The 1,153,433-nt window shown below is 36.3% G+C and overlaps 3 protein-coding genes, 2 non-coding genes and 2 pseudogenes across 8 annotated transcripts; 4 read left to right on the forward strand and 3 right to left on the reverse strand.

Moving 5' to 3' along the window:
- Positions 1–46,202: 46,202 nt before the first annotated feature.
- Positions 46,203–46,277, forward strand: TRNAK-UUU (transfer RNA lysine (anticodon UUU)). The gene has a single exon. It is a non-coding gene; the product is annotated as a tRNA-Lys (tRNA).
- Positions 46,278–56,387: 10,110 nt separating this feature from the next.
- B3GALT1 (beta-1,3-galactosyltransferase 1) lies at positions 56,388–638,610 on the reverse strand. 2 transcript variants are annotated; one of them, XM_074399545.1, is made up of 5 exons: positions 638,307–638,610; positions 430,051–430,151; positions 265,600–265,659; positions 106,063–106,184; positions 56,388–60,970 (listed from the first exon to the last, which is right to left on the reverse strand). In XM_074399545.1, the coding sequence occupies exon 5, from the start codon at positions 60,739–60,741 to the stop codon at positions 59,761–59,763; it is 981 nt and encodes a 326-aa protein (XP_074255646.1). In that variant the 5' UTR covers positions 60,742–60,970; positions 106,063–106,184; positions 265,600–265,659; positions 430,051–430,151; positions 638,307–638,610; the 3' UTR covers positions 56,388–59,760. The 2 variants fall into 2 exon arrangements, with proteins under 2 accessions (XP_074255646.1, XP_074255647.1); XM_074399546.1 differs by lacking the exons at positions 265,600–265,659; positions 430,051–430,151; positions 638,307–638,610 and adding an exon at positions 168,971–172,707.
- LOC141584462 (large ribosomal subunit protein eL6 pseudogene) lies at positions 384,526–385,415 on the forward strand (annotated as a pseudogene).
- On the reverse strand, positions 405,322–405,462 carry LOC120364531 (U4 spliceosomal RNA). Its single transcript, XR_005579767.1, has one exon. It is a non-coding gene; the product is annotated as a U4 spliceosomal RNA (small nuclear RNA).
- Positions 438,267–438,743, forward strand: LOC101033946 (KRAB domain-containing protein 1-like). Its single transcript, XM_003921910.4, has one exon. It carries the CDS (start codon positions 438,317–438,319, stop codon positions 438,698–438,700), a length of 384 nt encoding a protein of 127 aa, XP_003921959.1. The 5' UTR covers positions 438,267–438,316; the 3' UTR covers positions 438,701–438,743.
- Positions 638,611–673,126: 34,516 nt separating the features above from the next.
- Positions 673,127–744,988, reverse strand: XIRP2 (xin actin binding repeat containing 2). 3 transcript variants are annotated; one of them, XM_003921911.4, is made up of 9 exons: positions 744,813–744,988; positions 720,951–721,111; positions 714,875–715,009; positions 693,146–693,253; positions 692,697–692,769; positions 691,534–691,667; positions 681,506–690,869; positions 678,711–678,844; positions 673,127–675,017 (listed from the first exon to the last, which is right to left on the reverse strand). In XM_003921911.4, the coding sequence occupies exons 2-8, from the start codon at positions 721,005–721,007 to the stop codon at positions 678,750–678,752; spliced, it is 9,966 nt and encodes a 3,321-aa protein (XP_003921960.3). In that variant the 5' UTR covers positions 721,008–721,111; positions 744,813–744,988; the 3' UTR covers positions 673,127–675,017; positions 678,711–678,749. The 3 variants fall into 3 exon arrangements, with proteins under 3 accessions (XP_003921960.3, XP_074255649.1, XP_074255648.1); XM_074399547.1 differs by lacking the exon at positions 720,951–721,111 and having other exon boundaries at positions 674,929–675,017; XM_074399548.1 differs by lacking the exons at positions 681,506–690,869; positions 744,813–744,988 and having other exon boundaries at positions 720,951–721,107.
- A 29,798-nt stretch (positions 744,989–774,786) lies between these two features.
- LOC120364345 (barrier-to-autointegration factor pseudogene) lies at positions 774,787–775,052 on the forward strand (annotated as a pseudogene).
- Positions 775,053–1,153,433: the final 378,381 nt, after the last annotated feature.

Consider the following 1,153,433-nt stretch of genomic DNA (forward strand, 5'->3'; position numbering starts at 1 on the left):
ATCATCCTGACTAACATGGTGAAACCCCATTTCTACTAAACGTACAAAGAATTAGCTGGGCATGGTGGCATGCACCTGTAGTCCCAGCTGCTTGGGAGGCTGAATCAGGAGAATTGCTTGAACCTGGACGGCAGAGGTTGCAGTGAGCTAAGATCATGCTGCTGTACTCCAGCTTGGGTGACAGAGCAAGACTCAATCTCAAAAAAGAAACAAAAAAGCAAGCAAGCGAGACGGCGGGGGGAGGGGAGGAAGAAAAGGAAAAGAAAGAGAAAGAAAAGTTACATGTTTCCTGGCTTTCAGATCCCAAGGGTGCCTGTTTCACTTAGTCTAGCCACTTATTTCATTTATAATACCTGCTGGCCTCAATAGGTAAATGAACCAGTTGGGGGCCACTAGAAGTTTTCTAGCAGAAAAGTCATCAGAACAGTTCTTCAGGAAGGTCAATCTGACAGTCACGTGGGCAGTGGACTGGAAAGGCAAGAGGCTAGCAATGGGAGAGCTGGGCAGCTGTAAGGCCACCATTAGATTCTATGAGAATTAATGAGAATCTAGATTAGGTGCTGGGTGGGAGAAGTGAAATGGATTACAAACATCAATGTTTCAATTTCTGTTACCTACACAGCAATAGCTACTGAGAGCCCTAACTCAGAGCACACCCCAACTCTGCACACAGACTGTTCCTTTTTGTGGCTTATTTTCAGATTCCTGCCTGTTGGCTTGGGTCATGCAGGAACATCAGAATCCCTTTAAGCCCCTTCCAATGAGCATAAAGGAAGGTGTCCTCTTCCTTTTCCCAGAACCCAATTACCTCTTAATGCTGAGGGCATGTGGAGCAGAGGACACACTTGGCCACATTACACTACTCAGTAGGCAGCAGAGTAAAGGGAGTTGCCCCTCCAGGCTGTCTGCATTATAATCCCACCAAAAGGTCTGTCTTCCAGTCCCAAGAAGGGAACAAGGGGGTCATTGCCCTGGGTTCTGGCCATTCCCTGGACATATCCAGGGATATCCTTGATGGCCCTTGGAATTTACCATAGCCCTTCCTTCCTGAGTGTTGGAATGAAGTATAAAAAAGAGACAGCATATGTGCTTGGCAATAAGAAGGGTAATAACAGCTAACATGTTTAGATAGTGTGTAATGTTCTGAGTACATCTTTAAGTCCTTTTATATACATTATACCATGTAATCTATTTACAACTGGTACTATCTCATAAAAACCATTTAAGAAAAATACTGATATCATCCCCTTATTATAGATGAAGGAACTTTGGCACAGAGACATTAAATCACTTGCCAAGGTCATACGTCTCATAACTGGAAAAGTTGACATTTGAACCAGGTCACCTGTCTCCAAAGGCATGAAGTCTTAACCATAGCATTCTACCGTCTCAAATATAGCAAAAAAAGTTCTGGAGAAAAGTGGTTTCCAAGAGTGACAGCAAAGGGAGGGAGAACTTTTATATACCTATTCAGACTGCCAGATACTCAAACAAACAGAACTGGATCAAAATCAATCTGATTCTCTTTCTATACCCTCACACCACATGCCCAAATCCATCAGGACCTCTTGTGCTGGAGATAGAATGAATTGAATGCAAGTCTTAAGTATTTATTAATCTTAAGTATTTATTAATCATCATTAAGTGATAAGTCTGGATTTCTGGACTACTGGTTTGGAATTTAATCAGAAGCTTTATTTTTTATAACCTGCAGTACAGCAGGGAAAAGCATGCCTGGTTCTAGGTTGCTACTGGGCTTCTAACTACACATCATGTAGAGAAGAATCTATCACCAGGGTAGGCACTTGGAATCATTTGCCATCGTACCTGTGCACTCCAAGAAAGCCAGCAAAGTCTTGTGCTCTCTCCCCACTGGGGTTCTGCCTGGTTGCTAAAGACCTAGAATCCCTAGGCTTTCTTGATAGACAGGGAAGATTTTGGCACAGTTGCTTAAAGGTCATCCAAATGTTTTTCTTCCAGAGCAATTGTGAGTTACATTTGCTGGATCTATGTTCATGCCATTTGCTACCAGGCAATATTCTATGCATTTTTTTTTTAAATGCTTACTTAAACCTTACCAACTCCATGACACCCTTTTCTCTTCCAATAGGCAGAATCCCTTTTCTGGGACTTTCACAGCACTTGGACCATAGTCTATGTTAGTATCTGCTAAAGCTAAACTACCTTATAATTGACTGTTTATGTACTCATTCTTCCACCCGATTGTGAGCTAAGAGAGTTCCACCTTTGGGCCTTTGCACCGAGCACAGGGGTGTGACCTAGAGTAGGTCCAATGGTTGACAAAGGAAAAACAGAAGAATGAAAAGAGAGTGAGAGGTGGATAATGGTGCTAACACCCTTTATGACATGATTCCAGATGTCCTGGGAATAACCCTCCTGTCTCCTTTCCTGGCTCTGCTTCTGTATGTGACATTCTACTATAATCAAGGAGTTGTGAAAAAATAATTAATTTGTCATCAGCCCTTATCTATTAATATAATATAGAATGATTTAAAAAGTGAGTTTCAGGGAAGAAGGAGTTTGGGAACGATGGGGACTTCAAGGTGTCCACAATGGGGAGCGCCAGGTGGGAGGGAGAAAGCCACAGACATCAAGTGCCTGGACAACTAAATGAGGGAAGGGTAAAGGAAAGGGATGGGGGAATTACAGACAGATTTCCTTACGTCATAATTGTATCTAGAATGGCCCAAAGGAAAAAATGTGATTAATGTGCCTATCCCTCTAATTCATTTTTTAGAATTCTGGTTCTTATATTGGTCTCAGGTTTACACGTAGATATCAGAGGTACACCAACTAGTCTAATTCTCCTAGCATTGTGGGACCCAACGAACCACACTGCTGAAGTGTATAATTCAGTGTTTTCAAGGCCGAAGCACATGCTGCACATTTAGCCTCTTTTCCTCTGAATAAATTAATCTACTGGATGAGACCACATTTTCCTTTCACAGCCAAATCTCACATGACATGATCATGATTCTCCAACCTGCAATGGACCTCTCCTGATTGCAACGGAAGTTGGGTCTGGAATTGGTTGTGCTATGTGATTTGGTGGCTTATTAAGCTCCTCCATGATTAGACCTGGGAAAACAGACCACACTGAGCTGCTGGGAACTGCTTATGTGAGGCTACTGTCTGCAGGGACTCCAGTTGTCCCTCTCCCTGACCACTACTTCCTTTCTACTATGATGTGCTTCTCCCCTTCCCAGCTGCAGGGTCACTCACGCTTCCAAAACCACCTGCTCCTCACCTTTAAGTTCCCAGGTGTCAGCTCTCTAAGATTTGACCTTGGGAACTGCCAGCTCAGAGCTGAGACAGCTTTTCCTATCTGCAGCAAAAGCCATTTCAAAAAAGCAGGGAGAGATCTGGGCTTCTCATATTTTCCTTGCTAGATGTGTTTGAGGCTGCAAAAACCAATTACTGAAGCTCAGCTGTAAGATATGAAATGTATTTAGTAACAGGTAAAGTTCATGAACACAGTATTAGCTGCAGAATGTGTGTGGTGGCATCTTTTACAAATGAATGCATATCCTAGATCCTGCTTTTACAAATAAGCCATCTCCAGAGTGCTGTTGATGGCAAAAACAGAATCAAATATAATGGACTGGCAGCCTCAATGCTGCTCAGAATAATGAGCTATGGTACACAGCACTTTATCTTCATCAGAATTTTCCCTCTGCTTGTTTAAAGCATCAAAAGTCCCCATATTCTCTTAGGATCAAATAGGATTGTAGCCCTGCAAGACAGACTTGTTCCTACACACTCTCTGAGTTAATATTTGAAGGCCTTGCAGCAGGAAAAATCTTGGGTAGAGAACTCAGAAGGCAGACAAAGGCACATATGGATAACACTTTGGCTCTACTAGAACCATTTCTGAGAATGATCATATGCTCCCCTTCCGATGGCCAAAAAAACATTTGGGAAGCAAGGAACCAAGCCACCAGATTTAGTTGGCTTGTTCACATCTGATGCGAACTTTGGTTAAAATGATTTTTTAAAAATTGAGAGGGAAAAATTGCTTTCAATGATTTGTGGTCTCACAAAGAAGTTCAACCTAGAAGACTGCTAAGCATTGAATGGTATTCTCAGAGGTGAACAGTAAAAACTTCCTAAAGTCATAGATCTAAAAGGATGTTGAGAAATCTGATTTTCCAGGCTGCAGGCTCACCAGTCACAAGAGGTCCCTGTGTGGTTCCCTTGGATCTTTGATGGAGTCTTGGCCTTTGCTGCGGCGTGTTTTCCCCAGTTTGCCTCCCCTCCGGAAGCAAGTGGAGTTATCGTGTTGAGGGCTGATTTACACTGCAGCTTCCTTATCAGTTCTGCTGGGTTGTGCTACATTAACCCTACAATATTTCCTGATTGCTTTGTAACTCTCCTTCATTCTTTACTTTCTACTTGGCATCATGATGGAGTAAAAGTCTCAAAAGGCCATTTAAACTTGAAGAAAAGAGAATTTGTTGTGAATCTTTGCAAATGCTTGCAGAGACCCCCCACTGGGGTCAACTATGAATTCTTTTTTTTTTTTTTTTTTTTAACATCTCAGACAGTGTCTAACCCTTCTTTCCCAGATTGATTAGTCACCTGATACCTGAGTTCTTTCCTTTTTTGTTCTGAGACAGGGTCTGGCTCTGTTGTCCAGGCTGGAGTGCAGTGGCATAATCCTGGCTCACTGCAACCTTTGCCTCCTGGGCTCAAGCCATCCTCTCATTTCAGCCTCCTGAGTAGCTGGGACTACAGGCACAAGCTACCACACCCAGCTAGTTTTTGCACTTTTTGTAGAGATGGGGTCTTATCGCGTTGCCAGGGTAGTCTCAAACTCCTGGACTCAAGTGGTCCAACTGTCTCAGCCTCCCAAAGTGCTGGGATTACAGGCGTGAGCCACAGTGCCTGGCCCTAGTCACCCAAGTTATTGAACCTCTGTCCCCTCTTCCTCCCCACAGGGACTTTGCTCCTCTACATTTCTTCTTTCCTGTGATGTCTTTAGCTTCTGCTCTGGCCTTGACTCCTTCCCAGTTGCCTCCAGCTGTGCACAAAACTCCACTGAGATGATAGGCCAAACTATCCCACTGGTTTAACTCTGCTTTTTCTTATCAAGATCCTTGGCCAAAAGCCACAAAGCATTCACTTACAATAAAAGCAATACTAACAACAAGAAATGATAGCAAGGGGAGCCTACTCTGTGCCTACACTGTGTTAAGCAGTTTGCAAACATTGTCCTTTAGCCTCACAGAAACTCTGTAAGGTCAGTACTATTACTCCCATTCCCATCCCCAATTTTAACAATTGGGAAACGGAGGAAAAGCATTAAGAAGCTTGCACAAATCAGAAAGCACACTTGGAGCAAAGACAGGATTGAAACCCAGGCAGTCTTCTGTGCTTTAAATATTTGTCCCCTCCAAAGCTTATGTTGAAATTTAATCCCCAATGTGGCGGCATTAAGAAGTGGGGCTTTTAAGGAGGTGATTAGGTCTTAAGGGCTCTGTTCTTATGGATGGAATAAGCCATTCGTGAATTAATGGATTAGTGTGTTACCATGAGAGGGGAACTGCTGGGGTGCAGTTTTACAAGCATAGGAGGAGAACCAGGTATGGGGATATCTGCCTGTAGTCCTAGTTACTTGGGAGGCTGAGATGGGAGGATTCCTTGAACCCAGGATCTTGAGGCCAGCTTGGGCAACATGGTGAGACACCGCCCCCCACCCCCCAATTTCTTTAAAAAAAAAAAAGGCAAAGGAAGAAAAGAGATACCTGAACTAGCATGCTTGGCCCCCTTGCCATGTGACGTCCTGTGCTGTCCAGGACTCTGCAGGGGTTCCCATCAGGAAGAAGGTTCTCATGATACGCACCCCCTCGACCTTGAACACCATAGCCTCCATAACTGTAAGAAATACATTTTTTTTTCTCTATAAATCACCCAGTTTCAGGTATTCTGTTACAAGCAACAGGAAATGGACCAAGACACAGTTTGACCTCAGGGCCCACTGCATACGCCACTATCTTGTACTGCTTCTCTATCCCATTCCACAATCAGCCTTCCTGGTATCCTGAACCCATAAGTAGAAAGTGCACTGACCTTACAAGAGCTGAATCCATTGACATTATCAATTTCTCATTCTCCTTGACCTTTCTGCAGTATCTGATACATTGATCTTCCATCCCCACCTTCTTTCTGACCCTCTCCACTCCGTTGGCTCTCATACTACCATACTTTTATAGTTCTTAGCCCTTCTCTCCGACCTTTCTTTTTCTGTCTTCTCCACTAGCTCTATTTCCTTCAAATAAATATGAGCACGATCCAAGTGTTAGTCATTAAAACGTTGCCACTCTCAGCATGAAGTCTCCCGCCTCACCTCATGCCTCCAGTGGTGTCACCTGCCAATGAATCTTAGTTCTTTAGCCCCAACCCTATTGTCCCTTGTGGTGCTAGGCTAGAATTTACAAGTGCACAATGAACTTTTCCACTAGATTATCTCACCTGTGCTTCAAATTTAGTATGAATTAATACAAATGACTTATATTCCCCGCAAAGTACAAAGACAGTGTTCTCCTCTGCCCTCCATCTCTGCTTCTGTTCAGTGCTACTATGACTTGTCCAGCCACCCAGGCCTTCAAATGTGTACTTCATCTCTGAAGACTCCCCTGTCATCATCATTCAGCATGATCTAAAAAATTGTTTTTTTTTTTTTCAATTCTTTATCTTTCCTATATCAGTCTCCCCTATTTATTTTCTTTTCACTGCTAGCATAATAGTAGATGTCCTTATTAGCTAATGCTTGGCCAACAGCCTAAGCCATTCTCTGACCTTCTTGCCTCTTGCGTTGACCCCCGTCTATATGGCTCGCTGCCAAAACGTCATCAATCTAAAACACTATTTCCACCATGCTATTATCCTGCCCATAAATCTAAAGAAGTTTCCTATGGGCAAAACCCAAACTCATCAGCCTGGCGTTTAATGCCTTCTCTAATCTGACCACAACTTATCTTTCCAGCTCTCTGTCCTCTGCTCCAGGTGGGCCCTTGCTTATATCCAAACATTTTCAGCACAATTCTGCATCCACATCATTGCTCTCCCCCTCTCTGTAATGATGCTCCAACTCCTTACCACAGACTACTTACCTTTCAGGACCTAGCTTTAGTTCTTATTTCTTCAATCAATATGTTATGACCGCATTCCCCTAGAAATGATCTCCTTCCTCTGAATTCTGTGGTAATGATTTTCGATGCTATCAATTTAGCGCTTCACATTTCCTGCCTGTATTTTCATGTGATACGTATTTCTTCCCCAACTATATTTTTAAACATGAGCAGTTGTTACAGCCTGGACACTATATTAGGTACTTTAAAGTCACCTTATTTTAACAACAATCTTGAGAAGTCAGAATTTTATCTGTATTTTACTGCCCTGAGGGCAATGGCCCAACTTTCTACCTTGTTGTATACGCTAGGATACCCAGCGCAGCTCTTGAACACTCTTATTCAGTGCTCAAACATTTTGCTGAAAGATGCTACCGCAAAATAGGAATTTCCAAATGTGATAATCCATTCATAAAATCAGAAGACAAATTATGAAAGGAAATTTTTGGTCACATTAAAAAGGAAAAGCATTAACAGTAGTATAAAGGGAAAAAACTTGAAAGAATTTTAATGTAAATTTATTTATTCATTTATATAAATGGCCAGAAAAAAAGATTAAAAATTCACAAGATTCAAAAGAGCATTGTCTTAGGTTTGGTTCTAGAGAGAAACAGAATGGAGATTTGCATGCAGGAAGTTGGTTGGGGAGAGCTCTGGGTATCTCCATCAGAGGGGGTGTGAAGGAAATTGAGCTGGGCAGAAGGAAAAGCTGAACTGTGATGCATTGAGAAATAAAGGTGTCAGTTGATAGCACAATCTGTGACCTGTGAGGAGTCCTGTCGCAGAGATAGCTCTTCAGATTTGTCCTGTCCTAAGGCAAGGGGGCCAGCCTTTATAACTCTTTCTCCCCATCAGCTTCATTAGGACAGGCTGCCTGGCCAGCTGTGGGCAATGCCCAGGGAGGGACTCAGCTGAGAACCTGACCCTTGTGGCAGCTGGGGATATGAGTGCCTCTGATCTGAAGAAGGTGATGGCTCACCACAGCATCTGCTCTTGATAGACAGTGAACCCTCTCCTTCCTACCCATGTCCCCCAGGCACAAAGTTGCCTCCTCCAGCAGTAACTGGTGCCATCACTTCCTTTTGCATTTTTCTAGAAATATTCTATGTTATTTAAGAAAACACACATAGATATTATTTTCCTTTTTCACAAATAGTAGCAGACTATACATATTGTTCTGATTCTTGTTCTTTTCATTTAAAATACTTTGGTTTTCAGTCACGTCAACTTTTTAAGGAAGCTTCTTCATTTTTAAAATAAGTTTTTTAGGGCTGCATTGTATGTGGAAGTATAACAATTTAACTCATTCCCTATTGGTAAATATTTGGCTGTTTCTAATCACTTGCTCTTATTACAGACACTGCTGTAATAAATAACATTGTACTTGCCTTATTTCATCCATATAAGGGCATATATGCAGAATAAATTCCTAGAAGTGAAATTGATAATCCACCAGGTATTGTCAATTTTTTTTTTTTTTTTTTTTTTTTTTGAGATGAAGTCTTGATCTTTCGCCAGGCTGGAGTGCAGTGGCATGATCTCGGCTCACTACAACCTCCGCTTCCCGGGTTCAAGAAATTCCCCTACCTCGGGCTCTCAAGTAGCTGGTACTACATGTGGTGTGTCACCATGCCCAGCTAATTTTTATTTTAGTAGAGATGGGGTTTCACCTTATTGACAAGAATGGTTGTGATCTCCTGACCTTGTGACCCACCTGCCTCAGCCTCCCAGAGTGCTGGGATTACAGCATGAGCCATCATGAATGCCTATAATTTTGACTTTGATGCCTATGGCTAAATTGCCTTCTATGCAGTCTAGCAATGTAGAAGAATGCTTGTTTCCTCGGACCTTCACCAACAGAATGCATGACTAAATGGTTTAAGCTTTGCATACCTGATAGGTAAAACAATGAGGAATCAGTACAATTTTAATCTGCATTTATTGATTTCATTTCCATAATTATATGGCTTAGTATTTTTAGTATTCTATTCTTAGCATATGCTAGAACTGTCAGAAACATTTTACAAATATCAACTCATTTAATCTTCAGAACTACCCAAAGAGATAGCTTCTATTACTTATTGCCCTCAGTTTATTGATATGAAAACTGAGGTACACCAAAGTTAAGTAACTTGTGCATGGTCAAAGAACTAGTAAAGAGACGTGGAAGCAGGATTAGGACCAGGGCTAGAAAGTTTGGCTCCAGAATTCATGATCTTATTGTGAGTGAGGTTGAACTTCTTAATTAAATATTTAATTAATTAACAGAGACAGGGTCTCACTATGTGACCTGGGCTGGTCTTGAACTCCTGGCTTCAAACTCTTGCAGTCATCCTGTCTCAGCCTCCTGAGTCTCTAAGATTACAAGTGTGAGCCACTGCACTCGGCTCGGAGTATCTTTTCATGTGCTTAAAAGTTATTTAAATTTTTTTCCTAGTTCTCTTTATAGCCTTATTGTATTTTTTAAAAAATGGATTTGTGAGCTCTTTATTTGTTAAGAAAATTAGCTCTTTTGCCTACTTTTCCAGCTTTTTTTTTTTTTCCTTTAGAAACAGGTTCTTGTTGTGTTGCCCTGGCTACAGGGCAGTGGCATGATCATAGCTCTTGGACCTCCTGGCTTAAGTGATCCTGTGGCCTTGACCTCCGTAGTAGCTGGGACTATACGAGTGCCACCACATCTGGCTAAATTTTTCTAGTTTTTCTGGAGACAGGTTCTTGCTGTGTTGCCCAGGATGATCTTGACTTCCTAAGCTCAAGTGATCCTCCTGCTTCGGCCTTCAAAACACTGGGATTACAGGTTTGAACCACTGTGCCTGGCCATAGCTGCTGCTGCTGCTGCTGCTGCTGCTGCTGCTGCTGCTGCTTTTTATTTTTACATTTAAACCTTTGATGCATTTTGAATTTATACTACTGTAAGGAAAGAGGTATGAATCTAGGCCTAATTTTTTTTTTTTTTAGTTGGCTTACCAGTTGTTTAAATGATATTTACTAAAAATGTTCTCTCTTTCCCATGGATTTTAGATGCCACTCTTATAATATATGCAATTTCTTAATGTATTAGTTTGTTTCTGAATTTCTATCACTTTGATTCAACTGTCTATATATCACATAATGTTTTCATTATTATAATTTTTGCCTTTATGTGTCTGATAAAGCTAGTTGCCCCTCACTATTCTTAGTGTTGTTCATTTATTTCCCCAGAATTTTCCTGGATATTTTTGCTTGTTCATTTTTCCAACTGAACTTCATAAATTTATTTATTCTTTATTTTCTCTACTCCAAATTATATTTTAATCACATAAAGTGTATTAATTAATTTAGGGATAATTGGTATCTTTATGATGTTCAATTTCTATCAAAGAATAAGTTATACTTTATTATTAGTTCAAAATTTTACTTGGTTTATTTAAGATAATTTTCAAGTTCTAGTCATAGAGATTTTATACATTTGTCATTAATTTTATTTATAATTATTTTGTATTTAAATTGAAATTATACATAGGATCCTTACTTCCATTATATTTTATGCCTAGTTTTTATTTGTTATCTAAAGATTGTTAGTTTCTGTGGATTAGTTTTATGTCTGATACTTCACTGAATCCTTTTTTTTGAAGCTAATTTTCAGTTGATTAGCTTGTGCTTTCTAGGCATAATTTATGTCATCTATATTTAATCTTTTACTGCATAGTTTTTATACATATAATTTATATTGCATCTCTAATTTCATTGTCTAATACCCACAAAAAGTCAGATAATAATGATAATGAAAACATTTGTTTTATTTCTAAATTTAATGAGGATGATTTTAGTATTTCTTCACTGGTCTAATGATAGGAAAAGTATTTCAACAAGCAAAGATTCAGCTATTTTTAGTTGATTAAGATTCTTTAAAATCACAAATGGTCTTTGAAACTTAACACATGCGTTTTCAGAAAACATGAAGGTATCTATATCATTTTTCTCCTGCTTAGATCTATTTGTATAATGAATTAATATAAATAGCTTTCCTAATATTGAAAATTCTTACATTACTAGAAAAATCTTAATTGGCCAGTATGTAGTTTTCTTTTAATGTGGTGCTTCAGTCTGGTAATATTTTGTTTAGAACATTTTGCATTGATAATCATGAGAGAGACTGGGCTGTACACTTATTTATTTGCTAATTTTTGTTGAATTTTGGTATTGTTGCTTCATGAAGAAAACATTAAAGCTTTTCTCCTTTTCTTATGCTACAGAACATTTGCTCTTTGAAGATTTGTCAGAAATCCCCACAGAACCATTTGGTCCTCTGTGTATGTGGTTTTACTGGGGGAAGGAGACTGCAGGGGAGCTTTATGAAATTGCTTTCTGTTTTTTTCTTTTCTTTTTCTTTTTCTTTCTTTTTTTTTTTTTTTTCTTTCTTTTGAGGCAGAGTCTTGCTCTGTCGCCAGGCACCAGGCTGGAGTGCAGTGGTGCGACCTCAGCTCACTGCAACCTCTGCCTCCTGGGTTCAAGCAATTCTCCTGCCTCAGCCTTCCAAGTAGCTGGGACTACAGGCGCGCACCAACACACCCAGCTAATTTTTGTATTTTTAGTAGAGACAGGGTATCACCATGTTGGCCAGGATGGTCTCAATCTCTTCACCTCGTGATCCGCCCACCTCGGCCTCCCAAAGTGCTGGGATTACAGGCGCGAGCCACCGCGCCAGGCCTTTTTCTATTTAATTAATATGTTTATATATTTTATCTATACTTGAGTTGTGTTGGTAAATTATATTTACCTAGAAAGTTATCTATTTCATCTGAATTTTCAAACAATTGAAATTGAGCCAAATTCTGTTTAATGATTCCTTTAATTTTCTCTGTAAATATAATGCCTTCTTCCTATTTCTTATTTTGTGTATTTTTGCTTCCTCCTCTTTTCTTAATTGCATTTGTTATGGATTAACGTATTTTTTTTTTTTCAAATAAATAGCATTTGTATTTTGTTGTTGTTGTTGTTGGGACAGAGTTTCACTCGTTGCCCAGGCTGAAATGCAGTGGGGTAATCCTGGCTCACTGCAACCTCTGCCTCCTGGCTTCAAGCCATTCTTCTGCCTCGCTTCTAAGTAGCTGAGATTACAGGTGCCCACCATCACACCTGGCTAATTTTTTGCATTTTTGGTAGAGACTGAGATTCACTATGTTGGCCAGGCTGGTCTCGAACTTCCGACCTCACGATCCTCCTGCCTCGGCCTTCCAAACTGCTGAGATTACAGATGTAAGCCACGAAGCCCGGTCTATTTGTATTTTTTTCATTAGTTCTATTATTCACTTGTTTCTTCACTGATTACTTTCTACATTCATCTATATTGATTGCTTTATTCTGCTTTCCTTTTTATTATACTGTTTTGGAGCAGTTTTATTTCACTGGTCCTTTTCTAAATTCTTACGTTGAATGTTTAATGAACTTGTTTTCATTCCTTTTTCCTTAATATAAGTATTGAAATCTCTGCATTTTTCCCCCCAAGTATTGCTTTAGTCAGTCACACAGATTCTGACATGTAGTATTTTTATTCTTTTTCTAAAATTCATTTTGGAGTTTCTCTGTTGCCATAGTTAAGACACAGTGTGTAGATTTCCCGATAGTAGGCCTTTTGGTTTCCTGGTATTGCTGTTAATTTCTGGTCATGATTATACCATTTCTACCTTTGGAACATAGTTTTTCTTTATGATCGAATTAGTTTTTATGAAAAAATATTCTTTAGAAAAGTAGAAATATTCTCTACTTCCGGGATACAGATTTTGATATTAATATTTATTGTTTTATCCACTTATTTAGTCATTGCCTGAGAAGTGAATTAAAGTTTCTTCTTATTAATGTATTTCTGCCTTTATCTCCTTAAATTTCTGAAGTTTCCGATTTATGAAAGTTGCTACCAGGTTGCTTGCTTCAGAGATATTCATACTTATTACAATTTTATTATGCACCTTTAAAATTATAAAGTATGCTTCTGTGTCTTTTTGTCCCAAATCACACCTTTTCTGATATTAAGTTTGTGACCTCTGCTTTCTTTTTGTTCGCATTGCTCTGTTGTCCTCCCTTTATTTTCATTTTTAATCTGCCTGTACTACTTTTATTTTCAATTTTTTTGAGACAGGTTCGCACTGTCACCCAAGCTGGAATGCAGTGATGCAATCCACTGCAGCCTCCACCTCCTGGACTCAAGAGATCCTCCCACCTCAGCCTCCCGAGTAGCTGGGAGTAAAGGCAAATGCCACCACTACTGGCCAATTTCTTCCGAGTAGCTGGAATTACAGGTGTGCTACACCTCCCCTGGGTAATCTTTGTGTCTTTAGTAGAGACGGTGTTTTGTCATATTGGCCAGGGTGATCTCAAACTCCTGGCCTCAAGTGATCTTTGTTAGACCTCTAAGTCCAGTCCTGGCCATTTTAGCCTTGGTGACCCACACGTACACCTCTGGATAGTCTCCAGGAACCAGAAAGTCTGAAATAACCACAAGTAACCAAGTGGCCACAGAAAGAAATAAAACAACTTGTTCCTGCCTCAACTAATTGCTCTGCAACCTGCATCCATTATTCCTGTTCAACCTTGCAAAAATTTCCCCCTAGACATTGGGTTTCTCAAGACCCCCACCCCTGTAACTATGTAATCTACCACATCTTCCCCTGTGACTGCAGCTCATACTTCCCACCCTTATGATCATGCCTGTTTGTAATAAATGACCCCTACCTTGTAATCATGCATCCCGTGATGCCCTTCCCCTCCCTAAGATAGATTACTGACCCCTACCCTTGATGTCATACATCCCGTGACATCCTCTTCGTCCCCAAGATAGATTACCACCTTTAGCTGACCATTTGCTCCAGCCTATATAACTAATCCCCTCTCCTACCCCCTTTACCTAACTCCTTTCTCGGACTTGGCCCACTTGCACCCAAGCATGAAATAAACCGCCTTTTTGCCCACACAAAGCCTGCCTGGTGGTCTCTTTGCATGAGTGGCACCTGTGACAATCTTCCCACCTCAGCCTCGCAAAGTTCTGATACGACAGGTGGGAGCCACTGCGCTCTGCTCATACATAGTGTTTTTATAATATACATTTTCCATAAACATTTGAAGACCCCTCATAGACTGTAGTTTGATCCCAATATCAACATCCATATCCATATCTTTAACCATACCTATATGACTACATAAAACAGGAAGATGTGTATACAATATTAATAGTTGTTATACCTAAGTGGTTGTATTGTAGATGGTTTTAACTTTCTTCTTTGTGCTTTTCTATATTTTCTGAGGTTTTAATATTCACATATATCATTTTTATAATCATATTTTTAGAAAAAAAAAGTTTTTTTTTTTTAAATATATTTGTTAAAAATACTGTCGTCAATTAAGGGATGAGACTCCTGGCCAGGTGGGGCAGTTCATGCCTGTAATCCCAGCACTTTAAGAGGCTAAGGCGGATGGATCACTTGAGGTCAGGAGTTCAAGACCAGCCTGCTTGACATTGTGAAACCCCATCTCTACTAAAAAACACAAAAATTAGTGGGGGCTTGGTGGCACACACCTGTAATCCTAGCTACTCAGGAGGCTGAGACAGGAGAATTGCTTGAACCCAGGAGGCGGAGATCGCAGTGAGCCGAGATCGCACGATTGCACTCCAGCCTGAGTGACAGGGTGAGACTCTGTCTCAAAAAAAAAAAAAAAAAAAAAAAAAGAATAGGACTCCTTATTACCTACCATTCTTCCCAGTGCTCTGGGAGAGGTCTAGAAGATTTATGGTTTTCCTTGAGTGGAATTCCGAAGACTTCGACACCTGAAGGAAAATCGGTCACTGTCCTCCTTGCTTCTCCTGAAGCTGAGCCTGCCTCCCTAGAATGGGGTGCAATGGCTGTCTCCTCTCCTAGGTTCCGCCTGTTTTCTTGCTGGCATATAGCCTCATTTACCTGCAGGTTTCCATAGCTGCTCATTTCCAAGAATTCCTCACAGAATAGTTCCCAAGAGAACGAGAAGTTCTTTTTCTTCCTTTTATTCGCTCACTAGTCTTTGTTTACTTGGGAGACATGAACATTCCTCTGACTAAAAACCTCTCAATTTGCTTTTCTACTCTTTCAATGGGTAATTTAACTGTCTCATTAGTGTTTTTATGTGTGGATTTTACTAGAACTCCTCTGAGTTTTTGTTGTTCCTTTACAAGTTGATGTGGAGACACAAGCTATCATTATAACGCCTCTTAAGAAATTAAACCTATTTCCCTGAAACAATCTCCTCAAGAACTCCCTCAATTTGTGTTTTACATCTCAGGCAGGACTCGTCTTTGATTAAGTTATTCATTTGTCAGTTCCTGAAGCTGAAACGAAATTCATTGAAATGAAATATCAAATTCTGAGAGCAGCAGGACAGCACTGCAGTATTCATTTATTTGCCGTTTGCTTTTTGCTCTCGTTTGGCTTTTGTTGTTGTTTTTAAAGATCTAGCTATTTCCACATAGGTTTGGGCAATTACATAACTTGTAAAGGAAAAGAACTGTCTGAAAATGAAACTTGACAAAACAAAATGAACATCCTCAAACCATTAGTCTCCACATCTTTCAGTATAATTGGGCATTGAGGTGATATTCAGAGCAAAAACCTGTAATTTTGTTGAAAATTTATTATATTCCTCCCCCCTGTGAAATTTCTATATCCAATTCTTAGGTAAATTCTTAGAGCACGCACTGTATTGATTAAGTTTTTATACTAAATCTACTGTTAGACTGAGATGAAACTGGCCCACCTGAGAAAACCAAGTACTTCCTTCTTTTTTGTCTTGTAGCCAGGACGAGGTCCTGAGAAGCAAAGCAAACAAATAGGCATAAGGTGTAACTGTCTCTCCTCCTATTTTGACCCTTGCCTGGAGTCCCCACCAATAAACCTGAAGCATCTGTGATGCCCTGGGTGACACCCTAAAGCAAGCATTGCCCACAGATTTGGCTGACAGATATATTTTGTGTAGCCTGAACACAGTTAATAATGGGTAGATGTCACATCAAAACTCAATTATCCAGAATCTCTTAGAAAACTGAAAGATTTGGCCTGGTGACAGTGACAAGAACTCAGAGTGCAGAATAGCAGTTTACCATTGAGGCAGAGCATGGACTTTGCCACAGTCCCCACCAGTCCTTTTCATTTTACACCTGTTTCCTTTATACTCCCTCATTTATAAAACTTTCATTATCCTCTTGGGCATTTGGTCTGTGTCCTCTGCCCTAACACAGAAATTGATAAAGGCTTCGACTTAACTTTAAATTTGTGGTTGTAAAACTTTAGCATTTATTAACATCATCTGGAGAATTTGTTAAAACACAAATGGCTAGGCTTAATCCCTGGAGTTTCTGATTCAGTAGGTCTCAGACAAGGCCTGAGAATTTCCATTAAAAACTAGTTCTTAGATAATGCAGTTACTGCTAGTCCAAGGACCACACTTGGAGAATCACTGTTCTAAGGTCTTACTCCTCTGAAGGATATTGTATTTTCATTCAATTATATATACAATATTACGATAATGTGCTTTACTCTATATTGAAGATTCAACAATGATCAAATATGCATGGTTCTTGTCTTGATAACCAGGCAAAACTACACAATTTTGCTTATTTGGAACATAGATATAGAGTGATGGCTGTAGCATCGATGTGAAGAGAATTCAGGCATGGCTTCCTTGAGGAATGACATCATGCTAAGCTAGGAAGGATAAGGAAGGAGAGGGGAGCTTCCCAAGTGTGAAGCTAGGCAAAGCTACCTCCCAGATCTAAATTCATGAAACTCTGATGAGATTTCAGACAGAGACTGAGGTCTTTCAGGTTGGGGTGCTTCCTGGTCTTCATTCCAAGGAACCTGATGACCTCTGAGAGGCTGATTGTTCCAGAACAGGAGAGAAGGAACCACCAGTACTGGTGAGGGGATCCAACAGCCCTAATGAAGTGGGCTGCATGGGGGGAATCCCAGGGGCATATTGGCAACTCATCTTAATTTCTCTCTACTTTAGTTTCCAGGCCTCTGAGCATTGCTGGGGGGTGGTGGGAAAATACCAAATAGCAAGATCAGATCATTGACATTTCAGAATCAGTTCAACTGTCTCTCCCTGCTCACTGGACCTTTCCTTCTTCACTGAAGCTAGCTGGTAACCTCCCACATCATCTGTAGACTCACCTTCCATACAACCTGAAATCAGTTATTTTTCTTTATTTGCCCCCTAATTCTTTTTCTTCCTATTTTCAGGGTCTAAATGTAAAAATCTTGCTTTTCTGTTTGCTCTCTGATTTTTCTTTTCTTTTTCTTTTTTCCTTTTTTTTTTTTTTTTTTTTTTTTTGACAGTCTTGCTCTTCTCCCCCAGGCTGGACTGCAATGGTGCTTGGCTCACTGCAACCTCTGTCTCCCTAGCTCAAACAATTCTCCTGCCTCAACCTCCTGAGTAGCTGGGATTGCAGGTGACTGCCACCACGCCCAGCTAATTTTTGTATTTTTAGTACAGACAGGGTTTCAACATGTGGGCCAGGCTGGGACTTTCTAACCTCAGGTGATCCGCCTGCCTCGGCCTCCCAAAGTGCTGGGATTACAGGCAAGATCACCATGCCCAGACCTCCCTATTTTTAAAAGGTCTTCATTTCCTCTCAAATTTCTTCATTTATATTTTTTATTTATGCACATAATAAATTCACTTGAAAATAAGAATATCCAATTTGCTCCTCTAAGCCTTTGCTTTATTCTTTCTGTTGGGAAATTTGGGTATCTGAAACATGACCAACCACTGTTGGCTTTTTTTTTTTTTTTTTTTTAAGGCAGAGTCTCCTTCTGTTGCCCAGGCTGGAGTGCAGTGGTGCAATCTTGGCTCACTGCATCTTCTGCCTCCCAGGTTCTAGTGATTCCTCCTGTCTCAGCCACCCAAATAGTTGGGGTTACAGGCGCCTGCCACCATGCCTGGCTAATATTTTTGTATTTTCAGTAGAGATGGCATTTCAACATGTTGGCCAGGCTGGTCTCGAACTCCTGGCCTCAGGTGATCCACCTGCCTTGGCTTCCAAAGTGCTGGAATTATAGGTCTGAGTCACTATGCCTGGCTGGCTATTTTGTTTTTTCCAAGAGATGGAGTCTTGCTATGTTGCTTAGGCTAGAGTACAGTAATTATTCACAGGTGCAATCATAGTACAGTAAAGCCTTGAACTCCTAGGTTCAAGCAATCCTCCCACCTCAGCCTCCTGAGTGCTGGAACTACAGGTGCACACCACCACCCTGCTTATTGACTATTTTCTAAAATTTTATTTTAAATTTTAGTTTCAGGGAGTACATGTGCATGTTTATTCCATGGGTATACTGCATAATGGTGAGGATTGGGCTTCTAATGTACCCATTACCCAAATATTGAACACTGTATCCAACAGGTGGTGATTTTTCAACCCTCACCCCCTTCCCACCTTCTCCCCTTTAGGGTATGGAAATACTAGACACCTGTTAAATATTTTTAAAACTGATGTGTTTTCTCCCCTTCATTACTCCTCATAAATTGCTTTATGTCTTCATTTTCTGATACAGTAGTAGTATGAATGTCTTTTGAGGTCTCCTTTAGTTCCAAAATATCGTGATTACAAAGAATGTTCTCTTCTTCCATATGAATGTTGATTGAATTTTTAGCTTTTAATAAATGAATTTTCATCTTTTTTGTAGCATCATCAGAAAAAAAGATCATGCCTTTCACTTTACATTTTGCAACCTCTCTTCTACCTTGTAAGTTAATTCTATCAATATTATTAGCCAACTTTCTTTTATATAATTGTATTCTAGACTTTTAAGATGAATACATAAAAATATATCCTTTCCTAAAATATATTTCTTACCCTTCAAATATTTAACTTCAGAGGTTTTTCTGTTTCCATCCAGGTTCTTCTCAATGTAGTGGACTTCTGCCATCTTTCTTGTATGCAGAAAGCACAGCAGAGTCTTCAATAACTTTCTTTACACATTGCTTTTGGGAGTTGATGCATTTTACCAATCTGACCACGTGTCCTTCCCAGTTTATATCTATGTGCTCTAGTTTTAACACAGACCTCATGGATCGTTCAGTGCCTGACTGACTATCCACAGTCTCACCCAGAATAAGTCCCCCAGCTTCCTGTTTTCCTAGCACATGGTTGAAGGAGGTGCTAATCCTCATTCCTAGCTCTCTTGTAGCAAGTACATGTTTCTCAGTTTCCTGTCTTAAATATAACACTTGCCTTTTTCTTTTCTAGTGCCCTGGTAGCATCGGAAGTTTTGAGCTTCCTTAACCTATTTGTAATTATTTTTTTCTGTTTGGGTAACTTTTATTTAGTCGGATAAGATTTCTTTTGACCTCATCATTTTCTCTTTGACTCCTTGGGTTTTTTTTTTTTTTTTTTTTGCTTAAGGGTTCTGTGCTCTTCTCTTCTTTCATGTTTGAATTTCTTTTGTCATCTGCGTTATTATTTTCATTTTCTTCTATATTTTTCTCAATGCTGTTGCCTTTTCTTCCTCCTCTAAGGATTCAGGAGGAGAGGCATCCTTATTCTCTGATTACTTGCAATGTATACATATACCTTTAAATTCCATTAGAGGTAATCTTTATGTCAAACGTGTTTTGATTTATATTTCTTGAATTGTCAAAAGCAAGAAAAGGATAAAGACTTGACTCGTTTCTACACAGACTACTCTAGCAAATCTTTATTTCCTCTAAGTTTTTTCTAACACACTTTAGTGTTTGTTATAAAATCTAAACTCGTTCATTCAGATTATTTTCAAATTATTAATCATATTAGATTTTCTCCTTCAACTTCTATTTTAGAAATGTTTATTTATGTAGCCATGTTATGACAACTAAATTTACGTAATCTTTTGTTTAAAACACTTTCAATGCTAACTATCAAGACTTATCCAACCTTAAATTCAGTATTTGTATTTATTTCTAGATCAACTTAAATATGCATTTAACTTTATCAGACTTCAGTTAAAATATCTGAGACTCTCTTGCTATTTATTTCTCCTAAGAAATTTAGAAATGAATAGATGCAGGGGGGATATAAATTTTCTCCCTTCAAACCTCTACTAATGAAAAAGAACACAGATACCTTTAACATGGAGTTAGTTAACTATATAGTGTCCTATCAAGTATAAAAAAAATACTGTGACAATATTTTTTAAAAAAGAAGACCAAAAAGCTCTCTGTCCATCATATTGAAAAATCTCCAAATTATATCCTTGATGGAACGGAAGCATCAGTATGTTATATATCCATGTTAACAGCAGCACTGTGCACAGCAGTCAAGATATGGAAGCAACCCCAGTGTCCACTGCTGGATGAAATTGAATAAAATGTGGTGCAAACATGCTGTCGAATATTATTCAGCTTTACAAAGGAAGGAAGTTCTGACATGCTACACCACTGATGAACCTTGAGTACATTATGCCAAATGAAAGATGCCAGTCACAAAAAGACAAATACTGTAGGAGTCCACTTATATAAGGTATTAGAGTAGTGAAGTTCATAAAAATATAAAGTAGAATGATGGTGTCCTAGGTCTGAGGGGAGGGGGACTAGGAAGTTGTCATTTAATGGGCAGAGTTTCAGTTTTATAAGACGAAAACATTCTGCAGACTGGTTGTACACAATGTGAATATACTTAACACTACTAAACTGTACACTTAGAAATTGTTAACTTAAATTTGATCTTTTTTTTTTTACCACAATACAAATTATGGTATAGAGTATGCAAATTTATGGATCAAAAATGGGCCAAAATATTTTGAGCTGATGCTGGAACAACTGGATAATGACATACCAAAAATAAAAATAAGAGCCTAGACCCAAACCTTATACTCCTCACAAAAATGAACTCAAAATAAAATGTAAGACACAAAACTATAAAACTCATAGAGGATAGCATGGGAAAATCTAAAGGACTCTGGGTTTGGTGAAGACTTTTTAGTTGCAACATTAAAGGCACAATCCATGACAAAAAGAATAAGATGGACTTACTTATAATTATTTATGCTGTGGAAAAGACACTCTCATGAGAATGAAAACACAAACCACAGAATGAGAGAAATTATTTGCAGAAGGCATCTCAAATATAGGACTATTATCCAAAATATACAAAGAACTCTTAAAACTCAACAGTAAGGGTGGGCATAGTGGCTCATGCCTGTAATCCCAGCACTTTAGGAGGTTGAGGTGGGCAGATTGCATGAGCCTAGGAGTTTGAGGCCAGGCTGGCCAACATGGCGAAACCCCATCTGCACTAAAAATACAAAAATTAGCCTGGTGTGGGGTGCAAGTAGTCCCAGCTACCTGGGAGGCAGAGGTGGGAGAGTTGCTTGAGCCCAAGAAACTGAGGTTGCAGTGAGCTGAGATGGTGGCACTGCACTCCAGCCCAGGCAGCAGAGAGCAAGACCTTATCTCAAAAACAAACAAGTGAACAAATGAAAACACCACCACCACCAAAGAACACAATGAAAACCAAACTCAACAATAAGAACACAAACAAGATTTTTAAAATGGGCCAAAGACCTTAAGAAATATTTCACCAAAGAAGATTTACAGATGGTAAATAAGCAGATGAAAAGATGCTCCACATCATATGTCATCAGGGAAATGCAAGTTAAAACAACAATGAGATACCAGTATGCACCTATTAGAATGGCTAAAATCCAGAACACTGCCAACACCAAATACTATTAAGAATGTGGAACAAGAGGAACTCTTGTTCACTGCTGGTGGGAATGAAAACTTTTACAGCCACTTAGGAAGACAGTTTGGTGGTTTCTTACAAAACTAAATATACTCTTACCATAAGATTTGGCGATTGTGCTCCTTGGTATTTACCCAAAAGAACTGAAAATTTATATCCACACAAAAACATGCACATGGACAATTGTAGCAATTTTATTCACAATTGCCAGAACTTGGAAGAAACCAAGATGTTTGTCAGTAGGTGAATAAACTGTGATACATCCAAGCAATTGAGTATTACTCAGCACTGAAACAAAGTTAGTGGTCAAGCCATGAAAAGACATGAAGGAAACTTAAATGCATATTACTATGTGAAAGAAGACAATCAGAAAGCCTACATAGTATATCATTCCAACTACATGACATTCCTGAAAAAGGCAAAACTATGGTGACAGTAAAAAGATCAATGGTTGCCAGGTACTGGGGAGTGGGGAGGGCTAAACTGGCAGAGAACAGAACATTTTTAGGGTAGTAAAACTATTCTGTATGACACTATACTTTTGGATGCATTTCCATATATACATTTATCAATATCCATAGAATGCAGGACACCACGAATGAATCCTAATGTAAAGCATAGACTTTGGGTGAATATAATGTGTCAATGTAGGTTCATCAGTTGTAACAAATGTACCACTCTCATGAAAGATGTGATAATGGGGGAAGCTATACATGGATGGGGCAGGAGGGTTATGAGAAATCTCTATACCTTAAGCTCAATTGAACAGAAAATTGCTATAAGAATATACAATGTTTACAAAATATATTTGTAATCATGTACCAAAATATGCATAAACAGTATAGTATGCACAAGAACGTGACAGTACTAGCTGTATTCTATTTTTCAACTATGAGAATATATTAGTAATTAATTTAAAACAAAGTAAACAAATCAAATCCGTGAGTATATGATGCTGGTGTTTATGTTCCCAGTAATCACTGTCCTACTTCCCAGTGAGAGAGGCTGTGTATCTGATAGTGAGAAGATGCTTTTTGGAGATTCCATACACAGAATTCAAGATGTTTCTTTTCACTGATAAAACCTGTTTAATGGCTGCAGTGGGCAGAATAATGACCACCTACTTTCCAAAGACATCCTGACCCTAATATCCTGGACTTGTGAATACTGTATGTTATTTTCCATGGCAAAGGGGAATGAAGGTAGCAGGTGGAGTTAAGATTGCTAATCAGTTGACTTTAAGACAGGGAGGTTATTCTGGATTAACTGATGGACCTGATATAATAATGAGGGCTCTTAAAAGTGGAAGAGGAAGGTGGAAGGAGAGGCCAGAGTGAAGTAATGTGAGAAGTGTTAGAAAAACTTCAGCTGAATTAAATTTAAAGATTAATAGAGCAATGAATGATTTGCGAATCGGGCAGCCTCCAGAATCACAGCAGATTCGGAGCGACTACAGGGATGCCTCGTGGTTGGAATAAATTTTAGACAAAAAATGGAAGCAATGTGCAGAAAACGGTAGTCAGGTACAGAATCCTCTGGATTGGTTACAGGTTGGTATTTACCTTATTAGAACACATTTGGAACACCTAGCAGTCTATGAATGGTTGAAGTAGGGCCACTGGGATTGACCAAGACTCAGCTATTGTTACAGGTGCATACTCCTAAATTCTAAATTAGGTTTTCAATCTCGGCTGCCTATTAAACTAGGTTATGGTGCATCCTCAAGGACTCAAATATAGAAGTCGGGAGTCCTTCTCAGGCCATATTTAGTTTGCTTTAACAGAAGTCGACCTACTGTTGCTGTCTTTTTTTTTTTTTTTTTTTTTTTTTGAGATGGAGTCTCACTCTGTTACCCAGGCAGGAGGGTTGTGGTGTGATCTCAGCTCACTGCAACCTCTCTGCATTCCAGGTTCGGGTGATTCTTGTGCCTTAGCCTCCCTAGTAGCTGGGACTATAGATGTGTGCCACCACACCCTGCTAATTATTTTATTTTTATTTATTTTTTTTTAGTAGAGATAAGGTTTCCCTGTGTTGGCCGTGCTGTTCTTGAACTCCTGACCTCAAGTGATCACCTGCTTTGGCCTCCCAAAGTGCTGATATTACAGGTGTGAGCCACTGTGCCTGGCCTGTTGCTGTCTTTGAACATGAAGGAAGGGGGCTGTGATCCAAGGAATGCAGGCGGCCTTTAGAACTGGAAAAAAACAAGATCTTTCCTGCACTAATCTGCAGAAGGAATGCAGACCTGCCAACACCTTAATTTTAGCCCAGTTTAAGATCCAGACAGGACTTCTGACCTATAGAACTAGAAGATAACACAATACATCTGTACTGTTCTAAGCTGCTACTTTTTGGCAATTCGTTGTAGCAGCAGTGAGATAGCATGGCTGTGGGCTGAAGAGATGACCAGGAACGAAATAATTAAACTCCAACTGGTCTCTCTAGAAATCTGTTGATTCATTTTCGGAACTAAATTTGAATAAAGATGAGGAAGAAGTCTTTCTCCTTCTCTTAACCCTTCTCTCCTCCCCTCCTTCCCCACTCTTTCCTCTCATCTTTCTCTTTCCCTCCCTCTTTCTTCCATTTGAAGCTACTGTTTTATCTTACGTGGTAAAGCATTTGTTTCCGCTGTCATTTTCATTACTTGGCCTCATCTGGGATTTGTCTAGTAGAAATTCCTTCCAGAGTGTCAAATTGTTGATAAATATTTCTAATTTTCAGTGCTGACATAACTTCGTAACTCATTGTAGCCTTTCATTGTTACTGCAATAGAAGGTTGAAAAGGGTGAATTGGTACCAGGACCATAACAGGAAGTCAGCACCACCAAGATAGCTTGCCTGAGTGCTTCCTGTTTTTATCCTCAGCTGGAGCCCTCTCTCTGCATACAGTCTTCCATTCCTAATTGCTCTATTTTCTTTTACTTTCCTCTTCATTTCTTTCTGAAGTTCACCTGGGCTATGTGCTTTTACAGCACCAAAAGCTCTGTGTTTAGCTGTGTAGCTATTTCTCTTATCACTTGTCTTTTTTTTTCTCTCTCTCTCTGAGACGGAGTTTCACTCTTGTTGCCCAGGCTGGAGTGCAATGGCGCGATCTCGGCTCACCGCAACCTCCATCTCCTAGGTTCAAGCAATTCTCCTGCCTCAGCCTCCGAAGTAGCTGGGACTACAGGCGTGTGCCAACATGCCTAGCTAATTTTTGTATTTTTTCTTTTTTAGTAGAGATGGGGTTTCACCATGTTGACCAGGATGGTCTCAATCTCTTGACCTCGTGATCCACCTGTCTCGGCCTCCCAAAGTGCTGGGATTACAGGCGTAAGCCACCATGCCTGGCCACTTGTCTTTAATTGGAAATGCTTGAAACTGGCACCGATTACCTATTTCTCATTCAGGACCTTGAATACTTTGCTTATAGGTGACCCCCTTTCTTTTTAAAGGTTGCACACAATGTCATTTTTCCAGGGGTTTCGGAGTGTCCTTTTCTCCAAATCTAATGTGCTTTTCCCGGCTATAGGTTATACTCAGGTGATTTATTGAGCCTCATCTGTAATAATATGTCTTTGATTCTCTGAGCACCTTCCGTGTCCCTAAATGAAAAGCACTTGGCAGGTAGTTAACCTTTCCTTCCTTTACCGCAGTTCTATTTCATGCTTATGCCAATGAAACCAACTCCTAAACTATCTGCTACTTTTACTGAAACCATTCATATGTCACAATCTCTCCTTAACAAGTCATGGAATATTTGATCCTTAGGGTTGAGAAAGACCTTGAAGGTAACTCCATTCTATGTAATGACATGAGAATAGCATGATATGAAATTAAGCAAATCATGATGTAAAGCTTCTTATACAATATGGTATATGTGTGTTGTGTGTCCTGGAGGAGTATTACTACAACGTTAAATAGGGTTGTCTCTGGGTGGTAAACTTACTGATGCTTTTATTTTCTTTCTTATGCTTTTCCACAATTTCCAAATTTTCTATAATAAGCAACACTAGCTTATAGAAAATAATGGAAAATCACTTTCAAAATTCCAAAGGGAAAAGTTTTCTGCCGAGAATTCTCTTATGTAATTATATGTAATTATGATCCAATTATGTATCAATAGCAGGCTACAATAAAGACATGTTTAGACATGAAACTGCTGAAAGAATTTAGCGTCAGTGTGTTCTTTTTAGGGAGCTCAGTGAAGATGATTTATTAAAAGACAAGGAAATAAGCTAATAAAGCAAAATGCACAGCATGTAGGAAACAAAACACCCAAGCCAAAAAAGCATTTGATAAAATTCCCAGGATAACAGTCAGGCAACAGTGATGGAAAGCTGTCATCTTAGGAAGGAGCAGGAGCAGAGAAGGATAACTAATGGTTTTCCTTTGGAAGAAATAATTAGGAAGAGACTAGCTGTGATATATCCCTAAATATGTTTCCATAGATAGTGTTATTAACACATTTATTCATTCAGCCCTATTTATTAAGCAAGTTCTATGTGTCTTCGCTATGTAAGTGCTAGAGACATATTAGTGAACCAAAAATATCCTCTTTTTGTGAAACCTAAGAAGATAATGGCTATAATCTCCTTTAATTTTGCCCACAGCCCCGTTTGATAAATGAGGTATTCTTCCCATGTTGTAAATGAGAAAGTCAAGTTCAGAGGGTTTACATAACTTGTCCATTAGCAAATGCCAGATCTGGAAGTCAAACATGAACTAGAAGCTCATGCTTTCTTTGCTCTGCTCAAAGTGGTCTCTTCTGCAGGGTGAAAAAGTATTTGCCAAGAAATCTGCTCTCTTAGAATTGTATACTTAGCAAAAATGGTGAGGAAAATAATTTTGAAAGCTCTCTTGGCTGGCCATTTTGTGGCTGATGTGTCTGGATAAATCTGCACCTGATCATCTGTGACAAGACACTCCTGTACAGATGGGCGCTCAGCAGATGCTGCTGCAGCGCAGCTCCTGAATTACTGCTGCGCAGAGCAGAATGTCTGCTCAGCATAACCTCAAATTGAAAATAAACTTGTAAACCATTGTTAGTGATGTAGCTCAAAGACTTTATGTGCTGAAGTGTCTTTAAAGTTGTTTTTCATTACAGTGTGCCCTTTTTCAATGGGCAGAATTCATTTTCTCCTCTTTAAGTGTGCTTAGTGAGGGAAAAACAGATCTTGGAAGGAAGACAGATCTGATTTTCTGGAGCTGTGTGTGAAATGCATCCTGTTCTTCAAAGCTGGGGGCCATTGTTGTCCTTCCTCCCTGCCCTGGCACTTCATCCCGCCCCCATCTCCTTCCCCAACAGCCTATCACTGCTCAGGCAAGCAGCTCCAAGGGGCTCAAGCTTGGTAGCCAGTCAAGAGACATTTGCAGTATGTGGACAGACGTCTGCTTAGTCCACAGCCTCTCTGAAGTTACGTTTGATATCAGCCCCTACACCAAGCTCAGGTTTGGTTAGCACAGTGGCTCCAGGCTTTGTGAAGAGAACCAAGACTGCCTAGGTTCTAATCCCAGCTTCACCTCGGCCTAGACCTTAGACAAGTTACTCGGTGTCTCTGTCCCTTGGCTTTTCGTAAAGTAGGAGAGATAATAACCCCTTCTTTGTAGGATTTTAATGGGAACCCTGGTGTGAATGATTTGGGGTTTTAAGGAATGATTTCCTCACCAATATTCTTTTTACTATGCTTTTCTATCCCCAATAAAATTTACCTTGAGATTTCAAATAAAATATTCCCAAAGGCTGGTACAATTCATTTACTTGTCGACTTCGGATCTGAAAAGCAATCAGTTTTCATTTCCAGTCTGTTCTCCCTGGTCACACACTGAATCCCCTTAGGAAATGCAGTCAGCTCAGATGCCTCCTGTCTGGCAGGTTCCCTCTCCTCGCTGGGTTAAACCCTTAGCTGCCATACTCTTCCTTGAAGGAGAGTGAGCACCTTTCCCTTTCTAGGGCTGTTTTATCCCCAGCACCTCGCTGTTTTCTCATAATACCTACTTGGAAAATCTGTTTCAAGGATTCTGGCAAGCATTTAATCAGTAACTTTCTCAAAGTTTTACATATTAAGAGACTTGTAATGGTCAAGCCAGATTTCAAAGAAAATACTTCCTCCATAACTCAGAAAATATAACTAGTATTCTGCATTCGCTATGGGCTACTGTGGCTTCAGTCTTGAACACATAAGGTGGTTCATCCATTTGCTAAATCTTCTCTATGAAACTCTAGGCAAGCTCAAGTTCCCCATGGTTGGCTAATCAGGAATTAAAAAGAGAGGACTGTGTCCAGCCTGATATTAACCTTCAGAGACTCTGAAAAGCAAAGCCATCAAAAGCTATGAAGGAAAAGAAAGCTGGCTCTTAAAGTCTGGGGCTCCTCCAGGATATGTCCTAGACACCTCTCGTTTTATTTTTCTTCCGTCTCCTCCCCTTTGGGCAGTTTCCATACTCCTGAGAACTGTACTTAAATCTATGGCTTCAGAAAACATCTCTAAATTTGTAGATATTTGGAAAAGAAACCTCTACATTCTCTTTCTTCCTCTCCAAGGCAGGTGGATACTCATCAGATGGCTGGCCCCCTTTCAAAGTAGGCTGAATCACTGCAGACTGAAAGATCAGGTCACAAGAGCGCCTCTTCAATTTGTTTCTTCCTTTCTCCTGGCTCGAATATTAAAGACCAATACTCAATCACTCATGAGAGGAGGCTCTGCCACCTTGCTCTGTCTCTTCTTTCCACGCAGCTGGCTTGGTTGGCTGCTCGAGGGCCTGCTACTTCCAAGTAGACCTGGCTGCTACCACCATCTGGTTGTTGTTGTCAGTTTTTCCTGGACTTCCTTCTTTCTCTTCCCTATGGTTGGTATAATTAGGGCAAGGGCCCGCTTGGCATGGGGCAGAGATTCAGCCTTCCATTTCTCTCTCTCTCTCTCTTTCTCTCTCTCTCTTTCTGTCCTGCAGTTTGATATTTAGATGTATTTTTTTGCTGCCCCTCCTCTCTCTCCCTCTGGATCCAATGAATATTTTTTAGTTGTATTTTGCATGAAACAAATTGAGATTTGTTAGCTTAGAAAGAGGGTTATAGTGGACCTCTGTTGTTTTCACCTCCCAGAACCCATTTACTTTTATGGAAATAGTTACCCATTATATCTCTGGGAAACTACCCTCTTCTCCACCCTTAATTCATGTTCTTTGTATGTTCATGGAGCATGTGATTCCAGCCTGGGCAATCAAGCCATTACATTGGCCAGCCATAGCACTTGTTTCAGCGATCAGAAGCCAATGTGATTTTTTCCAGGGCTGTTAAGCAAGTGCTTTTTTTCCCACCAGGCTTTAGCTGGGGAGATGTGGTGTTGGAACTGCTGGCAGGCATTTTCCAATCACAAGAGGACAGCCTACCTGAGAATGAAGCCAGTATACAGGGATGTGTTAAGGTATGAATGGAAAGATACCTGGTCTGTGCCATTGAGCTAAAGATAAAGTACCTATGAAGCCAGGACCTTGTTAACTTTTAGAGACAGGGGCTCACTGTCACCCAGGCTAGAGTACAATGGCATGATCTCCATTCACTGCACCTCTGCCATCTGGGCTCAGGTCACTCTCCCACCTCAGCCCCCTGAGTAGCTGGGACTACAGGTGTGCACCATGACACCAGGCTAAATTTTACATCTTTTATAGAGATGGGGTTTGGCCATGTTGAACAGACTGGTCTCAAACTCCTAGGCTCAAGTGATCTGCCAATCTCAGCTTCCCAAAGTGTGGAGATTACAGGCATGAGGCATAGTGCCCGCCCCACTGTGAACTTTTCATTTATAATCTAATACATTCTCTGTTTTCTTCAGCCAGTTTAGAGATCATCTGTCACTTAAAATGGAAAAATACCAATTGAAGAAGGGGAATGCAATTTCAAACTCTCTAGTTTACTAGAGTTCTCATTATTCAGATTTGGGGTCCATCCCCCATTAATTTTTAAATGGTGCTTTGATTTCTTCAACTATTTTTTACTGTGTTTTTATCTTCCCTGGGGTGACAGGGACAGGATTTGAGTGTTCTTAAATTCCCTAGTGACAGTATCAAATTGACAAAACCAAAGTTTCATCCCAGTTTGAGAATTCTGAAATTTATGTTTTCAGACTATACTTTTAGCTCTTATATTGAGGTCTATGATCCATTTTGAGTGTGGTATGTGTTAAACTTGTGCTCTGAATGAGGAGACCCCCCAGCTAAACAGGCTTCATGTGAACAACATGGCTGTTTTTTTTCACCTGGTGTGGGCAGACTGAGTCTGAAAAGAGAGTCAGTGGAGGGTGGTGGAATAGGAGTTGGTTTTATAGGTTTTGGATAGGCAGTACAAAGCTACCTAAGTTAAAGTTCAGGGTGGCTTTTGCAAGCTGGGAGGGGGTCATAGGGTCTGGAGTCATGAGGGTGACCAACATTGGTTACAAACATTGGTATAACGTTGGTTGCCTTATCAGTTGAGGAGGGAATAAGGGACAATAGAAGAATGTCTCAAAGTCAATTAGGTGCCCCAGGGGTTGATCATTATTCTCCTTTCTGTGGTTTTCAAGTTACTTCAGACTTTCTGGTTCTTAGAACTCATCTGGAGTGAACCTGCAGGTCACAGAGGTTACCATGGCACAGTTCATGGTGCAGTCAGCCAGCCTAAAAGAACTTACAGTGTGAGGTAACAGTCTAAAATCTTTTTTTTTTTTTTTGTGGAGGAGGATGTCTAATTATTGTGGACCCTTTATTTTTTAGAAACCTATCCTTTCCCCATTAGATCACTTTGGCACCATTGTTGAACATCAATGCACCATAAATTTAAGAATTTATTCTAATTCAATATATGTGACAAATGCAATAAAACAATGTTACAGCAATCATATCTTTTAACATCATAAAGAAAAGAAAACATTTATATTAGGTTGGCACAAAAGTTATTGTGGTTTTTGCCATTTTAGGTTGGCGCAAAAGTAATTGTGGTTTAGAAGTAATGGCAAAAATTGCAATTACTTTTGTGCCAACCTACTATAAGGTGTTAGCAGTTTTCATTTCTTTCCATTGAAGCCTCTTAACATCTGGTGTTATTTCCTGTAATCCAGATAAGTATTTTTTGTAAGGCAGAACTGATAGCAGTATGTCTCAGTTTTTGTTTATTCAGAAATGTCTTTACTTTCATTGTTGAAGACTAGTTTTGCTCAATATAGATTAATTCGCCAACAGTTAAGAATTTTGAATGTTGTAACATTGCCTTCTGGTTTCAGATAAGAAAGAAGTTAGCCATTAATGAATGATGCTATTATTCCTGGTATGTGATGAGTTAGTTTTCTCCTGCTCCTTTAAAGATTTTTTTCTATGTCTCAGTCTTTCAGCTCTTTATGAGATATTTAAATGTGGATCTCTTTATATTTGTTCTATTTTTTAAAATTATTGAATCAGTAGATTAATTGTTTTGATCAAATTAAAGAAGGGTTAGCTGTTATTTTTAAAAACAGGTTTCCTTGGCCGGGTGCAGTGGCTCATGCCTGTAATCCCAGCACTTTGGGAGGCCGAGGCAGGTAGATCACAAGGTTATGAGTTTGAAACCAGCCTGACCAACATGGTGAAACCTCATCTCTACTAAAAATACAAAAATTAGCCAGGCATGATAGCACATACCTGTAATCCCAGCTACTCAGGAAGCTGAGGTAGAATTGCCTGAGCCTGGGAGGCGGAGGTTGCAGTGAGCCAAGATCACACCACTGTACTCCAGCCTGGGTGTCAGAGTGAGACTTCGTCTCAAAAAAACAAAACAAAAAATAGGTTTCCTTTCTCCTCCCTTTCTAAAACTCCCATTTCATGCATGCGAGTAGGCTTGTCCCACAGGTTTCTGAGGGACATTTTCCTTCAGTCTTTCTCTGTGTTCTTCAGATTACATAATTTCGATGAACCTGTTTTAGTGTCAACTGTTTCTTCTGCCATTTCAAATATGCTGTTAATTAAAAAAAATTTTTTTTAACTATAGAATTTTATATTTTTTATTGAGTTTTTCTATTCAAGAACCACTGTCATCACATTTTCCTTTACTTCTTTAATTCATTGCCTATATTTATATGCTTTGAAGCTTTCTGCTAAATCTAACACCTAACCCAACTCAGGGTCAATTTCTATTGATTGCTTTCCCCCTGACTGTAGGTAATACTTGGCTATTTCTGTTTATGTCTTATGCTTATTTTCCCTGAATACTGGACATGATAGTATTTTGTAGTTACCCTGGATTATGATTATTTTTTTCCCTGCTGGTTGTTGATGGTAATATTTTGTCTGTTTGGATGATTTAGCCCTTTAGAGTCTTTCTTTCCTGTGATTTGTGGCTGCTGATGTCTCTGCTCAGTTATAGTTACCATTATTTTCTCATCCAGGTTCCTTAGGGGTCACATCTGTATCTATATAGCTTAGTGGTCAGCTAATGATTTGTTAGGGATTGTACTCAAACCCTCCGAGCCTATAATTCTTTCTGCTCAGCTCATGGGTCTGCATGTGGACTTAGGAAGTATTTTTAAATTTCAGGCAGTTGTCCAGTAGGTCTCAACTTTTATTCCTTTCTAGATCCTCTCAGATCTACCCTGTAAGTGCACACATCTTTCTAGTCAACCAGAGATGTGTGGAGAGTTTATGTAACTCCTCTGTGGCACTCTCATTTCAAATAACTTCTTGTTAAAGTTCTGGACTATCTTCTGGTCACATGATTTTTTCCAACTGGAACTATAACTTTAGGCTGCCAGCATTGCTGACTTGGCATTAACAGAGCCACTGATTACCAGTGCTCTTAGTTTTTACTGAGGGCACAGTGGGATGTGGGTTTTCATGTTCTACTCCAAATCCAGTCAACCTCCCTCCAGCAATGAGGCTCTTGCTTTTCATGGCCTCCCTCACCCTGGCAAAATTACTGCCCTGACCGAGCTGGAGGAAAGGGAGGAGGAAATGGGAGCCACCATAGTCAAGAAAGTCACAGACTCCTACTGTTCCTATACAGAGTTCTAGCAGCTTTTATGAATAAGCATTTCTTAATTTGTTGTTTGCCTTTAGTCAATTACGAGAGCTCTGAAACGGTTGTCTGAGAATTTTCGCCAGTATTATAGTTGTTTTGACGGGGGATGTATTTGCCAAACTCTTTACTCTACCACAGCCATTGGTTGGGTGTTTTGAAATGCTAAAATTATATCTACTTCATGAATATATAATATCTTTAATTTCTCCTACCATTTTGAATCAATAGGAAATTCCTTTAGGACAAAACTATTCTTTTGTAATTATAGAAAGGCTTTAAAAGTTTGGTTTCTTCTGTAATCCACTCACCATATTTAATTGCAAGTTACCTATTTAATTATCTTTAACCACAACTAAGCTGTCAACTCCATTATGGTAGAGACTAGGTCCCTTTCATTCATCAGCTCTGTTTCCACATTCTGATAAGAGGTATTGGACTCATTTATAAATATTTGCAAAGGAAACGAGTAAATTTCTCCTGCCCCTGTGGATCTTCTCTCGTGTAGATGTGGGTGTGCTGAATTAAGAGGGAGCGCATAGGATATGCAGAAGGCACTTCAACTAACATTTTCCCTCTAAGTAATTAGTTACCTTGGTTTTCTTTGTTTAGGAGAACACCCCTTTGCTCTCAGGAAGAGTGAATATTTAGCTCATTCACATTTTACTTGGTGAACCCTCAAGTTCTTCAAGGTACTTAGCATGTGGTTATAGTTTTAGGAAGGCAGTGTGACAGTGTGGGAAAACTAGGACTGGGGATTTTGATCTTGCCTCTGTAAGTAACTAATTGAATGTCATCCTCTCTGGGTCCCTACTTTTTCATTTGTAAAATGAGAAAGTTGGACTATTTTATTGGTTTTCAAACCTGGCTGAGCAGGATAATAAACTATGAGCACTGTCCTCTTGTTAGAATCCCCAGGGCTGAGTTGTGGTAATCTGTGTTTGTATAAGCTCCAATGGTGGTTTTTTTTGTAGTGAGTTTGCACTGGCAAATAGAAGGCATTTGCGAATCCTTGGATTAGATGATCTCAGAGACCCCCTTCAGCTCTAACCTTATTCTCTTCCATTCCTCTCAACAAAAGAGAAACTCTCTTTGGATTATGCACCCAGGGTTACTCCAAGCGTCTATGTGTGGAGTGTGTCTTTGAAGATGCAGCTTATTCAGGGACATGAAAAGACACCTTCTGGCTTGATCTTTGTGTAGTCACACAAAACTGAGGTTGTGTGTGTCCCCCAGGGTGAAGAATATAATGAGAAATGGAAAGCGGATAAATAAAATTTACATAGTTTTTGGCTGACTAATTGATATAGGTAAGATACGATTAATTATCTAATAAATGAGACTGGCAGTGTATTTTGATTTCTTTGCCCTTTCCAAACCTGCAAGTGAATGTCTGCTATTGTTTGTTTCCCAAGCTTTAGAAAAGCAGTCCTTCCCAGCATGTGCTTACTTTTAAAAATAAATTAAATGTGACCTTGCCTGCAAAGAGGGTACACTGGGTACTGTCAACAGGACTCCTCTTAACCAATTCCATGGTCTGTTTTTCTGGGAACAGAATTAAATAAACTTGAGGAAAGTATGGCAAATAACTGCCTAGGCCACATAAATGTTCTTGCTCAAATATATATGCCTCTTTGTGAGAAACAAAGATCCACCTAGGCCTCTATAAAGGAAGGTGAGATCAACGGAATGTTCTGAAAATGCTAGTGATCTCGGTGATGCTAGAAGAGAATGCCTTATCTGTTTGCCACAGGCCAGTATTTGCTGAGTTGGGCTATCACCAGGCAAGTCTAGTTTGTGACACAAGGGATGTTCTCCAAGTAGAACTGCAGACTCTGTTTCCCTACTCAAGGATCCCCAGTGAACTTGGTGCTATCGTTTGACAGGTAGCAATTTTATTTTGAAGTCAGGAAAATAATCAACAGTTTTAACATACAATTTCCTAACCCAGTGATTCTTAGTCTTCTTGAACTGAAAAACCACTTTCTTTGATGGAAATATCTGACAGTAGTAGACATTTTGATGAAAACATTTTGATTGAATTATAATATGTGCCCCAGCAGAAACAATGTATCCACTAAAAGTAACACAGGTTGAGCATCCAACAACCCAAAATCTGAAGTGCCCCCAAATCTGAAATTTGTTGAGTGGTAACATGACACCACAAGTGGTAATGCAACTGTGCTGCTTAGTTACACAGAATGCATTATTTTTTCACTGCGTTAATTGCATTTCTTATTTTTACTGTTAAGTATTTATGTGTGAATAAGGTAAGAAAATGATTGCTTGCTGCTAGCTTATAAATTAGGAGTCAGGAAAGATGGTGAGACCAAACAACCACAGATTGTCCAAATGGGTGACTAAGACAATATCTTTGCTTTCTGATAGTTCAATGCACACAAACTTTGTTTTGTGCACAAAATTATTAAAAATATTATATAAAGCTAACTTCAGGCTGTATGTTTAAGATACACACACACACACACACACACACATATACATATAACATGAATGAATTACATATGTACACCTGGATTCTATCCTTAGGATATCCCATGTACATGCAAATATTCCAAAATCTGGAAAAAAAAAATCCATCATTGGAAACATTTCTGGCACCAAGTATTTTGGATAATGGATATGCAACTTGTATATACAAAGAGTGGAGCAACATATAAAATGCTTGTCTTCAAATAATAAAATGGTATTCAAGATAGTGTGGAAAATATTACTAATATATAAAAAAGACAAAGAAAAATTATGTGAAAGGATTGTGCAGAATAATAACTGCTTAAGAATGGTAGCATTAATGGGTTTTTTCTTTCTCATACTTCCTGTAAGATGGTTCTAAAAAATTTATCATATAGTTAATTAACAATGAATGGTATTTAAATGAAGCTCATCTAATGGTCTCAGCAGCAGTCTCTACCTCCATGTCTCCTCTTTCCTCACACACTCCTTCAGTCAAAGAGTAACAAAGGAACAGGACAACTGCTCTTATATGGGAAAGAGGTTTGAATTGACTGTAGGTTTAATATGAATCTGGCCTTCTCAAGCTTAGGTGGTTTGGGGGTGATGGACCACTAAGCACACCTAGACTATTATACAAAGCATGAACTCACCTATCTCACAAAGAATATTAACAAATTTGGGCCGGGCGCGGTGGCTCATGCCTGTAATCCCAGCATTTTGGGAGGCCGAGGCGAGTGGATCACGAGGTCAAGAGATCGAGACCATCCTGGTCAACATAGTGAAACCCCGTCTCTACTAAAAATACAAAACATTTAGCTGGGCATGGTGGCACGTGCCTGTAATCCCAGCTACTCAGGAGGCTGAGGCAGGAGAATTGCCTGAACCCAGGAGGCGGAGGCTGCAGTGAGCCAAGAACGCGCCATTGCACTCCAGCCTGGGTAACGAGTGAAACTCTGTCTCAAAAAAATCAAAAACAAAAACAAAAACAAAACAAAACAAAAAACAAATTATGTTGACAAGGAGGAACTCTCAGACATGAATGCTGAAAATGTTGTTCTGCCTGTTCCCGTGGTCCCAGACTTGAGTCACCACCTGAACCCATTCTACTTGAGTCCAAATATAGCTCTTTAGTCTAATCCAGTCTCCACTACCATACTCCCTATTCTGCTTTAAAATCTTTCAATACTACCTATTTTCTACAGCAGCCAACTTCCAACACAATGTTTCAGCCAAATGAACTTCCATAGCATTTTCACCTCTGTCTTTGCTCACACCTGTTCTATCTGCTGTATCTGCTCTCTTCCTAGAAAAGCTTTTACTCATTTACTCATTGATAAAAATGAGTAAATGTATCAATATCAAGGAAGATAATGTATCTGTTCTCTTCCTTGATAAACTTTTACTCAGTTACTCATTGGTAAAAAACTTACTTGATAAGTTTTACTCATTTACTTAGAAGTTACCCATTCTATAGTGGCTACCAAAAAGCTACCATGGAATTACTTGCTCTCCCATTTACTCTTCCATTATATTCTTTTCATATAGCTGTTATACAAATCATCATGTTATACCACCAAGGTTTACTGCCAGTGTTTCTGTTTCCTCTGTTCCCATACACTCAATTCATCTCAGGGAGAGACCCTACCTTAATAATCTTTGTATACCCAGATTATGAATATACTTCTGACACATAACAAAAAACAATAAATATCTGTTGAATGAGAAAGCATTGATTTATCAGTCATTGTGTGAATGAGTGAATGAATCAATGAAATGGCAGCAATCATTTTCCAGAATAGTGGCATAAGGACCTCTGAAAATCTGCTCAGGTGGGTGTGGGGACTCATGCCTCTAATCCCAGCACTTTGGGAGGCCAAGGTAGAAGGATCACTTGAGACCAGGAGTTTGAGACCAGACTAGGCAACATGGCATGACCTTGCTGCTACAAAAAAATTAATAACGATAAAAAAAGTTAGCAAGATGTGGTTGCATATACCTGTAGTCCCAGATCCCCAGGAGGCTGAAGCAGAAGGATTACCTGAGCCTGGGAATTTGAGGCTCCAGTGAGCCATGATTGCCCCCTGCACTCCAGACTGGGCAACATGGTGAGACTCTGTCTCAAAAAAAAAAAAAAAAAAAAAAAAAAAAAAAAAAAAAAAAAAAAAAGAAAGAAAGAAAAGCTGCTTCTCCATAAAAGCAATGAAACACTAGCAAAAACTGCCACATGTCAAAATTAGCATTGTCAGAACTTTGTAAATTAACTAAAGGCTTGCAACAATTTGAGGACTGTTCATTTAGGAAATATGGTTGAATCTTGATAGGAACAGGGACCATTATGGGATTTTAATTTGCCTAAACCCATCCCTCTCCTCCTAGCTCTGTAGCAGTCTTAAAAACCAGCATTCTCACAACTATGTTAGCTATAGAAACCAGCAGTCTAGAAGTCACTGGAGGAGACATAAAGCTCCCCAAACATTTAATCACCAAAGAATTCTCACTATTTGACCTTTCTGGCTGCATTCTCAGGGCTTGCATTAGTTAAATCTGACACAATCCTCACTTTATGCAAATAGCCCCACCTACAGAGCATTTGTCAAAGAAAATTAGCAGCAATTGTTTAACAACACAGCTCCCTGAGGCAGGGTTACCTGTTGGGACTAACAAGAGTCTGACCAAAAATCTTCAAAAGAAAACCTTGAGAATGAAATGTCCATAGAGACTTTAAAAAGCTTCAACATATTCCTTGGACTCTAAAAGGCCACATGCATGTAACAGGCTATACACACGCCCAGGTAGGCCTGATGATCACACCTGGCTAACTTTGAAGCCCTCAACAAGCCGGAGGTGAAGGCTAAGGCTGCACTACAAACTGCCTGCCAGAGCATTACAAGTGTGCCCCAACATACACAAAAAGTTCCTTGCCAAAGCCTAGAAAATACATTGATTGATTTAAGACATTTAAGGGAAGCTCCGTCTAATCACTAGCTGGCCATTAACCTTGCTGATTAGAGACTTCAGTGGCCACACACAACAACAAATACAGTATTTTACAGAGTTAGTTCAGGAAAGCTACTAAACAAACAAATATTAACAACTGCCACAAAATAACAGCAATAATAACAAACCCTGGGGAGACGGGGAAGGAAAAATCTGAAATCTTGATTTCTTGAGTTGGTACATTATGTTATTTAAAATATCCAGGTTCAACAAAAGGTTATGACACATACAAAGAAACCAGAAAGTATTGCTCATTGAAAGGAATAAAAATAGTCCACAAGTTCTGTAGGAACTGCCCAAAAATAAACCCATATATTGAATATACTAGGCAAAGACTTTAAATCAGCTGTTATATATTATAAATATATTCAAAGAACAAAAGGAAATTATGTGTAAAGAAGTAAAGGAAAACAAAAATAATGCCACACTAAATAGAGAATATCAATTAAAAAAAATTATAAGAACCAAATATTTTCAAGAGCACATGAAACATTTTACAGGATAGATCATGTACTTGGCTACAAAAGAGCAAATCACAACAAGTTTAAAATAAAATCATTCAAAGTATACTTACGAATCCCAGTGCCTTTTAATTGGAAATCAGCAATGAAAAGAACACTGGGAAATCATCAAATATTTGAAAACTAAACAAAACACTTCTAAATAATATAAAAGTCAAAGAAAAAAACGAGGTATTGGAAACTATTTTGAACTGAATGAAAAGAAAATAAAACATAAAAATTTATGGGGTGTGGCTAACAGAGTAATTTGAGTGAAACAGTCCATAGTTGTCTATATTAGAAAAGAAAGGTCTAAAATTAACAATGTTACCTTAACATAAGAAACTAGAAAAATAGCAAACAAAAACGTGAAACAGCAAGTAAGCAGAAATGTGGAAATAATACAGACCAAAATGAAGATTAATAAAATAGGAAATAAAATCAATAGAGTTAAATTAATGAAGCCAAAACTTGGTTCTTTGTGAAGATCGACAAAACGAATAAATCTTTATCTAGACTGACCACAAAGAGAGAAGAAATAGTCAATTAAGAATAAAAAGGATGCATCACTACCCAAATTACAGACATTGAAAAGGTTTGTAGAGAATACTAAGAAAAATTTATACCAATGTGGTACACCCATACAATGGAATAATATTGGTCACAAAGGAGGTTTATTTATTTATTTTTTACATGCTACAACATGTCTAAACCTTGAAACATTGTACTGAGAGAAAGCAGCCAGACACAGAAGGCCATATATTTCATGATTTCATTTATATGAAATGTCCAGAATAGGTGTATCCATAGAGACCAAAAATAGATTTGTGATTTAGGAGGCCGAAAGGAGGGGAAAAGAGGCAGTAACTGCTGCTGCTTTTTTAGTGGGTGCTGAAATGTCCTGAAATTAGTTAATGCTGACTAGTGTACAATTTCGTGAGTACCCAAGGCCTGAAGTGAACATTGTAAAGGGGCCAACTTTGTTATATATGAATTATATATTGATAAAAAATTTCGCATGACTATAATAGAAAATTATTGGGATAAAGGCCTCTCTCAACCCCTCCAAAAAAAAAAAAAAACCTCAATTGCTTTATATGTGCTTCACTCGAGTCCATTTTCGACACAGCCTTCCACGTGGTTAAAACTCAAGTTATGTTGTTCCCCTACTCAAAACCCTTTAAAGCCTTTCCAAATGTGGTCTCTGCCCTGTTGAGATTTCTATTAAAAATGAAGATTCTCAAGCAGAATTTTTATTAAAAATGCAGATTGCTAGTAGATTAGAATCTTTTCATCAGAATCTTCATTTGCTAAGACTCTCTTCTTTTAGTTCTTACTCATAGGAATTTTAGAAATCACTGCTCTAAACTGAAATCTGAAAATCACTTACAGGGCTTTGTATAGCTTGGTCTCCCCTCCTGCTCCAGCAACATCTCTAATTTCACTTTTGGTTTACTCTGCTTTACGCACATTGTCTGTCTTCCATTTCCTTGAATGTCTGGGTTCTGTCCTGATCCGAGACCTTTGCAGATGCTATTTCTATAGTCTAGAACCCACTGCCACCATTCTTCACCTGGAGAACTCCTCTTCTTCTCTGACAAACGTGTAGAGGTACATCTCTTGCACATTTGCGTGTAAGGCAGGTAATGGACATAAATCAAGTGAGCTGGGGTAAAGGACATCAGGGAGAACACAGAGCTCATCTAAAGGACGCAGCAGATACTCATTCCTGCCTGCTAAGAGTATGCAAAATGTTCAGGCAGGGTTGACTAATCCAAATTTTATAATGCAGGGTAGAGAATGCAGAGGACTGGAGGGGATCATGGCGGACAGGAGGCAGGACTAGATGGCAGCTCTGACTCGGATAGACAGGGCAGTGTGTGGAGGCTGGTACTGTGAATTTTTGCTCCAGAATGACTGCAGGAGTAACCCGAGAGGACCACAGACCCCCTAAAGGAAGCGAATGACTCCTGCAGGGCCTGGGAGACACCACAAATTCTGTGAGTGTCCAAACTGTGGAAGTGAGAAAGGGAGATCATCTACCCCCAACCATACACTCCCAGCTGGGGGAACTGAAGGCCTAGATTATGGGAGAAGATTTTGACCTTATCTGAAGCTGAGTCAGTTTAGAGAGCAATGAAATATAGGGGTAGAGGAAGCAGCGGGAAATCCCCTGGGAACTCACTGGGTCTCCTAGCAAGCTGTTCTCATCTGGTCTCACAGGGGTCCTTCTGGAGTGCCGCCAGAAGTGCTGGGAAAAGGCCACAGATGGAAGGAAATCTCCAGCTCAACTTTGTAAAAATTTGAACTGATAGAGAAGCCTCCTGGCCAGAACTCGGGGGAGGATGCGAATCTGGTGTGTAGACTCCATACCAGATTCACTTAGGTCAGGGAAGAAGGAAAGCCATATTTGCTTTCGCAGCTGGGAGGTGGGTAGCCTGGGGCAAGTTCTCAGCTCTGCTCACCCACTGCCTGGAAACAGACTTGGTGCTGTTGACAGGGGCATGGTGGGAGTGAGACCGACCCTTTGGATTACATGGGAGTTTGGTGAGACTTATAACTGCTGGCTTTCCCCTACTTCCCTGAGAGCCTGCATGACACAGTAGAGATAGTCATAATCCTCCTAGGAACATAACTCCATTGACCTGGGACCTTACCTCTATCCCCCACAGCAGCCACAGCAAGACCCTCCCAAGGAGAATCTGAGCTCAGACATGCCTAGACCTGCACCAACCCAATGGTCCTTCCCTACCCACCCTGGTTACTGAAGACAAAGGGCATAAACTCTTGGGAGTTTTATGGCCCTGCCTACCACCTGTTCTTCCCCATATGTACTACCACAGCTGACGCTCTCTGGAAAGTGCCACTTCCTGGCAGGAGGCCAAACAGCACAAAAATAGTGCATTAAATCACCAAAGCTAAGAACACTCATGGAGTCCCTTTTACCCCTCTGCCACCTCCACTGGAACAGATGCTGGCATCCATGGCTGAGACCCAGAGACAGTTCACATCCCAGGACTCTGTGCAGACAACCCTCAGTACCAACCCAGAGCCTGGTAGGCTTTCTGGGTGGCTAGATACAGAAATGAGAAAACGATCACTATAGCTCAGTTCTCAGGAAATCACATCCATAGGAAAACGGGGAGAATACTAGATTAAGGGAACTCCCCATGGAACAAAAGAATCTGAACAACAGCCTTCAGCCCTAGACCTTCCCTCTGACAGAGCCTACCTAAATGAGAAGGAACCCGAAAACTAACCCTGGTAATATCACAAAACAGTGTTCTTTAACAACACCCCCCCACCCCAAAATTAATACTATCTCACCAGCAATGGACCCAAACCAAGAAGAAATCCCTGATTTACCTGAAAAAGAATTCAGGAGGTTAGTTATTGAGCAAATCAGGAAGGCACCCAAGAAAGGTGAAACCTAATGCAAGGAAATCCAAAAAATGATACAGAAGTAAAGGGAGAAATATTCAAGGAAACGGCATAAATAAAAAACAATCAAATCTTCAGGAAACAACGGACACACTTACAGAAATGCAAAATACTCTGGAAAGTCTCAGCAATAGAATTGAACAAGTAGAAGAAAGAAATTTAGGGAGCTTGAACACAAGGTCTTCAAATTAATCCAATCCAACAAAGACAAAGAAAAAAGAATAAGAAAATAATCCTAGGCCTCCAAGAAGCCTAGAATTATGTTAAATGACCAAATCTAAGAATAATTGGTTTTCTGGAAGAAGATAAATCTAAAAGTTTGGAAAAAAATATTTGGGGGAACCACAGAGGAAAACTTCCCCAGCCTTGCTAGAGACCTAGACATCCAAATAACAGGAAGCACAAAGAACAACTGGGAAAGTCATCGCAAAAAGATCATCGCCTAGGCACGGTGTAATCAGGTTATCTAAAGTTAAGATGAGGAAAGAATCTTAAGAGCTTTGAGATGAAAGCACCAGGTAACCTATAAAGGAAAACCTATCAGATTAACAGCAGATTTCTCAGCAGAAACCCTACAAGCTAGAAGGGATTCAGGCTCTATCTTCGGCCTCCTCAAAAAAACAATTATCAGCCAATAATTTTGTATCCAGTGAAACTAACTTTCATACATGAAGGAAAGTTACAGTTTTTTTCAGACAAACAGATACTGAGAGAATTTGCCACTACCAAGCTACCACTGCAAGCTATAAGGACCTCTAAATACTGAAACAAATTTTGAAAACACATCAAAACAGAATCTCTTTAAAGCATAAATTTCACGGGACCTATAAAACAAAAATACAATTTAAAAAACAAAAACTAAAAAAACTAAAGTACAAAGGCAGCAAATAGTACAGTGAATGAAATGGTACCTCACATCTCAGTACTAACATTGGAACATTGGATGCAAATGGCCTAATTCCTCCACTTAAAAGATAACGGAATTGCAGAATGAATAAGAATTCACCAACCATCTGGTGCCTTCAAAGAGTCACCTAACACATAAGGACTTGCACAAATGTAAGTAAAGGGGCGGAAAAAACATTTCATGCAAATGGAGCCAAAAGTGAGCAAGACAAACTATTCTTATATCAGACAAAACAAACTTAAAGCAACAGCAGTTGAAAAAGACAAAGAGGGACATTATATAATGATAAAAGCCCTTGTCCAACAGGAAAATATCACAATCCTAAACATATATGCACCTAACACTGGAGCTCCCAGATTTATAAAACAATTACTAATAGACCTAGGAAATGAGATAGACAGCAACACAATAATAGTGAGGAACTTCAATACTCCACTGACAGCACTAGACAGGTCATCAAGAAAGAAAATCTACAAGGAAAGAATGGATTTAAAATATATCCTGGAACAAATGAATTTAACAGATATATACAGAACATTCCATCCAACAACCAGAGAATATACATTCTATTCAACAGCACATGGAACTTTCTCCAAGATAAACCATATAATAGGCCGCATAACAAGCCTTAATAAATTTAAGAAAATTGAAGGTATATCAAGCACTCTCTCAGACCACAGTGGAATAAAACTGGAAGTCGACTCCAAAAGAAGCCTTTAAAAACATGTAAATACATAGAAATTAAATAATGTGCTCCCGAATGATCATTGGGTCAAAAATAAAATTGAGATGGAAATTAAAAATCCTTCAAACAGAACAACAGCAGTGACACAACCTATCAAAATCTCTGTGACAGCAAAGGCAGTGCTAAGAGGAAAGTTCATAGACCAAAATGCCTACATCAAAAAGTCCGAAAGAGCACAAACAGATAATCTAAGGTCACACCTTAAGGAACTAGAGAAACAAGAACAAACCAAATCAAAACCCAGCCGAAGAAAGGAAATAACCAAGGTGAGAGCAGAACTGAATGAAATTGAAACAAAACAAAAAATACAAAAGATAAATAAAACAAAAGCTGGGTCCTCAAAAAGATAAATAAAATTGATAAATCTAAATTAGCAAGATTACCAGGAAAAGAAGAGAGAAAATCCAAATCAGCTCAATAAGAAACAAAATGGGAGATATTATAACTGACACCACAGAAACACAAAAATATCATTCAAGGCTACTGTGAACACCTTTACACACATAAACTAGAAAACCTAGAAGATAATTCCTGGAATGGTAAACCCTCCTAGCTTGAATCAGAAAGAATTAGATATCCTGAACTGACCAATATCAAGCAGTGAGATTGGGTGGTAATTAAAAAATTACCAACAAAGAAAGTCCAAGAACAGACAGATTCACAGAAGAATTCTATAAGACATTCAAAAAAGAACTGATATTTATATTATATATTATATGTATAAATATAAATATTATAATATATATTTGATGACATAAGTATATAATTATAATATATTGTATTTATAATAAATATATAATATATAATTATAATATATTGTATTTATAATATATAAATATATAATACAATCTAATGTTATATAATTGATATAATATAAAATTATATAATAAATATATATCATTTACTTATTAAGTTATTTATAAAATATAAATAATTTACAAAATATAAGCTATATATAATTTACAAAATATAAACTAAATTTAAAAAATATAAACTATATATAATTTATAAAATATAGACTATATTTACAAAATATAAGCTATATATAATTTACAAAATATAAACTAAATTTAAAAAAGATAAACTATATATAATTTATAAAATATATTTTACAAAACAAACTACATATAATTTATAATATAAACTATAATTTACAAAATATGAACTTATATAATTTATAAAATATAATTATATTCATAAAACAAAATATATATAATTTATAAAATATAGACTAATTTACAAAATGTAAGCTATGTATAATTTACAAGTATAAATTATAAATTATATATAATGTAATATATAAATATATATAATTTATAAATATATGTATAAAATTTATAAAATAGAAATAATAAAATTTATAAATTATATTTTATGTTTTATAAATTAAAAGTGGGGAAATATAAATAATATAATTTACAAAATATAAATTATATTTTATAAATTAAAACTGGGAAAGACTCTCTGAGAAATGACACCTCCCTCAGGTTGCGGATGGTGAGGAAGAGTTATTGAAGTCCATGGGGAACAGAATGTGAGGGAGAAGACCATGCCAGCAGAGCAGAGTAGGTCCTGAGTAAGGAGAGGGTTGGGCAAGTTCCCGGAAATAAAAGTGGGTCAGTGTGATTGGAACATGAGGAGGGTGTGGTGGGACGAGATGAGATCCCAGATGTTGTCAGAGATCCATGATGCAAGATCATATTAAGGATTTTACATTTGATTTTACATTGGAAAAAAAAATCAGTGAAATGTTTTATTTTACAAAGGTCTCTCTGGCTGCTGTGTGGATGAGGGATCTGAGAAGGGAAAGTGGGATTAGAGAGATGAGCAAGCAGGCTACTAACTAGTCAAAACCAATCATAACAAAATGAGAGGGCCTTGTGATGAACTCCAGCTACAGGTAAGGGAGAAGCAGATTTAACCTGGAGATGGGAGGAGTGCTCAGAGTTCTAACTTAAGCAACCAAGACTTCAGAGCCCAATTATTGAGGTGGAAAAATGGAGGAAAAATTATTGAGGTGGAAAAAAGTAGATTTTGGAAGAAGATAAGTAATATCCACAAAGTCCAAGGTTGCTAATCATTGCATTGATCCATTCCAAGAGCTCATCAGCTCTTTAAACACAAAGGGAAGTAATTTAGTAAATTCTTACCTGACATCAATGGATTGACAATGTAATAACCTACCCTGGGCTATCATCACTGACTCCATCTTAGCTGTAAACTCGAACCTGGCTTCTTCCTTCCTACCACAGCCCCTCTGAGTATATGACTGGGTCATGCTGCTAGCTCAATTGGTAGAGCATGGGACTTTTAATCCCAGGGTCGTGGGTTCGAGCCCCATGTTGGGAGCCAGTCTTTTTGCACTCTGTTAACAGTTTAAACCCTGAAACAAAATTTTATCTTCTGTGTAAATATTTCAAATTAGAAACCAGGGACTCCATCCTCCAGCTTCCTGGAGTGGCGACGGAGTCCAGGGGGGTGCCCTTGTCAGGGCTGAGCCCCTCTAGATCAGGCAGAAGGACAGGACCCAGGGACCCTGGACACCCGGAGTCCAGAAGCACACAGCCAAAAGTCGACAGAACCAGGAATAGACCCCTAGAATTTAAAGGCAGAAAAGCCAGAACCAGGACTCTTCCAGAATCCAAAACCCAGAACCAGGACCAGGGACTCTGGGGCACCCATAGTCCAGAAACCAAAACCAAGACTCTTCCAGAGTCCAAAACCAGAACCAGGACCAGGGACTCAGGCACCCAGAGCCCAAGGTCACAGGAATCACCGTAGTCGATTCCAGCATCCCGGTAATTGGATGATCCCTGTAACTTCTAGGAATAACCAGATCAGGCCTGACTTACCTTCTCCACGGAGCAGGACCAGGGACTCTGAAGAATAATTTGGTGGAGCACGCTGGGAGTCGATCCGCTCTCTCCGGCAAGGGGTGGTTTTTGGGGCCCTGGAATGAACCCCGTCTACACCTGGTGGCGAATATCTCGCTGGAGCTTCCAAATGTTGTAACCCAGCGAGTTAGAAGGAACTTGCCACGCTCTGAGTTCCAAATTAAGAGTCCTGTATCGATTTACCGACCGAGGGACGGCCGCTGCTCAAAATTCTCTCAGCCCCGAGGAAGAGGCCTGATTAGCTTTTATACCTTGATTTAGGTAGGGGAGGGGAGTACCCAGCTGAAGCGAATTTTTACAGAAGCAGAAAAGCAAGTTAGAGGAAGGGGCTGCAGGCACAGATGGTTTCTATACAATTACCAAGAAGCGGGGTCGATCAGGCTCCTTCTACGCAGTGATCAAAGGGAAACGTTTTTCTTACAATAGCAGTGGGGAGGTATGCCAAGCAGGATGCGGTGACAATGGTTACAAGTGTTAAGAACAGTACCTTCAATGTTTCTAAGTGCAGCATGACCCAGTTATGCACTCAGAGGGGCTGTGGTAGGGAGGGGGAAGCCAGGTTGGAGTTTACTGTAAAGATGGAGTCAGTGATGCTAGCCCAGGGTAGGTTATTACAACGTCAGGGGACATCTGTGACTTTGGCATTACATCTGGTGAACTTCGTTTTTAGAGAGAGTTAGGGGCGTCATCAAATGCATTGAGAAGCCCTACAACCCTGAGACTGTATGAGTGCCCACCCATGCAAGCTTTCTTGGAATTATAAAGAATTGCACAAATAAATAGCATTTGACTTTGACTTGGGCCCTGAAGTTTGGATACATGGGGATGTGGGGTGAGGAGGTCATCCCAGACCACAAAACAACTACCTTGTATGGGGAGAAAACTTTAAGCTCTTATTGAGCATTCACGTGGAGTTCAATAAAGCTAAGTGAGAGATGCCTCTGTTTTATTGGGGCAATTGGTGAAAGGTCTAAAGTTTTCAACGATGTTCAGCTGCACACTCATGGCTGAAATTGCAGATTGGACATAGAGGCTGACTCTAGATAGGTGACAGAGATACAGCCGCTTGATTGAAGCTTTTCAACAAATTCTATTGCTCATTGTGCAATATTCTTATCTTAATTTCACAGAAGTGCATTCCTATTTTAAACCAGTAAACCTGTATAGGATTCTACATACTCTTCCATTTGTTTGAAGAAACAAAAACCTCACCATGTAATGTAATTAAACCTATTGGTTCTCAGTTGGGGCTGGACCTCACACACAATTTACTCTAATGAAAATGGGTTTAGTATTTGGAAACCCAAATATATAGGACTAAATATGTGTTACTATTTTTCTTCTTTGGTTATCAGGCACTAATTTAACTCATATGCTAATCTATTAGATTTATTCATAAAATAAAAAAGAAATGTTGATTCCAAGAACTATGTTATAAATAATTCTGGCTTGGTAAACTTGGGAGGATCACAAGTCCTATCAGCATAAAGCATCACCTGATAAGATATTCAGGAATTAGAAATTCTAGGAAGCAATTTCTGATTTTGAATATTATAACAAAAAAGCTTCAGCTTTGAAAAGAATATTGGGCAATCACCTCCAAATTTTTAATAATACTTGGTGCTAACACTGTGTCTTGTGCCTGCTCAATCTTCAAGGAATGTTTTATGAATGAGCAGTTGAATGAAAGAATGAATATGCCTTCATAGATTTCCATCAACATTCTGCCATGTACCCAAGGGCAATAAAGCAAAATGACAAGTCTCTCAGTTGAAATTGATTTTATAGTTTATCAGTAACCTAATATGAATCTCATTATTTAAACTTTAATGCTAAGTTTAAAGCTAGACTTTAAAGTGGTATTGCTTTAGTTTGTAACAGCCATCTAATGTTGTAGAGAGAAAGGTATCCAACAGTCTTCTTCTTCAGTTAAGTTAGGGCTTTCACTTATTATGCCCTTGGAAATCCAAACAGGTATAACTTCTGGGATCTAATCTATAGGACATCTGCAAAATTTAATGCAAAAGAATGTACTGTTTCTGAAATGGGAATCAGAACCAACTGAGTATAACAATAAGGAAAAGGTAAGAAAAGCAAAACAAGCCACAGAAAACCAACCTGATGTATGAAAAAATGTGGGGAAAAGCATGAGTTGATATCTGCCTCTGGGAAACACCTCCCCCTATGTGTTTTTGTACCCTAACAGAAAAAGAATTTGATGGAAAGTGGATTGAAATTTATGTTAGGTAATTTTCAGAATGGTAAAAGCAAAGAAACACTGGTCAACATAATTTGAAAACAGGTGTGGCTCTTTCCCCATCTTCCATCTCCCTCTGAATTAGTGCTTTCTGCTTTCTTACTTCCCTGGTCTTCCTGCTTCTTGCTCAGTCTCAATTCTCATTGTCTCTACTGCTGATTCTTCTCCTTTGTTACTTTGGAGTCGTTTTCTCTTCCTTCCTTTTGCCCTGGAAATAAAAAGTGCATGCAAAGCTGTTGTAAAGTGTGTTTTGTGTTCTTGTTGAAAAACACTTATTTTATTTGTGGTGATCTAGGTTATTTCTAGATTCCAAAGCAGAGGTACAGCCCTCCCTTTGGGGATCTTGTAGTCAACCCAATTCATGGTAATTGAAAGGTTTCCTGGCTGAGAGTGCTGTCTGAAAAATCAGGTTCACTGTGTTGTGCCATTTGATATTAAGTAAACCTGATGCCTGTTCGGAACCTATTTATCTGACTCTCACCTAGGTTTTGACCCTGTTGTCTCAGCTATTTGCACATTCTTTGAGCTGCATATCTGGACTCAGAATTATTATTTTTTTCTGCTGACTTTTCAGATTTGTGTGTTACTTCAAGCACTGACTGCTCATTTGACCTTGGATATATTGCTGATTCTAACCTTTAAAACCAGGGAGGGTTTGGTTTTACTTGTTTCCGAATTGCAAATAAAACTTAAAGCAGTATGACATAATGAGAAAAAACAAACAAACAAACAAACAAACAAACAAAAAAACCCAACTAGACTCTAGTCAAAATACCTGGGGTAAGAATAGCGGTTCTCCAGTTACTGATTTTTTACGTTGAAAAAGTCTCTTGATTTCTCTAACTCCTGGGTTTTTTAACTTCAAAACGGTGACAATAATAAATCCTGGATTCCTTGTTTTGGAGAAACCACCTCGTTTCTCAGTACTCCCTCTGCCCTAAAAAAAAAAAACAAAAAAAAAAAAAAAAAAAAAAACAACTTCCTTTCTACCATCCTAATAATGTTCCTCCCAAAAGGTAAAATTCTAAACTTTTTTTTTTTTTTTTTTTTTGAGATGGAGTTTTGCTCTGTTGCCCAGGCTGGAGTGCAGTGGCAGGGTCTTGACTCTCTGCAACCTCTGCCTCCTGGGTTCAGGTGATTATCCTGCCTCAGCCTCCCAAGTAGGTAGGATTACAGGTATGCATCACCACTCCAGGCTAATTTTGTAACTTTTAGTAGAGATGGGGTTTCGCCATGTTGGCTGAGCTGGTCTTGAACTCTTGACCTGCAGTGATCCACCCACATTGGCCTCCCAAAGTGTTGGGATTACAGGTGTGAGCCACTGCGCCTGGCTATAAATCTGATGGTCATATCATATGACAATAATTTGGCCTCATTTATGCATATGTAGGGTTACCGTTTTTTGCAGATGACATACTTGTGTGACTCTTCCTGCTGCTTTCCTTCTGTTCCTGTTGTCTCCATTGTATTGTGCCAGGAGCCCTGTACCCTAGCTCTACATACTTCTGTCTCCTTTCTATGCTATATGATATGGTAAATGGTGGTTGGTGGGAAGATAAAGCCATCAGGTCCCAACTTTGACCTGGGGCTACATCATGGGCTCCAGCTTGGGTTTAACATAGAATCCTATATTGGGTTACTGGGTCCTGAATCAGCAAAATAATAGTCTGGTATTTTGCTTCCCATTGTTTTTGTTTTTTTGGTGTATTGCTTCCTCTAGGACTTCACCCTTCTCCCATAAGGTCTTAGAGAAAGCTATGTATAAGAAATAAAAAGAGTAAGTTTCTAACCTAACATTATACTACAGACTCAAACCTCATTTTAATCCATAATTCCTTCCAATGAGTTTTTGTGAATATTTCAAGAGGTAATATAGGCAAGAGTCTCCGGTATGGTAAACATCTCTGGTATAGACGCTTAGTGAATGCTAGTAACCCTAGGCCAAGTGCAGTGGCTCACGGCTATCATCCCAGCACTTTGGAAGGTTTAGGAGGGTGGATCACTAGCGCTGAGGAGTTTGAGACCAGCCTTGGCATTATGGTGAAACCCAGACTCTGTAAAAAAAAAATACAAAATAATTAGTTGGGTGTGGATTTTTCTAGCCTGCAGTCCCGACTCGAGGCTGAGGTAAGAGAATCACCTGAGCCTGAGATGTCAAGATCATGTCACTGCACTCCAGCCTGGGTGTTAGAGACCCTGTCTCAAAACAAAACCAAAACCAAACAAACAAAAAAAACTAGTAACCCTGTCTAGAATCTAGCCTTGAATTCCAGAGCCCTGTTACTCAAAAGACAGTCTATGCACCAGTGGCATCAGCATTGCCTGGAAGCTCACAAGCAAGTCAGAACTGGGGGTTCCCAGGTAATTACTTGGCATATGCCAGTCTGAGAAGCATTGCTGTAGAGTCGACTTGGCCCTCATCCTGTCCTTTCTGCTCCAGCATCCTATTTTGCTTCCATACTTGTGCCACCTATGGCTCCAACTCCTGCTAGGACGGAGGAGCATTTTGTTGTACGTGACACTTTCCAAGTTAACTCAGTGGTGATAAAGTTTGAAGAGAAGCTTGTAGTTGTGAAATTCTGTTTTTCTAAAGGAAATGTGGACTAGCATATGTTGAAGAAACCAACAGTAAGTCAGAAAGCACAAGCAGATACAGAGGGAGAGCTCATCTGAGTGTGCTTTACAACAGGTATGGAGTCACACCTGGCCTTGAGTGTAGACAAGGCCTGCCTTTTAAAGGAGCTAGCTAGTGATGGATATCTCTCCAGAGGATCCTTTGCTTCCAAGAGGAAAAAAGACATAATTGAACTTACAGATCGTTCTCTTTAGAGAAATGTGTGAACTCTTAAGGATAGAACCTCTCTTAAAGTTCCTAGTGAGCTGGTCTAAATTTCGAGTGACTGAAGTTGTAGATTTTTTGACTGGCATCTTCTTATTAATATTCATTAGACTTGGATATTATTGAATCAACGGTGGTTTATTTTAAAATTCCTGAACCTTTCATCTGTATTTATGTATTGCTTAACTGTTTTCTTAAGATTCTGTTTTCTTGTTTTATTCTCTTCTTTTCGATTTTTTGCTTTGTTGGATGCTAAGTTGTCATAATGGGTTGTTTAAAGAAATTTTTCGATACATTAAACATTATAGATGATGACTACTAAATAACATGTAAATCTCAAGTAAAATAAAAATTTGGAAAGGGATCAGTGATTGCCAGAGGCTCAGGGAGGGGGCTGATGATAAAAGGTCATGAGAAAATTTGGGACAGTACTAGAATTCTTCTATTTCTTTCTTTCTTTCTTTCTTTCTTTCTTTCTTTCTTTCTTTTTGAGATGGAGTTTCGCTCTTGTTACCCAGGCTGGAGTGCAATGGCGCGATCTTGGCTCACTGCAACCTCTGCTTCCTGGGTTCAGGCAATTCTCCTGCCTCAGCCTCCTGAGTAGCTGGGATTACAGGCACGAGCCACCATGCCCAGCTAATTTTTTGTATTTTTGGTAGAGACGGGGTTTCACCATGTTGACCAGGATGGTCTCGATTTCTTGACCTCTTGATCCACCCGCCTCGGCCTCCCAAAGTGTTGGGATTACAGGCGTGAGCCACCGCGCCCGGCCAATTCTTCTATTTCTTATTATGGTGGTCGTTACCTGAATGTACACATTTGTCAAAACTCATACACTTAAAAAGAGGGAATTTTAAAGTATATAAATTATAACTCAGTAAAAAGGGGGCAAAAGTTACAATCTGGAAAACAAATTAAAATAGCTACACTGAATTCTACAGGAACTGGGGCCTGGCGCAGTGTGGTGGTGGGGAGTGATATATGTCCTTATTTTTGAGAAGCAAAATGCTAGGTTGATGATGAATATGGAGCCAGAGGGTCTGAATTCACCCTGTAAGTTACAGAAGCCTCGGTTGCCTCAATTCTCTAATCCGCCAATCTGAGATAAGAGCAGCATCTACTTCATGAGGCTGTTGTTAGAATTCAGCAACAACAATGACAAAACAGAAGAATGGGCACTGAAAATGAAAGGTTTTGCAATGGGAGAAATTCTCTGATGCTTTCTTCCCCCTCACCTCAGGCTTGTTGAGGGCATCTTCACCTCCTCTGAAAAATAGTCTTCATCACAAACCCTCACAAGTGTCTCCGCCAGCCTGCCGAATCAGGCAGCCACCGCTGAGTAAATGCTCTAGAATAAACCTAGAAAGAGAATAAATCACCTCTTGTGCCATTCCCTCCAGGTGAGGCCAGAGGTCATTGCAAGAGGCATAACAAATAGTTGACATAATGTACTAAACTAACAGATTCTAGAAGGAAAACTAAATGGAAATTTTTTCTTGAGTGCTAGGCACCTCTGGCTGAAGAGACAGTGGAGCCAGCATTATTATCGATGTGGTTGAATCAATAACACTTTTTCACTTCACAAAAATGCCCATTTTAACCAGCAAGGAGGTAAGGAGATCTTATCGAGGGTGATTTTTCATGCTCACATGGATTATATTGTGGGGCATATCACTCACTCTTTTAAATATCCCCATTTCTGTTTTACTTTTTGTTCATTTTTGTTTTTTTCTCTTAAAAATGTATTCAATTCTCTCCCAGCAGTGTGAATTCATTTGGAAATCTATGACAATCAATTAAGTAAATGAGAAAATAGAATACTTATAATTATAATAATCAAGCTACATGAAACCCACCCTTTTAGGTCTAATATGCACACATCTTTAAGCAATATATTAATTAAAATGTGGGTAATTGTGACAATTAGAATTGAGCCTTTATAATTTTTAAAAATCATTCAGAGAAAACAAGGAAATATTTCAAAAATATATGCAGCTGTTGGTTGTTAATGCAATTCATTATCATGACTAAGTTCCCGTTTTCCTGGCTGTATGGGAAGACGATTCCAGTGCTGATATGATTTTTTCATCCATAAATGAACCATTTTGTGTGTAGCACCTTTTTTAGATGTCTTCCTGTTTCTCTAGGTCAAAGGTTGACAAACTTTTCCTATAAAGTGCAAGATAATAAATATTTTAAGCTTTGTGGGTCAAGAAGCAAACTTGAAAATATATGATAGTACTTATATAACAAAAGAAAAAATAAATTTCCAGTTTTTGTATTGATGGAATTCAAAATAAAATAACTGAGTACAATTTTGTGTATCGGCAATACACATCCACTAATGAGAGGAATGGCATTCTTCCTATGAGACTAATGTTCTGCTTAGTTGGAGCTCTGTGTTAGCATCTGCTGTCATCAATCATAGCAGCTGTTCATGGGAACCACTCTTAGCTTGTGGACAGCAGACCGGATGGAGTTCACAGACTGTAGTTTCCCAGTCTCTGCTTTGGTTTAGTGTTCTCAGCTCCAGTGGGCATTGGAGTTAGCTAGAGGGCTCATTAAAATGGACTGCTGAGCCACACGCTGAAGTTTCTGGAGGAACTTGAGAATTTGCTTTTCTAGCAAGTTCTCGGATGAGTCTGGTGCTCCTGGTCTGGAGACTATACTTATTTATTTATTTTTGAGATGGAGTTTTGCTCTGTTGCACAGGCTGGAGTGCAGTGGCATGATCTTGGCTTACTGCAACCTCTGCCTCCCTGGTTCAAGCTATTCTCCTGCGTCAGCCTCCCAAGTAGCTGGGATTACCACCACACCTGGCTAATTTTTGTATATTTAGTAGAGATGGAGTTTCACCATGTTGACCAGGCTGGTTTTAAACTCCTAGTCTCAGGTGACTCACCACGTTGGCCTCCCAAAGTGGTGGGATTACAGGAGTGAGCCACCATGCCTGGCCTGGAGACTATATTTTTAGATCACTGCTCTTGATGTTGGTCCTTTGAAAAAGTTATGTGGAATGCAAAGCTGTATATTATGTTTTTATTGTTTACTTACATAGTTCCACTCACCTGATAAACTTCACCTTTTGAAACTCCAAGGTATGTGGGGAGTAAACCAAAAGTTAAATTTCCATTAAAAAGTGAATACCTGGAATACTATGCAGCCATAAAAAGGAACATGATCATGTCCTTTGCAGGGACATAAATGAATTTGGAAGCCATTATCCTCAGCAAAATAATACAGAAACAAAAAACCAAATACCACATGTTCTCATAAGTGGGAGCTGAATGGTGAGGACACATGGGCATATGGAGGGGAACAACACACTGTGGGCTGTCAGAAGGGATTCAGGGGAGGGTGCATCAGGAAGAATAGCTATTGGACGCTGGGCTTCATACCTAGGTGATGGGATGATGTGTGCAGCAAACTACCATGGCACACGTTTTCCTATGTAATAAACCTGCACATCCTGCACATGTACCCCCGAACTTAAAATAAGTTGAAGAAAACAAGCAAGCAAAGAAAGTGAATTATCTGTTTAGCTAGATCAGGACTGATAATGAAAGTAACTTTCATTTCCTAAATAGTTCTCAGTCTCTTGCTGACACAATCAGGCATCAGCAATCATCTACTTGGCTGCTGTGAGGAATGTCTGAATAGATCTTCTCTGATCCAATTACACTTTTAAAGTAACATACAGTATTCCAAAGGATACATGCAGATGAAACATGAGAATGACATTTTTGCCTTAGATTCAACATGTCTTAAATTGCCAAACACATTATTAATAGAATGCCCCTGGGTTGGAATTTGTTGGCAAGTTTAAACCATGGATTTTAATACAGAGGCCAGTTAAAATGATTCCTTGAGGCCACCAAGGGCCAAGTGAATCCCTGTTTCCTAAATCCCAGAGTAGCCACTGGTCTACTTACTAGATGGAATAGTCTCTGTGTTGACTGTTAAGTTGCACTGGGTTCTTTGGGATGAGCTCTGAATGGCATGACCTATTACCTACACTGAGATTGTGGAAAAGGTTGATGGTAAATGGCAGGGCATCAGCTTTTAACAATCACGTCTCACCAAAGAATTTCTTTCCAAAAAGAAGCAAAGTGAGAAATGTGTTCTCCTTCTGTTTATTTGTCCCAATGGTTTAAAAAAAAATCAGCTTTATGGAACCATAATCTTCATCGTGACAGATGGGCCTGTACATAAGCATCGTGCTTTCAGTCAACAGTTTACATTTCAAGAGGAAGGTGAAGAAACTGAATGTAATGACATCTTCAGCATCTATCTGTCGTTTTTAGTTTTATAACATTGATACAAAAAATAGTATTCTGATTAGCAGCTTGATTGGCAACCCATGTAACCCTAAATAGTACTACAAACCTGGAGAGTGCACTTTTACAGACAGTTACTTTTGGCGAAACAGTATGTACAATTGTGACAAATAAATACATAAATACAATCATTCATATATAACGTTATACCTAAATGTCAATTATCATCAACAAGCGTTGTTCTAGTAAATTACTTCTTTCATTCACAAGTTACTTTGTTGTTTATAAAAACTATTTTCACCTTTACAGAAGAAATGACATAATCAATCTCCCACTAAACCCACATATTAGGAAAGGTAGAAAATGATCCCAGATACGTTAGGTAAATATTCCATTGTCTTTTGATAGAAGAGATTTGATTGAAAAACTCCTTCCTTGGCTTCTCTGTAAATAGTTTATTTTCCCCATATTGTGTCACACAAAGGGATTTTATTCTTCTGAATTGAATCCAAATTAAGTGATCTTCATTTTGTTGATTCTGGTTATTTAAAAATACAATATTTTATATTGAAATAGATACTTGTTCCAATATAAGAAGACACAAAGCCACCTAAACCAGCCACCAAAATTTTTTCCAAAAAATAAATTAAAAAAAGAAACTTTAAGAATATAGACACTGATAATATATTATCCAGTAGATAATGGAAAAAAGAGCTTTTGTAAAAATTGTCTGAGAGACTCTTGGTAGAATACTGTCTGAAACATTATATATTTTATGTCAGAGAAATGATAAGAATGGCATAACAAGTAATTGAAACAATAGTTTCCCCAGTGTCATGTCATAAAATTAACAAAAGTAGAAAGTTAGAGCTTTTTCTTGATCACTTAAACATTTTTTGAACATTCAAAAACGAAGGGCAAACATGCTTAAGGCTATTGAAACACTGGACAAATGGCCTTGCTTCACCAAGCTCCATGCAGAAGAAAATGTTACATAGCAAGCAGATTCTAGCTGTACATACAGTTGGGGAGAAGAAAAAAATGCCTTTAAAATATATACACGTGGTTTTTGATGTATATTTACATGTTTGTCACATGGGCATTATCGAGCATAAAAAAGTAAGGAAATAGTTCTTTAAGACACATGATTCTGATTTTTGCTCCTTTTAAAGATTAGGGCAGTATTCATAATGTATACACACACATATAAAACGATTCATAGATGTACATATATGATGTTTACAATGCGCAATTTCTTGACATCAAAGGCGGTTTGACTGAGCATGGGGTAGATGCAAGGCAATAGCATGAGACAAGAGGCTTGATTCAGCTGCACGATTGGAAGGTAGACCAAGTATGAAGTCGTGAGACTTTCCCAGTGATTGGAACTCACAGCAGTTGAGGGTACAGGGTTGGAGGGTGGTTCACCTTGTGCTGTCCCATCTCTCCCCAGGTTACCTAATTGCTATTCTCTAATCAAAACCAGCAGCCCTGCTGACCATAAGATGAAGATGTGTTAAGGGATGGGAAGTCTTGTCTCATCTCGGGTCCTTTAGGGCTGGGGGATGAGAGATCCAGAGTTTTGCAGAAACAAGTCATGACTTTCACTTGCTCATTTTGTCTGCCTGTTTGCTATCTACTTCTATGGGGTCTCCCGGGGTCAGGTTAAAACACAAGTAAATAAATTAAAAAGGTACACTCTTTCAGCTTTGGGGCTTTCTTTGCATGAGAACAAACAGGTGTTTTCTAATAAATGGTAGAAGATGTGCAATGTTCAGGTTTGCTGACTGCCTATTAGGCTTCTTCTGAAAGAGGTGGACTAGCTTTACCTGCTCTCAAAGTTCTTAGAGAGAATTCAGATTCAGTGGTTCCTGATATCCAAGTTGCTGTGATGCATTTTGCAAAGCATATGCTTCATTTACTGTAACATACGCCCAACCAGAGGTTCCTTCCCAAAGAGGGCAGCTGCCTCTACGTTCAGCATCTTGGGATTTCAAGGAAACACACTGATCTAGTCACTCATTCATTGAAACCAGAAGAAATTGCAGAGAAATGAGAGTTTTCCCAAACACCTAAATTATAGCCAAGGAAAAGTCAAAGCCTTGGCAGAATTAGATGCACTGATAGTTCACAGCTGATCTTTATTTCGGCAGATGTTATATTAAGATGATGTTACTGTTACTAATGATCATCAATGTAATTATACAATTATTTTAGCATCTAGTATAATGCATGATACATTGCATTATGTAGCACCTTTTAAGCTAAGGATCTCAAAATACTTAGCAAATGCAATTCGCTCTCACAGCAGCTGTGAGGTAGGTGTTTTTTACAGCCATTTTTATAAATGAACACATTGAAGCACAGCAAGATTACAATGCCTACTCAAAGGACCCAATACGTTTGAGGGCATCAATGGGACCCAAACCCAGCCTTCCCTATTCTTCCTGCCCATGAACCTCAATCACACGAGCCCCCAGAATACCTCATAACAGCATTGCTGCTGAACATGTTCTGGTATTTTCAGAGGTTAGCAATAGGGCCAAGTCTTTCAATAATATTGACACCTTTAAAGATTTTCTCACGTGTTTTGCAAATGTGTGTCGGGGGGCATCTTATACTATTGATAAGCTTATGTTAATTATAATGCATACCTAAATTCGTATTTTATCAATGTGATTTATTGTTCTCTGGCCTCCAACCACCATATTTTATACATAGAGACATATGCCTGCCAGATCCAGAAACTGTGAAATGTACTTAGCAACACTGCATGAAAGGAAGCAGGTGAGATTACATTTGGCAAAGTTTCCTTGGAGGCACCATTTCATGTTTGTTCTGAAAGAGCAAAAAAAAAAAAAAAAAAAAGAAAGAAAAAAGAAAAAAATCTTTTACTTTGTTAAGTAGCATTTTATATACATTCCACCTGTTGACCAGGTTTAATCCTTGGATAAGCAAGCAGAGTTGTCTTCCAAACACATACAAAGTTTGATTCTCAAGTTTAAATTCCCACCTATTTAACTGCAGCCTCTCTGCAGCTACCAAGTTCATTTCTTGGTGGAACTGCAAATACTGTACACATTACATGGCAATATATGTAAAAATATAATGTAACAACACACATGATATTAATCATCACATCTAGTGTGTCTTCCTGACTGTGCATCCTTTCTGAATTGCTTTTGAAAATGGTTTCTGTTTATGTATTAATTTTTGCAGAGATGATACAAACACATTATTGTGAGTTTCAGTTTCCCAGAACCAATTTTTTATCTCAAATGCACAGTACATCAATCCTAGGAGTTATTTGGAAGTCACTTTTTGAGACAAATAGCAATGCCCTGGGACTGAGAATGAAATCTGGCTATACTAACTCATTTATTGTTTCTATGACCAGAGCCTAACATTTGTAAATTGGTAATCCAAGAAAGGAACTTATAGAAGGAAGCAAAAACTTTACAAAACCCCTTTACCAGTTCATTTCCCCTGACATCTGGAAAATACCAACACCTTAGGTCCCATTTCTTAAAAAAAGAAAAGAAACGTATTTCCATTGGTAAAAATCCTAACATCTGAGATGTTTCTTGCTTGACATGTCATTCCAGATTCTGTGCATTTCTTCTGGAGAGATCTGATGCACGGTGATAACACGGCGATACCTACACAAACTGTAGGCCATTTTCCAGTGATTGAATCCACTGTTCTGGAAAGGATGTATGCCCAGCTTTCGAAGACACAGTCCCACATAGACGTCTTCAAGGTGAAGCAGCCTGGTGTGGAGTGAGGTCTTGTAAATGAGTTCAGCCACATCAGCTGAAAAGATGTAGCCAGTCCCCGAACAAAATGGTGGGTAGTTACTGTCTGGGTACAAATCCCTGGGCATATACCACTTACTGCGGACGTCCCGAATTGGCCCTCCATTAATGACATAGCCAGTAAAATACCTTCTTCGTGGCTTGGTGGAGGGTTTCAGTAATTTATAAATAAGGTTGTCCATGTTGACAAAAATGTCACTGTCAGTTTTCATGACATACTTGGCTTTTGAACAAAAAGTGGCCACCCATCTCATCCCCATCAATGTTTTGAGGGTAAGGTTATGGTAGGAGTCAATAAAGTCCTCCACGATGATATCGTGGAAGATTTGGCTCTCTTGCTCCACCATCTGATTGAGAACAGGATCAGCATTCTTGCCCAGGAGGAAGAGAGTGGCTATCTTGATCCCCTTAAAGTTGTTCTCATCCCCCCACGTCTCTCTGATTGCCTGGCGGGCATCGAATTCCTTGTGGGTGGTGCTGATGAGGATAACAAGAAAAGGAATGTTCTTCTCACATTTATTGGGCTCGTTGATAAGAAATTCAAAAGAATGTGGGTTGATAGGTCGAGTTCTTATGTTGCCAAAGGTGAAATTTTTCCTGGCAACTGTTAGGTGGCTGAATGGTTTGGAGCCAGTGTACGAAGATGTAGGACGAGTTATACTCAAGTACCAGAGAGCGCTGGCCCAGCACACAACTGTCAAAACATACAAACATGAGACCTTTGAAGCCATTGTCTTGAGAACACGTCTATTCCAAATATTGAAGAATACGCCTCCTTGGCACTAGTTTCTTTTCATCTTCCAAAGGCAGCATATTACTAATAAATCTTAAAGTCTGATAGAGAAGCATGAGGTGGGGATTGTCCACAGGCCTCAGTGGCTGTCTGTCATCTCTGTGCTCACTCTACTTTCTTCCAAATCTGATGGAGGGTTCCATGCCTCATAAATCTTCCTCTTAATTCTGCCAAATCAATAAAGTACAGTTGTCATTCAATTTATGTCATCATTCTACATCCTTAAATAAACATAACAAGGGTACAAGAATTGCCCACAATGATTAAAATACACATGATCATTCATTTCCATCAGTACCAAAAACTTCCTGTCATAACCATCTCCCCTTTTCCTCTCTCCTTGATAGAAGTTATGTATGTATATTCATACCCAATTAAGAAATACATAGGTTATAAATTCTAGATGAAGATGAAGTAAGTGGAACATTAGTCATTTTTAACAAAGAATTCCCCTTCTTCACATGAGATATTTTTTACAGTGAAATACTTTCTGGCACGAAAACCTTCTTTCAAGCAAGGAAATCTCACCCATGGCCTCATATCTCTTTTCCAATTTCCAAATCTGAGCTTTTGTTTGCTCATTCTAGTGAATAAATTTGTTCTCAACATCTTGCTTTCTCTAACTCTCTATTTGAATATGTGTTTATCACACTGGAAAATCTCTGCTAATGGTGTGTTTCTCTTGGCTCAGACTTAGAAGTAATTAATTCCCAATTGTTCCTCATTTTCCCCTTGTTTTGGCTCTCATAACTCTTAGCTCCTAATTCTTAATTTTCTATGAAACTTCATGCAGAGGATATGCTGACCTCTCAAGCATGGAACCCATTACCCAAGTGACCTTTCAGATGTTTGACAGCATTTATTTTGGAGTTGATCTAAACAGTGTCACTTTTTATGGTTTTCAACCATTCACCCATATGTTCCCTTGATGAAATCATACTGGTCCTTTTAATTTTTTTTTAAACTTAGTTACATTTGCCTATAAACCCAGCATGAGTATAATGAGAGCGACAATTGAGTTGGGGGCCACAGATACAATGAAGATGTGACAGAAACTTCAGCTGGTGTTCAAATTTAGTTTCCTTTGGAACGCTCATCCTTTCTAGAACTTCTAATGCTTTCTAGAACTTTAAAAATTTCATGCCAGTTAATCCTATATGCTGGTTATGAAGTCCATTCATGTAAAAAATTGTTTCTTCCTTCCTCATTAGAGCAGAATGTGGTAGTCCTGAAAGGCAGAGATAGTAGAGAATAGGTATCAATTTTAACAAAGTCTGCTTCAAAGAAAACTATGTGCTTACATGTACAGACTGTGTTGAAACAATTTAATTGGGAATATAGATTGAAAACCATGCTTCTAAGCACAATAGTCATAATGAAATAAAAAGACATGATGTGAACAGCAGAGACAATATATAACCTTTTGTCTAAGCCAAGAGCTGTCTGTGAATATATGATCCATATGAGACCAGCAATAACTCAGTGCGGTTACTATTCTAACTAAATGAATATTAGAAGAGTTTCAAGCAGCTTGACTCTAGGAATCGTCAGGCCTTCATCCAACCCATAATAAGTACTTTCAAAATATAGGCTCCTGTATCCCTGTCCTCCTAGGGGAAATTTTTGTTCTAAGGTGCACAAAAGCTGATAAAAAGAAAGACGTGATGTACAGCAAGTTTTGAAACTTTAAACAGTAAGCAAAAGGAAGTGAGAGAAACCAGCAGCAGAAAAAAAGGGCTTCTCAACTTGAGATATACAGGCACGGACTCCATTTCAACTATAAAAGGTTATAAGTAAGTCCCAAGATGGTACTAGAAAGCACATTTTCTCTACCATTGTTCTAAAATATGTATCTGATTCTTAGTCTACTTTTATCATCATTCTGTTCTGTCCTCTTGGATACTCTCCTACTTACTGAGCTACCTATTACTGAGATGTTAAGGGCCTCCCTGAAAGCCTCTCCTGCAAGAGGCTCCTGCCGGGTAATATTTGGGAGCCAGTCATCAGGCCACTAATGGAGGATTTTTCCACTTTACATTTTTATCTCCTTTTTATTGCTCCTTTCTCATCTCTACAGAGTTCAATTCACAAGTTATTATCCTCTATCTCAATGGTTAAGCCTTCCTTCAACTCTTTAATTTATTCATTCACTTGTTAATCCATGTATCCATCAATCAACCAATTAATCAAATGTTTATTGAGTACCTGTTGTATGTGAACTATTGGAAAAACAGAAACAGAACCCATACTTCTCCCTTCAGAAACTGCTAGACTAGGAGGGAAGGTTTCCAGTAAATGGGTAAAATGGTGGAATAAAAATTTACATTAGGAGGCTACTGGAGTACACAGGAGAGGAATATTGGGCAGAGTGTGGGAGAACAAGGACTCCCGCAGACTGTGCACAGTACCCCTCCAGAGGGTGCCATTCACATAGGCTATAATGTGAATATCACTCCTCCACGCACGCCAGAGTCAAACAATGAAGGAGTCCTGGGGAAGATGCTATGGCAAATGCACTAAAGGGGAGCCATGTTGAATCTTTAAGGACGGCTAGAAATTATATGGATGGGGATCAGGCATTCTGGGCAAAGGAAATAGCATATGCAAGGGGATAAAACGAGAGAGAACATGGTGTGTACCAGGAATAGTTGAGTAAAGGAAGAGGGCAGGATGATGGTGAGGAGGATGGGGGAGAGCAGGTAGAGATATCAGCAGGGGTCAGATGAGGGGTGATGCTCAGATACCTTCCTGAGCTGAGTAGCTTGTTACCCATCTGTGAAATCTAAAGAGTACGAGGGAGGATCTTACCTTTCTCAAATTCTGTTCCATTTATTTCAACAGCAATGCACTCATTCATATTAAGGATTTCTCCTCTTGCGTAGTTCTATTTCTTAGAAGAGTAAGTGAGAATTTGTTTTTGTTTTGTTTTCTTTTGTTTTTTTTTTTTTTGAGACAGAGTCTCTGTCTCCAGACTGGAGTGAAATGATGTGATCTCGGTTCACTGAAACCTCCACCTCCTAGGTTCAAATGATTCTCCTGCCTCAGCTTCCTGAGTAGCTGGGATTACAGGCATGTACCACGACGCCTGGCTAACTTTTGTATTTTTAGTAGAGAAAGGGTTTCACCATGTTGGCCAGGTTGGACTCAAACTCCTGACCTCAGGTGATCCTCCTGCCTCAGTCTCCCAAAGTGCTGGGATTACAGGCGTGAGCCACCTCGCCCAGCTGAGAATTTGCTTGATCTGATACTTTTCCGTGTGAGTTTCTAGGAGAAGCGACTGCATAAACATAGGTAGCTGGGAGCTTTAGAAGTAGCCAGAAAAAGAAATATAGAAATAGAGGACAACATGAAAAACACCTTAAAAAAAACAAAACAGAAGAATGTGTATTCTTTTCTAGACAGGCAATAAACATAATACTTCTTACAATTATTACTGTAGCTCTCATTTTAAAAGGCATATAGCAGGCACTGTGCTGTGTGCTACATTCTATGTCATTCTACTCTGTTTATATTTTAGTTTCATTCCTTACAGTGTTGTAAGAGAGGTACAATTTTCTCCATTTGATAGATGAGAGAATGGAAACTCTGAAATATTGAGTAGCTTGCTCAATCACACAGCTAGTGAGTGACTACGTAAGTAGTCACCTCCAAGCTTCCTAAGGCCTGTTGGGACAACAGGCAATATCTTTGATGGAAAAGCCCAGGGTGTCAGGGAGCATCCCAGGCTGCTATTCTCTGAGTGAGATATGCATTTATTTATTTTTATTAACTTGTTAATACAGGGTCTCACTCTGTCACCCAGGCTGGAGTGCAGTGGTACAATCACGGCTCACTGCAGCCTTGACCTCCTGGACTCAAGCGATCCTCCTACTTCAGCCACTGAGTAGCTGAGATTACAGGCACATGCCACCCTACCTGGGTAATTTTAAAAAATGTTCTATTTTTAGTACAGACAAGGTCTCACTATGTTGCCCAGGCTGGTCTCAGCACCGGCTGGGCTCAAGTGATCCTTTGGCCTTAGCCATCCCAAGTGCTGGGATTACAGGTGTGAGCCACCATTCCTGGCCCGATGCATTTATTGTCTTAGATGTGTCTTAGATGTGTTTCCATTGCTTGGATTTTTTTCTAGTTCATTCTAGTTTCCTACACACCTTACTGTACCAGTGCTGCAGGGATTCTTGATAATCAAAAAGTATAAAAAGGGATGATTTGCAAAAAGCACATTAAAGCTTGTAGATGCTGAGAGCAGGGTGGGGAAGCTGAAACTGCTAAAGAGATTTAGAAATACGTTGCAGGTTATTTTCTATGAAGACCTGAAGTGTGCGCACACACACATGCACACACACACAGAATCACTATTTCTATTGACCTTTTTTCCTGTTGTTTTCAGACACGAGAACAAAAGTAAGCATAGTATTACATCTTAGACAATACTAAATGCAAGTTAGAATCTAGTAAATCCTCTGTTAAAAAAAAAAAAAAACAACAGAGAATTTGAAGTGTGAAAAGAAATTCACTTAAAACCTGAAGAGTGGCTAAGGACAATGAGAACTCATAGCAAGGAGTGCTAAAAGATGGACTTTTTGCTTATAATCAAACAGACTTCTCAGATGGCAAAAAAGTAAAAAAATATGCCCATGGGCCAGAAACAGTAATGTAGCTAAGGACAAGAAAGGGTAGCATGATACACGGAACTCTCATTTCACGTATGTTGGATAAAGTAGTTGGTAAGGCGTCAGCATGTCCGTAGTTTACTCCTTGAGTAATTCTGACTTGTGGTGTGGATTTTCTGTGTCTCAGTAGCCTTAAACATAAAGACAGGGATGTTTTATCTCCAAATACATCATAGGTATTAACAACCATTGCCAAATCGTTTGAGCTTCCAGGGAAAGGGTTCTATCTGGGCAGGTGGTATTATGATACAAAGAAGAGGATCTATTGTGAGTGAGGGGATTATGTCAGTTCATCACTTTATGGTTTTAGATCCTTAGCACATCTATTGATCAATTCTTCTAAATAAATAGTATAGCTTTTAGCGTTTTGGTTTGTTCATCCAGCTTAGTGAGTATACTGTACAGATTTTTCTGTTTGAGAAATCTGTCTCCTTCCTAGAAAACTCAAAGCCAAAAGCCCACTGAAAAGAAAAAAAAGAGAGAGAATATCACAAAAGAAGAAACCTCTGGAAAGTTCTCTCAGTTTTACAAGATTTTAAAAAAATCATTTTTAACAGATCAGTTAGTATGTCAATAAAATATAAAGTTGCATATGTAACACTTGTCATTGTTTTAGCAGCTTCACCACAACCACAGACATAGATGACACATTAACTTGTCATCCATTAAATACAAATCCCTCTAAATAGACATATTCAACTGGAACACTTGAAAGACTTTTTCCCCAGGGGACTTAACTGTAATTCAGATTACCTAATTCACAGAACTCTCCAGGAACTATCTACCTTCATCTTTCAGGAAGTTAGTGGGGCAGTATTTTCAATTTAAGAGGCACATGTTTCTCCTAGAAACTCTATGGTGGATTGTCTGTTATTCTGAATAATTTATTTCGAGAAACCAACAAACTTGCTGAAATTCCTTTGTACAGCCAGAGGTAAGGCCTAGGAGTGGGTGGGTAGTGTGTCTCTGGCGAACTGTGCATTGTTTAGGGTGCCAGCTTCATGTCCATCTTCATGGTGCAGGCAGTGTGATGGTTAATTTCATGTGTTAACTTGGCTGGGCTAAGGGGTGCCCAGATAGCTCCTAAAACTTACTTCTAGGTGTGTCTGTGAGGGTGTTTCTGGCAAAGATTAGCATTTGAATTGGTATGATAAGGAAGACTGCTCTCACCAATGATGATCATCACTTAATTCATTGAAGGCCCAAATAGGACAAAAAGGTAGAGGAAGGGCTAATTTGCTCTTTCTGCTTGAGCTGTGACATTCATCTCCTGCGTTCAGACATCAGTGCTTCTGGTTCTCAAGCCTTTGGAGTCTGACTGAGATCTACAGCGTTGGCTTCCCTGGTTCTCAACTTTTTGGGTTTGGACTGAAACTAGCCCACTGGTTTCTTCTTGGGCCTGCAGACAGCAGATCATGGGACTTCTCAGCCTTCGTAATCTCATGAGACAATCCCTCATAATAAGTCTCTTTCTATATACCTAAATATGTCCTATTGGTTCTGCTTCTTTGGAGAATCCTGACTATAGGCAAGTACAAGTCAACACTGATGTCCTATGTCTTGGTTGCCAGTTACACTGAATGGCCTGGCAATCATTTGAGCTTCCCTTCACTATGGGCAAGGTTGCAGGAGCCTCACCAAGCAGCGTGCCTCCATTCTCTGGTGTCTCAAGGAATGTCTCTAGTTTCTGATTTCCTTTGCATTTCCAAATCTACTTCATTTGTCCATGAAAGATGCACTGGACACTGCTAGGTGCCAGACACTGAGCCGGTAAGACACATGGGAGCTTACTTTCTAGGAGAGAGAAGCAGAAGATAAACAAACGCAAAGACAGTTTCAGGTCATGGTAAGTGCTAAGAAGTAAATGAAGTGGGGTAACGGGATAGAGACAGAACAAAGGAGGGATGGGAGAGAAGGGCTACCTTTAATTAGTCCCTCTCTGAGGAGGTGACGTCTGAGCTGAGAACAGAATGCTTTGCTATCTCTGGTTCAGTCTTTGAGTCTTTTACTAAATTTTTGTCTCTTTTGCTTGGCTTTTTTTTTTTAAATTAATGCTCTATTAGGAGCATCTTTCTAGTTTCTGGCCTCTGCCTCTCCCTGTTTTTTGGCTCTTCGTATCTTTGTGTTTCCCAGTTGTGGCCATCCTGCCCACTCCTGCAAACTCCACCAGACTCCAGAGCCGTAGGTTATATACTGTATTAGTTTGCTAGAGCTACAATACCAAAGTACAGATGCTCCTCTATTTATGATCAGGTTACATCCCAATAAACCCATTGTAGATTGAAAATATCCTGTATTGAAAATGCATTTAATACACTTATCCTACCAAACATCATAGCTTAGCCGAGCCTAACTTGAAAGTGCTCAGAACATTTACGTTGCCTGGTTGGACAATGTTATCTGACGCAAAGCCTGTTTTATAATCAAGTGCTGAATAAGCCATATAATTTATTGAATGCTGTACATTACTTGAAATCATGATGGTTTGGCATCATGGTAATGTCAATAAATCCTAAGTCGACTCATCAAAGTGGAGAACTGTCTGTATTTTGCTCCGCAAGACTTCACTCCTTTACATTTTAATTTTCCCGGTTCAAGCAAGTAATTTCTTGGGTTTCAGTAAACCAACTTTCAAAGAGTGAAAAATTTGTTAATTAGCATTCAGAGAAGAATGAAGGACAAGTGTGACAAGGGATGCAAAATTTGTTTTATTTTTAGATTGAAAAAAAAAAAAGAAAAGCCAGTTATTCTTTTCCTAAGACCATGTGAAGAGTATGTCATAGTTTTAAGCAGTCCTTTGCTCCTGCCACCTTCTCTTTTCTCTGATCCCTTTTAAAAAACTCAGGTTGGTTGAGAAACACAAGCTGGGATTGAGGAACACTTTCCAAAGCAGCAGATCCTGATATACTGGCTTGGTTTTTGGAAGATGGAAACAATTCTCCTGTCTCACTTCAAACTACTACTACCTCTTATACTATGTCAAACTGCTGCTCTGAATAACTTCTGTTATTCAGAGTCCATTTAAAATATTTACAGATCACATACGGCATACAAAAGTGGCTTTAACATAGAGATTTGCATAGTAACTTTAAAAACATGGTAAAGAAAATGCAATTGGGAAAAAATAACCCCAACATTAACCAATTAAAATGGAGGCAAGATAGGAAAAGAAAGAGAGCATGTGAGAGAGAGACAGAAAGGGTTAACAGTGCTACAAAATGGTCTTGAAATGAGTGGGGAGCTTGCTGTATAGTACATCAAGCTATTGAAAAGGGGAAAAGAGATCCTTTCTGAAAAATGTTTCGATCTCAAATGACTTCCCTTGGAGATGGCCTATGAATGAAATCAAAGCATCTTCATTCTGTGGGGAAAAATAGGAACTCAGATTGCAACAGAACTAATTGATAAACAAGCCCCAAGGGCCAGAGATTCTAGTTGGCTGCATTAATTTGGTATATGGTTATTTTGATGCCCAACTCCTCCCCTTTTTCTTCTCTTATAATTATGCTGTAAATAATAAGCACAGGAGAAGGGACATAAAACACTATTAGCACCAGATAATGGTCCTTGAAGGAAGAATGTCATAAACCATTATGCTATCCAGTTTGCTAACTTATTAGCTTTCCAAATCACAGAGGGCTGACTCTCTCTCCTAGCCTTTCCTTTAAGTTAGCCTCCTTGGCTATTTAAGAAACTCTACTCATAAAAGTTGAAATCCCTGAACGCTCATAGGAATAAATGTTCTGACTCCTCTGCCTCACATAGATAAAAGAGCTAATTTTTTTTTTTTTTTTTCTTGAGATGGAGTCTCGCTCTGTCACCCAGGCTGGAGTGCAGTGGCGCCATCTCAGCTCACTGCAACCTCCACCTTTTAAGTTCAGGTGATTCTCTTGCCTCAGCCGCCTGAGCAGCTAAGACTACAGGCATGCCACCATGCCAAGCTAATTTTCGTATTTTTAGTAGAGATGGAATTTTACCATATTGGCCACGCTGGTCTCGAACTCCTGACCTTGTGATCCACCCCTCTTGGCTTCCCAAAGTGCTGGGATTACAGGTGTGAGCCACCGTGCCTGGCTGATAAATTGTTTCTTTTAAAAATTTAATTATGACTGTCTTTCAAGAGACCCCATAATTGAACTTACCCAACTTGCTAATTTGCAATGAGGCAGTGGTATAAAACAAAAGGTAATATTCATCATAACTTGGCAGTTGAAATCATTTCCCTCCCAAATTGGAGAAATGATTTGAACCTTTCTCCTTTTTAGTTCAATATACCTTGACATTTATTAAAAAGGTCTTTATAAATCCCTGCCATAGGAAGAATGGGGCCAACCTGAAAGAAGAGTGGTCGGGATGAGAATGTCTTTGTGTATGTGGGCTTAGGGCTCTTGCTATTCTGAAAGCCACACTTTATTTCACTGAGGAGAAAGTGCACTTCAAATTAGAAGGGAAGATTACAGCTTTCTTCAAATCAATGTGTTGCCCTAGTTCTAGAATTCAGAGAATTTTTCAACATCACTACAATCCTCTCAGGGAAAAATGAAAATGAGGATATCTCATTATTTTAAATAAATTCTTGGCTTCCTTTACAGTGATGGATATTGTATCTTGACTGCCTTATATAAGACACATTTTTAAAGCTAGGCAGAGCAATCACTTATTTAATGGTTTGAGCCTAGAAGCCTGGCAATGTGACTGGGCTTCAGGTGGGGCTTCTCCACTGGGAAAGGAAATGCCAGTGTTTTTTATTAGAAATGTGGAAGTAGATGAGAGGAAAGACATCCTACTAATATAAACAGCAGCTGGGAGAATTTAAAAATGATGAATTATGTGATAACAAAAAGAGTATTCATTTGGCCCATTATTTTGAGGGAGGCTGATATAAGTGGATATTCTTAGAAACCAGAAAGCTGTTAGTGTATTCACTATCTAAAATTTACAAAGTCTAGGGCGATATTTCTCAGCTCACCACAGAGAAGTAGTATTATTTTAGATCATATTTCAAATAATGGTATTAGTACTATGCAGCGTCTGATAACACATGGAACAGATTTGACCATTTTTCTTTTTCTTTTGTTCTCTAGCTCAAATGCCCCTTTATACAATACTGATTTATTGGAATCCATAATATCCATAAATAATTTTATGTAGCTGCTGTCAGTGGTAATTATTCTATAGGCAGTTAGTCTTATGGCATTGGCAGACCCAGATTCAAATTCTAGAGTCTGAGTCATCAACTTTGAAGCCTGTGTAACTCTATGCCTTTGTTTCCTAATCTATAAAATGAGAATTATAACACCTGGCCATATTTTACCAGTAAGGATCACTGTAAAGATCAAATGAGATAACGTATTTGAAAATACTGTATAAGCCAAATGGTGATACATGAACATAAAGTATTATCATTACTAATGTAAATATGACAAATAAAGACAAATTCAGAGAGGACTGCCTGTAAGATATTTCATAAAGAATGATCAGTCAGTGCATCTTGACTAATTGGTGCAAAAGCATTTTTTTTTTAACTTGGCTCTTGCTCAAAAGAAAAAAAATCTTGGAACCTTTAGTTGACTGTTTTCATAAGAAATATTCAATTTTACTCGGTAGAGGCTATATAAAAAGGTCTTGCACTTCTGTAAAACATGGGGAGGACACATACAGGTTAGACAAAATGTCATTATGATTATTGTCGTTATTAGCACTAGTGTGACACAGTATTATACTTTTCTCAAATATAACTTTAGGATATTAAAAATCTACCAGATTTAAACAGCCTTCCAAATAATATTGACATAGCCATAATTAGCATTCTGTGTATAAGAAAACAGCCCGAAATGGCCATACCACGATTATTTTACACAGGTTTAAGACAACGCTACTCTAAAATATAACTTTATGATATTTTTTCTTCATAGCCTTGCTAAGGTTGTAATGAAACTTAATCCGAAGTGTAATCTTCCCAAGAGTATCATCATTTAATCACTTAATGGAGGGGACTTAACCGATTTTCAGCACCAGAATCAGATTTGTAAATTGTTCTAGAAATGTGCCCAAAGGAATGCCTGGGTGACAATGACAGATAGTTTTATTTGGCAGAGTAGCTTTTTAACCAAGCCTTTTTGTTTCTGAAATCTGTGGCTATGTGTACAATTTTCCTAAATTAGTACTTACTGGCCAATCGGATGAAAACGCTTTGCTTTGTTTTGTCCCCATGCTCAGTCATTTATGTTGGCTCTCCGCGGTCCTCTCCGCTGCCAATCTCCAGCACTGCTTGGATTCACAAGCTACTCACCAAACGTTTGCTCAGCTTTACCCTCGCTGGATACCATTTTATGCTGGAGATTTCTATTTCTAGGCATTCTCCTTTTGGCTAATGACTCTTATTTCCCCTATGGCTAGAGACAAAGCCTGCCAGTTCTCATCCTACTGGTGCCTTGAACTCTTCGCCACAGTCTACTCACATTGCTCTTGAAACTCTCTTAGGCTATGCTGGATTCTTCTAATTTGGACTCTGTGAAGAGGGATTACAATCTTAATCTCTCCCAAGGCCTTTGCTTTGGCCTTGGGAGAGATTAAGGAACTGTTCCTTTATCACTTCTTTCTACTGTCTTCCCCACTGCATCAATTCCCATTGCTATCCATCATCTGTATTTTTACTCTTGAGCCTTAAAATAGTTTGGGGTTAAGGTGTCATAACCAAAGAAACTTGAAGATAAACTGGTCTCCTGGACAAAGCACAAGATTGACAGTCAACAGGAAACTGGCAGTAGCTCTGCTATAAAACCATAGAAACTCTTTGGAAATGTTTTCCCTTAAAAATATCTCTTCGTTTCAAAACTGCATTAATCCTCTTAGATCTGAAATTCTGTCACTAGTACATGCTTTCTCAGCTGACTTAATGAAGGACTCGTTTATATTCTGTGTTTTCAGTCTCTCCATTTCCATTGGGTCCTGTTTTGTCCTAGAAGTGTGTGTCTTCCTTTGCTTAGAAAAATAGCAAGAACAGCAAAAGCCTTCTCTTGACCCTGGTATCACTGCCAATTACTGTCATGCTTTCCTCCTAGGTTTCACAGCCAGGGGCCTTCACTGGGTGCTCTCTCCTGCTTTTTCCCATTTCCTTACCTATTTAACTCCTATAATAGATCGACATTCACTTGCTGCTATTCTTAGTAAAGCATGCAACTCCCCAGTCCAGACCTCCCTGGTCTCAGCTGCATTTGACACACTGAGTCACTCTCTTCTTTCCCTCCTACTTTGGATTGCTGCCAACTGTACCTTCGTGTCCCTCTGCTCACCTTTCTGGTGGTCCTTTGTGTTTTCGTCTCTTCACACCTCCTTCGCCTGCTTTTTGCAGCCTCGAAACCAGTGCTCAGCCCTCCATCCAGTCTCATCAGCATGGGGTACTTAAGCTCTTGAGAACAAGACTTCTGCTACAGACTCTCCAACTATGTTCACCAGAAAGGTGGGTCAGAGACCAATGCACTTTATAGCCCTTCTCATTTTCATCACTGCTTTCTCTCTTGAATGATATAAATTTAAGTTTATATCTAAGGAAGAAGTTTGCCTTCCTTCTGCTTTTTGCTCATTTTTCTAAATAGAAAACATGTTTTAGAATGTAAGTGTTTTGAGTTCAATTTCTTGGACTGAGATGTTTGTATCATAGACAAACTTAGTAGGCACATAGGAGAGATTTTGCTAATGACAGTAAAAGGTCAAAAAAACAATTCTGTAGTTTTCATTCACTGACATAAATGTGAGTTTTATTTTTCTTTACATTTCAGATGTCAGCTTGTTTCTGGAATTGTTAAAATGTAAAGTCCCATTCAAAAGATGCTTTTACTTGGCCCTTTAGTGATAACTTTCCATGAAATTCTAAGGCAATGTTTTTGTTTAAAAACTATTAAATAAATTGCATTTTAATAGTCATTTCTTCAGTAAGTTCTGAACAGGTGGCATAGGTGGTATAGGTGATTTTTCCAAGAAATTCCAAGTTATTTGCTTTCCCTTTTCCTCAGTACATAATTTTAAAGTCCATCAGACAGTTTGAAAGTTTGGTAGAAGTAGAATTTAGGGAAAGTCTCTAAGTATAACTGGAAAGAGATGAGTTGTAAAAGGAAATAGTCGTTGCTTTAAACAAAGTTAATTTGTATGGTTATACAAACTATCAGAAATCAAAGGAAAAACATCTCTTTCCATTCTCTGTATCTTTACACTCAAAAGTTAACCATTTTCATAGCTGAATGGATTACTATAGCACATATCTTAAAAGATTTCTTAAATCAATGTTATGACATGTAGTAATTACTTCTTTTAAAGTAATGTTAAACAGTAAGTTCTATTTAATCAATACCTTCTATTTGTGACACTCTATAAAATGCTTTACAAGTAACGTATCAATCTCACTAATAGTTACTCCCACTAAGAAGTAGGCATAGTTCCCTTTTACAGAAAACTGAGGCCTAGAGAGATTAAGCAACTTGCCTCAGCTTTACATAGCTAATGAGTGATTAAACCTGGATTTAAACACTAGTCTATCAAACTGTAATGTGTAGGTCTATTCACCATATTCTGCATTTCACTTTTTACATGGTCGTCAGAATCACATTTATTTTCTTACTTTCTTTAGTTATCCAGGAATTAATGTGAGAGGCAGGGAAAGTGTACTCAAGCTGCTGTGCATTTCACCTTGGCTTAAGGGTTCATTTAGCTTTGAGCTTCTCAGTTTCACAATGTAGGTGTGCTAGTATTTTCACATGAAAACTGGACAGAGGATGAAGAAGTCATCCCCATTCACTGGGCTAGTTCCTTAGCTGAATTAAGATATCTACAAAGCCAAACCAGTAATGTCATCTGCAGTTCATGCAATTCTAGGTTAAAAGCAACAGTTGCTCTTGAGGTATATTTCAATTAAGCTCTGAGAGCCAGGTAAGCTGCTCATCTCTACTATAACGAAGCACTCATTTTATCTTGGGAAGACCCTAAGAGATGGCATCAGAAGGCTCTGCCCCTTACTAGCAATGTGACTATAGTCAATAAATTCACTTATGGCAGATTTGGCAGTTTAGCAAACTCATCTCCTGTTCCAATTCCCCTTTAGCTTTTCTTTCTGGAAATAGGCCAGTTGTAAAAGAAACTGACATCCCTAATGAAGTCTCTGAGGCTCCTTTACAACTAAGATAAAGGTAAATGACCTAGTTTCCACCCATCAGATACCTCCGGGCAGGACACAGATGGAGAAGTGAGCAGCATGAGATGGCAGCTGCTCTCTGGTTATTTGGATGTTCCAGAAAACATATGGAGTGACAAAGGTCCCTGGTTCTACTGAAGCAGCTATGATAGAATGTGTAGCTGCCAAATGTAAACATCACAGCTGTGAGTAAAGGCAATAGAAGCAATAATGTGTCCTCTAAAACAACTCCAAAGAATTATCCAGTACTTTTTGGGCTGCATTGTTCATGGCCATGTTGTTCTGGCTGGTTAGTTAACAAATCCAGGTCATACCCTTCAAGAGATTCCATGAGCTACTTAACACTTTTTGATAAGTCCCTTTCCCCTTAGCCTGGTTGAGTGGATTCTCTTGTTTACAACCCTTAGCCACACACCATTGTCTCTATTTGTTTAAATATAAAATGAGATGAAGACAATCTAATTTTCAGGCTGGCTGTGAGGTAAATCATATACTTTAACATGGCACAGAGTTTAATTTTGGCTATTATTAATTGCTGGTCATTTTTGCATTGCCCAAGAGAAATATCAACCACCATAATAAGTAAATAAATCCCTACTGTTCTCATCCTGGAAAACGCTACTTAGCATTGCCCATGTGAGGAGTAGCACTTTGAATAGAACATTATATCTGAAAGATTGTATCTTGTAAAGATTATATCTGAAAACCCTATTTTCTCTTTTCATGTTGTCTAAAAATGGCATGTGTCTTTTGACTGGATGTCACATGGCCCTCTTGTGATCTTGTCCTGGATGACAACTGATTATCTCTCTAAGGGAACACTTGCACACCCTCCCCTTAGCTGAATTCACTGAAAACCATAGAATTTTCATTTTAAAGTAGGCCACCATAAATGTAGTCTCAAAAATTGCTGAGAATTTATTTGGTTCATTTATTGTGATGTGTTAATTTTGACTTATAATTACATGTGCCAACATACATGTGCCCGTTGGTGAGTCTGGAGACATGCTGACAACTTATTGTCTGTCCATTTTTTGGTACTGAAAATCACTATGCTTTTGTTTGCATTTATTAATTTATCATATTTGATAATCCCACTATTAACATTTATTAACATTATAATAAATATACAATTGAAAATGCAAATTTCCTACCTTTAAGGAGCTTCAAGTTATATTAACTATAATCTACATGGGAAAAAATAAGGAATCATGGATGGTACCACTTGAATCATGAATGATACTACAGTTGAAATAATTATTAGTAGGAATAATTGGGTTAGATTCATGGAAGGGGAAATATTTGAATTGTTTCTCAAATTAAAAAAATAAATTGAGAACTCTCAATAGGAGAAAAACTGTGAGAGAGAGACATTCAATGGTAAGATAAGAACATTTGCAAAGACGCAAAGGTGTTAAATTATTTGACTTCTTTCAAGAGTAAGGAGCTGTCCAGGATGAGAGATTGCTGGATTCATGGTAGAATAAAGTTGAAATTGAGAATGGGAAAGGAGTTTTTGCTCATCTGAGTATTTTTTCCTTCACCATGCCCACATCATTTGTTTCCTTCAGTAATCCTTTGTAGCGTTACAATTGATTGTATTTTAGGTTGTTTGTTTCCTTACATCAAATGGGAAAATAACTCGATCAATAGGTTAAATTTTCAACTGCTTTTAACTGTGACTCTTTGATTAACCTCTGTAAGGGCAAAGATTTAATCTGGCTTTATCATTATTTTTGTCACTATCATTATTATTTCTATTTTCATCATATTTGCCTTAGCATACTAGCATAGTCAAGAAACATTGTTGAGGAAGAAATAATTTGAGTAAATGGCTTCGAGATAGCCACAAACAGTAATTCATCACCCAATATTAGTTTCAACAAGAGTCCTTTGGTGAGCTATCATAGAAAAGTGGACTATACTATGATGTAATATGCTGGAAAGGTGTATCAAGAGATGTTTTATATTCAGATTTTGAGTATAATTATCTTTTCCAATACCTAGGCCTTTTTACTGTGCCATTCAAGGCAAATTTCTGCCTCTGATTTAATTCTTGAATTCATATAATTTCATTACCATGTTTCTAGATTAAAATAAAAGTTCCTGTGTTTAGGAAAATATTCCTACTGGAAGACGATAAGCACACACATGCACACATGCACGCACACATACACATACACACACAGCCCATCATGAATAAAAGAGACACTTGGGAAACTTAATACAAAATCTGAATTCTGTGATAAATACTTTTCAAAATTTTTCACAGATTGTCAACTGTCAAATCCTTGAATTATTATTTCCTAAATGTCTTTCTGAGCTGATTTTCAATAAATTTCTGATTTGCTGTTGTGGTAGTGGTAGGTCATTTGTGATAGAGCTACATGGTCATTATATCCATCTTGTCCAGTAAGAGCAGTAACGTGTAAATTTCGTCTCTAAGGAGTGATAAAGTGATGCAAATGGTGCTTTTCACCCTGGGTTACTGTAGCCACAGTCATTCTTTGCAATAGCTGCTGTGCTGTGTTCTTCTCTGAAATCCCCTAACAAGATACTTTACCTCATGTCACACCCAAGCTACTGATAAGAATATATACATTTGAAGACAACGTAACTTCACTGCCAGAATTGCCCTTCCAGGAAGTTATCTGCAGAGCTATTGGTAAGCTGGGTTTAATATGCTTGAAAATTCTTTACATAGGCTGTTTACTGCCAGATTGAAGAGAATAAATTGCATTTTTAGGTAACAGGAGTGGGGTGAAGAATAACCCTCCAGCAACTGCAAAGTTTTCAAGGCATGATGCACAACAGCAATAATGTGCTCCATGTCTCAGAAGACTAAGAAAGAAGTGCCAATGCTTCTGGGTCCCTTAGAAAACCTGGGGGATGTTTCTTGGAACAATTGTCAGAAATCAGGATTATTATTTATCTTCTACTTGGGCTAGAGAGCTAAGCACATAAGTAATTGCTCAACAGAAGTAGCATATTCACGGAGTTCTGAAAGAAGTTTTTCTAAATGCTACCTTATAGCTAGAGTGTATTCCAGTGTCCTTATTACTTTGTTTTGGGAGATGCTAATGGGTAGAAATAAAGAGCTAAACAAAATTCATCAGATTTATTTATTGAAAGATTGCTTAGAGTCTTGAATATGATTTGTTCCTTTGAGAAACTCAAGATGGAGATACAACATGGCTCACAGATTTTTTTTTTTACTGGAAGCTTCTTGAGAAGACAGTTTGGGGTGTCATGCCCTAGTGGACTGTTAAGATGTTCCATGACTTCCCTTTTGGAATTGTAAATGACTATCATCACTTTTTGCTATTGCGTTTTTTGCTTTTTAAACAAGAGGTCTAATAAAATGTGGGGGCTGGTTACTGCCTTTTGGTTTGCCTTATGTGGTAAATATAATCACGTGTATTTTAAAAAAATTCTTGTAAATTTAGTAGCTCATTATTCTTGATATTTTTAACCTCTCTCTCAGTGTATTTGATGACTTTTATTGCTTTTGAGAAAACTTTTGCTTTAATATTACAAAAATGATGCATTCTCAAAAGCAAAATCTAAAGGATAAAAATAAAGAGGAAAATACAAATCATCCATAATCCTATCAAGCATATATAAGCACTATTGATAAGTAGATATAGATATTTGCTTTATTTGTATCTTACATATTTTCATTTATTTTTTATTTTTGGTATTTATTTATTGTTTTTTCATAAGTTATTGGGGTACAGGTGATACTTGGATATATGAGTAAGTTCTTTAGTGGTGATTTGTGATATTTTGGTGCACCCACCATCAAGCAATATACACTGCTCCATATTTGTAATCTTTTATGCCTTTTCCTCCCTCCCACTCTTTCCCCTAGTCCCCCAAATCCATTGTATTATTCTTTTGCCTTTGTGTCCTTATAGCTTAGTTCTCACATATCAGTGAGCACATACGATGTTTGGTTTTCCATTCCTGAGTTACTTAACTTGGAGTAATATTCTCTAATCTCATTCAGGTCACCGCAAATGCTGTTAATTCATTCAATTTTATGGCTCAGTAGTATTCCATCATATATATATGGATAACACATCCTATGATCATGGATGAATGGAATCAATATTGTGAAAATGACCATATATATCACAGTTTCTTTATCCATTCCTTGATTGATGGGCATTTGGTTTAGTTCCATGATCTTGCAGTTGTGAACTGTACTGCTATAAACATGTGTGTGCAAGTACCTTTTTCATACAATGACTTCTTTTCCTCTGGGTAGTGGGATGCTGGATCAAAAGTACAACTACTGAAAGTAGTTGTACTTTCAGTTCCTTAAGGAATCTCCACACTGTTTTCCATAGTGGCTGTACTTAAACATTCCCGCCAGCAGTGTAAAAGTGTTCCCTAATCACAGCATCCATACCAACATCTACTGTTTTTTTTTTTTTTTTTTAATTTTTTTGACTGTGGCCATTTTTGCAAGAGTAAGGTGGTATGACATTGTGGTTCTGATTTGCATTTCCGTGATCATTAGTGATGCTGAGCATTTTTTCATGTTTGTTGACCATTTGGATATCTTATTTTGAGAACTGTCTATTCATGTCCTTAGCCCACTTTTTAATGGGATTGTTTTTTTATTTTCTTACTGATCTGTTTGAGCTTGATGTAGATTCTGGATATTATTTGCTTTTATTGCATTTTGCAAGAACTCAAAAGGGTTCTTGATCATGAAATCCTTGCCTAAGCCAATGTCTAGAAGGGTTTTTCCAATGTTATCTTTTAGAATTTTTATAGTTTCAGGTCTTAGTTTTAAGTCCTTAATCCATTTTTAGCTGATTTTTGTATAAGTTGAGAGACGAGTATCCAGTTTCATTCTCCTACATGTGGTTTGCCAATTATTCCAGCACCATTTATTGGAAATGGTGTCCTTTCCTCGCTTTATGTTTTTGTTTGCTTTGTTGAAGATCACTTGGCTCTAAGTATTTGGGTTTATTTCTGGGTTCTCTATTCTGTTCCATGGGTCTATGTGCCTGTTTTTACACATGTACCATTCTGTTTTGGTGACTATGGCCTTAAAGTATAGTTTGAAATCAGGTAGTGTGATGCCTCCAGATTTGTTCTTTTTGCTTAGTCTTGCTTTGGCTATGCAGGCTTTTTTAAAAAAATTATTTTGGTTTCATATGAATTTTAGAATTTTTTTTCTAATTCTGTGAAGAATGATGGTGGTATTTTGATGGTAATTGCACTGAATTTGTAGATCACTGTTGTCAGTATGGTCACTTTCACAACATTTATTCTACCCATCCATGCACATGGGTTGTCTTTCCATTTGTCTGTGTCATCTAGGATTTCTTTCAGCAGTGTTTTGTAGTATTCCTTGTAGAGGTTTTTCAACTCCTTGGTTAGATATATTCCTAAGTATTTAATTTAATTTTATGTTTTGCAGTTACTGTAAAGGTGTTAAGCTCTTCATTTGATTCTCCACTTGATTGCTGTTAGTGTATAGAGGAGCTACTGATTTGTGTACATTAATCTTGTATCCATAAACTTTCCTGAATTCTTTCATCAGTTTGAGGAGCTTTCTAGAGGAGTCTTTAGGATTTTCAAGGCAAACAATCATATCATCAGCAAACAGTAACAGTTTGACTTTCTCTTTACCAATTTGGATGCCCTTTATTTCTTTTTCTTGTCTGATTGCTCTGGCTAGGACTTCCAGTACATGATGAAGAGGAGTGGTAAGAATGGACATCCTTGTCTTGTTCTAGTTCTCAGAGGGAATGCTTTCAACTTTTCACCATTCAGTATTATATTGGCAATGGGTCTGTCATAGATGGCTTTTATTACATTGAGGTATGTCCTTTGTATGCCAATTTGTGAGAGTTTTAATCAGAAAGGGAGGCTAGATTTTGTCAAATGCTTTTTCTGCATCTATTGAGATGATCATGTGAATTTTGTTTTTAATTTGTTTATGTGGTGTATCACATTTATTGACTTGTATATGTTAAACCATCCCTGCATCCCTGGTATGAAATCCACTTGATCATGGTGAATTATTACTTTGACATGTTGTTGGATTTGGTTAGCTAGTATTTTGTTAATTATTTTAGAATGTATGTTAATCAAGGATATAGGCCTGTAGTTTTCTTTTTTGGTTATGTCCTTTCCTGGTTTTGGTATTAGGGTGATGCTGGCTTCAGAGAATGGAGTAGGGAGGGTTCCTTCTGTCCCTATTATGTGGAATAGTGTCAAGAGGATTGGTATCAATTCTTCTTTGAATGTCTGGTAGAATTCTGTTGTGAATCTGTTTAGTACACCATTTGAATTTTGCCGCTTGTTACTGGTCTGTTCAGGGTATTCAATTCTTCCTGATTTAAGCTAGGAGGGTTGTATTTTTTTCAGGAATGTATATGTCTCTTCTAGGTTTTCTAGTTTATGTGTGCAAAGGTGTTCATAGTAGCCTTGAATGATCTTTTGTATTTCAGTGGTATCAGTTATAATGTCTCCTGTTTTGTTTTATTTCTTAGTGTGGTTATTTAGATTTTTTTCTCTTCCTTTCTTGGTTAATCTTGCTAATGATCTATCAAATTTATCTTCTGAAAGAATCAGATTTTTCTTTTTTTTTTTTTTTTTTTGCATTTTTTTGTTTCAATTTCATTTAGTTCTGCTCTGATCTTTGTTATTTCCTTTCCTCTGCTAGGTTTGGGTTTGATTTGTTCTTGTTTCTCTAGTTCCTTGAGGTGTGACCTTAGAATATCAGTTTGTGCTCTTTCAGTCTTTTTGATGTATAGGTGTTTAGGCCTATGAACTTTCCTCTTAGCACTGCCTTTGCTGTGTCCCAGAAGCTTTGGTAGGTTGTGTCATTATTGCAATTCAGTTTGAAGAATTTTTAAATTTCTGTCTTGATTTCAGTTTTGACCCAGTACTCGTTGAGGAGCAGGTTATTTAATTTCCATGTATTTGCACAGTTTTGAAGGTTCCTTTTGGAATTCATTTCCAGTTTTATTCCTCTGTGGTCTAAGAGAGTGCTTGATATAATCTAAATGTTCATAAACTTATTGAGGCTTGTTGTGTGGCCTACCACATGGTCTATCTTGGAGAAAGTTCCATGTGCCATTGAATAGAATATGGTTTTTAGATGAAATGTCCTGGTTTTGTTCCAAGGTATAGTTTAAATCCATTGTTTCTTTATTGACTTTCTGTCTTGATGACCTGTCTAGTGCTGTCATGGAGTACTGAAGTCCCCCATGATTATTGTGTTGCTGTCTATCTCATTTCTTAGGTCTACTAGTAATTGTTTTATAAATTTGGGATCTCCAGTGTTAGGTGCATATATATTTAGGATTGTGATATTTTCCTGTTGGACAAGACCTTTTACCACTATATAGTGTCCCTCTTCGTCTCTCTTAACTGCTGTTGCTTTAATGTTTGTTTTGTCTGATATAAATAAGAATAGCTAGTCCTGCTTACTTTTGGTGTCCATTTGAATGAAATTCTTTTTTTTACCCCTTTACTTTTGTGAATCCTAATTTACTTACGTGAATCCTAATGTGTTAGGTGAGTCTCCTGAAGACAGCAAATAATTGGTTGGTGAGTTTTATCCATTCTGTGGTTCTGTATCTTTTTAGTGGAGCATTTATACCATTTACATTAATGTTAGTATTGAAATGTGAGGCACTGTTGCATTTATCTTGCCCTTTGTTCCCTGTGTACTTTGTTTTTTTGTTTTTGCTTTTTAAATTGTATTTTTGTTTTATAGGTCCTGTGTAATTTATGGTTTAAAGAGGTTCTGTTTTGATGTGTTTCCAGAATTTGTTTTAAGATATAGAGCTTCTGTTAGCAGTTCTTGTAGTGATGGCTTGGTGGTGGCGAATTCTCTCAGCACTTGTTTGTCTGAAAAAGACTATCTTTCCTTCATACTATGATGCTTAGTTTCACTGGATACAAAATTGTTGGCTGATAATTGTTTTTTTTTTTTCTTTTTGAGGAGGCTGAAGATAGACCCTCGATCCCTTCTAGCTTGTAGGGTTCTGCTGAGAAATCTGCCGTTAATCTGATAGGTTTTCCTTTATAGGTTGCCTGGTGCTTCTGTCTCACATTTCTTAACATTCTTTCCTTTGTCTTTTTTAGATAACCTGATAACAATGTGCCTAGGCAATGATCTTTTTGCAATGAATTTCCCAGGGGTTCTTTGTGCATCTTGTATTTGGATGTCTAGGTTTCTAGCAAGGCTGGGTAAGTTTTCTTCGATGATTCTCCCAAATATGTTTTCCAAGCTTTTAGAATTCTCTTCCTCCTCAGGAACACCAATTATTCTTAGGTTTGGTAGTTTAACATAACCCCAGGCTTCTTGGAGACTTTTTTCATGTTTTTCTTACTTTTTTCTTTGACTTTGTTGGATCAGGTTAATTCGAAGACCTTGTCTCGAGTTCTGAATTTCTTTCTTCTACGTATTCAATTCTATAGCTAAGACATTCCTGAGCATTTTGCATGTTTATAATTGTGTCCAATGTTTACTGAATGATTGTTTTTTCTTTAAGCTATCTATTTCCTTGAATATTTCTCCCTTCACTTCTTATGTTGTTTTTTGATTTCCTTGCATTGTGCTTTACCTTTTTCTGGTAACTCCTTGGTTAGCTTCATAACTAATGTCCTGATTCTTTTGCAGGTAAATCAGAGATTTCTTCTCAGCTTGGATCTATTGCTGGTGAACTAGTGTTTTTTTTTTTTTGTTTTTGTTTTTTTGCAGGGGGTGGTGGGGGAGAGGTGTTAAAGAGCCTTGTTTTGTCATATTGCCAGGGTTAGTTTTCTGGTTCCTTCTCGTTTGGGAAGGCTCTGTCAGAGGGAAGGTCTATGGTTGAAGGCTGTTGTTCAGATTCTTTTGTCCCACGGGATGTTCCCCTGATGTAGTACCCTCCCTCTTTTCCTAAGGATGTGGCTTCCTGTGAGCCAAAATGCAGTGAATGTTGTCTCTCTTCTGGGTCTAGCCACCCAGTAAATCTGCCTGGCTCTGGGCTGGTACTGGGGTTTGTATGCACAGAGGCCTGTGATGTGAACTGTCTATGGTCTCAGCAGTGGACATCAGCACCTGTTCCAGTGGAGGTAATGGTGGGGATGGTACAATGGACTCCATGAGGGTTCTTAGCTTTGGTGGTTTAATGCTCTATTTTTGTCCTGGTTAGCCTCCTGCCAGGAGCTTTCCAGACAGCATCAACTGTCTTAGTATGGAGAGGAACTGGCGGTGGTGGGGCCCTAGAACCTCCAAGATTATATGCCCTTTGTCTTCAGCTACCAGGGTGGGTAGGGAAGGACCATCAGGAGGGGGCAGGGCAAGGCGTGTATGAACTCAGACACTCCTTGAGCAGGTGTTGCTGTGGCTGTTGTTGGGGGTGGGGCTGAGATTCTCAGGTCATTGGAATTGCATACCTAGAAGGATTATGGCTGTCTCTGTTGAATCATGCAGGTTGTCAGGGAAGTGGGGCAGCCAGCAGTCACAGGATTCACCCAGCTCCCATGCAAATGAAAGGGCCAGTCTCACTACCACTGTGACCCCTCAAGAGTCCCCAGTCTGTTTCTAGGTGGAGGGCAAGCCAGGCTTGAACACTTGCCCCAGACTACCTGCCTTCCAACTGTGAAAGAAAAGGGCCTGGTTCTTCCCCTGCTTGTGGAGTCTGCATAGCAGATTTGCATCTTTTTCTGAGTTCTGGCCAGGAGGCTTCTCACCCCATTTAGATTGTTACAGTTCAGCTAGAGACTTCTTTCTTTCTGTGGAGTTTTACCCCCTGCTCCTCTGGTTGCCCTCTAGATGGATCCCCATGATGCCAGGCAGGAATGTGCTCCTTGGGGACACAGTGAGCTCCCAGGGCCTTTCTGCTGCTTTCTCTACCCCTGTATTTCTCTTGGCTCTCTAAACTGACTCAGCTCCTGGTAAGGTCTGAAATTTTTTCTGCAAACAGACCTTCATTTTCTCCAGTGGTGGTGTGTGTTCGAGACAGGAGGGTGTCCCTTTCCCACTAATGTAGTTGGGGCACTCACAGTATTGGGGTGTCTCCCAGGTCATGTGGGAGCAGTCTGCTTCCTTCAGAGGGTCTGTGGGTCCTCTTGGGATTGTTGGTTTGTTCTGGCAGTCAACCTGGAGCTAAAATTCATAATGCGAACCTCTGCACACTGCTCTGTGTGGAGCTGCAATCTGGTCTTGCCTCTTGTTCACCATGAGGATCTTTGCCTCCTCTTAAGTATTTTCATTTATTAATATGGGATCATGGCGTCTGCAGATTTTCATGTGCCTTTTCCCCACTTAGCAAGCATCATCAACACCTTTGCACTTGACTATGTACTCTTGTGCCATTCATTTTCAATGACTGCCATATTCCAATCATGTAAGCATCTCTCAACTCTTATTAGATATTTAGTCTAATAGTCTTCCTATTCTTTCCACGTTTACCCTGCTAGCATTCTCAGAGAATCCAGTGGTATGAACATTAGAACAGATGACATGGTTCTTGGTTCCATAAAGCCTTGTCCTAGAAAGTTCACATGCCTCAGTTGTGGTGTCAGAGAACAAAGACACCAACAATGTTCTGTTGTCTGAAGTCCTCAAATCATACTCATAGTGCCACTGTGAAAGTTGTAACTTCCCAACCTGGCTCATCATTCTGCAACTACAACTTATTCCCAGGCCACTAATATTTCAGAGGAACAATACAAGCAATCAAAAGCTGTAATTTATGGGTCAAGTACACAGAACAGCACTAAGTCAACCCCTCTGATGTTAGGATGACAACAGTATGTGATCTGAGGTCTTTAGGATGGCACATAAGATGGTTTTGTGTTTTGTTTGAAGTCTTCCAGGTTATTTATCTCAGAGTTTGTCCTGGAATGACAAAGACACATCACTTCTATCCTAGGTAGTGTCTCCAGCACCATAGCAGCAGTTATTAAGTGGCTGAAATCAGCAATCCTGGCAGTCTGTCTGATGAGCCAATACAATAATGATTTGACCTGACTGCCAAGCACTGAGGATTCCTATCTGGGAATTCACCACAGAGACCCTTTTGGGCATCTGGTCAAGTGTGGCATGAAGACCCTGGCAGGCTGGGTTTCCCTGGTCTAAATGGAGCTCTACTCCAGGTATGTTACCTTGATTTCCTTTCATTTTACTTTCCCAAACTGTGAAGTATCTTGAAATAATCTTTCATATAAAGGCAGTCAAATTTGACTAAAAATACATCTGCTTTCTCTAAGTGTCAAATATTTATGAAAATTTATAGCTACAAACTTTTACTTTTTACTTACCAGAATTTTAAATTTGTCAGTAATTTTGGAGAGCATTAGTTAAGGGACTTATTCCAAGAGGCACTATTGTGAATTGCTAAAACTACAGACCATGCGGTCAGACCTTCGGAGTTCACATTTGGCTGTTTACTAGCTGTATCGCTGCTCTGCAATCATTTCTTCAGCTTCAAGGTGGGAAAAATGTGCTTATTTCAGGTTCATGAAAATGAATGAAATAAATGTCAGGAAGGCATTCAATACCAGTCTTGGCATACAGTAGTGCTTAATACATATTATTATTATTATTATTATTGATTCAGGGTCTGTTGTGCAGGCTGGAATACAGTGGTGTGATCACTACTTAGTGCAACCTCCACCTCCTGTGCTCAAGCAATCCTCCTGCCTCAGCCTTCCAAGCAGCTGGGACTACAGATGTGTGCCACCACACCCGGCTAATTTTGTATTTTTTTTTGTAGAGACAGAGTTTCATCCTGTTGCCCAGACTGGTCTCAAATTCCTGAGCTCAAGCGCTCCTCCTGCCTTAGCCTCTCAAAGTGCCAGGATTACAGGTGTGAGCCACTGTGCCAAGTCAAAGATTAGTATTATTAATTTTAACATTTAAAGAAAATTATACATACAGTTAAATATTTAATACAACTTATTAGGAATCTAGGTGCCATTATTACTATTGTTTCTACTAAGTGCAGGTGCTCCTGTCCTCTGAGGAGTTGAAGTCTAGAGAGTAGTCACGATTTATTTCAGTATACATTCTACAGAAACTGATGAAATAATAACATAGAAGTAAGTATAAAATGTGGAGATGCACTGCTCAGCTTGAACAGATGTGGGAAAGACTTGCTGGAGTCATAAGGCACATATAGTGAAGTTTTACTTGGCCAGGAAGCCAAGTGGGTAACTGAAAGTTTGTAGTCACTACTTCCTTCTAGGATTTTAAACTCAAGGAGCTCAAATCTAAAGAACTGGAGAGACCTCATGTGTTTCTATTTTGCTTTGTTTTGACCATTGGCTTTTATTGTCTAGAAGATATGATAAAATAGGTCCCTACCATAATCGAAACAAAGTAACTTTTGTAATAATATGTGTCTTTATATAGCCAAGTTCAAGGAATACATTTTAATTCATTTGGTCTTTTTTCAGCTTCCTTAATATTTATGCTAAACCACATTCTAATAAAGTGCTTAAAAATCTGGATGAAGTCAAGTTAATAGGTTCTGGTGTTTAAGTAAAAACAAGCAAAAAATTTCATTATTTTAAAGGAAGCACATTGTTGTATGAAAAGTTACTCAAATATGTTGGTCTTTCTATCATTATTTCCTGTCGTTAACCTTACTTTCTCCTTTCCCTGAAATATTCTCTTGGCAAATACTGAGTCTGAAAAGCTATATTCACTGTAACCTTTCCGATTTCTACTGTTGTGGTCTGGGGCATTTTACTTTCTTAATTAGGAGCATGGCTCAGTGGCTGCTGGCTAAAAAAACAGCCTTGAATGTGCTCCCAACTCTTAGGAGAAGGGGGAAGCTGGAAGGGGCCTTCTGTTCTCATTAGATGGTTGATACATTTCATTTGTGTATTTCACAGATGCTGCTCAGGCAAGTGTGGCCACATCATTACAGCTAGGTTTGCTAATTGGAGAATGTGAAAGAGAATCCATATAATCTCAGTATCTCTGGAGAATATGTGAAATAGTAGGTTTAATCCCATTGTCTTTCTTGGCCCAAAGGCATAGAAAGGCACCAACCCAAATATTGGGTCTCCATTTAGACCCTGATGTGGTCACAACGATTAAATGCCAGATATGAAGGAACCCGGAAAAATCAACCTTCCTGTTTACGGTAAGGCTGAGCATGTTGGGCTGACCTGTATTGTGCTCTAACGCCATGGGGCAAGAGATTGTTCTTGCATGGCGTTTCAAAAAAGCTTTTCAAGGAGGTTATGACTATCACACAGGCATGTCTATTAAGCTGTCATTCTCAGTGAAATTAATGACAAAATGTAAGATAGAGGCAGAATTTCTTAGCTTGCATAAAAATGTCAGTCCTCTCCTCAAGCACAGTGCTTGTATCAGAGGATCTCAACATATTTATGAGTGAAACAAGTGTAGAAACTTTTTTTTTTTTTGAGATGGAGTTTTGCTCTGTCGCCCAGCCTAGAATGCAGTGTTGCGATCTCTGCGCACTGCAACCTCCACCTCCTGGGTTCAAGCAATTCTTCTATCTCAGCCTCCTGAGTAGCTGGGATTACAGGTGTGTGCCACTGCACCCAGCTAATTTTTGTGTTTTTAGTGGAGATGGGGTTTTGTCACATTTGCCAGGCTGGTCTCAAACTCCTGACCTCAGGTAATCCACCTGCCTCGGCCTCCCAAAGGGCTGGATTACAGGTGTGAGCCACCATGCCCAGCCTAGAAACTTTATTACTATATCTTATGGGGGGGAACATTTGTAGAAAGTCTAACCATTTGTAACCAAAGTAAAAGAACCAGTAGAATCTAGCCTAGAGCTGAAGTCTTTATTAGGAGACTTGTCATCTTCTGGAAAAGAGACCACACTGGCTTTCAAGGACGGAGAAGCCAGGATAAGCCGATCTTTCTCCATCTTCTCATTTTACGACCTTACGAAGGATGCACACTAAGGAAACCATTATTCAGACACTGCTGGTTTTTATAAGTAAAAGCCTAGGCTTCATTTGTGTTCTATTTATTAACTTCAAGCTTAAATTTTCTACTGTGGGCGCAGATGTTTATACAGAAGATTGTGACATGTACCCAGTCTTCATGATACAAAGGGGAGGCACTGTTTAGTCTGAGTATAAAGATATGATGACCCACAGGAACCCCACCGCTCTGATCTCATTTTGTTTATTCTTGAGCTCTGCCCTTTGTAAAAGACAGTTCTTGAAATGGAGACCAACACACCCTATTTTATGCAGCAAAGTTCTCTTTTTAGATAATAATCTACTCTGCAATAGAATTCTACTCCTCACTGATATAGAAGTCCAACATGAGCTTGTTTTTGGTCAAAAATTCTGATTTTATTCTTATGCCCAAAATTTCAGTGTTGGAATTAGTCTTAGAGACAATTTAGGACAATTATTTACTCAAGGGGTAAATGGCACCTTAGATAGAGATGTATCCTAGGAATTACAACAGGCGTTTCCAATATTTCCTTTGGGTATTTGTATTAGGATCTGATCATATTTACTTAAGATGTCATTTTTTTTTCATGGATAGACTAGCTATTTGTATAGTTTTAGCATGTATCTTCCAGTTTTATTTTGGGATTTGATCCAATCAATTACTTTGTTATAGTACTTTCATTTAGATAGATAGGTAACTTTCAGTTTTCCTTTCTCCAGGTTAAGTCACGCCCATTTCAACAATGGGGAAAAAAGAATTTACATCATGCATAGTTTTTCTGTTATTGCTCAGTGTCACTTTTCAATGAGCAAATCAGGAAACAGCTACCTTGGGGAGTGATTTTCATCTGATTCGTTATCACTGAAACATCTTTGGAATCTTTCTGAATCTTAAGGAATTCAATTTCCCTGAGACACTTACTGAATGACCTGCAATAACGGCTAGTACCTCTATTTTTGTTTTTGTTAAATTAATTTCCTAGCCTGTGAGTTTCATATTCATAACCTCTGCAGGAGATACTGCCATCTGCCATATAACTAAGCCTCTGAGCTGTGGGCTTGGAGGAATCTATATTTCAAGGACAAAGAAGCCAAGGAGGGAAGGGGGACACGTTTATTTTCACTTTTCCCAAACCACAGTGGGAGTGAATCTAAACTCTGGCAGGGAAACTGCATTAGGTGCCAAACTGCCATAGTCATTTGCATAATGTGTAATCTAAGGTGTTGATCATCTCTGATAAACAGGCACGTTCTGTGAGGGGAGGAGAAATTACCCATTGCCCCTGTGCCTGTCCCTTAAGAAACCAATCACACTCCTCTCCATCAACTCTGCAGAGCAGAAACCTTTTTGCTCCATTGAACTTGCTTCCCATTTATTTTTAATAAACTGACTAATGGACCTGGCTCGTTCCCTGCTGACACCTCTAATGCTGCCATGTGTGGCTGTTCCTCCCTCAAAGGAAAGGATCCCATGTTCATGTAATAGATGCGTTTGGGCTGCATTTTTACTTTATGTTGCTTTGTAAATTTAACTACTACACTGCACTGCCCCCCACTTTCCCCAAATAGAACTTTTGAAGATGGTGAAGGAACATGTTTGTTAGAAAAGCCATTTGCTGTTAAAAATCTAACCATTTGATGTTAGTGCAACTGCACAGTAACTTATTTTTAACAGGGCATTTATTGAGGGCGGGTGTTCAGCAATCAATTTTGGTTTTAGAATCTGGACATATATCTGTTTGCCTAGTTATGCAAATGCCTTTGCTTTAATAAGTGAATCCTCATATTTACCTGAAAGTCTTCATATAAACTGCTTGGTGAAATTTATATTTTTAAGTATATAGTGGTTAAAAGTGAGTATCTCATAACTTTGGATTTTGCTGCATTGACTTATTTTGTCCCCATTCCCATTGTACAGTACTGGTGTCATCTAGTACATTTGCTGGGGGATTGACAGTGGGAGGTTTCAACACCTCATCTGCCATGTGTTTATATGGTACTTACAACTAGTGGCAACAATACTACTATTGCTAATAATGTGTAGTACCTTCGTGTCAGAAACTATATTCTGTAATTCTCAAGTTATCATCCTTACTTTTAGAAATAATAAAGCTGAAGCCCAGAGTATTTAGAGACTTCTAATTCCATTTGGTGGAAGCACATGAAATTGCCATTTATGTAGCTTAAAAATGGTTGGAAATTGAGGATATCTCCAGCTGGTCCCTGGCTTGGGTGGATCCTCCCAGAGGTGGCACAATGGAGCGGTCTCCAGGAGAGGGCTCCAGCCGCAGCCCCATGGACCAGCCTTATGCTCCCTCCAAACCCATTGATCAGCCCCCCGCTGCTCATGCAAGGCCATAACAGACTAACAGAAAGTCAAATCAAGAGTGAACTCCCATTCACAATTGCTACGAAGAGAATAAGACACCTAGAAATACAACTAACAAAGGATGTAAAGGACTTCTTCAAGGAGAACTACAAATCACTGCTCAAGGAAATAAGAGAGGACACAAACAGATGGAAAAACATTCCATGTTCATGGTTAGGAAGAATCAATATAATGAAAATGGCCATACTGCCCAAAGTAATTTATAGATTCAATACTATCCCCATCAAGTTACCAATGACCTTCTTCACAGAACTGGAAAAAACCACTTCAAACTTCATATGGAATCAAAAGAGAGCCCGCGTAGCCAAGACAATCCTAAGCAAAAAGAACAATGCCGGAGGCATCACATTACCTGACTTCAAACTATGCTGCAAGGCTACAGTAATAAAAAACATCATGTTACTGGTACCAAAACAGAGATATAGACCAATGGAACAGAACAGAGGCCTCGGAGGCAACGCCACACATCTACAACCATTGGATCTTTGACAAACATGACAACAACAAGCAATGGGGAAAGAATTCCCTGATTAACAAGTGGTGTTGGGAAAACTGGCTAGCCATGTGCAGAAAGCAGAAACTGAACCCCTTCCTGATACCTTACACTAAAATTAACTCCAGATGGATTAAAGACTTAACCATAAGACCGAACACCATAAAAACCCTAGAAGAAAATCTAGGCAAAACCATTCAGGATATAGGTGTAGGCAAGGACTTTATGACCAAAACACCAAAAGCACTGACATCAAAAGTAAAAATAGACAAATGGGACCTAATTAAACTCCAGAGCTTCTGCACAGCAAAAGAAACAGTCATTAGAGTGAACCGGCAACCAATAGACTACGAAAAAATTTTTTGCAATCTACCCATCTGACAAAGGGCTAATATCCAGAATCTACAAAGAACTAAAACAGATTTACAAGAAAAAAACCAAACCCATTCAAAAGTGGGCAAAGGATATGAACAGATACATTTCAAAAGAAGACATATATGAGGCCAACAAACATATGAGAAAATGCTCATCATCACTGATCATTAGAGAAATACAAATCAAAATCACACTGAGATACAATCTCATGCCAGTTAGAATGGTGATCATTAAAAAATTGGGAGACAACAGATGCTGGAGAGGATGTGGAAAAATAGGAGCACTTGTACACTGTTGGTGGGAGTGTAAGTTCAAATATTGTGGAAGACAGTGTGGTGATTCCTCAAGGATCTAGAAATAGAAATTCCATTTGACCCAGGAATCCTATTACTGGGTATATACCTAAAGGATTATAAATCATTCTATTATAAAGACACATGCACACGTATGTTCACTGTGGCACTGTTTACAATAGCAAAGACTTGGAACCAACACAAATGCCCATCGATGATAGACTGGACAAGGAAAATGTGTCACGTATACACCATGGAATACTATGTAGCCATAAAAACTGATGAGTTCATGTCCTTTGTAGGGATATGGATGAATCTGGAAACCATCATTCTCAGCAAACTGACATAAGAACAGAAAATCAAACACTGTATGTTCTCACTCATAGGCAGGTGCTGAACAATGAGAACACATGGACACAGGGAGGGGAGCATCACACACTGGAGTCTGTTGTGGGGGATGGGGAGGGATAGTGTGGAGTAAGGAGGTTGGGAGGGATAACATGGGGAGAAAGGCCAGATATACGTGACGGGGGGATGGAGGCAACAAACCACCTTACCATGTATATACCTATGCAACAACCCTGCATGATCTGCACATGTACCCCAAAACCTAAAGTATGATAAAAGGAAAAAAAGGTTGAAAATCAGCAGCTCTCTATGGCCCAATCCACTAGCTCTTCAGGAGAGCCAGGATTCAAACCAGAGTCAGCCACGATCTTTAGCCAGCCTTCCTTCCACAGTGCCATGATGCTGCCTTATTTATTTATATTTTGTCTTCTTTCAAGAATCTAGCCTTGGCTGGGCGCGGTGGCTCAAGCCTGTAATCCCAGCACTTTGGGAGGCCGAGGCGGGTGGATCACAAGGTCGAGAGATCGAGACCATCCTGGTCAACATGGTGAAACCCCGTCTCTACTAAAAATACAAAAAATTAGCTGGGCATGGTGGCACGTGCCTGTAATCCCAGCTACTCAGGAGGCTGAGGCAGGAGAATTGCCTGAACCCAGGAGGCGGAGGTTGCGGTGAGCCGAGATCGCGCCATTGCACTCCAGCCTGGGTAACAAGAGCGAAACTCCGTCTCAAAAAAAAAAAAAAAAAAAAAAAAAAAAAAGAATCTAGCCTTGTATACATTGCACACTCACTATAGTATGTGGCTACTACATATCTGCTGACTGGCTTTTTAAAAGGGAGTTTGGAAAGTGCCACAGATTTGTGTTTTATAACCATTTAGTGAAGTATTTGGTCTCAGGTTTTACCACTGTAAATCTAGGTGGTTATAAAGGAATACTAGTTACTATCTTTTGAGTCATTATTTTCTCTCCTCTCTACGTATGTTGCAGTTTTCCAAAGTCCAATAGTTGTCACCGGTGATGGGCTCTTCCTGAGACAGGTAAAATCTTGCATCTCTTATCTCTCTTCCTCATTTATATTTCTGTGTGTTTTCTCCAACCAGTGAGGCTAAAAAATGTCACAGATTTCATGAGATGACTGAGAAAGCACTTAGGAATTCACCTTTAAAGCATCCCTCCCATCTCTTTCTTCCTCTATTCACAACTCCTTTCCACATTCTAATTCCTTCCCGCTGCACCACTTTCTCTCTTCTGGAAATAACAATCTAATTTTTTGGCCATAAGTGTTTACCTAAAATCTTTATTTTGGCCATTTTAAGCACATACCTGACCATTTTGAAAGAACCCAGGTGGTTTTAATATCGAGTATGTCCAAAAGATACAAATTTTGAGAGCAAACCAGTGACTACACAATTTAAAGTGTGATTACATAGTAATTACTCAATTTGTTTGTGAACACTGAACCCTCTCCATGGGTTCCAGACAGATGTCACAGCAGATGTACCTCATATAAAGGGGAATTTCCATTAACTGCAGTCATAGTTGGGCTTATAACTATCGACAGGAGTGCTGAATTAAATTGTTAATAAAGGGCACTGTTGAAAACTATTAGGAAGTATGATTCAGACAGGAGAGGCAAGCAGTTATTAAGCATGGGAAGCTTCCCTTGAAAAAGCGTGTCAAATATACTGCTGACATTTCAAAGAACTGATGAATACTCGGCTTTGGGGTTATGTGACCATTATTGATAGTAATAACTGGATTTTGTAGAGAACTTGCTGGCGTACAAATGTATGTCTACTTACACCATGATTATTACCAGAATCCAGGAAATAGAGACAAATGTCCGGAAGCTCAGAGGCTCACTCATGTTTTTATAACTGGTGTGCAGTAGAGTCCAAACCCTTAGCAAGGCTGCCTTGACATTCAAGCCACTTTTCTCAGCATCACATCATGCTCTATCTTCCTGGGAACAGTTTAGTCAGCCAATCAATTAGACTGTGCATGTGTTTTTAATGAAACTGACCTGTTGCCTTCTTAATTTAAAATCAAAGTGATTGAATCAGCTGTTTGTGAAAACAGGAAGTGCTTGCTTATTTTTACATCAGACTTTTGGTTTTGGAGGTATATATTTTCAAATGGCTGAAGTTTGAAATCAATTCTTTGTGCAACAGAGGAAACAGCTAGACGTGCAGCAGTCTTCTCAACTGAATTCATACACATCCAGGATAATCAGCACTGATAGCATCATCTTCAAATAGGCAGCACATGGGCCTGTATTGATACTGATGTTCAAAACTGTGGACAAGTTTGAAGTAAATTAATGTACGAACTTTTCAGGTGAAATGCTAAAAGCATTTCACTGAAGGCTGGGAAACATTTGTACATCTGCTTGGTTTTCTAACCAAACTTTTTTTTTTTTTTTAAAGCATGAACGAATCCCTGCCCCATCCTGTTTCCACTGAATGTCTTTCCTCATCCAAATGGCAACAGCATGTTTGCCACACAGCCTGCCCACTACCGACCCCTGCACCCAGGTCTGCAAAAAAGACCTGGCCTTAGTGAGGTTTGTCATTCAGGAAGCTGCTCAAGTGTTGAGGGCTACAGGGAATTCACTTCTGCTCAGTCCTTGACATTTCCCTGACATGTGACTTCCAGACTCTGGTGTGACTGGTGAGAATGACAGAGAGAAATGATCCAGTGATCTGTCAACAGGACTTCCAAACAAATGTCAATACTTGGCTAGGAAAAACTGCTTTTTATCTTTCTGTGTGGTTCTTCTTCATAAAGAACATCCATGCTTTCTAGACATTTCTTTTGCCTTTTCCTCTCCTCCCAAGAGACTCTGTGGTTACTTGTAGTCAGTCCCTTCTCCTGGCCTTTCCATTTTCTCCTCAGAAGGACCACCACTTCATTCATTTACCCAGGTGGGCTTTGCACCCCTCCTTGGAGCACTCACCCTCCTAGGGCTTCTTTTTCTCACAGAACTTCCCGTCCCATTCCCTGGCACGTCACAGAAGACAGTTCTCCCAGATCGTCTCAGCCTGCCCCCCAAGGAAGCCATAGCTCACATCTCAGCCAAGGGGAGGGGTAGAGATGATGCCAGTGTAGAAGGATATGAACAAAGAAGGAGGGAAGGAAAGGCATCAACTGAGACTTTTCAAGAGTGGGGAAAAGAGAAATGAGAGGCCTCTGGAGCCTGAAAAAGGAAACTCATAAGTGGGGCAAGACTTGGCTCCTTTTTCTGTCCTCCTTATTTATCATACTTTAGATATCTATTTTTATTAGAAATGATTTCCAAAAAATGTCTGACATAGTGAGTAGGACATTATAGAAAATCAGTAAAAGAGAGTTATTAATGTATTGTTTTTTAAGACCCAAGTGGCTCAAATCAGTATAGGACAATTCGGTTCAAACCAAGAAGCAAAAAGCTAGTTTTGATAAAAGCAAGATCGTACTTTTGGTAAAAGCCTCTCTCTGTTATAGTTCACAGATTGTGGCATCAGTTGTGAGGGATATCCTGACAACTTATGATGATAGTCACCAAGTGCTGAAATGAGTATGATTATTTTGGAAACAGGACAGTGTTAATGTAAAGGCCTGCATTTCAGTCCCATACACATATTACTCCTGAAAATGCTCTACAACCTTTATAGGCCCCTCTTCCCTAATCTGCAAAATGAAGACCCTACAGAACAATGACACAGGGTTGGCTGTTCCTAGCTCAAATGGGATCATATACGCAAAGCTCATGGCACTGTGCTTTGCACACAGTAAGCACTCAGTAAAGGTTGTCCATTATTAGGACTGTGACTTTTAAAAAGAGAGACATTCAAGTTTGTCTTTGCAAAGATATCAGTTTTATGTATTGGCCTTCTGATGTCCTTTCCTAAGAGACAAAGAAAGGGACATGGTTTAAGCATGCCTGTTGGGAATGTATGAGCCATAGCCACGAGGAATTAATCTTTTACACAGACTGTAGCAGGAAAAATCAGAAACCAGGCTGGTAGGTTTCCCATCCACTATATGACCTCTGCCAATCATATTCTGACCATGTCACATTCCCACAGAACGTTTTCCGGGAAGTGGTGTTTATTAATTCATTCAGCAGTTCATCACGGGTTAGATTTATTTCCCTGAAGTTTGAGAGCAATTTCGTGCTATTAGGAAAGATACGAGAAGTCATTTGTGGGACGGCAGGTAGACTCAACTGGTGATGGAGGAGTTGTTGATCGTTTGACTTTAGAGGGCATTTTCCAAATTCTGGGACTATATGGTGTATGCTAATCCATTTGACTAACAACGGCAGAGCACGCACTTCTTTTAGGCCCGGGAAGAGGTGCCAGGGAATCAAAGACACATTATACAGCATCCCAGTCTGGTGAGAAACATGAGGCCTTACACACAGCTGAACAAATATTTGTTGAGGTGACTGGAAAATAAACCCTTACTTTATTCTGTGTGCTCTTAGAGAGCTTAGAGCAACCTAACCTAAGAGGGCAGGGGAGGGAGACGAACGCTGTTACTGCGACAGGTTTGTTGCCTGTCTCTGCTGTGCTTCGAGAGCCCTCTGTGCTGACCTTCTAGCAATCTCTCCGTGAAAACCTCTCAGAAATATATGTTACAAAGTCCCAGAAAAGTACACTGGGATGTGGCCAGTCCTAACTCCGACAAACCACTCTTGGTGCCTTTTTACATTTGTAAGCCTAGGAATTGTGTAATGCCCTGGTTTCCATCCCAGTTTGCTCAGCGGCTGAAGCAGAGCTTGCAAAGGACTTTGGATATAGAGCATCCAAGGCCATAAACCAACACGGTGTCAGAAAGTGTGCTCTGAGCAGCAGCCACACGCCGAGAAGGGACTGCCGGAGAGGGAAGGGGTGGGCGTTATTTGCAGAAAACAGGCCTGACTCCCTGCTCCTTAGCTCACTACTGCCTGTAGCAAGAGCTGCTTGGCTTCATCTTGCTCATTCCTTCTCACCTAGGCGTCAGTCTAGACCAAAGTGGTTCCCTAGTTAGGGAGAATTTACGGGGCCCAAGGCCAGTAAACACAGTGGCAAGGATCTTGTCATATTTCCAACTGACCGTGTGCTCAACCTGTAGAAGCTGAGCCAACTGCGTTTTGTTTTGTTCTCTGTGACTAAATAGACCACCTTGTATCTTGCTTACCATAACTCTGGCACCTGTTTTGTTCTTTGTACCCCACCCTTTGGAGCCTTGTTTCTTTAACTGGCAGGTGAATGTGTAAGCACTGACTTGAAGGGCTGTTTTGAGCAATAAATGAAATAGCTTGTGAGGCATGTGGCACAGAGCACACATTGGTGCCACACCATTTCCCTCAAGATGGGCTTTTCCTGACATTCTTCAGCTGAGCGGAGTAGCAGACCCCAACTCTGCATTTGGTTTCCGTATCTTGGCCACATTTCCCGAAGTGATGTGGTGTGAGCCTAGGTCACACAGCGGGGAATGGGTCAGGTCACCTGACTCCCAAATGTGCCATTTGTGCTGGTGTCTGAGTCTTGACCTGTGTACATTCTGTCCCCCTGGTGTTCTTGGAGCCTGGAGTTCTGCCTCTGAACAGGAAGCATGATTGTTTTGCTGTCGAGGACATTTAGTAGAGTACAGTGGGAAAATATGTGATTTATTTACCAATACTGTTATCCTTGGTATCTGATGGGAATTTGTTCCAAGACTCCACCATACCAAAATCAGCAGATGGTTAAGTTCATTATATGATATCATGCGGGATTTGCATATAACCTACACATTCTCCTTCAAGCTTGAAATAATCTCTAGATTACTTATAATACCTAATACAATGTAAATGCTATATAAGTAGTTGCTATGCTGTACTTTTAATTTATATTACCCTTTATTGTTGTAAATTGTTAAGTTTTATTGTTTTTCTTTTGCAAATATTTTGAATCCATGGTTGGTTGAAGCCTCAGATGTGGAACCTGTGGATATAGTGGGCTGATTCATGTATGCCACAGACATCCCTGACTCTCACCCCATCCTTGATTTTCATTCCTTCTTTGAGCCTCATTCAGTACTGGCCATCACCCAATCCCTTACACTCACCTCATTCCTGACAAGGTGTCTCCTAATCAGTTCTTGAGTTTCATCAAGTGTTTAGGCCTCAGAGACCACCTCAGGGGCATAGAGAGCACTAGGCTGCTATGCTAGTGTACAGGGAATTGAGTCTAGCCCTGTGTCTCCTGTGGCCTCCTCTTCTTTAGCTCTAGTTCAGCTGTTTGGGAAGCTGTCCCAAGAGAGATCAGGGACCAAATGACACTGTCCTTCCTCTCACCTCCTCCTCCTTAGGCTCTGGAGACTTGAGGGGAAACCTGGCCAGGTTGAGGCTGGAGAAGAACAAACCATGAGCCCTGGAGGGCAGAGTGGTAGAGAGGACTGAGCACAAGGCTGGGAGTAAAGTGACCTGACCCATTCCCCGCTGTGTGACCTAGGTACACCCCACATCGCTTCGGGAAATGTGGCCGAGATGTAGAAACCAAATGCAGAGTTGGGGTCTACCACTCTGCTCAGCTGATGAATGTCAAGAAAACCCTATCTTGAGGAAAATTGTGTGGCACCAATCTCTACTCTGAATAAAAAGAAATGATGCTGAAATTAAGGCCTTAGCTTATTGGACTAAAAGAGAAGGAATCAGAGGAAAAACATTTGTAAAATTTGCTTCGAATTTGTCATAGTCTAAGATCTTTATCAGTATTTAATTTAAAACGAAAAATAAAACCACCTGCCAACCTCACAGTGGCTATTGAATTACAAGCTGGGTAAGCTGTCAAACACCCATGCAATGTCTAAAGAGATAGGAGGATGGAGCCAAGGGCCGTGGCACAGACTCCCCAAGAGAAAGTCAGAGAAGCAGACGCACAATCTCAATTTCTCTAATTTCTATAGAAGCTGGAGTCAAGAGTGGTGTGCTTTCTGAACAACTGCCCTGGGTAGGCCAGAGAAAAGGAATAGGTCCCGATCTCAGAGTGATAATGAAAAAGAAGCTCTAAGGGGAAAAGTTATTTTCTCCTCTGAGTCTCACAACGTGGAATTAGTAAGAGAATTGTCTTCTATTGGTAGCCTCTTTATAACACACACGCACACACACACACACACACACACACACACACACACACCCGTACACATATCCTGTTGGTTCTTTTTCTCTGGAGAGCCCTAACATCATCTGCTTTGCTAACAAGTTCCTCAAGGCAAGATCCTAGGCCTTCTTTTCTTCTCACTCTAAGTTTTGCTTGTTTTCTATGCAATTTATTTTTTCTGCCCAGGGCCTCATTTACCATCTGCACATGAATAACCCTTAAGTTTATATTTTAGCTCAGAGATCTCTCTCTTTATGGATCTCCAGACCCATGCATCTACTTGTGTACCTGGATATCTGAAGGACATTTGAATGAATGCAACACATGCAAAGGTACATTCATGATCCTGCAATCTGGATCCTCTTTCAGGGTTCCCCACCTCTGTAAACTGTCCCTCTCTCTAACCCGAAGACCCAGAGCCATTCCTAACAGCTCCCTCCCTCTTAACTCTGTACTTAATCCATCATCATATCCTGCCAGTGTCCCTCCAGAAATTCCTCTTATATCTCTACTACTCTCCCGCTCCACTATCACCACTCAGGTTTTGGGTATCTCTTATCTTGACTCCTATAGTAACTTTACAAGTTTCAAGTCATAAGTAGCTGCATATTCTCTGTCTCTCCTCTTATCCTCTTTCTTTACACTCCACCTACAATGATCTTTCTAAAAGCTAAATCTGATTCTATCATTCTGTGCCATTACCTGTTGGAAACCATAAATGATTTTCTGTTGTGCTTAGCAAGACAGCTAAGAAATTCTTAGCAAGACAACGTGGTGGTTCCCAAGGCTCTGCATGGTCTTGCCCTGCTGCAGTTTTCCCTTTGCTTTCTGAACTCCAGCTAAACTAGCTTTTTCTTTTAACTCCTGAAAAGTAAGTCCCCATCATGGGTTCTTTGAATATACTGTTTTTACTCTAGTTTTTAAAATTTGGAGTATTCTTCCCAACTTCTCAACTATCATATCAGGAGTCACTTCCAGAAGAATCTTGTGTTCCACACACCCCTTCCTCAGGCTAGTCAAATTTCTTTATTATACAGTCTCATAGTATTTCTCTAAATCAATGCAAATAGCTAAGAATTATCATGTGTTTGCCGAGTTCAAGTGTCAAGCACACTGCTAAATATTTTATAATTGTTATATCTAAATATTATCTAATTAAAAATTAGAGAAATAGGCAACATTATCATTCTTATTTTCTAAGAGAGGAATCGGAGAACCTGGGTGATACGCTGAGAGCATATTCAGCTGTGTGATGAGTTGAGTGGATACTTGGCTCTCCCCCTGGCCTGTGTACTTGGAATGAGCTGGGGCCACTGTTAATGGATCAGCACTGTTAGAGGACTGCCTGGTATGTAGAATGTCTTGCATATGTACTTGTTGATTGAAATAATGAATATTTGAATGAGAAATGAACCAGGGCATTTTTAACATGAAAACTAACTGGGTATTCCTTTTGTTCTCTATACCAAATTAGTCACCTGTGAGATTGGTTACAAAATTCCAGACAGCTGCCTGCAAATGAGAAAATGGCATTCCCAATATTGGAGATGCTTTAGAGTATCCTCCACTCCTCAGTTTAATGACCATCTGCTCTATTTCCAAATGAGGCACCAATTCAGTTTAATTTTATACACAGTTAAGAATGATTTTTTTTTTAGTCCCAGTTCTTTTGGGGCTTCTAAAATAGAAGGAATCACACACACGCAAGCACACACTTAGAAAGATGCATACTCTCTGGTAGGTCCACACCAGCAGCTGTAACAAATAGGCCCTAAATTCCTAAGCCTTAACACAATTGGTGGTTACTTCTTATTTATGTAACAACCTAATGGAAGCACTGCTGCTTGGCCAGAAAGCTTTTCACCTGGTGATTTGGGAACCCAGGCTTTCTGCACCCCATGGGGCTCCCACGTGGGCGTCTCAGAGTTCCTTTACTGATGGCAGCAAGGCAAAAAGCACAGAGGAGGCATACCTCCTTCCTCAAAACCCTGGCTTCCAAATGAAGCATGTCACTTCTACTCATTTCACATTGCTAGAAATTTATTATGAGGTCATGCCCAACTCTACAGAAGGCTAGGAAATGCTAACTATATGCCCAGGAAGAAAAAAGAGAAAACACATTTGAATGAATCATCAGCAGTTTCTGTTCCACCCCTGTCCTCATAGTACAAGGCAGAGAGATGCTGTAAGATTAGTAAAAAGTGCCCTCGGGTATGAGAAGAAGGAGCTTAATTTTCACAGTGGACCTCTGGAAGGTCGTGTGAAGGAGTGAATTTTGACTGGGACTTGAAGAATAAGCAAGTTCTTGATAGGAAGAGACAGCAGCAGGCATAACTGAGATGAAGATCGGTGTCAAGAGAGATGAGGTCTGAAGGCAGGTGGGAGTGAGAGGGTGGGGAGATACGGATGCCTGTGCCTTGGTCTTTGTATAGGCAACTCAAAGTCCACAGTAAACATTATTTTAATCTCTTTTTCTTGGTTTTCCCATGCTCCTTCTTTAAGTAATTAAATAACAAACAGAATTCTACCCTCCACCATGAGTATCTTGGTCCCTAATGTGAAGATATGAAATAATTAGAGGGTGTACTGTGTACAAACCTTAATGTCATGGAAACTTCTATTTTCAAGACTGTGCTAATTACACAGGATGAGGCGGAACAAAGGGAAGATGACCAATTAGCAGAGCACAGCTTATTATAACCAGCTCTCTTTAGAGCCTCTTCTGAACCTAGATATGTAATAAATCAATATGTAGTAGTGGCCTAGCATTTAGTTTTTAGAGAACTCTAAATTTTGGAAATGCGGGATTTGGAATGTGAGATTTGGCCATTTGGAATTTGATGGTGGGGATGGTACAGGAGACTTTTACATCCTGGTCTTCATAACAAAGAGGAAAAAGCAGGGCCTTTAGAGGGACAAGACCGCTTCTTTGGTCTGCCACTCATTGGCTAGGCAATCATAACCTCTCTGAGCTGCTTCCTCCACTGTGTGGGGATAGGGGATAATAATGCATATGAAAGCACCTAGCGCTAAGCCTAAACTATATTAAGGACACAATTTTAAATTTAGATCCATTTCCTTTCCCCTTTCATTTGCTTTCCATATCTTAGTGGCTTAAGGCAATTAAAGTCTGTTGTTAAGTCCATCGGTGGCGGGGGTGGGGCTCTGTTCTTTGCAGTCACACAGACTCCAGGCTGAAGGAGAAACCACATCTGGAGCCACATCACAGTCAGAATGTCACAGGGAAGGGGAGCTAGGGAGTCTTGCAACAGCAATTAAATGCTCCCGCATGGAAGTCCTACAGATCCTTTCCACTCACAACTCATTGGTCATTCCACAATTCTTTAGTGAGATTTCATTCATCTCAAATAAAAATCCTTCGGACTTTAAGAACTGTACAAGAATGACTGTAACAACAGATGGATGTACTTTCTCTAAAGCAACCAAACTTCAATAAAGGCAGTTGTAATATCAGGGGCTCTATCTGAGCAGTGTCAAGGATAAAAAAGTACCTTCCCAGGCTGGGTGCAGTGGCTCACGTCTGTAATCCAGAACTTTGGGAGGTCGAGTTGGGTGGATCACCTGAGGTCAGGAGTTCAAGACCAGCCTGACCAATGTGGTGAAACCCCATCTCTACTAAAAATAGAAAAATTAGCTGGGCGTGATGGCACATGCTGTAATTCCAGCTACTTGAGAGGCTGAGGCAGGAGAATCACTTGAACCTGGGAGGCGGATGTTGCAGTGAGCAGTGATGCCACTGCACTTCAGCCTGGGTGACGAGAGTGAAACTCTGTCTCAAAAAAAAAAAAAAAAGTACCTTCCTTATCAAAACTCATGAGGACTGCCTCAGCTTTTCTTTTTTTCCAAATAAGATAAATTGCAGAGCATGCAACTTGCTTTCTACTACAGGGTTTTGCTTTGTTTGCAAACAAGCTCTTAAGTGCAAAAGACTTAAACATCCAAGGGCCTATGATGAGGCCCATATAAGTTGGGCTTTTCCCTAGATTCTGTTGCCAGAATATTAGAAATTGATATGAAAGGCTGAGAGCTTAAAAATGGCACAGTATTATATATGATTCAATTGCAAAGTGCTGTGTGCTGCCCATTCCAAGCCTTAGCTATGAATGGCCTATATGACCAAGTGCATCTCAGTATTGACTGAAAGGATAGAGGCTCTTAGCTCTTGGGAAAGCATTAGGATTGCATTATCATATCAATTGCCCACATGCAAAGTTCTTGATAAAAACTATCATAATCCAGAGGCAGAGATCAAATATGAGAGTTTGATTTGTGTAAACAAATCAAAAGCATTTACAGTCAAGCTACTTATCTGTCTTAAAGCATTGCCAGGAGTATAAACATCAGAACAGCCTAACAGGCAGACAGCCTGTAGTACAAAGAGAACTTTTAATGTGCTATGTTTTCTTGCTTTGCTATAATCAAGCTATATTGGCTATCTTTCAATTTTACAAACCAGCCAAACTTAACACCTTTTTTCTTAAAGCTTCTATAAATCATCCTCTGCCTCGTCACAGATCCCTCTTATAATAGGATAGTCTCAGTTGTGCTGCAATAACAAATAGCTTTCCATATCTTAGTGGCTTAAGACAATTAAAGTTTGTTGTTTGCTCAGGCTCCAGGTCCAGGTCCACTGTGGGGCCATTGGGGGGCTCTGTTCTTTGCAGTCACAAAGGCTCCAGGCTGAAGGAGACACCACATCTGGAGTTACATCACCAGTCAGAACACCACAGGGAAACAGAGCTAGGGAATCTTGCAAGAGCAATTAAATGCTCCAGCATGGAAGTCCCACAGATGCTTTCCACTCACAACTCACTGGTCATCCCACATCCCATGGTCCCAGGCTATCTGGTCCTCTCATGTGCCTGGAAGGGAAGGAGCACGGGGAAAGCTCTCTTGACTCTCATACCTCCCCTCACTATCCTTTCTAAAGTAGGTTCCACTTCTTCACTGCCTGAGCACCCTGTTTGTTTTCTTCATAGTGCTTATTATGATTTGTAATTGTGTTATTTTTTATTTTCTGTTTTGTCTGTAGTCTTTTTCCTCCATTGGACGCTAAGATCCCTAAGAGGAAGGATTATTTATACCAGCAGGCTGATTCCATAAAGCTGTTCTCCAAAGTACCCAACCAGACTCAGATATTTAAAATAGTCTATTTTTATCTTGAACTTGGAGAATCCTTATGGCTATAATCTCATGTCTCTTAGTCTGTGTCCACCCATTTAGGCTGTGTGTGGACCCTGCTCCCTTGCTCCTCATCAGAGGGTCCTCTTGCTACTCACTGTCAAGGGTTGAAACACAGACCAACTGCACGTTCCCTCCAGTGCTGTCAGCAAGCAGAGGGAAGAAAACTATCAACTGAAGCCTTACAGGAATCTCACAACGGCTGTGAAAACCAACATACCCAGTGCAATTACTACACATTCTGTAAATGAGGACCAGGAGAGAGGAATTTGGTGAACTGGAGTTTTATTGAATTTGCGTTTGGCGAATCAGCTCACAGGGAATTGTCTCAGAGCTACCCGCCACCTTCCACTAACAATTGTATTTCAGGCTAATTCTGCTTGGCATTTTCAAGACATTCTGAAATAACTGTCGCTTTCATGGACATGAAAATTGTAGTTTAGAAAGGTTAAGTAAGTGGCCCACAGTCACAGAGGCTATGATGGGAAAGACAGAAGTGTCACCCAGGTGACCTCTTGCCAGCATGGTGCTTCTTCCCCTGAATCACAGTCTGGATAGGCTGCAATCATTTTTATTCATTTAACATGCCATTTAGGGCAAAAGTGTATAGAGGAATATTCTGAGTATTTATCTTGCTTTTTATCACTTTAAATAAAAACATTTTAACAATTATTCACTATTTTAGCGAATCTCAATAACTGTACCATCATTTTCTATACAAAATCCTCCATTGTCAACTGAAATAAGAAATGATTGAAGTACAATTGCCTGTGTGATGAGCTTATTTCGGCAAGGAAGATTCAAGAATCAATTAGTGATGGCCCTGGAGAAATGGATTTTAAATGGGAATTGTCTTAGGTCACCTAAAGCATATCTTTAGTTCCCTAATAGTTCATCTTAAAAGAAGCCACCACTAAAATCAGTCGAAGGTTTCATAGACACCTGTAAATACACAATTTTTAAAAAGACACTTTTTTTTTTCAAACTGTGAGTTTTTTTCTCCTGTATCTTTCAGAAAAAAAAAAAGACTTTTTCCTGTACATCTGCACATGTATCCCAGAACTTAAAATGAAATTAAATAAAAATTTTTCAAAAGAAGGCTTTTACGGCAAGGATATTTTGCATACTATAGCAGGTAAACATTAATAAAGAAAAAAACTTAGACCTTTCTCTCTGCTCATTAGTCCATAGATGCTGATTTCTGACTTTGCAGAGTTGCTGTTATTTTTCCTTGATGCAGGACTTCATAACTGAGAAATATGTTTCTCTCTTACCTGTTGGCTCACGTGTGCTGTGTTTTCCTTCTTTTTACTAAAAGTACAGGAAATCAAGCATGGTCTCAATCTGTCTGAGGAGGAGATTCAAGATGCCCGTGCCAGGAGCAAACTGCATAGCCCTAAGTGGACAACAAGAAGAGAGAAAAATTTAGAAATAATGGAAATTAATTGGGTTCAGAGAAATGAAAACAGAACTGCCACTTTAAAAAAAGCTCTCTAAGTACGATACAATACAAAGAACGGCATGTGGGTAGGCATTGAATAGAGGTGGACTGAAAGAAACAAGAATGAATAAATTAACCTCATTTAGGGTTTGAACTGGTATTAGGATTAGAAACTCAGATGCCTTGAAGCCCGTGCAGGTGGTATCAATGAGTGAGCAGACAGGGTGTGAGATAAGAAGGACTGGTAGGCACTGTGGTGAGCTAGTGAGCCCATGCTCCATCGGAAGGGGCAGCTACTGCTCAGGTCGAGTTGATGATTTTACTGATGCCACAAAGATAAACAGGCCCAATGATGTCACAACCTCCAATTTTTAGGGAAAAACAAAAGTACAGATTTTTAAATGTTAATCTCTTAGTTTTGTACTTTAGGATCTAATTTTTAACACAAAACTTTAGACAGGTCAAACAAGGCTAAAACCAAAGCCCACGTGAGGGGTCAGGATTGGCTCATGGTGACCAGCTTTTATCTAAGGTCTACTGCAACATCTTAACTTTTCAAGTGATTTAAAAAAAAAAAAAGGTTCAGAGGGCTGAAGCTGCCATGGGCAAAGACATTTGGTTCATTCGTGACACAGCTGGGATTTTAGGCAGGCATACCTTCTCTTTCAGTGAAGACATTTCACTGTCACTTATGACCACTCTGCCACTGGCTGAATCTGATCAGACCCGTTTTAATAAGAGGATGGAAGCCAACTAGACCTGCCTTCTATTGATCGGAACCCCAGCATCTACGAGAAGCTGATCCAGTTCTGTGCCATTGACGAGCTTGGCACCAACTATCCAAAGGATATGTTTGATCCCCATGGCTGGTCTGAGGACTCATACTATGAGGCATTAGCCAAGGCCCAGAAGATCGAGATGGACAAATTGGAAAAGGCCAAAAAGGAGTGAACAAAAATTGAATTTGTGACAGGCACCAAGAAAGGCACCACAACCAATGCCACGGCCACCACCACTACCACCGCCAGCACAGCTGTTGTAGATGCTCAAAAGAGAAAGAGCAAGTGGGACTCAGCTATCCCAGTGACAACGATAGCCCAGCCCACCATCCTCACCACCACGGCCACCCTGCCAGCTGTTGTCACAGTCACCACCAGCGCCAGCGGCTCCAAGACCACCGTCATCTCTGCTGTGGGCACTATTGTGAAGAAGGCCAAACAGTGACCTGAGGGGCGACCCTAGGACTTGAAAGGACCATGCAGCCCAGTGACCACTGCCCAATGGGAGGTGCCACTTTGTATATTTCAGGACTGGGAACTGCTCCCCAGATGCCACCTGAGAGGAACTTCTTTGTGGCATTCCATCCAGAAGCTATATGTATATAAAACTTTGTAATGAAAGGTAGAATGTTCTATGCTAATTGTCCATATCATGGAATAAGTTCTGGGTAATGGCGAATGACAGAAATGTGATGGGTCCTCATATGAAATAAAACTCTGATCACAGGCATTTTTGTTTGGGATGGTGTTTAAGCAATGTGGCCCCATGTGAAGAATACGGACAGAGGCACAAGTGGGTTCCAGTGGATCCATTCGCTGGTTCCAGTTTCTGTTAAAATGCTCTCTGTTTCCACGATGATCAATGTTGTGTGATGAGTAAGTGTATGCGTTGGGTTTAGAGATTGACCCAGTCACTGACTATACTTAACCTCTCTAGGTCCCATGTACAAAATCGTGATAACAGTGCCTGAATCATAGAGTTGTCATGAGGTTCAAAGGAATGAATACATAGAAAATGCTTAGGATGGTGCTTGCATAGGTAGTCATCAGTGTTAGCTAGTATTTGTAATAACTACCAACATTTACTGAATTTAGTTTAGAAAGGTTACTTATATGCATTATCTGCCATAATATCCTCATTTTAAGAATGGGAAAACATGACTGAGGGAGAGCAAGTCTATTGCTCAATGTCATGCTGGGATTAGTGGAGCCAGTGTTTGAACGTAGATCAACTCAGCCTAGCTAGTAGCTTAACCTACCTCTCCAGTGCCTTGTCATTTGTTTAACCGAAGACACACTTTAGAACTTTAAAGGAAAGCAAGTCATATTTGGTCAAACACCAATTGCTTATCAAGTCAAATACCAAAGCAAAAGAGTCCCAAAGCAAACAATCTGAAGCACTGCAACACTGAGGAATCTTTTGCCTAATGTAAAAAATGTCTTATTCCAGTAATGGGAGTATACTATATAACTAAGCATAAGATGGGAGAGCATGTAGTCAGTTTTTAGTCTGCATTGAACCCTCATTCTGCTCTTCGAAGTGTTAGATCTCTTACTAGATTATTTGCTTAATACTGAGAAAATAACGGAGGTAGCTTTTAAGGATTTAAATGAGTATTAAATGTTGACATTGGAAAAACAGCACCTGGAAGATTTTACTCTAGCATGTTTTTGAAAAAATTTCCTTGCTTTTGTAGAATTGACTAGGTAAAGAGTAGAATAAAACATAAACATTATTAAAATATATGAAGGATTAATATGAAGTGTCTTCTATAAAACATTATTATTAGTATTTTAATTGCATTTTAGGTTTTGGGGTACATGTGAATAACATGCAAGATTGTTGCATAGGTACACACATGGCAGTGTGATTTGCTGCCTTCCTCCCCATCACCTGTATCTGGCATTTATCCCCATGCTATCTCTCCTCAACTCCCCACCCCCCACTGTCCCTTCCCTATTTCCCCCTGACAGACCCCAGTCTGTGATGCTCCCCTCCCTGTTGCCATGTGTTCTCATTGTCCAACACCCATCTGTGAGTGAGAACATGCGGTGTTTGATTTTCTGTTCTTGTGTCAGTTTGCTGAGAATGATGGTTTCCAGGTTCATCCATGTCCCTACAAAGACACGAACTCATCGTTTTTGATGGCTGCATAATATTCCATGGTGTACATGTGCCACATTTTCCCAGTCCAGTTTATCATTGATGAGCATTTGGGTCAGTTCCAGGTCTTTGCTATTGTAAATAGTGCTGTAGTGAACATTCGTGTGCATGTGTCCTTATAGAACAATTTATAATCCTTTGAATATATACCCAGTAATGGGATTGCTGGATCAAATGGAATTTCTATTTGTAGGTATTGACAGAACGTATCTCAAAATAATAAAATCTATGTATGACAAACCAACGGCCAATATCATGCTGAATGGGCAAAAACTGAAAGCATTCCCTTTGAAATCTGGCATGAGACAAGGATGCTTTCATCACTCCTATTCAATGCAGTATTGGAAGTTCTAGCCAGAGCAATCAGGCAAGAAACAGAAATAAAGGGTATTCAAATAGGAAAGGAGGAAGTCAAATTGTCTCTATTTGCAGACGACATGATTGTATATCCAGAAGACCCAATCATCTTGGCCCAAAATCTCCTGAAACTGATAAGCAACTTCAGCAAAGTCTCAGGATACAAAATCAATGTGCAAAAATCACAAGCATTCCTATACACCAATAACAGACTTAAAGAGAGCCAAACCAAGAATGAACTGCCATTCACAACTGCTACCAAGAGAATAAAATACCTAGGAATACAACTAACAAGGGACATAAAGGAACTCTTTAAGGAGAACTACAATCCACTGCTCAACAAAATAAGAGAGGACACAAACAGATGGAGAAACATTCCATGTTCATGGTTAGGAAGAATCAACGTCGTGAAAATGGCCATACTGCCCAAAGTAATTTACAGATTCAATGCTATCCCCATCAAGCTACCAATGACCTTCTTCACAGAACTGGAAAAAAACACCTTAAATTTCATATGGAACCAAAAGAGAGCCCACATAGCCAAGTCAATTCTAAGCAAAAAGAACAAAGCTGGAGGCATCACACTACCTGACTTCAAACTATACTACAAGGCTACAGTAATCAAAACAGCATAGTACTGGTACCAAAACAGACATATAGACCAATGGAACAGAACAGAGGCCTCAGAGGCAGCACAACACATCTACAACCATCTGATCTTTGACAAACCTGACAAAAATAAGCAGTGGGGAAAGGATTCCCTGTTTAAGAAATGGTGTTGGGAAAACTGGCTAGCCATGTGCAGAAAGCAGAAACTGGACCACTTCCTGACACCTTACACTAAAATTAACTCCACATGGATTAAAGACTTAAACATGAGACCTAACACCATAAAAACCCTAGAAGAAAATCTAGGCAAAACCATTCAGGACATAGGCGTAGGCAAGGACTTCATGACCAAAACACCAAAAGCACTGACATCAAAAGTCAAAATAGATAAATGGGACCTAATCAAACTCCACAGCTTCTGCACAGCAAAAGAAATAGTCATTAGAGTGAATCGGCAACCAATAGAATGGGAAAAAATTTTTGCAGTCTACCCATCTGACAAAGGGCTGATATCTAGAATCTGCAAAGAACTAAAAGAGATTTACAAGAAAAAAACAAGCCCATTCAAAAGTGGTCAAAGGATCTGAACAGACACTTTACAAAAGAAGACATACATGAGGCCAACAAACATGAAAAAATGTTCATCATCACTGGTCACTAGAAAAATGCAAATCAAAACTACATTGAGATATCATCTCATGCCAGTTAGAATAGCGATCATTAAAAAATCTGGAGACAACAGATGCTGGAGAGGATGTGGAGAAATAGGAACACTTTTACACTGTTGGTGGGAGTGTAAATTAGTTCAACCATTGTGAAAGACAGTGTGGCGATTCCTCAAGGACCTAGAAATATAAAACATTATTGAATGAAGAAAAGGGAAGCAAGGAATAAAAGGAATGAGAAGTTGCTGAATGCTGCCATGGGACAGACCCTATCCTAGGTATTATTATATTCATCATAGCATTCACTGAGTGAAAAATAACCAAACAAGGACCACAAAAAGGTGTGGAAAATGTGTATATGGCTAACTCAGTTTTCCACGGGCAGATGTACGTTTGAAACTTAAATCTTACTCAGATATAACTTTTATCTTGAATATCCATTCTATTTGGTTCTGGGATTTTTTTCTTTTCGTACATTAAAAAATAATTTTACCAAAGCAAAGGCAGGAAAGGATGTGTCCTTTAAACCAAAATACTTAATTGCTGTCAATGCAGGAAAATATTAACTAGAAAACATACAGATGCAAATGTTCTCTGCTTTAGAATGAACTGAACATTATCCTAAGAGATAATGACATATATTCACAGCAATAATATAGAAAAGGGAACATATTGTACAAGAAAAGGTGAAGAATACGAGCTGCTTTCTTTAGTCTGATTTCTAAAGTGTAATTTTAGTATTTAAGTTAGAGACATTGCAACTTTCCAGAATATAAAATGTATCGACATTCAAATGTTGGTTTTAGAATACAAAATAATCTTTCACAGCATTATCTACTCTTTTGGATAATTGCCATTATTGCTATTTCTCCATGGGCAGATAATTGAAAACTGACTATATAAATTGTTGTATTTTTCTGGGGAAAAAGCTCTGACTCAACACTTGTCACCCACATTTTAATCTAGTTTACAATTTTACCAGGTCTAAAAATTATAGCTATTCTAGAACATTATTCCATTAGATTTCATTAATATTACCCCTTCTTTTTAGCTTCATGCGGCAAAAAGGAATTTTGCCAGTGCTGTTTGTGGCTGAGAAATCCCTGCCTTCTGTGTACTGACTTATGAGTGTTAGCTGTGGGAGAATTTAGTGACATAAAAGGATAAACAAGACAGTAATAGTATTTGGACTTGAGATTTAGTCTTCCCAGTCTTGCTGCAGCCCTCTGAGGCAACAAAGGACTTTGCACCGTGAATCTCTAATGTCAGCATCTGGGTACATTTGATTCTGGTTTGTGTGTGGTCTGTTAGAGATAAAGGACTTAAATAAAGACCCACAGAACAAAACACAAAGCACTACTGAGTTGCCCATTTATTAACTTATCAAGGTAATGACTCATTAGGGAAACAGGTGGGGTCCATAGTTGATCTAATTCATTAATGAATTTAGGAGAGAGAACAGAGGACTTTCCCTCTCTCTGTTTCAATGATCATGAACTTAACTTTCAATTTCTCTTCATTGTAGGTGGGGTTGCTTTGGGACTCAGATTCTTATGCAGGAAGTTTATTGTAGCATGTTCTTAGGAACAACACCTGTTCCTCTTGTGAGAGGAGAAAGAAGAAGGTAAAGGCAGAGTTTGGACTTTAATGCAGTCACAGCAGAGACCTGAGCTGACCCTGCAGGGAGCTCTGGAGCTGGAATGACTCTGCAGAGTCCAGCAGGCGCCAGGCAGTTTGCATGGGCTTGGGCAGAGCTGGTGGTGCACACTTCTTTCCAACTTCTCATTCAATGACCTCATGTTGATATCTTGAAACTGGTGGCACATACATTTATAACATAGAAATAGGCAAACGGTAGAAATCAGGGGTTCTCCCACTTCCCTTGTCTAGAAAACTCGTTTGCCAGAAAACCCACAGTGAAGAAAGATTCCTTCCATATCTCTGTGCCCAAATTCTTTCAATAAATTCTTAATTGTTAGTGGTACTACACTAGAGGGAATTCTACATGATAATCCTAAGTCTTGTATTGTTATAGTTTCTCTAGGCCAAGTCTCCACTGTTCTACCAAGTATTATTCTAATCTCAGGATTTGTATCCCTGCCATGCTATCAGTGATCTTTTTACTGCCTTTCTGAAAGAGGCAACTAAGCTTCCATGGAAATGGAATCGTCTCTTTAAGATACAACTCGGTGGCTCAAGCCTGTAATCCCAGCACTTTGGGAGGCTGAGGCGGGTGGATCACGAGGTCAAGAGATCGAGACCATCCCGGTCAACATAGTGAAACCCCATCTCTACTAAAAATACAAAAAATTAGCCGGGCATGGTGGCGCGTGCCTGTAATCCCAGCTACTCAGGAGGCTGAGGCAGGAGAATTGCCTGAACCCAGGAGGCGGAGGTTGCGGTGAGCCGAGATCGCGCCATTGTACTCCAGCCTGGGTAACAAGAGCAAAACTCTGTCTCAAAAAAAAAAAAAAAAAAAAGATACAACTTAATGATATGACCTCCAAAGCCTAAGTGACAGAGTTACCAAAGAAGTATTTAGTAAGTACTAGTAATGATCAAACAATACCCAGAATAAAGTACTTAGAAAGAAGAAACAAACCCAGCTGAAATGATTACTGAATTGATTTTGTTTAAATGTATTTCTACGCCTTTACTTGTAAACATGGTCATTCACACTAATAAAGTAGAATAACAATAATTATGCCATGTATTTGTTTAATAAAGTCATAAAATATTTTTAGAGCCAGTTTAGGGTGCCGAAAGTAGGAGAGGATTTTAAATGCATTAGCCAAAAATTTAGCCAAATAATTTCACTTAAAATCATTCCAGCTATTTTTAAAGTTAATTTTAAACTTAGTTCATACTAAGAAGGATATTGCCGTATACAATTCAATATCCAATTGCTGTACGCAAATATCATTATCTTTAGGAAACCTAGAGAGTTGGTAGAGGAGAGTTAACCATTAGCTTGGGTAGCAGAAATATTTAAGGGTACTATTCTAAACAAAACTGCACATGTATCAAAGTTCTTTCTTCTTCTGAGCTCTTTATAGAAAAAGGCAACTAAAGGAAGACCCAAGATTTGACAGACAGACACAGAGTATACAGAATTTCTTCTCAGCTTTGCACCTTACACCCTATACTCATATGTACTCTTGGCAATGTAGTAACTGCAAAACGTCAGTTAAGCAATCAATTTATGAAAAAAAAAGGCATAAAATGGGGAGGAAGTTGTTCTGATTTTATATAAGGCTAGAATGTGGAAACTTGGTAAGACAAGTATGCATGATTCTTAAATTTAGTGATTAACAAGTGACTCAATATTGACTATATATGTTGTAACAGCTATCATATTTCTATAACAAGCATCAGAGAAGACAGAAGGTGAGGTCTCCAAGAAGTATTTTTCCATGACATAAAATCATTGGGAACAAACTATCTTATACATCAGAACTCAGCACAGAGTCTATTTCAATTATCTTCTTAAATGAATTGATGCGATATAGCTAGGGCCACACTTGGATTCTGTAATCAGTCTCTTACTTCCTTTCCTGTTATATTTATTGTTTCAATCAACAAAACTGGGTTATTTTCTGTACTGTCATATTCTATTAGGGGCTAGGGATACAGAGAAACTTGTATCTTTCTGGAGACAGATGTCATCCAGATAATAAATTATAGTAATGGAGATAGTGAAAAACAGAGGAGGGACTCTGAACTGTGTGGTGTGTGTGTGTGTATGTCTTGGTGTGTGATTAAATGCATTTTTCTCTTGAATGAGGTATTCACAATAGTGATAATTGAGAGCAAAGCTTTTCTTTTTTGTACTGCAAAATATGAATCCAGTTACTGTTTCTGCTAATCAAACAGGGGATATTGAGAGGACAAAGGAATATAGCATGGAGCCCTAAAAATAATCTGGACTATTTTTCTTGTTTTTAAACTGAAGTACGTTTGAGCCAGTCTTTCGACAATTCAGCCACATTTTTATTTTCCTTAAACATGCAATTCACATGTTAGGTCCTGAGGACCAAAAGAGAAATGGAGAAAATCCACATTGTTTTCAAAGTGTTACTAAGCAATAAATTCCAAATATCTGATATATCAGGAGCCTTTTAAAATTTTGATGTAATTTTATAATACTATTCAGGAATATAAATGTTCTAATTTATGTCCACCTATAAAGTTTTAGCCGAGATAAACAAGTTGTTTCACAAATAATTTTGGTAGAATGTGCATTTACCTTTATAACAAACAAACACAGAACAATGGGATAGATCCTTGTTCATGTCTGGCTGTCAAACATCTTAGCTATAGCTGTAGCTCTCTGCCTTTACAGATGGCAGAAACTAGTTATTAAAATTAAGCCAATTCCAGGGCATATGTACAAAGGAATTTTGCAAAGTTTATATATTGACTGAGTCTACTTCTACCTAGCTGGATTTCTCAGGTCATGCTCAGTATATCTTGCAAACACTGTTATAAGAAACCATGCCTTTATAAGCTCATGGAATTTTGAACATGACTTCCGATTTTAATGCACTCTCTGCAGCCACTTAGCTCCAATGAGAAATGACATTGACCATGTGTCTGCAGTTGTTTTGCTTTTGCTTATTTTTTATAGGCATTTTGTTCTAGATCAGTCTTTTTTAGAAATAGATATTATATCTGTTGGTAGGGACAACTGGTGGGAGAATAGACCAGCTTCTGTACACATGTATCACCACTACTGAAAAACAGCAAAGCAAAACCAACAGCTTAATGATGGTGCCCTATAGACAGTTGAAACAGCTCCTCGTGTAAAGGATGGCATCTTGACCTGATAAGTACCTGGAAAACAATCCTCCTCCTGACTTAAGTGGTTCTCCATTATACCCAGGAACATTTGGTGCAGATGCTGGCAGCTGTATTGACCAGAGAGGCATAACAGAGAACCTGTAGCAGTCCCCAGAAGGTAGAAGATCGGGAGGTGGGGCTTACAAAGAAGCATGCCTTGCCCTTAATCAATCATACTGGATGGGGATTGCTTTTGCAAACATCAATGAGATCAATGAGATCTTGGATGAGAATTGATCAAGATCAGGGAGACTTGCTGAAGTTATACATGGCAAGCAATAGGCCTAGTACAACAGCCTTTCCTCTGAAGCATAAATTTCTTTTCTCAGAATAGCTTTTTATTGATGAGCACTTGAAAGTAACAAAAAATGCACACCTGTTATTTCCAAATTGGACACATTTTCCTCATTAGACCTTCCAAAGAAAAAGGGAGTAGAATCTGCCCCTGTGAAGTGTTCCCATGCCTTGGCTAAGTTGTGAGATAAATCGTTTGGAAATGCCATGAGTAGACAGTGAAATGGTCAGAATTCACGCTCAAAAACACAAGTCATTTGATTGGAAAGCAAAGATAGGCAAAGCCTGTAGACTTAAGATCCCAGAAGAACTAGATCTGAGCATCTAGAAACAGGTTTATAAAAGAAGGCTTACCATTTTCATGATGATTATGCTACATGAATGTAATTTTATACCTATTCAGTACTTTAATTAATCCTGCGTTTTTCCGCAGATTTTTGGATCTAAAGTCTCTTCTTTGCTAAGTGTCTAGGATGCCACTTTTTGCTACCTCCACAGCAATATATTACCTGGACAGCTTGCCACTCTTTGTTGCCTTGAACTTCTCTGATGTTTAGGCAGCCCATTCTGGCACTAAGAACACAGTGAACGAGCTACATCCTCCTGCGTTCTTCTATTACTACTTTTACCTGATTTCTTTCCAAGAGGAAGCTGTACATTTTAACAGGACAGATAAAAGGAAAAGCAACGATTTTTCTGCCAAGATAAGAATCGACAACTTTGGGCAATATGTGCAGTTTTTCTGGAGTTCTATTAAAAATTATCTGATAAGCTGCCTTTGGGTCTTCGTGTTGTTTTCTTTGTGTGGGGAAAGCAGTGGGATCTATGAGGCTTAGCAAGCTTAGCTGGATGTTAAACTCTAGGTGGTAAACAATGACATACATACTTTGTAGTACACAGATGGCTGGAATGGTCAATGCTGGAATTGAAATTTACATTAAGATTCCTGGTTCTGCCTAGATTCATTAAACTTAGCACAACAGTAACCCCAAAGATATGGTACCTTAAGCAGTCAATCTGTTCCTTTTCTTGGTCTGGCTCTAAATACCAATCTGTTCACTTTTCTCTTTCAATGAAAAAACAAACACACAAAAATAAAGAAATTTTGAGGCTTGTCACGGTGGCTCATGCCTGTAATTCCAGCACTTTGGGAGGCCAAGGTGAGCAGATCATCTGAAGTCAGGAGTTCGAGACCAGTCTGGGCAACATGGTGAAACCCAGTTTCTACTAAAAATACAAAAATTAGCTGGGTGTGGTAGTGCCTACCTGTAAATCCCAGCTACTAGGAAGGCTAGAGAATGTCTTGAACTCGGGAGGTTGCAGGTGCTGAGACCACGCCACTGTACTCCGGCCTGGGCAGCAGAGTGAGACTCCGTCTCAGAAGACTTTTTAAGAAGAGTCATAAATCAGGGCAAATGTGTGTGTACTTTGTGCAATACATTTTCCCCTGGAAAAAAGTGGTCATAAATACAAAAGGATCTGTGAAATATACCTCCATTAAAGTAAAATACAACTCTTTCATGGGGCTAAATGCATAGGCTAGAACTGCTCACTATCCAATGGGATTGTGCTGTGTATGATAGAATGAGAGTGTGAATGGGTCAGTAAGAGTGTCATTTATATAAAAAAGTATTCCTTAGCAGAGTTTTGGATAAATGGCCTAAATGTTCTTTCAGTTATGAGGCCTTTGCTCAGGAAGCCAATGATGTCAAGTACACAGAGCAAAACCATCTGCTAAAGGTCAAAGGGATGGGTGAGCTGCTGCACACAAGCCCCTGTTTTCATGAGGTTCTGCAGTCACCACCAGCATATTTCTCCTCTTCCTTATCTGGAAGATTGCAGATAGCTTAAGTAATCCAGAATCCAACAACATATTTTTTCAAAACAATAGAGCTATGTCTATTATGAAATCTCAGGGATGACAAAAAACCCACGTTCCCACATTATACCACTGCTACAGCAAGTTTTTATTTTTGTAAAGTAATGATCAATTTATGTACAAATGATTACAGTATTTGAGATCCAAGATCCTTGGAAAATTTGATGTTGCAATCAAAACATAATTGAGCTATTTTGGAATAGGAAGTCTATTTGTTCTTCAAAACGCATAAGTGTCTAAAAATTAAATGATGACCCATTTAGGCATCTAGTTTAGTGCACTGTTGCCTCACCACAATTTCTTGAAGGATTGGCTCTAAGTAGACTTTCCTGCTTGATGGAAAGTTTCTACATGCTGAAACCATTCCTCAGTCCAAGGTGTGTGTGTGTGTGTGTGTGCGCGCGCGTGTGCACGCACGCGTGTTGGGGCAAATGAACATTGTTAGCAGTGATGAATTATTAATTTCCTCAAGTTATCTCACAATCCATCTGCACATCAATCATTTTTTGCTGCCTAATTAACATATATGTAGGTACCATTATTTTTCCACTGTTAATATATACCTTTGTGATAAAAAACACTAACTTATTTAAAAGCATTGCCAACTTCATTGTACATTTTTGTTATTCCTATTTTTTATTCTGTCAATTAAAAAACATAGCAACTATCTGTGGGCAATCAGAACATTTTAAATGTTAAGAAACAGTTGTACTTCTTGGATTAGATGCATTGCTCTAACTTGGGGTATTGCCTTTCAAGAGTTACTTACTAATAAAATAATTATAACAAGGACTTAATAGGGGCAAATGATATAATGGCGGTATGATAGATACAATAGGATTTTCAATTATGAATGAATTCCATTATAAGAATCATTAAGCCATTTGGTTATATTAAAATAAAATGTTTAGGCTTCGTCCCAAAATAAAGCACTTGCAAAACAATAGGCATTACCTCTGGGGATAAAAATGAAATTGTGTGAGGAGCTGGTGGTGCACAGAGACTTCTTTTCATTCTCCAGACCTCTGTATTGTTTGAGTTGTTTACAACCATCATGCATTCAAATACAAGTTTTATAATTTAAAAAGTGATGAAAAGCAACCACACAAAATGAGATCAATAACCTCTTTGGGGGGCCAGTGAGGTCCTGGCTCCAGGGCCCCTCTCTCAGATCTGTTCTCTTACACTAGGCTTAAGTTCAGATGCTGAGAATCAGTTTTCACTCCTTGTAACTTCAAAGGCTGCCCCCCAAGTCGACAGGCATGTTCACCACATGCTAAATCCGTGTCCTGGACACTTCACAATGAAGTCTGTTTGAGCTCACAGGGAATACTGCTGTACAAGTTGTCATCTCAATATGTCCACTTGTGGTGTGGCCACAGGTCTACAGTATATTCTCACCCAACTGTGTCTTGTGGAACAGTTGCCTATGTGTGCAGAGAGAAAGAATGGCTCTTGTCTCCTGCCTCCAAACATGTGAAGGGATACCCCAGAAAGCCTGTATAAAATCCCAGTCTGTCAGATACCAGGAGATTACAGCTGCCTGATGCATGTGGCTTCTCCTCAGCATAGCTCTATGAGAGCTGGTATTTGGTGTTAGAGATGCACAGAAATCATGTGACATTTAACGCCTTTAGATTTGAAAGACTGTGGCAAATTCCATGCAACACTTGCTAATATGGCAAATCAATCTTAAATACTTGAAATTCTTTCTCCACAAATGTTGCCATGCTGAATTACCCCAGGTTAAGTGTTGTCATGTTGTATTATGGCATGACATTCAGGTAACTCATCATGGCAAATAAAAATATTTATGGCCTTTAGAAAATTTCATGGAAAGCAGAAGCACTATTATTTTTTTTCTGAAGAATCCAGATTTTAATAATTCATTATTTACTACTTGACAAAACACACTCTTGCCTAGACTGCACAGTCATAGACATAGTCTTGAATACTGTACTGCAAACATCAGGGCCTCGGGCTTTGACAACATAGGTCCTTCAGGACAATCGTGAAAACGAAGTCAGTTGAACGAGACTAGTCTTTCATGTGAAGTGAATGGAAACATCACAAATATAAGACTCAAGTTTCTAATTTTATGTTTAAAATAGAGCTTTAAATTTTAAGTGTAGTCTGGAGGAAATGAATTATTTAAATTGAAGGTTCACATTTTTTTCTTCCATCTCCTAAGTCTACAATAAGTTCTCTTATTCATTCAGAGAGAAGACAAACAATGGGGTGAATTTTCCGGGCATGGGTTCTTCATCAGATGACAAATACACATTAACTGGTTTTGTTTTCATTACTGCTCTGAAGGAGCTATATTGTCAGAGCCTCAGGCCTGGATGTTTGCAGGACAGTATTCAAGACTATGTCTATAACTATGCAACCTAGCCAAGAGCCTGTTTTGTCAAATAGTAAATAATGCATTAACTCATTATTTACATGTCTGATTGGCCTCTTCACCTTTTACCCTGATGAATTTCTGTCAAAAAGAAAAAAATCTCAATGGATATATTCACTGAGTGGCTCTTTTGAAATAGTTTGTCATGCATGGTTCCCAAACATGGGTGTTTAGACACTGTCTCCTTTCTACAAATGCTTTCTCTAGACTCTGCCTGCGAAAGCTAAATAAGCTTGGGACCTCTAGGCGAAGACATGAAAACTGTCCGTCCACGCTCTTTATGGTCTCTCATTAAAAATTCAACAAGAACTGGTCTCACTCAGACAACAACTGCCCCTCCCCAGGCCCTGACAGAGACAAGGATCAAGACTTTTTTAGGTTCTTAAGTGGAAATCTCTCTTTTGTGAAACTGAAAAGATGAGTTTAAATAGTGTGAGGCCAAGTTTCCAAGGGCTGTCCAATAGTAAGGAATTATTACAAAGTCTCAAGGATCTGTGGTTAGGTGGGGAAGCTGAGATGCAGATAATACTATGCAGATAGTACTTTTAGTGGATTAAGTACTTTCTTTTAGGTTGGAACTGAATTGTATTTATATGTCTTTATGCTTTATTTGATTTTGCTCTGTGTGGAAGAAAGTTTCAGGAGAGGGTTGTGAATAGGGTAGGTTGATAATGAGTGTGAGGAGGGTAGTTGAGGTGGGAGTTTCTCCTTCCTAAACATTTTATTTAATGGTAAGAAAGTATTCCAGAGGTTATTTGATCATGGGGATAATCTCAGGGTTCCAAATTTTTGGAGGCATCACACAAGGATGCTGAGCTCTGATTATTCTGGGAGCTATCTGTATATTCCATGTTTTTCCTCCTGGGCTTCCTGTCCCAATGATTTTATGTCCATGAAATAAAATGATGGGAAAAGTTTAATTGGACTGCATTACAGTTAATAGTGAAATTCTATCTTTCACTTAGCATAAACTTTTTATATTCATTTAACAAATGTCTACTGAGAATACATTCATGTCAGGTCCTATTTTAGATACTCGGAATAAATTAGTGTACAAAATAGATAAAAAAAAATCCCTGCTCTGGTGAAGCATATGTTCTAGTGAGGAGAAACTCTGTGTATACACATATGTGTATACACACATTGCATTAATAGAACTCTTTTTGAAGTCTGACAGAAATTTTGTTAAAACTAAGAACCTTTGTCTGTGGGTTTTGAACACATTTCACATTTCACAAAGTAATTAGATCACCCTTTAACATCTGCTTTAAACTTACCCCTCATTTCTTAATGAGATTACAAACCTTCACAGCTTGACAAGAACAGGCACCAAGCACAAGAAATCAAACCACGAAGAGCCATTTAGAGTGTTCTAGAAAGTATAACTTCTCCAAACTTAAAATCAGGTTTAATGATTTGGTTTGAAACAATTGTTTAAATTCTCTGCTTATATGTGCTGAACAATCAGCATTCATTTTAGAAAAAGTACAATAAAAACAATCCTTTGCAATATATTGTGTTAATTTTTCTTGGGTTCTGAAAATTACAGTCTGTTTTCAAGAGGTGATTTTGGTATATTTCATCAACAGCGAGAGAAATGCTTGGATATAGGCTTCTTATAATCTGAAAGTATCCTACTCCATGTTCCCATGTCTAAGTGGGAGCTAAGCCATGGGTACACAAAGGCATACAGAGTAACATAATGGAACTTGGGGACTTGGAAGAGGAGGCTGCAGGGGGTTAGGGATATAAAAAGCACCTACTGGGTATAATGTACACTGTTTGGACAGGAGGTGCACTGGAATTGTATAGACTTCACCCACTATACAATTCATCCATGTAACCAAAAACTACTTGTACCCCTACAGCTACTGAAATTAAAAAATCTGATAATGTCCTGCTCATAGATGAGATGATTTCAAAACCAATGGGCTGCATCAAGTGCTATACTGAGGAAATAGTATCCATGGCAACATAAATAAGAGTGCACTCATTGAAATCACAGGATTGGAAAGCACCTTGAAACATTAAGACAGGAATGCCTCTGAATATAAGAAAACTCACTTAAGATTCAGAAATATTTACTGAAGCCCTACTATAGTTCACATACTGGGGTATCTACTGGAAATGAGTAAATGATGGGTCATACCCTCAAGAAGACAACAGCTTTTAGAAAAGTCAGAAATATAGACAATCTGACTGTAATTCAGTGCTATAGTGATGACATATTTAAGGTGATGTGAAAAAATTGCCAAAATTATCCTCTACTTCATGGCCTTTTGAAAACATTCCTGTAAACCAAAAAAGAACTTGAATAGACAAGACAATCCTAAACAAAGAGAACAAAGCTGGATGTATAATGCTACCTGATTTCAAATTATACTACAAGGCTACAGTAACCAAAACAGCATGGTATTGGTACAAAAATGGACACACTGATCAATAGAATAGAGAAGTCAGAAATAAGACCCACACCTGCAATCATCTATCTTCAACTAATCCAACAAAAACAAGCAATGGGGAAAGGATTCCCTATTTAATAAATGGTACTGGGAAAACTGGCTAGCCATATGCAGAAAATTAAAACTGGACCCCTCCCTTACATGTTATACAAAAATTAACTCAAGATGGATTAAAGACTTGAAGGTGAAACCCAAAACCGTAAAAACCCTAGAAGAAAACCTAGGCAATACCCATTCAGGACACAGGCATGGGCAAAGATTTCATGAAGAAAACACCAAAGGCAATTGCAATAAAAGCCTAAATTGACAAATGGGATCTAATTAAATGAAAGAGCTTCTTCACGAAACTCTTATCAGAGTGAACAGAAAAGCTACAGTATGGAAAATTTTTACAATCTATCTATCTGACAAAGGTCTAATATTTAGTCTACAAGGAACTTAAACAAATTTACAAGATAAAACAACCCCATTAAATAGAGGGCAAAGGACATGAACATACACTTTTCAAAAGAAGACATACATGCAACCAATAAATGTGATAAAAAGCTCAATGTCATTGATCATTAGATAAATGCAAATCAAAACCACAATGAGATACTATCTCCTATGAGTCAGAAAGGTGATTATTAAAGTCAAGAAACAACAGATGCTGGTGAGGTTGTGGAACACTTTAACACTGTTGGTGGGAGTGTAAATTAGTTCAACCATTGTGGCAGACAGTGGCAATTCCTCAAAGATCTAGAAGCAGAAATACCATTTGACCCAGCAATCCCATTACTGGGCATATACCCTAAGGAATATAAATCATTTTATTATAAAGACACATGCACACAGATGTTCATTGCAGTACTATTCATAATAGCAAAGACATGGAATCAACCCCAAATGTCCCTTAATGGTACACTAGATAAAGAAAATGTGGTACACATTCACCATGAAATATTATGCAGCCATAAAAAGGAATGAGATCATGTCCTTTGCAGGAACATGGATGGAGCTAGAAGTCATTATCTTCAGCAAACTAATGCAGGAAAAGAAAACCAAGTAATGCATGTTCTCACTCATAAGTAAAAGCTAATGATGAGAACATATGGAGACATGGAGGAGGGGAACAACACACACTGGGGTCTGCTGAGGGGTAGGGGTAAGGAGAGCATTAGAAAGATTAGCTAATGAATGCTAGGCATAATACGCTAGGTGATGGGTTGATCTGTGCAGCAAAATACCATGGCACACGTTTACCTATATGACAAACCTGCACTTCCTGTGCATGTACCTCAAAACTTAAAAGCTGAAGAAAAAGATGCTTGATTTAAAAAGAAAAGAAAATGTTCCTGTAATCTCCCTCATCAACCTAGCCTCACTGGAGAAAAATCTTATATTAACTAATTGCTTGTTAAAGTCTGCTATAATCTATCATATTCATTTCTGTTCTTCCATATTTTAAAAATAAAAGATAAAATATCTGATTACAATTTCTTTATAAAACCTTCATATGTTTTATTTTATTATTATTAGTTGTTGAGACAGCGTCTCACTCTGTCACCCAGGCTGGAGTGCAGTGGTGCAATCTTGGCACACTGCAACCCCTGCCTCCTGGGTTCAAGCAATTCTTGTGCCTTAGCCTCCCAAGTAGCTGGGATTACAGGCAGGCGCCCCCAAACCCAACTAATTTTTTGTATTTTTAGTAGAGATGGGGTTTTGCCATGTTGGCCAGGCTGGTCTCCAACTCCTGGCCTCAAGTGATCTGCCCACCTCTACCTCCCAGAGTGCTGGGATTACAGGTGTGAGTCACCATACTCAGCCTATAAAACTTTCATATGTTTTAGAATCAGAAAATTTTATTTTGCCAAGATAAGAATAATTTAATTTTTGTATTTTCAAACATATCATCTTTTACCAAAAATATTTCAGGCAGAAGATATAATCATAAGGCAAATAAAAAAGTAAAAAATCAGACCCAATTTATGAAACAAATAAGTTAATCAAAAACGATTATTATCACTAATAGTCACAGGTCTTATTTAGATTTGCACTGAGCTTCCTGGCAGCCAGTGCAAAGGTGAGAAATGTGACAAGTTAGTCACATAGTTTTTTAAAAATCTGAACCTAATGAGTATGCTACTTTCTGTAAGTTATTTTGACATTAAATTCTAGAATGAATTGTGCATGAACAGGAAAGATCAAATTATATGATGGGTACTATTCAAATGTTGAAGTGTATTTCTTACAACCAGTTATTAAATCAACTGAAAGCCAAGGACAAGCATTAAAGCGCAATTTAGTGAAGGCAGTTCCAGGAGAAACCAGATCATTATGATACAAATGCATTGCCTAGGATATGAATACATGAACGGATCAATTATCCTTCATTTTCTCTTAAATGACTCTTTCAACTGGCATTAGAAATATCTGCAATCCTGACAATTTGAGGTTCATTTTCTGGAGGAAATCTTGGAGAGCTAGTTTTCTATCATGCTGATTGGTGATGGATCTATAAGCTTTAGAATTTAAATCAACTGGTGGTAGGAGTGTTGGTTTCCTGTGAAAAATGAGAAAATCAACCAGCATGGATTCCTGTTTGTAGAGGTTGTGAGACAACCTATCTTAGCACAGAAGTGAAGGAAGGCATCAGGATTCTCTTCAGAGTACAGCACTGGACTGATTCTAAGACTTGAATAAATATTCTGAATATTACCAAAGAACAGAGAAAAAAATGGTTTGGGGAGGGAGTTATTTTTAAGGCAGACATAAAATAACCAATTATTTTAGTGAATTCAGGCAAATGCAAGGGCAATTCTGCCAAAAAAGCGATGATGACTTTCACCAAGGCAGGAAGGAAGCAACCTACATGCAAAAGTGAGTTGTTTGGTGGCTTTTCCTAATTAAACTTTTCAAAAGGGACTATTCGTGTCATGTGGTCCCAGAATACTCTTTCCCTTAGGTTTCTGTTTTGGAGAAAATTAATACGAAATTACTTGTGTCTTGCCTTATAATTCTGGCTCTCTTTAATTCTCTTAACCACATATCTTCTACATAGGTTCATGGGAAAGTATAAGTTATAATTTTCCCATAAAACTTCAATTGAAATAATAAAAAAGCAAAGGGCAGCTGAATTTGATAGCAGAAAACTGTCCAAGTGCACCATGCTATCAAGGTACTCACTGAGACTACCTAGAAATCAGGTGGTTACCTCTCCTCCTACTCATCCACATTATTTTTTCCTGTTCAGAATCAATTGTTTGCAATCAGAAAGAAAGGACTTGAGGCTGTAAACTTTATTATACATACATCCATACATAATTTCAAAGCTGGGAAAAGGAAAGCTATTTCTTTTTTATCTTGATACTGGTAATTGGAGCTCTGTGTGACTCTTTACCTTCCATCTTCCATAGAGGCAGCAAGATTAAAGCAAGGTGAGAAATCGCTTAGTCTTTGATCATTTGACTTTGTGGAATTAAGTGACCAGGATGAGAGTCAACAGCTTATCACATTAGTGCATTCCAACCTAAACTTTTTTGGAGGAGAAATAAAAAGGATTTGCTCAACAAATAGCATGTTAGAAAAACAGTGACAACACAATTGACCTTTCTATTACATCAAAGGGGCTTTACTAAAGGCCTTATGTATACATTTCAAGGCTGAGGAAAATAACAGGTATGCAGCAAAGCTTTCTGGTTTTCTGTTCTGATAGGTTGGCTAGGAGGGGTCAGGATTCTAAACTCACTTAAATTGGGTTCCTGCTAAATGAGGAAATTTTCAACATATAGTTTGTTTATTAAATGCTCTGGTTATTGTTACATGAAGTACAACAAAGTAGTTGGCACTTCTCCTACAATTTTTTATGCAACAGTAAATCAACAGAAAGATTTTTATTCTTTCACTTCCTGAACTAAAGCAACATGTTCCAGAGTGTGTGTTTCTTTATTAAAAACATCAAATTCAACCAGACTTATTTGAATAAAACATACATTCATTAGGCTCGCTGTAAGGATTTAGTTTATTCAGTGATAATAAAGCTGAAAAATAATTGAATCAGACTAGTGTTAAACACAGAACACGTGTGTGTTTCAAGAAATATTAGAAATATTTCAAAGCCGCTAGAAGCAGAGTCCCAGAATGTTGTGAACGGTTCAGAGGACTGAGAATTCCGAGGTGCATATAGGGCTTTAAGTAGCAAAAAGTGCATCATACGTTTGCTGAGGCTCTTTCAGTAAAATATCTGGTGTTGGAAAATCTCATTTGAAACATGGGCTGGTTTTGAAGTAAAAAGGGAATCGGCTGAGTGACAAAGTGTCAGATCTGATTGCTTCATCTCTTCCCTATGAGGAGGGAGTGAAGGGAGAGTCTTTGAAAGAGGAGGGGCATTCTGGGAATTTATAGAGAGATGCAGTCTGCAGACTGTAACATTTGAAAAAAGCAAATGAATGTCCATTATTTCGATGTTTGCTAAGCATTTGGGGCTAGATGCCATGAAAGTCAAACATCAGATTAGGGGTCTGCATTTCTATGTTTCTGAAAATAAAAATGATGAAAGATGTCTGCTTTATCTCCTGAGTCTCCAAAACATTGATCATGTGGGTTATTTATATTTGGGGAATTTTACTTACCACTTTACTTGTATAGTTTTCCTCTTCCTTCATGTACCTTGCCTACACAATTGGAAGCATGGAAGAAAATCCAAACTAATCATCTTTCCAGCAGTAGACCAGGTTAATTCTAGTTCCTAGCTGGTGTTATTCTTCTCTGACTCTTCCTTAGTAACAGAATTTTGTGCCTATCTGTACCCTCTCTGTGATTCAGGACGGGCTGAATCCAGCCCCAGCAGTCACAGTGATCTAAGTCACTCTGGGGGTATCCTTTCCTTCGTCAGCAATTGGGTGAGGCAGGAGGATTTGACTCCATTCAGGCACTATGACTTGAGATCTGCTGTGAGATTCTGGAAATGGCTTCTTTTACCTGAAAAAGAGGCACTGGGTGCACGATGCTCCCTTTATGCTGCCACGTGTTGATGCCTGGAGTTGTGGGCACTATCTTGTGCCTGTGAGCAGCATGCAGAGGGGAAAGATGGAGGGAAAGGGAACCGGGGCTCTGATGGACTTGTTCAGTTGGCTCATTCTGGGATTACCCGACCTCCACGCTTGTGGTTGAGATAATAAATTCTCTTTTGGTTTACACCATTTTCATTGAAATTTCTGTTATTTGTTGCTGAAAGCACCTTAAATGATAACGTTCTGCCCTAAGCTCAGAGAATAGCACTATTCTCCCAGAGCCACGTAAGTGAGTAGTCATCTTCCTTTATTTCCTCCTTCTTCATCTCCCCAATCCTATCCAATTTACCTCCTTAGTTTAAAAAAATAATTCTGTTCCCCATCTTGGTTTTGTTCCTGAATGTCTTTCTTTTGAGCTTTTAGAATATTTTCTAACTGACCTTCCTTGTCTGCAGGCTGGGGCTCTGTGCCTATCCAGCCAATTGTAATCATAATGTCCTTTCTAGAAGGGAAACGAAATCCCATTATTCTTCCACTCAAATTCTTTAGCAGTGTCTTACTGTTAGAAATGGCCAACAAAGTCCAAACCATTTTCATGGTTTACAAGGTGTTCTACCATCTGGTTCTTGCCAAGTTTTGTATCCTAAAACGCTCTTTTAGGACACTGTCCAACAAGCTCCTACTCATTGCTCAAGGCCTAACTAAAAAGAAAGAAGTTTCCTGTACGCTACTGCTGACCCATTCTGGTCAATAGATTACTCCCTCTTTATACCACTTTAGTATCTTATAGGTAACTTTACCAGTACTTAGCTCAAAATATCCTTGGTACTTGTTTGTAATTCTGCCTTTTTCAGTAAACCACAAACTCCTTGGAGCCAGGGGCCATGCCTTACTTATTTTGGAATCTCTTAATGTGCAATCTAGTGAGCTGCTCATAGTAGGTGTTTAACAAGTATATTGTGATTGATTTTGGAGAGACAACTACAGGGCAAAAGTGGGGAATTTTAGCTCAAGAGGGCATACGTTTCAATATGAGAAATGAATATAGCATCTCTGCTTTCTTCACCTTGAGTTAATAATGCCTGTCTCATGAGAGGGTACGATCAATACCACAATAACCAGGATCTCGACAGAGAGATTAAACTGTCCTTTTTTTTTTTTTTTTTTTTTTTGATTTGCACTTGTTTTGGAAAATGATTCAGGAGTTATTGATAAATGGCCTCTTAAAAGTCACAAATTATACTAAACAATGATCAAAGTTTGAATTGTTCAATAGTTCAATCCATAAAGAAGTAGTTACTGCGTGCCTATTACATGCCCAGTATTTTTGCTTTTCTATCTTGTTTTTTTTTTTTTTTTCCTAGTAGCAGGTTAAATGACTGTATACCTTTGTGAATTCTTTTGAGAAATATATAAATAAAATACAAGATCTAGTGATCTAAAGGTCAAAACAATGTAATTTTCATCCTTGTTTACAAGGAGAAAATACAATTTTGGTTAAGGATAAACCATAATCCTCACAGGAATATATATATAGCAGCCTTGATCTATGCTCACTTTATGTGGAAATAATTTATGATTTTCTCTATATTTTACAAAATGGACTCATTACAGGACCCTCGGGGCACATGTGCTCTGCATTAGTTAAAGGTCTGATCAAATGAGTATATTGATAACAAAGTCAAGTGAAGAAATACAATTCTATAGCAAAAATTCCTTCACGTTTATCTCCAGAGACTACCTTGAGTAGACCCAGGCAGGCAGAAGACAGTCTGCTGTAGCTAGATTGCGGATTTACAAGTACTTTTCAAAATTTGAGATTTGGCCAATTGTGACTTGGAAAAGCCATGTAGCCATTTTAGAGCCCAATTCCCTTCCACATCTAAAAACAATGATAAAATTACCTACATCTGGATTTTTTTCAGTTTGATACAAATTGTGAAAGTAGCTTGTGTGACAAAACCAGGCAAGACAGTCTATTGGTCAAAGCTGCCTGAACCCTACCACACTCACTAGCTGTGTGACTTTAGTTGGTTTACTTAACCTCTCTGTGCTTTTGTTTCCCCCTGTGTAAGCGGGGTGATGATAATGCCTGTCTACAGAGTTTTCATGAGGATTAAATGTGCTAATGTTTATAAAACACTTAGAGCACAGCCTGGGACATAGGAAGTGCTGTGTAAGTGTTGGGTGGATAAACAATAATTGGTATTCATCTCCTGACATGGTTCCAGCAAACAGAAAACTAAAGTAGAGCCTTGAATTTTGCCACGTCAACATAAAAGGGTAACTAGAAGAAAATAATGTAACAAATAACTAGGAAAAAAGGGAAGCACCTTGTTTAAGACTTAATTAGGTCAGTACCAACCATAATTTCAAAGCTTCGGCTCAGTGTTTTTGTAGCTTAGGGAACAGCCATTAAAAGGTACAAAACTGGTATTTTTAAAAGTCCTGTTAGAACAATAGATGGCACAATCAGACAGAAAAAGGAGGAACAGGTTTTGATGGCAGGAGCTAATCAGGCTTCCAAACAATGAATGGCACAATTAGACAGAAAAAGGAGGAAAAGATTTGAATGGAAGGAGCTGACCAGTCCTTTGCACAAGAATGTGGATACTAATTCCATTTTGAAGAAGAGGTGGGAGGGATGGGTCTTTCACTTCTCAGAGAAATGCTTTACTTCCTCCATGCTTTCCAAGTCTTGCCTCTGAGAACGTCAGTTTGTGTGTGGAAAGTGTGTCATCGTGTGTCCAGGGTGGGAACGGGGATGGTGGTTGAGAAAGGCAGTCCGACAATGAACTGTCAAGAGTCAAGAAAGAATAGAAGAGTGTGGCCACAGCTTACCCAGGCGGAGACATCTCAGATGAAACCTGACTCACAGAGCCCCTCCTGCCCTCTCCGTGCCAGCAGAGGTAGATTATCAAAGCCCACCCTGAATTCCTAGTTTGAGTCCCAGGGGAGGGTAATTCTAGCATGAACAACCCAGGCTTGTGGAAACAGAGCTTCAGAAAAAGGTGAGTCCAACTCACTAAGTAGAATTATATTTCTTGAAAGGGGGGTTGATAAGGTAGTGGACAGGTAAAAGGAGAAGCAGACAAACCTGAGTGAAGGGAGCAAGACTAGGAATTGACCGTGCCGTCCAGGTGCAGCAGTGAAAGGATTTATTGGACTAGGGGATAATCTGATGAAATAAATGGTTAGGTTAAAAAATAAACAACCTAAAAACTCCTGTCTCTTTTGTAATTCTCTGTAGTCGTTACTAACCCCCAGAGAAGTTCGAATCACTATTCCATCTTTGAGGGGTGGTGGTTGTGTAGAGAATAAAGGAATAACGAAAAGAGTACTGAGCCGACCACACCGTCACCCTTCTCTCTGCAGATTTGAGGACACTGTTCCAAGGGGCCCGTGTCTATAATTTCCAGACCGTAACCACTGGGCACAAGTGACTGCTGATCCATGGTGGAGCTGGGAGCTATGGGGGAGAAGGAAAGGTAGAGAAGCAGAGACAAGCCATGGAAAACTGGGGAGATCTACAATGACATTCCTCTTTCCCAGTATGTACTAAACGAAAGCGCCTTTTTTGGTACTGGGTATTGGCACTGGCATTTGGTATTGGTGTTATTATTACCCCAATAATAAATACAGCAGTTTGCTGTGTCAACATCTTTTCAATAATAATCATTATTATTGTAACTATCACCATCGTCATTATATTGGAATCCACTGTTCTCTAGTATTTATGAACCATAGAGTGTGCCAGAGGCTTTATTTATACTCTATTATTTAATCCTTCAGATAGTCCTATAAAGCAGATATTATGCCCATGTTGTTGGTGAGAAAGCCAAGGTTAAGGAGGTTAAGGAACATACTGGCATGGCATAGTTAGTGACAGAGCCAGGGTTAAAACTCGTATCAGTCAGACTCTTGAGGCTGTGTCCCTAACTTTCTCTGTACCTGTGTTCAGGACTGTCATCACGAGAAAAGGGCTATACTACAAAGCCACAAAGACATGGTGAGATCTTTCTGCTTAGGCTGCAGGAAAAACTAGAAGTGATGCAGTGACCTGTCTCCCGATGCCTCAAATTATGTAAGAATTAAATAAGTTATGTGACATGCAAGTTAATGGCTGTCACCAATTTAAAAAATGTCAGGGAAGTCTTTAGCTTGAAAGAAATTGAGGGAACTGTTACAGAACTAGAATGATATGTATCAGAAGAGTTCTGATGACATTTCAAGTCATCTCAGGAAGTGCCAAGGGAGCACTGACCCTCCTCTACCTGGGAGGAAGTATACACAGGAACACAGAAGGGGCTGGGCTTGGTAGAAGACAGTCACGTAATATGATTAATTCTTATGACAGTTTTGCTTTGAGTCTGTTCTATTGGTTCTCCCTTCCTCTCCCTTGGTCATTATCTTAGGTTCATCCCATAAAGTTTTGGTCACTTTGGGGCATTAGAAGAGTCTCATTTCCAAGTTATGGAAAAGCCAAGTGTCATCTAAATCAGGAGTCCCCAACTCCTGGGTCACAGTCTGGTACCAGTCTGCGGCCTGGCCACACAGCAGGAGGTAAGTGGTGGCAAGGAGTGAAGCTTCAATTGCATTTACAGCTGCTCCTCATCACTTGCATTGCCACCTGAGTGCCACCTCCTGTCAGATCGGCAGTAGCATTAGATTCTCATAGGAACATGAACCCTTTTGTGAATTGTGCATGTAAGGGATCTACGTTGTATGCTCCTTATGAGACTCTAATGCCCGATGATCTGTCACTGTCAACCATCACCCATAGATGGGACTGTCTAGTTGCAGAAGAAACAGCTCAGGGGTCCCAATGATTCTACATTATGGCAAGTTGTATAGTTATTCCCTTATATATTACAATGCAAAAATAATAGAAATAAAGTGCACAATAAGTACAATGCACTTGAAACATCCCAACCCTCCCCCTACACCTGGACTGTAGAAAAATTATCTTCCATGAAACTGGTCCCTGGTGTCCAAATGGCTGGGGACTACTGAATTAAATCCAAATTCCAGTCTCTCATCTAATTTAAAGAAATTCTATTTCCCAGCTCACACCTGGTCGGGGTCAGACAGGGATAAGGCATCTGTTTTTGCACCACTATTCCACTTTTCTCTTCTCCTCTCTCGTATACCCCACTCACTGTGCCACCTCTGGCTCCACCAGGGCCAGGAAAAAGTCTAGGCACTCAAGCAAGATAGCAAGGTCCAACCTGAATGGGGCTACTGTAATCTGTTATCAATATTTTTGAAAGTTGCCCAAATGTTGGCTCTTGGGGTGAGTTCAAGGTCTCCTCTCTGCCTATCACCACCCACCCCATTCTGCATCCCCAGGACCCCGTTGTGCAGCACTCATCACTGACAGGTGACACACTCTCCAGCTGACCTCCTCTCTGCTCCTGACCTTTGGGTTAAGGCTGCTCTACCCTCAAGAGAGTCATCTTGGGAAAAATCCTTTAAAGATGGCTCTAGTTTGGGAGCATTTGGCACCATGCCTTGTCCTGGACTGGTGCTGGGAGAGGGGTCACAGAACAAGTTTTCTCTACCATGGCACATCTTGAATGGATGGGGAAGCATCTCCCTTGAAAATGTGATGGTGTGTGAGTCCTAATATATCAGCTTTGAGGCTTCAGCACAGACTTAAGACGACAAGAAAAGTACCATTTATGCTCTCATTATTTCAAGACAAATAGAATAAAATACATAGAACCAGAAAGTTTTCATTTGACTTAGCTGGTACATCCTACTCCCTTGCATTAGCATCAAGGTAATTTTTCTGAACTTACTCTGTTCATTTCTGATGAGGAAACAGGGACCTGGTTTGTTGCATTACTTATCTAAGGAGCTATCATTTTTTAGTACCTGCTAGTACATAAACTTCCTGATATAAACCTCACGGCAGCCCTGCAAGATAGATGCTCTTATCTCCATGTGACAGGTAAGACACATTGAGGTCAGATCACTTGTCCGTGGCAACACTGTTAGGGTGGAGCAAATACAGATTTCACCCCATGCTGGCTCCAAAGTCTGTTTTTCCTGATATTTCACACTTGCCTGTTCACAGCTGAATTTAGGTATCCTGGTTTCTGATGGACTTCTAGCAAAACAGACTGACCAGGCCATAATCAGATCCCCAAAATTTCTTACTTCTAGTTAATCAAAATGTCAACTAGCGAGCCTCAGTCTTAAATGTATATTTGAATCACACGAAGAGGTTATACACACCCCCACCCCCCACCCACCCCCACCCCCGCCACACACACACACCCCACTCACAAGCCAATTACATCAGAATCTCTGGGTCTGGGAACTGACTCATGCATGTAGTGTGCCAAGCTCGTCACATATTTCTAATTGCAGCCACAGGATCATTGCTGCTTACTTTAGTACTTCCTGGGTTGCAGGTGAAAATTAAGGTTGCTAAGAAAGTAGAAGATTTTGAAAAGAAATACTAGTAGATACTTCTATGCAATCAAAAGAAAAATTACCAAACAGTACATCCTTGATATTTCAGTTACAAATATTCCACCTGCCTAAATGCCACTCTGTGCTAACATGAGACAAAGGAATAAATATATTGTGGGTCATATTTATTAGTGTCTGTCTCTTAACTATGTCAAGTTACCATTTAACTTAGTAAAATCATTATTATAACATAGAAAGATCAAAAATAGAGGGAGAACTTTCTGTCAGTGATCGAGGTCATATTAAATAAGCTCTGAATAAGGGTAGTAAGATTGAGCCAACACAGAAAATGAACGCAGTAGCTACCAAAGCACCATTCTCTGAAAGAGAATCAACTGATACTATATAGTTTAATTACCACTTCCCCGTATTTATTTAGTTTGACCTTCATCACAGTTCTGTAAGAGAAGTGATGCTATTATTCCTGTGTCACAGGCGAGCTTTCTGAGACTCCCTATTGTGAAAAGCTTACCCAAGGTTGGAACTAAAACCCAGATTTTCTGAAAATTGTCTTTTTTATACTTCTTCATACTAACAGGAATGATCTAGGGTCAACAGATCTTTTGTGATTTCAAAGCTGATCCAAATTCAGGGTATGAGGCAGACTGCCATTTGCATCTGTGTTGATTTAATAGCTATAGTGACTCAGAAAAGCTGACTAGTGGGAACAATTGGAAATGAGCAGGGGAAATTGCTTTCAATGTAGCACCCATGAATCAATGGTTGTTGCTGATTTGAACAGTTGTTAAGAGTTTACTACTATGAAATCAGAAAAGCAGTCATAGAAAAACCCCAAGGGTGAACAGAGCTTTGTCAACCTCCAACAGAAGGCTTTGACTTCTCTTCTCTCCTAGGACTTCATGAAACAGTGAGCAGAATAAGAATTCATGCCACTTCCCAAAGGAGAAGCCACACAGAGGGCGTCTGGAGTCTGACTAACCATTGCATTCATAAAGAAATCCCTGCATGAATAATTTTAGATCCTAGCACTCCTGCTAAATGCTCAGGGAAGCATGACATTTGAAGGTTTTATGCATTTTGTTCCAATTAGCTATGTGATTTATTCCAGGAATAGGAAATAAAATATTGCTAATAATATGACATAGACCATATATTGTGGTGTCTATCATCGAAAATTACACTGTTCATTTGAACCTCAGAATTCACATGGCCTCTTACCTGCAACACAACCTGATTAGAATGGTATGTGGATCCTTTCTAGAAAACTTAAGATGGGTCATTTCCAAGAGGTAGCTGTAGCACTATTGTCTGAAATCTGAAAACAAACAGGAGAGTAAAAGCTGCCCCTGGGATAGCCCAATATGACCTTTGCTTCTCAGTGGATCCTCTATTCCAGTCATTGGGTCTAGTTGTTCCCTCCTTAATCTAGACCCCTATGATCCCAACCATCTTCCCACAAATCCCTCACCTGTGCTGTGCTTCTAACTCAGATCCAGTCTTCCGGCTCTGAGTCTCTCATTGCTTATTTGTCAATAAAATTCTTGGCCTTGATTTATATCTTGATTCAACTGGTGAATATTACTACTGAAGCCAACATTAGCTCTTAATTTTAAGTAAGGCCAGTTATATATTGTTTTAACCTACTGATTTCTCCAGGGTCACCAGTTCGTGTTGATCTTGTGGTATAAGTCAGATGTGCACAGCAGATGAGCGGGTAGGCTATGTGAACAGTTTCAATGCTTTCTATGCTAAAGTAATGATACTATCTTGAAAGATTGTATTTTAAAACAGCTTTTATATTTTATGTGGGGAAAAAAAATCTTAAATTACCTTAAAAATACAAAGTCCTCATTCACTCCGAGAACTAATGGTGTGAGACTGTGGTCTTTTTTATTCTTATCATTGTTAAGATATGATAGTCACCTTATAACATAATTGTATATTATACTTGGAATATTGTTTGGTCTCCTTTTTAATACAGCATTGTTTTACATAGACTTTCTAAGTATTTACATAGTCCAGATATTCATCATTTTCATTGCCACAGACTTTATTACCATATTAAAGTTCTAAAGTTTGCTTAATCACCTCCTAATTGTTGAGCATTTGGGTTGTTTCCAGTTATGTGCTATTACAAATAGAGTGGCTATAAACATCCTTGTACAAGCAGGTTTAAATGCTATTTTCTTTAGACAATTCCCCAAGGTGGGAACACTTAGCTTAAGGGGCATGATCATTTTATTTAGCCCTTGCAATGCCAGTATACTCTTGAAAAATAACAGTAATTAGCATTGCTGCCATTAACGAATGAGAGCATGTGGGGATCTCTGTTCTTTTCCTACCTCAATGAACATTTATACTGTTACGAAAGAAATTACATGGCTTCAGATTTCTGCAAAGACAATGGTCTGTGGACAGCATCTTCATCAGCCAAGCATGGCCGGAGGACCCTGCAGGGTTGCACATCTCTTGGTAATCGGCAGCCACCAATCTGCAGATGCAGTGATGGGGGTGTCTGTATATGCTGATGATTCAGCTTCAGGCCCTTTGTGTATTTTAGCTGACCTGCCAGAAATCAATACTCTGGCAACAGTGAAGGTGACAGAGTCAGGGGGCAATGGTTTAGAGTTTGGAAAAAAAATGTCTAGGTAAGGTGGCTTGGAATTCTCTGGGCATTCCCAGATTCAAATCCCTCAAAGCCATCTAGTTCATACCCTTTTACAACCACCACTGCTGGCTCCTCCTCAGAACTTGCCACTGTGGTCACTGCCAATGATCATGCTTATTGCTGCTTTCCACAGTCATCAGCCCTGGTGTCCACCAGAGGTTACTGGCCTGGAAAAATGGCTTTCAAATCTAATGAGATGGGTGTTGTTCCCAAGTCAGAGAAAGCTAATGACCACAGCAAATTTGCTGAATTCCATTTCACCTGACTGCAGGACTTGGCATTTGAAACCAAGATTAGCTAGAGGGGCACGCTGTCTCTTTGACCTCTATTTCCCCCTGCCCCCTCCCAAGCAAGTCACTGGGGAGCCATATGGACAGGATCACAGAGTTTCCTCCTCCTCTTCCAGCCTGTGCTAAATAGTCATCTCACCCTTCTTTTCTGTTTGCTCTTAAAGCTGTCAGCTCTGTTGTGGATAAGAAAATAAGTTCCCAACTTGTTTCAGGGTAAGAAAACGTGTGGAAAATGTCTATTCCTTTTTTTCTTCAGATTCAAGAAAAATAACTCCCACTCTCCTGGTGGGAGCATCACATAGTGACTCAGAGTCAGGCGTTAGGTGGAGGTGGGATGGGAACATACAGGATTTTGCACCTCACTTGGCTTAAGGAAATAATAATTGTGTGGACTCTCAGGTTTTACCATCCCCTCACTCACCACCATCAGTTGTAGCTGATACGAAGATAAACAGAAACATGTCCCCATGTGCATCACAAACATTTGACATTTTTTCCCTCCATGTACTCCTGTGGAGTTCAATGATTAAATCTCACTGAAAGAGGCATTACTTTTTTTTTTTTTTAAATACCCTCTTTATTCTTTCTAATCACTTTTGATTTTCTTTCAAACGTCGCTTGTTTGGCATGAGATTGGGGGCATCACAGAAGGCAGACGTGGTAAGTTTAAAATTATCCACCTTATTCCCCCATGAATTTGGAATTCACAGCAGATAGCTTATTTTCTTGTTCTCTGCCAATCCACCATAAATTAAACATCTCACCAGATTCTATGCCCATACATTTGTGAGAGCTCCGTAGCAATCCAATAAATCATGCAGTCAGAAGTTGTGTCCAGTATTTCATCTAAAATGTTTATTTTAAAATACATTATTATTCTCTTTTTATTCTTTATACTAAAATAATTTCATGACCCTATAAACATAGCTTTCAAGGGGACTTTGGTAGAGAATATAATTGTACATATTTAGGAAGGTTTCATAAATGATTTAAGGTTTTTAGAAATTGTGTTTAGAAAAATGCTTGCATACTTTTCTACTAAGAATCTTAATCTACTAAAAATCTTAACATGCACATCCTGTTAAAATAACTTTCCCCCAGGAGCTGGGAAGGGTGTATAATTACCTATTTTATTTATGGAATAGCTGAGATAAATATGCCACATTCACTTGGATAAGCATATCCTTCTGTGATATTGTTGCATTTAAAAGTCTGAAGGTGATTTTGTTTGAAAAGAATATTTTAAAGGTGAGATTTCTATTGTGAAAATGTGAAATATTTACCCAGAGTACCAAGAGTTGTGTCTCATCTTATTAGACAGATGCTGACATTTCCTGAGGTATACTTAGAAGATGCCAGGTCTTGACTCTTGGCCCCTTCACTGGGTCTTAGAGTTTCCTACATCTACACCACTTGGGTCTTTTCAACAACCCTCAACCCTATCTCAACCCTCAACCCTGCACACCCACCCAGACCCATGCAGGGATGTTCAATAAAGTCACCAGAGGCATTGCTGTTCCTCTTCAGGGTTCCCAGGCCACTTTCATTAGCCTTCTCAGCTTCTTCCTTAAGCATGGAATCTCAGGGTACTCCACCCCAGATTCCTGCATCCTAGGCCTACTGTGAGACTATTCTAGTTTTGGCCTTCAGCTCTGTCAGAATTGCAGCTTCTGGTCTCTTATCTCTGGCTTCCCCCATCACAACTGTAAATAAGAGGCAGCCAGCTGGGTGAGGTGGCTCACATCTGTAATCCCAGCACTTTGGGAGGCCGAGGCGGGCGGATCGCTTGAGCTTAGGAGTTCGAGACCAGCCTGGCCAGCATGGTGAAACCCTGTTTCTACCAAAAAATATGAAAATTTGCCAGGCATGGAGGCACACACCTGTAGTCCTAGTTACTTGGGAAGCTGAGGTGGGAGGATTGCTTGAATTCAGGAGGCAGGGGTTGCAGTGAGCCAAGATCATGCCACTGCATTCCAGCCTGGTAGACAGAGTGAGACCCTGTCTCAAAAGTAAGCACAAACAAACAAACAAACAAACAAACAAACAAAAAGGCAGCCAATACCCCCATCCCCAAGCCCAGGGGCCCAGATTGAAAGAAACTGACCATGGTCCATTCCCTGCCTGAGATGGAAAGGGGTCAGCCACTCAGAAATAATCTAGAAACACTATGAGGAAATAACACCATACTTTGAGACAAAATTCTTTTGATTTTTTATATGCTTTGTGTCTTTATATTCCTGTTTGGTTCCTGAAGCTTTACATACAGATATAACTTTCAGAGGAATCACAATGTGCCTTATTAAATGTAGTATTGCACCCATCCAGCAGCCTATAACTTTAAATAGAAACAGGAGAAGAACCCGTAGCTTTGAGAAAGTTCCTGTGAAAAAAGCAATTAGATTTAGCCAGGGAAGAGAGGATGTCACCACATTTTCTAGGCGGAGTCACTGCCCAAAATATTTTAAAAACATTCCTTGCTAGATCCAAAATATGGTCACACAGTCATTCTATTTTTCACCCTTAAATCTAATAGTATTAAAGAACTCTGAGTATTATAAAAATACTAAAAATTTTTGGGAGGCCGAGGTGGGTGGATCACAAGGTCGAGAGATCCAGACCATCCTGGCCAACATGATGAAACCCCGTCTCTACTAAAAATACAAAAATTAGCTTGACATGGTGGCACGCGCCTGTAGTCCCAGCTACTCAGGAGGCTGAGGCAGGAGAATTGCTTGAACCCAGGAGGTGGAGGTTGCAGTGAGCCGAGATTGCATCACTGCCCTCCAGCCTGGCACCTGGTTATGGAGTGAGACTCTGAATTTTTTTTTTTTTTAAAAGCCAACTAAAAATTCTTAGTAGGGCTTATTTAGAGTCATTCATTCATTATAGATGACCAGTAAACTTTCTTATGCTTATTTATCAATTAATATAACTTTTGCATATAACTTTAATAATCCTGAGGGGTGTTCTTCCTCAACTATGTGCTGGATAAGGTGGGTTCCAAGCCCTCTCTAATATTACATTTCTCTAATTTCAAATGTTTTTATATTTTTTAATTGTAGTGAAATTCACATGATATAAAATCGAGCACTTTAAAGTGAACAATTCAGTAGTACTTAGTACATTCACAGTGTTGTGCACTACTACCTCTATTGACTTCCAAACTATTTTCATTAGTCCAAAAGGAACCCCTCTTGGTGTTGTCTGTCATTGACCGTGAGTGACACTTCACACGTTAATTCAGCACCGGTCAGATACGATAACACTGGCAGAGCTGAAATCAAGTTTCATTAAGTGAAATACCTGAGTCGATAAAGCCCATACCTGAAACTTCAGGATGGATCACATCTTTGGTTCTAGAAAAGTAGCATTTTGGTGGTGTCAGGAAACAATTCCAGAGGACAATGATACATCCAAAATATAGCAAAGTGTGCATCTGTAAGAGTTTGTCAAGATGTGCTAACAGAAAGGTATGAGAGTTCCTAGAAGCTTTATGGGCCGAGTACTGTTGTTGGAATGGACTACCTATTCGAAAGTGCTTGTGAACAAGTGTGTATAGATGCCATCATAATAGCTGCCTTCTCTTAGTGAGTTTTTAGAATTTCAGTGGTCCTTGCAGAGTACAAAATGCCTTTCTTTTATGATTACTAAAGTCGATTTTTGAAAGCACACTCTTAACTTCTTCCTTGCCAATATACACACAGAAACGAGAGTTCAATATCTCATCATACGAGCTTGGAAGCTCCAATCTAATACACTGTGTGCAATGCACCATCTTCCATAAGTATTTGTAATTCAGGATTCTCTCAGGTGCATAAAGTTTGTGTTTGCCAAAACTTATTTTAACACTTGATTCACTGTCTTGAGGCACTCTCTAGAATATGGTGGAGGTTACACAGCAAAGATAAAAAATAAACACTTATATTATGTTTTCTTGAATCTCTTTCAAATCTGCTTGATTTGTGATATGGGCAGTAAAACAGACCTCAGCAGTTAACAAGCAAATAATTTTTCTAACATTCACATTTTTGATATATATTTTAAAATGCTGAATGTTTTTAAGATATGTTATATCAAATGGAAGAGACTGCATATGTGGTAAATCTTTTAATAGTTTGCCACAATTCTCTGAACAGATGGATAGAACTCTTATCATTCAGCAATTACTCTGAAATTAATGACAGTTAGGAGGTTTGAGTGGCACTGTAAGAACAATGCAATATGTAATGCTCCAGTTCTTACTGTTCTTTTTGATGGTTGTTTTCATAAACAGACTTTCAGATTTGGCCCTGCTGTTAGGCACTGAACTGCAGAACGTCTGGACAAATAAAATGACCAGCACCTACAAATTAGTGCAAGACACTAATAATCCCTCGGAGCATGCATCTTGGTTTGTATTACGACAGTTGTTCTTAGCGTAGTAGCTATGATCAATAAATACTAAACAATGACCCCAAAAAAGCTTATTTATTGATCAGGGCTCACTGCATCAGAAAAACAGGAAATGACTTATGGATATATTTTATGCAAGTCAGAGCCATTTCACAGTGGAAAGAAAATGCACCTGTCATAGCAGGTAACTTAAAGAAGTCTGTTGGCCTTAAAATATTTACCAGCCTGAAACATTTCCACTAGTTTCCTGGTGAGTCTGTCATTCCCATCTAATCATGCAGATCATTAAATTCAGATTATATCTACATACGGCAAGCAATTCCAAGTGGCTCTAAATGTCGTTCTTCTGCTACGTGGCTTGTTTAAACAACCTCCAAAAATGTGTAGAAAGAGAAAAAGGGAGGGGAAAAAACCCAAATACTTCACTTACATCTGGCATATATGTAGTAACATTCTACAAATGGGTGAAATAAAGTGAGTGAATGAAAGAGAGATGTATGTCTATTTTGCAAATTTTTCTTAATACTTTCCTGGGCTTTCTAGTATAGTGTGTCTGCATAGATATAGACTCCTTCCAATTCTGTGGTCAAAATATTTGCATTCAATGTCATTGTTAATGGGTAAGAATTGACAGGTGTCACAGAAAAACCTTGTTACCTCCTTATTGGGAGGTAAAGAAAATTTGGCTGTGAGAATGATCCTATGTATCTTAACCTTTCCAATGAGGTCTGAGAGTTGCTCTCTGTGGTCCTCTCCCCTCAGTCCAGCAGAATGGGATGAGTTTGAGAAAATGGGTTGCTTTAATATTTTCCATTTCCAGAGAATTTCATGCCAAAGGATTTGCCACCCACACACATTTGTACAGATTCTAAGTTGTCTTTTTCTTGTGAACATGTAGTCTAAAAGAAAACATAAGATTCTGTTTGTTGAAAGGACATAAGTTACTATAAATCCAAAGTTTTTTCAAAATACTAACAAAAGAAGACAATGGCCAAAATGTTGTAATAGCTATTGGATCTCTATTCTGAGTGCCTATGAAAGAAGTCTGCAGTCTCTTCTTCCCGTGAGAAGCGGGAGTTGTAATCGAGGTTGTATCTCTACAAATACAACTTGGTTTTGCATTTCTACAGAGTTAATGCATTGATTGGGAAGAATGTTTAAATACTTTGATCCTAGAAGATTAAAATAAACCCTTTAAAATTAAGAAATTAAAAATTAAAAAAGGATACAAGAATAGAAGATGAAAGGTATAGGGTGGGTGGTAGGGAAACAAAAGGAAATTGAAATGGGGGAGTTGGTGGGAGGGAGAAGCAGGGGGAGGAAAAGGAGAAAATAAAATACAGAGGAGACAGGAGAACACAAGGAAGATAAAGTGAAGAACGTGATAAACCAATCCAGAGTTAAAGAGAAAACCTTCTTGCTATCTTATTATCCAACTGCAAATGTCCATCTGCCAAATGTCTCAACTATTCGTGGCCCTTTGCATTGCTCTTCACTCCATATGGACTGAATAAATGGATATGTTACAGATTATCCCTAAATTCATTCTTGTGCTAGGTCATTGTTTTTCAAGCTTAGAAATACTGACAACTTGGGCTAGATTCTTTGTCATACTGGGTGTCCTGTGCATTGGTGAATGTTTTGCAGCATCTCTGGCCTCTGCTTACTAGATACCACAGTACTATACTTCCTATCTGATGTGCCAACCAGAAATGTCTCGACATTGCCATATACCACCTAAGGGCAAAATGAGTTCTGGTTGAGAACCATTGTCCTAGTCCTATGTCACACTGTAATATATCTACTCAGTGCTATGAAATGCACCTGGTAATTAATGACAATGAGATATTTAGACATTAATATTTAGACATTAACTATCCTAGCTTCTCAATTACAATGTGACATATTAATTTTTTTTCACAAAAAATATGTCACATTGTAATTGAGAAACTAGGATAGTTAATTGGTCTCAGGGGCTTGCCAATGTACTCCTTTGCAAGAATGCTATAACAATATAGTAGGTTTTGGCCAGGCACGGTGGCTCATACCTGTAATCCCAACACTTTGGGAGGCGGGTGGATCACCTGAGGTCAGGAGTTGGGGACCAGCCTGGCCAAGATGGCAAAATCATGTCTCTACTGAAAATACAAAAAATTAGCTGGGCATGGTGGCAGGTTCCTATAATCCCAGCTACTTGGGAGGCTAAGGCACGAGAATTGCTTGAACCTGGGAGGCAGAGGTTGCAGTAAGCCAAGATTGCACCATTGCACTCCAGCCTGGGCAGCAGGGTGAGACTCTGTCTCAAGAAAACACAAAAGGACAACAATATAATAAGTTTTTTAAAAGGAAAATTATTTATTGGTAGACTATGATGTTTCATAATGATCATTTATAATGGATATATTGGTAAGTGTTACTGGGTGTCATTTTCACTTTAAATATATGGTTATTTGCTCATTTTATGATTTTTTATTATAAGAACTCTATTATAAACTCTATTTTTTCCAAACTCTAATAAATGGTGGGGCTGTATATTTTTAGTTGCAATAAAGTCAAGTATATACCTGATATTCAGAAAAATTAGTGACTTTGTCTCTTCTTTTTCTCTTTACAGTCACTGAGAAGTTATTGTGATATATCTAATTCCATATTAATATATCACTACTTGATCCTAAAAACCAGAACAAACACAAAGCAGAACAACAACAACAACAACAACAACAACAAGACAGCTTAGTCCATGTACACACAGAGAAGGAACACGCATAAGGGGAGACCAAAACCAATGATAAGACTTTAAAAGCAAGTCTTTTTTTTCAAAGACAAAACGAAGCTAGATAACACCAAACTCAAGGTGTACAACATCAGAAGTTATTCAGAAAGCTTTTCTAAGTGTTATTCTCAAGTCTCTTATGATCTAATTCAGATTTGCCACTGTAGTATCTCAGATGTTTAAAAAATAGACACGGAAGTTACGCAAGTTCCCATTTCATAGACCAGAAGGACCCCAAGGCAGGGGCTCAGGAAAAAAACGTCTTGTGACATGTTTGCCAAAGAGTATGCCAGATACAGAAAGGCAATCAAAGTGGAGTTCTTGGTCTGTTCACTCCTGGTTAGTCCACATCTAGGCTCTGCATCTAATTCCAAGTAACATATTGAGTGTCTGCCATGGGTCAGCACTCCGCCCAGCTCATTCACTCGTGTTCTCTGCTTTACTGCTCAGAAAACTCCGTGTCATCAGTTCTGTCATTCATACTTCAGAGAAGAGGTGCCAGGTTTAGTAAGGTAAAGTAATTTAAGAAACCCAGCCAGTGGCAGAGCTGGGAGTAGGTGGGAGTCTTCAAACTCTAGGGTCACGGCTTTTCCCTACACTATGTCCATTTCTGTGGAAGCACAGTTGAAGAAAAATAGACTGGAATTTTCCTCACTAAACACTCCCTCATGTAGTTTACATCTCCGGAGTCCCTTGATATTAGATACAATATCTAATATCTTCAAGTTACGTTAATTACATAAATGCTCAAAAATTGGAGAGACCATATCCAGGTCTGGGGCTGGGGTGAGTACAGAGGTCAGAAAAGTCTCTGTGAAAATGCGAGAACATTCTAAATACCTATAATTTTATATGTGTGTGTGTGTGTGTGTGTGTGTGTGTGTGTGCGCGCGCGCGCGTGCGCGCATGCGCGCACAGTTGCATAATTATCTATTTACATAGTTACCTAATACTTGTTCTGTGTTTGTCTTTTTGGTACTGTGGTGTATTTCATTTAGTTACAGGTCCCTGAAGAGTAAGGACTTTGTTGACTGTCTCTGTTGAGTCTTTTTACATTTCCTGGAATAGAGCTCTGTATGTCATGAAAGCGTGTTTCCTATTATTGTCTGATTTATATAAAGATGTTGCTGGTCATGTAATCAGTTGTGTAGAAATTGGCACTACATGTTATACTATTTCTTCATGTATTTGAGTATGGAGGCATCTGTTTATGTGTGTGTGTGTGTGTGTGTGTGTGTGTGTGTGTATACTTTCAAAAATAAATTGGAGTTATAATTTTTATAGTATATATTTTTATAAAATGTTATATCATCATGACCATTTCATTATGTTTTAAATACACCTTTTATTGCATTAAATGTATGCCATCATTTGGAACCATAACTTATTTATTCTTTCTCATGTTGTGAACATTTAGCTAGCTTAAAATTTTTGACTGAAATAATAGTAGAAAGAATTTTCTTATTAACAGATCTTTGTCTGAAAATATATATTTATCTTCCTTCTTATAGAGTTCTAGAAATCAGATTATTGGATCAAAGGCAAAAACATTTGAATGACTTTCCAAAGGGTTAAATGTACTATACAAGTTATACACAGGAATGATTATCTAAAGGTAATCTCATCAGCATTAAACATTACCATTTAAAAATAAGTGCTTCTGCTCTGAAAGGCAAATGATAATATCCTATTGCTACTTTAATTTGCATTCCTTTGATTGTTAGTGAGTTTGATTTTTAATAAGTTTATTAATGTAATTAAGAAACTCAGTTCATTAGCTTAAGTTCAAGTTTTAAGATTAAGCATAGAAAAACTACAGAAGTCGACATGCAAATGATGGTAGTTTCTCCAGGTTCACATAGAAAGAAAATAGTCTTGGAATGACAATTGCAAAGAAAATAATTCTTCAATCTTACATGTTTTCAGTAATATTCTCATTTTGATATGAGTTATTGGTGTTTTCTGTGGTTAAAAAAAACATAGGGGACTTTGACTCTTAAATACATATTTATTTTAACACTAACAGTAAATGTTCAAAGAGTGAGTATCACAGAATTTGAACATACTGGGTCACATGGATGATTTACTATAATTTGGGATTCTTACACCAAACAGAAATTACTTTCTTGGTGATTGGATTATATGCACAGAATGGCTCAATAAACAAGTGAATATCAGGTTATGAAAAAGGTGCTGTACATTTAGGCGTAACAAATTGTCTTTCAAATACTGTAAAAAAAAATGGAATACAACTTCAACGGAAATATCTGAACTATGGCTCTCTAAATTGAGTATTTAGAATAACTAGCTAGTTGAGTGGTCTCCATGCAATGAGCACTCTGCCAGCTCAGTGGAGCCCAGAATTACGTGATCTCTGACTTTTGTAACTTTAGCTGGGGAAGGGTCTTGTGGAATTGGAGGGTCTGCCACTACCATATAGTCAGTGTCTTGCTCTCCTGTAGTTAATTTCTTCCTTCTTATATTTTTAACTTATCATTAGGTATGTACAAGTTCCCAAACCTAACATGTGACTGTTGCTTATTATTTGATGAATCTTTTATGCAGTTCTTTTATAAAGGTGATCTGGTTTATATTGAACCATGTAAAAAATGTTAGTCATGGGCACATATCCATGATCTGTAAATGTAATATTATGAAAATGCATAGTAAATTAGGGTAAATTAAACTTGATATGTTTTTCTTAAAAATACATGTATATATATATATATATATACATATATACAATACATATTTGCCTTTTTATATTAAAATACAACATATAGTATCAAAAACTGCTTCTAAATTATCTGGTTCTAAAATTCACTCTAAATGGATAAAACTATTATTTGATATGCTAAAATTTATAAGTAGATTAATAAAGTCTTAATTCATCCATCCTGAAAACACATTGAATTAAACATTTCCAACAGACTCATTCATTCATTTACCAACACAACAAACACTTATCATTTCTCTTCTGAAAGGTAATGCAATGTGCCACAATAAAGAGGATATTTGCCTTTCCCTATGAAGCCCATAGAAATTTTTGAAGAAAGTGGTATCAGAGGCTTCAGATTCACTTTCCCTAAGGGGTTAAGAAAATGTTTTCTTTTGTCTAGGGAAATTCTGCATTTAGTAAATTAGGAAACATTTGGACAGCTCTGTTAAATGAAAATTATCTTTTGACAGGTGTCAATAATGTTTAATCAGCATCAGTGGATATGTTTATATGAGCTTGGGAAGAGTAATATGTTATACATTTGAAAGTGCTAAAATGTTTAGAAGATTAATAAGGAAACATAAAACTAGAGTAACCTTTAATCTGGTAATTGTGAATTGAAATATATATGCACCTAATCAAAACTTTTAGATATTGTGCTGCATATCTAAAAGTGGGGAACACTACTGATTTATCAAGTCTCCAAAATGGAGGCTGCAAGTTTAGAGTATTTCTGCAAGCTATAAACCATGTCGGGTAAGGTGACAGAGGAGAGCAGTTATGAACAGTGGCTTTCCAGTTATACTGCCTTGAGTTCAAATTCTGTGTTAGTCATTTTTCAGCAGCGCAACTTTGAGGCAGATATTTTACCTAAGCCTGCAATCTCCCATTCAAAAAATGAGGAGAAGAACTGCACTCACTTCACAGGGTTGTTATGAGAACTAAATCAGATGATACACAAAAGCCCTCCATGACACTGTCTGGCATTGAGCACACACTTAATAAACAGCACTATTACTAGGGAAAATATCATTGTGACTTTCTTTCCAGGTCATTTTTCAAAATAATCGATGTTAAGAGTACCTCAAGACCTTAAATTAGTCTATGCTTAGGAACGAACTAATTTTGGGGTTTACTTTGCAGCTTGTCAATCAGGCATGTGATCATTTAGTTTGTCAACCTAATGTCTGGGACTAGAAACCATGGCAGCCTTTTGGATTCCCCTGGTCAGTCATTACTGAGCCCTTCTAACTAGAAAAATCCTCTTAGTTTAGTAAAAATTTTTGGCATTTTAAAATAAAATGTAGCATAACTTGAAATGGTAATGATCTGGTAAGCAAAACATGAGCAGAACCATTCTCCTCAGTTTGTATTTCATTATTGGTTAGCATATCTGCTTCCAGGCCGTGATTGAGACAAATTCCAATATGTACGAGGAGGGACTCTCCCATGGATGCTGCACTTCAGCATTCTCCCTCTGCCTCCTCCCCATCCCAATCCGGCCCCTTTTCATTCCCTCTACTTTTGCACAGTAGAAGTGTAGAGAAGAAGAGAACCTATTGAAAATGGCTTTGTCTATCTTAGTCTTCTTCTGTTAAAAATGCGTGCATACATGAAACAATACACTCAAAGGGCAAATCTGGAATATATTCATTCATGGCATGAGAGTTTTCAGTTATTCTAAAACAGAGCTACTTGACTGTTTTTGTTTGTTTGTTTGCCTTTGTTTCTTTGAGAGGGAGTCTTGCTCTGTCGCCCAGGCTGGAGTGCAATGGTGCAATCTCGGCTCACTGCAACCTCTGCCTCCTGGATTCACTCCTGCCTCAGCCTCCCGAGTAGGTGGGATTGCTATGATTATTTATTTATTTTTTTAATAGAGATGGGGTTTCACCACATTGGCTGGGCTGGTTTCAAACTCCTGACCTCAAGTCATCCGCCTGCCTTGGCCTCCCAAAGTGTTGGGATTACAGGCTGAGCCACTGCATCCAGCCTCCTTGACTGTTTGAAGACACACATATTTAGGATTGGGATGGGAAGAGAAAAAGGGGAGAAAATGACTCTTCACAGGATGCCAATATATGTCAGGCACTATGAAGACACTTTCAAATGTTACCACATTTAATCCTCACTAAAATCACAAAATGCATTATTAGTCAATAGCTTAAAGTCACAAAACCCAGCCCAAAGAACTGAAGTATAAAGCTCCTGCCCAAGGACATAGAGCCAGCAGGACACAGAGCTGTAATTTGAATATAGAGTTGACTGAAAGCCCATTCTTTCTGTACTCCACAATGCTAATGCAATAAGTTAGCTTCTCCAAGAGGATTTATTAATTCTTAATAAGTGTTTATTGAACATCTAGCTGCTGACAAAAATGGAGATAGGGCAAAGCACAGCAATATCACTGTGAGATACAACCTTTGCCTTCAGTGAAATAAAAATCTAATTGGGCATTTAAAAATTTCCTTGACGTCTTAACTTTTCTACGTCCATTTGCAGTACTCAAAATTCACAGAGCACTTCGTGGCCTCATTAAAGCAGGACACGGATACAAAAAACTATAAACCTTTTAGAAGAAAATACAGAAAATCTTTGTGACCTTGGGTCAGGCAAAGATTTCTCAGGTTTAGTGGAAATAGTATGATATATGAAAAAAACTGATAAATTAGACTTTATCAATGTTAGAAATTTTTGCTCTGAGAAAGACACCACTGAGAGACTAAAAAGAACAACCACACATTGAAAGAAAATAATCTCCCAATCACATGTCTGACAAATAACTTATATGCAGAATATCTAAAGAACTCTCAAATCTGAACAATAAACAACCTAAATAAAACACGGACAAAAAAGTTAAACAGATATTTTCCCAAAAAGAATATACAAATGAAAAATATATGAAAGACTGCCCAATTCCATTAGTCTTTAAGAAATTGCAAATTAAAACCACAATGATATATCACAATACACCTATTAGAATGGTTAAAATAAAAATGAAACAAAACAGCCAGGTGTAGTGGTGCACGCCTGCAGTCCCAGCTACTTGGGAGGCTGGGGTGGGAAGATCACTTGAGCCCAGAAGTTCAAGGCCGTAGTGAGTTATGATCATACCACCACATTTGGGTGACAGTGGGAGACGCAGTCTAGAAAAAAAAAACCAAAAACCTAAAGAAACATACAAAAACAGTAAGCAATAATTAGATGATACCAAGTACTCAGAAGAATGCAGACCACTTGGAAATTTCATATGTTGCTGGTGAGAATGCCAAATGGTATAGCCACCTAGAAATCAGTTTGACAGCTTCCTACAAAGTTAAATACACTTACTATATGACCCAGAAATTTTACTCCTAGATATTTCAAATGAAATTAAAATTCATGTTTGCACAAAACCTTGAATATTGTTCCTATGTGTCTGATTCTGGCAAAAACCCAATATTCCTCAGCTGATGAATAGATAAAGAAACTGTGGCACATCCATATAATGAAATACTATTCAGAAATAAAAAGAAACTAATGATTGATAAAAGCAAAAATATGGATTAATCTCAAATACATTATGCTAGGCAAAAGAAGCCAGACTCAAATGACTATGTAATGTATGATGCTATTTATATGATATTCTGGAAATGATAAAACTATACGAACAGAGATTAGTTCTGTTCAGTATTAACAAGGGGTGAAGAGTTTGACTAGAAAGAAGTTGCCTGATAGATATTCGGGGTCACAGAATGATGGAACCATTCTGTATTTTAATAGTGGTTGTGGTTATAAATTCCATGCATTTTTCAAAATTCATAACAGTATACACCAGAAAGCGAATTTTACTGTATATATACTTCAAAAAGATGAAAATAAAAATTCAAAATAAAAAAAGAAGGCACTGAGATTTATGAAACCGTATAAGACTCCCTTAGTTAGCTTTGGTGAAGCCTGGAAGTTGCTTGGAGGGGGATAGGATCTGGCTTTAGTCATATTTATTGCAGCACACCACATCTTGTGCCCACTAGGCTTTGTGCAGGCCGAAGTAACAGCTGTGAAGTCTCAGAGCTCAGAGGTTTCTCTGTCACAGCTGAGGCTGGCCCAGTACCCCAGAGAGGCTAGATTGCTTCGCCCTGGGCACCAGGTACCCAAGGGAGAATCCAACTAATTGAGTGCAATTTCAAATACTTTTTTTTTTTCTGCTTCTGCCTAGCTATTTAAATAGATTCAATAGAAAAATTTCTTATGTTAGTCATTTAAAGGTGAGCACATTAGGTAATTCTGGAAGTATATTACTTTTCTAGAATGACTAGGATCCTCTTAAGCAATACTTTCCTAAGTGGAATAGCAAAGGTAACAAGATTCTAATTTATGGACAAGGCACTAGGAAAAGCAAATAGGATTCAAAGGCACCTTGGCTATTGTTAGAATCTTCACATAATCGCTATCAAGCACAGTCAGACCTTGTGATTTCCAAATGTCTCTCACATACTTTAGGCAATCTTAAGTGCGTTTAAAAAGCAGAGAAATTTCAGGTGTCTCAGTGAGTTTTTGGTGACAACGCCAAGAAAAGGATGCATTCTATGAACTTGTCAAAGGCTTCTATGAACTCTGTTTTACATACTAGGAATAACCTTTGCTTTTATAGATGTCAGTTTGAGTATCTAACATTTTAATTTATGTTCCGACATCTTTGAAAATAAATGCGTTCCTGTCATCCTCCTGTTATCAGTGGAATTTGTAACTGCATCATCATTCGATAGCCTCTACACTAGAATGGATAGGCCATGCAAGTTAACAGGCTTCCACCAGAATGTAGCATCATGATCCTCCTGCCATTCATAAGACCTTTATTTTACACTGGTTCCAACTTTGATTTTCCATTGGTAGTGTGTCAGACCAAGCCATGTGAATCTTTCTTCCTTGGATGCAAAACCAGGGAGTTGGAAAGATCTTTAAAGCATCTGTAATCTATGGGAATCAAGTCACTTAGCATCCAGCCTGTAAACTTATGCATGTGTTTGGAGAGTTCGAATACCTCAGAATGTTTAGAAAAATTCTGTTCAGTAAGCTCTCCTTCCTCTCATTATTGGGCAGAGGGGTTAGAAAACTGGATGGCAGCTCATTAGAGGAAGTGTGCTTTCACTTGGTCACACAGGTCTGTTCATCTCTCAAATAGTGTATTAATAGATGGCAACAGAGTTTAAATGCTTTTGGAAGATCCTTAGTCAGGTATGAGGAAAGCCTCAAGAGGGTGCACCCTTATTATGGTGTTATAAAGTTTATTGGTAGATAAACACTTCAGAGGTCAATGATCATGCTTTATTTTTATCTGATTAAGAAAAGGCATTTCCTAACATGCATTATCTGAGTTAAAAATGGGGTATAAAGAATTTTTATGTCTATATATTATATAGTCAAATTTGGTATCTTTTTTGTCATGAAAATTTATTTGCTCTTTGTATTAATGCTCATTTTAAATTCATGAATTAATTAAAGTCAAGTAAGAAAGGAATAATGTTCATTTGGCCAATAGGCAAATTCTAGTTATAAACCCAATTTTTAAGAAATGAAACTCATTATAAATTGCTTTGGATCAAGAACAAGAGATTTATTGACTATTTCTATTTTCCCACTAGCAACATGTCATTTGCTCCAACCAGCCTTGACAGAGCTTACTCCTGAGGGGCTCCCACTTCCTCCCGGACTCACAAATTTGCCGTAGTTCTGAGTGGTGCAAGAAGATTCTTGTTATACTTTCTACCTGGGCTTCTGTTTTCTTTCAAATTATTATGTGGCTGATTTTGCACACTGTTGTTTGTATGTATGTATGAAAGCAACTGTTGAGCTTCCATCCGTCCATATAAACAGCACACACAATCAGCCAAATACTAATTTCTCAGTGAATCATGAGTCAGAAGGCAGTATGGTCTCAGGCAGTAACTGCTGGGTCTCCATGCTGCGTTTATACTTAAATCACTTTACATAATCCTAATAGTCATAGGGTGAGAGTAAGCCAAGACTGGTGACCTTAGAACGGGATGGAGTCTCTGCTCCTTCCAAAATGCCAGTGTGAGCTGTTTTCTGATGTGGGTGGGTAAAGGTTCCCATCTCCATACGATCTGCAGATGAGACACTCAAAGGCAGGGAGTGCCAGCAATACCTAAAGAAAGAGCTCATCCTACCCTATCCTGAACTTGCTTTCCTCTGGCCTTTGTAAAGCAAGAACTACCGAGGCTTCCCTTGCTATGCCCAAGCAGTCTACCAGCAGGGATCAAGATCCAGTGTAGAAAGCCATTAGTTATTTTCATATCCTTCCGTTCTAATAATTCTGTGGCTGAAGGAAAGCAGTCTGTGGAGTCTTTCCTTATTTGCATTCATTATTTGCTCTGTTGTGTTTTAGGCCCTTTTGCTAAAGTGAAATAAACAAGGAAATAATTATTTTTCTTGTCTTTCTCAAAAAGTGCATTTATCTAGAAACAGAATTATAAAACTCATTAAACTCTCAAAATGTGTTCATTTTACATATGTATAAAAGTGCATTCAAGATGCATAAATAAAAATGAATGTTTTGTTGTACTGATGCCAATCTAATTTAGACCTTTATTAAACAATAGCAAGGTAGGACTATCTCTAGGAATAAACCATTTATGTCTTCAGGACTCAGCATACATCTGCATACATACACTGAAAATAAACTTTTTCCCAACTGTGCAGAAAAATTGCACCCTAGACCCTTATATTATTAATAACTATAATGAAAAGTGTGGACTATGTCATATAATTGAAAGAGAAAAATGAGAAGCCTACTTTGAAGGACTGTAAACCATTTAGGATTAATTGCTGAATACGACAAAGGGGACTGATGTTGGTAACCCAATGTGCATTATTTGGAATTCAGTGACTTGAATAGACCAGAGGACTTTTGTGAAGAGAACAGGGCACCTGATGCTTAATGTAGGCTACAGTGTCATGTGGAGTTCTTAAATCTGAAAAAAAGTAACTTTTCTATTGCAACAAATCTGTTGAAAATTGAGATAAAATTTTATATATAAATGCAGTCTACCACTTCCTATAGCACTTACAATTTTGAGACCTATATATTGCAGACTTTCAAGCATGGAGTGATTTCATTTCCAAAAGCATCAACTATACTTACAGGTAAATGCCTCTAGGTCATGTTATACCCCACACTTTTGGTCCTATCTGAATAGCCATCAGGATGAGGGTCCTTTGTCTTCCAGGAGATGTTTGCAGCTCATGTTTTCCTTTGATGCTCTTAGACTATGTAGTACTTTTTCTTGGGGCTAGAGATGATTCAAGTGATCAGAAATCTTTTATTTTATTTTGAACACAAATAGACTAGCTTCTGTTTTCATACCTGAATAGTTTACTAGAGACTTTTTTTTTTTTTTTTTTGAGACGGAGTTTCGCTCTTGTTACCCAGGCTGGAGTGCAATGGCGCGATCTCGGCTCACCGCAACCTCCGCCTCTCGGGTACAGGCAATTCTCTTGCCTCAGCCTCCTGAGTAGCTGGGATTACAGGCACGTGCCACCATGCCCAGCTAATTTTTTTGTATTTTTAGTAGAGATGGGGTTTCACCATGTTGACCAGGATGGTCTCGATCTCTCGACCTTGTGATCCACCCGCCTCGGCCTCCCAAAGTGCTGGGATTACAGGTTTGAGCCACCGCACCCGGCTACTAGAGACTTTAAAAAAAATTTTTTTTTTTTGAGACAGAATCTTGCTCTGACGCTCACTCTCTTGGCTCACTGCAACCTCTGCTTCCTGGACTCAAATGATTCTCATGCCTCAGCCTCTTGAGTAGTTGGATAACAGGTGCATGCCATCACACCTGGCTAAATTTAATAGAGATCTTAAAGTGAGTCTATTGGACATAGACGAGGCTACAGAGAAGGAAGAATGGACCATAATTTGTGTCTTTTGTCTCAACAGATGCTGTCCAGTCTATGTCTAGTTTAAAATATGCAGCTCTTACCTACCTTCCAAAGTGTTTATTTACTTTTTTATTGATAAACTGATTAAACAAAATTGCCCCTGTATACCCTTTCAACCACTAATTAGAGAAAAGGCCAACTAAATGTTGAAAGAAAATATTAGTTTCTCCAATCTTTACTTTCATGAATATTTTCAGCATTTATTTCATAATTCAAGACAGAGTCTGCATAGCTATTCACCTGTGGCATTTTCAGATACCTAGTGTAACCCTGTATACATTCTGAGTACTTGATAAATGTTCATTGTTTAAAATTGTTTTAACAATAAATGTAGCTTAATAATTTTGAAACCTAGGGATCACTTATGGAATATTTATTAGGACTATGAAGAAAAAATGCATTTTATTACAAATGATGTAATTTTCCTGCCTGGCTGATGAGTTTCAAGTCTGTCCACCCTCTGGGCAAGAATAATAGTAACTGTTTAAAAATCACAACTCTAGCAGCATTCTTTTTGTGCTCTAAAGCAAGCATTTTTGGCAAAAGATTAGTTTTTACGGAAGAAAGAATGTTGCCTTTGGGATCTTGCTCATTTTCTCACTATTTCAACCTTAAGTTAGCTAAACTGAGCCACTTCTGAAATCCTTCATACAAAATGTTCAATGCAAATTCCTCTCCAGCCTCTCAGGAAATTTGTTAGAGCTTTTTCTCCAGAAAGGAGCCCAGTCCTACCCCAAACTCTAAGTGTAAAAAGGCTTCAGTCCCATCCGCACCCAAATAAATCATTAAGAAAGAAGTAGCTGTCTTCTTCAATTTTGTCTTTTTATTTCATTGGTGTTTTTTGATTTTTTTTTTTTTTTTTGATGAGACTTCTTTTGTATTCACAAAGCAATTTCTCTGACCTTCTTGAAAGGTATCTTAAGCCTCCTAAGGTATCTGTTTGACCTGAGTGCAGAGGTAGTGGCCTGCTCCAGAGGAAAATGACCTGTTTTTAATCTTTTGGATATTTCTGAAATGTTAAGCCCAGTATTTTCACAGTAAATTTTCTCTCAAAATATTATTGTAATTACAAAGGAATCAGAGTAAAAGAAATAGTTCTCATACAAAATGCCATCTTTTGGTCTAGTAACCGAAATTTCTTGTATGTAATGATATTGCTTTAAATCTTATTTTCATCTCAATTCAACATCAATTTGACATGTCATTGTGCTAAGAACTGTAGGGAATAAAACTCAACCATTTTGAAGCCAAAACAAAGAGGTTGAGATCTCCCGGATGTTCGCTTTTTAATTAGTTGCTAAATGGCATATTTACATATTTCATGTACCTTTCCCTATGTGTGTATATATTTTTTAATTACAAAAAGGAAAAAGAGAAGTTATACCCTCTGATAATTTCCAAGTCAAACTGGGATTCCTTATGCTCTCAAAATTCCAATTTAGTTTGACTAATACGTATTTGTATGCCTGCTATGAGCCAGGCATTGTGGTGGGAAGTCAACTATGAAAAAGAAGTGAGTTATTTTGAACTTGGACATTTAACAGACATGAGCGCCCATGAGAGCAGACCCTGTCCTTAAACGTGCATAGATTAAATATCTTGGTTGAATGTATCCGTAGGACTTAGAGACTTTTTATCCTGTGGAGATATTGGAAGTGGAAGATAATCCATTTCTCATCTCTGTTTATAGATGGTGAACTTCACAGCTGCAGAAAGACTTTGACCTCTGGACAAAAAGCCTGAAGGATGCTTAAAGACACAGTAGGGGTTTCATTTGTCCTGGCTAGTCACAAATCTAGGAGTATTGGTTCACTGCCTTGGGTTACGAGGTTTCAGCTCTTTCACACAATCTCTCCTCTTTTGATGCTTCCCCTTAAATGTCCAATTGACAAATTTTTAACAAAAGTCTTGATTTATAGATTGCCAAACAACATCATAAGAATGGGTGAAATTAAACAAACACATACATAGAGAAGAACACAGTGCTGTGACTCTGCTGAGCTAGAATGTATGCTTCTAGGAACACATGCCCAATCTGTAATTTTATTTCTAACTTTTATAAATACACTCCTTTCTCATGTATGACATTTCTCCAAGGGAGGATCTGATAATGGCAGCAATGTTCTGAGGGAAATGATACTTTGTATCAATCCAGCATCATAATTTGAAAATATATCTTCAGCTGCAGAAAAAAGACCTGCTACTGAATTCAGTCTTAGACTTGTTTTTCTTATTACAAAAAGGGTGTTGATAACAGACTAAACTATCACTATGTGATTGCTGGTCAAGTTTTTTTGATTACTTTTTCATTTGGAAAAAATCATCTAGAACCTTGAGACCACACTGTCAGTGAATGCCCCAAAAGAGACACTGTTCTCAGGGAACTTAAGGTAAAACGGGCACATGTAATACTCAATGACAAAGCACCCTCCTGAGCTCCAGGTTCACAGATGCCATGTTCCAAATCCTCTCTCTGATGTATGCCATGGTGCATACAGTAAAAATGTTATAAACTTTTGATGAATGCCAGAGATATGAGTGACATCTGTATCATCTTTTTCTTCATTTTATAGAATTTTTAGTGCCACATGATATTTATTAAGCATTTTAATGCACATATAAGAGTTCTACTTATTAGGTAGCTTGAGAAACTAATGGAGAAGCCAAAGTCATGCAAGGGCTAACTGCTATTCCTTAGATGAGCCCATGTCTTAAGAAATGTGTAGGGTAAGATTAAGCTGATACCAAAAGATAATTTTCTTATGTTTAAAAGAAATATGGTAAGAACTGCAAATGTTCAGCATTTCATTTTATCTCAGACAAAAAGGGTAATTGTGATGTTGTGGGCCTGATTTTTAGCAGATCCTTCTTGTCCTTTCAATGCATTGCACTGTTCCTGATTACCCATTTGCTCAGCATGCTGCAGGTAGTGGCTTGGCCTGATTATTCCAGAGGAAAATTCATGCTGTGACATCCAGCATCTTCATTCATCGAAACAATGCGTTTTTCCCATACCCAGTGTATGGGAATCCTTTTGTTCAGTGATTCACAAAAATACACTGCCATCACAATTCTAGTCAGGGTAATAATGTAAGCTGTGACCTCTACTCAAAAATGAGTTCTCATTTATTATGAAAGTTTCAGGGGAACTTTTACTTTAGTCAGAGGCTTAAACAAGTATAGAAGTATAGTCTTCCTATGTGGTCTATAACAATCACACAGCAAAACAAAACAAAACAAAAAAAAAACAAAAAAAAACTTTCTGGCTAATAATTCTGTGTTTAATTTTTTACATGGAGTAAACTAAGTATGGCAGTATCCTTAATTGAATTATCAAATTCTTCTTTAATGATCTTCTTGACTGTTAATTAGATGTTCAAACTAGTACCCTGGGTTGAGACTCCCTCAATGATCGAACAACTTGAGCTAAATAAATCAAAGAGCATAGTCTTATATTTTTCATACTATGCTTTCCCTAGGAGGAGTTAAAGTAAACAAATGCTGAAAATGGTGGCTCAGCTATAACAACATCCTAAAAAGGCTAGATGAACACAAAATCAATGCAAATCTACAGAAATTCTGAGCTCTCCTATTATAACAGAATACACATTTTGCAAGGTAACAGAGTAGCTTACTACAGACAGGGCTGCAGTTGCCCCTTAGCACAGTGGCATGCTTCAGTTTTTCCCAGCAGAGTTGCCTCTGGCTCCCCCCGCAGGAGGGGGAGAGAAGCTGCAACAGCTCAGGGTGGCACAGTGGAAAAAAACAACACTCTGCCCATGAGTTTCATTATCAAACCTGCCAATTACTGGCTTGCTCCTAACAACTAGCTCTCAGTGGAGGCTTCTCTAGCCCTCGTTTTCTCTTTTTGTTCATTCCATGACACTTTATGGCTACTTTCATTTTGACTTTTAGGTTGCATTGGAAAATATATCCCTATCCTTCAGTAAGATCTCTCTGTGCTCCAGGCACTGTTCTGAGTGATTTATGTGCAAATATCATGCAAGTTAGAAATTACTGCCCCCACGTTCTAGTTCCCCACAAAGCACCAGTTACGTAGCAGTTCAACACATTTCCTTGGTATCTTTTCTTTCTTATTTATTCCCGGTCCAAAGTCCTACTTTAGAAGACAAGGAAACTGAAGTCTAGGGAAGTTAAGATGAAGTAGAAAACTGATGATGTGAAGTAGTGTTCAATGCCCACACTCTTAGCCATGGTCTCATGCTGCTGTTCTTAGTGGCTCCTACGTCTGTCTTCTGCTGCTGGTCTGTGGACTCCTCGAGAATGGGGTCAGTGGTTAGTCAGTCATTCTCTCCTCTATGTCTTGCACAGCACTGACATTTGGGAATGTATTCTGGTTTGTGCTTGTCTTTAAAAGAGGTCTATTATTTGCCATGCCTAAAGCAAAGGGCCAGCCCCCAACACCAGTTGGCCATCCAGGAAACATTTTGGGAGAGCTTATCTTCTTTGCTAGAGGAAAGGGGCTGTGAGGCTGAGGATCTATCACAATAAAAGATTCTTTTCACACAGAATACCGAGAAACACACTGGGCCTAGTGGACACATTTGTCCCAAGGAACAGTGACCCTGGACCATAGCTGACTAGTCACGGATCTCAGCCTGGCCACCTGCAGACCAGACGGCAGCCCAGGGAGATGACTTAATAAAAAAACCGTTTATAATAATTTCGCAAATCAATCTATTCCCTGAGAGTTTGAATATGAGGCACACACAGAAGTCACTGATGCCAAGAGATTCACAGAAAAAAAAAATGCATGAAGCAGACCAGGAGACAAAGGACAGGCATGGGGGAAGAGGAGTGTTAGGAGAAAGCAGGGCAGTGGTGGGAGCAGTATCAGAGGCAGCAATGTCAAAAAGGAGGCTGGAGTCACCAGTCGGCGCCCAGAGGTGCTGATGTGTCCTTAGTGAGGATCCAGTAGTCCACGATGTATTAGGATGCAAATTGCTGAGCCCATTCCTGGGCTTCCTTCCTTTATTTGTATCCCCAGCACTGCGTCCTATCACTGAGATCATCTCAGAATGTCTCCGAGCTGAGGACTGGGGCAGGGAGGAGTCGGGGCTGGGGGTAGAAAAATGATGCCAACACACCATTCCTGTCTATAGGAGCTGTGATCTAACGAGGCAGATGCAGATATTCGCAGGTGATTACAACCTTAGAGTATGCCTGGACTGGGCTGGCCTACCTATCAGAAGGCTCTCTAAAAGAGACTCCTGGGATATTGTTACATGTTCTCATTAAAGTCCTATTCAACAGAGCTGAGAAACGACGAAAAGAAGAGTAAGGAAAAAGGGTGGAATCTGGAAAGACTAAAAAAACCCGGAAACCTATTATAATTCTACTCCCATTTGAATTCATATATTTCAGTAATTGCCTGCAGGGTTAAAAGAGAAGCTAACCTGTTTCTTAATATCATGTTTAATAAAAACTATCTCTTAATATATTTTGAGTGAGTTCAGTGCTCATTAGCGTGAGGGACAAATAGCAAATGAGTTATGACACTGCGTGATGAAGAGGGAGCCTGCATGGCCTCCTCAGTTCTGAGCTGAGGAATTTGCTCCTTTCCTTCATCTGGGGGAACTGGAATTGCACCCTGAATTACGGGCTGCCTTTATGAGGTACACCCCAGATGTCCTCATGCTGGACATGGCCCACAGTTACAAGGCAAATAGGAAATCAGATCAGCCACAGACTGGCCATTGTATATATAAGGCCTAGACAAGAGGGGGGCCTTTCTTTCCTTTTCAGATTGTGAACAGTCCTGTCTTAAGATTGCAATGAAGATGGCCACATCCTTCCAGAAACATAACTGGTCATATTTTTCCAGCCTGTGACTATGGTACCTGCGCCTTCCCCCTCCCCCTTTAAAACAGTTTTAGATTTAGAGGGGTGCTTATGCTTTTTTGTTACATGGATATCACAGCATAATGGTGGGGGCTGGACTTCCAGTGTATGCCCATCTAGAGGTTGCTCAGCTAACTCAAATATTGAACATTGCAAGGTACCTGGACTTTCAGAAACTTGAGGTCACTGAAAGGCAGCTTTGAGAAACAGTGGATTTTGTCATGCTGGACACCCACAGTCATGGGAGTGGCAGAGTTGGCATAGAGCAGGCGTCCCCAAACTTTTTACACAGGGGGCCAGTTCACTGTCCCTCAGACCGTTGGAGGGCCGCCACATACAGTGCTCCTCTCACTGACCACCAATGAAAGAGGTGCCCCTTCCTGAAGTGCGGAGGGGGGCTGGATAAATGGCCTCAGGGGGCCGCATGTGGCCCGCGGGCCATAGTTTGGGGATGCCTGGCATAGAGAGTAATGATTATGTCTGGATGGGTGGACTAGGATGTTATACACACAGCCCATTATTACACCAAACGGAATGAGGCACGGCAGCAAATTATTTCCTTCAACCTAATAACTGTTTACACCTGGTAAATGCCGATAGCGCGCCAGGCTTCTTCACGCATACCTTCTTCCGTATCACTTCCTCTGAGATAGTGGAAGATAATAAGTATTATTAGTCCCGTATGATAGATAAGGAGAGGGATGCTTGAGAGAATAAATAACTTGTCTCAAACTAAATGGCTCAGAAGTGGTGAAGAGATGGGATTTGAATCCATTCATTTAGGCTTGAGGACTTGAGAACTCCCTCTATTTATTGCTCCATCCCATTGCTTCCCAGCAATAAAAAGAGCTATTTCATCCTCTTACTCTTAGAGCGGAATGAAACCAGATGAGTGTTCAGCTTCTGCAGTAAATGAGCCAGTCCTTCTGGACGACTTCTACTTAAGCTCCAAGATTCTCTTGGACATCCGCATAGTTTCTTTCTCTTTCTGCCTCTGAACTTCTCCTGCAGTGATTATGTTTTCCCATCTCTGCGGAGGTTCTCTGGTTGAAACACATCAACAGAAAGCAGCGATGTGAGATGATTTCTCCACCCCCTGAAGCTTAGCCATTCACTAGTTTAGTCCACAAGGAAAGCAATGCATATTTCAAATTCCATTCCCTCAGGTAGCTACAGTCTGCTCTTCTAGCCTGCTGAGCCAAAATTAATTAGAGATGAATATCATAATAGAACAGTATTGATCATAGCATATCACTGAGAAGTGTTCATCTGTGTTAATTAACATGATTTGCCATCAACACTCAGTGTATTTATATACAATCAACACGAGGATTTGTCTACACAGACCAACACGTTTTTCAGTAGTGGTGAAGTCCACCTAAAAATGATCCCTATGTTCAAATGCTTGTCCCTTTGACTCTACCCAACCTCTGCCTGCCACACACCTATGGGTAGTCTCCTTGCCTTCATACTGGCTGCTTCAAAACCTATTGCATAACCTTTGGAATATCTAAGCAGTTGGAAGCAGAGAATTAGAAGTTGTTGGTATAAATGTGAGAAGCATCCTGGGGGGTGGGAATGGAAGGCTAGGGGAGGATTTTTAAGTAAGTATAGACTTATCTATAATGTCCCTTTCCCCAAAAGAATCTGAGTATTTCTCTTTTATGTTCATGTAGTTCTAATATTATGCTGCACTGCTTCCCATTTCAACAATTAGAGATTCATTTTATAAAAATAAGCAGTCTCTTTTATTCTATTATTTTTTTGGAGATGAAGTCTCACTCTGTTGCCCTGGCTGGAGTGCAATGGCTCCATCACGGCTCCTCGCAGTCTCAAACTCCTGGCAGAGAGTGTTGAACTCAGTGGGTGCTTATAGACTTGGGGATTAGTGCTGGGTTCTCTTGTAAGATGTAGATTTGATGTGATCAAGAGAAAGGGAGCAAGGTGAGTGGCCTGGCTATATATATTCTTTTTTATTCTTTTCCTCTCTTTTTGGTACTCTAAATGAATATCAGAAGCTTGCCTCGGCCTCCCGAGAAGCTGGGACCACAAGTTTGTGCCATCATGCCTGGCTAATTCATTTGTGTTTTTATTTTTGTAGAGATGAGGTCTCACTGTGTTGCCCAGCCTGGTCTCAAACTCCTGGCCTCAACTGATCCTCCTGCCTCAGCCTCCTGAGTCACTAAGAGTACAGGAGTGAGCCACTGTGCCCAGCTATGGTCTCTTTTGAAAGGTAAATAGCTCTTGGAAGATTAGGGGACTCTCAGCCATTTAGTTACTGAATCAAATTTGTTCACATTTCTATGCATTATATTTAGTTCAGACCAGCTGCAGTTAGGTGAGTGAGTTTTGCCTTTTTTTGCCCCTAAAATATCCTGCCTCCCCTCCTCACTCCTCCAATCAATAAGGGGGCAGGAAATTTTAGCACGTAGAATTCTTGGGAAGAAATGGAAGGGCAAGTTTGGAGGGAGGAGAGTACAGGAGGCCCAGGGATCCAATACTAGGAGGGGAAACAATGCAACATCAACCAATCATGTTCTAGTCAACATTCTGCCCAGGGTCCTCCTTGAATCCAAGAAAGAAAAAATTCTTCCTCTCCCCCTCCTCCTCTCTTTCAGTGCTTCATAAGGGCATTGTATTTCCAGCACTCAGCTGGGTATTTTAATCTGTATCCTGCTTTAGGTATGCTACGGATTACAGAGGCTTCTGTGGGCTGGCCTCAGTAGTTAAATGTAAATGGTTATCAGAGGAAACTATGCTTTGAATTTTGAATTGCAAACCAACCTGTGGGACAGAATCTGTCTCAAACTAGGGGCTACCTGTGCATGGCTCTAGGCTGCATCATCACCCCGCCCCCTGCAACTACTCATTAGATACTGACTGCTCAAGTATGAAAACACACATCAAAAGAGAAGGCTTGAATGCATGGGTTGGCTCTGCACACAAAGCTGGAACATCTGGATGAACTGTAGACTAGGTTAGCCAGATGTTTTCAAATAATTAATAGGGCAGATGACGTATTTGTGTGATTGATATTTTTATTTTTTACTTAAATTTTTTTTTTTTTTTTTTTTTTTTTTTTGGTGTTGAGTAGCCTTGGTCTTTGTAACTGCAGAGTTGCTTACTAAAACCTGTCTTGATTTCTGAGAAGAAGAGAGTGTTGAACTCAGTCGGTGCTTACAGACTTGGGGATTAGTGGTGAGTTCTGTTGTAAGATGTGGACTTGATGTGATCAGGAGAAAGGGAGCAAGGTGAGTGGCCCGGCTATATATATTCTTTTTTATCCTTTTCCTCTCTCTTGGTACTCTAACAGAGGCTTGGTCTCAGTTGATTTTGGTTATTTTAAGCCTCTTAACTTTCCATCCTCTTTCTGTGAAATTTTATTCAAAAGTCGGGTGCATTCTATTGCAGGTTGTCTCAAACTATAATCAAGGGTGACCAGCATAGAAATATGTGGGGTATTTCGTGGAAATGCAGACTGCCAGGCCCTCCCATAACTACTGAATCAAAATCTCTAGAAGATATGGTACTGGGAAACTCTCTTTTAAATAAACTCCAGGTGAGTCTAAATGCAGACTTAAAAGAACTGCTGCATTATAGCCTCATTCTGAGTCAGATTAATAAAATTCACTTTTCAATTTTATTAACCTGTAGAATCTAGAAATCAAATAACATCGGAAAATTTGTAAGTCTAAGTATCAGCATGCTGCTGAAATGTAATGTAAGCAAATTAAGAACTTGATAACAATTCATCACAAATACTTGCCCTGGAATCTATTCTTAAGCATGTCAGGCTTTTTTTCTGTCTGAAATCTGACTTTCATAGAATATCAATAAGGGAATATTTACATTGCCAATATGGTAACCATTTATTATTTGATTTTTATAAAATCCTTGCCTCTAAGCAATTGGCATTCGAAACAAATCAGACCTTCATCAGCCATAATAATACTTTATTGCCTTTGTTCTGAGGTATGCATTTTATTTCCATTATCCCTATTGAACAAAGCTAGCATAAAACTAGCAAAGCCAGCTTATCACAGTGCAAATTGAGTGGAGAGGCTAAGTGAATGTAATCTGGTGGGTTTTCCCTCAGATTAGCAACCAGGGGAGTTCATTTTCTCTAAGAGCCCCCACACTGGGCTGTGGGGAAGCAGTGTGAATGGAACAAGGTCTGCAATGTAAAATGAAGGATGAGTAATGTCCAAAATCATTGACAAGCAAGTTTAGTGCAATTAAAATAATGACAAAGTGGGTTGTTTAGAATCAAGACAAACCATTTGGTGAGCACATGAATTTTTCCACATTTTCATGGGCAGGGTGGAGGAGGAATATTGTGGCTATGGGGACAGAATCTCCCCAGGATGCTTTATCAGTGAAGACACAAGAGTTCCCAGAAATGAAAGGAGTTTCACAAGGGCGTTTTAGATGTCTGAATTCTCTCTGCATGGGAACTGGGAGGATCGTTGAAGGGCTTAAGGACCAGGAACCTCAGAACCTGACCACGGTTTCACTCCTCAGCAGAATGTGTGCCTGGGTTTCACCTGATGGTCAGGGACTCTCCTAACCTGGCGTGGCTTTAGTTCCACAGCTAGTGCAGATTGACGGGCCTGTCTCTTGCTCACAGTTTCTGCAAAGGGGTATGGCTCGTATGGCTCTGGGTATTGCTCTAGTCTGGACAAGTGTGAGTGGGCTTTGCTGTTTACCTTAGGTTTAGTTTTCCTAGATTTTCTTTATTTAAAATGAATACTGCTCATAATCCTAAATTTCAAACTCAGGTATATGATTGCATTTGGGCTCTCAGTTTCCATGGCAATGGCCCCTCTCCAATACAATGCTCTGAATGCAGTAGGACCTTAATTAACACTGGCGGGCTGCCCATTCATGGGTATTTCCCAGAATCGCCGTGCACCCACAGGCAGTTGTTTTATCATGGCTCCTCCCACATTCCACTATTCACACATGGAGTTATCCTTGTTTCTGAGTGAGCCAAGTACAATGAGTGCTGCATGCGCTCAGCAGTCGCATCTCTCCTGGCTCACTCAGGTTTATCTCAAATTCACTTCCTCTGCCTCTGTTGGTTCAACAGCAGCTCCCCAAATGCCCTTGCCAAAGAGCCATGTGACTAAAGGTGACAGTCATGCAGTTTTCAACAATTGTGAGATGCTGAGTTGAGATTTTTTTTTTCCCTTCTTTTTTCTTTTTTGGAGCTTTGTCCACCTAGGAGATGTTAATTTCTAAGAATCAGAGTGCAGTTTTCCTCTCAGACAAATCTTACCTAGAGAAGCCACTAACTGGGACACTAAAGGGGGAGGGGGTGCTATTATTCTGCACTGACCGAAACGTCTGCAGTTTATTTAAGAAAACAAATAGAGTACCTCTTTTCAGAAAGTTTACAACAAATCTACGTAAGTGGTATGCAAAGTCATGTAGGTCTCCTCATGGCTATAAAAGCAATATGCTTTATATTTACACTGTCTTTATAAAATTACCACCAAGTATTCTCCTTTATTTTCATTTGTAAGTACACTGAAATTCCTGAATTCTTGTCATAAATCGTAGAAATGTTTTATGAGTGTTTAAATATACACGTGAGGTTAAAGGTACTGTTCTTTTTATTTAAAAAAAAGTCTACATCACTCTAACTCATCCTAACCCGAAGCATCTACTGTGCATAACGCCTATTGTGCTGTTCTTTGTTTTTGTTTCTACTTTTCATCTTGAAAATGCTGCAATTTCCAAGTTAAATTCTCACTGCATCTCATAAAATCTTTTTACAATGTAAAAGTTCTTTATATGTCAAAAAAAAAAAAAAAAAGATAGACAATACAACTTCCAGTAGCTAAGACTCTCCTGGAACAATGCAGTGTTAGGCATAGTGTCTGATTTTCCTGTGTGGGTATAAATGAGACTTTATAAAGAAAGAGTTCATTTCTGGCTCTCACAGTGCTTGCCATATAAAAGCAAAATGCCTACAGCAGTGATGTGCTCAGCCCCTACTTGCGTCCTAGGTCCCAAAGATCCCCTTTCCTAGACTGCAGCAGTATCTGCTGATATATACTCATCATTTGATCAGAAACTTGGGCACACACTCGAGAGGTACCTTAATTAAATCTTGCACTACCCCAGGAATTGTCCGGGCAAAACTTGGGTCACTAAATGAGGTGTGAAATAACACAAGTTTCACTTTTCTCACTGTCTCACCAACTGCTCCCTCACCTCCACTGACCTAGCACATGTACCTTCTATCAGTCCAAAGTGGTGCCTACTGGGCAGCCCAATATCCCCGCTGGGATTGACTGTTTTCTGAACTGACTATGAGGTTAGGGTCCAATTATCTTCATAACTCCTAATTCCTTAAGTGCTAGATGGAGTCTTTTTTAGAATGGACATATTGGCAAAAATAGTCTCTGTTCTGAAATTCTCCCCCAGCCAGACCATTTCCTCCACCCCACTCCACATTACTAATACCTGGGAAAACATACCAGGTTGTGATTGTTTAATGCCTCTGTCCAATCTCATCTGGTCCTCTTCTGCTTTTACTCAGGTACTTGTTGCCTCAGATTTTCTAAGCCTTGAACAAGGGGGTTTGCTGGTATCATGACACATTTTAAATAACTTTACAGTATCCAAAGGAGCCATAACACTTCCTCTGTATTACGTGTCAGGAAAATTTATGTTGTCACTATTTCTTTAGTAATGTGCCAAAATATAATCCACAGAGAATGACATCTTATACCATAGTCAGCAAACCATGGTGCACAAGCCAAATCTATCCTGCTCCCTATTTTTGTAAATAAAGTTTTATTTGAACTCAGCCAAGCTCATTCATTTCTATGTTGTTTATGCCTGTTTTCTTGTAGAAATAGCAGAGTTGAGTAGGTGCAACAGAGACCATATGGCTTACAAGGTCAAAAATATTTACCATCTGGCCCTTTATAGAAAAAGTTGCCTACCTCCATGATACATTCACCCATTATTTAATCTCACTGCTTGGATCCTAAATAGATCCTGCCTGTGGCATAGGATTCTTGGACTTGGAGTGAGAGGAACAGATAGGCAAGAGGATTGAACATGTAGGTACCAGAGAAGGGATATGACACTCTATATATCCCTGAGTGTTACTGCAAAGAGCTTAGTTACGTTTTTGCTCAACAGTCCTTTAAGGCATGTGTCCTTAAGGTTAACTTGTTACACAATATCTGTCTATGAAAAGGTTGTGAAACAAAGGATTTCATGATTAATCATATGACACCTGAGGGGTCAGACCAGGTACCCAGGTACCAACTTGATTAAACTCCAAATTATTTTCATCAAAAGGGATGAAACCCATTTTCAAATTAGTGATATCTGACTCAAGACATTAGTGTACACGAAAGAAATCAACACAATATTAGGCTCTTCTAGGCTCAAAGACTTCCAGAAAAAACACTTACAAAATGCTAGCAAGAGAGGAGTATGCTTGAGGTAAATTGTTAATAATTATTGCTGTCTAATGGGGATTCAGAAATACTAATCCCACTCCTCTGTGGGTGTTTTCCTTACAGTCTATTTACTCTGGCCACACCTTGCTGCTAGACAAATTTAGCTTTATTGGATTGGAGATACAATTAGCATTGCTTTTTTTTCCCCATTAAGTAAAATATTATAAAGCCATGTTTATAAACGTCTACATCACTCAGGCTTGCAAATAGGTAAGATAAAAGTTTTTCTTAGCCTCATTTGCTAAATTGAACCTGATAGCAAAATTTCTCATGCAAATCAAATGATGGATGTACTGACAGTTAATGTCACAAAGTAGTCAATCTATAAGAATACATACATAACTACTAAAATTTAAAATGGCTAAAGGAAGGGGTTTTCCACACTCTCATGCCAAATTGTTATTGTTTTTCTTTGCACTGATTAAAATAATGGAGTCATCATTGCCAAAGGGCAGAGCCGTTACACTGCTTTTATCAAATGCAAATAGGCGTAAATACAAACTGTAAAACAGAAGAGAAAGATCATGACTCACCGTCTGACAGCAAAGCTTATTAAACATAATCAAAGACTCAGAGTGAACTCATGTTGCCTTTCAACACATTGCTAAAGAATTCTTTTTGCTGTAAAACTAGCATAAAATGTCACAATCCTGAAACCGCTGTTGGAGAAACTTGGTTTAAGGCATTTAAAACAACTTCAAGACTTCAAGTGGAGAGGATTTACTTACCATAGGACAAATCATACTGCATTTAATCTGGACATAGTGCCCCTCAAACTGTAGTCAATAATTGATTAAAAGTTGATCCCTCAGGACATTAGCGTCTGAAATTTTAGGACACTTATTGGTGATTAAAATTATAGTCTATTGAATGAACGAAGCCTCACATATGTTAACAACAAAATCAATGTTTGTTGTCTCTTATGAAACACAAGGACAATGATTTATTTCTCAGGAAGTCAGTGGACCATGAGGTACGGTACATGGGTCTATATTGAGAGGTGAAAATCCTGCCCCTGGTGTAGGATTCTGGGACTTTGAGTGAAAGAAACAGATGGGCAGGAAGATCAGACACTCAGTTCCCTGAGTGCTACCTGGAAACAGCTTAGTTATTTTTTGCTTGGTTATTTAAAATATGTCATAACAACAGCAAACCCTTGCTCAAGGCTTAGGAGACCCTAGGTAACAACAGTCCTTGAAGGAATGTGTCCTTAAGGTTAACTTGCCATACAATATCTGTCTATGAAAAGGTTGTAAACCAAAGGACTTTCATGATTAATCATGACATCTGTGCGATGCTTGGTCATGACTATTTAAAAGCTGAAGCTAGTCCTAAGGCCAACCCTTGGCCAGCCTTACAAAAATACATGTATTTTAGCTATACCTGCTGTGTCTGTTTTTTATTTATAGGTGTCTTTGGACTCTACATTCTGGAATACCAGCTACTTCCACTTGAATCTCTGTGCACACTCAGCATGGAGCCTGGAACATAGTAGTTGCTTAATAAATGTGTGTGGCATGAATGACTGCAAGAACAATTCTCTGTCCCAGTGTGAGAACACAAGGACAGAGATGCTGATTTGTCCAAGGAAGACTGGCTTGTCTGGCAATATCCACTCAGTCCCTGGCCTTTCTCCCAAAGACTCCTTAAAAGCAAGTCACAAACACTAAAGTTCATTGTTCAATGTGACTAACAGAATTCTTCAGTTAGGCGTTATACTTTGAGTTCAATATCTGCCTCTGGCTTCTTCTAATTTGTGGTCCATTAAGTTTTGCCTGACATTCTGAGGCATGTCCACTTTGAACCTTCCTTTTGCCTTGTTGCCTGCAGATACGTCAGCTCAAGAGTCCCTACTCTAACCTCCAGGACTGTGGCATCTCTGAACCCCCGACTCAACTCTACCATGACCAGGAGATATCCTGGCCTGAAAAGAAAAATCTCAGGGAAAGTTTCAAGAGATATTTTAATTTCCATTTTCTTCCTTGAAGACTTAGTGAGTTTTGGAAATTTCTAGCAAAATTGGGAGCAGAAACTATATTAATCAATGACGAATTCCCCAGGATTTTCAGGTTATTGTTCATCTCAGTGGATAACTGATGGCTTGCCTTAGGTGATCTGCATGAAAGTAATTATCACCCCCAACTGCCAATCTTTACAGCAATGGCTGAATAGGTTATTTATAACTATGGCACTGAGCATTGTTTAACACTCCCCACATACCACATTGTGCTTCATCTGTGCTTCCCAGAGAGCTCATCTCATAGTATAAACTGCATCATATTTATCATTTTATTTTCTTCTGGCAGCTTTGTAGTAGCTACTTGGAAACATCTCTTTTGTATTTCTTATTCACTGTATTCCCCAGAACACTGGCAGTAAACTTTGTACAAATATGGATACTAGAAATGCTTAGTAAATGCAAGAAGAGGAAAAGGAAGCATATGCAGACACATCTAATTCAAATTTGGTGAAATAAATGCTTAACCATTGGCCTGAAATGAGACTTTTGACCAGTTTTGCTCAGTTTTAATAGTCATGATCAGAATTATACATTTGTTTTGAAATTTTGCAAATGCAATAAACAACCTCTAGCCTATTCTGACAGGTTCATCCTTTTTGATCACCTACAAGTTAATTTCTGTAGGTGCTTCCCATTCTTCATGACTACTATGTATATAGTGATTTCAGATGAAATCCTGCAGGAGACTTTGCCCCCTGGGCTGGACTCACAGGGTATTGGTGTGGATGTTTGTTTTCTTCACTTAAAACACACACACACACACACACACACACATACACACACACACACACACACACACGTGCACTTAGGACCAAGGCTGGGCAAAACTCGGAATTAGATGAGTTTCTCTTTTTTTTTATTTTTTTATTTTTTTATTTTTTATTTTTGAGACGGAGTTTCGCTCTTGTTACCCAGGCTGGAGTGCAATGGCGTGATCTCGGCTCACCGCAACCTCCGCCTCCTGGGCTCAGGCAATTCTCCTGCCTCAGCCTCCTGAGTAGCTGGGATTACAGGCACGCACCACCACGCCCAGCTAGTTTTTTGTATTAGTAGTAGAGACGGGGTTTCACCATGTTGACCAGGATGGTCTCGATCTCTTGACCTTGTGATCCACCCACCTCGGCCTCCCGAAGTGTTGGGATTACAGGCCTGAGCCACCGCGCCCGGCAGATGAGTTTCTCCTGAGCCTCTTTAACCTCTAGTTGTTCTTCCTGTCCCTCTTCTCTGCCTGCAATGGCCTCTTACTGCTCTCTGGATGTTTAGTGACCTCCTCTAGTTCTGAATCTCTTTCATGTTGGATCTCTCTAGTTTTTCCTAAAAATTGCTCTCAGCCTAATTTTGCTGGAAGATTTCCAACACAGGAATTAGTTGTATGATGTTAATAAATGATAGCAGCTTAGGCATTTTCTGGCCTGGAGGGATTTGCATTTTGATAAGGGGCAATGCCCTAATCCAAAGGAATAAATTGCAAATGGTATAATTTTAAGTCTTCAAGGGTGGCATCAAGAGTCAGACAGCCTTCTAACCCCATCATCTTGGCTGCCGGCTCTAAAAGTACAGAGGACTCTGCTGTCCCCCTTTATCAGCATGAATAATCAAGTCATTTTATATATAAGCCCCAAATACCGACACTGGCAAAAGCTGAACTCATATAAGGGAAAAATGTTGACATGATGCTTTAAATCATCTGAATTTAGTGGGTTGGCGGTACAATATGGGGAAGGGGAAGAACTAAAAGCAGAAAGGGAGGGCAAAAGGGCAGCAACATAGGGCATAAAAGAATTCTCTCTTTACTCTGAATGTTATCACAATATAATATTAGACACAGAGAGTACATGCATTTTTGACACCTCTGTGAGATAGAATTATATGTACTAACCCATTTTTTCTATAAAACGAAAAAAGAGATTGATTCACAATCTGTAGGGAAGGCGGACTGCAAAGATATAGCAAATGTAAGGGCTATTACACATAACGTGTTAAACTTTAAAAACACATTTCATAATGGCAGCTCTGAATCTTTAATCAGTGTATAACATGGAATACTAACTTTTACAAATAAGTGTCTCAGGGCTATTTACCAGATATTATTAATTGAAGTGTATGACCAATTTGTCTTTGCTAAGAAGAGTGGGACAGCAGCTCTGTTGTTCACATATTTCTGAAGCAAGTCAATAAAATAAATGTGTTCGATACCAGGAAAATTCAGCTGCATTTGTTGAACTCATGACTTTTTTGGAAAACAACAAATCACACACTCACGCAACATGATGCTGGTCTTTGGTTAGGTCATGCACACCCTATCACAGATGGGAGAAGAAGCCTTGAGAGGGCTTGGAAGATGATTCCATGTCAAATAAATCAATGCAGTAAGCTTGGAAATGCATGTTACTACATTAACTTTTAAGTCTCTTAACTAAACTTCAAAACTTAATAAAGATCTCATTTTATTTGTCTTTTAAAAAAATTTATAATACTTGGAAGGGCAGTTAAAATTTCTTTTAAGTGAATAAATCAGTTGTACAGAATGAATTTTATAGATATTTCACAACAAACAGAACAATAATAATAATAGTTATTAATGTAAGTTCTCTAAGAGAGGAATTAATTTGCCTCCTTTACCTTTGAAATGACTGCAACTTTCTAAATCATCCCTTACTTCTTGTTTTCTAACCACAACCATTCATCTGACTCAGGAGATTAGACACAGGTGAGGACTTAGATCTGGTACCATTATGTAGACATAAAAAATGAGAATTATTAGAGAGAGGTTAAGAGATATGAATAATAATATAAGGATATTAATCATAAATATGCAATTCAAGTCCCAGTAAGACAGACTAGAGATAACAGAGGAGATATGCTATTTAAATTCAATATGTAATTGAAAAATTTCCAGAACTGATGAAAAACATGCATTCCAAAGATAATGGAACCATACCATACGCCAATAGGATAAAATTTCAGAAATCTACGGCTACATATATCCAGTAAAACTGCAGAACATCAAGATAAATAGATGATCTTCAACATAGCAGAGAAAAAAACAGAACAGCTAAAAAGGATGAAACTTTGATAGTAAGATTCTCAACAAGGGAACCATAAGCCAATAGAATAATATCCTCAAATTGCTGAGAAAAAATAGTTTTAAACATAAATATTAAAGCCATCTTTTAAGAATGAAGATAAAATAGAAGCATTTACATTAAAAATACACAAACAACAAAGTGAAGTTTCTAATAGGCAATCACTATTGAAATACTGAAGTTACATACTTCATAGAAGGAAAATGATCTCAAAAGGATAGTATGAAAGGTAAGAAGAAACAGTGAGAAGAAATAGTTTAATAAATAAATCAAAATAAACACTACATAGAAAACCATAATTGTGTCTAGTTTAGGGAATTAAAACAAATAGAGCATAATGTAAATATTAGGTGGGGGGTGAGCAAAAATCTACATTAAATGTTTCAAGGTTTTGTGTAGTTTTAGGGTAAAATTAATATGTTGTAGAATATCAGACTTTATTAAATATGCATATTAAAACTTCTAGGGCAGACGTCCCCAAACTTTTTACACAGGGGGCCAGTTCACTGTCCCTCAGACCATTGGAGGGCCACCACATACTGTGCTCCTTTCACTGACCACCAATGAAAGAGGTGCCCCTTCCTGAAGTGCGGCAGGGGGCCAGATAAATGGCCTCAGGGGGCCGCATGTGGCCCGCGGGTCATAGTTTGGGGACGCCTGTTCTAGGGCAACCACCAAATTCATAAAAATAACTTCCACACCAGTTGATAGAAAACAATGGCATAAAACAAAAAATAGTTTTCATTAATTCAAAATGTAAAGGAGCAAAGAGAGAAAAAAAGAGTCAGAGAAATTATAAATAACAAAATAACAAAAATAAGTCCAAGCATATTAGCAATTAAAACAAATGTAAATGATCTTAAATTGCCAATAAAAAATCAGAGATTATTTGATTGAATATAAAAACAAAACCAGCCATTTACTGTGTAGAAGAGATATGCCTATAAGAAAACAGAAAATTAAAAATAAAAGGCTCGATAAGGTTTAACCGATAAATGCTAACCAAAAAAAAGCTGAGTAATAAAAAGTATTCTTAAAGACAAAAAGCCTTTGAGAATAGGAATGGACACTACAAACTAATAAAAAGGTTTAATTCATGACAGATCTATAATAATAGTTGCAAACATATTAATCTAATAAAATTATATGAAAATATATTTTAAAATTGCTAGCATACAGAGAAATCTCTTATTATAATGAAAGATTTCAATACAACCCTTTCAATCATTAATAGATGAAGCAGATAAAAATGATGAATATATGAAAAATTTGATCAACACAATTAACAAGCTTGATTTATTGAATCCTATCGCATTCTTATCAAGAAACATGGGTCATTTAAAAAATTATTCACATAGTAAGCCCTCGGTACTCATAGACCATTTTCTCTGACTGGAGTTCAAATAAATTAGAAGTTAATAATTAAAGGATTAATTTAAAAATCTCCCCTAATTGGAAATTAGGCACACATATAGTGCTGAATAAACTCATACATCAAAACCTTTTTAATGGAAATTAAAAATATTCAGCTGAACAATAATGTTGTATTGAAATAATACTCAATAAAATTTTGCAGCCTCTTTTATGTTTGTAGCTAAGTCATCAAATTAAGAAGTTAGAAAAACAGAGGAAGCCCCAAGAAAGCAGAAAAACAGAGATAATAAAGATGAGTTTTTCAAAACAAGCAAGTGAAATAAGAAACAGATTAAAATAGATGGTCAACACAAAGTTATTTCTTTGCAAAAACTGTTTAAATAAAATAGTGACCAGATTGATTAACAGAAAAAGAGAGAAGACACAAACAGAAAATACGTGGGATATAAATAAGAACATAAACTACCCATATATCAGAGAGTTAGGCAAAATAAAGAGAAAACATATTCTTACCAAAATTGATTTAAAATACAGAAAAGTGAAATAGTTCTATAACTATAAAAACATTTCAATGGAAAAATAGGCAAAAGATAAAAACAGACATATCTTACAAGAAAAGAAATGATAGCACATAAATATATTTAAAAATTTTTATTAGTAATTGGGGATACAGAAATTAATACTGCAATGATAAATATTCTACTGTTTTCTTACTTGGGAAAAAGACAAGAAGTCTGACTGTATAAAATACTGCTGTTCTTGAGATTCAAAGCTGACGGGGGTTTAAATTCGTTTAATTACTTTAGGAAAAAATTGGTACTATTTTATAAAATAGATCCTTTATAAACTTAACTCCTAGCAGTTATTCTCCTAGGTATATACTTGAGAAACCCTTGTTCATGCAAGCCAGGATATGTTGCTTGTTACAACAAAAAATGAAAAATCTATTAGTAGAAGTTTGGATAAATAAATATGATATATTCACATGGACATGTTAGACATTGATAAAAATGAGTGAACTATAGCTACAATAACAATTATAAATATTGATGTGCCTTAAAAATAACATTCATAGAAAATCACATCATGAAGACTACATATAGTACGATATGGTTTTTATAATGTGTAAAACCAAGGAAACGAAGCAATATGCATATGCATATTGTTTATGATATATCTTACACATTTTTTCTTTATAAATAGCAAATAAATGAGAAAACAAAATCCATGATAGTAGGTAACTCTGAGCAGGAAGTAGAAAGCAGATTAGCAGAAAAGCAGAAGAAAGGCACAATGGTATTAGAATTATTTTAGTTCTTTAAGTTGGGCAACAATTTTATGGACATGAATCCTCGTATTCATGATATATTTGAAATAGATTTCTAAATGTTCAAATACCATATAATAAAAAATTGAAAAACAGAATTACATCATTTCTGTGCTCACACGTAAAAAAATGGGTTCTTACTATTTACCACATAAGGTCCAAAGTAATTAGCACGATGTTCTAGATGCCGCTTCTTTCGCTATGTTGTCATGTTTCTGCTATGTCGTCATGTTTCTGCTACGGTGTCATGTTTCTGCTACGTTGTCATGTTTCTGCTACGTTGTCATGTTTCTTCTACGTTGCCATGTTTCTGCTACAGTGTCATGTTTCTGCTACGTTGTCATGTTTCTGTTACGTTGTCATGTTTCTGCTACAGTGTCATGTTTCTGCTACGTTGCAATGTTTCTGCTACGTTGCCATGTTTCTGCTACGGTGTCATGTTTCTGCTACGGTGTCATGTTTCTGCTATGGTGTCATGTTTCTGCTACGGTGTCATGTTTCTGCTACGGTGTCATGTTTCTGCTACGGTATCATGTTTCTGCTACGTTGTAATGTTTCTGCTACGGTGTCATGTTTCTGCTACGTTGCCATGTTTCTGCTGTTGCCATGTTTCTGCTCTGTTGTCATGTTTCTTCTATGTTGTCATGTTTCTTCTATGTTGCCATGTTTCTGCTACGTTGCCATGTTTCTGCTATGTTGTCATGTTTCTGCTATGTTGTCATGTTTCTTCTATGTTGTCATGTTTCTTCTATGTTGCCATGTTTCTGCTATGTTGCCATGTTTCTGCTATGTTGCCATGTTTCTGCTATGTTGTCATGTTTCTTCTATGTTGTCATGTTTCTTCTATGTTGTCATGTTTCTGCTATGTTGTCATGTTTCTGCTATGGTGTCATGTTTCTGCTATGGTGTCATGTTTCTGCTGCCATAAAACAGATTTCTTTACCTCAACATATGTCTTTAGCCTTGCTGCTTTACTCTCTTTATTGAATATACATTTTTTACGCTCTTGTGTTTTTTCTTAAACTATTTCCTAAGGTTTCAATGCCTTCCCTTTCTTAAAGATTTTCTACACAAATACTTCTCGTCTTTTAGGAACCAGATCTGCTCTTCTGCCCAGTGAGGACTGACTTCACCAGCTTCAGAACTCCCAGCACACATGACCTGTCCCTACACTGCAGTGTACTCTGCATCCATCAGGCAAGAAACAGCTAAGCAAACAGTAATCTCTCATACTATGATGGATAAAGACTACACTTAAAGCAATCTTAGAGCAAGTATCTCATCAAAGACTGAGAGTAAAAAAACATCCATACAGTAAAGTGGCCTTCCAGTAAGGACTCCTCAATTATATCTGGAAACAGAGATGCACAGAAGAGCACCAATAAATTACATTACTTTAGTAGAAACTTCTAGAGTCATTTGGAGTCATTAGAGTCTGTTAGCCAAACCTGACTGAGAGTTGTCATCGGTTTCTCAGTAAGGGAAAAGTTAAAGTTTATATCCACTCCTACTTTATAGTATTAATACTGGCATATTATTTTCTTTACCCTATTATGTATCTTCATATGGTTTCAGTAAGTGATGAAGTTGCCTTCACATAGTATTGAATTACATACTTTCTGTTGCCAACATTATAAAATCTAGACAGCTCAACTCCATTATTGTAGTCAAGATTTTAGTTCCCAGTATGGTCAAAGAGCAGCAAACTTTAGGAAGTTTATCTCTGCAAAGGTGAGCTTCAAGGTCAAACATGTTTAGTGTGATTTATAGATAGTTATTTAACGACGGTGGATACAACCATTGTGGTAACAAGGGCTGGGAGCCTGAAGGCAGCGGGCATGGTGTACGCTGGCAGGGAGGAGTATTTTATCACTGGCATTGTTTAGAATTGCTATGCATGCTGATAATAAAAAGTAGACAAATTTTAAATCTGTATTATTATATTTTAAATAAATTGGAAACAGTACACCCCCTTTTCTCCTACATCTGTGAAGGACCACTCTGGCTATATTCACCCCACTGGGTATTTTCTTGTTGGCTTTTTCTACCAGATTGTAACTTCTTTGAGGGCATGGAAGATGTTTTAACTTTTTTTGGATCTCAAAGTTTTGCACTTAGTAGATGTTTGTTGAAGAAAGGAATTTCATTTGTTAGAATGTACTAGGTGGTAAGTAAACAAACACCCAATTTACTTTGATATTTACAAAGTAGATATACTGATCCATGAGAGAGAGGCTTGGTTCAATGACCAACAATGTCATCAAATGCCCACTTCCTTTTTGCCTCACCAGCCTACATTCTGGGGTGTAAGCTCGCCTGTATAGATAAAAACTGGCTGCCAACAACATCAGAGGCTACAGAAGTCCTTGTCCATGACACAGGGAGACAAAGAAAAGTGATTCCAGAAACATTATTGGAAGAGCAAGGAAGCTGTTTTTCCAGTTCCTGTTCTCTATTCTCATTGTGTTGGCTTGAGTCATGTGCTTACCCCTGAATCAATGACACTGAGTGCCAGTGAAGGAGGGAGCTCCTACCAGAGACTGAAAGGAATTAGCTTATTTACCAGGTGAAGTGGGACTGGAAGTTGAGAAGTTACCACAGTGCCTGCCAAAAGGCTAAAGTGTGGTTGGTTGTATAGTGGGCTCTGAAGGCAAGTTTTGACTTAGAGTTTATGATGATATATTGAACAAAATCTAAATATGAACCAATGTATATAAAGCATTCCTAGAAATTTTTTATTATGTATTTATATTGGTAATATTTTACTTTTCAGAGTATTTGCACAAAGATGAATCTTATCTGCTTCCTGCTATCATTTACAAGGGTGGGCAGGAACTATATTTCTATTCTATACTCTTTTAATTCTAATTTACTATGTGGGCCATTTCTATAATGCATTTGCCAAGTATCTACAAAATAATATAGTTATTCATTATCATCCTATAACAATATTGTTTTACTTGCCAGATTTATTTGATTATAAAATAAAGTCCACAAAAGACTTTTTTAGTATAATTTTGGATCCAAGTCAGGAATGCCAGCTGGGCCAAAGACATCTCATTATAAGGTGGTTTCACTAGTGTTCAGGAACAGCATGTACCAACATTCCTGGAGAGAAACAGGCCAAAGAACTCTGAAAATTCCATATCTACACATTAAAATATCTCTTTCATTTTCTGGCATGAAATTAGAGACTGTAGGTACCATCTACCTTCACTGTTGCAAGAAATAGACCCCTCAGAGAACCTATTAAATGTGTTTCATTTATCCTAATCTGAGAAGCACCAAATATGTTGCTTTATAAGTTTCCCTAGTAGAATTGACTTTATTTTTACTTATTTATTTATTTCTTTATTTAGAGACAGTCTCACTCTGTTGCCCAGGCTGCAATGTGGCAGTGCGATGATGGCTTACTTCGGTCTTGAACTCCCGGACTCAAGCGATCCTCACACCTCAGCCTCCCAAGTAGCTGAGACTACAGGCATGCACCACCATGCCTAGCTATTTAACAATTTTTCTTGTAGAGATAGCATCTCACTGTGTTGCCCAGGCTGCTCTCAAACTCCTGGGCTCCAGCAATCCTTCTGCATTGGCCTCCCAAAGTGTTGGCATTACAGGCATGAGCGCCTGTGCCTGGCCTAGAATTGCTTTTAAAGAAATGTGAATTATATTTTAAAAGATTGTCTCATTATTCATTCATTCATTCCTTAATTTCACAAATGTTTATTGAGCTTGTATGGCTTAATCTTTGGAAAAATGAAAGTTACAGTGCATATGAATGCAGATAAACACATAAATACTTAACATGCTAGGTAGAGAAAAGCACTATTGAGAAAATAAAATAGGCTAGAATCAGAAAGGAGAGAGAAAAATGCTAACGCTAAATACCCAAAAATATGTGGTTGAAGGTAGAACAAGTCACTTTCTCATGTTTCTCTAAATACGAGAAATAAAGCCATTTGGATTGTGGTCCTTCTGACGGCAGCCTCAGGAAGAATCTTTGGCCTTGGCACTATGAACAAATATTTCCTAATCCTCATTTCTACCCATCCTCCTCTCTGCTTTCTTTCTTTGGACCAAGGAAGCAGTTACATCTTATCAATAGGTTTCTGAGTTTTCATCTGAAGGATTAAACTTTTCATCACTACACCAAACTATCCTGAAAGTTACACGAAGAAATACATGTGAGTCAAAATTTAGAAATTACAGGTGTTTGGAAAAAAGTTAGAAACAACAATTTAATTTAAAAAGCTCCCCATTAAATAGGGTACAGTTTAGAATAACAGCCAATTTATTTTTCATTATACAATTCCAATTCTTATAGCTAAGGCAGCTGAGAGGATATCAACCCAATCTGGAGCAGAGGGGCAGAGGGAATGGAATACGGACTGGAATTGACCACCGTAAAACTGAAATGTAGGGTAGGTGTATCATAGGGAGACAGAATATTTCATGTCTAACCATAAAGGAATGACTGTTTATAATACAGTCTTAATAGTTGTACATTTTAATCTAAGTGCTATCAAGGGAAACCTGGAAAGATGATATATGTCAGAAAACAAATATATCCAGGATATATGAAGTTTAACGTGCAATAATATTTTTATTTCAAATGTAATAAGAGTTGGTTCCACAATAGAAAGTATGCAAATAACAAGAACTTCACAAGGGAGAGTGTGACTTTTCTCTGAAACTTCTAATTATTCTAAAAGGCTCAGAATCTTGAGGCATTACTTGAAATCCGGAATCTCTCTTTTCAGTTTTGAATTGTAATCCTGCCTGTATGAGAGGGATCTTATGCCATTTTTTGTTTTTGTTTGTATATCCATGTTCATGTTTCACACAGAAGATACTAGTAGTATTTGAGATTGAAACAGAAAAAAATATAAGAACTCCAATGTGGTGACCTCTAACAACTGTTTGTGCCTGTCTTTAGAAAAATGTCACCTGATAAAAACTTAAGCTGAAACTGATTTCACCTTCACGGTATTTTCTGAGTGAGTCCCGTCATTGCCATTGTGTCCAATACTGACTGATTTTATGACACTTTAAAAATGAATTTGATCTTTCATTTAATTTGAATTTTTCACTTTTTGGCTCATTCCATATATAGATCCACAGTGACATTTAACCAAAAAAATTCCAGCAGTGAGGACTGTTGCCTCTCTAACTTGTTAATATTATTTATATTTCCTATAACTTCAATGGAGTTTTGTGCTCTTCAAAACATTTTCTTAGGGGCTATCTCATTCGTTCTTGTGTGGATTTTCTTACAACCTGGTCTGTCATTTTACAGCTAAAGTGTAAGATCTAAGAGCTGACACTACTGTCATTGTACGTTCTTCTCTCTAGTCTTCGCTTACAATGAGAGGCTTCTCTGGAAGAGCAAAAGAAACATACATCTCAGGCTCTGAGGAACTTCTGCAGAAAGTCTTGGGGGCTTGTCAACATGGAACATTTATTTGTCAGTTCGTGGCTCTCAGGTCTGGGAAAGGCATCTAGTTTAATCAGTCATTCTACATTTAAATTTCCCTCTCAAAATTCCCATGAAGGGTTTTTCTGGCCTATACTAGAAACTCCACTGATGAGCTGAGTCTGAGGCACAACTGCCATTATCAGCTTACTCTAGTAGAAAATTATTTCTCATGCTCAGCTAATATATAGCTTCCACTGACCCTACTCCTTGGATTCACGAGGAAATGTATCAGAGAAGCACTGACTGCCAAAGAACCTTGGAGATGGTCTCTTACAGGCCCCTCCATTCACAGGCTCATTTCACCTCCTTCAAGGCCACTCTCCAAATGTCTGAAGACAAGACCATATTTATTTTTCTTTTCTCCAAGCAAAATGTTGCTGGCCCCTAAGACCCCTCTTCAACTGAAGTGGCTGTGGGTGCTACACTCTTTAATCTGCTCTTTTCTGAGCACACTTCAGTTTATCTGTATTACTTTTAAACAGCAACATCCAGAACTGAAAACAATACACAGCCCTTCCATGCTGGAAATGATGTGTTAATCCACAGCTTTTGAATATAATTACTTGATCAGCATTCAATGAAAGCTGATTAAGAGCTCAGGCTTTGTAGTCAGAAACACGTGTATTTGAAGTCAAGCTCTTTTTAGTTATGTGATAAAGGAAAATTAACTAATGTCATTAAACCACAGTTTCCTCATCCATTTAACAGAGAATAAAAAGTCCCCACTTCACATATTAACATAGCTGCAAGCAAAGTACTTAGCATGATGCCTGGCACACAGTGAATACTCAATGAATGTAAGCTCCTGTAAGTCCATACACTTTTCCCCTCCTCAAAATTAATATTGTGAAAGTCAAGGAGATCTAAACAGTTAAAGGGAAAGGTAATTATTGGAAAAAATAACTTAAAAATCTGTATTGCTTGAAAGCCTACTTTTAACAAAGGAAATAATGACATCATTAATTGCTTTAAAGCTGAAAAGGGATTTATTAAAATAAGTTCATTGGTTTTATTTTATTTTTATTTTTTGAGACGGAGGAATCTCTCTCCATTACCCTAGAGTGCAGTGGCACATTTGGCTCACTGCAACCTCTGCCTCCCAGGTTCAAGTGATTCTCATGCCTTAGCCTTTCGAGTAGCTGGAATTATATGTGTGCATCACCACACCCGGCTAATTCTTCATATATATATATATATATATTTTTTAGTAGAGACCAGGTTTCACCATTTTGGCCAGGTTGGTCTCAAACTCCTGATCTCAAGTTATCTGCCCGCCTCAGCCTCCCAAAGTGCTGGGAGTACAGGTGTGAGCTGTGGTGCCCAGCCTCATTGGTTTAATTCTATTGGTAGTGCTAACATCTGAAATTTATTTTAGCTGAATTCATGCAACCTTTTGAATGTATTCGTCCAGTTCAATAGCAATCTAATTTTGCGTGAGGGATAGTTACTGGAAATGCTGACCTTGCCATTTTAAGACTGTTCTCTTCTTCCCCACCCACTGCTGCCTTGAACCCCTAAGGCATTCTGAAGAAGGAGTCCTACATCTACTACAGCAATGAGATGTTGATGAACACTTCCCAGACATGCTGAATTATCTTTTGACATAGCTTTTTCAGTATTTGGGCTACATTTAAATGATATTTTTTTAATGAAATAGGAATTTCTATTTTAATATCTGTACAGACATGTCATTTTTCTTAAATGCGACACTAAAATATAATTTTGATGTTAGATTTCCATTTTAAATGTCTCACAGTTATATAGTAAAAAAGGAGACATGGTTAGACAGTTAAAAAAACCATGGTTCTATAGTAAAAAAAGAGACATGGTTATATAGTAAAAAAAAAAAAAAAAAAAACACCAAACATGGATTTGGGATGGTGCTGTGGAATCTGAAGTGGTTCACTGTGGATCCTGAAATTTCTACCCACTAGCTCTGTGACTTGGACAAGTTATTTCACCTAGGCTACCCTTTGGTCTTTCATCAATAAAATAAAAGTATCAATATTGTTTGCTTCAGAGAGTTTCTGTAAATGCGATCACGTATATGAAATGCTAGTACAGGGTCTGGCTTGATAAACATTCCTCCTCCTCCTTCTCCTTCTCTTCCTCATCCTTCTCCTTCATCATGTGGATTCATTCATAGATAACTCTACCACTTACTAGGTGACCACTGGCAATTTACTCAATCACCTTGTTCCTCTATTTTTCTATCTTATGTATATTTTAATGTATACTTCACTGGATAATTGTGAGATTAAATGAGATAATGCATCTAGGGCACTTGGGGCAGTCATTATGCATTATTTAGTTACCTTCCTGTCCTCTACTTCTGTTCTTTACTGATATAAATCTCTATCCATATACATCTACAGCTGTAGGAATATATGCAGAAGAGATACATTCGTTTCCCTATTTTTAGGCAACTAGCTTTGAGCCAGTGAAGATGTTTCTCAAATATTATGCTACACATTATCAAACATAAGCAGTTCCTGCTAAGATAGCAAAGCATGGGGAGAAATAGATTGGAATTCTCACACTCATTGCTCTCCCTCTGTGGTTGGCCCATTGAGATGTTTAGCTGCTGTAGAAGCAGGAGGTCTCTAAACAGTCTAGAGAGATTTCACCTGCCAAACGCTGGAGTTAGTAGAGATCTAGGAAATATATTTTAAAAAGCATGGCCCCCAGAATTTATTGGCAAGTCCAAAGCAATTAAAAAGCAGAATCTGATACAACCAGGGGCTCTTTGCACTATCAGTGTTCACCTTTGCCACATTCTTTCTAGCTGACCTAAGCCATTTCTCTGTGTGGTTTTGGAAATTGGAAGAGGGGATTTAATGCTTCGCTTATGCCTGCTTTCACTTGGCTCCAGCTGATTTATATTTACGATTGTATTCTTTCCTCCAGAAACAGTTGGAATATTGTTGGAGTGATTGTTTAAAATATAAAACAATGTGCAAATCCAGTTACTTGAACAGAGTGAGAAAATGATGGCAGCATAAGCAGAAAGGGAAGAGAAATAAAAGACTGAACATATTTAAAATGACAAGGGGCCAGAAAAATGGCAAATATGAATAAGGTATTTCAAAACAGTTGGAAATCAAGCAAAGAAAGATAGGTGGAAAAAGACAGAAATGAGAAAAATTGGAAGATAAAAGATGCAGAGACAATATGATGAAAAGAAGTTAACAGACTTGGAACCTATCTCTCAGTCTCCCCTTCACATTATCAACTTAATTTAATAGAAAAGCAGTCCAGGAATGGTACTTGGGGAACGAGATTGTTAGAGAAAAGGACATTTTAAAAGAGAAAATTTCATAATGTATTATCTGGCCTCTGAAATACATATCTGAGAACTTGAAAAAAGTGACTGCCAAGGCTGTTGGGACTACCTGCACATCCTTTGGTGCCCTCCGGTGCAAATGGATCATGGTGTTGATTTCATGGCCAAGGACTCACGTGGTGCAAGGGAGTCTCACTCCTGTCATTCATCTTTTGCTTTCTGAGTGATCTCTGTGTTCTCACACATTCAGACCATGTCCACAGCAACTGAGAAGCTGCTGTTGCCTTACAGCAAAAGTGGTCTGGAAATTGCTTTAACTTGATGTTACAGTGGCAGCCATAAGCAAACAAACTTGTAAACTGGTGGGAAATGAGATCAAAGACCATTTCTAGTTTTTTTTTTCTTCCCCTTTACATCTTGGTTTGAATGAATAGTGACCAGACTAACATACGTTTACTTCCTCACTGATTCACTCTAAAAGTATCACTAGGGAGTTTCTTCTGCAGAACGTTCCCTGAACTCATGTTTCTGAATTTTTATAGCAACCAATATTTTTTTATAGGGCTATAAATATGACTCTCGGATGTCAATAAACCCGTTAGTTCCATGTCCTGCCTGTGCACAGGGGAAGTGACATGTTCTTTGGAACTGAGCATCCTGGGAACTTCTCTCTGACTCACTCTATGACCTTGAAATTACACTGTCTGCTTCTTAACCTTCCTGGCCTTGAAAACTGGATAACCTCAGCTAGATTAAAGCAGGAAATGGCAAAATGCTTGATATTTTCAAGTGGATTTAGTCATAACATCACCATGTTACTGGAGGATCACAGTATGTCATGGATCCCGTCAATGGCCACAGAACATCTCAAGACCATCGCAGACACGAGGAAGCACTCCTATCAGCCTCAGCTGAGGAAACCTGAGCTGAAGGCAAATGGCTTTGACGAATGTTAAGTTCCAGGGAGAACATTCAATAAGAGAACACTGTTACTGAGTTCTCATGCTGACTTCACCAGCAACTAGCCTTCCACTCCTGGCAAGCCATTTGGAGCATCTCTGTGCCTCTGCTGCTAGTCTGTAAAACAGAGCTGTGTGTCTTACAGGATTGTTGACGTAATCGAATTGTAGGCAATTAAACTGGTTTTAGAAAGTGAGAAACGATTCAGGGCTGTCCAATCTTTTGGCTTCCCTGGGCCACACTGGAAGAAGAAGAATTGTCTTGGACCACACGTAAAATACACTAATAGCTGATGAGCTAAAAAAAAAAAAATCGTAAAAATATTGAATAATGTTTTAAGAAAGATTATGAATTTGTGTTAGGCCTCATTCAAGGCTGTCTTGGGCCGCATGAGGCCTGCAGGCCATAGGTTGGAGAAGCTTGATTTAAACAAATAACACATCATGAGGTAGGTATCATAATGGTTAAGAGTACACCGGAACTAAATAGCCCAGATGAGAAGTATCCAGGGTGCCATCCATGTCAGAGAATGTAAAGGCATTCATCAGTTCCCTGCCTCTAGACATTCTGTTAGGAAGAAAATCAGGTTCTCCTCCTACTCCCAACCAACAACTCTCCTAAAACTGCCCTCACAGGGGTCACAATAAACCCGCTGATAGTTAGATTTAGCAGACTCCTTTCAGTCCAGACACTTACCAGCTGTGTGACCTTTTGCCTTATTTCTTCCAGTGTAAAATGGAAATAAAAACAGTATCTATCTCACAGGATATTGTGAAGATTAACAAGGAAACATATCTAAAGAGTTTGTACCATCCCTGACATAACCGTAAACACTAAAGTGCTGCTGTTAACATAGCATAATCTTCCCCAGTCACCAAAAGAGTATTCTTTGCTCTTCTTTTTCCTTCCATTTAATTATCTTCAATGTGGGGTCATGATAGAGTATTGTTATGTTACCAGAACACCAATACTACCTACATAAGAGAAATACCTTCCATTAAACATTTTACTTTGTTTACACAAATAACCAATTCAGAGGAATCATTTACCTCCCTTTTCTACTCCCTTCCCCCACCGTATTCAATTATTGGTTTCCCTTGCATCCGGCCATTGTTTTGGTTCTGTGCTGAGACAGTGGGGACTCACAGTGGAAGCAGCTGTTCTGCCCAAGCCACGGCCACACCACCATCACATTCAGCAGTCTCCGTCTCACTAGCTTATTTCCAGGCGAAGTTAAATCTCTGCCAGTGGTATACCCACTGCATGTCGGCTTCAGTGCTGTGTAAAAAGGCTCACCAGGACTTAATTCTGGCCATCTGCTGAAAGTTTAAAAATGTAATTGTCTGGAGTGACCACTGTGAATCCAAATAGGTTTAACTTCTAATTACGTCAGTACTACTCACCACTCTTACTGTTTTTTAATGTAGTGCCCAAAATGAGGAGCCTCGACAGGAAGTCTTACCATAATATTTTACAATATCAATAAAGCTTATCCACATGTCCAATTTACAGTTTTATGCCTCTTAATGTATTCTAATTTTGGCTATATTGGCTGTGTGGACTGAGTTTACAGAAATATTGAGATCATAAAACGTCTGTTCCAATTAAAGGCATTGTGTATTTGTTTTATCACAATGGTATCAGGTTTGTCATTGAGCCTGTAGTGTTTGTTCCTCGCCACATTCACATAGAAAGGTATTATATAGGTTGTATACTGCTCACTGCCCTTCCAAGTGAGCACAGCCTGGCTTAACAAAAGTGTTTCATCAAATCACCATGGGTCAAAAGCAAAGTGAAAGTTTGTAGAATAAGTTCTAATGTCTGACGAATGAGGAAAACAGTATCTTGGAAAAGGCAATTAACAGCTGGGGAAACGGGGGTCTGGAAACAAACCTCCTTAAGTGTAGACAGCCATTAAGCACCACTGCCCTGACTTTTTTTTTTTTTTTTTTTTTTGGAGATGGAGTTTCTTTCTTGTTACCCAGGCTGGAGTGCAATGGCGCGATCTCGGCTCACTGCAACCTCCACCTCCTGGGTTCAGGCAATTCTCCTGCCTCAGCCTCCTGAGTAGCTGGGATTACAGGCACGCACCACCATGCCCAGCTAATTTTTTGTACTTTTTAGTAGAGACGGGGTTTTACCATGTTGACCAGGATGGTCTTGATCTCTTGACCTCGTGATCCACCCGCCTTGGCCTCCCAAAGTCCTGGGATTACAGGCTTGAGCCACCGCGCCTGGCCCACTGCTCTGACTTTGAGAGGACAGTTCATGATCCAGCCTACCCGCAGAAAAGATGGTGGAGCAGGAAAAAGAGGCTGCCTTGCAATGGAAGCCTTTAATTTTAAATTATGCCATGTAAGTGAGAGATGTCTGCAGTGAAACCTGGCTTCCTTCATTCATAGAAAGGGTGTGCTCAAATACCCCTAGGAAATAATCAAATAAATTCCAGCATTTTTAAGAAAAAGATACTGGGAACAGATAGACTGGTAGTACTGACACAAAACAAAAGATGCTGCATTTACAAACTCATTTGAAACAACAGCAAACACACCAGGCTCAAAGTGAGTAATCCTGACTCCATATGGAGAGAGAATTGTTCAAACACAGGAAGGAAGGAAAAGTGCCTGGCTAGCCTTGGACCCTGATGATCTTGGGGGTACACAGAATATGAAACCTTTCAAAACTAAGTGTGCGGAGAAATATCATCTGGCACACGTAGCAACGAAGGGGTCAATACCTAGTTGAGAAATAAAGAAATAAATGAAGGATGTGTAGTGACAGTAGAATACAAACTAACATTTACTGACGACTAGTTAGGTGCCAATTTTTGTTCACTTATTTAATCATTTCACAGATGAAGAACTGATCTCCAAGAGATTAAATATTTGCCCGAGTTAATACAGCTAGTCAGTGTGCAGCTGAAATTTTAACCTAAGGCTGGTTACAGAACCAGAAGTCTAAATTCCTATGGTTTAGTGGTTAAGAGTGTGCTCACTGGAGCCATGTTTCCTGGGTTCAAGTCCCTCCTGCACCACTCGCTAGCTTGAGGGAGTTACATGATCTCTTAAAACTCAGTTTCCTCATCTACAAAGTGAGGAGGTTACTAGGACATTCTCCATAGGTTTATTCTTTGCATTAACTGAGATAGCATTTGGAAAGAAATTCATATGGAGTATGTATGGCACATCATAAGTACTCAATAAATGGCAATTATTAATATCTTTAAAAGCACTTGTCACTGATTTTGTGTGTCTTGTTTTCATGTTGACAGAGCGATAAGAAAATATTTCTGACCAAAATAGATGGTCAGAGGATCTTCCTAGACATTTATTCAAGTTATTCAGTTTCCTGCTTAATAATATTTGCCATTGGACATAGACAGGAATTAGTCAAGAAGGATGCCAGTTCCGAGTGGAATAAGGAACATGGGCTTTGGAGCCAGAAAACTAGCTTCAGTATCAACTTTGTTAATAGCTGTGCAGCTTTTGACAAACCAATTAATGTCTTTGAGCCTGTCTCTGCCTTGGTAAAGAGAGTTTCTGATGATATAATAACATTGCCTCTCAGCAGATAATGGGTTTGAGAGTATTTTTTAAAGTGTAAAGTACTAGACAAATATTAGCTATTATGTTAGCGCAGTGAGAAGGTTTGAAAAAAGCAAGAAAACAACACTTTGCTAGTGAAGTTTGAAAAGCTTTCTAATATGGTTTTTGAAGACACCATTAAGAATTGAGACACACTATGGTAAATTTATAACAAAAAAAAAGTGAAATGCAATTCAACCTTGAAAATAAATTAGAGCTTTCTGTATGGGTGGAAAGGACTCAAACAGATTCAGAGAAACCTAGAGAGCAACATTGTGGATGAGCGCCCCAGTGGTTATAGTAAGCCAGAAAATAGATTGGAGCATTCACAATGTTGTGCAGTATTTTAAAGGGCAGTTCTATTTTTGGCTTTCATAAAGAGACAATGGGCTCCTTTCTTTCTTTTGGAGCTGGAACAATGCTTGTGGTGCACCCTTCGGGGCACTGCAGGTCAGCTATAAGGCCAGGATGCCTCACCTACTACACACACAAACTCACACCCCCTGAAATTTCCCCTATGAAGGAAAACGGGTCTAATTGGAGGAGGAAGACCTGGGGTGGGCTTGGCCACCACCTGCAGCTTGGCAGGTCAACAGGATGCCCCTTAGCTCTTTTCATGCTTTTATCAAAGGGATTTTGGCCACTTCACCTCTTCACATGACTTTTGGTTCTGCTTGAATCTATTTTGAGTCTAAAGGTACAGAGAATGGGTAGGAAACAAGACTGTTGGGGATGCATTAGAAAGGATGGACGGAAGTGATGGCTGATAGAAATGAATCATTAAAATTTGGTAGGGAAACATGATGAAGAATGAAACCAGACTTTTTTAAAGCTTTAAATAAAAAGTCTTACATAATAGAGAGAGGAAGAAATATGCAGAATTGCCAAGTTTTACTTACAGCAGAAGTTTCCACTGCAGGCCCTGGTGAGGTGTGACATTGTACATAACTCCAGGCTATTATCACCTTTCTATTATTATGAATGCTCAATCTCTGAGCCAGTGCTTCAGGAGTCTACGTGCTTCTCCATTTCCCCACAGCTCTTTCCTAATTCCTTGACATCGTCCTAGTGTTCACTACTTGTACCCGCCCTTTGGCAGAGGAAGCACAGTAATGAGTGTTCCATTCAAGTGAATCCCTAGGGTAAATGAAGAAGCAGACCAAGTTTGCCTTCCACCATCCTCCATCATTCTTGTGAGTACCTGTCCTCACCTGCTCATTCAACAAGTTACCCCTTAATGATTTTTAGGTGTCCTTCTGAGTGAGCGAGACTGCCTTTCCCTGATAACTCCCTCATGGTCCAGGATGGTTCCCTTCATCCCCACTCTGTCCCTCACAGTTTACCAGTACTAAGCCTTCTTCCTGAAGTCTTTCTTTCCAGTATACTGAAACAAATATAACAAACAAGTATATATGTACGGTGTTAATGACTGATAATGACTTAATGGAATAGACAATTTATTCAAAGAATATGTTAAAATAAGGGCTAAGAAGAAAACTGTCAGAACCTGAGATAAAAAAGCATTTTCATTTGTGTATTAATCCAGGATATTACCTTAATTCACAGTAAGATACTTTCTGGAATAAATGTTAAAACATCCGAATTTCATTTCAGTACAAAGGTATGTACTGCAAGCCCCAATTAGAGAAATATTGAAAGCAACCTAAATGTTCAATAAAAAGATGTTATCTGTATGCAATTAAACAATACGCAGCCATTAAAAATGACTCTATGAAACAATATTTAATGATATGGGAATGCCACATCATCTTAAATCTATAATACACATGGTTTGCTTTTTAACATTCATAAAACTGGGCAATATTTCACAATCAACCCCCAAACAAGTCAACAGTCATTAGGTAGATCAGTAAGTCGTGACATAAGAGGTTGCCTGCATGAGCAAATGTGGTTATAAGAGAAAGGTTTCTGTTTATCTGTGTGTCACCTAAGTTGAGTTATTTATAATGGTATAGACATAGATGTTTAATTTTCAGTTCTTTGTACCTCTAATTGTTGTTTTGTCATTTTATTTGTCAATTTTCCTTAAAATACACTTTGGTGCAGTTTTTTGTTTTCAGATAGCGTCTCACTCTGTCACCCAGGCTGGTGTGATCTCGGTTTACTGCAACCTCCGCCTCTCAGCTTCAAATGATTCTCCTGCCTCCGCCTCCTGAGTAGCTGAGATTATAGGCAATGCCACCATACCTGACTAAGTTTTATGTTTTTAGTAGAGACAGGCTTTCACCATGTTGGCCAGGCTGGTCTCAATCTCCTGACCTCAGGTGGTCTGTTTGCCTTGGCCTCCCAAAGTGCTGATATTACAGGCATGAGCCATCATGTCTGGTCTGCTGCAGCTTTTACATAAAAAATATTGTGTATATAGAAGATTGTGTCTGTTACAGGGCAGACAATGTGATTAAAGGCACTAGACGTAGCCGAATCTCCAGGACTAGATTGCAGAAGGTTCAAAACCAGAAGAAGCTAGTGTGACTGATTCAGACATCATGAAGAACTCTCATTCAGGCACCAACATAATCAAAAGCTCTGGCTGACTTTCAAGAGGAGCTGTTTAACTTTCATGCATTTGTAATACAATTAATCAGAAAAGAAAACTGAATCTAGCCAAATAAAAAATTCCTATGAGAACTTTGAAGCTCTTTGATTTGCCTCACAATTTTAATATCAACCCTGAACGTAAGAAAGATGTCTTGATAAATATCCTGTTATGAGAAGCAATATGGAGAGGAATTCTGCCCTAGGATGGAATGCACCCAGTCTCTCAAACATACCTGATTTTCAATGATTTCGGTGACAATTCTAAATCATCTTGGACTTCTTAGGTGATGACATTTAGATGAGATTTGGATGAACTTTAAATTGATGCTGTAATGGGTTGAGATTATGGGGTATGCTAGAGTGTGGTGAGTGGGTGTTGGATGTGGAATGAAACATGAATCTTTGGGATCCAGAAGATGGACTGTGGTAGGCTACACAGTGCCCCTCCCGAAGGTCTATTTTCTTTCTGATCCTAGGAACCAATGCATATTACCTTATATGTGATTAAATTCAGATCTTTAGAAGAAGCAATTGTCTGACTAGTTGGCTGGTCAAGTTAGTTATTAATGCAGAATGAGTTACATCTCTGAGCCTTGGAACTTTGAAATTAGAAGGACTGAAGATTAAATAACACTAGAAAATGAGCGCTGAGAGTGTGAACAAAAGCTAATGGAGATAATCACATCTAGCTTCCAAAAGACAAAGTTTAAACCCATCATTTACCAAACTGTCCTTTGTTTTGGCTATGGGGGCTCTGTGATATTAATGGTATCTCTAAGCTTAAAAAAAAAATTAAAGATGCCTGTGCAGGTCAATGATCTCCTGGCCTGAAGTAAACTACTTTGATTTAATTGCCTGTTACCTGGGACAAAGAAAGAGGTTAAAGGTTTTTGATGACATAGCTTTACACCTGTACTCAGTCAGTCAGTTGGCAAAGAACATGTATTTTCCCTACACTTGGTCAAGGGTGAATGAACATGTGACATCAAAATGATAACGTGCCTAAATCAAAGAGATATTAAAGGCCAAATGCCAAATGCTGCTTACATGTAAACAACAATGAATCTAAGGATGATTGAGGTTATTTTGGATTCTATTTAGATTCTATTCAAGGCAGAAAACACTAGGTATACAGCCAGTTAGACTGAAGTGTGAAACTTCCTCTGCTAGATACCAGTTGTGTTAAATTAGGCAAGTTGTTCATTTCTTTGGGCCTTGGTGTCCCCAACGGTAAATTGGGGATAATGATTTTTATCTTCTAGACATGTTATGGATGTCAGCTAGACAAAGTATATAAAATACGTAATCCAGTACCCTGTGTAAATCCAGTCACATTGTTCTTTGTTGCTACATTCCCAAATCGGAGGTTTGTCACATTCTAAGTCTAAAGTGGAGGAATACTTTGGAAGCAGGAAAGGTTTCCCAATCATACTTAAATCATGCTTACTGGTTACTTTTAAGGTTAGTCTTGGTTACTCTTAAAGTCAGTCTCTGTCTTGGGCAGGGCAATATGCCTGGACCAGGGGCAGCTGGGCAGATTCCTGGCAAAGAAGGGGCTAGCACAAAGAAGGCAATGAATATAGGTAGAGGGTAGGACTGGAAATATTAACCTGCAGTGTAAGGTCTCTGGGCATGAAAAACATAGGTACCATTTCAAAAACCAGTCATAACAAGACTCACAAAGAAGCTTGGTGTTCTAGAAATACTTGGAAGCAAGGCAGACCTAAGCTGGCAAAGCAGGCTAAAAACATGAGTCCCTTAGATAAGTACCATGAATAGATCCAAGAGAAGCCATTTCTTCCTCCCTGAAAAGGCGACAACTCAGGATTATCATACTGATTTTATGGAGAAACCAACATATCTCTGTCTTAAAGGACCAAGATCTGTTAAAGTGTATTTGACCCCCAACAGCAGATAAAATTTTAATACCATAAATATTTTAAAATATAGGTCAGCAATGGCACAATATCTGCACAGAAGTGTTCTCAATTGGTTCTTCTTTACAGAGAAATAAGTAAACTGCCACTTTAACTTTAATGGGTTTGACTTAGGATTACCCTTCCTTCTTAAAGATCCTGAACTAATTCACAGTTCTGTCAGGAAGGTCCTTATCTCCTTGAACATTACTATGAATCTGGAGTTTGGAGTTCATGGGGTCAACTGTGGAAAGTTTCACCTAGATGAGGTCATGAATGTGGAAGAGGGCTTTCAGGTATATTTTTCCAGGGCCGTATTTATTCCAGTTCATTAGATAGTCTAACCACACTGATATTAAGTGTCCAAAAGGAAATGGACATAAATTTTGCCCTACTTTCCATGTACCCTTGGGAAAGTTATTTAGTTCTTGTTAGCTTCTGTTTTCTAAAAACCAAAGGGACTGAAGTGAAGTGTCTTAGGAACAGATAAGAAATTTTATTATAAAAGATAAGAAATTTGGAGTATTTGGTTTAAAATGACTAGTTCAGGGGTTCCAGAGATGCAACATTTATTCCTGAGAAAAATGAACTGCAAAAGTCTATATAATCATGACTCAACCAAACACTTCCAGGACCACACAAAAAATATATAACAAAGTATCACTGGTTTGGCTGCAGAGTACCACAGTGCCTTGGAACTGGGACAAGAGTATGGAAGTCAGTCAGAGCTTCTAGGTTAGGAATTGGTAGAAACATAGGCTTCACATATGGCTTTGAATTGACAGTTGTCCTTCAAGTTTCGAGGCTTCTAGACAGACGGTAGGGTTTTATAAGTGCAAAATGCTGAAGGGCAGTACATCAGAATATAGGAGAGAGCTGTGGGCTAAAGTGTCCCTGCTGGAATATACAGGTTTTGTGTTACAGGAACCTTTCTGACAAGGCAATGCTTGACTTAATACATTTTACATTCTTCTCGGCAAATGAGTCTCATTGTGATTTCTGAATAATAAAACTGGGGTTCTACAGTGGTATTGTTCCCCAAGCACTGGACGGAAAAAGGTATTGTCTTTTCTGGAGCTGTGATTCTCTCAGGGTGGTCCTTGGACCCCTGTAGGTCTCTGATACTACTTGAGGAGGTCTGTTTTCAACTGCATATCTTCATGAAGCCTGACTTTTTTTCTTATATCCCAACCAAAATAACAGATCATGGCACATTGATTGCAAAAGCAGATATGAGAAACCAGCTGTTTCCCCTTGGGCCAGGCACTGTCAACTTCTTGCTGATTTGTAAAGTATAATTCTTTTTTTTCTTACAAAGATATTATTTATTTCTAACATATGATGAGTTTATTGCTTCTTTAAAATTCAATAAAAGGTGTTAACATTATCAGCTTTAATTTACACCAGAGTAAATGTTGATAAACATAACCCCTATAGTAAAAAGCTCTTTGGGGTCCTCAATAATTTCCAAGAGAGTAAAGGGTTCAGAGGTCAAAAAGTTTGACAAAACTAGCAGAAGCATAGGAATAAGTTCTTCTGAATAATTAACCTTTAATAATACCTTAAAAGTGAACAAATATTTTTGGTTTCTGAGTTTGCAGGAGATGTTAAGTTTTCTGGGAGATACCAGTGCTGCCCTTGGGTTATTTATTTACTTGTTTTCATGTGGGGCTGGAGCATCCGGCATGTGAGGTTTCCGCTGCAGGGCTCTGAGTTCCTCCACTGTGGATGGGATTTAAGCTTTGGAATAAGCCTTGTAGATAATATTGATGGGCATTACAATATTCACTTACATTTAAGCCTCTCGAGTAAACCATTAATCAAAGAGACTGTTGCACAACCAGGCATGGTTGAATTGACTGAAGAAAAATTTAACATAAATGCAAGGAGAATGTCTCCATTGATGTTAGTGCCAAATATTCCATTTTGAAATGTTATATCACTAGGTAACTGGTTGAACATTCATCACTTAGATATATCAAATGTAAAACTATCACTCAATATTTCACTAGAGCATAATTTATAGGAAACAGTAAACAATACTGTTAAGTTTTATATTCAGAGCAAAAAGACTTGACTGTAGGCCAACCTCAGCAAACTAGGCTAATGAGATGAAGTTCAAACTAAATATATAAAAATAGAGACTGGGATTGGCACAGTGGCTTAAGCCTGTAATCTCAGCAATTTGGGAGGCCAAGGCAGGTGGATCACCTGAGGTCAGGAGTTTGAGATCAGTCTGACCAATATGGTGAAACTCAATGTCTACTAAAAATACAAAAATTAGCCAGACGTGGTGGCGTGTGCCTATAGTCCCAGCTACCCGGGAGGCTGAAGCAGGAGAATCACTTGAACCTGGGAGGTGGAGGTTGCAGTGAGCTGAGATCGCACCACTGTACTCCAGCCTGGGGGCAACAGTAACAGTGTGAGACTTTGTCTCAAAAGGAAAAAAAAAAAAAGAGAGAAAAGAAAGGAAAAAAAAAAGGAAAAAGGAAGAAAATAAATCAAGAATGGCAATACGTTCAAATAAAATATTTAAATGAATTAAATCTTAATGTTTTGAAATACATGTCAAATTTCTGGTTAATAAGTAATAGTATTTTAAAATGCACCTACTGTTGGACTTACTTTAATGCAACCAAAACTGCTTTGAGATTTTCAGTAAGTCCTGTAGTTTCGCTCCTCTTTAGTTTTTACAGCTACTAGATGAGAAGACTGAATCAACAATCACCAGCTCCAACAACATTCATTCCTATGTTAGCCACCAACAAAGCAGGTTTCTTAAGTAGTGTCTGTTCTCTCAGGTAGTTTAAACATGTCACCTACTGTGCTCTATTTCTTTTTGTTTGCCCTATAAGCTATATTTGCTATGTAGTTCTACAGTAAAATTCATCACAACCTTAGATAAGATCAACCCAAAATAGCAACTGCTTACACTAATTAAGTGACATTTTACAGACAACGTTGAGACTATCTTCACAGAAAATTACGGTATTTCAGGAAAGAGCAGAATTTTTACCTGCAAGGAATTTAGACTTTTCGATAAAATAATTTTGGACTCATCTATCATTGAATTTTCCCTTTTCCTTTACACTTTTTTTTCTGGGTTATCTTGGAAGTAGTGACAGTGGAGCAGAGATAGAAGCCAAAGGAAGAAATAATTTTGGAGTCAATTCAATTTTACGACTCTGGTTCACTAAAATTCATGTCACTTGATTTAGGAATTTAAACTTTTACTACTTCTGATTTTTGTCCACTTCTAAACAAATCTTCCTAAAGCATATGATTCCCGGGGTAGTGGAATAAAACTCTTATCAAAGACCATGCTAATTCAAAGCCATCGGCTTAGGGTTAGTCTACCATGCTATTGCATTTTAAGTAACCAATTATTATGTAAAATTCTGGCTCTAGTGGTATTAAGGATATGCAGGAGTCATGAACTCTGTAAAATTACAAAAAACTTGAGTCTTCATTAAAGGACATAGAAAGTTAATTAAAAGCTAATTTAAAGGAATAAAGATTTCTGAATATCTGATATTCTCTACTTATTCAGTACATTTGGAAAGTTGAACACTGTGGTCAATGTCAGGTCAAAGGCACTAAAATCTTTCTTGGGGTAAATGCAGCCTCTTGACTTTGTTTGAGAAGAGCAGTCAATTGTTTATATAATTTGTAATTCACTGTCATATCAAAAGGAGAAAAAGTATTCAGTCTTTAAAGTATTACAGAGATTCATTATCTTTAGAGTATCTGTGCAGAGAATTCTCAACTACAAATGGAATTTATACTTACATTACGGTGCATTTATACTATAGCCTACCTCAAAGCCTATGATCATTACACAAAGATTCCAAGTGAACGAGGACTGGTACTACAATTAACATTTGAGGAGACTAATTACTTGACTCCTTTATCCTCATTACACAAAACAAATTTCTTCAACAAAAACAGTTTAGAGAGAATACTATAGCCAAGGGTGATAATTTTGAAGAAACAATCAAAATGAACGAAAAATACTGGATTCATCATTAGAGAATATTTATCATTAGAGACAAATAATTGAACACCCAAAGGGTCAGAAAAAATGAAAAGAAAATAATGGCAGTAAAATGGCAAATGCCAGACCCTGACTGCTTTCAACCTCTGCTACCCGGCTGGAACTTCATTTGCCTACAGGACCAGCCCTCCCCAGATTCAGAGCCATTGCTGCTTGATGGCCAGGGTGTGCTCAGAGCCAGAGGCAGCTCTCCTTGGGATGTCAGCCACAGTCAGGTCCCCAAGATTCTACCTTGATTTCTTTTCTGAGTTGAATCTTTCTTGTTTTGAAACTTTGGTTTTGTGCCCTGGTGCTTCGTACAGCTTTCCCCAATTATTTCCTCCTTCCTCTATTTTGAGGTCTGGTTCTTGTTCTATCAATTTCTAGCTGCTTCCTGTGCTCTTGTTCCCATTGGCAGTGCAACCAGAAAACACGACACTGTTATACCTCTCTTAAGATACATCTGGCATTTTCTGATGGAAAAAAATTTCTAACTCATATGCTTATTTTCTGTTTCTGCCTCTGTCCACAAAGAGAAATTTTTACAACAGGGAATGATCAAAGGCAATACAGACCATGAGATCTACCAACTCTCCCTTTTCTGCACGACTTCAATTGCTCACAAACGGTTTTCTTTTCCCCAGCTTTAACTGAAAATAAACCTGCTAAATTCTTTCGTGTTGTCCAGATAGGAGCTGTGATCAGATACCAACATTTCCTGGTTGTATTAAATAAATTGCCTGTAACTGTGTATTTGCTCTAGCACATAAACTAAATTGCCTGTAACGGAGTGTATTTTCAATGATGAATAACACCTGCACAACATTTTCTGCCTGAGTTGAGAGAGAGAAGAGAGAGAGGAGAGGGAGAGAGGAGAGGGAGAGAGAAGAGAGAGACAGAAAGATAGAGATATATAGACAGAGACGGGGAGGGGGGGAGAGAGAGAGAGAGAGAGAGAGAGAGAGAGAGACAGAGAGAGACAGAGAGAGAAGGAAGGAGGAAGATGAAGAAGACATGCTGAACAATAATAACAAAATACAGTAGAAAGTTAATTTTATAGGATGGCTCATATGAGGTTCCCAATGCATTCTCCAAGTGAGTGTTGCATCTTTTGTACCTTTTCTCTAGGGGAAACCTGAGAATATTATATTCTCAGTGTTCAAAAGGCAGAAACATGCCAGTCAGAAAGCCTCATGCAATAAATTCAGTAAACAATTAACCAAGCCAAAATTTCAAGAATGGTTATAAAAAGCATTAATATGTAGCAGGGGTATTTTCTATTGGAGGAAATTTACACAATGCCACACTCCAATGCACCATTTCCAAAACCAAAGTCTTCTTTCAACAGCATTGTATGTACTGTTGAAAGACACTTCGTAGATGAATGAATGAATAAATGAGGTTGTCAAATGTCCTGTCCCTGAGATTCTTCTTGGGTGACTACATAGCTGTGTAAAAACCTTCTTTTTGTTGAACTCCCCAACTAAGATCCTTTCACGGATCTTCCAAGTTGCATGGCCATGTTACTTTAATGCGAGTGGTGCTTATTAACAGTGACTGAGTTTGGCACCACTTGTAATCATCTGAATGTAAAAACTGGGAACAATTTCCCAGTTCAGCATGTCCGAATGTTTGGCATGCTGTAGGTGAATCAGGCAGACAATGGAATGTTTTAACTTCCACCCAGATGTTTTAGCTAGTATCATCATAATATACCGTCTACCAACAAAGACCAAATAAGTGAGTAAATTAGTAGCTAGCATCAAACCACAAGACTAAATAAACAAAAATTGATTTTAACATATTAAAGCCAATTCCTAAATAGAAAATGTTGATACAAAACAAGTATCCTTTTTATCAAAATGTTCAGTCCTGCTTTATCTCCAGAGTTGCATTACTGAGAAAGCCCACTATGTAAAACAAACAAACAAATATATGTATAACATTTTAATCATAATATATAATGTAAAAGAAACCACACTATAGGTTGCTAGAATTTCAGACATGGAATATCATCACCATTTTTCACGCATGAATTTCAATAATGCAGCAGTTTTGATAGTTACATCATTGAGTAAGCCAAAGGCAGAAGTACAACTCACTTTACTCAAGTGCAGCAACTGTATCTCCGCATCCACTAAGGCAGGCGTCCCCAAACTACTGCCCGTGGGCTGCATGCGGCCCCCTGAGGCCATTTATCCGGCCCCCCGCCGCACTTCAAGAAGGGGCACCTCTTTCATTGGTGGTCAGTGAGAGGAGCACAGTATGTGGCGGCCCTCCAACGGTCTGAGGGACAGTGAACTGGCCCCCTGTGTAAAAAGTTTGGGGACGCCTGCACTAAAGGAACTGTTACTGGGCCAGACTACCTGCATTTCCTTATCTATCGCCTTTGTTACCTACTGTGGGTAACCCCCCCATACAGGCACCGAGGAATGAGAGCTAAGCAGAACCCTGGCACAGTTAGGGCCTGAGGAGTATCTCAATTTATAGTGTTACTACTCAGCTATTTCCTTTTATATAATCCTTTACATAATCATTTATTAGTTTATAGAAATAGGGCTTGACAAATCCCTTTATATAATCCTCTCTACATAATCTAATAGTTGATAGTATAGTGCCTAAAGAATATTTCCCCACATATATGCCTATAATTATATCTTAGTTCATAATCGGAGGAATGCCAAGAGTGGACACAGTACAGAGCATGAATTAAGGAATAAGCAGCTTATAGTCAGAGGACTGCCTAGAGCAGACACAGTGCAGAGCATGATTTAAGGGAAAAACAGTTATACCAGGACAAGAATCCATGGCCCAGGCGGCAGCATTCAGTATCGTAAAGATACCTGCTGTATGACAGGCTTGGGGCGAGAGCCACTCCTCCTGATAAAGGAGTTGTAGGACCTTGCTCCAGTTCTTGTGGAGGGCTGCCCTCAGAACGGCAATCCACCTTGGTGACTGTGAACTTTATCAGCTCTTGCTACTGTGCTGCTTGAAAAGCATCTTCCCATAGAAACCACTGGAAGCTGCCAGAAGGTGGCGGTAACCTTGACAGCTCTGTCACTGCTATGTGACTCAAAGCATCCTCTTATAAATCTTCTTAGAAGTAGTTTGCCCATAGATAGAAGTATTGCACACTGCACCCTCTTCACTGTGCACGGCCCACTTTCAAGCCTCAGTAACCTCATGGGGGTGGACCCCTTACTGCACACGGCCCTTGCCTTCGTGGGAACGGGCCCCTTGCTGTGCACTGCCCACCTCCTGGCCTAGGTGACCTAATGGGGGTGGACCCCATGTTTTATTGCTCACGACCCTATCACTATCCTTAAAGATGATTTCACTCACTGCCCTGCTGCCCCCTTACCTATATCCAATAAATACAGATGCTTCTGGACATTCGGGGCCTCTCCTGATTCCGCTTATAGATGGCATGGCCCCCTCAGCCCAGCTGCATTTTCTCTGTACTTCTGTGTCCTGTCTCTTTATTTCTTGGATCCTGCACCTCAGCACAGCATAAGGCTCACCCCAAGACCCTGTGGGGCCCTCAGCCCTGCAACCTACTGCTCTGATAAACAGAGAATCAAGCCTCTCAAACAAAGCAGCTGTATCTAGTGACCAAAAAATTTTCCCTCTGGAGGTATAAAGTTGGGACTAGGAGTCTATTATAACAGATGGCAATCACAGACATGAAATCCTATTTTCTATAAATTGGAAAAGCTGGTGTTAAATTATATAATGTAAACTTTAGTGCAAGAAGAGCATTTGCAATCATTTAGTATTTATTATTACTCTTGTAGCGTATCAAGCACACATTCACAGAATCTGCCTGTACATCAAGCATTTTACTATCTGACAAAATTCATAACTAAAAACTTATTCATACATCGTTTAAAAACATCACAAAACCAATACACATACATGAACACAAGTTTGACACAAAAACATAGAAAATGAGTAAACTCGAAGAAAATTATAGTTACAGAGCTTGGGATAATTTCAAACTCTCTGAATAGAAACGCTAATATGCTTTGGTAGTCAAACTGAATATGCCGCTATTTTATTTGACCTTGATTGCTATAATAACTAATGCTATTTTTAGATTAATTTGTCTATTGATAATAAATCTATTACTGAGATGATGGTGCATTTATCAAACATTTTTCCTACTAAAGCATATATTGTTCAATTGCATACTAGAATTCCTGTCTATTGGCAGCATTCCAGGTATGCTACCCCAAAATATGGTACTTTGGCATTTGAGAAAACAGAAAAACAGGAAATTCTGTGCTGTCTTTCTCTGAAGCAGGCCGTAAAACTTAGGAAGGTCAGTTTCTGACTTTCTCCCTCCTTTCTCCCCTGAAGATCCTCATGTGACAGGTGTCCTGCCCTCTACCAAAAAAGAAGGAATGTCACACAGGGACACAAAGAAGAATCTAAACAAACAGGCCTTGCTAACTCTCCCCTGACCCAGCTGATGACCATTACTAGATCATGCCCTTTGTCCTCTCACCACACTTCTGCACAACTGTTTATAAAAAAAGCACAGTTTCCTGTTTCTTTGTGTCTTCAACTCCGAAGGCCCTGTGTCACATAAAATGTAACGAATAAATCAGTATTAAATAATTTTAAGTTTATTAAATAGATTTGTATCTTGTTAATAGATCTTTTGTTACAGGCGTCTCAGCCATGAACCTAGCAATGGGCGAGGAAAAATACTGCTTTTCTCCTGTCCACTATCCTAACTTAAAACTCAGTGAATGCAAAAACGAATACTGACATTCGAAAGCAGTATTTATTAAGAATACATTCAGCATATGCAGAATGACACTAACCTATTTACATCACGTATTTGCCCTGGAGAACAAAGATGATGTCTGATTGTTTCATGAGTCATAAGGAAGAGAGGTTTGAAACCGGGGATTTTTTGTTTGTTTATGAACCAACTTGGATAAATCTTGTTTAAGAACTGTTAATCCACATTGAACACAACTCTTGCAAGGAAGGAATCTTAAGTCTTGCTGAGGAAGTTGCTGTTCCTTTCCTGACCTTCCGTAATTTGGCCACAGTTTGATTCATGCTTGTTTTCTTTTCTCCCCTCTTGTATACTCTACAATCCAAAAAAATCAAAATACTTGCATTTCTGCCTTCATCAGCACGGGTGTTCTGATGAAAAGACCTCCCCCTAACTGGACCAGCTCATTTAAAATACTGTAATAGATGATACAAAATGAAGAAATGTAATTATTCCTTAACATATTGAAATGATTTCACTAGTAAACAAATAGAAGTGAAAGCATGAAGAAAATTGCATTTTTTAACCTATTAAATTGCAGAGAGTCAGATGGATAGACATTCCTTTGCTGATAATATTGAGGTGAATCTGGAACCCTCAAGTATTGCTGGAAAAAGGATTGATTATCTTGCCTTTGCAAAATAAATTGGCATCAAATACTCACTGTTGTAAAAATGTTCAGAAGCATGATCTGATAATTGCACATTTACAAATTTATCCTAAATAAAGAAAGCAAAGGAGGAGGAATAAATGTTACCTGTAAATATATGTATTTCTAACATCACTTTGATATTAAAAGAGATTTAATGTCAAATAATAGTGAATAAACTAAATTATATTAAATTAGAATATTATGTTGCAACCCCCCCAAAACGACAATTATGAGGACAGGTGTAAAGCTAAAGGAAAGTGCTTTTAGTAAGTTGAAAAGTTAAAAAAACTATATATAAGAATGTGACTATCACTTTATAAAACATGTACAGTGATTGGAAACAGGTTTGAAAGATATATAATACAGATAAGTTTCTTAGGATGGTGGAATTAAGCGTGTTTTCCCCTGTAATTTCCATTCTATAAAATTTTCACTTCATTTCATCATAATAATTAAAACAATTAAAATTCACTCTTTAATCTCAGTTCAAACAAACATACCTTCCAAGAAAACTTTCATAATGTCTTATTTACGTTTTATTCTTGGAATTTATATATGTTCTTACAGTAGAGTTATCAGTGAACTTGTAGTAAGTCAATAAGTTGTGTAATAATTTGGTTCTAGATTTTAGAAATGGGCACAAGTGTTTGTAAATAGATCCTATATTTCATTAGTAGTAAGAATTGTGACTACCATGTTGAGATGCACTCACTTACCTATTCTGCTCAGAAGGGGTAATAATTGCTATGTGTGCATCTACAAAATCCATGGGGCCTCTTTTTCCAAAGACTCATTGTTATCTCATATTCCTACAAGGACATTATTCAAAATGGTCACTGATTTCACCCCTTGACATGGCGTTTTTCTCACTATTGACAGTAAAGAATCTAATCATTGCAGCTATTTAAACAAATTTAACATTATTTTTCTAAATTTCTGCTATTAGAGATGGAGGTCACTTCCAACAGGAAGAAACACTTTTTGCTAACATTTGAAATAGAGATAACTCTAACAGTTGCCCCAGGTAATTCCCGTGGCACAAAGAAATTCAAGTGCGATAGAATCCGCAATAGGATCTGGAAGAACAACAAAAGAAAATTGGTCTTGTTTCAAGTCCAAGTTCTCTCAAGTAAGCACGGAGTAATCCAATTTACTAGAGATTTAGTCCAACAGGGTTAGTAAGCAAGGCACCTTCAGATTTAAAAGGCAAAAACAAACCCCACAATACTTAAAGACTAAAAAAATAATTACTTGAAGCATTTCAAGCATGGGTCAAGCTGAGGATCAGGTTCCTGGAGGAAATGCTGGGGTTTGCTTTTCCCCAGGCTGGTCTCCGGCTGTGTTCTACGTTATGCTGGATGCTATGAGTGTGAGTTGCTATCTGCAGGTATGTGGACTAATTGGATTCCTTTTTTTTTTTTTTTTTTTTTTTTGAGACAGAGTCTTGCTTTGTTACCCAGGCTGGAGTGCAATGGTGTAGTCTCGGCTCACTGCAAACTCAGCCTCCTGGGTTCAAGCAATTTTCCTGCCGCAGCCTCCCGAGTAGCTGGGATTACAGGCACGTGCTACCACATCCGGCTGATTTTTGTATTTTTAGTAGAGACAGGGTTTCACCATGTTGGCCAGGCTGGTCTCGAACTCCTGACCTCAGGTGTTCCCCCTTCTCGGCCTCCCAAAGTGCTGGGATTACAGGTGTGAGCCACCATGCCCAGGCGGATTCCACATTATTTTTATTCTCCTTTCTTCATCCAACACTAATCACATGTGCTTGTACTTTGGAAACCATCTGGCAGGTGTGGCTACCTACGATGGCTATGTCATGCTGCAGCATATTTAGAGGCTCTCTTAAAAATATGAATACAGTATTGGTTAAATTGAAGAGGTAAATCCAGGTTCTAGACCCTATTTCCTTGATCACTGTCTTTTTTCCCACTGCTCCATTATTAAAAGTTTAGATTAAAATTTGGGAATCAACCTACATAACTATTCAGAAAGAGATGCTTCTAAAAGGCTTAAAGGAAGTAAGGAATGAAAGCCAAAAACACAGAAGTCAACTGATCATTGGGAAAAAAAAAATCTATACACTAAAACCAGTAGCTTTTGCATTATATTTCCAAGGAAATGGTAGAATTATTATTATTATTTTTCATTTCTGAAAAAAGGTTGAGCTCTATCACCCAGGTCAGAGTAGAGTGGCATGATCTCAGCTTACTGCAACCTCCACCTCCCAGGCTGAAGCAATCCTCCCACCTCAGCCTCCCAAGTAACTGAGACTATAGGTACGAGCCACCATGCCCAGCTAATCGTTTTTGGGTTTTTTTTTTTTTTTTTTTTGTATTTTTAGGAGGAGCAGCGTTTTGCCATGTTGCCCAGGCTGGTCTCAAATTCCTGAGCTCAAGCTACTCACCCACCTTGGCCTCTCCCAGTGTTGGGATTACATGCATGAGCTACCACTCCCAGTCAGAATTTTTCAATTATCATTTTTATATGCAAGACTGAGGCTACTTATGTAGAACTGGTAGTGATGAAAGTTCCTACAACTTGGAAATTACCAGATTCAGACTCAGAAAAAATAATAGTGAATCATTTTATTTTAGACCTTAAATCAAAATAGCATTTAATGCTTTAAGTCTCTTTCTTATGTACTCGTGTCAGTCACTCAGTGCAGTGACTCAGAGGACCTTCAGGTACCACCTTTTCTACCTGCAGTATCATTCATTCATCCATTTGTTCATTCTGAAAACATTCATTGAACATCTGCTATTGTGAGACATTCATGCAGGTGCTGGGTAACAATGACAAACCAAACAGATAAATAAAGCACGAACATATTAGACGCTACAATAAATATAAAACAGAGGAGTGATGTGATGGAGTATGACTAGAGATCTTATTTAGACTGGCTCAGGGAGGGCATCCTTGAGGAGGTGACATGTAAATGGAGATGTGATTGACTAGATATGGGAGGCTTTGGTGGAAGAGCATTCCAAGTAGATGCAACACAGTGTTAGGCCCCTAAGATGTTCAAGGAAGAGATAAAGGCAAGAGCACCTGGAGCATAGGCCCAAGTGGAAGATGGGTAGGAGATAAGTTTGAGCGGGGAGAGGGGGACCATCTTCCATGGAGCCTTGCAGGCAGAGTGAGGCATTTGGATATCATTCTAAATGCAGTGGAAAACCCTAGAGGGCTTTACATAGGGTCACTAATCTGATCTACACTTGAAAGACTGCTGCTATTAGGGAGACAAGATAAAAGCAAAGACTGGCTATGACGCTATTTATTAACTTACCCCAGGTGAGAGACAATGGCCTCTTAGACCAGGATGGTATAGCTTAAAGGCTAATTTAGCAGGTCTTGCCTATTGCTTTGAAGGGGCCAGGAGCAAAGGAAAAGAGGAATCAAGGATGATCATGTTAAATAGACTTAAAAACTCGGCAAAAATATTCCCAACTTCGCAAAATGAATGGGAAACAGGGAGCTCACTTGATGAAATTCCAATGAAGCAATGTCTGGATTGCAGTAGATATATGCATCTCCTTTTAGACATTAATGCTCTAGGAGGTTGATCTATTGCACATCAAGGAGGACCCGCAGACAATGCTTTGAAAAGCACAGCGGATTCTAAGTGAAAGGCAGGGCAAACTCCTAACAGAAACTTCCCCAGCAGTTTCACCACCTGTGGGTAGCTTTAGAACACAGCCAGGACTTTCACTGCTAAAGAGCCACGGTTTCCTCATCTGTAAAATGAGAAGTTTTAAATTAGATGTTCTTTAAGATTGCTTCTAATTTAAAAATTCTGTGGTTTAACACCCCACTGGGTCTATTCTAGGGATCTTGAGTACATAAGCCATACACAATAAGTTACAAGTTACAGTAATGAAGATACTTGAGGGTTTTAAAAAATTGTTTCATTCCTACACTTAATTCTGTATTTAAAAATAAGTATTTTTTCTGTTGAGTATTTATAGTCTTTCTGAAGTGACAGCAAGTGAAAATATTTTTGCTTGAACATCAAGTCTACCCTTTGCACCTGGGATAAAATTCTTCTCTTTAGGAGTAAATAAACCACAGTTGGAATGTTTTATTTTATTCAAAATTTTTTTTTCTGGGTACCTACTGTGCCAGGTCACTTCTCTGAGTGGAAAAAACCTATTATCTATACTTGCACAAATATATACAAAAAGATGTATTTGCTAACACTGAGCATGTGCTGTGTCACACATCATCTTGCGATAAGTGATTTTCACATGTTTACTTATTTAATCCTCACAAGAAGAAGTTGTAGGCATATTTGTCTTATTTCACAAATGGGTGAACTGAGCTCTACCATATTGTAAAGCTAACCAGTTCTGCCTGACTTTTTAGTCAGGCTCTTATCTTTGGAAATAAGAGATATATACCTATCACTTCTCATGGTGAGGATTAAATATATTGATATGTGAAAATCACTTATCAGAACACAATGTGTGAACCCAGCTGTTCCATGTAGCATTCTGATGTACAACCGTAACTATGCCTTTTGTGCTATTTGAGGCTATAGCTTTTCTAAATTCCTCTCATTTTTCATAACTCTGCTCCACTCACATCTCCTATCAAGGCTTAGTACATCTTCCCAAACAAATATTAACACAATTTTAGCATATTCAGAAACCCAATGACTTCTGGAGCACTGGGGCACCAGTTCGAACAGGGGTTTATGCTACACCTGTGGATTTTATGAAAGGTTTGTTTCTTTCCCTAGTCACCTTCCTTCCCTCTCTTTCTCACCTCATCCAAAATTCAGCAGAAGTCCACAGGGCACAGAGCTCAGAAGGTATTATCTGGTTATTAGTTTTTAATTTTCCTTGGAAACTCTAAAACACTGCTGCAGACTCTGGATTCCATCTGGGTTTGTTATCCTTCTTCCCTCTGGCACCACGCTGCTCTGGGCCTAGTCCAGCTCATGGCAAGAACATCTCCTTTGTTTCTCAAGCACACATCACCGGGTACTTGCCCTGTTGATGAGTATCCTCCCTGTCTGTTTGCTTTGTCTGCCTTTTGGTCTCTTGTTCACAGCCGGGCATGGCATGGGCAGAAGCAAAAATACCCAACATAACATTTATCCTAAGGTCTCCGGACTCCTGAATTCACAGGATTCCCCAAGTATTAAAGTTACACAGATATTTTCTTTATGATCCTATAACTGAGTGGAGGAGAAAAAATATTTTAAAGCAAAATAGACAGTAATCTTTTCTGCCTTCTTAGTGGGGGAGATGGAGGTGGTGGCATGATTTATATTATTCTAGAAAGCAATCTCTCTCTCGCCATTCCTTTTGCAGATACTGGTGAGGGAAGGAGAAATGCGAAATTGGACACATGGGTAGGCTTGGTGTATACAATGGGAGGGCTAGAGCTGAGCTTGGGGCAGGAGCTAGAAGGAGCTGTCTGCTTCAATCTGAATGAAGTAATAGGATGATTCCATTTTTTAAAAATGTTTTGCTCTAGAAGAAACCACTGATGCATGCAGGGAGGCTGGTTGAGCAGAGTTAGCAGACTGGCAACCAATTAGAATGTCTAAAGTGTACCTTTAAGTTGTTCTTCTTACCCACACCTTCCATCTCCTCACACTTCGGTAACATTTGTCTGTTGGCTTTATTTTTTCTTATATTTGATTTACTTTTTTGTGGCAATCAAGGAAAGGAAAGAAAATTGCATCTAAGTGAGATACAGTACAGAGCAGAGGCACCATGTGTGGGATGGTGAGAAAATCCATAAACTTAACGAATTTAGGAGGCATGGGAGTATAAAAATAGAGGTGACAGGGAACAATATAAGTCATCCTCTCCCCCACTGGAATTCCTGAAATGATTGGAAAGAATGTTGAACCCTACACTGTGCATGGTATTTGAACCAATTCTATCTCAATGGATGTGGTGCCCTGGCTAATATCTAGAGGCCATTACCCATGTAATTGCTATTTTATAACTATAATGCAGATTTCTTTGGTTTTTGCCCTTATGTGTTGTGATAGTAGAATAATGGCCCACCAAAAGAGGCCCACATGAGAATCCCTGGAATCTGTGGACGTGTTAGGTTACATGGAAAGGGGATTTAAGGTCGCTGCTGGAATTATAGTTGCCAATCAGCTGGCCTTAAAGGGGAGATGATGCTGCATTATTTGCGTGGGCCCAGTGAAATCACGAGGATCCTTCAATGTGGAAGTGAGAGGCAGAAGCAATGTCTTGTGAGAGAAGGACTCCACCATTTCTAGTTTTCAAGATGATAAAAGGAGAGCACAGGCAAATAAATATGGGCTGCCTCTAGAGGCTGGAAAAAAAAATCTGCAGAGTATACACGAAAGAACTCAAACCTGCCAACATCTTAACCTTAGCTCATTGAGACTCATGTTAGACTTCTATCCTACAGAACGGTAAGATAGTTCAATTGTGTTGTTTTAAGCCACCAGGCATATTATGGCAGCAAAAGCATATCTGTCAATAGTTATTTATTGCTACATAATAAACAGTCCCAAAATTTAGTGGCCTAAGCAAAATGAATCATTTATTTTGCTTGGAAACCTATAATTTGAGCAGGGCTCAATACGGCTATTTGTCTCAGTGCTATACACCGTTATCATGTATGCTTCTTTTAGGGCATGGAGAGCCCACTTTCAAGGTGGCTCACTCCCATGGCTGAAAGGTATTTGCTAGCTGTCAATCAGGAGGTGGGCTGAAACGCTCAGCTGGGGCTGTGGGCTTGGGAACTCATTCCCTTTCTATGTTTCTCTCCACAGGCTGTTTGGACTTCTTCACAGCATGATGCAAGATGATTGCAAAATCAAGCATTCCAAAAGAACAAGGGAGAGGAATTAGGTCAAAATGCATGACATTGTTAGGACCTAGCTTGGGAAATAATGTACTTTCACTTCTGTCAGATTCTATTGGTCTGCTCACGTTCAAGAGGAGTGGACATAGTTATTTCCTAGAAAGGAAACGTCAAGTTTCTAGTAAAGTATGTGAGATGGCAGATAGTCGTATATACATTAGGTTCAGACACACAATAATAGAACTACGAATTAGGTAACCTTTGGATATTTTAATTACTCAAGGTACATCATCCCATACACTCTTAGCCAATTTGCAATTAGAAGAATTAGTGTCCTCTGCCTTCTTTGCCATCTTTGTGGCAAAGATATTCTTTATATCTGTGTTTCCTAGCTGGAAATCTAAGCTTGGTTGAATGATAAATAAAGCAGATAAAATGAGGGAAGTTAAATTTTCTGTGTCCTGTGCCCTTCTATATCAGTTAAAGTAGCTTCTGTATAGAGAGCTCAGTTACCGATTGTCTCTTCTTTTCAGCCTCTCCCCGCCCCTCCTCTTAAAAATGGTCTACAAATCCCAAACCTAGCTGGCTTCAGGCTCTTGATTTTAGGACTAATGTATGGATCCTCTTGCCTCCAGTCAATGCTATCCAATAGAAATTTCTGCGATGATAAAAGTGTTTTTATATTTGTGCTGTCCAATATGGTGTCCAATAGCCACATGTGGCTATTAAGCATTTGAAATGTGGCTAGTGTGATTGAAAAAGTGAATATTTAACTTAAAAGTAAATAGCCACATGTGGTTAGTAGCTACCATATTGCAGAATATGACCCTGGATGCTGGAACACCAGTGTGACTTTAATGTCCTCAGTTTCTGAAAACGCCCTAGAGCCAAAGAAGAAGATGTGAGTCAATTAGAGTCCGAATTAGATTTGGGAGCATGTGGGGCTCTTATATATTGATACAGCTCTAGCTGCATCACAGAATTAAAGGCATGAAGAGTTTAACTGGACTCTGGCTTTACAGTCTAATCAGTTTAATTTTATGAGGTTAGCCTCATTTACCAAAGACACAGCTATGGCAGTTATCTTGTTTTCATGGATTTCAGGGCACTTTACTAGAAAAAAAAATCCCGATTCTTCTTATAAGGTTCCCCAAGCCTTGCCTTAACATTGGTTAAGTCTGCCCCAGGCCTGTATTGCCTTTCTCCCAATTTTTCCAATAGGATGAGTAGCTTAGCATACTTCAAAAGAAGAGTTCTTCAGGGATTAAAGCTGAGACAAGTTTTTCTTTGGGTCTGCTATAATAGCTATCATAAGTCAGCTAATGCAACATCATGCTGTGTAACAAATCACCCCACAAGACAGTGGCTCACAACTCAAACAAGTTTAAATTGACTGGGTTCAGCTCATCTAGGTTGAGTACAATTAAGTTTGGCTCTAGGCTGCAGGTTGCTCAAGTCTGCTTAAGTCTCTGTATCTCAGGCCATGTTCTCATAGAGATGCTGAATACATAAGTAGGTCACATATCCAAGCCAAGAGACAAGAGTTCTCACTAGGAGGGATGATTTTCCCACTAGGAGGGATGGATGATAAATAAGAGTGAAGCTTTATGACCAGTAACTGAATTTATCACACCTATCTGAAAAGTTCTTTCTCTCCCTCTTTATTTTTATCACAGTGATGATAAAATCAATGCTTTATAACACGTTTCTATCCTTGGAAAAATGATGCTTTGACTTCTCTCTTATAGTAAATAAATCAGTGACTTTGGGTATCTGGAAATTAGATTAGCAACTGTGATCTTTAATAACCTATTTTATATTCCAATGAATGTGGATGGGATAATTTGTCTTAATGCATCAACTTGATGTTTTCTCTTTTCCTTAAAGCCTTTCATGTTCATTTACTTAAAAAAACAGACCAATGAATGTAGTACTGATCGCTCTGGAACTATCCACTTGGAGCTCTACAGCAGGTGTCCCCAAACTACTGCCCGCGGGCCGCATGCGGCCCCCTGAGGCCATTTATCCGGCTCCCCGCCGCACTTCAGGAAGGGGCACCTCTTTCATTGGTGGTCAGTGAGAGGAGCACAGTATGTGGCAGCCCTCCAATGGTCTGAGGGACAGTGAACTGGCCCCCTGTGTAAAAAGTTTGGGGACGCCTGCTCTACAGCATCTGTCTACAGCAATTCCACCACGGTCTAATCCTTTCAAAATCTTTAGAGGCCGGATCTTTAGTATAAATGAGGCATTTCTATTTTTTTTTTTAAAGTAGGCTACAGAATGTGTGTGTATGGCATGATACTATTTATATAAATAAATATATGTGTATATGTCCATAGAAGGATTAGGAAGGTTAGATGATCTCTATGGAGTGGTAGTGCTGTCTCATTTTCACTTTTTTCTTTACACACTATCATATTGTTTGAAAATTATTCGGTAAGCAAGCATTATTTTTATGACAAAAAGTTGTTAAAAATAAAAACTACATCATTATATTTCTAATATTTTGACAGGCTGTTACAGTTGGCAGGATAGGAAGAAACTTCCTAATTCCATGACTCACTAATTTCTAATTCTGAGTTACCTTTTCAAGGGAGAAGAGAAAGACATATGTGTTCTTTTGAAGGGTCAGTAGGAGTCTTCTCCGGTTCGGTAGGAGATTTTATTTCGTATTGCTCTAGTTTCAACTGGAGTTTTCCCTTAGCTCTTTGTTTTTAAATATCTCTTACTCTGAAATGATCTGCCCTTGCAACCATTTATAAGCATTCCAGATTTAGTACAGCTTCCAATAACGGGAAGTCACTTAGAGGAAAAGGGACGAAGCATTTCTGCTTTCTTATAAAAGCTCTGTGGTCTCCATAGCATCATCTTAAATGACTTGTAGTCAGGCAGCCGATGTCATCTATTCTAACAGCAAAAGCTTCTTTTTGCAATGCTCAACCAATCCTGTTTTTAACCTGAAGATAATTTTAACCCTTCAGTACCAACTGTTAAAGAGAAAAAAAGATATAAAACATAAGTTTCCCAGGACCAGGCATTTCCTGAGTCACTTCAGCATGGGTCAGGGGCTCATACACTAAACTCATGACCATTCATGGAAGTCGATGCCCCTCCTCCAGCCACTTGCACACCTTCTACATATACATGGAGGGAGAGTCGTCTAGTAGTCAGGGCAGCCCTGTTGATTCCTGAGTTTGAAACTTGGCTCTCCATGTGTGACAACCAGTAAGTGACTAAAACCTTAGTGAGCCTCATTTTTTTCCTCCTGCAAAGTGGGGACAAAAAGGACACCTGCTCCTTCAGGTGCTGTGAGAACAAAATGAGAGGGCATTTGAAAGCATCTAGGAGAGCATCTGTCTGGCAAGACCACCCAATGAACCTAACTGATTGTCCCCGGGGTGCTCTAAGGGGTTGGTACCTATCCACCAGGCGAGCATTCACTCTCTAGAAATAGATGGGATCAAGTATGGTATTTTACTTTGTGAGAAAACCCATGAGTGACTGGGATCTAAACTAGATGCACTTACATAATTTACATGAATATTTCATAGCCACAAGATGCTTAAAGCTGAAGTTTAAACTGGAACCAACTTGGGAGCACATCTGCTTTATAATGGTTCTTTTGTAGCTTGTCTTGTCATTATAAACTATGCACAGGATTGGGGATAAGGGGAGAAAGAATTCCTTATTTTTGACATGAAAATAGCTTTAAAAGCCTGAATTAGAGGACTATAAATCAAGTAACATTGTTTCAGTTTTATTAAAATGCACTTCAGGGAATAAATTTGATTTTCTGAAATATTTCATAGGAATGTTTTTATTATTCGCTTTCCAGGGTTCTAGCTATATTTAATTACACATCATCACATAATGTTACTGTATTTTATTTTCATATTACACACTGTCTCTCTGAAATCAAGATGTGGAACATTTAATTCCTATAAATGGGAATTTGCTCATTAAAAATGCATAGAATGTAAAACAAACCAATGACTATTTCATCTATATTGTCACACTATCCCCTGCCCTTCAATATATATGTACATTATTTTAATCATCCTCATCCAGAAATTGAAGATGGTAGAATATTGCTTCATTGAGAACATTTCTCAGGGAAATAATGTAATGCAGGGATAATATACAATCTTTGGCAGGTATAGGAATGACTCTGACTTAGGTTTGACTACATGAGATCCTTTTTCTTCTTCTCTGGTTGCTTTTCCACAGAGTTGCTGCTGAGGGACCAAGGAATATTTTGGGTTTTTGGCATGTTGGGATACTGAGTGGGGTAAGAGTTCCTCAAGGAGCCGTGAACAGAGGACATCTGGTGGAGGACTGTATCACACAGAGATGCTTACAAGCCACCACTCTGGGGTTTAGTTAAAAGAGTTACAGATCCTAACGTTATGAATGTATAATGTTTGTTCTGCAAAGGATTCCAGAAAGTCTCAACTCCTTTAAAACTCAAACATAACTCAGCCTGGTAGCTGACACGCCAAATTTTAGTGGGCATAATTTGAAATGGATGAGAAATTATCACAGGTGTTAACAGGTCCAAGTGCAGTGCAGGAGTAAAGCACCAAAGAGCTCACAGAGGACTTGAAAGATGCTTGATGTAGCATGTTGATGCCTGCCAAATAGCATCTGTCCTCAAAAATGCCTGGCCGGGAAATGTTAGGCCAAATTTGAAAGCTTATCTGAATGTTAGTCAAAGAAAAAAAACTGCCTTTCATACTGCATTTTATTTGCAATTATCCAGAACCACAGATTTATATTATAACTAATTAATTTTTGATCAAGGACATCTGCCTCAGTAAAAACAAAGGAGCATAAGGAAGTCATAGATCTTAAAACTTTTTCCAGTTTAACAATCCTTAGGGGAAAAAAATCAAGTTCAAGACATAACTTATTTTTATTGTTATGAAACCCAGCCTTCATTACTCTGCTGATGCACTTAGAGGGGAAACTTTATGACCATCACAGGTATCTTTATTGGAAGCAGATCATTTTCTTAAAGAAAAATGTTGATGACTTTGGCTGCTATAAGCTTCAGTACCTGTGGTCTCTGTCCACAGGCTGCTGCACTGGAAATCTTCAGCCACCCCACCACACCTAGCGGCAAGACTCTTCCCTAGAAACTCACTCCCCCTCACCATCTCTGGTGGTCACATCCCTCCTCCTCCCACAAGAAAGGGCAGAAATTAGTGTTTTAGCATTTGCTATCTCCATTCTCCTACAGCTTCCAGATACTTCAGAATTTCTCTTAGTCTTCGTGGAACTCACTGCACTAGTGAGGTCTCGTCAAGCTGCTCTGTGATGTGGTTTTGTTTTTTGTTAGTTAATTTGTTTTGTGTCTTCCGTAAAATAAAGACAAATCGTGCTTCTCTCAGAAGGTTGTTGTGAATATTAAATTTATATTATGCTAGGCACAATCCATGGTACATGGTAAACATTCAAGAAGTTATAATTATGAGGGACGGTGCTAGGATCTTGGTTCTGAGAAAGAACAATTTGTTGAATCATGATCCTATGTTCTAAGTGATTACAGATGTCACACTTTCTTGCAGATACCTTCTTCCTGATCACTTTCCACCCCACCGTTACTCCTAGGTGAACCTTGGAGATGTGAGTGTCAATCTGGGCCCAGGCTTGCTATCTGATTTAGACTGTGGGTCACACCATTCCCCATGGTAGTTCCACACCCTGGTTGGCCCTTCAATCTCAACCCTATCCACACTGCACCATCATCTTCAGTTTACTCTTCTTTTTTTTTGGACTGTACTGAGAATCCAACATACTTTTCTGAAACCGTGTGAGTTATATCAGCAAAGGAGGGTTCCATTAATTCATTCCCTTTGTTTCTCTTTGAAGACATACACTTCTATCATACGAATACACTTTAGAGACTAGTCCATTGGGAATTAGACTTTAAATCTCAGAAAATGAACATTTTCTAAGCAGATCAGTTCCCAAAGTTGATGTTCCAAAAATTTTTACCTCTTTCATAAGTGACTACATAATTTTTTCATTGAATATGAGTCATTTTTCTAGATTATTTCTATAGTAGTGATAAAATAGGAAAATAACAAAAAACTAACAGATCAAAAAAAGCTAACCTTTTCCATATTGCTTACTATACTACTAATATTTTACTTAATAAAATGTCATATGGCAATAATTATATATTTTATTTATTCATTTTAAGACAGAGTGTCACTCTGCTACCCAGGTTTGAGTGCAGTGAATCAATCATAGCTCACTGCAGCCTCTTAGGCCTCAAAGAATTCTCCTGCCTCAGCCTCCCAAGTAGCTGGGACAATAAGTGTGCACCACTGTGCCCAATAATTTTTAAAACTTTTTTTGTAGAGATGGGGTTTTGCCAAGGGTTGCCAAGGCTAGCAATAACTATATTAAACTCTAACTAAAAATTTTTCTAGGCTGGATGCAGTGGCTCATGCCTGTAATCCCGGCACTGTGGCAGGCCAAGGTGGGTGAATCACCTGAGGTCAGGAGTTCGAGACCAGCCTCACCAACATGATGAAACCCTGTCTCTACTAAAAATACAAAAATTAGCTGGGCATGGTGGTGGGTGCCTGTAATCGCAGCTACTCAGGAGGCTGAGGCAGGAGAATCACTTGAAACTGGGAGGCAGAGGTTGCAGTGAGCCGATATCATGCCATTACACTCCAGCCTGGGCGACAAGAGTAAAACTCCGTCTCAAAAAAAAAAAACAAAACAAACAAACAAAAAAACAATTCTCAAAAATATATTGGCTCATAGTTTTGCCTATGTAAGGTAAGTGGACTCTATGTTCCGTAACATTTTACTGATGATCGAGATGCTACAATAACTAAAATTAATTTTCATGAAATTCAAATCAAATTTTTAAACATTTAGACACAGAAATTGTAGAAGACTAAAAACATACTTGTGATATTATACATGAGAAATTTAATTTTGGCAAAAATTTTCTCTTCACCAAAAATGCCATTTACCCTTTCAACTAAAGCAGAGTGCGTAATGTTGTGGTTAATTGGGGTTTTAGTTAATAGGCTTTCTTCTAAAAAAAAAAAAAAAATAGAAGTAATGGAAAAAACAAAACAAAACAAAAAACACACACAAAAAAACTCCCAAACATGTATTGTGTCCTTCCTGCAACAACTTCTTCAAGGCCATGTTATATAAATTATGTTTACAAATCTATCCTTGTAAAGATAGGCCTCTGTTAAACAGTCATTATTGTTTTAATTGTGAGAAAAAATCCAAAATCAATTATTATTTTAATACCTTTAAAATAACAGTTAATACTGATATCTCAGAGTGGGGAAAACCCTCCAGATCTTCGTGAATTCACAATGATTCTGTGGTATCTTTCTCATAATTCAAAAAGTTAGAAATTCCATTTTGGCTCCTGATGGTTCTTTAGATATTAAATATGTTAAAACTTATTTTAATACTAAGAAAACAATTTTCTTTTAATATCTCTTCATTCTGTCGTCATTTTGGTTCTTAACATTAAAGATGTCTTCACTTTGGGAATGGAAATTCTACAAACAGTATCCTCTGTAGATTTATTATGTATTCAATGATAAGTAGAGAAAAAATTAGCTGGTCTGAAAAGTTCAAAATTCCTGCCTTAGAGCATGTGATAGGCCATCAGGGTCAAAAACACAAATGTGAAACCTCCAAAGGCCAAAGACTTATTGAACAGCAGTGCTTTATTTGTTATTTATTTTATTGTGCTTAATCATCCTCTAACATTTCTATTTCAACAAGATTTTTTGGAATAGCTTACCCTTGAATAAACTTGTCAAAGTCCTGTGCTTCATGTAACTTTCAGAAGCTCTAAAATAAAAGCCAGTAAGTCTATCTCTTTTTCTTTTTCCCTTAATCAGAAATGACACTATGGTGTGGAAAAGTGTCAGGGAACTGGTAGTTGGGTGACCTCTCTAGCTTGGTTCCTGCCTCTGTCTGGATTGGGCAGACGCCTTGTTTGAATTGCTGTGATCATCTGTAAGGTGAGGGACTTTGAGGGAAATAATCTCTAATCCCCAGCTTTTATATCTTTTTTTTTCATTTTAATCCATTAACACACTAATAGATTGCAAAACATAGATGACTTTAAAATAAGTGCTTTAAAAATAATTTTCTATTTTTTTCTAAGTTTATTTCTCAGATCATTTTTGAACCTGAAAGTAATGACTTAATGAGCGATAAATAAAATTCCAACCACAACCTTGAGTTGTTTATAAACAAAATATCCACAGTGACCATGATGTTTCAAGATACTTTGCTTCTTTCCATAGAACTACTAATTTACAAAACCATGTGGTTAAGTGATGTAACTAACTCCCTACAGAAGCGTCAAGCTTCCTAAGACCATCCCAGAAACCATAGCGGTAGCATAAATAAACATAGTCTTTTTAAAATTCACAGTTATGAAGCGCAATCATGATAATACTCAGAAAATAAATACATTTTCAATGCTACATAATTTAAATTTTTAAAAGCTTTTCTTTAGAAGATAAAGCACAACTGAAATTGCACAACTTAAGTGTTTCTGAGGCAAATGTTTTGATGGGTAAAATATCAATTCAAGTGGTAAAACAGTGTGCTTTCCTCATGGCTGCCTAGCTCACTTCTACTTTGCTTGTTTGCTTGTTTGTTTTCAAGGATCAGCCTAATCAATGTTTTCACTTATCTGCTTCTTGAGCTATGCTCTCCTGGGAAAAATGTGGGGCATCTCACGTCTGCTACTTTTTGTCCTTTTCAAACAGTCAGTACCTACTTCCATTAAAACACTTGGGTATCATAATACTTGATTTTCTGGTTAACTCTCACTATCTGTTAGCTCCTGGAGGGCAGGAATTAAGTCATAATTTTAATAGTAAATGAAGGTTTTGTTATTGAGACAGGCATATCAACTAAGACTCACTGACAAACTCCATGTAAGTGATAGCAAGCTGTTACATTGCCTGCAAGAATGCATCAGTGTAGGAGACTGAGCACATTTCTCAAATGGGAAACCAGAGACAGTTGGGTTACCTGTTGAACAGGACCACAAATTGCCCAATGCAGTCATCTTACTGGAATGCTAACAACCATCACAGCTCAGGTGTGGAGCTCTGAAGCGAGGACGAAAGGAATTGGTCCTTCATGATTGCATGGGCGTTCATGGCATGGTTTGCTTTCTCCAGCAAATTCATTTCTTGTTTATTCATCTCAATCAATCCTCTAACCATGAGAAAGGTCAATGATTATATTTAAACTTGCAACTGGGCATATAATTGGTACAGAGTTACTTCTATATAATATGTTCAATTTTATTTAATCCAGGGCAATTCAGCACCTTTTTTGAAGTCTACCACAACTGAATCAGTCAGTCAAGGAAATAACTGTCTTGAGAGCAATGCATGAACAATAGAAACAGGAACAACTGCTCAAAATTATTAAGCTCTTACTGTGTTTAAGGCACCATGCAAAGTAATTTATGCACCTTACCTCATTTAATCCTCACAATAACCCAGTGTGTTAGGAATCACTTAATCTGATTTTGGGGATACTAAGGAAGACCCCAAAATCAGATTAAGTCAATCAGCAGCTGTTGCCGTCATGACTTATCTTTTGATAGAAGAGATGGATGAGTGTTCTTGGAAGTGTCAATATCTATGGAAACCTGCTATACAATATTGCTCTTATTTATGTTCCCACTTAAATCATGATGTGTTCTTGTCTCTTGATCCCAGCTTGAGTTTGTTCTACATTAACTTCAATTAGGAAAAAATTTGACCAAATCTTTTATTATATGGGAGGTTGGCAAAGTGGGAAAAGTCTATAGAACAAAAATGACATTATGTCTGTTCTTAACTGGAGAGAGAGTAACACTACTTAGGAAACTAGGGCAGTCTAGTTTGATGACATGGAACTGATTGCTAAATGTGTAAAACTGGATATAAGGAAAAGGCATTCCCTGAGGGTTAAGACAGCAAACCTTTAATGAAGAAAGCAGTACAACATAATCATAGTACTAATAGTAATCATCATTTATTGAGCACCTACTACAGGTCAGATAACAGTGCTAGGTATTTTATATATCTTATTCCTCTTGATAGCTTTGACAGGTAGGTACTTTTTTGTTGGTATTTTGCCAATGAGACTAAGATGTTAAATAATTAGCCTAAGGTCTCACAACTAATAAGAGGCAGAACTGGTATTTTTATGTTACTCTGTCCAACTCCAGAATACAATTTAGGTTTTGAAATCTATATATAATAAACATATTTTTTAAAGTGTGACAAGGACAACTTTTTATTCCCAATGTCTTCTTTAGGAATTCATTCTTTAGGAATAGAATCCTCAAAATGTAGTAGACTACATAAGATGCCAGTTAAAGGCTATTTTTCCTCATCTTTCCTTGTTGCAAGGTGTGCCTGCATTCTAGCCAGTGAAATATGAGCTAAAGGATGTCCACAACTTCTTAAAAGAGAAAATACACTACAGACAGTACACAACTGTTACTTCCCCTGCCTCCTTCCCTCTGGTTGGAGTGCAGACATGACAGTGGGAGCTAGGGTAGCCATTGCAGGTCTTGAGATGAAAGCTGCTTGTCAAGAATAGGAGGAGGATGTGAAGTTTCCAACACCATGGGCTTGTAGCATGAGTCCTAGTATCATTATGTTTTGATTATTATTTAAGAAAGAAATAGCTTCCCAACTTAAGTCACTGTCATTTCAGATTTAATTTGCATTCTGACCTGTATCTGAAAGAATTCATCAAGTGGGACAACAGAGGTTAAGAGGCAGAAGCAGTAATAAAAATAATTGTGTTGAGAAAGAAAATGAAAGCCAAGGGTGCATTTGATAAACAGTAGGAAATATTCTTAGAAGTATAGGGAAGTCGAGTTGTGAAGAGATTTCCCTGGTTAGGCTGAGGAGTACATTTACATTTTAATAAACAAGGGCAACTGAAGAGTTTTAAGCAAGAGTTTGTGTATTTATTAATTCATTAACTTGCCTGTTCATCAAACATATGTTCATACCTACTCTGAGTGGTATGTTAAAAATTCTTTTCTTTTGATTAATCATTGACTAAAGATGACCAATAATTAATCATTTGGGGAATGATTAGTAAAAACCCGCTGGGAAATAGGAACAAAAGGTAGAAGATTATCCAATAATTTAGACCAGGGGTGCTAATATACAAATTAGAAACTTTCACCCCAGAGTGAACTGAATTTGAGGATGAGAGAGAAAATGGAATGCTATTGGAGTCCACAGAGTAAAACTTACTTCTGATTTGATGATCATTCTAAAAGAAGTGAAACTTAATTTGAGACCTACAGGGAGTCTGGAAATGAAGCAGATGAGAAGAGAAGAGTGATAAGGCAGAGAAGGTTTTAGGCAGAGCTCAACTGAGAGTACAGCCCATTCTGGGAAGAGCAGCAATCCAGAATGTTCAGACTGCAGGAGGTGATGGGGGATGCTTAAAAGAGTTTTCAGGTAAAGTTATCTAAAGCAAAGAAATTTAAAAAGAGAGAAGTTGACAGTTAAGATCCAACTCTTCAGTGACAGAAATACATATTGATTGGAAGGACAAAGAGGAGTAGATGAAAGTGCTTTATAAAGAGGCTACAATTTTTTTGCCATTGTTACCATTAAGAAGTAGGGTCTATGACCTTGAATCTTGGCTGCCCTTGAATTTGTTCACCTGCTTTCACCAATAGAATACAGTAGAAATAACACTGAAGAATTTAATAACTAGGCCTTGGTAAGTGATGCAGCTATTTTTGTTATCTTAGTGGCTTGTGCCATCTCCTTGATGGAAAGAAAAGGCCTAGCCAATCTTCTTCCTTTTTTTTTTTTTTTTTACTTTTTCTTTAAAATTTATTATTTCACACATTCTTCAATAACTATTCTTTGCTAGAATGGGATAAATTTCAGCATCAATTCTACTCCTACTTTTAGTTCTTTAGATAGAAAACACTGAGAGCCTGTTTACATAGTTAAGTAAGCAAAATGGAAGAAGAATTACATAGTTAAGTAAGCAAAATGGAAGAATTTTGTTACAGTAATTTCACTTGATTATTTGACCTCTCTATAAGCCAAAAATAAATATCTAACAGCAAAATTATTTGAAATGATCTATTAATTGAAACTGAAATTATCATTCAATTCACAGAAGGTAAAAAGCTGGCAAAATAATCCATTACCTACTTATTCAGTCTTTGGCTATATAATTTCTGAGAATTATGCCTGCAACAGACTAAGTGTTTATATCCCCACAGAATTTATACATTGAAACCCTAACCCCCAGTGTGATGGTATTAGGAGGAGGGGCCTCTGGGAGGTGATTCAATCATAAGGGTAAAGCCCTCATGAATGGGATTGGTGCCAAACAAGGCCTAGCCAGCCTTAACCTGCTTCAGTCACCATAGCTTTTACAAATATGCGAGTGAGGCCATCTTGGATGTTCTAGTCCCAGCTGAGCTCTCAATGAATATAGCTGCATAAGGAACTCCAGACAATAGCACATGGAAAAGAAGAAATGCCCCGCTCAGACAAGCTAACTAGTAGAACTGGGAGAAATAACAAATTGTGCTAAGCCTCTGTGTTATGAGGTGGTTTATTACATAGCAATAGCTAAGTGATACAGTAGAAGAAACAGAAATCTGAGAGGGCTGGAGATGGACCAGAAAAATGGAGTGTTATAGAAGAATAGGGACGAGACCATTTCAAGTAGGGGACAATCTATAGTATCAAACGATGTAAAGAGAACAGACAGCATTTCAAATTTAGAAAGTGTAGACATTCATAGTATCAATTAACAAAGAGAAATATCTGAACTTGTCATTAGTGCACTGAGTCTGTAAAAGGGGCATTTTCTTTCTTTTATCCTATTTATGACTCTGAGAATTTCTTTCCCCCAAATAATGGTTTCCGTAAAAGACTGTAGATTGATCATCTTACAGGAGACAGTATTTGCCACTCTCATGAGGTTGGATGAAGACTAAAGTTCTGTTGATTCCCTTGTCTCTTCAAGCTTGTTGAAGCTCACTGAGTCTTTTCCTATGGGCTTTAAAATGGGGAAAGCACAAGGGTCTCTGCGTTTTCACGTCAAGTTCCTGCTTCCTAGGCTGTTTTGAGAGACTGCCACATCACTGGCGTCTGGTGAAACATCTACTAACATCTCTTTTTGTTTCTATCTCCCACTGCTTTTCAAGTTGGTATTCAATTTCAAGTCTGGCTCTTCAAAAAGAGCATCTTGAAATACTGAAATTAGGTAACCATTTCCCCAGACTCTGTAAAGGGTATTACACCAGGACCGGGGGCACTCCTGTGCTGCGAATTCTCATTTGGCTTACCAACAACCCAGCGCTCCCACTGAGAGCCCCAGAAGATTCAATCACAAGTTCAGCAACCCCTTATGTTGCTCTCGCTTCCTCAAGGGCTGTAATTTTACTTATAATGCTGTCAGCTTGAGTTCTTGCAGTCTTCCTTCATTTTCTTGGCTCATCAAACTTGTTGGAAATTGGCCTGAATTGCATATCTGGGGAACTTGAAAGAAGAGCCCATCTCATCAATTTTCTCTCAGATTATCCACAGACCATAAAGAATTCACTGAGTTAAAACAGCAGAGCCCCAATGATTAAAAAAAAAATTAAGGTAATTTAAAAAAATCATTTATTTGTAGTTACGTTATCGAGTAGATGACACTTGGCATTTGATTTTTATGATTTGGAGTAATTTTAAAACTCTTCAAAAGTTCTATTATTCTTAAGTTATTATTAATCAGAAATATATCTAAGCCCATTAAAGTGAAAATATCTGTTTAGTGCAAAGAAAGACATAAAATTAAACTATAGGGCACTTACAAAGCTTGCACCAAGTTAATAATAAGCTCATGTTAGGTCTCAAACCAATTCAGTGGAAATAAGGGGGAATTGTGCTGAGTTCTAAAATGTTTTAAAAATGAGTGTGCATGCTCTTTTTATTACAAAGTGATACGTATTTACATATACACTAATATCATGGAAATTATGCCATATGGGATATGATGCAAGGTAGACTTTAAGTACATGATTAAGCAAATCACCCCAAAGGCCATGCAATAGAAAAGCTCATAGGCCAAATTAAAATGCCTGACCCACTAGGTTCATTGACTCGATTTAAACACACAGAAGAAAGAGGCAAGAGATGGGCAGGGAAAGTGCAAGCAGAGCAGGAGTCCACTGCCTGAATTTTGAATTACACAATGTTTGGATTACACCATATATTCTCTCTTTCTCTTCCTGCTAATTGCGTGGTCATGAGGACCAAGGATGAGGTGTGAGCAAAGGGGACCTGGTAGTTGGAAGGTGCCTAGACTAACATACACATCTTACAACAGAGGCTGCAGCTAGAGGTTATCAATTAGCCTAATGAGCAGCAAAGGGTTTTATTTGCTAAAATGTGTGCCACTCAAGGGACGCCAACTAATACATACCTGAATATTAAGCACATATCCCACATAGGCCTCACATATATTTAGCATGTGATGCATGTTAGGAGCTTACATGCTCTACTTACTTTATGCATGACTAATACGCCTCACAGGTTACTTATTTATGTACATATGCACATCTTATAGGTCCTGCCTGTGCTTCACAAACTGCCTACTTATTATCGTTATCTAATACAGCTTATACATTTTATCTATGCCTTATAAGCTACTAAATTAATTATTTATGTTTAACATATTCATCTCACTTTTTGGTCTTCCGCAGAATAACTGAATACTCCCAAATACAGCAAATGCACATTATATAACATTGATTTAGCAAATATGTATTGACCACCTATGATGCAACAACAACATGCAAGTGCTGGTGAGATAGCAGAGAACAGAGCAGACAAAAACTGCTTCCTGAAGCTTTTTTTTTTTTTTTTTTTTTGAGATGGAGTTTCGCTCTTGTTACCCAGGCTGGATTGCAATGGCGCGATCTCGGCTCACCGCAACCTCCGCCTCCTGGGTTCAGGCAATTCTCTTGCCTCAGCCTCCTCAGTAGCAGGGATAACAGGCACGCGCCATCATGCCCAGGTAATTTTCTGCATTTTTAGCAGAGACGGGGTTTCACCATGTTGACCAGGATGATCTCGATCTCTTGACCTCGTGATCCACCCGCCTCGGCCTCCCAAAGTGCTGGGATTACAGGCTTGAGCCGCCGCGCCCGGCCCCTTCCTGAAGCTTTTAGTGAACTTTGAGTGGTCAAAATTTTACATTCATGGGTGACACTACAGTATCATTTTGTAAAATTTTTTTTATGATGATCTTAGTTTGTTATTAATTTTTGCTAAATGTGAAAAATTACAGGTAAACCTGTAATTACATGTTTTGATGATGAAAACAAAGTGATTGCACAGTTAAAATCAAATGTTACTTTTAAACATTAGTTGTGAGTAATACAGATAAAAACACTTTAAGATGTTTATTTGTGATTAGAAAAAGAAGTCCATTCCACATGGAAAGGACTAAATGGGCCATTTGAAGCCAGTTGAAATTAAATATACTTTGAAACAAAGGTCATATGCATACAGAAATGAAAGCGCTGACCAGCTCTGAAGAAGAAAACAAATGAAACAGAACAGTGATCGAGACTAACTTATAAGGACTGTAGCTTTTGAAAATTTTAGCTTAAAAATATACTAGAAAGGAAAACTATTTATCATTTAATTTAAACATCTTTTTTTTTTTTTTTTTTTTACAATCAAGTGTCCTGGTATTTTGTACTATTTTAAGGAATTGAAATACTGATATTTTTGTTTGCTTTGTTATTGTTATTTCCCATTTAAAAATGTGAAATGAAACTCATTTCCATGTTCAATTCAGCCAGAAAGTTAAAAACTGATTAAAATTTTATATAAACAAAGGCGCACCTGCTTAGAAAACATTCTTCTGCATGCAAATAATTTCCAAAGGGAAGGACAATGAGCATCGGCAAAGCGAAGCTTCTATTGAACAAATAATTCTTACTTCAGATCAAAGACTTTCAGAAAAGTAGACCCTCCATCTAATAGTCATGAAACTGAGGGACATAGATTGGTAACACATTCTTCGAAACACAATTGCAGCTTTCACTCAATAAAAATATTCAGCGCTTGCAAATAACAAAAAGTTGTTAAGAATGATTTACAAAGGTATCAGATAAGACACAGAATTGTTTGAAAATGGAGTCAAAGGAAAATATTTGGAGTTGGTTTATAACTGTGTTCTTCCTCTTCCCTAAGCCCTTTTATAGTCAAAAGGACTTTTTTGTAAGAGTGAGAAAATCTGCACCAAAATAAACTTAAAACTCAACAATGACAACTTTGTATTTTAAGGATTTCACTTTTGAAAAGTATTACTTCACTTTCTTTTCAAAAATTGTCAGCTAAATGTTATTTATTTTTACTTTATAAATAATTTATTTTTGAACTATTGTAATTATTTTTATTATTTTCATTGGAATATTAAGTTATGCTTATTATTTATATTTTATAGTTAAATTTTACTGTTTTGTGCTTATAATTGTTCATATTTTATTAATATTTATTTTGATTTTTTTAAATCATAAATTTCAACATTTAAAAATGATTGTTCTTGTTATTTTTCTCTTGTAATAAGTCATTGTGTATATATAGCTCAAATCACAGTTAATGGCTTGGAATATTTCCAGATCTCCAAATTTCAGGATGTCACTAATATGCAAACAGAGAAATGTGGCTTTCTGCATGTCTGTATGATAATGTAATTAAGGGAGTTAAATTTTATCAAATTTTACTTCTTGATGGCTTCTTACAAAGCTCATTCCCTTCTTCTCATTTCTGCTCTACCAGAAACCTTTTCAATATCAAGTAATGTCAACCTTATGCTTCCAGTTGTTGAAACTGAAATCCTGGCATGGTGCTCAAAAAAGTCTCTCTTATGTTCCTCTACAATCAACGCATCAGCAGATCCTGTTGATTGTACCCTCAAAATATATCCAGAAATAGACCATGTCTCATCCCCTTCTCTGCAGACATCCTGGTCTGGGTCCCTGTCATCTCATTCTGGGTTATCATATGCCTGTCTCCCTGCTTTGACTCTGGTTTCCCGACGGCAGCCAGGAAGATGCTCTTAAAACACCAGTCCTCTGCTTCAGACCTTACAGTGGATTCCCCTATCTTCTGGAATCCAAAAGTCTTTACAAGGCAATCAGTCTTTACCCCTTTCCTGAAGACTCAAGAGGAAATGAAAAGTCTATTGTATTTAACCATATCTTTGCCTGCTATTTTCTTTCCTCCTGCTGGATGTTTCACTATTCCTCCTTTCATTTTTTCCATTTTGTTTGGAGAACCTCCTGTAATTATTCTTTCCAGGTTTGTCTGTTGGTGACAAGTTTTCTTACTTTTTCTTGATCTGAGAATGTCTTGATTTCCTCTTCATTCCTGAAGGATATTTTTGCTGGATATAGGATTCCAGATTGCTAGTTATTTTCTTCTTTCAGCACTTTGACAATGTGTTCTGGCCTCCATGGTTTCTGATGAAAGATCCACTGTCACTCAAACTGTTTTGCTGTCTAAGTAATGCATTTCTCTGTTGCTGCTTTCACGTTTTTGTTTTGTTTGTTTGTTTTTGGTCATTTTCTTGGGGAAGTTTGACTATGGTGTTTCTATTTGATGATTTTGTTTTTATTTTCAGTTGAAAATAACAACATTCAGTAAGAATTAACTCCTCCTCAAAGCCAGTCATGTTTTCTAAAAAGCATTTAAGTAAAGTGGAATGTGCAAAGTCACTGTGTTGCTTCTATTCCAGATTCATGCCAATATGTCTATGCACACATGTACACACATACACACAGAATACACACATATCTTCATTTTTTAATATGTAAGCCTTTCAGAAAAGAGATTGCCAAGTATAAACTTGTGGATGCTGACTACAGTGTCACAAATTTCTTTTCTATCCTATTTGGGGTTTTGTTCAGTTTTGTAAAGCTATAGGTTTGTGGGGTTTGGGGTAAAATTTGGGAAAATTTCAGCCATTATTTCTTCGAATGCTTTTTTAGTTTTGTTCTCTTTTTTCTCTTTTTCTAAGACTCTGATGGTAAGGATATTATTTTCTTTTTTCTTTTTGTATTACCTCTCACAGGTCCCTGAGGCTCTCTCTGTTCATTTTTCTTTTTAGTTGATTTTCTCTTTGTTGTTCAGATTGAGGAACTTCTATTGCTCCACCTTTAACTGATTTTTCCCTTCTGTCACCTCCATTCTATTGTTGAACCATCTACTGAGTTTTAAAAATTTCATTATTGTATTGTTTTGGTTCTAAAATTTCTATTCAGTTCTTCATATTTTATATTTTTTGATGAGACTTTTAATTTTTTGCCAAGACTCCGTTTTTCATTTGCTTTCAGTGTGTTCATAATTGCTCGCTGAGGCATTTTTATGACAGCTGCTTTAAAATCTTTGGCAGAAATTTCTCACATTCTGTCAGATCTGTTTTGGTATCTATTGATTGTCTTTTTCATTCTGTTTGATATACTTTTGTCTGACAATGGTCCTTTGCTAAGGTGCTTTTATTATGTCCTTTTTTCCATATAAGGAAACTGAGGCTCAGATGGGTCCTAAAACATACCTTCAGAAATGGGGCTGAGAGCTGGATCTAGAATCCAAGTGTATCTGATATCAAAGCCAAGTTTTTAAGGTATCAAACTTTAGACTATCTAGTGTGATTATATTGTTTAAGAAAAAAATTCACAGATATATATGAATTTCTAGAGTAGAAAAAAAGTTAATAGATCTCAAAAGTATTAGCTGGAAATTTTAATGAATATAAAATTTGGATGATGTCTATTTTTGACTCTCTGTATCTTAAATTATCTGTAATACTTTCATTTTAATCACCTATCTTATGATTTTGAATAAACCTCTGACTAGCTTGCATATTTGCTTGAACTTATTTAAAATTGTGCTTTTGGGGTTTTGTTTCTCATATGAATAGTCAAAAACTGTGAGTTCTAAAAGCAATTCATTTAAATGGTAAAAAACATGCAATTACTCTCCACTTCTAGATTTTTTTTTTTTGAAGGAAACAGATTTAACACACTTTTGTAAGGAAGCATATTTGTTTTTTGTTTTTTCTTCCATGTTGTTTATTTTTAATATCAATATTGTTTTTAGTCAAATTTATTTAGAATTTAGATCATGTTATTTTTAAACCAGTACTTTTCTAATGAAAACATGTTAAATATAATCCTTTTCCCTTTGTATTTTTATCCTTTTCTTTTCTTTCCTCCTGTGTAGTCAGTATTTAAAGCAGCAACAAAAACCTTTGGCATAATAATTTTATTATTTTCTAATAGTCTTGAATGACATGGTATATTTTCACATCATGTTGCCACGACTACCAAACCCTTTGGCTTATCTTCACTTAAATATGTTCACTGTTAAATTGGAGATGTGATTTCAGCAATTTGGGATACTCTATAATTTTTGTTTAAAATGTTAGTCCTCTGAAAAGTCTCAAGTTCTCTCTTTCAGTGAGAATAATGCAAGAGAGGTGCCGGCTATGAAACATCTATTCTATTTTCCATAATTCTTCCAAAGCCAGCTAAAAAGTCCAAGTGTTGTCTAAGAGAGATTTTCAGGTTCTGTGTAGGAATTTGTCACTCAGGGTTGGACACAATTTATGTGTGTTATAAAACTTAAATCAGAGAGCTTTCCCTAAATTCCAAGATGTCTGGGTTGACATTGAGACCTCTGAAACATACCCATATTGGAATATTGAAAAGTATTATATGACAATAAAGATCTCTTCCTGGCAGATTTAGAAATGTCTCTCTAGATATGGGCCTCCTTAGTCCTCTGGCTATGTGAAGGTGTGACTGTCTGCGTTGCAGGAATCAGCAGAGGGGCTGACGTGCTGCTCAGGGGTGAGCACTGCAGAGAGACAGCAGAGGCGCTATGTGAAGAAGAGTCAGTACCCACAAGTTTATGCTTGGTTTCCTCTTCTCTGGGAGTCTTACATACTAAAAACTAAAGACATCTATTTACCCTGTGTGTATGCCTGTAAGTATGCACATGGACATGTTGGCATGAGCATGAAATAGAGCCAACACAGTGACTCTGTGAGCTTTAAATACTTTTTAGAAAACTTGACTGGCTTTGAAGAGGACTTAAAACTTACTAAAATGTTGTTCTTTTCAACTAAAAATAAAAACAAAATCATCAAATAAGTAACAACATAGCAAGGAGAAGGAACTGGTTTGATCTTGATTACTTACATTAGATGTTTAAAATGGCACTTCCTTTAAATTTTATGAAATTTGGAAGCCCAAAAAATATATCTAGATTCCTCTAATGGCTAATCATATAAAAATAGACATGAATGAATAAGCATTGCTGAATTTTCTAAGATTATGTTTCATTCTCTAGTAAAAATCTTAAATAGTTGATGTTTTTGCCTAGGTGTAAACTATAAAATCAGGTTCTAAATACAATACAAAACTGTATGACCCAGTATATACCTGTGGGTAAATGTGTGGGAATGACGGGATGAATGCAGCACATGTTTTTATTAGTAAACCTAATTTTGCATAAAGTATTAAAGGATTTTATTAAAGCTGCTCATAAATCCTAATGAACTGTCTAATCTTTCTATCTTTAATTTTTCTCAAAATGGAATACTAAAAATAATGAACAAGTCAAAACAGGGTTAAAGAATTCTAATAGTCCTTCTTTTTGAATTCCAGGCTCACAGACTGACAGTCACTGCTTATTGCAAATAATGCTTGTTCTTATTTTAGTTTTCAGTAAAGCAAGCTAATAATAAATAAATTAAATGTGACCTTTTTTATTTAAGTAAAGCAGGCAAAGTAAAATATTTAACAGATTTAAGAAAGTAAACAAAACAATGCGTGTCCTTAGCTGATTTAAATTTGCCTGAGAGAATGCCTTTCTGCTCATTCATCTAAGGAAAAAAGTAACTAAAGGAGCAGGGTTTAGGGGCTACTGAGCATGTGGCTGCACTGCTGTAGAATTCTCTGACAGTATTCCACTGCAGAGAATAAAATCCAAACTCTTCATCTTGGCCCATAAAGCCTTATAAGATCTGGCCCCTGCTCTCTCTCTGACTCATGTTCTACCTCCTGTGCGTCACTATTCTGTGTCTTCAGCCTGTTTCCATTGTTCAAATATGCCAGGCTCCTTCCTGCCTCAGGGCCTCTGGATCTGCTTGGGATTCTCTTCCTCAGATTCAGATCTCTCAACTCAAATTGCAGGCCTTTTCTGAGCTTCTTTGCTAAAGTCCTTCTCAGAAACTCTGAAAATAATTTTAATAATTGGTTTTCCTATGTGCTTGTTTTCTATTTACTCTAACTAGAATAATGGATAGCTAGGCACCGTGGCATGTACCAATAATCCCAGCTCCTCAGGAGGCTGAGATTGGGGGATCACTTGAGGTCATGAGTTCAAAACCAGCTTGGGCAACATAGCAAGACCCTATCTCTTAAAAAAAAAAAAGAATAATGGATAACATTCTTTTTGAACCATGCCAAGAGCTGTGTTTGACACATATGTGCTTAATAAATATTTACAGACTGACAGACTATCAGGTTATTTTAAAGGGAGGCCCCATGGCAGTCTGAATGTGTATAAGAACTAACATTTGTAGCATCACTTTACAACTCACCAAGATTTACATGTACAATATCTTGTTATATCCTTAGACTCTTACACAGTCTGAAAGGCAAATAAAGTAAGGTGACATTGTCCTTATTTCTACAGTTTAGAGTAGGAAGTAGTTATGTTGGGAGTCATTTTCAGATTTAAGTGGTTATGGTGGATATTGTTTTTCAGGCCTCTAACTGTCATTTTTCTATTTTTCATGAGCCCCAGGTGGCTAACTCCTGGGACAGCAGTGTGAACTTTGTTGGCTGATTCTTCAACATGTGACATCACTGCCACCTGATCTGACTGCCACGCTCTTGCCATCACCATCGGGCACAAGTTACCTTTTCTTTCTTTAATATTGGAATTAAAGAATTCTAATAATGAGAATTATTAAAATAATAATTCTGCTTAGAATAAAGAGGAAAAATGCTATGTGGCTAAGGACATTGGATTTTTGTTAGTGTTACAAAATATCATCATAAAAACTTCTATCACAACCTAGGGGAGAGCAAATGAGGCTTATACTTATCACAGGAGCAAATATTTTTCCTGAATTATGAAGACTTTCTCTTTGGACTCATGGAATCTCTGAGCTGGAAATCAGCTCTTTGGGGTAACAAAAATGGGACCAGAAAGGCACAATGATTTAAAAAAAAGGTGAGATGGTTAATTAGTGATAGAGCCAGGACTGAATGCAGATTGTTGCCGTCTGGCTTTCCAGACTATACAATTTATTTCTCTATTGAAATTAAATCAGACACTGGGTAATGTTTCAGGCTTTGAGGGAATAAAAGAGCATCATGGGAAAAATTTAGGTAATTTGTAGGCTGTGATTATATTCAGAGATTTTTATTGAATAAACACACACACATCATTGATTGGCCTAGCAAATGTTTATTCCTTGCCTACTTTATTGGAGGCTCTTTTCTAGATACCAGGAGTACAGAGAAGACTGCAATAGCATTTCTCCCTCCAAGAACTCATAGTTAAATGGTGAGACTAGCTAGTAAATGTGAAATTTTGGTGCCCTGCATTAGGTGCTGTGATAGAGACAAGCACTGGAAAACACAGAGGGTGTCCACTAACCTAGGACATAGAAGACAGAAAGGCTTACTGAAGAATATGGCTTCTAAGCTAAGATGTGAAGGATACGCAAGAAAGAGCTTGATGAAGAAGGAAAGTGTTCCAGATAGAGAGAAGAATGTGGATGTCCATGTGGATGCAATAGTTTATCTTCCCATCCACCAGGGCCAAACACAAAAAATAAAATAGCAGTTAGACTTATTCTCCTATGTTCTTTTGAACTATAGTTCCTCGTGAAGAATCACAAAAGGCACTTCAGAAGCTGGATTGTCTTCCGTGTGTGTGTGTGTTTATTTGTATTTTTATTTTTGAGGCAGAGTCTCACTCTGTCATCCAGGCTGGATAGAGTGCAGTGGCACAATCACGGCTCACCATAGCCTCAACATTTTGGGCTCAGGTGATCTTCTCATCTCAGCCTCCTGAGTAGCTAGGTCTCCAGGCACCCACCACCATGCCCAGCTAATTTTTGAATTTTTTTGTAGAGATGGAGTTGGATCATGTTGCCCCGCTGGTCTTGAACTTCGGGGCTCAAGCCATCCATCCACCTTAGCCTCCCAAAGTGCTAGGATTACAGTCATGAGCCACTGTGCCCAGCCTCTTGGATGTGTTTTATCTGGACTATTACTTTATACGAAATCCAACACCCTGGCAAAGTGGGCTATAGAGAGCTTCCATTGGCTGGTATTATAGAGGGGCATGGATTTATGAACTTTGAAGAAGGCTAGGTTCACAGTTATTTTGACCACCCATACCTTTCTTGGAAGGTCTTTGGTGTCTACTGCCACTCTGTAATGCAAAGAAGTACAGACATCAAGGAAGTACTGTACCTACCATACTAACACACTGTCACAAATGATCAACAACATTCTATTCTTGCTCCGACTGCCTGAACTATTTAGGGAATCTGTGCCTTCATTAATGAACAATACTGAAAACTAAAAGTAAGTCTTTTGTTTTTCTAAAAATCTACATGTTTATGAATATCTTCATATTTATCATAACAGTAATAAATCAGAATTTCCTTCAGTGGTAACCAGAAATAGATATTAATCAAAGCCAAAGCTAAATGCTCGGTGTGATTTCTTTCAGTCTTTGAACAACTGATGCATTCATATCAGATAGTTGTCAAAAACTCACAAATTTCTAATTTTATCAAAGCATACAGTTACTCTGAGTATACATATTATTTCCTTCTTTCATTTAAAAGTAATTATGAAGAGCCATCCATTCCCTAAGTGCTCTACTGGGTTCTGGGGACATAGATTCCCATTTGTCAGGAATTTACAGCAAGGAGATAGAGGGAGAGACTAGGCGGGGAGGGCAAAAGTGGAGAAGCTGTCGGGAAAGAAGGACACCAGGATAGAGGGCACCCCGGCCATGTGGGGCTGGATCCCCAGCTCTACTCATCAGAATCAGAATCTCAGGTGGACTGGTTTTGAGAATTTGCATTTTTAAAAAGCTCCTCAGGTTATTCTCAGACATATTCATGTTTGAGAATCTGCTGTGGTAATAGGTCATTTAAGAGTTTTAAGCAAGAGAGGGCGAAAATGGGTTAAGCATTTGAGGAGGAGTGCTCTGTTAGCTGTGCGGAGGAGGCAGGGCATTTTAATTTTGCAATGCAAATGGGACCATTTTGATAACATGGCAGCAGCAATTAGGAGATGAGAGATGCAAAGATATCAAATAATATTTGGAATTTGGATGAAGAATTATTTTCATAACTACTTGATAATTTTAATTAGTTGAAAGGTCATTATCTTATTTATTAAGAGCTCATTCCATTGGATCAAAATGCCACAGTTAAAATATCAAACAAAAGAAGACAGTAAATTGGAGCTAGCCAGGAATAAACACAGGGAGGATGTAACAGTCTAAGCAAGAGAGAAGAGGATGGACACCAAGGAAATGGGAACAGGATGGGGAGAAGTAAGTCCTAGAACAAGGGGAAAATTAAAGGACATGATCTCCAATTAGATGGGAAAGGCAAGGAGCAAAACTAGCCGACAAATTTTTTAAAAAGCAACAAAAATTCATTATTTTACAGTTATTGAAATACGGAAGTGATTCAATACAATTTGCCTTAATGAGATCACTTCACAGAAGTGGTATGATGGAAAGCAAGCCAAACAAAGGACAGCTCGGCATACTTTCTCATTGTTCTGGGAACAGCCTACACTGCTGACAAAGGCTTTGTGCTTCCTCTTTGGATTTAGGGCCTGCATTGTGCCGTGAGCATCTCGGTTGAGGATCCACACTCTTCCTATATTGCTACAGGGACTTGCACACAGTAGGCCCCACATACATGGGTTTGGAATATACGAACTCATCAGCTTGCTGCGGTGCTGATTGGAAGTAGCACTTTCTGGCTTAAAATAACTCCTAGAGAAACCCTTAGTGCATGCCTCTGCTTTCAGACAAGGTGATATGTACATCTACCACTGAAATCAGTTGTCTTCTTACTGTATTTTCACATTGGAAAATCCAAACAAAAGGTGCTTCAGTCAGTCACACAGTGATTTAGGCCACTATGCCATAGCTGGGACTAGTTTGAGTCTGAGATTTCCTGCATGAACTGTAGGAGCTGGCTTCCAGATGTTTTTCCTGGTTAACAGCAACCATCAGTTTGACTTTGGAGAAATGACCTATAAGGTTCACTGAGGTTGAAAGAATAGGGAGGTATTTCACAATGGAGATGATTTCACAGATGATTTAGGTCATTAAAACAGACACAGGGCAAAAAGAATTTGGCTCAAACTCTCTGCTTTATCCAGTAGAAAATGCTGATTTACAAAAGATTTTTGGGATGGATAAAAGTTATATCTATCTGATGGTTGCAACTTCACTCCTTGAAAGCAAAATGCTTTGATGGAAGTTAATATTTCTGTATCATGTGGCCCTCTCTCAAGCTGTGTGCTTGCTGCAGCCCAGGTGATGTGAGCTCCTCTCCTCATTTCTATTCCATTCCCTTCCTAACCTCATTTCTAGTTCTACAGAGCTCCTTGTCACAGTCTTTGTTGTCATGCTTTATGCTTTCTGGTTAAACAACAACAGTAATTATAGCAACCTTGAAATTATAAATTTTAAAAGAATTACCCAGCTTTAGATTTTTAAAAAATGACTGGAACACATTCACAGAAAAAAATTAAACGTACTTTATTTCTACTTCTATATATCGGATCTGATTGCTGCAAATATGAGTAACTTACTTTGCATTATATGTAATTTTATTTTATATATTTCATTTTACCAGAAGTATAATAAACAATTTCTTAATGCTTTCAGTTTTTTGAAAGCAGTAAATTCTGCACAAATAATCGGAGAGAATATGAGGAATGTCTCCAAGTCCTCATTCTAGTCCTAACATTTTCAACAGCCTTAAATCCCTTAACCTCTTGAGATATCCATTTCACTTAGTAAAAACTACATGAATCACAATAGCTAGCTTTTTTCAGAAACTGTGAATTTAGAGAATGTTGGATAAACAGTTTGACTACCTAAAAGCAGGCTAAAAAGTAGAATAGGTTTTTAGTTTCCCCCCAAAATTCTCATCCAGTGTCAATGCTTTGGAGGCTTGGTTATTTAGTGATTTGGTTATTAGAAAGGTTCCCTTCCCACTCCATGTCATGCAGACCACCAGGAGATTTTGATGTGTACTTGTGAGTGCACACAAATTCCCTCTCTCTCTGTTTCTCTACTTGAACTCTTTATTTCTGGATTTCAACACAAAACATTTTAGCAGATTGACTTTTTGTTAATGACGTTTTACATATCCATGTACAGAAATGTAGAAACAGAAATCCCCCTGTCCTGGGCTTTTAGCAATATGGTGACTCTAAATCACTGATACATATTTATAAACCTGTTCCTTGTATCTGAAACAAAGGTTTAATTTTTTACGTGATATTTTCCATTTACAAAATATTTATGTAGAACTGATCCTACATCAGAAGTGTGTGTTTGGAATGAATTACCAGAGTGAGAAAAGAAAGCAATTAGCTTTTAGAAAATGCCAGGCTGTAAGGTTTTGCCAAAAAGCAGCGGAAAAAAAGTAATTTAGACGTTGATATGGTTTATTAAGTAGAAAGAACTCATGTTTATGAATTAGAAAGACCAATGGCAGAAAACTCGTTCTATCAATAAAGGGAAACCAAGAAAGAAATATATGCTACTTGCAAGAGAAGTGAAAGGGATACTCACTTTCATATCTAACAGAAAGTTGAGACATTTATTTTTAAAAAGCAAACTTTGCCTTTAAGATAAATAAGAAATTTAAAAGTAAGAACATATGTCGAGTATATACGATGAGCCAGGCTCATAGTGTTTTGAAGACACTGAGGTAGGAACTATTAAAATCCCTTTATACAAGTGAGAAAATGAAAGCTCAGAGATGATGGGTGACTTTGCTCAGTGTCATTCAGCTAGTAAAAGACAGATTTAGAGGCTGATGGATTCTGAGACCCACAATTTTAACTACTGGGAGCTCTGACTTCTCAAGACCTGGAAAATTCTCAGAGGCCTCTACAATGTCCTGAATTAAGAATAATGTTGGGGAAAAAGAAATGTAGTTATCGTGAACAGAAGAGGTACAAAAGAGTAGGTATAAAAAGATTGGAGAAGTTCAAATTACACACAGTTAATTAAAAAAAAAACTCCAAGTCTTTGAAAAAATAGAAATAGAAATGCATCCATTACTCATTTTAAGATATTTCACAGGGAAAAATCCTGTTGAATATCAAAACACAAGAATATACATTACATGAGGCAAATTGTCCACCAAATAAGCATGTTTAATATATTTATGCAAAATTTATCCAGAAAACAATAATACATCTATCAACTGAAATTGCTTTAAAATCTTTTAAATTTCGATTACCATTTGAGCTGCAAGCTGCTATATTGTGATCTAGCCTTCTTAGTTTTATCAGTTTTTAAAAAGGTAGGAAAAACCAGAAAATGGAAATTTATAGGAAAGCCAATAAATATTTAATAAATTTTTGAGTTAAAGTTTTTTGGTAGGTTGAGCCCCTAAAGAAAGCACTCATTATATTTTTAACAGCATTTCTGAGTGGTGGGTATAGGAAGATGTAGAAGATGGGACTGGTACTTAAGGAGGCCACAGTGTAGAGGCAGTAGGTGCTAAAAAAAAAAATGGCACAATCATCTCATCAGGCAGACTACTTAAGCTTGGATTGTGGTGCTCCCACTTCCTAGTCATTGAATAGCCTTGGGCGAATTGTTTAGCTTTTCTGGGCCTCAGTTTCCTTATCTGTAAAATGGGGACACTATCGGTATCTATCTCATAGGATTATTACGAGGAAGACTTGTTAAAACAGGAAAGGGCATAGAACAGTCCCTGGTACAGTGCAAACTATCTATCAACAGCAGTTGCTATTGTGAAACCTGTGATGGATGTCAGAAAAGAGTGTAATGGAGGCACAAAGACTGAAAGGTTGATTATTTAGGGATATGAAAGAAAACATCTCAGAGAGTAGATAGAAGGTAGGTAGTCATTTACCTGAGTGGTTGGATAAGTGTGGGGGTGATATAGTTTGGCTGTGTCCCCACCCAAAATCTCATATTGAATGGTAATTTGAATCCCCACGTGTTGGAGGAGGGACCTCCTGGAAGGTGATTAGATCATGGAAGTGGTTCCCCTATGCTGTTCTTATGATAGTGGATGAGTTCTTACAAGATCTGATGGTTTTATAAGGGGCTTTTCTCCCCTTTACTCTATACTTCTCTCTCCTGCCACCATTTGAAGAAGGACCTGTTTGCTTCCCCTTCTGCCATGATTTTAAGTTTCCTGAGGTCTCCCCGGCCATTCGGAACTGTGACTCAGTTAAGCTTTTCCTTTATAAATGACCCAGTCTTGGCTAGGTCATTATAGCAGCATGAGAATGGACTACTAAATGGGGTACAGTGTAGAGGGAGCAGTGAAAACAAAAATAAAAAGGCAAGAGAGATATTCTGAGGCACTTGGTGAACTGTCCCTAGCAGGGCAAGGTGGGATGCTACAGTGTGAGGGTGTCTGTAGTGATTGATGGGTTCTGGGATCGGAGCCTAGAGGCCTTATAGGGCCATGCTTAAAACCTGTCATGAATCCTGGGGTCAGTGGTTTCCTGAAAAAGAGGGTTCTGTGGAATTGCTTTAGCTACCACGAAGAAGAGGTTTGGGTGAGGATGGTGCTTACCCTAGTTGTAGCCAGAGCAAAACTGCTTTTATCTCTTTACATAGTGTGCTTTCATATAAGATTTTTATGTGAAAAAAGGATATTTTCCTCAAAAATATTTGAAATAAGTCTTATTGTATATGTTTAAGGTATACAATATGGCATTATGAGATATATACATGGTATTATGATATTATGTAATAGTTACTATAGTGAAACAAATTATATACCCATCATCTCAGTTACCTATCTCTCCTGTAAGAACAGCTATAATCTACTCATTTCACAAAAATTCTGAACACAACACACTGCTGTTAGTAATAGTTCTCACGTTGTACATGAGATAGTTAGAATTGTTTATTCTACATATCTAATACTTCATATTCATTTGACCCTCATCCCTCTTTTTCCTACCCCTCACCCAGCTCCTGATAACCACTATTTTATTCTCTATGTATACATATTTGACTTTTTAAAAAAATTTGAACTTAAAATAAAAATCCACTGAAGTTTTTGATCAAGGAAGAAATATGACCAGATTTGAGTTTTAAAATAACTTTGAGAGTACTTATTTAGTTACTTAGCAAAGACTATATGGAACTTATAATGTGTCAGATACTGTTCTGAATGTTATAAATATTAATTATTGGGGCCAGGCATGGTGGCTTATGCCTGTAATCCCAGCACTTTGAGAAGCCGAGGCCAGTGGATCACTTGAAGCCAGGAGTTCGAGACCAGCTTGGTCAACATGGAGAAACCCAGTCTCTACTGGTGGTGGGCACCTGTAATCCCACCTACTTGGGAGGCTGGGATAGGAGAATAATTTGGCATATTAATACTACCCTGAAAAAGTATTTAAGACCCTTTTGGGCTCTCAATACATGGATTTTGGTGTTAGTTTTATAAATACATATACATATATATATATATATATATATATATATATATACACACACACACACACACACACACATACACACACATACACACACCTATACACACACACACACACACACACACGCATACACACACACACACACATATATATGCATCTTTAGCTCTGAAAGCCTCTACATATTCACTTAAATAAGCCCTTCACTGTCAGTACTTTCTGCTTCTCTGAAACCTTACATTTTTTTCTTCATATTTTTGTGAGTACAAATGTAAAAACAGACAAAAAATCCTTTGGGTTTAAAAAGTTCCTTACAAGTTGTTTGCATGTTGAACTTGGTAAGAATTACTTGTAAAAAGAGAGGGGATGGTCAACAGAGCAAGACTTCGTCTCAAAAAAAAAAAAAGAGGAATGTTAAGAAAAGTGTGTGAGAGAGGAAGTGCTGTGTGCTGCAACCTCTGGGAGAGGGAAGAGCAGCATAGCCTCTGGAACCATGAGATTCCCTCTGTCCTCCATCAGGGGATGCATGGTCTAGGCCCTCCGGGGGCCAACGCAGGACAGAAGTAGTGGGTGATTCTGTGCCATGCAGAGAACCAGGCGTGGCTCTCAACATCCTTGGTATCATTTCTGGGAGCTGCTTTGGAAATCTCTGGAGATGGTTTTGGTTGTCACAAAAATGGAGAAGGTGCTACGGGCATTCAGTGGGTGGGGGCCAGGGATATTAGATGACCTGATATACACAGAATATTCTTTGATCCTGCATGGTTTTCCATATGCACTCAGGTGAAGTATCTGGTTATAATTACAGAAGGCTGTAAACCTAATGTCTTCATATGAAAACACAAAATATTTTTAAAACCATGATTTTAATGTATATTGAATTTCTCAGTAATGCAGCTACTGTGTAAAGAAAGGAAAGGCTGTATCTTGTTCAGAGTTATATGGGGTTTGTTTTTGCTAGGAGCTGTTCACTGTTTCAGAAAATAACATCACAGGACAGTAACACTGCTCTAGCATTTGAATTCCCAATCCAATCACCTATATTAGTCTGCCTGTGTAGCTGCTACATTCACCACGAGCCTATAGCCAGTCTACCTCTGAATGGATGCAAGTGTCTGATTACTTCATTATGTCACCACTGTAGTCCTGCTGCAAGGCATTTATATAGTTTTCCTTTAGATTGCATGTAGGGCATTGTATTTATTTCTTTGAAATTGTCTGTGCAGGTAGTTTAATCTCTGAATTTCTTTGAGGAGAATACAGGTGTGTTGTAAAACATTTGCTATAAAAATGGGGCTTGGAGTATGACAGCGTTTAGAGCCAATGTGACAAAGTAACATAAAACTGTTTTCAGACCACTCAGTTTCTCTTATGCTATGGTGAATTGGGAATCCAGTTTACTTTTTGATCTGACTTTAACGTTTCCAAGTAGAGGCCATTTTAATTCACATACTGTGGAAAACTGAGGGTGATAAAGCACACCAGAAGCAAGAAGACCCTTGTGTGTGCTACACAAGAGCTCAGCCATCAAGGTGTGCAGGGGCTCATCTGGCAAGTTCAGACCACAGTCCTGGGCAAGATGCTTAAGGCTGTTAAATGTCTGTGATTTTGGAAAATACACTTCCAGCGTCAGGTCCCATGCTGGTTGCTTATCTTGAAACCCAGCCAAAAGTAATTACAGTTTTGCCTTTTTCTACTGAAGAAAAAATGTTTTTTATATACTTTGATAACATATTTTACACACATAACAGAAATATGCAACTATTCATTGCATTTAACTTCAGATTTTTCAGTATTTAAAAATAGTCCGAATCCAAATTCCTAAAAAAAAAAAAAAATCTGTATTTCTTAAAAAACAGACAAAGCTTGATTTTTCTTCCCTGGTCCTTCATGTCTTTGGTTTAATATTTTCAAGTACCGTTCAGTTTATCAATGCATTTGCCAGAATATCATTTACATATGTCCATAACAGGATGTAGTAGGCTCCTTTGAGTCACCTGGGTCTGTACAACTCTAAACAAATTGAACTCTGGATGAATTACTTGGTTAATTCATATGCTTGTTATTCCTTGAGAAAAGCTTCTCTGGAGGTTGCATCAAAATGTTTTTCAGTTCTGACATGGCCCCTTGCCTAGTGACTAACCATTTCATGTTATAAGTATATTTCTATTTCATCTTTTGCTTATATGAAACGAATCGTAACATTTATTAAACTTTTTTTTCTAAAGTAAATGAAAAAATTGACTATCTATAATGGGATAGGATGCAGGGAGAGGCAGACACAGAGACCATGCTTTTCACTCATTAACTTTCCATTAACAAGCTAAGAAAAATTCTTGCTTTATAACTCTAATGGGTATTTCTCAACAGATTGTTGGCAGGCACCATCTTAATAACAAGTAAAAATATTTGATTCACAGTCGCAAAGGTCCTAAATACAAATATAAATTTTCTTCCTCTTTTAATACCAATATTAGTTGTATTTAATATACAGTAAATTCTGGTAACTACTAGTTCATGTAGATCCTGGGACCACTTATTGAGATTTACTATGGTTGCGTATTTAATTAAAATAATAATTTCCATGAATAAATAGAATAGCAAAGCTTAACGAATAACTAGTTAATATGCAACTTTTGACTGATCTAACTTTATGATTAATCATGCAAAGCTAATGTTACAATAATTAGTGATGACTTTGTATTTTTGTTCACCAATGTAATAAAGGGGACAAATTTTCTGATTAGTAAGAGGTCCTTGGAAATATTTCACCACAAAAGGCTTTGTTAGACAGCTAACTGTATAATATCTAACTGTGTTCCAAATACCTTATAAATATCTAACTAGATAATTCTGAAGTAGATGCTTTTTGTATCTGTTATGATTACTAATTGGATAATTTGATATATTAATACTATCTTGAAAAAGTATTTGTTTAAGGCCCTTTTGGGCTCTCAATAAAAGGATTTTGGTGTTAGTTTTATAAATACATATTATTAAATATTTGTTTACTATGGGCAAGGTAGTATGCAAACTCTAATCTTATTCAAGTGTATCCTTAAGTGCTGGGATCACTGGAAGTCAGTGGTAGAACTAAGGGATTTAATCTAATTAACAGCAATTACTTTTTCCAGAGCTACAGAAACTATTAAGTATCACCTTGATCTCTCATAAGAGTTAGTGCTATTTTCTGTTATTTCAAGACCTAATTATTTTCTGCCTGGGATAATGCATTTTCTATCTTTTAATTTTTTATACTCCACATTAACAAGTACAGTGCTTTTGTTTACTGTTTATGGCTCACAACGATGTCATCAGAAACCTGCTTTTAAAATTAATTTTCCTTTCCTTCTTATACTTCATGTCATCACCTTCTGCACAAAGCCATCTTTGAGATTTTCTGGTGAAAGGGATGTTTTCCACCTTGATGCTCTGGAGATATGCACACGCACGCGCGCACACACACACACACACACACACACACACACACACACACACAGAGTCTCTCTCTCTCTCTCTCTCATACTCCTAGTCAATTTTCAGTAAAATCTGCTGATGTTTTACAGGTCTTCAATGAGGTCTGAAGAATAACTGCAGTGAAATTAATAGGTTTGCCATAAAATGTAGTTAAAATTATTCAAATTAGACAATCTGAGTCCCTTATCCATATTTATAAATTAGGGTTAGTACCTTATAACCATTTCTGAGTTTATAAAATTAATTTATGTACAACTCTTTATACAGCACTTACTATGTACCAGGGACTCTTCTGAGTGCTTTACAAGTATTCAATTACTTAATCCTTATTATCAGCCTAAAGGTAAGTACTTTTCATTTTCTGTATTTTATAAGTGAGGATATTTGGGCACGGGGGATCAGACTTTTGTCTAAAGTTACAAAAGTACAGTGCAAAGCTGGCTTCACCCCAGAGTATCGGCTCTTAATCACTGTATCAGGTTCTTTCTAAAAATAAGTTTAGTTCTTATTTCCTCAGATCTTTGAGTCTCACATTGAGTCATGTAGAAGAAAGAATGAAGATGAACACCTTCCATTACGGCTGTGCATTTTTAGGGCTAGACAAGAGGATATAAACCTCAATGTTTTCTTATTCCTGTTTAATTTCAGTGTAGTAGTAGCTTTTCTCGGGGCATAAAATATTTTTAGTAAATTGGGAAAACATTGTTTTAAATTTAGGTTGTGTTAGTATGCAGCTGGCACCACGGTTCACTGGGCTAACATGACAATATCTGAAAGGTAGTTGAGGATCGTAAGGAGGGTGTCCATAAAATGAGGTAATGTCAGGTTTCTCTAAAAGGGAAGCTAGACACTTTCTGAAAAATTTCAGGTTAAAATTTTTCAAATACTTTAGTTTGGAATACTTTTATAAAATAACAAAAAAATTTCCATGACAAATTTAGCAAAAATGCCAACACTGTGTTTCTAGGAATTTATTCATTTGTTCTAGTTTATCAGTCGGTTGGTGTATGATAGTTCACATTCATCTTTTATGATCCTTTGTATTTCTGTGGTATCAACTGTGATGTTTCTTCTTTAATTTATTGTTTTATTTATTTGAGTCTTCTCTTTTACTAAAAAATAGTCTAGCTAAATGTCAATCTTTTAAAAAAAATCGTTTTTAGTTTTGTCATTTTTATTTTTGTTAGTCTCTAATTTATTTTAGCTATCATCTTTATTATTTCCTTCCTTCTGTAATTACTTTGTGCTTAGTCCATTCTTTTCTTCCCTAGTTCCTTGAGGTTTAAAGTTGTTTACTTGAGACCTTTCTTTTTTCTTCATGCAGGTGTTTATCACTCTAAACTTTCCTTTTAGAAACACTTTTGCTGCATCCCATAGTCTTTCCATTTTTGTTGTCTCAGGTTATTAAAAATTTTATTTATGACTTCTTCTTTGACATATTGATTGTTTAGGAATGTGTTGTTTAATTTCCACACAGTTGTGAATTTTCCAGTTTTTCTATTATTGATTTATCTTTTTATACCACTGTGGTTAGAAAAGATACTTGATATAATTTCAGTCTTCTTAAATTTCTTAAGACTTATTTTGTGGCTCAACATATGATCTATTCTGGAGAATGTTCCCTTTGCACTTGAAAATTATTTGTACCTTTTGCTCTTGGATAGCATGTTCTGTATTTATCTGTTAGATTCATTTGGTCCATAATGTTATTCCTCATACTGTTTCCTTATTTATTTTTTTGTCTGGTTGATCTATACAGTTTTCAATAGGGGTTACTAAAATTCCCTAATACTATTGTAGTGCTGTCTATTTCTCTATTCCATTGTGTTAATATTTGCTTTACATATTTAGGCGTCTCAACGTTGGGTGCATATATAATTGTTACATCCTTTGTCAATATATAATAACTTTTTTGTTCTTGTGACAGATTTTTACTTAAAGTCTATTTTGTATGATGACAAAAGAGACTTTAAGTAGCCATCTCTGCTCCTTTTTGGGTGTCATTTGGATGGAATATCTTTTTCCATCCCTTCACTTTCAACCTATATACATCTTTTCTCTCTCTCTTCTTCTGAAACTCCCATAATTTGTATATTGGTTTGCTTCATGGTGTCCTAAAATCCCAGAAGCTTTATTCACTATTCTTCATTCTTTTTTTCTCCCCTGGTGAAAGTGACCTGTCTTTGAGTTCACAGATTCTTTCTTTTGTTTAATTTAGTCTGCTATTAAAGCTCTTGACTGCAGTTTTATTTCATTTACTGTATTTTTCAGCTTTAGAATTTCTGTTTGGTTCTTTTTTTATAGTTTTTATCTCTTTGTTAAACTTCTCATTTTATTTATATATTGTTTTCCTTATTTCATTGAGTTGTTTATCTGTATTTGCTTATAGCTTGCTAAACTTCCTTAAAACAATTATTTTGAATTATTTGCCAGACAGTTCATAGAGCTCCATTTCTTTGGGGTTGTTACTGGAAAATTATTATATTACTTTGGTAGTGTCATGTTTCCTTGATTTTTCTTGTGTGTGTGTTCCTTGAAATCTTACATTGTTCTTTTTGCATTTAAAGAAGCAGTCACCTCTGCCAGTCTTTACTGACTGCTTTTGGGAGAGAAAGACTTCCACCATCACCTTCGCTAAAGACTTGGGGATCTCACACTTTTTCTATGGGTGTATCTGCTCTACTCCCCTTGTTCCTTTTGTGAAGGGAATTCTTAGGGTTGTATGTTTTCTCTAAATTCTGAGAAACCAGCTGGGACTGAGAACCTCCTGTTTATTTTTCCTAGGGTAGTTCCCTGAAGTGTTCCAGATTAGGCACCTTCTTCCAAACTAGCAGAGTCAAACCTGTCTGTGTGAACTCACACACAATCTTCAGAGGCTCATAAGCACCATCAGTTAGTGCACACACAAAGGGTGCCAGTTATAGGGAAAGGGGGAATATGCAGAGTGCTGGAAGCATGGATGGGCTATCTTGGAATGGGTCTTCAGGTGATGTGTCCTATGAGATTTTTAAATGAGCCTCTTCATGAAGTCTTCTCAGTAGTTAGAATCTACTGAGAGATTGTTGAGTTTGGCACCCTGGTTGCTGTGAGCCTATGCTCCTTTTCACTGCTCCTAGCTGTCTACAGACTATCTAGCTGTATTTATTCCCTCAGTGTTCTGGGTGGGGTGAGAAATAAGTGGGTTTCCTGGGCAGTATCCCACATGGCTGGGGAAGCCAGGCACTGTCTCACTTTCCCCTATAAGATAAACTGTAGGACAAGGGGATCTCTCTTATATACATTATCTATAGATGAAATAAATTCTCAGGATATGTTTTTCAAGGAATATTTGAAATAATAAATTTTTGATACATTTTAAAATGTAAATGTATAAAATATATGATAAATTTTAGATACATTTCTTTTTCTTCAACTTGATTGAAGCCAAAAGTTAATAATCTAATGATTGATATTTCCCTATAAAGTATATATACTTTATAGGAAAGTATTATTGATTTTAAATCATGATTTTGAAGTATATATATATATATATACACTAAGTGTATATATGTGTATATTATATACACATATATACATATAGTATATATGTATATATATGTATATATACATATATTATATATATACTTCAAAATCATGATTATATATATATACTTCAAAATCATGATTATATATACTTCAAAATCATGATGATTTTATATATATATACTTCAAAATCATGATTATATATACATACTTCAAAATCATTATATAAATATATAAGTATATATATATATGTATATATATATATATATATATATATATATACTTCAAAATCATGATGATTTAAAACCATTCAATAAATTTCATATTTCACACTGGGAAATTCTTTGAGTTGTCCATTATTCCTCTCTATATCTTATTTTTTTGTTTCTTGGGGAAACAAGGAAAAAAAAACAGACCCTATCCAATATAATTTGAAACTCTGTCCTCAAGATAACTTGAAACTTCATGAACTTATTTGAATTTTACACTTTGAAAATACATTTTGATTATAATATCTATTACTTATTTTCATGAGTTTCAAATGATGCCACTAGCCTACCTTGAAACTTATCATAGATCCATTCAATAAGTATACATCAGTAGCTCTTAAGAAGCGTTTGTAATATAATAGGAGAAAAAACAGTAAAAAGTATGTCTTCATTCAATTTTGTCCTTAGGAGGAGTGAAGGATACATACCAAAAAAAGGAATTAATATATTAGAAGATAATTGTTTTGAGGAAAAAATAAGAGGAAGATAAAGAGAAAGGCAGTAGAATGGGGAGGGAGTGGGATAGCAACTTTATATAAGGAAGTCAGAGGGGGCCTCACTGGAAAGTGACACTAATGCAGACTTGGAGAAGACAAGACAGTGATATGCATATATATCTGTAGAAGAGCATTACAGGCAAAAGAAACAGCAGAGGCAAAATTCCTGAGACAAAAATGGCATGTTCTAAGAACACCAAAGAGGCCGATGCTGCTGGAGAGGAACAAACAAAGAGGAGAGTGATCCCAGATGAAACCAAAGAGGTGGGACCCTGCAGACCATTGTATAGTCTTTCGCTTTTCCTCTGAGTCATGTGGGGAGCCATTGAAGGGCTTAGGGTAGAGGACTTTTATGATGCTGTGATGTTAACAGGTTCTTTTTGTCTGTTACAGTGTGGAGAATAGACCTTAAGGGATAAGGTGGAAGCAGAGAGGTAGTAAATAAGCTATTATAATAGTCTTTGGGAGACATGATGCCATTCCATATTGGTGCCAAGTGGGCACTGACTGTTGGAGAGGATGACAAAGTTAGTTTTTCACATGACATCATTAGGTACAGTGGGATGTTGATGATGTGGGAGGCTATGCATGTGTGGGGATGAAGGGCATATTAATTTTTATACTTTCCTCTCAATTTTTCTGTGAAACTAAAGCTGCTGTAAAAAAAAAATCTTAAATAAAATGAGAAACCACAGCCAGTCATGGTTTAACTACTGAATTACTCAAGAACAGACTATTTATGTACAAAAAAATGTATTTGTGGACAAGCATCTGGGTAACGAATGTTTTCATGCGATGGACAAATCACTAGTAGGGAAACAATAATGTTATTATAATAATGTTTTTATTTTAATTATACCACAGAATTTGTTGTTTCTCTTTGTTTTTATTCTCTGTTTTGCTGAAAAACTTGCTGCTGTTCTTTTTTTTTAAAATCTCCGAAAACATATACAGGATCCAGACAGAGTCAACAATAAAGAAAGCAGATTTAGTATGCTTTTGGAAGTTTCTTCACATTTCTAAAGATTTTATTTCTCTTTACAGAAAATGTCCGAGAGGGAGAGAGGTACATACTGCCCTGCTTGTCTTCAAACCCACCCCTGACACTTAGTTATCTCATAGTGTAGCTTCATGTTGTGACAGTCTGGAACTTGAAAGCATCTGCTTTACTGCTTTTCTATAACCCCTGACAAATTTATACTTTGGTTTCACATTTGATCAATCTAATCACATGGATGAGAACTAATTCTCAAAGCATCTGATCCTTATTGTCTCAGGGGATATTTAACTTTGAAAAGAGCACTCCGGAACAATGATTCTCAACTAGAGGTGCAATTTGGTGCCCCAGGGGACATGAGGCAATGTATACAGACATTATTTGTTGTGACTTCTGTGGAGAGGGGTGCTTCTGGTACCTAGGAGCAAAAAATGCTCCTAAACAACCACAGTGCACAGGATAGCTCCCATCTACATAGATTATCTAGTTCTAAATATCAATAGTAGTTAAGTTTGAGAAACTTCTCTAAAATAACAGGTTAGAATGGAGTGGCCAGCATTCTAAGCAGGGAGAATTTTACAGTTTGAAGAAATCAACCTGTAAAGATTGGTCTTCTTAGCCTAGGCAAAACCATTCAGGATACAGGCATAGGAAAGGACTTCATGACTAAAACACCAAAAGCATTGGCAACAAGAGCCAAACAGACAAATGGGACCTAATTAAACGCCAGAGCTTCTGTACAGCAAAAGATCATTAGAGTGAAATAATCATTAGAGTGAACTGGCAACCAACAGAATGGGAAAAAAATTTTGAAATCTACCCATCTGACAAAGGGCTAATATCCAGAATCTACAAAGAACTAAAACAGATTTACAGGAAAAAAACAAACCCATCCAAAAGTGGGAGAAGGATATGAACAGACATTTTTCAAAAGAAGACATACATGAGGCCAACAAACATATGAAAAAATGCTCGTCAGTGATTATTAGAGAAATGCAAATCAAAATCACATTGAGATACCACCTCATACCAGTTACAATGGCAATCATTAAAAAATCTAGAGACAACAGATGCTGGAGAGGATGTGGAGAAACAGGAACACTTTTACACTGTTGGTGGGAGTGTAAACTAGTTCAACCATTGTGGAAGACAGTGTGGCGATTCCTCAAGAAACTAGAAATAGAAATTCCTTTTGACCCAGCATCCCATTACTGGGTATATTCCCAAAGGATTATAAGTCATTCTATATAAAGACACATGCCCACACGTGTTCATAGTGGCACAGTTTACAATAGCAAAGATCTGGAACCAAACCAAATGCCCATCGATGATAGACTGGACAAGAAAAATGTGGCACATATACACCGTGGAATACTATGCCACCATAAAAAATGATGAGTTCATGTCCTTTTTAGGGACATGGACGAATCTAGAAACCATCATTCTCAGCAAACTGACACAAGAGAAAATCAAACACTGCATGTTCTCACTCATAGGTGAGTGTTGAACAATGGGAACACATGGACACAGGGAGGGGAGCATCACACACTGGAATCTGTTGGAGGGGGGCAAGGGAGGAACAGCGGGAGGTGGGGAGGTCGGGGAAGTATAACATGGGGAGAAATGCCAGACGTAGGTGACAAGGGAATGGAGGTAGCAAACCACATTGCCCTGTGCATACCTATGCAACAATCCTGTGTGATCTGCACATATACCCCAGAACCTAAAGTACAATTAAAAAAACCAAAAAACAACAAAAAAAGATTGGTCTTCTTGGGGCTAGAGACAGTTAAAGCTGCTACATAATGGGCTTTTCCAAAGAGTAACTCAAGCAGCAGTTCAGCTCCTGTCGTAGTATATTATAGAAATTGCTTTGGGGCTTAATGAATCACAAAGAGCTATAAAAGCATTTTCAATAAAATACTAACAAGATTTCACACATTGTGACAACATTGCTTCAGATTTAAAGGAATATTTTTCTGCTTATTCAATTAGTTTCTTTTGTAGGCTGAAAGATAGTGGTGAATGTCCATCCTGTATTGAGGATTTAAGCTCCACTGCACAATGAAGAAAATCCAGAGATTACAGTGTATCCTTTTTTTCATTCCAGTTGATCAAACACACATCTGAAGACTACAAATTACATTAACAATGACAAAATATCAGGAACAATTCTTCAAAGGTTATTTATCAAATTTGTAAATGTGTTAGGGCAGTCCAGGGAAAGTTCTCTCATTACTTTATTCCACTACTTCTCAGCTACACATATTTTCACTTTTTAACCTTTCTGAAACAAGGTTTATCTTGCAATGCAATGCAAACATACAATCATTGTCAACCTATAGTTAAGTGAAAATCGTTTGATAAGCTAAAGAAAATGTCAGCATCAGTGCATCCTACATATAATAAAATAAAGGGGAATTACCTAAATATCTGCTTACAGGGGTGTGGCCAATACCTTCTAGTGACAGTGAGACTCAAATGCATACTGAATGGAAGGTCCAAACCCTTGCGACTTGTATTTTGAAAGATTCTTTATAGATACTAATTTACACAATCCATTCGTAAATTATTCTAGAAATAGTTTGCAAGCAATTAGGATATGGAAAGTATTCAGGCCCCTGAGACATTAAAAGCCAAATTACAGTAATAGAATCTTCTCTCAGGATACCTTTGCAATCTTAGAGAACATTAAGCTCGTTCCTTCTACTGAATCCCCTTTGAACTTATCTTAACTGCACTAAAGTTATTCCCCAATATACTGGACTGTTTCTGGACCCTTAAAGCACAGGCTAGATACACACCACAGTACCTATCACTATTCCCATTTCCATAAAGTGGAGAGCCACACAAGCAAGAGACAGGGCAAAATAGCAATTAGAGGCAACTTCCTAAATAACTTCCAGGGTTTGAATTTTTTAGTTAGAAATAGCTATGAAAAAATACAGCTCTCTATGTTCAAGTGATAAAATCCACTTCCTGATCATGCTGCATAAACTTCAAAATTTCCTGCCAAAACATCCTGCTACATATATGAAATGTCACTTAGTTTACCAATTGGCACACCTTTTATCAGGAGTTGGGGCAGTGATATGAACAGTTTTATGGGATCCTTTCTAGGAAATAATCTTCTTGGGATAGACCAGATGACGACCAAGACAAATAGACCTGAAACTGGAATAAAAATTGGAATTGGGGGAAATCATCACTACTACACAGTGACAGACAGCTGGTGCTCTGGTTCTAGGGTAGGAGTAAAATTATTTTTTCCACTCGAGGAAGAAGAGGGAGATTCTCTCTCTTTGAAATGCCCTAAGCCTCAACTGTTGGTCATCTAGCAGGGATATCAACTACATTATTGCCTCTCTGCAAAGGAGCCCTCTCATAAACAAGTCACAGAGATTAAAGAAATATTTTACAACTGGGGTGGTTAAAATGATCTCTTTACAAATGTTTCTCTGGCTTTATCATGAAGCATGAAGACAGAGCCCAGCACAGGTAGACTTTTCAGTATTTGCATCTACTGTCCAAAAGCCACATGAAATGCTATTTTGCATTACATTTTTGCCTCCTGCCCCTGTACCACTTATGTGACTCAGGAATTAAGATCATCTAGACAGTGTTGACAAAATAATAAATATTCTACAAATTTTATTTTGATAAAACTTCAACATTTTCATGTAGTAAAGTTTCAGTATTGAGGTTTTCATCTATCTGGTCACTTGTCAAAAGGATTCTGTCTCATAATACACACTGAACTACCCTGTAGTACTTGCGCTGCAATGTGGAGCCAAAGAAACATAACAGAATAAATGCTGACAAAGGCCAACAATTTAAAAAATTAATTACAAACAAAAGAAACCACACATGGAACTAGCTCAAGATGTTTTTCTAATTAAAGGTTTTATACCAGTTTCATGATGTCAATTATTCAGGTATATATATCTTGTTTATATTTCTGAATTGGTTTTTTGGTTTCTTCAAATTTCAGTCAAGTTCTAAATCACAGAATTATAGACTTTTCAAACAGAAACTTAATGTCCAATTGAATAGTAGTGATAACTAAAATAAGAAGAGTGGCAAGTGATCCTTATATTCATGTTTACAACTCTGGAAAAAATTCTGGAAAACTCAAGACATAAAGTGAACTAGGATTTGTTGTTTCCTAGCAATCATCTTTATGATAAAAATCATATAGTTTTAGAGTTGGGTAGGTCGGTTGGTATCATCTAGTTTAAACTTTTATCAGATATACAAATCTACATGGCCTTGATTAACAGCAACTCTCCAGATTTTATTTATATGCCTCGAATCTCCTACATGTTTCTCTGCTGATTACTTCGCATTATACGTCATAGAAATAAGTAGATATGAGGCAGTAAATGCCCCATCTTCCTGTGATGAACAATATCAACCTAGTTGTACAGTTTCCATTAATGTGTTAGTAAATGTATAACAGTAGTCGAAAGGGAATAAATAAAAGCCCTTATTTCTATCATTTGCCAATTTCAATGGCATAAATACTAATTTCAGGAGACCAACATGAAGCCTCCGAAAGTAGATTTAGGAAGAGATGCACATAATCTGTTCTTAGGAGCAAATAGTTCTTCTCTTTTTTTATGATGATGAAGTTGTTCACAAGGACCATTTTTCAACTTGGGATTTGGATCCAATCTCTTTTAATTTTCTAAAAACTTCATTCCTTATTAAATATCCCCTCTCACTAAATCATTAATTTTTTGATTTTTGGAGGATTTTTTTCTACCAGCATCTAACTAGCCAAGTACGATCACAGCATTCTTTTTCAATTCTCCCAATAGCACGTAGCATTTGACACATTTTTTTAACATGTTTAGATTTTTAATTGTGTTTACATTCTGTCTCCCTCAATTAGAATGGAAGCCTCACAAATGCAGAAACCTTGTCTATCTTGTTCACACCCTTTTCTCCAGAACTTATAATAGTTCTAGGCACATAGCACGTACTTATCAAATAGTTGCTGATTTATGAAAATAAAGGGAACTTTATAGAACAGTCTTTTATCTTTGACAACACTTACTGTTAGAAATTTCTTTTTTACGTTGGTTGGGATGAATCTCTTCCTAATTCTACCCACTGGCCTTAAACATTTCCTGCATCTTAAGACAAATGAATAGATTTTGATTCACCTAAAGAGTATGGAAAATAATAGTGTATGCCTGGGTCCTCAAAATACTTGAGGGAATCATATCAGTGTGAAACTAATACAATAATGTTTAATGATTTTTACATCATACAGTCTTATAAAATATACATTAATTTAAATTGATATTTATTGGTAAATATTCTGACAATGAATGTATAGAAAGGGTTCAAAAAAAACCCTTTGAACTTGTTCCTTGGTTATAAAGTATTGGTTAATGAATAATTAGATATTTGACCCAATTTAATAAATCATATCTTTCACACTAGAAACGAAATTTATCTGATAACATTTCTATGAATTCCAAGCAGATGCAACAGATGACTACTTAAATCAGCAAGGTGGTCCCCGCCCCCTCTGTGCTGTGGGGACATGCCGCCAGTGTCTTTCACCACTCATAATGCCCCTTTCAGGCTGTCCTGCAGGCTTCCCTTCCCAGAACACCCCTTGAATGGTAGCGACCTTTAAGGTTGCTTTCCTGGGCCCGTTACTTTTTCTCTTCCAGTGTACTCTTCTTCCCTGTTGAACTCAGCCAGCCCTGAGGATTCAATGATCAAAAGCTGACAATTTCCTACATCTTATTCTTCAGCTCAAATATTTCTTTAGCTTTAAAATTTGCAAACTCAACTGTCCACCAGACATTTATATCCCCTGGGTATCTCTCTCTCTTTTTTTAATATTTCAAAATTTCATCCTTTTAATTTATTTTATTACATTTTAGGTTTTGGGGTATGTGAAGAACATGCAAGATTGTTGCATAGGTACACACGTGGCAGTGTGATTTGCTGCATTCCTCTCCATCACCTATATCTGGCATTTCTCCCCATGCTATCTCTCCCCAACTACCCACTCCCCGCTGTCCCTCCCCTATTTCCCCCCAACAGACCCCAGTGTGTAGTGCGCCCCTCCAGTTTCAACAGCCGAATTGACTAAGCAGAAGAAAGGATATCAGAGGTCGAAGATCAACCCAATGAAATAAAATGAAAAGACATGATTAGAGAAAAAAGGGTAAAAAGGAATGAACAAAGTCTCCAAGAAATGTGGGACTATGTGAAAAGACCTAATCTACGTTTGATAGGGTATCTCAAAGGAACTGCTCTCAAACTAATACATCTTTCTGCACTCCCTGGTAAGCACACTTCCATTTCCCAATGTTGCCTATCTCAGAGAATGGTAATACCCTCAACCAGTTGGAAAACCATTCTTTTCCCTCATAGTAGCCCCTTATTATACTCTTTTGGAGTTGCCTCTTTCCTGATTTCTCTCTTCACTAGATGGTGAGCTCTGTCTTCCTCACTGTGGCATCTACAGCTCTAAGCACTGTGCATAACAAATAGAGGTTCTCAGTATTTGTTGAATACCATTATTTCTCTAGTTAGACAAAAAAATCTACTCATCCTTTTGGGGTTCCACCTCCCTCCCAAATCCAGACACTAAATATATTAGGAAAGTGCCAAAATTGAGTATTTATTAAGTGAATATGGTCCAATTTGGTATAGATTATACACTACAATCACTTTTCCTTTGCTTCACCAACAATTAGCTGTAGGACCGCTAATCCTAAGTATAAGTCACAACTTTCAAATATGCCAATTCAATGCCTGAATGCCTTGTCATTGCTGTCATTTTTGATGCCTTTTTCTTTCCAATTACATGGTTGAAGCACAAGATACAGTAAGTATAATTCTTCTTCATTAATATCATAGTGGTTTAAATTTAGATTCCTTAGAGTTTTCAGGAAAATGCATATAAAAGAGGATTGAAAAAGTTGTTAATACTTTGTAAAAAATAATTCAACTCCACTAAGTACAATTCCAAGAGAAAAAAGGTCCTGAAAATTTCTCTTTTCAACAGTGAGCATTACGCCTAAATTTGTTGTGGTTACTTTGCTTGTTTTTGTTCTTTTTCATAAAGTTTCCATGGATCTACTGTGATTAGATCCAAGTGTTGAAACATGAGGAACAAAAGAATGATTACTTTCTCAGAAGTGAAACTGAGCTCTACTAGAACTTTGGAGAGTGGGAGGGCACTATCTAAATAGGAAAATTATGGGCAGGAGGAAGATTACAAAGTGGTTTTCAGTTTGAAGACTTCAACTGTCTTAGAAAGGCCAACATTCTGTCATCACATAAATCTGGAAGATGTCTACGGAATAGGAAGAGGATGTCCCATCTGAGTCCACTAGACTGATACCTAAACAGACAGTGAGGCTGCTGCTGTCATCAGGAGAAGAGGAGTTCCAGAGAGGCTGACCCAACGTATGGAATACTTTGACACTTTCTAAATTTAATACACTTTTACATGAATAAAATTGCTAGTGGTATGTGTGTGTGTGTGTGTGTGTGTGTGTGTGTGTGTGTGTGCATGGATAATTCTCTACTCAGGCATTTTTCATTAGTTTGCTGACATTTGATCAGACATTTAAAAGTCTTTTGACTAACTCACAGGCCTACATTTTCAATTTCTACAAGTACTAGATAATATGAAATCAGTACTAATAACAGCTGTGACAGAATTCAATAAAGCACACGAATAAAATTTGTAATTTTCACAGGCTAATTTACACATATGTGTAACTCAGAAATGAATTTGGAAGATGTTGGCCTCCCATCTGTCCACACAGATAAAGATAGGAAAAAAAAATGATTTATAAACTGTCAATGAACAATTTTAAATGAATTCTCATGTTCCATCTGAAAGTACATTTCCAATGCCCTAAATATACTTTCTGAGCTCCCTTTTTATGGGTATTATTTTATTTCCATGTGATGCCATAATTTCCACGTACATGTTACAACATGTTGGTTTTCAGGCTCTAAATTGTTAATTTTTAAGTTTGCATGATAAAATTTAGTCAGTGTTATTTGTGGTTGATTTGCATAAGGTCAAATGCTCAGGATTTTCTTCAGGTTTACTTTTCTTCTGAACTCTTGCATGCTTCACTCCTTCACTGAATTAATTTCTGCTCTGCTGAGCTACATTATGAAATTGCAGTACACATGCCAGCCCTAGAGTTGTGTGTTATTTAAGCTGAGATTCTGGATTACAGAGGTAGGCAGTCTTATTGTTAATCTTCCTGCTTGTTTCAAGTTCTAACTTAAAAACATATGTAGCTAATAATGTGTGTTGCATTCAAATGGAATTTGTACATCTCATTAAGTATAGTAAAAAAAAATTAAGATTAAGCAGGTGAGAAGAATAAGATATTAGTATAAATCTCTAAGAAGAAATGTAGTTCCATATTTATATGATGGAATATTGTTATAGAGAATATTAATCAATTCCCTTTAACCTCCCCTTTATTCATAGAATTTGTTCATTAATTCTCTTATGTGAGGCTTCATTATCCTCCCCAGATAATTAAAGGCATTAACTATTGATTTAGTGGGTAGTTACCTGGAGTAGGGGGAATATAAGGTATTATTATAGAATCTCAGAGTCAAAAGTTACAGTCTAAAGTTAAGTGGGGAAAAAAAAAGAGGCTGGGTGTTGTGGCTCATGTCTCTAATCCCAGCATTTGGGGAGGCTGAGGTAGGAGGAGTTATTGAAGCTGGGAGTTTGAGACCAGCCTGAGCAACAAAGCAAGATCCTGTCTCTACAAAAAAATTTAAAAAATTAGTCAGGCAGCTGGGTGTGGTGGCTTATACCTGTAATCCCAGCACTTTGTAAGGCCAAGGCAGGCAGAATACGAGGTCAAGAGATCGAGACCATTTTGGCCAACATGGTAAAACCCCACCTCTACTAAAAATACAAAAATTAGCTGGGCATGGTAGCATGTGTCTGTAGTCCCAGCTACTTGGGAAGCTGAGGAAGGAGAATTGTCTGAAGCTGGGAGGTGGAGGTTGTAGCGGTCTGAGATCATGCCACTGTACTGCAGCCTAGCAACAGAGCAAGACTCAGTCTAAAAAAAAAAAAAAAAAAAATTAATCAGGCGTGGTGGTGCACACTTGTTATCCCAACTACTTGGGAGGCTGAGACAAGTGAATCCTTTGAGCCCAAGAAGCTGCAGTAAACTATGATTGAACAACTGTACTCCAGCCTGAATGACAGAGACCCTGTCTCAAAAAAAAAAAAAAAAAAAAAAAAAAAAAAAAAAAAAGAAAAAAAAAGGAAGAAGGAAAACAAGAAGTTGAGTTAGGCAAAAGAGAAAACATTCTGATGCAGACTTTCAGAGTAAGTTTTTAGCTCCCCCTTCTCACTCATTCCTAGGCTGGGAGACGTGGGGAGCAGAAAGCCTGGAATAGATTTCACAGGGTGAGATCTGAGAGGTCAACCTGCACAGTCAGTACCACAGCTTGCCTACACAGCAGAAGCTGGTAACCAGGAGTTAGTTTCTTCTTTAGTTCTATCCGATGAGAGATTAATAGTAGATAATATTATTATTGTATGTATTCTAAATATCTTACAGTCTAAGTATGAGTATTAGCTTATTTAATTTTCACATAATCCAGTAAGTTCTCTTATTATTTCCACTTTCTGGAAGAGAAAACAGAGGCACAAAAAGTGATATACTCAAAATGTATTAAGTGCTGAAGCCAGGATGTCAACCAGCCAACCTGATTCCAGAGGCCACACTTTAACCACTACTCTACTGCCCTTTCAGGATGGTCCATTCAGGTAGCCAGCTTGGCATCTCCCATTTCTTATCTAGCTGGAGTCATATCCAAGACTTTGCATACCAACCCCACAGATCTACTGTGTTTAGGTAACTTCAACAGCTCAGAATAGTCACTCATAAGACTAAAAAATGCATGGTGGGATCTTGGGTGGCTGCTCAGTTCATCAACCGTGATGAACTGAGCAAGGGAGGACTAAATGGAGCCAACAGGTGAACTCCCACCAGGGCACTGGCAGTGGTGGCACATATATAGGCATCTTTTAGCTACTGAGGTGGTTTTGATACTTTATCTCTTGTGGTATTAAGGAGACTCAAGCACAGACCCGTAAACACTGGGTGCCGGTACTACTACTCGGCCAATGGGGAAGCCAGTTAGGAGCGGGAGCCTGCAATACTCCTGCAAATATCATGGTGAAGAAATGCAGTGCATAGGAAGGGAAGTTGAGCCTGTTGACCTCTAAAGCCTTTCATTTTGGAAGCCTTGATAATTCCATGATTTCAGAGAGCTATTGCTGCTCTTTCTGTAATTTCTATCTTTTAATGTTGGCAGCTCAAACAGGTTCTCGGATGCTTAGAGTGAAGCTACTTATTAAAAAATAATTAACAGTGAGATCATCACGAGCAAGGCTGAGTTTTAACAAAAGAACTCATGGAATTTTCAGGGGTTTAAAACTGCTATATATAAGCCTGAAGACTAAAATTAGCAACAATGAATAGGAAATAAAGCACTGTGATTAATGTCCACATTGACCACAATTGGGTAGCTGCCTGCTGTTTTGAATCCTAATTTCTTCAGACCTTTTTGTACTAAATACTTTTTAGTTGATAAATCAACAACCACTACACAAATTAAATTACTACATTTCATTTTTTGAAGCACAGGAGAAAAGTCTTCTTTATATGCTTTTACTATCATTGGCATTTAACATATATACATATTTTTACAAATCCCATTTGTAGATAGATATTCCCTTCAATAAATGAGAAAGCTATTCTCCACAAATACTTAGCATGTATAGGCACTCAGCTATTAATAGGTGAGGTGGTTTATCTTTTTTAACACATAAGACACATATGTATATGCATACATAGGTACACATTCATATAAATACACAAACTTCATTTTTCTTATGTCATGACTTTTTAAGCTAAAAGATGCATGAAAATGTGGCATGAAGTGATGATAAGAAAGGCATACAGAATGTTTAATATTTATGTTAGCATACTTACTATGTGCAAAAACTACCACAGTCACTGGGGACAAAGATGAATGAGACACGGGTCTGGCCTGAAACAGTGTCTATTATAGAGGCGACAGGAAGTGGGAGACGTGAGGTACACAGATAAATATATCACTAATATCTAATAAGGGCATCATTAGGCATACCACATTTAATCAGAAATAAATCATTTAAAAGGAATCTGTAAGGCAGGCATCCTAATTTCATACCAGACTCTTAACAACAAAAGAAACGTTGGAACTTTAAGAAGACTACTGAGGAATTCCTTTGTGATGAATGAACACACACTTCAGAATAAAAGCTGCTATTCATTGAATGTCTACTTTACATTCGTTTTCTCTAATTCTCAAATGTTGTAAGCCTGTTTTACAGATGAAACATCTAAGTTTCAGAGAGGGTCAGTGAGCTACATAATGTCACAGTGGGATAGTGGCAGAGCAAGAATTCAGTTCTAGGGCAGGCCACAATTCCCCACCACTAAGACAAGAACAAGCTTGTCTGGCTTTGGCTCTGCTGGTCATCTTTTCTGTAGCCAGGGCCACTCTTTTCCCAGGCTGTCTGTTCGGGATTGGCTGCTTTCTCCTTTCTGTGCTCTTAGCTGTTGGTAGATTATCTTACTCTTGGCTGTTGAGATTGTGCTGGGTACAGCCTCTGTCAATGGCTTCAAGGTTTTGCTTCCCCCCAATATGTTCAGCAAAATGCTGGCTTCCTGCTTTCCTTGTTAACCCCTGGGGTGGCTCTTGTGTGTCTGGTTGACCCTGCAGTCTTCTGTCTATTGTAAGCATTGAGAATTCTCTGCTTGATCAGTGGCGTGGGGTGTGCTGGGGCAAAGGGAAGGGATTTTTCTACTCCCTTTGGCAGGAAGAATTGATTCTTTGTCAGGGTTAGAGTTGCCAACAGATGCCCCTTTGTAAGGTGTCATGATACTTCCTGGGTAACACCATTAAATGTTTCCCGGGGAGCAGAACTCTAGGGTCATTGCTGAATTACTATTTAACTTCCACGGGTATGTGAGCCTTCAACTGCTATTCAACTGTACTGTTGAACTCTGCACGTGCTAAAACTAAGATTCCCATGAACTGAGTCTTTGATAAAAGGAATCATGGGCTGAATCTTTGACAGAACATGTCTGTTTTGTTCAACATTGTATATTCAAAGTCCATCATAATGCATACATGGCACATAGTAGGTGTTCAATAGAAGTTTATTGAATGAATGGACTTGGGAGAAGCAGCAGCTGGCTATGTGTTGTTATCTCAGCATTTATCTCTTTTTTCCTCTGAATGAAGAAACGTAACTATGTTGACTGCACAGGTTAAAAGATAATTTAGTGGCCAGGCACAGTGGCTCATACCTGTAATCCCAGCACTTTGGGAGGCCGAGGCGGGTGGATCACGAGGTCAAGAGATAGAGACCATCCTGGTCAACATGGTGAAACCCCGTCTCTACTAAGAATACAAAAAAAATAGCTGGGCGTGGTGGCGCATGCCTGTAATCCCAGCTACTCAGGAGGCTGAGGCAGGAGAACTGCCTGAACCCGGGAGGCGGAGGTTGCGGTGAGCCGAGATCGCGCCATTGCACTCCAGCCTGGGTAACAAGAGCGAAACTCCGTCTCAAAAAAAGAAAAAAAAAAAAAAAAAGATAATTTAGTGACTCAGATTATAAGAGGTAATGAATATATAGGAAAAGTAATGAAGATGTAAGTTATCGGAAGACAGTTCTGGGGTTTGGGTAGTACTGTCTGGACTAAACTCTACCTATTCTTAGAGTGACTAATAATCACAAGTAAACTGTTTACTTTTCTCTCTCATGCACACACACCCTTTCTGCTCTTCCAGGAATATATCTGGATATACATACAAAGGTGCTACAGAATTTTGGGGGAGGCAACGTGAGAAGGACTGGAGCAATTCTATTCTGAGCTCCCTAACAAAAGTTCATTGCATAAATACTGAATACTTTTTTCACCTAGAATCTCAGGACAATTTACCTTTCTATGAAAAAAATAGGTTTAGAAAAGGCTTTGAGAGGTCAAATCTAACATCTGTTTCCATAAGAATTTTGTTTTAAAGCATGGGTAACATATAATTAAGGGGCATTTATTCTATAAAAGGAAGAAATACTCTTTTGTCTCATTTGGTTTGTTTCGGTGAAGAAATTGGCGTATTTCTATTAGCATATTTCCATTTAGATTTACTTTCAGAGGGGAAGCATCTCTTCTTTGAACTTCAGCTTTATTTAATGTTTGAAGATGAAAGAAAACATAAAGTGTGATGAAGAATAGTAAGGGATCCTGAAAGTACAGAAGTTGCCAAATTTGTTTAAGGAGAAATACAAAATCTAAGCAGACCTGTAACAAGTAAAGAGATTCAGTCAATAATTAAAAACCTCCAAGCAAAGAAAAGCTCCTGACCAGATGGCTTCACTGATGAATTCTACCAAACGTTTAAAGAAGAGATAATACTAATCGTTATCATCAAAAAATGAAGAAACACTTTCTAACTCATTCTATGAAATGAACATTATCTTGATACCAGACTCAGACAAAGACATCACAAAAAAGGAAAACTACAGACAAATATGCCATATGCATGAAGATATAAAAATTCTCAACATTGTGTCCCCAAAATAGAGGTGGTTCAACAAAACAAAACCAATCAGTGCAATATATCACATTAGTAGAATGAAGAGGGGAAAAAACATAGTCATCTTACTTGGGGCAGAAAAAATATTTGACAAAAATCTAATACTACATCATGATAAAATCATTTAACAAAGTAGAGATAGAAGGTAATTTCTTCAACCAGATAAAGGGTATTTATGAAAAAGCTAGTGCTAACATCATATACAGTGGTAAAAAATATTAGAGCTTTCCCCTTAAGCTCAGGAACAAGACAAGGATGCCCATATCCATTACATCTATTCAAAAGTGTATTGTAAATTCTAGCAAGATCAAGTAGGCAAGTACAGAAATAAAAGACATGCAAACTAAAAAGGAAGAGGAAAGAATATTTGTTGGTGAAATGATCTTATCTATAGAAAGTCCTAAAGAATCCACAGTAAACAACAACAACAAAAAAAACAATTTAAGCTAATAAGCAAATTTGGTAAAGTTGTAGGATATAAGATCAACATACGAAAACAATTTCATTTCACTACAAAGGCAATAATCAATCAAAAAATCAAATTAAGAAAACCATGCTAGTGTAACATATCCATATAATGAAATATTATTCAGTCACTAAAAAAGAAAAAAATTACTGACCCATCCACTGGTGCGGGTAGCCCTTGAAAACATGCTGTTAAGTAAAAGAGCCCAGACACAAAGGTCTGTATAATTCAGTTTCTATAAAATATATATAATTTATAAATTCTTAGAGACAGAAATCAGATCAGCATTGGTTTGGGGATAGGGAAAGGAGGGAAATGTGAAGAGACTATTCATGGATACTGGGTTTCCCTTGGGGGCAACAAAAATGTTTCAAAACTTTAGGGTAGTGATGATCGCACGACACTGTGAATGTACTAAATTATACACTTTAAAGGGGTTGATTTTATGTTACATGAATTTTGCCTCAATAAAAATAAAAACAAGAGAAGAAGGAAATTCTGTGTTACATTTGTTATGTATGAATTAGAGTTAATGCGAATTAAAAATGCCAAGCTTTATCTTTGAAAAAATGATGAATATTAAAAAGTAAACATTTTTTAATGCTCAAATATTTTTTAAAACTGAAAAGTAAGGAATTATATGTGGGTAAGGTAGGGGTGGTAAAGCTGTGTGGATAAAACCAAAAATCTTTTCTACAGGTTCCATAAGTCAATCAGAAAACGTTATTTGCTCCTACTATGTTCACGGCATGACACTATGTAGTTTGAGTAACTGAAAGACTATACAATCTACTGTCATCTCCTTTTCCTCTTGTGGACAGGCAGAAGCCAATGCGATTGACCTAGAAAGAATATTCTGAATCTGACTCAGGCAAGGAGGTGAGTTAATGGGGGTTAAAAGGAATAATAAGGGGAAAACCAAACTGAAAGCCAGGGAACACACATCCAGTAGTCAATCACATGGGGGAAAAACAGAAGTATGAGGCAAAGTAATTAAACAGGGGCTACCAGATGAAACAGTTCCATAAAAGAGGATGAGTTGATGGCATATGGAAAAATAAAGATAAGGTAATTAAAGGCATTTATAGAGCACCTATGGCCTTTGATGGCTAAACAAAATGCCACTAAAAGCACCCACTTAGCTTGAAAAACAAACACATAAAGTAGAAAATAATTTGGTGTTAAGTTGTACTTAATTTTATCTGAACACAAGAGAAATCTATATATTAGTGTGGGGCAGAGATGGATAAGAATATTTCATATGACAAATTAAATTTATATTGTACCCTAAGAAATGGGCAGGAATTGGACACAGATGGGGTGAGTAGACATTTCTTCTAAGTAAGGAGCATAATGAGATGGACATGGGAAGGGGATATATGAGGCAGCAAGGACTTTGTTTAGTGTAATAGTTTATGTTGTACAGAAAAAAAAAAATCAAGTTGGAAAAGAATCTTGGGACCAGATCAACGAAGTTCTTAAACACCTGCATGCAGAGTTTGGATATTATCCTTCATGCTTTGAACAAGGGTTTAATATAATAAAAGCAGAATTTTAGATCAATTTAATGGTATTCATAATGAGCTGAAAATTTGAGAGATGACCGGTTAGGAGGTTTTTATGGTAATCCAAGCAAGATTATCAAGAGGCTAGGATGATTATACTTAAATTGAAAGAAAAGATTATATAAACATAAAATTTAGTGGCAGATTAATTAAAGGAATGAATTCAAGTTGAAAAATTTATCATGATGCAAAGGTTTTTAAGATGAGAAGCTAAAAAGAGAGTAGATAATCGTACATTTTAGAATAACTTAAAGAGTGTAATTGGTTTGTTTGTCGCTCAAAGGATAAATGCTTGAGGGGATGGAAATCCCATTCTTCATGGTGTGCTTATGTCACGTTGCATGCCTGTATCAAAATATCTCATGTGCCCCATAAATATATATACCATGTACCCACAAAATTGAAATAAATAAATAAAAGGAGAGCAGAAACACTATGAAAGATGGAGTCACTGGGAAGAACTAGATTTGCTGCATAAACAATGAGCCCATTTGGACACTCTGAGTTTGAGAGTCCAGACACATATCATAACGATTTCCTCTAGGGAAGACACCCAGAACAGGAAGTAGAGAGAGAATATGGGTCATAAAATACAGATTTGAAAGTCATTGTTTGATCACCTCCAGTACTCTTTCGAAGGGTTTCAATGTTAAGGATATTTTGGAAAAATGACTTAGCATATTGCATCATGATTTCATGGAAGGATTCTGCCTTTCCTCTTGCATTTGTCTATTCCTACAGAATGATGAAGAAACAAAGACTTATGGGATGAGAGGAATGCTGTTACAGGGTACCACACAGCATGGAAGCTGCTGCTTCGAGGGAAGCATTCCCCTCAGGGGCTTCTCTTTCCTGTTCATGCTCAGCTTGGTGCTGTACGAAATATAAGCCAAGTCAAGTATAAACTCAAATGTAAATAATCGAGTTGGATTTTCAGGAAAATTTGTGCAGACATGCGTCTGGGGTCACTACTGGCCTTATTGTTTAAGCTGTGCAGGTACCTTCATGGGGAACGACACTCCCTTTCTGAGATGCTCATTAAATATGGTTGAGAAGGTTCATGCCTAATTTTAAGTTGGCTTTTCTGGCAGGTAATTTCTCTTTTCTAATAAAGGCAGTTTTCTAGTATGGAAGGTGAGGTGAGCCCACTAAGGATCAAAAGCAACCAAAATAAGAAACTACATTGAGCCAAATAAACTTTATACTTACACTTTCAAAGAGGCGATCTCTAGAACACTTCTGAGGACCCAGCAGCACAGCAAGAGAACTCTTTAAAGAGAAGAAAAAAAAATACATTTAGATTAAAATCTTATAAATGCTGCAAATAAAAAAAAAACCTATACAAATATTTTAACAATATACACCTGCTTTCAAAATTTGTCAGAAAAATGATGCATTTCGCTAACAAATGACTGCTGACCAATCATTTATCATGCTATTACTTTTTCTTGTCATTTTTAATTTCTTTTTCTTCTCACAAGGGGGAGTGGGTCCTTACTCACCCTCAGGGAATAAATGGTTTCAGAACTGTGCCAATTCAGATTTGTTTGCGAGATGCATTTGTTCAAGTATCTGATTTTCCACTGTTGTGGCTACAAGTATCATTAGAAAATCCTGTGATGGCAGCTGGCGGGAAACGGAGCAAAAGACAGCAACTCACAAAAAGGTAGTTTCAGCTGCGTAAGCAACTATAATGGTGAGTTGGACAAAGAGAATCTGACGTGGGTAGGCACAAGAAGACGGAAGAACAGGATAATAATAAAATAGTTCTCTCTTGCTCCCTTTACGGCAAGAACGAACTGCTTTCTTATCTAGATGACTTAGACGGGGAATTTGGCAGAAACCGTGGGTCCTACCCATAAGTGACCCAGAAGTCTAAATCAAGGAGGCCTTATCTTTCTTTTCTCAATCTGCTGGCTCACTTAGAACAGCTCCCACATTTTTACTAGGTCTGTGGCGATGCTTTTGGGGTTGTGGTTGTCTCTCCTAATTTATCCTCAGGAAATTTAATTTGTACCAAACCATTTCTTTGTACAAGCCTCAGATGCCTGTAAAAAGAGGGGTCAAAAGAGATCATCTCTATGCTTTCTTCCAACTTAATATTCTGTGATTTCAGAAAACATACAGGAAACTGTTCACCTGGAAAGGGCATTCAGGCTGACACAATTTATTCAGAAGTCACTTCTGCACTTCCATTCATAGCTTTTGAAGCCATTCTCCTTATGAAAAATTCACACAGACATTTCTCAAACACTGCAATCACATACTCCCACCCCAAGTATAAATTTTTATTGGGCTGGGTGCAGTGACTCACACCTGTGATCCCAGCACTTTGGGAGGCTGAGGTGGGCAGATCATTTAAGGTCAGGAGTTTGAGACCAATGTGGTGAAACCCTGTCTCTACTAAAAATACAAGAAAAATAGCCAAGTGTGGTGGCTCATGCCTGTAATCCCAGCTACTTGGGAGTCTGAGGCAGGATAATTGCTTAAACCTGGGAGGTGGTGGCTACAGTAAGCCGAGATTGTGCCACTGCATTCCAGCCTGGGTGACAGAGTGACTCATCTCAAAAAAAAAAAAAAGAAACGGAAAAAAAAAAATTATTGGCAGTGGCCAAGGGTAGAAGTGTAAACACTTCTAAAACCAGTGAAGTGTCATGAGATGTGTTAACAATTTAGTCCTCAGTCTACCCGTGCTTATTATTTCTGATAATGGCCACAGCCTTCCCTTTCTGTGTTCATAATTTGCTAGTTAAATATTTTATCTTGTCAGCATCATTCTGCTTCTCCAAAAAGTTATTCTTGACTTTTTAGAGAAGAATCAAATACTGCCAAGAAATATAAAAAATTTGTTTCATTAGAGTAATTCTTATTTAAAAAAATATTGCTAGAAAAGATCTGGAAGAGCTGTAAAAAATAAATCAGGTTGGGGAAGATTTGGTGGTCAGTTCTGCAGGCAGCCTTTTCTGAGCAACGGTGGATGGCTGAGTCCATTCAAAAGTCAGCACCTTTAGTCTTGCCTGCTACAGTAGGAATCTTGCCTTAAAGATAACAAAAGGGCTGGATTATGGTGATGATAAAGAAAGCTCTTGGCCTAGTACTCCCTATGGTGCTGTAATCAGAACAAATGGGAAATATATTGAAAAATATTCTGAAAGTGAAGTGTCAGACTTTCTCCAGTAAATATTCAGTTGCAATTTAGCATTTTGGTTCAATATGGCTCTGAGTCTGAATGGTGCTAAGCTTAGGTAACAGACGCAATATGGCAAATTCTGGAAAGAGGGCTCCTGTTTGGAAGTGCAAAAGAAAATCTATTAAGAATGTATTAGCCAGAATAAAAGCTGATAAAATGTCTTTAAGATCAACTAAATAAGTGAGCTTGAAAAACATTTCCTTTAGCTACTCTGTGTACAAGGTTTTCAGGGCTTTTACTGGAAAATTATGTCAGTCAATCAATGGTGGTGCTCCTTTCAAGTCCTCCAGGAAATTGTCCCTTCCTGGTCTTTTTTCTGTTTCTTTTTAAAGAGATACTAAGGGTTTTTGCTTGTTTGTTTTATACTGGTAAGAACTTGCTTTCTGTCATCTAAAACACCTTAGTTAAATTCATTAATCTGTGTTCTTGCTTTAGACCCAAATCTGACTTTTGACTGTTTACTCCCAAACTGCCCTTCCAGTGAGTATCCACTTCTGCCATATCAAAACTAATAATTATGATGATAAAAATAATTATTGTTAACAATTCTAAACACCTCCTTAAAACTGTGAACACTGAACTCCTATGGTTATTTTGTGCTCTTTTATTTATTTTCATTTTATTTTATTTTACCTATTGTAATTTAGGTTCTGGGGTACATGTGCAGATCATGCAGGATTGTTGCATAGGTACACACATGGCAAGGTGGTTTGCTGCCTTCATCCCCCCATCACCTATATCTGGGATTTCTCCCCTCATTATCCCTCCCTAGCCTCCTCCTACTGACTGCAGTGTGTGATGCTCCCCTCCCTGTGTCCACGTGTTTAACTGTTCGACACCCACCTATGAGTGATAACATAAGGTGTTTGGTTGTCTGCTCTGGTGTCAGTTTGCTGAGAACGATGGTTTCCAGATTCATCCATGTCCTTATGAAGGACACAAACTCATCGTTTTTTATGGCTGTGTAGTATTCCATGGTGTACATGTACCACATTTTCTCTATCTTACTTTACATTTTAATTTTGGGTTGTATTTTGCTCCTCTTCTCTCTCTTTTCTGCACTGCTAATCCCACCCAATTTACAGATATTGACACTGTCTAAACATGAAACAGAGATAGAGGTAAAGACAAGACAATTCAAAACAACTTTCTCAGTTCTCTGGTTCACTTGACAAAAAGAGCTATACCCACAAATAACTTGTATGATAATAATCAGGAGTATTTCTGCTGCCACAGACCAGTCTGCCTATGGTGCCTGAGGTTCATCAACCTATATAAATAATACTGCCGGTTTACCCACACCTTATACATTTGTAAACAGACACAGATCAGTTTAAATAAACCTCATAAAAGGGAAGATTTTAGGAAGAATTTGTTAATTCTAGGAGAGTTATGTGTATGGGGAACTCTCCCATTTTGCATGATGACTATGGGAAAAGAGGTTATGGCATGTTTTGAGTAATTTGGCATTTTTGCTTTATTCCTTTCCTCTCCTTTTCTATTATCAGTGGTCTGGGTCGGCATCCCAAATTCAGATTTTCTATGATCACTGCAATTCTTCATAGACTACTTTGGTTTCACATTTATTCTTTTCTTGCCCCTACCACTTAACATGAGAAGGTGGCCTGAGACTTAACATAAGAAATATATTGAAAAATATTCTGAAAGTAAAGTTTCAGACTTTCTCCAGTAAATATTCAGTTGCAATTAAGCATTTTAGGTCAACACAGCTCTGGGAGTCATGACAGTGCACCTCTCTGACCAGCACTGCCAATGGATGGATAATGCTGTAAATCACAGATAACATGGCTCTGGATCCAATCCCAACATGTATTATATGCCACTTATAACATGATCAATTTCAGCATATACACAAACATATAATATCCCAACAATATTTGAAAGAGATATAATATCCCAACAATATTTGAAATCAACAAAGAGTAAAAGAAGGCTCTGAATGTCTGATTCTTAACGCAGGTAAACTCAAAGACAGATTTAATGTACACTCGTTTTATCTTTTCTTTGTAACAGAATTTTACAGATGGTATGTGCAGAAAGCTTATCTTACTTATATGAAGAATTATCTTCACAAAACTTAACACACTCCATTGTTATATGTTTTAAAAATTCTTATACAGTATTCTTATAAACTGCAGCCCCAAGCAACTTTATAATTGGTAGGTTCTTTACATTCTTACACATAACTATGGTCTTAGTTTTTTGTTGAAATAACGCAGGATGAGTCCTCTCAAAGTATAAGAATATATACATTTTTATACATTTTACACATTAACAGAATTTATTCACTTATAAATTTCTGATTATTAGATGCCTAATATTATATTAGTCAATCTTTTAAGTGATGTGAATACACAAGGAGCACAAAATATGAAGCCTCTCTTTTTGCAAAGTTTATATTCTTGAAGGAGACAGATATCAATAACCACCACCCCAACAACTTAACAAGTAAATATACAATATATGAGAAGAAAAATAAGGCAGGTTATAGGCTATATTTAGCCTTAATCTTTTCCTGAGTGAGCACTGAGTGAGGTGCCATTTCAGATCAGGTCAGGGCCTTTCCTAAAAGAGTGACATTTGAGCAGAGATTTGAATGGAGATCTCAAGAGGACAAGTTTGAGATGCTTTATCTTCTGATAGCTTGAAGTCACACAGCACTAATCCAATAAACGAATCAGAAAATAAAATTATTTCAACTAAACAGTCCATTGAACAAGGACAAAACAACTGGTTGTATAGTCCAAAATTTTCACTTTTTATACTCGCTGATTTTATGACACATGAATACAAACTAAGATATAGCTTTAGGTTTACTATCTTCTAGGGCAAAATAAAATCCCTGGCTGAAGCCCCCTGATGGTAAAAAAAAATCTTTGGTGGCTACTGCCTTTTTTTATTCTAGAACTTGAGTAGCGAGTGATAAACCCAGGGAGTAGTTGAAAACTGTAATTGTTGTTGAACTCTGTCTCCCCAAGTCTGCAGTGACAGTAAGCAGCCATCACACAACCTAAGGGATATCAGCAAACTAGATGGTGCTCACAGCTATCTGTCAACCAACAGGGATGGACTGAGTGCTCTGCTACTTAAAAACAATCATTGTGCTAGTTTATGGAGAACAAATCTTCTGCAGAAAGAGTCAAAACAGATGAAACAGATGTGTGAAGAAAACTAGGAGTTCCAATGGAAGATGCCTGATAGATATGTTGAGAAGGCACTTGGCTACGCAAGCCTAAAGCTTAGGGAGAGTCAAGGATGGAGACAGAAGTTGAAAATTCATAAAAGCACAGATGGCACTTAAATCTATGATGACTATGGAGAAAGCGTAGACAGGAATGAGAAGGGGGCCCAGCAGTGAGCTCTGGAGCACTCCGTCATTTGCAGGGCTGACAAGAGAAGGAGCCTGCAGAGAAAACCAAGGTCAGTCCCATCACAGGGAAATCAGGAGACTGCAATATGTCATAAAAGGCAAGCCAAGAAAAGACAGCACTTCAAGAAGAATGGAATGCCTAACTGTGTCAAATGCACTGCAAAAATAAGCAGTGATTGTGTAATAAAAATAATAACAGCTAACATGTGTTGTACCTGTATTATCTGTAAAACATTGTTTTAAGGGTTTATACAGATGATCCCATTCAGTGTGCACAATACCCATATGGTAAGTAATGCTACAGTCACAACTGTATAAATGAGAAACCTGTGGAAGAAAATATTAATAACTTGCCCCGGTCATGAAGCCTGACTACTGGATTTAGGAAGATGGATAATATTGGTGGCCTTAAACGAAGCTGTTTCAGTAGAGCAGTGAAGCACCTAGAGTGACTGAAGTGGTTTGAAGGGAAAATGGAAAGTGAGAAATTAGAGATATCAGGTATAGACATGCACAACGTCACTATGCCTAGTACTTAGAATATTCAAAATAGATAGAAGTTATTAAAATAGTGCTAATTGTAGTTATTCTTTCAGATAACTGTCTTTCCTGCTGAACCATAAGCACTTTAACAGCATACTTTGTATTTCTTCTTCTTCTTTTTTTTTTTTTTTTTTTTTGAGATGGAGTCTTGCTTTGTTGCCCAGGCTGGAGTGCAATGGAACAATCTCAGCTCACTGCAACCTCTACCTCTTGGGTTCAAGCAATTCTTCTGCCTCAGCTTCCCGAGTAGCTAGAATTACAGGCACGCACCACCACACCCAGCTGATTTTTGTATTTTTAATAGAGACAGATTTTCACCATGTTGGCCAGGCTGGTCTTGAACTCCTGACCTCGTGATCCACCCATCTCGGCCTCTCAAAGTGTTAGGATTACAGGAGTGAGCCACCACTCCCAGCCTGTATTTCTTAATCTCTATATTTTAGGCCTTATGCAAATTTCTAAATTACTGTTTATTAGTTTAGGATTAGGAAGAGGTTAATAAAAGAGATTTATTTTGAAATGCTTTTATAGATAGGGTAGGGTAGGGTTTGAATAGATAGAAAGGTCAAGTATAATATCCTATAGGAAGGGTTTGAATAGATAGAAAGGTCACGTATAACGTCCCAAGGATATTCCGATCACTATTGAGCTCAATATATAAAACTTTATGAAATGTTAAGTCAATAATTTATCCCAAATCTTCATTTATGGGCTGATAGCTCTGTCTATCTAGATTGAAGATCCACAGCTCAAAAGCCTACAGAGACCAGGCTGCAATGAAAATGAGCACCACAAGTCAGTTTTAAGCTTTGGAATAAGAAGACTGGGGCATAAAAAAGAAAAGCCAGAAGTTAAGAATTTTCATGTGAAATCTGCCTCCTGTTTTAAAGTTCTGGCATCTAATTCAATATTTTGGATAAAACTGTTCAGCGTAAAACAAACATGGATGTGTGACTGTCCTGGTCCAAGTCCACTAGTTTATGTCTTCTGATCTGCACAATAACAACTCAGCTAATATGGCGAGTTGATTCTGAGGGGGGAAAAATCAAACTTACAGTAAAACAAGTGAATTACAGTACTTTTTGACATAGTTTATTAAAATTTTAGATAGTAAGGCAGCTGATAGTTTAAAAATAAAAACCATATATATATATTATATAATATATATATATATTCCAAGGCCTATTTCATGACAGTAGAAAAGAAAAAACACAGGTAACCTGTTATCATTACTACTTACAACAGATCTGTCAAAAACACCGTGTGCTCTAAGGAAAACTCCGTTGCATGGGGCTGCCTCTGAGGACTGCTGTTAAGGTGAATGACGTGTTATACTGCTCACACTTTCCTAATTCTGAGGCTATACTTGAGGTGACAGCCTTAGGCTGCATTCATAGGAGTAGGAAGAGGCAAGATCAAATTTTTTCTAAGGGAGAAAAAGTATCTCCTATAGTCAGTAAATATTTTATAATTGCTTGGCACATCTTACAACATACTGCTTAGATCAAAAGAATATTATCTACAGAGATGTTATTTGGAACATCATATTACACAAAACTACTGCCTGTAGCAGTGCTGACAAATAATATTCAAATCCATCATGTAATCTTAAAAAAACTTTTCTTAGCATATCAAATTACAATGCCTCTCAGATAACCTGAAAAGAAATTTTCTGTCACCCACTTTCACAAGTAACACCATTTCTCCTGGTTGGGTCTTTGGGATTTGACATCAAGGAAGTACGGAATTAAGGTGCTAACCAGATTCAGGGGCCAGTTAATGCTTCAATGATTTGGATGTCAACTTAATTATTTCTTTTGATCAACAATGGCAGCAGACTGCTTTGTTGTTTGGATCTGTGGAATGATACATCACATACACATAGACAGACCAAAGGAAAGGTTTTTTTTTTTTTTTTTTTTTTAGTGTATTGGTGCTTCATGGTTACTTTATTTGCATGAGTATATGCTATAGGGAAGCTGATTTGCCATAATATTGCCCATCTCTGTATCTCTGTCTATCTAAGTCTCTAGTAATCACTTATTATATAGTTTCTGGATTAAATTAAGGTACATAGCATAATGAAAGTTGTGAAGAAGTTACGGAAAGCAATGGGCTTTTTTTCCTTAATGTGTTTCTGCTTTGACCGAAGTATCTTTACAAGTTTCTTACTGGATATTTAAAAAAATAAATTATTTCTATAAGCTCCAATATTCAGATTAAGAATACAAACTCATTACTAAAATGTAGATTAATTCTGAACTCATAGGTAAACCAGGAAGCAGACACCTATTAGGGTACTGTGGAAATAAGTCAAATTTGCAACATGATATTTCTTAGGCTGGATTTTACAAACGATGATCCATCATAGCTTACATCATGTAACTTTATGTCTTAATGACCCATGATGGTTTATCATGTATAACTTTCTATTTTTTATTTCTTCTGGAGACAATGTATGTCCCAGAAGGGGAGATAACAGGCATACTTCTTATTTAAGCTCCTGTGGCTACTTTTTACCTCTAATCACTTTTAAGCATATGTACAACTTGTATCTGAATTAGAAGTTCAAACTTGTGAAAATATTAACTAAGCATACTCCTTGCTCTCACCATAGGCAGGCCCGTAGAATTAAAAGTCAATCACAGAATGACAGAACAGAATCGTTAAAGCAGGAAATTAAGGACCAGAAAATAATTCGCCCAAGTTTACATGGCTAATCAATGACAGAGTTGCAACTAGAATCCTAAATTGGTATACTTTTTACTATGTTAATGGACTCTATTAACGTTAAAAGCTGGATAGTCAAGAAAGACTTGAAAACTATCAGTAAGATTCTATTTAAATTTTTTCTTATTTGCCTGTGAATATAGCCTAACCCCCTCTTTCTTAATGAAGGCACAAAAACACAATACAATCATACAACTTAATGAATCCAGTGTTAATATCAAATTTATTGTTCAAAAAAGTCAAATCCCGGTTTTTTTTATCACTAACATTTTGCATGTTGGCTAAAATTTCCTATTCTGAGCTCTAACAACCAGATCATTCCTTTGAGCCACTCAAGTATGTGCTCCCTCTTTTAGTTCGCTCTCTCTGACTTAAGACATTTCAAACACAAATCTCACTGCGTGGTACAGTGACACATGAAACATGGCAGATTGCTGACTATGGGAAGCTAAAGGGCATGACAGCTTGCTTTAAACAAGATCACGGAGAAATCAGTTTTGCTTTAAGTTCACACAATGTCACATCATTAAATTGTGTTTTCATTTACGAAACATGACTGCCATACTAATGCTATTTTGTTTTAGCGGTGCTATTGTATGGTGAAAATATTTTGATATCATACAATAGCCTAAAACACATTTTAGTTAAATTTTATTGAAATATTTATGAAATTATGAATCTCTGAGCTTAATTTTCAAACTGATTAACTAAAATTCATTGGGTTGCTCTATCCATGGGCTCACTTCAATAGCACATCTATAGGGCTAGAATTTTCAAATACGCCACTTATTACTTTTATTCTGCATCCAAAGAAGTATTATACAGTGTCCTATGCATGACAAATACTTGCCAAAGGTTGGCAAAAGCAGCAGCTTTGCTGATTCTGACTTCCTGCTTTGTTCACTATTGCCACTACTGATTTATTCTGTAATTTGTTTCTATTATTGGCCCAGCAACTGCAGGCAGGGATTTCAGAGAGGTGAGGCCTGCAAACCAGCAATGAGTCAAAGGCGGAGGTATCCAAAAGGAAAAAAAAAAAGAGTGAAATCCTGTCATTTGCAGCAACATGGATGGTCATTATGCTAGCTGAAATAAGCCAGGCCCAGAACGACAAATATTGCATGTTCTCAGTCATATGTGGAAGCTGAAAAAGTTGATTTTATGAAGACAGAGAGTGGAATGATAGTAACCAAAGACTAGAAAGGGTGTGTGGATGGAAGGGGAGATTAAGAGAAGCTGCTTAATGAGTACAAGCATACAGTTAGAAGGAATGAATTCTAATGCTCAATAGCAGAGAAGGGTGACTATCGTTAACAACAATGTATTTTTTCTTTCAAATTAGGTAGAAAAGAGGACTTAAAACCTTCCCTACATATAGAAATGAGAAGTACTTGAGGTGATGGATACTGCAAATACTCTGACTTTATCCTAACATGCTCTATGCATTTAACAAAATATCACATGTGCCCCATAAACATGTACAAATATACATCAACAAAACAACAGGTAGAGGCATCTACCTGTGCTTTCACTTAAGCACCATATATGTGCATCACAAAGTAGAAGTGAAAGCAACAGGAATCCATCTTGATTCTGAATAGGAGTTGGTGTCTGAGTATGCTCCCCATACATATTCCTGCAGACATGGGTGAGGGCCAAAATATCTAACGAACTGGAATAGCATGGGCTCTAGCTAATCAGAGTAGCTGGGAACAGCCATAGGGGCATGCTACTGAGTGCCTATCTTGATACAAAGCATGTCTTCAGCATGATGAAGAGAGGGTCTTCCAAACTCTAGGTGGGGGTGGACTAATCCTCTTTATTTCACTGTTATCAGAAGGTACTCTGCTCCTGCTCTGCCATGCTCTCCTGCCAGGCAGAAGAACCAGTGATCAAAAGTTAATATTGCTTTGAGAATCTTAATTTCCTCAGCTGCTGACAAAGTTGCTTTTAATCTGCCCATTATTTCTTAGTTCAATTTCTTTTTTAATATCTTTAAAAAAGGAGAGGTAAGTTTTTGTCAGGTTTGTGAAAGATTAGATTGTTGTAGCTGTGTGGCATTATTTTTGCGGCCTCTGTTCTGGTCCATTGGTCTACATATCTGTTTTGGTATCAGTACCATGTTGTTTTGATTACTGCAGGCTTGCAGTATAGTTTGAAGTCAGATAGTGTAATGTCTTCAGCTTTGTTCTTTTTGCTTAGAATTGTCTTGGCTATATGGGCTCTTTTTGGTTCCATATGAAATTTAAAGTAGTTTTTTTTCCCTAATTCTGTGAAGAGAGTAAATGGTAGCTTAATGAGGATAACATTGAATCTATAAATTATGCAGTATGGCTATTTTCACAATATTGATTCTTCCTGTCTATGAACATATAATGTTTTTCCATGTGTTTGTGATCTCTCTTATTTCCTTGAACAGTGAATTGTAGTTCTCCTTGAAGAGGTCCTTCACATCCCTTGTAAGCTGTATTCCTAGGTGTTTTATTCTCTTTGTAGCAATTGTGAATGGGAGTTCATTCATTATTTGGCTCTCTGTCTACTATTGGTGTATAGGAATGCTTGTGATTTTTGCACATCAATTTTGTATTCTGAGACTTTGCTGAAGTTGGTTATCAGCTTAAGGAGATTTGGGGCTGAGATGATGGGGGGTTTTAAATATACAATCATGCCACATGCAAACGGAAACAATTTGACTTCCTTTCTTCCTATTTGAATACACTTTATTCCTTTCTCTTGTCTTATTGCCCAGGCCAGAACTTCCAAAACTATGTTGATTAGGAGTGGTAGGAGAGGGTATCTTTGTCTTGTGCTGGTTTTCAAAGGGAATCCTTCCAGCTTTTTTTTTCAAAGGGAATCCTTCCCGTTCAGTATGATATTGGCTGTGTGTCTGTCATAAATAGCTCTTATTAGAGATACTTTCCATCAATAACTAGTTTATTGAGAGTTTTTAGCATGAAGGGGTGTTGAATTTTGTCAAAGGCCTTTTCTGCATCTATTGAGATAATCATGTGGTTTTTGTCATTGGTTCTGTTTATGTGATGGATTACATTTATTGATTTGCGTATGTTGAACCAGCCTTGCATCCCAGGGAAGAAGCTGACTTGATTGTGGTGGATAAGGTTTTTGAGGTGCTGCTGGATTCGGCTTGCCAATATTTTATTGAGGATTTTCGCATTGATGTTCATCAGGGATATTAAGCTGAAATTTTCTTTTTTTGTTGTGTCTCTGACAGGTTTTGGTATCAGGATGATGCTGGCCTCATGAAATGCGTTAGGGAGGATTCCCTCTTTTTCTACTGTTTGGAATAGTTTTAGAAGGAATAGTACCAGCATCTCTTTGTATCTCCGGTAGAATTTGGCTGTGAATCCATCTGATCTGGGGCTCTTTTTAATAACTGAGGCTATTAATAACTGCCTCAGTTTCAGAAGTTGTTATTGATCTATTCAGGGATTCAACTTCTTCCTGGTTTTGTCTTGGGAGGGTGTACGTGTCCAGCAATTTATCCATTTCTTCTAGATTTTCTAGTTTATTTGTGTAGAGGTGTTTATAGTATTCTCTGATGGTAGATATCACCAGTGATATCTTTATCATTTCTTATTGTGTCTATTTGATTCTTATCTCTTTTCTTCTTTATTCGTTTGACTAGCAGTCTATCTATTTTGTTGATCTTTTCAAAAAACCAGCTCCTGGATTCACTGATTTTTTTTTGAAGAGTTTTTTTGTGTCTCGATCTCCTTCAGTTCTGCTCTTATCTTAGTTATTTCTTGTCTACTGCTAGCTTTTGAATTTGTTAGTTCTTGTTTCTCTAGTTCTTTTAATTGTGATGTTAGTGTGTCAATTTTAGTTCTTTCCCATTTTCTCTTGTGGGTATTTAATGCTGTCAGTTTTCCTCTAAACACTGCTTTAGCTGTGTCCCAGAGATTTTGGTACATTGTGTCTTTGTTCTCATTGGTTTCAAATAACTTATTTATTTCTGCCTTAATTTTGTTATTTACTCAGTCATCATTCAGGAGCAGACTGTTCAGTTTCAATGTAGTTGTGTGGTTTTGAGTTAGCTTTTTAATTCTGAGTTCTAATTTGACTGCACTGTGGTCTGAGAGACTGTCACGATTTCCGTTCTTTTGCATTTGCTGAGGAGTGTTTTACTTCCAATTATGTTGTCGATTTTAGAGTAAGTGTGACATGGTGCTGAGAAGAACGTATATTCTGTTTATTTGGGGTAGAGGGTCCAAATGTAGATGTAGATGTCCATTAGGTACGCTTAGTCCAGAGCTGAGTTGAAGTCCTAAATATCCTTGTTAATTTTCTGTCTTGTTGATCTGTCTAATATTAACAGTTGGGTGTTAAAGTCTCCCACTATTATTCTGTGGGAGTCTAAGTCTCTTTTTAGGTATCTAAGAATTTGCTTTATGAATTTTGCTGCTCCTGTAGTGAGTGCATATATATTTAGGATAGTTAGCTCTACTTGTTGCGCTGATTCCTGCAATGTCCTTCTTTGCCTTTTTTGATTTTTGTTGGTTTAAAGTCTCTTTTACCAGAGACTAGGATTGCAACCCCTGCTTATTTTTATTCACCATTTGCTCAGTAAATATTCCTCCAGCTCTTTACTTTGAGCCTATGTGTGTCTTTGCATGTGAGATGGAATTTGTCTAACAGGTTTTCCAGTTTCCACCAGAAAACTCCATAAAATATTTATTTATTGGGTTAACCTGCAAGAAAAAAAATTTCAAAAAGCTCTAACATGAATCTGAATTTTTAAAAAAGGCAAACTGTAGAATCTAAAGAGTAAGTATCTGAATACTTCTTCTATTCATATCAATGGCAGGTGTGTGTGGCAAACATTTTTTTTCTCCAGGTATCTGCATCATGATCAACCTTTCTTTCTTTAGGTCAAATCAGTGTCTTCAGCAGGAACTCTGCACAAAATCATTGTTTTGAGAACCTGTCCTATTCAAGGGAAGAGTCTTGTTCAGATAAACAATAATAATTTTGGTTAAATAGCTAATAATAATTAACTTAAAAATGGTTGGCTGTGACTTTTATTTAAACATTAACAAAGAGTTAAAACAATATAGGAATATGGTAAAAAAAATTTCAAATAGTATTGAACAAAGTTAAATGTAAAGTAAAATCCCTATTTCTTTCCCCTCAATCCTAGTTTCTTTTCTGAAAATAACTCATGATTGACAGTTTCTTTTTTATTCTTTGAACCTAGGAAGAAAAGGAAGAAGAAGGCGGCAGGAATGAAGGAAAGAGTAAGGAGCAAGAAAGTTGTACATAATGGGATTATTTTGTACACTACTTGGCATTACGCTTTATTTGTTTTATAGTATTTCTTGGAATCTGTTTCCTATCAGTGCATTGGGATCATTCTTTCAAAGTTTGTATGATGGTAATTTTCAAAAATACAGAAAATTATAAAATTTGGTATGATAAGCACCCATACACCCATCTTGATTAAAATTAACATTTTGACCTATTTGCTGATTATTTGAAACATCTATCTAGCTTTTTTTATTTTCCTGAATAATTTCAAGGTAAACTGTAGATATCATGATACTTCACTCCAAAATCCTTCAGCACCTCACGCTTAAAACCAAGAACATCATCCTGTATAGCCATTTCTGTATCTAATCAAATTAACAATTGTCAAATATAATCTATTAATAGTATCCAGTGACTACCAAAATGATGTCTCCAATTATTTCCCAATTGTCATTAATCGATTTATGTAGAACTTGCATTTAATAAATGATGACATCTTGTATTTGGATGTCAAGTTTTTAATATCTCTCATAATCTAAAACAATGAGCTTCTTCATACATTTTTTTATTTTTTTATTTTTTTTCCTGAGATTAAGTCTCGTTCTGTCACCCAGGCTGGAGTGTAATGGCGCAATCTTGGCTCACTGCAACCTCTGCCTCCCGGGTTCAATTGATTCTCCTGTCTCAGTCTCCTGAGTAGCTGGGATTACAGGAGCATGCCACCATGCCTGGCTAAATTTTTTGGATTTTTAGTAGAGACAGTGTTTCATCATGTTGGTCAGGCTGGTCTCAGACTCCTGAGCTTGTGATCTGCCTGCCTCAGCCTCCCAAAGTGCTGGGATTACAGGCGTGAGCCACCATGCCTGGCTCTTCATATATTTTTTAAAGATGACATTGACTTTACGAAGAGATCAAACCTGTTTAGTTGTTTCCTCAGGATGTTGTTTAATTCGTTCCTCTACTCCTTCATCTTCTGCATAACTAACCAATATGCCTACATTCCATGTATTGTGGTAAGTGTATTTTGTCCTTTTAATCTCATTTAATTCTTACAACCGCCCAGAGATGCTAATTATACTAGTATACCTATTTTACTGATAGAACATAGAGGTTAGAGAGGTTAATTCAGTTCTCTAAGGTCAAATATTGTCTGTATTCTCTTCCCTGTTCTTTCTAGGTATGTCACATATAGTTTTGTCTAGTGCCATAACATTTAGAGTTGGAAAGTACTTAATTTTATGTATCAAGAAAAAGATGCCCAGAGAGACCAATTGTGCGATACAGCTATTCATGTAATTATTTAGTACGTAATTTTCAAATGCAAAAAGCACTTAATGAGCTGGTGTCACCACAAAAGGTCAGCTGGCTTCTCACAGAGTGGCACTACATTTGTAAATCTGCCAAGGTACAAAGCGGTGTTTACAAAGTGTGGCAAGCAAGGTAATTTTTGATCCATACATGAACAATTTTTATTTCTGTAGTATTTTATTCTAATGCATCTTAGGGAAATAACATAACTAGTTCACTGACCTCAGATATTAATCTTTAATCTGAGGCTCAGTTTAAAAAAGGGGTGAGTTAATTTAAAGAAAAATGTTAATAAAACAATGGCTCAGAGGGTACTGTACAGTTAGAGCAATAAAATTATGACAGAAAAGAATAAATCCATAGAGGAACTTTTCTAGGATGAGCTCATGTTGACCTAATTCATGTATGAAAGTAGAGTGTAAATTTGTTAATTCATGATGAGAAATAAAACAGTTGTATGCACTGGAAATCTCAACTATGTGATGAACAAATTATCTGCCTGACCTCAAAATCAAAACAAGATAAAATTATTTAAATGATTCTAAAGTTTAATAACTTTAGGCCAAATATGTCCAGTTCATCCATGTTCAGAGGAGTTTTGGCCTTGCCAATGGGACTTTTACACGAAAGCTCCTCTGTTGAAATCTTCCTATCTCTTAGACATTACGAGATGACCAATTTTCTCTTCTGGTTGATTAGGTGTGCTCATATTCAATATTGTCACTGGAAAATCATATCTGAGAAGCCATTTTCCCCTCTAAGGAATCATTACATATCTCTGCTCCAATTAATCCTCTGTTGGATATACAGTATAACTCAGAGGTTATTTTTACCTCCCTTATGTCCAATTTATGGTAGACTCCAAATATTAATGGTAGATACTAGTGACCTTGACCTAGATTGTTAGATTCTGGTGCATTTTCTTCTATATCATGTGCCCTATGCAAGTAATTTTTACAGAACAAATAAAATTTCCCACACTAATAAATCTGAAACCTATAAAATTCATGATATGACAGATCACCACCTCATTTGATTGAATATACATTTTTAGTAAAATATAGGCCTTTACTGCTTACAGTTAATATAATGAAGATGGAAGCCTGACAGCTTGCTACCAAAGTCCCATAAAGTTTAGAGAGTTTATCTCCAGGCCCATGCCTCCATCCGCCACTTTTTTGTTATGTTTACCTAAGTTCAGTGATAATAGAGATACAAGAAAATTTGAGTGAATTCTCACAAGTATTTATACTCAGTCAATAGATTTAAAAATGAGAATTATTAAATTCACTAGCTGGCTTATCTTTTATTTTTCACCATTCTAGAGAAATCCTGCTTGTGGCTGTGGATCAAGATGAAACCTGGAAGCCAAGTAGGTTCATCTTCAAAGTTTGTATCTTTAAAGACTGGCCACATAGTCTATGTTTTGGGTAGAAGTTAGATGTACGACCTGAGTTTTTATTGAATGGTACCACAAGCCAAGTTTCCAAATAGGAAGAACGACTGCAAAAGCAACTATCTCAACTCTGTCTCCTAAAAATTTACTCTCATAGACCTTAAATTGAATTAAAGTGAAATCAATATGTGTACTGATACACAAAGGCCACTTTCATGTAAAGGATTTTAGTTTATTCTCTCTAATTCACAACAGAACCTCAGGCTAAAAAAGTCATTTGGGGTCAAAAACACAGTGTACACTGTTAAGGAAATGAAGAGACAAACCACAGACTGGGAGAAAGTATTTGCAAGACACATATATGACAAAGGACTTTTTGCCAGAATATATAAAGAACTCTCAAATATCAATAATAATATGACAATAATCCACATTTTTTAAAATGGGCAACAAAGTAAAATGGACACTTCATCAAAGAATTGAGGCAGACAGAAAATAAGCACATCAAATGTTACTCAAAATTAGTTTAGTAGAGGAATGCAAATCCAAGTAACAGTGAGATACCACCACACACCTATTACCATGTTGTATATATTCATATGAATATTCATAATGGTTTAAAAAGTTTGATGATAGCTAATGATAGCAAGGATGTAGGGCAAGTAGAACTTTTACATATGGCTGGTGGGAACACAAAAGGGTACAATTGCATCAGAAAATGATTTGGTAATTTAGTATTTTAAAACTTTAGCATATACTTCTCATTAAGACCCAGTTATTCTACTCCCAGATATTCAGTCAAAAGAAGTAAGGATGCAAGGTCACATAAAACCTGTGCACAAATGTTTATAGCAGCTTTACTCATTATTCAAAAAATATGGACATATTTCAAACATCATCAGGTGCAAAAGGGAAAAACAAATTGTGGTACATTCGTATATGGCATACTACTAGCAATAAAAAGAAATAAACTCCAGATATGTGCAGCAACATGGATGAGTCTCAAATGCATAATGCTAGAAGGAAGATGCCAGACTCAAAAAGTTACATACTGTATGGTTCAATTTATATGTCATTCCAGAAAAGGTAAATTGATAGAGACAGAAATCAGTCAGCAGTTGATTATCTAGAGGGAACAAAGGGGAGGGGTGGGTCTGATTATAAAAGAGCATAAGAAAACTTTTCAGTGTAATGGAAATATTCTACATCTTAATTGTGGTGATGCCTACACAGTGTATACATTTGTTAAAATTCACAGGACAATATATTTTTAAAAGCAAACATTATAAACCGATGTACACACACATGCACACACACACACATGTACACATACACTATAGAGTATATAAATTTGAATTATGGAGACCTGAGCCCTGGTGACCCCCAAACTGGAATTAAACCAATGGCATGTATGTGACCTGCACTATGCTGGGCACTGGAAATAAAATAATGAGAAAAAATACACATAGTCCTTGCCTTCCTGGAGCATTCATTGAGGCAGGTTAAAAACATGACTTTAAAAAAATATATAGACCAGTCTGCAACTGGTATATATGTTAAAGATATTAAAGATAAATCACTGTGCAAATGTGAAAACACACACTGTGATAATTGCTTTGTGTTTTGAAGAAAACTACCTGAGTAAAGGGTTTTAGGATCAAGAGACTTTGTACACCTTTCCATTCTCTCCCTCACCTTATTAGCATGCTAATATGTTAAGAACCCCAAGAGCATTTGCTGTGACTATAAAGAGTTTAATTGAATATTTACTACATGTATTTGGTTGTGAAATAATTTTCCTATTAGCATCTCACAGAATATTTAATACTACATCTAAAGAGACATAGGAATAAATAACCATACTATATTTTTTCAATTTTTAACTTTCTTCATTAAGTCAGTATTAGCAGGAAGATAGCAAACCATCCAAAACCACTAACAGGGAAAAATATATTTCTCTGGTTTTTTTTTTTTTTTTTTGATAAGAAAATGAATGAGGAACTAAAAAGAACTGTATGTTCTCTCCAGATCTATTTCTGATGAAATCTGCCTGTTTGGCAACATTTTCAGCCTAATGTATTTTACATTATCCAGACATCCACATTCTTGACATGGAACCATAAAGCAATCTCGACTTTTACTTAATAGGTTTGTTGTCCTACACTGCAGGATGGAGCAAATGAGTAAATACATTGATATTGTTGAGTGCAAAGCTTCTTAGCTCGAGATAAAGAAGATATACATATTTAATGAAGAAAGGCAGAGAAGATCTGTGTGGGTTTGGATTAGAATTGGAGATTTTAGTATAACTTTATTATTTATAAACATATTATTTAAAATTTAAAAATCTTGATATGGCTATTATTTATAAACATATTATTTAAAATTTAAAAATCTTGATATGGCTAGGGTCCACCATCACTTTAACACCAAAAAGTAAATATGGTACTTACTTAAATAGTTTTTATTCTGCTCATGACCAACTATACGCTTCTTTACAAATCACCTTCTGTTTTTCTTTTTCCTAAACCCCTTTGCTGTACTTTCAGTTGAGCTGAGAATTGTTCCTTTCAAAGTGAAATTGTTCTGGAGTTTTCAGAAAATATTGCTATGGCATATAAATATGGATAAGAGAAGTCTTATCTTCTGACAGTTGGTCTTTTCAAAATTTTTTATATATAAAATAAATATATATCCTAGTCATTGATTTTTCTGTCATCTAGGATGGTTTCTAATTTATATGACATAGCTTCAAGCAGAAGCAGATATTACAAATATCTCTACACACATTACTACAGCCTCATTTTAATTTGCCTCACCCAAAGATAATTCTGAAGTCAATGGACAATCACTACATATATTAAATGGGAGACAGAAACAAAAGCCATTTTCCAAAGATTAATAAGAAGAAAATTAATTACAATTAAATTGCAGAGAAACTATAGTCTGCAATGAATCATGACATAAGGTTAATTATAACACGAATCTAAAGCTCTTCTTTGACGTGGAAAATAATCAGGTATTAGTGAATTTTCTCTTCTAAATGTGAAAATAAATCTCAGTGTGTGGGTTGATTTGGTTCAGTGTTTTAAATCCAATTTCTTCTTCTGACAGTTGGCCTTTTCAAAATTTTTATTTTACTAATCATATAATCATATTATAGGAAGACATATCTGTTTTGTATTGCTCCATTAAATACTGTTTGGTCAAGAAAAGATTTTTATCCCATTACATAATATTTAAAAGTACTCCAAATAAAGGAATGACAAAACTGTTACACAAGTATTAAACTGGTGAAGGTCGGAAGAATGACTGTGGCCAGGTTAGAACTTCCTCAAAGGTTAGCCATCCATTTTTATTTCTATGGCATTTTGTGGCCTTTGGAGCTGTGGACTGGACTATATTTTTTAAAAAATCAAAAAAGCACATGACTTGAATTTTAAATTGTTTGAAAGAAAAAAAGGGAAGGGTTTATATTTTTCTATTTTACTTGCACTTTAGTCTGTAGAACTCCAAATTTTTTCTGAAGTTTAAGGCACCTCCATGCAAGTTATTTGTAGAAAATAAAATCAAATCTATATTTCTCATGATGCATGCCTGAGATTTATTCTCCAATTAGGCCTAGCCCTCTATTCTTTATGGAATGAAATTTGACCCAAGGGAATTATAAATACTTAGGCTGATAGAAAATCACTAGCCAGTTGATCAGTTAGGATTGACCAATTTTTAGACAGCTATTCAGTAATTTTTTCCATAAAGTAGGTAATTATAGGTTATTTCCTAGTAATAAATACTGGGTGTTCCTCATGAACATTCTTCATACAGTTTGACGCAAATAGCATTCTAAAGCAGAAAGAACTTTGCATAAAGAATAAATAAACTAAAAGATAGAAAATAATGCCTCCAAATCCCCCTTTCAGAATGGCAAACCAAAGAGCTAATCCGATCTATTTAAATCCATATTTGAAAAGTGATTTGTACTCATATAATATAGTGGATATAAATTTAACCTGGGGAGTGAGACTGTAGTAAAATTCTAGCTCTTGTTAACTAGTTGTTTGACCTTGGGCAAGGGACTTAAACTCAGCTTTCTCACAAGTAAAATGCTCCTGTCTATGTCATAGAGTCAGTCGCTTTGAACATTAGCTAAAATGTGTAAAATGCTTAGCACAGTGCTGGCACATAAAAGAAGTGAACTGTTTTCGATTTTTATTTTAACTAAAGTTCCTATGAATGTTTAGGTACAATTTCCTTTCTTGTTCTTCACTATGCTGTCCTAAGTTACTTGGGAAAACTATAAGGAAGCCTATTAGAGAAAGTTGAAGGTCAGTTCTTGCTGATGAAGGATTTCAATCTTCAGAAGTCAAAGACTAGAATTTCATCACCAAGTCTTTCCAGAAAACCTAAGAGAAAGAACTTGGTGATGAAAATGCATCAAAACTTGCTTACTTGTCAACTCTATTTCCCATTATTTCAACATTTTTAACATCTTAGTTTGAGGCCTCACTGGTTCTGGAAAACACTCTGGTCATTGCAGATTCTATGATTTTGTCTGAGTATTCTTAGCCCACTGAATCTTGACTTATCTAAATTATATGCATCCTTCAAAACTGAAATCAAATCATTACTCTCCTTTAAGACTTCCCAATACCCCAGAAAAGTATCAATTTTTACTTCACTGATGTTCTGGTAGCAGTTAATACCATGACTAAAAACATAGTCATGTGTTATAGTTACTTGTCTGCATTTTTATCTTGCCTAAAATGTTGAGTTCATATATTATATCCCTTATGTCCAGTGAAAACATCCTGCTTCACAATATTGATGGTTGGTATTCAATTGAATTTGTGTTCAATTAATCAGACACGACTATGCATTTTCAAAGTAAGAACCTATTTTTTTTTTCTAGTGGAAAGGATGCTAACTATATATAACAATATATTTGAGGAGAATCAAAAGATTTCATAATCTTGACTGTTTCATCTTGAGTCCATGACTACAGTTCACACCCTATAGTCATTTTTGTAACTAATATAATGGGTGATGGATTATCTCATTTTGTATCAGGTTAATACTGATTGCCTTAGGTTCTACCAATGGCTAGACACTTTAGAATGTCATCAGGACATGTTTGTTTAACATAATGCTTTTGTATATTTTAATACTGAATATTAAACTTAGCATAGAAATAATTTTTTAGTTCATTGAAGCTGAGGTACCATCAAGTGTAACATGTACTTCCTTTTTAGAGATATTAAAATGTACAAATATATACCTCTTACAACTGATGAAGTATGAAATAATAAACTTAATGGTGGTTCATATTAAGATGCTTTTTACTACAAGTTACAGAAGACTCAACCCAAAATATCTTAAATGCTAAAAACAATAGGCTGCAGATACAATTTCCTCCGTAGGTTGGTTAATTTAGTCATTCAACCATGGCATCATGTACCTAGATTTTTAATGTATTTCCTCAGGGCACTGTCTTTTATCCTTGTGCTTAAATTGCTCTAGTTGCAAGATGGCTTAGATATCTATCTCCTGGTACCACTGGCTAACTTCACCCCACATTCAGAGACATATTTCTTTCCACATGTTTCTCGTCATCTGGAAAATCTTCCTCTGAAGTTATCACAACAGACTGAAGGTTCTCTGGCCAGAGCTGGATCACATGACTTTTCCCAAGTCAGTCCCTAGCACAGGGGATGAAATGATCATCATTGACTAAAGTGGTTCAAGTTCCAAACTTCTGGGGCTGGTGATAGAATTGTCTTTCCCAAGAACACGGACATGTAAAGGAGATTATGTGACCAATACTGAACTGCTGCTAAGAAGAAAAGGGGAACGATTTGAATAGGTAATGAATGTGTATGATACAATATGTTTATGTGTGTCTCTGCTATGGTATATACTTCTGTATTAGTCCGTTCTCATGCTGCTAAAAAAGACAAACCCAAGACTGGGTAATTTATAAAGGAAAATGGTTTAATTGACTCTCAGTTCTGCACAGCTGGGAGGGCTTCAGGAAACATAATCACTGTGGAAGGGGAAGCAAACATGTCCTTCTTCACAAGGCAGCAGCAGTTAGAGGTGCCAAGCAAAGGGAGAAGAGCCCCTTATAAAACCATCAGATCTTGTGAGAACAGCAGCATGGGGGTAACCACCCCCATGATGCAATTACCTCCCTCTGGGTCGTCCCATGAACACATGGGGATTTTGGGAACTACAATTCAAGATGAGATGAGGGTGGGGACATAGCCAAACTGTATCAACTTCTAAAGAAAGTACTTTGCTAAAGTAATATGTTTTGCCTAATTTGCTTAATCTGTTTTTCTTTTTTATTTTATTTTATTTATTTTTTGAGATGGAGACTTGCTCTCTTGCCAGAATGGAATGCAGTGGCACCATCTCAGCTCACTGTGCAAGTGCTTAATCTTTATATGGGAAAGCTCTTGGAATTCATCTGAAGTGAATTAAAGTCTTACGCTTAGTTGCAGAAAGGTTCACCAATGACTACTTTCTTCTTAAAAATCCCTCTGATAAAGTAATAACATTTTAATTAAATTGATTAAAAATAATTCATTGGCCAGGAAAGGCAGCTCATGCATGTAATTCCAACACTTTGGGAGGCTCAGGTGGAAGTGTCACTAGAACTCAGGAGTTCAAGACCAGCCTGGGCAACATACAGAGACCCTGTCTCTATAAGTAAATAAATAAGCCAGGTGTGGTAGTGCGTGCCTGTAGTTCTAGCTACTCCAGAGGCTGAGGCGGGAGGATTGCTTGAGCCCAAGAGGTCAAAGCTGCAGTGAGTCATAACTGCACTACTGCACTCCAGCCTGAGTGACAGAGTGAGACCCCACCAAAAAAAAAAAAAAAAAAAAAAAAACAAATAAAATAACTGAAAAATATAAAAGATGGGAATGTCGTAAATATCCAAATTGCAGCTAGCATTAAGTATTTTAATATTCTAATATGAAAATGGAAGCATCCTTCAGCTTGATGCTGGTGGGAGGGGAATATCTTTTTGAAGCTCTCTGGATGATGATAAGGTTAAAAAATTTGCTTTTATAGGATGATTAGTATTAATATTACAAGTTGGTGAATAAGGCATTTTCTGACAGATAATGATTTAATAGTCATTGAAAGCCTATTAAATATATGTCAAAAGAATAAGTGAATTAACCCCACATCTAACTAAAAGTTTTGAAGACATGGCACTAAATGGACCATAAAAAGGGCATTTGTTTACAGTATGAGAACTGAAGCAGGAAGACAGGGCATTACCTTGTTAAGTCTCAGCTGGGGATATGTGCATTGATTGGGTGATTCAAATTTTTCACTGCTCCGTGACTGTGAAGTTTTGGGCACATTTTGGGGTTACAAATAAATCTTAGTAAGTAGGTGAATTTGCAAATATAAAATCTGCAAATACTAAGAATTCACTGTCCTTCCAATCCCATGATGTCTCTGCTTAAAACCACTAATGATTTTGTATTTTGCTTGGAAAAAAGTACAATCCTAAATCCTTAAGACAGCCTACAACGATCTGTATAACTTGACTCCAGCCCCTTCCTCCGTCTGTTCTCTAGTTACTTTCTCTTATATACTATGGGTTAGCCACATGGGCTCTTTACCAATTCTAGTTACCTTCTGTTTGTATACTACGGGTTAGCTATATGAGTTACTCACCTTTTTACATTTTTACCTACACACTGCAATGCCCTTCTCCTCTTCCTCTCCTATACACATGTAACACATAGTGCACACACACTCCTCACACCATTTGTTCCTTCTTGTCCATCAGATCTCAACTAACATATCACACTCTTTTCAGACATGATTTTCCTAGCAATCCACTTTAGAGTAGGACCCTCCTGTTAATATCTTTCACAATATCCCCTTTGAGCTTTTTAAATAGCTTAATATGATTAATAGTTAGGTATTTGTTTTTTTAATGTTTATCGCTCTTACTAAATTGTTAAGTTCCATGAAAATAGGTATCATTCCTTTTTGATTACCAGTGCATACCTATTCCTAACATTGTATCTGGCCACTGCAGTGCCTTAATAAATATTAGCTGACTGACTAAATGAATAAACAGTGCTTTTAAACATTAATTAGTTTTCACTACACAGAAATCTCATAATTGACAATTAGAAGCTGGAGAAAACTTACTTATGTGAGACTGAAACCATTTTTATTGGGACCTTTGCATATAAACATATGTGGTAGAATTGCCATAAAATATCTGAGAAATGCCAGTAACTATTTTTATTGGGACCTTTGCATATAAACATGTGTGGTAGAATTGCCATAAAATATCTGAGAAATGCCAGTTTATCACAATCATGAAATCAGTTAATATTTCCTCCTAATTTGGTTTTCTAAACTTCATGCTTTATTTTCCTTCTGTACGATGTACTCTCTCTCTCTCTCCATATATATATATATATATATGCATGACAATTTATTATATATATACACACACACACACATATATATATATATATATATATATACACAATGTACTATATATACCATATATAGTACATTGAGTATATACAGATACATACAGGGAGAATATATATAGTATATGTACATATGGTATATATACTCTATATAGAGTATACATAGATATATAGTATATATAGTATGTGCTATATATAGTACATATGTTATATATAGTACATTACTATATGTACATATGTAGTACACTATGGACTATACATAACATATCCTATGTATACACCAAATATATGTTATATATAGTACATTAGTACATAGTTTATATACTATATTACTTATACTACTTACAATATAATATATAGTATATATTATATATATATATAGGATATACATATGTTTAAGTCTTTAAAAATATATTCAGATATGGGAGTGTTCTCTCAAAAAATACCTATCATGCTCAGGCACTCCACTGGATGTCAAATGAATGAAATAGATCTAGTCCCTGTCTCCATGCAGTTTAACTCTCTAGTATGTTGGGGGCAGTCATTAAACAAATGATTATATAAATTACACACACACACACACACACACACACACACACACACACTATTACAATTATATATACATATATAACTGCAAATTGTGAAATATGCTACGGAGTAAAGTAAAAGTGCTAGGAGGGTATTCAATGGGGAGGGGACAGGGGAAGCCAAAAATATTTCTGAGTTGGAGTTGTAGAAGTCATCTATAGTATAACCTATAGAATAAAACGAAAATCTAGGAATGCATAGCAATAAAAATAAACGAGAGAGAAGAGAAAGCTGTTTTTAACAGAATAATGCCAACTAATAAATGTACTGGGAATCATGGAGTTAGAAAATCATTTGACAACTACCATAGTAATAATTGTTTCAGGCAAAAGCAGTAGGTAGGGTAGGTGAGAAACATTATATTTACATGTCTCAAAGCATTTTCTCATACGATATTTACTAATTGGAAAGAAAAAAAAAGGTAACATTAGAGTGCATGAAGCTAGAAAAAAATCTTCTTAATCAAATGATCAATGTTAACATCATCAGGAAAGGAAAAAAGATATAATTTACTTCTTGATGCACTGAGAAGGATGCAACCCCATTTCTCTGAAATATCTATCAAAATATTAACTTGAATCTAATCATAGGTAACATAGACAGACTAACTCTGAGAGACAGTCTATTAACACAAAATAAATGACCCGTATTCTTCCAAAACAACAAAAAGAGTCTAAGGAATTTCTGTGGGTAAGGGAGGTTAAAAAGACATGAAACCAAATATAATACATGATACTGAATTAGACTAGAAATTTTGTTGGTTAAGAGGAACATTAGTAGTATAATTAATGAAATTTGAGTAACATTTGTAGATTATATAGCAGTAATGTTTCAGTATTACCTTTTTAATTTTGATCATGGTTTTATGGTTAAGTAAGAAAATGTCTCTGTTTTTGGAAATATATATAGAGGTATCCTGGAGTAAAGGCATGTCATGTATGTACTCTCAAAAGGTTCATAAAACTTTATACGTACACATACCTAATATAGCAAACATGCTAAAACGTCAACATTTGAGTACTACTGATAAAATGTACATGGGAATTTTTGTCCTGTCTTTGCAATGTTTCCATAAATCTGAATTTAATAAAAAGCTTAACCAATATTCTCTGGTCCAATATGTTTCTCAGAAATTTTCTATTAGAAGCAATTATTGAAGCATTAGCTCTTAAGAATCCGAAACTCAGTTAATATCTCAAGCAAGGAAGTGAAATAAACGTTCAAGGAAGAGATTTTCATAAAGGAACAGGTAACAAGAAAGAAAATTAAGTTCTAAAGCATTTTCTACCTTTGCTTCTGTTTGTTTTTGTTGGTTTATTTTTTGCCATAGTAAAATATGACAGGTTTCCGCTTAGATTTAATGAGAACTAAAGACAAAGTCAGAAGTGGTAAATAAAAACTTTTAATCCAACAGCAAAAGATCTGAAAACAATAAATGAAGAGAAGTCCATTATAGCATTCCTTTTAATTATCTAGATTAAAACATGCTAGAGGCAAAACCATGGGAGGCACCGAATTAAAGAGGAAATCAGGAGGCTGGGCCCCTCTTTAATTATAGTCAAGTGGTGTGGAGTAGATTATAACCTTGATGTCCCCAACTTTCCGCATTAATTAATTAAGTGAATTAGGCTGGGTGATTTTTAAGGATTTAAAACTTTCCTTATGGTTCTAAATTTCTATGATCCGGTACCTCCCAAATTAGAACTGAATGTAGTTACCTAGAAATGTTAACTAGCCTATTTTTATAACAAAAGTTTTACAAAGGGTTTTTGTTTTACTATATTAACAAGAAAATTCAGTTTCTATGGCAGACACTGCTTGTGGCCTACTTAACACCCCTTTTTCACTTCTAATAGAATCCTAACTCTGTATAGGTGGGAGTGGAGTAATGGGCTATTACTTAATCACAACAAGGGTGAATCCTCTCCCAGCTCCAGGGGGTGACTCAGAATTGTTCTAAGCAAATCATGCCTCTTTGCCATTTATAGGTTTAAGAGGGAACATGTGAGTTTTGCCTATAATAAAGTGAAGTTTGCTGAGATGGAACAATTATGAAACAGATATTCTTTTCAGATAAAAAGATGGAAACTGACAAGAATAAAGCATTTCTCCCCAACCCCTCCATTATTTTTTCTGCCTTTAATGTGGATGTGGGATGAATGCGATGGTTACAGCTTAGGCAGCTATCTTATGACTATGAGGCTTTAAGTTTAAAGGAGAAAAATCAACCTACGGAGGGCGGGACATAGGGAAACACAAAGTTCTGGGGTGCTTAATGATAGCATGTAGCCACTAGATCAAACTTGAAACTGTCTGCTTCCAAAAGTCAAGTTACTTGATGTAATCAAATACTTTTATTTTATAATACACCATGGTCTGTTTATCATGTTTCTTTCAGCCAAAAGCATTCCTAATTGATATGATTGTCTGCTTCAAAGCTTTAAGTAATAAATAACCTTTTCAGATAGAGGAGATTGGAATCAATTCAAAATACTATCAAGAATAATATAGCTGTATTATTTTCTGATTTTATAAGAATTACAAATTAATTTCAAATAAACCAGAAAATACAAGAAAGTTTACAGGGAAAGATAAAGATTCCCATCAACTAGAATTACCATGAACATTTTTAGTATATATTCTTATTTTTTAATTTATTTTTTGAGACAGGGTCTTGTTCTGTCATCCGGACTGTAGTGTAGTGGCGTGATCTCAGCTCACTACTTCTGTCTCCCGGGTTCAAGTGAGTCTCAGCCTCCGAGTAGTTGGGATTACAGACATGCACCACCACATCCAGCTAATTTTTGTGCTTTTAGTAGAGACCGGGTTTCACCATGTTGGCCAGGCTGGTCTCGAACTCCTGACCTCAGGAGATCCATCCACCTCAGCCTCCCAAAGTGTTGGGATTACAGGTGTGAGCCACTGTGCCCGGCCTACATTTTATTATATATTATTCTTACACAGACACAGACGTGATATGTGCGTGTGCGCATGCACACACACACACACACACACACACACACACACCCCTTTGCTTAATAGTTTCCCCAGGGCAGTAATTACGGGGTCAAAGTATGTGATTTAAATTATTTTTATACTGGGTCAAAGTATGTGATTTAAATTATTTTTATATGGTTTATAAAATTGCCCTCTAGAGATGTACTTATCTATCAACATAAGAGTTCCTATTACCACACTCTTCAGGAGATTTATTCAACATTGGAAGCAATACTGCTCTGAAATATTAGATATTCAATCTCCTCTTATTTTCCAGTATTTGATAACTATCATTGTTTGACACTTTCTAAGGATTTATAAACTGAAGTATTCCTTCCTTTTTTCCCCTTTGTAAAGTGCTTTTTGTTCTGTTCTGTTACTCTACTGAACCCATATCTTGAGCTTCCTGACCATTAACAACTTGTAAATGTTAAGATGCGTATGTCAGAACACGCAGAGCACAGTCTCAACAGCCTATCTACTTGTGTGCTGGGTTCAAATTCTGACTTTACCACTTAGAATTGTCTTAACTTTGGGCAACTAAAAACCTTTCCATACCTTAGTTTCATTGCGTGTAAAATGAGGACAATAAAGTACTTACCACATGGAGCTCATAGGAGGATTAAGTGAATTACCACATTAAAGCACTTAGAATAGTACATGACATGTGATAAACATTACATAAGACCCGGTTATTATTACTGTTACTCTTATTAAAGATATTAGCATTCTGTCCTAAATTTTAAGATTTATTGTTGACTTTTCAACTTTTTATTTTTTAATTGACAAAAATGATATACTTACGGTATGCAACATATTTTGATATATATATATATATATATATATACATTGTGAAATGGCAAAATGAAATTGACAAGTTCATTACTTCATACACTTATTTTTAGTAGTGAGAACATTTAAAACCTTTCTAGTGATTTTTAAGCATACAATACATTGTTATTAACTGTAGTCACCATGTACAATAGATTTTCTAAACTTATTTCTCCTAACTGAAATTTTGTATCTTTTGACCATTATTTCCCCAATTGCAACTCTCCTCACCCCCACCAAGCCTCAATCCCTTGCCAACCATCATTCTACCCTTATGAATCCGATATTTTCAGATTCTAGTTATGAGTGAGATCATGCAGTGTTTGTCTTTCTATGTCTGGCTTGTTTTACTTAAGATAACATCTTCCAGGCTCATCCCTGTTGTGGCAAATGACAGGATTTCCTTTCTTTTTAAAGGACAAATAATATTCTATTGTGCATACACATTACAATGTCTTCATCCATTCATACTTTGTTTTTTAACTTTTTAAAAGGTGTAATATGACTCTCAAAGTTTTATATTTTCATGTGGTCAATCCAAGATTCTTTTGATTTGTTACTTCTTGCTTTGGTATCATGCTTAGGCAGTCCATTCTCAAACATTATTTATTTGTAAACTCCTATGTTTTCTTTTAGTATTTACATGTTCTTACTCTTTTTTTAGAGAGAAAGAAAAAAAAGAATAATTAAAAAAAGAGTGAAGAAGAAGAAGAAAGAGAAAGAGGAAGAGGGAGAGAGAATGGGGGTATTGCTTTATTGCCCGGGCTAGAATGCAGTCTAAATATGGGTATGCCTATAATTGTGCTTAATAATGGAGACATTAAAAAAATGAGGGAAGAAAATAACAAACAAGGAGCCAACCAATATTTCATTTAAACTCGTAAGTTGATATGATGTAGTACTGATAAGAGTGTATATTTTTTGTATTTAAAGTGGAGAGTTCTATAAATGTTAATTAAGTTTGCTTGTTCCAAATCTGAGTTCAAGTCCTGGATATCATTGTTAATTTTCTATCTCATTGATCTGTCTAATATTAATGTTGAAGTCTCCCACTATTATTATGTGGGAGTAGTCTAAATCTCATTTTATAAGTCTTGTATATCTGGGTATTCCTGTATCGGGTGCATATATATTTAGGATCTTATTGTTCTTATTTTTAACATTCAAATCAATCTGGAACTTCTTTTATTTAGGAGTAACTTATGGGTTCATCTATTATCTATCTATCTATCTATCTATCATCTACCTAGCCATCCATCTATCTATTGATCTATTGTTGGCTAATTGTCTCCATTTGATTTACTATTTTATCCTTTTCTAATGTATTTGAAATGTTTTTCACATTTCCAATTTGCATTTGAATTTCAGTCAGTTTCTGAATGTTGCATTACGTCTCACTGACGTATAAATGTCTGAAATATCCATTGGTTCCATACTGTTTTAAATATAAGAACTCTAGAATATATTTTAACTAGCCTACTTGCATTCATCTTATATTCGAAATGGTTGTGTTTAGCTGTTCTTGAATATTGATCTTGGTTGGATGAATTTAAGAATCATCTTTTTGGCCGGGTGCAGTGGCTCACAGCTGTAATCCCAGCACTTTGGGAGGCTGAGGCAGGTGGATCACAAAGTCAAGAGACTGAGATCATCCTGGTCAACATGGTGAAACCCTACATCTACTAAAATACAAAAATTAGTCTCAGCTGCTCAGGAGGCTGTGGCAGGAGATCACTTGAACCTGGGAGGCAGAGGTTGCAATTAGTTGAGATCACACCACTGCACTCCAGCCTGGTCGACAGAGCAAGAGTTCATCTCAAACGAATGAATGAATGAATGAATATTTTTAAATAGAATCATTTTTTTCTAATAATTTTACATTTCCTCACAATTCCACTAAGATGTTCATAGAGATTTCCTTACAAATGGATTCAGAGAGAACTGAAAACTCTTAAACACAATTAGACTTCCATTCAGTTTTGTTTTTTAACATCTGTCTTCATGACTTTGTATTTTTTTTTCATAGAGGCTTCATCTCTTTTAAGTATCTTCCTAGGTTTTTCTTATGTCTAATAGTTGTTTTAAATGGAATGCCTTTTTTTTCATTTTCTTTGCTGTTGATTATGGAGGACACATACTATGGTGTGGGACACTGAATTTTTGTGTAATCAAGCATAGCCTATTTATTAAATTTTTAAAATAAGGTATTTATTTGCTGATTTACTTAGGTTTACCTTAGGGGTCATTCATATTATGTACAAATAATAATAATTTTGTTAATTTTTCTTTTTCCCAACATGCATACATTTATTTAGTGTTATTGTTTTATTCCATTTGCTAGAACATCTAGAAAAATGTTAAATGAGAGTAGTGTTTGTGGAAGCTTCATCTCATCCTAGGCTTTAACAAACATGGCATTGATGTTTCTTGTTTCTTGACTTCTGCTAGATTATAATGTCAAGGGAAAAAAACCTTCAGTCTTAGTTTACTAGAAAATGTGTTGGAAGTAGATGCTTGATTTTTCAAATAATTTAAAACATCTTGATATTTAAATATCTTTATATTCTTGGGACAAACCATATATTTTGGAATTCTATTAAATACAATAAATATTTCAGAAAATAAAATATAGACAGAGTATAGAGAAGTTTTATGGCATCTTAACCTAGTTTTACTCTGGCTTCTAAAAGATAAAGCACTGAAATCTGGGCTTTCTTCCCAATATCCTCAGAGGATAGTACTTAAGTATATTTTTTAAACATTTTTTTCTTATAGAAGTAACATGCATCCATTAATTTAAAATTGGAAATATAAACAAGACTGAAGAGAAACAAAAACTCATAAACAGGAGACAATGACTAGTCAATATCTGGTACTGGGTTTTCAAATATTTTACTTCCTCTTTCTAGTATATGTATATAAAATATGTTAAGAATATAATTATATTTTTTTATCCTGATTGGTTACTTAGCAGTGCATACCATGAATAGCTTTCAATTTCATAAAATGTTCAACTACAATTTCTTGGCTTGGCCTCCTGTTATACTATATGAATGTACCATATTTTATGTGATCATTTATCTACTATTAGGCACTTTTATAGTATACACATTTCTTATACCATAAAAAAAATCCTGTGATAAACACCTTTATTAATATTAAAACTTTTTTTCACTTATTTACATATAATAAAAAGCATAAGAGGCTGAAGTGCAATGCTGAGGTATGTGGACATTTCTAAGACTCTGTAGAGTGTGCTAGCCCTAGCTCCCTTTTTCTTCTCTCTCAGAAACACAAAGCTCTGATTCTTTTCCCTCTCTACCTGTCCCCATTGCTTCTCTTTTGAGGAAAATGCCAGATGCACAACTGTTCACTTTTTTCACATATGCTGATTACACTTTTTCTTGTCTATGAGTCTCTTGATTCCTTATGGGTCTCCTGATTAAACACTTTCTAATTCAGAGTTGTGACAGAAGTAGGGACCAACTAATGCAAAGCTTTTACAGTACTGAACATTGTTTAATCTTCCAGTAGTTTCCTCTGAATGGTAACTTCCTTTAAAAAAATGGAAATAGAATAGGATACATTGACAAAACAGTACATTTAATTTTGAGACACAATATGGATTTCTAATAACACAACTTAGCAATAGCAATCAATTTTGACAAATGCTTCATCAGGACAAACGATTATTTCAATCTTGCTTTCTAAATAAGATGAACACAAATAGAAGCTGTTGTAGAAAGTGCAGAAAGGTTTAGAATTGCTCAAGCTAGTAAGTCTTCTCCCACGATCCAAGGTTAGATTCTGACATTATTATCAGTACTAACATATTATTCTTCAATGCAAAAAGGATATTCTTTAAATTGAATTAAATTTTTTTAAATATTATAATTTTTTTTTTTGAGATGGAGTTTCGCTCTTGTTACCCAGGCTGGAGTGCAATGGCGTGATCTCGGCTCACCGCAACCTCCGCCTCCTGGGTTCAAGCAATTCTCCTGCCTCAGCCTCCTGAGTAGCTGGGATTACAGGCACACGCCACCATGCCCAGCTAATTTTTTGTATTTTTAGTAGAGACGGGGTTTCACCTTGTTGACCAGGATGGTCTCGATCTCTCGACCTCATGATCCACCCGCCTCGGCCTCTCAAAGTGCTGGGATTACAGGCTTGAGCCACCGCGCCCAGCCAATATTATAAATTTTTTAAAATTCCATTGTAAAGCCCACATATAAGTATCATAGAATATCTGGAAAATAGCAAAAAAAAAATTCGTATTTTTTAAAAAAAATGAAAAAGTTGGAATTCTGAATATCAGAGTTCGAGACACAAAGAAACCTCAATCACCTCTCCTATGAAAAGCAAGTATAGAGCTCAGTGTACTCAATGTTTTAAAGGAAATTACAATATTCAGGATTATCAGAGAACTGGGTAGCTGTATTATGGAATTCTATGGTGATACATAATGTAAAACTGTAGTGACCAAGCTGTAGTAGAAAGCATGCTACATAATAATAATAATAATAACAACAACAATATCCTAATAATGTCTGCTAAAACCATTTGACTCCTGGTTTCAGGCAAAAGATTTAAGGTAATGTCTCATTTACTGAAAACATATTACCACAGGGGAGAAATACTGAATTTTTTAGGTCCACTATTCATAAATTAACCATCTAGTGATAAAAGCTACAAACTAGATCATTCAAAGAAATTGGTAATTTTCTTAACTGCCCTTTAACAATGAAAAATGGATCTGTGTACTGCTTTAGAATAAAGTAACTTAATTTCTTTGTTTATCCCCAGGCTATCACCAACCCTCTGAAAAAGTCCTACTGTTAATGATTATATATGAAGACATTTGCATCAGCTGTCTGCCAGTAATGTTAAGAAATAAAGCAATTCATCAACAGGCCACTTGTTCTTTTTTTCAAATTAAACAATCTGTTAGATATTCTTTTCCATCGGAGAAGAAATATGATGGATTTTATTTTTAGATTGTAAATAAGTTTTGAGTTTGGATGTCTGAAATGTTTCTGTTTAAACTTGAGAAGGAAAAAAATTTTCATAAGGCAAAGTCATCCTTAAGGCTAAAAGTAATGTGCTCCTGGTGCATCATATTTTACCATCGTATCGACAGAGGAGGAGAGAACTAAGGGTGGTTATTGGCTGAGATGTAACTATGTGACCCCAGAGCACTGCTCTTCCTTCGAAATTGCTTGGTATACAGAAATACTCACAGATATACCCCTTTTACTGGGCAATGCAAGGACATCATTTCTTAACTACAACTCCCTGGCAATGTCTATTTACACCAAAATAACCTTTTGTTATTCTATAGAAACATGTTTCTATAGAAACCAGCTATCTTGCCAGGTGATAGCTGGTTTTTGTGTTTAATGCAAAAAGGACTTTATGTGCTTTTTCAACACTTTCATAATTGAAACTCCAACATACAGTCTAGATTTGGCCAGAGGTAGAATTTTGAGAAAAATGAAAGAAAATGACGAAGGGCTTAGGTAACCTCAAGAAAGGGCAGTTTGCTATACTTTAACAAGTATAAAATATTATATTGTAAAAAGCTCAGTTATTTAAAACAAACATATTTTGGGAAAGTATACATATGCCTGGAATGATTCTATATAGGCCATATAATTGGTGAAGCAACTTACAGACCAAACTCAATTAATATTAATAATTAAAAATTAATAAAAATCAGATAATTGCATTCTTGATAGTAGTAGGCTTTTCTAACTTTTATTTTAGGTTTGGGGTACATGTGCAGGTTTGTTATGTAGGTAAATTGTGTGTCATGGGGGTTTGGTATAGAGATTAGTCATTACCAAAGTAATAATAGGTAGTTTTTCATCCTCTCTGTCCCACCACCCTTCACCCTCAAGCAGGCTCTTGTATCTGCTGCTGTTCCCCTCTGTGTGTCCAAGTGTTTGGATTTTCTCTCTCTCTCTTTTTTTTGTACAAATAAACCAGGAAGAGAATTTCCTGAATTATTCCCCAAACGACTTTTCCTCCAAGGTTGGTTCTATAACCCCCGATACCGTATAGTTTGCTTGGCTTATGACAGGTTTGCTTGTCAGATTGTATGTGGTTTCCTTTTTGGCTAGACATTACTAGGCATACACACTTGTTCCAAACACAGATACCTGTTTCTTACTCTAGATTTGAGAACTGAGTTTGTCCAGGATTACACTTGTTAAGGAGGCAGACATTTTGGAATAACTATCACTACCAGGTGTGGTTCGTATTTCCTGCTTGAAATGTCATTAGAGTAAATATTATGGTTATCAATATTTAACAATAGCCTGCCTTTGTGATAGTTCCACTTTAAGCAGGGGAATTTGTCAGTCTTCTAGGTCTTTGTATTGAAATGTTTGGATAGCAATAGCATACACGTTGAAACTATACTGCACACAATTTTGATTGTGAAATGGTAGAAATCCAGAAAGGGATATGGAGTCAGGTTTTCTACAAGAAACATGTTTCCAATGTGCATAAGAGAAGGCTTATTATAGCCTATTACAAAGAGAAGGCCACTGATTTTAAGTACGGTTAAATTTCTCATTAGCTGTGCTCTGCCTGCTTCAAACAAGCCATCCAATTTGTCAACATTTGTGTGGTTAAATCTTTCCATACAGACAAAATACACCCATTCAAGCAGGAGCAATAGATTAGTCTTTCTTACATCTAACCTTTATCCTGAGTCATGAGTTAACATTCACTAAAAGACATCACTATCTGTCTCATTTTTCTTTTGTCCTCTTTAATTATATCCTCATTTTTCTCTCAAAAAAATATTTTTTTTTGGCAAAAGTTTAGCACTATACATTTTTAAATGAAATATTCTTATCTTTGATTTGTTCTTTCTTCTCTTCTTTTAACTTCACTCGTTAGCTTGGTTTGTATTTTTTCTATTTCTCTCTAGTGAAAGGATGGTCCCAATAGCTCCACAATACCTTTGCTCCACATCTATTTCTTTATTCTCTCCTTGCTTGATTTCCTTGCACTTACACAACTATGGTAAACATGGTGGTGGATAATGCAACAATCATTCCATTCACTTCCATGTGGAGGCAAAAATTCAGTTAGGGTGAACTGATCTTATGTCATATGCTTTTGGCAGTCCATCCTCTTTGCCAGTGAGGATCTCAATCTATAACACAATAATGGACAATGAAATATAGGAGATAGTTGCCGGTAACCTCTAAGAAAGTTCTCCCTAGCTCTTAGGAGAGATCAGCTAAAGTTAAGCTCTCTACCTCCTCCTTGACTTGAACAATGCAGTATGTAACAGCCACTGGAAGTTGTCCTAAATGACAGGGGAACCAGCCTCAGGATGAGGATGATGTTCTGGGTGGTAGAGTGGAAGAGAAAAAAATCGTAGAACCTTGAGGATATTATTGAGCCACGGGTCCCACCCTACCTTATGCTCTGCTTCCTTATTGCCTAAATCAGCTTAAGCTAGTTTTTCTATTCCTTGTAGCCAATAAGACCCAAACTGACACAATTCCCTCCACATTACTGGTTGGAACAGTAAAAATGGTCACATTGGTAAAGACTGTCCCCAGTTGGGAGCTAAAGTTTCCCTTCTTTAGGGTTTCCCTCTAAATCTAAGTCATGAAAACTTAGAACAAATACATTATTATTGGTCTGAGTTTCTATACAGCTTAAATAACCAAAAATATTTATATGATCATGACAGTTGGTGAAGTTCTGACTAAATCAACAATTCATCAGAAAGTTGCCAACAGGTTATAAACATAAGTAAGTCATGGGTCCTATTTTTAAGAAGCAACATTTATAATGGAAATGAGTGACTGATATATCAATAAGTATAATATTTGTTTCTCTAATGGTAAAATATTCCAGAGTCCTTAGGAGCTGATCCCATCACTGAGTCAATGAGAGATTCTCACCAGACAGATGAGTCAAAATCAGTCTAGAGGTCATAGTATTGTAATACAAACCTCTCAGCTTACCAGAAAATATGGCTTTTTGGTAAGAAAGCTAGTTCTCCTGAACACTTCATTTCTGCATTAAAAACCAAAAACAATTGGAAAATTCCTCTTGGTCAGTCAAGATTTAATGTAGCACTCCAAATGTATGATTTGCTGATTTGTTTTCTGTCACATATGATGGCTTTTCCATCATGTCAACAGTGTGAAGGTCAGGAATAAAAGTAAATATGTACCTTAACAAATATTGGATCAGAACTTCCTTTGCCAAACAAATAGCTTAACAGGAAAATCCTAGGAAATTCAGAACCAGTGTTAAACATACCAACTGTTTGGAAGAAAATATGTTATACAACGCTTGACAAAGTACACACACACACAGACACACACACAAAAAACACACACAGAAGCATCTGAGGTATCAAAACACCTAAATTTAAAAGATTAAAAATTTAATCTTAAATACAAGAGTTTTAAACTTTCAAAGGTAAGGCATTTTATACCTCTAACATCAAATAAATTTAAATCTTAGCAAATACTAAGTTATGCCATAGGCCAAATATGCCAGATGAATATGTATTATGACAAAAACTAAAATGCCTCTCATGGGGCAGAAATTGTTTTCTAATTCCCTATTTACTAAGCAACTCTCTATCTTACTAGTTATCCACTTACGTTTGTTTAATTTTGTAATGGATTAAAAGCCAAGATTGTTAACTCATCTTTCTTTTGTCTCAGGTACCAAGTAATCATAATATTAACAATTTATATATTCTGCTACACCTTATTTAATTTACATGGGCAGTTAGACACATCAGTATGTTGGAATGCCTTCTTTTCATAATTTTGTCTATGGGAACACTGTTGCATAAATCGTCTCTACTAGAGGTAGCCATGGGTGAAATGGCCTTTCTTATTAAATGTCACAAGATTTAATGTCACAGTATAATTGGGATGGAAGGATAATTGCACTAAGCTCAACATGTCTTTTTCTGCTAACACATTATTAATCCACAAGAGTGTTAAAATATGTTTAATAAAGGCCCCATTCACATGGAAATTGTTGGCACTTGCTAAAAATCACACTCTTTCATTGCTCAGCCCTAAGAGTTTCTAGTAGAATTTTCAGCAAGTTTGATTTTCAAGTGAAATTACAGAAGTCCACACTAAGAATTCAACATTTGTTCTCAAAGTATATTTTTTAAAGGATTAATAAAATATCTTATGCTTGAAGCACTAATGTATTGTAGTATTACCCTGGTACTGCCAAAACTCGTGCTTAACAAGTGCTTTAAAAGAAAGTACATATGGATATATTCTTACCTTTGTTCCTTTTTCTTACGTGCGTGTGCACACACACACACTCTCTCTCTCTTTCTTTCTATCTTTCTCATACTCACACAGTTCTTCTGGGCATACAGCTAAGTTATATGCACTAGCAGTAAGTTTTTAAGTAATAAGTTGGTGTCATATGACTGAGTTCTGACTAATTGCAGGTAGGCAGAAATCATGACCCAGAAAACCTACTCCACAATACCACATATTCTTCTTGCATAAAACAAAAGACCCAGGAGAGGACTCCAAAAGCCAATGCTTGTTGAATATTTGTATTGAACTATGACTCAGCAAAAAAGGAAAACAACAGCGTTACATTTCTGAGAATGCAGGACTCGTTGCAATGCAGTTAGATCATCTTGCCTTTCTTTTCTCTTTGTTTCTTTTTTTCTTGTCCCTTTTTAGGTAGAACCTACCTACTGTAAGAAGAAAAATAATCATCTTCAAATAATCTATTTTCTGGCTGGGCGCGGTGGCTCAAGCTTGTAATCCCAGCACTTTGGGAGGCCGAGGTGGGTGGATCACGAAGTCAAGAGATCCAGACCATCCTGGTCAACATGGTGAAACCCCGTTTCTACTAAAAATACAAAAAATTAGCTGGGCATGGTGGCTCGTGCCTGTAATCCCAGCTACTCAGGAGGCTGAGGCAGGAGAATTGCCTGAACCCAGGAGGCGGAGGTTGCGATGAGCCGAGATCGCACCATTGCACTCCAGCCTGGGTAACAAGAGTGAAACTCTGTCTCAAAAAAAAAAATAAATAAATAAATAAAAATAATCTATTTTCTTCTTGTTAATTCATTCAGTCAATAACCTTGCTTAAGCTAATTAACTTTTTTGGAGGTTTCATATTCTCAATCATAAACCCAGGGATACATACCAAGCATTCCATAAAATCATAACCTATAGGACCTTTATTAAGTCAACTACTCCACCTCCATGCCTTCATGTAGAATCCATCCCCTAAATGCTAGAAACTGAGACTCTTCATTGATTAAAAGCTCCTTTAAAAAGGAGCTTGTGGTAAAAGACTCTACACCCTTATTGCAAAGTCTAAAGTTCTTATTTCAAAATCCTTGTTTCAAGGTCAAAGTTCTTGGTAAAATTACCTGTAAAGAAGTCTACCCAACCCATAACTGTCCTTGGAAGACATTTTTTATTTGTCTTACTTTCAATAGCGCATAGAAGTTCTTCCTAGAAGTAAGAACACTAAGTTTTCCCCAATCTTTTCTTCTGTGGTTAAACTATATCACACCAGCTTTTTATTCCTTACTTACAAATGAGTTTCAAAACTTCAAACAATTCCAACATTTCTATATCTTTTTCATAAGCCTTAGTCACATAATTGATCTATTTGGTAGAAAAGTAAACACAAGCAGGAAAGAAACCCATTTAACCAGCTGTTTATATAGACAAAACTACTTTTGATTGAATGCTCCTTTCTTCACATAGTTTTTATAGCCTTAAATAATAGAATCTGAAACCAAGTACTCAAAGAATATTGTAATGAATGAGTTTAAGGGTATAATTTTTTCAGAGACTTAAAGTGTTAGATGTCTATGCATATTTTACAGTACAATTCATTTGGATTAAATTTAGTTGTGATAATAGTTACTTTGAATTCGGCTAAGCACATTCCCCCATAGGTTTCTTTCAATTAAGTGTATTTGATCAGGCCAGAACTGGACATAATTGAAAAACTTGGAGGCATATGATTTGCCCTAATCTCCCTTGAGTGGCAAGAACTCAACACACCCATTTCTCTGGAAGAACTAGGAGGAGCAAAGCAAGCTAGTGCAGAAAATTATACCAATGAAATTTTGAAACAATTTAATCAATTTAGGCTTAAAAAAAAATCTTGGTTTTAAGGTGACGGGAATGGGGCAGGGAGGATACAACCAACAGTTTCTAACAATAGAGCCATCCAGTTGACCTAATAAATGCATAACCTGTTATCCTTGTAATCTTTCTCTATGACTTATTGGGGCTATGGAGATAGGGTTTTACTCAAATTCCATCAAATTCATTTATTAACTCCAAAAATTAATATCTCTGAGCATCAAGTTTCTTAAATGACAAACTGTGTATATAGTGTTTAACTTGCTCTGTTAACCTTGTTCTGAGGGTTACAGAAGATAAATGTATGACGTACCTACCAGAGTATCTGGTAAAATAAAATAAATATGCAGTAAAATAAAGATGGCTTCAAATTCTTTGTGACTCTCTCCTGAGACTTGCCTCGACTAAAAAAGTATTGCAGGAATGTCACTGTGTAACTTCCAAGGCTGGGCCTTAACTTATCTTTAGCTTTCATTCTCATGCTGGGAACACTTCTTTTTTGAACCCAGCCATCAAGCCATGTTAAACCCACACCACTTACAATGGGCACCCTGAGGAGACACAAGGCACTCGGGTTGACAATTCCATCTGAGCCCTCAGCTGACAATGGGTAGCAATCACCAACCATGTAGGTCAGCCACCATGGGCACTCCAAGCCAGTCAAACCCTCAAGAGAACTGCAGCCTTAGCCCACACAATGCAGAAGAGAAAAATCACCCAGCTGTGATTGCTGCATATAGAAGAGCTCAGAGAGCTACAGACAAAAATCAATGAAGCCATAGTAGCTGTTCAGGCAATTATTGCTGATCCAAAGACAGACCACAGACTGGGAAAAGTTGGAAGATAAACACTTCAGGACTTCTGCTTCTCACCTACTTCGTACAGTTGGGAACCATGTACACTTCTGGCATGTCTGGAAATCAAAACGTCACATTCTCGGGGGAGGAAGCCCAGAAAATTGGGTATGTTCTAGAGATTTACCACCATTGCTTTTTTCTTTAATAAAGTTGAGGAAAGTAGAATTAAAAAAAAAAAAAAACACTAAAAGAGGAACTAGTGTTCTCTTTCCACTGTACACATTGTAGTGTCCATCCTCTCATTACATCAAACACTCTTGTGGGTTCTTAAAAGACTATAAACAGCAGGACAGAGAATATATTTGCCCTTAAATCTGGTGTTACAACCTGTTTAAAGGGTATAGCCCTGAAAGGCTTTCTCTTCCTTGCCTATGACTTTCCCAGATTTACATTCTATTTGCTTCCCTACTCCTCTTCCTACCTATCTTTGCGGACACCACATACCAAGCACCAAACATACCTGTCTCCATTCCCTGCCTGTGTAGGCTTCCTGCCTCTTCTTTTTGGTATCTCCTTATGCTCACTGATCTTCCCCAACCCGCTTACCCTTGGCCTTGACTAGTTATCTCCCTAAATCTATGACATCTAAGGGACACTCCTTTTAGATCTCCTGTTTGGGCCTTTATTTCTCTGCTCTGAAGCATTGTTGCTATACCCACCCACTGTGGTACTAGATGTACATAGTCTTTCCCCTGAACACAAGTGAATGAAAATTACAATAACCTATGTAAAATTCCTTATGGAAGCGACAGTATCAGAATACACAATTGCATATTCAGTTACCAATAATGCCTCTTGTTTTTGATAAGTAGTTAAACTCCTGAATCCTCTGAAAGTTCCTACTTCCAGTGGAGCAAATTCTTGCCACCTTTGGTAAGCTTTATAATCAAATATAATAACATGGGGACAGCTGAACAATTATCATAGCATGCTTGGCATCAGTATATTAAAGTTTCCCTGTCTTTGGGAGCTACCTTTCCTTTATCCAAAGAGGCCATGATCAATTTAGGAACAGAATACTTATTATGTGTTTGCAATATAAAGAAAATGATTACTGTAGATTATAACAATTTAAAATTTTTTAGTATAAAAATACATTCCGTTTAGAAAATTTCTTCTTAGACATAGTAATTATTTTAATTATTTCTTTTCTGGTAATTTTTTCTATAGAACGTTTCTCATTGTGTTGTTTTAATTGAGATAACTCAATTAAGCCATAGAAATTATAAATTATTCAAAATTTCAGTTTTTGTTCTATGTGATTTGAAAAAGAACTTTTTCTTTTGTAGACTTCAGTTTGAAGAAATGTCTACATCTCACTCCTTAGCTATGTGTTCCTCAGCTGCCTGCATCTACGTGATGACAGTCTCCTGCATTTCACAATAGTAAAACCTCCCGATGAGGACAATTTGAACTTCAAGGAAAAGAAGATGTGATTTGAGAGCCAGAAAGCCAAAGAGCTAAGAATCACATAGAGGCAACTGGCTGGTAAAAATTGGATGTAAACAAACAGGCAAAAAAAGCAGTTCTAATAATTTGTTATTATACTGGGTAGAAATATTTAGATGACCAGCATGTAAGGATCACAAGTGCAAAGGAAGAGGCTGCCTAATGAGGTTCCCTTCATCTTTACATTTATATAGCAATGCTCAGCTTACACAGAACTTCCACCTCCTTTATTTCATTCAGCTCTCACAACAATCCCATGATGGCTGCCAGGATAGTAATGCTTTTCACGTTTTACACAGGAGAAAACTGAGGCTTTCAAAAAGATTGCTGAATTTCCTACTACTACTTTTCAATAGAAGACAACCTAAGACATGGTAAAGAAGTCAGAGTTGGCATTTATCTGTATCTTCTGACTCTTGGGCCTAGGTCCTTCCACTGCATCATTCTGTGGCTCTAATTTTGAGATATATAAAGTTGTGAGTGGTGGTAGGAAAGCTGAGAAATAACATGAAAGATTACATCTGCCTGATACTGACAAAGAACTAGAATTGGTTACTTTAATAAGAAAAATGTTTGAAAAGTCCTCTTTATTAAAATCCTGATGACCTATATGCTGGAAACAACACTTGTGTAAAATCCATGTTTCTTGTCAGGAGGAAAACTCAGAAAGCTCTCCAAGCAGGAGATCTGGCAATGGTGGCATTTTATTTGATCCTGCCATTACTGAGTGAGGTGGTGACCTCACTCATGTGGACATAGCATAGGGTCAAGCAAGAATAATTCTCACTAAACAAATTATTATACAAGGGTGTTGCTGATCTGCTGATCTGATGTGCCCTAGTTTTTGGAACTGTCATTTGGGACCATCCCACTTAAATAGCCATCTCTAAAAATACACTGATTTTTTTTTTTAACTCAGGATTTTGTGAAGGCAATAGAAAGACTGGGATGAGCAAATGCTTACTATGGGCTGAGAATTCTAATAAAATTATAAATACTATTTGAGTCATAACAAACCACAGGTAACATGTATATCATTAGGCCAGAACAGTTAATCTACTCTTCCTAAAAATTATGGAAATCTTTTAAAAAATGTGGCTAGCAGCTTATCAAGACTAGTATTATTATGCTTTTATTCTTAACTATTGCTCTACTCCCTGCTTGTTGTAGTCTTACACCGATATATTAGAAGGCTGTTTTCTTATATCAAGGCCTGTACCATAAATTGCAAAGAATTCTGCAATTCTTTGTCTCTAACTCTGCAGTCATTTCAAAATAGAATCTCAGCCATATTTCTAAAGTGGTTTTAATTCCCCTGAATATGTTCTACAAATTGCCCACAATGAGGCATTGAGTACTCTGGAACTGTTCAATCGTGTGGCACTGCAACTCTCTGTCTCTCTATATGCTCTCTTTACTGGGAGCTCATTTAGCTCTGAAAAATGATAGTTGCAGCCCTCTGTACACTGCTGTTTCTCCAATTTGCCTGCTATTTTTTACTCAGCAGCTTCATGCTCTTATGGCAATGGAAAGGATTCTCATGGTTCTGAGCTATTTTCATAGTAACTTTCAGGTCAATCTGGAATTTAAAATATAGTTTGCCTCAGCTGCAATACTCTATGTCAATGTTTTTAAAAATTGTAGTTAGAGACCTATAGGTCCTGAAATCTGCATGGAATATACATCCATGATTGAAATTTTTGTTTATAAGTAGTGTTCTGGGTTTTGATATGAAACATATTTCTTATTTTGGATTGTGATAAAAGGACTTTGAAAGTCACCATTTTACGCTATTTAATGTATAGTATTAAGTATTCAATTATTTACAAATATTTGAGATTTTATGCTTAAGCTTTTCATGTTCACTGCTGAGTGTGTCTATGTTGATGTGAAAGGTTGAAGCAATCACATAGAGTTGTGGATAAATTATTTTTTTTGGTGTCACTAGTCAAGCACTTCTCAATATGAAATTGCCTGGTATGTGAGAATTCAGGTTTCTGAGACATATGGCCTTTTTCTAATACATTTCTGCCATGCATTTAGCTGTAGGCCTTGAATGATACAATTTCTTTGAACTGAAGTTCCCTCACCTGTAATAATGGGATAATAATATTTATCTCACATGACTGTAAAGTGGTCAATAAATAGACACCATAATTCTAACAGTGGAAGGTTTATCACAAGTATAAAAACACATAATGGAGATATTAGCACAATTTTGAGCTAAAATAAGTGAAAAGAGCAATAGCTTTAAAAATCTGAAATATCTGGAGAATTGGAATCATTTAATCTAGAACTGAGGCAAAGAGGAAATGTAATCTTGTCTATGGCCTGAGAATCAACTCTAAAGAAATATCTAGTTGTACTTTACAGAGGTCAAGACAACACTCTTTGACAATACAAGAATCTAATTCAATTTAATAATGAATTTTATTTTAAAATCTAAAAGTAGCTAAGTAATCCAGTAATTCTACTACTATATGTTTATACTAAAAACAATTAAAAATAAAAAAACATGTATTTATACAAAAATATGTAAATGAGTGTTGATAAATCTAAACAGGGGGAGAAATCCAAACTGTCCTTCAACTAATGAATGAACCAACAAAATGTGGTATATCCATACCATAGAATGTTATTCAGCCATGTTTTCAGCCATGAAAAGGCATGAAGTACTGATAGATGTCACAACCTGGATGAACCTTGAAAGCATTATATTAAGTGAAAGAAAGTCTTAAAAGATCACACATGACATAATTCCATTATATGAGATATCCAGTGAAGGGAATACTACACACAGAAAACAGATTAATTGTTGCTTAGGGCTGCAGGGAACAGGAGTGGGTAGGGAGGATTGGGGAATGATAACAAAAGGGTATAGGTTTCTTTCTGAGGTGATGAAAACTGTCTAAATTTGATTGTTGTGATGGTTGTACAACTCGGTGAACAGATTATAAACCACTGAATCATATCCTTTAAATTGGTGAATTCTGTGGTATAAGAATTATATCTCAATAAATTTGTTAGCAAATAAACAGTGACTATTTGAGCAAATAAATAGGGACTAAACATTGGAAAAGGATACAAAATCTATGAAACCTTAATATTTTGCTAGGCTACTGGCCTTTCTCAATAACATGGTGTTCTTGGAGCTGTAAAAGACGGATGGTGACTGATTGTGGGACGTTACCATTGTGGTTACAGCTTAGATTTTGGCTGAATTTTGTCCTCTTTTGGTTCTGAAGATCATTTTACTCTTGATCATACTTCTTAAATTTTCCTCTTTTTAGGGATTTTTATTATCCTGAATTGGCCGCCTCCATCAGAAAAGAAATAAATAATGCATCAAGTAACACAAAATGTAGATTGGTGATGTATAATACCAAGTGCCTACAAAGGCATGTAGTATATGGGAGACACATTTCCACTCCAGTATATATGCAAATGAGATAAATGTTTCATTTTTGCTTATTGCTATCTTTTTCCATTATAGATTTCCATATCTACAATTAATGATCAACAAGCAAGTGTTAAATACTCTGGATACAACTAACTTTCCACACAAATAATCTGTCAGAAATGCAAAAAAAAATGTGTCCAGTTTGCAATGCATGAGAATTGTTCAATTCTGAAGCAATAACAATTTTGGCAGTAAAACAGTTTACGTTGTGATAAAGAATCTGATTTTAGTTTGTGTTTATCTAAAGTTAGGAATGTTTAAGATGTAAAATGAAATGTTCTACCACAAACTGACACACAGTTTTGTGACACACAACAAAAATGTTTAATTTGAGGATATTCTTATGACATATGGGAAGAAAACACCCACAAAAATCACAGCTTTCTCCAACACATGCATCATGAAAAACTGTCTGTCCTCTGCCACCTTTGCAGTCTGAAGCCTAATCTATATCAGAGCTTGTAATGGGCTCTTAAATGTGATGTGCAGATGGAGATTTTTATAATATCATTGGAAACCAAAACCAGAAATGTGGTATGTCTGGTTTTAGATTTGTTATCTTCATAAAGTAGAATCTCATTATTTTTCACTTCTTTGACTATTTTATCTTCTATTATGACTTATACTCCAGACTCTAAAAAGTCACACAAAATATAATAAAAAATAATGAAATCTTGTTCATCACAAAATATTATTAGTTTTAGTAATTTCTGAATCAGAGGGAACTGCATATTTTGTAGCTAATAGCCACTACTAAAAGCAAATGCAGAGAAAAACAGCTTAGTGTAGCAGTGAGGACTGTGAATCCAGGAGCCTAATACTATTTGCTATTAGCTCACCTTTAGCAACCACTCTCTGAGTCTCATTCTTCTCATTTGTACAGAAAAAGGTTTGGACCACATTACCTTTCTATATCTAATATTTTACAAATCTCTGGAAGTCTATGATTCTGTGATATTCTGTGGTACTGGATAGTCTAAAAGACAAAGATAATAGAAGGTATGTCCTCTTCTACCACATTTTAATTAACCCACCTTTATGACAGAGTTTATCTGTGAAAATCCTTAAGCAATTATAATCTGAAGCCAATAAAAATGGAATAATTAAAGCCATTTCAGGTACTGTTGCAAAGAGCCCTATTATTATATGTAATAAACACCTAGATTTAATAAAGAAAGCCCTATTCCTCAAGCCACTGATACTAGACACATCACATGAGAATGTGTTAGAGAAAACCAGTTTACTCCAGTTCTTTAGGGTCAACTAAGTTAATTATACTTGAGTCTATATTTGAGCCTATAATATAAGTATTTTCCAAATATTGCTTTTAAGGTTTTTTTTTTTAAAGAGAATTTTCTCTTTCCATTTTGTAAGTACTTCTCTACAGTGACAAAACTTAAATTCTGCACAATCCCTGATATCTGAGGCAATTCATATTGAATCCTTTTGTCACTCTTACTGTCTCCCTGATTTTTGACAAATTAATAGTTTATCTTAAAAACTTCCTTTTGATATTAAAACAACTATATTCTATATTATGCAATATGTATATATAAATGAATATATACTAGATACAGAGTATGCATGTGACTTACCACTCACACACAAATGCAAAATCAGAATTGAGGGCTTAATTATAAACATGGCTTACAATTTCTGATTTCTCTGGCTATTTCACTCTTGCTTCAATTTTTCAATAACAGAATAAATGTGGTTCCACCTTTCAGTCTAGATCCACATAATATCTGTTAGAATTCTTTAATCCAACAAACACATATCAATTCTGTACTAGGTTCTAGGAACAAACATAACGATTAACTAAATACTAAAGCTGTCCTCGGATTGGTAAGTATGTGGTCAAGTGACTTTCCATTTTAGTTTGTGAAGGCAGTTCTGGGTAAGCAGGTCTATCTATGGTTTAATTTATATAATATCTTGCCTTCTCACCACTGCTTACTCCCTCATATAATATCAAGAAATCTGATGAAATTCAAGTTGCTATTTTGGGGGAAGCAGAGCTGCTCCTTTCATTCAAAGATGGTATTATTGGAGAGTCATTTTTACATGTTTTCCCAGTAGCACAAATCAACGTCTATAACTATATCTACAGAATGGCTGCCTAGGTTTGGGATCAACTTTTTCTTTTGAATAGAATGACAAAATCCTAGAGCTTTAGCTTCAAAATACCTCATTCTAATTCATGTATCAGGCAACATGTAGGGCTTTGCAAACTGGAGCCAGTTCAGGGGAAACAGGTGACGTGGCAAGATATGGAAATCTCAAATCTCCCTCATTTCTCTAAGACAGAATCAGGCCCTTCTGAGTGTCAGCTGGCAGCACTATTTCACTCTGATTTTACACATTCTGCCCCTGAATGGTAGCTATAGCAATGGAGTATTAGAGAACTAGAAGGATACCAAATGGCCCATTAAAACATGACAATGGATACACATTAAGCAACCACAGTAGATGGAATAGCCACTCTGGAATAGCTACTAAATCTAGGCTTTTGCTCTGCCACTCACTAATTGCATGCCCTTGGATAAGTCATCAGTTCTCTAACTCTCCCTTTTCCCATCCTTAACATAAGGGATTTAGATGAGCTCTAAAGTGCTTTCCAGAACCAATTCGACATTGGTAAAATCTTCTATAATTTGCAAAACATTTCTACTTATGCCATTTAATTCACACTCTGTTATCTATGTCATTCCTATTTTACAAATCACTACATTGAGGCCTCCCTAAGAAAACCTTGTAATAAATCTAAGTTTCATTTAAAATTATTCAACTGCTTTGGGCACTAATGTGGTCATAATGCATGCTTTATTATTTAAGGGTATTAGGCTTTTCTACAAAAAATATCCTGTTTATTTTTATATTACAGGGGGAACACCCAACGGACAGAGAAATTAGGTAAATTTCAATAACAATAACAATGAAATTCTCTCACTTACTGCAAATTAACTATGTGGCCAATATTATACTCAATGTTGTAAACACAATATTTCTAATTATCCTTAAAGCATGTAGTAATATCCTTGTTTTTCATATGAGAACAATGAGACTTGGAATGTAGGTACCTATTCTAAGGCTGTGCATTTAATGAGTGGTGGAATTGTGTTTGTAACTTAGAAATGGGTGTTTCCTCAACTACAGCACACTGCCTCTCTTTTTCACTCAAATGAACAAGGATGTAAAAACGTAACTATATCTAGAGTCCAGTGTTAAAATCAGGCGGCACAATTAAATAAGGCACCACACTTTAGGTACTTCCTGTTACCATACAACTGGCACACTCAGCAAATGACCTATCGTTCTCTGAGCTTAGGCTGTTCTCATTCCATTTCTCTCAAAAGAGGCTCAAAGCATTACCCTGAAGTCTAAATAAGATAAAAACATTCCCAAAATATCTATGCTCTTCTAGGCTAAAAGGAATAAATTCAATTTCTTTCCTCAGGAGACAAACTGCAAGTGCACAAACTAATTAACCATTACCTGCTGAAGAGGGAGACCAGGGAACCCTGCACAATTATCTCTTCTAGGAAGGCTCCTAGGAGCTTTTCCTTTCTCTTACAAAATAGCAGTATTAGGAGGTAAGAAGATAAAGTTTGAAGAACTGAAAAGTTGAAATCCCTCTGGAATAAATGAGAATAACCATTACATGCAGATACTAACACAGAGAGACGAACCAGCCCTTTTAATCTCTCTCACGAGTCTTTGATATTTTAAAACCGAGAAACAACTTTCATTTTCATTTTATCAAAGTATAAAAGCAAATTTCTTAATTCACACAAGTATTGACTGTGCTCTCGTTCCATTTTGGTAGAATTAATATTGAACATTATATTTCTAAAGTGAATAATTTAACCTCACTCCTTTTCCCCATGATGAAGTCATCCATGAAAGACACTGGGCATTGCTAGAAGTTGCCATAGTACTTTGAGTTTGGGATGCAGTGATTCTCCATTTTATTTTTAAAGTGTAAAACAAAATCAAGAGATTATTTTTATAAGTCTCCTGAACATATACATATACACATGTGGAGGAAGGCTCATTATTTCAAAATTTTATCCAACAGTCTGAAGGCTTTTTTTTTTTTAATATATATATATATATTTTTATTGCATTTTAGGTTTTGGGGTACATGTGATGAACATGCAAGATTGTTGCATAGGTACACACATGGCAGTGTGCTTTGCTGCCTTCCGTCCCCTCACCTGTATCTGTCATTTCTCCCCATGCTATCTCTTCCCACCTCCTCACCCCCCCGCCCCTCCCCCATTTCCCCCCAACGGACCCCAGTTTGTAGTGCTCCCCTCCCTGTGTCCATGTGTTCTCATTGTTCAACACTCGCCTATGAGTGAGAATATACGGTGTTTGATTTTCTGCTCTTGTGTCAGTTTGCTGAGAATGATGGTTTCCAGGTTCATCCATGTCCCTACAAAGGACGTGAACTCATCGTTTTTGATGGCTGCATAATATTCCATGGTGTATATGTACCACATTTTCCCTATCCAGTCTATCATCGTTGGGCATTTGGGTTGGTTCCAGGTCTTTGCTATTGTAAACAGTGCTGCAATGAACATTCGTGTGCACGTGTCCTTGTAGTAGAATGATTTAGAATCCTTTGGATATATACCCAGTAATGGGATTGCTGGGTCAAATGGGATTTCTATTTTTAGGTCCTTGAGGAATCGCCACACTGTCTTCCACAATGGTTGAATTAATTTACATTCCCACCAACAGTGTAAAAGTGTTCCTATTTCTCCACATCCTCTCCAGCATCTGTTGTTTCCTGATTTTTTAATGATCACCATTCTAACTGGTGTGAGATGGTATCTCAATGTGGTTTTGATTTGCATTTCTCTGATGACCAGTGATGATGAGCATTTTTTCATATGTTTGTTGGCCTCCTGTATGTCTTCTTTTGTAAAGTATCTGTTCATATCCTTCGCCCATTTTTGAATGGGCTTGTTTGTTTTTTTCTTGTAGATCTGCTTTAGTTCTTTGTAAATTCTGGATATCAGCCCCTTGTCAGATGGGTAGACTGAAGGCTTTTACTCACCTATGATTTAATGGAACCATCTTTGCTCTAACTGTGTTTCATTCCAAGAATTATGATACCAAAATGGATTAATGAGACAGTACCTGATGTGAGTGGGCAATGTAAAGCAGACAGCCAAAATGACTTGTTTTTGCTCTATTACACGCAGAAAACTTTACACTTAGTGTTAGCCCTCTAGTGTTTACCTTCTTTACTTGTCATTTCCTTCATGACACCTCTGCTGGTCCTCATAACAAGGCATGCATCCTACTGTCCCTGCAAAGTGTCACATCCAGACTGATACATCCTTTCCCGTAGGCTCAACTTCCAGTTCCACATTTGCTTTCCTGTCAAATGTTCACCCTAGAAGTCTACCCATTTAGAAGCAAATACCTGTCCTCCTTGATAGACAGATCAAGTGCCAAAGTAATATAGGGATGGGTTTAAGTTGACTCTTAAATAAAGTTCAGAACAAGCAGCTGCCCACACTTTTGTCCATTATCCAAGTTTTCATTTTACTTTATTTTTTGAGACCTAGTCTCACTCTTTCACCTAGGCTGGAGTGCAATGGCACAATTTTGGCTGCAACCTCCACCTCTCAAGTTCAAGTGATTCTCCTGCCTCAGCTTTCTGAGTAGCTGGGATTGCAGCTACTACACCTAGCCACCACACTAGGCTAATTTTTGTATTTTTTAGTAGAGACAGGGTTTCATCATGTTGGCCAAGGTGGTCTTGAACTCATGACCTCAAGTGATCTGCCTGCCTCAGCCTCTCAAGGTGATGGGATTACAGGCATGAGCCACATTGCCAGGCCCCTATTCAAGTTTTTAATACACATTTATAATTCAAGGCTGTGATGTTGTAAGTGATTAAGTGGTCATTTAATTCCAGGAAGTTTAAAAAACACTCTGGAAAAAATGTTCTTGACAGACAAGTGGTTTTCAAACCCTAGTTTAGTCATGCCACATACTGGGGAGCATACACATTGTTTTACTGTATGGCGATTTAATAATCCTCTGTGGTGATACAGTATTTTAGTCCATCAATTGATCTGGAATATTTTTAACAATGGTGCCATCCTGATTTTAAAAGAAATGTGTAGAAGTATACAATATATCCAGTGAAAGCAAACAATGTATGGTTTAATGAGCACTATGTGAGAAGGACATGCAGTGCCTCCATTTGTCTAATGCCACCTCCAAAGGATGAAGCAAAGTCTGTTACCTTGACATGTACACTACACAGCCTCCCCCAGCAAAAATACCTCCACTTGAGATAACCACTATTAATACGTTCTGCCCTGTTCTTCCAAGCCTCTTGTTGTCATGTTGGACGCCTGTAATTAAGTGGCTATTTTTTGCAAGCCAAGTACATAATAAGAATTCATTTTTACCTTATAAATGTATAGATAAGGCCAAAGCAAAGCAGATTTTTAAAATATCTAGGCTTCTCTGTTTTTATTTGTTTGCTTTTAGTTCCCTTTTGGGTGGTTCATCCATACTCATAGTTTCGGCCTATCTCCTCCTGATAATTCCACAATTTATATCTCCACTATCTTCCTCCCTCACTTTCACTCTACTTCACTTCTTCTTTATCACTTTAAAGCCATCATTCCTGAAAGCTCCCTTGCCAAACTGGCTCCGCCCACTGAGCTCCGTGTTGTGGACCTGCACCACCCCTCACCCAGGCTGGGACCTTAGCTGCCCCTCATTTGGTCTCTTGTTCCTCACCCACCTCAGTTCATGCTGTCGGATTTTCATTTCAAAAGGCTTTTTGTGTTCATTTTTTTCTTTTCTACTATATTAATATACCTCAGTAATTCTCTTAGTTGTAAATCTGATAAGCACACATAACTCATTACTCTTTCTTTAAAAATTTAAAGTATATCTTCAAAACTGAAATCATTTGACTGATATCCAAATTCTAGTTTCCTTGCCCATTCCCTATAACCACCGTTAATGAGTTTTGTGGATATAATTTTATACTTTTAAACATGATTTTTAACACACAAACTTTGCACTGAACAAAACAGATGGAATTGTGTGTGATTAGGAAAACATGCATTTGATACGCAATATTATTTTATACATGTATGACTGCAACTTGGTTTTTTCAGTCAGTAATATCTTTGAATCCATTTATATTGATACATGTGGAAATAGTTCATTCCTTTTAACTGTTGTATAATATATCACATGAACACAGTGTATTTTGCAAGCCTTTTCCTTATTTATATGTATTTCAGTTATTTGCTATTTTTTTCTATTATGATGAATGCTAAAAATTATTGCAATAGCAATAATAATGTTCTTAAGTGTTTAGCTATCTAAGAGAGGAAATTCTAGAGTATATGGTATGAATATTTTCATTTTTCATATTCCCTCCAAAGAGATTATGCTACTCATACATTACCTACATCTTGTTCACAGTCTTCCTGTACCTTGATCTTCCTCCCAAGTTCTGTCAGTTTGACAGGTGACGTGACTTCCCATTGCATTTATTACACGTGACACTGACCTTCTTTTCTTTTGTTTCTTTTGCTGCGTAGTCTCTGTTCTGATTCTTTGCAATACTCTGTATATAAGCTAAGGAAATTAATCCTTTCCCTGTAGTATAACTTGCAAATATTTTCTTCTGGGATAAGATTAGTCATGCTCATCCTCTAAAGCCTAGTGTTTTAACTTGTCTAGAATTAGAAACCAGGGTAGAAAAAATGGCCAAGATAGAAACCATTAAACTGATGGCTGGAGGACGGAAGAACAAAGAGCCTTTTTCTGTGACACAGACATTCAGAGAAAGGGTTCTACCCTCCAAAGCCATGACTATGAAACATTTCTAGCTTTGATAACTAGCTCATAGAATTCAGTGAATGGAAAGAGATTGAAAGAGCATTAAACAATTGAGAGAGCTGCAGCTTACTTGCAGAAAATCACTGTCTCTCAAACAAGATGGGTCTGCTATTTCATACTCAATAAAATTTCCATGTCCACAAACCTGCACCAACAGAAAGGGGACTGATAAAGACATGCAGCACCTCCCTCCTATGCCTACGAGCATCTTCCATAATGCCTGTTTCATGGAGGCCAAAGTGTGAGAGAGATCCTCTTGGATTAGGGACAGCAAGGTTGATCGACCATGGAGACTTGATGACTGCGGTAGAGTTCTCAGTGACTGCATTAGCCTCATAGTTTTAAGGACTATCTATACACTGAAAACTCTCAAATTGATATCTGTATTCTAGATCTCCACTTTGAATGACAGATACACATATTTAAGTACATAGTTGACATCTCCACTTGGTGTTTCAAATCTTTCCCCTCCAACCTTGCACCTCCCATAGACTTGCCCATGTCAGATGATGGTAACATTTCTAGCTTAGGCCAGAATCTTATCACTATCATTGGTGTCTCTCTTCCTCTCAAACTCTACACCTTCCCCACTGTCAAATGCTGTTGCACAGATCAACCCGTCACCCAGGTATTAAGCCCAGCATCTATCCATTCATGTTATTTCAAAACAGCATGTAAGGTCGTTAGCAGCTGTCAACACAATGCAAAAGATTTCACAGATAATCAAATTAGGCAATGGAGGGAGAAAATGATAAAGTTGAGGATATGGATACTATATAAAATGTGTACCTGAAAGCCCACTAGTGTCACTGGAGGTTAACTCAAGTTTTGTTGCTGAGCTTCTTATTATTCAAAGCATTATAACTTTCAATACTAATGTAATAAGAATAATAAAAAGTCTCCATTTTGTGTTATTAGAAAGCTGCCAGTGTTTTATTATATCTATAATAAAAATGTAAAGTAGGTTACAGCGATTTTTTTTCCAAAATAATTTATAATTTTAATGTAGCCTAATAAAAATCCCTAAAAGTAGTACTAGTGTCAGAATAAAAGAAAGATTAATGAAAATAAATGAAAGTTCAGAAATAGACTCAATTATATCAGAAGCATGTGATAAATGGAATATTAAGTTTGTGGGCAAAGTGTAGATTACTTAACAAATGTTATTAGAATAAGTGGAGAGTTGTTTCAAATAACAAAAACATTTCAATCTTTACCTTATACCTTGTAAGAATATACATTTTAGCCAGATTAAAGTTTGAAAGTAAAAATAATCAGAAGTAACATTCACACTTATTAATACTTGGGGTCGTAGGGAAGGAAGGTTCTTCTAAAAATAATATTGAAGAAAAAGACTAATAGGTACAACCACTTAAAAATTCAACTCCTACATGTCAAAAACATAAAAAAGAAAAATACAGTAAAGAAACATAGGCTGGGTACGGTAGCCCATGCCTATTAGCCCTGCACTTTGGGAGGCTGTAGTGGGAGGATTGTCTGAGCCTAGGAGTTTGAGATCAACCTGGGCAACACAGGGAGACCCCATCTCTACAGAACTAGTTTTTAAAAAATAGCTGGACATGGCGGCTCATGCCTGTGGTCCCAGCTATTTGGGAAGCTAAGGTGGGAGGACTGCTTGGGCCTAGGAGGTTGAGGCTTCAGTGAACTGTGATTGTGCCACTGCACTCCAGCCTGGGCAAAAGAGTAAGAACCCATCTCTTGAAAAAAAAAGGAGAAAAAGAAGGAGGGAGGGAGGGAGGAAGGGGGGCAGGTAAAAGGGAAGAAAGGAAGGAAGGAAGGAAAAAGGGAAGGAAAAAGAGAAGGAAGGAAAAAAGGATTAAAAAAGGAAGGAAGGAAGGAAGGAAGGGAGGGGGAGGGAGGTAAGAAAGGGAGGGGAAGGGAGAGAAGAAAGGAAGGAAGCAGGGAGGGAGGGAAGGAAGAAGAGAAGGAAGGAAGGATGGAAAAAGGAAGGATAGGAAGGAAGGGAGGGAGGGGGAGGGAGGGAAGAAAGGAAGGAAGGAAAAAGGAAAGGAAGGAAAAAGGGAAGGAAGGAAGGAAAAAGAATGGTTATCTAAAAAAGAATTATAGATAATACCATTTTCTTTTTGGATGTACATATATAGACAGAGATTTTATAAATTAATAAAGATATAAACAGCACAATAGAAAAACAGCAAACGGCATAAAGAAATAATTCTTCCCAATAGAAATTAAAATGCCAATAAACACATCAAAAACATTCAATGATCTCAATAATCAAATAAAGGCAAAGTAAAATATTGAGATGTCATTGAATCTGGTAAACACAGAAAAATAATAACCATGTTGGTATGGGTGTGGAAAATTGGAACCCTTATATGCTATTGTGAGGAGTGTAAATTAGTTCAAAATTCTGAGAAAGTGATTTAATAATATGTATAAAATATCTAAAGTTGTATTAGCTTCAGCAAGTCTTTCAGCATTTTATATACATAATTTATCAATTATGCAAATGTGGAATCTATAACAGTACCTTATTTTTCCTTTTGCTTTAATTAGCAAAACAGCTTAATTTGTTGATGAAAAGAAGACAAGAAATATATACCACAATGTCATCAGTGTTAATCATGGTTTTTTTGAGATCATAGGTGATTTAAATATGTATTTATGTTTCCATATGTTTTGACTAGACGCTCTAGTTGGAAATAAAAGGCACAGTCCTGAGCTGGCTATTTTCAGAAGCATGATATATTTCCTGAGCACATTTAATACATGGCAGCTAAGAAGAGCAAGGCCTGTTTAAAGAAGTGCAATGACTTCATCAGAATCAGTAAGCAAATTTTCATCAGTGCCAGTCAATTTCTAATTCTCAAATATTTAACAGTACACTGAACTTCCATCGAAAGAGCCTGTGTAATATACCTGGCAGCAATTTCTCTGTCTCCACGAGCTATGGAACCTCAATTCTGTTTCTAAAGGACAGTAAAATAATTAGTTAAGATTGTCTCTCCAATTATACCCCAAAGGTTGTAGAACATTTTTAAGGGATAATGTAAATATATTGAAATACTAGATAGAATAATTTGCAAATAGCATAATTAGTGAAGAGCAGTTCAATACTAGTTGCAAAAATTCAGGCCCAAATTTTGGTGACGTAATTCAAATAGCCTTGTGAAGAAAATATAAATTCAGTATTCAACAGATTTTATGTGCCATAGCTTCTGGAGTAAAGAAAATTTTGCCATGGTTAAAAAGTCAACACTGAAGAAAATGCTTTAGATTCTTGGAGTACCTTGTTAATTTCCTTTTCCTACTGTGATGAGCTGGCTTCAATAAACGAGAGACAGCATTTGGTAGACGTAGGACTTTAGGTCTGGAGCTAGTACACTCTCTGTGACTTCCTCTAACCTGTTCTCTGTGCCTCATTATCTAATTTATAAAATGAGGATAACAGTAAGTTTATATGAGTTTTACAAGGACTAAATAAGTTAATGAGTATATTTAACCTGTAGCAGCTAAGAAGTCATGTTTACAAACATACGGACAAGTATTTGCTAAATAATAAAATGATAACATGAGTTTGATACATATTAAGTAAAAATATGTTGAATAATATTTCCTGGCCATGACAAGGTTCTAGGTATGTAGTAAAATATTTTAAAGAAAAATCACATGCATAAAAATGTAACTGGTGCTGCACAGTATATAATAAGAATCAATTAAGTGATAAATAATTGAGCAGTTGAAGTTTAGAGACAAGAGTAGTAATTAAGACTTCTTAGAGAGGAGGGGTTAAAATAAGCTCTAGAAATAGGAATAGGATTCAATTTGCTGGAATGAAAGTAGGAATACAAGATGTTTAACTGAAATTTAACTGAAAATTGAAGTTTTATCATCTAATATTAGTGAATATATTATTTGTTTCCTGATTCTTCTTTCTCCTCTCCTATATGAATCCATTTGGGATATCAGTTGTTTTTTGTTATTGTCTTGAGTTTTAGTTTCCTTTGAATAGGCACACACTTGTATTTTCCTTCTCAAAAAAAAAAAAAAAAATTAAGTTTTCAAACAAATGTGAGTAGAAACATAGTATAATGAAACACTATGTTCTTTAACTCATCCTAAAACTTGTTATCAATATTCTGACATCTTTATTCTATGTGACATATTGATTAGCATATAACTTCAAACACTCAGCTCTCTGTTAAAATGAAGTTTAAAAGTGCAGTTGAGAGGTATCTATGAAAATACGAGTTTTTTCATTATTGGGCAGAATGCCTTCAAAGAAGCCTCCTGGACTTTGCACATTGCAGCCTCCTGGAATAAGGAAGGATTAAAAGATTTTGTTCCAAACAATGAATCTCTCATAAATTAAATAACTTTTAAGTAAACTTTTATAAAATCGAAGTATTAAAAAACATAGAAAAATGCAGAAATCAAAGTACATAGCTTCATTAGTGTTTACCAAGTGAATACACCTACCAGCCAATCCAAAAGATGGTGCTTTACCTAGACACTGTACTCATGCTATCTGAGGTATTTAGGTATTAACCCCTCCAAAGAAGAAATGCCTATTTTGACCTCTCATCACAGATCAGTTTTGTTTGAGTTCCATAAAAATGGATTGATACATACATGTTCTTTTGTGCCTGCTTAACTTGTGTAACACTATGTTTAAGACAAGCATCTATGTCATTTTTATTTTTGTATATTTTTCCATAGTATTTATTCCTAAATTTTCTAGGTATTATTCCAAGATTTATCTACTCTCTTGTTGACGGATATTTGAGTTGTTTCCAATTTTTTAATATGAGTAACGTGTTCATGAGTTGTTACATTTGCCTTTTGGAGCATATTTATTCATTTCTATTGGGTATAAGTTTAGAAGCAGAATTATTAGATACTAAAAAATAAATGTTTAGTTTTGGTAGACTTGGCAAAAAATGTTTTCCAAAGTGAATGTTCAAATATACATCCCCACTAGTTCTCAGTTTGCTCCAAATGCTTAGATTTGTCATTTTCTTAAATATCAACAATTCTATTGGGTGTGTAGTTATATCTCATTTGGATTTAATTTGTCATTAATTCCCCAATGACCAATGATGTAAGAACTTTGACCATCTTCTGCTATGTTTATCGGCCATTTGGATAGCCTCTTGTAAAGTGCTTTGCCAAACTGACTGACCAATTATTAAGGGGCTTTTCTAATGTTTTTATTTAGTAGATTTCTGGAACCAATATATAAATTTTGGACGTGAATCTTCTGTCCATCCTGAATATAGGTCCTGAACTCCTAATTTCAGTTTGTTTAGAACCATGACACTACCAAGAGCTCTGATTAGCCTTTTAGCTTAGTGTGATAATTGTAAAATTCATTTGGTCTTCATCCCATTTCCTAACATGCAGTTCCTAAAATCCTTTGAATGTCAGGAGCAAAAAGAGTGTCTTTGTCTGTTAATAAGATGACTGGTGGCTGGAGGCCCCCTGGGTAGCTTCCGGATGAGGACTGGTTACAGGAAAAATCAAGGCAGGAGCAGAGGATTAGAACATTCAGCTTCACATCGCACCCTCCTCTGGGGAGGAGAGACGGGGCTAAAGGTTAAGTGGATCAACAGTGAACGATCTTTAAATCGCCCAAGTAATGAAGCTTCCATAAAAGCCCAAAAGGACAGGGTTCCTGGAGCTTCCAAATAGCTGAACACGTGGAGGTTCCTGGAGGGTGGTGTGACTTAGGGAGGCAAGTAAGCACCGCACCCCTTTCACATGCCTTGCCCTATGAATATCCTCCTCTGTATCCTTTAGAGTCAACCAGGTAGAAAAGTATTTTCCTGAGTTCTGTCAGTCACTCTAGCAAATCAGTCAAACCAAGGAGGGGGTTGTAGGAACCCCAATTTATAGCCATTCAGTCAAAAGCACCACAGGTAAAACAACTTAGGGCTTGGGGACTGAGCACCCAAACTGTGGGATCTGATGTTATCTCCAAGATAGCAAGTGTCAGAACTGAATTAGAGAACACCCAGCTGGTATCTGCTGGGGAACCAATTGCTTGCTTGGTGGGGAGAAATCACCACACATGTGGTGTCAGAAGTGTAGGATTATGCTGTATTGAGAGTAGAGAATAGGCAAAATGTAGAGTTTTCTTCTGTATCTCAGAGTATAGTCAGAGAAACTGAGTTTTTTTTTCCCCACAGAAAAATTTAGTTACTAGCAAACGTTTCTGGCGGAAAAAGGGCTCACATCTCTGTATTTCCTTTCACCTGGAAATCTTGGCCCTTTGACCCTGGTTTCATTGTTACTCCTACTTCTAATTTTCAACTCCCTAACTTTAAGAATTGCTGAAAACTCCAGGACTGCTGTATTCTACTTAGCCTCTCAGCTCCATGCCATTTAAGAAATAGCAAGTATCCTGTGATGAAAAGTGGCAAAAGAAGCCAGGTCCACTTGACTACATTTTTCTTCCCTATGGGATCTTAGTTCCCTGACTCCCCAGACCTCCCTGCAATCTCCAGTCTCTAGCTATCTTGATTGCTCTCCAATGCCTTTGGACAGCTGGGTATTTGGTATACATGTATAGACATAGTTTTGCTATTGTAGTTGTTTTTAGAGGAATAGTTAGTTTGGCTCAAGCTATTCTGTTATAGCAGAAGCTGATTCTAGACATGGAGCTTACAGCCTGGGTTTTATTTCCAAAATTTAAGCAGAATTTTATTAGAAAATATTTGTGGAGCAGAGAATCCAAAATTTATGTCAGATTATTAAAAAGACTGTAACGTTAAAAAAATTTAAGAATTACTGCCATACATATGTAGTGATTCATTAAGAACTGACAGATCGAGTATATGGGATCAATATCAAATGCACTTTTTAAAGAATGTTGATACCAAGTTTTAAGGCATTTGAATATTCCCGATAATGTTCACACCATCTGGAGAAACGCAAATTAGTCTGAGATACTGACATATAAAGATGAATGTTGAAACTAAAGTAAGGTAACAGATATAATGTTTGTAAATACAAACAGTGGCACTGTAAGTTACCTTTTAAAAGACATTCCCCAAGTCGTCTAACTTCCAGAGAAGCAGGTGAAAAAAAGGGAAAGAGTGAGAAAAAAGAATTTCTTAAATTTCTTTATCATATGAACAGGAACCCCTAATCATGAAAATGACAGATCACAGTATTTCTCCCAAAAATGTAGAGAAGATACTTCTTTTGCAGCGACATCATGAAGAGGAAATGACACAGGTCAATAAAAGAAATGTCTGCCCTGGCACCCAAGGGATAAGGGGGGAGAAAAGGAAAAGAAATGAAAAATACAGCAAACAGCAATAGGGTGGTAGAGTGTCTGACTCATGAGCCTTAATCTTGCTTCTTTGGGCTGAAGCTACAAGATGTGTTACAAAAGTTTAAAGTAATGCTGAAAGCAGAGGATTTACTGTTTCTCTCCATGATAGGCCTTGAAAAAAGACTATAGTGTGGGGCAGATACCTACTAACAGGGAGCTGTTCAAACAAGTCACTCGGGGCAGGATGGGATGGCTAAGCACAGAGTCCAGTGCGTAGCCTAATCACTCTTTCATTGCCAATACGGTAGGAACGCTGAGCTCTGAGCTCTTGGGCTGCCTTGGGGAGCATGGCAGAAGCTCAATATGAATGTGAGACAGAGTTGGCCAGGCTCAGTGCTGGGCCTTGATCTAGATGTGAGAGGTTAAACGATGGATTATACCAGCCTCCAAATCCAGCAGCACATTGCTGCAGAATGCCCAGGGGTGGGCTTGGATGAATCCTTTGTAGATTCCTGCCAGCACAGACTCAGTGACCAGCAGGGGGGCTTAGAGGAGCCCCACTTGCCAATGTACTAGATCACCCAAGCCCTGCCCCACTGTCCAAACACCATCTTCTGAAGGATCAAAATGAGAAAGGGAAAAATGAGAAAACCAAATAATCTTTTTAAAAAAACAGCTAAATCTAGAGAGTCTAAATTATTGGCTTCAGGCTATGTTTGGACAAACTTTAGAATGTCTTTACTTTCTACTACTTAGTATATGGAAACTAGTGAAAGAGATAAGAGCAGTTTTAGAGGATAGACACTATATTTTCTTGGCATATCTGAGAATAGTTCGAGTAAACGTATGATGCCACTGCAGCGTTAACCACAAAACCAGTCTCATAATGCTTATTACTACTGTTAAAACAACCACATACCAACTCTGGAAACCCATGGCAGACAACAACACTCCATTTTCAAAACCGTTTGAATTTTTTTTCTTGCTTCAGGGTGAATTTGGAGAGAGTAAAATTCCCATGTTGACTAAAAGAAGAGGAATCTAGCCAGATTCGAAGATAATTAAACTGGTCAACCAGCTCTAAGACATTAACAGCTGGTGTTTTAATCACTAATGAGACAGTCAGTTTCTATAATCTGGGAGATGGACCAAAATACATGGGTTTGGTTTTCCTTTCATTTTAAAGCTGTTCATGGGAGAGGAGCTATCCTTCTATCTTAGAGCTGTCACTCTGCAAGCTGCTTATAACCTGTAGCAGAGAAAGAACCTTGCAGTATCACCGTTTCACATAAACACAGGAGACAGGGCACATTCAGTTCGACCATTCTTAACAAAACAAACAGAAAGCAGACCTAAACATTTATTTCTGGGCACTCTAATTTTAAGGGCCCATGTGACTCTCCATAGAATACATAAATAAAAAGGATAGCTACATTCTGGAAATATCTGCAGTGTCAATACTCAAAAAATTTGCAAACCCCTTTATGTTTTTTAACAGCCTCTGTATTACTGAAATTAATGTTCAGATTTAATGGATATTGTGTTGGTCTTGCAATACTGTTCTCTGTCATTACTCTATTATTCATGATTTTTACTTAATATAACTGCATGAATGGCACAGGAGGCTCGTCAGGGCTGGAATCAGAAAACACTTGTTCACAAGAACTAGGAGATCTAGTGATGCCCAAATACATCTGTTTAAGAAATGTTTTAAAGCAACAGACAACCCAGCAGAAATACTTGGTCTGCTTCAGTTGCATTCAAAACAAGTTCATTTTACACTGGATTAAAAATCTCAGAGGAAGTATAAGGAAATGACCAGAAGTTGTTGACTAAATAAATAATGGAACAGTCAGGTGGAGAAGTATGATTCTAATGATTACTAGCAATTTATTGTAGTGTTTCTAAAAGCATAATACACTTTAACATTTTGTATGTATTTCTACCAATAGCACATAGTCCATGTGTTATATTAAAATTGCTTACTTATAAAGTGCTTTCCATAGGTAAATGTGTGCATGCTTTGGACAGGGACAGTCTTTCAGATCTTTTTATGATGCTGGCATGCAATCAACGCTGTTGAATTGATAATGGATGATCTTCTACTCTGTATGAACAGAAAACCTTTAATATCAATCAAATTGGAATGCTATCAAATAATTTTAAGAGCTTATTGGGAAGAAATGTTTTGCAATAAATAAAATATTTCTTTTTTTATTGCATTTTAGGTTTTGGGGTACATGTGAAGAACATGCAAGATTGTTGCAAAGGTACACACATGGCAGTGTGGTTTGCTGCCTTCCTTCGCCTCACCTGTATCTGTCATTTCTCCCCATGCTATGTCTTCCCACCTCCTCACCCCCCGTCCCTCCCCCATTTCCCCCCAACGGACCCCAGTGTGTAGTGCTCCCCTCCATGTGTCCATATGTTCTCATTGTTCAACACCCGCCTATGAGTGAGAACATGCGATGTTTGATTTTCTGCTCTTGTGTCAGTTTGCTGAGAATGATGGTTTCCAGGTTCATCCATGTCCCAACAAAGGACGTGAACTCATCGTTTTTGATGGCTGCATAATATTCCATGGTGTATATGTACCACATTTTCCCTATCCAGTCTATCATCATTGGGCATTTGGGTTGGTTCCAGGTCTTGCTATTGCAAACAGTGCTGCAATGAACATTCATGTGCAAGTGTCCTATAGTAGAATGATTTAGAATCCTTTGGATATATACCCAGTAATGGGATTGCTGGGTCAAATGGGATTTCTATTTTTAGGTCCTTGAGGAATTGCCACACTGTCTTCCACAATGGTTGAATTAATTTACATTCCCACCAACAGTGTAAAAGTGTTCCTATTTCTCCACAACCTCTCCAGCATCTGTTGTTTCCAGATTTTTTAATGATCGCCATTCTAACTGATGTGAGATGATATCTCAATGTGGTTTTGATTTGCATTTCTCTAATGACCAGTGATGATGAGCATTTTTTCATATGTTTGTTGGCCTCCTGTATGTCTTCTTTTGTAAAGTGTCTGTTCGTATCCTTCGCCCATTTTTGAATGGGCTTGTTTTTTTTTTTTTCTTGTAGATCTGTTTTAGTTCTTTGTAAATTCTGGATATCATCCCCTTGTCAGATGGATAGACTGCAAAAATTTTTTCCCATTCTGTTTGTTGCCCATTCACTCTACTGACTGTTTCTTTTGCTGTGCAGAAGCTATGGAGTTTGATTAGGTCTCATTTGTCTATTTTGGCTTTTGTTGCCATTGCTTTTGGCGTTTTGGTCATGAAGTCCTTGCCTATGCCTATGTCCTGAATGGTTTTGCCTAGATTTTCTTCTAGGGTTTTTATGGTGTTAGGTCTGATGTTTAAGTCTTTAATCCATCTGGAGTTAATTTTGGTGTAAGGTGTCAGGAAGGAGTCCTGTTTCTGCTTTCTGCACATGGCTAGCCAGTTTTCCCAACACCATTTATTAAACAGGGAATCCTTTCCCCATTGCTTGTTTTTGTCAGGTTTGTCGAAGATTGGATGGTTGTAGCTATGTTGTATTTCCTCTGAGGCCTCTGTTCTGTTCCATTGGTCTATATCTCTGTTTTGGTAGCAGTACCATGCTGTTTTGATTACTGTAGCCTTGTAGTATAGTTTAAAGTCCGGTAGTGTGATGCCTCCTGCTTTGTTCTTTTTACTTAGAATTGACTTGGCTATGCAGGCTCTCTTTTGGTTCCATATGAAGTTTAAGGTGTTCTTATCCAGTTCTGTGAAGAAGGTCATTGGTAGCTTGATGGGAATAGCATTGAAATTGTAAATTACTTTGGGCAGTATGGCCATTTTCATGACGTTGATTCTTCCTAACCATGAACATGGAATGTTTCTCCATCTGTTTGTGTCCTCTCTTATTTTGTTGACCAGTGGCTTGTAGTTCTCCTTGAAGAGGTCCTTTACGTTCCTTGTTAGTTGTATTCCTAGGTATTTTATTCTCTTTGTAGCAATTGTGAATGGCAGTTCATTCTTGATTTGGCTCTCTTTAAGTCTTTTACTGGTATATAGGAATGCTTGTGATTTTTGCACGGTGATTTTGTATCCTGAGACTTTACTGAAGTTGTTTATCAGTTTCAGGAGATTTTGGGATGAGAGGATGGGGTCTTCTAAATATACGATCATGTCATCTGCAAATAGAGATAATTTGATTTCCTCCTTTCCAATTTGGATACCCTTTATTTCTTTTTCTTGCCTGACTGCTCTGGCTAGAACTTCCAGTACTATATTGAATAGGAGTGGTGAGAGAGGGCAACCTTGTCTAGTGCCAGATTTCAAAGGGAATGCTTCCAGTTTTTGTCCATTCAGTATGATATTGGCTGATGGTTTGTCGTAAATAGCTTTTATTATTTTGAGATACGTTCCATCAACACCTAGTTTATTGAGGGTCTTTAGCATAAAGGGCTATTGAATTTTGTCAAAGGCCTTCTCTGCATCAATTGAGATAATCATGTGGTTTTTGTATTTGGTTCTGTTTATGTGGTGAATTACATTTATGGACTTGCGTATGTTGAACCAGCCGTGCATCCCTGGGATGAATCCTACTTGATCATGGTGGATGAGCTTTTTGATATGCTGTTGCAATCGGCTTGCCAGTATTTTATTGAAGAATTTTGCATCTATGTTCATCATGGATATTGGCCTGAAGTCTTCTTTTCTTGTTGAGTCTCTGCCGGGTTTTGGTATCAGGATGATGTTTGTCTCATAAAATGATTTGGGAAGGATTCTCTCTTTTTGGATTGTCTGGAATAGTTTCAGAAGGAATGGTACCAGCTCCACTTTGTGTGACTGGTAGAATTCGGCTGTGAACTCATCTGGACCTGGGCTTTTTCTGGGTGGTAGGCTCTTAATTGCTGCCTCAACTTCAGACCTTGTTATTGGTCTATTCAGGGTTTCGGCTTCTTCTGGGTTTAGGCCTGGGAGGATGCAGGTGTCCAGGAATTTATCCATTTCTTCCAGGTTCACTAGTTTATGTGCATAGAGTTGTTTGTAATAATCTCTGATGATGGTTTGGATTTCTGTGGAATCTGTGGTGATATCCCCTTTATCGTTTTTTATTGCATCAATTTGGTTATTCTCTCTTTTCTTTTATATTAATTTGGCTAGTGGTCTGTCTATTTTGTTGATCTTTTCGAAAACCAGCTCCTGGATTTATTGATTTTTTGAAGAGTTTTTTGTGTCTCTATTTCCTTCAGTTCTGCTCTGATCTTAGTTATTTCCTGTCTTCTGCTAGGTTTTGAGTTTTTTTGATCTTGCTCCTCTAGCTCTTTCAATTTTGATGATAGGGTGTCAATTTTAGATCTCTCCTTTCTTCTCATGTGGGCACTCATTGCTATATATTTTCCTCTAGAGACTGCTTTAAATGTGTCCCAGAGATTCTGGTATGTTGTGTCTTCGTTCTCACTGTTTTCGAAGAACATCTTTATTTCTGCCTTCATTTCATTGTTTATCGAGTCAACATTCAAGAGCAAATTGTTCAGTTTCCATGAAGCTGTGTGGTTCTGAGTTAGTTTCTGCATTCTGAGTTCTAACTCACTGAGGAGTGATTTATTGCCAATTATGTGGTCACTTTTAGAGTCGGTGTGATGTGGTGCTGAGAAGAATGTCTATTCTGTGGATTTGGGGTGGAGAGTTCTGTAAATGTCTATTAGGTTTGCTGGTTCCAGGTCTGAGTTCAGGTCCTGGATATCCTTGTTGATTTTCTGTCTGGTTGATCTGTCTAATATTGACAATGGGGTGTTAAAGTCTCCTACTGTTATTGTGTGGGAGTCTAAGTCTCTTTGTAAGTCATTAAGAACTTACCTTATGTATCTGGGTGCTCCTGTATTGGGTGCGTATATATTTAGGATCGTTAGCTCTTCTTGTTGCAGTGATCCTTTTACCATTATGTAATGTCCTTCTTTGTCTCTTTTGATCTTTGTTGCCTTAAAGTCTATTTTATCAGAGATGAGAATTGCAACTCCTGCTTTTTTCTGCTCTCCATTTGCTTGGTAGATCTTCCTCCATCCCTTTATTTTGAGCCTTTGTGTATCCTTGCATGTAAGATGGGTTTCCTGGATACAGCACACTGATGGGTTTTGGCTTTTTATCCAATTTGCCAGTCTGTGTCTTTTGATTGGGGCATTTAGTCCATTGACATTTAGGGACAGTATTGTTATGTGTGAATTTGATACTGTCATTTTGATGCTACCTGGCTGTTTTGTTGGTTAGTTGATGCAGATTCTTGATTGTGTTGATGCTCTTTTACCATTTGGTGTGTTTTTGGAGTGGCTGGTACTGGTTGTTCCTTTATATGTGTAGAGCCTCTTTCAGGAGTTCTTGTAGAGCAGGTTTGGTGGTGATGAAATCTCTGAGTACTTGCTTGTTCGCAAAGGATTTTATTTTTCCTTCACTTATAAAGCTTAGTTTGGCTGGATAGGAGATTCTGGGTTGAAAGTTCTTTTCTTTAAGGATGTTGAATATTGGCCCCCAATCTCTTCTGGCTTGTAGGGTTTCTGCTGAGAGATCTGCTGTGAGTCTAATGGGCTTCCCTTTGTGGGTAACCCGACCTTTCTCTCTGGCTGCCCTTAGCATTTTCTCTTTCATTTCAACCCTGGTGAATCTGACGATTATGTGCCTTGTGGTTGCTCTTCTTGAGGAATATCTTTGTGGTGTTCTCTGTATTTCCTGGATTTGAATATTGGTCTGCCTTGCTAGGTTGGGGAAGTTTTCCTGGATAATATCCTGAAGAGTATTTTCCAGCTTGGATTCATTCTCTTCATCACATTCAGGTACACCTATCAAATATAGATTAGGTCTTTTCACATAGTCCCACATTTCTTGAAGATTTTGTTCATTCCTTTTTGCACTTTTTTCTCTGTTCTTGCCTTCTCTTTTTATTTCATTGAGTTGATCTTCAACCTCTGATATCCTTTCTTCTGCCTGGTCAATTAGGCTGTTGAAGCTTGTGCATGCTTCGCGAAGTTCTCGTGTTGTGTTTTTCAGCTCCATCAATTCACTTATATTCTCTATGTTGTCCATTCTTGTTAGCATTTCGTCCAATCTTTTTTCAAGGTTCCTAGTTTCTTTGCATTGGGTTAGAACATGTTCTTTTAGCTCACTGTAGTTTCTTACTACCCACCTTCTGAAGTCTGATACTGTCATTTCATCACACTCCTTCTCCATCCAGTCTGGTTCCCTTGCTGGTGAGGAGTTGTGATCCCTTTTAGGAGGAGAGGTGTTCTGGTTTCAAGAGTTTTCATCCTTTTTGCACTGGTTTCTTCCCATTTTTGTGGGTTTATCCACCTGTTGTCCTTGTAGTTACTGTCTTTCAGATTGGGTCTCTGAGTGAGCTTCTAGTTCGTGGATGCTGAAGTTATTTCTTTCTTTCTTTCTTTCTTTCTTTTTTTAAGCTTTCCTTCTAACAGTCTGGCTCCTCTGCTGTAGGACTGCTGAGGTCCTCTCCAGGCCCTGCTTGCCTGGGGATCATCTGCAGCAGCTGCAGAACAGTAAGGGTTGCTACCAGTTTCCTCTTCTGCTATCTTTGTCCCAGAAGGATGCTCGCCAACTGCCAGTCCGTTCTCTCCTTTATGAGGTGACTCTTTGGATCTATAGGGGTTAGGGAGCTACTTGAGGAGACAGTCTATCTTTTATTGGGGCTTAAGTCCTGAGCTGTGAGCTCTGTTGTTCATTCAGAGCTGCTGCGCACGTACATTTAGGTCTGGTACAGCTGAACTCATAAACCACTTTTTGTTCCCAGGTGCTCTGTCCCAGGGAGTTGGGGCTTTATGAGTTTCCGTTGCGCTACTGCCCTTTTCATTTTTTCTTTCAGGTCTGTCCTGCCCAGCTAGCAGCCCACCTAGCCACTGTCTGCCTGCAGAGGCTTTGCTGAGCTGCTGTGGGCTCCGCCCAGCTGTCCTGTGCTCTTCCCTGCACTCCTGTTTATATGGGCGTAGTTAGAAATGTCTCAGCAACGGTGGCCCCGCCTCTGTTATGGCGGACTCTCTCTTTTGTGGCAAGTGGCCTCGGCAACCGCGGTCTGCCTCCGTAGTGGTGGAGAGTCTCAGTAATAGCGGACGCCCCTCCCCCACAGAGCCGGACCATCCCAGGTTCAGCTGTGCTTGCTTTGAAATGCTCAACCCAGAGGGTTTCCAATTACTGTTTTTGTTTTCCTTGTTGTTGGGGGTGGGGGGTGGGACCAACCAAGCCTGATCACCTGGTTCCCTGACTCACAGTCTTTTTTTTTAAATTTTTTAAGTTGAACGACCCAGTGTTCCAGTTGATTGTTGAAAAGGCACTGGGATCTCCTGTGCTGTGACTCACTGAGTCGGCTCAAACAGCGGTGCCGGCTCCTGGCGGATTTTTTGCCTAGGAAACTCCTGGCCTGGCTCACTATTTCAGATGAATGGGCAATTCTGCCATCTCAGGGCTCCAATCACCAGCTAAGAGAGCTCCCAGACCAGTGGCTTCTGTATGGAGAACCGCCACAACAGGGCATGGTCACAGCAGCCGCGTGGGCCAAATCAGCCCCACGGGGGCCAAAACAGCCGTACCGGCCGGAACAGCAGCACTGGCGACCCCTCTGCCTGGGTATCTCCTGGTCTGTGGGCAATAAAAATTCGTCTGGAAATGCAGCATCCACTCACCCTCTACACTTTCACTGAGAGCTGAAGTCCTGAGCCTGAGGCGGCCATCTTCCCGGCATAATAAAATATTTCTTATATTGAGGTGTGAGTGGAGGAAGAGACTACTGTTCATAATAAGAGATTTAAGAGGCCATTCTGAGTTCTTCCCAAATTTAAAATCAAATATATGATAGTAGTAACTATAACGAACACTTATCAGTATCTCTCCATACCTGTCTCTTTAGTCCCATGAAGTCTCCTCCTATAGATCACCCACCACTGCAAGTGTACAAGGCTCCTAAAAAGATCTCTTACTCTGTCTTCACCTGAGACCAGTAGTGTATCCTCCAAATACACTACAGATATTTGATGAACAAAACCCAATCTCTCCCCACCTTCACCCTGGATGTTGGTAAATACATTTTTTTATCAGTTGAAATGACACTAAAAGAACTAAAACGCAACGACATTTTCAAAAGCTTATCAGTATTTTGACACGGAGTCAGGCCCAACAGAGAGTGCTCTGCATTTCTTCAGGGAGGCTGGGTAGGGAGGACACAGGGGCTTTGGTCTCATTTGTGAAGTTAGATACAGTTTCTCATTGGGGCTAAAATGACTTTCTCCTTAAAGTCCCAGAGCTAGGGAATGCTTTCTGTTTGTTTGGTTTTGGTTTTTATTTTTTTAAAAGGAGGATTGCTGTTTGGCCTTTTTTACAATAAAAAGAAAGAACTGAGCAGTTAAGTGCCAAGTTAGATAAGAGAAGTCAGGGGAGGGAGACAGCGTTGGATCAAGGGCTACTATTGTTTTAGCAATCAGGGTTTATGTTAGAGGAACGAAAGTAAAATATATTTCTACAAGTATTTTTGTTTCAATTTCATCACCTTAAAAGATTATAAATTTCAGTGCCCTATATAAGTAAGAGCCTAAGCATATTTTAAAAGTTATCCTTTCATGAACCCATATGTGGCTTACCACAGGACTTAGCAATACAGTACAGAGAACATTGAAATATCATTATTTTGTCCAACACTGTGTTTCCCAATATTGTGAAGATAATGCAGAAATGATTGGCATCTGGGAAGCATTAACCTAATATATCAATTTCAAAAGCTTAAGTTAAGTTAAAAAAAACTTGAACTGTACCATCTATAAATCACTTACTATCGATCACCATGTAAGGGGCAGGAACTTAAAATATTTTTAAAAACCTAGTCTCTACATCTAGAAATTGATTTTTAACAACTTACTCTGTACAGTTGAGGGACTTTAAAGATAGACAGATGAATGAAATCGAATCCTTGCCTTCTCTAAAGGTGGGAGAGAGAGACAAAAAAAAAGAGCAACAGTTTTGCTAAAATGAGGTAAACACCATAAGGTGAACCAAAAGTGACTTCCAATTCAGTTAAATTCTTTGTTTCCTCAACAGTGCACCACACTGCTCTTTAAAGTAGCCTATGTACAGTGTTTCTTACTTTTGAGGACTTTAACCTAGCAGTTATCAGGCCTCATTGAGTGTCAGCAACCTTGAAAATACACCTAGTCCAGAATGCTCTTGCTAGAAATCTAGAGATTTTTAGACATTTTAGTGTTCTTGGGTGAAAACAGAGCATCAGAATTTAAATGGGGAAAAACAAAACAAAACAAAAAAACAAAAACAAAACCAAACTATTCTCCAACTGTTTCTAATGTGCAGTCAGAACTGAGAACTGCTTCTTTCTCCAGGTATTTCTGGTTATTATAAAAAATTTACATAGAAAATAGTAATAGTTGAGGGCAAGAGTTTCTTTCTATAAAATTTTATTTAAAGAGAGAAAAGGATTGAAAAGAGGGTACTGAAATCAAGATTGGGGTCATAAGGTTGAACAAATTCAGCATAGCACGTTTAACATTAACAGAGAAAGGCAAAGTCAAGCTGCAAACTAAATTTAGTCTCTGAAGACTTATTAGTAGGCAAAGAAAGTCAATGAGCAATGTAAAAAATGATTTAAGCCCTGCCACTACCATTTTATCTGGGGGCAAGCTCTGTCAAAGACTATTTAGTGCTTCGCCCTATTACTACAAACTTATCACCATCTGTTCCTTTTGTAGCTTCCTCTTTTTCTGCTGAAAGGAAATGCTTCTCACTATATTATTAGGTTTCCTATTATACACACTCCATTCTGTGGTTTGAATATCAGAATTTTGCAAGGAAAAAGCAGAACATTTGCCCTCCAAATGTACCCATAACTCTCAGTACCTATTAACTTCCAGAGCACCACTGACTTCCAGCTTCTGGGATTTCCCTGAAACATGTTTAAATGAGAAAAAGATTTTGTTAAAGCTCAAGAGCTTAACTACATTCCCACCCAGGCTATTTTTGTTTCTTCACCTGTATCAGGACATCTGTTATGATTTTAACAGAACCCTTATTAGAACATCTGATTCTGGTTGCTCTGTTCTCTGGTGAAAATACATTTACTACAGAAGCTGAAGGTACCTGGGCTACATTTTCAAAGGTAAACTACCCTACCCTCCAACACCCCCTGGAAACCCTCAAAGAAAATCAGTTTGAATATATTGATGCAATCAGTGATAATCCTGGCCTAGCACTCATTTAGTCATGATTCCAGCAACAGTTTGAAATGCAATTTCTCATTAGGATAGTAACACTAATGAACACAGTATGGGTCTGGGGTAATCTACAGCCTTAGCACAACCGATTGCCATGGCATTTCAGGTTGTTCTTGGAGAGTCCTAGAACTTTTCACTGACAAGTTTTCACATCTGTAATCGGGAAATGATTACAGATTATTCTGTGGAAATGATTTGAATATGTTCCTCTTGCTAGGGAGCTAGGCTAGGTGATAACTGAATGGCCCCTTCCAGAACTCAATACTACGCTTTACAACCATACAAGAGTGATTGCTCACATGCCAGTATAATGCATAGCACTCATAAAAAGAAAGAGTAATAAAATCCATTCACTAACATTCCTATTGTACAAGGTTTATGGTAGATTATAATAAATCTCTGAATAGAATTGTGTAGGGTAAGAAAAAAGTTGATTGCTTTATTTATGCAAGATTTTAATATCCTGAATTTCAAGGACAACTTGACAAGTTAAGTACATATCTAATAGGACTATAGGGTCAGAGTTTTCTAATGTATATTCACTAAAAGACATCTTTCTTAACTTCTCTTAACATTTTTTTTCCAGTAAATTGCTATGGGGTAGGTAAGTTAACTTTAGTAATTGAGAATGTTCTTGAATGAAGTAATATCTCTATGCTGTTTAATATTTCTTCCATAACACTTCATGACCTATAGAAAATTTATTTCAATGTCTGTAATCCCTGAAGCCATTTTCCACACCAAAAATATGTCACTATGTTATATACAAATCAGAAATATGACTGAGTTAAAGAAGTACAGTGAGTCAGAAAAATAAATATATTCTTTATAAAAGAAACATACTGGTTATAAATCCATGCAGCATGGGTTAAGTGATCAATTGATACATCTGTACTGATTCACTGAAAGCAATGCCTTATTGGTCTACCATTCTTAAGCATGTATCATTCTGCTACATTATCCAAATGCTTATCATAAAAATAAAAATAAAGGTGTTCATTTTTAATGATCTATGTATCATTATTAACCTAGTCCTATCTTTCCACTTCACAAATGAATACCCTGAGGAGCACAAAGAAGGAACTTTTTCAATGTAATTGTTAGCATCAGTATTAGAATTCCAGTCACTTGGTTTCAATTTAATTGCCTTTCTGTCTTACAAGTCCCATGTACTAAGGGATTTCTTAATATTGCAGTGTGATGAGTAGGGTGCAGAAAATGGTAGAAGCATCACATATCACATCAAGACAGAGAAGGGGATTTCGTAATTGCTTCTTGCGGTTAAGATTTCATATTTAGTTATACTAAAAAGCCATCAGATACACAAACTGCTAATATGACCAAAAGGTTGCCTGTTCAGGAAGAAAGAGCTTAGTGTATGGGTAGAGGAGGAAAAAAGAAAGGGAGGACAAGAACGTGATGAAAGTCCTGGAGTACATTAAACGTAGTGCTCCAGGGGACCTGGAATAAGGACAGGTAGGAGAAACCAGGGATAGGATTTCTTTCTTGTTCTCTCCATTACTTTCTCCTTAAAAGCTGTGATACTTGAAGGGTAGGTACCATCATACAAGGGTGGCAAGAAGACAAGGCAGGGTGAACATGGTGATAGTGGGATTAATTTCCCTCACCCTCTCTCCCTAATAGTGAATAGGCAGACTTGGAACAAATAGGATTTATGCAAATGGAGACTGCACACCTTTAGAAAGAAAGAAGAGCAATACACCGAGGACAAATGGTCAATTGCTAATAAATATCGCCCCTCAATAAGCAATGCCCTGTCTCCAATAATTTATTTAGTCCACATATTTACTGACTATCTTATTCATGTCACTGTCATTGGATCTGAAACCCTTTGCTAAGGCCTTTGCCCCGAATTGTATCAAATGCTACTCACGGAGCTGGGGGGAAAAAGTTACTTTTACTCCTCCAGGAAAGCACTAAACCTGTCCTCCCTAAAAAATTCTCCTTGGCCTGTGCCTTTTCAGTGTACAATTGAGATCAGCAATTATCTAGTTAAAGCAATCAGAGCAGTCTAAAGTTTGAAAGTACACTATTCTAACTGGAGAGACATTTTTCTCTATACAATATTTCTGTAATAAGAAAAATGTTTATGAGGCAAGTTTTGACATTTTGATTTTCAAGATAATAGAAAAGCACATTTCTTAAAAGGATCTACAATGAAACATTTTGAAAAGGGAAGTATTTTACAGAAATGTAATAAAGTCCTTAATTCAGTGTTTAAATAAAGAGGCCAATAAAGAGGGCAACTTGCAAAAATCACCTGGAACAAAAATCAGATTCCTGGGCTTCATCAGAACTTACTAAATTTGAAGTTTGAGACTATAGTCCTAAGTTAATTCATTGTGTAATGAGTGCAGTTTATTAAAGGCAGAAGATTATTAAGATATATATTATTGAAGAGGTAACTGCAAAACAAAGACATATGCCTAAATGGCTATATTTCATGAGTACCCTGGAAATTGAAAATGTTAACTCCCTGTTTTTAAAACATTTGGGGAAGTCATGAAAATCAGGTTATAGTAATTATGATAATAATGGTTTATTCCATTGGTTCACTTTTTTTCTTCTTTGTATGTGGAGATATAGAGATAGAGTGAGATAACTAAGATTGCCTATATAAAACTTCAATTAAAAGGTGTTTTGAAGATAGGCTTTGTTAGTTTTACAAAGATGTATTTCAGAAAGCCATTTCAGAATATCTACCATGATATCCTCAGACACAAGATAGAGATGTGTGAGCTGAATGATAATGTGGTTAAGCAGATGCAAAGCTAGTTGATCCACTGTATGAAGAGTGTGAGATTAGTGGATCAGTTTCACCCTGGTAAGGAGCCTCGCTGGTGTGCCAAAGAGCTCTGTACTCAACCATGTCTTGATGAACATTATGAATGACTTGTATAAAGACATAAAAGGAAATTCTGTTATATCTGCAGACCTCACAGAGCTAAAAACTGTACAACAGCATTAGGGTTCTACAGAAAATTGGCAGATGGGAATGATGGACTGAAATCAGCAGGAATGTATCTGTGGCCAGCAAACATCCATATCCAGGCTTAAGCCCAGACCGTAAAGTCAGTATTGGACAATTCAATCCCTCATATAAAAGAGTAAAAGCAATAGCAATGTTTTCTTTTAGCCATTACTGTGTTCAGCTATTCTTCTTCAAGTTTACATGTGTTAATAATTTAATCCTTAAAACAGAGCTATACAATAGTTCCTATCATCTGTAAAATGTGACAGATAAGAAAACCAAGGTAAAGAGAAGGAAAGCTACTTTCAGTAAGTTGTAAAGTCAGTAAGTTGAGAAGTAGTATGAACAAAGTACAGACCATCTAATTCTAGAACACGATGCTGTAAAGTATGCATAGGTTTCTAAAAACAAGTACATAAGCACAGGTTGTTAGGGAGACATGGTTTAAAAGCCCTTCATTGAAGTTTTCTTTGACAGAGTTCAGTCTGAGACATAAGTATTGCCAGAATGATTCATGCTATCTCAAGCAGCATTTGTGGAAGAAATGTATCTAGAATAAAAGAGAGAACATTTCTGTTCTATATGGTATCATCCTGCTTCAAATTAATTCATCTTATAATTTTACGCCCTACACACTTCCTAAATTTATATGGACAGTAATAAAGATTTTTAATTCATTAATGAATAAACAATAACATAAAATAAAACATGGTATAATCTGAGCTCAATACACACAATTAGAAAATTTGAGAAATTCAACAAATCCAGCTGATGAAGGCAGCAAACTAGATAAAGTAAAATTGTAGTCTGTGACTTAATCCCTTCATTTCTTTTTCAAACATGTTAATGTACAATTACCACAGCGTCAATAGAATCAACTGGGTGATCTTCATGTTTCCCAAATGATCAGAACTTCTTTTGACATTCACTTAATTTGATCAAATGGTCCCTACTTTGTCTTATTGTTAATTGACTACTACTGGTAAGTTTATGCTGAGAAAAAAGGAATTGGCCATAGACTTAGTTGGCTTCAATTTACTCTGAATATATAAGATTAATGATTTTATCAGATTTTAGTTTTGGATTTTAAAATTAGGTTTGGGCTGCTGAACTCTCTGCTACTTTTTGAAGGTATTGTTTGAATGCAAATGCTTTTGTAGACTGTTTTTTAAATATAGCATTATAGTACTAAGTGCAAAGCTTGTATTTTAGGGTACTGAATTTGAAATTTATGTGCTTTCTTATATTCTGAGGATCAGTGAATGGTAAAGTTCTGTAAACAAAACAATTTAGAACATAAATTCAAAAAGATTCTGGAAGCAAACCAGAGTTTACATTTTAATCTTCTCAATTAGGAAGTTGCATTGGACCCCATATTGCTACTCTTACATATCCCTGTTTTCATAAATTCATATGGCAAATTTTGTGCACAATGAGAAAAAAAACTTGTAAGTAGAATTCAGACTGTGTGCAAGATACACATGAGCTTCATCTCTTGAATTGCACCTTGTCAGATTATTTATTCTTCATCCCTCTGACCGCCCCCGCCAAGCCAATTGTCATGCTAAGTATACTTTTTGGGGTTATTGAAATAGATTATTTTTGTAGCCTATTCCTTATACAATGAACTTCAAAATCTATACATTAAGTGAAAAATTAAGTACAATAGTTCTACTTTTAAACATGAAGAAAATGCTAATTGCAATTCTCCAGATAAACATACATAATTATAGCAATTACAATTCAACAATAACTCACTGGTACTTACTATTATAAACTCATAAACTATTATTCAGTATCCTATAAAATTCAAAATCTAATTGAAAGCGCTAGTTTAGCATAATTCCCACAAGCCATCATTCTTTAATATTCTGGAATGAATGAGGTTTTCGTTGAGCTATTAATTGATACTGACAAGCAATAACCACTGGAACGAAACTGCAATTATGAGTGGCAATTAATCACATTTGCTGTCATCTCTGGTGTCAAACAGAATTCAATAATCTTCTAAATAGTTTTAAAAAGTTTATACCTTTTATTTTTCAACTTGCTTAGTAGAAACCAAAAGCAATTTGCTGGGATAATCAAGTAATATCCAAAGACTATTTCTATAACTATAAATACTGTATTTTCTTAAAGGGCTTTTATTTTTCTTCTGAAATTATTTTCAGAATAAATTTGTCTCTTTACAGCCTAGGTAACACTCCTCATCTCACCTCATACCTGTCTTATCTCAGCACATCTTTTTGACAGATCACCTTCACACACAGCAAGAACTGCACATGCAGAAGAAACTCTTGTGATCAGGAACTTGAGTAAGCATCACTAAGGACTTGGAATAATTTCAGAGGGAACTTTTAGAAGCTTCAATTCATCAGTGTCTCTTTGAAGTGGGGCAAGGAGGCAGCAGGATTTAATTTACTTTCTCTCATTATTTCTTTTTTTTTTTTTTTTTTTTTTTTTTTTTTTTAACAGTGGTAGTTACTTTATTGCATTTTAGGTTTTGGGGTACATGTGATGAACATGCAAGATTGTTGCATAGGTACACACATGGCAGTGTGCTTTGCTGCCTTCCGTCCCCTCACCTGTATCTGTCATTTCTCCCCATGCTATCTCTTCCCACCTCCCCACCCCCCGCCCCTCCCCCATTTCCCCCCAACAGACCCCAGTGTGTAGTGCTCCCCTCCCTGTGTCCATGTGTTCTCATTGTTCAACACCCGCCTATGAGCGAGAATATACGGTGTTTGATTTTCTGCTCTTGTGTCAGTTTGCTGAGAATGATGGTTTCCAGGTTCATCCATGTCCCTATAAAGGACGTGAACTCATCGTTTTTGATGGCTGCATAATATTCCATGGTGTATATGTACCACATTTTCCCTATCCAGTCTATCATCGTTGGGCATTTGGGTTGGTTCCAGGTCTTTGCTATTGTAAACAGTGCTGCAATGAACATTCGTGTGCACGTGTCCTTGTAGTAGAATGATTTATAATCCTTTGGATATATACCCAGTAATGGGATTGCTGGGTCAAATGGGATTTCTATTTTTAGGTCCTTGAGGAATCGCCACACTGTCTTCCACAATGGTTGAATTAATTTACATTCCCACCAACAGTGTAAAAGTGTTCCTATTTCTCCACATCCTCTCCAGCATCTGTTGTTTCCCGATTTTTTAATGATCGCCATTCTAACTGGTGTGAGATGGTATCTCAATGTGGTTTTGATTTGCATTTCTCTGATGACCAGTGATGATGAGCATTTTTTCATATGTTTGTTGGAGAGCCAAATCAAGAACGAACTACCATTCACAATTGCTACAAAGAGAATAAAGTACCTAGGAATACAACTAACAAGGAACGTAAAGGACCTCTTCAAGGAGAACTACAAGCCATTGCTCAACGAAATAAGAGAGGATACAAACAGATGGAGAAAGATTCCATGTTCATGGTTAGGAAGAATCAACATCGTGAAAATGGCCATACTGCCCAAAGTAATTTACAGATTCAACGCTATTCCCATCAAGCTACCAATGACCTTCTTCACAGAACTGGAAAAAAACATCTTAAACTTCATATGGAACCAAAAGAGAGCCCGCATAGCCAAGTCAATTCTAAGCAAAAAGAACAAAGCAGGAGGCATCACACTACCGGACTTCAAACTATACTACAAGGCTACAGTAATCAAAACAGCATGGTACTGGTACCAAAACAGAGATATAGACCAATGGAACAGAACAGAGGCCTCACAGGAAATACAACACACCCACAACCATCTGATCTTCGACAAACCTGACAAAAACAAGCAATGGGGAAAGGACTCCCTGTTTAATAAATGGTGTTGGGAAAACTGGCTAGCCATGTGCAGAAAGCAGAAACTGGACCCCTTCCTGACACCTTACACCAAAATTCACTCCAGATGGATTAAAGACTTAAACATCAGACCTAATACCATAAAAACCTTAGAAGAAAATCTAGGCAAAACCATTCAGGACATAGGTGTAGGCAAGGACTTCATGACCAAAACGCCAAAAGCAATGGCAACAAAAGCCAAAATAGACAAATGGGACCTAATCAAACTCCACAGCTTCTGCACGGCAAAAGAAACAGTCAGTAGAGTGAATCGGCAACCAACAGAATGGGAAAAAATTTTTGCAGTCTACCCATCTGACAAGGGGCTGATATCCAGAATTTACAAAGAACTAAAGCAGATCTACAAGAAAAAAACAAACAAGCCCATTCAAAAATGGGCAAAGGATATGAACAGATACTTTACAAAAGAAGACATACAGGAGGCCAACAAACATATTTCTCTCATTATTTCTAATTATTAGAGCAACTAGCAAGATTTTTTCCCACTAACCTACGGCATCCCTATATCAGCATCTCTCACCAACCTACTAGTCCCTTCAAAAGCCACTGGAGGACTCCTTTTGGCACCCAGGCAGTGACCTTAGGACTAAAAATATGGATATATTTGTTGTAAAGTGAGTGAGGTCACCTACCATATGATCACATCAAGACTAGTACTAATAACAAAAGATGCAATTCCAGACAAATGAAGCACTCTGAGCAAAGTGCAGATAGTGACCTCAATAGGCAGATGTGTACCAGATATGCAAGCAGACACACAGGCTTTCCTTAAATATTCATGACATCCAATCTTTGTTTGGTTGGTGAAACATGGCTAAAATGAGAAAGTCTTGTTTCATTTTCTATGCTTACAGTTTGTGCAAATTTAATGTACTGGAATAGTTAATCCTCAACAAACTAAGAAAGGAAGCAAAGCATCTGTTCACTCTACATCCCAAATCTGAAAAAGGTTTTCTGGAAGTTTTCCCATGAAGCTGAAAATGTCAATAACTTTAAAAAGTAGAGGTTTGTAGCCTATAATTCACAACTTGAACAGATATAACAAAGTTACTTATTTAGAAATATTCCTGAACAGATAGCATTTACATATTTTCCATGGAAGCTTATTAGAATGAAGGAATTTCCTAGCAAGCAGACATTTGGAGAGGGAAAATCACTATATGAATAGTCTATAGGTATTAATAATGTAAATGAAATGACCTTTATTTTAATTATTGTTTTTATTTGTTTCTACTAACTGCATTTATACTTATTGTTGAGTTACAATAGTGAAATATGATGTTAGTCAAGACTTAGATTCCATACTGATTTAACATTGCATCAGTATAAGAGACATCTTCTTTCTTGATGGTTCTGGTTCTTATAAAACTAGATTATGGTATCTTTTTGTTTGTTTGCAAAAGTTGTATAATTTATACTCCAATTTTGAATTCTTTTCTTTCTACTCTTCCTTTTCACTGATTGTTTCCATAGTTATAATTTCATAAAATCTCAAGTCTCTAAATTACTCACTTCAGCAAGTCAATTATTTTGAGCTCTCTGGAGCTGCATGTTTTGGCTAACTCATGTCAGCATGTATGCTGCAAACAAAACCTGCTTAACTTTGGAAGTGCTATAGGAGTGGTACTATAATTCTCATGGCTTACTATAACTTCTAGTTACTTTTGACCTTTGGAAAGTCCAGGTTAAAAATTCTTCTTCCATAGCTTGGAACTCTGGTTTATAAGTTGAACAATAAGCTGGGTGGCTGATCAGAACCCGTGAGTTTCTGGAGAGAACTCCGCAGCATGTTTCTGCGTGAGGTGCTATGGGTAAGATTAAAGCAAGGTTTCTCTATTTTCCTGATTACATGCTGATCCTGCCTTTGTCTACATGCTGCCTTTCAATCAGAAACACAAAATACTCAAAGAGTGTAATCTCCAATTTACTCTCTCCAAGCCTATCAAACATCTGGTCGACATAATAATAGTTAATAAAGAGAGTTAAGGAAAATGCTTTTCTAGGTGAACTAGAAGTTCTAGTCTGTGCCAAGTTAAATCACTAAAGAGGTGTGTGTTTGAGCTACATGGGATTCCCTGCCTACAGAATCACCTATACAGAGTTACACTTTAATGTGAATGTAGAGACGTTAATTGAGGGCAGATTCCTAAAATGATTATTCAAAGAAATTTTCTGTTTTCTGTTGAAACTCCCATCTGTGGTGTTGTGTAATGCCCCTTGAAAAAGCTCCCTTTCACTCCATGGTGAATTTCTTTTAGAATGTGATACCTAGAAGAAATGTATTTCTTGAAGATAGAATCTTCCTTTCACCAGAATGAGAATTATGTAACATAACAGTTTCCAAAATAGTTTTAAAAGAAAATTATTGTGGAGGATGTTATTATGTATGAGAATTGAAGTCTTTACTTGTGAAACTAAATTTTTTTTTACAATTGAACCAAGATTTAAAAATTGAATAGATTTCTTTTTAACTGCATAATGTTCTCAAGACTTAGATTTGTTAAAGTGTACTGAGAGGCTCCAAAAAGGAGGTTTTACCAGCCACATTTCCCAAGCTGTAAGTTACATCCCATGATATAACCCCTTGTTTTCAGAACACTGATTAAAATTGGGAATAGGGAAACAATAGCAACTAAGGAACACTATTAAAATCTTTCTAAAGAACTAAAGAAAAAAACACTAAAGGACATGAATTTGAACACATATATATTTTCTGTATTTTTTGACTTAACTGATAAGAAGCACAAAGCTGAAAATAATGCTGAGTATTCAAAATAATGATTAATAGTTAATATATCATCCACCATATTAAAACTATAACACTTTTTAAATTATCCACTATATCTTAGAAACAAATTATGTATAAACATATGAAACCATTAAAACATTTATAGCATTATTCAAAATAATACAATTCTATAAATAACTCTACACTACAAATTTCATAACCTAGGTGAAATGAACCCCTTTCTTGAAAGACACAATCTACCAAAACTCGCAAAAGAAAAATTAGACCTGTATCTATTACAGAAACTGAATTGGTAACTAATAACCTTCCAAAACAGAAATCACGAGGCCCAGATGAGTTCACCGACGAATTCAACCAAACATTTAGAAATTACACCAATTCTCTATAATCTCTTTTAGAAGACAGAAGCAGAGAAAGTAGTTCTTAACCCATTCTGCGAGGCCAGCATTTCCCTAACACAAAACCCGAGAAAGACATTGTAGGAAGAGGTATAAACCACTATCTCTCATAAAAATAGAAGCAAAATTTATCAACAAGATATTAGCAAACCAAATCCAACAATGTATGTAAAGAGTATATTATATTCAAGTGGGATTTATCCCAGTTATGCAAGGCTGAATCAAAATTCAAAAATCAGTTAACAAGATCCATTACATGTACAGGCTACAAGAGAAAAAAATCACAGGATCATATTAACAGACATGATAGACATCAATATAATCATGTGGCATAATTCGACACCCATTCATGATAAAAACTCACAGTAAGCTAGGAACAGAGGAGAACTTCCTCAACTTAAGAAGAATATCTACATAAACCCTATAGCTACCATGATACTTAGTGATCAGAAACTTGAAGTTTTCCTACTAAGATCAGCAACAAGGCAATGATGTCCCATCTCACCACTCCTTTTCAAGACTGTACAGGAAGTTCTACTTGATGCAATAGGACAAGAAAGGGAAAGAAAGTACACATATTGGGAAGGAAAAAGTAAAATGGTCATTGTGTGTGGATGACATGATTGTCTAGAAAATTCAAAAGAATCAATAAAAAAACTTCTGGAACTTATAGTAAAGTTGCAGGATACAAGGTTCACGTATAAAAATCAATTGCTTTCCCATATACTAGCAAAGCACAAGTGGAATTTAGAATTAAAACACAATACCAGTTAAATTAGCATCACCAAAAATTAAATACTTACAAGAAAATCTAAAAAAAAAATTGTAGAAGATCCATGTGAAATCTAAAAATCTCTATTAAAAGTATCTAAAGAGAAGGAAGTAAATGGAAATATATTTCATGTAAATAACCAGGAAGATAGGAAGATGTAAATGTACTGATTTAATAAAGACTCAATCAAAACCCTAGCAACTTATTTTGTGGCTATGGACAAACTGATTTTACTATTCATATGGAGAGGCAAAAGATCCAGAATAACCAACATAATACTGAAAAAGAACAAAGTTGGAGAACTGACATTATCTGACTTTAAGACTTACAGTAAAACTACAATAATCAAAACAATGCATTATTAGTAAAAGCACAGACAAACAGATCAGTGGAACAGAATAAAGAGCCCAGAGAAAGCCCACATAAATATGGTCAAGGGATCTTTGACAAAGAAACAATGAAAATACAAATGGAATAATGATAGTCTTCAATGAATGCTGCTAGAATAACTGCACATCCACATGCAAAACGTGAATCTGAACACAGACCTTACGGCACCTTTCACAAAAATTAAGGTGAATTATAGATCTAAAACATAAAACTATAAAACTCCTAGAAAATAACACAGGAGAAAGAAAACCTTGATGATCTTGGGTACGGCAATGACTCTTCAGATAAAAAATCAAAGATATGATTCATGAAAGAACTAACAAGAACTAACTATATTCATGAAAATATAAAACTTCTGCTCTGTGAAATACAATGTCAAGAGAATGAAAAGACAAGTCACAGACTGGGAGAAAATACTTGCAAAAGATCTATCTGGTAAAGGATTGTTATCTAAAATATGCAAAAATCTCTTAGAACTCAACAATAAGAAAACAAACAACCCAATTAAAAAATGGGCAAAAGTCCTTAGTGGATAACTCACTAAAGAAGATATTCAAAGCACATGAAATTAAGCATATGAAAAGATGCTCCACATCATCTGTCATCAGGGAATGCACAGTAAATCAGTGAGAGACCACTACCTATCAACTAGAATGTCCAAAATCTTGAACACTGACAACATCAAATGCTCATGAGGATGTGAAGCAACAAGAACTCTCATTCACTGCTAGTGAGAATGCAGAATGGTATAGGCACTTTGGAAGACAGTTCAGGAGGTTCTTACCAAACTAAGTATACATTTACCATGCAAACAACGAAGCTCTCTGGTATCTACCAGAAATTATGCTCATTGGTAATTACTCAAAAAAGTTAAAAATTAATATCCACACAAAAATCTGATAGCAGTTTTACTCATAATTGCCAAAACTTGGAAGAAACCAAGATGTCCTTCAGTAGATGAATGAATAAACTGCAGGACAACCAGACAATGGAATATTTTCAGTGCTAAAAAGAAATGAACTACGTAGCCATGAGAAGCCATAGAGGAAACTTACATGCATATTACTAAGTAAAATCAGCTGATCTGAAAAATGCTGCATACTTTATGATTCCAATTATATGACATTCCAGAAAAGGCAAAACTATGGAGACAGTAAAAAGATCAATGGTTGCTAGGGGCTGGGGGGAGTGAGAATAAACAGGTGGAGCATGAAGGATATTTAGGGCAGTGAAACTATTCTGCATGATACTATGATGGTGAATATACATCACTGTACATCTGTCTAGACCCATGAAATTTACAACACCAAGAGTGAACCCTAAAGTAAACCATGAACTTTGGGGAATAATGCTTCAGCGTAGGTTCATCAGTTGTAACAAATGTACCATTCTGGTGGGGGATGTTGATAATGGAGAAGACTAGCATGTACGGGGGATGGGAGCATATGGCAAATCTACGTAACTTCCTCTCAATTTTGCTGTGAAAATAAAATTGCTCTAAAAAAGCAAAGTTTTTAATTAAAACAAAGACAAAAACAAAAAACACTACAATAAAACCAAAACAGGCATAGTGACAGTAGATATTTTTTTTCAAAAGCCACTTCACTGCCACTATCATTTCACTTTATTTAAAATACAGAACTACAAGAATGATCCCTTTGTTCCAATGGCACAGAGACCTAATACATCCTTGAGATGTCCCTGGATTATCAAAACTAAATAAAAAATCCATGCATAATAAAAGACAGCTCCTATATTTAAATCAAAGGATTACATTCATTTGAACACTATTTGAAATACAATCAGGCATTATCATCTACATTCTTGCAGATTAATTCCATTTGTAATTTTGTTGAGTTGTAAAATACAGTTTTCTAATCACAGTCACTGTTCTAACACCAATTTGATAGAGCCACACTCTCTTCAACTTCAAGAAAGAAAGAGAGAGAGAGAGAGAGAGAGAGAGAGAGAGAGAAGATTCATATACTATACAGGAAGGGGATCATTATTCAATTTTAAAATTCAAATTATTCACAAGTGCTTTCTCAAACCTAAGTCTATATGAATTACCAAAGAGCCTGTTTAAAAATGCAGATTCTGTGTGCTATTTTCCAGAGATTCTGATGCAGTAAGACTGCATGAAGTATTGGAATCTCTACCTTTAATAAATACCCAGGGGATTTAGATGATGATTCATGATCCAACACTCAAAAATTGCTGTTGAAGAACACACTACGGTGAGAGAACAATTTTATTGTATTTAAACTCAATAACCCCCCTACCCCAAGAGGGCACAGTCACTGGCACTACCTGTGAATGGATTTATGGGTGACTCAGTACAGCATTGAAATGATGACCCTTTTGCACTTCATTAGCTGTTTTAGTCCCATTCTGTCTATGCTCAAGCACACTTTTAGCCTGGACCACCTGGGTGCCAGTTCCAACACTGGTATTAACTACTTACATGGTTCAATTAGCAAACTCCGTAACTTCACTAAACCTCAAGTTATTCAAATAAGGAGTCTGGTCTACATTATTTCTAAAATCATAATCAACTTCAAAGTTTTCTGAATCTGTTGCAAGCCTGATTTTTCTTTTCATTACTCCCTATTATTTTATCCAAATGATCTGTTTTCAAAATTCGTTTTTAAGGTAGTTTTTCTGATAATCAAACACTTATCTTCTTCACATTGTCACACACTGTCTTCATTCTCTTTCAGAGATAAGACATAAGCAATGTAAAAAATTAGAGAGCATCCCAGTTTTAACCAGAACTCAGTATTATTCCTTTTACCCCTGCTTAAGTCAGTCAATGACTTGGTTAAGTCCACCAATCCAGAAGCAAGGCTGAGCATTCTGAAACAGAAAACAATAAAGGCATTGTGGGCTTTTGCTCCCCTTTCCTTAAATGGGCAATGTATATGCAATCTTCACAGTTTGCAAAGGTTTAGAATGAATATGAAACTACTATAAAAATGATGCTGGCAAACAGATTGCATTCTTCCTTTCCTAGGATGAAATTTCAATAAGCACTCTTCTTGGTCTCTAGTCAAGCCAATGATGTCTGTTTATGTGGAAGAAAAAAGTGTAAAATGTTCATTTGTTTTGGGTGAGTTTTAAAAACCGACATACGCTTTTGGTCTCCCACACCAGCTACCAAGAAGAACGTATCATACGTCTGAGGGCTGTGGGATAAGGTGCAGTCCATGATAACTTTGATAACCCAGGGCAGAACTGGGGCTGGAATGCATACAGGTTCTCTGCTCTTGCATTCTGACCTCCAAAGAGCAGAAGGAAAGAACAAGGGTTGCCCTGCATCCTGCCGAATACTGTTTTTAAAATCTAAGGTATCATGTTTCCCTGTTCTACTGAAACTTTTAGAGCCAAACACTTTAGATATTAAATAATTTATAACAAACATAAAATTTCAATCAGGTAAAGTAATTTCCATTCTGTAGCCAAATATTTTATTACTTTGCATCAAGATGATAAGGTTTTAGTTGAGAAGGTAAAAATACCCATAACTTTTTATTAGAAGAGGTGACATTCTTAGCAACAAATAATACTTTGTTGGTCAGTGTTTGTAATTCATAAAAGTATAAAAAATAAGAGATTCAAATGAAAATGTCTTTGATCACACAACCCATCTCCAAGTCACTTTATAATTTACTTCGAGGTAAACAGAATTTTTTAAAAGCAGACTAGTGTATTTATGTAAATAACCAGCTTTTATAGTCAGTAGTTATGAAAAAGGCAATGCATTATTATTCTACAGAGTGATCTATAATATGCAGCCAAATGGTTTAGTTTTAAGAGACAGGTTTTTAGAATCACAGAAATTCATAAATGAACTTTGGCTGGACCTAAGGGCATAATTCCTTATTTCTTCAATCTTTTAACTTTCCTCAGTTTGATTTTTAGAACAGATATAATATTACCTACCTCCTAGGGTTATTGTGATAATTAAACATTCCATTGCAGGAAGCTGGCACATGGTAAGAAGTAAATCAGTTTTTCCACAAGAAGATAATTTTTCTTAAATGAGATTCTGAATACCCAAGCATACATACCTAGAATGTTCATTTCTCCATGAAGTCACAGGGAACGAACATTTTCTAACTAAGGGCATCCTTGGCCAGTGAAAATGAAGAATGAATAATCTACTCACTGTGTTGTTTTCTACAACCCTTTGGTAAATATTACTTCATTGCCTTAGCTCTATATTTTAATAAGGCAGTGAGGTTCTTGAGTTTAAGTACTTTTGATCTAAAAAACCCTTTTTATTGAAATTAAAATGACAAGTTTAAGAAACAGTAGAATTTATGAAAGATTCTAAAAAGGCTTCCTCAGGTTACTTCATCTCCCCATGGTGTCCTTATAGAACATTTTTAGTACTTTAGCTTGCATGCTTGCCAATAATTGTTTCCTAAAAACTTGTACATTCTCATTATTGTTCATTATAAATAGATAAGTAGAGATTTTCCACACAAAAGTATTTTAAAGTGCTTTAGTTCTCTAAAGTGTTTATCTGCTTCTATTCCAATGCCTTATTTGTGCTCAGTTTTAAGCCTCATGGTTATATCGGTATACTTTTTATCCAACCTCTGAGTAGGTGAAGCCTCCATAATTATAATATTTAATATATTCTTAATCATGTTGAATCCTTCCATATAGAGTGGACTTTCTTTTCATTACTTGTCCCTCTGATTACCAATGAAAATGTGGAGCTTTATTGTGCTATAACTGTAAAAACGGCAATTCACAAGTCAGTAATATTTGGCATTGGTTCCTTCCAAGTTGTCCCTGGGATCCACAGAATAATCCTTGGAGATTCCATTCCATTGGCATAATTTATATTCGACTAAAGTCAATACTAGTGAATGGTGTGACATGTATTCAGAGCCTCTGGTGTTTCATTATCCTCACTGAGTCATTGTGCATGTTGGTATAATCAAAATCCATTCAGACTCAGATGATTATTCAATACACTTTTGAAGGATTCCATTCTCCTTTCATCCTCAGTGCATTTCCCAAGGAAACAGGATATATTAACACACCATATGGTAAATAGAACCCATCATGGCACCACATTGTACTTTCTATCATATGCTATTTCACAATGTGACATGCTCAAGTTCTTTTCTAATGAAGGCTGTAACTCCTAATACAGATTTGACGATATCACTCCTGCTTTACTTCCCCCTTCACAGTCATCCCTGTCATTGCCATTAGCCTATTTTTATGTATGAATAAAAGCCTGTGTTTCTTCCTGGAATGCAGCTTTTATAACAGTGTATAAAAGTAAAATGTAAGCAAAAAGATAGCTCCAGATGTGGTAATTCAGTGACAAGTAGTTGTGCTATATGCTGGTAAGAAGAAAATACCCATAAAAGATTGAATTTTACTATATCCTAGAAACATGGGATAGTGGAAAGAACAGGAACTTTGCAGTTCTATCTCAGCTTATGAGGAGGTATGTGACCTGAGCGGAAGCTACTTCTGAACTCAGAGATAAGGACACTCTCTGTGTGAGACTATGGTGAGATTTATGTGTATGATGATGTATTTAAAATTCCTAAAGCATGATGCCATGCACGAAGTTAGAGTGCAATGCATTCCTATCCCTATGCTTCTCCATCCTCTGTTGCTTCCCTGAGATTTTCCCAAGATTGGATGGAAACTGTGACTTTGGAAAGTGAAGCACATACATAGCAGTCTTAAGCATTCCCTTGGCATATAGTTCAGTGAGCTGAAATATAAGTCTATTATATACATTTGGATTTGTGTATCACTCACCATATGTTATTTCTGTGTCATCTACTTTATGTTTGTAGACCCAGAAGACAGAGTCATCCTTCTTACCTTATGCTTCATTGCCTGCTATCATGTATATGATTAATTAATAAAAGTTTTATGGTGAATTACATGACTTTTCTATGGTGATCAAATGTTAAGACATGTAAAGAAATACTATGAAAGGACACAAAGAATTGGCTCTATCTATTAAAGCTATTAGGTACCTTACAAGTAATCTAAATGTTAATTTTGCTTAATTTGACTAGCAATCTGGTCTTATACTTTGGATAGGCTTAAAGTAATCTTCAGGCAAATAGGCAAAAACTTTTTTTGTGGAAGATGTGCTATAAGTTTTATGGAATAGCAGTGAAAATGAGATGTGATATTTAAATGGCTAAAATAGTCTTATTCTCATTGCATATACAGTATTTTTCACACCATCCCTGCAATAGAAGGGGAGGAAAAAGAAGAAAACTAAGAATATATAACTATTAGGAAAAAGGTAACAGGTAGATTATCTGCATAATATCGGTTTCTAAAAGAATGTGGGTTTTGAAACAATTTTTAGTGTTACCTTGGTCTGTTACCTGGTCATCCTACCACTGGTTCATCCACCATTACTTACTGAGCACTCCCTCAGTGAGGAGACACCTGGCAAGGTTCCCTGGCTTGGTGATGTCTTCCTTATCACTCTTCCTTATAGATGTACAAATTTAACAACTTGTATAGCATAGAAACTATTCAGAAAGGACATTTCTTAAGTGCTTATTACATCTTAAGCATGATGATAAATGTATCCTTATCACTGTATATGCTCTTGAACCTGTAAGTACTGCTCTTATTCCCATGTCCAATATGAGAAAACTGAAGTTTAGAGAAATTGCTTGTTCAAAGTCATACAGTTTGTAGGTGGAAGAGCGAGAATTGGAATCTAGGCCCGTGACCAGAGGTCATGCTCCTAACTAGGTTGTGCTGTTATTCTCCTAATAAATGCAGATTCCTAGGAGGCAAATCCGTAACATGGTTAGTCACGTACAGTTGAAATGCCTGATGGGTGCCTTATTTTTTTGACACTTTGCCTGTACAGTTGTTGACTAAATGTACCATATAATTATGCCTCTCATTTCTGTCCTTTTACCTTCTTTTTAATCACTGGGAAAAGTGATTACAAAATTTGTTTTCTGAATTTCTGAAAATTGCATCAGTTTAAGTGTTTAGGAAAAATGCCTTGATGATTAAAAGCTTCATATCCATAGCTGTAGTTCCAAAATTACGAGTTTAAATTGTGCCCAAGAAAAAGATTTTGTTTCTATCACTAAGAAGAATGAACCATGGCAGGAAAACAGAGCAATTTAGGTATAAAAAAGATCTAAGCTCCTATATGGTCTGGGCTGACAATTTTATAGATGAAATGGAGGGCTCAGAAGTGGTCTTGAACTATATAATACCTAGGGTATACCTTTAGGTGGAACTGGGACTAGGATGCAGCCATGGGATTCTGCATGTTTTCTTGGAGGTAAAATACAAAGAAATTCTGAAGTAGTCAGGGGTCCCATAAATCGAGATCTGCCGTGGCACGGCTGTGCTTTCTTTTGGTAGTCACTTTGGTTTTCTTGGTCTCAGTTTCCTCACGTGAAAAGAAGGGGTTCTTACTATTGAGTTTCTGAGTTTGCTGCTAACATTTTATTAAACTGAGTTTTATTACATCACAGTCAATTTGGTTATGTCAGATAAACATTGTTATTATTTACTCATGTGTAAGCCAACCACGATGCCGATTCAGAAAACTGCTCTCACTTGCTTTTCTGATATGAATAGTTTTTATGCAAAGATCTAAGCACTGTTTTAGATTTGGTTATCCTTGAAGCCTTGTTAAAAATCTGACATTCTTACCTAAAGCTCAGGTAGCTTAAAAATTATTCTCTGCATTGGAATCAAATATTTTATAATGATGATACAATAAATATTTGATGATGTTTTGATTATGTAATAAGAGATAAAATAGTATCTCCCTGAAGATGTATAACAACACATTTAAGTACTGAAGACTTGATTAAAAACTCCTATTAAGAAATAAGAAAAAAAATGACAAAGTTGACCAGTGGAGAAATTAAAGGACCAGAAACATATTTTCAGAAAAGAACAAAATGGGATGCACTACATGATTAAATACACAAAGAGAATGTCTTGTTTGGCAATCCATCCCATTTTAATATTCGTAGTCATACCCACTGCTTTTTCCAAAGAAAAACAGATTTTAGCAAAAGCTCACTAGTATCCTTGGAGAAAGTCAAAGCCACATCAGAATGAAGGAATCTAGAAACTCATTCCAAACTCACTAAAAGGCAACTTCATTTGGAAGAATTTTTAAAAATTAAAATCAGACTATTCTATATTATTGGTCCCAGTAAGAAAAAAAGTGTTAATAATAGTAACAATAATAATAAGAACACATGCCTATACTGCATTTGCTATGTGACAAGCGGTATTCTAAAATATATATAAACAAATATCAAATGTTGTAAATTTATTATATTACTTATCTGCTTTACTAAGTAATATTACTAAGTAGTTTATAGAAGTTCAAATAGGTATTTTTATTTTATTACTAAATAGTTTCGTTTATTTTCATAAAAACAGATAAATGCAAGGTTGTACACTTCTGGGTCGCCTACGTTTTTAAGTGAAATATCTTTGTCAAACTTCTATGCTTGCTATGTACCCTAGAAGCTAGAAATGTCAGAACTGAAGGAGAGGTTGGTCATCATATAGTCAAGGAATCCTCAGTATTAACAAAAAGAGTGCATTTTACAGATGAGATAAGGCAGGGTTGAAGATGTGAAGACTCTCAAGGTCATCCAGTTAGTTAGGGGGAAAGTTAGACCCAATTCTTCTTGCTTCCAATACTGAGAATTTTCCACTGCAAGCAAAACTGATGCAGCTGCAAGCTCTTAGCAGTAACTAGCAATGAAGATAAGGCTCTAAGAAAAATAAACAGCCTCCTTACAATAAGTCGTTAAAACCCTAGAACATGACAGAAATGCTCCATGTCTGTTTAATCTACTGGAAATAAGGATTATTTCAAATGAAATAGCAAAGTTATAACGTAAGGACTTAGCTCTGAGGACTCCAGAACCCTTCTCAAATGTCCCTTCCAGTGTGCTCCCAGGCCTCCAACAGGGGAGACAGTGCCATTTCTCAGATACCTACTTCGGACTGGCCCAAGTCACCCCTACTCTTGAGCAGGTCTACTGCTACCCCATATGGTGCCTCTGTATGAGTTTTGGAACATGTGCCTCATCTGGGTGGTTAAATGAGAAAAGGCACCTCATGTGGGCAAGTTGCCTTTTCTCAGACTGGAGATGACTGCACCCCTCATCCAGGAGGATGCAGACAGACCCCAGAGGGCAGTGCTTAGAGAGCAGATGGTTGGCTGATTTCCATCCTTCCGTGCTTTCCTGGCAGGACACTCCAGTGCAATACACAAACTGCACAAGTCTACAGGATGAGGATGATCTTGCTTTTGAATCTGTTGTCTGTTTCATTAGTTCCGTGAAGCCTAAAATGTGATTTCATGGTTGCAGAGTCCTCTACTGGGTACCTACCAACACTTAGATTGCCTTCTCTCTAGTCTCAAAGAACAAATTTTTCCACTCCTTATCCGAAGGCAACATCTCCACCAATGCCTCTAGCTCATCTTCTGCCAACTCAATCGAACAACATATTTTTGCTTGTTATCCTCACCTTTTTCTGTACACTAAAAACACAACTACATTCCAGGTAATAGCTATTTGGTGGAACACGCTGGGAGCTGTTCATCAAAACGTTTCCCCTTTCTTCCCGGGCACACAGGTAGACCACATTCTGCAGGTTCCCTTACAGTTAGCCATGCTTTATGACTAAGATCTGGCAAATGGGCAAATGGACAAAAACCAGCGACATGTGGGCCTAGCTAATACAATGTCCTGGGTAATCCAACACTGTCTCCATCTTTTCTCATGTGCAGAATATCCAGTAGAGGTCTGTGGGCCCTGAGGGATGGTAGAGTCACTAGATTGAAGGAACTGGGTCCCTGAACCAACTGCAGAGCTGACCAGCCATGCCCACTTGGGCTGTAACGTAAGTGAGACAGTGTTTGGGTTAAGTCACTGAGATCGGTGGTTGTTAAAGTTGGCTTACCCTACTTAATGCACATGCTCAAGCCTTTCCCATCCAAAAACTAAATAAAACCTCTTTTACGTGTATGTCACTTTATCCTCATTCTTCAGATGCAACTTCCTCTCTTTCATCCCTCTTTCAACAGAATGTTTTTAAAAAGGCATCACCAAAGTCCACTGAAAATTGCACTTTCCATTTGCTAGGCTCTAGTGGGAAGTCAACCACTAGAGGCCACTATTTTTATATGGTACAGGAAATTCAATGCTACCATGTTTCTTGTCTACATCCAAAGATATCAAGGCTACAGGAAAATGAAAAGTAGCTCTGGTTTATCAAGATTTTAGAAATCATCATGCATTTTTATTTTCGCAGTTGTTATCATAGAATTGATTCGGGCTTGGGTTTGGGATATTTTATTGCTGGAAGAAAATATGCAGAGCTTGTTTTTGCTCTTAGTAAAAATGCCACATGCTCTTAAAAGAAAAGTATGTTTCTGGAAACTTACTGCATTTTAGGTCACAAAGTCCAGAGTGTATTCTTTAAACTCCACCACTTCCCTCCCAAGTACTCAGACTTTCCTCTAAAGGATAATAAATGTAGTTAATTATTTTTTGAAATGCAGGCACTACACACAATTACCTCATTATCTGAGATTACGCTGCATATTCAATCTGCTTTCTCCAACTCCCTCAGTAGATAGTAATGCAAAGAGATGAGAAGGATGTTGACTTTTGCGATTAGCACCAACTGTATGGTTAGTGGTAAGCTAAGTAAATTAGAAATAAATTAGAAAATGGTATGAAATACTACTACAGATAATCAAAACTAGAATTGGAAATTGAGACCTGAAAACTAAAAACTTTAAAAAATATTATGGAGAAAATATTCCATTGCAAGGTAGGTCTGGCACAGCGATTTAGCTGATCAAAGAGTAAGAGTTAAAAGGAATATTTCTGACTTTTTTTTCCCTCTAAACTACTTTTGCTCTGGAATAACCCAATACAAACATTCTAAGGAAAAATAAAGAAGTAAAAATTACATGCCTTTATTGGTAATAATATTTGATGCTGATATTAGGTTGAGAGAAGGTAGAAAGTTTCTGTAAAGTTTTCAAATCATCTGGACTCAGCTTTCTGACTATATTAAATACTCACTGAATGACATCTAGTTTGCTGCTGTGGGCAGGGAGAGAGGCTGGTTATGCCCACCAAGTGATGTCTACACACCAAGGAAGGGGAGGCACACTTGCCATGTATACAGCTAAGCCACTTCCGCCAGTGTTCATAAAGATGTAGGTAAGGGTTGAACATAGCAAGGCAAAGCAATGATTATTTGCTAATATGAGGGAATTACCAAATTAATGACTTTAATGGGCAGTTTCTAGTTGTCAAGGACTCATCTGAGGTATGCCATACAGAGTGAAGAGCATACAGTTATTTGTGAATTTAAGGCAGCAGGGCTTTGTGGAAAGTCTACATGTGTTCTGCAGGCCAGGATTTGGTTCTGCTTTCATCTCGTCCAAGATGGACATCCAAGGAAGGTTAGTATGCAGGTTATGAATCTCTTTTATTCTGTTCCCTACAATGTCCTGCCTAACAGAAGTGTCTTTGTGTGCCTCAGGCCTTTGATCACCATGCAGCCTAACAATGTGATGTAGGATGGGGGCTTAGGAACATACTTTATCACCTGCAAACTCTGGAGGAACTAGAAACGAGAGGTATTTTTCTAAAACTAGGAGGAGGTAGAGACGAAAGATAAGCCACATGGGCAGTAGACCAAGCCCCAGTAAAATCTCTGGACACCAAGACTGAGGTGAGCTTTACCGTTGACAGTACTCTGAGTTATGTCATATATCAGCTGTGAGAAGGCAATACCATCCAGAAATCACAGACAGAAGGTGACTAGAAGCTCTGTATTTGTGCTCTGCTGTGCCCTCTTTCCTTGCCTGGTTCTAATTTGTACCTTTTACAGACTGAGCAAAACTTATCCCAAACTCCAAAATTCAAAACGCTCCAAAATCCAAAACTTTTTGTGCACCACTGTGATGCCACAGGTGAAAAATTTCACACCAGACCTCATGTTTCATGCCCAAAATTAGTAAAAATATTGTATGAAAGTACTTCAGCCTATGTGTATGACATATATGAAACATAAATTTAAAGTTGGGTCCCATCCCAAGATATCTCATTATGTATATGTAAATATTCCAAAATCTGAAAAATTTCAGAAATTCAAAACACTTCGGGTTCCAAGCATTTTGGATCAGGGTTACTCAACCTGTATTATAATAAAACTGTAATTTTAAGTACAGAACGTTTTTGGGCTGTGTGAGTCATCCTGGCAGATTGCTGAACCTAAGGGAGTCTGTGGGGACTTTGAATATGTAGCCAGCTGATCTGACATGAGGGTGCCCTGGGGACCCTCGAACTTGTGGCTGGTAGCTGAAGTGAGGGCAGTCCTGTAGAAGACTGTGCTGTCAGACTTGCTGTTTGACAAACTAATTGCAAGCTGATGTCAATGTCGGCAGAGTTGGCAATCTAGAGGGCTGTGCCTTTAACCTGGAGTTTCACTTTGGGGACTCTTCATCCAAAGTCGCCTTCCTCTTTAGGCTCTGCTGCATCCTTGTGTTTAACACTGTTATTTGACCATTAAAAATCTGGCTCGTGTGGTGGCTCATGCCTGTAATCCCAGCACTCTGGGAAGTTGAGGCAGATGGATCACTTGAGGTCCGGAGTTTGAGACCAGCCTGGCCAACATGGTGAAACCCCATCTCCACAAAAAAGTATAAATACTAGCCGAGCATGGTGGCCCATGCCTATAGTCCCAGCTACTTGGGAGGCTGAGATGGGATAATTGCTTTAACCCAGGAAGTGGAGGCTGCAGGGAACCAAGATTATCCCACTGCACTCCAGCCGGGGCAACAGATTGAGACTCTGTCTCAACAAACAAACAAACAAAACAAAACAAAACAAAATCCACTGTCCTTTTCTTGAAAAATTTTAAGGGCAGCAATGTACCTATATGAGCCAGGGGTTGGCTCAAGTTTGGCCAAAATCAATCATGACAGTTCTGTTTTCTGCTTTCCCTTTAATCTGTGGGTCTTCATGTGACCCTGGTTGGACCATTGAGCTCTAAGCAGATTTCTTCTGGGGGATGCATGTATTCTGGGGAAGCTCTTGCCCTCCTAAGAAGAAAGTATATCGCTTTTTACCTGTTGCTGGTTTATCTGCCTTAAATGTGACACAATGCTTGGAGGGCAGACTGTAAGGCTATAAGCCAACATGCTAAGGAGAGCTGAACTGAGCCAAGGACACTAGTAACATTTTTAAGCCACTGCATCAGCCTTCTGCTACCTATTTTCAGACTTCTTGTTATGTGAGAAAAACAAGTCTGTATTTGGTTACAGCCAGTATATGTCTGATACCCTGTTGTTTGTAGCCAAATGCACTTATAACTTCCAAGTCCCTAGAGAAGGAATAAAGAGGCGAAGCACCATATTCAAGGTCAGAGGCTGCACCAAGACTGCTCTAGTTTCCTGACTCCCACTCAACACTTTTTTCACTGCTACTTTTCCCCCTATCTTATCCTTATTTTACGAATGGCAATAAGCTTAATAGTCTACATACTATTCAATAATGTAAATTAAATAACCCTCCAGTTACATAAATAAATAAGTTATATATATAGCTCAGTGACCCACTACCAGAGCCTCATAACAATAATTTAACTTGAATGATCAAGTTGCTTTTTTCATAATTTTTATTTTCTTATATTTTTCATACATCTTTCTATCTTGACCTTTACCAACTCCCATCCCAGCATACCTTATATTTTCATATGTGATACACAATCATGTCATCTGCATTTATACTAAAACTACTTTATTCTACCCACTGAAGCATTAATACTTTCAAATAATTTTTAAAAGTTTATTAATCTCATCTCAGCTGTTAGAAAGCATCTATATAATCTTTGCTCAAAATAAATTTCTCATTTGATTTAAAACAAATATTAAATTGACTACATTTCTGAGTAATTATTAAATAGACTTTTCTCACCATACTGTTTGTGTTTTAAAAAAGTCATCTTTGTTTAACAGGATAAATCCCATAGTTCTAGAGAATAAAGCCCATATATTATAATTTTTCTCTGTTATTGACTCAGCTGAGAACACAATTAGTATATATTTCGCTTCCAAAATGTCTGCACTAAACAAAAACCTATAAATCAATCGCTTTGCAGTGCCTCTAATTTCTTATTATTAATGTTTAATTAGTAAATCTCATATAAGAATATTTACAGCTACATTTTTACATCAAGAGCTTTAAGCTCATACTTCACAATGTTCTAGTCGAGTATATTTTAACTTACAGGGTAAAAATAAATAAACAATATACATCTAAATAATGGCATTGTTAGTTTTGGAATCTACCTGAGTTCTTTCCCTTTCTTCTTATGAAAGAAAAAGATTTAATACAAAGACCTAGAGGATATTATAGTACTGAAAAGATTCTGCCTATTCTATGTAAGCTATGCATTTCAAAAACAGAAGTAGAATTCCACTTTGTGAACTTGCTTTTCCATCAACATCCTAACTATATTCTCAAAAATCTTTGAGAATAAACTATCTTTTATACAAATGGATCAGTGTCATTCTAAATATTCTTCCATTTCTTGGTAAAAGCATTCTGCTGAATGTATATCTCATTTTATTGGCATAAAACAAGCAAAAGCTCTTGAATCATAATATGTATTTTGTCTGAAAGGATGAAACTATGCCTGTGGCTTTCTCTTTCTTCCAAATGTGGAGATTTTAGGGAAGAAATGATAGACCCTGATTTGGCCACATTTTAAACACAAGCATGTAACAAAACTACCATCTGGCTTCCCCATTGTAGAAAGTTAGTATTTTGTAAGATACCTCATAGCAGAATCACTTCTTAAGCCTTATTTTAAATCTTGAAATATCTTAGAAAAGAAAATTGAATACAACTGAGTGAAAATTTAGAAAACGCAAAGAGAATACTGATAAATTATAAAAGGACAGGTCCTTTTCTTTCTCTTTTATCAGGAAGAAAAATTATTTTACATTATTTATATAACAAGTGAAACATACTTAAAAGAGTATATAAAATATGTGATGGGATTCAATAAAAGCAGAAGAAAACAGCAAATAGTTTGGATTTATTTAAACATATAATAAATAAATTGGTTCAGAAGGACTTACAAAAAGAATGAAATGTCTTTTCAAAATGTCCAAGTTCAGTGTTTGTATTAATATTGCCATATAAACCTAGAATATAAGTAGCTCCTTCCAAGTCACTCACTCATCAGATAGCAGCTTCAGGACCAAAAGCTTCATGTTGTGACCTCTGAACCCAATTCTGTTTCCACTAGATGATTTGTCTTTTATGGGAATGGTCACATTCAAGAGATTAACTGCAATGTAAATTCAAAGCAGGTTAATTAGGAATAATGAATTAAATAATTGTGTCCTTATGCGGCCACAGTTGGGAGTTTGGGGTGAGCTGAGAGATATTCATGGAGGAAAATATAATCAGTACAAAAACATAAAAATCTAATAGGCCCCTAGGAAATGTTCAGCTGGCACTATTGCAGTGATTACAGAAAAAAAAAAAAAAAAATCTAACCATACAGATAAAAGGAAAGTAGAGAATTGAGGCAATTTCTAAATATTTTAGACTTTTCCTAAAATCACAACTGAAATACTGAGATTACTTTATAAAAATTTTAATTTCTTCAAATCTTCACGTTTCATCACGTGTACACAGTTTAAACCCTTGTGTGAGACATTTTCAAATATCCATAAGAAAAAAATGGAACAGAGAAAAGGCAACTCAACAAAAATTTTAAAACTTCAATTTGCCTGAAAAGGATTTTTTTCTCATCTGTCATATATATGTATATTATAAAATAAATTAGTATTTAGAGGTGAGAAGAAGAATAGAAATGAAAAAAATATGGGCTGAGCAAGAAGCCGCATCTTTAATCAAAGTGAGTCAGAAAAGCTAAAACTGACAATTTATCCTCTTGATCATATAATCAGTAAAATAAGAAAGGAAAACACACTGTTTTCTACCTTAAAGGGAAGAGTGCAGTGATAAGACACAAAAAGCAGCAGCAGGTTTGAAAAGTAAGTCCTCAAAACTTACTCTTCAGTAAAAAAGCTTATGCACGAAGAGACAAAAAAAATAAGAATAACCCACTATTTATAAAAAGGTTACCACTTGGCTAGAACAAAAAATTCTGTTTTAAAGTAATTCAGAATTTGATCCAAACAAAGCATGCTTTTATTTTGGGTTGTCTTAATGATCAATTTATATGTGCCAAGTTTTATATTAATATCCACTGTTGCCATTTGGTTGGTAGCCTTGTTTGAATGAGACCACTCCTGTATTTCCAATATCCCTATCTCCTCTTTTTCAAAATGTGATGGAGAAATTAATTTAATTCTCCAAAATTAGATTTAATGGGGAGTGAGAGAAAATATAAAAGGAGATTTAATGGTACACAGAAATAACGTATGTGAGGTGAGACATGGTTGCCTACCAGATAGAGCCAATGGTATAAGGACAACCAAAAACAACAATGAAAAAGACATAAGTTGTTTAACACCAATGGGAATCTCTAAGATACAACAGAAAGTAAACACCAGATTTTTGGCAGAATTTGGATGAAAGAAGAAGCATGGTACATAGTTTTCAATACTTAGAAGAAAACCAATGAGCATCAGGTTTACTATCACAAAGAGTACTCAGGCACCAAATAAGTAGCCTAGAGCAGTGTCTCTCATACATGAATGTGCTTATAAATCATCTAGAGATCTTATTAAAATGTAAATTCTAATTCAATAGTTCTGGGATGGGGTCTGAGATTTTCCTGTCTCCAACAAGCTCCAGGAGATATGGATGCTGCTGGTCTGGAAACCACTTTTTGAATAGCAGGGAACTATAGTTTGGAGTAGGAACAGATGCAGGAATTTTCTTGATGCATGCTTGAATAAGCTGTCCTGGAACTGAGACAGTCTTGGCAACCCCTTGGACTAGTGGTTTTCTTTCCTATGAATGTCATTCTAGAGTGACAAGGCCACTCAGAGGAGAGACGAAAACAGAGCATGCAGAATTCTTTTGGGAAAAGAAAGATAACTAGTATTTGCCTAAGCACAAGATAGAAAATAACCATTTGGTAATTGCTTTAATTGATTCATTTTAATAGATTCTATCTGTTCCTAATAAATAAAATCTGAATCATATTCATATGCATTTTCTACAGAAGGAAAAAAGTTATTTTTTAACTGTTGGGGAGAAAAAAAATTATTGATTTGATTATTAGCCAAGGTTCAGAAAATAGAAAATAATTAAATGCTTTCAAGAAAGCAATTTAAATTAAAATGTACACTTAAATTATATCTGGTTATTTCCTATTTTCATTAATACTTTGTGCATACCAAATTATATTATCTTAAACTTATATTACCTTCTAATAATCTCAAATTAAGCTGTATAAATAGAAGGAAGGCAATTTTTAGTTAACTAAAACAGTTATATGAGAAGAGACTGAGTATAGCTCTGCAAATGATTTTACTATAATTCAATTTTGTATGTTTATGTGACCTACAATTTATGCTGTAATGTTAAAGAATAGTAAGCACTATTCTGTCTTCTTACAAAATATAACCGTACCAAAAGTCATATAAATTTGAAGTTCAAAACAGATATCACTCTGTGGAAAGAGAGCAACTGTTTTTGCAAAGTAATGCATTATTCAGGGTTAATTTAGGACAATGAATAATTTTTGTTTAACCTTTGCTAGACGTATATAACTTTACCATTCTGAGAAACAGGCATTTTCATTTTTTTGTCCTTGGAGGTCTCATTTTTCTTCTTTGTACTAAATTACAAAGATTTTTTTTTTTAATTTATAAAGCTAACTCTATTCCAGTCCAAATTTTTTAAATAGAAAAAGAAATAACTATCTTATACTTAAGCTCTTTTTGAGACTTCTAACCATGTTTACACTATTGGAGAAAAAGTAGATCATAACATAATTCAAAATGAGGTTAAGAAAATTAATCTATTTGTTACTCTTATTGGACTGCTTTTATCTGTCATTATTTTTTAGCAGAGATTAACAATTAACGGTGTATTTAATATTTATCTTTTTATAACTTTTACACTGACTATTTATTATAAACTAAGTATAATCAGATGTTTCATCGGAATTTTTTATATAAGTAACAAGGCAATAATTTGTAGTATAAGAACTATTTATCACATAGAATGTGAGGTACAATTAGACCTTGTAGATAAATTACATTTTTTTTTTCACATTTTTAAACATTGTATTACTTATCAGCACTTTAGAGGCAGGTATAGTTTTTGTGTGTGAAAACTAAGAAGACTCAGTTAAGTATTTTAAAGAATCTTCTACTAAAAATCTGTTTACTTTCATATTAAGTCCAGTGGTTTCTATGATTTATATAATGTTCTAAACTATTTGAGTTACCCAAAGATAAACTTGTAGTTATTTTCTTTTTTAATTTTTCATTTTGGTGAGCAAAACAGATAGAGTTTGGAGAATAATTAAAGCTATCTCCTGGAACAGAGTGTTATACACTGCTCCACCCAGGGTGATTCAAAGGAATTTTCTCACCAATGTTTTAAAGTCTAAAGAGTTCAGGTAGATTATAGAGAAGCAAAAAGGTGAAACAAAACTTAAAGCAATTAAAATTACACCCTTGACGCACCCTCTCCAATATTTCAACTTTTATATTTTCAACCAACCTACTATTCTCAGGACATTAAAAACATAAATACAGATAGACACACATACATATGTGCATAGATAATGCCCACATACACATACTGATACACACTTTAAAAGCATATACAAAGATATGTATTTGTATGCATGTATGTGTGTAATTTACTCAGCTAACCCAAGTTTGTTTATAGTGTTTAAAATCTTTCAATTATTTGTTCACTAGTATCCAGATGTAGCATAAATCTTAATAGAGCTAAGTTAATAAGATGTGAATCAGAGGAAACCACCACAGAGTAATAAGCTGGGGGCCCAGGTGATTTTAGAACAAGCATCCAGGGCCAAGCATGGTGGCTCACGCCTGTAATCCCAGTACTTTGAGAGGCCAAGATGAGCAGATCACCTGAGGTCAGGAGTTCAAGACCTGCCTGGTCAACATAGTATAACCCCATCTCTAGTAAAAATACAAAAATTAGCCAGGTGCGGTGACACATGCCTGTAATCCCAGCTACTAAGGAGGCTGAGGCAGAAAAATCACTTGAGCCAGGAGTTGCAGTGAGCCAAGAACGTGCCATCCTGGGCAGAAGAGGGAGACTCTGTCTAAAAAAAAAAAAAGCATCCAGGAATTTAAAGAGGAATGTCTGAAAAAGCTTCAGACTTTTAGAAATAATAGGTTTTGTTCTCTTTGTAGCAGTTGTGAATCGCAGTTTGTTCTTGATTTGGCTCTCTTTAAGTCTGTTATTGGTGTATAGGAATGCTTGTGATTTTTGCACATTGATTTTGTATCCTGAGACTTTGCTGAAGTTGCTTATCAGTTTCAGGAGATTTTGGGCCGAGACAATGGGGTCTTCTAGATATACAATCATGTCGTCTGCAAATAGAGACAATTTGACTTTATCCTTTCCTATTTGAATACCCTTTATTTCTTCATGTTCTTTGTAGGGACATGGATAAACCTGGAAACCATCATTCTCAGCAAACTGACACAAAAGCAGAAAATCAAACACCACAGGTTCTCACTCATAGGCGGGTGTTGAACAATGAGAACACATGGACGCAGGGAGGGAAGCACTACACACTGGGGTCTGTTGGGAGGAAATACTGGAGGACCAGTGGTGGGTGGGGAGTTGGGGAGAGATAGCATGGGGAGAAATGCCAGATATAGGTGAAGGGAAGGCAGCAAATCACACTGCCATGTGTGTACCTATGCAACAATCTTGCATGTTCTTCACATGTACCCCAAAACCTAAAATGCAATAAAAAATTATATTAAAAAAAGAAAGAAATAATAGGTTTTGAATTATTTGGAGTGACCAATAGGAGCAGAAGTAAGGAAACAATTTAGATAGGTGGAGAGGAGGTCAGAAAAGTTTCTGAGGTAGAGTTAAAGGAATTTGCCAACGCTTTGTGATAGTATCAGGGAAGGGGCTTGAAGACAAGGAAGGAGAGGAATTAAGAATGGCTCTTATGTTTTGGCTTCAGCATCTAGGTGGATTATTGTTCTATTTACAGCAATCTGGGAGGGGTAACTGAAGGAAAAATGCATATGATTAACTACCATCACTAGATTTTTAAGTCCTTTTCTTGATTAAATCCCTTTCTATGCTGTCTTTACTAGATTCTCTCAGAAACATATAGTGCATAGCGATACTGTAATTTTTTTCCTGTCTTTTTGATTACTGATATGGTTTGGCTGTGTTCCCATCCAAATCTCACCTTGACTTGTAATAATCCTTATGTGTCAAGGGAGGGGCCAGGTAAAGATAAGTGAATCATGGGGGTGGTTTCCCCCATACTGTTATTGTGGTAGTGAATAAAGAAGTCTCAGGAGACTTGATGGTTTTATAAATGGGAGTTTTCCTGCACAAGCTCTCCTGCCTGCCGTGTTGCGAGACCTGACTTTGCTACTTATTCACCTTCTGCCATGATTGTGAAGCCTCCTCAGCCATGTGGAACTGTGAGTTTATTAAACCACTTTCCTTTATAAGTTACCCAGTCTTGGAATTAGCTGCATGAGAACAGACTAATACAATCACCATGTTAGGCCTCAGAGTTAGTTGGCCCAGGGATCTAGGACTTTTAGTAGGCTTTCAGAAGTCAGTGTTGGGCAAGAAGTAAGCAGATGAAGTTTACATTCCAAAAGAGAGTTTCAGAGTGTTGGAGCGGAAGGGCAGCTATAATTTTAATATTTTTCTGTAACTTTGGTGGGTCAGTTTCTAGTTCTTTAGTCAGTATGTTCCCCCACAACTGGCAGAATGTCCTTTCTCTTCTCCATGTCTGAGCAGCAGAGTGGAAGGGCCTGGATGCATTGGTTCCTACAGGACTTTTACCTCTCCTGGAGTCTTTAGGGGGACAAATCCTAAGGGATCAGAAATGTTTTCTGCTTTTCTTTCACATTTTCCTTTCTCTTCTGTCTCTTCTCAACACACAAATATATCTTTATCTCTAACACAAGAATTGCTTTGGTTAAAGGATAGCAAATAGGAGAGCAGGAAGGAAAGGGCAGTGAGGCTTCAAATACGGATTAAAAGAAGTTACAGAGCAGTGATGAATGAGGTTGTTTATTTATCTTTCTTTTTGTACACTTGCCATTTTAGGACAAATAAAATGTTTCCCAGTCTGCATTATAAAAAGAAATTGTCTTTTGTAACCACCAGTGCCTCAGTTACTTCCATGTGAGTTAAGAATTCTTTATCTCCATGTCTTTCTCTTTCTTTTATTCCCTCTTCCTTCCCTCTCTGCCTCTCTTCTTCCCTTGTTTCTTTATTTCCTGTTCTTGTTATTTCTCTCTCTCTTTCTGGCTAACGTTTAAGAAAGTGTGTATCTGGCATGAATGGAAATATCTGATTGCAGTGCTTGGCTGGGTATGGTGGCTCATGCCTATAATCCCAGCACATTGGGAGGCTGAGGCAGGTGGATCACTTGAGGTCAGGAGTCGGAGACCAGCCTGACCAACATGGTGGAATCACGTCTCTACTAAAACTAAAAAAAGTTAGCCGGCCATGGTGGCACATGCCTGAAATCCTAGCTATTCAGGAGGCTGAGGCATGAGAATTGCTTGAAACTGGAAGGCAGAGGTTGCAGTAAGCAATGATTATACCACTGTACTCCAGCCTGGGTAACAGAGTGAGACTCTGTCTCAAAAACAACAAAACAACAACAACAACAAAACACATCTAATTGCAGTATTGTTACACTAAACAACAAATTTTGTTGAGTAAGACACTTTTGAAATGGAACCTTTTGACCTTGTATACTATTTAAATACAAAATACAGTTTGACTCATTATGGCTCTTATTATTGATTTCTATATAACAAGAGTTGTTCAATAGAAATGATGAAAACCACATCTTCTTTTTAATACAGACGAAAACTTTTCTAATCTTAGTACTTTGAAAATGCAATTAATGCCAGCCATTTATCCCTGGGAATTAACGCAGCAGCTGTTAAATTTGGAGGTTTGACATGGCATGCCTCTCCTTCTTATGCCTATGCTTTCTGACTGTTTTTCTGCTTTTTTCCTTCTTCCCAGACAACAAATTCAAAGGACTGAGCTGCCTCTTTCTGCAAGGCCTGCCAGTATTGACACTGAAGCATTCAGATTACCTCTGTTAGCTGACCAAGCTTGATTTTTCCCTAAGATGAAGTATCCCCAATTCTGAGATATTCCTGAAATTACATTGCAGGTGGCATCTCAGAACTAGGAAGACCAGATGGCCATTCCTTTGCCATGATAGGTTGGTATACTGTATAGACTACGCACTGAAAAACTCCAGGGTTGCCACTTTCATGAGCTCCCTAAAGTTGTACACAGTTCCCTCTCTTCAGCCATGCTGTGTGACCTGACTGCAAACTCATCCCTACCATAAATGGAAGTCTTCCATTTAAAAAAAATCTGTAACTCTATGATTTACTGTTTTGATTCTTTACACTTTTCAGTGACTTATTCTAAGATAATCCTTTTTCATTTGTTCCCTTAATGACTTAGCTTCATCAAGGAAATGGAACTTCTGATAAAATAGCATGGCTTTGTGCAAGATCATGGTTCTAGAAGTCAGTCTTGGGTTTGAGTCTGGATCTGCCAATTACTAGCTTTGTAAACCTTAGTGGGTATAGTCCTCCAAGATGACTTTTTTTTTTTTAAATGAAGATAACAAAATCTTAACTTTAGTACCATTGTAAGAATAAGTAGTGCCTAATGTAGAATATCACAAATGCTTAATAAATATTGGTTTCCTTCTCCTGCGTATTTGCTGGTTCAGGTTTGATTAATTGTAGGCAAAGTGATACTAACACCACTTCACAAATTTACCTAAGATCACATAATTTAACTGTAGCCATATCCCCCTCCCCTGTTATAAATATGTACGTATCTATGTACTTTCTCTTCATGTTTACAGTCATAGTTGCTTGGCAGACAGATTAAAGGTTCTTATAGTAGCTTATGAGTCAGATGAATTACTATCTTAGGATCTCTTTTTGATCCAATCCTTGTGATACTCATTGTATTTAAAACATCTTAATTTAGAACCATATTTTCGCTTTTCCATAGCTAACAAAGGTTTCTCCATTAAAAATGCCCACCCACACAAATATTTCCAGCTAGTATATTTTACATAAAAACAGGGCATATAGTGAACAAATTATCTTCCATTCTCTAACCTGCAAAAGTTTCAATGTCTTGCCTGTATTCCCTTTCCCCTCAAAAAAAAAAAAAAAAACAAAACAACTATTAATTGAACTAGATGACAGATCTGAAGAAATTAGCTACTATATACAAAAGAAGAGTAACAAAGATACGAAATTAAAAAAGAAGTTAAAAGATAAAGATGACAGAATATGTAGGCCCAACCCACATCAAGTGAGATTCCAGAAGGAAAAAAAAGAGAGGATGGGAGAAAGCAATGTCTTCAGAGATAAGGGCTAAAAATGGTCCAGAATTGATAAAACACATATCTTCAGAAACAAGCTTCGAACAAGATTAATAAAAAGAAATACACCATATATGTTTTGTAATGAGACAGTAAAAGCTCAGAGATGAAGAAAACACTTTAATAACAATCAGAAAAAAATGGCAATAATTATCATAAAACAGACTTTTCAACAGCAACAATGGAGTTCAGAAGACAGTGGAATATCGTTTTCAAAGGGCTGAGAGGAAAAAAAAAATCCATTACCCTTGAAGAGTACATCTGTCTAAACAATTCAAAGAGTGACATTTCTAGGCAAACAACAAATTGAAATTATTGTCACTAAAATACCTCACTACAAGAGCTTTTAAAGGATGTACTCCAGGAGGAAGAAACATGGTTACAAAGGAAAGGACTGAAATGTAAAAAGGAAGAGTGAGTAAATAAATTGTTAAAATGTAAGGGAATCTAAACAATGCCTATCAAGCACAACAATAATAATGTCCCATTAGAGTGGTTAAAAACAGTTCAAAAACAATAGGTAGTTACATGTATGATGATAGAGACATTATAAGAAAACTACAGACCAATGTCCCTCATCATCAGGGACACAAAAATTCATAGCAAAATATTAGTAAGTAAACACAGCAAGATAAAAAAGTATAATTGATCATGACAGTTGGGGTTTACCACTGTAATGTAAGGTTGAATCAAATATCTAAATATCAAATTCCCTAAATTCAATATAAAAAATAATACGCCATATTAGTAGAAAGAAGTCAAATTATTAATAGATTCTTAAAAAGTATTTGATGTGTCAATACTCACTTATGATAAAAAAAACTCTCAGAAAACTAGGAATAGAAATAAGTAGAAATAAAAAGGATATATGAGAAACCTACAGAAAATGTAATGGTGAAAGACAAATGCAAAGATGATCATTCTTACTGTGGATATTACACTGGAGAACCTAGCTAGTGAAATGGGTCAAGTGAAAAAATTAAAGGCATTTAGACAAAAAAAGATGAAGTAAAACTGTCTTTCTCCATATGCAGACATGTTTTCTACCACCAAGTAGAAAACTCTAAGAAAGCTGTAAAACAGGATATAAACACAATATACAAAACTCAACTGTAGTTTTATTTACTAGCAATAAAAAAAAACAAAAAATGAAACAAATTGCTGCATTCTTTTCTTTAAAAATAAGCACTCAACATGCATAGGTTATACATAATCAAAACACATATGTGAGTATGAATTTTTTTTTCTTTTTTTCCAAAAACTAAAAGAAGCTAATGAATGACAAATAGTGAGTGAATGTGTGTGTGTGTGTGTGTGTGTATGTATGTGTAAGTGTGTTTGTAGGTGAGAACAGAGTGAAGTAGAGAAATATATGAAAGTGTGGATAGGGAAAAACACTTTACTTGATTTAAAGCAATAAACAAAAAATACAGAAAATAAGTATGTACAACAGTATTCCCTATAAATAAAATAATTCTTGATATTTTATTTAGAAAATGTTTGGATAGGGTGTAAATAAAGAATATTTTCGAAGACATTATGTACTACAGTGGCCTTGAATATTTCTTTATTATACTATAGTAATAAGTTAAACCAAATAGCACAAAAGTTAAATGGCTAGTGAATCTGATTATTTTGTCCTGATTGCAGAAACTATTTATTGAAAAATTCATATACTAGCATCCCAATAGACAAATTAAAATATTATATGAGAAAAGTCCTCAAAGAAGAAATGTAAGTGGCTAAAAAACAGGAGAAAATGTTCAACATCATTTGTGGCAAAGACAAATTAAAACAACAATGAGATCCAGTTAGCAATTTACATATTCAACTTAGCAATTTAAAATAAAATTATGAGGAATGTATAGGACCAAAACAGGCACTACTACGTTTTCAGAACATTTGACCTCAAATTTTTCTTTGCAAAAATGAACTTATCCAAAAAATAATTTAAATGTTTTGTGCAAACACACACACACACACACACACACACACACACACACACACAAACACTGAACCAAAATGTTTGCAATAAGTAAATGGCTTAGTAAATTAAAATACTTTGATAAATTTTGAGATACTAAGTGATTATTGAAATTAGGTGTTTGTAAGGAATGGGCATATATTATCATAACCGTTAAAAGTTATAATACATAGAGTATAGTTAACACTAGACTCTCAGAAACATATTAAAATATGCATGGAAGATAGAAGAAAGGAAGGAAGTGCAGAAATATTAATCAAGATTCTATCTAGTTGTTGACATCACATTGTTTTACATTCTTTTTAAATTTTTTAGAATATATATTATTTTTATGCTCCGAAGTAAGCTGTGTACTACTTAAAGAAATAACTGAATCAAACTTTCCTATCTTGGAAATATGCCTTTATGACAACATAGAGAAGAATATAAGTGAATTGATGGAGCTGAAAAACACAGCACGAAAACTTCACGAAGCATGCACAAGCTTCAACAGCCGAATTGACCAAGCAGAAGAAAGGATATCAGAGGTCGAAGATCAACTCAATGAAATAAAAAGAGAAGGCAAGAACAGAGAAAAAAGTGCAAAAAGGAATGAACAAAATCTTCAAAAAATGTGGGACTATGTGAAAAGACCTAATCTATGTTTGATAGGTGTACCTGAATGTGATGAAGAGAATGAATCCAAGCTGGAAAATACTCTTCAGGATATTATCCAGGAAAACTTCCCCAACCTAGCAAGGCAAGCCAATATTCGAATCCAGGAAATACAGAGAACAGCACAAAGATATTCCTCAAGAAGAGCAACCCCAAGGCACTTAATCGTCAGATTCACCAGGGTTGAAATGAAAGAGAAAATGCTAAGGGCAGCCAGAGAGAAAGGTCGGGTTACCCACAAAGGGAAGCCCATTAGATTCACAGCAGATCTCTCAGCAGAAACCCTACAAGCCAGAAGAGATTGGGGGCCAATATTCAACATCCTTAAAGGAAAGAACTTTCAACCCGGAATCTCCTATCCAGCCAAACAAAGCTTCATAAGTGAAGGAAAAATAAAATCCTTTGTGAACAAGCAAGCACTCAGAGATTTCATCACCACCAAACCTGCTCTACAAGAACTCCTGAAAGAGGCTCTACACATATAAAGGAACAACCAGTACCAGCCACTCCAAAAACACACCAAATGGTAAAAGAGCATCAGCACAATCAAGAATCTGCATCAACTAACCAACAAAACAGCCAGGTAGCATCAAAATGACAGTATCAAATTCACACATAACAATACTATCCCTAAATGTCAATGGACTAAATGCCCCAATCAAAAGACACAGACTGGCAAATTGGAAAAAAAGCCAAAACCCATCAGTGTGCTGTATCCAGGAAACCCATCTTACATGCAAGGATACACAAAGGCTCAAAATAAAGGGATGGAGGAAGATCTACCAAGCAAATGGAGAGCAAAAAAAGGCAGGCGTTGCAATTCCCATCTCTGATAAAATAGACTTTAAAGCAACAAAGATCAAAAGAGACAAAGAAGGACATTACATAATGGTAAAAGGATCACTGCAACAAGAAGAGCTAACGATCCTAAATATATACGCACCCAATACAGGAGCACCCAGATACATAAGACAAGTTCTTAATGACTTACAAAGAGACTTAGACTCCCACACAATAATAGTGGGAGACTTTAACACCCCATTGTCAATATTAGACAGTTCAACCAGACAGAAAATCAACAAGGATATCCAGGACCTGAATACAGACCTGGAACAAGCAAACCTGATAGACATTTACAGAACTCTCCACCCCAAATCCACAGAATATACATTCTTCTCAGCAACACATCACACCTACTCTAAAATTGACCACATAATTGGCAATAAATCACTCCTCAGCAAATGCAAAAGAACAGAAATCATAACAAACAGTCTCTCAGACCACAGTGCAATCGAGTTAGAACTCAGAATGCAGAAACTAACTCAGAACCGCACAGCTTCATGGAAACTGAACAACTTGCTCTTGAATGTTGACTGGATAAACAATGAAATGAAGGCAGAAATAAAGATGTTCTTCGAAACCAATGAGAACGAAGACACAACATACCAGAATCTCAGGGACACATTTAAAGCAGTCTCTAGAGGAAAATATATAGCAATGAGTGCCCACATGAGAAGAAAGGAGAGATCTAAAATTGACACCCTATCATCAAAATTGAAAGAGCTAGTGGAGCAAGATCAAAAAAACTCAAAACCTAGCAGAAGACAGGAAATAACTAAGATCAGAGCAGAACTGAAGGAAATAGAGACACAAAAAACTCTTCAAAAAATCAATAAATCCAGGAGCTGGTTTTTTGAAAAGATCAACAAAATAGACAGACCACTAGCCAGATTAATAAAAAAGTAAAGAGAGAATAACCAAATTGATGCAATAAAAAACGATAAAGGGGATATCACCACAGATTCCACAGAAATCCAAACCATCATCAGAGATTATTACAAACAACTCTAGGCACATAAACTAGTAAACCTGGAAGAAATGGATAAATTCCTGGACACCTGCATCCTCCCAAGCCTAAACCTGGAAGAAGCCGAAACCCTGAATAGACCAGTAACATGTCTGAAGTCGAGGCAGCAATAAAGAGCCTACCACCCAAAAAAAGCCCAGGTCCAGATGGGTTCACAGCTGAATTCTACCAGACATACAAAGACGAGCTGATACCATTCCTTCTGAAACTATTCCAGACAATCCAAAAAGAGGATATCCTTCCCAAATCATTTTACGAGACAAACATCATCCTGATACCAAAACCCGGCAGAGACTCAACAAGAAAAGAAAATTTCAGGCCAATATCCATGATGAACATAGATGCAAAAATCTTCAATAAAATACTGGCAAACCGATTGCAACAGCATATCAAAAAGCTCATCCACCATGATCAAGTAGGATTCATCCCGGGGATGCAAGGCTGGTTCAACATACGCAAGTCCATAAACGTAATTCACCACATAAACAGAACCAAAGACAAAAACCACATGATTATCTCAATTGATGCAGAGAAGGCTTTTGACAAAATTCAACAACACTTTATGCTAAAAACCCTCAATAAACTAGGTATTGACGGAACGTATCTCAAAACAATAAAAGCTGTTTACGACAAACCAACAGCCAATATCATACTGAATGGGCAAAAACTGGAAGCATTCCCTTTGAAATCTGGCACTAGACAAGGATGCCCTCTCTCACCACTCCTATTCAATATAGTACTGGAAGTTCTAGCCAGAGCAATCAGGCAAGAAAAAGAAATAAAGGGTATCCAAATTGGAAAGGAGGAAATCAAATTGTCTCTATTTGCAGATGACATAATTGTATATCTGGAAGACCCCATCTTCTCAGCCCAAAGTCTCCTGAAACTGATAAACAACTTCAGCAAAGTCTCAGGATACAAAATCAACGTGCAAAAATCACAAGCATTCCTATACACCAGTAATAGACTTCAAGAGAGCCAAATCAAGAACGAACTGCCATTCACAATTGCTACAAAGAGAATAAAGTACCTAGGAATACAACTAACAAGGAACGTAAAGGACCTCTTCAAGGAGAACTACAAGCCATTGCTCAACGAAATAAGAGAGGACACAAACAGATGGAGAAACATTCCATGTTCATGGTTAGGAAGAATCAACATCGTGAAAATGGCCATACTGCCCAAAGTAATTTACAGATTCAACGCTATTCCCATCAAGCTACCAATGACCTTCTTCACAGAACTGGAAAAAAACACCTTAAACTTCATATGGAACCAAAAGAGAGCCCGCATAGCCAAGTCAATTCTAAGCAAAAAGAACAAAGCAGGAGGCATCACACTACCGGACTTCAAACTATGCTACAAGGCTACAGTAATCAAAACAGCATGGTACTGGTACCAAAACAGAGATATAGACCAATGGAACAGAACAGAGGCCTCAGAGGAAATACAACATACCCACAACCATCTGATCTTCGACAAACCTGACAAAAACAAGCAATGGGGAAAGGACTCCCTGTTTAATAAATGGTGCTGGGAAAACTGGCTAGCCATGTGCAGAAAGCAGAAACAGGACCCCTTCCTGACACCTTACACCAAAATTCACTCCAGATGGATTAAAGACTTAAACATCAGACCTAATACCATAAAAACCTTAGAAGAAAATCTAGGCAAAACCATTCAGGACATAGGTGTAGGCAAGGACTTCATGACCAAAACGCCAAAAGCAATGGCAACAAAAGCCAAAATAGACAAATGGGACCCAATCAAACTCCACAGCTTCTGCACGGCAAAAGAAACACTCAGTAGAGTGAATCGGCAACCAACAGAATGGGAGAAAATTTTTGCAGCCTACCCATCTGACAAGGGGCTGATATCCAGAATTTATAAAGAACTAAAGCAGATCTACAAGAAAAAAACAAACAAGCCCATTCAAAAATGGGCGAAGGATATGAACAGATACTTTACAAAAGAAGACATATAGGAGGCCAACAAACATATGAAAAAATGCCCATCATCACTGGTCATCAGAGAAATGCAAATCAAAACCACATTGAGATACCATCTCACACCAGTAAGAATGGCGATCATTAAAAAATCGGGAAACAACAGATGCTGGAGAGGATGTGGAGAAATAGGAACACTTTTACACTGTTGGTGGGAATGTAAATTAATTCAACCATTGTGGAAGACAGTGCGGCGATTCCTCAAGGACCTAAAAATAGAAATCCCATTTGACCCAGCAATCCCATTACTGGGTATATATCCAAAGGATTCTAAATCATTCTACTACAAGGACACGTGCACACGAATGTTCATTGCAGCACTGTTTACAATAGCAAAGACCTGGAACCAACCCAAATGCCCAAAGACTGGATAGGGAAAATGTGGTACATATACACCATGGAATATTACGCAGCCATCAAAAACGATGAGTTCACGTCCTTTGTAGGGACATGGATGAACCTGGAAACCATCATTCTCAGCAAACTGACACAAGAGCAGAAAATCAAACACCGTATATTCTCACTCATAGGCGGGTGTTGAACAATGAGAACACATGGACACAGGGAGGGGAGCACTACACACTGCGGTCCATTGGGGGGTAATGAGGGAGGGGCGGGGGGTGGGGTGGTGGGAAGAGATAGCATGTGGAGAAATGACAGATACAGATGAGGGGACGGAAGGCAGCAAACCACACTGCCATGTGTGTACCTATGCAACAATCTTGCATGTTCATCACATGTACCCCAAAACCTAAAATGCAATTAAAAAAAAAAATAATGCTGTCCAAAGGCTCTAGTCCTATTCACCACAGCCAGTACAATCTTCACACCTGGTGGTTGATCATCTGGGTTACTCTAACACATTATGAAAAAACAAAACACTACATTATTAAAGAAGTCCCATCCTTCATTTAATTTCCTGACAGTATTCTTTCTGCTCTATCCCCCTTCCTTTTCCCCTCCCACCTCTATCCCAATCTACCTTCAGACAGATTTATGCTGAGATTTATGCCCATTACCAAACAGCAGAGCTATTATTTAAAATTATAACATGACACTGATATGAAGTAATTATTACTTTGACATTCAAGACCTTGGGATTAATATTTTAAAGTTACCATTGTTCATTTGCTTTGTGAATGTTGGTGTCTGTGTTTGGTAGGAGAATGAAACAGTATTCATAGCCAAACAACAAAAATAAATGGATAAAAATGGACTCATGATAAAAACCCTAAGGTACTTGAAATGCCTAAAAAAAACTCTTTCTTGTTCACATGCTATCCTTTCAACTACATAGAACAAGCATTAGTACCCCTATTGTGTACCCTTGTAATGAATATGCAGACTAATCTACCTAAGCAGATTGTATGCAGAAGTAATTTTCTGTTTCCCAGAAGATTTACAAAAGAAATGAGCTTAAACTGGTATGATTAAATCTGACTTGATTTTTTTAAAAAATTGATACTCAATTGAAAGAATAATTAAATATTGGAAAAGGTTTCCCATCAAGGTTGTGAACAGCTGAAAGAGTTGTAAAAATAAGACAAGCATTCAATAAAGATGGATGATTGCCTCAGTGCGAGGCAGGCTACAGGGTAGTAGCTAAATCAGCTGAGCATTTGGATTCTTTTCGATCCTTAATTCTCAATTTTTTAAATAGCTGTTTCATGGCCTCACTTTAACACCAAACATCAAAGAAAGTGGATCATTCAGTACAATCCAGCACAAAAGAGGATTAACATTTTATTTAAGGAACTATTCTAACAGCATGTATATACTGTAAAAAGACAATTCATTTTTTTTTTTTTTTAGAAGATGCTTAGTGAGCACTTACTGGCTGCCAAGCACTGATCTTAGGAGCTAGGGAGTTACAGAAAGCATATGCCTTCATGCAACTTACATGCTAGTGGGGGAAACAGACAAAAAAGAGATAAACAAAAATATGTAATATATAAGTGTAATAACAAACACAGTTTTAGAGAAGAGACAGAGGAAGATATGACTGCTGTTTTAGTTAACACTGAGCAATAGAGAGATAGAATCTGTTTGAGAAGCAACATTTGGACAGAGACCTGATTAAACGAGGAAGCAAGCTCTGCAAGTACCTGAAGGAAAGGAATTCCAAGTAGAGATCGGTGTCACAGAGAGTGGACTGGCTTTCAGGATCAAGGAAGAAACAGGCACGGGGGACTGGTCGGAAGTGACCTCAGTCAAGTAAACAGGAGCCAGACAAGTAGAGTCTCATTGTCCATTGTAAAGATTTAAAATATTTCTTTAAATATAACAGGACTCCACTAGAAAGCTGAGAGAAGGAGAATGATATAATCTGATTTATGACTTATAAAAAAACTGCTTTGGCTGCTATATAAAGAATAGATTTGGGAGAAGGGGAGTCAGGGAGATGATACAAGAGACTGCTGAAATAATTCAGGTGAGAAATGGTGTGGCTTATACCAGGGGTGCAGCAACAAAGAGGAGTGAGAAGTAATTAAGCTCTCTCAAGATATAACCAACAGATTTACTAAAAGATGAGATGTGAGCTATGAGAAAAAAAAGAAGAGCCAAGGATGATTTTAAGATTTTTGGTCTGAGCTACTGAAGAGGTGCTAACAACGGAGAGCAGGACAGCTGATGGTGGTGCTCGTGTGGGAGGAGAGTGAGATCAGGAACAAAGTTTTCCATATGCTGAGTTTGAGAATTCTATTAGTTGCCCTATTAGAGTGTCAAAGAAGCAAATGTCAAGAATGTGGCACTAGTGTAGAGGTTTGGGCTGGAAGTATTAATTTGGAGGTTGCCAGTGTATACAGATGGTATTTTGGTACATATGATAAGCAAATCGCCTAATAAGAGTGCAGATACAGAAGGGATCAAAGGTTTAGTCTGGAAGGAGATATGCCAGCATTTATGGCTATGGGAACGAGAAGCCAGTAATAAAAATTGAGAAGAAACTACTGGTGAGACAGGAGGAAAACCAAGAAAATATGTGTTTCAGGAGCTAGGCAGAAAACTTTTTAAACAAGAACAGAGTGATCAAAGTGTCCAACTTTTTTGACATGTAAAGTAAATGAAAAATGAGAAATGACATGGGTTCCAATGAGATGGGAGACTGCTGGATTGCAGTGTCAACTGAAGCATTTCAGTGGAGTGGTAGGAAAGAAAATGCTACTGAAATGGGAGCAAGACATAAAGGGAGATAACAGGGAGCACAGACAGTGCTCTAGAGTTTTACTATTAATACAAAAGAGGGCAGAGAAGCCAGAAACAGATCCAGGATCAAGGGCACAAAGCTGGGAAACAAGAGACCTCCTAGGAATCCTAAGATCTCTGTTTAAAAAACAAAATAAGTAAAAAGTATTATAACCATTATTGCCTTATTTGATGTAAAATGGAATAATATTTCCTATATCCTCCCATTATTCCACAGATGTGTACTAACAATAGATGAATTAATGAAAAAACTGTATACATCACGTAGTTCTATTTCCCGTGAGAGTATTTCATTAAGGACATTTTATACATGAGGAAACAGACCACAGAGACTAAGAGACTCACCTAATATGCAACCACAGTAGCAAAGTAGAATTTGGTCTAGGTTGTCTGGCTATGGACTATACACACTCTTGTCTCCTTGAGGAATTGAACAAAGTCCCTTATATACTGGTTATGGAAATTGCTGTGTAGGAAATAAACAGAGTAATGTGACAGTGAATAAATGGAGGAGAGGCTCCCTTAAATAGGGACCAGGGACTCCAGAGGCACAACTTAGATATAAGAATTAAATAAAACCCAGACATTCAGAGGCCAAAGGGCAGAGTCTCCAGGTAGGAGAAATACAAAATGTAAAGTCTCTGACATGGAAATAACCTGACATTTTCTTGCAATAGATTGGAGGCCAGCCCAGGATGCTTGAAGCACAAAGAGCAGGAAAGTTAAACAAATGAGGTTAGAGAGACAGGCAGAAGCCAGATCATGTCTGGCTTATTGAGCCACAATAAACTGTGTGGCTTTTAGGTGCAGGTGAAGGATCATTTTTAATATTCCATGCTGGCTACAAACTATATGTCCCATGTCTTGATGGTTTATGGCAACATGCTTTTTCTCTTCAAACCTCCAATCTGACTTAATCTTATCTTTTATAATGTCATCCAATTTCTTCCCTCATCAAAAATCAAAAAAAGAACAATAGTTTATTGAATTGCTACTTTTTTGAAAAACAATTCTGGAAAAATTTAACACAAATAACTTTAATATTCTTTTTCTGGTTAGAGCAGACAAACTTCAGGTTCTAACCTTGACATTGCCATCACATATGCAGCTAGTCCTTAGAAAACCACTTGACCTTATAATCCCTCTATTTCTTTAAATTTAAGGGGAAAAAAGCACAAGGTTTAGAGTGATTACATAAGATTATGAATAAAAATATATAAAAAATTATATATCAGTGTACATGATTATTATTATGTTACGAAAAAAGCATGCAATATAGAGTCAAATAAAATATTTTGGTGAATACATTTGAGTCTGAAAATAAGGTTTTATTATTCATGGTTTTGTGAAAAGGAAGTCAAATTATTAGTCAAAGTTATCTGAGTAAAAACATCTTTTATAAAAAAATGACAATACAATTTTCAGTTTTGAGCTAGAAAAATAATCATAAATGTATTAGCTTTTTTATTCATATAAAATGAAGTTGTAAATCACAAAAGGGAGAAACGTATTTGCTTCAAAGATAATGGATAAAGATTTAATGTCTTTAGCTCTTTCTCATCTTGCAAGATGGCAGATGAAAAAGTTGAGAAGCCAGATACTAAAATGAAGAAACCCGAAGCCAAGAAGGCTGATGCTGGTGGCAAGGTGAAACAGGGTAACCTCAAGGCTAAAAAGCCCAAGAAGGGGAAGCCCCATTGCAGCTGCAATCCTGTTCTTGTCACAGGAATTGGCAGGTATTCCCAGTCTACCATGTATTCCAGAAAGGCCATGTACAAGAGGAAGTACTCAGCTGCTAAATCCAAGGTTGAAAAGAAAAAGGAGAAGGTTCTTGCAACTGTTACAAAACCAGTTGGTGGTGACAGGAACAGTGGTATCTGGGTGGTTAAACTTCGCAAAATGCCTACAATTATCCTCCTGAAGATGTGCCTCGAAAGCTACTGAGCCATGGCAAAAAAAAAAAAAAAAAACCCTTCAGTCAGCATGTGAGAAAACTGTGAGCCGCCAGCATTACCCCCGGGACCATTCTGATCATCTGACACCACAGGAGCAAGAAGGTGGTTTTCCTGAAGCAGCTGGCTAGTGGCTTGTTACCTGTGACTGCACCTCTGGTCCTCAATCAAGTTTCTTTACAAATAACACAACAGAAATCTGATATCAATTTTGCTATCAACCAAATTTGGTATCAACCAAAGTTGATATCAGCAATGTAAAAATCCCAAAACATTTTACTGATGCTCACTTCAAGAAGCAGCAGCAGCGAAAGCCCAGACACCAGGAAGGTGAGATCTTCGACACAGAAAAAGAAATATGACATTACAGAACAGTGCCAAGATTGATCAGAAAGCTGTGGACTCACAATGTTACCAAAAATCTAATCTATTCCTCAGCTCCAGGGCTACCTGTGATCTGTGTTTGCCCTGACAAATGGAATTTATCCTCACAAATCGGTGTTCTAAATGTCTTAAGAACCTAATTAAATAACTGATTACCTTTAAAAATACAAAAAAAAAGATTTAATATCTTTAATATGAAGAAAAATGATTAAAATCAAGAAAACACTGAAGCCAACAGGAAAAAATGTGCAAAGCACATAATAGATTCTTCCAAGTTCATAATATTGAGAGAGTGGTGTGAGATGGGCAACTTTAAACAACACTGATGTGGTTGGCTGCCTGAAATCTGTATAAAAAAGACATTAATCTTTCATACCATTAACCATGGTAGTTTCATATTTAGGAATTTCCTCCCAAGAAATTAGAAATGGGGAAAAAGAAAAAGTAGAAGGACTATAAACAACATATCATAGGATATGATTAAATAAGTTATGATAAATTCATAAGTTGTAATAAATGCAGATATTAAAGAAATGTATTAGAAGATAATAGGGAAATGCCCTTTACTTAAATGAATTAGAAACAGTATATACAGTATATGTAAGTGATATAGTTGAATGCAAATTCTTTAATATAATAATCTGCATTCAAATTTATACTCATAAAAAATTCTGAAAGGAAATGCAAGAAAATGTTAATAATATTTGTAAGTAGTAGGAATATATGTAATTTATATTATCTTTCTTCACTATTTTCTAAAATACTGACAAAAACCATAAATTGAATTGACAATTAGTTAGAAAGAACAATATATAACCATAAATCATGAAATGAAGTACAGTTGTCAAAATATTCTAACTAAGCTCTGATACCATGAAATGCAAATAACATCTGTGTATGCACACCTATGAATGAGTTATTGGGCACTCATGCCTATGAGAGAGGTACGCATATACACACATACAGAAATGGTGCATGACACAATGATGTAACACTACACATATTTATAAGCACTTGAATGAAAAAATAGGCCTAATTATTATTTCTTTATAAACATGTATATCTCAAATTCTATTTACTGAGTTTGTCTAATAGTCTAATCCAGGGGTTGATAAGTACGGCCTGTGGGTTATGTCTGCCTCATGTTTCTTTATACATTGTCTATACCTGCTTTTTACTGCAACAGAAAGTTGAACATTTGTGACAAAGACATTATAGCTCATAAAGCCCAACATATTTACAATATGACTCTTTACAGGAAATGCTAATTCCTGATCTAATAGTCCAACAGAGTCGTATATCTTTGTAAGCAAACATGATATTAAATTAGGTAAAAAATATATTTTCATAAGATTTATACTATAAATCCATTAAAATAAAGTTATTAATAGTTAAAACAACATGGTAAATATTTATGTGGTAACATTAAGTTTTTTAAAGTGAAGGTAAAATTGTATATATAACAGAATCAAAAGACAACATATAATCTATGAGTAGACAAAGAAAAATTAAATAGAGCAAAATTTTAAAAGTGGTGATTTATGAGGAATAAGAATGAGTGACTTCCTTTTCCTTTTATCTAAGTTAGAAATTTTTCTCAAATATATCATAATGAATACATTTCACTTTTATAATGGAGAAAATGTTCAATGAAATCATTTTTAAAATGCAAGACATAATCATCAAAACATTCATTTTGGATCATACCCATAGAAAGTATAAACTTCACTTTTTGAAATTAAATAGCAGAGCAAAAAACGAAATAGTTGAACATTAAATAACTGGTTTAGAGAATTAAATTACCCCATGCTAGGTGGTTTATTGATAGGTTTTATTCTCCAGGGGAAACAGGGAAATTTAAATTAAGTGCCTATTCTGAGACTCTCTAAAGTCTTTGTACTATGTGAGTTTATAAAAAAACTGAGTCAAGGGGGAAAAGGTAATAGATAACCCTTAAACAGTAATTAATTGGTTGTTTCCTCATTATTTACCTATGATCCATAGTTCTGTATTTATGCCTTAAATGAACATTTAATAGAAGCATAGCTTTGCTGCCTGAATTTTTTTTTAAGTCTATATACCTCACATATGAGAACAGGAATTTCTTATTTTGCATAAACTAAGTTTAAAAACATAGTTATGGTAGTGCTAAACATAGATGATGATGTATCCATAATATGAACGTACCTGTCATACAAGAGGTCTCCCAATGTTTCACTGCAGTTTAGACCTATTGTAATAAAATTCAGTTCTATAACTGGTAAAGAACCGGTGCTGTAAAATTTAGTAACTGCAGTAAGTGATTGAGAAGCAATTTACAGAAGGTGCTATGATCGGTCCTGAGAATTATATAATTATGTGTAGAAGAAAACTTTACAAATGGAAACTGTCAGATGTTTTCCATCTAGAAATGAAACTATCTCTACCTTCTTTGAGCTAGGTCAGTCAAAATGTTGGCTGAACATTTCTTTAAAAGAATTCGCAGTGATTCACATGCTTACTGGGCCAAATTATTGTAGGAATAAAGTCAATAAAAACCAAAATAGGAATCAGGCAAACAACAATTCTCACTTCTGTAAGTGAGATTTATGAACAGACATATGAAAATCTAAGATTTAGATATTTAAGAGTGTAAAATCATTCATTTACATAATTTAGTTTTGAAAAAAATCTATTATATGTAGTTGTTTTACTCAACCATTAAGGATAATGTAATAAATATATCTTCCAAATGGAAAAAAAATGAGTTTTAAAAGAATTTTTATCCAGAAAGCATAAAAGGAAAAATTTGTATATTGTACTTCATAAAAGTATTTACATAAATTAAAAGTATATATAGTAAAATGACAAACTGGAAAAATATTTGTAAATCATATCATGGATCAAGGGTCAATTTCCTTATTAAGTACTTACAAGTGAGTAAAAATAGGCTAGTAACTAAATTTTCAAATGCACAAAAATATAAAACAAGAGCAAAATTATGTTTCTTCAAATATGAAAAGATAATCTCATGGATAATATGATTAATGCAAATTAGAACTATAACAAAAATTATAGTTGGTAAATGTGTTTCTTGTTCTGTCAACCATGCTGGAATGCAGTGGCACAATCTTGGTCCACTGCAACCTCCACCTCCCAGATTCAAGCGATTCTCGTGCCTTGGCCTCCTGAATAGCTGGGAGTACAGGCGCCAGGTGCATGCCACCATGCTCGGCTAATTTTAGTGTTCTTGTTTGTTTGTTTGTTTGTTTATTAGTAGAGCCAAGGTTTCATCATGTTGGCCAGACTTGGTCTCAAGCTCCCAAACTCAAGTAGTCTACCTGCCTTGGCCTCCCAAATTGCTGGGATTACAGGCGTGAGCCACTGCACCCAGCCAGTAAATTAGTTTCTTACAGAAATACAGTTTATAATTCTGAAATGGCTTTATTTGTATTGTGGGGCTGAACAAATAAGTAAATGGATGTTGGATGATGACAGCTATGTTGTTCACACCCTCAGAGATGGAAGTTACAGAGAAACAAAAAAGAAAGACTAGAATGTACTGTCGGATAAGAGTTGGAGACATAAACAGGGATTCATGTTTTACCTTAATATATAAACAGAGGGATAGAGACATAATTATAGATACATGAGTATACATGTGTTACCTAACTCTGTGCACTAAGATGGCTTTCAAGCAATCACTCTCCAGTAGCAACAAACATATCCAGTACCCAGATTTTCATTTACAAATACCATTCTCCAATAACAGGAACCAGGAGTCCTTGGAGAAATGGTTGACTGCAGGCGCAGGCAAGGAAAACATAAGATGTTGCAGGAGCATCTTGAACCAGAAAATAAAGAAGTGCTTAACTAACAAAATGTTGGGGACTATGTCAAAGGAACATAGGTGCCAACCTGAAAGAGGTTCCACCAGGCTAGATGGCTTACATCTGTAATTTCAACACTTTGCGAGGCCAAGACTGAAAGATCACTTAACACTTAAGCTCAGGAGTTTGAAACCTGCCTGGGCAACACAGAGAGACTCTGTCTGTACAAAAAATAATAAAAAAAATTAGCCAGGTGTGGCAGCATGCACTGATGGTCTCAGCTACTTGGGAGGCTAAAGTGGGAGGATCACTTGAGCTTAGGAGGTCAAAGCTGCAGTGAGCTGTAACATGTCACTGCATTCCAGCCTGTGTGACAAAGTGAGACCCTGTCTCAAAAATAAGAAAAAAATAAATAAAAATAAAAAATAAAAAATTGAAAGAACTCCCAATGGCTACATCTGAAAGAATCTGAGCAAGAAAATAAACAGCAGAGTGTTGGATTATGACCTAAAGTTATTTAATATACATGAGTCTATAGCAATATAAATAAATGACTGAATAAATATATAAGTAAGAGGGAAAATACAAATGTATTATCTTTGCAATATTTATGTAAATTTAAAAATATTCCAATATCAGTTTATTAAAATATTGTTTATATTGTTTCACAAATGTGAAAGGTTCTAAATATTTTGCTAAATACATGAAAGCAGACTTAAAAATGAAATAGACAATATGATTCTAATTTAGAAAATAAAAACATACCAAACCAGCCAACAAACAAAAACTACAGCAAAACACAATTTCCTTTCTCAAAGGCTGACAAATATCAAAATATTGATAATACGGTCAGTTATTCAGGGTGTGTAGAAACATTCTGATACAGAGACATGTTGAAGTGAATGTATAATCAGCATCAATTGTCAGGAAAGGTAACACAAACACGTGTTAACTGAAAATATACCTACCATTTTATCAAAGAGTTCTCCTAATAATTTATCTTGCAGATGCTTTTGCACATATGGGAAATCGCATATGCATGTAGCAGTTTATTGCAACATTTTTGATGATTTAGGTAATTTGTGTTGCATATAATCTAAACATCCACTATTATGGACTAAAGTATGTCTACCCATTAGAATACCACATAGATGTTAAAAAGAATGGTATGACTTTATAAATACCGATACGAAAACGTCCCTAAGACATGTTGCTATGTTGTCCAGAAGAACAAAGGCAAGGTGCTGACAGTATGACTATTGGGCTTGATAACAGTATATACTTGCGAGCTTTTTGTCTCTCTCTTGCACAAGAAATTAGTTAAAGGTGTTTGTCTTCTGGGAGAAGTACTGCCTGATGGCAGATCGAGGAGCATAGATGAGTCACTTTCATTGTATACTGTTTTGAATGTGAATTGTGTAGATTGTTTGTAGTTTATTTTAAAACCCGAAGAGCTCAACACAATCTCTCAAAAATGCAATTCATTTAACAAAGTTTTAATTAGTATTCTGCTAACAAGATAAACAATTGTGTTGACATTTTTATAAGTCATTCAGAGGTTCTCAACAGCCTTAACTAATTAATTAGCTATGAAAAGAGTTTAGCAGTTTTTACAGCCATTGGGAAATGAATTATTTACCCTGGAGAAGAAAATGTTGAGACAGTGTTTTCACGTTGTAAAGAAATCACTGAACAGTGGTTAACCTGCTATTTACAATAAATCTGCTTTTTTTCTCAAGTGGTTAATGGTCACAGAATCTTTTTCTTGGGGGTACATAAATAAAGCCAAGTATTAAGTTAGTAGGATTTGAAGAAAAGCAATACATATGACAAAAATGTGTCTAACCTCATGAAAAGAAATTCATACTTAAAATACAAGATACAATTTTTGCTTCTCACTGACAAAAATCAAAATGTTTGATGTGGTATGCTGGTAAGAATAAAGATAAACTCTGGTGAATTACTGGTACAATTTCTATAGAGGGCAATTTGGTATTAAACGTTAAAAGATTTTTAAATGTTCACATCCTATTTCAAGAAAATTCTACATATATAAAAGAACAGTCATTTGTGGTGTTGTTTATAAGAATAAAAATTTGAAAATATGCTAAATACCCAGCAATAGTGACTGATAAAATAAATAATGCTCCATCCTTTCAAAGGACTATGAATCCATTTAAAAGTGAGGCAAATTTATATGTGAGAAAATAAAATGTATTTGTGATATTGCTATATTTTAAATAGAAATCTACAGGACACTGTGTATATACTGTTCTCGTTTGTGTAGAACTTACAAGGAACTGACAGAAGTACTTACAAATAATTCCGGGCACAGTGGCTCACACCTGTAATCCCAGAACTTTGGGAGGCCAATGTAGGTGGATCACCTGAAGTTAAGCATTTGAGACCAGCCTGGCCAAGGTGGTGAAACCCCATCTTCACTAAAAGTACAAAATTAGCCAGGCCTGGTAGTGGACACCTGTAATCCCGGCTATCGGGAGGCTGAGCCAGGAGTATTGCTTGAACCCAGGAGGCAGAAGTTTCAGTGAGCAGAGACTGTGTCATTGCACTCCAGCCTGGGTGACAGGAGCAAAACTTTGACTCAAAAAATAAAAATAAAAAAAAAAGTGCTTACAAATAAATGGAATATATCTAGAGGGATACATAAGAAACTTTTGATAGTGGTTGCTCTTGAGGAGGGGCAATGGGTAAATGGGTGACTGGAGTGAATGGGCAAGATTGGAATAGAGACTTTTCATTATATACTCTTCAGTAATTTGGGATTTTGCAACATTACAATTTTAACTAATAAAGCTTGTGTGATTTTAGGCATTGATCCAATACCATTATAGAAATCATTCTTTCAGATTAAGATGTTCTTTCCAAAAATCTGACACACAATCAGCGATTTCAGTTTTAACTGCATGGAATTGTGAATAAAATAAAATCGAGTCTAGAATTAAAGATAAGAAAAAACAGAAGAGGTGTGGGGATTGGGTGCCTGTGGGACAGAAAATGTTTTTCTGGGGAGTCATGGGTATCCATTGGTATCTAAAGGGAAAGAGATCACCAACATGAAAATCACCAGTTTATCACTTATACCACTATGGTCTGGGCTGGTCCTAGATTGAAAACCCTTCTTAAGTAGTTACAGGGCTCTTCCTGTTTGAAAGCACCTTCATGCTTTAGAACACTTTCACTATGCATCTGTATAGGCAGAGCTGAAAGACTCCAGTGAACTCTACAGTTCATAAAGAAAACTCATTCTTTAATTGAAAAACACTAGAAAACATTCAAAATCTCATATTAATACCAATTTGAGGAAAAACATTTTATTTTGGACTTGGGAAGGTTAGGGACTTAACTCTTTCAATGTATGCAGTTTGGTACGTTGAATTCTAAAACACTGTTGAACTTTCAATAGAAAGAAACCTAAAAGTTGCTAATTAGCAGTGTATTTTAATTTGTGAATTAAATACACAGCCAACATTGCAAGACGCATTACTGGGGAATCTTTCTTTGAATTAAATATGTCTTTTGATAGAGAAAGTTTAGCCCAGCATGGAAGCAGAGACTTTCATGAACCTCTTAGATTTGGCTAGAAAAAATTCTAGAAAAATGTGCCAATCTGATGCTAATTGAGTATTTTTACTGGCATATGATTTTAAGTACACATGGAACATTTGACCAGAATTGGGATAATATTTTCAGGGAAAAAATAAAGAAAAAACAAAGCTGGGAAAAGAGGAGGCAAACCCAGGCACACATGAATGACTAAATCTGGAGATACATTTAGTTTGTTTCCTCAAGAAATCCTGATAGAATTCTCAAACCTCTCCTCCAATAGGCTGAGTAATGACTCAACACTCATTAATGATACCAAAAGCATGTCTCATAAAAGTTGCCATTTCCTTTCTAGAACTCTTAAGGCAGAGGTCACATTATGATCTATAATTTTTGTGGCCTAATGACCATCATTAATAATTCCTAATATATTTTGGGCCATGTTTTAACAATTTTACCTTTTAAATTATATATTTATATACAAACACACATATATATGTTGATAATGTCTTTTTACAAAAAAACTAATATTGCTTTGTGACTAGAATATATCTTTTAAAATAATATATATATGATTTTGGCATAATAAAATAAAAATACATGAATGTCTTTTACCATGTAAATTTGCACAGAAATAAAAAGAGTTACAGAAAGCAAGTTCTAGGAATTACATAAAATTATAGTCCTCCTAGTTTTAAAATGGTAGTAGTAGAGGTAGTGAGATTGTGAAGAAATGAGTGCCCTGTACCGTCATAGTAGCAAAATAAATTGGAATGATTTGGGAAAGGTGTAAGAAATTTGGCACTTTATAATAAAAGACTTACACATATTCCAACCTTTTAAAGTGACAATGTGAGTCTAAAGACTAAAGAACCAATGAAAAATTAGGTCACATTTGTAGACAATGGTGTTTTATTATTTCTACTATTAAAAACCCCATAAATTCTAAGATTTGGATAGTAAAGTAAGTAGTTAAAAAAATATATACGTAAGGTGAAAGATTATTCAGCCATTAAAGTGGTATTTAAAAGAACAACTGATAGAAAATAATTACGCAATGGGAAAAAGTAGGCTATAGTTTTGCCAGTAAAAGAGATTTTCAAGAAGGTCATGGAAAATATGTACTTTTTGCACCACAAAACTTTCACTAACTTGTTATAACATCTCTGAACAGAATCTAGTGACTAGTTTGAGTCACTAAGAAGAATAAGAAATTAGTTTTAAAAGAGCCTCTATCAGAGCAACTTGAATACTACTAAAATGGAAGCAAGAACAAACATCAAGTTTATGGTGAAGCTTGGGTAGAATAATGGCAAAATCACTGATGTTTTATAAAAAGTTTATGGGGACAATGCCCCAAAGAAATCAACAGTTTACAAATAGATAACTTATTTCAAGAAGGAAAAAGAAGATATTGAAAATGAAGCCCACAGTAGCAGACCATCTATGTCAATTTATAAGAAAAATATTTATCTTGTTTGCGCCCTAATTGAAGAGGACCAATGATTAACAGCAGAAACAACAGCCAACACCAGAGATATCTCATTAATTCAGGATATACAATTCAGACTGAAAATTAAAAGTTGAACAAACTTTCCACTGGATGGGTGCCAAAACCATTGCTCCCAGATCAGCTGCAGACATAAGCAGAGATTTCAATGGAAATTTTAAACAAGTGGGATCAAGATCCTAATGCATTTCTTTTAAGAATTGTAACAGGAGATGAAACATAGCCTTACCAGTATAATCCTGAAGACAAAGCACAATCAAAGCAATGGCTACCAAGAGGTAGAATTCATCCAGGCAAAGCAAAAGCAAACTGATCAAGAGCAAAGGTCATAGCAACAATGTTTTGGGGATGCTCAAGGCATTTTGCCTGTTGACTTTCCTGAGGGCCAAAAGAATGATCACAGCTGCATATTATGAGTGTTTTGAGAAAGTGAGCAAAAGCTTTAAGAATAAAACTCCTGGGAAGCTTCACTAGAGAGTCCTTCTCCACCACAACAATGCTCCTGCTCATTCCTCTTAACAGACAAGAGCTATTTTGGGAGAGTTTTGAAGGGAAATCATTAGACATCCATATTACGGTTCAGATTTGGCTTCTTCTGCATTTTTTTTTGTTTCCTAATTTTAAAAAATCTATAAAGGGCATTCATTTTTCTTCAGTAATTAATGTAAAAAAGACTGCATTGATATAGTTAAATTTTCATGATCCTTAGTTCTTTAGGGATGGATTAAAAGGCTGGTATCATTGCTTTAAAAAATGTCTTGATGGGGTTTATATTGAGAAATAAAAGTTTACATTTATATTTTTATCTTTTAATTACATTTAACAGGAATTTTTGATTTCACCTTTCATATTAATATATTTCTTTTTTTTTTTTTTTTTTTTTGAGATGGAGTCTCACTGTCATCCAGCAGGCTGGAGTGCACTGGCACAGTCTTGGCTCACTGCAACCTTTACCTTGCAGGTTTAAGCGATTCTCCTGAGTAGCTGAAATTACAGGTGCCCACCACCATGCTTGGCTAATTCTTGTATTTTTCGTAGAGACGGGGTTTCCCCATGGTCAGGCTGGTCTTGAACTCCGGAGCTTAAGTGACCCACCGACCTCAGCCTCCCAAAGTGCTGGGATTACAGGTGAGGCACCATGTGCAGCCAATATATTTTTCTTGTACAGAGAAAAGAAACAAAAAGACTGTGCAATGACATGATTATATGTATTGGCAGGAATTGTGAATACTTCATATTTTCATTTTATTTACACTTTTATATATTTTCCAAATTCCCCACAGTAGCTACTTATTTCTGTTAAAAAACGCGATAGCCTTATCAAATAAAAACAATCAAATGTGTGAAAAGTAATTTAACATATACAATAATCCTAAGACCAAGTTGAGTTTTTAAACTTTACTTTTAATACACCAACAATATGCAGAAAACATAGAGCAAAAATAAAATATACTTTCGAAATCCATGTTGATTAACAAAGATTTGCCATATACAAAACAAACAGGATAAAATTAAACTAAGTTTAATTGTTTCTCTTAGTAAATGTATCTGAATAAATGTGTTTTTAAGGTTGGTATTGCTCAGTTTGATAGAATATTTATAGCAATTAAAGAATGATTCTTAATAATTGTTCTAGCAGGGAGCCATTTCTCAATTATTCTTTGCATTCTGTAGCTCTGACCTATGCTCAGTATGCCCACCAATTCCAAGTGATTTCCAATGGCATGGAGCTAAATGAGAAATGAGCTGAGTCCATATTCCATTTAAGTGTCACTTATTAAATAATTATATGTAGCATCATATAAAATGATGATGCTACCTGCCAGATGACATGCTAAATACTGTAAATTAAAAAAAAAATTGTATGTGTTGTCTTTACCTGAGAAGTAAAGCCAGCTTTGCCATGAGCTCTTTACAACTTATATCCTTATTCTCCTTTTATAAGAATTCCATTGGGGGTCCAAATTATGGCCTTCAAATGGTTTCCTTCCACATAAGACTAATTACCCTGTACAGGAATCAAACCTGCAATTGTAATCTCATTAGCACCATATTCTAACCAAGTTAGCTGACTCCTATTTACTTATTCAAAAATCAGCAAATGGAAAATTATTTTCTTAAGCTTAATGTAAATTCAAACTACTCATTTTATTCTTTCCGGCAAAAGGCTCACAATAATAGATATTGAAATTACTAGACCCTTTCACAAGCAGTATGAAGTCTTACAAGAAATAAATGTAAAAATTGATTTAAAGAATAACTGAATAAGAATGAAAAATCTTTTAGATCTTAGGGTAAAATGTGAGATAATAAAACAAATAAGTACTGAACACTGAATATTTGCTCTATTTATGTAACAGAAAGCAAATCATTTATAAGAATTCAGCATTCAGTAGCATCATCTCAGAAACTGTTCTTAAAAAGTTTTGCCTCTGAAAGATGTCTGCTCTATTCAGATGCAAATCTAGAACAAAATCTCGTGATGTGCACTCAAATAATCAAGTTCTCATTTACTATTTGTTAGTCAACGTATGCCAACTTGCTACAATGCATCTGCAGGAAAATAGTTAATGCCTGGTACTTTCCTTAAAACTGTAAACTTTCTCCTTGCTCCAGGAATGTATCTTTTTCCTGAATGCCACTTATGATCACTGATGGAAGCACACTGCATCCTCTGACCAGGAAATCTCATGACAAGGAGAGAGTTCACAGATATTGAGATCAAATGAGATTACACTGATACAATAAAATGTTTTTTATAGACTTGAGTGCCACACAATCAAAAGCATAGTTTATAAAATTAGAGATAAGAATTTTATCCTAGGTTGTTTGGGACTAAGCAACAGATTAATTTATGGAAACACGTGCTTTGCATATGTAAATCCAGTACTGTACTGTGGTATCAGTGGAATTATTCATAAACCTGTCAAGGAATGCAAAGGTGGATAGTCATGGTAAATGGCAGATGTTTATGTCCACTACAAAGCTAGTTTAAAGTTTCATTTTTAGTCATCTGTTGACTGTTCAATTTTTAAAGAAACCTCCAGTTCACCTTAATTAAATTAGATAATGCAATTCATGGGTTGTTTCTGGACCACTGCTCTTCTCACTCTAATGGAAATCAATGAAAAAGTATGAGGCTTACTTATAAAACAGAAAATAAAAAGTGCATATAAAATTTCAGGAAAGCAGTTCTTGATTACATGGGCAGTATACTAACTGGCTAAAATTGGTTAACAGTAGAAATTACTTCAGCATAATAGTTGCTATATTTTTAACTCCTTCTTTACTAAAAATGATTTTGCTTTGAGAAGATTTTCTTATAACTCCTCTCAACAAATTGTATCTTCATTGAAAAATACAAAAACTAGCTTTGTACTTGACCTGAGGTTGCTGCTACTAATCTGTTAGCCCTTAAGAGAAAGACAGGTTCTGAGTATTTGATTTTTTAGACCAAAGACAGGTTCTGAGTATTTGAGTTTTTGGACGCACTGGAAAAAAACCTTAACAATAAAATCCCAAAGTAGCAAATTATGTTTTAACAGCGAGAATAAAATTCAACTGAGGAGAGTCTGTTTCTTTGTCTCTATTTCACAAAAACAATTCAAATATTCATCAAATATTAAATATATGTATATACTAGACTTTGTTTTGTTAGAGGCTCAGAGATTAGAAATGAGAAGCTCACAACAAACCAATTCCTGACTTTAAAATATTTATAATCTTTTAAAATAGATAACCAAGAAGCTTAAGCATTTTATATATATAAAGAAGTATTTATATGTCATATGAAGAAGTAACCTATATGGAGAATGGTCACAGGATTGAAACATGAACTAAATCTTGAAGAGCAAAGATAAGTAATAAAGAGACACAAAGGAGTGCTCAGTATCATTATGACTGCTGCATTACATGTGTTTGTGCTGGTTTCATAAGGCTGTGATAGGAAAAATAGAAATAGCAACAACAACAAAAACAGTAACAACAAAATAACAACAGTGGCTGAAGTTATATAGCTTCTATTTTGTGCCAGGCACCAATCTGAACATTTTACATTTTACATATATTAACTCATTTAATCTTCTCAACAATAACTTCTAAAAAATAATAGTATTGGCCGGGCGCGGTGGCTCACACCTGTAATCCCAGCACTTGGGGAGGCCGAGGCGGGTGGATCACAAGGTCAAGAGATCGAGACGGTCCTGGTCAACATGGTGAAACCCCATCTCTACTAAAATTACAAAAAATTAGCTGGGCATGGTGGCGCGTGCCTGTAATCCCAGCTACTCAGGAGGCTGAGGCAGAAGAATTGCCTGAACCCGGGAGGCAGAGGTTGCAGTGAGCCGAGATTGCGCCATTGCACTCCAGCCTGGGCAACAAGAGCAAAACTCCGTCTCAAATAAATAAATAAATAAATAAATAATAGTATTATTTCTAACATTTTACAAATGAGAATACAGAGGTCCAGAGAGTTTAAGTGACTTGCCAAAGGTAACCCAGCTAACTAATTACTGAGCTGGAACTTAAACTCAGACACTTTGGTCGGAGTTGAGGATTAAAGAGGTAAGTATAATCTCCTATATCACAGTAAGGTTTGACGTTAATTCTGAGGGTGATATAGAACCAAGAAAAAAATTTAAGCAAAACAAAAACGAAGCAAAAACGAAACTCAGGTTTATATTTTACAGAACTCTTAGGCAGAAGTGTTGAGGACAGCTTGTAAGGAAATGAGATATTGGCAGGGCCATCAGTAAGTTCTTACATCAGTCCTAATAAGAAATCACAAGGCCTGACAGAAAGCAGAAGAGACAAATATCTCTTAGCAGAGAAAAACATTATGTTGAAATTTTCAGCATTTCTAACAGAACCTTCTAGCTAGGCACAGTATCACAGCCAGTTAAATTGTGGTGGGGGAGTGTCTAAAAAATAAATAACAAAAATGGGAAAAACTACAAATAGTCAAATATAATTTAAAAAGATGATAAATTTTGTTCAGAAGACAAAAATCAATCCTGCTTAATCCTTGCTTCAGAGTAGTATTGCTAGAATACGCTAAATACATAGGTAGGCCTAGAAAATTTATGAAGGCTTGTTTTGTGACTTAATAAAGTTGGGTTTTACAAGTCATTTTTTTGGCTGAAGTATTCTTTAATTATATAACATAAAAGTTACTTTGAAATAAAAAGAAATCTTGATTGCCTAGTAAAGTGAAAAGATTCAGTAGGTAAACATGTTCTGAAGAGGGTTTAAATTTAAATCATTACATCATGCATTTTACAATAAAGTTTTCAGATGAACTTGCTTTATGAAGGATGTCATTTCCTTAAGAAAATTAAGTAATTGAAGGTAGCTTAAGATGAAGACAAAACTAACATACATATATATTCCATAATAACAAACAATAATGGAAGTGGCTTTATACTCAGTATAAAGACAAAATAATAGCAACACATCATCCCTGATGCTGTAATCTGTTGGCAGAGGAACTTCTCAGCATTTTGATTTATGCTTCCCTATAATTTTACGGTTTATCAGTTGATGCTTAATCAGTAGGACTGGGTTAACTAACACTATTCAGTGGCTCATCATTAAGAATTCTTTTTCAAACTCCAACACAAATAGGAGAACAATTTGAAGTAATGACCTTCTCCATCTGAAGTATTTGCTTCTTGAAGGATACTTGATTGGTCTTAAGTATAGTGAATGTAATAATAACATTTGAAGTAGATATGTGCATCAGTTCTAGAGGTCTCTAGCTGAAATCTATTTACTTACTTACCTCTAGAGGAAAATCTTTAATGTTTCTCTGAATTTTCTAAGTTATTTTAGATTAGCTCCAGCTGAAAACATTATTTTTGTTTTCCAATATTATTTTGATGACTAAATGTTATATCATTAAAGATGACTTGCAAAACGAATGTGTGAATGACAATAATTAAAAGTAGACAAATTGGTTTCAAAAGTATCAAAATATTTATACTCAATTTTTTACTAAACTTTTGGCCTAAGTAAAATAAAAATAATAATGATAATGATTACAAGATAATGATCATAACAAATTACAGTAGTTTGTATTTATTAACCAGATCCTATTACCTATTTTACATTTTACTTTTCCTCATAACAACCATATAAAGTAGATATAATTACTATTTTCATGTTAAGAATGAAATGACTATGGCTTGGACAGTTTCAGGAATTTATCCATATTTCCAATTAGAAGCCAGGATTAGCTGCTTGATTCTAAAGTCTACATTATTAATCATCATTCTGTGCAGTTTATGTTATTTGATGACAAAATATAAAACTGGATTAAACTTTAGCATATAGAATCACTAATACTAAGCTTACCAGTTATTAAATTATTAACTCTTAGCTCCAAATAAACTCATTTATACTTGGCTCTGATGTTGGGGCTGGGACTATAAACTAACTTTCTCCTTTGCCATATGCTTCCGTTAAGATTCTTTCAATGAGGGACATTAAAGAGAGATTGCAAGGCAGAAAAAGAAGGGATATTCTTCCTGTTCTCTTGTAGGATATTACAGCTGGCTGACAATCATCTAATGTTCAAAAATTAATGTCATTTTATTCATAGAAAATGGCAATGATTTTGCTTATTCAGTTCCACACATTTATATTTCTCTTACAAAATGGGATAAATGAGATCCTCTTCAAAATGTGGTTTAAATGTCTAAAAAAGTATCTTGCAATATATTAATTCTGAAAATTATTTTAATGTGCAAAATAAACCATATGTAATAGAGAAAAGCCAGGTAGCTCAGTTTATAGCAGCAGTAGAAATAAAACTGAAGATTGTATATCTGTAAACTAGCAATTCTTTTCTATTCTTTTAAAAATAGTTAAACTTTCCCCCTACCCCGCACAACTGCTCCCAGTGTGTGATGTTCCTCTGAGTATAAACCCACGGATGGGCTTGGCTTTAGAAAAGTCTTATCTCAAATTCTTTCTATGAAAAAAAGTTCCATCAAGCCAATTTCAAAGGCCTATGTAAAAAAAAATAATTATTCTTGCTGCACTGTATGTAAATAATTAAGCCACATATAATAAAGCAAAACAGACTTAAAAAAATTCAAACTTTTTATGACAGACATTTTCAATACACACAAAAATAAAAAGAACAATATATAATGAGTCCATATACTACACATAGTTTCAATAAGAGTTTGCTAATTTTGGTTCTTCTACTCCCATCCATACTGTGTATTTTACTTTACTTATTTTCTGAAGTTTTTTAATCCCTGAAAAAATTTCAGTTCATTTAAACATACATGACTTTATAAATTACAGAACCTTTTTAAACTTTATAAACTACATAACTTTTTAAACTACAGAACCTTTAAAATATCTGACATTAACCATATTTCTTAATGTCTTGTAATATCTAGATGATGTTCAAATTTCTATATTGTCTCAAAAATGTCTTCTGCCATTGATTTGTTCAAATTAAAACAAAATGGTCTACACTTGGTTAGTGTGTCGTCCTTTGTCTCTATTTCTCCTTTCCTTTCCCTCTTTTACAAAGCACAGTTACAAAGATGGTAAAAAGGACAATTTGAAATCAAAGCTGTGATAACAAGTATCCTTATTCTCTTGTTCTCCATATTAGGTGAAGAGATTTTAATATTTCTTGAGGAAATATTAAATATGAAGATATTAGAAAAATATTAGAAGATATTAGGAAAATACTAAATATGAAGAAATGAGGTTATTTACTTTGTAAAATTTCTGTCATTTTATATATGGCTGATGACTTCTTCATGTGTCATTTAACGTCCCTGAATCTCCCAAATTTTCTGGGAACCAGTAAGTAGTTAGATCTGGAGGTTTGAGTGATTCCAGGTAATGTGTGTTTTTTTTTTTGGCATGAATACCCTACATACAGTGTTGTGAATTCTGCCAAACATTTAAGGAAAAAAAAAATAACAGCAATTTTCTCACTGAATGTAAATATTTTTAAATATTAAATAATAAATATTTACACAAATAATATATAAATATAAAATATAGGCTCGGTACAGTCACCATGCTTGTAATCCCAGCACTTTGGAAGGCCAAGGCAGGTAGATTACTTGAGCTCAGAAATTTGAGACCAATCTGGGCAATGTGGTGAAACCCTGTCTCTACAAAAAATAAAGTATTAGCTGGGTGTAGTAGCACTTACCTGTTTTCCCAGCTACTAGGGAGACAGAGCTGGAAGAATAGTTTGAGCCTAGGAGGTGGAAGTTGCAGTGAGCCAAGATGGCACCACTGAACTCTAACCCTGAATGAGAGACCCTATCTAAAAAAATAAAAATAATAAAAATAAATATATATATGTATGTATTTATAATATAAATACAAAAGACAAATATAAAAATTATAAATTTATGTAATATAAACAAAAGTGGGCTTATTTCAGGAATGCACTGCTGGTTTAACATTTTAAAATCATTCAATATATTTTATAATATTTGTAGAATAATGATGAAAAGTAGGATTATCTCAATAGACATATAAGAAATGATAAATTCAAAATATATTCATAACTCATAGCAGCCTAGGAATATAAGACATATGCTTAACTGATAAATAATTTTTACAAAAATATCAATAGCAAGCATCATTTTTAATGGTGGAATACTGATTTTTTTTCAGCCAATATTGGAAATGAAAAAAGGATGCTCACTATTACATCTACTCCAAATTATACTTTTACTGTGACACAAAGTGTGCCATCAATTTGACAATTTGCCCTCTATCATGCCTCATTTATCTTCATAGTACTTTTGAAGAAAACATTCATATTTTCTAACTTCCTAACATATCATATATCTCCTATTGTCAGAATGTCAGCCCCAAGAGGGAAGGGACTTTGGCTTTTGTATCCATTGCTTTATTCCCTGTGTCTGGCACATGGTGGATGCCCAATAATAAATGTATTTTGAGAGTAAAAGTAACAAGCTCAAAAACAATTTTTATATTTTTAAAATCTGAGTCCATCTTACTTTTTCATGTAATTCATTTTCCCCTTCTACTTAGATGAAATTTTTCAGAATATATAATTTACATAGAAAATATGCAAAATACAGAAAAGTAGAAAAAGAAAAACCTACCATTCAGTGATAATTTTGTGGTAACATTTTGAAGACTTTCCTAATTAAAAAAAATCTATGTAAAAATATATGTTTTTGGTGTATCTAAGCTGATTCTAAATCTATTTTATTATTTTTTGTATTAGTCTATTATCATGCTGCTATGATAAAAGAACTGCCTGAGACTGGGTACTTTTAAAAGGAAAAGATTTAATTGGTCTACAGTTTCACATGGCGAGGGAGGCCTCAGGAAACTTAAATCATGATGAAAAGGTAAGCAAACAGGCCGGGCACGGTAGCTCAAGCCTGTAATCCCAGCACTTTGGGAGGCCGAGGCGGGTGGATCATGAGGTCAGGAGATCAAGACCATCCTGGTTAACATGGTGAAACCCCGTCTCTACTAAAAATACAAAAAATTAGCTGGGCATGGTGGCGCGTGCCTGTAATCCCAGCTCCTCAGGAGGCTGAGGCAGGAGAATTGCCTGAACCCAGGAGGCGGAGGTTGCGGTGAGCCGAGATCGCACCATTGCACTCCGGCCTGGGTAACAAGAGCGAAACTCCGTCTCAAAAAAAGAAAAAAAAAAAAGAAAAGAAAAGGTAAGCAAACATATCTTTCTTCATGTGGTGAGAAAGATGGAGAGAAAAATGAGTGCCTAGTTAAGGGAGAAGCCCCTTATAAAACCAACAGATCTTCTGGGAACCAACAACTCCATACTGCAAGAATAGAATGGGGAAAACCTCCCCAATGATTGAATTATCTCCATCTGATCCCTCCATGAGGATTATGGGAACTATAATTCAAGATGAGATTTGGGTGGGGACACAGCCAAACCATAGCATTTTCCATATCTTTTAAATTACTTAATGGATGAATGAACACAATTAACATTTTCTATCATTTGGCTGTTTTCAGTATCTCCTTATTAAAGATAACAAACACTAAACCAAACATCCTTCTGTATATCCATGATTATCCCATAGGGCAAATTACTGAAATGGAAATTTCTAACTGAAATGGTATGCATGTACTAAGGATCATGATTAATATTTTGACTTTCCTTTTTTTATTGATTCTAATGTTGCTATTTTAATTTCTATTTTTTATCTAGTCTCATTCTCCTGATGATCACATCCTATCTCGTAGCTTTAAATATTGTCTATATGCTAATGATTCCCATACTTATACCTATACCCTAGATATCTCCCTGAATTCCAAATTCATAAAGTTAATTATCTGACATTTCTATCTGAATGCTTTACCTTAATTTGCATCTCAAATTTAAACTGTGCAAAATTGAGCTCCTACACTTTTACTCCACAGGAATTGCTCTTCCTGTCTTTACTATCACAGTTAATGACAATTCCATGTTTCTAGTTATTCAGGTGAAAACCCCTGAAAATCATCTTTGATGTTCTAGAAGGGCAAAGCTTAGCAGCTGGCTTTCAATCTGTTTACCTTTGTAACCCATCTGCGAAAGAAAGAGATAAGCCATTTAGATTCTTCTGTAAACATGCCAATCACAATTCTACCAAACATACAAATAGTATTTACTAGTGGGGAGATCTTATCTAAGAAACGCTTTTAGCAGGATATATCTGGTCTGGGCTGGGATAACTTAGGCTGGAAAAAAAAAAAAAAACCAACAAAATAAAACTCATAATCCAGGAATTTATAAGGCATGGTTCCATTTTTAAAAATCACATAAATTATGTAATTAAAGAAATATAAAAAGAAGATGCTTTGTAACTGAAATGACTCATTCTGTGCAAGCAATGTATCACATATATTTATTTTATTTTTATTTTATTTTTTGAGATGGAGTCTCACTCTGTCACCCAGGCTAGAGTGCAATGGTGCAATCTCGGCTCACTGCAACCTCCACCTCCTGGGTTCAAGTGATTCTACTGCCTCAACCTCCCAAGTAGCTAGGACTACAGGTGTGCACCACCTCACCCATATAATTTTTTGTATTTTAGTAGAGACGTGGTTTCACCATGTTGGCCAGGATGGTCTCAATCTCACTTTCATTAATTAATTTATTTTTATTCAGTCCCTGTAGAGACTGCCAAAAATTGCCAACATCGACTACATTTCAAGTTGTCATGGCAGGGTATTGGGAAAAGTGTTCAATTAGCAATAATCGCACTTCGGATAAACCTCATTAGCTATGATACTGCCACTGTGCAAAGCTGGTCTCAATCTCTTGACCTCAGGATCTGCCTGCCTTGGCCTCCCAAATGCTGGAATTACAGGAGTGAGCCACCATGCCTGGCCATATCACATATATTTCATTTTTTTCCCCACATATATTTCTTAACCTCTCATGTTAAATTTGAACCAGAGCATGTCCTCACACATGAAAAAGAAATTTTATAGAGGGATATACCTGATGGTTTTACACCTTTCAAAGGGAAGAATGCTTAGTTCGTGTCTGACTACTACTTGTACGCGTAATTTACTGGCAAATTTGATACTGGGTAAGATCTAGAGTTCACTGTGAGCCTGCTTTGACAATCTGACTCTTAATTTTGTCTTACTTTCAACATATAATAGTCAGCACATCCTACTAGATTTCAAATCATATCTGCTTGTCTCCTACTTTTCTCAGCTTCTCAGTATACCATTTTCATCTCTCTTGCACTTTCTTTTCCAAATGCTCCCAACTTCCTTCATTTTATTCTCTATACAGCAGCCAGAGTAATAAATTCTTTAACAATATAAATAGATCATGTCATCCCTTTGTCCTAAACTTTTCAAATGCTTCCCATCTCTCTCAGTTGCCACCAAGTTCTTTTCCATGAACTGCAAAGTCTTTCCCCTCAACTTTTCTGATCTTATCTTCTATTCCTCTCTCCCAACTCACACTGCTCTATCCACACTGAATGTCCTGCTATTTGACCATGCCAGGCATTCTCTCATGTCAAGGTCTTTGTACTTCCTAATGCTTTTAGCTGGATTTCTGCATGACTTGTTTACTGTCTCATTCATTTCAGGACTTAAGGGCTTCTCTGGCCGTCTTAATAAAATTGCAATTCCACCTTCACTATTTCTTATTCATCTTCCCTGTGTTGTTTTTTCCCCTTTAACAATCACCCCCCTTTAAGATACCACAAGGTTTCCTTATATATATTATATATCAGGAATCAAAAAATAACAACAAATGAACAATATCTGGTTTTAGGTTCTGAAACCGGATATATATATATATATATATATATAACCTGAAAGGAGATATATACATATACATATATATACATATACATAACCTGACAGGATATATATATATATATATATATATATATATATATATATCCTTCCACTATAGTGTAAGCCCCTAAAACCAGAGATTTTTTATTTGTTGTTATTATTTGTTTCCAGATTCTACAAAGGTGACTCATATATAGTAAGTGCTGAATACATATGTATTGTTTCATTTGACTTTTATTATGTGTGAGTTTGAATTTTATTCTATGTCTATTAGCCATTTTACTTTATTTTAAATTAATTACTTATGACTTGGCTCATTTTTCTATGTGCTTTCTAGTATTCATTAGTAAGAATTCTCTCATATGAATGCTATTAAATTTTTCTTAAATTGCAATGTATTTTTGCTCCAAAGGGACTGCTCTTCTCACATTTTCTCAGTTAACTGACATTCATCCTTCTAGTCGTTAAAGTCAAAATCCTGAAACTCATCTTGATTCTTTGGAAGCAAAGGGATAGCAGCAGATGCTTATTAAGTTTTCTCCCTTAACTCGTCAGAAAAAGGAAACAAATACATGTTAAATTTCTATGTGAACGCATTAATGACAATCTGCCAATGCGTTTTTTTTTTCAATTTGTCATGTACCTTTGAATTTATTTTGTTGTACTTGGTGTATGGCAAGTTGAATGGGTTGCTAAATTCTACCAAACTTTTCCTTTCTAATTTTTTAATCAAAAGTTTAGAAAATAAATTGTACTATATATTATCTCCCAATTGTGTAATAACTTCATTTTTGTATTAAACTATTTAATATTTTAACACATTTTGGTGTATGCCAGTCATTTCCAAAATATGCGTATTAGAAACCTTAAAAGAAAGTTCTATTTCAGAGAATAACTTTTAGAATTAACTGATTTAGAAAACACTATTAAGAAACATCTATGAAGAAATGGATTGAATGTCTCTGTCCACTTAAAATTCACAACCTTCAAATCCTAACCCCAATGTGGTGGTATTAGGCTGTGGAGCTTTGAAAGTGAATTAGAGTTCTGAGAATGGAGTCTTCATATATAGGATTAGTGTTCTTATAAAGGGACTCCCAGAGAGCTCTCTTACTCTTTCTGTCATGTAAAGACACAAAGAGAAGTCCACAGTCTGTAACCTGAAAGTAGACTCCACCACGTTGGCACTCTAATCTTGGACTTCCAGCCTCCAGCACTGTTAGAAATAAATTTCTGTTGTTAAGCCACCTAGTCTATAGTACCTTATTATAGCAGCCTGAACTAAGACATTCACTAAGCACAATGTTTTGTCATTAGTAAGACAATTATGATTTGTCTTGCAATGTTAAGACAATTATGGTTTGTCTTACAATGTTAAGACAAATTAAGCAACATAAATGTGCAATTACTAAATATAATAACCAAGAGCTTTATGCACATAGTTTCATAATCCCTTCACAATCCATATCTGTCTCCTGGTGTTAGTTAGCTACTGAAATATAAGACATTAGTGTAATTTTTCCCCTAAGTTAATAAACATTTGATCCATTAAGTTCTACTAAATAATTATTTTCATTCCAACTTTTTTTTTCTTAATACCACCTTTATCTTTTTCTACTTTTTAATATTCACCAAGATCTGTTACTGGAACTTCTCCTCTGTTCCACTCACCTTTCTGTTCTTGTGGCAGAACCATACTCTCTTAATAATGCATTATTTTTCTTTAAGAAATATTTGGCAAATTTGCTATTATCATTCTTTTTTTATGTCAGGTTTACAGTTGTAGTCTTGTTAAAACACACTGTAATCATGCCCTTCAATTTTTAATGATTCTCCATTTTCTATTGAATAGAGTCTTCTTAGAGTGATAGCAGGGTATGAAAGGCTTCCATAGTCTTGTCCCACCTCATCTTTTAGGGTTCATCCTCTACTCATTCACTTTATACATGCCACATTCCAGTCAATGAAATTTGATGTTTGCAATATATACTATTAAGCATACACCCATGCATTTGTTCCAATTACCCTATATGGATTAACTTTCTCCACCATCCAAACCCAACTCATACTTCAAGGCCAAGCAACATGGTTATTTTATCTATATGTGTATTATGCCACATGCTACCTTCATTGTGGATATTTATTTGCATGATGTGTCTCCTGTATTAGAAAATAAGGCCTTGGTAAATCCTAAGTCTTATTCACCTCCCAGAAATACTAGTACTTGCATGCTTGAATGCCTGAGTATATATAATGTCTGTCATAATTCATAGTATGTGGTTTTACTTCTTTCTTTCCTCACCCCACAAAGTTTAAAGTTTTCTCTTATCAGCTCGTCAAGTTTCCTATGTAATACTTTTCCCTAAGGATTTACTTTATTTGCTGTAAGTTCTATTTACAGGGTGGTAACCCACTTTTCAGCAAACCAAATTGTATTCTAAATTATCTTTCTAAGAAGTATTTAACTTCAGATAGTCTCCTTTTCCTTTCAAAGTCATTTATTTGTTGAACAGATATTAAATCTCTATACATTTTACTCTATTATATGCCTTCGATACAATGGTGAAAAATAAAGATTCTTTAAAGACAACAATCACACTGAAAGATCTGCCAGCAGGGGAAGCATGACTTATATGAAAACAGAGGTGTGCAAGGCTTGCTATTGGTATACAGAGGAGGAAGAATCTATATTTGCTTTAGAGTGTTGCTTGAACCATGAATGAATGGAATTAGTATGTCTTTTTTTGTTGTTGTTGTTTGATAGAGTCTTGCTCTGTCACTCAGGCTGGAGTACAGTGGTGTGATCTCTGCTCACTGCATCCTCTGCCTCCCAGGTTCAAGCGATTCTGCTGCCTCAGCCTCTTGAGTAGCTGGGACTACAGGCTCTCATCACTATGCCCAGCTTATTTTTGTATTTTTAGTAAAAACAGGGTTCCACTATGTTGGCTGGGCTGGTCTCAAACTCCTGCCCTCAAGTGATCCCCCTGCCTCAGCTTCCAAAGTGCTGGGATGACAGGTATAAGCCACTGTGCATGCCCTAGTGTCTATGTCTTTAAGATGATTTACTCAGCAGAGAGGGTCTACATTTTTTTACCCAGTTGTATTGTTTTTTTCCCACTTGGATCTAAAATATAATTTTGTGAACAGCATATCAACAATTTCTAGGCAGCTCTCTATCACGTCTTGAGTATGTGCTCAAACTCTAAATAGACTGCATACCTCATGATCAACTACACCAGCTTTCCAGGTATCTACTTTCATGCTCTCTATAAAGAATCATTTACCTTCTCCTTAGCATCTCTTCTCCCTAGATTCTCTAATCACATTTTTGGAACCCAGCCATTGATAAATTTGTAAATGTTAATATCAGGAAGAGGAGCTTTAAAGATGTATTTCAGATTGGTATAGGCTTGATAAAAGTCTATTGTTTTTAGAAAACCTTCACTGGCCCTATTACACATAAGAAAATTATTCCTTTCTTTTGTTCCTCCCCTTTCATTTCTATTTAGAAACTTTTAAAGATTATTTTTTACTATTAAGACATCCACATGGTTCAAAATTTGGAACATAAAAATTGAATTCAGTAAAAAATTTTCTTCTCATCTCTTCATTTCAATCAGCTCCACTCCCCTTCAAAGGCATCCAGCCTAACCAGCCCATTGTGAAATCTTCCCAATACCCACTTTGCATATATGTAGATTCACCCATATTTCTTTTTATTTATTATACAGATGGTAGCATATCATACTTGCTGATCTGCCCTTGCTTTGTTTACATAATAGATTTTGTAAATCTCTTTATATCAATGCATACAAAACTATATACTCATTCTCCTTTATGGCTATACATATAGTCATGGATCACTTAATAATGGAGATACATTCTCAGAAATGCAATGTTAGGTGATTTTGTCATTGGGCAAACATCATAGAGTGTATTTACATAATCCTAGATAGCATAGCCTACTATACATCCAGGCTATGTGGTATGGTCTGTTGTTCTTATGTCAGTACAGGCTACAAACCTGTACTGCATGTTACTGTACTAAATACTATAGGCAACTGTGACATGATGCTAAGTATCTGTGTGTTAAAAAATTTCTAAACATTAAAAAGATACAGTAAAAATATCATATTATAATCTGTGAGACCACCATCATATATACAGCTATCACTGAGAAAAATGTCAATCATGCAGTATATGACTGTATGTTACACAGATGCATCATTTCATTAATCAGTTAGCTATCAATGAAAATTGAAGGATGTTACTTCTTTCTGATAAGTAATTTTCTTTCTACTTTTTCTTTATCACTAAAGAAAAAAGATTCATTTTCATGGTCATATAGTCTTATAATTCGCCTTCCCATGCAACCCAATCACAAAACAGATAAAAGCAGGACCTTTGAGATTATTTATTTTGGAATCCTGAAAACAGGGTTGTGCTTATTTTCATGGTTGACATATAATTGCATATACTATCTAATCTTGAGCTACTTATAACTAATTCTAGGATACAGACTCTAGGCTGGAATGATATCCATTCCAATTTAATGTTCTGCACAGTCTCAGGAAATTATTACCACTATGCAAATAAGGCCAACTAAATAATAGAAGACATTCAATCTATAGGCTTGGCACAGAATTAACAAAACTTCATTGTGATTCAAGTACAGCTTCTATAGTCTGAGAGTATTTTAACTTCTTCATGATTGGTAGCAATTAATCTGTTATGAAATTGTGCCCACCGCGTATTAGCCCAGGAAGCCAGGAAGTTCTTGGTGTTGATGTGGTAGTTTTGTTGCTTGGCGATTATTGCTAAGTCTATGTCTCCTTCATCAACCAAGCACTGAAGATGGTCAAAGTAAGGATTTAAAGAAAAGCTAGAAAGGAACTTGAAATAAAAAGAAACCCTAGAATATAAGAAAATATATGGGTCTGTTGTGTAAATGGAACTCATGCATACAGTAAGGATAACAAATTACATTTGAAATTTTAATACAATGAATGCAATGACCATTTCATAAGTGTTACCAAGCAGATAGGCATCCAGGAATATGGAATGGCATTAGAACACTCCTGTGATTTTTAAAATTGGAATTTAGAAAAAGAGCACTCTGGAGTGAGGTGGTCAGTGATGATATGAACAATGAATCAGCTATTGAAAAAGAAAAATTGAGTGGGCATTTTAGTTGAGGGGAATTTCTTGGAAGTGAGATACTCAAGGGACGAGTAGGTCTTGTGAAAACGTAGAATTTGTGTCAGCAGGTAGTGGACAATGATGCTGAAAATGTAGGCTGTAGACAACATTTACTGTAAAGAATTTTTGGTGTTAAGCTACTTTATTTTGACATTATTTCATAAAATATATCAGTTATTGGAGGCTTTAGTCCAACATGATAAAAGCTTAACAGTAAGCTTGTTCACTTTTTGCCAGTGTTCAGGAACCAGCATAAGCCTGGTTGGTGGTCAAGTGAAGGGAATCTTTGTGTTAGCCAGACACTCTGTAGATCTTGATTTAAAGTATATGCACCCTTGAAATTTTCCCCAAAAAATCACCCATAAATAACTGTTGGGTCTATGCACTGCTTGTAATAATTTGTATAATAATTGAGTGAGTCCATGATTGGGTAGAAAGGATTACAAAGAAAAAATTTAAGTTTCAGTGTCAATAACCTTAACTTTAAAATAACATGAAATAGTTTACATGCTATAAAGTAATTATAAGATTTGAATTTGTATTCTTGGCCAAATTTCATGTTGAATTTTGTTTATTTTTTATTTTTATAAAATTTTTTGAGATGGAGTCTTGCTCTTATTGCCCAGGCTGGAGTACAATGGAGTGATCTCGGCTCACTGCAACCTCTGCCTCCCAGTTTCAAATGATTCTCCTGCCTCAGCCTCCAAGAGTAGCTGGGATTACAGGTGGCCACCATCATACCTGGCTAATTTTTATATTTTTAGTAGAGACAAGGTTTCACCAACTTGGCCAGGCTGCTCTTGAACTCCTGACTGCAGGTGATCCAGCAGCCTCAGCCTCCCAAAATGCTGAGATTACTGGCGTGAGCCCCTGAGCTTGGCCTCATGTCACATTTTAATACCCAATGTTGAAAGAGGGGCCTAGTGGGAGGTGATTAGATCATAGGCCCAGATTCCCCTCTTGCTGTTTTGTTAATACCAAAGAAAAGAATATTCTGGTTGCTTCTCTTTGGATAGTCTCCTTACTTTCACTGATCTTTCTCCTGGGGAGTCACCCCTCTGACTATGTTAAGGCATTCTGTTATATTTGCTCATCTTACCTTGTTCTTTTCTCTAAAGCATTTCTCATAATTATAACTATGGAAAGACTAGCAAAATTTTTTGTTTAATACAACTCTGCCCTACTAAAATATAAACTTATAACAGCTTGTCCAGTGCCTTGCAGGAAACTTTCAGTAAATATTTGTTAAAAAAAAATAAATGAATCATGCCAGTCTTTTAGTTTTTGTTTCCATTATAAAGAGATAAAAATAGAATGTTGAAGTTATGTAAGACTTAATTTACATTTATTTCACTAATACACTCAAAACGTGAAAGGAATTAACACTTTAAGTGTGTGGAACAGAAATGAGACATAAAGTCTTGCCATAAATGCCATATGCAATTCATTCATGTACTTGTCTCAAACTCAACACTAAAGGCTAAATGCTGAGAAACAAGTAGGCTCTTTAACATAAAGTTCAAGGTATTTAATTACTCCAAGAGTAGCCCAGTGGTTGCTCAGCCACAGTGACATTTTTTTTCTGCTGTAGATGTGTGAATTAACATTTCTGAGAGCTGCCTTTAGAAGCAAAAAGCTTTCAACATTTGGAAATCATCGAATTGATTTTATATTTACATACAACTAGAAGTCTAATGCAAACTGTTTCATAATGTTAAAAATCTTTTTTGTGTTTTGTAAATAAAATGTATTGGCTTTTATTTTGGTTTCGTTGCTCTCTTTTAAGTTTAAATTTTATAGCAATAGGCAAACACTCTTGCCTTAATAATGAGCTCAATATGTGCAATTTTTTTTCCCTCCTAAGTCAAGTTCCAGCTGAAATCCTTGTGTAGCACAGTGCCTTTTAGATGTCTGCAGTTACTCTAGGGAAGAACATAACCAGAAAATTTAGATATGGCCAAACTGAGAGAAGTGCCAGCTCTACTCCCTCAGTTCATAGAACAAATACAATTAAAGAGAATTTGTTGCAAAGGTCATCTCAATGACACTCCACACAATTTTTTTTCCTCATTAGTTGTTTAAAGTGGTGAAAGAAAACTGGTCATATTGAACCCATGTTTTAGAAGAAGGGCTGCTGAAGAATACCAACCTGTAATTGTCCGGTCATTATTTGATTAGCATTTTAATAATTGCTAAATAATTTTTCTTGCCTTCTGCAACCTATGGCTTGATAAATAAGCCCATTTGGTTTTCAATTCATTCAATTAAGATTGACAGAAGTTCAGAATGCCTTTGCAAAACTGCATCTTTTATCCTGAGAGTCCTTATAGGCTTTTAGTAGGAACTATGGAATTGTTCCTGTGAGGCTATTGTGACATTAAGTGGATACTTTTCTCAGAAAAAATTCAGAAGCAAGAAGGTGAAACGATGTTTCCAAAGCAACAAAAGCCATTTTGTCTCTCTTGGATTGTCTCTCTTGCATGCACAAGTACACACAGCACACAGCACACAAATACACACATCATCCCTCACCGGCACCACCCCCGACCCGCCAGTATTTTACTTAAGCTTCTAGTAGTAGAAAGGACCATCAAGTTAATTTAATTGCCATATCTCCAGATTTCAACCCAGCCACATACTCTCAATTGGCTCACTTAGTTCCTCTACCTACGTTGATATTTTGTTGCTCTTTGCTGGGGAAAAGAAAAACTGTAATTTATTTCAGTCTTTAATGTAGGGCACTGAGATGTTTCCTAAGTGTTATGTTCTCTCTTTATTTTGCTTGTATCGAACATCATCTTACAGATTTCCAGACAGTGAACGAGGGAAGGGGGAGGGGAGAAGAATGCATATTTCTGTGCTTATAAAAATTAAGAATTCTGGTTTTATGCAATTATAGTGACTAATTGAAATAAAAAGTTTTCAAAAGGCTTTTAATTTTAAGTATCCATTTCTAGTGTTGCCAGATTTGCCATCAAATATAGAAATTCAACTCTCTCCTTCTTAATATGGTATGCACATTTTTTTAATAAAGATTTTGTTTTACTGCTAAATCCTTGGGTCTCATAATACCAAACATACTAGATCACTATCTTTCTACTCTGACTGACATTTTTCCCTTCCAAGAAATAAAACCAATAGAGCTATCTTTTAAAAAACTCATTTCTGAGACAATGCCTTAGGGGAAAATGTGATTTTTATCACAGAATATAAAATCGAGTTCTGATTTTAAGATTTGTTTCATTTAAAACATAATGATGTAAGTATCAAATAGTAGATAGTAAAATCGACATGCAAATAGCAAAGTCAGAATTTTTCATTTGCTAACAAATTTAGCCAAGTTAATTGTGGAGTTGAGAAAGAAAAAAGCAGGTTAATTAAAAGCAATGAGAATCTCATCATGTTGCAATTACGGTAACTACAGAATTCTTTTAATATAAAATGGAAGCAAAAATAAATATAAAAATGCAACCATCAACTCAAAAAACGACCAACAAAATTCTCCAGGTCTTAACATACAGACCAAGCAGGCTATTATTGTAATTATTTTAAATGGAGATACCACCCTCTTTTCCTGTTTAAAATGTAATCACTCTTTGGAGAAGTAACATACTGATTAAAATTCATATGAAGTTAGGAAGTTATAAAAGACTGATAGTGGGTCATTTCTTGACAGTGGTTTTTAATAGGGGCAGTATGATCGGGATCTGCAGGAAGATCTAAGGGAATGGGGGCAAAAGATTGACTTGGAATATGAATTGAATCTTCTCCAGAAAGTTCCTTATAACTAATCCTGAAATTCTAGATGACTCCTACCATCTATCACATCCACTTTAATACAATTTTCAATTTGTTTCCAAAAATAACAAGCCCGCCTCTTTTCTTATATTAAGATCTGTTCCCATTCTTTAAATTTCTAATCTCCTACTTCTTTCAAAGTACTTTTTCTGGTAGGCTTGCTACATAACATAGAAAGATATTTTTAAAAATGAATTTTAGGTCATAGCAGAGAAAGCAGGAAAGAAAGCTTACTTTTACCAATTTCATAAGTCCCTGAAAATTCCTATACTTCTATAGGAAGTATAGTTAGTTACTGCTTATTGCTATATCTTAATTCTTACAAACAAAAAAATCCAATAAAGAGTTACTGAAGAGACTCTCAATTGACAGCCTCCATTCTTTTTTTTTTTTTTTTTTTTTTTTTTTTGAGACGGAGTTTCGCTCTTGTTGCCCAGGCTAGAGTGCAATGGCGCGATCTCGGCTCACCGCAACCTCCGTCTCCTGGGTTCAGGCAATTCTCCTGCCTCAGCCTCCTGAGTAGCTGGGATTACAGGCACGCACCACCATGCCCAGCTAATCTTTTTTGTATTTTTAGTAGAGACGGGGTTTCACCATGTTGACCAGGATGGTCTCGATCTCTTGACCTCGTGATCCACCCGCCTCGGCCTCCCAAAGTGCTGGGATTACAGGCTTGAGCCACCGCGCCCGGCTGACAGCCTCCATTCTTAATCTTATAAAGTGTTTTGATCACCGCATTTCCAAATGAGTTTTTACTGCCCACACACCAGGAGATTCCTGGGCTGAAAAGGACTCACAAATTTCCAGCACAGCTGTTTCAGCTAGCGTGGTGGGTTTCCGCACAAAAACTCACACAAATCTGGGCAGCTGTTTCAACTGGCCCCTGGAACACCTGGTAGACAGAGCCACTCATTCAACTGAAAAAAGAGGGGACTGAAACAGGGAGCCAGGTGATCTGGCTTGGCGGGTCCCACCCCCACAAAGACCAGCAATCTGAAACACTCTGGACTGAGAGTTTTGCAGCAAGTGCAGCTTGACCTGGAACGATCCAGCTCAGTTGGGGAAAGGGCATCCACCATTACCAAGACAGTCCACCACTATCCACTATTACTGAGGCAGTCTGCCATTACCGAGGAAGTCCACCATTATGAAGGCAGTCTGCCATTACAAAGACAATTTGTCAATACTGAGGCAGTCTGTCATTACTGAGGCAGTCCGCCATTACTGAGGCAGTCCAAGTTACAGAGGCAGATTGCCATTACCAAGGCAGTCCTAACTGTACCTCTGTAAAGAAAACTGCAAGGAAGTTTACACAGCAGCTGGGCAGAGCCCAAGGCAGCTCAGTAACACCTCTGCAGGCGGACTGTGACTAGACTATCATCTCCTTGCTGGGCAGGGCATCTCTGAAAAAAGGCAGCAGCACATCAGGAACTTATAAATAAAGCCCCAATTTCCCAGGACAGAGCACCTGGGAAAAGACGTGGTTATGAGTTCCGCTGCAGCAGATGTAAATGTACCTGCCCAGCAGCTCTGAATGGAAAAATGGAGCTCCGAGCTCAGGACTTGAGCTCCTATAAGGGACAGATTATCTCCTCAAGCAGCTTCCCCACCCCAGTATACTCAAAGAGACACCTCATAAAGGAGAGCTCAGGCTGACATCTGGCAGGCATCCTTCTGGAATAAATATAGCAGAAGAAGAAACTGGCATCAACCCTAACTGTTCTGCAGCCACCTCAGGTGATCCCCAGGAAAGCAGGATCTGGAGTGGACCTCCAGAAGTCCTACAGCAGAGGGGCCTGACTATTAGAAGGAAAACTAAAAAACAGAAATAAATAATGTTGACATCAACAAAAAGGACATCCACTCAGAGACCCCACCTGAACATCACCAACTTCAAAGACTACAGGTAGATAACTCCACCAAGATGGGAAGAACCAGTGCAGAAAGGATGAAAACACCAAAAGCCAGAATGCCTCTCCTCCTCCAAGGCATAGAACTCCTCACCAGCAAGGGAACAAAACTGGATGGAGAATGAGTCTGATGAATTGACAGAAACAGGCTTCAGAAGGTGGGTAATAACAAACCTCTCAGAGCTAAAAGAACATGTGCTAACCCAATGCAAGGAAACTAAGAACTCTGAAAAAAAGGTTAAATCAAATGCTAACTAGAATAAATAGCTTAGAGAAGAATATAAATGACTTGATGGAGCTGAAAAACACAATGCAAGAACTTCATGAAGCATACACAAGTTTCAATAGCTGAATGGACCAAACAGAAGAAAGGATATCAGAGACTGAAGATCAATTCAACGAAATAAAACGAGAAGGCAAGATTAGAGAAAACAGAGTGAAAAGAAATGAAAAAAGCCTCCAAGAAGTATGGGATTATGTGAAAAGACCTAATCAACATTTGATAGGTGTATCTGAATGTGACAGAGAGAATGAATCCAAGCTAGAAAACACTCTTCAGGATATTATCCTGGAGAACTTCCCCAACCTAGCAAGGAAGGCCACCATACAAGTCCAGGAAATACAGAGAACACCACAAAGATATTCCTCAAGAAGAGTAACCCAAAAGCACATAATCGTCAGATTCACCAGAGTTGAAATGAAGAAAAAAATGCTAAGGGCAGCCAGGCAGAAAGGTCGGGTTACTCACAAAGGGAGGCCTATCAGACTGACAGCGGATCTCTGAGCAGAAACCCTACAAGCCAGAATAGAGTAGGAGCCAATATTCAACATCCTTAAAGAAAATAACTTTCAATCTAGAATTTCACATCCAGCCAAACTAAGCTTCATAGGGGAAGGAGAAATAAAATCCTTTATGAACAAGCAATTGCTGAGAGATTTCATCACCACCAGGCCTGCCTTACAAGAGCTCCTGAAAGAAGCACTAAACATGGAAAGGAACAACCAGCGCTAGCCACTCCAAAAACATAACAAATTGTAAAGACCTTCAACACAATGAAGAAACTGCATCAATTAATGGGCAAAACAACCAGCTAGCATCAAAAGGGCAGGATCAAAATCACATGTAACAATATTAACCTTAAATGTAAATGGGCAAAATGTCCCAATCAAAAGACACAGACTAGAAAATTGGATTAAAAGTCAAAACCCATCACTGTGCTGCATTCAGGAAACCCATCTCACATGCAAGGACGCACATAGGCTCAAAACAAAGGGATGGAGGAAGATTTACCAAGCAAATTGAGAGCAAAACAAAAAGCAGGTGTTGCAATCCTAGTCTCTGATAAAATGGACTTTAAACCAACAAAGATCAAAGGAGACAAAGAAGGGCATTACATAATGGTAAAAGGATCAATGCAACAAGAAGAGCTAATGATCCTAAATATATATGCACGCAATGCAGGAGCATGCAGATACATAAAGCAAGTTCTTAATGACCTACAAAGAGACTTAGACTCCCATACAATAATAGTGGGAGATTTTAATACTCCACTGTCAATAATAGACAGATCAATGAGACATAAAATTAACAAGGATATCCAGTACTTGAATTCAGATCTGGACAAAGCAGACCTAATAGGCATCTACAGAACTCTCCACCCCAAATCCACAGAATATATATTCTTCTCAGCACCACATCGCACCTACTCTAAAATTGACCACATAATTGGAATCACTCCTCAGCAAATGCAAAAGAACGGAAATCAAAACTAATAGCCTCTCAGACCACAGTGCAATCAAATTAGAACTCAGGATTAAGAAATCAACTCAGAACTGCACACCTTCATGGAAACCAAACAACTGGCTCCTGAATTTGAACTTGATAAACAATGAAATGAAGGAAGAAATAAAAATGTTCTTTGAAACCAATGAGAAAGAAGACATGACGTACCAGAATCTCTGGGACAAATTTAAAGTAGTGTCTACAGGGAAATTTATAGCAATAAATGCCCATATAAGAAGTGAGGAAAGATCTAAAATTGACACCATATCATCAAAATTGAAAGAGCTAGAGGAGCAAGATAAAAAAACTCAAAAGCTAGCAGAAGACAAGAAATAACTGAGATCAGAGCAGAACTGAAGGAGAAAGAGACACAAAAAAACCTTCAAAAAATCAGTAAACCCAGGATCTGGTTTTTTGAAAAGATCAACAAAATAGACAGACCATTAGCCAGATTAATTAAAAAAAAAAAAGAGAGAGAGAAGAATCAAATATATGCAATAAAAAGCAATAAAGGGGATATCATCATCAATTCCACAGAAATACAAACTACCATCAGAGATTACTATAAACAACTCTATGCACATAATCCCTGTAAATCTGGAAGAAACGGAGAAATTCCTGGACACTTGCACCCTCCCAAGCCTAAACGAGAAATAAGCTGAAACCCTGAATAGACCAATAACAAGGGCTGAAGATTATGCAGCAATTAATAGCCTATCAATCAAAAACAGCCCAGGTCCAGATGGGTTCACAGCTGAATTCTACCAGACATACAAAGAGGAGCTGGTATCACTCCTTCTGAAACTATTCCAAACAATACAAAAGACGGAATCCTTCCCAAATCATTTTATGAGACCAACGTCATCCTGATACCAAAACCTGGCAGAGATTCAACAAAAAAAGAAAATTTCAGGCCAATATCCATGATTGAACATAGATGCAAAAATCTTCAAATTATTGACAAACTGATTGCAACAGCACATTAAAAAGCTTATCCATCATGATAAACTTAGCTTCAGCCTGCAATGCAGGGCTCATTCAACATATGCAAGTCTCTAAACGTAATCCATCACATAAATAGAACCAAAGACAAAAACCACATGATTAATTCAACAGATGCAGAGAAGGCCTTCAACAAAATTCAACAGCTCTTTATGCTAAAAACTCTGAATAAACTAGGTATCAACAGAACATATCTCAAAATGATAAAAGCTATTTATGACAAACCCACAGCCAGTATCATACTGAATGGGCAAAAACTGGAAGCACTCCCTTTGAAATCTAGCACTAGACAAGGATGCTCTCTCTCACCACCCCTCTTCAATATAGGATTGGAAGTTCTAGCCAGAGCAATCAGGCAAGAAAAACAAATAAAGGGTATTCAATTAGGAAAGGAAGAAGTCAAATGTCTCTATTTGCAGACAATGTGATTGTATATTTAGAAGACCCCATCGTTTCAGCCAAAAATCTCCTGAAACTGATAAGCAACTTCAGCAAAGTTATAGGATACAAAATCAATGCGCAGAAATCACAAACATTCCTATATACCAATCACAGACTAACAGAGAGCCAAATCAAGAACAAACTCCCATTCACAACTGCTACAAAGAGAAGAGAATATCTAGAAAAACAACTAACAAAGAATGTAAAGGACCTCTTCAAGGAGAACTACAAACCACTGCTCAAGGAAATAAGAGAGGACACAAACAGATGGAAAAACATTTCATGCTCATAGTTAGGAAGAGTCAATATGGTGAAAATGACCATATTGCCCATAGTAATTTATAGATTCAATGCTATCCCCATCAAGCTACCTATGACCCTCTTGACAGAACTGGAAAAAAAACCACCTTAAACTTCATATGAAACCACAAGAGAGCCCATAAAGCCATGACAATTCTACACAAAAAGAACAAAGCTGGAGCCATCATGCTACCTAACTTCAAACTATACTTCAAGGCTACAGTAATCGAAACAGTGTGGTACTAGTATCAAAACAGAGATATAGACCAATGGAACAGAACAGGGGCCTTGGAGGCAATGCCATACATCTACAACTATCTGATCTTTCATAAACCTGACAAAAACAATCCATGGGGAAAGGATTCCATGTTTAATAAATGGTGCTGAAAAACTGGCTAGTCATGTGCAGAAAGCAGAAACTGGACCCCTTCTTGACACCTGATACTAAAATTAACTCCAGACAGATTAAAGACTTAAACATAAGACCTAACAGCTAAAAATTCAAGAAAAAAACCTAGGTAAAACCATTCAGGACATAAGCATAGGCAAGGACTTCATGATTAAACACCAAAAGCAATGGCAACAAAAGCAAAAAATAGACAAATGGGATCTAATGAAGCTCCAGAGCTTCTGGACAGCAAAAGAAACAATCATTAGAGTGAAATGTCATCCAACAGAATGGGAAAAAAATTTCACAATCTACCCATCTGACAAAGGGCTAATATCCAGAATCTGCAAAGAAATACAACAGATTTACAAGAAAAAAGCAAACAAATCCATTCAAAAGTGGGCAAAAGACATGAACAGACACTTTTCAAAAGAAGATATATGAGGCCAACAAACATATGAAAAAATGTTCATCATCGCAAGTCATTAGAGAAATGCAAATCATAACCAAATTGAGATACTGTCTCACGCTAGTTAGAATGGTGATCATTAAAAAATCTGGACACAACAGATGCTGGAGAGGATGTGGAGAAACAGGAACATTTTTACACTGTTGGGAGTGTAAATTAGTTCAATCATTGTGGAAGACAATGTGGTGATTTCTCAAGAACCTAGAGATAGAAATTCAATTTGACCCAGTAATCCCATTACTGGATATATACCCAAAGGATTATAAATTGTTCTATTATAAAGACACATGCAGATGTATGTTCATTGTGGCACTGTTTACAATAGCAAAGACCTGGAGCCAACCAGAATGCCCACTGGTGACAGACTGGACAAGGAAAATGTGGCACATATACACCATGGAATACTATGCAGCCATAAAAAATGACGAATTTGTGTCCTTTTAGGGAAATGGACGGATCTGGAAACCATCATTCTCAGCAAACTGACACAAGAACAGAAAATCAAATACCTCATGTTCTCACTCACAGGCAGGTGTTGAACAATGAGAACACATGAACGCAGGGAGGGGAGCATCACACACCGGGGTATGTTGTGGGGGCTGGGGTGGACAGCAGGAAGTGGGAAGGTTGGGGAGGGATAAAATGGGGAGAAATGCCCATGGAGTGGGGATGGAGGCAGCAAACCACATTGCCATGTATGTACCTATGCAACAATTCTGCATGATCTGCACATGTACCTCAGAACCTAAATTACAATAATAAATAAATAAATAAATAAATAAATAAAGTGTTTCTTCCAGTTTTTCAAGTGAAAAAAAATCAACGTGTCCTATAGAAAGCCTTGATACATTAATAAAACACAAGCTATGGTGATGACCTGACAAAAGCCGTATTTCAGGCCGGAAATTTTCTCTAAATTGAGCAATAGCACAATACGTGACTCTGACAAAGCACGTACAGACCTCAGTTCTTCAGCATGCCAATACACGGCTTTGCTATAAAATTAAGGCAGATGGTAAGAGCAAAAGGGAGCAGAAGTTGCACACACCTTAAGTTTGAAGCCTAACACATTTAACTTTAGTCTTTCAAATTTGTCTGCACTTCTTTTATTTTAACCGAGACAGATTTAAGAACATTGTTAAAATATATTTAACAGGCAGCTGAAAACTCATATACTCTTTGGCTAGTGTAATACTAACGCTTAAAAGCACAGATTTTTCTCTATATCTAGTACAGAAAACATGAGCTGTTGAGTACTTGGGAAGCCTGTGCTCTCCATCAACTGAAACTACTCTCTCTGAGGTCATCAATGGCCTCTATAACACCCCAGGGGTTCTTGTTTCTCCAGTCTTTCTTTTTCCTCATCTTTTGTTGCATTTGTCACCTCAGAGTCTCCTTTTCTTAGCCAAGCCCTCTTCATGCAGTTTCAAGGACAGGCACAATCCTGTTTTATCTTACTTCTCCAATCTCTCTCACTTTCTTTAACTATGGGCATGGCCCAAGGTTTACTCCTTAATTAACTCTTCTTTTTATCGCTTTCATCCCAATTCAATCTAGCCTGAAGCAGAAATTCTAAGAAGGAATATCCTTTCCCAGGGAAAAATACTCTATTTTAGTAGTTGGTGATTGGTACAACTGAGTATCTTGCCTAAAGATTGATTTTAAATTCAAAATGTGGATTTTGCTGGGACACACTTGGCATACCCCTACTTTGGAGTTTCAGCACTTCCTTTTCCTTCTCTCTGGAACACTTTCCCTTAGGGTACTAACTCACTCTCACTTTTTTCAAATATTTGCTCAGATACTTCCTATTTAATGAGGCCTCTTCTAACCAACATATATTTTAACTGTTGCCCATCCCCCATCATTTCCTTTCCTTTGCTCACTTCATATTTTTGTTCAACATTTCTAAATTCACATTATACATTTTAAATTCTCTTTATTAGATATCACTCTCTTTGTTTACTCTTTTCTTAGTTCAGGCCATTATAACAAAATATCATTAAAATATCATAAGCAACAGAAATGTACTTCTTACAGTCCTGGAGGCTGGATGTTTGAAATGGGGGTGCCAGCATGGTTGGGTTCTGGTGAGAGCCTTTGTCAGGGTTACAGAGCATCAATGTTTCATTGCCACGTGGTAGAAAGAGAGGGAACTAGCTCTTTAGCCTCTTCTTGTAAAGGCACTAATCCCATTCCTGAAGGCTCTACCTTCAGGACTTCATTAGCTCCCAAAGGCTTCATCTCCTAATATCATCACACTGAGAGTTAGGATTTCAACACAGGAATTCTGAGGGGGATATAAAAATTTAGTCCATAACATCCTGATAGAATATGCTTTATTTTGTTCACTGGTGTAGAACAGTGACTGGCACTTTGAAGGTGATCAATGGCTATTACCATAATTGAGTTTAAAAACTTCTTTATAATATCCACTACCTTCTTTCTCTTTTCACTGCCAACAGCCTAGTCTAAGTTTCTTCTCATGGCAATTAGCCAATTAGTATGCTAATTACATTTCTTTCTACCCCACTCTTTAATCCATCTCCTTTACTGTTGGCTGATTTTCTTCTTCAAAACCCAAATTTATCTTCTTATTAACCTTCTCAGAAACATTCATTGCAAGGCCAAGTCAAAATTCCCTTTTCTGGAACTTAAGGCTCTGCTCAATATGACTACAAATCACATCCAGCCTCATGGGCACCCACTCCTCAATCAACTTTAGCCAAGCTGGTATTGACTTTTTCATTTAAGGAATAGTCCTAGGTCCTATGTGTGATAAAAATAATTTATTGTCAGTTTAGGCAAATGAACTGGAAAAATAAAAGCTTAAACAACATTTGTACTAAAAAAGTAATCGAGACCACAGAAGAAAGACACTTGGCTGACTGACTCAGGTGCATGTGGTCCCATCACTGAAATGTCTCTTCCTTCTACTTTCATGTTCTGGAAAAGCAAATTGTACCTGTATTTAAAGGTTCAAGTTCAAGTTGGTCTGCAATTGATTCTATGCCTTTTAAGAGCCACAATTCCTTTTAATAAACATTAATAATAAATGTTTTGTCTTCTACAAATATTCTCAGATGCCTTTCCTCACCTTCTTTCCCTTCACCATAAGAAACACTGGTTTATGGCCTACATAGGCCCTCTCAACCCAAAATTCTGAGCAACATCTTTTCCCTGACGGCATCCCTCGCCGAAAAGCTAGGATAAAACCTGGAAGGAAAAGCCTGGGAAGGGATCTGGGTCTCTGGGAAAGGGGTATATGGCTATACTTTTGATTGGTAAGAAATCTGGCAAAACAAGCAAAATAGCAGCACTTCTTCACTGCCATCTCTAAGTGTTTCAAAGTTTCACTTTCTCATCACTTCCCACCCAGGTTGTTAAATGATGATGAAGCTTTTGGTTTCTGCATTCCTAGCTCTGCTACCAATGCTTATGAGATTACTGTTCTAGAAGGCCCTCCCAAGTAATCCTAATTATGGTTTCCCTACTCTGAATTTCTGCTATATTTACTGTGTTATAAACATTAAACAGTCTAGAATTTGACATCATTTTACCCTGTCTTTGTTTTTATCATATATATATAACTTACAGAAAGTCCTGAACACAGAAATTGTCTACCTATAACAGCGGCTGTCATCCATCCCTTATCAGTAAAGACAATGGCACAACATTAAAAAAATTCAGATTTTAGGGCCCCAAGTCAGTTCTGCAGAAACTGAATTACTTGTCCAGTTTTTAAGAAATTTGTTTTTGGAGGTCGGGTGTGGTGGCTCATGCCTGTAATCTCAGCAATTTGGGAGGCTGAGGTAGGTGGATCAGAAGGTCAGGGGGTCGAGACTAGCCTGACCAACATGGTGAAATCCCATCTCTAAAAAAAAAAAAAAAAAAAAGCACAAAAATTAGCTGTGTATAGCGGTGCATACATGTAGTCCCAGCTACTTGGGAGGCTGAGGCAGGAGAAGTGCATGAACCCAGAAAGCAGAGGTTGCAGTGAGCCAAGATCATACCACTGTATTCCAGGCTGGGCGACAGAATGTGAGACTCTATCTCAAAAAAAAAAATTACATTTTCAAAATGTCTCCCAAATGATTCTGATAATTTGCCAGATATGGGTATCACTGCTTTAGAGTTTATCATAGGCTCATTAAGTAAAAAAAATCTCAAAACACCATTTCGCTTAAAAATTTACTTTAAAATTAAAAATTTATGAATAAAGCTTGTGATTATTAATTTGTGTCATAGATTTTAAAATCTAACATTTGATTTTGTAAGTATCATAAAATAACTAGAAAAATTTTAGAATTAGACATACCTGAAATTTCAGCATATATGCTATTTAATGTAGATATAAGCATATCAAACACACAGTTAGATTCTCATTTTTCTTTGACATAAGTTTATTTTAGATTCTTCTTACATGTTGTCATATTTTAAAACAGTGAAAATAACATTCCTTTGGAATGGGGGCACTAACTTACTTCATCATTTCCCTATTTTGGACTTCTTAGATCTTTATCTTTAGAATATCAGTATCATAATTGATATCTTTTACATAAACAATTCATTGAATATAAATGTAATTGTTTTGCATTTGATCTATTTATTAAATATTTATTCTATTTTAGAAATATACACTTCATTCGTTTTTTAAATGCTGTAATCTGAGACACAATTTTTTGCTAGTCTCTCCAACGAGTTTGTTTTCTAATTTTCAGACTCTTAGGACAATCTGCAATCAAGTATATCACTATCATAATCCATAAAGTTACTCAATCCTGTTGGCATATTCTCTTGGTTCCTATATTTAGGTATGATCTCCCTATTACTTCAGTCTTAGGACTATTTCCTAACATAAACCACACTAAAGGGATAACAATTGTAACTGGTATATATCAGTTTCTTAAAGTGTAGTCTACTGCTCACCAATAATACAACAACATGAGGGACTTGATAAAAGTGGAGAATCATGACTACAAAATTAATCAGATATTTAGTTGTGAAGTCTAGAAAAATAAAATTTAAACAAGAACCCAAAGAAACTCTTCTGTATACTAATGTTTGAAAATCCAGCATTCTATATACTATGCTGCAAATTTGACATGCAGAGTTAGTAAATCTGCAGCATAGATTTAAGGTACTACGGCAACACATGTCTTATCATCCTACTTTTTTCTCCACCCAACCCTCCTGCACTGGAGTTCATCTTTTGTAGAAAGTAGAGAACATGTCTATTTTATCTTTGCATTTCTGTCATTGTTGAGACTCTATTTTGCAAATAAAACTGCGTAAGAATATTAGTTGTTTCATTTTTGACGAGATCCATACTCTGTTAAGTTAGTTTTGATCACTACACAAAATTACTTGCATGGCTTGAAATGGTTTACCTATTTTTTTCTTAAATTATAAAGCTTATCTGGTATCTTTGGAACTTTGTTAAAATATTTCTACTGTAATTGATGTAGGGCTTTGTCTATATTCACAAAATAAATGTGCAGGCATTGTGATATATTTGAAGATAGAAATATTAGAGGAGAGGTCCTTACACTAGGGAAAGTAACCCTCTACTAGGGAAGTTGGTATCATCAGAAAGGTTTACAAAATAATATAATCAAATCTAAAGCATGCATCAAACATACAGAAAAAGAACTATAATGTGAAAGGATCATGAAGAATCTCTTTTCATGACTCTACCTGCATGGCCAAATTTAACTGAATACAAAAATTGAGACTACCTAATTTGATGTGGCTCATATATAACACTGTAGTTCATGCCAGAAAGCTAACTTTGAACAGCATCAAACACGGCCTATTTTAATATCAAGATCTATAGAATACGCATATTTAAACAAGGCAGAATCTTTTATATCTTCTGCATATTTTTATTTCAATGGTGTATTATTAGAAGAGTCTTCACCTATTATGACCTCTTTTTATAACAGAGAATACTGTTATAGAAAGTATTTTATAACACACACACACACACACACACACACACACACATGCACACACACACACACACAGTTGGATACAACACACACTAATCTTGGTGCTGTCAGGGAAAACCTCAGATTCTTGATCCCTGTTATTACAAGGTGAATACTGAACAAATTCACAGCAGTTAAGAATTCAGAGTATTTTTCTCTTTATAGTTTATTATGTTAGAACATGAGACAATGAAAAACCACAACATACTTATTAGACTTGCTAAAACTCAAAGCATTGGCAACACCAAATGCTTGTGAAAATGTGAAGCAACAGGAAGGTCCTTTCAGTGCCAGTGGGAATGCAAAAAGTTACAGCTACTTTGAAATAGTTTGGCAGTTCCTTATTAAACTACACTTTCTTACCACTTGATCCAGTCATAATACTGCTTTGTATACATCTAAATGAGCTGAAAACTTCTGTCCACACAAAAATCTGCAAACAAATATTTACAGTGACTTTAAAAAGTAATTCCCAATTGGAACAATCAAGGTATCATTCATTAGGTGAATGGGTAAACTATGAGACATCCATCCAATGAAATGTTCAGTGATAAAAAGAAATGAGGCATTAAGCCACAGAAAAGCATGGATGAACCTTAAAAGCATATTGCTAAGTAAAAGAAGCCAATCTGAAAAGGCTACATACTGCCTGATTCCAACTATATGTTATCCTGGAAAAGGTCAAACTATGGACGCAGTAAAAAGATCAGAGATTGCCAGTTTCAGTGGAGGGAGAAAAGAGTAAATAGGAGGAAGAGGGGGGACTTTTAGAGCAGCAAAGCTATTGTGCGCGATAGAGCAGTGATGGAAATTTGTCATTGTATGTGTGTCAAAACCCATAAAATATCCAACACAAAGACTGAATGAACCCTTATACAACTACAGACTTAAGTTTATAAGGCTCTATCAATATTGAGTCATCACTTGTGACGAATGTACCATGTTAATACAAGACATTAATAATAGGGAAAACTGAGCATGGGTTCAGAGATAAGATTATGTAGAAGCTCTCTGTACTTTCCAAATAATTTTTTTCTATAAACATAAAGCTACTCAAAGTCTGTTAATGAAAAAAAAAAAGGCAAAAAGAAAACCAAAGACACAGAAGTGGTTAAAATTAAACGAAACCAAATAAAGACTATAATTCTGGTCAGATGAGACAACTAGAACTGTGACTGCAGAACATTTTACTACAGTCTTTCACGGTGATACTCCTGGTTTCCCAGTTATTACTTCTTACTGCTGGGTGGTACCTGTGATGATACTGGCATAAGGCACAGAAGAAATACTACAGAGTGCTCAGGCCCCATTAGCCTGAAAACTACCATTCTTCAATATTCAGTCTAGCTTTGAGTCAGGCCCAGAATCTGCTGAACACTTAAACATTTTCTGAATGACTGCTAAGACAACAGAATCAGGACTTACCCAGGCTAGACCAAATATTAAGGTAAGGCCTAAAAGTACATACCGATCTCAGATTATGGCGAGTACTCATTACCCTGGGGGCACAATTTTGTCTTGTATAAATTTCTCCAAAATCCTAAGAAAAGAAGTGATCCTGCCAGAATTGAGATGTGCCTCTAGGTTCTCTAAGCATCTTTATCATTTTGTTAAAGGAGAGGAAAAAGGAAAAGATTCCAAGTTTAAGTTTCTTGACACAAGATCAGGAATAATGGTCATTCTTTAGGTAAAATTAACTTCCAATGAAAATCTAGAACCCAATGTCTTATTTTTTTCCCTAAGAAAAACTCCTCTAAGTCCAGATTCCAATAATAGACATGCATAAAAAGCAGCAGACACTGTAGGGTTTTTGAAAAGGAAAGGTTCTATTGCTCAACAGCACAGTTCCCCAACGCAATGGTATACAGATGTGCTAATAAGATGCTATGGCTTCAGCCCTGGAGCTGCTCAGCAGGGCCAGCCATTTCTGCTTGTGAGCAGCCCCTCAGTGTAACCTAGGAATATTATCATTTTCTATGCATGCCATGGCAAGAAGGCTGACAAAACACTTTGCAATCTCTGCTAATGGTGCCTCTATTCCAAAGTGCTCAGACTGATGCTTTGCAATTACCCTTGTTTCTACATATCATTCTACTCCAAAAGTGAGGATAATATTTGCTGAGGATTTTTTTCAAACTGTATTTCACATGAAAGATATAAAGCATGAAGTACTACAAAGCTATAAGCAAATTCAGAGCATACTTAACATTTTGGATAATAGTACCTATTTTTATATCACAGTTTTGTAAATATTCAAAGACTATCAAACCAAAAATAGGAATCGGTTGTTACCCTATGATGGAAACTTCTGCACTCATTTTAGGGAGCATCCGTGTCTTCACAAAATCTCTCCATTCCTGGATCGAGCAGCTCTTGAAGCGTCTTTAATGGATCTAAGAGGAAAAAAAAAACATATGAGTACCCTTGGAAGTATTTCAGCTGACATTAGCATTTTGTTTCAAGTTGTGGAGATTCTTTTTACAATTTCCTAAAATTTCCACGTATCTTATAGCAAATTGTTCTGCACAAAACAATTAGCACTTGAAGAACACTTAATTTAAAAAGAAATTTTCTTCCTTTGTGTCATTATAATTTCCTCCTTATCCATCTTTGAATAAATGATATCTTTACTGGATATAAAGTCATTTTAACAATTTTTCAATTATTTGCTTACTTTCCCTAGACATTAATTTTATTCTGTGGTCTCACTTATAACAGCAAGTGTTTCCACAAGAGAAGTAGAATACTGTTAGTTCTCAACAGTCTTGTCTGTGGCTTCCTTAAGACTGTCTTGTTGCTTTACTCTGCTATGATAAACTAATACATTTTGGTTCCTAATCTCCTATGCCTAATTCTTTCTGATGTAAAAATCCCTACCAAAGCCCGAAGTACCCCATCAAGTCTATAATAATACTGACCTGAGCCAGTGAAAAAGTGTGCTATGCCAGCATGTTCTATAAGATAGCCTTCCATCAACACAAAGTCTCAGGCATTCTTTTCTGGAACTCGCAAGAAAAATAAGCTGGCTTTGGCAGTTGATCACAGACTGTTCTAATTCAATGAATGCATTTTTTACAGGCTTTACTTGGCAAGCCTCTTTCCACTGCCTGCAAACTATGTTTCTTTGTAAACCCCTTTGCAATTCAACCCAAACACCTCTACACCCCAGTTATCTATTACTGAAAATCTATTTTAAAGAAGTCTTTCAATGGAATATCTAATTTTGGAATCTTTCCTTAACCTTTAAAAACTGTTACACATAGGTCATTATCTACAGAAGTTGTGGGAAAAGGATGCCAATGGTGTAGTGATGTATAAAATGGAGAAGTCAGAAAACCCAGGCTGAGTTATCTGCTCTAAAATGTGCCCCTATTGATCTGCCTGGCTCATCAAATGATCTGTCTTTGGAGGTTCATAGTACAATGACATTAGTTTGATGGCACCTCTGAACTCTAACAATCATTCTGCTATTTTCAGAATTCTTAAAAGTATAGTTGTAGATTGGGGAAAATGTCATCAATAAATCTTCCAAACAGGGACAAAGTACATTTCTTTTGTAATATCACAGTCTTTTATTATTAATTTTATTTTTAAAATGGGTAATTTCCTGATTCTCATTAAATCAATTAAATATCTATAAAAAAATTGATAAATCTAAAAACCTTATAGTTGCATGAAATAAGCCTGACACAAAAAAGTGCATACTACATAGTTACATTTACATGAAGTTCTAGAAAAGGCAAAACTAAGCTATAATGATAATCAAAATATTGGCTGTGAGGAATTTACAGAAATGTAGCAAGGGGGAACTTTCTTGAGTAATGAAAAAATTCTCTATCTTGATTGGATAATGATTACATAGGTGCATACACTTGACAAAACTCATGGAACTGTGACCTTAAAATCTGTACACTTTATTGTAACTAACTTGTACTTAAATTAAAAAATCAAAGAGATAAACAATAGGACTGAGGTTCCTCAAGTTTTGGTATAATTTTGAATTAGGAAGTCTTTAAGATGAACTGTACAGTTAAAACCAATTCTTCAGTCCTTTGTTCATTTATCCACTTAAGAAAGATTTACTAAGCACAAATATACCCACAATTAATACAATGGCATTGTGCTAGAAAAAAAAATAATGGTTAGCAAAATAGACATTGCTTTTATTCTTATAGACATTAAAGTCTGTTGGGGAAAACAGACAATTAAAATAGACAAAAACAGAAAATTATCACTGTAGCATTGAACGAAGGCCTATGTTTTAACCAAGAGCTGCATCAAAACAGAATGAACTACTTTAGACTAAACCCTAAGCCAAAATGCACCGAAAATATTGGTGTTTGCTGAGTCATTAAAAGCTAAAAGACTGCTTAGCCCAAAGCAAACCAAATAATGTTTTTCTATTAAATCAAGCCTATATATGCCTAAATCTAATGAATCAAAACATCAAAATACTTTCAAATTTTGTTTGGCCATTGAAGACCTTTTTTTTTTTTTTTAACAGAATTTAGGTCATCTATGTCCTCCAGCATTTTACATATACAGCTGTCCACAGGAATAACATGGTGTTAAATGACCTTCTTTTCCATGAGCAAGTCCCAGCTGGGCAGACAGGTGCATCTACTTCTGGTAATTCTGCTGCCAATGGGGGATTTGCAGGCTTTCCCAACAGCAACCATTATGCATACTCATGATAAATCCAAGCTTTTGACAGGTGCAGTATTTGATATACAAAGTATAACCACGAATAGACCCGTTTTCCAATATAAAATGCTTTCAGAAACATGTATCCCCCCCACTCCCATGAAACTCACATTTTAAAATGAAGTCCTTCTGTGGGTAATTCCATTTTTAAAGCACGTGAAAATATTTTATAGCTTAACTAGTATTAAAAATCCTCGTTTATTGGTTTTCTAACCTATTTGCTCAAAATCTTTCCAAAATGAACAGAGTCATTTATAAGACTAAACAGATGAAAGAATATAATTAAAATGACAAAAATAAATAAAACGTGAACCATATAACAGAGTTACTGGACTTTGAAGCCTTCTAAGGAAGGCTAACCTATTGTTATTTTGTGAAACTGTCTAGAAGAAAACCAACATCTGTTAAAGAAGAAAAAGAAACATGTTAATAACAGTGGGTAGTTCAAAAATATGCTTTGGAATGAGAAGCTTACTTTAAACCAATGCCATAAAGGATGTTGAATGTTTTTTTATTTAATCAACAAAACATGCACAACGTTACCTTCCCAGTCTCTCACCAGACAACTGAGGCTTTGGGCTACATTCTACTGGCAGGAAAAAAAAATGGCCTTCTGAACTCTAAAGTAAGTGGGACTTGAAACAATTACTTCAAATAAGTGAGCCATTTTACATCCTCAGAAAACATGGTCAGACTTTAATCCTAACTCTACAATGACAGTTTCCTTACTTTCTCACTCTGGTCAGTGATAAATTCAAAAGAAATCCTCTATTGCTGATGAAGAATTAGAGTTCCAGTTTGTAAGCATTCCACATATTTAATACTATTAAAAAGTACATATTGTAACAAAATATAAATTTTTAAGTCTCATATTTTTTTGTTCTACGGCCAAATGGTTGGTAATTAAAGGAGTTAACGTAATAGAACATTTTCCTGACATCCTTGTGTAATTTTTCCTTCTACTTCTCCAATGTCTACTCTCCCAATCTCACTTTAATATTTTTGGTTTCTATTCTTTCTTGTGGCCAACGTGAGTATCAGTTCTCTGTGTTTCCTGGTCCTTCTTTTATATTTGCCTTCTCATAAATATGGCACTTTAAAGGAAACATGATATTGAGTTTATGAGATATAAAGAATCTTATACATATTTGCACTTAAGACTTTCTCAAATCTCAAGCCATTGAATACATAACTGTGGTAGAGAATTCTAGATGATTTCTAATGGTTTTTCATGGTCATGGTTTTCTTCTCCAGTAAGTCCCAAAGATACCATAACCTTCAGTCTGCAGGGCTTACATCCAATGATAATCTCTCTGTCCTGAAAACAAATTTTAAGCAACTATAACTTAATTCATCTATTGACACTAAAATGTAACTAACGGCACTGAAACATTCTGAAAACAGAAGTAAAATCTTTGAACTAGTGACTTGGGAACAAAATTTTTCCAGAGGTTCAAATTTGGGGATTATCTATAATGCATATGCATAGTTTAGATTAATTCAAGAGCATATATTTAGCTCCTATGATGTGGCAGATTTCATGCAAAGTACTAAGGACATATGGCCCTTCCTCTAAATTAACTTCATAGCTTTTGCCATTGAAGAAAAAGGAGAAATAAACACATACAAGATAATTTAATGCCATTTGTCAAGTACTATGACAACTATATGAATAGCATTATGAAATATGTAGCCTGGACACTCAGTTTCCCAGATGAAATAAGAACGACTAAGACATGTTCCATAAATATTGTCTGAGCAACTGATTTTGGGATCACAAACCAGTTGTTCCATAAAATCCAATAAAGGTACTATCCTGATTATTAGTTACAGAAGACCTCATTAAATGCTTACACACTTGATTTTGTCCCGTTTTTCATTCAAATAATCTTTTTTTCAAAACTTATCATGTGAGTGGCTCAAGCAGAATTTTCTCATCCATAAAATGTACACATTTATAGCATATTTTGATATTTAATTAAATAATATATATGCACATAAACCAAAAATAAACTTCTATAAGCCCTCCAACTAACTGAATGGATCCTTCCTTTTGGCAAAGAGGATTCCAAAGTAAACCTGAAAAAGTACTTCAGGCCATGACGGGAAGTGGGAGTTGAACATGCCTTACTATACTCTCTTCCCTTTGGAATTCAGACACAACAGACTGGCATTAACATTAAAATAAAGATTTTTAAAATCGTACTTTGGGTTCTAGGGTACATGTGCAGATCATGCAGGATTGTTGCATAGGTACATACACGACAATGTGGTTTATGGCCTCCATCTCCCCGTCACCTATATCTGGCATTTCTCCCCATGTTATCCCTCTCCAACTTCCCCACCCCCCACTATCTCTCCCCTAGCCCCCATCCAACAGACCCCAGTGTGTGATGCTCCCCTTCCTGTGTCCACGTATTCCCGTCGTTCAACACCCGCCTATGAGTGAAAACCTGCAGTATTTGATTTTCTGTTCTTGTGTCAGTTTGCTGAGAATGATGGTTTCAAGATTCATCCATGTCCCTACAAGGACACAAACTCAGCAGTTTTTATGGCTGCACAGTATTCCATGGTGTATATGTGCCACATTTTCCTTGTCCAGTCTATCACCAATGGGCATTTGGGTTGGTTCCAGGTCTTTGCTATTGTAAACAGTGCCACAATGAACATAATGTGCATGTGTCTTTATAATAGAACAATTTATAATCCTTTGGGTATATACCCAGTAATGGGATTGCTGGGTCAAATGAAATTTCTATTTCTAGGTCCTTGAGAAATCGCCACACTGTCTTCCACAATGGTTTAACTAATTTACACTCCCACCAACAGTGTACAAGTGTTCCTATTTCTCCACATCCTCTCCAGCATCTGTTGTGTACAAATTTTTTAATGATCGCCATTCTAACTAGCATTAGATGGTATCTCAATGTGGTTTTGGTTTGCATTTCTCTAATCACCAGTGATGATTAGCATTTTTTCATATGTTTGTTGGCCTCATATATGTCTTCTTTTGAAAAGTGTGTCTGTTCATATCCTTCACCCACTTTTGAATGGGTTTGTTTGTTTCTTTCTTGTAAATCTGTTTTAGTTCTTTGTAGAGTCTGGATATTAGCCCTTTGTCAGATGGGTAGATGGTGAGAATTTTTTCCCATTCTGTTGGTTGCCGGTTCACCTGTTTAATAAATAGTGTTGGGAAAACTGGCTAGCCACGTGCAGAAAGCAGAAACTGGACCCCTTCCTGACACCTTACACTAAAATTAACTCCAGATGGATTAAAGACTTAAACATAAGACATAACACCATAAAAACCCTAGAAGAAAACCTAGGCAAAACCATTCAGGACATAGGCGTAGGCAAGGACTTCATGACTAAAACACCAAAAGCATCGGCAACAAAAGCCAAAATAGACAAATGGGATCTAATTAAACTCCAGAGCTTCTGTACAGCAAAAGAAACAATTGTTACAACAATGATCTTAAGAATGACAAAACAAGACTCTTTATAGCAATAAGATACTGAATTCTAACCTGACTGTAGTCTAGCATCACATGACAGACTATAGGCCCTGAAAGAAATTATTTTACCCTGAAATACATTTCTCTGACATACTGTGAAATGGCCACAGCAAGGCTGTCTCTTGTGAGGGAAATGTACACTCTGTAGAGAATCCCCTTCCCTTACTAGGTCTTTTTCTGATCCTGAAGTGATTAGCTGAGAGTGTAGCATCTTTTAAAGATCTGAATAGGAAACATTTGTCACCTATTGCCTCTAAGGGCAGCCACTTATGAGACTTCATCCACATAACAGAACCTTGGTCTCCACAATCTCTTACCTTAATAATAACTTAACTCTTTCAACTAATTGCCAGTCAGAAAATCTTCAAATCCACCTATAACCCAGAAGACCCTGCTTCCAGTTGTCCCACTTTTATGGATTGAACCAATGTATAACTCACATGTATTGTTGATGTCTGCCTGTAATTTCTGTTCTACTAAAATGCGTAAAATTCAAGTTGTAATCCCACCACCTTGGGCACACGTTCTCAGTACGTCTTGAGACTGTGTTGGGCCTTAGCCACTCACATTTGGCTCAAAATAAACCTCTTTAAATACTAAGTTTGACTCTTTTTTGTTGTTGTTGTTGACATAAAGTACTTACTACAATACCTGGTATAGGTGATTGCTCTCCACTCTGCTCCCTCCCAAAAAAGAAAAAAACTCTACATTTTTACTAAAGGTGTGGCTTATCATTGCAATTATCTGTCCTTAGGCAAAAATTTTCACATATGAAGATGTGAGATTAGTTGTCATAGTTATTCCCTCAGAAGAGGTCATTCTACTTATCAAAATAGGTTGCTTGTGTTTACATCTGAAAGAAGAGCGACATATTTCTTAAAGATAAGCAGTACTCATATGGAGCTTCTCTGTGTGGCTAGAGGTCAGTTCTTAAGGGAGATAGCTCAATTCAAGAGGCATAGTTGTCTGCAATAGAGACAGAGGGCTTCAGAATTTCCATAGGATCCATGGATAGGTTCTATAGAATCTGTTCCTCTTAAACATAGTGAATGAACAAATTATGACAGACTTTTAAATGAACCAAAAGAACACTGGGTATCTTCATTGTAAAAGCAGGCATTATCTAATATACAATTCCAAGTTACCTGATTCTATGGAGGGCTGATTGAGCTAGTTTACAAAGCTATAAATTATACATAGATGACAGCAATTAAAATAATACTTATCCAAAGACTTGTAAATTCCTTTTGGTTGAGGGACAACTGATTTTTCTCTCCACTGCAACCTATGGGAAGCCAGTTTTTCATCTATTTGTAGATTCATTTAAACATTCCTGACAACCGTATATGTGCATTAATTTGAATTTTTTATTAAACCAGTTGATAACATCTTACTGGTTTCTTTGTGAATAATTGAGTTAAAAAATTTTTTGATAGATTTTTATTGTATAACAATCTTGAATTTGATCTTTTTGAAAATTATCTTTTATTTGTTTTGATTTCCCATAATAATTTAGCCAAGTACTGCCATATGCACCCAGTGTTTATGTTTGTAGATACTACCATTTTGGCCTCAAGAAGTGTTAATGATAAAAGAACAGAGATAGCAAAAGGCCAACAATGATACTGTGCAGAAGCTCCACAAAATACTAGAATTATCATAATATAGCACATTGTGTTATAATTATGCTTTGTAAGAGATTTAAGACAGAGTGTCTATGCTTGGCTTTTTTTAGACAGGGTCTGGCTCTGTCGCTCAGGCTGAAGTACAATGGTGCAATCTCAGCTCACTGCAACCTTTGCCTCCAGTTTCAAGTGATTCTCCTGCCTCAGTCTCCCTAGTAGTTGGGATTACACATTATCTACCACGATGCCCAGCTAATTTTTGTATTTTTAGTAGCGTCAAGATTTTACCACGCTGGCCAGGTTTATGCTTGGTTTTGTTTGCATAATTTTAAGTAACAACATAATAAAAATGATTTAACACTGGGATTCAAAGATTTTTGTACTAGCTTTTGTTTTTGTCTTAAAGACACTGCATATATTGCAGAAGTTTGAGAAACAACGGTCTGGAGAATTGTGGACAATGTATATTTCACATTTTGCATTTGTAAAAATTTAGCGTCTACGTTATAAAACTGGTGTCCTGAAAGAATTAATTTATTTTAATCTCATGATCACTTTTAATTCATACTTACTTCCCATCAGATCATGTACTATAAGAATAAAGAGAAGTAGCGCCCACCATCTCTGCTTGCTGAAAAGCTGCAGAGGTCATCAGGAGCCCAGGCACCTGAGACTTTTACCTTTACCCAAGAAAGGAATAAAAGAGGTCAGACGATGACAACTGTGTCCTCAACAGCCAGGCCCCAGGAATCAGTGGCTTTTGAGTACATGGCTGTGTACTTCACTAAGAAGGAATGGGCCATCATGGTACCTGACCAGAGGGCCTTGTACAGGGACATGATGCTGGAGAACTATGAGGCTGTGGCCTTTGAAGTGCCACCTACTTCCAAACCAGCTTTGGTCTCTCATCTGGAGCAAGGGAAAGTGCCCTGTTTCACCCAACCACAGGGAGTCCTAAGCAGGAGGGACTGGAGAGCAGGCTTTATAGGATACTCGGAACTGAGAAAATATACTTACTTAGCTGAACAAATGTTACTTATAATAAAATCAAAACTTCTTCAAAATCATCAATGCTGGGAAGACAGGAAAAAGGCTTAGTTCTTGACATTCAAATACCAGTTTTCCAAGTAAGGAGTTGATGTAGGAGCCACCTTAAATGATCTTAAATGCACATTTTCTTTTTCTGTAGACTGGTTTCTGTAGATTTAATGTTTTTCATTTATTAAAATAATTCATTTTGATGTAGGAAAAGAAAAATAATGAAAGCTCAAAAATAAATGTCATTGTTTCGAAAACCCAGCCATAGTGGAGCTCTGAAAGCCCCCCCTGTATAGCTGTAAAACATCATTCATCTCTTCAGATTTTGATATATTATTCATCTGAGTTTAGTAATATTAGAGTCAGACTATGAGATAATTTTATTAGCCAAGAACTGTGAGGAGAGATGTATTTATGCTGCATCTATTTTAAAGCAAGAAGGCAGGAGGAAAGGACGACACAAAATTTGTGCTGTTTAAGCTGATAGAATCATTTCTATCCTTCCACAACTAACTATATCTTGGGAAAATGGCAGCTGTTACATTGGAAGTATGTTTTCTTTAAAAAATACATATTTTTCTGTATACTATTCACTTAAAAGAGACTTTTAATCTCTGTCTTTTTAAAAAAAGGCCTTTGAACTCTGTCTTTAAGTCGACCTTTAAGTTTTTAACTCTGCCTTAAAATTGTGTATCCTGAAATAACTCTTTGGGGCACGTAACAGAGTATTCTCTCTAGTGATGGAGAAAGAAATACAAAATACACAATTCACCCTACCACTGTACAGAACAGGTGAAGATTCCAGGTTTGGCTGTGAACTTCCTGGAAAGACAAGCTTTAAGAGGTGCTTACTGCTTGAAAAATGATGTTCATTTGGTCAGAGAGGAATTCTCAGTATGTAGGAGATTAGGGACATGTCCATCATTCTTTCACAGTTACTTATCCCTAGTGCCTGGCACACAAGCATTCAATATATAAATCAATAATGTTTATAGCTAAGATTGGACCAAGCCAGCATGGCTGTGTGGAAAGATTTTGAAAAACAAATTCAATGATAGCATGTGCAAGTCTATTATAGCAAAAACACTTTAGCATTAATCTTGTTTTAATGAAAGAACATTATTTAAGTTATATTACATAATAATTAAAACATTTATTGTTTTGTTTTTATTTTAGGTTATGGAGATAGGCAAACAGATACATATACAAAATTGCTATCATTTTATTTCACTGTAAATTTGTTCTGTAGTGAGGTATTTTGATAATAAAGTGATTAATTTTTCAACTTACTTTAGTTATGGTTTTCTACAATATTTAAGCAGCAAAGAGGACTTTCTCTATGCCTCAAGGCAAGGCTGATTCTGAGAGAACAAAAAAGCACATTTTTGGCCTTGGAGCAGTTAATCTGACCTTTGTAAGTCAACAGTACAGACAATAGTCTTTAAAACCATGGTTTTGAATTGCAAGTACCAGGTGCCAGAGAGAAGGAAAATTCCAAAAGCCTGGATTTAAATATCAAGAATCAAATCTTACAGGACTTGGAGCAAAGGGTTCAAGGCCACAGTGAAGGTGGAAAAGATAAGTGATGTCATATGAGCAGTTTTTCTACAGCACAGCAGAGGAGAGACAGGAAAAGTAAAACAAAAGGAGTGTAGCATGAACCTACTCTGGGGTTGAAACTCTGGGGAACTGGGTAATAGAAACTTCCCAAAATATTTATTCACTCTTGTATTGGGGACTCACACCAAGTCAACTCTGAAACTTGAGAAGAAAATAGTCTTGCTGATTGCCTTCATTTAACTAAGCTGCAGTAGGTGGAAATATCAGCAAGGTAGTTCTGGGTAAAGAAAAGGCCTAAGATACTGTCCACCCCACCTGTGTTTTTGTTTGTTTGTTTAGAACGAAAGGGAATTAAGAGTTACCAATCAGCAAGCCTGAAGAGTTAACTCCAGCTTGATGTCATGGGAGTTCACAGCTGCACAAAGCGGCAGAGTGGGCAGCCCTAGCTGTGAACCTCCTTTGCAGAGCTTTTGACAGTGGGAGAAATCGAGCATGGCTGACTCATTTTGCTTCTACCCTGACATGCTGCTGGCTTCACTCATTCCTGGGCATGGAGCAAGCGAAACATGGAAGGAGAAGTTTAGTTTAACTTTGAAGCAAAGATGATAACAGTCTCTTCCTAAAACTGATCACTTCCTCGTCTGTGGACTGAAATGGCCTTTGTAAGACTAATGAAAAGCTACAAGATTTGGTGGGGGGGCATGAATTCTGCTAAAATGTAGGCATGGTTTCTATAATCCCTTACTGCTCAAGAGTCATGTAGCCAGAGGTTACAAGATTTATGACTTCACCAATTGCTCCTATAGTTAACATCACCACTGTAGAACCCAAGATTGCTCTTTCCAAATGCTTTTCAAACTTTTGCATTCCAGCAACTGACCCCACCCTGACACAGACGGTCCTGTGGCCCCATCCAGAGGCAGACTCAGCAAGCGGACCATTTTTCACAGCCCTATGACTGTTCTCCAACCAATAAACAGCACCTATTCTGTAGTCTTCTGCCCACAAAATTACTTGAAAGCCTCTAACCTCTGAGCCTTTTGACCAATTTGAGTGATTCTTCCACGTGGCTAGCGTCACATTATAAACTCTTTCTTTATTGCAATACTACAGTCTCAGTGAACTGGTTTGTCTGTGCAGCAGTCAAGAAAAACCCATAGGGTGATTACAGAGGTGGAATATCCTGAATTGAACCCAAAGAGGATCACTTTGAGACAGGAAGTAGTCAAGTTACCTCAAATTGCAAGATTGAATTTTCTGCTACCAATCAAAAAAGGACCAGAGTTGAATTGTGCTTAGTAGCAGAAATATGAAAGCTGTGTTTTACTCACTTGATTGTTGTTCCATTTTCATCTCAGTCACATAGAGTTTTAAAACAAAAGTGAATACATTCTAAATATATGCTCTTCCACAAACATGTATCAGTTCACTCTTAAATAATTAAATGATATCTAACAGGGAGGAGAAGAGATTGTTCTGTGACTCGTGGGTCCCTAGCATTTAGTGCAATGCTTGACCTAAAATATACATGCACATTTTTGAATTAGTAATTGAATAAATTAATAACTGAGAATACCCATCTAGATAATAAATGCTAATATTACTGAACACTTTGTTGAAACTAAACCTTTGCCTGTATTACCTCATTTAATCTTCAACCACCTACACAGTAATATCAATATTCTTATTTTACACAGTGGGAAATTTTGGTTTATAAGGGTGAAGAGATCTACTCAACGTCTCAAGTCTAAACGGCATTTCTGAGATACAAACATATACAATCCAAAATATTATAATGCTGAAGCTTAATTTTAAAAGTTGTTTTTGAATATTGGAAGAAAATTTAGAAAGTTGCTTTCACACTGCCGTTTGCTTTTATTTATTTATTTATTTTTAAGTAAGTCTTTCTTTTAGTGTTCTCACTTAGCATCATAACATAGTAGATCTGGGAGGAACTTTATGGATTACCTCGTCCAGCCCCCTATCTAATGATTGATGGCACTGACTTCTTCAAGGGCAGAGCAAACAAGGAGTTTTTTCTTTAGGAATAAATCTTACTCTCTTCTTTCCTCTTCAGTTTTTTTCTCTTATTTCCTCACCCATTTAATAATTGCTAAAAGAGTTGGAAGGTGAAGTGTAGTGGTGTTTAAGATAAAGGATTGGTAATACAACATCAGTGAATGACTGCTGAAGGGAGAGTGGGTAAAGCCAACCCCTTTGCATTAATATACTATAAACTCTTCCTAAAGCTATGCTTTGCAAACGCCTGCTAAATGTATCCACTGTAAAAAATTTTTTTATAATGGCATGAATACTGCTATCTCCAACCTCAAATTTATTTCATTGCAAAGCAGATTTTCGTATTTTGAAGGTCTATTTTGTATATATTCTACTTTAATGTTCTGTGCCAACTTGCACAATACCCAAAATATAACAAAATATCAATCTTGTTTGAAACAATAAATAGATCTTTCAATTCATATGTCGTTAGTATTTTCTATCCTGGCATTCAAAATGTGTTTTTGTTGTTCTCTTTTCAATCAGCTTTACAGGAAAAGCATGGGTGGACAAATAGATGTACTCAAAATTGACGATTCGATGGAATGTGTCTGAGGAGAAATGATGTCTTTAAAATGTTGAATAGTTTCCACAAGTACTCATTCTTTAAAACTGTTAGACACTGAGATACATTGACAAATGGGTCTAATAGTTTCTCTGCATTGGCCATCACAGCAGAATTGGTAATGTACTCTATTATTTTGTTAGACATGCACTTCTAGTGACATTACAGTGCCCATAAAATGGTCTGGTAACTTAAAATTGGGATAAAGCTAATATATTTCAGAGTTAGTAGAAAGGTTTCTTTGGAACTTACTTTTGCATTAATATAGGATCTTACTGTATCAGCCTTCCTCTGTCTTCTGTCACCTAATCACCTAATTTTGTTCTTCTTATGATTGTTAAATTGTTCTTGCAGCTAGTTTTTGTTTAAAGACTCAGGTAGGACTATTCTATATGGTCCATCACTGCATGGCCTGGAGTAGCAAATGTGCAGCCAGGCCCAGAGTGTGGGCACAATGGAATATAACCTGAGATTGGGTCACATTACCCCAAGGGTGTCATTTCATCCTGTACCTCTAGCTCTACTTGCCGACCTGGCTTTTTAACATCTGTGATTTATGTCCTTCCCTTTTGTCCAAAAGGCTAACTTGTCAACCTCCTTCCCATGCACAAGGATTTAAATCTGCCCAACATTTAAAAGCACATATATTCATAAATGGAAGGAATCTGAAACATGAAAAGCACTTGCCAATATCTTGGCTCTTGGTCCTCATTTTGAGTTATGCATTAGGATTCTTTGATGACTCCTAAAGCTTGAATAATTAATGAAAACATGGATATGATCAAACACTCTGAAAGTAATTGGTCAATCTGCTCCTTTTATCCTCCGCAGACAGAATTATTTACGGAACTTCAATACTTATTTAAGAGAGGCTTTCTAAAAATTCAGAAGAAAGTATTTTCTTTTTTCTTATTTGGTGATCCCCCTTTCTTCTTTCCTTCTCTGCTGCGTCCTCCTTAATTTCCTTCTTAATGATTCCATTTCATCAGTTAAAATGAAGAATAAATTGTAGGTGATGAAATTAATTGTTCAACTTCGCTCAAAAATTTAAGGAAGCCATTATCTCAGCAGAAGGTGTAGAGGATGGAATTTTCAAATTCTATTTCTAATGAAGTACCTGTAGTTTTGTTTTTAATGGGGGAGTATGGATTGAATATAGGATGTTTTATTAAGATGCAGATATCCTAAATATTTGACAGAATTCCTAAACCATCCACAGTATTCTCCACAAAAGGAAAAATTCAAGAAGCTGTGAAGTATAACAGGACAAGAAAGATGGTTAATTTTTATCTTTCAACATCAGCTGCTTTTTAAAACTTTTCTGCTTCAGGCCCCAGAATTGAAACGTGACTTGAGGCTTCAACCCAGTGGTCAAGATATGATATTTTCTAAACTCCAGACTATAAAAATAATAAACGCTTATATCCATGTCTACTGACATTAGAAAAATGCCCAATACTTTTAGCTGTCCCAAATCTGCCTGTGACTACTGAAGATAAATGCCTACAGCTGTGTACTTGAATGCTAAGCACTGTCTGCAATAGAAGCAAACCAATTAATGCATGTTGATAGAGTTCTTTCTGATCCATTAACTATCATGAGTTGTTGTTATGGGTTGAATTTTATATACTGCCCCCCCTAAATTCATATGTTGAGGTCCTGACCCTCAAGACCTCAGAATGTGTACTAATTGGAAATAGGGTCACTGCAGATAAAATTAGTAGTGTTAAGATGAGGTCATTCTGGAGTAGGGTGGGCCCCTAATCCAATATGACTGGTGTCTTTGTAAAAAGAAGAAAAATGGACACAGACATGCACACAGAAAGAATGCCTTGTGACAATAAAGGCAGAGGTTTGTTGTCTTGGCTGCTGCTGCTGCCAAGGAACAACAAAGGTTACTGGTAAACCAGCAGAAGCTAGAAGGGAGGCCTGGAACATATTCTCCGTCATGGCCTTCAGAAGGAACCCACCCTGCTCTTACTTTGATGGCAAACTTTCAGACTCCAGAACTGTAAAGTAATTAATTTCTATTGTCTGAGCCTGCCATTTTATAGTATGGTAGTACTCCCTTACCTGTGGGGAATACATTCCAAGACCCCCAGTGGATTCCTGAAACCGTGGATAGTACCGAACCCAACTGCTGCTAATCAGAATATATTTCTGGTCACGTCTTACACTCACACACGTAATGCTTTTTCCGTCTTAACTAAGCACTTATCAGGCACTGTGGCTATAACTTCTTTAGTTGAGGTTTAGCAGAAAAAGTAGCTAAAAATTCTTTTTCCTTCTTCATAGTTTCACTAATAGCAGGTTTCTTCTTACTGTAGATCTTAGCAAAAAAAAAAAAAAAAAAAAAATTTCTCTATTAGATCAAAAACTTTAACCTTTAAAGGAGGTACTTTATGGCTTCTCTTTGGCATACCTGAAGTGCCACCATCACTAGTTTTATACTTTTGCACCATTATTAAGTAAAATAAGTTTCTTGAACATAGCACAGTGGTATCTTGACAGTTGATCTGACAATGGAGACGGCTCCTAAGTGTCAAGGGGTGGGGAGTATTACCAGTGCGGATATGCTGAACAAAATGAATATTCAGATACCAGATGGGACAGGGAAGGACGGCATAAGATTTTATCATGTTATTCAGAATAGTGTGCAATCTAAAACTTAGAATTTGATGATTTCTGAAATTTACTATTTAATATTTTTGAACTGCAGCTGACCACAGGTAACTGAAACTGCAGAAAGCAAAATTGCTAATGGGGGGATACCTACTGTATTTTGTTATGGCAGCCCTAGTAAACTAAGTCATTTAGTAGAAAGACGCATAAAATCTGATTTAATAGTTACAATATATAGCATGTATATTTATTTATTATTATGAGGAGACAAAGTCTTCAGTTGTTTAGTAATTACATCTGATTTGGCAATACAAAATTTTTAGAATCACCTTACAATCACATTTATTTACTCCATTTGGAGAGCAAACTACACCTTGAATAATTTACATTTTAACATCTGGGTCAGAATCACATCAAATTTTAGGAGTCTATCAAATGATAATGAGAAACTAGAAAGTGGCTTACTAAAATACTGTTGACAACCATTTCACCTTGTGATGCAGCTTTGGTATCAGAGATTACTGCAGGAGTAGAACCAGGATTTATAGAGCCTAAATCTTACACAACTTTGGGGTTCCTGTTTAAGAAAAAAGACAAGATTATATGTCAAAAATTAGATGCACATGGAATGAGCCTGTGTAAGTGATAGGTCCTGAAGCTTAGTCTTGACTTAAATCCACCTCTGGAGATAAGACAGTAACAATACAGCCCAGAGACAACACAACTGGTTCCACAGGAATTAAGAGATATTAATATCAATACCATTTTGCTATACTTCATTTCTAAAAGAGATAGAAGGTGAAACACAAGGGAAAGGATAGATGACAATATCAAAAGACACTGTAAATGCGCTAGATGGATCCATTCAGCCTAATATCCAATCATCATTTCTTTACTAGCAACTGAGTAAGACTGTGTCACCAGACATCAAGTCAATTAGCTGGTAGTGTGGCAATTTATGCTAAGAGGCAGTCAAACAGCTATTAAAATTACGAACCATTAGACTGATTAGAAATTATCCATATTATGACGGGGTATCCTATAGACACAGCTGCATCTACTGACATATCCATATCATTATGTTTCCCTTCCCTCTGTACAGTTGTCAATACTAACTTTCTTAGAGTCAGCTTAAAAGCCCATACTATTTCATATATCTATGCCTCTGCCATTCTGATTTCTCTGGCTGGATGTCACCTTCATCTTCCCAGTAAATGTCCACTTACCCTTCTGTGTCCATATGGTTCAGAAAATAATGGATGGAGCATTTATTACTTTACGTGTCTCTACATTATTCCAAGACATTTAAGTTCTTGAAGCAATAAAGGTGACACATCATGTAGAAGAGCTACACTTTTTACAGTCTGTACCTTTCTCTCCTGTTTATTCTTCTCATAGACAGTAGCATCTCCTATTCATCCTTCTAAATTATCACCAAACTCCTTTCCCAGCCTTGGTTTACTCATGTGGTCACCTTCTTCCATCTCTTGAACTGTGATAATCAAAAAACTCATCAGCCAAAGGCAACCCCTTTCTAAGAAAGGAGGGCGATAGAGAGAAAGAAACTAAGAAAACAACCTTCAGCTCCAGGTGGCAGGGGAAGTCTGGGAACACTCTATGTTGATAATATGTGTTCCTTCTTTTTTCAAAATTCAGGCACCGCAGGAAAACCTTCCTAATGACCCACTGCCACCTCCCTCACCATTAATTATTTTGTATCTATAACATGTTGACTTTATCGTATTTGTGATAATACACTGAAATTATTTTTAAGCCTATTTCTGCCAGACAGTGACCTTCCTGGGATCAGGAACTCTTTATTCTCAAGGAACAACAAAGGTTGTTGCCTAGCACAGTGATGGGCACACTATCCATTCTTAAGTAACCCTTGTAAGAGAGTAAAATATTTTCACAGGTTGATTATGTTTCTATTCTCTCAGGTCATGTTTACTTCAAAGCTACATGATAACTAGAAATTTGACATGCTCATTTTAAGAAAGACTTACATGTAGTAGTTGCCAAATAAGTATTTATGGATTGAGATGATGTCACAAGATTTGATTTTGGGAATCATTAATCTCTGTAAACAGACTTTTATGGTCCTAAGTAGAAATCATTGCAGATTTCTGAATACAAAATGTACCCAATACAGATTTCTTAATTAATTATATAATTAAGTAGCCAAATTCAGGCTAGATTTGTTTTTGGCAGTTTTAATGTGCCACATGGAAAATGACTTAACATTCCTTTGCTTTTTCACAAAAGAATCAGAAGGACATTTAGACTTCTCCCCCATGTATATGATAATCTGTCATGAAGAATTTCAAACAAATGGAAATACTGATATCACTGCAGGTGGTTGCCATTTCTCACCATGTTTTACTTAACATTTGACAGCTCTGCTCCTTAGATACTGCCAAATAAAGACTATACATAAATTCAAATACATAAATTAAGAATGAAGAAGATCACAGCAAATAGAGGAAAGAATGAGGAAAAGACTCTGACACAGGAAGAGCATAGAACATTCAGAGAAGAGAAAGGATACCTGAACATTTCCCAGACAATAGTAACAATTTGGTAAATGAACTGAACTTGTATAGAGTATTTTAGGTTGTGATTAGAGACTTGAACTTTATGCTAAAATTTAACGGTGAGTCATGAGAGGTTCTGCAGGCTAAGAGTCACCAAGGTAAATCCACTGGGCTCAAAGGGTAGAGCCCATAGTGAGATTAGAGTTTATAGGAAACATTGAATTAGACCTATGAATGGGGAAGGTGTTGGTGGGATGCTGAAATGGTTTGGAAAGCTCTAATACACTTGGGTTCCACAATCTTTGGCATAGGTATTTCTGTCTTCTTAACAGCCCCCACCTCCACTTTTATTCTAAACACATCTTGATACAACAGGACTGAGCAACTGAAAAATATATGCGAATGAAAACTGACTTCAAGTCCCATAACAGCATCTTATCAGCATCAACATACAAAGATTGTCTAATTTGTATGTCCCTGTAAAACCTATAGCCAGATGTGCAGATTCCTGCAGAGCCAAACATGTACTAATTATTTTTAGGGTCAACACGCTAAAATTAGCTAGTTAGTATATTACCATTTATGGCAAGAAAGTAAACTGCAATACTGTAAGAGGAATCAGCCACAGATAGGAAGTTCCTTACTACAGAGTATAAGAAACGTGAGCTTTTGTGGTCTGCTAGCACTTTCTTCTAGAACAGTGATTCATACTATTCTCTGCTCTCCTACTACCTGGCCAAAGGCCCCAGACCTCTCACTGAGAGCCGCTGAACTGGATATTATCCACTGATTGTCCTGGGTAGCAATTACTAAAAAAAGGTCATCCATAGTTGTATAGTGACTAATGGACCATATAAGCCACCCACCAAGAAAATAAGGTATTGTCACTTCTACTTCAAAGGAATGTGCATACATGGTGTATTTATTAATAAGAAGGTAAAGTTTAGATAAATTGAATAATATTACACTGGGCAGTTTTTTTAAATAGTGTCGAATAATCTTATAAGTAATTTGGAAAGGCTACCTCTGGTCAGTTTCCATGTTGTATTTTGAAGCTGGTTCACTACAGGTGTTAGACACCCTGTAGCTTTTATAGTAATCTACCAAAACTCTGCATCAGCTGGGTTTCCCCAAAGCTCATTAGTTTCTGATAGAAGCTGCCAAAATCTCAGTTTATACATCTGCTCTCTGAAATCTTCAACTCCAAAACCCATCTTTCATTTTCAATGGGGGTAATTTAGAAGATGGGGTTTGGTATATGGATTTTTTTTTTTTTTCCTTTTCAGCTAACTTTGAAAGAGTAAAACTATTCTGTTTGTGAAAGGATAGCTTGTGTATGGGAATGTTTCTTCCCACCAAGTCTTAGCTTTTTTTATGTGGTACAAATGAATCAAATGTCAATTTTTACTTTTGAAATGCACATATTTTTAATATCTGCTAATTAATTTATGGGTCTTGTTTAGAAACAACAATTGGCCCACAGGCCCTTTTAGGAAAGAAACCTAAAGAAGAAAGGGTCTCCTTATTTTGTTGATCCAGCATTCTGCTCATCTATTTTTAGCAGATTCTACTTCAGTTTTCCCCATTGGACAGGATCAAGGAGCTAAAACTACATCATAATGAATCTCTTCAATCAGCCTACCTGCCTTCCTACCTCTATAAAGCATAACAAAATATTAGGCTGCCAAACCCCACAGAAACTGTTTTCTTTGTAGAATAAGGAATCCTTAGAGCAGCAGCTCTCAATGTACCCCTATAATAACTATACGAAATGTATCAAAGTATGTGGAAAAGTAGGTGTATATTTTATTTTTAATTTTACATTTCCTCAGTGCTTTTCACAGTTCTTTAAATCAGCTCCCAGAAACTGGTCTGCTACATCTTTCAAAGTAAAACTAAAACACTGATGAACCTAACCATAAATAATATTGTAGTATTTTCAACAGAGTGAATGGATCATGATCATACTATGCAGGAAGCTGTGGAGACTGTGGGAGTGGGGCAATCTCAAATCATAACCATGAGTTTCAGGCCTTCCTTCTGTTTCAGGAAAGATCCTTCTGTTTCTAGATACAATCTAGACAACATCAACATTTTTAAAAAAGCAAACAGGACACTTGCTCTATAATTATTAAAATAACCTCACAGCACTGTATATAGTATTCTATAAAATCTAGATCTTTACAGCATTCCAATAAATTGCACTGGATTACAACATGTTTCATATTATTTAAATTTTAAAGTTAGAATGCCAAGACTAAAATCTATTTCCTAATTCAAGAAAAGGTAGACTAGACTACTTTTTCTATTTTGCATAGACTACTGTATAAAGACTACTATTTCTATTTAATTTTTAATTGCGAAAACCCAGAAAAATGAGTTAGCAGATTTTTAGTTTTTTCTGGAATGGTCTGACAGTAGAAAATGATTACTGAGACAATTCTTGGGGATGATTACGCTAGTGAACTTAGTGGGCCTTCTTGATATTATTAAATTAAGAGCATCGAATACATGCCTTATGGCTATAGTAAAAATCAAGTAGAGAGACACGGGGTTTGAAGCTGGTGAGATGCACTGCTGAGCCCTTGGTACTAGAACTCACAAATATACATCAGGATGAGGATTCAGAGGAAGGATACTGTGTGAAAGTTTGTTTTTGGAAATGGACAAAATGAGCGTTCAAGAAAAAAATCACAATTCTATTCCTGGGAATCAACGTTGTGGGAAAGACAGTCTTTTAAGTCCTAAAAAATTTAAACAATTTGCTACTAATAACATGGTATCTGAAAATTTGCATAATATCTGACATAATAGGCTGGTCACTTTTTAATGCTGACCATAGTTTTTTCTTACCTTTCATGATTTTGTAATGATCATATGTATTAATTAAATCATATGTTACACCTAAAGATGTGAATGATAATTAGAAGCTGCTTTCCAGTGAAGTTTCATATTTCCAGGATGACAATTATCATTCAGCAGTATGTTATCAAAGTTGTTTATATAATACTAGTTTTAACTTTTACTTCACAATAATAAGTTTTTGGTAGGTCACATTTTCAATACTATAAAGTGATTTAAGATGCATTTTATTAAGATTTAGAATGTATTCTTATCATGGACACATTTGTTAACATGTACTGCATAAGTATAGCCATGTGATACTATTTTGGACAGAATTAATATAAGTGAAGTTAACCATTTTAATTTTCAACTTAAAATTTCAAAATTTCATAGTTCAAATTTTGTTTTCCCAAGTCATTATTTATTAAATGAATGTGTACCACTACATGTCAGGCACTATTCTAAGTGTTTTACAAGCATTCATTTATTTAATACTCATAATAATTCCATAAAGCAGATAATGCTATTCCCATTTTATAGATGAGAAACTGAGACACAGATTAGTAAGTAAGGGTCCTAAAGCTACTTAGCTAGCAAAAGGTGGCACGGGGTTTTTACCCTCTAGCAGGCCGGCTCCAGAGTCCGTAATTTTAACCACTACACCACGCTGCTTCTCAGAATACCGCTACATAGGTCACCTTACATATTAGATTTCTGCAATTCTCTTATTGTAGAATGAGTATTTCAGACTATTCAGGAATAGCAGCGCCACAAAAGAGCTCCATGCATCTTCATATACACCCATACTATTTTTCTAATCCCTTGATATTTGTGTCCTTTTATTTTATTCAGCAAATACATGCTCCAGTACAATATTGGATACAAGTGGCTACAATGGTATTCTTGCCTTATGTCTGATATTATGGAGTAAGTTTTAAGTATTTCATTATTATTATTATTTGAGATGGAGTCTCATTCTGTTATGCAGACTGGTGTTCAGTGGCACGATCTCGGCCCACTGCAACCTGTGCCTCCCGAGTTTAAGCTATTCTCCTGCCTCAGCCTCCCAAGTAGCTGGGACTACAAGCATGTGTCAAAACGCCCAGATAATTTTTGTATTTTTAGTACAGATGGGACTTTACCAGGCTAGCCAGGCTGGTCTTGAACTTCTGACCTCAGATGATCTTCCTGCTTCAGCCTCCCAAAATGCTGAGATTACAGGTATGAGCCACCCCGTACCTGGCCAAGTACTTCATAATTAAATATGATATCAGACACACTTTGTCAAACTGGAAAAATTCATTTTTATTACAAGTTTCAGTGTTTTTAAATTATGTAAAATGTTAAATTCAAACATTTTTTTCTGCATTTAGAAAAACATTCATTTCTTTTATTTTGTAAATATGGTTAAGTTATATTGCTTTTTAATCTTCCATGATTGGAATAAACCCAACTTGCATCATTATGTACTATTCTTTTCACATCTCATTGAATTTGGTTTCCTAATATTTTGTAAGATTATTTATATTTATAAGAAAGAGTATTATGCATTTATCTTTTCTTCTTATAGTGTCCCTGTCAAACACTGCTTAGATTTGATTTTTAAAGCCATTTTATAGCCCAATCTCAAAATTTATTTATTTTGAAGAACTATTTATTATAGACCCGAGTCATAAGATCCTTTTCTAGAACATTACAGTCCTTCAGATAGTGCAAATTAGTAACCCACAGAATTTTTCCAAAATTAATACCACTGTAGAAAGAAAATATGCTCTTTCACTATTTCATGGCTCTTGGTGCCACCTACTGAACAATGAATGGCATCGGTACCCAGCCTTTTCCACCCCCATACTAAACTTTATACTTCTTTCAAGCGCTATCACCAACTAACATATTATATATGTATATTTTTGGTTGCTTATTGTCTATTTTCCTCTACTGGATTATATGGTCCATGATGTATGATCTTTGGTTTACGTCAACACCATAAACAATGTCTGGCATGTACTAGTTATTTAATATATATTTTTGAATGAATTAATTAATCAATAAGTGAATGAATGAATACATTTATCTCACACTATGTACTCTAGGTTTTATCTGTGTTTGTATATGGTATCAAGCTTATAAAGACTGTGTTGAATTAATTTGCTTTATGGATTTTTTCCTAGGAATGAAAAACAAGCATTTTTGACAAACAAAATACAAATGCTACACAAAATGGCATTTTTATTTAAAAGCCAATTTGTTAATCTTCTCGTTATCTTTACCATAGAATGGCCTTCTGCTGCCCTGCTCTACAAGGAACACAACTCTGCCAGTCATATGTCATCATGTCCAAGCTCTGGCTGACAGAACAAAACAAACAATCACAGCCGACAGTTTGTAATATGGGGATCACAAACACGTAGGAGTAACTCAAAGAAATGAGGCAGTCTTCTGAAAATCTTGAAGTGACATTTTTGTTTTTTATTGTTTGCTCTACTAAGTATTATTATAACTCAGCCTGGTTGCTAAAAAACTATTTTTGAGGTATCAAGAATAACACTCGAGGCAGGCCCTCCATGAAGTAATAAGGCAAAAGAAGACTTGGGTTTTCTTCTCACTTTTTCTCAGGAGAATAAGTAATAGTGATAGTTTAACACAGACAAAGATGCCTGACATTAATGAGGTCCTGAGTGGGTCAGTCAGTTTGGCTCTTTTTCTTACATCCCTTCTCTTTGGCTTCAGAATGTGAATGTCTCCTACCCTGCTGGTGACTACACTGACTGAAAAAAAAAATTGTAGATGGCTTTGCATCCAGCCAGAGGCCTACTGCTACAGCACAGTGGTGTCATTTTGTAATATAAAGGAACAAGATAATAGTTAAAAATTACACAAATAAGGTACACAGTTTACTGAGAACAAGTTAATAGCTTTTATTTTCAAGACCATCTTTCTTGAAATATTCACAAATAACATGCACATTTCTTAATGTATGCTGAATAGCTCCAAATCTAATGATCAAATGTATTATTTCTTGTTATATTATCTTAGCATCTTATGTCTTTCCATGATAAAACAAAAACAAAAATGGCTCCCAGGACACATCAATGAAGCTAGGCCATAATTGACATTTCCTTATTAAGAATTCATTGAAATATTTCAGTTTGACTGTAAGGGGTGAGGTTGCATTTATAGGAGAGTGAGCCTTCTGAAGATGGGACACTGAGATCTGATTGCGAGCAATGTGTTTTCTTGCCTTGAAGCAAGAAAACCTGTGACTGACTTAGAAGCAGATGATATCTGCAGGCAATGTCATTGAGCTTTTCCTTCACAAGGGTCATTGTGAGAAAGGTCCTTGGAGATGGAAAAAAATAATCTTATTGAAAAGAAGGGGAAAATCCAGTCACATCTTCCTCAAACTGTCCACTTTTCCTGCAGGTAGATGAAGTTATATTTTATAACTTGGTGCTATTGTGTTTAATAGTTTAATCTCAACTACTAGACTATGTTTTAGATAATTAAAATAATGTATATTTGCTTCTTGGAGTTCTTTTTGGAATACATTTAAATACATATCTACTGTGGTCTGAATGTATCCCCTCAAAATTTGTATGTTGATACCTATCACTAATGTAATAGTATTAATAGATGGGACCTTCAAGAGGTTATTAAGTCATGAGGATGGAGTCCTTGTGCATGGAAATTATTACCTTATTAAAAATGTGCAATGGAGTTATTTGCCCTGTCTGCCCTTTCTGCCATGTGTGGACACAGCAACAAGGCACCATCTTTGAAGCAGAAAGTCAGCTGTTTCCAGACACTGAATCTGCTGGAGTCTGATCTAGCATTTCCGGCCTCTAGAATGGTGATGAGAAAAATTCTATAATTTACAAATTACCCAGTCTAAGGTGTTTTTGTTACAGCAGTAAGAACAGACTGAGACAGTATCTTTGATCTTTTTAATCAACACTTTACGCAACATTAAAAATATACACACTACACTCCATCTTGGGCAACAGAATGTTGGACCCTGTACCTAAAAAATAAAATAAGATGCCAGGCGGGGTGGCTCACGCCTGTAATCCCAACACTTTGGGAGGCCGAAGCGGGTGGATCACGAGGCCAGGGATTGAGACTATCCTGGCCAACATGGTGAAACCCTGTCTCTACTAAAAAAATATAAAAATTAGCTGGGTGTAGTGGCACGTGCCTGTAGTCCCAGCTACTTGGGAGAATTGCTTGAACCTGGGAGGCGAAGGTTTCAGTGAGCCGAGATGGGGCCACTGCACTGCAGCCTGGTGCCTGGCAACAGAGAGAGACTGTGTTTCAAAAAAAAAAAAAAAAAAAAAAAAAAGAAAGAAAGAAAAAGGAAAAAAGAAATAAATAAGATAAAATAAAAATAAATACACAAACTCAAACAAGTTCAATGGACTCTTTTTTTTCTTACTTTCTTAACTATTTTCCTTTTTCTTAATACTTATTACTTTTCCTCTTCACATTACAGATTATAAAGAAATTGTTAGATTCATACAAAGGACTAAAATACAGCAGGTAGCAGGTACCTCCAAACTAACTTGTCAGAATGCCTTATCTGGAATCTAAATAAAATTTACTTATTTATTATTAAAAGATCTTTCTTTTCCACAATCTGGATACTTTAAACTAGCATCTTATTTATGTCAACACACAAACATTGAGAAAAATGACCGCAATGCCAATACAAATTTGGAAAACATTCTTGTGATCAATTATGCTGTGGATAACACAGTGAATAAAAAGCAGAAGGTTGAGTATATACAACAATATTGTAACTTTATTTATTGCACTCAGCATCTCGTATCCATTCCTTCCTACATTGATATTTTGAGTCAATATTTCCATTCATATCTATGTCAAAGATTTGGAAGTGGAGATTAGGAAACTTTAGGTAACTTATAAAGGTCACTCAACTAATAATCAGAAAAGCTGAATTTTAATTTTAAAAATCTCACATCAACCACATATGATCATAACCACTATCCTGTGTTGCCTCAGTCTACTTTACATTGGATGAATTCTGATTCTACTAAACAGACTGCTGACCACTATTAGCAGTATGTATTTTTTTTTTGAGAAAGGGTTTGGATTATATTTTCCTTCTTAATTGGAATGTCATGAAACTTTCAGTTGATCAAATAAAACCTGCTGTAGTGAACAACAATTTTAACTTCTTACTGGGAAAAAAATTCTACTTAAAACAGTGTAAAATTTACTCTTGTCTGAAAAGAATAATGATTATATTTCATGCAAATCAAGAACTGCATTTCCATTGTTCCATTTTCAGGTGACACCTTCAAGATTCTACTGAAGTATGGTAATGAGGATATTGATTATACCATTGATGCTTTGGGTTTTTCTAATCATTATTTTAAATGAAAATAGATTTTTTTTAAAAAAAAAGCAATCACAGAGGATTACTGGTTTTTAGCAATGAATTTCTCATATAAATCATTTAAATTAACTGCTTCAGAAAGTTCCTTTCAGTTTCACTTTTCTTAGAAATTATATAAAAGATTAAAGATGGAATAATTTAGTTTCTCAGACCTCAATAAGGCAGAACTCTGAAAGGATGGCCCGGCCAAAGCTCAGCTTGTCTTACCTCTTGTTCAGATCATTGGGGTTGGACAGATCTTGCCAATGATGTGAACTATAGTTCTAAAACGTCAGGTCTGATCTTACAAATGCTTACTGTCTTTGTAGTAAAATTTCAATGAATTACCATCTCTCACCTTCTAAGGGGCTCAAATAGAATGTCTGTATTACTCAGAGTTTACTCTCATATCTATTTTCACATTTGGTCTTATACTTTCCATTTTCATATCTTTTACTTGGCTACTCTTGGAGTGCTTTGGAAATTCTAAATTCCACTTTTACATAATCTTAAAAGCATTCAACTCCATCAAAGTTGAGACTTTTGTTGGAATACATCTGAAACATGCTACTGCTTTATCATACAGGTATGTGAGGTGGTCGAGTAAGTGATTATGGGTCCAGGTTTTAGAATCAAACTTTCTGGGTGCCAGCCCTTAACCCATGGGATCACAGGATATCTTTTTTTCCCATTATCTTGGGTTTATAAGAAGAATTTTACAGACAATAGAGGTAAGATACTTAGAATAGTGCTTAGTATTTAGTAAGCAATAAACAATATAGTCTATTAATATATTAGTAATATGAGGGAGGAGATGACTGTATAATATTATGAAGGAAGAGATGACTGTATGGACTTACGTGTAAAAGCTTATACTTTTTTCTGATAAACTTTAAAAGGCACAATATGCTACTATATTCCTGATACTGCTAGGCATTATGAGGATATTAGTAAAATAAAACATTCTGCCCTTATAGATCTTAAAATTTAGCCCAGAGAAGAAGATCGTAAGAGAACAATGAAGTTCTAATTTTGCCACCAAGAAAATAACTATAATAGACATCAGAAACAGAGAAAGTAAATAACCAGGACAACTCATTAAGAAAGATTTTGCAAGAAAGATGAAACTTAAGTTATACCTTCAGGAAAAGGCTTATGATGTTTTCCAGAAGCTTAAGTGGAAATCAGATTTCATTCACAGATACATTCTTATTTATTTTATCATAAACATTCTCAAAGAACTCTGAGGAAAAGTGCCACAGAACAAATTTATATGGTATTTGCATTTTTGTCATATTTGAAATGTTATTCACTGAAAAAAGTGCTTCCTTTGATATCTTTTACAGGAAACAGAAATAATACTCAACAAAATGGATATAATTAGCATTAGTTTTTAAAATATATATAATGTGTTATAGTGAGCTAATGATTACCACGAGAAGAATCTATAGTGAAAGAATCTTCGGAATGGTGAAAGTGATCCAGCTAACAGAAGCTAACTGCATTTAAATTATTACTATTCCTGTCTCCTCACTGAAGATAATGATGCAAAATTATACCAACCTTTAAATATCAGATAGTTTTCAACTCCCCTCTTCCCTTCTGTGCCCAAATCTAATTCATCAGGTATACTAGGATACAGATGGATACGGCTGCCAATTTTTAGGGGGAAAATAATTTGATTATGGAAAAGAGAAATGGACGGAAATAAGATTTTCTTCTTCTAACAAAGAGGCTTATGTAGTCCAGAGAAAGAATAAAGGTCTTGAAATCGTTTATTACATTTGCCATTTTCTCTCATAAATTTTAAGTCAGCAGTAAGGACCATGAGGAATGGCCTAAATCGAGGGCTTTCAAAGTTTACGGCACAGTCTAATTGTGTGCTTAAGGTGGTTTATATCAGCTCTTGAGAGCCAATTGTTTTATTCTCAGGAAGCTTGTAAGACAGCTGCTAAAGTTGGTCATTATTAAACATTCAATTATATAATTCTAAATTAATTATATTACAATAAAAGTAAAAAACAATGAAAACGTATCACTTCCCAACTCCTTTACTACATTTTACTATATGCTCCTGAGGTTATTTATGTCTATACTATCTTTATTGTTGAAATATTATACAATGGTGTGTATTGTGCATCTTGCCCAAATTCTCCTTCAGTGGCTACACATTGGTACCTTGAAATCTGCTATGAAAGGGTGTGGGGGAGGTTATTTACTCTATGGAAATCGGCAAATACTATAAACTAGGGCATCTTCCCCCAGACAAATCGTTGTTAACATTTTCTGTTGCAAGCTATTCATACACATAGGTACATATTTGAAATGAAAGGTCATATTGCTACACTCTATTTTCTATTCTATTCTCTACATTAAATATAAAATATTATAATATCTGTTTGCAATTAAAATAATTCTGTAATTGTCTAAAAGAATCACAACCCAAAATTTGAAGAATGGTGTGAACCAATTCAAATAGATAAGAATTTAACTAATTTAAAATATACTCCAGGAAGATGGCCGCCTAAGAACAGCTCAGGACTTCAGCTCCCAGTGAAAGTGCAGAGGCTGAGTGGACGCCGCATTTCCAGACGAACTCTTATTGCCCACAGACCAGGAGATACCCAGGCAGAGGGGTCGCCAGCGTCGCAGTCCCAGCCGCTGCGGCTGTTTTGGCCCCCGCGGGGCTGATTCCGCCTGCACAGCTGCTGTGACCACGCCCTGTTGCTGCGGTTCTCCGTACAAAAGCCACTGGTCTGGGAGCCCTCTTAGCTGGCGAGCAGAGCCCTGAGATGGCAGAGTTGCCCATTCATCTGAAATAGCCAGTCAGGCCAGGAGATTCCTAGGCAAAAAATCCGCCAGGAGCCGGCGCCGCACTTCGAGCCGACTCCGTGAGTCGCAGCATGGGAGATCCCGGTGCCTTTTCAACAAGCGACCGGAACGCGGGGTCCTTCAACTTAAAAGAAAAGACTCTGAGTCAGGGAGCCAGGTGATCAGGCTCGGTTGATCCCACCCCTCCACCCCCAACAACAATGAAAACAAAAACAGTAATTGGAAACCCTCTGGATTGAGCCCTTCAAGCCAAGCACAGCTGAACCGGGACTGTCCGGCTCCGTGGGGGAGGGGCTTCCCATTACTGAGACTCTCCACCACTATGGAGGCAGGCTGCCATTGCCGAGGCAACCCGCCATTGCTGAGGCAACCTGCCACAACAGAGAGAGTCCGCCATAACAGAGGCGGGGCCACCGTTGCCCAGAGAGTTCTAACTACGCCCATATAAACAGGACTGCAGGGAAGAGCTCAGGGCAGCTGGGCGGAGCCCATGGCAGCTCAGCAAAGACCCTGCGGGCAGGCAGTGGGTTGGCCTGCTGCTAGCTGGGCGGGTCTGACCTGAAAGAAAAATCAAAAAAGGCAGTAGTGCAACGGAAACTCATAAAGCTCCAACTCCCTGGGACAGAGACAGACAACAGGTGGATAAACCCACAAAAATGGGAAAAAACCAGCGCAAAAAGGATGAAAACTCCCGAAACCAGAACACCTCTCCTCCTAAAAGTGATCACAACTCCTCACCAGCAAGGGAACCAGACTGGATGGAGAAGGAGGGTGATGAAATGACAGAATCAGACTTCAGAAGGTGGGTAGTAAGAAACTACAGTGAGCTAAAAGAACATGTTATAACCGAACGCAAAGAAAAGAGGAACCTTGAAAAAAGATTGGACGAACTGCTGACGAGAATGGACAGCATAGAGAGGAGTATAAGTGAACTGATGGAGCTGAAAAACGCAACATGAGAACTTCGTGAAGCATGCACAAGCTTCAACAGCCGAATTGACCAAGCAGAAGAAAGGATATCAGAGGTCGAAGATCAACTCAATGAAATAAAAAGAGAAGGCAAGAACAGAGAAAAAAGTGCAAAAAGGAATGAACAAAATCTTCAAGAAATGTGGGACTATGTGAAAAGACCTAATCTACGTCTGATAGGTGTACCTGAATGTGACGAAGAGAATGAATCCAAGCTGGAAAATACTCTTCAGGATATTATCCAGGAAAACTTCCCCAACCTAGCAAGGCAGACCAATATTCAAATCCAGGAAATACAGAGAACACCACAAAGATATTCCTCAAGAAGAGCAACCCCAAGGCACATAATCGTCAGATTCACCAGGGTTGAAATGAAAGAGAAAATGCTAAGGGCAGCCAGAGAGAAAGGTCGGGTTACCCACAAAGGGAAGCCCATTAGACTCACAGCAGATCTCTCAGCAGAAACCCTACAAGCCAGAAGAGATTGGGGGCCAATATTCAACATCCTTAAAGAAAAGAACTTTCAACCCAGAATCTCCTATCCAGCCAAACTAAGCTTCATAAGTGAAGGAAAAATAAAATCCTTTGTGAACAAGCAAGCACTCAGAGATTTCATTACCACTAAACCTGCTCTACAAGAACTCCTGAGAGAGGCTCTACACATATAAAGGAACAACCAGTACCAGCCACTCCAAAAACACACCAAATGGTAAAAGAGCATCAGCACAATCAAGAATCTGCATCAACTAACCAACAAAACAGCCAGGTAGCATCAAAATGACAGTATCAAATTCACACATAACAATACTATCCCTAAATGTCAATGGACTAAATGCCCCAATCAAAAGACACAGACTGGCAAATTGGATAAAAAGCCAAAACCCATCAGTGTGCCGTATCCAGGAAACCCATCTTACATGCAAGGATACACAAAGGCTCAAAATAAAGGGATGGAGGAAGATCTACCAAGCAAATGGAGAGCAAAAAAAGGCAGGAGTTGCAATTCTCATCTCTGATAAAATAGACTTTAAAGCAACAAAGATCAAAAGAGACAAAGAAGGACATTACATAATGGTAAAAGGATCACTGCAACAAGAAGAGCTAACGATCCTAAATATATACGCACCCAATACAGGAGCACCCAGATACATAAGGCAAGTTCTTAATGACTTACAAAGAGACTTAGACTCCCACACAATAATAGTGGGAGACTTTAACACCCCATTGTCAATATTAGTCAGATCGACCAGACAGAAAAATCAACAAGGATATCCAGGACGTGAACTCAGACCTGGAGCAAGCAAACCTGATAGACATTTACAGAACTCTCCACCACAAATCCACAGAATATACATTCTTCTCAGCAACACATCACACCTACTCTAAAATTGACCACATAATTGGCAATAAATCACTCCTCAGCAAATGCAAAAGAACAGAAATCATAACAAACAGTCTCTCAGACCACAGTGCAATCGAGTTAGAACTCAGAATGCAGAAACTAACTCAGAACCGCACAGCTTCATGGAAACTGAACAACTTGCTCTTGAATGTTGACTGGATAAACAATGAAATGAAGGCAGAAATAAAGATGTTCTTCGAAACCAATGAGAACGAAGACACAACATACCAGAATCTCTGGGACACATTTAAAGCAGTCTCTAGAGGAAAATATATAGCAATGAGTGCCCACATGAGAAGAAAGGAGAGATCTAAAATTGACACCCTATCATCAAAATTGAAAGAGCTAGAGGAGCAAGATAAAAAAAACTCAAAACCTAGCAGAAGACAGGAAATAACTAAGATCAGAGCAGAACTGAAGGAAATAGAGACACAAAAAACTCTTCAAAAAATCAATAAATCCAGGAGCTGGTTTTTTGAAAAGATCAACAAAATAGACAGACCACTAGCCAGATTAATAAAAAAGAAAAGAGAGAATAACCAAATTGATGCAATAAAGAACGATAAAGGGGATATCACCACAGATTCCACAGAAATCCAAACCATCATCAGAGATTATTACAGACAACTCTATGCACATAAACTAGTAAACCTGGAAGAAATGGATAAATTCTGGACACCTGCATCCTCCCAAGCCTAAACCTGGAAGAAGCCGAAACCCTGAATAGACCAATAACATGGTCTGAAGTCGAGGCAGCAATAAAGAGCCTACCACCCAAAAAAAGCCCAGGTCCAGATGGGTTCACAGCTGAATTCTACCAGACATACAAAGAGGAGCTGATACCATTCCTTCTGAAACTATTCCAGACAATCCAAAAAAAGGAATCCTTCCCAAATCATTTTACGAGACAAACATCATCCTGATACCAAAACCCGGCAGAGACTCAACAAGAAAAGAAAATTTCAGGCCAACATCCATGACGAACATAGATGCAAAAATCTTCAATAAAATACTGGCAAACCGACTGCAACAGCATATCAAAAAGCTCATCCACCATGATCAAGTAGGATTCATCCCGGGGATGCAAGGCTGGTTCAACATACGCAAGTCCATAAACGTAATTCACCACATAAACAGAACCAAAGACAAAAACCACATGATTATCTCGATTGATGCAGAGAAGGCTTTCAACAAAATTCAACAACCCTTTATGCTAAAAACCCTCAATAAACTAGGTATTGACGGAACGTATCTCAAAACAATAAAAGCTGTTTACGACAAACCAACAGCCAATATCATACTGAATGGGCAAATACTGGAAGCATTCCCTTTGAAATCTGGCACTAGACAAGGATGCCCTCTCTCACCACTCCTATTCAATATAGCACTGGAAGTTCTAGCCAGAGCAATCAGGCAAGAAAAAGAAATAAAGGGTATCCAAATTGGAAAGGAGGAAATCAAATTGTCTCTATTTGCAGATGACATGATTGTATATCTGGAAGACCCCATCATCTCAGCCCAAAATCTCCTGAAACTGATAAACAACTTCAGCAAAGTCTCAGGATACAAAATCAACGTGCAAAAATCACGAGCATTCCTATACACCAGTAATAGACTTCAAGAGAGCCAAATCAAGAACGAACTGCCATTCACAATTGCTACAAAGAGAATAAAGTACCTAGGAATACAACTAACAAGGAACGTAAAGGACCTCTTCAAGGAGAACTACAAGCCATTGCTCAACGAAATAAGAGAGGATACAAACAGATGGAGAAACATTCCATGTTCATGGTTAGGAAGAATCAACATCGTGAAAATGGCCATACTGCCCAAAGTAATTTACAGATTCAACGCTATTCCCATCAAGCTACCAATGACCTTCTTCACAGAACTGGAAAAAAACACCTTAAACTTCATATGGAACCAAAAGAAAGCCCGCATAGCCAAGTCAATTCTAAGCAAAAAGAACAAAGCAGGAGGCATCACACTACCAGACTTCAAACTATGCTACAAGGCTACAGTAATCAAAACAGCATGGTACTGGTACCAAAACAGAGATATAGACCAATGGAACAGAACAGAGGCCTCAGAGGAAATACAACATACCTACAACCATCTGATCTTCGACAAACCTGACAAAAACAAGCAATGGGGAAAGGACTCCCTGTTTAATAAATGGTGTTGGGAAAACTGGCGAGCCATGTGCAGAAAGCAGAAACAGGACCCCTTCCTGACACCTTACACCAAAATTAACTCCAGATGGATTAAAGACTTAAACATCAGACCTAATACCATAAAAACCTTAGAAGAAAATCTAGGCAAAACCATTCAGGACATAGGTGTAGGCAAGGGCTTCATGACCAAAACGCCAAAAGCAATGGCAACAAAAGCCAAAATAGACAAATGGGACCTAATCAAACTCCACAGCTTCTGCACGGCAAAAGAAACACTCAGTAGAGTGAATCGGCAACCAACAGAATGGGAGAAAATTTTTGCAGCCTACCCATCTGACAAGGGGCTGATATCCAGAATTTACAAAGAACTAAAGCAGATCTACAAGAAAAAAACAAACAAGCCCATTCAAAAATGGGCGAAGGATATGAACAGATACTTTACAAAAGAAGACATACAGGAGGCCAACAAACATATGAAAAAATGCTCATCATCACTGGTCATCAGAGAAATGCAAATCAAAACCACATTGAGATACCATCTCACACCAGTTAGAATGGCGATCATTAAAAAATCGGGAAACAACAGATGCTGGAGAGGATGTGGAGAAATAGGAACACTTTTACACTGTTGGTGGGAATGTAAATTAATTCAACCATTGTGGAAGACAGTGTGGCGATTCCTCAAGGACCTAAAAATAGAAATCCCATTTGACCCAGCAATCCCATTACTGGGTATATATCCAAAGGATTCTAAATCATTCTACTACAAGAACACGTGCACACGAATGTTCATTGCAGCACTGTTTACAATAGCAAAGACCTGGAACCAACCCAAATGCCCAACGATGATAGACTGGATAGGGAAAATGTGGTACATATACACCATGGAATATTACGCAGCCATCAAAAACGATGAGTTCACGTCCTTTGTAGGGAAATGGATGAACCTGGAAACCATCATTCTCAGCAAACTGACACAAGAGCAGAAAATCAAACACTGTATATTCTCACTCATAGGCGGGTGTTGAACAATGAGAACACATGGACACAGGGAGGGGAGCACTACACACTGGAGTCCGTTGGGGGGAAATGGGGGAGGGGTGGGGGGGTGGGGAGGTGGGAAGAGATAGCACGGGGAGAAATGACAGATACAGGTGAGGGGACGGAAGGCAGCAAAGCACACTGCCATGTGTGTACCTATGCAACAATCTTGCATGTTCATCACATGTAACCCAAAACCTAAAATGCAATAAATAAAAAAAAATAAAATAAAATAAAATATACTCCAAGAAATTACATTTTATAACTTCATTTGACTAAACATAATGCTTTTGAAAAATTTTAATTATCAAATAAATATACTTTATATATTTTTATAGCTATATGTACATTCCAAACCTTTATAATTAATTAGTTGCCAGGTAGTATGAGGGTTTGACTACAGGTACAGATGTGGCCTCTGATTAGTCAAAAACAGTGGTTCTCAAATTTTACTGTACACCGAGGTGAGAGGGCTCTAGAAAGATGGTGAAGTAGAAAGCACCAGGAATCTGTCTTCCCACCTAGACAACAATGGCACAGGCAGAATCTGTTTGCTATAATTATTTTAACACTCTGGTGTCTACTGAAGGTTTGAAAAGGATGCTTGAAGGGCAAATAGTGGTTAATTTTCATCGATTTCAGCTATTAGCACAGTACTAACTACCCAGACCTCAGCCCCACCCCTAGGGCAGGCAACCATGCATGTGTCCTTGAAGCAATTGGCAAATGGTTTGTGGGGCCCAGAGTGGGCAGAATGAACTCTGTCATCGAAATATCAGGAGTCTATGCTCTGATTGCTGACTACTGCTTCTGATCAGAGTGCACACAATAAGATGATTGGCTGTTGCTGCACCTCCTCCTCCCACTGTAGCAAGTCCTTCTTCTTCCAGCTGAAGTGGCTTCCAAAGGAATTAAAGAACCACTGGCTTTCCTCACCTTAATTTCTCTCTTTTTCCCTCTTTTAGGAACCAGGCATTAATGACTCTAATATTAAAAAGCAACTGCATATATAGGGAAAATTAGAAAGCAAGCAACTGTACATACTCAGGGAAAGGTGCAGGCTCAGAAAAGACCTGAGAAGTTCTTAAGTTTAAACTTCAGTTTGATCCTTGCCACAGAGATAGCCTACAATTTTCTTTTAACTTATAAAACAATAAACAAAAACAACAAAACCCAGAAAATCCTGGAAAAGAGGAAGGTTCAATTTATAGAGTTACCACATTATTAGATTCAAATTTATAGTTTTCAACAAAAAAATCACAAGGCATAAAAAGAAACCAGAAAGTATGACACATTCAAAGGAAAAAAAAAAATAGAAACTGCCCCTGAAAAAGACCTGATGGCAGCTCTACTAAAGAAAAACTTTAAAAGAACCCTCTTAAAGTTGCCCAAAAGTTTAAAGAAAAATTTGGGAGAAATCAAGAAAATTATGTATGAAGAAAATGAAATATCAGGAAAGATACAGAAAATCTTTTAAAAGGAAACAAGAAATTCTGGAGTTGACATCATCACTGGTCATTAGAGAAATGCAAATCAAAACCACATTGAGATACCATCTCATGCCAGTTAGAATGGCAATCGTTAAAAAATCAAGAGACAATAGATACTAGAGAGGATGCGGAGAAATACGAATGCTTTTACACTGTTGGTGGGGGTGTAAATTAGTTCAACCATTGTGGGAGACAGTGTGACAACTCCTCAAGGATGTTGAAACAGAAATTCCATTTGACCCAGCAATCCCACTACTAGGTATATATCCAAAGGATTATAAATTGTTCTATTACAAAGACACATGCACACATATGTTTATTGCAGCACTGTTTACAACAGCAAAGACTTGGAACCAACCCAAATGCCATCAATGATAGACTGGATAAAGAAAATGTGGCACATATACGCCATGGAATATTATGCAGCTATAAAAAGGGATGAGTTCATGTCCTTTTCTGGGACATGGATGAAGCTGGAAACCATCATTCTCAGCAAACCGACACAAAAACAGAAAACAAAACACTGCATGTCCTTACTTATAAGTGAGTGTTGAACAATGAAAACACATAGATACAGGAAGAAGAACATCACAATGGGATCTGACAGGGGGTGTGGGGGCTAGGAGAGGGATAGCAGGGGTTGAGGGGATTGGCGGGAGTATAACATTAGGAGAAATACCTAATGTAGATGATTGGGGGATGGATGCAGCAAACCACCATGGCACGTGTATAACTATGTGACAATCCTGCACAATCTGCACATGTACCCCAGAACTTAAAGTATAATTTAAAAAAGAAAAATAATAAATTTTTGAGCTGAAAAGCGTAATTCCTGAGATGAAAAATTCACTAGAGGGAGGCACAGCAGGGAGAAGAAAAGAATAAGCAAACTTGACAACAGAAAAAAGGAAATTATCTTAAAAACAGATAGAAAAATGACTGAAGAAAAGTGAACAGACCCTAAGAGACCTGTGGAATACCATCAAACAAAATAGTATATGTGTTGCTGACCTATCAGAAAAAGTGAGAGGAAAGGGTAGAGAGAATATTCAAAGAAATAATGGATAATTTTGGAAATTTGATAAAAGACATGAAAATAAACATCCATGAAACTCAAGTGAACTACAAGTAAGATGAACTCAAATGAATTCACACCAAGAATCATTTTAATCAAACTTTCAAATTCCAAAGTAAGAATCATGAAATCAGTAAAAGAGAAATGACTTCTCACACAGAAGGATTCTCAATGAGATTTTTGACAGATTTCTCACCAGAATATAAGGCCAGAATGCAGTGAATCAACATATTCAAAGGGCTAAATGAAAACAAACAAACAAAAAACATCCTGTCAACCTATAATCCTATATCAGCAAAACTGTCTTTTAAAATTAAGGAAGAAATTAAGATATTCCCAGATAAACAAAAGCTGAGGAAGTTCATTACCATTGCACCTGCTCTGTAAGACATGTTCATGGGAGTCCTACATGGTAAAATGAAAAGACACGAAGCAGTAACTTGAAACCATATAAAAAAACAAGGATCTCAATAAAGGTAAATGCATGAACCATTATAAAAGCTAGTATTATTATAATAATTGTTTGTAAATCTACTTTTTGTTCTCCACATGACCTAAGAGACAAATACATTTGAAAAAATTATTAGTCTAAAGCTAGTATTATTGTAACTTTCGTTTGTAATTCCACTTTTTTTTTTTTAACATAGTTGAAGAGACTAATGCATTTAAGAGAACTATTATTAGTTTATATTTTAGGGCAAGAAACATGCAATAATTTTATGACAACACAGGAAAAGGGCTGGGAACAAACTTATCTTTATATCAGAGTTTTGTATGTTATTGAAGTTAAGCCGGTATAAATTCAAATTATGTTATAACTTTAGGATATTAACTATAATTTTTGTGGTAACCACACAGCAAATAGTGATAGAAAATATGCAAAAGGAAATAAAATAGTAGTTCAACACTTCACTATAAAAAGTCAACTAAACACAAAAGACAGTAATATAGGATATGAGGAATAATAAAACTAATATATATAGAAAACAAGTGGGAAAATGACAGAAGTAATCTCATTAACCAATCAAAAGACAGAGATTAGCTAAATAAATGAAAAAAAAAATCCAACTATATGCCGTCTGAAAAAGACTCACTATAATATCCAAAGGCAAAAATAGATTGAAAGTGAAAGGATGGAAAGAATATTCCATGCAAATACTAACCAAAAGAGAGCAGGGGTGGCTATACTAATGTTAGACAAAATAGAATGATTTTGGCAAATAGGTAAGTTCAGCAAAGTATCAGGATACAAAGTCAACATAAAAAACTTAGTTGCATTTCTATATACTAGGAACAACAACAACAACAAAAATAATCTGGTTTAAAAACAGGCAAAGAACGTTAATAGACATTCCTTCAGATGACATAGAAAAGGCCAATAAGCACATGAAAAGATGCCACAAATCAATAAGCATTAGAGAAATGCAAATCAAAGCTACAGTGACTTACCATTTCATACCCACTAGCATGCCCACCATCAAAACCACAGGAAAAAATAAAAACACAGAAAATAACAAGTGTTGATGAGGGAGTGGAGAAATCAGAACCCGTGTACACTGTAGGAATATACAATAGTATAGCTGGTGTGGAAGACAGTAGAGAAGTTTCTCAAAAATTAAAAATATAATTACTATATGATCCAGCAACTCCACTTCTGGGTAGCTACCCAAAGAATTAAAAACATGATCTCAAAGAGATATTGGTACACCCATGCTCATAGCGGCATTATTCACAATAGCTAAAATGTAGAAGTGACCCAAGTGTCCATGCGTGGATCAATGGATAAGCAAACTGTGGTAGATACATATGATGGAATATTATTCAGCCGTAAAAAGAAAGTTCTGACACATGCTATAACACAGATGAAACCTGAAAACATTTTGCTAAATGAAATACTCCAGTCACAAGAAGACAAACACTGTAACATTCCACTTATATATGAGGTAGTTAGCACAGTCAAAATCATACTGACAAAAAGTAGGATGGTGGTTGCTAGGGGCTGAGAAGGGGAAATGGAGTGTTATTACTTAATTAGTATAGAGTTCAGTTTACAGGATGAAGAGAGTTATGGAAATGGGATGGTGATCATGGTTGTACAACACTATAAATGTATTTAATAACATGGTATACTTTAAATTGTATACTTTAAAATTGTTAACATGGCCAATTTTATATGTATTTTACCATAATAGAAAACAGACGAGAAACAAATTCGTGTGTACAGAATCTTCTGTAGGGTTTGAAAACATACAGATTGTTGGGGAACACCCCTAGAGTTTCTAATTCAGTTGTTCTAGAATGGAGCCAGAATACCACATTTCTAATAAATTCGCAGGTACTGCTGGTACCGCTGGTTCAGGGACCACGCTTTGAGAACTGCTAGCCTAATTTATTTAGAGTAACACCAAATGATTTGCCCCAGTTATTCAATCAAGATGAGCAGACTACACCACAGTCATTCTGCTGGTCCTCAGGATTTGCTTGAGAAATGAGTATATTATTTCAGAACAAAAACATATAAATACAAGATTGATGATCGATTATGGAAAAGCTGCACCAATATAATAATGTGTCAACTTTTGGAAGTCACTCTTTCTAATGTAAAACAAGGAGTACGGTGGCTATTCTGTAAAGAACCTGATGAAGGCCGGGTATGGCGGCTCACGCCTGTAATCCCAGCACTTTGGGAGGCCAAGGTGGGCAGATCACCTGAGGTCAGGAGTTCAAGACCGCCCTGGCTAACATGGTGAAACCTCATCTCTAATAAAAATACAAAAATTAGCTGGATGTAGTGGTGTGCACCTGTAGTGCCAGTGACTCAGGAGACTGAGGCAGGAGAATCTCTTGAAGCCGGGAGGTGGAACTGCAGTGAGCCAAAGATGGTGTCACCGTACTCCAGCCTGGGTGACAGAGTGACACTCCCATCTCACAAAAAAAAAAAAAAAAAAAAAGAAAAAGAAAAAAAAAAAAGAGAGAGAGAGAGAGAGAGAAGCTGAAGAAACTGACTGTGACAAATAAGAAATTTATATCGGAACTTTGTCCCCAGTTCCAGCTACATAGCTCCTAAAAACCCTTGGAATCTCAGGGGAGGTAATAGTGTCTTTTTCATACTAATGAAATAACTGGTGGCTAGGAGCTCCTATATAGCATCAGGATCAGGATTGGGTCTGGTTGCTAGAAAGTGAGGTTAGCCCCACTCTTCGACCTCTAACAAGCGAACGAGGGGCTCGAGTTTGAGTTAATTAGAAATGATTTAATTAATCATGCCGACATAATGAAACATCCATAAAAAACCTTAACCTATGGAGTTTGGAGAATACCTGGACTGATGGACACACGGAGATTTTGAGAGGATGGTGGGCCTGAAGGGGGCACAGAAGCTCCACAACTCCTCACCCACATCCCTAATGAATTTCTTTTACTTGACTGTTCTCAAGTTATCCTTTTTAATAAACTGGCAATCATAAGTAAAGTGCCTTTCTCAGTTCTGTGAGCCATTCTAGGAAATTATCAAATCTAAGGGGAGAGTTCTGGGAATCCTTAACTTTCTAGCCAAGACTGACAGAAGTATGAATAACCTGGGGACCTGATATTTGAAACTGGCCTTTGAAGATGTTTCTGCATGTTTTCTTGTAAAGGTTTTATTGTTTTATACATGATATATAGATTTGAAATGACCTGCAGTTGATTTATATGTATGGTATGTGTTAGGGGTCTGTTATGGTTTGAATGCATGTCTGCTCCAAATTTCATGTTTAAATGTGATTCTCAATATTGTAGGAGGGGCCTAGTGGGAGGTGTTGACCATGGGGGCAGATTCCCCATGAACAGCTTAGCTCCATCCCCTTAGTGATAAGTAAGTTCTCATTCTATTAGTTCATGCAAAAGCTGATTGTTCAAAAGAAACCTTGTACATTTACTCTCTCCCTCCCTCTCTTGACACGTGATATGCTTGCTTTCCCTTTGCCTTCCACCATGATTGGAAGCTTTCTGAGGCCCTCACCAGAAGCAGATAGATGGTGATGCCATGTTTCCTGTACAGTCTGCAGAATCATGAGCCAAACAAACCTTTTTTCTTTATAAATTACCCAGTCTAACATATTCCCTACAGCAACACAGAAAAGACTAATACAGGGTCATATTCACTTCTCTTATATCCAACTGCCCATTTATATGAAGGTCACTTTCCCCCAACTGTTCTGTAGATCTCTTTGCCATAAATTAGGTGATTACATAAGTGTTGGTTGGGCCTCATTTTTAAGGGACTACAACATGCTGTACTCTACAATTCAATATATATTTATTGAAGTACAGCATTTACAGTGATCCATTAAAGCTACTGGAGAGATCTAGCAGGGTGAGGTGGCTCATGCCTATAATCTTAGCACTTTGGGAGGCTCAGCAGGGTGGATCACCTGAAGTCAGGAGTTGAAGACCAGTGTGGCCAATATGGTGAAACCTCGTCTCTACTAAAAATACAAAAATTAGCTGGGTGTGCTGGTGTGTGCCTGTAATTCCAGCTAATTGAGAAGCTGAGGCAGGAGAATCTCTTGAACCTGGGAGGCAGAGGTTGCAGTGAGCTGAGATTGCTCCACTGCACTCTAGTCTAGGTGACAGGGCAAAACTGTCTCAGAAAAACACATAAATAAAAACAAAAAGAAATGGAGAAATCTACTTCAAGATAATGGAGAAAAGGCATTTTTATTTTACTCCCCTTTCTTAAAGCCCAGCAAAATCAACAGAACTAAATGTATGTATCTATATTTAACAAAGTAAGGAATGTGCTAATTCTCAAAATGATAATGGGCTTATTTTCTAAATCTTATGAAACTTGAATTCAAATCTAGTTAAACACTAAAAGCTAATCTCATTCCAATTGGTCTGAATTTTCCCTAAAAGCAAACATCATCATTCTGAAAAGTCCAATGTGTGAGCATATTGTTTAGAGCTTCTTGATCTAGGAGGATCATGAGACATAGGAAAAGTATGGACTATCCCATTTATGGCAATACGTGGTTAAGTTTCTATTTGGAAATGTTGATTTTAGGTACACGGAATTCTTGAAGTTGGTCAGTAAATTGAACTAAATGCTTGGCATTTTAAACATGTTCTTCAAGGAGAGTGTCCCCGAGCATACTGTTGCTCTTTAATAGATCCCAGGCACAGGAAGACACAACCTGCAGGCCCCTGTATGTACTTCTGGATCCTCAGGGATGGCTGAAGCTCAAACATTGCCTGGAAAGTGGCAGGCATTCAACATATGTTTGTTAAATTGATCGTTTATAGCATAGTAAAGACTCACATTTATTGACCTTGATTTTCTCATATGAAAACATGGTATTACAGTAACAACTGCCATCTCACCTCAGAGAGATGTTCTGAGCAAAGGAGATAACAGATGAGAATTTTGTTTATTACTGAAAATTCTATTTAAAGGCTTTATTATTTCTAACATTACTTTCCTCTCTTAGCATATTCAGTTTTCCAGGAAAACAAGGTTGATACTTAAATAAGCAAATACAATTTACATTAGGCATAATCCGAACCACATCTCTCCTGCTGTATCAAGTGTATTTGAGAAACTGGTTTCCAAACTTTAAAAGTATTTCTTCTACTGTATAGCTCCCTAGATTCCTTTTTCTTTTCCTTTTCCTTTTATACAATGCCGAGGTTGGCTTTGGGTCTTCCAGGTCAGCAGGTAATAGAATGAAAGGAAAATTAGGAGGACTGAGGTAGAAGTGGCTATCCATATGTATTATGGCTTCTCCAGGTCAGTCCTAGTGTTCTAAACCAAGTTGACATTCTATTTGCATATTGCTAGCTCTGCCTATGGTTTATGTGAACATGCACACATACATACATGGACATGCATGCATGTGTGAGTGCATGCACGTGCACACACACACACACACACACACACACACACACACACATATTTACTGTTATTCCTATATCAGAAAACGGGTCATCTGTACTTGTGTATAGAGGATACACAAATATAACCTAGACATGATTATGAAAAAAACCTCAGCACACAGATATAAAAATCAGAGAGCTTTAAATATGTCTCTGATGTGGATAAATAGAACTGTAACCATGCAAGAGTCTAATCTAAAAAATCTGCAATTTGTATGCCAAACAAGCAGAAGCCCAAGCTCATTTAAAGTCAAGGTAAATTACAGCTGTTACTTTAGCCAATGTATCAGTCCTATCATTCTGACAGACAGGAAAATTCAACGAGCCTGACAGAACTTCACAAAGAAATCCTGATCACTACCTCCTTCCTTTTACATGTTTGAAAATGATCTGTTGTCAAATTTCCACTGAGTTTAATAAAAGTTTACCTGAAAAAAAGGATAATTCTTGGTCAATCATTTTCTTTAAAACGAGTCAGTTAAACACTTCGTTGGTACTTGTTCAGTTTTTAAGTTGATGTGTCTTTGTAAGAAAATGCCTTTGTAAAACATAATTTCCCTTTTACATTAAACACTTTTTTCCTAAATATCAGAAAAATGTAGTATTCTATAATCCAAAACCAAAATATCTTCTAACAACCATGTTTTAGCTTTGTCTTCAAATATTAGAGCTCTTGCAATAACCCCGTGATAGTTAGTAGAATGTATACATTAATTTCATATATTCTTCTAATTGACTCTAAAACTATTGATTTAGGAAATATAAATGGGATTAAAGAGAATTCTAATCTTCGTGTGAAATAATGTTGAAACTATGTCTTAGATAACGAAGGAAGAAAACAGATGGAATTACTGCTTTAGTGTAGAAAATGGGGGCTCAGAATGCAATAGTATATCCATTAGAAAAGGGTCCTGGCGGACATCCATGCACACTAGCTCCTCTAGCAAGTTTATCTTACAGTGAAGGTGTGCACATCAGGCCTGATAAGGCTAGATCCTCAGACTACCTGACCCTTTCTCTTGTGATTCTCTGTTCCTCAGGCAAGCCACCAACTTCCTCTTGACTCCCTATGTAGACATCTCTTCAGGATCGAAATGCGCCAATAAGCTAATAAAGGTATCTAATTTACTTGGCGTTACAACTCCCAATGTGATTCTGTGATCTTCAATGTGGCTCCATGTTAGAATGACCTGGGAAAATTTAGCAACCACTTCTATCTGGCACATTCCAGACCAATCAAATCAGAATTCCCTGGGACTGGACTTAAGCACTGACATTCTACAGTTGATTCTCATGGCACCCAGAGTTAAGAACCAGAGTTATATTAAACTGGCAATTTGGCTTCTGTCTTTGGTTGTTGTATATCATTTCCTCATGATCAGATTTAATGCAAATTGGCAAAATTAAGATTTTTGGGAGGAAAATGGTGGATACGAGGTAAGACTAAATTGCAGCTCCCACTCCGATGAACAGAGCAACGTGTGAAGACTCACATCGTGAACTTTTGCTCCAAGAACGACTTCAGGAACATACCAGGAAAGCCAAGAGAATCCACAGACTCTTTGAGGGGAGTGGATTGCTCCTGTAGATCCCAGGGGACAGCTGAAAACTATCAGTGCCCAAAGTATGAAAGTGTGCAAACAAGATCATCTGTCCCCAAACACTCTAATTGGGGAAACAGAAGGTTCAGATCACAGGAGAAGTATCTGACATTACCTGGAGCTGAGACAAATTTAGAGAGCCAAGTGAAATACAGGCATAGCAGAAGCAGCAACAAGAGACTAATGGGCTATCTTGGTCCCCAAGGAAGCCATTTCTGACTGTCCTACAGAGGTCCGTGGGGAGGGCTGCCAGAGGAAGTGGGAAAAGACCACAGGGAGAAGGAAACTTCCAGCTGAACTTTGTAACAATTGTGACAGAACATAAAGTTTTCAAGACAAAACTTGAGGGAGGGAGTGAATCAGGAGTGCAGACACAGCACAGAAGCCATGGCAGGAGGGAGGTGTGAAAACTGAAAGCCCAGCTTGTTTTCTCAGCCGGGGAAACTGGTAGCCTGGGGCAAGTTCTTAGCTCTGTTTACTTGCAGCCTGGAAACAGGAAATAAACTCTGGTGCTGTTATGGAGGCATGGTGGGAGTGAGACCGGCTGCTTGCTGCTTGGGCTGCGTGGGAGGTGACTGCAACTGCCAGCTTTTTCCACTTCCCGGGCACCCTGCATGACACAGCAGGGGCAGCAAAAGTCCCCCTGGAAACATAACTCCATTGGCCTGAGAACCACACTGCCATCCTCCACAGCAGCCATGGCAAGCCCTGCCCAAGGAGAGTCTGAGCTTGGACATATATCATCCTGAACACACCTAATGGTCTTTCTCTACCCACCCTGGTAGCCAAAGACAAAGCTCTTGGGAGCTCTAGGGCACTGCCCACTGCCTGATCCTCCCTAAACTTCCTCAGCTGATGCTTTCTTGAAAGAGCTACCTCCTGGCAGGAGACTGACTAGCACAAAAATAGTGGATTAAACAATCAAAACTAAGGACACTCACTGAGTCTATTTCATTCCCCTGCCACCTCCACTGGAGTGGATGCTGGCATCTGCGTCTGAGAGATCTGCAGAGGGTTCACATCACGGGACCCCCAGTACCAGCCTGGAGCATGGTAGCCCTGCTAGTGGTGAGATCCAGAAGAGAGACAATAATCACTACAGCTCAGCTCTCAGGAAGCCACATCCATAGGAAAAGGGGCAGAGTACTACATCAAGAAACTACCCCATGGGACAAAAAATGTTAACAGCAGCCTTGAGCCCTAGACCTTGCCTCTGACATAGCCTACCCAAATGAGAAGGAATCAGAAAAACACTTCTGGTAATATGACTAAACAAGGCTCTTTAACATCCCCGGAAAATCACACTAGTTCACCAGCCATGAAACCAAATCAAGAAGAAATCCCCGATTTGCCTAAAAAAGAATCCAGAAGGTGAGTTGTTAACCTAATCAAGGAGGGACCAGAGAAAGGTGAAATCTAATTCAGGGAGATACAAAAATATATATTCAAGAAAACAGGGGAGAAATCTTCAGTGAAATAGATACCATAAATAAAAAAAAATCACAACTTCAGGGAAAAAAAGGATGCACTTAGAGAAATGCAAAATGTTCTGGAAAGTCTCAGCAACAGAATTGAACAAGCAGAAGAAAGAACTTCAGAACTCAAAGACAAGGTTTTCTAACTAACACAATCCATCAAGGACAAAGAAAAAAGAATAAGAAAAAATGAACAAAGCCTCCAAAAAGCTTGAGATTATGTTAAGCAACCAAGCCTAAGAATAATTGATGTTCCTGAGGAAGAAGAAAAATCTAAAAGTTTGGAAAACATATTTGGGGGAATAATTGAGGAAAAATTCCCCAGCCTTGGTAGAGACCTAGACATCAAAATACAATAAGCTCAAAGAACACCTGGGAAATTCATTGCAAAAAGATCATTGCCTAAGCACATTCTTATCAGGTTATCGAGAGACAAGATGAAGGAAGAATCTTAAGAGCTGTGAGGCAAAAGCACCGGGTAACTTATAAAGAAAAACCTATCAGATTAACAGCAGATTTCTCAGCAACCCTACAAGCTACAAGGGACTGGGGCCCTATCTTCAGCCTCCTTAAACAAAAGAGTTATCAGCCAAGAATTTGGTATCCAGTAAAACTAAGCTTCATAAATGAAGAAAAGACACAATCTTTTTCAGACAAAAGATCATTCAAGGTTATAATTAGCACCTTTACATGCATAAACTAGAAAACCTAGAGGAGATGGATAAATTCCTGGAAATATACAACCCTCTGAGATTAAACCAGGAAGAAATAGAAACTCTAAATAGACCAATAACTAGCAGCCATATTAAAACGGTAATAAAAAAAATTACCAACAAATAAAAATAGTCCAGCACAGGGTGGATTCACAACTGAATTCTATGAGACATTCAATCCCATTTACACTACAGAAAGAGGGAATTCTTCCTAAATCATTCTATGAAAGCAGTAACACCTTAATACCAAAACCAGGCAAGGACATATCTAAAGAATAACAACAACAACAACAACAAACTACCCACCAATATCCCTGATGAATGTAGATGCAAAAAATCCTTAACAAAATACTACCTAACTGAATCCAACAGCATATCAAAAAGATTATCCACCATGATCAAGTGGGTTTCATACCCAGGGATGCAGGGATGGTTTAACAAGTACAGTCAGTAAATATGTTACACCACATAAAGAGAATTAAAAACAAATTCATACAAGTATCTCAATAGACATAGAAGAAGGATTTGACAAGATCCAGCATTCCTTTATGATTAAAACTCTTCAGTAAAATCAGCATAGACAGACATATCTCAATGTATTAAAAGCCATCTATGACAAACCAACAGCCAACATAATACTGAATGAAGAAAAATTGAAAGCATCTGCCTTGAGAACTGGAACTAGACAAGGATACCCACTTTCACCACTTCTATTCAACACAGTACTGGAAGCCCTAGCCAGAGCAATCAGAGAAGAGAAAGAAATAAAGTATATCCATATCAGTAAAGAAGAAATCAAACTGTTGCTGTTTGCTGATGATATGATCACATATCTAGAAAACCCTAAAGACTTTTCCAAAAAGTTCCTGGAATGGTAAATAAATTCAGCAAAGTTTCAGGATACAAAATTAATGTACATAAATCAGTAGCTCTGCTATACACCAACAATGGTCAAGCTAAGAATCAAATCAAGAACTCAACACTTTTTACATAGCTTCCAAAAAAAAAAAAAAAAAACCTAGGAGTATACCTAACCAAGGAAGTGAAAGCCCTCTATAAGGAAACTACAAAACACTGCTGAAAGAAATCATAGATGACACAAACAAATGTAAACACATCCCATGGATGGGTAGAATCAGTATTGTGAAAATGAACATACTGCCAAAAAAGCAATCTACACATTCAATGCAATTCCCAGAAAAATACCATCATCATTCTTCACAGAACTAGAAAAAAACAATCCTAAAATTCATATGGAATAAACAAAATAGCCCACATAGTCAAAGCAAGACTAGGCAGGAAGAACAAATATGAAGGCATCACTTTATCCAAGCCATAGACACCAAAAGAGCATGGTACTGGTATAAAATAGGCACACAAACCAATGGAATGGAATAGAGAACCCAGAAATAAAACCAAATTCTTATAGCCAACTGATATTAGACAAAGCCTATAAAAACATAAAGTGGGGGAAGCACACCCCATACAGAAAATGGTGCTGGGATAACTGGCTAGCCACATGTAGGAGAATGAAATTGAATCCCCATCTCACATTATTTAACAGTCAACTCAAGATGAATCAAGGACTTAAAACTAAGACCTGAAACCATAAAAATTCTATTAGATACAATCAGAAAAACCCTTCTAGACATTGGCTTAGATAAGAACCCAAAAGCAAATGCAACAAAACGAAAAGACAAATAGATAGAACTTAAACTAAAAAGCCTCTGCACAGCAAAAGCAATAATCAGCAGAGTAAACAGACAACCCACAGAGTGGGAGAAAATCTTCACACTCTACACATCTGACAAAGGTCTAATATCCAGAATCTACCAGGAACTCAAACAAATCAGCAAGAAAAAAAACAACAATCCCATCAAAAAGTAAGCTAAGTACATTAACAGATAATTTTCAAAAGAAGATATACAAATGGCCAAAAAATATATGAAAAAATGCTACTGATAAGGGAAATGCAAATCAAAACCACAGTGTAATACCACCTTACTCCTGCAAGAATGACCATAATCAAAAAATTTAAAAATAACAGATGTTGGCATGGATGTGGTGAAAAGGGAACATACTTCCACTACTGGTGGGAATGTAAACTAGTACAACCACTACGGAAAACAGTGAGGATATCCCTTAAAGAAGTAAAAGTAGAACTACCATTTAATCTAGCAGGTTCACTATGAGTTATCTGCCTAGAAGAAATAAGTCATTATACAAAATAATACTTCCACATGCATGTTTATAGCAGCACAATTTGCAATTGCAAAAATGTGGAACCAGCCCAAATTCCCATTAATCAATGAGTGGATAAAGAAATTCTGAGATAGATACATACACACACACACACACACACACACACACACACACACACACACCATGGAATACTATTCAGGCATTAAAAGGAAAAAATTAATTGCATGTGTGAAATATACATACATACACACACCATGGAACACTATTCAGGCATTAAAAAGAAAAAGTTAATGGCATTCTCAGTGACTTGGATGGAATTGGAGACCATCATTCTAAGTGAAGTAACTCAAGAATGGAAAACCAAACACCATATGTTCTCACTCATAAGTGGGAACTAAGCTATGAGGACACAAAGGCATGAGAATGATATAATGGACTTTGGGGACTTGGGGGAAGGGTGGGAGGGGGGTGAGGGATAAAAAACTACACATTGGGTAAAGTGTATACTATTCCAATGATGGGTGCACCAAAATCTCGGAAATCACCACTAAATAACTTATTCATATAACCAAACACCACCTGTTACCCCCAAAACTTACTGAAATAAAATAAAAGATTTTTTGATTTGCAAAGTTGAAGACCAATCTCTAGATCTTTTGATCCTTGAGGTGTGGTTCTCTGAATCAGCAGCATCCACATTATCTGGGAGAGTCTTAGAAATGCAGAATCTCAGGGCAGACCCAAGAATGTGTATTTTACTGAATCAGAATATGTATCTTAATAAGCTATTTGTGGATTTTTTTTTTGTCCACTGAAGTTTGAAAAGCATGGTGCTTTAGTGTTTCTCAAAGTACAAATCTTGCACCTGGATATCTGAATGATGTGACAAATGACCACTTTTGGGCCATACCCAGAAGGACCACAATGAGCTCCTGATTATGCAGCCAGCCAGCTTTCTGTGCCTACTTTGTCATAACTTTCTCTTTCATCATCAATATATATTGCAAATAATTCTGAGAGATACAGATAACCATGGTCACAAACTGCTTATGAAATATGAACTATTTTAAACTTCATTATCTAATCCAAACACACTAGCGGAGTGGTAATTCTATCATGACTCCTTGCTGTTATCCAGCCACTAAGAACCAGGCTGGCAATAAAGGTAGTTATTAAAAAAGAAAAGGAAAATATTTTTAATACATTTTATATTTTTAAAAATTTGCCACTGAGTTATTGTTATTTGTGCAGTTAGCAGAGGCTCTCTTCAGGAGAAATGAACTACCCAGTGTTCACACAGAATTGGTCATTCTACCATAACATACTGAATAATGTATGAGGGGTCAAAGATTATTTAGAATAAAAATATTCATAATAACTTTCACTTCTTAACTTACATCAAAATGGAAAACAATATTAATGCTAAATCATTCATTCACTTTTGTTTACATTCTGAAGCTTGTATGGCTAGAAGTCCCTCCTAAGGAAATGATAAAAAGTGCATGTTCATTTTTCTTTCTTCATTGGTAGACAGCAAGTACCTAAATGTTCACGTCTGTGAACAAGAAGGGAATAAAAGAAACTTCCACTATTTTAGGGAAAAGTTAAATGGGGAAGACACTTAGTCATCAATAAGAGTTCATGATCCTGATTCATGAAGTACCTCAGAAAGAAAGAGCTACCATTGGAGGCCCGTTTTAAACAAGCTTTGCAGATATGACTCCCCAAAACACAATTGCTTGATAACAGAATAGTTGTTTTTAGGATGCTATGACATCACTTGTTTTCCTACCTTAAATCATATCATTAATATTTGTTTGTTTTAATGAATTACAAGATGCAGATGGGGGGTCACTGCTATTATTTGCTATTGGTATCAAAAGAAGGAAGGTTCTCTCTACTTCACATGCTCTGCTGACCTTTCTTATTAAGAGAGGATTAAAGCATTTGAATGAACATTTTCATATGAATTCAGAAAGCAAAAGAAAAGGTAGCTGATATTCTTCCTGGGCATCTCTGCTTTTCTTGAATGTGCTATTTGTGGCAGATTTTCAGTGTATCTCCTGAGTAAGAGTTAATAAATGTGATTAAGAGATGCCATGGAAAAAAAATCCTACTTCAACTATTTATAAGTCAAGTAGTTCAGAGAACTGGTTATCAGAATGGCAAGGATCCCAAATAGTTATTTTGTAAATATTAAAAGACACACTATATGTGTATGTGTATATGTATATATATATATATATATATATATATATGTGTGTGTGTGTGTGTGTGTATGTGTATATATATACATACACATATATATACATAATGTGTATATATACATACACATATATATATACATATATATGTGTGTGTGTGTGTGTGTGTGTGTGTGTGTGTGTGTGTGTGTGTGTAATCTGCTTTTTTAAAACATGGGGTCTTGCTATGCTGCCTAGTCTGGGCTTGAACTTCCGGACACAAATGATTCTCCCACCTCAGGCTCTTGAGTAGCTGAGACTACAGGTGTATGCCCCTGTGCCCAGCTCTGCATTTTCATTTTAATAATCAGATGTTTAAATGCAATCATCCAGGTCATTAAAACCAGAGAGCATCTGAATATATTTGTTCTTCTTAAACCCACTGAAGTGTTAAAAATATAAACGAATGTAAAAATAAACCCAGTATAGTAATGGTTAAAAAACAGTGCTATCAAATTAAATCTTAAAGAATTTCTAGAAGATAACACATGTATCATGTAAGACTGGTGGAGAAACCATGTAAAATTTAAGAACTCACAACAGTATAAAAACAGTATTGCCAAGAAATGAGCCTTCTCAAAAGATCCTTATTACAAACCCAAGATGTGAGGCAGCAGAGACTGGGAGAAAGGCTGAAGGGTGGGCAATCGGTGGGCCCAGTAATAAAAAGGCTGCAAAAAAACCTCATTAACTCCCCCACTTTCAAAATTTCTCATTCCTGAGTTTGCTCCAGTTAAAGATGAAAGAACAACTCTCTAAGGTAAGCAATCTTCCACCAGGGATTCATACTGTGGGTGCTGGAATCCAAGCCAAAAGTGCAATCATGTCCCAGGCAACTTTTGGATCTCTTTACGAACCTTGAATTTCAGCTAGTCATACACGCAATGCTAGAGACCGTTTGGCCAAACACATGCCACGTCCAATCCTGACAGCCAGGGATCCTATAATCAGAATCTAAGGTTCACTGTCCCTGAGGCTCATTAGACGAAAAATAAACCCAGTCTAGCAACTAGTACAGATCACTCTAGACTCTATTCTTTATAACATCAAATGAATAATCGTATTTCTTTAGAATTCTCAAAAATTCAACTTACTATTTTTTAAGGTTCAAAAAAGAGGTTGAATACAATAATGCTGAAGGCTAAAGAGGAAAAAATGGATTAAAAAAAAGAAAACGAAAAAATCAAATTAGGAATATGGAAAGTCAAAACAAGAAATTATCTCAGAACACAATGTAAACAGAAAAAGAAACTTACTTTAAAAACTAAGTTCTATGAGATAAAAAAGATCAATTTAAGAGACCTAATAACTAAAAAAACAGTCATTCCAGAAAGAGGTAACAGAACTAATGGGGAGGAAATTTAATTGAAGAAAAAAATAAATACTGAAAAAAAAAAAAAAAAAAACACTTGGATGTAGGTAAGCTAAATTCAGAACCAAATAAAGAAAAAAAAATTATAGGGTCATATAAAAATTAAAAACGTGTTTTTCCATATGTACAGGAATCATACTTGAATCAAACTTGTAAGCAAAAATATGAAATAATTTTACAAAAAAACACAATCTCTATAAGACATAAGGAAAGAATAAGTCAAACCCCAACTTTTGTGTTATATTTAATTAGCATTTTGAATTCATATTCATATTCATGTAAAGTTTCAAAATGTTTTGATTTATAAACCTATTATTTCTTATTGATGTTTTCAAGTCATGAAACAAAACAAAAATCCAAGATGCAGGAATATAAAGGGTAAAAGAAAAGTATACCAAGAGCTCAGGAAAATGTATTTAGCTCCAAATAATTGTTTATGATGTAGCTGTGAAGTATCCTGCTTTTATTACATAGAGATTCATGAAAGAGGGATAATGGAAAAATGTAGTTTAAGACACTGAGGCTGAAACTTTAAAAAGAAAAACTACAAAATATGTAAGGTAAATAGGGAGGAAGAAGAAATAAACATTTGCCAAATATCTTCTTCCCTTCACAGGAAAGGTAATAGTGATTAGACGTTTTCATCAATAGCAACATTTGTACTTAAATACATCTATTAAAACCTTAATGACAATTTTCTGTAGTAGAAAAATAAACTAGAAAAAGATAGCAATAATAAGACCAAAATATATCTATTAATCTTAAATACGAATTCTCAGACTGGGAAAAATATATGCATATATACCCAAATCTAGCAACTAAAACAAAATAACATATATATTTATATTTGAAAATAAGTAAATACAAAATGACATATTAGGAAAATATTTGAAAAAAGGGGAGTTGACAATATTGATAAGAAAAATAGGATTCAAAGGAATTAATGTGGCCTAAGATGATATAATGACTACAAGCCTTTATGAATCAGACAGCATAGCTTTAAAATATGGAAAGCAAAATCTTTAGAAGAAAATTTACAGAACAATAATATTACCAAATTTATCACTACTATTTCAGGCATCAAAGAGTGACAAGGTAAAACTCTATTTAGGACAGAAATGATTTGACTAATAAAGAAACAAACATTTGATGTCAAGAAAAAAGAAGCAATAATAAGGCAACTGTATTCTTTTTCATGATTGCCTTTGAAAATTTACTCTGTGGCAGCCAGGCCTTTCTTTGTCTTGGATGAAGTCTCAGGCAGCGCCCATCTCTCATTTTCTCACTTTTAAATAATACAAAATCTTTCTATGTGCTATAGATGGACACACTTCAAGGGGAGAGGGGGAAATAGTCACTTCCTCTCTACTGGCCGCATCTGAAGCTGCTATCTTTCTCCCAGTATCAATCCACTAGACTGCCAATGTTCTGAGAAGTTTGAAAGGTGGTGGGGAGAAGTAAGGATGAGAACAGCTTCCTAACCTGAAAGAGTTGTAAGCTGGAATCAGTATTCTTCCAGCTCAATATATGCATAATTCTTTCACTCCTCAGTCTGCCTTGTGACACCCCTGAGGAACACTTGTTGCTTGGGATCCATCACTGAAACTGTCTGATGCATTTTCCAGCTGGCTGCTTATAAGATGACCCTCCTTCCCATTCTCCACCACTTTAGATTTTGGTTCTCAGCAATTCATGCCCATCCAAAAAGTTTTCTTTTGGAATTCCACCAAACATCCAGGTTGCAGTCTTAGGAAAAATCCCAATAAGACAATCCCAAGTAATTCTCTCTTTGCATATATCCACAAGAAACGTGCGGTGTTTAAAATCAACCTTTGATAAAACAGCTGTTCACCAATCACAGCCTTCTACTGAGCTGACATGAGTCACTTCCATTTCCTGCCCTTCGGTTTTCCAAGCATGTCAGGCACTAATTGACAGTGTGTCACTTGTGCTTCCAGAGAAAACTTCATGTTTTCTGAATGGTCTCTTTGAAACCTCTCTTAAAATACTTAAGGTTGGAGAACAAGTATCTCTTGCCCCTCTTGTGGTCTATGTGGGGATATGCCACACCATTCCAACAATTTTTTTACAAAGAATTACCTCTTAGTTAATAATTCCTTTTCGTCTTTTCTGTCATCTTTTATAGGTGGCCAGAGAACTAGATGTTAAACACATCCTTTGTAGGATGTGCAGGTGGCATGTTTCTTCAGAATGTGATAGAAGTTGTCCACTATTGCTTTCTACTCTTTCTGGCCTCACTAGAAAGGAAGAAAGTGCCATTTTCACATCTTGTTACACAATGAATTGGCACTGGAGTCAGTGGGTCTACCTTAGCAGACTCTAATTTTCCAATGTCTATTATAGATCAGATAGTAGCAGAGAAGACTAGAGTATCTCCATCCAGCTCAGGTCATGGAAATTGTTTCCCATGACTGTGAAGGTAATCTGGAACTCAAAGGCAGCATAAGACAGTCTTGAAGAAGGAATGGCTGAGCATTTGGGGATTTGCTATGGCTAACAAATATGTGACATTAGAAAAAATATGCATTGCTTCCATCACTTCAAGTGATAAAGAGGAAGAGAAAAAACCATAAGCTGTTTGAACAGATGAACCAGGGCTATTTCTAAGCCTCAAATTTTCATTTGGGTACTGAACTCATATATAAGGTATTGTTCTTTCAGCTCAAGGTCAGAGAACACAGTGGCTTTACTCCATGAATACCTACCTCCCCAATTCTGAGAAAAATTACATGACGTTTTAGATATCTGAAGGGGACACAAATTTTGAAACTAATTTTGACAGTGCTTTCTACTCCACCCTCCAAAATGCAAAAGTTATCAGATCCAAAAGGAAAACTTGGGCCTGCTGCTTCTAACGGAACACTCTGCCCACACAGGAAGCTTAACTTGAAGACAATTTAAACAGGAAGAATTGAAATTAGTGTGCACATACCTTAGTCCTCAAAATAGGACAGGCAGAAACTAGGAAATATACTTTCAGTGACTGAACACTTCACCTTTCAGGCCCAAGATTACTCCATCCAAGACCACAACACACACTTACCCTACCAGACTAAATGGCTTCTGACTCAGTTAGGAACAGGATTTCCAGAACTCCTTGGTACAAAAAATGCTTCATCTAGTGGGAATTCAGAAATCTAGAGCTGTAACCTTTCATCTCCAGAAAGACCCTCACCAAGAGAAATTCAATGAAAGTACCTTGGGAATACACCCATCCCCCCCAAAAAAGTGGCATAGTGTTTCTCCATAACGCCACAAGAACTTTAACATTGCTCCCTGCCTCCCAATTTTTCATCTTGTGGAACATACCTCAGCTGCCCATTTATGTCTGTATAGTGTCAATGAAAAAGATTCTATATCCAGAAAGAATGACACTAACTTCGGAGACAAATTTCAGAAATAATACTTCTGACTATGAATGCGATAGTCAGGCCATTTAACCAACGGGCACTACACTATAGTGAATTCCAGCACCCTCCTTACTGGTAGAATGTAGGGTATGAACAAACTAGGTGACTACTGGAAGCCTGCACCATATCTTGTATTAGGTGTGGATTTTACGCGTATACAAAGTGAGAGATGAGAGTGGGCCACATTTGTTGAAAAAATATTTATTGAGTAAATGCACTGTTCTAGGATCTAGGGACATAACAATGTAGTTTACATTCCAACGGAGAGAGGCATGTAATAAACACAATTTGTCAATGAATTAATTAAGACGTAGTGTTTCAGATGGTAACTAACAGCAATGAAGACAATTCAGTCAGCGTAAGGGGATTGGTAGGTACTATTTTTGATTGGTTGTCTAAGGAAGGACCCTTTAATAAAGACAAGTGTTCGTAGAAACCTGAAAGTAATGATGCAGCAAGTCATTAACACGTCTGGGGAAGAGTGTAATAGAGAGTGGGTGGTACAGGCAAAAGTCCTGAGCTGGGACTATTTTTGGCAGGCTGAGGGAAAAACAGGGAGACCAGGGTAAAGTAAAAAGTAGTAGGAGAAGCCAGAAGTGTCATCAAGGGCCAGATTGTACTTGTCATTCTAGGCCTTAGTGAGCACTTTGAATCTACTTTCAAAATAAAGGTTTTGAGCAGAGAAGTGATGTGACATGAGTTGTTTTTAAAAAGATTATTCTCACCTTTAGATGAGGGTCACAGGGTCATATGGGCAGAGGGATTAGTTCAGATCGACTGTGGTAGTCAGGAAGGGAGATAACAGTGACTTGGCCGTGTGTGTGTGTGTGTGTGTGTGTGTGTATACACATGCGCGTGCATGCAGGGTAGAGATGGAGGAAAGCAGAGATAAGATAGAAAGACAGAAATTCACACCTACCAAATAGGGACTCAATGTTCTTCTGTGACAAGCAATTATGCGACATTTATAAAACTGAATCACTTACAAGGATATGAATTAAACTCAAATGATTCTAAAAAGTGGAATAGAAACAGGCATCTTTCCTTAATCACAATGAAACTAAACTCAAAATTAACAATGGTAGATTAGACAGCAAATTCAACCCATTGGAAATATTTTGAAGTCATCTATGTAACTTTGAGCTTATTATCTTACTCTTATTAAATTAAGCACCATACAGTCTCTTCTTGTTTGCCTAGGTAGAGCAAGACTGCAAAATTAAAGGCTTACATTTCCCAGATATATGTCTAAGAACAAATATTTCTGGAGTCCAAGGTTCTTGTGATTTCTCTCCACATCCTAACTCCCAGTATTTAAAATGCATACATTTCTCCCCCGGTTTTTTTTTTTTTTTTTTTTGCAAGTATATGTTTCTAAAGCACACATATCTTTGTAAAGTCTTTTCTGCCCTTTTTCCTATTTTAGGTGTTATTTTAGTTAAGAATTTTCTTGTGCACACCGGGTCTGCATCTTGACTGAAGGCTCCTCCACAGTGATAACAACAGTAGAGGTACTCTCCAGTGTTAATTTGTTCATGTATTTTCTTTTTTCTTTTTCTTTTTTTGTTTTGATATGGAGTCTTGCTCTGTCACCAGGCTGGAGCCCAGTGACGCAATCTCAGCTCACTACAACCCCTGCGTCCCGGGTTCAAGCGATTCTTCTGCTTCAGCTTTCCGAGTAGCTGCGACTACAGTTGTGTGCCACCGCGCCCAGCTAATTTTTGTGTTTTTAGTAGAGACAGGATTTCACCATGTTGGCCAGGAGGGTCTCGATCTCTTGACCTCATGATCTGCCCGCCTCGGCCTCCCAAAGTGCTGGGATTGCAGGCCTGAGCCTGTGCCCGGCCTGTTCATGTATTTTCAAGGATAAATGATCAATGAAGGCCTTTCCACAATAATTTCAGAGTTTACTACCACGAGCTCTGGTATGACTAAAGATTAGTTCTCTGGCTGACGTCTTTCCCACATTTATTACATTTACATAGTTTTCCCCCTTTAAATTCTCTAGTGTCCATATAGGCACACACTCTGGATAAAGGCTCTTCCATATTCATTACAGTTACAGGGTTTCTCTCCAGTGTGAAGACAGAATATGCATTAAAGGCTATTCCATGTAGATTTCTACCCAGTATGATTTTGTTCAGGTACTTTAAGGAAAGCATGATGACTGAAGGACCTTCCAGAGATTCTACTCCTTGCGAGTTCTCTGTACAAAGGTAAACATTGAGGTTGAAGGTTCTCCCCTATTCAGTACATTTTCTCATTTTCTCATGTTGTCTAAGCACATAATTTTCCCACATAGATTTAACTCCTGTTTCTCTTCAGTGTGAATTCACTTACCTCATTTGAAGAATGATTGCTTATTAAAGCCTCTTCCAGACTGATTACGGAGGCTTTCTCTGCTATATAAGTTCTATTTACCAGGAATGGGTATCTTCTTGGGGAACACCCTATGATTCATTCTGGAGAAACAATTCACTGAATTCATTGGCATTCCATTATCCATAGCGCAGCACTTATCAGACATGGCAGGATTCACGCTTTACAAAAAACTTGATGTATAGAATGAAGAGATGCCTTTAATAACCCCTCATTCCTCAGTCAACATTACAGGTATCCTATTGAGGGTATACCAATCCCAAAGTCAAGGTGGAGAAGACTGCAGCTGGAGTTCACATCAGAATATTCATACTGGGAAGATACTCTATAAAGAATCCTTTAGCATTCAGTTGAGCAACAGATTCAGACCAGTGCTGAATTACCTATTATTGAAAAAAAAACCTGTTAAAGATGTAATGTTCTTAGAAATGTTGAGTCCAGAATTTGGTAAGAAGTAGTAAATAAGTAGATAAATCCTCTTCAACATATTTATACCAGTGATTATGTATCAAGCAAAGGTTGTTGAAAAGCCTAAAAAAAATGTATGTATTGCTCTTAAAACGTCTTCAGTTTCTTAAACTTTGCTTTTTAAGTTACTTACTTTAAGAATAAAGAACATGTTGACCACTTACTATGAAAAAAATCAGTTTAATAATATGGTTTTATCAAAATCATCAAGGATTATGGGCTCTTACATTATGTATCTTTAAGAACTGGCCCCAGTATTTTCACTCTACTTTGTAGGTTACAATACACTTTTAAGACTTAGTCCTATTTTCATTGCCAGTTCTGAATGACAACATTTCCACTTTGAGATTCTTTATTTACATATGTTTTGTTTGGTTGCTTTTCAGGAGAGATATATGGGTGATACATTTTCTAATTTCATGAACAAGAAAATGACGAGTTGACCAAGTTTAGAATTTTTAAATTACAGCGTTGGCTCTTTAACCCTGTAGAAATAACTTAGTTCTTCAACAAAGAAGTTGAAGGTAAAAAATAATGGGAGGGGTCGTTCATAGATTAAGTTATGCTTTAGAGACATATCAACTAAACGATTTGTGAATGTATTTGGAATGCTGATTTGAATTAAGTCAGAAGTGAATATATAAACTGGGGATGATTTAAAACCTAACTGGCTTTTTAATAACATTACAGAAGTGTATTTTAGGTATGGTAATGATTTGTAGTTATGTGAGGTGTTTTTTTTTTCCTTTTTACAGAGTCCATACATAAAGAGTATTTATGAATGAAATGATACAGTGTCTTAGAATTGCTTACAAGATTTGGGAGGGGGTGGGAGAGTGGGTAGAGATATAGATGAAACCAGTTGGCAATGATTCAATAACTGTTGAAACTTGGGAATGGGTATATTTAGGTTGATGTGGAAGTCTTCCTACTTTTGTACATATCCGAAAATTTCTCTTTGAGAACAAATGTGGGGTAGAAAGCTAGTTATTTATTCTTTTCTACAACTGTAAAAAGAGATCTAAGAATATATGGTTTTCTTGGCAAGCAAAGTTTTATTTATTCACTATTTCCTGCCAAAATGTTAGATTCTTTTTGCTTAAATTTCAACATCTTGACTATGTCCATGTCTTGGTCTTTTAAAATTAGTTTTATAAATTTTGCAATATGCCAAATTACATCTTTCAGCTTTGACATGTTTCCTTCCATTACATGGTTGTCATTTTAGTTTTTATTTAATTTATTTATTTTGAGATAGAATCTTGCTCTTTTACCCAGGTTGGAGAGCAGTGGAATGATCATACCTCACTATAAACTTGAACTCCTGGGCTTAAGCAACCTCTTCCTACCTCAGTCTCCCCAAGTGCTGTAATTACAGGCATAATCCACCTCACTTGGCCCATTATGTGTTTTAATAGAATTTTTGTTTAATTTGTTCTGATTTCTTCAGGAATTCTTTGTTGTTTTCTGTATCACATTTTTCTTTTCTGTTCAGTTAAATGCTATTATATACATTCTGAAATCTTAGCGCTCATTTAATTTTCTGTTGCATAATTGCTGCTCTTAATTGCTTTTAAAACTTTTGAAATTTCTTTTATAACTTCAGAACCTTACTTTCTTATATTATTGATCTCTGAGAGGGCTCCATTTTAATAATTTCTCTTTTTAAACCTATCAACTTTTATCCCATGTAGCCTATGTTTTCTTCCTTTGTCAAAAAGATGAGGCAGACAGAATGTGGAACTTTTTGCCACACATAAAATATTTTTTAAAATTAGCTTTGGATTGTTTATAGCAGCTTTTACCATAATTGCCAAAACTTGGAAGCAACCAAGGTGTCTTCAGTAAATTAACAGACAAATACACTGTGGTACATCCAGAGAATGGAATATCACTCAGTGCTAAAAAGAAATGAGCTACCACCACATGACAATACATGGAGGAAACTTAAAGGTATATTACTAGGTGAAAAAAGCCAACCTGAAAGGGCTACAGACTGTATGATTCCAAGTACATGACATCCCGGAAAAGGGAAAACAATGGAGGTAGTAAAGCCATTAGTGGTTTCCAAGAGCTGGGGAAAAGGAGGGACGAATATGACTATTCAAGTGCAGAGGGATTTTTGGGGCAGTGAATCTACTCTTTATGGCACTACAGTGCTAGATACATATAATTATACATTCGTTCAAACCCCTGGAATGTACAATACCAAGAGTGAGCCCTAATGTAAACCATGGAATTCGGGTGATATTGATGTGTCAATGTAAGTTCAGCAATTGTAACAAACTTACCACTCGGCTGCAAGATGTTGATAATGGGGAAGCTATCCATGCATGTGTGGGGACCAGGGTATGCAGGAACTCTGGGTACTTCCTGCTCAATTTGGCTGTGAACCTAAAACTGCTCTAAAAAATAAAGTCTACTTTAAAATAATGTTTTTCCTCTGCCTTTTGACTACTTTATGCTCTATTTTACTGTAAAATCTTTTCATAGGCTCCACTTTTTCTTTTTTTTAAATATTGTCAAAGGTGGAGGACTATCTATGCCTGATAGTGCTTCACAAAAACAGGGCAGGGGATTCTTTATAGGCTTCCTCATCTTATGCTTTCATGCTGTTAGAGAAGTTCTTTTAAAGCCCAATCTAGAGGACTTGCTTCTCATATGCTGACATAGTAAGACAAATGAGAGGAGCTGCTAAGGCAGTGAATGATCCCAGCAGGCCAACTTTGACTCTGTATGCTTTCTTCCCTGCCTTTGCAGAAACCTCTGGGTCAGTGGCTAGATTTGGTGAGATCTGGAATCTTTCCAGGTGAACCAATAGTCTTATTTCTTTGGATCAATTTTCTTAATTCTTCAGTCAACAAAACACTAAATTGTCATGTAAACATGACATCTTACAGAAAAAGTTAACCCACCTACTTAGCTATTCAGAGATGTCTTTTTGCCATTTATTCCTGAATAATTCATCAAGAAGTTATATTGTTTTAAAAATAAAACTCTCATGGCTCCATTACTGACATTTGTCTATGGTGGGTGATTGGTAATGGTTTTGTGAAATTTGCCAGGCTAAAATTATTACAGCAATGCTCCATGGAAAAGAATTTCAGGGCTTTTATTTTTCCCATTTACCTAAGTATTGTTTTCTGAGGAAAATGTTTAATCTGACCATTTACTACTTCACTTTCCTCTCTGTGAAGGTTGGGTGATTATCTATTCAACTGAGACTGTTTCTTTCATTTTCATTGTGCATAATTAATTGTACTATCTACTCAACTGACTATCAAAGCACATGGATTTTCCCTAGGCAGCAGCATAAAGGACATTACAGTTTCATGTCAAAGAATTCTCTGTTGTCCAAATATCAAAACTGCAGTTATAAGAAATAATATGCCTGAAGGATAAGCAGTTCATTTATTCCTCTTAATAACCTAAATTTTATCCTTGCTTTAGTTGGGCCACCAATAAGTTGAACATGTATACTGCCTTCTAAGGTCTTCATTGAAGTGCTTTCTCTGGATTTTATTTTGGGGGCATACCGTCACTTTTGTTCTGAAAAACAAGTACTAGTATTGATAATAATGACGATAATGTTGATGCCAATATTAATTTCCCCGAAACTGGCTCCTCCTACAATCTTCCTGTAGTGCTCCTCTTACCTCATCTAGTTAGTATATCAACTTCATCTTCTATTTGTTCAAACGAAAAGCTCTGGGGCCATCACTTCCTTTTGACCTCTGACACCCACATGGAATCCTTCATTGCAGCTTGTTGACTCTAACTTCCAAAACCTCCAGATGCTGACTATCTTTCACCGCTTCCACTGCTATTACCATGATCCAAGCTGCTATTGCTACTCACCTGGAAGCTTCCTGATTTCCTTTGACTCTTCCCCATTCCCAACACACAGCCAGTTCTCAACAGAAAAATTAATGTATGTCATTAAAAGTCAGATCACATCATGCCTCTGCTCTAATTCTTCAGTGGCTGTCAAGCCATTCAGAAGGCAACAAGGTGTTTACAAGGCGCTACCGGGTCTGGCCCCTCATTAGCTCCTTGACTTCATCTGTCTGTCACTCTCGCCCTATTTCCCTTTCTTCAGCCAAACTTGTCCCCATGTAGTTCCTTAGAAAAGCAAACAGTCCATTCAGCTCCCTCTCTCTGGAGTGTCCTCCTTCAAATAACCTCATGTCTACTCTCTAACTCCTTCAGAAGGGGCCTCCTTCAGCTACCTTATTTAAAACGGAGACCACTGACCTTGGCACTGTTTAACCTCATTTCAGATTTTTCTCTCCATGGCATTTAATGTCATCCTACCATACTATGCATTTTACTTAAATATTTTGTCTGTTGTCTGCCTCTCTCTAGTCTAATAAAGCTCTCTGTGTGCAGGGATTTTGATCTGTTTTGTTTACTATTGTATATCTAATGTTTAGAATGGCATCTTACATGTAGTAAGCATTTGATAAACTTACGTTAAATAAATGATCATGAAGAATAATGACAACATTAGAGGCTAACATAAATTTCTCACTCAGTATTGGCCAGGTATTGTTCTTTACAGAAATTATTTATGCCTCACATCCCTACGACATTGGTACTTTTATTCTCCAGAATGGGAAACTGAGGCCCTTGGGGGAAATTTAGATGAGATCACACAGGTGGAAGTGACAGGCCTGAAATCCAAATCCAGTCTCTTCATCCTCAAAGCCTTTGCTTTTTAAATTACAACACTGTGCTTGCTTTTATCAGAAACTCATATGGCAATTGTGTTTATTTTTCCTCTTAAAGAACATTTTTCACTATTTGAGATAATTTCCCCTTTCTGTCCCATAGATAAAATTTCTCACAAGTCTTAAGCTATGTTTCTCTAGATACTTGGTTCAGTTTTATCTTTTGGATACTGGAGTGCTTTAAATGTCTGTTTCCATCTGGGTTCTTCACTAGGAAACTCAGAAATTTGCAGCTAAGTTTTAGCATGCTAATGTTAACCTTGGCTTTATTCTACTTTCTAAAAGCTTCTGCTGCCATCCAAACTCCAATTTTTAAAACATTTATTTCTTCATTATAGTGTATTGTATTTGTGTAACCTCCTCAAATCCCCTTTAGAATAAGATGCCATGTAGATAAATATGTTTATTACTTAGAATTGTGTTCTTGTACCAGATTATATTGGTTTTTTATAAAATTGGCTGATTCTCAATAGTCCTTTAGTATTACACTCTTAGCTTGTATTGTGTGTGAAATACTCTAAGGAGCAGCAGTGAAACTCAAAACAAGTAAACATCACCTTTGCTTATATTTAATATGCAAGAGAAATGTTGTCTGGATCATGTCTACTTTTTTTTTTTTAGATGGTGTCTCAGTCTGTCACCCAGGCTAGAGTGCAGTGGGGCGATCTCGGCTCACTGCAACCTCCGCCTCCCGGGTTCAAGTGATTCTCCCACCTCAGCCTCATAAGTAGCTGAGATTACAGGTATGCACTACCACACCTAACTAATTTTTTGTATTTTTAGTAGAGATGAGGTTTCACCATGTTGGCCAGGCTGGTCTCAAACTCTTGGCCTCAACAGTGAGCATCTCGCCTCAGCCTCCCAAAGTACAGAGACAACAGGCATAAGCTGCTGTGGGATCTTGTCCACTTAACACCAGTATTCTGTTGAACTAAGAATGGCAGAAGAAATTTCTAGAATGCCACAGGGCCTCCCAAGTGACACACTCTTCTCTCGTGAGCATTCACAGCTGCATGTTTCACTCTTATTCAAAACCAAATTTTCTGTCTACCTCTCAGAGTTATGTAAAAATCCTGTTTAAAAGTGTTAATTTTATTTCTAGTTCCATATCATTTGCCTACCCTTATTTTCTCATATCTCTAATCATTAATTCATTTTCTTTTTTATTCCACAGTATTGTTTATATTTATGTGTGGCTAGACAACACTTAGTGGCAAAAACTCAATGTTTCCTCTCAATGTTTTCGTTTCCCTTTCATCCATTCTAAACAGACTCTACTTTATTGGGGGAGGCATGGGGCATGTAAGAGAAGAGGAATAGCTTGCAAATATTTCTTTCTTTTGTTTTCTAAATATCTGTATCATTAAAATAACTTAGAGGGTTTTGTGGAACAGGGAAAAGGAAGGCAGAAGGGTATTTGTGAGCAAAAGTTGTGAGAAACATGGTGCAAGGAAGGGATGAGGGAAACCAAAGAATGGCCAGTGGGACTTAGGACAGCACAGATGAGCCCTAGCTGTGGCAGCAGCACTGGGGAGGCAGTCAGGCCCTGGAGAAGCTATGCAGTGTGTCTAGAAGGCTGGACAATAGGTTTCACAGAAAACCTCAGATCCCCCAGGTTAGCACAGTAGTAATGGAGAGCTGAGGAGTCATGCAACCAGAGAAAAGGGAGCTTCCCTGTAGCCACCATCTAAATGTTGACCTGAAAAAGACTGGCTATGGCACTCTGAAAGACACTAGAGCTGCGGAACGATCCTAGGGATGAGTAAGATTTCAAGAAGGGCTAAGGTTAATTTCCTACCCATTCCTGAGGCTCCTTAGGCAAAAACTGAGTTGAGTCACAGAAAATAACTTTTTTTTAAAGTGACATTTTGGCAAACTTGAGTTTTCGGAGTGAGAATTACACTACCTATATCAATGTAAGCTGTAAGTTCTTTTGGAACAAGGCACAATCCAAACTAACAAATAAATACATTAACCAAGAAAAAACATACAAATAAAGTGAGATGGGTGGGAGATGAAGAATTTGGAGTTAGAATGCTATTATGTTGATAGTTTGAAGCATAATTTCTAAATGATATTCAAATTATCTGGCTACTGAGTATCCCGAAGGCTAGAATTAAAATTTTTTTTTTTCACATTTCTCCTTACTGTAAGATATACTATACATCTTAATGCAGTAGTGAGGAATAAATGTAACATACTTTATTCATCTAAATCACTGATAAACAGTTGTTACCGTTTTTAATTATGTATTTTCAGTTCTGTGCTCTGAATTTTAAAACATGATCTTCATACTATTTCTCTTCATTTGTTAATTTTTAAAAATTTTACAAACTATTTATAGCACATGGAAAACTTAATAATAATCAAAATTATGTTCTCAGTTAATTTTAATTTTACTATCATAGTAGTCACACAAATGTTTTCCTGTGAATATAGAACAAATAGTTCTTGCAAATGATTACAGGTCTTTCTAGTGCCTTGCCAAATCTAATTCCATTATAATTCTGAGATGTTATGTCTGAACTCTGAATTACTTTCACAAGGCAGGAAAAATAAATTCCTAGGATGTTAAATTGCAGATAAAATACGCTTTTCCCATTGGTTCTGCCTTAAAATGTCCCTCTGGGATAATCTGCCTTTGCTACATGGGCTTTCCCTAGGGATGCGGGATTGGAAGGCACAGTTATCAAGGCACCCGTCCTCTTATGTGTGCTCACAACTTTCCTAAGAAATTTAAGATCCATAGTCTATTAGACTACTTGCAAAACATCCCATATTGATTTCCAGTTTATAAACTGTATTGGAAAAAGCAGTGTTCCAGGCAGAGTTTATTGTGTCATTTAAAGTTTGATTTTCTTTAATTAAATGGCAGTATAAAAAAAATTGTTACAGGCTGGACACGGAGGCTTACATATGCAATCTCGTTGGAAGGCTGAGACTGGAGGATTGCTTGAGTCCAGAAGTTTGATGCTGGCCTGGGCAACATAGCAAAATTCCATCTCTACAAAAAATTAAAAAATTAACTGGGTGTGGTGTGGACCTATAGTCCTCCTACTCGGGAGGCTAGGTGGGAGGATCACTTAGAGATTTGAGGATGCAGTGAATTATGATCATGTCACTGCACTCCAGCCTGGACAGCACAATGAAACTGTCTCTAAATAATAACATTACTTGAAGACTATATGAAAGTATCCAAAGGGGTTAAAAATTTTAGGCCTAAACCCTCTTACACATTTATAAACTTTGAAGGAGATACAATAGTGAAAAATGACATTTTTGTTAGTAGTTTCCATGGCATGAACCTTTTGTAAATATTAACATTTATAATGTCATATACTTTTTTAGATTAAAAATAAGTCAAAATCCACACTAAAAAGAAAAAGCTAAATTTTTCATGTTAAGGTCAATCTGTAATTTCAAAGAAATCTCTGATATAACTTCCAATAACTTAGAGACTGAGAAACTTTTTGTTCATAATGGGTTTCTAAACCCACTCTTTTTCATGTTTATTATAGAAGCCAATTTGTGTTTCTTTTGGACCACAGCATCGAAATCTTATGAGTGTTTGTTAAGAAGGCAGATTGCAGGGCCGCATCCCAATCTATTATCATAACCTTAGGTTTTTAGTACTCTAATGGGCTTGTCGATATTCAAGAATTACCGCACCAATCTCAGTCGTTCACTAAAATTTACACCTGAATGCCATCTGTACAAAAACATCTTATTTTTCATCTTATTTATTTTATACACAATTTAGTTCATAGGAGAATCAATAAGTACTGTTAAGCCACAACCTTATCCTATTCACAACACTGCAGCTAGACAACAGAGGGAAGAAAGTTCATAAAATAAGAAGTATTGTAAGATACATAGCCACGTGGCCTTCAAAGGGAAGAAACCTGGAGTCATGCATCAAATGAGGGATGAATGTTTTTTCTATAACATCATCAACCAAAGAGAAATTTAGGAAAAACATGTCGTAGTATTAGGGAGAGAGATAAGGCAGGCATTTCTGATCTTTAACACTCAGATTGATCTAAATTTAGCCAAGTTCTTCTGGTCTCAGTGGCCTCCTCTGGAAAATGACAAAGAGTTGGGACTACCTGACTGATTACATTAGTAGTTTATGGTTCCAACATTAAAGGTGATCGCGAGGACTTGACAGCACAGTATGAATTATCAAGAGAAAGTTATTAGTGATCTGCTACTTTTTGCCAACAATGCCTTGCCCAGGTATTTCATGACAAATATAATTTCCAACTGCTTTAATTAGATTCTGTTAAGTACAAGTTATATTAACCTTCACATTTGTTTTATCCTTTTACTGTAAAATATGTTGTATTTACAGAAGAGCATATAAAACCTTCATAGAGTTTATCACAAATTGTAAAGTGGTCACTAGTGTAATAATCAATCAAGTCAAGAAACAGAACGGATCCCCTCCTCACCCTATGTATCCTTCCACAAGCACAGCTCTTTCTTCCCCAAAGGGGTAACCACTGTCCTCACTTCAGAGTACTGATTTCCTTATTATCTTAAGCTTGTTGCTTCTGTTTAATTTACCTAAACAATAGTCTAGTTTTGCCTATTTGTGAGCTTTGGATAAATGAAATCATATTGTGTGTCCCTTTGTATTTTTCAGTTTTGCTCAATATAATGTCTGAAAAGTTGAGCCACAGCATTTCTTTAACTTTCATTGCTATGTAATATTCTATTCTATGACATACCACAATGTACCCATTTTGCTGTTGGGTAACGTTTAGGTTGAATAGAGCTTGGGATATATTAAAACAATGTTGCAATGAACGTATATATTCTGTAGCACATAAACATGACTTTCTCTGTGACATATACCTATGGATGCAATGTAAGGTTACAGGGTATGTGTATCTTCAACCTGATAATGCTACATTATTTTGTGGAGTGGTTTTTGCCAGTTTATACACTTATCAGAAGTGAATGTGCATCCCTGAGGGCTCTGTCACTACCTGTGTAAATCTGTCACATTACATAGGCCATTATTCACATTTACTTATCCATCCACTTAATTAATAAGACTGTCTGTGCTCCAGGCAATGTGCTGGGTAGTAGGTACAAAAAGGTAAATACAACAGACACACTTATTCACTGTGTCCATTACAAATTGCTCATGCCTGTAATCCCAGCATTTTGGGAGGCCAAGGTGCATAGATCACCAGAGGTCAAGAGTTTGAGAACAGCTTCTCTAAACTGGGATGAAACCCCATTTCTACTGAAAATACGAAAATTAGCCGGGCATGGTGGCAGGTGCCTGTAGTCCCAGATACTTGGGAGGCTGAGACAGAATTGCTTGACCCTGGGAGGCGGAGGTTGCAGTGAGCCAAGATTGTGCCACTGCACTCAAGAGTGGGTGTTAGAGACTCTGACAAAAAAAAAAAAAAAAAAAAAAAAAAAAAAGGAAAGAGGGAGGGAGAGAGGGAGCAAGGGAGGGAAGAAGGGAAGGAAGGAGGGAGGGAGGGAAAGAGGGAAAGAGGGAAGGAGGGAAGGAGGGAAGGAGGGATGGAAAGAAGGAAGGAAGATCCTGAGTGCCCCTCAGGTTTCAAATTTCCATCAATACTCCAGTGAGTCGATGAACTATGAACAAAAATTTTCAGGAGAGTCCTTCTGTAGAGGCAAATAATCTAATGCATCATCCTGTAGTAATTGGAGATCACATTCAACAGCAGCTCAAATTTCTTTCCTCCTATTCTATTGGTTTAAGATGTGCATTGTATATGGAGAATATTTTTCTTTCAAATCACAGGAAATAATCCTTGGATTGTTCCTTTGAAGGTTATAGGTTACATGTCTTAGCTTGAAAAATTGCTGAGGGAATGGAAAAAAAAAAAGGCGCTTTAAAGCAGCAAAAAAAAAAAAAAAAGGTATATGATGCCTGATGTCAGAATAATATTTTATCTGTTCGATTTTTAAGTAGAAGTTTGGATTTCCTTTAAACTGAATGGACACTGGTTTCTGAGTGCCTCTGGTTTTGCACATGCACCTCCTGTGCTCATAATTACAAAATTAGTGTGTAAGTCATGTACAAAGGTAATAAATCACTATAGGCTGATATTCAGATACAAATACGTATTTGTGTGCATAAATGAGAAATGAAAAGAAAATAAAAGAAATTGAGTAAAGCTGGCACTGAATATCAAGTAAAAAAGACTGTGGAGCATAACAATTCTCTTATTCCCATACTAATTTGTCAAGGAGTTAATTCTGATACCCCAAGTCTGGCAGTGGTCTGCATAGCTTGCAATTGGAGAATTATATATCATCTGGAGATATTTGAAAAAGTTAATTTTTTTCTCAACTATATTACTGCACTCTTATTAATCCTTTAAAACCCAATATTAGAGATAAATGCTTTTTAAAAATAGGGGGTTATATTTTTTCCTTTGCTGGGATTCATTAACATTCCATGGTGCAGAATCTCTTATTTTACGTCACTTGTCACTGCATTATTCAATAAAAATATGACAAAAGTATGAGTCGTACACAAAATAACAACCAAAGAAGTTACACTTCAACATTAAAGTGGTAAATGGCAACTGTCGAAGGAAAGTGTAAAGCTCACATTTTTAGATTCGCACTTAATACAGGACACAAACAGCAGACTTCTGTCTGCTATGAATAAAGACTCTGCAGGCTCTGTCAAGTGCCCATCATCCAGAGAAGTTGCCAGCACTGTTTACAGTCACAAATACAAATTATTTACTGCTGCATATGAGGTAATAGGGGAGATTTATAGTAGCAGGAGAGGCTGATAAAACCACTGGCAAGATGTAGCTGGTAGGACTAAACAAATTAACCAGAAGGAGCAGCTGGGGAAAGAAGTGCAGGCATATGTGTGTGCATGTGGTTAAAATACAATGCTGACTTCAAAATGATGGGGAAAAAATTCTCTTTCTCCTCCTATGCTCGCCCTAAGGCACAGAATCTAAACAGGATACTTTCGAATTTCATTGTCTGTCTGCTGCTGGAAATCAAGTGTAGTATATGTAAGTCTTCTATTATTGTTATAATTCTATATCCCTCACAAGAACCCCGTTGGCTATAAAAGGGAATGGCTATTACAAAAGTATATATTCTCATTGCCAGTTATAGAAATATGAGAGGGGATGAGACAGCCCTAGGACTTACGGACTTGCCTCAATCTAAATATGGCTTGCAAACTGTTCTTGCTTTATCATTTTGGAAATCACAACAAAAACACACACACACACACACGCACATACACACATATTAATGTAAAGAACACTTTTGAAAGTTTTAAGGTGGAAAAAAAGCTCTTCCTTGGATTACATAATTTTAATTATGTCTTCCTTCTGGCATTTTAGCAGGTGGCATTTCAGTGATCAATGAAGCCCCAGCATCTGCGCTTCCTTGTATATTATGCTAGTCTGCCAGTCCACTGATCTCGAATTACATTATTGTCAGCATCATTTTTAGATGCCTATAAAAACCATGTCTTCTGGCACCTTTCCTCATTTTGTAGCATGAGAGTTATCCCAAAATCCCTTTTATTCTATTCTTAGGAAGACTTTTTTGGTTCAAAAATTTATTTTTCTTTACCCCTTTGGTTCCTTTCAAGAGCCTTTCACTTATGGCACGTGTAGTACAGGAATGAAAACAGCAAAGCAAACAATTAGCACGTTACGCACTTAATAAATTGTGATTGAATGATTAGAGACGTTGAATCTGCTTTGAAAAGCACAGCATCTGAACATTTGAAAGCACTTCTGTCTTGTGTAATGATACTTTGTGTTTATCTCCGCTTTGGTGTTACGCTTAAAAAACATGTTGTCATGTCTACCACCTCATCTTATCTTCACAGTATTCCTGGAGCTAGGCAGGAAAGGCATCCATTCAATATTTATTGAGTATCTCCCCTGGCACTGTTCTTGGCACTAGGCATAGAGAGATAAAAAGAGAAACCTCCTTGTTTTATGTGGGGAAAGGGGCAAATTACATGCTAGAGGTTTTCACTGCCAATATGAAAATGTGGAAACAGAAGCATCAAGAATTAAAGGCTGGCCTCTAGTTAGCAGTTATAGGGATTGCAGCATCTAGTAATCAAGTCTTCTGAGTGTGGCTCTTGGTTGCCAGGCTACACACAACCTCTCTTTGGATTGGGACTAATTGCTGCAAAGAACGATAACAACAAATCATGAGCAGAAATGCTGTTTGTTAATTTGAATGGAAATCATCTGCTTGTGCCTGACAATGCATCATGTGCATTTTACAGCTCTTTATTTTAAAATACAGTACTAATTGTTTTGGAGAGAAACATTTTTGGTATTTGTATCTGGTTTATTGCATAAATTGGTCCTGGTGGGGTGTGAGTAGAAAGCCCACAGATTCTTTCTTACCAAGGCCCTCTCAAACAATCTGTTTAACATCTTTCTTCTCTTCTGCTTTTTAAAGTTGCCTTTTGGTATTTCAAAAAACCAGTCCAGTTATATGTAATGACTCATCCAGCTGAAAATTTCCCTCTTCTCCCAGCTCAGGGCCGACACTGGCTCAGTACCCCCATATAAATAGGGGTATAGATAACTTCTTTACTCTCTAGTTCCTCTAGCCTTTTACCCTCATTTACAATACTGCCCCTTGATCCCCCAGGTTAGAGTAGAGAGACAAAGGAGAAGAAAATAGCAGACAGGTCTTACTTGACTGGTATGGTTACGATTAATATTGGTGCCCTGTGGATTCTGATGCCTAAATGCTATATTTTTCTGTTTTGAGAACCTTTTGAGGACTTTTCATACTCCTTTACTGGGAATATTCCAGCTTCGAACTCTATGGCATGGGTCTTGTCTTTTCTGAATGATGCTTCTACAGCTCCCCTCAGCTCTGTATTTCAGTGGTTCACCCACGATGTCCTTCATAAGATCATCTTATTGCCAAAGATTATCCACCCTAGGACTCCTGGCTGGTGTCCATGTTGGGATGACTTAAGATTGTCTCCATTCTGTGGAGTCCACATCAGACTCAGTAAAAAAAAATGCACCTCTGTCCTAATCTCTGGAAGCGGAGGCCATTTCCAGAACATCAGTCAGTTCTGCTGTCACAGGCAACTCTGTTCAGCTGACAGCCACCATGCTTTACACTTTTACAGGCATGAATCAGGTATCCATAACCATTCTCTCAATCTCCAGGAGACTCAAGTCAAGTATACTCATGGTTTCTTTGGACTGCCTCTTACTTGGCATAGAGCTACGAGCCCTGCACTGCAGAGGGGACATGCCACGGCATTACAATCAGCTTGTCTCTGAAGAAATCCTGGCTAAGTAACTATGCTTCAGCAACTTGCAAGACAAAAGGGGGTTGTCTTACTCAGCTCAGGCTGCTTTAACAAAATACCATTGACTGGGTGGTTTAAACAACAGAAATTTATTGCTCATAATTCTGGAGGCCAGAACGTCAAGTTCAGAGTGTCAGTTGATTCAGTTCCCAAGTGAGGGCTCTGTTCTTGGCTTACAGGCTGCTGTGCTCTTATATCTTCATATAGCAGAGAGGGGCAGAAAGGGGCAGAGAGGGGCAGAGAGGGGCAGAAAGGAGCGGAGAGGGGAGATAGAGAAAGAGAGAGAATGCTCTCTCATGTCACTGCTGCCTCTCTCTCCCCCTGCCTTCTCTTTCCTCCTCCTTTCCTTCCTCCTCCCTCTCCCCTTCTCCTGTCTCCTCCCTTCCTTCATCTCATTTCTGCCCACCTCCCTCCTCCCTCTTTTTTTCTCCCTCCCCCACCTCCTCCACTTCCTCCTTCTCTACTGCCTAAGCTAATTACCTCTGAGGCCCCATTTCCAAACACCAACACACTGGAGGTTAAGGACTCAACATCTGATTTTAGGGTTGCCTTTTTGTATGATAATATTTGAAAGCAGAGTTAGTTCCCAACAGGTTAAATTCTAAAGCTTACATACTACTACTTCCTTATTTGATAAGACTATAGGTCTTTTCATTTAGACATATTTTCCTAAGCTACAGTCAAACTGTTTTTATTTCATACCTCAGTCCACAGCAGAGGTTGATGAGCCAATATTCATATCATCATCTTTTGGCCACTTTTTTGGAAGAACTGCATATGCAATTCGGGACCTCCCTTTCTGGTGGGAGCACTTAGATTCATTTATATCAGCTCTGAGGATTTAGCTGAAATGATGAGACTGGAAGAGTGAAATCTGAACACTCCTTTAAATATGTGAATGCTTGAAAAACCTATTTCTTCCACTTGTAAAGCTTTGTTTCATTTAAAAAATTCCAATATTCATCTGCTCCTTCACAAAGACTTTGAGGACAAACTCTATATACGAAGAGTAACTACATTAAGTTAAACAGAACCTGAGTGTTTACTAAATCTTTTCACATGGTGATATTAACCATTTGTGTTTGCTGGATTGCTCTGTATTTCCTGTCTTCTTCAGGTATACAGAAACCATTTAGCTCTAGGCTTAACCACCTGTCCAATAGAACTTTCTGTGATGATGGAAAGTTCTTCTTCATTTGATGTGGCGGCCAATATCCACTTTTGGTTACTGAGCAATTGCAATTTGACTAGTACAACTAAAGATCAGAATTTCTAATTTTATCTAACTTTAATTAATTTAAATTAGAAATACAATTAAATTTAAATAGCCATATGCTCTTAGTATTTACCACAACAGACAGTGAAATACCAAATAATTAGCACCTTGATTTCTAATTATTTTCCTTTGAACAATACTAAGAATGATGTCCTACTTACAATGCATTATATTGTTCTACTAAGTAAATAGTGACTGTTATTTCATCATGTTCACATTAGCAAATATTAGTACTTAAATGTGTCTGGTTGGTGATACTAGTATAAGTCACTTACATTTTTTAGCTACTTTTCATAATACAACAATGTCAAATAATATTCTTTTCTATCTGCTACCACAACTATGCCTATGGCCTTCCTCTACTTCATGCAATCAACTTAAGCTTAGAAGGCAGAGCCTAGCAAAGTGTGCATCATTTGTCCCTCAAACAAGCAGCTTTGGGACAATGACTCTACATGTTCTGAGCCTGAGTCGAGGTGCAACTGAGTAAACAGACTAAAGTACAATGGTTCATATTGTTTCCAAGGCCGATCTCACAGAAGACACGGCTTACCATGGCCATGCTAAGCAGGAGGTAATTTAAATTTATTTGAAAACACCCTAGATATTCAAAGGACATAATTACATCATGAGGTACTCACTAGTCTTTTCTGAGATTAACTCCATGTGTAGTGAGTTTTTCTGATTTATGGATCTGTCCTTGTTTCTTGAAATACACAATGTTTATACAAACAAAACCACACCGTCTTTGGTAACTCTATGTTGAACTAGCTACTGCAGAGATTTACCAGGAACTCTGGTTATTTTTAATTCATCTAATACATTTACAGTTGTTCTTTTCTTGTTAGTTACATTTGTTAGTTACATTTGTTAGTTTGCCAAGCCATCCAACTGCTATCCATTCTTCACCAGTTTAAGTGGAATGTCACTGAGACTGAGCTTCAATGGGTCTTATGGGCATATTCCAGCATTTCTTTGGTTACTAATCCTGTCATTTAAAACTATGGATGACACAGAGGTAATACTGATACCAATGCACAGACGTTATAAGTGAATTCTGATTCATTCCTAAATCTGCACTACATACAGCACTCTGGACTGCTGTAAAGTGAACCTTCAACTCATTCTAGAGCTTCACTTTGGAGTGATACTCTAAGGGATAGAGGAAAGCCATACATCAGTTTCCTGCACTAATCTTATAAGGATCCCATCAAGCTGATAATTAATTGTCTTTTAAATACTCAGAAAAAATTCCAAGGAAAAGTCATATGTTTTCCTTAGCATGAACTGCTCTCATTATAGCAGTGGCTTTAGTACAGTCTGATAACTTTACCTGATACAGTATTATTGAAATCCACTGGGAAACATAATTATCTGACTCACTGGTTTTGACACAGGCCCAGGGGACTGTTTCTGAATAAAGGTGGTGAATAAAGTCAACAGCCACTGAAAACAGCAAGCACAATTATCTTTGTGCATTTTCAGAGTTCCAGAGAGACTATCAGATGATTCTTTCTGCATTAAAACACTAATTCAGAGATGATGTAAAATTCTCCATTCTTTGAGTATAAATGATGATTCAAATAAAGGCTTTCTGTCCTTACTTTCCCTGAAACACCATCCCAGATGCTTTACCTCATAACTGTCTTTTATATTGTCTAAATTCCTATGGCAATGTAATGATGTCTTCCATTATTGCCTCTCAAATATAGACTCTGCTTATGGACAGGGGACATACCTGATACATTTTCTGTATTTTTCATATTTCTAGGACCAGACAAACAGAAGCCATCTAATAATACTTATCAGCAGTATGTATAATGCCACTCATTCTTGGGAAGGAAAAAATACAAATTAAAGGTTGTTATATTTTAAGGGCAGTGATTAAACTCTAATACCTCATTTAATCATGGTAAGCTAATCTATGATTTAAATAACTTTGCAGTTGTCTTTTCCTGCGGTAATATTTGAAAGCACAGTAGTTCTCAATAGACTAGATTCTAGTACTAATTTGCCAGTTCTTTATTTGGTAAGACTATGAATTTTATTTTCATTTACATATATTTCCTAAGCTATGGTCAAACTCTTTTTAATTTCAATGTAATATTCCTAAACTAGAGGATACACAGTCACTTCTAGTATAGTAAAAAAAAATCATTTTACACACAGAACCATCTCATTCCTACAGTGAGACATTAATGGAAGCAGCTTGGGGGCTAAGTGATGTCTGTGCCGCTGCATGCATTTACCAAAGGCAGCAACACTGTCAATCCTCTTGCATCATCTTGCTCAGATGGGTAGAAAAGAGAGAAGACAGAGGAAGAGACTGGGTGTGGTGGCTCACGCCTATAATCCCAGCACTTTGAGAGGCCAAGGCAGGCAGATTGCCTGAGATTAAGAGTTCAAGACCGGCCTGGCCAACATGGTAAAACCCCAGCTTGGGCAACAAGAGTGAAACTCCATCTCAAAACAAAACAAAACAAAACAAAACAAAACAAATAAATAAGCAAAAAAAGAAAAAGAAAAAAGAAATAAATAAAGAAAAAAGAAAAAGGAAAGGAAGAAAGAAAGAAATTGGGAAAGCGGCTTCAGCCACAGTCTTTTGTAAAATTACAGTCTGGTTTATGAGAAAAGGTTGGGGAACCACTACTGAGTACAAACTTAATTCTACCATGGCCTTCAGGGTTGTTGGGATCTATGGAAGGTCTATGATATGTAAATGGAAACTTGGTTTTCTATGGCACTGATGCAACTGGCATCCCTTCTAGTAAGCTACTTTCAATCACCTAAAAAGCATTAGCTCTTTTTTTCTTTTTCATTCTCCTTTTCCAACACATGCCTATACCCCTACCACTTATTCCCTTAGGATACTGACAACATTATGCTTTGCATGAAGCTGTTTTCCCTTAAGACTCTTATATGTACACCTAAGAAGAGAAAGTGAAAGAAACTAGAAGTCAGAGCGTTAATTCACAAATTTCTGGAGATCCTAGCTTTCAAGAAATGCTAAGCACAGGGACTGGGATCCGTGACTTTGAGAGTCAGTGGCTTGACGGAAACAATAAACACAAGTGACTGCTAAAATTGCTTTCAAACAAAGGCGCATAAAATGGCCACAAGTTGGAGGTCCAAAACAAAAATAAGTCACATGCAATCTCTAAGTGAATATTAAAAACTATGAACAAAGTCTGCCATTTTTAAGGGCTAAAAAACTCTTCTAAGCTGCAGAACACAGCGGAAATTTTGCAATGCAGTTAACAGTACTTAATATAAAAGAGTGAGGAACTCCCATTGCAATATATTCAATTGATTGTGCTATGAAAGTTATATTATACAGCTGACCAGATCAAGACCTGCTCATCAGCACTCATCACAGCATCTGAGTCACCAGAGCAATAGGAAAACTCATTTTGTTAGAGAACTCAATATTGTTTGAGTAGTTAATACTTTCAATGACCATTATTATAATAGTCTGTGACTCACTGGGCCTGATAGGTGAAGTGAAATTATAAAACTATTCACTAACCCATTATTCCTAAAGCCACCTCTTAATGGTGGTCCAATGAGTCCTAGAAATTTCCATGAAAGCTTTGAATAATACTAGTTTCCTTTAACTAATTCTTAAGAAAGCACAGATCTTGACTTGGTAATTGACTGACAGTGTAAGTCTGGCCAAATGACATAACTACATGGTCTTAGTCCATGTTCTGTTGCTTATGACAGAATACTTAAAACTGAATAATTAGAAAAAAATTACTTCTCACAGTTATGGAGCCTGACAAGTTCAAAGTTGAGGGGCCACATCTAGTGAGAACCTTCTAGCTGGTGGGAACTATGCAGTCTTAAGGTGATGATGTGGGCGTCATTTCACAAGAAAACTGAGTATGCTAGCTCAGATCTCTTTTCTTCTTCTTGTAAAGCCACCAGTCCTATTCCTGTGACAATCCATTAACCAATTAATCCTCAAGTGGATTAATCCATTCATGAGGGCAGAGTGTTCATGACCCAATCACCTCTTAAAGGCTCCACCTCTCAATACTGCCACATTGAGGACTGAGTTTCAACATGAATTTTAAAGGGGACAAACATTCAAACCATAGCATTCCATCGCTGGCCTCCCAAAACTCATGTCCTTCTAACACATAAATACATTCATTCCATCCCCATAGCCCGAAAGTCTTAACTTGTTCTGGCACCAACTCAAAAGTCCAAAGTCCAGTCTCATCTATGAGCCTATAAAATGAAAACAAGTTATCTACTTTCAAGATACAATAATGGTACATGCATAAGACAGTTATTTCCATTCCAAAAGAAAGGAGGAGGCAAAAAGAAAGGAGCAACAAGCCCCAAGCTAATCTGAAACCCAGCAAAATAAACATTAAATCTTAAAGCTGGAGAATAATCTCTTTTGACTTCGTAGTCCACCTTCTCGTTCTCCTGGGGCATGAACTGGGACTCCGAGGCCTCATGCAGCCACATTTCTATGGCTTTACTGCATGCCAATCACATGGCAGCTCATACAGGTTGGAGTCAAGTGTCTGAATCTTTCCCAGGCAGATGTTGCTTGCTAGTGGTGACTCTACAGCTCTGGAGCCCCAGTGGTGCTTCTGTGGCTCCACTCAGCATCACCCTAGTGAAGACTCTCTGCAGCAACTCCAACCCCACATTTCCACTCAGCATTGCTCTAGCTGGGGCTCCTTACTGGGGGCCCTGCCACCATGACAAGTCTCTGCCTGAGCCCCTAGGCATTCCACAGCATCCTCTGACATTTGGTTGAATGCTGCCAATCCTTCGCAGCTCTTTCTTTCTGCAAGCCTGCAGAATTTGCACCACATGGATGCCACTAAGGGCAACAACTTGTATCTTCATAATCAGTGAGCTGATCAGCATGTGAGGCCACTTGAGCCACAGCCAGGTGGCTGAGGTGCACTGTATTGGAACGAAGGGAGCAGAGACCTGAGGGAACCCTGGGAATCCTGGGCAGCAGGCCTGTGGAGGGCACTCTGAGTCTGTCCCCAAAACCACTCTGTCTTCCCAAGCTTCTGGGCCTGTGATGGAAGGGACAGCCTGAAAGATCTCAGAAATGCTTCCAAGGGCCTTTTCCACTGCCTTGATGGTCCCTTCTCCTTACTAACCTTCTTAGCAAAAGTTGCTCAGCCACTTAACTTGGTTTCCTCTCTTGAACAGGCTGAGAGTTTTCCAAATTTTTTTTTTTTTTTTTTTGCTTCCCTTTGATTGATTACATATTCCATCTTTAAGTCATTTTTCTTTTCAATTCACAGCTTAACTCAAGTGGTTAAAAGTAGCTATAGAGCAGCCTGAATGCTTTGCTGCTAGGTATTTCTTCCATCCTAATTCATTGCTCTTAAATTCTACAATCTATAAAGCCCTAAGGCACAGACACAATGCAGCCAAGTTTTTTTTGACAGTTTACAAGGATGGACTTTACTCCAGTTTTTAATACCTTGTTCCTCAGTTCCATCTAAAATCTCATTAGAACATTCTTTGCTGTTCCTGTTTCTATCAGTACTCTGGTCACAACTAGTTAACTAATCTCTGAGGAGTTACAAACATTTTCTAGTATTCTTATATTCTAGGTCCTCCCCTGAATATAGGCATTTTCTGGCCTGTTCCTTCAAACTCTTCTGGCTGCAGCCCATTACCCAGCTCCAAAGCTGCTTCTGCATTTTTACATATTTATTATCAGCAAGATACCACTTCTCAGTACCAGTTTTCTTGGCTCATTTTCCATTGTTTGTAACAGAATATTTGAAACTGGATAATTTATAAAGAAAATAAATTTACATCTCCCAGTTATAGAAGCTGAGAAGTACAAGGTCAAGGGGACACATCTGGTGAGGGCCTTTTTATTTGTGGGAATTTCCTGCAGATACCTGGGATGGCTCAGGGCATCATATAACGAGGGAGCCGGGTAGGCTAGCTCAGGTTTCTGTTCCTCTTCTTATAAGTCCCCTTCCATGATAACCCATTAGTCCATGAATGGATGAATCCATTCATGAAGGCAGCACTTTCTCAGTACTGCCACAATTAGGATCAAGTTTCAACACGAGTTTTGGAGGGGACAAACATTCAAATCATAGCACACTCTGAGATGCAGTTTCTTGTTTGCACAAGGAGGTATACCATATCTATCTCATCGTGTTGCTACAAAATTAAATGAGATAATGCATGTAAGACATCTAACAAACACTCAGTAAATGCAAATTTCCTTCTTACTTGAAAAGCATTAATGTATAGTAAGTTCAAAAAATATCTGTTAAAGAATCAAAGCAGAAGTTTGGGACATGGGTTAGGGAAATATAGCTCATAAACATCATACCTATGGCTACTGAGACTGTTAATACAAGATTTGTGAAATACTGATAAAAGATGGAAGCAAATTTGAATGAATCCACATTACTGTCAACTTAATAGTGGTATTAAAGAGTTGTTGATTGAAGGTTTCCAACAGGGTTTACAGTGGACATTACCCTAAGTTCCTAAAATTGAGTATGCTGCATTTCAAATGTCATGAGTCTTTGATACAACTTCTCTCTTTAAAATTCCAGAGTTCCTATAAATGGCTTTTCTGGAGAAAGTTCACTTTACTTTTCTGCATTGAAATATAGGATTCAGCATTTTTAATTTACTGTGGATCTTATAAAAAGCACTGAACCAAGAAGGGAACAAATGGTTAATTACGTGGTACTTTAGCAGTAATGTAACACATAGTGAACAAAAATGTCTTCCATAAAGTGAACATTGTAACTTAATTGGTTTCTTGCACGTTATGAATTAGACCTAATTAGCAAAAAAGAAATTTTTACATCTCAGAGTCACTTGGCCAGAATTACACGGTCAGTCAATTGCCAAGTCAACATAAAAGTGCAAGTAGCACAAGTCTTTCTGATTCAAAGTTAATATTCATTCCACTTGCTGTATTCTCTTAGGAAATAGTTAAAGACACTAATAGTATTCAGGGTTTTCCATTCATACTTCTGCACAGCTGCCTACTCTTCATCAAACTTAAGCATAAAAAATACAGGTTTACTCTTTCTCTGGATCTCCATTTCCTTATTAAGCACCCCCATGTCACGTGAAACTTGTATTAAATAAATTTGTACACTTTTCTCTTTTCGATCTTTTTTTTTTTTTTTTTGTTATAGGACCTTAGCCATGAACCAAATATAGAAAGGAAACATATCTACTTTCCTTTACAATACTGATATATTAAATACATCAACTGCAGTAAATAAACTAAACATGGCTTTTTAGTTTATGGTAACTACCACGACATGCGAAATTAGAACGTATTCTTTTTAGACCAAGAAGAAAACTACCATGAAAGCAAAAATCAATCACACAGAGGCAAAATGATAGTATAGAAATTTAAAAATATAAGCAAGAAGACAAAGTTAAACCCCAATAAAACAGCAATTACAATATATGTTAATGACATAACCCAAATGACATAGAAACTATGATATTAATGGAATGAGAAAGGATATTTCAGGTGAATATAAACCTGAAGAAATCTGTAGTAATAGTGACACTTGAAAACATAAAATTCAAGTCAAAAAAATTGGAGATAAAACTGCTGTACACTTTTAAAATGAAAAATAGATGAACAGAAAGCATTCATTATAAATACATATACATTCAAGAATATAGCTTCAAAAACGTATAGGATTAACAGACAAAACAGGAGAAACTCATGAATTTAAAAACTGGTTGGAGGATTTTATCATAACCTCTTCAGAAAATAAAGATGATATAGTAAAAATAAATAGTGATGTAAGCAAACCTCAATACAACAACCACTATTATATTTAAGCCATGAGACAGAAATGAAATTTTGTCTCTCAAAGCAGAATACACAATCTGTTTAAGTACACATAAACATTTACGAAATTGGTCATATATTGTCAATAAAAAACCCTCAGTACAATCCAAAGGATCAATATAATGTCCTATTGTCTCCAGTCCTTCTGTTCTCCCATCTTTTTGTCAGCTTTACTACAGGACAGTCTATAAATGTGCACAACCATTGTACACCCAATCAATGTTCACAAAGTGAATAAATTATTGTAACCAGTCATCCAAACAAGACATAGAATATTATCAGAATCCCAGAAGTCCCTTTCTGCTCCTCTTCTAGACGTTATCCCTCAGCAAGAGATATTCTGATTTCTATCACAATAGATGGAATTACAATACGTAGTCCTGTGTATAATGTCTTTTGTTCAATGTTGTGCTGGTGAGATCCATTAAGTTTGTATCTTTCTTATTTCGTCTCCCATTTCTTTTCATTTTTGTAAGGTATTCAAATGTGAGAATATACCACAACATATTTGTAGACATTTCAGTCATTTACAGCTATTTCCAGTTGTAGTAATTCCATAAATATGCTTATACATGCCATTTGATGAAGAGATGTACATATTTATTTTGTCTCTATAATAGGTGGGCAATTGCTGTGTCATGTGGAATACATGTGCAATATGTTCAACTTCAGCAAATAATTCTAACCAGATTTTCAAAGTGGTTGTACCAACTTATACCCTCATTAGCAATGAACAGAAGTTGCAGTGGCTTCACTTTCTTGTTAACACTTGTACTCTTTTTTTTGTAATCTTAGTCACTTGGTACGGTCTGTTGCAGATTCTTTTTATAATGAAGTTGAATATATTTTCATATTTTTATTTACTACTTGGATATCCTTTTTTGCAAAATGCTTATTTAAGCTTTTGCTCATTTCTCTATTTGATTGTCTGCATTTGATTATTAATTTGTGAACATTCTTTATTCTAGATATGAGAGTCCTTTGCTAGATAAAGGTTTTACATATATGTTCTCCATTCTCTGGCTAGACTTTTTCACTACTTGATGTCAGAAACTTGTTATTATGATGTAACTCAGTTTACTTCTTTATTACTTTTCTTCATGTTTAGTGATTTTCTGATGAAGAGTTACACTGTGATTCATTTTATTCAAAATACGTAGGTATTTCCAGAAAAGATGTTGTTATGGTTGATGTTTTATTTATTTGTTCTACTGTGTCAATTATTATTTTTGTGGTAGTAAATACATTTATATTCTTTTTTCTCCTTCATTCCCACACCCTACCCTACCTTACTTCTGGTAACCCCTATTCCACTCTCTGTCTTCATGAGATCCACATTTTAGCTCTTACGCAAGTGAGAACATGCAATATTTGTCTTTCTGTGCCTTATTTCATTTAATATAATCGCTTCCACTTCCAATCATGTTGCTGTAAATGACAGTATTTCAATCTTTTTGTGGCTGCCTAACAGTCCACTCTGTATATACACTACATTTTCTTTATCCATCCAACTATTGATGAGCACTTAGCTAAAAATTCCATATTTTAGTGAATAGTGCTACAATAAACATGGAAGTGCAGATATTTCTTTGATATACTAATTTCCTTTCTTTTGGATATATGCCTAGTACTGGGACTGCTGGATAATATGGTAGTTTTATTTTTAACGTTTTGAGGAACTTCCATACTGCTCTTCATAGTAGCTGTATTAATTTACATTCTCACCAACAATGGATGAGGGTTCCCCTTTTTCACATCCTCACCAGTAGATGTCATTGCCTGTCTTTTTGACATAAGCAGTCTTAACTGGGGTGAGATATTTCATGATTAATGATATTGAACATTTTTTCATATACCTATCAGCAATTTGTATGTCTTATTTTGAGAAACGCCTATTCACATCATTTGTCAATTTTAAAATCAAATTATTCAGTTTTTTGCTATTGAGATTCTTATATATTCTGGTTATTAATCCCTTCTCAGATAGTTAGTTTACAAATATTTCCTCTTATTCTGTAAGTTGTCTTTTCACTTCGTTGATTGTTTTGTTGGTGGTGGTGGTGGTGTGCACAAGATTCTCAGCTTGATGTAATCCCATTTGTCTATTTTTGCTTTGGTTGTCTGTGATTTTCTTGAGGTCTTCTCCATAAAATCTTGGTCTAGATCAATGTTCTGGAATGTTTCCTTCATCAATGTTTTATTTGTAATAGTTTTACAGACATTTTCAGAGCAGTTATATATACATACACACACACACATATATATATATATATATATTCTTTTGGATTCAAACGTTATTTTGCATGGGTATCTTTATAAAATTATTTGATACATGCTCCCTTTTCTTAAGGTAAAATGTATTTGTATAGTTTCAATATTTTTTCTTAGGTCTATTAAGAACCTCATTTTATGATCTAAGAGGTCATAAATGAGTCCTATACAAGGTCAATCTTAACGACCTACACAAGAACCTCAAATATATAAGGAAATTTTGGGAGAGTAAAATTTGCATGCCCCTTTGCCAAAGAGCCTCAGAGCTCTGTGCTTTTGGAGGTTTTAACTTTAAGTTCTGGGATATATGTGCAGAATGTGCAGCCTTGTTACATAGGTATACACGCGCCAGGGTGGTTTGCTGTACCAACCAACTAATCATTTAGGTTTTAAGCCCACATGCATTAGATAGTTGTCCTAATGCTCTCCCTCTACTTGCCCCTCCCAGACTTTGCCAGGCCCCGGTGTGTGATGTTCCCCTCCCTGTGTCGATGTGTTCTCATTGTTCAATTTCCATGTATGAGTGAAAACATGTGGTGTATGGCTTTTCTCTTCCTGTGTTAGTTTGCTGAGAATGATGGCTTTTAGCTTCAACTATGTCCCTGAAAAGAACATGAACTCATTCTTTTTTATGGCTTCATAGTATTCCATGGTATAGATGTGCCACCTTTTCTTTATCCAGTCTATCACTGATGAGCATTTTGGGTTGGTTCCAACTCTCTGCTATTGTAAATAATGCTGAATAAATACACATGTGCATGTGTCTTTACAGGAGAATGATTTATAATCTTTGGGTATATACCCAGTAATAGGATTGCTGGGTCAAATGGCATTTCTAGTTCTAGACCCTTGATAAAATTGCCACACTGTCTTCCACAATGGTTGAACTAATTTACACTCCCACCAAGAGCATAAAAGCATTCCAATTTCTTCACATCCCCACTAGCATCTGTTGTTTCCTGACTTTTTAATGATCACCATTCTAACTGGCATGACATGGTATCTCAACAAACTCTTCTGAGCTCAAGGAGCATATTCTAACCCAATGAAAGGAAGCTAAGAACCTTGATAAAACGTTAAAGAAACTGCTAACTAGAATAATCAGTTTAGAGAAGAACATAAATGACCTGAGGGAGCTGAAAAACACAGCATGAGAACTTCGGGAAGCATACACAAATATCAATAGCCAAATCAATGAAGCAGAAGGCTATCAGAGATTGAAAATCAACTTACCGAAATATGGTGTGAAGACAAGATTAGAGAAAAAAGAATTTAAAAAATGAAAAAAGCCTCCAAGAAATAAAAAAAAACTATGTGAAAAGACCAAACCTATGATTGATCGGTGTACCTGAATGTACACCGGGAGAATGGAATCAAGTTGGAAAACATACTTCAGGATATTATTATACAGGAGAACTACCCCAACCTAGCAAGACAGGCCAACATTCAAATTCGGGAAATACAAAGACCACTAAGATACTCCTTGAGAAGAGCAACCCCAAAACTCATAATGATCAGATTCTCATATGTTGAAATGAAGGAAAAAATGTTAAGGGCAGCCAGAGAAAAGGTCAGATTACCTACAAAAACCAGTTTTATATTTACGAAAACGAAAACAAACTCTAGCTTTATTCTTTTTGCTAAAGATTGTTTTAGCTCTTTTGAATCTTTCATGCTTCCATATAAATTTTTGGAGAATTTTTCTATTTCTGTAAATAATGTCATTGGTATTTGGATAGAGAAAGCACTGAATCTATAAATTGCTTTGGCTGGTACTGCCATTTTAATAATATTAATTCTTCCAATCCATGAACATGCAATATCTTTCCATTTTGTGTGTATACTGTCTTCAATTTCTTTAAACAGAGTTGTATAGTTTGTTTGTTTTTTGTATACATCTTTCACTTCTTTGATTTCTAGGTATTTCCTATTTTTGTAGCTATTGGAAATGGGCTTGCTTTCTTGAGTTTTTTTCTGATTGCTGTTGGCATATATAAAAGTTATTGATTTTTGTATGTTGATTTTGTATCTTCTATCTTGACTAAATCCTTTTATCAGTTCTAACAGTTTTTTTTTTTTTTGTTCTTTTTGTTTGTTTGTTTTTTACGTTGGAGTCTTTAGGTTTTTCTAGATTTAACTTCCTTCTCAATTTGGATGTCTTTCATTTCTTTATCTTGCCTAATTGCTCTGGCCAGGACTTTCATCAGTGTGTTCAATAAAAGTGGTGAAAGTGGGCATCCTTGTCTTGTTTATCTCCTTTGAGGAGAGGTCTTCAATATTTTCCTGTTCAGTATGATGTTAGCTGTGCATTTGTCACATATGGCCTTTATTATTTTGACATGTTCCTTCAATATCCATTTTGATGAGGGTTTTTAATAATAAGGATGTTGAATTTTATCAAATGCTTTTTCAGCATCTATTCAAATAATCATAAGGTTTTTGTTTCCGATTCTGTTAATGTGATGTATTACATTCATTGATTTGTGTATTTTCAACCATCCTTGTATCCCTGGGATAAATCTGCCTTGGTTGTGGTGAATAATCTTTCTAATGTGTTGGTGAGTTTGGTTTGCTAATACTGTGTTGAAGATTTTTCATCTATATTCATCAGGGTAATGCTGGCCTCACAAAATGAGTTTTAAAGTATTCCCTCTTTAATTTTTGTGAAGAGTTTGAATAGGATCGACATTAGTTTTTCTTTAAATGTTTGGTAGAATTCAGGAGTGAAGTAATCAAGTCCTGGGCTTTTCTTTAATGGGAATCTTTCCATTATGACTTCAATCTTGTTACTTGTTATTGATTTGTTGAGGTTTGTGTTTTAATCTTGGTAGGTGATTATGTGTCCAGGAATATATCCATTACTTCTAGATTTCCAAATTGAAGTATAATTGTTCATAATAGTGTCTAATGCTTGTCTCTAATGCCTCAGTTTTTATGTCTCTTTTTTCATTTTTTATTTATTTCAGTCTTCTCTCTTTTGTCCTTAGCATAGCTGAAGGTTTGTTGATTTTTAAAAAAAATTTTTCAATAAACCAACTTTTTTGGTTGATATTCTACATTGCATTGTCTCAATTTCATTTATTTCTGCTCTGATCTTTATTTCTTTCCTACTACGAATTACAGGCTGGGTTTGTTTTTGGTTTTCTAGTTTCTTGAAATGAATGGTTAGGCTGTTTATTTAAAGTCTTTCTACTTTTTTGATAGAGGCACATATCGGCTATCAACTTCCCTCTTAGTGCTGCTTTGCTGTATCTAATAGCTTTTAGTATGTTATATTTTCACTTTCATTTGTTTCAATATATTTTTATTTCCTTCTTGATTTTTTCATTGATCCATTGGTTGTTTGGGAGTATGTTGTTTGATTTCCATGTATTTGTGTATTTTCTGAGGTTCCTCTTGTGATTGATTTCTAGTTTTATTCCACTGTGGTCAGAAAAGATACTTGACAGGATGTCTATTTTTTAAAATTCATTCAGATTTGTTTTGTAGTCTAAGATATGGTCTATTCTCAAGAATGTTCCACGTGCTAATGAAAAGAATGTGTATTCTGTGGCAGTTGGGTGAAATGTTCCATAAATGCCAGTTTGGCCTATTAGAGAGTACAGTTTAACTCCAGTGTTTTCCTTTTCAGCTCTGGTTGGCACTATAAGCCCAGTTTCACCTCAGCACTAGTAAATGACTGAAGTATTCTCAGTCCTGAATGGGTGGGTCTCAAAGGGATTATGCCAGCAGGATGGGAAGGCTGAGTTGGTGTCCATCCCCAGGGGATCTGTGCATGTACCATCCTACAGCATGGTGTTGCTGAGCAGCCAGTCTGATTTGGTGTCTCCTTTATTCTAGTGACAAAGAGTTTCCATGGCTGGGTATATCAGTCCTGCCCCCTTCTTTGTGTCTGTTTGTCATCAATGGTATTTCTTCCTTCACTCAGTCATGATGATTCCTGTGGGTTAAAGCCAGGACAAGTCTTCTGTAATGAACCCAAGAAGGTGGGGAAGTTGGCTAACCATCTCAACCTCACTTGTTTAAGCACATAAACTGTGAGTTGAGGGAAGATTTCCTATGTGTTTGGTGCTGGGATGAATTTGGGGGAGAGGCATTGTGGATGTGGGAGTCTGATTCCTTTACTATCTGCTTGGAGTTTCTCCACTTTTCTGTGGCTCCAGGAATTGTTTCATTACATATTTGAGTTCTGGGTTGTTGCTGGTGAAAAATCTTGGTGCTCTGTATTTGTTTCTGGGTTTCTGTAGTGGGAAGTGAATCCAGCTTGCTTCTACATCGCCATTTTAGAATGAAAAGTCTAGTGCTTTTTATAGTCTGATTAAGAAATATCAGCTAACCCCATGTCATGAAGTTTCCCCTATAATTTCTTTTTAAAAGCTTTATTGTTTTGTCCTTCACATTTATTTCTACATACTCTCTGGAATTGCTTTTTGTATATGGTATAAACTAGGGTCAAAACACTTGTGTTTTCAACTTACCAAGAAGTTTTACTGGGTTCCCATTTTAAATGATTACTTTAAAATGTTTCAATTATGTTAAAACTGAACAAAACAAAAACATTTCCCCAGACACCATCTATCCTTACACAACAGTTGCTTTATTTTCTAATATTTCTTTCTGGTCTTTTATTTTCTTCTATTTACCCATCCATCATGTTTACACACTTCATTTATTCAACAGTATTTGTTGAATATAATTCTGTTGGAGTCCTTAGAGTATATAATTCTCTATGACTTTTTTGAGCTTCTCTGGATAATCTTCAGATTTGTTTATTTCATGATTCTCTATGGGGAAATTCAATTTAAATCACAGCCAAAAGCAAAATAAGTTTTAAGAAAAATGGGATTAAATAAAACCACATGCTATATTTAAAATTTTACATTTCACATAAAAAGGGAAGGCATAAGGAAGCTAATGAGTTATTCATTGTATAGTTTCAAATATATGTACACAAAGAAAACCCTTTGAACATGTAACAAAGACAGTGATGTATTCTTTATCTTGATCGCTTTCTTTAACATAAACTTGCAAATGATTTCCTTATAAGAAATAATATCACTTCAATTTCTGAGCTATTCTGACCTATTAACACTGCAGGAAACTGGGTTCATTATAATAAGATTTCTATAAGATTTATATAAGAAGAATAGCATTTGGAAAATAATTATTGCACTGTTATAGTTAATATTAACAACACTCAGAAATTCAATATATTTTAAACATTCTTAATTTAATAAATTGAACATATTTATTAAAAGTATTATTAAAACACAGTCCTTTTAAACTGTAGTAATTATTTACTAATACTGATATAGAATTAAATATTTGCTACTGATATGATTGACAGCTACTTTATAGATAAATAACAGCATTTTAAAACTGGTTCTACCTATTAGAAATCTCAAGAATTCTTTTTTTTTAATTGCATTTTAGGTTTTGGGGTACATGTGAAGAATATGCAAGATTGTTGCATAGGTACACACATGGCAGTGTGATTTAAGAATTCTTATTATATAAAAACTATTAAATCAATATGATCCCTACTCATCATGGCTAAAATGACTCAATCCTTGAGCGCAGTAACTCAAAGCCCCATCCTTCCTGTCCAAGGTGTGAAAACAAATGTACCATCAGCAGTAATGATGGGGATAAAATAATTAAAACATTGGCTTATTGACATTTGGGATTTTTTTTTTCTGTGCTCATCACAGCAAAATGAGTTTATAAATTACCTATGTATGTAACACACATGGTTTGAAAGCTGCTCTTTAGCTGCCACAACCCAGTGGAAATAAAGGGACAGCAATTAAACAAGCATCCTCATTATCATAAACTCTGAGGAATACATGCACAGAGTGCCAGGAGGCATTCATTCATTTTCATGCCAGGATGTGCTTTATTTAAGCACAGTACAAATTACCAAAGCATTTGAAATCTACGCGAAGGTAAAACGCTCTTGTTAATGGAGATGTCTTCGAGCAAACTGTACTGAGTGAAGAATGACTGTGTCATCTTACATCAATTGTACTAGGAAAAGAGGACTTACATTGTAGTGAACATATTTACGTTGACTGAGATGTATCTTCACAGTTTCAAAATAATTAGTCAAATTGAGCCTATTAGTCACAAAGTACCAGGTAAACAATTTGTACTGATTGGAAAAGAAACAATGCCACAAAACTCTACAACCTGTTAATTAACTGAATTTTTCTCCAGCTTAGTACTTAAAACAATCACTAATTACAATATAGTCCGTTTTATTTTTGTCAACCCTGATTTTCACAAGAGTATTTCTGTTATCGTTTGGCTTGTTTGACCATCTCCATATTTCATGTTGAAATTTGATCCCCAATGTAGGAGGCAGGGCCTAATGGTAGGGGGTGTTTGGGTCAAGGAGGCTAGATGCTTCATGAATGATTTGGTGTCATTTCAGCAGTAATAAGTGAGTCCTTGCTTTATTAGTTCCCACGGAACCTGTTGAAAACCTGTCACCTCCCTCCCCTTTTCCTTGTCTCCTTTCTCGCCATGTGATCTCTGCACACAGTGGCTCCCTTCACCTTCCACCATGAATGGAAGCACCTTGAGGCCCTCACCAGAAACCAAGCCAGAGGCTGGTGCCATGCTTCTTGTACGACCTGAGGAACTGTGAGCCAAATGAACCTCTTTTCTTAATTACTCAGCCTTGGGTATTTCTTTACAGCAACAAACATACTAAGACAACTTTCTTAATGTTGACCTGAAACCTTTTATTTATATGCCTCTGTCCTTGCTTCTTGGGACCCCAAAAAAATAACAAATAAAATCTAACCCTAGTCCCTTTTCATGATCAGACCTGAACATTTACATATTTTTAAAGATCATGTTCTCTCTTTTCCTTCCCTTCCCTTTCCACGATAATAGTCAATGACTCCTCACCAACCTTATTTCAGGTTCTTTTCATAGAGAGTTGTCTCTTTTATGAATATGCCAGTGTGTCAGTAATTGTGTGCAGTATTCCAGTCTAGCCATGTCAGTGCAGATTAAAGCAGGGCTTCCCTTCCCATTTTTGCCACTACTCCTCATGCCATCATCAGATTAGGTAAATCATAATATTGACCACATAACTCTCTGGCCTCACACAAAGTCAACCAAGACCATATTTGTACAAGCCAAAACTCTGAGTCATTTTTTAAAAAACATGGTGCTCTTTAGCCAAATCTTGCTCATTATTTATAGGTGAATGCAAATGGGGGTGGGGGAGTTAGGGTAGGGGTGTCCTCCTATTATTACACATTATGCTTGTTAAAATTTTTTGAATTTTAATCGAACTATTAGGATTGCATTAGTGAAAAATTCCCACTCTCTTCAAATCATCTTTTAAACTGTCATGCCATGGAAACACGACTAACTCAGGAACTTCAGAAATCTGACACCCTAATTTCCTCTTTTTCACAAAAGTCTGGTCACTTCCAGCAGCCTAATGATTAAAACCAGAGCTCTGATGCCACATGACTTGAGATTTAAGTTTGCTGCTTACTGGTTGTATGATCATAGAGTTATTTAAACTCCCTATGCCTTATTTATTTATGTATACAATGAAAATAATAATACCAACCTCCTAAGTGTTTTGTGAAGACTAATTTAATTAAAATACATTCAGGACTGGCCAGGCACGGTGGCTCACACCTGTAATCCCAGCAGTTTGGGAGGCCGAGGCAGGTGGACCACGAGGTCAAGAGATCAAGACTAACCTGGCCAACATGGTGAAACCCTGTCTCTACTAAAAATACAAAAATTAGCTGGGTGCAGTGGCATGCACCTGCAGTCTCAGCTACTTGGGAGGCTGAGGCAGGAGAATCACTTGAACCTGGGAGGCAGAGGTTGCAGTGAGCCAAGATTGCACCACTGCACTCCAGCCTGGTGACAGAGTGAGACTCCATCTCAAAAAACAAAACAACAACAACAAAAACCAAACCAATGATGACTGAGAAAGTACCAAGTACACAACAACCCTTGGTAGGTATTTAGCTATTAACTTGCATTTGCATTCTGGTCTCACTTTCTCATTGAGACCAGAATAGAGGTTCAATTAGCTATTCTATCAGAGTAGTTTTTCAGAATTTACTAAATTTACAAATCATCTTGCCTAAATGCATGTTTCCAGGTTCCAACCTATTTGATAGGTATTTTGACTTTTAAAAAATTATGGTGTTCTCACACATATGACAAACTAGAAATATTTTTATTAGAAATATTACTGTAATTTTTTAAACTGATGACTATTAAGTTGATGACTTTCCACTATTCATGAAGATCAAATTCAAACACTGTCCTTTATGAACTGTTTTTAGAAATTAAAATTACTTTGTCATATTATGATAACACTGGTAGGTATTTTAACATTTAGCTCCCCTAATAAAATTATCTATAATATTGTTATTATTTAATTTGACTCAACCAAATCTTACTCAAATTTATGCCATCTGAATTTCTTAAAAGGTAGTCCATTCTTAGTATTCACTCAGAACCTTTTATTTCCAAATTAGGGACTGTCTCAAACCATTTATTGGCAACAACCCATTCATTTCCATTTAATTTCTTGTTTTAATGAGCTTCTACTCCAGTTACGGCATTCAAGCCTAAATAATCTTCTTTAGTTCACAGAATTTCCCCAAAGCAATTCAAACTTGTCCTAAATACTGCATCCTAAGAAGTATTAGCCTGCATGTAACAGGCAGTTAAAATGTGACTCTTCCCTTCTCAGTTTTGGCTGAGGCTTGAAGGCCATTGCTGAGGCTGGCCAAAGAGAATTCTGAGAGAGATCATCATGACTGCTGAAATTTGAAAGGAAGATTTCTTTGAAGAGAATGAAGCTGAGACTTCTAATCTCAAACAAAAGTGACAGAGAATTCTATGGGATAACTCAGAGAACTTGATGTGGATCTCCTGCAGTTGGGGATGTAGTGGATTAGTGAGAGGGTCATTGTAAAAAAGGTCTTGTTAAAGAAGGCAGCCTGCCAGGACAAGAGGACCCGAAGGATTAGAGCCTGTGTATTACACTGTGGGGAGCGTAGGAGGTTTGGCAAAGGGGAAACACTGCCTATCTCAAGGCAGTTGCAGACAGAAGGACCCAATATGGGACTCTTCATAGAATTCACAAAAGTTTCCATTGAGAGAGTCAGTTTCAAACATCTGCTAAACTCAGAGAATGCAAGACTATCTTTCTCTTGCTTTCTTCAAATTCCAAATGAACTGAAAATTTAGGGTAACCTCCTGAAGGAAGAGAGACAAAGAAAGATGGAAAGTTACTTTTAAATAAAATTCAGAATTTTTATTCTATCTGTGATCTAACTATTTTAATTACTTAATTGAGATTCTCTGGTAATTTAAAGTGACTCTTGGTTTGTCATAGGCATTTCCAGAGGCAAGAACATACAGTTCCTCCCCAAGCAGATTAAGGGGAAAATGGAAGATAAAAATAAGGATGATTTCTAACTATATCATATGAGACCTGCCTACTCAATTAAGCTGATTACATATCTGTGCAGAGAAAAAGGGGACTAAAAAACAGACAGCCAAAGCAGTCTGTTAGAAGTTCCCGCTATTGGATTGAGTATAGTAATTTCCTATTTAATTCTTCTCTGTGGAAGTTTAGGTTGCAGTTTCTGTTTCCTGTCTGGGAATGCAGTCTTTTGGGATATATTTCCTACGCAAAGCCAGATTTTTCAGTAAGCTATTCACCAAATTGAGCTATTAAAAATGTGCCTCCTGTTCAGTTCAAGATGGCCAAATTGTCACACAGGCTTTCCCTCCAGCCCTTTTCCAATCCCACTGAATTGGCAGTGAAGATGCACAAGGAGAAGTTTAAGTCTACAACAGTGAATAAAACAGAACTGAGAAGGACAGCTGCAGTGAATGAGTTTGCATAAATTTCTGCAAGTTAATGTATCTTCAGGGTCTAGGCATGGTATAGGAACCCACAGCATTCCCTATTGAAAAAGCCTAACAGAAATTCAGCTGGCAAAGCAGACAGTAAGTGGACAGACAGGTGCTGATGGATAAAACACAATGGAATAATTTATATCACAGTATGAAAGAAGATGGAAAATATGAGCAAAATATAAAAATTAATGGAATTTATTCAGGAGATCTGAGATCTGACTAAAAGGATTTCGGGAAAAAGAAGATAGAGGAAATAAAAAGGGAAGAAATTATCAAGATGTGACAAAAGACATTGCACATTACTGAAGAAAACAAGCCTGTAGATTGATATTTCAAGAATTTGAAATATCTCATCTAGCTTCAAGCGGAATGAATGAGGAAAGGCCTGTTCTCTCTCTCTCTCTCACATACACACACACACACACACACACACACACACACAGAGAGAGAGAGAGAGAGAGAGAGAGAGAGAGACAGAGAGAGAGAGACAGAGAGAGAGAGATAAAATTTCATAACTCCAAGAAGAAAGAGAAAATCTCACAAAGACTAAAAATCAGATCACTTGTAACAGAACTTTTCACTCTGGAATCAGATTTCTAATGAGCAACAGTATATAGTAGGTAATACTGAAGTAACATATTCAAGTTTTAAGGATAATAATTTTAGATTTAGAATTGTATGTTTGATATAGTTATTAAGCAAGAATAAGAGTACAGTTGACACATTATGACATGCGACTATCAGACTTTTACTTCTTTAGTCATTAAATCCTCCTTCTGAGAAAGCAACTTGAGGATATGCACTAGAAAATGAGGGTAAAAACAAGACAGAGGAAAATATAAAATCGCAGAAAATAATGTCTCTAACACAGAGGTAAAGTTAAGAGAAGTCTTATAATGACAACTTTACAGCATGCCCAGAAAACAAACAATTCATCCTAAAGTAGGAGACAAAGGACTGTAGGAGCTATGGGGTTTGTTATATAACTGAAAAAATGAATAATGTGAAGAATAGGTAAAGGAATATACTGCTCCTATGAATGAGAAAAAAATGAAGGAAATAAAAAACTTAGAAAAAAATGAAAGCAATACAATAAATGCTAAATTATGAAACAACTGTAACATGGCATGATTTTAATTCACTGGACGTAAAAGAAAAAAAGAATGAAGAGAGAATGAGTGTAAGCCATCTGGCCTTGGTGCTAAAAATATACTTTCTAGTGGCACAGGTGTTATTATATTACACTTAAATTGGCTGCAATTATATTTTTCAGAAGAATTTAAATTTAAATTTTGTTTTATCCAATTCATTTCTATTCATCCAGTAAATTAATAGCTATTCTGAGCTCTAAGAAACATAACACAGTGCATGCATTCTAAGGGAAACCTGACACATGTTTTGAAGATGTTTTCTGGTTGGGGGCTTCTAACTCAATTATTGGTATGTTCTGCTCCTGCTGGTTCACATGTTCCTAGGATTTCAGAAGGTTGTAGTAAACCACATTCTATCATGCACCTAATGAAGCCACCTGCACCATGGCTATCCAAGGCATCTCAATTAAATGAGAAGCTGCCCTGTAAGAGCTGTAAAAATGTTTCTGTCAGACAGACATGGCCATGGCAGTTTGCCATATCTAGAGCTGCTCAAACTGCTGTGAGCCCTGTGGATTATTTGCAGTTAGTAAAGTCTTGGCGTATGAGGTCTGTGCTGACAGATGTCAACTTGGCATTAAATATATTGGTGCCAGAACAGAGATCCCTGAAGACAGAGCTTCATCATGGAAATGCAAGACACTCTATAGGACACTGGCAGGTTCTGGTGGATGAGAACTAAATTTTCTTTTCTTTGTAGCTCCAACTATTGGTCCAACTCCTGATATATAGTGGGCACCTAAGACATACTTAAGGGAGGGATAAATTAAATGAGTGGTTCAGTTAATGATATTCTGACCAGTTAGTCTAGTCAGACCTATTATACCTTAGTGGATTCTCTCATAAATATCCTTGGTGGGTATTCCTCTCATGAACTGTAAACACTTTAAAATGTATATCGAAATGTGCCTTTCCTAACATTTTAAAGTACAATAGCTTTGTTCTTCATTTTACCTTTCCTCCAAATATAAATAAGCATCACGAATATAAGATTTACACTTGGCACACATTAAACACTCAATAAAAATCAGCTATTAGTTATTATCATTTTTAAAGTCTTGGAGAATAACAGGGAGATAGCAATAGAGATAAAACTAAAGAAAATGGTAGAGTAGAGGGATAACACTATCACTGAAGGGAAAAACGAAGAGAGAGAAAAAAGACTAGAGAGAGGCAAACCAAATCAAATCTTGTTTCTCCTTGCCTAATGGAATTTGTAGTCACTAGACCCAGATGGAGAGTATGAAAAGCAAAGCCTTTTGGTCTTTCCTTGGACCCTGATCTATTTAATTGTATAATTAACCTTGATTATATCCTCAGAGACTGAAACATAAACTTTGTTCAAGTTAAAGAATAAAGCATTTACATATAATGAGATACAGGCCAGTGAAGAGGATTTAAAATTCAGGGGTAAGTAAAAATGTTCCATGTTATCATATTGTATGGTAACGAAGATTAATTGTTCCACAACACTTGAAGTGCAAGCAATGTCATATTACTTTGTTTTTCTACAAATCAAGTCAAATCCAGAGTTGGCTGAAGTCATTCACCTAGTTGAGTAAGATGTGATATCTTGATGCTTCTTGCCATCTTTCTTAGGTTCTGGCATTAGCTAGAATTATACTGCCTGGGAATGCGGGGAGACAGAATTGTGTTCACAGTTCTGCTGTCTTTAATAGATGATGATGTTCTTAGGTGGAATAAGGGTTAGCTCCATCTACTCACAGGACAACAAAATTCAGAATCTGAGAACAGAAGGATATACAGGGGGAAAAGCTTTTCATTCTTTAGATGATAATTCTATAATGTAAGAAAAGACAGGACACCAATATGTTTCTTAATAACTCATTTGTTACATATGCAATATAAAACATTTGAGTAGAGAATGATCACTCTCCTTTAATTCTCTTCCATTCCTTTAGTGTTCAAGAAGCTATTTACATTCTGGGTTGGTCAGGACAATTAGAGGGTCAGAGAGAATAGAATAATAGAATGTGCCAAGAGGTTTTACATGTTAATAATACTTCAAAACAGTGCCTTCAGAGTTGAGAGGGAGGAGATTCTCCTTGCACTTCTTCAATGATTTGAGAATTAGTTAAAAATAGTTTTTCTCATATTTGCCCCAGGAAAAGTGGGCTCCACATTTTAAATTCAAAGGAATCTAAAAAGAAATGTTAAAAAGGAGGAGGAGATGGAGAAAAGGAATAGAAAGAAAAAGAAAAAGCAGCAAAGGAAGAAGGACAATGGAAAAAAGGGAAGAAAGGAAGGCAAGAGAGGGAAGAAGGAATGAATGAGGGAAGGAACTTCAATCAAAATAAGAGATGATCAATGATACAAACATCAGATTTCACCTAAGAATGTAAGAAATATACATCTTACTCTATAAGCTATACTGCCTTTCAAATGATACAGTTTCATAGCCTTTTAGAAGTTGTATTTGAAGACTTGGCAGATTCTGCTTGAGATTGCTTCATTCAAATTTTATTACATTAGCCAGTCTGAAGGCTCTTTATTTGAAAAACTTCTCTTAAATCATTGTAGTAATACTACAAGGATGCTGTTGAGAACTTTGTTCATACATTCGAGCATGCCATTTTTTTATGAGGACCTTGTCAAGGAATTTCTTCTCTTGGTAGTAACACGAAAAGTTGCTTTTCCTTTCCCTAAACCGTGTAAGTGATAGTATTGTACTTTTTGTATTAGTTTTGGAAATATTAGAGCCATGTCTGTGGCTCTTCTTGGTCATGTCCTGGACTTCATGTATACTTAGGTCTTATACATCTTAGCAGGCACTGGGTTCTTATGTGTTGATGTCTCATGTTAATACCGTGTCACTAGTTAAAGGTTAAGTTTTATTTTATATACTGTTTCAAATTCAAAAGTAAATATAATTTATGTATTATAAACCTTTCCATCCAAATGTTTAAAATTACACACACATACACACAAATATAGATATATATTTGGGGACTTTCGGTTAAAAGAAAATAATTCTACTCGGCAAATGTTTTAATCTAAAATACATTACTTTTCTGAGAGCTCTAGATAGTAAAGATTTTATTCTACTTAATAAAATAAGTCCTTTATTCCCTCAAGGTTCACTCTATTTACTAAGAATTCCTACACATAGAGGACAGCAAAACAGGAAGGGTTTGCCGAATAAAATTTATAAATGATATACTGCCTAAAGAGCATGACGAACTTAAGATGAAAAATCTTTTGGATTCATAATCAACTCTGTTTCCATTTAACTGTTTCCCATGAGAAATTCAAATCAAATTATGCAAAAGAGCAATTAGATATAAGCTCTTCAGAGGAATTATTTGGTTGTATTTCCAGTAAAGCCAAGTCTTCATAAAAGCCATTAATTAGCGTATCTTTTGTCTCAACAGGGAATCTAAGAATTGAAGCCCTTGAACTTCATTTAACCTTCAGAACAGTCTCTGTAGGTCTATCTTAAAATTCTCTGGAGGGGTGAGGGTAAGGGCACCAGTGAGAAAATATCCAGGAAAAACAACATGAAAATGGTTATTGGTGCAGTTGTTTGGATAAAAGTCAAAATAATATTTTCAAACTATGAAATTCCTCTTAGTTATTAACCAGCAATGTATGCAGTAAACATTCCTGACCTTTACTCCATCTCCAACCCCCAACCCCATTGTATTTGTTTGATTCTTTTCCAAGAAGTATGAATTAATATCCGAGGGAGCATCCATTTACTGCCGGAATTCATCATTGTAAAGCAGTTTCATATAGACACCTTGTTTTAATTTCTTATTGCTGCTGTAAAATGTTACCCACAATTAGCGGCTTAAAACAACACAAATTTATTTTCTTAGAATTCTGAAAGTTAGATGTCTGAAATCAGTTTCCTTGGGCTGATGTAGAGATGTCAGCAAGGCTGCACTCTTTCTGGAGGTTCTGGGGAGGGCATCCATTTTCTTGCCTTTTCAGGCTACTAGGGGCCACTGTATTCCTTGGCTTATGGCTCTTTTTTCCATCTTCTAAACATATTATTCTAATCTCCATCATCATGTCACTTTCTACTCTGACTCCTCCTGTGCCTCTTTGTACGGGCCATTGTGATTGCATCATGTCCACCCAAACAATCCAGGATAATCTCCCCATCTCAAGATCCTTAACTTGGTCACTCTTGAAAGCTCCTTTAGCCTTATAAAGTAACAACAGGTTTCAGGCTCTAGGACATGAACATGTCTGAAGAGCCATTATTTGGCCAACCTCTGGCCCCCAAAGATTCATATCCATCTCACATGCAAATGCATTCACCCATCTTAATACCTATCCTGTAAAGTCTCAATCCATCACAGCATCAATTCAAAATAAAAATCATCAAAAGTCCCAAATGTCATCTAAATCATACAAATTAGGTGAAGATGAGATTCTAGGTAAGATACATCCAGGGGCAAAATTGCTCTTCCATCTATGAAGTTGTGAAATTAGAAAATAAATTACCTGTTTCCAAAGCACAATGGTGGAACAGCATAAGATAACAGATATAGACATTCTCATTCCAAAGGGAGGAAGATAGAAAGAAAAAAGGAATCCCTGGCTCTAGGTAATTCCACTTCCAACTGGATAAACTCCATTAGATTTCAATGCCTGAGAATATTTTGTATTCTGCAATTTTGCCCTCTGGGCCCTTCTTCTACCCATAAAACACTTCATTCCTCGTCCATTGGGAGACATAGGTAGCATTGGGTGGAGTGTGCCTCAGGGCTGAAGAGAAAATGCCTATTCTGCCTATCATCTGGTTAAAAAATGTGAAAAATAATGGGTAAGTTATATAAAAATGCCCCCACATCAAATTGCTCCTAGCAAAAAGACCACTAAAACACACACACAGACACACACACACACACACACACACACACACACACACACATACATCACCACCTTCACTAGGGTTGTGTCAAAGGTGCAGCATCAAAATATCATGTACACATCTGGAATAATATATAAATATAGACTGTTGCTACAATTATCTATTGTATTTTAGAAATATAGGACAGTACACTGTGTAGTGGAAAATCTGGTTAGGGCAGTTTTGTTTCTGAGTGAAATGCAATGATTACTTTGGGATAATCTGATTTTTATAATGCGAGATGTAATTGAGAACTGTCAAAACTCTTCTGTATAGATAGAGAAAATGAAGAGTGTTTGAGCTAAAACTACGAATGCTTATATTGGTAGAAGGCATAGTTGGTTTTAAGTTTTTTTAATCCCAAATTTGTGTTTTATAGAACCTCATCAAAAATCTTTATAACTCGGAGGTAGATGGACATTTCATTGTTAAAAGGTATACACTAAGGTAGCAATTTATTTTGCTACTTACTTTGGATTAATTTCAGAGCTAAAATTGAGTATGAAAAATGGCTTATTTTGGATAAGAATTCTAACTGGGACAAAATTGAGACATTTCTGCAATGTGAGCCATCTTCACCTCTAATTCAACAAGCTAGCTTTCTATGATATATGCAGAGTAATACTTTGTAAAAATTAAATTGTTATATTTAAATACAATGATAAAAAACAATTTTGCTTGTTCCATGTCCACTTTTGGGTAAGTCAGAGCAAAGTCAGATAAGTGGATAAGGGCTTTAAAGCATGATGTATGTACATTTCCATTTATTGTCTTTAACTCTTGTCCTATGTGATGAGTATTAAGAGGTGACATATAAAAGCCTGCAGTTAAAAACAAAAACAAAAACTACCATACTATGTCAAAAGATTGTATTGAGGTAAAATTCCAAAATGTTACACAGAAGTATATTACTGAAAACAGATCATCTTTATTGAGTGAGAATAAACCCTATTTTTAAAAGGAGAAATGTAGAAATTTAAACTGTTTTCATAATTTACCTATTTAAAAAGTATATATACAACTGCATTTATTATTATTTTTTTTTAAATAAGGGCCATGCAGATTGATGTTAGTTGTTTTGTTTTCTACTATGCCTTTGTTTCACATTGTGTTTCTGTTAGGGGAGAAAGAAAATGGGATCCATGCTGCTTTCCAGGCTCTTTCCTAACCCCAGAATTCCTACTCTTAGCATCCACACTCTCAGCGTTCAGCTCTTGAACATCATGGTATTGCCCAAATCTACTTTAATGGACCTTGGTGCTTAGGATGGTTTCCACTAGATCACAGGTGTGATTACATTATAAAACAAACAACTCACCAACAACATAACCATTTCTTAATGGTACACTTTTAGCCCAGAAATGTACAGCTTTTTCAAAAGTATTCATTCTAGAGGAGAGTGTGTTATGATACATCCATCAAGATCATATATATTGTGGATTGTTCTTGGCATGATTGATTTATGTACATTAAAATAAATTACAATATGTTGAGTCAAAGAAATGCACTAAAACACTGTTTCTGCTATTGTCTTTAAGTTTTAATCTTCTTTTGTGATAACTTACAGGTTTTTTCCCCCAAACACTAAAGTTTGAGCCAGAGGAGCTACCAAAAAATATTTATTAGACAAGTAATTTTAATTATTTTTACTTGATTTAAAAGATAATTCAACTTTAAAACAGCAATAATATAGTTTAATACACCTCAAGCCAAGGTTCAAAAACTGAAATCTATAATAATTCTCTTAACTCTGACCTTTCGTAGCATGGATATAGTATTAAAGCCATTACAATTGAGACTATATGGTTTTTGCCATGAATTGAGTATCAAAATTACTTGAAGCAGTTTCAGATACATTGCATGATACCCTTGTGCCCAATGGGCTTATAAAAATAGGACTGATAAAAGAACCAAATCAACAGGTTGAGAAGTAGATATCCCTAAAGTTAAAGAATACCCTATTATATTTTGTTTTTTGGTGGGGGTTGAGCTTGCTTCAGATTCTTCCATATTCCTAATGACTTTATCATTGAGGGTAAACTTCCCAAGTTAGATCATTGTTAAAAGTTTATAGAAATGATTTAAAAGAACAATTTGGAGAACAGGGAGGAAGAGATATTTCTGGTCTAGTTTACTCGTAGGACTCAAGGGGAAGAGGAGAGAAATACAGACACACGAAAGTAAAAACAGGTCTGCTTAGCCAATGCAAATGACACACCAGAAAAACCAGAACTGATAGATAATGCCTGCAGAGTTCTACAGAGACCAAGAAGTCAAGTCCCATACGGCTGCAGGATAGATTCACTATTTAGTCACTTTCAAATGTGTACATCTGCCATTCAGATTTACCTTTGACTTACTAAAAGTGAGAGTGTAGTTAAAGTTATATCATTTAAGAATTAAATGAGTATTAATTGAGGGCCTTTATTGTCCTAGGCTTGACTTTAGGTGCTAGAGATAGGAAGTTGAGACAAAGTAGGCAACTTGCTCTCCTTCTAGCAATTACAATCCCTTTACAGTAGGATGGAAAATAAACACTGAAACTGGGACTATAGAAAGAAAATGGGGATAAAGTTCTAACAGACAAGCGACAAAAAAATATAAAGACAGTTGGGAAGAGAATGCTTGTACATTATCGATCCTCTAAAACCAGGAAACTTTAATAGCTCACATTTGCCATAAAACGTCTATTAGATCAGGTAAATGTAGATGGAGCTTTAGCAAAATTATACCTACCTAATGAGAGCTATTATTAAAGCAACCAGCTGTGGGTGGAAGAGCATTCATTATTCTTTCATCAGTTATTTCCATGATTCATACAAGTGTTCTTTATCACTGATTTATTAGGCTTAAAATCCAACATTATTAAAAGGTAATTCTAAATCTTATCAAAAAAGCAAAACTGTTACGTGAAAGCTTCTGAATAAAAAATGAGCTATAATGAAAGAACAAAAAACAAGCCCCAGGGAGCTCACATAGTTAAAAAATAATCACAATACAGTAACTATGGGACTGCAATCAAACCTACCACATAAATGTACTGTTATCCAGTTATCACTCACCTGCATAGTACTGCTGTGTTCTCAGGAGATGAAATTCTGTAATACAATCAAACTACTTAGTTATGCCCATGAAGGTGGATGATAGGACAAAAGTATAACCTCCATCTATAGGAATCCAATAAACTAGAATCCTTCACATAGTTTCCACATTCCCTCTCCCTTCAATAATTCCAGATGGCAAAGGTGAGAAATCTTAAAGCAAGTTTTGTAGAAAATGTGGGAGTAAGTAAAGACCTGTCTTATTCTCCCTTATCTAGAGCCGTTTAAAATGAGAATGATGGTCAAGAGGTCATGTAATTTTAAAATAGATAAAAAGACGAAATGTTAAAGCAGGAAGGGAGATTGATGAATACATTAGATTAAAATGAATAGATGAGTAATTTGATTAATTCATTCATTTATTCATCTCAGATACAGACCCTTCCCTCAGAGAAATTAGTAGCATGGCTTGCTTACATTCTAGAAGAAGAAACACTAAATAAATAAATTTACAAGCATTGAGAATGATGTGGAAGGAGGATATTAAATGGAGATTCCTGTGTTTTGTCCAGGATCTGGGTAGGAGGGCTAAGATAGGAAGAGAATGGGGCATATCAGAATTTCTGGAAAAAATACGGAGATAAAGAGAAGGTAGCAGTGTGTTCAGTTCGGAAAAGCTTCAAAGGTAGCGTTAATACATGCACTCTAATTGAGGGCCTTTGCCTATGTCCAAGTCTGAGATCTTTAAAAAGAGCTTCCTCTCTCAGCAAGTTCGATGTTCCATTTCCATTGGCAATGAGGAGGGTAGGAGAGAAGAAAAATACATTCTTTTGGTAGGTAAAAACAAACTCATTTTCTTTGAAGAAGAGTAGTAAACCATTGTTGACAGTTCTGGAAATGACAAAATCAGGATCATGCAAACTAGCAGCAACTTCATCAGCTCTTATCTCATTTCTTCTGTAGCATCCCCAAACTTGAATCAACAATTTAGCCCCACCTGTACATAGCTGTCTTCAGCCTCTCAGACAAATCCCAGCTGGGACAGAACTTAGAAGCTATTAATAGAGTGCAGTAAAGGATCTGTCCTGGGGTCCTGTTTAGCTGAAGTTTTTTCCTCTTTCCTCCATGGCGGCTCAATGTATATAGGTTGGGCTTCTATCTTGATGCCTCCTTAATACAGCTCATGTCCCTCTCAGTCAGAATGAGGCCATTTCTAGAACCTGTTCTCATGGGTTGGTTCCCTCCCTCCCTCCCTTTCTTCCATACAGCTCTTCTCATGGGATGGTTCTCCTCTCTTCTCTCACTCCCCTCCTTTCCCCTCCCTTCTCCTTTCTTTCTTTCCTTTTTCCTTCTTTTTTTTTTTTTTTTTTTGAGACAAGGTCTCCCTCTGTCACCCAGGCTAGAGAGCAGTGGCACAATCAGAGCTCACTGCAGCCTCCATCTCTTAGGCTCAAATGATTCCCCCAGCCTTGGCATCTCAAAGTGCTGGGACTAGTGCACAAGACGCCCTGCCTGGCCAGGATGGTTCTCTTCATAATGCACCTGGCCATCCTCTTTATCTATAGGTGGCTAGGCTTTGCTTCTCATACTGTGGGCCTCTGACGAGGGTCCTCTGACAAATACACAAATTTCCTAAAACTGCCATGCAATTCTAGTTCACTCTATCACCATCTAAAATGTCCCATTTCAGTGGCCTGTTCATGGGCTGGATATTCCTAGTTCTTAGGCTGCCCTGTATTGCGCCTGGAAGTATTTGGTTGACCTCCCTAAAGGTTGCAGCATAGCAAGCTGGGTAATTCAAGGCATTCGCCAGCAGACACTATTTTTAGGGTAGTTGTTTCCTTCAGGCATTGCAGTTACTCATACTGACGTTGAAATGATAAAATGGCACCAAGCCACTGATAATCACTTGGGCCCAATTAGTGGTTTGTTCATTGACATTTTAATTTTTCTCTGCTTTCTGCTGAATGAACCTACCGATGCCTCTGCATCTGAATTTGTTCTCTGACTTGCAAATTTAAGAACATGATACTGAACATAGACAGAATATTTTATCCAACACTTTTGGCTATGGGAAAAAATAATCTAAGCCTTGGCTTCACTATTAAAAATAATCATGTGCATACCAGAAGCACAGAATTTAGTCTATGACAAGTTGTTCTTATATAATATGCTGGCTCTCTCTATAACCAGATTGTGACTTCTTCATGCCAGCCAAAAAGCTGATATATTCTTGGAAATGTCTCTTCCAGAATTTAAAAAGAAAAAAAAAAGATAATTTACACTCTAGGAAATTATTTTGCCCAAAAAAGAAACAGATGCATTCTTCCTTAGGGATTAAGACCTCCATGTCCTTCAGTTATATTTGCAGAAGTCAAATGTGTCAAATATCAGTATATGGTTTTATTGGAGAGATAGTTTTTCTTGGTTCTTGTGGAAGAATTGCTATTGTATTCTTATTATAGTACAGAAGTTCTCAAGACTGGCTACACACTGAATCACCTGCTGAGTTTTAAACAAATCCTTGGATTGCCTATTCATCATTCATCTTCTGCCAGGGACTTTGATTTAATTGACCTGGGGTGAGGCCAAGCATTAAGTCTTTTCTTCAAAGCTCCCCAGGTTATTCTACTGTGCAGCTAGGGTTTAGAACCACAGTGACAGGGGGTCACTTTGTTTTCCTTTTTCCTTGCTATTAAGTGCTAGAATCGTGGTTACCTGGACGAATATTTACACTCAGGTCTTTTCACTCTATTAGTCTCAGGTATTCCTTTCCAGGCAGACTAGGTTGGAATAAATGAACTTGAGTGAGGCTCAGAGGAGCATCAGCTCCATGTGAATATCTGTCCATCCCTGAACCCCTAGGAGCCTTCCTGGAGATTTCCTCAGTCTCTCCTTCTGAAGCTTTGGAACAGATGGTTTGTCTTAACAAAACATTTTGCTACTTTTAATTTGCTTGATGATTTAAGGCCAGATTCCCTCAGATAACACAGAAAACTTCAGTGGATTTAAAGGTTGTCTCAAATCCTACTAGGTAAAGTTTATTTTACCCTCATCGCTGAATTACACAACACCATACTCATTCCCCCTTTATTTTGTGATATCTATATATCTCATAATTTTACATCTCCCAATAAATGCAGGATTTAGTTTTCTAATGCCTCTGAAGGTCTCTTCCAAGTCTAGAATGCTCCTTTTGACAAATGATATTTAATGCTGCTGACAGAAAAGCGATCTCTCTGCCCAATGCCACCTGCTATTCAAAAACATTCAGTATTTGTTTGATATTTTTATTCAAGTTTTGCTCTTTAGGAAATGTCATTAGTGATGTAATAGGTGGCATTCCATTAAGCTACATATGTTTCTTTCAACTATCTTTCAATGAATTTTATTTTATTTATGAAATAAAGAAAATAAAATTTTGAAATGCAAAAGTCTGTATTCTGCCATATGCGAAAAATAAGGTACTTTTTAGCCTTTTGTGGGAGGACTGGCAGTAGAGATTAACATTAACCATTTTTTTCCTTTTCCAAACAAAATATGGTCACATTATTGTATGGCTTATTCTGCCTAAATTAAATGCCACAAATAAACACATTCTATGACTTCACTAGTAAATAAGTGCATTTATAATGAAATATGCAAGTTTAGTAATAAATTAATTCAGCTCTTCTTTGGAAGTTTTTATAGCAAGTCTAGTGGTTACCAAAGTAAGTAGATAATGTTGAGTTAAATGGCTTGGTTTTCTTTACCATCATGTCCCTTTGTAATTCCCCTGTCTTTTTTGGCAGGATGGGGCAGGGGAAGAGAATAAGATATTTTGCAGTTGAATATATAAAACAGAAACCACAATGAGACTTTATATCATGAGATGACGTACTGCCTCCTCTACAGGGTCTTATCCATCCAATTTTACAATTCTGAAGCTTTGTTATATTACTCTACTTAATTAATATAACAGCTGATTTTATTAGATTTTTCCCAACTGACAAAATCAAATGGTTTCTTTAATGCAATAATAAAACTAGTTTAATTTTATGTGTATTTTTCTATTTATTCTAGCAGTCATAAATCTGAATTTAGGGATGGCATATTGTTGATCAAAATGCTAATGAGGACAATGACAGCCTACCGTATCTTTTAATGCCCTCTCTTGGCAGAATTAAATAAGTACAATAATGGAAAGTGCATTAGACCAGCAATGAAAACTCCCTTGTTCTAACATTGGTTTCTAAAGCAGTTTCCTTACCCATGAAATGAGATGGTGAGACTAACTACCACTATTTAAGTCTGTGTTCCTTGGGGCCCTAAGGCAACCATGGAGCCACTCAAGGGGCAGAGGAGGTGAGAGACAGTTATGAAGCTTCCACTTCATCCAGTCTTCTCTTTCATCTATTTTATAGTTAGGGTTACTTTTATTTGGGAAAAAATAGTTTCAGTTTCTAAAACTAGTTTGAAACACCACTAGAATAAAGATTGGCTAAAGTCTTCTTTAACAGCAGAAGTGGAAGGATACTTTACAATAAAATTTAAGTTCCTATGTCATGTGTTCTACGCCTGACTGGAAAGCTGAATTTATATGTCAGACAGTGATACTGTAGAGACTTTGATATGAGAGGAGAAAATCTTAGAGCAGTTTAAGGCTAGTAACATGATTTGAGACCATCACTTCCACTTATAATCCAGTACAGTATGTCATAATTACTTGAAAAGCTTTCAGAAAAAAAAAATCAATACTGGTGATATCCCAGGTGTACTGAGAATCTAAAGAAAATGGGAGACAGCTGCATTGTTACATATTTTGAAAAAAGATTCCCAGGTTATTCTGTTGTTCACCTTCAATTAAGAACCATTATTCACACTACTGTTTTGTGTGTTTTCACTCAGTTTTCTATTTGATTTCCCAAAATGAATACCACTATTTACAGTAATCAAATCACCTGGGTTTGGGAAGCAGAATTTTCTTTTTACCCTACAGAACATTCTTCATACAGAGTGAGCAGTGCAATCTTATAAAAAAAAAATGGCCTGCTCAGGTATGCAGAGCACTTGCAAACCATAGCTGAACTTCATCAGTGCTACTGAAGAAAGGCAGTGCTAGATTCCTGCTGAAGAAAAGATAACCAGAATTCCCACTGTGTATCAGTCTCAATTCTCGTCTATGTCAGTGAGCAAAAGCCACTAAAGGCTTTGCATCTCCTTGAAGGGAATCAACCTGTTTTGACTTCCCAGCTGCAATATGCAATACGATGAAGAAAGATAAAAACTTAAGAGATCTAAGAAACTGGGTATTATTTGCTTTACTTTAATATGTTTCCCAGGGATACAAATGGAAATTTATAAACAATTCTCCTTTCAATCATTACTGTTTTTCTATGCTGGAAAATTGGGGCGATGTGTTGATATAACACTTTTGATACTCATCCTCCAAGAAACCCGAGATCAAGCTGCAAAGTGGAATTCTACAGTAGTCAAAGAGTTATTCTGGATAAAAACCTGTGCTAGTGGTGTCCACCAAGGCAACAATTTTGGTGAAAAAAAAAAGATGTCTAATACAGCAGTATTTCCAAAGTTATGCTCTCTTGTTTCCAACCCCAATTTTGTTGGTAGCAGTATGGCCTTTCGAAGCTTCCATAAACCCTCTGCCCCTCAGTTGCCTGATTACCAAGTTTTTAGTGAAAGCTAGTCATTGTTCCTACCATTGCTACCCACATCAATCCATCCCAGGCCTGACTTCACAGCCAGGAAGAAATTTTAAATACAATACAATAAATTCAAATTTTGAATTTGAATTTAAAAGTTTAAAATTCAATTTTTCAACTGAATACAATTGAACTTTACTCTGTTGTATATAAACTTCCCCAAGCCTCAATTTCCTCCTCTGCACTTGACTGTGGTAAAGATTAAATGAGATGGCTGATTCTTGGAACAATACTTAGCTTATGGTGAGTTGCTACTATGGTGGTGGTGGGAGAATATTGAGCACCTACCAAGTAATGGGTACTCTATTAGTGCCAGACAGAAACAAAAAAGGCAGTGGTGGTGATAAATAAGATATAATTAGCCTAATAACTCTAAATAGGGTGTAAGTTTAAATACAGCTACACTAAAGTGCTATTAGGAAGTGATTAATTCTGTGTAGAGGAAGAGCTGGTTCAGGAAGAATTCTTGGGGAAAGTGGAATGTAGGCGGAATGTTAAAAGAGAGTTGGAAGTAGACAGGCAGAGGTGGCGGAAGAGCATCTGGGGTAGAAAGAATAGCAGAGGCAAGCAGTTAGGAGTTAGAGCTCCTGCTCTTTGGGGAGAATGAGAAGAAAGCAGAGGCTCTGGGATCTCAGTGGCCCTCAGTTGGCAGTCTTGCTTCCCAGGTTTTACTACACTTCCCCAAGCCTCAATTTCCTCCTCTGCACTTGACTGTGGTAAAGGTTAAATGAGATGACTGATTCTTGGCATAATACTTAGCATAGGGTGAGCTGCTACTGTGGTGCTGGGAGGGGACTGAGGACACTACTGATGATTTGTAGGGAGATGGGGCTCGAAAAATAAAAGCAGACCAACCTCCTTTTGGAAACTTTTGGGACAAGATAAAGGATACTGGGTTTTTAGGCCAGAAAAAAACGGTGAGATGGAGGTTGTAAACATGGGTGAGAGGGATGATCACATCAAAACATCATCCAAGCACCAGCACAAATGCTGGCTTGAATGAGAGAAAGGAAAGAACAGATGCCAAGAAGAATACTGAGCAAACGCTATGGCAATAATGCAAGAAAGACAAACTGAGGGCTGGCCTGGAAGCAACAGCAGTAAGGGTGGAGTAGGTGAGACAAGATGATAGACATTTTGGAGAAAACCAGTGACTGACAGCATGAGGGGAGGGAGACGAGAGAAATCAGAGGTGTATAACTTGGGCAACTGACTAGATAATGATTTCTGCCAAGTAAATCGGGAATATATGAAGTATGTGTGAGGAAGTGGGTAGATGGGGATCAGGAAGGGATTTCAAAAACAAGAGTTTAGAATTTAAACTGCCCAAGTTACCCATAAGGTCCCTTGAAAATTACGAGAGAGCACATGATGCTATTAGTTTTTTCAGGGAAAAGAGAGCTGTGTCAGTAAACAAGGTTTATCTAGCATGCATCTATACTACCCACTGAGGAAGAATGCCTCCTAGTACAGTTCCTTAAGGATCCAGAAAAGATAATCAGACAGTACCATTTTACTAATAGCTAACACTGCGTGGTCTTTAAATACAGTTTTCAAACTCTTCTAATGCGTTATCTCATACAAGATGCACCACATCTCATCCACTAAAGGGATCGGGTTGTTTTGCTACTATTTTAAAACTAAAATGGAAAGGCTTGCTTTAGTTCAAATAGCTGGTTACTGAAGTAACTGGTGTTCTTTAATCCACAGTCTATAACCACATATGTGTAACTTATGTGCAAATATTTTGCATTTTTAAAGTATGACATTGATTTTAGAAAGTGTTATAGTAGTGATATACTACATTTTTAAATGCACAATAAAAATTTTAGCCATAAAATAAAGAACGTTAATCATAAAACTTGAATTAGGGAAGAAGCTATAATAGGGAAATGCTGAGAAAAACTTTGACAATGTCAGTGACTGAAAGTTTATACTGCAAAGGGCTGTGAAGTGCTTGGCTCATCAGTACTAAAGAAGCCACTAGCAAAAGGGAACTGGGAACAGTTATATGAGCCAGACTAAATCTCTAGATACTCATTCATTTGCCTGAAAAATTATTGAGCATTTATAATGTTTCATAATTTCTTAGATGCTGGTGTTTCAGAGCTGAAAAATATGATCCCTGATCCCACTTCAGTGGAGGAGCCAGAAAACAATCCTATGTGTTATTTTACTATCATGTGTTACTTTTTATGATGGGAAGAAATTCAGAGGGGTAGTTCCAAATCTAGGCTCTAGAGTTAAGGAAGGTCAGTGACCTTCTCTGCAGGACGTGTAGGAGTTAACCAGGATGAAAGTTAGACAAGCATCTTTTAACCAATGGGATCAGCCAAGGCCTACTTCATTTTATTTGCAAACTTCCTGCTTCCATGACATCTCTGCTTTGGACTCCTCATATTGACTTTCTTTGGAACTCCTTTCTTGAATAGCTGTTTCTGTTATGACTAGAAATTACTCAGAATTGAATCACTATTACCTCTGTTCTTGGGTGGCAAACCTTGGGAAAGAGGTTACCAAATAAACCTTAAACAAAATAAGGCACTGCACATAGAATTATCAAAAGCCAGAGCTGAAAGGGCATTGAATCCAACTCTTTTTACAAACTGCATACCTATGTAACAAACCTGCATGATCTGTACATGTACCATAGAACTTAAAGTATAATAAAAAAAATTCAAAAAATTGTGCATATTTATGTAATACATGAGACATTTTGTGACACGTATATAATGTGTAGTGATCAAGTCAGGGTATTCATGGTATCCATCATCAAAGTACAGTATGTTTTTGTTATGTATGGTCATCCAACTCTGCTATCACACATGGAATTTATTCTTTCAATCTTACTTTTATAAGGAACCTAGGAGGTATTTATAAATAGGGTAGGAGGTATCTACGAATAAGGCATAAAGTCCAGCCTCTAAAGTTAAGGCAGGTAAAATTCTCCCTGGTGATTTCTTTAGAGTAATATCTGGCATCCATGCAAATTCAAACATGATTTGCTCTGCCCACCTCCCCCAATGACGTAGCTCTTCATTTCACCAATAAAGAATGCTTGGCTAGGTTTCTATATGCCATATTCACCAAGTTTAATTTCAAGGATGTAGTTCAGTGCAGCTTATTCAGCCTTTTGTATTTCTAAAAGCATTTTTTTTAAAAGTACTGATTTCCATTATAAGGTAAAAGCTCAATTAGTTCTTGAAAGATCCTCATATGGGGGTGCTTGATAAACACATAAAGAGGATGAAGAAAAGAAGAAAAGGAGGAAGGAAGGGAGAGAGGGAGGAAGAGAAGGAAGAAGACAGGAAGAGGAGCAAAATAGTCCAAATACAATTTTTAACCATTAGCAACATTCTTAACTAAAGAAAAAAGTAATGGAAAAGTAGTAAAGAGGGAAAGAGAGAGTTCTTTTTTAAAAAAATTAGGAAAAAAAAAGAAAGAAAAAAACTTAGCACAGTTAGGTGGAAATGAGAAGAATTTTAATGCCAAAACAATGATTGGACTACCAATTCTAAACCAATGAAGTTTTGCCATGTGAGGGAAATTATTTGATGGTGGAATCACTGACATTAGATAAACGAGATTAAAAAGTGACTTGGAAAATTACATCCTGCATTTATTGGGCTTAAAATGAATGGCCTCAATTTAAGCCTAATAACTTATTTTTGCCACTGTTGTTACAATGAGGCACCTTTGGTTCATACCACCAACTTCCAGTAAAACACAGTTGTCAGCACTGGTTACTGAGGTAGTAGGCTATGCCCAATATATCTGATCCAAATTTAAGGATCCCACTGTCTACATCAGTAGAGTAAAAGGAAAGATAAACTGATCAAAACTGTAGGTAAATAAATAATTAAATGAGATGTTGGTTGCAAATTTTGCAGCCTCAACACTGCAAAGACTTTTTACGTAATCCTTTATACAACAGTCCCTCTCCAGTTAACAGCTGGTATTACTTGTTCCCATGGTTTCTGTTGTATAGTAACTAATATGTCTCCATAAAGTTGGCAACGGTAAATCAGATTTTCATGGCACAAATTTAGTGCAGTTTACATACGCATCCCTCAAACCTAGAGTCAGAAGTATAATACATCATATAAGCACCACTTCGGTCACTGGCCCTCAACCTTGGCTGCACATTAGAATCATCAAAAAGGATGGGAAGAATGCTGCTGTCTCCAGGACTTTCATCCAAAGATTCTGGTGATGGAGGCTGAGCTTTGGTGCGCTGCTGAGCATTAGATCGCAAGTGATTCTAACATGCAGCCAAGATTGAAGATTACTGGTTTAAGACATTTTTTTAGTAAATCAGAGTAAAATTTGAAATCATGCCATTGAAAACAAAAGCACTGTTTTCAATGCCCACGTGCAGAGTAGTTCATGCCTGTAAACTTAGCACTTTGGGAGGCCAAGGTAGGAGGATCGCTTAAGCACAGGAGTTCAGGACCAGCCTATGCAATGTAATGAGATTCCACCTATATAAAGAATTAGCCAGGCATGGTGGTGCACACCTGTAGCTCCAACTACTCAGAAAGCTGTGGTAGGAGGATCAGTTGAGCCCAGGAATTTGACACCTTAATGAGCCATGATTGCACCACTGCACTCCAGCCTGGGTGACAGAACAAAACCCTGTCTGAACAAACAAATAACAAATAAAAAAAAACAGAAGTTTCATTTTGTATTTTTTCACCCAAGATGATGAATTGGAGGCTTTCAGCATGCCTCAACCACTTGGAAACAGCAAGATAGTATAAAAAGATCAACTCTGTGATCTCTTAATTCAAGAAGAAAAATGGGAATCCACCAGAACTGTGAAAGACACCCCAGATCCCAGGGAGGAGAATGCCAGCAAACAGCTCCCTTGATGGCATCTGGTTGATAAAAGTAAAATAAAAGGAAAGTTCACTATGTGAGAGAGGCAGAGACCCTCCCTCTATGACTCCTCTTTCCCCAGGGACCAAACAACCCAGGGCAAGGGAGAGCACTTTGTTTCTCCCACGCCCTGGAGCTAACTTGGGGAGAGGCTTGGAGATGCTGTGAGGGAAAGACAACAAGAAACACTACAGACATTTTCCCAGACCCAGGACTGAGAACAGGATGCCATTTTAATCTGGGGACATACAAAGTCAGCCAATCCTTGGTAACCTGGCAGTGTGACTGTGTAGGCATTTTAGTCTTGGGACAGAGACTGGAATGCCTTCTCTGGAGTGGGATAGGGGATTCCACAGCCAGAACTGTGGCAAGTACCTCAGCAGTAAGGCTAGAATCGTTCTCTCCCCCATCACAAGCCTGTGGGCAGGAGCAGGGCTGCTACAGCAGCAGTTTCTCCTGGGCGATGAGACTTTCAGCCAGTGCCAGCTTGGCAACCTGGAACTGATCTGCCTGTGCCATCCCTGGGTGACCCATGCTGTTCTCCTGAGATCACGGTGCAGCGAGGCCATCTCTGCTCCACCTGCAGGCAGAAATAAATCCAGGCATTCAGAGCACCTGCTTGCCTGGACCAGCAATCTGAGATGACGCATCCTCTGTGCAGAGAACCTCATGCAAGGGGATACCCCCTACTACATGCCCAAATCTACCTACAAGCATTCAGTGTACAGTTTATCTGGATCAGCATCCTGAACCACCATACTCTTCCTGGACATAGATCATGATACAACGTGACCCTCTTTGCTCCATGCCCAGGGAGATCTCCAGGCATTTGGAGAACCAGCTCACCTGGATCAGAGCCTGGGCCACCACACCCTTCCTATTCAGAGATCCTGATACAGGAGGTTCCTCTCTTCTAGATGTACATATGAATCTCCAGATATCTGGAGTTCCCATTCTCCTGTATTAGAAGTTTAGAGCCATTCCTGTGCAAAGAACTTAAAGACAAGGTGGTTTCCAAGTTCTATGCCTAGGCACACCTTTAGATGTTTGGTGGCTGTCCATAGGATTCTCCCTTGGCACTGGTGCCTGTGCCTACCCCTGGGGGATGCACAAGTGGACCTGCCCAGTATGGCCCTGCCCTGTGTGGTCCCCACTGTCCTGGGATTGAGCAAGAAGCTCAGACCACTATACATTCTACTAATCAGCCCTTTGTCTGAGGTAACAAACAGCTTCTTCCAAGCAAACAAGAATCAAATATATGCCCAGCCACATTGCCTGTAGCCAGCTTTTACCTACTAGCATCATCAATGGGTTATAGGTTGAACTCCACAGCCCAATATAAAACCTGCTAAGAGAAGTGCATAGGGCTGTAGAAGCAAAGGCAAGATCCTATGCAGCATCCTCTAGAGTCACACCCTCCAGGGCAGGCATCCCCAAACTACGGCCAGTGGGCCGCATGCGTCCCCCTGAGGCCATTTATCTGGCCCCCTGCCGCACTTCAGGAAGGGGCACCTCTTTCATTGGTGGTCAGTGAGAGGAGTACAGTATGTGGCGGCCCTCCAACGGTCTGAGGGACAGTGAACTGGCCCCCTATGTAAAAAGTTTGGGGATGCCTGCTCTAGGGAATGGAAAAAGGGGGAAAAGGGAAAAAATAACTATACTAATAATATTACAGGGAAAGAAAGTGATATGGGTAGGCTTTGTGTCACCATCGAAATCTCATCTTGAATTGTAATTCCTATAATCCCCATAATTCCCACATGTCAAGGAGAAGCCAGATGGAGGTAACTGAATCATGGGGGCAGTTTCCCCCATGCTATTCTCATAACAGAGAGTTCTTACGAGATCTGATGGTTTTATAAGGTTTGGTAGTTTCTCGTGCATTCATTCTCCTTCCTGCCACCTTAGGAAGAAGGTGCCTTGCTTCCCCTTCACCTTCCACCATGATTGTAAGTTTCCTGAGGCCCTCCCAGCCATGCTGAACTATGAGTCAACTAAACCTTTTCATTCATAAATTACTTAGTCTCAGGTAAGTTCTTTATAGCGGTGTAAAAATACACTATTGCTGGAAGAAAGAAAAAAATCTTACCTACATGAAAATAATAAAAATAATCAGAAGTGCCAGCATCTACAGATGAAAAGGAATGAGTACAATAATTCTGGCACCTTGAAAAAGCTGAATGTAGTGATACCATCAAAGGATCCCACTAGTTCTCAATGGTTCCTAACTAAAATGAAGACCTAGAAATGACATAAAGAATTCAACGCATGGATTGCAAGGAAGCTCAATGACATCCAAGACAAAGTTGAAAATCAACACAAAGAAACTTCTAAAGCAATCCAGGAAATTAAATAAGAAATAGATATGTTTAGAAGAAATCAATCAGAGCTCCTAGAATTGAAAACTCACTTAAGGAACTTCAAAATACAATTTAAAGCTTTATCAATAGACTTGACCAATAAGCAGAAGAAATAAATTCAGAGTCTGAAAACAAGCCTTTTGAATTAACCCAGTCAGATAAAAATAAAGAAAAAATAATTTTAAAAAATAAACAAGGTCTGTGAGAAATATGGCATTATTTAAGGCAACTAAACTTATAAATTATTGACAGTCCTGAGAGAGAAGAAGAAAAAGCAAACAATTCAGAAAATATATTTTAGAGAGTAATTTGAGACAACTTTCCTAGTTTTGCTAGAGGTTGGCATCCAGATACAAGAAATCCAGAGAACACCTGTGAGATACTATACAAAATGAACATCACCAAGGTGTATAGTCACCAGATTGTCTAAGGTTAATGCCAGGGAAAGAAAAATCTTAAAGGCAACTAGAGGAAAAAAGGCACATCACAGACTAAAGGAATCCTATCAGGCTAACAGTGGACTTCTCAGCAGAAACCTTACAAGCTAGGAGAGATCAGAGACTATTTCCAGCATTTTTAAAGGAAAGAAATTCCAACCAAGAATTTCATATCCTGCCAAACTAAGAATTACAAGTGAGGGAGAAATAAAATCTTTTCCAGACAAACAAGTGCTAACATAATTTTTTACCACAGACTGGCCTTACAAGAGATGCCTAAGGGAGTTTTAAACATGGAAACAAAAGAACAATACCTGCTACTATGAAAAGTAAATACATAGCCCACTGACACTATATAGCAACCACACAGTAGAAACTACACAGCAGCCAATTAACAACTTCATGATAGGATTAAAACCTCATATATCAATATTAACCTTGACTGTAAATGACCTAAATGTCTCCCTTAAAAAGCACAGAATGGCAAGTTAGATAAAAAAACAAGACCCATCTGTCTGCTGTCTTCAAGAATCCCATCTCGCATATAACAAAACACACAGGTTCAAAGAAAAGGGTTGGAGAAAGACCTACCCAACAAATAGAAAACAAAAAAGAGGAGGAGTCATTATTTTTATGTCAGATGAAACAAACTTCAAACCAAAGTAAAAAAGGACAAAGAAGAATATCACATCATGATAAAGGATTCAATTCAACAATAAGAGTTAACTATACTAAATACATACACACTGAACACTAGAGCACCCTGATTCATAAAGCAGGTACCTCTAGGCCTACAAAAAGACTTAGCCATACAAAAATAGTGGGGGACTTCAACACCCCACAGAGATCATTAGACAGAATATTGAGGCACTAAACAAAGAAATTCTGGACCTAAACTCAACACTTGACCAATTGGACTTAACGGACATCTACAGAATAATCTACCCATCAACCACAGAATATACATTCTTTTCAACTGTACACAAAACATACTCCAAGATCTACACCCCCCCTACACACATATTTGGCCATAAAGCAAATTTTGATAAATTCAAAAAAAATCAAAATTATTCCAACCATACTATCAGTCCACAGTGGAATAAAAATAGAAATCAATACCAAGATCTCTCAAAACCACACAGTTAAATGGAAATTTAACTACCTGTCCTTGAATGACTTTGGTAAACAACAAAATCAAGGCATAAATAAAATATTTTTTGAAATAAAAGAAAACAGAGATAAAACATATGAAACCTCTGGGATGCAGCAAAAACAGTGTTAAGAGGAAAGTTTATAGCGCTAAATGCCTACCTCAAAATTTAGAAAGATCTCAAATTAATGATCTAACATCACATCTAGAGGGACTACAAAAAACAACAAATTACCCCCAAAGCTAGCAGAAGAAAAGAAATAACTAAAATCAGAGCAAAGCTAAACAAAATTTAAACCTCCAGATCCATACGAATAATCTATGAAACCAAAAATTTGTTTTTTTTTTATGATAAACAAGATCGATAGACCATTAGCTAGGTCAACAAAGTAAAAACAGAGAAGATCCAAATAAGCACAATCAGGAATGACAAAGGTGATATTACAACTAATCCCACAGAAACTCAAAAGATATTAAAAAATCATTAAGAACACCACGACACACAAACTAGAAAATCTACGAGAAATAGATAAATTCCTGAAAACACACAATCTCCCAAGATTAAATCAGGAAGAAATGAAAACACTGAATAGACCAATTTCAAGTTTTGAAATAGAATCACTAATAAAAAAAAAAAAAAAAAACTACCAACCAAAGAAAGCCCTGGACCAGATGGATTCACTGCTGATTGTACCAGATACACAAAGAAGAGCTAGTACCATTTCTACTGAAACTATTCCAAAAATTGAGAAGGGACTCCTCCCTAACTCATTCTACAAAGCCAGCATCGCCCTGACAATAAAAACTAGCAAAGAAACAACAAAAAAGAGAAAACCACAAGCCAATATCCCTAACAAACATAGTCACAAAATCCTCAGCCAAATACTTACAATTTGAATCGATTAGTACAACAAAAAGTTAATTTACCATGATCAAGTAGGTTTCATTCCTGCAATGCAAGGATGGTTCAACATATACAAATCATTAAATGTAATCTACTGCATAAATAAAATTAGTAAGAAGAAACATGATCATCCCAATAGCTTCTGATGAAACCCCTCAAAAAACTAGGCAATGAAATAACATACCTCAAAGTAATAAGAGCCATCTATGACAAATCCACAGGCAACATCACATTGAACTGGCAAAAACCAGAAGCATAACCATTGAGAAATGAAACAAGACAAGGATGCCTCCTCTCACCATTCCTATTCAACACAGTAGTGGACATGCTAGCCAGAGTATCAGGCAAGAGAAAAGGCATTGCAATAGGAAGAAGATAACCAATCTCTCCTTGCTAACAATATGATTCTATACTTAGAAAACTCTGAGGACTCTGCCAAAAGGCTACTAGAACTGATAAACACTTTAAGCGAGGTTTCAGGATACAAAAATCTATGTACTAAAATCACTAGCTTAATTTCTATATACCAATAACATTCAATCTGAGAGTCAAATCAAGAACATAATCCCATTTGTAGTAGCCACACAAAAAAAATACCTAGGAAAACATCTAACCAAGGAGGTGACAGATCTCTACAAGGAGAGCTATGAAACACGGCTAAACAAAATCGCAGATGACACAAACAAATGGAAAAACATTACATGCTTATGAACTATAAGAATCACATCATTAAAGTGACCATACTGCCCAAAGTAATTTACAGATTCAATGCTATTCCTATCAAACTACCAACACCATTTTTTCACAGAATTGGACAAAACCACACTAAAATTCATTTGGAACTAAAAAGGAGCCCAAATAGTCATAAAAATCCTAAGCAAAAGACCAATGCCAGAGATGTCACTTTACCTGACTTCAAACTACACTATAAGGCAAGAGTAACCAAAAAAGCATGGTTCTGGCACAAAAAGAGATACCTAGACTAATGGACTAGAAAAGTGAACCCAGAGAAGTAAAAAACCAAACTCCTCCAGGCATCTAAACTTCAATAAAGTTGACAAAAATAAGCAATGGGGAAAGGATTCTCTATTCAATAAATGGTGCTGGGATAGTTGGTAAGCCACATGCAGTAGAATGAAACCAAACCCCTACCTTTCACCACATCCAAAAATTAACTCAAGATGGATTAAAGATTTAAATGTAAGACCTTTCTAGAATAAAACACTATTCTAGACATTGGCCTTGGGAAAACAATTAATGACTAAGTCCTCAAAAGCAATTGCAACAACAACAAAAAAAAATTGACAAGGACCAATTAAACTAACGTGCTTCTACACAGCAAAAGAAACTATCAACAGAGTAAACAGACAAGCTACAGAATGTGAGGAAATATTTGCAAACTATGCATCCACTAAACTCTAATATCTATAACAAACTTAAACATTTGAACAAGCAAAAACTAATAACCCCACAAAAATGGGCAAAAGACATGAACTGCTCAAAAGAAGACACACAAGCGGCCAAGAAACATGAAGAAATGCTCTGCACATGACTAATCATCAGAGAAATGCAAATCAAAACCACAGTGAGATACCATCTCACATCAGTCAGAATGGCTATTACTAAAAAGATTAAAAACAGACGCTGGTGATACTGCAAAGAAAAGGGAATGCATATACACTGTTGGTGGGAATGTAAAGTAGTTCAACCACTGTGGAAAGCTGCTTGAAGATTTCTCAAAGAACTTAAAATAGAACTACTATTCAGCAATCCCATTACTGGATACACAACCAAAATAAACAAATCATTCTACCAAAAAAGACCCATGTACTTGCACATTCATCACAGAACTATTCACAATAGCAAAACATAAAATCAACCTAGATGTCCATCGGTGGTAGACTAGATAAAGAAAATATGGTACATAACATGGAATCCTACGCAATCATAAAAAAAATAACAAAATTATATCCATCAGTTGCATGGATACAACCAGAGACCATTATTCTATGCAAATTAACACAGGAACAGAAAATCAAATACTGCCTGTTCTCACTTGAAGAGAGAGCTAAATGTTCAGTACTCATGGACATAAAGGTGGCAACAGCAGACTCTGGGGACTACTAGAGGGGAGAAGAGAGAGAGTCAAGTGTGAAAAACTAAGTGTTGGGTACTATGTTCAGCATCTGGATGACAGAATCATTTGTACCCTAAACCTCCACATCACCCAATGTATCCAGGCAAGAAACCTGAACATGTACCCCCTGAATCTAAAATAAAAAGTTAAGGACTGGGTACAATGGGTCATGCCTGTAAACCCAGCACTTTGGGAGGCCGAGGCGGACAGATCACTTGAGATCAGGAGTTCAAAATCAGTCTGGCCAACATGGCGAAACCCCATCTCTACTAAAAATACAAAAATCAGCCAGGAATGATGGCAAATGCTTGTAATCTCAGCTACTCAAGAGACTGAAGCTGAAGAATCACTTGAACCTGGGAGGTGGAGGTTGCAGTGAGCCAAGATCGTATCACTGCATTCCAGCCTGGGCAAAAGAGTGAGTGAGATTCCTTCTCTACATACATACATACATATATACATAAGGTTAAAACAACATAAAATAAAGAGAAAGATCAAAGCATTTATAAGTCAATACCTAAATGCTAATGTCTTCATTTTGTTTCCTTAAACCATTGTGATATTAAGTACCTCTTTTCATGAGTGTGTGTGTTCAAATCTTTTGTTTTACCTCTTTTTAACTGTCCTGTTTTTCTTAGAAATTTACAGGAATTCTTTAAATTTCCTGAATACCAGTCCTTTGTTTGATGTATTTATTGAATCTTTAGACTGAAATATGTAATTTAGAGTATTTACTCAGTTTGTGGCTTATTTTTCAACATTTTGCTTAGTGGTTCTTTCAAAGAGCAGATGTTTTAAATTTAGACAAAAACCAGTTATTTATTATGTTCTTATTCTGTTTGTGTTATATGTGTCCTGTCTATCCCAAAAGTTGTAAATATATTTTTGTGTTCTTCCAGATTTATAGTGTTGGTTTTTAAAATAAGGTTTATAATCCATTTTGAATTAGATTCTGCATATGATGTGCAGTACAAAGTTGGGATTTTTTTTTTCTCATAAACTTATTCAATTGCTTTGAAACAATTTCTTGAAAATATCTTTTCTCACTGGAATTATTCCAGAACCTTACATAAAAATCAATTGGTTATATAGGTATAGGCCAATTCCTGGATTCTCTATTATATTTCACTGATGTATGTATCTATGTTTTGGTTATCATAAGTCAGGTCATTTTTATTTCCACATAAATTTTAGATTTATAAATTTCCACAAAGTGTTTAGGGTTATGATTGAGATTGTGCTGAGTCTGTAGATCAATTTGGGGGAGAACTGACATTTTAACAATCTTGAGTCTTCTAATCCATAGACATGACATATCACACCTACAATTTAGATTTTCCTTAATTCTGAATGCAATGTTTTATAGTTTTCAGTTTATATGCCTTTTATAATTTTTGTTAATTTTTTCTAGATTTCTTTTGCTTTATAGTATTATAAATTATTTCTTCAAATTTCATTTTCTAACTTTGCTTTTGGCATCAATAATTTTAACTGATTTTGTATGCTGACTTTTCAACTGTGACCTCACCAAATTCATGTAGTTAGTAATTTTAGAAGTCAGTCTCTAGACTGTTTAAGGTTTTCTAAATAAACAATCATGTTTTTATTCTTCTTCATTTCCAATCTGTGGGCCTTTTACCATTTCTTTAATTTGACCAACTGGAGTCTCCAACAAAAGGAATAACAGAAGTGGTATAAGGGAGCCTCTACCTTTGTCTCTAATCTTAGGAAAATCATTTAATAGTCCACCATCCTATATATTAGTTACAGGTCTTTCACAAATTTCTTTTAAAATTTCCATCTATTTTTACTTTTCTGACAGTTTTATGAAAAATTTTTAAAAATTAATAAATACAGCAAACTGTAGCAAGTGATTTTTGAATGTTACATTGGCTTTTCCTTTTTGGACTAAATCCTATGTAACCATTATATTTTATCCTTTTATTCACTGTTAGTATAAAAATTAGCCAATAACTAAAATGTGCTAATGAAACTATCCAGCATTGTGAAAATATTTTTACTATAAAATTATTTTCCCTAATATAGTTTGATTAAATATTTTTGAAATTTTAACCATATCTTTTAACCACATTTCAATAGATTACCAACTTCAAAAAATTTTGTTTTAAAGTTAGATGATCAACTCCCTTTATGTCAGCAAATGTTTTAAGAAGTCTCTAATTTTCTAAAAATTTTACTTCTAAAATTTTATGATTGCTATAGCAAAAAATATCATCTTAATATTTCTTATTAGAGATTCAGAATTGATCCATTAAAAACATATATAGATGAATCTATTTTCCCTACTTATGAATATATGTAATTTGGCAATTCATAATTTCAATCTTCCTTTCAAGTTTCCAAATTTATAAAATATAAGGATTAGATTACTCTAAGAATTTATCCAGCTCCATAGCTTATTCATCCCAAGTTATATTACCACCTTCTCAAGATAAGGTATTAAATGTTTTACCTAAAGTTTGAATAAATTTAGGCTGTCAATAATCTTAATAAAATCTATTTGTAAGAGTTTCTAAAGTACTTCCCAAGAACATTTTAGGCATTCATTGACATTCTTATTATATATGAAGTGGAAATTCACTATTATCTATTTCATCACATTGCTACTAGTAGCCAAAAAAGATCTTTAAGATCTAAATGTTGCCATTTTAGCAACCTACTCTTTAGTACAGGGACATACTTTGTAATTTTTCAAAGAAATTAAAGATGTGACTTTATAAAGATTAAAGAGTTTTATGACAACATTTGAGAAATATTTTTGAGTACCTACTATGTATAAACAAGGCATTGGGGATAGCAGTGATTAAAAAAAAAAAAATCACCTGCCTTCACAGAACAAGCAGTTTTGTAAAGAAGCTCTGATATACTTGACTCAGAGTAGAAAAGTTGTAATAGCTGTCTCCATTGATTGCTATCCCTTCTTTTTTCTCCAAAGGATCAATCTCTACTACAGCACTGCTGCCCTACTTCCCTATGAGAATTTTAGATGCACAGAATTGAAAATTTATAATCCATGGTTCATAATGTAATTTTATTGTTGTTTCATGCAGTTGATCAATAAGGTATTTTTATTTTAAAAGCTAATGAACACCATGGAGACAGAGCTCAACCAAATAATTTGAAAATTACCAATCAGTTATACCTCCTTATGTTTTTCACTATCCTACTCCATCTCAATGTCTCTCCATCAGAAGTAGCTTTCCTTCAACTCTCTACTTTCTCTCATAGACTAATCTTGCCATCTTAGAATTATCAAAATGAGGCCTGCACCTCTGTATGCTGTATTGAAGGGCAGGGCTGTATCATCTTCATTTTTCTTCCCTCAGGGCCTAGCGCTAGGCTAGCACAGAGTATGTGTTTAGTAAATCTTTGTTGAATGAAATCATCAAAGGAATTCTTGGTTCTGTCATTCAGTCCTTGCAGACATTACCAGTAGGTATTGCATTAGCCCCTGCAAGAAATGTGCTCAACAAAATGAAACACCTTGTGTACAGGCGCAGCGGTTCAATGGACACAACGTTGGCTTTTTAAGAGGTTGGAATCTTAACTCCTATGTATCCTATGTATATACAGCAATAAAGTATTTGCATAATTACTATAAAGTATATTACGATTTTATAATACAAGCAATGGGAATGTACTAACATCTGTATAGCAATAGAAACTCTGACTTAAAATAATTAACAGTAACTTCCTTTGCATTTAATTACAGTTAATTTCAAGCATCACTGTTTCCATTACAAACAAACAAATAAATATACAGAAAATTACCAAGTCTCAGTAATGGAACTAAGTGTCTTCTGGCTTATTATTTATATTTAATTGAACTGGAACAATTTTTTAAAATGGCACCTTCCTAAATAAATAAGTAGAACTGCCATGAAGAACAGTATTTTTTTATCTGGACTGTGCTGAATTTTACTTTGTTCTTTAGTTCAATGTGATGCTGCTAAGACACTCTCTGAAACTTTTTTATTTAATCATAGCCACGATTATACTTAATATCACACATCCCTTTCCTTGTTGGCTGCTGCACATACTGTACTGAAACTAAAAGCAACCTTGTTGCGGACCTGCAAAATCACCCTGGCCTCATTTTCCCTACTTAATGTACTCCAATCTACACTTGGATGGTTAAAACAAAATTGAGTATTACTATCACTACGTTTGTAAGGTATATATTTTTACTCAACTACTTCACAGCTCAGTTGATGTGGTAGTGAGTTGATGTAAAATACTTCCAATCTCTATAGTTTACTCAGTGTAATACTTCAAACTTTAATCTTATTTGTTATCATTCAAAATAAAACATCTATATTATAACCCTTTCCTTGAAAGAAAAACCTCTTTCATCTTTTACACATCTAGTAAATACAAAATACTGCAAACCTATCATTCTTAGCAACTTTTCTTTGATTTCCCCACACTATTCGAAGCCGTGGAATCTTCTACCCCTTGCTCATTCCCACTATTCTTAGAGGCAGGGCCTCGAAAACAGCTTCATTCTGTTCTGTCATGCACATGTCAGCATACGGCCCTATACACGATGGGACCGGCATATATTTTATATGTGCAAAGCCGGGCATGTATAAAATAGATGAATCCCTTCTCCATTCAAAGACACTGAACATAGAAACATACAGATACACACACATACAAACACACACATGTAAATAATGAGTTTCATCTTTCCAATATAAAAATAGCTTATTTGGATTAAAAATATAAATGTTGTGGTAACTGTCAAACTAATTCCTTATAATTAATCCACTCAATTACTTAATCTGGCAATTATTATATCCCATCTATTATCTTAGAAATACTCACATAGAGGGGGGAAGCAAGCAATAACTAATGGATATATTATAATACTGCAGCATTTTGCACTGGGACTGAGCAGGTATAGGGATCCTACGATCAAAAGAGCATTGACTCATAGCAGCCTATCAATAGTTAGACAACATGGTAAGGACAGCATTGAATATACACAAGGTTAAACTTAGAGACTTCGCTGTGAATCACATAAAGTTTTAAGTAACAGCACCTAATCAGATGTTTCAGGTGAATGTGATTCCTCTCTGTAATCTGTTTAATGAGATGCAACAAAAGTACCAGAACTATGCAGAACTACAAAATAAGGGTTGCCTGAATCATGTACACCAAATGATGGCTGAAAATGTTGTTTTACTTAGATAAGCTCTGTATTACCATGAAGTGACCACAGCAGTCTTCGTTAGTTCTGTCCTCTAGGGAACCAGACACAGGGACTAGAAACAAGGTACTTGGAATTTGTGAGTTGGAGGCAATGGGATTTAAGGCTTCCAAAATTTAAACCCTCAGGATTTATGTCTTATCCCAAGTAATAAACTCAACAGAATTTCATTTTTCTTAATAGTTTCTGTACTTAATCTATAAATCTCTTACATTGTTATGTAAGGCAATAAAAGAAAAAAAAATGAGATAAATTCCAAGGCAACTGAGGATGAAACTTCTATGAACTTGAGCACTCTGGTCACATACCTCAGAAGACAGCTTTACTCTCAAATTAGTGTTTTCTTAGCTCCCATTTAATGGCTCCAGAATTTTCACATTTTCTGGTCTGTAGATTGAGATGAAGGTACCATGCTTTCTCATTCTTAGAAAAACATGTCCCTTATAGCTATTTGGTCCTCTTGCTTTTTAGCCTGGCTGATGAAGGAAGGAGCATTCATAGCAGAATGCTATAGTTTAGTGCTAACAGAAAATTCTTTTCTGGCTCACAAGATTGGTAGAAGAATAAATGGGAAAATTCTTGCTTTTGAAGTCCTGTTATATTTGATTTGCTATGCCTTGAAACACTCCAGAGATTCCTATTTATGATTTAAAGAATGACTAGAGTAGTGTAAGGGGATGTTAGCAAGGTAGACATTGCATTTGATAAATATCCCATGAAGGATCCTACTGTTGCTCAGCAGAGAAAAGGGTGGTGTTTTTAATGTTTTTATTAGGCAAGGACTTGCTCAAATTCTTGATCAAATTCCTTCAGGGTCAGTCTATATGTTTAAATGGAAAGAACTGCATTGCCTTTCCCAGATGTAAAGTTGTTGACAGTGGTTGATTTTTCAATTCTTAATAGAATTGCAGATGTCTCTTGCTGAATAGAGCTGAATACATAACAGAAACCTATATATCTAATCTCTAAGATATCCTATTCACTTAGTCCTCAAAATGTGTCCTATATGCAATATAATTGATTTCTCCAAGATAGTATGGTAATACGAATGAGAGGCTATTCTCTTGTCTCTCTATCCAGTACAGAATTCTGGGGAATGTTGAACAGTTTCCTTAAGATAATCCAATGCTAAGCAATGGGTAATCCATCACATCCTCACTGAAAAGATCTAGTTGAACTCAGAGTACCAAATTTGCTTCTATTGCTTAGGGGGGAAAACTGTTTAGTTATATTATTTTAGAATTCTCTTGAAATTACAGTTTATTCTTTTTTTTTCCCCCAGGCTTATTGGAGGAAGTAATATTTGCCATTAACTTAAATTTAGCTTTGTAAATACATGACTTGTTGAAAATCTTTCAAAAAATGTATACGTCTGTCCTTCTTGATCATGATATTCTAAACTCAGCGTGATTAATAGTCTGTTACATCAATGAATCATACCTCCTATGATTTGTGTCCTTGTGTAGTCTTCCCCATTTGGGTTTGGACTGGCCTATGACTAGTTTTAACCAGTTGAATGTGGTGAATGTGACACTGTGCCATTTTCATGCCTCAGACTTCGGAAGGCTTGACATCTTCTGCCTCTGCTCTAGAGGAAGCCAGATGCCCTGTCAGAAGTCCAATTGCCTCAAGTCTCATGAAGAACTTCAGGAGGAGGAAGAGGTCTGAAGTTCCTGGCTGACAGCCCAAGATGAGCTTCCAGGCAATGCCAAAGTCAACTTGCCAGACATACATGTGTGAATCACCTTATGAATGGATCCTCCAGCCCATCTGAGCTGAGCCAGCTGAACATTCCATGAAGCAGAGAGGAGCTACCCTCTATTGCCCTGCCCAAGTTGCAGACAAATGAGAAAATAATGAGACTGTTGTACCAGGTCACTATGCTTTTGGGATAACAGACAACTGAAACACTGTACTTGATCTTTGTTTAATGACTTGTGGTTATTATGTTTTGATGAACCCAATAGATATCAGAAGATGTGGGTTCGCCATTCATAATTGAGTTGCTTGGCTATTAATATTCCCAATTTTCACATGTACAAATCCTGACAATCCCACAGGGTTGTTGTATAGATCAAGTGATACAAAACACATTACTGTGCTTTCAAAACTATTCTACATATATGAGCCTATTCACTGTTAGCGCATTTCCCTTGACTCCAGATACTAATTTCTTATTACTACCTATACAAAAGAAAAGTTTTGAAGTCAAACAGGTAACTTAATTTTTGCATCAATATGCTTGATTTTCTATATAATTTTAAGTTGGTAAGCCACTGTCACCACCAGTTAAATGCTTCATAAACAAGGTGTTGCTACACTTTTACACATACTAGGTCAATTACAATTTTAGAGAATAAATTACAAGTATTCAAAATTATTAGTCTTGTAAAACTTCTTTCAAACTTTACAGTGCATCTTTAATAACACATTTCCTAATACTGTTGTCTGCAAGCAATTCTGATGTCTTTCAAAATGCTAGATAAAATGAGCACAGGTATAGCCTTTGGCCAGTCATTTAATCATTCGGAGATTCAGTTTCCTTCTACATAAATTAAGGACAATTATTTCTGCCCTGCTATCTTGTATAAGTACCTGTTTGAGTTACTATAGAGGCATTCAATAATTATTGTCATTATTATCATCCTGATTTCTTGTATGTGCTATGTCAGTAGGTGTGTCTTCATTTTTATGGTTTAAAGATTTTAGGACCATATTTTTCATATCCCCACTCAGAAGAAATAAATTGGCAGAAAACAAAAAAAATCAAAAATAGCAAAAACAAGGCACAATTCCCCCCGACACAGGAATTTGGCAAAGGGCATTTTGCACGCAGGTGTGTGTGGTGGTGTGTGTTGTGTGTGTGTATTTATATCTGTATTATATTGCACTCCCTAAGAAAAGATATGATATTCTGTTTGGCATCTTGCAAACTAGGGGTGATTAAGAAAAATATCATTGTGACAGCAGAAGCAGCAGTACAAGAGAAGATATACTAGAACCAGTTTCTCTGATCCTTTCACAGTGGAATAAGCTCTTCATATTTTAGAGAGAATAAATGAAACATAACCTGCAGTGTTATGCCTGGTTTTAAAAGCCAGGTTTTCAGGCAGCTTTACCAAATGCTCCAAACTGAAAGGGCAGGAAGAACATAATTCTTTCTGATCTCTTCCCACTCTGAGACTGTTCTCATACTTCAGTTACTAATCTATGAAGAGAGGTGGGCAAAGAGCCTAAATGAAAGTCTCTAGTTCCATATCCTTGACTGTAATTCCTTCTGTGAAACCCAGGAAACTACATGTAGTCAAAAAAATTCCCAAACTGTTCTGGAGTCTGTTGGTGACCTAATATCACAAATCAGAAAATGCAATGCCCAACAGAAAAGTGGATTCTTATAGTACACATTTTAATCGTTATTGCTGTTACCTTTCAAACACTTAAAGTCCAGGGAAAATGTCCACCTACTAATGAGTCACTTATAAGAAGCACTTTAAGGCCCTCTATTTTGTTTATTGAAACAATATTTAACACTCCTAGTGGTAACAGCGGGTTTTAGGAAGATCTCATGTATATTTTGATTCTATGTAGTCCTGCAATATACATGGTATGCAAACCTGAAAGGACAAAGTAAAGAAAAAGAGTTCATGTCAACACCACTATATTTAGCATGTATGTGTGTGTACATATATATATATATATATATATATATATATATATATATATATATATGTAAACAGTAAGAGAACACCTTGCTATAAATGATTTTGTGTCTTTGGGCTATGCAAACTATGTCTAGCATCACTCCCAGTAACCTTGATATAAGTGTGCAGAATGGTAGAGGTGCTGAAAGTTTTCTTTTCTTTTCTTTTGGAGATGGAGTCTTGCTCTGTTGACCAGGCTGGAGTGCAGTGGCGCAGTCTCAGCTCACTGCAACCTCAGCCTCCTGGGTTCAAGTGATTCTTCTGCCTCATTCTCCTGAGTAGCTGGGATTATAGGTACCAGCCACCATGCCCAGCTAATTTTTATTGTCTGTTTTTAGTAGAGATGGGGTTTCACCATGTTGGCCAGGCTGGTCTCAAACTCCTGATCTTAAGTGATCTGCCTCCCTTGGCTTCCCAAAGTGTTGGGATTACGGGTGTGAGCCATTGCGACCAGCCTGTATGTTTTCATAGCAGGCAACATGATGGATGCAGTGTTTACTGTCTCACTGCAAAACTGTTTTGAGAATTTCTGCTACTTACTAAGATGTTGGGAATCAGAGATGGAAATCCTGCCCTCAAAAACTAAGAAAAACAAGTCAAGCAAACAAAAACATGGCAAAAGTAAGTGATGGGCCATAGAGAGTGAAGAAAATGGTTGCAAGAGCATGGGTGGAAAAATGTACCTTAATTTGGTTCCACAGATGTTTAAGTTCCTCTGGTGAGCCACATACTGAGCATATAAAAATTAGTTTTGCACAGGCAGGGAGGTGGGGCACTCCTTGTGAAACAACAGAACATGAGGTAGGAATGTGTCCAACTTGAGATATACTGGAATATTTACCAGGTGAAGTGTGGGGCTTGAAGGGAGAGAAGAGGGAATCAAAAGCTGAGAAAATGTAGATCAATGATAGTTTTTTTGGGTGTGAATCTAGAGGCAGGTGTCAAAAATCTTTGCGAATGCTTCTGGTTGTGGTGACACAGTTAAAGTTGGCATACTAGATAAAAAAAAAGAAAAGAAAAGAAAAAAAAGAAAGAAAGAAAAGAAAAACAAAAAACAAAGCCTTAGGCTGGGTGTGGTGGCTTACACCTATAATCCCAACACTTTGGGAGTCCCAGGTGGATGGATTACATGAGGTCAGGAGTTCGAGATTAACCTGGCCAATATAGCGAACCCCATCTCTACTAAAAATACAAAAATTAGCCGGCATGGTGGCACATGCCTCTGCCCCTAAGCTACTCAGGAGGCTGAGGCAGGAGAATTGCTTGAACCCGTGTGGCAGAGGTTGCAGTGGGCCAAGATCACATCACTGGACTCCAGCCTGGGTGACATAGGACTCCATCTCAAAAAAAAACAAAAAACAAAAAAAAAAACCAAAAAACCCTTGCACCATCCCAAGCCTAAACCAGTAGGAAGTCAAAACTCTGAACAGACCAATAACAAGGGCTGAAGTTTAGGCAGCCTTGTAGTATAGTTCGAAGTCCGGTAGCATGATGCCTCCAGCTTTGTTCTTTTTGCTTAGAATTGACTGGGCTATGCAGGCCCTCTTTTGGTTCCATGTGAAGTTTAAGGTGGTTTTTTTCCAGTTCTGTGAAGAAGGTCATCGGTAGCTTGATGGGGATAGCGTTGAATCTATAAATTACTTTGGGCAGTATGGCCATTTTCACAATACTGATTCTTCCTAACCATGAACGTGGAATGTTTCTCCATCTGTTTGTGTCCTCTCTTATTTCATTGAGCAGTGATTTGTAGTTCTCCTTGAAAAGGTCCTTTACATCCTTTGTTAGTTATTCTAGGTATTTTATTCTCTTTGTAGCAATTGTGAATGGCAGTTCATTCTTGATTTGACTCTCTTTAAGTCTGTTATTGGTGTATTGGAAGGAATGCTTGTGATTTCTGCACATTGATTTTGTATCCTGAGACTTTGCTGAAGTTGCTTATCAGTTTCAGGAGATTTAGGGCTGAGACAATAGGTTCTTCTAAATACACAATAATGTCATCTGCAAATGGAGACAATCTGATTTCCTCCTTTCCTAATTGAATACCCTTTATTTCTTTTTCTTGCCTGATTGCTCTGGCTAGAACTTCCAATACTATATTGAGTAAGAGTGGTGAGAGAGGGCATCCTTGTCTAGTGCCAGATTTCAAAGGGAATGCTTCCAGTTTTTGCCCATTCAGTATGATATTGGCTGTGGGTTTGTTGTAAACAGCTTTCACGATTTTGAGATATGTTCCATCAATACCTCGTTTATTGAGCGTTTTTAGCATAAAGGGCTGTTGAATTTTGTCGAAGGCCTTCTCTGCATCAGTTGAGATACTCATGTGGTTTTTGTCATTGGTTCTATTTATGTGAATTACTTTTATAGACTTCCATATGTTGAACCAGCCTTGCGACCCCGGGATGAAGCCCACTTAATCATGATGGATAAGCTTTTTGATGTGCTGTCGCAATCGGTTTGTCAGTATTTTATTGAAGATTTTTGCTTCTATGTTCATCATGGATATTGGCCTGAAGTTTTCTTTTCTTGTTGAGACTCTGCTGGGTTTTGTTATCAAGATGACATTGGTTTCATAAAATGATTTGGGGAAGATTTCCTCTTTTTGGATTGTTTGGAATAGTTTCAGAAGGAATGGTACCAGCTCCTCTTTGTATGTCTGGTAGAATTCAGCTGTGAACCCATCTGGACCAGGGCTTTTATTGGTTGGTAGGCTATTAATTGCTGCCTAAACTTCAGCCCTTGTTATTGGTCTATTCAGAGTTTTGACTTCTTCCTGGTTTAGGCTTGGGAAGGTGCAAGTGTCCAGGAATTTATCCATTTCTTCCAGGTTTACTAGTTTATGTGCATAGAGTTGTTTGTAGTAATCTCTGATGGTGGTTTGTATTTCTGTGGAATCTGTGGTGATATCCCATATATTGTTTTTTATTGCATCTATTTAATTCTTCTCTCTTTTCTTTTTTATTAATCTGGCTAATGGTCTATTTTGTTGATCTTTTCAAAAAACCAGCTCCTGTATTTATTGATTTTTTGAAGGTTTCTTTGTGTCCCTATCTCTTTCAGTTCTGCTCTGATCTTAGTTATTTCTTGTCTTCTGCTAGCTTTTGAGTTTTTTAATCTTGCTTCTCTAGTTCTTTCAATTTTGACAATAGGGTGTCTCTCTACTGTCAGTATTAGACAGATCAACAAGACCAAAAGTTAACAAGGATAGCCAGGACTTGAAATCAGACCTCAACCAAGCAAACCTAATAGACATTTACAGAACTCTCCACCGCAAATCCACAGAATATATGTTCTTCTCAGCACCACATCACACCTACTCTAAAACTAACCACATAATTGGAAGTAAATCACTCCTCAGCAAATGCAAAAGAATGGAAATCATAATAAACAGTCTTTCAGACCAGAGTGCAATCAAATCAGAACTCAGAATTCAGAAACTAACTCAGAACTGCACAACTTCATGGAAACTGAACAAGTGGCTTTTGAATGTTGACTGGATAAACAATGAAATGAAAGCAGAAATAAAGATGTTCTTCGAAACCAAAGAAGACACAATATACCAGAATCTCTGGGACACATTTAAAGCAGTGTCTAGAGGAAAATGTATAGCAATAAATGTCCACATGAGAAGCAAGGAAAGATCCACTCATATTTTGATGTACAACTCTATCTTGTCCATCATGCAATGTCCAAAGAGTTTTTAAAGTCATAAGTAGAAAAACAGTTTTGGGGGGAAGAATTTGCAAAATATTATATATCTTTGAAATGTAGAATATTTATTTTTTAAAAAAATCTCTGCTACTTCTTAGAATCCAAGACTCTGATTTTGTTTTGTTTTGTTTTGTTTTGAGACAGAGTATTACTCTGTCACCCAGGCTGAAGTACAATGGCATGATCTTGGCTCACTGCAACCTCCACCTATTGGGTTCAATTGATTTTCCTGCCTCGGTCTCCTGAGTAGCTGGGACTATAGGTTCCCACCACCATATCCAGCTAATTTTTGTATTTTTAGGAGAGACAGGGTTTCACTGTTGGCCAGGCTGGTCTTGAACTCCTGACCTCATGTGATTCACCCATTTCGGTCTCCCAAAGTGCTAGGTTTACAGGCATGAACCACCGTGCCCAGCCCATAACTGTGATTTTGGACAAAAGGTTTCGCAAAGAAAAGCAAGGGAGATAAAGAAGGAAACAGCAGTAAGTGTTGATTGGTGTTGGCTGTTCAGCATGTTGACAAGAAGGAAACAGATGAATAGCCACTCAGAATGCTAAGCAGTAAGTTGTTCTGACAAAGGAAAAGCTGAGAGATTTTTTTTTTCTATTTGTCCTTTTGGACTTTTATTCATTGATTACAATCTGCTGTGCATATGGAAGCAATGCAACTGTCAGTACTCTGATTAACACCTGACTTTAATCTTTGTTCGGTTTGCATCTTGTGGTTTCTAAAATATTCTGCATTGTCAGCTTTTGCTGGATCTCCTAATTGTTTACTTTTTATTCTGTATAATTAAAGAGAGATGATTTATTGAGAATTGTTTTTGCATTCTTATGATACAACTGGCCATATACTCTCCATCATATGTGACACCTCTATGTATGCAGATCAATGGTTCTCAAACTTAAATATGCACAGTATCACAAGGAGGGCTTCTTAAAAGAAGTTTGCTGGGTATATATCCAAAAAAAAAAGGGAGATAAATCAGTATATCAAAGAGATTTCTGAACTCCCATGTTTACTGAAGCACTATTCACAATAACCAAGATATGGAATCAACCTAAGTGTTCATCAATGGATGAATAAAGAAAATTGACATATATACATAATGGAATATTATTCAATCATCATAAAAGAATGAAATTCTGTGATTTTCAGCAAGATGCTATGGACTAGAAGCCATTATGCTAAGTGAAATAGCCAGGTACGGAAAGACAATGACTACATGTTCTCATTCATGTGGGAGCTAATAAAGTGGAGATCATGAAGGCAGAAGTTACCAGAGGCTGAAGAGGGAAGGGAAGAAGGATGAACAGAGCTGGTTAAGGAGTACAAAAGTACAATTAGATAGAAGGAATATGTTCTACTATTTGATAGTAAAGTAGGGAAATTACAGTTAACAATTCATTGTATATTTCAAAATAGAAGAGAAGAACTATAATGTTCCTAATAAAGACAAGATAAACATTTGAGGTGATGGATATCCCAATTACCCTGTTTTGATCATTACATATTGTATATAGGTATCAAATTATCACATGTATCCCCAAAATATGTACAATTATTATATATCAATAAAAATATATTTTAACAGATGATTGCTGGGCCTCACTTGGAGTTTCTGACTTGGTAAGTCTGAAGTGAGGCCAGGAATCTGCATTTCTGAAAAGTTTCAAAGTGATACTGATGGTGCTGGTCTGCAGAATACATTCTGGAAATCAGTGATGTAGATCGCTTCTACTGACTACACGTTCTCAAAGACTTTGTTGTGTTTCTACAACAAAAGTGAGTAAACTAAGGGTTCCTTGATCAACAATGATGTTCTCTGCTCACATCATTAATTTGAAACAATATTTAAAATATTCCCCACTACTATCAATCACAAAAGTACGCAGTTGCTTACTAAATACTTGGTTGTATCTGACAAAATATAACAGTTCCAAATCTACGGATTCCTCATGTCGAAATATGTATATAAAAATTCAAAGTATACAAATATCAACAGTTTACATGTCACAATACATTTTCCCATATATAATACTCCGATTTTACAATTGATTTTGACTGGAAAAACTTTTAAAAATTAAATATGAATCTCAGTCTGGATGTTTTCAACCATGATTTTCTATTGTTTACAATTATGAGAAAAGCAGACACACATGGTACATGGAAAATGTCAATAGAAACTATCATAAAAATTTGAAAGAGAATTTTGTGGTTTTCATGGCACTATTTGTTTTAACTTAATTTATTTCAAAATTTAGGGCTTTGCTTTTTTCTAATAACATGTAATAACAGTACTTCTTATAGTTTCCAGCTGTGGTAGGAGTTGCTTCTTTCTTGACCACTGAAAATTACTTTTCTTGGTTTAATTAGACAAGAGTTGCAGTTAAAAAAAAAAAAAAAAAGATGAAGGGCAAATCAGTATAAATCAGTAACTGTATTTCCAAAGACCAAACTCTTTGGGAATTGTGCAGATGGTATTCTTGAATGGGCAAATGAAAAAGGTGCTAGGTGTTCAAACTTGGATTAAAATTTTCATGGTCAGCCAGAAGGAGGCCCTATTGGCATAGGGCAGGTTAGTCGCTGTCCATAGGTAGTACTGTGATGTTCTCAAAATGTGATCTGTGAATATCCTGTATTAGAATCACCTAGAATATATGTAAAAAAATGTGTACACATAAGATATATTTTATCAGGAATGGACATTAATAAACTGTACTTGAAGGTTTACACCCTAAAATTTTAGAATTACTGCAGTTGTGGGTTATGGCAGAGATTTACTGTGGGTGTTACAGAAGGCAGTAGTATGTAGCTAGTATTTTGTATTTTAGGAGTGTGTTAAACACAGATTAGATTCAGTAGATTGAGGATGTGCTTTGATATATTCTAAAATCTGTTATGCAGACCCAGTGTGCGTTCAAAGAAGACACTAATGGCAATGACAACAAAATTTTTGAGCTTTTTTGATTCACAAGTTTAATATTTTTAACAGGTATTTTATGTAATATATGGATTATATATGATTGTTGCTTTAAAAATAACTTTTGCCTTACATTTTTAACAAGAATTATAGCTTCTAATTTACTGCTAGAAATTAGCAATCCATATAGGTAAAATCTAGTAAAATCCTATCATATTACATTATGCAGAGTTAATAATTCCAATATAGTATGTAGTATACAGTGTTAATTCAAGTATCATATTTAAATAAAGGATTCTTAATGTCATATAATTTAATGAGTACATGATTTGACAATTTCAAATTGAGCCCTGTTTGAAATAGTTGTTATTGAAGAAGTTCATTATTACTAACAGAAGATCACAAACATGCTCAACAAAATTGGGTAGATGTTGTTAGCTTTATTCATACACAGAAAACTGCAATGAAAAGTGTACAGCTGTCTCCAAGAAGACAAAACAAGATCTATCAAGTAGAATGTGCCTGATGTTTTACCATTATGCTATCCTAATCTGCCCACGTGTAATCAACAGCCCATGAAAGTAAACCCCAAACTCATTGCCATTCATTGAAATCATCCAAAAGCCTTCTTTCTTCACTCCTTTTAAAACTACACTTACTCCTCACACATGCCTCCACCTCTAGGACTTTGGGTTTATGGACCTATCATTGTTTTTCTGCCTTGAGCTTGGTTCTTTCTAATGTAATTGGCTCAGACTCCATTTCTAACCATCTGAACTCTGTTTCTAAACATTAAACCAAGTGATCAAAACATCTATAGGTTTGCTTCATCCCTTGCAAAAATAAGTAGGTAGTAACTTTGACATAAAATAATTAGAGTGGACTTTTTATAAACTGGCATTTGTGTTTTAAATCCTATCCAAAATACCCAAATTGTGAAGATACAGTCAAATAAAAGGAAACAGAAATTAACTGTAACTCACATTCAAAATGCTCTTAGTTTTATATCCTATGATTTTTGCAAATGCTAAAAGTTAATCCTGAATTCAAATTTGTTTATAGTTTTACCTATCATTTATATTGCAGTTTAAAAAGATGAATGTGCAATGTTTTACTAAAAAGCTATGAACTGTGCCCAAACAGATATAAAGAAATATTGAAATAGGTTCCATGTAGGAGAATGTATGGCTTTTATTTTCTGAATAGCAACTTCAATAAATTAAAGTGCTCAATATTGTACCAGCCAGTGTCAGAAATGAATAGTGAACCTGCCAGCAGAAATGTTTTCAATTTCTTAAGCACCATATTGGTCCCTGACAGAATAGATTGGCTTTTTGACACAAAGTTGTAGTGGCAGGGATTTAAAAGAGGAAGAAAATTTCTCTTTAACAAACTACCCAAGTGACGAACTATATCCAAATGTAACTCAGTATACCAAAAATTCTATTTTGAATTGAAGCTAAGACAAATATCACTACAACCAAATTTTGGCATTTTTCGTGGTAATAATAACTGAAACATTTAAATTATCTTCTAAAGGAATAATGTTTTTTTAAAATTAATTACGTATTTGTGGTTTTTTTAACGACATATTTTTTTCTCCTGGATTTGCAATATGGATTAATTACACATTCTGAACCTGTCCTACTTCAAAAACATTTTTATTGTAAGATAAATGCAGTTTAACTGGAAAAAACTTGGAAGATTCAAAAAATTCCCCAAGATAAACCTAAAACTATACACATAAAATGGTATTACACATAAATATTGTTATGTATTATACACTTTTTACAGAACTTGCCTGCAATGCAAACAAGTTCTACAAAGCACTAGAATAGTAATTCTCGGCAGGGTGCAGTGGCTCATGCCTGTAATCCCAGCATTTTGGGAGGCCAAGGCAGGCAGATCCCTGAGGTCAGAAATTCGATACCAGTCTGGCCAACATGGTGAAGCCCTGTCTCTACTAAAAATACAAAAGAAATTAGCCTGGTGTGGTGGTGTGTGCCTGTAGTACCAGCTACTAGGGAGGCTGAAGCAGGAAAATCACTGGAACCAGGGAGGCAGAGGTTGCAGTGAGCCGAGGTTCTACCATTACACTCCAGCCTGGGTGACAGAGCAAGACTCTATCTCAAAAAAAAAGAAAAGTAATTTGGTATAAATCTATATTCACATATATATGTGTACTGTCTCACATACCTATACATATATATACACATATATACACACACACATATACTCATATATACACACACATGCTCATATGTACATATATATGTATAGGTATGTGTGATAGTGCACATATACTGTATGTGTGACAGTACACATATACATATATACATATATATGTGTATATTTACTTGTATACGTGTATATACACATATATACGTATATATACACGTCTACATATATATGAATATGTATATATGTGTATATATATATACGTATATATACACATATATACACATATACGTATATATAAGTGTATATATGTGTGTGTATATATATGTATTTTCCCAGTTTGTATGTATATGTGTGTGTATATATACATATACATACAAACTGGGAAAATAATTTGCAACAATCATGTTAAAAATAAGATTAATGATTTTTCTATTTAAAAGTACATTTTTTAAATTTCCCCATTTACACTTAAATTTTCGACCCATTTGAGAGCTGTTTTCTGGCTTTATATCAACAAAGATGCCACCCTAATGATGCTTGACTCAATTAAGTTTTTAATTGGAAAACTAACAATATGTTGCTGTTTAAATATATACATATTTAATACATATTTAATCACTATGTATGTGTGTATATATATCTATATTAGATTTTATTAAAACCAACTTTTAGCCTTTACCTTGAAGCCAAGGTTGAGCAAAGCTTTTTGAAAATTCTAAAGTTCTGGAATATATTAAATAAAATATAATTCTTTTAATTACCAAAAACTTCATCTTACAAAAGGATTTGCAACTAGCTTTATTTAAATAACAAACTCCCACTAGTATGCAGTGTTTGTTTATATACCACAATCTTTTCACAGTGTTGCAGACACAGAAATTCAAAATTAGAATAATAGAAGCAAGTGATGGAATTTAGCAAAATTATATTTATACATTTTTGTCTATGAAAAACAGTATGCCTTCTGCTACAGTTTCAAGACAACAATACTCACAAAAATCAAATAAATACATCACTCTAATCTGTATCTTCATCCAGCCCTCATTCTTCAAATTATGACCAAGGGCAGATATATGTATTTAGAATCTATAATATTTTCATCAGTTGGTATAGTCAGTATAAAAATAAAGTTTAGTTGCTGAGAGGCATGCAAAATAGCTCCATTTCAGACATTGCTGTTCATACTGTATCATAAATGAAGTATCAACCTACCACCTAATCAAGAACAGTTCTTGAAGTGAGCAGGGGAGACAAGTTAGGGTACTAACTCTCATGCCAGAGATTTAACCAGTTTTGGTCTTCACACTCTACCATTAGAATTTAGTTTCTCATTTTCCTCGAAGAACTTGATACACTCAGTTGCTATAAATGTTACTGTGGAACTAGGAAATGGGGTACTGTATGAATCATCTTTAGTACTACGGTTTGATCTCTTTCTTTCATATTGAAAACAAAAATACACTCCCATCCTCACCACCCTTGTAATGACTCAGTATACTTTCTATTAATTTTCCTTTTAGAAGAAATAAAAGCTGTGGATGTTAATTTTTCTACATTTTATTAAAAATGCTCATTACTGATATTTGGTATTACGTGCAAATGTTCAAAGTAATTGCACACATTTTAAACTTAGTGGTTGTAAAAATTGGTCATTTGGTCTAAAAAAACACAATAGATTTTTTTAAAAGTCGTACTTTTAAAAAGTATTCTGTATTTCAGAAATATAAAAAACAGAGGACAGGGAGTAGTTTTAATATACGTTTTTCCTGGACAACAGATGGTGAACAGCTAATACTGAACAATAAATCTAAGAGAGTACATAAAACGGAACTATGTTTAAATAGCCTATATAGAGTTCAGATTCCTTAAAAGCAAAAGACTGTATTTCTAGACAACCTACTGTATTTATTGATCCTGCAAAGTTGTTAAATATAAGACATAGATATGAGTTTGACAGTTTTGGTCAATTTCAACTCTATTAGTTGGGATCACCCAGAGTACCCCATGAAAGCACTGGTCCCACCAATCCTCACTTCCTCACCATGTAATATAATTTTTGTCAGTTCTGTGTCTTCAGTAATGAACCAAGACAGTTAGCTCGATTTTAGATTACCTGTAACTTTCAGATTACTTGTAGGGGTCTCAGAGCCATCAAAAGTCTAGAGATGGTGACCTGTAAAGTTAAACTGGAAATGCATCATCATCCTGAGACATATGTTAAAAAGAGGTAAAGAAACTCATACTTAATGATCACTTTCTAGGTAGCAACTGCAACTAGTGTCCCATATTATCTTACTTAAAGTCTATTACAAGGCTGCTTTTGTTGGTCTGTATTAATGGAGGAGATAATACTTGATGCTGGCTATAAAAGATGAAAAGAATTAAGATATTTAAGGAAGAGAAAGAGGAGGTGTCTAATGAGCAAAAACATGTCAGTCTAGACTCTGCATAGCATATTCTAACAAATCAATTTGCTGAGAACTGATGTTTGATGTAAAGATATTATTAGTGAAGATAAAAAACAAGTTAGAATTAGATTGTGTGGGAAGACAATAAATGTGTTGCAGGAACTAAAAGAATGATTGTGAGGCTGGGAATAACTTGTATGGAATATCAAGATAGGCTGAAGCATAAAGCCCTTTAAATGGGATCTTAATAAACGGGGCAGTAGGTTTTAAGGGTCGTTGCCTAAATGGTGGCAAAGGAAGTGGAAAGAAGAAAACAGACATAAGAGATTTGGCTGGGTGCGGTGGCTGATGCCTATAATTCCAGCATTTTGGGAGGCTGAGGCAGGTGGATCTCAAGATCAAGAGATTGAGACCATCCTGGCAAACATGGTGAAAACCTGCCTCTACTAAAACTACAAAAAGTAGCTGGGCATAGTGGTGCATGCCTGTAGTCCTAGCTTCTCGGGAGGCTGAGGCAGTAGAATCACTTGAACCCAGGAAGAAGAGGTTGCAGTCAGCCAAGGGTCACCCCACTGCACCCCAGCCTGGCGACAAAGCAAGATACTGTCGGGGGTGGGGGGAAGAGACTGATTTAACAAAGAAAGAAACAACTAGTCTTGTCAATATATCACTGTGAAAGGGAAGGAAATAAGACAAGTTAGTAATAACTTGAAGAGAGACTTCAGCTATTTTAGAGAGATCATGGCACTATGGTTTGACGATAAGTTAGGAAAAGAAGTATATAAAACTGAAAGCTATTATATAACTTGGCAACCTGGGTAGGACATTGTTCTAAAACATGCTTATCAGACAAAGGAGCTGCCACATAAGTGGTGGAAGCTTCCTCATGACCTCTGACATGATACTGCATCCTGAAGGTGAGACAGTATGCCGAAATGATAGCATCTTTCCAGAACAAGGACTAGAAAATTCTACTAATATCCATACGTTGTACATTTATGAATTTAGCTCCTTAAGTTTTCACAATGATCATGGATTACCATATTTATATCATCCTTTATTACCACAAGAAAAAATGGAGGCTTTGTATTTCATCATTCAGAACAGCAATATTAAATTCCTTTCTAACCAAACATAGCATCTATTAGGCAAGTATTAGGTATTTCAAAAGACTCAGCCAGGTATAGGAAATTGAAAAATCATTCAAGAGTCTCCTAAACTGACATATTTCAATATGATTTTATAATATAAATTTTATACTATGTCTAACATACTAGGATTTTGCAATGATACAAACTACATAATAAAAAGTGCTCTCCCTGATGATACTTGTACTTGCTCTGTTAGCTGAGTTGTATATATATGTTGAATAAATAAGACACCAGAGAATATCCTACCTAGCAACATTGAAAATGCTTATATAAAAATAGCTGAATGTCATGAAACAGCCATTTGGCCATCTGAAAACAAGTGATTAAAATACCACCAAAGTTCAACTTCTAGCAATATTAGAAAAGCTCAAGTCATCCAACTTGCAGAATGGTTTGAATTTTGGTGGACACTATTGAAAAAAATATTGACTCTCCTCTTGACCACTGGTTGTTAATTTTGTACCTAAAATACATCACCTCAAGACCTCAAATCACCAGCTCCAAATACAATTTTATGAAATAACTGTGTCCCAATCAACCTGTGTATAGTCAGTTTTCTTTCCCAGTTGAGACAGAAAATAAAAGAGGAGGAACTATTTTTACCTTATTACCATTTCAGTGCAACTCTGTAGTACATTTGTTGATTGTTACAACTTGGTTAAGATTGAATAAACCAGTAAAATTTGACATACTTACAATACAGAAATAGATCTCTCTTCTGCTTTCTCACTCTTAACTTTTCCCCACAGGGCTTCTGTTTTACATCTCTATTATCAATAATTTTTGGCACTTCAAATCCCACTGGGTTTACTATTGACAGTTATGCCTCATTATTATTATCCTAAGATTCAATCTTTCAGAAGATGAGACGTGTCTCCTTTCAGTGTGCTGTCCTTCTGAGACACTGGGTAATCTATCAATTTCACCATTCATTGGGGCACTCTTTTAGGTTACTGAGTGTGACCACTGGTGCTTTTTTTTCTACTATTCCTTCCTGTTCTTGGTACTGTTTCTAATCTTAATTATTTCACATCCTCCCAAAATATTTACACAGACAAACTCTACAGACAGGTCTACGTCAAATGTAGAAACAAACTGTTCAAATATTTCTTAATAAATTGATTATGCAGAGAAGCAAATAGCAATGGACTTTAAAAAATCAAAAACAGCCTTCTACTTTCACAGTATTAGAAGACTCTGCTGTTCACCTGTAGTCACAGCTATTAATTCACAACCACGTTAGTTTATTACCTGTGTCAAGAGTGAAAATCAAAGACAGTAGTGGTCATGTGAGTTTTTGTATCCATGTTAGTGAACTTAGATAAGAGTAGTTTCAAATAGTGAAAGGAGGCATGAAAAGTAAGAGAGAAAGAAAATTGAATCACTTCATATTTTCCAAATGTTTCATTCCCTCTAAATTCTATCTTTTTGTTTACTAGTATGCTATTCATTACCCATGAAAAATTCAGAATATAAACATATCCCTGAACAGCAAACAAAGCTTCCATCCTGACCACTTCTCTATACACACTTGTGTACTTTAGTTGCCTTGCTACACCAAATCTTTTCCCACAAAGCTATGTCAGCTTTCTGAGGCAAAATTCTCCCTTATTTTTGATGCCATAAAGAGGAATTAATGCAAAATTGCCAAGGCTTATTTTTATTCTCAAGAGGTATATTTTATTTCATTTTTGTTTAGAAAAATCTACAGAAATGCTGTCTGCAATATCATGGAGAAGTTATTAAAAAGGCTGTACGAAAATACCTCCAGTTTGACAAACTGAAATTGTATTGTTTCACCAGGTGGTCAAGTAGTTCCACAGGATAAAATAACATATACATGCCGCCAAGGTTAAAAGGCAGATAATGGATACCCAGGGAAGATATCAGTGCATGATTTGAGGTTGCTGAGAACAGTCAACATGCATACCAGGCTCAAGTGGTAGAGCTTGACATAGGAGAAAGGAACATAGGCACAAGATGCAGCTCCCTGCAATGTGTAGGTCTCACATGTCTAGTAGATCCATGCAGAAGGTGTGGCTGCATTCATGCCACTTTGTGTTGCAGTAGTTCAATTCCAACCCTTGCCCCATGAGGACTGAAATACAGAATGCAGGGAGATGACCAAGGATCACTGCACGTATAGCTAAGCATTTTCTAGAGAAGTTTTTATGTGCTGGATGCAGAGGTAACGGGGGTACTAGCTGTGCTCAAAGTTATCTGCATGCAATGCAATCTAGGAGCTTTCTAACACATCCATGCTGAGCACAAAGTTATTCTTGGGAACACAGGGGAGGTGTCATCAGGCTGTGTATGAACCCTTTGCTCAGATATATAAACCATTTTTCTTAAAAGACTGCAAACAAGCACTGTAATCAATTGTAATATTCATCTAAGAAATCCAGAAATTAAAAGTTCCCTTGCTTATAAAATCACAGTTAATCCTCTCAGTAACCCACAGGGTAGGCAGGCTATGTGCTATTATCTTCATTTTCAAATGATGAATAAACTGTATTTCATGGATATTTAGGAATTTACCAAAAGTCCCACTGTAAATGAATATAGTAGTTACTTAGCATTATGATTCCGGGCAGTTTGGCCTGCAATTACAGTCTTTTTCAACGATCACCTTTTATTTAAGCTTTAAAAGATTAGAAATTTGCTATCTCCATGAAAATGCTTATTAGTCCCCAATTGGTTATTATAAATATGAAAATACATTTACTTTCTTTTCATTGGCATCAGACCTTTTATAAAACAAATTTTATAAATGGAGTTTTATTTTTGTATTCTGTTTACTGTACATATTGATTGGGATTACATTCCTCAACATTATTTACAAATCGAAATTTAAATACAAATTGCTATTGATGTAAGTATGCTCCATTTAAAATTCCCATCGGGAGAAGACACACACTACGTCTTTATGGAATACTGAGTACAGCAATCCCCTACTCCTCCTGATATTTGTGGGGCATGCATTCCAAGAACCCCAGTGAATGTCTGAAACTATGCAGTATGGAGAACCTGACTGCTATCAACTGGAACACATTTCTGTTCATGTTCCACTGACAAATTTAATGTCTTTTCCATTTTAACTAAATCCTTATGTATTGTGGCTGTAACTTTTCAGTCTGAGGTGCAACAGTAAAATTAGCATGAGTTTCTTTTTCCTTCTATAAAATTTCATGGATAGAAAACTTATTCTTAACATAAACCTCAACAACCTCAGCATACGATTTTTTTCTTTCTTTAATGAAAGTCAAGCACTTTCACTTTTTCACATAAAGGAAGCATTTTGTGGCCTCTTTTTGGCATATCCAAATTGCCAGCATCACTATTCTTGCACTGTGCAGCCATTATTAAGTAAAATAAAGGTTCCTTGAAACACAAGCACTGCAATATTGCAACAATAGATTTGATAACAGATGGTTCATGGGTGGGGAATATCTACAGTGTCAACAGGCTGGACAAAACAATGATTAAGGTACCAGGCAAAATGGAGTGAAGAGTTGGGAATTTCATCACACTACGCAGAGTGCAATTTAAAACTTGGGAATAGTTTATTTATGGAGTTTTCCACTTAGTATTTTTACACCATGGTTGACCATGGGTAACTGAAACTCCAGAAAGTAAAACCATGAATTGGGGGCTGACCACCGTATATAGGCATCTATCTCACCACTTATTTCCTATTTCAATACATATATCCTGAACTAAAAAAATATGAAATTTGACCAATTTCTCAACAGATATATATGGTGTGCCTCTTAGGTACAAAATCCTCTGCTCACTACTGCAAGTACACAAAGATTAATCAAGCACAGATTCCACTTTCAAGGAATTTTCACTATAATAGAAAAGATGAGACATGAGGGCTATGATTACATTACCACGTGAAAGATGGATCCTATAAAACCTCGGTATAAAGATGACAAAAATGGAGGTTCAGAGGAAGGGCAAGTACTTTTAACTGTGGTAATCTGAGAGAGCTTTCTGTAACAGGTAACTTAGAATGAATATGTAAACATATTAAGAGGGGTGAAAGTGCCTTATATCCTGAATGAATGAAAAAGAATCTGTGATGCCAGAAACTGGAAATCCAACCACATAAGGAGAAGCAGATTAGCAGAACATAAGCTTGGAGCAGAGAATGAAACTAGTTCATAGAAGGCCTTGAATAACCATCTAAGAAGTTTGAATTTAGGTTAAGCATCTCAGACTCTATCAATTACTTTAATTTTCTGGCAAATCTTAAGCCCTTTCATAAATAAAATTTAAATTATGAAGTCTTATATATGCATAAAATATTCTATGCAATTAAAGGTAGTAATGCTCAAAGAGAATCTATTTTACTATTAAAACACTGCCTGAATGAAACTTCATGTTTCACATAATATAGATGAAACAATATAAAAAGTATTGAAAAGACATCTGGATAACACTGGTTAAATGGACATATGTATGTCATAAGCTTGTACTTAACATATTGAAATTTTTATCTTTAAAAAGCATATTATTGCTTTTAATAATAGTATTTTAAGGCTTAACCTTTACTGAATATGTGTTATATGCCACGTGCTATGCATGATTTGGATTTATATACACTATCTTTGATCATCACAACAGTTCCATAACTTGGAAATGACTAGTATTTTATAGAATATGAAACAAAGATTCAGAAATACTCAAGGTCACACAGTAAATAAGTTTTGGACATGGGGTAATAACCCAGGTCAGCCAAACTATAAAATTTCTGTCACTTCTTTCTACTAACCTAAACATCAAACTAATATTTCTAAAGATAAACTTCATGCTGATTTCTGAAGATATTAATACATTTTGGTTTTTCAGACACCAATTCAACTACTCTTTCAGGTTGAAAAGTGTCAATTATTTTGTTTTCTTTTTCTACATGATCAAATAAAAAACTGATAATTTTTTAAATTTCCAGAAGGAAAAGCAGCCAACGCATGTTACTAAAACAAAAATTATAGAATTACAGATTCTATCAGATTCCATCCTATCTACACATTATATAAACCTTCCTGACACCGATACAGATGTTGAAAAATGTCGAGCCAGTTTTAGGTATAAGCAGTTTTGGTAAATCCCAAGTCACATAGAACCTGAAGAGTAATACAGTAAATATATAACTTAATTTTTCTATATTTTAAATAATAAAAATGAAACCTGCTGATGCAGAACCTTACACAATTTCTAGAAACCAGTTGGAAAGATGATCTGATAATCAGAGAGATATTGGAATCTCTCATAAGTCCCCTTGGAAAGGACAATTATTATAGAACTGAATTCAATTAAAAGATTCTTAATGGCCATTAAGATAAGAGGATTAATGTGGTTTCATTAAGTTAAGCTCACTCTCTTCATTTCTAAGCATCAACACGCTCTAAGCTAGTGCAAGTGGCTCCTAAGTCTCTTAGAGATACCCTTTCGACCAGTCATTAAGAACTGAAGTTAATTAGAGTGAGGTAATACCTACCTGAGATGACTTTGCATTGGGTCCATGACGTTCTTTTATAAATTTGGTAACATTCAAGTGCCTAGAATACTTTTAGTGGAATCCATGTGATTAGAAATAATTATCAGTTATTTACATTTGGTTTAAGAGTACCTAATATTTATTTTGTGATAACTACACAGAGATTTAGTTATTGCATTGGAATATTAAATGTCACTATCAAAACAAAATAAATATATTTTGTATTTAATGGAAAAATGATAACTTTAAACTTTTACAATTTTTTTTAGCTAATGCGATGAAAAATGGATCAGATATTTAGTCATAATGCCTGATAAACAGCAGATCAATAATTTTGAGCAGTGTGTAGAAAATTGTTTTTCCCTTTCATATAACCAGAATGATTTGTTCAGACAAGAACGCAAAGTTAGATGTCACTAAACAAATTATATGTATACACACACGCACACACACCCACACACACCAATTCAGGAATTAATCATAGCAGACTTGATATTTTTTATGTTATGGTAGTTTTATACATCCAAAGAAAATGTGCCCTCAAGATACTGAACCAAACTTATGGTAACTTTTAATATTTCTTTCCTGTATAGTTAATGAAACAATCAATATTCCATCAAGCCTTAGCATTGTACAAATAAACTTAATTCCAAAATCCCCTTAACTTTGCATTAATTCTTATTATTCAAGGATCTTAGAATGTTGCATTATATTGACATGAGGGATCAGTTTAGAGACAGCTCTGAAAGTTGGAATTAGGTGATACTCAAGGCTGAGAGAAAAATCTGATGTTGTAGTTTTGGGTTATTTTAAATAAGTCAGAGTAGTATATCTATCTATTGTAGATAGATATACAATAGGCAAATGCAAATACATAAGTAAACTAAAACATTTATCTTAGAACCAGTGTTTTCTGAGCCTGAGGGTGCTATACTCCAGAGTGGGTGTGGGGAATACTCAATGGGTGAAATACATTGGCATCAGCATATTCCATGAAAGGCAAAGGTGACATGACATATACACTTTTTCCCTCCAAATCATAAAATGATTATTTTTGTACTGAAACTGCTAGGAAAAAGATTGTAAAATATATTTATTTAAAATATATAATTACTATAGAAATTAATTAACATTTAAAATTACTATTCATGGCCAGGCGCGGTGGCTCAAGCCTGTAATCCCAGCACTTTGGGAGGCCGAGGCGGGTGGATCACGAGGTCGAGAGATCGAGACCATCCTGGTCAACATGGTGAAACCCCGTCTCTACTAAAAACACAAAAAAGTAGCTGGGCATGGTGGCGCTTGCCTGTAATCCCAGCTAGTCAGGAGGCTGAGGCAGGAGAATTGCTTGAACCCAGGAGGCGGAGGTTGCGGTGAGCCGAGATCGCGCCATTGCACTCCAGCCTGGGTAACAAGAGCGAAACTCCGTCTCAAAAAAAAAAAAAAAAAAAAAAAATTACTATTCATAGAATGTTTATTGAAAGCAAAAACTCCAACAAATAAGTATCTAGATAAGATGACCAAGAATTGGGACTCCACCTCTGTGCTAAAGTAAGCTGGAAAAAATACCATGAATCAGGTCTACCTCAGTGAAAATGGACAAAAGCCATTTAGCTTTGTTTTCAGATGATCATATGGGAAGATCAACAAAAATCCCATGAAAAATTGATTTTTAAGACTCCACTCAGTGAAGCCATTTATAAGAATCCCAGCATAATTGCTTACCCCCCTGTTGTCCTAAAGCACTTGAGTTAAGTAATCATCTACCACAGTACACTATATTTTAACAGGTTACATGTCTTTACTAGTTGACTAAGAGCTTCATGAGAGTTCTGTGTCTTATTTTCATCCACTGACATAACAGCGAGCATATATTTGTGGAATAAATGCATTATGGGTAATGAACACTCCTGGTTTTATAATACTGGAATATTTCCTTCAAAATAAATAAACTGTCACTCTTCTAAGATGGTCTGATAACACAATTCACAACTGCTCTGATTAAGTAACACATATTTTAAAAAATAATTTTGTTAAATATATCAAAATTAATAAAAACTTCAAAAATCCTATCTGGAGTAAGAGTCCTGATCTTATCAAAGTTGTCATGCTAACTCCCTGTGCTTAAAAAACAAAATGACTCTAGGTGGTATACTTCTTTCTAAACAAGAGATGTACCTGGCATATTGACTTATTTATGCCATTAAAACTGTGCCAGCTTCATCACTAATAAACTTATGCCTCAGACTTTCAGTTCAGTATCTTTCAAGAAAAAAAAAAAAAAACATGTTTTTGACACACTATTTCATTATTGCCTATTGCCATACTTTTTCATGTTGGTGAAAAATTAAACTACTAGCCTTTGAACTCATAACAGAAATTAACAGTTTGCCAAGTTACCTGTAAGTCTACATAGCTCCTAGGGTATTTATTAATGTGGAAAGTTACAGACCCAGAAGATGGAATATTTCTTACCATCTTTTCTAAATACTTTCCTATATGTTTTATATGACCTGGATACATCCCACCTCCATTATAAAATAAGACAAGTATTCTCCTCTATGCTTAAGATATACTATTACTTAGAACCAGAAGTGGACCAGAAAAACAACTGATTCTTCTCATTATAAATTTCCCAACCGAATGTTTACTATATGAACTATCCATACTGTTTACCCTAAAAGGGAGACAAGGAAAAAGGGAAGGAAATGCTAAGCTATAACTGCTGTTGAAGAAATTAGGGATAGGCCAGGTATGAAGCAGAAGAAATTACTCTGCTCAGCTGGATCACAGGTGTGAAGTACCAGTATAATAACTCTTCCATATTACACAGTTCAGTATAAACTCTAAAAAATCACTCCAAATCTCAGATTGTTAATACAACCAGTAAATGGTTCCATTCAGCAGTCCAATTCAATCAGGGACACTGGAGAAAATATATTTTGCAGCTGACTCCTCTTGGTTCACTTAATATGAGACAGTGTTGCTCAAAAAGCAGAGAATCCAGAGGAGAAAATGAAATGACATGTGCACCTTGCTGGGCTCTATATTTATTTACAACTTCAGGTTTCTACCAAGCACTTGTTCATATGCTCGACTAGATGAAAATTTATTTTTTTGGAAACCATCTTGGTCATCTTTTTAGTTTGTCAGTAGCAATATCCATTGGAAAAATGCTGTGATAGTCTGTATGAATATGGTTGGGCTCAGATGTCAAGTCTCACAGATGAAAATTTACCAGGCCACCTGTACCTCATGACCCTATAGTGTCTGAATCTATCATAAGAATGCTAAGCTTCAATTCCTATCAATTACCAACTCATAGAAAAATCCTTCTGAGTTGCTTGTAAGGACAGTTCAGAAGCAAGATCTACAGACTAATGGCCTCATTTACTTCACACTATGCAATAATGGGCACATAGAGTTCAATAAATATTTTGTTGATTAAATAAAAAAAATAAAATATTTTATTAGGATATTTATTTCTTCATTATTTAACAAGATCCCTTAATTGACAGCTCCAAATGATAAATACTTCATATTTTGTGTAAATCCAGTGTTGAAATCTCTAACATTATCTTGCTTAATATCTTTAGTCTCCACATATTATGAGGAAAAAATTAAGCAGATTTTGAGAATAAATCTGACTCTGCCATTTACTAGCAATGTGGCCTTGAAATATTTTCCAACATTCTCCAAACCTCATTTGTATCTTCTACCAAATGGGATGAACTGTAAACTTTTGTGTTTATTTCAAAGGTTAAGGAGGAGCTTGAAAGGGTTTCCCTCACGCTTGCCACATCAGAGCTCACACAATAAAACATGAAGTACTTACCTTGACACAAACGTATTCTTTCACTTAATATCAGGGCCTATTTGAAAAATTTTATCATCCATGAGAACAAAATACAATCTCTTTTTTTCTACTTGGCATGTTGCTCTGCACCTATATAGGTTAACATTCCCAAGGAGGGTTACAGAAATTGCCATTGCATTCATCTACCCAAAGCCCCAAGTTTTATTTAATTCCAGAGTGTTTGATTATCATGAGAAGGGAGAAGAAAAGTGTTGATTATGAGAGCCATGATCAAAATAAAAAATCAGCACAATAGAATGTTAAATGAATTTAAATGCTAAAAAATATTTCCTCAAGTATGCTTCTTTTTTTGTCTTTTCCCTTCACTTTTGGAAGTGAAGGTGAGTTTGTTTTGGAGGTGGGTAGATGAAAGTTCTTTCTGAGGATATGGGAACAAACTGGTTAAATTGCTCATCTTGCTTTACAAGTTGAATCCTTATTTGTTTCATTTCATTATGGCTCTGGATCACCCTATCTGTTACATTGATACTGTGTTTACTTATTAATCATACTCATCCATTATAATTTTAAGTATTTTTTGTAATGATCTAGAAAAAGAAAGATATAGAAATAAGTGTGGTAGTTACCCCAAAGCCACCCAATACTCCCTCCTCCCTTTTCTTTCTCCAGAGGCAAGGTTTTAAGATGTGATCTACCTTTAGCCAATGCTATGTGAGTACAAATCAGAGTATATGTGGGGGAAGAACCTGAGCAAGCATTTTTAAAATCACATCTTTTCCTATCCTTTGCCTTTTAGCTGCTTCTGTCTTTCCCCTTCTAGTACAGCCTGAAAAAGGAGAACCAAAACCTGAAGATACAGAAGTCATCATGCAAGCATAATAATAAAAAATCTAATGGTAACCACAAGCTCATAATCTATATCTTTTTTCTTCCTTCTATAATTACTAATAAAAACAAAAGGAAATTAAAGTTGGGGGTCTGAGCAGGGGGAATATGAGGACAATGGGCATGCTTTCTTTGAAAATAACAGCCTATACAGGTAAAGAGCAGGGTAAAAAAGAGGTTTTTCTTTCCACATGATCATAATAATGGCTAATCAGGAGCTAGAAAAAGCCTGGTTTCTTCTGACATTGCTGAGCCATCATGTCGGTCTTGGACTGCTTAAAATGAGTCCATATTTGTTTAAACCACTGTAAACTAATTTTCTGATGTTTTTAGCTAAAGACATTCCCTGAGTGTTACAAGGAACAATTTGTCAAACTCAGAGAAAGATATTCATGGTGATACATTGCTTTTATTTAACATTAATTATATCACCTTACTGCTTTATAATAAAAAAATCTTCCTAAAATTTGAATGTTAACAGAATACATAACTCTCGCATGTTTGGAATAAATGGCTATAATATACCCAAACTTATCTAACGTCATAAAGCAAGTTTCCTCTTTTCCTTCTTCCCTGGTTATTATTTCCATTTTTCACTTAACTTACTTGACACTTAACGTGTAAGGCTCATCCATTATCACAAATAATTAAATAAAAATATGAAGCTATTTCTGAGCACTATAGGATTTTCAAATTCTATAATGTTCAGAGACACTCAATTCAGTGGGCAGGACAAGGACCTTCTTTCAAGAAAGAACAACAAAAAAATCCCGAATGCCCCCTTGAGGTGATGTGGGCTTATGGGCCACCATAAGAGCTCACTTGCATTTGTTATGCTTTTCTTCTTTCAGCAAATTTTTAAGAGCCAAGAAGCATAATTTTTTTAGATTAAAAGGTATGAGTAAATGCAGATGTTACACACTGTGACAATGGCCATAGAAAAAGGTGTCCCCATGACCAGTCAAAGCCTTTATGTTTAAAACACATACCAGGCTATGTACACGGAAACTGGAACTGTCGTTAAAGAGACCAAAAAAAAAAAAAAAAAAAAAAAAAGCAGAAAAGAAATTACAGAGGAATGAGGAAGGGGAGGGGAAATGAGAATTAAATATCCAGAGAATGTGACATATACTCATTTCCAGCAGTATTACTGTACAAGTTGGTTTTATTTTATTTATTTATTTTTTTTTGAGACAGAGTCTCCCTCTGTCACCCAGGCTGGAAAGCAGTGATGCAATCTCAGCTTACTGCAACCTCTGCCTCCAGAGTGCAAGTGATTCTCCTGTCTCAGCCTCCTGAGTAGCTGTGACTACAGGTGTGCACCATCACACCTGGCTATTTTTTTTTTTTTTTTTTGTATTTTTAGTAGAGACAAGGTTTCACCATGTTGATCAGGCTGGTCTTGAACTCCTGACTTCAAATGATCTGCCCACCTCTGCCTCCCAAAGTGCTGGGATTACAGGCATGAGCCACCATACCTGGCCTGAGGTGCTTTTTGATAAACTCCATTTCATGTTGGGAAGTATTGATTCCAAGATCTCTTGATTTTTCTTAGACATTTTCAAGATGCACCTATTTTTTTCAGTTTAATATTTTCTTCATTCTATTCACTTTATTTCCCCCATGGAGCCTCAGGTTTTAAAAAGCTTACAATATTCAGTTGCTTAGGGCAATTTATTTTGGATGCCTTCAAATACTTTATAACTGTGATTATTTTAGTTATTTCTGCTAAGTCTCAATATAAGTCTTATGTGGCTTGACCATATAACACTGAGTTCAAAATAAACTGGGCTAAGAAAGATGGTCCAGCCAGGCAAGTAACATCCATCAATGTATTTAAAATTTCCAAATTCACTAAGAATGTAAAAAGGTGAAGAAATTAGTAATTGTCAGAATGCCTCTCTGAAAGAATACTCCAAGTAATTTGATAAGATCATTGGCTAATTAAGATTACAAAAGTCATAGCAAGTAACAACAGGAAATATGTTTCCAAGAAAAATGAGTCTGATGAAGAACATTTATTGAGTCAAGTGAAGAGGGCACATTTGAAGCCAAAGCTGAATTGTTCATTGTAAGAGAGAAAAAGCTGAGCAGTAATTTTTTTTTAGATGGGGTCTCGTTCTGTCGCCCAGGCTGGAGTGCATGGTGTGATCTCGGCCCATGCAACCTCCACCTCTGGGGTTCAAGTGATTCTCTTGCCTCAGCCTCCAAAGTAGCTGGGACTACAGGCATGAGCCACCATGACTGGGTAATTTTTACATTTTTAATAGAGACGGTGTTTCACCACATTAGCCAGGCTGGTCTCAAACTCTGACCTCAAGTGATCCGCCCATCTCAGTCTCCCAAAGTGATGGGATTTCAGATGTGAGCCACTGTGCCTAGCCAGTAATTTTTATTTTTACCTTTCTCTGCTGCCAGCCTCTCTTCTAAATAAATGGTAAACAAATATTTGAAGTACATCAAGCCCCACACAGTTCATCTGATCAAAATACCCTCACATCTCACTGAAACTCTGGAATAAAGTACTCAACCAAAAAGATCATGTGTTTTTCCCTTGTTGAATGGTTTTGAGGACTTTTATTCCCATATTCTAAATCATCTTTTCTGCTTATCCCTGTTAAATTAATCTGTGATTTGGTTTGGATATCTTCTAATATTGTGTCTCAAGTTCTATGATCCTATTTTCTGTTGCTCTTTGTTAAATCCACCCACTGAGTTCTTAAGGTCAGTTTTCAGTTATAGAGTTTCCATTTGATTTTATTGTTCTATTTATTTTGTGGTTTTAAGTTGCTGTTTTCCATCTTTTCATCTTTTTCCCCTATTTCCTCTGTAATCTTGAACATAATAATTATAGCTATTTCAAATGAATTCTTGCCAATACCAATAACTGACTCATTGAGTACCTGTCTTTACATTATCAATTTCATGTCTCTATCTTTTCTTTCTCCGTGTCTACTAATTTTTGTTGAATGTAAGGTATTGTGAATTAAAAATATCAAATGGTAGAGGATCAATATGATGATAACTTTTTTCTAAAGAGGATCTTTGCTATTCCTTCTGCTTGCCAGATAAAATGGTGTGGGTGGCAACTTATTCTGATAATCATAAAGGGGCCATGAAAAGAGTTATGCCAATGTGGCATGGCCATTTTTTGAAGACTCAGTCTATTTCTCCTTTGCCTTTTTCCTAGAGAGAGTGGCCCTTCATGATTTTCCTTGGAAATCGTTGTATTTGTCCCCTCAGCAATGAAGGACTGCAAAAGTTTAACCTATTTTTTGGTCTTTTTTGAACTAGCTCTTCAATTCCTGCCATGGGTAGCTTCAGATTTTGACCAGTGTCTTCAGGGGTAGACTGCATGTTCTTCGGAGGTCCCTCAAGTCTCAGATTTTGTCACACCAACACCTGTTCCGTAGCCAAAAGCTCTGATTTGTTTGTGTTTGTGTTTGTTTTTCCTATACCACAGCAATGGTCTTCCCTCAAGGTGCAGTATGTTAAGACTTTTAAGTGACTCTAGGGAAAAAGAGGCTGGGGAGATGATCAAGGTCAAACTGCCACTCCTGCAAGTACTTTCAACTCTCATTGGTTGATTTCATGTAGCTTCCCTTTCTCCAGCCCTTGACAGGTATTTATTTATTGAACAGTGCATACCCGCAGAAAATGCACTCTGCTTTTACAAAGTTTTTGTTCAAATCTTGTGCAGCTTTAGAATTCACGAAATATCAGAGTTGAAAAATGTACATGCATTTGAAAACCCTCAAGTTCCATTTTTGTTTCTTCAGCCCAATAGGATTGTAAAAAGCTCTGCTTGCTTCTTTGTTCCTAACAGTGACCTTCTATCTGGGCCCACTCCATATTTGCAACTTGTAGCCTGTGTGGAGACTGAGTAACTGCCTCTGAGGGACTACAGATTCTCAGCTCATTTCTGAAAGGTTCTCCTTACTATTTGTGTAATTAATTAATTTTTCCATTTGTTTTTAGTTAAGTCTTACTCCACTGTGAACTATTCTATCCTTGGAAATGGAAAGCTTATATTGTTTTCGATTTCCGTTAGGTAACTGAAACCCTCATTTGCTTATATTAGACGAGCAAAAGACACATAAAGTATAGAGATTAATGTGTCAAACACCAATGTATCATCCACAAACCTTAAAAAGTAAATATATATCAACCCAGGTTCAACTTAATAAACTACTGCAAGTAAAACTGAAAGTCCCTGTACATAAGTCTCTCACTCCAAATTATTATGTCGGATTTAATATTTACTCTTTTTATATACAACTTTACATTCTTTCCCCACATACTCACACTCGCCCCCATACTCTCCAAGTATATGCATTTGAATTCATAATTTACTATTTACTATTTTTGTATATGTTTAAACTTTACATAACTTGTATCAGACATTGTATTACCTATGCAACTTGCTTTTTAAAAATTCAACAATCTTATTTTAAAATTTGAATTGTGTTGATACATGCGATTTTTGTTACATACTTTCATTTAGCATTTACATTCTTTCTTTCTTTCCCATTTCAGTGAATGCTGCTATGAATATCTTTATGTGAGTTTCTTCTTTCCCATGTATAAGAATTACCCTGGAGTACACACCTAAAAGGAGAATTGCTAGGGCAAAAAATATGCCTATCTTCAATCTGAGCAAACTGCTCTCCAAGATAATAATTCTAATTTGAATGCCATCCACATTTTAAGGGATTTCTACTCCTCTACAGCCTCACAAATACTCAGATTAATCAGCCTCTGTAATTTTGCCAATCTATTTATACTGACAACTCATTTTATTTTTTTAATTTAAATATTTATTGGAGGATTTTTATATATGCTAAATATCAATGCCTTCTTGATTACATGTATTGCAAAATGTCTTTTCCTCTTCAGCACTGACTGAAATGGGAAAGAACAGAAAGAATGCAAATGCTCATTCTTTCTTTTATACTTTGTTTATTGGGTCTTTTAATGTGCAGACATCTAAAACTTCAAAGTATTCATTTTTAAACACTTTTTTCAATTATGGCTTACATATTCTTGCCTTGATTAAGAAAGAATACTCTTTCTCAATTTTCTTCTAGAAGTCATAAATGCTTGCTTTATACATTTGAGGTTTTAATTCAACCATAATTATCTTTAAAAGGTATCCAATTTTATTCTATTCATATGAGTAGCCAATGGTTTCAGCACTCTCTCACTGATTTGTAATGCTATTACATCATCTACTAAGTTTTCCAGTATTCATGTGTTTCTTTTCTGAATGTCTATTTAATTCCAGTAAGCTATTTGTTCTCTCACCATGTATTTGTTTGTCTTCAAAATTATGGAATATTCTTGACATTTTGCTGCTTTGTACAAACTTTTAGTATTACGTTAGTGATTCAGATACGTAAGGCTAGGTTCTATCATGATTAATTTTGTATGTTGATGCATTCACACCACAAACTTTGATCATGTATCGAATACCTGCCAAGCTCTGTATGCACGACCCAAAGGTAAGATGACTAAAAGTCTATTTGCTCTAGCTTAACACTTTTGATGACTGCTGTACACTTTCACATATGGTCTAAGTAAATAACAGATATTGTCTGATGTGTATGACCATTTTAATCTTATTAAATTTTCCTAAAATGAGAAATTAGAGCACATCCTTAAAAAATATCTTGGAAATGTGCAATCTTATCACTTTTTCCACCTATAACATTCAGTGTTTCTTTTGGTCACACAGAAGAATGTAATGGAATTGCTAGACCCATTCTCTACTTGGGTTTCAGAGCTGTTCCCATGTGGCCGTGAAGAGAAGGCAATATATACTATAGAAAGTGCTCTAATTGGTTTCTAGGAATACAAAGAATTGGGTCAAATACTAGTAATAATATTGATTATTCTTTATAATTAACAACTGGGGGAAACAATGGCATATGATTGATTGCTTCTTTAAGCAATCTACTTTTCAGTGCTAAAATGCTGCTGAATACAAAGGGATATTAGTTTTACATGGCTATATGTGCCTAAAGTTCAGAATTTAAATACAGATATCCTGTGCGGCAACTATGCAACAAACAACACTGTCTCTAGAAAAACAACTGCTCAAGGAAAAGACACATGAAACTTCAGGTGCATTCTTTGTGTTTTTTCTTAACTATTAGCATGACAGCAAATGAATACACAAATCTATTTCAGCAGTCTGAAAGATTTAATTATACATCCCAAATGCTAAAGTTGTTGCTAGAAAATAAATTATACAGGAAACCCAGCTGGTCAGATATTTCTTCAGAAAGCCAAGTATTTTGGGAAAAGTTTTATTGTGGTGTGTGGGTGTGTGTACGTGTGCATGTATGTCTACGGTGTGAGAGTGTGTGTGCACGTGTGCATTTGGAGAGAGTGGCAAAGGAAAATAGATGGATACTGTCTCTCCAGAAATAATTTTATATACTGAAATCTTTTCAGCATATTACCTTATATCCCCTGGTAAGTACCAGCATTATAGGAAGCCACAAAAAAATACATCCTTTGGCTCTGCTGGAGTGAAACTTATTCTTGAGTTAAAATTAAAGAACAACTGCACATACCACTGCAGTTTTGAAGCAGCCCTCAAGTAATACTGGTATTGTCCAACATTCTGATCTTGATCTAACCAGCCTTGATCCCCTCCACAGAAGAGGTAAGGAGGGCACATCATCCTTGAACAACTGACTGGGAACTGCAGAAGTTCTGCTGTTCCCACCACAGCTCACCTGCTTGAGGTAGAGATCTGCAGGTAAAAATCTCCATTGTAGCTACAAACTGAAATTACAATTGGCTGGGCCTGCTGGGTTATATTCATGACACATTTCAGGATATGAGCCCTTGAGGGAAACATTTAGAACTGTAAAAGTTATTATAGGTCAATTGTTGATTTAAGAAAAACTAAAATACTACATCTACTGCATCTACCGGTTTGTGGACTTTGCATAGACTGATAAATAGCTAGGAAATTACAAAAAAGAGAAATAATTACTAGTAAGTATCTATATTTTAAAAGTGGATAAAGAAGAGCCATAGGAAATGAAGACATCTAACTTGATTTCCATACCTGAAGAAAAGGACTAGAAAAAATAATCACTAATCAATAGTGAGCAATACTCAGCCTGCCTTGCCAGACTAATCTAACCTGCTTTTATGTAAGAATGTCCTCAACCTAACATTCTGCTCAGAGTGCTGCAGCAGCAAGGTCTTTCAGAGATGAATTTGAATGACAACTAATTACCATCTTTGTTGATGGCCATTAGAGTAAGTGCCTTTTGGATGGTCAACTTATCTTCCTGGGTAAACCATAAAAGACTTGCCAAGCATGAACACCAACGTCCGCACCAATGTCCACCCACTGAAAGGGTGGGGATAATGTATGTAGTTACTAAGGATTCCACAACATCTTAGATAACATAAAATGGTAGGATTCAGGTTGATATGTAGAAAACTACTTCAACCCAAGGGTCTTTATAGCTGTAAATTTGTGGGAAGTAACAGTGGAACTCCATCAAGGTTCCCTCTGGAATCCCCATCACTAAGATATTAGTCCACTGCCTGACAACCATAATTGAGATAAGGAAGAACAAGCAATAATGCATGCAAAATAGCTAGGTTTTTTAAAAAATCAAAACTTCCTTATTCTCGCATTTTTACTCCCCAGCAATCTAACAAATGAATCAGTATCTGATACTTTTAGAGGCATTCAAATCAGAGCAATTCCATCTTGAATAGGAGCTGGGCAAAATGAGGTTAAGACCTACTTGGCTGCCTTCCCAGGAAGTTAGTCATTCTAAGTCACAGGATGAGATAGGAGGTCTGCACAAGATACAGGTCATAAAGACCTTGCTGATAAAACAGTTTGCAGTAAAGAAGCCAGCTAAAACCTACCAAAACCCAGGTCAATGAAAGTGACTTCTGGTCATCTGACTGCTTATTATACACTAATTATAATGCATTAGCATGCCAAGAGATACTCCTACCAGTGCCATGGCAATTTACAAAAGCCATGGCAATGTCAGGAAGTTATGCTATATGATCTAAAAAGGGAAGGAAATCTCAGTTCTGTGAATGGCCCACCCCCTTCCCAGGAAACTCACGAATAATCCACCCCTTGTGCATATAATCAAGGAGTAACAGTAAGTTTAAGCAGGTGAATGGACCATGTTGCTGCTCTGCCTATGGAGTAGCCATTATTTATTCCTTTATTTTCTTAATAAACTTGCTTTTACTTTACGGACTCAGCTCTGTTAAAGCAAACTAAATATGGCCTAAGGAGGACTCCATACTTCTAAATTTGAGTCCCTGTGGATGAACTGTAACGTAGCCTCATAGTCAGACAAAACTGAAAACCTAACTTCATAGTATGTACCCAGAACAATAGCTGAGTGCTGGCCAATACCAGTGGCCATACTTCAACTACTCATAGAATACTGAATGTTCAAACTGTGATCAAATACAGCAAACGTTGAGCTACAACCAATCTCACTGTTTCTTTAACTCACTTCTGACTCCTGTACATCACTTCACCTTTTCTGTCTATAAATTTGTTCTGATCACGAGGCACCCCTGGATTCTCTGTGAAACTGCTGTGATTCTGGGAGCTGCCCGATTCCCAGATTGCTCATTGCTCAGTCAGACTCCTTTAAATTTAATTCAGCTGAAGTTTTTCTTTTATTGCCTCAAATTCTTTCTTGTGCAATATCCAAAAACCCTTTCTTGGGGTCTGGATCAGGACCCCTTTATGGTAACAGTACCATTTCACTGGAGATCATCTAAACTTCAGTGAGTCTTTATTTTCTCACCTTTAAAATGAATGTGTTGAATTATTACATGATCTCTAAAAATGACTGTAGCCCTAAAACTTTTCTTAAGATAAACTGGAATTATATACTTCCTATTATACCTATCTATCAAAAAATGCAAGTAACTATAGGCAAAAATAGATAACTAATATCAATAGTTATACACCCCCACACCTCGTTTTTTGTCTTTGGTCTTACTATATTGCTCAGGTTGGATTCAAACTCCTGGGGTCATGTGATCCTCCTGCCTCAGGCTCCAAAGAGCTGGGATAACAGGCATGTGCCACTGCACCTAGATTTATCAACCGTTATTGCTAAGATGTCAAGATGACGAAAGTGTATAGAATATTGAGAAGTGGTTATCCATATACAAATAAGATTTCTATATTACATGAACAGATGGCCAAAAATATATTAGTGATCATGAGAAAGGTAAGGCAGTCTACTTTTTAGAATAAATTCAGCTGTACTACTGTTTTTGACTTCTCCCCCACCCACCTTTTTTTTTCTTTTGAGAAAGTTTTAGAAAAAATAGAAATCCCATTTGACCCAGCAATCCCATTACTGGGTATATATCCAAAGGATTATAAATCATTCTACTATAAGGACACATGCACACGAATGTTCATTGCAGCACTGTTTACAATAGCAAAGACCTGGAATCAACCCAAATGCCCATTGATGATAGACTGGATAGGGAAAATGTGGTACATATACACCATGGAATATTACGCAGCCATCAAAAACAATGAGTTTGCATCCTTTGAAGGGACATGGATGAAGCTGGAAACCATCATTCTCAGCAAACTGACACAAGAGCAGAAAATCAAACACCGCATGTTCTCACTCATAGGTGGGTGTTGAACAACGAGAACACATGGACACAGGGAGGGGAGCACTACACACTGGGGTCCGTTGGGGTGAAACGGGGGAGGGATGGGGGAGTGGGGAGGTGGGAAGAGATAGCAGGGGGAGAAATGACAGATACAGGTGAGGGGAAGGAAGGCAGCAAACCACACTGCCATGTGTGTACCTATGCAACAATCTTGCCTGTTCTTCACATGTACCCCAAAACCTAAAATGCAATAAAAAAAAAATCTAAAAAAAAAGAAAAAATAGATCAAGAGGTAAGAGAGAAAGAGGAGTATTCTGTATTACTTAAAGAAAATGGAATTCGACCTAGAGACCCATTTGTGTAAGTAAAGCTATGAATTATACCTAAAGTTAAAATGTAAAAGAGGAAATAAAAAGCATGAGTGCCCTACCAAGACAGTAAGTAATAGTAGTAGAACTTCAATAGAATATCTAAGAAAGCAAGAACACAAACCGACTCAGGACAAATACTAAAAAAATAAAATTACAAAACACAATCACCAGGAACTTGAAAGAACAGTCTTGAGAAAATTATTTTGCCACAATTGAAGAAAAGCAACCTCATCTCTATAACATAATTCTTAAGAGTCCAGAATTAGTTACTACAAACTTTTGATTAAAGTAAAATAATCTCCGTTGTTAAAACATCTCTGTGTTCACCATATCACCATATCTTATCTAGTTCTTAAAAGCAAATTTATAAATTCCTCATAACAAATGCCAACCTAAAATAGCATCTTTTTCTTTATGGAAGAGACACAATCATCTTTGAATTAAAAATTGTAAACTTTTTATTATTTCTACTGCTCATTTCAACTACTTCCTTCCATATGGAAGTAACAGGAGAAAATATGCTTCAATGCTAGTCCACATTTATATTGCCCAAAACATCTTTAGTTTAAAGCCGATTTCACAGTGAATTACAAACTTGAATGACTCAGTTCATGACCTCCTTTAAAACTAACTTCAGATATGACTGCTTCATGCCTCATCAACTGTCTTTAACATAATGAATTACAAAGCATGGTTAAATCACCTTGCAGGGACTATTTAAAAGTGAACAGAGTCCTTTTACTTTCCAACTTATTCCTCTTAGAAGAAGATTAGGAGGAGATACCAGATGGCTAGTTTTCCATTCATACTAATCTTAAAGGCAGTCAAATGTCAAATGGTCCATGCTATCATTAAGTTCTTTTGTGTATAGTGTATAAGTCATTTTTGAGGGTCACTAGTAGACTAATTATCATAATTACCTAAATTATGTGTTGAACTACAGTGTATTATATTATCCAATACATATAGGATCATGTGCTAAATTGCATTCAATTATAATATAGTAACTGACATAATTAAATTCTAATTGAGGTAATTTTTTTAAAAAGAACTTGAATAAAAAAGTTTTAATAAGGTATTATCTGGAAAGTAAGAAAATAATGACACAAAAAGTGGAAAGCTCTCAAAATGCAAAGATTCTGAAAAGCTTCTTAAGCCTAAATAGGAAGGTTTCTCAATGCCACCAAATGACACTGAGAAGACAGGTTGTTTTTTCTCTAAGTCTTTCTAAATCTGTCCTTGTGCTTCCATTCTCAGTCACTTCACCATAGTTTGGGCTAATCTAGTGCACTTCCTCCCTGAAATATTGCAATAACCTAGATGAGTTCCTTTCTAACTCTCTAAGTGTCATCTAACGCATTCTGTAAGCCAATTATTTCTTATTATATTGTCCAGTTCCAGTATCTTGAGATGCCTTATCCTGTTACATATTCAGTTCTCTGACACTGCCATTATAGGTCATCAGGTAGTTTCAATGTGGGTAGAAAGAAATGCAGAACACAGTGCTTATGAAGCCTCAGTCACTAGCTATGTGGGCTTGAGGAAGCCACCTTAGGATCATGATAGGATCATGATTCAAGGACCTATTCTAACGCTGGCTCTCAGACTGTGAACTCCTGCCTCTGTGCAGTACTTTGGTAGTACCAGCAGAGGCAGTAGGAGATCTGGGGATTTACCAATTCTTAAACAGAATTTTGACCAATTTTCTTGGTGTTAGCCCTCCTTTACACTAATTTCCAAAGGCCCTCCTCGGCACCAGCTGTCGTCTTTTGGGGTCCATGAAGTAAACTAGGTAGCTTCTTGGCTTTCTGCATAATTACTTTGGGATTTAAGTATTTCAGTACTGCTAGGTTAGATATCGCTTGTCCATCCACATTTCATTTTCCAAAATTGGGTTGCTATTGTCTCCTCTTTTGCTTTTGTCCTTGTGAGTTCATGCCTTTGAAAAACCTCCCTTTTACTACCATTTTAACAGAATTTCATAAAAAAGTAAATGTTCAATTTGCTATCATTACTGGTTCAATTTGCTATCATTACCTAGAATTACGTTTTCTGAAACTTGTTTTAGGAAAGGTATGCTTGTAAACACTAAATCCAGCAATCTAGAAGACCTGGAATTGGCCTGAGCTGTGTCATGAAAATAAAAAATATATCTGCACGGTGCAGAAGCCCAGGTAAGGCATGAAATGTACTGATTAATAGTGTTGCTTTATAACCATAGGTCCAAGGAGTTTGGAGAGATTTGTACCAGCTTTTCAGCACTGCTTAACAGATAACAGTAAGATTGATGATTTGCATTTGTTCTCCATGAGATCCTTAGAAGGCCTGTTACTGGGCCTGGCTATGTAGGAGAAATCTGCCAACATGTGCAGCAGAGTCACCAGGGCCAAGACTCCACTTGGACATCCCTGTTCCAAGGTGCATACATCTGTGGTTTCTGATCTGAGAGAGCTAGTACATCCTCTATGATCTTGACTAAAGAGGGAAATTGGGGCATGCACCTACCTTTCCTGACTTCTTGCTGTGAAACAGCCTTTGGATATGATAGATATATATCCTTAACTAAATGCTGTTGCTATATTGTATCATTTCCTGCAATAAAATGTATGTTTGTGTGCATTGTCACTGTCGATACTGTCAGTCTTCTTTAGCAATCTAACACTGGTTAACTGCAATAGATAACTACATAATTCTACATTTTCATATACTGCTTCAATTATTTCTGTGTAAAAAATTAATGTGTTACATTTATTAGGTAAAAATCATTCTTGTTGGTTTTGGATCCCAATAAAAGCCTCAGAATCAGCCAGGAGCTGGGAGAGGCTTCCTCAGTGCAGGAAAAGGGAAAGTGAGAGCTCCCAGCAGTCCACATTGCTTCAATGGACTCCTACAATCTTAATAGGAGGTCCCTTTGACCATTGTGTGCCCAGAGATTAACATAGGGAACCATCCTGGAAACCATGCAAAGGCACTTCTACAGAGAGAGAGAGAGAGAGTTCATGCTGAGTCCCACAAGCTCCCAAGTCTAGGGCAGAGGCAGCATGGCACCATTTAGTGAATACAGCTCCCACCTCACCAGACTGCATCCCGCCCTGCAACCAGGAGTGCAATCCCACATAGCTACACATGCTCAGAGGCCTCAAAAACAAATTCCACTGCCTACAATCACCACAACTGTAGACTGCTGTGGGCCAAGGAAGAGGGGAAGCCACTTGCCTATGGCTGCTCCCAGGGAAAGCACGTCTGCCCTCCTCAGTAGCAGGGCTGCAGCACAGCTGCTGCTACCTCCAACTGAGCATCCTACCAGTGGCCTGGGATTTACCCTACCCCTGCAAATCACAGCCAGTGTCTCTAGGTGCTCTTTAGGCCTAAGAGCATAGCCCAGCATGGCTCTGTTTTGGGTCCTCCTCCCCAGTCCAATACCACAGAAGACTGGGGATCACTCAGCCCGGCCCACTAGTGGTGGCACCTAAACATGCCTCCTGAAGTCTGAGGTCAGGCCCACTAAACCTGCCACAAGCATCACAGCTAGCACCCCCTCCAAAATGCCACCTGCAAATCCAGGGACCAGTTTGTACAACCCATCACAGCCACTGCCAACACCAGCATGAACCACGTGGGTCCCAGAGGATTGTCCCAACATGGCTACCACTACTGCTTATGTCATGACCACTTCCCAGGGACTTGGGAAACCACCCACCCACCTGGCCCACTGCTGCCATTCCCAGCACCCAAGCAAGCCACCTGGAGGCTCAAGAATCAGCCTGCTTGAATCTGCTAGCACCATCAACAGCAATATGCTGCCACAGGGCTCAAGGAGAAGCATGTTTAGCCCACTGTGATCATTAGGGCCCAAAGACTGGCCTACCTGTGATCCCAGTCCCCAGAATAACTTCACCACAACCTCTACTAACAACCACAGCCTAAGCCACATGGAAATCACAGACAAATCTGAGGCTATTTACAACCAGAAAAAAAAATATATATATATATATACATACATATATGTGTATATATATATGTGTATATACACACATACACACACACACACACATATAATAGCACAGACCGTACTACCGTATGTACCCAGAATTGAAGCCCAAATGTTACACTCAACACCACAGACACAACTTCAGAAAAAAAAAAAAAGTCCTTCCAAATGAAAACAAATATTTAAATTTGGAAACAAAACAAAACAAAACACTAATTATTATCACACATAATGATACAGGAAGCATAAAAAAGCAAGGCAAATTGATACATTCAAAGAAATACAATAATTGTCCAGCAATAGATCCAGCAATTTAAGAAATTTACAAAATCCCCCCCAAAATTCAAGGTATTGATCTAAAGGACCTCAATGAGATATAAGAGAATTCTAAGGACAATACAAAGAATTCAGAATAACAATTTGAAATATGCATGAGAAATTTACCATAGAGATTGATATCATAAAAAGATACAAACAAACTCTGGAATGGAAGAATTCACTGAAAGAAATACAAAATATATCTGTATTTTTTTTTTTTGCATGGGTGTGAGAGTAGGCAGGGTGTTGCTCTGTCACCCAAACTGGAGTACAGTGTACAATTACAGCTCACTGCAGCCTCAACCTCCTGGGCTCAAGTGATCCTCCCACCTCAGCCTCTCAAGTAGCTGGGACTATAGGCAAGTGCCACAATGCCCAACTAATAAAAAAAATTTTTGTAGAGGTGGGTCTCACTTTATTGCCCAGGCTGATACCATACTTTTGGACTCAAGCAATCCTCCCATCTCAGCCGCCCAAAGTGTTGGGATTAAAGGTGTGAGCCACTGTGCCTAGCCAAAGATACATTTGAAAGCTTTAACAATAGACTAAATGAAGCAGATGAAGCAGAAGACTCTCAGAACATGAAGAGAAGTATGTTAAAATAACCCAATCAGACAAAAATAAAGAAAAATGAATCTGAAAGAATGAGCAATGCCTTTGTTACACATAGGACACCATAAAGCAACCAAATATATGAATTATCAGGGTCCTAGAAGGTGAAGAGGGAATGAAAAGTTTAGAAAACCTATTTAACAAAATAATAGATGAAAACTTCCCAAATCCAGCAAGAGATTTAGACAATAAAATATAGGAGGTACAGATATGTCCAAACAGATACAAAGCAAAAAAGAACTTCTCTATGCATATTATGGTCACACTGCCTCAAGTCAAAGACAGAGAGACTTCTAAAAACAGAAAGACAAAAATGTCATCTATTAAGTAACCCTCATGAGACTAAGAGCAGATTTCTAAACAGAAACCTTACAGTAGGGCATTGAGAAAATGGGATATAGATTCAAAGGCTGAAAGAAAAGAAAAATGCCCGTTAAGGATACTATATCCAGCAAAATTATTCTTTGGAAATGAAAGAGAAATAAAGTATTTCCCAGAAAAACCAAAGCTACGGAAATTAATCCCTATTTGACCTGCCCTACAAGAAATAATCAAGTTCTAAAAATATATACACCCAAAATTGGAGCACCCAAATTTATAAAGCAAATATTATTAGACCTAAAGAAAGAGACAGACTGCAGTACAATAATAGTGGGGGACTTCATCCTCAAGATAGAAAATCAACAAAGAAACATTAGATTTAAACTGGACTTTAGATTAAATTAGAACTAACAGACATTTACAGAACTTTTATCTAACAATAGCAGAATACACACACTCTTATATGTGCCCAGGATACACATTAACATTATATAACATATAACATTCTCCAGGATACACATTATGCTAGGCAACAAAATAAGTCTCAACAAATTTAAAAAACATGAAGTCCTCTCAGACCACTATGGAATAAAACTAAAACTGAATAACAAACACATGGATATTAAACAACATGCTACTGAATGATCATTGACCAATGAAGAAATTAAGATGGAAATTTAAACAATTCTTTAAATTAAAAAAAAAAAAAAGGAAACACAATATACCAAAACCTGTTGAGTATAGCAAAAGATTTTCTAAGAGAGAATTTATAGCAATAAACACCTATATTTGAAAACTATAAAGACTGGCCAGGCGTGGTGGCTCACACCCGTAATCCTAGCATTTTTGGAGGCCAACTTGGGCAGATCACCTGAGATCAGTTCAAGACCAGCCTGGCCAACACAGTGAAATCCTGTCTCTACTAAAAATACAAAAATCAGCCAGGTGTGGTGGTGCATCCCTGTAATCCTAGCTACTTGGGATGCTGAGGCAGGAGAATTGTTTCAACCTGGGAGGCAGAGGTTGCAATGAGCTGATATCATGCCACTATACTCTAGCCTAGGCAACAGAGCGAGACGTGGTCTCAAAAAAAAAAAAAAAAAAGAAAGAAAGAAAGAAAGAAAGAAAATAGAAAGATTTAATATAATCTAATGATTAACCTCAAAGAACTAGAAAAACAAGAACAAATGTAACCTAAGATTAGCAGAAGGAAAGAAATAATAAAGATCAGACCAATACTAAACAAATTAGAGACTAAGAAAATTACAAAGGATTAAATACATGAAAAGTTAGTTATCCAAAAATTTAAACAAAATTAATAAACCACTAGCTAGAGTAAGCAAGAAAAGAAGAAGAAACAAATAAAATCAGAAATAAAAAAGAGATATTACAACTGATACCACAGAAATACAAAAGACCTACAGAGATTATAATAAAAACTATATATGTGAATGAACTGAACAGCCTAGCAGAAATGGATAAATTCCTATAAACATACAACTTACTAAGATTAAATCAAGAAGAAAACCTGAATAGACAAAGAATGAGTAGTGAGAATAAATCAGTAATAAAGTCTCCCAACAAAGAAAAACGAAGAATCAGAATAATTCACTGCCAATTCTACCAAATGTATTAAGATGAACTAACACCAGTGTTCTCTAAACTCTTCCCAAAAAAACTGAAGAAGACTAAATCCTCCCTAACTCATTATACAAGGTCAGCATTACCCTTATACCAAATCCATATAATGGCACAACGGAAAAAGAAAACTACAGGTCAATACTTCTCATGAACACAGGCACAAAAATCCTCAACAAAATACTAGCAAAGCTAATTCAACAGCACTTACAAAAAAATACACCGTGATTAAGTGGGATTTATACCAGGCATGCAAGAATAGCTCAACATACACAAATCAATAAATGTGATACACCACATCAGCAGAAGGAAGGTGGCAATTATATGGTCATCTCAATAAATGCAGAAAAAACATTTGATGAAATTCAATATCACTTCATGATAAAAAAAAAACTCTCAAACTAGGCACAGAAGAAACATAACTCAAAATAGTAAATGGCATGTACGACAAACACACAGCTAACAACATTCTGAATGGGGAAAAATTAGAAGCCTTTTCTGTAAGAACTATTAACATGACAAGGATGCCCACTTTCACCACTCCTATTCAACATAGTACTGGAAGTCAGCTGCGCATCTTGGCTCACACCTGTCATCCCAGCACTTTGGGAGGCCAAGGAGGGCGGATCAATGGAGGTCAGGAATTCGAGACCAGCCTGGCCAATATGGTGAAACGCCATCTCTACTAAAAAATATAAAAATTAGCTGGGTATGGTGGCAAGCACCTGTCATCCCAGCTGCTTGAGAGGCTGAAGCAGGAGAATTGCTAGAACCCAGGAGCTAGAGGTTGCAGTTAGCTGAGATCTTGCATTGTACTCCAGCTTGGGCGTTGCAGCAAGACTCCATCTCAAAAAGAAAAAAAAAAAAAAGGTGATCTCCCCTCTTAGGTGCTTTAGCTAACTGAGCAAACACAAAGAGGATATCGCTGCCATTCAGTTCTGCTCTGAAGTCCTATCCAGAGCACTCCAGCAAGAGAAAGAAACAAAAAGCCAAGCATCCACATGGGAGAACAGGAAGTCAAACTGTCCCCCTTTGCAGAGGATGCGATCTTATATTTAAAAAATACCAAGACTCCACTAAAAGTCTCTAAGAACTGAGAAACAAATTTGGTTAGGTTCCAGGCCACAAAATCAACGTATGAAAATCAGTAGCATTTCTATACACCTATAATGAAACAGTCAAAATAGAAACTAAGGAGGCAGTACCATTTACAACAGTTTAAAAAAGACCTAGGAATAAAGATCTCTGTAATGAAAACTACAAGACATTGACAAAAGAAACTGAAGAGGACACAAATGGAAAGCATCCCATGTTCATGGATCAGAATAATTCATATTGTTAAAATAAACATACTACCCAGAGTAGTCGATAGAGTCAATGCAATCTCTATCAAAATACCAGTCATTTTTCACAGAAATAGAAAAAAACAAGCCTAAATAAAATATGTATGAAACCAAAATACAGCCAGAATTCCCAAAGCAGTCTTGAGCAAAAAGAACAGCATCATACTACCTCACTCCAAAAGATATTACAAGGGTATAGTAAACAAAACCGCATGGAACTGGTATAAAATTAAACATATAGATCAATGGAACAGAATAGAGAACCCAAAAGTAAATCTACATATTTATAGCAAACTGATCTTCAACAGACCTGTCAAGAACATACACTGGGAAAAGGATATCCTCTTCAATAAATGGTGCTGTGGTGGAGCATGGTGGCTCATGTCTGTAACCCCAGCACTTTGGGAGGCCAAGGTGGGTGGATCACCTGAGGTCAGGAGTTAGAGACCAGCCTGGCCAATGTGGCACAACCCCATCTCTACTAATAATACAAAAATTAGCCAGGTGTGATAGTTCATGCCAGTAATCCCAGCTACTTGGGAGGTTGAGGCACAAGACTGCTTGAACCCAGGAGGTGGAGGTTGCAGTGAGCCCAGATCACACCACTGCACTCCAGCCTGGGCGACCGACGAAAATGTGTCTCCAATAAATAAGTAAATAAATAGTGCTGAAAAAACTGGATAACCATATACTGTCACTGTATACAAAAATTAATTTGCATAAAAGACTGAAACATAAGTCTTAAGACTATAAATCTCCTGGACAAAACCATAGAAAAATCTCTTCAGGACATTGGTCTAGGTAAAGATTTTATCACTAAAATCTCAAAATCACAGGCAACAAAACCAAAAATAGACAAATGGGACTTCATTAAATTAAAAAGCTTCTGTTAGCAAAATAACCAAACGAGTGAACAGAAAACCTTTTTAATGGAAGAAAATGTTTACAAACTATTCATCTAACAGGGAGCTAATATGCAGAATATACAGGGACCTCAAACAACTCAACAGTGAAAAAGCAAACAATCCAACTAAGAAGTAGGCAAAAGACATAACCAACACAATTCTCAAAAGAAGACATATGAATGGCCAGCAAGTATACAAAAAAATCTCAACATCACTAATCAGGGAAATGCAAATTAAAACCATAATGAAGTATCATCATACTCTAGTAAGAATGGTGATTACTAAAATGACAGAAAAAAAAAACAAAACAGACATTGGTGAACATGCGGAGAAAAAGGATCTTTTAGACATTTAGCGTAGCCACTACAGAAAACAGGGCAGGCTGGGCACAGTGGCTCACGCCTATAATGCCAGCACTTTCGGAGCCCACGGTGGGTGGATCATGATGTCAGGAGTCTGAGACAAGTCTGGCCAACATGGTGAAATCCCGTCTCTACTAAAAATAGAAAAATTAGCCAGGTGTGGTGGCATATTCCTGTAATTCTAGCTACCCCGGAGGCTGATGCAGAATTGCTTGAATCCGGGAGGCGGAGGTTGCAGTGAGTTGAGATGGTGCTACTGCACTCCAGCCTTAGTGACCAAGCAAGACTCCATTTCGAAAAAGAAAGAGAGGGAGGGAGAGAGAGAGGGAAAAGGAAAAGAAAAGAAAAAGAAAAAAAGAAAAGAAAATAGGATATTTGACCATACAAAAGAAAAAACCACGTCATTTGCAGCAACATGAATGGAACTAGAGATTATTATGTTAAGTGAAAGCCAGGTAGAGGAAGGCAAATATCACATGTTCACACTCATATGTGTGAGCTACAAAAGTAGACCATGTGGAGGTGGAGAATGGAAAGAGAGATACCAGGTGGACGGGTAGTGAGGCAGAGGGAGTGATGAAGAGAGGTCAGTTAATAGATACAAACACAGTAAGACAGAACATTTAAGTTCTAATGCTTGATAGCAGAATCGGGGGACTACAGTTAACACAATGTATTATATTTTTCAAACTAGTCAGAAGAGCCATGAAAGGTACTCAACACATAGAAACGATAAAGAGGTGACAGAGACCCTAAATACTCGACTTGATCATCACACATCTATGCACATACAAAATTTCACATGTATCCCATAAATATGTTCAAATCTAATATATCAAAAAATTAAAATTAAAAAGACTCAAGTATGAGTAAATTTAAACATACTATAGAAAAATTTTAAACAGTAACAAGTAGAAGCCAGCACCAGGCAGCAATATTAAGCACTTTTTTTTGTTGCCATGTGGACAATCTATAAATAATTGATTACTCACAATCATCAGCCTGACACTCTACCACCTATTATAAAGTAATGTGCCTTGCACTATGAACCAATGTCAGAAACTAAGATAATCAAAACTAGTAGAGCATTTCAAAGATATGGATTTTCTATCTACATACCTGGGAAATTTTAAAGAAATGTTATTATAAATTTCAACTATTAAGCTAATAAAAAAGAAAAAAAAACTATTATGTATGGTAATTTTGGCCCATATCCTATAGAAATTTCAAAAGCTATACTGATAGCTTGAATTGCATTTTGAATCAATATTCGTGTTCACTCTGAAGCAGAATGCTAGTGTATTTCCAACGAGAGTAATAGAGCCAAATCTTGCACCTGCTCAAACACCATTCATCAATCACAGTTACATGTGAGCCCACAGCACCAAGCCACCATGGAGATTACTGCGGCCTGGATAGCTTCCATGATGCTCCCACCAGCAAGGCAATATTGAACAAATTTCAAAATGGGATTGGGCAACTGAGCCAATGTCAAATTCTGAACTCAAAAAGCATAATTTTGGAGTAATAGGTCACAGATGTCATAGGTAATGGACAAGTACAAGTTCTCAATTTAAAAAAAAAAAAGTTTCTGAATGTCTACTTTGCACAAGGTACTGAGTTAAGAAGTGTTTTACACATAAAATTCAATAGTATAAATATAATAATTCTCATTTTAGTAATGAAAAAAACTAAGGCTGAGTTTTATGAATAGAGAAAATGGAATATAAGTAATATACTGAAATTCTCAGTGCTTGAAATGTCATAAGCAGAATCTGATCACAGGTGTACAGAACTACAAAGTGTACTTTTCCTGCTGCAACACATTGTCTCCTAAAAGAGCTCTATCACTCTCTCCAATTCTGACTATACGTACTCACTCTTAGTATTCCCCCTGTGTTTTCTAAGTTTAATACTGCTGCCTATCTTGCTCAGTTATTGAGGTTCCTAACAAGCAGGCATTTCAAACGAAGACAATCATTTATTTATTCATTTAATTATAAATATGTCAAATATTTTCTCAATACCAGCCTACTCAAGGTGATCTTTAAATGCAGTCCTATGTGTAGAAACAAGAATACAGAGACCCTAAATGCTCTGACTTGATCATTACACATCCCAACCAAGGATTTCATAATACAGATACAGACTCAGACGTGCATGCAGGATATCACCTAAAATGAATCAGTCTTTCTTTCTTCCTTGCTTCCTTACTTCTCTTTTTCTTTCTTCTTTTTTTGAGATGGAGTCTCACTCTGTTGCCCAGCCGGGAGTGCAGTGGTATGATTTCGGCTCACTGTAACCTCTGCCTCCTGGGTTCAAGTGATTCTTCCGCCTCAGCCTCCTGAATAGCTGGGATTACAGGCGTGTACCACCACACCTGGTGCATAAATCTCAAATGAGTCTTTCATACATCCAGTATGCATGCCACATCTTATATACTCACACTTTTAAATTTTCTTTTCTTTGCTAAATTGACATTTACACTATCAGCTGCTATTAAACAGTGAGACTACTCGCCTGCCTGATTTGCAAGGCTATGCTCTCATATCAAGTACATTTTTTGTCTATGCAGCAAGAATATTTGAGCAATCATAATTAATGTTTTATTATGCTTTGCTTTTATTTTTTTTAAAGGCCAGAAAATGGAAAATACAGGCATTGTTTTAGAGATAATACAATTGAAACAACATAGAAATGGCTAGTCATGCCAAAAGTGATGAATTCTAAGCTGACTGGCTCTGTTTTCAATTATGAGGAAAAATAGTATAGTCCAAATATAAAAAAGAACTGCCAGATTTTCATCACTGAAGATTTTGTCTGAAAGCCCCCATTTAGTGATGAATAAAACAAGCAAGCATTTTAAATTATAAGTTTAAAATCAATATTAAAAAGCTCACCAGCAATTCAGATTCAGAGAGGACTTCACAGTTCTAGAGTTGTACCTACACAATTATTACAGCCTCCTTTACCAAGAGAAAAAAAACTTAAGAGTTCATGCTTCTTTTGACAAATTCTTCAAGGGAATTGGTAAGAATCCACCAAAGTGAGCATCAGAATCTCTTATTAATTCCCTTGCAAAATCACTACCAAGTACTTTTCAATATCCAAATCATTTAATTTTACGAAATGTCATTCAAATAAACTGCAAAATTATTTAGTCTATTACAAGAAAAATATAGCATATTCATGTGTTCAGAGAAGTAGATCAGGTAAGCTACTATTTTATACATGCATTTCTCTATATTTAATGTTGAATCCAGTTTTAATATTTTAAAATGTTACAAACTATACTTCAAAATTTTTCATTAACGATAAAATAATTATGAATGTTATCATATTCTCTTTGAGAGATGAATTCCATTTTTGATACTGCTCTATTGTTTTTTCAGACACTCAACTATTAAATATATTTTTAGGAGGGTTTTAACTGGAAATTATGGGACAATTTTATCAGAATCCCTTTAAAAACATGTTGGACATTTGTGGCACCCATCAACCTGTCACCTACATTAGGTATTTCTTCTAATGTTAACCCTCCCCTAGCTTGCCAGGCCCCAACAGGCCCCATTCCGGGATATTCTCCTCCTTGTGTCCATGTGTTTTCATTGTTCAGCTCTTATATAAGAGTGAGAACATGCCCTGTCTGGTTTTTTGTTCCTGTGTTAGTTTGCTGAGAATGGTTTGCAACTTCATCCATGTCCCTGAAAAGGACATGAACTCATTCTTTTTTATGGCTGCATAGTATTCCATGGCATATTTGTGTGACATTTTCTTTATCCAGTCTATCATTGATGGGTATTGGGGTTGGTTCCAAGTGTTTGCTTTTGTGAACAGTGCTGCAATAAACATACATGTACATGTGTCTTTACAGCAGAATGATTTATAATTCTTTGGGTATATACCAGGCAATAGGATTGCAGGGTCCAGTGGTATTTCTGGATGTAGTACCTTGAGGAATTGCCACACTATCTTCCACAATGGCTGAACTAATTTACACTCCCACCAACAGTGTAAAAGCATTCCTGTTTCTCCACATCCTCTCCAGCACCTATTGTTTCCTGACTTTTTAATGATGGCCATTCTAACTGGTGTGAGGGGGTATCACACTGTGTTTTAATTTGCATTTCTCTAAATGCAGAAATGCAAATTAAAGCCAGTGATGATAAGCTTATTTTTCCCATGTTTCTTGGTCATATAAATGTCTTCTTTTGAGAAATGTCTGTTCATATCCTTCGCCCACTTTTTGATGGTTTGTTTTTATCCTGTAGATTTGTTTAAGTTCCTTGTAGATTCTGATTATTAGCCCTTTGGTAGATGGATAAATTACAAAAAATTTCTCCCATTCTGTAGGTTGCCTGTTCACTGATGACAGTTTCTCCAGGCTGGGCAACAGAGCAAGATTCCATCTCAAAAAAAAAGTGTATTGGGAAGCTGAGGTGGGTGGATCATGAGGTCAAGAGATCGAGACCATCCTGGTCAACATGGTGAAACTCTGTCTCTACTAAAAAAAAAAAAAATACAAAAAATTAGCTGGGCATGGTGGCATGTGTCTGTAATCCTAGCTACTCAGGAGGCTGAGGCAGGAGAATTGCCTGAACCCAGGAGGCAGAGGTTGCGGTGAGCCAAGATCGCGCCATTGCATTCCAGCCTGGGTAACAAGAGCAACACTCTGTCTCAAAAAAAAAAAAAAAAGTGTAACATTAGATTATGCAAATATTTATTATCTATGACACCAAAAGCAAAACTGATAAATCAGATCTTCACCAAAATTTAAAACATGAGCTTTTTAAAAGACTGTGTCATTTAAGAAAACAGAGACAAGCCACAGAATAAGAGAAAATACTAGCAAAGTATAAATCTGAAAATGGTTTAAATCTAGAATACATAAAGAAGCCTCGAAACTAAGGAAGGAAGGCCAGTCATGGTGGCTCATATCTGTAATCCCAGTATTTTGAAAGGCTGAGGCAGTAGAATCACTTGAGGCCAGGAGTTCAAAATCAGCCTGGTCAACATGGCAAGACCCCGTCTCTCTTAATAGAACAACAACAACAACAAAAACTCAGTAAGAAAACAAACCTTTGAACAAAACTTTGATACACAAAACAACGAACAAAACTTTGATAACCAAAACTTGGATGAATCGAAAAATTGTGCTGAGTGAAAAAAAGGTGAACAAAAAGGAGTAAATACTATATGATTCCACATACATAAAATTCTATAAATGTAAATATAAAGTTCTATAAAACACAAAGTTATCTCTAGTGAGAAGGAAATCTGTGGTTGTCTCGAGTAGGAGGGAGGATTTCAAAGGGATGGGAGAAGACTTCAGAATGCAAGAGGTATGTTCACTTTCTTGATTATGGTAATGGTTTCACAGGTGAATACATATGTCAAATTTCTCAAATTAGGCACTTGAAATATGTGTAGTTTATTTTATGCCATTCATACCATAGTAAACCTGTTTTTAATAAAATTATTTAAAAATCATGTTAGAGAATATTTCTGAAATATTTTTTCATAGAAATTGGGAATACATTTGAACCATAAAATTAATTTGTTTATATGTTCAAAATAACCCCAGATCCTAAATTTCTTGAGGAAATGTGAAGAGGAGAAGGTCTCACCTTTAGTACCTCACTAGGATCAACTATATCACTACCTGGATTTTTGGAGTCAATCAAAATCTTAACATTAAAAATTAGATTCTACTAAGAGTTCATTCCTCAAATGAAATATTCCTATAATTATTTGCTCAATACTGGTATTATTTTTATTTAAAAGTTTACAAACGTTAGATAGCACATATTTTTAAGCTTGTTAATGTCTTAAGTTGTCCTCAGGCAGCTCAATATAATGGAATTTATTACAAGTCTTCATTACATTGGAGTCTTTGAAAGACACGCCCAGTTCTTCACAGAATGTTTCAGATAACCATCTATTTTTAATAGCAAACTTCTTGGGATATAGAGTGCAGAAATAACTAATAACACTTAAGTAGATTTTTTTTGTTTATGCAACAAAGTTAAATTTGAATCAATGCAATCTAATTTTTGAAATATCACAAAGAGAATAATTTCCTTGATATCTCATTCTAAAAGTGTTTCTTTTATTGTTTTTAAGTCCATTACAACAAAATGCAATCTTACAAAATGGCATTTTAATATCCTTTAACAATATAAATGCTTGCCATAAAAATATGAAAGGAGAAAAAAATTGCCATGTACTTAGAATCCCAAGGATTCTATTTTAGTTTTTCCACTTTTAATGGGTTATTTCTTCAATCTTTTGCCATCTAGTCAATAGTAATGTGTATAAAAATACAGTGAAATTATGTATCATGTAACAGAAAAAATATAGCACAATAATGCATTTCAATCATTTTGAATACTAGATTTTTATGTTGGGTGCTCTAGTAAGGACACGGGTTTTTTTAAAAAGAAAGATGTTCCCGTACTTCGAGGAATTTACAGAACACACAGTCACAGAAAAATCAGCTGGGCACTTAAATATTAGTAGAATGAATGAATGAACAAATGACAATATCACAAGGGCCATTTAAAGTCTACAGTAGAAAAGAAGCCACCAAAGAGACTGAGACTGAGCAACCAAATCCTAGGATGGTGCAGTGTTTTACGAACCAAGAAAGAGTTCCCAAGTAGAGAACAAGTGGCCAAAGTTACTGGATGCTGCTGACATTTCAAGCAGGAATTGGGCCAACAAACTTCCTGTATATTTAGCCCCTTAGATGTTAATGGCAATCTCACTGAACGCATTTCACCTGAGTGATAGCTATGGTAGTTTAAATACAATTGGCTGAGGAGTGAATGGGAGGTGGGAAAACAGTTTCAGGTTTAGATTACCACACTGGAAAGTTTATAAGTGAAACAGGAGCTGAAAGGGTGGCAGTTAAAATGGGATATGAAGTACTGAGTCACTTTTGTTTTTGTTATTAAGACAGAAAGTAAATATTTTAAATGCATGTAGGGAGGTATGAATAGAGAAGGAGGTAAAATTCCTGAGAAAATAATGTAAGAAAAATTTTAGGAGCACAAGTAGAGAAATGTTTTCTCCACCTTGACCCGGTTAAAGAATCGACAGATTGCTGGGAATGCAGATGTCTACTCAGATGTGGTGCTTGCATATTCAGCGAGATCCTCTGTTCTCTGGTTTTGATTTTTCTCTATGCATTGACAGGAGATTCTGTAAGCTGAGAATGGTAAGGAGGTGGAATTCAAAGCTGTTTAAGTAGGTGGTACAATGGAAAAAAAGAGACATTATATATAGCAAATATTTAACTTCATGGTTTAAAACAATTAGTCTAACAGTTGGTATGCTTAAACCAATAATTTTATATATGCTGGAACTTTTTTCTAAGATAATTTTCTGTGTAAACAAACATTTTTAAAGATTTATTTTCTTCAAAATGTTATAAGTACCACATGTTTTGCATTTATTCATTCCACATCAATATATACCCTTTCTTAGTTATTTTAATTTTATGAGCATAATAAATATTAATGGGTTGGAGAGTCACATTACCAGATGTTAACACAGAAAAGCTCATATTTAAAGAGAATGCTATGAAGGCCTTGGTTTAATTTCATTCTTGTATTTTAGATTATTTTTTCCCATTTCTAACACATACTAACTTTTCAAACAAAGTTCATTTTTCTTTAATGTCTTCTTAATCATTTCATTTCTGCCCCAATTACCAGAATTCCTTTAAAAAAAGTGACTTTATATATTTTTTCATTTGTAGGATATTTGAGGGGAGAGGTGCCGTTTCATGGTGGTTAATAGGTTTAAACCTAGAAATTTTCATTTTAACCTAAAAAGCAGACATTAGGTAAACCATTTTTCTTTTTTTTTTTTTTTTTTTGAGACGGAGTTTCTCTCTTGTTACCCAGGCTGGAGTGCAATGGCGCGATCTCGGCTCACCGCAACCTCCACCTCCTGGGTTCAGGCAATTCTCCTGCCTCAGCTTCCTGAGTAGCTGGGATTACAGGCACACGCCACCATGGCCAGCTAATTTTTTGTATTTTTAGTAGAGACGGGGTTTCACCATGTTGACCAGGATGGTCTCAATCTCTTGACCTCGTGATCCACCCGCCTCAGCCTCCCAAAGTGCTGGGATTACAGGCGTGAGCCACCGCGCCCGGCTAGTAAACCATTTTTCTTAAACAGCCAGTAAACAGTGACAATAACTACTCCTGAATTGCTTAATTTCCATTTATCCAGGTAAATGTTTCCAATTGATTTCTTAAAAACATGTTGTTTTCTAAAAACATAGCCAAATGACATCAGTTTGTAATCTATACAGGAAACATTACTTAAAGTGCCTTAAAAAGGTTTTTATGCTTATATGAATCGCGGTGAGGGCGCTGTGAAAAGAGAAAGAGCAAAGAAGTAATGGTGAACAGTGGCTTTTACTCTTTAACAGAATCGTGGCAATGTCCAGCTCTATAATGAATCTGGAAGCCTAGTCTTAGATGACAGCTCAGGGTGACACAGTGGCTCACACCTGTAATCCCAGCCTTTGAGAGGCTGAGGTGGGTGGATCACCTGAGGTCAGGAGTTCAAAACCAGCTTGGGTGACATAGTTAGACCCTGTCTCTACCAAAAAATGCATAAATTAGCCAGGTGCGGTAGTGTGTTCTTGTGGTCCCAGCTACTCAGGAGGCTGAAGCAGGAGAATCACTTGAACTGGGGAGGTGGAGGTTGCAGGGAGCCTAGATCATGCCACTGCATTCCAGCCTGGGTGACAGAGTGAGATTCCATCTCAGAAAAAAAAAATGCTCAGGAGCTCAGGATGTTGAATTGCATAAAGGGAGAAATATTTAATAGATTCACAGTATCAGTATTCTTCGACTTAACTGGTAAAGGCAGGTTTTATTGTATTTCAAAAAGAAGTCAAGCAATGTAAGACAGTGACTGATCATGCCAACACAGGATTCTCACTAACCTGGGTCCAAATCATGGCTTGATCACATCTAGCATATGGAACCTAAGGTATGTAAGTAATAACCACATAACTACTGAATCTGTGCTCTCACCTGAAAATGGAACTAATGCTCTAGCTTACTGGAGGATCCAATGGCGGTAACCGTAACAAAAGGCTTAGAACAGGCCCTTGGGGTGCAGTAAACACTTAGAGGCGTTAGTCGTGCTTATAAATCATCAATGGGATGTTTTTGTATGTAAGTACCTATATCTGAGAAACAGCATATATATCTTTTTAAACCCCTCTTTAAAATAATAAAAAAAATGTTTCTTCTTTTGAGTTACAACTATGGACAACGTGTTTTGCTTTTTTGCTTGTTTTTCATGTCAAAAATTAATTAGACCAGTAGTGTTATTCCCATCAGATAACTCTTAGAAAATCTGATATGCCCTCGTACAAGTTTCTTTATACTGTTCTATTTTCTGTCTTATTACAGTGGCCATTGCTTATAGAAATTTTATTATCCCTTGCATCTTTCTTTCCATAGGTATTTGATAACTTAAAACCATATCAAACTTTTGCTGCGTTTGTGCATGATTATTATCTCTAGACTAGTAAAGGGGAATACTCAATCAGGCTTCCTAAAAGGGAGTTTCAGCTGTTGGGGAAGAAAATCGCAAAATGTAAACTAGAGTGAGGAAAGGAGGAAACATTTAGAAAAGTTCCCTAAAACACTCAGAGATACTTGCATACAGATCTGCCTATTGTAGAAACAATGTCAAGGACATAGAGATTAATGTTGGCTTTGCCGTTAATGTGCTCCAAACAGCCATCATGAGCAAAAGGAGGTCAACCTTCTGTGTGCCCTGGCCATTACCATTCCTCACAAAGAGTCCTAAAAACCATCACAGAGCAAGACAATGGTATTTAATGCTGAAGTTCTCTAAAGCCCATTTGACCTGTCTGAGCCTCCACTGGAAGTCAGCTTCCTTCACAACATACAGAGAAGTGGCTGGAGCTCCTCTGAGAGCAAAGGTAATAAAAAAAAAAAAAGGTGTTCTCAGGGAATGCGCCCCTGCAGGCTCTGATGGGCTGGATCCTCTGCGTTGCTGGGACCCTAATATCTTGTAAACAGCTGGCTTTCTGTGGCTGATTCTCAGCTTGTGAGAGAAACCTTTCCTGGGCTTCTGTATAGACAGGCATCTATAGGCCATGGCAGCGGAACATTTCTCCAAGGGAGGCTGGTCAAAAGCCCAGGCACCTCAGGGGATCCAGGATGTCAGAAAAGGAATTTTTTTTCCTCTGCCTAGCCGAGGAGTGCAGTTGGCTCACATTCTTGAACCCAAAAAGGATAATTAAGATTGGCAAATGTTAAGCTCAAGTAATTAGGAAATCTTAATGAACTTGCTTTTAAAGAATAATTTATAACCTTATAAAAGATAAGTGCTTTTCCTTCCCTCCTAAAAAAACAAATTTCTAAATAAGGGCCTGATTGCAGAAAGTTTCAGAGAAGGTAGGAACAGGACACACTCATAAAAATAAGAAATCCTATTTTATCTCTAAACTTGTTTAGGAAATTGAACTTCAGTAAACATTTGCTATTATTTGGACTTCAGTAATATTTTTATTTTATTTATTTGAGATGGAGTCTCACTCTGTAACCCAGGCTGGAGTGACGTGGTATGACCTTGGCTCACTGCACACTCCGCCTCCTGGTTTTAAGCAATTTTCTGCCTCAGCCTCCTGAGTAACTGAGATTACAGGCGTCCGCCACCATGCTTGGCTAATTTTTGTATTTTTAGTAGAGGTGGGGTTTCACCATCTTGGCCAGGCTGGTCTTGAACTCCTGACCTCATGATCCACCCGCCTGGGCCTCCCAAAGTGCTGGGATTACAGGTATGAGCCTTTGTCAATGTAAGGATCAGAATACTAAAAGTGCAAAAATCATTCACACAGGATAATTACTTTGGTATTGGATATAACTAATCAAATGATCTTGATTATACTCACAGAACTTTTATCAAGTTATAGTTAGCTTCTAATGACGGATGTTAGGCCCTCATGTTGGAATTTATCTACTTGCAACGTGAAAATTCACATTCCAAAAATTCTGAAAATAAGATTTCCAACATTTAAATGAAATAGTCTCAAGATTAAATGTGTCAGGAAAAAAAAAGCTATCATTCCCTTTATGCACAAGAAGCAGCAACCTTTTGTATAAAAATCATATGATGCAATGATTCCTTTTCTATAACTGCTGTGATCAAACTTATTCTTAATTACCTGACTTTTGATTTTGTAAGGAAGAATATACACTGGTTGTAAATATGAAATATATATCCATACAAAATTGTAAAGACCTTACTCAAGGAGAACATAAAAGTTTCTTTTGGAAATCAAGTAAGCGACTAGGCTTCTTAACAATGGCTGTAGGAAGCTCACCAGACTGCCTTGGTGTGGGTGCTCAGGAAGTTCACATGCTTTTAAGTGTTTTCTCAAAGAATCTCCAGGAACAATGTGACTGTATTGTATTGGCAAAGCTAAAGAGCCTGGCTTTTCCTTCTCCATACCTGGAGCCCACAAGAGGCTCACTGAGCCCCATTTGCACATGATTCCCTTCAAAGCCTGATTTGTCCACTCATTTGTCTATTCAACTGCCATACTAGTGGCTGAGCTGATTATCTGGATTCTCTAACATTGTCTGCAATGTTCATTTATGTTTCAATCAGTGCTGAAATAGCCCACATGTTCCAGTCTGCCCTCTGACATAAACACATTATTTAAATAGCCACCTAAATGCCTATAGTGCTTCACTGTGAAATAATTAGAGCTGCTCTCTTCACTGTTTACACCTTTCAGCCTAGGATATCCACCACACTCAATCCTTAGTGGCTTAGGAAAATGGAATTGTTACATTGCCAAGTCTCAAAGGATTGACAGACACTGAAAACTGTTAAAAACACACACACGAGAAACAAAACCAGTTTATCCTTTCAGTGTCTCTGCTACGATATTCCCTTTGTTAGTGCCCTCCAAATTTTGTGGAAAGTGTGTATCTTAGTTTGAATTCTCACAGAATCAGACCCTGAGACAAGGACTGAGTGCAAGTAGTTTGTTTGGGAGCCAAATTCGGGAACACCAATAAGAAGTGCAGAAGAAAGTGGAAGCCAATCAAGTGAATGCTGATGAGTAGCTTGTTACTTTGGGCAACTGTTGAGCTAGAGAATGCTGGCAGACAACAAAGAACATGCCTCAGACATCCTGCATCGTGGGGACCAGGGAGCAGGATATTTACCTCCAACTTCAATATGTTATTAGCTAAGTCATAACCTCTGGGCATGTCCAACCTGCCCTGCATGGGCACTGAGGGAAAGCCCTCAGTTGCAGAGTGACAAGACTTGCAGCAATGACATGTGACAGCATGGCTGAGGCTGAGTGGGTTATGAGTAGAAAATTTTTTAGAAGGGTAGATACCGCTCTTTTTTCCACAGCAGGCATGATGGCAAAATATTTTAGGTTGTAATTTAATAAAATTAGCAAGACTGATAGTTACACAAAAATTAGTTTTCAATTGGTACTACAGGCTAAGAAATGCTGTGCTATGCAAAAATCCTATGGTAAAGGTTTTTGTTAATTGAATACACACCGTAATGTAGTTTTTATTATTCTTTTTATATATGCCATTTTTATATCTTAGGTGTGCATAAAGCATTCCTTACCATCTTCTCCCAAGGAAAAAGAAAACATTCTAATGAGATTAGCATGGCACCTTTCACACCAAATACCCTAGTTCTCCCATCTTCCACTCCATCTCTATCAGTTCTCACAGTAGTGGTAAAAAAACATAACTGCTAAAAATTCAGCAGAATTTTTTTATTTTTATTTCCAAGCCTTGGCTAAATGTGAAAGAAAAATCTGGTCAGTACATTTCTCCTCACACTATGAAAAATTACATAGATATGTAAAGGACTGGGTGTTGAAAAACATCTGCATTTTATTGATAGGTCAAATATACAAAATATACTTTGAAATATAATATAATGAATAGAAATGCTTCAAAATATATCGTATTATATCAAGCCAAGTGGAACATTTTTTCTACCTGTGTGGAAATAAAACTATCATTACATTTTCAAAAGCTCTCCCAGCATAAACTTGTTGCCTTGGAAGTAAACATGAAGACTGTGAAGTCAGGTTTGTGAGATGTAGTTAATTCTGCTCGACTTGCTGAGTTAAACGGCATTGTGTTTGGTATAGGAGGGATAAGAGGAGGGAGAAAAGACATTTTGAATTTCATAATAATTATATTCAAGGTATAAATATCACATTTGATCCTCAACTTTCCTGAGTTAGGTAAGATGCTACTTCCATTTTCCAGATAGAACTGTGATGAGCAGTGAAGATCTCCCTGCCAGCCCTAAAAAGCAGGAATTATCAAGTGGAGGACAATAAAGTTGGTGACAACCACTACTGCTTATCCTACATTTGTCACAGTAAACCTAACAAATCACAGGCCACAGGTTAATACACTCTGAAGAAATCCAATCCAAGCTAAAAAAAAATTCAGTGTTTTCTGTTGACATATAAACAGGAAAAAAAAGTATATGTGAAAATAATTCTCAATTTATTTTGGGTATAGATTAACAACTCTTCCAGGAGCTTCTTCATAAAAGGTGGATTTATACTTACCACAATATTAAAAAGAGATTTTAAATATGGGCAGCCTAGAGCAAAAATCATTCTCTGGCTTATATTATGTCAAACAAGCTCTTCATTTTTTTAAAGGTTTAACTAATATTTCAATTAGGTTGCAAGAATCAGTGAATACGTATCACACTATTATAAAAGAGTTCTTATTAAATATGTATGATTTATTTTAATAATTCCTAAGAGATAATTTATTAAATATTCCTGTTCTAGAGATATTTAGTAATCTAATGGACACATTGAACTGAGCCATGAAACAGCTCTCTAATTAGAAATGGATAGTCAATATGTAACAACCCATTTATATATATTTAAGAGAGTTTTATTAAGCTATGAGGTTATACATCCATATAATTTATGCAAAATATCTTTTCTATGACCTCTATTTGTGAGAAGAAGGAAGTTCAGAATCTCAAAGGGCTTTAAAATACAAAATGGAGTCACTATTTTAGTCCTATAAATGTACCAAAACATTTCTGCATCCAATTTAACAGCCTTACCACACTCAGAAAAAAATGTGTCCACATAAAATGTGTCCCATTTGCATGCAAGCTAAGACAAAATATTAATTCTTAATGACAAATTTAAAATGGTAAATAAATGACAATTCATAGTTTTGAATATTTTGGTCTTTGAAAACAGCAAAGTAAATCCATGGTATGATTCCAAACCAATAATTAATTTGGGAAAACCATAAATGATACATCAACTCCTGGAACAAATTAGGTCTTTATTAGAAGAGCTGGCAAACACATATGAGCAGAGAAACACTTGTTAAGGAAAACACTGGCACACGCCAATTAGCTTATAATGTTATACAAGTGAAAGTAACATTGCATATGCTAATCACAGTGACAGACTCAGTCCAGTGTTGATAGGAAGAGGGGTTAAATTATCAAAGGGCAAAGACATCCTTTGAGCAATTTTCTTTCCCCTTCTAGGAGACTCTTCCATTCCTCAGCAGCTAAATTATCCCAAACTTCTTTTTTTTAAAAAAAAAAATTTATTCTTCAACATTTCAATTCTGGAAAACTGTGCCAAGCAGCATTTATATATACATGAGTAGAGAGCATTTGAAAATGTTCACTGCTAAGCTCAGTTTAAAAGCACATCATGCTAATATTATTGACAAATCCTTTTGTGTGTGAAGTATTAAGACCCTCCAACCTCCCATCCAGTGATGCTCATAACATGATACGATCTTGCTGAGGATGTCAGACTAGTGACAAAACCACATTACTACTACTGAGTGCAGAGTGAGAAGACATACTCTTAACATAGGATTTAAGAAATGCCATCAAGAGACAAGTTGCACTTTTCTTTGGCCAAAGGGAAACAATGGTAACAAAAAATCTAAGTGACTGTCAGTGACTTGGGCTTTGAGAGGTCTACAATGGAAGGATATTTTCTGTTGGAAAACTAGCTTGTTGTGCATTTATCAGGATCATAGTGATGGAGAAAATAACTGAGTGACAGAAATAGGACCAGAGACCACCTTGCACTGATAGTATCAAACCAAGAGAAGCCATAGGACAGCTTCCAAACACTGGGCTGAGAAGTGGTTTTTCTTTCTGCCTTAACCAGTTCAAGAAACAAATGGGATGATCTGTATTAGAGGGACACTTTATCTGACCTCTTACACTAGGATCTTCAAAGGATGAGGGTCTGTAAAATACCCTTGGACTGAGAGGTCCAGCTGGACTTAAGATACTGAAAATACCCTTAATTTCTATATAAAGCTATCTATGTTTAAATTAAAACTATTCCATTACCATTTAACACATTGATCATATTCAAGAATAGTCTGCCAAATTTTTAGGTAAGGCTATTGAAATCAACCCTTAGTCATTTACTCAATGATAGCTTAGGGATTGGGATGTGGACCTTTAAATATCCCCTCTGCCTTCCTCTATAAAAAGTAGGGAACAGCCAGGCAAAAATGTACAAGTTATTTCAAGAGGAGAGTTAGTGAGTTCTCCATAGAAGATGGCAAAAGTGGTGGTACTCTGGCTTTTCCATGAACGAGGAAAATTGTGACTTCTTAAATCCAAGATGTTGTAGCATGTGGCAAATCATTCTACCAGATTATTTCATTGGAAAACTGCTTATTGAGTATACTTGGAAGGACTGAGAGGGAAAAATAAATTCCAGATAAACAGAATAAAATTACTAGAATAGAACTGTAGTAATGGAGTGATACATTTTTATACCCTTTCTTTGTAGTATTTTTAATTACTCTCTTTATGTGTATTTTGTAATTGAATCTTATGTTTTATCAAAATAATTTACAAAATATTAACACTACCATAACATTTCTCCCTGATTTACAACCAGCCATGCCTAAACTGCTGTGCTATCTTGAAAAGAACTGTCACTATGTAGAATCAAAGTGAGCAGTGAGAGTTTTTCCCACCTTCTTTCTTTCAAACTGTTGTCCATAACCTAATGTTTTACATGTTCCTTTGAAAACAGGATATAATCTTTAAAATACAATCTGACAGTCTACATCCTTAAACAAGATCATGTAATCAATCTATATTTTATGTCATTATCAAAATATTTTGATGTGACTTCACCATCTTACATTTTCTATTTGTGCCTGTTGCTCTATGCTACAGTTTCTCTTATTTTTTTGGTTTCTTTTAGACAGAGTTCTTTGTACTTAGCATTTTACTTCTTGTCTATTTTTATACACTTTTGTGCTCTCTTAGATTTACTCTAAAAATTGCAGCAGACATTTTTAACTTATCAAAGTATTATGTCCTTCTTCAGATAATTCAAGGGCCACAGAACCAATTTAACTTCACTTAATTTCCCCTTGATTCATATTATTTTTGTTAATTCCCTCCATTCAAACCATTAAATTTCAGTATTTTGTGAAACCAAATTTCATTTAGATTTATCTATATATTTACCACCCTCTTTACTCTTTATTGCTTCCTACATCTCTGAGATAATTTTCCTACTACCTAAAGTAACTCTTTTAATGCAGGTTTGCTAGTAGTAACCTCAAGACTCATTTGGTTTTGTTTGAAATTGGCATTATTCCTTTTTTTGCTTTAAGAACATTTCCAAATCCACCAACAAAAATTTGTCTTTTTCTTTTCTTTTTGTTTTTGAAATTTCATTATGATGTGCCTAAGTGTGGTTTACTTTACTTTTCTTTTTGAACTGACTTTTTAAAAACGGTTCTGGAAAATTTTCAGGGATTATCTCATCAAATACTGATTCTGCCTCTTTTCTGTTTTTCTTTTTTTTTTCTTTTTTTTTTTTGAGACGGAGTTTCACTCTTGTTACCCAGGCTGGAGTGCAATGGCGCGATCTCGGCTCACCGCAACCTCCGCCTCCTGGGTTCAGACAATTCTCCTGCCTCAGCCTCCTGAGTAGCTGGGATTACAGGCACATGCCACCATGCCCAGCTAATTTTTTGTATTTTTAGTAGAGACGGGGTTTCACCATGTTGACCAGGATGGTCTCGATCTCTCGACCTCATGATCCACCCGCCTTGGCCTCCCAAAGTGCTGGGATTACAGGCTTGAGCCATCGCGCCAGGCTTCTTTTCTGTTTTTCTAGAACTACAATTAAATGCAAGTATGAAGTCCTTCCACTATTTCTTCTCTTATACTCCTTTTATACCTTCCTACAATAATATTTACAGTTTTGTCTGTCCCAACTTACAGCTCATTGGTCTCTCTACTATTGCATCCAATTGGCTGTTAAACTCATTCAATTAATATTTAGTTTCAATGATTGCATTTTCAATTCATAATCTCAATATGATTCTTTTTCAAGTATGCTATGTCACCTTTACAGATATTTTCAAGTTTGAGTTTTGATCTCAATAAAAATAGCAAGTACATAATTATTTTTATAGAGCTATATTACAGATTACATCTGATCATTTAAGTATTTTAAGTCCTGGTGCATCTACTTTTTTTTTAATTTTTCACTTTGAAAAAATTTCAAAATTACAAAAGAGTTGCAAAAATAAAAACAAAACACAGAACACCCATATAACCTTTCCTTGATTCAAATATTTACATTTCCCTCTTTGCTTTACCATCTTACCCATAGATAGTTATATAACAGATATTATACAGAGAGAGATATTATAGTATGGATATTTTACATCTGATCATGAAGCCAAGCATTAGTAAGCAGAATACAAAGATTCAAAGCAAGATAATTATCTCATTTACCTTAGTTCAAACTCTTTATCTGGATATGCCTGAATTTACGCCTTGGATTATGCAGCTTTGCAAGCCAATAAATTCTTCTAAGCTATTTTTAACTGGATATCTATCTTTTGTAACTCAAATTCTGAACTGACTCAAAACTTCTAAAATCTATATACACAGTAACATTCTGCGTATAACTATAGCATATATCTCCTCTCAATACTTGCATGTTAGCAGGCAATAACCAAATGAAGAAAAGGCATATAAAATAATAAATGCTTTAGTAGGACGTAAATCTAAAGAGAAGATGAAAATGTTAACTAGCACATTTAGTTTTTATGTAGTCAAATATTTTAGTGTCCTAATTATTGATAAGTTGCCTTAGGAAAAATAAAATGCACATCCATGATAATTCCAAATCAGTCCACAGTACCTTAGTTTCTGCCACTGTCCTCGTATAAAATGTTGAATCAAAAGTGAGACATTAACACACAAATCCTTGAACACAACTGAAGAATTTCTAGTCCAAGCCTCCATGGTCTGGGAAATGGCCTTTAACTCATCTTCCAGCAGGTTTTTTTTTCCCCCTGTTGTCAATTCTACACATCAGCCAGCCGACACATTACCCCACCTTCCCATTCAAAACCTTTAAATAGAACAAACACTAAAATCCCTTCTACATTCTACAAAGGGCTCATTAGCAGGCTCTGGCTACCTCCCCAATCACACTATTCCCCACTTAGGGAACTCACTATTCTCCACTTAGACCATTCCAGGAGCCAAACTGCCTGAGGTGCCTCCAGGATACTGGTTTGATTCCTTCCCCAACAACTCTGCCTGGAAGATTATTCTTTAAATATTATCATGGGTTAGCCCTCATTCAACTCAGGTTCTCTGATCAAATAGCACATCTTGCAAATAATCTTTCTTAACTACCCCTTCTAAAATACACTTCCCACCCTTCCATCAGTGTTTTTGCCCTTTGTCTTGTTTTTATTTATAGAAATCATACTACCTGAGGTATAACACTGTTTATGGTCTCTCTCTCTCTCTCTCTCTCTCTCTCTCTCTCTCTCTCTCTCTAAGCAGGGGCTTTGTTTTAATCACTGCTCCATTCTCAGTTGCTACAGCAATACCTGGTAACTAGTAGGTATAAAAAAATATATATAATTGAATATATAACTGTAAATAAGGCTATATATTTTGGAATTATTTTCTTTTAAGCTAGGCAAAAAAAGTGAATAAACACTGTGCAAGGGAGATACTGGCTCACCAGTATAAATGTAAGATAATCAGTGAAAATAATGCATCCTGTTGAAAAAAAATCACTAATTATAACTAAATGAAAACAGTTTCCTTATGATCTCTACTCAGAAAACTTTTCATATATTCTTGTCTATTGCTTTTGTAGCATGCACATGACACTGCTGCTAAAACTAATATGTATTGCATGCATGCAGTATCCAAATATTCATGTATCCTACTTGTTATTACTTGAGTTGTAGCTTTTGCCCGTTTTGGACAATATAATTTACTGAAAACCAACATTTGAAAAAAATTAATCAATAAGAATTATCTAAATATTTTTCCAAATTGTGGAATACCTATTTAAAAAATCAAAATGAAAGTGCCATATTAACTTTGCCAAATGTGTATTTGCCTAACAAAATTTGTCAAAACGATCAACTTTTTTGCAAATTATTTTACCCTTCATTGTTAATGAACTGAGTTCTTACAGTCATAATGTGATTTCAAAAGCAAAAGAGAATATTGATTCTAAGTATGTTCTAAATCATTGGATGACTGAAGTAAGTAAAGAGCCTAAATAATATTTAAGAGGTAGATCAGTGGAGATCAGCTACAGAGTCCCACTAGGGCATGAAATTATGTAAGCAATATATAGTGATTCTGCCACATACACAAAAAGTGGTTCATAAATATAGAGTAATACCAAAGAAGTAGGTATGTAATTTTAAGGTACATACACTCTAAGTTTCCATCTTTTCTATATTATCTATTTCTTCATTCTCAGAAATTCTCAACTCTTGGTATTTATTTGAAATTTTACAGTACATTAATTTAGCTTGGAACTATACCTGAATGTATAAAAAGTAACTGAAAAGAAAGCAAAACAAATGTCAGAAAAGAAAAATTGAGAAATAATGATTAACGCCAAATTTAACCTTTCTGCGCTAGAGCATCTAATACCAAATATAGGCCAAGTTACTTTTAACAGTCTCTGCTATGATTTCCTTCAATTATGAGCTATGATAAATCAGTTTCTTGACATAAAACATTAATAGGTTTAATTTAAAAAAAATTAAAAAAAAAAAAAACAGAAAAGAACTCGTTTGAGATTCATGGGCACTTCAGTTATTACACCAGGTATTACTGAACAAGTTACATTTGCAACTGATAAAGTGGTAGAATTCACTATGACAAGGAATATGACTAAAAACATCTAGGAAACTAGAGTCCAAGCATAAGGCCCTAGTCCAAACAGGAGTTTAGCACTGAGATTCGGAATACTGACATCACTGCTTTAGATATTTTTAGTTATTTTAAGGATTTTGTACAGATGAAAAAGATCAGCCATCAAGTTATTCGCCAGGCCACCAACGGCATTATATAGTTCACACATCCTGTCTGATTTAAAGAGAAGCATTAAGTACAGGATGCCGTTTCCCAACACCAACTAAAGAAGAGGGGAAAAAGCTAACAGAAAATGAGCCTTTTAAGAAAATCTTAAAAGATATGTACTCAACTCCTTACTCTCTACCCACAGCCCCCCCATAAACCTTTAAATAGTAGTAGCCAAATATCTTCATTTCATTTTTCAACCGACTACATAGAAAGAGCCTTACGGGAGGGATTTTCACATTCAATTTTAAAGTATCAGTTATTTCATTTCTCAATTTTATATTGAAATGGGAAATAATAAAACTGCGTAATAAAGTATATGACAGAAGATATTAATAATACAGACAGAAAATACAGTCAATGTCCAAGAAAGATAGGACAGTTTTTTCTATTATTAGAATACCCTGGGCCTGTTCACTTGACATCTCCTTTCTAGTAATAGATATTATTCTACTTCAAAAACTAATAAACCAAAGAAGTACATGTTTTGTTTGAGACTCTTGTATTAAATTCTTGGCTCTATCAAAAACTCAGTTTTGAGCCTTGTAAATACTATAAAACCTATTTTTTTCTCAATCCCAATAGCTATAGAGATATTAGTATAACATCCACTGCCTAAAGTTTTATTAAGTATTCAATAATACAATGCTTATAAAAAGATTAACAATTCTATTTCTAACACAGTAACACTCCAATAATTATTTACTGTTACTAATATTATTCTCCATAAAACATTAAATGGGATAGCAACTATTTTCCCATTTACTAAAATAATAGTTTAACTTTATTTTCAAGTTTTATCATACATATTCCTAATCATGGACTGATCATTGAACGATAAAGGCAATTTTAAACGAATATGATTTTATAACTTGGAAAGCTTTTGAAGGTCTTTTTAATGAAGAGACTCACAACTATTTTAACTATCAACTGGTGTTGGTGGTGAATTTAGGATAGCAGAGAGTGAAATCTCTGAATTTGAATAGGAAAAGGGAAGGGAAGATCTTGGAAGGAACATCCCTAAAGGGTACAGCAGAGGAAAAAGAAAGAGACTTAGCACCATGAAAGCAAAATAGAATGGGTTCCTTAACATTCCATCACTAATGTTTTCTGATGGCAGTCCTGGCAAACCATGAACAGGGGCTGTGGCAGAAGCAAGTCCTTTTGACATCCACCCCACCATTCATTGTTCACCGTAACTTCAAAATGGTTCCATCTACATGTTGGTGCACTGTCTTAGAAAATAACATTTTTATTATGGAGAAATCCAAAATTAGTTCACTTGATAGGAAAAATAACTACATAAAACTATAAAATATAATGCTTCAGACATAAGATGGCATTCATATTCTTACTGTAGTCTCTCTGAAATTAACTATGAGCTTAATACTTTGAACATAATGTGATAATCAACTAGGCAAAGAGAACAAGATAGACTATGATATAAAATGTATTTCAATAAAGAGAGATAATGTTACCACATTAATTCACCAAAGAATTAGTGAAGAAATATATATACTTCACATTGTTTCTACCTATTTCACTTCAAATTAACTCACGTATAAAGGGTACTTTTCCACTATATTTTAGCTATTTGCTCCTTTTTTTGAAGATATACCTCTACTATGGGTAATCTTTTCTAGAATATATCAAATCTGTGGGGTAAATATAATATTTTTGCTTATTAACTTTCCCAGGATTTATCTCAATGAAATACGCAGAACTTTAAAAAAGATTAGGAGATGGTCCGACTGGGTGAACTTTTACAAAATATGTTCTTAATTGCCTTTTTTCTAACTAATTATTCTAAAAGAGAATACTAATTATAAGAGACATAATATCTCTTTAAAAAGTTTAAAAAGTAATCATGAAGTCTAGGGGTTTAAGAAAGAGAAAGACCAGCATAAGAGCTTACTTAGCAGGGAAAAAAGTGTTAGATTAATTTGAGAAGTAGGCAGGAAGCTAGTTGAGAACTGCCTAAAATGTCTGAATTTGTTCTTCTAAAAGAGGAAGAATATCATGATAAAAGAGACTGAAAGGAAGTTCACTGATTATGATGCACTTTGTTACATAGCATGGAGATAAGAGTTTTAAAGACAACATGCATTGCATGGCATGCAAAGTCTGTGATAAACTCACCTATATAAGGAGAAGATGAAAAAAAATCTCACATTACTGAATTTTGACAAAAAGTTAAAACTATCAAATACTATGACTAATATTCAGTGTAAAATATTAAGGACAAAAGGGAAAATATAGTTCTGTTCTTTCATTTAAAAATTTTTAAAAGTTATAAAATATTCTAGAAAACTGGAGATAAAAATAAAGAGAAAATAATCCGTATTTTCACCATTTTACGACATACTTATAATTTTGGTGTACATGTGTATATATTTTGCCTATTTAAAGTAGGACTTGTATATAATTTTGTACATTTCCCTCAAAAAACATTTTAGCATGTGTATTTTTATATTTTATTATAATAACATTTACTGTTAATGGTTGTATATTATGTGTGCATAAATCTATTGTTGGTCATTTGAGCTACTTCTGATTTTTTATTATACATAATACATTCATCAACATCTTCAAACATATGACCTTTCCCATATTTTGCACTATTTACTTAGGATAGATTCCCAGAAGTAGAACTAATGGATTAGACAACAAGAATTTTTTGATAGTTATTTTCCCCACATACTGCCAAACTGCTTTCCAAAAGGGCTGTACCAATTTTAACTGCACCAAAGAGTATCTGAAAGCACCAGATTCACAGCATACTTGCCAATACAGAACATGATTATTTTTAACGCTGTTATTTAGTAGGTGAATAACTAGTCCTCACATTCTTCATATAATTTAGTCTAGTAGACTGCAGGATGGCAAAGGGGAAAATCCAAAGTTAAGAAACAATTTAACAGAAATTATTTACTCTCATGGCTATCTTTGTGGTCAAGATAATTAAACAGATGCTAAAAGACCACCAAATGAGAATTGTTCACAATAAATTTGTATACACACAAAGCATGCTAATAGATAAGTGAAAACCTGGGTAGGGGGTCTCTAGAAAAATGCCATGAAACCAGGATTTTGGTCCAGTCTTACTCAGCTTTATTAATAACACAACTGAAGAAAGGAAGGTAAGATAATCAAATGTGAAAATAAATACACATACATTTTCACAGCAAACAAGCACACACACATTTTAAATTAGCAACTCTACTTCTAGGTCCTCTAGTTTCTTGTACTCATGTGAAATAATATGCACAAGAGTATTACAGCATGGTTGTGTTAACCAAAATATCAGAAAAAAACATTAATTGTTCTGCAGGTGGAAACTGTCTCATAATAAATTATGGTACTTTCAACAAAGGTAATAGAGTTGAGAAAATAAATGAGGAAGTTCTTTATGTGTAAACTCTGACAGTCCTCCAAGATTGCTGAATTTAAAAATCAGGAAGCAAAATATGTATATAATATATCAACAACTATCTAAAAATTGGGGAGAAAATATTTAGTGTTTGTACGTGCATGGTTAATTTAATCTGCCGACTTGATTGAGCTCCAGGATGCCTAGGTGGCTGGTAAAACATATCTAGGTATGTCTGTGAGGATGGATGAGATGAGCATTTGAATCTGTAGACTGAGTAACCAAGATCATCTTCTCTAAGGTAGACGGGCGTTATCCAATCCTTCGAGGGTGTCAACAGAACAAAATGTCAGAGGAAGGGTGAATTTGTTGCCAGCTTGAGATGAGACAGCTATCTTCTCACACCCTTGGACATTGGTGTCCTTAGTTCTTGAGCTTTCAGACTCAACATGGATTTACACTGTTGATTCCCCATATTCTTAGGCCTTCACACTCAGACTGAGTTATACTACCAGCTTTCCTAATTCTCTAGCTTGGCAGATTATGATAATTTCTGGTCCCCTAACCACATGGGCCAATATCTATTAATCAATCTCAATATCTCTCTCTCTCTCTCTCTCTCTCTCTCTCTCTCTCTCTCTCCTTCCCTCCCTCTCTACTCACATACACATATTCTGTTGGCTCTGTTTCTGTAGAGACCCCTGAATAACAGAATTTGGTGCCAAGAGCGGTTCTACAGAAACAGTATTTTAAGGATAAGTTTTCTGAATTGGTTCTGGAATCTCTGGATTTAGCTCTCTAATCTGATTAGATTTATTGAGGCTAATTTAATGGCTTTAATTCCACTAGTTTATTTCCACACTGATTATAACGATACATAAAATACTGCATTGGATACTTCCAATGAACTGCTTATAAGAAACAAAGAGCTAAGGGACTATGTATACACTTTCAAACATTTTTGAAAACTAAGGGATATAATCATGTTGCTGGACAAAGTGAGCTCTGGGATTTGAATTCCCAGCTCAAGGGCTGCATAAATGACTTACGAGTTTCTGAGTGTGCCCTGTAGGAAAGCCTTATGTCCTGTAGCTGCAGGGCTGAAATTGCTGAAAATCAAACACAGAACTTTATCTTAAGATTGGCTGAATTACAACGCAAGTTCAACTTCTAGCCTTTCAGAGTATATACCGATAAAGTAAGGGTATTAACTGGGGAAGAATGGAATATTGTAAATTGAGATGGGAAAGTGTAGGTAGAAGACCTTGATGAAGCTGGAACATTAAGCTTATAAATTCTGATGAGTCTTCTTTGCCAGGGAAAGAGGTCTCCCCAATCCAGTGAAAACATCCCCTCCTTCTCCAGTAGAAGCAGCACCCCGCCCCCCAAGGTAGCCATGGCCTTTCCAGCTCCATCTGAGAGGATTAACCCTGAATTGCTCACGGAAACAATAATGACTTCACCTGAAGCCACTACCATGCCAGATAATGCTCATTATTCACAGGCCAGTAAAACGGAAGCAACAGGGTATCTCTCTCTCTCAATCTCTCTCAATCTCTCTCAATCTCGCTCTCTCTCTCTCTCTCTCTCTCTCTCTGTGTGTGTGTGTGTGTGTGTGTGTTTCCAAGAGGAGGAGAAAACGGATGTCTCAACTCAAGCAGAAAGAGCTATTTGCCCTTCCTCCTGCTCTATTCAAGATAATTCCCATTCACACAGATGAAGACAGTCTTCTTTAGTTGGTCTAATGATTCAAACGCTAATCTCTTCCAGAGGCATGCTTCCAGATACGCCCATAGATAATAAGAGTAGTTACCTATTTGAGGAATGAAAACTAAGTGTATGGGGAAGGATAAGAGACAGAATTTGTACTGTGTGTGTTTTGGAACCAGTTGTATAATATATTATCTATTATAAAATTAAACACATCAATTTAACAAAAAGAAAACAACAACAACGAAGTTGCCCCTACCTTATACTCTGGAAAGATGCCAGCTGTCAGATTGTACATTCTCATGAACCAAAAGAGGGCAATGACTACGAGGGAACAAGTGATCAACCAATTTTCTTTTTCTTATTTTATTCTTTTCCAATATTTTATTATCTGCTCAAATGTAGTTCATGAGATCATCAAAATCATTCTGTGCAAAGCTCAGTCAATATACCAAAGTGCTACTCAAAAATATATTACAAGAAAACGTATTCATGCTTTCTGAAAAATTCCATCTATTCCCTTGCTCAGACCCTTTGTTCTTTTTTCAAAGTTATAATTTATGAGCTGCAGATATGAGCCAAGAGAAAAAATGTCAAAACTTTCCATGATACCTGTTTTCTGATTTATGTAAGGAAGCAAGATTTTTAGCTTTATTATAATCAAACTACACAGGATCTTTAATTGTATTTAATAAATAACTGGGCTAGCTTAGAACAGCTGAGTTAATACAAATTAGCATGACAACTGATAAGATACAAGTATATACAAATACATACAATTATTTTATTCTTTTTTAACCTGATACGCCAATAAAAATTTATTTGAATTAAAATGTGCAAATACATCTTAAGATACATTAAGATAAAGATGTGAAAAGCAAAGTCTAAAATTACCCCTGAAAAGTTACCAACTAGGAAATTAGCCAGATATCACTGGATACATAGTAACTTAATGCAGAAAAGAGAAAGTTGTACAATTTGGTCCTATCCTTCCAAAATTAAGTGTATCATTCCAATGTCTTATTTCCAATACACCTGACTGGTGCCCTAAGCCATTTCTCCCATTTTTACACTATCTTAGTATAGATTTTTAAAAAATGATTATTAAAGTAGTGCCTGTTCCTAGCAAAAAACATTTTTATATACTTAAAAATGAAATTTGTATCATCCTACTAGGCAACCATAACAAATGTTAATATTTTATTTAACCCTTTTTATATATGTAAATCAAAAGTCCTTCATACTAAATTTTGTATTCTGCTCTTTTACTATTATTTCATCTCTATTTTCCAATACTATTATCTACATTTCAAAATCAATGATTTAATAGTGTATGCCATAATTTAATTATTCCCCTTTTGTTGGCCAAATAATTTCTAGCATGACATTACTACAAATGGCACTTTAATGAAACTGTGTATGTCTCTGATTAATTCCATGGAATTAATTCCTAAAAGAGATATTACTGAAACAAATAAAATATTTTTAAGTTTCTTGATAAACCCAGTGGATGTCTGCTGTTTATAACCATTCAGGAACTATTTTTCCCTACTGCTAGTAACCGCCCCTTAATTTTCTTTGGAATATGGTTTTGGCTGGACATAGTGGCTCACACCTATAATCCCAGCACTTTGGGAGGCTGAGGCAGGTGAATCACTTGAGGTCAGGAGTTCGTCACCAGCCTGGCCAACATGGTGAAACCCCATCTCTATTAAAACACACAAAAATTAGCCAAGTGTGGTGGTGGGCACCTATAATCTCAGCTACTCGGGAGGCTGAGCAGGAGAACTGCTTGAACCCAGGAGTCGAAGGTTGCAATGAGTTGAGATGGCACCAATGCACTCCAGTCTGGGCAACGGAGATAGACTCAGTCTCAAAAAATAAATAAATAAAAATAAAGAATATGGTCTTGGTAGGACTGGTAATCAAAGTGCCCAATGATCCACTGACTAAGTCATGGTCATGAAACCAAAGCTAGTAAAGTAACACTTTCCATTCTAGGAATTTGAGCCTGTAGCACACAGACACAAGAACAGAAAAGTACTGATGCTGATTCAGCCCATCAGTGACAGTACCCGGAAAGGACTACATCATTTCCTCTGATGTTCTCTGCAGTCATTCTGTTTTCTCTCATTTTCTTTTGATTCTATAAGCTTCAAAATATCTTCCTTTTGTTGTGGATCTTATTCCTTAAATTAGTCATGATTGATTTCTATAGCATGCAACTGAAGAATTCTGCAAACACCAATGAAGAATATCACCAGAAGTTTAGGAGTATCTGTAGTCCACCCTGTTTTCATTGTCTTGATCAACCTTTAGATGGGATACTTATAAATTTTGGTAGTCAGTGATAATGCTTACTGTGCCCAAATTACATGCATTGCACTTAGAATAAAGTGATAAATATGAGCCTCATTCTTCAAGAAGTTTTCAGTCCGCTAAAGAGGATGAACATAAACGAGCGGTCTCTATATTGAGAGAAGTCTTCTAATAGGAGAAGATACTGATGTTGAATGTACTTCCTCTATTTTCCATTTACTTGTAATTATGGTATTTTTAACTTAAGTTGTTAACTTTTGTAAGGTAAAATCTTTTCCCCATTATGTTTCTGTTTATGAAGGCTTTATTTTCTCCTAGCTTGTTTTGGAATTTCTTTATGTTTACTCTCTCTTCATCTTATACTTATTTTAAAATGCAATGTGAGGTAGGGAGTTTACATTTTTCACAAATAATTATTCAGTTTTCCCAGAACCATATATAAATCATTTTGTACTTCCCCACACATTTGTGATTATTTCATACTGTGCTTTAGTTTCGCGTATTTTAGAGTCTGCATCTGAGGTTATTTATTCTCTTCTGCAAGTTTGTCTGCATGCTAACCATCACTTATAATATCTTAAAATACTTGAAAGTGCAACTTCTCTTAATTCATTTTTATGTTAAAATCCTTTGCTGTTATAACCTACTTGTTATGCTAGATGAACTTTAAAATCTCTGTAAATTTTACAACAATCTCATTGGAATTTCACTGAGATTGTCTATATGTATATATGTGTATATACATACACATTCAGTATTACTGTTTTTCCCTACTCATTTACATTTATTATAAATTTCCCTTAGGAAGCTTTTGAATTTAATAGCTTCTGATTGTTGGCTTACAATGACAAAAAATCAGAAGAAAATTTCAGACAGCATTGAAATAACTCCTTATAACATTTAAAATATAAAGTTCAGCTGCGCATGGTAGCTCATGCCTGTAATCCCAGAACTTTGGGAGACCGAGACTGGTGGATCACCTGAGGTCAGGAGATCGAGACCAGCTTGGCCAACATGGCAAAACCGTCTCAAAAATACAAAAAAAATTAGTCAGGTGTGGCAGCAGGAACCTGTAATCCCGTCTACTCAGGAGGCTGAGGCAGAAGAATTGCTTGAACCCAGGAGGCGGAGGTTGCAGTGAGCAGAGATCACACCACTGCACTCCAGCCTGGGCGATAAGAACAAAACTCTGTCTCAAAACTAAATAAATAAAATATAAAGTTGAAAAAAATGTATATATGTTATATAAACTATATATATATATGTGTTGTATAAATAATATGTATATGAAGAGAGAAATAAAGAGAGAAAGAAAGAACCAACAGAGGGAAAAATGACTATTTTAGCTGCCTTCAATAATTCAGGATCAGCCTATTTTGTATTTTTGCCAGCAAAACTAGAAACTGAAGATTATCTTTTATTTCCTCACATAAAATAAATTAGGCCAAAATAATGACAAAAATAATTTTATCAATGCCATGTATTATTTGTTAGTTGTTGCTTATTTTAAAATACAGCACCTTTCCTGTTTATAATTAGTTGAGTTCAATCAAAGAAACTGACATGCATTACTCCTATTTTTCATCTAACTCCTCAAAAATCGGAATTCAAGCAATCAGTGATGCTATCACTATTTTATAAAAATAAAAACTAAAGTAGTGATGAACTATGATATATATCTACCAGCCCTATGACTGGCATAGACAAACACAGAATTGAGGAGGCCTAACTATTAGTTCATATGCCCTATTCGGGAAGCCATAGTGCATTTGTGAGCATTTAGCACAATTCTTCCTGTCTAGTAGCATCTAAATTTACAACTAATTGTATGCAAACAACCTCTGCTTCTGGCAGTTGTTTCTGCCTGAGTGCTAGGGTCCTAAGCCCACGTCTTTCTGTTCAGTGAGGAATTGATTCAGCCCTGATGTCATCTATATAGATCAAGGAAACCTCTCATAGCCAAAGACTAATCAAAATGCTAACTACAATTATTCACAACTAAGTGCAATATATCAGTTATGAACCATCTCTTCAGTTTCAAATTAGCATTTTAGGAGATTTAAACGTCTTTTCAAGCCCCTGTGGGAGGTGTTTCCTGACAGAATCTATCAATAACTTTGCTTTTTCCTTTGAGAACCAAGAAATAGGTTTTTAATTTTTTTAAATCCTCTCATTTTCCATGCGAGTTACCCATATCTAGTTTTCTTGTTTTGTTCTAAAACAAACAAAAACTAACTTACAGCAGTAGCTTTTAAATTTTCTTAAGCATTTTTTTCTTATTCTAGAACATTCAAGAAAAACAATATCAAAAACTGCCCACAGTTTTGATATTTCCTGGAGTCCCTGAAGTTCATCTGTCAATCACACTGAAGTACAAAGTGATTGATGTTGGGAAATAAAAGGTCCCGTAAGAAGACGGAAATAAGAAATCCTATTTTAGCGATTCTATTCTGTAGGTTATATTCCTTAGACTAAATTCCATAGAGTCTATAAATATGTATATAGAGAGTATATACATCTATATGCTATAGACATAAAGCATGAATTAAATACAGGCCGGGTGTGGTGGTTCACACACTTGGGAGACAGATGCAGGTGAATCATGAGGCCAAAAGTTTGAGACCTTCCTGGCCAACATGGTGAAACCCCATCTCTACTTAAAATACAAAAATCAGCTGTGTGTGGTGGCACATGACTGTAGTCCTAGCTACTTGGGAGGCTGAGGCAGGAGAATCACTTGAAAGCAGGAGGTGGAGGTTGCAGTGAGCCAAGATCACACCACTGCACCTCAGCCTGGGCAACAGATCGAGAATTTATCTCAAAAAAAAAAATATATATATATATATGTGTGTGTGTGTGTGTGTATATATACATACATACATATATATATATATATATATGTATATATATATATATATATATATAAATGTTTTACTTGCAAAGTTACCTCCAGCCTTATAAATCTTAGATGACATCCCTAAATGTATCCTAATTTCTCATTTTCTTGGTCCAAGCATAATATTAATACAATGTAATAGTATGTTAGATATTAAAACAATAACATGCACAAACTAGTAGATGCAGTCATTTCTCCTCATTTTACAAAATGTAATACTGTTTAATGAGCAACTGGCAAAGAGTTAACATGTATACTTCGTCATTAAACAATGTTTCTGGATCTTTCACTTCAACTGAACTGGCAATAAAAATCAACTTCATCTGAACTGGCAATACATAGCATCTTCCTGGAATAAGTTCTTCCTTATACTTAGAGGAAGTTGCACTACTCACCTGGGTTCTTCCCAGCTCTAAATATCTGAATCCTGCTTAGCTCTCATAAACATTTTCATAATCAGCTGGAGTGTACTAGATATGGTAACCATTTGTTGATTTACTTCTGGTTTTAAAACTTTATTTTCCAAAAGTTTTGCATTTTAGCAGAAAGAAAAACTAGGGCAAAAAAGATAAAGGCTTAAATAAGTGGTGAATGCATTCTTGAATATGGAGAAATAAAATATTGAGATAACAGTATCAGAAAGTCTTCCTTCATCTCCTAAAACCAGGGTGGGTAGCAGCAATCTTGAAGACATTTTTGTTGTTTTTGAGACCGAGTCTCACTCTCTCACTCAGGTGGCGGCGGCGGCGGGGTGGGAGGGGGTGGTGTGCAGTGGCATGATCTTGGCTCACTGCAACCTCCACCTCCCAGGTTCAAGCAATTCTCCTGCCTCAGCCTCCCGAGTAGCTGGGACTACAGGTGCCTGCCACCTTGCACAGCTAATTTTTGTATTTTTAGTAGAGACGGGGTTTCACCATATTGGCTAGGTTAGTCTTGAACTCCTGACTTGGTGATCCACCCGCCTCAGCCTCCCAAAGAGCTGGGATTACAGGAGTAAGCCACCACACCCAGCCTAAAGACTTCATGAATAAGATGTACCCTGCACTATTCTCCTGTAATCATAGAACCTGTGAACAAATTGGCATTAATTCATTATGTGCTATAGCTTCTTCGGAGTACAATTTCAACTTCTAATATGAAAATAACGTTTGCAAACCAGTTTTTGAAAGTCAAGCTAGGTTCCATTCTTCCTATGAGAGTAAGTAATAATTCTGAGATGTAAGCTAAAGACCCTAAAGAAAGTAATAAAACAGAAGCATAGAAAGTGAAACTGGAATCATAATGTACAGTTTTGTGCATAAAACAATAGAACCTAGGATCTAGGTAAAATTTTGCAAAGTTCGATCTGTAATTGGACTGACTGCAGCACCAAATCTATTTTTAATTAAAGACAAGCTTCCTTAAAAATTGTTCTTTCGGCATTTCTTACTAGAAGATCATATCATGAGTCATTTTAGTTTTTTGATGCATAAACTTTAAGGAAACTTCGACCTCAAACCCTAGTGGGTTTTTTTAAAATCAGTTTTTTCCAGAGGTACATAAATGTGATACTTTCAATGTGGAAGAGAAAGAAGAATTCTCATTACAAATATGCTTTTGAATCTTTCCTTACTACTAAAATTCACTCATCCCCTCTGAATGAATTCTGTAGATTTGACTTTGGACAGTCATAAACACTGTTATTTTGTTTTAAATGTTGTTAATCTGGAACCATTATAATGGAACCAAGGATAATGTTGTCTTCCAGTTCCTCTTAAGGAAAAATATAACTTACTTTTAAAGATATTTAAAGGACAGATATCTTATGTTATTGCTGAATAATCATATTTAGATCTCTCTTTTTTGCCTTCAATCCTCACATCTTATGTAATGTTACTGTTCTCATACATAGCTTCAGGAGAAATGTGTATTATTTTTCAGTTCTTACATTAATTTGTGAAGGTCTATATGAGTGGGGTGTACAAGTTGAAGAGAAAATGAGATGGAAAGAGATTGGTCCATGGGATAGAGGACTTAGAATAAATAGGTTGGTAGGAGATACATATGTAAATTATCACTATATTTTTAGGACCTATTGCACACCAATAAAATATAAACTGCAAAGGTGTAAGGATTTTTGTGTGATTTATTCATACAAGTATTCATTGAGTTCATATACTATTGTATATATTCATTCACACAGTCCAAGAAAACAAAACAGTATTTTACAAATAGCAGGCACATAGTACAATTTGCTAAATGTCACTTGAATAAACCAGTATCACAACAGATTACTAAAGAGAATGAGAATATTCCTTTATGAAGCACATTCATCATTCAGAATGGATTAGTGAATTTGTTTCAAATGCAGCACGGTGAAATTCTTTCTGAGAATGTTTCTAGTATGCACGTGTTTTGTGTCATGAGAGAGAGAGAAATAAAGAAAGACACAGCCAGACAGAAAGAGACAGAGAAAAAATGAGAATGAACTTCTGATTTACTAATCAGTTGAAGTTAATTTCCCTAAAATTTTTAGTTTTATAAAAAGAATGATTTCATTATTCATAAAAACAAATTGTTATAAACCTCACTTTCTTACATATTCATGTAAAACACTAATCGTGACTATTTGACAAGTTGTATTTCATAAAGTATTTGTATCTATGGGCATTGCTATTCATATTGATGTGAATTTTTTAGAAAAGTTATCTGATGAGTATTAAAATTAAGATCTTGTACAAGTCAAAAAGTTAATTCAGTGGCCCAGGATCTTGACAAGTTGACATTACTTGCATTACAAAAATTCATCTAGAATATATGGCAGTCTAAGCTCATGGGCTGCCCTGAAGCAAAACAAGTTAAAGCTGAAGTGCATTTGCAGAAGTGGTAGAATTTGAATTGCTTGTATAAACTAACTGGCTGGCACTACCCATTCACTCCCATAAGCCTGTGCCCACCTCCAACGCTGACACTCTGCATCATTTATGCTTACGCTTAAACGTATTTCCTATGGCTTTATCTTAATATTTAAGCCCACTGACATTTCTCTGCACTTGATTATATTTGTCCTACTCGTTTTAAAAATTATCTGAAAAAAGATTTTCTCCAAATAAAAGCTACACACACACACACACACACACACACACACACAAAACGCTAAAATGAGCACAAAGGCTCTCAATTCCATTTTAAAACTTGTGGCTTACTCCAATACATAATGTCGTGGATTTATAAAATGTTACTTGATATCGAGGCGAAAAATCACTTTCTTAGCCAAGTTGTTAAAATTTTCCTTAGAAGTTCCACTTTTAGTATTGGCTGTTACTGATAGCTTAGTTTTAAGTTTATTTTAAAATTGTTAATAAGTATCATACACTTTAATCCTATTTCCCTCATATCAACCTATGAGAAAAACGAAAAGTTTTACCAGCCCATGGTATTGCATAAATGAAACACAAAACTAAAATAAACTGCTTAGCCGGTTTAATAACCTTATCAAAGTCCTGAAGGTTTCAATAACTACAACATTGCAATATTAAAGTAATCACCTGGAAGTAGGCAAATTTGTATAGAAACAGCAACCACAAACTATATACTTTCTTTAATCACATCAGAAGGCCACACTTTTAAGCCAGATGTGATGAATGCCAAAAAGAAAATACTTAGCACCAATTTTTTAGTAGTCCAAATGCAGTATATGTGACTAAAATCATTTTAAAAATCCATTTACAGCACAACAATTAAGTGATGAAAACCACGAGACCATCCTTGGACACAAAACTAATATCACTACTACTTTATCATAAGTTATTAATTTGCTTTAAAATAACTTAGTTACTAAATTGGGAGAAAACAAAATCTTACAATGAAAAATAACTATTGAAAAATGCCTGACATTTTTGGACAGCTCCCTCCTGATTTTCTACAGTATTTTTTATTAGGTGCCTTACTTTCATTTTCTCTGTTTTACCAAATCAGAAATGAGCCCAATCAAAGTGGTTTCTATGGTTTGGTTTTGGGTATTTTTGCTGTGTTTTGATTCGTTTTGTTTGGGACAAAAGATTCCTCTAGTGAAAGAGATTACGGAGCTACATAACAAGAAAAATGCTGTCCCCAGTTCAAGAGCCGCCTCCTTGTATTGAGCCGATTTTTGTTTTACCAAAGCTGGCAGGCAGGGAGCTGATGTTCACCTCCATTCCCCGCTGCAACCCCATAGCCAGTCAAGGACCAGAGCCTCTCCCCATATGAGACAGAGTGAGGAGAGCTCCTTAGTACTGAGGTATTTCAGGAACTTTCCTAAGCAGATACTCCCACGGAGACAAGAAACCACAAAGAAAACAATCGCCAAGAGTAAGTTTGTGCGTCCTGAACAGGGATGGAGAAGCCACTGCACTGAGCTACGGAGATTCGGATGTAGCCCAGTAGCACCATCCATTTGCAGCGGCGCACAGAACTCGCCTTCTGCGCAAGGCTTTGCAGCACAGGTGGAACTCTCAACAGCTTTATCAAATAAGATAATCTAACAGGAAACAACGCTCTGAAGGCAGCTGGGTACCCTCACCTGGTTACCCTGCGTGGTTAACATGCCCTGTGTTTGATGGCCCAGACACCAGCGGGCCTGAACTTTCTCGGCACCAGGCCGGGTCTCAACCGGGGAGGTCACGCGGGCCAAGGCGGCCTGGGGAGGCAGTGGCCCCACCCCGACGCCTAACCGTCGGGAGTCCAAGCCCCGCTCCGCCTCCACCAAGCTGTCCCGCTGCGCCCTACGCCGCCACCAGGCAGGAGGAGCCGCTGACAGGACCTCAGAATGGGACTCTCTCCATCCTCAAGTCTGCGCTCCAGAAGACTGTACCAAGCCTCCCACGCGGGGCTTCAGACACCTAAAAGTCGCCACTTCCCCAAGAGTAACCTCCACCCTCCACCCCCAACTTCTCTCTCCTCCTTTTCTTCGGTGATGCAGACCAACAGTTACTTTCCCCTCTCCTCCTTTCCGCTCTGAAGTCCCCAGGGCGAAGTGGGACTTTAGAGAGCCTCAGTGAACGAGGCTCTCCCTTGGCGCGCCAGGTCCACAGCTCCTTTTCATCAACGCAATAAAGTTCAATTTGCTCGGCTCTTTACGAGCCGCGGTGGACTTTCCCGTGCGCTCCGTGCGTTCTCCCTCCCGCCGAGCCAACAGCATCCTACCCGCTCCAGCCCAGCCTGGGTCCTTGAAGGACGTCGGGCCACGCAGAGGGGACCCACTGCTCTCGCTGCAAAGTGCCCCAAGCCGCGCGCGCACACACACACATCCACATCCACACTCACACAATGCCATCCCCGCACTGTCAAAATCTGTCAGCGCGGAAGGGAGAACGCACCAGCTGGAGCCGCACGGGCGCGGGCAGCAGCCCAGCCCGGCGTCGGGACTCGCGGTCCGGGTCCCAACACCTTTGTCGGGGTGCCCCGGCCACCACGCGCCTCGTTACCCCCAAAGACCACGCCAGCCGTCCCGGGTGTCTCGCGGGCGCTGCCGGACAGGACCTTACCCGAGGGGCGCTCGGTCTCCGGCCGTTGGGCTGGCGCGCGGGCCACAAGGATGCCGCAGCCAGGGTCCCGAAGATGCTGCTGCTCCGCTGCCGCTGCCGCGATCCCCGGCGCCAGCATCACTTCTCCGCCGCCCCCGCCTCCTCGTGCTCCGCTCTCTTGGCCGCCCCTCCCCGGCGGCCGCCTGCAAAACCGGCAGCGCCAGCGGCGCGGCGGGGTGGGCAGCAGCGGAGGCGGCGGCTGCGCCCGCGCGAGCTCGCCCAGCTGCACTAGCCGAGCAGCCGCGGCGGCAGCCGGAGCACCCGAGCCCGGCTGCGCTTCCCCGGCGACGGCTCCGGCCTCGGCGACTGACAACGCCCGGCAGCCAATCGCTGCCTCGCCCCGCGCGGCGGGGGAGACCAATCAGAGCGGAAGGCCCAAGGTTTTCCTCCGCCTCTGCTCAGCGGGCTTGTTTCCGGGAGAGGCGGGGATGCTGCCGGGCTTTGGGATGGGGGAGGCGCGGGAGGGGCGCCGGGTAGGAGGCTCGAGGCTCGCGGCCCGAGAGCCTCGGGTGAGGAGAGGAAGCCGGACCCGCAGGGGTGGGCCTGGGGCTCTTTCTGACCGCCAGGAGCCCGCGGCTTGGCAGGAAAGGGCGCCTCGGGGTGACTCTTTCCCCCGAGCCTCGTCCCTGCGGCTCAGCGTCTCGGCATCGCTGGGGTGCGGTGAAGGGGGCGGGGAGGGGTCGCGGGACCCGAGGGTGAACCGCGCGGCTGGAGAGCGAATCCCAGGAGGTGGTCGCCGCCTTGGAGGAATCACGCGGACAGTCACCAGACAGCGCCCCCGTCCTTCTCCCTGTGGCAGCTGAGAAGAGTAGTACTTCTCAGGCTCCGCACCACCCCTCGTAGTCATCAGCCCCGAGTGTCCCTAGCTGGCAAAGAAACACACGGAGAAATGTCCAAGTTGTAGGTAGAGCGGACCTTCCCTGTCTTCCGTCCAAATAAACGTCCTTCCCCTCCCCACCCCAAACGTATCAAACGTGGGAATGGGGAAAGATAATTTAAGCAGCCAACCTAATTGGTTTGCTTTCTTTTTTCATTTTTCTTTGGATAAGCAAGTCTGAATGTTCTAATAGCTTTTTTGTTTTTGTTTGTTTTAATGTGTGTGTTGGACTCAAACACTAGCAAGTGCTGTTATTTACCAAGAAAAGGAAAAAAGCGACAAAATGTTTCTCTGCACCACTCTCCCCTAAATTGTAATTATCAATCCTTATGGAAGATTTTAAGTTTCTTTAGTGCAAATATGTCTGAATGGCTCAGAGTTCTACTAATAAGTTTATAGACAATGTTCTAGTAAAAAAGAAATAAGTTATACATGAAGGTTTTCATAAGCATGGAACCTTCCCAAAGTGACCCTCTCGATGGAAATAAGTCATACCCCCTTCACAAGGCTGTTGTGAGGGTCAAAAATCAAGTGTGTATATCAGCTAGATAGTTGACAAATTGCTGGAATTCGATATATATTGGCTATGATGCTGCAGCTCTTCTTGCTAATTGTATTTTTAAGTGATCCTTTTTTGTTTATAGTAGTCACCCTTTTCTTCACTTACCTTCCTTTTTAAAAACTCCATATATCCTGTGATTACCAAAACAAAACTTGTCAATTTTATTAGCCCTATAGGGAAAATTTGATTGTAAAATAGACTTGTGTATTGCCGTCTATTAGTACTGTAGAAAGTATGTGCATATCATCACTGTTCTTTCCAATTCTCTTATGCCTTCCTCCCCTTTAGTCACTTTACCAATGTAGTTTGGGAGCCAGATTATCTCTTTTTAAAAGAACTGGCTGTACAAATAGATAAGTTCATTTTTTAAGGCTAAAAACAGAGATATGGACCACACCACACTAGATTTTTAATCAACAGAGGGGTTTTTGTTGTTGTTTTGTTTTTAGAAATTATATATGTAATTCTTTATTATTGTGTAATGGAATAAAATCAGCACCTTCATTGACTAAATGAGGTAATAAAGGGAAGAAATTAATAATAGAGGAATAAAAGAGTGAAGTTGAAATCTGGGAGAGAAAGATAAATACGTTTGTTAAAAAATGTATTTTATTCATCGGGAAGAGCTGGTATTTGTAAAATGTAGAAACCTTAAAATTTAAATCTCAGAATCAGAAAATTAAAAGGCAATGACAATTTAGAAATATGCCTGATAAAAGTTAAGTTTTGAATGATTTTCCATTAAAAGCTAATCTTGACTTCAGAATGTTGCTAGCTATGTAGAAACTTGCAGAAATATGCATGCACAAATATTGATATATTTTTTTCTAATCTCTCATACCCTGCCAATTATGCTGTTTTTCAGTATTTTATAATCTCTTTCCATGTTATTCAGTATTTTGCAACAGTTATCCTTTAAAATGCATGGGTTCTACGTACTATCTTACAGAAGCAAAAAAGCTAAATAAAATCCACAGTCTGCATACAGTTATAACACTAATCAGCTCATGTCACTATTGCTATCATATCAGTATTGCTGTATAAGCAGCTCTGAGTAGAAAAAGAAAAACCTTCATAATTAACAACCTACTGACTGTTAAAACCATGAAATATTTAAAGTCAGTAAAGATGAAAACCCAAGACAAAATTTTTAAAGTATCTGAAAATGTTGCATGTTGATGATAGGTTTTCATGCATTATTATGAATTTCATGCGATGTATTGGACAGATAGTCCGTGTTATTTAGTTATATGACTAATAAGCTAATTTAATAACTTTTTGGGCCTACAGATATATCTGTTTTTCTGCCTGTGCAATGAAATAATTCATTCCACTTGTTAATAGAGAAAGAAATTGGCTTTGTAACTACCAGCAATAATGGTCAATAATGGTTGACCTAATCCCAAAAGTATGTAAAATAACTTCACATTAATTGAAGTAGAAAATCTATATTTATTAGAAATAGGAACCGAATAGTTCCTTGGGATCCATTATGACAAAAGTTACATCTAGCAGGCAGAAAACCAAATAAGAAGTAAGAGAAACCAGTCTAGTTCCAGCTCTGGTTATGTCTGTGTGAGTAATCACAGGTCAGTCACTTAAACTTTCCCAGTATATCTTATCTGTAAAATAGAGATTAAAAACAAAATAAAGCCTATAGCTGCCTTTCTTAGAGATGAGGATTAGCTTATAATTGAAACTGCGAGTCACAAAGGACTCTTGAAGAAAAGTCCTTCTAAAAAGGTAAGGAACTGCAGCCTAATGATAAATACTACCTTCTCTCAAATGACGATTCTTTTAATTCTTACAGTAACCCTCTTCCTTATGGATATGTAATATCTATTTCTAAAGATGAACATATTAAGTTTCAAAGAAGTTCTTTACTTCTTTGTAAACTTTAGGATAAATTTACTGTCAGGTACACTTTATTTGTTGATGTTGCCCAGCTAGAATGTTTTTCCTTCAGTTCCTTCAGTATGCCACTTCCAATATGATTAAAAAATGCAAGTTTAAAGGTTGGCATCTTAATTTAAATGGACAGACTTTTATGTTTTATTATTGGATGTAACTTACACCTGAAATAACGCCTATTTCCCTAAATAATATGACTCATTAGATAATTTCAAACACAGAACACCTCCATTATCATATTTAAAACTATAAAACATCTGTAAAATGAATATTATTTGTGCTCACATTAAAAGATTGCTACATTAGGTTCTCTTCGCATTGAAAGATTGAAACAAAATCAAAACAAGAAGACAAGAATGAAAACAGGATGGATTAGATTCTACTGAGATGATCATAACTAGCACTTTTAAAAATATACTTTATACTAGGACCTGTGTGTACACACACACACCACATACACACACAAATATAAAAGACAAAAGTCATTCGTCAGAATTTTATAGGAAACAGGACTCCAAACAGGCAAGTGTTCAAATTTCTAGCCCTGTGCTCTTAGCACCACAGCATACTCTTTTCTACTGAGATTTGAGAGTTATCAATAAAGAGGAAATCATTGAAACTAAGATAATGTAAAATATTTCAAAGGACAGAGTATAGCAGGACAAGACTAGGAGATCATTTATAATTAGGAAAAAGTAAGGATAGTATTTATTTTGGAAGGAGGTGCAAAATTTGATACGAAAATCAACTCTTGACTCTTAAGTATTGACAAGAGATGATGAGACTGGGTGAGAAGATTTTTGGTTTCCTTTAAAAATAATTGTACTAGGGCAATTAGGGTGACAACCATTTGATTCACGCAGAATGAAGAAAGGATAATTCAAGTGTGCTACTTACGTTAGAAAAGAGTTTCCTTACATTCAATATTTTAAAATGAAAGTAGAATCATGATTTATTCAGAAGGCTCTATAAAAACTTGAATTGACATCGTTTCATAAAGTTAAATTATTGACAGTCTTTATTACTGTTATTTTTTAAACAAAATCAAGTTTGAACATATGCAATCCTTCATATGAGTGTTTGTTTATGTTATAGAAATTGAGCCATTACCAAAATTGCAGAAAAGATACTTCTTTATCTCATTAGATTCCATTTTCAGTTTTTTATAACTTATAATTCAGTTATGTGCTTGAGGAAGAGAATCCAACGTCTATTAATAATGATTTTTTTTTCTTTAAGCTGTGATCACTTAAGAGCAGCTGCATATTACATTGGTGCAGCATGACATGGAAAAGTAGAAAGAAGAGGTGTGCTTGAGTGTGTGTGTGTGTGTGTGTCAGGGCAGAGGGTGTGAGGAAGAAGTGGGAGGCGAGAAGACGGAGGAAGAAGAAAAGGAGCAGAATTTTCAAGTTATTTGTGCAGCATTCTCTTTGGCTTCATTAGCCAATACTTGGTTCTGAAGTCACTTAAAGCATAGGAGACTAAAAAATTAATTTTAAAAAATTAACGATTCCGTATTACCATAACAATGCAATTTAAGTGTCTAGCATAGTGATAGAATCTCAATAAATGTTTGATCAAGGAAAAACAAATGTATAAATGTTACATGGGGTTTTGTGGGGAAGAGCAGGGAGAAATTATGTTAAAAGGTGAAACCAAACCACAATATTTAACATGAATTTTTACAATTATGACTAGTTTAACTTTACATAAATTAAATTCTAACAGTAATTTAGTTTTCCATGCTTTCCCAAGATTGCTGTCCAGATTACACAGGCAAGTACATTCTTCCCTTAGACTGACTCTTCACTTTCCTTTAGCATCCCAGACCCTCACTCAATCTGGCTTTTAACAAATTCTCCAGGTGTTTTAGGGTGATTAGGAAGTGAGCCTAGAGAATAATCCTACTTGCCTTGGGAGAAAAGTGCTAATAAAAGGTCAAAGCTGAGTTCCTAGGGACTGGGGCTACTGAAGCTAATAGCATGAATCATCATTAGCTTTTACTGATGCCAAGTCATGCAAGTCTGTGAAGTCCATACAGAAAGAGAAATTTGGATCAATAGGAGTTTATGCTACAGTGCAGCTTGATAATTACTTTCTAGAAATTAAGTTTGTCAAGCTTTTTTTCTTAAAAAAATATTATCTGCTCGGAAAGTCTGCCTTAGTCTTTGTACTGTATGGAAGATAAACTTACAGTGTTTTCCCTTAGCAATTGCTTTCTTTGTTGTTTGTCTTCTTATGGAGGTTGGCTGCAAGCATATTTTATATTCAGTACCCTTTGGTGTCTATTTAACAGTGGATCATATTTTATAGCAGGATTGATATTTTAAATCCACTTCTCTAAATGTCTGTAATATCAAGTTGCCAAGAATATTTCAATACCTCTGATGTCGGTTAGTACTGGCTGTTGACCTGGTGATGCTAGGGGGAGGTAGACTATGTTGTTTAGTTGGTAAGTGAAGCATGCAAGTCCATTGTTGCTTCTGTTTTATTGCCTGCTGGCTACACAGAGACCCGGTGAGTACCACAGAACACTTTCACATTCACAAGGAAAAATGTAACAGACTTGAACATCTCCTGTTGAAATCCTTAAGGTAAAATGCTCAAAAAATATTTATACACTGGCTATGTCAAGAATTTTTGGCCCTTTAAATAAACCAGAAAGTTGATGATATATGTTTATGAGCTTAATACCATATAATGTACCAGTTGTATTGCATGTAGACTCAAACATGCCTAATTGCCTTATCTGCTAACAGAAAGGACTTTTAGCAGTTATTAGAAAGAAAAAGTGGATATATTTTTAGGTGGTAGAAAAATTTAATTTCCTAATTAATATTCATTTAATTATAAAGTGAAAATACAGTTTTACACTTCAAAATTTTTTAAAAATCAAGATTATGTGAAGTATAACATTAAAAATCTTACAGTCCACATCTTTATGCCCAAGGTCTGTAATCCTTTCTGAAATTACTTAAAATTCTATTCCTTTGTATATTATTTTCATCTTCCAAGAGCTGTGAATTCTTAACAGTTTTATGTGAGTATCCAAATACAAAAACCATTATTTTTTTAATTTTTAAAAATTTAGTAATAATGACTTCTATTTTTGTATTATTCAATGATTTGGTCTTGACTTTTTTGTTTGTATATACCATAGCAGTTTTTTAAAATTACACTCACCAGTTAAACCAAAATAGTACTTGATTTGAGTACTTCATCCTTAGAAAAGCAATTCTGATTGTTATCAAGCACTGTTCGATTGAGACATTAATTATAAATATTTATAACAAGAACATTGCAAAACATGGCTGCAGAGGATAAGATAAGTTAGATTCCCAGCATGATACATTTTTAACATCTCTATTAGGCTTTAGGTGCTAGAAATATGTTATATTAGAATTAATGTTATTTTATATAAGAAAGATGACAGTGTATTTTACTTTGCTTGTATTTATCTCCTCCAGCCTGCTTGATCAGCTCTCAAGAGAGCCACTGCCCTGTGATTTTTTAAGTCTTTTGTGTAATTATCTTGAATAAATGTAGTGCTAAGCCAACAGCACCCCCAGGTTTACATCCCGCAGTCAAGTTTACCAAATATGTTATAACAGGATCATCCTTTAGATGTTATAGAAAACCTTAAGTGGTTGTAGCAACTTGGAAATCTCTTAACAGTACACTGAATCAGGTACTTTAATGTAACGAATTAATGTCTTTTTAGCCTTAAAAGATTTTATTTCTGGGAAGTGAATGGGAATCTTTGAAATCTAGAAGAAACATTTCCATTCGAGCTAGAAGATAATTTCCAACAGCTGATATTGGTACTGGACCGTATATCCCTTTTGTAGGGCTTTAGCTTTTGGAGGCAAGAACATCACAATTTTCTAGAAAGTAACAGAGTAATTGAATTAGGCACAGTTTCAGTTTAGTCAAAAGAAGGAAATAAAATAACTAAAATAAATGAAAGTATAGTTTTGTGCTTGACTTTTAATGAGAAATTAATGAAAATTAACCATTGGGTCATTAATGTATTATGTCAATATGTACTTCAGTGGAGTGCTTAGTCTAAATTGATACAAACACAGGTGAGCTATATATTTTTGGGTTTTTTTCTAGACAATAATAAACACGTGATAGGCCTACAATAAGGTGAATCTGGTTTTGATAAACCAAAAATACGTTTAACAGAAGTGTAATTTAGACCATTTGGAACACTCAACCTCAAAATCTCAACCATTCCATGAACATTTTTCAAGTGAGTATTGGCAGAGAAGTTTTAAAGTGTTTTGGTTTCTAGGAAATAGATTAATTGAGAATGTAGGTTCTGCAGACGGATCAACCTGAGTTAAAATACTAGGTCTACCTCTTATGAAATGTAAGATCTAATATCTAAATGCAAGTTTCTAATATCTTCATGTCTTAGTTTCCTCAGTTGTAAAAATAAAAGATAATAATAATTTCTAGTTATTTGAGGTACTTTGGAATTTAAATGAGATAGTATGTATGAAGTGCTTAGTTCAGTATCTGGAAGATTAATGTTCAGTATACATTAGCTTTGTAGATAATCATTGTTATGAATTATTAGAGTAACAGTAATTATAAAGTTGAGGTGGCTAACTTCCCTCAACCATATAGTCTTTCAAAGCTCAATGGAGTCTCAGGCTATTGTTCATGTGTTTCCCACTAAAGTGGATATCTTTCTTCATTGCAAGTAAATTTCATGGCTCATTTAACCACCTTCTTTTTTTCAAAAAGTGTTTTCTAAAGTATTCATTAGTGTAGCTATCTTGCAACACATAAAGCATAATATATCAATGGTGTAACACAATAGGATTTTTGTTTTAACTCATTCTTTTTCCATTAATGTGAGGAGGAAGGACAAAGGGGTTTGCCTCACACAGTCCTGTAAGCACTTTTATCTTCAACATATAATTGTCAAACTTGTTTTTGGAATCAACATCGTGATGAAAAATGGTGTGCAAGAGCTAGAAGGAACATTTAGGTGTGGTATGTCTCATTTATACTGACATTTTATTGGCCAGAACTCATAGACATGGCCACATCAACTGCAAAAGAATTTGGGGGTGGCAGACTAGCTATGTTCCCAGGAAGAAAGAGAAACACTTTCAGTGAACACTTCCTCAGTTTCTGCTGTCCTTTTTAATTTCATTCAAGCCCTCTATGGTCAGAAACAAACCAGTTCCCAACTAGACACTGCATCTGGCTCAAAATCAAGATGTACACATTATTCTCTACCAGAATCTAATGTGCCTCCTCATTAACTACAAACCAAAAAACAAGTTATCTGACATGAATACTCAATGAACAAAGGCATATAAAGTAACAATTGAAAACTATCTTTTTAGAAATGAGAATAATGGGATATACTAAGGAGATACTGGTGCATAGCAATCAAGAACACTTTATTGTTGGCCTTGTGAAATTCCTGATCCTGGGTGAGGGGAATTCCTTAATGAGTCCCTGATTTTACTTTCTGGGAGGAACTCTCTTGTGCATGTTTCTCTATGGCCCAGCTTCCATCTGCAGGAGATTCTTCCTTGTAAATTATTCTCTATGATTCCATTTGAAGCTGGTGATGCTGCATATGTCTGTCCTGTTTTTGCAGCCTGCTTCTTGCTGGTGCAGGTTTGGAGCTTTACAGTTGTTTAAAATCTAAAGAGTCAAGGTTTTGTTGTTGTAGTTGTTTCAGAAGTATGAGCTTCTGACTTATTTGATGATACAACTTATCAAAGATGTAATAGGTTTTTGTGCTGGTGTTTTCAGACAGTTGTGTTAGTATCACACTTGAAGTTTTCTTCTTAGACGTAATTCTCAAGCCTTATTTATATGTTTTTATCCTTACTCTTCTGTCCTCAGCTTTCAACCCAGTGGGTTCCTTGAGGTCAACATAAATGAGCAGGGTAAACACACATTTAAAGCAACTTAGTGGACCAAGTTGCTTATTCTGTTTTTAAATTGTAGCCCATAATATGTGAAGACTAGAACCAGTATGATTTTTTTAACAGTTTAACCTCCCATTTTTTTGGACTGTCACTATTATCTTTCATTACTACTTATAAACTGACCAATTCTTAATAGACCTCCTCTCTCTTTTTAGAAATATCTTTTTTAACTTTAGCTATTAACAAGTAATGAACAGCATTATGATTGTGTTTTTCAACTTTTTCTCCTAATTCTAAATGCTCAGTGGGCACCTAAATCTCATTGCAGATCATTTTTTCAAATTATTTTGCCTGTGCATGGTATTATTATTCTGTATTTTTCCAACTCATAAGATTAATTTGCTTGCAGCATGCTACCCATTTTCTAAGCAGTGCTAGCTATGTTAGATTTAGTACCACTTCTGGTACCACATACTTCTCATGTGTTAATCAAGATAATACTAGCTGATTGTGACCGGCAAACTTTGAAATAGCATTTGTTCAATATAGTGGAAGTTTATTTCTTGAACTCATAACATCTAATTGAGGGTAGGTAGTTTTTACTGTAGTCAATCTTTCAAGGATACAGGATGATGGAAGCACAAAGAAATAAAGATTATATAGGTGATTCTTATGAGCCAGGCCTGGAAATGATATATAATAATGGCCAGAATAACTAGAAAGTGTGCTGAAAAATGAAGTCCAGCTGTCCAAAAGGAAAGGGAAGTTGGCTTGTTGATCAGCTTACTAGTTCTGTCTCACCAATTTATTTCAGTTCTTACTGATTTCTTATTACACTCATTATCATATCATATGAGGTTATTTTTTATCACATGCCAGACACTATATTTGTGTCTATTCTGCCTTATCTCCCAAGTGTTTATGTCAAATACGTGACACACTTGGTTTGCATGGTAATTATTTGTGTATGAGTAGCTGAGAAAGCTCAAGCTCTTGAATAAATCAGTCCTTGGTTAAAAATCCAGCTCCATCACCTATTAGCTGTGTGATGCTGGATTACTTAACTTCCCAGAGCATTAGTCTTCTCATTTGTAAAATTAAGTTAATAATAGTTCCTTTGAAGGGAAACTGAGAAGATTAAAGAGATAATGGCATAAGGCAAGATATCTTTTTTGTCCGGTGCATATTACGTACTAATTTACTTGATTAACATTACTGCAAATGAAAGGGAAGTTTGTGTACAAATTCTAGAATAGAAGAATGAATACAAGTTTTTTATTTGTAATAAACCTCCACGTCTTGATTATTATCAATCAAGGGTAATCCGAAGGACTAAAACAACCCAGAGTCTTGAATTTGCTTTTAAATTTTATTCTTAAATTCAGGAATTCTATGATTCAAATTCACTTCCACACCACACATTTTGTCTCTAGAGTCCATTCTTAGGTTTTAAAGGTTTTTATTTTATATTACAAAGAACTAGGCTATACTTTAAATAGCATAACAAAAGACATGTTGACATTCTGATTAGCTTTCAACATTCACCTTGACATTGCAACACTGATAGCACAACAAAAATTAAATTAAATAGAGATAAAAACATATAGATAATATAATATAGGTTGAATTCTATATTAAAATTTTAACACATTCACTCATAAAATAAAAAATTTTTTTGTAATTTTATGCTTAAAAATGTAGAAAACATCCCTTGTTATTCTTTGTATCAGAAAGTATTTTTTCTTTTTGATACTAAAAATGTATATTTATTAGCAAGAAATATACTAAAACATATTGTTATGTGGAAACAGCAGGTTAAAAACAAACTTGTTCCATGACAGTGAAAAATTGATAAGTTGAACTTTATTCAAATTAAAAACCCTGCTTTGTGAAACACCCAGTAAAAAGAATTTAAGAACAAGGCATAAACAGGAAGAAAATATATGCCACACACATATATGATAAAGGGCTTGTATCCCAAATATGCAAAAAGCTCTTAAAACTCAACAATTAAAAAAAATTAAAGTGAGCAAAAGATAAAAAAAAAAGGATCTCACCAAAGAAGATATACATATGGCAAACAAGCACATGAAAATATGTTCAACATCGTATGTCATTAGGGAATTCAAATTAACACAACTACGATATGCCATGACATACGTGTTAAATCCAAAATACAATAGTGACTGCTGGTGAATGTGCAGGGCAACAGGAACTCTCATTCATTACTGGTGGGAATGCAAAGTAGTACAGTCACATTGGAAGGCAGTCTGGCAGTTTCTTACGTAGTTAAACATAGTCTCACCATATGATTTAACAGTTATGCTCCTTAGTATCAACCCAACTGATTGGAAAGGTTATGTTTGCCCAAAATGTTTATGCCTTCATGCAAATGTTTATAGTAACTTTACTCATAATGACAAAAACTGAAAGTAACCAAGATGTCTTTCAACAGGCAAATCAATAAACAAACCATAGTATATTCATACAGTGGGATATTATTCAACAATGAAAAGTGGAAGTAATAAGCTAAAAAACTATGCAAAGACATGGATGAATCTTAAAATACATATTGCTATGTGAAAGAAGCCAGTCTGCAAAGGTTATATACTGTGCTGTTCCATTTGTATGAAATTCAAGACAACACAGAACTACAGAGATAATAAACAGTGGTTGTCAGGAGTTCAAGTTGAAGTTTCTGAACACCTGAAGCATAGTGGATGTTTTAGAGCAGTGAAAATTTCTACATGATACTACAATGGTGGTTATATGACATAATGCATTTCTCAAATTATAAATTTACAGCTGAAAGAGTAAAACAATATATGTAAACTAAAAAGAAATCATGTAAGATTTCAGCAGATCTCAGAATGAAAGGTTTATTTATATAAATTATATGTTATATATGATAGGATATGTAATATATCACATATATGAAAAATGTATATGAAAGTTTTATTCATATATACTTATAGATGTTTTATATAAATAAAACTACACATATATTACACATTTCAAATAAAACATATATATAAGATTTACAGTATGTATGCATATAACATATATATATATATATAGTGTAAGTAGCCATGATTACCTCTTGATGATGGGATTATGTTGATTTTCTATGAAAGTTATTTAAATTATATCAAAATAGGAGGAATGGGTACTATTATAAATTCCAGATCATACCTGAAGCACTTCTTGACTGACACAACTTCTATCACTGAAAATTCTGGCTGATGGAGAGTACCCCCAACTCCAAGAACATCCAAGCCTTTGACCATTCAGTGTGACCTTCCTCACTAAGAAACTCAAAATGATTCTCCACTATTAGAGCCACTGCATACTTCACTCATTTCTGTCTATATCACCAGAAGTTACAAAACAGGAAATGGTTGATGTGGTTTGTCAGTATGAACACACAAATCTCATCTTGTAGTTCCCATAATCCCTGTGTGTCATGAGAGGGACCCAGTGGGAAGTAATTAAATCATGGGGGTGGTTACCTACATGCTGTTCTCATGATACTGAATGAGTTCTCAGGAGATCTGATGGTTTTATAAGAGAATTGTCACCCTTTTGCTGGGCACTTCTTTGTACCGCCATGTGAAGAGGACTGTTTGCTTCCCCTTCCACCAAGACTGTAAGTTTTCTGAGGCCTTCCCAGCCATGCTGAACTGTGATTCAATTGAACCTCTTTCCTCTATAAATTACCCAGTCTTGAGCAGTTCTTTGTAGCAGCGTGAGAATGGACTGATGCAATGATCTTCCTCCATCTGTGGTCAACTCTCCCTCACTGAAACCATTGTCACTCCCTCCAGGCTCGTAAGTCAATTCTTATCAGGATCCCAGCTTCTTCTGCTGAACAGTAGCAGATTGCTGTTGCCAAATCAGCCAAGCCTTCACTGGCACCAGAGCTGCTGGACATTTCCCCAACCCAATCTGCCCTGACTGCCCATCAGCTTTTGGCACAGAGTATCCTCACTTAATCCTACATGTCGTTTTAGCTTGGTTTACAGGACACAGGATTCACTTGATTTTTCTTCTATTTTTGCTGTCATCTCTTAAAAATGATGTAGCTCTTGTGTTGGAATGTTAGAATATCCTCCCGCTATACTGATTGCCTCAGATTCTCCCATCACATCTTGAAGATTAAAACTTTTTTTTTTTTTTTTTTTTTGGTGATTTTGACTTTTGTGTGAGTGTAGTTTCAGCAAAAAAAATCAAAGAAAAATATTTGTCTTATTGCTGCATCTATTCCTCACTCTGTTTTTTTATTTGTTTGCTTTCTTTTGAAATAATTATTACCATCAATACTGCCACAAATAAAGTTTAAAAAGGATATTAAAGGAGCAGATGTCATTTTTTGGAATGTTGAAAGGACTGGATAGACCGTATTTTATTGTCAACCTCTCAATGGCTACCTCTCAATGGCTTCTCATTCTTTTTTTCAATACTTTTTTGGATGGGTAAGTCTAGTACAATCAATGCTCTTATGCTAGAAATTATAAATTTGCAACACACTGTGGACTCTGGTCTTCATATATGTTTTTTTCTGGCCATTTAATATCTTGAAACAATTTAAAATAGTAAGCATTAAAATTTGAGTGCTTCAATATAAAAATTTAAATTTCTGGCTTATCCCTTTAAAAAAAAAAGATGGTTATCTGCCAACACTGTCCACATTCTGCAAAGCAACAAGATTGCATCTAGTGCTGAGGGAAAGCCATCCCCTCGTGATCAGCTAAGCACAATCTAGTTTGCTACAGGCTTGCACCCTACTTTGTTCTCTGTTCTGGAAGATGAATATTAGCTACTATTTATGATTGGGCTTGATTTCTAACATCCAGTCTAATTATCTCATTTAGAAACCCTGCTTGACTCTCTGGACATTTGTGCTTGCTATCTTGTAATATGTATTTTCAAACCTGAAGGGGAGAGACAAGCAGTGAACTAAGACCGTACCAGTTTCTATGTCCTCAGCTTCCTAGACCACTTTGAACATCTGTCTTAAATCCAGAATTTGAAGCAAATGGAAATGTGTTCAACTTTTTCACTTTCATTCAACATGAAGAATGTATTTAGGAAAGATATAATGATGGGTTAATATCAAAATTACCTTTTCATTTATTTCTGCTGTGACACTTCTGGTGAATCCAATTTTTAAATGTCTTTTTTAATCACAGGGAAATGTTTTACCATTGTAGAAAGAACACCTGATTTGTAGTTAGAAGACATGGCTTTGTTTTAGATCTGGTACTCAGTAGGCTTGCAACTTTGTTTAAAAGGCTTTAACTTATAAACACATGTGTAATCATCTATAAAATGCATATATCTTCTCTCTCTTTCACAGGGTTAAGACTCCAGTATGATTAGGAGTGGAAAATCTTAGAAAGCATGAATCTCTTCATATAAAGAATGGTTTTTAAAGGTACAAGAGTCTTTCAATGATAAATAAATGAATTAAAGAAATTCATATATTTGTGTAATTTTTATTACCTTCTGACTCTCCATGGTAGACAGAAAAATGCCCTTCCCAAAGATATGTAAGTTCTCATCCCCAGAACCTGTGAATATATTAATACTTAACACAGTTGAAGGAACTTTGCAGGTGTGTTAAGTTAAACATGGTGAAAAGTGTGACTATCCTGGATTCCTACTTTGCTAGCACACAGAAGCCAAGGACTGCAGGAGGTATAAAGAAGCTGGAAAAGGCAAGGAAACTGATTCTCTCCTAGGGTCACCACAAGGAACACTGTCCTGCGGAGATCTGGATTTGAGGCGTTTTGACTCTCAGAAATGTAAGATTATAAATTTGTGTCACTTCAAGCCACTAAGTTTGTGGTAAGTTTTTACAACAGCAATAGGATACTGATATATCCTCATAACTCATTCAGAGTCTAAACATGAAAGGTAAAAGGGAAATATGCCACAAGCAATATCTTTTCTTTATTATTCAGATATTTGATTCTTCCTGCTGCCTCAATCCCAGTTCCACATGCCTCTGGCACATTTACTGGAGCACATTTATTCTTTATCTGATTATCCTACTCCAATTTCCATAAGTACCATCCTTTTCTTGGCATTACATCTCCTCTCCGGTATTTTACCCAATTCCTTTTGGTTGGTGGTATTTAAATAGTTCCTCAAATTCTGCTGAAAATTCCCTGAAAGCCTCTTGGGCTGCTCTTACTTTTTTTGACTTATGTTACTCATTGAGCAATTTTTTCCTGTTTCTCTTTTATTTGTTGTATTGTTTATTAGTTTGTCAGTATCATATGTTTTCTGTCTTTTCTTTTTTTTTTTTTTTTTTTGAGACGGAGTTTCGCTCTTGTTACCCAGGCTGGAGTGCAATGGCGCGATCTCGGCTCACCACAACCTCTGTCTCCTGGGTTCAGGCAATTCTCCTGCCTCAGCCTCCTGAGTAGCTGGGATTACAGGCACGAGCCACCACGCCCAGCTAATTTTTTGTATTTTTAGTAGAGACGGGGTTTCACCATGTTGACCAGGATGGTCTCGATCTCTTGACCTCGTGATCCACCCGCCTCAGCCTCCCAAAGTGCTGGGATTACAGGATTGAGCCACCGTGCCCGGCCGATGTTTTCTGTCTTAAATCCAAAGCTCATTGGTACCACACACAAAGTTCAATAATGTATTTTACAAACCTAACATATTGTCATGCTCATGTATAATTCCGTTGCTTTCAATTCATCAGTCCTTATATATTCTGTCTAGAAAACTTCATTCACATCCACATCCATTTGTGTGACTGAATCTCCAAGTCCACACCTTTAGCTTTCTATCCTTATCTTTCTTTATTCCTGTAAATGAGGATACAGACATGATAAAGACACATTTTATAACCTCAAGATGTTTTACAATGTGTTAGGAAGTACAGAGGATAGGTACCTACGTCAGTCTATGTTGGTGAGAAAATATTTTCAAAATGAAGTGATGCTTTAATTGATGTTGAGAGACACATATGATAATAAGTTAAACTTGTCAAAAGACAAAGCCTCTAGGGAGAAAGAACACACACACACACACACACACACACACACACACACACAGAGAGAGAGAGAGAGAGAGAGATCAATTAACACACCATAACATGCAGACACACACACACACCACACACACACACACACACGAATGTTTGTGGAAAACACTTCAACATACTGTGTTTGATGTTGTTTTGTGTGTATGTGTGTGTGTTTGGAAGAGTTAAAACAATTGGAAAACAGAGCCAGAGTTCGAGTCCAGCCTTGAGAGTCAGTTACAGGATAGTAGGATTTCTTTATACAAACTGAGTATGCATGTGGACAAAATTGCCTAGGTAGAATGTGTACTGACTGAATGAGAGATGGTTGAAAAGAAACGTTTGGAGAATAGACATTTCAGGGAGGGATAGAGAAGAAGTGGTACACAGGAAAGGCAAAGGATGAGCAACTAGAAAAATGAAAGAGAACCAGGAGAGGTGTGTACCACACAAACTAAGGCAGAAGATGGTTTCATGGTGGGAATGGTCAGTGGTATCAGACATGGCACAAAATAGGAACGAAATGAATCAGTCCTCCCATTTCTGGGGCTACTTCCAGGTGACCAATTTTAAGAAGAGTCTCCAGTTTGAGAGATTCCATATGCAGGAAAATGCCCAGGATTACCAAGACAAAAGGGGAGGTACTATTAAGGACTGCACAAGTTCCAAATCCCAAGAGGACATTGACAAAGATCACCAAGTCAGGGGAGGTCAGTAGAGTATATGAAAATTCAATTTAGAGTCAAAAGACCAAGGGAAAACACTCACGGGGCCTGGAAACAGAGTGGTATTGAAGGAAGCTTAAAGGGCCAGAGACAAACAGATTGAAAAGTGATTGCTGGTTTCAGTAATTAGGATGCCACTGATAAAGGTTGGGCTATTCTAGTTTATAGTTGGTGGAGCTGTGTATGAAAAATGAGGAAGAATCAATTGCAACAAAAAATGTTTTCAGGCTGCTTCCTTGGGAAGGAGAAGAGACACAGTGTAGCTAAAGGAGGAAACTTTAGAGATGATTGTTTTCCTTTAACATAAAAGTGATGGGAACAAGAATGATAAAAGGAATGGAAGTTACAAGAGACAAGAAGCGTAATTGATGAACAAGGTTCTTAAGAAGACATACATGAGGCCAACAAACATATGAAAAAAGGCTCATCATCACTGGTCATTAGAGAAATGCAAATCAAAACTACATTGAGATACCACCTCACGCCAGTTAGAATGGCGATCATTAAAAAATCTGGAGACAACAGATGCTGGAGAGGATGTGGAGAAATAGGAACCCTTTTACACTGTTGGTGGGAGTGTAAATTAGTTCAACCATTGTGGAAGACAGTGTGGCGATTCCTCAAGGACCTAGAAATAGAAATTCCACTTGACCCCGCAATTCCATTACTGGGCATATAGCCAAAGGATTATAAATCATTCTACTATAAGGACACATGCACGTGAATGTTCATTGCAGCACTGTTTACAATAGCAAAGACCTGGAAACAACCCAAATGCCCATCGACGATAGACCAGACAAGGAAATTGTGGCACATATACACCATGGAATGCTATGCAGCCATCAAAAATGATGAGTTTGTGTCCTTTGTAGGGACATAGATGAACCTGGAAACCATCATTCTCAGCAAACTGACACAAGAACAGAAAATCAAATACTGCATGCTCTCACTCATAGGCGGTTGTTGAACAATGAGAACACATGGACACAGGGAGGGGAGCATTACACACTGGGTTCTGTCAGGGGGAAATAGGGGAGGGACAGTGGGGGGTGGGGAGTTGGGGAGAGATAGCATGGGGAGAAATGCCAGATATAGGTGATGGGGAGGAAGGCAGCAAATCACACTGCCATGTGTGTAGCTATGCAACAATCTTGCATGTTCTTCACAGGTACCCCAAAACCTAAAACGCAAATTAAAAAAGATAAATAAATAAAAAAGGCAGGAGGATGGAAATTAGAAAAGATGATGCAAATTTAGCCACAACTTAGCTTCTGAGACCCCTATATTTTGCCCAGAATAATGATAAAATCAAGTAAAATTTAAAAGCATAGTAGGAGACCCTTATTGCACTATTTAGAGAAGTTTATGCGCAACACATTTATATCTCTAGATACAGTCGAACAAAATGTTCAAAAATATAAGCTCATTTTGTATAACAGATCAACAGTGTATTTTTAAAATTAATACTGAAAAAGTCAACTATAATAAGGTGACACAGGAATCTATTAACTATATTCCTGGTTAGTGCATAATAAATCACTTACTTAATAGGGAAAATAAACAAACCTCCAGTTTGTCTTCCACAGTTAGAAACCATTTCTGTTTGCCCTAATGATTCAACATACTATTCATTGTAGGTACTAGTAATTTTATATCTAATAGAATTAACTTGTTAGTTAATATGTTTTAAGTGTATTTCAACAATTAGAATTCAAACAGGCTTTAGAAAACATTTGTGTCTGATTAGACATCAAAGCTAGGTATCTTTGTAAATAGCGTTTTAATACTTGAAAGAAAAAATTACATACCCATTTGTATAGTAACAACATCTGTATTCCACTCCATGCATCCAAGCCCTAAAGACTACTTTTCTGTTCTCTTAACAAGAATGCAATATGCATCTTTTGATACACACAAAGACATGGATTGAAAGTAAAGACCACAACTGCCAAAGTCCCAAAGTTTTGCATCTTCGAAGCTTAAATCAGCACTCAGCTTGAATCATTGCCAGGAAGAATGTAAGAGAATATGCAAAATATGGAGAAAACTAAATTGTCTTAGATGGCCGTACACCAAGCGTTGTCTCTGCAGCTGGAGAAGGGACAGCATAGTAGCAGTGGTGGTAGCAATGGCAGCTATAATGCTATGTGATCCATGAGTCTGTTGCATGCCATTGCCTGGCTCCAAAAATATGGAATTTCCCATATTCTGCTCCAGCAAAGAGACAGAGTTCATCGATAATGCAAAGCAGTAGAAAATGCCAATGCTAAACCCATTTGCGTTTGAATTTAGGATGCTTTTCCCCCCAGCATATTTATCTAAAAACACTAATTATCTACTTTGCAACTTGTCCCTTCCCCCCTTAGAATTTGAAGCTGGAGCCATATTTTTGCCAACCCATTACTAATTTCTATTCTCATCATTTTTCTGCTTTCCCCATTCTTGTAGGTTTAGCAGGAATTCTCTAGTTTCTGGCAGGGTGTTTTGTAAAACTCCTGAACATAAGGCTGGTAAGAGTAACTAAGTCAGTCATATGTTCAGGTCTCACACCTGGGATCCTGACTTGTTCCAAGGGAGCAATACTGTGCTTTGAATCTTTGCTCACATAACTGCATAACTGAGTCCTTATTGGAGCCTGTCTCTTGCCATACGTATCCTACTGAGCAGCTCCCAACCCTTCTACAGCTGGGGGCTGCTTTGAACTCCTAGATCCTCTACAGACTTAGGTTTGATTGAAACTCCACTGCCTGATCTGCTTTCAGTTCTGTAATATAAAGTACCTGCCTGCCTGGTTTTGACTTCACCTGTTGCTAACTCTAAAACTCCCGAAGCTGTGCACAGCGGCTCTTCTAGAATATCCTTCTGGTACTTACTGTTCAACCTTGCAGTTGTTGTCCACATGTTTGCTTTCACTTAGATTCATTCGTACAAATGAAAGTATTTATAGAGGCTTACTAAATGAAAGACTATAAGCCAATCACAAATTTTAAAGAATAATAAATATTCATTTAAAAGTTACCAAACCTGAGCTTCCTTTTATCTCTTTGTGGCAGAAGTTCACTTATGTGGATGTTTCCCTTTTCTTCCTGGGCCTAAGATTGACTGCCTTTCCCAGGCTCCCTACAGGTAGGTGTGGTCACGTCACTGATTTCCGAGCAATGAAATACAGGCAAAAGTGATGCACACCACTTCCAGGCCTGGCCCACAGAAGCCTCCCGCAGGTGAGCCTCATGGGTTTTGCCCTCTGCCTATCAATTAAAAAGACTCCAGGGCCCCAGAGGAGGAGAGAATTTCCATTTCTTGGAAGGACTGAGTTCCTAAAGGAATTTATGGAACAGAGCCTCTTCCTCACCAAACCTGGCTAGGTTAGGATACGAACAAAAATTAAAATAGTCTTGTCTTAAGTTACTGAACTTTCAGGATTTATCAGTTAACAACTGAGGTTATTGACTGTAGTTAGTATGTTCTTTACCTTCTTTGCTTCTGGGGTTTCAATCTGAGAATCTGAACCCATCTGTTTTTACCTGTTGCCACTGATGGAGCGCCCCCCATTTATGTTGCTACTCAATTTACTTTTCCTCCATCTATTCATTATCACCCTCATTTAAATGAAAATAAAAAAACCCTACTTTTACGCTGGATAATTTTCTCTTTTACCATTTTCCACACATCTTTACTTTCCAGATCCCCCAGATTGGGTTAAGGTGTACTAATCTTTAGCTAGTTTTTCTGTGGTCTTATATCTTACTGTGCTCACCACTTTCTAGGCGGGTGACCTTGGTAAAGTAATTTAACCTCTTCAAGACCAGTGTTTTTTGTTTGTTTGTTTTTTGTTTTGTTTTGTTTTTAGTATAGAGATAATAACATCTAATCTCAGAAGTATCTTGTCAAGAGTAAATGAACATTGGTTACCTCAATTACAAAATGATGATACTAAAATAGATCCCATATATTTTAGCATAAGTAAAAGTGGTTATTAATAGATCATTATTTTCAAAAGCATGAACTTTGGTAAAATGTAGGCATTCCATAAATATTTCTTCCCTTCCCCTGTCTTCCTTATCCCATTACTCTTTATTAGTAGCTCTATTTGGGCATGACCATTGAAGAATCTTCTGCATAGTGCTGCTATTTGCTGCCCATGGAAACCTATGACATTCATTCATTCAGTACTCATCACGCTAATGTTAAGGTAGATGGAGATAAGATGATGAAAAAAGTGGAAAAGCTGGCATGAGAGTAGGTGGTTGCAAGCCCTGAGGGCAAGAGAAAGCTGAAAGGGAGGACTACAGAGGAAACTTTCATCTGGGTCTTGGAAAAAATTTCAGTTGACCGCAGGAGCAGCAGAAATCCATGGTGTGCCAGACATATTTGCTGGCACAATTGTACTATTTTCCTTCTGCCTTGAAATAAAAATATCAGTGGAAATTATTCTATAAATGTGGCCATTATGTTTTACTTCTGCTGATATTGAAGTTCCTTATTTCCTGAGGACACAGGTGAAGGTGGAAGGGAGGCAGTGTTCTGGGTAGGTTGGAGATGCTGCCTGGAATTGAACATTTTCTGTAGGCAATCTCACTCTGGGAAATTGAAAATGGGTTCTTTGAAACGCTAGCGATTTAATAATTTTCTTATGAATTAAAAAATAGGCACACACTCTTCCTTTTTTCTTTATAAAGTAACCATTTAAACATATCCAGTGTTGGAGGTATTTGTAGCTTAAATATTTCAGAACTTTTAAAATGAAAAGGTTTGGTATTTAGGGCAGATAGTTCCTGCCCTGTTTCACATAACCGGGGCTGAACCTTTGAAGTCCTGGCATTTCCTGTCACAGGGATAACCACTGCCATGTTTTATAGCTTCATGGAGAGTGAGGACATCACTAGCAGCAGAAACATTGATGTCTTTCTTTAAGTTATTCACTGTCTTCTGTTCTCACATATGCTGATTCTTACCTGACACCTTCTCTTTGCCATGTTGAATTGCTTTTGTTAATTTCATTGATTTGAAAAGAGCAGTTCTACTTCCTGCTTGCCTTTAAGGTTAGGAGGATTGATGTATTTCTTTCATTCCATTCCAGGCACTTGATGACATTTGCAATAAGTGATCTTATTTTTTTTTGTCTCTACTTTTATTATAAATAATCTTTGGACTATATAGGCATAGGTTCTTGGTTATACTCACAGTATAATATATATGTGTGTGTGTTTATATATAAACACATATGCATATAAATACCCTTTCACACACATGCAAACACACAAAATGCAATGTGTATATATTTTATATATATACATTTAGTATAATATATAAATTTATATATTCATAGGTGTGCTACTGCTGCAAAATTTTAATATATGTGAAAATGTTGTATATATAGTCCATTTTCACACATGATGAAGTATTGAGAAGAGAGATGTATGTTGAAAATCCCATCTATTAAGGAATTTATTGGTCAGCTATGACTAATTTCAGTCTATATCTTAGCATTTACAAACTAGATAAACTTAGTCAAGTAACTCAATCTCTCTAATCTACAGACTCTTCATCAGAAATAATAAAACCTTATCTAATACCATACTCATGGGATATTTGTGAGGATTAAGTGAGATCAAGGACCACATTGTTTGTCCTCGCTATTATCTTGGAACACAGCAGAGATGAATGCATACTACTCATTTATGGACATGTATCCAGACCTCTTTTTTCCCTATTTTTAATTGTTGTTAAAAGCATTATCAAACTTATGGACTTTGTGGGTTTTATAAATTCATTAAAATTATCAATATGCTACATTTATAAATTATTTACATGTGTCCAAAAACATATAAATTATGACATTTTCCAGCTAAATTATAAATAAGACCTTGATTCAGCATTAGATGCTTCATACAGTTCTAGAACATTAGTGTAAATACATTTACATGTATACAAACACACACATATATGTACATGCATTTATAAGTGAAATAAATGCATATATATATTGCACAACTATATGCAATCATAAATGCGAGAGCATAAAAGTAAAGCCTGTGAATAAAAATTAAATGCATGACAGAAAATTACACAATTGCTTTATTGGAGGAAAGACTGTGGAACTTCAAACAGTAGCTCTTTTTCATGTCTTTGTGTCTCAGTACTTATTAAACATTTGATCTTGCACAACTCAGTATCTCCAAATCTTGTTTTTCTTGAATATAAACTAGAGATAGTAACATCTTTTCTCTATATAATTTGCTGGGTTATCTTGGGTTAAATATTTAAACTATCTGAGCCTCAGTCTCCTCATATTTTAACTGAGGTAAAGATCTACCTACATTTTAGGGTTGTTGTGAAGATTGAGTGACATTTGTCATGTTAACATGTGATACAAACTATAAAGAATAATATAAACTTCTATAGCTACTGACCATACAGTTGTTACAATATAGGTTCTTACATTTTAAAAAATTGGAAGACATTCTTATACTTTAAAATTCTATTTATAATACCATTTTATTTATATACAGGTATATCTTTTGAAATGTGTTTTCTAAATAAAAACTTACCATCATTACAACCTTTGACTCCATCCTAAATGTGCTATATATACAAGTTAACGTGCAGAAAGTCTTAACTTCCAATATGTGGGGGAAATGTATACTTTAAAGGATATTGTAATGAATATTAATACAGATTTCATATATGTATGCATGTGTATATATATATGAATTTATCTATTCTTAGTTAATGAATTTATTTTGGCAATTTTATGATGATAAACATTTTTCTGTAAATTCTGCCTATCCTCATTTGTAATGATGAAGTCTACTCATCCAGCCTTTCTTCTAGAAATCAGTCCAAGGATGCCATTGGCATCTAGATATGCAATCTGGGAGTAGAACTGCAGTTAGTTCTCTTGGAGTTATTGCTTAACATATCAGTATGGTCTGTGTGCCACTTTGCATATACAGTAACATAAAAAAATTCCAGAAGATATTCTTATCCATTTCCATATGTTACTCTAAGACAGTGTGTATTGTGTCTCAAGTTTTAGATTTATATGGTGATTGACTCTTTCAACAAAATTTATCAAATGTCTACCATATGCCTAACTTTTTGCTAATAATTGGGGACATTTGGAGAGTAAAATCAGACCCACTCCCTGTCTTTGTAAAGCTTCTAGTTAGCATGTGGTTTATTAGTCTGTTTTCATGGTGCTAATAAAGATATATCTGAGACTGGGCAATTTGCAAAAGAAAGAGGTTTATTGGACTTACAGTTCCATGTGGCTGGGGAGGCCTCATAACCATGGCAGAAGGTGAAAGCCACGTCTCACATGGTGGCAGACAAGAGAAGAATGCATGGTCAGGGAATCTCCCCTTTTAAAAAAACTTCAGATCTTGTGAGACTTATTCACTATCACAAGAACAGCACAGGAAAGACCCACTTCCATGATTAAATTATCCCCACCAGGTCCCATCCACAACATGTGGGAATTATTGGAGCTACAAGATGAGATTTGAGTGAGGACACAGAGCCCAACACTATCATTCTACCCCTGGCCCCACCCAAATCTCATGTCTTCACATTTCAGAGCCTTCCCAACAGGCCCCCAAAGTCTTAACTCATTTCAGCATTAACTCAAAAATCCACTTGTCTCATCTGAGACAAGGCAAATCCCTTCCACCTATGAGTGTGTAAAAACAAAAGCAAGTTAGTTACTTCCTAGATACAAAGGTGGAACAGGTATTGGGTAAATACAGCCATTCCAAATGGGAGAAATTGGCCAAAACAAAGGGGCTAAAGGTCCCATGCAAGTCCAAAAATCAGAAAGCCAGTCAAATCTTAAAGCTACAGAATGATCTCCTTTGATTCCATGTCTCACATCCAGTCACACTGATGTAGGAGATGGGTTCCTATAGTCTTGGGCAGCTCTGCCCTTGTGGCTCAGCAGGGTACAGCTTCCCTCCTGGCTGCTTTCATGGGCTGGTGCAGAGTGTCTGTGGCTTTTCCAGGAACACAGTGCAAGCAGTTGGCTGCTCTACCCTTCTGGGGTTTGGAGGACAGTGGCCCTCTTGTCACAGTTCCACTCTGCCATGCTCCAGCAGGGACTATGTGTGGGGGCTCCCACCCCACATTTCCCTTCTGCATTGCTCTAGCAGAGGTTTTCCATGAGAGCCCCTCCTCTGCAGCAAACTTCTGCTCAAACATCCAGGCATTTCCATACATCCTCTGAAATCTAGGTGGAGGTTCCCAAACCCAAATTCTTGACTTCTGTGTACTCTCAGGCTCAACACCATGTGGAAGCTGCCAAGGCTAGGGGCTTGCACCCTCTGGAGCCATGGTCTGAGCTGTACATTGGCCCCTTTCAGCCAGGGCTGGAGTGGCTTGGATGTAGGACACCAAGTCCCTTGGCTGCATGCAAGGCCCCTACCCATGAAAACATTTTTTCCTCCTAGGCCTCTGGGCCTGTGATGGAAGGGGCTGCTGTGAAAACCTCTGATATACCTGGAGACATTTTCCCCATTGTCTTGGGGATTTGGTTCTTCATTACTTATGCAAATTTCTGCAGCTGGGTTGAATTTCTTCTCAGAAAATGGGGTTTTATTTTCTGTTGCATTCTCAGGTGCAAATTTTCTGAACTTTTATGCTCTGTTTCCCTTTTAAACATGTTTCAATTCTAAACTATATCTTTGTAAATGAATAAAACTGAAGGCTTTTACGAGCACCTAAATCACATGGCAAACACTTTGCTGATTAGAAATTTCTTCCACCAGGTACCCTAAATCATCTCTCTCAAGTTCAACGTCCCACAAATCTCTAGGACAAGAGTAAAATACCATCAGTCTTTTTGCTAACACATAGGAAGAGTCACATTTGCTCTACTTCACAACAAGTTCCTTATCTCCATTTGAGACCACTTCAGCTCAGATTTTATTACTCGTATAATTATCAGCATTTTGGTCATAGCAATTCAACAAGTCTCTAGGAAGTTCCAAACTTTCCCACATTTTCCTGTCATCTTCTGAGACCTCCAAACTGTTCCAACCTCTGCCTGGTATTCAGTTCCAAAGTCACTTCCACATTTGCAGGTTTCTTTTCAGCAGTGCCCCACTCTACTAGTACCAGTTTACTGTAATAGTCCATTTTTCATACTGCTGATAAAGACTGGGCAATTTTCAAAATAGATAGGCTTATTGGACTTACAATTCTACATGGCTGGGGACACCTCACAATCATGGCAGAGAGTAAAAGGCACCTCTCACATGGATGGCAGACAAGAGAAGAATGCTTGTGCAGGAAAATTCCCCTTTTTAAAACTATCAGATTTCATGAGGCTTATTCACTATCATGAGAACAGCACAGGAAAGACCTGCCCCCATGATTCAATTATCTCTCACCATGTCCCTCCCACAACACATGGGAATTATGGGAGCTACAAGATGAGATTTGGGTGGGGACACAGAGACCAACCATATTAGGGGGTAAGGGGATGTCACTAGAATTAATCAAATAATGTGCAAGACCATGTGTAATTATAAATGCACTATATGATAGAAATGAAAAGTGAGAGTCAGAGATGTTTAAGTAATAAAAATCAACTGGATTTGGTACAAGATTTAAGTTGGGAATAAATGAAAGAAATTAGGGTATAAAATACGACTTTTGGTTTTCTGGTTTTAGCAACTAGATGGAGAATACTGTCTGAGAAACTACTTGGAGAGAACTAAATTTGAGGTTGGAGGTGGGTGATGCTCTGATCAGAATATGTTGGATTTAAGGTTCCTTTGAAATAGCCAAAAAAACCGATCAGGTAGGCCGTTTTCTATATGATTCTAGAGTTTAGAGCAGGGCTCCTAGAAGGTAATATGCATGTAGGAGCCACTGGTATTAAAGAGATAATTGAAGCCTTGGACGTAAATAAAATTGCTAGGAATAGTACAGTTGATAACAGAGGTTAGTAAAATGTTTTGAACAACTATAATGTGGTTATAGGAAATTATGTTAATGGATGTACATTTGCTCATAAGCACAATAACTACATTAACAACAACAAATCAATGCAAGTATTAACATAGTTGAGAGCAAATTGAGTAATTTGGATAGCAACTGATAACACAAATGTTATTCACTTGATAATATATATTTATCTAACTAAGTTTTAAAATTTATAACAAATGTATATTCAGAGTTGGTGATTTTGATAGCATGAAGATGAACATGTTGGCTTGCTAAAAACAGGTTGAACAACATTGAAAATTGTTGATATTGATGGTGTTGTAATTTGAACATTAACTATAGAGCAGATACACACTCACATTCACACATACAAACACACACAGTATTAATCTCAGGGATTAAGATTTTAAAACAATCCACTAACAAGCTAGGGAACAGCATTAAGCAGTTTTTTTCATGATTTGTTCTTAGATATTTCTAGTGTTAATTATGTTTTATATATCATCTCAATTACAAAGCCATTGAAGTTTTTATTGAGCAATAAGTATTTGAGGTTAGAGTTCAGAAAATAATGAATTATTTTGGAATTGGCTTTTAAATTAATTTTTGTTTAAGGAAACTTCTAGATGGCCAAATAAAAACAATGTATAAAGGTGTTTTCACCAGAAATATTCTTTCACCAGTCTGTTCTCCTCCTGAAGGAAATCATTTAACAGTGGTTATTGGACTACCTTGAAGACTAGTAAACAAATATCTGTCACCATTTTATAAACCATGCAGCAAATTAGAGGGTAAATACAGTAGTTCTCATTACCAATTATTGTGTCTTTGAGCCTTTTAAGATTTCCTTTATTAGAAGTAATATTAACTTGATATGATGATGTGAGGGAAGTGTTCAAGTATAGCCCAACACCTCTGCTGTATTTTCCAAAAGTCTTAGGTACAGGACATGCTGGCTAACTCACACATTGAATTGCATGCAAACAGCTCAGCCAGTACATCCCTGTTCCAACTATATCTGGCATGTGAAAACCTTTCTCAGAACTGCTTAGCTATCTGTTCATCAGTGTTGCTTTGGTACCTTCCTCCTGTCCCCACAAATCCTGTACTTCAGACACCACAGTAAAAGGGTTTGGATCCATCTACCGCAGCAAGAAGTGGGGTGCAGGCAGCCAAAGGGCCAGTGTCAGCTTCAAAATGGATCTGCTTGCCTTGACATTGCAAGAGCCTGAATCATATGTACTCTCTCTCTTTCTTGCTGTAAGTAAATACTCTAGCAGCTGAACTTGGGGTGCATGTTATCTGTTTTCAGCAACTTTGAATCATTTACTGGTCTCTTCCTGGGTGGGCTTTATCTGCCATTTAACATGGGCTGCACCTATGTGAAATTCTCTTACAGCACAACCTGGCCACCTAGTGAAACAGACGAAAAGTTAACTATATATTGAACTAATATTTGTAATAAAACACATCGATTTTAAATAATTTCTGTAGCATATTGCCCTGATGGCCTTAATTCTTTACCACTCTCTGCATTCATACACATTGGCAACAGTGTCTCACTTTGTTTCTTCGACTATAAGACTTGCTTTGGCCATTAGAATGAGGCAGAGTAAACTGTGTGCCAGTTCTTAGCCTAGTGTGTCACCCCTCTTCTCCTTTACTTGTTCCATTGCCATGAAAAGAGCATGCTCAGAATAGCTTACATGTCTCAGGAAGGTGATGAAATTACCTAGGGTAGAGCTGTCCTAGGTAAGATGCACCAACCAGGAAGACACTAGAACACAGCTCCCGGCAGACATGCTGATGCTCGTGTGATGCCCACAAAGACCAGCAGAACTACCCAGTTGATTTGGGGAGATGCATCGTTAGTAAAAGTGTAGGTGCTAATGCTGTAATACAACAACAACAATAAAGAGAGGAAGAGGCCACTTCTGTAGGTTCAGAGATATCTGCCGTTTTAATATTTTTGGTTTTATCAGCCAAAATATAACCATCCATATTCAAAATCCCATTTTTTCCCAAAAAAGTCCCTGACTGTGTTAGGGAGTTTAACTTTCCATGGAGCTCAGCTACTCTTACTTTTAATTGTTGATTTAATTACTCACTTTTCAATTAATTTTTTTCTCGGCATTTAGCAATGACTTCCGAGTTCCATTTTCTTCATAATCACCATTTTCCCCTGCATGTCTCAGATATATGATACATGGTACCAGCTAGGCATTTGCTTCACCCAGTAAAGTCATGCTAGTGTGCCACTGCTGAGAATTTTAACAATTGCACTGCCACCTTGTGCCCATTGTCAGCCAGGCAGAAAATAATTCAGCTCCAAGATACCATTCCAGTGTTTGCTTTTTGGGCCACTCCTAATACCAGCTGGTCCAGGTTGGGTTCTCCAAGAAGTAGATTCTGAGCCAGAGAATAATGTGTAGGACGTTTATTAGAGCATGCAGTTGGTATCATGGGAAAGAAAAGGAAGGGAGAGAAGCATGATTGGACAAAAGCTAATCTGAGAAGCACCCATGGAGGCCTCAGCGAATTCTATAGAGAGCTTTGAGCTGGAGTGAGAGTGAGCCTTAAGAGTTGTGCTGAGTTGTCCTTCCTTCCATTGATCAAAAATAAAACAGTCCACTTCGGAAAATCAGTTATTTTAGCTAAAGCAGTCCTGACAGGGGGCTGACAGTTAATGGCATCTTGGGGCCAGCACTCCAAGCATTTGTGCGAGTAAATCATTCCTGAAGTCTTGATTATGTATCATAGAATCCACAATCACATAATTGCAACTAAGTAAATTATGACAAAGTGGAGACTGATTATTTAAACGCCAAACACTTTTCCATCTGTTTACTATTATTCTGCTGTCTTCCAATGTTACAAGACTATCCATTTCCCTGGGTTTCCTGCATTCGTAAGCATTAACTGTACTGAGTTATTTCATTTTATTTTTTGAATACCTCTTCTTTGTTTGAGGGCTTTACACAAAAGATACCATAATTTATCTATTTTTGCCTTAATCACTCTTCCAATGCATTCAAATGGTCCCATAAAAAAGTGTGTGGAATGGCTGTTGACTGTGATGTCATAGAATTTATTTGTCAGACTTTCTATCCATTTTCCATCCATTTTATTTTCTATAAATCAGTACTATGTTAGAGGATGATGATCACACTGTAGATATTTTATGTTATCTTCTTTCTGCCATTTCATTTGTATACATGTATCTAAAGTTTTAAAATTTCTCATAATATCTTTTGGGAAAAACATCTACAGCAAATGTCAGGTAGCTTAAATTAGACTTTCTAAAGGACCCTTTTATGGTTGAGGTTAAATTATTTTTAGACTATATTTACCAAAAACTATTTTATGCTTTCTGTTAGAGTTAATTTCTAGAGGTTGAGGCTTAGTTCTCTTCAGCACTTCTCATAAGTTCTCATGGCTCTTATTTTGAATATAATATTATAGCTGCTGCCTATTTCTGATCTCCATTAAATTTGATTTTTCTACGATTTCATATTATCATTAATACCTTCAGATTTCAAAACTTTTACATTAGATTTAGAAAAAAATCACTTTTGGTTCTCAGTAACATTTCCAGGGAGGAAAAAAAAATGTATTGCACTTCTCTTTTACTTTAACATCTGTGCTTATCTTTCTATAAGTTCATTTTCTTGGCAATGAAAAAATTTTCCATTTCACAATTGGATAGTACCCAGTAGTCAGGAACTATCAAAACACAGCAGAGAAAGCGTTGTTTTTCTATTTTTCAGCTTCTTGAAAAATTAATGTGCCTTTAGAAATTATTCTAGAGATGTGTATAGAAAATTGTTAGCTTGGGAGAAAATATTCCAGATGTTTGTGTTACGGAATGGGTGGTAAGTTTGCATTCATCAGTTTTATTGCAATTTGAGAAAACCATTGTCCCAATCCAAAGAATGTGTTGCCATGAGAAAACCATTGTTCCAATCCAGAGAATGTGTTGCCCAGAGCCCCAAATCTGTTGCAAGAATTGATTGTGTGGGGGCTGCAAAAAAGACAATTCAGCAAAATTTTCTGGGAAATAGGACATTTTTACAAGATTCATTGGAAGGTCCAGTCTTGAATAAATAATGGAAAACCCCTTACCCTGCCATTGCTGGAATAGCTTTTGGTCAATCATGGATCCATCTCCATTCCATTGTCATAGAACTTTGTTCATAAAAATGCTAATTTTTACAACCTGAATCTATATATTACATAGTTCTGTGATTTAAATTCCAAGTAAAGATTATGGGAAGTTATTACATAACATTAATAGCCATGTATTAAAAAAAACCCTAAGGATTAAACATGGTTATTGCTACTTATGGACTGACTTGTGTCCCCCACAAATTCATATGATGAAATCCTAAGCCATGGCACCTCAAAATGCAGCTTTTTATGGAGATAAGATCTTTCAAGAAGTAATTAAGATAAAATGAGCTCATGAGGCTGGGCCCTACTCCAGTATGAGCTGCATCATTATAGGAAGAAATTGGAGCATAGACACCTAAAGAGGAAGGCCATGTGAAGACATGGGGAGAAGATGATCATCTACAAGCCATGTAGAGGCTTCAGAAGAAACCAACCTGGCTGACACCTTGATATCAGACTTTTCTAACATTCAGAATTGTGAGAAAATAAATTTCTGTTTAATAATTCATTCCGTGGCACTGAGTTATGGAAACTGTAGAAAAATAATACACTGACTGCAACAATAAGAAAACTTTGCTGAATTTTTGATTTGTGTGTTTAGCTATATTTTAGTTTTTTTTTTTTTTTTTTTTTTTTTTTTTTTTTTTTTTTTTTTTTTTTTTTTTTTTTTTTTGAGACGGAGTTTCGCTCTTGTTACCCAGGCTGGAGTGCAATGGCACGATCTCGGCTCACCGCAACCTCCGCCTCCTGGGTTCAGGCAATTCTCCTGCCTCAGCCTCCTGAGTAGCTGGGATTACAGGCACGCGCCACCATGCCCAGCTAATTTTTTGTATTTTTAGTAGAGACGGGGTTTCACCATGTTGACCAGGATGGTCTCGATCTTTCGACCTTGTGATCCACCCGCCTCGGCCTCCCAAAGTGCTGGGATTACAGGCTTGAGCCACCGCGCCCGGCTATATTTTAGTTTTTAAAGCTTGCTATTTAACCAGAAGATTTTGTTATAATTAGAGCAAACCCATTGCTAAATAAAACTGTATTTGGATATTTGAATTTGTAAACTCCTACATGTCATTCAAGAAAGGTGATGCAGCCAATGATTATAATACAATGATCTTTCTAATTAAATTTTTTAAAAAATGTTTTCTAGAAAGAAAATGTGGTACATATACATAATGGAGTACTATTCAGTCATAAAAAGCATGATATCCAGTCATTTGCAACAACATAGATGAACTGTAGGTCATTATGCTAAGTGAAACAAGCCAGGCACAGAAAGACAAACATCACATGTTCTCACTTATTTGTGGGATCTAAAAATCTACCAATTGAACTCATTGACATAAAGAGTAGAAATATAGTTACCAGAGGCTGGGAAGGGTAGTAGAGGGAAGGAGGGATGGCTAATGAGTACAAAAAATTAGAGAGAATGAATAAGACCTACTATTTGATAGTACAACAGGGTGACTATAGTCAATAATAACTTAACTGTACATTTTAAAATAATTTAAGAAGTATGATTGGATTGCTTCTCTGCCTTTTGGCTAAGATCAAGTGAAGAAGTATGACTGGATTGTTTGAAACTCAATGGATAAATGCTTGAGGGGATGGATATACCATTCTTCATGATGTGTTTATTTCTCATTGCATGCCTATATCAAAACATCTCAGGTACCCCATAAATATATACATACCTACTATGTACCCACACATTTTTTTAAAAAGATGAAGGCACAAAATTTCCTGTTGATTGATTGATTGATTGATTTTTTTTAGATGGGGTTTCACTTTTGTTGATGAGGCTGGAAATCCAGAGGCATGATCTCGGCTCACTGTCACCTCCACCTCCCGGGTTCAAACAATTCTCCTACCTCAACCTCCCAAGTAGCTAGGATTACAAGCATGTGCCACCATGCCCAGGTAATTTTTTTTTTTCATATAGTTAGTAGAGACAAGATTTCACCATGCTGGCCAGGCTTGTCTCAAACTCCTGGCCTTATGTGATCCACCCTCTTCGGTCTCCCAAAGTGCTGGGATTACAGGCATGAGCCACTGTGCCCAACTGGCTTGTTGATTAAATGAAAGAACAGAACAATCAATGTTTTCAATGATCCCCTTCTTGTTGAGGTGTGCACATCAGCTTTTTCCCTGGTGTGCACATCAGCTACATTTAATCTTAAATTTTACCATAATTGAAGAGAGGACTAGGCTACCAATATTAAGTGGGAAGAGTTCAAAGCGAGGACTTTTGTAAAGCAAGAGTCACATTCTTTAAAAAGATCACTGACACTAAGAAACTATACAGTAAGATACTATGACATGAGTTTTCACGAATTGTTGCTTTCTCCTTGGAAACTATTGTTATCTTAGCATAAATGATTATAGAAATAATGCTGTGTCATACAGAATATTTGAAGGGTAGTGCAAAGTGCAATCATTCAGTTTGAACAGCAGATTTGCTGTGGTAGCTCTGGCCATTTTCTTGCCAGACTTTCATAGTATTTCATTTAATTGGGTAAAAGTACATGTTATGAACTGAATTCTGTTTCCACAAAACTCATATGTTGAAGGCCTAACCCCCAATATGACAATATTTGGAAATACGTCCATTAAAAAGGCACATAAGGTTAAATGAAGTCCAATGAGTGGTTGCCAGTCCAAAAGAACTGGTACTCTTATAAGAAGAGAAAGAGACCCCAGGAGTGTGAGTGCACAGAGGAAAGACTACATGTGGACCTCAACAAGAAGAGGATCATTGGAAAGCCAAGGAGAGAAGCCTCAGGAGAAACCAACTATACCTTCACCTTGACCCTGTACTTCCAGCTTTCAGAACAGTGAGATAATATATTTTTGTCCTTTAAGCTACCCAGTCTGTGATATTTAATTATGGGAGCCCCAGGGAACTAATGCAATGTATGTCTCAGATATCTGTTGAGAACATATTAGCAAGAGGGAATTTGTTAGGCTTTCTAAAAAGAAATAGTTTTCAACACTGCATTTTGGATTCATATTTACAGAATGTCAATGTTTTGTGTTTATGTAGGAGAATATGGGATAAGGCCTGTTTCATATATGTGCAAAGCCACTCATTTATGTTAATAGTTTTTTCAGAATCATCAAATTTATTTGAGAAAAGACAAACAGCAGAAAATTTAGAAGCCAAATTTTTAAAAGAATATGTTTTCATGACAGAAAAACTTAATATTCATCAAATATGATCAGAAAACCTGAAAAATTATAGTGATATGACTGTTATACTTATCAATTACCAGAGTAAGCAATACAAATGCAATGTGCATAATTTATTTAAGTATGTCCAAAACCTTTCTAGTTAATTTCTGAGTGTTAACTTCACATTATTCTGGAGGAAAATCTTTTTCATTAAATGTGTATAGACACATTCTATAATTTAATATAGGTAATTATTTCAAGAGCAATAACCCTCATATCTTTAAAATGTAGAGTTAAAGAGAAAATGAAAATGTTATGCTTTCTAATAATACTGTGCCTTCAGTTTAGTATTTTATTTTTTTCAGTATTATTTTGGTGTGTGTGTGGTAAATACTTGCTTCCAAACAAATACTTCCCAAGTCATAAAGAGTGTATGTACTTAGAATGGCAGTATATATTGCAAAAAGTTACAGAAGTATTTGGGTTTGCACCTTAGGTGATTCAATTTTATTTCAGAAGAAATTATAGAGAAGGTATAATAATTGTGACAAATATCAGCAATATAAAATCACACCCATGATGTTATATAGGAAAACAGAACAATATGCTGAAGTGCCATATGAATGGAAAACATATCCATATTGTTTCGTCTCTTCATCCCATTTGAAACAAAAGTAGATGTAAATGAATTATGACAAAAATGACAAGGTATAAGAAATATCCCATTGAGATAGACATGAGATTTCTGAACATTATGTTTACAACATGTTCCTCAGAAAGGCATCCAAATTCATAAAGTCTTACTTCCAAACATCAACATCTCTCAGTGCCTGATCGTGGACTGCCAGTGGCCAGAAGTATTTTACTCAGTGTCACTGTAGCACCTATTTCTTTTAATCTGCTCTTCCACTGTGAGGTGTTCAGACTGCACCTCCACTCTGGGAATCGAAGGCTTAGCTGTACATTCATGGCTCAGGGCATCAAAAACTGCGTTTCCATTACTGCGGGCAGCTTCTATTGTTTCACCATGCCAATGTTTAACATCCTTTACAAATTCCCTTAAATCCAAGCATGGCATATCTTTAATTTGATCTATAGAATCTATCAAATCAAAATCAAAAATGTTCTCTTTTTTTTTGGAAAATGCAGTGATTTTCACAGTGTTAGTAAAGAAAAAGTGTAAATTTTTGTTCTTTGAATGGTTTCCTTTAATGTTTAAGAGGCTTGTTTCAGGAGAAATGATTGAACTTTCCCCCTTTGCCATAAGGCCCCCGCTGAGGCTTGGTTTTGGAGCAAGCTGCACAGGACTGCCAGCAGCTGCTCTGACAGTCTGTTTCTTCAGAGCCATTGCTAACACATTCCTCGAATAAGTCTTTTCAGATTCAAATATATCAAGTAACTCTGAGATTCTAGATGTATTTTCTAACTTCTCAATTTGATATTCACTTGCAGTGTCATTTGCTTCACTTGACAAGGGTAATAGATCAGGAAATTCTAAAATAGATGTCTTCTGCCTGCAATTATTCAGATATGACACTGCTACATAATTGTTATTATTATTCTCATTCAAGTTCTCTTTATGATTTTCTGGCATCACCTCATCATCAGTGTTAGTAACCTGTAAGACTTCTGCACCATTAGTTGGGTTAGTTTTTTCATTTTTCTCCTTTCCAGCTCTCTGCACAACCACATTATTGCTGTCATTAAGATCTATTTCACTCTTCCTGTTACTCTTTGTGTCTTCAGCCTCACTCAGCCTGTCTTGCACATTCTTCCTTCCTTCCTTCTTTTCATCTTTTCTTCCTTCATGCATTTTCATTTCTTTGATTCCTATAACATCCTCTTTCTGAGAAACATGGGTGGACTGCAGATAAGGCTGCAGGAAGGGAAGGTGATCTTGTTCTTGTCCTTTGTTTTCTGGAGTTCTAACATCTTCTAGCAGAGATTCACTTTTAAATTCAGGGGATATAGTGGTTGTCGTTTCAGGGGGCCATTTAGGTTTACTCATTTTGAGCTCTTCCTCAAAGGGAAAGGTTTTCTTAGGCATTTCCTTGGAGGGAGGCCAAGTAACTTTTAACTTTCCCCTTTCCCCTAATTTTCTCAAGTCATTTCTTTGCCCTTCACTGTTACCAGCATCTAAATGTTCGTTAAGATCTCCAGGTACAAGGATGCTTTCTGCAGCATTTTTACACGTATTTGGTTCTTCCTTAGGCATAAACTCCTCTGATCTGCTTTGGTTTTTGCATTTCCATCGATCTTTATGCTGCTTGTGTCCAAAACCTTCGTCATAATTGCCTTTAGATTTGAAAAGTTGTTTAAAGTGAGGTTTGCAGTATATTTGTCCATAAAGTGATGCATAATTTCCCAAACTGCCAAAAAGAAAAAGAACACTTAGCACTTTGTATTTACTGTAAGTTCATAGGGAATTGGGGATTAATTATTTCAATGCGTTACAGACTAGCAACCTCAAGTTGCTAGAAATGGGAATGATCCTAATAGTTGAACATTTCTGTTAGATAATATTATCACCAATACTTTGTATGATATGTGTCTTGCAGTGTTTAGAATTTCATGATGTGTGTCAGGTATTGGCATAATAGCTATTATAGGGTAATGCACATATAGTTATAGCTGGTGCAGAATGATAGGACCAACCTGTGCTAATTCAATGGTTTATGTGAGGGGTTGCAATTTCCAATAAATCCTGAGTAGCATACACATACAAATCAACTATATGAACATCTTTGTTAACTAGATTTTGAATGAGCTGGAAAGCATGCCTAACAATTGCATAGGTGGCCTCTTTAAAGAGATTACTACACTGAGTGATTTAAAATTAAAATGAACTCTTGTCAGAGGCAGCAGCACAGTTTTTGAATATCTATGAATGTAAAAATAAAACAGATATGACCACTAGATAGCAGAAGTTAAAACCAATAGGTAATATTTACAACAAAATGAAGTGACAAGGTAGCCTCCTCAACACCAAAATACAAAGAAACCACCAACAGACACAAGAGCAGCATGATGGTCTCATCTGTATTGGTGATAGCAGAGGGAGCAAAGAAGATGTCTGATGGACCTGAAAATATGAGACCACAAAATAACCAACTAATATTTCCTGGGAAGTATCAAATGCCAATCAGAGAACAGCAGCTGAAACTGGGAGAAGTTTTGTCTTTTCCAATAGACAGGGAGTACAAGGGCCCTGTGGTAAGGAAGACTTGAAGAGGCTAATGAGGTTGAACTCTAAAAACTGGGGTCCCCTTTTAAACAGAATCCCAAAATGAGAAAAAAAAATAGGAGAGTGGAGTCAAGATTGAGGAGGATAATGACTACAGAAATGAAAGAGAAGGTTCTGATAAATATGAAGAAGAGGAGCCAAGCCAGGAAATTTTAGAAATCAAGCTGCCTTGTTTTTCTGAGCAGTATGTGAAAACTAAAAGACGTAGCTCTGTGAAGTTACAAAAACCATCCTGATTTTCCTTTTTCTGAGGTTTGGGAAAACTAATGTTATATAAAAATAAGCAACATAAATGTATCAAGGTAAATAATATAAAAAGTTATTAAAAGAAAATAAAAGAGCAAAGGGCATTATAATATCCCTGTTGATAATGAAAACATGCCAGAAAAACATGCTCTAAAAAATATCAAAAATTTAATCTATGATTTAAAAATGAGTTAAAAGACATTAAGAACATGACAAAAGACCTGAAAGAACATCGTGAATCAGAATTTAAAATCTCATAAGTGAGGTGCCAGAAATCAGGTGAAAATAGAAATAAAAGAGAAAAATCTCAGCAACACAAACTAAACTAAAAGAAATACAAGAGCAAATAAAGACAATAAAAAGTGACTTAAGAAGAGAAACGGAAGAATGAAAACATAACCTTTCAAAATCAGAAAGAAATAAATATTTTTAAAAATTGAGAGAAAGAGACATATTAAAATTGGCAAAAATTCGAAGTATTGCTAATAGGAATCTTGAAGAAGAAAACTATATAATGAAACAGATTAAATATTAAATATCTATAATTAAAACAAACTTTCTTGATACAAAAAAAGTGTGCAAAGATCAACATATAGAAAGAGTACATTGGATAACTGACACTAATGAATAATTACCAATGCCAAGAACTAATCTAATAAAATTACTAGATTTGAAATTGTAAAAATTAAAAATCCCTGGATATCTTTAAGAAAAAATATATGTCTTACAAGGAAAAGAAAATTAGATTGTTATCAGGCTATTCCAATACTTTATGCCAGAAGAAAATAAAATAATGTATCAAAAAATACAATGAAAGAAAGTGTAAGCCGAAGATTTTAATTTCAGCAAAACTGGCTTTTCGCTATAAAGGTCACAGACAAATTGTTATCAGCATGTAAGAATTCAGGGAATATTGTTTCCATGAGAGTTTTTTTTTTTTTTTTGAAAACTACTAGAAACCAAGCTTTAATATCAGAACAGCTGCAGAAACATCAATGTAAGCATTGGTGGTGGGCAGTAATATCTTGCAACCTGAAAACTAAGATGAAATAAGGGCATAGGGAGATAACATGGAATGTAGTGGCTATGTGACCCGAAACTGGAGCTGTGTTATAGTAATTTAAAAAATGGGGAGGGCAAATGTCATTTTTAAATGCTTTGATAATGAAATTAGTGGTGCTAATGGATAATACTTGCTATGGGAATGGAGAAACATATATAGCTTAAGAGGTATTTATGGGGCAGAAATTGCAGGACTTGGCTTGAATGTAGGGAATGAAAGAGAATGTGGGGAATGAAGGAGAGGAAGGAGCCAAAGATAACTTCATGCTTTGGACATTGAGTTAATGGTAATGTAATTTACTGATACAATAGCGTAAAGACTGTACAGTCAAAAAAGGAATTTAGACAGAAGAAAATGGGGCATATTGAGTTTGCTGTACTTATGAGAAATCTAATTGGAGAAGTGTATCAGCCATTGAGATATAAGCGTCGGATACACAGGGAGATTTGACCTAGCAGTACGGACTTCAGTGTCATTATCACATAGATGATTTAAATCATGGGAGTGGATGTGATTCACTAGAAAGAAGATAAACATTGAGAAGAATAAATTCCCATAACATGATTCTGAGGACCTCTTACATCTTGGTAATGGACAGAGAGTCCCCCAACACAGGTGCCTGAGAAGCACCCAAGGAGCAGGCGGAAAGCCATTATACTCTGTTGTCATGGAAACCAAGGGAAAACAATGTTGCCATGAGGGGTATTTGACATTGCCAATTAAAGTCAGAAAAAAATAGTCTGAGAGATGCACATTAGATTTAGCCAAAAAAAAAAAAAATCAATTTTAGCATCTCAGACTACAGTCACACCAAATGTCACATTGAATGCATTTACTTCAAGAGTTTTGGAAAATGAATGTATTTTAACTGTGTCGATAGGGTGTTTCTGTTTGCTCCAGAGAAAAAACAGAGTTTTTCTCTTATATGTCACTAATATTTTTCTAAATTTCAATTTCATTTTTAAAAACTTAGTCTCCTTCAAAGACATGTATATTCTAACCTACTCACCACTTGTTTTGGTATATGAAGTTTTATTGAAACACAGCCAAGCCCACTTATTTACAACCACACCCATTTGTTTAGTTATCTGTGGCTGCTCTCACACTCTAATAGAAATTGAGTAGTGTCAGAAGCAGTGTGGCCTGCAAAGCCAAAATTACTTATGATACAGCCCTTAACAAAATACCTCCTGATCTAGAGTCTAAACTTTAGACTAGCATACTAACTTAAAAAATCTTGATTTGCACAGTAACTCCTAACCTTTCTCATCTGTGTGATTTTTGTGTTTGGACAAAAGGGATGCTTTTGGATTTAATTCAGAAAGTAAAATTCCTAAAGGAAAAATGTCACAGAAATGCATAACAGAACATGAGCAAATTCCGCTGTGTGGTTTATTAACCGATGCAGCAGCAAGATCTGGAAAAATATGCATCTCCCTAGATATATGAGGTTATACATATACTGCAGGCTCCTGGAATATTTGTGGCAAAGAAAACAAAGCATTTTACCTCAGTTTACTGTTGCAATGGTGGCATCGGAAGCAGGACTTATGAAAATTCTGCTTGTCTGCCACTAGGCACTCCATTGGATAAACTGTCTTTTGACAAAGTATACATATTTTCTTGTCTTGGAGCAGCAGTTTCTAAAAATAAAAATTTACAAAGGCCTTGTAGTGTTATCTTCAATCATATTGTGAAAACATAACAAAGCAAAACAACCACATATTAACTGGCCATGCGGTTAAAGTGGAAAGCTCTAAGACTATTGTCCTTATGATGCTTCTCTGGACAGAGGCTAGCCTATCATCAGGTTTAAGGTTCTGGTAGGATAATCTGCATTACTCTAGTACCTCTACCATTTACAGATTGTACAAGTAGACATTTATATTTTAAGAAAATATGCATGAGTAAAATATTTTTGTTATATATGTATGTTTTAATGTACTTATATGTCTAATGAACATATGTTATATACATACAGGCATTGATCGACTTACGACCTATGCAACTTATGACCATTCGACTTTACGACCACAATGGATAGCCACGACTGCTCCACATCTGGCAGCGCAAACGTTGCCCAGCTGGCATACAACAATGCGGACCAGCTTCTGGCAGCACTACCATCTCCGTGTGTACCATTTCAACTGTACATATAGCCTACTCAACTTACGACCAAATCATGTTACGACCGTTCTGCGGTCCTGACCGTGGTCATAAGTCGAGCACTACCTGGATATATCTATATCATATATATGTATATAAAATAATACTCAGCAATGGAGAGCCCCGAGAGAACTTATCATTCTAGATAACTGACTTTTCCCTGTATATAAAGGCTTATACCTAACCTGGTCCAAAGCTTTTACTTCTTAAAGCATTTTAGATAGCTCTTTCTAAAATATATACATATATATTTTTTAAGCCAAGGACACTGTATTTGTTTCAATATTTTCTCAATGGCTTAGGGTTGACTATAAGATATCAACTGTTAACTGTAAGGTATGAGACTCCTGAATACATTAAAACACTCAGGGTCATTTGTCCTCAAACTGGCTTTAGATTTTGGAGCTTTTTGGATTCTCACATCTGTTTTATATAGTTTTCCTACATCTTTTCTTGCTCCTCCAAAGCACCTACACTCACTCACTTCCTGCTACTTTCATTTAAATGTTAGCCCCTATGAATAATAGTGGTTCTATTACTAACCAGTATTTGTATAGCTGTTTAAAGCTAACACAGAACTGGCTGGGTGCAGTGGCTCACACCTGTAATCCCAGCACTTTGGGAGGCCAAGGACGGCAATCACACGATCAGGAGATCGAGACCATCCTGGGTAACACAGTGAAAAATACTAAATGTTACCCAGGTGTGGTGGTGGGCACCTGTAGTCCCAGCTACTTGGAAAGCTGAGGCAGGGGAAGGCTTGAATCCTGGTGGTGGAGGTTGCAGTGAGCCGTCATTGGGCCACTGAACTCCAGCCTGGGTGACAGAGCGAGACTCCATCTCCAAACAAACAAACAAACAAAACAAAATAAAACAAAACAAAAACTAACACAGAAATTTCACTTCAGAATTGCTTTTTGTCCTCACAGCAATCTGGTGAGAATGACTAAGTTTTGGTATTAGTTATTTATAAGAGCAGGGTCCATTATACAAATAATTTTATCTACCTTCATGCCTAGATGTTGAATCGGGGCCACTGAGAGAACTCCTTTGCTTATTTGGTTCTAGTAGAGGACAAATTTTTATGTTTATCCCAAGTTTCTTTGTATGTTCTATGTGTTTTTGTGCTATCTTAACAGAAGCTGAGCATTTGAAATTAATTAGACAGCTTTGCTTAATTATGCCAGAAGCAAGCACATTAAGAACCATATTAACCTGATAAACTAGACACATATGTTGCAAATATGATGGAGGCATAATTATTAGTTTCAGCATTTTTTATTTTTAAGCTTGCTATTTCTTTCAATATGTCTAAAAGAATGGATTAAACTAATGATGCACATTAATTATGTAAAATTCTTTTCTCATGAAGCCTCATTAATTGTAAGAAGTAGGAAAATGAACTGCTCTCTGTTAAAAATCATATACTAAGTTTATATGATTTAAATCTCTGCCCTTCCAAATATAATCAATTTTTTAAAAATGTATTGTTTATGCTCATTTGTGAATGAGGTCGATAGAGCAGTGATTTAGAGTTTATTTTTAGAAAAGTGAAAAAATCAGTTATAAAAAATATGGCACCAGAGAAAACTAACTGTATCCAGCTCAATATCAATAGTTGAATATATAAAAGGTCTAATTTCACACCTACACTTTTGTCAGATACAGGCTAACAAAAAACACTAAAGCACATTTGAAGAATGTAAATTGTGTCTTGAACTTCTACCAGTCTGTACTGAATTCAATGTAAGGATCATTTAAACCTGACAGTTAAAAATATGTCAGTATTAGGTCAAAGGATATTATTTATTATTGTCTAGAATAACTGTATGAAATGAAATTAGGGCTATACCTGTTGCTTTATCCAAAGCCTTACTTACTTTGATAATAAGTCTCAGTAATCTGTTTAATAGTATTTGTTATTTCACACAGTACAAATGAATAATACTATATGCTTTTGTAAAAAGAAAGTTGTAAAAGCAAGCATATGAAGATTATATAAGCATACACGAGAAGCTGTTAGTTTTAGGTTATATTGTTTGGTTATTTCCACATACTCTTTTTAACTACACATCATTTTGGCTGTGGAACACATGCCTTTAAATGGTTAAACTTTAACATTTTGCAAGCACATATACCACTTATAAATGCAGATTCCTCTTGGAAGGTGGTTCTCATCTCAGTTGAAGAAGCATCTGAGGTTGCATATCCCAGGCTTTTAAAAACTCTTCCGCTCTCCTGCCATGTCTTTTGAAATTTTTTTCTGACTTCTTCAGGTGAATCAGAGATATCTAAAATATGTCCAGCAATGACATCCTCGTAGGTTGGTGGAGCATGCTTGAAGTCAAAGCCAGATTTGCCAGCTTCTGAGCTATGTGATGAAGAGGTTTTCATCTTTGACTCAACAATTTGACTCTCAAATGCATCCACTTCTGAGAAATGTTCACTTAGAGACTTTGTTTCAGAGTAGACCCTGGGCTGTTTAACAGGAATCTTTTCTTGCAGCTCTCTAGGATGTGTGCAAGAAAAGTCTGTAAAACTTGTGTTTCCTGAAGATGTTAATCCAAATTCCTCCTTACAAAATGTACGACTTTCTTGTTTTATATTATGGTTTGTTTCTCCATTTGCATAAGCTCTTCTATTTGAATTTGCTTCAGAAACTGGGCCATGCTCAAACTCCCTGAACCATCTGTTTATTTCATTTTCATGGTCATTCACAAATTTTTCAGTCATTTGAACAGTTCGGTTGGCTGCTTCATGTCTCTGTGTGTGCTCTGATAGGCAAGGAGGCACTTCGACCTTGTGGATGATTTCAACTGCCTCATAACTTTCAGTATCGGGCACTATGTGATCAGTGGAATTTAGTCCATCTTTGTGAACATAAGTAGCCCTTTTCTCCACTTTCCTGACTTCCTCTTGAGCTTCCACAGATTCTCTGAAGGAACCACTAGCAGCATGATTTATATTTACTGGTATTGTGATTGTAGGCGAAGAGTCCCTACCATGAGTTTCTATCTTAATTTGACGACGAAGTGTTGCAGGAGACATGATGATTTCAGATCTCTTCTCTACAATCGGAACCGAGGTTACTGCTGGACATGGGATGGCCCCTTTGGATAACTTTGCAGTGGTGTCTTTCAGTCTGACAAGTTGTTCAGAGCGACTCCTGGGTGAAGAAGGGGAAGTGTTTGTTCTGTGAATTTCAGATGTTTGTGACATGGGCCTTCTTGGTGGGGGTTCAATGTAACTGTCATTTTCAGGGGACTGAGACAGCTTATCCTTAGTAGGAGTTTCTGTTCGCCGGGCAGTAGATTCTATTGTGATAAAAGTTGGTGACGGTGGGCGTGTTTTTAATGAGGGAAGAGAAATCTTGCTATCATCAAGTTTAATTTCATGATGGGTTTTCACATGACTATGCACAGTTGCTTCATGATGAGCTGCTACTTGGTGCTGTACTGTTTTCTCTTTGGCAATTTTATTTTCTTTCTGTTCACTATGTTTATTTTTGCTGACATTAACATTAGATACTTTGGATGAGGTTTCATCAAGACTAGTGGGTTTATTTCCCTGTTTTCCTGTTTTGGAGGATATCATGGCTGTCTGAATTATATTTTCATAGGACACAAGCATATCTTCTGCTTGAGTTTTAATATGTGTTATTTCTTCTTTTAGTTTTTCTAAATTATTCTCCATGGCAATATGAACTGCATCTTCTCTCCTTTCTTCACTTATCAGCCATCCTGGGATAGTATTTAACAGTGTCTGAAATGTTCTAAGGCCACTTTTATTTGGCTCTGCTTCAAACTGTTTTATTCTAGACAAAATCTGTTGTAGTTCTTCACGTTTTCTCAAGAATTCCACTATATTTACGGCACATTTTTCATCATCCTGCTGGGATTCTTTCACGGAGGAAAAGAAAGATTTGTTCTGTGTAATCTCTTGCTTTGAATCTTTAGCATTACAGAAGACTTGTTTCTGTTCTATGTCCTTGACTTTGAGACATTTTTCTTCCTGCAGACTATTATATGGCTGGGGCGATTTTTTATGTTCAGCTTTACTTTCAGAGGTCTTTATTTGTGTTTGCTGAAAATTCTGAGCCTGTGAATCAACATGTGCATCAATAACCTTTTGCTTGATGACCTTTGGTGCGGATTTGTTCTTCAAATATTCTTGTTTTCTTTCAGTTATTAATCTCTCTTCTTTTGGACCAATTATTGATGGTCCCTGATCTTTTTCTTCACTTCCTGGTAATTTTCCTGTTTTAGATCCCCCAAATTCTCTTTGCTTCCCAGAAACTGTCTTGAGCTTATCTTCATGGTTCTTCTGTATGGATTCTGTAGGCACTTTTATTGTCACTCTTTTCTCCTTCTTAGGTAATTGATAATGTCTTTCAGCCAGAGATTGCTTATGACTATATTCAGTGCTTCCTTCAGTTTTCTTGGTTTCCAGATATTGTTGTTTGGTAATGGTTGGAACATCAACTTCAGACTGCTGTTTAGGACTTTCATAGCTGTGGTCTGTTTTGTTTAATGTATAATCTAGAGTTGGAAGCTTGATGGCTTTAATTTTGAAATTTGGGGAAATTGGTTTGCTTTGGGGCACGTGTGACTGCTCCAAATACTTCTGTTGTATTTGTTGGGTACTACATTCTTGGTGACTCTGTTTAATTTCACAAGCTGATTTGGATTGCGTAATGTCCCTTGGGTTTTGTAAAACTTCCTTTTTCATCTTATCTTTGTCTTCTGAGGCTGCTAAAACATGTTGGAGCCTCTTGGCAGCGACTGTCACTGGTGATGGTGTGGAGAGCTGGTTATCAGAACACACTCCTAGTACCTGAGCATTACTTTGAGAGCCTTCGTTGGGTTGAACCTCAGTGCACTCTGAATCAATTCCAGATAGGGAAACCTCCTCATTATTTTTTTGTAACGGCATTTCCTTTTCCACCTCTAATGTGTGTTGAGTTTGGCTTTCAGTTTTAACAACGTTGTAGTAAGAACTCTCCTGTTTCTGTTTCTCTAGTTCTTCTTTTTGTTGTCTATATTTTTCTTCAGCAATCATTAAAGGTGTCTTAAATTTTCTCATATAAGGTTTTGGACTTTGCTGTTCTGAACTCTCTGGAAATGAATGAGATTTTACGACAGGTGCAATCTGTTTTTTCATGGGTGCTGAAGTTACTGGAACTGTGTGTGAGAGACAATTTGCAGAGTCAATAGATAATTGCTTTCTTTCATCAAGACTCTTTCTAATAATGTTCTGCTTTGTCTCTGTGTGTTCACTGCTGGTTGTAATCATTACTTTTTTCTGATCCTTTGAGGTAGTAATTTTGCATTCCATATCTGACAGAGAGTTTTCCAATTCAACCTTGGGGGAAAGATGGTTCTTATTTTCTTTTATATGCTTGGGAAGTTTGGGTTTGGGCAATGTGGGAGGTGGCAACTCACCTGATTTTCCTACTATGATTTTAGCCTGAGAATTCTGAGACTTTAAGGCTTCTTTTTGGAAATATTGTTGCATGAAGGCTCCACTGTGCTTTTCTGGAGCAGAGGAGGAAAGGAGATGTCCTGATTTTTGAGATGGAGTTGGAGGAGGAGGAGGCGGTAGAAACATCGATGGACTTTCTCTTTCAGATTTCTCATCTACTGGAGGTGGAGGAAGAGAGAGGCCTGGAAAGCTTTCGAATTCAGCCTTTATCTTCTCTGTGGACAGTGAGGGAAGAAGCCCATTTTTTTCAGGAAACATCATTAAAGGAGGTGGAGGAGGAAGAGGAAATTCAATTTCAGATGATCCATTAGAAGGTGGTGGAGGAGGTGGAGATGGAGGTGGAAGAGGGCACTCACTTTCTTTTATAGTATTCTCAGGGTTAAAGTTGATTGGATTCAAGAACCTTTCCATTGCCATTTTTAAGTCTTTGGAAGTATTTGTCTTCATTAGAAAGTCCTGGCTTTTCAAATCAACATCAGTCTCCTGCTGTTCGTTGGTTGCCTTAAATGTATTGTGACTTTTTTCAGAGACTTTTACTTCTGTTACATTGGATATGTCTTGCTTTACAGGCAAAGGCTGCCACATTGGTTGAAGGTTTATATTCTTTTTCTTTATATCCTTATTAGAATATTTTGTTTCTTGCTTTAACAAAGTTTGCTTTTGAAAGTCCCCTGATATGTCATAAGTTCCTCCAACTGGCATGCTGACTGGTTGCTGGGTGGGACTGGGTTTGGAGTTTTGTGTATCTGTTAATATTTTAATACTTTTGGTCTTTTTAGGACTCTTTGTATGGAAAGCCTCCATTTTCTGGTGGTCATTTCTCAGTTCATATGTTTGTTGCTTTCCAACAGTCTTATCAAAAGATTGGGTAGAATTAAAGACATCATCCGTCTTCAGCTCTCTCACTGCTCTGTCTGATTCTTTAGTTTTTAGATCATTCTTAACTGACACAGTTGAAGTTAATTGTCTGCTCATATATTGATCTCTAAGATGCGGTTCTCCTGTGATGTCAGTCCAGGCACCCATTTTATCTTCTGATTCCAATACATTTTTAATAGATTTATGATGTGAATTAGATAGTTTTCTAAGGCTTTTTTCAAGAGCATCATTGTTTTGTTCACGATCTATGACAATCTTTACAGTGCCTTTGGGGGCTTTTGAAAGATTAACCTCAGTTCTTTCATCTATTAAACTGCCATGACAAGATTTTCCCATAGTTTGACTGAGAGTATCTCCTCCCCCTTGCCACCTGGCTGCTGGCTCAAATGGTCCTGGCCTTGGCTGAAGAAGACTATTTTTGTTCTTCTGGACAGCAATCTGATGAATGTCTGTACTCTGCTCTCCTGAGGATCCTACCATCACAACTTGAGCATCTTCTTTGATTACACCTTCTTTATCTACCTCTTTGAAACTTCTTTGTGCTTTTTTCAAAGACCTTAATGATGTTTCCAGGTCATCTCGGAGAAGCTCCTTTTTCAGAATTTCTGTCCTTGTATTTGTAGCTTTTTCAAGGCATTCAATAGCATGCTCAATATCACCAGGAATGGCATCAGGCTGTATAGATTCTTTCCATCGATGGCTTGATTCTTTAAGTGACTTGAGTGTGGTTAGCATGCTATCTTTTATAGTTTCTTCTGTTTTCATCGCCATTTTCTGATTTATGGCCTGGCTGAGGGAATTTATGGTTGATGTCAAGTCACCTTTTATAATCTCTTCTTTGGGTGCACTCTGAGGCTCCATCATAAAAACCTTAGCTGTATTACGTACATCTCCAGGGATGATGTCAGTTTCACTAACAGTACGTTCAACCAGAGACTGCCTTTTATTTAGTAATAGTTTTGTGCCTTCAACATCACCACCAATGATTTCTTCCTCTCTGTCTTGTTTCTTAGCTGTTAGTGTTTCATTTGACCCTGTCTGGAGTTGTTTGAGATAATCCAAAGCTCCAGTTTCTATGCAAGTTGTAAAAAACTGAACATTTCCCCTCTCAGAGGCCTCAATTTTAGCCCTTTCAGATATTTTATTGTTTGATGTGGAAGACAATAAATTATGAATGGTACTTCTGACATCACCTCCTATTATTTCTTCACGCTCAATTGTGTCACCATCATTTTCATGAAGAAGACAATAGATAGTCATGTTAATGTCTCCTCTTTCATCTTCCTGAATTAAGATGCCTTTCTTTACAGATCTTTCCTCAGAGAACAGGTTTTTTATTGCTTGTCGTATGTCACCTTTCACTATCTCTTCTTTTTCAGCATGAAATTCAGCTGATCTGTTTAATAATTGAGTTTTAGTCAAATTAACATTTCCCTTCTCTTCTTCACTAACCAAAATCTCTCTTTTGGTACAGTCTCTTTTGGAAAGTAGATTCACCATTATATTTCTGAGATCAGCCCTAATAATTTCTTCTTTCTGTATCTCAGGAGATGTTTGGTTCATTAGCTTGTATTTTGCCATTCGAACATCCCCAACTTCATCAGCTTCAATGATGATTCCAGGAGCCTGGATAACTTTCTGAGAGTAGAGATCTTCTAAGGTTTCTTTAATGCTCTTGCCAACAATTTCTATCTTTTCTACTCTCGCTTCATTAAATTCATGAAGGGGTGTTGTTTCAAAGAGCCATGTAGTTGTTTTGACATCGGAAGGAGGGATTTCTTCCTTGGTCATTTTTGTGATACCTTTATGTGCTTCCGTAATAGAATCCAAAGTTTGGTTTTCAAAAAGCCACACAGCCTGTTTAACATCACCTTTCTGTACATCTTCCTGGCTGACTGTCTTGATATTTTCGTATTCTAAACCTTCTCCTCTCAGTTTGTCTATAGTATGGGTTTCAAATAACCAAGTAGATGTTTTAACATTGCCTTTTTGGATTTCATTGACACTTACTGTTCGTATATAATTTTTCTTATCAAAATTTTCAGACTCAAAGAATTGTTTACTTGTCTTTACATTGCCACCTTGAATATCATCAAGAGTGGGCACAACATTATGTGATTCTTCAGAAATCTGATCCAGTGGCTGAGTTTCAAATCTGTATCTGACAGAACTAACGTCTCCCTTCTGAATATCTTCTTGTGTTACAGATTTAATAACATACACAGTTTCTGATTCATTAATAGCATCTAGTGGCTTTGTTTCAAAAAGCCACCTTGTTCCTCGCACATCTCCATGAATTACCTCTTCTTTTTTAACTGTGGTCACTTCATGATAGTGCCCTTCTCGGTCTTGAATTGCATAGAGTGGCTGGGTTTCAAAGAGCATTCTGTAGCTTCTTACATCACCCTTTGTTATTTCTTCAGTGATTGTTTTCTTGGTGCTGATATAGTCAGATTCTTCTTTAATCTCATCTAAAGAAAAAGTCTCAAAAATAAAGCACTCCTTTCTTACATCCCCACCTTGTATGTCTGTCACCGTCTTAACACATTCATCACCTTGGCTTTCTCTTATCTTATCAATTGGTTGGTTTTCAAAAAGCCACCTACAATGTAAAACATTGCCTTTCTGAATATCTTCAGCTTTTAAGGTTTTGATCTTTTTCAAAACTTCCTCTGAACAGGAACTTATAGAATCTAAGGACTGATTTTCAAATTTATACTTCATGCTGGAAACATCTCCAGCTTGTATATCCATTTCAGTAGGCTTGATTTCCTTTGCTTCTCCTTGTATGCTGTCCAAATTTTCTGTCTCAAAACGAAAACATGCTGTACGAACATCCCCACCTTGGATCTCCTCCTGTTTTACAGTTTGCAATTTGACTGTTGTTTCCGAGTCATCTTTTATGGTATCAAGTGGCTGAGTTTCAAAGAGCCAAGTACAGGTTTTGACGTCACCCTTATGAATTTCTTCACTGCTGGTCATTAATGAAACTTTTTCATAAAGAGACTCCATTGGCTGGGTTTCAAAAAGCCATTTACAGGTTTTGACATCCCCTTTAACAATATCTCTAGCTTGTTCAGCTTTACTTTCTGTTTCTTCCACATCACTAAAATATTTAATTGAATCAAGAGGTTGGGTTTCAAACAACCATTTGGCAGATTTCACATTTCCAGTCTGTATTTCTTGAGCAGATATTCCTCTAATGATTTGAAATTTATGAATGCTTTCATCAAACTGGTCAATGGGCCTTGTTTCAAAAAGCCACCTACAGCTTCTTACATCGCCTCTTATGATTTCTTCTTGTTGGACTGTCTTTACTTGATGATATTTTCCAAGGTGATCCTGAATGGCATACAGTGGTGTTGTCTCGAAGAGCGATTTATTTAACTCTACAGCACCTCTTGTGACTCCTTCCACCTCTATTTTATGTGATGCATCAAATTTAATTAAATTGTTTGATTCAAAAATGTGTGTGTAATTCTTCACGTCTCCTCTGTCAACTTCTTCAAGTTTCACTGTTCGTGTGTACTCCTTTTTATCTTTTCTAATCTCTTCCAGAGGTTGGGTTTCAAAAACCCATTTCTGATGCCTAACATCCCCTTTTTCTTCTTCAGAGGCAGTGATTTTTTGAAGCTTTCCTATATCAGAACTGTCTTTTAATGCCTCAATTGGAAGTGTTTCAAACAGATGCTTAGTACTTTGTACATCACCCCCTATTATCTCCTCATGCGGTAAAGGATCCGCATCAGGAACTTCTTTCAGAATGTCTAATGGCTGTGTTTCAAACATCCAACACTTTCTGGAGACGTCTGTACCTATTATTGTTTCCTTTTCAATGATGACCTCTTCTGACTCTTTGATTTTCTCCAAAGGTTGAGTTTCAAATAACCACTTTGCCCTACTCACCCCACCTTTGACATTTTCTTCCATAGATATTCCTCGGACAATTTTAATTTCTGTGATATCTTTGTTAATTGTGTCCAACGGCTGTGTTTCAAACATCCACCGTGCTGTTCTTACATCTCCCTTTTCAACATCTTCCCTGTGAACAGTTTTAATTTCCAGTATTTGGCCTGAACCATCTCTAATAACATATAATGGTTGAGTTTCAAAACATTTTATACTTCTCTTAACATTTCCCTTAATTTCTTTGAGCTCAGACCTAAGCTGCAGTAAGTGAACCTCATCCACTGAATGAAGGTGTCCAAGTTGATCTAGATGTTGAGTTTCAAACATGTACCTCACAGTCTTGACATCCCCCCCAGTTATGTCCTTACTGATAGTTACCGCTGATTCTTCTTGACTTTGATACATTTTATTCATTGAATCCAATGGCCTTGTTTCAAACATCCACCTAGCTGTGCAGACATCTCCTCTGGCTAGCTCAGGAATTTTCTCTGCATTTTCTACAGTGCCAGAAGAATGAGCCCCAAGTGTGTCAATGGGTTGTGTTTCAAACATCCATGTGGTATATTTCACATCGCCACCAGCAATGATTTCTTGATCAGCAATGCCCCTGGCAATGTCACCTTCATCAGGAGAGACATTGTTGATGGAATCCAATGGCTGATTCTCAAAGATCCATCTAATAGACTGCACCTCCCCCTTCAGAATTTCATCCCATTCCAAGTATTCTCTTTCTGAGTTCAGATCTTTTCGAGAACTGTCGTTTGTATTTTCAAAAACATATCGGGCTTGTTGTACATCTGCTGAGACTGAACCCCCTGAGTCCATTTGACTAGAAACAATCTCAGAAACTTCACTGATATAATCATTTTCTAAGTTTTTTCTTAACTCAGGATGGATGTGTTTATATAAACGGTTTAATTCATACAAATTTCTTTGCTTAGAATATATGTCTTTGGGGACTGGTGGTCTTCTAGGAGGACTGGTCAGTTCAGGGGACTGGGAAAATGCTGTCACATCTATTGAAGTTTGAAGTACATCAGGTGGGGGAGGAGGAAATTCTTCTGTCATTCCTGAAGAAATAGCATTAATTTGTGCCAGAGTTGAGGAAGTGCCACTGTGATCACTATATCTTGTGGTTGATGTTTCCTTCCTCTGGCTGGTTGAAATGCAAGAAGTGGAAGAGGTACCCACAACTGATGATGGCTTTAAAGTCTCTTCATATTCACTTTCAATCTTTAGGGGAGAGAAAATCAAATCTTATAAACGTGAGCATAGTGGCAGAGGCTTCCTAGGCCTTGCCCTTCATTGGTCTGTAACCTGGATCCTCCTATGATATCTCCATTGGGAAAATATGTGATATACTCATTTAAAGACCTACTTAGGAATAATTGTCAGTGTTTGTCACTATCGTTCCTATAACACATTTTCACTTGTAAAGTTATATTTGCCATTCAATCTATCGATGATTCAGTATTTTAAAACTTACACATAATCTTGATTTTTTCCCCTTTACTTAATGTGGTAGGCAGAATAATCCAGAGGGAAATAGTAAAAGTCTTAAAGTACTTTTGAGGGTTGTTTTGTTTTCCTTGGAATTTAAAACAGAACAGAGTAAGCATCTGACATTTAAAATTGATTTAATTACCTTACTGTAAATTATTGGACTTTAGAAAATACATACTTTTTTCTTCTCTTATTTTCCACTATTGAGAAAAGTTTTTGCTCTACCTCCTTTTGCATGCAGGTCAATATTCTCCTTATGGAACCGAATAAATGCTAGTTCAGGATTTTTTGTTGTTGTTGAAAAGCTGCCTCAAATGTTCAATAATTTGAAAACCTTATGCATTTAAGCTTGGTCTTACACTTAATATGTTTCTGTGTAAAGAAATGACTTTACCTTAATCTGCTTGGCTGGGGTTGTCATCTCTTTGTCAGAATAAAGAATCTTTTCCTGGGCAGACTTTTCAAATTGCTCTTTTAACAGCTTTGTTGAAACCTTTGAAGTCTCTTCATCCTCAGGTGTATCAATGACTGTAAACAGAAAACACACCAGGAATACTATGTAATTACTAAAAATTATGTTTAAGAAGAAATCATGGCTGGGATGATGCCTTTAATCCCAATATTTTGGGAGGCTGAGGTGGGAGGATTACTTGAACCCAGGAGTGTGAGACCAGTCTGGGCAACATAGCCAGACACTGTCTCTACAAAAAATAAAAAAGATAAAATTATAATGCTATGGGTAACTTATCACAATTTAAGTTAAGTAAAAAGATTCAAGGCACAAGCATACATATCGCATTGTACCATTATGTAATTTAGGAATATAGAAAGAACTATAGTAAGACAATACAGGAAGAAAAATGTTGGTTATCTCTGGATTTTCCAAATTTTCTATAATCATGCTCTACTTTTATGCTCAGGAAAAAATAATAAAATTTATAAAGCAAGAAAAGGATTTGTAGAAGACCTTCTTTTGTAAGCAATACAATCAAAATAAATATATAGATATGTAATTAAGTAAAATTTCAGTCACAGTTGGCTTAATTATTATTTTTTTAGCTCTTTGGGGTAGCAAAACTCATTCTATTCTTATAGACAAGACAAACTATGTTCAGTCTTGTGCAAGCTTTCACAAATTCAGCTGTAGTGTAATCTCATATCTACAGGTTGGAGAGCTGGAGTTAATAGTGCTTAAAATCTGTTATTAAAATTAATTCAGTCTAGATAACAATTCTATTCTCAAGGAGCTTGATAAACTTCAATTTTTACTGTAGGTCCCTGAGACAAAAAGGAATTTAGAGGTGGCTAGCTTTAGGCTTTAGAATGGATGTGTCATAGGGTTGATGGGCGATAAACTATTTTAGAAACTTATTGCACCTATGACCACAGGCAAAATCTAATCATGTGTAGAAATACTACTCAGGAATCTTTAGAACCAAGAGTCATAGTTACCAAATTTACTCAGAGGGGAGGATTGTGCTTTGGGAGTCATCCATTCAAACTCAAACACATCAATAGGAGAAAGGAGAATTAGGATGAATAATACCAGACTCTTACCTGTTTCTTGAACATATTGATGAAACTGAGATGCTTGGTTTATTTCCTTGGTGTGCTTTTCAAGATGAGAAACCTATATTTAAAGATAAATTGAAAATAAATTTTTTAAAGAAGTATTTTAGTACTACAAATCATACTCTTCATTTTACAGTGACTTTAACCCAAGACTTTAGTGTACATTGAGAGATGCTAATTAAGACTATATCGATCACTTATTTTAACACACAGATTCACTTAGACTATATTTGAATTGACGTCTAAAATGCTATCACACTTTTCGAGGGTGCCTATTTTACTTTTGAAAGAATTCCAACTTGAAAGTGGAGGAACGCTGACAGATACTGATACTAGATACATAAATGACAATAAATGCAAATGCTTACAACAGAGTCAGAATTTCCACACAGTCCTGGAAATGGTTCGAAAGTACTATATTTCTGAATAGTTACCATTTCTGTTCCACGAACATCAATTTTCTGTACTTTGGACTCTTCTTCTTCATTTCTTGCCATTTCCTGGCTGCTTGAAGTTTCGACCTGGCTGCTCTGAATTGTCTCCTGAAAACAGATAGACAGTGCCTTAAGAAAAGTAAAAATTTTAACTTTTTTATTTATACAACTTCAGTGACAATTTCTGGAAACAAATGGAGATTCTTTAGTATACTATTTTTCTTGTCTGCTATAACAACCACAAGTTTAGTGGCTAAAACAGCATAATCTTAGGATCCTACACTTCTATAGGTTAGAAGTCCTGAATTAGTCTTCCTGGGTGTTGACAGGTATCAAAAGGTATGCATTCTGTTCTGCTGACTGGAAGGTACAATCCATTCCCTTGCCTTCTGCAGCTTCTAGAGATTGCCTACTTTCCTGGGCTAATGGCCCTTGCTCTATCAGACAGATCCTGCCATCTGTCTGACACTGTCTTCCACTTTTAAGGATCCTTATGATTACATTGAGCCAAGCCAGATAAGCGACTATTATCTCATTGCCATAAAATTATCTAAGTAGCAGCCTTAATTCCAATTGCATCTTAATTCTTTCTTTGCCATGTAATTTAATGTATTCACAAATTCTGGGGATTGGGACATAGTTCTATCTGGAGACCATTATTCTGTCTGCTACCTTTAGTAAGCAATAAATGTTAATGATGCATTACTCAATATGAGAAAGATGAGCCTCAAAAATATATGTGTATATATTTTTTGTTTATAAGCCACATTTGTATGGTACAGACACACTAATCTTCAAATTGGCCATTCAGTATGATGACATATCCAGAGTTAAGTTAAGAATATATCCATTAAATGTAACCAATATAAACAGGCCATATTATGCTAGTTTGTGTCTCCTTATCTTTACATGTGGACTTACTCTTGATTTTCGGTTAAGTTACAACAGTTGACCCTGAATGAATTGGAAACTTGGAGCTCTTATTAATTTTGCTGATCCAATCCTGATTTTACTATAGAGTATGATTCTGATGCAAGTATATTATTGATTGATATAATGAAGCAGTTGGCATACTGCTAAAAGTCTTAACATCCAAAAATAAGGGTACAGACAGATGACTCTTTACAAGAACATGTTTTTTGAATGTGCCTGAAGTTGAGACTTCATTTTTATCTTGATATCCAAATGAATAAAAAATACTATTTTTGAGATTTGACTTTAAAAAATTTGTCTTAGTACAGAATAGTCAAGTGAACAAGGGTATATTATCATTATTAATTAAATAGTATTAGCAAAAAGTTTTTGCAGTAAGTTAAAAAACTTTACACTAAGAAACCTCAATATCTTAAACTAATAAAAAGTATAAAATTAATGCCAGCAGATGTATGAGACTTTTTCCCTCAAGGGTATTTGGTATACAGTGTTTAAAGTCTCCTCAACCAAGAAGCAGTTAGTCATTTAGTCAGAGATGTTATAGTACAATCTGATCTTATTATGCTTTTCTAGGAAGGATGATTAAGAGAAAAAAAAAACTGAAGGCAAAATGTGGGCTTATACTTTTAAATGTAGATTGTATCTCATTAAATTGAAGACCACTGTAATTTTTTTCAAGCAGAATGCTTCCTAAGCCTAGTTAATAATCCACATATTTCAAATGATATTTGATAATATATTTGACACACAGTTTGTGCTACGGAAAAGTTCACATAATGAATAAGTGAGGAATGCATGCATGAATAAAATAGCAAACTTTTATTAATACATTAATTCTATTCAAATTCCCATTTCCCAGGAGTGTTCTCAAAACTGAAGATAGAATAATGAATAAAATGTGTTAGTTTCTTGAGAACAAGTATAGAAAATAAATAAACTGTGTTCATTCCTTCAAGAATCGGAAATTCATATAACAAGATGCCTTGCAATTAATTCTATACAAACTCCTATTTTTCAGGAATGTTCTCAAAACTGAAGATAGAACATTGAACAAATACTTTAGTTTCTTGAGAATGAGTATAAAAATAAATAATCCATGTTCATTTCTTCAAGTTCAAAGAATCAGAATTCCATGTAACAAGATGCCTTGCATAATCAAATTTTATTTGAGGCTACCAATAGCATTGTGCTGGAGAGAGCAATAACAATCCTTGAAAACTGCAGATATTAAAAAAATGCGTGGGCACAAATGACAGCTCTTTACATTTATGACAAGTCTTTCCATCTATTAGCCATATAATGGGATTATTCTATGGCTTTCTTATGCACACACTGAGAAATAGGAAGTATCAATTAAACAAACAGTGAAGTAGCAAAGGAGAGTGGGCACCTACCTGACCAAAACCAAGGTCCCTATGAGGGGCATCGTGATCATTTCTATAGAATCATATCTCTGCCTAATGGCCTACATGCTCCCTGTGGCCTGGGGACATGCTTTATTTGGCCCACACAGTGATTTTAAAGTTTCTAATTAGGTAACATCTACAAAAATTAAAACAAAAATTATTTCTGTTTTAAAAACTCTGAAGACATAGTAACACTGTGGTCATATTCTAACATGACAGAGTCTGGCTTTTAGTTGGCCATATACCTTTTAGTTGGCCACCATCACTATCACTTGCTAATACTTAACAGCAAGTTGACATGAGGAAAAAAAAAAAAAAAAAAAAGACCTTGTTTGGTAGCCATGTAAATTTGACTTTCTGATACCTGCCTGCCGCCAGTTTGAAAAAGTAGAGTTAGTGACATAAATCTCTGTGTTGAGAAAAATACAAAATATTTGGAATAGAAAAACTATAAATAAATGTGATTTTTAACATATTTTAAAAGTTATTTCCTGGGACAAACACTTTATAGTTAATGTGTATCTACTTGAGTAAAAACAATCTATGCCTATCATCTCTAAAAATATTTTCTTGTAGGAAATTACACAAAATAAACAGTACAAATGTATATATATTTTGTTTAAAGTCTTAAGTTTCTAATTCAGCGTTTATGTGCTATTTCCAAATAGAACTGTAATTGCTACACTAGTTTGGTATGTTAGCATCAATTCTACTGCCCCCTGGTTGCTGTAACTCACATAGAATATTTTAAAAAAGATCCCAAGCTTTTGTTTCTATTATTTACACTTTCATATTTTGCAACTAGTTTAGCTTGTATTTAAAATCTGACTTTCTTTCTAATTGTTGATGTCTATAGTGCATAGGGTTAGGTGAAAAGCTGAATCATTGTAATGCTCAGGCAGAAATCAAATTAAATAAAATATTATAAAGAACTCTGGTCAGATCACCATGCATAAATTTGCATCAATAATTCATAAAATTGGTTGCTGAAAATTAAATTTAAATACAGACCAGTCTGCAAGAGACAGATGCTATTTTGTTCATAGGTGGATTAACCAGTGGTCAGAAATGGGAGATTAGTCCTAAATCCCTCCTCTACTAGGTGTGTTGTAATCATGGGAAAATCATGAAATCACACTTAAACTCAAGTCTTTTGTCTCATGAGCCATTAAAGGAAAGAAAAAGAGGTAATATATATGCTAACTTTGAAATCTAAAACAAGAAAATGCAGTGCAATTACAAAATAATATTATGGTGTTTGCATAGCTCACATAAGTCTGATATCAGCTTATATATTAACCAACTATATCATAAAAATCTATTGTTCATATGAACATCTTCTAAGGAGATTTCTGCTGCACAGAAAACAATCTGTATCCTGCCTATTCAACTTCTCATTCTTATTATCATTATAGGGAAAGACACTGTAAATTTCCCAATACAATTGGAAACTCATTCTAGTGCAAAGTATAAGGAAAAAGGACAGACTGTGTGTGTGTGTGTGTGTGTGTGTGTGTGTGTGTGTGTTTTTATAACTCACTGTTATTGTGACTATTGGACCTAATAGAAAAAGATATGAGCAAAGACTGGCATAATAGTAGATGGTCACTGCCTCACTAGAGTGGAAAAAACAGAAGTTCATGTTCAATGCCAATAATACAGCAGTTTCACTACTCTCATTTTTAATAAAACTGGAAAAAGTTATGATATAATAATGTTATTTGCATCTTTGTTAAACAGACATAAACAATACCTAAAACAGGCTATTTTAGCAAAATGTTAATGGATTGAAGCTTTGAAAGAATAATCAGTTTTATTTTTCTGTTAAGTGATGAACATAACAATTTGTGGTTGACCATTGTGTTTGTCTGGACTTAGATATATTAAAATTCAAACACTGAATTTTCTCCTTTTTCCCTGAAGTTTCTCTTTTAATTTCTATTCATTTTCTCTTAAAATTACAATATACGACCTGACATCTTTAAGGTTTGAGCTTTAGGTAAATGCTTCCCTCTTGAAGACTCAGCTCAAAAGTACTTTCTTTTTAAAACCTTTCCAGTCTTTTCCATACAGGTTCACTATTCTTGTTTTTTCTATTTCTGTGATATCAGCACACATCTGTATTATCTGCCTATCACATTTAACAGTCCTCTTTGCTAACATGATCCTCTCCTTTAATTGAACTGTGTCTATCACATGCATCCTCAAATCCCAATGATCAGCTTCCAGGCACACAGTAGATATCCAATAAAATGCCAAGGAGTGAATGCATGAGCAAATAAAGTAGTCACTTTTTTTAGTAGTGTAAAAATTTTATAATTTTTAGTCTGCTTTGAAAACTGAGATTTAAATTCTCCCACATAGTTCTATGATTTTTTTTTTTTTTTTTTTTGGCATTTTGGCTGGTCATCCCTTTGACACTAGCAATAACATGTCAATCACTTTACAAAGTGCACTCAGAAAGAGAACTCTCTTCACAGATGTTCATAGATGTGATAAGAACATCTATGGAAAAATATGTGCAGTGCTGTGATAGTGTAAAGGGTTATTGACATCGTCAGAGAGAGGAGAAGTCTGTACTGAGAAAGCAGTAAATACACTAGAAGCCCAAATCCCACCATTATGCAATATATCCATGTAACCAACATGCACATGTAACCCTGAATCTAAAATAAAAAATATGTATACAGCAAACACATACACAGAGGTAAAGATTCTTTCAAAATAGGAAAAAGTAATGTTTTGAAATTGTCTTTTTAATAAAAAGATATTTATGATGGTAAACAAACTAGTTTGTATGTTTTTTTGTGAATTGTTATTCACTGAGTTAATGGATCTGACATGTTGTCAAGGATCATGGAGAAACTGCAGTAGGATGCTTTGGGCAGAATTACTATGACATTGAAAAACTATGTTGAGATATTTATGTTGACACTGAAAGACAATGATTTATCCCCATTTTTTATTTATAAAAATAGGAAAATAACACTAAGGGAAAAGAAGAATTAAGGCAATTCCAAGTACTAATTCTTTGTGTGACTCATACTCAGAACTTAAGCCTCCAGTTTTACTTGGTTCAATAGTAGTTCTGCCTAAAGTTATGGGAGTATGCCAGTTGGATTATTAGCCTTTAAAAATCTGATAATGTAAAAAGATTCAAAACATTTTAATGCAGCGACTTTTCTCTTTGAAAGCACTACATTTTTAAGCATGAGTGACCTTATGGAGCTTCACTCATGCATTTATTTATTCAAACAACAGTTATTGAACATTGGCTATCTCAATGGCATTGGGCTAGGCATTGTCAGTGTTGTTTAATATGTTTCTGTGATCATATCTCTATCTATGCAATGTATGTAAATACATATATATATTTAGTGATATAAAAAGGCTCAGTAAGCTTGAAATTCCCTTGAAACAAGAACGCTAAACACATACCAAAGTATGCATTATGCAGATTTATTGCATAAATTTCTGCAAGAAGTGTTATCATTCAATTAATTTTAACTCTTCCTTGACTAAAAACAATTATGCTTTGGTAATATTTAGCCTAGAAAGAGCAAACAATCATTTTTAATAAAGAAAACAATTTGTTTAGAAGTACAACATTTTGCTGTCAAAAAAGGGAGGATTTTGAATAAGCAATGCCAGTTTTAGCTGCTAGAACTCTGACTGTCTTCTTCTGCTCTAAAAGTATTATTTATAGCACCATATTCCAGAGGCCCAAAATGCTGAAGATTCATAAAAAGAACATATAAAAGATGCACTCTCAACTGAGTCGTCAAACATATTAGTCATATAAATAACAATATTTATGTGACAAACTAAAAATGCAGCTTACATAAAGACATTCAATTCACAATAAAGAATGCTTTTTAGAAGTTTAATGTAGATGTACATTAAAGATATATATGTATATAATATTTCAATCCAACATAGACACAAAGAATCTTACAACCAGAGGCACTAGGATATAAATAAACATAAATGTCCAATAAGAGGCTGAAACTTAGAGTCTTACAGAGAAGTGAAATTACAGATAAAAAGTTTACAAAAAGAATAAAATATTCTAAAGAAAAAGAAGACCAGATGTAACATGTGTCCTGTGTTAACTAATACAAACCAAAATCAAGAAACAGAATTCTACCACTTGATTACCATCCTCTCCAGTATCCAACTGATTTCTAGGTCCCACCAATGGTATCTATTGCTATTTAAATGACCCTTGAGTCAATGCCCTTTTTACTCTGGAACTTCTGACCCATTTAAGTCCTCATACATTTAATATGGACTATTTCAGTAGTCTCCTAATTAATCTCCTTTCATCTCACCTCAACCTGCTTTATATCAATCTTATACATCCAGAATAATCTTTGTTAAAGGCATAGCTATTCATCTTTCTCTCCTTTTTAAATTTCTTCGATGGCTCTTGATTGCTTTAGAAGAAAGTAAAAATTCTTTAACATGACATAAAATTTACTATATTATCTGGTCTTTGCCTACATCTCCAGCTTTATGCCTCAATTATTTTTTACTGCACTCACAAACATATCATGCTGTTTTACCTTTTACACAAATTGTCTCTTTGCCTAGAATACATTCTATATGCAAGAAAAATTATTTCAAGTCTCAGCTGAAGCATTCTCCACCCTCAGATGTCCTACTTGACCACCTTTCAACCAAACTAAAGTTTATCACAAGTTTCTGGGGTTCCAATGAGCCTCATTTATGTTTTCTATCATAGAACTGGTCACATCACACTTGTAACTATTTGTTCTCAGTCTATCTCTCTAATAGAGTCAGCTACTTGAGTGCCAAGTAATGTCATAATCATCACTGAATCTTTTTGCCTGACATACGGTATTGCCTAATGATTATCACCTGCTTAGGAAAGTACATAAATATAAGGTGGAGGCTCTAGAGGCATCCTTCTTGGGTTAGTATCACATTTGCTCACTTTTCTTGGAAAACTTACTTAGATCTCCCACGCATCCATTTCTTGTTCAAAAAAACCGATAATAATACTGCCTATCGCAGAAGGTTGTTGGGTAGAAGAAATAAGTTAATATATTTTTTAAAAACTGCCTCATAAGTGCTACAAATAGCGAATTGGTTGGTATCTTTATTTAACAAATATTTATTGTGCACTTACTGTGTCAGACGATTTGGTAGTAAATAAGACCCTCCAAAAGACTGAATAAAACTAGAGTTCAGTTTTATTTATTTTACCAGATAATTTCATTGCAGAATTAAGTCTAGAACCTAAAGAAGCAGCAAATTCCAGTAAGTACATTTTTTCTCCCCCAAAGAAGGAATAGATTGTGGGGGGGCGGTGGTGGTTACTCAAAGAGAGAAGCAAAAAGGAGCCTGTAGGTATTATGACACTTCTAAACCATTCTGGCTCCTGACACATGGAAATATTCTAGAGAGATATAGCAAAAGAGCAGTTTTGTGATCACCTATCCAAGTTATTTACACTTCTTCTTTCATGAACTGATACCTAGTGAACAGTCAGTTCAAATGATTTAATCTACTTTCTTTCCACAATCCATCTTTGCCCAAAAGCTACTGTTGTATAATTCCCATTTTGACATAAAAAACATTAAGATTTGTAGATAATTTATATTTCTATCAGCCACAGCTCCCAAATTCAAGCATTGGAGTATGACTGATTTAAACAGAAAAGGGAATTTATTGAAGAGGCACTGGGTGACAGGGGTGGGGAGTGTATCTCAAGAAATCTCCAGAAAAAACAAAGAATAAGACTTGGAGGGTTTGTATCTGGTAACAGTACAGAATATAGTTGCAGAGACATCTGGTAAATGTGCCCTAGTTGCTGCCACCAGCCCCAGACACATTCATTGACAATGCCATCGTAGTGTGTACTTGATGTTGCTTCTGAAATACTTATAAATTTCTTGAAATTGGGGGTAATCTCCTGCTACCAGCCATCACCACACTTGATTCTCTATGGTCCCTGCTTCTCATGTCACTAACCTCTTATAGAAAGCCTGAGATGGACGTGATCAGTACAAACTAGTTCACACACCTAGGTCCTAGACATTAGGAAGGCTTGGAGAGCGAGTGCATGGTACGTACAGCTTCTCCTAGTGATGGCTGGCTCGGCCTCATTGGGTGGTAGACTAGAAAATGATTTTGATGTAAGAAAGAAAGAAAGAAAGAAAACTGTTCATTACCCTTTCTAAGAAATATTATTTATGAACACTGAGATCTTCTTAATCAAATGGAAACCAGTTAAAAGCACAAGAAAAGGAGTGCCACTCATTTCTGATAAGGATCACATAACAGAAAGTGCTATTCAAATCTTATAAGAGAATTGATTTGCGCTTATTTTTTGGTAATGTATGTTCCGTGAGATGTTACAAGGACATGTAGGAAGACTTTGAGACAGTGAAATTTTTCTGCTAAGAGTGTCAAAAGAGTTGTTTGTATACTGAATTATACAGACCTCCCTCCCTCTTTCACTGTCCCTCTGAGTCTTTATGGACATCAGGCCTTTTCACTTGGAGGGATGACATTTTAAAGCCTTATATAAAACCCAAACAAGAAGGAAGAAAATTAATAAAACAGATCTGGCTCAGATCTAAACATTGCAAGATCATCTGCACAAACATGGCATCACAGGGCAATTATTAATTATAACAAAAAATGAATTAGTCTGATAAGTTGTGTTTTCTTTAAAATAAGGAAAATGGGGAAAACTAAAAAGGTAATAATTTGTAATTGGACTGATGAATGTATCTGTGAGCAACTAGGGGAGTTAAGAGATTGGAGGGGTAGGACTGTTGGGTTATGGCCAAAATTCATTACCGGTTCTAGTGAGAAATCGTGAATAAATCATAACTAATTTCAGTCTCAGTAGCTTTGCTGGCAAACTGCTGGGACAGAGGTTGGGGGAGCGCTGAAGGAGACAGGAAGGGCTACCGTTGATCAAGTGTTGATAAGTGTCAGGAAAAGTACAAGGCCCTTTACAGTTGAATAATGTCACGTTTGTTTAAGGCTCTTCCATGTTGTGGTTTAAGGGAGAATGCTATGCAAGTTTTTAAAATACCAAAGGTATATTGTGAATACAGTATACTAACTAGAATCCCATCAACAAGATATTTTGAATCAATATTTTTAACACCTAAAATCAATAAGTGATGCATTCAACATGCATTTGTGAGGTACCTAGCATGTAGACTTGATCCCAAAATCAAAAAAAGAAAAAGAAAATATGATGGGGGAGGTTATTTGTTTACAGTGTTAGAATGATGACACAAAGTGTTTATGATAAAAGATTCACAAAATGAATCCCAGCCTGAAGTACTGACTTCATTAAAGTCTCAAATATCTCTCCCAATGTTTTAAAACACTGCTATTCATTGAATTGCTACTGGATTATTGTAATTTGCACTCTGAGGAAAAGGAAGAAATTTCTTTTTTCTTTCTTTTTTTTTTTTTTTTTTTTTTGAGACGGAGTTTGGCTCTTGTTACCCAGGCTGGAGTGCAATGGCGCGATCTCGGCTCACCGTAACCTCCGCCTCCTGGGTTCAGGCAATTCTCCTGCCTCAGCCTCCTGAGTAGCTGGGATTACAGGCACGCGCCACCACGACCAGCTAATTTTTTGTATTTTTAGTAGTGACGGGGTTTCACCATGTTGGCCAGGATGGTCTCAATCTCTTGACCTTGTGATCCACCCGCCTCGGCCTCCCAAAGTGCTGGGATTACAGGCTTGAGCCACTGCGCCCGGCAGGAAGAAATTTCTAATGCTACAGAAGGGTGTACCAATATCTCTAGAGGACACTGGTTTTCACCCAAGGGTAAGAAAGTTTGTGCTTTTAGCTCACCCTCTGGTATCCATCTAGTGGCAGGTAAGTAATGTGTACTGTCCTCCTCAAAGAGTGAGAAATGAAATGGCCTCCACTCATTCCTGAAGAGGTGAACAATTTCCTCCTTTCTCTGCCTGCATAGATCACCCAAGAGTGAAGGATAAAGAACAAGTTCAAGAAAAGGCTCCTAGAAGAAGATGTAACCTTATTCTTTGTTCTGTGTTGTTAAGATCTGTGAAGTTTGGCAAAAATGAAGTTACCCTAACATACATCTACAATAGCATGACTCTAGGGACAGAACTTCTTAATGCCTCTTACTTTTCTCAGGCCTTACGTTCTTCCAGTTTTTTTTTTTTTTTTTTTTTTTTTTTAGCATGATAATTTGTTTGTAATTATGTGAAGTAATTAACATCAAAAGAATAGAGAAGCTTGACTCAATCCAATCATTTTCAAAGACCTGTGAAGATGGGTTTATTTCGACAAATACAGACCCAAAAGAAGCAGAAAGAGCTAATATGTTCTGTCAAGTTCTGGCAAAAGGCACTCGTTTTCATAAAAGTAACTATGTGGAAAAAGCATTTCTCAGATTTCACTAAGTTCTACAGCATAATGATTCTATAACATTAATGATTTTGTTTGTTGTTTTATCTTTCCTTGATCCTGAGGAAAAGCAAAATCTAAGAAGTTAAAATTTTGTGGCTTGCCATTTCATTATAGCAATTTGAAAATAAAGTAAATTTAATTAGCATATTAGAATATGTTGTCTAGACACTTGTGATTTCTATTCAATACAATTTTATAAAAATATCATTTTTATATTGTTAAGCTAATATGAGCTTTAGAAGGGGCAATATAAAAATGTCTTTTCTATTTCAACTTTCCCTAGATGTATTTCTCATCAAAGAAAATATAAAATTCCATTATTTTAAAAGATATGTATTTTACATCTTTATCAACATCAAATAATTTTTGACATCACCTAATTTAGTATGGAGGAAACTCCTTTTGCCTTTGGGGGAAAGAGTCTATGTGCCACTTCCTCAACACCTCAGCGACTTGTGATAAGAATAGCAGCACTCCTTTTCCCCAAAGCAACCCTCGTTTATTTTAAAGGAGTAAAGGATATATGTGTGAGTGCACATTTCCTTTCTAAATGAAATTGAAAATAGGCTCTAGAGGAAAAATAGGTTTATAGAAAAAGAAGGCCCATGATACTATTAAGAAGAGAAGTTGTGGTATTGGTATTTGAATAATTGGGGTAAATCCTGCTCCTACAAATCCTATTTTGGAAAATGAGTAAAATGAATAGTAGAAGGAAAAGCAACCAGTGATGATTTTTAAAAAGCAATTGGATCTGTGCTTGCAACTCTGTCTTACTAATGGATATCTGCACTAACCACTGAGGCCCTGACTTTCTGAGAAAAAGGTCCAGGGCACCCTCTACATGTTAGTATTTTTAACGCCCCCTCACCCCCATTCACCAAGAAGATTAGTTTACCTAGTTTTTTTCAGCAAAGTAAAAGAGCCCAGCCTGAATGGACACACTACACAGACTACATCATTTCCCCAAGACAATGTTCCACAAAATACCCATGCAGACATTCTGCCTGTGTCTTCACAGTGTGGATTGGGAATGGGTTTCCCTTTATGATGCTGTACTGGAATGGCCTGCCATGTACTCCCAGGGGAGAGAGGAGTGAATTCTTTTATGCATTAGCAGTATAACTCATATACCAATAAGTTCTCAGAAAGAAGCTGAAGTGGCTTCTTTCAAGTTGCAAAGGGACTGTGACTGAAACTTTATGGTCATGCCTCAGCAGACAGTTAGCACTTACCATTGGCTTCATTTGGGACTAGCAGAGGTTGAGAGTTATAGTGTATGGCTATAATGTAATGTGATTGATGTTAGTAGATCATGGAAGACAGTCTTACTATATTTTATGAGCACACCTTCAATCGCAGGAAAAGTCTACTCATTGGTTTAATTATGTTAAGATCTAAAAGACTATAGACAGTTTTACTACATTACTTAATAAGGCTTTTTTACTTTATAATTAAGTAAAGTGCTGTCTTTCACAAAACAGTATCATTGGTACAGAAACATCAAAGATACAAACCCAAGACATGTCAGATGTATAGGCTGTATCATCCTATGAAAATAAAATTTTAATGACAGATTGCAAAAATTATAAAGTTTCAATTTTAATAATTATTGGTGTATCAATATAATAAATCAACAAATTCCTTAATTTCCTAATTTTTGTTCTGATTGTTTTGTTTACTTTTAATGTTTTCACATATTTTCCTTTAGTTAATTTATATCATTCTATCATTTATTTTATTAGAAACTTTTTTTTGACAGGGTCTCACTCTATCTCCTGTCTGGAGTGCAGGGGGGTGTTCATGATTTATTGTGGCTTTGAACTTCTGGGTTCAAGCCATCTTTCCACATCAGCCTCCTGAGTAGCTGGGACTACAAGCACATGCCACCAGCCCAGCTAATTAAAAAATATTTTTTATTTTGTATAGATGGGGTTTTGCTATGTTGCCCAGGCTGGTCTCTAACCACTGGTCTCAAACAGTCCTCCCACCTTGGCCTCCAAAGTGCTGGGATTATAAACTAGTTTATTTTTAATATTCTAATATGTCATATATATGCAGAAACTACTATTTCAATATAACCAGTAAAGGGATTACCTGGGATTAAGTATCAGTAAATTGGTTGTTTGGCTAGCTAATATTTATTATTTTCGCCATTATTTCTTTAAGCCTTTGCTTTCTCTGGATTCTTCACAGTCTCCTATTTTATTTTTTGACTACGGTAGGTATCTCAAGAGAAATGTCAACATAAGAAGAAGGCACCTGCTATCAGAGTGTGAACAGAATGATGAGGGCAGGCAATAAGCCTCAGATCAGAAATCAAGAAGGGAGTGGTCAACTCTGGGATAGCAAATCCTGCCTCACGTCTGCAGTGTCAAAGTCATTGCTGCACATTAGAATCACCTAGAGCAATCAAATCCTCCTGCTCCTTGAGAATTCTCCAGACCAATTAAATCAAAATTACCTGGGCTGCTCAGGGAATTCCAGTGTACAACCCAGTATAAAGGGGGCTTAAATGCCCAGAGTTGTCACTGGGATTCTGTGCCCCAGCTGAACAGGGATGATGGTTTGACTCCACGTCTTTGCAGAGTCATGGTAGGGGTAGGAGGTGATGTTTCAGAAGCTAGGAAAAGATGCCCTGCTTCAGGCCCAGGGAAATGTGGGAACCCACAGACAGAGGACTCATTGAAACTTGCAACCACTACATCCCTGTAGCATAACCCAAGGAAGTCTGGGTGGAGAGTGGAGAGTAGTGATTTGTGAAGAGTGTGGAGTACATTATAGAGAGGTCAGTCTCATGCAGGCCTTTATGAGGGGAAGGAAAAAATGTATGGTTTGTTGAGGCATGAAAAGAAGGCTTTTCTATCTTTCATCTTGAGAAATGTAAGTCCTCATGTGGTTGCTTTGTGTGTTTGCATTTGTTTTCCACATGGTTGGCATAGGCAGTTCTAAATGCAGTTAATTCACTTCACAACTTGAGCAAGATTCTTCTTCACAGAATATAATTCTGTTGATTCAATTTCTATTAAAAAAAAAAGAACATGGGCTCTATCTACAATCTACAGAACTGTAGGAAGGTGGATGTGGGTAGGAAGACAAGAAACACAGATTGAGTAGTAGGAGAAGACCAGCTGCAAAATGGCAAGGAAGCTGTGCCGTGGACACAGTTTTGAAAAGCGGTAATAAAATAGGCAATCATGAGCATGGCAAAGATAATTTTGAATGTGGCATAGAGAAAACAAGTCAATTCATGAAATATGCATCACCAAACCCCCAACTGGATTCACGTTTGCATTTCCACTTCTTGCAGAATTGAAGGGAAATTCAAGTTACTAATACAGAGCAAAGCTGATTTGCTGTATGGTATAGTCAGGAACTGAGACGTTCTATTATAGATAACTTCAGTCAACTGAATTCTGCATCAACCAGCTCGTGCAAATCTGGCCGCATGAGTAGTACTGATCATAACTGGTTGAGGCTGTTGTACTCTATTTAGCAAACTCTTGGTCTTCCAATTCTGCCTCAGCATTAAAAAGTTAATCTTACTGTGTTCTTTTCATCGTCAAAGCCCACTCAGCGACAGGCACTGAGAAAGAGCTGTAAACAGATTAAAGGGCCTGGATTTGGAAGGAAAAACTCAGCGGAAGATTTGTTACGAGAGTTTTAATTTTTAACAGAGTGAGACTACTGCATCTAATCTATCTGTGAGCCTTATTAGTGTGCCTCTTGAGAACAGCGTTTGTGCCGTTTCTGTTCTTTGTTTCCCTGAGATCAAGCTGAGACCCTACTATGATCACTCAAGTCTGTGGAAGGTTTATGAGTATTCGCTGGCCTATCTGCAGAAAGGTTTTTGTGATTCCATCGCCTGTGCCAAATAGCAACATTTCTCTGGCAAATATGGATCCTTATTTCTGAGCACGTTGATCAGACACTGGCTTTATTCTATTAAGACCATTGTAGAAATACACTTACCTTCATTATTCCAACTGCACAAATCAGAAAACATGCAAAGGTAGATTTTTCCTCCACCTTTCCTTTCCCTTCCATCTATCAACTAAAACATGCTGAGAAACCACATACGCAACACTCACACTTGTAAACATTGAAAAAAACCAACATCTCTTCAACTCTTTCTCTCTTCTATTCAAACAGCATAGCCTTTCCTCTCCAACCTAATTCAACTTGTATGTTAACTATATTATTTTCTTCTCAATAGTACCTTGCCACTATACTATAAATAAAGCAATCTTCAAAAGCAATGCTACGCTATCCATTAGTTCCCACTTAAAAAACAAATTTTTATTCATTGTGGGATGCAATGTACCTATACAGAGTATTTGAAGCATATTCTTAATTGGTCCACTTTATCTTCTCATTTCTTACAGTTGGGGTTAAACACTTTTTCTTCAAAACAGACTTGCTATTATAATTTTTTAAATATGCACTAGAGTTACTGATTACTCCATGACAACATATGCCCAAAACATGTACAGGTATGAGATTTCAAGCTAATCTTTGGATAATGGAGCTCCTAAAAAACTATTATTTCCCAGGGCGAAAGAACTGAAAAGAAAGCCAGGGTGTGAGGCACAGAACAGGATAGTCCTTGTTTGTCTTTTTACATATACATACATTGTTTGTGAATTGTATGCTATTTTGAGAATAATTGCCACTTGATGTCCCCTCTTGGCTTAAGGGTCAATATTTCTGATGATAATAACTAGGATTTATGAATCAATTAATATATGCTAGGGAATATACTGAAAGATTTACATGGACATTTTATTCTTAAAATGACCTGTTATGTTATTATTTTAGAATAAATTAAATGGTACTATGGTTTGAATGTTTATCACCTTCAAAATTCATGTTGAAATGTAATTGCCAGCTGGGAATGGTGGCTCATGAGTGTAATTCCAGCACTTTGGGAGGCCAAGTGCATGAATCAGTTGAGCTCAGGAGTTTGAGACTAGTCTAGGAAAAATGGTGAAATCACATCTCTCTAAAAAAAAAATACAAAAATTAGCTGAGCATGGTAGCATATGCCTGTGATCCCAACTACTCAGAAGGCTGACGTGGGAGTATTACTTGAGCCTGGGAAGTGGAGGTTGCAGTGAGCTGAGATCGCACCACGGCACTACCATGTGGATGATAGAGCAAGACCCTGCCTCAAAAAAAGCAAAAAAATGGATTTGTCTTCGTGATAGTATTGTGAAGTGAGAACTCTAAGAGGTAGTTAGGTCATGAAGGCACCACCATCATGAATAAACGAATGTCATTATTATAGGAGTGAGAGTGAGTTCCTCCTTGTTCTTGCTCCTTCTCACTGTCTCACTTTCTGCCACATTATGACATAACAAGAAGGTCCTCAACAAGATGCCAGCACCTTGACATTGGACTGTTCAGTCTCTAGGAATGAGAGCCAATAAATTTCTTTTTAACAAATTAACCAGTCTGTGCTATTCTATCATAGCCTCACAAAGTGGACTAAGACAGATGGGTAACTTGGGGGATTATAACCCAGGCTGTCTGATTCTAGAGGCAGCAGCCCCAATTATTACTCCAGATTGCCTCATTTTGAATGTTGTTATTTTAAGTTATAATAGTCACTTTAAAATAGTGCTCATAATTAAAAGACAGTACAAGACACATTCTTGGTCACAACCTTGTGTATTGATAGAGATCTAGGTTAGGTTGGGGCTGTTAATAGCAATCTTGAACAATTATGTATGCAGCAGGCAGCTAAAGGCAGGTTTAAAGCACTTAGATGAGAAACGCTTTCCAATGTGGACATTTAGCTGATAAAAATACATTTAGTTTGCTAGAAAATAATTATAGGTCACCTTTAAAGAGTCTAAAACACACAGTAGTCAGATTATATCTGTCACGAGCTGTCAAAAATGGTTTTTATTGACCTAAAATTGTCTAGAGATTGTTCTAAATTCACATAATCTTACAGACTGATTGTTTACATTTTAATTTTTGCAATAGCAGATATATGATGAAAGATATATACTGTCACTCAACGCATTGAAGTTAGTGGCAGGGCAAAGGTCACAAATGCTTTTTCTTCTTGATATGGATTCAGTGCAGCAATTCCACATGAAAGCAAATACCTTAGCACTGGATTGCACTGATTACTTCCAAAATTTTTTGAGCTCCATCTGCTCTTTCCTACTTACACCACTTAAGAAAGAAAAAAAAAGGAACTTGAGGAAAGAAGCAGCTTCTGGGGCTTCACGAAATAATTCACAAAGAACTCCTCAGTGATGCATAAATATGGAGGAAAAAAAAGGAAAAAGAAATTCACCTAAGAAGATGAAAGCCTAACCTTAAGTGTGAGAAAGTGGCACAAAGAAAGTCCTAGACTGCTAATAGGCACAAGGTTTCTTTCTGGAAGGATGAGAATGTTTTCAAATTGATTGTGGTTGATACTGCACAATTCTGTAAATATTCTAAACCAGGCATTCCCAAACTACGGCCCACGGGCCGCATGCGGCCCCCTGAGGCCATTTATCCGGCCCCCCGCAGCACTTCAGGAAGGGGCACCTCTTTCATTGGTGGTCAGTGAGAGGAGCACAGTATGTGGCGGCCCTCCAACGGTCTGAGGGACAGTGAACTGGCCCCCTGTGTAAAAAGTTTGGGGACACCTGTTCTAAACAATCATTGAAGTGTTTTCATAAAATGGGTGAAATTTGTGGTATACAAATTATATCTTAATAAAGCTGCTAAATAAGGAGAAAGAAAAAAAAAAGGGGTGGGGTGGGGGAGAAGGTCCTAAAAATAACCACACAGAAACCACGGAGTGTGCAAGTGAAAATCAACTCAGGAGAGAGGCAATGGCAATTTTACATCAATAGCACGTTTAGTCTAATATATGCTCCAGCATATCTAGAGATACCCTTTTCAGTTTGAGTAGATGGATTATTTAAAATATTCTTCCAAATGGAAACTGTTGTAGTGAGTAGACAGAAAGACATCCCTCTCAAGTTGTCCTTTTCATTCTAGCATTAAGGGCCTACTAATTTTCACCAGCATAAAACACTGAAAACTCAATCCTAAAACAAAAGCAGAAGATATGCTGAGTGACTTATAAACCCTTAAAGAGGGTTGGTTTTAATTTATATCTACTGGAAGCATTAATGGTTGTTTTGAAAAACAAAAAATCTAAATGGGTAATATTAAAAATGGTTAGTAGGAGGCTGAGGCAGGAGAATTGCCTGAGCCCAGGAGGCGGAGGTTGCGGTGAGCCGAGATCGCGCCATTGCACTCCAGCCTGGGTAACAAGAGCGAAACTCCGTCTCAAAAAAAAAAAAAAAAAAAAAAAAAAAAAAAAATGGTTAGTATTAATTGCAAAGGGAACCTAATAAATGTTCCCCAACCTATTCTTTGAAGAAGCTCACCTTCTCCTACCACCTAACGCTCTCCCCCAGAGACCCAGAGTGGCTCCTTTTCCTAATTTTCATGAGCATACTCTGCAGGCTAGGAGGAATACAGCTAACTATTTAACAAGCAGAACCATAAAAGCATGGCAAGTCTAGAATACATAAATGGGACATCATCTTAAGTTTAAAATGTCTGGCATAAATGAATGTTCCTATATGTATACCCCTTTTTTCTCTTTCAGAATCACCCTTTCATTAGATGTAACATAGTCTAATCTATCAGCAAAAGAGATCTTTAATCTCAGACATAGCTTAATTATCAAAATTTGTGTAGGCCAATTGCTGATCTCCCAGACAAACTGTTACCAAATAGTCAGCTAATTATCCTGAAATACCTGACTTCAATGTATTAGGAAGCAAACAGGGACTTTATGATTATACCTTATGAAGTTATTACTAATTGTGGCATTAAGTATTTTCAGAAATCCAGAAGAAATGTTCTTTCAACTCTAATTAAACTTGATTTCCAAATTAATATTAATTACTGTATGTCAAAAAATAAATATTTTTTGGCCAGGGGCAAATAGCAGGGAAATAAATCTCAAGCACTTTCAATATCAAAGGGATTGAAAACACTATCAGATTTGATAACATCTTAGGTACAGACAGGATTAACTACCTGTCTTTACTAGCAAAAATCTTGCCCACAATCCCTGCTGATAAAACATGTGATTTTTAGAATGCATTTAGATAGCATTAAAAGTTTGACTATCTAAGACATAGTTTTTCTACATTTTCCTCCCATAACCAAATTTGACATTATCTTAAGGTAGATAATGAAACTGAAGTTTAGAGAAGTCACTACAGTTCCAGACTCATGAAAATATTCAGACTTCTAGTACATGATTTTTATTACTTTCATACACATTCACAGAGCAGGGACTACATGTATCATAATAATAAACTACATTTGCAATGAGCTTATAGTAGATATATAGATATATATTTTTGTTTGATTTTGTTTTTACCAGGTATGTATCCTTCATTGAAAATCAGATGCTGAGAACTTCCATTTAGGTAAACAAGGTACAGAGGTTTAAGCCAATCAGCACCCTCTTTCTATAGAAATTAGATATGTAAGGAGCATGTGTAGTCCATTCAGAGCCAAAGAGATGCTATAAAGCTTCTTCTTGGGACTTCTGGGGAAAAGATTCTTACTTTTTCTGCATCCCTTTTGCTACTGGGGGACACTTGGATGGGAACGGACCCAACCCAGTGGAAGTGATGCTGAGAGGTTAAAAAGAAGAAATCTGATTAAGGTGATACTTTCTTTGTTGTTTGAACAAACATTTGTGTGGCGCTTACAATGGACCAGACAATGTTTTAAGCACTTTATAAATACTACCTCCTTTATTGCTCTAAAAAAACCCATGAGGTGGATACTGTCATAATATTGGCTTTATAATTGAGGAAACTGAGAGACTAAGATGTTAAGAAATTTGCCTAATGTCAAACAGTTAATACATAAAGGAGCAGGAATTTGAATCCAAATTATCTGGCTCCAATATCTGTGCACTGAGCCACTTCGCTGGGGCCATACTTTAAGTCCCTACATCAATGGTAAGGTGATATATACTTAACAGAGTTATAGAAAGAAGGAAAAAAAATAAAAGAAGGAAGAATTTGTTCCATTTGCCCATTTCCCTGGTGTAAATATTCTCACTATGGCAGATTTCAAGCTCTTAGTAAGGTAGTGTTTGGTTTCCAAAAGTCGCCAAAATTTAATTATTCGGGAGTTGATACAAGCCAGTTCTGGTACTCCACTGGAGCTTGCCTCAAATCTCCCTTCCACAAGACTATTTTTTGTAAAACTGTAATGTTTCTTTTGGTTAAAGCCACTTTTTGTTGGGTTTTCTGTCTTTTGCAGTATTAAAGAGCCTTAATTAATATCAAGTTTCATACATATGGAAATACTTTCACATAAATTGCTCTGTCACATTAAACCTCCACAGTAACCTCATGAGATAGGCAAGTTACTCAACCATTTTCCCATCTTACTCATCAGAAACTGAAGGTTTAGGGGGGTTATGAATTTGGTTGATGCAGTACTGGTTACATAATATGCCAGACCCAGTGCAAAATGAAAATGTAGGGTCCTTTGTTCAAAAGTTGTTGAGAATTTTAAAATGGAGACAGAAGAGTGTTAAACGAAGTGGACGCCATTTCTAAGCAAGGGAACTATGCAACAGCACAGGTCACACATCCATGATGGTGGCCCTGGGTCTGTGTAACCCTGAAAAGTCGCAGAGGTGGTGTGTAAATCAAGATCCGCAAGTCCCATAGCCCATAGTTCCCACTGCTTCCCTTCAAAGTGAAGGGTCTGTAACTACATTACTGATATTTCTACATAGAATTTGTTAAACTATTAATGATAGTAATATTTTGTATTGTTGACCAGTTTAAAGTAAACACACACATCCACACTCAAAGACTCCTACTTTTCAATAGTTATAAATTAGATCACAGTATGCCTAATCTTAATTACTTATTTACATTAAATTTCCTTTAGGCAATACAAAAAAGAAATCTTGCCATAAATTATCTGGAGATAGCAACAGATAGAAGAAAAAAGAAATCTTGCCATGAATTTATTGAGATACCCGTAGTGTACATTTTTAACTTTGCAAACAGAGCCAGAAAAAGAAAACAAATAATATTTCACATGTAAGATTTTTAATCATTCGACCTGATATGCTGCCTCATCTTCTGCCTCACATAGCATGCAATTACTTCATTAAAAAAAATTTAGGCAACTCTCTATGTCCTGGGGATTTAAAAAATACGTCCACTTCTATTTCTCACTACAAAATTGAAGAAATACCTCAGTTACCTTCTTCCTCAAGGAAAACATGGGCCTAAGTACAGCTGCTTACAGTGCAATTGTTATTAATATTTTTCAAAGTCTGATGAGTTTTATAATGAACATTCTCACATTCAAAAATCATTATATCTCATGAAAGTATTTTGGATATATAATGATGAAATAATGAAATTGATGAAATGGGAAAAACTTTTATATAAGATAACATTTAGAGGTCATATTATGTGGTTTTATGTAACATCTAGGCTCTACTACTCACTGTTTGAGGATTTTAAAGAAAACAGAAAACTCCCCACCACAATAAACAGCTGAATAATGCTTCAAACTTTAGGCAAACAACTAACAGTTAGCTTCTTATGAATTATAACCTAGAAGCAGAGGCTCAGTATAAACATTGCTCTCCACAGTTCTATTTACCTGTTGATTGCCCTAGGCTATTTAATTTTCACTTATGTCTGAAACATTAGAAGACAAGGGGTAGAATATTCCAGCATGGTCTGTAGAAATTTGGCAAAAACGCTCAAGCAAGTAAATAAATACACAGATATGCTTTACAGATGATTTTCTAAAACATTTCAAAGCTACAGAGTTTGTTAATGAGTAATGAAAATAAATGTATCACTCAAGAAAGGAGATTTCCACATTGGCACCAAAATGAGAGCATTTCAACCCATCATCTGTAGTAGTATTACCTGCTTAGATCTGTTCTGGTGTTGATATTGGTATTGAGCAAAAGTATTACGGGAAGAAGTAATTTCATCCTCAAATTGTTTCTTCACCTTGGCCAAACCACCAGGCACTCTGCACATTTCTGACTCTTCCATTATCTAGGATGATTTAAAAGAAAGAAAAATTCAGCTTTACACTGTGCAGGATAGGATTCTCAAGCTATTTTAAAAATAGTTGACACTTCTTGATAGGCAGTATCTTAGAAAGATACTCACATACACCATTATTTCAGTATGTCTTTAACAAAAATCTTAATAAATATATTCTCTCTAGATTGTTTTCTCATTTATCAGTTTTTTGATATAAAGTATTTTGATTCAAAGTATTGAGCTAATTCCCTCTAATCTCAGATACATTTTTATGTTTGCAGATTAGATCTATTAGACTGCACAGTATTTCTCCTGTAACATACAGACTAGCAGATATTAGAATAATGGGTTCAATGTTAACCCACAATAAGGTGGTTATCAAAATCCCAAACATCTATATAGGCAACATATTATTAAAAATAATCATTAAAATCATTTTTACTCACTCCAAATTTTTTAAATTCATAAGGATGAACAAAATAAAAAGCCTCAGAATATTCCTTATGTAAAAATATTAATATCAGTAAGGTGACTACTTAAGTGATTTTGTACTTATTGAATGATATATTCTGTCATCTAATGCTTCTCCTTGTAAGACAGCTTGTTAGGTTCTCACAGCTAGAATAGAAGTGCTGGCATTGGAATTTCAATCCACATCTGTCTGTCTTCATCACTGGCCTCAAAGAACAGACAGAAAAATAGCAGCGACACCTTTCAGGATTAGCACACCCTAGGCATCAGCTCTGAGCATGTCAGAATCAGGGGGCTTTAACATTAGAAGAGTTCTAGTCTGTCAGTGTCATTTCACAAATGAGAAAACTAATTTTGATATGTATTATTGGAAGCAATTTGAAAAGCACCTGAGTAGTCTTGTGAGACTATGCCCCCTCAGGAAGTGCAGAAGGAGCTCAGGCACATTGGTTTTGATGATTCAGCACACTCCAGAGCCCAGCAGGCACTCAAGCCCAGATGGGATAACTCTCAAGCAAACAGGCCCCATGCTAGCCTTCCCTCCTCCAGGAAGATTCTAGGTCTGCTTTCAACTGGGAGACTTGGCAGCACTTCAAATCAAAGCAGGTCTGCTGAGGTCTGACCCAGTCCTGACATAACCTTCAAAGCCTTAAGACATCGAAAGTAACGGGGCCCCAGAGCTGAGAGGATTCTATACCATGGACTAGGGCCTCTGGGGGTCCTGGATCTTTACCCAAATATGCATTTTTTTCAAATAGATATTAAAAAGTAGTACCTACCCTGGGGTTTGAGTTTCCTATACTCCAAAATATTATAGACTAATATTCAGGATTATCTAAATTACTAGCAAATACTCAAATGGTTGCTTTACCAAGTTAATAACGTTTCCTCATTTATGTGGACTATCAAATATTTCAGAATATGTGTGCTGGCTCTCTGAGAAGAGATGATTATACTCTTGAATGAACTAGGTATATATTGTGTCAAATTCTGCAACAAATTTTAAATGTAAATCTTAATCAATTCCTTCTAGTTGATGTATGTTAAGGTCAGAAAAATGTACAGCACCCCTTTTGAAATTAAAGGTACAGTGAAAAAGAGGAAGGGTGAATTAAGGCCACAATATTTATTTTACCCCCTCTGCCATTTAATTTCTATAAATGGCTTTGCTGGATAAATTATAGATAGATAATATGTAAGTATTAAATTATAGACATTAAGGTAATTATTGCTAAGAAGAACCTTGCTGGTTCAAACAACCATTATGATGTCCAAATCATGGCAAATTAACTTGGCAAGCCTTAGTATTATGCTTATCACTGGATGCTTTCCTGGTAAGTGCATTTTCACAAAAAGATCAATTCTTTTTTTTTTTTTTTTTGAGACAGAGTCTCACTCTATCACCAGGTGCCAGGCTGGAGTGCAGTGGCGTGACCTCGGCTCACTGCAACCTCTGCCTCCGGGGTTCAAGCAATTCTCCTGCCTCAGCCTCCCGAGTAGCTGGGACTACAGGCGCGCATTACCACGCCCAGCTAATTTTTTTGTATTTTTAATAGAGACGGGGTTTCACCATGTTGGTCAGGATGGTCTCGATCTCTTGACCTCGTGATCTGCCCGCCTCGGCCTCCCAAAGTGCTGGGATTACAGGCTTGAGCCACCGCGCCTGGCCAAAAAGATCAATTCTTATACTGGACAGGTTGCCTCTTATCTACAAAATGGATTAAAAAATGGATAAACTCATTACTTTCCCTTAGCACTGCACCTTAGAAACAGACTACATTACACATGCAAAAATTCTTTTTTTTTTTTTTTTTTTTTTTTTTTGAGACAGAGTCTCACTCAGCTCAGCCACCCAGGCTGGAGTGCAGTGATATGATCTTGGCTCACTGCAACCACCATCTCCTGGGTTCAAACGATTCTCCCTTCTCAGCCTCCCAGGTAGCTGGGATTACAGGCACCTGCTGTCATGCCCAGCCATTTAAAAAAAATTGTTTTATTAGTAGAGACGGGGCTTCACCATGTTTGCCAGGCTGGTCTTGAACTCCCGATCTCAGGTGATCTGCCTGTCTCAGCCTCCCAAAGTGCTAGGATTACAGGTGTGAGCTACCATGGATTATTTTTAATGGTAGTACTAATACTGTCTCTACCACTCCTGGTACTATCATTAAACCATTGCAGCTACTCATTCACCTAAGTGAGACAAATCTGAGATATGGTTCAGTGGTGGTGCTAAGGTTTCCTTCTTTCACTCAGCATGTAGGTGAAAGTCTACACATGTGAGATGGCAAGACTTGTTCAAGAAGCAGTCTGTAGCCATAACTGGGAGTGATGCTTCCTTGCTCAGTTGGGGAGCTTTCCTGTGACTTTGCCTTATTTAGGGTCATGCTCTAAATGTCTCTACTAATTCATGTTGTTATCATTGACCCCATAACTGAAATCTCTTTGTGTTGAACCTTTTTAAGCTTACTGTTAGAAAATTCTGTGTTTCTTATTATTTGCCTCCAATATTTGGAATCTAATGGATATGCTGATAATAATATGCTAATTTGAACACCTAACAGTTAAATCTAGGTAAATATACTGTATAGTCCTCAAGTTCTTTTTACAAAATAAACTGTTCTTGAGTTATAGGGCATAACAGAAATAATATAATTTTGGGAATTGGACAGTGATTCTAATTCCAGCCCTGACAATTAAAACCTTGGGCTACAGCTCTTGAACTCAGTTTTCTTTCTTAGAAACAGGGCATAGCAATATTTTTCTCACAGATTTTTTTTTGTGGGTATTAAAAAAGATAAAGGGAATAAAATTGCACAGACCTGAAAATGAATCTGGCATTTAAATTCGTTGCTCAACATGTTTTACGTCTCCCTCTCTTTTAGGGGACTTCTACAGACCACCACTGTTTCATGAACATAACTTTCATTTAGGTAGAGCCAAATGCCATCTGACTGAGTCTAAGGCAAGGAAGAACCAACTATCTTTACACATAGAAATATGACTGGCCTCCCCATTACCTGATTTTATAAGCTCCTATGAGTAACTTTCTCTTGGTTTTCTTGTCTATAAAATGAGCAGGGAAGAAAGGATTACTACATTCTTTGCATGTCATCATTTTCAGAGTAGCCCTAAAGTTTAGATTTTGTATTAAATAATGGGATCCTTTAGTTTCCGTATGTGTCCAATGTAAACATTCCCTTTAAAAACACATTACAAATATATATCATGCCCTGATACCACTTTTTAAATGTATATTCTCATAGTACCTGGCAAAACCAATCTTCCTAAACCAAATATTGTTTACTAAATATACATAGTAGATTCGGTTTGGGTCTGATTCTGTGACTTCCAGATTTTGCATTTAAAATTTTGGGCTAATTGTGGAGACAGAGACTTAGTCACAGGCAGTTGCCATGATTTTTTATGTGTGTGTGTGTCGGGGGTGGGGGGTTGGAGTAGATTGAACAAGCATTTCATGCACATAATTAAATAAACAATTATTTTGCTTTGCTTTAGATGTTTACCAGGATTCTGCTGAGATAATACATGTGCTCTTCTTTCTCACAATACTTGCTTAGGGCCAAACCATATAGTATAATATATATTTTGGGTGCCAAAAATACTTTCTCATTTAAGAAAGAGGAGGAAGTTGAATTCAGTTAGAAGAGTACAAGAGTCAAGAGACTAGGAATCTAGCTTGGCCTCCTCACTACCCAATTTTATAATCTCCTGTAAGTAACTTTCTCTTGGTTTTCTTGTCTATAAAATGGGCAGGAAAGAGAGGATTATTACATTCTTTATGTGTAGACATTTTCAGATTAGCCCTAAAGGTTTTGATTTTGTATTAAATAATGGCATCATTTAGTTTCCCTATGTGTCCAATGTAAACATTCCCTTTTTAAATACATTATAAATATACATCATGCCCTGATACCATTTTTCAAATGTGTATTCTCATAGTGCCTGGCAAGATCAATCTTCCTAAATCAAATATTCTTTACTAAATAACCAGTTTTTAACTAGGTATTTTCACAATCAACTGTTTCCTCATGAATCATTTCTCTGATTTAAAATGTGAATAAGTTCCTCAATTATCCAGCAGGGGGTGCCATCGAAGAAGACTGGCAGGAGGTACAGTAGTGCCACTGTTTATTTTGGAAGTGATCTAGATACTTATGTCACTTCTGTACATTCATTCCAAATCTAAGCTGTGTCTAAAATGTATTTTAATGACTATGTGAAAACTTAAATGTCATCTAGAATTGCATTTTTAAATGAGTTTGGCACAGTCAGTCTTGTCTCTAAATAATTTGTAAAGAAGCATGTTAAGTGTAGCTATTTTAATACGACACCCTTTTTGGCTACTCTCTCTCCCTCTCAGTCTCTCCCTCCCTCTCTCTCTCTCTCTCTCTTTCTCTCTGTCTCTCATATACAACTAGGATAATTTGGAGGTTATAATTATTTAAAAAAGTCTTATGTTCTATTAAGTTGAAGGCCAGAGAACACAGAACCCCAAAATTCTTTTGGATATGACTTTATAATGCATTGGCTCTAAAAATTGGTGTTCTTACTGTGTCCTGCAGTTTCCTATCATCATAATTGGTTTAGCAGAGTGTCTACATTGCTAATCTCTCTCATTTTTATGTTGATTAAACCTTTTCTAATGGATTTAGTGCATACAGAGAAACGAGAAAAGCCGAAGAAATTATACTGCCAGTGAATTTCAATGAGCCATACATGAGACCAAGGAGGGTAGCGTGCAAACCCATGTTATTAAAATTTGAAATTAATTCCCAACCTTCCTGAGGAGAACATCTACAGGTTAAGTAATAATGGTGATAATAATAACACATTTATACAGTGCCTTATGGTTTACATGTAAATTATCTCTTTGATTCCTCACCAAGACCCAGCATGGTAAATGATGATCCCCATTTTTCCACCAAGGAAACTGAAGCTCAGAGAGGAGTTAAGAGAGTAGTTAAGGGCCCTGCGTGTAGTTTGTGCCTGTAATCCCAGCACTTTGGGAGGCTGAGGCAGGCAGATCATGAGGTTAAGAGATCAAGGCCATCATGGCCAACATGGTGAGACTCGGTCTCTAATAAAAATACAAAAATTAGTCAGACGTGGTGGAGTGCACCTGTAGTCCCAGCAATGCAGGAGACTGAGGCAGGAGAATGGCTTGAACCCAGGAAGCGGAGGTTGCAGTGATTCAAGATTGCGCCACTGCACTCCAGCCTGGTGACAGAGTGAGATTCTGCCTCAAAAAAAAAAGATAGTTCAAATTTACGCAATTAATAAGTACCACAGCACAGTTGAAGCTTACATTCAGATTGTCTGGATTTATTACACACATTATTTTTGTACTCTTTCTACTTTAGCCCCCGTCCAGTAGTATTCTTACATTTCAAATATAAAGAGGGAATTTGGACAGACGATAAGCACATTGCCTAATGCAAAACCATTAGGAGTAGCTTACATTAGCAGAGAAGCTGCGGCAGTCACCCCTGGAAACAGCTGCCTGGTACCTCGCCATCCGCTCTTTCAGGGAGACCAGCTCGTGGATGTCTGACACACCGTCACCCCGAGCAGCACTGTCTTCTACAAGTCCACGCTCAGGTTTATTAGGGCCAACAGTCTCTGAAGGGAAATGGAGCGTGCTTAGATATGTGTTAAGCTTTAAGAGGAAAATAGACTGCAGCATTTCACAATATTTTCAATGTCTCATGATTATCTCCTTCAAGCTTTCGAGCAAAGTTACAAAATGTGTGTATAAGAGCATAAACTTATGTAAACAGAAAAAAATTATCCCCCTCCTACTCTTGGAATTATTGTGATGAGAAATAGTTATTTAGTAACAGATATATAATAAAAATTAACATTTCTCAAGCACTATGTTTTGAATTTATGCTAAATTCTATGTGCATTTTCAAAATTACTTTTCTAATAATCTTGTGATGTAGGCAATATTATTTTCTAAAATTTTTATAAGAAATTAGAGAGTCACGACTATTACAAAACTTTCCAAGGATCACACCTCCAGTAAGCAGCAGATTTGAATATGGTTTGACGAAGTCTCTAATAACAAGTCTAAGAGTTGCCCCTTGCTTCTCTCCTCACCCCTCAACCTTAAAGGAGATACACCTGGCTAAAATACGCAAATACTATGAATACTATAGGCTGTGGATTTCTTTTTCGTTTCTGCATAGAGGCATGTATCACATAAGAAAGAAGTAACAGTGCCATTAGAAACAGATTTTCCAGGCACCCATTTCAGGGAACCTAGTATTTACCCACTTAAGCCATCTACTTGGCAAAAACGCAGGGTAGGAGGAAGTACATATCGGGAAAAGGTGTGAAAGATTGTTCGCACTATCACAGAATAACAGTTGTTAGAAACAGAATGATCTTAAAGACCATGGAATCTAACACAATCTAATCAATCCCTTTTAGGCAGAAGAAAACATATGCCTGAATGTTTCCTTATGTGAAAGGTACATAAAGACCCTCCATTTTTATGTGATTCTCCATGACTATTTAGCTTATGTATGCCAGACTGATCTCAAAACTAGTTTTTCTTATTTAATCTACTGATCTTTGTTGTCATCCCTCTGCCTGATTGTTAACTATTCACTCTTTTTTTTTTTTTTTTTTTTTTTTTTGAGACAGAGTAACGCTCTCGTGGCCCAGGCTGGAGCACAGTGGCGTGATCTCGAATCACTGCAACCTCCTCCTCCTGAGTTCAAGCAATTCTCCTGCCTCAGCCTCCTGAGTAGCTGGGATTACCAGTGTGCACTACTGCAGCTGGCCAATTTTGTATTTTAAGTAGAGATGGGGTTTTGTCATGTTGGCCAGTCTGGTCTTGAACTCCTGACTTCAGACGATCCACCCGCCTCAGCCTCCCAAAGTGCTGGGATTACAGGTGTGAGCCAACATGCCCAGCCTACTATTCAGTCTTAGATGGTTTTGTTTCCAAAATTATTTCAAGGGCATGATATTAGTATGCATATATGTGTGTTTGTATGTGAGTTTACATATCTGCATCACTCATTCATGCATCTCCTGCCTTTTACCCTTAGGTCTGGTAGTTTCTGGGGCTTATGGGGTAGAGTTCTTTGTAGTAATTTCTTATTTGGGTTGGTATAATTTAATCACTATCGACCAAGGCCCAAATAACCTCAAAAAAAAGCCAAGCTGTTCCCTCCCTTCCCCATTTTTCTCTCTCTTCCCTCAGCTCTCAGCCCCAACATTTAACCATCTTATTGAATTGCTTGGTTTTTCTATTAGCGTCTTCAAGGTTTATGTACACAACAGCCGCTGAGAACAATTTCTGTGGCCTAGAAAAATTAAAACTCATTTTCATTTTGACACCTTCCTGGAGTATATAGTTTTCCATAGAGACTTCTTATTCAGTAAACACTTTCATATATTGTAATTAAAATAGTAAAAATACTTAACATGCTATCAAAAAGATAAAAATAAAAAGGAATAAGACATTGTATTATATGAATGCTGATTGTACGACATTGATTATGTTCACAACAAATGCTAGTTATCTTTGAAATTCACCTGTCATCCAAAACTTCATAGCCATACAAAAGACTCTTCCACTTGATTCTGATAAAGAGATTCCCACAAATCACTGAAAGGCTTTCACACGCTGCGGAAAAGCTCTTTATTTTTCCCTGTGGATTATATATCTGCACAGATGAATTCAGTTCACATTCAACTGTGCCGTTCTTACTTTGCCATGAATGAATGCCATATAGATTTTATTGAACATAGTACCCTAAAGTTTTTGCACTTTAAAGTATAAATTTTATTCCTTGTATTATCTGTAAAAGATGCCATTCTTTTGGTAATCTTAATAGATCAGGCTTTTTGTTGTTGTTGTTTTCAAAATTTACAAATAGCATTTCTCTCTCAAGTATTTGATTTTTAACATTTTTTAATGACAAAATGCCCGACATTATTTGTCAAAAAGAAATCAGTGGCCTGGGTATTGAGATATTTGGATTCCATTGTTCATGGCCATTTCGAATGATTATAGAAAAGATTCTCTCTCTGTTCCTGCTCCCACCCCGCCTCTTTTTCCCCTATCAGTGACTGCATACCCAGGTAGGGTGTTGGATTACAAAAATTACCTTGAACCAATAGGCTGTATCCATATTATTTCCTAACCCTCTAGTCAATTTCTATCAATTTATTAATCTGAAAAATGAGATGATACTTCCTTCACAGTCTACTATAATGCAGTGCACCTATAGCTGATAACACCCGATGTAAATTTTTAGGGTACCCAAGTAAGCCCCTTCCTTGGGGGTGTTGAGGAAAATGAGGTGCTTGACCTCATAATACTCAATTCCACAAGGCTTGATGCAATTGAGTTTGAAGAACAGTATAAAGTGAGTTTATGGTATTAATTAAAGAGAAAGACTTCGGAGAACAAATAATGCTTATTGTCATACAATACTTGTGGAAAAATAGGGAATGATAAAACCATTAATTATGCAAGTCAGACAGGAAAGGAACAAACTGAAAGGCTAAAGTACTCTGTGAAAAAAAGGAAGGGAAAATTTAAATTTTCAAATGACTATTATTCTTAGAAAGCATCATAAATATTAATATCAATAAATTATGTTGTTGGAGGTTTTCACCTCTAAGGCTTAGAGGTAATTCATTGTACAGATGAGTAATTCAAAATCCAGAGAAGTTCAGTGAATTCTCCAAAATCTTGAGTTAATGTGTAGCTGGGCTTAGAATTCATTGTGCACTAAATATAGAAAGTGGGCATTTATTCACATATATAAAAATAATTTATAATCTATTCAAAATATTCATTCTTTGTGTAATAAAATACATCATACAAAACAGAAAAATATCAAAAAGCACTTGGGAAGAAGATGAAAGACTAAAAAATACAATCTTTTATCATGGCAACTATTAGATATCAAATATAAGAATGTCTATTACAAGGGTTTTGAGGTTCTTAGAAAAAATATTTACATTGTAATCTCAATATAATAGAAAAAGTCATATACTATAGATAGCTCCGACTTATGCCCATTTTTAGATTCTTAAACCATGAGAAATTGTGTGACTAGAGGTCTTTTTTCTCAAGCCCAAAACATGCTTTTCTTCTGCAGTTTTTAGACACAAACTAAATCGATCAATAAAATTTGACCAGGTTGTAAAAATTCATTATGCCTTCCTGAATTTTATTTTCTATGGAGAGTCCATGTTTAAAACATTCAAAAAACACACAGTAGTACAATATTTATAAGGCAGAACACTTCCTTTCTCGACCAATTATTCGCATGTTTGCAGTCCGTAACAGAAAGGATTGCATAGCTACCCCATGTGTTTCCTTGAAGTTGGTAAGATGTCAGAGACAGAAAACCATGAGAAATAGTCAATGTAATTAATGCATTCTAGAATTTTCACCTAATTTTACAAATTATACAATCAGATAAAGAATTATTATGAATATGTACAGATTAATATATAAAGACATTTCAAAAAGATTATTGATAGATACATTATGAACCATCCTAAACTAGCTGTTCAGGAAATTTCAAATTTGGAATTCAGTGATTTATAGAAATGATATGTTCTTACAACATTAAGAAGTGAAAAATCTATCATTTTCCATTAAGCAATTATCAAAAAATCTGAAGTAAGTTATAAATATGATCCTAAATTTTTCATAGAGTTACTATTTGGAAATAAATGTCAGTGGCTTGATACATAGAGTTAGGGTCAATGTGTTGTTGAAAAATACAGGCAGAGCCTGAAAAAATATGTGTAGAAGACACTTAACTGTGTCTGGGTTCACAAGGCCAACAGCTTTGTCGTGATCTTATTTCTAAAGCCAGATTGCATCTCATCCCATTCTCTAAATGTAAAAACTTCTTATTACTTGCAAAATATGAGAGATATTCTTAAATTGTACTTGTGGATAGTCTTATGGAAAGGATGACTGTGTAGCAATACAATTGATATTACTAAGAGAGAGATATATTAATATTGGTGCTTTAAAAAGGGCTTAAACATTGTTTAAATTTGTGTGAGTCATCTCATTTCTTTTCCCTTCTGCCTTCCCATTGCAGACAATGTAAAAGTCTACAGAATAAAATAGAAAGCACTCTGAACTCCTTAGTGCTTTCAGAGACCACTTGGTAGTGTTTGGGTTGTGAGGCTGATATGGGCCATGTCTGATTTATAGCAGAGACTTGGCTCAGGTGAAATCAGAAGACAAGACATTTGCCAAAGACGAGAAAAAAACTAAAGATATTCAAACATTTTGAAGAATTAAAATACACATTGAAGGCAGTAAATTGGATAATATATGCTATAGAAAAGAAAATCAATAGCATACTAGCAGCAATAGGAAATACAGCAAAGATGGAAAACAGAGTAAAATCCATACTACAGGCATTGTAGTGCCAGGGTCGGGGAGTAGGTAGAAGAAATAAGATATACCAGAAGAAAAAATGTGCAAAAAATGAAATTTGGGCATAGACTGAAAATATTTACCACAACCCAGCAATAAAGTTAATTTAAACATACCAACATATTGGCAAATCCTGGTGAACATTTTAAGTTCATGGAAAAAGAAGAATTCTATAGTTATCCAGACACATGAAGACTATCTGTGATAAAAAAGCAACATTGAGATATCCTTAGATGTTTTCTTTCTGATGCCAAACACTAAAGGGAATTAGAGAACCAGTTACTGGTTACTGAAATTTTAGTTTTGTGAACCAGAGTCTACATGAGTCCAAGCTGACAACCATGTGAGAAGGCAATACAAAATCAAACACAGAGCATGTAATAACAAAAGGCAACCCAAAAGAAAACAAAGGCCCTTGAAATATAATTCCTAAACAATAAGGCAGGCTTAAAAATAGTTATATTTATTTGTTTATAATTAAAAGTATTAGTGGTAGAAATAATCAGAGGTCAAACTTCTCATGGAAAGATGAAGGCAAATAACCTAATGACGTACCATGTGCAATAAATAAATACAAAACAAACAACACAATGTAAAAAAACATATTGGTCAAAAAGTTACCAGGCAAATATAAATGAAGAAAAGTTATCATTACTATGCTAATTTCATGAAAAGTATCTGTAAAAACAAATTATTCATATATTAAATGAGACAGAGGACCATTCTATATCTAAAAGATACTGTTCACTATGAAGCTGGAATAACTTTTGATCGCTACATGCTGATTAGCACAGTTTAGTAACATAAAAGGCCATTAGTAACAAGGAAAAAAAAACCTTTATGGGAAAATAATAGCTGTGGGTGACTTTAATGTATCTTTCTACACCTTGCCTGATGGAAGTTCAAAATAAATAATTTTGAATTATATAATTATATATAAATTGAATTATATAATTATACAATTAATAAGGTTTATGTAATTATGTAATTGATAAGGTACATTCATATTCATTATCATGAAACAAATATTGATTAGCTACAAAAAGCATAAGATACATTCACATTCATCTTTCAGGGCTTTCAGTATAGTTGGAGGGACAGGGCATTATAGCCGGTGTGTAATGGGCTTGTACCAATTGTGTTGGGAGCCTACAGTGAGGACATAATCCACCTGTGTATAGTTAGTGAAGCACGTGTCAGGAAAGACATCCTGAAACGTAGCACATCTGAACGGGACCCTGAAGGAGTTGGCCATGTGAATACGTGTTATAGAGAAAGATGCAAAAGGGGATGAAACTGCAGCACTGTCAACAAATTGTGTTGAGAAGATCGGGTAATGATTTTGAGGAAAATGTTAAGAGATCCCCACTTCACGGCATTTTGCAAATGAAATACCAGATGGGCTGAAGAGTTAAATATATTTTTTAAAATTATGAATCTGTAGAGAAATAGAAGTAGTTCTTAAAATGGTTTCAACTGGACTTCATAAGCATAAGAATTCCAAGTAAAAATATTTTTAGCAGTTTGTAGGAGAAAATAAAAATTGGAAAAGGATAATTATAATAAATAAAGAACACTCGTGAGCCAGAAAAAAAAGTGCTAATATTGAAAAATGGATAGAGGACCTGAAAAAATGATTCACAAGTGAAAAATTCATAGTAAATATGTATAAAGTAATTTCTATGTGTCAGAATATTAATCCATGTAATACTCTCAATCATATTAGGAGATACAGGCTATTTTATTTTTTAATCTTCATTTTACAGTTAAGGAAACAGAGACAGTTTCTAAAACCTGCACCAATTCAGGCAACTGGTGAGTTTTGAGCTGGGAAGGGAAGCTCAGCAATCTCCCTCAGTCTCTGTAACAACTCCAATTCCGATGCTACCTCTTAAGAAGGACCAGTGTTGAACAACAAACAGAATCACTATGCCCAGTAAACAAATGAGGGAAAAAACAAAGAGATGCCTTTTTCTGTTATGTACTGACTCATACTGCATATACAATAAAAAATATCCGTAATATTTTCAGATGGCTAGTTTAGTGTCTAACTGTGACACAAAATAAATTATAAAGTTAACAATAATTTAAACTGTTTAGCAGAAAAACCAGAATTTATTATTTTTTCTTTGAAATTTGCTAAAACCGATGTAAGAAGCCTTCATTTAATCCCACCTAAGAACCAGGCAAAGCGTGCTGGTGAATCCCATGGAAGCTGCAAACTGAAGCTATCATAGATACCAGCTTCAAGAAGGCATGCATCATGAAGAACTCAACTGTTTAGTTCTTGAAAAAAATTGATTAAGAACCACATTGGGAAAATGATGAACTAAATTCTGTCAAACCTAAATACATGATCTATAACCCAGCGTGGATTTGTGTGCAGGATATCATACCAATACACATATCATAGGCTCAGAGCCAGTAGCATGAATAAATTTTTCTATAATTCTTAATATTTGCAAATCCCTCAGCTAATAATAAAATTCATCTCATTTTAAGCATTCAGAATGCTGCTGCCAAGTGAAATTTGTAATCAATTTGAGTTTTATATATTCTTATCCTCATTTGAATATTATAAAACCAATAAATAGATGGAGAATAAAATGAAAGGAAGTCTACAGCACAGTCCTGAATTAATTCAGAGTTCTTAAAAAACATGGAGAAGAAGGGTGAGGGAATAAAAATGAGTGGAAGTAAGCACAAAAACCATCTTGTAGCGCTTTTTTTCCAGCAAAAAAAGCGGATTTTTTTCCAGCAAAAAAAACAGTGGCTCAGATTCAACTCCTTAAACTAACCTCCCTATGACCCTATTCCCCCAAAATGCATTATTATCATATGTGTACTTGTCACCTTTCGAAAAATCCATCCATTCATCTGATTACTTGGGCTTTATACATTAACAAAAGAAGATCTCCTGTGTTAATAAAAGGGATTAGTTCTCACTTTCTTACTAAGCCCCTACTAGCTAGTATTCTCCTTGTTCACCATATACTGGAAGAGATCCTTTAAATCCAGGCTACTGGAAGGAAGACAAAATTCAGCATTGTAGTAGATAGAACATTGGTCCCCCAAAGATGTTCACATCCTAGTCCCCTATGAATATGTGAGCTTACATAGCAAAGGGGATTTTGCAGATATGATAAAGTTGAGGATTTTGAAATGAGATTATGCTAGATTATTCAAGTGGGTTCTATGTAATCACAAGGGTCCTTATAAGTGAAAGAAGGAGTCAGGAGCGTTAGACAGGAGATGTGAAGACAGAAATGGGAGAGTGAGGAGACTGATTTGAAGATTTGACACTGCTGGCTTTGAAGGTAGAACTAAGGTCCACAAATCGAGGAATACAGGCAGCTTCAAGAAGCTGGAAAAGGCAAATAAACAGATTCCCCTCCTAGATCTTCTGGAGGAAGCTTGGTGCAGCGAACACCTTACTTTTTTCCCAGTGAAACCCACTTTGGACTTTGGACCTCCAGAACTATCGGAATCTGTTGCATTTTGGTAATTTGGCGCAGCAACAATAGGACACTGACACAAACACTCACTGTACACATACATATGTCTGTCCACGTCGCAAATTGCTACATACTACTAGATACTTTTAAAGGCATATTTCAGTTCCAGCTCCCCAAATTGCACAGACACATAAATACACAAACCACGACATGATGGAGCCATCTCTGAAGTTACTTTTCAGTGAGCCACCACACCTGCCCCAAAGAAGAAATGCCCGCCTCCCCGATAAGACTCAGCTTAAGTGTCCATTTAGATTCTAATCTCTCTGTATAACAGGACTGCTGTTTCCAACTGCTGTCGCTTCTTTTTCTATAGACATGTCTTCTGTCTTTTGCAGCTCCTATCATCTCATGGGAAGTACTTCTGGTACCAGAGCAGTTATGAATTAAGAAAATTTAATCAGAAGTCAGGTAATCATTAGTATAAAAATATTGCTAGTTTGGATATATATGAAAATCAAATCATACTGCTATTAAATATTTTTAAATTAATCAGTTAGCTTAGAGATTTGGCCAGTTTAAAAAAATCAATATTTCAATAAAATGACTTAAATTTTATTGAAATAGTCTAATAAATCAGAATCATTAAATGCCCGTAGATGGTGCATATTTTTACAATATTAGTCTCCTGTTGGACATTTCTCTAGTACAATCAGACTTACATTACACTATAATATTGATAGCTATCAGTTAATGAATATAATGTGGTAATCATGTTACATGTATTATCCCATTAATTATCATAACAACCATATCTAATGGGTGGTTTATTCCCATTTTACTGATGAGGACATAATGCTCAGAAGATAATATATAGTAAGTAGCTGACCCTGAAGTTGATTTCAATTATTTCTGCATACAACTTTCAACTCTACGCAGTCTCTTACTTCTTTTCTGCTTCCTAAATATATGAACATAAATCCTTTCTAGACATTGACTTCAACATAATCTAAGGATAAATCAAAGGGAAACGAATAAGCTGAATTTCCATAGCTACAAGTGGCTCCTTTTCATTCTTGCAAGCTTGAGTTTAGAATTAGAAATCGAAGCAAATTTCTCAGCTGCGTTGCTTTGATCGCCATAGAGATCAAACTTGAGAAGGGGTTAAGGTTAGGTTCAACCGAACAGAGAAGGGAATAAAGTTGACTGTATAGAAGAGAAAAGGCAAAGCAGGGCACACTGGTCTCATTTTTAAGTGATCTACTATGCCCCAGGGGATGGGAGGGGGTGTTGCGCTTTCATCCAAATGCCGCCTTGTCTCAGTCTGTATCACAGCTATATACTGAAGGTATATAGTACATTTTCTACCTTCCTTCCTTCCTTCCTTCCTCCCTCCCTCTCTCTTTCTTTGTTTCTTTGTTTGCTTCTCTTTCTTTCTTTCTTTCTTTCTTCTTTCTTTCTCGTTCTTTTTCTTTCTTCTTTCTTTCCTCTTTCTCTCTTTCTTGCCTTCCTGCCTTCCTGTCTTCCTGCCTTCTTTCTCTTTTCTTTTCTTTTGGACAGAGTTTTGCTCTATCACCCAGGCTGGAGTGCAGTGGCAAAATCTCGGCTCACTGCAACCCCTGCAGCCCAAGTTCAAGTGTTTCTCCTGCCTCAGCCTCCTGAGTAGCTGGGACTACAGGTGCCTGCCACCATGCCTGGCTAATTTTTGTATTTTTAGTAGAGACAGGGTTTTACCATGTTGGCCAGGCTGGTCTCAAACTCCTGACCTCAAGTGATGTGCCCACCTTTGCCTCCCCAAGTGCTGGGATTACAGGCGTGAGCCACCACACCTGTCAGGTATATGGTACATTTTCCTCTTAGGGCTCTAGTCATGCATTCTATAAACATCTACTTCTCATCTACTGTTGGCTAGGCACAGTTGTCAGAGTTGGAGACAAATTAATCACCATCATAGTCAGTCATGCTCCACTTGAAGAGAGAAAAAAAGAATAACACTAGAAAGATTCAGAAGAAATACAGTATTGATCTGACCTTACCTCTAAAAAGATAAATATAACAGGTTTTATGAATGTATATGACATGCAAAGTGTTAGTTCATCTGTGGTTTTGGCACTAGGCCATGAACCACCAATTTTTCACCTACAAGCAACACGAAAGTCCACTGAAAATGTAAAGTCCATGAAAATCACCCTTGCACGTCACTGTAGAGACAGATCAGCTCTTTCCACCTTGCCCCCCCTTAATGGTTCCTCACGATTCTTCCTGCTCTATGTCTTTTTTTAGGTGAAATCATGAAATCATCATTCAAAGTTTCTGACTTTTAAAATTTCGTATGAGGCCTTTGAGCAATGGGCTTGGCACAGTGAACCTTGATCCTGATCTGGACCAGCCCAGGTGATTACTAGGCCAGTCTTTTAAGTCCCTCCTGCTTTGTGGCTGCCTACAAAAGGTAAAGAGAAGGAAACTGTATCCTTCATTGATGATTAATTCTACTGTTGTTCTACTAAGTACCCATGGGTTGCAAAACTCTACATTGTGAGAAAAATTCCTAAATATAAATACATTGTCATATTTGGTTAGTTTGAATATGTATCTCCTTTCTATTTAATTTCAGTACTCATTCTCTTTAAATTAGTTGCTATCCTATTCTTTCTAAAGTCTCTGTTTTAGAAAATCCTAAAATTTCAAATCATTCTACGTAATTGTTTCTTACAGAATTGCTACCTCTTTGACATAACTTCTTTTTCAGATCCTAATTTTTGAACGTATCTCTTTTTCATTCCTACCGCTTCTTTGTGCCTTTCCTTTTCCCAAAAGGATTCCCCTGTGATTCTTAGCTTTCCAGATCCTCCTTTATGTGTGATTTAGTTACTAGGGGGCAGTGACCTTGTGGGGAGATTTTCATCTTCTTTCTGGTTGTCTAAGCTGGAATGAAAACTTGAAAAATGGCAAGCAAATGTGCTCACCCCTCAGCCATGGAGAGACACTAGGCAGGCTCAGTCTATGATTAATAGCAAGTGTGCGTGCCTCTGAGGGACTGGTTAAAATATCCACTAGTGTCCCTAAAGCCATGAGGGCCTCCAGAATACATAGAATGTGATTTAATTCTGGGTCAAAGCAGTGCATTGGTAGATGGGGATGACCCGTGCACTCTAGCTTAAAATCTTTTTCCTAAAATGATCAACTTTTGTCTTTCATAGGCTTTGTAACATTCCATATGAAGAAGGTCATCTGTAGTGAACTGTTTTGCTTAATTCTAAGTATGCTGTTGGCATTCAATGGAACAAAGAATACTCCAAGGTAATGTAATAGAGATGAAGCTTTAATAATTCGCGGCTATGAAAAATATCTTCCTGGCAGGCGTATCTTTAAGTTGTTCGAATATACACAGAGGTAGGAATGTTAATCATTTACAGTTGTTATCTTAAATATTTTTTGTGCTAAGAGCATTCTGTATGAACTAGAGGTATCTGAATGTATTTTAGGAGTTTCCTCTCTTTACCTTCATCCCAACTTTCATGCCTCTTTTAAGGTTAGCATCTGAAATTTATTTTGACAAAGAATCTTAAAAGAAAGTCCAGATCATCAGATTCAACTCTCACCAACTTATACATGACACTCTGGCAGCTTTTCTCCTACTAATCACACTTTTTGTTTGAATAATAAACTGTATTTAATTCCATCAAATTTCTGCCTTGGAAAAATCAGTCCCTGAATTCACACAAACTGTTTGCAATGATCATAAGTCTTTGTTTAAAATGCTTTCTCTGTGTAAGTCCAAAAACAGCAGCATTCTTTGATATTTTTTTTCTTTTGAACGTAATGACTGATAGACTTGATCAAAGAAAGGAAGCCACACTAATTCTACACACTTTCTTTACTGAACATTATTTGGAAAAATGAAGCAATCGAGGAGAAAAGTGAAAATGCTTAAATAATGCAACATGGCTTGGTGAATAACCTAGACTTCTGGAAGGAAATTCATTCTTTCAGAGCAGTAATGTACTTTGACAAATAGTATCTTAAACATTGAAATCTTTCAAAACAATGTGGCCTTTAATTACTTTATCCTGGGTAGGAATATAAAATGTCTACTTAACTGGCTAATGTTAAGCAGAAATATTAAGAATCCATGTTTGACACCGTTATTCTTATGAAAGCTTCATGTTCTTCAATGTGCTTTAAATTAAAAAGTAATTGGCATCTTGTTCATATGTTTATACTTTCACAACTGCATTTTGATTCCTCTCCTTCATAATTTTGAGGGACATTGAAAAATGTTGTATACATTTTAAACAGGTTTTATAAAAGCTTAGAACACAAATGTTTACATATTAAAACTATAATAATTTTAATGTATCAAAACTCTGATGCAATCAGATGCAGTGTTACTCTCCTCTGTAACCAGTAACATGACCCAAACACCCTTTGCCTATAAATGCAGCACATAATTTCAAAAGAAAGAGATGATGTCATATTCCTAACGACATACTGGTCCTAGGAATGGTTCAAAGAGTGGAAGTAATTTAATAGTCTTCCCTGCTTATGATACATATGGAGCATATAATTAGTCTGTATCATCATCCCTTAATTTATTTGTAGTTATTTATCTTTAAAAATTTGGCATAGGCATTTGTTTCTTTTCCCTCAAATTCAAAACCTAATCCTATACATGCACCATACGTGGAAGAACTCATTTATGCTGTTTATCTCACTCCTGTTTTTAAAGGGCAAAGTGTATAAATCAGACTTTAAATGCGATTCAAATTGAACTCTGCTATTTCCCATACACATTAAGACAGATACATCAATGATGAATTTAACAACAAAGAATTTAACACTGGCAAACAGAAGTTTTCCTACACCAATGGTATTTAAACTCAAGTGTAAAAGATAAGGGGAGGAAAGTTGGGATGGGATGTAAAAAGCAGTTGGGTTTCTGTGTAAAATTCCCTATGAAACTAGGCTTTCACAGTTTTAAAGTTGTGAATATAGCAGGTTGGCCACCACACAGTGGCCAGAAATGCTAATTTCAGGATCCTTACATGCAAAGGTGGGAAAAATAGAAAATATTTTCGAAAATGATATGCTTGTGTGTTCCCTAATAGTGAGTGGCAGAGCCTTCCTTAATATTTTTGCAGAACTGGTTATTAAATTTCTATTATTATCTAGAGCTAACCTTTTTAGATCACTGAGAAGTAAACTGATGATTGAGATGAAAATGGTCAACTTAACAGGTATTTAATGTTTAACATATTGACATATAAACAGCAGGTGCCCATTAAGCATTTGCTGAATGAATTTGTCTTGAAATAATATTACAAAAGTCAACGCCTGTCTTTTCATGGTTCCCATTAGCAGATTTTGCTACTTTCTCTCTCCTACTTTTTTGTGAAGTATAGAAAACAAGCTTTAAATTATGCAATAGAAGTTATTAAGCAAAATTGAGAAGTTATGTGAAAGTCGAGATTAGAGCTTCCAGGAAGGAACGAAAATAAATGCCTTGCATGTAAACCTGCGAGTCTCCCACAATGAAATTCAGCACTTCACCCAAAAGTTTCAGCAGGGCACCACATGAGCAGGTGAAAATTAGAACTGTGCAAAAATATTTGTTTGGAAAGTGAAACCAGTCAATTTTGGGCTTTCTGCCAAATGTAACTACTGCCAAAATTTCTCCTGTTGTTGTATAGCTACACAAAGCAATTAGAAATGTTATAGCTAACAAATTCCAAATACGTTCATGTCCCTGTCATATTTCAGTCAAGAAGAAAATACCTATCCTCCACAGCTCAGTGAGCTAAGTACAGACAGGACATGAAAACACCTGCCAGCACCCCCCCGACATACCTACGCACAACCAACCCACCTCTGTCATTTTTCTTTGGAGGACCGGTTAATCAGAAGCAGTATCCTCCTAGTTTTGTGGGATCTAGGAAAAAGATCTCAGTAGGTTTTCAGGATGTCCCAGTGTACTCCTCTTGAGTGGGAAGCCTGCCAAGGAAAGCAGATGTGGCACGAAGCCTAGGTCCTATTCACCAGCAGTGCGGGGCCTCAGGAAATGTCACCAGCCTCACTAAGCCTTACACTAGGTCGCCATCACAGAAAGCCTCAAAGAAGGAGAACTGCAAAATGCTGATGCTTTGCAGCACTCTCTGTGTCATTCTTTACAGTGTCAAATCTGAGCATAGACTTGGTAAGTGACTAGACACACAAATAACACTCATCTATTGTGGCCAGTCTACACACACACACACACACACACACACAATTCTTGACATCCAACCATGTATAGTGTCCAACATTCCATCCCCAGTCTTCCTCGTTTTGTCTTACCACACACAATCCATCAGATCTCAGCTTCATCTGTATTATCACATTATCAATGCACATCTCTAGTAAGTATTTAATCTCTAAATTATGTGGCCAAAACTTTTAAAATTTAACACAGCTTAAAAATATTATGCACAAACTTATTTCCAGTCTTTAATTTTCCAGTTGTGTATTATCATAGAGAACTTTTGAGATTGTCAGGAAAAATGACGAATGTATAATAATAAGGAGTCAGTTAAAGGTGAGGAAAATGATGTTGAGTATTAGCTTATGTGCAGCTGCGGAACTATGAATCTCTCATGCTCTCTCTCTCTCTCTTTCACACACATACACGCACACAAGCACACACACACACACACACACACACACACACACACACGGCAGCCTGGGAATGGGAGCAAAATAGCACATTATGGGAAAATGTTGAATTGGTTTTCGGTTTAGTGGATTTAGCCAGAATTGGGGACAGAGTGAGACGGGGGGGTCAATGGAAGCTCTGGGCTAATACAGGGCCCAGACTGAGTGGGCATTACGTCTAGCCTCCCTGCTTTAAACTCTCAAACTTGCTCCTGCAGCCCAGAGTTAGATGCTTTAAACATATCTGAATTGCTTTTGGCCTTCGTTTTGAAATGTATGCCATCATCCATTGTAGGCGCCATCCTTTCTTGTCCCTCTACCCACTTATTTCTGACCTTGTGATTTTCCTGATGCATTGCACCATTTCAATGGCTTGTGATTGTTTTGCTTCCTTTTCAACTATTGGGTTCTCTTTGCCCTCTCTGCTTTAGATTCCCATGATAAACAGTCCGGTCTCCACAGAACCATCTTTCAGTGCCTTGCTCTTGAGTGAGAGTTTTTCTTCCATCTTTTCACAGACACTGTGAGTGGATTCAAGACGTGGAGAGATGAAGTAAATAGAGGTGGAAGGGGCTGGTGTGCAGGACATGCTGAGAATATGGAGACTATGCTGAAGATCAAGCTCAGTTGCAGTTGGAAAGAGAGAGAGGAAGAAATGTAAAAACGAAAGCTGTCATCAGAGAGAATATTTTGAGAGTCTAAGAACTAGGTCAAATTACTGACAAGGTATAAAATGTGGCTGTAAGTAGCCTTGTCAGAAAAGAGACTGGAGTCATTAGGGTTGAGATGGTTGAAGAATTCAGTTTTTTGAAATAATGTGATGTTTCCATCACCAAGGATAAGAGAAAGTTTATTTGTTTCAAGTGTCAGAACGATTATAATAGGAAGAGGGCATTAATAGCTTTCTACAACTCCAGAAGAGGACAGAAATTTAATTCGAGCTGAAGAGTGCATCTGTGAAAGATAAGGGTGTTTTTAGCAACAGAACAACCTATTAAATCAGGTAGACAGGTTTCTCTTTGAAACACTTTTTAGTGTCTTGCAGTTTTCAGTGTTCAGCATATAGGGTAACATGGTACTTTATATTCTTACCTTGCTCTTTGGAATATATTGATAATAGTTACTATGTTACATTATGTTCATACAGTAAATAGTAATATTATTAATAACAAAAGCTTATGCAGCACTATGTGCCAGGGACAAATGCTTTAGAACGCTGCAAAGATAAATTCCTTTAATCCTCGAAATAAGTCTATGAGATAGATACTACTAGTATCTCTAATTTCAGATGAGGAAATGAGGTACAGAGTTGTTAATTTGCCCAAGGTCAATCAGTAGGTAAATCTAAGAGATGAAATTCAAACCCAGGCAGTCTGGTTCCAAAGTCTGCATTCAACCAGTTAGGGTTAACATGACAGCATTTTTTATTTTCCCGTAGCGTTCTGTGGAGTTTATTTGGAACCTCTTCTGGCTATAGGAGATGATGTTTTTGAGATTCTGGTCACCTGAGAACACTTTATGCATATCAAGGCTGGTTGTAATGCTGGGGTTACAGAAAATAATTCAAAGGTCTTTAATAGAAATAAAATAAAAAAGAAGGAATGGGAACTGGAGAAAGATAAAAATAGCACATTATTTGTGAAATTTTTCTAATTTTTTAAGGATTGATCAAAACATGAAGACAGGCTGTGTGTGGTGACTCACACCAATCCCAGCACTTTGGGACGCCGAGGCGGGTGGATCACCTAAGGTCGGGAGTTCGAGACCAGCCTGGCCAACATGGTGAAACCTTGTCTCTGCTAAAAATACAAAAATTAGCTGGGCATGTTGGCGCATGGCCTGTAATCCCAGCTACTGGGGAGGCTGAAGCAGGAGAATCACTTGAACTGGGGAGGTAGAGGTTGCAGCGAGCTGAGATCATGCCGTTACACTCTAGCCTGGGCAATAGAGTGAGATGCCATCTCAAAAACAAAACAAAATGTAAAGATGGTACCAACAAGGAAAATTTATATATCAACCCCTGGAACTACTTTTATATATTCACCCCTGGAAGAATAAGCCTATAGGAAACTTGTGCTATTATTATTATTACTATTTTGTTTGACACTTTCTCAATAAGAATATTTATAAGATGCTGTGTCAGTATCTCTACTCAATGTTTTTTTGTTTTTGTTTTTCATTTTTTTTTGAGACAGAGTCTCATACTCTGTCACTCAGGGTGGGGTGCAGTGATGCATTCTTGGCTCACTGCAAATTTCACCTCCTGGGTACAAGCGATTTTCCTGTCTTGGCCTCCCAAGCAGCTGGGATTATAGGCATGCCTGCAGCACCACAGCTGGCTAATTTTTGTAGTTTTAGTAGAGACAGGGTTTCACCATGTTGGCCAGGCTAGTCTTGAACTCCTGGCCTTAAGTGATCCACCTGTCTCAGCCTCACAAAGTGCTGGAATTTCAGGTGTGAGCCACCATGCCCAGCCTTTCTACTCAATGCCAACAAAGAGTAAAAAGAGGTATTATTACTGATGTTATTGTGGTTATTGGTTGTTATTTGAGGGCTAGTCATCATTCTTTGAACATCCAAATGGACTTTGAGAATATGAAAGAAATGGAGAATATAAAAGCATAGGCAGCACCATGCTTTATAGGAAGGAATATATACGTACACACATACACACACATTCACATCCATATACATTTGTGTATATATGAGAATAACTGAAATGAATGGTAATAACATAACCTGAGGATGAAGTCAAGAAGCTGTGACTAGTTGGATTGAAATTGTGAAGTAAACGAAAGAGGTGAAAATTGAAGCTTGAGGCAACTTATTGCTTCTATTTAAAAGGTGGAGTATTGGAAACTATAAATAGTAATTTAGGGTTGACAACTGCTATAGCTGAACCAGATCTTTTGAGAAACAAAAGGATGTAACTTAAATGCATACTCATGCTTTCCAAACATTGTTTCTCTGAAGTTTTGCAGAGTAAAAGTTGTGGCTATTGTCCAGCTCTGGATGACGAAGGGATGATGAATCTTGAAATTATTTCCATTCCTGAATGAGTCAGTGACTGAAAGCAGGCAGGCACTAGTACAGTTCCATTCCTAAAAATAAATGTTTTGGAGTCCTCCAGGACTCAGAGGACTAGCATATTTTCTATTAGTGAAGTGAAGTCTCTAATGAAGTTCTGTGCTCTCTCTGAGCAAACCGAGATGCTACAGAGGAAAACCAGAGGGGATCAAGCTGTTGACTGGGGCCAGCTGCTTGTCCTCAGTGCCTCCCTTGTCCCATACCTTGTGTTCCAGTTGGAAACTGCTGCCGGAACCGACACTAGTAGCTGATTTCTACCCTACGCAGTGCCCAGAAAGATAACTCTGGACGCCGCAGAAGCAGAGGCAGTGGATTTTAAATCAAGCTTGTCACTGAAATTGACAGAACTTTAGTAACATGAACATGATTATTGTCCTTTTCCCAGAATAGACAGATTTGACAAGATGACCCTTGAGTCCACATTAAGAAACTCCAACTAACTCTCTTGATTTATGTTTCTGTAGTTCATGTCATTCATGTCATTTTGCAAACCTTTGTGCTATAGGACATCAATCCAACCCCAGCCCACTCCCATGACTCCGGATACACTTCCAACTTTATCTTATAAGGTCTTATTTTTCTTGCAGTAGTAGCCTTTCGTTGCTTTTCATTTTACATTACATGTTTCTCTTGAAATTAGGACAAATTGTGGAAAAGGAGGCCTATCTGCATATTCTGTTAAAACTCAAGACACAAAACAAAGAGTAATCTGTAGCTTTACAAAAACCTTTCAGTGTTTCCCGGGAGCACTTAGTTCTATTGTTGTTTACAAACGGCTAATTATTTGTCACAATGGCTTACTAGTTAGATAATATAAAACTGACTTATTAGGAGAGTTCTGACTAAAAGCAAACAAACATAAAATCGACAACATCGATACTGACAAATTACCCGTGAAGTGACAATGCCATTAAATGGGAGAAATGTCACTCTACTTATCAAAATCTAATGTTCATAGCTTCCAAAAACCCAGTAACCTTATCATGTAAACTCTATTTAGAATTATTTCAGTGCAATTAAGTTCCTATGAATTAAATATATTATAATATAATATTGCTGTTCAAACACTATTTGATCTTCAGTCCACATTAAACTTGAAATGGAAAACCCTGAGAAAATGTTTTGAAACTACAATGCCAGACTGTGTTTTTAAAATTAGTGATATACGTGTGTTTTAAAAAACGTTTGCTATGTTGATAACCACCAAATTATCTCATTTAGAAATATACGTGCAGATATATTCAGATTTTGGGGGAAGATGCATTGGATCTTCGAATAACAAAGAAATTTCCCACAATAATTTCTTTCAGTCTTACATTTATTTTAAGTCATACGCATGCCTGGAGCAATTTGGCAATTACTTTTGAATGGTCAGATATATCTAAAGCATTAGATTCAGCAGACAACAAGGATATAATCTGCGTATGATTCAAAAAAATGTGAAAGACAAAGATCTACTTGAATGTCTACCAAAAAATGAGTAGGGAAAAGTGACATGTCCAGTGATGAGAGTGGGGCTTTGGGGGAGAAGAATCTCAGCTAACAAAGATGAACACATTTACATGTTTTGTAAAATTTAAAAATAAACCAGTCACTGTCTTTTGAGTTTTAACAGAATATGCAGATAGGCCTCCTTTTCCACAATTTGTCCTAATTTCAAGAGAAACATAAAATGTAAAATGAAGAGTAACTAAAGACTACAGCAAGAAAAATAAGGCCTTACCAGATAAACTTGGAAGTGTATCCGGAGTCATGGGAGTGGGCGGGGGGTGGACTGATGTTGTATAGCACAAAGGTTTGCAAAATGACATGAACTACAGAAACACAAATCAAGAGAGTTAGTTTTTAGTTCTCTGTGCTTAAACCTCGTATGAGTTACTAATGAGTCTTCCCATGCCTCAGTTTTCTTCATCTAGAATTTGAAGGCATTAAGCAAGCTACTCACTGAGGTCTCTCTCTCTCTCTCTTTTTTTTTTTTTTTTTTTTTTTTTGAGACAGGGTCTCACTGTGTCTCCCAGGCTGGAGTGCAGTGACATGATCATGGTTTATTGCAGCCTCAACCTCCTGGATTCAGGTGATCCTTCCATCTCAGCCTCCCAAGTAGCTGAGAGTACAGGCATTCATGTCACCATGCTCAGCTAATTTTTTTATTTTTTTGTAGAGATGGTGTTGGTCTCAAACTCCTAGCCTCAAAACATCTGCCTTCCTTGGCCTTCCAAAGTATTGGGATAACAGGCACGAGTCATCATGCCTGGCTAATAAATTTCTTTTATCTTTGAAACATTTGAAAAAGTAAAACTACTCCTCCAGGAATGTGGATTACCTACTGAGCTGATCACTGCCAGGTTATTTTTATGCCATTATTTAGGACTACAAAGCCCTAAGAGTTATTAAATATGGCACATTGTCATTGTTGTGAAAAACTGATACAAGTAATTGATCGCATTTGATGATTTTTAACTTTTTAAAGAAACCAAAACCTGCTCTTTCCATTGCCTAATTGTCATTGGTTTTTGTGCTCTTAGTGATTATATTATACAAATGAAAAAATAGTTAAGTTAAATTTGTAAGAAGTGGATTCCAGTGATTAGGAGAATAAACAGTATGGAATGTTTACTCTGGAGTTCATAGGCAGCATTTCAAAGAAGACCATATTGTGAACATAATAATATATGTCATAATAATGTATGTTATAATAAGAAAATACATATTTGGTCCTAGTCCCCACTCTCTGGCATAGAAACCCTGGAGACTCTCGGGTGAGAATAAATTTTTTATGCTAATGGGATGACTCAGGGTAGCCAGGAGTTGCAGGTAGGGGTGGGGAGTAGCTTTGGGATAGGGGCTGGTCGCCAGAAAATACAGTCAAGTGATTAGAGGGTTAAAACACTCAACCCCATCTTTGGCCTCTGAAAAGAAGAGAGAGGTGGAGATTGAGTTCAGTCAGGAATGGCCAATGATTTAATCATTCATGCCTTATGTAATGAAACCGCCATAAGAACTCCTAAAGGACAGGGCTTGGGGAGCTGCCAGATTGGTGAATGCACCCAGGTGCTGGGGATGGCTTGTTAGGAGAAAGCAAGGTAGCTGTGTGCTTCTGCCCTTCAACACCACACCTTGCCTTATGCATCTCTTCCATTTGTCTGTTTCTCTGTAATATGACTGTAATGACAAATAGAATACTTTTCTGAGTTCCATGACCCATTCTAGCGAATTATCTGAGGAGGGGGTTGTGAGGGTCCCTTAATCACTAGTTAGATGGGCAGAAAGATTAGTGGCCTGGGCACTCCATTAGTGGCTGTCTTCTGAAGTGGGCAGCCTCATGGGACTGAGCCTTCAACCTGTGGTGTCTTTGCCGAGCCCTAGATCTAGTGTCAGAACTGAATGACAGCCTGTTGGTGTCAGAGACTTGGAGAATTGGTTAATGTTGGAAAAGGCGCAACACTTAATATCAGAATTAGTGTCAGGAAACAGATAATACAACATACCACACAGTCATATAAACAACATGCACCTATATGGAATAAATCAGTGCTCTAAACAAGTCATTAATTAATTTAAAAAGTGAAGTTATTGTTCTGCGAGAGATGAACCTGTGATTTGAATGAGCAAGTGTTTGTTTCAGAAGCAGGAAGAAACACATTACAATTTAATTAAATTTCAAAGTGTAACTTCAGTGCTTTCATAAGAGGAGGTGGGAAGAAAATAAAAAAGACAATATAATGTCAATTAAGTTCTGTCTTCACAGATCGTTTAATCAAAAATATTGGAATTATACAGCTGGGTACTTACTAAGTGTCTGCCCTGCTTTATAAATTACTAAATCTAGACATGACTCCTAGCAATCAAACAAGTCTTACAAAATAGTCTCTTTAATACCCTGAGTTGTGTGTATGTGTGTGTGTGTGTGTGTGTGTGTGTGAGAGAGAGAGAGAGAGAGAGAGAGAGAGAGAGAGAGAGAGATCAGTTCCTAGTATTGAAGTTATGAGGAGTGTCCAACTCCACATTGCCTCATCGTAAGTAGTATTTTACCAAGTAAGTAAAAAGAATACTAAGGTGAAGAAAGTTTTAAACATGGTAAAGGTAAAGTGAGAGGCTGTAACTGATAGAGTAGAGGGAAGCTATCAACTGTGAACAACAGTACATTATCCATGAACTTTGTGGGATTTTAACCCCAAATTAAAGCTGAAGAAAGGCAGCACTGTCCTCTTCCACTGTAATCACAGAACAAATGATGTCTGAACTGACAGTTTTCTACGAACATTTTCCCAAGTAAAGCCCTCTGAGATCATTAAAGAATGTCTCATTTTATTTTTCAGGTGGTTGAGGGAAGCTATATTTTAAAGGTGCCTAACATGAGATGAAAGCAGAAATATTTGGCCCAAACTCCAGACTGCATTTTTCCCAAACAACTGCTACTTTGCCACAGTGCAGGCATCTGAAATGAGGACTGACTTTTAGAAACGGGTGGGTCTCGTTGTTAGTTTACATGTTGCTAGCAAGAAGACAAAATATGCAAAAATTAGGCAGAGGAGTAGAGAAATACTTAAGCATAGAATTCAGGGTTTTCTCATTTCTGACCCAATACTTTTGCACTCAATAATCTTATCTTCTAAAACTCAAAACAGGTGCTCTTTCATATTAAAATTCATGGCTCTGAATGTTGCCAAGGTAAATATTTTGCCTGTTCTTTGACACACTGCACATAAAATTTTAAAATAATTCAAACAACCTACAGCTTGTCAGTGACCAAACAGAGCACTGGTAAAAATAAAATATCTTTTGGTTCAGCACCAGCTGGCTAAATTTAAACCCTGTATTATGTAATCTTAAAGTGTCCTTGCTTTTAGTTGGTGTCTTAAGAGATTCTGTTAAAATGTGTCTCCCAAATCACTTCAGTCTCTAACGTCTAAACACTTTAAGACACAATAGGACCAAATTAAGGTGCTCACAGGCAATTGAAGACAGAAAAAAAAAATCCATTTGAAACTGTATAGGGCAGAATATCTTTAAAGTAAAATCTCAGTCTTCTCTGTTTAAGGTTGTAGTTACTATAATTAGGACTGGCAGATCCAACTGACAGTGCTTTTCTTAATTCTGCAAAACATGTAAGAACCTGATTCTTTAATCTTACTCCAGTAATACTCCCAGAGGAGATGAGACTCTGGCTGGAGCAAGAACCACAAAAGCAAAGTAAGGCTGGGAAAGGATAATTTTCATGTATTTCTCTGAGCAAGCTGCAAGAGTTGAAAATGTTGTAAACTCTTTCTCTCAACAAATTCCACGAAATACGGTTTATATTTTTTAATATATTCATTCCATTTCTGCTCATAAATGACAAACTAATTATTTCTCTGCCTTCCCTTCTATTTGTAAGTTGAAGTATAATTTTAACTCATGACTGTTTATCAAGTTTGACTCATTATTCTTCAATATTAAGTATGAAAATGCTATTCTGCCAAGAGATTAACATATGAAGATCTAAATTTTATCCTTTTAAATCAATGCTAAATATTATCATAAAGGCAAAATCCAATTGGATATTTTCTTTTGTAATGATTAGAATTTGACCTATGGTCTTCATTAACCTTAAATAACCAGCAAGAACATTTTACAATCCAGGAAGCAGACATATAGTCACCGACTATATAACACTTACCTTTTATGATATTTAGGTTTAACCCCAAGTTTGTGGAAGTATCCTAAATCCTTATAGTTCTTCACAGACTAGCTTCCTCCCTTGTTTCATATACAGCAAATTTCCCAGTCCCCTGAAAGCAATGGGTGCAGTGGAGGCCCGCTCCACTGAAGAGTCTATCAAGCAAGTAGATGGGACGGCTGAATTTATTTTAGCAGAGCGTCTAAAGGATGCAACTTAGCACCTATTTTTAGTAACTGAGCTCTGTATAGGTGGGGCCTGAGTCAAGTACTCTTTTCAGACTAGTGTCTCTGAGGCCACTCTGCCTCATAGTGTCCTCAGTAATGTATGCATGGCTCTAACACATGTGCAGTCAATCAAACTCCCTTCTGCAGCCATGACCACCAGCCAACTCTGAACTTCTGTCCAAAGTCTACAAATGAACCAGCGCCAATGAGGAAAAGGAGAGATTAACATTCCATAATTACTTGCATTTGTTTTAACTTTCAATCTTTTAAGACTCAAGAATATGAAAAATAAAGCAGGTGGAAAAAGTTTCCATTCATTCTGTGGAATAATTAACATGGGTTCTCATGCAGAGGACACATTGCTTTTCTTTGACAAAATGTTCCTAGATATGTAAAACATGAGTTTGTTTTGTTAGACTTCACATATAAAGCAAAATGCTACTCCAGTGTTAACTGAAGTAAAGACTGTGCTGGGTTAGTTTAAAAAAGCCAAGGAAGAATGGTGGAAAGACATTCTAGAGAGAATAGAGAGCACCCTTGTGGTGTGAGTCCTGCTCATTAATACTGGCTTTAAATCATTCAGCATGAGGAAGAGCAGGGAGGGAAAAGGAGTCACCTCACATGCTCCTGAAAGAATCATATTAAATGTTCTTTGCTGCCAGGACTTAGCAAGCACACGCTGCCAATCTGACCCAGAACCCAGTGAGCATTGCTATTTAGCTCAAAAATGTCAACATCTCATACATTCTCAGTAAATAGAAAATAACCAGCTTCCTTTATCTTTCCTCCCTTCTATGATTTTCCTAGTATGATGTGCTCTAAAAACAAACTCAAATAAAGAAAGTAAATTGTCCTTTGGCTAAAGAAACACTTGACCTATATACTTTTAATGTCATATAAAATGCCTATTCGTAAGCTGTTTACTATATTATTAACTCATAAAATCAGTAGGTATATTACATTTTTTCATATACAGTATTGGTTTCTGTTAAAGTTAGGTCAATAAGTGATATTTTAGCCTATTAACTCTAAGAACAAATTTCTGAAATAGTGTTCTATATGCTCCACAAAGTGTTCAAGGCCAGGAGCCAGAATAGACCATTTAGAGTTGTGCTTCCAAGTATGATTGCTATTAGGCACATGTGGCCATTTAAATTTTAATTGATTAAAATTAGGTAAAATTAAAAATTTATTTCTTCAGCTACATTTCATGCAAATCAGTCTCTACATGTGGACAGTAGCTACGTATTAGTGCAGATATAAAATGTTTCCAACATTGCAGAATGGTCTATTGGACAATAGTGATTTAAATCACAGGATTTCAACATAGCTTTGACAGTAGTATACACTGTGACCTGGGCAAGTTTCATAAGTTATCTAAGCTTCACTCTATTCATCTGTGACTAAATGGAACTGAGTTGACCAACTTTCCTTTGGTGTTGTGAAGAAGAAATGAAATAATACATATAAATTAATTATACTTACACTTATTATTCCAACATAACATTTACATAATAAATAATTACTTTACTTTGCTATATACAAAAGAAAATGGTACTGGATCTGAAATCACAATAGCTCAACTTAAATAATGAGATTAATTCTACAATATAAACATTGTCAATTTCATTCTTATATTTGCATACAGTTGCTAATGATGCTTATGGTGGTTTTACTCTTTGGAGAGGTTGTTAATTACTCAGAGATCTGACTTCTAGCTTCCTCACTTTCTCTCATTGGGGGTGAGGGGCTAGGGGATGGTTAGCAGGGGGTGAGGGGATTGGGGTAGGATAATATTAGGAGAAATATCTAACGTAGATGACGGGGGGATGGATGCAGCAAACCAGCACGGCATGTGTATACTTATGTAACAAACCTGCACTTTCTGCACGTGTACCCTTGAACTTAAAGTATAATAAAATTTAAAAAATGATGAACAACAGTGAAAAAAAACTCACTGCTTTCTCTTTACATTTTAGTGATATGTTTCTTTAAGTTTCAATCATGATAACTTTTCTTTAAACTTGCTGTTTTTGATTTTCAGGACAAAAATGTGTTTAATTAAAATATATATACATTAAATATTTTTTCTCACTTTTTCTTATAAGTTTTCTAATGTACATAGTAGTACAAAAACCCAGTGACTGTACATTAAGATGGAGAAAAACAAAAAATGGAGAGAAAAAGAAAACTTTGGTGGAACATTGTATAATAAATTGGTAATAATTAAGAGCAATAAATGTTAAATCTATAGTAGCACACGTAAATTAACTGACCTAAGTTCAAGCAACTATGTTCAGTCATAACATTAATTACTTATCATAAAATTTGGTTCATTCATTTTAGTCATGAAGACAATGAAATCATTAGGACCTAGATTCTGACCATTTATTATTACAGTGGTTTTAGACACTGAATTTTATTCTTCATTTAATAGCGGTTTAATCAATTACTATGAAATTACTATGAAAACAAGATATATGAATGATGGGTGGATGGATGGATGGGTGATAGCCAGATAGACAGGTATAAAGACAGAAAGATTCATAAGGTGATTCCTTGTATCAAATCTTAGTCCATTCAAATGGAAAATTTTACTCCCTATCTAATCTGATATTCATAGTGTCTAGATACCTCTACCTATTAAAACTTGTATTGTACTTGACTGAAACCTACTTAAGTTAGTAATTAGTATCAGGCCAATGCTCTCATGGAAGACAATTAAAAAGCAGCATCAATTACAGTGAAAATACATGTAAGGCATCAGAGATAGCCATACCAAGTAGACCCAGAAGCAGTACAATTCAAGAAAGACAAGAACTTTAGAAAAATAAGCTGAGGACTTGAGGCTGTTCCTGGGGGATCTTTGTCAATTTTGGATACAGGTAGCGCCTGAGAATGTGGGCTTGGTCCAAGGAGAACACTGCTGCTGGAAACAGAAAAACAGCAGAACCGTTGGCAATTTCATAGGACTGGAGTGACAAACTGAAGTGCCGAGGGACCTCAAATTCTGTTTTCTTTCTAAGACGTTTCCTAAATTTCAGAATTTCACAGGATAGCAGGATACAATCGTAAGCCCAAACATAGAAAAGTAAAGTGGAATAGCTCACATTTTCATGACACTTAACAAACAAGTATCTCTTAGGAGGGCTGGTAAGAGCTGAAAGTCTTCAAATAAAGGATATTGACTCCAAAATAATGTGCAACAACTGCCTTGTCTTTAGAAATGGCTTGGTAATCTGGGTTTAGCTGGAGGTTCAGAATTCTCTCTTGGCCCTAGCAGATGGGAGACAGATGAACCAGCAAAGGTTTTGGCATTTGGTCAGGCTTGGAGTGATAAAATTGGTGACTCGAGTATATTCAAACACAGCCAATCGCCCCCTCAAGACGTTTGCCAAATTCTGAAGCTTCACAGGGTGTGAGGCTAAATAGCCAAGCTGAAAACCTCAGAAAATAGTGCAGAGATTCCTGCAGACTCCATGTTGAGGGGAAAAGGATCTCACAGATTCTCACACAAAACAAGACAAACAAACAAAAACCTAAATTAAAGTGATCAGTGCCTCTCTACTCTCCATCCTATCTGCCCAGCAGAGAAAATACTTAATATTTCTAACAAAGGTCACAATCTGCAGCTTTGTTTTGAATATACACTGTTGAACTTTCAATTATAAAATACTGGATATGCAGAGAGGCAGAATATTGTCATTGATATTTAAAAAGCTTTCCAAGGAAGCAGGTGTTTTAGATACTCAAATTAGCAAAGACTTTAAAATAATCACAATTGACATATATGAAGAAAATATAAGAAATAACACACAAAATATATGAAGAGATAGAGAATTTCATGAGAAAATTAAAATGATAAAATAGCAATGAAACATTCAAGAATTTAGAAATACAATACTAGAAATTTAAAAACATCAATGGTAGATTTAACAGCAGATTAGAGACAGCAAAATACCAAATTTGTAATCTGAAAGACAAATGGATAGACAATGGAAAGCTTTGGTATGTATAGTTTTTATTAAATATCAACAAGTACTCACTAGCTTTTCAGCAGCAGTATGACATTATTGAATCCTGTAACTGCACTCCATTAAAACCTTTGTTGCGTTTGTCCTCGACAAGCTACATTTACATTCTCTTTATGTTTGTTAACTTTGTGCTAAGTGAATGAAATCAGTGCCATCCCATTACTACAGCCTGCTTTTGCCGTCTAGTATAGTTACTTTCTTCATAGCTTGCAATCTACATCTTATTTTAGTCTACAATGAAAAATACTTAACAGAACAGAGCCCCTAACATATACGAAGCCCTGCTACTACCATAGACTTCCCTCAGAGAGGTTAAGTTGATGTAGGACGTTAGGGACACTTAGGAATCCATATTTGTAGGTGTTCTTGATAACCTGAAATGAAATTGATCTGGTTAGGGAGTTTCAAATTTCGATGTGCATTTCTAGGTTTTGACAGTTTGAATTCACTCCCTTTTCTATTTTTGCTAGTGCTACTATTTGTTAGGTGAAGGCTATTCTCTTTGACATAAAAGACTAAGATGGTCTAGGAATTCATTTGGCTCATGTTTATTTTCTTGTTCATTAACTAACATAAAAACTTTCCAAGCAAAATAGTGAATATTTTTTCTTTCTTTAATTTTCCTTTAAGATAACCATTTACATCTTATAAAGAAATTGTGCTAGGAATTTAAGGTGATTTACTTTTATTATTTTCTTTTATTGTGTTAGCAACCCCAAGATATTAATGTTTTCACCATTCAAAGAAACAAAAAATGAGCAAAGTTAAACAACGTCTCCAGGGACAAAAGTTAATAATAAGCAACAGTGAGAATTGGATTAATTTCTGCTGACTCTATATGTTTGCATTTTTTGGGGATGTTATTTATCCTGATCTTAATCTAAAAATTCTATCCAAGCACTATGCTAGGTGACATGTTTTGAGAGGAATCAACTCTTCCCCATGATAAATTCTTAGTGTAGGTGCCTGCAATAGGTGGACTCTGGCAAGGTCCTGTCTGTGCGTGGTAGCAAAGTTAACTGTCAGGGGAGGTGTGAGGACTTTAAAGCTGGGGCAACTGTAGTTCAGCCATCTGATACGTAATCCTGACCCAATGAGGCCTATCTAAGGTTTTTAGAATTAAAGAGCCAACATATAAATAAGAAAGTCTTATATCATTAGCTAACATATGCAAAATACAAGCTCACCAATTAGGATTTGGCATTCTGCTTCGACACTTGTAGATAGCATGACCCATTCAGGTGTCATGGAAGCATAATTAGAATATTAGTAATTGAATTGCAGCTAAATTTAATCAACTATAATTTTCACTTGTTCATGTTTAATTCCATTAAAATTACATCATGGTATTAATAAAGTATGGTAAGTTCTTTGGGCATATGACTCATATTTAAATCATATCTCATAATGTTAGTTTATCATGCAAGCCAGGGGATTTTTGGGAGTGAAAAAATCACCATTAATAACTATGCCAACACAATGGCATAAGCTGGGATGCATAAATACCTGACCAATGAGCCAAATGTGGCCCTCTTGACCCGCCATTGGAGCACACACTGAGGAAGAATTTTAGTGATCTGGCTCTCAATATAAAAAATAAAAATAAAAATGTTCTTTCCTAGTTACATTATTATTGGAAGGATCATCTCTGTCCTATAAATATAATTAGAATTAGACATATCCCTTATAATAAAGACTGGAATGAATGAAAGAACTATAGCGAATAGGTAATATTTGGTCCAGAGAATAAAAAGTAAGGTATAATTAGGAAGCCTCCTGGTTAAAAAATGGTGGAAGTCTAGATGTTATTGATAGGTTTCTTGTCAATCTTCAATTAAAATAATGTAAAAAAACAAAATATAACATTAATCACTAATAAGGAGAGAATGTGAGGGGGAGAAGATGAAGAAAAACAAGAATTTGGAGAAGACGAAGACGAGGAGTTGGAGAAGATATGTTGAAATTTATACAGAATTTCTAATTGTGGTTATCTTTGTGAGCAACAAATATGAATCACAATTTTGGGTGGCATACAGCATAGGGCAAACTCTGATTTAGAAGAGAGCAAATAGTTTCCCAAATAAAATAGAGAAAGGCTTGGACTCACTCCACAGTCTCATGTCACTTTGAACAATACCAGGCAGGCTCACCAATTCCATGTGAAAGACCTTCTGGACCAGCCCAAGCCACAGCCCTGCCTCTGCTACATCCCCACCCCATCACTGTATACCTGTGCACACACTGCGTCTCTCAGGAGAAAATGAAAAGATAGTGATGGGTTGTTAGGTTTTTAAGGGAACGATTCTTTAGAGAAGGCATGGTGGAACGCTGTAATATTTCATGGTTTGTACCACAAAAAGGGAAGTTGACACATTGTATTTGACAACACAAGTTAGGATTGTAAGGTATGGCATAGAAGTCACAATTCTATTCAGCAACTTTGCACAGTATCAGTAATTCAAGGTTTTCGATATAGTTCGGAAGGAAAAGAAAAATCAATGGGAGAAAATATAGGATCCAAGTGTTTAGTGATGGCAGAATCACAAAAAAGGTACTCAACTTATTGAAAGGAAATGCCAGACCTCAGTCAATCAAGACCGATGCAAGTGAAGTAAGTGGACACGGTGGAATAAAGAGGCACTGCTAAACCACGGTAAGGGACACTGACTGGATGAGGCACAGAACTGGTCCAGTTTATTAGTTTATTCTAAAATGCCTGAAAAAGTCGCAAAGATACAAGCTATATTATTGATGTGTTCAAAAAGATTCAGGAGAGAAGCTTCTGTAAAAGTGGATTAGCTGTTATTAAGGACACGATAAAATGAAATCAAATAATGAAAACAGTAAAGACTAAAATAAATTCCAAGAAAATGCAAAATTCAACACAAAAATTAAAATAGCACTTGATATAGAAAAGAGTACCCATAAAAAAAGAAATGTAGGCCGGGCGCGGTGGCTCAAGCCTGTAATCCCAGCACTTTGGGAGGCCGAGGCGGGTGGATCACGAGGTCAAGAGATCGAGACCAGCCTGGTCAACATGGTGAAATCCCGTCTCTACTAAAAATACTAAAAATTAGCTGGGCATGGTGGCGCACGCCTGTAATCCCAGCTACTCGGGAGGCTGAGGCAGGAGAATTGCTTGATCCCAGGAGGCGGAGGTTGCGGTGAGCCGAGATCGTGCCATTGCACTCCAGCCTGGGTTAACAAGAGCGAAACTCCGTCTCAAAAAAAAAAAAAAAAAAAAAAGAAATGTAATGGGAAAAAATTGGATAAATTTTTCCATAACAGAAGCAAAATCAAAGAGATTAAAATGAAAACCTAGATAAGGATTAATATGAAGGAAGAGGTATGATCAAAGAAACATAACTGTTGCAGAGGAGGAAAGAACAAAATAGCACAGAATAAATATTAAATTTAAAAGGAAAGAAAAACCTTCTGAGGTGAAGTAAGGTCTGAGATGACAAAACCAAAGGCGTAAGACATCTGGATATGCCCTTTTAAATTTTTGAATTTTAAAGATTAAAAAATAATGAATAAAGAAAAAAGACAACTGATCTCAGAGTTTTTCACTAAGACATGCACTATGAAACAGTGGAATATTGTGTGAAAGGTGTTTCAAGTTTGTTGGTTTTGTAATGAACATAGATTTGAATAGAGAAATCTATATAGACCACTTTCTGTTATTTATGTATGAGGAATATAGAGGCATACTTTAGATCATATAATACATTTCTAGTCGGGTGCAGTGGCTCATGTCTGTAATTCAGCACGTTTGGAATCTGGAGCGAAAGGATGATCTGAGCCTAGGAGTTTGAGAAGAGCCTAGGCAACATAGGGAGACCCTGTCTCCACAAAAACATAAAAAAAATTTAGTCCAGTGTGGTGGCAAGCGCCCATAGTCCCAGCTCCTCCAAAGGCTGAAGTAGGAGGATCCCTTGAGCCCCAAGTTCAAGGCTGCAGTGAGTAGTGATCATGCCACTGCACACTAGCTTGGGCAACAGAGCAAGACACTGTTTGAAAAAAAAAGTAAAATTTTCAGATAAAGAAAATGATTAGGCCTGGTGCTATGGCTCATACCTGTAATCGCAGCACTCTGGGAGGCCAAAGCAGGCAGATCACAAGGTCAGGAGTTTGAGGCCAGCCTGGGCAACATGGGGAAACTCTGTCTCTACTGAAGATACAAAAAATTAGCCAGGTGTGGTGGCATATGCTTGTAAATCCAGCCACTCAGGAGGCTGAGGTAGGAGAATCACTTGAACCCAGGAGGCAGAGGTTGCAGTGAGCCAAGACCCTGCCATTGCACTCCAGCCTGGGTGACAGGGAGAGATTTTGTCTCAAAAAAATAAAAAAATGATGAAAGTGTTCTCACTGGGGAAGCAACTAAAGTATATCTGCAAGCTTAAAAAGATGATCCCAAGTTAAAAGAATGGGGAGCTTATTGTTTGAATTGAAACCAAACAAATATTTTAATTGCAATTATAAAATTCAATGTAAAATTAAAATAATCTTTGAAAAACATGTATAAAAGAACACAGTTTTAGTATATGCAACATTATTATACTAATAATGTGATGAATCAGGGATCTAATCATTCATTAAAATATATTCTGTGTCATTTAATATTGAAAATTGAGAAAAGCAGGAAAAATAAAATGTAGTTGAATTTTTTGGAGCTTGATTAATTTACTTATTCAGTCATACAGACTTTCATTGAGAAAGTTTACATTGTTTATTGAACACCTCTGTGTAAAGTGCTGTGCTAGATATGATGTTTACAGAATAAACAAAACGTCCATGTGTCCTAGTAACATACAAACAGATATGTATAAAACGGGATAAGTTTGTGAAGAAGAGATTAGTCATGTGAGAAAAAAAGCAAATGTTTGAGTGGTCAAGAAAAACAACTTAGGGTGGTTATCAAATTTTAAATTTCATCAGAAGACTAAATACAAAAAGAAAAAAATAGTGAAGAAAAAAATCTTATAAACAAATATTGCTCTCTATCCTCTACAAAAATTACTATTTACAAAGCTGTATTAATTAAATGCTGTGAAACTAGCAGAAAGCTCAGCATTATTTTTAGTGGAATGAAAATAACCATCCTGAATGAAACAATAGTCTTTATTAAAGGAAACAAAATGGAAGAAATTTCTCAAATAGCATTTGGAAACCCAACTAAGTAAATCTAAACCCAAATAAATTGTGTTAGAAGCTCACATTATACTTTATTTCAAAATATATTCCAAGCTAATTAAATACTTCAGTATTAAAGGCAATTAATAAGTATAAGAAATAGAGGTATGTGTTTTTCATAGTTACATGTGGAGTCAACATTTCATACAGAACAAGAAAATTATGCATAAAACATTTCCTCTAAAAGAGCCCGGGCCTTTTTAAAATAGGTAACTGATTGCCATTAAAATTTTCATGTATCCTGCCTGAAATGTTCTCTGTATATAAGTACATATACGTGTTTAGATTTGCATAAAACACATGTATAAATAACATGTATATATATGAAACCATACTTTTCACTTTTCTACAAATGGGAGAATTATATACCCAATGCTTCACATTTGCTTTTTTGTTGTTGCTTTTACTGAATAATGTTGCCAATCAATTTCTGTTAGCATAAGAAAATCTTGCTAATCTTAATGGCCATTTTATGGACATACAATATTCCATTTAGTTAGTCTCCTATTCGTGTTTGTTTAGGTTGCTTCCAGAATTCTTCTGTTAGAAAAATGATACAATAAATAATCACAAATGTGTGTGTTTGACATTTTAAGGGCAATATACCTTTAATAAATATGAGTGATATTGACAAATGTCCCTTGAAAGGGCTAAATTATAGTTATTGCCAATTTAATCTTCTACCACTGGTATATGAGAGTTCTGTCAAAAACTTGGATATTTGCATATCTGATAGATATATGTAATGTTTCATTATTTAAATTTATATGAATATATTAATTTGGAGTGAGGCAAAGCAACACATGAATATTTAACTGATTTTAAAAATATAAATGCATCTTTCTCATAAGGGCAAAAACCTAAACAATGTAAATGCCTACAAATTGAGAATTTGTTAAGCAAATTAATATACATCTATAGAATAATTATAAGCAGATTTTTAATAAAATGGTTTTGAAGAATACTTAATAACATAGAAAAATGTTCACATTAGATGTCAATGCAACTTCAGATTTCCCTTAGGATGCAGGAAATTGCAAGAGAATACATTCTTAAAATAACAATGAGCTGACTACTCTACATTCGTAAATTTAAATATAAAATTACAGTACTGTTTTAAGTCCATCTGAAAACCAAGGTTATAGAAGAAACCTAATGAACTGAAATGAAAAAATATGATAAACTCTGGCTATGAGATTAGAGCCAACTGTTGCCTTCATCTTTAGCACATCACTAGGAGGAGGAAGCTCCCATAGATATAGATAAAATGAAAACAGCTAAGCTATTAATTCTTCCTAAAAGTAGAGCTGGGCTAGTGTGACATTTAAGAATTCCCATAAATCCCAGGCACAGAGAGGATCTATATCTGCCCACCGTCTCCCATAGAAGTTCCCTGAGCTGCAGTGAGATCTATTGGGGTCAGGATTGAAGAGAGAAACCTCACAATCAGCCTGGGCCCTTATGCTGAGTGTAAGGTAATGATCATCTACAAATGAATTAGGGACAGAGGGACAGATAGACACATCCCACACAGGTGACTGGGTTCTCTGGAAGTCTGGCAGGAGTACAGGGGAACTGAGACAAACCATTCGACAACTCAGCTACCAGGACTTACTAAACAATGATTCTAATTCTACTCACTAATATAAATTCTCTGGTGAACTAAATATAACAAAGACAATCATAGAACTGATGCATAGCTAATCTGCAGACTAAATTGACTTACCCCTCACTAACAAACTTACAAAATAAATATTCCCTTTCCTGAGAGGGCATGATATTTATTTCAGCCTGTTCTGTTCCTTACACAAAATGTCCAGTATTCAATTAAAAAATCATGAAGGCCAAAAGGAAGAAAGAACATGTGACCTACCACTAAAAGAAAACAAAGTCAATAGAGCTGGAGGCAAAGATGGCTTAGATGTTGAAATTATTCAATAGAAATTTAGAAGAGAGAGGGGGCTGGAAAGATGGCCGAGGAGAAGAATCTCTGGTCTGCAGCTCCCAGTAAGATCAATGCAGAAGGCAGGTGATTTCTGCATTTCCAACTGAGGTACCCAGCTCATCTCATTGGGACTGGTTAGACAGTGGGTGCAGCTCATGGAAAGTGAGCAGATGCAGGGTGGGGTGTCACCTCACCTGGGAAGTGCCAGGAGTTGGGGAACTCCTTCCCCTAGTCAGGGGAAGCCATGAGGGACTGTGCCTTGAGGAACCATGCATTCCTGCCCAGATAGTACACTTTTCCCATGGTCTTCACAACCTGCAGACCAGGAGAGTCCCTTGGGTGTCTACACCACCAGTATCCTGGTTTCAAGCATGAAACTGAGTGGCCATTTGGGCAGACACTGAACTAGCTGCAGGAGTTTTTCTCATACCCCAGTGGCACCTGGAATACTAGTGAGACAAAACTGTTCACTCCCCTGGAAAGAGAGCTGAAGTCAGGAAGCCAGGTGGTCTAGCTCAGAAGGTTCCACTTCCACAGAGCCCAGCAAACTGAGATCCACTGGCTTGAAATTCTCTCTGCCAGCACAGCAGTCTGAAGTCAACCTGGGATGCAAGCTTGGTGGGGGAAACATCTGCCATCACTGAGGCTTGAGGCTTGAGGTTTCCCCATCACCATATAAACAAAGCAGCTGAGAAGTTTGAACCAGGAGGATCCCACAGCAGTTAGGCAAAGCTACTATAGCCAGACTGCCTCTCTAGATTTCTCCTCTTGGGGAAGGGCATCTCTGAAAGAAAGGCAGCAGCCCAGTCAGGGACTTATAGATCAAACTCCCTTCTCTCTAGGACAGAGCACCTGGGGCAAGAGACAGTTGTAGGTGCAGCTTCAGCAGACCTTAATTTTCCTGGCCTGCCAGCTCTGAAGACAGCAGTGGACCTCCCAGCACAGTGCTTAAACTCTGCTAAGGGACAGATGGCCTCCTCAAGTGGGTCCCTGACCCTAGTGCCTCCTGATTGGGAGACACCTCCCAGCAGAGGTTGACAGACACCTCATAGAGGAGAGCTCTGGCTGGCATTTGGTAGGTGGCCCTCTAGAATAAAGCTTCCAGAGGAAGGAGTCTGGCAGCAATCTCTATTGTTCTGCAGCCTCCAATGGCGACACCCAGGCAAATGGGGTCTGGAGTATAATTGAGTTGTTTGTAACACAAAGGAGGGAATGGATGCACAATTTTCCATGATGTGATCACTATGTCTTGCATGCCTGTACCAAACTATCTCATGAGCCCCATAAATATATACACCTATTATATGCCCACAAAAATTAAAAATAAAAAGTACATTTAAAATATGTGTCATGAAGACACTAAGAATGATAAAACTAATGTGGGTGTATTAATATCAGAAAAAGTAGGCTTTGAGGTTAGGAGTATGTGGGATGTAAAATGGGGCATGCCACAATGATTGAAAAGGACCAATTTATGAAGACATAGGAATCCTAATATACCTAATAACAAAACTCCAAAATACTTGAATTAAAAAACTCAGAGAACTAAGGAAGAAATAAATTCGCAATCACAGTTTGGAGCTTTAACATCATTCTTTCCATACTAGACAGAATAAGTAGACTAGTATCAGCTAAAATGTAGAAAACTTGAAAACACCATCATCTGTTTGACTTAGTTGACATGTATGAAGCACCAACTTAAAGATAGCAGAATGCATATTCTTGTCAAGTGAACATAAAATAATTATTATGAAAAAACTATCAAAACTAGTAAATCCTACAGATTATATTCGAGTACAATTACATTTAATTAGAAAACAATGACAATAAGGTAAGTAAAAATGTTCCAAATATTTCTGAATAAAACAACCGACTTCAAAGTATCCCATGAGTAGAAGAATAAATCAGAAAATTGATGAAAATAAAATGTTAAGTGAATGATAATGCTAACGACGTGTAAAAATTTTAGAATGCAGTTGTAGCAGTAACTAGCCATTTATAGCACTAAATGCATTTATCAAAATAAAGAAAGGGGCCAGGCATGGTGGCTCACACCTGCAATCCCAGCACTTTGGGGGGCAGAGGCAGGCAGATAACCTCAGGTCAGGAGTTTGAGACCAGCCTGGCCAGCATGGTGAAACCCTGTCTCTACCAAAACTACAAAAATTAGCTGGGCCTGGTGGTGCACACTTGTAATTCCAGCTACTCAGGAGGCTGAGGCAGGTGAATCACTTGAACCCTGGAGGCAGAGGGTGCAGTGAGCCAAGATTGCACCGCTGCACCCCAGTCTGGACAATAGACCAAGATTCCATCTCAAAAAAAAAAGTTACATTATTAATTAATAAAATTGATAACATCTAGCAAGATTGCTTAAAATAGAAGAAAAAATAGAAATTATCAGCAGTAGGGTTGAAATACTGAACATCACTACAGATATTGCAGATTTTCAAAGAAAAATGAGGGTACTGATAACACACTTTTGTTAATAAATAGACAACTCAGATGATGTGAATAAATTCTTTCTTTGAAAAAATATCACCTACCAAAGTGACACAAGAAATGAAATATACAAATAGCTCTATATTCAGTAAATAAATTTAAATTTAAATTATCCCCCACTTGAAAAATTCCAAGTATGTATGACTTCATTGGTAAATTCTATCAAAGATGTTATAAAGAAATAATGCCAATATTACCTATTATTTTTTCAAATAATGTAGGGAAGAAACACTTTCTGACACTTTTTTTTTTAAATTCTACCTAACCCTGGCACTAACATTAGGTAAGGGAATTAAAAGAAACAGAAGTTAAAGACCAGTATTCCTCCTGAGGATAAACTCAAAAATCTCAAAGTATAAGAAACTTAAATATAGCAATATAATAAAGAGATCACTTAAGATTTAAAAAAAATCTTTATCATTTCAATAACTGAAGAAACATACTTGACAGCATTCAATACTCACTTATAATTAAAACTCTCAACAAAGACTAATATGAACCTCTTTAAGCTCAGTAAAGAGCTTGTAAAAATTTTCTTACAGCTAATGTCACACAATAAAATGAATACTTTTTCTATATTAAGAATGAGATGAGGATGTCTACTCTCACCTCTTCCACTTGATATAATATTAGAGTGCCTTACAAGTGTGATGGGGATATATATAAGACAAAATGATCAACAAGGAAGAAGTACGGCCCTCATCATTCAGTCATAACCACATATTCAAAAATGGTCAAAAATTACTGTAACTAATAAAACCACAAACACAACTATGCACCCAGTAGGTATGGCAAGTTAATAACATCTACTATGTACCCAAATTAATACTGTTTCTAAATACTAGCTGCAAATAATCAGAAAATAAAATTAAAGAAACTTTACCACTTAAAAGTGTTTAAATGGAGACTTTCAGTTTCTGGTCCAGCATGTAAGAAGCTTGGTGGTCACCACTCAGTCTTAACAAGTCAAAACCTGAACTAACTGAAAAATCCATCTTCTTAGATCCATCAGAAAAGTGAGATCACAGGGCAAACCGCTGTCAAAATTAGAGATACTGATAGACAAATAGAGAGAACCAAAACTTATCAGAGCAGAAACTCCAAACAGTAACCACTACAAGAACCAGTGCTGGGGAAGGCAAAAGTGAACTGCACTTGAGAAGTTATTGGAGGCTCAATGTTGACACGTCTGAGACTTAAAAACTCCAGGACAACCCAGTCATAGGAGAGACCCTACATTTTTGTAAGTTTTGCCTTCAGGAGTACTACCTGGTCTTAACAAATATATTAAAAAGTGTATTTTTAAATATATTAAACAAACACTTCATGTTTTTGGTGTCAGAGAGGGGAAAAAGAATCATTTTGAAATACACTAGAGAATTATGTTCTGCACAAAGTTTGCCATCAAGGAGAAACTATTTAACCAGAACCTAATAATAGTACTGTAAAAGGCTTCCTCTCCCCACATACCTTACCACTAAAGGCTTGTTTACAGCAGTTCCTTTATGTAGTATATCATGTCTGACTATGAATTTAAAAAATTATAAGATATATTAAAAGGCAAACAACATAGTTTGAAGAGACAAATTCAGACTCAGATATGACAGGATATTGGAATTATCAGAATGGAAATTTAAAATAACTATGATTAATATGCTAAGGGCCCTAATGGATAAAGAAGAGAGCATGCAAGATCAGATGGGTAACGTAGAGAGATAAAAATTATAAGAAAGGATCAAAAAGGAATGCTAGGGACTCAAAACACTATAACAGAATTGAAGAATGTTTTTGATGGGCTTATTAATAGACTGAATACAGATGAGGAAAGTATCTTTCAGTTGAGAGTGTGTCAATAGAAATGTCCCAAATCAGAAAACAAAACAAAACAAAAAAATCAAACAAAAACCAGGACACAATATCCCAGAACCATTTTAGACAACTTACAAAAGATGAGACTATCCCAGAACTGTGAGACAATTTACAAAAAAATTGTAATGAGACTCTCTGAAGGAGAAGACAGAAAGAAACAGAAAAAAAGTTTCTAACAATAATGACTGAGACTTTTCTACTAAGTAATGTTAGACACCAAAACACAAAGCCAGAAAGCCTAGAGAACACTGAATAAGATACGTTTCAGAAAGCCTACACAGTCATATTACTTTTAAACTACAGAAAAGCAAGATTAAAGAAAAAGTACTGAAAGAAGCTGGAATTAAAAACAGAAACAGACAACCGCACCTAATGAGTAGCACAGATAAGAATTATATTTGACTTGTCTTCAGAAACCCTGCAAGCAAGAAGACAGGTGAAGTGAAATATACAAGTGTTGAGAAAAAAATACCAACAATAATAATTATGTATCCTGTCTTTCAAAAATCAAGAGAAAATAAAGACTTTCTCTGATTAAAAAAAAAAAAAAAAAAGAGGAAATTTGTTGCCAGTAGAATTGTCTCTAAAGAAATGTTAAAATAAGTCCTTTAGAAAGAAGAAAAATGATATAGGTCGGAAAGTTGGGTCTACATCAGAAAGAATAAGCACCAAAGAAGGAATGAATGAAGATTAAATAAAAACCTTTATTTTTCTTATTCTTAATTGATCTAACATAATCATTCAAAATAATAGCAAAAATGTATTTGATTAAATATGCTTATGTATGTGCCTGTATGTTTATGTATGCTTATATGTAAGTGAAATGAATGACAGCAATGATACAAGGGACGGGAAGGAGAAATTAGGATTATTATGTATTATAAGGTACTTGCACTACTCATACTACCCATGAAGTTGTATACAGCTATTAGAAAGTGGATTTGTATTAGTTGTAAGTATATATTGCAAATTTGAGAACAATAACTAAAAAAGTTTTTAAAAAGTACAATATGCTAAGAGTGGAGAGAAAACAAAATCACACTAAATGCTCAATTAATATTGCAAAAAGCATAAAAAGAATGGCAGAATACAAAAACAAAGAACAAAGACAACTGATATAAAAAAGTAACAAACGTAAAAATATTAATCTAACTATATTAGTAATCTCTTTGAATGTCAGTGGTCTAAACACACCAATTAAATACAGAGATTGTCAGAGTAGATCAAAAAAATAAGACCTGACTGTATGTTATCTACAAAGAATCCATTTTAAATACAAAGAGACATACGTACAGTATAAAAGTAAATGGACAAAGAAAGATATACCATGCTAACACTAAAAGAAAGCAGGAATAGCTATATTAATTTCAAATGGAGCAAACTTGAGAGCAAGGAAATTTATTAGTGATAAGAGGGGTATTGCATATTAATAAGGGATACAATTATCCAATATAACAATATTATATATATGTGTGTGTGTGTGTGTGTATACATATATATACACATATATATACATATATATGTGTATATATATAAAATTAAGAACAGAGCATCAAACCATGAGAGGTACAAACTGATAAAAGTGCAAGGAGAAATAGATAAACATATTGTTATGATTGGAAACTTCAACACTCCTCTAACAAATTGACATATCCAGCAGGCAGAAAATCAGTAACAACATAGTTGAATTCAACAACACCACTAAATGGCTTAGTGACATCCCTTTGGTGATAAGTGAGTTCTTGCGATGAGTTCACATTAGGTCTGATTGTTTAAAAGAGAGCTGCACTTTCCTGCCTTGCTCTCTCTTGCCACATGACATACCTGATCCCTCTTTGCCTTCTGCCATAATTGTAAGTGTCCCGAGGCCTCACCAGAAGCAGATGCAGGCACTGTGCTTCCTGAATAGTCTGCAGAACCATGAGCCCAAATAAACCACGTTTATTTATAAATTATCCAGGGTGAGGAACTTCTTCATAGCAATGCAAAAACAGAGGAACACAACCATCAATCAACTGTATATGATGGATATCTATAGACTACTGTATGCAAAAATAACACATTGCACATTCTTTTCAAGTTCACATGAAACACTTAGCAAGACAGAACACGTTGTAGGCCATAAAATACACCTTTCTAAACTTAAAAGAAGAGAAATCATACAATGTCTGTCCTTAGACCACAATGGAATTTAGCTAGATATTAATAACAGAATGAAATGAGAAAAATCCCCAAATATGTGGAGATTAAATATCACACTTGTAGAAAGTGTGACATGCATCAGAGAAAAAGATCTCAAGAGATATTTAAAATATTTTGAGCTAAATGAAAGTAGAAATACAACTTATCAAAATTTGTAGCTAACTGGTCTTAGACAAAGAGACATAGACAATACAATGAAGAAAAGAGTGGCTTTTCAACAAATGGTACCAGAACAACTGGACGTCCATATATATGAAAATTAAGCTAGACATAAACCTTACATATTTTATAAAAATAAACTCTAAGGGATCACAGACCTAACTGTAAAATGCAAAACTATAAAACTCCTAAAAGATAACATACAAAAAAAAAATCCAGATGACCTACAGTTTGGTGATGATTTTTAGATACAATACCAGTAACGTGATCCATGAAACATCTAATAAGCTGGAATTCATTAAAATTAGCAATTTCTGCTCCATGAAAGACAGTGTCAAGAGAACAAAAAGGCAAACCATGGCCTGGGAGAAAATAATTTGCAAAAGATATATCTAATAAGGGACTGTTATCCAACATATGGAAAGAATGCCTACAATTCAACAATAAGAAAACAAATAACCTAATTAAACAATAGGCCAAACCTCTTAACAGATACCTTACCCAAAAGGATATACAGATAGCAAATAAGCACTTGAAAAGTTTCTCCACATTTTCATGGAAGAACCGCAATTAAAACATCAATGAGATACCACTATATACCCAATAGAATGGTCAAACCAGCAACTGACAGCATCAAATGCTGGTGGATATGTGGATCAATGGGAACTCTCATTCATTGCTGGTAGAAACGCAAAATTATAAAGCCACTTTGGAAGGCTCCTTGGTGGTTTCTTATAAAACTAATATATGATTGAGCAATCACAATCCTTGGTATTTACTCCAAAGAGTTAAAAACCAATGTCTACACAAAAACCTAAGTATGGATGTTCATAGCAGGTTTACACATGATTACTAAAACTTGAAAGCAACCAAAATGTTCTTCAGTAGATGAATGGACAAAAAGTGGTATATCCAGACAATGAAATAGTATTCAATGTAAAAGTAAATGAACTATCAATGCATGAAAATACATGGGGGGAACTTAAATGCATATTACTAAATGAAAGGAGGTAGTCTGAAAAGGATACCTTTTGTATGATTTCAACTACATGACATTCTGGAAAAGGCAAAACTATGGAGACAATAAAAACATCAGGAGTTGACAGGGGTTGTTGGGAGGAGGGGAAAAAGGAAGAATAAATAGGCAGGGTATAAAGAATTTTGAGGGCAGTGTTGCTCTAATTAATTGTGGATATTTTTTATGTTTGTCCAAACCCATAGAATGTTCAATAGTCTGACTCAGTTACAGTTTACAAAGGGTGTCTATGGACTTAGGTAAAAATGTACCACTATGGTGGGAAATATTGATAATGGAGGAGGATAATGGGTGAGGCAAGGGGTGTATGGCAAATCTTCATACCTTCTGCTTAATTTTTATGTGAACCTAAAATTTATTAAAAATATATTTAAAAATATAAAAGCAGAATGTACTGGAGAGTGATATAGCAAAATATGTGCATGAACTCTACACTGAAATCTATAAGATATTCATGGGGTAAATTTGAGGTATCTTCAGTAAAAGAGAAGATACACTATGTTAAAACATTGGAAGAATTAATGTTGTTATGATGTCAATCCCCCTCAAATTGATCTATAGAATTTGTAATATTACAATAAAAACTTGAGTAAGATTTCTTGTTTTCCTAAAAAATTCACAAGTTAATTCTAAAGGAATATGGAAAACAATATATTCTTTGGCACTGCAGCCAAGAGAGCTTTGGGAAAGAAGATCACACTTGAAAGACATACTCTAAATGACTTTAATGTTTACTATAAAGTTATAGTAATCAAGACAATGTGATACTGGTGAAAGAATAAAACATAGGTCAATAAAACAGAATACAGTGTCCAGAAATAGGCCCACACATTTATGTTGAAATTATTTTGACAACAACACAAAAGCAATCTTAGACTGCAGAAAAATATTGGTAACACATAAACTGACAAAGGATTGTTATGCCTTTGATATGTAAAAAACACCTACAACAAGATAATAAAAAAGCATCCAATTAAAAATGGGCAAATATTTGTATAGATACTTCATAAGAGATATAAATATGTCCAAAAACACATGAAAAATGTTCAATATCATCAATCATCAGGAAAATGCTAATTAAAACTACAAGGGACTACAACTCATATTCACTTGAATGGCTGAAATTAAAAAAAGAATGATCACAAATTGTGGGGAAGATATGAAAAAACTGAAATTCTCACACTTTGCTGATTAGAGTGTAAAATGGTCAAAACACTCTTGAAAACAGTTTGATGGTCTCTTAAAATTTTAATTATTGACTTATCATATGTCCACTCTGAGGTATTTATCCACTAAAGTGAAACTATATGTTCACAATTAGCCTGTTCCATACGGTTTACAGCAATTTTGGTCTTAATAGCCTCAAACTAGAAAGAGTCTAGCTGTCCATAACGAAGAGAATGAATATATCAGTTCCAATTGTTCACATAATGGAATACTAACCATCAATAAGAAAGGGGAAAAAACTTTCTGATATAAACAACATTCATCAATATGGATGAATTGCAAAAATAGACGAGTAAAAGGAGAAGAAAGCAAAAGAGCACAGATTGTATGACTAAATTTTAGAAAGTTCTAGAATAAGCCAAACTAAGATATGTGTTAACAATGAGATTGTGGTTATTTCTGAACTTCTGGGCTGCGAGTGACTAACTGGGATGGAAACAAGGGAGCACTCTGTGTTAATGAATATGGCTGGATGTCAAACAAATGGGAATATATACTTATGACTTGTGCATTTTATTCTGTGTAAATTATATCTCCATAAAAATATATAAAAATATCAATACATTTGAAAAACTGAACATTAAACTGGTTGATGGTTTGGCTGTGTCCCCACCCAAATCTCATCTTGAATTCTTACATGTGGGAGGGACCCAGTGGGAAGTAACTGAATCATGTGGGCAGGTCTTTTCCATGCTGTTCTCATGATAGTGAATAAATCTCATGAGATCTGATGGGTTTAAAAAGGGGAGTTTCCCTGCACAAGCTCTCTTATCTTGTCTGTCACCATTTGAGATATGTCTTCTACCTTCTGACATCATTGTGAGCATTGCCCAGCCCTGTGGAGCTGCAAGTCCATTAAATCTCTTTCTTTTGTAAATTTCCCAGTCTCAGATATGTCTTTATCAACAGCGTGAGAGCAGACTAATACAGTATATTGATATCAGTAGAGTGGGTTGCTGCTGTAGATACCTGAAAATGTGGAAGTGACTTTGGAACTGGGTAACAGGCATAAGTTGGAACAGTTTGAAGGTTTCAGAAGAAGACAGGAAAATGTGGGAAAGTTTGGAATTCCCTAGAGACCTGTTGAATGGCTTTGACAAAAATGCTGATAATAATATAGAGAATGAAATCCAAGCTGAGAATGAAATCCAAACTGAGGTGGTCTTGGAGATGAGTAACTTTTTGGGTACTGGAGCAAAGGTGGCTCTTGTTATGTTTTAGCAGAGAGACTGGTGGCATTTTGCCTCTGCCCTAGAGGTTTGTAGAACTTTGAACTTGAGAAAGATGATTTAGGGTATCTAGTGGAAGAAATTTCTAAGCAGCAAAGCATTTAAGAAGTGACTTGGGTGCTGTTAAAGGCATTCCATTTTATAAGAGAAGCAGAGCATAAGAGTTTGGAAAATTTGCATCCTGACAATGCAATAGAAAAGAAAACCCTATTTTCTGAGAAGAAATTCAAACTAGCTGCATAAATTTGCATAAGTAATGAGGAGCTAAATGTTAATTCCTAACAATGAGGAAAATGTCTCCAAGGCATGTCAGAGATTTTCAAGGCATCCCCTCTCATCACAGGCTCAGAGGTGCAGGAGGAAAAAGTAGTTTATTGGGCCTGGCCCAGGGTTCCCCTGCTGTGTGCAGCCTAGGGACTTGGTGCCTTGTGTTCCAGCTGCTCCAGCTATGACCGAAAGGAGCCAGCATAGTGGCTGGGCCATGGCTTCAGAGGGTGCAAGTCCCAAGCATTGGCAGCTTCCATATGGCTTTGAGCCTTCCAATGCAAAGTCAAGAATTGGGGTTTGGGAACCTTTGCCTAGATTTTGAAGAACATACATAAACACCTGGATGTTTATGCAGAAGTGTGCTACAGGAGCAGAGCTCTCATGCAGAAGCTCTGCTAGGGAAGTGCAAAAGGGAAAGGTGGGATCAGAGCCCTCACACAGAGCCCCTACTGGGGTACCACCTAATGGAGTTGTGAGAATAAGGCCACTGTCCTCTAGACCCCAGAATGGTAGATCCACTGACAGCTTGCATTGTTCACCTGGAAAACCCTCAGACACTCAACATCAGCCCATGAAAGCAGCTGGGTGGTAGGCTGTACCCTGCAAAGCCATAGGAGCAGAGCTGCCCAAGACCAAGGGAACCCACCTCTTGCATCAGCATGTCTTGGATATGAGACAGGGAGTCAAAGGAGATCATTTAGGAGCTTTAAGATTTGACTTCCCTGCTGGATTTGGATTTGCATGGGGCCTGTAGCCTTTTGTTTTGGCCAATTTCTCCTATTTGAAATGGCTGTGTTTACCCAATATCTGTACTCAAATTGTATCTAGGAAGGAACTAACTTGCTTTTGATTTTACAGGATTACAGGCAGAAGGAACTTGCTTCATCTCAGATGAGACTTTGAACTGTGGACTTTTGAGTTAATGCTGAAATAGTTAAGACTTTGGGGGATTGTTGGGATGGCATGATCAGTTTTGAAATGTGAAGACATGAGATTTGGGAGAGGCCAGGTGTGGAATGATATGGTTTGGCTGTGTCCCCACTGAAATCTCATCTTGAATTCTCACATGTTATGGGAGGGACCTGGTGGGAAGTAATTGAATCATATGAGCATATCTTTCCCATGCTGTTCTTATGATAGTGTATAAATCTCATGAGATCTGATGGTTTTAAAAAGGGGAGTTTCTCTGCACAAGCTCTCTTCTCTTGCCTGTTGCCATGTGAGATGTGCCTTTTACCTTCTGCCATGATTTTAAGGCTTCTCCAGCCACGTGGAACCCTAAGTGTTACGCCTCTTTCTTTTGTAATGGGTATGTCTTTATCAGCAGTGTGAGTGGACTAATAAACTGGTTAAACAGTATAACACCAGTTTTTCAACAATGTGTATTTCTATGTGTTTAGGTGCATGTACATATGCAGAATCAAAAACAACGAGGGAACACCCATGAATCTCTCTGGGTAGCATTATTAGTGGTTTTTAAACTTTAAACTTTATTCTATTTCCCAATAGAAAATCACATATTAGATTGATAATGAGAACAACACAATAAAGCTCATTAAATTTTTTTTTTGATGATGAGACACATAGTTATTTGTTATCAAACAGTATCCATTTAGTAGTAGATGAACTTTGCAGGGACAGGAATTTTCAATATCTTATTTTTATTTGCTTATTTAAATGAATAAGAAATACCTATCTTGTTTGCACAATTATTTATTAATAACCTCCTACTAAACCTACACATGTAATTCTACTGTTTTCCGGCACTGCATTTGTTGGAAAAGTACTCTGAGTGCAGCTTGACTATTCTTGCTTTGTATATGACTGATTTTCTTCCCTGAATGCTCATAACTTTTTAATTCTTTGCATATTTAACATTTCTTAATGACAGATGTAGCTCAATAATATATAATAAAACAATAATCTAGAAATGAGCATTATGAGCAGCATATATGCACCAGTTACATTCTAAGTATATTGAAAAGCATCATCCAATATAATCTTCATAAGAAATATATGGGGTAATATATAAGTTCTTTTTATTGTTTGTTTATTTTAATGAATACATAGAGATACAGGAATGTTAAATATTTTTCCCAACGTATTTTGCCCAATGTCTTATAGTTGGAAAACGGGTCCAAACAGCCTGGTGCCAAATTCAGTGCTTTCATTGACCAGATTTTAAGTTTTTCTCTTCATAATTATGAGCACAGAATTTATTCTGAAATCATTAAAAATTACATAAAATATTTTAAATGACTTCATCCATGGTATAGAATAAAAAATGTATCCTTATAATGTAGTTGTGACAAATTAAAGTTACAATGTATCTAAATGTTATTGCTATGCCAACATGTCAATGATCATGCTATTCCTCTTAGCTTCAAAGCCACTCTCTGTGGCTGTACTTCCCATAATATAGTATTTCTCTCTTGCCAGCCAGCAAAATAATTAGCTTGATAGCAAAGGACCCAGAGAGATCCTGGAGAAGAAACAGTTCATGGTTTCTGTGTACTGTCTCTCCTGACAGGCTTCTGCAGTGCACTGCTGCCAGCAGCATGTGGCACCTCTCCATGGTACTTCCTCACATATCCCAATGTAGAGATTCTCAGTTTTCCAGTGCGGCCCCTCAGTGAAAGTTTCTACCATCTGGTGGGCCATGGTAGTGCCCTTCCCACTGAGGCCTGAATCCTAGCCTTGGAGGAAGGGGTCTATTTCCAGATTCATTTCTTTCTTGGGTGCTCTTTTCCCCTCCCACTCCCCCGAGGTAGTGTCTGCTTCTTACATCTGCTATTCCTGTATTCCTTAGAGTTTTCTTTACCCCTTTGTAGCTAATCCCCTATTACTCCAGTCTCCTATTATAATTAATACTTATTTTTAAAATACTTTCCCTGTTCAAATAACTGTGTGGTTCCTGTCTACAGACTGGAATCTTACTGATAAAAATGTTAAGTGCAATAAATTCTAAATGGCTATTTTCATGGTTAAATATGATGCATATGTATTTGAAATTGTCATTGAACATCTCAATCTTAAAATTTACAAGTTTCAATAGTTTTATTTGTTAAGAATAATAACACATATCTCAATAAGCCACAGGAAACAAAATGTTTGGAAAAATGTTTTATATACTGTGAAAACACAGCAGAAATGTAAGTTACACGGTAAACTCTGTGACGGTGGGGCCATTTCTATCCCACCATTCCTGCACCATTCCTGGAAAGCCAGTGCCTCCCACAGGATCTTGGTACTCTAATGTGCTTGATAAATGTTAACAGGTGTGTAAATACATCTGCATTACCTCTTTTGTATTTAAGTCCATCTGACTTAAATTTCAAAATGCTGCATTAAAAATCTAGTGTTTTCGAATTTGCAAAATATAAATATTATATAATAAAAAACACTGAATATCTTTCAACCGCATCCCCAATTTTCTAGAATCTTACCTCAAACACATTTATAGTTGTAAATGAGAAATAATAGAAAAAATACATAAAACCATATAGTCTCAGAAACAAAAACTTTGGTATGGTATTCAAGTTAGCTATTTTCAGTTGCATTTTGTAAGGATATGTACTCTTTGTAACCTGTGAAGACACATATAATTTACTTCAATTCTTCTTTTGTTATTTTAAGTGCAAAAAGTGGGTTCTAATGGCAAACTCTGTTTATATTGCAGCACAACTAGAACACTGTTTTAAATCATTTTTAAGTGGGTAAATAATTTCACATTTGATACCTTTTATTTAGTGGAGAAGAGGAACAGCTGTCATGGGCTTTCTTTTCACTCTTCAGTCTCTCTTACAATGCTTTCACTAAAAATCCTAAATAGTAATCAAGGTAAAATGTGTTGCTATGGACAAGATGAAGCTATAAAATCTTTACTTCTTGTATCAGTGCATGGGCTTATATACTAATACACTGTTTTTACCCCCTATTGCAACATTTTTCATAATGATCTCCAGCAGCATTGTCAAGGAACTTCAGTGTTTTCTTTGTAAGTGAATAAAATTGGTAACACCACACAAGCTGCTTTGATTGTAGGGGGAAAGGAAGTCAAGCATCCTGGATTCCTGATACTGTGGCTAAAAATAATGAAAATCACTTATTTTTAGTGAAGTTCATGTGCGTTTGTCTATTTGGTGGTTCTAGAATAAATGGAGAAAAAGGGTAGCCTCCAAGCTATTATACATGCACACAGTATAATTGCACACGCTTCTCACCTCTCCTTCATATAAATGAAGAACAACATCTGTATAAAGTACGTACTTTCAGATCTAAGGATATCCCTAGAACATACTAGGATCAAATGTTATCCCAAGCAAGAATAGCAAATTTTGTCAAAGGTACTTTGTTTTATGGAATACAGAATAAGTAAATAGATAGATCAATTAGTAAGTAAATGAATGATTGAATGAAAGAATTCCTGAAAATTCAGAGCATATGAGGGACAAATCAGCAGTGTATAACTAAGAACACTGAACTCTCTTATGACAATCACATCTTTCAAGAACAGCATTTGAATGTCATAAGCTGTGTTGAGTGTCTATTGACAATGCTTGTTTCCATGATTTTAGTGCACTCAATACATTTTATTGTTGTAAATTTAAAAAAGCATAGTAAATATTTCTAAGCAACATTTTATTGGTTTGTAGTGGGAATTGGAAAAATGTATGAGAATGATTTAAGATGGATATTTTTTGATTGATTTGAATAAAAAAATAGAGAGAAACAAATAAAAGTGCAATAGGGTTTGGAAGAGGGAAACCCCGAGGAGGCAACTGCATTATCCTTGCAGTTTGAGCTGTGAAGTGTCTATTTCCTCATCCTTTTTTTAACTGACTAAAAATCCATTCATATTTTGCTTCAATTATCATTTCAGGTTGATAGGTCAGTTTCTCGTAGCCTTTAATCCTCAGTCATTTTAAAAAGCTATTTTGTCAATCAGTCATAAAAATACGGATGTAGCAAACTATTTGATACAATGTTTTGCAGACAGAGCTTATCATTTAAATTTATACCTGCAAGGCATAATTCATACCCAATCACCTTGTTGTTAAAATGGGAAATCACATATTCACTCAAATGGTAATCATTGAATGTCTACTAGGCACTGAATGTGCAAGTACAATTTGCCTTGCATCCGATAATCTGAAAAACTTGGGCACATCATAGAGAAATACTTTAAAATAATTCACCTTAATTAAAGATATATCTTACATAAGTGTTCTGAGAATGCACTTTCCCTAGCTGGCAAATGAAACCTATGTTTTAAATTGCTGTTAAAACTAGTGCCATTCTGAGTGCTATGCAGTGTGCTAAGTTATTTTCACGCGGTATTCCAGGTAATGCCCACAATGTGCCTAAGTGGTAGCTATCATTAATTTTACTATTTTAAAGTGTGAGACACTGAAGCCTAAAGTGGTTAAACAACTTTTTCAATGTTTCATGACTTGTATGTGCTCAGTAAGGGATTTAATTTTGGGTTTGCCTATCACCACAATTCATGGTCAACTACAGTATCATATTGAGTCTGTATATGAAATTGCATACTTCCCTATAATCACAAATTAAAACTAGGTTTAATAATTCTTAGTTTTTTTCTTGGTTGTGGTAAAATTAATCAATTAATTGAATCATTCAACAAATATTTTGAAGTACACTCCACAGAGGGTGCATATGGTTACGTAATTATGAAGAAGTCAAACAAATAAATCATAACACAGAGTGAAACATGCAGAAATAATCAGGTAGACACCTACAGATGCTGACTGTTAGGTAGGGGGAAAGACTGCATTTTGGGGAGAAGCCAAATAAGAAAATTTGGGGTCATTTTATCTGTGACTTTAATACCAGTGGTACAGAACACCCACTTTTTAAAAAAGACACAAGAATTTTCTATTTTGTAGAATCTTGTGCTTCTCATGGTGATTACATGGAGGGGTATAGTTGGGGGGTTAAAAGTGGAGAACGATTCTCCATGGGCTTCTGTTCCCTTATTGTAATGACTGCTCACCTGTCTAGCATTCAGGTTTTTGTTATACTGTTTTTCTGGTCCTATTTAATTATTATTTGGTCAATCTTTTTGTTCTTCAAGTCTGGGTTATGCTGGGTATAAAAGACATCAAATCTATTGTCTTGAGGAAATAAGAGATAGTAAATATTTTTTCTTTCTATCCATCCCAGGTTCAAGCCTGGGACCCCTGTAACAAAAGATGAATTAACAAGAGCAGAGCTGCAAATAGATTTAATGTAAGTTTTATGTGATGCAGGAGACTTTACAAAGAAATGAAAATTCAAAGAATTGGTTGAATGTGAGTGTTTATATGCTTGGTTTGAGGAGAATAGAAAATCCTAGAGAAAGAAGACAAAGGTTTGAGTTGAGTGTAGTAAACTGGTGGAGGAGGGCACAGCAAAATCTGTCCACGATGCCTCTCTGTGTCCCTGTGTCTTTGGAAATTCCAAAGGATGCTCTTTTCCTCTTGGTATGGGGAGAACACGTCTCGTGGAGTTTTCACGACCTACTTGAGAACAGAAGATCAGAATATACTTGCTGCACATGCTGTTTCTCAAATTCCTTCAGCTTAAAATATTCAATATGCTGGTGTGTCATATGTTAGGGCAACATGTCCTGAACCCATCTGAAGCAAGTACACAATTGGGACATTTCTCTCACAGAGAGAACTGCCAATCACATGTAACTTACTTCAAGAATTGTTGAAGTTGATTTACAAATTTGACAATAGAAAAAGTGAATTGATATTATCTCTTCAATCACTTGACAGCCTACTAACACATAAACAGCTCAGAAAACATCTTGCCATGCTCAAGAGCTAATTTCTTTGAAATCTAGTAAGAAAGAGAATTTTTAAAAAATATACTGAAATGATTTCTTTGTCCCTAGTAATCCCATAGCAACCTCCATGTGCCCAGTTTTTTTCCTTCACTCCCATAATTTGCAATTGCCTATTTCATTATGGTTTACGTACATATTATCTGCATTCTTAGCCAGAACCTAAGCCCTATGTGGGCAGAAACTACATTTCTGAAGCAAGTTTTATTTAGCTTTAAACTACAGCTTGTACTAAGAAATCTGTATTTTAACAATCATGCTTAGAGGATGATTTGAGAAACTCTGGATTAGACGATAAAACTTGAGACTTCATAGAGAATGTTTTATGCGTGTCGCATTGTCAACGCCAAGGCCACACATATAATTGGTGTTAACATCCTTCCTTAGAATAGAGATGATGACACTCCTTACAGAATGTTTTCCTATCGTCTTTTTTCCGAGATCAAGGCAGGGGGCAAGTGCAGTTTTGTTACATGGGTATGTTGTATAGTGGTGATGTCTGGGCTTTTAGTTAACCTTTTGGTGTCCCAGAATTTATTTCCTATTATTTCTTATTCTATTCCATTGCCTGGCCTCAATAGAAATTCAATTCATTAATTAATACTTAATAAGAGCCTTCTTTATGCCATTCACAACTTCCAATGTCACTTAAGATATCTGAATTGTATCCTCTAAGCCAGATGAAATGCAAACAAACAGACGAAATCTATGATAACTGGGGACCCAATACAGATTGCTTGGTAGTAACATGAAATGGATATTAGTAGTAATATGAAATGCAATACAGATTGCTTAGAAGCAATATGAAATGTAAACAATTCAGGCAAAATCTATGGTAACTTGGACCCAATACAGATTGCTTAGTAGTAATATGAACAAACCTTTGAGCAAATTCATTCCTTTGCAAACCTGGAGAAGAATCTAGACTTTGCTCTTCAGATGGCGAAATGTGTTAAATTGAGCTAAATCCCAAAACAGGATTTTTGAAGTTGAAGGATTCTATGTTAACCTTTTCATAAATACTCTATTCACTAATATTTTTAAACTTGCAAGTCTCTTACAAATTTCCACTAAATTAAAAAGAAATTGAGATAACAGTAGTTTCTAAAATATATGGAATAAAATAGCCAAGAAGAGGCCAGTTTCAATGCCCAAATCACTATATTTTAATATGATAATTTATACTGCAATACAAAATTTACACCTAACTTCACGCAGCTTAAACCTGATCAAGATGACAAACTTCCCAAAGCACTAAGACTTCATGGCAGAATCCATGGGGGAAAAGCCAGTAGGGAGCCTGGCTGGGATTGAAGTCGTGGGCAGGATGCTGTAGGAAAGGGATTTTGACAAGGTCTATGTTGTCCTTGGCCAGTTTCTGGTGCTAAAGAAAGATGAAGACCTCTTCTGGGAATGGCTTGAAGGACACTCGTAGTGCCAATGCCAAGAAGTCCCGACTGCTTTGGAGGCCTTCGAGAATGGTGCGACTCCTTGTTGTGATGCCCTCTGGGAAGCCCTCAATCCCCAGCCCTCATCCGGAGTTTTCAGGGACTCCTCTCCTGATCCTCTGCAAAGGAAAAGATTGCTATTGTCCTACTCACCTCCAACGTGTTCCAGGGTCTTTTGGGAGTTTTCTCCCCTATGTCAACTGTTTTGGATTCTCACTCTTGCATCCCTCCGCCTTCCTCTTTCCCTTGCCAGTCCCCTGGGGGTAGACACCAGCTTTCCTGAATGGATTCCTGGCCCCGTCCATTACCCCCACCCTCACTTTCAGTCCATTTGATACCATTTGGCTCCTTTTTTGGCAGAATAGTCACTATCCTAGTAAAGATTTTTAGATCAATAAAGTCAGTGGCTTTCAAAAAAAAAAAAAATTATGATACAGGGCAGGGTGCAGTGCGTGACTCACACCTGTAATCCCAACACTTTGGGAGGCCAAGGTGGGCGGATCACCTGAGGTCAGGAGTTTGAGACCAGTCTGGCCAACATGGTGAAACACCATCTCTACTAAAATTACAAAAATTAGCCAGGGTTAGTGGCTTGCATTTGTAATCCCAGCTACTTGGGAAGCTGAGGCAGGAGAATTTCTCGCTTGCAACCAGGGAGGAAGAAGTTGCAGTGAACCAAGATCATGCCTCTACCCTGCAGCCTGGGTGACAGAGCCAGACTCTGACTCAAAATAAACAAATTATGATACGTACAATAGGATTTAAAAACCATCAAATAGAAGTTTTGTCTCTAACAATATTACCTCGGTACACTGTAGTACTGAGTTCTAGGCATCAATCATATATTAACTCATTAAACCCTAACAACAATCTTATGAGACTGGTATTACTAATATTCCCTCATTTAAAAAATGGAGAAACTGTAATTTACTTAAGACCATTGGATAAATTGTTTTGAATGAAATCTCAGCTTAAGTAGTCTGTCTCCATTCCACATGCTTTTAGCTACTACATGTGTATAGTGACACGGAAAGATATTCATGATATACTAAATGAAAAAGCATATTGGGCCGGGCGTGGTAGCTCACGCCTTTACTAGGATAGTGACTATTCTGCCAAAAAAATCTTTACTAAAAAAAAAAAAAAAATCTTTACTAAAAAATCTGCCAACTAAATCTTTACTAGGATAGTGACTATTCTGCCAAAAAAGGAGCCAAATGGTATCAAATGGACTGAAAGTGAGGGTGGGGGTAACGGACGGGGCCAGGAATCCATTCAGGAAAGCTGGTGTCTACCCCCAGGGGACTGGCAAGGGAAAGAGGAAGGCGGAGGGATGCAAGAGTGAGAATCCAAAACAGTTGACATAGGGGATCAAGCCTGTAATCCCAGCACTTTGGGAGGCCGAGGTGGGTAGATCACAAGGTCAGGGGATCAAGACCATTCCATCCAATATGATGAAATCCCGTCTCTACGGAAAATACAAAAATTAGCTGGGCATGGTGGCACGCGCCTGTAGTCCCAGCTACTCGGGAGGCTGAGGCAGGAGAATCGCTAGAGCCCGGGAGGCGGAGGTTGCGGTGAGCCGAGATGGCGCCACTGCACTCCAGCCTGGGTGACAGACTGAGACTGTCTCAAAAAAGAAAAAAAAAAAAAAAGAAAGAAAGAAAAGAAAAAGAAGAGTATTGTTCTTCAACAGTATATTTTGAAAGAAAATAAATGTATGCACATCCTTTCTTTTTCTTTCTTTTTTTTTTTTTTTTGAGGCAGAGTTTCACTCTTGTTACCCAGGCTGGAGTGCAATGGCGCGATCTCGGCTCACCGCAACCTCCGCCTCCTGGGCTCAGGCAATTCTCCTGCCTCAGCCTCCTGAGTAGCTGGGATTACAGGCATGCACCACCATGCCCAGCTAATGTTTTGTATTTTTAGTAGAGATGGGGTTTCACCATGTTGACCAGGATAGTGTCGATCTCTTGACCTCGTGATCCACCCGCCTCGGCCTCCCAAAGTGCTGGGATTACAGGCTTGAGCCACCGCGCCTGGCCTGCACATCCTTTCAAAAAAAAAACAAAATTCCTAAGCATATAGGTGTGCCATTCATAATACTATAAATACTTTAATATATTTACCTAATCAAAAAGTTGCCCAATTTCTTAGGTGTTTTTCTCTATTTTAGACGACAATACAAGTAATACACAAACAATGCTTTCTTCCTATAAAATATTAAATAAAACACAACAAAACAATACATCTCAGACACTTCCTATATCATACCAACCTTACTATCTCATTCCTCTCAATTTTACCTTACATTTATATAATGGATGAACTATTATTTATTCAATCATTCGCTTATATAATTGGCATTAAAATTGTATTCAGTTTTTTTCTGACAAAAACAATACTGCCATAAATATCCTCCATCACTGATAATTGTACTCATGTATAGTATTTCTTTTGAATAAAGAGATAAATGCTGATGTAGAACTGTTTGGCTGACATTTTAAATTTTAATTAACACTGTTAAAATGTCTCCTCATGTAATCATACTATTTTTATACTACCACCAACAACACATGAGAAGGTCTGTTGCTTTATACACTCCACAACTACAAATGGTTGCACAAATTTTTTGGCCACTCTGATGGAAAAAAAGTATGCTTAATTATTACATTAATTTTTATTTTCTCAATTATTAGTAGTGCTACTGATTTCTTTTTTTTTAAGGAGGGAACAATTTTGTATTATTTATTTATTTATGTCATTATTTTAGATCCAGGGGGTGACTGTGCAGGTTTGTCACATGAGTATATGGTATAATGCTGAGATCTGAGCTTCTGTTGAACCCATCACTCAAATAGTGAATACAGTATCACATGTTTTCATATAATTATCCATTTCTAGTTTTGTTGGTTTTTGTATACTTTGTAAAATTTTAAATTTGGTTGTCTCTTTCTTGGCAGATGCTTCCTACATATCCTGGATATTAATATGTTGTTGGTTGTATGTACTGTAAATGTTTTCTGTTTTTCTAGTCCTTTATATCAGTTAATATATTATTGCAACAGAACAAAAGTTAAATATTTTTATAATGTTGAATCTTATATTTTCTTTTTCTGGCTTTCACTTCAAGTTTTTCTTATAAGTTCCTTTCTTCCTCTGAAGTCATAAATATTTCCTATAATTTTTCTAATATTTCTTATAGTTTTGAATTTGAGATTTTAATACTTAGCTTTTAAACCATCTGGAGTAAATTGTGTATATAATGAAAGACAAATTCTAATTTTTCTTCTAATGACAGACTATTGTCTAAGTACTAATTCACTGACTAGTCTATTCATTTCCAACTGACCTGAACTGCAACATATTTCATAAATTAAATGCCCATAGTATTCAGAGTTCACTTTCTAATTCATCCCTGATGTTTATGTGAGCATAATTCTGCTTCCTACACTTACTGATTTTTATATAGCCTCATTTATGTTTATTGTGGTTTTTGATTGTGAGCTCACGGTCACTGGAACTTTATCTCTCAGACTTTTTTGAGACTTCAGTTCAAAGCATATTCTTCCAGAAAGCATTTATATTTTGCTCCACTATCTGCATAGTGAATCCAGTATAAATTAAGTTACAGGGTTGAAGCTTTCAAGATCTCACTAATATGTGAATTTGGGCCTCAAATTTGAATTAGGTTGGGGTGAGAACCCCCTAATTCTAGAGTTAGGAGTTCCTGGGAGATAAAATTATATTCCATCCATTCAGACTGAAGATTCACATAAGCATATTTTTAGTTTATACTTTCACTTTTATAAGAACAGTCCCTGTGGTATTCAGCTTCCTAAGGCATCAGATCCAACCTCCCATCCTAGATGAGCCCACAGCCTAGTATCCTGAGTCAATTGCATGCTTTCGTCTATTTGATTTATCGAAGTTCTAACCATCCCAGATTAATATGGAAACTAACAGTTTCTGGGCTTGCTTACCTCCCTAAAATTATACTTTCACTTTCTTCCCAGTCCTAGTGGATTTCCTGAAAGATTAATCTTTATTTTTATTGTTATATGGCAATTTTTTTTCCCGTTTAAGTCTATTTGCTTTCTGAGAATAAAACAGGCATGTTGGCTTTCTTATGGTTAATATTTCAATATTTTATGAGTGTCTATTTTGTGTTGTATATACCTAACTTTTTCTAAAATTCCAATCTGACAGTGTTGTCTTTCCACTGGAGAGTTGGGGCATTTACATTTTTGAAGACTATTAAAATATTTGGAATTATTTCAGCTATCTAACTGCAGTTTTAGATACTCTAATTATTCTATGCCTTTCTTTTTCTTCCTTCCTCCCTCCCTCCTTCCCTCCCTCCCTCCCTCCCTGTTTCCCTCTCTCCTTGCCTCCTTCCCTCCCTTCTCCCCCTTGCCTCCCCTCCCTCCCCTCCCTCCCTCTTCTTCCTTTCTTCCTTCCTTCCTTTCCTTCCTTCCTTCCTTCCTTCCTTCCTTCCTTTCTTTCTTTCTTCTTTCTTTCTTTCTCTCTTTCTTTCTCTCTCTTTCCTTTCTCTTCCTTTCTTAGTTTTCCTCTTGTGGTCCAGGCTACAGGGCAATGTTATGATCTCAGCCCAAGGAAGCTCCACCTTCCAGGTTCAAGCAATTCTCCTGTCTCAGCTCCCAAAGTAGCTGGTATTGCAGACACATGCCACCACACCCAGCTAATTTTTGTATTTTTCACAGAGATGGGGTTTTGCCATGTTGGCTAGGCTGGTGTCAGGCTCCAGACCTCAGATGATCCACCTGCCTTGGCCTCCCAAAGTGCTGGGATTACAGGTGTGAGCCACTGTGCCCGGCCTCTTTTCCTTCTTTCTTTTGAAGTGTTCAGAATTTCTATTTTTTCTCTAGTGGATTAAAAATTAATCACTCTAGTTGTATTTTAAAAACTTTTTACTCCTAAAACTTTAATGTAAATACTTAAACTAATGAAGGTGTAAGGCTGATCCTTTTATTTTTGCTCTTAAACAATAATATAAATACTTAGGAATGATTTGATTGATCATCTGCTTTCTGCATTGTTATTATTATTTGACATTTCAGTTCTAATTTGTTTTAAAACTATGTTCACCTTATGTCACTTATCCACTATAACTCACAGAACACAGAAGAGCCATTATACTCACCATTACAATTTATAACAGCAAATGCAAACAGATTAATCAGCAAATGATAAACAATGCTGAGAGAAACCAGGCAGGAACTTCTAAACATTCTCTCCCGGTAAAGTTCTATGAACGGTCCTACTTTAATTCTCTCACCAACAGTGTGTGAAAAAATGCATGAAGTATTACCAACCAGGGAAGCTTGCTCTCACCGTGTCCACAACTTTTGTTAGAGGCTGTTCACCCAAATATGGAGCATCGATATCAGCCACGACATTGGGTACTCATTCTCCATTCGCTGCCGCAGAGACCAAACTGATACAGCACGGTCCAAGGTTCTCTGTCACGAGTCACGTTGTCGGCACAAACCGTCTGGCCTACATCTGCGCCCCAGGTACACAAAGACCCTCTTCTCAGGCCTGATATTCCAGAGCTTGGAGGTTGTTTCTCAGGAGATTGTGCAAAGACCAGTCTTTTATTTAGAGACACAGGGTTTGCACATCCCAAGCTTGCTACGTCAGCCCTTTCCTCGATACCATCTGCATTGTTACTATTTTATATATGCAGTTGGTTCATTCAGATTTACCCATATATTCAGCAATTTCACTGGCCAATATTTTTTCTTCTATCTCAAACTACTTTTTCTGTGATATCATTTATTTTTTGCTTAAGCATATTTCTAACAATTTCCTTAAAGAGGATTTATGACTAGAAACCTCTCTGTTTTGGTTTGTTTTAAAATGTGTGTATTTTGTCCATTCTTAAATTAAAATTTGGCTGGATATAAAATTGGAAGTCAAAAATTATTTCTCTTACTATATTAAAAATATAGATTCACACTTTCAGATTTTATTTTTACTATTGAGCAGTTAGTGATCGGTTTGTCAATTTTTAAAGTTAAACTATTTTTTCTCTTTTAATCTTATCCTTCTCTTTTTCTGTAATTCTGGAGTATTATGTACTTTCACTATCAGTGTCTAGAGGACTCTTTACATTTATCATTGATATATTTTCATTGTGCATCCTGAATCTGAGAGTTAGGTCCTTTAAAATTCAGTTCTATAAAGTGTTCAATCATATCTCTTTGAATATTTCCTTTCTTCCATTCTTTTATTTTTGGATTTCAAGTAAATATACATTAGACTCTTTATTTTGTCCTTCCTGCCTTTTAATCTTTCTTTCATATTTGCATACATTAATTACTCTGCTTTATATTCTCTACAATTAATTTCTTTTTATTTCTTTTCTTTTTTTATTTTGGAGACAGAGTCTTGCTGTGTTGCTGAGGCTGGAGTACAATGGCACAATCTCAGCTCACTGCAACCTCTGCCTTCTAGATTTAAACGATTCTCCTGTCTCACCTCCCAAGTAGCTGGGACTACAGGCATGTGCCACTATGCCCAGCTAATTTTTGTATTTTTTAGTAGAGACAGGATTTCATCATGTGCCCAGTTCTCTTGCTATATTAAAAGTATAGATTCAAACTCTTTCAGATTGAGAATCTATATTTTTAATATAGATTCTGTGCCCAGTTCTCTATAATTAATGTCTTTGAATTTATTTCCTAGGTCATTAATTCCCTCTTCAGCAATATACAATTAGTTATATAACACATCTGCTGCATTAAACAAAATCTTAATACTTTTGAAACTGTCTTTGCTTCTTTCCCAAATCTAATTGTTTCTTGGTTTTTATAATATGTTGCTTCAATCTTTTATTTTTCATTATATACTTTTAAAAAATATTTCAATCCTACTCAATATCTTTTGAATTCATTTACAGTTTGATTCTGTGTTTGCATTTTCTACTGATTCTCCATCAGGGTGAGTTATTTTCCTGTGTGTTTGTAAATTTTGGAATTTGCGTTAATGGTCCACCGTTACTGATGGTGGTCCTTCACAGTGGCAATCTTGAGAGGTGTGAAGGTGATCTGACTTTATTCCTGTCATATGCTCTTCAGCATAAAGAATCTACAATAGCCTTTTAATTTCTCAGTTTGGGGTTCCTTGAATATTTCTGGCGGTATATTTTGTGTTTAATTCTGCAGATACGCAGTCTCATGGAAGACTGTTTGCTCTGCTTTTTTCTAGCATCCTGAGTTGCCAGTAAAAACTTTGACTCCAACCTATCATTAATTTCTTTTTTGGAAATATGCCATTTTCCCAAATCTGAACAATTCTGGAATTTCATACAAATAAAAGATTAGTGCAAAATATTATTCTATAATCTCACTGTGTGTGTTGCTACTTAATTCACTGGAACACTGTGGTCTATTTAATTTGAAGGCTCCTACTATATATATTTACTTTCAGTTTTGAAAAATAAAAATTTTCCCAGGGACTTCTTTAATAATTCCCCTTTCTCTTTTCTTTCAATTCTGCTAATTGCACACTTTCATGAAATTAACAACTATTTCCCCCACCCTTTTGGTGGGGAAAATTTTTGGACTTCCATTTTAATTAGGGCTGTCTTTAATTAGCTTACAAAAAGATGGAAATTTCCAGTAGGAGTGGGAATTGTAGATAGGAAAAGTATAGACATGTAGGGCTATAGTGGATTTAATGTTTAACACATGTAATTATAAAATATTAGTGCATATAGTTTTATTCATTTTTTCTGCTATAAAATATAATTATTTTGAAAATTATAGATAGAATAAATCACTATGTGGCATGGCATAAGCAAAATATACAAGGAATCAGCAAAGAGGAGGTTGTCTTTTGATGCGGTACAAGGACAGCAATACAAATATCCACAGCAAACAGTCAGGAAAAACAGTTTCCAGCTTCCAATGAGGCATTTATTTAGATTCACCAGAATTCTTAACTTGATCAATTACGATCATCTGAACTTCCAATCATTTTCTGTTTTTAATCTGAATTATTCTATGCAAAATCTTGGGACATTAAAATTTCTTAATAGTTTCCCATGTACAATATAACTGTGAAGCAATTGGCTTCATATTCTAATCCCAAAAGGCAATATGTCATGATTAGGGATGGAGAGTGAAGATATTTAAGCAATGAGTCAGAAGTATTGTGAAGTGATGACTTTAAAGGATTTGGAGGTGTTATATCAAGTTCTTCCCTGATGTGTATGGAAAGCAGTGGTCTTAACATGTCACTAGAAAATGATTACACATCTCATAATAAATCAGAAATGATCTAGAATGTTAAGTGCTGAAATATTAGGCCAAACAAACTATTAACAGAGTGAGTTTCCTATTGTGTTTGGCAAAATCTGATTTTTTAAAAAGGATGATCTTCAAAAAATAGAACAACTGGCTGTTTTCTTATCCAATATGAAGTTGTGTGGTATTCTTTAAGAATTCCTGAGACCCTCTGGCTAGGACTACATGTACTCTTATGAGTCCTCATATACTATTTCATCAGTTAGGAAGTTGTAAATAAAGAATCATAACAGTGACATGCAGAATTTATTCATAGAACATTATTTTAGCCCTATCTCCATATTTATGGCTGTAGAAAAAGAGCCAAAAATAGGAACACGTAGTTCTTTGTAAATGTAACTTCTCAAAGAGAAAGGCTTATGTGCTATTATTTGTGTTTTCACATTTATTAGTAGTAAGTTATTATTATAATGCATATGGATACTACATATTTTAAAGGGCATGTGAAACTACATTAAAGAAATGTTATACTTAAAAATTAAAAAACTATAAATTTTATTTCATATAAATGAGGTATTTCTAACATTAAATGTCTATAATAAACAGCGTGAAGACAATAGACATTTTAAAGAAAAGTATTTGGCTTAAACCTTGAAAATAAAAATACATTAAAAACCTTAAATATTTTGAAAATCGAATTAAAAAAATAATATTGCTAATTAGCTAATTTATGTAGCAGCATTTTTTTTGTATTTCCCATGTCTAAAATATCTAGCAATATACATGGTTTCTCTAGAATTTTTTTTTTTACCATGATGAAAAATCACCAAATATTTCATTCCTTTAATTGGTAAAAATTGTTAAAATATGTCAACGAGCATATTTCTGAAAGCACAAAACCAAGTTTTTCCTTTTCATGCAAACCTGTCTTCCTAACCTGGCAGCTGAGTCTAATTAAACTCAGCTGGAATTGTTTCACTCATAGCTTAGAATCTAGCACCCACTCTGGCCCCAGCTCAAGGGGCTATAAAGACATTAATTGAAATGAGCTGTTAGGCATCAAACATATGGAAGTGTCCCTATTCCAAATTCCTTACTTTCCATGTCCCTTCATGGTTTTGCTGAATCTTCTTGGAATTTCCACCCTTTCTCCTATCCCTTCTTCTCACACATGCCTTCTTTCCCTTCTTGGTCAACTGCTAGTCATACTTCACAAATATTTTGAAAAATTAGCATTTCTTTAAAGCCTCTCTGGGCCCAGGGACATAAGTAGTTGCTTCCTGTATCTTTTACTGTAGCACTGTTCCTCTCCTGGTCTTGACATTTGTTTATGAACCTGCCACCTTTCTCAGACTATAAACTACTCAGGGGCAGTGTCTGTGTCTTCACATAACTATATCCCCAGTGCCAAGCACAGGGGCAGGTTCATAGTTTCTGTTCAGTAAACATTTGCTGAATTTATGGATTTTACTACTGCTTCCATTCTATGATTGCCTCTGATACCAGAAATAATTCATTGGTAACTGAATTCTAGCTACTTCTCAAAAGCTTCATAAAACTGTTTTATTTTCCCCACTTCTCCTTCTGCCTTTGGTCTTCCACTCCTCTGTCTCTCTCTATCTTTCTCTCTCTCCTTCCGTCCTTCCCTCCCTCCCTTCCTCTCTCCTTTCAAAATCACTGCCCCAGAACACCGATTTTTTTTTTTTTTAGCCATACCCTAATCCTTAGTGACTCGGTTTTTTATTCTTAAACTCAGTCTTGCTAGGATTGCATCACCAATACCTGTCATCAAAGTTCTCTGGCATAGACCTTCTGTACTTGTGAACTTCTCACATCTTTATTTTGGAACACTGACAGTCACATGAGCCACGCCAACCTGAATAGAAACATGGAGTCATGAACTCAGTTTAAGAAGTGGGATTCTTGTGTTTCACCTTTGTACTGGCATTCTAATTTCAAACCCATTAGGTAACACAAGTCCCATGTACCTTTCTTAGAATAACCAATGCCTGGTTTGGCTCTCAGGTGTGGGCTCCAAGCCTTCTGTCAGCCCTATGGTTCTGCCTGACCTTTTTGCCCTCTACTCTCCTTTCTTGGACTATTCTCTGCAGAATAGAATAGAACAATACTCCAAATTCACAAGGTGCAGATTGATAAACCAGGGCGGAGTAGTTCCACATCCTTCCCATGGGTGGCAGTGGTAAGGTATGAGGATTTTACAGCTATGTTTCCTCTCTCTTCAGTGACTGCAAAAAACCAGCAATATAATTGCTCCAATTAGGGGTCCTGGGATCACTCAGAGAACGTTCTGCCTCAAATCTTGGAAAGTATATTTGTCTTTAGCAAAATCTAATGTGTATTTTCTTTTTTATGTTATTTTTGAGACAAGGTCTCGCTCTGTCACCCAGGCTGGAGTGCAGTGGCATGATCTTAGCTAACTGCAACCCTGAACTCCAGGGCTCCAGTGATCCTCCTGCCTTAGCCTCCTTGTAGCTGGATCTATAGGTGTGTGCCGCCAAGCCCAGCTATTTTTAAAAATTCTTTGTAGAGACAGAGTCTTGCTATGTTGCTCAAGTTGGTCTTGAACTCTTGGTCCCAAGCAATCTTCCTTTCTTGGCCTCCCAAAGCACTGAGAATATTTACTTATTCAAGTCTTTGTTTAAATTTCACTCTCTCATGTAGCTGATTCTCGTCATCTAATTAAAATTGCAAATTTCTATCATGCACCATTCCCTCTATCCTGGGTCTATGTTTTCTATAGCACTTGATTTCTTCTGATATATCATTTAATTCTTCATTATTTTATCATCCGAGGTAGGTATCTCCTGTTAGAAAATATGCTCCATGGGCAGTACTTTTTTCTTTTTCTTTTTATCTTTTATTCATGATGTCTCCAAGCACCTAGAATAGTACCTGGCACAAATAGGCACTCAACACATATTTGCTTGATAAGTGAACAGATGAAGGGGCAAATGAAAACGGTAGACCAAAAATATTTGGTAGAGATATGTACACATTTCTGACATTCTACAAGCAGAATATTAAAAATATAGTTAGGTTTTTTCCCGATTTCAGGGTAGTAAAGTGAATGAATGAATTTTTTTAAAGGTACTCTTAAATTTGTTGTTATCTTTCTTTGATGGCCTCATGTTTTAAAATTAAGTATGACCATGTGCAAGCTTAAAATGAGTTCCTGGTATTTTGGAAAATTTCCAGCATTCCAAGGTGCTGATTTATAGTTACCATGTGAACGACCTCATGAATAGACCTTTCATTACATATTCCTCAGAATAGCAAACTCCCAGCTGCCCCTTCCTACTGGACCATGACTTAACTCTGGAATGTGTTTTGACTCACTGACTATAATAGTGACTAAAAGGAACATGTGGGAGTCATCAAAAATCTGCAGGTGGATTTTTTTATCTTTAAGAAAGATAAACACTTAATTGGGTAAGCAGATCAATTAGAGATGAATATATAAAAAATGGATTCTTTATTGTACAAAGGGCATCACCACAGGATTATTTTAGATGGCGATCCACTGACAATATTTTTCCTAATGAAATGTCTCCTACACGAACCAAAATAATGTTACTTGGGGCATGAAATAAGGTAGAGTAGCTAGGGAAGCAAGTTTGGAAGCAGAAGCCAGTGCTGGGAGTCCTGGGTCTGCCATGGTGTGTCCAGAGACCAGGTCTAAAAGCCTGTCCTCTGAGTCTCATTAGAGGGGACAGTGCAGTCAGAGCCAAATAAATGGTGTCAATGGTGTTCACTGAAACTGCTCTGTGACTAAATGTCTGATTTACTTATAAGTTTCCAAAGAAGTCCTGTTTTATTAAAGAAATGGTGCTGTTAATTTTAAATTAGTCGGTTACTGCATTTCATTTAACTTTGTTGATCTCAGGTATTTAGAAAAAAGGTTTTTTTTTCCTGACCTTAGAGGATTCATATTTCCAAGACAATTAAGCTCTACAAAAGATGTTATGGGAAAAAAAAAGCAAAGCTTCACAGTAAATATTTCTGTTTCTATGATAAAACTCTTGCTTTATCAGCACATTGAAAAGGGAACGTGGTTGACATTGAATTTTTCTCAATTTTATCACTAGAAAATACTAAACAGAAGAGATTGTCCCTAGTTCTCGAAGGCAACTTTTTAATATGTGAATTATTGCTATGTACCTTTTATTTATTTTGCCAACATGAATTGTGTTTTTCTTTATCCACATACATTTTAATAAAGGTAAACTGGCAGGTAGAGGATTACTTAAAATGAATAATTAGCATCTGGATCAATTCTTATGAAAAGGGTGGACAGTTAGCTCATTGGATAAATGTCAGCTTCCAATATCATGATGATTTACATGTACATTACTTAAAATTCAATGAAGTTAGCAATTATATTGGTCAGTCGCACTAGCTGCTTTTTAATTGCACAATAGCCACATGTGGCTAGTGGTTACCATATTGGCCAGCACAGATATAGGACACTTCTGTCATTATCACAGAAGTTTCTATTGGACAGCATCACTCTAAATATCTGATTTTAAACAAAAGATAAGATATGTAAATAACAATCACAGAAATACCATATTATACATACTTCAATATTTTAGAAACATTAATGACTGGAAGGATCCCTTCATTTAAAGAGCAGTAGAAAATGGAAAGAACAGAAGTCTCAGTTTGTTTTGTAAAACCTGTCAGAGGAGATGAATGGCCATTATAAGAATAAAGAATGACTTTAGTTTTGATGGAGCAAAATAAAAAGAGAAATACAGCAGGTAATTTCCAAGGTTTATTGCAAATGTCTTGAAAAAGTGACTTTGAATATATATTTTATTTTTTGGCATTTTACATGTTGATAACTTAGAAGATTAAAATTAAAATTATGGGTTAGAAAATAAAAGTGAAAAGCAGGCAATTGTCATATTAAAAAATCCCAAGTCATGTAAATTTGATGAACATGACCCATTTAATTCTGCTATTTGAAGCATTCCTTAAGCCAAAGTTTTTCAGCAGAAAGAGTAGATTTTTCAGTTCTACATACATGTACCTAAGACTTCCAGTATTCGCTTTCCAATCTACTAGTCTTAAAACATATAAAGGAAATTCAACAAATCAGACTTTTCTTTTCTTTTTTTTTTTTTTTTTTGAGACGGAGTCCTGCTCTGTTGCCCAGGCTGTAATGCAGTGACATGATCTCAGATCATTGCAACCTCCACTTCCCAGATTCAAGCCATTCTCTTGCCTCAGCCCCCCAATAGCTAGGATTACAGGCACCCATCACCATACCCATCTAATTTTTGTATTTTTAGTAGAGATGGGGTTTCACTATGTTGGTCAGGCTGGTCTCGAACTCCTGATCTTAGGTGATCCACCCGCCTTGGCTCCCCAGAGTGCTGGGATTAGAGGCATGAGCCATGGTTCCCGGTGCAATATTCAGATTTTTATATTTTTATAATACAATTAGTCAAATCATTTACACCGATTGATTTCTTTTCTCTCTTATCCCATCTATTATCCAATTACCTAAATTTGTCAAATTCTGGATTTGCTATGTTTGACACTTAATTTCATATAATCTAAGTCTTCCTAGAATCATTTTAACAACTGTTAGAGTATATCTCAAATAAAACGTGAATGGAAAGCACTAACATGCACACTGTAGCACTATGCTTTATTTGACACCAATATGTAAGTGAGGAAACAGAGCAAATAAAATAGAGGTGGTGAGAGCAATTGTCCACAACCTGGGAACCTGAAAGTGGATCATCAGGCATAAAAAGAAAGGCTAGGGAAAATCACAGCATCTTTTGGTGCTGTTCTGGTTCTGCAGTTGAGGATATTGGACTGGAACTAATCTGATAGGCATTGCTAGTACTGAGTCCTGGGATAGAGCTATCAATTCACACTCTTTATTAAATTTTAAATATGCAGGATGTTAGGTAGCTGCACTTAAATTATCTATTATAAGTGTAATTTAAAAAATCGACTGTTTTTCATATTACTACAAATAAATACTGCCCCAATATGAAACGCTTATGTCTAGTTAGATGTTTAACTAAGATATAAGGCTATCACAGTCACTCATATAACTGCATAATCTCTGAAATCTTTCAGTTATCACACTTTATTTAGAAACATGTGTTTATCTTTTTGGAATAAAATAAGTATAGCAAAACAGCAATATCAAAATGCTCTTGGTTGTGTCGGTTTTGTCTAGCTTAACTTGCAGGCTGTCCAAGTTAACTAAATTTAATATTAAAATAGTTTATTATTGTCCCAGTAGAGAAAGAAATTTGGGATCTTGTGAAAGAACGAAAAGGATCCCATAATGAGTGAATTTTGTTTATTTAAAATGTATTGATGCATAGGAATTAGAGTTCTTGTGCAATATACAGATAAAATGAAATTAAAATAGCTGCTATGTTCATCCACCTCGTGGATGAATATTCCCACCATGTGTTTGGAAATTTAGCTCTTGATATGGTCAGTGTATTTGGAAATGTATATTTGAGGTTACTTTTAAGTTTAAGTCATATCTTGACAGTAAATAGTGGTTATACTCCAGAATGCTTTTAAAGCGAGGAGGACTTTGAAAACCTTTGCATGGAAATCAAATAAAACAAATGAGGAGAAGTAAGATGTGATGAGTGGAGTTAATTATCTCGTGTAACTTCGATCAGTTTGCCAAACTCATTTTTGCTTCCCTATTCTAAGCTCTCCACAGGCAAGCATCTTCAGAATATAAATCATTCCTTAAAGCTTCTCTTTTCTTGGCCTCTGCTAATCTAATTCTTTTGCATTCAGCCAAGTGCACATAAAGTTTAATCACAGGCCAGAAATATGTAGAGTAAATTCCTCAAGACTGATAGTAATCATATTAGGATATTAATTGGGCATACAAAAATGAATTGAAAGTGAAAAAGAGATTGAAATCTCAATTTACATGTATTTAGAAATCCATACCCAGTCCGTCATTAGCAAACTCCCCTTGACTGTTCCTACACCCACCTACCACTCCAAATTACATCCTTAGACCAAATGGAATCAGAATGGGCTGAACCATATGTAAATTCCCCTGAAGACCAGTCTGTCCTGTCACAGAGTACAGCTTTTCAAACTTTAATGTGCATGTGAATCATTTGAGGATCCTGTTACAACACAGATTCTGATTTAATAGAAGGTGTGAGGCTGAAGGTTCTGCCTTTCTAATAAGCCTCCAGGTGATGCTGATGTGCTGATTCACAAACAGCACTTTCAATAACAAAGTTTTAAAGCAGAACACAATTTGCTTCCCCAAAGTGTGAACCGTAGTATTCCAAAGACTTTCCACATTGCTCACGTGGACTGGCAACTTGACAGTTTGCTACAAATATCCCAAATGGTATCTTAAAATTTGTACTAATTATGATCTTTAACAAACATCACAAATACTACAATAGGCATTACTTGGCGAAAGAGGAAAAATCTAGAATGTGCCTAATAAGAAATGATAAATAAGATATTTTCCAATAAATTATTTGTACTTTCCATGTCTATCATCGTCGAAAATTATGTTAACAGCGTATTTCTAACATATGAGCTGTTAACTTTTTAATGATATTTGTAAAACATTAATCAAATTTATGAGGTTCTGTCTAAAATGTAACACTCTTATGTCACTTTGTATTCCAAATTCATTATGTAAGTTTAGTTTAATTGTTTGAAAAGGAGATGCTTAAGGCATCTTATTAATTTTTTTATTTTTCTACTGTTAGTCCTAATTTATTCTTTTGTTACCCATGGACAGAAAGACAAATATGTTTTCCTTTTATTTTCACAAAGGGAAAAATCAGATTATGGTCAAATACATTGTTTCAAACCTCTAATACTGAAAATGCCTGTTGTACTTGTTTATAGTCAATTAAAATATGTTCTACTTAGTTTTAGAAATCTAAGTAAGATAATAGGGATCGAAGCATTTATAAACACCTCTATTTTTCTTAAATTGTATTTCCTAAACTATATACTGTGATTATTTTCTTTACTAATTTTTAAACAAACCCCTCATATATTTTAGTTATTAACCACTCATGTTGTACAAGATGTGATCTCAAGAAAGCATATCAGAATGTTATGCTAACCTTCAAAGATGCAGCTATGACCACTTTCAGGTGACATCTTGTCAAAAGATGTTTCCTCGCCTTTCTTGTCTGAGTCTTTCACAGAATCCTCCAGCTGGCTCCCAGGGTGACTCTTAAAAGCTGGCGAGCACAAACTTCGCTCAATTTCCACTTCCTGTTAGAAGACATTAAAAGGTTGTATGTTAAAAGCTATCAGTGGGAAACAGATGTGTTTTTTAGGGGGTTTAGAAGACAGGAGCGGAGGGGGAAGTTTCTATCATGAGTGATGTTTCCCAGTATGCTGCGGGTAAAATTTTTATAACTTTGCCAAGAACTGCAAACATGTATCTCACTGCTTAGTTTACTTTACTGCCAGTGGTTCCACTTCTGAATTAGCTTTCCTTTCATGTGTGGTTTTTTTTTCTCTCATAAAAGAGAGCGTGGAAATAAGGGTCACAGTACAACATAATATATGTTAATGGATGCAACTTTCTATGTCTGAGAAATGTTGATGAAGGACTTTCAAAAAATAGCAATGTATCAACATTATATGCTGAAGACAGAAGGAAATGGGTTTTTTTTAATGTCATGCTCACCCTATAATAACAACCCTAGCAATTATAGAGTTCCCAAATTACAAACCCATTCAGCCAACATACAGTGAGTACAGTTTGTCAAGTCATAAAGATTATAAAATTACTTCTTTAGATAGTAATTTAAAAGTGAAAAGATAAAAAAAGTCCCAAAAAAGGAAGTATAAAGAACATTTCCAACATGGAAAGTCTAGCATTCCTTGTTGTATAGACGGAGTAATGTAATCAAATACAGGTGAGGGGACGGAAGGCAGCAAACCACACTGCCATGTGTGTACCTATGCAACAATCTTGCATGTTCATCACATGTACCCCAAAACCTAAAATGCAATAAAAAAAACAAACAAGCCAAGTAAACTAAATATTTTGAAAAAAAAATTGCAAAAAGTAAGTATATGACCCAAGACAGTTCAAGAAGCAAAAGTCTAGTTTTAAGTATATCAAGTAATATGTTGAAAATGTTTTCAACAGCTACTCATAAATTAAAGATTTTCGTACAGGAGGTCATACAGCAGTCTCCCTGTAATTGCAGTTTTGCTTTCTGCAGTTTTATTTACCTATGGTCCACAATATGAAATGAGAAATTCCGGAAATAAATCATTCATAAATTTTAAGTTGCATGCTGTTCTGAGGACCGCTCCATCTACCCTTGAATCGTCACTTTATCTGTCCATAGGCCCAGGCGTCCCCAGACTTTTTACACAGGGGGCCAGTTCACTGTCCCTCAGATCTTTGGAGGGCTGCCACATACTCTGCTCCTCTCACTGACGACCAATGAAAGAGGTGCCCCTTCCTGAAGTGCGGCAGGGGGCCGGATAAATGGCCTCAGGGGGCCGCATGCGGCCCGCGGGCCGTAGTTTGGGGACACCTGGTCCATACTATCAACCATGATTCACTTTAGAAGCTGTCTTGGTACCAGATGGACCATCATAGCATCACAGTGCTAGTAGTGCTCAAGTCGCTTTTATTTAATTATTACAGTATAGTGTTTTAATTAGTCTATTTTATTATTAGTCATTGTTGGGACTCTTACTGTGCTAAATTTAAAAATTAAACTTTATTATAGGTATACATATGTAGGAAAAGACATAGTATACATAGGGTTCAGTACTATCTGTGGTTTTAGGCATCCACTAGGGGTCTTGGAACATGTTCCTCATGGACAAGATGAGACTATTGTATTTTCTAAACAGACATTCTGATGAGGCTGTCAGTAACTGTTTTACACTTAAGCACACAGACATGAGTGAGTCATTTGAGAGACAGCTAAAAGCTTTGAAACATCTAGAGTAAATACATTTTCTGTGTCTTTGCTATGGTTAGAAAAGAAAACCTTTTCAATTTATATATAATATATAAACATGCGTATATATGTATATCACACATACATAACAAGTAGATATGAATATATATGTCACACAAATATGAAATATACACATGAATAGACATGAGTTACATATATTCATTTATATGAATATATTCACTATGCATATATGTTTACATACATTTATTACAAATGTGTATATATACATATATACAGAAACATATATATAAAAACACTAGAAACTATTTGTATCTGGTAATCATGTCATCTTTAGATACTCCCAAAATATAGGATGTATGTTGTCTTCATTAGGGTGAACTTTAACTGAAACTAAAAACAATTGCAGGAGAAAAAAGAGAGAAATAACTTTTCATTTTTTTTCAGGGCATTGCCTTTAACATATGTGTTTCCAATGATTATATAAAAACCCATACATTTATAACTTGTAGTGATGTATCATGCTGTTGGGACACAGTGTCAGACATGCCGTGACGTGTGGCACGAGCGTGACATCCGCATCTCAGTTCACTCTGGTGTCCTCTCCACTGGAAGATGACTGCTATGACATGAACACAGTATGCTTGCTTGTTTTATTTTAGCAATTTAATTCAACACTGGCATTGGCAAAAACGAGAGGAGATAAACAGAAGGTGCAGATGCCTACAAAGTTGTAATTTTTGTTAGGAAAATTTATGTTTTGTTAAAAGGTAGAATACTGAACATGGTCCATGGACTCAGACTGATTATATTAAGGAACAATTTCTGTTTCATATACAAACATGGAAATGTGATTTCATGATTTCAGCTGGTGATGACATTAAGTTATACTATATTGGTATTCTCATTTTGAAATTCACAAGTATCAAGAGTGCATCGTGTAAGAAGGCAGTAAGGAACAATCAACATGTGAATGTAGTGGACCTATTTTCAAGCCCTAGTCATCACATCAAAGTCATTCTGAGGCACGTTCTTCAGGGCCTGGCAAGTTCTTCAGGGCCTGGCAAAGTCATTCTGAGGCAAGTTCTTAGGGTCTGGCAAGGAGGCAGTTGTGCAGAGATGTAAAAGAGCTTCTTGGATGAGGCTCTGAATTGAACTGTCTCCAATCAAAGCAGTGATCTGCTTTAATCTCTCATAATCTGTTTTATGCACTGTGCTTCCACAAAAGATTTACTTTGAGTAAAAATTTACAAGTTTAAACAAATGTGTAAAATACCAGTTTAGAAGAAACAAATGCAGTATTTGACAATGAAAAAGTTGGACTCAAGTCCTCCCGTGGCTACTAATTAGCTTTGTGGCCTTGATTAAGTCACTTGCCATTTCTGGGACTAAGTTTTCTCAAATATTCTGGGAAGAGAGTTGGTCGTCGAACATCTAATGTTCAACGACCAACTACTGGTGGTACAATTTTATTTAAAATAAAATAAAGCAAAATAAATATTATTCACCTTTTGTGGCTTCCAGACTAGTCAAGGAGGCAAACAGTAATGAAGCATAGGAGTCAGTATTAAACATGCAACTCTAATGCTGAATGTCTCAATAGGGGAATTAACCCAGTGAGAAAAACAGGGTTTCTCTCGGGAAACAACCTTCAGCTGATATTTGAAGAATGAATGGGGCTTAACAAGGTGAAGAACTTTCCAGGTGAAGACAACAGTATGTGCAAATGTCCTGGACTGGGAGGGAGGACAGACAATCGAATACGGTGGGAGCAGGGAGGCTGAGAGAGAACACATGGTGCTGGACGGCTGCAGAGGCAGGCTGGGGCCAGATCACAGAGGACTGCAGCACCACATGTACCTTTGTGATCTTAGCCCAATGGGAAGCTACTGAATGTTTTTAAGTGTTTGTGTGTGTGTGTGTGTGTGTGTGTGTGTGTGTGTGTGTACACTTATGCATACATGACATAATTAGGGCTGCCATGTGAAAAACACAGTCTAACTCCAGGGCAGGATTTCTCACTGTTACTATTTTCAACCAGATAATTCTTTGTTGTTAGGACCTTATTCCATGTATGGTAGGATTTTGACAGCCTTCCTCATCCATACCTCATCCACTGGATGCCAGCAGCATCTGTCCCTATACTATTAAAAGTATGTTCACATATTGCAAAATGTCATGTGGGGAGCAAAGTCACTGCTGGTAAAGAACCGCTACTCCAGACTGGGCTACAGTAGAAGGTTACAATACACGTGGAAAGAGCAGTTAGGTTCGCTAGTATAGCAGTACTACAGGCAAGTAATGATGATCTTAAACAAAGGATGGTGACGGCGATAGCCAGAAGTGAACCAAGTTGAAAGCTATTTAGGAGATAAAACTGACAAGGATAGGTAATGGATTGAATCAGATACCTGAGAAAGAGAGAGAGGTTGGGGGAGAGAGAGAATGAGAGAGAGAGGGAATGAGAATGAGAGAGAAGGTAATTTTTCTCTATGGCATGTGCAACAAAATGGATTGTGATTCCATTAAATGATATCAAAATATCATATGAAGGCTGCTTTGAGGGAGATGATAGACCATGAGTTGGGTAGCAAGATGTCCAAAAGGCAGTTGGATGTGTAGCCCTGGAGCTTAGAGGAGAGGTCCAAACTGCACAACTAATTTAAGCCAACTGCCTTCTGTAGAAATTGAAACAATAGGCTTGAAAGAATTTGCTTAGCTGGAGAGTATATAAAGTATGATGGAGACTGAGTCCAGAACCAAGCCTTGGAAAATACCAACCTTAAATGTATGGTAGCGAAGAAAAATCAGAAGGAAAGAACATCTTTAACAATATTAAACTTGTATTGAAAGTATTAATTTGAAGAGGACTTAAATATATCTTTTGCGATGAGCAACATGGATGTATACAGTTGAACAAAATTGCTTCATCGGAAGTACAAAGGTTGGAAGGCAATTGGAAGTGAGAGAGTGGCTGGGAGGTGGCAAATGGAGCTCACTTGTTGAACATTTCGATGTTAATGTGGATGGGAGGAATAGAGAGATATGTTTTGTTTTTTTTTTTTTAATTTATTTTAATTTACTTTTATTTTTTATTTTTTTTTTAATATTTATTTATTAATTAAATGTTTTGTTTGTTTTAAAGGAAGAGTTTTGCGTATGACGAAAAGCTAACTCATAGGATTTAATGAAATGGAGATGCTGACTGTATAGAAGAGAGAAGGAGCAATCAATCAGTGAGGGAAAATTCCCAAGAAGGGCAAGAGGATGATATCCAAGCATGGATAGAAATATAGGTGGCATAACAGAAAGCATTCCTGTTCTCACTAAGGGGAAGGGGGGTCAAACTAATATAGAGGCAGATGATTTGCATGCATGGTAGCTTGAAGATAAGAACCCAGGCAGAAGTTATCTATTTTCTCTGTTAAGATGCAAAGTCCAATGAACATAGGATTATTTGAAGAGGATGAAGAAAGTTTAACTTCATTGCTGGGGGATGGGGGAGAGAGATGACTAAACAGAGATGGTGGTGGCTGTGCAGAACTGAGGGCCCATTGCAGGCTGGTAATATTAACTCTGCAGTGCTACGAATAGGGGCTGTTAAGTTACTTAGTTACTTACTAAGTCGAAAAATTCTCCATAGCTCTAGTTTGGGCAATGAAAAAGTAGATAGCTGACTTCATCCTGGGAGAGATTTTGTGAGGAAAAAACAGAAAAAATAGAAATCAAATGTATATTGCACAGTGGGCCTAGGAGAGGCAGAGACCAGGTACAGGAGATTTAGGTTGCCACCAAGAGATCTGGCAGAGCGAAAGAAACGATACACTGTGCAATGTAAGTTGGATTCAAAGGAAAGAAAGAAAAGAAAGGAAAGGGTCAGCAGACTGGAGATCTTGGTGAAACTAAAGAGCCCTTTTCGTGTGAATATTTGGCAAAGCAAATTGGAAAGGGTGGTGACTGAGGTAAATGAGATGTCTCCTTTAGTTTGTGGAGTAGGTCAGCTTGTTAGGGTCCACCTCCGACCATAAAATGGAAGTAAAGTAGAGGGGAAAGTTATTAAATAGGAGGAAATCTAGGGACTTAGAGGACATGATGGTGACCCAGGAAAATTGAAGGACTTAAAGGCAGAAAAAGGCTGTAAGTTGTGTATCAGTGTCCTGGTAAACAAGAGAAACGATTGGATTTCATAAGTAACAGTGACGACGGTTGGTGGGAAAGGTGCATCTGACTGAATGAGTCTCAGATGAGCAGGGTTTTTTGTAAAAAAAAAAAAAAAAAAAAAAAGTGGGAGAAGAATGATTAGGAAGAATGGCCTCAAGATACATGGGGACAATTCAGGGATGCTGGTGATTTCAGGGGAGAGCCAGGTTTCTGTTAAAGCAAGAAGGTGAAGGAAGTATTTGGAAAAGAGGTTGAGATTACAGAAATCGTTGCTGATTATGAAGAGGCAGTTCCAGAGGCACTGGTGGAGGCTCTGGCTCAAATAATAAGCAAACAAATAAAATTTCTCAATGAGGTCTATTATCTTTACTAGTTTTATGACTCTTCAAAATGAGTAAAATGATTGAAAATAGGGGAAACAATGTTGAAAGAGAGTAAGATAATTTTTCTTTGTTATTTATGTACATTTCTTCAACATAATGTATAATTATAATCTTAGAAGACAAAATATTTTTTAAGATGTAAGAATGAAAAATACCAAGTCTGTAATACAGCCCAATGTCTGTTTCCTAAGAGACAAGACTGTAGAATCACCTAAAATAATCAGAACATCTTACCAGGCATTTTGAAAGAAAGCGGGTGACCGTACTGCTTTATATATTTTGCTCTCAGTGTGGATCCATATGTGAAGAGGTCACCAGAAAAAAATAAGATGATAAAAAGAAAATATTTAGATTTGTCTACATTTAAAATGCTGAGCTAGCTCATTTAAACTCTCAGACTCAGTGGGTTCTTACCTTTAGAGAAATAAAAATATTATCATAAGCATAAAGAAGTTTTACACAGACATGAAGAGAAGAACAAAAATAAAGGAAAATTACCAAAATATAAAAGACAAGAGAAGAAACCTCATAAAAATTCTGTTACTGTCCCATCTGGTCTTTGAACTTTTGTTATTTTTATTTTCCAGAAGCCCTTTCCTGGAAGACTGTACTTCCTCCTGCTATGTATTATAAATATTTCTTCCTTTGTGACCTACCTCAGCACAGTCTCCTCTAGGAAACCCCTTCAATCATTATATTCTATATGCATCTTTCTTTCATTCAAAGTATTTTTGAATAATTAATATATCTCAAGAACTGTTCGGGGCACCATAACTATAAAAATGATTAAAATGCAAGTTAGTTCCTCAAGGAGCTCATAGTCTAATGGCAGAGAAAGAGACGCTAAGTGAGTATTGTCAAAAAAAAAGAAGCATGTGATAATAAAGAAATGTAGGTGCCCCGGATCCACAGAGGGAGGAATCTGGGGAGATGTGCTCAGGGAAAGCTTCCTGAATTTCATCCTGCAGGTAACAACAATTCTTGCAAGTGAATTAAGTGGGGGCGGCAGGATTAGATTTGTTCTTTTGTCTTTTTTTTTTTTTTTTTTTTTTTTTTTTTTTTCCTTTTTGTGGAGAACGGGGTCTCGCTATGTTGCCTTTAGATAGATCCGTCAGCTGTGTGAAAAATAAATCGTACAATTGCCCCTCAATATCCAATGGGGATTGGTTCCAGGATTATCCAGGATACCCAAGCCTGCGCACATTCAAGTCTTACAGTCAGCCCTGTGGAACCTGTGGATGTGAAGTCAGCCTTCCATACTCACCAGTTTCCCAGCCCGCCAATGCTGTATTTTCCATGCATGTTGGTTGCAGGTGTGGAACCTGTGAATGTGGAGGGTTATTTATTGAAAAAAATCCTGTGTTGCACAAGGGTCAACTACAATGGAATAAGAGGGTAACATTTTCTGTAGTAAGTATAGTAAGGAATTCATTAAAATTTCCAATTGAGAGATAGAAAAAGCCTACATTAGGATAGTGAGAAGGGGACTAGAGGGAAGATAAATTATTACAAATATTTAGGCATCAAATTAGTAGTTTTTAGGATAAAAGTAGTGTGAGAGTGCAAGAAGTCTGGCATAATTTCCAGGTATTCCAATTGAGATGGCTATTTGAAATTGATAAAGCAGGATTAATCTCTTCCCCAAATGAATGTGTGCCTCAGAGAAGTGAAGGCTGTTCTTGGGCTTCCTTCCAGACTGGCCACAAAGAGTGAGTTGATCTAGAAGGAAGGCTGGGAGAATCCAGCACATGTCACACCCTCGGTTTTGTGGAAGCACTCCTCTGGGTGGACCCCCGGGAGACCCCAACAAGCATATACTTCTCTGTACCTCCTTATGTTAATTTCACACATAAAAGGAAACTGAACTTTTCCATGAAAATATTGATACAGAACAACAGGGTTATCTGGCTTTAAAAGTGATGTTGGGAGTTTCATTCTTGAGGGGCAGGAGGTAAATTAAATTTTTGATATGTTGAGTTTGAGGTTTCCCTGAGACATCCAGGTGTATATGTGCAGCAGGCTGCTAGACATCTGAAACTCAAAGCAGTCTGTGCTGGAGTGAAAGAATGAGCAGCAATAAGGTGGTAGTCTCAACAGACTCAATTATTGTTGAATTAGAACTTGCAGAATAAGTATAGACAGCTGTGAAATAAACCTCTCAGGCATTTGGGGGGACAAAGAAAGATTATCTGGTGAAAGCAGCAGAGGAGAAACAGAAGTTTAGCCACCACTGGTCCACAGGAAGCCTTTCTGCAAGTTGGAAAAAGGTGCCTCCTCAAAACACTTTTCTCAGTCTGTCAGGAGGTTGTCGCAATTGTACTGATTACATTAGACCAGATCATGTTGCTGCCATCTGCTGGAAAATCATCATGATAGATCCACAACTCTACCTCCTGTTTCATGCTCTTCCCCTCCCCTTAGATGTGTGCCCTTGAGAAGCTTTAAACCTGCACAACTATTTGTAGCTGACACAGGAGGTCAGGGAAGAGTACAAAGTCATGAACACCAAGGAAGTAGGGCTTTTCAAATGCAGCAGGGAGTTCAGGGGGAAAATGCAATAAAGATATCACCAATATACCCAAATTTGGGCAATTAGGAAGTAGCCTAGGTAAAAACCACTCCTGTAGAAGAGAGTTGGCTTAGGAAAGACTGATAATAAGGAGAAAGAGATGGCAATGTAAATTCCTATACTAAAGAATTTGAATGGTAATAATAACAACAATAGGTAGAAAGTATTGAACACTCATTACATATCAAACATGGTGTTAAGCACTTTATTATACTTAGAGAATTTTCATTTCAACCCTATGTGAAGGTGCTATTCTCATTTTATGATGCCGACCATGAGGCTCACAGCAGGACATGTGATCAAGGGCACAGGCACAGGAGATGAGGGTGTAGCTGTGGCAATGTAGATGGATGGGGGTTGTGGGGAGATCACTGCTGTCAGCCCCCATGGTTTTTCTGATCTCCGAAGAAAGCAAATGACAAGTTATGTGAGGAGAGGCAGAGGGTAGTTTTCCCAGAAGACCTAATTTGGAGCAAGAGTTTAATGTGGCGCTCTTCCATATAAGTTACTTTGGTTACCCTATAACATCCTTAGCCTTACGTTTTTCATCAGAAAAATAAGGACAAATCTTGTCTACCCTACCAATTCTTATAAAACTTTCATAGGACAGTTTCCTCATCTGTAGGCTCATGTGCAATCCATCTTCCACTCCCCCATCAAGAAGTAAGGCTATTTCTCCTCCATGAATCAACAATCATCTTGTGGGAACTTTTCAAAATGGAACTTGGTCAACCTTTCCAGTCTTGGCTTAGGCCGTCAGGTTTTGCTTCCTGCCTCTTGGAAGCCAGCTACCATGTCCCAAGTGTGATTATATCTGAAACTACCATGGCCTCACAAAACAAGGTAGCAGAGAGAGAATGAAACAGAGAGTGCACAAGGAGCACAAGGTACCCCGATATCTTGCAGCTTCTTCCAGAGAGTCCTGTCTCTCAGGATGCTCACTTTTGGGAAGCTCCCTCTCAGAAACCATCACCATGTGTTGAGAAGCTCACCCACTTGGAGAGATTATTTGCAGGTGCTGCATTCTACAGACCCAACTGATCTCCTAGGCAACAGAAGCATCCACTGCTGGAGAATGTTAGATACTCAGTCCTATAACTTCATATAATTAGAACCCTGACCTATGTTAGATGCAAACATCATTAGATATTCCAAGTAAGACTCCCCAGCTGAGTTAAGTCAACCCATAGAGCCATGAGAGATTACAACAAACTGCATTAACTAACAAAATTTTGGAGGTAGTTTGTTATATAACAATAAATAACCAGAAAACATTATACTCACCATATCACCTATTGTTCAGCTTCTGTGACTCTAAATTTTCTACTCTGAAATACAAAAAATGAAGAAACGTTGTCCTTAAAGAAATCATAAAGGCCAACGTTCCTTGAAGTTTACTTTCTTCCAAGTGCTCTGCTCTAAATGCATCCTTTTTATTGAACAGATTTAACAATACTGACGAGGTAGCTACATCTGTTTTACAGTGAAGAAGCTAAGGTTGGAGAGCTTGAGTAACTTCCCCAAGTCTGCACACTTAGGACAATGGTAGACCTATTTCAATCTGATTCTAAGTTAATATTTTTAACTTCTGCATCATCCTGTTTCCCTAATGTAATTTATGTGTCATTTCCAGAAGATGAAACAATATAGGCTAGAATGGCATGAAAGGTAAAATATCAACTCCTCTACAGCTATGTGTCCTACTCTTCTTTAAACCTCTTGTACTATTGTGTCTTTTACATGGCAGGCACTTAATAAATGATGAGCTGATTTTTAAAAATCTCATGACATTTTATATTGACATAGTATCCAGGAACTGCAGCAAGAAAAATAGGCAAATGCAATAATTAGATGGAGAAATTATAATGATTGTCACATTATCAGATTCTACTGCACACATCACTTTAGAAGGGTCAAGAGAAACAATGTGGCTTGCTCCCTCATTGAACAATGCCTGAAAAAGTATTGAAAAGTTAGATTTAGCAGCTGAGTTAACTGGGCTTCCTGGTTCCCCAGTGACTTTTCAGTAACTCAGCATTTAGAACTTTTCAACATGGCTCCCCTGGGTTCCACCAGTCTGATCTGGGCCATCCTTCTGGCTATTCCCAAAGGGATGGCAGGTAGTGTCTCTGCACTTTCTGTTTCTCCACCAGTGTTTACATGGTTGTCTAAAGAAGCCTCTTCTGAACACCCTGCTTTGCCACTATTTTCTATAGAAATTCCAACTGCTTTCACATGAGGTCCAAGTGATACTTGCTTTAGGAAGCTTTCCCCAAATGCCCCAGCTGAAAACAATTATTCCATGTCACAGCTCCTTCAGGATTTATACCTTCTTCATTCTGCTTTGTACTTTATCACTTTTGACACATCTCGTTTCCCCCACTGCACTGTCAGCTTATTAAGAACATGACTTATTCATCTTTGTAGCCATACAGAGTCTAACACACTGCTTTCTTTGAACATTGCAGGGACTTGCTAACTGTTTATCAAATGGACTTGAATATTTTGTGAATTTTATATCACATAAAGCTTTCAGAAAAAAGTACAACTTATAAATGTCCGAATACGGTGAAGGCATTTCTCCTAGAGGGAAAGACATAAAGAAAACAGATTAACTCTTCTGGGGAGAGGAGGAAACGCATAATTTATATCTCTATGTATGATGAACTAAAACTTTATTGCCAAAACTTTAAAAATGTTCCTTTAGATGGAAAGTCGCATCTAAACTTTTCTAAAAACCTCTGATACTTGAGAGAAACAAAAGGAGAACTAAAATTATGATCTGTAAGCAAGGAAACTTTTTTCCTAGGTTACTATGAAACGCTTTTTGTTAATGGATCATCTGTTCTCATGATATTTCTATTACTCCTTCTAGAATGGGTTTACATATTAAATAAAACAGAAGCCACCATTTCCAGGGAAGAAAATGCATCAAATTATTTATGATTTCATCAATTCTTATTAACTGCACAGCCACAAAATCATCATCAACACCATCCTTGTCACTCCTATAGATGCTTGTTGCCTGAGTTCTACATTTCCTGTTTTATTCCTGTGCACTCAGCACATCTATCCACTTTAACTGATTTCATTGAATACTATTATGGGTTGAAATGCATACCCTCAAAATTCTAATCCATAGTACCTCAAAATGTACTTGTATTTGGAGACAGGGCACTTAAAGAGATAATTCAGTTAAAATGAGGCCATTAGGATAGAAAGTCTGACTAGTTTCCTCATAAAAAGAAAGCAGTCTGACTTGTATTCTTATCAGAAGAAATTTGGACCCAGAAAAAGACATAAGGGGTGCATGTCCATAGAGGAATCAGCATGTGGTGAGGCAGCAAGGGGGAAGCCATCTGCAAGCCGGGGAGAGACGCCTGGAATAGCTTCTTCTCTTATGGCTCTCAAAGAAAACAAACCCTGCAAGCAACTTGATCTTGACTTCTAACTTCTGAAAATGCAAATTTAATTAATTAATTAATTTCTCTGGTTTAAGCTACTCAATCTGTGGCAATTTATTGCAACACCCCTAGCAAACCAGTGTTCTACATTTATCATTGCAGGCATAAGACTATAACTGGGCATTGAATGTATCTATTATAATACGTTCCTTAGGAGCTTTAAAAATAATAGATTTAGGCCGGGCGCAGTGGCTCAAGCCTGTAATCCCAGCACTCTGGGAGGCCGAGGCGGGCGGATCACGAGGTCAAGAGATCAAGACCATCCTGGCCAACATGGTGAAACCCTGTCTCTACTAAAAATACAAAAATTAGCTGGGCATGGTGGCGTGCGCCTGTAGTCCCAGTTATTTGGGAGGCTGAGATGGAAGAATTGCTTGAACCCAGGAGGCAGAGGTTGCAGTGAGCCGAGATTGTGCCACTGCACTCCAGCCTGGTGCCTGGAGACAGAGTGAGACTCTGTCTCAAAAAAGAATATTATGCAGCCATCAAAAACGATGAGTTCACGTCCTTTGTAGGGACATGGATGAACCTGGAAACCATCATTCTCAGCAAACTGACACAAGAGCAGAAAATCAAACACTGTATATTCTCACTCATAGGTGGGTGTTGAACAATGAGAACACATGGACACAGGGAGGGGAGCACTACACACTGGGGTCCATTGGGGGGAAATGGGGGAGGGGCGGGGGGGTGGGGAGTTGGGAAGAGATAGCATGGGGAGAAATGACAGATACAGGTGAGGGGATGAAAGGCAGCAAAGCACACTGCCATGTGTGTACCTATGCAACAATCTTGCATGTTCATCACATGTACCCCAAAACCTAAAATGCAATAAAAAATAAAAATAAAAAAAATAGATTTATTTATCTAGTTCTGTGCCTACAGCCAAAGAACTTCTTAATAATGGTCACTGGCTCTGCACCATTCTCAGTGGATGAGTTAAACAGAACAGCTGTCAAAAAATGTGTGTACTCATAGTTTTGTATGCAGATTTGCCTCACTGTGGTTACTCTCATTGGTGTAAGGCTCACATGTGATACAAGGTATGCAGGCCTTAGATCCTGAGACAAGCCACAGGCAAACATTTTCACAGCTGTGTTATAATCCCCTGACCAAAATGAGATACAGTCTTGAGATGCTGAAGTCTTCAGATATGTTCCTACCACAACTCTGCCTGCATTCCAGTCAATTTTATTAACATCTGACAGATTTTGAGGTTCTCAGGTGAAATAAATGCAAGCCTATCTGGCCCTTGACAAGAAAGCACAAATTAAGGCACACAGTCCCATAGAAGTCTCTGGCATGAAGACCAAACCAAACAACAACAACAAAAAAACAAAAACTGTAACCATGTAAATTGATTACCAAGGTCATTCCCTCCCTAATTTAACGCTACATTTAATTTTTTTAAATGTAATTCTAGATACACTTTTTAAGTGTATCTAGAACATTCTTCACCTTGACTTTAGTTCCATGATGATATTAAGATACCCTGATACTATACCACTCTGGCATACTACCCTTAAACTTCAGATTTACAGTACAATTCTTTCCAATATTTTGTCTTCCGAACTCCTGAAGTGGATGCTAAGGTCCTTAGGAACAAGGCTGTCTCTCTGGTGTTCCATTTCTCCCTCTTAGTGCTCTGTGTAGAGCTAGGAATGGAAAATGCATGCAGTGAGACATGTTCTCTCAATAAAATACGGTCACTCAAATTTCTGTAGATTGTTCAGTGTTATGTACCTATTGATCCTTACTGTATTATCAATTTGATAGATGTGTTATGAATTTGGTAACACAATATTCACTTGAAAAGGGGCCTTTTGCTCACAAATACACTGAGTAGGCAGCCATGTGCCTGTAGTCTTCAGAAATGCTCAGTTAAGCGGTCTTGGGTTTCCCAGAAGAAGGAATCAGCTTCCTATAATGCTGCTACCTAGAGACCATCCTACCAGAGAGGCCAGATTGCCTGGACATCCAAGTGAACACTGCTACCCATTTTTCATTCTGGGGCTGGAAACAATGTCACTATTCACCATGCAGGGCTTCAACCTTTCTGATGCCTGTTATTTCTCTGCAGAATAAGCCTTTTCAACCTTGCTTCTCCTAGAATGTACAAATGAATAGAAAATAATTTGGCATATATTCACCTCCTGGATGCAAAATATTGTACTGTGCTCTAATTTTATAGCTGGAGGTAAGTCAGGACAGAAAACTTGCAATTCTAGTCCTGGTTCTTACCCCATTTTTAGTTGGGTCAAATATTAAAACTCATATGTCCCAACATTTTAAATAAAAAGATTCTTGCCTATGTGCATGTGTACAATTATTTAATATTCTAAGAAGAGAGACTCTTCAGGGAGGAGAAGAGCTGATTCAGGATTGTGGGCATGTTACCTAATTTCTCTAGATTAACTGATCTCATTTAGAAGCTAGGCACGTCCATGATTATTTTGCTATTTGCTACTGCCCTAACAGAAAGAATGCTGTGAAATAGAAAAAGTCGTGTTTCGTAGTTCACTGAGGGTCTCCCATGTGGAAAAACACAACATGCTGCTATTTGATCTTTGAGAGGCAGAGTATATAATTATGTTCCTTTGCTTCTCACTTCTTTAGAGGTCATGTTCATTTGACTTGCTATGTGCCTAAGAAAACCTGTGGCATTTTACGCTCAAGGAGTACTGAACATAAATTCCCCATGAGATGCCGATTTTAATGCTATGGAACCTTATTTTCATTCTGGCTTCACATTTATGCAGTTAATTTTCCATATAAAGCAGAAATACTGCCTTCTTTCCCTTCTCAGTCAAGAATTAAATCCTGTAACTTGCTACAGTCACTCTCATTTTCTTAAATAGGGCCCTGAAGTATTTTATGATTATCTTTATTAGTTGGAGACTATATCCACTTTAAAAAGAATTCTAACGAAAAGAAAACTTCTATTAAAATATTTTAACTAGTTTCAATTGACCATATTACTGGCAATGGAAAAATCTGTAATGGCTAAACCTTTTAAACCTAATCTGCTTTAACACATTTTAAAATTGATGTGCCATTTAAGATTTAGGTATAAGCATGCAAAGTGTTTTCTTTCTATGTTTTTACATCCATTTTTTATTTCATTTTCTTTAACCTTTTGAAAATGAGATAACTCACTTATCTCCCCTAGAGTTGCGTGAATGAGCTAAAAATGAATTACTGTATTCAAACTATTATGCTAAAATTTTCAAAGGAATAAAAGGAAAAATATGTATATTTGTGAAAAGTGATTTAATAATGCTTAGACAGAAGGGATTATGTCTATCTGAAGAGCATAAAGTTCTGGTTACAAAGAATATCCACACAGTTATGCTGAGTTGCAATGGCAAGGTGGGAAATGATTAGAAGTTATCAGACCTGGGTTTATATCCTAACTTCAAACAATTCCAAGTTTAGTGAACATAACACAGTTATTTCATCTCTGTAGGCTTCCATTTTTTCATCTGTAAAATCACAATAATGTCACTCAGTTTTAAGTGAATACCAAATACCACATCTTGTAGAGTAGACGTGGTAGCTACCCCAAAGATATTTTAATATATAATTTTAATAATCAATGAAATCATTGATTATTAACATTGATTATAACAGAGATGGAAAGAGTCTTTTACATTCAAAGAGAGACTTTAGAGATTTCTTGAGTAGTGTATTTGATTTCTGGTTGGAAACTCTCCTTTATGTACTAAGTTAAATATTTGGGCAAAATATGAACCTAATAGGTTCTGAATGTTTATATTCATGGCTAATTATGTTGTGGAGTGATTTAGTTAAGATAAGAGCCTGAGATATATGATCTCATGAAGCTTCTGGCAGTCCACGCTTTATAGAAGACAGAGCCTTCTAATTATCCAAAAAAGATGAATCTTCATCTTTCATCTTTCATGAGCTATGGGAACTTGGATATCTCATATACTCCCTGTAACTATTTTCGTTGGCCACAAATAGAAGGTAGCGATAATTCAGACATACTGTAGTGATCATTTGAATAACTATTTAAAACAATACCCTTACAATGCCTTAAATGCCTTGGAGACTGTGCTATCATTCAAAGTTAGGATGGTCAATCATAAGGTAGAAATAGGGATACTTGTGAAGACATTGCATACTGTAATACTGTTATTTTGCTGTTTCTAATGACATAACACTCAGTGCCATGGAAGAACAGATGCCAAAGAAAGCTTACTCAAGTTTTTCCCACCTTGGAGACTATGCTGTCTGCTAGAAATAGTGCAAAGCTCTAGGAAGCCACATATAGCCCCCAAGAGATGAAGTTCATAGAATGGCACTAAGGAAGTACGGAAAGGGCCTCATCTTTTCTAAATCTTTTCCTGAGAGAATCCCCATTTCTGCATTATTGGACTAGAACTGGTCAAAAAACATCGACGGAAACCAGCCCCACCGTGACTGAGGTAAAATAGTTTAAAGGCTTGGTGTAAAGTGAGAAGTACGAGCACTCTATGATTTCTCTTTTAGAAACTCATTTTATAAATCCCCATAAACAACACAACAGCTATTTTTAATATAGTAGCACAGAAGGGAAGTCTCTAAGTGGATTATCCATATAACATCTTTATGATGCTGAAAGGGAGAAAGAGTACTCTTATAGGCCAATTAGATCAGCACTTTGTATGCGTGACAGACTGATGTTTAACATTTGCAGCAATGAGGGAGAAAAGCAGAAACAAAATCATCCTATAAATAAACCGCTGAACTTTAGCATGTGCCATATTAAGAAATTTTCAATCTTCTTAACTCTGAAACTGTGTGCTTTGAATTGTAATTATCTCTGTAGTCTTTAGAGCAATTGTGGGTATCATGCATAATCTATTTGTTTATTTAGCAAACATTAGGCACCTTTCAAATGCCAGAAACTTTGTCAATTACTGGAATTTGACAAAGATGCACCATCAAGAGCTTGTCCTTCACGCACTCAGAGTCTGGTACAATCACTGATAAGGTAGTTCAAATGCAGTGGTTCTCAGAAGCTGGTGAGTCGTGAGATTGTATTCAAGTGTTGAATTTGCAAATGAGTCCTATATACTCCCCTTGGCTCTGTCTCATGGTGATCCCTGTAGTATTTTACTTTTACTCTCGTCATGAATAAGTTAAATTAAATCTTTGACCTTACATTTTTGTATTTGAGAGATAGTTTATCTTTTAGAAAATTATATTTCAAATACGTTTATAATTCTTCTGTTTCTGGAGTCTCCTCGAAGCACATTCCAACATGCCAGTGTTTATCTAGTATGAAAAATAAGGGAAAAAATATAGTTTCTTTTCATGAGCTTCCTATTTTTCTCCTTTTCATAAAGTCTTGAAATAACTATCTACCACCACTGCCTCCACTTCATTACTTCTCATTTGCTCTTCAACCTATCCCAATCCAGTTTCTGCCTCCACTGAATCTCTAACATTGATCTTGGCATAGGACAATCTCATCAATACCCTTCTTGCTGCTTAAATCAATGAACATATCTCAGTTTCCAACTCATTTAACACATAGGCTCTTCTTTCTCTTGAATTTTTCTCTTTTACTAGGCTTCTAGGACACGACACTCTCCTGCTTTTCCTCCTATCTCTCTGGCAAATATTTGGCTTATTATTTCTTGATCTTAGTCCTTTTTCAGGATGTATACATACTTTGTAGGTTATCTCACCTTCATGACTTAATCTATATATTCATAACCTCTGTCTTAGTCTGTTTGTGGTGCTCTGATAGATTATCTAAAACTAGGTAACTTACAAATATCAGAAATTTATTTACTACAGATCTGAAGGCTGGGGAGTCCAAGATCAAGATGTCAGCAGATGCGCTATCTAATGATGGTCTGGTCTCTGTCCAACATGGTGTCTTGGATGCTGCATCCTCCAGAGGGTTGGGAGGAATGCTGTGTACTCAAATGGTAAAAGGCAGAAGGGCAAAAAGGAACTAATCTTGTCTATCAAGCCCTTTTATAATTAATTTTTTCATAAAGGTGGTGGCCTTGTAACCTAAACACCTTCAAAAGCCCACACCTCTCAAGACTATTGCATTGGGGATTAAATTTCAACATTAATTTTTACTGGGGAAAGTAACGTAGGAACTTCCAAATATGTGTGCCAAAGCCAGATATCAATTTCTAAATTTTATGTGTACATGAAATAGAATGTCAAGTGGGCTTTTTCTGTTGTCTCAGAATTTTGGTCAGATCTCAAAGCTGAGAACAAAGAGTGTAAGATACAACATATCACAAAGTAAAGTGCCCGGTCATTTACTGCAAAACTTAATAAAGAGTAATGTAAAAAATAATCTGCCAAATCTCAGCTCATGACAAACCTAGAGTAAAATGGGAAAAAAATTCAACATCTTAATGATAAGCATTTAAAAGGCAGAAGCTCCTTGGAGAGGTTTGCTGGAGTTCTGTATTGCAAACCCACATTCATGAGGATGAGCTAGGTGTTTATCTCATCACCTCAAGCTGTATGAGAAAGTCTACAGTAGAATCAGCTCAGCTCAGCTGGGTATGGGTTAGACTGTAGAAGTCCCTGGTCACATTAAGGCATCAGAACAAAGTTTAATGAGATTTTTGGGAGAAGTTGACATTATCTCCTTGGATTTGCAAGACACATAGAACTGGTGACAGAGACTTGCTTGAAGAAATCTGAAAACAAGAGGTTTTACAGTCATTGACTGATGGGAAAATGTGAATGGATGAGTTTGTGTGTGTGTGTGTGTGTGTGTGTGTGTGTGTGTGTACTAAATAAAGGTTGCATTTGAGTCATATTTAAATGGATTTCTGCAAAGAGTAAGTTGTTTAAAAAAAAAGAGGCTGATACATTGTGTGTGTGTAAACTATGTGTATGGCAGGGAGTGGGGAGGTGGAACAGAGGGGTCAGAAATGTTTAGTTAGAGATTTTAATGCCAGTACTAGGGAATGAAGAAGCAAGACATGTCCAAGAAACAGGCAAAATTACTCTATAAAACAAAGAGTCAGCATTTAGCTATCTGCCATTTCCAGAGATCACTAACATGAGATTACAATTCTATTAATCAAGTAATAACTTTTATGCCCCTTACTCTTGTTTAGTTCTTCTCAGTTCCACCCCAAATCATGTCGAGAGGCATTTGCCAACTCTAAATATTTCCTAGCCTAGGATGAGATGGGACAGAACTGTTATTATTTTGGTAAGGTAATAATATATTTTTGTTGTATATGAAACCACATTTCTCTTAAGCAAAGGACACTTATCCATTTTCTTAGATTAATACTCATAAACCCTCTATAAAACATGCTAACTTATAGCTATGGCATGGTGAATCTTCATAGTTAGTTGGCTGTTCTCTAGTACATCTAACTCTTCTGCTGACAGAAATCAAATTGTACTCTCTCTGGGACAATCGTATTTTTTTTTAACTATGTATGTCACTTATCTTTTTAAATGTAATTACATAATTTAGTTAAACATTACGTTAACTAATACAAGATGAAAGAACAAACATAAAAAATTAGCAAAATTCAAACATAAAGTCTAACATATCAATAAACACACAAAATGTAAATGATCTAATCACACCAATGGAAAGAGTTTGGGAATGTGAGAAAGATGACAACCTGACTGTATGCTGTATGCTATTTCCTTTGACTGACTTCAAACAGAATACCATTGGTAGGTTGAAAGAAGTCAAGAAAAGGCATAGGATATAAACTTTTATCAAAAGAAAGTAGGAGTACCTATATCAATGTCAGATGAAATAGACTTTAGATCAAATAAATTTACAAGAGACAGAAAGGAACAAGTAAAAACCAAACAACCTTTTAAGAAGTGCACAAAGGACATGAACAGACATGTCTTGAACGAAGACATACATGTTGCCAACAAGCACATGAAAAAAAGCTTATCACAAATCATTAGAGAAATGTAATTAAAACCACAATGAGATGCCGTCTTACACCAGTCAGAATGGCTATTATAAAAACAAACAAACAAACAAAAAAACAGATGCTGATGTGGTTGTGGAGAAAAGAGAATGCTTACATATTGCTAGTGGGAGTGTAAATTAGTTCAACCATTGTGGAAAGCAATGGCTTTCGCAGCAATCCCATTACTAGGTATATATTACTAGGTGTAGACCCAAAGGAATATAAATTGTCCTACCATAATGACACATGTACTTCTATGTTCATTGCAGCACTATTTACAATAGCAAAGACATGGAATCAACATAAACATTCATCAATATTAGACTGGCTCAAAAAAATGTAGTTGGCTGGGGTGCAGTGGCTCATGACTATAATCCCAGCATTTTGGGAGGCCAAGGCAGGCGGATCACTTGAGGTCAGAAGTTCAAGATCAGCCTGGCCAACATGGTGAATCCCTCTCTCTACTAAAAATACAAAAATTAGCTGTTGATGGTGGCGTGTGCCTAGCTACTTGGGAGGCTGAGGCAGGAGGATTGCTTGAACCCAGGAGGTGGAGGTTGCAGTGAGCTGAGATTGCATCACCACACTTCAGCTTGGGTGACAAGAATGAGGGTCCGTCACAAGAAGAAGAAGGAAGAGAAGGAGAAGGAGGAGAAGAAGAGGAAGAGAAAGGAGGAGGAGGAGGAGGAAGAAATGTGGTGCAAATACATAACGGAATACTATGCAGCCATGAAAAACATTAAGATTATGTCCTTTGCATCAACATGGATAGAGCTGAAAGACATCATCCTAAGCATACTAACACAAGAACAGAAAACCAAATACTGCATGTTCTCACTTATAAGTGAATGCAAAACAATGAGAACACATGGCTACTGGGAGGAAAGCAACAGACACTGGGGCCTACTTGAGGGTAGAGGGTGGGAGGAAGGACAGGATCAGAAAAAGTATCTATTGGTTAACCATGCTTGTTACCCAAGCAATAAAGTCATCTGCACACCAAAACCCAGTGACACACAGTTTACCTTTTTAACAAACTAATGCATGTACCTCTGAACCTAAAATAAAACGTAAAAAGGACATAAGATTTATCCAAAGGAAAAAAAAAAACCCTCCAAAGAAATATGCCATCACACTATAGATTTTGGGTTTTTCAAGAGTGTACATTTCAAGAGTGTATATTTACTCAAAAGTAAGTATACTGTTGGATAAGCAATGTTATGTTGGCTAAGCAGAACATCTACACTTAAGTTGTATCTTGTCCTCTGATCTTTATAAATGATTGACTATTCCACTTCATTTGAAAAGAACTTAAATGTAAAATCATTAATAAACATCTAAATATATCTTTCAAAAAACCTTGAACTGAATGAACAAATGGAATAAAAATTAAAAATATCAAAATTTCTGAAATACAGCAAAGGCAGTTTCAGGATGAAAGTTTACAACACTAAATGTTTACATTAGAAAAGAAAAAAACTCTCATACCAATAACTTAAGTTCCTATTTTAAGATCCTAAGAAAAACAAGAGCAAAACAAATCCAGCACAAAGACAAGGACTGTAATAATAAAGACAGAACAAGATATCAAGAAAATTAAAACAAATTAACAATGAAACAAATAACCTAGTTCATTATAAAGAACAATAAAACTGACAAAACTCTAGAAGGGTAAAGAAAAAAGAGAGATGATACAAAATTACTATGATTGGGAATGAAGCAGAGACTATTAATGCATGACTTTTTAGATATTGAAAGAATAAGAAAGAAATAAGATGAACAATTCTCTACATAAATTATGACAGCTTAGATAAAAGAAACTAATTCATTGAAATGTACTAAATATCAAAACACATTCAATATGAAATAGTTTGTAGAAATCTTTAATTATTAAGGAAATCACATTTATAATTTTAAAATTGCAAAAAAGAAATATACAAATGAATTATTTGAAATACACTAAATATCAAAACTCATTAGATGGGAAATAATTTGTATAACTTCATAATTATTAAGAAAATAACATTTATAATTTAAATATTCCAAAAAATAAATATACAAACACAAACGGCTTTACTAGATAATTCTACCAACTCTAAATGAAAATTAGCCAAAATTTTACAGAATAGGATTCAGAAAATAGTAGAGGAGAGAACACTTCTTGAAACATTTTATGAAGCTAATATTCCACTGATACCAAAATCAGACAAAAACAGGACCAAAACAACCCAACAAAAACAAAACAAAACAAATAAAATCCAAAGACCAAAAACTATAGGCCAATATACCTCACATAGATACAAAAATTATTAATAAAATATTAAGAAATATATTTTTAATATACAAAATAGGTGTATACTATAACTGATTAAGACTTATAGAGAAGCAAGGCTTGTTCAATATTATAAAAATTGTTAATGAAATTTATCATATTAATAGATGAAAGAAGAAAAATTATAGGATTATATTATTTGGTGCAGAAAATAGTCCAAGAAAATTCAGCACTAATTCATGATTAAAATTATTTGAAGAGTAGAACTGAGGAAAACTTCCTCAATTTGATAAAAGCATCTCTGAAAAAACCTATCTGTAACATTATGCTTTTTGATGAAGACTGAATACTTTTCCCTTAAGATTGTGAGCATCGCAAGGATGTTAATTTGTATCTGTCTTATCCAATACTGGAATCAGTATTGGAAGTTATGGTCAATGTAATAAGGCAAGAAATAGAAACAAAAACATAAATATTAGAAAAAGTGAAATAAAACTGTGCCTATTTGCATATGACATGGTTGCCGAAGAATAAAACTCTTCCAATTTGCAGCTGACATGGAAAATTTCAATTAATCTATAAAAAACTTTCTAAAACTAAAGAATGAGTTTGGCAAGGTCCCACAATATAAATTATGCATACAAAATTATTATATTTCTTTAGACTGAGAATAAACATGTGAATGCTGAAATTAATAATATATCATTTATTATTTTAACAACAAAATATTTACATGTAAATATAAAAAAGTTTAAGACTTGTATGCTAAAACTACAGACCGCCGATTAAATAATTCAAAGAAGATCTAAATAAATGGAGAGGAATACTTTGTTCAAGGATTAACTCAACAAAGTAAAAATGCCAATTCTGTTTAAATTAATATACAGATATGATAAATTCCTATAAAAGTAAGAGCAAGACTTTTTGTAGATATAGACAATACTTTTATAGAATTCATATAGAAAGCAAAGAAAGTACATAGCTAAAATTTTTTTTTGTAAAAAATAAAGTAATTGGGAGGAAGTAATTAACCTGATTTTAAGATTGATTTTATAGCTACAGTAATCAAAACTGTGGGGGAATTCGCAGATAGGCATATATTATAGGTTAATGAAAGAGGATATAGAACCTGGGAAAAGATCACACAAATATGCCTAACTGATTTTTGAAAAGGGTATAAAAAACAGTTCAATGAAGGAGGTCTTTTAGCCTTTTCAGTAATTGCTGAAACAATTGGATATCAATAGGCAAAAACAAACAAACTGAAGGTAAAAGTTCCACGAAAATTAACTCAGAATAGCTCACAGACTGAAATGTGACATGTAAACATATAAAACTTTTAGGAATAAATATATAAGAATCCGTCGGGATTCAGGATGAGGAGAAGCGTTCTTAGCTTTGACATCAAAATCATAGTCCATAAAATGAACATTGATACATTTGACTCCATCAATATTAAAAACTCCTAGTCAGGTCAATACCTTATTAAGAAGACAAAAAGAGAAGCAGCAAAATGGGAGAAAATATTTGCAAATCACATATATGTCAAATGACTGATATCTAGAACATATAAATAACTCTCAAAACTCAATAGCAAAAACAAAACAAAAACAACCCAAGCAGAAAGTGGGCAAAAGTCCTATGAGGCACTTAACCTCAGAGAATATACAGTTGTTAATGGCTACATGAAAAGATGTTCAACATGGTGAGCTATGAGGGAAATGCAAACTAAAACCTAATCAGATATTACAATACACTATCAGAATGGTTAAAATATAAAAAATAGTAACAGTATCAAATGCTAGGAAGGTTGTGGGGAAACCGGATTACTTATGTATTGTTAGTAATGTAAACAGTTTGGTAGTGTTTTAAAAAGCTAATACTGAAACTACTATACTTTTCTCTAACAGCACATTTCGGACATTTATTTCAGAAAAATTAAAATTCACATCACACAAGAACCTGTATATGAATATTCATATTCATAGTAACTTTATTTTTATAGACAAAGATTACAACCAACACACACATTCTTCAATGAGTGAATCGTTAAACAATCTGTTACATCTATGTCATGGAATACTATTTAGCAATAAGAAACAACAAACTATTTGTGCATATACTCAACTGCTTAGATGGATCACTAGCTGAAATAAGAAAGCCAGTTCTAAAAGTTATATATTTATGATTCCATTTGCAGAACATTATTAAAATAACACAATTATGGAAATGGAGAACAGATCAACAGTAGTCAAGGTAAAGGAGGCAGTGGTGATGGAATAGAAGTGGCTGTGACTAGGAAACGGAACAGGAAGGATCTATGCAGTGATAGAAATATGTATCTTGACTGTATCAATGTGAATACACTGGTTGTAATATTGTATCGTAGTTTTGCAAGATGTTACCATTGAGGGAAATTGAGTAAAGGGTGCCTGGGATCTCTTCTATTTCTTACAATGCTGTGTGGATGTACAATTACATCAAAATTAAAAATTTGATTAAAATACCACGATTCAATATATAAATTCAACTCTTTATTCATATATCAAATTAGCAGAAATGCAATTTTGTTTATGAACTTTCTTTTACTTCTAGTAAACATTTATATTGAATGGTCTGATCATCTGCAATGGTGACTCAAATAAGCTAAAAGGTATGTGCAGAACGAGGATAATAGAATATTATAAACAGATATTGTGAATAATCAAGAAAATAAATTGAAAGAAGCTTTGGTGATAAAAATCCCATTATGACTATGGCTATGGGTCAACTGATTTGGTTCATACATATCTAACACTCCTAATGATGGCAAAAGGAATAGACTGAACACATCTGTTTCATGTGGGAAGAAATAAAATAAGCAACAGCAAAATACAGCTATGAAAACACAATTACTAGATTTTACTTATTTGTGAGCATTGCTATTAAGAAGTTATAATCTTGTAAGAGTCAGTTAATATTCCTAAGAAACTAAGAAATGCCACTTTTTCACAACATAAAGTACAAGCATTCAGTTCAGGCCATTATTTCACTTTAGATAAAAATTTAAATACCTCAGTTATCTGATGTGCTAGAAGTGGAAAATTAAAATATGTGGTGTATGTTATGTAAATTGAGAATATTCTGCAACAAGAATGGTTATTTTGGGGGATGGGATAAAATTGTTATGATAGGTTGGTGGAAGTACTAAAGGGGACTTATAATTTTTATTCTATTGCATCAGTATTTTTGAACTTTTTATCAGCATGCACTTCTTTTTTGCTTATTTTAAAAAGAACAAGATGGAAAAATAAGAATGAGCCACAAAAAGCACTCAGATAAATTTAATTGCAAAAAATATCATCATCCCAACCAAGTAAAAATACTAAAATCCTTCATGAGAAAAACTAAGAGAGTGGAAGACAATAATTTCTTCTTAAGGAAAGTTAATCATAGAAGAGCATTACCTCATATCACACTGGTGTGCTGGAGCTTAGTTTTTGTTCTCACACAACACCTGAGTGAATACTTTGTAAGAAAAATTCTAAAGAAGCCTTAGCAATAATTATAGTGTACAAGACCTCACTAGGAGTGACTGCTGACTCCTTTTTCCAACAGAGGAAGTACAGATTAGAGCAGAAAAACAAATCACTGGTGCTGGTAATAATGCAGTAACTTAATAGAGTTTAGTGATAAGAGTAGCTACATTTAAAATTAGCTGCAGTTTCACTTTGGTATTTTATTAAAGAGAAGCCATAAGCATGAGTTTTTACAAATCTGGGCAAAGACATACCAGCTAGTGTTTGATTCCATTTAGCAAAAGTGTTCTCTGACAATCAGATTTCAGTATTTCCTTAGGCGTAACTATTTTATGAAAGGTTTCTGTAGAACCCAAATATAAAGACAAATCTGTTTTTCTACTCTGTAATAACATCTGGTCAAATAACCGCTATCTTGTAGCCCAGAGCACTGCCATATATTGGTTGTCTGTTTGCTGAGTTTGGGCAACATAAATTCCGGAAACAATGGTGACTCTCTAAATCTCAAGGTTTGTAGGGAAAGCAGGTTTGGGGAAGAAAGAAAGAGGTTACTGTACACATTCTGAAAAAGCCAAACCCAAAAAGCAGCAATAAGAACGACAGCAATAAAATTGAAGCAAGTGTTTTTTCTCTGACAGGTCTTTATGCTTCAGATATCATAGCTAATGATTTTCAGTTTGGAAAAAAAGAAAGCCAATTGGCTCCAAGATCAGTGTCAAAACAGGAAATAATTTGTTCTTTATAAGTAATAATAATAAAAAATATTAATCTGGTAGATTACAGTAGGTCAAATCCAAAAGTTTCTGTATTCTTTTCCCTGCCTTTCCCTCTTCTCCCCTCTCTCCCTCCTTCCCTCCTTTCTTCCTTCCTTTCCTTTTGTGAGACAGGGTCTTGCTCTATTGCCATGGCTGGAGTGCACTGGGGCCATCTGAGCTGCCTGCAGTCTCAACCTCCCAGGTTCAAGTGACCCTCTCATCTCAGTTTCCCAAGCAGCTGGGACTACAGGCGTGAGCCACCATGCCAAGCTAATTTTTTAAGTTAGAAGTTTCTATTCTTTTTATTCATAACAATTAATCTTTTGTCTGATAGGTCAGTTACAGTAAAATTGTATTTTCATAAAACTGCCCAAGTGACAAAGACTTAAATCTCAAAGGGAAAAATCATTCATTTAAAAATCAAAATGGCTTCTACCAATGATAGGACCACAGATCACAAATCATGTAGGGAGACAGGAAGATGGGGGAATAAATGTGACACTATAAACTGGTAAGTCCCATGTGCAAATGCAGGGATCTGTGCAATCAAAATTGAGTTGATGTTCCCTACAGCTCCTGAATCTGTTTGAAGACAGTTCTGTTATAAAGATTAAATGAGAGCATATATTACAATTTTTATTCTGTCTAAAAACAATGGCACAGTTACCATTTTAAATGGTACATTTACAGTGAGACTTCATGGCAATATATATTACATCTAGGGTAAGGTATAGCGTCTTTTCTCCCAGAGGGTTTTCTAACTGTAACTACAGTTTTTAGCTGTCTTCAAGCTAATTGCTTGTCCATAAGGTTTACTTGTGTCAAGCTTCTTAATGCGTTTGCTGACACACATATTTTTGCAGTTATTTTTGACAGAAAGTTGCTGGCACATGGCCATGTTAAGAGACATAAAGATGGCCAGTGAGAAAGGATGAGGTGTGAAATCCACGATCCCAAAGGACTTCTTGTTCAGGTAGACGGCTTTGCCTTAGGACTTCGATTATTTCATGCTAGCATCTACACTTTGCAGTACATCTCCTGGTCTCTGATTTTAACAATGCTGTTTTTACCATCTTTAGTTTGTTCCCTATGAATTCATGATCCAGCTAATCCAAATCAAGCAGCCATCAGCAATATTCAAACGAACTCTCTAGGGGGTTACCACTTATCTTCCTACACTGGCAATTAATCTCTTCAGATGAGACCACTAATTTACCCTTGAGAAACCTAAAATTTATCTTGCTCAAATGAGTTCTCATCTTTAGCTTTTAGTAATGTTAACACCACCTTCTCTTATTACTTCTCTACTCTTTGCCCCTTTCCTCAACAATAACTAAAGTTTAATACGTGCCACACTATGGAAGTTTAATAAATCATTATTGGATAAGTGAATGAATGCATATATCCTATATATTGGTATTTTGAGAAATCTCGAATTGTGTCACTGCAACTTTTTTGGTTGAAATTACCTTAGGCCAGGCGCAGTGGCTCACACCTGTAATTCCAGCACTTTGGGAGGCCAAAGTGGGTGGGTCACGAGGTCAGGAGTTTAAAACTAACCTGGCCAACATGGTGAAACCCCATCACTACTTAAAAAAAAAAAATGAAAAATTAGCCGGGCATGGTGGCATGAGCCTTTAGTCCCATCTATTTGGGAGGTTGAGGCAAGAGAATAGCTTGAACCTGGGAGGTGGAGGTTGTAGTGAGCCAAGATCACCCCATTGCACTCCAACCTGGTTACAGAGCAAGACTCTGTCTCAAAAAAAAAAAAAAAGAAAGAAAGAAAGAAAGAAAGGAATTATATTAAGAATGTCATAAATATTTCAAATGTTACAAAGCAATATATAAATTAAAAGTAAATCTTCCTTCTAAGAAAACTCAGAAACTATTCTCTTACATATTTTGCACTCATAGCCAAAGCATATAAAAGTATATTATGTACACATTCAACCATAAAAAGGAGCCAAATAATGACATTTGTAGCAACCTGGATGGAATTGGAGACCATTATTCTAAGTGAAGTAACTCAGAAATGTACAATCAAATATTGTGTGTTGTTACTCATAACTGAGAGCTAAGCTATGAGAATGCAAAGGCATAAGAATAATACAATGAACTTCGGAGACTGGGGGAAATGGTAGGAGGAGGTGAGGGATAAAAGACTACAAATTGGGTACAGTGTATACTTCTTGGAGGGTGGGTGTGCAGAATCTCACAAATCACCATTCAACTACTGACTCATGCCACCAAATACCACCTGTTCCTCCAAAACCTATGGAAGTAAAGAATTATATATGTACATATTCAAATACTTTTACCATTTTATATCCACGAGATTATATTCTATACATAATTTTATACCTTAATTTTTATTTAACAATAAATCTTATAAATTGTTTGTATCATCACATATAGACCTTACTCATTCTTTTCTACAACTGCATAGTATTTTAATGATGAAATGTAGAGTAGTACTTGAATTATACTTTTAGAATAAGGATACAGGAAGAAAATGAGTAAGGTAAATCTCAGGCTTGCAAAATTACGAACTCCAAATATTCAAAAGATTTTTGTTTGTTTGTTTTCAAGTGACCTTGAGAATCTAAATAAAAGCTACTCGGAAAGAGAATAAAAAAGAACAACGCTAAAAGCAAAAGAAAGTCAGACAAAAAAAAATTCTTTTTATATTTAAATCTCTAGAAAATGAACTTCTGCTTTATCTTTTCCATAACTTATTCTTCTGGCAACTAATGAGATGCGTTACAATATGACTTTATCCAGAGATTGGGAGCAGGGAATTACTAATGATGGAAGAAGGGAGAGGCAGAGGCAGAGGTGGAAGGTCAGAGTGACACACACAGACCTAATACGAGGGAGCAGTTTGATTTCATGTCAACCAGCATTTTCGAGCAATTACTCCGGCAAGATGCTTACTTGCTTTTAATCTAGAATGACAAATGACAATTCTACACAACGTATGCTTAGCCCCAGGTGAGTGATTATAGACTGTAATTGTTAAAAGAATGTGCTGAAAATATGAACACTATAGGTAGCTTCCTTCTTAGGCCAAGGGGAAGTACCAGTTTGCTTATAGTGGCCTGCTTTTATCAAGGAGGATTTGGTGGTGCTACATAAGAGAATATCTCTTTAGGGTAATAATCCCAGACAGGCTAATATATCACATATGCCTCAGCAATCTCTAAGTAACAGCTACATTATTTATTATCCATATAAATCCCAAGCTTTAGTGATTTATGCACCTTGACAAAATGAGAGATTTGAAAGACTTCTAAAGAGGTAAACCTTTTTCAAAGAATGCTTAACTAAGGAACCATTCTAGACATAGCCAGAAGTCTATACACAGTACTTCACAAATTATACATATTCCGAAATTCTAGCATGATACCTGATTTGCGAGGATGTGTTTCTCTTGGACTATGGTATAGTGGGAGAGCATGGTTTGGGGTATAAGATTAATTTGGCTTCATATCTGAATTCTACCATTCAGTGCTTAAACCATTTCTGTGAAATTTCTTTTGTCTTCAGTTTTTTCAGTGATATTGTGAGGGGTAAATGAGGTAATCTGGATGAGAGTTTTGAGTTAAAACAAAAACAAAAACAAAACAGGTTCCCAGGCCCAATGGCAGAATAAGAACAGGTCCAGTCTGCAGCTCCAAGAGAGACCAATGCAGAAGGTGGGTGATCTCTGCATTTCCAACTGAGGTACTAACTGGGACTGGTTAGACACTGGGTGTAGTCCAAGGAGGGTGAACAGAAGCAAGGTGGGATGCCATCTCACCCAGGAAGTGCAAGGAGATGGGGAACTCCCTCCTTTAGCCAAGGGAATCTGCGAGGGATCCTGCTGTGAGGGGTAGTACATTCTGGCCCAGATAACATGCTTTTCCCATGGTCTTTGCAACCCGTAGACCAGGACATTCCTTCTGGTGCCTGCACTGCCAGGGCCCTTGGTTTCAAGCACAAAACTGGGTGGCTGTTTGCGCAGACAGTGAGCTAGCTGCAGGAGGTTTTTTGGCACCTCAGTGGTAGTCGGAATGCCAGTGAGACAGAACCACTCACTCCCCTGGAAAGGGGGCTGAAGTCAGGGAGCAAAGTGGTCTTGCTCAGCAGATTCCACTGCTATGGAGCCCAGCAAGCTAACATCCACTGGCTTGAAATTCTCTCTGCCAACACAGCAATCTGAAGTTGACCTGGGATGCTAGAGCTTGGTGGGGGTAGGGGTGTCCACCATTGCTGAGGCTTGAGTAGCTGTTTTCCTCTCACAGTGTAATCAAAGCCACTGGGAAGTTTGGACTGGGTGGAGCCCACCACAACTCCTCAAAGCCACTGTATACAGACCGCCTCTCTGGATTCCTCCTCTCTGGGCAGGGCATCTCTAAAAGAAAGGCAGCAGCCCCCGACAGGGACTTATCGATAAAACTCCCATCTCTCTGGGACAGAGCACCTGGCGGAAGGGACAGCTGTGGGTGCAGTTTCAGCAGACTTAAATATTCCTGCCTGCGAGCTCTGAAGAAAGAAGATCTTCCAGCACAATGCTTGAGCTCTGCTAAGGGACAGACTGCCTCATCAGGTGGGTCCTGACTCCCGTGCCTCCTGATGGGGAGACAACTCCCAGAAGGGGTCGACAGACAACATATACAGAACAACTCTGGCTGGTATCTGGTGGCTGCCTCTCTGGGACAAAACTTCCAGAGAAAGAAACAGGCAGCAATCTTTGCTGTTCTGTAGCGTCAGCTGGTAATACCCAGGCAAACAGGACCCCCAGCAAACTCCAGCAGACCTGTAGAAGAGGGGCGTGACTGTTAGAAGGAAAACTAACAAACAGAACACAATAGCAAAAACATCAGCAAAAAGGATGACCATGCAAAAACTCCATCCGAAGGTCACCAACAGCAAAGACCAACGGTAGATAAACCACAAAGATGAGGAAAAACCAGCATAAAAATGCTGAAAATTACAAACCAGAATCCCTCTTCTCCTCCAAACAATCACAACTCCTTGCCAGCAAGAAAACAAAACAGGATGGAGAATGACTTTCATGAATTGACAGAAGTAGGCTTCAGAAGGTGGGTAATCACACCTTTTCTGAGCTAAATGAACATGTTCTAACTCAATGCAAGGAAGCAAAGCATCTTGATAAAAGGTTAGAGAAATTGCTAACTAGAATAACCAGTTTAGAGAAGAACATAAATAACCTGATGGAGCTGAAAAGCACAGCACGAGAACCTCATGAAGCATACACAAGAATCTCATGAAGCATACACAAGAATCAATTGCTGAGTTGATCCGTCGGAAGAAAGGTTGTCTGAGATTGAAGATGATCTTAACAAAATAAAGCATGAAGTCAAGATTAGAGAAAAAAGAATGGAAACTCATGGTGCTTTTCAGTTTGGGAATCTCCTGGTCTATGAGCAGTAAAAACTCCTTTGGAAATGCGCTGATCTCTCACCCTCTGTGTTCTCGCTGGGAATTGCACTCCAGAGCTGTTCCTATTCAGCCATCTTGGATCCTACCCACTATGTATCTTTCTTAAAGCCCATCTCTGAATAAAGCATGAGGAACTCATGGTTTTGGTAGATTTGATTTACATATATAATCCATAAATGATGTAGCCAAGAAAGTTTTTAAAAGTGATTGGCAAGAATCATTATAGTGTTCAAGAAATGATGCCCGGTTGGAAACAGTTATGTTTTTTAGACTCAGCCTGGACATTGAATTCAGCATGCAGTCCAAACACAGATCACAGTTAACTATAGTGCCACCCAGAAAAAAATAATTTTATCCTAAAAAATGTATTTCTTGTGAGATGTCTTTTACCAACTGTTTTGTTTGCAGTGTTGGTATTGTGTAGCTCTGTGCAATGAAGATCAGAGTCTGCCAGAGACAGAAGTTCAATTGGTAAAGACTTTCTCTCTCAAGCATGAAACTACCACTTGCAGATGGAAAAATTAAGACGATTTTGCAATTGTTAATGAATGTCATAAATAAAAATGAATATGGCAAAATATTATGGGATATAAATCATGTGGTACTCTAAGGCAAAGTATGAATAAAGTGAGCAAAATAATTGTGATATATAGAATGGGCTATGGCAAAGATGAACTAATTCAGAATTTACTTCTAGTGTTCTAGACTAGGTAACTTGGTTCAAAATCCTTCAACCAAAATGATTTTAAAAGCTCGACACAAATTTTAAAAGCTACTTAAGGCATTAGAAAATTTTAAAAGTTGTGCTGAAATCATGGTTCCCTTCTTCACCTGACCCAGTAAGTCAACACAATGATATCTGGTGATGCTCTTCTCCTCGAGTTAGCTGCTGATACCATCAAAAGTGGCATAGAGACTAGGGAGTTGTACAGGATTGTTGGAAGTTTGTAGTCGGAAGGTGACAAGTAATAAAAGTGCAGTGTTCCCCAAGAAGCAGGGATAGGATAGATATCCTAGACTTTGGGATTGGACTCTGAAGTTCTACAAACTAAATGAAGGGTGACCAGACAATTGACCAGCCCTGAAAAACGAGGAGAACCATCTTCAAAATGATCTCAATCCCTGATTGGCTTATGAAGATCTGAGATGTTTAATACCTATAGCAGCCTTTTGGAAATAATGGTCAATTCCTTTTTGAAGAAGAAAACATTATTAATTATTGTTCTGTAATTATGCAATGTCCAGTACTAATCAGAAATAACCAGGAACATGAAGTTATAGGGCCACAAGTTCAAGAGAGCAACAGACAATAGTAACTATAAAAAACGTAGAGTTATCAGATACAGAATTCAAACTATAATTCAGTATGTTCAAGAAAAAAAAAGACAAGGATAATAACTTCAGGGGAGAACTTGAAATCGTTATATAACAGCCAACGGAAATTATAGAGGGAGAAAAATTCAGTCCCTATAATTAAGAATTTAATATAATGGTTTAATTGAGATTAGACATAGTTGGAGAGGAAATTAGTGAATAAGTCAGAAATATATGCAAATAAATACAGATTAAAAACTAGGATGCAAAATACAGATAAGTGCATAAGAGGCAGAGGACACCGTGAACAGGGCTATTATAATTGGAGTCTCAGAAGCAGCAGGGGAGAAAGAATAAGACAAAAACAAATTCCACAGAAGAATTAAGTTTCCCAAAACTGATAAAGACATCAAGTCACAGGTGCAAACAAAATCAGTGAACATCAATGACAGAGAAGTAACATTCCAGCTCACACTCGAAGAAGTAACAATAAGAGGACTGACAGTTAACTTCTCATTGGAAACCATGTCAGAAAACAAAAATTGAATGATATCTAGGGATTACATTTTATTTTCTTTCTGCATATTGAAGATATCATTCCTTATCGTGTAAGATATTGTTGTGCTTTGAATATGGTCTATTGGTCCTCATCAAAACTCATGTTAAAATTTGATCCCCAGTAGTGTGGTGTTGGGAGATGGGGCCTAGTGGATGGTGTTTGGGTTAAGGGGGCAGATCCCTCATGAATAGCCTGGTGCTTGAGTCACTGAGTGAGTTCTTGTTCATGAGAGACCACATTGGTTCTTGTAGGAATGAATTCATCCCCCCTGAGAGTGGGTTGTTACTTTTTTATGTTTTTTATATTTATTGTTATTATTATTATTTTTGAGACAGAGTTTCGCTCTTGTTACCCAGGCTGGAGTGCAATGGCGCGATCTCAGCTCACCACAACCTCCGCCTCCTGGGTTCAGGCAATTCTCCTGCCTCAGCCTCCTGAGCAGTTGGGACTACAGGCATGCGCCACCATGCCCAGCTAATTTTTTGTATTTTTAGTAGAGACGGGGTTTCACCATGTTGACCAGGATGTTCTTGATCTCCTGACCTCGTGATCCACCCACCTCGGCCTCCCAAAGTGCTCGGATTACAGGCTTGAGCCACCGCACCCGGAGAGAGTGGGTTGTTATAAAGCCAGGATGCCCCTAACGTTTCTTTCTCTTTTCATGTGTTCACTTCCCCTTCGACCTTCTCCACCATGTTGTGACGCAGTGCCGAAGCCCAGGACCATGACCCTAGGCTTCTCAGTCTGCAAAACCTGAGCTCAATAAATCTCTTTAAAAGATAAATCACCTAGCCTCAAGCATTCTTTCATAAAAATACGAAATGGACTGAGACAGGTATCTTTCCAACTTGCAAGTGGAATAAAATATTTTCAAACAAATAAAAACAGAAAGTATATATCACCATCAGACACAGATAAAACAAGACCATAAAGTGTTTTTCAGGTGAATGGCAACTGATCCCTGACAGAAGTTTGGAGATTAGGAAGCAGTATTTGAGGAGACTACTTAAAATAAAAATAAAAATGTCTTACAGGGTATAAATATAGAGGGAATTTACATTACTCAATCACATATCAGTTGTGGGGGGTATATGGAGTTAAAGTACCCTGAAATGTTTGCATTGTCCGAAAGAGGTAAAACCAATTTATATTATTAATACGTTTTGGGAGAATCCATGTTGTAATCTGTTCAGTTGTTATTAAAGTGTGGTCCTCAAGATAAGGAGTCCGCAAGGTGCCTTCAGTATGTCCATAAAGACACACTTATTTTAAATGTAGCACTAAGAGATTATTTTCCCTCTTCATTGAGTTAGTGTTTGATCTGATATCTTATCATGTATAGAATACACGATAAGTAAAACTTCTGGATTTTTGCCCAAATCAAGGCAATCATCCTAAGCTGTACTAGTTTTTTTTTTTTTAAGGTTTTTCCACATCTTTTTTTTTTTATTGCATTTTAGGTTTTGGGGTACATGTGAAGAACATGCAAGATTGTTGCATAGGTACACACATGGCAGTGTGGTTTGCTGTCTTTCGTCCCCTCATCTGTATCTGTCATTTCTCCCCATGCTATCTCTTCCCACCTCCCCACCCCCCTGTCCCTCCCCCATTTCCCCCCAATGGACCGCAGTGTGTAGTGCTCCCCTCCCTGTGTCCATGTGTTCTCATTGTTCAACACCCGCCTATGAGTGAGAATATACGGTGTTTGATTTTCTGCTCTTGTGTCAGTTTGCTGAGAATGATGGTTTCCAGGTTCATCCATGTCCCTACAAAGGACGTGAACTCATCGTTTTTGATGGCTGCGTAATATTCCATGGTGTATATGTACCACATTTTCCCTATCCAGTCTATCATCATTGGGCATTTGGGTTGGTTCCAGGTCTTTGCTATTGTAAACAGTGCTGCAATGAACATTCGTGTGCATGTGTCCTTAAAGTAGAATAATTTTTTTTTATGTTTTGTATTTAAATATTTATTTAGTTTTATCTATATTTATAAAATCGTACAGGTTATGTTAGAGAAAATATTGTATGTAATTAGATTAATATCATAAATTTTATATTACTAGTATTCCTAAATTTTGAAAGCTCAGATCATGAAGTTTGAATTGCAGTTAAAACTTGCTTTCTGAACATTAACTTTGAAAGTAGAAAAATACTTCTTAATATTACTAGGTATTCAACTTATTTTAGTTTATGCTCACAACTACAACAATAGCTATAAATGTTTGGTGCTAGAAAACAGCTTTAGGTAAGGTAGAATATTTGAATATCCCTAATTTCTAAAGGTAGGCCTTCTTTTTTTTTTTTATTGCATTTTAGGTTTTGGAGCTGTACTAGTTTTAACTATTTTTCTATGCCAGAGGTCTGCAATTTTTTTTTCTAATAAAGGTCTATACAGGAAATGTTTTAGGCTTTTCATGCCATAAACCCTCTGTCTTTACTACTAAACGCTATATTTGAAGAACAAAAACATTTTAGATAATACATAAATAAATGGGCATGGCTGTGTTTCAATAGAACTTTATCTTTAAAAAAGGAGATGTGGGCTAACTCAGACTGGTAAATCAAAAGTTTGCTAACCTCTGTTCCATGTCACACAAATGCTGCAAAAACAAGTAACACACACATACGTTTACTTAAGTAATACACACACACACACACACACACACACACACATATACACACACGCATTTACTTAATAACACCCTTGCTGAAAGTAGAAATTATGGATTTCATTAAATCTTGACCCTCATACATACAACATTTTGATATTCTTTGTGACATAATGGGAAGTAAGCATAAAGCATTTTGTCTGGCTACTGAAGTGTGATGACTGTCTTGAGGGAATGCACTTAGGATTATATCAGTTGTGAGCTGAGCTAATTGCTTTTTCATGAAACAACATTGCTACTTGAAAGAACAATTAACTGATGAACTATGGTTATTCAGATTTGAAATTAGGTAGACTAGCCAGTGTGACATGAAAAAAACTCGAATAATTAGTTTTAGAAAAAGTTGTCTTTGCTATTGGAAAAATGACACCCTAATAGTTGCTTTTCTTCCTCTGGACATTGTCCCCTCTGCATGTGATGCTGGAACTGTGACAACCATCTCTTAAGGCAGAAAGTAGCTTACCTGAGGATAAAGCTGACATCATCCTAAGCAGTACACTGCTGGTGTACTGAGCTGACAGGATTTCGGTAGCAGGGTAACTATTCCACTATTATCAGGTCATTAATTTATCCATTTATTTACCAGACACTTATTGAGCACTAATTACATGCCAGGTACAGGAGAAAACGGCAGAGTTCCTCAACTCCTGGCGATTACATTCTCATAGGGAAGACAGAGAATGAAATTGTACTGCGATTCACGGGAATTCAGAGTGCTGTGAAAATGTGATCTACCTTGGGTAGATCACAAGTGTGATCTAAAATGCTTTTCTGAGAAAATGTGAAGTGTAGGTTAAACATGAAAAATAATTAAGAGTTGTTTGGGGCAAAGTATAGAGAAGGGTTTGCAGAAAGAAAAATGTGTCTGAAGTTGCGAAAGAAAGGAGCACCTGCTAGGCAATTGGGGGAATTGAGGAAAGCCAGTATACCTGGGGCACAAGGATGGCAGAAAAAGAGGCTGGAAAAAAGCCATTGGCCCTGTGATTGTAGAATGTTACCGGCCAAATTAAGAATTTTGAACTTTATCATCGCATATATGCAAATGTATTGAGGTTTTTAAATCTGGGGCTTGACATGTTCAGATTCGCATTTTTGAAAGATTGTTCTGGCTATAATGCAGAGAATAGGTTGTATTGAAACTGAATTAGAAGCCAGGATCTCAGTGAAGTGTCACACAGCTGTCCAGGAGAGAGATTATGTGGCTTTAAGCGAGTCAGTGGCAGTGGTGTTGAAACATACGGAAATATCTCCTGGTCAGAAATGCAGGGATTGGAGAATGTGAGGTTTGAGCAGAGTCCTAAAGAATGCCTAAGAGGTGGCTAGGATAAAAGACAATGAAAAATTACTGACAAACTTCCTGCTTTGGGGGATGGTGCAGGGAAGAGAGCATATATAAAATGCTGCAGATCAAGTCCCAGATCAAAATCTCTAAACTTTTTATGAAATTTTATAATTTTTTGGATACTTTTATACATCCACGATTTTGCTCAACTATACTCCCTGTTCTTTTCAAAGGAAATATTTTAAGATACATGTTGCCAGAAATTAATAGTGGCCACTGAAATATTTTCATATGGCAAATGGCTTACAAACATATAATCCTTTATGTGATTAGATGTAATTCATGGGAATACATGATTAAGCTATTATAATGGTATGATTCCACTACTTCTAGCTTTCTATGCTTTCTCATGTAAGGTACCACATTTGATTAAAACAGGATTCATTTATTAAGAACTCTCTGACATGCTAAGATAATCCATTGAATTTTTTTTTTTTTTTTTTTTTTTTTTTTTTTTGAGACGGAGTTTCGCTCTTATTACCCAGGCTGGAGTGCAATGGCGCGATCTCGGCTCACCGCAACCTCCGCCTCCCGGGTTCAGGCAATTCTCCTGCCTCAGCCTCCTGAGTAGCTGGGATTACAGGCACGTGCCACCATGCCCAGCTAATTTTTTTGTATTTTTAGTAGAGACGGGGTTTCACTATGTTGACCAGGATGGTCTCGATCTCTTGACTTCGTGATCCACCCGCCTCAGCCTCCCAAAGTGCTGGGATTATAGGCGTGAGCCACCGCGCCCGGCGGTTCCATTGAATATTTTTAAAAATTTAAAGGAAATCATACATCAAAGCCAATTACACATTTTTGTGTGCTTATTTCTATTAACTTCTGAGTAGTTTTATCTTAGTTGTAAGTTAAAGGATGTATATTTAAATACTTTTCTAACTTCTGGACCAGTAATTAGAGATCTTTTATTTTATTTATCTCAGATAAATAATAAAAATAGCACTTAAGTTCTCAGAAACTGAAAACACTTTATGGTGAGAATAGTTTTTAATTAATCTATTTTACTAATAGAAGACAATTTCTTAGCAAAAGTAACTATGTGATATGTATTCTTCTTTTATGTTTTTATTAAAAAAATTTCTTAGAGATAGTTTTACTCTGTCACCCAGGTTGGAGTACAGTGGTATGATGACTGCTCACTGTAGCCTCGAACTCCTGGATTCAGGTAATCCTCTTACCTAAGCTTCCTGAGTATCTCAGACTACAGGCCCAACTAAGTTTTTTTAATTTTTATTTTTTGAAGACATGAGGGTCTTGCTATGTTGCCAAGACTGGTCTCAAAACCCTGGTCTCAAGTAATCCTCCTACCTTTACCTCCCAAAGTGCTGGGATTATAGGCATTAGCTACTGTGCCTATCCTTGTATTTCAATTCCTTTCCACTGGGAGGAATGAAGATCTCTGGCTTCTCTCTGAAGCTTTAACAATATTAAGAGATCCAGGGTATATACAGTTACTTTATTTAGAAAGTTAAATATTACCCCTTGCATACATTTTAAAAGTTGACTTTAAAGCAGATCTTACATTACTTCTTGGATAAATTACATCATTTAAAAATAATAATTAGATAGAACATTGTATCCTCAGATCAGAAAGTTGTTACATATTGTTGTCCCAAAACTTGCAAAATTTTTACATCTAATATTTTGGAAATTATAAAATATTTTCTCAATGCAATCTTAAATACATTTGTTAAAATTTTAACTAAATCAAGTTTAAATAAATAATTGCAGCCATTGGAATGGCTATATTTCTCACCATAAATGAGTATTTCTTACAGGGAAAGATCCCATTAAATTCTAACTTAGAGAAATATATTTTATTCTAGAACTCCAAAACATAAACTAATATTCATAAAGGAAACAGAATCATGGGTTAATACATTTAACAAAAATATATTTTTGTTTTTCAACCTTTCAAATGAGATTGAGATGTTTCTGCCTTCCTTCCTTCCATCTCTTTGCCTTGCTTAATCTCCCAGGGATGAGAGGAATTGAATTTACTTCGTGCCCGTCTTTACAACAATAAGGGTCCTTATTTTCTGAGTTCTACCTTACTGTATATGTTATCCCATTAGATTTTGGCTCTTCGGTGGCCCTGGTATTTGCTTTTGTCCTTGAAGTTGCAGCACAATATCAATTAGTCTAGCAAGATCATCACTTTTTCTACAGGCCAGTGCAATTTAAGTACTTAGAATCTATCTTGTGAAATAACTTTTACTTTTTTACCCCACATCTTTCCTTCAGAACTTGGTCTAATTAACCAATGTCACCATTTTGGCAAACAATACAATAGCTAAATACCACTTTTTGCCATTTATTTTCAAAGCTACTACTTTGGCCCAAGCTGCCATGTCATCTTACCTGAATTATTGCAGTAGGCTCCTAACTGGCCTCTTATTTTGGGACACACAGATAGACCACTAGCTAGATTAACAGAGAGAAAAAAAAAAAGAAAAATCCAAAGACAAACAGTCAGAAATGACAAAGGTGGCAATTACAATTGATCCACTAGAAATAAAAAAAAAATCCTCAGAGAATATTATGAACACCTCTATGCACATAAACTAGAAAGCTGAGAGGAAATGGATAAATTCCTGGAAGCATACAACTTCCACGATTGACTCAGGAAGAAATTAAAACCCTGAACAGATTAATCTTAAGTTCTAAAATTGAATCAGTAATAATAAAATAAACCCTACCAACCAAAAAAAGGCCCTCACCAAATGAATTCACAGCTGAATTCTACCAGACATACAAATAGCTGGTAGCAATTCTACTTAAACTATTTTGAAAAATTGAAGGCAGGGACCCCTCCCTTATTCATTTTATGAAGCCAGCATCAACTCTGATACCAAAATATGGCAAACACACAATGAAAAAAAGAAAAACACATGCCAATATTCCCCAACAAAATATTAGTAAACCATATCTAGCAGCACATCAAAAAGTTAATTCACTACAATCATAGGTTTCCTTCCTTGAATGTAAGTTTGGTTCAACATACACTAATCAATGTGTGATTCATCACAAAAAATAATTAAAAACAAAATCATATTATTATCTCAATAGATGTGGAAAAAGCTTCAACAAAATCCAACATCCTTTCATGATAAAAACCCTCAATAAACTATGCATTGAAAGAAAATACCTCAAAATAATCGGAGCTATGTGTCACAAACCCACAGCCAGCATCATACTGAACAGGCAAAAGCTGAAGGCAGGCCCCTTGAGAATTGGAACAAGACAAGGATTCGTACTCTTACCACTCCTATTCAATATACTGAATATATTACTTTTAGAGGCAAGGAGGTGAAAGATCTCTAGAAGAACTACAAATTATTGCTGAAAGAAATTACAGATGACACAGACAAATGAAAAAACGTTCCATGTTCATGGATTGGGAGAATCAACATTATTGAAATGGCCACACTGCCCAAAGCAATCTACAGATTCAATGCTATTTTGATAAAACTGCTAATGTCGTTTTTCAAGGAAATAGAAACAAACTATTCTGAGATTCATATGCAAACAAAAACAAACAAACAAAAAAACAAAACAAAACAAAAAAACCCCGAATAGCCAAGCAATCCTAAGCAAAACAAAAAAAGGCAGAGGCGTCATATTTCCCAGCTTCAAACTATACTATACGCCAACAGTTTATTTTCAACAGGACAGTCAAGTATCTTACAAGACCTAAAGCTGGTTATGTTGTTTGTTTGCTCCAGATCTTCCACAGCTTCCCATGTCAGTCTGGGCAAAAGCCAAACCCTTAACATGGCCCAAAGGTCTTTCCCCTGACACCTGAGATGTGATTCAACCTTCAGCCCTTAGCACTCGCTGTTCTGTGTGGCAGAAGCACTTTTTCCCTATGTGTCCATACTTACTTATTTAAGGCTTTCAGCTCTTTACTCAGAAGTTTCAATGACCTTTCTGGGTTATGCTCTTTAAAACTGCCCTCTTCCACCCATCTCTGCAGTTCCCATGCCCTCATTCAGTATTCCTTCTTTATAAAACTTATGAAGTTCTATACATTCATTCTCCCACCTGAAAATCAGCAGTGAATTGGAGGGATAATTAGAATAATATCAGATAAGTACATACATCATTAAAATGACTGTAAATCATTTTAAAATGTAATCTGACAAAGCTCACCTGAATATCCACTCATGTCTTTCCTTCATTGAATAATAATTTTTTCTTCCCACATAATTTGCGAAAACAAAATAAAAATAAATACATTGCCAGGCGTGATGGTTCACGCCTATAATCCCAGCACTTTGGGAAGCTGAGGTGGGCGGATTGCTTTGAGCTCAAGAGTTCAACCAAACACAAAAATTAGCTGAGTAGGGTGGCATGTTCCTGTAATCCCAGTTATTTGAGTGGCTGAGGCAGGAGAATTGCTTGAACGTGGGAGGCAGAGGTTGCAGTGAGCTGACATTGCACCACTGCACTCCAATCTAGGAGACAGAGTGAGACCCTGTCTCAAAAAAAACCAAACCAACCAACCAAACAAACAAAAAAAACCCAAAAAACAAAAAACCAAAAAACCCAAACCAATAAATAAATACAAATAACTAACTTTAGCAACTGCTACCTTAACGTGGAAATATATTTTCTTAGCACCCCTTTCCCTGCAAAAGGAGTAGATATTCAATTCTTATGAACACAGGGGATCTTCCACTTCAACAATAATTTTCACAATTCGAACATACAATTAATTCACATAGACCAGTCAGTCTGAAGTATAACAAACGACTGCTAAAAAGCAAACAAAAAATATGTCTAAAGCTTATAACTGCACTTAAGAAAGAATATATTGACCTTCTTTATCTTTAGTAAAATCTCTTCCCTCTCCACTCTGCATTTATTTTTTTGTGTTTCAGCTATTATTTCTTGATTCATTTTGCACGTTCATTTTTTTATCCTCTGTGAGTTTTCTCTTACAAAAAATAGACAACATTTTCTGAAAGTTCATTATGTGTTTTATGACAATTTATTCACCTCCCTCCATGGTACTGCTTTATCTTCAACAGTAAGTTAAAAACTTTCAGCTTGATGTGTTAGCATTAAAATAAAAGTTTGAGTATAGTCTAAGACAGAAATTGCCTGGATGCCATGAAAATTGCTTCTACATTTATTTGGAAATGCTACCTTAACTTTTGTCTACCATTTGAACACCTAATAATTTAAGATCATTTACATTTTAGGAAAAAGTAGAAGCTAGGGAAGTGAAACACTCTTTTTTTATCATAATCAGTAAACACCTGTTGCCCACTCTCATGATACCACCCTCTGCATATTACGAAGTTTGTACTCCAGGAACCCATTTCCCTCAGAGGAGAACTCCTTTCGAAAACTGCCTATTCTGCAAACTGAGTATTCATTAGGCCTGTTGAAAGACAAATCTTACTGAAACTTTTAAAATATTGATCCTGGATATAAATTATAATGCTTTAAAAAGAATGGACAAGGAAATAGAATCCAAAGAGACAAAGAAGCAAAACCTTTAGCAATCTAATAAAATTGGCTGTAACTGAGAAATGCTGACAACACCTTGATCAAGCAGCTATGACACTTTTAGAAATGATGTGCCTTGATATGAGTGAAGTGAGCAAATGGTGACCCCAATTTTCCTTTGATATGGTTTTCCCAAGGTGAAAGTTCTACCAAATAGGCAATGGTCCTTTATGCCACATTTCTAAATACTGCTTCCTCCCTCTCTCTCTTTTCTGCCTCCCTCTGTCTCTTCTTGTCATGCTTTTCCCCTGCGTCTTTGCTTTTTCCTTCTTTTTGAAAAATAAAAACAAACGAACAAAAAACAAAATAGTAATACCACTAGGGACAAGGCAGTGTTCTAGGTGCTGGGATACAAGAATGATTAATGAGATTTATATTGAGTAAATCCATTCATACAGATACAAACAAATTATGAATGTTAAAGCTGGCAGCAAGCTTGAAGATAATTCTCACTGAATTTCCATATTACAGCTGATGATTTTGAGCCTCTTAAAAAATCAAATGTCTGAGATACTTCTTGAATTAAATGGTGAAAATGTGGTACGAGAAGCTAGAACTTCTGGCCGGGCATGGTGGCTCATGCCTGTAATCCCAGCACTTTGGGAGACCAGGGCAGTTGGATCATCTGAGCTCAGGAGTTTGAGACCAGCCTGGGCAGCATGGAGAAACCTTGTCTCTACAAAAATTTCAAAGCATTACCTGAGCGTGGTGGCTCGTGCCTGTAGTCCCAGCTACTTGGAAGGCTGAGATGGGAGGATCACTTGTGCTTGGGAAGTAGAAGTTGTAGTGAGCTGGGATTGCGCCACTGCACTCCAGCCTGAGTGACAGAGTGAGATCCTGTCACACTGAAACACACACACACACATACACAGAAACTAGGACTTCCGGTGCTGGTCCAATGCATTGTTTCCTAACCCATGCTGACTTTCAACAATATGTTCCATTGTTTTCAAAAATATGCATGAATGCAGTACCTAATTTGTGATTCTATAAAAAATGGAATGACTTTTTCCATAAAATAGTGAGCTAATAATATTTTGTATTGAAAATAACTTTTTATTCTTTCCTGAATATTACAAATTAGAAGTTTCTGGTTTTCAAGCTTTTTAAAAAGTCAGTGAAATGACTAGCCATGGAAAAGTAAAATCATTGAATCAATGTTTGAAGCTAGACACAATAATAATTAGCATTAGTTGAATATACATATATATGTGTGTATATATATTTACATATATATATATATGGAGAGAGAGAGAGAGAGAGAGAGAGAGAGAGAGAGGAGCACATATTTATCCTTAAATCTTGAAATATTGTAAGTATTGCTAAGTCAGATTTATGAATACGGAAACTGAGACTTAGAAATATCAATGACTTGCCACAAAGTTCATCTTTCTGATAATGATGAAACCAGTGTGGAAATTTAGATTTACATGACTCTAAAGCTGTTTCTCCTGTACTGCATGATACTATCTCAAATGTATGCAATGGGTCTAATAGTGTCTTACGGAGTATCAAATAAACATTCCTGAGAAAAGAGAATGATGTTGTTAACTAAATGTCCACATGCAAGCTTGAAGTGAAGAAAATAGTTTAAAAATTCTAAGCTGAACTATGCAACTAAAAACTTAGACTTGCTTTGGCAATCAAAGATGAGGTACTAAATCTCAGACATTTACTGTTTAAGCTTTCATGTTTTTTTTTTCCTGCTTAGCATGAAAGACATTATTTAGTTTTGGAAATATAAAAGAGAAAACTGGCCCCTCTAGTTAGGGCCCCATATACATCAAAGTATTTCATATTTATGAGAAATGAGATATTTTGACTGATAAATCCAAAGGAAATCCTTTCTAAATTTAATGTATCTATTTGTTCCTTTTTCAAGCCTCTTATTACACCCATAGGTTTAGAGAGGTAGACATTTGCTAGAAAGGAAGAACTGAATCTTAATGAGGAGCTAAACAATGAATATAGTGACAGTGATATATAATTGCCAGGACTTCGAAGCTCGAGACAAAGTCTGAAGTAAAGTTAAGTGACAGATCCACTAAAATAAATTGAACAGAAGAGTACCAGTAAGATTACTGTAGGATTTTCTTACAAAACAGAAACAAGGATGCTACACAAATAAAAGTTTATTTGTTTAATAGTATTTTTACCATTTAAAAAGTTACAAAATAAGCCATTGTTATTTATATTACAAGGGAACTTTTCACACAAAATGGATATCTTCTTTAGGACTTGGATATATTGCTTTACTCAGTAATTGCTTGCTAGAGAAAGTATAGGACAGGAAGAACTTAAGGATTAAAAGTAAAGTATGAAAGATAAAGATGATTCAGAGAAAAAGATAAACCATTTTTGAAATAAGAATTCAAAACTGTAAAGTTCACATTAGTGATCATTTGAAATGTGTTTAAAAAAAGTTACACTCTTCATTTTCAATGAATATTTAATAATTAAAATACAGCATTTGTTTTAGCTCACTGAAAGTATCACGATTGTTTCAAAGCTTTTCTTCTATCATTTTCTTTCTGGTTAATCAATGGGATAAACTGGAATATGCAGAATGTTGCAAAGAATTTGTGTTTAAAATTACATTCTGAAATGTTTTATATACTTTATGCAAAGTATGTGGCCTTCTGTATGGTTTGATTTTGGAGGCTAGGGAATGGTCTCTTCAGTCCTGCAAATATTTCCTATCAGTTTTGTATGATAAAAAATTTTAATATAAACTTAACCATTTTAATATAAACCATAAAGTTCCCATTGTAAATACTAATTGGAAAGATGTCTCAATAGCCAACTTAGTATATAAGTCATTGTTGAATATTTCTCTAAGGGAAGCTTTTGATTTGGGAGAACGTGGAGTTCAAATGAAGTATTTATTGAGTGCTTAACACACTGCTGGGGTTGAGGATAAGCAGGTATACATGATTGTTCTATATGCATAGAATAATATGATACAGGTCTTGCCATATAAGGAAAGTATGATCATTGCTATGAAAAAGAAAATCAGACCTTAGAGGATCAAGGGGTTTGACCTAGTCTATAGAGTAGGGAAAGCCACATTATCACATGAAAAAAAGTAGTCAGTCAGGCAGAAGGTAGAGAAAGGACAATCAGTCAGGAATTACATAGTTTTTATACTGACTTGATATTGTTAAAATTTTTGCTTGGTATTATACATACAGTGAATAAATCACTGTTTTCCATATATACCCCCCCATAAAATATACCATACATAAAACAATTTCCTGGGAGGCAAAATGGTACTTTCTATATATAGGACAACATGTAGGTGTGTTTGTATTCACAAATACACAGACACAATCATACCACATACACATTCTGTTACATATACATACTGTACATATAAGTTCTTATGATATGTGTTCATATTATATATTTTAAAATATTTACTCCATTGCCCTGTATTAAATGACCATTATTTTTGACACTGTGCTTTATGTGTGGCATACTGGAGTCTGCTGCTAAGTTCCTGCTAATTATTTCTGAGTACAGTGCCTCACACATATTTATGAACAAGGTATGTTTCCTGCTGTATGATAATGCTGGCTGCTGGGTGTTTCCCCTCTATGGTCTTGATTCCTCTATCTGTGGACCTTATGTCCTCTGAGAATGGCAAATTGTTCATCCTCTTATGAGAGACACCACTGCTATCAGACCCTGGCAACAGCCATGTGCTGCATTCTCAAGAGCTGCCCTGGCACAGAAGGTCTGCCAGCTTCCAGAAGAAATGGACTCCATAACACTTTCCCCATTTTCATATTTCTCATGCTTTGCTTTGCTGCTGTATACAGTTTAATAGCTATTAAAATATTTACTGACAAACAGGAAGAGGTGAGGAAGTGGTCAGGGAGCTAAATCCGTGTGACAGACCATACCCTATATTCTGAATTGCCTTTATCTTCAGAAAATGAAGGCTTTAACATGAAACCAACCTTTTCCTACATGTTTGCTCCCATAAGATAAGTTTAGCTTTCAGGGAAAATAGGCATCTGACAGCAGCCCTCCCCAGGTCTCTTGGCAGGCTTGTTCAGGAGTGGTGGAATCATAACAGTACATGCATCTTAGGCTTTTCTTATAATTGTAACTCACATTACTTTTTAATAATGGACTTTTTGGTGTAGACTTTTGCAGGAAAATGTTTTAACTTTGTTAATTCATTAACTTTCTATGGAAAATATTGACACATGTCAGTTTTGTAGTCAAGATTAATTTATATTCTATTTACTCAATCCAGTTTGAAATGTCACATGTTCACACTATATTATTTCAGTTTGACTCTGACTCCTACCCTAAAAGGTAATTTTGTTGACTTTCCAAGTCTTAGGAGAGTGCTAATAACACATAATATTATATGTATGGGCTTTGGATTGAGAAAAATTTTGGTAAAACCATTGTCCTGACACTTGTTAGAGGTTTGAGGTTTAGGAAAACTACTTAATCTTAGCCTGAGTTATAAAATGACAATGATAATAGTATGTAAATGATATTGCTGTGAATTTTTACATACGATTGTGGATATACTTATACATATGTATGTATGATGCTTACATACATAAGCATCAGTGGACAGATGCTAAGTATAATGATGTCAACAGATAAACTCTCAAGAAGCAATAGGTATTATTATTATATGTTGTTTTCTTAAGGTTTTTTCCTTCTAAGTTAACAAAAAGATATCAAGATGAATTTGTTTTTTAAAGAAAATACCAAAGTCATGGTATGGATAAAACAACCTTCTGTGAGCCTGGTATGCTACAACTTAAATCTTGAAAATGTCTTAGGGCCAACTTCCCACCAACAGACATATTGTCTGCCTCTACAATAAAAACTCATAAGAGAAAAGAACAAATAAAAATGATAAAAAGGCTATTTTTATTATCTGATAAGAAACAGTCATTTGGGCTACTATGGCCATTTTAAAGAACAATGTATCTCAATGTTAAATTCCCAACTATATTCAGATGTTAAATTTAGAATACATGAAAGATAAAGATTTTAATTTCACTAGCCTGTTCAGCAACTACAATTCATTCAGATATAGAATTTTCTCTGTTATCCGGTTCCATGTGGCTAACCTGAAGCGAGCTCAGAATTTGATGCTTTCACCAAGAAAAAACGTAACTAATAAAATACTTATCTGGAACTAGATGTTGTTAGATTAAGAAGTCATAGAAAGAAAGGGCAAAGAGTGCCAAAATACTAAATAAAGGCTATTGAATGAAGAGCAGATACTTATTGGGTTCTTGCTATGTGTTAATGCCTCAGATAAGAGACATTGGAGGGATTCAAATACAAGCAAGACTTGGGTCCTTACTTCAAGAAGTACACGACTATCAATAAGAGTTAAGCAGATTGTACTTCTATGAGCAGAAGTTCAGAGAGGTAGAATTAAGGAATGGTAGCAAGAATGCTGAGAGAGTATTTGGAGCATTCAGTAAGTTGGGACTGGGTCACTGAGGACAGCTGAGGCATGTAGGTAGTTGAGACATGATTGGAATGTAGGTTGAGATCAGACTATGGAAGTTTAAGTTTATGTTTTGCTTTTTTGTTTGTTTAAATATTAAACCACTTTTCAAAATACTGAGTTCAGTGGGATAGGGTAACTCATGGAAGAGCAGCACTCCTCAGAAAAACTAAGTAAGCCAAGTAATATAGAAGCATCTGTTTGAAGCATTATACAGAAAATGAAAAATAAAAGTAGAAAGGCTGAGATGACAAAAAGAAAATAAACCTAGAGAGGTTAGCTGGCTTTTGTCTGCTTATGCCAGGGGTATATGCCAATTCTGTGTGTGGACAAGAAACAACCCAGGTTAAAGCTTAGTTAGAATCCCTGTTTGTGTGTGGAGGGAGAGGGTCGGGCTGGGGGTACAGCAGAGGTTTGGGAGACTTTAAGCACACAGTCAGTTTTCTTCTCAAGTTTTCAAATTGCTGGAGCTGCATGGGGTGGAAGACTAAAAATCTAAACAAAAAGCATCTGGAAAGCAAAGTGGAAATTTTGGAATTCTGATAAGACAAAAATTAGAGCGTGGCACGCTCTAGAGTGAGGGACCAGCGGATTATGTTATGTTTGTGATTTAAAATGCTGGAGGGTCATGCTGAAAGCAGAGCTAGAGGCTTATAGGGCTTCAACTCAGCACAATCTCTGCTTTTATTAAGGTGATCAGCCACCACTGCACATGGCCCTCCTTATCTGTGGGGTCTGCATTAGTGAATGCAACCATTTGCAGATAAAAAGCACTCAGAAAAAGAAGTTCTGCTGTGTTTCAAAAAGCAAACCTTGAAAACTTGAAGCAAAGCTTCAGCACTACACTGAATCCATGCAAATGAAGTAATGTGTAGACACTGTATTAGGTATTATAAGTAATCTAGAGGTGATTTAAAGTATATGAGAAGATGTACATGGGTTATATGCAAAGACTACACCATTTTATATAAAGGACTTGAGCACCCACAAACATTGGTATCCATGGCAGTCCTGGAATGAATCCCCCATGGCTACTGAGAGACAATTATATCTGCCAGCTAGAAGGAAGGGCAAATCCTCTATAATACAAGATAAGACTCTTTAGGCAGGCGTGTCTGATCTTTTGGCTTCTCTAGGCCACATTAGAAGAAGAATTGCCTTGGGCCACACATAAAATACACTAATGCTAATGATAGCTAATGAGCTAAAAAAAATTTGCAAGGAGACATCTTATAACATTTAAATAGTTTCCAATTTGTGCTGGGCCACATTCAAAGCTGTCCTGGGCTGCATGTGGCCTATGGGCCGTGGGTTGGACAAGCTTGCTGTAGAGCCAGGCTTGATAAACTATGGCCTCTAGGCTGAATGAGCCATAACCTCTTTTATACAATATTCAAGCGAAAACAATTTTTACATATTAAAAGGTAGTTTTAAAAAAACGAAAAGAAATTAAGCAAAGAAAAATATGAGAGAGGGACTATGTGGCCTACAAAGCCCGGGATATTTACTATCTGTTTAATTCACAGAAGAAGATTTTCCAACCCTGTTCTAGAGCTTCCATAATTATTTGTACACACTGTTTATTATTCAATTGATAAATGAAACAAAAAAAATTCTTGTAAAAGAAAGCAACATGACTGATGATCAAGAGAGAAAACAAACAATTGTAACAGATATACTAGTGACTCAGATATTGGTGTTAGCTGAGGAAGATTTTAAAATTGCTTCAGTTAATATGATCAAAAATTAGAGAAAAAGCTGGAAATATAGAAAGGGATATAGATTTTTTTTTCCCAGAGAACAGAATCGAATGGGAAATCCAGAGAAGAATATATCTTAAGAATTTTTAAGGTAATTTAATATATTAGTGAAGTGTAAAATGAGACATTAGAAAATATGCAAATTAAAAAGGTGGAAAATGTAGAAAAGTGTTTAAGACATATACAGCAGAACTAAAAAGCCTAATGTAACTTAAATTGCATTTCCAGAGTTCTTTGTGAAATGAGTAGAGTTCTGGAAGGTATGCAAAGAGAGAATTTTGGAGATGTATAGAAAGACCTTTGAAATCTTTGGCTGAGTTATAATCTGCACGTGAATATGGAAAACTGAAAACTAAACAAGGCCTGAGAAATTTCCTAAAAAGTAGAAGCAAAAACAATTCACAGACAATAAAAAATCTATGACAGTGTCTTCACAGTTTCAAGACAGTTACAGACATACCTTGGTTTATTGCACCTGGTTTTACCGCACTTCACAGATAGTGTATTTTTCACAAATTGAAGATTTGAGACAACCCTGCATTGAACTAGTATCAGCTCCATTTTCTCAAGAGCATGTGGTCACTTTGGATCTCTGTGTCAGCATTTTTTAGCAATATATATTTTTAAATTAAGGTTTTTTTTTTTCAGACATAACTGCATAATAAATAGCTGGCAGTATAGTATAAAAATAACTCTTATATAAACTGGGAAACCACCAAATAATGTGACTTATGTTAGTGCAACATTCACTTTATTGAAATGGTCTAGAATTGAATTTGCAATATCTCAGAGGTATACCTGTATTATAAATATATCTTTATTTTTAAGATGGCAGAGGAAAACCATGAGCACAAGAAAGACATTCTAATTTCAGTAATTTTGGATATGTACATAGAAGTGCGGTGCTAGTTCATATGTTAACCCTACATTTACTTTTTTGAGTAACTACTATTCTGTTTTTCATAACAGCTGCACCATTTTTCATTTCTACCAGCAGTGTACAGGGATGTTTATCTTTTGTTTTTTGATAATAGACGTTCTAACCAGTATGAGAGAATATTTTATCATAGTTTTCATGTACATTTCCCTGATAGTGATGCTGAACACCTTTTTGTACCCCCATTGGCTATTTGTAAGTCTTCTTTAGAGAAATATCTATGATCCCACTTACAATATATGAGGTGTCTCAAATAGTCAAACATTTAGAAGCAGCAACTAGAATGGTGGATGAAAGCTACAAGGAGGAGGAAAAAATAAGGTGGTATTTAATGTGTATGTTTCAGAAAATCCACACGGATAAATTTAGAGATTAGCTGTACAACATGGTGTCTATACTTTACAATATTGTCTTGTGCATATAAAGATTTGTTAAGAGGGTAAATCTCATGTTCAGAATTCTACACACCTCACACCTGTAATCTGAGCACTTTGGAAGGCTGAGGCAGGTGGATCACTTGAGATCAGGAGTTCGAAACCAGTCTGTCGAACATGGTGAAATCCTGTCTCTACTAAAAATACAAAATTAGCCAGGCATGGTGGTGCATGCCTGTAATCCTAGCTACTCAGGTCGCTGAGGCAGGAGAATTGCTTGAACCAGAGAGGCAGAGGTCGTAGTGAGTCAAGATCGTGCCACTGCACTCCAGCCTCGGCAACAGGAGCAAAACTCCATTAAAAAAAAAAAAAAATCTACACACACATATCCCTAACACTTCTGGAAATGATGAATATGTTTATTAATTGTGGTGATGGTTTCATGGTGTCCAAACCCATCAAATTGCATACATTAAGTGTGTATTGTTTTTCTTTTTAAATTTCAATATAGCTATTTTTTAAAGGAAACTATTCATGTGAGAAGTAATGGAGAGGTATCAATAATATACTGAAAGAAAACAGACAAATCTTTTGGCCCTAAATTCTTTAACCAGTGAAAATACCTTTCAAAAATAAGAAGAAATAAAAGCTGATACAATGTACCACCTGGGAAGATGCATAACAAAAATTACTACAGAAAGTTCTTTAGGCAGAAGAAAATAGCTGATGGAAACTTGGATCTCATAAAGAAATAAAGTGAGCCAGAACTTATGACAATGGGGAGGAATATGAAAACTTTTTTTTCCCATTGAAAACCTTTTTAAAGCATAATTTACATGATAGTGGATTTAGCGGTAACTTCTTGGATATCACACCAAGAACACAAGCAACAACAGCAACGACAAAAATAGATACATTGGATTATATTGAAATAAAAAAGAGTTTGTGTATCAAAGGACACAATCAATTGACTGAAAAGCCAACACCTAGAATGGGAGAAAATATTTGCAAATCATGTTTCTGATAAGGGATTACTATCAAATATGCGTAAAGAACTCTTAAAACTCAAAACAACATCAACAAAACACTACACAACCCAATTGAAAACATGGGCAAAGGAATTGAATAGACATTTCTCTAAATAAGTACACAAACAAACCATGGAAAAATGCTTCCTATCACTATTTATTAAAAAAATGAAAATTTAAAAACATAATTAGATAGTACCTCACACCCATGAGATTAGCTGCTATCAAAATAACAGAAAATAACAAGTATTGGCAAGGATTTTGAGAAGTTGGAACTTTTGTGCAGTGTTGGTAGAAATTTAAAACAGCACAGCCTTTATGGAACACAGAATATTGATTCCTCAAAAATGTAAATGTAGAATTACCAAAGGATTCAGCAGTTCCACTTCTGTATATATACTGCCTAAATTAAATGTAGGCTGTTGAACATATATCTGTACAGCCATGTTCATAGCAGCCTTATTCACAATAGCCAAAAGGTAGAAGCAATCTAGGCATCCACTGATGAATGAATGGATAAGCAAAATGTGGTATATTACCTATGGTGGAAGATTAGTCAGCCTTGAAAAGGAAAAAATTCTGACATGCTACAATATGAAGAAAATTATACTAAGTGAATTAAGTCAGTAATAAAAAGAAAAATACTGTATGACCTCACTTCTATGAGGTACCTAGGACAATTAATTTCATAAGAAATAGATTGGTGGTTGTCAAGAGGCACAATGAGGGAAAGGGGGTTGTTTAATGGGTATAGAGATTTCATTTGAAAGATGAGAAAATTTGGGGAGATTGGTTGCAAAGCAGTGTAAATATCCCTAACTCTATTGAACTAAACACTTAAAAGATAGCTAAGATGGCACATTTTATGGTATGTGTATTTTACTACAGTTAAAAATAAAATTAAAAGATAATTTATAGTTTAAAGCACATATTTGGAATATAGATGATAGGCAGAAATTGTTTGCATGACAGCAATCACGTACAGAAAGGAGTAAGTAAATTAAAGTATGTGTTATAAGAATCTTATGCTGCATATAATATGGTATAACTATTTGAAAGCAAAGCATAGGTTAAAGATGTGTATTGTAAATCTTAGAGCAACCACTATAAAATTAAAAAAAGAGGAATAGCTAATAAACTAACAGTGAAACTAAAACTAAATCATTAAAGACTAATTATGAGGTGATGGGTATCTTTGATTTTGGTAATCATTTCACAATGTATATGCATATTAAAACATTACATTGTAGATCATAAATATATAAAATTTTGATTGGCTAATTACATCTTAAAGTTGGAAGAAAAATACAACAGGGTTTTTAAAACTAGTTGTAACATAAAAGGTATCTTAAACATTTGATTAACAAAGAAACAACAAAGGAACAGAAAGCAAGTAGGAAAATTTGAAAGTAATTGTAATCATTGATAGTATACTTAATGTAGATATTACACTAATATAGATATTTAGATTGTGTGAATATTCTGCTTAAAAGTAGAAAGTCAGATTGAATTAAAAAAGCAAAATCCAACTATATATTGTTTATAAGAAATCCACTTAACATAAAAAGACACCAAGATTTAATGTGTAATGATTGAAAAATATAAACCTAGAAATACAAATAAAAAGAAATTAAAGTGCCTATATTAATATGAGACAAAGCCAATTTTAAAACAAAGTATTACTAGCAGTAAAATGAAACATTATATAATCCAAAGTAATTTATCAAAAGACATAACTATTTTAAATGTGCATATGCCTGATAACAGAGCTTCAAATTCATGAAGTGAAAACTGATAACACTGCAAGGAAAAACAAACCACATCCAATGCAAAAAGAAACAATTCTTCAAGCATAGCTGGCAATTTCAACACTTCTCATTAATTGATAGAATAAGTACAAAGAAAATCAATAAAAATACAAACGACTTGGATAATAATATCAACCCATTAACTAAATTGACATTTACAGTGCACTCCTTCCTAAACCAGAAGAATACACATTCTTTTTCTAACACACACAAAACTTTTTGCAAAATAGACCATATTCCAGGTCATAAAACAAGTCTCAATAACTATAAAATTATTGAATTTATACAAAATCTATTGTCTGAACACAGAAAATTTATTCTAGAACTTAATTACTGGGAAATGTTCACATGAAAAAGCAACCTCTAGTTAAAGGAGAATATGAGAAAAATTAGAAAATATTTTGAAGACCAAAAATAAAAACCTGGCGGAGGTTGCGGTGAGCCGAGATCGCGCCATTGCACTCCAGCCTGGGCAACAAGAGCGAAACTCCGTCTCAAAAAAAAAAAAAAAAAAAAAAAAAAAGAATGCAGCCAAAGCAGTTCTCAGAGGGAAATTTAGAACAATAAAGTCTTATATTAGAGAATAAGAATAGTCTCAACTCAGTGTTAGAAGTGTTTACCTACAAACTAGAAAAACAGAAAAAATTAAGTTCAAAATAAGGAAAATTTAAAACTGCAGATAAGAACAGAAATTAATAAAATGAAAAAGAAAAAATCAATAGGAAAAAAGTCAATCAACCCCAAAGTTGGTTTTTTGAAAAGATGAATAAAATTAATAAACTCCTGGTCAGACTGATCAAGAAAAAAAAGAGAAGACCAATTATGAATATTACAATGAAATAGGAGTATCACTTCTTTAGGCACTGAAAGCATTAGACAGAAATTTAATGAGTAACCTTGTGCCCACAAATTCAAATTAGATGCCATGCACAGGTTCCATGTATGTCACCAGATACCAAAACTCACCCAAGAGGAAAAAATGACTTTAATAACTTTACATCTATTAAAGGTTATAGACATCATAGTAAAATCATTTCCACAAAGAAAACTCAAGGCCCATGCATATTCATTGGTGAACTCCAATAAACATTACAGGTAGAAATAATATCAACTTTATGTAATTTTACCCAGAAACAGAAGAGGAGAGAATAATTTCAAAATCATTTTATAATATCTATATTAACTGCTATCAAAACCAGGCAACAAAAAATCAGGAATTAGTACAATGGCCCCGTGGAACAGAGGAAACAATTAAAACTTCGAAACAAAATTTTAGCACATCCGTTGAGGAAAGTAGAAAAACTACAATACATTGTGACTTAAATCAATTGCAGATGCTGACTCAATTTAATAGAGTGGTGTACTGTTAAATGGTTAACAATGAGGCCCAGTGGGGTGTGACAGGAAGAAAAACTAATTTGCAACATTTGCCAGTTTCCCTTGTGTAAGTATTCCCACGATGGCAGAATTCTATCCAGCTATCGTTTTTCAGATCACTGAATGCAGAGTTGGAAAAAGATTATATACCACAATTGATATACCACAGTCTTAACAATTAAAAGCCAATCGAGTAATCCATCACATTGCCAGACTATAAACTAAAAAGAAATCATCCTCTCAATAGAGAGGCAGGAAGGGTGCCGGGATGGCCAAGTGGTTTAAGGTGCTGGACTTAATAGGTGCTAAAAAATCATTTGAACATATTCAATATATGTTTATCAAAAAACTGAGTGTATTAGTTTTGTAGGACTGCCATAACAAATGATTACAGGCTTGGATGGCTAAAAACAACAGAATTTATTGTTTCACAGTTTTGCACACTAGAAATGCAAAATCAAGTTGTCATCAGGACCATGCTTTCTCTGTAAGCTCAAAGGGAAACTCTGCCTTGCCTTTTCCTAATTTTTGGTGGTTACTGGCAATCCTTTGCATTACTTAGGTTATATATGCATCACCACATTCTCTGGTTCCATCTGGCTTTCTTTGTGTTTGTCTATGTGTCTTTTTTCTTCTTATAAAGAAACCAGTAATTTTGGAATAAAGTCTACTCTAATCCAGTATGACTTCATCTTGACTTGATTACAACTGTAAAGACCTTATTTTCAAATAAGGTCATATCCATGGATACTGGAGGTTACAATTTAAACGTATCTTTTTAGGGTACCAGTTCAATCTACAACACTTAGCAAGCTAGGGTAAATGGCATCTACAAAAGTGTACCACTAATGGTAAAAGATCAAATGCTTTCTCACTAAGATGTGGAAAAAAAAGGCAAATATTTCTGGTCCCATCACTTTAATTCAATATGATACTGGAGTTCTAAACATAAACAATAGGGCAAAACAAAGAACTGAAAGAAATATGGGTTGAAAAGGAGAATAAAATTGTGTTGATCTATAGATAACATGATTGTTCATGTAGAAATTCTTAAGTAGTCTACAAAATAGCTACAGGAGCTAGTTTATGAATTTAGTATAATGACAGATGAAAAGATTGGTATCCAAAAGTCAATTGTATTTTTATATCCTTGCAACAAATAATTGGAAACTGGAATAAATAATAGCCTCTTCTATTATATAAAGTGGGACATAATTGGGGATAAATGTAGCAATATACGTTCAATGCCATATGCTTTAATACCATAAAATACTGCTGTGATGAATGAAATAAATCAATAAATGAAGAAAGATACATGAGCACAAATAGGAAGGTTGAATATAGTTCAGATGTAAATTATCAAAGTGATCTGAAAATTCTATGCAATCACATGAAAATCTTTTCAAGTTTTCTATAGGTATTGAAAAACTAATTCTAACATGTACATGAAAATGGGAATATGTAGACAACCAAGGCAAAATTGAAAGAGCAGAATAAATAAATTTTGAAAAAGAATGACTTACACTGTCTGAATTCAAGAATTATCATAACTCCCTAGTAATTAAGACAGTATTATATGGGCATAAAGATAAATATAGATCAATGTACCAAAATAAATTTCAGCAATGGATCCACACATAGATGATCAATAGATTTTTGAAAAGTTCTAATGAAATTAGTTGGGAAATATCTATAAATGATAATGAGTCAGTTGGATATTTATACTCAAAAGAATGATCCTCAGTCATTATTTCACACTATATACACAAAAAACTCAAAAGGAATCATAAACATAAGAAATAAAAGATAAAACTTCTAACAGAAAACAGGGGAAAAAATACTTTCCCGTTTTTAGGCTTATCAGTTGGCAGTAGAATTACAGGAAAAAATTCTCTTAGGTTGTAGAATGAAGAGGTATGTAAATACTCCTACATCAAATAGCCATCCTATGAAGGGGATAATAGATATTTTAGTGTTTTTCCCTGATAGAGGTAAGTTGCCTTCGTTTCTTTTTTCTTTATACCCTATCTCATGTAACCCTTTTTCATACATATAGGGTTATATAAATTTCTGTTCCTTTTTTTCCTTTCATTTATCTTTTTAAAGACTTATTTATTATTTTATAACAAGTAATCTGAAATTTTAGTGATTTATAAAACAAGCATATATTTTGTAAAGCTCTGGAATTTGGGCAGAATTTGGTGGGATCTTTTTTTTTTTTCAACTTTCTATGACATTAGCTAGGATCACACATTCAGCTGGCAGCTCAGCCAGGATGGAAATATCTAAGATGTCCACCAGTTCTCCAAGGCTCCTCTGCATGTGTTCTCTTATTGTTTAACCAGAGCTTCTAAGGCAGCAGGATCCTAACAGATGCTTTTATGTGGATACACCTCACTGTGTAAGCTGTTGTAAAGTCTCTGATAGCATCATGCTTGCTGATGTCTCATTGACCAGGCAAGGCACACAGCCAAGACCAGATTCAGTGTTGGCGGGGACGACACAAAGTATTTATTCCTGGAGATGTGTGACATTGGGACACTGGAAGTATCCAATGTAACAATCCTCTACACATTAAGAGCCCTAAGTAGGTAGTTTTCTTTTATCAGAATGCCACTGCTGCTTATTCCTCATTATGTTTGGGTTCTATGGAGGTGGGAGGAAAAGAAATTTTCTGTCAATTTCCCCTTAAATTGATTTTGCTAATACTATTTAATTTCTCTCGGGTTCTAGTTCTTATAGAATAATTGATTCCTTTGCAGAGGTATCTTCCAAGCCTCTCTCAAGAACAGTTTTTTGTTTTTTTTTTTTTCACGTATTAATCTAACCCCATTTAAAGTTAAATCCAACCAGGTGCTGTGGCTCACACCTGTGATCCCAGCACTTTGGTGAGGTGGGTGGATCACCTGAGGTTAGGAGTTTGAAACCAGCCTGGCCAACAGGGTGAAACCCCATCTCTACTAAAAATACAAAAAAGTTTAGCTGTGTGTTGTGGTGGATGCTTGTAATCCCAGCTACTCGGAAGGCTGAGGTGAGAGAATTTCTTGAACCTGGGCGTTGGAGTAAGCTGAGATCTTGCAGTAAGCTGAGATCACACCACTGCACTCCAGCCTGGGTGACAGAGTGAGACTCTGTTGAAAAAAAAAAAAAGAAGGAAAAAAGTTAAATCACAATTATTTTCCTCTTTGTGATGAATTTACTGTTACTATTTTTTTCTAAATATTCTTTAAATCATTTTCTGAAATGTGTGCTTGAAAGTAAGGTAAATATAGGTAAACTTGGTCAACCATAAGTTGCTATAATGAGGAAATAAATTACTCTAGTCGGGTTCCATCTTTTAATTATTACTATTAGAACTAAAAACTTGCCCTATTTTCAAAATTCCCACAAGTCACACCTGTCGGTATTTATGCCCTCCAATATCTCTCACCTTGATTTCAGACTTGACCACCTGTTTGCCTTGGTCAATGGGTATTAGCAACCATTATTCTAACAGAAGCATATTATGTGTTTTAATACTGAAACTTGTGCTCTTGAAATGTTGCTTCTCGAAATCAAGCAGCCATGCTATAAAGTGGCCTGGGTTATTCTGCAGGAGGGAGGTAGCATGGCGAGGCACCAGTGGTGAGGTGCCAACTGAGAGGAAGGACAGATCAAGGCAATCGGCCAGGATCCCAGTGAAATTTAGACAGGGCTGACCCTAGCCAAGATCATGTGGATCAGATCTCACCAAACCACAAAATCATAAGAAACTACAAATTATGGTTTTAATTTGCCAAGTTTTGGAGGGTGTGTGATGCAACAATAAATAACTAAGACATGCACAAAGAGGCCAGGCAACTTGGCTCATGCCTGTAATTCTAGCACTTTAGGAAGCTGAGGTGAGAGGATCACCTAGGAGTTTAAGACCAGCCTGGGCAACATGGCAAGACCCCATCTCTAAAAAGAAAAAAAAAACACAAAATTATCCAGGCATGGTAGTGCCTCTCTGTAGTCCTAGCTACTCAGGGGGCTGAGGTGGGATGATCATTTGAGACTGGGAGGTGAAGGTTGCCCTGAGCCATTATCATGCCACTACACTTCAGTCGGGTGACAGAACAAGACTCTGTCTCAAAAAATGAAATGAAATGAATAATAAAATAAAATGAAATAAAACGAAATAAGCATAATGGGAAGCCCTACCCCCAGACAAACTAGACTACTCAAGCTTCTTAGAAATTCTTTTTCATTTTGTCTCTTCTGTGATTTACTCATGTTCCTTCCTCTTTATGAAGTGTAAAAGCCCCTCTGCCTATTGAAATTGAATACTTCCTTCAAGATATTGAGATATTAAATATTGAGGAAAGTGATAAAAGTATCCTGTATTTCTAATATGTTTTAGCTTATATTTCTTTACTTCTGACCAAACAGAAAATTCCCACAGGATTTATTGTTTTCTCTATTTTCATTAACCAGTCAGAGCTACAACACTGTATTTATTATTTTAAGCCCAAGTGATTGTAAACTGTTGACATGCCAAGAAAATGGCCATTGCAGATGATTGAAACTTTTCAGGAGTCCATTTTTTTCTTCAGCTGCCTGAGCCTTGCAATAAGTCAAAAATGGACCCAGTGATAATACTTCTAGCAATTGTTTATTGAACGCTTGCTATCCTGTGTTAAGGTGCATGTGCAAACCAAGTATTTCCAGACCTCAGTATTCTATGCCTACCAAAGATGGTTATTGTCTAGAAGTCACAATGTTATCTTCTCCTGTCCTGACTCCATTATTTATGCTTCTGCTCACAAATTCACTTGGTGAAACAAACCTCCTGGTGCGATTTCCTCCCATGAAAATGCCAATCTACAGTAGGAATGGGATCACCTGGTGATCTGAAAGCTTGGCACTCTTTGGTTTGGAATGTCAGAGCATTGCTGGAAAAAAATAGCTGCTTACCTAATGTATTCCCATGCTTTATTATCTGGGTCCGGAAACAGGTTGGTTTGTACAGAGATTTTCATAGATGATGATCATGATCATGATCATGATCATGTTGATGATGGTAATAGATAATAAATATTTATTGATCCTTGGGCCATGCACTTTCCTTTTTATCCACAGTTTTCAGTAAATATACCAAGCAATTTTATGAGATAAAACTGTTATCATTACCAGTTCACATATGGAAATAGAAAGAAAAGTTAAACTGCCCAAGATTAAACAAGTTGCCAGTTTCCTCAGTTTTTCGTTATCACTCCCATAGAAGCACAGAAGGCACTTTCAACTTACCCCCAATTCCACCTTCCTTATTATATAACTGAAGTTCCTCCTTTATAAGAAAATAAAAACAGATGTGGAGGAAAGGAGGATATGGAGGAGACATCTGCATTAAGAACATATGTTTCTAAGCTCAATTTAGACAAAAATGACCCATCATACCTGTATTATCTTGCTATTCTAAACAAATAAAATATATATAATTATATTGTTAGCATTGTTCTTATTTTATAACCAAGGAAATGAACACTCAGCAATGTTGAACAGCCTGTCCAAACTCACAAAAGTATCATGTGGTTATGAGTGAGTAATTAGGAGTGAAGACTGAGCTCATAGTTGGTCTGTCATAGTAACTTCTGGGGGACCTAGAGAAGTGAAATATAGAGAACACAGAGTTTGCATAAACTGGGAATTTCTAATATTTATTTAGAAGGAAACTTTACATTTCATGCAATCAATTTAAACAGAGGGACTTAGAGTATCCAAAGATGTGGAGACTTTCAATATATAGAAAGATAACCTACAGAAATGAATGATTAACCACTTAAATCAACCAGCAGAAATGTATCTGTAAAAAAGTAATTTTGCATTTATGTTTCAACACTGATTTTTATAACTTCAGGCTTTCAGCAGGAAATGAGACGAATGCCCTCTTTTATTTTTCACCTGAGTTACTTTTAAGTCCATGCCCAGAAATAAACTCTGTCCTCATTTTCTTCAATAAATGCCGTCTTAGCTGTCACTTACTTTTCATATTAAAGTACTTCTAATCCAGGTAATGTTTGTGCTTTCTGTAAGAGGAACTGGCCTACTTTTTATTGTATATATCTTTAAAAACTCTAACCTTTCCAAAATAAAAATTAGCGAAGAAGGAAATAAGATGAAAAAGAAGGTATTTACTGAACCCGATTTATTTATGAAGAAAGGCACATGAGTGCATCTCATAATTATAAAATTAGGTTTTGTTTGAATTTGCAAATGTTTGCTATTTTAATGTATTTTACATAACATTGAAGCCTAGAGCATATAGTCCAAGGAAGAGGAGAACACTTTATGCTATCCCTCTACAAAATGCATAAATGGAGAGCAAAAAAATGAATACAATTTAGTCTGACGTTAAGCTGTATTTTTATTATCAATTAACTCCTTTTTGGAGATTGTTTTTACTTCAATTATCACTTCTTATTCTAATTCATTTCATATACTAGGCTCATATTGCAAATCTTTTTATTTAGCTGGGTTCCTTAATATTAGGTAAACTACACATATTCAAAGATGAGAATACACCATTATTTCATGTTTTTAGCCAGGAGGATGTTGTGGCCATTGACAACAATGGCCTGAATATCTGACAATCTCCAGAAAGTAAGGTGTAAATTCTCCCACATTTATACCTTTATCGGAGGATTTGCAGTCTATAATTTTATTAAGTGAAATGATCCACATGATATCCTTTATGAAAAGCATCTTCTTATGAGGGATTGTCCTCTCATTAAAATAAATATGTAAAGGCTTCACTGTTTTACCCCACTAGGAAAATCACTAGGTAGAAAGAAGCAGTTGGGCTGAGATACTCCATCTCTGTTGCTCCTGATTTATGATATCTCTACATTCCCCTATTCTCCACTTTTTTCCCATAGAGTTCTCATTTCATCATGGACACAAGGCTTTTATTTTCTTTGGGGTCTTTAGCATGGTGAAGAGAAAGGAATTTTCAAAGATTTTACAAAATACTAAGGTATGATAAAAACAACATGAGCATACAAACTATCTGAGGCTTACGTGAGTTTCTGATTCTACAACAGCTAGTTTACTTCAAAACCACAGATGCATGAGTGAGTTTAGCTAAGCTTGTACATCAGAAGAACCCTATAGCTAGCTTTCATCAAAATTCTAAACCATAGAATTATGTGCTAAAAACATGGTTGTTATTTTAAGAACTAAGTTTTGGAGTGGTTTGTTATACAACAAAAACTAAGTCATGTAAGATGGTTCATGATAACCTCTTTTAACTGTGAAAGATACATTCAAATATTGGTGTTATCTTTGAGCTCCTATGAGTACATGAATATGAGAAAGAGAATTTTCAATTGGCTCTAAGATATCGTATGCCTATCTTCCCAATTAAAGTTAACTCTAGTATAGTAAAGTAAATTAACACTTGAACAGAACCCGGATTTGTTTTTTTTTTTGAGACTGAGTTGCACTCTGTTGCCCAGGCTGGAGTGTGGTAGAGTAATCTCAGCTCACTGCAACCTTGTTCTCCCAGGCTCAGATGACTTTTCTGCCTCAGCCTGCAGAGCAGCTGGGATTACAGGCATATACCACCACAACCAGCTAATTTTTGTATTTTTAGTGGTGACTGAGTTTCTCCATGTTGGCCAAGCTGGTCTCTAACTCCTGACCACAAATGATCCATCTGCCTCGGTCTCCCAAAATGCTGGGATTACAGGCGTGAGCCATCATGCCCAGTCTCTGTTTCCTTTTGACCTCAGAACTCATGAACCACTAGTGGGTCAGTTTCATTATCTAATAGTTGTTTTGATAAAGTATTCAGCAAAGATTCTAAGTGCTTTCTATCAAGGAACAGAATGTCAATAATCAAAAGCTTCAAAGCATCTATTATTGTTTTTGTGAAAGAACAAGTACATTGAAAATAGAGATACAGTAAGGATAGTTCAATGTGCATTTTGCATTTTTAGGTTGAAATTGTGATTTAAAAATACGCTTGTGAATTTCGAAGGTCGTCAACACAAAATATTTTGCTGGTTATCTGGTCAAATATTAAGAGGTTTCATCATGATAGAATTTTAGTCTCTCAACTTTAACTGTGTTAAAGTTACCCAATGTGTTAAAGTTTTCTAATATGTTTAGGAACATTTCCAAAGAAAAATATAACACAATTATTGAACCATATTATAGATCATTTCACAGAAGTATGATTTCAGGGAACTATTCAAAATGTCACAATTTTTTTGCATCTTCTTGCTCAGACTAATCCTTGCCAAGAACATTCGATTCTCTCAAATTTTTAATTATCATGAACATGTCTTGAGCAATGCAATTCTGCTGATTGATATTTTGAGAGCTAAGAGGAATGTAAGATGTCAAAGGGCAGTAATTGGAAGTTACAAATTAAATGTTTAATGATCCTATTATCGTACAGAATTACTTTGACTAAAACATGACAAATTAAAATAAGGAAGTATTTTGGGTACAGAACTTTTTCTCTACATTGCATATAAAAATAAGAAAATTTATATCTTTGGACAGAATTTTGCACTTAGTTTTCTGACACAGAGAAGTAATCATCCCATTTTTATTAGACATTTATGTCATAGTCAGCTCTGTGCAAGATGCTGACATACAGAGATTGATAAAAACACCCCATTGAACCCTGTCCTTATAAGGATTAGATTCCTAAAAAACATATCAAGAAGGGAAGAAACAATGTCAAATTATGGATTTAAAGACAAGAGAACATTATATTTTTTCAAAGAAGACCTGAGATATACATCAAATATACAACATATATCTACAAATGAACACAAATGTAAACATAGGCCTGCAAGAAAATAATCATGAAAGTTTTAAATATTTAAATATGTCCATGTCCTTTTAAGATATGGATTCATCTATATCATAGCTGTAGAATAGGATACATAATATAGAAAACATTTGGAAACTATAAAAGATAATTATATGGGCATTAGCATGATAATATAAACAAAATCATAATTGGTAGAGACAGGAGGTAGAGGACTGAGGGAGAGAGAATGCCATCAGGGTAGACACATCATGAGCAGCCTCTGTGTCTGAGCCATGCCTTAACTACCCTGCTTGAACTGGGTGTTCCACATAGAATCTCAGTGTTTAAATATATAGGCCAAGGCATTACCAATAGTAAGTTTGGTTTTATTTTTGGATGTCTACATCTACATAACTTAATAAGCTTGAATTTAGCAGAGACATTTTATATCAGTTCTTTTAAGAAGAATAAATCTCTCTAATACTTTTTTTTTATCATTGGTAATCAGGTCAGACTAGAAACAGTGATTTTGTCTTTTGGGCTTCACAAAACAATGATCTTAATGTTTCCACTATCAATTATTTTTAAATAGCTTTTTGATCAGTGTTTACTTTGTTTTATAGTTGTATATCTGTCTTCTCTGCATCAGTACAAATTTGTTATACTCTATCTGGACCTGCTATCAATAGGTAAATACATTATCATTTCACAAATTAAAAAGTAATATTACGTAGATCGATGGAAGAAAATCTGGGGTATTTTAGTATCAAAAGTTATCTTGTGTATTAACTGATTCAAGTTAATCCGTTTTGATATTTGAATAGAATCTGATGTTGAGTAAACTAGTGTATTAATGATATAATAGCTGTCTTCATTTTGCACCCACCATGTCTACTATGCTATCAGGGCAATGCATTAAGTAAATGAAACATAAAAAATAAAGAGATTTTAATTGGGTTAGATAGAATTTAGGTACCATCTTTCCTCTATTTAAAAAATTGCCAAGACTAAATTTTTACATAATAACAATTTAACATAAAATGAACTCTAAATATTAGTATTTTTATTGTAGAGTGCCAGTAACAATCATTTTGGACTTGCATTTTATTAGTTACATAAAAAAAAGAATAAGAACATTTAGTCTCCAAGGATCTTTTGGGGATGAACTATGGTATCACATTGTACTGTAATTTATTTTTCCCTACCAGAAACTAATGCTCTTGTGAATATAGTCTTCCTTATCTTTTTTGCTGAAGTGACTTTAGATCCTTAGCTTATAGCAGTCACTCTAGTTTGCATTTCTTGGGAATAAAATAACTCCAAAATGTGCTTAAACACTTGAAATGAAAAGAAAGTTAATCAAATCCATGAGATTTCCTTATAGTAAGAAGGGGCTCTAGGAACTTTTCAAGAAATGGATTTTAACTTGAAAGTTCAGTTTCGTATTTTATGTCACCATTTACATCTTAAAGGCAAATTTACAGTTACAGAAATACTGTATAACTTACTGAATCATTTGGAGGGTTATCACTAAAAATTTATTCAAACGTGCCTGACAAAGCTTTTCCATAAAAAAAACCTTTGTCTGCATATATTTTAAAAATATGTTATTATAAGATATTTAGACCAAAAAGGTAAATACAGATCATAATATGACATACTCATGTACTACATTGATTCATCTAGAGGTTAACATTTTGTGTATTATCTTAAGGTTTCCTTTCAAAATGAATAAATTTCAAAACACTGAGTGAAAGAAGCAAGTTGTAGGAGAGAGTATAATCTATTATCATAATTCTTATTATATTATCTATGTCACAATCATTACACATATTACTGTATCAAAAGTATATATAAATATTTGAACCTACAATAAAATAATTTATCATTTTAATTGCTTTAGTTTTCCTTGTATTTACTAGTTGAACATTAATATGTTACCTTTATAAGTACCACGCACAATGTGAAATGCATCATCCATGGTATCTATTATCAAAGAATTTACCATGAGTTAAAAGACGTGACACACACTATTAATGGTAAGGCAGTTTAGAAGAAGAATAGCTGCACAAAGACACAAATAAGTGTCTTACATGTTCTAAGACGTGAGGGATTGTTTTTATCTAGTGTGAAGACACTACAGATGGCTTCGTGAAATTCTCACAGTATCTGGTAGAAGTGATATTTGGGTTGTGATTTAAAAGAGTGCTAGGGGAAGATGAAGGGGAATAAATAGTGTGGAATACAGCCCCAAGAGGGGTGGGCACTAGATATTTTCCATGAACAGACAGTAGTGCAGTTTTGTTCACGGATAGGGTAAATCAAGAGGAATTTTGGGAACTTAGTAGGGGGAAAAGCTTTGTGTATATATTGGGGAGGTTTGAATTCCAGGTAAACAATTTAAAGTCATTTTGATAAGCAATACAAAGTCACTTCAGTAGGTGCTGTGCACCTGCATTGAGCTTCTTTCTGTCTGCCCAACACGGCAGCATGGGCAATTATATATATATATATAAAAGTGCCAGCAGTGCTCAACATTCATAGTGTTAGTCCTATTCCACTTACATCTGATTGTTGCTATTTTTCCCATTTTCTGTTTCCTCTCTGCTTATCCCTTCTCATTCTATTAATATCTTGCAAATTTTACCTGATCCTTATCTTTGGCTCAATTCTCCCAGCTTCCTTTATTTTTCTCCCACTCTGGGGTGAAATTATCTGTAGGGTATGATCCTAGGACTTCTCTTCCCTTAGACTGCCATCCCTTGCTGTGCCATCAGGTCCTCTGTATCTCCTATTCTAACAATTCCATGACAAAAATATCCCTGATTTCCCAGGAATGCAATCTAATTTTCATACTCTGGGCTTGCATACCACTTGGCTTTCACTTGGATAATGAAATGGATAAGCAATAGTGCTAACTGTATTTATATCACTTAAAATCCTTAAGTGTGTTAATTAGTACCTCTGTGTTCAAAGATTTTATATCACTGAAATCCGATACAATCAAAGTAGTCTGGAGACACTAGTGAACTTAGATTAAATTACTGTTAACATCTCATCTAAATCATTGGATTATTCATAGCTGTATACAACAGCTGAAAGATAACTGCTTCTTTAAAACAGTAGGCCAGATTTGTGGCAGTTACTCTCTCAGTAGACACATTGGGAACTATAAGAAAGTAAAAGAATCAAGTAAATTGGCAACTGGCTTTCAAAGTGAATAGTATACGGTTCCACATGGATAAGACAAACGATGTTAAAATTTCAAGTGTTGAAGTGGAAGAAAAGTTTCATATAACCATAATGTGTGACAACTCAGCCAGCATTCAAAACCCATTCCTGAGAGAATTTTTCCCAAATCAAAGCCTGAGGGAATGAGAAATCTTAAATTCTTCATCTCGTGAACAGAGCCGTAGCTAAAGCAAAAGTAAAACAATGATGTGTCAGGAGCTCCCAGAAGGGAACTTTCTACCATATAGTTTTTATTACCACTTTTACTTTATTTCATACTATCATTTTTATTTGTTTTCTCATTGCAGTTCTCTCTTCCTTTAGAATTAATTGATACTTTGAAAGAATTAGCATTTCCAAAAAAGAGCCAGTAAAAATACCAGATAAAAAGACAAAAGTTAATTCAAACTTTCTAGTTTTCTCCCTCATGGATGTGAAAAGGTAGTTTCTGTGCCGAGAATTTTTCAATAGATGGACAAAAATGTTATAAATTCAGGATCCGTGAAAATATTTCAATAGATTGTGAACTGAGGAAACAGTAAATTAATGTATGCTTTTCTTAAGTGTTTTTTTTTTCTTCTGGAGAATGTCTCATTATTTGTAAAGATAGATCTGTGTAACAAACAGAAAAATAAAAGCCACCAAGAAACACAAACTGTTCTATTCTATTTTGTTAAGGCCTTATTTTTATAACACAAAAGTGAAGAATAGTTAGTATTTTTCATCAGCTATATATAGTATTGGTTTTTAATTGCTAATAAACTAAATATGGACAAAATTTTAAAATAAAAGCAAATTTAAAAATCAAAAGGCATGTCGCTTGCTGGACTCAATGGTAGTGCTTGTACCAGACCAAAGCAGAAACTGAGAACAAGTAACAAACCCTCATTAAAAAAAAAAAACAACAAAAAGTCTTTATGAACACCTCCTGGAGCTTCCACGAGCTAGAAATAGAGAAGAAAAATGCCAGAGAGAAAGAAAGAAAGAGAGAAAAAGAACTCATTGAAGTAAACTCAAAAGTTTGTACACTACTTTCCCCCTCCAGGCATTTGCCTACTCTTAGTTTGGGTCAAGAAGCCAAGAAGCTGGGAAGTGGGAGAAGCTGAAAGATCAGTAGGGCTTTCATCAATCTTACATTGCTGGGGAGGAAAGAAATGAAATCTAGAAACACCGAAATAGCCAGAATTTCGCACCAGGACTGTAGGAAAAAGAAGGTAAACAAAAATAAGACTAGCACCCTTTTTCAGTTTTTGCATCATAGATTTTTCTTATTCTCAAGCTTTTTATAGAAAGAAAAGTCTAAGAAGGCACTTAGAAAGCACTCAAAAGGAAAGCAAATTTGGCTGACGTCTTACAGTGCAGAGGAGACAGAAACTAGATTTCAGGATCCACCAAGAAAGAGAAAACTGAAATCCCTTTTATGACAGTTTATTCAGTGATCTGATTGAGGCAATCTGCTGTCTTTTCCTGTGTCCTAAAGGGTAAGATGAATCTTCTTTGAACGAACATAGGATTATCCAGAAACTATGATTTCTCTAATTGAATATCCAACATTCAGTAAAACATAGAAGACATACCAAGCAGAAGGACAAAGAGAAGGGTAAAAAAGACAAAATAAAAATAGAAACAAAAGTGACCTTGATATTGGACTCTTAGAATCATCAGATTGAAATTTAAAATAAATATTTTAATTGAAAATTTAAAAGAGACCTGTGATCTTATAAAGTAATCGAAAGGAAATTTAAGAACAGAACCACACATTAACTGAATTTAAGAACCGGCTAAGAGATCGGATAGTATTGAAGAGAGTTTTGCAGAACAACTGAAAAATAGTTCGGTATAAAACAGTCTGAAGTAGACAATAAAAATAATGGCTATGCAGGAGAACGGAATATGCATGAGACATATTGACCACAGTAGATGCACCTATTACTTGTATAACTGATGCCCACTGTTAGACTGAATGTTTCTGTATTACCAAAATGTATATGTTGAAACCTAATTCCCAATGTGATGGTATTTGGAAGTAATTAATTAATGTCTTTCAGAAATTTTGGCATGCATAGTTGTAATATTAAGTGATATTGTAGTTTTGAGTCTATAATTGTGATAAAATAATATTGAGGTCAGTTTGGTTTGGTTATCTAGAATTAAGAAAGCTAAATTAACCTTCAAAACGATTAAACAAAAGAGTCCTTTTAATCATGATTCATTTTTAAGTTTATACCTATGCACCCCTCCAAATTCACTTTGTTCCACTGCTTTCATTATTGTGTTTTGAAGGAATAATTATATTCACAATAGTTCAAAGCCATCTTCGCATAGCCATAAACAAATAAAAATACATGCCTGGCAAGTAAGAACTGACATGAGCTCTAAACAGATGATAAGAGTTATACTGCAAATTGCTACTGTCAGCCCTGTTTTGTACTAAATATTATTGTCTGATAGGACAAATCTCATATTTTTAAAAAATTTCATTAATAGGAACTTTTTATTCTCCATATTTCTGAATAATTTTATTGGCCCTCAAAATTCTATCTGAAATTTTTATTTAGGTTGCACTGAACTGATAAATTAATTAGTAGATAATTGACATTTGTGCCATTCCAGAGCTGAAAATACGTCTCCATTTGTTCAGATTATCTTTTTATCATTTATTAGGATTTTAAAGTTTTTCCCACAGATATCTTGTGTTATGTTATCTGAATGAAACTAATTATGCTAATAGATACTTTATAGGTTTCTCCTGATAATGTGAACATCTTTTTAATTACATATTTTGTTATTGTTTATAGTTGTCTAAAGAAACTTACTAATATTTATAAGTTGATACTGTATGTAAAAATTTTCTTGAACTTTGAAATTAGTTGTATTAATTTATTTTTTTATTCTCTAAAATTATGAGTTTTTTTTTTTCATTTCCTTTCTAAATCTTACACTTCTGATTTACTTCCCTTTTCCCATAAGACCATTGACCTAAAACTCTTAATACTATGTTAAACAGTAGTTGAGGCAGTGCATGTCCTTATTTTGTTTGTGATCTTACACAAATTTCAATTAATATTCATCATTAAATAAAGCATTTGCCTTAGTTTTTGGTGTGCAGTGTTTTAAAAATCTGCAAAACTTCTTTTTTTCTTTCAACTTTTATTTCATGTTTGAGGGGTACATATGCAGGTTTGTTACATGAATAAATTTCACGCTGCTGGGGTTTGATGTACAAATGTTGTTGTCACTCAGGTAGTGAGCTCAGAATGAATAGGTGGGGTTTGGATCAACACCCTTCTTTCACCTTCCACTCTCAGTTAGGCTCCAGTGTCTACTGTTTCCCTCTCTGTTTCCATGTGTACTCCATGTTCAGCTCCCACTTTTAAATGAGAACGTGCAAAGTTTGGCTTGCTGTTCCCTCTTAAGTCATTTAAGATAATGGCCTTGAGTTGCATCCATGTTGCTGTAGAGGACATTATTTCATTTGTTTTTTAATGGTTGCATAGTATTCCATGGTGTATATGTACTACATTTTCTTTATCCAGTCCACCACTGATGGGCATCTAGGTTGATTCCATGTCTTTGCTATTGTGAATAGTACTGTGATGAGCATATCTGTACCTGTGTCTCTATAGTAGAACAATTTACATTCCTTTGGTTATATATCCAACATCCGTTCATGTTAAAAACTCTCCACACTGTAGGCATCAAAGTGACATACCTAAAAATAATAGCAGCCACTTATGACAAACCCACAGTCAACGTCATACTGCATGGGCAATACTTTAAGAACTGGGCCCTGCTGAATATACTAGAAAACCCCTAGTCTGCCCAAAGGCTCCTACCACTGATAAACTTCAGTAAACTTTCAGGATACAAAATAACATACAAAATTAGTAGTTTTCTGTACACCAATGATGTCCAAGCGGAGAGCTACATCAAGAATGCAGTTCCATGCCTAATAGCTACCAAAAGAATAAAATACCTAGGAATGCAGCTAACCAGGGAGGTAAAATATCTCTACAACAAACACTGCTAAAAGAAATCTGAGATGACATATTCCTTTGGGTATACACCCAACATCCTTTCATGTTAAAAACTCTCCACAAACTATGCATCAAATTAACATACTTAAAAAAAAAATAGCAGGCATCTACGACAAACCCACAGTCAACATCACACTGACTGAGCAATGGCTGGGATTTCTGTAATGGAATTGTTGGGTTGAATGGTAATTCTGTTTAAAGTTCTTTGAGAAATATCCAAACTGCTTTCCACTTTACCACAGTGGCTGAACTAATTTACCTTCCTACCAGCAGTATATAAGTCTTCTAGTTTTTCCATAACCTTGCCAACAACTATTTTTTGCCTTTTTAATTATAGCCATTCTTAGTGGTGTGGGATGGTATCTAATACTGGTTTTGATTTGCATTTCTCTAATGGTGTTGAGCAATTTTTCAATGAACAAAAACTGCTTGTGCTTGTTAGCTACATGTATGTTTTCTTTTGAAAATTGTCTGTTCATGTCCTTGCCCATTTTTTAGTGTTCTTGTTTGGTTTTTGTTTGTTGCTTTAAGTTCCTTATTGATTCTGAATATTAGACCTTTGTTGGATGCATAGGTTGCAAATATTTTCTTCCATTCAATAGGTTGTCTGTTTATTCGGTTAATTAGCCCCTTTTGTTAATTTTTGTTTTTGTTGCAATTGCTTTCGGAATCTTTGTTTGCTTAGGCCAATGTCCAGAATGATATTTTCTAGGATTTCTTCTAATATTTTTCATAGTTTTAGGTTTTATGTTTAAGTCTTTAAGTCAACTTGAGTTAACTTTCCTGTATGGTGAAAGAAGGAGGTCTAGTTTCAGTCCTGTCCCAGCACCATTTATTGACTAGGAAATCCTTTTCCCATTGCTTATTTTTGTAAACTTTGCTCAAGAACACATATTTGTAGGTATGCAACTATATTTCTAGCTTATCTGACATGTTCCATTGGCTCACCTGCCTCTTTTTGTACCAATAGTATGCTGTTTTGGTTACTGCAGCCATTCAGTATAGTTTGAAATTGGGTATTGTGATGCCTCTGGCTTTGCTCTTTTTTCTTAGAATTTCTTTGGGCATTTGGGTTCTTTTCTGATTCCATATAAATTTTGTAATTTATAAATTTCATATAAATTAGGCTTTTCTAATTCAGCCATTGGTGATTTGATAGGAATAGCATTGAATCTGTAGATCGTTGTTGGCCATATGGCTATTTTGATGGTACTGACTCTTTCAATCCATGAACATGGAATATTTTTCCATTGTTTGTGTAATATTTGATTTCTTTGAGCAATGTTCATTGTAGAGATCTTTCACTTCTCTGGTTAGATATATTCTTAGGCATTTTGTTCTTTTTGTGGGTTTTATGAATAACATTGCATTCTTGATGTAGTTCTCAACTTGGAGATAGTGGTGTACAGAAATGCTATTAATTTTTGTACATAGCTTTTGTATCCTGAAAGTTTACTGAAGCTGTTTATCAGTTCTAAGAGCCTTTGGGCTGAGACCATGGGATTTTATAGACATAGAATCATATCTGTGATAGGAGACAGTTTGACTTCCTCTCCTCATATTTGGATGCCTTTTATGTATTTCTATTGCCTGATTGCTCTAGCGAGGACTGCCAATGCTATGTTGAATAGCAGTGGTGAGGGTGGGTATCTCTGTTTTGCCCCAGTTCTCAAGGGGAATGCTTCCAGCTAGTGACTATTTAGTAAGATGTTGATTGTTGATTTGTATAGATGGCTCTTATTATTTTGAGGTAAGTTACTTTGATATCTAGTTTGTAGAGAGTTTTTTTTAACATGGTGTTGAATTTTATCAAAAGCTTTTTCTGCATTTATTGAGATGATCAATATGGTTCTGCTTTTAATTCTGTTTGTGTGATAATTCACATTTATTTATTTGTGTATGTTGAATCTGCTTGGCATCCTGGGGATAAAGACTACTTGATAGTGGTGGATCAGCTTTTCAATGTTCTGCTGAATTTAATTTGCTAGTATTTTGTTGAGGAATTTTGCATTTATGTTCATCAGGAATACTGGCCTGATGTTTTCTGTTTTTTGTTATCTCTCTTTCTGGTTTTGGTATCAGAATGATGATAGCATCAGGAGAGTGAGGATGATTTCACTAACCTCATTCTACAATGATGATGACGTTTGCAATAAGACTCAGTATTATAATACTGAATATTATCAGTACAAACATAATCAAGGAGTCCTTCCTCCTTGATTATTTGAAATAATATCAGTAAACTTAGCACCTGTTCTTCTTTACATATCTGGTAGAATTAGGCTGTGAATCCAATTGATCCAGGGATTTTTTCTTTTTTGTAGATTTTTTGTTTTATTACTGATTCAGTTTCAGAACACCTTATTGGTCTGTTCAGGCATTCACTTTCTTCTTGGTTCAATCTTGGGAGGTTGTATGTTTCCAAGAACTTATCTATTTTTTCTAGGTTTTCTAGTTTGTGTGCACAGAAGTGTTCATAATTGTCTCTGAGGGTTTTCCTTAGTTCTGTGTGGTTGCTGGTAAGATCACCTTTCTCATTTATGATTGCGTTTATTTGGATCATCTCTGTTTTTTCTTTATTAGTTTAGTTAGTAGTCTATCAATTTTATTTACTTTTTCAAGGAACCAAATTTTGGTTTCATTGATCGTTTGTATAAACATGTATCTTTTTTAATGTTCTCAGTTTCATTCATTTCAGCTCCGATTTTGGTTATTTCGCTCCTCCTGTCACCTTTGAGGTTGATATGCTCTTGTTTTTCTGTTTCCTCTATATGCGACTTTAGGTTATTAATTTGAGATATTTTTAACTTTTTGATGTAGGCATTAAGCACTATAAACTATTCTCTAAAACTGCTTTAGCTGTATCCCAGAGATTCTGGTATATTTTATCTTTGTTTTTATTAGTTTCAAGGAATTTCTTGATTTATGCCTTCATTTTATACTTTACCTAAATATCATTCAGGAGCAGTCTAACTTCCATGTAATTATATGGTTTTGATAAATTTTCTTGATATTGATTTTCATTTTTATTGGACTGTGTTCAGAGAGTGTGGTTCATATGATTTTAAAAAAAATTGTTGAGAATCGCTTTATGGCCAAGCATGTGGTCAATCTTAGAATATGTGCCATGTGCAGATGAGAAGAATGTATATTCTGTTGTTGGATAGAACATTCTGTAAAAGTCTGATAGGTCTATTTGGTCAAGCATCAAGCTTGTATACTGAATGTGTTTGTTAGTTTTATGCCTAATAGTCTGCCTGATACTGTCTGTAGGGTGTTGAAATATCCCTCTATTATTGTGTTGTTATCTAACTCTCTTCATAGGTCTCTACAAACTTGTTTTAGTAATCTGGGTGCTCCAGTGTTGGGTGCACATATATTTAGGACAGTTAAGTCTTCTTGTTGAAACTTCATTATTATATAATGCCCTTCTTTGTCCTTTTTGACCATTGTTGGTTTAAAGTCTGTTTTGTCTGAGATAAGAATAGCAATCCCTATTCTCTCTCTCTCTTTTTTTTAAGACAGAGTCTCACTCTGTTTCTAGACTGGAGTATAGTGGCACAATTTCGGCTCACTGCAGCTTCTGCCTCCTGGGTTCAAGCGATTCTCCTGCTTCAGCCACCTTCGTAGCTGGGACTACAGGTGCATGCCACCATGCCCAACTAATTTTGAATTTTTAGTAGAGGTGGATTTTCATCATGTTGGCCAGGATGGTCTCGATCTCTTGACCTTGTAATCTGCCAACCTTGGCCTCCAAAAGTGGTAGGATTGCAAGCGTGAGCCACCATGCCCAACCCTTTTTTTGTTTTCTATTTTCTTGATAGATCTTTCTCCATTCTTTTACTTTGAGCCTATGGGTGTCATTGCATTTTACATGTTTTTTTTTTTTTTTTTTTTAAGGCAACATACATGGTTCTTGTTTCTTTATTTATCTTGTCACTCTGTGCCTTTTATGTTGGGTATTTAGCTCATTTATGTTCAAGGATAATATCAATATGTGAGGATTTGTTCCTGTCTTCATGTTTTTTAGCTGCTTGTTATGTAGATCTGATTATATAGTTGCTTAATAGTGTCAGTAGGCTATGCACTTAATTGTGTTTTTGTGGTGACAGGTAATGGTCTTTGGTTTCCATGTTTAGCATTCCATTAAGCAACTTTTGTAAGGCAGATCTGGTGGTAATGAATTCCCTAAGTACTTGCTTGTCTGTAAAGAATTTTATTTCTCCTTTGCTTATGAAGCTTAGTTTGGCTGGATATAAAACTCTTAGTTAGAATTTCTTTTCTTTAAGGATGCTGAATATAGACCCTTAATTTTTTCTGTCTTGTAAAATTTCTGCTGAAAGCTCCACTGTTAGCCTGATTGGGTTCCCCTTTGTATGTGACCTGCCCCTTCTCTCTCTAGCTTCCTGCTGCCTTTTATATTATTTCTTTTGTATTGACTTTAGAGAATCTGATGACCGTGTGCTTTTGTGATGGTATCTCACAGGGATTCTTTGAATTTCTGGGATTTTCATGTCACCTTCTCTAACATGGTTGGGGAAATTTTTGTGGACAATATTTTCAAATATGTTTTCCAAGTTGCATGTGTGCTCTCTATCTCTCTTTCTGGGATTCCAAAGAATCACAGGTTGGGTCTTTTTACACCATTTCTCATTGCTTGGAGGTTTGGTTCATTTTTTTCCAAGTTCTTTTTTCTTTATTTTTGTCTGAGCGGAATTAAAGAACTGGTCTTTAAGCTCTTAGGTTCTCTTTTCAGCTTGGTCTATTTTGCTGTTAATACTCTGGTTTTATTATAAAATTCTTGTAATGAGTTTTTCAACTCTAGAAGGCCAGTTCACTTCTCAAAATGGCTGTTTCGTCTTTCGGCTCTTGTATCATTTTATTAGATCCCTCAGGTTTCATGGACTGGATTTTAACTCTTTCGTGAATCTTGGTGAGCTTCATTGCCATACAGATTCTGGATTCTATGTCTGTCATTTCAGCCATTTCAATCTGGTTAAGAACCATTGCTGGAGAGCTAGTGTGGCCATTTGGAGGTAAGAAGACACTCCAGTTTTTACAGTTTCTAGAGTTCTTGCACTGGTTCTTTCTCATCTGTGTGAGCTGATGTTCTTTTAATGTTCGAAGTTACTGTTTGGATGATTTCAAGGGACCAAGGCTCAGTTTAGCACTCCTAGCCTGCATGAGCTAATTCTGGAGGGCTGTGTCCAGGTATAGGAGTTTTTTCTCTGGTTCCTAGAGGTTAAGATCCTACTGCAATGGAGGGGCTGAGGTGTTCCTGATCTGCTGGCAACAACACTCTGATTCAGGGTGTTGGCAAATGCACTTTTGGCAGGGGGCAGCAGCAGGGCAGTGGGCTGTCCTACATGTGTGTGCACTGACAGTGAGGTGGCAGTGGAGTTTGTGTATGCACTTGGCAATTTGGCAGGGGGAGGCTGCAGGTAGGTTAATGCTAGGGAGGATGGTTGTGGGCAGGCGTGTGCTGGTGGGTACCCACCTATAAAAGCTATCTGACTATTTACCTAGGGTCTGCAGGTAAAAGGGCTATGGCGGTGGCCCTTGCTGTTGGCTATAGCCAGACAGGAACCCTGGGAGAGACTGGCAGACAGAGGGGTGTTCAGATCAGCCTGGTCTTGTACCACTGGCAAGATAGCCCTGACCTGATTAGGTCTGACAACAAACAAAGGCTAAATCCATCTAGAGAGGCATGACAAACCTTGGAGCATGTGTTCCCATGGTCATGATCCATTGCCATCATTCCCTGGCCAGACACTCTGAACTCTGTACAGGCTGGATTTCTGTCTCTGCCAATACTCTGCCAGCTCAAATATCCCTGGGCCTTGCAGGGTCTCCTGCAGCTGGGGTTCCTAAGATCTGTGGTGAGAGTGAGTCACTTCATTTCTGTTTCACTCACCCCATGCCCAGGATCTGCTTGGGGTAAGGAATGAGTCCTTGTGCTCAGCAACCCCAGGCAGCGTTCCTAGTTTCCTTCCCTTTCAGCCTGGGGTGTGCATTCTCCTGTTTACACTCAATGCTTTCTTTCTGAAGATCTGTTTGAAATGTGCTGGTCTTCCTGATGGCCTGGTCTCAGTGGGGGAACCTGTTTCTGGCTGTGTCTAGTTGGCCCTCTTGGCTCCCTCAAAAATTTATTTCTATTTTGCTAACTTTTGAAATATTAAATGGCTATTGAACATTACAAAATGCTTCTAATATTGAAAGAATCATGATAATCTCCTTTCAGTTTTTGTTGCAATATATGGGAAACCGTATTACAGAACAAACCATATTTTATATTTTTCATTCACTTATAGATAATTTGTTTCTAATATGACTATTAACAAAGAATGCTGCAGTAGCATGTATGTATATTGCTTTTTTGGCTCATTAGTTTCTAGTTCATATTTACCTATATGTGAAATTATTTGGCTAAAAGTTATAAATCTTCTCAATTTGAATACATGTTACCAAATTGCCTTTCAATGCTTGTTACAATTTAAAATTAGCATATGTGGAAACTTAGAAATTTCAATGTATTATAAATATTTTTTTCCTTTTTTCACCAACAGAGGAAAAAAGCACAGAGTGTGACATTGTATAAGATCTGCCAAAATCTGTTCTTGTCTATCAACCTTGACTTTCACCACTTTGACTCCTCTTTCCCACATTCTCTACATACCATATTGTGTGTGTGTGTGTGTGTGTGTGTGTGTGTGTGTGTGTGTGTGTATGTTTTTATATTGCCCTATCTGCATGTAATCCTTCTCCTTCAATCATTTAGCCAAAAGAATGACAAGGTATCCTTGACTCCCTCTAGACAGGCATGATTGTTCTTTTCTCTGTAATTTACTCTTGACCAGCCTGATATTATTTGTTTCCTTGATCTTGTTTCCTTTTAACTCTGCATTCTGAGGTTCTCCATCTTTTTAATGTGTGTGTTCATAGCAATGCCTAGCAGCATATCTGGCATGTAACAAATACTGTTGAATAAATGAGTGAATAATTGAATAAATGAATAGATTAATAAAGGAAAATTTACAGGCTTTATACAGAAGAAAAGTGGAATTAATGAGAAAATGTATTTTTCTCACAATTTAACAAGAAGATTTTTTCTTGCTGCATTTAAACTTATTCATTGTGGTTCTTTAGTGTTGTCCTTATTCTATCACAAGTTCCTGTTCTTCAGCGTGTAGGTGGCTATGTGTATGCATGTATCTTCTAAATTGGATCTTTGTTAAGATCAAATCAAATAATACACCAAATGGTCCTTGGGAAAGGAGCAGATAGAATTGGTTCAAAGAATTAGCATTCTTATGCTGAAAAAAAATTTTGTAGAAAAGATATGGTGTGTTCAGCTGCTTTGATTGTTGGTTAGGAATAAAAATGTGATCACACAAATTAGTACATTTGATTTTTTTTAGTAATTTGACTAAAATAGTTTATTAAGTGGCCTCCCATTAACATATTTTGTGCTAAACACAGCTGCAAACACCATTCTCAAGCCCTAATCATTGCTTTAAGCTTCTGAATTTCACAACCAGAGTAGCCAAAGTCAAGACATTTAGACTCATGAGGATCATGCCACTAACAATTATCTTTGAGTCACTGAGATTACATTTTAGGACATTAGTATAAATATATTAGTATAAATACAGATAGGACTGTATTTAAAAATCAAATAATAAATACTTTTATTTATTATTTTAGGTTTACTATTTGTATAAAGGAAGATACAAGAAAATCAACAAGGGGAATTTTCTAATTATTATATGCTATATCACTAATAGATAAAAAAAAAAAAAATCCAGAACTAAACTTTCTCTGGATGGAAGTTCTGGGTCAAGAATTTAATGTCAACATGCAGGATAATGTTTGCATACATATTTCATGGATTGTAATAGTTATTTAATATATTATAATCTTTATGTATATTAAAGAGAACAAAATACGAAAAATCATATACTAGAAATTTTATATTTAAATTTAAACAAAGTGTATACTTTATTGGTTTTCATGGCTTCTTTGAGCTTCATTTACAACTGGAGAAACTAATAGGTTGGTGCAAAAGTAATATATAATGAGAAAGTAACTTACATATAATCTCAAGTCAAGAAATTTGTTTTAAAAAAGCAACTTTGGGCTATGCATATAGCAAAGCAATAAATTAATTTTTTTTAAAAATGCTCATAACTCCAAAGAAAAATATTCAAACATTATGTAGCTGACATCAATTATTTAAGATTTATTAAATAAAGATATTACTATTGAATATACATCCATACAAAAATTAAAACAGTTTAGCAAGCTGGTTTTTCCTACATGTTGCAACTTTAGCTTTCATTTAGCACTATTTTAACTTTTCTTGTCTTTTTTCTGACATAAAAAAGATAAAGCTCACTGAAGCAAATTCTAAAATACAGAAAAACATTCTAAATATAGAAAAAAGAAATTATCAATAACCTCAACAGTCAAATATTAAAATGCCTAATATTTTTGTATAATTGCAAGTTTAACATATTGCAATTGTCACTGATTTTTCTATATTTTCATATAGTTAAGATAAATCTTTAAGTCTAATCTTATATTCTGATTTTTTGTTAATGTTTTAATGTTTTCCTGTGGCCCTAGTGTTTTATTTGTATTTATTTATTTGTTAGTTTATTATATTTTTAGTTCAAAGCTTTGAATTTATCTGTTTATTTAAAATATATCCTAGCTTGAGGGACCCAAGGAGTACATACAAAATACTTCAATTAGATTCAAATCAGCAGCAAAAACTTTCTTAAAACACACACACACACACACACACACACACACACACACACACACACACACAAGACCTCAAGCCAAAAACCCACTCTATATGAAATGCAGCAAAAGTACAAAGATTGGTCTGGTGTCATTTCTTCAAGGTCAGCTAGCTGACAGGTTGGTGACCCAGGAATGTGAGGGAGTTGCTAAACAGGACTGGCCTTATGTGAGTTGAATATTTGTTCTGTGAACTTATAATTTAAATCTTTTTTCTTTCTTTCTTTCTTTTTCTTTTTCTTTTTTTTTTTTTTTTGAGATGGAGTTTCCCTCTTGTTGCCCAGGCTGGAGTGCAATGGCGCAATCTTGGGTCACTGCAATCTTTGCTTCCCGAGTTCCAGCAATTCTCCTGCCTCAGCCTCCCAAGTAGCCTGAATTATGTGTCACCATACCTAGCTAATTTTTTGTATTTTTAGAGATGGGGTTTCACTATGTTGGTCAGGCTGGTCTCGAGCTCCTAACCTCAGGTCATCCACCCACCTCGGCCTCCCCTTAAATCTTTTAAGACTTGTTCTGTGGCCTAACACATGGTCCGTCCTTGAGAGTGATCCATGTGTTGAGGAGAAGAATGTGTATTCTGCAGCCATTGTATGAAATTTTCTGTAAATATCTATAAGCTGCATTTGATCTATAGTGCAGATTAAGTCCCATGTTTCTTTTTTTTTTTTTTTTTCACTCTTGTTACCCAGGCTGGAGTGCAATGGCGTGATCTTGGCTCACTGCAACCTCCGCCTCCTGGGTTCAGGCAATTCTTCTGCCTCAGCCTCCTGAGTAGCTGGGATTACAGGCATGCACCACCATGCCCAGCTATTTTTTTTGTTTTTTTAGTAGAGATGGGGTTTCACCATGTTGACCAGGATGGTCTCGATCTCTTGACCTCGTGATCCACCCGCCTCGGCCTCCCAAAGTGCTGGGATTATAGGCTTGAGCCACCGCGCCCAGCCTCCATGTTTATTTATTGGTTTTCTGTCTGGGAGATCTGTCTAATGCTGAGAAAGTGGAGTGCTGAAGTGTCCAGCTATTATTGTATTGGGATCTTGTATTAGTCTGTTTTCATGTTGCTGATAAAGACACAGCCAAGACTGAGAAGAAAAAAGAGGTTTAATTAGACTTACCATTCCACATGTCTGGGGATGCCTCAGAATCATGTCAGGAGATGAAAGGCACTTCTTACATGGTGGCAGCAAGAGAGAATGAGGATGAAGCAAAAGTGAAAACCCTTGATAAACACATTGGATCTCATGAGACTTATTCACTATTGTGAGAATAAGACTGGAAAGACCAGCTCTCATGATTCAATTACCTCCCCTAAGTCCCACCCACAACACGTGGGAATTCTGGGAACTACAATTCAAGTTGAGATTTGAGTGGGGACAAGGCAAAACATATCTGCTCTATCTCTTTCTTTACCTCAAATAATTTCTGCCCTATATATCTGGGTGTTCCAGAGCTGGGTGCATATGTATTTAAAATTGTTATATCCTCTTGCTAAATTGACTCCTTTATCAGTACATAAAGTCCTTGTTTGTCTCTTCTAATATTTTTTGTCTTGAAATCTATTTTGTATGATATAAGTATAGCTACTTCTTCCATTGGCATGGGGTATCATTTTCCATCTCTTTATTTTCAGTCTTTGTGTATCTTTATAGGTGAAATGTATTGGGTCTTCTTGTTGTTGTTGTTTTCCATTCAGCCACTCTGTGTCTGTTGATTGAGAACAAAGACACAATGCACAGGAATCTCTGGGGCATAACTAAGGCAGTACTTAGAGGGTAATTTATAGCACTAAATGCCCACAGGATAAAGTAGGAAAGATCTAAAACAGACACCCTTTTTTTAAAATTAAAGCAACTAGAAACACAAGAGCAAAAAATTCAAAAGCCTGCAGAAGACAAGAAATTACCAAGATCAGAGCAGAACTGAAGGAGATAGAGACACAAAAAAAAACCTTCAAAAAAATCAATGAATCCAGGAGCTGTTTTTTTTTTTTGAAAAGATGAACAAAATAGATAGACTACTAGCCAGACTAATAAAGAAGAAAATAGAGAAGAATCAAATTGACACAACAAAAATTAATAAAGGAGAGATCACCACTAATGCCACAGAAATGCAAATAACCATCAGATAATACTATAAATATCTCTACACAAATAAACTAGAAAATCTAGAAGAAATGGATAAATTCTTGGACACATACACCCTCCCAAGACTAAACCAGGAAGAAGTCGAATTCCCAAATAAACCAATAGCAAGTTCTGAAATTGATGCTGTAGTTAATAGACTTCCAACCAAAAAAGCCCAGAACCAGACAGATTCACAATCAAATTTTATCAGAGGCACAAAGAGGAGCTGGTACCATTCCTTCTGATACTATTTCAAACAATAGAAAAAGAGGGACTCTTCCCTAACTCATTTTATCAACATCATCCTGATACCAAAACCAGGCAGAGACAAAACAAGAAAAGAAAATTTCAGGCCAATATCCCTGATGAACATCAATGTGAAAATCCTCAACAAAATACTGTCAAACTGAATCCAGCAACAGATCAAAAAGCTTATCCATCACAATCAAGTCGGCTTCATCCCTGGAATGCAAGGCTGTTTCAACATATACAAATCAATAAACATAATCCATCACATAAACAGAGCTAATGACTAAAACCACATGATTATCTAAATAGATGCAGAAAAGGCGTTTGACAAAATTTAACACCCCTGCATACTAAAAACTCTTAATAAACTAGGTATTGATGGAACTTATCCCAAAATAATAAGAGCTATTTAAGCTATTTATGACAAATCCACAGCCAGTATCATACTGAATGGGCAAAAGCTGGAAGCGTTCCCTTTGAAAACAAGCACAAGACAAGGATACCCTCCCTCACTATGCCTATTCAACATAGTATTGGAAGTTCTGGCCAGGGCAATCAGGCAAGAGAAAGAAATAAAGGATATTCAAATAGGAAGAGGGGAAATCAAATTGTCCTTGAATAAACTTTCTACTCCAGTCTTTCTCTCTACTTCCTTTTTAAGACCAATAACTCTTATTTGCCCTTTTGAGACTATTTGCTAGTTCTTTTGGGTGTGTTTCACTGTTTTTTATTCTTTTTTTTTTTTTGTCTCCTCTGATTGTGTATTCTGAAATAGCCTATCTTTAAACTCACTAATTCTTCTACTTGATCAATTCCACTGTTGAGAGACTTTGATACATTTTCAGCATGTCAGTTGAATTTTTCAGCTTCAGAATGTCCAGTTGACTTGCAAAAATTATTTCAATACATTTAAAAAAACTTATATTACAGGATTCTGTATTCCTTCTCAGTGTTACCTTGAATTTTGTTGAGGGTCCTCAAAACAGCTATTCTGAATTCTTTGTCTGAAAGGTCAAATAAATATCTCTGTCACTCTTGGTTTGGTCATTGGTGCCTTATTTAACTCATTTGGTGACATGATGTTTTCCTGGATGTTCTTGATGCTTCTGTAGGTTCATCTGTGTCTGGGCATTAAAGAGTTAGGTATTTATTATAGTCTTTGCAGTCTAGGCTTTTTGGACCTGTCTGTCTTTGGAAGGTTCTCAAATATTCAAAGGGAGTTGAATGTTTTGATCTAGGTTTTGGCCACTGCATTTGAGTCTGCAATAAGTGGCATCTTAAGCCCAGTAACAATGTGACACAGCTTATAGAGGTATTGCTTTGGTGATTTTGGGTAAGATCTGAGAGAATTCCTTGGATTACCAGGCAGATACTTTTGCTCTCTTCTCTAGTTTCTCCCCAACAAATAGAGTCTCTCTGTAGGTGGTGAGGTGCCTGGATCTGGGGTAGGCCTGCTATGTCACTAACGATTTAGTGGTATAACCATACACACCATCTTGAGAGGTTTTTTTGGGTCATTAGTCATATGATTGCTGTGAGAAATAAAGAAAATATTGCAAATAAAGTGCTTAGTACAATGCCTGGCATAGAGTAAATATTTTGTTATTGCTAGATATTTGTAATTTTTAAAGGAAAGTTTAATATTTTAAATAAGATTACTTGGAATAGTTTTCAATCCTAATGCTAAATATGCTTATGGAAGTAGAGTTATGTAAAAAAGAATAAAACAATTTTCAAATATCAAATGGCTGTGATGTATACTGATCATATGAACGGAGAGTTTGATATGGAGACATATATAGAATTTATATAATGCATGGTATTTTATAGTACTTGCAATACATTGTATATACTACATAAGTTCATTTTTCAAAGATTAAATAATGATCTATGGTGTTTGTTGATGGTGGAAGAAAATGGACTTAGAATATGCTTTTTCATCTGCTAATTAGTCATTATTTGTTTCACTATTATTTGAATGTTTAATATTGTATAAACATATTATTTGTTACTATTTAAACAATTACAAAATTCATTCATACACTTTGGCCTGAAGTATCCAGACAGATGAGATAAAAGTGAGGATTTTAGTATTACATTTTAGCATTACTTATATGTTCTTTAATCCTGGTTTCTCTTTCCATTTTGAATTTTGGCTATAAATAACCTTCATGAAAACATTTGGATTGAAACAAATGTTCTAATTTAGATGGAAACAAGTTGATTAGTGTACAGTTTTTGATTATGGTCTTGATTATGCTTGAAAGAATGAATGACATTAACATCCGTCTCCTAATAGCTAATAGTGCATTTGCAAGCTATACTATAAGCTTGTTGGAAATCAGAAAATAAAAATATAGCTTTTACAGAATCATCTTGCTGCAGTTAGAGGTACTTAGACTGGCAGTACAAATGACTGCTATAAAATATATGTAAGTTTTAATGCAGTCATTAAAATGTGACAATTTTTCAGATGGGGAAAGTGTAATAACTTGAAGAATTTATAACCCCTCAAAGAGTATATCTCATTTGCCAAATGTCTTATTTATAAAAATGCAAGGTTATGAAAATATTTTTAAAATTAATCTTGGTTTAATCAATGGGAAAATCTTTTACCACATTGCTAATTCTCAGTTAAACCATGAATGCAAACACGGAAAATCTGACTTGAATTTCGAGACTGAAGGTCTTAACCTTACCTAGCTAATTGAGACGGTTTGACATTTACTTTATTGCCTTGTTCTTTTTCACTTTGATTTTCTTCTTTAATAAAGACAAAATTCTTGACAACCACAGTACCACAGAGATTAGATTTGTAGCAAAGAGGTCAAGTTTTTCTATATTCTTCTATATTCATATTTCTCCCAGATTTTTGCCTTTTAAAATAACCTTATCCATCCCTTACTCTCTGTGGTAACTTACCTGCTAACCTTTCTTATTCATGGTGTTATTATTGAGGTCACTATTCTTTGTAATCAGAGTGTACATCTTGTTTTCAGTTTAAAGTACAACTGTTTTTCTTTTTATGATTGACTCTTAGATTTTTATAACAGCAGGGACTGAATGAGAACTTGGGAGGTCATCATCCTCTAATAAGTATCTTTTTGTTTAATTCTGCCTTAGCAGCTGCTTCCCAGAGGACCTAAACTAACACAGGGATCATGGAAGTAAAAGCACAGCCTGTTTGAGTAAGTCATTTTTTCCCTGTTATATTGGGTACAAGTGTCTATGCAGAAGTGCATTAATTGTAAAGACATGTAGCAAAATGGGTGGGATGTGGTTGAATTATGAAGTTTTGTTTTGCTTTGTCTTGCCCCCTGAGGAGTTATGCCTTTGTTCAGGAGACCGAGGAGGCATCAAAGGAGACTTCAGTGTAAGATTGGTATTTTAGAAAGAACATTCTTTCAACTTCTTTTAACTTTGTCAAGAAATAAACATCGGTGAATTAGCTTTAGGACAGAGAATAGTCTTTACCTAGTGAAACTGACTGTTAGGATGAAGAGAAATGAACAGCTTAAGAAATACACAGTAATCAATAAAGATTGTTATTGTATTGGTTACAGAACATGAGGAAGGGGAAGGAGAAAAAGAAGGAGAAGATGAAAGAGAAAGAATAGGAGGAGGAAAAGACAGAGAAGAAGGAAGAGATAAAGGAGAAGGAGGAGGAAATTGAAAAATATAAATCTGAATTTATTTGAACAAAGAATATTTCTTTACATGAACACAGTGAACTTGGAAGCTTGGAAAAGAGGAAAAAAAAGATATGATGAGTTTGTGGACATGGGAAAGATGCAAGTCATGTTACAGAAGGAGAGTTGGATATATGGGTTGAAAGTCAGGATAGAGAGAGTTGGTAGAGATAAAGATATGGTAACCTAGTTTATATATAATATAAATTCTAAATAATATAACAAGTGATCTAGGAGTAGTTACAATTATCTAGGAAGGACATACAGAGTGACAGGAGAAGACAAAACAGGAAAGGAACAAGTTACACCATTATTTCTACTTAAAAATAGTTACAAATGGGCTTCTGTCTTCTCCAGGGTACTTAGCCTTCCCTACAGCCTCTCTTCAAAGTTTCTTTTTCTGGCTCTATTTCATGTGGATATGTTTACATAGCCCTCAATAAGAAACACAGTGTTATCAGAGCAATATAAAATAGTGCTTAAAGAGTAGGATTTGGAGGGGTAATATTGCAATTCTAGTTTTACAACTTGTGTGACTTACAGAAATTAAAGGGATGATAAGTACTCAGTAAATATTATTACTTTTATGATTTAAAGAAAAAACTGATTTTAGAATATTGAAAACACCTCAAAGTTGGGAAGATGACATTTTTTACTGGTTTATCTTGACTAGCAGTAACATAAACTTTTAAATTTTCTACAAATATTTTAACACTATGTTTAATAAATAGCCATGCTATCAATTATAATAAAAATAGAAAAAATTATTCAAATTTTCACAGAAAAAGTAGCTGGGCATATTGTTCTTGAATCACTATGAATGTTTTAGCTCACAAAGGAGACTTGTGGATGTGTCAAATTATGGTTGATTGGGTGACCTGCATAAGGAGGTGAGATTAGAGGCAGTAAAATATGATCTATTACCATGGTGTTGAAGAGCACGAGGTTTAGAGTGATGCAAGAATCCCAGCTCCATTACTTATTAGCCATTGAACCTTAAGCAAGTGATTTAACCTTCCTAAACCTCAGTTTTTATAACTGTAAAATAGGATTTAATATTTGGCACAGAAAATGGCACACAATAAATAGTTAATAAATGTTAGCTATCATTGTTACTGGTACATCATTCATTCTGCTCAACATTTCATGAGCCTTTTCATTTTGAAGACATTTCACACCTTTAACTCTGAGAAATTAAATTCTATAATGTTATTCCTTTTTTTCTCCCACTGTCTGATGTCCTATTGGATTGCTCTGTGTTTCATCTTTCCTTTCATATTCTCTACTTCTTTGTATTTTTGTTCTTTGCTCTGAAAGATTTCTTCAAATTTTATCCCATGGTCTTTTTACATATTTTTAAAATGTACAATCATTTCAAAATTTAACAAATTTCTCTATCATTTTTCCTTTTTTTTAATTGCATTCCTTTTTACTGAATTGTATTCCTTTGCAGAAGCAATATATTCTTGATTTTCTCTGTTGCTATATCTCAATCTTTTTATACCTATTATTGAGCTTGCTAGTTATTGTTGTATTTCCTGAAATATCTGTTTCTTCTCAGTTTAGGCATTTTGGTTGTTTATTCCAGCCTTTTATTTTTGGCTGTAGGATTTCCCTGTGTGTCTGGTAATTTTTGACTGTCCCTTTTAATTTGTTTTTCCTGATGTGCATTCATCTGCTTTCTCTCTTTCCTGAAATGAGAAGTCTGACTGGGCTAGCAGTGAACAAAAAATAGTAAACCAATAAAAAGAGGGTGAAAAGAGCAAACTTGTTTCTATGCAAATAGCAATATATAATTACCCAAAATTGTTACCATTAGATTAATTATGAGTAAGATTGATTATAATAGTAATAAAATGCTGAATAGCCAGAAGAATTTGAATTCAGTTTGTTTCGCTAGTCTCTTTAAGTTCTTACTCCCCCGTAAAGAGACAGATTCTAGATATTGAGCTGATACATCAGGGTGTGGTAGAATGAGAAAGAGGAAGAGGAATCTAGTTATCTAATGTATTCTCAAAAGAATAACTTTGGACCTACATGAAAAGATTGACTGCATGTACATTCATAAATTCAAAGCTAAAATAAAATATTTAAGATATCCTTATTTCATTTCTGGGATTTCTGTCTATAAGTGAATTTTTAATTCAGTGACCAAAGAAATACTAATGCTATCACATTAGAAATGTGTTTTTAAATGGCAACAAATATGTCCTCGACAAATAGAAAAACTAATTATGTTATAATAATTCATATATTCATTTCATTTATATTTCACATATATAGTCTTTTATTACTTTAGGACTTCTAAATATATTCTCAATGCATTTAGCATACACATTCTAATATGAGAAAGAACCTTGCTAACCAGAAAGATCATTATCACTGATGATCTTATTAAAAATGCAGTATCTCAGCTTCTTCCAGATATAATAAGTCAGAATCCACAGCTGATTCCTATGTTTATTAAAGAAGTCCTCAGTATATGGGAAAAAGAAAATCACAATTTTTTCATTCTAGAAGTGTTTTTTTCTTATATGTTTTACATTAAAAATAATACATCAAAATTTTAGAAGCATTGTTGTATTATGTTCAGAAAGAAAAAGCTTAGGGAAGAATATCAAGTAGCATTTGATGTCATATATTTGCATGAAAATCCTTGTACATGGAAACAGAAATGCATTTGATAAACCAATGAAAATGAAGGCAAAGAGCAAATAACTGACATGAATCATATTAGGAATGATCAAACTGTATCAGAGCTAAGATATAGTTTGGGTAGACGATATAACTGGTCAGTTAGTTAACAGATGATTCAGTGCAAAAGGAGGATGGCTGATGAATTTTCAATTTAATTTATGTATTAATGTCCATTTTGCCACCAAGAAGAAAGAACAAGTGACAAAAAATCGTATTACTATGTCCTAAGTTTCATCACCATGAAAGAATCGACTGATGAATTGGAAATAACAGAACGCTGGAGAATTACAGTTAGCTATGTTGGAGTCTATGATATTGAAGGAAATCCAGGCATAGCCAGACTGACAGGCTAGATTATGGGAAGCTAGATATCAAAACATAGGAAGAATGTTGTGGATCATCTCTTAGTCTGAGTATCTAAAAGTAAAGCTCTCAAAAGAGAGGCATATGATTTCAAGGAAGAAATAAGGGAGATGTGGCTAAAATAACCATTGATGCTGACCAGGATGTTTTACAAGGACATGGAAAGACAGATGAGAATAATGAAGAAAGGTGAATATATGGCCTACTTAAATCATAATAATGATGGGAAACTTTAAATCTAGAAAGACAGGCTCATAAGTGTAGATGATTGTGTGGACCACAGAGCGTAATGTTAGCAGCTATCAGAAAGAAGCTGGATTAATCAACTCCTACTTTGTTTCTTTCTTTTAGATGTCTTATAATCATTTGCTTACATCAGTTTTTCCTACAAAATTGAGGACAGAAATCTAGTTTGATTCATTTTGATATTACTAGAGCATAGTAGAAAGTAGAATCTTATTAAACTTCTGTTGATTCAATGGAAAATTAATATTGGTAATGGAAAGTTGCAGCAGTTGCTATTATAAAAGAAATGAATCTCTTAAAATATTAATACATATTGAAAAATGGTATTGTGATTATTAGATCTTTGAAAAATTGAATGAATTTTTCAATTAGGTGAAAAATGTGTTCTATTAAACTCAGAAAGGAGATATTATACAATACACTCATCTTCAGTGAATGTATCCAAGTAACTAGGGCAATTTGAAGGATAACATTTTAAATTTCTATTTTTTCTTTGTATTTTTTAATATCTATTACATTAACACAGTTAAAGTTAGGATGCACAAAGGTCCATAACGGTGCACTTACTTAGTTTCATGCTTATGATTATTTTTTAAACTAGTTTATGTTTACACAATTGTATATGTCAACAACATATTGTTTATATTTGCTTATTTCTGTAATGTAAGTAAAAATTCATATATTATTTTTAAAAAAACAAAATCTTCAAATCACTGTGGCTTTCCATTTCAATCTTTCACTTTGTTCCCTTCCATAGCTACTCTCTGTTATTAGGTCCTTAAATAACCTCATGTAACATTAGTAAATAGTATATAAAAAGGGGGAGCAGAAAGACCATTTTAATATGACAGAAGTTTATGGCTTTATTATAATTTCATCACATTGTACCTTATTTATTACAGTTCTAGTCAACACACTTTAGGGTAATGTGAAACATAATCAGAAAAGAGAGAGTAGCTTATTATTCTCATATGAAAACCAGCTGAAGAAACTTTGAACACTTTCCAGTAAAAAATAAGACAGAGAGAAGAATGACAGATCTCTCTTAGCAGAAAAAAAATAAAATTTGTTTTGTTTGATCTCTGAAGATAGAGTTTGGGTTGACAAATTTGAATTAGTCATAAAGAAAAAAATTCTGACCACATGTCCTATAGTGGAATGAGATAAAAATAAATTCAGTCTAAGGATGGCTCCTGGCTTCATGGAGCCTGCAGCTTTTGCAATTTGGACATTCTCTTTAAGAAGACAAACAAAAATACATAATTGGAATACAAAAATAGGCACAAAGTGAATATTAACTTACAATGAGAAAATATCCAACAAAGCATACATTTTCAAAATATGTCAAATATCACAAACATTATGAAATTCAAATAATAACCTAATTATATTAGTTAAAATACCCAAAAGACTTGTCTAATATTTCTGATTCCACATTTTAAAAACATACACACTTGTCATGTCTTTTTTGGATAATAATTTTGTGATATCTTCTATTGGATGTTAAAAAGGTAATTCAATATTTTCTCTGGCAAGCTTTATTAATGTGTGTGTGAGTGTACATGTGGGTAATATATATATGTATATTAAAAATGTGTAAAAGATTTTGTTTTAGACATGTACCACATATTACTGCCCAATTCCTCCCAATACATACAACCCCTCACTATCAATATCCCACACCAGAGTGATACATTTGCTACAATCAATGAATCTACATTGGTACATCATTATTACACCAATTCCAAATTTATAATTTGAAAAAATTATAAATTAGAAACATTTCTTTCAGTACAGTATCACAACTTATTACTGATAATGTCATTTTTTTTTCTGAGATACGCATTAGTGACTACAGTTTATAATATATTTTTAGCTCTAACATTTTATGGTATACAAAGAATAATTTTTAGTGATTTGAAAAATTTATTGTAGAACCCTAACTTTTAAAATATTTGGCTCTTTTCCACTTTTATAATTTATATGTTGTTCCATCACTGGTGACTGTAACCCCAATTCAAACATTTTCATGTAGAAATATATGACCCAGGCTCAAGTGTGGTTTTCAGATGTTTAATTTGTTTTAAAAATGAGTCTTTTGTAGGTAATTAGGTACTTCTTTTGGAAACACAGAAATTATTTTAATGTCTGTGAAGAATCAAAAGATTTGCAAAGAGAAATAAGTTGTACTTTGTGTAGTGAAACATGGTTGCTATTGTAACGCTGCTCCAGGTGCTTTTCCTTTAGTATACTATATCTGAGGGTTTTAATTCTGCAATCCATTGAAGTCTTCTTCATTGTTCCTATAGATTTTCTTATTACTTTTCTAGATTACTTTAGTGAAAGGTGACTAGGTTTAAAGCTATTATTCAAGAATGGGAAAGATGAGGCCTTGAGAAGGTTAAGATAGGAAGAACATTAGACTTAAATCTTTAGGATTGTCAGAATATTATTCAAAGAAGAAAAAAATATGACAAGCAGAAGAAAATATATTGGTGTGATGGAATTTTAACAAAGTTTTCAATTCACCCTAAGGATTTTTTATTCTGCTACTGAAAGGAAAGCTATGTGCCTGTTTCTGGGATGCTTGCTCTACTTTGCTCCCCAAGGATTTTATATATTCTACTCTGGCTGTGAATAACCTGGTACCATTTCCTGCCTCAGAAGGGACTGTCTTGGCCATCAGGCAGCTGAACACCCCCATGGTAATATCATGCAGTGCAACTTAGAAACAGAAATCACACAAACACATTCAATTTCCAGAGAAGAGTATTTCTCATCATAAATAGGCAACAAAGTTATTTTTTTAAAAAGATAATGCCAAGTTTCTTTATATATAAGTTTTTACCTTTCTCCCTCAGGTAGACTTTTCTCCCCATGTTTCTGTGAAAGACTTCGGACCCTCTACACATTACACCCCCACCCTTCATTAAATTGTGGGCTCCTTTGCCATCTACACAGTCCCCTATAATTGCTAGGGAGGATAAAAAATCCTTGATACCTTCAAACGTCATTTATGCTTTGGGTAAAACTATCGTAATAAGCTATTCGACATTTCATACCTTACCCAAAGCTCCTCAAAATGTGTTGTAACTCCTGCTTCAGCCTCATTTCAATCCATTTATTCTCAAAAATAATATTGAAAATCTAAAACTTGTCAGGCACCATGGTAGGTTCTGGAATAAAGTAATGAGTAAAATCAATATAATACCTGGCCACATGAATTTGACTCTCTAAAAGTAAACGATATTAAATAGCTTACCACATAAATACTTCCAAAGTTATGATTATGACTAGAGCTATGATCCTGATGTGGACATGCATCAGACCAAACAGATTTGGAGCAGTGCTACTAACATGCACACACTGATTCTGATCCGAAAGGATGTCAAGAGGTTTTAAGCCCTTTGCAATTTTGGTTCAGCAAACAGCCAGTTGTGTAATTTTTTTAAATCAATAAAGAGATTCTACATGCCTTATATAAAACTTGTCCAGTACTTTCTAGATGTTCATTCTTTGTCTTTTGTTTCAAATAATTTAAGATCATCTTGTTCCATGCTAACCTCGGGGTAAATTGATAACAGTTATACAACTCCTTCTAATATGTAATCCCTATAACTAGAAGTTATTTATGAGGTAATTCATTCTAAAGCCTTCTCTATTTTACATTGAATAACCTCCAAATCTTTATAATCGTTTTAAAGTTTTTTCAGTTATTCCAAATAATTCTCGGTGGTTTTAAATAATTCTCAACATTTTCAGTACCCATTGTCTCATTGGGTGACTTTAATTAATCCCTTTGTATCTTAGTTTCTTCATCTGTACATGTTGGGCTTGAACTACATTGTTATCCAGAAGTTTCCCTCCAGCTGGTAAAATCCATGATTCACCACCTGCAGTGACTTCATTGGCCAAGAAAATAGATAAAAGATAGTACCTATGTCCTAGGCTAATACAGTCTCTAAAGAATATGACAAAATATATTCTTGTTTCTTCTAAAGAGTAAATGGGAAGAATATGTGCACTCAGGATGGAAAGTGATTGATTCACTTCCTTATTATATGCAGTGGGACTCTCAGAAAAATTAGAAAAGCAATGAAATTGGTTTTAACTTGTTTTCTGCAAATGCATCATACCAGAGGTATGATAATCTCCACCATGGAACTTTATTTTACATTTTGTTAGTTACTTTCTTTTTTGAATTTATTATTTCTTCCCAATAGTGCCCTGATCTGTCTGCTACATAAAAATCCCATCAATGGCAAGTTATAGCAACGGTCACTTCAATTCACCTGGGAAACACATTGTTACATTACACCATGTCAATTATGAACAGAAATTTTACAAGGAAACAATGTCAGGACCTTCAATAGAGGTCTCTTGTCTATGAGAATCTATCTACATTGTTTCAGATGGGTGGATTGGCCTTAGTTTCTGTATTTCATCATCTTTGTTGCTCCTCTGTTGTTTTTGATTACTGATTTGACTGTGGACATTGAATCATGCACTAACTGGATTTCAAATTGGTGCCCTAGATTCTGCTAACCCACAGTCTCACCTTGTTCATGACCTGAATGCTATTTCTGCTATTCATTAATACTTGAAATAGCTTCTGGTCCTCTAATGCCTTTGTCTTATCCTCCTTCTTTTACTTGGTTAGCTGACAGTTCAGAGGCCTTACCTTGCTACACAGCCAAGATATGGCATCTTCTTTCTTTTACAAATTGTAATGTGTTCCTGTTCAATGCATGGTCTAATACGTTGTGATTCTAAAGTTCTTAGCTGCATGGAATTAAATGTTTTAGTTGCATTTATACATTAAACACATCAATAGGATGTCTGGCAAATAGTTGTTATGAAAAACTGATTTATTGGATTGATTTGAAGTCAAATGGTTCTGCCATTTAGTATTTTGATAAACCTGGCGAAAGCGCAAAATTCCTTTTGCTCTCAGATTTTATATCTACATATCTCTCTGGGTTAGGAGAGAATTAATGAGATCATATGCATACATGCAGCTAAAATATGACTGGCATATAATGTACACTTAATAAATAATTATGGCTATTGCCTTCTTATATTGCTGCATATTCTCATAGATAAAAAGGCATTTGGGATTTCATTAAAGTACTCTAGAAATAAAAATATTCCACAGACTTTCTTTCTCTTTCTTACATAATCTTCAAAATGGAGGACTTTAACAGCTTTATTAAAATGAAATGACATTGAAATTATTTCCTGCCTTAACTAGATATATTTTAACTTGACAATTTAAAATCTTCCAATAATTTATGTTCTTTTATCCTAATAATTAAATGTTTTACAATTATTTTACAATATATTTGATAGCAGTATTACACGTGGATAAAGATGTTATCAAAAACACAATTATTAAGACAAAGATAGATTAAGTCGATTCTTGTATTTTCATTTTCAGTTGCAGCATCAGCTGGAGTTATTGGTATAAATACAAATTTCATTATGACATTACCACCTGAAATCTTCCAGCGGCTTTCCATTGCCTCAAGAATATAACATTTAAAACCTCCTTAAGGTCTTCTTTCTAATACCATTCTATGTCACTTTCTTTAGGTGCAAACTCTCCAAATACTCAAAAATATTTTCACTTATCATAAATACTCCAACCATACTGAGTTACACGCTGTTCTCTAAATCTTTCATACTTCTTCAAACTTGCATAATTTGTACTCTGATTTCTGTGTCTGAAATATCACTCACCACCTCTCTCCACACACAGATACTTGACGATAAAATGTATTGTAACATTAACAATTAGCTCAAATGTCACCTCTTCTTTGAAGTTTTCTGACCCTCCCAACTGTTTTTAGTATTCTTCATTCTTCTCAGTATTTACTTTGCACTTCTCAGCCACCTCTTACAGAATTTATTTAATTCATCCTATTATAATTAGATTTTTATATTTCTATCTTCTAATGTAATGACACAAATTCTTCAAGGGAAGTGTTCTCATATTTTTACTTTTTTTTTCTTCCTATGCCAGTCCTGTACAAGTGTTTGTAGACAGAATAAATGGGGCTTTTTTGTATATAACGTTCACCTGCAATTAATGAGTATCACATGTTTTCGATTGTCAAATTATATCTCTATATCTCTATTTCCTTCTGTTTATAATGTAAAAATATTTTATTCTTTCTTAGTATTTCTACTTCAAAACTGTTTATTTTATAAATTATTCAATAAGAGAAACATAAGAAATAGCAGTCTGAGAAATGTGTAAATATACTAGTGACTTTTCTTTTTCAAATTTCATATACTACTGTGTTAATGAGCCATGAGCATCAGCAATCAAATAGGTTGTATAATATGCCCTGAAATACATTAACATCATATTTACCGTTTTTGAATATTTAAAGAACTATTTACCAAAGATAACATTATCATCTTTCTTTTTACTCACACAATGTTGTTAATTTTTTCTTTATTCGACATTTGTTGAAAATTACTATGTTTAAGACATTAAACTGGATGTTCTGAAACGTATTTCTTACTTTCAAAGAATTTAAAATCTAAGAGGTGAGATAAGACATACTTATGAATAAGTCAGACATTGATAAATGAATAAAGTAGTAATAAAATACAATAAAAGTTCCAAATAAGGTAAGATAACTCTCTTTCAGAAATAGAGAAGAAAACTTGAGTTGTACCTTAAGACATTAACAATGTCTGACCATATGATAACGGAAAATTACCAACCTTTCAACTTTTCTATATTTTTCATCTTTATATTCTTGGTGAAGTAAAGAGATTTGATATTAAATATCCATTATAATCACTTTAGACACTTAAATTACAATAAAAACAGCATTATGATGGACATCTTGATGACAATGACTATTTGAATATGACATTAAACCACAGCCAAATTGATTTGTCTACATGATGATTTTGTAAAACTATATTTTTAAAACAAATTTATCCAGGGCATGGCTGGCTCTGCTCTCTAGTTGAGGTTATTCATTATTTTAATCCGGATGATTTTAAAGTTGTGGGAAAATAATTTTGTATAGTTATACAATTATATTTTGGCCACATTTAACCTGAAACCTGAAATTATGCCACGTAAACTTAGAAACTTTCAGTTTAGAATTATTTGTATAACTCTCTAAGAAATCATGTAATTTTGCAAAGAATTAAAATACTACTTCAGTGAACAAGCATGGTAATATTTTTCCAAATAATTATTTCAAAGGAAAATAAAATATTTTAAATAAGTTTTCAGAATTAAAGAGTAATATTTCTTATGTTTGATTGAAATAAAAAGCTAAAATGAGGAAAATAAAAGTGTCAAAGTGTTACGCAACATTTTTGGAGCATCAGAAAGAATGTTTCACTTATTTCTTAATTTTTAATGATTCTTTTAGCTACAGTTACATTTAGATATTATAAAGTCATGGATAATTGCAAGCATAATAAATCAAAGCCAATTAGGTGGAGAGATATCTGAAAAATCAAAAGATGTTTCCGTACTAGGGGCACTTACAAAATCCTAAGTTTTACAGGATGTATTTCATTTCAATTTTATCAGTTAACCAATAATGTAAAACAACCACTCACTTATAATAGCAAAACTTTATAAGAATTTCACTGATATTAATGATTAGGTGACATCATTAGGTGAGTAATTGTGTTATTTCTAGTATCTTTTTTTGTTTCATAGTTTATTTTATATAAATAATGTTAGTTTTATGTTCAGAGCTTAATATTTACTGTGTATAGAAAATGGTAAGAAAACATACTGAAATTATTGTTTATTGTATCATTTGAAGTGAAACAGACTATCTGCTTATTCAATATGATCCCTAACATTTAGCTTAATTCAAAATCTGAATCAGTGAATATCTTTTTATTGTGGCCTTTCAGAAATTACCCAGAAGCATGAGGTATATGTGTATGTGTTCTTGGGGGAGGTAGGCTATTACACAGGCAGATGGGATGTAGACACTGCTATTGATCATTTTAATGCTTGGTGTTAGAGTTATTTATCCAATAGGCATAGGAAGCACCTGTTTAGAGTGTTTGCAACACTAACCCACCCCACTAATATATTTTCAAAAGAAGTTTGTATACAATTGTTAAGAAAATACTAAAGTAATCATTATAGAAACAATCAAAATTTCTTCATACTTATTTTTTAAGAAATGGAGGCTGGAGTGTATTGGCTGTTCACAGGCACAATAATAATGTACCACAACCTTGAATTCCTGGTCTCAAGCTAGCCTCCTGTCTCAGCCTCCCAAATAGGTCGGACTACAGGCCTGCACCACTGCACCTGGTCAGACTTGATTATATTCATTGTATTCTTTACTATTTCTATTATTTGATTAAGATATGGGAAGGAAATTTTAATTTTTTGAGGGCTAGACTATCAAAGATATTACAATTCTATCAAAGGTGCACAGTGATGTCCCAATGTCCAAATTTCAGACAACTGGAACATAGATCCCAAAAATAATGTGAATGAATGAAATATAAAATGTGTTTAAATTTGCATGCCTTTCGTAGTACTTAAAAATAGATAATTTTATTAGTAGATTATTACCGCAAAATACTACATAAAAATTACGTATAAATTTAGTTGATTAAGATAACAATTATTTATTCTTTCTCGCATCTCTGTAGGATGGAGAGGGTTAATTGATTTATGATGGGCCTAGCTGGGATTGGCTCCAAGCTGCAAGATGGGTCGGATTAACAAATATATTAAGAGTATGTTCTCGCCGGGCGCGGTGGCTCAAGCCTGTAATCCCAGCACTTTGGGAGACCGAGGCGGGTGGATCACGAGGTCGAGAGATCGAGACCATCCTGGTCAACATGGTGAAACCCCGTCTCTACCAAAAATACAAAAAATTAGCTGGGCATGGTGGTGCGTGCCTGTAATCCCAGCTACTCAGGAGGCTGAGGCAGGAGAATTGCCTGACCCCAGGAGGCGGAGGTTGCGGTGAGCCGAGATCGCGCCATTGCACTCCAGCCTGGGTAACAAGGGCGAAACTCCGTCTCAAAAAAAAAAAAAAAAAAAAAAAAGAGTGTTCTCACGGTGATGGCCAAAATGCAAAAAAAGAAAGGCCACTGTGCCAATCCATTACACACCTGTGCTTATTTCATTTATGCTCATATTCCATTGGCCAATAAAAGACACACGGTTAGACTCAAAATTCAGGGTAGAGAAGACATTTTATCCTTTTCTGGAGAAATTTCAAAATTATATGGCAATAAACTCAAAACAAAACATGAGTAACTGGGGGACAGAAAAGTTGAGGAAAACTTACCTATCACAGTCAAAATTGAAGGATACAAGGAAAACAACTTATTATTTAGAGAAATGGTAAATAGAAAGAAAGAGCCATATTTTATTTAGCTTACCTCTGAATAAACAAGGAGTAGATGCAGTAATAGGTTCTTTATAGCCAACTTTTCAAACCCTAATGAGTTCATGGAACTGAACATCCAAGGCCACTATCTTTTCCTGGAAGAATCCATACCACTTACAAAGCCATCTTGGCCATAAAACAAAACAAAACACCAAAAAGCAAAGGCCAATCAAGATTGACCAAGCTAAACCTAGATCTAACTACTATTTTAAAAGATACTCAGAGATCAGAAAAATGTAGTGATGCAATTAGAAAAAATAACAACAAAGGAAACTCTGCAGGCAAATTGTCTAGGTTTCTTCAGCAAATAAATTAAAAACAAGCAAAAAAGAAACTTAAAGTATTGTATGAAGCCCATAAAACAGTCACTGTATGTGGGCCTTTTTGGACCTTAAATCAAGAGGAAACTATCATAATTTCGATTTTCTGAAAAAGATAGCATAACGTATAAAGTAGCTAAGGCACAAGGGCAATGCTTTTGATTTCATTAGTGACATGTTCTTTAATATTCCCTAGCAAATATTATTTTTACATTTTCTTAACTGGAACACTTTCATATTTATGACAGAAAACCCAGTGAGCTATTTGTTTTACACTATTATCAGGGTTGGTTTTTTTAAAATCACATATTTCAACTAGAAATTTATTTTGCAACTTATGTGCCTAGTTTATGCCAAATACATCTTTCAAAATTATGTAAAATCTTTTTTACCTCTACTTGAGTTCTCTACAGGATAGATTTTTTTTCTTATAATAATTTTCTTATAGCTACAAGGAAACAATTTTGAATGTATCCCTGAATTCTGAGAAATTATTCATTTTTTTGTATAAAATTACATTAGAATGACTTGAAATGCTCTTGAATTTTTAGTGCTCTATGTTAGGAAGCAAAAATACTGTTGACAAGTTAATTATCTCTTGCTTATGTTTGTCAGATGCTCTAACGCTATACACAGGAAATTAAATCATTTATTTTAAGCGACAATTAAAATGGGTGAATGACTGACATTCTAAGACACTGTGCAAAATAGAAACATAACTGTCCGTTGAATGAATTGTAAAAGGATATAAAAATGTATACTATGCTGATGATTAAATTTATCAGTCAAGTTTAGAAACTTGGATGTATGTTCCATGTTTATTGCCGAGTTTCTTTGTTGTTTGGCACAAAGATAAGAAACCAGTACTGAAACAATAGTACCTGGGCTACCACTCTTCTTTCTTTTTTAAGAAAAATATTTTCCTTACATCCAAAATTAGAAAAATAATACATATTCAAATGGAAATAAGAAACAGAAAAAAATAAAAAGAATAAAATATACTAGTTTTTTTACTCAGACTTCCATGGTTTGGGATATATTTTCAAGTTTTTCATATTTCACAAGATATGTGCATATACTAAATGGAATCAAAATAAAGCTATTTCTTAAACTGCTCTTTTGCATATAAATATATTAAACATCCTTTGCCCTAAACATGTATTTTTATGTATTTATTTTATTTATCTTCCACTTCGAAATAAATATATAATTTTCAATCTAAATTAGATAGGCATTTTATCAAAAATTCACTGAAACGGAAAAAATAATTTTAAAATCAATTTGGAATTTTAAAAATTGAGATATTTTAAGTTCATTTTCTAGATTTTAGTGACCTTTATATTTTAAGTTTTCAGTTATTAAAGAAGAACATAGGTACATCAAAATTGTAATGTGTTTCTTTAAGCATTCAGCAATTCACCAATCAGAAAGCATCAGTTCAGGGAGCCATCAATGGGGAACAAGAGAAAACTTTTATGAGGTGCGTAAAGAAGTGAGAGAAAGAAAATATTTGATTAGTTAAAGTGGAAAGTCACTATTTAAAGACTGGTTGGCAGTTTCTGATTGGTTAAGCTTAATCTTTCTTTTCATACATTCACTCTGAGTTTAGTTTTGGTTTCCTTACATAGGAACTGAACATCCTGGAGTAATCTTAACCTAACGATCTGTCAATTAATTTTTTAAAAAATTTAATTTAATTGTATTTTTAAATTTCAGGATACATGCACAGGAAGTGCAGGTTTGTCACATAGGTAAACATGTCCTCTGATGATTTGCTGCACCTATCAATCCAACATCTAGGTATAAAGCCCCACAAGCATTAGCTATTTATCTTGATACTTTACCTCCCCCATCCACCAGGCCCTAGTGTCTGTCCTTCCCCTCTCCGTATCCATGTGCTCTCATTGTTCGCCTCCCACTTATAAGAGAGAACATGTGAGTCCTCAAAGACCTAGAACCAAAAATACCATTTGACCCAGCAATCCCATTACTGAATATTTACCCAAAAGAATATAAATCATTCTACCATAAAACTACATGCATGGGTTATGTTCATTGCAACACTGTTAACAATAGCAAAGACGCAGAATCAACCTAAATTAATTTTTAAACTCACTCACTCACTTCTCTGTCAAATAATTACTCTGTATCTACTATGTACCTCTAATTAAACCTAGAAGATAGAGTTGAGAATCACATGTATTTTATGTATATTCTGAAGAAATCATAAGGAGTGAAAACTTCGGAATTTCATAATATCTCTCCCTATTTCTCAAATTACAGCTCTATGAGATGTACAGAAATCAACATCTAAACCAAAATGGCTCTCAGTAAGCGTTAATCAACTGAACTTCTTAGCAAAATTTATTTTATGGAAAGTCAAAGCATGCATTTTCTGCAAAATTCACCTCACAAAATGTGATTTTTGTGTAATTTACATTTATTGAAAAGACAAAGACTGGAAAAGAAATAAGTATTTAAATGGAACCTATTCTCTATGTGAATGACACACTGAATTAGATTTTCTTAGCGTCTAACTTACTTCCTTATTTAAACACTTTTGCCTAGCTGTTTTTGGTTATGTGAGCTATTAATTTGATCTTAATGTATAATTTGGGACTTGAAAAATAAGAATTATAAGCTGAGAATTTTTGAGTAAGCAAAAAATAAAAATGCCTATAAGATTCATGACAGTTTAAAGAATTATGAAACAAATCGGGTTAAGAATGTGGTTAAGAATAAAAGGTAGTTTGGAGAAAGACAGATTAACAAAAATCCTATGAAAATGAGATTTCATATTTTTGAAATACATCAGTGCTAAATGTGTTCTGTACCAAAATGAAGGTATGGTTATACCCAATGTAGGTATGGTATTACATTTAGTTCCCATAGACGTCTTCCTTCATAGTATAAGCAAAGCAAAGCAAACTTACTTTTATTCATTTTTCTGTCATATCTAAAAATGTTCATTTTAGTTATAATTTTATTAGTTATCTTTATCAAGGTATAAATGTATCTAGAAAAGACAAATATTACTATTTCCTTTAAGTAACTTAATCAGTGTTTTGGGAATGGGACCAGTCAAGGTTAATTTTGAAACAGAGATGTGGACAGAAGTGAAGATTGCGTGGGTTCCTAAATTTGGGAGGTGAGTTTATGTATGTGTGTTGTGCCCAGGAACGTCTTCCCGTGCACCGGGGCTGCAGTAAGAAGGGTGCTCCACCCAGCACAGCACTGCAGCATCTTGGTTCAGGCCGACTACAATTTTATTGTATTACACTAGATATATAGAATTCTAAAATATACTGGGAAAAAAAAATGCCAACTACGCATTTTATTTGTTATTTATTTTTATTTTTTGAGACAGAGTCTTGCTCTGTTGCCCAGACTAGAGTGCAGTGGCATGATTTTGGCTCACTGAAACCTCCGCCTCCTGGGGTCAAGCAATTTTCCTGCTTCCGCCTCCTGAGTAGCTGGTATTAAAGGTGTGCACCACCACACCTAGCTAATTTTTGCACTTTCAGTAGAGATGGGGTTTCACCACATTGGCCAGGGTCGTCTGGAACTCCTGGCCTCAAGTGATCTGCCACCTTCAGTCTCTCAAACTGCTGGGATTATGGGCATGAGCCACTGCGCCTGGCTCAGCTAGACATTTTAGAATTTTGCTTATTTTGGCAAATAACTTTGCCAACCTACAGATAATTTTATAAGTTTGTACTCTGGGCTTGGTTTATACTTTACCAAATTTGAATCATCTTTCTGTTTACCAGTTCACTCACTCACTCATTTCTCTGTGAAGTAATTACTGTGTACTATGCACCACGAACTCTCCTAAGACTAAAAATAAGAAATGGAAAAGATTCAGTCCTTGCCCACAAGGAGTCTATAACTTAGCGTGGGATCCTGAAACGTTAAGTAGTCATTTATAAAACAGTGATTTGTCCCTTGGTCATGCTATTCAAGACCTATATAAATGGAGGAGAGGAGCTGTCAAGTAGAGTTAATTTAGGTGCGGAATCTTGAAAAGTAAAGGATGATTCAAGCAAGGGTGGGAGAAGCTGAGGAAAGCAGGCCTCGGGACAGCGTAAGCACCGGCTCTGTGATAAGAAGTGGCATTTGATGACTTGGAATGAGGGCTAACACAGTTCTCTTCAAGGAAACAGCCAAGGGCAAGAAATTTTCCTACAGCCTCTACCTACTACAAATTTCATAATAGCTTGAAGGGTCAGTAATGCTCTACACCTGCTAAGAAATTTATGTTTGAAAATTACTTTCACAACAAAACTCTTCTATGGCAATTGTTTTTATCACTTCTTTTGTCCCCATGTTATAGGAGATGAAGAAATTGAATAGTCTCTCTTTAATTTTATAGAAGACACAGAAGGGACATTTTCTTAATCTCTTTGAAGTTAATTGGAATGAACAAATATTATCAAGAATGTGGTAGATGATGTGATAAATTTTGCAGAAAAAGTTCTGAATGACTCGGCTCTTTAAAACTGCCTTACAACTGAATATCAGCTCTAATTGATCCTGGCCAAGAATTCTCCAGCAACCTCCAGTAATTTAGAGAGGCAGTACTTGTGGCAAAGTACCACTTAAAGCATCACTTAGAGAAAAGAGGTCACTAATGTATTTGCTTTAAAAATGAAAATCAGTAGAGCTCAGCCACATGGCAAACTGTATATCCAAATGCCAGATGGCCATTTCTACATTGTACATTCACTAGCAAGTTCTTAGAACCCACCAATAAATGGTGCTTTTGCTAAAATAAAGAAGTCAAAGCCCACATTTTTCTCATTTTAACTTTTATTGTATAATATTCATAGGTTTTAAAAATGTGTAAATGTAGCACACAATTCTTGTGAAGCCTTAAACTAGTTTTTCCTAATGACAGCATCATTTACATAACCATAGTACTGTTATTGAAAGGAGGAAATTAACACTGACATAACACTATTAACTCATCTTTAGATCTTACTCAAAGTTTTAAAGTTTTCCCATTAATGTATATATATTTTTCTTGCCAGTATCAAATTCAGAATTCCACATTGCACTCAGTTGTCATGCCTCCTGTGTCTAAACTAATCTGGAAGTTCCTCAGTCTTTTCTTGTCTTTCAGGCCTTGATAGTTTTAAAGAATACTGGCAGGCAGTTAGTAAATTGTCCCTCAGCTTAGGTTTGTCTGTGGTTTTCTCCTTAACACATTGAGTTTACAAATATTTGGCAACAATACAACAAAGTAATGTTAGATGCTTTCAAGTGCATCATAGCAGGAGATACTTGCTATCTGTGTGTCTTGCTACTGCTCATGGAAAGTTAGGATTTTCTTCTTTGTAATTAAGGAGTATCTGTGGGAAGTTACTTTGAGATTATATAAATGTCCTATTTGTCATATACATTAAATACATTAATATCTCTTTCCTGCCACAATTGCTCTGGAGTAGGTTATTTTATATTTCCATTGTGCATTCTATAGAAATTACTTAGAATTACACTTTATAGAAGAATGCATGCCTTCCTATTTGTTATGCATTCAATTTCTTATTCATGTTAATATGGATCATGCATGGATACTTATTTATTCTATTGGCTACAGTCTGTTCCTATTGTTTCTTAATTTGGTTTTGTCTGTTTGTTTCTTTGAGATGAAGACTGACTCTGTTGCCCAGGCTGGAGTGCAGTGGCATGATCTTGGCTCACTGCAACCTCTGCCTCCTGGAGAGCAATCCACCTGCCTCAGCCTCCCTAGTAGCTGGGATTACGGGCATGTTCCACCACACCTGATTAATTTTTGTATTTTTAGTAGAGATAGGGTTTCACCTTGTTGGCAAGGCTGGTCTAGAACTGCTGACTTCAGATGATTTGCCTGCCTCAGCCTCTGAAATTGCTGAGATTATAGGTGTGAGCCACTGTGCCCAGCCTGTTATTTAAATTGTCCCATACTAGACCATTGAGAACTCCTTCAATTAGAACCCTGCGTCCTTTATATAGCTATGACTTTTTGAGCACTTCCAAACCATCTGGCACATAAAAATCTTTCAAGCATGTTTTGTATTTTTTCTTCATAATACCTAGAACTAACTCTTTGTATTAGAACTCTGATTCCTTTAACTGAAAAATGCATTTAGAAATCAAGATCTGGATACTAGTCAAATGCTGGTTTTTAAACTCTCTTATAGAATAAAGATTTGTTATTTCTAATTTCATTATGTTATATATATGGTAAGGTATTTATTTTCTAATACTATGAATGGCTTGACAATGAAAATATTATAATATTTTTATTAATATAAATATTAATAATTATATTAATGTCTCAACTGTTTGAAATGGAGGTTGGCAAGCCAAGATTTCCATGCAGACATGTCCAATGGATGCTCTTGTCTCGTTCTTCCTATTATAGGACAGACAATTATCCTGTTATTGTCATCCACCTTGTTCAAGTCTTTTCATTAAGATCAGTCTATCTTTGGGCTTTATTTCTTAGTTTACTCCATATCTAGTCCCAGTCTTTATGTAGGCAATGTCTGCTGCCTTCTGACTGCTCAGAACTGACAAAGGTGATTCAGGTAGTCTTCCCTTCCTTTGCAGGACCTATGTTAAAATTTTTGCTTCTCCTCATCCCGCCCATGCTTTCCTCTTACACGGGCTAGATGGTAAGAGGAAAGCAATTGATTTAAACATGTTTATATTAGATTAAATGTCATTAACATCTACCCTGCATTTAGATTTCTAGGTTTTATTTGATATCTAAATGAGACAGACTGTTAATTCAGTGATTTCTATGCCTGATAATAAAGTGAAGTAAATTATATTGGAAAGCATAAGAAAGTATTTTGGATAATACACTTTTTGGAAAAAAACCCAAAATGCATAAAACTAAGCTTAGAAAATTATTCTTCCTTAGTATGTTCAAACAAAGAACATCAGCATCTTAGGACAACATATTTACATTGTGCAAGTTCTGGTATAACCTTATTTATCTAAATGTTTGCTTTATGACAGCATTCCACAGCACAGAAAAAGTTAAATTAATTCAATACAGAGATCCCTGATAAACACTTAACAGGACCATTTCTCACGACCAGTGTTATACATTCACATTCAGTATTTCATAAAATGCCCTTTTATTGATTATTTGCAAAAAAGCACATCCCTGATATTTAAGAAATATTTGGTGACACAAACATCTTGAGAGAAAGCAGATGCTAAAGGCAGATAATAACTTGTTTGGTGCCCTTTATGCTACGATGTGTTTCTCACTTTTGACATATACCTAAATATCACAGATATGTGGCTAGCAGCACAATGAATGTCATACAATGTGCAAAAATTCCACCTTGAAAGTTTCAGTTGAAATGAGCATTGATATTTTATGCAATGTTGAAGGAACTCAAAACACAGTAAAAATCCTCTCTCCAGTGTTTATGTTACATCAGTTACACAGAGATTTTGAAATATTAGTTATGGTGAGTCTCCCTTGCTATTGAAGGTCTGAAGACACTGGGAAAGTATCTTGAGAATCATAGAGTCTATTAGAATGTTCCACTACTCTGCTAGGAAAGAATTCCAAAACCATCATCAAACCATTCCAGAATGTACCACAAAAGATCCTAGTCAGTTTAAATGTATGAAGCTGTGTCCTTATTTCCAAACCTCCTTTGCCAGATGTAGAGAATACCAATGCAGCTAGGTGGTCTTGCAAAGACTACCTGTTAATTCATTAAACACCTGTTAATTCATTTTTTAACTGATTATATACTGTGACTTCTGTAAGTCTCCAAAACTAGTATTGATTGAAGTTACTTTAGGCTACTGTGTCGTCTTCAAAAGAAACATTTTGTTAAATAAACCAGATAATCCTTTAACCCTTTCCTTCTGCCGTTATAGGAAATATGGGTTACGGCTTCCTAGTTCCATCAGTATGCTTCTCTCAATTTAGACTGCTGTTCTGCCAATTTAGAGGCCTGCTCTGCCAGCCTTGTACTTATATCTGTTCTTCCCAGATGACTAGATCACTTGATTTTTAGGAATACGATGCTTCCCTCCTTGGGAGAATGACCCCTAAGAGTGTTATAATGGTTTTCTTCAGAGCGGGGTGATCAGAAATTTATAACATCACTTCACACCCAGATCAACACTAAGAATTATTGTTAGAAAAAAAATTTAGATAAAAGATATGGACATAAAAAATATTTATTTAGGATTCTAAATAAAACATTTTGACAATGTTAGTAAGTAAAAATCAATGACATGTTTGAGCAGATCCACATGATTACAAGTTATTGTAACTGTTTGGGTTATTTTTTCTTTTCTTATCTTTCTCTCCAAACTGTCTGTTAGCTAGGGTCGTTAAGCACACTTGCAATTGCTTTAATTTCTATTCTAATTGATTTCCATTTTTAATGAAGATAAAGGGAATAAAAAGAATTTAGTAATTGTTTAGCATTATCCCAACCACTATTTTTATTATGGACTAAACTTTGTACTGGATGTTATGAAAACAAAGAATGATTTGACACATCTGGCAATAGGAGCTTTAAAGAGTACAAGACACATAAGCAAATAACTATACTCAATGACATAAGCAGTGAATCAGAGTAAGTAAGACTATACGTAAACACTTGGTTTGTGGGTAAAGGCAAGTCCACAGTAGCTGGAAATGATTTGAAAAGAGTAACATTTAAATTGAGTCTTATAAAGTCAAAAGCTCACCAGCCTGTAAACCCAAGTGCCCTGGCCTCTGCCTAATTCTCTAACCTCAATATCAGGACTCCTCTGAGTGACAGAAGCCTAGCTCTGATATTTCATGAAACAATTTTACTCAGATACTTTACATTCATTTTTAATAACCAGTGTTTCCATAATCATTAGAACCACATTTTGCTTTATTTAATAAAAGTTCCCTTACATATCTTCCTTAGTATCCTCCAAATTCTTATAGATACAGTGCTTCTAAAAAATGTTTCTGATGCTCAAGTATTCATTCAAAAATCTTAAGATAGTATCTTAAATAAAAAGATATTTTTCTGCATATTTGTATTTGTGATCCTTACATTTTGTCTTATAATACTATTTTATGGTAATCTTTAAAATACTTATTTTTAAATATCCAAAAATTAAAATTAAGAACATATCTTCAGAAAACAGTAGTTCATTTTTTAACTGATTATATCCTGTGACTTCTGTAAATCTCCAAAACTAGTATTGATTGAAGTTATTTTAGGCCACTGTGTCTTCTTCAATGGAAACATTTTGTTTAATAAATCAGATAATCCTTCAAAATATGAGACACCTTGTAAAAATTTGAATATGAGAATAACATCTTTCTTTTTAAAGACTTGGTAAAACAATTTTCCTGTCATTTAGTGAAAAGAAAGCAATTGACAAATTGTCCTTTTGCAGTCTTCTGCTGGAGCTGTAAGTCATATTACAGTATAATAATGAATGAATGGGAATTGAAAGAGTTGAGATGGCCATTTTGAACAATGCTTTAATAAGGTTGGTTATAAAGGAAAGTGGAAAAATTGGGTGGGAGACAGAAATAAGAGGTTTTAAGGGCTGTGTTTCTTTGCTTTTTTGGGGTAGAGACATGACAAAATTTAAATATTGGTAGAAGGAGCTAGTAAACAAGGAGAGTGTCAAGATAACCAACAGGGACTTCCTCATCCGGTCATGTTTTATAATTAGCACCAGACTGTCATCATGCTATCCGTGATTAAAAGCATGTACAAAATATATAATGATAAATCATAGGCATCCTATAACATGTAAAAAACTAGTGCATTATTTGTGAAAAGAGAACCCATGAGATGAGTTCCATGCCTGCCCTGGCTCTTTGTCTTGGACAATTAACAAACTTCTCCATAGAAAAGACAGAATTTAGAGTGTAACTCTTGTCAAGTTTAGAAAGGTTGGTACACCCTTGGCCTTCCACAAAGCATAAAGTCAAGACTACAGAAACTCAAAGAGATCAGCCATCAATTGACTAACTGTTAGAATAAAAATGAACACTTTTCAGAAGAAGAAAACAGAATTCGTGTCTATAGCATACCAACAGAAATGTCTAATTAGATAGTAAAAAGTTACTAGATATACCAAATAATAGTCAATAGAGACAGTCCCAGAGGTGACCTGGATGTTGGATTTAAAAGGTCAAGGCCAAATTTAAAGCAACTATTAAAACTATAATTAAAATTGTAATGTGAATCTTAATGAATGACAAGAAACAAAAACTTGAGAAAGAAATAAAATCTATCAAAACAACCACATGTAAATTTTTGAATGGAAAATTATAATAAATGATATAAAACTTCTCCAGGTAGATTAAAAATTATTTTGGAAATATCAGAGAAAAGGTTAGTAAACTTAAAGATAGATCAATAGGCTTTACAACACAAAAAATAGATGAAAAAAAAAAATTTAAAAACCAACCCTAAGTTATAGCCAAGTAGCTCATATTGAATCAAACTTCCCACAGATAACAAACATAGCTCTGAAAAAATACAAATACAAAAGGATAGCAACAACAAAAGCCACCTAACTGAAGGCACCAGAAAGTGAATTTAAATAGGCAAGAAGCAAGCAGCCGGTACTAGTATATCGGTACTTGGTAGAAGGCGATGGATCTGGGCGTGTTTCACATTTTAACCTCATTTAGTAAGAGGGAGAGTCCTAATCAGTGCCACGCAGGGAAAGTAAAACTCTAATAGAAAAATCTACTGTCTTGTTGTCTTGAAGAATTATAGGATAGCCAGTAGAAAGGGACATGTTACAGATGCTGGAATTCGCACATATGGGTTTTAAAGCAGTTTAACTATGTTCAGAAACAAAATGAAAATGTGCTTTTAAATTGCAAAGTATAAGGGAATGACAGAAAAGAATCAGTGGAAAGAAATAAAATAGAAATTATAGAACCGAAGCATTTATTATCTATATTAGAAGTAAACTCACTGGAGGGTCTGAGAGCAAAATAGAGATAAAGGGAGGAAAAAAACCACTGAGCTGGAAAATATATGAATGAGATTTTAAAACCTGGAGAACAGAATAAAAAAATAAAAAGACATGATAGAGGTCTAGTCTTCTCTGGGAGTGTATCAAAAGTGGTAAAACCTAGAAGTTGAAAAAAGGAATAGAAAATAGTATTTGAAGAAATTAGTATCAAAAAATTTAAAAACTGGAAGAAAAACAAAATTTTACAGATTCAAGAAGTTCAGTAAACCTTAACCCAGGCTAGTTTTTTAAAAAAACTGTACCTAAACATATTACAATCAATTTTCTGAAAACCAAAGATAAATTAAAAACTTGATGCACTTAGAAAAAAATTGACAAATTGCACAAAGAAGAACCATTAAATGTATGAATATTATTTCATCATAAATAATGGAGATTTAAAAAGAGTGAAAAGGAACCTTTAAACTATTGAAAGGAAAATGAAAAGGTATCCAAAATTCTTTGTTCACTGAAAATATCCTTCAAGAAAAATGTTAAAGACATTTTCAAGTAAAAGAAAACTAGGGCAATGTGATGCCCAGTAGATCTACACTGAAAATGCTAAAGAAAATTAAAGCTGTGTTAAATAAAACTATGGGTTAAATGGGTTAATGCATACTCTGAACTTAAGGAAAGAAAGAAGAGTATAAGAAAACACAAATATTTTTTCATCTTAAGTAATTTAAAGCATATCCAAGTGTTTGTATTGTGTTGAGCAGTAGCTTCAAAATTGATGTCCACTCAGAATCTCAGAATGTGACCTTATTTGGAAATAGGGTGTTTGCAGATGTCCTCACTTTAAGATGACTTTATACTAAATTGGGGTGATCCCTAATCCATCACAACTGATGTCCTTATAAGAAGAGGAGGGAACACACAGATGCAAAGAGACATAGAGGAGGCAGACACTCCGAGGAAACAAAACATGTGAAGACAGAGGTTGGTTGTAATGATGTGTCTGTAAAATAAGGATTACCAGCAACCACTAGAAGCTAAGAAGAGAAAAGGGATTCTTCTCTAAAGTCTTTAGAAAGAGCATAGCCTGCTAACACCTTGAGTCAGACTTGTAGCCTCCAGAACTGAGAGAAAAATGTCTATTGTTTTAAGACCCCAGGTTATGATGCTTGTTAGAGAAGCCCCAATAATTTAATATACTACCTAAAGCAAGTATTATCTCCACTACATTCTAAGATTTAAAACATACATAAATATAACATATAATGAAAATATAGGACAAGTGTTCAAGTTGGAGGGCAGTAAACATACTAATACTCTTGCTAAGAGTATATATTTTACATGAAATTGTGTAATATTAACCATGTGTGGGTTGTGAAAAAGTTAAGGATATTCCATGAGATCACTAGAAAGAGTGCTAAACATTGAAAAAAATGTATGGCCAGAAAAGCCAATAAGTAAATTAAAATGTTATTCTAAAAATATTCAGTTAATCCTAAAGAAGGCAGAAAAGGAAAAAGAAAAAGACAAATAGAAAACCAATAATGATGGATGTCATTTCAGTCATGTCAATAACTACATTAGTATCACTAACACCAATATGATATTAGTGACTGGGCATGGTGGCTCATGCCTGTAATCCCAGAAATTTGGGAGGCCAAGGTGGGTGGATCACCTGAGGTCAGGAGTTCAAGACCAGCCTGGCCAACACGGTGAAACCCCATATCTACTAAAAATATAACAAAATTAGCCAGATGTGGTGGTGGGTGCCTGTAATCCCAGCTACTTGGGAGACTGGGGCAGGAGAATCACTGGAACTTGAGAAGTGGATGTTGGAGTGAGCTGAGATCATGACACTGTACTCTGGCCTGGGCAACAAGAGCAAAACTCCATCTCAAAACAAACAAACAAACTATATTAGTAACTGCATTAAAATTTATAGCTATAATAAATATTAACCAGATTATCCATTTAAAAGACAGAGGTGGTCAGAATGGATTTAAAAAGCATGACTCAACTCTACTTTGTCTATAAGAAACAAGGTTTAAAATATTAACAAAATGTATTTATAAAAACTCTTAGACAAATAAAAAAAATAGAAAGTTTCAAGTGACCAATACTAGATTCAAAAGTGGAATTATTGATAGAGAAGTTATGTATATTAAAAATATAATGTGGGAATTTGATAAATAACTCTAAGATACTTGTAGCAGATAAAATGGATAAGTTTCTTGAAAGACACAAATTTCCAAGCTTATTGAGAGAAAATAGGTAATCTGAATAATATTATATGTATTAAAAATTGAATTTGTAATTCAGCACATTACTACAAGGAAAGTTCCAGTCTTTCTTGAATTATTCTACCAAAAATTTTAGAATTACATAATCTCAATTTGAACCAACTCTTTCAGAGACAAAAGAGAAAAAAATTTTCTAATTCACTTTTTAGGCCAACATTATCCTAATATTAAACCAAATAAATATTTTGCAGGAAAACCATATACCAATATGCTTCATAAACATAGCTGTAAAAATACTTAAAATATTAGCAATTTAAATTAATCAGTATATAAAAAGGCAAATGTGTCATGACTAGGCAGAATTTATCTTTAAAATACAAGGTTTGCTTATGACTAAAAAAGCTATTAATACAATTCATCGCATTAATAAAATATGGAAGATAAATTACATTATCTCAATGAATGCAGAAAAACATTTGATCAAATTTTAATACTATTCATGATAAAAACAATTTTTGCAGAAACACAGAATAAAACAGAACTTTTTTAGTATGATAAATAATATCATTAAAAAAAATTCCTACTCTTAGCATCTTACCTCATGATAAGATATATTGAATGCTTTTTCCTAAGATTTGGGACCAGGCAAGAATGCCTACTTTTACCAGGTCCAGTAACCATTATACTTGAGGCCTTAGCTACTGTAGCATGGAAAAAAAAATTGGTATAAAGATTAACTGTGCAAAAATAAAACTGATAGTAGATGACAAAATTTATCATTTAGAAATTCTTATGATATCAACAAAACAAGTCCTAGAAGTAATACACTAATTTAGCAAGGTTATGGGATAGAATAATAATATGGAAAAGCTTTATTTCTATATTTTGATGATATCTTGTTTATTTAGTTGCCCAGACTGGAATGAAGTGTAATGATCTCAGATCACTGCAGTCTCAGGAATCCTGCTACCTTAGTCATCTGAGTAGCTTGGACTACAGGTATTTGCCACCACAGTTGGCTAATTTTTTAATTTTTTGTAGAAATGGGTCTCATTACATTGCCCAGGCCAGTCTCAAACTTCTGGGCTCAAGTTATCCTTGCTTTGGCTTCCCAAAGTGCTGAGATTACAGGCATAAGCCATCATGTCTGGCCAGAAAAATTTATTTTTATATACAAAGAGGAAATGAGTGACAAATAAATATTACAAAGCAATTTCTTTCATTAAAATGTCAATAAGAATCAAATATTTATAAATATGTTTAACAAATATGTGCAAAACTTCACACAAAACCACTAAACATTGTTGAAAGTAAATAAATAAATTAATTAAAAGTTATACTATGTTAATAGTTTGGAAGTCTCAATATTATTAAGTTGTCAATTCTCCCCAAACTCATCTATGAATTTTATGCAACTCTAGTCTCAGTCTGCCCAAGCTCCTCTAAAATGATAAGCTAATTCTAAAATTACATGGGAATTCTAAGGAATTATAATCTTCAAACCAATCTTGAAAAATGTAAGAATAAAAATGTCAGAGGACTTATAATGCCTGATTGATTACTTATTGTAGATCTATATTAAAAATAGACAGTACTACTCACATAAATATTAAAAATAGATTAATGAAACAGAACAGAGTACAAATAAACAAATACACTCTTTCAGGTTATTTAAATTTCAACAAAAGATCCAATGCAACATGATGAGACAAAGAACATTTTTGAACAATAATACTGGAAAAACTAAATAGCTACATAGAAAGTAATGAATTTTGACTACTTCCATCAACACATAAACACAATCACACACATGCAAACACACTTACCCACACATTAATTAGAGCTGAATTATAAATGTAAATGAAAAAATTATAGTTATAAATTTGTGCTAAAAAGAGAAAAATATCTTTATGACTTAGACATAGAAAATATTTCTTATGTGGAATATGTAAGTTTGTATTGAGTAATAGTTTGAAGCTAATTTTGCCCCATTTTTGAGACAAGACATTTCTGAGTATATCACTTGATACCCTGTGAATTATGAATATTGCTATCCTCTGTACCAGGGCCTGGAAATTTTCTGAAAACAGTAAGCTGGAAAAACTGCAAGGCTTACCTCACTTATTCTCCTCTCCATCTTTGTGATTAATTCCCTTTGTTGCTTGAAATCTAATGCCTCAGAATCATTTTTTCATACCTTTTCTCAGTTTTTGTTGTTTGCAGTGGAAGGTTAAATCTCTTCATTGTGACTCTTTCTGGATTAGATTCAATGCAAAAATAATTACTAAAAAATAAAGCATACTGAAGGCTGGATAGAGGATTGGAGAGATATATGATAATACAAAAATATTAAAATGATATGGTGGATATGTAAGGGTTCACTATAAATATCTTCCAAACTTTTTATTAAAAAGTTTCAATAAAAAATGTTGGCGAAAATATAAGCAGTCTCCTTATAAGATAGTATCAAGAAGTCCAAAGTATTTGTAATTGGAGTAAGCTAGAAAGTGTTGACTGTGAGAATGGGTTAAAGAAAATTGAAGATCTAATAACTGAAACTTTTCTAAATTTGAAAAACTTTGACAAGAAACTTTATTTCAAGCTCAGCAAAGTTCGAGCAAGACAAATGCTTGCACATATACACATTGGCAGCTAAGTACATCATCACCCAACTTTTTAAAAAAAGATTTTGTAAAATTCTTGAGAGTAGCAAAAGGAAAAAAAAATTACCAACAAAGCAAACACACATTGCATTCAAGAAAACAATAACATGAGCAATGGTTCATTACTGGGGCAAGAGGAAAATAAAAATACATCTTTAAAATGAGAAAAATACAATCAACAAGGTGTAGCTTTCTAGAAAAGACCTGAAAAATGAAGCTGAAGACAAAATATTTGTAGGTAAATGAACACCGAGAGAATTCATTGCCATAGACTTTCACTACAAGAAATGCTAAAAATGTTAAGTGAGGGAAATAATAGCATATGGAAACTTAAATCTGGGGGAAATGAAGAGCTCCAGAAATGGTATATATTGGGTATGTATAGATTATTCATTTTTTTCCCTTGAGTTTCTTACAAGAGAAGTGGCTAGTTTTGTTTTTGTTTTTGTTTTTTAAGAATAATGCTGTAAGATAGGGGCTGTGACATATGCAGAAACAACAGGTAAGACAAAGACAGGACAAAAGATGGGTGTTCATATATGAAGTTATATGATTGTAAGACTCACCTTTGTGAAGTGGGACATGTGAAGTGAAGTGTGAAATAGGGAGTGCCAGGTATTAAGTAGGACGTGATTTAATATTAATTCTAAATAGATGGAGATAATTTGAAGTTGCATTTTGTGAGCACCCCAGCAACCATTAAAAAGAGCTACAGCGAAAAAGCTATTAGAAGAAAAAGTGGAATAATAGAAAACATTTATTCTTCTTCTCCAAAGAAGTAAAAAAGTAGCAACGGAAGAAACAAGATAAAACACATTTCAGCTGATAACACAGAATGAGAGAGCGGAAGAAATGCCACAGCTAAAGATGTTGGTCTTAGATAAAAGAATAGACTTGCCTTCACATATATAACAATAAGTGGGAGAGAGGAAATCAGGTAACAAGGAGATATGAACAATGATAGCATCAGGATATTGACTTGGTTTATGTAATGGAAAACACCTCACCATTGCAGATCTGGGCCTAGTAGGACTGGGTGTACTTGAATATTTGGATAGAAAGCTTAATTTTCAGTTCTCATATTCCAAATTACTGATGAATAATACCAAACAATATCTTTCTGGGACAGTAAATGCTTTGTCTACATCAACTGTGAAAGGATAGTTTTTAGTATACACTAGAATGCATAGATATCAGTGTACAGTGAACAGTTTTAAATATTTATACCTATGTAGCCTCCAATTACAATGTAGGACATTTATATAACTCCAGAAAATCCACTGTTGACCCCTTACAATTTATCTTCATTCCCCCAATACAACAAAAGTTATAATTTCTGTCATTGTAGCTACTTAGTCTATTCTCAATTTTTTACATAAAAGCAACAATTAGAGATTTTTTTTAACTGCTTTAGTTTGTTCAGCATAATAGTTATATAATTTGTTCGTGTTGTTGTATATATTAGGCTTTGTTCTTTTTTATTGTTGATCAGCATTCAATAGTATGAATATACCACAATTTGTTCATCCATTTTCTTGCTGATAGATAGTTGGGTTATTCTCAGTTTGTGACTCATTTAACAACAGCTGTCATTAACATCCTTGTGGTCATATATTTTTATTTATCTTGGGTAAATACCTACGAATCGAATTCCTGCCCAATTGGGTAGACATATGGTTAATATTGTACATATAACTAAATTGCTCTACATCCCCACTAACTTTTAGTATTATCAATCTTAGTAATTTTAACCATTCTAGTAAGTATTTAGTGGTATCTCAAAATTGTGACATATTGTGATTTTAATTTGAACTTTCCTGATTAATAATGTCGAGCATATTTTCACATTGTTATTGGCCTTACATATATCTTCTTTTGTAAATATGTGTTCAAATCTTTGAGCATTTTAAATTGGGTTGCTTTTGAGATAAAGCTCCAACTCCCTGGGACAGAGACAGACAACAGGTGGATAAACCCACAAAAATGGGAAGAAACCAGCGCAAAAAGGATGAAAACTCCCGAAACCAGAACACCTCTCCTCCTAAAAGGGATCGCAACTCCTCACCAGCAAGGGAACCAGACCGGATGGAGAAGGAGGGTGATGAAATGACAGAATCAGACTTCAGAAGGTGGGTAGTAAGAAACTACAGTGAGCTAAAAGAACATGTTCTAACTAAACGCAAAGAAAATAGGAACCTTGAAAAAAGATTGGACGAACTGCTGACGAGAATGGACAGCATAGAGAGGAGTATAAGTGAATTGATGGAGCTGAAAAACGCAACTCGAGAACTTCGTGAAGCATGCACAAGCTTCAACAGCCAAATTGACCAAGCAGAAGAAAGGATATCAGAGGTCGAAGATCAACTCAATGAAATAAAAAGAGAAGGCAAGAACAGAGAAAAAAGCGCAAAAAGGAATGAACAAAATCTTCAAGAAATGTGGGACTATGTGAAAAGACCTAATCTACGTCTGATAGGTGTACCTGAATGTGATGAAGAGAATGAATCCAAGCTGGAAAATACTCTTCAGGATATTATCCAGGAAAACTTCCCCAACCTAGCAAGGCAGACCAATATTCAAATCCAGGAAATAGAGAGAACACCACAAAGATATTCCTCAAGAAGTGCAACCCCAAGGCACATAATCGTCAGATTCACCAGGATTGAAATGAAAGAGAAAATGCTAAGGGCAGCCAGAGAGAAAGGTCGGGTTACCCACAAAGGGAAGCCCATTAGACTCACAGCAGATCTCTCAGCAGAAACCCTACAAGCCAGAAGAGATTGGGGGCCAATATTCAACATCCTTAAAGAAAAGAACTTTCAACCCAGAATCTCCTATCCAGCCAAACTAAGCTTCATAAGTGAAGGAAAAATAAAATCCTTTGTGAACAAGCAAGCACTCAGAGATTTCATCACCACCAAACTTGCTCTACAAGAACTCCTGAAAGAGGCTCTACACATGTAAAGGAACAACCAGTACCAGCCACTCCAAAAACACACCAAATGGTAAAAGAGCATCAACACAATCAAGAATCTGCATCAACTAACCAACAAAACAGCCAGGTAGCATCAAAATGACAGCATCAAATTCACACATAACAATAATATCCCTAAATGTCAATGGACTAAATGCCCCAATCAAAAGACACAGACTGGCAAATTGGATAAAAAGCCAAAACCCATCAGTGTGCCGTATCCAGGAAACCCATCTTACATGCAAGGATACACAAAGGCTCAAAATAAAGGGTTGGAGGAAGATCTACCAAGCAAATGGAGAGCAAAAAAAGGCAGGAGTTGCAATTCTCATCTCTGATAAAATAGACTTTAAAGCAACAAAGATCAAAAGAGACAAAGAAGGACATTACATAATGGTAAAAGGATCACTGCAACAAGAAGAGCTAACGATCCTAAATATATACGCACCCAATACAGGAGCACCCAGATACATAAAGCAAATTCTTAATGACTTACAAAGAGACTTAGACTCCCACACAATAATAGTGGGAGACTTTAACACACCATTGTCAATATTAGACAGTTCAACCAGACAGAAAATCAACAAGGATATCCAGGACCTGAATACAGACCTGGAACAAGCAAACCTAATAGACATTTACAGAACTCTCCACCCCAAATCCACAGAATATACATTCTTCTCAGCAACACATCACACCTACTCTAAAATTGACCACATAATTGGCAATAAATCACTCCTCAGCAAATGCAAAAGAACAGAAATCTTAACAAACAGTCTCTCAGACCACAGTGCAATCGAGTTAGAACTCAGAATGCAGAAACTAACTCAGAACCGCACAGCTTCATGGAAACTGAACAACTTGCTCTTGAATGTTGACTGGATAAACAATGAAATGAAGGCAGCCATCAAAAACGATGAGTTCACGTCCTTTGTAGGGACATGGATGAACCTGGAAACCATCATTCTCAGCAAACTACACAAGAGCAGAAAATCAAACACCGTATATTCTCACTCATAGGCAGGTGTTGAACAATGAGAACACATGGACACAGGGAGGGGAGCACTACACGCTGGGGTCCGTTGGGGGGAAATGGGGGAGGGGTGGGGGGTTGGGGAGGTGGGAAGAGATAGCATGGGGAGAAATGACAGATACAGGTGAGGGGACGGAAGGCAGCAAACCACACTGCCATGTGTGTACCTATGCAACAATCTTGCATGTTCATCACGTGTACCCCAAAACCTAAAATGCAATAAAAAAATTAAAAAAATAAAAAAAAAGAAAAAAGAAAAAAAGAAAGTTACAAAAAAAAATTGGGTTGCTTTTGAATTGAAAGTCTTTTTTGCATTATTTATAGAACTCCTATATCAGTTCATGTATTTACATGTATAGTTTGATTTTTCACCTACACCAAAGTAAGAGAAAAAATAATGGACTTCATCAAAATTGAGAACTTTTACTTTTCAAATAACATAATTAGAGAATGAAAAGGCAAGTTACAGACTAAGAAAACAATTTGCGAATCACTTTGAGAAATGCTTATACCTAGAATGTATAAGGAACTCTCAAAATTCAATAAGGAAACACTCAAAAAATGGACAAGTGAACAAACATGTCACTAAAGAAGATATACAGATAGTAAATAAGCATATGAAAAGATACTCAACATCATGAGTATTCTGGAAAATGCAAATTAAACACATATGCAATATGCAAGCACAAATGTACCTACCTGAATGGTCTAAAATTTAGGATTGGCCAATCCAAGTCTTTTCAAAGCTGTGGAGCTCTTATCAAATTCTGCTGGGATAGTAAAATCACTTTGGAAAACAGTTTGCAATTTCTTTAAAACTTACAGAAGGCCAGGCGCAGTGGCTCACACCTGTAATCCTAGAACTTGGGGAGGCTGAGGCAGGTGGATCACCTGAGGTCAGGAGTTCTAGATGAGCCTGGCCAACATGGGAAAATCTTGTCTCTACTAAATATACAAAAAGTAACCAGATGTGGTCGCAGGTGCCTGTAATCCCAGGTACCCGGGAGGCTGAGGCAGGAGAATCACTTGAACCTGAGGCAGAGGTTGCAGTGAGCCAAGATTGTGCCACCTGGGCAACAGAGTGATACTCCATCTCACACAACAACAACAGCAAAAACTTAAACACCTAATATATGATCTAGATTTTCCACTCCTATTTATTTGTCAAAAAGAAGTGAAAACATTTTCATGCAATGACTTCTACATGAATGTTCATAGTAGTTTTATTTTTAATAGTAAAAAACCGGAAACAACCCAAATTTCTATCAACAGAGGAAAAAATATACAAATTGTGGTATATCCATATAATGGAATATTACTCAAAAATAAAAGAAATAAATTACTAAAATTTAAAAGCAAGAGCATTAATATATCTTAACAGTTATGCTGAGTGAAAGAAAAATAGTACATTTTGTATTACTCCATTTATATATAATGCTAGAAAATGAAAACTAACATATAATGACTAAAAGTTCATAAGTGGTTCCATGAGAAGAGGAGTTTGGAATGGGCAGATCCCAAAGGATCAATTTATTTACATACACGGTATATATAAACACATATATATTTCCAAAAATATAAAATAATACACTTTAAATACCTATGTTAACTATGTATTAAATATATGGCAATGTATCTTTTTAAAAATAAAAAAGGATTATCTTGGCTTCATAAAATGATGTGTTCTCTTTTCTATTTTCTGAAATTACTTGCATAATTACTTGCATTATTTCCCCATTAAATGTTTGATGGAATTCACAGCTGGAAACATCTCAGTTTGATGTTTCAGTGGTGGAAGGGCTTCTTAATGCAAGTAAAATTCAATGTGTACAATAGAAATAGTAACTCATATTTTCTTGTTCTTGTTGAGTCAATTTTGGTAAGAATTTTGTCATTTTATTGAAATTATCAAAGCTATTAGTATCAGACACATATGTAATGCTACTGTGCACCTATCTGAATGGTCTAAAATTTAACAGACTTGCCACTCCAAGTGTTGTCAAACTTGTGGAGAAATTGGAACTCTCACACAATGCCACTTGAAATGTTTAAGACTGTAACATCACTTTGGAAAACAGTGTAAAATTTATTTAAAACTTAAACACCTAAATATGAGGTTTCAAAAGGGTTTTCATAATGTACTGTGATTATTATTTTAATAGTTTAAGATCTTAAATAATATCTACTTTGTGTTTGGTTTCATTTTTGTTTTCTAGCTGTCTCTCTGTAGGTTCATTGTTCATCAACTTTTTTTTTTTAAACATTTGCTTATGAATTGTTTATTTTTGCTTTCTTATGTCTATTTTTGCTATATAATTCACTACCGTCTATTTTCTTTTATTTATTTTTTAGACTTTTAGGGTAGAAAATTAAATAATTTATTTTTTTCTAATAACATATGAATTAAAAGCTATAACATTTTCTATAAACACTACATGATCTGTATGTCACAATTTTATGTGTATGTTTTCACTTTCACTCTGTTTAAAATAATTTCTATTTTTCCTTGTGATTTCTTCTTTCATACATCTGTTATTCAGTGGTATGTGGCTTAATGTCTAAATATTTGGTGTTATTTTGGAATTCTAATTTGCCTTGTTTCCTATATTAAATCTGCTGAGATTTCAGAATATAGTGCATTAGGCGTCAATTTTGAGATTTATTTAGATTTATATTATGACCCATTCTATGGTGTATCTTAGAGAATATATCATATGCACTTGAAAAAATGATTATTTTATACTTGTTTGAAGTATTATTCCACAAATGTCAATCAGGTTAGGTTGTCCAGAATTGTTGTTTAATCTTTTTGATTCTTGACTGATAGTTTTTTGGACAATTTTTGAAAAAAAACTGTTAAAATCATCAACTGTTGTAGATCTATTTATCTTTTGAATTCTGTGAATCTCTACTTCATATATTTTAAAGCTCTTTTATTAGGTAAATAGGTATTTATACTTTTTGTGTCTTATTTATGTATTCACATTTTGATCAATACAAAATTTTTGATCAGTATGACATTGTACTTTTGATGTCTGGAAACATTTCTTGTCTTGAAGTCTATTTTGTCTTGTATTAATATAGTTATGCCATCTTTCTTGTGTTCTAATGGTAGCATGATGAATCCTTTCAATGCTTTTTTTTTCAATATATGTTGTTTATTTTAAAATAGTATTCTTTTAGACAGCTCGTAGTTGGGGCTTGCTTTTTAAATTCATCTATATTGACTCTGCTTTTAAATATTTAGTCCATTTACATGTGATATTCTCATTTATCTGTTTAGATTTAGGTACATTATACTTGCAATATTTTTATATTTGTCCTATCTGTTTTTCTCTTCCCTTGTTACTCCTATTCTGTTTTACTTTTATATAATTAACTTTAGCTAGTGTGTTTTAACTCCTTTTAGTTGTACTTCCTTAATTATTACTTTAAATTTAGCACCATTGCTACTGTTTGCAAAAATTATCATTTTCATTGTCTATTTAGAGTTAATATTATGCCTCTTCATGGAAATTTTAAGAAGCTTGGACAGTTTAATTTTATATATCAGATATACATATGTATATATGTGTGTATGTATAGATATATGTATATATGTATGTGTGTTTGTATATATATACATATATATAAAACTTTTAAAACCCCACAGTAGACAATTTTAGTTTTTGTTTAGTTTATCTTTTAAAGATATACAGAGATAAAATAATAGTGTTACACATTTATCCATATATTATCATTTCTAGTGTTCATCATTCCTTTCTCTAGAGCATTGTTTCCACTTGGTGTTCTTTTTTCTTCATACTGAAGGATTTCCTGCATTATTTTTTGCAGTGTGGATCTGCCATGAACCTTTCCTCTGAAACTCCAAGGCAATGGTATTGTAGCTGTTTGCCTCTTTCCAATCAACCTGCGCTGCCCACTAGGGAGTGACCTCAGAACAAGAGTCACAGAAACACAGATCACACCTAGCACATGTTCTTTTTTAAGTTGAAACTTATCAGCGAGTTTTTGCCTACATTTGGTTGTTTCAACGGTTCTTTATGTAGTTGTATTTTGCAATGTATCCCAAGTTCATAAATTTTGTCTGTGATAGATTTGTCTACTCAGAGGAACACTGCTATTACTGAGACTAGACCCCTTAATGAATTTTAAAATTCATTTTAAAACGTTATGTGATTTCTCTATGATAAATAAACATTAGCAATAAATATATCCACAACTTAATGGAAAATTAATGGAATCATCTATTTATATGTAGAAATACATTTTCAAGAACATTTATTAAGAAATGAATATATGTCTATATGCTTTGGGCTCAGATTTTTCTTCAATGACATAAATGACTTAATGCAGTACTTCCCAAACTTCAACCAAATGTTACTAGAATGCAAATTCTAATTCAGTATGTTGAGGTGGGGGACTGAGATTCTGAACTGCTTTGAAGTGTCCATGTGATGCTGACATTACGAGTTGTTGAAACACATTTTGGTGAGAGCGTCCAGTACAGAGTGGCATTGTACAGATTTTGAATTTGATAGTCAAATTGACCTGAGTTTGATACCCTGGTCTGTGACTCAGTAACTGTGTAACTTTGGGGTAATATATTAACTATCTTCACTTTAGTACACTCATCTGTGAAAAAGAAATAATGACACCTACATGAAAATAATTACTGCTACACTTATATCCAAAATGTTTGCAGGGTACTTGGAACAAAGAGCAAAGTTAAAAGATAATGACAGAAGCTCTTACTAGTTGAACAAGAAATCCTGTAATGTTTCCTAGGCAAAGATATAAATGACAAAATATGTTTTTAAAATTTTCTGTTACAAAACATCAAATTTCCACATAAGCAGTTATTTCTGACTTAATATTTCTTTCTTAAAATACTATATTTCTGATCAAATTCATTATCATTCTCCTTATTTTGAAGAAATTTCAGTTGCCAAACTACAGAAAAACTTAGGAAAAGGAGTGAATGGCTGATGAAATACAAGTGGTGTGAATTGAAGCAATGATTCAAGTCAGATTCACTCAGCTATTTAATGAATTGGCTAGAAAATGTAAGTTAAAACAAAAAAAAGTAAAAATATTTTGGAGGCATGTAATGTGCTTTCACAGTTCATATCATGTCAGACAAGTGATGATAAATTTAGAAAGCATTGCTAAGATATCGGGAACATAAACGGTTTGATTACCATTCTTCTTTCACCAGACTACTTTTTGAATTTGGCCTTCCATTTATCTCTTGCTATACTTTGAATCTGAATGACAATAGAATGTAATAAAGATTAAAACAGCCCCCTGGAGACAACTATTTCTGTGCATTCTACTCCTAATAAGGGTGCCAGAATTGTGTGAAAACCTCTTCTGATTGTATAAATTCCTTATGCTGACTGTCATCAAATAACTGTTTGTTTTACTATTTAAATAAAGTTACAAGTTGCCTCCATTTTACTTCAATCTATATTTGTAATTCTTAATAACACTTTATGACTGGAGGTTGTAGAATATGAATCGTGCTTTAGTAGACACTGTTCAGTGCCTCCCCAGAATCAATTTTTTCCTCTTCCTTCCTAGCAGAATATTTTTTTCTCATCAAAGCTGGGAAAGTAATTCAGCAACAGAGAGGTATAGTTCTTGTTTAGCTCAAACTAATTAATAGCTAGTAGCTGCTTTCCTTTTGACATCATTGAGCTGCTAATTATTCACACACGTATGAAGATATTTCTACCTGATATGTCATTACATTCTAAGGTAAGTGTTGTTTTGTCAGTTATGGCTACAAAAAAATTCTATAGACTGGATGGCTAAACAACAAACATTGCTCAGAGTTCTGGATGGTAGAAGTCCAAGATCAAGGTGCAGGAAGTTTCAATGTCTGTGAGGGTCACACTTCTGGTTTGCAGAAGGCTGCCTCCTTGCTGTATGTATTCTCACATGACAGAGAGTGAGAGGGCTCTGTTCTCTTCTTCTTCCTATAGGGGCACTAATCCCACCATGGAGCGGGAGGGGAAAGGAGCAGGGAGGGGTTCATCTAAATCCAATCACTTCTGAATGGTTCTACCTCTAAATATCCTCATTTTGGGGATTAGGACTTCAACATAGGAGTTTGGTGTGAACACAAACACTCCCTGTCCATAGCAAATGTCCTTTATATTTACATCCATTTACATTATGTATTTTTCTGTTACTTGTATCTAAAAGTGGCATGAAAATGTTAAGTTAATTATGGGCACTACTTTATACAAAATCAATGCCCTTCAGCCAATTTGGTAACTACTCTTGCAAACTTCATGTTGTTCAAATATCCCCACCTCAGATATGAGTAATTAAAAATTATTTTCCTATGAAAACCTAAGATACTTATAAACTATTTTTCATTAAATATTTTGACATAGTCCTGTCAGTCTTGTAGTTAATGTCTGATTTTGTAGAATGACTTCACAAAACCACTGTAATATAGCCACCTTGAAAAAAGTCTTGATATCATTGAAACATCTGACATTCAAAAAAGAACTAATTATTCTAGCAGGTAATTTTTTTTCATTCATTAGCTCATAAATCACAAGCTGTGGAAGAGAGTAGATGAGTAGGAAGTCCAAAATATCAGAAGTAATTAATTCATGTTGTGCTCTAATGAACCAAAATATTTGAATTTTAAAATTCTCCCCAAATTAATATCACATAGGCCCAATAAATTACTCAAATTTTCATACTTTTATCCTTTCCTCAAACTCTCTCCTGAAAATTTTAACTTTTTGATTAATTTTCATTTATTCAACAAACATTGAGTGAGCTACAATGACTCAGGCACTGTATTAGGTTATGAATCCAATTAGCAAAGTCATCCATAGTTCCTGTCCTGATGTAGCATATGTTCTAGGGGAAGAAACAAAATAATTATTTCTTTAATTAAAGTAAAAATCACAATTGTATTAAATGCTAAGAGATAGAGGTTTACTGTTAAGGGAGCGTCTGATGTGGAAAAATGATCTCAATAGACTTACACCTCTTAATGTGAACTTAATATTTCCTTGTTCATTTATGCTATTGAATACTTTAGATAGCCATCATGTTGTTCCAACATTTATATTAAATTATCTATTTTCTTTCTAAAAATCAAGACAATATCTGGCCATATATTGAGTTCTCAAATGTATTGGCTTCTATTTCCACCATTGTACATTTCATTTATTTATTTATTTATTTATTTATGTTGTTTTCATTATCAACACCTTTTAATATCTTACTGTAAGATATACCAGTATATTTATTTGAAAATATCAACTTCAGCATTGGTTTTACAAGATATCAAAGAAAATATTGTTGATACTTTTATCAGAAGCATTATAAACTTAATATGTTAACTTGGGAGAATGAGAATTGAAATCTTCTCTAGGCTAAATATTCCTTCCTAAGATCATGATATATCTTTTCATTTGTGTCTTCTATGAGTCCTCAAGGTACCTATCTATTCACCAGGAATACAACCATTGTGTTGTTTTTGAAGTTAAAGGAAATCTAGAAATGAAAATAGCTCATGATATTATTTGAAATGAAATGACAAGAGAATCAGATACTCAGTCCATTCAGCCACATTATTTCTGTCAATTACTAGTTATGCCATAAAGACACTTAAAAGGTAATAGAGCAATAACAGAACTCATTCAACTGGGAAAAACAAAATAAAATTTTTAAAAAATATAAGAAATTTTGTCAAAAAATTCATGTCATTTAAGACATACTTCACAACCAGGTAATGATTTGCAATGATTAGGCAGGAAGGAAAAGTAAAAGAAATGCTATATTAAAACCTATTCCTAAAGGTAAGTCAAATCATTTCAGTTTATTCATGTTTCCCTCATTAAGACCTTTTCATATCCTAAAGACCATTATCAAAAAGTAAGGGTAAAAATACTAAACTCGGAAGTATATAGAGTAGGTAAAAAATTTTAAGTAAAGTATAGATGCTTTTCAAAATAAAAGTTTCTAATAAATTCTCTTACGGGGTTCCAATAAGATTCTGGCTCATGTTGTTCATAAACATTTCACGTTATATGGATGGACTGTTTCTCTTTCAGTTGCCTAGACCTAAAAGCAAAAAGCAAAAATGATCTAAATGCTTATCATTCATGAAACTGACCTACAGATTTTGTTTTATTTATTTATTTATTTATTTATTTATTTATTTGGTTTACTCTATATTTAAGTTGCTGTCCTAAATGTGTACAAATGTTTCTTAGAAGGGGTTTTAAGGATACAGGGAGTCGATGCTTATTTAAACAATTTTAATGAAGGACTAACCTTTTACATTTAACATTTGTTCCCTTCATTTGCTTTCTGGCAGCAGTTTATACTTTTTTTCCCTCCCAACGGACAGGGCATAATGAATATACACGAGATTATTTAAATGAATGGTTTTAATGAGTTCTCTGAATAGATCCTCTAAAAAGCAAGCATGAAATTGCTTTCCCAGTTGGGATGCTTTAAAATATTTTTAGAAAATTCATATATGAAGCCTTAAAATGCTAACCACTTTTAAAGTAACAATGATTGAAAGATAGTTTTTTTTATGTTGTAATATGATTTATTCTCATGCATACTGCAGAAGACATTAAAAAATGCAGCAGGATTTTTGAATTATGTTAATAATCATGTTTCATATTAATAAGTAGTTATTTATCAAATGTAAAGGCTGCAGCTCTTATGCACCACTTTCGTAAATGGAAATCTGGTACTTCATTAACTGCTGAATATTGACTAGACATGACTAAATTCACTTTGTATGGTAAGCATCGTTGCTGTCCTTTGATCCTTTGAACATCTATCTATTCAAAGTGTCATAGTCTTGAGGTTAGGTAGAATTGGCCTCATCGTTTTGGTATTGTGATTGTTTCAGAAGTTGACATGCACTTTATTAGTTCTCATCAGAATGTTGTTGAAGACTTACATTAAATACTTTTTTCACTCCCTGAATGTGAAGGAGGAAACATGTAGATTCAGAAACTTCTGGAAAATAATATTTTTCCATGAGGACTAAGGAGAAAGTGAATACACAAAGCAGGGTAGAGCTGTGGGATTTGCAGGGAAGAGGGACCAGAGCCTTGATAAAACTCTTCTTGACATCAGGGATTTGAAAGCACAAAGTGGTTGAGAAATTTGGCACATGGAGAGCATCAGGGAATGTGGAATTCTTTTGTTCTTCATAAATCTGTTTACTATTTTGGCCTTTAAAAATTTTTTATTTTATTTTATTTTATTTTATTTATTTATTTATTTATTTTTTACTTGGGAGTATATGGCATATATTTATTGTCCTAGGTCTGGGCTTATTTTTTTCAGCTAATGACAGTTTTCTTACAATTTTTTTTTATTGCATTTTAGGTTTTGGGGTACATGTGATGAACATGCAAGATTGTTGCATACGTACACACATGGCAGTGTGCTTTGCTGCCTTCCCTCCCCTCACCTGTATCTGGGGAGGTGGGAAGAGATAGCATGGGGAGAAATGGCCTTTAAAATTTTTAAAGGATAAATTCTGTTTCTGTTCTCCCCATGGATTTTCAGAAAATACTCTGGTGATATTTAATTTTTCATGATCAGACATTATTCAGTAAGTACCTTTTTGTATAGATAAAAGAACATCAGTTCAATGTAAGAAATTTTAGAAACTTGGAATCTAAAATATTCAGAACTGGAAAGACCTCCTCATGATGTGGGTCCTTCTATCATGCCCTCCAATTCATCACTGAACCTCTTAGGGGTTCTTTTGTTGTTGAAGAACTCATTAGCTTCTAATAAACTCGTTTCATCTTCATTCAATTCTAATGTCTGATGCCTTCTTCTATGTTTAGCTAACATATCCCCCTTGAAATTATAGAAATTTATCTAACATATGCAACTGTAGCTAAATATATTCTTCTGAAAAAAATCTGCAGTGTCCAATCATCAGATTGCCCTTATTTCTGTCAGATTTTCTTAAAACATGCACTTAGTTATATAGAAATTTAATGGTTTATGATTGAATAAGGATTTCACCAGTATAGCCCACTTAAGAGATTGCCTAAATAGAGTGGAACTATAAGATGGAGGAAAATCCAAAAAATTAAAAGTAGCAAAAGTGAGTTGGAGAACCAGAATCATCACTGTCATCTTTAGAATAATGTAAATAAAATGTATTTCCACTCCGTATTATAGTTAGATGGGTCATGATTGCAATAGTAAAACTACTGAAATGCAATGTTTTACTGATTATAGTCAATCTCCTGGTAAGTTTATATATGTGGTTATAGGTAGAAAACCCTCTTTGCCTGGAATAGATGGGTCTTGCTTTGCCATGTATTTCTTTACATCAGCTTTCTGATCATATAGTGCCCAATGTCCTAGAGAAAATGGTAAAATTATTGCTCCAGTACTTCTCCAGAGAAGCCGAGACTACTTTGTGCTGACAATCTACTTGCATGTGGCTTAGCAATGTCATTAGTGCCTCCTATGGAATAAATAGCTCAATAAGATTGCTTTAAACTTGTTTAATATGATTTTAGAAAATTTAGCTTCCCAAAGACGGTGGGGAGGAGGAGACTACAAATCTCTTGATAGCAATTGGTTTTTCCTTCACTTAGGGAAAGTTTGACTTTAAACAGTGAGTCTACTTTCTGTTGAAACTTTCTATAGGGTTTCTAAAAAATTTTATTTTATTTATTTTTAGTGTTTTCTTAACTCTGGTGGTAAAATGATTTTTTGTTTGGTTGGTTTTTTTTTTTTTTTGAGACGGAGTCTCACTCGGTCGCCAGGCTGAGGTGCAGTGGCACAATCTCGGCTCACTGCAACCTCCGCCTCCTGGGTTCAAGCAATTCTCCTGCCTCAGCCTACCAAGTACCTGGGACTACAGGTGTGCGCCACCATACCCAGCTAATTTTTGTATTTTTAGTAGAAACGGGGTTTCACCATGTTGGCCAGGATGGTCTTGATTTCTTGACTTCGTGATCCACCTGCATCGGCCTCCCAATGTGTTGGAATTACAGGTGAGAGCCACTGCGCCCGGCCCTCGAATGAGTTTGTTTTTTTTTTTCTTTCCCACTACTCTTATTATCAGGATTCTGATAACCATGAAGGATAAGCCAAAGGAGCATGACGTTTTGTCATAGAACTGAAAGCAGGAAGGAAATGAGACATATGCACAGTAATACGCAGACTAGATGCAGTGATTCTCAAACATGGGGTGCCTACAAATCTTCTAAGGATGCTGTCAAAAAGCAAAATCAGGTTCAGCAGATCTTAGATGAGCCCGAAATTCCAGCAGGGTTCTAGGTGATGTTGATGTTGCTTGTATAAGCACCACATTTTGAATAGCAAAGTGCTAGGATACATGCCACTTAGACTATGTGGAAGCTTTAGTTTGACTTTTGTTTTGCAAGTGGTCTGATGATCTATAATTTACCCTGTCATCAGAACGCTATGAGAGCTTTTGCTTTCTTCTATTATCCATGTCATGATTCAAAGATCCACATCCGTCTCTTTATAGCGATACAATTAGATGGAGCAAATAAAAACCAATAGCCCTCTTAAGAGATTGGCTAATAGTAGAGTGAAACCGTTAAGATGGAGGAAAATAAAAAATGTAGAAGTTGCAAAAATATGGTGGGAGCAGGAAAGGAAAGTAAAAAGGGTATGTATATACGTTGGGCAGAGGTTCCTGAGGAGCAACACAACTTTTGCTGTTTATGTAAACATATACAACAAATACGTATACTAAAACATATAAAGAAATATATATAAACATAAAAATAAAAACATAAATCAAATGTACATACATGTAAACAATTTTAGCTCATATTTTAAAATTTAGGTACATCTGGTTGGCTTTTTGTATTTATAAGTTATATGAGCAGAAATTAATTATCAGCAGTGATTTGGTTTTCAAGTAAGTAACTTAAGAAATTTCCCCGGATTTCCAAATCAAATTACTAAGTGGAAAATATATTGAGAATGCAAATTAAGTTTTTTAAAAAAGTGTTAATATTGACAACTATTTACCCTAAATCAAGAATTCAGCCTAAATTTTTGTTTTTATTTTTCACTTAAAACAAAATGTAGACATTTTATGGAGGTTTATTTAAAATTACAGCTACAGTAAGAAAATATGGGATTTTATTTAAAAGCCTCAAAGTGTCAGTGACTCAAGTTATTAATAAATGCAATTTATTTATTTGTACTTTAAAAGTAAACATGTGCTAATAAACTTTTATTTCATCTATTTTATGTAATAGTTTATAACTTTTAATTTGAGAAAAAAAGAGACTTATGAGTTAAAAAAATCAAATTTAGAGGCCAGGCATGGTGTCTCACATCTGCAATCCCAGCACTTTGGGAGGCCAGCAACATGGGAGAATGGCTTGAGCCCAGGAGTTTGAGAACACTCTGAGCAAGATAGGGAGACTTTTTCTCCATAAAGCATAAAAGATTAGGCTGGTATGGTGGTGCTTGCTTGTGTTCCCAGCTACTGGGGAGGCTCAGGTGGAAGAATTGCTTGAGCCTTGATGGTCAAGGGGGCAGTGAGCCATGATTGCTCCATTGCACTCCAGCCTGGGCAACAGAAAGAGACCCTGTCTCCAGTGTCTCCAAACAAATAAACAAACAAGCGAACAAAAATGAAAAAAAAATTTAGAAAATTACTCTGTATAAGAAGACAACTGAGTATCTGTTATAAGTCTCTAAAAAGGTGACTCTATCATGTTCTCTGCCCATCCAGGCTCATTCATGATCACCTATAAATATTTAGTACATGTAGTACTGAATTCCACAGTCATCGAGATATTTTTGTTCTTTAAGCATTTCCTTCTAAAATATAAGTGCATATTGGAGGAAAGTGTCACTCTAGAAAGTAAGGATTCATTCAAAGGACTTGCTAAGAGTCAGAACAATAGAAATCTAGCCCTGAATAGTGTTGGAAGCTGAGATCTGGTAGAGAATAGTGACATTGGTAAGTCAGGTCAGAAGGTCATTCCTCGAATACTACTGAATCTTCAGGTTCTAATCACATATTAGAGCTGCCCCTTATTATTGGGCCCCATGACTAATTTGTTCACTGAATTGTACGTTAAGTGGTACGCACAGTTTTTGCTTTGCATTACTTAGTTAACTGCTTATGTAGTAGTCTCCCTCTTGCTTTCTCCCTCTGGTGGACAACTGATGTTCAAGTTGGTTATTCCTCTGACACACCATGGTCTCTTAAAAACAATGATGAGCAGGACCTCTAAGCTGACTGGAGGTGAATATATAATATGAAGACAAAAGAAAAACAAACCTTTGGGTTACAAGCACAAACTGAGACTATCCTAAGTGATTTAGGTGGGCAAACTGTATATCAGAAAGGGCTACTGGAAGAAAAAGGAGACATATTGAGTGGGACTGTGATGACTGCCTAAGATAAACTTAAATTACTTTGAAATATTGTTCCATTTCCAACATTTCTGAAATGCATATGGAAGCTAAATTTACAGACAAGCACAACTAAATTCAAGGTAACCACAGATTCACATTTGCCCAATTGGTTTACGAAGATGGGCATGTGTGTACTACGCTGGTAGTTCCAGAGCCGCAGGTGGAAGAATGATAAAAGGAAAATCAAGACCAACTTATTCTTAACTGACTTGTCAATGCATTTCAGTAGATAAATAAGTTTCGTTCCTTGTCAAAAGTCATTTAAAGCCTCCTATTTGTGATAATGAAACTAAAACTATTTTAAGGTGATAGTATTTATATCAGATATTCATATTTAAGCTTACAGCACTGATATTTCTTTAAAAAATATATAGCTAGATAGCCCTAATCTTATGTCAAAAGGATTTTCAATCTCTTACCTTTTACTGAATGTAACATCCATCTACATTATGAGAAAACACAATGCCTATACATTAAAGCAATGACAATATGATTGATACAATTAAATATTTGAAAGTATTTATCAATATAATGATGTTAATCTGAACCTGCTGCTGGAATAAAAATTCAAACCCCAATTAATTTTATCCATATATTTATAATCAGTATATATATAGAATCAAATTACAATGTCCCGTTCTATGACTATTTCTACTCTAAACTACTTATGACCTCAGAATCATGTTTTACTTTTCCTCTTTCAATTCCCACATTCACTTAATCCCCAAGTCCTTTCAGATCTTCTCTATCAACATATCCTGTCTCCAACCACCTGTCTCTGCTCTTCCTCCTTTAATTTAGAACATACCATCTCTTCAACTGGACAGTTGTAATTACCTCCTAACATTGTTTGATGCTTCTATTTTCCTGAAGTAGCTAGAATCATCACAAACTTCCTCTACTTAAAAGCCCTCAATGACTTTCCATTGATTTAAAAATAACATAACAAATTCTTACCATAAATTTCAAGATCCTACATGTTGTCACTCCTGCTTACCTCTCTGACTTCATTCTCATGCCATGAGTACTCTTCTCTGCTCTGTTTCAGCTATGCTGGCCTTCTTTCTGTGAGTTTCCTGAATTCATCTCACACCTACCTTGGTGTCTTTGCCATAACTTATCTCTCTTATTCCTTTATGTGGGTTTCTCCTACCTAAAATCTGTGCATTGATGACTCATTTATCATTGGAACCTCTGCTCAAGTATCTTTTCTTAGATATACCATGACTGACCATTCCTTATGAGAGAGTCTCTTCTCCAAATTTTTCTCTTCATTTACACTTTCATTTCTTGCCTTCATTAATACTTGTTGCTAGTTATCCTAGTAATTCACTTGTTTTATCCTAGTATTTACTTGTTTTATTCCACCTTTCTCTGAATATGTAAATCTATGAGAATGATCAACTTGTCATCTTTGAATCTCCAGCAGCTAGAATGAATGGAGGAATGAATGAATAAATAAAGAGGATAAATGAAAGGATTGCTAAATAAAATATAAATAGTCATATATATGTATTCACTGCTATTTTGGAGGTATGTTGTTTATAAATAACTCAATAAATTTTATTGATTTTTGTTTTTTACATTTTCATTTTTTAGAATTCATAAATTGCTTTGATAATTTTTAATTGACAAATAAAGTTGCACATATTCGTGAGATGCATTGCAATGTTTCAATATATATAATGAATAGTGATCAGATCAAGGTAATTAGTATATCTCTAATCTCAGACATTTATCTTTTTTGTGTGTATTAGGAACATTCAATATCCTCCACGTAGCTACTTGAAACCACATATTATTGTTAATTATAGTCGTCCTACAGTACTACAGTACACTAGAACTTATTCCTTCTATCTTACAGTGGCTGGCATTTTATTATGGCACCAAGACGTAAGAAAAAATTGGTTTAAATCCATTCTGGTACAAAATTTGGGCATAGAGGCTATTGTAATTTATAACATTTTCTAGAAAATAACTAATATTCCTGATAAAATGTTTGAGGAATTTTAAATGGAATTTAATGAGATTAAGAATATCTATTTGGAAAATTAGGATTACTATCCTGCTATTACTGACATTGGATTATCTCTGTGATAAATTAAACTTCAACAAGGCATTCTTTTGTTGTATTGTTGTTTTTATCTCTTCCAAAAACTCTTTGAGTTGCTTTTTCTTATTTTTTCTTTTCTTTTTTTTTTTTTTTTTGCTTATGAAGCAAGCCTGAAATAAATGTGAACATACGCTTGTAATAAATTGCTTTAATAATTTGCAGTTATAGAGGTATAAGGCACTTTTCCTGCCTCTCCAAATAATTTAGAGTCCCCATAAACCAATCAATCCTGATGTAAATGTGTCTTTAGTGTATCCTATGACAATACAATATGACCCACCTGTAAGCTTCTGTGTGGGCCATTCACTGTTTCATATGCACAGTTTTGTGTTTCTGCTTATACAGTGTCTTAGAGTTAGACAGAGTTTCTGTCTCTTGCATACTCAGATTAGTCTTCCAGCCATAGCTCAAGATCTGACTATTCCAAAATGCCTTAACTGAATCTTCTAGAAATAGTTATTATCAACAAAGGTTGTTTAGACGACTTTTGGATATGTGTAGATATTTTTACTTTTTAAGTTTTTACAGTGGTGGACAGGAGCCAGGGATTCTAAACAGTATTATCTTGCCCAAGATGCTATTAATAATAACATCTTTATTGAGAAATGGACCAACAAAATCTCTCTTCCTCCCTTAAACTTTTATGACCACCCATTGTCTTTTTTAACTTCCAATCTTCATTCAGGTACATAATACAATCCTTTTATTTTACTAAATTTTTCTTAATTCCAACAAATATGCTTAATTTATCCTTAGCTTCTTTACAAGACAAATATTCAATATCTTTTAACTAGATGATTATATGGATTTTAATGTGTTCCATAAGCACATTTACATTTGTTAACAAATCAAAAAAAAAATAAAGTTGAAAGTACACATTTTACACATTTCAGGTAAGTTAAATTAGAATTCCACTCCATGCGAGGAAAGTAGAAAATATATTTTTAAGGCAATAGGGATTAAAAATGACCATCTGGTCAATCTATAGACAGAAATTTCTAGGCAGATACATTCTCCTTTTCCAGCCCTGTATTTTTGAGACAGTAAATTTCTCATGTCTATTCCTGACAAATAAGGAAAAGGGAAACATATTTGATCAAGGTTATTGTTTTATCTATTGCCACGCATAGCACATTCTATTTGATTTCCTTATACTGCAAAAAGAATAAAAAGTAAGTAAACAAATATATTAGCTGTTTGAAGGCTAATTCAGCTGTCAGATTTGAAGTTACTCTATTTTACTTTTTAAGAATAACTTACAATACAAATTCAGCATTAAGAACCATTTAAAACAACCCATGGCCCTGAAATTTACTGAACATCAAATCTGAAGTCTCCTAGAAATGTTCTGAGGCTTCAATTTGGTGACATTCTGATGAATCTAGATGAGGCATGCTTAAATGCTCTCTGTTACAGCTCCTTTTGATGTTAGACAGGTCACTTTCTGTCCAACAGAAGAAAAAAGCTCTAAAAGACAATTAATACAAAATGATTCAATCATCCTTGTTAATGGCTCTGCTCTCTTCACCCAGAAGTGAGGGTTAAATTTGCTCTCTGCAAAAAATTTTCCTAGCTGCAAGTTTGCCAGCAAATCTGTGGTATACAGTCCAGAGCCGAGAGAGGGCAGCTGTGCAGTGGCAATTTACATTAATAGTACTCTTCATATTCATGTTATGCTAATTAAGCAAGTACAGCAATCTGATGCAATGATGATACTTAAACTGAGCTCTCTAATGGCAATAATGTGCCTCAAAGGGCACAAGTCCATGTCCTGCCAATGAGTTTAATATACGCCTGGACAAGTTAAAGGTCAGGATGGTTACGATGTGCCAATAAGTGCTTCAAAGTAAGAGGCTTGGAATAAGCCCAATTCTAGTCTTTTTTAAAAAGTCCTTATAAAAAGCTCCTAACTTGACTTTCATTATCAAATGTTTTGCAAATATCCATTATGCTCATGTCTACTTCCATTGAGATAAATGCTATTGATCCAAATTTTCTGACATATAGCTGTGAACAACCTACCAAAGTATGCTATGATCCCATACTAAGCTCGCCCCTTGCAAGACACATTGTTTTAAAATATGGGATAATTTGGAAAATTAAAATGAATTAAATTAAAATTTTGTCCTTTCAAGAGTGGTGTACAGACAAAAATCTAAGGCAGCTCATTCCTTTCCCAGGGTCCTTGCCTTTATGAAAACATTCAGTAATATGATCACCAAAGCAGACGGTTGCAAAAAGGAGGTCAAATCTGATCTTGGTGGGAGACTCAGTTCTTATTTTTGAAACATTCACACGTCCTTTTTGTAAGTACAACTGTTCTAACAAATATTTGACCTTTTTTTCTCTTCTCCTTGTCTTTTTTAATTGTTCTGCTACTTACTCTTTGGGCTTTTAACAGGAAGGATACTGTTACTGGCATTTTCTTTTTGACTTTTTAAAATTTTCCTTCATTATTCACTAAAATATTTCCTCTGCATCAAGTTTTCAGCCCTCCAAGGTTGTGATAGTCTTAGTTAAAAAGCTCAGTGTGTTCACAATGAATATATATTCTGTGGAACAAAACGGAGTTTATTGTTAATAACATCATTTTTTAAACAGTAAGGTTAGCTACAGTGGAATAGTCTCAAATTACAGCACATGCGACAAAAAACTGGCAGGATAAAAATAAATGAAGTGCTATTATAATTGTGATTTAACATTATTTTTAATTTACTCAATTATGCTTTCCTATTTTCCAAAACCTCAGCTACCATTCATCTCTATTTTCTTAAAGTGATTGTGTTGATCAGTTCCACTAGGTCAGCTTTGTGTTTAATAGAGCTTGTTTGGAATCACAAAGACAGTCGCTGTGATTGTATCCTCTGAAATAGAAGATGTTTAACCTCTGAAACTCATTCTCTTCAGTGCAATAATTCGTGGTCAAACTTTCAAAAGCACATGAGGGTATTAAAGTCTAACTCCAAAGAATGAACAATAGGAAAATAAACGCTCCTACGCTGAGCTTTCAGAGTGGTCAGGAGGAGGATTTCTATATTCAAAAGAATATGTCATCATCATAAATGTAGCCTTTAATGAAGTCTGCCAAGATTCCCTTATAATGGTGGCCTATATACTGTTTTCTTTACTTTTTGGTTTCTCGTCCAGAATGAAGGAAACATTACATAGCTTTTCCTTCCCACTGCATTTCTAACACCAGACACATACTGTAAGTACACGGCTTCTGAGAAGCAATTAGAGTTAATGGGATTAAAAATCTAATCACACAACTGCTCTTGGCTTGTATCTGCAGAACTGCGTAGTAAAGCCTCGCATTCCAAATGCACAAAAATGAGTTATTGCACTCATCCGTGGAAGGTCTCTGTAGCCCTTATTTTATCTGGCTTTCTCCAGGGGCAGCTTTTCAGGGTTTGATCAGAGAAAATGGCTGAGATTTATTTCTTACAACAGGGCCATTTGCACTTTCTTGCTTTTAAATTGCTTTTGATATATGTTAAAGACGACAGGGAGAAAAGAAACAGGGGTACAACCAGGACAAGAATACATTAAAAAATACATTCTCCTGAGTCCATAGTGACGGCAATCACCACAGAGATGCTCTGCTTTCTTCCAGGAATGTTTCAACTTTAAGAAGTTCAGAGAAACAGAGATGCTTCAGCCAAAGCATTATGGGATGTGGAGTAGTCACTGCAAAAGGCAGAGGGGTCCGTGCTAGAGTTTTCCTGGCCTTCGGTGACAAAGAAGAGGTTGGAATAGATGTTCTCTAGAATCCCCTTTGCCATTAAAAGTCCATGAATACATAATGCTGAATGAAAGGCCGATTATTTATTTATGATGTATATTATTCAAATTGTAAGATACTAGGACAAGATTTTTATTGAAGGAAAAAGACATGACAAGAAAAAATTCACTACAGTAAGACCACTTCTTACTCCTGATGCTCTTTAGTCCAGTAAAATAAAAATAAATATAATAATAATAATACTTAGTGAGTTATTTCAACTCCCTGGTATCTTTTTAAGAATTTTCTGTTTGCTATCCTCACAACCTTATGATGAAGGTATTTTATTTTATTTTATTTGCACAGACAGAAACTAAAGCACAGAATGGTTTTGCAATTCACCCAACTTCACACACTGGAGTGCCAAGGCCAAGATTGGAATGTGGGTACTAGGGCTCCAAACCCCAGCTGTATTTACAAGCAAGAATATTTACTGAAAATCACCAGTCCGTGTTGTTTATATGAGGAAAACTCTCAAATGCCCTAAATGCCCTTCACAAATGCTTACAAGTCTATAAGCAGAGAAAAATAAAAGCTGCCCTCAGCTTCTCACTCTATTAGATTTACTTGCTCTCCCTTTGCAATTGAGTCATCTGAAACATCGCTGCGTAAGTATCTAATTTACACTAATTTCCAAGCATTTTGATGGCCATCCCCCACAACTGCTGGGGATGTACCTAGCCACCTCACTCACAGTCAGTGTCCCCCACAACTGCTGGGGATGTACCTAGCCACATCACTCAGTCAGTGGATCTTGTCTGTCAGTGCAATCCTGGGAAATGTTCAAGCAGAAAGCTAAAATGCAGCATCATTTTAATTTAAGAAAATCATAGTTAGCAATGTCTCTCACATTTCAAGGGCAAATATAAACCACTCTTGGGTTCCAAGATCACCAATCACGCTGGATTCTCAAGCTTTTTCCTCTTCATTACTTTGCAATTATACTCAACTATCATCAACACTCAGGAAGTAGCTAGCAATCACACTGAGAGAAGGATGTCAGATACTACAGGAAGTTTCTAACAAAGTTTCAAAAGGAAATTGACTGTATACAAAGCAGAATATTTTCACTGTGCAGTTATGTTTTATATGGAGTGAGGTTATAAAGTCAATGATGAATGTGAAAATCAATGACATAAAAATTGCGCCTGAAGAGACCCTAAATCAGTCATATCTGATTTAGGTTTGATTTAAACAAATCTCTCCTCATAGAATGTATATGCTTAATGTTTCCTCTGTGTGGGAAGAGGCAACAATTTTTTCGGCTGAGCCTAGGATACAACACTTTGCTTGCACTTAGGGACTGTAATTGTTTTAAAAAGTTCCATTTACCCATTCCTGGGCAACTGCAGGACTAAATTTATGTGTAAAAAATGTTTATTTGATGTTTATATGAATTCAATACATTCATAAACAATGGAGATAATTATTAGTATTAAGGCTTTATGTTAGTCCATTTGTTAAATCATAAACATAAATTAATTTATATTTCCCTGGGAAAAATAGTACAAAATAAAACTATCCAAGTTCTACTAAACAAAATAAACAAATAAAATTGGAATAAAATAATTATTTTAGATCTTAAATGCTAATGCCTAGAGAAAATTCTTTTAATCAAAAAGTATGATAATTTAAATATAAATCTTGGAGAGTGGCATTTCCTACATTTTTTCCCCTTGTACAGTTTAATTTTAATAAAGAACAATTCTTCCAAATTGATCATTTTAAGATGATAAAACATTAATATCCTTTGACTAGTGACTATGAAAAATCTCCAGATAGAGAGAAAAATCAATAATAGGGGCACAACATGCAAACAAAATTCTATCAATGACAACTATCATTGTTGTAATATTATATGGTATTTCAGAACAATGATTTTAAAGAGGGAATAACATTATATAACATGCTTATGATACAATAAAGCAAAGTTTCAAAGTAATTAATGTGGTATGTATGGTTAGTTACTTATTCAATATCCATTCTAACCTTCCTTTTTTTAACATAGTTTCAAACTGATTCAAAACTAAATAAATATTTGCTAGACTTCTGTGCAGCTAGGTTTGGTCGTGTGACACATTTCTTATTGAGATGTAAGTAAAAGTCAGTGGGAGGATCTTCCACGGAAGCACTTTTAAAAGGAACAAAACCTTTGGGTACCTATTCTGCCCTTTGCCTTTCTCTTTCTTCCTGCCTATCACTCTAGTCTGTCAAGGACAAGCCATCTTGAAATCATGAAAGGACATATGAGAATCAAAGCTATGTGGTAAAGATGGCTAACTGACATGAAGACTATGGGACCTGACAACTAGCAACCCTGGACTTCTTTTATGTGAAGAAAAATAAATGACTAATTATTTAAATCACTCTCTTTCTCAGGATCTGTTGAGATTGAATGCAATCTACAACCAATATAAGAATTTACATGGAACACCAACAACAAAATACTCACATGAATCTGCACTCACATGCACACACAGACAATAGAGGTAGTCCTTGCTTTGAAAAATCTCATTATGAATAGATTTCAATTACCACAATTTAGTTAAATGACACCAGCTCCCCTAAAATGTAATTCAAATCTTAGTTACCAAAGAATATTAGCAATGAGTTATTTCATTAAATAAAAAAACTTCACTGCTAGCTATTCAGTCCACAAATCACTGTACACACACACACACACACACAAATGCTGATCATAATCAAAGACTAATCACATCACTTATTTCAAAATCTGTGATTGGTCAATGCATGCTTGTTATTTCTTTCACACACAAACAGCAAAGCATGTAGTTGTGTTGCCTCCTCTCTCCCAGAGATAAACCCCCACGACATTTTTCAGAAGATCATGGAAAAAGAGAATTGACCAAGAAAGATGAAAAGATATAATGAAATAAATGAAAAGAGATAATGCTGGAAGTAAAATTTCAGTCAAACTTAATGAGATTAACAAAAAAGTAGCTGAGCATGAGAATATTGACATTGCAGCCATTTGAGAGATTCCAGATATCTAGCTGGTGAAACTTACGGAAGACAAATTTATTAACATAAGTGAGGAAAGTGGTTGCGATGAAAAGGATGAAGATGCTCCAGAGAACTAATGCTAGCCAAAAATAAAACAAAAAAGCAAACTAAACAGAAAATCCCACTTCACATTAAATGAATGCTCAGAGGTATTTCAAAGTATTCAAATCATAAAGGATAAAATTCTGGAAGCTGCTTCAAACTTAGAAAGGAGAATGATATTTTACAAGGGTATAGAAAAGATGATTACTCTGTATCATAAATTGTATGGATTTTAAAAAGGCAACTATTCAAACTACTCTTGTTAAATGTTTTAATATATAAGTTTATTGAGACATTTTATCTGCCATAGGATGCACTTACTTCAAGTGTATGGGTCAATGCTTTTTGTAGTAAATTATCAAGTTGTACAGTCATTGACATTTGGATTTTTAAGAACATTTCCCTCACCCGCCCTCAATTCTTCACATCTATTTACTGTGAATCCTCTTGCCCCTCATGCCCACACCCTCTACTCTAAACAAGTAGCAGTCTTCTTTCTGTTTCCATAGATCTGCCTTTTCTGGACATTTTATGTAAATGAAATTATACAATATGTGGTCTCTTGTGTTTGCCTTCTTTCAATTAGCATAGTGGTTTTGAGGTTCATTCATGTCACAGCATTAGTCAGTAATTGATTCTTTCTTATGGCTGAATAGTTTTCCATTGAATAGACATACTGCATTTTGTCTACCCATTTTCTAATTGATAGACATTTAATTTGTTTCCCATTTTTGACTGTTAGGAAAAATGCTACTAATAATAGTTCCATATTTTGATGTTTTACAAGGAAACACTTTATTTTTTTTTAAGTTTCAGGGTACATGTGCAGGATGTGCAGGTTTGTTACATAGGGAATTCTGTTTCATGGTGGTTTGCTACACATGTCAACTCATCACCTAGGTATTAAACTCAGCGTGTGTTAGCTCTTTTTCCTAATGCTCTCTCTCCCCACCCTCCTGCAACAGGCCCCAGTGTGAGTTGTTCCCCTCCCCATGTCCATGTGTTCTCATTGTTCAGCTCTCACTTATAAGTGAGAACATGCAGTGTTTGGGGTTTTTGTTCCTGCATTAGTTTTTGTTCCTGCATTAGTTCCAGCTTCACCCATGTCCCTGCAAAGGACATGATCTCATTCCTTTACATGACTGCATAGTATTCTATGGTGTATATGTACCACATTTTCTTTATCCAGTCTATCAATGATGGGCATTTGGGTTTATTCCATGTCATTGCTATTGTGAATAATGCTGCAATGAACATAAGCATGCATGCATCTTTATAATAGAATGATTTATAGTCCTTTGGGCATATACCCAGTAATTCTTCATGTCTATTTACTGTGAATCCTCTTGTGGTATTTCTGGTTCTCAATCTTTGAGTAATCACCATGCTGTCTTCCACAATGGTTGAACTAATTTATATTCCCACCAACAGTGTAAAAGCGTTCCTATTCCTCCACAACCTCACCAGCATCTGTTGTTTCTTGATATTTTAATAATTGCCATCCTGACTAGAGTGAGATGATATCTTATTGTGGTTTGGGTTTGCATTTCTCTAATGATTGAAACACTTTAATTCTTAATATTTCTAATGTTTTAAATTAGTTTACTAAATAAATATTTATTTGTTTTTAAATTTACACCTGTATAGTAGGAGTTTTTAAGATTTTGACAAAAATTATAAAAGTCATGGAGTATTCATAAATTTTCCGTTGATTATTAAGATTGCTTTGTGTGGTTTAGCTTACATGGTCATTTTTGTGGTCTCTCACTACTTACTGCCCATTCACACACACACAAACACACACACACACACACACACACACACACACACACACACACACAGAGTAGGGTTATACAAAAATATATTGGTTCCCCAGAGTAATGGGTTTAATACTTTATTACTTTTATAATTTTAAAAAGTAACAATAAAATATGTAAGAAAAATTTCTATGATTTCTTTATATCTCAATGTAGAAAAATAATTCATAATACTTTTATATATAGCAAGCATGATTAAAGTCATGCTTTTCCTTTTAAAATGAAGACTGTATAAGGGAGGCAGAGACTGGCTATGCAATTAGAACATAGGAAGGAAGGAAAGAAGGAAGGAAAACAGATATTAGAGAGACTATAATAATATCATAAGAAGGAAAAAATGGTATTTTAAGGAAGTGGTGGTGCAGCAGAGGTAGTAGCCCTGTGTACTGATCCTCAGAGCTATATTGGTTTCAGAGCTGATGGAACATTTTACTTCCTATTCAAAGGCAAGTCCAGACTAACTAAACCAGAAAATGGGAATTTTGATCGGTTGTTGCTGCTTCATTTAACCAAATAAAAAAATTTAGACTTATTTATATCTCTGATAATATCCTGGTAATCCATGATATGACTACCTCTTCAAGGGATCTTCTAGATTCATAAAATGAAATTGGACTATTTCTCTTGAAGACACATGTATTAGTCTGTTGTCATGCTGCTTATAAAGACATGCCTGACACTGGGTAATTTATAAAGAAAATGAGGTTTAATGAACTCACTGTTCCAAGTGGCTGGGAGATCTCACAATCATGGCAGAAGGCAGAGAAGGAAGAAAGGGATGGCTTACATGGTGGCAGGCAAGAACATGTGCAGGAGAATGTCCCTTTATAAAACTATCAGATCTTGTGAAACTTACTCACTAACAGAAGAAGAGCACCAAAAAGAAACCCACCCCTATGATTCAATTGCCTTTCACCAGGTCCCTCCCACCATACGAGGTAATTATGGGCGCTACAGTTCAAGAGGAGATTTGGGTGGGGACACAGCCAAACCATCTCAACACAATAGTAGTATGCTGGGCTCTACAAGGGGCAGTTACAACTGCACATTTACAGTTTGGAGAGTGTGCAGCACATGCTACATTTGCATGATAGGGGAACATTACCATGTACCCTAGGGACACCATAACTAGCCCTAGAACCAGTAGGATATTGTAAAAAACAAAAAAGTGCCTTTAAAATCATGTTTGGTTTCTCGACATATCTCTGTATGCAATAATAATTTTGCATATGAAATGCCTAAGCAATTTTAAAATTGAATTTGATACTGTCCACATCTGCACAGTATAATTGAGACTGCCATGATGAAACAGAAGACTTTCTTCGTCTTTTGTTTTGCTACAATCTACACTGGCCATGAAGATATTTGAGAATATAAAATTACAGTCCTCCTTTATTTCATTTGTTGAAACACTGCTATTGTCTAAAATTCAACCTTATCTGAAATGAGCCTTTTAGAACCAATGTAGTCTGGAAAAACAAAACAGAGTAAAGATGAGCATAAATGGTTTTTTTCCATTTTTAAATAAGTTTAACCAATGAATGTTGCCATAGTAAGAAATTAAACCTTTGGAACACTAATAATTTATTATTTCAAGTTTCATGTGGGAATATTAATATTAATTACTACATATAATTAGAATTTGTGGTGATAAAAACCTACTCTCTGGATATGGAGAGGTGTGAAATTTGTATAATTCTAGACATGTTTGTCCTAATTGCAAAATTCCCAGAAGAATGGATTTTCTCATGTTTCTGCAGGGTGTTTCTTAAATCTACTACTTTAAGAAGTTAAATACTGGCATATAAAAACCTCATCAGTTCAGAGATTACCTAAATTAAAATGTGTTACAATTTGAAATTTGCTCATTTTAAATTCAGTGAACATTTACAGTTTAAAAGACATTTGGTAAAGAATTTAATAGTATAAAAATATTAGGCATTGCAAGAAATGGAGACTTTTTAAATGGTTTAGTAGTTTAGCCTTTTTGTATAACAGTGAATTACAAATTGCAAATTATATTTAGTTATTTTTTAAAATTAGGTTCCCTTAAAAATTAAGTCCTAAACTTAATTTTTCTAACTCAGAAAAAGAAAAACCCAAAACAAAAATCTACAAAGTTTAACTTCTCAAATCAGCCCATAAATACTAGATGTATGTTTCAATAAAAATTTTAGAGAACATGATAACCATTTTTGTTTCTATGGGAAACATGGTATCACAAAGCCACATTTCCAGGTACAATCAACCCTTTCTACCCCTTTCTCTACTAACTAGTAGCAAGATTCTAGACAATGTATGGCCTGGAACATTCTGAGGGCCCAGACAGGAAAGGAGTGGAGATGCTTTCTTGCTGCTGCAATGCCCAAAGCCTGGGATCATCACAGTTGTTGCTGGGATGATTCCACTGCAGTAGATTCTTAGTTGCTGCAGCTTCCAAAAGTACAAGTTGGGGTGAGATTCTTTATAAGTAGCAATTAGTAGTCACAATATTAGTGACAAGAAGTGTGGCACTTACATCTTTTTTATTTTTTCATCAATCTTCACAGCAATCTGAGAAGGTAAAAATGTTAACTTCATTTTATAAATAAAAATGATGAATTTTATGATGTGCTTTGTGATTCTGCCAGCATAAGTGGTTGCCAATAGTTCTTCCTATCCTTGTATGAGCATGACCTTCTCCTATCAAGAGGTAGAATTGATTCTTCCTGCCCTCAGTGACTTGCATTGATCAGTGCAATGCATTATGATGTCTAGATGTTTCTGTTTTTCCTCTCTTGGAACTCAGTGGACATGCTGTTGGGAAGCCTAGCCTATCTTGCTGGAGAGAGAAGTACTCTGAAGAAGTCTTGAATGATATGACATTCCATGAAGAGAGAGGCAACACAGAGAAGAGTTAGGCAAACCAGCTGCCAATTGGGACCAATACCCCAAGATCCATGAGAAATGGCTTCAGGGACCTTTCTGCTCAGCTCATCTACCAGATGAATGTAGCTGTGTAGTGACCCTGGGTGACATGCATGCCAGCAAACCTCAAAATCATGAAAAGTGATAAATCATTGTCTGAAGCCGTAAAATTTGGGGTGGGTTGTTACACAGTGCAGAAAACTGGTAAGTGTATATATAGATTTGAAGTTTCCTTTATTGACTCATTTAATTTACACACATCAATGGGGCAGGTAATGCTATCCTCCTGTTACGGATGAAACAGCTGAAGCAACAGGGGCTAAGTAGCATATGCAAAGCCACACTGCTGAGTGGTAAAACACAGGTACAAAGCGCAATTATATCCTGCCTCTCATAGGAGATGCAGAGGCTCAAGGAAGTCAAGTAGCAGGCAGTAGGGTCTCAAGCCTGTGCTCTCCAAAGCATGTGCTCGTCACGAGCATGAAAAGTGTTTTGGTGTGGTGGAAGCTTAGAATTAATGGGTAAAGACTGCAGAAGATGAGAGCAGAAAAGCAGGTTGGGGCTAGATTGTGAAATGCCCATATGACATACTTTGACCTCTGGTCCAGTGATTTCTGAACCTTGGTCAGTAATGAAATTTTGACTAATCCATGACAAAATAAAATTTAAAAAATTTATGTGTCATTGCACGACACATACAGATTGCCAACTATTTTATTTTTTTCTACCTTGGAAGGAATCCCTTTTAATTTACAAAAATGTTCTTTCTACATTTTTTTTTCCAAGACAGTCTACCTCTGTCACCCAGGCTGGAGCGCACTGTTGTGATCTCAGCTCATTCAGCCTCCACCTCTTGGGTTCAAATGATTCTCCTGCCTCAGCCTCCTAAGTAGCTGGGATTACAGGCACCCACCACCACGTCCAGCTAATTTTTGTAGTTTTAGTAGCGACAAGATTTCTCCATTTTGGCCAGGCTGGTATCGAACTCCCGACCTCAAGTGATCCACCTACCTCGGCCTTCCAAAGTCTGGGATTATGGGCATGAACCACTGTGCTCTGCATCTAATGTTTTGTTTGCTTAAAATGCACTTTAGGCCAGGTGCGGTGGCTCACGTCTGTAATCCCAGCACTTTGAGAGGCCAAATTGGGCAGATCACCTCAACTCAAGAGACAGAACACAGTTATCACCAAGGAAATGGCCCAAACATTCATGAGGGATCCACTCTGGTGTTTCAGACACCTCCCATCAGGCCTCATCTCCAACACTGGGGCTTACAATTCAACATGAGACTTGAGTTGGGACAAATATACAAACTGTATAGCTTGCTTCTTTTAAATAAAATTATCACATTAATTTCCAGAGAATCCTCTTATTTACAGTGTGGCTCCTAGATTTTCAGGATTTATAAGTAAGTAATACACATAGAGACACACACATATTATTTTGCCAAGCAGTGGAATCAATATAACAACCATAATTCTCTGTTCCTTCCATTATTTTACAAAATAAAGTGCTTTTTTTTTTTTTTTTGAGGAGTCGTACTCTGTTGCCCAGGTTGGTGAGCAGTGGCACAATCCCGGCTCACTGCAACCTCCACCTTAAATAAAAGTGCTTAAACATGTTGGAACCTCCTCTCTCCAGCCCCCTCTCTTTCTCTCTCTGTTTCTGCTGCCTTTGCCATGTGGCATGCATGTTCCCTCTTTGCCTTCCGCCATGACTGGAAGCTTCCTGAGCCTCCCAGAAGCTGATGCTGCCACGCTTCCTGTGCAGCCTGCAGAACCATTAGCCAATTCTACTTCTTTTCTTATAAATTACCAAGTCTAGGTTATTTATTTATAGCAGTGCAAGAATGGCCTAATATATAAGCTTAATTGTGACATTATGCATGCTTAATAAATATTTTGATATTTGTGTTTAAAATTGTGCAGTAATAGTAACTCCCAATTCTTGGTGACCTTCCATTCTCTACTTTTTTGTTTGTTTGTTTTTTGTTTTTTGAGATGGAGTCTTGCTATTTTGTCAGGTTGGACAGTGCAGTGGTGTGATCTCACCTCACTGTAACCTCCACCTCCCGGGTTCAAGCGATTCCCCTACCTCAGCCTCCTGAGTAGCTGGGACTATAGGTGTGCGCCACGATGCCCAGTTAATTTTTTGTGTGTATTTTAGTAGAGACGGGGTTTCACCATGTTGGCCAGGATGGTCTGGATCTCCTGACCTCGTGATCTACTCACGTCGGCCTCTCAAAGTGCTGGGACTACAGGCATGAGCCAGGGTACCCAGCCCACTTCTTCATATCTCTGTTTGTTCACGCCTCTTTGGAGACTGTTGGGACCAAAATGCTTAGATATTTTGTCTCCTTTATTTGGTCCCAAATACTCTTCATGTTTAGTCTCTTCCTTAGCATGTCTTGCTATATGAAGAGTGATACTGAGTATCTATTCTGTACTGTGAATGTATATAATAATGGCTTGTTTAATGATCAAATGACTGAACAACTTCTTAACGAGGGAACTTTGTATTAACTATATGTTTGAATAATCAGTGATATTCCTGGCCTTGAAAATGATTGGACTGACTTCACCATAACAACAAGAAGGAATCATATTGTTGCTCAAAAAATGCCTCAGAAAATCATTCTAAACTGAACAAACAAAAACAATGGGAGCAACAAGCTCTTATTTTAGCTCTCAGTTTTAATTTATGAAATTCAATGAAGGGCAGTAATTTAGAGAAATTGCTTGTAGTGTAAAACATGCCTTTTCCATCTTCAAATCAGTAGAAAAAATATTTTAATACAATTTAAATTTTATTCTACAATAGTTCCCTATAATTATGCTTCTACTAATTACGGCTTTTATAGTTTGTGCTTAATTCTGCCTTCCAAACTATTTTCTACCATTTTTTTTTTAATCTGCGAGCTGTCAAAAGTAACATCTCTACTCTAATTTTTCCTTGTATAAAAGTCAGTGACTACTCCCAAGACCTCACCACAATTAAATACACAAATGGAAAGGCAGATATAATAATGGGAAGCAAATTAGTTTTTGCCTCAGTAACAACAAGTACTTGAGATTCTATGAAGATTCTTCAAATAGTAAAACAACCGGGGAGAGCCCTTCAGTTGCTGCATAAACAAATACTATACACAGATATTCTAATCAAGAACATTGCCAAATGCTACCTTTAGCATTTGCTTTGCATTTCTAATTTAAATGATTCAGTGTAGAGTAATATCTGAGAATTTTAAGGGACTGCTAGCCATCACATTTCTAAAACTGTGTGTATACAATTAACTACACTAGCACTGTTTGTACTGATGACATATCCGTTCATATCCAAATATTCACTCTGTTGTCTGTTGTTCAGTTTCTAGTCATGAAAAGGTAGCATTTTAGAAAAGATAAGTAAAATTTTAAAAAAGGGAAACAAAGATTATGTTTGAGAATGAGTTTCTTAATTTTTAAATCACACATTTCAGGTAAAGTCATTTTATAGTTTTAAGGTAAATAAATATCTATAGAAATATCACAATGTGTAACACGTTTTATATTAAGTTCCAGGAACTTTATGTTAATGCAGCGGTTCTGGAAGCAATCTTATACAATCCTTGACTGATGAGCTGGTCCTACAATCATAAATATGCTCATCCAATATGTAGTAATATTAAATTAATCACAGTTGCTGGTAGATTGTTTGACATGAACACAACTGCATATAAATTTAACCAACTGGAAACATGGTTCATAAAAGTAGCATTGGGCAAGGTGGCATCCACGTGGAGAAATAAAAACAAGGTAATGAGTGTGTATCTAGAAACAAATGAGGCAGTAAAGGCAAAATCCCTCAAGGTGAAAATGCTGTAGCCCCACCTTCTGGCTGTAACAAAAAGGACCAAAATGAAGTCAGCCTCAAATTATCAACCTTGACTGGTTATTTGCCATGCACAAGGCTCCAATGACTACTATAACACTTCATAAAGTAAACCCCATTATTATTGTTGCATTTTAAGAATTAGGAAATTAAAGCACAGAGAGCTAAGTGAGTTGTTTAAGGACGCAGAACCAATGGGGGAAAAAGCTCTCATTTGAACCAAAACAGTTTGCTCCAAAGCCCATACTCTTGAATCACTATACTCTGTAAAATAATATTTTTTTTCAGAATTGGAAATACTGCAAAATGATAATTCTTGATGCTAGACCAGTTGCTAATGAACCTACTTGACTCTCGTCTGGCTCTCTTGGAGTACATAATTCTGCTTTATTAACAAAGGCCAGGGTGTTTGACATGCCTGTACTCTTAAAAGTTATCTTTAGAGAGAAAACAAAACAAAACAAAAACATTCTGATGAGATGTGACTTAAGGGGTGAAGCACTGGTAGTAAAAACAACTCCAAAAGCTATTATTTTATTCTCTAGTAGGAAAATAATCAGTCTTATATATAATTTGGCAGTCTTATTTAATATTTTTTTCTGACCAACTGTACAAAATTGTGCTTTTCAAACGTTCTTGGCACCAGCTACCTTGTGTTTCTATTGGTTCCCTAATTAATTAAATGAATCTTTGATATGTGACCACTAACCATTTTTATGATTTTAAAGGCTTTTTGCAACTTTTTCTTGGAAGATTAGAATATGGAATGTTGAAAATACAGAGGCATCATGATGTAGTAGTAATGTACAGATACTAGAGTTAGACAAACCTGAGAGCAAATACAGACACAGGCAACTGCCTAACCCCTCTGAACCTCAGTATCATTATTTATAAAATGAGGGTAATAATTTTTAGCCTGCAAAGGTTATTGACATGATTATAAAATATAAAATTTCTAAGGTACATAAAGTGTGTTTGACATATCTTCTCCAAGGGTCTTAGCTTATTTCTTCTAATTTTTTCAACCTGAGATAGATAACTATACAGCATCCTACTGCCAAATGATAGGATTTTAAAAATAGATAAGTTTTTTAGAGAGAAGTTTTAGGTTCAAAAAAAAACAAAAGAAAGAGATTTCCCATAATGTCCTGCCTCCACATGCATAGCCCCACTCATTATCAACATCCTGCACCAGAGGGGATACACCTTTAATAAGTGATGAAGCTATAACATATCATAATCAGACAAAGTCCACGGTTTACAATAGGGATCACTCAATGCTGTACATTCTATTGCTTCAGACATGTGTATAATGACATGAATCCACCATTATATGACCATACAAAATATATTTCACTGCCCCTAAAAATTCTCTGTGCTACTCTTGTTCCTCCTCTTCTCACTCAGCTCCCAGCAGCTGCTGATCTTTTTACTATCTCCATAGTTTGGCTCTGTTCAGAAAGTCACAAAATTTAAATCAGATTGGCTTCTTTCACTTAATGATACACCTTTATAGTTCCTCCATATCTTCCACAGTTTGAAAGCCCATTTCATTTATAGTGCTGAGTAATAGTTCATCAGCAGGATGTACCAATTCATCCATTCACTTACTAAAGTTACATATTTACTGCCTCCAAGTTTTGGCAAATATGAATAAAGTTGTTACAAACATCTCTGTCCAGATTGTTGTGTGGACATAGCTTTCAGTGTCTTTGGGTAAATACCAAGGAGCCCAAGTGCTGAATTACATGCTAAGATTATGTTTAGTTTTATAAGAAACCACCAAACTGCCTTCCAAAGTGGTTGTCCTTTTTTTTTTTTTTTTTTTTTTTTTTTTTTTTTGAGACGGAGTTTCACTCTTGTTACCCAGGCTGGAGTGCAATGGCGCGATCTCGGCTCACCGCAATCTCCGCCTCCTGGGTTCAGGCAATTCTCTTGCCTCAGCCTCCTAAGTAGCTGGGATTACAGGCATGCGCCACCATGTCCAGCTATTTTTTTTTTTTTGTATTTTTATTAGAGACAGGGTTTCACCATGTTGACCAGCATGGTCTTGAACTCCTGACCTCGTGATCCACCCGCCTCAGCCTCCCAAAGTGCTGGGATTACAAGCTTGAGCCACCGCGCCCGGCCCCAAAGTGGTTGTTCTATTTCACATTCCCATCAGCAACAAATATGAAGGTTCTGTTTTTCACAGTAGAATTTTGAATGCCACACTAAAATGTGTATGTGTATGTGGCAAGGGGTGGATCTGCAACCACTAAAAATAACAAAATGAACACAAATGCCAAAACTAAATAATATGGGAAAATAAGATTCTGCTTTCAGGCATATAAAGAATAACAAGGAAGTAGAACTGCTGTGTTCTGCATTTGAGGGAATACTTAAATGAGTTCATAACAGATTATTTTTCTTCCAAAGTGCTCCCTAAAGAATTGATTTCCACCCACTGTGTGTCAAACACTGTTTTAGACTTCGATGAAAATAAATGGCTTCTTCCCAAGGAAAATTTAAAAATGCTACCCATGTATCCCAGGTTAAGAATTCTTGTAAAGATACTATAAAAAAAATTGCAGTATTCATTGTTAAAAGTAAAAAAATGTTTTAAATGCCACCTTTATTGAAAACATAACAATGTGATATTGCAGTTGATCTTTTATTTTAGAAAATTCATACTTTTATTTATATCTATGTTTATTGATAGATTCTATTAGGAAAAATTGTGAAAATTTTGAAATAAAACAATGGAAACAAAGCATCTATCATACTTTTCAGTGTTATCAGATACAGTGAGGATGCTATGCCTTTCATTGTTTTTGAACTATTTCACATTTTTGTGAGTATTAGATAATTGATAGCAATGAAAATGATATTTGCCCATAAAGATCCAAATTGTATTCAATGGAATCTTGTTGTTGTCTTTTGGATATTAACCAGTTTTGCATCTATTTGTAAATTAATTTACATGCTTTTTATTTGACTATTAACATTGAATTCTTTTTTGAACTGGTTGTAACATCTTACTTATCCTCTCAATTAATGAGTAGATTAAATATTTTACACATATTTCTTTAATGTTTATATGAGAATCACAATTTTTACCCTTCTAAAAAAATTGTATCTATCTCTCTATCTTCTTTCTTTCTCTATGATTATTTATGGGTTTCTATATTTACAAAAAAACCTCTTCAAATCTTTGAGTAAAATGATGTTCTGTAAAAATAAGGCACATATATCATGTCACTTTTCTAATTCCCAGTATCACTGCTACATATCTGGTTGTTTCCATAACTCTACTAAGAAGCAGTAATCTAAATTAGAATAAGAGCCATCCAGGGCTATAGATAAGAACTCTTAACAATCAGAGTAACAAAGTAAATCATTGAAATAAAAGGAAAAGTAGATTCTCTTTGTCTTGGTGAAACATAAAAAAGGACAAGCAAATAGATAGTTGATCTATCGAGTGGCCTGAGGGCACAGTGCTCTGATGACAGAACTTATATCCAACAACTGCAGAATAATTCATCATTTTCAACTTAGATTTTACTTAAACCATGCAGACTATGCATAATTCTATGTTTACTCATATGATCAGGATACTCTGCTTGTAGCTCATGACCTTTCACTTAAAAACATGAATATTTTAATAACTCTGGAAATTATAATGGTCATTTTTATTCTGTGAGCAAACACGGAATGAAGAGCTTCTCATTTGTGAGAGTTTTGATAGAAACCATAGAAAAGATAACCGAAGGTGAAATTACTCCATTTGTTTTGCAATGATGTGGACCAAGGTGGCAAATAAACTCACTGGATGGTGACATTATTCATTTTTTGTCTGATTCTAATCCCTTTGGATACTCTGGTCCTCCAAGAGTTATATTAGTAGAGCAGTGCCATTTAAAGTCTTCCATAGGCTCTAGAGTCTTATACTTTCAAAGATCTTAGTCCTCTTCATACCAAATCTATTAAAAGTACCTATATATGAATTGAGTTGTGTTACCACTGTTTTTCCAATATATTACTTTTATAAAAATTTAATTACTTATTTTGAGTTTTTAAGGTTTTTTCTTTGAGCTAATTTACCTTTTATAGCTCTCATAACGTTTTATGAGCTGCGAAAATTTTGTAGATCCTGACCCACATTCCCAGAATAAGTAATTGTTAAAATGTCCTACAATGGATTTCTAAATCCTATTTTCATACTTTAACATTTACTAAATAAAAACAGCAAAACCTATCCATTGCAGGTATAGGAGACTACAGAAGAGTGTGAAGCTATTTGGTTTTGTCAATCCAAAAGGCTTTCTCATACTCCTTACTCTGGTAACCTACTATACTCCAAGACTTGGAAGTGGGCAGGTGATACTGGTCTAGACAATATTCTATCACTTGAGGTCAGTACTCTGAGCGTAACGGAGGATGTGTTCCTAGTGAGACTGAAAGGCCAGTAAGTAGGAGAGAATGTGGTCAACAAGCCAAGAGAAGCAAAAATAAGCAGAGTTGAAAAGATAAACCAAAGAGTCCTGCTGTCACTATTGTGGTTGTACTTTCCACAGGGCTTTCTGGAAGATACCTCAGAAACCAGTAGCATTTGAATCACTTTAGCCTGAAGATTCAGTACCATAATCTTTATAGCCAACCTGCAATCAAACCCCAGCTCTGTCAATAGATGTGGCCCCATTCATTTTACTTAATGTCATTATGGTTTGATTTCTTCAACACTAAAAAAGGAAAGATGATAATTGTAGTAATAACTCCTAGGTCATAGGGATTTTGTGAAGATAAAATGAAATAAGAAATAAAAGCTCTTAGAAACATGCCTAGCATATACTGAATTATGTTCTTAAATGTTAATATTATTGTTATTCCTAGTTATATGAACACATGTTCCTTTTTTCTTAAATTAGATGAAGTTTTAATGTTATAACTTGCAATTGATTGATTATTAAAGACATCTCTTGGGCTTTCCTCTCTTATGCCATGAATATTAACTTCCAATATTTTTCTCAAGAGGGAATCTATTTCTGAGAAGAAATGTAACATAGTAATTATCCCAGATTTCATAATGGCTATGGTACTGGCAGCTTTTTTCACCAGCTAAGACTTGAAGCACATAGTTTTAGATTCCCAAGTGATCATCACAAATTGACTTCTATGAGGCAACTTATGAACAGGAAGCAAAACTATTTGCTTTGGAGATGTGATCAAATACATAACAAATCATTTTGCTCCTTTTTTCTTAAGGAAAAATGAATGGACTAGCAATAGCTTTAAAAAATACATGTGCTTTAAACAATCATTAACAGTATACACTAATTTGAACTAAAAGAAAAAATACAAATAGATTACATTCAATGAACTGGAAAAAAATCTTATAAAAGAAATCAAGAATAAACATCTAGCTTAGAAAGTTAGCAAGTTTCAGGCTATCCTTCATTGTACCAATTAATCACTTTTCTGTTGGAAAACAATTCAGAGGGTCAAAGAGGAAATGCTGCCACCATCCATATTTCACTTTTCATTATTTGCTATTGTGCTCAATTTTACGCATTAGGATATTTACGTGTGAGGATTCTTGCTAAGGATTATTTCTGAAGTAGAAATAATTAAAGTGGACATGAAATTAAACTCACTATGAAACAGGAGTCTGTTCTCTAGAGAAAAATCATCTTGACAAAAAAGTCTAGGCTAAAAATAACATGTATGGGCCAGGCGTGGTGGCTCATGCCTGTAATCCCAGAACTTTGGAAGGCCAAGGCGGGCAGATCATGAGTTCAGGAGTTCGAGACCATCCTGGCCAAGATGGTGAAATCCCATCTCTACTAAAAGTACAAAAAATTAGCCGGGCTTGGTGGTGCGTGCCTGTAGACCCAGCTACTCAGAAGCCTGAGGCAGAAGAATTGCTCGAACCCAGGGGGTGGAAGTTGCAGTGAGCTGAGATTGTGCCACTGCACTACAACCTGGTGACAGAGCAAGATCCATCTCAAAAAAAAAAAAAAAAAAAAAAAAAAAAAAAAAAAATTACATTTATGATCCAGCTATTTTCTTGGGGGAACAACTGGTGAAAAAGTGAAAAAGAAGAGACTCAATGAAAGAGTTTCAAAAATTTTAATTTGAATTGTTTCTATACAGGGCATCTATTATTCTTATTGGCTTGTCTAAGGCAATCATACACACACCGCTGTCCAATCAGTATCATGTGAGACAATCATGCTCTTTTGGCTAAGACTTCAGTCCCATGCCCTTCTGCAGAGGTGGAGTGGCATTCCAACACACTAGCATGAAGTGAAGTAGAAAGGCATTGTTTGCCACATGAAGTGAAATGTACATGAAGAGGAGTGGTGATATGATGAAAAAAACCTCTAAATGCCAACCACTTTCATACTTTGCTGGATCTTACGAAGGCAGTGATAGTTTAAAGTGGAGACAAAAGAATCCTCTTCTCAAAACAAGGAGAAAGCAAAGAGAGAGAAGAGTCATTTCATGATAGTCTCCAAAAATTGTTTCACCTTTCAATGCTTTGGCTATCTTTTAAGTGTTTAAGTGTAGAATTATATTTAAAATTAAAAATGGATTATATGTTATCTTTTTTTTGCTTTAAAATAAATCAAGATAAAATAGTACAAATATCTACTATATTCTTAGTCCTATGGTAAAGATCTATAGTTGGTACAATTTCTTACGTTTCTTGCTTGAATTTTAAAGTGAAAATGGTTTCATTATGAATAACAAAAGAAACAAAGTTTCTCATAGAAATATTTCAATGGAGGTATTAATTGTCCTATCTGATAGGTGTTTAATGGTATTAAATTCAAATTTAATGAAAGCAGAATTCAACTTTGTTCATCTTTCCTGGAATATAACTCATGATGATTCATGTATATTTTGATGTTTTCATTACTAACACAAGAGGTGCTGTTTGAGAATTTCAATTTAATTAATAATATTTTGATGTTGTTAATTATTTTTAACACTATGCCAGCATTCAGTTGATGCTGTAGAGTTTAAAATTCAAAACAGTCTCTCTTCAAGGCTTTTGTTTTGTATTTAAAAAAAGCCTCACATTGATATTTCTTTTCTAATACAAGTATGTGAAAAGCAAAACTTTTTGATGAAAATATCATATTTTAAAAGTCATGTTTTTAACATTTTCTGCCTCCTCTTAGTAATTCTTTATCAATACAAATTTATGAAATATGCATAATCACAATGGTCTTTAAATAATACAGAAAATTTGATGCCATGGTTTGATTGCACAATGTTTTTATGAAAGAAGCATAATGTACAGCTTTCGACTTGGTGGCTAATATGAGTTCTGGCACTGCCATTAACTGCTTGGACAGCCCACAGTTGCAAATGACCTCGTTTGGCTTATATATGACATGGAACAAATAACATTAGGCAATGTATTTTGGGGTATATTGAAGTTTTTCATTAAAATAAAGATAATACCTATGAAAGCATGCTGTATATTTTCAAGGGCTATGCAAAATTAAGACAATATTATTATAGTGTCTCTTCTTGACCCCATGGCTAAACTTGTTCTAAGATTCCAAAATGCCCACAGGGACAGTGTTTTTAAAAGCCTGAACTGAGTCAGGGTAGTTACATGTAGTATAGAGGGATGTGGCGAAGTTTTGGGGCTCTGGTGTCTCCAAGGGCCTATGACAGCATTGGAAACTTTGCCAGAGCACAGGTGCTTGTAACAGTTTTGTGGGCATATTGGTCACTTCGTGTACTGACATAGATACAGAAATTTGAGGATGGTAGTGCCTACCGACTATTGAATAGAATGAATATATTATTCTGGAAAATATCGAATAACTGGAAGGAACTTGAGAGGTTAGAATTTTCACAGTGAAGATGAAGAGCAGAACCAAATAAATATGTTTTATTACTGTTTCTTCGTTGTAACTTTATCAATAGGCTTGTGCCATATATTTAGGATCTTCTTTTAAAGATTTGTATGAAAATGTGAAAATATTTGGCAGAATTCTCTACTCAAAGTAAGATACATAACTATCTTCAAGTAATTTAACACATTTTCAAGAGATCTTTTTTTAAAATAAAATAGTTGTTCCATTGATCATTTCTTTTTCAAATAATAGTTTATGGTTGGATAATTCTGAAAAAATCATTATTAAAAATAATATATAGAAATCACTAAAATATAATCTAATATTCAACACTTAGACATAAAAATTAGTAGCATTTTAAGAATTTTTTTCCAGTCCATCCATCTTTCTAATTATCTGAAATTCTATCTTCTGTTTATCTACTGGCCTATTAGTCTCTTTTATATAGTTAAAGATATATTTTAGATATGGTTTTAAATATTACATTTTATAACATTAGGTATTCATCATTTTCCCACACCGCAGACTCATTTCCTGTATAGAATAATTGCTACTACCATCTATAAGACATTTAACAGATCATAATAAATTTCAAAAACTTCATTAGCACAATCAGTTTTAGGATCATACATGTACCCAATTATAGTAGAACTCCCCTGAAAGTATTTAATAAATGCTAACTGTTGAAGCAACTACACACACATTGAACTTTTTTTTTTTTTTTTTTTTTTTTTTTTTTTGAGATGGTGTCTCCGTCTGTCACCCAGGCTGGAGTGCAGTGGCATGATCTCAGCTCACTATAACCTCCATCTCTTGAGTGCAAGTTATTCTCCTCACTCAGCCTCCCAAGTAGCTGAGACTACAAGTGTGTGCCACCACACCTGGTTATTTATTTATTTATTTATTTGTTTGTATTTTTGGTAGAGACAATTAACATTCATTTTGTTTGAGATTTTTTAAAAGTTAAGTCCTTTCATTTTTAACAAATGGAATTTTGAGAGTAAATTCTCCTTAAATTGATATATAAATTTAAGTCATTCCAATTAAAATTCTAAAAGGTGTGTGCATGCGTGTGTGTGTGTGTAGGTTAACGAAATAATTCTACAAAGTTAAAAATACCGAAGACAATCCTGAAAAACTAGGGTTGAAGAAGTACACCAAATTTTAATATTATAAAGCTGCAGTAATGAAGATAGTGTGATATTGGTGTACAAATGGACAAATAGACCAAAGGAACAGAATAGTTGGTGCAAAAATAGATCCAGATATACAGGTCAACTTAATTTTGACAAACATGCCATGGCAATGCAGTGTATATCAGGGGCTGGCATTGGTCTTTTCAAGCAGTGGTGCTGCAGCAAATAGATACTACACATATGAAAAAAATATCTGGATCCCTACCTCACCCCAGACACACACAAAAAGTTTAAATTGAACTACAAGATCTAAAAGTGATAAAATTAGTAAAGATTCTAGAAGAAAACATAGAAATATTATTATAACACTGGAGTAAGCAAGTATTTCTTACACAGAATATTATATGTATAAAATTATAAATGTTTGCAATGTTTATAAATTGGACTTATTAAAACAAAGCACTTCTGATGAACAAAAAAATATTAAGAGTGCATATAGGCTGGATGCAATGGCTCATGCCTGTAATCCTAGCACTTTGGTTCAGCTGATGTAGGAGGATTGCTTGAGCCTGAAATTTGAAGGCAAGCCTGGGTAATATTGTGAGACCTCATCTTTACAAAATAAATCAATAACCAGGTGTGGTGGCTTGCATCTGTAATCCTAGCTACTTGGGGGACTGAGGTGGGAGGACCACTTGTACCCTTGAGGTTGAGGCTGCAGTGAGCTGTGACTGGGCCACTGCTCTCCAGTTTGGAAGAGAGAGCAAACCCCTGTCTCAACTTAAAAAAAAAAGAGAGAGAGAGAGAGAGAGAGAGAGAGTGTATACATGTAAGTCACAAACAGGAAGATGATAATCTGGGAAATGACTCATATCTAGCATAGGTATACCCTAAAAATCCAGGAAAATACAAAACAAATTTAAAATGATGGACAAAATATTTAAACAAGTGATACGTAAAAGAAGATATCCACATATTCAATAAACATTGACAAGGTGGTCAACATTATTAGTTACTAAGGAAATGTAATTAAAACCAAAATGAGAATATTTCACATCTACTAGGATGGCTAAAATTAAAAATACACATGTAAATAATGTCAGAGATATTAATTATACTTTCACCTACTGATGATGGAAATGTTCAATCGCTTTGGAGAACTACTTGTATTAATCAGTTAAAGCTGAACATAAGCAAGGAATTATGTCAGTAATTATACTTCTATCCAAGAGAAATAATGCATATGTCCACCAAAGTTCATGTGTAAGAATATTCATAGCAGTTTTATTCAAAAATTGAATAAAGTAGTAAAACAGTGAAAACAACTCAAATATACACCCACAAGAGAAGGGTTAAGCAAATTATTATGTATTTATAAGATGGCAAACCACTCAGCAATTAAAACATACAAACTACTTTTATACATAGTAACATGGAAACATTCCCCCAAAATATGTTAAGTGAAAAAAGGACATAAAATAATATATTTAAGACACTGTATGACTCAATTTAAGAAAAGTTTGAAAGTGGTGCTGGAAATCTATTATGATAGAAGGAGTAGTTGTCACCTATGGGGAAGGTGCTATTGGCTGAAAGGAGCATGAGAGAAGGTCTTGAGACAAAATTTTGCTCTAAGAGATGCTCAAATGGGTTAATTAATTCATGAATATGTAAAATCCAACTGAGCTACACACATGAAATGTGTACACCTAACTGTATGCAAATTAACCACTTCAAAATAAAAGGCACATCTGGAGCAAAATCTTGAACATTCACATCTGTTTCCAAGTCTCACTGCATTACAATTGCAAGCACCAGGGCCTTTGTTTAGTCTTCATATTATAACATAATCTTACTTGACCTACACTAATCTTGTTTCTCTCTTTGTTCCAAAGTCTTCCTTTTCAGTCTCCAGCTAATTTCTGAACTTTTAGTTCTCTTCATTGAGCTCATGACATGTCCTGCGATTTGCCTTTTTCCTCCCTGACAAAGAAATATTGCATTGTATTCTGATGCTGGCTGTGTCCTGCTGCCCAAATCCACTTGGGCTTCTGGAATTAGCAATCATGTACATTACAAATTGAGGTCCAAGAGCATAGGCAACTGATAACAAAGTAACACAGCTAACTACTCTCAAAACACACAACTCGTTCAAATATACCTCTTTTTTTTTCCCCAGTGGGAATGTTCTGAAATAATACAACTCTGTTTATAAAGTCTAGCATGGAAGAAAAGAGAAAACAGTAGTAGACAAAAAAAAAAAAAAAACCAGAACTTCAACTGAAATTTTCTGGCTTCTTATTTTAGAGATACGAAACCTATGACATTTAGAAGTTAAAATGAATTACCACATAATCAGATAATTATATTAATGTCAGTAAGGAAATATATTCTATTATATTTTAAATTCAAAACTGATCAATTCAAACCATAAAACAATACACACCAAATTACTGTCATGCAATTAAGTTTCTACATCTCAAATTTCAATATAGACACATTCAACAATTTATTGAGCACCTACTATGAGTCTTCCATGAATCTATTGAAATATATGTCATAAACAAAAATCCAAGTTGTCGTCAATTAACTTCCATTCTCATTAGTGGATATAATAAGATACTATCAACAACAATCAAGAAGAAAATGTTCATTTGTTATCAACACACTGTTTCAGAAGTGTTGCCTATTGGAACAGTCAGGAAGGAGGGGAATCTGGGCCAGATAATCAGCTTCAAGTCTGGTGGTAAATGGTATGTTTGATGTTGCAGCTAGATCACCATGACTTCTGACATTTATCCCACAAGAAAACAGGGATGCAATTATGCATCACATTAAAAATAAATAGTAGTGCCTTACGTTAAACATCTAGATCTCACTTATATTGCCAATGTCTCATCCAGATCTAGAACATTTCTATTGGCGTCACATAAAAGAATAGGACAAGAGCTCTGAAATAATATTCTAAAGAACTTGGAACTGAAGGACAATCCAGGTCAGTGATTCTTAATCTTAGCTATATATTGTCAAGTACAATAACTCTCTGTATCTTAACCTTTAAATAATCTGATTTAATCTGGTCTTAGTTGAAGACAAACTATTCATGTATATTTTTAAGCATTCCTGTGCCAGGACCGAGAATCATTTATTAATGTAGATGTTTAGAATAACTGATGAAGTCAGCTTATGACGCCAAAAGAAAAAAGGGCAGAGGAAACAAGCACATCTCCAAGTATATCCAATTCTTCAAATCTTTTCCAGAAAGTAGCAAGAACAGCATAAGAAATTAAAGAACACAACGAGTTTTGAAGATAACTTTTGATAAAATACTATCAAATATAGAATAAAGCAATAAGGAAAAATAAAAGCACTGGTCCTTTAAGAAATAAGAAGCCATAAATACTCCTCAATAATACTGCAACAATATTATAATCACTATAATCCGATAAATACTATAATATACCGCTATAAAGATCCACTCACAAAACTACAACTTTTGGTAACAGGCATCTGTCAACCTAAAAGGAGAAACAAGCAGAGGTTAATTACAGCTTTCTACTGGAGTCCTTAAGAGATATCTTGGAAGGACAAATTTAAATCCTTGAGATCTTTGCTTTTCAGAATTCTTATCAATGTGACTGAACGTAGGAATTTTTAGGACAGTAGATAAATAGGAAAGGACATCCAAGATACTATATTATTAAAGACCATAGCTCTCATTTCTCAAGGAGATATATTCAAGTGGAAAACATATCTGGTGTAAGTTTAGGGTTATTAAAGATCAGTGATGCTCAATTTTAGCATGCACTAGAACTACCTGGAGGGCTTTTTCAAACACATGTTGTTCATCCCACCCCAGAGTTCCTAGTTCAATGGGTCTTGGTGGAAACCCCAAATTTGTATTTCTAACAAATTCATGGGTGAGGTTGAGGCTGCTGTTTGGGGATCAACCTTGAGAATTAGTGATAGAAAGTATTTCCAAAATTTTATTGTAATCTGCAATGTTTGAGAAGTAGAGCAACTTTACTCATTCTTTGTTTCACTGAATGGTGGCAGTTCTACGGAACTGTGTAAGATAATGAAGCATCCCAAGAATTATTCCCCCAGGACTCCTCTGCTATGTGCTGACTGTCCAAAGCACAGTTTTCCTGTGCCTATCACCCTCATAGGCAGTGGGGACACCAAGGGGAATTTTGACAGTCTTTCCCCATGAAAGTAGTGGAGGGGAATCAGATGTATGTACAAATATTTGCAGTACAAACATCGGAATATGCAGTTATTTAAAGATAGCCAGTTGCAGCAAGTGAGTTGGGCTGATTATGCTGCTTGAAACATTGATTAAATCACAATAGATAAGAAATTAAAATTATGCTATAAACTAAAATGCAGTATAAATCTGGTATCCTCTTTGATCACAGTACCCAGAATGCACCTAGCAACTGGAAATATAATATCCTGGAATGCATCGTCAGTCATCAGTGATTTTAGGAGGCTTGAAGAATTTGTGAAGTGAAAAAGTTAATGCAAACTTGGAAGCTGAATCGAATGGTTCAATTAAAGCTTTATAAACCTTTTATAGTAAGTGTTAAAAGCCTAATACTGGGACTTCCTTACATGGTGCAACCCAAATTCTTGGCCATCTCTGAGCATTTTCAGAGTTCAGTGATGCTCACTGCCTTATAACACATGACTGTGAATCCCCATAAAGCCACATGTCACTTTTATGCCACCTTCTCTCAATAGTTTTGCATTCTGACTTTTCCTCTCTTCTTCCCAACTTCACGTTAGTCTCGGGAATGGCCAAATTTTCTTTACCCTCACTTTACGTAATCTACCATACAGCAACAAACCTCACGGATTTTCTGTCATAGGCAAAAGGAGTAACTTCTCTGTAAAATGACAGAATTCTTTGAGTTGGTTTTTCTAGACTTTGACATTGATATATTGAAGACAGAGAAAAAAATCTTTTTTAAAAATTATTTTCAACAGTTCTAATTTTGAATCTTAGAAGTGAATATTGTTTAGCTCTTCTTAAGCATTGTTGAACATTTCTGATTTCCTCTCCAGCTAGATGAATTCTATGGGCCAACTAGAGAAAAGATAACGTATGATAAAATATAAAAGTGTATTCATGACTTTGAAACTATCTTTACTGCATTATTGTGGTGGACAGAATGAGCCTCCATCCCCCAACGCATACACCTCGTCAAGAATGCCCATGCCCTATTCCTTGGGACTTGTGAATGTGTGACCACACATGGCGAAGGGAAATCAAGGTTGCAGATGCAATTAAGGTTGCTAATCAGATGACCCTACAATTAAGAGTTTAGCTGAGATTCTCTTGGTTTTCCCACTCTAACATAACACACACACACACAAAATATTTTTAAAATGGAAGAGGAAAGTAGAAGCGGAGGTCAGAGTAATGTTATGTGAGAAAAACTCAACACATTGTTGCTACTTTGAAGATGGAAGAAGAGGGCTCTGAGCCAGAGAATTTAGGTGGCCTCTAAAGACTGGAAAACATAAATAAAGAAAAAGAATCTCCCTTAGAGAATTTTAACAGCCTTAGAGCCTCCAGAAGAGAATGCAGACTTGTCAACACTTTGATTTTATTTCACTGAGAATCATGTAGGACTTTGGACCTCCAGGAAGCAAAAGATAATAAATTTGTTTTGTTGAAGCCACTAGATTTGAGTTAATTTGTTATAGCAGCAATAGGAAATGATTACCAACATTTAAGTTGGAAGTTGGCCTGATAAACCTAAGGTAGTGCTCATCTTACTCGCTTATTCCCTTTCTCTTTTCCTGGTGTTTTGACTTTGTCCATTCCTTTAATTGTTAATTGTAAGCCCTAGAATGAAAATTTATACCAGTGAACTAGAATACAGACACAAACTAAAATACTAGTTTTCCTACTTGAAAATAATATTGCATAAGAAAAACAAGAAAAATAGGAATACCAGAAAAACAATATTGTGTAGGAAAGCATTTCAAACTAACTTTGAGCATGACTGTTTTAAAAGGATATTCCCAGCTCAATGAGCTGTGCTCATCTTTGCCACCCATTCCCAGGAATAACTGAGAGATAACTCTTTAAAACAAGCAAAGTTCTCAGAGTCTTGGGCTATTGCTGACTATATTATAACTGATGCACTGTGCCTGCTGCGTCAGTGGACAGCTGCTGGTTTATTTATTTGTAGATTCTGGGGCTGCATTCTAAGCATGAAAAACATTGTTCAGGGCTGATGTTTCCTCTGCTCTGTGGTCTGTTCACTGTGTAAGTTCTTAGACAATGAAATTATGTTTCTTTATCAGGAAGTAATCATTCAAGAACACTCCTGTTAGGGAACACCAAGCATGAACAGAAGGTGATGCCACCTAAAAATGTGGCTCAATTCTGTCAAATAGGACACTAGTGTTAATATCAATCTGGGAGATAAAGAATTACCACTAAGCAGATTTGGTTATGTAAGGCAGACTGATCTGGATATTTGTTATAAAAGCGGAGATTATTGAGGATGACCTTTGTTACTTTTGAATGACACAATAAAATAAACATGAGTTACCAAGGATTCTTTTTAATGGCAGCCATGAAATGATAGGTGGCCAGAAATTGTAATGGTCACTATTTTAAATCAAGACCAATAGCTCTCTACATTTTAGGTGGAAATGGATGTATAGAATATTGTTTTGGTCATATTTCAATAATGTTAGATTGTTTACAGTTGGTACAATAATGAAGGAGTATAGGTAGGACAGGAAAACGTTTCTAAAAGAAACATCAGAGGAGTTGTTTCGACAAGAAATGAGAAAATATGTAACTCCAAACATAAGTGGGATAAGAAAGAATAGTATGGAAAACCAAATAACCTCAAGCAAGGTTCCTTTAAATCCCCTATATGTGACTGTCAAAGATACAGGGTTGCTATAAAATGGATTTTTTTTTTGAGATGGGGATCTCACTCTGTCCCCGAGGCTGCAATATAGTAGCATGATTATCACTTACTATAGCCTCAAACTCCTGGGCTCAAGCAATCCTCCATCCTCAGCCTCTCCAGTAGATGGGACTAGAAGCACACCCTACTATGCCTGGCTAATTTATTTTTATTTTATTTTTGTAGGGATGAGGCTTTCCTATTTTGCCCAAGCTGGACGAGAATTCCTGGCTTCAAGTGATCCTGCTGCCTAGGCCTCCCAAAGTGCTTGGGTTGGGATTAGAGGGGTAAGCCACCACACTCTGCCAAAAATGGATTTATTTATTGAACATTCATTGCACACTTGCCCTGTGTCTAACACCCTGATTAGCAGTGAGAACACTAAGACAAATTGTGACATAGTCTTTCCCCATGAGAATAGTTGGAGGAGAGAAATTATACGTGTGTGTGTGTGTGTTTGCATGTGTGTGTGTGTGTGTGTGTGTGTGTATACATACATATATACATATATATAAATGCACACAAATATTTTCGGTATAAACATTGGAATATGTATTTATTTAATGATAGCCATTTGCAGCAAGTGCATTGAGCTGATTATGCTGCTTGAAGCAACTATTAAATCACAATAGATGAGAAATTAAAATTATGCTATAAACTAAAAAGCAATGTAAATCTGATGCCATTTTTGATCACAATTACTGGAACTTACCTAGCAACTAGAACTATAACATCTCTGAATGCATCAGTCATTCAGTAATTACAGGGGCCTGAACAATTTTATGATCTGATAATGTGAAATGCAAATTTAAAAACTGAAATAAATGGCTCAATGAAAACTTCATATACCTTTTATACTAAGAGTTAAATGACTAATATTAGACCTCCCTAAGATGTTTCACTGAACAATACTGACTGTAGGCTGACAGCTGTCTAACTGCAGAGTTGACATGATTTTTGATAAATATAGCTACTGACTATTATATGTGAATGCATAGTCTCTAATACTTTAAATACAGAGAAAAACACATGTTGGCAGGGCAGGCCTACCACAAGATATTAGAGGGTAAGAAAGAGGAGAAAAAACTTACCCTCTGAAAACTAGCAATCCTTAATAATAAAAACGATTCATTTTCAGGGTAAGAGACAAAATACAAACTCTTTTTTTGCTTTTGTGTTAAAGAAATTAACATTTAAATGGTAGCTCTATGGAACCCTTAATAATTTCTGAATTTAAATGGTTCATTTAAATTTAACAGTGTTCTTATTCTCCCATTACTCTTAAACTTGGCAATATAAATCACGATTAAGATGAAAGAAGGCTGTAAGGCCCAACATGTCATAGAGTTAAGTGCTGAGACACAGTCTGGAGGAAAAGGTATGTTCTATTGTTGCCATCCTATAAAATATGGTTCTAGGAGGCGGAAGAACTTAAGAAGCCTCTTCTCATTCAACTCTAGTCTTTAATCTGTTTGTAATGACAGAAGAGATCATTGTCATGAGAGGAAGAGACTGTGTGCAAGCATAATTATCAGTTCCCAAAAAGGATAAGTATACATATATTTGTGATGAGTTATAATTTAAAACAATTCAAAAAAGTTAGCATTAGTAAAAGACAAAACATGATACACTTGTAATCTGTCTATGCAAATAAAGCTGATACATATCCTTGGTTTGAAGCCTAACCAAAAAAGGCAAAACCTCTAAAGAGACACATTAACTCAGTACCACATAGTGCTAACAATTCTGAAGAATATGAACTGCACTCAAGAAAGAGAATAAAGCATGCCTGATGGAACCCACACTTGTTAAATCCTCAGATTTCCTAACCCAAGTATTTATTTCAACACTTGGAAGAAAATCAGTCAATGGCATCTGTCTCTGTTATGGCTGCAGGAACTCACAAATGTATCTACTAACGTATTCCTGATAAGCCCACACACAAACAAAGATTTCTGAAACATCTCCAAAAGGAAGATACTCAACTGTATCCGCTGACCTACCCAATACAGACTCCTTAATTCGTGTCCAGCTTTCTTCTTTTTTTTTTTTCAGGGCCTGTCTGTCTTTGCTTAGTCTGAACCTGCTGAGCCATATCATGTCCTTGTCACATGTAAGCCTGGCCCTGAATCTTCATGAATCACTCAGGACTATTCCAACCTCACCTCCTACTGCTAAGCTGTGTCTGAGCCCTCAAGGTTAGGCATAGCCTGTCATTTTCCACAGTGACAAATGGAAGATAGTCTGTGTTGCTTTAAAGGCCAAACTTTACTGGAAATGTAGATGTTCCCAGGAGACACATTTTACTCAACATGAAGACTAACCTTCAGTGAAAGAGAGCAATCTGACAGCAGAAAAAAAAAAAAAAAAACTGTTTTGCAAACGTGTGAACTCCTTGAAATTGCAAGTGTTTAAGGGGAAGTTTGGCTACCATCTGTCTGGGATGTAACATGGTTTCCAAACTTTGGAGGGAGTTTGATTCTATCATGTGTGAGGACAGTTCTCTCCTTTAAGATTCTTATTATTCTACTTCAGTCATATCTTTATGGAAACTGGAGAGTCTCTTGTTTTTAATGGCTATTTTGGAAATAAATTTGCTTGTTAAAAGTTAGTATCATTTCATACTGGGAGAAGACTTACTAGTAATGTTCATAATGAAATTGGAATAATTTCTTTGCAGGAATTTATAGTTTTGAATTTCTATATTTGGTAAAGCATCACTCAGTAGTGAATAATGAATGGAAAACATCTCATTAGATATATTCTATTCAGGCTCTTTTGAGCAATATACCAAATAATTCCAGTGAGAACTCAAGGCAAAACACATGCTATGGAGGTGTTTATAGTGAACTCACCATAATTTTACAGTTACTTTTACCATTCAAACATTGAAAGCTATTTAGTCCAGATTTGTTTTTGCTTATACAGCATCTATACTCTAGCTACCACTCTTACGTTATTATTAATAGCATCACAAGAAAAGAGGATTTGTGCTTCTTAGCAGTTCGTCCTTCCTTTATTTCCACCTCCTTTATTTCTCACTTTCTTTGAGATGATAGGAATACCACGTACACTTTAAAAAAAATTAGTAGCAAAGCAACTCAGATGCTGAATATGCTTGAGGATCATACCTTGTTTTTTATTACTGATGAAGGATAAGAAAAAAGATAGGATATCTGAAAAATTTCACTCTGAGTATTGGAAATCATTACACTAAGTGAAATCTGCAATATGCTATACACCCCTGGTTACTTTTCTTTAAAACAAAAGGAAGGAAAGAAAAGAAGAAAGAAAATAACTGGATTTCTAGCTTGCTTAATTTTAATATTGTGTCTGTATATCTATGTGTGTGCAGCAGTATTATTTATTCTGCATATGCTGAATTTATTTTCTCTTATTTTATGTGGGAATCTTCAAATATTATGCTAAAAGAGGAATTTGGACCTTAGCACAAGCTTTTTTTGCTAGACAAAAAAAAAAAAAAAATCAACTTCATAAGTGGCTCCTACATAAAGGACTTCAATACTGGAGAGTCTCTATATGCTAATTGTTGTCAGGTACTGCTGCTGCAAAAAAAAAATACATATTTTATACTTTACGGCTGAAACACTTCATAATTTAAACGAAGTAGGCAATCATTGATTATTACATAGCATTTTCTACGGGAGGACAAACAGGTCAAACAACAACAGATCTCAGTGCATTACAGAGGAGATTTTTGAGAGCACAGTGGCCTGTGGCTTGAGTGTAGATGTGCATTTCATGAGCTAGATTCTACCCAGCGAGTCTATGCAACAAGGGGGGGAAATTTGTTTCTGGAGCTGGCTGCATATTCAGGCCATGGTCTAAGAATGCACTAAAGAAACTGGAATCAAAAAGGCAGGTTGCCCTTTTGAAGGCTAACAGACATAGCTTGTTATCAAAATAGTGTCCAGCATCAGACTTTTAAAAAAGGTCAATGAAGGGAGCATTAATTGTTTCATCTCTGTTTCTTGCACATTTTCACCCATGTCATCTCTGAGGCATATAGAGTGGCAAGACAGGTGTGAAAGCTAGAGAAGTTGGCACACAGCCTCTGAAAAGATCACTCAGCTTGCACTGACCATATGCAAGGGACAAACAACATCAAGTTATCAAAGACCCGCTGTCAGATGAGCAGGAGTATAGCTCTAGGCAGAGTGGGCTGAAGAATTGGGTGACCTTGAAGCCCAGTGCAAATGATGCAATGCTAATGCACCTAAACTAAGAGTAGACACTAAAAGGAGCCAGCTCATTTCCACAGGCGTTTTCCAACTATCCATTCCCAAAGTACTGAATGATCATATACCCTGAGCTTAGCACTCTGTTAAAAAGCAGGAGGGAAAGAAAAAAATGAAATGTGACTTCTCCTTTGTAATTCAGGTGGGTAGTCAAGCAGTACGATGAAAGAATTTATCACCCAGAGACACTTTTGAGAATGAAGGGGTATTTTTAATAATTATGATGGAGCAACATATGTACAGTAGGGAAGTTCCCAGCAGAGGGACGAATGGTTGCCATGTAGATGAGATATAAGTCATCCATTCTTAAATAATCATTTGAAATGTAATTTGGAATACTGACAGACAACACCAAATGATAGCAAGGATATGAAGCCATAGGAACTCCCATTTGTTGCTGGGGAGGATGAAAAACAGTACAAGCACTTTGCACAACAATTCAGTAATTTCTTACAAACTCAACATACTCTTACCATATAATTCAGCATTCACACCTCTTGGTGTATACCCAAGTGAGTTGAAGCAGCCAACAGTTGTTGATTTGATGTGGAGAGAAAGCACATTGTTTAATTTTTTTTTCTTTCAGAGATTGGAGTGAAAGCAAAGATGCATTTAGTGCAACTTGAGCCCAAAGAAAGACACTCAGAGGTATTTGAAAGAAAAGAGAGAGAAAAATAGTGATTTTTGAAGAAAAGAAACTTCTCATTAGCATGAAAATTATTTTTAATGAAGTTACTTGTTTACTAGACTAGAACAATTTAGCTATTCTAAACTCTGTTAGCAAAATAGGCAAAATACAAAAACTAGCTTCCTCAGTGTTGAAGAGTAAGGCCTCTGGACTCCACCTGGCTGGGTTAGATTTCTTTTTCAACCACCAACTTCTGGACTGATATCAACCTGAGTTCCAATCCATGCTCTATTACTTACCAATGGGGTACTCATGGGCAAATTATATAGCTTCTCCATGCCATAGCTGTAAAATGAAAATAATTATAGTTCTTGCCTTCTATGATGAATATGACTATTAAATGAGGGCAATGCTCATGAGGCCTTCAGCTCAGTGCCTGGTAGATACTCAGTGTTCAGTCATTCCACTTGCTAGCTCTCAGTGGTAGCACATGGCCTGTCCTCTAATCACTTGAGGGCAGACAAATGTTAGCATGAGGTGAGGCATCCAAAGATAAACTCCAACATTTACAGACACTGTGAAAAAGGCTATAGTTATAAACCAAAGGACAGACCTAAAACCCATGTTGGTGGAGACACAATTGCTCATCCTGGATAAATAAATTTTTTTTCCAGGTTCATCCGTGTCCCTACAAAAGACACTAACTCATCGTTTTTGATGGCTGCATAATATTCCATGGTGTATATGTGCCACATTTTCCCTGTCCAGTCTATTATCGATGGGCATTTGGGTTGTTGAACAATGAGAACATGTGGACACAGGGAGGGGAGCTCTACACACTGGGGTCAGTTGGGGGGAAATGGGGGAGGTAAGTGGGGGTAGGGATTTGGGGAGAGATAGCATGGGGTGAAACGCCAGATATAGGTGAAGGGGAGGAAGGCAGCGAATCACACTGCCATGAGTGTACCTATGCAACAAACTTGTATGTTCTTCACATGTACCCCAAAACCTAAAATATAATTTAAAAAAAGTTGAAGAAAAATAAAGAAATAAATAAATATTTTTTGAGACATTGGTGCATACAACCCGCAACCTCTTGATTTTACCTTTAGATGTGAAATTTTAAATAATATATATACAGTGTGTATGTGTGTGTGTGCGTGTATGTGTGTGCTTCCATGCACACATTGCATGTATATTAAAGAGAAAGAAAGTTTCTCTGTGGAGCCTTTGGTTTTCCTTTTTATTTCTTGTTTTTATAACCTGAACTTTATTTTCTATGAGAACTTTAAATCAAAATATTTTAAGATATGAGGAAAAAATTGCTCCTAACATTCAAAATAAAAGTAAAATGGTAAAGGGATTTTAAGTCATAAAATCATTGTGATCAGAAATGGACATACTTTTATATTGTTATACCATTAATAACAAAGAAATATGATATCTAATCAACACTGAAATTAGAACATTTTGATTAATTTAAATGTAAGTTCCTGACAGGGTTCCACAAACAGGGAAAAAAGCGCGCTGCATGCATTATGATGCATTACCATGCTTTAGAGCAATTTGTCTCATGGCATCCAAGAAATGACTTACATTCACATAAAACAAGTTAGTACACTATTAAGTACCATAAATCATTATATTTGGTAGTTGGTGTAGATGAGAAACATTAATGGAGCTTGAATTTGTTTCAGGTGTTTGGAACTCATTACATTCACTCACCACTACACATTAAACATAAAGAAATCTCTTTCCAAGTAGGAAAATGTGTTAACCATTTGTTTCCCATACGTAATACAGTTAGTATTATGTATCATAAACAAAGGCACGGTTAGGTGCCTGCAGGTTGCTTGATCTCCAGGAAGAGGGAGGCTGGATGGCTGTACCTGTTGTTTACAGCAACCTCTACTCCGAACCGTCAGTACGTGAGCTGCGCATTATGTTAAGTATCTTAAATTTCAACACTGACAAAAGATTACAAACTTCTAAGTTCTGAGAAACTCAGTTCGTCTGAGGAATAAAATGTGGGCAACTCCATTAAAGAAATCTTTGCTGTATCAACCCTGAGAACCTGTTTGGATGAGGGAGACCAGGTAGGGGAGCCCATGGAATTAAGGAAGTTGGTCCTCAGAGGATCCTTCCTTTCCCCTGTGAAAGGAATAAATGTTTCCTAATCTTAATATCTTACTTAACCATAACACAGTTTTAAAAGCAGGAAATAATTAAACCCATTTGACTTTCATCACCTTTCCCATTGATGTCCTCTTTTCTGGCTAAGGATTCGGTGGAAGTTTCCACGTTCCATTTAGTTGTCTTGACAGTTTAGTGTTTTTCAACCTATAGCAATCTCTAAGTCTTTCCAATGATAAATATGCTTAAAAAGATAAATATGACAAATGTGTTCATTCAACATTTCTATTCACTGGTTGAATTAATTTAGCAGACACCATAAGTGACATTTTTTCCCTTCCCTGTCCTCCTATGACTGATTTTCATACTCTATCAGGTTCTTTTTGAGAATCTTCTCACAAGCAGAATAAACTAAAGGGAGAAATTAAGAAAACATTACTTTTAGAAGGATGACTAGGGGAATTTTGGTCTTTAATTGGGGCCTTTGGCTCCACCAAGAGCCACGGAGATGACAATCCCGAGAGTCTCCAAGTTTAATCATGGAAAGTCTAATCAGCAAACCAAAGCTCATTTTGCAAGAAGTTAACACAGGAATACTTTCCACAACATTCCTGGCAGATAAACTTTCATTTACTGTGGAAAACCTGGAAGAAATTATCTTACCTAAGTGATCCTACAGTATCACCAGTAATCAGACTTACTAATTTACTGTATTTCCTGATATGATGTACTGCAAAAGGCAAAACATCATCAGTCCTGTGGTATTGCTGCCAAAAATCTGTTAAGCATGAGAAAACATCAGATAAGCTCACTTAGGAAGGCATTTTCTATAATTATTCTGCTTGTAGGAAGATTCTTGAAAAAAATCCTGATAGAGTATGAAAATTAGTCATAGACAGGGAAAGGAAAAAATAATAGTCACTTATGGTCTTTGCTAAATTAACTCAGCCAGGGAGTAGAAATGTTGAATAAGCATCTGGAGAAGATAGGCTGTGTAAAAGAATTGGGCTCTTAACAGGGGTAGTAGAACTAGTATCAATATTCTTGTAACACGAGGGCAAAACCCCTCACTAGTCTACCAAGTAAAATGTCAAAGAATGGCAATCCGTGAACTGACAGCGTTTTCCCAGTGGAAGCTAAGTGAATATTGCTTAACATTTTCATGCGGTTACTGGTCCCATATTTTTTAGCAGTGTCATATTGTGACTGCACAATTACTACCACAAACAAATGGGAAGAGATGGCAGTTCCCTCTGAAAGTCTTAAAGGCCATGCAAATATGTTTAGTTGGGAGTTTTGCCAGCTATTTTTTTCCACCTAAAATAAAACACTGGACAGGAAGCAGTAAAATAGCAAACATGTAGTGGGTGAAAAGAACACTAACATTATTTTTAAAAGCAAATTACACCACAAAGAAAAAGCTGCATAAAGTGAAACCAAATATTACGGCTTATTCTTGTGGTATTCTTGAAGTCCTCTCTCTGTCTAGGGTTTTAATAGTTTTGAAAACTATAATTTAACAAATTGTAGCTCTTTGTCTCATCATCTCAAAATGGGATTGTAATTCCTATTAAAAAGTTTCATCAGCATTTGCTCTACTGATTATTCAGTAAGGGCTCTTCTCAGTGGGACCTTTGCAGGCTGCAAGATGAAGGTGTGGTCAGACGTAGAAAATCTTCGCTCAAAGCTTCTTTCCACTTTTAGAAACCAGAGAGTGTGAGCTTCTTCTTTTATAGATGAGAAAACAGAATTCCACTGAGATTAAATATTTTCACTCAAGGACACATAGCAGGTTACAGAGACAGCAGGAATGAAAATAGAAGGAATATTCATGTACTGCTACCCTGGTGCTACTTTTTATGTTTCATTACGTCCTGCCTCTTAAATATCTCTTCTCTTTCAGGCGTTATATCATTTGTCTTCACAAAAAACTTGATGATGTATTAATCTCCTTATTTTACTGACATGAAAACTAAAAATTAATGAGTTAAAATAAGTCATCTGAGTTTACACAATGAGGATGTTGCTGAGCCAAGATTTCCAACTGACCTTTTGTCATCTAATGTTATATACGTGTATGCTATGCTGAAAAGAAAATTATTATTCTGTATGATATATTCTCTAACAAAAATGGTCACTTTTATTAAACTGTACATTTTAACTCTATAAAAAACTATTTTGCCACTTTTTCAGGCAAAGGAGAAATATTTTATTTCTTCAAAGATCTCTAAAACTCTGAAACTTAATTTTTCTTCATATTAATGTCAACTTTAATTTAAATTTTTCTATGTATTTTTGAGAGTTCGACAGACATATTTTTTCAGCAATCATTTTCAAGATTCTACTAACTTCAGTCCCGTTAAATGCTTTTACAAAAACACATCATGCTTGACAGAAATTACCTCAGAAACACTGATGAGAGGGGAGAGTGGGCAATGGGGAGTCAGTGCACTGACAGAGGTGACTGCCTGAGAAGAAATACTAGTTGCTCCTCTGAGATCAGAGATAAATTAATCCCCTAGTCCCCACATGCCTGGGTTTAAGGAGCAAAGATAAATTCCAGCATCTAATGAAGTGATTTTGTAGTGGAAGCCAAAATGTAAGCCTTGCTTTTAAATGCCTAATTTTACGCAGAACTAAAAAGTAGATGACAGATTGGTCATTAAATGAAAAAACCAGAGGCTCTGGTTAGTGGAGCGAATGAAATTCACATATGCTGAAAACTATAGCATCTTTAATTATTTATGTCCTATTTAATCATTGATGCACATGTAGGTTGATGGTCCCTTAGCTTTTTTCTTCATGGTTTTCTCCAAGCCTCCAATTATGCAATAGATTAAATCAATGCATTCCAAAGCAGCACAACTTGTACATGGTGATGGTGCTTCCTATTTTAGATAAAGTTTAGCTCATGTGTGAATAGTCTTTGTCAAAAGCCTGGGGCCAATGTAAATGATAGTAACAGTATTTATTGAGTTAGGTAGACTCAACCCAATTATATGAGTGAGTGTGGTTTGGCGGAAGGATCATAAGTGCACATTGAAAATACAGAAAGTCATTAAGTAATCAACGGTAACAATCAGATGGTTTACCATTTAGAGTCTAAAAGACATGAATAGAATAATTAGATTAATAGATTAATGAATTAATAAAAGGAAACTCCTTATTAATGATGAGAACATACCAGAGGCTGAAGTGATTCTTGAGGGAGGCTTTTTAGTGGCCTCATTCCTATGCATGGCAACTGGGAGCTTCAAAGAAGAAGGATGAACTTTTACCATTCTGTTTTGCTCCAAATTGACTTAAACACTGCATCTATTCTGAACTGGACAACCAGAGTTAAGTCCATTCTATTTAAAAACTGTATGCATGCTTTATATAATCTATAACACCCACAGTAGAAAATATAAATTAAAACAAGTGTATCCCACGTGCTTTTTGTGTTCATAGGTTCCTTTCTAATATTTCCTTTTTTAAAAACAAACTTCTTCTTAATTCAATGTTTAGGTGACCATCTACTGAAGATCAATACAGATGACCTAAAACTAAGACATATTATGATTTATTGAAGTTTCTTGATTATGTAATATGACATGCATTCATACTACCAACTACAAATAGAAAAAAAATCAAAGACCTGACTTTGAAATATGAGAATACGCTCATCAGGGAAGAACAGCGAAAAACTCCACAATCATATGTTACCCAACCATTTTTTAACAATGTTTAAAAGAGTTAAATTTAACTGTATTGGATTCCCATTGCTTCCATATCAAATTGTCATAAACACTGTAGCTTAAACCAGCACACTTTTATTATCTTAGAGTTCTCGAAGTCAAATTCTGAAATGAATTCACAGGTTAAACTCCAGGTGTCCACAGGACTGTGTTCTTTCTGCAAGCCCTTGGAGAGTATCCATTTACTTGCCTTTTCTAGTTCCTAGGGGCTGCCTGAATTTTCTGGGTCATGGCCCTGCATCATGCCAACCTTTGCTTCTGTTGTCATTACTCCTCTGACTCTGTCTCACTCTGACATTCCTCTGTTCCTCTTATAAAGACCCAGTTACTATCTGGGATAATTCAGGAAAACCTTTGCATTTCAAGTTTCTTAATCACATTTGTAATGTCCCTTGTAACATGTTGGAAACATACTTGTATGTTGTGAGAGTTCGAATGTAAATATCTTGGGGCGGCCCTTCTTATTCTGCCTACCAATATTACTAAGATCAGAGTAGTCACTTACTTGAATCTAAGTGAAGAAAAATTCGTGAGTTTCATCCACATCCTTGTCAGTGTGGATCCTTCTAATGTTTGTGTTAATTCATGATACATTCAATGATCCTGATTATTGCATGTATTTAGTTAAACTTGTCTGTGATAGAGTGTTTGCAAAATGATGGCAATTATTCCTCTCCTAGTATCTATTTCCCTTTGCAAATGCAAGTTTGCATTTACTTTTGTAAAGAGGTGGAGTCTGTGTCCGTACACTGTTAATCTGGCTTGTTTTGTGGTTACTTTGACCAATAGAACACGGAGAATTGATGTGCAAATTCTGACCATGGTCCTCCATAGGCCTCATGTGTTTCTTCATTCTCTCTTGAAATATCCATGACCTGTGCACACATCTGGGCAACCTACCGGAGGAGGAGAAATGCAGAGCTGTGTTGTCTCAGCTCTGTTGTCATGCTAGAATAGCCTGACTCCCACTAACCTGGCAGCTGACCATAGATGCATGAGTGACATCAGACAAGATCCAATGAACTGCCAACCTCATGGCAGACTGCTAAACAATCATAAAGCTACTAATGGTGTAAACCCACTAATTTTGGGGTGGCTTGTTACACAGCAAATGCTATTGATAAATTACATAATAACAATGTATTTCTTAGTGTTACAAATGGATGTGACATTCTCTCAAAGATTTGTAATTTTGCAACAAATTTTTGTAAATTCTTAAAAAGTCTTAAAAGCATGTTCCGCATAATTTATTTGAGGGAATGCTTACATGAATTTGTATTCCTGGATTATAGTCTGCCTCATAAGCATGAAAACTTCAGTTTAAATCTTCATTCTATGTTGTTTTAACAGTGCTTTAGAAATGACAACAGGTTGTGTTCGTTTTGGAAAATTAAAAGATTAAAAATTATTTTTATAATGTCTCAATTTTCTACCGAAATTGTGTTAGAATAAATTGTTTTAACAAAAAGATTCTGAAACAGTGAATGTTTTAGATATTGACATCTCTTTGTAATGACCTTGCACACTTATAGAAAACAAGGATGGAGCGCAATGGTGCAATCATTTGTAATTTCCTGCTCATGGGCTCAAGGAATCCTCCTGACTCAGACTCCCAAGTAGTTCGGACTACAGCCACATTCCAGTTAGTTTTTAAATATTTGTAGAGACATGATCTTGCTATGTTGCCCGGGCTGTTTTGAACCCCTGGCATCAAGTGATTCTCATGCCTCAGGTTTCCAAAGTGCTGGGAATACAGGTGTGAGCCACTGTGCCTGGCCTTTTGAGAAAAATATTAAGAGCTTTGTAGATCAATTTTCCTAGTAATAAATGTTTTTCTGACCAAACTGTTTTTAAACAGACACATTATAATGAATATGTATATTTCACTTCAGTTTGCTGAAAAATATTTAGATTAAAAACTGTGTACATACATGTATACACATACATTATATACACATAGATTATAAAGTACATCTATTTACAGGTAAATAGACATACATATACATACACATATATTATATACACATACATATAGATACTTTATAATTATACCTGTATATGTAAGTATATATTATAATGTATGTGTATATAAGGTATGCGTATACATGTCTATTTATATGCCATACCTTTAAAAATTCTACAAACTCTTAATTTTATAAACCAAGTGCCTTTTACTGAAGAGTTTCATTCCATAGCAACATTAAAACGCAGTTTATTGTTCCCTGCGGTTGAGATGATTTGCTAATTCCAAAAGATTTTACTTATTTGAAATTATTTTCTGTTCTTGCTTTAGATTTAATAAATATTGAATACCTTTTCCCACATCCCCAATATTTCAATAGTCTCCAAAAGTATAAATGTTAGTTATAAAGCCAGAATTTTTTTATGTGATTAATGCAAATAAATATTATATCATTACTTTATGATGAAGCACTAAAGTGGTGACATCAGAAAGAAAAAAGCATCTATAAAAACTAAGAATTATGTTGTATATAATTAATATGCTAAAGGTTGAAATATATAAATTTAAATTTGGTTGAACTAGAATTCTTCTTAAATGCCTAATAACATAATACAACACTTCAGTTGGAGAAAACACGTTAATTCCTCTTTGACCTCTTTTGTTGTTTTTCTTTTTGTCACCTTTGCTCTAGAATTTATATAGAAATATAAGTTTGCAAACATTCCTAACACTCTTTATGTAAACTGATTCTAAAAACTATGTGTCTTCTATAGATAAGAAATTTTTAAATGCACCATCCTTGTTTCTTACATATATGGAAATACCGTATTATGACATAGAACCTTAGAATATTTAAAATAATATATTACACATATATACTAAAAGAATCTCATTTTTACAAGGCAAATGGTGGTTTTCATATATCTGGTTCTTTTCGTATTTGTTTTTATCGTTACTAGATGGCAAACCACCTATCATGCTGAATAGTTGTGATCTCATGTTTAAATCAGAAACTCTTAGGAATGTTTTCTTTTCTTACTATTGTATTCAAGCAGTTGCATCTCATCCAGAGGAGAGTGGGTTATATTACAACATTTATATGGATGACTTTTTCTACCTCTGATCATTTCTTTTGTCTTATCTTGGGTAAAGTTCAAAATTGTTACAGTAAAGTCAACAGAGATTGAATGGAAGTTATTTTCTGTGGCTTTACTTTTCTTAATTTATAAAGATAAAAAATAAATAACATTGTAACTCTTTTTATTGTATACCCCAATCCCCAAACATTCATCTAAAAGGTATAAACATATAAACAAATAAGATTGCACCTTATAGTAAAAGAATAGTAAAAGAAAATAGTAGAGATAGTAAAAGAAAAGCTTCAAATCAGGGATAAGCAAATGGTTGCATGTTTTAAGAGATTCTCTAGTCTCAACGTAACATCATAAATATAACTTCATATCCCTTATTATCATTAAACAAATTAGGCTTACTTAATGTTCCAAAAGGGTGGACTACTATATATTTCCCAATAAGACAACTGGGAGCAAGAATTAGCAAAATAATTCATATTCGAGCATTTTTTATTTCCTTGATGCCTTCCATGAAGGACAATTATCCATGAACAAGAATAGGACTGTGTACTTTCCTGATAACTGTCATTAGGTGAAAACCAAATCAAACATAAAAAACAATCAAGCAAAAAAAGAGCATGGAGTTTGGTTTCTAAAGGAAAACCTGAAATAATTTATTAATTCTTTGTAAAATTCAACTATAATCTCTATTATGTATAGGCCCGAATGAGTGTAATAAATTCAAGTAATTCCGGTTGAAACAGTAGTAGCTTTTAATTCACCACAAAAGCATAAATGTGGTCTTAGATAATAATGTTGCTACTCCTGTTTCCTGAATTTGACTAAATGACCTCTTTAGCTAATAGACATATTTTATATGTGACATTATAGTATACCATAATCACTGAGGAATGATCATCATCTACCACAAAATATTCCAGACTCTACCCTTAGTGTTTAAAATACGTTACCTGTAATCTTCGTAAGATCCACGTAAAGTAGCAGATTAAGACACTTGCATTTCTAAGGTTAAGTGTCATTCAGCTAGAGAAGTTAATGGCAGGCTTTAGGATTAAAACCTAGATCACCGTGGTTTCAAAGCCGTCATTTATTCCATTTCAGCACCATGACTGATAAATCCTCATAGAACTTTGGCTGAAAGCAACACCATTTGTTAAATGTTTGAGGTACAAAGAGTGGTTAGAAATTGTTCCTGTCTCTAAGGAATTTACAACCTTGTTGTAGAAATAAGGCACATACATAAAGAAACATCAACATAAGAGGGTATATTAAAATAGTTTTTATGGAAGTAAAAGGAGATCAAGTCCACACTGAAACAGACCATAGAGAAAATTAATAGGAAAGGATGTCACATTTCGCAATGCATTACATGATGGCTTCAGGACATCTGTCTAGAATACAGGTTGTGGGGAAATATTACATGCTTAGTAATAAATGGTAGGCAAGGCAAGGAAGTCATATGTAAACAAAGACTCTCAATCAGGGGTTCCTTACCTTTCCACTGCACCCAGCTGGTCCAGCTGGTTTGTTTCCACTCTTAGGAGCCTCAAACACACTCCTCAGCTCATCGAGGGCGATGGAAAAGCGCTCAATCCTTCGCCAACTGCTCAGGGAATCCTCCTTGAGCACTTCTGGCCGACCGTATTCCCTGGTGGTGTTACTTTTGTCCACGGATTCCTTCTCTTCAGCCTTCGAGCTCAACATCTCTTCCCCTGTACTGCAGAGCAGACTTGCAGGATCCAAAGGTTCAGGTGCTGACACTACCTCCCCTTCAGGCTCAAGCAATTTGCTTTCCTGAGACTGGAAAGTCGTACAACGGCTATTCCTGGTATAACACTCACTCCTCTGATAATCACAAGATTCCCATTTCTGCCTCAGGAGGTTCAGGGAGCCCTTCTGCATTGGGAATATGGATGGCTCCAGGTTGTCCTGAAATACCAAAAATTCTTTTATCAAAGATACACTCAGAAGTCTGAGTCATTTTCAGATTCAAAATACTCTAGGAGCAGCAGCTCTTGGGTTTTGGGTCTTAGTAAAGAAATTCAGCTTTCCCATACAATTCCATACAATTTCTGGCTCTTGAGCACCCCACAAAGTTATGCAAGTTAAACTAGAATTACACAGATTATGGAGAGGGTGGTTTATATAGCCATGGCTGCTTGAATATAAAGAAACAAAAGGTAAGAACACATGGTTTTCTTCCATTTTCCTTTTATCTAAAATCAGCCAGTAACTATTTCCAATATAAAATTTGGTCAGTGCTACTTCATTGTTTAATATATTCTGAGAAAAAGGCAATTTTGAAAGTGTAACAAGAAAGCGAAATGGCTCATTTCCTGCCTGCAATAGTTCAGAATTTCCTTTGGAATTATTAGTTTCTGTAAAAGTCTTACTTTAGAAGTAGTAGACTAATAGCTAACAGTTATTTTTTGTTGTTGTAAGGCAAAACACTTTGATAATGACTTTACATGTATACCTCATTTTAATCCCAACATTATCGCAAAGAGTCAGTTGCTACTATTATTACTACTTTGCAGGTAAGAAAATTAAATAGTAATTTTCCCGAGGTTCTGAGTAGCAAAGCCTGGATTTGAAATACAGCTGTGGAACTCCATGATGTGCCCTCTTAACCAGTGGAGTTTAATGTATCTTTTGTACTTTGAGTTTTCAATTCTTATCTCATTTTGAGACTTACTGGAATTTTACCTTGTTTTAGAGAGTTTTGTGGTAGGGTAAGGAAGAAAAAACTGGAAAAGTGTACTCTTATCAGAAACACACACACACACACACACACACACACACACACACACACACACTCATCATGGGCAGTAAGAGTTACATGCGACCATGAATTTTTGCTACAGAAATAGCTACTTCCTGATCTAACCCAGAGATTCTGCACTGTACATTTGCGGCTTTAAAAAATGAATTTTGTTTTTGAAGGATTAGGCATTTTCCTGGAAAAGTATCAGCACAGTGGGTCTGGTAAACAATATGTCAGATGAAGGCTTAGAAATGTCTCAGAAGGTCACCTAACACCTAGCTCCAGATTTCTTTTACTGCCAGCTACATTATGCATAATATCTTATGCATTGGGACTCAGTGCACACATTAGATTAATATATGTATGTGTGTATGTGTGTGTGTGTGTATATATATATATATATATATGAAACAAACTTGGTGTTCATTAAACAATAGTTTCCCTTATGCAAACTGCATGGTGATATTTTCTACTGTGAACGCCATCACTTTTAAAGATAATGTGTGCTGCTCACTAAATTGATTTAATGATGGATTAATGTTTCATGGATTGCTGGATAGCTCCACTCTTACAGCAGAAGTTCAGTCCCAGGTTGGGTTTTACCAACTGTATGACCTTGAAAAGTCTTCACTGGTAAAATACACACCATGGTTTTATTTTGAGAAATAAATTTGATAATGCATATAAAACTGCTAGTGTGTATTCAACACCCCAATAACTGTTAAATCTACTCCCAGTTCTATCTCTGGCTAAAATGTCATTTTAATCACTCAAATATTGATGCTATACCTGAGCCTCCTAGATAGAAGTGCTTGGAAGAAGAAAGGGGAATATTTTAAGACACAAAGCCATCAACTAAACGGACTGGAAAATTGGGCCTTAATATTGCCAATTAGTAAATTTGAATTAGCCCCTTATTATAGAAAGTCCCAATAAAACAGTAGCATCAAATAAGACCGGAATACCTCTTTGGAAAACTGATCAGCATATGTTGAGAATGTAAACAACATATGCTGTTAATGTCTGTGCCTCATGTGTGGACCACAGAAAAGACCATATGAACATGGGAATGGTTGAGACACTGTCACAGCTGGTAGGAGTGAATTTATGAAGTTATTTAATGAAAAACTTGTTTCTGAGACAACCACACATAGTTGGAAAGGGTAAGTTGAGTGGCAGAAAAACTGTCAGGTTGGGGAGGAAAGCCATTTTCTCCTTTAGAAGATGAAATCCTAATAATTGAAACTAATTTGGAGTATCTATTTCTGGATCAAATTGGAGTAGACATACTTCTTTCTCTCAAATTCTCCTATTAAATACAGCTAAAATCTCTAAAAATTAAATACGTGAAATAAGCATAAGAGGACTTTGAAAAGCAGAGAGAAGGCAAACTGCCTAGGAACCTTGGGACCTGAAGAACAGTATGGTGGTGAATTCCCAGGGGTTTCTTTTGGCTTCATATACATACAGAACTGGTGGCTGGAAGAACCAGTAACTGAGAAAGTCCTAAGGGGAAAGAATATGAAGTTTCCCCAGGAAAAGGCTACTTTCTGTAGCTGAATAAGCTGAAAAACGTCAATGAAGAAAGACAGGACACTTTTAGGCTGTAAGTACCATACTCCAGGCAAATAACATGAAAAACCACAACTAAACCCTTACTCCCATCAGCAAAGGCTGAATGGTGAGTCTAAACTTCTGGCTTTTTGCCCATTGCTGTCTCTCTCTCCAACTACCTTTGTATTAGAGAAGACTGAGTTGGGGGCTCAGGATTTTTGTTCCCACCTGGTGGTGACGGGGCTCCTCTAGAAGACGTCAGTGGAAGCCATGTGGCTATCCTGTACTTGTACCCCACCTAGCGGTGTAAAGATCTTCTCCTCTTCCCTTTGTGTGTCAGAGGACAGAGTTGGTAGCTAGAACTTTCTCCATCAGCCACTGGTAGTGAGAGCTTTCAATCCTGGCAATGATGTCAGTGGAGGCTACAAGAGAGCAATGAAGAGGGGCCTCCCGCCTTTCCAGCCAGCAGGAGTGATGGCATTGGAGGAATAATGGGGAGCCCAGTATCCCACTTCCACAAAACAGTCATTGAACACCCTTCTCCAGGGAGTCAAAGGTCAGAAATATTTAAGTAAGATGCAGAGTTTCTCAACATAATTAACAAAGTATCCAAGATACACTTGAAAATCATTCATATCGAGACCCACCAAAGACGTAAACCAAAGCAGAAAGACAATCAACAGACGCCAACACTGACATGATACAGGTGTTGCAATTATCTCACAAGAATTTAGAAGTGGCCATTACAAAATGGCTTTAGTGAAGAATCACAAACATCCTTGCAAAAAATGTGAAAATGTGGAAAGCCTTAGCAAAGAAATAGAAGACATAAAGAAGAAACAAATGAAAATTTTAGAATGGAGATAGAAATAACCAACCTTTAAAAACTCACTGGATGAACTCAGCAAAATGAAAAGGGCACAAGGAAAGGACAAGTGAATTTGAAGATACAGTGATAGAAAGTATCACATCTGAACAAAACAGAGAACGTAGAGTCAAAGAAGAACAGAAACTAAGAGACAAGTTGGAGTATAAAAAGATCTAAAATTCATGTCATTGAATTTCTAGAAAAAGAGACAGATAGTGGGGCTTAAAAAGTAGTCCAAAAAATTCATAGATAATTGTTTTCCAAATTTGGCAAAAGATACAAACCTGCAAATTCAAGAAACTGGAGGAACCACCAACACACATTGTAATCTAATTTTAGAAACAGAATAAAAAGAAATCCTGGTAGTCACTACTCCAAGTTTTACCCCAATTGTAGAAGGTGGAAAACAAAGACTGTACTACCAGTATTCACAGTGCACAGTGGCATAGGACGGTAGCACACAGTGCTGCAAAATTCACCATTACGAATTAGCAACACACCGGTGTCAGTTTTCAGTCTATTGCCTCTCAGTTCCAAAAAACAATAAGAAAGAAATGACACCTTGCTTATAGAGAAGAACAATCTGAATAGCAGCACATTTCTCATCAGAAACCATGAAGATCAGAAGGCAAGGACACAATATTTTTCACGTATTAAAAGAAAATAACTGCCAACTCCAAATTCTACATCTAACAAAATGATCTTTCAATAATGAAGAAAAAATAAACACATCCCTAGACAAAGGAAAACTAAGAAGAATTTGTTGCTGGTAAACCTATTCTAAAAAATTGGCTAAGGGATATTCTTGAATGACAAAGGAAATGATGAAAGGAGGAATCTTCAAATCTCAAGAAGGAAGAAAGAACAGAAGGAGCAAAATCATAATGAAATACTATATATTCTTTCTCCTCTTGCATTTTCTAAATTATGATTGAAGGTTGAAGCTAGGAGTATGTCTGATGTTCTCAGTATGTGTGGAGAGGTTATACAACACAATTATGTTATGAACTAGGGAAGGAAAAGGGATAAGGGAGGTAAAGTTTCTATACTTCACTCAAATTGAAAAATGCTAACACCAATAGACTGTGAAAAGCTTTATTTGTATAATCTGTATTTAAGGGAACTACTAAAAATCCATCATACTTGAGTGTGTTAAAAAACACAATAACTAAATCAAAATGTCTTATAAGGAATATTTAAGTAACTCATAGGAAGACATAAAAATGAAAGGGAAACATATAACAGAGGGAACAGGGAAAACAAACCCAAATTTCAGACTTAAGCCTCAGAATTTCAAATATTACATCAAATGTAAATGACCAAAACATAAAAATGAAAAGATAGAGATTGCTGGGTGGATTAAAAACTATTCAGCCATCCATGTAAGGGTGCTATTCTAAGTGAAGAAAAGCCAATCTCAAAAGGTCACATGCTATAAAATATCATTTTGATAACATTCTTGAAATGACAAAATTATGAGCAGATTAGTGGTTATCAGGGATTGTGAATGGGTGTGGGACATGTTGGGGTGGGCTTCACTATAAAGACGTAACACAGGGAGGTCGGTGTGGTAGTAGGAAAGTTGTGTCTTGATTGACGTGGTGGTTACAGGAATCTGCATCGGTGATAAGCAGCACAGTGGCTATTAGTCTATATGATGTCAATTTAAATTCCCTGATTTTTATAATGTACTACAGTTATGTAAAATGGAATTATTGAAGGAAACGAGAAATCATACAAAATATCTCTCTGTACTGTCTTTGCAATGTCCAATGAATCTATAATTATTTCAAAATAAAATGTTAAAAATGAAGCAGATAAAAACGTGATTTGGTAGTCACTACTCCAAGTTTTACTCCAACTGGAGAAGGTGAGAAACAGACAGTAGTACCAACATTCACACTGGCAGTGACATAGGATGGCAATGCACTGTGCTGCAAGATCCACTGTTATGAATAAGCAACATACCTGAGTTTTCAATCTCTTGCCTCTCAGTTCCAATGCACCCTTCAACATATGTTCCTTGATAAATGACTGAATCCTTTTACACACTTCTCATTTAATGAGAAGCACAACGTTTAGCTTTCAGCAAACACTGGAGGTGCATTGCAAGAGGAAGAGGCTTCCTGAAATTTCCTACCTGGGCTGGGTATCAGCAGTCATGAGCATGAGAACAAGGTGGAGCTTGCCCAACTACAGTCACTTAATGATCTTATAGCCTGGGCAAGAAAATAACTTCTCTCCAACTCCTGTCTCATAGAAACAAACCATACAGCTGCTGTGGTCTGGAGGGTCACATAGGGAGCAGCTTTTGATTCTATAAGCCCCTGAGTATTCTGCATGCCACCTGCTTGTGTTTGAAGACATAAATTCAGATCTGCGTCTCTGTCTTTTCAAGTCCCTGCATAGCCCATGTGCTCTGAAAGTCTCTTACCTAGACAGGTGCTCCAACACCCACTGCATGGCCTTGCCACACTCTGCTGATAGGCCTGTCATCTGAAAGGTGGTCAGATGTTAGTCTGGAAACTCCAGGTCAGGTCTCGCCTGGCCAAACCAACAAGCTTCCTGCTCTCCAGTGGGCTGAACCACACCTTCTCCACGAAGTCTGGATCCTTTGCCAGTTCGTCTTTGCTTGGTTGCTCTCCCTCAGCCTGAGGCTAGTGAAGTGACTTTCTCTGTAGCTAACACCTATTCTATCACAGTTGCTAATGCTTTATATTAACTTATCTTGTTTAACTTACATGTGGCTTCTTTTTCCTGATTGGAGCTAGACTGCTATAATACTCTTGCATAATGAAATGTTTGCTCTTTAATTCTAACAGTAGGTCACAGTGACATGTTTTCAGTATTGTCAATGGTGATGCATGCCACCATGCCCTCTATTACCAACAGTTTTGCCATGGCGCATGCGATTAGAGAAGCTCTTCTTCCTATATTCCCTGATGAAGAAATGACAACAGGGTAGAAAGCAGCACTTCCCTAGGGCCACTGAGTGCTTGTCTTACAGAATGTTCTTCAGAAACAATGCATAAAGAATTACACGGCAAAATAAGTTTAAGAAGCCTAATAGACATCCCATTCTGGGAGAATTACACCATGCATTTCCTTATTAAATGCTGTGAAAAGTCTTTCAAAAGGAAAGAAGTACAAGGACAGTCACGTGTTGCTTCATGTTCTAAGAAATGTATTGTTTGGTAATTTCAGCATTGTGAGAAAATGGCAGAGTGTACTTACACAGACCTGGAGGGTATAGCCTACTACACATCTGGGCAATATGGTATAGCCTTTGCTCCTAGGCTACAACACAGTACAGCATGTTATTGTACTGAATGCTATAGGCAGTATAACACAATAGTATTTGTGTATCTAAACACAGAAGAGTTACAGCAAAAATATAGTACCAAAGACACAAAGTAGTATACCCATATGGGGCACTTGTCATTACTAGAGCTTGCAGTACTAGAAATCGCTCTGGCTGAGTCAGTGAGTCAGTGTGAAGGCCTAGGAAATTATTGTACACTGCTGTCGACTTTATAAACATTGTACACTTAGGCTATGTTAAATTTATAAGAGAGATTTTTCATTCTTCATTAACCTTAACTCACCATAATTTTGTTACTTATAAACTTTTTAATTTTTAAAACTTTTTGACTCTTTTGTAATAACACTTAGCTTCAAATCCTAAACACCTTATACAACTGTAGGATATTTTTTCTCTATATCTTCACTTTATCAATTTTTCCCATTTGTTTTTACTTTCTAAACATTTTTATTAAAAACTAAGACACATACATTATTAGCCTAGGCCTATATAGGGTCAGGATCATCAATATCTCTGTCTTTCACCTCCAATATCACTATCTTGTGCTACTGGAAGGTTTTCAGGGGCATCAACATGAAACAAAAGCTGTCATCCCCAGCGAAAATAAGGCCTTCTTCTGGAACACCCACTGAAGGTCCTGCGTGAGGCAGCTTTACAGTCAATCGTTTACATATATCTTTCATACTTTCAGAAAAAGTATGCTCTTAAAAACATGATATAGTAAATGCTGGGCGATAGGAAATTTTTCCTCCGTTATAATCTTAGGGGACCACCGCCATGTATGCAGTACATCATTAACTGAAATGTTACGTGACACATAACTGTAATTCAAAGTTGTTTGCATTTGTCCAGGGAACCCTTTTTTAAAATTTTTATTTTTTAAAATATATATTTTATTGTGTTTTAGATTTGGGGGTATATGTGAAGAAAACGCAAGATTGTTGCATAGGTACATACACGGCAATGTGGTTTGCTGCCTTCCTCCCCATCACCTATATCTGGCATTTTCCCCCATTTTATCCCTCCCCAACTCCCCATCCCCCACTGTCCCTCTCCTATTTCCCCCCGACAGACCCCAGAGTGTGATGCTCCCCTCCCTGTGTCCGTGTGTTCTCATTGTTCAACATCCACCTGTGAGTGAGAACATGCAGTGTTTGATTTTCTGTTCTTGTGTCAGTTTGCTGAGAATGATGGTTTCCAGGTTCATCCATGTCCCTACAAGGACACGAACTGATTGTTTTTTTATGGCTGCATAGTATTCTATGGTGTATATGTGCCACATTTTATGGCTGCACATTCCATGGTGTATATGTGCCACATTTTCTGTCCAGGGAAGCTTTTAGCATAAATCACTTATAACATCCACAGGTGCAGTCTTCAATTAAAGACATTTTGATAAATGTTAAGAATAAAGCAAAACCCACTAATTATAAAAGACAAGGGTCTGTTTTCTTCTTAGTATTTCTATGTAGTAGTCCTGACTTTGGAAAGTTTGTAAAAAGTATTTACGTTACTATTATATGTAACAAATAATTTTTTTGGTATTTTTGTTCTATTAATAATTAGCTGGTGTCTGTTAAAGCCTGCATGATAAGCTGCAACATTTATATAATAAAATGAGAAGACATTCCCAGCATTCAGAGAATTGTATGCTAAGTCAGAATCTGGGTATTTATGAACAGCAGATGATGGCTGTGTATGTTAAAATACAGCTCCAAAAGTCATTTAATTTTAATAAGACTGAGCTAAAACGGATATCCAAAGGGACAACATAGGTGACAGGCAGTGATCCTGCTGCAAAGGTTGCCGATGGGACACCGCATCGCCTTCTTTCCTATTGAGGAAAGCAAACTTTGATTTATATATAATTTATTTCTGTTCATGCATCTAAAGACCTGTTGCTGGGTGTCGTGGGACCCATCTACCACCTTATTTATCCACCTGGGGGAGCCGTCCTCAAGAACAACTTGACTTCATGTGTTTGTCCTCGCTAAGTTAAGCCTTAGTAGGTGGAGTTACTGAGACTGAGCTGTACCAAGGTAGACCAAGGTAGGATGAAACAAAAAATTGCCGTGGAAGCCTCAAGATTAACCAATGACCTGAAACGAAGCATCAGGGCATAAGACAACTAATGTGGACATTTTAATAAAAATGTTTTGCAGTGTCACATATGGCACATAAAATGTTTTACTTCTAACTAAAAGTAAACTCTGCATTTTTCCTTATTAGAGTTGGCTTGGGTTTCAGAGATTTCAACCATGATTTCCCTTCCTCATCCTCTTTCCAGGATTTAATTATTGTGTCAAGGAGGCATTCATGACTTACCACGATGTTATAGCTCATTATTTTGGCACCCTCACATATGTTCTTTGTTGACTAGATTGTCAAAACTACAGTTACACATTTGTTTGTATAGCTTTTTTGTTAATGTCTGTTTCCTAACTTTAAAATTCCATGTTGTCAAGGTGCATGTCAGTTTTTGTTCAGTAGTTTATCCTTAGTTTCTAACACACCACCTGGCACAAAGTTGGGGCTCAATTAACATTCATTAGAATGAATGGCACAATGCTAAAAAAATTGGGTTTTCACTATAAACCATCATATGCATAAATATATTTTTTCTTCTCATAGTAGAATTAATACATGAAGCAATAGTTACCCTGGGATTCACTCTGACTCGGTAGATATTAAAAGCAACTCAATTCGTGCATTTTAAATAAACACCTGAGGTTATTTTAAGGAAGGTGGCCTGAAATCCATACTTAGAAATACTAATAAAAAGAGTAATGGCTTACATGGACTTAAGAAAGGAAATATGCTAAGATTTAGTAAATACATGAGCTGACATTCACATCAGGATTCCAAAGACTTTATTTCACATTGCTGCCAGGTGATCTGCCTTCTTGTGGAAGAAGTATCACGTCTTCAGAGAGATAATTTGTAAGTAAGGAAAGGAAAGAAAGCCTTGGTCAAAGCTAACTTGTCCATGTATTAAAGACTGAACGTTTACAAAAGTGTTCTAATATTTGGAATCTCTGTCAGTGTAAGAATTATCTCCTGCCTCTACTATTATAACATTGAATTTTTGTCTAATTATAATAATGATGTTAAGTTTGTGGCCCATTGCATTAAACATAAAGAACAACCATAAAATTTTGCCTGTCAAGCGTACCAATCTGCTCAAAAAAAAAATTATCTTTGAGTAAGTCTTGGGGAGAAGAAAAATTACCAAATGCTTCCCTGTTCCACTGAAAATCCCTAAAGTTAAATTTTAAACAAGCTTTGTAAACAGTCTCATACGGTTGATTTACTGAGATTTCTTGTAAGTCATAAGTCTCGTTTCTTGTATTTGGGGACATGCTTTGATACACTTCTCTACTAATAGCATTTCAAGTTTAAAGCAGAGTTATGTATCAACTTGAAACACATTTTCAAATCTAAGAAAGATATGATTATTACAGAATGATAGTGAGTGGAAAGTTTTAAGCAGCCTGGCACATGGCAAGAGTAACAACGACACTGGCAGTTTTGATCTCTATTTCTAAAACCGAAAGTGTGCCCCCAAATAATAATTAATAGAAGAATATTCTTTTATATATGCAAATGTGCCTTATAGGATTTTAATAGTCGTTAAAAATAGTTTTAAAAAAAAGGAAAAGCTAAAGTTCAAAGTGAGGGGGATTTTTTATTAAACGATGGTCTGGCACACAATGAAATGGTGTAGCCCTGTGAAATGGTAAATATGAAGACAATGCAGAACTATGGAAATCAGCATATGAGAAAAAATTAGCTAAACAGGTACACAGAAAGAAATGTATTGCATGACTTCAAATTATATGCATATGTTCAAGAACCGAAAGTATTTTTTTTAAATGTAAATAAGTTTGTTGGTGTATCGGTATTGGGGCAGTTGGCTTTTCTACATTTTTGAAGAGAAAATAAATGTCATCTTTACACTGTCTGCTTCCTTCCACAGAAAGAAAAAAACAGCCTTTTTTGCTGGTATATTTTTAAATTTCCCACCAATTAGTCTAATATTTATAGCATCAAATTCCAATATTCTCACTTTTCACTATCAGAGAATGACCACTGAAGGTAATTTAAACCCAAGAGTCAGTTTACTGCAATCATCTCTGTTTTAAATTACAGCACAAGTAAACCCTCTCTAGAATCAGCATGCGATCCCTCTCTTTTCCCTCGGTGCTGTTATGCGTATACATACATATTTATATGACTTCTATGAAATGATCTCTGAGCCTGACTGCAAGTGATGTCATTTTCCATTGCTCCAAACTTGTGGCATTCTATAACAAGTAACCCACCAAAGATTATTTCAGAAAAGAATACAAACTTCAGCTCTGGGAACTCCAGAAGCCTCAACACATTTGCTGTGGGGTCCTGGATGGAAGGTCTTTTACTGAAATTCACAGGAAGCCTCTCCTCAGATGCAGACAGGTGAAGTTCTGCAGGAGGATGTTTAACCTTGTTTTACTCTATGAAATAATTTTTAAAGTTGGCTTTGAAATTCTGAAAACACAGCAGGCTGCAAAGGATCTGAATTGAATGCCAGAGCTGTTTCAAGGAATAATCTCAGTTATAAAGCAATTGACTTTTCTCATGAAAGATCAACACATGCCTCTTTTCATTCTCATTGTTTCTGTGATTTCCAACTGCTCTCTCCCAACACCCACCATCTTCCTGCCCAGTGTGCTTCGGCGATCACAGCATTTTCTGAAGCCCTTTAAACATGACTTTAAATATTTTTTCAGGTATAATCCAGCAAGTACCATACCAACTAGAATTCTAAAATGTTTTTGTCAATCAGAATGAAGGCTCTGCCAATTTGAGAATAAAAAACTTCAGGATGGAATAAAAGGTTTTGTTGGATAGAAATTTTTCGAGTGGGGTTTTCATCTTTGAAAACTGCAGCATGTGCCTGAAGGGGTAAAATATTTTGCAATACAGCTCTAGCATCTTTCAAAATAGTAGCTAATGATCCCAATAAGATGACAGAACTGAAGAAGACTGTGAGGCACATCAGCATCGGCAAGCTGCAGGTTCAAACTACAAAACAAAAGGTTTCCAAGAACCTGCCAAATTTGTGTTGTCACTAAGCCAGATTCTCTGCCAAGGAAATCCTCAGTCTTGCAACAGTAGAAAGCAAGTTAAGGTTAGATAAATACGTCAAACTAGTACCTCCTGAAAAGGATAAGAAACCCAAGGATTTTGTCTATAACTCTAATATTAGTGTAATTTAACTTATTTCCCTGCTTTGGTTACATTTTCCGCATTAAGCATTCAGAATTTTTGTTGTGATTGAGAAAGATTATCAGACAACAATTTTTTCAGAGGAAAAAATTCTAAAGGCAACAACTAGAAAGTATTTTTCCAAATAAAGCAAGTAATTGATGATGCCTGAGAGGGAAATTTTAATTAGTTTTGGCAGAAATTTGCTCAATATCTATCTGATAAGAATGTGAAAGAAATGAGTTAAGAGATTCAAAGGAATAACATTAAAATTAAACTTAACTAAAGCTTTATTATTAGATGTTGTCAATTACTTGAACTTTTCTGGCTATGCTAGGTTTATCAAAGCAATTAGTTATTCTGCCAAAAAATGTACCTAACATAGTACATTACTTAATTTTCCACTAATAAAATGCATGCATAATTCATATATGTAAAAAAAGAGATAGGAATAATGCATTTGTTTATTTTTCTTTCATCTCCTCATTCACATTTATTAAGTGAACTGGCTAAGGCATCTTGCTAAGACGAGTTATTAAAAGAATTTATGCAGTTGTATATTTGCAATAAGCTTATCTTACCGCCATGTCCTTTTCTGTCAAGTTTCTGTCCTGTGACTCAGCTACCACAGTCACGTATCCATTAAAGAAAAACACAAATTTAACAGTTCTTTAACTTACTGATCTCATCTAACTAATGAACATCAAGCATGATGGACATACGTTGCCAGACAGCAGTTACAAGACACCAAATCTCTCATAGCTGGCTCTGGCAGCTACATTATTTAGTAAGTCATGGAAGAGAGAAGTACACCCTCAACCATAACCCCTGTTTGTGCTGGGTACTCAGCTTACAGGTTTACTAGTTAAAGGCTGATTAAAGCAGCTTTTGTTTCCAAATTCTATAGAACAATAACTCATCCTCGGTAAAAGGACCCATCTCACAGAGTCCCAGGAAATTGTCTAGAGGATATGGGTAAATAGTATTTAACAAAAGAAGATATTTGTTAAATATTTCATGGATTAGTCCAAGCAGGCTGGGTATCAGACAATACCTGTTATTTAGGACAAATTTGATGTTCTGTCATATCAACTTCTGCTATACTCACATACAGAATACATTTGTAGGAAAAGAAGCATGCAAAATTTGCTCTTGTGAAATTTCAAATATGAATCTCAATGTAAATAATAAAAATAAAAACAAAGTTTTAGATGTTACTATTGAGAGCTGCCAAAGAATTATTAAACATAAATCCAGACTTCAGGGGCTTACAATCTGTTCAGATGCTCTGATTCTCATCTTTTCTGTGCACCAATATCATCTGAGATGTCCTTGGCACTGCAGGTTCTTAAGGGCCCACTAGGGGAACTTTCATCAATAGTTCTGGTATTTGAACTGGGAACTGGCCTTCTTAGAAAGCACCAGAGGTGATTCTGATGCCCAAAGCCTGTGAACCTACCATTAAAGAAGAAAATTTAGCTACATCAGCAGAAATACGAATGAACTGGAGAAGATGCAACACCATTCATTAATTCAATACCTGCTTGAGGATTGCTTATTATGGAGAAGGTGCTGAGGTGCTGTGCTAAGTACTCAGAAAGCCTTCATAAAACAACATATACAAACAGAAAATCACAAGTATTGACAAGGGTGTGTAGAAAATGGAGCCCCTGTGTATTGCTGTAGGCAATGTAAATGATGCAGCTTTTCTGAAGACAGTATGGTGGTTTCTCAAAAAATTAAACATAAAACTAGCATGAGACCCAGCAATTCTATGTATAGTTATGTAGCTAAAAGCTTTGAAAGTGGAAACTCAAACAAATATTACCACAGCAATGTTCATAGATGCATTAATCACAATAGCAAAAATTGGAAGCAACCCAAATGCCCCTGTATAGCCAATGGATAAACAAAATGTGGTGTACAGAATATTTAGACTTAAAAAAAAAGAATGGAAATTTTGGCATATAGTGCAATGTGGATGAAACGTAAAGGCATTATATTAACTGAAGTAAGTCAGTTACAAATAATAAAATATTATGTGATTCCATTTCTATGTGGTATATAGAATAGTCAAATTAGTAGACACAGAATGTCAAATTGTGGTTACTGAGGACTGATAGGAGAGAGAAATGGGGAATTTTTTTAAATTGATGATTACATAGTTTCAGTTTGGGATGCTGAAAAATTTCTGGAGATGGATTGTTGTGATGACTATACAACCGTGTGAAAGTACTTCATGTCCCTGAGTGGTACACAGATGTGCTTCAACTTATGATGACGCTCTGTACTAATAAATCTATCATAAATTGAAAATATCATAAATTAAAATGCATTTAATACATCTCACCCACAGATTACAGCTTGGCCTAGCCCACCTTAAACGTGTTCAGAATACTTACATTAGCCTACAGAAGGCAACATCAGCTAAGACTATCTTAAAATACTGCATAGAATACATCAAGTAATTTATTGAATACTGTACTGAAAGTATAAAGCAGAAGAGTTGTCTGGGTACAAATTCAAAATTTGAAGTACAGTTTCTACTAAATGCATGTCGCTTTTACAACATCATAAAGTTGAAAAATCATTCAGTCAAACCAGGAAGCTGGGGACAGTCTATTTTTAAACATGTTTAAAATTGTAAATTCCATGTCATGTATATTTTCCCACAAGAAAACAACTGACAAAAACATGTCATTGAAAATAATGAAAACAGAGATCAAGAAGCATAGAACGTACACTGGTAAATGTCTGTTATGATAAAATAAGTTAAAATAGGCTTCCTAATGAAGAGAATTTTTGTGCATGTTGAATGCAAAGGGATCTAACCTCTGGCGCCTCTCTCCTCCACCCTCCAACACACACAAATTAAAGGGAAACTACAACTTGGGAATTCATTATATGAAACAAATATCTGCTCATCTGAAACATGACAGTAGATAGAATCAGATATTGCTAAAAATTTTCTTAGTAAGAAAAAACAATTTATAAGATTTTTTTTTCCTTGAGCAGTGAACAACAATAACAACAAAAATAAAATTAAGATTACATCCTTATTCAATAAATAAATGACATTGAGACAGAGAGTAGTGCAGGTGGACGCTGTGGAAATAAGGATGTGCTGCTTATAGTGCAGCAGGAAAACTGCAGAAGGAGGGCTTACCGCGCCAAGACGGTTGTTGAAGATTTTCTATTTAGCCGCATATGGCCTTGAGCTTTTGTTTCCCTCAGGATGAAATGGGATTCGTAATGCCTTTCCTGACCTGGAATTAGAGGGAATACATGCAACTTTGAAAAAGTGTTGCAAAATATCAGAATAATTTATTTATGCAGTTGTAGAAATGGTTCAACAGAGACTTGTGCTTTTTTTTTTTTTTTTGGAAAAATACACTAATTGAACACTATGCTAATACTAATTAAAACATATTTAAAATCTTTCTCTAAGGTTGTAAATTCATTTTAAATTGATAAAATTGAATTAATTTTGAATATTTAGCGGGGACAAATTATCTATTAAGGGTAGATTTTCAGAAATAAAGTCACTCTAAGACAATTAAAATGGAAAAAAATGGTTCATTTTATGCTCTTTGAAAACTCTTAGAAATACTCAGATGAGGGCCTGCTGTCCAGCTTGGCAAATGTGGTCTCAATACTAACGTCAGTTCCCTTGTTCTCGCAGGGCCTTGGTTTCTTTACACATATGTAAATCACATGATCATTTATGGTTTTTTGGGTTAAAATAGTCCGGGCAAGGGGGTTCATGTCTATAATCCAGTGCTTTGGGAGGCCAAGGCAGGAGGACTGCTTGAGACCAGGATTTCCAGACCAGCCTGGGCAGCACAGCAAGACCCCATCTCAACCAAAAACTTAAAAAATTAGCTGAACATGCTATTGTGGATCTGTAGTCCCAGTTGCATGGGAGGGAGAGACAGGAAAAACCTTTAAGTCCAGGAGTTTGAGGCTGCAGTGAGCTATTATGCTGCCACTGCACTCCAGCCTGGGTGACAGAGTGAGACTCTGTCTCTGATGTCTCCACCCAAATTTCATCTCAGATTGTGATTCCCACATGTCAGGGAGGTACCTGATGGGAGGTGATTGGATCGTAGGGGTGGCTTCCCTCATGCTGTTCTCCTGACGGTGAGTGAGTTCTCACAAGATCTGGTGGTTTTAAAAGTGGCAGTTTCCCCTGCGCTCTCGCTCTCCCCTGCTGCCATAGGAGATGGGCCTTGCTTCCCCTTTGCCTTCTGCCATGATTGTAAGTTTCCTTAGGCCTCCCAGCCACGTGGAGCTGTGCATCAGTTACTTCTTTATAAATTTCCCAGTCTCAAGTATTCTGTATAGCAGTGTAAAAGTGGGCTAATACAGTTTTAAAAATATATATATAAAAAAATATGTCCCATTTATTCTTGTAATGGCAATAGCAGAAAGTGTGAAACAGTTTGACTTTTCCAAAACTTCCACTGCTTTACTTTTACGTGTTCAGGAACCGTGGTCTGAGGGTTGGCTCCAACATGCTAGGTCCTATTTTGGGGCATTGATTTGGATAATGAGGTTTAACAATCTACAATCCCTGGTGGATGTCATGAAGCTGCTCGGGATGTGGCACCACTGGAGTCTCTTGGGGAAAAAATACATTAGATCGGCTCCAGGTGCTGCTACTGGTGCAGTTGCCAGAGTTGCAATGCCTAAAGGAGGCAGAACGGGAGGCCACAAAAGCCAGGCCAGGAAGTAGGAGCCCTTAGGAGGTCCACACACAGCTCCAGGCTGAGAAGCTCAGGCCAGGGAAGAAGAACAAGCAGAAGAAGATGGAGATGGGGCTTACCCCCAAAAGGAGAAGAAATCTCTAGACTCAGATGAGAATGAGGATGAAACAAATGGCTACCAGCAAAGACTTGGAAGGACTCATCAACGTCAAGAACACCAACCAGCTAGACTAGACAACGAGAACATTCAAACCAGCGGATCTGAACAGGTTAAAGGAGCTTTTAAGAAGAAAATGCACTAGCAGGGAAGACAGAGCAAGCCAAGGCAGGCCTCGCCTGGCTGGTGACCAACTGGAAGCAGCGGAAGGAGACTGCCAGGAAGAAGGAAGTGGAGAGGAAAGCAAAAGATGATGCCACGTTGTTAGGAAAATGAACACGGTTGTTCTCCCTGAATAAGTGAGCACCGCCTGTGGGAGGAGAGGCCAGGGCGCTGGGTCATGCTGCCAAGACCTCTGCTGTGTCTTACCTACCCTGTGCCCTGGCTCCACTGCAGCAGCCTTTCAAGGCCGGAAGCCACCCCCCGACCACCATGGCCTGGGGCATCCTCTTGATCTTGGCATGGAAATTGTTTAGGGAGTTGTGTGGGGGCAGGTGAGGGAAGAGTGCAGGAGGGACAGCTGTTATCTTTGAGACAGAAAGATGCAGGAGAGTATTTCATATGTAGCAATTTGAACGTTTTTGCTGTTTTTAGAATTCAGAATCCTCGCTGGGGTGCCTGAGAAGTGGGGTAAAAAGAGCTTCCATTTGTCTGGTAGACTGCATGTTAGTGAGCGCTTGTACCAGGAGGCAGCTGCTGAGGGGTTTGCAACAACCAGCTGTGGTCTATGTGCCTGGATGCTCACTCAGAGTGGGGCTGTCATCTACAGGCTCATGCCCCTGGGTCCCCAAGGGTCAGGGCTTTGTCCCTGGCCAGTCTTCTCTGACTGGTTTCAATGAAAAGAAGGAAGAAAGCAGAATTGCTCAAATGCTTTCTTTGGGTGATGCTGTTTTTGTTAAGTTTCTTCCCCGTAAGTCCCTGACTATCTCTCAGTGTCCAGAAATATATTATATAACCAAAATTATCTGCTTTGAGTCTGAGAGATAAACTATCTTTTCCCTGGGCACATTGCTGCCTCAGATAAAATTGTTTCTCTTGGTTAGAAAAACAAATGAGTAACTAGAGAATCTAGCAACAGTGCCTGTCACTAAGTGTTAGCCCAAATACGTTTATCATGCAGTGATTCCATGCTAATTTAATGTATGTTATTTAAAGGAAATACGGAGAGAAAAACAAAATAGTGTTCTGTCAAAAACTATCTAAAGAGAAGCATGTAAGTGTAGGAAAAACTATGAAAGAAGTGGTTTTTCTTGGGAAGATCTTACCTTTTTTCTAGATGTCCCAGTCCCTACCAGATGTTCCCTTTTGTCTGCCTAGAGACCTGCCAGGCCTCTCCAAATAGTCCTGACTTCCTGGATACACCCCCATGGAAACACATTGAGTTGTAAAAGAATTTGTCTGCTCTGTGTCCCATCAGAATCAGATTAACAAGTTAATCTGTTGCAGATAAATTAATGAATGCTGCTGAGTCAACTATTATCATTTTTTTTCCTGCATATTCTTAAAGGTATGTTTTAACCCAAATACCCATAGTGACAAAGAGGTCACTGTCTGACTGAACTACACTATAATTATCACTGTGCCTCAGGTTCCATGCATATAAAAATAAACCTAATATTTAATTCGAAGTCATTTGTGAGGGTTTGGGACACTTGACATTTTTTGGATAATGATCATGAACATGGAGTTCCAGGTTCAAACCAACTGGCTTCAAATTCCTAGATGCATCATTTAACACATCTAAACATTAGTTTCCTCACTTGAAAATTGGGATGATAATACTATCTCCTAACCATACTATTGTGAGATGAGCAAAGTAATTGAAATCATGTCTATAAAGAATTTAGGATAGTGCTTGACATGAAGCAAGCGATCAGTGGGTGTTGGCTTTTATTAGCAGTATTTAAGTATAGTTATTGGTACCCAAAAAGTGCTTAGAGTTATCAGTCGTCATCGTCTACAAATTATAGGAGACCAAAGTTTCTGACATTATTTTATTTTATTTTATCTTTCTTCTGACACACGATAATTGCAAAATCTATTAACCTCTTGATTCTTATTTGGTCATCTAATAGTTCTTAACTCCAATATGGGCTTTTTATACATAAAGGGTTCAGTGATATACTACTAAAGGCGATGTTGCTTTTTGCGTAAAGGAATTCAATCGCAGAAATGTATTTTAACATAATAAAATAAATCTTACATCTTTAATCAATGAATTTTCATACATAAAAATGACTATAAATTATACAAATAACTGCAGGTTATTTATATAATTTGAACTGTAGGTTTCAGAAGTCTTACTTGAAAGCTTAAACTATAGGGCAATTATGATATGATATTTGGAGAAGATACAGGGTGTGATATAAAGGTTTGACTGCAAGGCTAATGTTATAAACTGGTCACATTTTGAACTGCAAATTCTGGTAACTTAAATATTTTTTTCAGGAGTTTGCCAAAGTCAATAAAGAATAATTAGCTCAACATCTTTGAATTTAAAAAGGACTTAGGCATTCTGCTCTATTAAGAAGACTAAATGCAGTACTTAGCGTGTTTCTTGTTTCCACTCTGGGAAGACTTTTTTTTTTTTAAAGATAACTTTAGAAATTATAGACCTGTCATCATCGCTATTTAGTTGAAAACTTACCGAAACATATCATCAAAAAATCAATTTTCAAGCACCTAGAAAATCATGGGTTACTGGGTAAAATCTGCTTGGGATTGTGAAAAATAAATCCTGTCAAATCAGCTTAATTTCCTTCCATGACAGAGTGACAAAAACAGTAGATACAGAGAACTTGATAGACAAAATACATCCTGACCAAAGTCAGGCAAATTCCACATAACACACAGAGAAAATACAGTTTGGGTGACATTTTGCGTTTATTAAGTACTCCTTTTGAATAACTCTGCTGAATATATCTGGAAGTAATACTCAGCTGAAATATTGGACATGTAAGGTAACTGGTTAGACATAAAGATGATAGCACTCAAAACCAAGCTGTGGCAGGGCTGATTCTCATTATTTTAAACAAAATATTATCAGTAATTATGAAAAACCAAGTAAGAATCAGCATCATTTTGCTACTTCTGTTTTTTTAAAAAAGAGTAATATTACCAACAGAAAAGGCTGTATAGAACCATAGTGCCCACATAATGTTGCAATGGGACTGCTATTTGAACATTTGGGGTTTGAAGGCCCAGGAGAATAACGATTAATGGCATGAAATCAGGTGTACCTTTGGGTCAATGCTTCTGACCAGTGAGGGATCCATTTTTACTTTTGAGCCCAAATGTTTCTTCCCACAAGAAAAGTTTAATGTTTCCCTCTTATCTCTAAAGACTAATTTAACAAAATAAACAAAATGACTCCTTTAACTAAATGAAAACAGCATGAACAAATAAGAGAGAGTGACATTTTAAAGAAACATTGGTATAGTCTCTAAGCAGAAAGCCAGAAATCTGAGTGTGCATTAAAATAATAAACCAGTTAATTAAAAAAAAAAAAAGATTTTAAAGTGAATTGTGAGGAATCCCATTAGCAGGTATTTAAAGTATTTGGAAATAGTGATAAAGAATCTAATTCCAGTACACTGTCATCCCAGCCTGGAAGTTTAGGTTTATAACAGCAGGAGACAGATGAAGAGTGCAAGACTTGAAAGGGTAGTAGATGCTAGATCAGCATGTCCCTAGACAAGAATATTTCCTTAGACAAAAGCTTGAAAATAATTTTCATCTCATGTGCTAACTCTAATTTTCAGTTGCCGCCTAAATAGGCTTGAGAAGTTGCAGTAGGCCCACTCTAAAGAATGAAGAAGTGCACCAATTATTCAATTTGATGGAGGTGGGATATTTTCCCCATTCCCGTGATGACACAGACAGCAAGTTTATACTGGAGTCTAACTGTAATATTTATATTTGACTACATAATAAATCCATATCAGGTAGTCATTCTTGAATATTTATTTATTCATTATCAGCTAGACTTCGGTATCTTTATTGGGACTTGAATTAAAGACTTTCCTCAGGTGTTGTTACACATATCTGATCTAGGTAAAGCCACCTGGTTGCTGAAGTTCAGATTCTAATGCACTCAATGTCAGCCAGAACCTTTCAGTTAATTGTGTCTTAACAACACTTTTTTCTGTTTGGCTGTGCTAAATAATCCAGTCTCAACAATTAATAGATCCTTAGATTTCTCTTACATTACATGTATGAATGGGATCTCCAGACTGGGTTGGCACAATATTGTAAGAGACTCACTTTTATTTATTAATTCAATTCACTTGACACACATTAGATCCAGGATAAGCTGGCAAAAAAGTCATGAGTTCTTGAATTAAATCCCATGAAGTCTTTTATTCCACAGGATTTTATATTTTGGTGTGAGTTTCCAGTGAATTAATCTCTGATTATAATTCATCGTTGAAAGTGCGTGGGAGAGGAGTTGTGGAAGTCCAGAGCAAGGGTCTTGAATAAGCTCTGATTTGAAAAATTGTATTTCTTGCATTAAACCCAAAATACCTCTGTAATTTTCCTATTGAACTTGTTCTAAGCCTTGGGGCCATACAAAACAAGTCTAATCCTTCTTCCACATGAAAACAAATCCTTTAAATATTTGAATAAAATTCTAGTGAGTGTATTAAATTTTCTTTTTCTATTCAAGCTAAACATCCACAAATATACCTTAACATATACATGCTTTTAATTTTCCTAGTCATCATAGTTCTGGCCTGTCCACCATCAACAATCAGAATTAGTCATGCATTCTCTCAGCACTGTATAGATAAATTGCTTCTTTCTCTTCCTTTAACAGACTGAGACATGTTCAAAGACAGTTAATATTTTGATTCATTTGTGATCTTCTGCATATTTTTCACAGGGCCAAACTCAGTTGATTTTAACTAAACATAATGGAAAAGCATTAAAAAAAATTGGAAAATAAATATTTGATACCAGACTGGGAATACACAGCAATTATAGTGGCAAGTACAGATTCTTAGGAAAATAAGATATAGCGAAGTCCTATTGAAGTCTTTATTGCTAATGCCATGTTTTAACTAGTATTGCTTTCTAATTGTTAAGTAGATTGCAATACTCCAGAGTGATATTCTGAATATTTATCAACTAATATCAGATGGACATAATCCTAGTATTAAAGCAGAGTCATGGAAGTGTTGACTATATCTTGGGAAGATTTAGGAGTCACAAGGAGGACTAGAGGCCATTTACAAAGAATTTCAAAATTATTTTGATATTTTAAAAGTCAATTAGGCAATCATGGTGACTACTGGTTGAGTAACAGCCTTTGAAATGAAATTTTAGCATTAGTGATTTTACTAGAAGCCCTGTAATCAAAAGCTCACATTGTCCAGGTCATAAGAAGGAAAATGACCTGTTCAAGTTCACAGAACTAGTGACAGAGATCGTATTAAAAGTGGCAAAGAATAGCCTTAATATTTTCTGCAACTTGACTATACTTTACACAGACTTCTTACTATTGACCCCTGACTCCCTTAGAGCATCTACTTTAGAAAATTTCAGTAGTAAATTATTTATGTGATGCTCTGAATCTTCTCCCAGCTTCTTGCCAGTTTTACAACACAGAAGAGTTTTCTCAAGGACCTACCTGATGCGGTCATTACATGCTGCAGGCTTGTGTCAAAATATCACATGTACCCCATAAATAATATACAGCTATGATATAGTCATTAAAATATTTTTTTAAAAATCGAGAAAGATAGCATTCCTCTCTCCCAGTCTCTATGGAAAGGTAGGAGAACAACTTCAGTGTTAATTAGGAAGCACAGATGGCCTAGTCACACTAACCAACTCCCCAGTAATGTCCTCCGGTATTTTTCCACCAGCTCAGCCCACTATAAAACTCTACCAACTTTTGTTTCAGCAGAGATTCTTTCAATTGCTCTTCCCTAAAGTGATAGTCTTAAATAAAGCTTTTTCTTGCCTGTTCAACTCGTCAAGTACAATTTTTCTCCGACAGAACTCCCTACATTTTTAAACTCTTGAGATTTTTTCTGTTTGGTTGGTTTTTTGACATCTCACAGTGTCACTCAGGCTAGAGTGCAGTGGTTCGATCTTGGCTCACTGAAACCTCCACCTTCCAGGTTCAAGCGATTCTTCTGCCTCAGCCTCCCCAGTAGCTAGGATTACAGGTGCCTGCCCCCACATTCGGCAAATTTTTGTATTTTCAGTAGAGATGGGGGCTTTACCATGTTGGCCAGGCTGGTCTTGAACTCCTAATCTCAAGTGATCCACTGCCTCGGCCTCCCAAAGTGCTGGGATTAAAGCACCTGGCTGAAAATCTTGAACTTTTTCTATAATAACCCTGTTTCTTCCCATTGGTAATGGGATCTACTACATAAAGGACAAGGGAAAAAAAGACACTTTGGGGAAAAAAAATCACCACTTTGCATATGGTGACTGTTTTATTTATTAATGGGTTTCTTAATACAAACCATATGCCTCTGAAACCCATTAATAAATTGTAGAGTTTTGATTTCCAACTTCAGTGTGTCTAAGAATTTCTCAGGATGTTTTTGAAAATGTAGATTTCCAAGTTCCATTATCAGAGATTTTGATTCAGTAACTGTTATGGACCAAATTGTGTGCCTTTAGGGAGATAACTGAGAATAAAGAGGTTAAAATGGAGCCCTAATTCAACAGGACTGGTGACTTTGTAAGAACAGGAAGAGATACCAGAAGGGCATGCACACAGAGGAAAGGCCATGCAAGGACACAGCAAGAAGGTAGCTGCTGAAAGCCAGGAAGAGAAACCTCATTAAAAGCTGAGTCACCGGGCACGGCGGCTCAAGCCTGTAATCCCAGCACTTTGGGAGGCCGAGGCGGTTGGATCACGAGGTCAAGAGATCGAGACCATCCTGGTCAACATGGTGAAACCCCTTCTCTACTAAAAATACAAAAAATTAGCTGGGCATGGTGGCGCGTGCCTGTAATCCCAGCTACTCAGGAGGCTGAGGCAGGAGAATTGCCTGAACCCAGGAGGCGGAGGTTGCAGTGAGCCGAGATCGCGCCATTGCACTGCAGCCTGGGTAACAAGAGCGAAACACCGTCTCAAAAAAAAAAAAAAAAAAAAAAAAAAAAAAAAAAAAAAAAAAAAAACGCTGAATCAAGCTGATGCTTGATTTCAGACTTCAGCCTTCAGAATTGTGAGAAAATAAATTTCTGTTATTTCAGCCACCCAGTTTATGGTATTTTCTTATAGCAGCTTGAGTAGGCTAAGACAGATTCTCACAACAATCCTTTCAAGGAAACATACTATTTCCCATTTTTCAAGTGAGAACACTGAGTTTCCAAGAAAATTACTGACTTCCAATCAGAACACAAACAACACAGGACAGACAGGAATAGAACACAATTCTATTGGCTCTGATTGCAAAGCCAGGAAGATAGTTTGGTAAGGAACTCTTACATTACATACTGTATTAATTTTAGCCAATTCATGAATGTGAAAAATCAAAAACATATATTTTAGATGGTTTGCTAGTAGGGACATGTTTTTATTTGAAGCTTTTAACGAATAACATAAATTATTATTTTTCTTAAAAATAGCTTTACCTAAATACAATAAATCTATTTAGCATATTTTCTAGATTTTCCAACACCCTTAGAGATTTGAACAACTCTTACTTTTTAAAACTTGATGTTTTTTTTTTTGTTTTTAAACCAGATATCGAAGAGAAAAATATGAAAAAAAATCTTTTTGCATTCCCCTGTGCATTAAGAAAAGTTATTATAAGATGTAAAAATATATATGTAGTTGAATTCAACTGATGCTATGGGTTGAGTAAAGCAAGCATTTTACTTTCTTCTAATTTTAGAGAAACTCTCAGGCTATACTTTACTACTCTTTATTTTTGTAGATTCATTAGAGATTTTAATTTTTTTCTAAAATATATATTTATTTAGAAAGTCATTATCTAATAAATATCCTATTGTACAAAGTTTGGGCATTTAGGCATTAAAAGTCAAATTATAAATGGCTCCATATCTTAGTAGGGGAAAGAATATTAAGAATATACATGACTTTTTGATGTTTATTTATTAAAAATTCTAGAAAATAGTCAAGTATATGTCTAAGATTCTGATAAGAAGATGTTTTGGAGCTGGGGTGCTTGGATATCTTCTGTTTCTCTTCTGAATGTAACCATAGTATTTATAAAATATAAATTTATAAAATTTATGAAATACTATGGTTATATTTTACAAATACTGTGGTTACATTTTTTAAATAAATACTTTGGTTTTATATTTTTAATATTTATATATTTTATATTTATATTCTTTTCATAAAATTTATAAAATACTATGATTATATTTAGAAGTGGTAAAGAAGATAGTTACCAAAACTCACAATTATTTTACCTAACACTGTTGGCATACATGTAAACACAGGCTTCAAGAAAAAAATGAAAGTTGTATATGAAGAGGAAAAAGTTCTCTCCCCAAGTTGCAGCCAAGGAGGGTGTTCTTGGCATCTTAGTCATATCCAAAATAGAATGACATCTTATTTTACTAATAATCTACCTCTTTTTATGGTTCATTCTCTTTTTTAAAAAACAAAAAACAAAAAAGATAAGCTTATTGAAAGAGCAACGTAGCTGATTGTCTGTAATTACTCGCTTGCATTTTCTCTTTACCCTTCCATAACTTGAATTCCAGCCTTACTGTATCACTGAATTGACTCCCACAAATTCCAGCTAACCTCTATTTTATAGTATTCTATAAACACTTTGCAATTCTTGTCTTATCAAAGCTCATAGTTCTTACACTTTTGTTTTTCTATTAAAACCATGAGAACTGTTTTGTGATACCGCCTAATTGCTTTTATTTTAAAAATAATTTTGAAGAATGATTTGTAAACAGCCAGGCATTTGAATCACTCACACTAATTTCTAAGTAATGCAAAGTATCTATGCTTAAAATAAACTCATTAACATATAGTCCTGATGTAAAAAGCAGAACGTTCTCTACTGATTCCCCTGTGAATTCTTTGCATTGGAAGAGTGAACATCTACTTGGAATAGTTTTATGAATAGATCAGTATTCAACAGGTTTTGATTTTTTTAAATTAACATTCATACTGTATATTCTCCCTTTGAAAAACATGCCATTGGTTGGTTGTGGAGGAAGGTGTTTTAAAACAACTTGCCAAAATATTTTATAGAATAATTATTAGGCATTCTTCCAGTCTATGTATGCATTGGATGAATTCCGGCAATAAATACATTCTTAATGTGAAAAAATATAATTTTAAAAATATAGTAATAGGGATTAAGCTCCTGCTACCCGCAAATCTCTCAAATTCACCCCAAATGCTCTCTCACCTTCTTTTCTATGCACCTCACATTTACTTATAAAATTCCTACACTTTATAATTGTTCTAGTATATAAAGCAAACGTCAGTAGGAATTTACATGACTCAATTCTATTTTTGGGGTGACATTTTTTCTGCCTAGAGGCTCTCCTTGTCCGTAGTAAGTTTATTATAAACCTTGAACTTTCCAACGTTCTGAGTTCAAAGAACGTAGTGTTGCGCATTTTCAAGATAAAATTGTAGAGCTGAGGGGCAATATGCTCTTCTGAAACTGATCTTAAACTGAACAATGAAATAATCTTCTTAACAATGATCTTCTTAAACTTTTCAATGAAAGAATGATAAAAGAGGTAATATAAATTATAATGTGTTCTATTTTCCAAAAATAACATTTTTGAAGATTTTTTCCTCCTTTGCTAATAGACATTTAAATTACTCCATTCCAACTTACTTCATGTCATAACTTGCCAATTCATTAAGCTTCCCTAAATTTATGGCCATCTGTTGTTCTATTTTTGCTCAAGCAGAAGAATACAAAAATGCATTCAACTTCATGGTGATTCATTTTGCACCTTAATCGACTGAAAGTTTCACAATTAAAATAAAACTTGTATTTTGGTAAATGGAATGAGAGTCAATGGAGCATCACTCTGTGTTCTGTTGACTCCAGATCTGAAATCAACCTTACTAAAGCTACCTGACTTGACCAATTATGGAGTCTCGGTTGAGGTAATTGGAGATGCCACTTTTTAAAATCCCATTAAGTAGAAAGGAAAAGAGAAAATGGAACAACAAAAACAACAACAACAAAAAAAAAAAAAAAAAGGAAAAGAAAAGGAGACGATAGAAAGAAGAAATGAAAGACACTGGATTTCTTCACTTAGTCTACCTGAATTACAAAATTAAGATCAACAGGTGACTTGTTTCAAACAAAATACAAAGACACTGGAAGAAACAACACAGCATTAACAGTAATCTCTGCCTAAACGGTTGCATAGAGGGAACCAAGCGAAATGCACAGTATTTGCGCTCCCAAGGCATAAATGGTTAAGACTAGGATTAGCAAAGGCCAACATTTTAGCTCACAGTTTTGAGTGAGTCAAGTTAGTTTATTAGCAACAAATTAAAGACCCTGCCTGAAAGAGGAAATACCTCATACCAGCAGGTGTGGAGTTCTTAAAACTAGGAAGTCTGAAAGCATGTGTGACCTAAATGGAAGTAATCATAAAAAGAAAACACATACGGTTTCTTACCATAAGAAATCTGATGTACATCTATGCTGTCAGACTGCAGTAGAAATCACACAGCAGAAAATCTCTACTATAAGATAGATTCCCCAAGCTGTTCTTCATTTTTAGTTTTTCCTCTCACCTTCTATATTGACTTTTAAACCTCGGTTTGTGACTCTAGTCTCTCTTTCTAAAACACCTTATCTCTCATCTGGGCTTCAGTCATGCAGACAGATCCATGTGTAGCCTGAATTTATCAGGCTTATTTCAGATATCTGTTTCTACTGGACCTTTCCATGTGGAATGTCAAATGAACTTGTGGTTCATCTGGTCTTGCCAACCACTATAACTTAAAAAACAAACAAACAATGACTTTTTATTTTTATGTTCAGTTATTTAATTCAAGAGTAGAAGTTGTCATTATCATAATTTCAAATGTGGAGAATTCCTTTCAGCAACTATTTTCCCCTTTTCTGTTACTTCTACTATTATCTAAATCCTTATTAAGCCAAACATGGATTCATCCTGCTACCTACCAAGACTTCAGTGTTCATTTTCTTTTTCTTTCCTACTACCTGGAAAATATGTCCTAGAACACTTTTTGGCCAGTTAACTTTTCATGCAAAAAAACTGCTAATTCTCGCCATGACTCAGAGCAAAATACCCAGACTCCTTAAACTATGAAAAGTCTGGAGTATTGGTATTCAAACCCCTGCCACCTCACATAACAAAACAAATCTTGTTCTAAGACTTCAGGAAGTGAATCCTCTATACCAGGAAGGTGGATGTATTAGCATTGCTGCTAGAACAAACTTGGTGGCTTAAAACAAAAAAAAAAAATTATTATTTTACAGTTTGGAGGCCAGATATACAAATGAGTCTTAGGGAGTCAAGAGGAAGGGGTTAGCAGGGCCATTTTCCTTCTAGAAGCTGTGAGGAAGAATCTGTTTCCTCACCTTCCCCAGCGTCTAAAACTGCATTCCTTGTATTCCTTGGCTCAGGACACCTTCTTTCAAGGCCAGCAGCACAACATTCTCAAATTGCTCTCTGCTCCAACCTCTCTCCACCTTCCTCTCTGGTAAGGTCGTCTTCTGTCTCCCTCTTGTAAGATATTTGTGCTTGCAGGTAGGGCTGCTGAGGTAATCCAGGAATATCTCCTGATCTCAAGATTCGTCATCACATAGGTAAAGTCCCATATAATGTAACATTCACAGATTCTGGGAATTAGAACATGGATATTTTTAGGGGCCAATATTCAGCCTAACACAGCAGGTAATAGTTTCTATACTGTTTTCAAATGAACTTTTGTGTGCGTTGTACAGGCTCCCCTTGTCCCACCCTTTTCCAAACCTCCAAACCTTAAAAAGCCTTTCTTTATACCAATTAGAAATACTATTCATTTTAAGGCAAAAATAATACAGTGTTTTATTTACAAATACCAAATAGGACCCAGACTGTTCAAATCGATGTATTAGGAACTGCACGGCATTAGAGATGTGGCTTACCCTCCCCAAGCAAACGTTCTGAAGAAAAGAAACATGAATAAACCCCAAAGAGGAAAGATGTTATTTATAGTGTTTATTTATTATGTTATAGTCAAAATCTCTGCTTACTTTCCTTTTTTTTTTTTTTTTCCTTTGACTGTCTCTACTCAGGCTATTTTCCCTAACTTCCACCAGAACTGCTCTTACCAAGGACCACAATGACATCTATGTTATATGGCCATTTTTCTGTTTTTATTTTACTTGACTTTTCTCAACAGCATTCAAGAATGTTCGGTTTCTATCTGAACTTTGTATTAGTCAGAGTTTTCCAGAAATACGGAAGCAATAGGATATCTATGTATCTATCCATCCATTCATCTAGAAAAGGAGAAAAAGGAGAGAAAGAGAATTCCTTCTTCCTTGTGGGTCTAGAAGTCTTGAACTGAGTGGATGAGACTCACTCAAATTACGGAGAATAATCTGCTTTACTCAAAGTCTACTGATTTAAAGGTTAAGTATACATAAAATATACCCTTATGGCAACTTGTATACTGATATTTGACCAAAACCTGTACATGAGGACACAGTCAAGTTGACACAACAGTAACCCCATAGTCCCGTTCTCTTGCTTTCTTAAACACCATACTTGCCTAATTTTCCTATTTACTCAGTTCCCATTCGGATGCTTTCCTAAATCGCTTTCCTTTAAGTTTTTGTAGGCTGTAGCTCAAGTATAGACCAAGTACCATTTTATTTATTTTTTTTATCTGTACTCTCATGCTGTGAAAGCAAAAAGACACACTGAAGATTTAAAATAAAAATTTGTTTTTACTAGAAACAATATTCTGGACAGCCCCCGGACTTCTGCTTTTGGGTGAAATGGACTAACTCATCGAAGGTCAATTTCTGTAACAATTAGACCAGATATTTGATTATTTAAAAATCACAAATATATGTGAAAAATATCAGATGGGATAGGCAACCATTCCAGGGAGAGGAGAGCCTCCCCTGGAGGTCAGCCGGCAATCACAAGTTGTTTCTTGGTTGTTGTTTTTTGGCTGTCATTCTGAGGATATAGATTAACCCATAAAAAGATCCTGTGCTGGAGCAAAAGGGAACCAGCAACATTTTAACAATAATGTGGGGCTGGGGTTAAAAACAGGAAAGTTGAGGGGACTCACACATGGCCACTCTTCTCCCTCAGAATTTGCTGGGTTCTGGGAATAGGTGAGAAGCTAGAGATTTAGGTCAATAGTGCCTAAAACTCAGAGTGAAATCTGGTTTCCCAGTACTTAGGAAGTAAAGATCTCCCACAGGAAATGGAGGTCTTAAGCTCACAGGCTGCTTTCCTTTTTGGACATTTACTGGATTTGGAAATTGCATGGGACTAGAGTTTAGAGATCTGGGACAGAAACTCTTCAAGGCAGTACTGGGTTTCTCAGTGTTTCAGAGTTGAGGAGGCAGGTGAGAGAGATTTAAAATGCTGTATTATAACTCCAATCTAGTTTATATTTGGATTAGGCTGGTTAGCCCATTATCCTAATATGACTAACAGAGGAGAGAAAGTTACATACTCTAAGTTATAAAACAAACAAACAAATAAGAAATGGAGATTCCACATTATATCTTTGATCAGAGTTAATGGGATGGTTGTATTCCTTGACTGTGCCCCTTTCTCCATATCCAAAGCCAGCAGTAGCAACCTCAAATTAATCTCTCTCTCTCTCTCTCTCATTGTTACCTCCCTTTAGTTGGCATATTTCCTTCTCTGACTCTGACTTTCCTGAGTCTCTTTTATAACGATCCGATCCTGTGTTAACATTGGGTTCACTTGGGTATGCCAAGATAATCTCCTCAATTCAATATCTTTAACCACCTGTTTCTTGTGTTATGTAAGTTAACATAGTGACAGGTTTGGGGACCAAAACATTAACACCTTTGGCTGGCCATTATTATGTTTACCACAACTATAAACAGCTGTTAAAGAAATCAGTTTTACAGTCTTCATCTTTAACTCATGTTTTCATCATTTGCATGTTTTGCAATTATTGGATCTTGCATCAATTACTTTACATTTAATCAGTCATTATTCTGGTTTTTTAATTTTTTCTCCCCTCTTGTCTTTTATGTTCTTTGTTTTTTTCTTATTTCATTTGTCGTCTATCATAGCAGGGATTATACATTTTTTGTCTTTTTTTTTTTTAATTATACTTTAAGTTCCTGGGTACATGTGCAGATTATGCAGGTTTGTTACATAGGTATACACACGCCATGGTGGTTTGCTGCATCCATCCCTCCGTCAACTACAATAGGTATTTCTCCTGATGTTGTCCTTCTCCAATTCCCCCACCTCCTGCTATCCCTCTCCTACTCCCCGCCACCCCCTGACAGGCCCCAGTGTGTGACGATCCCCTCCCTGTGTCCATGTGATCTCATTGTTCATCACCCCTTTATGAGTGAGAACATGCAGTGTTTGGTTTTCTGTTCTTGTGTCAGTTTGCTGAGAATAATGGTTTCCAGCTTCATGGAACATTATACCTTTCTTTTTTTAAAATTTAAATTCCATTTAATTTATTCCTGGGATTTTACTATGCATATTGAACTTTCCACCACTAAAATTATTTCTAGACATTTTATTTCAGAAAAATGTATCTGTTAAACTTCGTGGCTTTGAGTGTACTCAACTTTGCAATTGCGTCTATTTCTTCAAACATTCTTAGTATATAAATGGCTGTTTCATACTTTTGCTTACTCTTGCACACATCACCTTCTTATGTATTCAGTACTCTGTGTTTGTATGGCATTTCATCTTAATTATAGTAGTCCTGTGGGCCTAACGTTTGTGAAGCTTTCCTCCAGAAAAAGTACATGTTTCTCTTGCTGTTCTTCAGAAACACAAGCACTGTTGGATCAATTCAGGGATCTAAAAGGTGTTTTAATTTAGAATGAAAGAGATGAAATATCAACATAAATAATAAGACTCCACAAAAACTTATTTTATTTAAATATATGTATATTTTATTTATGAAATCATTGATTTTAATATTTTCAATGTGTTTTAAATAGTTTCAGTTTTATTATGTTGGGTAATGTCCATATTTTCAGAATATTGGCCAACAGTAGCCTCTTTAATAGCATTCCTGTGTCCCCTTGACATAATGCTATTAATTGTTTAAAGCTTACTTTCCTTTGGCCGCTTTACAATATCCTACGTAGACCTACCTTTGATCTTCATTTACCCAACATAGAATTTCTATTGCCCACAGCACCTTGAGTTCTTCTGAGAATGGTTTGTGTTAGAAACATAATAGGTTTATGCTGCTGGGGTCCCTGAGTTCCTAGGTCATTTCAGTGTACAGTGTCAAAATAAACTTAGTTTTTTAAAAAGTATGCTTCCTATTACTATTTCCACCTACTACTAGCACTATGGTGTCTCTATTTAATTTTTTTTGATTCAGTAATTGTTCTACTGTTTACTTATAGTGAAAATATTTCTTAAAAAATAAACACACATATATATTGTTTCTATAATAATCCAAAAATAATGATAAAATGATGTTAATATTAAAAATAAAACTACTAAAAGTTTAATTAATAAAAATAAAACTACTGAATTTAGTTTAGTGTTTTCTGTATTGATATTTCTGCTTATAGTGTGCATTCTAGTAGGTATATATATTCAATTTACTTTGGTTTAGAGTCACTTGTAACTCATTATGTGTGGCTATGGAAATATTTATTTGATGTATGATTTGTTGCGGTTTATTTCAAATTCAAGGTGTTGTCATTCCAAAGGATGACAGTTCTATATTCTTAGAAAGTGTTATTTTTAGATGTTGATATTTAGATTCTGATGCAGAGTGGTAGAAATGAGCTCTATTGGTCTACCTTATGAGATGTGGCAAGAAAACAAATCAGTAGTTTAATCTCCAAAGCCCTGTATAAGTGTTTCATTTATTCACCATCTGGTATATCCACCATGGTTAAATGCTTGGTTATGTGCATAAGATTCATATGTATGAATTCAGGCTGGGTAAAACAATTCTGTATTCTATATTCAGTTTCAAATAACATTAAAATCTACGTGTTTTCCCATATGCAATTAAATTTTTACTTTGCAAAATCCTTTCTGATATTTTATTTATCTTTCTTACTGTAATAAGCTGAAAGCTCATTTTCTTATAAGACATAATATTCCTTTATAGCCTTGATATATCTTGCTGTGCACTGTTATGCCAAGACTTGCAAATGTATACATTTAACGCCCAGATAGATAGTATTATCATTTAGTATCATTCAATTTTTTATTTTAGTCCAGGGGGATTTTGAGGAAGATACCTAGTACTTTGAAATGCTATATTATTGGTAAGTCACTCTACATACAAAAATGATTTTTGAAAATTTGCCTGAGATCCCATTTTGCATTTCATAATTCTGCAAATATATAACTAGAACCCTTTTGAATTACAGACAGTCTAATGAAAAAAATTCATTGTATCTATTACTAAAATGTTGTACAAATGTAAACTTCTTAAAGTCAATGGAAATATTAAATATAAACAGAATGTATCAAAAAGAAAACAATTAAATTATTAAAGCATTGTTGCAAAAATGTATATGACTTATAGCTTGAAACTGTCCTAGATATTTTAAATACAATTTTTATATAATCAGAAAAATTTAGATTATCCATTTCATTAAAATTCATTCATAGAAAACATTAGATTTTATCATTGTTACCCACTAACAGCCACATTTTCTCTTTTAATTTGTGTTTTTTGTTACATTTATAAAAATGTTTAGCTATGAATTTTGGTACACAAATAAAAATTAGTCAGAGAAAAGAATGCATGACACAAATTAATAATTCTGTGTATAGTAACTGCATTTATCAACAAACACACACAATAGTAGAATTATTTTTTCAATTAAACATCACATATCTGTTTCATTATATGATACATTACCTCTTTTTAAGACTTCACCCAAAGTTGCCTTTTTAAATCTCTAAAACAAACTTAACATATTTAGAAAAAAATAGAAAATCATTAAAATCATCAAATAATTTTTTAAAAACCTCTAGCCTTAGGCAATTATTTATTTCCTGCTTCTGTTCTTTCATGAAGACAAAGTTGAATTTCTTGATAAGCTTTACTCTATTTAAAAAAATAATTTTTATTGGCTTTAAAAGATGTAATTGCTGGCATTTTTAGTTGCATATATAGCTATGTTCATAGACTCATTCTATCCTTCTAGTTTGAAATATACACTACAAATTATTTAACTACACATTTTTATTTTACCTTTTACAATAAAATTATTGTGTTTATAATCAAGTGTTTAATGTTTTCATTTGTTTGCAGGTCTTCCAAATAATAATTCTTGAGATCCTAAGATATCTAAGCACATTTGAAGATTTAATAAATATATATAATGTGTTTTATGAACCATAGCACCCACACTTCTTTTTAAGGAAACATCCTTTTTCTTTAAAACAAAGATAATCTCACATATAAAAGCAGAGTTGCTTACACATACACAAATTGAATTATCAGTGTCAACACAGTATGTCTTGCCAGACTAGGGTTCCTAATTTAAAGTACATGTCCTCTAATTCCTTGTCTTATGCAGTCTAGGTTACTCTGAGTAGAGAACTACTCCATTTTGATCAATTTGCAATTACTTGAATGTCTTGCCTTTAACAACTAAGTGCTCTCCTGGGTGTTCTGAGGCTTTTATCTTTAGAGACAGGCTATCACAAAGCTCAAGGTCGTTCATGATGATGCCTCAAAGGCTCAGCCTTACTTTAAGCCTGTCTGAGGGGTTCCTGCAATCCCAGAGGCAAAAATTCCAGACAAGTGTGGGGACTTGGTGCATATGTGGACTTTGGTAACTCCCAAGAGCAGAGGAAGAGGAAGAACACAGTCACCTAGAAGATTGTTGTCTCCTGATGAGAAGGAGAAACTTCAATGCGTGGTTTCAGAAGTTCCTGCTATGATATAACAGTGATGGATGAATAATCAAAAAAGTGTTTTACACATAAGACTGCTACTGCTCCAGTTTTATTTCATCGTGCTTTATGTGATTTTGTAATTTCTTCAAAGTATTTGGGTAGTAAAATTCATTTTCCCACACACTCCATTACTCCAGCTGGTTAGAGTGGATTTCTTCCAGATTTCAGCAACTCTTAGGTATTTCAGGTTATCATGGTCCCTGAAACATCAAGAGAAAACTATAATTTTCAATCATCTCTTATATCAATACAAAACTTCACAGATTTGGAACCATACTATTTTATAACAGGAAATATAATGCTACTTCTGTTCTGGTATAAGGAAGTACCTATGGTAGGTGGATCTGGACTTGAGACAAAAACAGGGCACCTGATACTTCCAGGGCATCTGATAGAAAAGATTAAAAAGGGCAGAAGTGTGATGCAGAAGCTAAACATTAACTCAGTAATTATTTCTAACTAAAACAACAAAGTTTTTTTGAACTGAAACAGTTGAGTGTTATAGCCTAGAATGTCAGTCCCAGACAGCAGTGGAGAGGCAAAAAAGAAGAATCGAAAGAAAAGTTTTAAGAATTTACCCACAACTGTCCTCATCTTGTTGACTCATTCCACCATTTTTGTGTACTACATTGTAGAAAACAAAACCATAGCTTCAGAATTTGAAATGAGACTTTGTCATTAATTATTTTTAAAAATCTTATGTGGAAAGAAAAAAAGTTGACTGTGTTAATTATCTGCTGATGCATAGCAATTATTACCACAAACTTAGAAGCTTAAAACAACACACATTTTTTTATCTCACAGTTTTGGGGATAGAGTTTAGCAAAATCCCCTGCTTTCAGGTCTCACAAAGCTTCAGTTGGTCAGGGCTAATGGTGCTAAGAATTGTGCTATATACTAGAGACGAAAAAGCCAAGGATCAATTTCTCCATGGAATATATAATACACTGCAGAAAAGTATCATTTGTGGAAAGGTGATTTCAATGTAATGTCATTTAGGGTATAGCAAAACTGGGATTTGATGACTGATTGAATGTGTAAGAAAATGTAGGGAACCAGTCAAGAAGGATACCTGGTGTGTTAGTTTGTGTTGCTATAAAGGAATACCTGAGGCTGGGTAATTTATAAAGAAAAGTAGTTTCTTTGGTTCACAGTTCTGCAGGCTGCACAAACATGGTGCCAGGATCTTCTCAGCCTCTGGTGAGGCCCCAGGAAGTTGACAATCATGGCAAAGGAGGAGTCGGCATATCACATGGCAAGAGAAGGAACAAAAGAGAGAGGAAATGATGCCAGGGTCTTTTAAACAACCAGCTCTTGTGTGAAGTGATGGAGTGAGAATTCATTTGTTACTCAGAGACAGCACCAAGCCATTCATGAGGGATCCACTCCCATGACCCAAACACTTCCTACCAGGCCCTACCTCCAACAATGGATATCACATTTCAACATGAAATATGGAGGAGACAAACATTCAGACTGTATCACCCGGGTTTTGACTTTAGCATTTTTTTTTGGCTTGTATGCCATTCATTGATGTTGAATACACAGGAGTTAAGAACAACAATGTGCTTATAAATATAGTGTCTTAGGATAAGGTAATTACATTTTATGAATATCCATGTAGTCTGTTTTATATTATAAATTTATATGCAAATAAATATGGACCAGCATCACAAACCTTTCTACTAGGGAAATATCTTGTTTCCTCTTGCTTATCCTTAATTAGCAATGTCATTCCCCTGACATGGCTGATTGAGCCAAGAGAAGCTATCCAACCCCAGAGGAACTAATCCATAAACTAATCTGAATTAATCAGACTCCCTTTTGAGAATTTGAACTGAGATATGCAGAAACCTATTAAGTTGCTAGCTGAGGTAATACCAGATCATTAGAGTAAAAGTCCGTGAACTCCAGCAGCTGAACTCCCTAGAGCTCTGTTGTTTCCCAGGCTTGCTAACATTTAGTTATTCTGTTTTCCTTTAAAATTTTAAAATATACATTTTTATATAATAAATCCTTTTATCTTTGGCTGAGTAGATTTGTATTGCCTACAAATCATTTTTTCCTGCCTAAACTATGTTGAAGACTATTACCACTTACTGAAAAAAAATCAGGGAACAGACTTTGGATTCTGTCCCAGTATCATGGGATGAGTTATATCTACCAGAATTTAAAAGCAGAAAAGTGGTAAAGATGAAGAAGTTAGACCTGCTGTATCTGACTTCTTTTTTATGGGTCTTTTGTTTAACACTTCATGTATATCCTGGTATTTTCATTAACAACACACACATGTACACACACACACACACACACACACACACACACACATACACACACATACACCTTGGTTTTCTCATATCACAAAATCCTAAAGGACGAAACTAGAGGTTCTTTTGTAGTCACAGTGCACCTAGAGTAGGCAATTAATTAATACTTGTTGGCTTTTTAACATTTTTAATTTTTTTGTATCATATGCCAGGAGAGAAATATGGATGATTAAACCTAGAAAAAAACAAAATCTTATCTTAGAACATAAAGCAAGCACCATTATTAGAATCAGATATTAAGAAGGTGTGTGATTGAATTATGACTATGCTATTTCAAATTATTATGGGGTCATTGAAGAGGTTAAGAATATCTACTTTTTAGTCTTCTGTTTTCTCAGGGATTATACAAAAATTAAGGTGATTTTTCTCTATCAATTATGATATTTCTGTCACTTGAACTGTAGAGTAACTTTAGTTTTAGGGAATGCGCTAGAAAAGCCAGTTAATTACTGTGCACACCATGTCTTTATAACTTAGTATTGAATTAAGATCATAAAACCTAGAAATTCATGATTTAGAAAATCATATGTATATTGATCCAAAATTAATTTTTTCTACGAAGCATATATATCTATTTTCATGTTAAATTTTGCTCTTTTTTTTGTACTTTAGGTTCTGGGACACATGCAGATCATGCAGGATTGTTGCATAGGTACTTACATGGCAAGGTGATTTGCTGTCTCCATCCCCCCTCACCTATATCTGGCATTTCTCCCCATGTTATCCTTCCCCAAGCTCCCCACCCCCTGCTGTCCCTCCCCTATACCCCCCAACACACCCCAGTGTGTGATACTCCCCTCCTTGTGTTGATGTGTTCTCACTGTTCAACACCCATCTGTGAGTGAGAACATGCAGTGTTTGATTTTCTGTTCTTGTGTCAGTTTACTGAGAATGATGGTTTCCAGATTCATCCATGTCCCTACAAAGGACAGAAACTCATCAATTTTTATGGCTGCATAGTATTCCATAGTGTATATGTGCCACATTTTTATTCTCTGGTCTATAATTGATGGGCATTTGGGTTGGTTCCAGGCCTTTGCTATTGTAAACAGTGCTGCAATGAATATACATGTGCATGTGTCTTTATAGTAGAATGACTGATAATCCTTTGGGTATATACCCAGTAATGGGATTGCTGGGTCAAATGGAATTTCTATTTCTAGGTCCTCAAGGAGTTGCCACACTGCCTTCCACAATGGTTGAACTAATTTGCACTCCCACCAACAATGTAAAAGTGTTTCTATTTCTCCACATCCTCTCCAGCATATGTTGTCTCCAGATTTTTTGATGGTCACCATTCTAACTGGTGTAAAATGGTATCTCAATGTGGTTTTGATTTGCATTTTCTGATGACCAGTGATGATGAGCATTTTTTCATATGTTTGTTGGCCTCATGTATGTCTTCTTTTGAAAAGTGTCTGTTCATATCCTTTGCCCACTTTTGAAAGGGTTGTTTGTTGTTTTTTCTTGTAAATCTGTTTTAGCTCTTTGTAGATTCCAGATATTAGCCCTTTGTTAGATGGGCAGATTGCAAAAATTTTTTCCCATTCTGTTTGTTGCCAGTTCACTCTAATGATTGTTTCTTTTGCTGTATCAAAGCATGCTTATTACTTTATTTAGAATATATTTATCAATATAGTCTAGCTACCATGTACTGTGCTAGGAATGGATCTACTGTGGGAAATAAAATGCAAAACCTGAATTCAAAAAGTTTACAATCCACTGTAAATTTATGCATACATTTATAATAAATTTAAAATAAAAAATACAAAACAATCTATTATGCAGAGTTTAGAAATATTTTTAATTACTTATGCCAATTCACAGATCCCATTCCTTCTGAAATTTTTATATAAAGTATGGTGTCCCAGAACATGCAGGTCCCCATTCCCCACTAAAATAAATGTATTTTCTTGTTTTCTGCACTGATAATAACAGTTTAGAAGCCATTTGACTTAAACATAATCTTTGAAAAATATAAGTATTCTGTAAAGGTTTAAATCCATTCAAAACTAATTTCATGATTTAGCATTTGATTACTTTCTCAGTAGTGAAACTCACTTGACCAAGGGAAATGTATAGGCGAGGATGTATGAAAAATGCTTTAGGAGTATGTGAGACTGGATAAGACAGTTTTCAATGTGCTACCTCACCGAGTAAATTTTGTCCAGATAACAAGCAAGAAAGAGAGATTGGCAGATTAAAGAATTGACTCATTATATTAACAGAAAAGAGTTAACCTAGAAAATCGTCTTTGGCATGCAAGTATTACCAGAAACGAAAGTAACCAGTAAATTTTGCTAAGTTCAAACAGAGCATCTAGTATCAGAATTTCTCTAAACATTATCTTTCTTCCCAGTTTAGCATTCTTTGAGGTCACATTCATCACTCCATTTAAAACAGTTAGTTTTCAGTTTATATTTGAATATTAAAATGTAGATACTGAATCTATTATAATCATTGTCCTCTCCATTATTCATGATATCAAGTGCTTTGAGAAGCTTTTAAAATCTCTGAATGTTAGGTCAGCTCGCTGGCAGTTTACTTCTGGGACAGACGAACTTGTAGTCTCTTTTTTCCATCGGAACCATCTTCCAAAGGTCCCCACCTTTTTGGCACCAGGGACTTGTTTTGTGGAAGACAATTTTTCCACAAATGGGGTAGGGTTGGAAGGATGGTTTCGGGGTGAAACTGCTCCACCTCAGATGTTCAGGTGTTAGTTGAATTCTCATAAGAAGCACACAACCTAGATCCCTTGCATGCGCAGTTCACAATAGGATTCACACTCCTATGAGAATCTAATGACCCACATATCTGACAGGAGGTGGAGCTCAGGCATTAGTGCGAGTGATGAAAGTGGCTGTAAATAATAATCAAGTTTTGCTAGGTTGCCTGCCTGCCACTCTCCTCCTGCTGTGCAGCTCAGTTCCTAACAAGCCATGGACTGGTACTGGTCTGCAGACCAGGGTGTGGGGACCCCGGTTCCAAAGGATACATTGACAATATGGCTTATGCTTTCAGCTCTGCCTACGTCCTTTAATTTTACCTGTTTCTTTCATCCAAAACATTACCTTCTTATAAAACCTGTTTTCCTTAATTAGTTGAATCATCCATATTACACCTGCTAACTTGATCCATAAATTATACTTGTTAATCTGATCCACGTCACCTAGCTTTATAAAGGAACAGCACATCATTTATTTTCTTCATTTTCACATTAAAAAAAAGAGTTCCCAATTTTAAATAGGTCTGGTTATTCATAGATAATGAATTTGTCCCCAGAGAGTTTCTTTTTGCAATACAAGATATGAAAGAGATTTTTCTGCCTGCTTTCTCATTTGATAAAATGATTTTTATAAGTCAATTAGAAACATATAATTCAGAAGATATCCTAGAGTTAAAAATGACAATTTGAAAACCTGAGCTAAATGTCACCCATCCAAAGTGTTTTACATATTTTTTTAGTTTAGTTTAGTTACAATTTCTTTTAGTGCATTATGCTGGCCAAAAGGGTAAATTATTTCTAAAGAAACAAAGATAATTGTGAATCTGTATTCAAAAAGTATTAATATTCTAAGAAGTGTCTTAGCTCTTAGTGAAATCCAGAACACAAAAACAACAATATATGAAATTGCTTATTTTATTAGCATGTTTTCTTCCTTTTTAATGAATACCAGGAATTGGCATAATTTCATACCAGAACTAACATCATAAAATCATTCTGTAGGCATAAACATATTATATTCCCAAGATCATTGCTCTTTTTTCTAATCTTGCTCACATGAGCTAGCATGCTTGGGTTTGCCTTTTCTCCCTCACAAGAAACGGAAAATTGTGTTTTTCCATGTCTCCTAATTTTCACTGTTTAAAATAATTTATGTAAGTGCTATATCATACTTTTCCAAATTGTGAATTCTTGAAGAAGCATCATACTCCAATTAATTACCAAAGCCACATACTGTATATAAATATACACTCCAACTACCAGATTAGTTTGTAATTTGGTTGCTAAAAAATGCCTGCCATCTAGTCTTAGGCTTAAAACCAAGATAGAAAAAAACAAAGACCATAACTTTAAGCCTCTCTTATATTCCTACCGGCTTGTCTGCTCTCTGTTTATAGTGGACAGTTCTACTTTGACTGGTTGAATCATCTAAATGACAGTGGCTGCACTGATAACGCTTATGAATTAACAACTTTTATTTATTCATTTGGCTTATTTAATATACTATGCACACTGATTCCTGCTGTTTGTCTCTTAACCTTAATCCAATATCAGTCTTTATTTTCCTCTAACATTCACATTGTCTTCCTGTTTCAGGTCACAGCTCTAAATGTGTGCAATTCATCCCAAGTACAGAGACCATGTTGATACAGTTTTTTAAATACTATACTGGAGATTATAAATGAATTTGGCAATTATTTAAATCACTTGTGTTCATTAGTGATTTCCTGGGGTATAACATAACATAGAAGAGGTCGGTAAGTCCAAATTACAAAACTGGTGAGCTTTAGGACAAATTTTATCCATAGAATAGATTGTGCACTATATGTATTTTTTCTTGATGCTTATTTTCATTCCTTAAAATAGTGAACTTTTTCTTCAGGTCATCATAGAACCCAATCTGCTCTATTCTCTTATTTCACATTCAGTTCACATATTAATAGTCTTCCTGGCCCCTGTGGACATCTGTTTGCAACTCTGTGAGCTAGAAGAAGTCTAAGGTTCCATAGAGCCACAGGAAGATAATAAACTTAAGGATTTCTATTTTACAATATGTTCAATTCCATCACTGATTTGTTATTAAACATTGAACTATGAAACAGAGATATTAAAACATTAAATGTGGACAAACAATGTAAGTCCCATTAGCCTACAGGGGAAGAAATGAATGGTCTCATTTAATGTGTGGAAAGTTGAGTAGCAGAAACTCTGCAAATGAAATGTGCTATGCCTCACTGAAACAGCTTAGAGCTCTCCAAAGGGAGATCTGAGTTCCAGTACACAGCAAATAACAGACAGTGCTTTTAATTTAGCTGTAATTTTGAAATGGTTAGCTGGCAAAAGATATTGAGAAGAAGGTTGTAAATAATCGAACCCTGCAGGAAGCCAAGGAGTGTCCATGTCAATGAAGCTCTCAAGAATCCAACTGAAATAAAAATATGCTGTATTTTTACTTTCCATTAATTGAGTAATTTCCAATTTCTGTTCCCCCATATCTCTTCCAAAGAAACTAGTTTTATTTTTTGTGTGATTCTTAATCAGACCTCTCCTCTCAACTGATTCAATGATCATTTTTTAAAACTATTTTCATTATTATTTGACATTTTCTGCTCTAACATCACTCTGACACGCTTCTGTGTTAAATTTCTATGAATCTGAAAATTGAGGACAGACTGAATTGTAATCTAGTTTCACTCAGCTTGCTTTTGAAATCGATCTTAAAATGTTTGCAAGCAAAGGGAAGGCTGTGATGCAGCGATTGCAAATGGGCTGCAAAGGCAGCTGATGGCTCGCCAGGTGAAAACAACACTAACCTGCATCCTTTCTTCAGCACAGTCTCCCTCTCTCCGCAGCAACAATTGTAGAGCTTGCATTGAACGATTCTATTTTATAAAGGCCTTTTCTATAAAAGCCATTTTAAATTTTTTCAAATATTGTATATATCTCTTCATTAAAGACATGACAACTGTTTAAACCCTACAGCCAGAGAGATTTCCCCTCATTTCTCTAAAAGTTGTGAGTGTACTTAAAGACTTGTAACCGACCCTGGGAAAAATACTTTCCCCCATTTTTTCTATAAATTGAGAATCCTAAAGGGATATCATTATTAAAATGACAACAAAACTTTTGGAGCGCTCTTATATTCACAGAGAGAGAATTGTTGGAAAAGGGATAAATGTATACCTTTAATGGAATTCTTTAAATTAAGAGAGAGCCTCACTGCCTCAGTACTGCTTTGGAATTATGCATCGCCTCCCCATGTTAGGGTACCAGTGCTCCACATTTGTACATAGGTGACACTTGACCTGTCTCAGGGAGTGTGTGTGTGTGTGTGTGTGTGTGTGCATCTCAGAATCAATCAGGTCTTTATTTTCAATAGTCTAAGCCAGTTTCACTTCATTGCTATTTAATAATTCATTTCCAACGGTCAAAGCTGAATAAGATTCAATAATTTTGAAATCTTCTTCTATAATAAGTGAAACAGAAGCCACCCCAAAATGTGCATGAACACACATGTGAATACACACAAATGTCACACTCCTATTCATTCTGAGAAAAGAAATTCTAATTACCTAGAAATTAAACATTTACAAAGTTTAGATTGATTACAATAATAGCCAGTATTTTTAAATCGAAATGCCTGATTCTAACAGTAGACAACAGCTATGTTTTTGACATGTAAGTAGATAATAGTATTAGCCAGTAATTTGCACACTTTATTTCCCACACATCAAAGTGTCCCTTTAAATAGATGTTATTATCTGTGTCTTATAAACAAGGGAATTAAGACCTGAAGTATTTAAGTAACTTAGCCAAAACTCATAAAGGTAGTAAGCGCCAAATTTGAAAATTATTGTTTTTAACGTTATTTGATGAAGTAATCATTTTTAAAGTACATTTTCTGGGGCAAAGTTTTGCCTAACCACATTACCCTCACAGAGAGGGTATCACCCCTTATTATTTATCCTATTGAAATTCTATACTTCAATGGCTCATCACAATTGTAATCAAATAATTAATTTTTATTGTCTCTCTTTCTTTCTGGATTATAAATTTCATGGGAGTAGAACTGTTTACATTTTGCTGCTGCTGCAAGAAGGACTCTATATATTTGTTAAAGTAAATAATTAAATGATTACATAGCAAGTCTCTAATAGGTTGATGGATTTCCCAGGATGCATTATTCTTACAGTTTACATAATGCTAGCTCACAATTGAGGAAATGCTTGATAAAATGATGTACTCTGACCAGTTTATGATTATACTATTTAGTTCTAACATTTCATATGAATTTCTTGGGAAATGAAGACAGTTAGTTGTTATTTACTGCTTAGGGTTTGCAGAACACAAATGTATGTCTTTAGCACATTGTCATAGAAAAGAGTATCTTTGTATCTTTAAAGCATGAATAACCAAATGCTATGTGACATTATGATAATATAATTATATTAGATACATATTACATTTATGTCTATGCTGTGCCTGAAACTGTGCTTGTCAGATCTCATTTAATTATCACAACAAATGCAGTATTATTATGGCAGGCTGTATTAATGTTTCTGTTTTGTAAATATAGACATTAAGCATAGAGAGGAGAGAAACAAAATGTTTAAAGATAGGCTATTCTTAAACAATTGTCTATCACTAGAGAAAGGCTTCTAGCTGGCATATTGTACCATTATTAAATAACTTGATTTTTATCATGTGTTAGATTCCACAAATTACTTCTCTCTGGCAATTTCTAAAGGAACGGAGTTCTTTACAAAAGAGAAAATTAATACAATTAAATAAAGTTTCAAGAATAAGAATTTTCATCTTTCCTTACAAAAAGAGACTAGAAATATCCTGATGTATCCTGTCTCTTTCCAAAAAGGCAATGAGAATTATTGCAATGAATAACATATATTTTATCATGTTTGACCTCTAAAAAATCAGATTGTAATCTTGGCAACTTACTGATATGCAGTAAGAAATTAAACTGAGAAATGATGCTACAGAAAAAAAGACAAAAACCTTCTCAGCCACTCCCCCAACTTCCCTTACTGTTAACATCTTGAATTTGTGTAGTATATTTGTTACAGCAGAAGAATCAGTGTTGATGCATTATGAGTAACTAACGAGTGAACATTGGAGTTCACTCTCTGTGTTGTACATTCTCTTGGCCTGTGTGTAATGACATGTATCCACCATTATAGTATCATACTGAGTAAGTTTTACTGCCCTACAATTTTTGATGTTTCTCCTAGTCATCCTTTTTAATGTCTTCTTAAAGGAAAAATTGACAAAGAAATATTACACATGGAAAGAAGGCACCCTCTCTGTGGAGGAGAAGCAAGAGGTGAGCAGGAAGATGGCAGAGATTGGAGAGGAGTGGGAGTGCCAGGATATGTCTCTCACTGACAGTACGTAGAATTGTGAAGCAAGTGATGGCTCTTTCTCTTGATGGCTCTTTCTCTTTTTTCAGAAGAGACTGGAAAATTAAGGGTTAAGTTGGTGAGCATTATTATGTAGAATGCACCGACTGGGCAAAACTCAAGCACAGAATTTGTTACTCCTCCTAGGAAATACACTGTCAGGCACACTGGAACCCAGGGATCATTTTCAAATGAGCAATTCGCATTTTAAAAGCCTAGTTTCACCAGAGTGCACTGCTGGAATATAATAATATTTCACAAAGAAATAAATTATCTAAAAGGTATTGTTCTAGAATGGAGAGCACCAGAGTCTGCATTTCACAACCTGTTATTCTAGCTTAGGCCATTTTCATAGATCAGGATATGAGTAGATAGAATCGCATTTGAATGTATGAATTATGACTTCATAGGATGTTTTGAGAGGTGCTAGGAAAGTTTCCGTCCCCTTAAATATCTCTCTCCCTAGCTTGTCACACTGTTCTCCTATGATCTGAGAGATTAATGGCTTTGAGTTAATTTGTAGATGTTTGGAATTCACATATGTGTCTTTTTTTACACTTTAGTTCAGTTTGTTCCGTTGTTTCTTAGCTGAGGCACTGACAGAATAGGAGATTGAGTAGGAAGGAGGAAGGCATGAAACAATGTAATTTCCAAGCATTGGGAATGTCTAAGGTGTTCAGGTCTGTGGAAAAAACTTAATGGCAACCAAAGGACCCAGGGTTCAGGTAAATAGGGCTTCCAGTGGTGGAAAATGGAAACCAAAGGGAAATTGAGAAGGCAATAAACCACACCCTGGGTTTGTCAGAGGACTGCGTAGGACCAACTCTAGGCATAAGACTCAACGAAGTTCAGTGTTAGTTTGCTTAGAAGACAGACAAAAATTGGTACAATGGGTACATTGGTCAAGAACATTCCAATATATGACCTCATTATCATCCATCTCTCTTTCCATTCCAACACTGTCTCTACACAAATGTGTTGCACATTTCCAGGAAATTCGAAAAAAGCAGCAGGAGCTAACAGAGCAAAATATAACAAAGGAGTATTTGAGACAGATGGTGACTATGTCCTCCCTACGCCCCTTAGATCTTTCAAGCTGCTTGGCAATTGTCAGTAGCATCACATGTGCCTGGGGCTTTTATTATTCCCCTCTGAAACTGAAAATATCAAGAAATTAATCCTCCTCTCCCTCCTTCTTAGCACTCCCCAAGCAATGACTCCTGGCTTCTTGAATTGTGTTAAATTTGAGGCACGTGTTCAGCAAATTTCCAGAATTTTCTCCTGGGTTTTAGATGCAGTTGCCCACTGTGATATGTGGCTCCATAGTGACCACTGCCTTCCCTTCCTAGGATCACCTCCACACTCCCAGCCAGAGTTGTTGCATTTCCCAAACAGGCCGTCGTTTATTCCAATCCATGTCTCCAATTCTGTCCTTAGGACAGAAGTCAAATGGTGTACAAGAAAGAAATTACAATATTATTGACATCTGGGTATAATTATGGATAATGTGGTTAAAATCCACTAATTTGAAGCATCTCTTTCAAGAAACATGGATACCGAGGCTGTAGTTAAATTTAACAAAAATTTCAGAAGGAGATATTATATAGCAGACATTACATACGTTTAGTAGCATGTTATTTTCTTACATTCTGATTTCATTAATGGCCAGCTACGATTTTCATCCATTCAATTCATAACTTTTGTCTTGCTAAGTTTCCACAATCGGGGATAAATCACAACATCACCTTAACTATGTTGTTAGGAAATTTTGTAGTTGTATGAACATCATAGAAGGTACTTATTCAAACTATGTTACAGCCTACTACACACCTAGGCTGTATGGTGTAGGCTATTGTTCCTAGGCTACAAATATGTACAGCACATTACTATACTGATTACTGTAGATCTGTCTTGGCTATGTTCCACCCAAATCTCATCTTGAATATAAGTCCCACAATGCTCACATGCCCTGGGAGGAACCAGTGGGAGGTAACCGAATCTTGTTGGGAGTGGTCTTTCCCATGCTGTTCTCCTGTTAGTGAGTTAAGACTCCCGAGATCTGAAGGTTTTAAAAGTGGAATTTTCCTGCACAAGTTCTCTCTTTGACTGCCACTATCCATGTAAGGAATGGCTTGCTTATCCTTGCCTTCCACCATGATTGTGGGGCCTCTCCAGCCATGTGGCACTGTAAGTCCATTAAACCTCTTCTTCCCAGTCTCAGATATGTCTTTAGCAGCAGCATGAAAACAGACGAATACAGTTGACAATTGTAAGACAGTATTAAGTATTTGTGTACCTAAACATATCTAAACATTTAAAAGACACAGTAAAAATATGGGATACTCTTATAGGACCACTGTCCTATATGTAGATTGTTATTAACTGAAATGTATTATGTGACACATGACTGTAAATGTGAGATATTAATCCCATATTAGACATATGGCTTTCAAATATTTTCTCCTAATCCATAGGTAGTCTCCTCACTCCGTTATTTGTTTTCTTATTGTGTAGAAGCATTGACATCTTTCTAAAAAATCAATTGATTATTAATGTGTGGATTTATTTCTGGGCTCTCTATTATGTTCCATTGGTCTATGTCTGTTTTAATGCCAGCTCCTGATTTCTATAGTTTTGAAGCATATTTTTCAGTCGGATAGTGTGATGCCTTCAGCTTCCTTCTTTTTGTTAAAGAATGCTTTAGCTGTTTATTGTGCTGTATTGTGGTTCCATAAAAATTTTAGATAGTTTTTCTATTGCTATGAAAACTGTCAGTGGAATTTTGATAGGAATTGCTTTGAATTTTTAGAACACTTTGAGTAGTATACACATTTTAATAATTTAATTATTCCATTCCATAAACACAGGTTATTTTCCTACTTATTTGTGTCTTCTTCAACGTCTTTCATCAGTATTTTATAGCTTTCAGTGTACAGGTCTTTCCTCTCTTTGATTAAATTTATTCCTAAATATTTTATTTTATTCGTTGTAGTGAATGCAAATGAGATCGTTTTCTGATTTCTTTAGTGGCTAGTTTGTTGTTAGTGTATAGAAATGTTATTCATTTTTGTATATTGATTTTGTTTCTTGAAACTTTACTGAATTTGTTTCTTAGTTCTAAGAGTCTTGATAAATTCTTTAGCATTTTCTATATATAAGAACATGTCAGCTGCAAACAGGGACAATCTAACTTCTTCCTTTCAAATGTGGATATCTTGTATTTCTTTCTCTTGCCTAATTATTCTGTCTAGGATTTCTAGTACTATACTGAAAAAAAGTGAGGGACAGTGGGCATCCTTCCTGACCTTAGAGGAAAAGCATTCAACTTTTCACCATTGAGTATGATGTTAACTGTGGCTCTGTCACATGCGGCTTTTATTGTGCTGAGTGAGGTACATTCCTTCTATGCTGTATTAGCATGTTTTCATGCTGCTGATAAAGGTATACCCAAGACTGGGAAATTTACAAAAGAAAGGTTTAATGGACTTACAGTTCCACATGGCAGGGCAAGCCTCACAATCATGGTGGAAGGTGAAAGGCAAGGAGGGGCAAGTAATGTTTTATGTGGATGGTGGCAGGCAGAGAGAGAGAGAACTCATGCAGGGGAACTCCTCTTCATGAAATGATCAGAACCCGTGAGACTTATTCACTATCATGCGAATGGCACAGGAAAGACTTCCCCAGATGATTCAATTATCTCCCACCACGTTTTTTTCTATGATGCATGGGAATTGTGGGAGTTAGAATTCAAGACGATATTTGAGTGGGGACACAGCCAAACAATATCATATACCTAGCTTGTTGGAAGTTTTTGTAATGATAAGATGACAAATTTTGTTGAAAGTACTTTCTGCATCTATTGAGATGATCATATGATCTTTGTTCTTCACTGTGTTAATGTGTATTGCATTTACAGATTTTAGTATACTGAATTATTCTTGCACCCCCAAAATAAATTCTGCTTGATCACGGTGAATATGACTTTTAAAGTGCTGGTTAATTTGATCTGCTATTATTTTGTTGAAGATTTATATATTTATATTTATAATGGATAGCGACCTTTGATTTTCTTTAACTTGTAGGGCCTTTGTTTGGCTTTGCTATCAGAGTAAAATTAGCCTTATAAATGAATTAGAAATTATTCTCTCCTCTTCAATTTTTGGACTTGAGAAGTATTGATGTTCTTTAAATCTGTGGTAGAATTCAGCAGTGAAAGGCTTCCAGTCCTGGGCTTTCTTTGCTGGGAGACTTTTTATTATTGATTCACTCTCCTCATTTGTTATTGTTCTATTCAGGTTTTCTACTTCTTCATGATTAAGTATTGGTAGAACGTATGTTTGTAGGAATTTATCAACTTTTTCTAGGTTGTTCAATTTGTCTGTTTATAATCGTTCATAATGATCTCTTAATGACAATTTGTATTTCTGCATTTATAATTGTAAAGTCTCCTCTTTCATTTCTGGTTTTGAGAGAGTTCTCTTTTTTCCTTATGGGTTTCAGTAAATGTTTGTTGATATTGTTTATATTTTCAAAAAACCCAAAGCTTAGTTTCATTGATGCTTTCTGTAATATTTTCTAAATAAAATATTTAAGAATAAATGTAACTAAGGGAGTAAAAAATTGTACACTGTAAACTATAAAACAATAAGTCAATAAGTAAATCTATTTCATTTAGTTCTGCTCTAATTTATATTATTTTTTGCCTTCTCATAACTTTGGGTTTATTTTACTCTCCTTTTTCTTCTAGATCCCTATGGTGTCAAGTATGGTTGCTTTTTGAGGACCTTTCTTCTTTTTCAGTGAAAGCATTTACTGCTATAAATTACCCTCTTACAACTGCTTTTGCAGTTGTGTTTCCATTTCAGTTTGTCTCACATAATTTTTAATTTCTGTTTTAATATTTTGTTTAACTCATTGATTGTTTAGAAGCATGCTGGGTTGGTTCCAAGTCTTTGCTATTGTGAATAGTGCTGCAATAAACATACATGTGCATATGTCTTTATAGTAGAATAATTTTTAATACTTTGGGTATATACCCAATAATGGGATTGCAGGGTCAAACAGTATTTCTAGTTCTAGATTCTTGAGGAATTGTCACACTGTCTTCCACAATGTTTGAACTAATTTACACTCCCACTAACAGTGTAAAAGCACTCCTATTCCTCTTTATTGACTTATTGTTTTATAGTTTACAGTGTACAGTTTTTTACTATTCCTCCACAGCCTCTCCAGCATCTGTTGTTTCCTGACTTTTTAAATGATCACCATTCTAATTGGCATGAGATGGTATCTCATTGTGGTTTCGATTTGCATTGCTCTAATGACCAGTAATGATGAGCTTTTTTTCATATCTTTGTTGTCAGCTTAAATGTCTTCTTTTCAAAAGTATCTGTTCATATCCTTTGTCCACTTTTTGATGGGGTTGTTTGTAAATTTGTTTAAGTACCTTGTAGATTCTGGATATTAGCCTTTTGTCAAATGGATAGATTATAAAAATTTTTCCCATTCTGTAGGTTGCTTCTTCACTCTGTTGGCAGTTTCTTTTGCTGTGCAGAAGCTCCTTAGTTTGATTAGATACCATTTGACAATTTGGGCTTTTGTTGCCATTGTTTTTGGTGCTTTAGTCATAAAGTCTTGCCCTTGACATGTCCTGAATGGTATTGCCTAGGTTTTCTTACTTTTATGTTTTAGGTCTTATGTTTAAATTTTTAATCCATCTTGAGTTAATTTTTGTATTGGGTGCAAGGAAGACGTCCAGTTTCAGTTTTCTGCATATGACTAACCAATTTTCCCACTACCATTTATAAAATAGGGAATCCTTTTCACATTGCTTGTTTTTGCCAGGTTTGTCAAGTATAAGATGGTTGTAGATATATCGTGTTATTTCTGAGGCCTCTGTTCTGTTCCATTGGTCTATATATCTATTTTGGTACCAGTATTATACTGTTTTGGTTACTGTAGCCTTGCAGTATAGTTTGAAGTCGGGTAGTGTGATGCCTACAGCTTTCTTCATTTTGCTCATGATTGTCTTGGCTATACAGGCTCTTTTTGGTTCCATATGAAATTTAAAGTAGTTTTTTCTAATTTTGTAAAGAAAGTAGACAGTAGCTTGACGGGAATAGCATTGAATCTATACACTACTTTGGGCGGCATGGCCATTTTCATTATTTTCATTCTTCCCATCCATGAATATGGAATGTTTTTTCATTTGTTTCTGTCTCCCTTATTTCCTTGAGCAGTGGTTTGTAGTTCTCCTTGAAGAAGTCCTTCACATCCTTTGTAAGTCGTATTCTGAGGTATTTCATTCTCTTTGTATCAATTGTGAATGGGAGTTTGCTCATGATTTGACTGTTTGTCTATTATTGGTATATAGGAATGCTTGTGATTTTTTTCACATTGATTTTGTATCCTGAGCCTTTGCTGAATTTGTGTATCAGTGTAAGGAGATTCTGGGCTGTGATGATGGGGGGGTTTTCTAAATATACAATCATGTCAGCTGCAAACAGAGACAATTTGACTTCCTCTCTTACTATTTGAATATCCTTTACTTTTTTTCTCTCTCTCTCTTGCCTGATTGCCCCAGCCAGAGCTTTCTTTCTTTTTTCTTCTTCTTCCTTTTTAAAAAAATTATACTTTAAGTTCTGGGGTACATGTGCAGCTCTTGCAGGGTTGTTACATAAGTATACACATGCCATGGTGGTTTGCTGCCTCCATCCCCCTGTCACTTACATTACGTATTTCTCCTATTGTTATCACTCCCCAATCACCCCACTCCCTTTCCCTCTCCTACTCCCCAATCCCCCAACAGATCCCAGTGTGTGATGTTCCCCTCCCTGTGTCCATGTGTTCTCATTGTTCAACACCCACCTATGAGTGAGAACATGCGGTATTTGGATTTCTGTTCTTGTGTCAGTTTGCTAAGAATGATGATTTCCAGATTCATTGAACTCATCCTTTTTTATGACTGCATGGTGTTCCATGGAGTATATGTGCGACATTTTCTTTATCCAGTCTATCATTGATGGGCATTTGGGTTGATTCCAAGTATTTGTTATTGTAAACAGTGCCATAATGAACATACATGGGCATGTGTGTTTATAATAGAATGATTTATAATCTTCTGTGTATATACCCAGTAATGGGATTGCTGGGTCAAGTGGTATATCTATTTCTGGATCCTTGAGGAATTGCCACACTGTCTTCCAGAATGGTTGAACTAATTTACACTCCCACCAACAGTGTAAAAGTGTTTACTATTTCTCCACATCCTCTCCAGCATCTATTGTCCCCAGATTTTTTAATGATCACCATCCTAACTGGTGTGAGATGGTATCTCAATTTGTATCTCAATGTGGTTTTGATTTGCATTTCTCTAATGACCAGTGATAATGAGAATTTTTTCAGATATTTGTTGGCTGCATAGATGTCTTCTTTTGTAAAGTGCCTGTTCAAAAATAGGAGTGGTGAGAGAGGCCATCCTTTCCTTGTGCCAGTTTTCAAAGGAAATGCTTCCAGCTTTTGCCATTTAGTATGATATTGGGTGTAGGTTTACCATAAATAGCTCTTTTTATTTGAGATTAGATTCACAGTCAAATTCTACCAGAGGTACAAAGAGGAGCTGTACTATTTCTTCTGAAACTATTCCAAACAATACAAAAAGATGGACTACTTCCTAACTCATTTCATGAGTCCACCATCATCCTGATACCAAAGCCTGGCAGAGATACAACTAAAAAAGAAAATTTCAGGCCAATATACCTGATGAACATTGATGTGAAAATCCTCAGTAACATGCTGGCAAATTGAATCCAGCAGCAAAAATTTTATCCACTACATTCAAGTCAGCTTCATCCCTGTGATGCAAGGCTGGTTCAACATATGCAAATCTATAAACATAATCCATCACATAAACAGAACCAATGACAAAACCACGTGATTATCTCAACATATGCAGAAAAGGCCTTCAATAAAATTCTCAATAAACTAGGTATTGATGGGACATATCTTTTGATGGTATCACATAAATTCTTAAAGTTTGTTCATTCTTTCTTTCTCACTGACTCTATATTTTCAAATAACCTGTCTCTGAGCACATAGATTGTTTCTTCTGTTTGATCAGCTCTGCTATTGGTGATTTTTCCTGCATTTGTCATTTCATCATTTTATTATTCAGCTCCAGAATTTTCACTGAATTTTTTTTTTCATTATTTGAATCTCTTGGTTACATTTCTCATTGTAGTCTTTTATCATTTTTTCTGGTTTTATTTAATTGTTTCTTTGTTTTTCCTTGAAGTTCTCTGAGCTTCCTTAAAACAATTATTTTGAATCCTTTGTCATGCAGTTTATATACTATTTCTGCAGAGTCATTTACTGATAAATTATTGTATTCCTTTAGTTTTATTTCTTTTTGCTTTTTTATGTTTCTTGTTGCTCTACGCTGATATCTGTACATTTGATGGAGCTGAAAATTTTTCCAGACTTTCTGAGCTACTTTTTCTGTAGAAAGACATTTCCCTATTGGAAGTGGGAGATGTGACAATGCTTGCTTAGTGGGATGAAGTGGTCTAATATCAGTGAGTGTGCAGCTGTGTAGTCTGTGCAATTCTATCGGCTGAGGTCATTGTTTACAAATATTTCCAGGATTCTCAGTGGTCAACATTTTGGATGTCTTCAGTGGTAACAAGAGTTCTTGGGGTTTCCAGAAGCAATGGCTATTAAAGTTCTTTCAATCTATTTTTCTCCCACCAGAGATGTAAATGAGGGAATCCCTCCTGGCATTGGGTCTGGCTTGTGGGCCCACTAACAGTTACTTATACTAGAGTGTGAAATAGCTCACTGTGGTGATGACTCCTGTGTCTGAGATGTGAGCATGCCCAGCATAGCCACAGAGCTTTGGTTTCAAGTGTGAGCACTCACAGAGCATTATGGCTCCAGGATTTGGGCATGTATTGGGTTGGAAAAGGTAGAAGTTCTTTTCCAGAAGCAGTTCAACACTAGCCACTTCCTGAGTGGGGGATGATGTGCAGCCATTTATACCTCTTGGAAGTTCCTTGGTGAATGTGGTTATTAGGTACCTCAGTGGCAAAATGTGATAGTGTCCTCTGTGGAGTAGGCTACTAGAAACCAACGTGGTTCCCACTGCATAGCTGATACTGACATCCTCCACCTTTACTCTTTGCCCCTAGTCATCTTCTGGTATCTCAGATATGACAGTCAACACTAATCTTTTCCAAGTAGATTTTCTTATTTTTTTCTTTTTCTGTTCCACTGTACTACTGAAGATTTTAATGAGTCTTCAAATGCTCTCTAGGCTATTTTGGGTTGTGGATAGCTATCTGTATGGCTTTTTGTGTGGAAATGGGGGGAACCCCCTCCTATTCTATCATCTTTGTGACATCACCTTTTTTGGCCACCCAGTTTGGGCCAATCAACAAGTCTTATCATACTAACTCTTATTTGTTGGTTCTGTCCATTTACTTCCAAACCATAGGAGTATCCTAGTTGAAATCACCATTTTTTTCACTTTGAAATTGTTATAATATCTTAAGAGTGAGATGATGTTTCCCAATAAGATCTATTATTTTTTTTCTATGCTCCACAATGCAGCCCAAGAGATTTTTCTAAGACATAATTCTGACTTGCTTGCTTAAAATGATCAATTATTCTCATTGCTCAAATCACCAACTTTTGGTATGCTGGACAAGGTTTTTTATTACTTGGTCCCTGAATACTTTTTTAGTCTCATCTTACTTCAGACCCTGTTCTGATTCCACATTCACGAAATACTCAAGATCTTACAAATTGTTTATGGCTTTGCCTATTTTGCAGGTGTTCTTGCAGAAAGAACTTGTATAGAATTACAGGTATCAACAGAAATAAATTCTGTAATTTTCTTTCCCTTTCTGTCTGCTTCCCATTCCCATTTACTAACTACCATGGATCTTTTATAAGATTCATTCTCTCTGATCTATTCAAGAAAACTTCATCTCTCCTTCTTACCATCACCATAATCAATACATCTCTCTGTTACAGACTTTGGACATATGAGTCTTTCTTTCTTTTAGACTACATATTCCTTGGGGGAAAGGACAAGGGACTATGTACCTTGAGATGCTCAGGGAACCGGACAATGTTTAGCATAAGTAGAATATCAATAAAATAGTTGTCAAATTGATAAATAAGCATGGATTGTATCTTTTTTCTTCTTTTGTTTTCAGGTTTCTTTTCAAATCATTAATTGAGACACTGATCAGCACCTGAGGAGGTCTGTCCTCCAGACCCTGACTCAATGACAGATGAATGAAATACACTCTCACACACCTCACACACAGAATGCAGTATAAGAGTTGGGGTAGGGGGTTGTCAGCTCCTCTCAGAGGGCGATTGCAGATAATTGAACCCTACTTGCTGTTCCTCCTCACATTGATTCCATATAGATTTAATGATAGAGGTTCTAAGTCAACGTGCTTGTGGATAATTAACATGGGTAAAAGAGTGGCTTTATGAATGATATAAGCTTTTGGTTCCAGGGCCCAGAGTAAACACAATTAACAGGTACTTCCTTTTCAACCGCCCCCTGAGAGGACCATTCAGTACCAAGTTTACATGAGTAAACAGAGTAGAGACAAAGGAATGCAGGGTAAACAGACTTTAACTGGGAAGCTTTTATTATCCCTAATCTTCACCCTGTGATCTAATGTTCTAAGGTCAGAACTGGCTGCCTTCAGCCAGTCTCATTAAAACCTTTTGGCCTTTCAAAATGTTGGAGACTGTAATCTTATTTCCCTTAATATTTTGCCAACCACCCTGAGGGAACCTCAACAATTAATGACAAATTTCTACTCCATCTCTCCTAGTTTTACATGTTCAGATTCTCATGCTTATTTCAAACAGATTTTGGAGAAAATTACTTTGCAAACAACTGTAATCTATTTGAAGAGAAAAAAAGAAGGATAGTAAGAAAAGAGGAAATGAAAAGCAAATATTTTTCTAGACTTATCTTCTTGTTTACATTTCTACAGAGAAATTAAGCTCATGGAAAGAGCAGCAATATGGTACCCTCTCTTTCTCAGATTCATTATCTTGCTCTGTCTCTCCTCTTCTAGAGTCATATTCATTTTGTGCATATGTGGTCTCTTGAGTGTCTCCTTTCACCTTTCCTCGCATTTCCAAGAGCTCCATCAGTCCTTAATATTTTTTATACCTTGGAGAATCCCTACATATTGTGGGGACATTTTTCTTATTCTTTGATGTTCACTGATACTGCTTTATGTTAAAATATATATATTTTTTCAGGTAACGAAAGATATAAATATGGGCTCATAAACTTGATTCCAAAATGATTATATTATTAGTAGAAAAGACACCAATAAACACTTTAACTCCCTGTAGTTTATGTATTATTTGAATAAATAATAAACTGAAAAGAAAATACCACCAAAGATTGCTTAATCATGATTTTTGATACATAGTTCATGTTCTGTTCCCTATCTTCCAGATTATCATAGGTCTGATTAAGAGCTGAATCTGTTGGAGATCACTGTTGCTGAAGCCAGGCAGAGTTCTAAAGAAAGCTGAAACTATCCATATCCCATCTGATGTAGATGAAACCAACCAATGTGTTACTTACAGTTTGGGTTGGGGAGAGGAATTTCTTCTTGAGTTTTGAAGGTTCAAAGTCAGAAGTGTATGCTGGTGAATAACTGAATGACAGGCACTTTTTAAAATTAAAGGACAAAACTCAAAATCATAGCCAAAATTTAAGTTGTTTAAAGCAGTTACAGAGAATCAGGATGCATAGCTAAGAAATTAAAATTAGTATGGATAAGGATAAAAACAACTGTTAACAAGTTATTTGCAATTTAGTACAATTGTCTGAAAAGGTGTTTGGTGTCTGCAGCTGTCTTGAGCATATCAATTGTGACATCACATGCAGATAAAATATTCATAATTAAAGACAAGAGATAAGAGAAACAGAGATTTACATTCCCTCATTCTTTACTACATTTTTGGCCTCGATTATTTGTTAGCAAATGGTACAAAAATGTAGCCAGGTCTGGAAGAAAGGTCTGTGACAGTCAGTAATAAAATATAGATGCCTTTACTTTTCAGGCTTTTTAGAGTAGATCTTTTAACAATCTGAGAAACAAAATGCCAAGGTCTTACTTGGTAGAACAATAGTATACCAAGCTGTTTCTTGGCATTCCTATTCAAAGTGACCTCAGCCCAATAATGTCACCCAGTTCCCATAGTTGGAGAGGAAAGCTTTAATAATTTTAGATCCTCTCAGGATATTCTGGAATCTTTCATGATGTCTTAGAAAGTTTTCTTTCTTATGACCTCTGCATAGAGTAACATCAAACATTGTCATTTAAGTGCTCAAGTCTGTTTAAATAAAGAATGCCATTTCATGTGAAGCCAGAAACACATGGAGACATTAAGAAAATGGATATCAAGTAGAATTACATTTCCTAAAATAACACAGGCTTGTTGCTTGGCAAATATTAGATAATAAAAGTTTTGGAAGAAAGTTTAAGTTGCTGAATTTGTGAAGAAATGAATTTCATATAATCTGTGAACTAATTTCATTTACCAATTGGACAACAGGACAAAGAGGAGTTGCTGGAATTAAAAAATAAGGACAAGTATAGGATTAGAATGAACCAATACAACATTCTATCACTATACTTTTCAGTCTTACCTCTGAGGCTGCATATAATCTAAGTTTGAATGTAGTTGAAAAGTCATAGAGTCTACACTTCATTTCAGCAGCATACATAGGCTGTATATTGGTTGGCAACGCAGTCTTATTTCTATTTGGAATGAGAAAATTTGACAGTCACAAAAGAAATCTATTAGAAAATCAAGGAAAGGCTGAGTAGATTATTACCCTAAATGTAGCTTAAAAGATGGTCATACTGATACTATTTATAGTTGATGTATGCCTTAAAAAATTTCTGAACGGATATATTCCAAATATTTTTCTTTGGTGACAGAGGGCAGGAAAGAAAATATGGGTGACTTTCACTATTTTAACAGATCTTAAATACTTGAATTTTTTAAATTAGCGGGCAATATCCTATAGTCCCTCATAAACAACATGAAGTTACACATTTAACAGGTCGGTTGTGGCCCTGGTGAGAAGCCATAACTTGTGAGTATTGTGAAGGACATTTTCCATTGGACCAAGAGATGCAAACACAAAAGGAAAAGAAACCCCTACCTCACTCCAAGTCCATGCTTTTGGTTACTTGTTGGAAAAATCCCTAACTATGGAGTGCTACTTAAATCCAACCTTTACTAATCCATTCCCCACTCTTCAAGATGAAGAGGATAAGATTTGCGCAAGCATGAGTTCCTTTAGGCAACTAACTTTTAAGGTCAAGACTATGTTGATGATACTTCCAGATGTTATTTATTCCATCTCTTCAGATTGATTTACTAATCGGATCTTGTAAAATGTCTCTGTCACAACCAGGTAAATTGCGCATTTTTAAGAAGTAACATTCCTTATTACCAAATGGCACTGATAGGCTATAATGACCTATAATATAGATATTTTTAAATCTACCATTTCTCCCAGGAAGCCAGTGTAGGTGATCCACTCCAAAAACATCCAATCTAATAAAAAAGGAACTAGTTCGCATCTAGTTTTGGTTCTCTAGTGAAAGAACAAAGTTGCTGGCTTTACTAACTCTCTGCAACAGTGAAATGAAGGATGAGAGGCACTATGGGATAAAAGAGAATTTGGGGGTAGTTTTCCCTTTGATTATTCAATTTCTAAATACATAGTGCCAAAAAAGATGATGAGGGAAAGTAGGCTAACAAACTGTGTTTAAAAGCAAACAGGTGCTTCATCAGAAAATAGAAACAATAGTGTAGTCAAATGAGGAATTATACACCTGTAAAAATCCCCAAGCCTCATTAGCATCATTTATCAAAATAAAATGTGATAGCTTCAGTCTGCTAAGAAAAATCAAGTGCTGCTTAGGTCTTTTGTTCTATTTCTTTCCCCTCTTGAAAAATATTAGGCTATTTGCAAACGATGGTTCTTTTTGTTAATGCCAAACTGCACAAATCCGCATTTCTCTATAAAATGTTTCACAGTGAGTGTCAAATATTTCTGATTTAGTATGACAGGGAACACAAAGTAACAGCATGCAAAAATCTAGTCAACTATGGGAGGTAGCCAAGGGTATCTGTTTCCAGTTTTTACTCCTTTTCCTTAAGTTGTTTGATGTAAAAGGGCCAATTACCCAGGTGCTTTATGCAAGCTATGTAAATGCCCCAACTGGATAGTCCAGTTATCTGTGGGATTTCTGAATCCACAGCTGGCAAGATTTAGACAAAGAAACTGTGGAATCATCAGTTCTTACAGATTAAACAAAACAAAAAGTTATATGCAAACAACTAATACCTTACCTCTAACTGATAATATCAAGTACCTCTGTTTAGTGGGTTATTGAGTCACAATACAAAACACGGAATTTGCAAAAATTGTAACCATAATATAAATGATGTGATCTTATAAGTGTTTCCTCACAGGGGATTCGGGTAGATTTTCCTCTCTAATTCAACATGTTTCAGATAACAGGACTTGCATTGTATCCTTTAGGGCATGACTCCACCAAGGCAGAGATCTCATTACAGCATCACAAAATGTTTTCTGATATCCAATTTCTTCTCTCTTTTTTTTTTTTAAAGCTCCCTAGAGTGCCTTAAATATACCTGCTCTATCACTTGGGTTCGCGTTTCACTGGAGCCAGGGTAATTCCAAGAGTCACCTGATGCGCTCTTCGGTGCCTTCTGCTCTTTCCTAACCTTAACCCTGCCTGTCCCCTGCTCAGGCTGCCGATGACCATGTCATACAGGCTTCTGTTTTTCTGGTGTTCTTTCTTGTTTCACTGTCCTTAATTTTTCCCTACTGTAAGTCTCTTTTCTCATTCCTTTATGGCTGCCTCAATTTTAGAACATTTTTTACCTCTTTTCCCCACGTCTTCCAAGAAAAAATTCTGCTTTTTTGTATCCTTACTGATTTTATTCTTTCTTTACTGTCAAAGATGATAAGTTACATTTTTCCCTGCTCCCACCATATCAAAATGCAGGTTTGAATTTTAATCTGTTGATCTGTTTATCTTTTCACTTTAAAAAAGCCCTCAGCATTTCAAGTTTGATGATAATAATTCAGCTTCAAGATAGGTGTGGGGGTTGTATGATGGGAGGTTACTTGACAGGTAAAATGTATGTTGCTCTAGTGATGGATGCACTGAAGGCCCTGACTTCACCATAACGACATATATCAATGTACTAAAATTGCACTTGCACCTTATGCATATATCCAATTTTTAAAAAATATACGTGATTAGGCATGAAAGAATGAGACAAAATAGACATTGAATTTTTGGGCAGCCAATGTCTTCTTGGTTTTAGGTGCAATTTGTAGGCCAAATGTTATTTGACTTAAGTGGTTTGGGGATTTAAAAAAAACCTTTATTCTTTCTTTTGCAAACTTGTTTCTGACCTATCTGCCAAACAATCACCTGCTTCTAAACACACTAAGTAAAATATTTTGCCTGAACATGAAGTTCTATTTTTTAAAATATATTTCTTTTATTACCCTTTAGGTTCTGGGGTACATGCGCAGATCATGCAGCATTGTTGCATAGATACATATGTGGCAATGTGGTTTGCTGCCTCCATTCCCCCTCACCTATATCTGGCATTTCTCCCTATGTTATCCCTCCCCAAATTCCCTACCCCTGCTGTCTGTCACCTGATCCCCCCTAACAGACCCCAGTGTGTGATGCTCCCCCCCACCCCGCTGTGTCCATGTGTTCTCATTGTTCAACACCCACTTATGAGTGAGAACATGCGGTGTTTAATTTTCTGTTCTTGTGTCAGTTTGCTGAGAATGATGGTTTCCAGATTCATCCATGTCCCTACAAAGGACACGAACTCATCGTTTTTGATGGCTGCATAGCATTCCATGGTGTATATGTGCCACATTTTCTTTGTCCAGCCTATCATCAATGGGCATTTGGGTTGATTCCAGGTCTTTGCTATTGTAAACAGTGCAGCAATGAATATACGTGTGCATGTGTCTTTATAATAGAATGATTTATAACCCTTTGGGTATATACCCAACAATGGGATTGCTGGGTCAAATGGAATTTCTATTTCTAGGTCCTTGAAGAATTGCCACACTGTCTTCCACAATGGTTGAGCTAGTTTTCACTCCCACCAATAGTGTAAAAGTGTTCCTATTTCTCCACACCCTCTCCAGCATCTGTTGTCTACAGATTTTTTAATGATCACCATTCTAACTGGCGTGAGATGGTATCTCAGTGTGGTTTTGATTTGCATTTCTCTAATCAGCAGTGATAATGAGCATTTTTTCATATGTTTGTTGGCCTCATATATGTCTTCTTTTGAAAAGTGTCTGTTCATGTCCTTCGCCAGCTTTTCAATTGATTTGTTTTTTTCCTTGTAAATCTGTTTTAGTTCTTTGTAGATTCTGGGTATTAGCCCTTTGTCAGATGGGTAGATTGCAAAAATTTTGTCCCATTCTGTTTGCCACTGGTTTACTCTAATGATTGTTTCTTTTGCCGTACAGAAGCTCTGGAGTTTAATTAGATCCCATTTGTCTATTTTGGCTTTTGTGGCCAATGCTTTTCGTGTTTTAGTCATGAAGTCCTTGCCTATGCCTATGTCCTGAATGGTTTTGCCTAGGGTTTCTTCTAGGGTTTTTATGATGTTAAGTCTATGTTTAAGTCTTTAATCCATCTGCAGTTAATTTTAGTGTAAGGTGTCAGGAAGGTCCCCATTTCTGCTTCCTGCACATGGCTAGCCAGTTTTCCCTACATCATTTATTAAACAGGGAATCGTTTCCCCATTGCTTGTTTTTGTCAGTTATTCATTCCCTTTCCCTCCAGAAATATACTTATGCACATTTTCCTCATAGGATATACATTTTCTTTAGAGAATGTAAAATGTGTTAAGTCCTCCATCAGGCAATACCCTTGTGAGTGAGCAAGGAAACTTCATTTTATTACATCATTCCTCCATATTGTCTGAGAGTTGCTTGGTTAAAGTTTTTACATGCTTGATCATGTTTAATCATCCCATGCCCTATAAGAGGAATGCCATTATCCACATTTGTACAAAGTGAAGGAACTGAAATTGAGAGACGTAAATTAGTTTGCTAAAAATCACAGCAGATGTGATAGAAGGGTCCTGTTATATTTATTAGTTTAGTTATGACTAATAAATACTAACTTGAATTAAAGTTTTGTTTTCTGTAAACCAAGATGAGTCTTAACAATATGTGTTATTAGATTCGAGGAGTCCGACCTTTATGCAAAAAAGTTGTCTAATTTTGCTCTATTTTTTCCTCTACTCCAACCAGGGTATAGTGTATTTGTATTCTTCTCTTTGTCCAGTCTCCTAATTTATATGGATTCAATAATTTATAGGCCATGTGTAAAGATAGTTTGGGAGTCTTTCCTTGTTTCAGAACTAATATTAAGAAAGATATCTAACATCTAATGATCAAAAAGAAAGATTGGTTTAAATTTTATCTATTGCCAATAGCTAAACAGTTTTTTTATAATTATTTCTTTATTTAAATAATATGGAATTCTGAATTGAAGTTTATACCCCCATTTTATAGAAATGTGTAGTTTTTATTCTTTAGCTGCTTCTGAATCTACAACAATTGAACTAAGAGTTAGTGCAATGCAAGTGAGAAAAGCAATAAGAGGCAAAGAGGCAATGAAAATTATTATCATTGCATTACGTTCAGTTAAGCAAGACAATTTAGTTGAAGGTATATACGTCTACAAATCAAAATCCTTTTGGTGACCATAGACTTGCAAATGTTTTGATAGTTCTAAAACTTGCAGATGTTTTTATATACATCACTATGATTTAGACTCATTTAGCTGAAGCAGTTTTAGTCTTTTACTCACAAATTAAAAAATAATTTAACTAATTTTGGGAAATCAATATTATATTGTCTACTGTAGAAATGGGAGGACCCAGAGAGGCAGCCAACTATTTCTCCTTCTGTTTATATATATATTTTTTTTATGTTTCCACAGAATAGCTGAACATTTCCCATAATTTAAAAACAAATGTTTAAAGTGTTATTTTGTAAAGACTATAAATATTTTATCAATAATTGTAGCAAAAATAATAAGCTTTTTTCTTGTAAGTTTGGAAAAACACATATTAGATCTGAATTCCTAAAGTAGATATAGTGAAAAATTCAAGAAGCAAAACTCATATTTCCCTTTTTACACAGGCAAATGATTTTTTTACATTATATTAGAAAATATGAAATTCGTTTAAAATGTTTAAAGTTCTTTTATCAAAAATATAATGCCCTGAGAAAAACATTAAGTAGTAGTTTGATTTTTAAAACATTTTTGTTACAAATGGTATATATAGTTGTGGAAAAACAATGGATAATTTTTTTTTTTTTTTTTTTTTTTGAGACGGAGTTTCACTCTTGTTACCCAGGCTGGAGTGCAATGGCACCATCTCGGCTCACAGCAACCTCCGCCTCCTGGGTTCAGGCAATTCTCCTGCCTCAGCCTCCTGAGTAGCTGGGATTACAGGCACGCGCCACCATGCCCAGCTAATTTTTGTATTTTTAGTAGAGACGGAGTTTCACCATGTTGACCAGGATGGTCTCGATCTCTTGACCTCGTGATCCACCCGCCTCAGCCTCCCAAAGTGCTGGGATTACAGGCGTGAGCCACCGTGCCCGGCCACAATGGATAATTTTATAAGATACAATAACTCCTCGCACAACTCTTCATTACATTCATCAAAGAGAGAAACTATTTAAAAATTTAATATGGGGTCTACTAGACATTTCAGAACACATAAATCTTCTTTGAATTATGCTTGATTTTTTTTTTCAGAAATATCATATTAAATGTACTTGAGTTTTTAGGAACAATATAATGCGGGCATTTTATTTGTGCAAATAAAAATAAATCTTTTTCAGTTACTTCAACGTTTTGAATGTATGGCTCAATGAATAAGCAATATATTTTATACATGTCTTTAGTATATTTTTAAAATCCATATAAATTTTTAACTAGCCACTTTAATGAATCCTTTTTTCTTTTGTAATCTTTTTTCTAAATTGTACTTTAGTTCTGGGGTACATGTGCAGATCATGCAGGATTGTTGCATAGGTACACACATGGCAATGTGGTTTGCTGCCTCCATCTCCCCTCACCTATATCTGGCATTTCTCACCACGTTATCCCTCCCCAACCTCCCTACCCCCTGCTGTCTCTCCCCTAGTCCCCCCAACAGACCCCAGTGTGTGATGTTCCCCTCCCTGTGTCCATGTGTTCTCACTGTTCAACACTTGCCTATGAGTGAGAACATGCAGTTTTTGGAATCTTTTAGGCAATTCTTTTGGACTTTCAGACATAATTTATATAATTAGAAAAAGTACTAACTTTTCTACTTTTTTATGTTTATATCATTTTTCTCCTATATTAAAGTAACCAACATTTATAGAGCAATGCTAAATTAATTTTCATGAGATAACTTACATTCTTATTTTGTTCTGATTTTAACAAAAATAATCTGGATTTTCAACTATTAACTATGGGATTGATATTTGGTCGAGGTGGGCTCTTGTCTGAACCCTAATTCTCACCCTAACCCTGTTTTCAATTCTTCCCTGAAACTTTAATTATGTCTATCTGGTTTTTGTAAAAGTCTCTTCTCTGTTTTAAAACTAGAAATAAATCTTAAATGACATCATTTAAAATTTTTAAATTTAAAATGTTTTTGTAAAATGCTTAAGTCATTTGTTTGCAATTCCATTCATCTGTGATAGAACAGCTCCATTTGGATCTTCTATTTCTCTAACTGTACAGTAGACTTTTCTTGACACCATTTTACCTTATATGGGCCCTGTTTCTTTCAATGTACCATGCTCTTTTCTCCAAAGAAACAACTTTATAAATGCGGACAGGTTCCCAGACTGCCTGTCAGCATCTTAATTTACCAGTGATAAAAGATTTAACTAAACCGGATTATTAGTGGTATGATTTCAAGTATTTAGTTAGACCTCATAAAGTTAAGGCTAGATAGACCCCAGCTGTTCTTCTGGCATAGGTGTTGGCAATGTAGACAGCCAATATATTTCCATTATTTCTTAGATATCGACATGATGTAAAATTAACTATGCATGTCTTCTAGCCAGTCACCATATCTGCTGCTGCCCAACCTGCCAAGCAGGCCCATCTTATTCCTGGCTTCACGGGTCTGAACGCTTTTCTAATGCTTTTAGCACACTAACATGCCCTGGAATCTATTTTCCTCCGTTTCCCATTGAAACTATCCTCATCCTTGCCAACATCAACTCTAGACATTTGCTATTGCATTTCTACTCTTGACCTCTAATATCTATCTATTCAACTTAGAGCAGCCAGAGCATATCAATAAAACATAAATCAGATCACAGCACCTTCATTTCTAAAGCTAGACATGATTTTTACTTGCATGCAAGATAAAATGTACCATTTTAACATAATCTGCAAGGTCCTTCACAGTTGATCTATCTCACTATCCTCATTTTGTATTACTCTTACTCAAAATACAAATGCCTCACTGAACTTCTCTTGTTTCTGAAAAGTTTGCAAGCCTTTTCCTGACTCAGTGCCTTTGGGCCTGTAATTCTCTTACCTGTTAGCCTCTTCTCTTCACACATTTCGTGGACAATTAAATCTCTAAATCTCAGTTTCAATGACCTGTCCTCCCATAAGACCTCCCTGATACCTTACTTTAAATTTCTATACCCTAATATAGCATCTCATAGCATACAATTATTTCATTTTTTATTACATACTGTAATTGGTAATTATATATTGGCACATTTCTAATGATTTTCATCTATAAGCTCATATGTGCTTAGGGTTTTTTCCTCTGTATTTTCAGGATTCATGCATAGAAGTTATGGCATTAAACATATAATATTATCAAAATTAATTAAGAGATGAGTAAATTAATAGGCAGATGAATAGACAAGTATGCTTCACTAGCCCATAAACAGATCATTCTATTGAATTTGCAATACTAAATTTCATTTATTTGAGTGTTATGCTTGACAATTCTGTCTAGTCAGCATCCAAAAGGAGTGAGCTCTATCCTGAAACACTTTACACCTACTCACTTCCCCATTCTCCTCTCTACCCATTGTCCTAAACCAAGTCCCAGGAGATACCCATTCTAAGTTTCCTACTTTGTACTCAGTCATATTCCAGTTACAGTTGACACATCCCCAGCCTTCTAGGTTTATGGCCTATTCAATGTCTCAAACCTGCTTTTACCACTGTCCAATCAAGATCCAGATCCAGGGATTCATACCCCACACTGAGTCTTGTTACCCATCTATATTTTGTATACACTGTATCATATTAATAATCCAGGTTTTTCTTTCCCTAGCAATTTTCGTGCCCTTTTCTAGATGCCTTATTATATATAGAAGTTAAAGAAAGCATTTGATAATTTTTTGTGTTGATACATTTTTGTGTGTATAATATGGAGTTTTGAAATGGAAATATGTATTTTGTTCAGGCTTTCTTCCTATAAAGAATGTGGGAGCTATGCCATGCTGGAGCATTGAATAGTCTTTTATTTTCTAAATGTTCTTCTTCAGTGATCCAATAAGAATCCTAATGATCTCCTAGGACCCTTATATAGATGACTAAGGTGCATAAGAGTTACAAAATATGAAAAATTACATGTTACTTGTTCTTCATAAAAATTAATAACAATTAAATCTAGCAAATAAGTAGGGTTTGGAAGAAAGGCTTTGCATTCCTAACATTATCCAAATTGTTTTTGTCCCTCTGAACAGATCCTTCATCTTAGAAATTGACAACAGTAGATCACACCTGGGATGGGGCATATAATCCAGATTTGAGTGAGTTAGACACAAAGCCCGACAAGGTCATTCATCTTGCTTAAAAATCTCTGAGTCCCTTCTCTCTTTTGAATCTACTTCAAGGAAGGAAATGTTATATTTAAATTTAAACGAATGTTGCAAATCATCTGATTTGAGGATAAAGGCGGCTCACTTGTCTGGACCCTTGGCACAGAAAGAGAAAAGAGAAGACAGTTTCTTCTGAAATGATAATGCTTTCACCTATATTAAATACTTGCTTAAATATATATGAAGACATATTCTAAATTTATTTCAGTAAATTATTTCTTTCTTTAGAGGCTTACCCAAATGAGCACTTATAGCTTTATTTAGTGCCTGTATATTTTCTCAAGAAGCTATGATTTCAGCAGTTTATTCTTCCTGTTTTCTCATATGCCTTCAATAGTTTATATATATATATACACATACGTGATATGTTTCTATATACATATATCCACACATCTACTTGCATCATACATATATAATATTAAAATACAATATAAATATATAAATTTCTGGAAGAATTTCTATTCTTTTATTTTTCCTTTTTTAGCTTTCTGTAATGTTTGAAAACTTACATGAATATGTTTATGAATTTACGTTCCTTTTAGAAAAATTAAAAATAAGATCTAGCTTAAAATCTAGAATTATGTTAGACTCACGAAAATGAATTCAACCACTGTGTTCATGATGACGAACTTATAGGTCTGAAGGTAACATATATGAATAGATCATTTTCTTGAATTATGCATTTGAATTACATACACTCTGAGGCCTGGAGCAGGACAGATCTCTTAACTGGTAACTGAAGCTAGTAGGCCATGTAGCCTATCCATTTTAGGATGATTTTGTTGTTCTGTATTTAATGCTGGACATTCAATGAACTCTTTTGCAGTGATAAGCCTTTATCAGTGAGAAATAGTCCCTAAGAGAAATTGACTAATACATAAAGCAAAAAGCTCTAAAGCAGTGATTGTTTTAAGCCAGAAAATGAAAATCTGTCAGGAAGCTAAGAATGTAATATTAAAAGTTTGGCTTAAATATACTAACTAATAAATGTAAACCATTAAGTAGCAGAAACAGGCTGTGAATCGTGGCAGTTCGACTTTAGCCATTTATTCTTTCCTGTAGGAAATATGGGAAAAGATTAGGGATAGACATGTCTCACTAATGGCTACAGGCAGGAAGAACAAAAAGTTTACTCAAAATGGAAATGACAACTGACTTTTAAAAATAAAGTTGTATAAAGATAAAAGGTGATTTAACTGAATATTGACTCATAATTTTTTTTCAATAAGAAACAGGGAAAAGGGAATTTTTTTTTTTAAATGATTGTCATTATGGGAAGGAAAGTGTTCTCTTTTTTTCTTTCCCTCTCTCTCTTTCTCTCTCTCTCTCTCTCTCTCTCTCTCTCTCTCTCTCTCTCGACAATCTCACCCTGTCACCCAGGCTGGAGTGCAGTATCATGATCTTGGCTCACTACAACCTCTGCCTCCTGGGCTCAAACAATCCACCAACATCAGCATCCTGAGTAGCTGGGACTACAGGCATGCACCACCATGCCCGGCTAAGTTTTGTATTTTTAGCAGAGATGGGGGTCTCACTATGTTGCCCAGGCTGGTCTTGAACTCCTGGGCTCAAGTGATCTACGTACCTCGGCCTTGGAACGTGTTGGAATTACAGGCATGAGCCACAGCAGCCAGCCAAGAATGAGTTTTCTGAGTTGAAGTTTCAGATTAGATCACTTATTATTGATCACTGATTATTGCACGAATAATCTCAAACTAAACAAGACTATGGAAGAGAAGATTTATGAGCTAGATGATGTATACGGTATAGATGAAGAAGGCTTATAATGGAATAAAATGCCTTTATAAACATGGATTTCAAAAAAGAAGTAAACTTCAAAGATTAGGGAACAGGAGCTGACTGACATTTTGACTTCATGGCAATGCTGCACAATCAACAATTAAGCCAGGTTGGCTCTATTGCTTCAAAAACCTTAGAGAATGAAGAGACAATGATAAAAACTTCTGACTCATATGTTAACTATCTCATAAGAAAGGCTGGGTCATGGGACCACTCTTTATAGGATGCAGAACTTTGTACCAATAATGAAAAAATGTCTTCTTTCCAAGAAACTTGAATTATTATTAAGAATATCCTGGACCTTGAATAAATTTTAATTTTTGTGCAGCTGAATATTAATCTTACATCTTCCCTTAACATTATCATATCCCTTCTCAGTGAGGGTGTTGTAACCTACTTCACAGTGTATGAGATATGTTGAATATCTACCTCCGCCAGGAAAATCAGGATGAGGATCCCAACATCAATGTCAGCTCATGCTGGAGACAGTAAGATTTTGGGGACTGCATAAGGAATACCAACATGAGAATAAGGGTAAAAAGTCAGGAATGGAAAATATCTCCACAAAAGTGCTAAAGAAAGAGAAAGTGTGTATCTTCAGATGATTTACTTCCACATAAAAAGCAAAGCTTGTCATACTTCACAGAATATAGGTAACTAAATTTATGTAGAAAGGCTCATGAAAATATTTGAAGCAATAATATAGGTCACATGTGTTGATTTATATTTGTGTGTCAGTCAGAACAATCGAAGTTATTCTGTCTTTTGAGCAGAAATTGTGTTAGTAACTTTTAATTGAAGTATAATATATATCCATAGAGTATACATAGGTAATTGTACAGCTCAATGGATTTTCTTAATGTGAACACATTTATGGTGCAGCACCCTGATTAAAAAATTGAATAGTATCAGAACCTCAAAAGCCCATATCACACACCAGTTGTGTCATCTCTCCACCCAAGATATGAATACAAGACTTAGAGAATAGACGGAAAGGTTAAAAACAAAATTCACTGAGGCCATTGCCAGCCTTTGTGGAATCAGTAAATATAGAAATCAGAAGGATGCCCCCATAAATGATCCCAGCTTCCTTCAGATGCTGAGTGTCTCAGAAAGAAAACTAGCTTACTATTTGCTTCTGCCCAATCCCCTCACCACAATTGCAACAGGCAATGGCTTCTTTTCTGCCTTTCACCTGTTGTGCCACTGACTCTCACTAGGGGACATTTCTTTAAGAGAATCTTAGAAATGTAATAATTGGCTTATATGTGAACTACACAGAAATTTAACATTTATAGAAATCCTGAGGGCAGCAGAAAAACTTAGAAAGGTAGGGATGATACTGAGCATCAATAGGCTCTATCTGGTCTAGTCTGGTCCACCCTTTGCTTCTTCACTTCTTTACACACCCTTCCGTGCATATCTAAATTGCCAAAACAACATGGTGCAACTATTCAGCATACAAATAGGAATCCACAAAAATGGAAAGAAAAAAAATTCCCGTAAATAATCCCATCCATTTTTGAGTGATGCTTATTTCTTTATTTCATCAGTCACAATTTGTAACTTAAAGATCAAAAGAACACCCTGTATAAACTATTAATGAAGAGGGGAGAAGGAAAGTGGGAAAATTGTGTGTGTGTATGTGTGTGTAGATGGATGAATGGATGAAAGATGATAGGCATATTTGGCTACTGCAGTTCCTAGGTAATGGAAAATACCCAGTGGCATTACCCAATGTCATAAATACCTGGCAAATGGCTTCCTTCTACTATGACTCATTCTGTTTCTTCTCCTCAGTATGAGTGCTGCTATTAATGGATCTTCACTTGTTGGGTTGACAATATCTTCATTCATAAAGGTCTGAGCAAGCTATTAGGAGTGCCTGGAAGGATCCTTTAGTTCTAGACATACTTTTCCTTGTTCCTGCTGTGGAGCAGAAATATAATTCTCCTTAATATTTGAGATCCATCATCCCAGATAGTTCAGTAGTCTCTTCTTTGTCTGTTGGTTCAGGATCAGAAGGCACTTCACATGGCCTGATAGGAGCCTCAATTTCCAAGTTGATTTGCTGATAGTTGTGTTATTCAGTAAAGGCACAACTCCCTTGAAAACTACTATTCACAACCAACTGAGCCGAAATGAGAATCACAAGTTCTGCAAGACACTTCCACTTCCACCTTTGTTTCCAGGACAGATATTTTCTTCTGGCCATGGGAAAAAGTGTTTGGATATTTTTTAAAGGACATAACCCAAAACTTGTATGTAACAATGCAAGGTGTGGATGCTTTGTCATCATGCAGCTTTGTCGTAATCTAATATGCAGCAACTATTTCACTATTCTATCCGTCCAGTTGCTTCTGCATGTTGGATCAGTGATCCCATCGGCATGAGCATGTTTTCTCACGTATTTTGCTTTCTAGTTGTTTCTAACAAAGATCCAATCAAAATAACAGAAGATTATTTTGAAGAAATTGAACACTGGGTTCTAAAATTTACATAAACATGCAGAAAATCTAAAATACCTAAACCACTTTTGAAAAGGACAAATTTGTATTTCAAGGTTTGCTATAAAACTAAATGAATAAAAATAGTGCATCTTTGACAAAAAGACATATAGGTAAGTTTTAAAAGACAATTTGAAAATAGCTTCATGTTTATGTAGTAAATTAATTTTTGACAAAGGTACCAAAGTAATTTGATGGGGAAAGGACAGCACTTTCAATAAAAACTATTAGAACAACTAGACATTCACATAAAAATGAAATTATATACTTGTCTATTACTACAAACAAAAACTAACTGAAGGTAGATAATAGATCTAAACATAATGGCTTCTAAAGTTCTATAAGAAAACATAAAATGTCTTTGCATCTTTGAAGTAGGTAACATTTATTTGATAGTCACAAAGCAAAATCCATACAAATTGATCAAATTAGGATCATAAAACTTAAAAAAGATTTGTTGTCTAAAAGGCAATATTACTAAAATGAGGGGGAAAGCCATAAGTTAGAAAATAAATACTTGCAATACTTTTACCTGTCAAAGAACCTCAATCCAAAATATATAAAGAACTCTTAACAATTGATGATTAACAATTCAATTTCTGATAGGCAAAAGATTTGACACTTTCACAAAAGAATATGTAAGAATGGCCAATAAACACATGAAAAGATGCTCAGCATCATTAGGAAAATGTCAATTAAACCAAAATGAAATATGATTTAACACCTACTAAAACAGCTAATATTAAACATATTGACAAAGACGCCTATTGGTGAGTATTTGGAACAACTAGACCTCTCATGTATTGTATGAAAAAGTGTAAAAATGGTACTGTTAGTCGTGAAAAAGTTTTGGCAGTTTCTTGCAATATCAAACATGCTCTTACCTTTGACACAGCAAGGCCAAACTTATGCATTGCTCTAGAGGAATAAAAACACATATCTACAAAATGCACAAAAATGTTTATTGCCATTTTTTCATAAGGGCTAGTAATTGGAGACAACTTACAATTCTGGCAGTTAGAGAATGAATAAACAAATTGTGGAATGGAATAAAATGGAATGGAATCTGACTCAGCAATATAAAGTAATAAACAATTGACACATTTAAAAACATGAATGTATCTCAAGAATTATGTTATGAATAAATGAAAAAGGAAGAAGCAAAAGATTACATGCTGTATACTTCCATGTATATGAAAATCCAGGAAAGGCAAATTTAATATATATTTGTAGAAAGTAGAACAGTGTTTCCTTGGAGCTAGAGAGGTAGGGTAGGGATTAATAAAGGGCATGATTGACTCTTTTGGGAGTCATGGTATTCATCCAGATGTTAACTGTAGTCATACTTATAAGGGCATATGCATTTGTCTGAACTCATTAAATTATAATTGTAACATATGTATATTTTGTTGTAAACAAAGTAAACAATATAGTTTGTTTCAGTTGATTCTTGATCAAAAACAGTATTTGAACTGTGGTGCATACATGGTAGGCAGGATTTAACATGATAGTGGATAAATCACTCAGTAAGCCTATAAATATGGTACTTGCATAAGCATTGTGAGAAGGAAAGGTACATCTATATCCAGAATAAGCATCCAATAGGTTGAGGGGAAAGGGGGGTTAGCAGGAGATTCAGCACTACACACATATGGTTCTTTAAGAATTGAATTCATGATGTTATTTAAGAAAGACCCTATCATTTACAAATGTCCCCTAAACATTTCATCTTATTCATTATCTGAATTTTGTAAGGTTTTTACTGAGGGTCCATAAAAATACTACAAATAACTTTGTCAATTGTAAACCGATTTAATCCTACTTAGCAGAACACATCTTCATCACTGTCGTATATAAAGTAGATCTTATTACCCAAAGAATGCAGCATCATTTGTTATCATCCCCACTTCAAATTGACAGATTTAGGTAAGCTCTAAGTGAATGTTAATAATGAAAAGAATTGCTTGCCTTATAGTATGTAATTTTAGTAAAAACTTATTTTAATTGTTGTGTAAATGCATTTAATCTTATCCATAGAAATTGTTGGAGGCAGAATATATTACTTACAAATTTTAATTATATTTTATTTAATGTTATAAGGTAAATATGCTAACATTGCATTTATTGATTTGATAATTCACAAATCTCTTGGTATGTATCCCTTCTGAATAAATGGGTACCCTGTTGTTCTTTGCCATGGAGAGTTACTGCAGTGAAAAATTTTAACTAAACAACATGACTTTTTGCACTCACAGCTTAAGGTGAATACATGGAAACTGATTTTGTATTCAGCCACTTATAATTCTCACTGACATACCAATAAAATGTGTTTTGTTTTCTTCATTTTTTCATTAAGCAAAATCTTTTCTGGTAAAGGATCACATGAAGTTTAACTACTTTGTGAACCATATTTTGCACTACAAATGTTATTTTAATGGAGAAATATAATAACAAAGAAGCTTAAAACAGAGTTAAAATGATTATATATAATGTGCCAAAATTACATTACTAGATTTAGACCAGAAAATAATTTTCAAACAAAGAATAATGTCTATCAAGCAATTTATAATATAAAATATTAGAATTTTAGAGAATTTCATAAGTGCACTATTCCGCCCTGTCAGAAAATTGAGGACCAGGTAACTTAAATAACATATAAAAGTTTGTGCGGTCCCCACAATTGAAACCTTGATTTAATCTAATGTCAGCTTTCTTCTCATAGTTTACATCTAAATATATTAGAAATGGGGAGTAAATACTAAATACATACATAAAATTCTGCCAATACTCATAATTCTAGATACAAACATTTCCCTTCAATGTGTCTTCTGCAATATTAAGTGGCTTTCTCTGGACTTTTATTTATTCTTAGGTTCACATTTATTCATCTTTTTATTGTAAACTACTCCAGGAAGCCTATTTTTTAATAAAAGACTCTTTTTTTGGGGGGTGGGGGAGATGAAGTCTCACTCTGTCGCCCATGCTGGAGTGTCTGTTGCTCAGGCTAGAGTACAGTGGCACAATCTCGGCTCACTGCAACCTCTGCCTCCCGGGTTCAAGTGACTCTCCCGCCTCAGCCTCCTGAGTAGCTGAGATTACAGGCATCAGCCACCATACCCGACTAATGTTTGTATTTTTTAGTAGAGATGGGATTTCCTCATGTTGACCAGGCTGATCTCGAATTTATGACCTCAGGTGATCTGCCCGCATTGGCCTCTCAAAATGTTGGGATCACAGGTGTGAGCCACCGTGCCCAACCGACTTTATTTTTTTAGAACAATTTTAGATTTACAGAAAAAATTAAAAGAATTGTATAACTTAGATTTAACAAAAAAAAATTGAGAATATAGTTTTCATATATCCTCACACTTAGTTCCCCCTATTATGAACATTTTATATTAGTATGGCACATTTCTTATAATGAATCAATGAATATTGTTTCATTTTTATTAAATAAGTATGGTTTATTCAAATTTCCTTTTTTTAATGTCATGTCAATTTTCTATTACAAGATATCATTCAGGACACCTCATTACGTTTAGCCATCATATTTCCTTGGGCTTTCTTGGCTTTGACAGTTTCTCAGACTTTTTTGGTTTTGAGGATGTTGATGTCAGTTTTGGGGTGGACTCATCATGTGTTTTGTAGAATGTCTCCCAGCTGGATTTTGTCTGATGTGTTCCTTATGATTAGACTGGACTTATGGGTTTTTGGAAAAAAAATCACAAAGGTAAAATGACATTTTTATCACATCTTATCAAGGTACATGGTATCAATATGATTTATGACTGCTGGTCTTGACCTTGGTCACCTAGCTGAGGGAGTGCTTTCAGAATTCTCCACTATAAAGTTACTTTCTTCATCCCCTTTTATATATTATACTTGCTGGAAGGAAGTCCCTATGCACAGCTTTCACCTAATGAGTAGAGTTATGTTCTCTCTCCTTAAAGGTAGAAATATCTACATAAATTATTTGGAATTCTTCTGCACAGGATTTTTGTTTTTTCCCACTTTGCAACTAATTCGATAATTTATTTATGTAAGTATTGGATCATGGATATTTATTTTAAATCTTGGATTATAATTCATTATTTTTCAGTTGCTCTAGTGGGTCTAGCTCTGACTACTGGAAGTGATTTTAGTTGGCTCATGTTCCTCTTTGTCACTGTCTCATCAAGGAGGGTTTTCAGGTTTTGGTTTTTTCTTTCTTTTTCTTTTTTTAGATGGAGTCTCCTCGCTCTGTCACCCAGGCTGGAGTGCAGTAGTGTGCTCTCGGCTCACGACAACCCTGGCCTCCTGAGTTCAAGTGATTCTCCTCTGTCAGCCACCCAAGTAGCTGGGATTACAGATGCCTGCCACCACACCTAGCTAATTTTTTTTTTTTTTTTTTTTTTTGGTAGAGATGGGGTTTCACCATGTTGATCAGGCTGGTCTCAAACCCCTGACCTAGGGAGCCACTTGCTTCAGTCTCCCAAAGTGCTGGGATTACAGCCACCAGCCACGGCGTCCGGCTTTTTTTCTTTAGCATTACTTTACTTTCTGACAGTACAAGAGGCCCAGGCTTGTCTTGTCATTTCTGGACTCCAGTCCTAGAATTAGCCAATTTGCCAAGGAGCCCTGGTTCCTTTTCTTGGATAATTGTATTAGAAAGCAAGACCTAGGTGCCAATTGATCCTGGAAGCATACTTTTATTCAGTGGTTCAGTGTACTTTGTCCTGCTCAGGTAAAATTTATGAGGCAGCACGAATATTTTATCAAAGATAGTCATTAGTGATTTGTTCGTAATATTGTGATATGTTCTATCAAAATGGACTGTTTTCCCTTGTATTTTCTGAGTTGAGAAATGATACTTGCTATCATATTTCTTCCAGAATCTGTGTATTATATATATCAAAATGAGTATTGTGAATCCTCAGTGATTTGCTCCACTTGTTTTGACTTTTTAATAATCCTTTGTTGAGTTGAGTTACTTCAAATCTCCCTTCATTTCCAGAGCCCAGAGAGTTGATAAACAGAATGTGTAAAAATGTCACATAGCCACAAGGTCAAGAGATCGAGACCATCCTGGTCAACATGGTGAAACCCCGTCTCTACTAAAAATACAAAAAATTAGCTGGGCATGGTGGCGCGTGCCTGTAATCCCAGCTACTCAGGAGGCTGAGGCAGGAGAATTGCCTGAACCCAGGAGGCGGAGGTTGCGGTGAGCCGAGATCGCGCCATTGCACTCCAGCCTGGGTAACGAGCGAAACTCCGCCTCAAAAAAACAAAACAAAACAAAACAAAACAAAAAATGTCACATAGCCTCTTACCTGAGTTCAGGCCCTTGTGTGCTTTACTGGATTAAAGCTGCTCACTAGTTTTTAGCTTCTGTCTTTTTAAAAAATATTTGAAAATATTTTCACTTGGAAAGTACATTTCCAGACTTTGTGAAATTGATGTTCATCAAAGAGATTTTAAGAAAGAACAATGAGTTCCTAGGAGGAGAAAGGGAGTCTGGGGAAACAGCAGTACAGTTGTGCATTCTAGGAGGGGTGGGAGTCGTGCCAAAATTATAACAGGATGGCTTTCTCTTCCCAGCTTGTAGCTCCAAAATATCTCTCTGAAGTGTTAGATTATGGATTTTCTCCAAATACGTTTCATACTCAGAGAATAAAAATAATAAAAACTATCTCATAAGAGGATTTCCTATTGATTTTAACAATACTGGACCTACAGATGTTTTCATTTTCTCCTACAATGGTATTCAATGTTAAAATTAAAATTATTTTTTGATAATCTATTCAATGTGTTATCCCAGCCTTTTATGCCTTTTTACATGCTAATCCTGTTCATTAAAGCTTAAATCAAAAGGGAAGATGATTATACAAGAACAGTTTCAAGGTGGATACATCAGTTTTCTTCTTTTAAGCTGAAGGCTTGTGAGAAAAAAACAAAAATAAAAGTTTACCTTTAATGTAAGTAATTTACGATTGACAGTTTTATTTTCAGATGTTATTTTCTAAATCCCAATTTAAATGCTATAGGCTATTTAAATATAGCAAAAGACTTATTTCATTTTCATAGGCTTTAATTTTTAAAAAGGGACAATATTCATAGGGTTATTAATTCTATGTATGCATATATAAATATGTATAATACATCTCTAATTACTACATGTATTATTAGAAAATAGATACATGCATTTTTAAACTTTTTTTCTAAGCCATAGACCCAAAATATAGTTGATATTATATATTTTTACATATTCGAATGGTGTCCCAGACTGTAGTTACTTAATAGAATAAATTGATTTTTTCAGATTTTTTTTTCAAACTGAATTCTGATATATAAACGTACCCCAGCTTGAACTAGCCAACAGTTACTTGTTTGTTTTTGGGCAGTGCACAAACAGTAATTTACCTTAGTATCCTTGTTCTGATACCAGAGAATTGATCTACCTGATGTTTGCATTCCTTTCATATAACACTAACTAATCAGGTTTGATACTTGATTCTATTCTTTTCCTGAACATAATCATTGAATAAGAAAAACACTTCTGTAGTAAATAATTCTTCCATGTCATTTCTTATGTATGCATGGTTTTAATTGTGTTTTTCTTCACGAATGGGTACAAACAGTCATGCCCAAGAACAAGAATCAACATAAAAAGTATGCTTTTAAATGCAAGGTTTAAATTTTTCCCTCAGTGCATGCAATAGCTTTGAAACAACAATCATTTTTGCCAGGAAAAATTATCGTATCCTTTGCCTAACTTTATTCCATTCATGTATTTTTGGAATAGAGTTCCTTAATATTTTAGAAGCAATCAATAGCAGATGATATCTCTTAGCTACTCTACTCAAGAGAGCCAACTTTATTTTCATTTTGTTCAGAGTCAATGTTCTGTGTAACTCGAAATAATTTATGATGAGCCATTTGGGATGAGAGGAAGCCATGTTTTGAAAAACGAGGGCTACATAAAATTAATTATAAATTATTATTCATGTATGTCTCTGGACATACACAAAGTCCCTAGATTTACTTAGAAGTACCACTGAGAAGAAAACAAGAACAAAGTGCTCCCTCTGTAGGAAAATTTCTAAGCAGATTTTTCAAACCAAAGGTCAGAGTTGCAAGTACACTAGCCTACTTGTTGCTTGTGGATGCATTCTCCAGCCCAAAGGGTATTTTTTTTTTTTTTGGTCAGAATAGAAAAAGACTATCGAGTACATTCTGACTGTGATGACTAAAACCTAAGATGGTGCTTGGAACATAATAAACACTCAAAAACATTTATTTGTAGAGTGAATGAATAAATACAAAATGGATCAATAATTGAATCACTCTGTTTACCCGCCTTGGTTAGAAATTGCTTTGTAATGTCACTAGTCTTTTAGATGGAAAAGACATATGAATATCTATACGAAACCCACAATTCATTTCTGTGATTACTATTTTATTTGGTAGTAGTTGTGTTTTTAACTACACTGGCAAAATGCTCTTAACTTCTACCAGGAAAGGTATTACATAGTCATATATCTTAATTATGAAATAACCTTTCAGCAAAACAATTAATAATTATTCTTAGAATTTCCCTGTGCCTCTTTCTTTAAAAATCCCTCTAGAATTTTCTTTCCACATTCTATAAACCAAATTATGGAAATGATGTATGCCAGAGAAAGTTAGAAGAAGTCTGCTTTTTCCAAGCAACACATGGATTGTGTAGCCCACTGACCTAGTTGTCATAAGTATTTCTTTACTTTCATCTCAAACTAACCATAGTAAAAAAAAAAAAAAAAATACTCATCAAGCTTCCCGTAATGTTATCATCTAACATAATCCTGTTATATTTGTCAAAACTCAGAAATCAACATTAGTACAATACTGTTATCTAAACTAGGAAATTGGATTTCACCAATTTTTCCATTAATGTTCTTTTTCTCTTCCAGGATCTAATTTCGGCATACCAGATTCAATTTTGTCATCTATGGCAGACAGACAACATGCAAGAGACTATGTTATCATAATCCCCTCCAATCTGTTATGGTTTCTCAGTTTTGCCTCATTTTTAAAACCTTGACAGTTACGAAGGGCACTGGTTATTTTGTGGAATGTCCTTCAATATAGATATCTGTGATATTGTGACATTTTCTTTTTCCCTCCCTCCCTCGCCCCCTCTCTTTTTGTTTATTTCTCTTTCTTTCCTTCTTTCTTTTCTTTCTTTTTATTTATTTTTTCTTCTTTTTCTCTTTTCTTTTCTTTCCTCTTGAGACAGTCTTGCTCTATCGCCCATGCTGGAGTGCAGTGGCACATCCCAGCTCACTGCAAACTCCACCTCCTGGGTTCAAGCAGTTCTCCTGCCTCAGACTCTTGAGTAATGGGCACTGCAGGCACACACCACCACATTCGGCTAACTTTTGTATTTTTAGTAGAGATGGGGTTTCACCATGTTGGCCAGGATGGTCTTGATCTCCTGACCTCATGATCCATCCTCCTTAGACTCCCAAAGTGCTGGGATTATAGGTGTCAGTCACCGCACCTGGCCAGTGTGTGATATTTTCTTATGAGTAGATTGGGAAATTACTTGGGGGAAGAATATTACAGAGGGAAATGTCACTTTTCATTACATCAGAAGGTATCTGATGCCACTGTGTCTTTCCTTTAGTGATGTTAATCTGAAGAGCTTGGTTAAGTTAGTATCTGCCAGATTTTCCTCACTATAAAGTGGTTATTGTTTATGTTTCTCTTACCATACTCTCTTTGGAAGTGAATCACTCCAAGAGAGGGAAATTGTTTTCTTTCTTGGATGGATATGTTATATTATTTGGAATGCATCTGCAAGAAAGGTTTTGCCTTTTCTTCTTATATATTTATTTATTCATTTATCTAGGTATGTACTTATCAATATTTATTTTATTCTTTGGGTATTTTTAATAGCATCATTATATATTCTATTAAGCACTTCCTTAAATTCTGCCAATACAATTATGTTCCAGACTCATGTGCTATTTTCTTGGCTCCAATCTTAGAATCAGCCACCCCTTTCAGGAGCTCTGTTTCCTTTTGTTGAAGAATGGTATTTAGAAACCAAGAACCAGGTGCTAGGTGTGTTCACTGCTATTGGGTGTCACTGATTCTAGACCAAGAAAATTGAAAAAAATTGTGATAAATATTTAGAAAAAATACAAAATTCATGTTAGTAAAAATTACAAATTCTTAATAGTGATAATTAGAATAGGAGCACAGCTTACATTTTGCAAGGTATTAATTTTGTGTCTCTTTGGTTTATGGATTTACTCTTCACCTAATATACAAATGATATTCAAATCTCCAGACTTGACATCTACACTGAGATTCAGACTCAATCATGCACCTAGTTTCTAATAAAAACCTCTTTTTATGGTCACTAGTTACGTCAAAATTGACCAGATAAAAACAACTCATTTTGTAAAAATATCCCTCTTGTCTTTACTAAGCATCATTTAAGAAAGTAATCTAAAGTTTATTTTAATTCTTCCCACTTCCCTTTTCAAACATACACACACACACACACACACACACACACACACACACACACTTCTGCAATTACCTCCTAAATATTTTTAATGTGTTTGTGTTTTTTCATTCTTGTACCTACTTCCCTAGTCCATATCTGTCCCATCTTCTGCAGTGACTATTGCAATAATGCTTCCAGTTCACTTCCCTACTACCAACTAGCTTCCCTTCATCTAGATTTGAAATCTTTAAATCCCCCTCTTCACATAGTGGCTAGAGTGATAGAAATCAAAGGTTTAACCTTGACATTCTTCTGCTATAGTTCTTTCACAGACTCTCCTTCACAGTGAGTATTGACCATAAAAGGTTGACAAGAAAGTTATTTTATCACTGAGCCCTGCCTAGTTCTCCAGTACCATTCCTCCATATTCTGCCTTAGTGTTTATATTTTGATACTGTAACTTTTTCTTTTTTCTAAATACATCATCTGATTTATGCTGATGTACATTGGTTAATGCAGGAACATCCTTCCCATCTTTCTTCACCTGAACAATGCCCACTCAGACTTGGGCTTAATTCCAGCCTATTTCCTCCCAGAAACCTTCTTCAAGTCCCTAGATTGGGCAAATATCCTTCCTGTTAGGCTAATACTCAGGCCATGTTTCTATCTTAGTAATTACTGTATTTCATTAAAATAATCTATTTGGGGTCTGCTTCCTCTAACAGATTATATACTCCTTTAGGGTAGAGAATCTGTTTCTACTGTTTATTCATATAACCATAGTGTGTGACACAGGCCTTGCCCATTGTGGGCATTCTGCAAGTGTTGACACCATTATGGAAAGGGAAAGTGAGACTTCAAATCCACTTTCTGATCCCTATTACTATTATGTCATTTTATCTGCTATCATTAAGGTTATCATTCAATGATTTTCCAATGATAGAAAAGTATTATTGAATAATTACTGTAATCATATAATGTTTTACTGCTTGATATACTTCTTGTTTTCCATCTGTTTATAAGCAGCAGTCACCCATTCTGTTCAGTAGGATAATTATACCTGAGGCATTTATGAATGTAAAAGGAGATGAAGGTTTAAGTCATGCTATTTTCATCCTGTATTACATTGGTCAGATTTTTTATCTATTTTTATAGTTAATGGAATTGAAGATCAGTCCTGAGTATCAAATAAAGTAAATAACATGAAAATCTCATAAAAATGATAAATTTTTCATTAGTAAAATGTCATTACCATTCATATTATTAGTGCTCTATTACTCATTCAGTGATATTAAATAATGGAATATTTCAATTCAGGTGTAAGATGCCTGTCAAAGTAACTATTTTCTCAAGAAAATAAATACTGTGCAAATGGCTCTTTCTAGAGAAAACTGCCTACCCACTCTGTGAGGGAAGCGCTGTGAGAATCTCAAGTTTATATTTTTACTTTTGATTTTGTTGGAGGTTTATTTTTTTTCAGTGACTTACAGATTTCTTGGGGAGATTCTGTACTGTTGACCACTTACATTTCTAATAAATTATGTATTACAATTTTTAGGGATCCTAAATGCTTTAACTGTACTTAATCAATTTAAGTTATCAGAGGAATAATGATATAGTGCTTTCTATCACACTTGAATATATTAATCCAAATAAAGGTGATTAATGTGATTAATGTATTCAAGTATGATAGAAGGCACTGTGTCATTGTGTATATGTTGAAATGTGTTGAACACCTTAGGCATTATGAGGAAAATTTTAGATTATCACTAATTTTAAGCTTACATTAACCTTTAAGAAATTTTTATTCTTCCCCTTTTATACTGTGAAAACTAAGGTTTAGAGAGATTAAGTAACTTGACTAAAGTCATATAGACAGTATATAGTGGTGAAGCCAGGATTTCAATCTGTCTTCAGAGTCCATGTTCTCAAATCACTGTGTTCTCGTGCTCTGTTGGATATTAGGAATCTGTTGTGTTTCTTTATGGTGGAGAGGGCTGAGGGTGGGGACTGCATTCCAGAATACCCAGTAAAGTATTTAAATTACTTCCTTATGAGTAGGTTCCTGATGTTTTGTTGACACCAAACTAAAACATGTGTTTGTTTTGCATGTAATTATTCTGATACCATGAAACTTGAACACCTTATTTTTCTTATATTCCTTCACAGCTTTAACGTCTATCTGCATTTCAAACCTAGGTGATCATAAATATCAAACTCTCCTAAGTCACACCCAGCTGGAAAATATGTACTTATAAGAAAGATAACATTATCTAACAGTATTGTATTCCCATAGTTATGTTTCCCAGGTGACTATAAATTTAAGCCCTATACCACACTAGAGTTATATTACCGGAAAAAATGTCTCCCTGAGAAGTTTCTACAGTGTCCTTGATTTATTGACAACTTCATAAAAAGAAAATTCATGCCCTGAACAATTCGATGACTTAAACATTAATTCACAACTGAAACATGAAGAAAGTCTGTCTTAAGAAATCATGATCACATAATTATCAATGAATATAGACTCTAATTCAACCCAAGACAGAAACTGGAATAATTTCTGGGCTCAGAAAATTTTCCAAAGAACTATTTAGAAATTGGAACATAGAGACATTGTAACTCCACAGGAGAAGTTCACAGGGAGAGGACAGCAGAAAAATAAAATTAAAACATGAATTTAAAGAATATTTTTCATAGTTACTATTGTACAAATATATGCATTTTAAAACTGGATTAAATTCTTGTATTAATCTAAATAAAGTACATGTGAATTCCATCTTTTATGATCATTCAGTGGTTCATTTTTTCCAAGTGATAGCTAATCACCTCTTAAAGAAACATTTGATTGTATATTACTAATATCAATGTTCTGTTACAAAAGAAGAAAAATAATAAAAACATCAATATCTCCTATGAGGTTAGATGACAATTGCAGGTTGGCAAGTTGGTGTCTATTCTGACTTTTAAAAAAAATAAATTTATTAATTCTATTTACAGAAAGGGGAATGGTGTTTATGTCTACTTAGCTAAATGTAGCCTCACAGACTACTGTTAGCACAGTCTCCCTCAGAGTTAGCCTATTTATGCAAAATAGTGCTGTGGTTTTAGATAATGAACCTCTTCTGTTCCGGGATCCCATCCAGGACACTGCACTGCATTTAGTTGTCATATCTCTTTAGGCTCTTTTGACTGTAACCATTTATCTGATTTTTCCTTAATTTTGATGACTTGACAGTCTTGAGAAGTACTAAGAAGGTATATGGTAGCATGTTACCCTATTGGAATTTGTCTTATATTTTTCATGATAAGACTGGGGTTAGGGATTTGGGGAAGGAAGATCTCGGAAATAAAGTGCCATTCTCATCACATCATATCAAGAGTACATGGTGTCAACATGATTTCCCACTGTTGATATTGACCTTGATCATTTGGCCCAGGTACTGTTTCTCAGAATTTCCTACTGTACAGTTATCCTCCCTGCCCTGCCTTCTACACCATTGTCTTTGGAAGAAAGTCGCTATGTGCAGCCCACACTTAAGGAGCAGGAAGTTATGTTTCCCTTCTTGAGGGCTGGGTATCCTCCCTGTTTACCTAGTGATTTTATATCTATGAGTTCATAGATATTTATTTTATATTTTAGGTAATAATTCAGCATTGCTTTACTTATTTGGTTACTTTGTGAAGTTTTGTTTGGGTTTTAGGTTTATTTTCTTAATTTCTGGCACTACAAGATGCTCCAGGCTCATCTTGTATGATTCCTGTTCCAGTCCTAGAATCAGTTATTTGCCAAGGAGTTTCTAAACACTCTTTTATCTGCTGTTAAAGTGCTATTCTCAGAGTTTCTTTTTCTTTTTGCAAAGGTATGAGATTTTATTGACACCATACAATTTTTTTTATCTTTAAAGTTTTACCTTTTCTGGGTCATTAGGTTTAGATATGTCTTATAAAAATAACACTTAGGTAGATTTGTATTGTTTTATCTAATCCTAGAATGCCTCCAGTTTATTGGGTGAAAATAATCAACTAATATTACACCATTTATTTATATGCCTGCACTTATTTCTTTCTACATAAAGGACATCAGCATGTTTAATTCTTTGATCACCTGCCCACCTTATATATTGTATTGCCATATTAAATTTTACTTCATAAATTGCATACATTTATAATTATTGTTTTATGGTAAAACATTATATAGAGTTCTCCACGTTTGCTGACTCATCTGCTCATTATTAATTTTTTTTTTTTTTTTTTTTTTCTGAAACTGAGTCTCACTCTGTTGCCCAGGCTGGAGTGCTGTGGCATGATCTCGCCTCACTGCAACCTCTGCCTCCCCAGTTCAAACGATTCTCCTACCTTAGCTTCCTGAGTAGCTATGACTACAGGTGCCCACCACCATGCCTGGCCAATTTTTGTATTTTTAGTAGAGACGGGGTTTCACCATATTGGTCAGGCTTGTCTTGAACTCTTGACCTCAGGTGATCTACCCTCGTCAGCCTCCCAAAGCACTGGGATTACAGGCATGAGTCACTGTGCCTGGCCTCATGATTGACTTTTATACTTTTCCACTTCCTTCTGGGTTCACTATTCTTATTGAAGCATATCTTCTAATCATCTACTTTTTATGTTTCTGTGGTTGTATGTGTATGTCTGGAATAGGGATTGGGTAGTAGCTCTAGGTTGAAAAGTTTATGATGTAAAATTATTATATAAGATTTATAGTCAGGCGTTGTGGCTCACATGTGTAATCCCAGCACTTTCGTCGGTCAAGGCAGGCGAATCATGAGGTCAAGAGATTGAGACCTCCTGGCCAGCATGGTTGAAACCTGTCTCTACTAAAAATATAAAAATCAGCTGGATGTGGTGGTGCATGCCTGTAGTGTCAGCTACAGAGGAGGCTAAGCCAGGAGAATTGCTTGAACCTGGGAGGCTGATGTTGCAGTGAACCAAGATCACACCACTGCACTCCAGCCTGGCAACACAGAGACTCCAACAAGAAAAAAAAAAAAAAAAAGAAAAAGAAATGTGGCATATATACACCATGGAATACTATGCAGCCATAAAAAACGATGAGTTTGTGTCCTTGGTAGGGATATGGATGAATCTGGAAAACATCGTTGTCAGCAAACTGACACAAGAACAGAAAATTAAACACCACATGTTCTCACTTACAGGCGTGTGTTGAACAATGAGAACACAGGACACAGGGAGAGGAGCATCACATACTGGGTTCTGTTGGGGGTACTAGGGGAGGGACAGTGGGAGGTAGAGAGGTTGGGAAGGGATAACATGGAGAGAAATCCCAGATATTGGTGACAGGGGGATGGAGGCAGCAAACCACATTGCCATGTATGTACCTGTGCAACAATTCTGCATGATCTGCACATGTACTCCAGAACCTAAAGCACAATTATATACATAAGGAAAGAAAGGTAGAAAGAAAAAAAGCAAGCAAGCAAGCAATAAAGAAAGAAAGAAAGAGAAAGAATGATTTATGATGGTGTTCATACAGTCAGCTTATTTAATTATAATCTTGAATGATAATTCAACTTGGTCTAAAATTTTAGATTGAGAGTTTTATTGCCTTCAGCAAAATGATTAGATAAAAATATGTTATTTGGTCATCTAACCTATATTATTATTTTGGAAAAGCCTCATGTAAGGCCAATAATTAATTAATTTGTAGAAAGCATGTTTTTAAAATTGAGATGCTTCTTAATAATTTCTTTTTTTTGTGTGTGATCTGCAATTTTTTATCATCAGGTGTAGTTGCAAATTTATTTTTATTCATTCCAGTTTTTACTCAGCCATCTTCTTCAATATGAAGATACGTGTCTTTCTCCAATTCCAGAATATTCTTGGTTAAATAAATCTGTTTCCACACCATTCTTTTTATTCTCACATCCGGAATTTATATTTTTAAAAATGAACCCCTTTCCAATTTATTTCATATCCTTTATCTTCAATACTTGTTCTGTTATTTTATCTCTTTAAACATATTTTCAATTTTATCGACTCCTCAGCTGTGTTCAATCCATTTATTGAGTATGCATTTATATATATATATATAATTTTATTTAGAGGTCTACTTTTTTCAACATCTCTTTTCCCATATTTTGCTTCAGTTATTTTCTCCTATTTTTGTGTCCGTGGTGAGTTTAAACGTAAGTGTTAACTCTATCAGTTTTTTATGTTGTTTCTAAATTGTGAGGTCTTAATTCTTTTCTTTTGTCCTGGTGAATTTCAGTTTCCTTATGTGCTCAGTAATATTTTTATTTTGTGTCATCATACTTATGGATTTTGTGAGTGTGTACACAAGTGAGTGATGTTACATTTTGCTACTACTACTTTCTCAGTAGTTTTAACATTACTTCACATTTGGGATGCCTGTGGCACATAGTCAAAGTGAATTCAGATCTATATTTGCAAGGGGTGCAGGCCAGGCATTTTTATTCCTCAGAGGACACTTGGTAATACCCCTTGAGACTTCAGTGAGAGACTAGCGTCCCTGCCCTTTTCCTGGGACAATATGAGATGATGTTTTTCTTCTCTTTCCAGAGTGAATTGTCATTTCAGAGGTAGATGACAAAGGTATCAATATCCTCTCCCCAACGTGTGAGGATCCCAAAGCCTCATCTCTTCATAGTGTATACAAGGTACATGTGCATGTGTGTCTTTTTCTTAACATTTGTCTCTGAATTTCCATTTCTGCTTATTGATAAATTCCCATTTTCTTTTTTTTAATGCTCATAATATAATTAGTCTTATTCTCTCAAACATTTCTATATGATTATAAATTGGCAATGGCTGCATTAGGTGAGTCTACTATGTTCCTGGAACCTACGAATGCACCTTTATTATACAATTAAGATACAGCAATAATAGGAGCAATGCGGAATGAAGAGAAAACAGCAATGGTTAGAGCAAGTATAAATTAAAGGGAATGGTCAACAGTGATTGAGGTCAGAGAACATACTGAAGAACACGATAAGTTAACTGGTGAAATAGGATATGCAGTAAGGACTTAAATGATTTAATGAAATTTAAGCATCAGGAGAATTAGAGAAAACAGAAGTGTAAGATTGCAACAATAAGGCTTGGGTGATTCAAATAATGACTGCTTCTTGTCTAAAGAATTTTCACTATTTTCCTGGGGTTAATTACAAATCACCAAGCGTGGCTAGCCTGATAATTTCAGAGGTGGGAACAAGAATCCTAATTATCTGGCTGGAATGCCAGGGAGGATGAATGTAAAAACTTGTAAAAAAGTATTTGTAAGTTTCTTTTAAAAATTACACACATTTTAATAAGACGATTAAATTTTATTTTTTTATTGGTACTTGGTAAACCCAAGGAACTGACAAGTTCACCTGGCTCTTTTTTATTCCCATTTAATCTCTTAATAAGAAGTGCTCTATCCTCAAAAATTTACTTCTCTCTAAAGTCTCAACAGTGAAAGTTATCTAGAGAGATGCTGTACCTTATTATTTTCCTCCAGTGGATATATTCACAGCTTCCTAGTCTGTGTCTCTGCATATCTGCAACCAGGTATACTTTCAACCTTAAATACCTTCTTTATTAAGGATGATATCAGCAAGATAAATGATACCAAAGCATAGAGTCAGAAGGAAGTTATGAGAATGAAAGATGGAAATGTAATTAGGGTGAGATTGCACTATATGTTGTATATCATACTATGAAACTTATACTTTATATGTTAGCTGAAGAGCCACTGAAAGAGTTTAAGGAGATTGGGGTTTATCTGGCAATTTTGTGTAGTGCCTTACCTCTTGTTGTTAGGAAGAGTCAATCTGGGGACAACAATACTGGAGAGAGAGAGAGATCAGTTAAAAAGTTATTGCAGTTTTATCCAGACACATGAGGACCTAAGTCTGAAGCAGAACATAATATTAGAGGTGAAGAGAAATGAATGCATTGTAGATACTCGGGAGATAAGATCTGCAAGTCTTGATGATGGATTAGGTAGTGTACACGTGGGAGAGAATAGAATAATAGATGCCTCCAGGATTTGCTTCTTAATTGTCTGGCTGGGTAACAGTGCCATAAATTGTAAAGCAAATAAAGAAGGAGGGATAGCTTTGGTGAAAAATTGTAAGAAATGGAATTTGTATAGTTCGAGTTTGCATTTCCTGTGAGAGGTACAGGTGAAAATGGGATTATGGCAAGTGTCTATTTGCATCTGAATCTATAGGTAGATAACTGATGAAAGGTACATTTTTGGGATATATGAGCATTCAAATTATATTTCATAAAGGATGAAACCACCCACAAGAAACAAGCAATGTTTCCTAAAAACACTTTTGGGAATTGTATGACTGCACAATTGATTTGAGTGGTATCAACATCAAGAGTGAAAAGCACAGAGATGACCAGAGTTCCTCACTACCAGGAAGTCCACACAAGATTATGGCTCATCTACATCTGACAAACATAATTTGAGTTGAGTTGGCAATAATTCCTTGTGGTTTTTTTTTTTTAATTGTGCCAGCACTTTGGGAGGCCGAGGTGGGCTGATCAGGAGGTCAGGAGATTGAGACCATCCTGAGCAACATGATGAAACCCCTGTCTCTACTAAAAATACAAAAATTAGGACACACACCTGTAGTCCCAGCTACTTGGGAGACTGAGGCAGGAGAATCACTTGGCCCTGGGATTTCGGCAATGAGCTGAGATCATGCCACTGCACCCCAGCCTGGCAACAGAGTGGACTCAGTCTCAAAAAAAAAAATAAAATAAAATAAAACCAAAGTCTTGGCAATAACAACCACAAATCCCATTCAAATCATTGTCTGTGAAACCAGTGCAAGCTGGGAAGGAAAAACAAAGCATATACGCACGTGTATACATTAAGTCATGAATATGAAATAGTGAACTCATTGGAAAGATGCAAGTGGGTTGAATAAATATTCACTATATTGCCAGAGACTGAATAAGAATTTTTAAAAACCATAATTAAAGTGTTCTCTATTTTATCTTTATCTTAGTACATATCATTCTGCTAAAGAAATGAATAAACATGATTCTTATTTTTCAAAGGGGTAGTAACACTAACATGGACTTCATAGAGGACTTACACTATTTTTACATATATGGAAGATGTTTACTTGTACAACAGGTAGAAAATGTGTAACTTTGGCAGAGGCAAATTTGAAATTCTTCCCTTTAGAAAGACACAGGTACCTGACAGCATATTGTCAATTCTTAGAAACAATCACAGGAGTGTGAGAAAAATAAAACTACTGAGGTGGAAAAAAAAAGTGTGTGAGAATGACATGGAGCTGCCAACAAGCTTTACATTTTCATCTTAGCAAACCACTTGATTATTGACTAAGGTTAGCAGAAATGAAAAACATATTTTAAGACGCTCATCAGGAAGATAAATATGTTATCACATCTGCCAGGCAAGCGGAGTTTTCTTGCGGAATACCGGAGCGTCATGAGATAGAAAGTTGGGTTTATTCAAAGGCACACAATCCAACTGCAGAGGCTTAATGCAAAGAAAAAAGATTTGAGAAGACTGTGTGGCAAATCTCACTACAAATATTTTACAGGCTACTATTAGAATCTCATATTGAAAAAGTTTAATATTTTAATTTTAAATAAATTAGAAAATAACAACAACAAGGCCAGGCACAGTGGCTCATGCCTATAATCCCATCATTTTGGGAGGCTGAGGCAGGAGGATCACTTGAGGTCAGGATTCAAGACCAGCCTGGCCAACATGGCGAAACCCTGTGTCTACTAAAAATACAAAAATTAGCCAGGCATCATGGTGCACACCTGTAATCCCAGCTACCAAGGAGGCTGAGGGAGGAGAATTGCTGGAACCCAGGAGGCAGAGGTTGCAGTGAGTGGAGATCAGGCCACTGTACTCCAGTCTGGGCAATAGAGCGAGACTCCACCTCAAAAAACAAGAATAAGGAGAAGGAGAAGGAAAGAAGAAGAATGAGGAGGAAGAGGAGGAGGAGGAAAAGAAGAAGGAGAAGAAGAAGGAGGAGAAAACAAAGGAGAAGAAGAAAATAGCAACGGCAACAACAAATTTGAACAATACCTACTGTAGTGGACTGACTTTAAGGAGGCATGCATGATTACCTCCTTATAATCACATTTTGTGTCATTACCTCCTTTTGCATCGAGCAAGACCTGTGACTTGTTTTTAATCAAAAGAATGCAACAAAGGTAATGAGGTGTATATGGTTCTGTGTGCACAGATGCAGAAGAGTAAGATACTCAGCCTGACAGTTTCTCTCTTAGTTACTGGCTTTGAAGAAGCAAGCGGCCATGAATTATATAAATACAAGGAAACAAATTCTGTCAGCAACTACTACAGAAAACTGAGAAGCAGTTTATTCCTTGGTTGAGTCTCTAGATGAGAACTCATTCCTGGCCAACACCTTGATTGCAGCCTTACAGAAGACACCACTAAGCTATACCTGGGCTCCTGAACATGTAACTCTAGGAAAATAAGTATGTGTTGTTTTAAGCTGCTAGGTTTGTGATAATTTCATTTTGCAATAGATAAAAATAAAACCACTGATATTATATTATTGTTTATTTGGTTTCTCAATCAAGATGTACTCAGCCACTATGCTGGGTGGTGGATATAGTGCTAAACCAAGGTTTGTAGCCTAATGAATCAGACATTCATTATATTGCACAATATAGAGAAAATGCAGGGTACTGTTGGAACCTCAGAGGCTTTACAAAATAATATCTAATATGAAATTTGAAATAAAAACTTTTTTAAAAAATGATACTTCTACTTCAGTCTGAGATGGAGTAACAGGAACTGGATTTGTCCTTCTATCAGAAACAGCTTAAAAACTGGGAAAATGTGTTATGAAGGTTTTTCAGACCATGGACGTCAGGCAGTGCAGGGCGGCAATCCCTGAGAGGGTAACGAATGAAGTAAACCCCATGATGGCAACAGTTCACTTACTGGAGAGTTTCCAGGCTGTGATGCAGGGAGCAGGAGCCCAGCTGGAGGGTGATGGGACAATGGGAAAATTCACTTGTGGTTTAATTTGTGTGTATATAAAAAAGAGAACATCATCCCTGGCACTGAAGGAGGAAAACGTATCTGGAGTATCCCTTCTGATGTACATTAAGGCCCTGTGCTCTTCTGTCTGCCCCACCTCTGGCTTCTAGCCCCCACAACTACCAGACAGCCCCACACTCTAGAAATCACTTTCTTTTCTCCAGACTCAGTTTTCCATTATTTCATGGCTTTATTCTCTATTAAGGCCATCTTGATGAATGAAACCAAAATAAAAATACCTTTGAAAAAAATGATTGTGTTACTTTGGTCACAGCTTGATTTCTTCAGGAAGCAGCCTCTGACACGGAGATCTGCAGGCAGGAAGTTTATTACGAAGTAGTATTAAGACCCACAGCTACAGGAATGTGAAGGAAACAAAACGGGACCCAGGAAAAGGTCAGGCTGTGATGCAGGCAGAGCAAGGCTTGAGCTGATGCTCCAAGGAGCTGTGGAGCCGGGATGGTCCCAAAGTGTTGTATCAAACTGGGGGAATGGGCCCAGACTGTTTTACTTCCACAGAAAACAGCTATTAGAAGCATACTGCTCCTGAAAAGGGAACATGCTATCAGGTGAGGCAGCTCTTTCCAGCCAAGGGCAAACATCGGGAGAGAATACCAGGCTGCCAGCTGTTAGCTGTCAACATTGCCAGCAGCTGGGGGGATAAATCCTTTAATCTTGAAGGACGGGTTATAGAAACTGCATAATGGAGTATCTATATAACGCCTTCCATAAACAATTATTTTCAGAGCTTTAAATGCCTTAACATAATAATGCAAAAAAGCAAATAATAGAACCATATCACAGTGTGTTGTAAAGTGGCTTGGGTTACAAAAGTCTCTCATATATTCTAGGTCAGTGCTTTTAAACCTACCTTGGTGAAGTACAAGGTTTGTTATTTTTTTCTTTTTATTACTTCAGAACTGTCATCCTGTCATGAACAGATAAATGGTTTTATCACACATGATCAGTACACACAGCTTGCATCACAAATGTTGAAAAACACCTGAGACACCTGAAAAATACCCTATTCAACGAGCTAAGTCCATTGATCAAGAGCTTCCACGATATAGAAATGTCAAATCACTATAAATATGCATAAAAAAGTTTATTTTCTGTTTCTGTGCTGGTACTAAGGGGGTTACAGTTTACTGATGGGCACTAATTTTGTCACTGTTCTCACCATAGTTTGTAAAGCCCTGATTCAACTGGTCGTTTGATTCATTTTTTTACAGAAATTAAACAATCTTATAAACAACAGCAGCAGCAATAAAAGCTACAGCAATAACACCATCAATTGCCACTCTGCTTAGAAAAATAGATACCTAAAGTTTTTCCCTTCTCTTACCTTGTATTTAGACCTCAAGTGCGTGGAAGTTCCCTGCTCTGTGTCCAGACTATTCCTAGGTCATTAGGATTTCAATCTCTATAAGGAAAAGACATTTGCCAGTTAATGTCCCTGTTTCATACGGGTTATGTGCCATTAGCTGCTTTTTAAATTTCATATATCTCTTTACTCTTACGGGCCTGTTTCAGAGCCATACTGAACTGCTTCTGAATTGAACATCATCAGAAAAGGGCTGTTTTCAAAGACTTCTGCTGAATTTGAGTTAACTGCCTGTCACTTTAAAGTTTAAGCTGCTACATGTTCAAAGGATGTAAAAAAATACCTAGACAGGACCTTTGCGGATGTAGTGCACCTCCTTTTAAGCCTTCGGAACACCACACCTGCATTGACAATCCACTTGAACTTAAGCTGCACTGCAATCTCGTTCTGACTTGCCTGGCAGCAGCTGCCCATTGAAAGCAGAATATCTTACAAGCTGTGGCTTTTTATTTTGACCTTAGATCCTAAAAATAATACGACTTTTATTGAGGTTCTTCATTTGCCTCCTATCCACAAACAGAAATAACATAAGGAAATCACTAGAGAAAATTCTGTTTCTGCTTTCACTCATCACCACTACTCCCAATCAGAGCCTCTGCAATGATTAAATAACATTGGAAACATTAAGCCACTAAGTCATCTGCGTTGGGGAACAAGATTTCTGGAAATTCAAGGCTCTGTTCTAGACCACGGGAAATGGCTTCTGATGGAAACGTAGTAATATTTCCATCCTAATACCAAATAAGGAGCCTCTGAAGTAGAGAGGAGTAGCAGTTGGGCTGTGCTAACTGTATGGGATGTATATTTCTAGATCATAAAGTAATGATTTCTATTGTGGCTTCTTAACACATTTCAATGGGGTATAATTTGATCCCCAAAAATCAAAGGATACTACAAATCAACTAATTAACTTCATCTCAAAGCATCATCATCATCAACATCATTTTAAGAACAGTTCGTTTCATGAGATTTTGCCATGTGTCAGTTACTATAAATTAAACTCATTTAATCTTTTTTAATAAACCTATCATGTAGGTACATACAGGTACAACTACCATATCTATCATAAACATATGTATACCCAACCCATTAGAAAAAATAAGATTGTTACTGATAACTGTATTGATTTCCCATCAAAAACCCATTACCTAGACAATTAAGTTATTCAGCATTAAAATAAGAATTACCCTGCCTTGGGGAACTTGAAAGAAAGAGGAATGTCTTTTAATTCCACACTGCCATGTAATCTCTGCTGATGGCCCTTTTTTTGAGCTTCAGGACCAGCTAGTACTGTACAATAATACATGATGAATTGTTTAAATCATGCATAGGCTTTCTAAGGTAAAATAATATCACAACGAAAGTTGTGAGCTTTTCACTAACTTTCAGTTATGCTTGTAAATATTTAACAAACTATTGTTTTATCAAAATATTTTCTGAATTTTATTAAAGAAAAATTTACTTACATTTCTAGAATATATTACCATCTAATGGAAATTACTGATATAGCTTTGCTCATTCTCAATATAGATTAAGGTAAAGAATATCAGTTTTATTATTTGAAGCACAAAAAGAGAGAATATATCTCAAGCACAAAAGAGGGAATATAATGGCTTTTTTTTGCCTCTGCAATCGTGCCTTCATAACCTATAAGTCTATATTTAAATATCCATCTATCTATCTATCCATCCATCCATCCATCCATCCATCCATCCATCCTTCTGAAACTAGCCCAGGGTTGTGAAGGGGGCCCTGGATCCTGGATCCTGCACCCTAGGTAAAACATGCAGTGAGGCTGAAAAAGCCAGAAAATAGTTATGAGCTGATTTTACAAGTAGAGGTGAGGCAGGAGAATAGGGTCTGGAGGCAGGGAATCTAAGGACTAAAGAACTAAATCAAATGGAATAACCCCAACTTTCTGCGCCCAAGTAAGTAACTTTGTAACCTCACTTTAGCTGTGTCAGGAAACATTCTCTTCCTTTGCATAGGGTGTACATCAAGAAACCAATGGGAAAACTCCAGAGGGTATTTAAACCCCAGAAAATTCTGTAACCAGTGGTCTTGGGCAGTTTATTTGAGCCCACTCCCATTCTGTGGAGTGTACTTTCATTTCAATAAATCTATACTTTACTTACTTTGTGCATTCTGTCCAATTCTTTGTTCAAAACGCTAAGAACCTGGACACCCTCCACCAGTACCAGAGGGTCTAGGGTAGTCTCTCAGTGTCTTCCACACCTCTTGCCGGAATGATTCATGTGTAACCCACTGACACGTAATGAAAGAGTGTTTCAGGACAAAGGGATCTTATGGATGTGCTTCCACTTGGAGCAATAGTGGTTCTGCAACTAAACTTATAAAGCGGCTTCAGATTTAAGAGTAAGCCAAACCAGAGCACCATCCACTAGCAGATAACTGAGGCTGTATCAGTGTACTGAATTTTTTAATAGAGTAATATGGTCATAAAGGGAAGAATAAAAAATCAAATTAGTTCTATATTTACTTCAGATATTGCACCTAACACTCCTACTCATGTTTAGAATTGTGCACTAGAAATGTAGTAAAAGATAGCAGTGATTTTAAGACCGAAAACCATCTTGGAATGGATTTATTTGACTGCGTTGGTAGATATGTCAACAGGGTTTCTCATGGCTGAATCAATTCACTGGTTTGATTATAATTAAGTCTTTCAATGGTCATTCAGTCAGTAGATGTCTTAACAATCTCTGGATTAGCCAACAATATTAAAAGTAGTCTGAAAAATATGAAAGCTAAGAAAAGAAAATAGTTCTGCATATTGTTATTTATTTTTAGGTGTTAAATTATCGGGTGTATCTCTTTATTTTTGTTTGTTTGAGATGGAGTCTCACTCTGTTGCCAGAGTGCAATGATGTGCGATCTTGGCTCCCTGAAACCTCCACCTCCTAGGTTCAAGCAATTCTACTGCCTCAGCCTCCCAAGTAACTGAAATTATAGGTATGTGCTACCACGCCTGGCTAATTTTGTATTTTTAGTAGAGATGGGATTTCACCATGTTGGCCAGGCTGGTTTTGAACTCCCGACCTCAGGTGATCTGCCTGTCTTGGCCTCCCAAACTGCTGGGATTACAGGTGTGAGCAACGGAACCCAGCCTATAGGGTATATCTTTAAAGTTCTAGAGGAGAATAGATAAAGAAGATGAATTATGGACTTCATGACATACTTATTGAGGAAATAGTATTTGGGTTTGTACTTAGAAACAGGATATTATTAAATAAGCATAAAAAGAGAGAGAGGCGTTATGAGAATATTAAAAAAGTTGTATGATTTACCCAAAGTCAAACATATAGTGTTGAGGCCAGACTCTAAACAAGTCTCTGACATTTTAAAATCTATGATCTACCCAGTATTTTATGAATTTTTAATTATAAAAGCAACATACAATTTGTGCACCCTGTATTTGAAAAAGATGACAAATGAAGTTAACTGAAGTCTGTACATTTTATGTTATCCATTATTATGAGATTTTGGACAACTTTTACTAAACATTTACTTAGTTATACATATGTATTTGTATGTACACAGAGAGAGAGATTCATTTGAAAGTAACTGCAGGGGCCGGGCATGGTGGCTCACACCTGTTATCCCAGCACTTTGGGAGGCACATGCCTGTAATTCCAGCTACTCAAAAGGCTGAGGCAGGAGAATCACTTGAACCCAGAAGGTGGAGGTTGCGGTGAGCAGAGGTTGTGCCATTGCACTCCAACCTGGGCAACTAAAACAAAACTCCATCTCAAATAAATAAATAAATAACTCTAGGTACAAGTTATTCTTAGAGTATAACCAATAAAAGCAAGATTCATCAGAGTACACAGAGAATGGTTGTTTTAATCTAAAATTATTCATACAAATGCAACCCACATATCTGTATTTACATAAACATGTTTTGGTAAAAATACAAAAAAAAAAAAAGGGCTGATGACAGCCATTATCTTTGGGAAGAGAAACTGTTAATCATAGAGATAGAAAGACAGATTTTCAATGTTATATTCCTGCACTATTTGATTTTGTTGGCATGTTCGTAGATTGCTTTTATAATTAAAAATCTAGTTTAAAATTAAATTCTAACATTTATTCAAGAACAAAAATATACAAAAGTATGTAGATTGTAAAGGTCACATGATGCATTTAAAAGTGTTGGTGAAAATCATTTTAAGTTACTCTGCTGTGAAACTTGCAAATTACCTAGTCGAGAGTCTGAAGCCGTGCACTTTCTCATCTTCTTTAATTCCTCCTACTCTGGGAACATTTGCCACATGTCTGCGGCTGATGGTAAAAAGTCTAAAAAGACCTCTAGACTTTTTAGGAAGGAATGATTTCCATTTGCTCTCTCTCATGGAGTTGGTGGAGACCTACAAGATGCAGAATGAAGGGGAAATATTCTGTTTGATGGAATTAGTAAAAATAAACTGTCATCTCATAAAAGGAATCCAGCAAATATTTCTTTAAAGCAGCTTAGCTAATAACTTATAAACTAGTACAAAGTAACATGATGCTTCAACTTATTGCTACCCCTCAAACTGGTGACAGTAGTTCTGACAGTTAAAGATAGGCTTTTCCCGCCAACCAAGAGAATTTAAAAATTTGTTCATTGATTTCTTCTATTCTTTTTCTAGTACAGCTGTAGCCATTCTCTATCCACAGAAGGCTTTAATGCCCTGATTATCCTCTTCATATATATTATATATAAAAACTGGAATGCACAAAAGCATTTGGATGAATTTTCAGTTTATAAATATTACTGTGCTTTCAAGTATTCTTTTCATTTTCTCCCTCTGCCATTATATTGAGCAGTGTGAATGTTATCTTTGAGACTAGAGCAAGTGATAAATTTACAGAACCGATTTTTTTCTCTGAAGTTGAGATACGGTTTATTTAAATCACACTCAAGGAGAGAGATTAAGAAGTAAAAAAATGTGAAATGTGACCTGAATGATACAAATTATTTATAACAAATTTTAGTTGGACTGATGTAAGAGAATAACAACAACTATTTGGAAGGATGACTCATTTTCCCAATTTTCATTACAAAAACAAATACTGACCAAAGATTTGTAGACATTTGCCTACTTTGTCTTAATTAGAAGGCATTGGAGTAAAAAACATAGGTTATTTACATATTTATTCTTTTCTGATCTGAGCAAATATAAGAAAGTGATTCCCCTGCTTCTATTGGTTGAAATAATTAACACTATACAGGGGGGCAGAGTAATTTATTCTATTACATATACCCAGCATTATTTCACTCTTCAGATTTCAGTAGTTCTGCAAACTTTGTATTTTTCAGCTATAAGAGAGTTAAACGTATTTCTGAATGCTATAAGATTGAATGACTTACATAGTAAAAAATGACCAATTGTCCTTAGTGAGCTGTTCGGAATTGCATGTGAAGAGAAAAATATAGTAATTCTGAAAAATGAAAGTAATGGAAAAGTGTAGGCAGTAAAGTTCCTTTACCAGTAATGCTACCTCATTGAGCAGTCAACTATGTGTGCTTTGAATAAAAGTTATTGGTTCCTCTTCTGCTATTGTCAGTGTTTTGGTTTCTTTGCTTTTTAATCAAGGACATATCACAATTTATAAAATGTGTATATGTTAGCTTTTCTATTTCATAGCAAGAATTATTTTGAAGAACAATTGTACACTTAAAATATTTACTATATTCTAAATAATGCTGATTCTTAAGGTTATCCATTTGATTGATGTTTTAAGTGGAAAGGATTATATTGGGACTATGTCAAGTGCATAAGTGTCAAAAGTAACATAAACCCTTGAAAATCTTCCCAGAGAACAGGAAGAAAGCTAAAGTTGGGTCAATCCAGCTCTTTTAAACATGCATGCATTTTTCTACCCATTGCAGTTACTTATAATACATAGAGAAAACCTGTTCCAAAGAGTGGCATTATGTCTTTCTGATTTTTTTATAAGATAAGCTAGAGAAGATATGAACAATTTTTTTCCCTTAGGAATAGCAATTATTTTGGGATCCTCACATAACTCAAAAGTGGTAAAAATCATTTTCACTCAAACTTTTAAAAGAAATAAAATTCCCTTTTCACAGAGGCCAGGCACACGAATATTTTGTTCAAAAGCACATTTTTCCTTATTGTAATCAACAGTGCAGATGGAAGCAGTAACTTTAATATGGTAACGACTTCTTGTTATGCTTTGGATAAGTCTTATTTATTTGAGAGCAAATTTATGTATTTGTAAATGTCCACATATATAAGTTATATCTACAAATCTATCTCTATCTCTATCTCGATCTCTATCTATCTATCTATCTAGTCGGCTGTAGTAGCTCATGCCTGTAATCCCAGCACTTTGGGAGGACAAGGCAGGCAGATCATGAGGTCAGGAGACCATCTTGGCTAACACGGTGAAACCTCATCTCTACTAAAAATACAAAAATTAGCTGGGCATGGTGGCACGCACCTGTAGTACCAGCTACTCGGGAGACTGTGGCAGGAGAAACACTTGAATCCAGGAGGCGGAGGTTGCAGTGAGCCAACATCATGCCACTGCACTCCAGCCTGGGCTACAGAACAAGATGAAAGAAAGAGAGAAAGAGAGAGAGAGAAAGAGAGAGAGAGAATGAGAGAGAGAGAAAGAGAAAGAAAGAAAGTAAGAAAGAAAGAAAGAGAAAGACAGAAAGAAGAAAAAGAGCCAGTGCAGCAAGTGAGTCATCTGGTATACTAGGCAGTTGTTTGAAATTCAAAAAAAAGAGTAGGAGCTGATATCCCTATAAGGTCATTAAGGATTTACTTTTTACTTTTAAAACAATGGACATATAGCTGCTGACCAATGACAAATATCAAATACTGTACTGTCCTTGCATTAGAATACAAAGATGGCTTGTTGTCACAATTTAATAAAATATCTCATCTACAATGTGGAAATGACAAGGAAGGTTCTAGATCATTGGTCTGTTACCTTCATTACATAATAATAAAATTCCCATCCTAAGGGGTAATGTGTGTTGTTCATCACCATGCAGAGGCAGACAATGGTAAACCTGGGCTGAGAGTACAGATTTTTCTGATCATTTTACCACTACTTTTTCCACTGAAATCAGTTAGAGTAATGCTAGGAGTAGGATTAAGAAGACTTGAAAATGTAAACACACAGATACAATAAAAGTGCACTTGTGTTCTTGCAAAAACTAGTTCATGTACCTTGTTAGTGGGAGGTATCTGTTTTAACAAAATTATTCTGGTGTCTAGGGTGCCTGAAGCTCTGTGGCTCTTCAATACATGGCTTCAAAGTTGTCTTGTGGGGTCATCTTCTTCCCATCTCATGGCTGTCTGGAAAGGGGGCATAGCATGGAGAAATATATAGAGGAACATTTTGGGGGGACACACCCAGAAATGACCATCATAACTTTGGTGACATTCCCTTGACTAGCATCTAGTTCCTTGAAAATAAGAGAGGTTCTGGATTGCAGTTTATTTGGCCAGGACAAAAAGAAAACAAATTTTGGTATATAACCAGTAGTCTTTTCATGGTACACATATCTGCATGGATAACACAGTAAAAGGCACCCTATATGCCACCCCTAGATTCTGTTAAGTCAATGAGATACTTGGGGAAATACATTTACATTGATATCTAGTATCCCTCGATACTATTACTACTTGATACCAGATCTAGTATCCCTAGATACTTCTACTTGGGTACATACATTTTCATTAATAACTAATATCTCTAGATTCTACATACTACTTTACTACCTTATGGTATGTGGCCCCAGTCTTCTAGAAGGCCTAAGTGAAAGGCATGCAGCATCCCAGCCCAGAAATCTGTAAGTCGGGAGATACTTGGATACCTCCTCAGGGTTATCTTTCCCAACTGCCAAATCATTGCTGGTATCATGAAGAGTGGCTTCTCCATGCCCAGTCCTAATGCAGGAGCTCACATGTCAATTCTGTCCTGACTTCTACGTGCATCTCTCCTTTAAGATTAACACACAAATACCAGGGGATATGAGGTGATATAACCACTTAAAAAAATGGTTTCTAGGAGGCTGAGGCAGGAGAATTGCCTGAACCCAGGGGGCGGAGGTTGCGGTGAGCCGAGATCGCGCCATTGCACTCCAGCCTGGGTACCTGGGTAACAGGAGTGAAACTCCGTCTCAAAAAAAAAAAAAAAAAAAATGGTTTCTTTTATTTCATACCTATTATATCTAAGAGATTAATCTGTGGTGTTCGGTATAGCAATTGGTCACTGCTTTAACACATTGCTGTCTGCTCCAAAAAATTATTCTTTTTGATTGTTGTATACTCTGCCCTTGTCCACTAAACCACAATTTATTTTAACATTCTCCTATTGATAATAGGATTGTTTTCACTTTAAGGTTCTTATGTATAAAGCTGCAATGAAATTATTATAGGTGTCTGCTAGTAGAAAATCACATTCATTTTCTTGAGTATATACACAGGAGTGAAATTTTGGGTTCTAAAGTATATATACATTTATGTTTAAATCTTCGTAATAGTTTTCCTAAATGCTTACAAATTTACATCTTATCAACAATGTATCCAGTTTTCCAGTTACTCTAGGGATTTACCTTGTTAGCGCTATTGTCCGTGTTTTTCATTTTAATCAGTGTGTTTGGGGTGTTAATTGTATCTCATTGTCATTTTAATTTTTATTTCACTGATAAAAAATGATGTTGAAAAATTTTAAATACTTGTGAACAATTTAGATATCTTATTTGGGAAACAGCTATTATTTTTGACCTATTATAAAAAAAAAATTGGCCAGTCTGTCATTGATGGGCAGTTAGGTTGATTCTAAGCCTTTGCTATTGTGAAAAGTGATGCAATGAGCATCCATGTGCATGTCTTTATGGCAGAATGATTTATGTTCATCTGGGTATATATCATGTAATGGGATTGCTGGGTTGAATGGTAGTTCTCCTTTTAGCTGTTTGAGGAATCACCATACAGCTTTCCACAATGGATGAACTAATTTACACTCCCTCCAACAGTCAGTAAGTGTTCCCTTTTCTCTGCAATTTCACCAGCATCTTTTATTTTTTGACTTTTCAATAACAGCCATTCTGAGTGGTATCAGATGGCATCTCATTGTGGTTTTGATTTGCATTTCTCTAACGATCAGTGGTATTGAACTTTTTTTCATATGCATGTTGGTTGCATTTTCTTTTGAGAAGTGACTATTCATGTCCTTTGCCCACTTTTTAACAGCATTGTTTTTATCTTTCAAATTTATTTAAGTTCCTTATAGTTGCTGGATATTAGACCTTGGTCAGATGCATAGTTTGCAAACATTTTCTCCCATTCTGTAGGTTGTCTGCTTACTGTTGACAGTTTTTTTGTTTGTTTAGTTTTTGTTCTGTTTTGCTGTGCAGAAGGTCTTAAGTTTAATTAGATCCACTTGTCGATTTTTGCTTTTGTTGGGATTGCTTTTGATTCCTTTGTCATGAAATCTTTGCCTGTTCCTATGTCCAGTATGGTATTGCCTAGGTTATCTTCCAAGGTTTTTATAGTTTTGGGTTTTACATTTAAGTCTTTAATCCATCTTGAGTTGATTTCTGTATATGGTGTAAGGAAAGGGTCCAGCTTCAGTTGTCTGCATATGGCTAGTCAATTACCCCAGGACCATTTATTGAATATGAAGTCTTTTCCCCATTGTTGTATTTGTCAGCTTTGTCAAAGATCAAATGGCCCTAGATGTACAGCCTTACTTCTGGGCTCTCCATTTTGTTCCATTGGTCTTTGTGCCTGTTTTTGTATTGTGTTCCATGCTGTTTTGGTTACTCTAGTCTTGTAGTGTAGTTTGAAGTTGAGTAATGTGATGCCTCCAGCTTTGTTCTTTTTACTTAGGATTACTTTGGCTTTTTGGGGGCTTTTTGGTTCCGTATTACTTTTGGAATAGGTTTTTCTAGTTCTGTGAAGAATGTCATTATAATTTTGATAGGAATAGCATTTAATCTGTAAATTGCTTTGGTCAATATAGCCATTTTAATAATATTGATTTTTCCTATACGTGAGAATGGGATATTTTTCCATTTGTTTGTGTCTTCTCTGATTTCTTTGAGGAGTGTTTTGTAATTCTCATTGTACAGATTTTTCACCTCCAGGGTTAGCTGTATTCCTAGATATTTTATTCTTTTTGTGGCAATTGTGAATGGGACTGCCTTTATGATTTGGCTCTCAGTTTTGCTGTTGTTGGTGTATAGGAATGCTAATGATTTTTGTATATTGATTTTGTATACTGCAACATTGCTGAAGTTGTTTATAAGATGGAGGAGCTTTGGGGCTGAGATGATGGGGTTTTCTAAATATAGAATCATGCCATATGCAAACAGAGGTTGTTTGACATCCTCTCTTTCTATTTGGATGCCCTTTATTTCTTTCTCTTGCCTGATTGCTCTAGCTAGGGCTTCTAATATTATGTTGAATAAGAGTGATGAGAGAGGGCATCCTTGAATAAAAGTGGTGAGAGAGGGCGTCTTGGGCCAGTTGTTAATGGGAATGCTTTTAGCTTTTGCCCATTCAGTACAGTGTTGGCTGTGGGTTTGTCACAGACAGCTCTTACTATCCCCAGATATGTTCCTTCAGTACCTCGTTTATTGAAAGTTTTTAACATGAAGAGATATTGAATTGTATCAAAAGTTTTTCTCCATTTACTATGATAATCGTGGTTTTTGTCTCTAGTTCAGTTTATGTGATGCATCACATTTATTGATTTGCATATGTTGAACCAACCTTTCATCCTGTGGATGAAGCCTACTTTATTATGGTGAATTAGTTTTTGATGTGCTGCTGGATTCGGTTTGCAAGTATTTTGTTGACGATTTTTGCATCAATGTTCATCAAAGATATTGGCCTGAAGTTTTTTGTTGTTGCTGTGTTTCTGCCAGGTTTAGTGTCAAGATGATGCTGGCCTCAGAGTAAGCTGGGAAGTGGTGAATCCTCCTTAATATTTTGGAATAGTTTCTGTAGGAATGTTACCAGCTCTTTTTTGTATATCCAATAGCATTCAGCAGTGAACACATCAGGTTCGGGACTTTTTTTGGTTGGTAGGATATTTATTACTGATTCAATTCTGGAGCTCATATTGGTCTGTCCAGTGAATCAATTTCTTCCTGGCTCAGTTTTGGGAGGGTGTATGTGTTCAGGAACTTAGCAATTTCTTCTAGGTTTTCTACTTTGTGTGCATAGAGGTGTTTGTAGTAGTTTCTGATGGTTGTTTTTATTTCTGTGGGGTCATCAGTAATATTTATTTATCATTTCTAATTGTTTTTATCTGGATCTTCTCTCTTTTTTTTTTTAAGTCTAGATGTTAGCCTATTTTATTAATTTTTTTTTTATCAATAATCCAATTCTTGGATTCATTGATCTTTTGAATGGTGTTTGTGTGTGTCTTGATTGCCTTCAGTTCAGCCCTGATTTTTGCTATTTCTTGTTTTCAGCTACCTTTGGGGTTAATTTTTTCTTGCTTCTCTAATTCTTTCAGTTGTGAAGTTAGGTTGTGAATTTGAAATCACTTTAATTTTTTGAAGTGGGCATTTAGTGCTATTAATTTCCCTCTTAACACTGCCTTAGCTATGTCCCAGAGATTCTGCTATGTTATATATTTGTTCTCTTTATTCTCAAATAAATTTTTGATTTCTGCCTTACCATGGAATACCATGCAGTCATAACAATGAGATTGTCTTTCATGGGAACATGGATGGACCTGGAGACTATTATACTTAGCAAACTAACACAGAAAACCAAATACTGCAGGTTCTCACTTACAAGTAGGAGCTAAGTCATAAGAACTTATGAATACAAAGAAGCAAAAAACAGATACAGGTGGGAGGAGGAAGAGGAGCAGAAAATATAACTATTGGACTTATATACCTCAGGGTATATATGCTATTACAAGGTTTAATACCTCAGTGATGAAATATTATGTACAACAAATCCCCATGACACATGTTTACCTATGTATGTTTGTTACATGTTTGTGTGACATATCTTCACATGTACCTCCCAAACCTAACATAAAAGTTAAAAAATGAACAAAACATATGTCCACATAAAAAGTTGTATACAAATATTTATGAAAGCATTGTTATTAATTACCAAAAAGTGAAAATATCCCAAATATCTATCAATGAATACCAGATAAAGAAAGTATAGTATACTCATAAATGGAATATTATTCAGCATTAAAAAGAAAGTGCTGATAGATGCTAAAACATGCATTAATAATAACATTCTTAAAGGGAAGAAATTCAGTGCAGAAAGACACATATTGTATTATTATGTTAGTATGAAATTACCAGAATAGAGAAATAGAAACAAAAAGTGAAATAGTAGTTGCCAGGGGCTAAGAGATCAGAGAAAGAGATCTGGCTGCTGAATGGGTGTGCAGTTTCTTTTTAAAGTGATAAAATTGTTCTGCTGCTTAGGAGTGGTGATGGTTGCCAAGTAGTGGTGATTGCCACACCTAGATGGTGAATGTACAAAAACACACTAAATTTAACAATTTAAATGGTTAATATATTAATACTCAATTTTGTTTTATTATTTTTATCTCAACAAAAATAATTTTAAAACAACAAAAAATAAAGAAAATGGGCTATCTTTTTCTTAATTGTATCAAGGTGTTTTATGTAATCCAGATGAGATCCAAGTCAGATGTATATATTGTGACTATGATTTCCATATATGTACTACATATATGTACGTAATGTACCTATGATTAGTGCTCTTTTTTATCCTGTTTGTTTAGAAAATCTTTTTTGTTCAAGTTAATAACTGCATTCTCTTATGTTTTACAGAATTATTTTGTTTTCCTTTTCAGATGTGAGTATTTGATCTACCTCGAACAAAGTTTTTGTATAGTGTGAAGAAAGGGTCAAGGTTTATTTTTTTCTGTATATATATTCACCTGATCTTCCATATTGAAAAGATTATTTTTTTCACATTGAAAAGATTATTTCTTCCACAATGAATTGAAATAATGAATTTATATATGGCTGTGTATGTGGAAGTTCTTTTTAAATTCTCTTTTGTTTTGTTCTGCTAGTATCAATACTATACTTTTTTAATCACTGCAGTTTTATAGTTCGTTTACTATCTAGCAGTAGTAAGTATTTTAGCTACCTTTTTTCCCCCCTTGGCCTCTTTCTCTTCCTTTTCCTCTTTCTCCTCCTCTTCTTTTCTCTTGCTTAGCAATTCCATGTAAACTTCTATATAATAATATTCTGCAATATTACAGGATAATAATCTATATTTCTATTTCATGTAAAATCCCACATAAGTTTTAGAATAAATTTGCCAATTTCAACAACAACAAGGACCCTGTGGTTTTGATTGAAATTGCATTATCTTTTGAAAGTTCAAAATCTGGCATGTTTTGTCTTAAGAGGGAGATAAGCTATTTATTTTAGGAAGGACCTTCTGAGGGAACTTTGGCTCGTAAACAACATGAAATAGTAGACACGGATCTACCTTTTAGCAGCTGTCAGCATAGCCCCCCGTACTCCCGTATGCAGCCTCAGAACTCAGAAAATGCCCCAAAGGGAAACTTGGCTCGGACTCTTGAAGGTGTTAAGTACTTTATGTGTTACACCAGCCACACTCAACCTCAGAACCTCATGCATGGGTCTCTCTTTTCTTCCATAGGGTTTCTCTGAGTAAGTCAGTTACAAACTTTGCTCTATACTGAGAAGTGGTAAACACTGAGAAGAAAATGACCAGCAATAATCAGCTCATTCCAGAAGTCTTCTTTCACAATTAAAGTGCATCATTGCTTCTATGGCACACACACACACACACACACACACACACACACACATATATATATGTGTATGTATATATATATATATATACATATATATATATATATAATATTATGTTTATAATATATCTAGCCCCTTCTACTTTTACAGCAGGGACATTGGCTTCATGAAATCTACTTATTCTACTAAAAAATGGAAGGGCCCTTTTATATAGATTGTCGTGGAAAAGTTGCTACCTTGGAGAAGATCCCAACTCTATCCTCATTTCCCTTCCCAATAGAAACTGTTATATGAGCAAAAGACTGGGAAAGAAGGCATCTTAAACTGATTTATAACAAATTTAGTCTATCCGAGTGAGATATGTATTTGAGATAGAAATTAAATTGAGTTACAGAAAAGGACAAAGTTATATTTCTTGCTAGCTTGACATTTTTGAACAAGTATAGGTACTCGAGACTTTAAATTTGGAGTCATATTTTAAAATAAAAACTTCGCAAATCTTTAAAAAACAACATGTCTGCCTTACAACAGACATTGACCTCAGATAGTGCCTTCAGAAATTGAGATGGATGGGTAAATTCATGGTATCAGCTGTGTGTGTGTGTGTGTGTGTGTGTGTGTGTGTGTGTGTATGTATATATATAAAACGATGCTTGGAAATGAAGAGTATACAACATACCAAAAATTTTGGGATGCAGTGAAAGACATCCTGGATGGAAATTTGCAGTTGTAAATGCCCATATTAAAAATTAGAAGGTTCACAGGTCATAAAAATATATACAAATTATTAGATTTTATATATTTTTATACTTTACAGGTCTGATGGGGTTTTTATCACTTGAGAGACATACATAGCAAAACTCAGTGAGCTACTAAGTATGCCCCAGGAACAACAAAAAGAAATAATAAAATGAGATGACAATAAGTGAGGTAAAATACATTTGAGGCTCATATCTGGGTAAGAAACAGACCAACATGTTTTGAACACTTAATTCTCTTTAAGTGTAGCTTCAGCATTTCTCATGAAGATTTATCTGAAGCTCAGAAGCCTGACTTAGAGAAGTCTACATTGGAAGACAACATACCAAGGGGATTTTATAGGCCAAAGTCACAGAAAGATGTTTGATAAATATTGGAGGCCTAGTAGACTTAAGGTATTAGTCTATGTACTTTAAAAAATGAGAAAAGGTGTGACTGTCTTATAGTTTAGGTGACGATACAAGAGGAACATCCATGAGAAGCAAATCTAAATACAACAATAACATGAAGCAGTACATGATATTGATAATTGTGGTGCTGTTTTTGGAACTATCTGATTATAATCAGATGCCTATTCTCCACATTAACTTTCATCTAAAGGAAATAATAGCTCTCATGAGGATTCTTTGTTCTGGTTATTCCTTGACAGGTTATCAAGATAAATATCCACATAGGCTCAGAAAATGTGGACCTTTCTTATGTATTAGCTTTTTCAAGCATCAAGGTCAAAACCAAAAACCAATCAACAAAATACAATCAAATAAAGACAATGAATACATGCTATAACCTTAGATGCAACTGAAAGGTCCCACGGAACTTGAGATGAATTCCAGAGGCCAACTTAATAATGTTCTTTTCTTCTTCTTATGCCATGGAAGCAGCAGTACTGTAAAGTGATAAACTTTGTGGTGGACAAAGTCTACTATGGCCCCAGTGATCTCTGCCTCCAGGTGGTCATGCTTTTGTCTTTTCACTTTCAAATCAAGCCATCTAAGCCTGGGCTTTAATGTTGAAAGTTGTTAAAATTACTAATTTAATCTCTTTATTTGTTATATAGCAAGTGTATTCAGGTTATTGATTTCTTGTTGAAGCGGTTTGTGTCTTTCTAGAAATTTCCTCATTTCTTCTAATTTGTCTAATGTCTAATTGGCTTCTCAGATTTAACCAATGCAATTCAGATTTTGGAAGTGTTAGTTCCCCAAGATAGTGTTTGAGACCCCTAGTGTGTGCTTCTTAATTGTCTCTTTCCCTGTTACTGGGCAACTAGCTGGCCTATAGGTTAGCCTATATCTCCAATATCAGTGTCCTCCCAATGGCCTTTCACCATAAGTTCCACTAATTTTCAAACTGCCTTTACACTTGAACTTCTCCACATACTGTCACAAAAGAAGTCAGTTCCATTAAAAGGAAATGTAGAGCTCTCAGTCCTGCTTCTTCCCCAAAGCAAAATCTCTGAGCCTATTCTCTTGTGCTGCAGAAGAAGACAATGGCGTACTTCTCTCTGAGTTACCCCTGCTTTAGAAGCTGAGCAGTTGGTGAACGAGGGGAGCCCAGTTCTCTAAGCTTGTTTCTCTTAGCATTGAACCGCCCACCTGTGAACGAGAGCCAAGGTGATTTGGGTTCCATATTCTCAGCAATGCCATGCCTAAGATACAGTCTCTATTTTCTGAATGGGAGCTGAGTGGAAGATCTCCATTCACCTAGAACTTAGCTTCTGCAACAGGTGGCTTAGGTAGGATGAAAAATGCTAATGTCCTGTACCTCTTCAGAACATAGCACTCTAATTGATAGGTGGCAGAAGAGGGCCTTATATACCCATCAGAGTGACGGCTGACCTGCAAGTGTAAGGGTTGGTTCACATACCATGGGCTCTCACATTTCGTATGGAGTTTTAGTAGATTTTCTTGAATAAATATTTCTTCGATTGCTTAATGCCTTTCTGGTCATTTCCAAATATTTTAAATGGTTGTTTTTGTTTTGTTTCGTTTTGTTTTCCAGGTATTCTTTACCAGTTTCACTGGGGAACAGGTCCGTGGAGCTCCTTGGTTCTTCATGCTGGGAGTGGAATACTGCAGGTCCTTTATTTTTAACACTTATGTTTTTAGAGCTTTGCTTAATTCGGGCAGAGAAAGTACATTACACAGGTCATTTCTTTGCTTACCACTAGCAAAGGAATAACAGGTTCAATATTCTGAATAAAATGGAGATTTGTTTTTCATTTTCTGGTAGCAGCAGTTTTATACACACATACACACACACACACACAGACACACGCACATACGCACTTCACATTTCTTTGCATTTCTCTTCCTAACTCTAGCTCAGGCTACAGTGGATACAGCAATAGTGAAGAGACAGCTAAGGAGAAGTAACACTCTATGTATCCTCCTATTTTATAGTTTAATAATAAAACAGAATTTCCTTAAAATATTTATACCTTATACACCAGGGATAAAAAAAACATGCTGTTATTTTCCATTTTAAGTACTCTCCAAAATGCTTTTTATTTTAAATCTTACTGTAAATCTCTTATTTACAGTGAGGGAGGAGTAGAAAGGAAAGGAAAGAGAATAGAAATTGTGGCTCAGAGATATTCTATTTAATCTCAGGCATTCAAGAATGTGCTTCAAGAAAGTATTGCCTCTACTACTTGAGGTTATGAAGTAATGGAATCAAGAGACAGCATAAATTATTTGTTAATTAATCTGACTTGTGTTTTTCATATAAAACTCAAGACCACACACATAGGCATAAAACCTATCCAAGATAAGTATTCCTGTTCTACTCAAATAACATAGTTTCTTGTATGAGCTATTATATAAGCTAGTGAAGCTTTGAGGTACATGTTTATAAATCAGAATTTGACATTGTGTAATTTTCTACCATCTTGCCATGGAATATCCAGAGTATTTATTTAATGTCAATTCTAGTACTGATCCAAAACATTTTAAAGCATTATCTTTAGGGACTGGGAAACAATGAAGCATTTAGAACGAGGATTTTGGGTGATTTTAATGTACACTAACATTTTAGAGCCACTTTCTCTGTAGCTGGTTTATGTGTATGGTTTCTGATATGCACTGCTTGAGGAACTGTAACAGAAAGAATATTGAGATGGACATCAGAAAGGGGTTGCACTGCCATGCAGGAGCTGATGATGGCTGAGCCACTTGTTCTCTCTGAGCACTGGTGTCTTCATTTATAAAATGTGAACAATATTTCAGTGCATCTCCGAGGGCTACTGTGAATATTAAACAGGACAGAGCAATTCAGCAAAACCGCTTTGCAAAATGGGACACCCTTTACAAACATGGGAAACTTTAAATAAATACTTTATTTCACAATGACTAAGACATATTTTACTACTTAACTGGTATACAAAATCCTTAAAATTTTTTAGAAAATTATAATTACAGAATAAAACAAAGTAGATATGAGAAAGCCTACTTTCGGTTTATTTCAACAGGTGACCCAGGAGCTAGAAAATGTACATACATCAAAATATGTCCAGAGCTTACATTCTGATGGGCACCTCACATAAACTTAGTGAGTCAGAATAAATTATGGGTGACTTGCAATGACTGATAATAAGGATACTAATTATATTCCGGAATCACAACACCTGCATTTAGTCTGTCCCCAAAGAATAGAATGATTGTCACAGCCAGCAATATTTAACAAAGTGACAACAAAGTCCTAATACATGGATTTACTCTTCAATTCCTGAAATTTACAGAATTTGATTAAGTCATGTGATAACACATGCAGGACATTCTGGAACTACTGTATATCAAAAGGACAAGTCTGCTGATGGCATCCCCTTGCAACATCTGCAAGTTGCCAAATTCAAGAAAGCATATATCTGAAAATGATATCAAGGACATATTGTTAATGAGTGAATCACTTACCTGTGAAAAGTCCTCCACCTCTCTATCAAAATTCTGTTGCTTTTAGAGGTCACTGATTATATTACTCAAAGAGAAATGGACATCTATATTAGCTAGAGTTTTTCTTGTATAATGCCTGACTAAAGCCTATGTTAAGGATGACTGATCTAGAAATTTACAGAGAAAGCTACCAATATGGCCACGACTGGGAAGGAAGGGAAAGGGCTGATATAAATGCTTAGTAATATACATGGGACAAGTGTCAAGTTTCAGGTAACCAGAATCTTGCTTTTATCACTGAGGTTTCTTAATGTATCTCAAGTGATCACATGGGTGTTTGCACAAGGTTTAAAATCACAAAATTCTAGCTTACAAGGAGACGGTTGAGATAAACCTTAATATCATCAGGATTATCACCTAGGATAAATAAACAGAGTGATGATTGCTGAGCAGAGAGACATTTGGATTCACATACTAGAAAATCACAGACTGCTGTTCTTATGACCTCTGATTCACTCTGCCATTTTCTGAATGAGGAAAGAAACTGAGACCCAGAAAAATTTTGCTTTTTAGTAACAAAGCCCAGATTACATCCCAGTTCTACTAATGTATTCATTTTCGGTTTTACTTATAATCAAAGCTAAGAATATTTTTAAATGCCTGAAATAACTTATAGACTTTTATACCAAAATTTGCAAGGCAGAAGATTTATACATTTTATTTTAAAGCATCTCAATTTATGACTTCATTCTTAGATAATTTGGCAGAATGCTAAAGTTTTTGAAATGCTTGATTTACATTAGTAATTCATCCTTTATTTTTTCTCAAATGTGCTTCTTATCATGACATGCTATATTTTTTATCTATGAGTAACTTTCCTTTCAATAAGAATTATGTATACATATGTAATTATTAGTCTACTCAAATTATTTTCCGATTAATCAAGGGCCTAGGTGGCCAATAGGTAAAATTTATATATAGCCTATTTCTCTCTAAAATGTTAACCCATAAAATTATTTTTTCAATACCATGATGCTTAATGCATTATTAACCAACTAAACTGCAACACTATATTAAAATGATTTCTTGAACACAAGGATTCCAGATGACTGGTGTATTTAATAGGCAATATGGGAAAACGCAGTAGGTGAGGATGGTTTCCTCAAAAAATATTAAACAACTTTTAAAGCTTTTGACATACTGGCAATACTTCTCAAGCACTGCAAAATGCTTTTATATGTAGAATACCACTGGCAAATGGATAAAACTAATAAGCATATGTTCTCACCTTTAAATAAGGGACACAATGCACATAAATGGAAGGCTCTAAATAAGTTACAAATTTATAACCAGATGTTGTAAGGACGGACAAACATTAACTCTCAAAAAGTTAACAGCCAGCTCATTAAGGACACAGTCAGCTTCTGCTCTCCTAATAGTTTTATCATAAATGAACACCGTAGAAAACAGATATCGCACAGAAAAAAAGCATAGGCTACTATAAAAAAATTAGCAAAGGAAAGAAAAGAAGACAATCTAAGAACTTATTCTCAGCGACTTCAGTCTACATATTAGATGCCAAAGTATCTTCATTTCAAAAACACTTAATAGTAATTAATGTTTACCCCTCAGTAATAATATTTATATTTAGAATACATGTGCCTTTTAAAAATTACATTTTGTGATTTCCTGGCTCTCTCTAGCATGGGAAGTGTGAACTCAAAAGAGACTGAGCCTTAGAGGTAAGCACCCTTGTTGTCCTATGATTAAACGAGGTATGCATATTTCATTCTTGATGCTTATCTACAGGCTTATTTTCAGTAACTGTAATAGTAACCACAGAATGAATCATCGTTAACTAGCATTTTTAAATAACTGTATTTTAGTTTTCACTATTTCATTAACTGGTCTAAAATGCTACAGAACTGGTGATTACAAGCATGTTTGTCGTGGAAAAGGAAAATTAGTATTAATGATAATGACAAAAACTCAAGTCATGGTCTACTGTCTTTAAAATTAATTAAATTATGTTGACCACCAGCCTTCCATGGAATGTCTGAATAGATATTTACACAATAAAATGTATGTTTCAGCAAAAAAAGAGCATACTTCAAATGAAGAATTGACAGGTTTAAATGAGAAATGAAAGGAAGAAAGAGAAAGGAAGTGTTGACTGTGTTGAGTGTCAAGTGTCAGTAGAAGTGTTGGGCCCTAGTCTGGCATTCAAGAATAAGTAATCTGAAGGAAAGCTATGTCTGGAAATTAAATTTGTATAATATCTGCTCAGAATCATAGCTAAACCGTGAGGTGAATAGACAACTAATAATAAACATATACAAAAGAAATTTGTACATGTACAGAATTCGACCCAGAGTAGGAGGCCTCAAAGAAGTTGAAAGAATGTGCCATTAACAGATAAGAAAATTATAAGGAGAATGCTGTTGTTTTTTTTTTTTTCTTTTTTTTGAGACAGAGTCTTGCTCTGTCGCCAGGCATCAGGTTGGAGTGCAGTGGCGCAATCTCGGCTCACTGCAACCTCCAAATCCCGGGTTCAAGCAATTCTCCTGTCTCGGCCTCCTGAGTAGCTGGGACTACAGGTGTGTGCCATCACGCCCAGCTAATTTTTGTATTTTTAATAGAGACGGGGTTTCACCATGTTGGCCAGGATGGTCTCAATCTCTTGACCTTGTGATCTGCCCACCTCGGCCTCCCAGAGTGCTGGGATTACGGGTGTGAGCCACCGTGCCCAGCCAACAATTTGTTTCATTAAAGCCATGAAATTGTTTAATTTTAGGAAGACCTAAGGAAGATCTTGCAAACAGGATCCACTATACAAGTTCTAGGAAGATGGCATTTAAATTCCCAAAGAGGCCGGACGCAGTGACTCACGTGTGTAATCCCAGCACTTTAGAAGGCAAAGGCAGGTGGATCACCTGAGGTCAGGAGTTCGAGACCAGCCTGGGCAACATGGTAAAACCCTGTCTCTACTAAAAATACAAAAATTAGCTGGGCATGGTGGCACATGCCTGTAATCCCAGCTACTCTGGAGGCTGAGGCAGGAAAATCACTTGAGCCTGGGAGGTGGAGGTTGCAGTGAGCTGAGATTGTGCCATTGCACTCCAGACTGGTCAACAGAGTAAGACTCTGTCTCAAAAAAAAAAAAAAAAAGAAAGAAAGAAAAAAAGAAAGAAAAGAAAAAGAAAAAGAAAAAAAGAATTCCCAAAGATTGCATCTAGTTCAAGTAAAAGTTGATCAATTAACTATTAGATTGTTTACATATTTAGAGCAATTTTGATGGAATTAGGAAAACAAAATTCAGATTTCAAGGTTTATTTAGAGAGCAGGGAGCTGGACAATGGTTTATATCAGACAGCATCATCTTTGTCAGTGACTTTCAATATATTCTCAACATATAAAAAGTCACAAATATTTGTGACTGTAGAATTGGTTATTCCAGATACAATTATAGTTATCCCTATATTTTCATAAAGTTCTTATCCTTACAGAAAACTGTAAAAAAAATGGTTATTACTTAATCACTAATACATTCCTGAAACTAGCTTTGATCTCAGTATTAACTTGAAACGGCCATTGAAGTCATGTGAAAGTGAGCTACAGCCACCACAACAAAGTCAATCATGATAATTAGAAAAAGACAGAGTGACATCTTTTCAGGCGAGAGGGCCCTGTGTGTCTTCTTTATATACATGGTGTTTCGTATAGAGTTTAAAAGAGAGAGATTTTAGTAAGTACTAACTAAAAGAAAGTTCTGTGGGGTAATATGAATAAGACAACAATATTATTTAGGCCAGAAAATTACTAGTGATAAAGAGGGAACCAACTCAACAAGAACATATAATATTTACGAACTTGCATGCACTAACGTATTTCCCAGAAAGAGATAGAATAGACCATATATTGACAGAATAACAAAGAGAAAACAAAATCACTCATAATCAATGAATGCACCAAGTTCCAATGAGAAACTCATAGTCATAAATTAGTAAATAGGTATAAATGTGAACAACATAATCAATGGTATACTATATATACTTACATATCCATATTTATAGAGTCTTCTACCCTAAAAAGTATTTATGTATTTTAAAAACATACTAAGTTTCAAAAGAAATCTTAAAAGAACTAAGAATTTTGTCATGTTGAGTCCCATTCTCCTATTCTGTGATCACAACAGAATATGATTCCCTTGTAGCTATATGCATTTATGTGACTGAGTTCTTCCCCAAAAATGGAATCGATGTTATAAGTACAATGTTGGCATCCCTTTTTAAAACTAAATTATTTGCCTTGGACTTGCTTTCATTTTTTCTGTAAGTTGGAATTCAGACATACAGCAACCAGCTTACAACTGCAGACGAAGAGCATAAGATGCAGGGAGCCTAGTTACTAGACATCCTTGTGGAGCAGAGCTGTCCCATTGACCTAGACCAGCCAGATTGTTTTGTGAAAGAAATACACTTCTATCCTATTTAAGCCACTCTACCTTGTTACAGCAACTTAGAATTGAGGCTAAAAATATTTTTCAAAGGATTTAAAACCTCTGGGAAGATGTAGATCTTTTCCAGTTAATGCAGACATGTCTACATAGGAATCCAGTCAGTTTGGCATTATAAAACACCCCACACTCAGTAATACATGTACTGTATTTTCAGCAAGTTGATGTCAGGACTATCTAAATCCTTTTATCTATGCTATATTGTTCTCTATTTTCAACTCCACTACAACCCAAATGTTTAATGAGAAAACTGCTGTCTTAAACAAAGGCTAACATTTTGCATATCATAAAAATTATGTGTATATATAATAAAATTGCCAAAAGGATAAAAAAAACCCCTAAAAAACCATTTAGATTAATAGGCATTTTGATGCATTTCTATCTTACATAGATTAAGTTTAAGATTCTTATTCCAAGTGGAAATATAATAGATTGCAACTTAGGCCTATAAAAAGTATTTTTAAGTTGAACACACAAGTGAGCTGAAATGTGTTGATTTTTGAGTGGCAACTATGTGCTGGGCATTGTGTTGTAGGAAGGCACTTTGCATAGAGTGCCTGCATATGGAAATTACCTGTCAAGTGTTAGTTAAATTGAATTTGTATAATTTCATTTTGTCTTTTAAAAACTATGCAAATAAATTATTATTAAGTGTATTTTTCATATGAGGAAATTCTGACTGAGAAGGATATAGTAAATGGCCAGAGATCAAGGATTGAAGTATCTGCTGGTGAATTTGAACAGGATCTCTCTAATGACTGGGCTGTTTTAGAAAGAAATTGAATAACCTCAGAAACCTCTAAAGACAGAAAAAATTTTTGAATCAACAAACTTTTTCCAGTGTAAAGATATGACATAAACTTTTCATTTGTTCAGATATTGAGACATAGATATCCCATTTATGAGAAACTTTAAGAAAGCTTGAGTTTAATTTTTGACTTTATGGGTGACTAGCTATGTGACCTGAGAACAATACTCTATTCTCCAGTTTTTTAAATATGTAAAAGAGTAATATTAATTTTTAGTGGCTTTAAATAAAATACAGACAATCACCAAGATCAAATTAAAAAGAAACAGAAAATCTGAACAGACTAATAATGACTAAAGAGAATGAATAAGTAATAAAAACTTTTTCATCAGAGAAATTCCCAGAACCAAATGGCTTCACAGGAGAATTCTACCAAACATTTTAAAAAAGAATTAACAACAATCCTTGTTAAAACTCTTCCAAAAAACTTAAGAGGAAATATTTTCAAACTGCATCTATGAGGCCAGCATTTGCCTAATGCCAAAGGCAGACACGGACATTACAAGAAAAGAAAATTACAAGCCAACATACTGATAAACATATGTGCAAAGATCCACAACAAATGCTTGCAAACTTAATTTAGTAACACATTAGAAAGATAATCCATCATGACCAAGCAGGATTTATCCATGGGATGCCAAATGGTTCCACACACATAAATGAATAAATGTGATACATATCATTAACAGAATGAGAGCCAAAAACCATATTATCTTAATAGATGTAGGGGAAGCATTTGACAAAAGTAATTTTCATCATAAAAATTCTCAACAAATTAGATGCAGAAGGAATGCACCTTAACACAATAAAGGTCATATATGACAGACCCACAGCTAAAATTATCCTCAGTGATGTAAAGTTGACAGTTGTTCCTTGAGGATCAGGTACAACACAAGGATATTTACTCTTGCCAATTCTAGTCAACATTGTACGGGAAGAACAATGTTGACTAGACAAGAAACATAAAGCATCCAAATTTGAAAGAAAAACAGAAAATTGTTTCTGTTTACAGATGACATGATCTTATAAATAGAAACCCCTAAAGATTTCAACAAAAAAAAAAAAAAAAAAAAAAAAGTTAGATGTAACAAATTCAGGGAAGTTGCAGAATATAAATCAACAGACAAAAATCAATCATATTTGTTTACACTAACAACAAATTATTTGAAAAACAAATCAAAAAAACCAACTCATTTACATTAGCTATTTAAAAAGAAAATCCTGAAATTAGGAAAAAATTTATCTAAGTAAGTAGAAGACCTGTATACTGAAAACTATAAAACATTGATGAAAAACGTTGAAGAAGACACCAATAAATAGAAGAAATATCCCACGTGCATGTATAAAGAAGGTTGTGAAAATGCTCATATTATCCAAAGGAATCTAAAGGTTCAATGCAACCTTTATCAAAATTTCAATATTTTTCACAGAAATAGAAAAAATAAACCTAAAATTTGTATGAAACCACAAAAGACCCCAGATAGCTAAAGCAATCCTGAGCAAAAAGAACAAACCTGGAAGCAGCACATCACCTGACTTCAAAATATAATATAAACCTATAGAAATCCAAACTGGCATAGAACAGACATGGAGACCAGTGTAACAGAATAGCTAGAAATAAATACACACATTTATAGCCAACTGATTTTCAACAGAGGTGCCATAGGGGCCAAGGGAAATCTTTTTATTTGCCCTGTGAAGATTTGCTGAAAAGTCAATTCACATAAGAAGATTAATTGAAGAAAAGGCACACAAATTTATTAATGTGCATGTAAGAGAGAACCACAGAGCGATTACTTCAAACCCCCACAATGGAGTGCATAAGCTTTTATAGCACCTTAAGTTTATAGAAAACATTAGGACTCAGAACATGGCCAAAAACAGGTTATGCTGGTAAATCAGGTTATAGCGGCCCAAAAGTTATGGACAGGAGAGAAGAGGAGGTCTGGCTAGCAAAGGTAGTCTTGTTATGTAAATGACACCTCACATGTAGCGACTCTCAAAGAGAACAGATGGTAAATATTTGTCTCAGACTTTTAAAGGTGTCGGACTCTCAATTCATCTTCTATAAATCCCTATAAGAGAAGGCCTGGCTGCATCAATGCAGATTTTCTGCAGCTGCAAATCTCACCCACCAAAGATAGCTTAATAGGGCTACTTCTGTTTGTTGGTTTTCTGAATAGCCGTCTCTAAATATGTCAAAGAAATATGTTTGGGAGTAAAATATCTTGATAAACATATGTGCAAAGATTCTTCGGTCCCCATTTAGAAACTTTAAAAAGTTTCACATACTAAAAGCCAAGTTGATAGCTTTGGAGAAATTTGAGATAGAGATTGTTTGATTAAGATAACCAAAAGGATGGAAAACCAAATTGAAATAAACAGAAAGATAAAATATGAATACGTTGTATCATATTTCTTAAATTCCCGTATTTTCTTGAATTCTCTTAGACCTGAGAATAGCTTAATGAGATTAAACCAGGATCCTATTCAGGAAGCGGCACTGCAGATGGGTTAGGCCTCTATATATGATGCAGGCAGACATATCTTATATAAGAGCCATTTTTATGGTAACAGAAGGAAAACTAAGGGTAATGACTAGAATATTCTATATACAAGATTTTTTAGAGTCTCTGAAATATCTTTAGATTTTAGGGCTAATCAAATAGATTTTTTTTCTGGAGTATCGCTCAAATCCAGAAAGGTCTTCAAGTGAATTTTCTGTGTAGTCCATAAATCAGCAAGCATGAAGACTATATCTATTTGCTGTGGTGATTTTTCTCAAAGTTTTTGTCAAATTGTCTAGCTTTAGTTTGCATGGTTCAAGAAAAACAGAGTATTAATTTCTCGTGAGTTTAAGTGAGAAAAATGGGTAAAAAATTAAAAACATTAGTTTGCAGACCTGTACCGAGAAAAGAATTGAGGATTTAGTCCAAATTGCAGACAAATAATAAAAAGTTAAAAGTAATGGACAATGCCAGAATTTATAACATGTGTACTATAGTTCTCTTTTAAAGCAATTTTCCCCCAAACCCCCATTTTTACCAAGGACAAATCATAGTGGAACCAACTGATTAGCAAAATAACTTTTAGTCTTATTATACTTGACGTTGTGAGCCCCAAATATCTGAGAAAGATACTAATTGAGAAAGTTTGTTTTGTCGGGGTTGAGGATATGTGCCCGTGACACAGCCTCAGGAGGTTCTGAGGACGTGCCCAAGGTAGTCAGAGCACAATTTGGTTTTACACATTTTAGGGAGACAGGAAACATTAATCAACATATGTAAGATGAACATTGGGTCCTCTGGAAAGGTGGGATAGCTCTAAGCAAAGGTGGGACAACTCAAAGCAGGGAGGGGCTTTCAGGTCATAGGTAGATAAGAGATAAATGGTTGCACTCTTTTGAGTTTCTTATTAGCCTCTCCAAAGGAGGTAATCAGATGTGCATTTATCTCTGTGAGCAGAGAGGTGACTTTGAATAGAATGGGAAGCAGGTTTGCTCTAAGCAGTTCCCAGCTTGACTTCTCCTTTACTTTAGTCATTTTTGGGCCCTGATATTTATTTTCATAACCTGATTACTTGCATAAAATGCAGCATCAATACTGACCGGCCATATAAACTCTTTTAAAGTCAACTTTGGTGGGATTTTTATAAGGAATTTTAAATTAGACTTTTGGAAGCCTCAAGTCTAAGAAGTCGTGGTAAGAACTTACCAGAAGGACCACCAACACTGTGCTTGTAATACTTGCACGCATTGGGTAAATTTTTCTCTTCTTGAAGTCTCCAAAATATCTGGAGTTCCCTGGGCCTGTCAGAAAGTAATAGTCTTTACTTACCATAAAGTTAGGAACCTTGCAAGGAAACCCTGTAGACAAGGTATTAGTCTAGCCATTCCAAAGGGCTTTTTACTGGCTCCCTAAAGTTATCTTAATTCCACAAAGCAGTCTGTTTTTATCTTTAAAAACAAACAAACAAACAAACAAAAACTCCATTTAAGTCTAAGACTCGGTAGGACGGCTTGAGCCCAGAAGTTCTGGGCTGTAGTGTGCGATGCGGATCCGGTATCCGCATCAATATGGTGATCTCCTGGGGGCAGGGGACCACCACGGTGCCTAAGGAAGGGGTGATTTATTCAGCCAGGAGCAAGACGGCATAGCTGCCTAACAACCAAGCTTGTCTAACAAAGGAAATCTCTGCCTTTATAAAGGCTTAGGACTCTAGATATTACATGTGAAAGCGTCTTGGGTTTACAGCTTTAGAAATTACATGTGAAAGGGTCTTCTTGGTCCATGGAGTAGGCGTAGGGTGGGGGTTTCACCCTGTTTAAGTAAAAACAGTGCCTCCAGGAAAGATTCCTCCATACCATGCCTGTGATCTATAGGAGGGAGATTAAGGTGGCATGCAGGTCTGCTAGCCTTTACTTCTCCTGTTGAAATGAAATGTGGAAGTCAAGGGGGAGGTGGTCTTAGATGCTTAGGTCTCCCTCTTCAAAACAACCAGGGTCCTCAACTGTGTCGTTTTACAAAAGAAAGTAAAAAAGTTTTTATTGAACTTATACAAATAATTATATTGCCATAAAATGAGAATACTCATTAACAGTTTGTGAATTCTGAAGAAATCAAGTAGAGTGAAGATAAATGTTTTTATTTTGCTCACAAAAGCATACTGTACTGAATTCCGTAAATTATAAATAGTTCTAAAGGAAAAAAAAAAAAAAAAAAAAAAAACTAGTCCAAAAAACAAACAAAAAAGCAGTTTTTTTTTTTTTGGTAGGACTGTAAAATGATACAGTCACCATGCCCCTGAGACAACCTTGTGCAACACAGTAAGACCCCCACCTCTATTTTCTTTTCTTTTTTTAAAAAAAAAGCAGTAATTTTTTAAAGGCATTAATAAAAGTCATTTCAGCTTTCTTTCAGTTCAGTCCTATATAATTAACTCTTATTTTACTTCAGTTGGTTAGCATTATTCATGAGCCCATCACTTCTTTTTTAAGTTCAAGTTCTTAAAGTTTTTACCTAATCTAATGATATGATCTCCAAAGATATCAGAAACCCATATTCAAGCAGACTTGTTAGAATCCTATCCATGAATTCCCATGAAGAAGAAGCAAATCTTATACTGTAGCCAATTGTAAACTGCTTTCTGAGAAGAATGAAAGTAAAATAATAATTGTCTTTGGATAACAAAAGACAGAATAGACATAGCTAAAGGCACAATTGACAAAGACATTGGTTATTTCTGTGGCATTTAACAATTTAAAATAATAATTATAATTATTACTGATAACATGTACAAAGACATATTAGAACTTCAGAAATATCATACAATTTTGGAATATATATTAGTAACACATTTGTACATATATAACTTGAAGAAAGTTAAACACCAGTTCTTATTTGACAATGCTTCTTATATAATTTTAACATACTGAAGAAGCCCAAGATGTCTTTTTTGGATTTCCAGGGATGATAGTATCCAGAAAGTTAGTTTAATGGCAAAAAGACTGCATTTGAAATTTTAAATTGGACTTTGGAAATTTTTCTAAAAAGCAAGGGTTTAAAACATTTGGTCAAATTAAGATCACAGGTCACTGTAAAATAAGTTACTCATTTAGCCAAAGTGATAATTCAAAGATTTCAAAAAGCAAAATCTTTTCTCTTTGCTAGGAAGCAGACTCAGTTTTCCAAACACTCAAAAGAATTAACAAAGACAGCATAAGAAAATCACTCCCCTCTTTTAGTTTATTTTTTGTAGTGAAAATATTTTACTATTTCTTATAAATGCTATACAAAAAATTTGTTTAATAGAGAAAAAATGTTACCTTTGCATCAGTATATTATTAATATTAAAGCTAATTTTAATAAAACCATATAAACAGATTTATTCAATCTTATAAGTATTGACCATACTAATATTGAAGTTAAAAAGAAGTTATTTTAAGCAGTTAGCAGGGTTAAAAGAGTTCTAGGTGGAATTTGCCTTTAATAAAAAGCAGCCCCCAAACCATTTGTTTTCTAACAGAAACCAGCCTGAAAAGTCAAGCTGCAAGCATAGGTAAGTAAGCTAGATGCTTGCATATGTAAATGCCAGCAGCAGTACCTGGAAGCCAGGTACATTCAACATGATGAGTTCCTCCTCCTTTTCCTTGTTGCCATGTGTGTGTGGGTGTAATGGCACTGGCCAGGTAGAGGCAACATTTGCATAATAAAGATTAGGGTGGGAGGGCCAGTGTCTTTGTGGGGTATCTAAACGGTACACTTGGTCAAACCAATCCCCTGGGCCCTATGTAAATCAAACACCACCTTGTCAAGCTTCTCTATAAAATCAGTTGCATCCTGCCCCAAATCTGGAAACCCTCTTTGGTACCCACTTCCTCTGTTTGAGGAAGCACTCTCTCTCTCTTTCTCTCTTTCTCTCTCTCTCTCTCTCTCTCTCTCTCTCCTTTTTGGACTATTAAACTTGCTGCTCCTTAACCTGCTTTCTGTGTGTCTCTGTGTCATTTATTTTCTCAGTCAGAGACAATACATTTTGGGTATTTCCCCAGACAACAAAGCTGCTTCAATACAAGATAAAAGTTTTATAAACTATTTATTACCTCTTACAATTTCTAATTTTTCTTCAACTTTTAATATCCATTTAGTTTTCTGACTTTAAAACATAGAGTACAAAGCAGTTTAGCCAATAGCCCTGGGTAAAAATGTCTAAATCAAATTTTGAATATTTTTTTACTTTATTTTATGAACAATTGTAAAACAACTTGTATATTGAGATCAATAAAGTCACGTAAGCTTGAAGAGCATAGGGCTTATTTACCTAATTAATGAATGTTCATTTATTCATAAGTCAGTCTGGTACCAGATACACAATATACAAACACATAAAAATTCAAGCAAAAATGAATCTTTTAATTTTTTCAGATGGAGTTTCACCCTTTTGCCCAGTTTGGAGTGCAATGGCTCGGTCTCAGCACTGCAACCTCCACCTCCTGGGTTCAAGTGATTCTCCTGCCCCAGCCTCCTGAGTAGCTGGGATTATAGGTATGTGCCACCACCTTTGAACACTTGGAGGTTGTGGTGATACTTGCCATTGAGGATTAAGACTTCTGTAGTGATTGGGCCGATCACCAAGTTTGCTGATTGGTGTTGTATTGCCCATCAGCCTTGGGGGAATGCCTTTGTGGTGCGATGCACCCTGGAAACTGTGTGGTCTGATACTATGGCCTTTTCCTGTCTTAGGGGACTTAGGGTTCAATATAAAAGTGGGATCTTTGATTTTTATAGATCTAGATTATCTACCTTCCGGCTAGCTACGCCTGCTTTTCACATGTTTAAATATTTGGCCCTTAACACAGTAAATACTTTTCCTTCACACCTTAAAAGTTCACTGAAAAAAAAAAAACTGATAAAAGGACATTAGTAGGATAAAAGGCATACTAATACATCAATGTGCATGGATAAGAATCACAAAGTGACTACCACAAAATGTCCAACAGGGTGCATTAGTTTATCTAACGTATTAAGATTACAGAAAAAAATGAGGGCTCAGAGCATGGCCAAAAACAGGTATAGTGATAAATCAGGTTATAATGGCAAGATAGGATTATGGGGAGGGGGAGAAGAGAAGGCCAGCTAGCAGAGATGGTCCTCTAAGTTAAATGAAACCTCACAGGTAGCAGCCCAAAAAGAGAATAGATAGTAAATGTTTGTTTCAGACCTTTAAAAGTCTCCGACTCGAAGTTAATTTTTCCTAAATCCCCTATAAGGGAAGGCCTGGCTACAGATTTTCTACAGATGCAAATCTTATTCACAAAAGAAAACTTTACGAGGCTACTTCTGTTTGTTGATTATCTGAACAGCCATGTCAAAATATGTCAAAAATAAGATATTGGAATAAAATATTTGGTTTTTCTTCAGTGCCGAGAACACACGTTGCAGAAAGGACAGTCTTCAATGAATGATGCTGGAAAAAATGATGCATAGAGTGACGAGTAAGTCTAGACTGCTATGTCTCACCACTTACAAAAATCGAATAAAATGAGTTAAAGACTTAAATGTAAGCCTGATACTATGAAACTACTAGAAGAAAACATAGGGGAATGGCTCCATGACATTAATAATTTTGTGGCTAGGACCCAAAAAATACAGGCAATGAAAGCAAAAAGAGATAAATTAGACTACGCTAAAGGAAACAATTCATAGGGTAAAGAGAAAATGTTTAGGGCTAGGTGTGGTAGCTCACACCTGTAATCCCAGCACTTTGGGAGCCTCAGGTGGGTAGACCACCAGAGGTCAGAGTTAAAGACTAGCCTGGCCAACATGGTGAAACCTTGTCTCTACCTAAAATACAAAAATTAGCCATTCATGGTGGTCCATGCCTGCAATCCCAACTACTTGAGAAATTATGAGAAAATTCTCAAAATTGACAATCATTAGAGAAATGCAAATGAAAACCACAATTAGATATTACATTACACATGTTAGAATGGCTGTTATAAAAAAGATGAACAATAACAAGTGTTGGAGAGAATGCAGAGAAAAAGGAATCATTGTACACTGCTTGTGGGAACGTAAAATAGTGCCACCGATATGGAAAACAGTCTAGGGGTTCCTCAAAAAATTAAAAATAGAATTACCATATGATCCAGCAATTCCACTACTTGGTAAATAGACAAAGGAAATTAAATCAGTGTGTTGAAGAGATATTTGTACTCTCATGTTCACTGAAGCATTATCCACAATAGCCAAGATATGGAATCAACCTAAGTGTCCATCCATGAATGAATGGGTAAATGAAATGTGTATATAAACAAAATGGAATCCAGCCTTTAAAAATGAGACCTTTGACACATCAGGGTCACCACATGAAACCTTGATCACATCAGGGTCACCACCTGAGATGTTGATCACCACCAGCAGAGGTCTGTCCTGCAGACCCTGACTCAATGACAGATGAATAAATGCACTCTTACACCCAGTACAGTGGTTTTGAATGGGCTAGGGACGGTCATCAACTGCTTTCAGAAGGCAATTGCCGCTAACTGACCACTACTCCCTGGTCCTTCTTTGCATTTATTCAGTATAGATTTAATAACAAAAGTTCTAAGTCAACATGCTTGTGAATAATTAACATGGTTAAAAGAGTGATTTTATGAATGATAAAAGCTTTAGGTTGTGGGGCCCAGAGTAGAAACCATTAGTGGGTAATTCCCCTTTGACCTCCCCCAGAGAGGACCATCCAGCACAAAGTTTACATGAGCAAACAAATTAGAGAAGAGACAAAGGAATGTGGGGTAAACAGACTTAACTGGGGAAGCTTTATTGTCCCTATCTTTTACCCTATGACTTAAAATTCTAACATAGTGAACTGGCTGCCATCAGCCCATTCCATCAAAACCTTTTGGCCTTCCAAAAGGTTTGAGACTATAATCTTCTAACGTTTTCTAATATTTTTCTAATACTTTGCCAGCTGCCCCCAAGTGAATCTCAACATAGAAGAAAATTCTATCGTTTATGACAACGACATGTTAAGTGGAATAAACCAGGAACAGAAAGACAAATACCACAAGATCTCACTTCATATAGAATCTAAAAAAGTTGAACTAATAGAATTAGAGTATAGAGTACTGGTTAAAATGAGCTGACAGTCAGCTGGCAGTAGATTGGGGAAATGTTGGTCAAAGGACCTATAATTTTAGATAAGGTTATATCAAAGAATATATAATCTTAGTTAGATAAGAGGAATAAGTTCAAAAGATCTGCTGTACAAAATGGTGACTATAGTTAATAACAATATATTTTATCTTGAAATTGCTAAGACAGTAGATTATGTGTTCTCATTACCAAAAACCTAAATATGTGAAATAATGCATATCTTAATTAGCTTGATGTAGCCATTTAGCAATGTATATATATTTCAAAACAATGTTGCACATGTACATGATAAACATGCACAATTTTTATTTGTAAATTATAATAAATAAATGTTGAAAGTGATACAATAAATACGATATAGGCAAGTGAGCATTTATTTCATTTTATTTACAGTAAGTAAAACATGAATCAGAAAAAAATTCTTTCAGTTATTCATTATATATTTATAAATTTATGATTCAACAAATAGAGGAGAGAGGGCAAGACTGCTGACTAGACACAGCCAGGTGGAACAGTTGTCAAGAAGGGACTGAGACAACTAGCATATTCCTGACAAATCTTCACAGGGAAAGCAAGGAAAGTGGATAAAAAGAATGCATAGAAGCTGGGCCGAAGCGGGAGGAAGCTGGGAACCTGGCAAGAGCTACCTCACACGGGGACATGTTCCCGCCCCGACGACTCCAGGCAAATGGGTGAGTCAACAAAGTAAGGGGAAAGGGCCTCTGGAATACAACCACTCTCACCTCAGGCCTCTGGAATCCTGGCAGGAGGAGACGCCTTGATTACCACAGACAATTTGGCAGGGAGGACTGCTTAGAGAAGTGGTAAGGATAGTAAACCCACTGATGTGGCGCCCAGAGGGTTTGGTACAGGAGTGTCTGTAACAAAGTACAATCAGAGAAGGCCATTCCCCTAGGTTCTACTTGCCCCCATGGGAGATTTTAGCCTCAGGGAAACGGTCATGTCTGAAAGCCACAGGGAGGTCTAGCCCAATGGATGGGCCTGGTCTGACCTGAGTTCCTGTTGGTCTGGTGGCTTCTCCACCAGCTTGGCTATGCCTACTTTCAGGGCTCCAGCTTGGCTATGCCTGCTTTCAGGGCAGCCTCAGGTGGGCTGGAGGCCCTCATCATGGCTCCTGCGAAAGCCTACCAAACAAAAAGATCCCAGGAACAGACAGAATCACAGCTGCATTCTACCAGATGTACATAGAAGAGCTGGTACCATTCCTACTGAAACTATTAAAAAAAAAAAAATGAGAGCAGGGAGCTCCTCTGTAACTCAATGTATGAGGCCAGCATCATCCCGATACCAAAACCTGAAAGAAACACACACAAAAATTTTTTTTCACACAGAAAGCTTTAATGAACACTGATGCAAAAATCCTCAACAAAATACTGGCATTCTGAATGCAGCAGCAAATTGAAAACTTATCCATCACGATCAAGTAGGTCTTATCTCTGGGATGCAAGGTTAGTTCAACATACACAAATCAATAAATGGGATTCATTATATGAATAGAACTAAAGACAAAAAATAAAAACCAAAAATACGTTATTATAGTTACAGAAAAGGCTTTCAATAAAATTCAACACCTTTCATCTTGGAAACTCTCAACAAACTAGGTATTAAAGGATCATACCTCAAAATAATAAGAGCCATCTATGATAAACCCACAGCCAACATTGTACTGAATGGGCAAAAGTTGGAAGCATTCCTCTTGAAAACCAGAATAAGACAAGGATGCCCTCTCTCACCACTCCTATTTAACATGTTATTGAGTCTTGGCCAAAGAAATCAGGCAAGAGATAAAAATAAAAGGTATCCAAATAAGAAGAGAGGAAGTGAAATTATCCTTGTTTGTAAATGACACGATCCTATATCTAGAAAACGCTGTAGTCTTGGTCCAAAAGCTGCTTAAACTGATAAACAACTTCAGTGTATTCTTAGCCTACAAAATCATTGTACAAAAATTCGTAGCATTCTTAAACACCAACAACAGTCAAGCTGAGAGTCAAATCAGGAATGCAATCCAATTAACAATAGTCACAAAAATAATAAAATTTCTAGGAATACAGCTAACCAGGGAGGTGAACAATGTCTACAAGGAGAACTACAAAGCACTGCTCAAATCAGAAATGACACAAATGAAAAAACATTCCATGCTTATGGATAAGAGGAATCAATATCATTAAAATGACCATACTGACCAAAGCAACTTATAGATTCAATGCTATTCCTATTCAACTGCCAATGACATTCTTTACAGAACTATAAAAACTATTTAAAATTCATATGGAACCAAAAAGGAGCCCAAATAGCTAAGCAAAAAGCAAAGCTAGAGGCAACATGCTCCCCAACTTCAAACTAAGCTACAGAGCTACAGTAACCAAACAGCATGGTACTACTACACATACAGACACATAGACCCATGGAACAGAATACAGAGCCCAATAATAAGGCCACACACTTACCACTATCTGATCTTTGACAAATCTGACAAAAACAAACAATAGGCAAAGGATTCCCTAGTCAATAAATGGTGCTGGGAACACTGGCTAGCCATATAGAGAAGTTTGAAACTGAACTTCTTTCTTATACCATATACAAACATTAACTGAAGGTGGATTAAAGACTTAAATGTAAAACCCCAAACTATAAAATCCCTAGAAGATAAGCTAGGCGATACCCTTGTGGACAAAGAAACAGGCAAAGATTTCACGATGAAGATGCCAAAAGTAATTGCAACAAAAACAAAAATTGACAAATGGGTTGTATTAAACTAAAGAGCTTCTGCACAACTATCAACAAGTAAACAGACAACCTACAGAGAGGGAGAACATTTTTGCAAACTGTTCATCCAACAAAGATCTGCAGAATCTATAAAGAACTTACATTTACAAGAAAAAAAAATACAACCCCATATAAAAGTGGACAAAGGACATGAACAGACACGTTTCAAGAGAAGACATACATATGGCCAACAAACATGAAAAAAAGCTCAGCATCACTGACCATTAGAGAAATGAAATCAAAACTACAATGAGATATCATCTCACATCTGTCAGAATGGTTATTAATAAAAAGTAAAAAAAAAATAACAGGTGACTGCTGAGGTTGTGGAGAAAAGGGAACACTTACACACTGTTGGTGGGAGTGTAAATTAGTTCAGCCACTATTGAAAACAGTGTGGCAATTCATTAAAGACCAAACCCCAGAAATACCATTACCATTTGACCCAGCAATCCATTACTGGGTATATAGCCAAAGAAATATAAATCATTCTCTCATAGAGACACATGAATGTGTATGTTTATTGTTCCACTCTTCACAATAGCAGACATGGAATAAATGGCCATCAATAGTAGACTGAATTAAAAAAAATATATGGTACATACACATCGTGGAATACTATGAAGCCATAAAAATAAGATCATGTCCTTTGCAGGAGCATGGATGGAATGGAACTGGGGGCCATTGTCCTTAGCAAAGTGATGCAGGAACAGAAAACCAAATACTGAATGTTCTCCCACTTATGAGTGGGAGCTAAATGATGAGAACACATGGACATGAAGAGAGGAACAATACACACTGGGGCCTATCAGAGGGTGGAGTGTGAGAGGAGGGAGAGGATCTGGAAAAATAGCTGTTAACTAATGGGTACTATTGAGGAGACCAGCTCCCTATATGTCAACGCGATTCAAGATCTCTCAAAGTGATCCAGTGGTTGGTGAACAAAAAAAGAGAGACAAGGAAAAAGTTGTCCTTAAAGCTGGGCCCAGGGGAGACACCACATAATGCTGCTCTGCGGATGTCTGACACTCCCCTGAAAACCACAGTTTTTTATTATGCTCTTTCAATAGGGGAGGGTGAGCGAGGTTACACAAAGTTTCAGTGATAATTATACAAAAAGAATACATTTGCAAAAACTGGTACACAAAAATCACAACATGGTATTATAAAAGCAGAACCATGTGATGCTAACTTTTCTGTGTGTCAGCATAGAAATCATACACCTTAGCAAGAATAGAGGTTATACATAAACATAACTATCAGCAATAAACGCATTGGGCTTGCAGCTGCAGGGAGAACAGGCTCTGACACAGGACAACCAGCCTGACCACAAAGCTGCAAGAGGAGGGTCCTCCATGCAGGCCTGGAGGAGCAGTGGGAGAAGAAAGACTTTTACACCCTTATCTCAACCACAGAGACAGACGTCCCTCATGCGTCTATTTATAGGCTCTCCATAAGGGTCGCATTCCCTTACCAGGGACCTAATCGATATGCCTTTCCTGGGAAAGGAATCTGGGTAATAAGCCTCTCCATTACATGTTCATTTATAGGCTCTCTGCAACGAGAAGCTGATTACGTGCTGTCATCTCTCTGGCAGTCAAGCTATGTGGTTAGTCCCTTTCACAGAGTTCCTGTTATTACCAGAACAGTTCAGCAGAGCCAAAGGTATAAGTTGTAGCTCAGCAGAGCCAAAGTTTCAAGTTGAGCCAAAGTTACAAGTCACATCTCAGTATTTCACATTATTCTTCATTTTCTCAAATATAATCAATACAGTAAGTAACAAGAATCACAAAGCAAATAACTCATTTCGGGGAAACTGAATTCTAAGAGAATTTACAGGTTAAAAATCAACAATTTCTTCTTGTAATTTCATATAGCTTGGGTTTTGCCAATTCTTCCAGAAGCTTGGGGCTGTTCAGTCACCATTGTGTTCCCAGTAGGGTACCAGGCTTAATACCTGGGTGATGAGATAATCTGTGAAACAAATCCCTATGACAAAGTTTACCTCTATAACAAACCCGCACAAGTAACCCTGAACTTAAACTGTGTTAAAAGATAATAATAATTCATCAAATATTTACCAAGTGCTGAATCTCATAATTAGAAAATAATGAACAACACAGTTTTTATTAATGATATGAATTGAATACAGAGTTCTTATTAAATTAGGCCAACACATTGTAATCTGTTTGTCAGTATTTATTAGCTCTTTTCTCTTTTTATTCTTCTGCTCCTACCATATTTCTTTTTCCTATTGTCTTTACAAGAAATATTTTTTATAAACAAAGGATAGTACATAATGAAATATTTATTAACAAATTCTTTTCAAATAAAGTTATAGCTCATAAATGTAGCTAGGTATTATGAGAAATACAATAGAAGGTAAAGAATTCATTATCCATAAGGAGCTTATAATCATATTTGGGAGAAAAAATAATATAGCGGAAAGAATACAGTGTGTAAGAACTGTCAAATTAAAGAACACGGTAATTAAGGCAAATAAAAATTCAGAGGCAGGGGCAGGTTACTGGAGTTGAGAGATCTACCCCGAACCAGGAAAAACCTGAGGAAATGGCTCATTGCCAAATTATTAAGCCTATTTAAGGATTTTCTTTAGAAGAGGTTGTCATTACGGACATTTGTGTTCTAAGATCAATAGTGAATATTCAAAACGCAATTCAAAATAATCAACATATAACACAAGTTAACAAAACCCTACCCTTCAGCCCCGTGTTACTATTGTACTACAGATTTGAAATCCTTCTATTATGAAGCTAGCCACAGTCCAAGTAAGGAAAATAGAAACCAAAGCAGTTGTTTTTTTAAAAGAAAACTCTCTATATAGTAAGTTAGTTAAACCAATGTTCAAAAATCAAGGGAGGTAGAGAATGCTGAGTTAGATAATTGATCAATAATGTTAATGGTAAGAAGTAGCCAACAACCCTAACTCTCAGTGACCAAAGCGAAGAGGTTTGGTTATCAGAAGCTAGCAGCTTGGAGGAAGAACTCTTACAGTAGGGAGCTAATCAGGCTTCCCACCCCACACCAGGAACGTCAGGTGACCATCAAGTGACGGTCAGGCAGTTGTTAAGCTGTCTCTCTAAAATAACAATTGGTCACAGCCTGCCCCAGGGAAAGGCAATCTTCCAATAGATGGAAACAGTGAAACTGGCAACCAGCAGTTTCCCTTTAAGATCTCAACAGTTGGGCCAGTTAACTCAAGCATGTGCTCTAAGAAGCAGAATGGGGAGTTTAACTGGTATATAACCTTCCCGTAGGAATGCTAGACTGGTAAAAGAATGCCTCAAGTGAGCATGTGTGCCACTCCAGTAAACACACTGTGCACGCAGCCCCTCCCGAGGTCTAGCAGACCACTGTGCATGTGGAAAGCCCACCCTAAGGGAAGAATCAAAGGAGAAGAGATGCAAGACCCCAGAAGTATGCCAGTGTATAAAACCCCAGGTCAAAGTTCAGACAGTGTACTTGATCTCTCAAGTATGAAGGGTGAGTTTGTTGCTTAAAAACAATAGCTTAATAACTAGCACATTTAGGTCCTAAGATGAGAACTAAACTTTAAACATTTCATAGTAATTTTTCCATTCTACTATGAAATTGAAATCCTTCCCACATAATTTTATTGCACTGCATTTAGCTTTATTATTGCTAAATGTGCGTCTCTCTGTGGGAAAAAGAATTTCTTGAAAGGTGAGTGAATGTATTATAATAATCACCAACTATTTAAAACTATCACTGGATGGAAGAAAATATTTTACTTTCATTACAATTGTGTTTAGTGCAAGCAAAATTTCAGCAGACAAATTAATGTAGACGAGATGGAGGAATAGGCTAAAGGATATTTGTCTGTGTGCTAATGAATAACCACCACATACCAAATGAGAAATACAGAGAAAAAGAAGACTAAGCAGTGAACGATGACACTAATGAATGGCCGCTGTGTCACATTTTTCATGATTTTCCTACTTTTGCACATGAAGCAGAAAATCCCTGGCTGCAATCAAGGTGTTGGCTAGATTGTAATCATCTTAAGGCTCTACTGGCAGAGGATCTGCTCACAAGCTCAGACATGTAAGTGTTGGAAGGTCTCAGGTCCTTGCAGGCTATTGGCCAGAAAAGCAAGTTTCTGGTTCCACGGGGAGCCAATAAGGTTGCGCACAGCATAGCACAAGGAGTGAGGAGAGAGATCACCCAAGAGGGAGGCCACAGTCTTTTGGTAACCTGATCTCAGAAATGACAACCCATCACCTCTGCTGCATTTTATTCTTGACAAAGGGATTACACAAGGGCATATATGTCAGGAGGCAAGAATAATTGAGGGCCGTGGTAGAGGCTGTTTAGCACAGATCTTAGATACTTTAAACAACAGGGAGATCTGTGCTTTGTGCTGACAGAATCTATAAGAATTGGCATCAAAATTTTGAAGATTGTGGAAGCCACTATTTGAGATATTTTCATAATAAGCCTATTGGTCATATACATTTAAATAAGTTAATATATCAAATTAGGAACTTGCACAGGTCAGGCATGTGGTGACTCACACCTGCAATCCCAGTGTTTTGCGAGGCTTAGGTGGGAGGATCACTTGAGGCCAGGAATTAGAGACCAGCCTGCACAACATAGAAAGACCGTATCTCCCCACAAATTTAAAAAAATTAGCCAAGTGTAGTGGCGTGTACATGTAGTCCTAGCTACTCAGGATGCTGAGACACAATCATTGCTTGAGTCCAGGCTTCAAGGTTACAGTGAACTATGTTTGTGCCACTGTACTCCAGCCTGGATGACAGAGCAAGATTTTATCTCTTAAAAAAAAAAAAAAAAAAAAAGGAAGAAGCACAAATTTATTTCCCCAAGCTATCGTTTATGACATATGATGATAAATTCAGGAGGTCAATAATGTTGTCTCTGAGATTACAATGACCATTTTGCAATCTTCAGGGCTCTTCTCTCAGAGAGCAAATCAGCTACCATGCAGTAGTTCAAAACAGGAAGAATGAGAAAAGGTGGCACTAGCAAGCATTCTCTTACTGGGAAAGGGAATCTCAGATGCCCTCTAGCTAACTCTCTTTACATCACAATGGTCATTCCTAGACCTGAAAAATAGACGGAGATAATAGTGACACATTTAGACTGAACAGGAGGGGACCTCTGGGCCTGGAAAAGGAGTATATTCGCTGAGATCAAGGGATTTCCACCTTTGAAAAATCAAGTCTTAGCAGATAAGATGGGAAGAAAAGATTTTCAGGTATATAATGAACAATCTGCCGTAATTATAACCAGTGTTTCCCCTGCCTTGGATATTTAAAATTCAGTGAAACTTATAGTATTTTTATTTATATCTACCTTCTATTTTACCATATTAAATTATTAGCTGCAAAAAATAAATGAGACCAGATGAAATTATATGACTTAGAAGGCTAAAGGCAATAAACTTCAGCTTTAATTTTTGAGTTAACTTGTCTAACTTTTAGACATGCATATATAAGAAAATACATTATGCAATGGGAAAACTACAGTTTTATATATGAGATGTTAATGATAAAACTCATTTGTAATGAAATCTTTACCTTCTAGAAAGTCTGTTATCTGGCCTATTGATTCAGTCCCTTTACTAAAAAGTCTATGCCTAATATGATAAGGTCTCATTTAATTACAGATGATGAGAGGATGATAAAGTTTGAGTTTATTTTTAAGAAAACATATGCTTTAAGGCCTGCATGTTGATTCTTGGGGTTATGTAACATCTGTAATAATAAAAAAATTAAACTTTTAAAAATTAAAAATGGTATTATATAGACAGGCTATCAAAATACATTGTTGAATATAAAAATAGAAACTATATGCAGAAACTTAAATGGTAAAGAATGTATTTCAAATTTATGGAAAAATATGAATTTTAATGCATGGTATTAGAATACATGTAGTTTGATACTCAGCATACTTTATGCAAAAATAAATATTTCAAATATTTACATGAGACATGAACAAGAAAGTAGTAGAAGAAAACATGGGAACATGTTTTAAGTCACAAAATGAGCAAATTTTTCAATGATACATAAAAAAAAGATCAATAAATCTAACAATGTATAAATCAAGCATTCTATATGGCAAAACACATGCATAAAGGAAAAATTGGTAACTGCATAATAAAGGGATAATTTAATATAAAAAACACTGAACAATTTTTTTAAAAGGCCAGGAAAAGCGCCGGGCGCGGTGGCTCAAGCCTGTAATCCCAGCACTTTGGGAGGCCGAGGCGGGTGGATCATGAGGTCGAGAGATCGAGACCATCCTGGTCAACATGGTGAAACCCCGTCTCTACCAAAAATACAAAAACTTAGCTGGGCATGGTGGTGCATGCCTGTAATCCCAGCTACTCAGGAGGCTGAGGCAGGAGAATTGCCTGACCCCAGGAGGCGGAGGTTGCGGTGAGCCGAGATCGCGCCATTGCACTCCAGCCTGGGTAACAAGGGCGAAACTCCGTCTCAAAAAAAAAAAAAAAAAAAAAAAGGCCAGGAAAAAGTGGAAAATATACAAAGGATATAACAATAATTCACAGAGAGATAAATTAAAGTAGCTCATAAATATCCGCAAAGATGTTTCTTCTCACTCAAAGAAGATAAATGAAAAATAAAAATAGAGAGATTACTGGGTGGGCATAGTAGTTCATGCCTGTAATTCCAGAGTTTTGCAAGACCAAGGTGCTTGTGATTAGGAGTTTGAGACCAAACTATGCCATATAGTAAGACGTGTCTCTACCAAAAGAAAAAAAAAAAGAAAAAAATTAGCTGTGTGTGATGGCACGTGCCTATAGCCGTAGCTACTCGGGAGGCAAGGCAGGAAAATCCCTTGAGCTCAGGAGTCTGAGGTTACATGAGCTATGATTGCACCACTGCACTCTTTTCTTAGTGAGAGAGTAAGTCTCTGTTTCTAAAAATAAAAAATAAAAATACACAAAGAAAAATATTTTTTCCTTTTAGATTGGCAAAACTAAAATGATTGAAAATAGAATTATAAAGTGTATATGAATGCATGTATGCCTGTAAACTCATCAATGACTCTCAGAAAACACTTAAGAAATTGTTAAGAGTAATTGTAATTAGACAAGCAGAATGGCTGCCATGAAATATTGTGTTGCAAGCCCTTTTGTGTTATTTGTAAATAGAACTGGGATAATCTATTCCTTTTTTTAATGTTAAATTATTTAAAAATTAAATATTGTGATCAATTGCAATCTAATGGAAAACGTACTACTATCATGTAATTACATAAAATGTTACTTAATTACCATGTCTGATTCTCATTTACACCAACTTCTGACTGTGAGAAAGAATATTTCTTTGCTTGAGAGCTTTCTCTGAATATTGAAGCCTGCTTTGTTCGCTTGTGCAGCAGGCTACAAGTATTTGGAAATTAACACCCCACAGGAAGAGCCCTCAACCAGTGTCTTACAGGAGCTCATAAATAAATAGCTAAGCTTGATCATCTGGCGAATGGGTTATCTTTGAGACATGTGTTCTATACTGGCTTACGGAGTTTCTCCGATAGGCTTTTATAAGATGAAAACTATATATTTGGGATTGGGCCCAAGCAGGTCCAAAGTCCACAAGTAAGTTTCAACAAAGTGTTCAATGAACCCAAACCACAGACCTCTACTATATGATACATACACAGCTCCCCTTCAGGCCAAGTCCTATGGCCTTTTGGGAAGTTCTCTACGAACAGTTTGACCAGGGAATAAAAATACTCAGGGCTTGCTCAGGACATATTGCCTCCTTTCATTGTAAAGTAAAAAATCGATTGCTGTTAAACTCCAGCTATACTCAGGAGTAGCCCTGAAATAAAAGCAGAAGAAAAATCCACTCAATAGTCAGGTAAGTGAGCTATACACCTAATTGTTGACATGGAGGAGAAGTGGGTGGAAATATGAATGACAATGAAATTCTGAGCAGTATTCAATGACTTGGCTGGTTGGTTAAGGGCCTAGAAAGAAGAAGGTTGGAAAATTAGAGGAAAGCTTTTTGGGAATTAAGCATACTGGTGTTATCTATGAGAATGGGCACAATGTATACAGGTTTTCCTGTCATCCCACAAGCCCCACTGGAGACATCTATCTCCACCACAGAGGAAACACACAAGAAGCAGATGCAGAGAATCCTGTTGGGATCAGTGAGCCTCCTCCTCAGCATCCCCTCTCCTGTGATGTATGGCAGGCCTGTGATAGGTCTATGAGTGAGGTAGTCATAAGGATGGGAATGAACACTATGCATGGGCTTCTTCTCGGCATAAAGCAACATAGGAGGATTGACTCCAGGTGTGCATGGTAAGACATTAAATCATGAATTATAGTATAATTCTACCTGTCAGTAAACTCGCCCTTTAAGAGTCTTTATTCTGTACCCCTTAACATCTCACTCCAAGTTACCAAAATTGACTCAGAATGAAATAAACAGTCAGAATAGCATTGTATTAAACTAATTAAATGTATAATTAAAACCCCAACCTCAATGGAAGCTCCAGACTCAGGTTTGCATGGTCAGATTTGCCAGCCATTAAAGGAAGAAATAATATCATTCTTACAAAACCCCGTTTACGAAATAGAGGAAAGAAGGATGCTTACTAACTTATTGTATAATGCTGGGGCAATCGTGACAATAATATTTGTTCAAGATGTTATATGTAGTCAGAGACTAATACCCTCATCAATACAGATGGAAAAATTCTTAACAAAAATTAGAATATAAGAGAAAACAAATTGTGATCATGTGGCCATTATTCCAGGAGTACAAAATTTGTTCAAACAGTGAAAATAAATAATGTAATTTAGGTCAGGCACAGTGGCTCATACCTGTAATCCCAGCACTTTGGGAAGCCAAAGTGGGAGCCCAGGAGTTTGAAACCAGCCTGGACAACATAGGGAGATCCTATATCTACAAAAAATAAAAAAAGTTAGCTGGGCGTGGAGGTGCGTGCCTGTGGTCCCAGACACTCAGGAGGCTGAGATGGGCCTGGGAGGTCGAGGCTGCAGTGAGCCACAATTGCACTACTGCATTCCATCTTGGGTAATAGAGAGAGAAACTTTGTCAATAAATAAAAATAAAAATAATGTAATTCACTAAATTAATAGAGTATAGAAGAAAACTCATGATCAGCTCAATAGATACAGAAAAAGCCTTTGACAAAATTCAACAACCATATGTTTAAAAAAACATTCTCAGCACACTTGGAAAATAGGATAATTTCCTTAATTTGGTAATGGACATCTACAAAAAACCCTACAGCTAATATTATCCTTAGTGGTGAACTATTGAAGAATTATTCTGTAAGACTAGGAACTATGAAAGGTTGTCCACTATACCTTCTCATAGTCAATACTGTACTGAGAGTTTTAGGCACTGGAATATAGCAATGTTTAGCAGTATGTCTGTTTTCATCCACAGATAGCATGCTTGTTTAAACAGAAAGCCCTGAGAATTCTACAATAAAACAATTATAGAATTAGTAAGTAAAGCTAGCATAGGCAGAGATTATAAAGCCAATATGTAATCATTAGTTACATTTCTTTATATTTGATGATTTAAAATTTAAAATGATAATCTTTATAATAACATCATAAAACATGACATTTCTAGGAATCCTTTAAAATGATGTTCAAGATCTTGAATCAAAAAAATCACAGAATATTGCTGAGAGAAGTTAAAGAAAATTTAAGTGAATGGATATATATGCCATATTCACAGATTGGAAGGCTCAATATTACGAAGATGTCCACTCTTTACAAATTGATCTATAGAATCAATATAAAACCAGAATTTTGGTAGAAATTGGCAAGCAGATTAGGAAATTTATATAAAAATGCAAAGCACTTAGAATAACTTAAACAATTTTCTAAAACCAATAAGGGAAATCAACACAGATGTCAAGAATGATGCACACCATCTCGCAAGACATCTGCCTCAGGTGACTCTTTACATAGGTTCCAGGTAAAGATGAGCGGCTATATTTGCCATGCTATGAATTTAGACTCCTTTATAGCTTTCTCATTCATTCAGTCAGATCCTGGGAATGACATTCATCTTTTGTCCTCTGCCTGTAAAAGTCGGGGATCTCTTTAAATGTTGTCAATATGTTTTTCCTTTTTCTCTTTCAAGTTAAGTTACTTTGGTTTATAATTTTTGACTCTTTCCTCTTTTTCAGAATGGAAAAATTTACTTTGTTAACTCTTTCTCTAAACTATTTCTGGAATCTGTTCATACTTTAATCCTACTAAGAGTAAACTAGTTCAAGTCTTAAAAATCTGTTGCCTGGAATTTGAGTTTTCTAGCTGCCATCTTTCACATCTCCCATCTTTTTAAGACAAGTAGTTACCTTTTTAGACCACAAAATTTATCACATGTTCCCTCAGCCCCTCTCATTTTCCCGAAGCCCTATTTACTAATGTACTCTATCTATAAACGTACAACTTGGCCCTTCTTTCTTTCCTTCCTTCCTTCCTTCTGCCTTCCTTTCCCTTTCTTCCTCCTTCCTCTCTCCTTTCATCCTTCCTTTTTGTTTGTTTGTTTGTTTGTTTCGAGACAAGGTCTTCTCTGGTGCCCAGACTGGGTGCAGTGGCAGGATCACAGCTCACTGCAGGTTCGAACTCCTGGGTTCAAGCAATTCTCCCGCCACAGCCTCCAAAGTAGCCGGGACTACAAGTGCCTGCCACCATCTCCAGCTAACTTTTTAAGTGTTTTATAGAGATGAGGTCTCACTCTGTTTTCAGGCTTGTTTTAAACTCCTGACTTTGAGCAGTCTTTCCACCTTGGCCTCTCAAAGTGCTGGGATTATGAGCATCGGCCACCGTGCCTGGCCAACATCTACTTAAGCAAGTTTTGAATTATTTAATTCTACCTTTATCTAACATTTATTAGCTAAAAGATCTTGGCAGAATCTCTGTTTTCTAATTTGTAAATTACAGAAACAATACCTACTTAACTGGAATACACACACACACACACACACACAAGAACACATAAATGCATACATATAAATGCATATATACATATATTATACATATATGGGGCAGAATATTATAATACAATTCTATTCTCCCTTCTTGGGAAATAAAAGGAGAAACAAAATAAAAAAATAGAAAATACTTTTACTCTCTCCTTTGTTAGATTGTTTATTGTCTCATTGCAGCACTAGCAACACTTTCACTGGAAAATAACAGAATAAAGCTACCTAAACTGTGATTTTAAAAGGCTGTAAAAGGGTGTTCCTGCCCCTTCTTCAACCTATTAACCTCAATGAATGTACTCCTTTCTCTTCTTCCCTTCTGAGTCTATTATAGCTTGATTTCTTTGGAACATAGAGGTTTTATGGTTTTTCAGGAGGCCACTACCAAATTTGAAGTACCACTCAGAGGAATATTTTCCAACCAATCTTAAATAAGTGATACTATCTTGGCTGAGGTTTAGCAAACAGCAACTGGAAAGCAAGGTGCTAGCTGAAGAAGAATAAAAGATGTTCCCAAACATAGGGAGGCACCACTTACTAAAAATAAACTTTATGTCTCTCTGAACTCTTTTCATTTTCTTCTCTACCTGAGCTAGAGAGTTGGTATGAAGATTAAACAAGACAATATTGTAAATATTTTGCCCAACAGCTAACACTTATTCATAGATGACCAACAAATCACATGTTGTCATTATTACCTCTTCACAAGTTTTCTTAAAGCCAGCCCAGTGTCCTCAATACCTTGTGAATAAGTCTGTCATCATTTTTTGTTTGTTTGTTTTGTTTTTTTGAGACAGAGTCTTGCTCGGTTGCCTAGGCTGGAGTACAGTGCCACAATCTTGGCTCACTGCAACCTTGACCTCCCAGGCTCAAGCCATCCTTCCTCCTCAGCCTCTGGAGTGGCTGGGAGCAAATGAATGCACCACCATGTTTGGCAAATTTATTTTTGGATTTTTTTTTTTTTTTTTTTTTTTTTTTTGTAGAGGCAAGATTTTGCTATGTTGTCCAGCCTGGTCTAGAACTCCTGAGCTCAAGTGATACTCCAACCTCAGCCCCACAAAGTGCTGAGATTACAGAGGTGAGCCACTGCACCTGGCCTCTCTTGTCATTCTTAATAGAAGAAGTAGGAATAAAGCACATGGATTCTGAGGACAGACTGCCTGGATTGGAAACTTGGTTCCATTACTTACAAGCTGTGTGAATTTTTGCAAGTTGCTAAACATCTCTGTGCCTCAGGCACCCTAACATTAAAATAGGAATAATCATGAAGTTCACTTCAAAAGACTGTTTTGATGATTACATTAGTTTTAATGCTCCGACATCTCTTAGTATGAGCATGGAGCATTACAACTACCACCTCAGTGTTAGCTGTTGTATCACCACACCTTCAGACTAAAAACATGGAGCAAAATGGATTTACTCTAAATGGTTCTTTTTCTGAATACCAGTAACTCCAGTAGTCTACTTTTATTTCTTGATTTAAAGATGTTTATACACAGAGGAGTCAAATTGGTGAGGTAAGTCACCTGTGAATATGTGGGGGCAAGCAAGGTGTTTCCCAAATTGTATTTTGTGGAACACCAGTGTCTTTAAGATACCAACGGGAGTTTTATGATCTAATAAATCTGGTGAATTTTTTTTTTTCTTTTTCTTTTGGAGACAGAGTCTTGCTCTGTCACCCAGGCTGAAGTGGAGGGGCTGGATCTCAGCTCACTACAATCTCTACCTCCCAAGTTCAAGTGATTCTCTTGCCTGAGCCTCCCGAGTAGCTGGAATTACAGGCATCCACTACCACACCCAGCTAATTTTTGTATTTTTAGTAGAAACGGGATTTTACCATGTTGGCCAGGCTGGTCTTGAACACCTAACCTCAAGTGAACTGACTACCTTGGCCTTCTAAAGTGCTGGGATTAGAGGCATGAGTCACTGCAGCTGGCCTGGTGAAATATTTCAAACAAAATACTCATATTGGATGTTTTAATATTCAAGGCTGTGAAGGATTTTAAAGCAAATACAGCTATTTAATTGTGCTTTATTGCTTGCCCGACTTTGTGGACTGTGGGTAATTGGCTCTAAAAATCTCCACCCTTAATGTAATGCCTTTTAATGGCTTTACTTCTGTGTGTCACAGTGTGGGGAATACACTGGTAGTTTGTCCTCAGCTTCCCTCCTGATGGGGGAATAAGACCAGATGCATAAAATCACAATAGAAGGAAGAAAAGTTATTCCATTACAGCAAATATAGTAAGAAACTAAAATTGTACAGAACATGTTCTGTTTAGGAAGTATGTTCTCTTTTGTATATGGCTCTTATTAAAATGATTACATTAAGCATAATTACCATTTCAGTACTTCATTTAGTTAGAAATTACTTTAGATAAAGGAGCTAATAACAATAAATCAGTGTAACAGAAAATTTTACAGAGTTTTTGTAATATCAGTGCATACTTGATGAATATGTTGTGTTAGTTCATTTTATGTTCATATTTATCATAGATTTCTTCTGGTTCTATAATATATCTCTTATTTCTTTTGTATTTTCCCACTAAATGTAATTAAGTGTTGCATACATATTTACAGAGAGTTCAATAAATGTTTTAAATCAATATTTCATGAAAGTTATTTGGATTCAATATCACCAGATTGCTCATTTTAAAACCAGGATTATATTGACTAATTTTTCAACTTGTTATTTAACATATTTAGTTTAAAATATACATATATCTGCATTTCAGTTAAAATTTTTAGACTTTTCTTAGTTGGCTATACTGCGAGATGTCATAGTATTACTTAACAACTGTCCTGTTTTTTATTTGATTATACACAATTTAACAGTTTGAGTACACTATTGCTTATGTGTATCAACAAGACATATTTATTTTATTCAGGTAAATGTCTTGAGTTAGTACTGTCTAGTAAAATGGATTATATTGTTTGCTAGAAAGTCATAACCTATATTTCTGCATTTAGAATAGTATATACCAACCTGGTCACCTCAAATTCATTTAAATATGCTCATTCAACTGATCAAGATAGAGGACCTTGGAAAGAAAACACAATATGCTACATTGGATCAATAAACTATGCTTTGATTATAAATAGCAGGAAGCATTTAAAAAATAATGGAATAATCATATAAGAGAATGGAAGGTATCATTGATCAAATTAAGAAATATTATGCAAAATTGTAGTAAGGTTCCTGACCAACATATAGACCTAAAAGCATTCTGATTACACAAAATCATTGTAGTTGAAAAGCTGTCAAAATCTATTACTATAAGAGTGTCAAATTTTCAAATATATAATCTATCTAATACTAAACAAGAGTCTGGCTCAATCAAGGCTATTAGAAGACATACATAAATATTTATGGCGATAATCCAAATTTTATATATAATAATTTCAGGAAAGAGATGAATAGTAAGATAATTTTAAAAAGTGCAGCAATCAAATAAAATAATCTAGCTATGTCTACATGTATAAACATAGATGGATTTATATATTACAAAGTATAATTAGTAAAAAAACACCATTGAAAAAAGGTTTGTTACATTATTTTTGTGAAAATAAAAAACATACTATCTGGTATGACAAACTTCAGGAGAGTAGGGAAGTAAATATGTTGGGACATGTGCTTAGCTATAACTGTAATTTCTAGTTCATTCGAAAGAGATAAAGCAGGGATGGGGGATAGGGGAGGGAAGGAGGGAGGGAAGAAGAGGTTTAGAGAGAAAGAGAAAGAGAGACATCTAAACAAAAACAACTCATCAAAAAAAAAAACAAAAAACAAAAAAAACACAGTATTTAAAAGTAATCCAGAATCCCAATGTATATTTTTAATGTTTCCCTTAAGTATTTGTGGACAAGAGGAGTAAGTGAAGAGATGAGATTCTGGATTTTTTAACCATCCATCCACCTGCTTATGTACCCTAGAGAAATGGCTTCAGAGAAACACGGTTATCCCCCGTGGTGCTCTAATTGCCATCTCTGTGTCACCACTCATTAATACTCAAAATAATATACTAAAATTCCCCTGGAAATGGCACCTGAAGAACAAATTTTAGAAATGTTAAATTTTCCTCTTTATCACATGCTATAAGACCAGTTAGAATTAATTAAATCATGTCTACTCTATGACTTAAATTTTAAGTATCCATTCTTCTGCCACAGTAACTATTCTTCCTGTTCATAAAATTCGAAAGGAATGTAAATCAAAGAAACACTTAGAAGACAGGCTTAACTGGAGGCATCTTTCGGAACTCAAGACATCCATAGTATTTACTTTTGGTGACTGTCCACTATTCCTTGGCACTCAGTGGTCACAGACAGCTTCCTGCTGCAAGCTCCTATGACTCTGAAAACTTTCTGGAATATATAGTAGGTGGTCATATTACCTATATTTTGCAAGTGAAATTTTGTTAATGAGATTAGACCAGTAATTCTTTTTAAAAAATACCAAATTTAATATTTCTCAAAGTAGAAGGTAGTATCTTCAATATAAAAAATAAAGAAATATAATCATCCATATTTCCCCACCCAAATTTAACCCTGTTTACTTTTGCATGTATATCTTTATCTTTTATCTTTTTATCATCTATCCATCTATTTATTTCTATCTTTCTTTAATTAGAAATATAATTGCTTCCCTATCCCCATTCTCTCCCTGTGTCTTATCTGACCAAGCTAGAATATCACCAATCTCCACAATCCCTAGCATGGAGGAGACCAGATGATTAAATCTGGCTAATGAGATGGAAATGAAGGTTTGTAAATAGTCATAAAATGAATGGAGATATATCTTTATGGTTTCTGTCTTTTATTCCAGTTTAGAATGTAGAAATGACAATGAGAACTCCAACAACCATTTTGAATTACAAGTTAAATAAGGCTTCTCAGAATGACAGATAATAAATTAAATGACTGGGTCCCTGATGACACTATCATGTCAGCATACCAGCCCTGGTAAACGACCTCTTTCATGTGATAGAGAAATTACCTTCTGCCTTCTTTAAGCCAAGTAATGTCTGATTTTACGTCACAGGCAGTCACATCTAATTCTACATTATACCTATTAAAATTATACAAGAATTACATGAATATTTTGCTTCTAGAAATTGTTAGCAGGCAGCAGAAATAAAATTCACTTGACTACTTCCTTCAAATTCAACTTTGACTCCTGTTTAGAGGTAGCCATTATGTGTTTATGATTTGCTTTTCCAGTCACTGTTTTCATTCCCTAACATTTTAAACCTGTTTCCAAGCTAATCTACATAGTTAATTGTTGTGAGTTTGTAGATTTTATTAATATTTATGTATATGTGTATCTTTTTTGTTAATTTCTTTCTTTCCTTTTTTTTTTTTTTTTTTTTTTTTTTTTCCCAAGATGGAGTCTTACTCTATTGCCCAGGCTGGAGTGCAGTGGCATGATATTGGCTCAGTGAGAACTTCACCTCCCAGGTTCAAGCATTTCTTCCGCCACAGCCTTCCAAGTAGCTGGGATTACATGACCTATCACCACACCCAGCTAATTTTTAGTGTATTTTTAGTAGAGAGGGGGTTTCACCATGTTGGACAGGCTGGTCTTGAACTGCTGACCTCAGACCACCTGTCCACCTTGGCCTTCCAAACTGCTGAGATTACAGGTGTGAGCTGCTACACCAGGCCTGATTTATTTTTTTATTGGTAGGTGTTACATCCTTCACAATATTTCACTATTGCTCATCAGTCTGAAACAAACACCTTTGAATCTTCTCTATTTTTTATAGGGTAGATTCCCAGAAGTGGAATCATGGGTCATAGAAATTGCACATTTTCAATTCCCATAGGTGTTTCAGGTGTTTTTAAAAGAAAGATAAAGTTAAGACCATTTTTACACAGCAAGACTGTATCTTGATAGTCTTTACAGATTTGCTGTTTTGAGGAATTTCTAGTTGTCTCTGGCTTTTTAACCACATGCATGCACATTTATTACTATAAACAATATTATAAAATTTTAAAACAAGTGTAGTCCTCTGTAGTTTCTAACACTCTATTGCTTGGTGAGAAACATAATGGAGAGAAATAAAAAGAATCAGGAGGACCAACAGCCAAGAGAAATTTAACACCAACAAAATAAAATCATCTGTATGCTGAAAACAACAATATTTTCCCCTGCTTTCTGTTACTTATCAATTGAAGGAAAGAGAAAGATAAATGGCAATGTGAAAAAGATAAGATTTTCTCTGAATAATAATTCTTCTCTGTTCCATGGCACTTTCTATTTGACTTCCGCTCAAAGGTCTCAGACTTTTCTATCTACAGATAAACTCTAGTTTATAAATTCAGAAAATAATGTTCAGTGAGACTTATTCAAAGACTATGCAGGCCAGGAGGGCCCATAACTATAAATCTTCTATTATGTCTATTCATCTTAAGAAACCTCCTCCATTTTAGAAACTGTGGCCATGCGTCCATAGCCAGTCAGTCACGTCTAAAATGCTTCCTTTCTTCAAAGCTACATTTTAAATGTTAATTTATGAGAAGCAGAGCTGTGCTGAATTATTATTCACAATGTCAGTCTCATACTTTGAAGTCGTGGAATGATGTTTGTAAACAGTGAAAACTCAACTTTATTTTCCAACAATCATTTAGCTTTCAAAATACATGAAAATAAACCTCAAAGACAAAAAAAAAATAACAATTTTGACATGTTTTTCAAACATGAGTGCTTTCTTACGTTTCTAAGACATTTTTGCATAACTCCTTGGATTTTGATGACATAATTTAAAATTATAATATATTTTCCCCAAAGAGGAGAAGGTTTATATGTAACATGAAATCAGCTTAAAAATACTTTCTCAATATTTCTCTTGTTAAGTAAGGAATAAGCAATTATTCAATAGTATAATCAACTATATTTCATTTATATTTCAAAAATAGATACGTGTCCCAAACTGAAGGCATTGTTTTATGACTATCTTTTTAATTTTCAAACTAAATGAATAAATAACTGACCTAATGATGCAAGTGATTTTCATGAGACTAAAAGTCTAATGTAGAAAGAGCTAAAACTTTCTTTTATAGTAACATTCTTTATTTTACTTCAACATTTTCTAGTTCAAAAATAAGTGGAATTATTGACAAATTTTAGAAAATATATCTATACACTCAACAAGGTATCTTTAATAGTTACATAAAAATAGACTGTTAATGTTTTATATTATATGTTCAATACTGGTCTTACAGAAATAGAAGGTGTCTTACTGGCAGCTGTATAGAAAATGCTTACTACAATAGCTCAGACTTTATACTAAAGATAAGTGTACAGCTGAGTTTTGAAGTAGGTTCTAACAAAGTAATTTCTACATGTATTATTCATACGTGAAATTAATTGGCACCTCAAAACAAACAGCTATTCAGAAAAATATACTAACTAGGGCTTTGATTACTACTATGTGTAAGAAACAGTCACTTGTTGTACATAAAGCTAGTGGGTTTTGTCTTGCATTTAGATACAATATCATATGCCAAATATAAAATATTAATTTAAATTCCTGACAAGTGATAAAATGCTTAAGTGATTATGTATATTAATCCATTTATCTAACTGGTTTGCTACTATGTGTTTCATCCTCATCCATAACACATTTTGACAAGCAATCCTGTCTTGACTTATTGGGGAAAAAAATGAGAAGCTAAACTGCAGTTTTATACTAACAGCAACAAAAATAAATGTGCAGGATGCCATGTACCTTCCAAGTGCTGTGAAGCCAGTAGCCCTGTTGTGCTAGAAGTGGTGATTTGGCATATTCAAATTATGCATAATAAATTACATTTGAGAACAGTACTTCCTCATCATTTTTCATAGGCCCTCCTCAACTTCCTTTGTTGGGAATGTTTACACTGAGCTTGAATAGTGTCTTATAAGATATCCAAATGTTACTTTTTAAGGAACGGTATGAGGTACCTTTTAATAGTTCTTGTTTTCATAACAGTGGATGTATAAACATTCAATGAAATGTATGTTCAAGATTGGTATATTCTCATTGTCAAAGAAAAAGGAAAAAAGTTTCAGAAAGAAAATGCAGCATTCTGAAGTTATCTCTATTTGCTGTTTGGAATCCTATAGTCTTTTCTTAAAAGATTACTCTGAAAGTTCTGTGTAGATATAATCAAACCTTCATGCAGACCTTTCCATTCAGTATTTTGACAAGACTGGTCAAAAAATGGATGTGTGCATCTACCAACTGTCTGCACTGTACTATTAGACATTCTGGAAAATACAGAGAAATAGAGGTAACTGCCCTAGCACTAAAATATTTCTTTTTATTGAAAATTACCTCTCCAAGCATGTTAAGAAGACTGACAATTATTTTCTCTATTTGGATTATTTAAGTCTCCACAATTGAAATTATGAAAAGTCAGTCATATTTCTTATAATACTGGAAGGAACTTAACAGATTAATTATCCTACTGGAGCCCTGTTTAAAGTATGTTAAAATAAGTAGTTATTAATTTAATGATTAAATCAAACTTTACAGTTTTCATAGTTTACATGGTAGTGTTAGTATGTGGCTGCAAACTACCTTTGCTTCCTACTCACCATTTTTGCAAGGAAACATTGGTTAAAAATATTGAAATCTACTTGAGATTATATTGGATATGGTTACTTTCTCTGCATGATCAATAACATTAAGGGATAGTTATACTTTATTTCATCTCAAGTGCTGCTTGATAACTTAAAGTATCTTTCTTTTATTCATCTTTAGGTCATCTGCCTCTTCTCAGAGCATATACTGAGATATATTCTGCACAGGATAAATTACCATGTTTACAAGGACTTACACACAGCTTAGAATGGCTAGTGCAATCAAAACTTGTATTAGTGAGATGCATCATGTTGGGCGAGCTATTTACCACAGTCTTCTAGGTAGTGTCAAATTCCTAAGTGGAAGCACAGCTATAGTTCTGCATTTTCCCTTATCCTACCTTTTTTTATTTTTCCCACAGAAAGGTAAATTTCAAACGGTAGAGAATAAAAGGAGGCGGAAAGTGTAGCCAAGCTAAGGTAGAAATTAATTCTGAATTTCTATACCTTTATTCATGTTTTTGACTCAATGATTACCTAGAGCTTGCTTATTTATGCACCCAAAACTTAGAGGAAACAAACTTGACACAGCGCACACAACTGGTTAATGTTGTAAACAGTATAAGCTGGAGAGATATTAGATTTTTATTTAAAAGAATAATTGTATCAAGTGCCTTCTTTGGTGCCAAGTAACAATTTACTAAGTAACTGAAAATGAAATATATAGGGGAAACTTGAAATGGTTCACAGAATTGAGGATGAATAGCTGAAGAACCAAGGATTAGAAAACACAGAGAAAAAAATATTGAATCCAGAGCTGAGGATTCAAGTAGCAGAAAATAAAGGTCAATCTCTTCAGGGCAGTAGTTTGGAAACATAGAAAATCCAACTATTTTCAGGTTTCAGGGGGCCTTGCTTTGTTATAAATCACAGTTCAATGCTAAAGTTCCTGGTAGTGTGTCTCACTGGTCGATCTTAGATTATGTGTCTAACACTAGCCAAAAGACGGAATACCTTTATAAATAGTTTTATCACTATTGTATTCAGTGAAAAAGAGAGATAAGTTTTCAAAATAAATTCATGGTCTCTTGCTAGAAGAAGGTGCAAATGGATATTAAGGAGGCAAAACAGGTTTCTACTATGGTAATTATTAACAGATTTATGAGTGCAATTTATACTTGCACACTTATTGTCAATAGAAAATATTTATTGACTTATGCAAGTTTATTATAGCAACTACTTGTCATTAAATTAATTTAGCTCAATAAATAAGGTGGTTATATATGCGTTTGTGTTTGTATGTGTATTCATACTGCAGCTCACTAAACCTAGTCATATATAAATTATCTTTATTTGCTCCATCCTATATAGTAGATATAATTGTGCATATTTCATAAAAGGAAAAAGCAGATTCAAAGGGAGTAAGAAACATGCATAGCCATTGTTAAACAGATAGTAAGAGGTAGATAGTAACAGGCTGGCCACAGTGACTCATGCCTGTAATCTCAACACTTTGGGAGTTGGGTGGGTCACTTGAGGTCAGGAGTTCAAGACCAACCTGGCAAACATGCTGCAACATCGTCTCTACAAAAAATACAAAAATTAACTAGGTGTTATGGCACATGCCTGTAATCCCAACTACCTGGGAGTCAGAGGTGTGAGAATAACTTGAAACCTGAGGCAGAGTTTGCAGTGAGCTGAGATCATGCCACTGCACTCTAGCCTGAGTGTCGTAGTGAGACTCTGTCTTGAATAAATAAATACCACCAAAGAACACCCATAAAAACTGGAAGACATGTCTTCTCGAATTTGTAGGCATCAACATAAAGAAGCAAGAATTATGAAAACTCTGAGAAATGTAACACCAATGAAGGAAACCAATGAAGCACTTGCAATGAACCCACACAATCTATGAAATGTCAGATAGATAATTCAGAATAATCCTCTTAAGGAAATTCAGGAAATCACAAGAAAATATGGATTAAAAACTAAAATAAATTTCAAAAATAATCTGGGAACAAAATGAGAAATTTGACAAAGAAATAGTTATGTTATCTTAAAAAAAAGAATTCCTAGAAATGAATACAAACTGAATTGAAACATTTGTTTAAAATTTTCAACAGCAGAGTTGATCAAACAGAGGTAAAAATTAGTGAGCTTGAAGACAACATGTGAAATTATGCACTCAGAGAAGCAAAAACAGAAAAAAAATAAAAGAGCAAAGAAGCATTATGGGATGCCAGGCTGAGCATGGTGGTTCACATCTGTAATCCAAGCACTTTGGGAGGCTGAGGTGGGCAGATTGCTTGAGCCCAGGCGCTTCAGACCCACCTGGGCAACATAGCAAAACCCCATCCCCACAAAAAATACAAAAAATAGCTGGCTGTGGTCATGTGCATCTGTACTGCCAGCTACTCAGGAGGCTGAGGTGGGAGAATTGTTTGAGTCTAGGAAGCAAAGGTTGCAGTGAGCCAAGACTGCACCACTGCACTCCAGCCTGGTGACAGAGCAAGATCACACCTTCCCCCCATCACAAAAAGAGTTATGGGATGCCATCAAGGAAACTAACCTCTGCATAATAGGAATTCCTGAAGAAGGCAAGAGAGCAAAGGGCTTAGAAATCATATTTAAGGAAATAATGGCTAAAATTTTCCTAAATTTGGGGAAAGACAACACCAAGCAAGTAAGGATGCTCAGAAGTCACTAGTCAGATTCAACCCAAAAAGGAAATACACAAGGCACATAATAATCAAATTAACAAAAATGAAAGACAAAGAAAGAATGCACAAAACAGAGAAAAGAAGCGTATTCACATTCATTGAATTCCCAGTACAGGTTTTCCTGCATTTCCCAGCAGAAACCCTTCAGGCCAGGAGAGAGTGGATGCTATATCCAAAGTACTGAAGGGGAAAACAAACGAACAAAAAAACAACCCTGTCAACTAAGGATACTGGACTCAGCAAATCTATCCTTAAACCACAAAGGAGAACTAAAGATTTTCTCAGACAAACAAAAGCGGAGGGAACTGGAGGGAACTGGACAACACCAAATGTGTCTTATAAAATATGCTAATGAGAGTTCCTCAATTTTAAAGAAAAGGATGCTGATATGTCAAAACAAAACATCTGAAAGTATTAAGTTAAAGAAAGAAAACAGGCAAATTCAAAATATTCTAATATTATAACAGGTAAGCAAATCACTTATATCTTAAATGTGAAGACAAAGACAAAACTATTAAAATCAGTAACTTCAACAATTGGTTAAGAGATAGGCAATATAAAAAGATTAAAAATTAAAACATTAATAAGTCAAAAGGTGGAGGAGGTATGATATTAATGTGTAAATTTTGTGTTTTGTTACCTTTCTTAATGATAAAAGTTAAGTTGTTATTCTTTAAAAATAGTCTATTATAACTATGAGATACTTTGTGTAAGCCTCATGGTAACCATAAAGCAAAAACTTATCGTAGATACACTAAAAATAAGCAGCATGCAATCAAAACATACTATTGGAGAAAATTACTTAAGTACATAGAAAGACAATAAAGGAGGTAAAAAGGAAGGAAGAATCTACAAAATAACCAGAAAACAAGTAACAAAATGGTAGTAGTAAACCTTTACCTATCAATAACCACCTTGATTATATAGGCACTAAATTCCCAATTAAAAGACATAAAGTAGCTGAATGTATTAAAAAAAAAAAACAACTATATGCTCTCTGCAAGAAACTTTATTGGAAAGACATGCACAGATTGAACATGAGGAGATGGAAAAAAATATTTCATATAAATGGAAAACAAAAAAGAGTAGGAGTAGCCAGATTTGCACCAAATATACTTTATGTCAAGAATGTTAAAAAGAGAAAAAGAAGGTCATTATATTATGATAAAAGGATCAATACAGAAAGAGGGCATATTTAAATACATATGTACATAACACTGGAGCACCCAAAAATGTAAAGCAAATATTAATAGAGCAAAATGAAAAGATTGAGTGCAATATAATTATAGCCCACTTTCAGCAATAGTCAGATGATTCAGATATAAAAATCAACAAAAAATATCAAGAGTTACACTGCATAATAGACCAAATGGACCTAACAGACATTTATAGAACATTCCATACAATAGCTGCAAATTCTACACTTTTCTCAACAGCACATGAGAAACTCTCCAGAATATACCATTTAGGTCACAGAATAGTTGCTAAGACAATTTAAAAAATCAAAATCATATCAAGATCTCTTTTCTGAACACAATGGAATGTGGTAAGAAGTAGAAATCTGTAACAGAAGGGCCACTGGAAACTGCAGAGACTTCTAGAGACTAAACGACATGCTCCTGAACAACAATCAGGTCAATGAAGAAACTTAACAAAAAATTTAAAATTCTTTCAGAAAAATAAAAATGGAAAAAAGGCATACCAAATCTATGAAATATAGCAAAAGCAGTTCTAAGATGGAAGTTTACAGTCATAAACACCTACATTAAAAAAAGACAAACACTAAATATACAACTTAAAAATGCACTTCAAGGAACTAAAAAAGCAAGAAGAAACCAAATTCAAAATTAGCAGAAGGAAAGAAATAATAGAGATCAGAACAGAAATAAATAAAATTTAGACTAAAAGATGCAAAAGATCAACAAAATAAAAATTTGTTTTTGGAAAAGTTAAAAAATTGATTAACATTTAGATAGGCTATTTATAACAGAAGAGGAAACACCTAAACAAATAAAATCAGAGATTAAAAAGTAGATATTACAAGTGATACCACAGAAATCCAAAGGATCATCAGAGAATATTATGAACAATCATATACCAGCAAATTGGAAAATCTAAAGAAAATAGATAAATTCCAGGATGCATGCAATCAAGATTGACCCATAAAGAAATAGAAAACCTGAACAGACGAATAATGAATAATGAGGTTGAAAGTAGACATGACAGCTTTACTGCCAAATTCTATCAAACATTGAAAGAACTAACAGCAATTCTACTCAAACTATTCAAAACATTTGGAGAGGAAGGAATACTTGCAAACTCACTGTATGACACTAATATTGCCCTGATATCAAAATCAGACAAGGACACAAAAACAGAAAACTACAGAAAACTACAGGCCACTATCCCTGATGAATACAAATGTAAAAATCTTCAAAAAATGACTAGCAAAATAAATTCAGCATCACAGTAAAAATGTCATTTATTATTATCTAATGGGATTCATCCCAGGGATTCAATGAAGTTACAACATATGCAAATCAATAACTGTGCTACATCACTTCAGCATAATCAAGAACAAAAAACATGATCAAATCAACAGATGCAGAAAAAGCATTTGATAAATTTTAACATCTTTTTATGATAGAAACACCAACAAACTGGGTATAGTAGTAACATACCTCAAAACAAATTTAGAAGAAAAAACAACCCCATTAAAAAAGGTCAAAGGACATGAACAGATTCTTCTCAAAAGAAGACATTCATGCAGCCAATAAATATGTTATAAAAAGCTCAACATCACTGATCATTAGAGAAATGCTACTCAAAACCACAGTAAGATACCATCTCATGTCACTCAGAATAGCGATTATTAAAAAGTCAAGAAACAACAGATGCTAGCAAGGTTGTGGAGAAAAAAGAATATGTCTATGCTGTTGGTAGAAATGTAAATTAGTTCAACTATTGTGAAATACAGTGTGGTGATTCCTCAAAGATCTAGAAGCAGAAATACCATTTGACCCAGCAATCAAATATATATATATATATATATTGGGTATATACCCTAAGGAGTGTTAATAATTCTGTTATAAATATACATTCATGTGTATGTTCATTGCAGCACTATTTACAATAGCAAAAATATGAGATCAATACAAATGCCCATCAATTATAGACTGGATAAAGAAAATGTGATAGATATACCCCATGGAATACTATGCAGCCATAAAAAGGAGTGAGATCATGTTCTTTTCAGGTACATGGATGGAGCTGGAAGCTATTATCCTCAACAAACTAATGCAGAAACAGAAAACCAAACACCACATGTTCTCACTTAAAAGTGGAAGCTAAATGATGAGAACACATGGACACATTGTGAGGGGGTGAACAACACACACTGAGGCCTGTTGAGGTGCAGTGGGTAGGAGGGCATTAAGAAGAATAGCTAATGGATGCTGAGCTTAATACCTCGGTGATAGATCGATGTGTGCAGCAAACCACAATAGTAGACGTTTACCTGTGTAACAAACCTGCATATTCTGCATATTTACCCTGGAACTTAAAGTTGAGGGAAACAAAACACACCCATACTATATTCAATGTTATATTGTAGATCCTCAAAGGTAGGATACAGAGAAATACACAAAGTTGCATCAGTGGCCACTTAAAGGAAAAGCCTTGCATATGAAACCCAACTTACTTCCATGCTCTGCCTCTTTTATAAGTCAAGGGTAGCTTTGAATATAATTCTGAACTTTCTTGTGTCTCATCTTCTCTGTAACAATTTGGAGAACAAAACCAGAATGCTCCTATGCTCCTAATAATATAATATGTATTATTATTCTCATTGCTGCTAAGAAATTTATAGCATAATAGTAGTATCTTAATATATGAAGAAATCTTAGAAAAATTCGAATCCAATTCCCTTTAAGAAAGGAGAACAAAACTGGTGAATTTTATTAAAATGCATTAGATTTGTTAAATATGTTATGCAATACTACAGTTTTTTTTTTTTTAATGTTCATCATTTGTGGTGTATACATTGTCAGTTTCTAAGGAATGTGTTTTTCTTTTAAGAAAAAGAATAATTTACTCTGAGGACACTTTAGAATGTTTTACTTTTCTAATTAGTGTATTTGCAAAATAAACTAGTGTTCAATTATACTAATATAATACAGTATCCACATTGTTTCTTTTCTTTCTTTCTTTTCTTTTCTTTTTTTTTTTTTTTTGAGATGGAGTTTTGCTCCTTACTTTGGCTGGAGTGCAATGGCGCGATCTCAGCTCACCACAACTTCTGACTTATGAGTTCAAGCAGTTCTCCTACCTCAGCCTCCCGAATAGCTGGGACTACAGGTGTGCGCCACCATGCCCAGCTAATTTTTGTATTTTTAGTGGAAACGGAGTTTCACCTTGTTGACCAGGATGGTGTCGATCTCTTGACCTTGTAATCCACCCACCTCGGCCTCCCAAAGTGCTGGGATTATAAGAGTGAGCCACCACGCCTGGCCTCCATATTATTACTTAATAATAAAGTTAAATATACAAAGGTCCAATTCTACATGACTTTTGTGAATCTCTTTTAAGACCATCATTCGCATGTAATAATAATTGCTAACCTTAACATTGATGTATTATTAAGTTTTATGCATTACCTCACTCTTTGTAATGACCCCATGGGTATTTTGTTGTTGTTAATATTATTGTTATAATTCTTATTTTATAAAGAAGAAGCTGAAGCATAGGGAGGTTCATTATCTTGTCCCAGGTTACAAAGCTCCCACATGAAGAGCCAGGTTTGAGACTCTGCTCCAAAGTCCTTCCTTCCAGCCACTAAACAATCTGGTTTGTCTTCTATTCTCCAGCAACACAAATCTGTTTTGCATTTAAATGTATAAAAACACACCATATTCTCACTGACAAAATGGAAGAAATAAAAAAGGATGTATAAATATATGTTCCGGGAGAGGACTAGAAATCTGATAGCCCAGTGCCAATGTTAACAAATTTCTGAATGTTGCCATTTCAGCTCAAAAGTGAGAATAACAAGAGAAAACCAATGAAATATTCAAATGAGATATTACCATAAAGTTTGTCTCCATTATTGATACAAATCACAAACTGCTTGTACCCAAAACAGAAATGTAAGGAACAAGCAATTCATATTCTATTATTATTTTAGTTGTACAGTTTGTATATTACCAGAACCCTATTTCACTTTACTGTAATTTGTAATAAATTAAGGTAGTTAGGATTTAGTGTATGTCAGTTACCATATCATTTCCTTTATATTTCTCCCATAAGAGATTGGAATCGGGCCGGGCGCGGTGGCTCAAGCCTGTAATCCCAGCACTTTGGGAGGCCGAGGCGGGTGGATCACAAGGTCAAGAGATCGAGACCATCCTGGTCAACATGGTGAAACCCCGTCTCTACTAAAAATACAAAAAAAAAAAAAAAAGTAGCTGGGCATGGTGGCATATGCCTGTAATCCAAGCTACTCAGGAGGCTGAGGCAGGAGAATTGCCTGAACCCAGGAGGCGGAGGTTGCGGTGAGCCGAGATCGCGCCATTGCACTCCAGCCTGGGTAACAAGAGTGAAACTCCGTCTCAAAAAAAAAAAAAAAAAGAGATTGGAATCATTATACAAAATAAAATCATCTTCAGATTGTGCTAGGACATACATAGAATTGCAGGTGGTGAGCCAATATATTATTCATCAAGTTCTTAAATAATTACTTATTCATTGATCTTTACACAATTCTTTTCAATATTTCTTTGAATTTAAGGATTATGGTTTGAAAATGTATTCTGGAGAGCTATGATCAACAATTTCTAGTTACAAAATAGATGTACATATGCTGTTCTCTGGGAATAGGTTTTGTAATGCATTCAATTTTATGAATAATTTAAAACTTTCACTTTTTGTTTCTCTTTGCAGAGATTTTTTTTCCCTTTGCATAGATACAAAGATGACCTTGATTTGCTTTCCATAAATCTTCAGCACATTTTTGACGACTGTCTTTGAAACATATGCCTCAGCTTGCTTCTTTACATAATATTTTTACAAATTGAACAATGTGCCTCCTTGAAAACTCTGAACAAAGCACCTTGCATGATTTACTAGTGCTCATTCTTAGAGCTTTGCTACAACCAGCCAAAATCAAAGACCAGTGGGTTGGTTCTTATTCAGATAATGAACAAAAGCCATCTGATAATTCATGTACTCTTTCTAGGGTGTATATTACAGTTTATTGCAATAAGATACTTTTACAATTATATTCTTTTCTTGGGCTAGTCTTTTACATTTTGATTCTCTCTGTAAGCCCAACAAAATGTAGTGGTCTTATGAAAAGAAAATCTATCTAATTGTGTTGCTTTGCTGCAGATGCCATTTTGATTCTAAATCATTGTTCTCCAAGATTACATATTTCTTCTTTCTGTAATTAATATGTTTTTATCAATATCTGAAGTATGTTTGAGTCATATTTTTCGTAATCCACACTTCACAGCTTTGCTCTGTATGACCATTTTCAAATGTTTTCATAAGCTTAAACTTTGTGACATTTTAACATTCGCTCAATTCTTCATTCTATCCCAATTATGACTTAGAGGATTGTACAGATGGGTAGGAGATAATGAGTTTGGGGAGTTTATGCATTGTAGCAATTGTGTTTTGCTTTTTCAGAAGTTATGTTGTTCTCTGATTTTTTGGTAGCATTGTTTCACAATGGTGTTTCAGTATTTAAATATATTTTGCTATAAGAGAAACTGCAAATATTACCTTCTTGTTGAATTCTCAAGAGAATGGAAGACAATCCTGGTATTTGAGAAGCCATCAAACTCACTCTCCTCTCTAATGAGGTAAAACATGGTAACTTAAGCAGCAAGGTTAATCAAAGTAATTTTTAAAAGACGTGAGAATGAGAGGTTCAAGGTAAAATATGCTGCAGATGAAGAATCCCAATATACTTTAAGGTGAGCTAAAAAATCTAAAACCGAGGTGAACACTAATGTGGTTGCTATGAGTCTTAAATACAGCTTAGTGCAATATGTTAAACGTAGAGAATATGCAACATATTTGTTGAGTGGATTTTGCTAAAGCTAGAAACATTTGTTTGGAAATCAATTATCTAACAAAGCTGTGTATTATATTAGTTAATAATTCTTGAATATTTAGTTTTTTAATCTACTGATACATTTGCACCACAATCAACACTAAATAACTTCAATACTAGGACTTCATGAGCTCATACATAGAATGACTTTCTGTAAAGTATTTTTCTTCATGTTTCAGATTGTATTAAAGTCTAGTTTGAAAAGAGTTGACTCGGCAGAATTTTTTTTAATGCCATTCAAATAGGATTCTGCAATTTTCTCTTAAAGCTTTACTTCTCAAACTTTTTTCTTACTATAAAATGGTTATTCTTTTAAATTAAAAAGAATTAAAAGCCTTTCTAGCATATTCATTGTACCCATCGTAGGTCATAAATAGCAATACATTATTTACAATTCCACTATCTTTCTACATATTTCCTTTGAATTCTTATAGCATTAAAGAATGTGAGCATAATAGCAAAAATTGAAAAACAGTTATTTTATTTTATTATTAAAGAAGATAACTGAGCTTGAAACAGCCATTAAAAGAGCCAAAAAATTAGACTTCCATTTTAAAATCAATATTTAATTTCATAATTGTTTTACATTAATTTAAAAGTTGCAGAGTTGGTGCAGAGTACTATCCCATATACTTAACTCACTTTCCCACTTCCCATATTGTTAATATTTTTCATTACCATGGTACAGTTGTCAGAACTAAGAAACCAATATTGGCCATTACTATTAACTATCCTATAGACTTAATTTGGATTTTACCAGTTTTTCCACTGATCTATTTTTGTCCCCCTAGAATCCTATTTAATGTCAAAAATCCCTTCTAGAATAGTATAGTTTATTCAGTCATTGTATCTTGTTAGCTTCGTCTGTTCTAAGATAATTTCTTTGTTGGTCTTTGTTTTTTTTTATGAGGTTGACAGATTTAAGAAGTAGTGGTCAATTATTAGTAGAATGTCCCTCAATTTTGGCTTGTGTAATATTTTCCTCATGGTTAGATTAGTATTTCAGATTTTTGGGGGGTGAGAATACCACAGAGATGAAGTACCCTTCTCATCACAACCTATTAGTGGTACATGTTATCAACATGTTTTATCACAAGTTATGTTATCCTTAATCATTTAATTAACATAGAGTTTGTCAACTACGTTTTCCTCTTTTCTATATTCTTTGGAAGACAGCTACCACGGGCAGCCGATAGTCAAGCAGGGATGGGGTGGTTTAAATTTCATGTCCTATCAGGGGCAGTATCTAAATAATTATTTGGAATTCTCCTCTAAGGACAATTTGTCTCTTTTCTCCCATTTACTTAGAGTCCTGGTTTTTAATGGATCAAAATAGTAATATGGCAACGTAAGAAGAAGAAAGGAAACATTTGCAGATGACGTTCCTTCAGGGAGGTAAAGAACTTAGGAAATGTGCATATAATTTCATTTGAGATTCTCAACATGTACAAAAAAGATTTGGAAACTGGATTCCAGTGTTTTGTAATAATGGCTTGTAGGAGATGAAAAAAAAGAAGAGGGGATGTTAAGATCACATCACAGATTTTAAATATTCATACAAATACCAGCTATGACCTTTAAGTATTTTTATTGAAGAGTAAAAAACCTTGCATGTCACAATACTTCAAAAACATTGTATTTTCAGGTCAATTTCTCTATGAAAAATGTCAACATTCAGTCATCCATCAGCTTCCAGTAAAATCATTGAGTGTGCACCCTAATGCACACTGCTGATTACTTCATCTTCCTTCTGCAAACCTTAGCCAAGACAGACTGCTTTACCATCCTTATCAATTCCAAACGCCACATCCTTTGAAGGATTTAAAGTGTTCTGAGTCCTATTCCAAAGTCCAAAGTGTCTTCTGACATTATTTCAAAATCAAAGGCCACAGATATAAGATGGAGGATAACAAATACTTTACTACATTATGTTCATTTTCATACTATAAATCAGTTGTAGAAGCAAATAGACCAAAGATTTTTGTTTCTTTCCTCTGATATTTTTAAGGAAAAATTATTAGAGGTAATAAGTGATAGAAAACAAAGCATCAGTTCTGTTGCCCAAGTACCTGATTTTACAGGCTGGGAGCTGAGTTTCAGAGACAGGTTGTGACAAGAAAAGACTCAGCAGATGTGAGATCAGAAAATAGCTCCCATATTTTATAACCTATGATTCTTAAATAAGTATATTAAAAGACAAGACTTTTATTATATTAAACAATTTGAGCAATATGATAAGACAATATTTTATCAGCAAACACAAAAATTTGTCTAATTGGTGAAGCAGGAGAAATTAACTTATAACTTCCTTTGGTAATGTTTATAAATGTTTTCCATTTTCTTTTTGTTCAAAAGAACTAAGGGTTAAATAAAATAATGGCCAGAATCTTGAAAGGGTTAATATCCTTTCTACAAAGTGTTAAACTCTAATAGATGGAAGGCATCTTCCTGGAGAGAAAAAAATTCAGGGTAATAATGATTATTATATTCATACCTTTGCTTCAAACTGAGTTCAGCTGCTTTGGCTTTGTTTTTGCAGTACATTTTATTGTGCAATAAAATAAATTTTCATTTGCATATTTTCCTTAAATTTCCATACAGCAGTGAATGTTCCTTTCTCTTTCTCTTACCAAGTATTCATATTCACTCAAAAGCAAAAGACATCAGAAAATTCAACTTCTCACCCTCAAGGACCTTCAGTAAGAATTAAAGGTTATTTCAGGAGAGGCAAATTGATTTTAAGGTCCTTATTAACCAGGTGAAACAGGAAATGCATTATTCTTGATGACAAATACATAATGGTTTAGGCTCTCATCGTATGCTATGCTTTCGGCATTCTTCGACAGAATTACGCAAAATGAAAATTTTACTCCTATTTATTCAATAGTCAAAAAGTCATTACTCAACCAAATGAAGATTTTAAAGTTGTAATTTAGGTTTAACCTTTAAGTGTCCTTCTGCCTTCTTCCTCTCAGTCATGATTTCAAGTTATATTTTCTTTTTAAAGTATATTACCTAGTTTAAGAGAGTCCACAGATCTTTACAGAGGTTGTGTGGATTTCAATGCCAGATATCCTGAGCAAGGTCTGGTACACACAGAAAACAAAATGGCTCATCCAGAGGCAGCCAAATGAGCCAAAGGACAGGCTGTATCATCCATCCATTCACAGTTTCAAGCCAGAGGACTGTGCCTTTTCAGTAGAGAGAAGGCATTACACAAAAGAACAAAAAGATGAGGAGAAAATACCAGTCCTTGCAAAATTACTTCATTTGCAAAGAAGCTCATTTAAAATTTCATACCCTTGTTGAATTTTCCACCCCTGACTAAAGTGAGCCTAGGGTAAGAAAAAGGGATTGCAGAGAAGTTGAAAAAGTTGGTTCTGGTCAGAAAATGCCAGAGACTCAATTTGACGTAAAGTATTCAGTTCTTTCCTTGGCTGATCTAATGAGGTTGAACAGAAGAGTCAAGATCTTAGATGACATATATGCCACTGAGTTGGGAGAGGTGTTAACAGATACGCAATTACCAAAGAGCTGATCCATCAGTCACAAAAGGCTGTCAGATTGCATCTATTATTCCCTTAGTCCTTCCCTGGGAGAAACCTCACCCTACACTACAGGGAGAAGGTGATGAGTAGAGTACTCTTTGGACAATTATTAATTTAACAAAGCATTTCCCAGTCCCTTTGCATTTTAGTAGGTGGAAATGAGGATACCACCATAAATGTCCATGCTTCACTGTGTTCAGTGGCTGAGTTTCATCTTGGAACCGTTGAATGAACTGAAACAAAAAAACAGATCATCATCTGACTGCTTTTGAACACATGGTGCTATTCTAAGTGGAAATTTTTTATGTTAAACTGCCCTCCCAATGTTATCTTCAAGGAATGCAGTAATCTATTTTCCTCCTATGCTTGAAATTGATTAATGTTGAAATACAGTCATTCATCTTCAAGATGGAGAATATTAGGAAGCTGAAAGCTTTTTAAGTTAAGATTCACAACTTAATGAAGGGTGTTTTCTGCTCTAAGGGTGTATCCGATTTTCTTGGGGATAGCTTTATCATCATCAAAACTATGTGTACTTGAGTGGATAATGTAAAAAAAAAAAGTCACTTATATGATGTCTACCTTCAAAAGCAGGCAAAATACACATAACATAAATTGTGCATATAAAAAATGACTATGCTAATTCAAACAATACACTATATACATGTCAGTTATCATTTTGAAATTAGCCTTAAGAATATACATTTGTATAATTCATAGACTTTTCCCAAGCTTTTCATGCTTTCACCCATTTTAGTTATGGGCACATTTTTCCACCGCGCCATTCATGCAAGAAGGCCGAGAATAATTCTAGGCTCTTTCTTCTCACCTCTTACATTCAATCATTAACCAAGTCCTGTTAATTCTACTGCCTAGAAATCTTTTCAATCAATCTTCTTTTCTCAACTTCCACTTCTGTGGCTTTATCCTCTCCCTTTACACTTTCTCTCCTGGAATTCTTCAATAGCTTTCCACTTTCTCTAGCTCTCTATATTTAATCCATCCACAATACAACTGCAGACAACTTTAGTCATGCCATTACATTAACAGTCAAGCCCAAACACTTTTGCATTGGGAGTAATGCCTACTTCTTCCCTATCTAGCCATCATCTTTCCATATGCATCAAGAACTCTAGGAACATTAAACTTCCTGCAATTTCTTAAATGTGCTACACATGCTTCATTCCTTTCATCTTTAATTATAACTTCTCTGAAGGTTAACTGAAGAATGTTATCTTTCATTTCCTGCCTCTCCAGTAAATGCATCTCTACCCACACACATCTTCATATTCATGAAGGCCTTATGTTCTTTGTTCAACCCTGAACTCAAATGTTTCCCCTTTCAGAAGCATTCTATGCTGTGTCCAGAAGATACTTTCTGGGGTCCCTCAACAATATGTTTCTACCTCTGCTTCATCACATACTACTTTATCCAGTCTATTATTGGTCAACATTTATGTTGATTCCATGCCTTTGCTATTGCGAGTAGTGCTGCAGTGAACATTTATGTGCATGTGTCTTTACAGTAGAATGATTTATATTATTTTGGGTATATAACCAATAATGGGATTGCTGGGTTGAATGGTAGTTCTGCTTTTAGCTTTTTGAGGAATCGTTATACTGCTTTCCACATGGTTACATTCTCACCAACAGTGTATAAGGATTTCATTTTCTCCACAATCTCACCAGCATGTTATTTTTTTACTTTTTAATAATAGCAATTCTCGGCCGGGCGCGGTGGCTCAAGCCTGTAATCCCAGCACTTTGGGAGGCTGAGGCGGGTGGATCACGAGGTCGAGAGATCGAGACCATCCTGGTCAACATGGTGAAACCCCGTCTCTACTAAAAGTGCAAAAAATTAGCTGGGCATGGTGGCACGTGCCTGTAATCCCAGCTACTCAGGAGGCTGAGGCAGGAGAATTGCCTGACCCCAGGAGGCGGAGGTTGCAGTGAGCCGAGATCGCGCCATTGCACTCCAGCCTGGGTAACAAGGGCGAAACTCCGTCTCAAAAAAAAAAAAAAAATAATAATAATAATAATAGCAATTCTGACCGGTGTGAGATGGTATCTCACTGTAGTTTTGATTTTGATCTGTCTAATATTAGTGATGTTGAACATTTTTTCACATGCTTGTTAGGTAAGGGTATGTCTCTTTTGAAAAGTGTCTATTTACTTCCATTGCCCACTTTTTAATGTGATTGTTTGCTTTTTATTTGTAAATCTGTTTAAGTTCCCTAAAGATTCTTGATATTAGACCTTTGTCAGATGCATAGTTTGCAAATATTTTCCTAGTCTGTAGATTGCTTGTTTACTCTGTTGATAGTCGTTGTTGTTTTCTGTGTAGAAGCTCTTTAGTTTAATTAGGTCCCATTTGTCAATTTTTGCTTTTGTTGCAACTGCTTTTGGGGTTTCCATCATGAAATCTTTGCCAGGCCTTATGTCAAGAATTGTATTTTGTACGTTATCTTTCAGGGTTTTTATAGTCTTAGGTTTTATATTTAAGATTTTAATTCATCTTAAGTTGATTTTTTTATATAATAAAAAGAAGGAGTCTAGTTTTGATCTACTACATATGATTACCCAGTTATCCCAGCACAATTTAATGAATAGGGAATCTTTTCCTCATTGCTTTTATCGACTTTGTCAAAGACAGGATGGTTGGAGGTATGTGACATTTAGCTTTTTCAGTTGCCTTTTTCCAGTTAATTGTTACTCACTGACCTTTGGGGACAGTTATTTCAAATCCTACTCTTTGGCCTGTGAAAAACCCCACATCACCATGTAGCACTTTACTTCACTTCCATTTTCTTAAAGATGAAACCAAAGCTCTCTCTCTTCTCTTTTCAGTTAAACACCCAAACAAACCACCAGCCTCATGATAATTTAAGACTCAAGTAATGTACTAATTTAGAAATAACTTCTCTGAACTATGCAATTCCATCTGATGTGCAATCCAAATTGTTCATAAAGGTGAAGTTAGTCTTCTCAATGTTATATATATGACATCCTAGAATAATGGCTATAATGTTTATATTTTGATACACACACTCACACACACACACACAATCCACAATCTCTCTCTTTTTGAAAAATGGCAACTAGTAGCAACTTGTTAAAAAAAAAAACTGTCAACCAAGAAGACATGAAAGACCAGACTCCAAAGTAGTAAGATGAGGTAATTATTGGAGTCTTAGGAATTGCAATTTGGGAGACACAGATTTGGCTGGAAGTTAAATTGTGTTTCCAAGAGGGGAAAAGAATTACTTTTTAAAGGACTCTAAGGGTGATTACACAAGTTGTTCTGAAAGAATGATCATTAGGGGAGGCATCTGGTTTAGTACATACATTCATAGTTCATTGGTTGTTACTGTTCAGGTGTTGTAGCACTGGAAAAATTCGCTATTTTCCAGAATGTTGTGCTTGTGGAGATTTAGCCAAGTTCAAAGGTTTTGTAAAGTGACAAAAAATAGAGGGTTTAATTTAACAAAGATCACAATGACTACACCATGCACTCAACAGATATTTACTGTACCACCAATAGGTGTAACTTGTTAAATTTAACTTTGTTCTCCTCGTGCGTTTACCCACCACCTTCCCACCACACACATCATCACACACACACAAGTGAATTATTCCATCTAGGTCTAAAGAAAACAAATAAAGAGGCACAAACTTTGAAATCAGAAAGAATGACTTCAAAACTTGGATCAGTAATTTAACTTGGATGAATCTCAGTTTCATCAAACATAAGTGAGAATGTAATCTAGATTTCTCCACATGTTTGCTTTGCATCTTGAAATAAATGTCTATATTAGATACAGAATGTTTATTTCCATCTTCCATTCAGCTTTGAGAATTTCAAATCCTTTTATGGACACATCTTGGATTAACTGGAAAGCAAATGCTTGAGGACCAAATGCCATTCATGCATCATTATTATTTGAATATCATGCAGTATGAAAATTCAATATCAAGAAAAATGTTTGAGTCATTGAAATAAATGAATTCCTTCTAAGTTGTGCCAAGCAGTGTTTCTGAGTAATAGAGCCCAGGAAGAGCATGTAGTTTGGTGAAGTAGCTACAGAAGAAGTGACATTAGTTTAGTGAATGTGCCAGTCTGAAGTCAGGATACCTTAGCCTCAAAGGTTAGCAAACCTGATTTTATCTATGGGTGACCAGAATTCATCTTTGGGAACAGATTCATATTAACATTGGCATTCTGCATTCAAAACTAGAATGCCCAAATTCTCTCTTCAGGAGGAGGATTATTCTTGCTGAGATGAAAGCCACTAGTGTCTTCTTTCTAACTTGTACTGACTGCCACTGTAGGCAACACTAAAGAAGGTCAAGTTGGAACCTGGGTGTCAGTTTTTAAATTTAACATGAAAGCTTTACTCTATAACTGGGAAAAACTCTGGGCAGGTAAAATTCTAAAGTCAATATGTTATCTTTTGATAAGCAAGTCATACGGAAAGCTAAGTGATGATTGGAAGATTGCCTGGTAAGGATGAGGTCTGAATAGGTGAAATGTGTATTACCTGAAAGCAATAAACCTTTGAATGACACAAGAAAAATTTATGTATCTATATTCTCCACCTTAGAGTTATAGCTGACACCTGAACCAAACAGATGTTGTGTTCTTGAGCAACATGTTTTTGCTCACGGCAATGGTGGCTGCCGTTAGTACTTGGTTCTTCCCTTGAGTCCATGACTGATTAATTCCCTTGCATCTATTACCTCCCTTCAGTAACATACATTAACATCTTTATTCAGAGTACAGGTAAATCTTACAGGCCTGGCACCTGTTGTCTCTATACTGTGACAATGCTTCTCATTTTTATATGTTGATTTCAAGGATAATCTCTTAAAGGACAATTATCTTTCATTCACTTCTCCTTTACATTAAATCTTAAGGATGTTTTGAAACCCTCATCTTCTAAAAAGAGCAATTTCAGAAGATGTAATATAAGTGAGCACGATGGTTAAAGAAAATATCTCTAAATTTGGATAGCAAATGTCAACAGAGAAGGGAAGTGGGGGGAAGGGAGACAGAGGAGGGTAGCAGAGAGTTCTAACCATGGAAACTGTCAATGTTGTTTTCAATTTTCTATAGTATTGATTTACAGAAAATGTGCTACAAATCCTAGCTGATAATAACAAACTTCCAATTAACTTGGATCTCAGTCCTTCTGCTATAAAGTTACACAAACATGGACATTAAATACTGAATTTTTTTTTACCTTAGCCAAATGTGTCATACTTCATGGTCAGCTTATAGACCAAAATCCTGTCATGGCAGTTCAACAGAGCAAATTTGAGAAGGACAAGGTAAGTATAGTTTGTTCTTTCCTTCCAACTCTTTTCATAGAAAATGCAACGTGTGTAGAAGATCACACACACCACAGGAAATACCTCAATTACAGAATGTAATAAAAAGGATATGCCCATATTTTTTCCTATAAGGTATAAGCAAATTACCTTGATGACTTGCTTGAAATTTTTTTCATTTATAACTCTTACAGCTCTTTGAACAGCACAACTACTTCTGCAATGGTTAAATACTTGCAAGATGCCAGAAGAATAGAAATATCAAGGTCTTACTTAAAAGATTTGGGTTCTCAAATTGCCTAGAAAAATGATTCCACCACTCCACTATTAATAGTAGAAATAATTCCACCCAAAATATACTTCTGTAATGCAATATGATGCCTTCAGTGGACATATAATAAGGCTATCACCATTTCACAACCTGACCATCTTTCTGAGCCACCAGTATAATTACAACATGTTGGGTATTTGGTAGCTTTATTTCAGTGTCTCCATACTCCCTCTGAACTCTGAAAGTGAAGAAGGCTTATGCTTTTCACTGAAAGGCAATATGTGTTTATCTACTGAGAGCTACCAATCACCATAGTGCTATTTTCATTGTTTTACACAGCATTGTATCTGCGTAAGAAGCACCTGTTACCATTTAAATTCTGCCAAAAAATATTTTTCAGAATTCATTATCTTCTTTCTAAAGTTGCTTGAAGCCCTAATCTTCTCTTTTTGTGGTTATTGCCCATGACTTTTGATATGGTTTGGCTGTTTCCCCACCCAAATCTCAACTTGAATTGTATCTCCCAGAATTCCCACGTGTTGTGGGAGGGACCCAGGGGGAGGTAATTGAATCATGGTGGCCAGTCTTTCCTGTTCTATTCTCATGATAGTGAATAAGTCTCATGAGATCTGATGGGTTTATCAGGGGTTTCCACTTTGGCTTGTTCCTCATTTTTCTCTTGCTGATGCTATGTTAGAAGTGCCTTTCACCTCCTGCAATGATTCTGAGGCCTCCTCAGCTATGTGCAACTGTAGGTCCAATTAAACCTCTTTTTGTTCCCAGTTTGGGGTATGGAAATATACCCATGGAATATATTTATCAGCAGCATGGAAATGAACTAATACAGTAAATTGGTACAAGTAGAGTGGGGCATTACTGAAAAGATACCCAAAAATGTGGAAGACACTTTGAAACTGGGTAACAGGCAGAGGCTGGAACAGTTTGAAGGGCTCGAAAGAAGACAGGAACATATGGGAAAGTTTGGAACCTCCTAGAGACTTGTTGATAGCTTTGACAAAAATGCTGATAGTGATATGAACAATAAGGTCCAGGCTAAGAGTGGTCCCAAATGGAGATGAGGAACTTGTTGGGAACTTGAGCAAGGGTAACTCTTGTTATGTTTTAGCAAAGAGATTGGTGGCATTTTGCCCCTGACCTAGAGTTTTGTGGAACATTGAACTTGAGAGAGATGATTTAGGGTATCTGGCCAAATAAATTTCTAACCAGCAAAACATACCAAAGGTGACTTCTGTGCTGTTAAAAGCATTCAATTTTAAAAGGGAAACAAATCATAAAAATTCAGAAAATCTGTAGACTGATGCCACAGTAGAAAAGAAAAACCCAGTTTTTTTTTAGGAGAAATTCTACCCAGTTGCAGAGACTTACTTAAGTAGCAAGGAGCCTAATGTTAGAACTCCATGGGGAGCTCAAGACCTTGGGTAAAATATCTTTAGGCCATGCCAAAAAACTTCATAGCAGCCACTCCCATCATAGGCCCAGAGGCCAAAGAGGAAAAAGTGGTTTTGTGGGATGGGCCCAGGGTGCTCTTGCTATGTGCAGCCTAGGGACTTTGTGCCCTGTGTCCCAGTTGCTCCAGCTGTGGCTGAAAGGAGCCAACATAGAGCTCAGGCTGTGGCTTCAGAGGGTGGAAGCCCCAAGCCTTGGCAGTTTCCATGTGGTGTTGAGCCTGCAGGTGCACAGAAGTCAAGACTTGAAGTTTGGGAACCTCTGCCTAGATCGCAGATGTATGGAAACACATGAATGCCCAGGCAAAGTTTGCTGCAGGGGCAGAGCCCTCATGTAGAAACTCTGCTAGGGCAGTGCGGAAGGGAAATGTGGGGTCATAGCCCCCACGCAGAGTCCCTACTGGGGCACTGCCTAGTGGAGCTCTGAGAAGAGGGCCCTCATCTTCCAGACCTCAGAATTGCAGATCCACTGACAACTTGCACCATGCACGTGGAAAAGCCACAGACACTCAATGCCAGTCCATGAAAGTAGCCAGGAGGAAGGCTGTACCTTGCAAAACCACAGGGTCAGAGCTGCCCAAGACAATGGGAACCCAACTTGCATCACTGTGACCTGGATATGAGACCTGGAGTCAAAGGAGATCATTTTGCAGCTTTAAAATTTGACTGCCTCACTGATTTTCAGACTTGCATGGGCCCTGTAATCCCTTTTTTTGGTCAATTTCTCTCATTTGGAACAGCTGTATTTACCCAATACCTGTACTCCCATTGTATCCAAGAAGTAACTAGTTTGCTTTTGATTTTACAGACTCACAGGAGGAAGGGACATGCTTTGTTTCATATACTTTGAACTGTGGACTTTTGGGTTAATGCTGAAATGAGTTAGACTTTGGTTTTGAAATGTGAGGACATGAGATTTGGAGGGACCAGAGGTGGAATGATATGGTTTGGCTGTGTCCTCACCCAAATTTCAGTTAGAATTGTATTTTCCACAATGCCCATAAGTTGTGGGAGGGACCCAGGGGGAGATAATTGAATCATGGGGGCCGTTCTTCTTGTGCTTTTCTCATGAGAGTGAATAAGTCTCATATGGGGTTATCAGGGGTTTCCGCTTTTGATTCTTCCACATTTTTCTCTTGTCACTGCTATATAAGAAATGGCTTTGACCCTCTGCTGTGATTCTGAGGCCTCCCCAGCCATATGGTCCAATTAAACCTTTTTTTGTTCTCAGTTTCAGATATGTCTTTATCAGCAGTATGAAAATGAACTAATACAACTTTCTCGTGTTACTTCATGGGTTGGTAAGTAGAATGTCTCTCTCTCTCTCTCTGTCTCTCTCTCTCTCTCTCTCTCACACACACACACACACACACACACACACACACACACACGAAGCTGCTTGTCTCTACTATCTTCAGAGGGTTCCCAAAATATAGAAAATAAGAAATAAGACATAGGTGCCTACATTGTTGTCATTAAAGCAAAGAGTTGGATATCCGGGACAATGGTCCTACTGCCTTAATACATCCAATGGATAAAGGTCACATATGTGATAGTCTCCTGGTTGCTGCATAAGTTTGGAATTTACCTCAATGTTCTTATCTAGTTGTAATTCCAACCCTTTCTCTCTCACTCTGAAAAGCAAACACAAGTCAGTGAACATGACATTATTATAGGGATAACCTTGAATCTACTGTGATTTATAAGAGAGTTAAGCATTCATACACTTGAATATCTGACACCTGACAACTGATCTCCATGTGCCCCATACCATAGTTAAACCTTACAAGTTAAACCTATAACAAGAATTATTATTCACAAAGCATGTGATAGAGACTGTGTGACATAAGAGGCCTGACTTGTAACTTAAAATATCTTCAGCGTCTGTAGTGAGTTTTTTTCTTTACTTTGATTTTTTAGATAGTAGGGTGGGAATTAGAGAAAAGTTGTGTAGGGAAAAAGGAGGAGGGAGAGAGAAAGAACCATCATAGAATGATGGATTTGTGCATTTGGGAAAGAGCAGGAGGCATGGGAGAAAAAAACTACCCAGCAATCAAGAATTTCCTTTTCAATTGTTTGATATATTTGCATTGGTTGTCATTTTTTTGCCCATGCTGGGATAATGGTTTATGAATACTATCCTCTTGGGTTTTTTAGAAAAACGAAATGTATTTCTTATGAGACTAATCCCTAGAGTCTCATTCTGAAATAAACAATTCATTGTTTATAAGGTTTTTATAGAGCAAGTTCTCTTTCAATGGATCTATAACTCAAAAAATGGAGCTGCATAAAATCTATTCATATACTCTCATCCTCTAAACCATGGGATTCCTAACTTGTTCTTTTTTGTCAGATGAGACCTGAAACTCTCTCCCACCCTTTTTTAAGAAAGTAGCACACTCTAGGTATGTAAATTGTTGGGCTCCCAAATGCAAATGGCTGTTGATCTATAACATTTTAGTCTTTTCTCAACAGTGCATAACAAAGGAACACAGCACATAAATCACATAGCAAAGCCCTATGTACCACAGGTAAGTTCTGATACTTTTTAACTGCCTAGAATATTGACTATCAATTCATGGTATCTTGTAATTTGGCTTTTGAAGTCAGTTTTTAAAGTCTCTGCTTATAAGAATGAAGAATGAAATGGATGCCTGGTTGCTATGTATGCAAAATGCCTGAAAGAGTGAAGCAAGAATAATTTGTTTTTATGAGGGGTGTGCTTAGTACTTTCTTCTTCACTATGGTATTCACATTTTAAATACTTTGCTAATACGATGTAAAAATTAGTAGTTCTGAACCTCCAGGAACCAAATATGACTAACCACTTTTCCAGACATACAAAACAATTTAAAGAATTTAAAACTTGCTTCCATCATAGGAAAAGGAGAAAACAGTAGTTTAAGAATAATGAACTTTTTTGCCCTCACCTATAGCTCAGACTTAAACTAATAAGTTATGCTTTCAGAAAATAAATAGCATTTGCCCACTATGTTCCAAAACCATAGCTGAGAATATTGTCATGCAAATAGCCAAGATATAAAGAAAACAAATGGCTGAGATAAAAGGTCATTTGGTCATTTACATTGGCCATCTAAAATCCATCCACTCAGTTGCTCAAGAACAGAATTCATCAGTTAAACTCATGCAGTCAAGATCAGTCACAAGAATGTGAATCCCACTGCTCATACATTCTGGCTCATTCATTCTGGTCTAGCGTACAGAAATCTGACAGGGCTGGACGTGATGCTCTGGGACAGGAGTTACTTAGTTTGTGGAAATTTTTAAACTGCATGATTAGGGAAGCAGATTCTCCCCTGTTAATATGGGGACCCAGAATTCAATAGCAAGATGATGTGTGAATAATTTAGCTCTGATCCCCACCTGCCAGGCCAGCATTCATAGATTGAGCAGGGAGTCCTTTAATAATTGAGCCAGGCAGCAGCAGGAATAACTAAATTAGCACTCATGACTGGCAAAGCAGCACCCTCACTCTGCCTGGTCTTATAGTTAGCCAGGTTCAATTTCTTTAAACATTAGAATCATATAGCCTCTTTCCACTGAAATTAAAAAAGAACCACTTATTTTCTTGGTGAAGCCGAACTATAAGTCAGTACTGCATTCTTTCAATTCACCCTCATGATCCTAAATGGTAGGCTACAAATGTCATACCCAACTGTATCAGAAATCTGTATCATGTAAACCCAGTAAGAGTGATGAGGCCAGTTACTGAAATCAATGTAGAGAACTCAAAGGATGGTAAGGAATGGCCAGGTGACCCTCCTTGGGAAGCAAGTCATATTTTCTCCAAACAAGCTGGGAGGTCCTTTGGTAGGAACAGCCCATAGAGAGGTACAATGTCCTGTCTGGAAAGGACAGCAAATCTGCCATCTACAGCTGCAGCACAGAGCCAGAGAAATGACATGGTCTCAAGTCTCCTCCGAAGACTGGAGAAAGAAAAGCTGTGAACACCACTCAGCTTCTGGCCTTAGATACACCATTAATAGTTTATTTGGCAGATATTGATGATAGAATTCAGTGATATTTACCGGAAGTCTGGGAAGCCTAAGAGCGTAATAATTTCTTAGCAGGCTCTGGAATGGCTATAGCTTCCTGCTTAATACATCCAGTCCTTGATAGCCAGTCCAATATCATGACACAGTATCTGAAAGGACCACTTGTCAGGGATATGTATGCTGAATTCAATGCAGTCCAGATAGTTACCTTGCCAAAATCCTAATGTAAAACAATTTAGTATCCACTTTCTTTTCACCTCTCATAACACTAGGTATTTCCTTAGGGGCAGGAAAATTTTACTCCACAATCTTGTGTGGCTCACTCTGTAAATTCTATTTTTCACCTCAGCTCGTCACTGGGAACCAGAGCTCCTAGGAGAAACTTCTGAGTCTAGGGGATATTCACCCTGGTAAAATGATTTTGTGTTTCTGAGGCCTTAAAGCTATGCTGTGTAAGTTTGACCAGATAAATTAGTCTTAACAATATATTTTATGGCAAATGGCTATTTTTGCTCTATGGTGTGTATATATGTGTGCTAAAGTCTGAATAGCTAAAGTCAGTTATCTGGTCATGGCCTGCCTATGTCACTGAGCCCCATAAAAACCCCAATGGGACCAGTACAGCATATGCCTGAAGGAAAATAAAGATAGTGGCTGGGGCTGATAGAGGTCATAGTTCCTTTCCTTGACCAGCACATAGAAAGTAAACCAAAAAATATGAGTTCTTAGCTGCTGTCTGGGAAGGAAAATTGATACATTCATTCAGCACCCCAATTTCTCTGGGGCTGCCCAAAGAACTGGCATCAGTCCTGTCAGTCTTGTAGCTCTGATGAGTCTGATACAGTCTAGCCACCAAGGGGAGAATGTAGATGGAAGTTTGGACTGGTAGACAGTCCCCCAATCCACCCCGCAGTTCAACACAGAGTGAATAACTAAAAACTAATAGTCTCCTTCATCCTCCTAGAGATAGAAAGAGTTGATAGAGGGCCCCAAAATCTCAGGCCATGCTGATGGATGGGTCTTTTCTCTTGTAAAATAAGACTCTGTGAAGACTGGGAAAGATACCTGCATTGTCTAATGTGTAGACACCAGCAGTGAAAATTTTCTATTTCAAAAAAAATTAAAAATCAGGCTAAGATGCTTTAAACAAAAATGGGATTATGTGATTTACTTGACAGAATTCAAAATGGCTGCTATAAAGATGCTCACAGAGGTCGAGAGAACAATGCATGAACAAAGTCATAATTTCAACAAAGAGATAGAAAATACTTAAAAGTACCAAACAAATATCATGGAACTGTAGAGTACAATGACTGTACTGAAAAAGTCCACTCTTCAATAGCAGTTTAGACCAAGCAAAACAAATAATTGTAAACAAGTCATTGAAAATAACTCAGCCAAAGGAGCAAAAGAAAAGGATTTTTAAAAGTGACAAAAGCTTAAGGGACTTACAGGACCATTTCAAGCAGTGCAATATACACATTATGGATACACATTATGGATTTTATGAAAAAGAAGAGAGAGAAAGGACCAGAAAGCTTATGCAATAAAAATGAATGGCTGGAACTTTTCAAACCTGGTAAACAAAACAGGTATCCAGATCCAAGAACCCCAAGAGGCTCCCAGTAAGATTAACACAATGAAATATACAAAAAAACACATTATAAGAATCTATAAACTGTAAGTGAATTTTTCTTTTTCTTTTTTCTTTTTTTTTTTTTTTTGAGACAGAGTTTCGCTCTTGTTACCCAGGCTAGAGTGAAATGGCGCGATCTTGGCTCACCGCAACCGCCGCCTCCTGGGTTCAGGCAATTCTCCTGCCTCAGCCTCCTGAGTAGCTGGGATTACAGGCACGTGCCACCATGCCCTGCCAATGTTTTGTATTTTTAGTAGAGAAGGGGTTTCACCATGTTGACCAGGATGGTCTTGATCTCTTGACCTCGTGATCCACCTGCCTCAGCCTCCCAAAGTGCTGAGATTACAGGCTTGAGCCACTGCGACCGGCTATAAGTGAATTTTTCAACAGAAATCTTGCAGGTCAAAAAAGCATGGGATAATGTATTGAAAATGCTGAAGAAAAGATGCCAAAAGATGCCCTTTTTGCTATACTCAGCAAAAGTGTCCTTCAAAAATGGAAAGGTGAAAACTTTCCCAGACAAACAAATGATGAGGTATACCTGCCTCACAAGATATGCTAAAGATAGCCCTTCAAGTTAAAGTAAAAAATGGCTAACTCACACAGTACAACATAAGAATGTATGAAACTCATTTGTAGAGGTAAATATATAGATAAATACAGAATACTGTTACTGTAAACAGTGTGGGTAAATCATTTTTATAGTATATAATTATAGAATAAAAGTTAGAAATATTAAAGTAACTATAATTTAGAAATATGCTAATAGGTACACTATATGAATAGATGTACATTGTGACACTACTAACATAATGTGTGTGAGCTGGGGGAGAAGTTAAAATGTAAATTTTTTAATGATATTAAATTTAATTTGTTATCAGCTTAAAATAGATTATTATAACTAAGATATTTTATATAAGCCTAAGGTAACAATAAAAACATATACCCATAGGAAGTACATAAAAAGAGAAAAGAATTAAAGCATGTAATTATTTAAAACATGATGGAAGACAGCAAGAGAGAAAAAGTCAGGCAAAAGAGCTGTAAGACTAACTAAAAACTATTAACAAAATGGCAATAGTAAATTCTACCTTACAAATAATTATTTTAAATGTAAATGAATTAAACTCCCCAATCATACATAAAGTGGCTGAATGGATTAAAGCATGTTGTGCATACTCACACACAAAATTCAACTATATACTGGCTACAGGAAACTTATTTAACATTTAAAGGAACATATTGGTTCAAAGTAAAGGGATGAAAAAAGATACTCCGCAAATTGTGACCTAGAGAAAGCAAGAGCTATACTTACATCAGACAAAATAGACTTTAAGTCAAAATATATCACAAAAGACAAAGAGAAACATTACATAATGAGAAAATAACCAATTTGCCAGGATGATGGAGCAATTATAAATATGTATGCACTTAACATCAGAGCACCTAAACATATAGAGCAAACATTGATAGAACTTAAGACAGAAATACACAGTTATATAATAATAGAAAAAGACATCAATACCCCAATAATTACTTCCAACAATGCAAAAAACATCCAGATTGAAGATCATAAGAAAAAGGAAGACTTGAGCAACATTAGACACCAAATGGAGCTGGCATATACATACAGAACATTCCACCCAACAACGTAATAATTTACATTCTTCTCAAGGACATACAGAACTTTCTCCAGAACAAAGAACATCTTAGGTCACAAAGCAAACCTTAACAGTTTAGGAAGATAGAAATCACACCAAGTATTTTTATTGATCATAATAAAGTGAAACTAAAAGTCAAGAATAGAAGCAAAACTGGAACATTCACAGATATATACAAATTAAACAACATACTCTTAAACCACCAGTAGGTTCAAGAAGAAATCAAAAAGAGAATTTAAATACACTCAAGACAAGAGAAAACAAAAATACAATATATCAAGATGTATGACATACAGCAAAAGCTCTACTAAAAGGGAGTTTTATTGCAATAAACAGCTACATTAAAAAATAATTAAGATATTAAATAAACAATCTAACTTTAGATCTTAAGGAACTAGAAGAGTAAACCAAGCTGAGATTTAGCCAATGAAGGAAATAATGATTAGAGCAGAAATAAATGAAATAAAAATATAAAACTAGAAACTCATGGACAATAGTAAAAATTGGTTTTGATAAAATAAACAAAATTGACAGATCCTTAGCTAAAAACATTAAGAAAAAAGAAATAAGGCTAAAATAATAAATCAAAATAGAAAAGGAGATAAAATAACTGATGACACAGAAATAAATATGGGTATAATAAACCGCAGTACTATGAACAATTATAGGCCAACAAATTGGAAAACCTAGAAGAAAGGGATAAATTCCTGGAAACATACAATCTACCAAGACTAAATTAAAAAGAAATAGAAAGTTTGAATAACTCTATAATTAGTTGGAAGGATGAATCAGTAATCACAAGTCTCCCCAAAAATATAAACCCAGGAATAGATAGCTTGACTAGTTAATTCAAACAAACATTTAAAAATGAATTAAAGCAATTCTTCTCAAATTATTCCAAAAATTCAAGAAAGGGAAACACTTCCAAACTAATTTTATAAGGTCAGCATAGCCCTGATACTAAAGCCAGACAAAGGCACCACCAAAAAGAAAACTATAGATCAATAAACCTGACAAACATAGATACAAAATCCCTCAACAAAACACTAGCAAATGGATCCAGCAGCACATTAAAAGAAGCATGTACCATGACCAATTGGGATTTATACTTGGGATACAAGGACGATTCAAAATACACAAATTAATTAAGGTAATATACCATTCATAGAATAAACATTACATGATCATTAAATTACATGCAGAAATAACAACATAACATCTTATAAAATTCTACAATCTTTCATGATAAAAACTGCCAACAAACTAAGAATAGAAGAAAAGTGGGTCAACATAATAAAGGCCATATATGAAAAGTGACAGTTAACACAATATTCAGTGATGAAAAACTGAAAGCTTTTCCCCTAAGATCAGAAATAAGACCAGGATCTCCACTCTTGCCACTTCTATTCAACACAGTACTACAAGTTCTAGGCAAAGCAATCAGACAAAAAAAACTAAAGACATCCAAATCTAAAAAGATTATGTTAGATTGTCTCTGCAGATGATATGCTTTTACATAGAGAAAATGTCCAAGACTCTACCAAAAACCTGTTAGAATTAGTAAACAAATGTAATAAAGATGTAGGATACAAAATCAACATAGAAAAATTGGTTAGATTTTTATACACTAATAACAAACTGTTTGAAAAGGAAATTAGAAAATCAATCTCATTCATATTAGCACCAAAAATAATAGAACACCTAAAGCTTAACCAAGGAAGTAAAATACTTGAATAGTGAAACTTATAAAACATTGATGAAAGAAATTAAACAAAACACAAACAAATGGAAAAACATCTTGTGTTCATGGATTGGAAGACTTAATACTGTTAACAGGTTAAATGCAATCCCTATTAAAGTCCCAAAATATCATTTATTATAGAAATACAACCCCCCCCCAAGAATTCAACAATTCATATGAAACAACAAATGTCCATTATTAGCCAGTCTTAGCAAGAAGAACAAAGCTGGAGGCATTACATA

The sequence above is a fragment of the Saimiri boliviensis genome, chromosome 5, assembly GCF_048565385.1.
Source record: "Saimiri boliviensis isolate mSaiBol1 chromosome 5, mSaiBol1.pri, whole genome shotgun sequence".
Classification (NCBI taxonomy): Eukaryota; Metazoa; Chordata; class Mammalia; order Primates; family Cebidae; genus Saimiri; species Saimiri boliviensis.

Coding starts and splice junctions, on each gene's coding strand:
- B3GALT1 (XM_074399545.1), bottom strand. CDS start 60,741: ATGGCTTCAAAGGTCTCATGTTTGTATGTTTTGACAGTTGTGTGCTGG.
- LOC101033946 (XM_003921910.4), top strand. CDS start 438,317: ATGACAACTGTGTCCTCAACAGCCAGGCCCCAGGAATCAGTGGCTTTT.
- XIRP2 (XM_003921911.4), bottom strand. CDS start 721,007: ATGGCGAGGTACCAGGCAGCTGTTTCCAGGGGTGACTGCCGCAGCTTC. Junction 715,010..720,950: donor GCCGCAGCTTCTCTGCTAAT/GTAAGCTACTCC, acceptor AAATCATCCTAG/ATAATGGAAGAGTCAGAAAT. Junction 678,845..681,505: donor GGAATCTGCATTTATAAGTG/GTATATGTGCTT, acceptor TTTTATTTTTAG/AAACTGCTGCTCCAAGACAA.